A 1,153,433-nucleotide genomic window follows, 5' to 3' on the forward strand; every position below is an offset into this window, starting at 1 on the left:
GATGGCTGTAAAATGTCACCTGGCTAATACAGTTGCTGGTGAAGTTTTCTGAAGATAAGCTCAGAAAAGAACTTCAGGGGCTTATAAAAGCCTGCCTCAATTGTGGGAAGAGCTTTATTTATGTATTTATGCATTTATTTATTTAAAACATTTCTATCATTGATATCTCAGGGCGGCATAAAGATAAAAGTTCCCAAATTCTTCTCCAGCTCAGATTAAAATTTGAGTAGAGAAAAATTCCTGGCTTCCTCTCCTGCTATCCATACTCTCAGTCCCCAAAGGTCCTCCCTGCTAACACCTCCAGCCTCCAAACACCTTGCCCTGTAAGACAAGCCAGTATTATCATTTCCAAACTGTGCATGAAGGGGGCAAGACTGGAGTGGGATCCACACTGAAATAATGGAAGTTTGCCTAGGGCAAACTGGTGAATTCTCGGCTACATGAGATTTAAACGAGATGATAACTGGCAAAAATCCTGATGTTAGAACTCAGTTGTGAAGTATGCTACTTCAAATACTTTCAAAAACAACATCTGCCCATGTAGATTTTTTTAAGGCATTAAAAACTGTTGCTACATTTTGGATAGCAGAGGCAGATGCAAAGCATGAGAATTTGCTAGCAGAATATGCCCCATAAAGATTGCTAAGCAACACTTGACAGCGGTATATATAGGAACACTGGCATTGTCTGCAGAGGAAAATTGCATTCATTTTCACACTAAAAATGTTCAGTAGATAAAGATGGATGACCTATAGCTCCAGGCTTTTATAATGTCAAAAGGAGTAGAGGAGAGAGAAGAAAATACAAAAGAGCTGGTGAAATGTATCTACTTCTGTCTGGTATTATGAGAAGGCGATAAAGGTTATTTGCACAAGAGAAAACAATCTGGGATGTTACCCATATAGTAGGCTGGAAGGCTGGACCATGAGACCTCATAGAACAGCCTTCCCCGACCTGGTGCCCTCCTGATGTTTTGGACTTCAACTCCCATTAGTACCTGTCATCATGGCTACAGGGCAGGAATTCTGGGAAGTTTTTTGAAATAAACACATACATACATACATACATACATACAGGATAGTTCAGGACTCAATCTCAGATATGGCTAATTCCTGGAACCTGGTTTCAATGTCATTGAAGCTAATCTGATTTAGCTGGGAACAGATCTGCTGGCTGGGGAACTGAAGACACACAACCCACAGACACATGTAAGAAGAATTACCTGTTTATCACATTTCTATCTTGCACCAAGGAGCTCAAGAAAGCATAAATGGTCCTCTCTGTTTTATACTCACAAGCCTGTGAGGTAGGTTAGGCTGAGAGAGAGAGAGAGAGAGAGAGAGGCTCAAGTGAGCTTCAAGTGAGCTTCATGACTAAGTGGGGATGTGAATCTGGAATGCCAAACCTCTAACAACTACACCACCACAGTGAGAACAAGCACTTGAGCTTGCCATGTGAACCAGCAAGTATGAGTGTTTATTCTTGGCTGGGTGAATTTGCTTGCTCTAGCCTGCTACTTGAAACTACACAGGATGTGCCAGTTTATTTATTTATTTTTTAAATTGTTTATATCCCACCTTTTCTCACCTGAAGACCAAACCAAAAGCATCCCACTTATTAAACTCAATCAAATAATCATACAACTACAATGTTAAACACTACAGCAATAAAAAGAATAGGCCTAGCAAATAGCGTTCCAAAGTAGCAACAAGCACAACCGATTACCATAACCAATAGCACTAAAAAAATCAGGATAAATTCTAAATACAGACAATGCAAATAAAAGCACGTAAGAGCAAAACATGCCCATATGATAAGATAGGGCTGAAAAAAGTGCAGAAAAGGGCAACGAAAATGATCGAGGGGCTGGAGCATCTCCCTTATGAGAGAAGGTTACAACAGCTGGGATTGTTTGGCTTGCAAAAAAGGAGGGTAAGGGGAGACATGAATGAGATCTACAAAATTATACATGGTGTGGAGAATGTGGATAGGGAGACATTTTTCTCCTCTCAAAATACTAGAACCTGGCGTCATCCTATGCAGCTGATTGGTGGGAGATTCAGAACAGATAAAAGGAAGCACTTCTTCACACAGCACATAAACTATGGAATTCGCGACCACAGGGTGTAGCGATGACCACCAATTTGGATGGTTTCAAAAGAGGGTTGGACAAATTCCTGGAGGAAAAGGCTATCAATGGCTACTAGTCCTAATGGCTATGTGCTACCTCCTCCTGCAGTGAGCCTATGTACACCAGTTGCTGAGGAACATGGGTGCAACGGTGCTGTTGTGCTCATGTCCTGCTTGTGGGTTCCTGGTTGACAGCTGGTTGGCCAGTATATGAACAGAATGCTGGACTAGATGGACCCTTGGTCTGATCCAGCAGGGCTCTTCTTATGTTCTTATGTACCAACACTTTTAAGAAAAGCAGCTTCAGAAGAGGTCCTTAGCTCTCTTCTTGCAGCTTCTCTGATCCTTTGAATCCTTGAAATGGATGCAAATGAGTTCAAATTTCTATGAATCTGACCTGCAGATTCTGTAGAGGATTGGCTTTTTCCAAGTCATGTGGATTTCGTGGACTGCGGACTGGTTTTCCATTTGGGGGGAGGGATTGGTGCAAATTCACTCTTGTGCTAATGAGCATTAGTGTGAGTGTGTACTTGTGCAAATGTGAGTTAGGACAAATAGAATGAAATTCTGGTTAAGAAATCTGATTCTGTCAGTAAGCAGACGACAGAACAAAAGGCACCTGATGATCTGCGAAAAACAGATGAAATGAATTTAACAAAATCTGTATGTCTTTAGCCCTAAGTAGTAATTTTAGAAACAGATAATAGGGGCACTCCATTCACTTAAAAGACATGAAATCCATTATGAATGTGTATACGCAAAGTTGTGTTGGAAATAATACATAGCTTGTGCTGTCTCACTCCATTGTAATATGTGAAATCATATGTACCATTGTAAGGAAGACATCCGATGCGCTTAACACATATATAAAGATGATATCTGGATTATTTGATGGTTGTCTAGTGGGTTTTAGAGATACATAAATTTTACATACATAATTTGGGTGGTATAATTTTTAAAAAAATTATCTTAAGGAGCGCCTCCAGCAGCACCAGACAGGCCGCTTAACAAGATCAGCCTTGGATGACCTTCTCTCTGTCCCATCAGCCAGGACAGCTAGACTGGTGGGGACGAGGGAGAGGGCCTTTTCTGTGGTGGCCCCCACTCTGCGGAACTCCCTCCCTAGGGAACTCTGTCATGCCCCCTCTTTAATGAGCTTCCGTCGTGCATTAAAAACGTGGTTGTTCAGGCAGGCATTTGGGGTGGGTTAGGGTATTTTAGGAAATGTTTTTATTGTAGAATTTTATTGTTTTAAACTGTTTTATTGTATGTTGTACATTGCCCAGAGTGGCTGGGTGACCAGCCAGATGGGCGATTAATAAATTTAATAATAAATAAATAAAAACATTTCTGGCAGAGAATAGCATTGAGAATTCTATGTGATAAGGTGAATGTGGAAAGAGGTCCATGTTGGGGATTATAGAATCATAGAATAGTAGGGTTGGAAGGGGCCTACAAGGCCATCGAGTCCAACCCCCTGCTCAATGCAGGAATAATATCAATGATTATTGGGGGACAGGTTGATTTGTCTTGCAGAACAGTGTTTAGGCTCTACACAGCTTCCCCGGAGACTTCCACATTTGTTTTCTAGAGTTGGAAATGAACGCAGTTTTGCATTAAGCTCCTACACTAACTGCATTGGTAGTCTGTAGCACATAAAACAGTTTCTACCTGTCAGGGTAGACACTGAGCGCATAGAATCCCAATGTAGTTCTGATTCTGAGGAAGAGCAGCCGCTCCTGGGAGAGGAGTGCGCTCATCCTTCCCAGGGCCAACAGGTGGCAGAGATTCTTCTCACCGGCATTCCTGGCATAGATAGCAGTCCCGGGAGTGAAAGAGCGTGGGAAGAAGACTTGCTGGACTTGCCACACCGACGCAGGGAGCGGCGCCAAATGGAGGGCGCGGAAAGGAGGCGTAGTGCCTGGTTGGCACGCAAACAACGGTTGCGCCCAGAGGATTCAAGGGAAAAGGGGAGGGACTCTCCCTAGCCCATAAGTTCAGGGTCTGCCAGTGATTCTCCTTCAAACGGGGACCAACTGTTCCAACTTAGGGCATAGGTACTCTGCTGCTCATATCTAGTTGCTAACAGTAGAGTTATTAAGTTGTAAAAGAGGAATAAAGCTTTGAAAATAATCCCTTTGTCTATGTCTGGACTTGGCTACTGGATTAGACTGAGAGAGGCCGCCAAGGAGCCCTTGACACTACCTGGGGATGCATCCCAGCTTAAATTAAGATCTGTATGCATTCAAACAGAAGACGGTTTATGATGACATAAGCATCATTATCAATCCTGTACCCCAGTATATCTCAAGTGTTCAAAATGTCACCATTTTGAAAGGTTGAGTCTACTCAAAGGTTCAGTCTGTTCAAGGTCTTGAAGCCTCTTATACCTGCCCCTGTTAGTTCCATTTCATTGCATAGGGGAAGCCGTCAATCCTTTTCCAGCATGGAATAGTTCTGCTGAATAGCTTTCTGCAGATTCAACGGAAGCAAAAACGTATTCACACTTGGCTACAATCACAGCCACAGAGTAAGCTGCAAAATTAGCTTTGGCCTGTGATAGGTTGTATGCATTCTCCCTTTGCTTGCACTCATGCTGTTATCCCTCCCGCTTCATTGCTTTTAGTTCCCTAGCATACCAAGGAGCTGAATGAGCTCTGCTCAGTGGGAGCGGACGCTTGGGACCAAACTTGTCCACCATTCAGGTTATCTCCAGATACCAAAGATCCACCAGGGCGTTGACAGGTGCACCTGTCATGTCAATGGGAAACTCTCTGAGGCCCATCAAAAAACCATTTGGACCCATCAGCCTTGGGGTCCGGACCATCTCAGTTGGTCCCCCGAGCCTGCAAAGGTTTACAAGCCTTTGTGAGTTACATTTTAGAGGTTAATGGTCCGGCCATGGCAAAGGAGTTAAAGAAATTTTGCTAAAACCTGACCACCTAATACTTGTCCAATATAGAAAGCTGTATTGGGCATATGGCCTGCCACATATGTTGGGCCTAATATTTTTTGAGACAGCCCTATGGTTGTCATGGTGGCCATGAAATCCTGGGCTATTTAAGATAAGAATGCCTCAGCATGGATGTTGACGTCTCCCAGGACTAAACATTTGGGGGACCTCAACACCAAGTTTGAGATCAGCTTTAGTGGCCCAGGTAGGGATACTGTTAGGAAGAGGAATGGATGGTACACCAATACAATTTCCAATCTGTCCCAAGTGCCCAGTACCAGGTACCCACACTTAAAGTTGGGTCTTTGACTGAAGAAAACACCTGGAGACAGTGATGGTATCTTAATAGACTATACAACTCCCCCCTCTCAGACTACTACACCTACATTAATGCTGCACTGAAAACCAGTCTGGGCTTAGTTGGGGAGAGTTCCACCTCAACCCCCTCACCTCATACAGGTATTTATGATTCAAATGTTTCAATTCCTTGCCTAAAAAAAATTTGAAAAGAATTTCATCACAAATCACAAGGGCATGTTATGTAACTTAAGTAAATACCTTTCCAACAAGAGCTTACGCTATAAAAATGGCCTGATGGATAATTAGATAACCAAGTTTGCTCCTTTTGCAATGACAGCCATGTTGATGATGTCATCACATCAGTGAGCCACCCATGGAATTGTGAAGGTTTGAGGCCTATAGAACCAAAGGTAAAATGGTCAGGCTTAGAGGCCTGGGTTTTTTGTTGGGAGGGGGTATCCCTGAGAGGAGTAGTTTCATTTCCCTGGTTAAGTTTCACTTTCATTTCCCCAGTTAATTTTCATTTCTTCAGGTTTGAAGTAGTACTTTCAGTTTTGAGGGAAGAGGGTATATAAAAAGAGCGAAAGAGCCAGTAAGAGCAGAATCGGGGAGACCAGGGCCTAAAGAGGGAGCAGGAAGAAGCAGCCTAGAAAAGTCTAAGTACAGCTAGGGTAAAGGAACTTGCATTGTTTTGCAACTTTTATTTTCTCTTCATGCCTTCTGTATCATTCAGCTCTATTGTGTTAGTTGTGATTTAGTTAGTTGAACTAAATCCCCTTTAGTTGTGATTTTCTTGCTTTAATTTACCAGTAAACTGTTGTGGTTAAACCCTGTGTCTAGTAGGGATGGCGGAGAATTTCTCCCCGAATCTTTGGGGGGCTGAGCACCAACGCATTCGGCCCCCTGAAATCGGCGGTGAAATTCTCTGCCACCCCCCCGCCACGGGACTTACCTTTGGCGAATGTCCCTCCCGGCAGCGGGTCCCGGCGGCGGTTCGTCGGCCTTTCGTCGGGGGCGGGGGCGGCAGCCAGTCTTCCGACCGGCTGCCGCCACCGCCATTACAAAGTGTAAAAACAAAACAAAAACCCGTGATAGGCTACGTAACGATTAACGTAGCCTATCACGGCTAGATTTCCAAAGTCAGCCGTGATAGGCTACGTAAATCTTTACGTAGCCTATCACGGGTGACTTTGAAAAAAAAAAAAAAAGCACATACAGAAATGGCGGCGCCCATAGGGCGCCGCCATTTTTGTTCCTTATTTGGTCCCGATAGTCTACATAAAGATTACGTAAATCTTTACGTAGACTACCGGGACCAAATAAGGAACGCAAATGGTGGCGCCCACAGGGCGCCACCATTTGCGTACACGCTTTTTTTTTTTCAAAGTCAGCCGTGATAGGCTACATAACGATTTACGTAGCCTATCACGGCTGACTTTGGAAATCTAGCCGTGATAGGCTACGTTAATCATTACGTAGCCTATAACGGGGTTTTGTTTTGTTTTTTTACACTTTGTTTCGCGGCCGGGGAGACGGGGAGCTTCTCCCCGGCCTGAATTTCGGCCGGGCGAGGCGGGAAGCCTCCCCCCCCGGCCTGAATTTCGGCCGGGCAAGGCGGGACGCCTCCCCCCCCTCGCCTGAACTTCGGGGGGAGAAGCGAAGTGCCTTCCCCCCACCGTGAAGCACCCCTGCGAAAAGGTAAGTGACTTTCGTACATCCCTAGTGTCTAGGGTGTCAATCACTCATGCCTACAACCTAAACCCCACGTTATTAGAAAGGGGAAGGTAAAAGAAGGAAGGTGGACTCTTAAGGAGGCAAGAGGTCCTTAAGGAGTTGTTCAGGGGGTCCAGGTCATAAGGGGAACCCAGACAGGGATATTCTTTAACAAGAGAAGAATGTGAATCAAATGAAACTATACAGACAGATGTATACGCACGCATGCACACTTGTCCCCAAACAATGTTTTTATACATTATGAATCCTGATATAGTCCTATTCAGGCATTCCGTACCTTTGGGTATTGGATGTATGAACGGGCAAGTGAGAATGTGTGGGGCTTGCTAGTGCCAATCTCTCAATGATGCAAATGTGCCAGCCACTGTACCCAGCATTCACATGATCACCTCAGTCTGAAGACGAATGGCTTCTACATGCATAGGGCTTCCCTGTTTTTCCAGCAACTACACTCCATCCCGCATTATACAAGGGCCCTCCACCCCACCTCTTGGAGAGGTTTCTCAGGTGGTACAGGTGGCAGCAATGAGGAGGGGTGTATGGAAAAAAAAATCCTTAAATTAACATTCTTCTGTTCACTTATCTTAGGATCAAGCCATAATGTGAAAAATCATAAATGCAAGTTTTTAAAATATTTTTCAAATATCATTGCAGCTAAGGAGAACTTAACAACTTAACTTAACTTATTGAGTACAGATTTTAAAATGGGATGCTAGAATGATTAACACAGAAATCAGTCCAGTCCATTAATTTCAATAGGAGTCAGGTCAATTCCTTTATGAATGTACATTTCCCCCCTTTCTCCCCTTGTAAAATCTCACCCTCCCACTCATACTTACTAGTAAAAAAATTAACATTATGCCATTATCTTCAATGTCTTCCAGCTTGTATGTTTGTATTTAATCAATCTAGCTTATGATTCACTATATAGCCAAAGCCCTCAGGTCAACATACATAAAAGATGAACCACAATAAAGCTGACATTCCATAACTTCCCCCATAACTTCCCCCTAGCAGTAACTAAATAGGCGGCGACCAACCAAGAAAGAGATCTTGGGGCTGTGGTGGACAGCTCAATGAAAATTGAGTGCGGCTGCTGTAAAAAAAGGCAAACTTCATGTCAGGAATATTTAGAAAAGGAACTGAGAATAAAACTGCCAATATCATACTGCCCTTATACAAATCTATGGTGTGACCACACTTAGAATACTGTGTACAGTTCTGGTCACCATACCTAAAAAAAGATATTGGGGAAAGAGTGCAGCTGGAAAGAGTGCAGAAAAGGGCAATGAACGTTGTAACCTTCCCTCAGAGAGGAGATGCTCCAGCCCTGGAGCATCTCCCCTCTGAGGGAAGGTTACAACAGCTGGGCTTGTTTAGTTTGGAAAAAATGACAGCAAGGGGATTCATGATAGAGGCGTACATGGTATGGAGAATAGGGATAGGGAGGCATTTTTCTCCCTTTCTCATAATACTAGAACCCAGGATCATCCCATGAAGCTGATTGGTGGGAGATTTAGGATAAAAGGAAGTACTTCTTCACACAGCACATAATCAAACTATAGAATTCGCTACGACAACATGTAGTGATGGCCATCAATTTGGATGGCTTTAAAGGGGGGTTAGATCAATTCCTGGAGGGGAAGGTTATCAGTGGCTACTAGTCCTGATGGCTATGTGCTCCTTCCAGTACAAGAGGCAGTATGCCTATGTACACCAGTTGCTGGGGAACATGGGCAGGAGGGTGCTCTTGCACTCATGTCCTGCTTGTGGGTTCCTGTGCGAAGGTGCCCACTGTGTGAAGGGAATGCTGGACTAGATGGACCCTTCGACTGATCCAGCAGAGCTCTTCTTATGTTCTTAGGCAGTGTTGGCTCCAGGTTTTTGGCCATTCTTGCTTTAAAGCAGCCTTCCCCAACCTGATACCCTCCAAATGTTTTGGAGTTCTACTCCCATCAGTACCATCCAGCATTGCCAAGGGTCAGGAATGCTGGCAGTTGGAGTCCAAAACATCTGTAAGGCACCAGGTTGGGGAAGGGTACTTTAAAACCAGATCCACTACAGCTGTGACATATCTCCATTGTCTCCTTCTCCATTGCAATGTGCTACCAGGCTTCAGCGTGCCACTCCCCCCTTCTCTGCCATCAGAGATGCTGACCTGGGGTGGCTGTAGATTGCCATGCATTACTCATGCCTGACATATGAAGGCTTTGGGAGCTCTCAAGCTGACTGGGAAGCCAGCAAGAGCCACTAGGGCAGCACATCAGGCTAAAAGGGGTGGGGCCAAGTCCCAAGCTGGAGGTATTTAAATGCTGGTTGGGAAGTAAGGAGGAAGAAGGAGAGGAGACTGGGAAAGGCTAGTCTTAAGAGGTATCAGGAGGATAAGGAAAGTGGCAGAGAAGAGCGGCTGAAAGAGAATATGGAGAAAAGGCCAGAGGGAGCAGCTGAAATGGGGCCAAAGACAGGTGAAAATAATAAGAGAGAAGCAGGAGACTATGGAGAAAGAAGCAAGGAAGACTCCAGAAAGTAAAGCAAGGCAAAGGTCTGGGGAAAATTTAGCAACCTCCTATGCCTTGGTAGGATGATGGGGCTCAGTGCTATATTTGCCCTAAAGCACAGAGCAGGGTCTTTCTGTGGTGATGAGAACTAGGAGAGATTTTTTTTAAAAAAGAAAGTCCTATTGTTATTTGCAAACAGTGTCCTGATTCCTCTGGTGTTCCTTGTGGGCCCATGGAGGGTGTGGGGTTTTGAGGTGTCCCTCCCTCCAGAATGGATGACATGTCTACTGCTAGGTTTCTACAGCTTTCCCAGTCTGTCTTGCTTGCCCTTCTGCCCTTGCATTTCCCTGTTTCCCCTTGATCTTAGGAAAGTTGTGGAACAACAGAGACTCTACCACAGAAAACTGGCCAGGATAGCAGGGATAAATCCAGCTTCTTTTCCACTTGCCTTCCAAGTTGGTCAAGGGCATATTCTGAAATGTATATCAGGCACTGCTTGAACAGTAGGATGTCAGGGGATCATATAAATATGAGTCTTGGCATGACTTGAACTTTCAAAAGCTATACCTGAGGGAATATTGTGATATATCTAAAAAGCCCATTCTATAGTTAAAGAGCTTGATATCTTGTTAAGTCCTTTATTTGCTTCTTTGCTGTAATAGCAGGAACTATCTTCTGTGCTTCTAAATCTAAACCCTAATGAGACAGGAGAACGTCCTATTTCTCGGCCCAATTATTTGGACGGCTTTTGCCCATTTGCTCTAGGAAACATTTCTTTGGTAGCATCTCCTCGATTAGCTGTAATTTTAACCAGCAAGACACTGATGTGCAAGAGACATAGCAACCTGCTGGCCTCCAGACGTGCATGACTTCAAGTCCCATCTGCCTTAACTGTACTTCTAGTCATATCCCAAGCATAATACTCTATCCTTTCCTTTTTAAGTTTCTCCCTACTCCTTTCTCTGTTCTAACTGGGCTCGCTCAGTCCCCATTCTAGGGCCCTGCATAAGTTCTGTTTCTTTTGTTTCTCATTAGCCCTGTTTACACAGTCAGTGCATAGGACAGACATGCATAGTGGGGGTGGGGTGAGTGTAATTACTGGGCAGTATCCGACGGTGACATTCCACAAACCCAAATAGCGTTAGCAGAGCTCCACTGAATCTTTCCATTGTGCAAGCAGTTGCTCATTATGCTTGTGTAACTGTTTGTGTGAGCAGTTGCACAACTGGTTGCGCAATACATTGCACAACAGGTGCAAAGCAGTTGCGCAACCAGTTGCGCAGGAGTTCTGAGAAACTGCTTGCGCAACCACGCTTGCACAAAGATAACTTTTCTTGCGCATAGTTTAGAACCTAGTTTCCACCAGCACAACATCAGCTGTGCTTCCAGAATGACACAGCTGGATACTGCCGACAGCATCAGGTTCTGTCCAGTTCAACACTACTTCCATATGGGGTGTGATCAGCCCCTATGCACATTGCACATTGCAAAAATAGTTTGTATTCTTGTGGGTATGGTTAGAAACCCTGGAAAAAGCAATCCCCATTGTGTGGACTGGATGTGTGGACAAGCCCCATCCTGTTGGGGGCATGTAGGTGGGCTAATTCCCCACCTACAGGCATTTAACCTTTGAACTAAAGATGTGAGATGGCTCGAGATGGCAAAGATGGCTCTATGAATGAGTGTGTTTGTGTGTATTCTGTGGACTTCTTCACACTAGGCTTTTTATCCCGCAACTTACTTGGGCTTCTGCTTCTGGTTTCTTTGCGGGATTAAGCTTGGCTCATTACATAGGCTGACATGCTTTTTTCTGGGAACTTGTTTGCAACCCACCCTCACTGCCCATCCTCACTGGATTCGGACAACGCAACGAACTGCACCCAAAGAGGGTAATTATGGTAATTACGCAGCACACAACCAGCACATGCACAGCAGGAAAATAAGCTATAGCAGCATATTTAACTTCCTCGATCATGGCAAACCCAGCCATTGTGAGACCCTCAATATCTTAAAACCCCAAACCATGCAAACTAAGTAGCACTAGGTGGAGGGAACAGGACAGATCTACTAAAAAGTCCTACTAAATATGACCATGAGAAATAACATTGTAAGGGGGAATATTCAAAAACAAATAAACATCTTCACAAAACAACAACAAAATCTAAAACAAATGCTCAATTGCGGCTAGAAAATGCAAAATAACTTAGCCCCCTGCATCCTGAACCACCAAAAAGCTCTTAAATTAGGTGCTATTTACAACTTAAATATTCAGGTCCTCCCATGGCTGATTTAATATAGTTGTTTTCTAGTTATATTTTCAAGATCTCTCTTGCTATTTTACAATCTCCTCTTCCTCTACTGCTCATAACATATTTAATCTTGAATTGGAAGGATAGTACTCATTTTTGCTTCCCACAGGTTTTTGCTTCTGTGTTCCTGCTCAGTATATCCAGTACCTGTTTCTGTTCTTCCTCAGTACTTCATCATGGAGCCCAGAGGTCTACCTCTTACGGCCCTACTAGAAATTGATTCCACAATTCGTAGTGCAAGTTACACTCCTAGCTAAGCTCCCCTGTGTATTCTGGAATGAAACTTTATTTTGAGCCTTTATGAAATACACCCCAGGGTCGTCTGCCCTTTTTATACCCTGCTTAGCTGTTTATAGCTTTACAGGTGTAATTACACTTCAGTATCTGTTATGGAGCATGGCACATTTGTATTGCAGATGCACCTGCACTCCACATTTATGTAAGAATTCAGAAAGATCTAAAATTAATGCACGCCTTTCTGTTCCCCTATTAAAAAAAAGAAACAACTAGAATTCTGATTATATAATTAAAACTCAACATTGCCTTGCACTTCATGCAGTTGTGCTTCTAAGAGCGGCCTCCTTGCATTTGGATGTTGCTCTAGAACAAGGGTAGGCAACCTGGTGACCCCCGTATATTTTGGACTTCAACTCCCATCAGCTGCAGCTAGCATGGCCAATGGTAAGGGATTATGGGAGTTGTAGTCCAGAACATCTGGGGGGCACCAGGTTGCCTAACCCTACTCTAGAAAGTAGCTGGACTGGACAGTCATAGAATTCCTTGTTGGTTGTTTATGCTTTGTGCTTCATTTATTTATTTATTGACAGTATTGGATTTTTATTCTGTTTCTCAGTCAGTGCTCACAGAGTACCCACAAAGGCGTGCCTCATTTCCTGCACTTAGCTCAAGTGGTTTCCCCTGTTGTCAGCAGCTACTATTGCCGTGCCAAACATCTCAGAGGAAAAGCCTGCTTCCTGGGACTGTGGGGCAGATCAGGGGGATTCCGGGCCCTCAGAGACAGCATCTGAACAGCGCACTTGAGCACAGGTCCCTAAAGTTTGTCTAACAGATGAAGAAGTGCCCACCTTAGGAATAAGACTCCTTGTGAGTAAAGGGTTACTCATGAGTAAGACCTTCCTCATGAGTAAGACCTTCCCTCAGGTGACTCTGATTGCTGGTAGCTGTGCCTGGGCAGGGCTCTGAATGCTCAGGCTTAACAGCCTTCAGTTCCAGGCAGAGAGCTGCTAAAATAAGATCTGTACTCTAGTTTCTAGACTTGCATTCTCTAGCAGCCTTGATCTCTGTGGTATCCTGTGTGCTTAGACCTTTGGACCATCTTTGGAACTTTGTTGGTTTCTAGCCTCTCTGTCTTGACATTTTCACAACCAGGACAACCACTGCTGAATGTAGGATCTTGGGTTGATTATATCCAGGGACTTGCACAAGGCACTGTTCTCTAATGGGTTAGACAGATAACACTGCCTCTAGGAACTGTGATTGCTCCCTGCTGATTTTGGACACCTAAAAAGGTCTGCAGTAACTTTATTGTCATAAAATTTTACCTGTGCGTAAAAGGGACAGTAGGGCTCTACTAATGGTGTGGGGGATTTCCTCTCCCCATGACTGCCACCACTTATAGGGACACTGCTCCTTCACTGGGCCATCTATGGGGTTTCTTATTTAGAGCAAAAGCTTATATTTCTGGGCCTAAGGAACTCTGCCAGTATAACTCAGAGTTCCACAAGCTGAAATCTTCTCTGTTGCCACCAATTCTGTTAGAATACTTTAAAACCTAGTAGCTGGTATAAGAGGCTTAGGTGTGAGATGGGCACCAACACCAGAGACAAGATGAACTATTAAACAAGTAATTTATTAAAGGGATATTTTTTACATAAGGGATTACTAATATTTACTTTGGGGTTTTCAAAAGACTGCTTAGTGACAATTCTTTAAAACTCAAGAGACGCTGTTGCTGTTACAAGCCCCTAAGGATGACTTTTACCTCAGGCTAAATTCCCTAAACCTTCACCCCAGCTGAATACTCCTACAACCAGGTCCTGCTTTGGAGTACAGTCTTCCTCTCACACCCAAGCTCCTCCTGTTGTATTAGGCTGCTGGACCATTTATCTAGTTTTTTTTACTGCCTGCCTGTAGAACCTTCCTCTGGCAAGGTCTTAGGGCAGCCTCTTGGCATAACACAGCTACCTGATCTTCACCAGCCACATATGGTTATCCCCCAGAGAAAGAATAGCTTATTATTCAAGAGTTAGCTATTTAGTTTCTCCTCTGCTTTCTCTTAGTCCTTCTCAAGCACCACACACCAACCACCAGACCTTCTCCCTCTCTTTCTCTCTCTCTCTCTCTGCAAAGTAACTCTGACTCCACCCCTAACTTTCAACTGTCATACCGTAACTGTTTCCCAAGTAGACTTTATTGGGCTAAATTGGCCTTTCCCTACCTGGTGTCTTCCAGATGCTGGCTGGAAATGATGGGAATTGCAGTCTAACACATCTGAAGGGCAACAGGTGGGGAAGGCTGGTCTAAATGGACCAATTATCTGACTTGGTATAAGAAAGAAAGGCAGCTTTTTGTATCCTAAACCTTTAGGGTGTTAAGAAATATGCAGAAGCAAGTAAGCTGTATGTTGGTTTTGTAGAAAATGGACTGATGCCCAATATGCTGATACTGTTGACCATTCACACATTCGTGGTAGGGACAGAGATAAAAACAAAGACACAGCTGTTCGAGACTCTGTGAGCAGCTCCGAAAGTGTGTATCTCTGGATCCATAAGCTATTTGGGAAACAGTTTTAGATCACAGAGACACTAGCTAGGATGTTAAACACATGATTATTCCATTCATATCACTTACTCCAAAGAGTTCAGGCTGTGATGCAGAAGCTCTGACCTGTTGGCCTAATCAGGCCCATGGGGTACCCTGCTGAAAAAGCTTCTTCCCCTGGCTCCACCCCATCTGCTCTGCAGGGAAAAGGGCTTAACTCGGATCAGCAGCTGAGCAGGGACAAGTGCTTCTAAGCTCTTAGGCTTCTTCACATGGAGCTTTTGTTGTTGTTCAGTCGTGTCCGACTCTTCGTGACCCCATGGACCATAGCACGCCAGGCCCTCCTGTCCTGCACTCTCTCCCGGAGCGTGCTCAAGTTCATATTCATTGCATCCGTGATGCTATCTAGCCATCTCATCCTCTGCCGTCCCCTTCTCCTTTTGCCTTCAGTCTTTCCCAGCATCAGGGTCTTTTCCAGGGAGTTTTCTCTTCGCATTAGGTGGCCAAAATATTGGAGCTTCAGCTTCATTATCTGTCCTTCCAATGAGCACTCAGGGTTGATTTCTTTTAGGATGGACTGATTTGACCTCCTTGCAGTCCAGGGGACTCGTAAGAGACTTCTCCAGCACCACAGTTCGAAATCATCCATTCTTCGGCGCTCAGCCTTCCTTATAGTCCAGCTCTCACAGCCATACATTACTACTGGGAAAACCATAGCTTTGATTAGACGGACCTTTGTCGGCAAGGTGATGTCTCTGCTTCTTACTATGCTGTCTAGGTTGGCCATAGCTTTCCTCCCCAGGAGCAAGCGTCTTTTAATTTCATGGCTACAGTCACCGTCTGCGGTGATCTTGGAGCCCAAGAAAGTAAAATCTGTCACTGCTTCCATTTCCTCCCCTTCTATATGCCAGGAAGTGATGGGGCCAGATGCCATGATCTTAGTTTTTTTAATGTTGAGTTTCAAACCAGCTTTTGCACTCTTCTCTTTCACCCTCAACAAGAGGCTCTTGGGATCCTCTTCGCTTTCTGCCATTAGGGTGGTATCGTCTGCATATCGGAGGTTGTTGATAATTCTCCCAGCAATCTTAATTCCGACCTCTGATTCATCCAACCCGGCATTTCTCATGATGTACTCTGCATATAAGTTAAATAAGCAGGGTGACAATATGCAGCCTTGTCGTACTCCTTTCCCAATTTTGAACCAATCGGTTGTTCCATGTCTGGTTCTTACTGTTGCTTCTTGACCCTCGTACAGGTTTCTCAGGAGACAGGTAAGGTGGTCTGGTACTCCCATCACTTTCAGAATTTGCCACAGTTTGTTGTGATCCACACAATCAAAGGCTTTAGCGTAGTCAATGAAGCAGAAATAGACGTTTTTCTGGAATTCTCTTGCTTTCTCCATGATGCAGCGAATGTTGGCGATTTGATCTCTAGTTCCTCTGCCTCTTCTAAACCCAGCTTGTACTTCCGGTAGTTCTCGGTTCGCATACTGCTGAAGCCTAGCTTGTAGGATTTTGAGCATCACCTTGCTGGCATGTGAAATGAGCGCAATTGTGCGGTAGTTTGAACACTCTTTGGCGTTGCCCTTCTTTGGAATTGGAATGTAAACTGACCTTTTCCAGTCTTGTGGCCACTGTTGAGTGTTCCAGATTTGTTGGCATATTGAATGGAGCTTTTACCCTGTGATTGAGATTGCTTCTTCACGAAAGTTTGCAGGCTCTTTACATGACAAAGTGATCATCCCAGGCGTTTCTTACACTAAGTGCCTTTTGTTCCATTTTTAAATAGATTGCAGACAATGAGCTATCAAATTACCCCGTTGTGTTCCGCTTGAGTTCCCTCTGTGAAAAGAGGAAAAGGGCAAGAAGAGGAGTGAGATCAATGAAAGATAATGGAAGACTCAGATATGGGGAGGGGGGAGGAAGCACATGTAAAGGGAGTCAGTTGTGATCCTGCATTTAAAATGGAAGCAGAAAGCCCTGTTTTAAATGCAGGATTTTAGGCTGGTGTAGATATGCCCTGATGAAGGCCCTTTCTCAGTGCCTAGCAAGGAAAAGCTCTTGCCTCTCATCCGCTGTAGGTTGGAGATAAGACCTTTTCTTATCTCCAATCTACAGGCCAGAGAGGACAAGGCCAGGGGAGGAAGTTGCTGAGTGATTCAGCCCTGCTTCCTTCAGACCCTGCTTACTTGTTAGCAGACGTGCCTCTCATGCTTATTTCTGAGTAGTCATATGGCTTGACATGCTGCTCATGCTTGCTTCTGAGTAGACATGCAGAGGCTTGGTGTTTGGGACGCTTTTTGAAAGTGCAGCTAAGTGATTCAGTCCTGTTTGCCTCTAAGTAGATAGGCAGAGACAGTAGATATGCAACTATAAATTGGTAACGATGGAATTTGGAATGTTTCCAGTCCCACCCACATTTGCCTGTGACTCAGCCCCCTACTGGAATGCAGCACTCACTTCTCCAAAACAGAATTCAGTCTTGGGGAAGAAAAAGATTTGTCACCCTAAAGTATAGGGATGGTGTTGTATTGCAAGAATCCCAAGACAACAGAGACAGCTACTTATTCCAGGCCTTCATTAGGTCTTAACACTGAAACTCAAGCAAACAGTCTCCCTCTCCAGTCCTCCTGACTCCTCCCTTTCGCTTCCTCTTCCTCCCCACTTCTTTCCATGCCTATACTACAACTCCCAACATGCAGTTCACTTACCACAATATCATATATCCCCCTTATTTAAAAAAACAATACCTTTTCCCCAACTAACCAACTGATACATAAAAGACTAGCACATCTCTGCAAACAACGTAAGACAAGTTGTCCTTGAATCAACAACTTTTTAAATTGCATCTGATGTAAGAAAATTACAGAACATAGTCTTTAGCCTATGCAGGCTGTCTTGTCATGAAGCTGGCAAGTCACACAAGATTTGATAGCAGCCTCAACTTGTATATCCATTCCAGAAATCACGCAGTCGTTGTTGGTTCGTACAATCCCTTGATGCATATTGTGGGCCAGTTGTATCAGTTTTGCTTGTAATTCTGGTGGAATAATGAGACAGTGAGTACCCCGGGTCACTAAACTATCATATAAGGACAATTCCACATGAATCTTAAAGAAGGGCAACAGGGCCTGATCCACATTATGCACATTGTGTGGCCATTTCACCATGAGGTAATCCCGTTGTTGGCACTGTACTGGACAGAACAAGCAAGCAGCTTTAAACTGCTCCTTGGAAATAGCTGACAGAGCAGATGTGATGGAAGCAATCATCTCTGTGTCCTCATCTTGTTCAGTTTCTGAGGATGGCAAAGGTAGCTAGGATAAACAGTCTGCAGTAACATTCTCAGTGCCAGGTCTGTACTCCACCCTGTATGTAAAAGCCAACAGTTTAGCAGAACATCTGGTAATCCTCATTCCTGCCCTTCCCAAACCTTTAGTTGTAAGCAAGGTTGTCAATGGATTGTGATCAGTACGTAATGTGAATGCACGACCCCACAAATAGGACCGCCATTTCTCTGTAGCCTATACACATGCCAGTGCCTCCTTTTCAACTGTAGAGTAAGATCTTTCTGACCCTGTAAAGTTCTGGATGCAAAAGCAACTGTCCTTTCAGTCTTGTCTCCGTGAACTTGGGTAAGTACAGCCCCAAGACCATAGTCAGAGGCACTGTAGTCACAATGGTAGGTAGTGCTGGGTCAAATAAGGACAATGTTGGGCTATGTACAATCAATGATTTCACTGTCTCAAAGCTGGTTTGTGCAGCTGATGTCCACATCCAGGGTGTAGATCTACGAAGCAACAGATGTAGGGGTTCTACTACAGATCCATAATCTGGCACAAATTTTGCATACCAAGATGTAAGGCCTAAGAAGGAGCTCAGCGTTTGGACATTTTTAGGTGGTGGAGCATCTGTAACTGCTTTGACATGGTCAGGATCAGGTTTCAATCCATTTTGTGATATAATATGCCCAAGGAAAGGTAACTCCTTCTGTCTGAACGCACATTTGGAAAGGTTCAACTTTAGTCCTGCATCTGTTATGCATTGCAAGGCAGTTTGCAGATGTTTTTATGCTGTGTGGTTTGTCCAAAGATGATGGTTTTGTGCTGTGTGGTCTGTCCAAAGATGATGATGTTATCCAGATAGCACTGAACTCCTGGCGGATTCTTAAGAAAGACACTAGGGGCTGATGCTAAACCATATGGGACATGTTTTAAGCAAAACAAGCCATCATGGGTGATGAATGCAGTGAGGTCTCTACTGTCCTCATGTAATAAGACTTGATAATATGCACTTTGTAGGTCAAGGGTGGAAAAAAATGTGGCTCCTTGCAGTTCAGTAAAGATTTCTTCTATGTGAGGGAGTGGGTGGCTATCAACTACCATGGCCTTGTTTGGCTCCTTTAAGTCCACACAAAGACGGATATTTCCTGTCTTCTTTGTAATCACAACAATTGGGGAAACCCACTCAGAAGAATCAATAGGCTCAATGATGTCATTCTGCACTAATTTTTTAAGTTCCTGTGATACAGCATCTCTCACAGCAAATGGTAACTGGCGTAGTTTCTGTTGTACTGGCCTCACATTGTTTCTAATTTTAATTTTGTGAATGAAGCCCTTTGCACAGCCTAATTCTCCTTCTGTGTTGTGAGCTATTCTGGTTGCAAGTGAAGTATGAACTGTAGTATCGTTGTGTGGTATAGAGGTGATAGTCCCATTAAGTACTTGCATGCTCAGTGCAACAAAAAGATCGCTACCCAAGATGGGAGTTCCCTCTGGTACAATGTAGAACTCAGCTGCCACACAATTTGTCTCAAATGCTACTTTTGCTGAAAGGAAGGTGGTGGCAGAGTCAAAGGTAGAAGAGCCATCCTGCCTTCCTCGCCAAGTTGTATTGCAAGAATCCCAAGACACCAGAGACAGCTACTTAAGTGCTTCTTTATTCTAGGCCTTCACTAGGCCTTTCTTAACACTGAAACTCAAGCAAGCAGTCTCCCTCTCCAATCCTCCTGACTCCTCCCTTTCACTTCCTCTTCCTCCCCACTTCTTTCCATGCCTATACTACAACTCCCAACATGCAGTTCACTTACCACAACAGCACAGATAGGTAGGAGGGCATCCAGTTTCATCTTCACAATGTTCCTGTGAAATAGATTAGGCTTGAAAGATAATGACCTCATTTGCATGATCGCAGGGTGGTTAATAAGCCACAGTGGCTTGTTAACCACCATGCATGTGCCTGGGGGATTGCATAATTAGCCTTGGCAGCACAGCTTGTCGTGTCATGTGAACCTGATCAGGGTGGCTTGCTGCCGTGGATAACAAGCCACCCAGAACCCTACAATGGCCCATGGATTCTGAGTGGCATGTTACTCATGACAACAGACCACCCTGGCCGGGTTTGAATGACACAAGCAGCCGTAACCTGAGGGTAATTATACAAATCCTCCGGCACGCAACTGGTATGCATGGCAGGGGAGATAAGCTATAGTGGCATATTTCCCAAGCTGTGATCCTGTGAACTGGGCCAATGAATTATTTATGACCAACCAATGAGCACAAATTTGAACCCAGGTCTCACCAGATCAAGACAACACTATATCCCCTCAGTTACAGCGGCTACATCGAAAGTAAATCCTATGCTTTTCTTTTTAAAAAAAATGCTCATAAGGAATAGATGTTATATTCTGCCACACAGTCATTTAATTCGATATATTTGATATTGATATATATTGTTTGAGTTAAATAAAAACACTGAGAGAAAAAGTGGGCATGTATGTAAAAGCAAAAAAAAATTATTGCCACACTCTTGTCTTCATGCCATTCTCTCCCAGAGCTGCATTACCAGGGCAAGGTCATTATGAGTCACTCAGTAGGTGCTTTGGCTGAGTTGGTTAATTCATAAATATTTATATTTATAGCCCTGCAGTGTATTTCTCAAAGGTGAGAAGCATTGAAACTAAAATGTTACTAGTAATTAATTCAGTACAAAAATTGGAACTTGTGGTTTAAGTATCTCAGGTTTAAACCTTTAAGTTGCAGCCTAATAAGAAGTATAATCTGCCAGTAATCCTTACGCTATCATGCCAGCTTTGCTTAACCCATTTCTTATCTTCAGGAGTTATGTTTGCTGAATTGTTAGTAACTGATTTTCAGATGCTAGGAATACAGTCCAGAAATCTCTTCCAGTCACTGGATGTGCTATATAAAGAGGACCTGTATTTTTAGTTAAAGTGTTTATCAAGAGAGAGATTGAGAGAGAATTCTGTTTAAAATTGAAATCATAAATATCCAATGCCCAGTTGGTTGGATGAAGATTTTTTATTCTATGTTAAAGGCCTGGATAAGAGCTTCTTCACATGGAGCAGGAAAAAAGCTCCTGCTATTCAGATTGCTCACTCACAGAAGTTTGCGGGGCCTAGGGATGGCAGAGAATTCCGCCACGGATCTTGGTGAGGCGGAATGCCAGTGCATTCGGCCCCCTGAAATCTGTGGTGGAACGGCCTGCCACCCCCCTGCCCCCCCGCGGATCCCCCCTGGGATGAGACTTACCTGGGGTGGATCTTCCGGGTGGCGGCGGCTGGTCTTCTGACTGGCTGCCGCCATTTGCAGTCTAGAGGTTTTTTTGTTTTTTGTTTTACAAGACGTGATAGGCTACGTAAAGACTTACGTAGCCTATCACGTCTGGCTTAACAACAACAACAACAAAAAAGCGTATGCAAATGGCAGCAGCTACGGCTGCCGCCATTTGTGTTCCTTATTTTCATCATCTTAGTCTACGTAAATATTTACATAGACTAAGACGGGCAAAAATAAGGAATGCAAATGGCGGCGGCCGTAGCCGCTGCCATTTGCATACGCGCATTTTGTTTTGTTTTTTTAAGCCAGACGTGATAGGCTACGTAAGCCTTTATGTAGCCTATCACGGCTGACTACAGGGACACAAACGGCGGCGGTACGGCGAGGATTCCGGGGGGAGGGATGGAGCGCCTCCCCTCCCCAGCGGAACCCGGCGGAGCCAGGTAAGGGGAGTTTCGTACATCCCTAGCGGAGCCCTTTAGATGACATCATGAACCTCCAGGGCGTTTCCTGCTCTGAATGACCTTCATTCCGTTTTTAAATAGATCAGAAATAATGAGCTATCAAATTACCCTGCTTGTGTTCTGCTTGAGTTCCCTCCATGAAAAAGGAAAAGTTGTGGAGGAGGAGCAAGACCAATGAAACATATAGAAGATTCAGATAAAGGGGAGAAGTAGGGTGAAAGGGGAGGGGGGAAAGGAAGCGCATGTAAAGGGAGTCTGTCATGATCCTGTATTTAAAATGGATGCAGCAAGCCCTCTTTTAAATGCGGGATTTTAGGCTGGTGTAGAGATGCTCTAAGTTTATGTATCCAAAGAGGCTGGATGATATTATTTCAGTGGACCAGATATGATCTGGTCCAATGAAATAATAGAGTTACACTAGTAGTTAATAATTGTGTATAAGTTATTACTTACTTGCCTTTGAAAAACCAGTTGGTCCGTTAGTGGGTACAGCTGTTCAGACTGTCTCTCAATGAATGGAGGTCAGTGGGGTGGAGCTGAGGGCATGAGTATAATGTTGGAGGCAGAGCAGGACAGCCCCACTTTTCTTTAATTGGGTGCAGATCCTTCATGCAACTAACAAGTGCAGGGGGCTTGTCTTGCTAGTCACACTCCAGGGGTATTCGCCCTTATCCAGAGGAAAAAAAGAGAGACAGAATCAGAATATGAAGAAAGACAAGTACTAAAGAAGTCTGATGCATTTTGACTGAAAGTCTTCCTCAGGGTTAAATGTTAAATTATTAACTGTACAATAGTAACAAATATATGCAAACATTAAATATTAAAACTACAGCGAAAGAAATTATCATTATTTCTGAAAACCTTCATAATTACATTAATACTTGTATTATTTTCAATTTTCTGCCAAAAGGAGTGTGCATTATGCAAGCTAATGATGGTGAATGAGGGTTAGCAGAGACATTCTATTTTTAAAAATATTTATTTGAAATATTTTTAGGCTGCCTTTTAGGGTACAACCCTCTTGGTTTTTATTTTGAAAAAATCAGCGTAGCTATTCAGCTCGCTTCTGTGTGTTGTTGTTGTTGTTGTTTTCCCCCTGTAGGCAAATGTTACCCCATCACTGGACAGGATGTTCTCTGCAGTGTGTAGCAATCTATTATGCACCTGTGAATAGCTGATCTATGAGAAACTGCTTTTGCATACAGATTGTTAGTGTATCAGGATGACTGATATAAGAAAAAAAGAATATTCCAGGGAGTCTTGGATCAGATACCATTTGAGAGCTATGTACAGGATTTGGAGCCAGTTGAATGGCTGAGAAAGCAGCTCTTCCTCTTTCACTGCACGCTTAAGGCAAAGCGGTGCTTCCAAAGAAATGGTGACAGCTTGTCTTTCCATCTTTCATGTATACATAATGTGCCTTTAAAATATTACCCTTTTCTGTATGGAAAGGCTTTTATGCTGCTTTCATCATTCTACATGGAGACAATACTGACATAAGCCATGCTGTTCTGATGCGTAAAGCAAAAAAGGTAAACATTTCACCATATTATTTTTAATAGCTTGATAACTCCAGGTATTTGCTTAGGGAGCACTGATGGTTTGTTGATGTTCCTGGAACGCGGGACTGGCACTGGCCAGGGAAAGCAACAGGTGAATTTGACCTGAGATGGAGAAACAGAGTTTGAGCTCTAGGAGCTAACTAGCAAGAAGCAGCCTTTGAAGTTTCGAATACATTCTGTTGCTTAACGTTGGGGCGGGAGGATTGATACTGCATTCAGGTTAGCATCGCCTCACTCTGTACCTGCCTGCTCCTCCTCCCTTCATTCAACTGCTAGGTTGGCAGCAACAGCAGGTGTCTGCAGGTGAACAGCAGCTGCTCAACAGGAAAAAAAGAGAACTTTACAGCATTTCCCTCAGAAAACACCTTGTAGTTCTTTGCATGCCAGATTTTCTTTTGGCACCACTAATATGTCTAAATAACAAATATTCATGTCACCTTCTTTGGTGTCATGCATGGTAGAATTTATACATGGGAGGGGAGGGAAAGGTGGAGTAAGAGCACACAGGAACATAGGAAGCTGCCTTGTACTGCGCCAGATCATCAGCCTGTCTGCTCCAGTACTGTTGACACCAACTGGCGGTGGCTCCCCAGGGTTTCAGAGGCAGGAGTTTTTCCAGCCCTACCTGGAGATGCCAGGGATTGGACCTGGGACCTTTAGCATTCAAAGCATGTGCTCTGCCGCTGAGCTATGGCCCTGCCCTTCCCTGAACAGCAGCAGGCCCTGTTCCTAACCTATGGGTGTTCATTTGAAGGTCTCTTTAGAGCTCAAGTGCATACACCCGCACACAGGCTGGACTCTTTCAATGAAATGTGGAACTCTGCTCTTTCAGGCTGTCTTCAGATCTCTAAAAGAGCATGAATAGATTGGATGTGGAGCCTCCCATCACTACCCCCCCCTCCTCTACCCATGTTGATTTTATGTCATCTGAAAAGGGCTTTTGTCTGATGCTATTTAGTGCAAGCCGTGCTAGCTAAAGTTAGAATTCCTTCTTCTATCAAACGAAAAGCCTCACTTTACATTTGCATTGGATAAAAGTGATGAGAAGCAATTAATAATGTTTAAGCATTCAGTATCAAATCTATAATCCTTCTACCCAAAATTTGTTCAACATGGAGTTTGTGGCTCTGTGCTTACTTGCTTCATGCTCCATTACTCTGCTTGGCTGAAATAAGTGCTGTGTGGGACCACGCTTTTTTACTTTTTTGTTTTGTTTTTTGTGTGAACACCACATGCATTTATGCTTTTCTATTTGCAGAGGGGTGTGGGTGTGGGGCCTTTAACCTTTTGCTATGAAATTGTTTTTCCATTTTTATTCATTCCTCATCTTAGGGTTTCTCATCCTCTGAAGTGCGAATGTAACTCCTTCACCCACTGCTGCTTCTTGTGAATGCCTGCATCGCGCACAAGGCTCAGACATTATGGGGACAACTCAGGTACTGTTAACCTCCTAGGACAAATGCCTCTTCTTGCACAGAAGAAATAACTTGTGCATTGCCAGAGAATATACAGTAACTAGCACTTGGGAAATGGTCACTCGTGCTGGATTGGTTCCATTACTCTTGATGATGTTGAGTAGCCTTAAAAATTGATGACCTGAGGCTGTTAGAAAGGTAGAGAAAAGCTGGCCTTTTATGGGAAACACTTGCCATGAATATGTATACTGGTTAACAAGATCAGAACTACTCTGTCATTATGCAGCCACTGATGACTATTTTCCTGTTTAATAAGCTAGTTTACTGAGAACTGCAATGCAAAAAAAGAAAAGTCCATGCTAAAAAAACCCCTAATACTGCGTATACTTGCTCTTAGCATTATTTAAGTAGCACAACTCCTTCAGGGCAAATCTGCCCAACTAGGCTCAATACCTATAGAACAGTAAGCGACGACGTCTGTTTGCCCAGAGACTTCATTGTAGGGATGGGTGAATCTGTCAGTTTTGCTTTCTCCCACATTCAATTTTTTTAAATCTCAAGTTCTTTTCTCTGCCTGAATGTGAAGAACTTTACAAAATTCAGAAACTAAATTCAAAATTTTGCTATCAGAAACTAAATTCTCACTCAAAGTAACCAAATGCAGTAGGTGCAGCTATTCCCAGCATGGAGAGGACCATGATGTGCCTGCCTGCCATGTAGCTGTTAAAGACGAGGAGCTTGCCAGAAAGAAGAGGTGGCAACCCTGCTTTAAGCACTACCGTGGCTAAATGCACAGGGACTTTTAAGAGCAAGACACTCAAAGCCCTGAGCCTGAGTGGGTGGGTCTTTCTCCCACATTCTTTTTTCTTTTCTTTTCTTTTTTCAAATCTCAAGTTCGTTTTGTCCAGAATATGGAGAATTTTGCAGTTTTTGGTAATTTCTTATCGAAACTGAACTGAAATTCTCACCCATCTCTAATTCACTGCCCTATTCACTAGTGGGATGCTGAGAAAGTAGAGGGTAAAATGCCATATGTGAGCTGCACATATGCAACATGGATTTAAAATAACTCCCAATACGTAGGTAAAGGCCACAATCTCCTGCCCACTCCAGTGCCTTTGGATCCAGTGCCTGCACCTGCTCACCAAAAACAACCTCTTGATGCCTCAGGTTAGCTTTTGCCCTAAAGGCTGTGACACACTCCACAGTGGACTTTGCGAGCTGTGGCAACTGGAAGAAACCCAAAACAGATAAGAAGCATTTATGTTTCATTTGTTACTTGTACTAGAGCCCTTTCCCTCCAATAAGCTCAGAGTCTCAACACACCCTTGTTGTGGAGCAAGAAATAGTGATTTGTCTAAGGTCAGGTCACCCAGTGAGCTTCAAAGCCAAGTGAGGATCTGAACCTGCGTTTCCTGAACCCTACCCCAATTATACTTTTTAGCCACTGCACCTCCCTGAGCCAAGCCCATCAGCAGGTCAAGAGCCATGGAACTTGAAGAATGGGACAGTGGTGTGTGAGTGGGAAACAACCAAGAAGCTAATGAAGGGTAATGAAATTAGTGAACAAAAGACAGCAAGGGCCAAATAAGACTTCTGGGGGTACTGGTGTTTTGTGTGAGGGGGAGAATGTACATGGAAGAAGGAGTTCAGCACCCTCTCCCAGAGCAACCCTTCCTTGGTCTTCAAAGCAGTCCAGTTGGGTGGCTCATTCTCAAAACAAAAACCGTAGGAGACCTTAATAATGGATCTGTGCCATGTTTGGTTTGGCCTTGAGTGTGAAAAGTTTGGAGGGCATTGCTCAGGTCCCACACATGGTATAGAGAGCCAGGCGCTTGATGTGTGGTGGATGTGGCTTCAACACTTCGTCTCTGCCCTGTTAACTGCCCTGCCTCTGAATTCAGAGAGTTTAGGCCCTGTCAGGGTGCTCTACTTACAAGGTGAACACGTGAGGTGGGAGCAGGGCTGTGCTGCATAGCCCTGCCCACCATGCCACACATGTCAGGTAGCCCCTCCCCCAACATCCATGTGTACAGTGCAGAAGTCTGCAAAGAGGTAGCCTCTGCATATACAGCTGTGCACACAGAGGCCCCCTCTCTGCAGAGGTTCATGCTGTACGTGTTGTTTCCAGGAGGAAGGGATACTTGGTGCAGCCCCACTCCTAACTCACCTAAACCAGGGGTGGGCAACCTGGGGCACTCCATCTGGCCTACAATTCCCATCATCCTTCACTGTTGGCTATGCTCAGGGCCAGTGTCAAGTGTAGGCATGGTCAGACATGTGCCGAGGGTCCACAGCCCAGCGGGGGTCCACTAAGAAAAGCCTCCTGGAATTTGTCCTCCTCTTCATGCAGCCTGCTTGTTTGCCTGCCTCTCACTCTGGCCCAGACAATGGTGGTGGTAAGGAGAAGCAGTGGGGGCCACTGCCTACTTGCTCACCAGCTGTGTGCCTGACCGGCAAGCAAGTGATAGCAACGATGAAGAAGAGGACAAGGAGCAAGAGCAGCTGGTGATGATGGTGGTGAGAAGGTTGACTCACTGAGGGAGGGGCCCCGTTGAGGGCCCTCAAAAGCCTGGAGCCGGCACTGGCTATGCTGGTAAGGGCTGATGGGGGTTGTAGGCCAAAACATCTGGAGGGCCAACAAGTTGCCTACGTGTGACCTAAACTATAAGTAGTACTCTGGAACAGGGCTTACGTCAAAACCACTTCCACAGGTCTGCCGTAATTCAGAATGACTGTCGGTCTATCTCCACCTTGCATGCATGGAAGTTCCACCCCTTCTTAGTAAACTGCCAGCAAATCAAACCCCGGGACCTCACAAAACAAATGCAAGGCTATCCCAAAGCCCCTATCTTCCCTCCCCCCAGCACACTTTTCGACAGTTGGGTGGGGGGGTGGGAGAGAAAAGTCTTTCTCCAGCCCAGTTCATTATTTTAATTTAATCAGGCTGATTATTTTTGATGTATTAATGGCTTAAGTTATTTCACGCTTGAATCATACTCCCTCTGTAAAAGTTTAAATGTTGCTAGAGACTTTAATACATTACAAAATTCAAAATGGGAACAAGTGCTCTGAACGTGATATATCATATAAATAATACTACAGCAGCACCCCCTAGTGTGTGCTTAACAAAAGTGATGGTGTCACTAATAAATTCCTTTTTTGCAAAGTAGATGTGTGCTTATAAGAAACAGCACTCGTTCAAGTGAGCAAATCATAATAAATATTGATGAACAGTCTAGTGTGTTATAGGATTCTTTTTCTTCTAGGTGTTAAGCTTAAGAGTATTTTCACATTTGCTTGCTTTTATGCTTGCATGTTATGTACATAAAACTAAAAAGATCACATTTATAAAAATCTTCAAGGTAGGGTATTATTAGACTAATTTATTACTAGAATTTTGACACTTATGGTGAGGACTGAATTAATTTTATTTCAGTTACTAGCATTCATTTATTAGAGTGCTATCAACATATATAGCACCCCAGACCAAAACTCTGTATTGCTCACACTGTGCAATATCTATATCAGAGGAATGTCCCATGAGCATAGCTTTTAGCTTGAACACACACTTTCCTCTTGAAAGATGGGGCCCTGTGTGCCAATAGTCATATCTGCAATGAACATTCATTGACACTAAGGATTCATTTACAGAAAGACACCCCACCCCCTCTACCCCAATTTCATTAACTGGAAAATTCAATTGTACTCATTTGTCACCGTTATGTGATATTATATGTTACCTTGATTTAGAGTGAGGGAAGGGTTGCAAAGCAGCACATGAGCACAGGTCATATTCTTAGTATTTATATGTGATATTTATATATTGCTAAATATAACAAAATCCTTAAGCAGATCACATATAAATATTAAAATCACATTTAAAATACAATATTAAAAACACAACATTCCAATTATGATAAAAGCAATACAAGAAGCAGTAAGATGGAGCAGCATGTTTAATTTAATTACAGCCTAGGGAAAGCCCAGGTGAACAAGTGTGTTTTGAGGAGGTGTTTGAAAGATACCACATTTTCCGCCTCCCGAACTGCATGAGGGAGGGTTTTCCAAAGGATGCCACTGCTGAGAAGGCCCACCGTCAGGATACTGCATGGCGACATTCTGTTCGTTTCAGAATGACCAGCAAAGCCTCCTTTGATGATCTTAAAGGCTGCCTGGATATGTAGACAACCTTGTAGGAAGGTGGCCTGCCAGGTAGCCTAGTCCCAAGTTGTTTAGGGCTTTTATGACAATAACATAACCTTGTACGTAGCTCGGTAGCTAATAGGCAGCCAGTGCAGATCTTATGTTAGTGTAGTTCTTTTAACACAGATCTTATGTTAGCATAGCTGGGGCTCCCAGTTAGCACTGTAGCTGTTCACTAGCTGCAGCTTCTGAACCACCCACAAGGGCAGCCCCACACAGAGCGCATTGCAGTAGTCTAATCGTGAGATTACCAGTGCGTGAATCACAGTGGCTAGGCTATCCCTATCCAGGAACAGGCGTAGTTGGCGTACCAGCTGAAGTTGGTAATGGGTGCTCCAGGCCACTGAGGTCTCCCGCACCTCCAGTGACAAAGATGGATCCAGTGCAACCCCATCCTGAACAGGTAAACAGTCCAATTCCTGGACCAGGGAATTGCTGACCTACAGGGTCTCTGTCTTATCAGGATTCAGCTCCAGTTTATTGGCCCTCATCCAAGCCCTAACTGGCACCGGTTCAGAACATGCACAGCCTCTCCAATTCAGATGTCACAGAGAAATAGAGCTGGGTGTCATCAGCACACTGGTGGCAGCTTGCCCCAAATCTCCTGATGACACATATTTTAATCCTGCTCTTCCCCTAAAAAGCTTAGGACATGGCTTTTCTTCCCTTCCTGTTTTATTCCCACAGTAACTCTGTGAGTTAGGCAAGTCTGAGACAGAAAGACTAGCTCAAGGTCACCCAGAGAGCTCCATGGCTGAAAAGGTATTTGAATTCAAGCCTCTCCAGTTGTAGTCTGACACTTTATACCATCCCCTTAGATGCTGAAGTTTATTTACTCAACCTGTTTTTTTTAGTGATTATGTTACCAATTCCCTCCAGTTGGATCTTTCCATGGAGTCAGTCACATTGGCCATATGGATGTCCCCTCAGAAAGGTACCACATCATCTGGATTCAATCTTGAAAGATAGATACAAACACAATTTCTCTAACATTTATACTTCTTGGATTTGTTCAGCACTCTCCTGCAACAGCTCTACTAGCTGTAAACCAAAAGAAAGGTTTCACCGCTCTCTTGGAATGTTTTGCGTGGGGTACTGACCCCTTATTTTTAAACTAAGCACTGAAATCCCTTGGAGCAGCCAAGAAGTACTTCACAATCTTTTCATTCTATACAACAGATACAGGCTGCTTTCAGTTAACCCATGATGGTTCTTTATTGTAGTGAAGCGGAAAATGGTCTAAGCTACTGAGGAGCAGGGTATGAACCACTTCCCTTAGGCTACTTCCCATGCTAGCATGGTAACACTTCGATGTTCAGAAGCATGTGGGCAGGGCCAGTTGTGTGGATCCTTCCCACCTGATTGTTATCTTGCTAGGAGGGAAGGCAATGATCAGATGAGAAAGGTCCTCACAGTTGGCTCAGCCCCTGTAGCTTCCATGCTTCCCAATGTTACCAAATTAGCATGGGCAAAGGCATTGTGAAAATAGCTCCTGCACTGTTGCTGTAAATGAATAGAGGGATCCTTGGATAATTACCAGCACTGTTATAAATGCTGAAACCCCCACATCTCCATTCAGCAAGGTTTCCCAAGGGGCATCTTTTGTATTGGGCATGCCAGTAGCTGCTATGGAAATGAGGCATTTTGCATACAAAACTGTATGTGGTGCTCTCACATTGGAACTGCATGCCAAAACAAACAAATAAGAGCTCTCAATTCTGATAGCAGTGGCCCAGGAACATCGACCTTTTCCAAAGGTAATTGACATGTGTTTGGGATGGGCAGAGAGGGATCCTTATATGTGCAGCATCAGGCATACATATCGTATTTAGTCCAGGCTTCCTCAAGGCTCTTCAGGACGTGATTTGGTAGCAAAGCTGTATTTCCTTTTGACAGGGATCTGAGGCCAGTCCTAGTTTTCCCCCTGAAATACTTGTGTGCAAACACATTTCTCTCATTCATACAACAAAAAAGCCTTGCTGGATCAGGCCAAAGGGCTATCTAATCCAGCATCTTGTCTCCCATAGTGGCAAACCACCTCCTTGTGGGCATAAGAGAAGCCCACAAGGAGAATATGAGTGCAATAGCACCCTCCTGCTTGTGTTCCCCAGCCATTGGCATACAGAGGCATACTGCCTCTGATACTGAAGGCAATATATCACCATCATGATGAGTAGCCATTGACAGCTTTATCTTCCATGACTTTGTCTAATTCCCTCTTAAACGTTGTCCATGTTGGTGGCCATCACCACATCTTATAGTAGCAAATGCCATAGTTTAATTATGTGCTGTGTGAAGAAGTACTTATTTTTGTCTGTCTTGAATCTCCCACCATTCAGCTTCATTTGATGACACCAGGGTCTAGTACTGTGAGAGAAGGATATTTTTTTCTATACCCACTTAAGCCCCATTAATTGTGGAACTTACCTCTGGGTGTGTGTGTGTGTGTGTGTGCGCGCGTGTGTGTATGTGTATGCATGAACTGTAAGGCTGCACTCTTACGCATAAACCGCACTGAACTGAATGGGTCTGACTACCAATTAAATATGCAGATTTGTCCATGTAGAACCACAATTGGTATACCTAAAATTGTGATGATAGAAGTGGCACTGCAATTAAGGTTAGAGTAGAATGGGTATTTGTTGCACTAGCAATTTTACATCAGTGAGGCAAAAAATAAGGGATATATGGCCTCCTTTAACAGGTATCTAAGATATACCTCACAGAGGGAATTAATATTAAGCTGGCTAACAATTCCAGTCATTGAAATAACCAACTGAGGCTCAAATGTGTCCTCCTATCCCGTCACAGTTCTACTTAATCATTTATCTATGATCTTTTCTAAATTAAAGCACTTTGTGCTTTTAAGCAAAAACATTACTATTTCCCTTTTTCGGAGTAGTTTATCACTTACATATTTTTAAAACCCTTAATTTTATGTGACTGTATATTTTTCTCTGTTGGGAAGACCAATCATATTCTAGAGCTATCATGTGTCACTTGTATTTTCAGTGGTAGATTAAACACCCTCTGAAGATCACATGAATATCTGGTGGTGTAACGGAGGGGAAGAGCAGCTCTGGGACTTTTTTTTTTTTTTTGGAGTAGGAGCATTGGGGGTGCCAGAGTAATTGAGGGATTCTCCTTGGTCTGTCAAGTTGTCATGGTGTTGTGTCCAGACCAAACTCTGCACCGCAAAAATGTAGCCACCGCCACACTGCTGAACTGCGATTTGATCAGGTGGTAGAAGGATTAGCCGGTGCAATGCACCGTTACCAGGGTATGCCCGATTGTACAACAATCTTGGAGGAGGCTCCTTCTGTGTACCCCGGTCTGTCAAGTGAATGAAGTGATAATGAGGCTTTCAATTTTTACAATTATTTGTGGCAGATTAGCACAGAGGAAATTAGAGAATGAGGAAAATAATTAAAGCACAGACTGGATACCTCTTTCCTTTTCTCTGATGGAGTGCCTACTTCATACTGGCGGTTTAAATAGTAACAGTTCTTTACAAGATTGTTTGAATTTCTGATTAAAAGCTAAAAAGTTGTATTTCAGCTGACTGAAGATCTTTTGTTAATCTCAATGTGTCTTACAAGTTCAACCTATGTAGTTAGTACAATGGAGCTTTCTCCCAGGTAATTATGTATAGGATTCTAGTCGTGCTGATTTTAATGCATGGGATATTATGCTATGTATTGCTGCTGCTGCTGTGTGTGAGTGTATACATGCTGCTTTGTAAAACTGTCAATATTTTCAATAAGATAATAACTGGCATGACATGGCACTAGCTAATATTTCTTAACTATTCGTTTTAGACATTTCAAAGTCTATTTGCCTTCCAGAATATGTAACATATAGTATCCCAGCCCCTAAAGAGTTCCTTGAAAGTAATCTGTTTTGCAGGAGGGCACAACTGGTGAACCTTGAAGCTGATCATGACCCCCTAGCTGTGTATTGTGGATTGCCAGAGATTCTGGGCGAGTTCACAGGACACAACAACTCATCCTGGTGAACAAGCCATGCAGTGTGGGAGGTCGTTGGAACAACCCACAGTGAGCCCGAAGATGATCAGGCTTGCTGTGGGTTGTTCTCCCCCCAACCTTCCCCCTCGGTCTTCCAGACGGCTCCATCCAGTATCCCAGGGGATTTGGTGGCAGAATCTGTCTTGTCTGCCGCCAAGTCCCCCATCCCTGCTCTGATCGCAACCCTGGTTGCGTCCCAAGCATTTTTTTTTTTTTTGGTGCCCCAGGTTTTTCACAATAGTGGAGGTGTGCAATTGCAGCTGTCAGAAATAAATAGGCTTTTCTTACATATCGATTTCTATGTTTCAGCTGTCAAAGTAGGAAGCATATAAGGTAATTGACAAGGTGGGGCTGCATATGTGCAACTTTGACAGCTGATGGGGGCGGGGAAGGGGGTGGGGACCAGACTGGCCCATTAGCAAAATTAAAACATTTTGCAGTTTGGGATTTACCCTTGGGGTTCCCCTCTTCCATCCCATCTCTCTCCAAATCTCTCCCAAGTGGTTTTAAGTATGATCTGGGGACCACCCTGTTTTCAAAGCTCCCATTCATAGTAACAGTGGAGCCTCTGCCATTCTGGTCTAATGCTTTGATTTAGGATTGTTTGTAATTGTCCAGATCTTACAAATTATTTAAAATATTTCTTGCAAGTTTTGTATGGAAGGTACTTGGCTGTCCTTTCCTTCTAATGTACTGTACTGACTTGGTTTTATTATTTTATTATTGCCATCTAAGTATATAGTGCTTTGCAAAGCATAATAGGGCAGGTCCCTGCCACAAAGGATTTATAATCTCTAATTCAATGCATTGGAAAGGGAGGAAAATGGGATTGGCATAAACACAGTGTAGTGTAGTGTAGTGTAGAGCCAGTGTAGTGTAGTGGTGAGAGTGACGGACTGGGAGCCGGGAGATCCGGGTTCTAGTCCCCACTTGGCCATGGAAGCTCACTGGGTGACTTTGGGCCAGTCACAGACTCTCAGCCCAACCTACCTCACAGGGTTGTTGTTGTGAGGATACAACGGTGAGGAGGAGGATAATGTAAGCCGCCTTGAGTTCCTTGCGAGAGGGAGAAAGGCGGGGTATAAATGCAATAAATAAATAAATAAATAAATAAACACAGGGAGAATGAATATGCATGTATATTTTTACTGACATGCAATCTGGCTAAATTTAGGGATGGGTGAAATATTTGTTGGGTTTGCATTTTAATGCAAACTTTGGTGATATTTGAAGTTTTCTGAATTTTGTGATATAGTTGACAGTCTTAGGAATATGCACAGAAATGCATGTAATAGGGAAAAGAGCATACAAAACTGCATCTATTAGGCAAAGTGTGGGCAAAAGTGCACTATATTAAGGAAATAGCTTGGGAAAATGTGTACATTTGGAAAAAGTGTACAACATGTGTCTATTAAGAGAAATGCACACAAAAATAAGTAACTTCCATGTGGACTTTGTAGAAAAAATTATCAAACTGATGTGGAAACAGGGTGGAACAAATGTAATGTTGGTAAAATGAGAAACCGAGTGGAACTGAACAGATTCATCCATCCCCAACTAAGTTACAGTAGGAAAAGTTTACATCGGACAATGGCATGCGATACAATTTCTGTCGCAAAGTAGGCTAGTAAAGGGAATCTCTACCTGCAAGTGGGATTTACAAAATGTGTGTATACTACAACTTTTTGCTTTTATTATTATTATTTTTTTTTAATTATTTTGTATGAGGAACTTTTCTAGGTCTTATTTCTATACTCCATTCCCACATAGTTATTTTCAAACACTTCTCTCTCCCCACCCCACCTTGTACCTATCCCTTTGGCAGGCCCCGGTTTTGTCTATTACTTTAACTGTTCCTTATATTAATTAGCAGATAAAAGTCAGAGGAATAGAAAGCTGTCACTAGAGTACATTTTCCCCATGGTTCTCACTGTCCTTATATTGAGACATTAATTGGAAAACAAATGTCAAAGTGAAGAGGTTGGTTTCGAAGTATGGGGCATTTATTTGCTGACAACATTCAACAGCAGTTACCTTATACTTGCTACTCCAAATGTTTAATTATGCAGGTGTTGTGGTGCTGCAAATGGAGAGAGTCTCTCACTACACTAGTGATGAAAGGCTGCTTTGAGTGAATGGTTTATAGAGACGAGTGCAGCTCATTCATCTCTCTCAGTCATTGTCTAAACATTCACAAGTTGCAGTCTGTAGTAAGGGACTCTAGACAATAAAACCAGCTTGCATACTGCTGTGAATATATGTGTTTTTCATTTTCCTCTGCTTGCTGTAAATCTACTTAAATTCTAGCATCCCAGTAAACATGGCGTTGTTTTAATGCTGAAATTAGATTTACCTTGGATAATCCCAGCATGGATCATTCTTGCTGGAATAGAGATGAACGGTCATAATCCAGAGAAGATTAACGTTGATGAAGGCTCATTCAAATGAATGGACCTAAGTGGCAGTTCTGAGTAACAGCTGGATTTTATATTTTCAAAAATGGGGGTCAACAATTGTTTGTTTTCTTCAGCCTCCATGGTGGTTAGGAGGAGTCAAGAGGGGTCTCTGACTTTGAAACCCCCCCTCCAAGACTGGAGTTCTAGGACTAAGGAGGGGTGTTCATAGACAATCCTATGCCCTTGGGGTGCTTTCTAGGGACCATAGGGTTGCTCTTTTAGGGAACCAGCAGAAAAGTAGGGGGAAGACCCCTCTGCCCCCCACCTCCTCTGTAATTTGAGCACTGCATTCTAGGTCCTCTTCACACATCCATGCTCATCATTCTGTTATGGTAGCACCAAGTTTATGAATTAGCCATCATAGACTAATCAGAGCAGACAGATTCCAATAAACACAATAGCTATGAGTAGTGCCAGTTCACGTTGCATATGTATGTCTGTGAACTAGCTTTAACCCATCCTGTTCCTATATTGCATTGTCCCTCTTCTCTTTATTAAATTATTATCACCTCAGTTGAAACACCTCAGCTAAGTAAATGTTGCTGTTGCAGCTGCCTTACAGTACGTGAGGATAATCTCTTAGCTAGCCTTGGATTATCCGTCTCGATTAGCAGTAGTTCTCTATAACTGAGAGATCCTTTGCACTGGAAGAATTTCCTGCACCACAGGGCCAAAACAGACATTACTTTAAATCTGTCTCTTGCAGCTATGCCTATCTTCATTTTTACTCTAGAGTAGGCACAGGTCCCTACTATGGGGGCTAGGGGCCTTTTAAGATCCAGACTGGGGGCTCTGCACCTACTTTAGGAAAAAAAAAAGGTGGGGAAAAGACATAGCTGCTAGATACAGATTTAAAGTAAGGTCTCTGTGGGCCCTTAGCGACCATCAACAGACATTAACCCAGCTTCTTCTGCTATATGATTTTATATCATCCCTAAGCATTTTGTCTGAGATACCAACCACGTTTATGATTTAACTGTATTTACTACGTTTATATCTCACCTTTCTTCAGTCATGGCAGTCCAAGTGCTATATATAGGATTCCCTGGCAATATCTTAACCAGGCACCGCCGAGATGCAGACTGCTCAGTTTCAGCAAGGTTGCTCCATCCTCCATGTTCAGCCCATGTCTGGGACTATTAAGTAGTATCTTGAGAGAACCTTCCAACTTCAGTCCCACCCGAATGGGAAGATGGTAACTTTAAGCCTAAAACTTTGCCTCAGTTTGCACTAAAACACTAAGGTGCATGTTGGCATGGGAAAGCTGGGAAGTGTAGGACTTTTTTCTGTCTAAACATACTTAGGACTGTGCCCTAAAACAGCCTTCTTTTGAGGTTTCCCTAGGGCCCTCCCAATTTGCACCACAGGAGCTCTCTGTCTTTAGGAACAGTGGACATTGAACAGTTTGTTGCACAATGCAAAGAACCAAAATCCTTTTACGTGAAGAGGGTAAATCTTACCCAGCATGTTCTGTGACTCAAGGAAACCCCCTTTGATACCTGCTGAGACCGTTCTTGCAGGCTAAGGGAGCTTCTCCGGAAGCTCTCTTGGAGAAATGCTGCACTTAAAACAGTGGGCTAATAACCTATTGTTTTATTGTCCTTCCCTTTTCTCTTCAGTGTGTTGTCATAGGCTTTTAAACACTGCCATTGGCTTTTAAAATGCCATGTATTTCCCTTGCTAAACAAGCAAGGGGAGTTCTGCTTGCGAGTGACTGTTGTCCTTTGTTCATGTTACACAAAATTGGTTTCTGAGCCAAACTACTCCCCTGCCTACACACAGGTCCTTTAGCCTCTTCCTCATCCTGGGTGTTTCAGGAAGACAACTACCCTTGATGTTACTGTATTCTACAATTATGGTCTAGACCTGACTTGTACAGCTTGTGGTGCAGGTGTGAGACCGTGCCCCAGTCTAGGGGAAGCTATAGCCTGTGACACCGAATCGGAGTCAGACGGGGTAGCTGTAGAGTCAGGCCCAGCCATGGGCAGCCAGAAGCCTTGGAACTCAGTTTTCCCAGGCTTCCCACTGGCTTATGAGCTGGGAGGGGGTGAGACACAGGATGCTGATATGGCCTATCTTCCACAGCTGGGAGACCTAACCTTGATGGAAGTCCCTGCTTCTCGACCAGGTATGTCTTCTGTGGGAACAGGGCAGCAGCAGGAGGTCTCTGCAGGAGAGGGAGTTTCTGGGTGTTTTCATTGGTGCGTCATCAACTAAAGAGGCAGTTCAGAGGCGCAGCAACTGCCTGAGAGCCAGGTTTCCCTGCCAGGATCAAATGTCCAATCTTTAGCAGCCACTCCGCTGTATTTAAACCAGAGCAAAAGGCAGTAGACCTTGCTGGTAGCCTAGACATCTTTCTGATTTCACTGGAACTGTGGCCTTATTTGGATTTATTCTGTGTGCTGAACCTAGGGCTGATTGGATCTTTTGTTGTGATGCTCATGACCTGATTCTTGTCAAGGAACTACACTGTGATCTGTTAACTGTGGATCTTTGTTGGGACTGTAAAGGCTGATAGCCAATTACTGGAATGACTGCAATAAAAGTTTTTACTGAGACTTGTGCCTTGGTTCTGGGAAGCCAGGTATCAACAGCAGGCATGTTGAACCTCTTTCCACCTGAGGGTTGAGTCCCATTTCAGAGAAGCTCTTTGGAGCTGCATTCCAGAAGTGGGTGGGGCCAAAGCACCAGCATATTTCCAGATAAAGCTTTTACTACCAGTAACTGAGCTTTAGGAGACCTTTCAACCTTGTAGAATGGGGAAAAACATGCAGAAGCCAGGAAGCCACCAAATGATTGGGGAAAGCGGGTAGAGCTAAGAGAATGGCTGTGGCATTCTGGGGAACCTAAGTGGGCTGGATTTTGCCCCCAGGGCTGAGGTTCTATACCCCTGCACTAACCTGAGTGCAGACCAGCAGCCAAGTGGGCTCTCCAAAGCCCTTGTTTTGGTGCTGGCCTAGATGTGTAAAAGAGTGTGTATCAGGGTGTGTGTGTGTAAAGCATGTGGTAACCCTCATGCATTCTGTCACGTCCTCTCACTTTGCAATCAACACACTCCAGGTACCAAGGCTTCAGGCTAACTTTAATGACTAGTTTCTTTACAAATGCAGATTCTAGGAAACTCTCAGACTACATAGAACCAGCTAATCCACACATCTACGAATATTAATAGAGGAGAGGAAGTGGAAGTTAGAGAAGTTGCCGGCAGTGTGGGCATAATCTCCTAGGCCAGACTTGCTTTGCAGGGATACCCCTCCTTTAGCGTGGTTCCCTCTTCCATTGGCTTCCACAAGTGGCCAACGTGGCAGGGCATCTGAGCCCTGCCCCGAACTTTTCCTGCTTTGCTCTGCGATGGACCCTAGCATCCCTCAAGTCACGCCCCTCACCCTCCTCTCCCGAACCCTGAGTTCTCATGGTGGATGAAGGAGGGAACCATTCAGGCTGGGCCATGTGTGTGGCAAGGTCTTGGGAAGAAAGCCTCACCATATCTGGGCTCACTAGGGAGGGTGTTCCCTCTGTTCTAGCCATTCCCATTCTGATTCTGAGCTGCCAGACATCTCCACACACTCAGATTCGTTCCTGACACATTCATGATTTCAAGTTCTGTGGCTTAAACCTCGTTATAGAAAGCTAATTGGTATTCCATGCAGAATTACAATTGGGAAGCTTGTAGGTATAGGATCATATTCTCTCAAGGCAAGGTGTAGAACTACTGTAGATGATCTGTGGATTCCCTGAACACGGAAACAAATATATTTCCTTATATTTATTATAGGTACAACGTAACTGAAATTTCTTTCTCTCTGATACATGAACATTTCAGCAATTACATCTGTTAACTCATTTCTGCCATCTCTGCACTCCATCAATTCTGTGTTTCTATATCAACCATTTTTCATTCCCTCACAGTCTCTTCACAAATCTGCCACCCACGTGTCTTCCATAAGTAGCATCTATGGTTCATTCAGCAATACTCCTGATAAAGTTTATCAAACACGATGGTTGTTTCTAGTCATGCTGACTTACAGGACTAGAAGCGAAAAAGGGCAATTTGATATTACAATATGTGATTAATTTGGCAGAACTTTATGAAAAATGTAGTTGTTCTTCATGCTCAACAACTGCAAGGCCTAACAAAAGGGAAGTTAAAAAAAGAATTAGAAGGTATTTCTTGTGTATATACTGGCATTAATGTGAGTTGGCTGTACAAAACACCAACAATTGTGTACTTTCACATGGACAGCATGTACAAATGAACAGCATTTGACAGGAGTTTCTGTGCATTGCCCCGTCAACATGGATAATTACCAGCACATCTCACTTTTTAAAATGTATGCATTCTAGAAATACAATTCCAGAAGGATCCCAGATGCTGACGCTGTGCGTTCTACACTTGTAAATATTTCCAAAATTATGGAAACCCCAAATCTAAGAGAAATCCTAGGAGAAGTTCAGGATAGGAGGATTTCATAAGCACCCTGACTAAAAATGGCACACCGTTGCATAAAAGTCTACAAGCTCCTTCTGTCAGTCCCCCCCCCCCCCGAGTTGGCTCTGCCATACATCAGGGTGAAGCAACCAGCTTTAGATGGCACCAGGAATGGGGGTGGGGGGAGTAGATGAAGGCAGGAATTGTGTCTCTGTACCATGCAGATACCTTTTCAAAATGTTGGCCCTAGCTGGTGTGGTGGTGGTGGTGGTGGGGGCACTATGTAGGCTCTGCTTTAGGTGGCAAACCGTCTTGGGCCTGCACTGCCCCTCCTCCACATTCTTAGCACTGTAAATAGAGCCCCTGCGGTGCCATATTGCATCCAGACATAATGGAATGTCTGTGTACGTGGTTACCAATGTGAAAAATGGGACTAAGCAATCCAGTACTACTAGGCTTACACACCCAGCAGGATTTATTTATATATATATATATATATATATATATATATATATATATATATATATACACACACACACATACACACACACACACTCTCTCTCTCTCTCTCTCTCTCTCTCTCTCTCTCATTCATTCAAGTTACATTTCCTGAAATGTCAGAGGAGAAGCAGCAGGAATAGCTTTGCTACATCAAAGAAGAATGAGAAAGGAGGAGGAAGATGAAAGTGCTAAATAAGTATTCAAGTGCTGCAGTAGCATGCTGGAGAAGGGTACAGCACTGCAGGACACTTCAGTGCCGTGGGCAGGATGGGGTGAGACTGTGTTTCTTGCTGCTTTGTAGTAAAGGGTCACAATCTTGTTTTGTCTCCCTGTGTGCACAAAGACCAGGGTGCAGTGTGGTTGTTACTGGTCTAGCAGAACTTTTCTTTCCCAGTGTCCTGTGCCAGCGCTTGCAAGTGTATTTTACACATTGCATGTATGTTGTTATGTTACACTCGCCACGCTTCCCTAAGCAGTGCTGGGGCACCGCTGATTGGGCTTGCCTTCCTTTGGAGGAGAGATCTTTTGGAGATGTTTGGCATCTGTGTAATATTTGGGTTGCTACACATATACAAGTAGAGCACAGGTGGAGGCATGCAGTGGGCAGCTCCAATCGGGGAGCAGATCTGCTAACCCACATCAGATCCCAAGAGGGAGTCACGTCACCCCAAGGAGCTTCAGGTCTTCTGCTTACTCTTTGCTGCTAGTGTGTGGCATAATGGAGCTTAGCTGCTGCTAAGCTTAAACATTAATACACCTCCCTCTGACATTCTCTTTCTCTCTCTAATTGCCGCTTCTCTAAACTTCTGCTTTTGTTATTTCATGCATGCATGCAAACACACAGAGCTCCCCTTCCCTTTTAGTGGTGTGCGGGTGGGTGCGGGGCCTTTCCTAACCTTGGGTGGGTTTTCCATTGCAGAGAGGTCTCTGTCTGCATCAAGAAACAATCTTCTAACATTGAGCTTCTATGAGAGGCACCCACTGGCCATCCTGCACCATTAGGAAATATTCCTTTTTTATTTTTACTTTTTTTGTAAAATCCCAGGGTGTGATCAGGCATTGCTTTAAGACAAATCTATAGTGATAGTCCCACCCGTGATCATAGCAACCATATCAATAAATACCCCTGCCAGGCAGTAGTGATAGATCTTCATAGGCGGCCGTGGCTACTCGTGGTAGCCCTGGCCTTCATTGAGGAGAAAGCTCTCAATGCCTACTAGTCTGGATGGCGATATGCCACCTCCAGTGTCAGAGGCAGTATGCCTACATACACCAGTTGCAGGGGAACATGGGCGTGAGGGTGCTGTTAGACTCATATCCTGCTTGTGGGTTTCTCATAGGCAGCTGCTTACCTACTGTGTGAACAGAAGGCTGGACTAGAATCATAGATCATAGAATCATAGAATAGGAGGGTTGGAAGGGGACTACAAGGCCATCGAGTCCAACCCCCTGCTCAATGCAGGAATCCAAGTCAGAGCATCCCTGACAGGTGGCTGTCCAGCCTCGTCTTGAATGCCTCCAATGTGGGAGAGCCCACCACCTCCCTAGGTAATTGGTTCCATTGTCGTATTGCTCTAACAGTCAGGACATTTTTCCTGATGTTCAGACAGAATCTGGCTTCCTGTAAGTTGAGCCCATTATTCCGTATCCTTTATTCTGGGATGATCAAGAAGAGATCCTGGCCTTCCTTTCTGTGACAACGTTTCAAGTACTTGAAGAGCACTATCATATCTCCCCTCAGTCTTCTCTTCTTAAGGCTAAACATGCCCAGTTCTTTCAGTCCCTCCTCATAGGGCTTTCTTTCCAGTTCCCGGATCATCTTTGTTGCCCTCCTCTGAACCCTCTCCAGTTTGTCTGCATCCTTCTTCAGTTCTTCAAGAACTGGACACAGTACTCCAGATGAGGCCTAACCAGTAGAGGGGAACTAGTACTTCACGTGATTGGAAAGCTATACTTCTATTAATGCAGCCCAAAATAGCATTTGCCTTTTTTGCAGCCACATCACATTGTTGGCTCATATTCAGCTTCTGCTCTGCAACAGTTCCAAGATCCTTCTCGCTTGTAGTATTCTTGCTTGTAGTATTGCTGAGCCAAGTATCCCCCGTCTTGTAACTGTGCTTTTGGTTTCTTTTTCCTAGGTGCAGAACTTGGCATTTATCCCTATTAAATGTCATTCTGTTGTTTTCTGCCCAGCGCTCCAGCCTATCAAGATCACTTTGAATTTTGTTTCTGTCTTCCAGGGTATTAGCTATCCCACCCAATTTTGTGTCATCTGCAAATTTGATAAGCGCTCCCTCCACCTCCTCCTCCAAGTCATTAATAAAATTGTTGAAGAGCACTGGGCCCAGGACTGAGCCCTGCAGTACCCCACTCATTACCTCTCCCCAGTTTGAGAAGATCCCATTGATAAACACTCTTTGAGTCTGATCCTGTAGCCAACTGTGGATCTACCTGATCGTTGTTTCATATAGCCCACTTTTAGCTAGTTTACTAATCATGATATCATGGGGCACTTTGTTGAAAGCTTTGCTGACGTCGAGGTATATTATGTCTGCAGCATGTACATTTGGTCTGATCCAGCACAGCTTATGTTTTTAAGTCTCTACTCCTGCTTCTGCTGGGACTGGCTTGCTCACTTTGTATTTTATTTATGTATGTATTCATTTATAGTATTTCTATACAGCCTTTCTAGAGCAGTCAAAGTGGTTTACAAAAAAGTCCAAAACATAAAACCACTATCAGATAAAAAACATAGTAAAATGGTAAAAACAAGATTAAAAATCGTAACAGTGATTTAAGAAGCCAAGTTAAAAAGATGCATCTTGATCCTATTCCTGAACACAGACGGGGGAGGGGGTTGGTTTGGGGTGGGATGTGGACCAGTCAGAACTCCAAAGGGCAAATGCAGCCATGGGGAGAACAATTTGGGCTGGGCTTATAGTGCACAGGGACTAATCTCTCCTCCTCCCATTTTTCAGATCTGAATCCCTGCAAGCTGCTATTTGCCCCACAGATGAAAACATACGGTATTTGCCTGATTTTGCTCTATCAGGCGATTTGGATCTGGAAAACAGTTAATTCCTTTTCCCCTATGAAGTGGTCCCAATCTGAATACTTCTCCCTGGCAGTCGCATTTACCCTTTTAAAAATGACAGTTCAACTGATTGCGAGTCTCCTGCTTTCTCATCTAGTTGCATCTAAATTGCAACTCAGTGTGGTGGCTGAACCCATAGACTGTGTGCCTTTTTTTTTTTTTTTTTAGTGTGTAGTCTTTCCATAATATTCTTTCCAGTGTAAATAAACAAGAACATAGGTTCCTGCAGCGCTCCATGTTTTGGCAGAAGCAAGCCTGCCTTGATTAATTTTCCTGACCTCTGTTGGAAAGGCTATCTTGGAGAATTTCATGTAATAATTAGCAGTTTTGTGGAAACTATAGATATTTGAATCCACCCATGAGTAAAAGGTAGGCTGGTTTCTGTTGGAATTAATCTCCACATGAATGAGATGTTGACCCACACAGGATAAATTGGCGCAGGTATTCCCCTGAACAGATATTCAAGTAAGGAAGGTTCTCGTGTGTGCATGTGCTTTCCATCATGGTCACTAAAATTTTAAAAAGCAGTTCATCTCTCCTTTCATACTTTTCAGAGATAGAAAAATAAATCTAAAAATATATAATTTGTTTTTTGAGAGGACCAACATATATGAAGGATGATGTGAGAGAAACCTAGGAGTCAAAATCGAATTTATATTGACTTTAGTACAGGTTTTTCCTTATATAGTCTAGACCTGTAACTGTCTTCTAATCAGAGTATCAATAATAAGGTTGCAGATGCTGGGTTGTACTCAATGGTGGCTTTGTCTTGGTGGAAACCACATTCATTTGCACAAGTTGGCACACTTCATCTTTGCATATTTCATTCCCTTAGTCTCCCCATGCTGGCTGGGGCGTGCTCGAAGCTATAGGACTTTTTTCTGTCTAAACATGCATAGGATTCTGCCCTTAAGCTCTCTGTCCCCACAAATTCCTGAGGACTACTCAGAACAGAATAGGGTAAGAACATAAGAGGAGCCATGCTGGATCAGACCAAGGGTCCATCTAGTCTTGCATTCTGTTCACACAGTGGCCATGGTGGGCTGCAGTAGGATATTTATTGTGAACCACTGAGGGATTTTATTACATTCAGCGGTATACAACTGTTACAAATAAGGGGGATCCATGATAATTAAATGTCTCAACTTGCAGAAGCACTTTCCACTAAGACAAAGTCACCATTGGATCCAGCCCTTTGTCTTTCTATTTCCACCTCCACTTCAGGTGTTTATCATTAACAACACTGAGCATTTTTGAACTGGGCAGAAAAACAGTGATTATGCAAGAACAGGAAACCTATTGATAGCAGCTAGCACTATAATTAAGCAGTAACCTCTGAGATCATGACTCATTTACAAAATGACAGCTGCCGTATCTTTCTGTCTGTTTCCATAGTCACCTTTTAAATGAAAAAAATGGCATCAATATAGATTGTTCTGCCACTAAACTGCACCCATACTATTCCAGAAAAGGCATACAGGAAGGAATGGTGGGAGATTATCATTACATAAAGGCTTCATTCTTTATTTTTAGGTAATGTCATGATTCATTGTGACAGAATAACTGTGATGATGGGGCCACTTCTATGCCAGTCCTCCTGATGGTAGCTGTCAACTTATCTCCACTGGCTGGTTGAACCAAATAGGCGATCCTGTTTTAGTTTCCAGCATGTTAAACACTTGGCCTTAACGATGTAGTTATGGCACTGAATATCTTAGCTGCTGGCTCTTCCAGCAAGTAGAACAACAATGTTTAATTCTAATAATCACACACATTTATTATAGGACATCTGATGAATCAAATACAGAACTGAGTCTCTGAACATCTATCATCTCTAAACATGCCACGTCAACACTAAAAATATTGTAATGAATAAAGAAGTTGCATTAAGTAATAGGCTAAAATTCTTGCTGCCTGAACAATAGTAATTGGCTAAGCTGCAGTGATGTCATGGAATGTATAATAATGGTAACCGCTGTGGGGGAAGGCTCAGTGATGGAATGCTGACAAATGGTGCAAGTTGTGTCAGAGAAATGAAACGTCAGTGTGGCTAACACAAAGGGCCGATCTACATTGTGTCTGCTATCGCAATGAAGTTGGTAGACTGTTGTGTTAAATGCCATCGCATTAAAATGTGATTATTCACACTCACTCTGTTTCCCCGTTCCAGTACTAAATTGAATGTGCAAGCATGGTTCATACTGTAGCTCTGTGCATTTTTCCTGCTTTTAAAGAAGGCAGCTCCCCTTGAAGGGGCAGTAACTCTTGCTGTTTCTGCTGATTCCTCACCCACTGTCCCTCTCTTCCTCTTTTCCTGTGTATGTGTGTAGGGATGGCGTGAGCATCCTGTTGGGGCGCGAAGCCCAGTGAGAAGTTGCCAAGTTGGTCCCTGAGACACCAGTTCCCTCAGCAAGAAGAGGGGAAGAAGGCAGCGCCTCTCGTCCTCCCCCCATCATTGCTACAGCAGCAGTGGCGCGGGAGAGGCTGGTTGTCTTCCATAAGTTTTCCTGGTCTTATGGAAAACAACCACCTTGTCTCTTGCCACCACCACTGTAGCAGGTGGGGGTGGAGGGAAGAAGGAGGCACCTATCCTCTTCTCCCCCCCACACACACACCTGCTGGAGGCCAAGGCAAGAGGCTGGCAGGTGCCTGCCGAGGTGTTTTCCCCCGCATCAGCCCTTGACAGCCGGCGTGAGGAAGAGCGGTGGCAACGGCACCCCAGTGCTCAGGGTTGGGGGAGTCTGCTTGTGTCTTCGAAGCTTCGAAGACTGCCCTGTTTTTGTCCGCAGCTGTATTGAGGTTTGTCCATGAATAGTGATGACCATCTGCCTGGATGCGTGTGTGTGTCTTTCCATTTGGGATAGCATGCTGCGGGCATGGAGGGGACTGTGAAAAAAATTATGGTTGCCAGGGCTTGCCTGGGCAAGTGTGCAGAGAAATCGGGCTGGAAAGCTACAATTCTTTGAAGATTAAGAATCCTTAATTTTTTTTTAAGCCAAAGCAGGGGATAGAAGGAGGTAAAAGTTAGTGTCATTTGAAGGGCTAGAACAACCCCCTGCTCAGTGCAGGAAGCCTGATTCCCAGGCGGTCTCCCATCCAAGTACTAACCAGGGCTGACCCTGCTGAGCTTCCGAGATCAGACAAGAGCAGGCACATCCAGCCCTTTGTTTGTTGGTGATAAATCTTTGAGTGTTGAGGAAGCTATGCTATCAGTAGCCGGAAGACTGCATGGGGGCATTGACAGCTGTGATTGGACAGGCGGGAAATACAAACACCGCCATATATAGACAGGCATGTACAGCAATGAAAGCGGAAAAGCACAGCACATGAATGAAATCTTCCTGGAAATCACGGAATATCAGGGTAATGAAAGCAGTAACAAGGCAGTGGGAAATTGTGGTTCCAAAACGAAACAGCGCGAGCATCATGTGAAACGAGGGGAACGAAGACTCATCGGAAGCGTAAAAAACCGTGAGTGTAGATTGGGCCAAAGTGCCTAGATGTAAGATAAGCTGTTTGATAAAAACAATAGACAGGTACATGGAAGACATACAGACAGGTACATGGAGGAAGCAGGACCGAGATCTGTGTGGGCAGATTTCTCAAGAGATGAGGGAGGAGTCCAGGAGCAGGAAGGGGTGAAGAGTCCTGTAGGATAATAATCCTGGTTAATAAATGGTCTGGTACATTCTTGTGTGTGGATGATTTCACTGTTGCTTTATGCTGCGTTAGACCAGAAAGATTCCTTGGTTTTCTGAAGGATCATTGCTACAGAGGCTGACTTGGAAGGTTCTGTGCAATGGTGCAGGCCCTGAGCTACTGGCATAGTGCACAGCCCAGGGAACCTCCTGAGTTTTAGGAGAAAGGTAGCTACGCAACCTCTTACTTGTCTGATGAAGCTCCCCCACCCAAATAAGATAAATCTTAGGGATATTTCCTTTATGTACTTCCTATAAGCCCTCCCCCTTAACCTCTGTGATTGTAGCTAAAGCTACGGTGGGACTAGAGTGGGAATCTTACCAGTCATGTGGACTAGGAGGAGGGATTACAGGAGGTATAGAAAGCACATGTGGGCAACCTACAGCCTACAGGTTGCATGCAACCCTCAGTTGCTCTCTGTGTGGCCCCTTCAAAGACCCACCTGCTATTCATCATAGCCCAGCCGATCAGCTCACAGCTGGGCTGCAAGGAACAAATCACCCCTGCTGGCAGCTTAGAAACCGCATTATTGATCAGTATCACTGGGAGGGTGAGATTACTAGCTTTGCCTGCACGTTAACACCGCCCCCCTGCTCCGTCAGTGATGCAGGCAAGATTGTTTTGGGTGAGGGAAAGGCTTTAACCTCACTGCCACCTCCCCCCAGATCCTATCCTAATAAAGGCAAAATAGCTGTTTCCTCACTGCTGTTAATCATGGGAAAACAGTGATCAGGAGTGTGTGTGTGTGTGTGTGTGTGTGTTTACTGTTTCCCCACATTTTTTTTTTGCATCAGGATCACGGGGTGCAAGGAGGTGAGGTTAAAAACTTTCTGCAGGGAGGAAGATTTAGCACCCACCCCGAGATCCTAATCCCAAATGGGTTGTATGTGAGTGTGTGTGTGTGTGTGTGTGTGTGTGTCCTATCTCACCCAAGAGCCCCACCTACTTGCAGCCCCTGAAGGGCTCCAAGGGCTACCCCCCCATCCAAAATGGTTGCCCATCCCTTAGATACACTGACTCTGTGTTAGCTCAGTCAGGTATGTGAGCTTCCCTGAGTTTGGGCAGGCAAGCTGGGGGATTGCACAGCTCCCTTGCTTCAAGGCTCAGGAGCTGTCCTGAGCTGTGTCCTGCAGAACACTAAAAAGGACCCTGTGGTGGGGGCACTTCCACAGCTCTTGTTTTGAGTTCTCATTCATTCCAAGGACTTGGACAAAAGACACAGGAAATTTCACAGTGGCCCTCTGAAATGTACTAGAAAAATTGGAGGTGCTTTTTGATGATAATGAATGAATAGGCTGTGAAAATGAATAGGCTGTGTGGGTTCACCTACTTAATATATGAGATCTGGACACTATTTTTACTCACTTTGCTATTTAACCTCTTGTCAGAATTGCTAGAGATCTTGGCAGAAATGTCTATACTGCACCAATTCTGTCTCCCCTCCCCCCCGCCCCCATCTCATTTCACAGCCAGAGAAGGGAATACAGCCTCTGAAATTACTTTTTAGTTTTATGGAGTAATTCTGATTCTGGTAGGAGAGATGTTCCTTGTCCCCTAACTGTCCTTCTTCAGCCACACTTTGCAGGAGCCTTGCCCCTGGGGAAAACCCCAGCCACCCAATTTTCTGAGGTTGGTGATTGTGAGCCGATAAGCCAACACAAAGGGCCTATTGATCAGATTGGGATTTATAGCCCTGCATCCTTGACACCCCAGCGGCTACGGTTATGCCAAGATCACAATTGTTCTCTGCGGCAAAAAGAGAGGCATAAAATGTATTGTTATAAATGCATTTGCTGATTATTGTTCCATCCGCCTTCCCCTCTGAACTTTCCTCCTAAAAGCCTTCAATCTTATGCCAAGCAGATGCTGTTAGCAACTGTCTAGCAAGTACTCTCTGCTTTTCCCAGAGCTGCAATGGACATCTGAGGGGAAGAGGAGTTTAGGCAAGAGAAATGTGTTTTGACTTCTCTCTTCCTCCTCCTCTAATTTATTGATAAAGCAGTACGATGATCACTGTTGAACTCTGGTAGCAGGTTGTTAAGGAGTTGGGGAGGGGGAGATGCAAAAAGGGGAAAGAGAGAAAATTTAGCTGGTACTAGGAAAGTCTCATTAGGGCTGCAGTGGCTTAGTGGTTAAGACGCTGAACTGCAGACTGGAAGGTCGGCAGGTCAGCAGTTCGAGACCCGAGTGCTGCGTGACGGAGTGAGCTCCCGTCTTCAGTCCCAGCTCCTGCCAACCTAGCAGTTCGAAAGCAAGAAATTGCAAGTAGATAAATAGGTACCGCCTCGGCGGGAAAGGTAACAGCGTTCCGTGCACCTCGGTGTTCAGTCATGCTGGCCACATGACCACGGAAGTGTCTTCGGACAGCGCTGGCTCTTCAGCTTAGAAACGGGGATGAGCACCGCACCCTAGAGTCGGACACGACTGGTTGGGGACACCTTTACCTTTACCTTTTTAGGAAAGTCTAGCCAGGCAAGGAAGGAGTGGTGTGCTGGTGATGTTTTGTTTGGTGGAGGGAAGAGATTGTTGACTCAGCCCTTCCTGATATTCATCACACCGAAGTATGTGCTCAGAGGCAGCCACCTCTTACATGCTGTGGGGAAGCAGGAGATGGCATTCCTTCAGTGGTGAATGAAGGGCTTTCTGCTCATTCTCAGATGTACACAGGAATGTACACAGTGGTCTGATTCAGTATAGCTTATACTGAATCAGACCACTGGTCTGCCCACTGTCTACAGCAGGGGTGGGCTGACTTCAGGCTTGCGGGATCTACTTTGTTTACTAGAACCCTGAAATCCACCAGCTACCGCCTGGTGCAAACACAATAGAATTAAAAGGATTCTGAGCCCAGAAACTTGTTTGAAGTACAAAACGTGTTCTAGGTAGTATTCTTTACAGTAACAAAACTGAACAGAGCTCACAGATCGTCCACACATATATCCACTCCTAGTTACCCCAGACTTTCTTCATTTTGTCAGTATAATTTAGAGTGGTTATGGTGGGGAGTCATTTTGTTGCTGGTAATTGGGAGTCAGAAATCCTTGCTGAGCTATTGCAAATAACCCCGAGATCTACCAGGAGAACCTGGTCTACCTTCTGCCCACCTCTGGTCTATAATTACAGGTCACAGTTCTCCAGGGTTTCAGATAGGAGTCTTTTTTCCAGCCCTACCTAGGAAATGGCAGGGATTGAACCCTGGGACTTTCTGCTGAGAGGTTTGGCTAATGGGAAGAATAAAAATGTAAGACATAAATAAATAAAATAAAGCACGTGCTCCATGGTGTACCTAGGCCATTTTAGGCTCTGGATGTCTTATGGGGACCCAGGGCTGGCTCTCCCATGAGGTGGGGGGAATCCCCTTCCTCAGGTGGTAGAGCAGAGGGAGTGGCAAATTTCATCCTCCTCCTCTCTGCCTCCTCACTCCAGTGAGGCTGCACTACTGTGGGTGCTCCAGGGAGCCCTGCTGTCCGCTCTCCCACTGTGACATTTGCTGTAGTGTGAGAGCAGGGACAGCAGGGACTCTCTGAAGAGCCAGAGAGAGCAGCCAGCACAGCTTTTCAGAGAGCTGGCCAGACCCAAATGCCTGGCTCTGCGGCATTGTGACAGGTGTGTCCCAGGAGATTGTCTGTACTTCAGTGCCCGACTGAAAGTTAGGCATGTGGGCCTGGCTGTGTCTGTCTGTCTGTCTGTCTGTCTGTCTGTCTGAAGAGCTGTGACGGTTGCTTTCTCTGGAGAGAGCCTGCCCACATGACGTCTGGCTTGCTCTGGAGGAGTCAAAGGGCAAGAGAAGAGGAGCCAGAGGGCAAGTGGTGGCAGTGGGGTGGGGTGGTGATGTGACACAGGGTGGCAGGAAGGGGTGACATGGTGGCAGTGGCCACAGGTATTTGCTCTCCTGCCCAGGTGACAGGAAAGGTGACAGTACTGGCCCACCTCTTTAAATAGTAATGTGTATTACTTCACTTACTACAAAATAAAATATAGTAAGCTCCTGCTGCTCATTCTGTTGAGTGGGCACCTCGACAGGGACTAAAAAGCCCCTTTCCGACGTATGTATGTATGTATGTATGTATGTATTTACTTACTTACTTACTTACTTAGAGTCACCTTTCAGCCTGAATAAACCATGGTGGAATTGCATATCTTCAAGAATAGGAGGAGGGGCTGATTAATCATGTCCCCACACCCTCACTTCCTAAAAGCACCTTATATGTACAAGGACACACAAAAAAGGAGTGGATCAAAAACACACACACATATGAGATATGATCTTTGGAGCAGTTATGAGAAATTCTGCCAAATCTCAGTGCAGCCACTATTGCTTACAGTGCCAATATCAAGCTACCCAAATCAAATAAGATGGTTTGGGGGCAATTATGGGAGCTCTAAAGAAGTACTGCAGCTATCTTTTTCGCTACCTTCAGTGGAGTTAGCTTTTGCAATCTTCTTTCTACCCTCTTCATACAGATTTTAGTTCCATCACTCCTATGCTAGCTTTTCTTCCTGCTCACAAGACTAAACACACAGTGACTGGATTTACATTACACGACAACCCACCATGGGCAGCCAGTTATGGTGGGTTGTCGTGTCATCCAGACCTGGCATGTTCTCTACAGGGTGGCTTAAGTTTTTCAAATCAAAAATGAGGGAGAAAGGCAAACCAAAGTTTGTGCACCAAAAAGGGGATATGGGGGGGTGGGGGCACACACAATATCTCTTCTTTGGCAATGTGATGCTCCTGCTATTAAGTGTTGACCTGACACTTATCAGTGTTCTCCCATTCAACACTTCCCCAACTCTCCAGCAAATCCAGAAAGGGGAGATACTGGCTCTCCCTGGTTTTGCTGCTCCTTTCTGCTGGTGTATAAATCTCCCCCACCCCAAGTAACTGCAGCACTAACTGCTCTGAAAAGAAGCATTGAAAAGCAGTGAGGGGGAGTTAATACGTCCCCTTCCTGGAGTTGTTGGAGTCAGGAAAGTGTTAGAAAGGTGGAGGACACTGAGAAGTGTCAGTTCAACACTGAACTGTGAGAGGATTACATGGCCAAGGGGGAGTTATCGCCCTCCCTTTGGTGCACTTACTTGTCCCCTCCACTTTCATTGCTTCTGAATTGTGGTCCTGGGTCTCTCCTTTCTCTTACTGTTATTTCTCCCTTGATTTTGCAGCTGTGTTGAATTTCACCTATCTGCAGCCTTATGTCAATTTCCTTGTATGTTACCGACTCTACTTCACAGCTCCCTTTGAAAGCTGAAACATACAAGGAAATTGACCAGGCAAGACTACACATATTGGACAGCTATAAGTGCACTCGTGCATGCTCGCAAAAGACTGAAATAGCAGCAGCAGCAGCAGCAACAATAATATAATAATAGGAAAAAGGAAAGGTTCCTCCTGTGCAAGCACCGGGTCATTACTGACCCCTAGAGGGACACCTGCTTATGCTAGCGTTTTCATGGCAGACTATAACAACAATACAAATTTACGGCCCCATCTGGACAATTGCGAAAGAACGGGAAAACAATAATTTAAAAATTACAAACAATTATGAACACCTTTGTGTACTCCTGAAGCACTTTTTTTTTTTTTTTTTACAGTGGTGAATGAGAAGGGGTAACAATTGGAGCAGGGAGGGGGTTAGGGCAAGGTGACAAGATAAGTTCTGCTGCAAAGGCACCTGGGATATGTTTCAGAGCTGGCTGGAGGGCTGAAGGGGAGAACAAGTCATGGCAACCCCAATTGTCTGTCGGGTCGGGTGTACTGTGTATTGTTCTGCGAACAACCAACCCACCGGGGCTTATTCACAGGGTGGCGGCTTAGTGTGATGTGCGAACCTGCCCATGGAACAGGTGGTGAGAGGAGGGGAGAGAATTTGGACAAAGGGGAAGAGACCCAGCAGGACTGGAGAGACTGTATAAATTTTGATTGAATTTCAAAATATCATGGTGTTGTTTTTTTTTAACAGGCTTGCCTTATTTGCTAAGGATTTTCATTTTTAAACCATGTTTACACCTCGTGCGGCAGATGGCAGTGCAGGTGCAGACGGAGCATGGCTTGCCTCTCTGTCCTGTAGATGCTACCTGCCAGTCCACATATAGACACTGCATAATTCCTTTGCCAGCAGCCACTGTGCCTACACTGGCTCAAAGTTCAAATGCTGCTTCCCATCGCAATGGGCCAGGCAGGCAAATCTTTACAGGCACACTCACTCTCCTTGCCCTTCAGCCTCTCCTCACGTGCAGTGTGCTGGACAGGAATAAAACAGTGGTGAATCACCAGTGCCTGATGAGAGAGAGCAGAGGGACCCACTGTGCTGTCACCTGGCTTTCTTGCCACAGATCAGTGGCTGGCCTATGAGGCAGCTGGTGGGGATGGGTGGTGGCTGATGAAAGCGGTCGTGGCAGGCAATATTGTGGCCAAGCCTTGGCTACATATCTGTGGCAGGCAGGAGGTGTCTGGCAGCCTGACAGTGTCATGCCTGATCTTGACATAGGCTGAGATTGCTATTGATGAAGAGCCTGACTTGGCAGAGTGTGTGGGTCCCTGACTTTAGTGAGACCCCAAGCACCTCTAGTATCAGTGGAGAAGATACACTGGGCCTTTCAACAGCAGTGGATTCTGAGGAACCCCCAGATAGGACCCTTGAGGACCGTTTCTCACCCATGGGGTCTGAGGAAGAAGCCAAGCATCCACCTTGCCCTCGAGTACCCTGGCTCCAGAAGGTAGAGGAACAGGTTGCCATGTGGAGGCAAAGCATAGGCCTCAAGATCTGTAGCAACTGAGCTCCTTGTGAGTAAAAGCCTATTCAGGAGTAAAGGTCTTCCTCATGAATAAGACTCCTGCCAAAGTGTTGATGACCTGCAGCTGAGCCTTCGGTGGGGCTCTGGAAACTCTGGCTATATATGCTCTGAGTTGGAACTTGCTAGCTGTTGAAACAATGTCCTTTTGCTAGTTCTAGTGGGTTGAACTCACTTAACTGATCCTCTGAGCTTCTTAACTGATCCTCTGTGCTGCTGGCTTTTGGACTGCTGCTAGATTCTGCTCTTTAGACTGCATTTGCCTTGGACTGCTTACCTGTGTTTCAACCTTAGCCCCACCTCAGTCCCTGCTCTTGGTCATCTCCTTCCTTGGAGATATGCTTCAGCACCACTTTCTGAACTCTTGGACTCTCCTGTTAGGAGTAGCTATGGGGACTCTCATGATGAGTGCCTGCATGCCAATATTTACTACTACCCACTGCTAATTACCAAGCCAATATGAATTTGGAAGTAAGCCAGATTCCACATCCCAGCCCCCCTCACTGCCACCCCTTCATACCTCAAAACCTGTCCACCTTCCCCTACAGTGCACCTACTGGTGGCACAGTGGTAGTAAACTCTGGTAGGCATGGAGAGTGAAGGCAGAAAGAGACCTCTCTAGTTTTCTTCAGCACCTGGCATGCTGCTATGTAGTCCCTATGAAATGTTTAGCTTTCTCAGAGCTACTGATACTGCATGAGCCCTTGGGGGGAACGTACATGTTCCAGAGGTGATGTCCTGGCAGCAGCAAGCCAGATGCCAATAAGGGGGGTGGGATGGAGTTTGGAGGGGGATTGGTGAATCAGTGGTTGGGGAGAAGAGGGCTGGTGTGTGTGTGTTGTGGGCAAGATGTGTGAGAAGGGAGTAGGAGAGTTCTTCTCCAGCTTTGGTTAAAATATGACCTGAAACTCATAGGTCTGAGCCCCCAGAAGTAGGAGTTCCAGGAACATTTCTAATCTGGGAAACAGCTATTTCTATGCTTGTTTGCTTTTCTGATCTGACGTGCTATAATTGACATTTAAGCATTTGTATGGTAATACGTAATCATATTTATTTAAGCCCTTGTCATATGCTACCTTGAACATGCATACAAGGTGAAGCAGGATCGTGCCTGATCGTGGTCTTTCTCATGTTGCTGATCTCAGGTGGTGGAGCTAAGGCTGACAGGCAGAAGCTAAGACCACCTACTGAACCCATGACAGAGGGGAAATTTGAACCATGGGCTTCCTGTTCATTGCTCAGGCCCTTGCATTAAGTATTTTATGGAGGCTCATGGGATGGCTGGCTTTCCTGCACCTTTTCTGTTAGACTTAACAACTCGGCATCTGTATCATACTTTGAATATAAGCTGTTCCGAAAAGACAGATGACTCTCTGTATAGTTGTAAAGGACCGAACAGAGTGTGCTTTTCAGCTTGGTTGATTGTGGTACTATTTGTCCCAATATTGCCCTTTGGTGAGGTGGAGAGTATAGCAGAGAGAACCTCGGGAACTATATGCAGAAAAAAGAACAAGATTCTGTTGCTTGTGGTTTTTGAAAGAAACAAAGGCACCTGGTTTCTGTTGGTAGATGAGAAATTACTGGTAGGATGCAAGAAAAGGAATTGTACTTCATTCCTTAGGAACAAGATTGATCAAATATGGAGGACCCCTCAGCCCAAACAACAAATGGGGAGACTGAAAGAAGCATGCAAATCGAGCAAAGATATGCAATTTTGACTGAATATTCTAAATGGCAAGTAGGAGGCTTTCTGTTGCAGAGTTTTAGTACAGAAACCTATATAACCCAATCCTTATATCAAGCCCTTTGTGTGTGTTCATAAGTTTTTATAGACTAAGCTTTAAGGGAATTATTTGGGGAAACGTGCTAGCCTAACCCCCTTTCAAATTATGTGATTCAGGTAAGGTAACATGATGGCTTCAGCCTGCAAACATGTTTGTTACGGTCTTGCAGGACTATTCTCACCAAAGACTGGATTTTCTGTCAAGGCCTCCGTTTTATTTTTATTTTTTGCACACACTGCTAAGTGACCATATTTTTTTCAGTTTTTTTTCTTTGCAAAAGGAGGGCTGGACTCTTATGATCAGCCTTCCCAAACTTGGTGCCCTCCAGCTGTGTTGGACTACAACTCCCATATGACGTCAGGAGTCTACTCAAATCACTGGATTCTGTGGGCCAAAACAGATGTGACGTTAAATGTGCAAATGCATTTAACATGTCTGGGTCCCCCCTCCCCAGAGTAGCACCTGTAGGATGGGGTAAGCAGGATCAGAACTATAGTATGCAGGAAGAGTTGTTTTTTACTCCTTCCCCCTTGTCTTGATCCTGACAAAAAACTGTCCTCCTGAAGCTGCTATCAACCCTGGGAGGAAAGCTTCTATTGGTTGCATTGTAAGCTTCACACCCAGGACTAACAGCTTTGGGTGCAAGGTGGGGGATTTCCTCACATGTCAGTCCTGCTCAGAAGACCCTCCGAGCTGCTGCTCTTAAAAGGAAAACCAGGCACATGAAATGCATCTGAACATTTAACATCGTATCCATTTTGGCGCTTTATTAGAAGAATTCTGTGCTGTTTTATATTTAAAAACCACAGCAAATATATTATGGCATAAGCTTTTGAGCACTAGGGCCCAGTTCATTACATGCATGAAATGATAGCGTGTACTCAAGTCCACACAGACGTATGCCATAATACATTTGGTAGACTTTAAGGTGCTGTTTTTGCTGCAACAAATTAAGATGGCTTGTTGTTGTTCAGTCGTGTCCGACTGTTCGTGACCCCATGGACCACAGCCATGGGGCCTTCCTGTCCTGCGCTCTCTCCCAGAGTGTGCTCAAGTCCATATTCATTGCATCGGTGATGCTATCTAGCCATCTCATCCTCTGCTGTCCCCTTCTCTTTTTGCCTTCAGTCTTTCCCAGCATCAGGGTCTTTTCCAGAGAGTTTTCTCTTCGCATTAGGTGGCCAAAATATTTGAGCTTCAGCTTCAGTATCTGTCCTTCCAATGAGCACTCAGGGTTGATTTCCTTTAGGATTGACTGATTTGACCTCCTTGCAGTCCAGGGGACTCGTAAGAGTCTTCTCCAGCACCACAGTTCGAAAGCATCCATTCTTCGGCGCTCAGCCTTCCTTATAGTCCAGCTCTCACAGCCATACATTACTACTGGGAAAACCATAGCTTTGATTAGACGGACCTTTGGCAAGGTGATGTCTCTGCTTCTTACTAAGCTGTCTAGGTTTGCCATAGCTTTCCTCCCAAGGAGCAAGCATCTTTTAATTTCATGGCTACAGTCACAATCTGCGGTGATCTTGGAGCTCAAGAAAATAAAATCTGTCACTGCTTCCATTTCTTCTCCTTCTATATGTCAGGAAGTGATGGGGCCAGATGCCATGATCTTAGTTTTTTTAATGTTGAGTTTCAAACCAGCTTTTGCACTCTCCACTTTCACCCTCAACAAGAGGCTCTTGAGATCCTCTTCGCTTTCTGCCATTAGGGTGGTATCATCTGCATATCTGAGGTTGTTGATAATTCTCCCGGCAATCTTAATTCCAAACTGTGATTCATCCAGCCTGGCATTTCTCATGATGTACTCTGCATATAAGTTAAATAAGCAGGGCGACAATATGCAGCCTTGTCGTACTCCTTTCCCAATTTTGAACCGCTCGGTTGTTCCATGTCCGGTTCGTACTCTTGCTTCTTGACCCTCGTACAGGTTTCTCAGGAGACAGGTAAGGTGGTCTGGTACTCCCATCTCTTTAAGAATTTGCCAGAGTTTGTCGTGATCTACACAATCAAAGGCTCTAGTGTAGTCAATGAAGCAGAAATAGACGTTTTTCTGGAATTCCCTTGCTTTCTCCATGATCCAGCGAATGTTGGCGATTTGATGATCTCTAGTTCCTCCGCCTCTTCGAAACCCAGCCTGTACTTCTGGTAGTTCTTGGTTCGCATACTGCTGAAGCCTAGCTTGTAGGATTTTGAGCATAACCTTGCTGGCATGTGAAATGAGCGCAATTGTACGGTAGTTTGAACACTCTTTGGTATTGCCCTTCTTTGGAACTGGAATGTAAACTGAACTTTTCCAGTCTTGTGGCCACTGTTGAGTGTTCCAAATGTGTTGGCATATTGAGTGCAGCACTTTAACAGCATCATCTTTTAGGATTTTAAATAGGTCAGCTGGAATACTGTCATCTCCGCTAGCTTTGTTGTTAGTAATGCTTGCTAAGGCCCACTTGACTTCACTCTTGAGGATGTCTGGCTCAAGTTCAGTGACCACACTATCATGGCTATCAGGGACAATCAGATCTTTCCTGTATAGTTCTTCTGTGTATTCTTTCCACCTCTTCTCAATCTCATCTGCTTCTGTTAGGTCCCTGCCTTCTTTGTCCTTTATCACGCCCGTCTTTGCACAAAACATTCCCTTGAGATCTCCGATTTTCTTGAAGAGATCTCTAGTCTTTCCCATTCTGTTGTTTTCCTCGATTTCTTTGCATTTTAGAAGGCCTTCTTGCCTCTCCTTGCTATTCTCTGGAACTCTGCATTCAGTTGGATATGTCTTCCCCTTTCTCCCTTGCTTTTCGCTTCCCTTCTTTCCTCAGCTACTTGTAAAGCCTCCTCAGACAGCTACTTGGCTTTCTTGCATTTCTTTTTCTTTGGGATGGATTTAGTTGCTGCCTCCTGAACAACGTTACGGACCTCCGTCCATAGTTCCGTATATAATAGTACTCATTAATTTACTAATACATCAACAGTATTCCCTCTTAACCTACAAATTATCTCAATATTTAAAGCAAAGTGGGTTAGAGTTTATCACAATTGCAGGTATTTAACTGGAAGTCTGCTTGTTTTAAATGGAATTCCGCTTGCACATTACACATGTGAAGTCCCTGTTCACATGACTGAATATGACAGAAGCATAGCTCACAGCATTGTTTGTCTTAAGGTTACATTAAAAACGTAGCATGTAGCTGATCCTCATCCTTTTTTACCTTGAAGTAAGCACCTGCAGCCTTGATCTGGATAGGGACAACTGTGTACAGGAAGGGGGGGGGGTTAAATCTTCCCACCCACCTACTTTCCTCCCCTAAATTTGCTTCCCCTGCACACAGTTAACAAAAAAAGGGGGAAAAAACTCCATCAGTGCCAGTGGAGTGTTTTCTTTTCTTTTTTAGCCCCTGCATGGGGGTGGGTGGGATTTAGGGGTGGAAGTGGCTGAGAGGGAAGGCTTAAACCTCCCCTTCACACATACATTGATCCTTATCTAGATTGGGGACCCACATGCTCACTTGGAGATAAACAAAAAGGTGAGGATCAGCTGCACCATTCACAGCATGTACTTTCGCCCTCCCTCCTTGCTTGCATTGTGACATTTGCATAAACTCTGATCCTCTAGAGGTTCCAAGCATGTGGCTGTCAAGAGGAACGAGGAATATTCCTCATAATGGGGCTTCAAGGACAGGGTGTTTGCTGAGTGATACATCACATGCTTCCTGTCATGGCTAATTGTGGGAATCATCCTGTGATGGGAGAAGAGTGTCACAAAAAAATGCAACCTTAATTTGCAAAGGTGTGTGTCATGCCATTACTCATGAGCAGTTAACATATTTTTTCGGCATTTGCAAAACTGAGGTTACATGTCAAGTGGCTGGTTGACTGACTCCTAGGTCTGGTGAAGCATTAGGGAAAAGTTTCTTGTTACCTTTTTGGGGGGTCATCAGAGGGAGCTCTTTTAAATTTAGAATTCACTTAGCTTTGAAATTATGCCCTTTAGAAACTCCATCAATTTATTCTATAACATAACTGGGTTCACCAAGTCTGAATTCACACCATTCTTTTTAAACTAATGGTTCTCAGCATATGAGTGATGGGATCAGTAACTTGAAATGCCACAGCCCATAGCATCACTTTTCTTGAGCAGACAGAGAGATACTGAAGGATTCAAAACCTAAACATTATATCTGAAATGCTTGCTAGTTAAATGTTTTAAAGTGATAATTATGTGAGCTTGCCCCAACCCAAGAATATTCTTGACTTACATTTAATTGTACATGTCCTTTTTATTTTCAAATAGTAACAAATACATATGTTTATTTTGTACCTGCTGTTATAGGTTTTGCCTGGCATTCTGCAGAAGCATTGCTGTATTTTACCAGACAGGAATACAGGTAACCATTACATTTTTCTGTTTTGTTAATATGTATATTACAATCGTACAGGGATCAGAAGAGATCCCCCATTGCTCTCCATGAGGGACTTCAAAATTACAGAAGCAGTAAGAAATGAGTTACTTAATACAATCTGATCCTTGAATTTAAATTAGCTGTCTTCAGTAAAAGAAACTTGTTTGCAAACTCTGTGCCATTTCGTAGGAGATTACTTTCAAGGTCTTGCTATTTGAAGTTGCATGTATACATTTCTGAACTATATAAGTTTACATTTAACCATATTTTTAGTAATGAAATTTAGAATTATATATGCTTTGTAGATCTTGTTCAAGATTACATTGAATGGTTTCTTACTGCTGTGTGCGAGGAGTCATTTGAATTGGCAAAATTTTGACTGTAAAGGTTCAGTTTTGAGACTACTAAATTACTGAAGTTGAAAAGTACTCTAATAATGTAGTTCTTTTCTAGTATGTTATGGACAATTGATATGAAGTAATTGCCTAGACATGTGCCTAAATTTAGTTTGAATCCTGGCATAATATCTAGATCTAAGTAGAATTCTCTAATGTACACATGTCAGGGTTTCCTTTATGACCTGGACCCCCTGAGCAATTCATTAAGGATCTCTTGCCTCCTTAAGAGTCCCACTTTCCTTCTTTTACCTTCCCCTTTCCAATAATGTGGGGTTTAGGATGTAGACATGGGGTGATTGACACTCTAGACACAGGGTTTACTCACAACAGTTTACTGGTAAATTAAAGCAAGAAAAATACAACTAAAGGTATTTGCACAATAGAGCTGAGTGATACAAAAGGCTTTAAGAGAAAATAAAAGTTGCAAAATACAAGTTCCTTTACCTTAGCTGTACTTCTACTTCTCCAGACTGCTGCTTCCTGCTCCCTCTTCAGGCTCTGGTCTCCCCTACTCTATTCTTACTGCTCTTGTCTTTCTGACTCTGTCTTTTTATACCCTCCTCCCTCAAAACCAAAAGTTTCAAACTGGAAGAAATAAAACTTAACTGAGAAAATGAAACTGAAATTTAACAGGGGAAATGAAACGATTCCTCTCAGGGATACCCCTCCCAACAAAATATCTCCAGGCCTCTAGGTCTGACCTTTTTCTTTTCTTTGACTATGTAGGCCTGAAAACTTTACAGCTTCCTACTACTTACTTCCTACTCAAGAGAAGCTATTTTTCTACTCCTGCATTTGAGGCAGGGATGTTAAGCATGGGAGAGGTAGATGGAGTTATGCTCACATATATATCTCTATTTGAGATGCTACTTCCCCTTAGTACACCCAGAAAAAAAATGAGACAAGACCACTCTCTGTGGGCTGGATTGGATGATAATAGAAAGGTGTGATCCAGCCTACTGATTGAGCTGGTGCATCAGCCCTGCCTCTGAACTCTCCTTGCAAGGATGGCACACCTGAATGGGGCCTAGGCATGTCAAATTCTGTTTGCTTAGGCCAATATTGCACAGCAAAGCTTTGGATAAAAATTTGGGAACCAACTGTACAGTTTGACCTGCACCCATAGGGTTTTAAGCGCAGGCTTTGCTGAATCCGCTTATCATGGCAAGTGTGGTGCCATCCTGTGACAAGTGTGACAAACAGCCAATCATGCAGGGCCAAACCGGGAACCGCTGTCCTGCACTGGCCTTTCCTTCTCCACAGCAGGAAGGGTGGGTAGGGAAAGTTGTATGCTGCTGTCTAAAGATGTTTGGGGCTCCTCTGTGCAGCTGTGCCCAAGTGGCCACTCCTCCACCAGCCTTTCTGTCAAGAAAGACCTGCAGGGTGGGGAGGGGGCAGTATTGTTGAACTGGAATTTGAAAGGAGCCTTCCTTCCCAAGAGACAGGATTAATATTTCAAGGGAGCTGGAGGAGGAAGAGAGAGTTCCAAAGCATCAGAAATTAGACTGAAAAAAATGAAGTGGTCATTAAGTTGTTTAATGGTCTAAGAATTAATTCTGATTAGTAATTAATACTTATATAATTTTTATAATTGGACTGTCTGTAAACTATTCATCAGACTCTGTCTCCTCTATGCTCCAGAGCAGCCTTCCCTGACATGGTGCCCTCCAGATGTTTTGGACTTCCCAGTCAGCCCCAACCAGCATGGCTCATGGTCAGAAATCCTGGGAATTGTAGTCAAAACATCTGGATGGTGCCAGGTTAGGGAAAGCGGCTGTGGAGAATAACTACTACCAGCTTCACAGTTGAAGCTGAAAGAAAGGACCCAGGCAGTTGATAGCCACCAGAAGGGGTGCATTTTCAACAAGACTGTTACAGTGTGGTAGAATATGGCCTAGCTGCTCCTGTGCATTAAACTTACCTACCTATCTGAAAGGGACTGCTGGTAAGGGCTCCTGGAATGTATTACCCTTGCAGATATAATCCAAAGCAGCTCTGTGACATTGGAGCCTTTCATGGGAAGGCAGGTTTGTTATGTGGGGCAGCTGTGCTCCCCTAACTTGTATCTGGAATGTCACATGTGCTACATGTCTTTTTGCATATGTAGATATGTACTACGTCATATAGGCTGTGAAATACAGGCTAGATTTCAGGAAGAGCTTAAAAGCAGTCTTAAACAGGAATATTTGTATTCCTGCTTGTGTAGGAAAGTAGTGGTCATGCTAGAGTGAGTATTCTGGATCACTGAAATAGCGTTATATAAAATGTACCATAAAGGGTACTAATAAAGGGTGCTATTGAAGACATTCAGAAACAGGAAGGTTTTGCACCATTTTGTAAAAGCAGCCAAAGGAAGACTTTGGTGAATCTCCTTAGGAAAGGCTTTCTACAGTACTGGTGTCACCATGGGAAATGCTCTGTTCACTTACCAAATAGCAGTAGGGAGAATTTTTGTTTCCAAATTCCATCTAAGATTTCTTTCTTCAGAACTTATGGGAATATATTGTCATGTCTCCTGCAGCGGGATCCCAGCATTACCTGCAGAAGTGTTTAGTTTCAGATTAGCTACTGGTGGGGAGGGAAAGCCCTTGGCAGCCCCTCCTGTGCCCTTCTGGCCTGAGGATGTGGCTCTCCCATCATCCTCAGACTTTGGGGATGACTCCCCTGTAGCCTCTCCTGCTCCACATTTACACAGGAACATGTGACTCCAGAATTAGGCACAGGCCCTATAAGAACTGCAGATAATTCTTCTGGGAGAGAGGCAGAGCCACTTGACAGTGAGGCCCTGAGAGATTCAGATTACTCCAGTTCTTTACTGAGACAACATCTTTCTACTACTGAACTAGCAGAGCACACCGGGAGCTATACCAAGTCCTGATCAGTGCTCACTGGAAAAACTGCCATGACTTTGCAAGTGTGAACTGACTTACCTTGACCTGAATTGTCATTGACCTTGATTTCCCTCAACCTGACTGACTTCAATCTGACCTACTTTAGTGGACCTGACTCAGCTTGCCTCTTCCCTTGTGGGCTCAGATGAAGTGGGATGAATACGGGGAAAGCTGCTCCCTAAAATATGTGGTTCAAGGGTTGCTTAGATCTATAAGAATCACAACCAGCACACTGAATTGAGCCCAAAAGTTAAGAGGCACCCATTGCAGCTATGTGTGTTAGCTTCAATCAAGAGTAACGAACTGCTACCTGCCTGCATCATCTGGCTGCCCATTGCTTATGAGTTATGCTATACCATGACAGATTATTGACTTGGCATGCTATTCTTGATAATTCATAAACAGACTGAGATTATTACTTGCCAGTATGTGCGGTTTATTACATAATTGGGAAGGAAGGATGCAGCAAGCTCTTGAATGCCTAAAATGCCCCCTGGGTTATCAGTTGTAACTTGAAGGTTAACTGAATTGTGGCTTCTTTGCTTTTGTCTGCTGTTGCCCAAAAATTAGGCATCCAGTACCACTTTTGTAAATAAAGAGGCTATTGACCAAGTTCAAATAGAGGGGATGCTTAAATATTTACCTTTCAGTGTTACAGAAACTGTTCATTCAAAATATGAGATATGATTCCCAATCTGTTACATAGCAGATTGGCAGTTGGGATATGGTGGGCAAGAAACAATGGTGAAGGCAATGAGAGCTAGTACAGGGGCAGCAGAGGGCAGTGGGTGGATGCACTCTATCATGTGGAAAGACGGTTGGGTCTGAAAATCCAATAAACTATATTTAGACAAAGCTGGGTTTAACTCAGACTTCATACATAACCTTAGTGAGGTCTTAAAGAATATACCAGGTCCGATATACTTGCAAGGGTGAAATTAAACTGCCAGCACTGCATTGTAATCTCATTTTGCTGCAACCTCCCCACTTTCCAAAAATCTTGTGTGAAATTTTCACACCATGTGTATGCAATACAAAAACCCATAGCTCTTAAATACAGGGTTTAGTGATTTATTAATGTTGCTAAATAGGTAGCCTTGAATGGGTAGCCTTGAAAAGCTGATAGACAGACTTGGAAATGCTGCCACAACTGAGCAGGCATTTAGCAACCCCTCACATATTATGGGGATGCTTCACTATCTGTAGCTGGAACTCCTTAAGAAGATAATACCTCCGGTTGTCCCAGTTCTAATGTAGAGTTATTAATAGGCTGCATTGCATTTCATACCGGTAACTAGATGATGTAAAGTTTTCTTTTCTGCATACCTTTTCTGCAGTGTGTTGCCATTTCAGAGAGAAAATTGTTATAAGCATACTCAAGCTTCAAATAGTTGTTTCAGTAAATTGTGAATTTCAAATAATGGCCCATCATCCTGGTAACTGAGATCTCCAGTAAGCAAAATATGTCGAAAAACATTTTCTGCTGGAGGTAATCTTTATTACAGGAATGTATATCTCACCCTTGAAATAAATTTCCGGGCTTATAATACAAAGTAAAAAGTACCATCAAAACATAAAACACTATAGATTAGTGTTTAAAACCCCTTCCTGCTGTTGTATATGGTGTTTCTAATGTACTTGAGTAACCTGATTACTTATCTTAAACATGTTCTTCATAGGCGTCAAATTTATTACCCCACCTTCACTGTTATTTTAGTCCATGGTTCCAATATCCTAGCCATCACTTGCGTCAAAACTTGATGAGCGTCTCCTCCCTGTTATTTGATGTGTTCATTCTTGGAGACTGCCTCCATTCTGACATTTAGTATTCTGTAGGTTTAAATATCTTGCTCCATATCTGACTGCTATTGGAGGTCCAATTTATCAAGATGTGAGACAGGGACTTCTGTGTAACAGCACCCACTTTGTAGAATTCCCTCCCTTGATTGCCCCAGCTGGCCTCATTTTTGGCATTTAGATGGACTGTTAAGAAGTCTTTGTTCTGTTGTGCCTTCAGGTCCCCTTATTGTTTTATGTAGGGCTGTGCATAGACCCTCCAATCTAACTTGGAAGGTGCTTCAGGGCTTCCGAGGTAGGCCCGATTCAACTCAGGCTGATTCCGGGGGGTCCTGACCCACCTTGGCCTATGAAGCTGTAGCAGGATTTGGACATCCGAATCCTGTTTGGTTCCCCCAGCACACCGCCCAGTCTCCAGCTCCTTACCTGGACCCTTGTTCTGTGTGTCTGGGGGGTGCTGCTAGAGGACCTGCCGGTGCTGCCAGGGAAGCTGCTGCCGGTGGAGCCACTGGGGAAGGTGCTGTTGGCACTGCTGGGAAAACTGCTGCCCATCGCAGCCCACCAACCGCCAACAGGCATGAGGATATGAGTCAGCCTCCAACTGCGCTCTCTCCTTTTTTTTGGAAGGAGGGCAGGGCGCCCGGTTGGAGGCTGACTTCTGCCTCTGCTCAAGTCTTCATGGGCTCCTTGTTTGTGAAGAGCCCATGAAGGCTTGAGTGAGGCCAGCAGCGGCAGCTTGCAATGAGGGCGGGCTGCTGCCACTGCCTCCATTGCTGCTGGGGAGCTGCTGCCACCACCAGCTCCTACGCCCTCTGGACATGTGCCGGCAGCCATCTTGTTCAGGGGAATGGAAGGAGCCATTTTTAAAATGGCTCCCCCCCATTCCCTGGAACAAGATGGCTGCCAACGCGTGTCCAGAGGACCAGGTAATAAGCTGGGGGCTGGGCGTGGTGATGGATGGGCCTCCGGATCACTCCGAAGTGCACTGAACCGCTTCAGAGCAACCTGATTTGCTTCGTGCCCCCTCTGCCTTGACTTGGAGGTGGCCCGAAGCAACCCAAGGCACCCTGCTTTGACTCAGTGTTCAGGCTTCAGGCCAAAACGGTGCACAGCCCTAGTTTTACGCCTCTGATTTATGCTGTGGAGTTTTGTTTTGGTTCTTATTTTATCTTTTTTTTTTTTTTTACTGTCTATTGTAGATTGCCCTAATTTACATTGTGAGCTATCTTCAAGGTATTCAGACTGGAAGTTGGGGTAAAAATGTTTTGCATAAGTAATACATGGAGAGATAACTTAACCAGCCACATAAAATGCTGGGTATGATTTTTCCATAAATGTGTACATAGAAAGACAGGTATTAAGCTTGCCGAAGCATAATGGCATCAGAATGCTTGAGAATATTTGTTAGATAAGATAGTTTCCAAGCACTGTAGGTCCTGCCTTGTTAGCTGTGAAAAACTGGTCTGGCTGGGTAACGTCAGGTTCTTCAGCCATTGTTGCCTAAGTAACCATGATGCTGTGATTAGATGCTGCCATTTCTGACAGAGAAGCATCCTTGAGTTTTGCTCTGTGAGGCTGCAAGAGTGACACCAAGGATGGGGAACCTTTTTTGACCTGAGGGCTAGACTCCATTTCAGAGAGCCTCTCGCGGGTTTGCATTCTAGTGGTGGATGGGGCCAATGGTGGAAGTGGGCAGGGCTGAAAAATCCAACCCGCCGTTCTGTTGTTACTGTTTTTTTATAGTTGGAAGCATGTCTGCTCAGAAGGAAGCATAAGCATCATAAGCATATGCCTCTGCATATCTGCTCACAAAGAAGCAGAGCTGAATCTCATAGTAACCCTGCCCTAGGCCCACCCTCTCTGCCCTGTATGGAAAAGGCCTTCTCTCCGGTCAGATAAGCTGATCAGTACAAGTGCATCGAGAAAAGGAGCCTTTCACAGTGGTAAGCAAGGGAGAACTCTTATCTCTGATCACAGTGGAGGCTGGTGGCTCCGATTTCAGTGGGGCTGTGCATCCATTCTGGGTTTCAGTTAGAACCAGACAGAACTCTAAAGGAGCTATCCAAAATTCAGAACCCTGTCCCCAAAATAGGTTCAACACCTTGGATGGCCCCTTTAGAGTTCTGGCTGGTTCTGACTGAAACCCAGAATGGATGCACAGCCCCACCCAAATTGGAGTAAACAGCCTCCACTGTCTGGTCAGCTGCTTTCTCTCAGTGGCAGAGGGGATGAAGCCAGGCCAAGAAGCTGCCAGGCCAGATGGAGAAGCCCTGTGAGCCTTGTCAGGCCTGTGGTCCAGAGGTTCCACATTCCTGGGTTGCACTGCACCTCCTGGGGGTGGGAGGATCGCATGACTGAATACCCCTATCTCAAAAGCTGCCTGTACATGGAAAACTAGCATAGCTGGGAGAAGGGTTGTAGTGTTTAATTGTCTCCCTGAGATGCTAGTTTTCTGTGTACAGGAAACGAGTTTTGTGACTGAGCATCCAAGAAACGTATCTTCCACCCACATTTTGAAGTGCTACTCTCTCAAGAGGCCTTTCCTCTTGTAATTGGCTTTTTGAAGGTATTTGATTTCATTATTTAAAAAATCCCCAGGCTCCCAACTAATACATAAAGAAGTTTTAAGAAAAGTTTAAGGACAGAGCCAGCATTCATAATTCAGTCATTTCTTTTAGCAATACAGCTCCACTGCAATACAAGTATTTGTGATCTTCAGTGTCTGCCTGCTCAGACCTTACGGAATGTTACTATGAAGAAGCAGAGCTCTCCATTGTATGCTGCAGGCAGCTTTCCGACACTGTTTCTATGGAAATGGGAGTAAGAGACCTGTTGACAGAAATGATGGCATGGCCTCTTAATCTTCTTCTAATCCAGAAAATACCATTCACCAGCCCAGTGATCAGTGGAGAGGATAATAAGAACTATAAAGGACTGGCTAGTTCACATGGATTTACCTTTCTTACCTAGCCTTTCCTGCTGCTGCTGCTGCTGCTGCTGCTGCTGTTGTTGTTGTTGTTGTTGATAATAACAAATATTTCCCTGTTGGTGTACATGGTGCCTTACAGAGGCTCGAAGACAACAACGGAAGGGCCCTTTTCCCTAGGAACTTACAATCTAAAATATACAGTGGGGAAACAACAGGGAACAACGATGTGGATGGTGGTGGTGGGGAAAATGTGGTTGAATGTTATTACATATAAAGCTGGGAATGAGGTTTAAAATGATGAGCCAAAGACAAAGCAGGTTTTGAGGAGGGATGTTATGGAAGGGAGATAGTGAGGTAGGAGAGAGAGAATAAATAGAGCTAAAAGATGTTTGTGTATTTTGACTCTCAGGCAATTTGATTTGGGTGGATAGGTGCTACAGTGAAAGAGTGGTGGGTAGAGGGACTAATTCTAAGTAGCTCTGGTAGGTGCTTTTGATCCAATGAGTTACCATTTGAGAAGGATTTTCTCTTCAGATTTTATTTTGGAGGTGGGGGGTCTTCATAAAGTATGGTTCACATGACTGAAGTATTTAACTTATTTCTAACATTGAGTTTGCCCTGCAAACAACTTCTGTCATCAATATGTTAACCTATATACTAATATAGCACACTCATTCTTTGAGTGTGGATCCTTATGTAGCCAAAATGGCACCAGCCATGTACAAGAGGGAGGGATCAGCAGGCTTGGGAAGGGAGTCTTCCAAGGCCTGCAGAAGTACAACAGATCTTTAGATAAAAACCCAAGGAGGGTTGGAAACCCCCAAAACAAGCCAATGATGACTGAAGATGCTCAGTTGGTACAGAATGTTGATGGAATGGGGAGAAAAACAAAAATGGAGAGTGGGTGAAGAATGGAATAGGGTATCCAGGAAGAGGGCATTGCTGGTTGGAACCCAGCATGCTACACTGCAACATTTTGTTCCAGGTCTTATTTATTGGAGCTCAGGGTGACATATGTGGCATTATCCCATTTTATCATGGGTTAGGCCAGCCTCCCCCAAGCTGGTGATCTCCAGATGTTTTGGACTTCAACTCCCATCAGCTTCAGTCAGCATAGCCAGTAGCTGGGAATGCTGGGAGTTGTGGTTCAAAACATCTGGAGGGCACCAGTTTGGAGAAGGCTGGATGAGGCTGAGTGAGTGTGGTTGAACTTGGGCCAATCATAACACCACAGATTATTCTGTGATCAGAATAATGGGAGCCACTCTTTGTTGAGGTACAAAAGGATCCCACACTGGTGCAGAAAGATTGTGGAGATTTATTTATTTATTTATTATTAAATAATAATAATATTATCGCCACTCTGGGCGATATACAACATACAATAAAAACAGTTTAAAACAATAAAATTCTACAATAAAAACATTTTCTAAAATACCCTAACCCACCCCAAATGCCTGCCTGAACAACCATGTTTTTAATGCATGACTGAAGCTCATTAAAGAGGGGGCATGACGGAGTTCCCTAGGGAGGGAGTTCCACAGAGTGGGGGCCACCACAGAAAAGGCCCTCTCCCTCGTCCCCACCAGTCTAGCTGTCCTGGCTGATGGGACAGAGAGAAGGCCATCCGAGGCTGATCTTGTTAAGTGGCCTGTCTGGTGCTGCTGGAGGCGCTCCTTAAGATAGGCTGGGCCGGAACCATATAGGGTTTTAAAGGTCAAAACCAACACCTTGAATTTGGCCCGGAAAACAACTGGTAACCAGTGCAACTCCTTCAGCACTGGAGTGATGTGATCTCGCCGGCGGCTGCCTTTAATCAGGCGAGCCGCCGCGTTCTGTACCAGCTGCAGTTTCCGAACTGTCTTCAAGGGTAACCCCACGTAGAGCGCATTACAGTAGTCTAAACGAGAGGAGACCAGAGCATGTACTACCGATGGGAGCAGATGGTCGGGAAGGAAGGGGCGCAGCCGCCTTTTCAGATGGAGTTGATACAGCGCTGTCCGGCTCACAGCTGACACCTGAGCCTCCATGGACAGCTGGGAGTCCAAAATGACCCCCAGGCTGTGGACCTGGTCTTTCAAGGGTAGCCGTACCCCATTGAACACCAGGTCAACATCCCCCAGCCTCCTCTTGTCTCCCACCAAAGGTACCTCGGTCTTGTCAGGGTTCAGCTTCAGCCTATTCCTCCCCATCCAGCCACTCACCATCTCCAGACATTTGGACAGGGATTCTACGGCCAGCCTTGGTGAAGATTTAAACGAGAGGTAGAGCTGCGTGTCATCTGCATATTGATGACACTGCACCCCAAACCTCCTGATTATAGCCCCCAGCGGCTTCACATAGATGTTAAATAGCATCAGGGAGAGGATGGAACCCTGTGGCACCCCACAAGTAAGTGGCCACGGGTCCGAAACCTCCTCTCCCAGTGCTACCCTCTGGTACCTGCCAGAGAGGAAGGACTGGAACCACCGCAATACGGTGTCCCCAGTGCCCAACCCCTCCAGGTGGTCCAGGAGGATACCGTGGTCAACGGTATCGAAAGCCGCTGAGAGGTTGAGGAGAACAAGGAAGGAGCATTCACCCCTATCCAGAGCCCTCCTCATATCATCCACCAAGGCGACCAAGGCCATTTCTGTCCCATGCCCAGGCCTGAAGCCCGACTGAAATGGGTCTAGGTAATCAGTTTCTTCCAAGTGTGCCTTCAACTGCACCGCCACCACCCGCTCAATCACCTTGCCCAAAAATGGCAGATTTGAGACTGGGCGAAAGTTGTTCAGAACTTGAGGATCCAAGGAGGGCTTCTTTAAGAGCGGTCTTATCACTGCCTCCTTGAGGGCTGATGGCATCACTCCCTCCTCAAGGGAGGCGTTCACCACCGCCTTGATCCCCTCACCCAGTCTCTCTCTGCAGCTCATAATGAGCCAAGATGGGCAAGGATCAAGTAAGCAGGTGGTCGGCCGTACCGATGAAAGCACCTTGTCCACTTCATCTGGAGAAAGAAGCTGGAACTGATCCCACAAAACCGGTTTGCCACAGGCCGCCTCTTGCTCACTAACTGTATCCACAGCGTGCAGAGTAACACACCTAATCTGATCAATTTTATCTGCAAAGTGCCTTGCCAAGGCCTCACAGGAGGCCTTAGAATGCTCTAGTGGTTCCGGAGCCACAGGACCGACCAGGCTCCGGACCACTTGGAACAGCCTCCTGGGACAGCACTCTGCAGACACGATGGAGGCAGCATAATATTCCTTTTTTGCTGCCTTCACCGCCACGTGATAGGCTGAAGATACAGCTCTAGCCCGTGTCTGATCGTCTTTGGAGCGAGACTTCCGCCACCGGCGTTCTAGCCGTCTCACCTCCTGTTTCAGAACTCGTAACCGCGGATTGAACGATGGTGCAGTCCGAGCCCTGTTCAGGGGGAGAGGGCGTTTCAGAGCCACCTGATCTAATGCCCCAGTGATTGCGGCATTCCAGCCACCCACCAGGGTCTCGACCGAGTGGCTGTTGGCATGCCCCAGAGAATCCCGAAGCGCGTTCAGGAATCCATTTGGATCCATAAGACGCCTGGGGCGGACCATTTTAATGGGTCCTCCACCCCTGCGGAAGGGTTGTGGAACCGAGAAGTCCAATGTCACCAGATAGTGATCTGACCATGACAAGGGGATAGTGGATATACCCCCGACTTCCAGATCACTCCCCACTTCTCCAGAAACAAACACAAGGTCTAGTGCATGACCAGCTACAAGGGTGGGCCCAGTTAGAATATGGTGCAGCTCCCAGGAGGCTTCATGGTCTCCATGAAGTCCCGAGCTGCTCCTGTGAGGATGGCCTCCGAATGTACGTTGAAGTCCCCCAACACCAGTAAGTTAGGGGACTGTACACGCACATCAGAGACCACCTCAAGCACCTCGGCCAGGGAGTCAGTCGTGCAGCGGGGTGGACGGTACACGAGCAGAATCCCCAGACTGCCCTTCGGGCCCAACCTCCAGTACATGCACTCAGCAACCTTGGTCTCCCGGAGAGGGGGTCTGGTGAAGACCAAGGACTCTTGGTAGATAACAGCCACTCCCCCTCCCCGATCCCCAGCCCTCGGCTGCTGTGCATACGAAAATCCAGCTGGACACATGGCTGCAATGATGTATGTGCGTATAACACACACCCATGCTGAAATCCTACAATTTCAGAAATAGGAAATCCTAGAATTTCCATTATTAACTGTTATTAGTTTCAACAACTGGGAAGGGTTTAGGTGAATATACTTGTTGGTTCCTTTGTAATAGTTAATCTAGGGAGTTTGGACACTATTTGTTAAATTGAATTGTGTGCATGTGTGTGTGTAAGTATAAAAATGTATCACAATCACTTTGCCTTATGCTTTCATTCTCTCCTCCAGTGCACAAAGTCTCCACTCCAGGGCATCTCATCTAGCATTCAGAGCCCTCCATGTTACTGACCCTGCCCAACTTGGTATTTGTCCAGGACCTCCCAGAACAGCCATGCTTCACTGGAACTCTGAAAATGTTTGACATTGATTAGTTGTCATATGGGGAAGGTTTTTGAGCATAGGTCTTTCAGCCTTAAGAGCAACTGGTGCCAGACGATGGAATTTATTCAAGGAAGATGTAACATTGTCTCATTTTTTTTTCCTTGGGATCTGAATGTAGAAGGAGTTTCTGACAATGTCTCCCCACAGAAATATCTTAGTGCATCACCAAGCACATTCAATTTTAACCATTGACAAACCAGTAGGAAGTTATGTTAGTGGGGGGTTGTTTCAAGTTTTGCAAGAGAAAAGGATGCCAAGAAGTGTGATACTTCTAGGTATCACTTGGAGAAATCTGTTTATGTCTAATATTTGGTTCTCAGCTTGCATGGCAGACCTCCAGGTGGCTATAAGGGGAAGCTCAAAATGCTCCTTACATCCTGCTTCTCTCCAGTGGTGTGTCTGTGTTTATCTTAGGGTTGGCAGAGAATTCCGCCACGGATCACGGTGAGGCCAAATGCCAGTGCATTCGGCCCCCCGAACTCCATGGCGGAACCGCCTGCCATCCCCCCGCCCCCCGCGGATCCCCCCGGGACAAGACTCACCTGGGGCGGATCTTCCAGGTGGCGGCGGCTCTGGTGGTGGCTCTGGCGGCGGCGGCTGGTCTTCCGACCAGCTGCCGCCGCCACCATTTCCACTCTGGTAAAAAAAAAAAGAAAGAAAAAGAAAGACGTGATAGGCTACATAAAGATTTACGTAGCCTATCATGACTAGGTTAAAAAAAAAAAAAAAACCACGACGTGATAGGCTACGTAAATCTTTATGTAGCCTATCATGGCTGGGTGGGTTTAAAAAAAAAACCCACCACGTACGCAAATGGCGGCGGCTACGGCCGCCGCCATTTGCGTTCCTTATTTTTGCCCTCTTAATCTACGTAAATATTTACGTAGACTATGACGGCGAAAATCAAGGGGAATGCAAATAGCGTAGTGGGCGCTTTTTGTGTCCCTTTTTGATTCCCCGTTTTAGCCTACGTATATCTTTACGTAGGCTAAAACGGGGAATCAAAAAGAGACGCAAATAGCGCCCGCCACGCTATTTGCGTTCCCCTTGATTTTCGCCGTAATTGTCTAGGTAAATATTTACGTAGATTAAGAGGGCAAAAATAAGGAACGCAAATGGCGGCGGCCGTAGCCACCGCCATTTGTGTACGCGGTTTTTTATTTTTATTTTTTACTCAGAGCCCTCCGCGGCTGGAAATCCGGCTGCGGACGGCTCTGGCCTGGCCGGGCCTGGCCTGGCCGGCTGCTCCGCGGAGCTGCCACAGAGCACAGCCGGCCTCGGAGAATTCCAGGGGGGGAGGGACGGAGTGCCTCCCCCCCGGCGAGGATTCCGGGGGGAGGGATGGAACGCCCCTCCCCATCAACATAATCCGCGAACAGGTAAGTGACTTTCGTACATCCCTAGTTTATCTTGACTAGACAAGGAAATGACTGAGGAGTGAATTTATTGGCTTGACAGACAGTTTTGGAATCCGGTAGGCCAACTCCCTGATTTCTAATACTACCAATCAAGCTAATATGTGGAAGGGACATAACATTAATTCACCTCACATTTCCTTGCCTAGGCTTCACAAAAATGTGAGTCATCCCCCAGCATGACAGTTCATTTTTCTGCCATGCCATATTTGTCCTCTGACTTTGGTTGTTGTTGTTGTTGTTGTTCAGTCGTTAAGTCGTGTCCGACTCTTCGTGACCCCATGGACCATAGCACGCCAGGCCTTCCTGTCCTCCGCTCTTTCCCGGAGTGTGCTCAAGATGAATGCTAAATACCAAAATCTGAATTATCTCACCCTGCAGCAGGGGTAGGCAACACTTGGCCTGCTATCCTTTTTTGGAGCCCCCACTATCTCGAAATTGAAGCCACCGGGCCACCAGCGGCCAACCCCCCATAATTTCCCTTTAAAAGAAGGTGTGTGGGGATCATGGAAATGAATGGAAATGGAAAATGCTGGGGGTTTGCACTCCTATAATTTGAGTGTGTGGTGGCAGCAGCAGGGGGCAGGCCCTAGTAGGTTCCAAGGGGTGGAAATTAGCCCCCAGGCCCTCAGAAGCTGCCCACTCCTGCTTTACAGATTTATGCTCTTAGGGCCTTTCCTCCCAACCATCTCAGCTTGTGACAGTTGCAGTTTTCTAGCTGTGAAGCTTGCAGTGAGGAACAAGATTTTGTAGTGGGGGTGGCAGGGTGGATGTGGCATCCAGGATTGTTTCTCCATTTGCCTGCAATACGCTTGAAGTCAGGATAGGCCAGTTGAAACCCATGCCTGCCCTGGGCTGAACTGGTCATGCAAAGAGGCCCCTCAGCCTGCCTATTTAGTATTTTCAGAACTGGGATGATAGGGAGATCTGCTATCAGAACATCACCTCTTCTTCCTTAGAATCTCAAGATTAATGAAGGCAAATTTGCCTTAACTTAAAGAAGATCACTTTCAAAAGACTGAGAAACAGATTAATCAGTGTATCTATGCCTCTGAAGTATTACTGCTTCTTTTTTAAAAAAAGAAAACTAATATACACTGTCAGCAACACAAGTTGCATCAATTAAGGTTTTATAGCCTGCACTGATGCTGATTAACAACAAAGCTAAATGAAGATGGGATACAGCAAGAATGATTGATGTTTTATTTAAAAGCCACAGTTTGTTTGTTTAGCAGTTCAGTTTAATTCGTAAATAGGTACTAAGGCAGTATATAAATCATATTGAAGCATCTACTTTATATGGATGGGCTTTTGACATGCAGTTGTGGGGAACGTAACATTGAAGTGCTTAGCCTAAAACATGATGTGCCAAGTTCAGTAATGGTGTGTGTATTTCTCAGAGAGAGAGAGAGAGAGAGAGAGAGAGAGAGAGATTTAAAGTATGTATAAGCCGCCTTGTAGGGTAACCTGCAGCCTTCAGGTGGCTTACAGTAATCAATATACAATCGAGCTCAAAAACCATAAAACCGCAACACCAAAAATAAACAAATAAGTACTAGCAATGACACTAAAAACACATCTAGCCCAGTAAAAGCATTAAAATCCAACGAGTAATTACAGCTAAAGTATAAATACAGCAATCTGATAAATTCCTGTGTTAAGATTAAGACTGCAGTCCTGTACGCACATACCTGGAAGCAAGCCCCATTGAACTTAATGGGACTTACATCGGAGTAGACATGCATGGGATTGCACTGTAAGAGACTTAAGAGAGGGCAAAAGTTCACCCTTAAAAACTGCAGGCCCTCTGGGACTTCCTTGGTGTCTTTTGGAGGAGCTTTTCTCCTCTCCTTACCTCTAAGGTGTTACAGATAAACTTGATTAAATTCTGTTAAATTTAATACTAAATTCACCTCAGATCAGTAGGGTTACCAAAGTAATAGAAATTACCTCAGTTTTGGGAGCATCTCGGGTTCTCAAGTTTCTCCTTCCCCTGCTCCAATTCACCCTCAAAGAATGAATTGGGTTTATTTTGATCTAAAGGACATGGGCATTAGCATGAAAGAAAAGAAGCCTGCTAGAATATCTCTGGTTCAGGACATGCAGATTTACTTATCCAAGAGGTTAGGTTTATTATGGGGCATAAAGTTGCAAGCAAAAAGCAAAACATTATTTTCTAACTCAGTGTGTTCTCTAAACGACATAGGAGGCAGGTAATGTATGACTTATTGCTGCTGCAGATCCATAGCAATTGTTCCTGCTTTCAAAATAAAAGCCCTATTCTGCAACTGCTAACTCCTAGGCAGGAAGGAGATGCAGCAGCACAGGAGACAACTCCCTTAGATATATATATACTTCTAGGAAAACTCATCTGGGGAATAGCTTGAGGGTTAAAGGCATCCATAAAAATTGAGTAATAGGCCAGTGTGACTGTGATGACTTTTCTACTGAAGGCTGTTACCTGTGAATTATCTTAATAAAGGCAACCTTAAGATGAACCATTCCTGGGGATAGAACATGGAGCAAGGCAAGCCTAGCCTTGTTCTAGAGGTCCTATGAGATGACTCATAGGCTGCTAGGTCTCTTGGGTGTTTGTTTTGAGCTAATGTGCCAAAAAAAAAAAAGCTAATGTGCCACCATTTCTAGAAACGCAGAGTTTCTTGAAGTAACATTGGGACCAACCTGAGATGCGTTCATGACAGAAATTTGCATAAGGATGATTCTTCAGTCTATAGCAGCAGTCTGTACACACTTCTTCTCCAGTACCATTGACTGATTTTTGTTCTGTTTGGAAAATAAAGGGTTGGAATTACAATAGGTGTTCATGGGGTGGGGGAAGATAAATTTTGATTTTCAGGGAGCCTGTGGAACCCCTCAGGTTGCCAACAGTTATGTCTGTGATACCTTGAAGATACATTACTTGCTTTTCATAGAATCGTAGGGTTGGAAGGGGCCTACAAGATCATCGAGTCCAACCCCCTGCTCAGTGCAGGAATCTAAGTCAAAGTTTTCACCTCTCTGACTTCCTGCTTGTACATTTTCCTCTAAATGGGCCTCTGAGCCCACCTAGAGTAGTCATGCTGCTGAGAGTGGGGAGGCCATAGGAAATATTGTATCCCAGGCTCCTTGCCCCTGGTTGCAGGAGTGGCATACAGCCCACCCAAACAGCTGAGCAGGGTCTTTTTGCAGAGGAAGCAGAGGGCAGCAGCATGACTGACTCCACTGATGGCGGAAGAGTTAAAGGATGTGATTTTATTGGCTCCTGGCATTCCCAAGGGGCTTTTGAATTCAGTGGAGTTGCTCACTAAGGCAGGAGAAGCAGATACATTATTTGTCCACAGCTCTGGTAGTGTTTGCTCCTGCGCAAAAGGCATCATCATCTTTAGTTCTTTTCTGATGAGCAATGTGGTGGAGGGAGATGAGGCAGAGGCACAGTAGACACCACCAGCAGGTCCCCCCTCTGGTGCCCCTGCTACTCCTGTGGAGAAGACCCAGAGTTTACATAGCGGAACATTTGGGTCACCTTCCAAGGAACATAGTGTCGTGTTGCTGCAGATCCCAGGAAGGACATGAGCAGGGGGAAGCAACTTGAGAGACACTATACCTGGAAAGACACTACAAGTCTGCTCCAGCACTTGAAGAGACATGCCAGTCAGTCCTCCTGGGGGCAAGGGCAGCAAGAGCAAGACTGTTGTGCAAAGGTGGAGTCAGTGTGTCAGACTCAGCACAAGGCTTCCCCTGATGTAAGCTGATTCCAGAGGGGCAGGGCCACCACTGAAAAGGTCCTTTCCGTTGTACTCACCAGCCCAACTGCCCCTAATGGCAGGCAAGTGAGAAGAGCCTCTGTTGATTACCTCAGAGTATGCGCAGGTTGGTAAGGGAGAAGGCAGTCCTTCTAGGAACTTGGGCCCAATCCATTTAAGGCTTTAGAGGTTAAGACCAGCTCTTTAAATTATGCTCAGAAATGCACTGGCAACCAATGTAGCTGGCACAGTATCAGCGTCACAGGAGGTAGCCATCAATATCCCCACCAATATCTGGGAGGCTGCATTGAAAATATAAAATCAGAACATAAAGGCATGTGGCACAAAGCCTCAGATTTCCAAATCATAACCTTGGGTTCAGTATCCAAGTTGAAGTAGATGTCAGCAGAACTGCATGACTTTATGTTCTAGATGTTATGACAGCAATGACCACTGCACCGAAATCATGCCTTAGAAGCAAGGTGGGCAATTTGTGGACTGCAACTCCCATCAGCTTTAGTCAGCATAGCCAATGGTGATGGGAGTTGTAGTCCAACAGTATCTGGAGGGCCACAGGTTCCTCACTCTTGCCTTAGACTGTCATTTACCGACTTTTGCTCACAATTTACTGCATAATAGCACATTTTTATGGGCCATGGTGGTGATATTATGAAGGTTGTTGTTTAAAACGATCCCTCTTTAGGGCCTGAAATGGCTCTACTTGTGCTCAGAGAACACCATAACAAATTCCAAGCATATTTTTCAAAGATTTCTTCAACTGTGTCTTCAAAGGGAATGGAGATTGATCATTTTCACAATCTGACCCAAAATTCAGTGACAAATGTATCTTTCTTTACCTAAAAGCTCTATTTAATTACAAGAAGAAGAAGAAGAAGAAGAAGAAGAAGAGAAGGCGCATCCAATTATTGGTTAGTAAAGAAAGACTTTTAAGTGGAAAATAGTGTAATTATGATCTCCCCTAAAAAACAATAGGTTATAGCAAAATCAACAGGAAGAGTAGAATAATGCCACCAAATATTCACAGTGCAGTAGGTCGGCTTACAAATCATTCAGGATTGTTCTTCAGGCAGGCTTTTTAAAAAATAGCCCTGTGATGGAAATCAGGGGCCCTTTTAACCATTAGCAGCTTCCAAAAGGATGCTGCTCATGGTTAAAAGCTAGGAAACAAAAGAGTTGGAATAATGGTCACATCTGAAAAGGGACAGTGATAAATTACTCTCCCTGACATCTGAGCTATTTAAAATTCATTATTGTGAAAATGAGGTGGGAATACCTATCTGGGTTTGAGAATTACTCAGGTTACTCCAGAGAAGATAACAGGACCAGGGGCAGGCTAGCTTGACACTTTACTATGACGAAAGTGCATCAGATCGTACTTGGCAGCCATATAAGTCAATTTCAAGACGGCTAAGTGCTTTACCTTAGTAGGCCAGCATGATTTCCACATTGCAGATGAGAGATGGAGGGGCTGAGGCTGAGAGATGGTGGCTTGTCGAAGGCCACTTACTGAGTTCAGGACTGAGGTGAGATTTAAAATCAAGAATTTTCTGGCTCATATTTTTAACTATCATGTTATTGTCATTGTGAATGTGATGGTAAGACATATAGGCTTTGGTGATTGTTACTTGGTAAGAGGTTCCAAGCGAGCTCTCGCCTGTTTCCTAGAACCAACGGAACAGTTACTATTGGTAATCCTTACTAGTGGAAACACTTAACAGATGTAGATACGGAATAAGCAGTATACAATAAAATAATTCTTCAGTTTTCTGCTCAATCTACAGACAGTAAAGGATAACTGAAAACCAAGTTCAGCACATTTATGTCCCCATTATTTTCTGGGGGAGAGAGGGACATACATGCTTAACTCTCCCACTGAAATCAATAGAGTTTTAAATATGCTAGTTTGGGCTATATTTTGTCCTCAGTGTTATCACGTGTCCTTATCTACACACACAGGTACACAAACACTAAGGTTGGGGGGGAAATGTGTATATTAGTAAAAAAATATGTTAAAAATGCATGATATTAGGAAAATGGCTTGCAAAGAATGTGTATCCCAGGCAAAATTGCATACAAAGAGGCACGGGTTAGGAGAAATGGGCGCAAAAATGTGTATGAACTTTCATGCGAACTTTTAAAAAACTATCACAACATTTAGGACGAACTGAACTCAAGACCGGACAAATGGGAAACTGGGAGAAACTGAAATGGACAGATTTGTCTACCCCAAACGTATACTCAAGGAGCATGTGTTGGGATCATTAACTGAGGGCAGGGGCGGCCGTCTGATGACCTCCAGATGTTCTTGACTACAACTCCCATCCCCCTGCCCATTGGCCATGCTGGTTGAGACTGATAGGAATTGCAGTGCAAAACATGTAGAGGGTGCCAAGTTGCCTGCCTAAGATGATGGTGTGCCATGTTAAATTGGAAGGCAGAGGAGGAGGAGGAGGAGGACACGGAGAGATGCCAGAGAGAGATGCGGGCAGCTGAACCAGGGAAGGATCTTCGCGAGAATGGAAAGAGAAGCGCATTGGAGTATTACCCGGATTTTCATGGAATCAGCTTTGGCCTGTTAGGGACACACAAAGCAAGAAAAGCCAAGTGTACCCTACCTTTAAAATACGGTTTTCAGGGGTCACACAGCACTTGAAAGGGACACACTCCAGGTGGGTTGGGGGGCATAGAACTGAACATCATCAGACTGGCGGAGGCTGCTCAACCAATGAGAAAGGCTTGCTTCCTCCCCCCCCCCCCCCAGGCTCCCCCTTGCTGCTACATTATTATGAATGGAGAGCAACTAATTCACAGTTCTGAGGGTCCCCCAGCTACTACCTTATCTCCCCCCCCCTTTTCCCCAGTGTGCATGCTTTTGCCTTGAGAAGTCAAAATCCCTGATTCTGGAGTACAGAATCTGAAGGCTTCCCCTGAAAGTAGCCTGGCCTCTCAGTTTTGCCCCATTGCAGCACTCTGTCAGGGAATTGTTGCTTCCAACCTCCCTTTCTCCTTCTCCCTACTGTCAATGAGATGAGAAGCTCCCGTGACTTGAATGATTGACTTTACATAACAACAGAGAAACTGCATAACATTAAAGAAGCACAGCATTGAGATAGCAATTTCACGGAGAAGCGAAAGAGTGCTTTAGGGCAAGTTACTAAGGGCTTCTTCACACAGAGCTTTTGTCCTGCTATTGAGATTGCTCACTCACGGAAGTTTGCGGGCCCTTTAGATGAACCTCCAGGGCATCTCCTGCGCTAAACGGCCTTTATTCCGTTTTTAAATAGGTAAGAGATAATGAGCTATCAAATTACCCTGGTTGTGTTCCACTTGAGTTCCTTCCATGAAAAGGAAAAAGCAGGAAGAAGAGGAGCAATATTAGTGAAATGTATGGAAGACTCAGAGAAGGGGGAAAGGGGAGGGGGGAAAGGAAACGCATGTAAAGGGCGTCCACTGTGATCCTGCATTTAAAATGGAAGCAGAAAGGACTGTTTTAAATGTGGGATTTTAGGCTGGTGTAAAGATGCTCTAAAGTTAGCCTTTAACCCTTTAACCGCTTAAACACTTTAGCGATTTGCCGTGGTTTCATATGCATTGAGATCTGTTAAATATTCACTGCAGGGGAGTGAGATTTCTGTCTTACTTCTGAGTAAGCCTGCAGAGAAGGGGAATGCATTAGAGTCCCATCCAGCATTGGAATATGTCAAAGATTCACTGTGGGGGAGTGAGATTTATTTCTTACTTATGGGTAAACATGCATAGATTTATTTCTTATTTCTGAGTAAACATGCACAGAAGGGGGGGATATGGGGAAAACTACTTTGACTGGGGAAAGAAGATGGAATAGGGCATCCCACCCCCTTGTGCTGCCAGGTCACAGAGGCATGCCCAGGATTTAATGTGGGGGCTGGGTGAGACATGGCACACGGCACATGGTAGCAAAACCGCCAGGGAGCCGCTTTAAGTAAAAAGGTCAGAGTAAAAGGAGTTTCAGAAAATGCGGCTTTTCAAGAGGGATGTCATCTGTCATGAAGGAATTCAGACTACTGTAACTTCACACTAAATTGCTCATGAAGACAGCCCCCAGGTTAGGAAAAAGGGCCAAAATGTAAATAACACCTTGCCTGAAGTAGCATGTGTGATTGCTTGGGAAGTTAGGGAGGTGAGAGAGAAATGGAGACACAGGGAGAGAGAGAGAAGAGATTCAAGCATACCATGGAGAAGGTGGGATAAGGAAACCCTTCCTTGCGGGGTCTAATGAATTGGGAGATTATGCTTTTCATTGGGGACTGGGGAAGCATGTGTTATTCTTTACAATTTATGATAGCTTAATTACATTAGCCTTTAGAAAATAAACTACAACTTATTATCCATGAACATCCACGGAAAAGACTATATTGGTGGAATGAGGCTACGGCTGAGCTTTCGGTAGTTCCCCTTGAGCCCCGTAGCGCATGGAACTTTTCTGCACCAAAGAGCTTGGATTCCTTTTGAGCCCTCCAAAATGGTATATAAGTAGACTAGGAAAGAAAGGAATAGGGAAGAGCACTCTTTTTCTGCTTGGAAGGCAAAAGATTAGAGCACCAGTTCTAAGGATGCTGAGAGGGAGAGGTTTTTCCAGTGCTCAAAGGGATACAAAAGGCATTAGGTGGTGGCAGTGGGATTTGTGATTCCCATCGTAGGTACCAAGTGTAAAATAGATGCATGGGGGGCAAAGGAGTCATGTGCATTCTTTGGGTGTGAATTCTTAATTGTAATGGGTGCTGTTGTTTTCCCTGTGTGTCTCACAGTGGTGCCCATATGGAGTTTTGATCTGACAGCTCTAAGAAGCCAATTAGTAGGTGAGCCGTGTGACTTTGACTAGAACCACTGGAGAGTAAGGCATGTTCACATTCTGGAAGTCTCATGCCTTCTGAATAGGGGGTGGTTGTCCATGCCACTCAGGGTTTTGATGGGAAGTTTTGTACTTAGATTTGGATATTGCCCTGAATCCATGGTAACTTTCCTTTACTGCATGGATGGGGAACATGTGGCCCTGCAGATGATGCTGAACTGCAACTCCCATCATTCCTCACTATTGGCTTTGCTGGCTAGGGCTGATGGGAGTTGCAGTCCATCAACGTCTAGTGGGCCACATATTCCCTATCTCTGCTTTCCAGGAAAAACAAAATGGTAAGGATTTGAGTCAAAGTGCTGGGAAAACACTCATAGTGGTGGATAAATGTGCTTCCTTGGCATCATAGGTGACTGGCAAGCCAAAATGTAGATCATTTTATGTATGTGTGTATGTATGTATTTATTTATAACATTTCTATCCCACCCTATATCATTAAGATCTCAGGGCGGCATACAGATAAAATCAATGTAAACAGTATAAAACAATGAATAATTTAAACACCTAAAAACATATTAAACTATTGAACAAGCTAAAACCAGTTAAAATCTAAAACAATAAAACAGTTAAAACGATGTGCTAGGGAATGCATTTAGCCCTCAAAGGCTTTGGGAAATAGCCACGTTTTTACTTGGTGCTGAAACGAGACCAATGTCTGCGCCAATCGGGCCTCCAAGGGGAAGGCATTCCACAACTGGGGTGCCACAGCAGAGAAGGCCCTCTCCCATGTCCTACCATAGTGTATGTTTCATACTGGTGGGATGCAGAGGAGGGCCCCTCCAATAGATCTCATCTGTGTTGCAATATGCTGCACCCTGTAAATCATAACCTAAGCCTAATCTTTGTTCACTGAACCTGTGGAGGGGCTATCTCCGCTGGCCCCACTCCCAACATTTGCCGCTTCTGCTCCCCCCTGTCCTTTGCATACTTTAGCAAAGGTCTGAAGTGGGAGCCTCCACAGGATTGGGTCCTTCCCCATTCCTCTTACCTGGCTGTGGCTGTGATAGTAGCACATAGTGTGCCCTTCTGTTCCTCCCTCCCTCTCTTCCATGCTTAGTATGTGGATAGCTGCTACAGCAATGACTCTGGTACCATGGACTCTGGGAAATGTAAACATATGTATATGTAAAAATGGCTACATTTCCCAGGGTCCCAGGCAATGGTAAATGCTGTAGTGGCTGTCCACATGCCAAAGAAGAAAGAGGGGAGGGAGGAAAGGAGGATCGTTTTCTTGTCTCTTCCTACCACAGATGTGGCTGATGTGACCAGGTAAGAGAAAGGGCAAAGACCTCCTACTTCAGCCAGGTAAGGAAGTTGGGAGAGGGATTGAGGGGAGGAATGGTGGCTCACAGTTGGGAAAAGGAAGGGATGGTGGGCCCTCAGGGGCTGGGAAAGGGACTCGGACCCCCTCTTGTGTCCTGATGACTTCATCAAAAATGCAACAAGATCCAAAGAAGGTCTCAGAATTGGGCTCGAAAATAATGAAGCTGTTTTCTGAAAATAACCAAGCATTTTGACATATTAACAGTTGATACAATTATTGATCTTGCAGGTAGTTTTAAATCATGAATAATATTTTCGAACCTGCCATTAACATTTCACGTGAAATTTTGCAGTCTCTCTTGCTGAAGTAATTGGAACAATGTAGACGGCTCTAGTGATTGATCTGTGTTTGGTGACTTGATCTTAATTGATAGGCTTGGAATTTATGACTCACTGAATTTAAGTTACAGTGCATAAGAAAATATATTGGAATTACACCGAAGGTGACAAACTTAAGTAGGATGAAATCAAATATGCTTCTAACTCAGACAAACTTAGAAAATAAGGGCTGGCCATTGTGTCTTGGTACCAGTTTCTCATTAATTTCTCTTGATCTTATATAACTCCTGAAATAATTCAAGAACATTTTTGAAGGAAAAAGAAAACACCAGTTGACATATATACCTAGATTTTATGTAATCCTTTTCCAGCTCCAAAATTGTGAGGGCTAATAACTTTTTATTTCAGGGATAAATTAAATAACACAGTTTTAATTGTATGGTGACACATTTTGTGTTTTTGTGCTGTGTTTCTAATGCATTTTGGGGGAGGGGAAAAATCTTTTGAATTTGTTTCCCAGTGCTAAAATTTTATAACATTCAAACTTGTTGCTATAGAAACAACAATAGTAAGAAGATATGTTAATCAGATGCACACATTATATGTGCCTCTTTCTGTTGGTTATGCATTTTATTAATATCCAAATTATTTTGATCCTTGGTGCTGTACCCATTTGAACAGCACCCCCCCACCCCAATTATGGGCATTGAAATGTTTTAATAGCTTACACTTTGCAGTTGCGCGCATCACCCTTGCAAACCATTAGTAGATAACAGCCACAGGGAGCTACTGGGGAATGCTAATGCTTTTTCCTCTTTCACTGGAGTGTACTAAAAATTTATATTTGTACCATTATTTCAAAAGATGAGAAGCATCAAAAGCATGAGAGGTTGTTATTAGCAATGCCCCATCAAAAAGTAATCCCTTTCTTTAATGTTTGCAATGTGTTGCCATGGCCATCCATCCACCTATTGCTTTCTAGATGCATTTCTTGGTGACTCAGGTAGCATAATGAAGTTGTGTTGAGATGGATTAGTTACTCACCCATTAAGCTCCTTTTAATATTTATAGCCAATGTCATTGGTGTAGTAGATAGGGTTGCTGCCACTTTTTACACAGGATATATATGTTTTAAAACATCTCAATGCATCTGGTGATGTAAAGGTATGTGCCCAGTAGCTGGGATAAGAAGTGGTAGCCGGAGTGGTAATTTTTCCCCACATCAGAGAATGAGTCTAATTCTATTCAATACACTGTTCAAAAGTATAGAAAAGAAGGGTGAATAATAATGTTAAATTATTCCACATTACTCTGGAATAAGTTTACCTTTAAAAGAAAATCAGCCTCTTACAAAGATAAATTTAAGTAACCGCAAACCAATAATATTCTGGAATTATTATTATTATTATTTCTTCAAATTGTAAAAGTTTGTCTGATATCAATATGTAACCCACTGGTATATTTTCCCTTTAAGAATTTGGAGGGGAAATATTCCTGCACATGCTCAGTAAGGGAGTGAGATGGGGAGTGACCACTATTATGGGCAGTTCGCTCATTGCATGTAGGAAGAAGCTTCCCTTCTCATCTCTGTAAGGCCCTGAATCCTTGAGAAAGGGCTGTTTACTTTGTTCCTGTGTTGCTGGTAGGGATGTATGAAAATCACTTACCTTTCGGGGATTATGCTGATGGTGTGGGGGGAGGCATTCCGTCCCTCCCCCCGGAATCCTCGCTGGGGGAGGAGGCACTCTGTCCCTCCCCCCCCAGAATCTTGGCCGGCTGGCTGTGCTCTGCAGCGATTCTGCGGAGCCGCCGGCCGGCTCCGCCAGCAGCTGGACATCCGGCCGCTGGCTAGCAGGGACACAAATGGCGGCGGCCATAGCCGCCACCGTTTGCATCCATGCAGTCAGCCGTGATAGGCTACGTAAATGTTTATTTAGCCTATCACAGCTGATTAAAACAACAACAACAACAATGTGCATACTCAAATGGCGGCTTGCGTTCCTTGTTTTGGCACATCTTAGTCTACGCAAACATTTACGTAGACTAAGACGGCGAAAATAAGGGGAATGCAAATAGCATAGCATCTATTTGCATTCCCCTTATTTTCACCGTCTTAGTCTACGTAAATGTTTGCGTAGACTAAGATGTGCCAAAATAAGGAACGCAAATGGCGGCGCCCATGGGCGCTGCCATTTGCGTACGCGCGTTGTTGTTGTTGTTGTTTTAATCAGCTGTGATAGGCTATGTAAACATTTACGTAGCCTATCACGGTGTTTTTTTAAAATTTAGCCGTGATAGGCTATGTAAATCTTTACGTAGCCTATCACATTTTTTTTTTTTAAACTTGGAAATGGCGGCGGTGGCAGCAGCTGGTCAGAAGACCGGCCGCCGGAGACGCCGGAGACGCCGCCGCTGCCGCACCGCCACCGGAGCCGCCGCCGCCAGGAAGATCCGCCCCAGGTAAGTCCCGTCCCGGGGGGGTGGGCGGGGGGGCGGGCTGTTCCGCCACCGATTTCGGGGGGCCGAATGCCAGTACATTCGGCCTCCCCGAGATCCGTGGTGGAACTTTCGTACATCCCTAGTTGCTGGATCCTGATCCATTTTTGAGAAGCTTGCTGGAGTGAACTGAGTAGAGACTGTTTTGTTTCTTCGGTTGGCAGAAAAATCAAACTTCAGAGAGACGTTTTATTTATATTTTTGTCATGGACTCGAGCTAAAAGACAGAACTTTGGGAGGGCTGTGCTCTGTTTTATTATTTTGGTGATCAGTGTATTGTTATGCATGTAAAATTATTACATGTGCATTATTATTGTTTTTCATTAAGAAATTAAAATGATATGTGATAATTGGCCCTGTACAAGGCCTTTGCTGTGAGTACCTTTGGAGACCCTGAAGAAAAATGTTACAAAATACCCCAAAGGACTTTTTCATGCATTATGTGGCAACTTGTTTTCTCTGCATACACTACAGTTCCACAGATGTTTCCCCTAATAAACACACAGCATGGATGGCCTAAGTCTGAGTACATGCAACTTTGAGTAATCGTTAAATTACGTGGTTTAAATTGTTGTACACCACCTCGGTGATGTTTGCGGAAAGGTGCTATATAAATATTAATATTTAATAACCATAACAATGATAAAGATAAAAAATACTATGCCATACAAAGTGTGGAGCTGCCCCGAGGATCTGGTTAGTCCGGCCAGTATCCAGTATTGCTGTGCCTCTGCTCGTTCTGTGGTGCTCATTCTGTTGTGACCAACTGCTAGCGCTTCCTAAAGCAACCGTGGAAATAAGCAAAAATCAGAGTGGGATGGGTCAGCGGAGCTGCCTTTGACAAGCTCTGCTGACTTACTCCATTCCAGAAACAAGCCCTTCTGCTCATTTCTGATTGCATCAGGAATGGCTAGCTTCCTGATGGACTACCAGTTGGTCCTGTTTTATGGCCAACTAATGTTTATTTTATTGTACTCTCATGGTTATATTCTTATTTTTAACTGCTTTTAGGGTTCACTGGAAAGCAGTATATAAACCTGAGTAACAAATGAAGTGTAAAAAATGAAAATAATCAGGCTTGCACAATAGGAGACCTGCTAAGCCAGGGCTCCCCAACCTTTTTGGACCTGTGGGCAAATTTAGGTATTTGAGAAACTGCTCTGGACACTACCACAAAATGGCTCCCATGGTGGGTGTGGCCAGTCACATAATGGCTGCCATGAGGGCCTGGCTGGTCAAAAGTGAGCTAAAGAGTTGGCAGCAGCAGGGTGGGGAGAAAGAGCAAGGGTATAGGTTGCGAAGGAGGGGGAAGTAGTGCAGCAAAGGAGTAGAGGAGAGACGAAGAGCAAGGCTAGAAGTTAGAAAAAGAAGACTGCCCTAACATTTTCCAAAGGTTTTCTTAAAACACATTGTTGTTGTTTTTTTAAGAGGACAGGGAGGGCGAGCTTTGTGGGCACTGTTGGAGGTTCCTACAAGTGCTGCATTGGAGAGCCCTGTACTAAGCCAACTCCAGCTCTCCAGCTATGGATTATAGCTGCTAGGTGGAGTCTGGGGAACTTCTTTCAACTCAGGGCTTTGGCCCATGGGCCCGAGGTTCCTCACTGCTGTGCTAGGTGCTCAGTAACGTTCTGGTTTTGCTGTTTCACGAAGGCAGGCAAAGCAGGTTTGTTAAGCACCTGATGGATGCTTAACCTACATTGTCGGCAGGCTCAGTACCCCCAAGTAGTTCACAAGTTGTGCAGGCTTGCTCTTAAGGGAGCTTGTGATAGTATGCACACTTCTTGATGCATTTCTTGTAATGAAGAGAAATAGCGGCTTGCCTCATAAATTGTAATTCTGCTGATAGAGAAAGAGAGAGCTCTGAAGGGTTTAGCTGGGATGCAGCCTGGTGGGGTGGAGTTGTTGCAAGGTTTATCGTTTGGGAATCTGATGCAAGATTGGTCATTGCAGTGTAGAGGGCAACCGTTTTTAGCCCGAGGGCTGATCAGGGAAGATGAGGGACAGCAAAGCCCACTGAGCTTACCTTCAGGAATGGCTCTTTGAGGTGCTGGCTCAGTCCCAGAGCTGGCTCTCACCCTGCTTACCTTTCATGATCCTTGAGACCACAACTCAGTCAGAAGCCATTCTCACACCCTCTCTCCCATCTCTGAGGCCTTTGCAAGCCAGATAGGGAGGCCTGGTTGACCAGAAGTTTCCCCATCTGTGGATTCGTGTGTTGGACTAGGACGAAGGAGATGTGGGTTCAAATCTCCATTCAGCCATGAAGCTCACTGTGGGGTAATAACTCTCTCTCTCAATTTAATCTACCTCACAGGGTTTTTGTGCAAATAAAATGTGTGGGGTGAGATAGAAATTTAATAAAATAAAAATTTGTGTTGGCTGCTCTAGGAACATGCTTACTTCCAATATTCTCTGCTTTATATTTATAACTAAATAAAGAATACAAAAGACACCACAGGTCTCCATTACAAGAAAACAGACCTTGTAAAGATGCTCCCTCTAGAACTCCCTATTGCTCAGGGCACGCAGATAAACAGTTGTAGGAGATGACCTACCAAGCTGAATGCAGCACCTCCACCCTACTAAATGCCTATCAAGTCAAAATACATAGCTGGCCTGTGCAGGCTGTAAATCTTTTAAGCCTTGGGCATGGTCTGAGTCAGTTTCTGGATGGGATGCTGCCTGCAGTTCCATCATGGAAGCTAGATGGAATATCAGTGTAATGGGTAGTGTTTTATATACTCTTGTTGATATGGAAACTCCAATGAATACAGCATTTCAGCTTATGGCATTTCAAACTTTGGCAACCCTTACAACTGGGACACCAGTAAGATTCAAAATCAAGTGAAAAGTCTTGGCCTCTATAAATCTATGTTGGAATATTTATGCATATGGATTCAAATTTATGGAAGAAGTTTGCTCAGGTGATCTAAGCTGGTCCAAAGTTGGCTGTAGGAATTCCTTCAGCTTTGGATTGAGTTATACATTGATGACTGAAGGCTGTTTGATCTTAGAGAGGGAACTTGTGGCTTGTCTGAGCATTTATCCTAATTCTTACGACTGTGTTTAAACCATGACTAATTCATTTTGCACATTAAAAATGAACGAAACATGATATACCCCTGGGCAACATCTTATTGAATTAAATGTGAAATTAAAAAATGTGTAAGAGCAGGTCAATTTCTATCCTTTAAGCACACAAAATTAATGGTATTTAAATTATGCTTAAATCTGACTGTATTGCACACTATATCAGGTGTGCATAATTCTTTTGCTTTTGTGAGGTGATGAACATATATGATTTCTATTAGAGATGAGCTGAAATTGGCTGTGGGGAGTACCGTGAAAGTTTTCAGCAGCTGCCAGCTGCAAGAAACACTTCACCTTTGAGTATTTGGGGTGGGTGTGATTCAGGACAGGTACAAAATTGTTTGCCATTCAGAGCAAGGGCAGGAAGCACTGCCCTCATTCTGAATTGGCTTCCTGGTGTCATCATATAACCCCACCTGACAATGAGGCATCCTGATTACATGATCTTCAATTGCCTGGGATCATGCAAGTAAGGAAAGAAGCCCTGAAAGTGCTGCCAATCAGGCAGCAAACGAGCTATGAAAAACAGTCAAAAAGCAACAAAGGGGAAGCTTGGGGAGATATTTCAGCTCCCCAAACCAAAATGTTTACCCCACTGAAAATGTTCACATGAAAACATTAAATTCAGCCTTAATTTCTATAGGATACACATGACATTCCTTAAGGATTTACAATTTGAAATAGGAAGTATATGTCTCTAATTTTGGTAACTATGGGCTACATCCATAGTTGTGTGAGCAGACTTCTGTTCATGCAACAGGATTTTCCCTTCTTTATTTCTTCCCTGCAACCCCCGAAATTGGTTCAGGAGGGTGTTTGAACCCTCCAGAGCAGATCTGGGGGGAGTGCAAGGAGGAAGGGCAGCCGGGGATACAGGAATCCTTTCTGTTAGCAGATGCTGTTCCACTGGTGGACGGACACCTGAAATATTTTTATTTAAGCCCAGATAGTCCCATATATCTTAAATGTTTTTGTCAAGTAAGGCCTTTTCATGGGGAGAAAAGTCCTGGTTTGGACAAGAGATTGTTGAATTGGTAAGATAATGTTTTGCATGCTGAACATGTGTCCTTTTAAATTGTTACACATAAGAAATGGAGCAGTAGTGGACTTCCAGCTGGGACTGATGTTGCTCTGGCAGTTTCCCATGGATTTCTGTGGGAACTTTCTCAAATAGCTTTTTAAAAGGTTGAAAAACCTTTTCATCTCCCCCCTGGAATTGAAAGGGGGGACAAGGCATGCCCTGGACAACATCTTGAAGAAAAGTAACCCCCACAAGATAGTGGGGGGGGGGGCTGGATTCTAGGATTATCTTCCCAGAGCTTTACCAACGCAAAAAGCTGCACTGAGACTCCTATTTTATAGGAGAAAACAGGGCTGACATGTTCCATAATAATATATGCTTTAAGAAATATTAACAACCTCTGAGGGATGATTTAAGAAATGTTAATATTTGAGAACATCTGAGGACCTGTAAGATCTGTTTGAGAGAAATATGTCTGCGCCGAGGAGAAGGGAGCTGGCATCTACTCCCCCGCATCCTCTGTGTCAAAAGTGTCGAAAACAGAAGATATAGGGGAATTATTTACGCTGATAAAGACTTTATCTTCGCAATTTATGGAACAAGTCAAAAGGTTGGATTTAATCCAAAATTCCATCACTGCCCTGCAAGGAGCTGTAGATTTAATTAATGCGTCATGGCAAAAAATGGAGACAAAAATTTATGAGCTTGAAGACTGAGTGGCAGGAAATGAAACTACGACTCAAATTTGTTTTAAAAATATCTCTGATAGAATCTCTCAACTAGAGGCCTTCACGAAAAGATGCAATGTACATATTATTGGGATTAAAAATCTGCCTAATGATGTAAAATTGCCTATTTTTGTGGATAAACTTTTGCATGAGATACTCCCTATTCCATCTCATTATTTACTTGATATTGAGCAGGCATTTTGTGTGCCAGTTCTAAAGGGACTGATTACATGATCATAGCTCAATTTGCAAAAGTCTCCACAAATAATTATATTCTGCATTTGGCAAGGGAGGCTGGAAGCCTTTCCTGGAAACAAGATAAAGTTATGTTATTTCCAGACTACATCAAAGAGGTAGCGATTAAAAGAAGGCAATTTATCAAAGCAAAGAACATGGCAAAACAAATGAACTTACAATATTACTTAAAATATCTTGCTACACTTTGTATTGTGTCTGAAGGTCAGATGAAGAAGTTTCTAAATCATGAAATGGAGGAGGCATGGCTGAATGTAAAAATGCGTGAGAATTCTGTTACAACCCCATGAACTGGAATCTTTAAACAAGCTTTGTTAACTGTTTGTGTTTAGTCTACATGAACGCTGTTTTTTTTTTGGCTTGCCGTGATAGGCTACGTAAATGCTTACATAGCCTATCATGGCCTCCGCAGGGACACAAATGGAGCCTTTCGTGGGGTGGGGTGGCGGGGGCTTCCTTCCACCACGGATTTCGGGGGGCTGAATGCACTGGCATTTGGCCTCACCGAGATCCGTGGCAGAATTCTCTGACATCCCTAGTACATATACTTTGGCAAAAGGCTGCATTTGTTTATTGTGCAAGGGTTGGTTGTGAGAGGACTGTGCTTGTCTGGTTAGATCTGGGATGTGTGCGTGTGCACTCATTGCAGTTTATTGATCTTCTCCACTGAGCTCTGTCTTTCCTTCATTGTTACAAATAGTAAGGAGTAATTATTATTAGTTAGCTTGCTTCTTCTTTGTCATCTCCCCCACCCCTTCTGTTTCATTGCTTGCATTGGTCAGGGTTTTGTGAATGGTTTTCGGGGCAGACGGAGGGGGGCAGGTGCGGGAGAGGGCTGCGTGCATTTGTGTTCTAAGTTTGGCAGTTGCTGAAGCTGCCTTGTTCTATTCCAACCCGTTCATTCTGTATCTATCTCTATCTAACTCTGTCTTTCCTTGATTGTTAAAAACAGGTAGTAATTATTATTAACTTGCTTGTTTTTTTCTCGTTCCTTTGCTCCATCACTCCCCCCCCCCCCGCCGTTCCATTGGCGTCGGTTGGGGACTCTGGAGAGGGATGTGTTTGTTTTTAAAAGTCTAGATAGGACTGTGTTTTTAAAAATCTAGGAAAGAAAGAGTAGAGGAGGAAGGAATACTAGAACAAGCTGCAGTCAGGGCAAAACTTGCAAAACAAACATTTACCTCTGGGCTTGTTCCTCCGTTCCCCCCCGCCTTTAATTATTATTCAACCATTTAGTTTTTCCTTTCTAAATTATAAAATGAGGAAATATAGCAGTATGCATGTGCCTTGCCTTATTTTTTTATCCCCCCCCCGCCCCCCATTCAGAAGTGAACTGTCTGTGTATTTTCTGGCTTGATCTTCCAAAAACATAAAGAAAGTTTTTTTCTTCTTTCTTTTCAGTTCTTTGGTTGCTCTGGGCTCTTACCGTCCGTCCTCCTCTGCTATCCTGTATTTCTTGAACTTGTTTTCCTAAAAAGAAAATTAAATATATATATATTTTTTAAAAATCCCTTTTCTTTGCTTGGGTAGTTCTGTATTTGCTTTTCTTTTGCTCGTGTGTGTGTGTGTGTGTGTGTGCTTGTGCTATGGTCAAGCAAGCAATACATCCAAAATTCAATACAGTGGGCAAAGCGCCACACACACATTATTTTATATCAGTTGCTAACTTATTATTCCAGTAATACTCCACTGTGTGGCAAAACAAGCGAGCCCAAGGAGGCATCTTCTTCGGGGTCCTGGCAGGGGCAGAGGTGGCAAGGTGTCACTAGCGGTGCCATTAGGCAAGCTGGCTGTCCCCCAGTCCTGATAGCACATCCTGGTGCAGTCGGGCAGCAGAGTGCAGAGGCCAGCCACGGTGCCCGGAGGTCCCTGTTCGAGCAGGCTGGTGGAGGCAGTTGTAGCACTCTTGGCAAAGGAGCAGCAGCAGCATCTCCTTCTGTGGTGGAAGAGGGGAGCCCGCTGATGGACGGTAGGTCAGAGGTGTCTGACGTCCTCAGTGTGGTGGAGGGCGAAGAGGAGGAGATGCTCCAGGGTGTGTTGGAGGAGCAGCAGGCAGAGGCTCTGGCACCTGACCCGTCTTCCATTGTTCCCCCTGCTTGTATGCTGCCCCCCCCCCCGACTCAAGGCAGGCAGTCTGTGTCTCCTCCACAGAAACGTCAGGGCAGCATCGTATGGGACCATGTTGAGTTGGGAGCCGATCCCAGCACTGCTGTCTGCCACCACTGCAAGGCGTCTCTGAGCAGGGGAAAGAGCCAGGGCACTACAGCACCAGCAGCCTGCTCCCGCACTTAAGGAGGCTGCACCAGTCAGTCTTGCTCAGGAAGAGGCCCCCACGTCCCAGCAGGATGGCAGCAGGGGCAAGCAGAAGGCTGGTAGTGGCTCCGGAACTCCTGCAAGCTCTCTGTCTCTCACCCCCAAGAGGTTCAGGCAGGCCACCATGGAGGAGATGGGGTGGGGGAAGTGTGGGTCCACCAGGTGGAGGTTCCGAGCGTTCAAAAATCAGTGGCCCTTCTGGGCTAGGAACTGACCGTGTTCATTCAAGATACTTTCAAAATGCTTATTTAGTGTGTGCTAGAAATAAAGAAAAGCAGATAAAAAAATAACCTCTTCCAGCCTGCCTGCCAGGTAATGTGTGTACTCAGCCAGAGAGAGGCTGAGCCAGTGAGTCTTCTGAATAAGGGTTGTTTTGCGAAAGAAACCTGCAGCAGAGATTAGGGATAGTGACCTCCGCTTCAACACACTTTCTCTTCTGAGTTTGGTCTGCGTTTCTGGGAATATCACATTCAACCTGCGCCTAGCCCACAAACCAGTGGGCCAAATGGCCTGGACTTTGGCCAGTGAGATGCCCTGGAGGGGGGCTGGGAGGGACCAAGGGTTCATGCATGTCTGTGCACACAGGGAGAAGTTACAGCTCTTTGCTTTGGGAGTTTTCCTGGAAAAACTCAAATTTCACCTGTGCCTAGCACACAAGTCAGTGAGCCAAACTGCCTGGGCTTTGGGGGGTGCGATGCCCTGGAGGGGGGCTGGGAAAAGCCAAGGTGTCACATGCGTGTGTGGAAACAGGGAGAAGTTACAGCTCTTCGCTTTGAGATTTTCTGTGGAAAACATCAGATTTTAACTCCACCTAGCACAAAAACCACTGAGTCAAACTGTCTGAAATTTTGCAGGTGGCCTCCTCTCCAGGGGTGTGAAAATGCCAAAAATGGGCAATCTGGATATCCGAACCTCACTTCGGATTCGGATCCAAGTTGAAGTGGAGGGGTCTGAATCAGTCCGAGGCAGATAGGGGTTGCTTCGGAGGATCCGAAGTGGCATCCGAAGTGGATCGGGGGGGTCTGTGCACAGCCCTACTTTCTATAGCAGTGCTTGCCTTCACCTGAGTTTAACTGCTGCTGTGTTTTGAACTAGCTTGATAGGAGAGAAAGGGTGTAATCCAGAAACATTAGACATACCAAAGTCCCTTTTGAAATCAGTAGAACTAAAGTTCATATAGCGAAATGCTTATTTACCATTGATTTCACACGCACACACCTATTTACTGGATTTTCTGTAGAGACCTTGGATACTTTTTGAAGTACTCCCAGAGATCTAGTGGGTATTGTCACCTTCTTTACAGTCCCCACCCAACCTGCACACATGACCACCAGTAGATTCACTCCAGAATTACAGATCTGAGGTCAACAAGTATGAGATTAATTTGAAAAGCTGGGTTTAAAACAACTAGAAAAGCTGGGTTTAAAACAACTAGAGAGCTCTGTAGAGGGGCCTTTGTAGCAATAAAACTCTGAAGTTCCTTTATACAGCAGAGTCTGTTTGGTAGTGTGTTTGGTTTACACACTACCAAAGCAGATAGTGTGTTTGGTAGTGTGTGTTTGGCAGCAGGTAGTGTGTTTGGTTTACACACTACCAAAGCAGAGTCTGTTTAGTTGTGTGTTTGGTTTAGCTTTGAAACATGGTGGCAGTGGTGACTGAATCCTATACGGAAGAAGAATAACAAACTATGAGTAGAGAAAGAGAAAGACAGAGAAGGTGAAAATGGAGGGCCTGAAGCCACCAAGCTCATTAAACCTGCAAGCTCAGAATTTAGGTCAGACATGGACAACCTGGAAAGAAGAGTTTAATCTTTATGTGGACATTGCAATGGCAGATAAAGAGGAGTCTGTGAAAATGAAACTATTTCTATATTTGGCTGGAAAAAGGGGTTGAGAAATAACTGAGACACTGCGTGCAAACATTCCCCAAGCAGAGCATACTTTGGCTACAATTATAGATTGTTTTGATCCACGCTGCAACCCCAGGAAGAATGGAACAGTGGAAAGGTATCGCTTTTCCATGCAGGACCTAGCAATAAGGGATGGCACTGACGAATATTGCACCAGCTTTAAGATGTTAGCAGCCGGTGGCAATTTTAGAGATCTCAAAGACTCCTTGATAAAGGATTGGATAGTGTGTGGAATACAGGACACTCGTGTATGAGAGAGATTGCTGAGGGAAGCAGACTTGACCTTAGAGAAAGGCTTGGAGATTTTCAGGGCAGCTGAGTTGTCCAAAGACAGGATTAGAGCCTCAAAGGACAGACAGTGGAACCTGTCCATATAATACAGAAGAAAGAGAGGAGGAAACTTAATGTAAGGACAACAGTGAACACCACAGAGCAATGCAAGTACTGGGGACATGCGCACACGCACACACACATAAGACAAAAAGAGTTGCCCAGCTTATGTGCAGAAATGCCACAACTGTGACAAACTCAACAACTGAGCATCCACATGTCTGTCAAAACAGGAAAAGTCCAAAGCTGAAGTACACATTGTAAATGTGGAGAGTGACAGTGAATGTGAAGACATTCTGTGGGTAGCAGATCAGGTAGTCAAGATGCTCCAGGAAAAGCCAACAGGGCAACATAAACAATCGTACGCAACCATGTGCCTGAGGATAAAAGCATCACCATTTCAATTAGACTGTGGTGCCAGCTGCAACATTATCCTCACCCACCTAGTGAACCTCAATATTCCATTGGAAGAGACTAATCAGTTTTTAAGAATGTATAATCACACTACATCAAAACCAATGGGAAAATGCAAACTCAAAATTTCCAGCAGAAAGACAAATAAGAACTACAGGCTAGAGTTTGTGGTTGTAGATGACCATAGAGCAGGACCACTGTTAGGCCTTAAGAAAGTCCAGGCTACGAAACTGATAAAGATACAATTCCAGGACATATTGACAGTGCATAGTGGAGTGATGGAAAATTCATATTAAGCTGGAAGTCATTTTCCATTGCTCACTATTGAAGATGTGTCACCCTATCTGTCAAAAGCAAGACTATTCTCCATCTATGATGTCAAAAATGAATTCTGGCATATTGAGCTTGATGAGTATTCCAGTTATTTGACAACATTCGCCACTCCCTTTGGGAGATATCACTGGCTAAGAATGCCAATGGGCATCAGTCCTGCCCCCAACATATTTCAAAACAGGTTTACACTTGGATGGTCTAGAAGGAATTGGGGCAATAGCTGATCATGACCTACAGCAAGCACAGCAGGACCATGACTGTAAATTAAAAGCATTTCTGAAAAGATTCAGAGAAAGGAATATCAAATTGAATAGGGACACACTCAGACATTTACTAACCTCAGGGGGTCTGTAGGCAGATCCAGAAAAAGTAATAGCCATTTGAGATATACCAAGATGCCAAGATGTCAAGGGAGTCCAGAGATTTCTGGGAATTATCAACTATTTAGCTAAGATTTGTAAACACCTCTCAGAGAACTGTGAGTTCCTAAGTCATTTGACACATTGATAGACACTGTGGGTGTGGATGGAGCAACATGAAGGCACTTTCTAAAAGGTAAAGGAGATAACTGCAACAGACCCCATTTTGAAATATTACAAACCAGAAGAGCCATTCATGTGTGATGCATTAGAAATGGGTCTAGGGGCTACCATGCTGCAAGGAGAACAGCCCATTGAGTTTACGAGCAGAGCCTTATCAGAAACAGAAAAGGCTATGCCCTAATTGAAAAAGAAGTACTTGCAATACTTTCTGGAATTGAGACATTTCACCAGTACACATACGAATGCACAGTAGATGTCCAGACTGATCATAAACCTCTGGAAAATATATAGAAAAAACCCTTACTCAGCACATGAAAGAGTCTATGCATGATGGCGTCTCTACAGAAGTATGATATAGAAATGAATTACTGCCCTTGCAGAGACCTAGTGTTAGCAGACACCCTGAGCGGGGGCATACTTAAAGAAGCTGCTATAAAGGGATCAGTAGAAGCTGAAGTAGAAACCATCAATATGGTATCATACTTATCCATATCTGAGGAAAGATTCAGCAACAAACAAAGGAAGACAACGTCCTCCAGAGACTAAAACTCATGATATTACAGGGCTGGCCAAGAACCAAAGATCATATACCACAAGATGAATCATCAATGAGACTAAAGTCATAGAACAAATTACCTTTAATACACAGCCTGCAGCTGCATCTGTTTTCCCTTACTCAAAAGTAAGCACAGGGATCCATTTTGCCTCCCCACTTTTTCAGTTTTGTTTTCCCAACAGACACTCGGCATTCTGTGGCAACTGCGCATGGTCTGTCTTCATTGGGCTGTTTTTGGGTTCTCTCCCTCTTAAGAGTTTTTCTAACTTCTTTTTGTACTTCTTCCAATGTTGAGGTTTCCTTTAGCTTGTTGATATGTCACTCTTGTACATGGACTTTGCTGTTTTGGCCACATTAGTATTAGTACTCAGAGAATGAGTTTACTATTAGTATATAGCAGGGGTCCCCAATCATTTTTGGGCCGGTAGCATATGTGCAATTTTGAGAGAGTGTCATCGGTACTCTTACTAGGGGTGTACGAAACCCCACTTACCCTGGGGTCCATGGGAGGCGGGAGGCGATCCGTCCCTCCCCCCCAGAATCCTACCCGGCCAGCTCTGCTCCACGGCAAGGCCTTGGAGCCGCCGGCTGGAGCCGGCCACAGCCAGAATTCCAGCCACAGCCGGGCTGCAGCTGCAAATGGCGGCTGCTACGCCATTTGCATCCCTGTCTTTTGCCATGATAGGCTACGTAAGTATCTACATAAGTAGTGGCCACCATTTGCATCCCTGCCTTTTGCCGTGATAGGCTATGTAGATACTTACGTAGCCTATCACGGCTTGGCAGGGACGCAAATGGCAGCCGCTATGACAGCCGCCATTTGCGGCCGTAGCAGCCTGGCAGCGGCTGGAAGATGACCTGGAGCTGCTGTCACTGCTGCCGGGGGGAGATTTCGGGGGGAACTTCAGGGGGTGGCGGGGGGGGGTAGTCCATTCCGCCACGGACTCCGGGGGGGGGGGGCGGATTCTAAACGATCCAGCCTCACTGGAGTCTGTGGTGGAATTCTCCAACATCCCTAACTCTCACAAAATAACTGCCATGGTGGTTGTGGTCCACCCATTTCTCAGAAGTGAGGCTAAAAGAAAAGTAATTTGCCTGAGAACCTAAGTACAAGGCACAAGTCTGACCTCCAGTCCTTTCCCCAAAACCCACTCTTTGGAACTCAAAGTTTTCTACTCCATCATCCATTTCACAGAAGGCAAACTGATGAGGCTCAGAGACAAGTGCCTTAGCTAAAAAACTGACTACAAGGGAGTGGTGGGATCTGTACCCTAAATACCAGCTCATAGTGCCCTCATAAAGCACAATCTGGTGATGCTTGAAGAAACACATACACACACACAGAGGCAAAACACCCACTCACAGCAACCACCTCACCAAAAAACAACTGTCCAGGCAAAACACACACACACACACACACACTGCAGAAACAAAATCCTCCTACACACCACACCAAAACAAATGAACCACCAAACCAAAAAAATAATGGGATGAACACACACAGAAACAGGCAACATAGACAACACAGGAAGAATTACTTGCTCCCCATCACACCCTTCTAGGATGCTCTCTGCCACCCCCTAGCTGGATAAGCTTTTTCTTTTTTTTGTTTTTTTCTGGGTATTTGCAGGGGCTTCAAAATGAGGCACTGGGTTGCAGCTCCCTGCCATTTTTATTTTCTAAGAAAGCCTCTGGAGCCCATATAGGGCCCAGAGGCAATATTGAAAATAATAGAATTGGAGGCCTGTGCTTCACTTTACAGCATGCCAGCCTCCCACTTAATTTAAAAAAAAAAAATCAAAAAGCAATTTTACTGATCTGAAGGTTTGACAGGTGGCAAGGGAGGTCTCCGAAGGCACACTGGTGTGCACAGGCATCACATCAAGGACCCCAGTTATATAGGGTGGCATCTAAGACAATTACTGAAGCTTTCTTTGGTCATGCACTTCTAGAGCATGATTTTGATTGGTGACAAGTAAAATCCATAATCTCTCCCCTTCCCCCCAATAACCAGAACTTTTGAGATGTAAGCGAGCCTTCTCATGGTTTAATGAAAAGTATTTGAAGCATATTATCAAAGGCAGCTGTTCAGTAGGAGGGAGTGGAGGTGTCTTGAGTAGAAACACAGCAGTTCTACATGCACAAGCTACTATTTTTGTTGCACATTAATATGCATATCCTGAAAAGTTAAATTGAATCCCAAAGGAAAAAGTGAAGTGGAATGATCTCTTGCCAAATAACAATAGTATTTTTGTAATCAAATGTTCTTGAGTTGTTTGAAAAACTGGCACCAATATCTGCATCCCAGGCTAATCTCAGTATGATTGGGTGGTATTTTTATTCTGATATGCTCACAAGGTTATTTATAGATCGTCTCTTGGACACAGGCCTGGTTTCTCATTCTGTACCATAGCATGTCTCAAGTGGAAATTCCCTCGCATTAATGGCCCTTTCTGTCAGCAGAACTATGTGGAGTACTCATTTTTGTAGATGAGAAACTGGATGCAGGAAATACTTCATGCCTCAAAATCCAATATTTTAACAGTGATATATGTCGTGAATTGCCATTCATGTTGCCAAAAGTTTTCAATGAAGAACATGCTTTTTTTCTGTGAACATCCTGAAGCTTAAGTCCTTACACAGGAGGAAAGACAATTCATATAGTGAGAATAAAAAATCGGTATGTCTCGCTGCTAATGACCTTCTTTTCCCAAAAGGATTCAATGGAGTGGCAAGAAACAGGCCATTTTGAATATAATAATGCAAAGTTGGAAGAGGAACTGCCAGATTTAGAGTATTCTGTGGTGGAGGACCAAAGAATGAGACAGTGTTTCCTCTGGCCACACACAAATACAAAAATGTCTCCCAAGCCTACATGGTATATGCTATGCAACTGTGAAGCAGCTAGGCTAGGTATCAGCCAAGAGTGACATTTTTGAAAGTGTTCATTCATGGACAGAAGTACAACTATAGCTTTTTGTATGTCTAAAGCTCTCAGGAAATAGCAAAGCGATAATTTACGAATTATTTTGTTTTCCAAACAAATTGTTGAATACCTTGTCTACCTTGGGTTACCAGACAGACAGAGAGAGACAGAGAGACAGAGAGGCTAATGTTGATGGGAGGCTGGTCTAATGATTAATTCTGATAGATGGAATGCCATCATTTTTCTTGTAGCTGCTAACACTAAGTTGGCTGAGATTTCTTTAAGTTAGCTGTTGACTTGAAAGGAACATTACTGTGTGAACTCATATAAGGTAGTCAACTGAATTCCTCCCGCACACTTTCTCCTTGGGCTGTTCCATTCTCCATTCAGTATGTTCAGTCTCCTTATGAAGAACAGTAGCATTTATTATGATTCATTATATGTAGTACTATGATCGTACATAGTGTTTATGAGAACATCTCAAGCAAAACAAACTGCTCACTGCTTACAAAGCTTACCATTTTTATATATTACATTTTAATCCCATCTTTCTTTGAAGATCTTGGGCCATGCTTCTTCAGATGGCTCCATTAGAATGTGCTCCTGGACACCTTTCCTGGCATCCATGAAGGTGCCCTATGTTGTTGTTCAGTCGTTCAGTCGTGTCCGACTCTTCGTGACCCCATGGACCATAGCACGCCAGGCCTTCCTGTCCTGCGCTCTCTCCTGGAGTGTGTTCAAGTTCAAGTTCACAAGGTGCCCTATACTTCCCACTTATTTTGTCTTATTGACACATTTTCTTACCAGCAGCTGGGATTGCTGTGAACAGGTTTCTGTTGGTGTTGGACACTGGGTTCAAAGGAGTTGTTTAGTGTGTTGTGCTCAGACACCGCCTCTTACGTGTTCTTTGCATGCCTCCAATGGCAGCCATTTTGTGGTAGTGCCCAGGAGGTTTATCAAACTGCCAAATGTGCCCATGGTCCAAAAAGGTTGCCTGTCCCTGCACTCAAGTGTAATGGAAGCTGGTTTGATGCATATTTGGTGCATTTTGAAGATTTTTGCTTTCAGAGCAGAGAATGTGCATTCAAACTCCTTCTTCCACGCTTTAAAATGTCTGTCTGTCTTCACTGTTTGTGCATGCTCTTCCCAAATGAGTAAATATGTATATTTTAACCAAAACAAATTAATCTTGGTGAACTTTGGAATGAATCTAATTATTTCCTTTTTTTATTTTTGCATATTGACAGCTTGATCTCTGTGCAGCTAGGCTAATATTGAACCAAATGTCAAGTATTCGCACTCTCTGCAGTTAAATGTGTGCCACTGACAATTTCATTAGAAGGACATTCCAGCTGAAGTGTTTCTTTGAATCTGTTGCAGTTTTTGTAGTTCAAGAGAACCGGCTTTGTCATGTCCAGTCTTTATTGTGAAGAGCCTTTATCTGGATATGCAAAGAAGCTAAGAGGACTTAATCTCTTGCAGCTCTCTTCTAGTCCATTGTTTCAGAGAAACACAGGGCACTGCCTTATACTGAGTCATTTGTTTTTAATGTTGTGTTTGTTTTTAATGGTGGGTACACTGCCCTGGGATCCTGTGGATGAAGGACAGTTTATACAGACATACAAACAGAAAGAGCGAGCAAGCCAGCAGAAGCTCTCTAGGGTCTTAGGTGGGCTTCTTTCCTGGAGGTGCCAAGGATTAAGCTTGAGATCTTCGGCAAGCAAGGCAGGTGTGCTCTGCCCCTGAGCTATGGCCCTTCCCTCCTCCCACCAGGGATAAGTATCTGGGCATGGATTCTGCCACTAGTGCCTTCCTCCATTCCTGATATTGGCAGGGAGAAAGTCATGTGGGGCTGCAGTCCAAGAGAGATTGATTTCCAAATCAGTGGCTTGAATCCTGACTTCCATTACGAGGATGAGGCTTTCCTGCTTCCTTCTCCCCTCTGCAGACCCTACCCCGTCCCCTCCTGGGGATTGGGGAATCTTTGGGAATTGGATGGGCTATGGTGCAAGGGGCTACAAATGGAGAGGGAGGTCATTGGAAATCTTGCCCAAAGGATCTAAGCCAGAATTGTGCCTTTAGCCAGGCATTACAGTATGGATGGCAACAGAACTGTGATTTCCTTTGAATGGAAAAGGTATCAAGGGAAGTCTACAGGTGGTGGTGGTGGTGGTGTGTGTGTGTGTGTGTGTGTAAGGTTGGAGTCTGGCTGCTGGTGGACTACACAAGACATGCTTTTTAGTGTTTTACTTTCCCCCCTTCTTATTGTTGTTTTTGTTTTGTTATGTAAGCCACTTTGGTTGTTTTTGAACTGAAAAGTGTCGTAAAAATAAATGGATGATGATGATATTGCTCTCACCATGCATTTTGGCATTCCTGTAGAGCAATGATCTTCCCTATTTTTCAAGCAGGAGCTAATTTGACTCCAGGCACCACTACCTAGGCCATTTGGGAGCCTTACCTGGGCCATGGGAGGGGGCTCTCCTCTCCCCCTCTCCCCCTCAGTCAAGTGGGGACACTGTGCACCAGACTCAGCTGGAAGCTTTCCAGGCCTCTCCTCCCCAACCCCCTCCGTGTAATCCAAGCAAGGTGTCATCAGTCAGTCACCAAGTCATCAGGTAGGCGAATTCCAACAGGCTCATTCTTGGTCCTTGGACTGGGATGGATCTTTTTCTTGTCACTGAGAGAGTGCTCTGCTCTACTCAGTGCTTCAGAGTTTACCAGTACTGGTCCACGTTGCTCTCTCTATCTCTCATCCAGACATTCAGTTTCCCACCACCTCCAGTGACTTGCAGTGCACCACTGCGGTTAGCCAATCACATTGCTCTTTGCCTCTTGGGCTGCTCCCCCAGCACAGCTCATTGCTCCTGCATTCTCCCCTCCCCTGCCCCGACAGCCACCTTGCAACTGATGAGCAGCAGGTCTCCTGACTATCCACCCCTGAAGCCTCGTCCAGTAGCCCAGATCATAGCAGCCAGCTCATCACCAAAGCAAGCAACAAAGCTAGGAGCCCCTGCTGAGAGCGAGCCGCTCCTGGAGAGAGAATGAGACAGGGGCTGGGGCTGGGCTGGGGGTGGAGAGCCGCACGAGGTGATTAGGAGGTGACATTGGCCCTCAGGCTTTGCAGTGAAGAACACTGCTGTTGAGAGTGTCGTCCTCCTTCTCTCCTCTTCCATACAAGTCACCATGAGAGTCTGAGCCATCTTAAATAACAAAGGCTCTTCTGGCACCTTAAAGACTTAACACATAAATTTGTTTATAATTTTTTTTTAAATGCCAGTTTGAGGTTAACTCTTCATGCATCTGATGAAGTGAACATAAGAAGAGCCCTGCTGGATCAGACCAATGGTCCATCGAGTCCAGCACTCTGCGCATACAGTGGCCAACCAGCTGCTGACCAGGAACTCACAAGCAGGACTCGAGTGCAACAGCAGCACTCTCCCACCCATGTTCCCCAGCAACTGGTGTACATACGCACGCTGCCTCAGGTACTGGAGTCAGCACATAGCTCTCAAGCTAGTAGCCAAGGATAGACTTTTCCTCCAGGAATTTGTCTAGTCTAGTCAGAAGAGCCTTTTAAAGCTATCCAAGTTGGTGGCCATCACTACATCTTGTGGTAGCTAATTCCATAGTGTAACTATGTGCTGTGTGAACAAGTACTTCCTTTTATCTGTCCTGAATCTCCCACCAATCAGCTTCATGGGATGACCCCGGGTTCTAATATTTTGAGAGAGGGAGAAAAATGTCTCCCTGTCCACATTCTCCACACCATGCATAATACTGTACACCTCTATCATGTCTCCCCTTACCCTCCTTGTTTCCAAGCTAAGCAAGCCCAGCTGTTGTAACCTTCCCTCATAGGGGAGATGCTCCAGCCTGAGCCTCTTGATCATTTTAGTTGCCCTTTTAGGTACTTTTCCAGCTCTACAATATCCTTTTTTAGGTGTGATGGACAATTTCCACAAAAGCTTATGCCCAAATAAATTTGCTAGTCTTTAAGGTGCCACAGAAGTCTTTTTTGTTTTCCTGCAGTAGATAAAGATGGTTACCCTTCTGGAAATTGAGCAAGCTTAAGGCAGAATCGTATTTAGACAGAAAAAAGTCCTACAACTCTCAGCATCCCTGTAGCTGGGGCATGCTGAGAACTGTAGGACTTTTTTCTGTCTAAGCATGCATAGGACTGTGCCCTTAGTGGGTTTGCATGCCCTGACTGGCAAAGGCCTTTGACTTGGGTGTGGATTATGGATTTATCATTTGATATTTACCATATATCCCAGCACTACTGCAGCATTAAAATGTTTTTGTCCATCCTTTTTTTAAAGGCCATGTCTCTGTCTGCAGTGCCTGTTGTTACCGTTCCCAAGTATTGTGTGTTTAACTCTCACTTAAAATAAGGGAGGTAATAGCATAACATGCCAGTAGTGGGTATAGACAAATAAAATTGATTTAGAATGATCAGAACAGCCTCATTCTGCTTGAAAATGTTTGCATTTTCTAGTCAGTGCTACTTTGGTTTAACTTACAGATGTCAATGCAGAGTTGCTGGAATTTGCCAGGATGGCAAAAAATGTGACAGCAAAGCCAGCGTTTCATAGCATTTAATTCTGGATGGATATAAGCCAATGCTGAGGTGGTGGGAGGAGTGTAATCCTCGAACTCATCATTGATGGGTGTGTTATCATGGCCAGCTGCTTTACTTGAGGGGTCTATAGGAGTGCTATACTGCACAGCATTCTTATTTCTCTTTCACTTGGCGAGGGCCCTGTCTCAGTGGTAGAGCCCCTGCTTGGCACGCAGAAGGTACCTGGCATCTCCAGGTAGAGCTGGAAAAAATTCCTGCCTGAAACCCTGTTGCCTGTCAGTTTCGACAGAACTGGGTCAAGGGTCTGACTCAGTATAAGGCAGCTTCCTATATTCCTATGAGTTGGTAAGATCAGACCAGAATTGTTTAATGTTACGATCGCCTACCAATATCCTAAATATGGAAACACTCACCTTCTTGTACTTCTTGCTTCTCTCTAATCTTCCTAATCTTTCAGGGAGCAGAGCCATGACCAGTTGTAAACCACCCAGAGAACTTTTGTTACTGGATAGTATATAAATATTGAAAATAAAATAAATCATCAGGGACATTATTTAGAAAGAGGTGCCGACTGTACTAGCTGTTTGCACAATGTCCGATGGTATATTCCAGAAAAAACAGCTGGTGGGGATAAATCCCTATACTTTTCTTCCAGTGTTACTTAACAGGTTGGACAAAACTTCATACCCTAAGGAACCCATATGAATATTTAGTAGTAGCAGTAGGATGAAATAGCCTGAATAGCAGATCATGGCAGAAGAAACAAGAATACAATGGGAGCAGCACATATGAACACATCATTACAATAATAAACTAATTATAGGTCATATTACAGCAATTCAAACAGACAAGAATACATAGGTAAAAATCTCCTTCTTTAATCCCTGCCTCTTGGGGTGGGGTGGGGTGGGGGTAGGGTAGGGTAGGGTAGGGGAAGCAAAAAAGTGGGCAAGAAGGTTCACTCCTAACCCCTGCTTGTGCAGTTACTTTAAAGCAGGTGTGAGCAACCTTGGAGGGTCAACTTCTGCCTCCCCCCGGCCGCACTGCTGGCCATGCTCCTGATGCCGCTACACTGCTGAATTCAGCAGCAGCAAAAAACAGGTGGTTTGCAACCACTTCAGAGGGGTGAAATGCACAAATTTAGCTTGCTTTCAAGCTAGATTTGTCTGTTTCCATCTTCCACAGCAGTTTGCTAATTTAGTGGCAAACCACCAATATATTTTTTTTTGCTTCACCACAGATGCAGTGCAGTAAGAGCAGCCCAGAGGGGTGCATGTTGCCCCCACTGCTATAAAGTAAAGAAAAAAGTCAGCCACATACGATGCAATTAATGTAAAGCCTAGTTTGACCCTGAGATGTCACAGTCTGTCCTCCTCCTCCTCCTCCTCTGTATTTTATCCTGATTTTCAGACAATTAATGTCTCCCAAAGTGCTCAATTCTTTTAAAATATAAAAAATAATGCTTTTTCATTATCTATGCATTGTGTAAGATGTACATAGAGAGTGAATCAAGCAGTAATTAAAAGAAACTCTTAAGATGACTTAACCAGAAACAAAAGTCATACGATGAGATATTGACAGCAATTTCATGGTGAACTGTGGGGCTGTTTCACAAGCCCTCTGCCTGTGAAAGATTCCAGAATCACTCCTTGGCCTCTTCAGTTAAAAAAAAGGGGGTGGGGTGGGGTGGGGCTTGGAATCACTGTTCTTTTTTTCCTGTGAATATGGTACAATTTAGTCAAAGGGGACATTTGCCCTCTAGGTGGAGCTCTCCCCTTGAGTTATAGCAAAACCAAACCAAACTGGATGCTTCCTTGAATGTATCAGCGGGCACGGAAATGCCACAAAACTGGACTTCAAGTCACTGCGAAGCTTCCAAACTGGTCCTGTCTAGCCCAGACTCCAAGAGACTTCTTCTCTTCTCTGAGCAGGTCTTTGATTTCTGGCTATTGTGTGACACAGAGAAGCAACGTGCTCAGCTTTTGTATTTAAACTTGGACTGAGGTGCTATTTTCCCCTCCTTTTTTTTCTTTTTCTTTTACCATTCTGTGGCTGAAAGAATTAGATAAGCTCTTTCCTCCCCATAAAAGTAAAGTGTGGAGACACATCTGAGAGACAAATTTAATATTTACACACCCTAAACTGTGCTCTGAAACTGTTTCCAGAGGGGTAGCCATGCAAGACTGTTGCAGAAAAAGTAACTAAGGGCGCAGTCCTGTGGGGATAGTTGGCCGCTTCTGAACTCGGAGGCGACAGACTATCCAATGCAGGGTGGACGGAGTGCGGAGGGGATCTTCTCCTTCACACTCCGGCCACCCTGCATTGATGGCTAGATGGCCAATTCTAGCTGTCTAGTCAGGGCGCCTTGGAGCAGGGCAGGGGGTGGGGGAGGCTGGAAGGCGCATATGAAGCATTGTATCAGTGCTTCTGCCGTCCTCTCCCCATCCCCAGGAATGCCCCCCTTTTGGCCACTCTGCACTGCTCTTACAAGTGCAGAGCTGGGGACGAACCACACTGCCTACGAGGCAGTGGAGGAGAAAGCAGGGAATAGGTTTTCTGGGGCCCGACCTTGGAGCACTGGCTTCGAGCTCAGTTCCTAGAAAACAAAAAATCCTGTGGCCTTTTAGACACTGTCTAGTGGCCATAGGATTGTGCCCTAAGAGTCTTGTGGCGCTCTTAAGACTGACACATTTATTCTGGCATAAGCTTTCATGGACACTGAGACTCTTTATTCTTTTTGCTGCAACGGACTAACCTGGCTACTCCTCTGGAAATTGTTATAATGGAAGCCACCAGATTTAGGCATATGCAGTGGAAATCCATTAACCTCAGAAGTAGGCAATGTCTGCAAAAGCATATGCCTGATCTTTGAGGTGCCACCAAATTCCTTGTTGTTTGAGCTCTAAAAGACATCTACAAATTTGTTTTATGACTTTTATAAGTTTCCCTCCCTCCCCACGATAGCAGCTCAGCAGCTTATTTACTTTATAAAGTAATTAAAATGTATGAAATGAATCTCAGAACTTCCATTCTACCTTCATATATGATCATATTATGTCTCTGAAGGTTATGATCAGTTTGATCTCTATTTATGATACACTCATATCACTGCTGTAGACTGTATAGTGGTGCATTAATAACTCCTGATTGTGAAATGGGAGCTTTTGGTATATCTAGTCCCAAAGATTATTTCATGATGAAATATATTTCATAATATGCTTTTCAAGCCCCCTGGAAGCTTAATCAGTTGTATGAAGTCTTGCAGCCTCCAGATCTGCTGGCATCTGAGTCATGCGCTATGTGTCTTACCAAACTCTTGTAGCCTTGAAAAAAAATAGCCAGCAGCTTCAGCATTTTTATAGCATTGCACCTTAGTGTAAGTAAAAACGGATGTGTCTAACAAGCTGTAAGATGTCACAAGATGCTTGATCAGACATCATCTTTGCCATCTAGAACATCCTGGTTTATACTGTGTCATTTCCCCCTGCAAAGAAGACAGTCATGGAAATGCATTGCCAAGAATATCACAAGCTGCAATAAAGCCCTGGCTTAGTATTTTTCATTTTATGCACGAGCATTTTACAGCCTTCCTACATAGCTGCTTCTACTTGGGCTTTTTTATATGGGAATAGGCTATAGTAGCCAGACTCCCTGACTACCTGACTCATGCTCATCTCCGTTTGTGGATCTAGCCCATGAAAAGCTTATGGCTCAGTAAATCTGTTAGTCTTTAAGGTCCCACAAGACTCTGGTTGTATATTTCTTTTCTCATCTTGCTGTGGGTTACTAATGTGAATTGTGAAGTATGCCAGACTTCTTATACCAGAGGAAAAGCTCACTGACTGGAATCTACCACACTCCTGACCCACTGTGAGTGGAAAGCACTTCTGGCCATGAACAGGGCTTGATATTTCCTTCCAGTGATAGCCCCTCATACCTTGTGAGGCCACTCTGGAACTGGGATCTCCAGTGTGGTGCCCCTGGGTGCCAGTGTGCCCACAAACACCTCTCTTGGGGCAGTATCCAGTGGTGTCATCCCATTAGCATAAAAGACATTGTGCTGCTGGAAATTAGGTTCTGAACTATGTGCAAGAGAAGAATCCAACTAAAGTTACATTTGCACAAGAGATTGTGCATAACTCCTGTGCAACTTATTGACAGGGTTGAGTCCAAGTGCCTTGAAATGTCTGACTGCTCCGATTCTGAATCAGAGTTGGAACAGCTAGATCAGAGCCTGGGGGAGGAACTTTCCCCAGAGCCCCAAGACACTGGGAGAGATTCCTCTGAAGGCTTTGACAAACAGATGGCCCAGGCTGAGTCCCTGCCCTCTCCTTCCATCATGAGAACTCAAATTTCTGAGAAGGAGAAGGAAGAGAGGTGTGACTTGAGAGATGCTAGGGTGCATTGCAAAGCAAAGTGGAGAAAGTTAGGGATAGGGCTCAGATGCTCCACCAAGATAGCCACACTTAAAAGCCAATGTAGGAGGGAGCCACCCTAAGGGAGGGCATCACTGTGAAGCAATTTTGCCCATGAGATTCATGGACAAACTGTTGGCAACTTCACTATCCTCTGGTTCGTCTTCTCTGATTAGAGATTGCAGATTAGTTGTTCAGGGCCTGGGACAGTCTGAGATCTTCCTTGAATCTGCTTTTGTAGAAGGGCTAGTCTTTAGCAAAATAAAGTCATAATACCCTGAAGCTTTGTCTGTTGTGGTGTTGATTGCAAAGGGGATGACAGTTCCTGACACCTGTTGTGCAGCCCCTTGTGCAATGCATTGTGCAACCAGTTGAGCATCTGCTTGCACACCCAGTTGCACAAGCGTAATGGGCAACTGCTTGCACAAAAGAAAGATTCAATGGACCCCACTAGTGCTCTTTGAGTTTGCAGAATGTCACTCTTGGAAACTGCCCATGGCATCTACCACACTTCCTGCTCCTCCTGATTTCTTTTATTATTTCTTATGATTTTTAAAAATTAAAACAATTCTTTTTAATTGGTTTACAGCAGAGTGAAGTGTTGCCCTCCAGTACCATCTGTATTTGGGTTCAAAAGAGTGGTTTGCATTTTTGAGGTCAGAACCCACCTCTGCCTTGTACTTAGGTTCTTGGGCAACTTCCTTTTCTTTTAGTTTGGCATCTGGGAAATGGATTGTCTGTGACCAGCGATGTCCACAATGGCAGTGATTTTATGAAAAGGGCAAGGTGCCCCATGATGCCCATTTTGTGTGAGCTCCCATGATATTGTTTCAAAATTCCAAATCTGCCAATTGACCCAAAAGGTTTGGGTACCCCTCCTTTGGAAGGGTGCTGTTGGAGGGGTCTCTCTCCTAATTACACTCTAAAGTCCAAGTCTAAATATCTTTGGAAGCAGTTTAAGATCTTTCTTGTTTGGGCTCACTGTGGATGACTGGGGTTAACAGGCATGGGTGAGCCCTCTGCAGACCACATCAAATACCCATTGGGCTTTTCAGCAATGAACGCTCAAAGGTCAGTGGACATTTTAATCTCCCTTCCCTGTCAGTCCCTCCCTCCCTCCCTTCCCCAAGCCCCTTTCTCCCTTCCTTAAGGTTTTCGTTGTTGTTGTTGCCTAGGGGCAGAGGGAACTAGGACAGCAGGTAGGGTAGCAACAAAGTCAAGGCATAGGCCCCTGTTTGGGTCAGGCCCAGCTTAAAGGGGGCTGGACCTGACTCAAAATGGGCCAGCCCTTCTGAATAGTGGTGGTGGGACTCAGCAGGTCCATCATTCAGTGATGGTCACATGCCATCCCTGGGGTTCCAGCTGTTGGTTCAATGGATTTTGGCTTATGTTCGACTGAAGTCTGGTTTTGGTAGGTATCCTGGGCACAGTGTTGAATTCTCATCAGCCTCAAGCCTTCAAACTGGAAACATCCTGATGGTATTGCACTTTCAAAAATGTATTGACTGTTGAGAGTATGGAGACCCCACCTGCATTATTCCTGGTGATGGGCTAAAGTCCACAGAATCATCCCCAAGGGGCATTCTTCCCCAGGAATACATCTGGGCTGCTAGGAGCAGCCAAGCTCCACTTGAAGTGGTGGCAAGGGGCTATTGAGGGGGGCGGTGAGGGGGGAAGGTCCTGTTAAAAGGAAGAAAGATAGATAAACCCTTGGCCACCTTGTATTTTATTATTATTTATTTATTATTAAATTTATTAATCGCCCATCTGGCTGGTCACCCAGCCACTCTGGGCGATGTACAACATACCATAAAACAATTTAAAACAATAAAATTCTACCATAATTTTTTTTTTTTAAATACCCTAACCCACCCCAAATGCCTGCCTGAACAACCACGTTTTTAATGCAAAGGTAAAGGTAACTCCTCTTGAAAATGGGTAGAAAGTCCCCCAAAAGTCATTGAATAGCCCCCCTTTGCAAGATAGGAATGGTCCTATGAAAGCGGGGGTGGGTTGGTGGGAGAATATTTGGCCCAGATTTACTTCTGAATAAAGCAGGTTGCATTAGGGGTGTGCAAAGTCATGTTTAATGTTTCAGACAGTTCCGCTTGAGTGAAAGAAGTCTTGTTTACATAATTAAACAGGTTTGCTAGATAAGCAGCCACTGAGCTAGCAATCTGACCCTGCCATTTGCTACTCAGCTGCCTTGTACTGTTCTGAATTTAGTTATCAGTAATGCTCTCAGTGTGCCAGAAAGTCTTCTCAGTACTCTCCTTTACCCACCTATGACCCTTATTCCCCCCACCCCAGAGCATGAAAGTTCAGCAGTCTAGGTATTTTACTTCCCACCTCCTTACCAATTGTTACTAGGATTCCCTCCCCCCACTCTCCAGCCCAATTAATCACTTGTCCATATTAATTTATCTCAGATGGGACTTTAGAGGCCTGTTTCCCTTGGTCTCAGCACTTTCTTATGAAAAGGCACCGATGAGCCAGATATTGACTTGCTACTTCAATGGTAATATTAAATCTGGACTTGGAGAAAGCTTAGGGAAATATTGGCAGCAGAAGAATGAATTATGTGCTACTGACCCTATTTAAAATCTGGCAACTTAAAGGAAGATGTTTTATCCGAGGTAAAAGAGTGACAGTGAGTGACTGAGAGTGCACACAAGAGATGGAGTGGTACTGCAGGTGCTCACAAATGGCACTTCTCTGTAAATGCTGCCTGGCTGCGAGCCTTGTAGCATCCCCCTCCCCCATGTACTCCAAATGTGTTTGTGTAGAATATAGGGCTACTAATAGTAGCTCTAGGATAGTCTGATAGCCATGGTTTGGATATTTTCCCTCCTCCAGTCCATTTGATGCTTACCAACAGCTTAGGTCAGGAGTCCCCAAACTTTTTGGGCCAGTGGGCAGATTGAAATTTGAGACAATGTCATGGATGCTCACACAAAATGGCTGCTGCACGGTGCCTTGCCCATTTATAAAATGGCTGCCATGGTGGCTGTGGCTGGTTACAGCACACTCATTTCCCAGAAGCCAAACTGGTGGGAATAAAAGAAAAGTAACTTGCCCATGAAGCTAAGTACAAGGTAAAGGTGGGGTCTGAGCTCAAAAACACTCCTTTGAACCCAAATAAAGATGGTACTTGAGGGTAGCACTTTGCTTTGCAGCAAGCTAGCTTCCCAGTTTTAAAAAAATGAAAAATGAAAAATCTTAAATAAAATAAAAACCAGTATGGGCATATCCTGGTGGGCACCAAGTGAGATGTCTGTGGGCACATTGGCACCCACAGGTATCACATTGGAGACCCCAGACTTAGGTTCTATAAAATCACCTCTTCACATTCTCTCTTCACCTACAGCCTCAACTGCAATGGTATACCTGTACCATACCACAGTTGCTCTCAGCTAAACTCACATCACAGGCAATAAAATCTAATCTTAATGGGCCCTGATTCACTTTCCCAGTCTGTGAAATGGAGCCAATGAAATGTGGCTCCTTTTATAGAAGACACTTTGAAAACCGTGTGTGAAAAGCACAATAGCAGAACTGGAATAACAATTAGAGCATAGGAGGAATTATCCACAAAGCTGTTTTTAATACTTAATTTTAGTACACAATGATTTGATTCCATATTGAACCATCCTTTTTATAGAAGATGTTAAAAATAAAAATTTGGGTACAAAGTAGAGAATCTGCTACTGAGTCATAGGAAAGGGATGTGGTGGTTGTTGCTTGAGGCAGCTGTTCCTTAGGATTAAGAGAATGCTGGTGGGTTGAAATAAATTAGCATTGTGACAGAGAAAATATTGGTGACGGGAGGGAGGACCCTCAGTAGAATCAGAACACACGAATAAGCTATTTAGCAGCAATAAAAGATTCAGTCAAGTGGCTATTTGAAGTGGTTTTTAAAATTTCCTAACTGAACAGACAGACACAGAGCACTCCTGCTAGGTAGCAAAATTGACATCTCTGATGTTTAAGGGCAATAATGAAATAAATACATCCAAGGTTAAGGTAGGGTTTTTTTTGTTCCAAGTTTGCATCTTGATTTTTACAAGTGATGGTCAGTTTATACAACTGTAAGCTTTTGCTCCCATTGACATAATAATAACAACAAGAGGATACGTGTGAAAGCATTTTGGTACCATTGCAGTATTCACACTCCAGAATGAATGTTTTCTGTTCAGCATCAAGTATGAAATGTTTCCTAGATTTCTGGTTGTACCTTTGACAGTAACTGAGAGCTGTTCACCCCTTGAGTGCTGAAATTTGCATCCAATGAGGTGTTTATACTGGAAATTTTCTAATGCTAGTCTTTGGGCTTTAAACAGGCTTGTAAAAACAAATACAGGTATACTGGGTCTCTTCTCCTTTGTGTGTGTGAGTGTGTGTGTGTGCGCGCGTGCGCGCATGTGTGTGCTCGCTCGCGCAAAGGGGTTAATTTAAAAATAAGTGACTTAAATCAAAGGGCTTACCTCACATTTTAAATTTTGGTGCATGTGTTTGAATATTTTGAGCCACTGGGTGAATTGCAATGCTTTTCAAACTGAAGCATTTCATTTTAAGCTTTGTGAGTGTAGGCTGTAACCATAGTGATTTCTGCATGTATGAGCTTTGCCAGCGTACTTCAGTCTGTGTGTGTGTGTGTGTGTGTGTGTGTAACATGCTTCCCCATTAGCAAGAGTTGGCTGTCTTGATGAGGGCTTTTTGGCAATCTTGACAGAATTGATCATTAATTTATTTGGAGAAATATCCTTTGCATGAGGTCATGGAATCATAGCCCTACTGCTGAATGGATCCTGTTTTGCTGGGAATGTTGGCCTCTTCAACAATCAAATGTGTCAAAGGCTGCCAGCACACAGATTAGAACCGGCATGGCTATAGCTGTGAATAGAGAGGCTCTCAATGGATCTGGGACACTCTCTGTAGCACATTGAGGCCAGACTGGAAGTGTTTCCATTTATCACATAATAGCCTTTATGTGAATAGGTTATGTGTATTATATTTGAAGAGTCTGGAGTCTATTACAGCCACCTACACAAAGGATTAAGCTAAGGCTGTAATGTGAACATTCATGTTGTGGTCTTTGCTTTGCTAGTCCTACTCTGGCTATCATTCATAACCACGTTAGCTGCTGTATTGCAAAAAGGTCCTTACCCAAAGTGACTGTGAGGAAACAGTGACAAAAGGCCATTTCATTTATAAAGAGATCAAACTTGGTTTAAAGTGGTGGCCTATTCTAAAGCCTGTATTTTTGCTTGGGGCAGATCCCTCTAAAGCAAGTTGCAGAACCTCAGGCTTGGGACCTGAATGTCAGGACCCAGCTTCCGCACTGCAGTGGGCCTTGTAGGTTATAGCCAGGATCTGAGTAGAAGTAGCCTGGGAGGGCTTAGGCCTACTCAGCCTCTGGAATGTCAGAGTCTGTGTGAGCTTCTCTCTGTCAGTGTTCCCAGAGCAGAGCCAGGGGGAGCCACCCAACTGCCTGTCCACCTGCTGGTCTGGCCTTGGCAGGCAGGGATGCTGGAAGCTGTCACAGGTGGGATTTTCAGAAGGGTTTCCCAGGTTGAAGCATCACTGCTGGAGGGCTGAGCAGTGGCACCCTGAAAGGCTAAAGGCTATTCCAGGCTACTTCTATTCAAATCTTAGCTATAACCGACAAGGCCCACCACAGTGCTGAAACTGGGCCCTGACACCAAATCCGGCCAACCTGTGGCTCCAGCCCAGCCTTCTGGGGCTCCATGGGGAGCCTGCCCATTCCCCTGGTCCTACCCCCTTTCCCCTAACTACCAATCACTTGGTGGTCTCCTGGCTTTTGTGCAGTTTTTTCCTCCATTTTAAAAGGTTGAAATGCCTCTCTTCAGGCTGAGTGGCTGGCAGTAAGAGCTTTAAGGTACAATAGGCTGTTGTTGTTGTTGTTGTTTGTATTTTAGCCCCACCCCTTTTGCCTCCATCCCTGCCCATCACTGGAATGCTGCCCCAGACAGCTTCTTCAAAATGGAGTTCGGCCCTCTGGCTGAAAGAGGTTCTGCACCCCTGCTCTAAAACATGCATGCATTGGTTGAAACCACCCCTTAAACTAGGGGATTTCATTGTCAAATGTTTCATTAGGATATTATTTATGCTTTTCCTTCAAAGCTACAACAATGGGAGACATTAATCACACCCCTCTCAGCTTTGGAATTGCAAAAGTTGTCCATTTTTTCCCACAAGCATGGAAATAGCACATATGGCATTCTTTAAATAAAGTTCAGTTTGGTTCCTAGGACAACAAAAAGCAAGGTCGTCTAATGTTGTCTCTTTACATCCTCTGCTTCAGATATCGGCAACAATAGGCTCTCTTGTAACCTAAGACTGTTCAGGTGTTCACTTGAGTAAATTCAGCAACTCAACCACAGCCAAAGTTTGTGTTTTTTTAAGCGTTGTTTAATAATGTGGAATATGCTTGCTTTTCATGCCATGCTATAATTGTTTTGTTCCACTGATGAATGCCATGAATGCACTATGGTCATGTTAATTTGTTAGAACTTTATTTCTTTGTCTTTGTCTTATGTATTTACTTCCACTGAGTTTTGCCAAATTACAGAGGACGTGAGGAGTATTGTCAAGGGCCAGATAACTCCCATTGCTGGAGAGGCAAAGGCCTCCCTTTGCTAGTCCTACCTGTCTCCATGTAGTTTCCTCTTTGGGTCACAGCTGTGGGATAGCAGCACACAAGCTGAATACCCCTCCAAAATCTCTCAAAATTGCACATGCACATTGTGAGAGTTATCTGCAGTTGCAACTGTGAAACAAAAAGCAAACCCAACTCAGATAAATTGTTGTGTGTTCTGCAGGACTGAAGTCCTATAATCACACATTTACCATTGCCATGGCACTTTTCATTATGCAATGTGTTGTGTCTGAGGAAGTTGGAGGATAGCGTTAAGAATCTTGAGCTACCCATTCACATACCTCATCTAACCCTTTGGAGCTTTCAGTGACAACTAATGTATTGCTCCAGCCCTTCCTAAATATTGTTGGTTCCAGACCACTAATGTAGGGCTTGGCCTTTTGGGGAGAAAAGCCCAATCAAATCTCTCTGAGAGAGCATCACTTCATTGCTGTTATAGCCATTAGCAATTTATTAGTAGGTTGCTGTGTCCACTATGTTATTCTCTCAGTGGGCCTTATTTCTGGGGTTGTAAATTACAAAGCAAACAGCGATGAAGCAATGTAAGAGGATCACCAGATACCTAACAGGTTGATGAATCTTCATTTTGAATTGGGAGGTTAATCACATGCCCCCAGTTCAGGTTTTGTGTGAGGACATCCTGAGTTATGGTTTTATCCTTAGATGACACAAAAATGGTCAACAGACTGTGCTGGAAAACTGCAAAAGAGGATACATTTGTCTCCATGGATGTGTTTTCCCCCATGTTGCAATATGCAATTTGCAACAGGCAGAAGTTCAAGAAAGAACATCTTTATTTTATTTTATTTTATTAATATCACCTGATTAATTTTGGCTCCTCATCAGAAGGTTGAGAAGATATAACAATGGCCCACATTCAGAGAATGTCCTGTTTTGCCACATCATTTTATTCCCATCCAGATTTCAATCAAACCATTGATAAATATATTCAGTTGCTTAATCAATATTTATGTCAAACCCATTACATCAGTCCGTCTGCCTATGACATATACACTACTAATAATTAACTCTGAGATGTGTACCCTAATAATTTGACCTATAAGGCAAGAGTGGACAATTTTGGCCTAAAACTCCATCATCTCTAGCCAACATAGGTAGAGATGAAGGATCATGGGAGTTGTAGGCCAAAACATCTGGAGAGCCACAGGTTGCCCACCTCTGCTGTGCAGTCCGTATCATCAAAGGGCAATGAAATATCTGCAGCTGTCTTTATTTTGCCTTATGTAGGTCCTCATTCTTCCAGAATGCAAATGGCTGTCCTGCTGGCAAAGTTTTAGGGCTTTCATCTCTTAAATAGAGCTTTAGGTGAATTATGGATGAATCTAGCCTGGTGTTCTAGATGCTAGGCTGAGCCACAGTGAATCAAAGTTAGCCCATGACTTATAGAATCTTTAATCTATAATTATCCAGTTCCTATAAGCTTTTTTGAGCTAGGTGTGAAATAGCCGCTTGAAAGCCGAGGGAATTCTCTGATTATTTACTGATATTTAACCCTGACATTAAATGGAAGATTTGGGCTGCAATCCTATGCACACTTACATGGCAGTAAGCCCCATTAAACATAGTGAGACAAACTCCCAAGTAATAATTGCACTGTTGGGGAGGTAGGGTCAAAGTCCAAATCTTTTCTGTTAATTTCTGTGAAGAAAAAAGTTGAAAGCTAATGTAAATGCAAAACACATTTTTTTCTACAGAGACGGATACCTAACAAACACCTTCCCAGGACAGAACAGCATTCATCAGTAGGATAGAGTCTTCCTCCCCCTTGCAGCCCACTGTGCTTTCTGAAATGTGCTTGGGGGGGGGGGGGTTGCAGGATGCTCCAGAGGGGATTTGGGGGAATGGGGGGCTTCAGAGGGGAGGAGAAGAAGGGAAATTTCCGATATGTGAGTGGAAGTCCATCTGTGCAACATTGGAAATCACCCAGATAATTTTAATTATTTTTGTACATTCTTCTGTTAATATTCATGCAGAAGTTGGGAAAATGTTTTCCCATCAAATTTAATCACATTTTATTCTATGAACATTGATTCGTCTTTTATTTTTTCCCACTGGTTCTTATGGAGCATGAAATTGAAATACGTGTTTCCATTTTCCCCCGTTTGTATTCAGTATTGTTGCGTATATAAGAAATAGTGACTTCCTTTTTATTTCACACTGTTCTATATTCTATTGTCTTCACAACTCATCATTTGTATTTATGTTCTGAACAAAACAGTGCTCCTTGCAGTTTGCTGTAATTGGTGGGTTTGGGGGGCTGGGGAAAATATTTTAGAAAGCAGAATGTTTTCCAGATTGCTCTTGTATGTATTTGCAAACTGTATACACAAGGACCTGACATGGAGATTGGAACAGTAAATAGGGTAATAGAGCAACTGAAGTAATGATGTGTGCACAGATGAAAGTAGACCTTCAACTTGCCCCACTTTTGTTTTTTTAGTGTATAGCTTAGTATTGCATTTGTATAGAATTCATCCGTGTGGTGTAGTGGCTAGAGCGTTGGACTGGGAGTCGGGAGATCTGGGTTCTAGTCCCAGCTAGGCCATGGAAGCTCACTGGGTGACTTTGGGCCAGTCACAGACTTTCAGCCCAACCTACCTCAACAGGGTTGTTGTTGTGGGGATAAAATGGAGAGGAGGATGATTATGTACGCCGCCTTGGGTTCCTTACAGAGGAAAAAAGGCAGGATATAAATGTAATAAGTCAATAAGTCAAGTCATTCATTCATTCATAGTTCTTTGTGCACTAAACTGGACAAGGGCCTTGGGAGAACTTGGCTTCTTTGACTTATATTTCTGTATATGAAAGCTTTCTCAGAAATGCGTGTGAGAGGGATGTTGTTATGATTGTAGTATCTGCATAAAGCTCAGCATGGACACAGGGAAAAGTATCAATTGGTTTCTGGTTCTGTTCCGACAAAAAGGCAGAATAACTTAGCAATATCAGTGGATATTTTACAGAGTATATGCAGGATAATGTATATGATTCTTCCTGTTGTTATAAAAAAATCACTGTGAAATGACCCACAACCACACTGATAGAACATACAGCTTAGTGTAGGTAGATGTCTGAAAGATACATATAGAGATCAATTTTGTTCTTATGATTTACTGTTGTACTTACAAAGATTAATAAGACCTTTCTTACTGTATATACAATCAGAAATAGATTAATCTGGCTGCTCTATTAGTGAACAGAAAACCGTTTGGATTAACGTATTGTGTTAAGGGCTTTCCATGTTCACTCAAGCTCCAAAATGCTGAGAAATGACAACTGTTAAGGGTCATGCCCTTAACAGATGCATTTCTTGGGCAATATTCATATGGTTTGGTATCTGATGCTGTGGCTAGTTCCAGCTTCACTACAATCTTGGAGCTATATGGCTGTCAACAACAGAGTGATGGACCCAAGTCCCAGATTTCTGTGTTCACTGGAATAGACACATGGAGTCTATGCAGCTGCAGCTGGAGCTACCCCCGAGCAGGTTTTCTGGAGGTATAGGGAACTTCAGAGGGGAGGAGAAATCAACAAAAATGGCCTCCCCCCATTTTTTCTGGCTGGAGTGCCACATAGGGTTCTCTTAAGGGAACTTTGGATTGAACTTGATAACTTGCTTTGCTTGTTTGTATGCTTATTTATTTGGTCCCTTCAGCTCAGAACAACTGACAGCAGTTTTTCTAAATATCTATAGTTCTGTCCTCAAGTAGTTCCCAGTCTGAGGAAACCAGATGATTTGGGAGATGAAAGAGACCAAATAAAATAAGGGTGATATTATAAATATGCAATCTATTTTAAATATTTTATTTATTTATTTATTTACAACCTTTGTGTACCACTCCATATCCAGACAGATTCTGGAGTGGTGAACAATACAGATAGGATAAAAGAATAAAAACATTATGTTAAAATAATTACTATTTTAAAAAAACAACACAGTTCTGATAAAACCACAGCTGGTAAATCAAGGAAGGCTTCCTGAAATAAAAATGCCTTCAGGAGGCACCAGAAGCAACACAATGTTGGCGCATACCTGGCTTCTTAAGGCATGGAATTCCATAGGAAGGGGGCCACCACACTGAAGGCTCTTCTCCTGGTGGACTCCAGTCAGGCCATAGGTCCATGTAGAACCACCATACTATACCATAAATAACCAGTTCAAAAAGGTTTCCGAATGACTGTGCTTTTTGCAAGCATTCTCCTCCTAAGTGCCTCTTTGTTAAAGAGGTGGTGGGGAGCAGAGTTGAGAGATTAGGTGGGGAAGGGAGTTTAGTTCCAGCTTTGGTGGTGATGGTTTCTCTGGGCCTTTGCCTAGATGGATATTCTCCCTCTAATCCTGGGACCCACCTCCTCTCCAGCAGCAGCACTAAATGTTCAACTGCCCTGCTGAATCCCCAATACAAAACATCACCCCAAATAAAAAGAAGTCCAACAATGCTTCCAAAACACACTAAAGCTCTGACTTTATCCAGTCTTACAGCCACTGTAAATGCCAGTCTAAGGGAAGGGACAAATGGTGCACTACTCCTACGTGCCAGCAGAAACCGGCACTTGCGCAATACCAATGGTGCTTCCTCATGCAGTGGGCTTCCCGGGAAACAGGCCATGCTAGCAAGTGCTATTCATGTAACGCAAGTGTTGGTTCCTGCTAGCGGAATGCCAGTAGAGCCTAGTGGTAGTGCACCATTGCATCCTTCTCTGCGTTTCTTGGCTTTCCAAATTCAGTGACGCTATTAAAGATCATGGTAAGACCTAGCGATGTGTAGGCAATGTGTGCACTGCTTCGGCATGTAGCCTGAGCCCCGAGTCGAAGCAGGACACTTTGTGCCACCTCTAATGCCAGGCGGAGGGGAACACGAAGTGGCACGAAGCGAAGCGAGCCGCTTTGGCGCACTTCAGCGTGATCTGGGAGCCCAGCTGCCCCACCACTGCCACCACCCAGCCCCCAGCTCGTTACCTCAGTCCTATGGATACGTGCTGGCAGTCTTCTTGTTGTTCCGGGGGGGAAGCCATTTTTGGAAATACAGGGAGTCACCATTTTAAAAATGGCTCCCTCATCCCCCGAAACAACAAGACAGCTGCTGGTATGCACCCAGGGGGCCTAGGAGCTGGCAGTGGCAGCGCTCCCCGCCCCCGGCGGCACCAGCAGAACAGGTGGTTCCCTGAGCATCAGCACCAGCTCCCCTGGCAGTGCCAGCAGCAGCTCCCCTGGTGGCACTGGAGGCAGCAGCAGTTCCCCTGGCAGTGCCCCTGCCCCCAGAATAAGCCTAAGGGCCCAGGTAAGGAGCTGGAGGCTGGGTGGCATGTGGGGAGGGGCGAAACGGGATTCAGATGTCTGAATCCTGCTTTGGCTTCACAGGCTGAGGTGAGTCAGGGCCCCTTCAAATCAGCCTGAACCGAGTCAGGCCTGCCTCAGAAGCCCTGAAACGGCCTCCGAGTTGGATTGTCAGTTCCATGCACAGCCCTAGCAATAACCTGTTCAATCTCACAATTGGCTGAATGCATGAAGGGGCAGGGGATAGGACTGGGATTGCACCTGCTAGCCCTGACCCCCAACCTCTGCATGTTTATTGGAAGTTGTGAAAGGAGCCTCTACATGTAAATAGCTCTATATACATAAAACCCCTTTCACATCTTCTGCTGGATGCACAGAGATGGGACAAGCTGGTCTGATCCCATGTCTCTTTCTACATCAGGGACATTGAACCTCTTTCAGCCAGAGGGAAAATTTAATTTTGGAGATATTCTCAGGGGCCGCATTCTAGTGGTGGGCAGGGCTGGAGGCAAAATGAGGTGGGGCCAAAGGAGGAAGAGTCAAAATACAAACACACATGCACACACACCAAAAAAACCAGTGTATATTAGCTTAACTCTTACTGACAGTAGCTAATCCTTAGGAGAGGCATTCCAACCTTTTAGAAGGGGGAAAACCTCATAAAAGCCAATGACCAAATGATCAACAGTCGGGGGGAAGGAGGTGGGGCCGGGGGCCATCTGGGGATCCACAGAGGGACAGGTTTGGTCCAGGGGTTTGAGGTTCTGCACCCTTGTCTACATGTTCAGAGAACATGTCACTGAAGCTGAGAACAGGGCTAAAGTCTTTGTCACGTTGAACTCAAGCTATTGAAGTCTTTATTCTTCTTAGGTCTAAACTAATCAAGAGGCAGTAATCTGAAATACTAATGTGATCCTGGCAACCTTCCCACATCAGGAGTCAGCTACAAGCTGATTCCCTTCCTGTTGCAAGATTCATCATGGACAGTCTTACAAAGAATGCAATAGATTACTTTAATAAACCCAAGGTTAGAGATTCATGAATGGTTGTTCCTAGATCCACATCAGATAACAGCAGGGATCACGTCCTTCTCACAGATGGAGCAGGTAGAAAGTCCTTCTTGGGACTACACCAACCTGGAGTCCAAGAACATCTCAGTGCTATAACACCGGCAAGGTGTATCCTGCATCCATGGTGGAACCCTTGTTCTTCAGGTTACAAGGACAACCATCTTCATTACTTCAGCCCCAGCTCAGTCCACCTACACATTCAGTTCCCAGCCATGGGTTGAACCTTTAGAGAGCCTGACACCTGCAAATGATAAGTCAGAGGGAAAGAGGAGGATGAGTCAGCTGTGCTTGGCATGCTGAGGAGGAGATTGAACATTCCTGTGAATGCTCCCACAGTTCCATCATCACACCTCTCAATCAACTGTAGCAAAAGTCTCACCATGATCTCAGAGATAATATGACACAATGTCCCTGTCTCTCTCTTAAGCATGGGTATGACACCAAATGTAGCCTCAGTACAGTATCCATCATATATAGGGCATGACCCAGTGCACCACAGGTGAAGAGGCCCTCTAGAGAAGATTCCCACAGTCTTAATCAAGACTTTCTTACTCCCATCTATGCATGCCCAGGCAGGCAGCAAGAGGAGTTGTTAGGTTGCTTGGAACCTCCCATATCCCCATCCAGCCCTCACTCTCACTGGTATGTTAGCCATGCTCTGGAGCACAAATCTTTTGCACTGAACCAAGAGGAAGGGCTAGATGAGGATATGGAAGGCACTCCCCCATAGGTTAGGGGAAGGGAAAAGCAGGCCTTTATTAAACCCAGAGAAAGGGTATCTTCCTCCATGTGCAGGTGCTGTGTGTCTCGGGTTCTGGATCATGCCAATACTGTCCAGGGTGCAACTGCGGCCATTCATTTTGAACTCTTCCCCAAAACAGAAATTTAAAAAAGATGCTTTAAATCAGGGGTGGGCAGAAGGTAGATCTCAAGATGTTTTGGACTTCAACTCCCATAAGCCTCTGTCAGCATGGCCAATGGACAGGAATACTGGGAGTTGAAGCCCACACCATCTCAAAATCTACCTTCTGCCCACCCCTGTTTTAAGTGGCTTAGGAGTCACCCATGAAGATGGTTTTGAGGAGGGGCTGTACAAGAGCAGACGTAAGCCATCCAACACCTTCTCTTCTCAAGAGGATGAACTGTTTCCATCAGCCAGCCCTGAACATCATTTTTACATTTGCTTCACATGGGTAGAGGAAGATACTAAAGTTGATCTAAATAAATAGGATAGGACAAGGACAAGCCGCCCACCCCTTGAACTCTGACTCAAGCCAGTAGTCATGAATTGCAACCCTGAATATGAATGATGAGCAAATGTTTCACAGTGGGCAGAGGATGCTGTGAGGCACAGACAACTTGGATTCGTGAGGCCAACTACTCCTTAGAACACCTCTGCTGGATAGCACTATGCCAATGAAGGGATGGCGGAGAAGATTGCTTTATTTCTTACTGCTTCTCTTGTGGCATGTTCTGGCTTGCTGTTTTTTAAAGCTGCATTGCACAGTAAGTTGTTTCTAATTCGAGCACCATCTGCACCCTAGCCGTCTATCCTACTGCTTCATTTCTCTTGGGCCCTTTATGGACCACGGGACCTGGATCATCCAAGCAGTGTGAGCGAATGCTTAGGAGCAGTCTTTTCAGTGTCTCAAATCAGCCAGTTATTCTACAGTTCAAACAGCCCAATGACACAGCAGCCATCAAAAGTGGCAAGTATTTCTTTGGGATAGTTCTGGTGGAAACTGATAGTGATTATTCTGCATCAGTCTCAGAACCAAGACAGTCATTACTTTTTTTTTTCATGTTTACTCTAAAGTAAGCACAGGGGCCCAATCTGGATCAGGACCCTACTGAAGGGGGGGAAGAGAGATAGAACGGAATATCATCTGCACATTTTGATGATACCACAGCCCAAATCTCCAGTAGTGATCAGGGACAAGTTGGTTCATTTCATATTTTTATGCAAGCTAATTTCACACTTTTGAACCACTATGCAAACGGAAACTCGGTTATCCTTCAAATCTGCACTTCTATGAATTTTGCAGTGGAGTTCTCCAATCCAAAAATACATTTAAAATGTGTATATTAGGTACAAATTATGTTAACAATGTATTATATTGGGAACATTGCTTGTCAAAATGGTCTATATTTGGCAAAAATGCATACAAAATTGCATGTATTAGGCACATGTGAATAAAAATGCTTATGAATTTTCAAGCAAGCTTTAAAAAATAAAATCTTCAGCATTTGGAATGAACCAAACTTGAGACTGGAGAAAGTCCAAGGTGAACCAAATATAAGATTGGAAAAATGAGAAACTGAGAGAGACTGAAATTGACAGCTTCATCCATCCCTAATCTCCAGATGGCCTCTCTCAGTGATGTAATGTAGACCAGGGGTAGACAATGTGCATTGGTTAGGGAGCTGCATTGCCCTCACCAGAAACCACCAGGGCCACACCCCGCCCCTGCTGCCACCAAAATGGCCTCTGCTGCTGAAATGGTTTGCTAAATTTGCTGTTGCTGTGGCAGCTGTAGAAAGAGTGGGCATTTTTTGCCACTGTGGCAGCAAATTCAGCTGTGGGAGAAGCACCCCCACCACACACACAGCCATGAGGGGAGCTGTATATCACCCATGGGCAGCATACTGCCCACTCCTGATGTAGATATTAGCATGAGGTCAGAATGGAAACCTGCGCAATAACATAAGCCCATGGCTATCGATTGGAGTAGCACCACCACTTGATACCTGCTGCCCTTCATGAAGGACCAAAATCACTGCAAATGGATGCTCCCTTGCGGCATCCCAGTTAGGCAGTCCAGAAGGGTACCATAGTCAATTTACCGAAAGCCACTGAGGGATCCAGCAGAACCAACACTTCCCCTGTCCTGTTCCCAGCATAAGTCATCAACCAAAGAAGCAGGTTTTTTCAGACTCTCCTTTGGCACACCTTTTTCCCAATCCCAATACCGGGGACTGAATTTAGGATATTGAACATGTAAATAATGTGCTCTGTCACTGAATTATGGTCCCTCCTCTCTGCATCAGCAGTTTCCCCCTGTGCTGCTGGAAATGGTTGAAAGTCATCTAGTGCAATGGCATTAAAAAGAAGGCCAAGAGAGAATGAAGTGTAGTCCCTGATGATGCTCAGATGCTTACTCCAACTTGATATTTGGCATGAAGCCCTTAAGGTCAGGTTTATAAAGTTTCTTCTTTTGCCTTGAATAGACTTATCAACACCGAACACAGTGCATGAGTTAGGGAAGTTTGAACATCACTTGATGTCTCATCACTCAAGGGCTTTCAGCTTTAAAAGTCAACTGCCTCTGTTATGTTTAAGTATTGTCTTTGAGGTGATGTGAGTGGGTTGATAGGTAATGGCTGTTTCATGTAGGCAGATTATCATTTAATGTTGCAGTCATCAGGTGGTGAGCATAGCATCTGACCATGAATTCACTTCCACATTTGGCTGGTGATGCTTCACCTGCTTTTGAATCTAGCTAGCAAAAAGGCTGAAGCAAGACCTCAAAAACCAAAGCAGCAGCAAATCAGCAAACAATGGCAGAGAACAGGCACAAAGGAAGGCAAATATTTTTAGTCATAGGGCATTTTAGGGAAAGAATATTTTGCCCTTCCCCAGTACTCCTTTTGTGTCAAACAACAAAACAGGTGAACATTCAGTGCAGTCTGAATTTGAACATAGATCTTCTGCATTATCCACTGGTGTACAGTTGCTTTAAGAAGAGAAGAAACTTGCAAGCGAATTTTTAAAGGCCAGAATGGAATTTGACTTATTAATTCAACATTATATTTCTTGAGCTGAAGGGTACTGAGTTTCTACAAACAGAATATGGAGAAAAGAGCCCTTCCTTGGAGTTGTGATAACAAAATAAGAACTGCTCAATCAGACTAAAGGCCTATTTAGTCCAGCATTCTGTTCTCACATACGGGAAGCCCACAAGCAGGACAGGAGGGCAATAGCACCCTCCCACTCATGTTCCCTGTGAGCTTGTTGTTGTTGTTCAGTCATTCAGTCGTGTCCGATGCCAGGCCTTCCTGTCCTGCACTCTCTCCCAGAGCGTGCTCAAGTCCATATGCATTACATCAGTGATGCTATCTAGCCATCTCATCCTCTGCCATCCCCTTCTCCTTTTGCCTTCAATCTTTCCCAGCATCAGGGTCTTTTCCAGTGACTTTTCTCTTTGCATTAGGTGGCCAAAATATTTGAGCTTCAGCTTCAGTATCTGTCCTTCCAATGAGCTGTTAGGGTTGATTTCCTTTAGGATTGACTGATTTGACCTCCTTGCAGTCCAGGGGACTCCAAAGAGTCTTCTCCAGCACCATAGTTCGAAAGCATAAATTCTTCGGCACTCAGCCTTCCTTGTAGTCCAGGTCTCACAGCCATATGGGAAAACCATAGCTTTGATTATACGAACCTTTGTCGGCAAGGTTATGTCTCTGCTTCTTACTATGCTGTCTAGGTGTGCCATAGCTTTCCCCCCAAGGAGCAAGTGTCTTTTAATTTCATGGCTACAGTCACCGTCTGCAGTGATCTTGGAGCCCAAGAAAATAAAATCTGTCACTGCTTCCATTTCTTCCCCTTCTATATGCCAGGAAGTGATGGGGCCAGATGCCATGATCTTAGTTTTTTTAAATGTTGAGTTTCAAACGAGCTTTTGCACTCTCCACTTTCACCCTCAACAACAGGCTCTTTAGATCCTCTTCGCTTTCTGACATTAAGGTGGTATCGTCTGCGTATCTGAGGTTGTTGATAATTCTCCCGGCAATCTTAATTCCAACCTGTGATTCATCCAACCTGGCGTTTCTCATGATGTACTCTGCATATAAATTAAATAAGCAGGGCGACAATATACAGCCTTGTTGTACTCCTTTCCCAATTTTGAACCAATTGGTTGTTCCATGTCTGGTTCTTACTGTTGCTTCTTGACCCTCGTACAGGTTTCTCAGGAGACAGGTAAGGTGGTCTGGTGGTACTCCCATCTCTTTAAAAATTTGCCAGAGTTTGTTGTGATCCACACAATCAAAGGCTTTAGTGTAGTCAATGAAGCAGAAATAGACGTTTTTCTAGAATTCTCTTGCTTTCTCCATGATCCTTCGAATGTTGACGATTTGATCTCTAGTTCCTCTGCCTCTTCAAAACCCAGCTTGTACTTCTGGTAGTTCTCGGTTCACAACATACTGTTGAAGCCTAGCTTGTAGGATTTTGAGCTTAACCTTGCTGGCATGTGAAATGAGCGCAATTGTACGGTACTTTGAACACTCTTTGGCATTGCCCTTCTTTGGAACTGGAATGTAAACTGACCTTTTCCAGTCTTGTGGCCATTGTTGAGTGTTCCAAATTTGTTGGCATATTGAGTGCACCACCTTAACAACATCATCTTTTAGGATCTTAAATAGCTCAGCTGGAATACTGTCATCTCTGCTAGCTTTGTTGTTAGTAATGCTTCCTAAGGCTCACTTGACTTCACTCTTTAGGATGTCCTAGGCTCAAGTTCAGTGACCGCACTGTCATGGCTATCAGGGAATTAAGATCTTTCCTGTATAGTTCTTCTGTGTATTCTTTCCATCTCTTCTTAATCTCATCTGCTTCTGTGAGGTCCCTGCCTTCTTTGTCCTTTATCATGCCCGTCTCTGCACAAAACTTTCCCTTGATATCTCCGATTTTCTTGAAGAGATCTCTTGTCTTTCCCATTCTGTTGTTTTCCTCGATTTCTTTGCATTGTTCATTTAAGAAGGCCTTCTTGTCTCTCCTTGCTATTCTCTGGAAATCTGCATTCAGTTGGGTGTATCTTCCCCTTTCTCCCTTGCATTTCGCTTCCCTTCTTTCCTCAGCTACTTGTAAAGCCTCATCAGACAGCCACTATGTTTTCTTGCATTTCTTTTTCTTTGGGATGGATTGAGTTGCTGCCTCCTGAACAATGTTATGGACCTCCGTCCATAGTTCCTCAGGCACTCTGTCTATCAGGTCTAATTCCTTAAATCTATTCATCACCTCCACTGTATATTCATAAGGGATATGATTGAGGTCATACCTGAATGGTTTAGTGGTTTTCCCTACGTTCTTCAATTTAAGCTGAAATTTTGCAACAAGAAGCTCATGATCTGAGCCACAGTCAGCTCCAGGTCTTGTTTTTACTGACTGTATGGAGCTTCTCCATCTTTGGCTGCAAAGTACATAATCAATCTGATTTCGATATTGACCATCTGGTGATGCAATAAATTACTGGTGGTTATACATAGCCATCATGACTAGTAGCTATTGATAGTCTTATCCTCCATGAATTTGTCTAATCCTGTTTTAAAGCTGTCCAAGTTGGTGGCCATCACTACATCTTGTGGTAACCAATTTCATAGTCTAATTCTGTGTTGTGAGAAAATGTACTTCCTTTTGTTTGTCCCAAATCTCCCACCAATTAGCTGCATTAGGTGACCCTGGTTCTAGTATTATAAGGGAGAGAGAAAAATTTCTCCCTATCTAATTTCTTCATAATTTGTATATACCGCTGTCATGTCCCCACCCCCTGCTGCCTTATTTGCCTTCCAACCTAGATCAGACAGTGACCTGGTTTGCATGCAATGATAGCCCATCAGTTTAAAAACTGATGGGTTGTAGTGCAAGAGCAGGTGTACTGCCTGCAGCACACTTACCTCTTCCACTTTTACCCCACAACCCACAATTGGCTCCTTCATAGCTTGTGGAGCATGACATGGGAACCCAGACTACTGGGTTGTTTAGGGGATAACCAACCCAGCGCTAAACCCATGATTTGCAGGCAGCGCACCCGCTCATCCCCGCTCGTGCATGACAAGCCATCGGTTTCTAATCCAATGGGTTGTTGTTAGTGTGAACAGGCCCATTATGGAACAACTCCTGTAAACCATACATTTTTCAGCCAAGCTTGCAATTTTGGGGGAAGTCCAAACAAGTAAATCCCCACCCCACCCCTGAGGTCTTCATCGGACCATTGTATATCAACAAGCCAGTGCTATGAAGTACTGGCCTACCTGAAATCAGAATTTAAAGTCAGTTGTAATAGCAAACAGAACTAAGATATGTTTTAGAATTTAAAACATCAAATAAATACACATAGAACAGGCATATAATACTTCCCAGGGGGAAGCACTGTGTGTATTGCTGTTGCAATAGCTGTTGCAATAGCAAAACACAAGAAATAAGAGTTTTCCCCTTTTGCTGGAAAGATCATGACCGCTATACATCCCATTTGCTGATGAATTTCATTTAGCCTAGCTATTGCTCAGTGTGTTTTGAAATATTCAGCAACTACAAAGGTCCTGCTTTATGTTCTCAGGTGCCTTTCTCCCATCTCTAGCAGGACTTTTCTTTCTTTCTTTTCCCAACTGAGCTATGCCAGGCAGTGTTCAGTGCTAGCTTTCCATGTACTGCTGTTCTGATAATGTAGGAGGATTCATGGTATCACAGCACTAGAAGAAGCTGCTGCTGCAAATGGATGGACCCCATCCACCATCCTGCCCACTCAAATATCATAAAGGTTTGTTTCGTCAGTGGCCGTGACGTTTTGCAGGAAGTTGCCCATTTATGGAGACTAGAGCAAATGATATCATCACAATAGGTGGCTCCTCTCTACCTAGGGATCATTTGTGAAATGAGATTACAGGCATTTATCTGGAAAACAGGAGGCAGAGGCACCTGCTTTATGTAATTGATATCCTGGGGAATAATGCTCTACAGTAATCAAGACAGATCTTCTCTTCCCCCCACCCCCTGTGATCTGATTATGTGGGGAGAAAGAGCCCTCCTTTTCTTGCCTGAGCAATGAAGCCCCTCATCCACATGGAATACGCTCCAGACCATGTTTTCTGTTATGCTTGAATATATGGGACATGCATTGCAATCCTATGCTTGCCACACTGCTGCAGTGTAGTTGTTTTGCAGAGCTGTGTAGCAGGCTAGTCAGTGTTGTGACACTAACCAGGTTCTTCCTTGGGTATATAGTTCAGTGTCTGGCCTTGAATATATATAGATATAGATATATATTAAAAACAACAACAATGAATTTGAATCGTTCACTGATTGCCTATTTTTCCTGATCTGTGTGAGGATTCATGCTCTGTGCCTGGATGCTGCCTGCAGTACAGCAAGAGCCTTGAATACGGTAAGTCAAAGATGACTCAATTCTTACTCTCTTGCCTTCTGTGTATACTTCCATTCTGTACCATGCTGCGATGCAAGTAAGTGTGATGTGGACAAAAATACTGACTTAATTAGCCCTTCAGCTCATTAATTTTCAACAGAAGCAGTGTCTCTCCCTCTCCCCCTCCCCCCGTACTTTGCACCATGTCCCCCCCGCTTCAGTGCAAGCCATAAGCTGTACTGTCTGTCTTATTTAATCCTTGCTGAATTGCATGGCATGTCTTAATTGCAGAAAGGGACTGCAGAAAATTCATATTATGAAAAAGTGTTGAACTTAACAGGTGATGCTGGGGGTGAAAAAGGATAAGTTCAGCCTATAGTTAACCTTTGTAGTATGTGATTTGTAAGACAGGACTCATGGTGGGATTATTTCTTTTACTGTAAATGTGTGTCAGATATATTACTGCTGTTCGTATTCTTTTAGTAAATGGGGCAGCTTCAGCTGCATTCGCCTTCACTTGAAGTGAAGGCAGTAGTATGAAAAAGCCCTACCAAAAAGAAAAGAAAAAGAAAAAAAGGCATCTCTTCTTTGTAATGTAGGGTGCAGAAGATGAATCAGTAGTACTTCTTATCAACTGCATTAAATGTGATAAATGGAAGTCGGGGGAAGAATAAAGGCTGTAAATTGCTGTTGTTGTACTGACTTGATACTGCTGCTGAAAATGTTCTTTTTTAATACTACCACTGTGATTTGAGGAATGTTCAAATGAAATTCCAGGAATAACGAGGTTGCTACTTTATGAATTATACAGAGAGGATTTCATGCTGTGTAAGAATTGCTTGAGAAGGAATACAACGAACGGAGTCTGTTGTCTCACTAGGTTACTAGGTCTTTCTGTTTTGATTTGTTTCACTAAGGCTCACCTATGATAGTCTTTCTTGGAATGGGCAACTTCGTAACAACTCTGTGTTAGAGCCTGGGGAGGGTTGAATGCATGTATTTAGGCATACTTTAGATGCCTCCCTTAAGTGCCTTTTCTATGCGATGCGATTTTCAAGGGTAAGTGATATTAGGCAATGACACACAAATATATAATATTATGAGATATTCACCAAATGGTTCTTGCAGGCTTTTAGTGAACCTATCTATGTAAAACAACAATTCAATTTCTCACTTTCTCTCCCCCCGCCCCCCCAAGAAGGCATAATCATTGAATGTCTGTCACTTGTACTTTGTTGTTAACATATCTTTTAGTGTATCTTTTATGATAAGTTTTAAGGAAGGTCTAGGATCTGCATTATCAGCATGACTAATTTGTAACTATGCATTTAATCGACATTACATCTTTTTGTTTGACTCATAATCTCCAGAGACAGCATAGTTTCTGGCCATATGATGCAGCCTGTATGATTTTTGTTTAGCAACAAGTGATCAGATAAGATCACCTAGCATGCAGAACAATACATCTAAATTGGTTAATCTGTGAATCACTGATTATAAGTCATTTACAGAGCATCTACATGGAAACAGTTGGTACTGTCAAAACCCAATTTTGTATTGCATTCTGTTGTTTCTTGAAATGCTGAGAGGCAAAAGAAATTACTTTTGCTTATCAGTACATTAAACAGACTGCACTCTTGGGCATTGAACCTTTGACTTTCTAAGCAAAACTGAATTGAAATACTTACTGAAAAACATGTATGCAATATATGCCCTTAATATACTTGAACAAGTTATTTTTAACATTTAACAATCACAAAAAGTTTGTTTCTGCGTACTGAAGCATATGTCTAGAAAGAATCCAAAGGTATGAAGGATACGATTTCATTCAAACACTGAATTCCGTATATGTTACTACATTGTAATTGTGATGTGCAGCTTTTTATGTACTCTGGCTGACTGAATTTTAACTATAATCTGATTTGCATAAATTAGCTTTCAGATAAAATTTTCAGCCTCCCACCCCTTGCCAACAATGCTTAAATGATCAATTTCAATGGAAATCAAACACTTTAAAGGCATGCTGTTGTTTAACATGGTGGGGGCAGGGAGTAGAAGATATTAGGATACAGGAATAGTAACTCTAGACATATATTCCACTTTTCAAAACCATTATAAATCACGTAAAACACCAATTAATGTGCTAATACATGCTTATTTAATGGAAATACAGTAAAAAATAAACACTGCCCACATTTTCTGAAACTTTGAGTCTATTTTAAGACTAAAAGGAAATGTTCCTTGTATATTTAATATTTTAATAGCAATTGGCACCCAATACATTTTTTTTTTAATATAAATGCCATCTTTGAAAATTGGTTTCTGAATTGGGACTTGTTTCTATCATGTGAAATCAAGTTTGACTCCAATTTGATTAAGCTGAAGTTAAATTGGGATAATATTGGTTCTGGCCAGAATACCTACTCTTGGCATCTTGCAGATGAAGAAGCCATATGACCCCACGAACGAGACAGTAATATTTTACAGAATGATCAAAACAATGTTCTTTTACAGCCTGATCCTATCTAGAATTAGGTTAGGTGTGCTTAAGCCAGCTAACCCAATTACAGTGAGTTTAAGAGTGCCACCCTCTGCATACGATTAGGCTGTTATTCTGTTATTCCATGGTATTTTATGGGTAAATAGGGGAATAAATTTATATGGAACCTACTAACAGCAGCAACAATGGATTGGATCCAATGGTGTTATTCTGCTGATGGAACGGCTTCCCTCAGTGGAACCGAGAGGGGGTTGATTCCCTCCACACAGTTATTCACAAGCCCTCAAAATCTGCCTTGGAGGGCTCAAGAACCCTACAAAGCAGACTTTTGTATGGCATGGAGGGCTGCAGGGGGCAGGAGAGAGGGAGAAAGTCCTGTTGTGCTAGCGGGGTTACATTGGATTTAACCGAATATTAGTAGCATGGAACTGGAAACTGAGCTTCAACTTCAGTTCAACTGTAATTAAACAAAAGCAGATATATTATAAGTCCTTTAAAACTAGAGAAGGGCTCTAGTTCAGTGGTACAGCATGTGTTTTGTGTGCAAGGCCCCTGGTTCAGTCCTTGGTATCTCAAGGTGGGACTGGGAAAGGCTTCTGTGTCCAGAACTGTGCCTGGAGTTCGGCTTTCAGTCAGTCTGGACAATACTGGGCTAGATAGAGCAATCATCTCTGACTCAATAAAAGGCAACTTTCTATGTACCTCAACTAACATATTGTGCCTGATATACAGAGGAAAGAGTAGAATCCATTCAAATAATGGAAGTGATCCAAATTAATAAAATATTGGGGGAAAGTATGGATTTAGCTGGAAAAAATCGTATTTTAAAAAGGAGTGATGATAGATGTTGGAAGTATTATGTAATATTATTCATCTTAATGGTTGGTTCTGGAAGTACATATGTAATTTTTGTATCTTTGTCATTTAATAAAAAATACTTCTAAAGATGACGGCTTAATATAGCTATATATTTTCCTGGCTATGGTTGGTGAAAGAGAGACAATAAACTGACACACAACACCCATGTGCAGTACAAAACCCACCGTGTTATTGTGCTTGAGAGTATTAGTTCAAAGTTAGTGGGCAGGAATGGAGTTGTAGGAAGGTGTGCATACTCATGTGGTGAAATATAGCTACGTGATCTACAGCTCAGTCTTTTGCATGTTCACTCAAAAGTCCCATGGAAGCCCCAGGGAAGTCCCACTGAGTTTATTGGTATGTATTCCCATGCAAGTATGCACAGGATTGCAGCCTTCAGCAAAATGTTTGTACTTTTCATTCTGCAGTGCCAGACAATTGGAACAATAGATATTTACTAATTTAACTCTGAACAGTAAATTTGATTATAATATAATTTCTTTAAAAAAATCTTGAATAGAAAATTCTGTAAGGCTGACTAGGTGCTGTAGTCCAGTATGATCCTCAGCATTTTAACTCAGGAGCAAGTCTCACTGAGTGCAGGGAGCCTTCTGCCAAGTAGGTACGCTTAGGACTGGAGCCTTGGTATTACCTCAGTCCCCACTAAGCATATAGGAAGCACATTGGTCAGTTAGCATATCAGTACTACATTGGGGATATGCTAATTATCATATATTTTTAATTCAAATTATGTGATACTTGCAGAACATTCTGGGAATGGCAATCAACATATTAAACTGACCCAGCATGGTCCACACAAATTATTCATAGTTGTTGGGGGGGGGGTGTATAAGTAAATTAATGTTGCTATCATATTTGTGAGACATCGGAACTAGCTTGTAAACTGTAAATCTTTTCAAGAAGATGGCTGCCTGTCAAAATGAGAATAGAAGTTCACTTTTGGCAAAATGAGAATAGAAGTTCATACATACATACATAAATACATACAAACATATATAATACTTAAAGTAAAAGTCAGCAGTATCAATGTGCATTCTTGAATTGCATGTCCCATACACATTCACTAAGGGACCAGGTATTGGAGTTCAGCCCCAGTGCACCAGTTCATAAAATAATGCGAGGGCCCATTTATGCCATTGTGTCCAACTCCCTGCTCAGTGCAGAAATCCAGTCTAAAGCATTCCTGACAGATGGCTGTCCAGTCTCTGCTTGAATACCCATTGACGGAGAGCTCACCACCTCCCTAGGTAGTTGGTTCCATTGTCTGACTACTCTGACTGTTAAGAAGTTCTTCGTTGTGTTCAATGGAAATCTGCTTTCCTGTAACTTAAACCTGCTATTTCATGTCCTGCATTCGTGTACGATAACGAACAGGTTGGGGCCCTCTTCTCTGTCACAATGCTTTAGGGACTTGAAAAGTGCTATCGTCTCCCTGCTCAGTCTTCACAGACTGTTGTAAAAGAGAGGATGCAGTGTGTGTGAGAGCTTTCTCTGAACCCACTAGGGATTCATGATGACCATCCTGCTGCTCACCCTGAAAGGGGCTGAGCCTTTGCCAGCATTCCAGTCAAGTGCTCTCAAAAATGCAAGGGTACCCACAAAGTGCCCACCTCCACTGCTGACCCAAGGCCCAGAAACTTCTTTCCTTTGGGACAGAGGAAGCTGTCGGATACAGCAACAGGCACACACAGGCCCCCAATAGTGTACCTTTTCCCACTGTGGAGTGGGACTTGGACTACAAGTCTTAGTATCCCTTGCAGGAAACAGACACTCTGAGGGCAAAGATGGATACCTGGAAGTGCCGGCCACTGCCTCTGGCAGCAAGGTTGGTGTTAAAGGTAGGCATGGTGGTTTGAATGCTTGCAGCACCCCAAGGAGATGCCTCCACAGGCTCTGCTGAGCCAACTTGACAGGGGAATTTGACATTTGAGGGCATTGCTATAACCCCCAACCTCCCTGCAAAGCTCCTTTACCCCAGACTTGACCATCAGCAGGGGCTGAGCCAACCATGCCCACCAGCCACAGCAACAATGTAGGGTGGCCATGTGTCCTCTTTTACAGAGGACTGCCCTCTGCTTGAAGGCATCCTCTGCTTGAAGGGCTGTCCTCTCCAATTCCTGTTTAAATATAAAGAACCACATGAACTGTTGCCCATCCACTCTTAGCACCTGAACAGCAGCCTGAGCAGGCGAGTCACCTGGTCACAGTCTTCTCCACTATGGTGAGGTGTTCGGTATTTCTATGTCAGTTATACTAATTATTTCTAAACTTGTATCTATACATATAATTTAGCATATGCAAGTTTTATGCAAATCACCATCTTTGGGGGTGATGTATTTCCTCTCTCTCCCCCCTTCTTTGGCAATTCTTAAGTGGCCACCTTAGGACTAGGAACAAACAGAACATTTTTGTTATTCTCTCCACTCTTTCTGAAGTCCACCTGAATCTGCTCCCTGACCTGACTCTGCCCCATAGGCCCACCTAGATACCCAACTTTTTAAAATCAAAAGTTGGCAATCTTATCCCCATCTATTAAAAAAAAATAGTAGTAATTGTATTGACTTGATTGGGAACAGGCCATGAGCAATACATTGGCTACTAAAGGCCATGTGTATGTACTGCATTTCCTAAGTTATCAGAGGTCTGTTCTTGTGAAAACACAATGCCCAGTGAACGTCTGATGGGCCAGAACTAATGCAGAATCCCACAAGTGGTCACCATAAATTAGTAGTTCTTGGACAATTTTTGGAACCATAGTTTTCTTTTGGTATTTTATCTCTTCCCAAGAAGCAGGATCTTCTGGTTTATTTTTATTTTTATTTTTCCAGTGCCTTTGAATAGGCAAAGAAATTCCAGAATCAACATTCTGTTGAATGAATAGGCAGCATGATAGATGATTCTGTGAAGAAAACAAAGGGCTAGAAGATATTCTCCCAGTGTGGCAGTCAGGACCTACCCAGTGGATCCTCAGCATCAGTGATAAAGAGAAATGCAGATGTTTCGGATTGTTACACATGGGCACTTGAGCATTTCTGCAGCTCAGTAAGTCTCAGTTTCTGGCAAATTGTGGGATGGCTGATCAGGGAAAGAGTTACCCTTTCATATTACCCTTGCTGAATCTATGCAATTGCTAGTGTGTCAGATCAGGTGCTAATGCTGCATGAAACAACATTACATCCCTCTGGGTGGCCTCTGTAGATGCTGCTGTGCAGCTGCAAGGGAGTTTAGGCAAAATCTGTGGTTCTCAAAGGACCCATACTGCGAAGAGAGGAATTGACACAGCCAGTGAGTTGCCTTTGAGGGGGTGCATTCAGTTATGTTATTCATTTATTTACCACATCGAGATGCCTCTCATTAACAATATTCGCTGTGTGGATTGCCATATCAGTAACATATTAAAATACAACAATATTTTAGGAACAGAAGGAGCATAGTTCAATGGCACAGCATTGGATTTGTATGCATAACAGCCAAGTTCAAATCCTGGCATTTTCAGCAAAACTGTCTTGGGTATTAAGGCTGGAAAAGATCTCTGGAGAGCTGCTGGCAGTGAGACAGTTTAGTTCAGTAGATGGTTTAGATCAGCTTTCTCCAACCTGGCACCCTTCAGATGTTTTGGACTACAGCTCACATCAGCCCCAGTCAGCATGGCCAAGGGCTGATGGGAGCTGCCCCAAACATCTGGCAGGTGCTAGGTTGAGAAAGGCTGGTTTAGATGGACCAGGGATGGGAGAATCAGTGGACTCAACTTCCTCAAGGTTCTCCAAGTTCCACCTGGGAGCTTGGGCCCCCTCATTTGTGTTCATGAGCTTTTTGTTGTTGTTTGGATGGGGAAACTGTGAATTTTGGTAAGCATTTTCTAACGTGCACACTCAAATGCATACTTGTCACCCATTGACGAAAGTGTCAAAGCACACACTTTTTAAAGCGCACACTTGTTTAAAATGTGCACTTTTCAGACCAGCATTGCAAGTTCAGGAATGTGCAGGCTTTGCTTGAAAAATGCACTCATGGTCATGTTCACATTTGGGGGTGCAAAGAGGGCAAGTTCTGGTCACAAACAAACCAAAATGAAATTATTGTTCATCCTTAGATTCAGCTTTGCATGTTTAGAGCTTGTCCATTTCTGCTTCTATGTTTTTGTTTTAAAACCTAAGTCACTTGGTCAGATATTTGGAGGAATGATCAAGTTTACAAATTGTGATAGATCATCAGCTCTTTACATTTCTGTGGAGTCCTTTGCAAGAGCAAAGATAAGCATATGCTGCAAGTAAATACTAAACCTGTTCATGTTTGCCCACTTGTAAAGAAAAGGCTTTTACACAGTAACATTCCTACTAGCACTTTGACTCACTTTTTTTTTTTTTTTAAAAAAAAGCTTCTCTCAGGAGCCTTTGTGACATTAAGCACATTTCTGTCTGATTTAGTTTTCTCACTGATGACAGAAATGTCACCTAAGATGATAATCAGAATATTAAATAATTTATTTTCCTCTATCTTTCCCCATTTATTTTCACCCTTTGACAACTGTTTATATCTTTTTTAGTCAATTTTGCCTTTTCCTCTTGTAATATTTCCCGTTTATGGAGAACTTTCATAAAGTTAGCATCTCAAGACTGAGTGCCATTAAAAATAGGAAGTGGGAGATCTGTTGCTTCCTAACTGGCTAGGTGAGTTGGACAGCAGCTTCCTTAAACACTGCAGATGAATTATTTTACAAGTGTATCTTATGCAAAAGGCCATCTAGCCATGTATCTTCCTTTCGACTGATAACCATGAGTGATTTCAGCCTTCTGCACTGGCATTGGTCTGTGTAACATCTGACAAAAGAGAAATTGGCTGGGACTCAAAGACTTTCACTATACTGATTAGCAGGACATTCAGGACAGATAAAAGGAAGTACTTATTTACACAGTGCATAGATAACTATGGAATTCACTACCACAGAACGTAGTGATGGCCACCAATTTGGATGGCTTTAAAAGGAGGCTAGACAGATTCATGGAGGATAAGGCTTTCAATGGCTACTAGTCCACATGGTGATATGCTGCCTCCAGTATCAGAGGCAGTATGCCTATTCCAGTTGCTGTGGAACATGGGTAGTAGGGTACTGTTGCACTCATATTCTGCTTGTGTGTTTCCCATGGGAGCTGGTTGATCACTGTGTGAACAGAACGTGGACAGATGGACCCTTGGTCTGATCCAGCAAGGCCTTTCTTATGTTCTTACATTAGACACAGGGTGGGCAACTTTGTGGGTCTGGGAAGTGGCATTACCCTCCTGGATCCCTGCAGGAGCCTCACCCCTCCCTGTCACTGCCAGAAGTAACTGTGTGATTGAGATCCCAGTGATTCTGCTAGAACGCAAGGTGCATGGGGACAGCATGCCTTGTTTCACAGCAGAATCTGTTTGGTGGACTGTGGGGAGCCCAGTGGCAAGCAATGGGGACCACAAAAAAGGCAGGGCCATGCACTGCCCAGCCCTGCACAGTCATGCCCAAGGGTTTGGGTCTCCCCAGTGGAAAGTTTGACCCCTCCCACTCTGAGCAGTAGAACACCATTCTATATCACAAACTGCTTTCAAAACTCCTCTCCATTTCAAAAGTCATTTGCCAAGGGCTACTGCCTGAGAAACAAAAGTCCCAAGCCCCCAAGGGTTTGCAGACCATTGACAGGGATTGTGAAGCAATTGCCCTCTCTCTCTCTCTCTCTCTCTCCCCGTTGAATACTGCAGATTCCCCATCCCTAAGGTTTGATTTCAATATCTACAGCTGTGTGTTGGCTGTCATGGGATGAACTGTCCCCTGAGAAAAAGGTCCCCACTTTAAAGAGGAATGATACATCAATGGGCAGCCCAGTGTCAATACTATTCCTTAATTAGTGTAGAAACAGATGTCAAAATCAACCATACCTGCAGAGCAGGGCTCATGGGCTGACTGAGTGTGCAGCACAATGCAGATCTGGAAGTGGTGCCAGTGGTTTAGGGGTGCCGGCCAACAGGCACTTTCTTCAGGAATGCCAGGAGGCAATGTCCTGTAGGCTCTACTGGGCATTGTAATACATAGGAATGAAGGAAGCTGCCTTATCCTGAGTGAGACCATGGGTCCATCTAGGCCAGTACTGTCAACATTGAGTGGCAGCTGCTTTCCAGGGTTTAGGCAGGATTCTTTCCTAGCTCTACCTGGAGAAGCCGGGGATTGAACCTGAGACCTTCTGCATGCAAAGCAGGTGCTCTGCTACTGAGCTACAGCCCCACTGTGCATACATAAACAAGAGCGTCAGGAATGTCCCACCCCACAAAAGATCAGGTGAGCTTTGCCTCTGGGATACCATCTTGTCTGCAATCAAGGGGGACCAGTGTTGAAGGACTTTGCAGGTTTTGAGCTGCGGGGCTTGGAAATGCTGAAACAGCACTTGTGTTCCTGGCAGCTAGAGCTGCCTTTTCTTTTTCATGCAGAAGAATTGGAGGAGCACCTAAATATATTGCCTGTCATTAGCACAACAAGCAAATTGTGGAAAATGGTAGTAATATACATTTAAGAATTGTACCCTGCTATGGTAGGAAATGGAGAGAGAACAGCAGAACCTGGACTGACAATAGAAATCTAAAAGCAGACCTTGGCACTTTGTACATTGATTAAATAGAACAGCCTTCCTGAACCTACTGCCTTCCAGATGTGTTAGACTACATCTCCCAGCAGTAGATGCTGAGAGCTGTAGTCCAACACATCTGGAGAGCACCAGGTTGGGGAAGGCCGACATAGCATATCAGCCATTGGAAATGGTAGGTATAGGATCTTTATTTGACTTTTTTCTCCTAATTTCTTAGGAGAATCCTACACTCCTGGGAGAGGAGAAGCATCACTGGTTTCACAGCCTGTCAAGGGCCAGCAGATGCTTTGAAAGTCTGAGAGTTATGATGTTAGGAGAGGTGCTGGTTGTTTGGCACTCTAAAGAAACCCTGGAGCCAGCACTCCATTCTTTCTACTTTCTGTACTAAGCTTCTACAGATTGCCTTTTTTGGCTGGTTCTGCTGCTACTCCGTGGGTTGGATCTGGATGGTGAAGTAACTGAGCAAAGACCACGGCATCATGTCGGTTGAGTGGCTGCTACCATGCTTTTGAGTAAATGTTAGGCAATGATAGGGTACTGAAATCCAAAAGAGGATTACAAGGGTTTTGAAACAGTAGTCGGTGTCAATAATGGCAGCTTTAAAGGTCAGGTTCCAATCTGGAGTGTTCCTGACAGTGACGGGCACCTAAGAAGCACGATGGGGGTGTAGTTTTTCAGCAACCATCTATAGATTTTATAAAAGTTGTTAAGGGTCCACAGACACCAGGTGCTAATCCCATCTTGCCCACCCTGCTGGCCTCATGTTGTCTTTTGTGAAGGAAATCTGGAAGTTTTACACTCAACAGTTTTGTCTGACAGCCATGTGGTCTAATTCAGATAGAACAATTATTTTCCCTCCACCTTTCCTCTTTTATTTTAGCTATGTAGTAGATAGCAGTAATCCATGAACTGGAAGGACAGCAAGAAACAGCAATTGACTTTATTCTTTATGAGATTGCTTCACTGAGAGGAACCCAGCTATCCAACAGGGAAGCCTTAAACCAGGAATGTAGAATGTCTGGCCCTCCAGATGTTGGTGGACTAGAACACCCATTAGCCTTAGCCTGCATAGCCAATGATGAGGCATAATGGGAGCAGAAATACAGTGAGAGCTGGAGGGCCGCATGTTCCCCATTCCTGCTTTAAATATTGGACACTGGTGCATCCAAATGGATGAAACACATTTGGAAACACATTTAAAAACATGATTTGAAAGAGGAGAATGGGCATCCTAATGGCAAATGCTGTTCAACCTAAGCAAGTGTAAAGTGATGCATGTTGGGACAAAAAATACCAACTTCAAGTATAACCTGATGGGATCTGAGCCAGCAATGACCGACCAAGAAACAGATCTGGGGGTTGTGGTGGACAGCTCAATGAAAATGCCGAACCAGTGTTCAGTTGCTGTAAAAAAGGCAAACTCCATGTTAGGCATAAAAGGAATTGAGAATAAAACTGCTAATATCATACTGTCCCTATACAAATCTATGGTGTAACCACACTTGGAATACTGTGCACAGTTCTGGTCACCATACCTAAAAAAAAACATATTGTAGAGCTGGAAATGGTGTAGAAGAGGGCAACTAGAATGATCAAGGGGATGAAGCATGAGGGAAGGTTACAACCACTGGGCTTGCTTAGCTTGGAAAAAAGGAGGGTAAGGAGAGACATGATAGAGGTCTACAAAACTATGCACAGTGTGGAGAATGTGGATAGGGAGACAGTTTTCTCCCTCTCTCAAAAAGAGCCTGGGGGTCATCTAGGGATGTACGAAAGTCACTTACCTGATGACGAAATTGATTTGCGGTGGGGGGGGAGGCGCTCTGTCCCTCCCTCCAAAATTCTGGCTGGGCGGGGAGGCGCCCCATCCCTCCCCCCTGAAATTCTGGCCGGGGGGGGGGAGGCGCCCTGTCCCTACCGCCGCGAATCCTGGCTGGCCAGGAACGCAAATGGCAGCGGCCATAGCCACCGCTGTTTGCGTCCCTGCAGTCAGCCGTGATAGGCTGCGTAAATGTTTATGTAGCCTATCACGGCTGAGTAAAAAAAAACCACACACACACAAAAACCCGCGCGTATGCAAATGGCGGCACCCATGGGCGCCGCCATTTGCGTTCCTTATTTTGGCACGTCTAGTCTACGTAAACATTTACGTAGACTACGGCGAAAATAAGGGGAACGCAAATAGTTCCCCTTATTTTTGCCGTAGTCTACATAAATGTTTACGTAGACTAGATGTGCCAAAATAAGGAATGCAAATGGCAGCGCCCATGGGCGCCGCCATTTGCGTACGTGTGTTTGTTTGTTTTTTACTCAGCCGTGATAGGCTACGTAAACATTTACGTAGCCTATCACGCTATTTTTAAAAAATCTAGCCGTGATAGGCTACGTAAATCTTTACGTGGCCTATAACTTTTTTTGGTTTTTTTTTTTTTTTACTGGAAATGGTGGTGGCGGCAGCCGGTTGGAAGACCAGCTGCCGCAGCCGCCGCACCGCCGCCGCACCGCCGCCGAAGCCGCTGCCGCCAGGGAGATTCGCACAAGGTAAGTCCCATCCCAGGGGTGGCGGGGGGTGGCAGACCGTTTCGCCACCGATTTCGGGGGGCTGAATGTGCTGGCATTCGGCCTCCTCGAGATTCGTGGCGAAATTCTGTGACATCCCATGAAGCTGATTGGTGGGAGATTCAGGACAGATACATGGAAATACTCCTTCACACAGCACATAGTTAAACTATGGAATTTGCTTCCACAAGATGTGGTGATGGCCACCAATTTGGATGGCTTTAAAAGGGGATTAGATAAATACCTGGAGAAGAAGGCTATCGTTGGCTACCAGTCCTGATAGCTATGAGCTACCTCCAGTACCTGAGGCAGTAAGCTTGTGTACACCAGTTGCTGGGGAACATGGGCAGGAGGGTGCTCTTGCACTCATGTGTTACTTGTGGGTCTCCCGTTGGCAGCTGGTTGGCCACTGTGTGAACAGAATGCTGGGCTAGATGATCTGATCCAGCATGGCTCTTCTTATGTTCTTATGTTCTCAAGTCACCAAATGCCACCCATTCTGCACTGAATGCAGCAGACTCAGCTTTTTCTTAATGAAAAGTAAATGCTCATTTTAGGTGGCATCCCAGTCTATCAGTACATTATGGAATGCATCTGCATGGCAAGTTACCCCATGTGCTATTCCTCATCTGGTGTGAAAGTGCAGCAGCAGCTCTTTCTACATGCCTGGAAGCAGCATGGTGCCCTGGAAAGTATCTGAGTCAGAAAGCTGTGATGATAATAACTGAACTAGGCATACTGGGAGCTGAAATTTATCCCTTTGGATAAAATCTGAAGAGATGTGCTTGAGGATATGCTTGTGATGGGGCAACATTTGCCCTCTCCTGATACTGGGACTCCCCATGGGATTAAAAGGGACCCCGTAGGGAGATAGGGCAGCCTCTTTTACGGAGACAGTCCTCTATTTGAAGGGCTGCCAGAGGACTGTCCTCTGTTTTGAAGTTGTCCTCTGAAGTGCTGTCCAGCCCAAGTCCAGTTTTAAGATAAAGAGCCATCTGAAGGAGGAGCTGGGCCTTGAATTTGCCCACCAAGAACACCTGGATAGCTGAGCAAGGCACAGTGGTCACAGACTTCCACACTATGGTGAGATAGACTGTATTTCTATTGAAATTATAATAATTATGTCTGAATTAGCACCCATACATAGAAATTAGAATACGTACATGTTATTCAAAAGGTGTCTTCTTTTTTGGCAATCTGTAAGTGGCCCTGCTAAGGGAGAGCAATGCCCCTCCCCAGAGGAAAGCTCCAATGTTGCGGGGGGGGGGGTGCAGCCTCTTTTTATCCTCTTCGTTCCAGGGCCTAGTGATGGAGGTGGGGGGGGGGGAGCAAGAATGAAAGTGAAGCATTGCCCTTTCCCCCTCCTTGAATGCAGGTTTGGGGTTGGGACAGGGAGGATGGGGGCTTTATTTCTTCCTCAAGGCTCAGAGTCAGCTGCATTTGGTTTGGGGGCAGAGCAGGTTTGGGCAAGAAGGCCTGGCCTGGAGACAAGGGCTTCAGTGGTGGATGGATGGATGTTATTAATTGATTGCATTTCTGTCCCACCTCTTGTCCAAGCTGCTCAAGGGAATGGGATGCACAGAGCCCCATTGCCACTACCAACCCCAGATCCTCCTGGCCTGGCTGCTTATCTCCCCCATGCAATGAGCCATGGCTTCTTTGTGCACAAATCCTTTCTAAAGCTGTGGAGCTTGGCCTTCCCTTTGGTTTGCAGCCCTTCTGTTGACATTTTGTTGGGCATGAAACTTTTGTCACCTTTCCTCCTCCTCCTCCTCTTTCGAGAGAGAGAGTGCGCACGTGAGAGCAGAAGACACATTGCCTTGGGGTAGTATCCAATGCCAGTCCTACATAGTCACAACTAACTTAAGTCCCATTCATTTCAATGGGCCTACTCTATGTAGGAATAGCATTGGATACTACCATTGGAGGGGAAAGGTCTCCTTTGGAGGACAGAGCAGTTGCAGGGATTTTACTGAGAGTGAGCTGCAGCGGTGGGTTACCATTGAAAGGGTGACACCAGATAATGGTGTCCCATTTGGATTGCCTCTTTGGGATGCTACAAGGGCAAAGGTGGCAGTTCCTTGTCCTGGGACTGCCCTGGGAGAATGGGGGTACCGGTGGGATGTTTCCAATTTAAGGGAGGAACTGGTATAGTTACATCTCAACTGCCGTGAGGTCATCTCTAGTGGTTTGGGGAAACTGACTTGCCCTATCTGCCCTAGCCATAGTGCGAAGGACTGTAAATGTCAGGAGCGCCCTAGCTGCCTCTTACAGTCCGCTCCAATAGCCAACTCAAAACACAGATGAAAAGGATTCTTTCCAAGGCTTTATTCCTTTTACAACTTAATGACTCTTTCAGATGCTAATCACCTATGACTAAGCAAGGAACTGCACTGGGGTAGTTAGCAGATAGCCTAAGCTCCAGGTAAGGCAGTTGGTCCCTGTTTGAAGGAGAATGGCGGGAAGACTCTGAACTTATGGGCTATGGAGAGGTCCTCCCTCTTACCCTTGGGTCCTTGGGATGCGACCGTTGTTTTAGCACCAAACAAGCAGAGCGCCTCCTTTCGGCACCCTCCATCTGGTGCCGCTCACTGTGTCTGCACCGAGCGTCCAGCAAGGCCCCTCCCCCGCTCTCTCGCTGCCAGGGTCACTCTCTCTTTCAGGAATGCCGGCAGGAGGAATCTCTCCCTGCCACGGTGCCTGTGAGCGATGAGCGAGCTCCTCTTCCACGGGTTGTTGCTCTTCCTCTTCCTCAGAACTGCTCTGGGGCTCTATGGGCTCAGTTTCCACCCTGACAGTGAAGGCCAGTATTTAGCTCTTGTGTTTTAGTGGGCTTGCTCTGGTTTATGTTTTGTTACATTTTCTTTGCTGCTTGTTTACTGTCTTGGGTGGCTGTATTTTGCTCTCTTGGTGGGCATTATTTGTGACTTGAGTGTCAGTGGCTGAGGATCCCAGAAATGTCTTTTCAAAGACAGGGATTGATGAGTGTGGTGTGGGTGCTGCCATTCAGAATGTGATTGGTAGGGAGAGGTATGACAAGGGGAACTAGGCAGACCATTTGTAGGGGAAGAACAGTGATCCACTGGATGGCAGTTCCTTCTTCCAGTCTTGGGGATCTTAGTAGTCATGCCAGGTACACTTGAATTTGATGGTGTTGTTGGTTAATGCCAAATCGATTAATATAAGACTGTGGCCATACAGGACTTCCTCCCAGATGAGGAAGCCTACCTGGCATATATTATGAGACTTAGAGAGCAATTGAATGGCACCTAGACACTGTCTAGACAGCCTTAGGATTTTTTGGATTCTGAAACCAAGGCTGTCTGACCTCAGTTTCCAGAAACTGCACTCCCTGCCCCCTGCCCCTTGTAGCCAGCGTGATTCTTTCCACACTGCTGCTGCCTCTGCACCTATAAATGGAGTGCAGAGAGGGCAAAAAGGGGGTGGTCCTGGGGGAGGGGTGGAGATGGCAGAAGCCACTTTAGACAGCTTCCTATCGAGTCTCTGGGCCCTTTCCTTCCCCTCCCCGAAGCCGTGGCTGGACTAAGGATGCTGAAGAAATCTGCCATGGACTCAAATGAGGCCAGATTCCAAAGAATCTGAGCTCTGTAGTCTGCAGTAGACCGGCTGCACTCACGTCTGCATCCAGAGTGGCTCTCCAGCTTTCTAAAAAATGCGATATGCTGTTTACAGCCATAAACAGCTGCAATTTAGGTAAAAGGAAGTGCTTTACAGCTGCAAATGGCATAAAATATGCCATTTGCAGCCGGACTTTTCCTGCGACAGGCTGATAACAGCCACTATTAGCATATTGCATTTTTTAGAAAGCTGGAGAGCCACGCCACCAACTCCAGAGGACATGGCAGGGCTCTGGGCCCCAAGTGGCCCAAATTGCCCTGTGGCGGACCTCCCACTGCAGACCAGACATTGCGGGGTTCGTACATTCCTAAGCTGGATGCACAAAAATGCACATCTAGCCATATATGCAGGGCAGCTGGAGCATGGAGGAGAGGATCCCCTCTGTGCTGCATCCACCCTGAATTGGTTAGGCGTCAGCCTCCAAGTTCAGAGGCTGGCGTCTATCTCAATAGGATTGCATCCTTAGTTGGATGAAATGGCAGGAAAGAATCTCTCCAGATTTGTCCACCAGGGATAAAAGTCCAGCAAGGCTCTAGATGTGGGGTGGTGCAGTCACTCATAGCTGGCACTGCTGACCTTCTTGATCAGATGGTAGATGTATGTTGTTGTTGTTGTTGTTCAGTCGTTCAGTCGTGTCCGACTCTTCGTGACCCCAGGGACCATAGCATGCCAGGCCTTCCTGTCCTGCGCTCTTTCCCGGAGCGTGCTCAAGTTCATATTCATTGCATCCGTGATGCTATCTAGCCATCTCATCCTCTGCCGACCCCTTCTCCTTTTGCCTTCAGTCTTTCCCAGCATCAGGGTCTTTTCCAGGGAGTTTTCTCTTCGCATTAGGTGGCCAAAATATTGGAGCTTCAGCTTCATTATCTGTCCTTCCAATGAGCACTCAGGGTTGATTTCCTTTAGGATGGACTGATTTGACCTCCTTGCAGTCCAGGGGACTCGTAAGAGTCTTCTCCAGCACCACAGTTCGAAAGCATCAATTCTTCGGCGCTCAGCCTTCCTTATAGTCCAGCTCTCACAGCCATACATTACTACTGGGAAAACCATAGCTTTGATTAGGCGGACCTTTGTCGGCAAGGTGATGTCTCTGCTTCTTACTGTGCTGTCTAGGTTTGCCATAGCTTTCCTCCTAAGGAGCAAGCGTCTTTTAATTTCATGGCTACAGTCACCATCTGCGATGATCTTGGAGCCCAAGAAAGTAAAATCTGTCACTGCTTCCATTTCTTCCCCTTCTATATGCCAGGAAGTGATAGGGCCAGATGACATGATCTTAGTTTTTTTAATGTTGAGTTTCAAACCAGCTTTTGCACTCTCCTCTTTCACCCTCAACAAGAGGCTCTTGAGATCCTCTTCGCTTTCTGCCATTAGGGTGGTATCGTCTGCATATCGGAGGTTGTTGATAATTCTCCCGGCAATCTTAATTCCGACCTCTGATTCATCCAACCCGGCATTTCTCATGATGTACTCTGCATATAAGTTAAATAAGCAGGGCGACAATATACAGCCTTGTCGTACTCCTTTCCCAATTTTGAACCAATCGGTTGTTCCATCTCTGGTTCTTACTGTTGCTTCTTGACCCTCGTACAGGTTTCTCAGGAGACAGGTAAGGTGGTCTGGTACTCCCATCACTTTAAGAATTTGCCACAGTTTGTTGTGATCCACACAATCAAAGGCTTTAGCGTAGTCAATGAAGCAGAAATAGACGTTTTTCTGGAATTCTCTTGCTTTCTCCATGATGCAGCGAATGTTGGCGATTTGATCTCTAGTTCCTCTGCCTCTTCGAAACCCAGCTTGTACTTCCGGTAGTTCTCGGTTCGCATACTGCTGAAGCCTAGCTTGTAGGATTTTGAGCATCACCTTGCTGGCATGTGAAATGAGTGCAATTGTGCGGTAGTTTGAACACTCTTTGGCGTTGCCCTTCTTTGGAATTGGAATGTAAACTGACCTTTTCCAGTCTTGTGGCCACTGTTGAGTGTTCCAGATTTGTTGGCATATTGAATGCAGCACTTTAACAGCATCATCTTTTAGGATTTTAAATAGCTCGGCTGGAATACTGTCATCTCCGCTAGCTTTGTTGTTACTAATTCTTCCTAAGGCCCACTTGACTTCACTCTCTAGGATGTCCGGCTCAAGTTCAGTGACCGCACTATCATGGCTATCAGGGACATTCAGATCTTTCCTGTATAGTTCTTCTGTGTATTCTTGCCACCTCTTCTTAATCTCATCTGCTTCTGTGAGGTCCCTGCCTTCTTTGTCCTTTATCATGCCCGTCTTTGCACAAAACGTTCCCTTGAGATCTCCGATTTTCTTGAAGAGATCTCTAGTCTTTCCTATTCTGTTGTTTTCCTCGATTTCTTTGCATTGTTCATTTAAGAAGGCCTTCTTGTTTCTCCTTGCTATTCTCTGGAACTCTGCATTCAGTTGGGTATATCTTCCCCTTTCTCCCTTGCTTTTCGCTTCCCTTCTTTCGTGAGCTACTTGTAAAGCCTCATCAGACAGCCACTTGGCTTTCTTGCATTTCTTTTTCTTTGGGACGGATTTCGTTGCTGCCTCCTGAACAATGTTACGGAGCTCCGTCCATAGTTCCTCAGGCACTCTGTCTATCAGGTCTAATCCCTGAAATCTATTCCTCACCTCCACTGTATATTCATCAGGGATATGATTGAGGTCATACCTGAACGGTTTAGTGGTTTTCCCGACGTTCTTCAATTTAAGCCGAAATTTTGCAAGAAGCAGCTCATGATCTGAGCCACAGTCGACTCCAGGTCTTGTTTTTACTGACTGTATGGAGCTTCTCCATCTTTGGCTGCAAAGGACATAATCAATCTGATTTCGATATTGACCATCTGGTGACGTCCATGTGTAGAGTCGCCTCTTGTGCTGTTGGAAAAGAGTGTTTGCTATGATCAGCATGTTCTCTTGGCAAAACTCAATTAGCTTTTGTCCTGCTTCATTTTGTACACCAAGGCCATGCTTGCCTGTTATCCCGGTGATTTCTTGACTTCCTACTTTAGCATTCCAATCCCCTATGATGAAGAGGACATCTTTTTTTGGTGTTAGTTCTAGAAGGTGTTGTAGGTCTTCATAGAACCGATCAACCTCAGCTTCTTCGGCCTCAGTGGTTGGGGCATAGACTTGAATTACTGTGATGTTGAATGGTTTGCCTTGGATTCGTACTGAGATCATTCTATCATTTTTAAGATTGTACCCCAGTACTGCTTTTCCCACCCTTTTGTTGACTATGAGTGCTACTCCATTTCTTCTAAGGGATTCTTGCCCACAATAGTAGATATGATGGTCACCTGAATTAAATTCGCCCATGCCTGTCCATTTTAGTTCGCTGATTCCCAAGATGTCGATGTTCAATCTTGCCATCTCATGTTTGACCACCTCCAGCTTACCTTGATTCATTGATCTGACATTCCAGGTTCCTAAACAGTATTGTTCTTTACAGCATCGGATTTTCTTTTCACCGCCAGACACATCCACAGCTGAGTGTCCTTTCGGGTTTGGCCCAGCCGCTTCACTCTTTCTGGCGCTACTTGGAAATACCCTCTGCTCTTCCCCAGTAGCATATTGGACACCTTCCGACCTGAGGGGCTCATCTTCCGGCGTCATCTCTTTTAGCCTTGTGATACGTTCCATGGGGTTTTCTTGGCAAGAATACTGGAGTGGGTTGCCATTTCCTTCTCCAGTGGACCACATTTTGTCAGAACTCTCTGCCATGACCTGTCCGTCTTGGGTGGCCCTGCACGGCATAGCTTATGGCTTCACTGAGTTACGCAAGCCCCTTCGCCACAACAAGGCAGTGATCCATGAAGGCCACAGACAAAGCTGCATGGAGAGCATTATGCTTAGTTAGTGCATTGATTTTAATAATCTACCATCAAACTGGTTTAGAATTACCACCTAGAACTTTTGTACCCTCTGCAGGTGAATTATGCCAGCACTTCATGGGATTTGGCTGTCCTGGTTGGTTTTATTGCTTGCTTTTAGGCCAATTACATGCAAGTGAAAGTGGCTTTATTCTAATACGTGTTAACGGAATAGTAATTTATGGCTAATGGAAATGGATTGCTTGCTTCTATTTTTGTGCTATAAGTCTGTTTGGATATTTGGTTTGTTCTTATTGAAGTTTAATACAATTCTGTTTTTTTATCTTTTCTTCTTTTTTCTCATCCTTCTTTTGCTATCCTCCCTTTCTTTTCTTTTTTTAAGAATACTGTAATGTCAGAAACTGAAGATTTTGACTATATTGTTGATAGTGTTTATTTTCTTTGTAAAAACAAAATAAAAATAGATAAAAAAGAAGTGGCTTTATTTTGGCAAGAATTTCATTCCAGCATTGTTGTTGTCTCCATTATGGGAACAGTTCTGGAACAATAATTTGAACAGCCAAATGGTTATGATAGAAATACCTTTGCAATGGCAGAACTTTGAAATTCCTGGATGTGAAGACGGCAAGTGCGCCGTGTGTCTTTTGTCTACAGAGATTCTATAGCACTGAATTGTTAAGGTTCAGAAACAAGGAGAAAACATAAAAACACTCTTGTGGCACCTTAAAGACTAGCATACTTATTGTAGCATAAGGTTTTGTGGCATAGGGCCATCAGACACATGAAAGTATCCTCAACTGACACATATATGCATGTACACATGGGTATAGAGGGAGAAAATTGTAAACAGTGGGGCCAAAAGGCTACAAAATGCAAGAGGTACAGTCTGTGGAACAAATAATTCATTAAATATATAATTCTGAAGTTAGAGCAGAAGGGGTGGGTGGCAGTAGCACGGACAGTGGAGGGGGTGGGGGAGGGGGGAGGTGGCAGGGGGAAAGTGCAGGGGGAGGTGGCAGAGAGTGAACAGAGGGGGAGGTGAGCAGAGGAGTTAGGCAGGGAAGGTGCATGGCCGGGCAGGAGGCACAGGTGAATGGTGAGCATGTGTGAACGGGGAAGGGCAAGTGAAAGGTGAAGGGGGTGAGAGAAGGGGGCAGGCAGGGGAGATGGGAAGGAGGGGCAGCCAGCTGTGAAAGCAGGGAAAGCGGGGCCTTTGGCATTACCATGCCCAAGGGCACCCAGAAGTGTGGCTCTGGCTCCAGCCCTGCTAGGATTCATCCATAGTTCTGGAAATGTAGATTGTTTGTGAAACCGGTTAGAAAGATTCTTATATCTTACTTCCTTGCTACTGCCATACTTAAGAAATGTGGTGATCAACTGAAAGTACTTGTTTGAGAGGGAGGGGGTTTTTTTGCTGAAAAGTTAAAATGAAATTACAAGTTATAACTGGAAATACATTGAACGGAGGATAAGCAAGATAAATGCAATGAAGCAAATTATAGAAAACAGATGACAGAAATACATTTGGTGTATAGTGAATATGTGACATATCAACTAAAGGAATTTAACCCCATTCCAGTAAGTGGCTAAATTCCGGAAACAAAAGTTAATTAGCTTGAGGTAGCTTGCTAGGTGCTATGAAGACTCTAGAAGGAGGTGAGCCTTAGAGACATAGAGCAAGTATCTGTAAGCCAGTAGGGCATAGCAAACCGGGGTCAGGGAACTGCAGCATTCCTATTGCTTGGGAAAATGCAATTAGCTAGGGTATCAAATGCTACTGTGACTGAAATATGGACACGCAAGTGTGTGTGTGTGTGTGTGTGTGTGAGAAGAACACCTAATAATAATGAAACATAATATTTCCCCTTCTTGCCAAGTGCAAGGTTGCTTCTTGCCTATACAAGTCTACTCACCAGTAAGTTCCACTGAGTTCAGTGTGGGTTACTCTCTGATAAACGGACATAGGATTACAATGTAAATGTGTTAAAAACTAGTATATAGGTTGAGCCTTCTCTTGCTGTACCATTCTTAGAACTGGAGCATTCATCTAGCCCCCCCTCTTTTGTTTTAGTTTAGTTCTTTGAAGAATTCTTGGATAGTGAAGTATACATTTCTACCTTGTTTTCTCTCTTTTCACATGAATGGCTACGCACCTGCTGTAAGACTAATTCCCTGCAGCAACTCTGTTTCCTTCATCTGTTATGCAGGGGGCGGAACTTTGTGCTATTGGCATGATACCACATTGTGGATTACATTATGTTTTTATCCTTCTTTGAAGAGGCTCAGAGTAGGGCATGTCCACTCTCCCCATAACTTTTATCCACAGGACAAGGCTCTCCATGGATACAAGAGGCTCTCCTCTTCAAACAGGCACCCTCCTTGAGTAGAGGGCAATGAATACAATGATGGAGGGTGGGAGGGCTGAAGTGCTCCCTCTACTCATGCGTTTGCTCTGTTCTGGTTCAGAACGCCTGAATAGGGCGATAGTGGCTGGCACAAAGTCACTCAGTGACCTTTACAGCTTAGAGAAGATTTTGAACCACTTCCTCCCCCAATCCTAGTTTGACACTGCCCCACATTGGCACTCAAGGGATGGTGCTAGGAATAACATCTTGGGTTTTTTTCGATTGTCTGCAAAATTCTCCCATTCTTGACCTTGAGGGTTTGCTAGAAATTAACTACAGATGACCAGAAACCAACCAGCATTGTCCAGATCTGAATTACATTAATAAACAACATAAGACATTCCAAACAACTTATTAGTGGTGTAATCCATAGGCCTTCTTATTCCATTTTATCTCATGATTGTCAAGCTCCATCCATCACACATTAACACACAGCTCCCTCACTCCTCCCAGCAGCCCACACATACCTGGTCAGGCATGATTACTTGACTACAATCCCCACATGGCCCCCTTCTGCACACCAAAACATTTAAAAGGGAATATTTTTCCATGTAAGATGTAAGCTTTTAGACATTTTCATCATGGAGTTTTCGTTTGCATTTAACGTTGATTTCATTTGCATTTAATGTTGTGAGCATGAGTAGGACTAACCTACATTGCTAAATGTTTATGTGAGCAACAGATTATGTTTTACTTTCCTTTGATGCTGTTTGTTCCTCCTTTTATCCCTTTGTCCTAGTACTAACAGATCTCTTAATTGGAGAATTGGATTTTGATTAGTGATTTAGGAGCTCAGGAACCTTCCCATGACAAGCTAGCAGCTCTCCCCATGATATGGCATATGTCAAGAGGGTAGGAAAAGGAAACAAGTTGAATGGTTGCTCAGCAGAAACTGCAGAGTTAGGTTGGTGTCTTGGAAGCCCCAATTAAGCTCCCCTTTTAAGTGGCTCCATTATTAGGGGGACAGAAACTCTGGGCTTCTTCACACAGAACTTTTATCCTGCTATTGAGATTGATTACTGTAGGAAGTCTGCAGGTCCTTTAAATGATGTCTTGAACCTTCAGTGTGTCTCCCTCACTAAAGGACATTTATTCCATTTTAACAAGATCAGAGATAATGAGCTATCAAATTACAGTGCTTGAGTTTTGCATGGGTTCCCTCGTGAAAAGAGGAAAAGCCGCAATAAAAGGAGCTAGATCACAGCGTGATCTATAATGACACATATGGAAGACCCAGATAAGGGGGAAAGCAGGAGAAGGAAGCATGTGGAAAGGAAATTGTGTTCCTGCATTTAAAAAGGAAGCAAAAAGCCCCATTTTAAATGTGGGATTTTAAGCTGGTGTAGAGATGCTCTCTATATGGGGGCTGATGATCCTTCTCTATCCAGTACGTTGGTAGGAAGTTGAGTCAGAATAATGGAGTTGGAGCCAGTTCTTGGGTCAAAGGTGGCCATGCCATCTCATCACAAAAAACTTTGTTCAACAGGAATTCCATTCAGAGCTCCCATCAGCAATCTGTCTGATGTAATTATGTAGTGAACGAGAGTGCTGGCTTGGACTACAGAAACCAAGCTTCAGTTTCCTTCATAGCTTCAAAGTTTATTGGATGACCTTGGGGTACTGTCTCTCTCAGCATAACATACCTCACAGGGTTGTTGTGATAATAAAATGTAAATAAAAATAAAAGAAATAATAAAACAGGCAGATAATAAAAGAAAACAGGCAGGCGCCAACATTGTGTTCCTTCTGGTGCCTCCTGAAGACCTTCTTTCAAGAGGCCTTCCTTGCATGACCAGCCGTGGTTTGTTGAACTCCACTTCGTTGGGATTTGTCTTTTTTAAAAAATGTTTTAACTCTTTTAACTCTTTTAACCATTGTTTTATTCTTTATCATGTTGTTCACCGCTCCAAAATCTTCTGATGAGGAGCAGTATATAAATATTGTAAATAAATAAATAAATAAATAAAGAAAGAAAGAAAGAAAGAAAGAAAGAAAGAAAGAAAGAAAATAAAACCTCCTGCAGGCCACCCTGAATTTCCTGGAGAAATTGTGGGATACAAATGTCAGCAATAATTTAATAACATATTTTACAGAGCTATAAAATGGTTAACTTTAAAAACCATGTAGCAAATATTACCTTGCATAATGACTTTAAAAACAAACACATTCAAAAAAGTGTAGAGTTGGCAAGTCCCAAAGAACTATTCTTCCTTTGCAGTGAATCTTTTCTAGTGGTGATGATCTTGTTTGTGGTTGCCTTAGCGCAGTCCTGTGCTTCCCCACCAGTGGCTGGAGAGTCTTAGGAGTTGTGGATGCCTGCTGTACTGACAGGTGCCACCACCGGGGACCCTATGTCAGCAGAACATCGGGGATGCAGTAGCATGACGTGGCCACCAACTCTCTGGAATCATAGGTCTGCCCAGCCTGGCGATCACATTTTATTTTATAAGCTTGATGTGAGCTCTCTTTAATTATCATGTTGGATGGCAATATTTCATTGGTGGAAGCTATTGGTTTCATGAATACATTTCATGTAGAACAACCAGCTACTTATTAGGAAGGCCAATCTCAAAGGTGGGCTAATAGGAAGCATACAGACAATTAAATTTAATAGGAGAACATATGGTTGTAGTTCATACTTGCCAAGATTTGACTAGCAAGTGCTACCAAAATGTGGACATAATGGTTATACCAAGCTGTGTCAATCTGTTCCTGTTCGCTGACTGAGTGCCTCTTTGATTCATATATGCTAATTCTTTTTTTTCCTTTTTTTAAAATCAGGCTTTCCACCCCCACCCACCTGCATGCACTATCTATCCTGCTTTATTATCTGGTATAAAATGGCTTCCATTAATCAATAGAATTGACACTTGCATTGAAGTTATTCATTGTGTGGTAAACTGACCATCTTGATACGTTTTATAATTAGTTTAAAATTGGAATCGAGAAGCCTTAATCAGTGTCACACTGTTTATTTCCAGAAAGGCTTTGTTGCCTCAGAAGACTTAGAAGAACGGTTTAATAAGTATTTGAGCTCATCCAAATCGATTGTGTATAGATTGTTTCTGAAGAGAGATAGCAGTGACTTTTCCCTTAGTGCTATTGCTGCTAGTTTGATACCTGTGCAAATGTAATTGGGGAACATTTGCACCTATAGGGATGGGGGAAGCATGCTAATTCCTTTAATAATTTCCTTGATCTGAAGTCAGTGGAGTGATTACATTCGCTAGGCTCAATTGCAAGCAGATTTTGGTCCAGTCATTTTCACTGTTGTGGAAAAGGATGACAGAAATAAGGGTAATGTTCTTGAATGGCAAGGTACTGCTGAGAGGGAAAGATAACCTTGCACCACCACCACCTCCACCCCACATATCCTATGGGCCTGACCCTGACCTAGAGGGCTTTTGGAGTAAGAATGGGATAAAATGTAAGAAAGTAGGAAAGGATGATGGAATAGGATGGAATGGGATGGGATGGGATGGGGGTGGATGGAACTAGCACCTACACAAGCAAGTCAAAGCCCAAGAAAGTTCCAACCCAGCCCACATTTTGTCTGAAAAAAGGAGAAAAGGACACGCTCACACACCAGCATCCAAGTTCTTGGGTGGGTGCAGGTCCCTCATGGGCTTCATCCCTGCCACTGAACACACTGCAGCTCCGTAGAGCATGCTGCTACTGCATAATAAAAATCAGTAATTCATAGCCTGGACTGGAGGCTTAGCAGTCCCATGCAAGCTGTTCTGAGAATTCTAAAGGAAGAGCAGGATACAAGTGTAATAAATAATTTCTAAAACCACCCATGTCATAGGACAAAGTTTTCTCACAAATCCTCTCTTTCTTTCTTTCTTTCTTTCTTTCTTTCTTTCTTTCTTTCTCTCTCTCTCTCTCTCTCTCTCTCTCATATTCGTGCATGCAAATGTGCATGTGTGTGATCTGTCTTTTTGTATGCAAACAGCAGCCCTGGTAGGACAATTTTAGTAGTGAAAATGGTGCATGTGGAAAGGTTAAATTCCACTGTTCCAATCAAATTGCCATGCACGCGCACACACACACACACACGCATACACACACCTGTTTCACTAGCACACACACCTATTTTGCTATTTAATTAAAAAACAAAATATTAAGAGATGAAGTCAAGAATGAAGGGGTTGTTCCCCTCCCCCCCCCCCGCCTGCCCCTAGGGGAGCTGGATGTTGTTGTTGATTTTTTAAATTTTCCTCATTGTCAGTTACAATGGGAGAGAATTTTCCTATGCAACTCCAAGCTGAAGGGACCAGATTGGGTCCCTTTGAGACGAATGGGCTCTGCCCCCACAATGCCCTGTTTGGGACCTTACACTTGCTATTGCCAGAGCAAGAAGAACTTTACTATAGCTAGAAATTAGCTATAGTTTTCCACCTGCGGAGCTCTTCATGGGTGCAGCAGCGGCCTCCACGGTGGCAGAGCTCCTCTCTGCCAGCGGAGGGCCATCTCTGTCAGATCCTAACCCCCTCCAGCAATTAACCTTGGGGGGGGGGAATAGGATTGCACTCTAAGTCACTTTAGCCCCATTGAAACCAAAGGAACAAGTGAATAACGTAAGTCCCATTGGTTTCAGTGGGATTAGGAAAGACTAATTTAATTGGGATCCATCCCAATGTCTACTTGAGCCTTAAGTAGTTTGTTGCTGTCAAGGGCTCCTTGGAGGGCTCTCAGTCTAATCCAGTAGCCAAGTCCAGACACAGACAAAGGGATTCTTTTCAAAGCTTTATTCTTCTTTTACAACTTAACAGCTCTACAGGTAGCAACTAGATCTGAGCAGCAGCATCCCTATGCCCTAAGTTAGAACAGTTGGTCCCCGTTTGAAGGGCAATTACTGGCAGACCCCTGAATATAAGGACTAGGGAGAATCCCTCCCCTTTTCCCTTGGATCCTCTGGGCGCAACTGTTCTTTGAGCGCGAACCATTTGGCGCCGCTGTCTGCGCCTGCGCCGTGCATCCCCCCCAGTCTACTATCTGTGCTGAGTCACTCCCTGCACTGCTTTCTAAACTAGGAATGTGGCTGGGAGGAGTCTCCGTCAGCTGTTGGTCCTGGGAAAAAAGGAGCGTGCTCCTCTCCCGAAGGAGCGACTGCTCTTCCTCAGCATCAGAACTACTCTGGGATTCTATGGGCTCAGTGTCCACCCTGACATCATCCCCGCTCCCATGAGGCCCTCCCTCCTGCTCCTTCCCTGGGACCCCAGGTTTGTAGGGGTACAGCTGGTGGAAGCGCCGCAGGAGCAACGGAGCATGCACATTTTTTGCGGGATCCCAGGATCGCTCATCAGGCCTGTCCCAAGAATGAGGCACTGCAGCTGCCGCCAGGCCTTGAGGGGGAAGAATCAGAGGGGGGGGGAAGTCTCCTCACTCCCTGGCTGGAGTTCAGGCTTACGAGAAAGAGCATCCACTTGTAGGTTGTCTGAGGCCTTCACATGGCAAATCTTAAGGTGGAACTGAGAAAAAAAAAGCGACCACCGAATCTGCCGCTGGTTAACGGCACGGCTGTCTGAAGATGTTCGAGGTTGCGATGGTCGGTTCTAACTTTGACTGGGTGTTGTGCCCCCTCCAGGAGATGACGCCAGGTCTCCAAAGCAGACGTGATGGCCAACAGTTCCTTCTCCCAGATGGTATAATTCCTCTCAGACATGGTCAGTTTCTGGGAGTGGTAGGCGCAGGGTTGCAGCCCTCCGCCCTCCCGAAGAGGCTGAAAGAGCACCGCCCCCACCGCGAAGTCAGAGGCATCAGTTTGCACTACAAAAGGCTTCCTCGGGTCAGGATGTAACAGGATCGGCTCAGAACTGAAAAGCCTCTTAAGTTCATTTAAAGCCTGTTGGGCTGATGCTGTCCAATGAAAAGGAGATTTCTTGCCCTTAAGGAGGTCCGTGAGAGGAGAAGTGAGCCGAGCAAAACTGGGCAGGAACTTTCTGTAAAAATTAGCAAATCCCAGAAAATGTTGCAAGTCCTTCTTGGTGGACAGAGCCTGCCAGGAGAGGACAGCCTGGACCTTTGCAGGATCCATCCTGATAGCGTCAGGCGAAATAACGTAGCCAAGAAAATCCAAAGAGGTTATGTCAAACTCACATTTCTCTAGCTTGGCATAAAGATGGTTCTCGCGGAGGCGCTGGAGTACGGCAGAGACATGGCGTTGATGGGCCTCTGAGTCCTCAGAAAATATAAGTAAATCATCGAAATACACAATGAGGAAAGTGTCCAAATAGTCCCTGAAGATGGCATTCATAAAACGCGAAAAAGTGGGAGGGGCGCAGGCTAACCCAAAAGGCATTACTAGGTATTCATATGCTCCGTACCGGGTCCCGAAACTGGTCTTCCACTCATCCCCCTCCCGGATGCGAATGAGATTATATGCGTTACGCAGGTCCAACTTTGTGAAAATCTTGGCTTACCCCAGGCGCTCCAGCATCTCTGGTATGAGGGGGAGGGGGTACCTATCAGGGATGGAGATGGAATTTAGGTTTCGGAAATCATGCACCGGCCTGAGTTCTCCAGACCTCTTGGCCAAAAAGAAGGTAGGGGTGCAGGCGGGGGAGGAGGAGGGGCGAATGAAACTGCGTTTGAGATTTGTGTCCAAAAACTCCCGCAGAGCTCGAAGTTCCGGCTCCGACATCGAATACAGCCGGCCAGCGGGGATGGTCGCCCCCGGAATGAGGTTAATGGCACAGTCAAAAGGGCGGTGGGGGGGAAGCCGGTCAGCCTCTTTCTTGTCAAACACATCCCGAAAAGCTGCATACTTCTCTGGGAGGATGACGGTAGCTGAAGGACTGCCAGAAGCAGACAAGGAGGGGGAGAAAAGGGTTAAGGCCTGGGCCGGGACTGGCGCCTCCTCCGGGAGGCAATGCTCCCGGCAGTAGGGAGACGCAAACTCCACTTGCTGAAGTCCCCAAGAAATCTGAGGGTTGTGCTTAGAGAGCCAGGAAATACCCAGCACGATTGGGCATAAGGGAACCTTGGCTAAGTGAAACTGAATCTGCTCAACGTGGGACTGGGTGCGCATAGCGAGCGGAACTGTAATCCGGGTCACCGCGCCCGAAGAGAGAGGACGCCCATCAATGGTCTCCACTGCCAAGGGGGCAGGAAGGGGCAGGGTAGGAATCTTGTGGAAAAGGGCGAAGGTCTCATCCATGAAACTGGTCGTCGCCCCCGAATCCACTAAAGCCAGGGCCTCCACCACCCCCCCAAGAGGAGCGGAGGTGAACATGCAACAGCAGATGGGAGGGTGGGGGGCGTTGGGGAAAGCACCCACCCGGTGGGGAACTGACCCCCACAACTGAGGTCCCCAACAGGCTTGGGGGGCAGCCTAGTCAGGCCTGGGGATGAGGAGGAGGGGGAAGGAGAGGAGGAGGAGGAGGAGGCAGCGGAGCAGTGGATGTCACTTGGCAGGTCTTGGCAAAATGCCCCAGCTTTCCACATCGAAAACATCAGCACTCAGCACGGCGGCGCTTAAACTCCTCTGGCGGCAGCGAGGCTCGAGTAGCTCCCAGCTGTATCAGGATCTCCTCTGCCCCCAGCGTCGGAGCGGGGGGTGGGGGAGGAGGCAGGAAACGTGGGGGAATGGGAGGAGGGAAATACCGGCCCCTGGCTCCCCACCAGGACTGCCGGCGCCCCTCCAGTCGACTATCTATCTGAAGGCAGGTGTGGATGAGCTCCTCCAAAGTAGGCGGGCTGGGCGCGCGCACCAACTCATCCAAAATCTCGTCGTTCAAACCATCCAAAAACTGAGCCAGTAGCGTGGCATCATTCCACTGTAAATCCTGCATCAGCAAGCGAAAAGAAGTTGCGTAGCTGGAAACTGAGTCCTTACCCTGTCAGAGGCGGCGAATCTCCCGAGAAGCCGTCTGCGTGCGCAGGGGGTCACCGAAAAAACGGGCCATGGCTGTCATGAAACCTTGATAGTCCCCAAGCAGGGGGTCATTAGCGAGAAGAAGTCCCAAAGCCCATTTAGCTGCCATGCCCGACAGCAGGCTAACGACGAAACCCACACGAACCTGTTCCGTCTGGAAATCCTCAGGTCGAAGGCGCATGTACAGCTCTGATTGGGCCCTGAAAATCTGAAAAAGTTCTTTCTCACCAGAAAACTTCTCTGGCAACGCCACCGGGCATTTACAGCGTGGGGGAAGCGGGGGTGGGGGGGTTGAAAACTAGCCTGTAGATCTTGCATGGCCGCCGACAGTTGAGCCATCTGATCACTGAGCAACTGGTTCTCTTGCAGCAGAGCTTGCAGCGCTGGGTCCCCAGCACCCTCCATAAGGCAATCGGAGAGAGAGAGAGAGAGAGGAGAGAGAAAAAAAGAGGAACGGGGACCAAGCTGTCAAGGGCTCCTCGGAGGGCTCTCAGTCTAATCCAGTAGCCAAGTCCAGACACAGACAAAGGGATTCTTTTCAAAGCTTCATTCTTCTTTTACAACTTAACAGCTCTACAGGTAGCAACTAGATCTGAGCAGCAGCATCCCTATGCCCTAAGTTAGAACAGTTGGTCCCCGTTTGAAGGGCAATTACTGGCAGACCCCTGAATATAAGGACTAGGGAGAATCCCTCCCCTTTTCCCTTGGATCCTCTGGGCGCAACCGTTCTTTGAGCGCGAACCATTTGGCGCCGCTGTCTGCGTCTGCGCCGCGCATCCCCCCCAGTCTGCTATCTGTGCTGAGTCACTCCCTGGACTGCTTTCTAAACTAGGAATGTGGCTGGGAGGAATCTCTTTCAGCTGTTGGTCCTGGGAAAAAAGGAGCGCGCTCCTCTCCCGAAGGAGCGACTGCTCTTCCTCAGCATCAGAACTACTCTGGGATTCTATGGGCTCAGTGTCCACCCTGACAGTTACGCCAATGAACAGAATATGGTGGGGATTCAGGATCCTTCACTTTCTTGACTCCATTTGAACAGAAATGGCCCCTCTGCATTTGAATAAGGGGGGTGTATATTATCTATTTTTAACTTCTTCTTTAAAAGGCCCATAGCATCAAATAATCCTTCCCTCCAGCACCAAGCAAAGGAGAAAAGAAATCCTCACCTCCGTCTTCCAGGTGTCTAATGCACAAACAATTACTTCATCAAAGTTTATCCACCATTTCAGCGGCGAAGCCTGCAATCCTGTGCATGCTTACTTGGGAATAAGCTCCACTGAACACCGCTGGACTAACTTCCAAGCAAAACATACACAGGAATGTACTGCACATCTGTTGCTGTATGAATGATCTGTAGCCATTTTTTAAAAAAACAACACCCAGCAATACTGTGGAGATAATTGGACCTGGAAGTGTTGAAGAAACTAATGGTGGCATATTTCCAGAGGGGTGGCTATGTTAGTATGTTGCAGCAAAAACAACAAAGAGTCTTGTGGCACTTCAAAGGCCACAAGTTTTATTCTGGCCACAAAATTTATTCTGGCATAAGGTTTTCTGGACACTGTCCACTTCATCAGAGCAATAAACTGCCAGATTTATATACACATTGTGTGTGTGTGTGTGTGTGTGTGTGTGTGTTGTTGTTGTTGTTGTTGGTGGTGGTGGTGGTGGTGGTGAGAGAGATGTAAACTGTGTTGTTGGAGGGAATATAAATGCAAGAAGTACAGACAGTGATAATTAAGTTAGGAAGCAATCCTATGGCCGCTAGTCAGCGGGTAGACAGCCATAGGATATGTGGGTTTCTGGGAACCGACCTTGGAGCCTGCACTCTGAGGTCAGTTCCCAGAGAACCAACCTTTCCCCCCTTCCACACTCCCTCACAGTCAGCGCAGAACAGCCCCATACTCTGTGCTCAGAAGAGGAGTGCGGAGCCACCAAAACAGGGCATTCCAGGGGGCATTCTGGGGCAGGGAAGGTGGAAATGCCGGTGTGATACATCCTATGTGTTGTCCAACATTCTCCTCCCCTGCTCCACCTTCCTGTGGCTAGACAGCCGAAATAGGCTGTCTGTCAGGAGCGCCCTAGCGACCTCTTTCAGTACACTCCAATAGCCAACTCAAGACACAGACGAAAGGATTCTTTTCAAGGCTTTAATCCTTTTACAACTTAATGACTCTTTCAGATGCTAATCACCAGCGACTAAGTAATGAACAGCAGAGTACCTATGCTCTGGGTAGGCAGTTGGTCCCCGTTTGAAGGATAATCACTTGAAGACCCTGAACTTATGGGCTAGGGAGAGATCCTCCCTCTTTCCCTTGGGTCCACGGGACGCAGCCGTTGCTTGCGCGCCAAACGGGGGCTACGCCTCCTTTCCGTGCCCTCCATTGCTCGTCGCTCCCTGCGTCTGCCATGAGCGTCTAGCAAGTCTCCCTCTTGCACTTTCTCACTGCCAGGGTCACTATCTATCTCAGGAATGCCAGCAGGAGGAATCTCTGCCAGCTGCTGTGCCTGTGAGGGATGAGCTGGCTCCTCTCCCACGGATTGCTGATCCTCCTCAGAATCAGAACTGCTCTGGGGTTCTTTCGGCTCAGTTTCCACCCTGACACTGTCTAGCCACAAATGCAGGGCAGGAGAAGCATGGAGGGAACGATCCCCTCCATGCTTCTCCTGCTCTGCATTGGATAGGCGGTCGCCTCTGAGTTTGGAGGCAGCCACCTATCCCCACAGGATTGCGCCCTTAACAGTTGCCACTCACAAGAAGTTTTTGAGTGATAACACAACCAGTTGCAATGGTGAGCCAATTAACATATCTAGTATGATTAAAAACAGCAACCTTTGTTCTTATTCACCACAGGAAATAGAGTTGAATCTCTTGATGGACTGTAGTTCAGCAGTTTCACTCAAGAATGGCCTTAAAGTAATTGAGAGTGTCCTGGGAGATTGAAATGTTCCTCCACTGGTTTCTGAAAAATGCTATTTCTGATGTTAGATTTGTGTCCATTTATTATTTTGTGTAGAGACTGCCCCGTTTGTCATATTCAGAATGCAGTAGTGCATTGCTGGCAAATGGTGGCATATGTCACACTGGAAGATAAGCAACGCATTGTGAATGGCAACTCCTTAGATAATTCTCACTGGCTGTACTTCTGCATTTTAATTCCCTGTGACAACACAGTTTGTGTCCCAACCCCACCCCTGTCATGTGTATATAAATCTGCCAGTTTGAGGTTAACACTTCATGCATCTGATGAAGTAGACAATGTCTATAAAGGTTTATGCCAGAATAAATTTGTTAATCTTTAAAGTGCCACAGAACTCTTTGTTGTTAATGGTGGCATAGTTTTCCCTGCTAACTCTCCAACCCTAAATACATTTCCATGGGCTCTACTTCTACAAAGGTATGCTTGAACCATCATATACAATGAAACTTTATTGCTAGTTATGGCTGATGGAATGCTATAGATGTTCCTTTTGCATTAACACCCAGCAACGGGAAAGCCTCACTTGTGCGCACTTGGTAACTCACTAAATCATACCATACGTTACTATGTGCCCATCCATTCAAGTGCTAACAGGAGTTAATTGAAAAGTTGCCATTGATTCTGTTGACCTTTTGAGTCCATGTTTTTCCATGTCAATGAACATTCTAATAGCTCTGTTTTCAGTTCATCTGCTATAAGAGAATCATGTATTTGTATTCTGTGTGTATGTGTGTGTGCGTGTGTATGTATTTCCTAATAATTCTTTAAAAAAAACTGTGCCTTTTTCCCCCAGGAGCCATCTTTTGATTTTTGTAAATTCACTCTTATTTTTTTTGTAATGTCTGTGACAACCTTCCCCAACCTGGTGCCCTCCAGAAGTTGTAGCCTACAACTCCCATCATCCTCAACCACTGGCCATGTGGGCTGGGGCTGATGGGAGTTCTAGTCCAAAACATTTGGAGGGACCCAGGTCAGGGAACGCTGGTCTTGGTCTATGAGGTGCAGTACGGTGAGTCAGTCTTTGAAAAGAGATGCTTGCAGGCTGCCAGCTGCCTCCAGCTCTTATGAACAGATTGGAATATAAATGCATCTTCCAGTCATGGCGCCTGGGAAGTATTTACTGTGTGCTTTCAGACATAAAAAATAAGAGCATTTATAGCATGCTTTACAGCATTGAAAACACTCCACATAAATTATTATTCTTACAACAACCCTGTAACTTAGGCCATTATCATCATCATCATCATCATCGTTTCCCATATTGCAGTTGCAATGCAGATGAGTAGGACATAGCCAGAAGTCACATGGCTATTGGGGCCAAACTCAAGATGATGTGTTTAGATTCCTTTATTCCAAATTATGCAGACTCCCTGCTACTAAACCACAGAGCATAGTCCAGTTAAAACAACTTCTGAATAAGACCAGCTGAAATAAAGACAGGTTGTGTGACTTGGATGTGTCGTTGTTGTTCAGTCGTTAAGTCGTGTCCGACTCTTCGTGACCCCATGGACCATAGCACGCCAGGCCTTCCTGTCCTCTGCTCTCTCCCAGAGCATGCTCAAGTTCATTGCATCGGTGATTCTATCTAGCCATCTCATCCTCTGCCGTCCCCTTCTCCTTTTGCCTTCAGTCTTTCCTAGCATCAGGGCCTTTTCCAGTGACTTTTCTCTTCGCATTAGGTGGCCAAAATATTTGAGCTTCAGCTTCAGTATCTGTCCTTCCAAGGAGCAGTCAGGGTTAATTTCCTTTAGGATGGACTGATTTGACCTCCTTGCAGTCCAGGGGACTCGTAAGAGTCTTCTCCAGCATCATAGTTCGAAAGCATCCATTGTTGGGCGCTCAGCCTTCCTTATAGTCCAGCTCTCACAGCCATACGTTGCTACTGGGAAAACCATAGCTTTGATTAGACGGACCTTTGTTGGCAAGGTGATGTCTCTGCTTCTTACTATGCTGTCTAGGTTTGCCATAGCTTTCCTCCCAAGGAGCAAGCGTCTTTTAATTTCATGGCTACAGTCACCGTCTGCGGTGATCTTGGAGCCCAAGAAAATAAAATCTGTCACTGCTTCCATTTCTTCCCCTTCTATATGCCAGGAAGTGATGGGGCCAGATGCCATGATCTTCGTTTTTTTAAGGTTGAGTTTCAAACCAGCTTTTGCACTCTCCACTTTCACCCTCAACAAGAGGCTCTTTAGATCCTCTTCGCTTTCTGTCATTAGGGTGGTATCATTTGCGTATCTGAGCTTGTTGATAATTCTCCTGGCAATCTTAATTCCGACCTGTGATTCATCCAACCTGGCGTTTCTCATGATGTACTCTGCATATAAGTTAAATAAGCAGGGCAACAATATATAGCTTTGTTGTACTCCTTTCCCAATTTTGAACCAATCGGTTGTTCCATGTCTGGTTCTGACTGTTGCTTCTTGACCCTCGTACAGGTTTCTCAGGAGATAGGTAAGGTGGTCTGGTACTCCCATCTCTTTAAGAATTTGCCAGAGTTTGTTGTGATCCACCCAGGCTCAAGTTCAGTGACCGCACTATCATGTCATCTCTGTCATCTACTGTCATCTCCGCTAGCTTTGTTGTTAGTAATGCTTCCTAAGGCTCACTTGACTTCACTCTCTAGGATGTCTGGCTCAAGTTCAGTGACCGCACTATCATGGCTATCAGGGACATTAAGATCTTCCCTGTACAGTTCTTCTGTGTATTCTTTCCACCTCTTCTTAATCTCATCTGCTTCTGTTAGGTCCCTGCCTTCTTTGTCCTTTATCATGCCCGTCTTTGCACAAAACGTTCCCTTGAGATCTCCGATTTTCTTGAAAAGATCTCTAGTCTTTCCCATTCTATTGTTTTCTTTGATTTCTTTGCATTGTTAATTTAAGAAGGCCTTCTTGTCTCTCCTTGCTATTCTCTGGAACTCTGCATTCAGTTGGATATATCTTCTCCTTTCTCCCTTGCTTTTCACTTCCCTTCTTTCCTCAGCTACTTGTAAAGCCTCATCAGACAGCCACTTTGCTTTCTTGCATTTCTTTTTCTTTGGGATGGATTTAGTTGCTGCTTCCTGAACAATGTTACGGACCTCCGTCCGTAGTTCCTCAGGCACTCTGTCTATCAGGTCTAATGCCTTAAATCTATTCCTCACCTCCACTGTATATTCATCAGGGATTTGATTTAGGTCATACCTGAATGGTTTAGTGGTTTCCCACATCTTCCGGCGTCATCTCTTTTAGCCTTGTTTATACGTTCCATGGGGTTTTCTTGGCAAGAATACTGGCGTGGGTTGCCATTTCCTTCTCCCGTGGACCACATTTTGTCAGAACTCTCTGCCATGATCTGTCCGTCTTGGGTGGCCCTGCACGGCATAGCTTATGGCTTCACTGAGTTACGCAAGCCCCTTCGCCACAACAAGGCAGTGATCCATGAAGGGGACCTGGATGTGTACTCCTGCGCAATTCCCTTCATTTTATCTGGGCTGCCCTAGAGGAGTTCCTAATGGGTTGGGCTTCTGTTTGAGAATATTATAGTGAAGGTTATTTAAACACGTTTCATGCGTTGATGTATAAAAGAGAAGAGACACAGTCATAATTATATTGGGATCATGATTGCTGATATGCTGTTATTTTGTCCTGTACTTGAAGGGCACTACTGTAATAACACTTTCTTTGTGAGCTTGTTTGCCAGGAGCACTACCAGCAGTCAGACTCTTTCTGGAAATGGAACTGTAGTAGCTATTCTCACATTACACATTTTTTCTGCTAGGGAGGACTAGAAGGCTATTCTCACAGTACAGTCATACCATGGTGAGTGCTGTTGCAGCACAGCTACTTCCCATGGCACGTTGGTGACGTCAGAAGCCCGGGCCATGTTGGAGGACTAGCGCCTTTAGGCCAGCATTGTCCCAAGTTCCTAGAGGGTGATATTAGAATGAAGAGGAGTTACAGGACAGAGTCTTCCCATATAGCCTTCGGCAGGGGTTCCCAATCTTGGTGCACACGTTATTTATTTATTTAAAACTTTTTTTATCCCGCCCTATATCATTAAGACCTCAGGGTGGCGTACAGATAAAATAAACTTAAACAGTATAAAACAATGGATAATCTAAACAGCTAAAAGCATATTAAACCATTAAACAAGCTAATATCAATTAAAAATCTAAAACAATAAAACAGTTAAAACGGTGTGCAACCTTAAGGAATTCAATGAGCCCTCAAAGGCTTTGGTGAGAAGTCATGTTTTAACATGGCGCCAAAATGAAACCAACCAATTGGGCTCCAAGGGGAGGGCATTCCACAACTGGGGTGCCACAGCAGAGAAGGCCCATTTGGCCTTGCGGGTGTACTGGCTCCCATGGTTGCCACTTTGGAGATCCCAGGCCTAGGGCTTCTGCATTCTAGCGTCACCCCTCTTGGAAACTGCAATGATCATAATATGAGAAGGAGCCTATTGTGCCTCTATGACAAAGCCAGATAAGTAAGGACCAGGCAGAGGCCAGGGATGTTCTTTTCTGAGAACTGGGCCTCACCAGACCCCACCGTGAACAAAACAAGGAGGGCGATGGGAGGAGCTAGGGCTGGACAGAGGTTGAAGGAAGGAACAAGGTAAGGCTGAATACTTTGAACAGGGAAGAGTAGTCTGAAGAAGAGAGAAAGAGGCAATGTTTTCTAGTATCTTGTTTTAAAAAGGTGGAGCAGTTCAATTAATTACCTTCTGTATTGAACACTTACTCAACTCTCTAAAGAATTTGTGTGGCAGCCATCATTCCCCCCCCCCCCTGCTTCTTGGAATGGGACATTCTTGGAAATCTAGATAGCAGCCACCAGCCAAACAGGCAATTATACAGCTTTGGTAGTAGAGTGAGGGGGCAAGAAGCTGGGATCTTAAGCATGGACAGTATCACCAGAAGACATATGGTATATTACTCCCCCTATTAAGACAGTGAGTTTCTCATGTGTGGATTGGCTGGACAATAAAAGTATCCAGGGGAGATAGCAGGAGCAGAATTTGGACGTTTGCAACAAAATTATTAAGGGTTTTTTTAAGAAGGAGAAGGAGTAGTTTCACATCATAAAATAAGTGAAGACTGGGAAAAATGATCTAGTCTTAGTAGAAGTCAGGGGCCAATGAAGAGAGAGGCTCAGTGGAATTCAAGTGAAAAAAGTGATGGTTAGAAACATTCAGTGCCAGTTGAAAGTAAGTTAGTCAGGAAAAAAACTGCAGTTCATTGTTAACAACCACTGTAGACTTGCTAAGAGAAGATAGTGTTAAAGGCTAAGCCACGGGCCACTTTCTGAGATTGAGGGGCATGGGAGGGAAATGTAGCTGACTATTCAAACCAGGCAAATGTCTATGGGATATGTGTATATTTAAAGTACAGAGAAATAGGTAAAGAGAGCAAAATCATAAAAAGAATAAAGATGAAATCATTGTGCATTTAGGAAAAGAAGTGGGGGGAAATAGCAGATAGAAAATGATAGACAGGATATTCGGATTTTCAGAGCAGCAATTCTTTTTTAAAAAAGTGATGTGGAAAGAAATGGTAGGAATTAAAATAAGGAAAAATGTAATAAGAGAAAAATAAAACTTCTGTGAGGGAGAAAAAGCTGTTGAGAGCAGTGGCTACACCGAAGAAAAGCAAATGCTAGAATTTTAGCTAATAGAATAAACTCTGTAAAAGAAAAACAGGTATAAAAAGATGTTCTCTCTCTCTCTCTCTCTCTCCCTCCCTCCCCTTCTCTCTCTTGCATTCACACACACATGTATGTGTGTCCAACATATAAAGCAAATGTAGTGAGAAGTGTGTGTGTGTGGAAATTGCTCAATTTATTTTCAGTTTTGTGGCACTAAAGTAGTTCAATAAAGACTAATAAATAGGAAGGCGTGTGTGTGTGTGTGTGTGAGAGAGAGAGAGAGAGAGAGAGAGAAGGAATGAGGGTGGCAGGAACATATGAGTATTTCTTAAATAGGCTGAGGCATTAAAATATATTGTCAATAGAAAAATACCATGAATACTGTAGAAACTTTGGAACTGTGGAGGGCAGTGGCTCTGATATTAGTGGGGCGGTTCATCCACTCCAGGTTTCAGTCAGAACCAGTCAGAACTCTAAAGGAGTTATCCAAAGGTGCTTTGCAAGGTGTTTCACACCTTGGATAGCTCCTTTAGAGTTCTGACTGGTTCTGACTGAAACTCTCAGTGAATTCACTGTCCCGCTGACATCAGAGTCACTGCCCTCCACTGGTTTAGAACAGAAGGGAAGCAGAAGGAAGTGTTATATAAATACCATAAAAAGTGGTGAGGGAGAAATCTGTAAGTGTAGTCCAGCAAAGCATAAGGCAAGTTGTTCTGATAACCAAAAGAGGGCAGGACCATAAGCAAAGGCAGTGACATGGTAACAAATTACAACACACACCAGATATTAGTGATAGTCCAAAGCAAAGTGACATTAAGGTGTGTAGAAAGAAACTCTAAAACTAAAGTGTGGGAGGGGACTTTTCTAAAATAGACTGAACAAAAAATAGAAATTGTGTCATACAGACAATAACGATAGGTAGCCATAGTGAAACTTTGTATAATAGGCAGAGGGTTACTGAGGGAGTTATAGTGGCTTATACATAGAAAGCTGAATTACTTTTAAAAAATGGCAGGAAATCGCTAAAAACGAAAAGGGAAGTTGTCCAATGTACATATGTGTGCACATATTAAAAGCATAGGTACAGAGATGCATTATAAAATAAAAATAAAATGAATTTGGATTTATTATAGAAAACAGAACAAAAAGCTGAACAGATGCATAGTCACCAAGCAGAAACAGGAAACAAAAATGTCAAAAACATTTGTGACAGTTTATTTAGCATGTTGCTGAAGCACTCCATTTGTCTTTATGTGCTTCCATTCCAGAGCCCTACATTCCAGAGCCCTTCAGTGTGCCAGTTTTGATATAGACAATTTGATACATATGGGCTTCCCAAATAACAGCAGGACCCACCGCTTGCACCACAGAGATTTAGCACTTCAGACATTCGTTTTTGGAACAGGGCAGGTCAGTAGAGCTCACATAATGGAGCTCTGCCGGCCTCTCCTGATCCAGAAATTAGTATTTCTGCTCATTCAGGGCTTGCTTTATAAAGTGGTACATCCCCGTTGCTCAAGCAGTGAATCCCACTTGCGCAACAGAATCAGCAGGAATGCAGCAGCCCTGCTGGATACTATCCTCCGTGTTAATATTCTTCAGCCAAGCATTTCAGGTGTGAGAAAAGTAGTGATTGTTTTTCAATATTGCTGTTACAATGGAAAGGTCCATTTACTAGAGTGTCTGCAATAGGCTGCAGTTCTATACACATTTGGGAGTAAACACAGTAAGTTGAACTCAAGTAGGACTTACTTCTGAGTAAGGATGCAGGGAAATGGATATCATAATGTAACAAACCTAAGAACAGTCTGTTCCAGCTTAATCAGTACTTCAAATCAAAAAATAGATCCAAACCTTAAGAAATGCCAACAACATCTGAGGAATGGAATAAGAAATATCAAGAATATTTGAGGACCTGCAAGATCTGTTTGAAGAGAAGGATGACTACATTAAGGCGAAAAAAGGATCTCCACCCACCCACCCCACACGCCCCTTGGCAAAAGCTGCGAGAAGCGGAGACGCAGAGGAGTTACTTGCTCTGATAAAAACTTTGTCCTTGCAATTTGCGGAGAAGGCGAAGAGGCTGGATACCATCCAGAATTCCTTTACTGCCCTGCAAGGGGCTGTGGATTTAATTAACACCTCTTGGCAAAAAATGGAGGTGAAGGTTAACGAGTTGCAAGATCGACTGGCAGGAAATGAAACTACGTCACAAGCTTTTTTCAATGATTTTTCTGTCAGAATGTCTCAACTGGAGGCGTCAGCGCGCAGGGCGAATGTACGTATTATTGGGATTAAATATTTACCTACTGATGTAAATCTGTCTACTTTTGTAGATAAGTTCCTGCATGAGATACTCCCTGTACCATCTGATTATTCATTTGATATTGAGCAGGCATTCCGTGTGTCAAATGCCAAAGGGACTGGTTATATGATTATAGCCCAATTTGCAAGAATCTCCACAAAAAATTATATCCTGCATTTGGCAAGAGAGGCTGGAAACCTTTTTTGGAAACAAGATAAAGTTATGCTATTTCCGGATTACATCAAAGAAATTGCTGATAAAAGAAGGCAATTTACTAAGGCGAAACATTTGGCAAAACAAATGAATTTACAATATCATTTAAAATATCCTGCTACATATTGCATCTTTTCTGAAAGCCAGATGAAGAAGTTCCTAAAATCATGAAATAGTGGAGGTGTGGCTAGATGGAAAATCGCGTCAGATGTCTGTTCCACCACCATGAACTGGAATCTACAAAAATGTTTTGCTAACTGGTTATGTTTAGTCTGGAAGATACAGGCTAGGTCAGAGATTTTTTTCTTTTTTTCCCTCTCCTTTTCTCTTTTTAAAAACTCTTTTTAAAATGGGTATGATATACTGTAGAAAGTATACAGTCATTTAAATATCTATTACAAAATATATTAGTGATTGTTGTGAGGTTGATTTTAAGCTTATTATATAATATTATAGAAGTTATTAGTGATTTGTTATTATTACTACTACTACTACTGGTTAGTAAGATTTTTCCCCTTCATGGATCACTGCCTTGTTGTGGCGAAGGGGCTTGCGTAACTCAGTGAAGCCATAAGCTATGCCGTGCAGGGTCATCCAAGACGGACAGGTCATGGTGGAGAGTTATGACAAAATGTGGTCCACTGGAGAAGGAAATGGCAACCTACTCCAGTATTCTTGCCAAGAAAACCCTGTGGAACATATCACAAGGCTAAAAGATCTGACGCCGGAAGATGAGCCCCTCAGGTCGGAAGGTTTCCAATATACTACTGGGGAAGAGCAGAGGGTATTTCCAAGTAGCGCCAGAAAGAGTGAAGCGGCTGGGCCAAAGCCGAAAGGACACTCAACTGTGGATGTGTCTGGTGGTGAAAAGAAAGTCTGATGCTGTAAAGAACAATATTGTTTAGGAACCGGGAATGTAAGATCAATGAATCAAGGTAAGCTGGAGGTGGTCAAAGATGAGATGGCAAGATTGAACATCGACATCTTGGGAATCAGCGAACTAAAATGGACAAGTATGGGCGAATGTAATTCAGGTGACCATTATATCTACTACTGTGGGCAAGAATCCCTTAGAAGAAATGGAATAGCACTCATAGTCAATAAAAGGGTGGGAAAAGCAGTACTGGGGTACAATCTCAAAAATGACAGAATGATCTCAGTACGAATCCAAGGCAAGCCATTCAACATCACAGTAATTCAAGTCTATGCCCCATCCACTGAGGCCAAAGAAGCTGAGGTTGATCAGTTCTATGAAGACCTACAACGCCTTCTAGAACTAACACCAAAAAACGATGTCCTTTTCATCATAGGGGATTGGAATGCCAAAGTAGGAAGTCAAGAAATCACTGGGATAACAGGCAAGCATGGCCTTGGTGTACAAAATGAAGCAGGACAAAGGCTAATAGAGTTTTGCCAAGAGAACACGCTGATCATAGCAAACACGCTTTTCCAACAACACAAGTGGCGACTCTACACATGGACATCACCAGATGGTCAATATCGAAATCAGATTGATTATGGACTTTGCAGCCAAAGATGGAGAAGCTCTATACAGTCAGTAAAAACAAGACCTGGCGCTGACTGTGGCTCAGATCATGAGCTTCTTGTGGCAAAATTTCGGCTTAAATTGAAGAACGTAGGGAAAACCACTAAACCATTCAGGTATGACCTAAATCAAATCCCTTATGAATATACAGTGGAGGTAAGGAACAGATTTAAGGATTAGACCTGATAGACAGAGTGCCTGAGGAACCATGGACAGAGGTCCATAACATTGTTCAGGAGGCAGCAACTCAATCCATCCCAAAGAAAAAGAAATGCAAGAAAGCCAAGTGGCTGTCTGATGAGGCTTTACAAGTAGCTGATGAAAGAAGGGAAGCGAAAAGCAAGGGAGAAAGGGGAAGATATACCCAACTGAATGCAGAGTTCCAGAGCATAGCAAGGAGAGACAAGAAGGCCTTCTTAAATGAACAATGCAAAGAAATCGAGGAAAACAATAGAATGGGAAAGACTAGAGATCTTTTCAAGAAAATCGGAGATCTCAAGGGAACGTTTTGTGCAAAGACAGGCATGATAAAGGACAAAGAAGGCAGGGACCTAACAGAAGCAGATGAGATTAAGAAGAGGTGGCAAGAATACACAGAAGACCTATACAGGAAAGATCTGAATGTACCTGATAGCCATGATAGTGTGGTCACTGAACTTGAGCCAGACATACTAGAGAGTGAAGTCAAGTGGGCCTCAGGAAGCATTACTAACAACAAAACTAGCGGAGATGACAGTATTCCAGCTGAGCTATTTAAAATCCTAAAAGATGATGCTGTTAAAGTGCTGCACTCAATATGCCAACAAATTTGGAACATTCAACAGTGGCCACAAGACTGGAAAAGGTCAGTTTACATTCCAATTCCAAAGAAGGGCAATGCCAAAGAGTGTTCAAACTACCGTACAATTGCGCTCATTTCACATGCCAGCAAGGTCAAAATCCTACAAGCTAGGCTTCAGCAGTATGTGAACCGAGAACTACCGGAAGTACAAGCTGGGTTCTGAAGAGGCCGAGGAACTAGAGATCAAATCGCCAACATTCGCTGGATCATGGAGAAAGCAAGAGAATTCCAGAAAAACGTCTATTTCTGCTTCATTGACTACGCTAAAGCCTTTGATTGTGTGGATCACAACAAACTGTGGCAAATTCTTAAAGAGATGGGGGTACCAGACCACCTTACCTATCTCCTGAGAAACCTGTACGAGGGTCAAGAAGCAACAGTCAGAACCAGACATGGAACAACCGATTGGTTCAAAATTGGGAAAGGAGTACAACAAAGCTATATATTGTTGCCCTGCTTATTTAACTTATATGCAGAGTACATCATGAGAAACGCCAGGTTGGATGAATCACAGGTCGGAATTAAGATTGCCGGGAGAATTATCAACAAGCTCAGATACGCAGATGATACCACCCTAATGACAGAAAGCGAAAAGGATCTAAAGAGCCTCTTGTTGAGGGTGAAAGTGGAGAGTGCAAAAGCTGGTTTGAAACTCAACCTTAAAAAAACGAAGATCATGGCATCTGGCCCCATCACTTCCTGGCATATAGAAGGGGAAGAAATGGAAGCAGTGACAGATTTTATTTTCTTGGGCTCCAAGATCACCGCAGACGGTGACTGTAGCCATGAAATTAAAAGACGCTTGCTCTTTGGGAGGAAAGCTATGGCAAACCTAGACAGCACAGTAAGAAGCAGAGACATCACCTTGCTGACAAAGGTCCATCTAATCAAAGCTATGGTTTTCCCAGTAGTAACATATGGCTGTGAGAGCTGGACTTTAAGGAAGGCTGAGCGCCGAAGAATTGATGCTTTCGAACTGTGGTGCTGGAGAAGACTCTTACGAGTCCCCTGGACTGCAAGGAGGTCAAATCAGTCAATCCTAAAGGAAATCAACCCTGAGTGCTCCTTGGAAGGACAGATGCTGAAGCTGAAGCTCAAATACTTTGGCCACCTAATGCGAAGAGAAAACTCCCTGGAAAAGTCCCTGATGCTGGGAAAGACTGAAGGCAAAAGGAGAAGGGGACAACAGAGGATGAGATGGCTAGATAGCATCACGGATGCAATGAATATGAACTTGAGCATGCTCCGGGAGAGAGCAGAGGACAGGAAGGCCTGGCATGCTATGGTCCATGGGGTCATGAAGAGTCGGACACGACTTAACGACTGAACAACAACAACAGTCAGTGATCCCTCCAGCTGATGTGTTCTCATCATCACTGGCAGCTATTGATGAATGCCGGATGTAGTGTTTTTTATGCAGGATGTAGTGTTTTTTATGTTTGTTACTTTAGGGGGTTAGCAGGTTATATATTTTCTAAGCATGTCTACTCAGAAGTGAATCCCATTGACTTCAATCTACCTTACTCCCAGGCAAGTGTATATAGGATTGCAGCCTTACTGTTCAAACTGTGCATTGAACTTCATTGCTAAGATTTTGGTTATTATCTGTAGCTAAGTACAAATGGGAACTGTTTTGAGAGAGCATGGTATGTAGTAACTATAAAAAATAAATAAAATATAAATAACGGAAACCTAATTGTCACATCCACTAGGTCTGAGTAATACATAAACTATCTAGCAATCAACTGTAACATCCATAAACCAACTTAATTAAATTTCTTCTTAGCCTTCTTTTGATAATATAGCTAACGAGATTATTAAATGGTGATGGTATAACCCATCGTTATCATAGTTCACTTGGCAACTGACATTTATCACCACCTTTTACATATAATTTTTCAATTTAGCCTTCAAAACAGAAAAAAAAGTGTAGCCAGGACACTATTAATTAATTTTGAGAATGAATTATATTCATTTTTCATGCATAATTGATTTTGTGGAACCCTAAAAGAAGGAGGAAATTGATCATCACATTTTTGTAGAAGAGCCAGATAAATTAAGGTGTAAAAGTCACATACTTCAATAAATTATTGGAGAATTGATTAAGGTTCAATTTGCAAAAACTGTTATTACAGTATATTAGAATACCTAGTTTTTTTAAAGCTCACAATGTTTGTATTTGTTTTGCTTTTTAAAGAAGTTATAACCGCCTTCCCCAACAATGTTGCCCTCCAGAGTTGTTAGACTGGCTGGGAATGTTGGGAGTTGTAGTTCAACACATCTGGAGGGGAACAAGTAATGGAAGACTGAGTTCTATCTCTTCTTCCTAAGAGTTCAAGTGACTATAGGTTGAATCCAGCTTTAAGTGCATGCAACAAGGTTAGTGGAAGAGGCCTTTCCCACCCCTCCTTCCCCTGGCAGACCCCCCCCCCCTTGAAAAGCCTCTCCCAAGGTTTAGGAGGCCTTGCTGAATGGGGAGGGCTGTTGCATGGGAGAGGCTGAAGAGGAAGGAGGGGAACCCCCCAAATTGGGCAAAGGCTGTATTATTCTCCAAAAAACTCAATTTCAGAAACTTACTTGAGAATCAAATGTACTGGAGATTGCATCATATTGGAGCAAACAACTAGTACTTCATGTAAAAGGGTTCTTTAGCTTATCTATTTATTTATAGTATTTACAGGTGCTATTCTTGCCCACTCAGGCCCTTCCAATGGGCTTACATCATAAAATGCCCTGCATAGTCTGTCATCAATATGACTCTTCCATTCATAAAAACCAACCAACCAAACAAAAAATCAAAAACCTATTAAGCAGATAAAAACATGGTTCAAAATAGCAACATTAATTTCCTTGCTTCGCCAGTTCTTTCTTCTGAACCTTACATGACTGGTAGTCTACATCTCCAACACAGTTTGGCTGACTTACTATATAGAAAATTACATCATCCACACTTATTAGGGCTCCATAAAGGATTCTAATTTGCAGTCTTTCAAAACACGATTTCTGGCATCAAAAACTATCTGTTTGAATAGATTTGTGCTGCAAAAGCTTCAAAGGTAAGACATCAGCAAATATTGTTTTGATGAAAGGTTCTTGCTGCCACTTCATTCTATGCTGCTGTTATTTTTTTCACACTATTGCTACTCTCTCTGGGGGGGAAATCATATCAAGCAAATTCAGTCAATAACAATCTTCTGAGAGAGAGAGAGAGAGAGAGATGCTGGATCAATGGAATACACACCCATGCTGTTCTTCATGTCTCAGCATCAATGAACTTGGAAGTGGTTTGAATCAGTTGGGGGGTGAGGATCAGAATCCATGTTATGTGTATGGGGGGTGTTAATAAGTGTATGACCAGGGCAGTGTGCATCTTTGTAGTACAGACCCAGGTACTTAGGGATGCCTCCAGAATTTTCCTTATCCAAACTTCTCCCCCAGTTTCCAAATTACCTGGTTTTGTTTCCAAGGTGGAACTGATGCATTAAGAATTCTCTGTTGTTCCTTTATTTTTAAATAGATTTTTTTTCACAGAGCCTTGTGTTATGGGGTTTGCTGCAACTTTCAGTTGATTCATGTATATTCCCCTTCTATATTACCAATGATGCATATGTGTGCATTGCTAAAATGCTGCAAAGGATGAGTCCTGATGTGACTGTACATGACTGTATCAAGATTCTTTTTGTGTGGAGTTTTAATTATGTACATTGATAACCACACATAGACCTGGTTTGCATGACACCACTGGGTCATCGTGGATTATTTAACATGGCCATTTTCAGTATGCAACCCCCAACCACGGGTTGTGCTGTGTCATGCAAAACGGGCCATCATGGGTTATTTGAGGGTTAAATAACCCTCACATCTGAGGGTTGTTTAACCCTTGAATAACCCACGACGGCCAGGTTTGCATGATCAGTGCAACCTCCTGTTCCTCCGATTGGGGGTTGCGTATTCAAAATAGAGGCTGTACATGGCCGGCATGCACCATGGCTCATCATGAGTTAAATAGCCATGATGAACCAGTCGTGTTGTACATACTGGCTCATATACACACACAGAGCAAACTCGATGTGATTTTCATTTTACACATGTTTGGACATCAAGATTCTTTTTGCATTTTTTTTACCTCTGTGCAGAAGCAGGTATGTACACCAGTAAAACATCAGCCCCAAAGAATCTGGATATGATTGTATCTAGGGAGTAGGACCGCATCTCAATTCTTTTTGTGTGATTTACCAATGCACATGTGTGCATCAGTAATGTAGAAGGGGGGAAAGATGCAAATGAACTAAAGGAATGAGAGTTGCAATGAACTGTGCATGCTCCAGTTCTGGAATTAATTTTGAAATGCAAGGTAGAGTGAACCAGAAGAACAATAAAGGAACAGAACAGGGGGAATCCTGTCCTCACTAAATCAGGGTATAGGTTTTGTGCCCTGTGAGGTAAAATAAAGTTTACCACTTCTTTAGTTATATAAAATTATAAGTGGGGACCCATGAAAGAAAGTATCATGGCTTGCGTAGTTTGCAACTCCCTTTTCTTGTTGCATGGGCAGAATTCCGATTGTTTATAACTGGCCCCAACCCTAAAAATTAAATAGTACAGTTTGGATCTATTTTTTCTTTTTTTTAAAGATACTTTTTATTCTATTTTTTAACTTTATGAATGAAATACACAATACCAACAACCTAATCAATAACTACAATTTCCAAACAATACAGTATTCTTAAGAGGACACAGCAATAACGAAAAAGAAAAAGAAAACAGAAGGAAGTAAGGGAAGAAAAGAAAAGAAAAATATAAAAAAGAAAAAAAATATATTAAGAATTATTTTGAAAAATTTAATTTAAACTCCATTACATAAAAACTTCAAATCCCATTCTGCTTAAAAATTATATCTATAACACTGGCAATATTACGATTCAATACAACATAAATAATCAACCTAACATTTCAATATCATATCATCATTCTTATAGCAAGGAAGCAGGCCTACAATTCATTTCCAGTAACCAACCATATATTGCCGTTCAGCTAACATATAGTAATAAAGCTTAACAATTTAACCAACCAAAAATCTTACTTTTGTTGTTCAGTCGTGTCCGACCCTTCATGACCCCATGGACCATAGCACGCCAGGCCTTCCTGTCCTCTGCTCTCTCCTGGAGTGTGCTCAAGTTCATATTCATTGCATCGGTGAGGTAGGGATGGATGAAAGTCACTTACCTGTCCTCGAAGCTTTTCGCGGTGGGGGGGAGGCGCTTCGCTGCTCCCCCCGCGAAGTTCAGTCCGGGGGGGGGAGGCTTCCCGCCTCGCCCGGCCGAAATTCAGGCCGGGGAGGAGGCGCCTCGCCTTGCCCGGCCGCGACCTAAAAAGTTTTTTTTAAAAAAAAAACGCCCCCGTGATAGGCTACGTGACGATTAACGTAGCCTATCACGGCTAGATCTGCAAAGTCAGCCGTGATAGGCTACGTTAATCGTCACGTAGCCTATCACGGGTGACTTAAAAAAAAAAAAAAGCGCGTACGCAAATGGCAGCCCCCATAGGGAGCCGCCATTCGCATTCCTTATTTGGTCGCTGTAGTCTACATAAATTTTTACGTAGACTACGGCAAAAATAAGGGCAACACAAATAGCATTGCCCTTATTTTCGCCGTAGTCTACGTAAATCTTTACGCGCTTTTTTTTTTTAAAGTCACCCGTGATAGGCTACATGACGATTTATGTAGCCTATCACGGCTGACTTTGCAAATCTAGCCGTGATAGGCTACGTTAATAGTCACGTAGCCTATCACGGGGGTGTTTTTTCTTTTCTTTTCTTGGAATGGCGGCGGCGGCAGCCAGTCGAAAGACCGGCTGCCGCTCCCGCCCCGGCCGAACACCCGCCGAACCGCCGGCCGGACCCGCCGCCGGGAGGGACATTCACCAAAGGTAAGTCCCGTCCCGGGGGGGGCGGAGTGCGTGGGGGGCGGAGAATTTCTCCCCGAAACTTTTTCGGGGGGCCGAACACGTTGGCGCTCGGCCCCCCGAAGTTTCGGGGAGAAATTCTCCGCCAACCCTACGGTGATGTATCTAGCCATCTCATCCTCTGCCACCCCTTCTGCTTTTGCCTTCAATCCTTCCCAGCAATAGGGTCTTTTCCAGTGAATTTTCTCTTCGCATTAGGTGGCCAAAGTATTTGAGCTTCAGCTTCAGTATCTGTCCTTCCAAGGAGCACTCAGGGTTGATTTTCTTTAGGTTTGACTGATTTGACCTCCTTGCAGTCCAGGGGACTCGTAAGAGTCTTCTCCAGCACCACAATTCGAAAGCATCAATTCTTCGGCGCTCAGCCTTCCTTATAGTCCAGCTCTCACAGCCATATGTTACTACTGGGAAAACCATAGCTTTGATTAGATGGACCTTTGTCGGCAAGGTGATGTCTCTGCTTCTTACTGTGCTGTCTAGGTTTGCCACAGCTTTCTTCCCAAAGAGCAAGCGTCTTTAATTTCATGGCTACAGTCACCATCTGCGGTGATCTTGGAGCCCAAGAAAATAAAATCTGTCACTGCTTCCATTTCTTCCCCTTCTATATGCCAGGAAGTGATGGGGCCAGATGCCATGATCTTCGTTTTTTTAAGGTTGAGTTTCAAACCAGCTTTTGCACTCTCCACTTTCACCCTCAACAAGAGGCTCTTTAGATCCTTTTCGCTTTCTGTCATTAGGGTGGTATCATCTGCGTATCTGAGCTTGTTGATAATTCTCCCGGCAATCTTAATTCCGACCTGTGATTCATCCAACCTGGCGTTTCTCATGATGTACTCTGCATATAAGTTAAATAAGCAGGGCGACAATATATAGCTTTGTTGTACTCCTTTCCCAATTTTGAACCAATCGGTTGTTCCATGTCTGGTTCTTACTGTTGCTTCTTGACCCTCGTACAGGTTTCTCAGGAGACAGGTAAGGTGGTCTGGTACCCCCATCTCTTTAAGAATTTGCCACAGTTTGTTGTGATCCACACAATCAAAGGCTTTAGCGTAGTCAATGAAGCAGAAATAGATGTTTTTCTGGAATTCTCTTGCTTTCTCCATGATCCAGTGAATGTTGGCGATTTGATATCTAGTTCCTCTGCCTCTTCGAAACCCAGCTTGTACTTCCAGTAGTTCTCGGTTCACATACTGCTGAAACCTAGCTTGTACGATTTTGAGCATAACCTTGCTGGCATGTGAAATGAGCGCAATTGTACGGTAGTTTGAGCACTCTTTGGCATTGCCCTTCTTTGGAATTGGAATGTAAACTGACCTTTTCCAGTCTTGTGGCCACTGTTGAGTGTTCCAAATTTGTTGGCATATTGAGTTCAGCACTTTAACAGCATCATCTTTTAGATCTCTGATACAGAGATCTTTTTAGATCTCTGATACAGTGATATAAAATTAGATTCTCTAAATGTGCATACATGGAGTGAATAATAGGTAAAGTAGGTGGAAGATGCAATGAAATCTAACTTCAGAAAATACTGAATTACTCCAGCTTTGAAAGAGCAGTTGAAAATTCTAAGTGAAAATCATATATTCAAGAAAGAATTAAAGAAATGTATCTACATACACCATTTGTGTGTGTGTGTGAGTGTGTGTTAGAGAGAGAGAGCACATGAACTTCTCATGTACCGTCTAAAATTTGACACAGGGAAAACAACAGAGGAAGAAGAGCAAAGTGGAGGCAGAGGCAAATAAGGAAGGAACATGTGGTTGTTTCTGTTGCATGTGCTTAGGTTTCATTACAGGCTGAGTTACCATATAGCAGGGTAACCTATGCACCATCCAGATGTTGCAGACTTTATTTATTACATTTCTAATCTCCCCAATAATGTTTCGTGGGTGGATTACAAACAGTTGAAAGACTAAAATGCCATAGAATAGTTATAAACATAAAATACAATATAAATATTTAAAAGAATAAAATGCAACACAATGTAAAACAACAAACAGCACAGGAATCAATAAAACAGCAATAGAAATCTAGAATCCCTGGGAGAAAAAGAAAGGTCTATCCCTGGTGCCAAAAAGATAGCAACATAGGTGCCAGATGAACCTCTTTGGGGAGTTTATTCCATAAGTGGGGTGCCACAACTGAGAAGGCCCTCTCTCTTGCAGCCACCCGCCTAGCTTCCTTTGGCAGGGGCACCCAGAGGAGGGCCTCCAAAGATGAGCAGGTACATTTTGGAAGCCAGTGCAATTGATGAAGCATTGGCATTACATGATCATATCAGCCAGTCCCAGTTAGTAATGTAGCAGCTTTGTTTTGAATTAACTGAAGTTTGTGAACTGTCTTCAAAGGTAGCCCCACATACAGCTCCCATCAGCCCCAGCTGGGATGGCCAAAGATAAGGGGTTAAGGGAATTGTAGTACCAAACAACTGGAGGCCACTAGTTTTCCTACCCCTGCCATAGGGCATCAGAATTCGGGGTTGTGCCCAAGGCTTCATGGAATAGCTGGGGGTTGAGCAGGGATTTGAATGAAGTAAGAGAGGTGATATTATGTAGATGTTTTTGGCAGGCAGTTCCAGGCATATAGGACGGTAAAGGAGAAAGAGTCATCTTGAAGGAGCAGGAGACTTTGGGATGATCAAATTACTAACACTTAGAGTGAATTAGAACATCTGTCTAACACTCTGAAGTCTACCATAGTTGCTTTGTTATCTTGTCTCCTCCACGGGAGGTTAAGAGGGTGGCAACAAGGAAGAGGGCCTTTTCAGTGGTGCCCCTCCCCGTGCATTATGGAACACTCTCCCCAGTGAGATTCACCTGGCACCAACATTGTCATCTTTTCAGTGGCAGGTAAAGACTTTCCTCTACTCCAAGGCATTTGACAGCATATGATGGGACATTTCAGTTCCTTACCATGTCCTGGTAGTTTTATTGTCAATTGTTTTTAACTTGTTTATAAAGTGTTTTAAATTGCTGAATGTTAAAGGCTTTGTATTGTGTTTTATTATGCTGTGAACTTCCCAGAGAGCTTTGGCTGTTGGGTGGTATAGAAATGTAATGAATGAATGAAACGAAATGAATGAAATGAAATGCATGAAATGCATACAGGTGCATGCACAAAGGTTCATTTACAAAGATACCTACTCCAAAACCACAATGGGACTGCTTTTGAGTGGCAAGGTCCCTATATGCATTTTACTGGGAATGATTTGGTCTGCAAAGATGTGTGGTGTGGGATAAGATGCCTAGAAGAATCTTTGGACTTGGGCACACAGATAAGAGAATTTAGTCTCAGTTTCAGGAGTTTCTTGTAACAAATTCCAGAGTGGTAGCTATGTTAGACTATTGCAGCAAAACCAGCAAGGACTTTTGTGGCACCTTAAAGATGTAAAGTCAAACCAAAGAGATAATTTCCTGATCAAAAGAGACCAAAGAGAAATAAGGGATCAGGAAAAAAAATGGCAAATTTTACACACAGGTAATAGTATTATTATAATAACATTTGTAAAACACTATAAAAATTTATAACAGCTAAAATTGCAGGTCAAAATGTGCAGGATAAAGTCAATTTTTGAACCAACTTCTCAGGAATATACAAGGGTTATAAGAACAGACAAAACATATCACAACCCTGTTTCAGACTTCACAGTCTCAAATTATAAAGGCAATCTGTAAAATTTAGTATTGTCTGATAAACACATTTTGACTGGGTTGCCTTCTTCAGTGGCAGATTTACAAGACTTCAAATGTCTGCTTCAGCATGGATCCAAAAAAATCCAATATCCAAAACAGTACCACTCAGGACATATGCATAAACTTAGAGTGGATGCTGTGAAATACTCTTCTACTCAGACCTGTAGAGTCTGAATAAAAGTTTTAAATGCAAACTTTGAAGAGCAAGCATCACTCCAATTACCATCACATTCAGGGAAAATATCTCCACTGACGTCCTCCTGTCCACTGTAGAAATATAAAGTGTAGAAACATATTTTCTGTTTGGCTAGCATCATTCTCCCTCCCGCCCTCTGTCACTCCACTTGTGGTGTAATTGAAGGACCACTATATAAAAGTCACTTAGCCAGTTCCTAACTCAGATAAAATGTTGCTGTAAAGGGACCCTGAGCACTCTTGAATGATGTGCGCATGCACGTGCACAGACACACATGAAGCCAGGCATAATCCCAGATCATGCATGGCATTTGCTTTATTTTTGATGATGGTCCATTGCAGCTTTGACAATGGTGCTCCAAGCCCAGTTCTTGAAGAACTTGCCCAGGTCTAGACTACTTATAATGACCATGTTTCAGGAAAGGAAAGAGATAATCCTATTTAAAGGATAATCTGCAGCCACTTTAATCTGTTTGCCTCAAAATCGTTTGATGAATTTCCCAGAAATGTTTCAATCAAAGTGAGGTAACTCCATCATCTAATTACAAAATGATTTTTATCTGACTTCAGGAGTAAAAAATGTAAATATCTCCCTGGAAAAATATGGGGAGAAATTGATGAGAGATGGATTAAGGGGGGTCTGGAAGAAACCATTATATTTCCAAGAAGCAAGGAAAATAACCATGTAGTGGAAGAAAAAATCTTCACTGTTAAGCAGGGACTGGCAACTTGAAGCGCTCCAGCTGTTGTTGGGCTGTAACTCCCATCAGCCCTAGCCAGCATAGCCAGTGGTCAGGGATGATGGGAGTTGCACTCCAACAAAATCAGGAGGTCCACATGTTGCCCACCCTTGTTGTAAAGTAAGAGGCATGTTTAGGGTAATCACCTTGCACTGGTGGTTTAATGTGGCATTTTTCATATAGTATGTTATAAGGCAGCATTTAATAATGTCGTTGCACCTCTGCTCATTCCGTTGTGCCAATGGGACTATATGCTGTTGCAACAGGAACTAGCACTTCCTAAAGCAACCCTGGAAAACAGTGGAAATGCTAGTTTCTGAAACAGGAGTGGTCAGCGGAACTCCCTTCTGTGAGCTCTGCTGAAGTGACCTGCTCCGGAAGTGAGTGTTTCCGCTCCTTTCCGATTGCTTCCTGTTGCACTAGTGGTAGGTCTTGCTAGCGCATGGGCAGCATTAGATACTGCTCATCATTTTGTTTTCTTGAGTGATATCTGCAGGTTGCAGTATAGGGGAAGAAGAATGACAACCTGTTCCCAGTGGTGTAGTGGAGGCAGGGCTTGGAGGGATGCAGCCCTGGCACTTTTTCATTAGCAGGGACTCTGAAGTCATCTGCCACCCCCTTCAGAATTCCCTGTTCCCTCTGAGCTTAGCTGCGATCCTTACTGTAGCTGTCGGGGGAATGAATTTTCCAAGGAACAATATATTGTTCTATGTTGGAATGTGAAGTATTTGAGATGACTTGGTCTGGAATGGGCAATTAAGACCTATTTGCTTTACCAAAGACGTGCTCCTGGTGGAGATGAAAACTCCTAGAACTGGTTTGTTGACATGGATTGACACAGCCGCCTGAAATCTTTGGACTATCCTTGTAGACTGTCACAATGAGATCCTGCAGTTCCAAATTTACCACTACACCACTGTGTGTGTGGGTGTGCAATTCAATCCAGCTGGATGTGTAGACGTTTCTGTTGGAGGAGGAGGAGGGAGATATAATGAAGGAGCTTAGGGAAGGCTAATGGGTAATGTTGGGCCGGGGTGCTAAGGTAGTGTGCAAGGGGTTGCTGCTACTAAGGTAGTGTGCTGTTTAAGTGAGAAAGGATCTGTCCATGAGGGCTGAGTTGAGAGGGTGAAGCTTCCATAGAGTATCATATTTTGAAAACCTAGAGTGTTTGTGTGTGAGTGAGTGGGTGATAATGATTAACACCCCTGCATTTTTTCCTCAGACATCCAATTGAAATACCACCGCCTTACTCTCAGCTGCACTGTTTTTGGATCCCAGTTGAAGGCTGTATATCCTACAAAGTTGTATAATCTTAGAAGGGGGCGTGGCTGTGAAGGGGTGTGGCTGTGACTGTAACGAAGGGACCCTGCCCTTCTGAATTTGCCATTACACTACTGCCTGTTCCTTCTAGTGGCTTTCAGTATCATAAACCATGCTGCATAATACCACCTTCATCAAGGGCTGATTCCAAAGGTAATGCTGGGGGATGATAACTCAGCTTCATTACTGTTATGCAGCAGGGTCCCACAAGATTCCATCTTGCCATCCATGCTATTTAACATCTACAGGAAACCATTAAATGAGATTGTCTGGGCATTTGAAGTGAGATGCCATCAGCATGCTGAGGGCACCCGGTTGTAGTTCCCTTTTTAAGAATCCAATTCAGGTGAGGCTGAATTTATTTATTTATTCACAATTTATAAACCACCCTTTATCCACAGGAACCCAAGGGCAGTATACACAAGATTTTTTTTTAAAAACAACAACAACAACAAGCCCAATATACACTCACAAATCAAAAGGCAAAAAACTCTTCAACAAGTAAACACACAAATAAAAAAAAAACATTTAAAAATGTTAACATCTCAAAATGTTAAAATTTTTAAATGCCTGGGCCCAAAGGAACATTTTAATTTGGCACTGAAAAGAGAACAAAATTGGTGCTAATTGTACATATGAGAATTTTGTTTCAGTTCTCAAATTACTTGAAAATGCCCTGCTCGCAATTCCAAACGCAAATGGGAACATAAGTTCTCCGAAAATGTTTGCAAATTCCTGAACTCACATTTGCAAAATGTGCATTTTTTCAAATGTAGCACTTAAAAATGCACAACTTAAAGTGTGCATTTTTTAAAAATGCAGAAGGTTTGAAAAATGCACAACTTTTGAAAGATGTGTACTTTTGAGTGAACCGAAAAACAGGTCACAAATGAGAATGGGAGCAAGCCAAATTGAGCTTTGAAGTAAAGTTCAGAGAATTTCAGCGAGCTCGAGCATCCCTGGTTCTCCCTCGCTGATCCCAATCGTATCTCCTTTAGGAGGGCATTCCAAAGTCAAGGGTCCACCACAAAGAAGGCCCTCTCCTTTATAAATGCAAATTCTCCCACTGATGATACTCGGACAAGGGCCTCTTCTCAAGGTCTTCATGTACAGGCAGGATAATATGGGAAGAAGTGGTCTTTCAGGTGCTTGGTATCTGTATTGACCTAGACAGGGGCTAGTAAACTGAAGTTCAGTCCAGACAAGGTGAAGGTTCTATGGATGAGTCATTCATCTCATCTGGAAGTTATTTCAATTGGTTCTGGATAGATAACCCTACTCCCCCCACCCCAAAGGCTGAAGTTCACAGTCTGGGGTTGCTGATTGATCTAGTACTATCAGTGAGAGCCCAAGTGCATTTCACCGGCATTGGTTGATACAGCTGTGACTCTTCCTGGATAGAAAAACCGAGCTATAGTATCTATGCTTTAGTAACCTCCCAGTTAGATGAGTCTAATTTGAAAACATTTTGTAAGCTTCAGTTAGTACAGAATTTGGCTGCTAGACTGTTAACTGGGACTGGCTTTAAGGAACATTGCACCAGTTTTGAAACAATTTCACTGGGTCTTGGTCTGTTTGGGGGCATAATTCAAAGTATTGTAAGCTTACCTTTAAAGTCCTATATAGCTTGGTTCTTGGGTACCTGTAGGACTGCCTACTCCCACATAGACCTACCAGGCATCACGCTACTAATCAAAGGCCCTTGTCTAGGTGCCCCTAGACAAGTTAGGCAGGTGGTAACTGGAGAGAAGGCCTTCTCTGTGGTGGCACTATCCTCTTAATGGGAAGGCTTCCTTCGCACCTACTCTTACAACTTTTGGGCACTATGTGAATACATTTTTACTTACCCAGGGCCTTTACAATGTTAGCAAAGACTCGCTTTATTGTGTGGCTTTGAAATGTCTGCAGTTGTGTATTTTTTTTTTTTTTGGCTCTGCTGCTTGTGTGTGTGTGTATGTGTATGTGTGACTTTAGTTAAAAACCAATTGCTGGAGCAGGGTATACATTTTTTAAAATAAATAAATTATTGGGCCATAACTTTGGTTGTGGTGTTTTTAAACTGAGCTCACCCCAAATTACCTGGTTGCCTTTGGTTTTGCTGTTTTAAAAATGCCCGTTGTTTTCAACAGGATTTAAATAAATAGCTCTCAGAAAGTCTCAATTTTTGTTTGCAAAAGAATACAAAGCATTGCTCATTAGCGGTGCTGGAGAAGACTCTTACGAGTCCCCTGGACTGCAAGGCAGTCAAATCAGTCCATCCTAAAGGAAATCAACCCTGAGTGCTCATTGGACGGACAGATACTGAAGCTGAAGCTCAAATATTTTGGCCACCTAATGCGAAGAGAAAACTCTCTGGAAAAGACCCTGATGCTGGGAAAGACTGAAGGCAAAAGGAGAAGGGGATGGCAGAGGATGAGATGGCTAGATAGCATCACTGATGCAATGAATATGGACCTGAGTCTTCTTGAGCACACTCCAGGAGACAGCGGAGGACAGGAAGGCCTGGCGTGCTATGGTCCATGGGGTCACGAAGAGTCGGACACGACTGAACGACTGAACAACAGGTTGCCTCAAAGCTACTTTAGTTTTCTGGAACCTTAAAGAAAAGCCCCTTGGGGTTCCTCCGCAGCTCCTGTGAATAGCTCTTGGATGCAAACTGGAGAGTTTTCATTTTCATGCGATTTGCATACCTATTTTGGTGAAATGTCTGCATTTCAACAAAAAAGGGAAACTTTTAAGAATTTGCCTCAGTTCTGTCCCCCCGCCCCCAAAAGCTAAGCTAAGCTTTCTATCTCAGTCTTGTTTCCCAATAGTAAATTCCCGTTTGGATTCAGTCTGCATTATCACAGCGTGGTAGAGTGACTGGAATATTACCAAGCTGAATTATAATTGCTGAAGCTGGTCTCCCATCATATACCAAATCACTGCATTTTTAATGGGTCAGTCCCCATTCACCCAGATAACAGTGTGCATAAAAAGCAGGTGGAAGAAAGCAATGGCAGAATTACCTTTATCACACAGATGACTAAGACACGTGTGTCACATGATCTGTGAGTCAAAAATGTCAATAAAATACAGTTCTTCTTTGCTTAACAAAGCTTTTAGGGGTGACATGTTTATCAAAATAGCACTAGCATCTTTTTCTGCTCTGTGTTTAATTTGATGAAGGGTGCAATTCTGCACATAGTTACACTGCTTAGATCCTATTGAAGCCTAGGGATGTTCGGCTGCATTAATCTCAAGGGTTTTACTTTTACAGCCCCTTTCTTTTATATAACACTTGTAGTTTACTTGCTCCATGGAAGCATTTGCAAAGTTTAGGGTTAAAGCATATAAGATTTGGGAAAAGTCCAGTCCAAAATTCAATGAGCCTGGATAATTTTACTAGGAGAAGAAGAATAGATATGAATTTGAGATTATGCCTCACTGTATTTCCAGTTGGGTGATTACTGATTATTAGTGCTGGGCTTACTAGATCCCCTTTCACTGTACAATTTGTGCCCTGTGAAAGGGAGGGTATTTTCCACCCATTTCCATGACAGGGGAGGTGAATTCTATACATTTTCAAGGCTGGGGAGTGGCTTACCATTATGACATGAGGCAGCAGAGGTTTTCCTCAATCTTCTCATTTTGAAAAACAAAACAAAAAAGGGTTGTCACTGGTTGGAGCAGCAGCAATCAGCAATCTGTTGACCATTCTGTCCCATAGAATTATTCCCATTCAGGCATTTCTATGGGACCAAAAAAAAAATGGTTTGCCACCTTTCACCATGGGCAGCTGATTGCAGCTCCACTGCAGCAAACCTTTTTGTTTGTTTTAAAAGAAAGAGAAACCCGAGGAAATCCTCTGCTGCCTCCTTTCATAATGGAAAGGGAATGGCATTCATCTTTTCCCAAAAATTATGCTAGTATTCTGCAGCACTATTTAGCCCAACCCCTCATCAAAAACTGCTGAAAAACTCTCGACCAGCGATCACTGTGGTTTTGTGCAGCTACAAGGAGGCACTGTGACCATGCAAGATGGAGGGAAATGATCACTGTTGCCAATATAAAGTGATCTAATTGGGATTGTTTGTCTGTATTTCAGATCATCACCCCTTTTGAGATAGACTACTAGTTGTATGTAGCAATTGGCAACAGAATGACTCGGTGGTGGTTTTGTTTTATATTTCTAGTAATGCCTAGATTTATTTAATCTTCACATCTAGTCCACTGAGCAGCTTTAAGCTTCTGCTGATTGTTCTGTTGGCCAAAGAGATGTGAACCATAGGAATCAGGCTGGTCTTCTTCTGTAGCATTTGAACTGTATAACCCCTGTTAAAGTGCAAGTTGTTCAGGAAAAAGCATCCTGTTCCTTTTATAGTTGTGTATCAGCTGCAGTTTGTGCTGCAGCCATGAGAAAAGCTGCACTTCATGAAATTCTTTCTGTTATATAACTATTAATGGACAAGGAGCCACCATGCCCTCCTTTTCAATCTGTCTGATCCCAAGCACATTCCCATGGAAGTAAGTATCACTGAAACCAGTATGTCTTATCCCTTCTCACATAGTTGCAGCAATGCGGGAGCCATTTGCCCATGGGGTGATCCCACATGGCTCTAGGCCATAGTTGAATGATGCAAACACATTGGCATGACTGATAATATGGGTCCTTCCCTTGCAGTTAGTATTGTCCCTTCAGGCCAGGTGCTGATTGAGAGTCAATTGGCCATACTCACGTGGTTGTGCCGTTCTTAAATAGCTTCATGGAGAAATGATGCCTGTGCCACTGTGGCTAAGGGCCGATCTACACTTACGGGTTTTTTTTGCTTCCAATGAGGTTTCACCACCCATCTTTCACACTACGCAGTACCCGCCTCGAATTGGAACCGGAATTTCCTGCTTCCACCCTCATATCCCAGTATTTCCCCTTAATGTGCTCTGATTTTCCGCCTTCACTACCATATCTGGTCATAGTCCCCTCCCCTGCCTGTCCATATGCGGCAGTGTTTGTATTTCCCTCCTGTCCAATCACAGCTCTCGACAGCCCCATGTTGTCTTCCGGCTACTGATTGCATAGCTTTCTCAGCACTCAATGTTTCCTCAGCAACAAGCAAAGGGCTGGATGTGCGTGCGCTTGTCTAATCTAGGAAGCTAAGCAGGGCTGGCCCCAGTCAGTAGTTGGATGCGCGACCGCCTGGGAATCAGCCTTCCTGCATTGAGCAGGGGGTTGTTCTATTCCTTCAAATGAGACTAAGTTTTACCCCCTTCCATCCCCCACTTTGGCTGTTTTTTTTTTTTAAATTAAGGCATTATCTTTAAAGAATCGTGGCTTCTCCGTGGTTTTTTTTTTTCCTTAATTCAGGCATGATCTTCGAAGATTCAAAAATTTGAAGATTTGAAGCTTCAAATCTTTGAATTTTTGAATCTTCAAATTTTCGAATCTTTGAAGATCATGCCTGAATTAGGACAAAAAAATTGTGGAGAAGCCACGATTCTTCGAAGATAACGCCTTAATTAAAAAAAAAAAAACAGCCAAAGAGGGGAATAGAAGAGGGTAAAATTTAGTCTCATTTGAAGGGATAAAGGTTCCTCTATCCTCTATTGAGCTTCCTGCTCATTGCAGGAAGCCTGATTCCCAAGCGGTCACCCATCCAACTACTGACTGGGGCCAACCCTGCTTAGTTTCCGAGATCAGACAAGCGCGTGCGCATCCAGCCCTTTGCTTGTTGTTGAGAAAACATTGAGTGCTGAGGAAGCTATGTGATCAGTAGCCGGAAGACGACATGGGGCCGTTGAGAGCTGTGAGTGTGGTGGGCGTGGAATCAGCAGAAACAGGAAGAGTTTCTGATCCTCCAATGAGAGCCTCCATCTTTAAGAACAGGAAAACAGCACAGCGCTCGAATGTGAACTGAGCTGATGCATTCAATGAAGCACCGCAATGGGGAAAATGGCTGAGTGTGGATAATCACATTTTAATGCAAGAGTGTTTAACCCGACAGGACACTGAATTCATTGCGATGGTGGGTGCAATGTAGATCGGTCCTCAGTATGTAAGGGCCCTTAATTCCAGGTCAGCATTCATCCTACACTGGCTACATTCACACAAAACACTAAGCCATGGTTTATGTTAACCATGGTTTGCTGCTTTAGCCATAAATCATTTTGCAGAGGAGCAAACAAACCCCAGAATGTTTTCCCTATTTCCGATTTGTTTCTTTCCCATGCATTTTGCCAGTCATCAGAGCAGTTTTGTTTTCAGGCTGCTCTTGCTGGGCATCTCTGTTTCAGGGTGGACAGCAGAATAACATGCCATGGTTCTGGGTTCATACATCAAGCCAGACTTCGTAAGCCAACCACAAACCACAGGCAGTATCGAATGCTGTTACAGTGCTAGTGCTAATGATGTGCTACTGTAATCTAATGCTAGTGCAACAACTACTAGAGCTTGCTAGGCAAAGAAGAAAATCAGCATTGTTTGCTGTCAAAATTCGGTGGAGAATTGCTACTTTTCCCCTTTGCCCAGCAAGCACTAATGATGTGCTCAAGTGCTGGTTTTTGCTAGTGCTGTGAGAGCATTGGATACTGCCCCATGGCTTCTACTTGTGGTTTCTAGCTGGTAAAGAAACCATGGTTTGTTTGCAGGGGTGGGTTCAGACACAAGGATAAGCCAGATTTCAACAAACCATACTCTGGCTTAGCATTGGGTGTGAACCAGGCCACATTTTACATACTCAATAAATAATCTTGTGGTCAAAATTTTCTGAGTAGGATTGGTAACTTCTTTTGACTCTGTGCCTATGGCTTTGACAGACATCTAAACTGCAGCAATTGGGCAGGTTATTCTTAGAATGGAGATTATTTGATGGGGAAGGTTTCATCTTCCTAATTTCTGCATGTTAGGCTGCTGTTAAGAAAATGTGAAAAGAGCCAATAAAAAGCTGACAAATCCAATGGGTGCTACAGTGTGGCAGGGTATGTTCAATAGAAGTGGGACATATTTGGTGGGTTTTGAACAAAGCAAATATGGATCCCCAATGGCAATGGGATACTCCAGTGGACTTTATGAAAATGTATAGAATTACTTAATAATTCTCTAGGCTATTTGTTTTATTAAATAAACCCTGAAGATAAAATGTGGTGTGTGGCTAAAACAAACACAGTCCTTAAGCTGTTAGTGAATTTTGTTCCACAGGTTTTGTAAAATGTATTGTAGTAAAAAGTTGCTGATCCTTTATAGCATTATAAACATTTCCTCATATTCCATATTAAAAACACTACTGCAGATGATGTTCAAAAAACTGAATTTATAAAAAAAGTATGTGAGAACAAAATATAAAGCTATTCTGTTATTCCTGATAAATTTAAGTAAATGTTTAAAGGTCCACTGGAATTGTGTAAAATAATGTGTGGTATGTTAATTGTCGCTATCAGCTGAAGTTTTAAACTAACCACAGCTCCCTGTTATTATGACCTCAGGAGCGCATGATGAACAAGCCCGGATTCTAAACCACAATAGACCCTGGCTTGTTGAACTAACTAGAGTTTGAACAAATCACAATTCTCTGAGCTGAAATGTAATGGGTAGCTGGGGTTTGTTATAAAGCAGGAGCTTCTGATCTCCTCTTAGCCTAAACCAGAGGAGGGGGGGACTGTACAAGCCCAATTATGAACCTACTGGGAACCATTACATCTAAACTGGCCCAGTGTTTTTTAAAAATCCAAACTCAGATAGGCCTAGGTAGGAGTTCTTCCTGTTAAGCACCAGTTGTTGCTTTTAAATAGACATAGCTTGGTGAAGTCTTAGAGCTCAAATCTGGCTTGTTAATAGTATATAAGAATATAAGGAGAACCCTGCTAGATCAGACCAAAAGCCTATCTAGTCCAGCATCCTGTTTCCTACAGTGATCAACCAGATGCTTATGGGAAGCTAACAAGCTCTTGTAAGGCTGCTGTGAAGACGTTTAAAAAATGGTGGATAACCTTGAAGACTTTTTTGTTCCAAAACAGACACTACTTTACATTTCTATCTAGCAGGTACTCCCACTCAATTTTTATGCTAAATGAAGTGCAGGGCCCCCAGTCCAGATCATAAAAATCCCTTTACCCCCCCCCCATGCTAGGGTTCCAATTCAGGAGGAGCCCTCTGTGCCTCTTCTAGAGTAAAAATGAAGAAAAAACATAGCTGCTAGAGACAGATTTAAGGTAATGGCCAGATTCGGATGATCACTGCGGAAAAGAAGCTACTGTGGTGTCTTTTCCCTATCCCTGTGTGTGCTGCTCATGCGTTCACCATTTACCTAATTACCTGTGATGTGGTGCAATAGACGATGGGTTGTGGGGTGGTTTAGAAACCACCCCCACCTCACACCTCACTGAGTTCAGAGGATATTTATTTATTTATTATTAAATTTATTAATCACCCATCTGGCTGGTCACCCAGCCACTCTGGGCGATGTACAACATACCATAAAACAATTTAAACAATAAAATTCTACCATAAAAAATTTTTTAAAATACCCTAACCCACCCCAAATGCCTGCCTGAACAACCACGTTTTTAATGCACGACGGAAGCTCATTAAAGAGGGGGCTTGACGGAGTTCCCTAGGGAGGGAGTTCCACAGAGTGGGGGCCACCACAGAAAAGGCCCTCTCCCTCGTCCCCACCAGTCTAGCTGTCCTGGCTGATGGGACAGAGAGAAGGCCATCCGAGGCTGATCTTGTTAAGTGGCCTGTCTGGTGTTGCTGGAGGCGCTCCTTAAGATAGGCTGGGCCAGAACCATATAGGGTTTTAAAGGTCAAAACCAACACCTTGAATTTGGCCCGGAAAACAACTGGTAACCAGTGCAACTCCTTCAGCACTGGAGTGATGTGAACTCGCCGGCGGCTGCCTTTAATCAGGCGAGCCACCGTGTTCTGTACCAGCTGCAGCTTCCGAACTGTCTTCAAGGGTAACCCCACGTAGAGCGCATTACAGTAGTCTAAAGGAGAGGAGACCAGGGCATGTACTACCGATGGGAGCAGATGGTCGGGAAGAAGGGGCGCAGCCGCCGTATCAGATGGAGTTGATACAGCGCTGTCCGGCTCACAGCTGACACCTGAGCCTCCATGGACAGCTGGAAGTCCAAAATGACCCCCAGGCTGCGGACCTGGTCTTTCAAGGGTAGCCGTACCCCATTCAACACCAGGTCAACATCCCCCAGCCTCCTCTTGTCTCCCACCAAAAGTACCTCGGTCTTGTCAGGGTTCAGCTTCAGCTTATTCCTCCCCATCCAGCCACTCACGGTCTCCAGATATTTGGACAGGGATTCTACGGCCAATCTTGGTGAAGATTTGAACGAGAGGTAGAGCTGCGTGTCATCCGCATATTGATGACACTGCACCCCAAACCTCCTGATGATAGCCCCCAGCGGCTTCACATAGATGTTAAATAGCATCGGGGAGAGGATGGAACCCTGTGGCACCCTACAAGTAAGTAGCCACGGGTCCGAAACCTCCTCTCCCAGTGCTACCCTCTGGTAGCTGCCGGAGAGGAAGGACCGGAACCACCGCAATACAGAGTCTCCAATGCCCAACCCCTCCAGGCGGTCCAGGAGGATACCGTGGTCAACGGTGTCAAAAGCCGCTGAGAGGTCGAGGAGAACAAGGAAGGAGCATTCACCCCTATCCAGAGCCCTCCTCATATCATCCACCAAGGCGACCAAGGCCGTTTCTGTCCCATGCCCAGGCCTGAAGCCCGATTGAAATGGGTCTAGATAATCAGTTTCTTCCAAGTGTGCCTTCAACTGCACCGCCACCCGCTCAATCACCTTGCCCAAAAATGGCAGATTTGAGACTGGGCGAAAGTTGTTCAGAACTTGAGGATCCAAGGAGGGCTTCTTTAAGAGCGGTCTTATCACTGCCTCCTTGAGGGCTGATGGCATCACTCCCTCCTCAAGGGAGGCGTTCACCACCGCCTTGATCCCCTCACCCAGTCTCTCTCTGCAGCTCATAATGAGCCAAGATGGGCAAGGATCAAGTAAGCAGGTGGTCGGCCTTACAGATGAAAGCACCTTGTCCACTTCATCAGGAGGAAGAAGCTGGAACCGATCCCACAAAACCGGTTTGCCACAGGCCGCCTCTTGCTCACTAACTGTATCCACAGCGTGCAGAGTAACACACCTAATCTGATCAATTTTATCTGCAAAGTGCCTTGCCAAAGCCTCACAGGAGGCCTTAGAATGCTCCAGTGGTTCCGGAGCCACAGGACCGACCAGGCTCCGGACCACTTGGAACAGCCTCCTGGGACAGCACTCTGCAGATGCGATGGAGGCAGCATAGGATACGACAACCTGGATAATTAGGCAAATGGCAGACATGTGAGCAGCATGCGTGGGGGTGGGGAAAAGAAGCCATCTTCTTCTTTTCCCCAGAGATCATCTGAACCCAGTTATTGTCTTTTTTTTAGCCCTCAGTGGCATTGTTTCTCAAAAATGTCTATGCTGAGGTTCTGAAACACTGGAGGCACACATCATGCTTACACATGAAAAGTGTTATGTTTAGAGCCAGAACTACCTTCCCTCAGATAAATTTGTGTTTTTGTTAGGGCTGCAACATTTTATTGATGAATTGGTTAGATTAATCAAGTACATTAGCTAAATACCAGTTGCGGGGGAACTACAATGGGAGAGGGCTATTGCCCTCATATTGTGCATGTGGGCTTCCTGTGGGCATCTCATTGGCCACTGTGGAAAACAGGATGCTGGGCTAGATAGGGCTTTGGTCAGATCCAGCAGGGCTCTTCTTAATTTCATAAAAAGAGCAGAAGGCAAGCACCATCTTAAGAGGCACTCCCCCTTTTCCCTCCTATCTAAGGGAATTCCTCTTTTAAGGTGATGCCTGCTATTATTTAAAGAGGTGTGCGTCATCTAAAAACAAGGTATCTTCTTGTTATTATTTTTAGTCCTCTGCACATTTATGTAAATTTTATCAAATCTTATCAATAGATTAATCTACTAAAACTCATACTATTAAAATTTTGAAAAACTGCTGTAAGCGGTTCTGAACCTTATAAAGAAGCGATTAAGATTTCTTTAATCAGGGGACATCCTCAGTTTCTGCATGAATCTCCAGGTGTATTCCGAGCAGCAGCTTATTCACATACCATAAGAAGCCTCTTCAGAGGGTGGACAATTCTGCTGAGAAGGTGCATCAGGAGTGAGCTAATCACATCCAGTGCAGAAACCTGGCAGAATTACCTGCTCAAAGTAAAGTAATTTGGAGGTGGGAAAATCAGAGTAGTCAACCACAGGAGCAAAACAGCTGCCTTATACTGAATTTGGTCCATCTAGTTTGGTGTTGTCCATGGTAAGACTCTCTGGAGATGTCTCCAGGAGTATTTGCCAGAACTACCTTCCCTCAGATAAATTTGTGTTTTTACTAGGGCTGCAACATTGTATTGATGAATTGGTTAGAGTAATCAAGTACAATAGCTGGAGATGTCAGAGACTGAACTTGGGATCTTTTGCCTGCAACACATGTCTGCTTCCATTGATCTGTGGCCCTTTCCCAGCATGCATCATAGAGAGAGGGGTGGTGGTTTGGGGAGCCCAGAAGCCATTTATTTATCCATAAATTGATTGTGGCACACAAATTGAGATTTACTGCTGTCTGCCTTGCAGTATCTTGTATGTGCTCAATGAAACCAAGAATAATAATTAACATGCCTACAGTGCTTCTGCTGAATGCTCCACATACATTATCTCAGTAGCCCTTACTATACCCCCTGTATCAAGAACAGTATTATTATTCCTCTGTTGCAGATTTGGAAGGTGGGATGCTAAGGGATATTCATTTGCCAGAGGATACCCATGGACCTGATGGCAGCGCTGAGATGTGATTCTTGACTTTCTAGTCCATAGCTTTCAAGTCCTGTTTATGTTCTTTGGATCATAGATGAAGACCATAAAACAGCTCATTTGCATACTAAAAAAAAGTTCAATAGTTGTGATAGATAAAAGCATTCAGTTCAGTGACAAACAAATGGGCCCTTTACATGTTACCCAAGCTGCAAGGGAAATCCTTTTCTCTGAACCATGAGGTTGGCTTGAGATTTAAATGTGGGTGGGAGCTGATCGTGCAGATTCTGGTCATGGATTCAGCACCTTGCTGGGATGTGAGGGAGTTGATTCCATGGGAGAGATCCATGTGGTTCATACCTGCCCATGCTGGCGTTTTATTTCAATGTTATCCAGGGACTACAACTCCCAGCACCAACAACATCTTGACAACTAGCCATGCTGGCTGGGGCTTATGGGAGTTGAAATCCAAATAATCTGGAGGGCATCAGGTTTGGGAAAGCTGTGTTAAATCTATAAACACCCCTCCTGCAGATCAATCTCCCTTTCTGTATGAATGCTTGGGGTTTCTGTCCTCTGCAAATAAAACTATGGCTCAGCCTAGTTGAGAGAGAACTAAATATGTCAACTGGCTGATAGTGTATTCCATTGCCACCCCCGAACTCCCACCTAGGTGATCCAGAGCTGACTCCTCAAAACTGAGAATGACAAAACACTGTTAGATAAATGAAGGAGACTTTTATAACTTTGAAAGCTGCTGGAGTGAATAATTTTTTCATGAAATAAACACACACGCTCACACACAGAACGGTGCGGTGAAAAATTTGACTGAAGCAACAATTCAACTTTTTCTTTTCTCTGAGTCCTGGGGAAAGGGTGGAGGATTTTTTTTTCATTTTTATTGGCAGAATGGACATGTATCTGTATAGAGATGAATGGAGAGAGGAAAGTAAGTGGATAAGATCAGTCTTCAAAGCTTTTTGGACCTTTGAATGGATAGCACAAAATTCTAAGGTGTTTGACTGAAATTAGATAATGTGATGAATTTCATCAAGTTAAATGTGATGATGTTGCAATGCTCATAGTTAATTATTCCATTTTAAGAGTCTGGGGGAGGAAATATGATGAACCTACCTTTTATGTTTTCTGTTCCTCTAGCATGGAGGAATAGGGGGACTTTCAACCCATGGGCATAAAACATAGCAAGGATGTTCACAGTAAACACAAAATGAAAAAAAAATGTTTTCATACACTCAGATGAATCGGAATAAAGCTACAAAAAGATACAAGCATGTAGATTTTAGGAGGGGTATGTCACAGGAATTGATGCAAGTCAGCCTTCAGGAGTTACTCTGCATGCTTGAAAATTATTTCTATTTACAGGTCAGATGTCAGGAGATAGTGAGTAAAAAATAACGAGTACCTTGTCATAGTTCATCTACAACACAAAATATATCAGATATATCCATTCTATGAATAAACACATGTTGTCACTAGAGAAAATGTAAAAATAGATGCAACCATACGAGGCTGCATTTGTTTTCTGTTATATTCCTGAGGAAGGCCTTAGATGATGAGCATAGATATATAGGTAGGTTCATGGAAGGAGAGGTTCTCTGTCAGGAATTGATACAAATCACACACACACACACACACACACCAAGCTGCTGTTAGAACTTGTCTTTCTTCCTGCCCAGGGCTAATAGCAGCTGAGGGGGTTAACTGATGAAATAACATTGGGAAAGGATTAACCTCCCTCCCACTGCTTCTGCTGCAACCTAGTCCCTGTTCTGGTTGCTCCAGTGTCATGTCTAGTTTAGCTCTGAGACTTTCATCTGAAGCAGGGCAGATATTAAATTATGTCTTGATTTAAAGATCATTTGTCAGTCTTGGTTTTTACTTATGGGGAAGTGATTTTGTAATGGTTTTAAATCAATGTGCATAACTTTGACATAGCCTGCTTTTAAAGTAAGTGTGTTGGATTTCAGGATAGATCTGAGGGAATCTCATTCAATGTCTATACGTCTACTGCCTGCAGAGATTGTATTTTTCAAACAGGCATTTATTGCAATTGGAGGGTGTACAGAGGGGATAGAAAGATTAAGCTGATTATTTAGGAGTTGTTAGGCATAATAAACATAAATGAATCCTCCAGCACCTTTAGAGATGTTATGTTACTGAATGATACACCACATGTCTGGTGGTTGACTAATACAATATTCTGCACTCTGTTTTCCGGGGGTGGGGGTAGAGGGAAGGAAATGACCAGAACTAGTTTGATTGCATTGATTATAGTCTTGGACAATATGTTATGCAACATAAGGAGCTTTTCCCTACTTCAAAATAACTACTGGTTAGGTCTAGTACTATGCTAGGACATAGCATAGGAGACAGGTGTTTGAAAAGCAAACCACTTGTTGCATTATACTGAATTTCCCTGAAGAAGGACCTGTCTGTGGTCCAAAAGTGATTGGAACCATTTTCTTTCATTGAATAAAATACCCTTTTTGTCTACCTGTTTGCTTTTGGCTTTTTGCCATTCCTTGTGGGGTTCCCCCTTTGTTGGCTTTAGGTCTAGTGCTATGCCAAATTTTCACAAGGTTTGATTGTTCCTGTAAAAATTGCATGGGGTGGGGGACATAAGGGGAAAAGCTACATGCTTCTCAGTCATACATTTTCCCACACCTGTTTGTATCCATGATGTCATGACCCTATTGAAATCCTCCTTTGAGAAGGAAGAGTTAGAGGCCCCAGCAGAGGTTGATGCCCAATTCTTCAACAAAGTGCCAGTCTGCTGCAGAGGTCTACTTGGGAGGAAAAGGGCTCCTCATGAGTAGGGCTCTGACCTGAGAGGTCTAATGTATTGCAGCCTGTTACCCTGGTGGGGTAACAGGCTCTGCTGTTAAAAGCCTTCAGTGTACACCTACCCAATGCTGGAAACAGCACTGTTCTAGCAGCTCTAGTGCTTTGTACCATGTCTTCTTGACCTTTCCCTATGATTGGTGCTATTTGATACTGACTCGTGGACTCCTTCTTGACTCTGCTTCTGGACTGTGTAATGTATCTGATTGCCTCACTGTGTTTTGACCTCTGCCTGCTCTTTTGACCACTGCTGATTTAGCCTGACCCCAGGTATCTGACTGCTTGCCTATGTTTGACCGTTTGCCTGCTTAATTGACCACTCTATTATTTATGTATGGTATGGAGCCACAGTGGTGTAGTGGCGAGAGTGTTTGACTGGGAGTCGGGAGATCTGGGTTCTAATGCCTACTCAGCCATGGAAGCTCACTGGGTGACTTTGGGCCAGTCACAGCCCAACCTACCTCACAGGGTTGTTGTTGTGAGGATAAAATGGAGCGGTGGAGGGTTATGTACACCACCTTGGGTTCCTTAAGGAGGAAAGAAGGCGGGATATAAATGTAATAAATAAAAATAAAATATGTCCATTTATTGACTAGCAAAGATCCAAGATGCAGTTTAGAGCAGGACGCATTGTTTATTCAACTTCCTCCTGCTTTCACAAATGCGCGCGCGCACATGCGCACATGCACCTTCTTTACTGCATAATCCTGGTAAATCAGGGATAACACAGTGAATATGATGATGTCATCGTGCCACTTAGCCCAACCAATTTGATTAGGTGATGGAATCATTGAAGGCAGATGAAGTTCTCATTCTCAGTTCATATATGGAAAGGTAGGGAAATGCATTGCCAAGCCAAGCAGGCCAGTATCTTGCCACACTACGCTGGCAGTTGCATGGAGCTCCAGCACTGTGCTGCAAGATGTTCACCCCCATCTCACTCTAGCCATGCAGCAGAATCATGTATAACTAGTTCAGGTACAAAGTGGAGGGGGTACTCATTCAAATGGTACCTGCCTCATCTAGTCACTTAAAGCTAGCTAGATCAGGGCGAAGGAATGCCAGCCTGGCTGTCTTGGCAACAGGGATGCATTCCCTCTTCTCCCCTGCCCCTTGCAAACAATTTCACATTGTTTGTAAAGGTGTTCTACAAATCATTCGAAAAGGGTGGAGGGAAGCATTCACAAAACACACTTTCCATTTCAGCTTAGCACTACTTTGGTTTAACACATGCCTACTTTTTCTCTCTGTGCATGTGGATATTACATCATAAATATTCATTTTCTAAAAATTGTTTCAGGTGGTTGACAGGCAAGGCCAGTCACCTCAGATATCTGTCAATGAACATTAATTAAGGCAGATTGAAAAATTCATACCTTGTTGGGAATCATTATTTCTTCTGTTTCTATATAAAGGAAGACACCTTAATTCAGCTGCACATCTGACAAAGGTCCTCCATACCAGTAGAAAACTAAAACGAGAACCTCATGTAGTCACTCTTATCCTGAGGTTCTGCCTCAGGCGCAAAAAAGAAAGAAAAGCTTTTGCTATAGAACTTATTCAATTTTAATGGTACCAGGGAAAATATTTAATTCGACTTTGAGGTACAGCCACTCAATACAGTTGTTTCATTATGAGACCCTGTTCAAGCAAAGCCTTAAGAAAATGTTTAGCATGTGGATTTGTGCTTTAACTGAATTCTCTGCAAAATTAAACCTTATAGAAATCTGGGGTCATAATTGAGCCCCAGGGGGGACAAGAAATATTTAGAACCTTGCCATCTTGTTTCAGCAGTAAGGCAGTCAGTTGTTTTCTGGTCATTCAATTCCTTCTCGTTGTGTGTGTTTTACTTCTTATATTTTGTAAGTTGAAGGTTTCACAGTTAAAATGATTGAGGAAAAATGGAATACTGCACACCCAAGGTTTTGGTGTCTTAACAAGCACAACTTAGTGAAGTCTCAGTTAACACCACAATAACTACGCTGGTATTGAAGCAACCAAGGAGGCCTTAAAGATTCAGTATTTTAATGCATATTTCTGGAAGGTTTTGACAGATTAGAAGGAAAGTCTATCCATAAGATATCTGTCTTTGAGATTCCATAGGAATTAACACTGCAGCCATTACAGAATCCAGACATCATCTCTGTATAGTTGGATCCCTCTGCTCTATACAATAATACAAGTACACATTTTTACCTTTGATTGGAGTCATTGTCAAATGTATCTCATTTTGAAAAGCTTAGTGACTTAATCAGCTCCATCCTGTCTCTTTACAGCCTCTCCCACATTATTTGGCTCTTTATTATACCAAATTGTATTGTCTGGTGATGCACATGCACAGAAGTAGAGATGGGTGAATGATCAGTGTTTGAGATCACCAGGTTTCTACGAACCTCATCTCATGCCCAATTCTTGTTTGCGATCGCTGCTTATTTTGCATGCATGGGAAAACTTGCACAAATGGAGCAGCGGTCGAATGGAGACTTGTGCAGGTTTACCAAAATTTACACAACTTTCTTCCATAGACTAAAGCAGAGCTGATTCAGCTCATGGAGGAAATTTGTGCAAATTAGGAAATTGGCACAAATCGAACTGGGATTCGGGAATGAGATGAACGTGAGCACGTGTTCTACTCTTTATGGATATTTTCAGCAGATACGTGCTCATGCTCATGGTTGGAGCTTTGAACGGGGCATGTTCACATGTTTTGTGAGGAAAAACAAAATTCTCATACATCCCTACACAGTAGCAGAGGCTAGTCACATGATGGCTTGGACCCAGAGTACCTGTGAACGGGACTCTGCACACACGATGCTTCTGCTGAAGAAAGTGGGGAGGCAGTTTTTTGCTGATCTCACTTTCCCCCTATGCCCCCTTTAAAATCAGCTCCAGAGAGTTGGGGGACCCACTGGAAAAGTATGGGAGATGGCATGGGGGATTTCAGGAGAAATGGAGAATCTGCCCCCCCCCAAGCCTTCCCCACCTTTCCTCCAGCAGAAGCCTTGATTGAAATCTAGACTGCCTAGATAGATCTAGTCTTTTCCATGAGCAGGAAAAGTCCTTCTGTTCATGGAAGGGCAAATCTTGATCATGGAAGAGCATAGTCCTGTGAAATACACTGCAGTCATGCTGATTAGCATGGGAGTAAGTCCAGATTATCTACTCCCTTCTCCCATACAGGTCATGGTTATGATTCCTGGATCAGGTTGGGGAATCCCACATGCAGCACCTAGTTTTTACATACAATTATATTCTGCCTTTCCTCCTCCTCCTCCTCTTCCTCCTCCCTGGTGCCTTCAGTAAATATTGTTGTGGAAGTGTCCCAGGATTCAGGGTCCCTGGGAGATGCACCTGTCCATACAAACTGGGAAGCTGCCATATTCCAGGTTCCCTGCTTACTGGGGAGCCATAATTTGTGCAGGCACACAGGCTGCCAATGAAGGGAGGAAAGGCTGGTGAGGAGCAGCTGCTCAGCTATGATGCCAGCACCTTTCCAGGGAGAGGCTTGCTGAGCCAATCAGTGGTCTGATGGGCTTGGAGAGGGGGGGGGGTAAAGGGGTGGACCAACCAGAGTGAGAACTCTCCTTTGTCCTCACTCCTGTTCAACATAAGGCCTGTAAAAGCAGGCCTCTGATGAGGCTAAATGCATTGCAGTTCCTCACTTCCCCACCCACCCTCTCTGGGTAGCAATATGTCTTGCAGTGGCAGAAGTAGTTGCTGGGGCTGGGAAGGAATTTTACCTGCATGCCAACTGGCAAAGACAGTGTAGGGTTTTTTGCCTTCCCCATTGCAAGATTAATTCCACTGTTAAGTTGATCTGGGTTGTCAGTAAATTCTTTGTGAATGCTTCATTTTACATCGTCTGTCACAACTATGTAGGTGTGACGGGCATTGGGCTGGATCCATTGGTGAGGGGGAGCAGGATTGTGGTCCTCGCTCCCCCACAGTGGGGATTCCTGTAAGGGATCTCTGGCACATGGCACCAAGACCTGCCCAGCATGGGGCTGCAAGCTGGCCACATTAAGGTGGTGGAAAGGGCTTCACATTAGTGACCTATGCCCCTGGTCCTGTCATCCACAACTAGTGATCAAGCAGGCCAGGAAAGGGAATCAGGCAGCAGGCAAGCTGGCCAATGGCAGGATCCATGTCTTATGTTGCTGCCAAGCCTATTCAAGTGAAAGTCAATAAAGCTGTGGCCAATTTATTATCCCATCTAAGTCCGTGTGTCTAATTTGTTCCCTTCCCTTCACCACCTGGATGAAATTAAGTGCTGTTCATACAACAGCATTCCAGGCTTGGGAAGAGAGGACAGTTGGCAGTGCGGTGTGGTGATGGAGGAGGAGAGAGATCTGGCACTGCTTCAGTCACCATCACTACAGTAACCAGATCTGTGAGTGGGTGGATTATATTCCTGATAATATGGGAATTATAATACTGCCCTACCTTACAGGATTGTTTGAAGGCTTAATTATATGATGTATATGGATGGAGCACTTAGGAAATTGCCTTATAATCATGCTACATATATTTTATTATTCAGACTGTTGTGTCCTGTGCAAGCAGTTACATTTTTCTCCACGAAGTTGGCATCTGAGTGTAAACTGAATTTTGTAAAGATGTTAGAACCATTCAGCTGGATAAACCACAAACTTTGTACACCACTTTGGGGTTTTTTTTAAAGTGAAAAGTAATATAGAAATCTAAAAACAAACGAATTTAGTTTTATGAGTTGAAATAGAAACACAGGAAGAGATTCGCATAAAGCAACTATGGGTGCTTGTATGATCTTTCGTGGACACTGGTTGTAATATCTGTTTTGAAATGTGAACTTCTGATGTCCATATTTGTGTCTGGGGCTTGTTCTTAAGTTCAAGTTAGTATGAAATAAGATCAACTACCTTGATCTTAAGGGAGCAGATACAGTGTAAACTTAGTAATATCAAGGCAGAGAAGGCAGATGCTGAAACAGGGCCCATTTGACAGTAGCATCCTCAGGAGAAAACGCATTAATGTTCCAGTATGGAAAGAAAACTGGTCAGCCATGAAGGAGGCCGTAAATAATAAAGTATTTCTTTTCTGTCTTCCACACAACCTTCTAGTAAATTATTTCAATATCTTCTGCACAAATCCAGAACATATTTTCCCTGTTGGTTGTTCATAACCAGCTAATGGAAGTTAACATTGTGAGATTAACATAAATATTCTGAGACCATCAAGGTTCATGGTGAAGGGAAAGTGTTTTATTATTTCATGGAAAGGGTGATTGCATTTTCGTAAGCATTGTCAATGCAAGAGAAACATTTATTTGCTTAATATTTTGCTGCTCTAGATTAAGCATTTCTCTCCACCACCACCACCCCACGCAAGAGTTCTGTGAGAGTTCTATATTTATATATTGTACACAGGAACAAAAGTAATTTTGAAAAGGCATTTTAAAGCCTTAGAACCAGCAAAACGTTTTAAACTGCAGGTTGCAATATGCCTGCCAGGCAAATGTCATTGTCTGTACATTTGCAAAAACTTTGTTCTAGATATTAACAATAGGGAAGAGGCTCTCTCTGGAGATCTGTGGAGTAAGGTGTCTCTTGGGATATGCCACTACAATGGAGAAACAGTGGGACATGTTCTGCATGCACAGAATGGCTTTCTTATCGACTGAAATTTTTAGCTATTAACATGCAGGTTAAATTGTTTCCCTTTTGTCTCATTAGAGAAAGTCTGTTTGCTTAGATATGAAAGAAAGCTCTTTTAAAAAGCTGGGCTGAGCACCTTAGTTGGGAGAAGAGGGGGAATATAATTTATTATATACAATAATTTAGCTTTGTTATGGGGGGGGACAATTGCGAGCGGAGATGGGTCAAAGAAGACGCAGACAACAAACTTGGGTTGAAAATTGGGCCACATTTATTGAAATATTTGCAAAGGGGTAACTAGGACGGGCATCTAACTGTGTCAGCGGCTAGCTGACACTTCTTGGGCGAAAACACACCCAGCCTGAGGGGTGGCGGTGATCTCGCCATCCCTCCAGACTGCCCCTTCTGGGGGTGGTAGACCTTCCGGTGTCACCCCCAACCCGGTGCCGCACAACACCTGGGTGAGTGAGTAGGGTTGGTCTCCCAGGCAACCCTTATCCCCCCGCCGAGCCGCACAACCCGTTCGGGGGGCCTCAGGCGTCACCTGTCACCATAAGGTGCCTCTGCGTGCACACCATCCCTACTCCCTTTCCTGTTTTGCCCGTCCTAGCTGCCACAGGAGTCACAAGCCTATTGCTTGTGAAACTCCCCCCACCTGCGCAGAAGAACTTCTCGCAGGCCCCTTTGCAGATCGGCCAAAAATAAGTCGTTGCCTATGTCTGACAGGTGGACGCCATCCTGCCTGTAAAGCTCCCTCCTAGTCCAATGGATTCCTTGGTGGTTGATGCAACCATCACCATGTTCTGACAACCCATGTGCCAGTTCTCTGTTCACCTTGTGCCGGGCCCGTTCCATGGCCGCATTGCTCTGCGCCCTCCACATGATTCTCGGGAGCATTGAGGACCATAATATAGTCACCCCCGGCCAGCGATGTCGGATCGTCCGCAGATCGGCCAGTGCCTGCTCGATCAAGCCCTTTCCAGGCTTGTAGCCCAGGTTGTTCCCTCCTAGGTGCAACACCAAGACCTGTGGAGGGAAACTGACCAAACCTCGTTGAAAGAGTGTGGGAAGAAGACTGTCCCATTGCATACCCTGTCGGCCGAGCCATTGTATCGCCACCTGTTGGGGAAACTGCAGCCGGGATCCGAAGGCCGACGTAGAAGCTCTGCAGGCAGCCCAAAAAACCATACTGTGCCCACAAATGAGCACCCGTACCAGCATTGGTCGAATCCCATCTAAATAAAACATTGGGGAAGGCGAAGAGAATCATCATGAAGCATCAGGCAACTTGCGAATGTAAGAGCGGAAGGCCCTGGAGTGCCATCTCCCTACCGCCTTCACTTGCTTGGAAGAAAAACCTATGGCAGCTGCCATAGATGCCACCCCAATACGGAATGAGTGAGTCCCGAAACGATAATGCCCCAGACCCAGTGTGGTCAAGGCTAACTTAGTGACTGCCCAAAATTGGAACTTTGTCAGTGGTGAACCGTCGGCATGGCAAAATAGGGGATCCTCCTTTGCCCCGCGATGCTCAATGAAAGCCCGCAAGGTCCTGACAGGGCATAACTTGTCAGCCTGGGCCTGGTTAAGGATCACCAATGCTCCCTTGCCTGACTGATCGGTTTTTGAGCGTCGAATATGGAGGTGAATCAGGCTAGAATGGATCTGGATATCGGAGTACCTCAAGGCCCTCCCGGTGGTGTCGGATTTGGATGCCCAGACCAGTTCTGAAATCCTAAGGGCCCCAAAAAAGGCTGTTAAGGCTGAGGCGTGAAAGAGGGAGGCTTCGTATGGAGAAGAGCAAATGGAAGGCCACAATGCCTGAAGCCCTATAAGAATAACTGGTGACAAGGGATGTCTGGAGTCTGGCAGGGCGGGAGACATCCGTGCCCAGCCTTGCACAGCCTTCCTAATTCGGAAATCTGAGGTGGAGTCTTCCACCCCTCGCACTTTGGCCCAGAAGGCCAAAGAGGCAAGCTTCCCCGAAATGGTCCTGGCGGACAGTCCCTTGTTATGCAGATGTACACAGAATTGTAACAAGTGGTCCGCAGGTAAGGGCCACACATCCTGCAACTGAAGTCCACACCTGAAGGCGCTAAACTCCCTACCTGCTCTCTCGTAGGCAGCTCTAGTGCTGGGGGCTATAGAATTCAGGATAGCGTGTTCGACTTGAGAGTGCCAATCTCCCACAATTCGTCTGGCATGGGGTCTGGCAGCGGACATGCCCTCGGAGCCAACGCACGGAACCTGTCGATCTGGTTTCGTGACAAAGCATCGGCTACAGGGTTCCCTAGACCCGGCACGTGGCGGGCGCGGAACCATATGTTGTGGCGTAGTGTGGAAGTGTGGGGAGGTCGGTTCTCCAGGAACCAACCTCGGAACACGGGCTCTGAGGTTGGTTCCTGGAAAACAGCATATCCTATGGCCATCTAGCCGCTGTCTAGCGGCTATAGGATTGCTCCCTAAAGGTACAATCCTATGTATGTTTAGACAGAAAAAAGCCCTACAACTCCCAGCATTCCCCAGCCAGCCAAACTGACTAGGGCATGCTGGAGGTTGCACCCTAAATTATACTGGGAGAACTCTGTCAGTATAGACTGGCAGGGTGTATAAAACACTGGCCCCTTTTGATCCTTATTTTCTACTTATCTTGTATGACTTCGAGGCTGGAAGGTCCTGAAGAGACTGCCATGCACCTCATAATTCCAAGAATCATTCACCCACTTAAAGCAGTGATGCAAAGGCAGCTTTTCTCATGTCTAGTAGACATCATTTGATCTACATACATTACAATATGCTTTCTTTTAAACTGACCCTATTTTTAACCTAATCTTACACTTCAGAAAACCCTTGGTCATTCAGAGAAAGTGTAAAGGATTTTGAAAGGTTTGAAACATTTCACCAAATGTCAGACTGCCCTAGGAAATCTTGTAAAAAGAACCCCGCCTGGCCATCTTCCTATTTAGACAAGCTCCCAACCAAGGAAACTAGGGTGCTTTCGCTTTCTCACCTCAGAAACTCTGTGAATGTGGTTGTGTGATCATTGTTAATGAGGGGCAGAAAGCATAAGAGATGCAGGTGTTCCATTCAATGTCACACCCAAAGCAACTGTGGCAAATGCCCTTACTGTTCGACTTAGTAACAGAAACAGTTGCTTGTGAAATGCCCTTTACACCAAATGTGAAAATGTGGAGACACATCTGAATAACTACTGGATTTTATATTTTCAGAATTGTGGGAATCGGCCATTATATGTTTGTATGTCCCAACAGTCCTCAGTGTAACCTGAAACCTGCATGACACCCAGTACAGCCTAATCTATTTAAATCTACATTTCTTCCTCTGCTCCATCTTAAGATGCTGACTGTGCAGACTGCATGACTTTAACTTTGTCTGCCTTTTCTCACCTTCCCCTCTTCATCCTTCCCTTTTGTAACTTCCTGGCAATGAGAAGATCTGGAGATCAATTATTAACTGATTTTGACCTATGTAATTAATGTTGACCTAATTAATGAATTGCCTGACTGAAGATTTTGGATTTTTTTAATACCTAATATTTTTTTTTAAAGATTGTGAATGGCAGAATGGTAAAAACAACAACCCCCCCCCCACACACACACACACAGCTGTTTGGCATGTAATGAAATTGCAAGTTTAGAGTTGACTTGATAGTGTAGAGTTTCATATCATAAGAAATAAATTAAGTCCAGATGTTTGAGCTTTGGGAGTCACCGGCCTCTTCCTCCCAGATGGCTGCTAGGAGGATTTCGATCATTCCTAGGAAGTGTTTAGGAGATAAGAGATGTTGGCCAAAATGCACTTGCAATAATTAAATGGCAAGCTGGCAACATATCAGTAGATGGATGCTCGTGCTGCCAGAGTACCTCTTAGCCTGCTGTAAGTTGATAGGGGTCTGAAAAACCTGTCAGTCATCCTGATGTGCTTCCGCCTACAATAACATTAATAAACCACATTTCCAGGATACATCAGCTTTGTTCAAATCAAAACCTGAAGTGCTCTTCAGTCCCAAGAGGCATGCATGGACCGACTAGCATTGCAGATTGTCTTTCAGAAAAGCCAGTAGCGTACATATGAAGGAGGAGCCTCTCCCACTGAGCAATTTAGCTGAGGCTGTTCTCTTATAATTGCCCTCCTTCATTTTCAGAGACAAACAATGTTTCGTAATAATGTAAATTTGTTATTTTTGGTCATGTTAGTAGGAATCCAGAAGTTGGGCTATAGGGGGGAGAAACTAATGTTCAAATGAAAGTGTACTTCTCAACATTTTCAATAATCATGTCCCATGCATCTACAAGCCAGTCTCTCTGCCCATCTGCTCCACCTGAACCACATTACTGAAATTAATGGGGGAAAGACCATCAGAAAAATGAGAAGTGGATGACAAGAGACTAGGAATGAACAACTGGAGTACCTTGGGCCAAATCCTGAGGGTGTTGCCTAGCTCTTCAATTGCCAGTCCTGAAGCGAGAAAGTACGTGAAGAAGAGTAGGCACCTCTTGCATCAGAAATAGGTCACTGTCAGGCTCTGGCTCCGTAGCTGTGACTTCATTTACAAAACGGGTTTCCGAGAAATTAGTGGCTGACCAGGGTGAAAGATTATGTTACCAGAAACCTGCAGCCTTTCACCCAGTAGAGATCACCAGATGCTTCTTTGCTTTAGGAACTGCATATGGTAATATCACTATACTGGCTGCTTTAGGAAGCCATTAGCAGCCATTAGTCCAATAATCATTTTCAAACCTGGATGCCAATCACCATTTTCAGCCCCAGTGAGCTCACCGAATGACTCAGAGATCTAGACATGAAGTTCTCTCTCTGATCAGGAACTCATTGGAGGAATACAGGGTTGTAAAAAGTCTCTCAGCTGTCTCTCATGGTAGACCCACAGCTTCCTGAGATGACCTTCAACTGACAGGCTTGCTTCTGGTCAGGCCCTCAAGGGTAAGGCCACAGCAATGAAAAGGGCACTCAGTTGCTTCCTCCAGAGGTCTCATTGCTTCTTGAGGCCAATTAACTTCTGTTGACAATCTGGCCCGAAGCCCCTCTTTAGAAATGCTTCCAGAGTCCTCTTCTAGCATCTCACAGATTCTGCCTTTTATGATTTTTGCTCCCTTCTTCAGCCTTTTCCCTTAGGCTATGCTCTTGTCCTCACCTTCCTTAGGTGCTTCTCTGACTGAACTGTTCCAACTGATGCTGGACATGTAGGGACTGTCTTTTTATACACTCTCACCAGAAACTTCTGGCCAATTACCCTTTGACACACTATTAGCTACCAGTCCACACTGTCTTATGTTGACTTTCCAGCATTGTAACCACCTTATCTTCCTAGCCCTTGAGCCAGATATACTGTTCCACTTTTCCTTGATTTAGAATCTAGATTTTGTAAGAACATTAACAGCCCTGTTGGAGCAGACCAAAGTCCAATCCAGTCCAGCATTCTATTTCCTGCATTGGGCATCCAGATGCCTATGGGAAGCCCTCAGGCAGGGTATTAATGCAATATCCTCTCCTGCTGTTGTTCATAAGCAACAGGTATTGTGAGACATGCTGCCTCTCATAATAGAGCATTTAACCATCATAACTGTTTATAGTACACACTACTACCATAATTTAGATAGGAGACAAGGTTCAAATTATGTAAGGCTGCACTGAATGTTCACACTCAGCTAATTCAGTAGGAACCCCCCCCCCCCAGCTGCACACCCTGTACACCTCTTTTGTTGTTTTTTAAGGGCTGTTTGCTACTTGATCAGCTTATGGGTTATTCTTCTTGTTTAAAACAAACTTTTCCATGTTTTTTTCCAGCCAATCAGGCTCATGTAACCAGCATGTTCTCACAACAACATCATTATCATGCAACCGATCAGATGTAGCCATATGACATCACAAAACCAGTTCAGAGTGAGGGCAGTAAGCATTGCATACTGAATGGGTGTCGGTGTGGGAGCTGCACCAAAGACACTTGCAACCCTTGTTTATAGACACACACACCCTGCATCCCCCCACCCCCTGCAATTCCTGAAATCGTTTGTTCTCTGCAGCAGTGAAAATGTTCATGAAAAGTGGCCTGGGTTTCAGCCTAGTCTCAGATTTTTTTAAGAAAGAGAAGTCTGCTACTTGTGTACAACAGAGTCAGAGAAGAAAAGCTATATTGTCAAGCTTAATTCTTTAATGATTTTCAAAGTGCTATGAATATTTAGATTAAGGAATCCTTATATTGCAAAGCTAAAGTGATCTTATCTATTCCTGTATTGTCAGATGCTCCAGGGTAGATGCAGAGATGATATTTTAATTAAAAAATAATGCATTGTAATTTTGGTGCCAAAAGTAGCCTCACTTTAATGCATACAACTTGAAATGTTGATAACTAATGCCTATAAAAGTTATACTTCTGAAATTTTGAAAAGAATAAATGTTTATGGTGGGCAAAGGTAGGGTCAAGCCTATGATAAGTTTGTGCAATTCCAGAACCAGTCAGGTGCAGTAGCAAGTGTATTTGGATGTGGAAGACTTGGGCTGCATTCCGATGCATACTTACTTGGAAGTAAATCCCTTTGAATACAATGGAACTTACTTCTAAGTAAACATGTTAATGGCCAAGGTATGAGGGTGCATCAGTCATACATTGCTTCTTCCTAACTCTGTGACTAGATTCATCTTGCCCTCAGAATAAAATAGAAGCTATCAAAGGTGCTGTGGCTTTCCAAAAGGGACATCTTTCTCATATGCCATAAAATGAGGTGGTAGAGTCCTGAGGAGACTGAATCACCTCAGGTGGCAGGTTGGAATGCCATTTTTAATACCCTCCTTCTCAGTCTGTGTGTGTGTGTGTGTGTGTGTGTGTGTGTGGTGGGGGGAGAAGTTGAAATAATTGTTGAAATAAGCCATCTATAATAAGAGGATGTGTGTCTGTCAGTGCCATAGTGCTAAGAACGTGAACACCTGAAACTTGGCATGCATACTAAGGGGTCCCTAGGAGTGTACACTTTTGGTGTTATTTGGTTGTTAAAATATATTAATTAATTTTAATTTAACTGGGCCTGTATCTGAAGCCTGCAGTCAATACAGTTTGATGCTGGGGTGGGGGGAGTAATCCAAGGGACATCGTTTTTCAGCTGCCCCCTCCCCTGCCATACAGCAGCCATCCTCAGGGGGCTCTAGGGGAACAGTAAGGCAGGGGCTGTGCCTAGGGCCACGCCTTGACTCAGGTGGGGTGGGCACAATGTGTTCAACTCTCGCAGTTGTGCAAGTTTGCTTGAAGGTTTCACTGTTTTAAACTAAGGGCTATTCCAACCTGGGCGTTTGCTAATTTACAATAAAAATGAGATCCTTCACATGTACAGTTCATTCAATCACTTCATCCTGTTGTACAAATGAACTAGGCCTAACCCATAGCCAATGAAGCATTATGAAGGATACAAACAAAATTTTAATGGCAAATTCTGTATTGAACTGCATCTATTAAATGAAAATTATTTAGATCATTCTGCAAAAATTATGGTGATGATAACTATGAATAACATCAGGACACTGGACATCCTTCCACTGTAACCTTACAATGAGTATCTGAAGTTGAATGAAGAACAGCGTATATTTCAAATGAGTTCTACAGATGTGGTTTCTGGCTTGATCCTTTGTCTGGGGCTGTGCACTCATAGCACTGGTCAGAAAATTAAAAAGGCTGCCAATGAGTTGTTTGAGAGAAAGAGTTGGGGGAGGGGCTGCATTTAATTTCTAGAAAAGGTTAAATGTATTTTATGAATAAGTGTGTTCCTTAAAGCTATAATGAGATCCTGCATTGCTTTCGTCTAGAATTGCTTTCATCTAGAGTCCTTCTCCCCTGGGGATCTCATACAGTGATGTTGGAGAATTTCATTCATTCCGTTTTTGTTTTTTGTTTTTTTCACCAACCTTTCTGGATTAATATATGGATCAAAGCATACGTCTCTTAATTTTACACTGCAGTTCTCTGCTCAAAACTGTATACAAAAATGAGTGCTTTAGGGGGAAATGCATACAACAAAGCATAGTTTAGGGGAAAATGTGTACAAAATGCATATTTTACAGACAATGTATACACAGTGTGTACTTCAGTGGAAATACATACACTGAAATATGAATTTTCATACTTTTTTTTAAATTGCAGGAAACAGGACAGAACAACTTACGTTTGAACACATGCAAAATATATACCTAAATATATAGGTCCATCCATCCCTAATCTCATAACATGAAAACATGTAAAATTAATATTCATATTAATGAGGAAAGACAAATGTTAGGAAAGCCTTTGAAATGCTGGTTGGTAGGAATGCAGAATATTGACTTGGGGCTAGCACACCTGAGGAGTGGAGGGAAGTCTACAGCTCAGTGACTGCGCTGAGCTAACAGTAAGTGGTGGCATCAAATGGGGAAAATGTCCATTTAATCATGCATTGTTCAGCTATGTATGATTACCTGCCCTACTCTCCTGCAAGTATGCACAGCCCTGATTTGGATCAGGACCATGGCACTTCAGGGAATGACAGTTTAAGATTTCTCCCCTCTGTATGCACTTGCAGGAGAGTAGGGGAGACAATCACACATAGCTCAGCTATGCGTGATTAAGGGAACATTTAGTTTTCCCCTTAGCTAGCACCACCATCTTATGCATATTAACTCAGATGTAAGTTCCACTGTGTCCAGTGGGTCTTACTCCCTAGTAAGTGTCTGTATGATTCAGCCTTAAGCTGCAATCATATTCATAAATCCCTGGGAGTAGGCCCTATTGGACACAGTGGGAATAACTTCTAAACAAACATGCATCTGATTGTGCTGTTGGAAAACTATACATACTGTTTTGATTATAAGCTTGCATATATCCAAAGCTGTAATATGAATACTCTGTATTGAAATAGAAAAAGATCCATACTCAAGAATGGATCTTGTTGGTCATTTTATACTATATTAACTTGAAAATTAATGCCATGCATCTGATGAAGTCCACAAAAGTGTATGCCATAATAAATGTGTTAGTCTTTAAGGCAACACAAGACTCTTTCTGTTTGAAAAAATAAAAATATCCAGACTTAGGGTGAAATAAGTATACATAGGAGTATTGCTGTTCTGCATTGTTAAGTCAGCCCAAATAAATCATAGTCTAATTCTGAGGCATTATCCAGCAAGCTCTGGTAACTTCCAAGTTAAATTACTGCAATGTGCTGTACATGGGGCTGCCTTTGAAGACAGTTCAGAAGCTGCAGCTTGTGCAAAATGTGACAGCCAGACTCATAATGGGAACCAGAAAGTCTGAACATATAAGACCGACTCTGGCCTGCTTGCACTGGCTGCCTGTATGCTTCTGAGCAAAATTCAAGGTGCTAGTTTTAACCTATAAATCCCTACACAGCTTGGAACCGCAATACCTGACAGCACACCTCTCCCAAAATGAACCGACCCATACACTATGCTCTACATCTAAGGTTCTCCTCCAGGTGCCACTTCCAAGGGAAGCTCGGAAGGTGGCAACAAGGGAGAGGGCCTTCTCAGTGGTGTCCCCCCATCTGTGGAACAAGTTCCCCAATGAGATCTGCCTGCCGCCAACATTATTATCTTGTTTTGGCACCAGGTTAAGACCTATCTCTTTTCCCAGGCATTTGGCAGCACATGATGAGTTTTAATCAGTCCTGGATGTGTCTTTAGTTATGACTGACAGTTCAATTTTTTTTTTTTAGTTATACGTTGTTTGTGTATACTGCCTGTATGCTTTTATGTAAATGGCTTTTAAACTTTGTATTTTACATTTTAATGTTTTAACTTCTGTAAACCGCCCCGAGAGCTTCAGCTGTGGGGCAGTATAGAAATGTAATTAACAACAACAACAACAACAACAACAATAATATCATTTGGGGGACTTGTACATTTTTCTGACAAATATTCTAAGGGGTCATGGAAAGCTGCTTTCAGTTTGTGAAACTAATCATAGTGTGGTATAGTGACTAGAATATTGGACTTAGGGAGAACAGAGTTCAAATCTCTACTTAGATATCACGCTGACTGGTAATGTAGGCTCAATCACCATCTCTCATCTTAGCTTATTTTATGGTGGTGTTGTGCAGATAAACATGGGATAACCCCATGTATGCTGTACTAAGCTCTCCAGAGGAAAGACAAGGTATAAATACGACAAATAAATGTCCTTCTTTTTTGTCCAGTTCACACACTTAGGAAAAGATTCCATGTGATACACATTGAAATGGTGAATCACAGAATGTGAACTGAATATTCTACAAGTGGAGCTGAGAAGCTGCAGCTGTGTCAGGGGGGAGCTTAAAACAACAAAACCTTAACTCAGTCAAAAGAACATTAAAAAGTAAAAACTGTAAAACATTAGCAATCCTGTGTTACATAATTTAAAAGGCTAGATTAAAAAGATGTGTCTTCGCACCCTTTCTAAAAGCCAAGAGAGTGGGGACAATTGAGAGAGTGCATTCCACAGTTTGTGAGCAAGATAAGAAGAAGCCGTTTCACAGGTGCCTAACGAATGGGCCTCAGCAGGTAACGGTGCCCTGAAGCAGGCTCTCCTGCTGATCTTAATAACCAGGCAGTTCCATAACAAGGCAGACAGTCCCTTAGGTAGCCAGGTTGTAAGCCATTTAGGGCTTTAAAGATTAAAACTAGGGATGTACAAAAGTCACTTACCTTTTCGACGGGGTGATTCGCGGTGGGGGGGAGGCACGCCGCACCTCCCCCCAAAATCCTAACCCAGCCGGCTCCGCTCCGCAGCAACTCCGCAGAGCCGCCAGCCGGGCGCATTCACAGGCGCCGTGTGGAGCCTGCGGACGCAAATGGTGGCGGCTATGGCAGTCGCCATTTGCATTCCTGTTTTTTGGCCATGATAGGCTACATAAATATTTACATAGCCTATCACGGCAAAAAACCAGAGGCACAAATGGCATAGCAGCTGCCATTTGCGCCCCTGTCTTTCACCGTGATAGGCTACGTAAATATTTACGTAACCTATCACGGCCTCCTCAGGGACGCAAATGGCATCCCTGCGTTAGCTGTGATAGGCTATGTAAGTATTTATATAGCCTATCATGGCAAAAATAGGGAAGTGAATGGCGGCCGCAGACACGGCCGCCGTTCGCAAAGCAGTGCAAACGGCACCAGGTAAGTGTCCTGTTTTGCGCGCCTTTCGCGGCGTGGTGGGGCGGGGGGCTTCGTTCCGCCACAAATTTCGGGGGGCCGAATGCACTGGCATTTGGCCTCACCAAGATCCATGGCAGAATTCTCTGACATCCCTAATTAAAACCAACCCCTTTGTTTTGAGTTTGGAGAGCAACTGGTAACCAGAGCAGAGCCCAATTTACACAGCCGATTTAGTGTGGAGCGACAGCAGATCAGGGTTGTTCACGACAGATGACGCAGTCACCAGTCCACAGCAACTCCACAGCTTCCCTCTGAAAAAGGCTCATTTTTGGAAAGTCCTTTTAGTGTGTCTTTTTTCCTTAAATGTGGCTCCAGCGCAGTTCTGCTGCAGTGTGCCTCATCCCCCCACATTAAATCCTGGGCATGCCTCTGTGACCTGGCAGTGATGCAGCCAAGAGGTGGGGCTGCCTCTCCCCCCTTCCCTCTTTTCCCCCATTCACAGTAGGGCATTTTTTGACACAGGCTTTCTTTCCCACTTAGCACTACTTCACACTGATTCATCCTTTCACTATATCGCAGTAGTGATGTTTTCCCATTCACACTATGTAACCTAGTGCAGCAGCCACTTTACCCATTCACAGTATGCAGCCTGTTTTTCCCATTCACAATAGTGCAGTATCTTTTAATCTTTCACAATATCCCAATGGCGGATGAGAGGGGAGAGGTGTCTGTGGGGTAAACCACAGGGGCTTAATTCAGTGCTTCCAGTAAACTTCCCTGATCAGGGGAGCGTAGACAGGGAATAAGGCTCTCTCATTTGCTGAACAGCACCTACAGGGTTGATGATGTTCAGTTCTACTTGGCCCACCCAACCCCAAAGTATGGGGGTTTAAGTGCTGTGTGACCTATAAAAACAGTTCTTTAGGAAGTGTATACTTTGCTTTTCTTTTTTGGGGGGGCGCACCTAACGGACCAAAGAGATTTCATGAAAATCCAGATATAACAAGAAAGCACTTCTCATTCCTTTTCCATGTAGATTGGGCCCAGGTCTTTTAAGATATGAGTAATATGGTCTTAATACCATGCAGCAATTCGCAACCTAGCTGCTGAATTTTGCATCAAGAGTACTTTTCTACAGAGCCCCTTTTAATTTGTAAGCTGGCCCTTTTTTTCCTTTCTTTTTTTGGTAAGAAAACCACATACTTAACATCATAAAAGCAAGTGTCAATGCCATGATTTAGGGACAGTTTAACAATAGCAAGAACACTTAGTCAGATTCTTGAAACCAATTATCTCCATGCTTTCCATATCAATAGCATATGTATATAAATGTTATGTTATTGTTTTTAAATTGTTTAGTTATTTCAGGTGCAGACTGCTCTGAACCCTGCAGTGTTTAAAACCATAACAGAGTTTAAATTTAAGCCATGCTATTAAACCATGATGTCTGATCATTATAAAGGATCACCATCTGGACTTTTTATTCCACAGAGTGGACTTCCTGTGCTTTGTTCAGATGCCAGTAGATTGCTAGCAAGATACTGTGGTGCGAGAACATCATCACAAATTCTCTAGATCCCCTTCTCCCCATAAGCTCATTTGATTATTTACAGGATCTCTTACCAGTTGAGTTCTGAAAGCATTTAAATACAGTTTTCTCCCATAGAAGCAGGATGGCCTACAAATGGCATCATACCTGGAGAGCGTGGTGGACAGTGAAACATGTAAAAAACAGCATTCTTCTATCAAAACGCTCACCTCATACATTACACTGGTGGCAAGATTGCCACTATGTGCTACTCCATATAGTCATTTGTAAGTCATTTATTATGCAAATGAAACTTCTAGCCAATTCCAGCAAAAAAGATGTCGGCCTGCCTGATCCACATAAGAAGTGTTTCCAAACAAGAGACTTACCACAGATAGTGGCACCTACTTTCTCGGTTGCAAAGTATGAATCTTTCAAAAGCAAGAGAAGTGGTGAGTAATGACAAGAATAATGTCTTCCTTTTACAAATAAGAGAGAAACACTAACTTTTCCATTCCTTGCCTTTTCTCTTGCTTGAAAAGGTTAGTTTGTAGGAGTGGTAAGTCTACCCAGAAATCAAAGTTGGTTCATTCACTGAGTGGATAGCATGCTGGGCCCAGAGGCCAATAATGCAGAAAGTGTGTCAGTCATAAGCTGGATGTCCTTTACATACCTGCTGCCCCTGCTTGTGCTGCTGTCAGCCATACTGGATTCATCACGCTAGACAGATTTTAGGAAAAACATAGACCTGCTATGACTCCATGTCTCTTTCTCTCATCTTCCTTAAAAGGTCTAGTAAGTTTAATTCAACATAGGACATGATATCACTGCACTGATCCCAATTGCCAGTGAGATGAGGGGGCAATGCAAAACATGGTAACATCACATTACACAGTGGCCATATTCACATGGAATGATAAGCCAGGATTCTAGAGAATCCTGGCTTATCATGAACAAGCTGGATGTTAGTGTACACAGCAATGTCATTTGAATCAGGAATCCTGATATGTTGCTTCCAAACAAGTCAGAATTCATAAATCAAGAACCCTGATTTGTGACCTGGCTTGTAAAGGGAGCAACAAGCCAGGATCCACAATGCTGATGACACGCTGCACCAGGGATGGAGAGTATGTGACCCTCCAGATGTTGGTGGACTGCAGCTCTAATCAGCCCTAACCAGTATAGCCAATGGTGAGGGATGATGGGAGTTGCAGTCTAACAACATCTGGAAGGCCATACATTCCCCATCTTTGTGTTAAACAAACTATTCCTGGTTTGTTTAGTGGTCCTGCTAGTGGCGAGAAGCAAAGTAGGAGTGAATGGCATGCATGCATCAGCACACAGCTTGTTTACAATAAGCTAGGATTTCTTTAGAATCTCAGCTTATTCTATGCAAATGTGGCCACTAAACTAGGAGGTAAAGAGACATATTTTGTAACATCTAGTTCCACCTTCAGACCTGGCAAAATGGCTAACTAGACTGAAACACCACTCTGGGAAGCCAAAGTACAACTCGGCATTACAACAGTGGCAGTACATGGTAAGGAGCAATAGCTGCAGTAGCGTCAGTCATGCAAAGGGACAAGCTGGAGGTGTTATAGAGTCTCTAAGCCAACCTGGGTGATCAGTGACTCTGGTAGAATCTTATGACCTACTCGCCTGCAATGAGTAGCAAATTCATTTGAATTTGCCTGTACAAGTCATATCTTAACAATTCATGTAGTGCTGTAAGAAATGGGGCAATAGGCCTGCCAACTGGCTAACACAAGTTCAAATATTTTACCCTGTGTGGCTCTAAAATCACAAAGTTGCTTCAAGGAAAACAAAATCAGACCGATCAAATATCCAAATAGATATTTTATCACAAATTTGTAAAACAAAATAATTTGCAACATGTATTAAACAACAGTACGATGCCAGTTTCCTCAGTACCATTCCAAGAGGGTACACTGCCCACCAACAAGCAGGGTTTGAGTATGTAATCCATCAGAGCTACAAAGCAAGACCCCCCCCCCCACCAGATGCTTTAGGAGTTCTCAGTTCAGTAGGTCCTCTTCCCCACCAAAATGCTGAAGAGAGATACTCTTGCTGCTACTGCAGCTTGGGCCTATAATCTGTAAAATTAGGGACTATTCTCAGTAAATAAATTCCAGCCATAGGCCTTCTCCTCTGGATGGAGTTTACCTTGCTGCTGGCTGGGCTGACTGAGGTATTCCCCCCCCCCTTTTATAGGTGATGACATGGAAGCCACTTCCGCAGGGTTATACATGTACCTCAAACGCACAGTTTCCCCCATAGGCTAAAGTGTAAAAATGCAGCTGAGGAAGGGAAGCACACATTTTCTGAAATGTGCACTTATGCGCATGTGCCGTTTCAGATGTGAACACAGTTGGGAAATTGTGGAAAAATTTCTGAGAATGATGCTCCTGCTCGTGTTGCATGTGGGGGTCACAAACATGATATGATTTGTAAACAGGAACAATATTATTGTACATCCTTATCCCCCTCCCCTTTCAGTTAGTCTGCAGTCAATGCAGTTGCATTAAGTACAATTCTACAAGAGTACACTGTACTATTGCGGTGCTGGAAACCTTTCTCTATGCGTAAGAAACAAGCCAAGAACTCAAGATACCTGTATACGTTTTAAATTTACAGATATTATACTGATATTATAAAATATCTATATAAGCAAACTGAAGCACAAACCAGACAAGACAGAAATACTGTTAGCAGGTGGTTCATCTGCCCAGTTGATGTGGTGTTTAACCTGTTCTGGAAGGGGGTTGCACTCCCCCTCAAAGATCAAGTGCACAGGTTGGGGCGTTCATGAATCCATCATTATCACTTGAGGCCCAGGTGGCCTTAATGGCCAGGCATGTCTTTCATCAGCTGAGGTTGATAGCTGTGACCCTGGTGACAAATATCCAGGCTCTAGTAACTTCCTAGTTAGATTGCTGCAATGTGTTTTATATGAGGGCTACCCGTTGAAGATGGTTCAGAAGCTTCAGTTAGTTCAAAACAGAGCTGCTAGGTTACTGACTGCGACTGGCTGATATGATCATGTGACCAATGCTTTGACACTCTCGCTGGCTTCCAGTCCATTTCTAAGCCCAATGCAAAGTTTTGTTGTTGACCTTTAAAGCCCTAAACGACATGGTACCAGAGTATGCAAAGGAATGTCACCTCCCTTATGTATCTGCCCAGACCCTAGGTCATCTTTGGAGGCCCTCCTCCAGGTGCCCCCGCTGAAGAAAGCGGGGCTGGTGTCCACAAGAGAGAAGGCCTTTTCAGTTGTGGCATGCTACTTATGGAATGCCCTCTCTAAAGAGGTCATTCCTTATAAGGAAAAGTCACAACAGTAAGGGGAGATATGATAGAGGTGTTCAAAGTGGATAGGGATACATTTTTCTCCCTCCCTCATAGTAGCCAAGATCATCCCATGAAGCTGATTGGTGGGAGATTCAGGACAGATAAAAAGAAGTACTTCTTCATGCAGCATATAGCCAAACTGTAGAATTCACTACCCCAAGATGAAGTGATGGCCACCAATTTGGATGGCTTTAAAAGGGGATTAGACAAATTCATGGAGGATAAGGCTATCTGTGGCTATTAATCATGATGGTTATATGCTACCTCCAGTATCACAGGCAGTATGTCTATGTAAGCCAGTTGCTGGAAAACATGAGCAAGAGGGTGCTATTGCACTCATGTCCTACTTGTGGTTTTCCCACAGGCAGCTGGTTGGTCCCTCTGTGAACACAATGCTGAACTAGATGGACCTTGGTCAGATCCAGCACTGCTCTTCTTATGTTTGCCTGGTACCCAAATTGTTATCTCTTCAGTGCCAGGCAAAGACTTTCCTCATACCTCCCCCTCAGTCATTTTGGAGACCTAGTTCTAGATTTTTATGGCTGTACTTAAATATCTTAAACCTGTGCTGTTGTGCTGTGTGTTGTTTTGAATTGTACATTATTCTTTTAAAAATTTGCATTGTATTTTGTTTTTGACTGTTTGTATTGCATTTTAGTCCTTTAACTGTTTCTAAATGCATCCAGAGAATGTTTGTTATTAGACAGATTAAAAATATAGTAAGTAAATAAATTTTACTTAACATGAGTTGGTATTATATTGTGTAACATGTTAGAGCATCCTTGTCCTGTTGAAAATAGCTGGCATTTGGTTTTGGTGCTTTGCTTTGCTTTGCCCTCCCCTTTTCCTTTTCCAAAAGGGCAAACTGGAGGAAGGAAGTTAAGAACAGCTGCCATTTGATATGACCTGTTAAACATTTGTTTCTTAAGACTCATTGCTTAAGTGAGAAATCACTGAAAAGAACTGTGTGACTTCATTATAGCTCCTAGGAAACAGCCAGGTCAATAGTTCCCCCACTAAATTAAATACATGTCTGTTTCAGAGCAGTAATCATGCCAGCAGAGAGGAAGCTCCCTAGAACCATCTGGTGAAACTAGAGAGCTTGGTTCTAAGTAACCTCTGTGATTTGTTTGTTTACAATGTGAGCTATCCATGTGCTATTGCTCCTTTCCTAAAAGTGCAGAAATCTAGTTAAAGGGATGAGAGCACCCTACAAAAAGTGTCACTCAAATGAAGGAATATTTCAATATAAACTCTGTGTCACCATGTTGTTGTTCAGTCGTTAAGTCATGTCCGACTCTTCGTGACCCCATGGACCATAGCACACCAGGCCTTCCTGTCCTCCGCTCTCTCCCGGAGTGTACTCAAGTCCATATTCATTGCATTGGTGATGCTGTCTAGCCATCTCATCCCCTGCCATCCCCTTCTCCTTTTGCCTTCAGTCCTTCCCAGCATCAGGGTCTTTTCCAGAGAGTTTTCTCTTCGCATTAGGTGGCCAAAATATTTGAGCTTCAGCATCTGTCCTTCCAAGGAGCACTCAGGGTTGATTTCCTGTAGGATTGACTGATTTGACCTCCTTGCAGTCCAGGGGACTTGTAAAAGTCTTCTCCAGCACCACAGTTCGAAAGCATCAATTCTTCGGCGCTCAGACTTCCTTACAGTCCAGCTCTCACAGCCATACGTTACTACTGGGAAAACCATAGCTTTGATTATATGGACCTTTGTCGGCAAGGTGATGTCTCTGCTTCTTACTTTGCTGTCTAGGTTTGCCAGAGCTTTCCTCCCAAGGAGCAAGCGTCTTTTAATTTCATGGCTACAGTCACCATCTGCGGTGCACTTGGAGAAAATAAAATCTGTCCCTGCTTCCATTTCTTCCCCTCCTATATGCCAGGAAGTGATGGGGCCAGATGCCATGATCTTCATTTTTTTAATGTTGAGTTTCAGACCAGCTTTTGCACTCTCCACTTTCACCCTCAACAAGAGGCTCTTTAGATCCTCTTTGCTTTCTGCCATTAGGGTGGTATCATCTGCGTATCTGAGATTGTTGATAATTCTCCTGGCAATCTTAATTCTGACCTGTGATTCATCCAACCCGGCATTTCTCATGATGTGCTCTGCATATAAATTAAATAAGCAGGGCGACAATATACAGCCTCGTCGTACTCCTTTCCCTATTTTGAACCAATCGGTGGTTCCATGTCCAATTCTTACTGTTGCTTCTTGACCCTCGTACAGGTTTCTCAGGAGACAGGTAAGGTGGTCTGGTACTCCCATCTCTTTAAGAATTTGCCACAGTTTGTTGTGATCCACACAAAGGCTTTAGTGTAGTCAATGAAGCAGAAATAGACGTTTTTCTGGAATTCTCTTGCTTTCTCCATGATCCAGCGAATGTTGGCGATTTGATTTCTAGTTCCTCTGCCTCTTCGAAACCCAGCTTGTACTTCTGGTAGTTCTCAGTTCGCATACTGCTGAAGCCTAGCTTGTAGGATTTTGAGCAAAACCTTGCTGGCATGTAAAATCAGCGCGATTGTATGGTAGTTCGAACACTCTTTGGCATGCCCTTCTTTTGGAATTGGAATGTAAACTCACCTTTTCCAGTCTCGTGGCCACTAATGAGTGTTCCAAATGTGTTAGTATATTGAGTGCAGCACTTTAACAGCATCATCTTTTAGGATTTTAAATAGCTCAGCTGGAATACTGTCATCTCCGCTAGCTTTGTTGTTAGTAATGCTTCCTGAGGCCCACTTGACTTCACTCTCTAGGATGTCTGGCTCAAGTTCAGTGACTGCACTGTCATGGCTATCAGGGACATTCAGATCTTTCCTGTATAGTTCTTCTGTGTATTCTTTCCACCTCTTCTTAATCTCATCTGCTTCTGTTAGGTCCCTGCCTTCTTTGTCCTTTATCATGCCCATCTTTGCACAAAACGTTCCCTTGAGATCTCCCATTTTCTTGAAGAGATCTCTAGTCTTTCCCATTCTATTGTTTTCCTCGATTTCTTTGCATTGTTCATTTAAGAAGGCCTTCTTGTCTCTCCTTGCTATTCTCTGGAACTCTGCATTCAGCTGGGTATATCTTCCCCTTTCTCCCTTGCTTTTCACTTCCCTTCTTTTCTCAGCTACTTGTAAATAGGGATGTCAGAGAATTCCAGGATGGATCTCAGTGAGGCCGAATGCCAGTGCATTCGGCCCCCCGAAATCCGTCGCGGAACGAAGCCCCCACCCCCCCAACCCACGAAAGGCGCGCAGGACAAAGTCCCCGCCGCCCCGAACCCACAAAAGGTGCATAAAACAGAGCACTTACCTGCTCCCATCTGCGCTGCTTTGCGAATGGTGGCCGTCCTGCGGCCGCCATTCTCTTCCTCTTCATAGCCGTGATAGGCTACGTAAATACTTACATAGCCAATCACGGCTAACTCAGGGATGCCATTTGCGTCCCTGAGGAGGCTGTGATAGGCTACGTAAGTATTTACGTAGCCTATCACAGCAGGGGGGAAAAAAAACCAGCGTACGCAAATGGCGGCGGCTACTGCCATTTCCGTATGCTGGGATTATTCCCCCCTGCCGTGATAGGCTACGTAAATACTTATGTAGCCTATCACAGCAGGGAGAAAAAACCCAGTGTACGCAAATGGCGGTAGCCGCCGCCATTTGCGTAGGCTGGGGTTTTTTCCCCCCTGCCGTGATAGGCTACGTAAATATTTACATAGCCTATCACGGCTAAATACAGGGACGCAAATGGTGGTGGCTACAACAGCCACCATCTGTGTCCCAGCAGGGCTGCAGCATGTCCGGCTGTGGGCAGCCGGAGCCGGCCGGCAGCTCCGCGGCTTGGCCACGGAGCGGAGCCAGCCAGGCAGGATTCCAGGGGGGAGGACTGGATCGCCTCCCCCCCGTCAAGGATTCCGAGGGGAGGGATGGAGCACCTTCCCCCCAGCGGAAACAGAACGGAACGGAAGGTAAGTGTTCCGTCCATCCCTACTTGTAAAGCCTCATCAGACAGCCACTTGGCTTTCTTGCATTTCTTTTTCTTTGGGATGGATTTCATTGCTGCCTCCTGAACAATGTTACGGACCTCCGTCCATAGTTCCTCAGGCACTCTGTCTATCAGGTCTAATCCCTTAAATCTATTCCTCACCTCCACTGTATATTCATAAGGGATATGATTTAGGTCATACCTGAATGGTTTAGTGGTTTTCCCTATGTTCTTCAATTTAAGCTGAAATTTTGCAATAAGAAGCTCATGATCTGAGCCACAGTCAGCGCCAGGTCTTGTTTTGACTGACCGTATAGAGCTTCTCCATCTTTGGCTGCAAAGGACATAATCAATCTGATTTCGATATTGGCCATCTGGTGATGTCCATTTGTAGAGTCGCCTCTTGTGCTGTTGGAAAAGAGTGTTTGCTATGATCAGCGTGTTCTCTTGGCAAAACTGTATTAGCCTTTGTCCTGCTTCATTTTGTACACCAAGGCCATGCTTGCCTGTTATCCCAGTGATTTCTTGACTTCCTGCTTTAGCATTCCAATCCCCTATGATGAAAAGGAGATCTTTTTTTGGTGTTAGTTCTAGAAGGTGTTGTAGGTCTTCATAGAACCGATCAACCTCAGCTTCTTCAGCCTCAGTGGTTGGGGCATAGACTTGAAATACTGTGATATTGAATGGTTTGCCTTGGATTCGTACTGAGATCATTCTGTCATTTTTGAGATTGTACCCCAGTACTGCTTTTCCTACCCTTTGATTGACTATGAGTGCTATTCCATTTCTTCTAAGGGATTCTTGCCCACAATAGTAGATATAATGGTCACCTGAATTAAATTCGCCCATGCTTGTCCATTTTAGTTCGTTGATTCCCAAGATGTCGATGTTCAATCTTTCCATCTCATGTTTGACCACCTCCAGCTTTCCTTGATTCATTGATCTTACATTCCAGGTTCCTAAACAATATTGTTCTTTACAGCATCGGATTTTCTTTTCACCACTGGACACATCCACAGCTGAGTGTCCTTTCGGCTTTGGCCCAGCCGCTTCACTCTTTCTGGCGCTACTTGGAAATACCCTCAGCTCTTCCCCAGTAGTATATTGGAAACCTTCCGACCTGAGGGGCTCATCTTCCGGCGTCATATCTTTTAGCCTTGTGATACGTTCCATGGGGTTTTCTTGGCAAGAATACTGGAGTGGGTTGCCATTTCCTTCTCCAGTAGGTGTGTCACCGTAGCTTTACACAAAATGAGGACGAACTACCCAGGACAAGGCAAACAATTACAATACACTCCAGTGCCATAGCAGCCGCGGGACTCCATTGGCACCCGTGAAGTAGTCCCTAGTGTGGCTGCTAAACTCCCCCCCTCCATTTTTTAAAATATGCAGACATGAATTTGTATATATGCATAGCAAATAATATATATAAAATGTATACACCTTTCTAGCAATTATATATAGTCTTCAGCAAAAGCAGACCAAATGTCTAAAGTATCCATTTGAAGGTGGTGTCTATATGCTATCTGTTCAAATATTGAAAGTGTTGTAAGGTCCTTAATTCATTGCATTGTAGGAAGTAAGTGTTTATCCTTCCAATCTTGTAATATTAGTCTTTCAGTTGTCAAAAGAGCACAGAGAATCCATTTATGCTGACAATTTGTTAATTTCCATGAAGCAGGTAAATAACTTAAAAGAGCATGTACATCAGTGAATATTAAAGACTGTTACAGTACAAAATTTATCTGTATAATAACCTCTTCCCCCAAAAGAAGCAACTACTGAACATTGCCAAAACATATGTTTAAAAGAAGCATTTTGCACCAACAGAATTAGCCAAATTAGATAATCCCTTATTGAAGAGATCTTGTGATGTCCAAGGCTGGATCTACACTAACCGCCTTTTTTTCACTTCCAATGAGGTTTCACTGCCTGCCTTTCACACTACGTAGTAGCCGCCTCGAATTGGAACCAGAATTTCCCACTTCCGTGCTCCCGCTTTCAATACCCTAATATCCTGGTATTTCCCCTTAATGTGCTCTGATTTTCCGCTTTCGCTACCATATCCAGTCGTAGTCCCCTCCCCCGCCTGTCCATATGCGGTGGTGTTTGTATTTCCCTCCTGTCCAATCACAGCTCTCCATGGCCCCATGTCTTCTTCCTGCTACAGATCACATAGCTTCCTCAGCAGCCCCTGTCTCCTTAGCAACAAGCAAAGGGCTGGATGTGCGCGCGCTTGTCTGATCTCGGAAGCTAAGCAGGGTCAGCCCTGTCAGTGCTTGGATGGGAGACCGCCTGGGAATCAGGCTTCACAACTTCAAAGCTTCGAAGATCATGCCTCAATTAGAAAAAAAAAACATCGCAGAGAAGCCCCGATTCTGCGAGGATAACGCTTAATTTTAAAAAACACATCTAGAGCGGGGGATAGGAGGGGGTATAACTTAGTCTCATTTGAAGGGATAGAACAACCCCCTGCTCAGTGAAGGAAGCCTGATTCCCAGGTGGTCGCCCATCCAACTACTGACCGGGGCCAACGCCATTTAGCATCCGAGATCAGACAAGCGCGTGCAGGAAAACAGCAGGAAAACAGCACAGTGCTCGAGTGTGAACTGAGCTTGCGCATTCGATGAAGCACTGCAATGGGGAAAATGGGTGAGTGTGAATAATCACGTTTTACTGCGAGAGCGTTTAACCCGATGGGACACTGAATTCATTGCGATGGTGGGCGCAATGTAGATCGCTCCCAAAAGACATTTGTTTCAGTAGCTAATAGGTAGCCAGTGTGATTGCTTCAACAATGGTGTAATATGCGCACCCTACTCAGCATCCTGGCTGCTGCGTTCTCCACCAGGAGGTGGGTGCTTCTGATCTCTTCCTTGTAGCCATGTTGGAGGAGGGAAGGGGAGGGAAGAGTGCAAGAGCCCAAGGCTTTCTTGCTTCTGGTCATTCCTATTATGCTTAAACTGGGGTGTAGCATTATATGGGCCAGAGTTTGTGGCAAATATTCTCTGATACTGATGCCAGCTGCTTTCTGAACAGACACTTTCAGCTGCTTAAGAGGCAATTTAGTGGGAATGAGTTCCTAACCTGAGGTAATCTGAGATAATAATGATAGCACCACTTAGCATTTATATAGTGCTTTAGACTGTTCAGAGCACTGAGTGGGGGATGCACATAACTGGAACTGGCACCCGCTCTTGAGAAGCATCCACCCACCATCTGGCAGGCAAGGAAGATAGACAGGTGGCTTCAAGAGGGAGGGCCTTCTCAGTTGTGGCATGCTGTGTATGGAATGCCCCCCTCAAAGAGGTCCCCTCATGACGAAATCTGACAATATCTGGGACTGTTGAACTTTTTTAAAAACGAGCATGTAAGAGGAGATATGATAGAGGTGTACACAATTATGCATGGTTGGAGAAAGTGGATAGGGAGACATTTTTCTCCCTCCCTCATAGTAGCCAAGGTCATCCCATGAAGCTGATTGGTGGGAGATTCAGGACAGATGAAGGGAAGGACTTCTTCACACAGCACATAGTTAAAACTATGGAATTCACTACCCCAAGGTGAAGCAATGGCCACCAATTTGGATGGCTTTAAAGGGTGATTGGACATAAAGTATTAATGCAGCATTACTACAATAATTGCTAAGCAGATGTAAAAGATAATCCCCATCTATAAAAACACTACTAAAACATGTTGCCATCATAAACTCTTGCTTATTCCTGTCCCAAACCAAAAAGTCCTTTTATTGCTTCTAATAAAGGTTCAGGCACCTCTCAACAGGAAGGGAGTTCCAGAGCTGAGGAGCAACTTTTAAATATATTTTGTTTTAGTTTGCATATATTGTGGTTAATGTGAGTTGAATGGCGAATCTGCCTAAACACCAGCCAAACATCATGGAAAATGCATGCAAATAAGGGACAGCCAAAGGGTATTTTTTTGTCTATTATCTCGTCAGTTAGCAGTCTCCAGATAGTGTTGGAAGATATGCATAAACTGGCGGCATAAACAGAGTACTTCACATATCTGCTGATCATTATGCAGTTTCTCCTCTTGGAGAGACTGCACATTCACCAGAGTGCAAAACACATCATCCACATTTACAAGACTTTGTGTACAATTCCTTGGTCAAGCTGCTAATATGTGCACATTCTCCACAGTGTCTGGTGAATGTGGAAATGGAGCCTGATGCTGATAAGTGACAGTGTGCGTTCTCAGTAGAAGTGGGGATTCCAGAGGTGGGCAGCAGGACTTGATGACTCAAAATTTGAAATGGAAAAGCTACTCCCAGCAATGACCATGTCGGGACCAGTCTAAAATGCTATTAGGCAGGAAGGACTGAGCAGCGTCTACTGGTCTAACCTATATGTAAATACTGATTGCACAAGTGGAAAAACAGGACATCATTTTGAATTATGTTTCCTTATTAATTACAAATAGAGTAAGTGTATTATAATCTAATAATTAGATAAAGGATGCCCAACTTATACTAAAGCAAGTATGGTAAGCAGTGAAAATTCGTATTTGAGCTAGTTCTTTGCAGATTTCATTGGCATCACTAGCTGCTTATGTTCTTAGTTCATAACTTGTCAGAGCTGCAGAACTTGTGACTCCCTGAGTCACTTATACCACACTTGCTATGTAATGTGTCCTGCCAGGTGATTGACAGCCTCCCCCTTTTGCAGACTCAGGCAGTCAGCAAAACAGGAGGTTTATTGGGTCTCTGTTGGACTGCCAAACATGGCTGGTGTGCTGCATTTGCTTGGCCAGTCAAACCTTGTGCAGGCCGATTGCAAAGATTATCTGAAAATGCATCGTGACCTACATTTCACTTCGTTACTTATGTTCAACAGACATTCCTTTTATATTTACTTTGACAGCAAATTTGGGGCTAAGGTAGGGCAAATGAAGATATATTGGGAATTCAAGATAGTTGTGTGTGTGTGTGTGTGTGGTTTGTTTTTGGGTTTTGTTTTTTGTCTTACACAGCTGGTAGCATTTTTAGAGTCTGGTAACAGATTAAGGTTGTATAGAACTAAAGTTGCAGTAAAGTGAGATTTTTTCCAGGTTCTTTGTGCAATATTTACAAAGACTTCTCTCTATACACAGACACTACTTAATTCATAATCATGGAAATATAAAGAGCAGTACTGGTTATGTGTCCTATTTTTTTAAAAGGAAATATTACATGTTAAAAGCGCTTCTTTTGTCTGATCCAGGTTTTTTATACTCTTTAAGCAAATTTTCCTTTAGATACAAATGATACAGGATGATCCAATGTTCCATAATTAAAAAGAGGACAAATAACTTATAATAAATAGCTATTTAAAAGAATGACAAAAGGGGTTTGGATGATAAGAGAGCTAGAAACATATTGAAGCATAGACACTTTCACTCTTGAATTTGTGTCATAACACATTTTTTGATGTCATACTTGCTTGTGAATTAGGGAAATGCACTTCAGCAATCTGAGAACGTAGGCAGGAATGTTTGTTCATTAGAAAAATCCAAAACCAGCTATAGGGCAATATCATTATGAGGACTATCTAAAATGTCACAAAATATTGAGCAAGCTTTTGAGTTTTCCAGAACACTCCACCCTCTGGTGGGCCTCCTTCTGTGTCAGTGGCCACCTCCTGGCAGTGCTGATGGCCCACAGCAGCATTCTAACCAGCACTGGGTGGCAAGCCGCCATTTTAAATTCCCATAGTGCCATGTTACTCTGTGGCATTGTTGGAAATAAAAATGGAGGATCCTAGAAACACGCACCGCCACTGTAGACCACCATTTTCATTTCCCACAATGTGCTGGAGCGATGCTATGGCTTCTCTCTCGCACTGATTGGAAGGCCCAGGGCAGGTGTAGCTAGAGGACCTTGCTAGGGCAGTGGCATGCCCAGGCTCTGTCTTTGCATCAGGAATGGTTAGATGATTCAATCACACCCAAGACAGAGACACATCAGTATTACCCACCCCCAGCAGAGGCTGACTGGATAAGGCAAGGCCATAACAGTAAATCATGCTGAGACATAGTGGCAAACCTCCTTTGTGGATGGATCCGCTGGGTTCACAGGAGTTCTGATGATTTAATTAACATAACAAAAGGAGCAACTATCTCACTCGTGAACTCTGGCACAGAGTTTGGGAATAACTTGACCTAGGATAAACCTGTGCTGATTCCAGAATGGCCAGTCAGCAGGGGCAGGTAGCTGCTTTAGTCCTCTCCCCGGTGATGTCTCCAAGCACATGCCTTTACTTTTTACTTTACTTTAGCAGAACGGCTTCTGCTTAGCTACCTAGCAGCCTTGAAACTGGGTGGTTTGGCTCTCACTTGATAGGAAATTCTGCAGAGTAAGCAACTTCAGTCTGCAAAGCAAACAGGCATACCCTGGATTCTTGCAATATAAACTACTCTACACTGGGGATGTTGGAGAAATCCGCAACAGATTCTAATGAATTTGGATTTTTGTGAATCTGACCTGCAGATTTTGCAGCAGACCAGCTTTTTCCAAGTCACACAGATTCTGTGGACTGGTGGACCAGTTTTTCACTTGGGGAGGGTATGGGGGATTTTTTCTTCCAGCACTGCCACCATCTGTGGGGGAACTACTCCTTCACTGGGCAGTCCCACCTATGGGGTTTCTTATTTATAGCAAATGCTTATATTTCAGGGCCTAAGGAACTGTCTGCCAGTATAACTCAGAGTTCCACAACATGCCTCTTTTACACTGCCACCAATTTCATTAGAATGTTACAAAAATTGTGTTCTTTTCCCTGGTAGACTTTCCAATTTGTTTACCAAGAACGAGAGGAGGCAGAGATCCGGTCCAACACGATTTTATTCTGCAGAATAAGGCAACCCTTGGGGCTAACGCTCCAACAAAGGTCACAATCAAGTGATGTGATCCAAAAGTTTATATAGGCAAGACCTTTGGGGGCTGTCTTACGCTTGCGCTGTCCTACTCTCTTTGTCCAGCTGAGAGGGAGACAGAAAACAGGCAGCGCCTTTTATATATCTAGGCATGCACAGAGAAGTAGCCTTGTACTCTAGTAAACACATTCTTGGCATTTCTGAGTCTCTGATAAGGCGCTGTGTCTTTGTTTAGCATGGCAATTTCACACAGAGGTAGAATAGACATAGCCTAGCTTATAAAATCATGGGATAACAGACATACAACTGAAATTTTTATAATAAGAATACTTTGAAACTTCCCAGTAGCTGGTATAAGAGGCTTAGGTGTGAGATGGGCTCCAACACTAGAGACCAGATGAACTATTAAACAATGGAGGGAGCAATCCTATGGCCGCTAGTCAGTGGCTAGACAGCCATAGGATATGTTGGTTTCACATATAAATCCAGTTGGCATAGCAAAAAGAAGTATGAAAGAAGAAGAAAAAAAAACAATTGGAGTGCTGCTGTAGGCCATCAACACTACCAGGAGGTGGCCACTGACACAGGAGGAAGCCCACCAGAGTGTGGCCTGACCTCAGCGCCTGCACTTCGAGGTCTGTTCCCAGAGAACTGACCCCCCCATGTGCTGCCTCACAGGCAGCTCGGAGCGGCCCTGCACTCCACTCTCAGAAGAGGAGCACGGAGTGGCAAAAATGGGGCATTCTGGGGCAGGGAAGGTGGAAAGGCTGGTATGACACATCCTATGTGTCACCCAGCAGCCACTTCCCCCATTCCGCCTTCCTGCAGCTAGACAGCCGAAATTGGCTGTCTAGTAGCTGCAATTGCAGGGTGGCTGAAGCGCAGAGGGGAAGATCCCCTCTGCACTTCTCCTGCCCTGCATTGGATAGGTGGTCACCTCTGAGTTTGGAGGCAGCCACCTATGTCCATAGGATTGCACCCTTAATTTATTAAAGTGATATTTTGTACATAAGGGAGTACTAATATTTACTTTGGGGTTTTCAAAAGAATACTTGCTGATGCTTCTTAAGGACTCAAGAGACACTGTTGCTCTTACAAGTCTCTTAACGACTTCTTTTACCTCAGACCAAATTCCTTAAAACTCCACTCCAGCCAAATACACTCATAACCAGGTCCAGATCTTGAATACAGTCTTCCTCTGATTCCAAAGCAATTCCTGTTGTATTTCTGGCTTCTTGCACAGTTTAACTGCGTTTTAACTGTCTGCTTGTTTAACCTTGTTCTGGCAAGATCTTAGGGCAGCATGTCAATTGGCAAAACACAGACGGAATGGATTTAACATAATCTGTACATCCCTACTCTACACACACACGCACGCACACGCACGCACACAGACTACTTGATACATAATCACAGCCATCATGCTAATCCACTATAACATATGATGAAAGAAAGAAAGCAATAATAGGGCAATAACACTATTAGGAATAACTAAAATGCCACGAAATGTTGAGCAAGCTTATGAGTTTTCCTGAATGCTTCACTCTCTGGTGGGCTTCCCCCTGTGTCAGTGGCCACCTCCTGGCAGTGTTGATGGCCTACAGCAGCACTCCAATTGTTTTTTCTTTTCTCCTTTCATGCTTCTTTTTGCTATGCCAACTGGATTTATATGTGAAGGAAGATACACATAACTGTGAATCGAAATGAACATTCATCTGACATATGTCAATAAATATAAAATATATTTTTGTTAAATGCTTCACAGCATATTTTATTCTTCTTTGCTTAGCTTTATCTCTGACAGGAAAGAAGAAAAGCAATCTGACTAACCAAAATGTACTCATTTACTAATTTTTTTTCCATTCATGTCCTGAATCTGAGGCGATGTAGTTGAAGTGGTGATAGGTCATGAGGAAAAGCCCATTATTGTGTCATTTCGTGGCAATATCTGAGGACAAGATAATCTCTGCAATGTTATAGGCAACAACCACCCAGATCTTGATTAAAAGTTATCTGCAAAATGACCTGCCTTTTTTTTATAGGACACATTTAAAAGAACAACCCTATCATCAAATTTTCTATCAAGTCAGTGTAAAAGTTTGGGGCTATTGCTTTCCCACTTTCCCCCTAATTTGGGCCACAGAGGGTTCAAAATGACTGGATGAGATCTGCAGTGTATTTGAAATAATTTATGGGAGCATCATGAAAAAGATTCAGAATGGATGGTGCAAAAGTACATAATGTGTGGAATAAACCAGTTGCTGAGGAACATGGGTAGGTGGGTGCTGCTGTTGCACTCATGTTCTGCTTGTGGGTTTCCTGTGGGCAGCTGTTTGGCCACTGTGTGAACAGAATGCTGGATGAATACAGTTGTATTCATCCTGATTCAGCCCCCTTGTCTGCCCAGCACTGTTGTCACTTACTGTATCACTTTTCTGTGAACAACAGACAACTTTTTCATGGCTGGTCTGGTGTGTTTTTTCTGTAGCTCCCCTTTCTCCCCCCTTTTTGGGGTGGGGGTTAGGGGTAGGGAGTCTTGGTCTCTTCCACCTAGCCTTCCCTCAAGGCTCATTTGGCTCAGAACACTCTATGTTGAACTAGAAGCTTGTCATGAAGACTTACTCTGCAGTAGAGCTAAATTGAAGGTGATGGCTTTGTTATGATGAATAGAGCCTTGAGGGATCCCACAAGACCCCACAGTTTTCCAATAGACCTGCCACATTTATTTTTCAGCTGGAGGTGCTGTGTTCTTCTGGTTAGGTGAGTGCCAGATTTAACAAAAATGTATGAACAGAGAAGGGGGAAACGCAGGGAGATATGAAAAGGGGGAATGGAAGTTAAACAGAATTCATAATACAGTCAGGTTTTATGGCCCTGACACATAGTTGTATTTAGATACAGATATTGAAGCAAATTCCTGAAAATGACTAATAGCCTCTGAGCATTGCTCTAAATTATACCTTGGCTCCCAGCTGTACTCAGTCCCATGATAATGTATACATACTTTATATCTCTTTAAATGGCAGAAAATAGACTGTAAATTCTATTTCCCTGACATCAGTAAAGCATTATGCAGACAAACAATGACAGAGAAATATTCTGTAGTAACCTTGCATTGACATAAATGAGAGGAAAATGTGAAGCATTAAATGTAGTATTTAGAACAACTTTTCAAAGTTCATTCTGTCTTCAGCTAGATTTGCTGGTTTCATTTTAGGCTTCTTGCTGCTTTGTGAAAATGTATAAGGCGTATCCAGTGTGTGTATATGGATTCATGGCTTAACCACAGCTAGCTAATAGCACAATACCCACACAAATTCTTTATTGTGTCATATATACATGTCATGGGAGATAGAGAACAATATCCTTGTGGGGGATATAGTCTTCCTGCAAAATAAAATAAAAATAAAAATTCCCAGGCTGTGGTTGCCAGTCTCGGGTTTAAAAAGGAAAAGGGTAGTAGAGGAAGTTGAAGAATGTTACCACACAGAATACTTCACAGTATACACATGGATGAGCATTTTAGCTGTAACATACTCTCCAAATACTGAACCAGCATATAATTTGTAAAAGAAAAAGAAGTGCCAACAACCATGCGGATAAGGATGATTGAATAGACGTTGTTTACTTGGATTTTTAGAACACTTTTGACAAAAGCTTCTTTCGCCACACCCCTCATTGCAGTGTGTTTTATAAAGTTGTGATTCTGGTCTGTAGGTCATTGTGAAGGGTGATTTCTTGGTGTCAAAGCTTTTAAATGAAAAGAAGGATGATGTTCTGTCCTTGTTTGGCTCAAGAACCTCAGCAGAGGCAGATTCAAAGCAGTAGCACTTCCAATACAGCAGAGTTGCCTCAGGCCACGTGGGATCACAATAGGCAAGGCCAGGTAGGAACATCCAGGACCTTGAACAGATTATTGTGGCAGGTACTGACTGGAACTCACCCAAAGAGAGCTGTTGTCTCAGCAACATGCAAAGGCCTTCTGAAGGCTGCCTGGTCTGGACCTGCTGTTAATCCCACTCCCTTCAAAGAGCTGCCTGTATTCCTTAAAGGACCATTGTCTGATTTTGCAGCTGCTGGTTCCTATGGTGTGGGGACCATGAGACATGCATCAGGGGGTGCCCTCCAAGGAATCTGTAAAAACTACATTCTCTGGATTGTGCAGTTCAGGAATAGCAGATGATGGTTCAAAGATATTGCCTCCTACCGATGATTAGGTGTACGCAACATTCTAGAGTGCGGCAAAACTATTGCTTCTCTTGTTTGCAGTAATCCCACAAAGAGGATTCCCCTTATCACTGATTGCTGCACACTTTCATAAATCAAAGGTCTTGAACAAGAGAAGAGATAGAAGCAGAGTGATGCTCCACTTTCATTTCTCATAAATAGTCTAGACTAAACTATATCAAGAGATTTTTTTCTGCATCATTTTCTTCATGTTCCTTTAAGGAAAGCTCTCAAATTTCTAGTCTGGAGTTTTACACCATAAGAGAAACTTGTCACCCATACAAAGTGGAAGAAAGACATCCAAGGCCCCAAACAGAGCACAGAGGCAGAGGCAAGAATCATATATTTTCATTAAATTTACACTGAGAAAAAGGGTGTGTATAGTGATTAGGACAAATTATTCTGTTATTCTCATAATCACGCTGTATTATACAAGCTTGAACATTAATATATGGATCCATGCCTCTCCTCTTTCTTCTTGCCCACCTTCTTAACTTCTCTGAGGTCGTCTGAGGTCACTGCTATGGTTCTTTACATGAAAGGTACAAGAGGGCAGGAGCAGGGGAATAGCCCAATCTTGGATCCCTCCCTGTCCAACATCGTAGAAAGGGGATTTCACTGTATCTTTTTGTCCCTGAGACACTCTCCTAGGGACTATAGGTTTGCTCTGTTCATGGTTTTATCCTTGTTGTTAGCCACCTTGAGCTCAGGTGGAAGAAAGATGGGGCATAAATGTTTAAAATAAACAAATAAATAAATCTTTGGGGCTCGATCATATAGATAAATGGACCTGGTGTCTGGTCTAGAGGGTTTTAATGTTGAGAGTCTTTCTTTGTCATCACATTTTTTTCCAGTTTTCACACAGGTCAACTGAATTGAACTATACAAATAAGTTATATGATATAATTGTGCTCTATCTGTCTTTAAATCACTTTGCCCCTCTCTCATGGAAGCAGAAAAGAATTAACACATCAATCAGTTGCTGAAAACAGACAGCTGAGTGAAAGAGATTTTCCATACAGCCATGTGGGAGGAGGTGGAGAATTACAGTATCAATTAAGAAATTAAAGAACAGAAGTGTGATACTGGACATCAGCGCTGTAAGGGCGGCTGTCAACTAATATGAGACATGATTTCAGGAAACATAATCATGGACACTAGACGTTTGTAGACAAAGAGAATATTCAGCTTTGAACAGACAGCGGGTTGAAGTCTAAGTACATTTTTAATATGAATATTGTTAATTAAAACTGTTACTGCAGCAGTTATTGACATAGACTCCTATCTCGGTCAAAGTGTATCCACATTCTCACTGCAAATGCACATTCTGCTTGTCATATTTTACCTCGTGCAATTTATTTTCCAAGACAGGAATGGAAAACAACTTAATTAAGAGGTTAAATGGATTGGCTTATTAAAACAACTGAATGCCACTACATGGCTGGGCAAATTTGCTAATCAACAATAGCAGCATCGGAGACATGAGATGAAGGGGCATAATTAGCTATATGTTTTTATATAGCCTGAAGATGTATAATATTTGTCTAAGTGTGTTGGATGCCATGCTGATTAGTGTGTTAATTTGTGTCAGATTTTATTGCAGAAGGTTAGAGAAATCTCATTACATTCTTTCTGCTGGGGAGGGAGCTGTGGTGGAATGGGTGGGAGAGAGAAGGAGCACATGAGACTAAGGCCTGCTTCCCTCACACAAGGCAGAATCCCAGGGCTTAGTAACATCTGAATCAGCCCTGAAAGAGGCAAAAGGTCAGGGTTTGTTTGTTTGTTTGTTTTGGAAAGGATTGCCAGTAAATTAAGATTTCACATTTCATTCGCTGTGCCCTAAGAAATTAATTTGCTTACAGGTCCTCGATGCAAGGAGAGGTTGTTAATTTGTTCATGAACCCAAAGAATGCCAGAGTCCCTAGTCAGCCTTGAAAGGGTAGGTGAGGGAAAGGAAGCAGACATCTTGATGTTGTGCTTTGTAGCAGTGGAGGCTGATGGCACTGATTTTGGTGGGGCTATGAATCCATTCTGGGATTCAGTCAGAACCAGCCAGAACACTAAAGGAGCTCTCCATGGTGCTGAACCTATTTTGGGGATAGGGTTCAGCAGCTTGGATAGGACCTTTAGAGTTCTGGCTGAAACCCAGAATGGAGTCACAGCCCCACTGAAATCTGAGCCACCAGCCTCCACTGCTTTGTATAGTTAGGTAGCAAGACTTTAGCACAGCCTTGCCCAGCCTGGTGCCTTCCATATGTGTTGGGCTGAAACTTCCAGAATCTTCCAGCTACCTATGCTGGCTGGAGCATCCTGGGAGTTGTAATCCAACACAGAGGGCACCAGGTTGGGTAAGCCTAGGAGTGCACGAAAGCCACTTACCTGGTCTCGCAGCTTTTCGCGGTGGGGGGAGGCGCTTCGCTGCTCTCCCCCCGAAGTTCAGGCCGGGGGGAGGCTTCCCGCCTCGCCTGGCCGAAATTCAGGCCGGGGAGGAGGCGCCTCGCCTCGCCCGGCCGCGAAATTAAAAGTTAAAAAAACAACAACGCCCCCGTGATAGGCTACGTGACGATTAACGTAGCCTATCACGGCTAGATCTGCAAAGTCAGCCGTGATAGGCTACGTAAATCGTCACGTAGCCTATCACGGGTGACTTAAAAAAAAAAAAGCTCGTACGCAAATGGCGGCCCCCATAGGGAGCCGCCATTCGCGTTCCTTATTTGGTCACTGTAGTCTACGTAAAGGTTTACGTAGACTACGGCGACCAAATAAGGAATGCGAATGGCAGCTCCCTATGGGGGCCGCCATTTGCGTACGCGCTTTTTTCTTTTTTTTTTAAAGTCACCCGTGATAGGCTACGTGACGATTTACGTAGCCTATCACGGCTGACTTTGCAAATCTAGCTGTGATAGGCTACGTTAATCGTCACGTAGCCTATCACGGGGGCGTTTTTGTTTTGTTTTTTACTTTTATTGGAATGGCGGCGGCGGCAGCCGGTCGAAAGATCGGCTGCCACCCCCGCCCCTGACGAAGACCCGACGAACCGCCGCCAGGACCCGCCGCCGGGAGGGACATTCGGGAAAGGTAAGTCCCGTCCCGGGGGGGGGTGCGGGGGGTGCAGAGAATTTCTCCCCAAAACTTTTTCGGGGGGCCGAACACATTGGCGCTCAGCCCCCCGAATTTTCGGGGAGAAATTCTCCGCCAACCCTAGGTAAGCCTGCTTTAGCAGACAGGCCTGTCCCCTCAGAGGTTTGCCCAAGCTGTGGAAATAAATAGGCAGACAAATGTGTGGCATTCTCTCACGCTGACAGGTGGCCCTTGCATGAAGCACACTGGAAGTTTAAGTGCCTTTTGAAAAAAACCACTTTTCAGAATGTAAACAACTGTAATGCAGAAGGCTCATTTGTAAACTGCCGCCTACCAAAGGAAATTGCACAATATCTTTTAATTACTGTGAATGATCAGTGCCTTTTGTTTTACTTCTCGGCTGAAAGATGGCACTTCCCAACAGCAGGCAGGCTCCTGAAATCATGCTGAGATGATGCTGACTCAAAGGAAACAATGTTGTATTCTGAATTACCAACACAGAGATATTTTTCCAAGGAATCTTCGGTGGCTCATGAGATTTATACCTCTATCCTCCAGTGCTGTGATTAAGTTAGAGCCTCCTTTTCAGGCACACTTCTGCTCCCTTGCTACTGCTATGCCCATTTCTCTTTTTAAATAACTCCATTCCCCATCTCTGTTCTTAAAGTGATGTGATACACAGACTTAAAATGGTTGTGTATCGCTGATTTCAGGCCCTCAAAGTAAAACTGAAAATAAAGCTCATTGCCTTCGAAGTACTTTATAGATACAACTGGGATTATGTCGATAGAACCTCTAGTTTGTTCTTTGTGTTCACATGCTACACCCGTGATAAAGCTTGTGGTGCAAACTTTACAGTCCTGTAGAATTTTTTGTGACAATTTAATGGAGATAAACCATTGAATTTAATATTGCATACCCATTACAGGTTGGTAGTCAAATGCCAATTGTTAAATAATTACCTAGTCATAAAATGAAGTCTTACATGTGAATAAGCTCAGAACATTTAGTAGCTACCTGTCGATGACATAGTGACATTGTATAGTTCAAATAATAGTTTGAAAGATGGTATAAGCAATGCAAATGGGAAGTGTTTTGAATGTTTAGTACCACCTGATATACCGGAACATGATCCAAGGATTGAAGCTGAGCAAAGAGTACTATACCATTGTGTGGCTTCTGCAGCAATGCATCTTCTGCCCAGAACAACATTATGGTACTCTTTCATCAAAGTGCTTCTTTTTCCTTGTTGGGGTCTCCCGTCAAAACCTACTTTTTTAAGAAAAGCTTTGCTGAACCACTCTAGCTTTGACTTCCTTACTCAAATCTTATCTCCTAAGTCTCCCCTTTCCTATTCCCACTGTTGTGATGGATAAGAATTTAATTTCAGTATGGTTTTGATAAGAATTTACCAAAATTCGCAAAGTTCCCCATATCTAGGACAAAAAGAACTTGAGATTTATTTATTTTTTAAAACCTAATATGGGAGAAACTAAATCAGGCTTCATCCATCCTCATCCAGGGCTTTAAGTGCTTAACTCTCGAAAGTCTGGGTTTCAATCCCTGTACATTCAGCTATATTAGCGCTGAATTAGGGTTGCCACCTCTTTTTTTCTTACAGATTCCTCATCTTTAACTGGTATAGGGCAAGCAGGTACATCATGATCCTCCCCATGCTAGGAATAGCTGTACCTCTTGAATTTGGCTTGTATGGCTGAGAATTTCATTCGAGTTGTTTTTTTACAAGTATTTGTCCAAATTTGGAAAGTTCTTTGTATTTGTGTGAGAAAGAAGTTGAGGTTTAAAAAATTTTAATATGGGAAAAAGCTAAACTGACTGATTCACTCAACCCTAATTCCCAGTACTCTTTTAAATTAGGGTTTCCATGACTTCAGCTTGTCTAATGGAGACAGTAAGCTCTCCTAGCAAGTTCAATATTTTTCTGCATTCAGCATCTAACTTTCTGTGAGCACTAAATAAAGAGCAGCACTAGAAGTAGTTGGGATGTTCATGTGAGCTGCCTTGAGAGCCCATTTGAGGCAGAAAGATGGAATATCAATTTTAACATAAATTTTAAATAGAAGTAGTATTCCTGACTGAGGTCAGAAACATCTTGTACTCTGTTAGTGATGGACAAATGTTTGACATTTGGCTCCCAGTACCTTCAACAGTTGTGAAGATATTTGGCCAGATGCAGTGTTCAGAACTCCTATGGCATTCAGAAATTTAAAAAAGCAACTTTTGAAATTCTAATTTCTTCACCACTATTAAAGCAGGCATGGGCAACTTGTGGCCCTCCAGATGTTGTTGGACTGCATCTTCCACCATCCCTCACCATTGGTTATGCTGGCTCAGGCTGATGGGAGTTGCATTCCAATGACATCTGGAGGGCCACAAGTTGCCCACCCCTGTATGAAAGGTATGAAAGAGTATAGGCAGAAAAGTTGGCCATGTCATCTCATCTCTCTCTCTCCATATGCAGATGTTCTTTTGGTTCTTTTTGTATGCATGGAGGGGGAGGTATCACAACTGCAGAAGCAGCCCCAGCCCGCCTGTGCACTCAACCTAGAATATTGATCTAGGGGACTATGTGTAGAGATGCACAGCATGTGATCTGTACACTAGAATAATGGGGTGTGTAGATCTCACAGTTGGAGCCTTCACATGTAGGGCCATATGCAGAAGTTTTGACCAGTCCATGGAGATTAGGTGCATAGAGGGGGTGGTGGAGTGATGCCCCTCTCCATGCACATAAAAATAATGTTGCATAGGCATCATTATAATCCCTCCCTCTGTCTTCTCTTTCTTGACCATCCACTGACTGAGTCTGTGCATTGCTTACTGTAGACAGAAAGAGAGGGGGGCAGGGGGTGGAGAGAGAGAGAGAGAGAGAGAAGGTCTGCCTTCTGGGGTTGATTGTCTAAGATATAATACATCAAACAAATACAACAGCAAGCCAGGAGAAGTTCAAGAAGATAATGAGGCATCCCTGGTTTAAAAGTGATTATCTATATAAGGAAAGGATTCTACTGACTACTTTCTCTCTTTCTTTTCCTTTGCAGAGTCACAGTGTACGCTCTGTGGTGAGCCTGAAGGTGAGTTGTATGTCCATATGCTTAATGATTTTCAAAGCCAATAGTGGTGATGCTTGACTTGCATGATCTGTTTAATCTGTTACCACTTTTTCTCTCATGGCAGTAGATTAAACGTGGTATCAGAAGTGATGCTAAGAAAAGGAAAAATACACACTGATGTTAGCCCCCCCCTCCCGGGATTGAATTAGTGCTGAGTAAAGAACAGTACATGCTTCGGGCAGCTGCAGGAGACCAGTATTCTTTTGCAGTAAACATGAAAATATTTGGCCCTTTACTTGGGTCTTGTGCATTGGTCAGTATAATTAGAAGTAAGAATGAGAGGCAAAAGGAGAAGGGGACGGCAGAGGATGAGATGGCTAGATAGCATCACGGATGCAATGAATATGAACTTGAGCACGCTCCGGGAGAGAGCGCAGGACAGGAAGGCCTGGCGTGCTATGGTCCATGGGGTCACGAAGAGTCGGACACGACTGAACGACTGAACAACAACAACAAGAATGAGCACAAGCATTAATTTGAGCTAATAGGGAAAGGAGCAAATTAGATTTCAATTCAAACAGTTGGCTTTTAGTTGTTGAATTCATACTATTTTAATTTAATGTATTTATTACAGGGGTAGGCAACACCCACTTAGACACTCCACTGTGTCCTCCCAGTTTTTATTTAAAAATATTCTTATATTTTCTTACTGGCAGCTGGGAATGCCTCAAAGAGGAGTGGGAGCCTCTAGCTGCTGCCATCTTAATTTCCCATGAATACCTCTGGGCAGGTTACTTACTCTTTGGGACTAGCCATGCCCACCCATGGCAGTCATTTTAAGGTTGTGCCCAGGACAGTTTCTCAAATTTCCAAATATGCCCACCCCTGTTTTTCTACCCCTGTTTTATTTAGTCATATCTTGCCTTTCTTTCAAGGAAATCAAAGTGGCACACATGGTTCTACCACCTGACCCAGTGTATCCTCACAACAACCCTATGAGGTAGGTTAGGCTAATGGATGGGTAACTGGCCCAAGGTCATCTCAGCTTTATGGCTGAGTAGAGAGCTGAACATGGGCCTTCCTAGTCCTAGCCATCTATTTGAACTGCCACCCACACTGACTCTCCATTGTTCTTAAGTAATACGAATAATTAAGCATCACACACACACACACACACACACTGATTTATGTCCAAGAGGGCTATAATTTATGAAAACAAATGTCTAGTGCAGGTTGAGGCATTTTTTGAAAATATAAGGTGGGATCATCTTAAATGAAATGGAAGAAGAAAGCCCAACAGTATGGAGTGCTTCTACATAAAGCAATCAGAATATTGATGAGATCACAGTAGGCACAATCCAGGCAAGGTTAAATGTCTTATAGTGGGGGAGAGTTACCCCTGTGGTTTACTTCCCTGTTCAAATCAATTTGGCCGGCAACAGGCTTGGCTGGGCTGTCTGCACCAGTCCGCCCCTACCACCAGCCTCCTCCTCCATCACCATCACAGGGTGGGCAGACAGACTTACCTGGTGGTGTTGTTCAGCTGCTGCCTCCTGTCTCTCTCCTCCTCTTCCAGGCAGGTTACTGTGGGGGTGGCATAATCACCTGGAAGAACAGAATCAAATGGAGTCAAGCATTGGGCATTGCATTGTGGGGAATTAAAAAATGGCAGCCACGGGACTAAAAAAATGGCAGCTACACAGCTTTGGAAGCTTTGTGTACCCACTTGACTCCATTTTTCCAGCTGAATATGCTGCTGCTGCAGCAACCCACCTGCCTGGTTGGCTGCAGAGTTGGTTGGCTGCAGCTGCATGAATGCCACCAACACAAATGGGTAAGCCAGCCAGCCCAGCCAGACGAGGGGGAGGCTAGTGGCTGCAGTAGCGGTGACATCAGTAGGCCCTCCAGAGGGCTCTGGCTGTTGGCAACGGCATCCTCTGCTTTTAACAAGAATTATTGCAGAACTGCTTGGACAGAAAGGGCATCCTAGAGATAGATGAAATCTATTGGATACAGTGGTTTGAATCCAAAGGTGCCGTTCCACTTGCAAAAAACCTTGTATAAACATGAAAGGACTGTTCCCAAATTAACGAGAAAGTGTTGCATGAAAAAAGTGACCCGGGGAGTTCCTCCTTTAGTGTTAGTTTTATATAAGACTTTGCATAAGCTCATTCTTTGCATAAACTCATTTTCAATCAGGTGCCTTGAGTGCCATGTTTTGGTAGAAAGGTAGGGCACTAAATAAATAAATAAATAATGTTTTTATGAGCTTCTGGAATTAATACACTACCATCTGTATTTTCTTTGTTCATTGTTTCTTAAACTGTAACCCAGCCTCTGATACACTGCACTGCAAGATGTCTTCTGCTAGCTTTGCTCAAGAGTTTACACAATAGCACTAATACATTTTCTCTTTCCTGTCATGGTTCTTTGGAGCCAAGTCAATACATTCCACAGGTGATAAACCATTCCACAGGTGATAAACAATGCTATTCAGAGTGTAATCTTTCAGAATTTGTTCTCCCTGGAAGCCTGCTTCTACCGTTTCTGTTATTTTATAGTACCATGGGGTTACATTTTTTTTTCTGCGTAAGATTTGTAGGATGCTTAATTTGACTGACTGATTTTCTGTGGATTCTTAAATGCTCTTCTGTCTTGATATTCTGCGGTGCTAATCTTTATTTCTACTGTATCTTCTTACAATTTTTTAAACTGCTTTGGAAGGTTATATACCTGAAAAGCAGTATATGCTTACAATAAATTAATTACCCATCCAGCACTCTGAAAGCATTTTTAATTTCCACTTTATTCCATGGGAGAGATTTCACTTAATGTTAACTGGATTTGGGGTGATCAGATATGCGTGGACAGAAAAGGAATCCCAGACTGGAACTTCTATTCAGAAATACCAGTTCACTCTTCAGTACTGGGGTTCAGCAGTTGGTTAATTCATCTCACTGAAGTCAGTGGTCTTAGAATTTCTTAAATTAAGCTGAACTGTGCCCTTACATTGCAAATCTGAAACGTCATTTTCAGAGCATGCATGATTTTCATTTTCATTGTACCAGCAATGAGCAGCACTTGCTTTGAAGATACTGCAAGCAGCACCAGTTATAAAAAGGAGTTAACATGAATTTCTAGTGACAAACTGGTGCAGGGCCCTCATCGTATCAGGAATATGTTCCGGATCAAGGCCCGCATGGCTCCTTTTCCATTAAAATAAAAGTGGGCAACTTAATGTGTATTTTAGCTTTAAGTCAAATTAAGCTGCTGTCAAGTCAATTTCCTTGTTCACCTGTGGAATACTGGGCAATGTAGAGTGGCCTTTTGCACATGTATACAAAGCCATTTCCAACTCTTAAAGGAACAGCAGACCAAAGAGACAGGCCACAACCAACGGAGAACTTTGGCTGTTCGGCAATATAGAAATGTAATAAATTTAAAAAACTGACATTCCTCTGGGGCCCACAAATATTTAGGAAAAGACACAATCCATGCATGATCTGTATGTTGTGACGGTCTGTTCTATTCCATAGATTGTAATATGTTACTGAGATATGTATTATCTCCAAGACCAAGTATTGAGACATATGTTTTCAAGGAAGCTTTACAAAGTTTTGCTGAAAGTGAAGATGTCGAATGCTTTCAAAATTACGGAATGCTATTTGCAGTGTTTGGAATTGGAATAAATGCCTTGGTTGCTGTTTTAGTGGAAAGGCGAGATATGTTTAAATAAATTAATAAATTAATAATGCAGACAGCATCTAGTTAAGTAGCATGGAGACACACTCTTATAACTAAAAAGAAGAAGCTATTAATGTCAGAAACCTGTTGCATAGAGCAAAGAATCATACTAAGAGCATTGTCAATATACGTCTAGAGATTAATAGCTGTAATGAGACAACCTCAAGCTGGAGAATGCCTAAAATAAAAGCTGCTTGTGATAATTGCTGTATTTTGAAGGTTACAAAATTATTTTGACTGGGTTAATATTAGCTTTCTGTTCAAAGTATACCAGTGAGCCTGTGGTTGATTGGAAAACATGTCAGAAAGTACAGATGTTAGGGGCATGGGGGAGAAAAATTAGAAGGCTAAACTCTTCATATTGCATTTTTTGCATGTATTTTGTATGCTACTCTTAAAATGGATTGACAGAAAGCAGAACTATACTATTTCAGGTAACTCCAACTTTCATGCCATCTGTGCCTAGTGTAATCCTGATATTTCTTAAAAACTTTATGATCTGGTATCTTAAAATTAAGAATCTGGGCAGTAGTTCAGGAATGCTATCTTAAACATGCAATAGATTGTTCTCAGTAGGCTTTGGTTTCCACCTGAGTGGCTCTAAAGCGTGATGGTTCTGAGGTGTTATCTCCAAGCCTAAAAGAAGTCAAGCAGGGGCTTATAAGTGGCCCCAGAGAACCCTTGCAAGCACTACTGAAGCATGGATTAAAGCTTCATAATTCTTGGCAACCTGTGATCTCTCAGCAATTTACTCAGTAATTTTTCTTGACTGGATAGCGAAATGCAAGATTACAAAACTTGATACTTTTAACAAAGCTACTGCTTAATAATAATAATAAAAAAATCATGGAGAAAGCAACCATATGGCCCCTATACATTGTCTGAAGGGCCGTAGGATTCTGGATATTCCCACCTCCAAGGTCGGAGACTGTGCTCTGATCCCACTCTCTGCTCCCTCACAGCTGGTGCAGAAAGAACAGTGCTGGCTGGCCTCCAAGTTGGAAAAGCAACCTTGGAGAGGGGGGAAAGGGGGCGGGGTGGGGAGGAGATAGGAGAAGCGAGGATATGAGCTATGCTGGGCCAGTGCCAGCCTCCTTCTCTCTCCCTCTGAAGCGCTGTCACTAGATGGGCTAAAAAGCTCAGGATGAAAGAATGGGGAGGTGAAGATTGCCTCCACTCTCCTCCCACCCTGCGTTGGATGAGCAGAAGCCTCCGGGTTCAGGGGCTTCCATTCATCGAGGACACAATTGCTAGGATTGTGCCCCAAAGCAGTAATCTGAAATCACCTAAATGTGGCATGATGAGTGTAGTTTTCGTGGTGGGTGTAGTTTTTGTGTGAGAAATATGACCTTATCGTTTATGGGTCATCTAATTTGTTTGGTAAGTAGTGAAAGTTTACGGTAATTCATTTGGCATTTGATAGTTCAGACAGAAACTAAGACCTTGTCCTCGGGTCAAAGGTTTCATTTCATTAAGCAATAAAAACCATATTGCCACCAGTGCAACCAAATTCCGTTGTTCTGGTCTGTGCACCAGCATCCTGGCTTGTTTTCTGGGTTTTTTAAACCAACATTAAGCCAGAGTTCCCTGGTTCAGATGTAATGGGGAACTCTGGCTTAATACAAGCCAGGATCTTAGCACCAAAGTTGGAGTGCAATACGGAGACTAAAGGGGAAGGTCAAGGGAGGAGTACTCAGCCCTGATGCCTACTTCTGGTTTCACAGGGTTTATGAAACCAGGAATGCTTATCCAAACCAAGCCAATGAGTGCCAGTTTTATTGACCAATTTGAAGGTTATCCTCCTTCAATATCTCAAAGAGGCACATTTATTCACAATGTTAATATGCACATTTAAACTTAATGGACTGATTCATTGATTACCCAGGCCAGTGCCAGTCCCAGGTTTTGGAGACCCTTCAGCAAGACAATTTCAATGAGCCCCCTCCCTCAATAAGCCTACCTTCTCACCACTGTTGTCATCAGTTGCTATTGCTCGTCATTATTTTTTTCTCACTGTTGCCGCCACTTCCTTTCTTGACCGGCAGACAGCCAGTGAGCAAGGAGGCAGTGGCATCTATTGCTCCTCCTCCTTACTACCACCACTGCTGAAGATGAGGAGGGCTTTTCTCAGTTGTTCCCTGTTGGGGTCTGGACCCTCAGCAGGCACCCAACTATGTCTACCTTGATGCCAGCCCTGACCTGGGCAGATGATTCTAAAACTGAGACTTGGTTAGGCAAGGAAGGCAGCATCAGCCTGGCTCAGTTATGCCTAACTGGATTCCTGGTGCAGTGCCAGCATAGACTCAGTGATCAGGGGAGTCTTGGGGGAGGGGTTGCTGCCGCTGCCAAGGGCCCCACCAAACCTGGCATTGGCCCCACTTGCAACAGTGATTACATTTCTTCCTTCACTGAGAACCAATTTCCTCCTCCAGGCCCCCCATCCATCAGAGCCCTAATTTTGAGCGCATGAGATCACTGCTGTGCTTGTGGGATAGGATTCTGTGGGTGTACCACACACCCTCCTGATCAACAGATTCACTGCCTGAGTTGCTGGAGGTACTCTTGAACCTGGAGTTGAGAACCCAGGTTTTTGGACCTGAGGAAATTCAATATCCATGCTGAGGCCCTCAAGACGTCATGATTGCCTTGACAGCTGAGCAACCCCAGCCTCGCAGCAGGTTTGCTTGGAAATAAGCCATACCAGTTCCCTAAATATCGAGAAATGGCTCAGGTTATTTCTGAACCAACCCCAACCCCTGTTTGCCCCCAAACACACTCCTTACCAACCAACCACCTAACTAGCCCCCTTCCCCCGCTAAGTGATTTTTCCCCAAATCCTCCCTTTCCATTCTGCCACAGCTTTCTGTTGCCACAGTAACAGAGCTATAGCGGCAACAGCAAGCCATGGCAAACAGGGAGAGGGAAGGGATGGGGGTTTCTCTCCCTCTCTGCTTTCCTGCAGCAACAGTAAGCTGTAGGGAGAGGGAAATAATGAAGATCTGTTCCCCTTCCCTCTCCTGCAGCATCACAGGTTGGCACTGCCAGACATTTGCCAATGGCCTGAGCCTTCTGGAGGGCCCACCACTGCCTCCATGCACCTTGCCTCTCCTAACCTTGAGGCAGGTCTGCCTCTATTTGCGGAGGAAGCTTCACAGCTCCCAATGCCTGGGGGTGGGACTTTGCTGCTGCTGCAGGCCCCCACTAAATCTGGCATTGGCCCCACCTGCTTCAGTGACTGTGCTCTTGCAGTGGTGGTAAGCACAGACAGAGAGAAGGGAGGGTTGTATCTCTTCCGCCACTTTCCATTGTCTAGCATATTGCTGCACAGTATGCCAGGCCACAAGGCTGCAAGTAGCCCCTGTGAGATGCAGTTTTCCCTAGGACTACTGCTATGGGGGGGATTGGGGATATACCTTTCTCCCATCTCTCGTCCCTTTTGCTACAGGGAAATTCCTCTCCGGCTCAGATTAAAAACCAATTTTATTTTTATATACCATCACTTTTAGGCCACTGTTGTGGAATCCAAGTGAGAGAGAAAAAATGGGGTTGTAATATTTGACTAGTAGTTGAGGACATGACTTTGGGGAAGTGTTCAATGAACTGATGCCAGGAACTTCTGCAGGGGAAAATCTAAGATCCTGTGGTCCCTTCTAGCTCCGACGGAAGCTGTATTCCTCATGAAAGGGCAGTATACTTTGGAATTAACAAAACGGGCATACAGATTAAATGAACACCTGTTTTAGAGCCACACCTCCTTGCTCTTAGTTCAGCGAGTGTGAATTGCATAATTCCTTGTATTAAATTGCACCCATGCAACCATTTCTCATGGTTGCAAAACCTGAGGTGCACGTGGTGCTCTCCTGCTTGAAACAGCTGTCCCAGTCATTTCCGCCTGCAAATTCCTTCATGCATTGCACATGAATCGAAATGAATGGGGCAGTCTGTGTAGATAAGCTGTCTCCCTCTGTGTGCATGCACATGCAAGCACAGGCACATCAGAGCACATATGTTGCCCTGAAAAATCAGACAAGAGTGTTTGATTAAACAATGTTTTCTGCAGGAACATTAGTTAGCATGGCCTGGTGTCCTACTTTACAGAGGAGAGTCCTCTATTTTGGAAAACTGGCAGAGGATAGTCCTCTATTTGAAGAGGTGTCCAGTCCAAGTCTGGTTGGAAGTCAAAGGAGGGAGAGCAGGGGGGCCTTGAAGTTGTCCATCAACACTTAGCATCTGGACAGTGCTTACACTGATTCCCTTACACTCTTCAAATTCCTGTCCGCAAGCAGGACCCACCACTTGCAGAAGGAATGAAACAACTCATTTCTGGAACTGGGCATGTGGGCAGAGCTCGCGTGTGGGAGCTCCACCAACCTGTCCCACTCGAGAAATGAGCATTTCTGCTCATTTCAGGGCTTCCTCTGAGAAGCATTAAATCGCCGTTGTGCAAGCAGTGGGTCCTGCTTGCACAATGGAATCAGGGGTGGGGGGAGAATCAGTAGAGGCGTAAGTGCCCTGTTTCTGCCCATATTATTTCTCATGGTTTGTTGCATGTATACGCAAGGTCTGAAAGGTTTTCTCACTTTGTCCAAAATGCTTTTATTTCTCCTAAGTATTATACCTTTAAAAAAAAAGTCTTCAAATTTTTAGTTCATTTCTTAGCAAGTGAGGCTTAACAACATGTAAACTCCTCATTTTATTACTGTATTGCTGGCTTGAAAGATGCCCCGCAGAGGTTACAGTGTGTAGAGATTATTCATTCCCAGCAGCCCCTTCTTTGATCATGCTGCAAAGAAATAACTCAACCCTACAGCAATCAAATGATAGTTTTAAGGTGACCTCTTAATTAGATGCTGATCAGGCCTGGGTGTTGCCTTAATTCTGCATTTCGGCAGAAATTCAGTAGTCCTTGAGCTTTATTACCTTCTCCATTTTCCTCCTCAGAAATCTTTAGCTCATCACATGGTCACAAAAATGCTGAATAAAATATTTGTGGCAGTTGCATATAAATTGCTTCTCCCTCCCCCAAATTATAGGGTTGGGCTTGCTAGTATGTTATGCCATTTTGTTCTTTCCTGTCTATGCCAAGAAGCAGTAAACCTGGCATAACTGCTTCTGTAAAGCAGGTTAATGGCTGCTTTGCATCAGTGGAGAAGCACAGAGCAGCTGGAGGGTAATCATTAGTAAAAGGCCAAAATACTCTGCTTCTTATACCTACTCAGCAATATTTGACATTTGGAGAGTAGAAACAGTGCTTCGAGTTCAATCCCCGTCCTTCTGTTTGTTTTATTTTTATAGGATTGTGCTCCCAACCACAGCGCTTTGTATGTATAAATATGGAAAAGAGTACAATGATCAACAAATGCCTTATATAGTAGCCAGATCTAGCCATCAAATCTCAGACATCTGTTTTCCAGCAAATAGTTTGGTAGCCGTCACTATGTAATAATTAATTTGGCAACCTTTTAACATGCTTTAGCTTGTTGGCCCATGCCTTTATACAAATGGTTCTTTGTAGGACGCTATGTACTGTTGTCATACAGAGTCCTTCACTAATGATTTTGGCAGCAGTGGTGGTACCAGCTATGGAAAATTCTGTGCCAGAATTTAAAAAACTGCATGGATTTCTTTGGTAAGATTGTGAACATGAGCCAGCACTGGTCATGGATCTTTGCCAATACTGAGTTTTCAACTCAAGTATAATGCTTGTGATATGTATTCCCTCATTGGAACCATCTCCAAAAAGACCTCTGAAGGAAAATCTTATTGGGAGAAACCTCTGAGATTTCCTGGTATCTTGAAAAGCGCTGGACTAAATGTTATAGAAATGACCATCATGAAACTGTGAGTGGCTGTGGACGTTACGAAGTATCTACTTCTATACTTGCATTTCTTCCAGTTGAGTGGAGGTTACAAAGAACTGTCGACAGTTGAAGGAACATGTGATAATTGTGGTTTTTAGGTGCTTCTTTGAAATGTTAAAAGCTGTTCTGTATCTCCAGGACAAACTTGGGAAAATGTTAAAGGGAGGACAAAGTGGGAGATGTATCAGTTTGAAAACCAGTCTCAAAAAGTGCAGTATGGCATTTCACTACATGGAATTAACTTGTCTTCACTTGTCAGCTATGAAAGAAACCATTAGGAAAGATGTTAGACTATTTAAGGAGAAATACATCCAGACATCCTAAGATGTTCTGGGTGCATTTATTTACATCTGTCAAACATTGTGGAACTTAACAGTCACATTTACCCATTTTCTGAAACCATAATTGGTTCCAGTAAAGCAAATCAGTTAGTTCCTAGAAAACTGTGAAGGGACAACAATGGCAGCTGCGCACAGAAATGGAGAAATAGAATCAACAAGAAATGAATGTATCTTTTATTGGACCATTATTGTAAAGATATTATAGCCTTTCAAGGTTGTTTGACTATGGAAAAAACTATGCTTCCCCATCCAGATTAGAATTGTTCCTTGACCAGCTTGTTCCTTGACCAAACAAGGAAAAACTATACCATCCAAGGCCTAAAAATCCACAAGGGATGGGTCTTAAACCTGAAGGCATGTTTGGAATAATGCAAGCAACATGATCAAAGTTTTAAAATTTATGCATGGTGTGGAGAAAGTGGATAGAGAATTTTTCTCCCTCTCTCATAGTTTTAGAACCCAGGGTCATCTGATGAAGCTGATTGGCAGGAGATTCAGGATAGACAAAAGGAAGCACTTCTTCATGCAGCACATAGTTAACCTATTGAATTCACTGTCATAAGATGTGCAATGGTTATAAGCTTAGTGGCTTTAAAAACAGACTGGACAAATTCATGGTCATGAGTGACTACTAGTCATAGTGGCTATATGTTGCCCCCAGGCTCAGAGGCAATATGCCTGTAAATACTAGTTGCTAGAGAACAGACCCCTCATGTCCTGTTTGTGGGTATCCCAAGGAGAATTTGGTTGGCTACTGTGTGAAACAGAAGGTTTGACGACATGGGCCTTTAGTCTGCTCAGCTTTTCTTATATTTGTAGATTAACTCCGGACTGAACCAAAAAGTATTGTTTGCCATTTCTTCTTTCTCTTGTCTCTTTGTGAAGATGATGTCAACCCAAATTTACTTCTGCTTCTAAAACATGATAACCTGCAGGCTGAAGTGAAGATTCCTCCATCTTCCATGGCAGCAATTCATTTATGCTTTCAGCATATGCACTTTAGAATCTAAGAGGCTTTTTCAAAATGCTCAGGAAGGATTGTAAAAAGAAAGAAAGAAAAAGTAGTATTGCCTTTTTGATCTTAGGTTAACCTTTACACTGACCCTGAAGTTCATGCCAATCCCATGGATGTGAGAAATCCATAGGAGGAGAAGTTGCCATGAATCCATTTTCTTTTGACCGAGGCATTAGATTTCTGAAGAGAATCCAGCCACCTTTTGAGCTTCGGCTTGCCTTATGAGTACTGTCACTTAATAGTTGCATACTTCAAGTACATGCACTGGTAAAAGAAATAAAGAGTTAAGTAAGTCTCCCACCAATTTTGGAATATAATGCCTCATTAACAGAACCCATTTAATTCTGGAATTAAATCCCACTGTCCCATTTAATTTTTTAACTCTATTTGGCAGTAGACCTAATCTCAGTTCAGAATGACAGACATCAGCTATGTCTGTTTCCTAATGCCATCATGTATGTATGCTGGGTGAGGATTGCTTTATCAGCAATCTGAGCAAAACCCTGGGTTAGTTTATGGATTAATTATTGCCTCCATTAGCAGTGGCGTAGCGGAGCCAGGGCTTGCAGGGACACAGCAGTGGCACTTTTTTTATTAGCAAGGACGCTGATGTCATCTGCCACCCCCTCAGACGTCCCTATTCCCTCTGAGCTTAGCTGTAATCCTCACAGTGGCTGGGGGTGGGGAAGGGATGGATTTTCTCAGCAACAATATATAGTTGTGAGCGACCCCTGTTGTAATACAGTGTAGTTTGGGATGACCTGGCCTTGAATGGGCAGTTAAGACCCATTAGCTTTATAACAGACCTGCTCCTGGTGGAAATGAAAACCACTAGAACTGGTTTGTGGATATGGACCAACACAGCTGCCTGCACTTGTGGATTCTCCTTGGGAGTGTGACAATGGGGACTGTCACGATGAGTGTTTCCACTTCAAAATGTTCCACTACACCACTGACCACGGCTGGCACTGTTCACCTTCATCCCACTTGAAATCACATTTTCATTTTGTCTTTGCATCCTTCCCCAGGACATACAGCTGCAGTCCTTTCCATGGCATTGGGAATCCTTGTCCTAACTCCTCTTTTTGTATTGTTCTAAATTTGCCAGTTAGTTGCCACATCTGCTTCTCTGAAATCCTCACTTGGCACCTCAGTGCAAATAGCAGGCTTATCATTATTAAGCTGGGATATTGCTGTATGCTGCGGTTGTAAAGTATTTTAGGCTAGGAGTGACAACGTGGGCCCTCCAGATGTTGTTGAACTACAACTCCCATGAAACCTAGCCAATGGTGAATGATGATGGGAGTTGCAGTCCAACAAATCTGGAGGCCCACAAATACTTACTCCTGTTTTAGGCAATGGAATAACGCACCCCCCCAGTAGCTTGGAAGAAATTGGAGACTTTGTAAAGAACATTAAGGAGTTAAAACTAAACTTCCATCTCACCCACAAATCTATGATACTTGTTTAGATTACAGTGCCCAGGCTGTTAACATATTTGCTTATTAAGCTGCCATAACCTTGGGGATGGTAGAGAATTCTGCCACGGACTCCAATGAGGCTGGATTCTTTAGAATCCGGCCCCCCAGAGTCCATGGCGGAATGGACCAACCCTCATCCGCCACCCCGCGAAGTTCACCCGGACGGACCCTACCTGCCGTCGGCTGGGTCTAGGTTTGCCCGCTGAGTCCGCAGCTGTCCGCTACGCCATTTGCATCCCTGCTCTTTGCCTTGATAGGCTATGTAAATATTTACATAGCCTATCACAAAAAGAGCACGGACACAAATGGCGTCCGCTACGTCAGACGCTATTTGCGTCTGCAGACCAGCAGCGGGCGGAAGTCCGGCTGCGGAAAGACCCGGCCGGTGGGTCCGTGGACTCGCTGTGGAGTGGAGCCGGCCAAGGAGGATTCCGGGGGAGGAACGGATCGTCTCCCTCCCGCAGACCCCCAGGCGGACTGGTGAGTGGGGTTTGTACACCCCTACATAACATGCCCAAGTTGAACAACACAGAGGTCCTTAGTAGGGATGTATGAGAATTTCATTTTTGTTCACAAAACATATGATCATGCCCCATTCAAAGCTCCAAACGTGAGCTTGAGCATGTGTCCAATGAAAACATTCACAAATTGTCGAACATGTGCTTGCGCTTGGCTTGTTCCCTATTCCCAGTTCAATTTGCGCAAATTTCATAATTTGAGCAAATTCCACCAGTAGACTGAATCAGCCCTGCTTTGATTTATAGAGGAAATTTGCACAAATTTGGGGAGATTTGTGTGAATTTAGGATAATTTGCTTAAATCTTCCATTCGATCGTTACTCAATTTGTGCAAGTTTCCCATTTGTGCAAAGTGAGCAGCAGTCGCAAATGTAAAAGGGAACTGGGCACAAAAGAAGTGGTGAAATGATGTTTGTAAAATCCTAGCAATCTCAAACATCGCTTGTTCATTCACCTCTAGTCCTTAGTCAAACTGAACTGCTTCATCTATATTTCTTTGTACGGTCGCCCATAACCTACAAGGGAAGGGCAAGGGCTCTTCTCATCAACCTTGTCCTCACATCCTGAGGTGAGCAATGGTTACCTTCTGATAGACTCCAAAGCTTCCTTTAGCTGAGGGGACTGCCGACAAATGTTGCTCCTAATTGTCTTTATGGTACGGATGTACGAAAGTTCCGCCACGGATCTCGGGGAGGCCAAATGCCAGTGCATTCGGCCCCCCGAAATCGGTGGCGGAACGGCCCGCCCCCCCTGCCCCCCCGGGACGGGACTTACCTTGGGCGGATCTTCCTGGTGGTGGTGGTGGCTCCGGCGGCGGCTCCAGCAGTGATTTGGCAGCGGCGGCGGCTGCTGCGGCGGCCGGTCTTCCGACTGGCTGCCACCACTGCCATTTCCAGTTAAAAAAACAAAAAAAACAAAAAAAGTGATAGGCTACGTAAAGATTTACGTAGCCTATCACGGCTAGATTTTTAAAAAACACTGTGATAGGCTATGTAAATGTTTACATAGCCTATCATGGCTGACTTAAAAAAAAAAAAAGCGCATACGCAAATGGCGGTGGCCATGGCCACTGCCATTTGCGTTCCTTATTTTGGCACGTCTTAGTCTACGTAAACATTTACGTAGACTAAGACGGGGAAAATAAGGGGAACGCAAATAGCGTAGACGCTACGCTATTTGCGTTCCCCTTATTTTTGCTGTCTTAGTCTACGTAAATGTTTATGTAGACTAAGACGTGCCAAAATAAAGAACGCAAATGGCGGCGGCCATGGCCGCCGCCATTTGCGTGCGTGCGTTTTTGTTTTTTGTTTTTAAATCAGCCGTGATAGGCTACGTAAACATTTACGTAGCCTATCACGGCTGACTGCAGGGACGCAGACGGCGGCGGCTACAGCCGCCGCCATTTGCGTCCCTGCTAGCCAGTGGCCGGATGTCCGGCTGCTGGTGGAGCCGGCCGGTGGCTCCGCAGAATCGCCGCGGAGCACAGCCGGCCAGCCAGGATTCCGGGGGGGAGGAACGGAGCGCCTCCCCCCCAGCCAGGATTCCGGTGGGAGGGATGGAACGCCTCCCCCCCAGCATTAACATAATCCGCGGAAAGGTAAGTCACTTTCATACATCCCTACTTTATGGTACTATCGGACATACATATGCCTTGAGCAGGAATGTATGGATTATGTAAAATCTGTTCTGTCTGTGTTTCATGGATTGTTAGGTGCCTTTCACTCCGTTGTCTGCCCATTGACGTAATCGGATTTTTTGTTGTTGCCAAATTTGCCAAATTCGCATTTGTGGAAATATGCAGTTATAGAATCATAGAATCATAGAATAGCAGGGTTGGAAGGGGCCTACAAGGCCATCGAGTCCAACCCCCACCTCAGTGCAGGAATCTAAGTCAGAGCATCCCTGACAGATGGCTGTCCAGCCTCGTCTTGAATGGCTCCAGTGTGGGACAGCCCACTACCTCCCTAGGTAATTGGTTCCATTGTTGTATTGCTCTAGCAGTCAGGAAGTTTTTCCTGATGTTCAGCCGGAATCTTGCTTCCTGTAACTTGAGCCCATTATTCCGTGTCCTGCACTCTGGGATGATCGAGAAGAGATCCTGCCTTCCTCTCTGTGACAACCTTTCAAGCACTTGAAGAGCACTATCATATCTCTCCTCAGTCTTCTTTTCTCAAGGCTAAACATGCCCAGTTCTTTCAGTCTCTCTTTCAGTCTCTCTTCATAGGGCTTTGTTTCCAGTCCCCTGATCATCTTTGTTGCCCTCCTCTGAACTCTCTCCAGTTTGTCTGCATCCTTCTTAAAATGTGGTGCCCAGAACTGGACGCAGTACTCCAAATGAGGCCTAACCAGTGCTGAGTAGAGGGGAACTAGTATTTCCCAGGATTTAGAAGCTATGCTTCTATTAATGCAGCCCAAAATAGCATTTGCCTTTTTTGCAGCCATATCACATTGTTGGCTCATACTCACCTTGTGATCTACAACAATTCCAAGATCCTTCTCACTTGTAGTGTTGTTGAGCCACGTATCCCCATCTTGTAACTGTGCATTTGGTATCTTTTTCCTAGGTGCAGAACTTGGCATTTATCCCTATTAAATTTCATTCTGTTGTTTTCTGCCCAGCACTCCAGTCTATCAAGATCACTTTGAATTTTGTTTCTGTCTTTCAAAGTATTAGCTATCCTGCCCAATTTTGTGTCATCTGCAAATTTGATCAGCATTCCCTGCACCTCCTCCTCCAGTCATTAATAAAAATGTTGACGAGCACTGGGCCCATGCAAGATGTGCAAGTTTCCCCAAATGTGCATTTTCACACTTTAGCCTATGGGGTAAATGCACATTTTTGGTTTTAAAGAAAAAAATTGCATATTTTTCCATGACAAAATTTGGGAAAGTTAGAAATCTGGTCTGCAAGTCCACAGAATCCGCCTGACGGGAAAAGCCAGTCTGCTGCGGAATCCACAGGTTGGATTCATGAAAATCTGAACTTATTTTGTTCCATTGCAGATTTCTTTGACACCCCTAGCCCTGAGCACCACTTTCTTGGTGGAAAGGCTGGGCACAAATTGAACAAATGAATGAATACAATTAGACCCAATTATATATTTGGGATATGACTGCCACTACCATATCCTCCAAAACCACATTACTCATCAGTCCCAACCTAACTGGGACCACACCAGGTTTCTGGGTTTCTAGCACAACTGCAGCACTTGCCACTCCTACACTTGGCCCTAGCAGCAACTTCTTTTTTCCCCCATGGAGCTTTATAAATAAAATGGAAAGAGAGGCAACAAAAAAGAACAGATATAACTACATACCAGGATCACCAAAGGAACTCACTGATTATAATTCTTTATATATAATGGATATGCTTGTAGGAAAGCTCAAGCAAAACAGCCTGAGGAGGTAAGCTCACCACCTAATGAAAGGTTGGATAGTGGGGAGAGCAATCCTATGGCTGCTAGTCAGCAGCTAGATGGCCATAGGATATGTGGTTTTCTGGGAACCGACCTCGGAGCCCATGCTCCATGGTCAGTTCCTGGAGAACCAACCTTCCCCCCTTCCGTGCTGTGTCGGGGGCAGTGTGGAATGGCCCTGTGCCATTCCGAGCTCTGTGCTCGGAAGGGGAGCATGGAGTGGCCAAAATGGGGTGTTCCAGGGGGGTGTTATGGGGTGGAGAGCGCGGAAATGCCGGTATGACACATCCTATTTGTCATCTGGCAGCCTCCTCCCCTGCTCCGCCTTCTCATGACTAGACAGCTGAAATCGGCTGTCTAGCCACAAATGCAGGGCAGGAGAAGCATGGAGGGAACGATCTCCTCCATGCTTCTCCTGCCCTGCATTGGATAGGTGGTCACTTACGAATTCAGAGGCAGCCGCCTATCCCCATAGGATTGCACCCTAAGTTATATAGGACATATAAGGGGTGTGCATGTGTGTGTGCATCAAAAATATAGGCATCTATATTTGATTGGAATTTCATCAGACATATTATTTCATCTATTCCATTGCTTATTCTGTGAGCTTTCTTACTCATTCTAAGGTCATAATTTTTTATTTGCCCAAGAATGGGAGTAGGTGGAAGTAGTAGAAAAAAGAAAATGGGAGTTGTTTCCCTGCCAGCCTCCCCCACCCCACTGCATTTCAACCTGTAAAATACCACATTATCTTTTTCTCCATGCAGATAATAGGAAAATCTGAATAGTACATGCCTGGCTGGGTTCCAGCTTCAGGGAAGGAAGCTGTTGGGTAAATATCTCCTTTCACCCACAACCACACGCACATCCTTGGACACTTCGGATTCATACTGCTGGATACTGATTCTGGGCTTGGAATTTTTATTTGTACTTTGGAGTTGGACATCTCTTCAAATTCTGTATCATCTCAAGCTTGCCTTCCTTTGTTATCACAGACCCTTTTATTTAATGCATCAGACGAAGAAAGAATAAGAGGGACAGGTGGAAGGGCTTATGTAATAGATGCTGTATTGAGAAGCTGGCAATGGCAAGAGCACAAGAGTGTTGTTACACTTTTAATGATGGCTTGGGTCAAACATTGGGTGGTGACACTCTACACCCACATCACAGCTATCTCATGCTAAAGTGTGGTTAATAGGAAGCACTGGTTTATAAGCATAAATTCACTTAAGTCTAAAAATGTCAGACAACAGGTTGCTTACATTTGCCAATGCTACCTGCTGTGATTTACATTTCTGGGGATGCATAATTTCCCTTGGATTAAAACAACATCCCTTGGATTTCCCCAACCTAGTGCCTTCCAGATATTTTGGACTATAACTCCCAGCATTCCTGAATATTGGCCATGCTTTCTGGGGCTGATGGGAGTTATAGTTCAAAACATCTGAAAGGCACCAGTCTGGGAAAGGCTGGATTGGACTATCAGGACACATTTCCTGTTTCCAAATTTATTTATTTTTATTTATTAAATTTCTTAATCACCCATCTGGCTGGTCACCCGGCCACTCTGGGCGATGTACAACAGTACAATTTAAAACAGTAAAATTATACATTAAAACATTATTTAAAAATACCCTAACCCACCCCAAATGCCTGCCTGAATAACCAAGTTTTCAGTGCATGGTGGAAGTTCATTAAAGAGGGGACATGGCAGAGCTCCCTAGGGAGGGAGTTCCACAGAGTGGGGGCCACCACAGAGAAGGCTCTCTCGCTCATCCTCACCAGCCTAGCTGATGGGACAGAGAGAAGGCCATCTGAGGCTGATCTTGTTAAGTGGCCTGTGTGGTGTTGCAGGAGGCGCTCCTTGAGATAGGCTGGGCCGGAGCTGTATAGGGTTTTAAAGGTCAAAACCAACACCTTGAATTTGGCCCAGAAAACAACTGGTAACCTACTGGTAACTAAACTAGTAGCAATGATAATTAGGTAGCAAGTATGGTGTTATAAGGCACCAGAAGTCTTGAACTGGGACTTTGGCAGTGGGGCCCAGGCTGCCAGGTATGTATTCCCTGAACCACCAAGGTGGCTTATAAGGAGATGGAACTGCTGACCTGAACTAAGACTATCAGTGGCTATTGGTCATTAATTGTTGTGAACTGCCCAGAGAGCTTCAGCTGTTGGGCAGTAGAAAAATGAAATACATACATACATACATACATACATACATACAATGGCTATATATTACATCTGTATCAGAGGCAGTACCCTTTCCATGGCAATTGCTGGGAAACATGAGCAGGAAAGTGCTATTGCACTCATGCCCTCCTTGCAGGCTTCCCATAGGCAGCTGGTAGGCCACTGTGGGAACAGAGTGATGGACTAGATGGGCCTTTGGTCTGACCCAGTTTGGATTGTACTGTGTTCTTCTGAAGTCTGCATTCACATAGTAGCAGGCTGGAGGTTGTGTTGCAGCTTTTAGCCCAGCAGCAATTAGGTGACCTGAAGAACATATAGTGGCCTTATATATACCTGCTGAGTCTGGGTTGGCTCCTTAGTTTGAGCAGCCTGCTGCTCTGTGCTGGGTGGACTGCGTGGAGCCTGCTTGAATTGCTACTGGGGTGCCCCCTGCTCCAAGTGCAGCATCGACAGCTGCTTATGAATGCTTCCAGTACCAAGGTCACTTTCCATCTATGGAGGCTTATGAATTAGGTTTGATTTTGATTCTACTTGTATCTGGCAATTATTATTGTTAGCTGCTGCTATAAAAATCCTAATAAATTGCTGATACTAACAGGCACCCACAAAACTGGAAACAAGAGCCCCACGTCTCCTTTCTCTTTCTCCTCTTCTCTTTCCTGCTAACGTCTAATAATATAAAATGTGTGACATCATCCAAGCGTTGCCTTTCCCCGCTTAGCAAGTGGCAGCTAATGAAGTGGTATCAGGGTGGGAAATCTGGAGCGTGGTGATGCCATTTTGGATTATTTTTATTACTAGGGGAGAAAGGATGAAGAGACAGCAGCCACACATCCTCTGTAGTTTATAGCTCAGCCAAAGTTACCTCCAATAATACAAATTAGTGTTAATGCCAGTAGGCATGAAAAACATTATTGAGAATCAAAATCTGCAGTAGGTGGAACCAGCTAGGGATGTTTGAGAATTTCGTTTCAGTTTGCAAAGCACTTGAAAGTGCCCAGTTCACAATCCCGAATGCAAACGGGAGCACATTTTCTCCAAAAATGTTAGCAAATTCCTAAACTTGCCTTCATGTTTGCAAAATGTGTACTTGAAAAATGTGCGACTTTCTCAAAATGCACAACTTTTGGGAATTTGCACAATTGATAGCTGTTCATTTTGTGCAGTTTTCCCATTCATGCAAAATGAACAGTGATTGCAAACACGGGCACAAATCGAGGAGAGACAAGCAATGAGCTGATGTTCGAAGAATCTTAGTGAGTTCAAACATCGCTTATTCGCCCATCCCAAGAAACAACTTATTCAGACTGATCTCTGGGTTATGGAAGTGAATGGAAAAGTGTTTCCTAGTTTTCTGTCAACAATTCGTACATGTTTACTGCCATTTACCTTAGAGTGCATAGCTTTTTAGACCACCATGTACAACAATGCATCTAGAGAACAAATGTTTCTTATATCACCACTTTGGGTGTACAAACCTTAATGGTGTCAGGATTCCTTTAGCCCCTACTTTGCTTCTAAGCCCAAATATACACAGATGAGAGGCTTCAGTCTACAGCTTTTAATCTGTTACTTCACAGGGTCATACAGATGCGAATTCTCAGTGACTCTCAGTCTACAAAGCAATGCCTTCAGGGGATTCGAAAGGAAGTTACGAGAGTTGCCTGCCATTTGAAGAAGGAGGCGATCTGACTAGCTTAACTTAAGGGGGGGAGGTCCCTTTCTTCTTGTGAGACCTCTAAGCGCAGCTTTTCATGCAAGGCTAATCAGGTAGACCATCTAAGTTCCACCCCGGCCTTCTCTCTCTTTGCTCTGCACCTGCGTCTGGCATCTATTAGGTTATACACCCTAGACCCCACCTCCTCCTGTTCGCTGCCTCTCATGGGGTGGGGGGTGGGGGGTGGGGAAGAGAGACCCTCATCCTCAGCCAGCTAGACATTTGTAACCTGGAAAGCCGGCCTACTCATATCTGGACTAGCCTGGGAAAACACCTCCCCCATGTCTGGCGGTTCTCCTTCAGAATCTGAACTGCTATCTAGGGATGTCAGAGAATTCCGCCACGGATCTTGCTGAGGCCAAATGCCAGTGTATTTGGCCCCCCGAACTCCGTGGTGGAATGGCCTGCCACTCCCCTGCCCCCCGCAGATCCCCCCCGGGACGAGACCTACCTGGGGCGGATGTTCCGAACAGCAGCGGCTCCAGCAGCGGCTTCGGCGGAGGTGGCGGTGGCGGCTGGTCTTCCGACCGGCTACTGCCGCCACCGCCACTATTTGCAGTCTTTTTTTTTCCCTTCCCCCATTCGTGGTAGGCTACGTAAAGACTTATGTAGCCTATCATGTCTGGGTTAAAAAAACACAAAAAACACGCATACGCAAATGGCGGCGGCTATGGTCACTGCCATTTGCGTTCCCTATTTTTGGTTGTCTTAGTCTACGTAAATATTTACATAGACTAAGACAGCGAAACTAAGGGGGAACGCAAATAGCGTCCGCTACGCTATTTGCTTTCCTCTTTCTTGTCTTCGTCTTAGTCTACGTAAATATTTACGTAGACTAAGACAACCAAAAATAGGGAATGCAAATGGTGGCGGCCATAGCCGCCGCCATTTGCGTACACGTTCTTTTTTTTTTAACCCAGACATGATAGGCTACGTAAGTCTTTACGTAGCCTATCATGGCTGAATACAGGGACGCAAACGGCGGCGGCTACAGCCGCCTTCATTTGCGTCCCTGCTAGCCAGCGGCCGGATGTCCGGCTGCTGGCAGAGCTGGCTGGCGGCTCCGCGGAATCCCCATGGAGTGGAGCTGGCCGGCCAGGATTCTGTGGGGGAGGCGCAGAGCGCCTCACCCCCCAGCGAGGTTTCCGGGGGGAGGGACGGAGCGCCTCCCCCCCCAGCGGAACCCGGCAGAGCCAGGTAAGGGGGGTTTCGTACATCCCTACTGCTATCCCACTCCCTGTGCTCAGAAAAACCCCAACAAATGGAAATGCATAACCAGAACGTTGTTCTATGACCAATTAGACCCATATTTTAAAATGAGGGGGATAAAGGATAATGAATGATGATTTAGAACTGCTATGTTTGTTTAGAGAGTATAGCTGGTTTGGCAAACAGTTCTGTTTTGTCATGACTGGCTAACCTCATATTGTTGTTATTCTTTATATTTGTTGTCTATTAATACTGGCATGGGTAGTATAAACAGAAAAGCATGTTTTGGTATAAATCTCAGAGTTATAGTGCTATATACATTACATTAAAAGACTAATAATGACTCAGTGTTAGTGAAACTCTGTTTGGAATAATTACAGAAAATATTGTTGCTCTGGATTCTTGATTTCTGGGCAAACATCCCAGTGTCCTTTAAATCCCTTTCATAGGTGGGGTTCAAAATAGCTCATAAAATACCTTCTTTTCTTTTAGAGCTCAGAAGTTACTGAGATGTAAACAGTCACAAGTGGGTTTCTTAAGGGTTTTTTTTTTTTAAGTACTTAAACCTTTAATCTGGTTATAGGATACCAAAGGGCATCTTTTTAATTTAACCATGTGAAAATTATTTTGGTGGCAATGCTGTTTATAAGGGAAGACCACACAGGTGCATACTTTATAGCAGCCTCTCCTAGTAGTGGCCATGCTGGCTTGGAATGGTGGGCATTGCAGTCCAGCACATCTGGAGGGCACCAGGCTGGGGAAAACTGATTTAGAGTAAATAGCAGTAGAACAACTAGTGTGGAATGGCAGGGGCATTGGTCTCGGGTGCAAACTGGACAGGGGACCAAAATGGCTGTCTGGGTTCATGCAGTAAACTGAGAGTTATAATGAACAATATTACATTATTTAATGTTTTCTTGTCAATATGGAACAATTAGGATTCCCCCCTCCCCGCCCAAGTGCTATATGAAAAGTCATATCACTTTGCTTAGAGACATAGGGTAGTATCCAATGTTAGTCCTACATAGAGTAACCCTACTGAAATGAATGGGACTTAAGTAAGTTGTGACTAACTTAAGTCTAATTCATTTCAGTGGGTGTACTCCATGTAAGACTAATATTAGATACTACCCATCATGACCAAAGACAGCCAGGCAGAGTGATCAAATTAAAAGGGGCAGAAGGGCTGCACCCCCTTACCTTTTGTAATGTCCCCTCATCTACCATTTTTAAAAGACTCAGAGGGAGAGCATGATTTAGCTAAAACTAGTGGACCCATCCCATTGAATTGCCCTATCATTCAAGCACCGGGGACACTGTTGCAGTTTGTCATTGGTCCTTTGCCTGCAGCCTTACACAGTAAAGCACATTTAGTCATTGAATACTGCTGCTGCTTGGGAAGGAAGAAAACAGAAGTGAAAGACTGGGCAGTTGGTTCATGGCGGGATTTTTGCAGTCGCTTCTAGATAGGATCTAGGAATTTGGCATTTCAGCATCAGTATATTTAAGAACCCAAAATCATGTTTGTCCCAGATGTTACCATTCCACAGTGATCAGTCTGGGGAATGTAGGGAGGATGTATGATCTCCCAAATGATCCTTTAGCATTTCAGTGGTATTAGTCTCCACTGAGAAGGGATGATAGAATTGGATGTCTGACCTGAGGGTAGAAATGTCACTGTTCTAGAATGAATATATCCAAAAAGCAGATCATGTGATAAAACCATTCCTGGCTTGTACCACTTGACACTGTAGGTGAAGACTGCAAGATTAATGCTCCCTCATATAAACCCCCAAGGAAGTCTCTCTCTATATAACCCTGCACATAAAAAAAAAAAAAAACCAGATGTCTAGGAGAAGGGATGTGGCAATACTTTCTGCCAGTTTTCTATGTATGACATTAAAAAAATGAACGAGCAACCAAACAGGATGATCAGCCTGCCCATTATACTTGCAGACTGAAGTCATGCAGTCCAGAAGCTAATTTTACCACATGCATCTGCTGTGTGTATGTAGCATCCCTGTGTGATGCTGCCTGGATGTGCTGAAGTTACCATCATCAGTTTTACTGACTTATCAGTTTTACTGACTTATGTACATCTCTTGGTGCTCCTAGGGGACGAATTTGGTATCCCAGCATGTCTTCAAATAATAAATACATCCATTACAGCATGGGTGCAGAACCTCAGGTTGGGGAGCCAAAACTTGGTGTCCCAGTCTGGCCCTGGGGAGTTCCCCAAATGTCCATGCGCCTTCCCTTTGGCCCCACCCTATTTTCCCTAGCCACCAATTGTTTGGTGGTTTCCCATCTTTTGTGTAGTTTTAAAATTCTAAAATTTTTATTTATTATTTTATTTATTTATTCCACTTATACCCCATCTTTCTTCCATTGTGGAACTCAAGGTGGCTGTATGTGCTTCCTAGGTGGTCTCCCTTACAAGCACTGACCAGACCCAAATCTGCTTCAGAAAAGTGGCCGCCTCATGTGCCTTCAGACCATGTCTTGGGATATGATCTGAAATATCCCTCCTAAAACGTCCCTCCTAAAATGTCTCCCCTGTGGCTTAGTTACTGGTTGTAACAGCTTTATGCTAAAAGTTGTTGGTATATTGGTAATTTTGCCTTGGCTCCCAGCTACCACTGGAGTGTGGTCCCTGAGAGCTTCTCTGAAAAGCAGTTTTGTTCTTGGGCTAAAAGACATTCAAAAACCCCTACATAACAGACTAACTTGGCTCATCTCTGTTCACAGAGTTCATGAAATGTAAGCGAGAGGTGTAGGATTGGATCGATTACCATAATACAAAAGACACTTCCTGCTGTTTAGTGATCATGCAACACTGGCAAGTGGTATCTGGCCCTAACTTAAGGCAGAGCAAAACAGCCACTTCAGACAGCTGACTTCAGGTGCTAGAAAAGAGCAGAAAAAAAATGTGTTACTTGGGCTACAGGCCTATACACGCTCACCGGGGAGTATGTCCCATTGAACTAAATGAGTAGACATGAATAGGATTGTGTTGTTCATGTATTATTAAGCTGTTCATGTATTGCTAAGGAGGGGGAGAGGTGCTTGTGAGATTTTCTGCCTCAGGTACAACTTGGCTTGCCTCAGGCATGATGCACCTCAATGCGGCGGGGGGGGGGTCATTTGTTGCTACACCTCAGACAGCAAAACGCCAGCTCTGATCATTGCTGGAGGGATTGTTGTCATTGTAACATAAACAAATAATTAAATATAAAATCTGCAGTTTAAGGTAGAAGTCTAATATGTTTCTCACATTCATTTCCAACTTTGAATCATTTCAAATGTAACCTTTTAAAATAAATTATACTGTGCTATATAAACATGCCTCATCATTAAATGCTTGATAACATGCCTCCAATTAATGCTGAAATCTAATGGAGAAGGATTTCGCTTAGCTGGATTTATTTGACACCACGACCACTTTAACTGGTGACTTCTGTTTTTTACATTATTCAACAGGACAAAGACCCTGATCCACCTATTTTACTCATAAATGGTATATGCAGCCTTTCAAATAAATACTTAAAAGGCTATCCATTCAGTATCTTAACTATTATTAGTGCCGGTTGCAGTGTGTGGAATAAATACATACTTAACTATTTTCTATGGGCAATATCCAACACTGCCCACGTGCTAGCGGGACCTACCACTAGCACAACAAGAAGCTAGTAGATTCTTAACCGTCCGATTCTGGAAATGGGCATTTCTGCTAATTTACTGGGTTGCTTTAGGAAGCACTAGTAGCTTCTAGGAATGTACAAGAATTTCATTTCAGTTTGGAAATTATCAGAATGTGTCCGATTCGCAACCCTGAATGTGAACACTGTTTCAAAGAATGTTTGCACATATTCAAACTTGTGACTGCTTAAAAAAAAAAAAAGCATCGTATTTGAAAACCACATGCTTTAAAATGTGCAAAAAATACTCATTTTCATGCTTTAGTCAATGGGAGAAAAGTTTTTGAAACTTTTGAAAAATGAGCACAAAAATGCACGTTTTTCCTTTTCAAAATGAAACACTTTCCCCATTCGAATGAACCCAAAAACAGATTAGAAACAAAAATGAAAGTAAGCTGAACCAAGCTTCAAAGTGAAGTTTGGAGAATTTTGGCATGCTTGAACATTCCTCATTCTCCCATTATTTATGATTACATTATATCCCACCTTTTTCACCCAAGGAACCCAAAGTGGCTTACATGGCCCTCCTCCTTTTCATTTTATCCTGACAACCCTGTGATGTAGGTTAGGCTGAGAGTCATTGATTTGCCCAGTAAGCCTGATGGCTGAGGGGAGATTAGAACTCAGATCACCCAAGTCTCAGTCCAACGTTTTAACCACTACACCACACAAGGTCTCATCCCTACTAGCTTCCTGTTGTACTAGCAGTGGGTCCCAGCATTGAATGCTGGGACTTGTAAGACTTCCCCCCCCATCTAAACATGCATAGGATTGCGCCATTGATGAATTTAAAAAATATCCCCCCCCCCCCACAGGACTTCAGATGCTGAACACTGTGGTGGTAAAGGCCTACATCTGGCAGCTCTTTTACTAAATTTCAGGACCCAGGGTAAGACTCTTTTTTTTAATTGATTGCCCAAACATTTTAGCTTTTAGGTCGTTGTGTTTTTTTTAGTAAACAGTGATCTGATGGGACATTTTGCGCCAGTTGGTTTAACTGCTGCTTTATCTGGGGTGTGGATTGGATTGATGGACCAAGCAGTGCTAAGTGGAAAGAGGGGAGTGAAAAGTGGATCAGCTGTCACTTCCGAAGCCCTGCCAGCTCATACCAGCCAGGGCAGGTGGAGGGGGGGCAGGGACAGTCTTAAGATTTTTCTTATCCAGTTCTCACTCCCCCCATCCATTTCTTCCTGGACGAGTACTGGGGGGGCTGCCAGAGCAGACATGCCCCATGTCATGCTGGCAGACTTCCTCTCTTGCCAGTGAAGGGACTTTTCTTCCCCATTCTAACTCCTTCAGCCAGTGGATTGCTCTGTAACATTTTTGTGTTGCCTTGTAGTCTTCTCTTCTGCTAGTAATTCATTTTTTATTTTATTGTATTTATTGACTGTGACATTTTAATTTTGTGTTTGTTTTTACAGTTATATTGTCAACTGCTATGAAACTGGGATTTAAATTAAAAAGCAGGTTCTGATAAATGCCTGAAACAAGTTAAATAAAATAAATGTTGTAATGAAAGTTTCAGTGAAAATGCACACCCCTTGTCTTTAGAGAACCTGCTCGAAATTCAGTCACCTTCATCTACCTTCCAGCTAATGTACCTTGCATCCATGGCATTGTAGTCATGACAACACCACAGCTCTTCTGCTCCTTCAAGTATGACAGTTAACATTGTTGCCCTTGAGCTCGTAATGATTTGGGCACTGCGCCGATGAATGAAACGTGCAACAAGGCTCGGAGGAAACTGGCACTTGTTTCATCAACTGTGTCATCCCTATTAAGGACTGGGTGCTGCACTCTGGGGTTCGTTTGTCCTCACAAGTTCAGGGTGTGTTTTTTTTGTTGGATATTAATAAAAAGGAGCGAGCAGAGCTATTTGCATGTGATGTTTTGAGCTATGGTGCAGGTACTACTAAGTGCCAATGGACACATTGTATCCAATGGTCAACTTTGATTGAAAGCAGAAAATTAATCATGTGTTTCATTCTCTCTCATTGAAATAAAAAGGACATAATTTTGTTGTTGTTGTGATCTCTTTGAATATAATGTAGACAGAAAAGTGCTATACATAGGTAGGGGAGAACCAGGGATGCTTGAGCTCTCTGAAATTGTCTGAATTTTACTTAAAAGCTCGGTTCATCTTTCTCTTGTTCTCGTTTATGACCAGCTTTTTCAGCTTGTTTGAACAGGAAAAGCTTGCATTTTTCAAAATGCACTCCCCTGCCCCTTGACTAACGTATAAAATGCACAACTTAAAAACGCATAACTTAAAATGCATAATTTAAAGTGTGCATTTTTTAAAATGTGCACTTCCCCCCATTAAAACATGAACTACAAAACATGAACTACATTTAAATGCTCACTTTTAAAAATACACACTTGAAATTGTGCATTTTAAATGTTGTATGCATTTTTAAAGTTGTGAATTTACAAAAGTGCACATTTTTTAACACACACATTTTGCAAATACAAATTCAGGAATTTGTAAACATTTGTGGTCCTGTTTGCATTCACAGTTTCAAACGGGGCATTTTTGAGTGATTTGCAAATGGAAACAAAATTCTCATACATCCCTAGCTATACAGATAAGGTAGCTATCACTCTGTTTACCTTTGGGTTATGGAACAAGAATGAGCAATGCAATAAGTACACAGGGACTAACTCTGGTATATGAAAATCCTTGTAATCTAGATTCACTACATCTCCTATCCCTAAGTATCCTTTATAAACATTATTTCTGTCAGTGCAAGTATATAACTACATATGTGGGTTTTTATTTTTATTTATAACCTGCGCAATACAAATATCTATGAAAGAAAATATTTCAAAGGAATGTCAGTGCAAATAAATAAAACCTGACAACTATTAAAATCCCAATTCCATACCAGCTAAGCTAAGCCCTAATCATGAAAACTGCCACCCCCAGAAATGAATCATTACATTTCCAAAATATGCTTGGCTTCTACCTATGCCAAATCTTCAGAAGGCATTATCTTAGCAAAGGTTCTCCCAGAACATGGCCGGTCCTACCATTTGACAGAATGAAGCAGTCACCTGAAGCAGCAGATGCTGGGAGGTAGCAGCAAGGTGTTAGCTTTATGCTCCCTAAGTTAGCCTGCTGCCTTCAGGTGAGGATGCTGACATGTAATCAATGTTGAAGAGAGATTCATTTGCCAATCCAGTCAGCCTTTGTACATTGTATGGAGGGTGCGTGTGTGTGTGTGCGCGCGTACGTGCGTGCACCAGCCATCTTATTATTTGCCTCAGGCAACAGCATGTCATTGGCCGGCTCTGTCCCAGAATGTGTTTGCTATCCTAAGTGTTGTATTGACATATGTTTCTATATATTGACCTGGTTCACATGACCCAACAATTCACAGTGGGTTGTCACCCTTGTTTGTTTCAGAGTGGCTTTTTGTACTGCCCAAAGCTGGCACGATGGCTTAAGCATGGGGTAAGCCCATGCACAGGCCACCCTGAGAACCCATGGCTTGTTGTCGGGTTGTTCAGGGTAGCTTGTTTTAAGGGTGGCTTGTTGTGATGTGTGAACCCAGCAGGGTGGGTTCTGCATGGCTTGTTTGAAGGGGCTACAGAGATGCCTGACCAGAGCAGTAAAAAACCCAGCTCCTCCAGCTTGGGCCTTCATTTGACAGCGACTGGCTTTATACTCTTGTGAGCTGGGTTAGCACAGCTATGCCTGTGTGCATGATTGACTTACCTCTGGCTAAGCACATGTGGCCCCAGTTTGGGATGATGGCGGTTCAGGGAAGGGGAATTTAAACTTTCCCCTCTCCTGTTTTTATGCTGAAATTCCCACGCAAGATGTTGAGGATGGCCTTGGACTGCCATGTTGTGGCTGTGAGCATTGCACATCTGTGGCATGCAAGGGCCTCCACAGCCACATGAAGCGAGAAGGATTGCCCACATAAATGTGTATGCCCCTATAGCCAAAAAGGAGAAAACAAAATTAAAATCTTCTTAGGGATAACATGCTGAGGTCCTTCATGAGTTGGTGTGTGTAGTGTAAAGAAACCTTTAAAAATAGATGTTTGTTGTTAAAGGAGGGGAATTAAAATGAGCAGCACGAGCAGCATCATGGCAAAGAAAATATTGTTGATGCTATATTTTAAAGTGGGTAGGCCTATGAGCTACTCAAGGGATCATTATCATAAAACACTCTAACAGTACATTGCTGACTGACAGAGCCATGAGGAGAATAAAAGAGAAAATGAAAGAAATCTTTCAAGAAGACCTCTGGAGACATTCTGAAGTACCTGGCTGTCAGCATTTTTGGATCAAACGGAAGTAGCTATGCTACTGAAAAGAATATACACTGTGGCATATTCATGTTTACCATTATTTAAAGAAGACTGACAGATTATTTAACGACCCAATCTAGCAACACTCAAATCTTTTCCTGAATGGAGTTGCTTTTAGGTCCATGAGGTGAAGCCTTTATGTGCATTATAGCACATTATATTATGAGAGACTGCGTCACATGGTTTTGCTTCTTTTGCTTCTTTGTTTGGAAGGACCTGGGCTGCTTGTGCAGTATATGAAACAGACCTCATAGATTCCGCCCCCACCAGCAATGTACCATGGCTTCTACCTTTGTGTTTGCTGTTTACTCTTTCAGCCATCTATTTTATGTATGTGCAAAACAGAGCTGGCATTTCAGGTAACAGCCTGTCATTGAACCATATTAATATGCTCATTTGATCATCTGGGCTGACATTTGTTTACCCAGAAGCCCCTGTCAAAGTTATGCTACATCATCATATAGCATCATTCTCAGTGGCTTGTGGGTTGGGGTGGAATAGTGGCTGCCAGTTACCAGGAGGAACACCATGCTGGGCCGATGAGTTTCGCCCCTGCCCTACATTTCCTCCTCTCAGTTCAAAGCTCTTTCTTCCGCCACAGAAGAAGAGAACCACTGCAACCTGGGATGTTGTCTAGGGTCCACAGGATTGCTCTCTTAGTAATCTATAACAATCTTATTATATCCATATCTATACATGTTTATTTATTTATTGTTAACATTTGTATGCCACCTCACTTGCTAAAAGCCATAATCATGATGATGCATACACTGAAAAATAGCTCAACTCCATCCATATTGCATATTGCATATTATTGCCTCATATGCTAGGATATACTGTATTTTTTGTGGATATAAGCCCATCTGTTTCAAGCAATACCAATTCAATTCAGTGTGCCATCATACTTAGATATATTTTTAAATACATTCAGCAGTATATAAATCTATTAAATGAAATAAATACTTTACTTGGGGTTTTTTGGGCGGGGGGCATGCCAGCTTGCAGACAGAACCCCACTGGCTTTTTTCCTGCCGCTTCTTTAGTTAAATCAAGTACCTAATGATCACCTTCTAGACTGTAATATAGTGGTACATGCCAACATTTTGGCTCTCCACACCCACACTGCCTTCAGAATTTCTTTACTGTGAATTGATTAAGCTGCCCACCAGAGATGTAGGCACATACTTCTTCATAATTTTCAGATGGGTTTTTGCCATATTTTCACTATTTTCCTGCCATCTAACCTCATGTGCCTTCGCATTAAACATTTGTTGTTTTCAGAATTACCCAAACTCTGCTCTTTATTAATTACATAATACTCACATGGGAAAAAGAAAGAACATGGCATGAACCCAGATTATAAGCACAATCGGCTTCTTATATTGTTCCCTCCCACCACTGTAGTTTTGACACATTATTTTTTCTGAGAATGCAGAATAAGAGGTGACCTTAACTCTGTTTCTAAACAAAATATAATTATGATGAAAACAATACCTTCATTCATTGTTAGAAGTGACAATTAAAAAACATATGTGATCATGTCTTAAATCATGGGATTTTCAACAACTACATACCAGCATTTTGTTTTATTTGTTGTCCCTATCTGATAAAAAAAATTGATGGATATTTGCAAATGTAACATGCAACAAACCAAGGTAATTTTGCTCATAATATGATCCAAAAAGAGAAACAGTTAACAAATTCTTACTTAGCTCCACAGCCCTTTCCCACAGTGTATTGCCCTGGCCATGGCATTGAACTCTTAGGTTAGAAGTGCCAAGATAGTGATAAACCAGACTCAACAGTATGCTTACAAGGAGACTTTATTGAGTAACTGTCAGCACACAGGCATACCCAATGATTGGATGAGACAGCTTCTCTGAACCCCGAGACACTGCGTACAATGGGTCTTATACTCTACAGGTTAGCTATAAGCAGCGTTTCAGCAGCATGCACCCCTAGCGTTCATTCTCAGCATAAACTAACAGCACTTGGTTCTCAAGCATAGCCACCTGCAGCTTTAAGGTAAACAAACTCTGCTTCTCAGGCTCATCAGTGATAAGACATTCTCCTCATTAGCGAGGAATGTTCTTGGAGCTGCTTCTCACCCTTTTGACTCATCTGGCTACATCAGGAGGCCAGTTAAGGGAAAACAGCAGCCTTGATCCAAAGGCAGAGAGCATTATGGATCTAAGCCACTCTAAAACCACTAATAGCTAGGGATGGCAGAGAATTCCACCACGGACTCCAATGAGGCCCCTGGAGTCCGTGGCGGAACAGAACACTTACCTCCACCTCCCCTCGGAATCCTCTTTGGCTGGCTCCTCCAGCTCCGAATTGCCAGTGATATGGCCGCCATGCCATATCGCTGGCTGAACGGGACTGACTGCGGACGCAAATGGCATCCAAGATGCCATTTGCGGCTGTAAAGGCCTTAGTTTAAGGTAAATGCAGCTGTAAATGGCTGCATTTAGCTTGAACTAAGACCTTTACAGACGCAAATGGCATCCTGGACGCCATTTGCATCCGTGCTTTTCATTCACGTGATAGGCTACGCAAATATTTGCATAGCCTATCGCAAGAATGAAAAACACGGCTGCAAATGGCGTCCAGGATGCCATTTGCGTCCGCAGTCAGTCAAATCCAGTCCCCTTCAGCCAGCGATATGGCATGGCGGCCGTATCACTGGTGCTTCGGAGCTGGCTGGCAGCTTCATGGAATCGCCGTGAAGCAGAGCCGGCCGAAGAGGATTCCGGGGAGTGGAACAGATCGCCTCCCCCCCGCGGGCGGATTCTCCATGGACCGGAAGGCAGGGAATCTGCCCATCCCTACTAATAGCTTGGTTCAGGCCTGGGGCCTTAGACATGGGTTGATAGATAAATGTTATTACAATCCTAGATCAGTATCTGACATGTACATGCACAATACTTACGAAGTACGTAATTATACAGAAATGAAATAATAACAACAACAACAACATGACCCCAGAGTATCAGCCTGGTGGAATAGTAGTGTTTTTCTAAAAGTTTGCGCAAGGACTAGCAGCTGCACAAAGCCTGGCCATCTTATCTGTAATCTGAGAATCCTGATCAGAAAGAAGAACAGAAAGATAACATTTATTTGATCTGCCTGGCATTTTTTTTTTTAAATAGGTGTAATAAAAGCACAGCAAAAGTCTTGATAAAAAGAACAACATAATAAAACATGCCCAACAGTTTCCACTTCCTCTCCCTCACAGGGGCATGTACATTCATAGTATGGGGCCTTTCAATATCTTCCCTTTAAAAGCACAGGTGGTAAAACATTAAATCAAGCTAATGAATATTTGCATCTGTAACATGCAATAAACCAAGGTAATTTTGCTCACGATATAGTATGATCTACCAACAGAAACAATGAACAAATTCTTATTTAGCTCCACAGCCTTTTCCCATTGGTATCCTTGATCTCCAGACAGATAATTTTCTGGAGTGGAGAACTCATGGTTTCTTGCTGACCAAGAGAACCATCCAGCTGCAGAAATTCAAAGTCTGGAACTAGAGCACGGCTGGTATCTCCAAGTCTTCTCCCTGTCACTATATCTATTAGTGTAAACTTGGATGTAACATCATCATGTTACAAGTTTCTCACCCCCACACGTATCAGTCAATTAAGCTGAGTGGGGGAAACTTATAACGTGATGATGGCATGTCACGCATTTTGGACTATATATTACAGGGGAGAAATGAGCAAGAAAAGCATTGCTGCTGATATCATTAGCAACCATATGTGCTGCATACTATCTAGTGTCAATAGCTAATCTGCCTCTTATAGCTACCCTGACTTTCTATAGGCCTTTGACATTCCTGGAAAATGACCATTCCTACCTACCATGTTTCTAGGCATTCTGCTTTCCATGTCTGAGAGCATTATTCTGAGACCTTTTCCTTGGTACGGCCTCACTACTGGTAGCAATAAACATTCAACTGTAACCATAAGCTAATGTGGTTTATAGAGACTGGAGATATTCTGGCATCAGGTTTTTTTTTTATTCATTTATTACATAGATTTATGTACCAGTTTCCAGTGGGTAATCAAAGCAGTTTAAAGAAATTATAAAAACATAAACTATAGCAATAAAAACACAGTAAAATAATTGCTAGTCAATATTTATATATTTATTTCAAACTTTTGTATCCCACCCTGTATCATTAAGATCTCAGGGTAGCATATAAATAAAATCAATTTTAACAGTATAAAACAATAAATAATTTAAACAGGTACAAACATATTAAGCCACTAAACAAGCTAATACCAATTAACAAATCTAAAACAATAAAACAGTTAAAACAGTGTGCAACTTTAGGGAATTCAATTAACCCTCAAAGGCTTTGGTGAAGAGCCATGTTTTAACTTGGCTCCAAAATGAAACCAGCATCTGTGCTGATCGGGCTTCCAAGTGGAGGGCATTCCACAACTGGGTGCCACAGTCCTCTCCCACATCCCACCATAGTGTATGTCTTGCAGTGGTGGGACGCAGAGGAGGGCCCCTCTAACAGATCTCAATCCTTGGGCAGGCATATATAGGCAGAGGTGCTCCCTCAAATATCAAGATCCCAAGCCACTTAGGGCTTTAAATGTAAACACCAGCAGCTTGAATTCCGACCGGAAGTGTATAACCATATTGGCTGGGTCAACTTTCAGGCAAAGCCTGTGAGAAGTGGTTGGTTTTGAGCAAACATCTAAAGATTGAGACTGGAGATGCCTGCCTAATGCCAATGGGAAGTGTGTTCCAGAGGGCAGGTGCTCTATTAGAGGTACTCCTGAGGCAAACTTCAGGAGCATGCAGCACCATCAGGAGTACTCCTCTTGAGAACCACAAAGACCAGGAAGGGACATAAAGGGTGAGGCAATCCCTTAAGGTTAGGAGCAAAACTGGTTTGGAAATTGTCAAACAGGACAAGAGTCAAAGCACTGGATTCTAAAACACACAATAATCAGTTCTGAAGTCCAGAGAATAAAGCTGGATCAGAACAAATGTTACCTTGGTCAGAACTTTGCATGTTGTACCAATGAGCTCACCTGTAAAAGCCAGAGTGCAAGTGACCTTACATGGAATAGTTCTCTTAAAGGCCCTTCTGTAGTGACACTGGATTGTATCTAATGGTACTTTTGCCTTAACAGAAATCACTTCTACTCACATAAGGTGGGCACCCAACTTTCACCATTCCATCCTATCCACTTAAGTCCCTTGCACCCTAAAGCTGCTCCTGAGGGTTAGGAGATCGTCTGTAGCACCATGGGATATTGTAGAGTATGCAGTAGTGCTGTGCTGGTTATTTCAATTCTTCTATTTTCAGCATTGTGTGGGGGTGAAATGAAAACTCTGGCAAAAGAGGCTTGTGAGGTGAGAAATTTGAATAGCTGGGGAAGGAGGACAGGATTTCTGCTGACCTTTTTAAGGGCTGGCGGTGGCTGAGGAGTTTTCTATTTTTCTTTTTCTTTAAAATTTAGAAACACCCCCTGCACTTTGAGCAGCCCAGGACTCTTTATAGAGAAGCTTCTCCAGACCAGCAACTCATTCTAAACTCCCATGAGACCCCGTGACCTCACCCTCTCTTATTGGCTTTCAGGAAGCACTCCTGGGCTGCAGAAACATCTTTGAGAAGAGTTCTGGGCTGCTGCAAACAAGAACTAATGGGGCTTTTAGAGCCTTAGAATAACTCTGTTTTTCCTTGCAACAGTGCAGAGCATGCAAGGTAAGAGTTTTTATAGAGCTCCAAAAGTCCCATTTGTTCTTGTTTTCAAGAGCCCAGGACTCTTTGCAAAGAAGCTTCTGCAGGCAGGCCGGGAGTCTTCCTGAATGCCTATAGGAGAGGGTGACGCCACATAGTCTAATGGGAGTTCAAGAAGTGCTGCTGGGCTAGGGATGGGCAACCCGGCCCCCAAATCCAGTCCATGCAGGGGATGGGAGCGGTCTGCCACAGGGAAATCTGGCCCACCTGAGCTCATCAGATTTCCCCAGAGCCCTGCACACGCGCGCATGCAGATTTTGTGGGGTACCTTTCCAGTTTTAAAAAGGCAAGGTAGTCTGCCATTCGCAGACATTGGGGAAATCAGTCTGTAAATCGCGTATTTTATGCCATCTGCGGCCATAAAGCAATTACATCTACGTAAATTGCAACCATAAAAGCACTGCAATTTACGTAGATGTAAGTGCTTTATGGCCACAAATGGCGTAAAATGTGCAATTTATGGCTGTGATTTTTCCATGGTCTGCTAATGGCAGCCTCCATTCACGGACCTTCTCTTTTTAAAACCTGGAAGCTATCCTGTGTGGAGGCCAGCAGGCATGGAGGTAAGGGAAGCCAATCTGCTGCAGACCCTGCAGGTCAGATTCTTGGGAATCTGGCCTTATTTGAGGCCACAATAGATTTCTTTAGCATCCCTGTGCTAGGCTGGAGAAGCCTGTCTGTAATGAGTCCTGTGCTGGGGGCATTTTTCAAGTAAACAAAAAAAATACATACAAGATCATTCAGCCACCACCCAAACTTTAAAAGGTATGTGGAAATCCTGTCTCCCTCGCCAATGAGAAAATTCTTTGAAATTCTCCCCCTCCCTGTGAAAGAGGCAGAAAAAAACATGCCTCTTTCACAGGAAGAGAAAAAAAAATCTGAAAATAGGGGGCAGGATATAGCACAGCATGACTGCGCAGAGGGCTTTAATACATGGGGGGACTGGCAAAAATTGAGTCCCATGAATTGTTTGAGCAGAAGCACCTAAGGCCATGCCACCACTGGATACAACCTACAATTTTCTCTACCTCCCACCCAAATAGCACTGCCTTTGGGGGGCCTTTAAAACGTTGAATTTTCAATTTTTAAGAACATTTTGAGATTGCGCTCTAACCACATTTTATCAAAAGAATAGGATTTTGTAAAACTTTTCCTTTTAGTAGTTTTTTTTAAAAAGATTGGGTCTTTGTAACAAATTCGGGAGAGTTGGTGCTGGGGATTTGAAGTAGATCTCACACCCTTCCACCACCAGCAGCTGAAATCTGTTTCACTCCTGCTGAAATCAGAATTAGTATCTTTTATCAACTGATGTAGCAAATGACAATTTGAGTTTATAGTAAAAAACAAAACAACAATGTACCTGCCAAACCATCACAATCCATGCAAGCAACGGCATTGCTAGGTTCTTAAAAGATCTGGGGCACAGGCCCATAACACAGATTTGCACATCTATCTATCACCAAGTCTAAGCGGACCTCTGATGTGTGTGTGTGTGTGTGTGTGTGTATGGTGTACATGTGGTGTGCTTACGTGTGTGCATAGATTACATACATACATAAGAAGTGTGCACTGACCCCCACCCGCAACCCACTTCAACTCAGACCCTGATTCAGCATTTTGGAAAACATCCTACTTCTGCTCAGGACAGTTTGTAGTCAGACCACTTCAGCTCAACACCAAACCTGAGTCAAAGTTTGGAAAAATGAGTCTTTATGCTTTCTGTTGACTACCATGGGAAATTAGAAAAAACTGTAACTTGTTCTCTTGGTCAGAACTGGATGGTAATTTCAGGCATAGTAGCCCCCTAGAAGGGGATTACACCTGCCCAATGTCAGAAAAATAGGCGCAGGGTTCATATTTTGATTTTCTTTTAAAGGGAACTGCCAATAATATTTTCATTACTTAGAAGAACTGGATAACAAAATTAGGATTCATTGCCCCATCAGAGGAGATCATGTCTGCCAAATTTCAGAATGATAGCCAAAGGGGTTTTGTGCAAGGATGACCTTGACATTTGAGGTCTCCAAAAGCGGACATATTTCTCTCTATATGTTCCTTGTGGACCATTGTTCTGAAAATTACAGACACCCTAGAGGTATCCCTAAGTAAGAAACCAGCAAAGTTTCAGAAGGATAGGTGCAGCAGTTCATGAGGAAGGGGAGTTCTCCAATTTGGAGGAGGGAGTGATTTGCTTTCCCTTCCATTCACCCCCTCCCCAATAGTTTTTGGGTAGATTTGTATGAAAATGCACAGGTTAATAGAGGTGTCCCTCAGGCAAGAAGCCTGCAAAGTTTCTGAAAGATAGACATGCCTGCAAATTTAGAATGACTAGAATTTATTTACATTTCACCTATGTTAGCAGCAGAGGAACATGGGTGGGAAGGTGCTATTGTACTCATGTCCTGCTTGTGGGTTTCCCATGGGCATCTGGTTGGCCACTGTGTGAACAGAATGCTGGACTAGATGGACCTTGGTCTGATGCAGCATGGCTCTTCTTATGTTCTTAAATAGAGAGTGCCTCTGAGCATATGCAGAATGCTTTTCTTTCACCACTGAGCACTTACATTCTCCCCCAACAATTCTATTCCCCTCCATGCAACCATCCCTCCTCATCCTACCATCCTCCAGCAACCCTTCATCAAAACAAATGTCTTATTTTGTGCAACTCTCCTCTACCTCCTCCTTGTTATGCACAAGCTCTCATTGTATCTTCCTCCCCATAACTTCATTTGTGCCAAGACTTCACCAGGATTCAGCCAATGAGTCTATTTTCAAAACTCAATGAGTCTGTTTTAAAATCTAGGGCTAAGTTATGGAGAAAACCTGAGCATGAACTAAGTGCCTTTCCCTCACCACTGAAGCTAGAGTTCATGCAAAACCACCACCACCACCCACAAATGACAAAACATGCGTAAGACTGAGCTGAAAGGATAGTCAACCATTAGCCGGAACTGGGTGGGCATTAAGCCTGCAGTACCATACTCACAACTCAGGACTTATTTTTGAGTAAACATGACAGAACATCAAGGTGCAAACCTCCCTGCAAAAGTATCTTATGCTGGAAACCTATGCACACTTTCTTCAGGGTAAGCCTCACTAAACATAATGGGGCTTCTGAGTAGGCATACACAGGATTGTATAAATGAGCAGTATTTATCTCCCCTCCACTTAAAAATCACACCAAAAACTCCTATTTTAATTAAAGCTTTCTGTTCATAGGAACATAGGAAACTGCCCTATATTGAGTCAGGCCCTGGGTCCATCTAGCCCAGTATTGTTGACACTGACTGGCAGCAGCAGCTCTCCAGAGTTTCAGGCAGGATTCTTTCCTAGCCCCACCTGGAGATGCTGGGGATTGAACCTGGGACCTTCTGCATGCCAAGCGTGTGCTCCCCCACTGAGCTACAGCCCTTCCTATTGCTGGATAATGGCAACTGACAAACAAAACAGCCCCAGATTTGTTTCTCTGCAACTATGTGAGCCCACTTTTCTCAAAGGCTTGAGTGAGAAGGAGAAAAACCAACTCTCTTGTCAGTTTGTATAAAGTCAAATACAGTTCAGAACTGTATTTGGCATGTTCAGTCAGCTCCAAAGAGGCTGCCAGGTCCCCAAATTCAATTAGCTCTTTGCTTGGACAGATTTTACTGAAAAAAGCACATTTTACCTGTGACTAGCACAAAAGCCACTGGGCCTAACTGCCTGAAATTTGGCAGGTTCAATCAGCTCCATGGGGGCTACCAGTTCTCCAAATTTCATTTATTTATCATACAAACTAAAAAGGGTATGGCCATTTCTATTTTCCAATGCAAGTCAATGGGAAAATGTAAAAAATGACAATTAGGACAGTTTAAACGATCCGGGGCACAGCTCAAAAAAGATCCGAGGCCTGTGCCCAGGTGGGCCCTCTGCCAATGACACCCCTGCATGCAAGTTCTTTACTCTGCAAACCAGGGGGATTTTTTTTCTTTGTTATTTCTTAAAACGGTCATCAGAGATTGAAAATGCCCCTCCTCCCACAAAAAATAAAATAAAACAAACTGATGCTTTCTTCTCCTGCAAACCACAGCATAGGTTATTACTTTTGTCCTAGGATGGCATAAGTATAAATGTGGAACCCAACCTTTACTTAAGAATTTTGTAAGATTAGAAACTGGAAGCAGTTGCTGAGTGTCATTTAAGATCTTTTTAAACTGCATTTCTCTTATTTGGGATGCATTCCCACAGTAGTCATATCTGAGTTGCCTAGGAGATAAATTCCATGCTCAATGACATTTTTAGACTCCTGATCAGCCCTAAATCTTACATGGGATTTGAACAAACCCTTTTGTGTTTTTAATTAAAATGCTGATTAATTAAGAATTAACATTGAACTTCGAGCAAAAAGCCGTATGTGTAGAAATGAGAGAACAGTTCACTGAACACAAAGTGCAACTTCAATTTATTTTATTTATTTATTCATATTATATTAAGCTAGTTTTCATATCCCACCTTCCGATTGCAACTGCAATATACAGGGCAGCTTGTAACATGACAATTAAGGATACAATTCATAATAGCAATAAAACTAAAACAACGAGGGACTAAAACAAATAGAGACCCATGCAGCAGAGAAAAGAATCTAACACAACTGAGGCTGCAGTCCTAGGATGGCTGAGAGGGCATCCCAGGGGCCATAGGATTGTTTGGATCCCCTCTCACAGCCCCGTGGAAACATCCACAGCCCTTACCTTACCCAAGTCAGAGCTCTGATGTTGGGAGAGGAAAAAAATGGGTGGATGAGGGGTGTGTAGTGTAAGTGGAAAGCGGGGAGTCTTCCCAGTCCCTGGACATGCCCCCAACCCAGGGGGAAATTGACACCAACCTTGGAGCAGGCACAAATAATTTCCATTCTTTTGCTCACAATGGGAGGAAATCTTTTTTTTAATCCACGCAGAAATGAAGGGGTGTGTGTCCGTGGAAGGGGCAAATGCCTGCCTCCCACCTTGCCAGCCTTATGACAGGATGGCTTTGAATGTCTCAGAGGCTCAGACATCAGAGCTCTCTCCAGGGGCAGGTGAAATTGCTCTTCTCATTGACTAAAACTACATTAAAATAACCTCACAGGCTGAAAGCCTGCCAGAACAAAATTGCTTCAATAAATGATCAAGAGTGAAGGGGCCCAAATTAATCCCCCAAGACACGGGGTTCCACAGGCTGGGCAGGGCCACATCCCACAAAGGCCCTCTCCCACATCTCAACCAACTGTGCTTCCACCACAATGAGGACATAGAGAATATCCTTCCTTGCAGATCTTAAGGAGAGGCGGGGTCGCACAGAAGAGGACAGCCCTTCAGGGGACAGTTTATTTCAGTGGGTGTGGTACAACAGCACACAGGAGAGTGCTCTGTGAGGCGTTGTCCCACTCACGGATGGCAGTCCTTTGCTTATTTTGCTTTGCAAGGAGTGAACCAAGCTCCCATCTGTCAGTGCTGGGATCGTTGTTGGAAGGGCAGGAGATTGATTGATTGATTGCATTTATACCCCGCCTTTTTTCCTCTTGCAAGGAACCCAAGGCTTCTTACATTATCCTCCTCCTCTCCATTTTATCCTCACAACAACAACCCTGTGAGGTGGGTTGGGCTGAGAGTCTGTGACTGGCCCAAAGTCACCCAGTGAGCTTCCATGGCCGAGTGGGGACTAGAACCCAGCTCTCCCGGCTCCCAGTCCGTCACTCTCACCACTACACCACACTGGCTCTCTGGAGAGACTTGGGGACCAGCTGGTTTACTATCCACACTGTCTTAGAAAGGGAGGAGGAGCACCACTGTTCCTTTGGCATTAGGCAGTTTCCCCTGAAGTTGCTTTTATGTTGTATTTCCTGCCTGGTAGTGACTGCTGCTAGAGCTTCTTTAGAGCTTCTTTTAGAGCTTCGTTAGAGCTTCTTCTTTCTATGGACAGCTTCTTTAAAAAGACGGCTTGAACTGACGGGGTGGCTAGGTTAATGTGGGATATTGGCTGCCGCTCTGGCTCTTTCTCTTCGCTCCCCAGGACTGCAAGACTTGTAGGATCGTGCTGCATCAGGCATTACCAGCAAGAGCCAAAACTTGCAGAGTAAGGGTGGTGCTTCCACATGTCTTCCTTAGGAAGCAATTCATGAAACATTCACTTTGAAGCCAATGAAAATACGCTAGACAAAGCAGTCTGAGTATCACCTATTCCCAGGACCAAAAGCCAATTTTGCACTGGTATTGCACTGGTACTACAGTGCCTGCAATTATTTAGTAGAGAAGCAGGAACATACTCGGAGCAAAGACATTTTTGTACCATGAATGCTTAACCAGCCCTATAATAAATATTTCTCTTAAGTGCAGCTAATTAGTAATAAGATTGCTTCTTATCTAATCCTCTGGAGAGAGAAAATTATAATATTTTTCATTGTTTTCCATATAAAATTTATTAGCACAAAAGCAATCAACTGACAATGAGATACTAATTCCAAAGAAAACAAAATGGAATATAGAAACACATATTCAGACAGTATCTCAAAGAATAAGCGGAGTGCTGCAAGCAAAATAAGAGTACGGAAGCAGGAGCTTAAAGTTTATCCTGCTTTAAAGATGTAAAAATCATAAAACGCATGCTGCACAGATGTGATGTAGCATTTAAAATCAATGTAGGATTTGGGCTATTCCTACCTGCTGTGATTAAATTCTAAATCCAATGTAATCAACAAGTAGTAGCACTCTAATACTCTTTTTAAAAAATCTTCAGGCATTACTATAAATTACTTTTCTATGCTAAATGCACCTGCCCAGTCAGGGAACTGTTCAATGGAGCATGGAGCTATCTACATTCCTTCTATAAAATAATTTGGGTTTTTTTTTCATAGCTTTCATGTATTAGATGTAGGTTTGCAAAGTACTTTTACGGCTTTGTGTGGCACCGACGTCCTATTTGAAATATTGCATCCACGTTTTGTCACCTATTTTCTATGTTCAAGATGGCTGAAAAGCCAATTAAGGCATGAAGAATTTTTCCTAAGAAACGTGGTGAGAAGGGATGGACCAGTCTGTGTTGGAATAACTGATTTATCTAAAGCATTCAGGATCATCCAGACCAAGGACCATTTGAAACATCACAGTAGATATTTTGACAGCTGAGGCAGGAACTTGGGATGTGATTTTAGAGGTGAACCTAAGTCATATATTACACTGATGTTCTGACAGTGCACAAATGTGTAGCTTAAAGGATATCAAATCTCAAGTCAAAGAATGAGTACCTTTTGTATACTCGTATTTGTTTATTGTTTGTTCGGTTTCTTCTTCCATTGTTCTGAACAATCTTGTTAGAAATTAAAACCGTAAACCACTTATGGAGGGATACTGTGTGACCACTGTACATTTAATACTGGATAACTATATAAAGGCTACATTTATGTATTTATTTATTACATTTCTATACCACCCAATAGCCAACGCTCTCTGGGCAGTTCAAAACAAAGCCATAAAATACAATATAAAAGTTTAAAACTACAGTATAAAATGAAACCTAGGAGCAATGCAAAGATTTAAAATACAGTAACAGATTTAAAACAGCAGAAAGACAGAGAGAACAATCCTATGGTCTCTGGACGAGCATCCCAGGGACCATAGGATGGTTCAGAAAATGCCTTCCAAGGTTGAAGGCAGCACTCCAACCTCGGAAGGGGGAGTCAGAGGTCTGCCCCCCACCCCCGCCCCCTTGCAGCTGGCATGGAGAGAACCATGCCGGCTGCCTCTTCAAGGTTGGAAAATCAACCTTAGAGAGGAGGAAAAGTGGGCATTCTGGTGGGCAGGGAGAGGAGGAGACTGGACAGGCCAGGATATGGTTTATCTTGAGCCTGCTCTAGCCCCCTTCCCTCCCTCTCTGAAGTGCCCTCAGTAGAAACACTGAAAAGCCTGACTAGTGAAAATCTCCAAAGACAGAAAATGGGGAGGCAAAGGTCATCTCCACCACTTCTCCCGCCCTGCTGGCTTCGGCCCAGCAGGGCATAGTAATCTCAGAAGTTGCCAAGTTTTAGCCTAAAATGCCTGGGAGCACAACATAGGCACCAGGGAAGCCTCTCTGGGAAGCTCATTCTACAATTGGGGTGCCACAACAGAAAAGGCCCTCTTGTTAGTAATATGTTGCTCTTGGTAAAAGGTAGATAGCCCAAAGCATGGTAAGGCATTATGAATGTAATGCTATACAACTTTTGTATTTTTTAAATCTCTCTCTGGTTTTATTACTGGCTTTTATTATGCACTGGCAATCTGCTCACCACATTGTGAAAATCTTTGAAATATGTAGCACACCTCTGTTTTTTCATACATGGAAATGGAAAGGAAGACCAGGAGGGGTGAAGATCGATCTACTGACTGCTCATGTGAAAATAACTCCAACTCAGCATCCGGAGACACTTTCCTTTCTGTCTTCCTAGGGTGATGGTATGTTTTAGGAGCACGTTTGGGGTGAAAGGTCAAAGGTTCCCAAAACTCAGGCCTAGCTCTCAGTGAGGTGGTAAACTCTGAGCAGTACCACTTGAGACTGTAGGTGAGGGCTCAGCTGAGTGAATGCCCCTCTATCCCACCCAAACACCTCAAACCCCACCCTGTACATTGAAAACTAGATGTCAGGCAGAAGAGTTCTAGCCTAACCGTATAGCTGATGTCTAGTTCTCAATGGGAATGGATTTCTTTCTTTCTTTCTTTCTTTCTTTCTTTCTTTCTTTCTTTCTTTCTTTTCCTTCCTTCCTTCCTTCCTTCCTTCCTTCCTTCCTTCCTTCCTTCCTTTTTGTATAGAGGGGGATTCACTCAGATGAGCCTTCAGCTGCGGTCTCAGGCGATATACCCCATAGGTTTACCATCTCAGCTGAACTAGACCAGAGTCTGTGGTTGCATTGCCATTCCTCTCCACTGTCTCAGACTGCCCCTCCTGCCCACACTGGTTAAATTGTTCAGGAGCTGTTCGTCAGGGAAGACATTCTTACTTGTGGAACATTATTCTAAAAGATATTATCATTTTATTCATGATTTCTATTGATTGGTTGAAGCTGCCTTGAGCAAATAGAATGATGTTACTTGGTAAAACATCATGAAATTGGATGGTGCTATAGAAACAATGCATTTTTTAAAAAATGTATCCATTAAATTTTGTCCTTTCAGTGTCCAGCAGTGCTAAAGAGAGAACCTAGTAGCAGCATGTGTGTCCATTATTTATGCATTTGTGTATTGCATGTGCTTAATATTGTGCACATTTACATCTTATACTTTGGTCAGGGGTTTTTACTGGGCAAGTTGGAACCTTTCACTTTTGTGAAACAGAAATAATAGCTTACCCTTACAAAGAGATAGGAAGAAATACTGAGAGTTCACATTAATGGTAAAAGAGTAATAAATATTTGGACACATATTCACAAAAATATACTCACTGTGCTGTTTGAGTTCGACTGCTACCAAAATCAACATTTCAGAGAATGCATAGGGTAGCTATTTTTTATACTCTGAGTCAGGTTTTTTTAAAAACCTCTTTTATAACATGTACTTATAAATCTTTTATCTTTTTTATATATCTTTTTCTCTGCTCCCTCCAGTTCCTAATTTCCCTCAGACTTGCGACCTTGCTGGCAATGCATAGTTAAATTATGGAAGGTGTCAAGTGTGTGTGTGTGGGGGGGGGGAGGGCGAGAAAGAATGTGATATAGTAATTCTGGTCAGTCCAACGGATTTGAAATGTTTGCCCAGTCCTCATACTAAAACGCAATGAACCTTGGGAGTTTCTCTCTCTCTCTCTCTCTCTCTCTCTCTCTCTGTCCCCTCCCTCCAGTACACTATCAAAAACTGCTCCGGAGGATTAATAAATCCTCCGGAACAGATTTTTGGCTGGCCTGGAGGAAGAGAAGGTCCCATTGCAGTACTGGAAGTCCACTAGTAAATTTAACCTGACAGTTGCTTTCAAAACAAAAGAGACTGAAAGATTAGCAGAGGCAGCGAATAAATACAACAAAGAACCTTGTGGCATCTTAAAGGTTCCACAAGAGTCTTGATTGCTTTTGCTGCAACACACTAATGCACCTACCCCTGAACAAATAAATAATGCACAAATGGAGATGAATAGGACAGCTAGGATTGGGCAAGGGTATAAATGTTTGTAAGTTTTGTTTTGTCATTTTGAATTTCGGCATCCCCTGTGATCATGGAAGTCTTAGAGGACACATCAGTCAGAGAGCTAGCCAAGAACTTTATTGTCTCTCTCAAGCAAGAACAGCACAGCACAGGAAACTCCTGACTCCACCCAGATACAATAAAGTAGGGATGTACGAAAGTCACTTACCTTTTCAAAGGGTGACATTCGTGGGGGGGGGGAGGTGCTCCATCCCTCCCCCCGAAATCTGGCCGTGGGGGAGGCGCTCCGTCCCTCCCCCCCGAAATTCTGGCCAGCCGGCTCTGCTCCGCAGGGATTCTGCAGACCCACCGGCCAGCTCCGCCACTGGCCGGACATCCGGCCGCTGGCTAGCAGGGACGCAAATGGTGGCGGCCATAGCCGCCGCCGTTTGTGTTCCTGCAGTCAGCCATGATAGGCTACGTAAATGTTTACGTAGCCTATCACGGCTGATTTAAAAGAAAAAAAAAACACGCGCGTACGCAAATGGTGGCGCCCATGGGCGCCACCATTTGCATTCCTTATTTTGGCACGTCTTAGTCTAAGTAAACATTTACGTAGACTAAGACGGCGAAAATAAGGGAAATGCAAATAGCGTAGATGCTACGCTATTTGCGTTCCCCTTATTTTCGCCGTCTTAGTCTACGTAAATGTTTACGTAGACTAAGACGTGCCAAAATAAGGAACACAAATGGCGGCTCCCATGGGCGCCACCATTTGCGTACACACGTTTTTTTTCTCTTTTAAATCAACCGTGATAGGCTACGTAAACATTTACGTAGCCTATCACAGTGTTTTTTAAAAATCTAGCCGTGATAGGCTACGTAAACCTTTATGTAGCCTATCACGTTTTTTTTTTTTTTTTTACTGGAAATGGCGGTGGCGGCAGCTGGTCGGAAGACCAGCTGCCGCAGCCACTGCCACCAAACCGCCGCTGAACCGCCGCTGGAGCCACCGCCACCAGGAAGATCCGCCCAAGGTAAGTCCCGTCCCAGGGGGGCGGGGGGGGCAGACCGTTCCGCCACCGATTTTGGGGGGCCAAATGCGCTGGCATTTGGCCTCCCCGAGATTTGTGGGGGAATTCTCTGACATCCCTACAATAAAGTCCAGTGCCAGCTAGTGACTGAACTACACAATGACACTATCCACACAGCCTCTGTACTACACAGTTCATGCTTATATACTTCTAGAGCTGTTTCACATACTGTGTGAGGAATGGAAACAGATGAGGATGGCAGATATTCTCAAAGTGAAAATTGTCAGTCAAGTGCTGAGTGAAGAAACTGGTTACATCGTAATGCTGGAAACTGTCACTCAGATGGTTAAAATGTGTTTTGGCAAAGGGGGGGGGGACCAAGCCTTCAAGATCTATAGCACTATATACATTGAATATTTTTTCCTATATGGCTCGAACATTTTTCTGCTGTCCCTGGGGCCTTTCCCTGGAATTCTCAGGTGAAAAACCCAGTATGCAGTAGCTATTACTGATTTGCTGACAATGTACTTTGTTGATTGGGTTTGGGCAAAGGTTGCTTGGCAGCGCATTATGAGAAGAGCCATCTTGAAACAGTTCAGAAACTGAAAGTGGTAGTGGTGGGGAAACCTAGGTACTATTAATTATGTCAGCAGTAGCAGAAGTTAATTAGTAATTCACTTTGTGCTATCCAGCTGCAGTGGGTTCTTTCTTTCACATTTATCTTCTAGACATGAAATGCAGTTTAGTGTAGAAGCTGTGGTGTAGTGGAGCCAGGGCTGGCAGGGGTGACACTTCTTTATTAGCAGGGATGCTGATGCCATCTGCCAAACACCTACACACACCCTCAGAATTAGGGATGGGCAGATTCCCTACTTTCCAGTTAATGGGGAATCCGCCTGCGGGTGGGAGGCGATCCGTCCCCCCCCCCCGAATCCTCTTTGGCCAGCTCCGCTCTCCGGCAATTCCGCTGAGCCACCGGCCAGCTCTAAAGCACCAGCGATACAGCCGCCATGCCGTATCGCTGGCTGAAGGGGACTTGACTGACTGCGGACGCAAATGGCATCCAGGACACCATTTGTGGCTGTAAAGGCCTTATTTTAAGGTAAATACAGCCGTAAATGGCTGCATTTAGCTTAAACTAAGGCCTTTACGGCTGCAAATGGCGTTCTGGACACCATTTGCGTCCGTGCTTTTCATTCACACTTTTCATTCAAATATTTGTGCAGCCTATCGCGTGAATGAAAAGTAGGGACGCAAATGGCATCCAGGATGCCATTTTGCGGCTGTAAAGGTCTTAGTTTAAGCTAAATGCAGCCATTTACAGCTGCATTTACCTTAAACTAAAGCCTTTACGGCTGCAAATGGTGTCCTGGATGCCATTTGCATCCGCAGTCAGCCCCTTCAGCCAGCGATACAGCATGGCGGCCGTATCGCTGGCAATCCAGAGCCGGAGGATCCGGCCAAAGAGGATTCTGTGGGGAGGTGGAGGTAAGTGTTCCGTTCTGCCACAGACTCCGGGGGGGGGGGGATTCTTTAGAATATGGCCTCATTGGAGTCCATGGCGGAATTCTCCACCATCCCTACTCAGAATCCCCTGTTTCTTCTGAGCTTCTCTGTCATTCTCACAGTAGCTGGTGGCTGGGAAATGTATGTTCCCAGTAATAATATATTGTTCCCTATTGTAATTCAAAGTATTTTAGGGTGGCTTGTTCTAGAATGGGCAATTAAGACCCATTAGCTTTATAAAAGACCTGCTCCTGGTGGAGATGAAAACTGCTATAACTGGTTTTTCGATATGGATCAACACAGCTTCCTGAATTTTTGAATGAACCTTGGGGATGTGATTCTGGGGACTGTTGTGATGAGCGCCTGCACTTCAAAATTTACCGCTACGCCACTGTGTAGAAGACTTGTGGGAGGCTTGCGTACTGTGCCTCTCTTCAAAATAAATGCAAAGGGCACAATCCAGCAAATGGTATTAATGATTACTAAGGCTGCAGACCTGTACCCACTTACTCAGAAGTAAACCCTATTGTACTCAATAGGACAGACCTCTGAGTATAGGATTACACTGTAAGTCACATCAGAATTATTCAGTCATTCATTCATTCCACTTCTATACCGCCCAATAGCCGAAGCTCTCTGGGTGGTTCACAAAAATTACAACACAAAGTACAGCATAAAACAATATAAAATATGAAAGCTTAAATCTACAGTATAAAAGTACAACCAGAATAAAACCTAGCAGCAATGCAAAGATTCAAAATACAGATTTAAAACAGCAGAGCTAAAAGACTGGAGTGCTAAAATGCTGGGAAAATAAAAAAGGTCTTCACCTGGCACCAAGAGGAGTACAACATAGGTGCCAGGCAAACCTCTCTAGGGAGCTCATTCCACAGCTGGGGTGCCAGAGCAGAAAAGGCTGTCTTCCTGGTAGCCGCCTGCCTCACTTCCTTTGGCAGGGGCTCCCACAGAAGGATCTCTGAGGATGATCGTAGGGTCAGGGCAGGCACATATGGGACCCTGAGATCCCTAAGATCCATCAGAAGCAAGGGGATGGGACACAGACATGCCTAACTTTTAAAGTCTCACTGATTTCAGTGGGTGCACTACCTTTCAGTTGTGACTTTCGCTAAAATGTATTGGATTTATAACTAACGGCTGCCAGTGTTTTGCCCTTTCCTCTTCTCCCTAAGATGCTGACTGTTGGAATGAATCAAATGAGTTTTGCACATTTGTGCACAGTAAAATAAAATTAAGACCCACAAATTAAGTCTGTTGTTTTTAGCTTTGTGTGCATTTATACAGACGAGAGTGCCATAAAAAGAAGCTATAGAAACAAAGTGAAGCAAAGGATAAATATTATAATTTCACTTATTCCAATAATGAATGAATGATGCATCATCATGTTGCCATTTATCTGTGAGCTGATGCTGGGATGTAGTTTGTAAATTTTGTCATTTCGGCAATTTACCAAATTTTAGGAACACAGTTGAAGACTTTTAGGAGTTCATTGCGCTGTTCTGTTTGGCTGCACTACGTGACTAATCCATTGCAAATTCCATGTCCCAGACCCAGTTCTCTACCGTACCTTTAAATTACGTAACAGGGAAGTCATTAGGCACTAGAGTGAACCAGGAGGAGTACTGGTGAGTATAGCAACATACTTGACCAACTGTTCTTGCAGGTAATAGCAGGAATGTGTAATTGGTGAGATTTCTGTAATATGAAGGGGGATTTTTAAACTTGTTCAAAGCTAAATAATAGCGCAAGTGATGCAACACCAGTGTGCATAATAGGCAGCCCAATCCTTGTGTCCGGTGATCTACAAATGCCAACAACCCTACAATGCAAACTCATTGGGGAAAGAAGATGTCATTTGGTAATTAACTGCGTTGGTGTGGGAGAATCTTCCTCCTGCTCACAAGGGGCTTGAGGAAGGAAACTTGGCTTTTGTTTTTGCCTTCCTCAGAGGGTTATGAACAGATCACTTGAGCCATACACAAATTTTGGCTGGCCCTTGTAGCTGATCCAAAATTTGTGATCACCCCAGAGGGACACAGTGTCTATTTGACATCATTGCAACCTTGGGAGATAAACACCTCTGATCCACCATTCCCTTCCCAACTGCAAGCTCCAGAGAAAGGATGTACTGGTGCTTTCCAAAGAACATATGAGCCTGATTTGCTGCCTGCTGCCCCCCCACCCAGCATTTTGAGTGAGTCTTTCCAAGCTTTTTCCAAGGAAGGTTTATGAAAACAAAGATGGAGGAGACGAAACATAGGGGAGACATGTTTGGGGGGGACTGATGTCAGGCCTTTCTGCTAGTTGTTCCTATTTCCAAGTAAATTTACACTAGTGGAGAGGTGGGGAAAAGTAGGGGAGGGTTCACTGGAATCAGAGGAGGCCTTTCAGGGCTCTTCTTTGCTGGGCCAGATCCACTTAAGCATGCTTGGAAGGGAGTGTAGAATTAGCAGGGGTGGCTAAATGGCTGAAAGGCCAAAACCCATTATGAGGTGAGCCTGAATTTGGAGGACCTTGGGCTCAGCTCACAATGGGCTGTGGATATCAGAATTTCTCCAATTCATGCCTCACACTTTTTTTTGGCTGCATGTTCTTCTAATTATGATATGGGTAGTGTTTGAAGTGTTGAAGACAGAAGACATTTCTTCAGTGTGTTGGATTGGATTGGTGGGATTATATTTGGATCTTTCTCACTGCATTGCAGTCTGCTGGTTATAAAATGCCATGTAATTGTGTATGAGTTGTATTTGTAGGCACTTAAGCCCAAGTTGCCTTGATGTTCACAGGCATGCCTTTATTTATTTTGTGTACCTGAGTTACCCCTTTTGTTATGTTCATAAAAATTTCAGCTGCTCTCCTGTTAATGGATTTCACACAGAGCTATTTCATGTACGTTTTGTATGTTTGATACATTATGAGTTGTTGGTTGGCTGCCATAATAGGTCTAATGGAACTACTTAATTTTATGTAGTCTGATTTTTTCATTGATCTTCCAAATGTAATCTGTATTTGGGGGAGGGGGTGTCATTAGAAGGAATGTGTTATATTTTTGTTTGACTGCATTTTTTCAGGGTTTTTCACATTTTTCCTTCTAAGTAACATGAACAAAAACTAAAATTGTTGAAAACAATTTCTGTCCAATTACAGATCATGTAATTTTTCTGTTGATTTTTATATTTGATGTTCAATAACATGTTTATTCACTGCATTACATTCTGGGCTTAAAGCAGGTAGCAATCAAGGAACAGTGGGAAACCTACTCTGATGTGACACACGTCTTCTTCCAGGTTACGTTGTTACTGTTGTTGTTGTACATAATCATGACTCATTTCACATTTAGTATTGCCACTTAAATTCAGTGTGGCCTAATTGACTCTTTATATGTAAACAGGAAGTTTTGAATTCTTAACAAGAAATGTATTGGTGGTTTTACCAAAATCCTAAGAACATCTCCCTTCCTCCCCTGTGCTTATATCTCCCATGGCTGCAAAAATAAAAATAAAATTAAAAGTATTTCTACCATTCCTTTCCACTGCAGAACAATGCCCAAGGTGGTTTACAACCAGCAAAATTAAACAACAAAATACACCAGAAAGAGAAAATCAGCTATGTCCAGAGTTTCATTGAAACATAAGTTTCAACATGGCAATGAAAAGCTATCAGGAAGGGGGCAAAGCGGATCTCCTGGGATAGGGAATTCCAAAGTATGGAGGCTGTCTTCTGCTAACTGAACCTCTGATGGCAACAGGACCTAGAAAGACCTTGCACTGATGTGAGTGGGCAGAAAGGCCCATTCTGGAGAAGAGGCTTTTTCAGATATCCTGGCCCTAAATCATTTAGAGCTGGGGTTGGCAACCTTTTCAGGGCTGAGGGCCACATTCTCTCAAGGGAAAGTGGTTGGGGCTGCATATCAGCAATGGTGGGGCCTCACTGGCGATCTCTCTCTCTCCCCCCCCTTCCTTCCTTCCTTCCTTCCTTCCTTCCTTCCTTCCTTCATCATCCATTCATTCCACTTATTCTTCGTCCCCCCCCCACACACAGCCATTCATATAAGTAAACAAGTGCAAGCACAAAAGCAACCCTACCCACCTACCGCCATTCATCCATCGTGTCTGTCTTCCATTCATTCTCTCTTTTTTTCCTCTCATGCACACACAAGCAGAATCACACAAGCAGCCCCCGTGGTTCCCTCCGACAAACCTGCCAGCCAACTGGCCTCCCTCTGGGACCCCCAGCCTCCACTTACTCACTCCCACCCTGCCTGGCTGCAGCCAGCCAGCTTGCTTTGCTCCTGCCTTCTGCTCCTTCTGAGCTCTCTCTCCTCGCAATGCCTTGCGTCACAGCCAAAGAAAGAAGAGTGCTGGAGAAAGAAGAACACCACTGCTTCAGACAGAGAATGGCTTGCAGGCAGCCAGGCACTTGTGTGACTCCCCGCAGTCATGCACATTTCCACTACACCCGAGGGAAAAAGACTGTCGTAGGAGAGAGAAGGCAATTGGGCACATGCACAACCCAGCTGCAGACTGTGCTGCCTAGAGCAACCCCTTGAAACTCTAGGCACCACGCTCTGTTGTTTGCCCTCTGAGTTCATGTGCTTGGCTCATTGCCTTCTTTATCCTGCAGTGATATTTTTTCTCAGGCTGCAGTGGCAATGTACTGCATTCTTTCTCCTATGACATTTCCCCCCCACACACACACCCCTCAGACTGTAGCAGGAAGGTACCTGGACATTGGGGGCCACACAGAGGATGGGTGGGCGAGGGCTGCATGCACAGGCCACAGGTTGCCCACCTGTGATTTAGGGCTGTAAAAGTAATGACCTGCACTTTGAATTGGAGTCAGAAATTGAGTGGAAACCAGTGCAATTAATTAAAAGATAAAAAACAGACCCTTCTTGCAAGAGACTGTAAGCTTGATTTATTTTTTGTTTATTTTAAATTCTATGCCACCCTTCATCCTAATGGATTCCAGGAAGGTGTACAATAAGAAAAAATATATCGTAATAAAAAAGCAACATATCAGACTCTCATCATTTTTCACATAACTTAAAACTCCAAGGCAACAAAAAACATAAAACTGTAGACAGAGGAAATAAAACCAATTTAAAATTCCTGGATGAATAAAAATGTCTTGACCTGGCACCCAGAAGATTGTAATTTCAATGCCAGTCAGACTTCCCCAGGGTGGGCATTCCAAAGTCAGGTTACTGCCTTAAGGCATCCAAAGCAGCATACAGCAATTAAAAGCAAAATTTCAAAATAAAATCTAAAAACCAGTGAACAGCTAGAAAGCAACAATCAAGAACAGGTACAAATCAAAGCCAGTGTCTAGCCAAGATCTAGCTGGTGTTTTATTGATTTCAATGGGAGACTTAAGTATGCATTTTAGTTTCTTCCATTTCACTCAGTGGTACTTAAAAGAGCCAGGGCTAATCATTGTTTATTTTATTTTTATTATTAAATTTATTAATCGCCCATCTGGCTGGTCACCCAGCCACTCTGGGCGATATACAGCATACAATAAAACAATTTAAAACAATAAAATTCTACAATAAAAACATTTTCTAAAATACCCTAACCCACCCCAAATGCCTGCCTGAACATCCACGTTTTTAATGCACGACGGAAGCTCATTAAAGAGGGCGCATGGCGGAGTTCCCTAGGGAGGGAGTTCCACAGAGTGAGGGCCACCACGGAAAAGGCCCTCTCCCTCATCCCCACCAGTCTAGCTGTCCTGGCTGATGGGACAGAGAGAAGGCCATCCGAGGCTGATCTTGTTAAGCGGCCTGTCTGGTGCTGCTGGAGGCGCTCCTTAAGATAGGCTGGGCCGGAACCATATTGTAGACAATACTTAGGTGGACCAATGGTCTGACAAAGTTGCCCAGTTTGTGTCCTTTAAAAGTAAATGGTCTATGCAGGGTGACCAATTGCACATCACCAACAAAGATGAAATGCATCACCAAAAAGGATGAAATGCATCACCAAAAAAAGAGGACAAAATGATACAGATTAGCGTATACTAATTCATATGCCCATGTGCAAACTTAAAAAGTAATTACTATAATTTAAATATAATCCATATCGCCATAGTGGAGAATACTGTGATCAGGTCACCTGTGTACCTGTTCAGTCTGCTATCCAGGTTGGGCACCTTCAGTGCTCAGCTCTCCCTTCTTATGGTTCTTTATCTTTAAACCAGTCTTGGATGGGACAGCCCTTCAAACAGAGAACTATCCTCTGTAAAGCAGGGCACAAAGCCTTGGGCGGTGGGGGGTGTTATATGGATGAAATATGTTCACTCTATTTTTCTACAGGGGGGGAGCAGTTGGTGTTTTGTATGGTATCTCATCGTCTACTATTTGCTACTTTAATTCAATCTGATTTCTAGAACTGACATTTAGCTTACTAGTTATATTTTCCGATGTATTCTTTCACAGATTATCAGTATCATAGCCCATAATAATGAGTAATATTGTATCAGGTGCTTTTCATATCAAGGAATAAACCACTGCATTGATTTGTGCATGGAAGGCCTGGTGTGCTATGGTCTATGGGGTCATGAAGAGTCGGACGCAACTTAACGACTGAACAACAACAACAACAACGTTTTTCAATGTTTTCTTTTTGAGTGTAAGACGTGACATGTTTTTCACATTGTTTAAAACAACACATAAATCATGGAGTGGGGAAAATGTGGTCATGCTTAGCTAGCAAACATACCAGCAGCACACACATTTTGGTAGACTTGCCCAGGCAAAGGCCTGTGCTTGACTGAGACCTAGTTCTGACTGAGATGCTAATCCTATGTCTGATCATGCGTGAAAAGAGTGCTGAAATCTAGAGGTGTGCTTCCGTTTGAGCAAGGCGTTGTGCATTCTCATATATAAGGCTGTGCACAAGTTCTCAGGATATGTGCTGCCAGCACAGGGTGTTGCACAATTTCATCTCAAGAAGTGTAGTTGTACCAGAAATTGCACAATCTCTTGTTCAAGGCCATGCAATGTCTTCTGCTAGTTCATGCACAACCGTTCACAGAACAGTCCCACTGCAAGAATTTCTTCCACCAGCACATCTCTGGATCCAAGCCAGTATGTTTGAGTCTATGAACAAGCGTTAGGCAAGAAATCAGGGTCTGACACATGATGATGCCCTGCATTCTAACCAGTAACCACTGTCTTTGGTGTCACTTTAACTATAAAGCAAAGATAACATTAACAGGTGCTTACTAACTTCTGTCCCTTTGTTGTCAGGTGTTATACTTCCATGTGTATTAGTGCCTGCCAAGGGGGTATTATTGATCTGTTGAGACATCTGTTCTTTTTACATTCATTTGACTACTCCTTCCTGATGGATGGCTTCTTATCCCATAACACAGTATTACTGACTAGGGGCTGATCTACACTGCGCCTGCCATCGCAAAGAATTCGGTGTCCCTTCGGGTTAAATGCTCTCGCATTAAAACGTGATTATTCACACTCACCCATTTTCCCCATTGCAGTGCTTCATCGAATGCGTGAGCTTGGTTCACACTCGAGCGCTGTGCTGTTTTCCTGCGTGTGCTTGTCTGATCTTGGATGCTAAGCGGGGTCGGCCCCGGTCTGTAGTTGCATGGGCCTGGGAATCAGGCTTCCTGCATTGAGCAGGGGGTTGTTCTATCCCTTCAAATGAGACTAAGTTTTACCCCCTCCTATTCCCCGCTCCGGATGTTTTTTTTTAAATTAAGGCATTATCCACGCAGAATCGGGGCTTCTCTGTCTGTCTGTCTGTCTTTCTATCTGCACGTTTATCCTAGGGATGTACGAAAATTCTGCCATGGATCTCGGGGAGGCCGAATGCCAGCGCATTCGGCCCCCCAAAATTGGTGGCGGAACAGCCCGCCACCCCCCTGGGATGAGACTTACTTTGGGCGGATCTTCCTGGTGGCGGCGGTGTGGCGGCGGCGGCGGCCAGTCTTCCGACCGGCTGCTGCCACCGCCATTTCCAGTTTAAAAAAAAAAAAAGTGATAGGCTACGTAAATGCTTATGTAGCCTATCATGGCTGACTTTAAAAAAAACAAACAAACGCGTGTACGCAAATGGCGGCGGCCGCAGCCACCGCCATTTGCGTTCCTTATTTTGGCACGTCTTACGTAGGCTAAGACGGCGAAAATAAGGGGAACGCAAATAGCGTAGCGTCTACGCTATTTGTGTTCCCCTTATTTTTGCTGTCTTAGTCTACATAAATGTTTACATAGACTACGACGTGCCAAAATAAGGAACGCAAATGGCAGCGGCCGTGGCCACCGCCATTTGCGTACGTGCATTTGGTTTTTTTTTTTAAGTCAGTCGTGATAGGCTATGTAAACATTTACGTAGCCTATCACGGCTGACTGCAGGGACGCAAACGGCGGCGGCTATGGCTGCTGCCATTTGCGTCCCTGCTAGCCAGCGGCCGGATGTCCGGCTGCTGGCGGAGCTGGCCAGCCGCTCCACAGAATCCCTGCAGAGCCCAGCCGGCCGGCCAGGATTCCGGGGGGGGGAGGTATGGAGCGCCTCCCCCCCGTCCAGGATTCCAGGGGGAGGGACAGAGCGCCTCCCCCCCCACCATCAGCATAATCCGCGAAAGGTAAGTGATTTTCGTACATCCCTAGTTTATCCTGTCTTTCTATCAGAAAGACAGAAGCTAATGATAATGATTAAAAAGCAGCATACACCTTTGGTACATTAAAAAATGTCTTTGAGGCAAGAGATGTATGAGAATTTTGTTTCAGTAAGTTACACTTCAGAACTTGCCCCATTCGCAACCCCTGAACGTGGTTGCATTTTTCAGGCAAAGCTTGCATATTCCTGAATTTCCAATCATGTTTGCAAAATATATTCAATAGAAAAATTTGCACTTTAAAAATGTGCATTTTCATGCTTTAGTCAATGGGAGAAAAATGATGCCTTTGGGTGTGGACTTTTAAAAAAACTGCACCTATATGCACACTTTTCCCATTAGAAAACAATACAAAGATGCTCTCATTTAGGAACAGGAACAAGGCATACCGAGCTTTGATGTCGATGGATATCACAGTACTCCAGCAAGCTGGAGCTGTACTGATTCTCCCATCCCTAATTGAGGCATTTCAAGGGTTTGACAAGAATGATCAGAGGTCTGATTGATTTGGGGGGCAAGTGCCAGATTGCTCACCCCCCCCCCTAATAAAAACTGCTTTGCTGGACTAGGCGAAGTGTCATTTAGTCCAGCATACCACTTCCAACAGAGGCCAGCCAGATCATAGATGTCTCAGTAGATGGACATGAAGATGATAGTCTTGTTTATTGTCAGCATCTGATAGTCAGAAATACACTGCCCTTGAACATATATTCTCCATTTAACAGTCATGGGCAATAGCCATCAATAAACACATTTGTGGAGGATATGTTTAAGAAGACTTCCCATGTTAACAAATAAGACCTGCAAAAATGATAAAATATGTGGCTGTGTCAGAGACTGAATATATCGAAACATATTTGCAGACGCTGTAACTAAAAGTGTTTCAGCAGATATAAATGCCTTTCAGTATAAATCTGAAAGGTGTGCTATCAGACCTTATTTTGCTAAATGTCTAGGGGTCAATAGTGAAAGCAAAACTGGTCTCATTGCATTTTCAAGCAGTAGTTTGTAGCAGTGACATTTTCACATTAATTAGCAATGAATTCAGCTTGCCATAGATGCTGTGGACTGAACAAATGTAATAAAAAATTGATGCAATAATAGTTTGCCATTTTTCACTCCTTCAAATCAAATGCTTGCAAGTAATGTACTGTGTAATATTCTCTGTTAACAAATTGCCTATTGATGGTAATAAACGATCCTTGTATAACAATGAAGTGTTTTCAAAGAATCTTTCCTATAAACTCTGAAATGGCTCTCACAGAAATCGGATTCTAAAGCAAATTTAATGTTCAGTGTAAATTTGGGATATAATTTAGTGATGCCAGTTGACCAGAACTGATCTGGAATGTATCATGGGAAGTTTATATATATATATAAAGATTTAGATGGGGAAAAGTGGAACACTGAAGGGACAAACTACACATTACCTTTAATACATAGCATACAGCTATGTCACTGCTTTTTTGTTACTCAAATGTAAGTGCAGGGACATGAGCTGGATTGAGACCCTAGCAGGGGAATTCAGGGATTTTAATTTTTTCTCCCACTTGGCTTCCCAAACCATTGGGGGTCCATTCCTGTAATTTGCATAACAAAAAGGCACATTTGCTTCAGTGGGAGTTTTTAAATATGCAAATTGATCACACACACACACACACACACACACACCAATCTCGCTCAGGATCACAGTGAAGGGCAAAGGATTAAAGCCCCCATCACACCGTGCTAGGGTTTCTATCTGCATTTGGGCCCCTGCACTTAGTTTTGCATTAGAAAATACCACATATACCAATATGGCTATCATATTGCTTCTTAATCATCTCTTCTCCAGGCTAAAATACTCAACTCCTTCAAACTTTCGTCATAGAACTTGGTCTCCAGGCCCCTCACCATTTTTGTTGCCTTCCTCTGGACATGTTCAATATTTAACATTCAGTTAGTATTTATTTTTAATACTTCATTGTTATAATATTCACAGTACAAACAAGCTATTTTGACGTATGGAATTCATTTGATGTTTGTCGTGATTTGCTTGTACATATGTGGGTAGGAGTGTAGGTTGTACTGCACTGAAGTTCAGAACATAAGATGATAGTGCTGGATCAGACCAAAGACCAACCTAGTTCAGCATTCTGTTCCCATAATGGTCAACCAGATGGCTATGGGAAGTCAACAAGCAGGATATGAATGCAATAGCTGGGATTGAGAGGCATACTGTCTCTGATGAAAATCACAAGAACGTAGGAAGCTGCCTTATACCGAGTCAGGCCCTTGGTCCATCTGGCTCAGTACTGTCAACACTAACTAGCAGTTAGTATAGATGCTAAGGATTGAACCTGGGACATTCTGCGTGCGAAGCATGTGCTCTGCTACTTAGCTACAGCCCTTCATCAGTCCCAGCATTCTCTGCTGTAATATACTGGAAGAATTGTTCTGAAAATTCTGTTGCAGATAAGAATAACAAAGGTTGGCAGATTTTTTGAACTGGAAGGATTTGTGGATATTGTCCATAATGGGGGTTTGGCCTCCATTAATCATTTAGTTCACAATTTTGGAATCTTCCAGCCTTCAAGGATCTGTTGCACTGGTAAACATAAATGGATTTACCACTCTAACTAAGGGATGGAGAAGCTTCAGCCCACGGGGCCTTGGGTAAGGCCCCTCTCCCTCCCTGCCCCTAATGGCCACCAGAGAGCGGAATCCCCACCATTATCTCTGATCAGTGATTGCAGAAAACAGCAAAGATTCCCCTGCATGCCGCTCCCCCTCCCAGTCATGCAGTGAAGTTGGACCCGACTGAGGTGCCACCTGAAGGAGCTCCAGCAACGTTTCAGCCAGGGACCAAATGATGTCAGGGGACATGGCCCCACTGTCTGACATCAGGAGTCTGGCCCCACCCAGTGATGTAATTCAGCCCACAGAAAACTAGGTGGAGGTCATTTGCTCCCCACCCCACCTAAAACCAGTTCTCCAGCGCTGTGTTAACTGGTGTTTCCTTTTATTTCATATTGAAACATAAGAGCTGTCATCATTGTAGAACATGAGAGCACATCTCCCAACCATTGGAATGTTCCAGAATCTATAGTAGCTTACCAGAGCCTTCCATAAACAATTCAGATGTTTTCGTTTGAGCGTATAGGCTTTGAAATATGTTTTACCCCATTTAGTATGAGAAGAAAGGAGAACAGAAGTGCAAATTAATTGTAGCCCTGTGAAACAGGAACACAGGCATGAACCTATGACAACAGATGTCCCCTGTGTTCATTTGCAATTTCTAAACATCTAGTATAAATGATTAGGGCCACGGAGAGATGGACTTGGTGGATACTCTCTAGCTTTGGAACTTCCTTCCTCCAGAAACATACTAACCTATTGGCATCAATCTGCTATTAATGCCCCCATCCCCACCACCTCAAAAAACAAACACACACATGCACAGGAAAATTCATATTATTTTAAATGTATTTTTCACAGGATACTCAATTTTGTATACATTTTAGCCTAAAATATGCATTTTCCTATACATTTTGGTACATTTTTTGAGCTGAGAAGTATATTGCAAAATTCGAAAACCTAAAGATAACGGCATTCTAAGCTGTGTATCAGTTTGGGAATTGTGAATCAAGTTGGTTCACTTAAAACTGCAGAATGAACAAAATCCTCAAATATCCCTACCCCTGAGATTGTGTATCTGTCAGATTTGATTTGATTTCTTATTTTATTGATTTCATTTTATCTGTTAATGTCTCGATCTTCTATAACCCACTTTGTCAAAGTTCTCATAATGTTTTCCAGAGCTGTAATATTGCAAACATAAAAACAGCACAGTAACAACTGTGTGCATATAGTTTGGAATCCAAACAGTGAGTTGGATTTCATCCCAAGAGCTTTGGTCTTGCCCACAGGAATTGTTTCCTTTCAGAGAAGAGCAGCACGTGTCCTTCTATATTACAAACTGTTTTTGGAACTGCCTTCAGCTTCAGAAGTGGTGTGGCCATAAGGCATGGAGGGGCTGCTATTCAAGAAACTAAAGTCCAAAGTTCCCTCAGTATATCCATCTAGTTGTGTTCTTTGGAATCAAGCTGAAATGCATAAAGACGTAAAGATGTAAAGGTCCACTTTAGATGTGTTGAAGGCTTCTTTACATGCCTACCAGGATTAATTTTTCTTTGAACTGAAGACAGCCACACCCCACAGCATATCGCAAACTGATTTTGAACCCCCCCACCCCTGAATTTCAATAGCAATTTGCTGTGTGCATGTGGCATAGAATGCTGCTGCTAGAGAAACACAAGTCCCCAAACTCATTAAGTGTGTCGGACTAGTCACATGACTTTTGAGCTCCTGTGCAAAATAAACAGCATTCAGTATAACAAGGTAAAGATAGCATACAGCCAACTTGATGATGAAAAATGAGGGACTTGCTTTACTTTACAAAAATGTGATGAGAATTTAGCAATAAGCAGAAGACTCAGCACTGGTTAGGCCTCATCTGGAGTACTGTGTTCAGTTCTGGGCACCGCACTTTAAGAAGGATGCACACAAGCTGGAGAGGGTTCAGAGGAGGTCAACAAAGATGATCAGGGGACTGGAAACAAAGCCCTATGAGGAGAGAATGCAAGAACTGGACATGTTTAGCCTTGAGAAGAGAAGACTGAGGGGAGATATGATAGTGCTCTTCAAGTACTTGAAAGGTTGTCACAGAGAGGAAGGCCAGGATCTCTTCTCGATCATCCCAGAATGCAGGATGAGGAATAATGGGCTCAAGTTACAGGAAGCCAGATTCCGGCTGAACATCAGGAAAAGCTTCCTGACTGTTAGAGCAATACGACAATGGAACCAATTACCTAGGGAGGTGGTGGGCCCTCCCACACTGGAGGCATTCAAGATCAGGCTGAACAGCCATTTGTCAGGGATGCTCTGACTTGGATTCCTGCACTGAGCAGGGGGTTGGACTCGATTGTCTTATAGGCCCCTTCCAACCCTACTATTCTATGATTCTATGATTGTAGCAGTTTATTTTTAGAAGATGGAATGTTTTCATTTTTAAAAATTTAAATGCTATTTTGTAACATGTCAAATATTTTAATGACTTGAAGTGTTCAGGTGTAGAGCATAAGATACGTTTAAATAAATTGCCATAGTGAGAGGCATGATAGTGGTCAGAATGGATCTCTACCTCTGGAAAAATATATTCTCTTAGGAAAATGTATTGGATGGCTATCACTTTAAAATGATGATAAAACTAACTGCTATATTTTAGGACAGGAAAGAACATCCTTCCCAATGGAACTGAAGTGTTTGGCTGGCTTTCGGGATCTAAATTGTTTTTTTTAAGTGCCTTTTAATAAAACAGCTTCATTGCTCCAGCCAGCCAACCAGGCCCCTGGATTTCATCTAAGAGGAAGGATGGAGTTTCTGTAGGAGCAGGCATGGCTGCCATGGGAATGCCACTGAAAACAGCATCCCTATGGCAACTTCTGCCTCTTCTCCCGCAACACTTGAGGAACATTCACCACTGTCACTGTGCTAATGAGTTTCTCCATCCATACCAGTGAGGCGGGGCAAAGGGATGGAATGTCACAGTGGGATGTCACTGGACATGGTGTGGTGGGCATTACAGGAGGGAAGGAATAAACGAGTAGTAAGGGGAGTTCTGTTTGGGGCAACATGCCTACGAATATCTTTTTCTGTACTCTCTGCTAGTGACACATGATAATCAGGATTAAGATGACTAATGTCTAGTCTGACTATAGGGTGTGTGTGTGTGTGTGTGTGTGTTATTTATTTATTTCATCTCATTTCTATACCGCCCAATAGCTGAAGCTCTCCGGGCAGTTCACAAAAATTAAAACCACAAGGTGCAGCATAAAGCAATATAAAATATGAAAGCTTAAAACCACAGTATAACAGTACAACCAGAATAAAGGCCTAGCAGCAATGCAGAGGTTTAAAATACAAATTTAAAATAGCAGAGCTAAAAGACTAGGAAGCTAAAATGCTAAAATGCCTGGGAAAATAAAAAGGTCTTCACCTGGCGCTGGAAGGAGTACAATGTAGGCCAGGTGAACCTCTCTAGGGAGCTCATTCCACAGCCGGGGTGCCGCAGCAGGAAAGGCCCTCTTCCTGGGAGCCACCTGCCTCACTTCCTTTGGCAGGAGCTCATGGAAAAGGACCCCGATGATGAGTGTTGGTGTATAGCGCATGTGCGTGTGTAGGGGGGCTTCATGCACAGTATAATTGGATTACTGTGTGGCCTTAGTGGAGGACAGCCTTCTCCAACCTGGTGCCTTCCAGTTGTCTCGGACTACAATTCCTACCATCCCCAGCCAGCTATGCTCAAATTGTAATCCAACACAACTGGAGGGCACCAAGTTGGGGAAGGCTGGTGTAGAAGTCCTACTAGATGCTGCTTGGTCCCTTGCAGTACTGTGCTTCATTCTATTCAATGTTAAGACATATCTCCAGGGAGGGAAAAATTGTCTTTTAAAGTGGCTGTGCAAAACTATTACAGCCCAAACCATTGCTACATTATGCAGGTTAAAATTGTTTTTATGTACTGTGAATTTTAGTGATGAGAAAGGAAATAGGCTGGCTCTATTAGTGTGCCATGTTTCAAACAATATTTTTAATAACCTCATTGCACTGTAATTTGTATCACAACACCAATTTCTTTGGAAAAGATAGTAGGGAAAGTAATTATTGTCTCATTAAGCTTGCTGTTCATGCTCTTTCCTGTAATACAGTCACATTTTCAGAGAGAAAATCAGAAATGAATTTCTGTGAATTCTGGAAAGCAATTTCTCAGTACAGATCACTAATGAATGAAAGAAGTTGTTGTAATAACAACTGCTCTAGGCTTTAATCTGATGCTATCGCTTCAGTAATTTGTATCCTGGGGGCTGATCATGGTTGATTATGGCGACCTTCAAGTTGTACTTGAAAAAGTTATTCATTTTGTGGGTTGCCCCTCTGGATGCAAGACACTCTCACTAATCCATGATTACTTGGGAAGGGCACTCCACTTCCTCACCAATCTGATCCCTTGTAGATATGTAGCATTTGCCAGGTGTTCGCAGCTGTGTTGTGTTTCTTCATAAATATCATACAGCAAGGTGGATGAAAAGAACGCTTTCTAGCAAGACTTGGCAGTGAAGCACATAGTATTAGCAACTAGCTATAACAAGGGTCAATTAGCATCCTGTTCAGAAGGTTCTAATTGCTAGGGATTAAGCGCCAATTATACCTGAGCAGCCGTTTCCACACATCAGATGAAAGGGGACTGGTGCACTCTGGGATAAGCCAGAAGCATGAATACGAATTTAGCTTCTCAGTTTTAATTTTTTCTTTCCTTTTCCATCGCCCAGCATTAATCTAGGGCTAGGCTATTGGCCTCATGACCTGCTTGTGAGTTTCTCCCATAAGCATCTGTTCAGACACTGTGGGAAATAGGATGCTGGACTAGACAGGGCTTTGGTCTGATCCAACAGGGCTCTTCTTATGTTCTTATAAGCAGCCAAGAATTCCCTCTCAGTTTTACCAAACTCCACTCCCACAGTCAGATTTTGAATAGGCCCTGCACTCCAATAATACTGGTACATGCTTTCTTAGAGCATGGGACCATTTGCCATAAATGGTGTTAATTATGGGCTGATTCATAATGCCTTTCTTGTTGGCTGTTCCCCGCTCCCTTTCTGGTGAAGAATTTTCAGACAAATTGATTTTGAGTAATCATTTAAATTATTCACCATGAGCACAAATTACCTTTTTTCTTGCCTATCATCAGAAGTCTTCCAAATGTGATTTGAGAGGTGGTATCCCAAATGATGGCGTACACTGAAGACAGATACTTCAAATTACCTGTATAGTATGAAGCAGAGAAAAATAACTGTTGATCACAGGACAAGTAGTTGTGTATTGGCTCCAAGGCTATTGCTTATACGTGTTCTTTTCTTCTTCTTATGCTAGATTGAAAAAGTACAAGTGTGCTGATAAAAGTAATAATAGTAGTAATAGCAGTTTCATTTCTAATAACAATATTAGAAAGGAAAGTTTGGAAATAAAGTCCAAAGAAGCTATATTGGAAGAGGACAATGCATTATTTGCTCTTTTAATATATACACGTTCTTAGATTCTCTCTTCCACATAAGCCAGTAGGTTTGTAAAATAGCTACCATGTTTTTTCATTATTTCAAACAACTTCTGAAGGCAGCCCCTAAACCTATCACTGATAGTTTTCTGACAGTCTCCTAATTTCTTTGGGCTATTGGTTGTTGAAGGTGGCATTTCACCAAACAGTCATCCACTGCTGATTTTCGGCTTACAAAGAGATACATTACCTTTGATCACCGTAAACCTTCTGTGTTCTACAGCTGAAATTTACTATAGAATACAAATTTTTAGTGTTGTCTGTGATATGGATACGAGGAACAGCAGAGGTTTAAATGATTATAGCCCTTCCTCTTGGGGACATATTTCTGTTTCTAGAAAATGTGAGCTGTCATTTGAGTGATAGCCACAACCAGCTTGAGTCAAGAAGGCTGAGTCCCAAACAATGCTAGATTTCCTATCTTCCAACTTTTCATTGTACCAACATGACATATATCCACCTGTTAAATATTAATGTGTCTGCAAATACATAAATGTGTTGAATATCTATATGACAGTGATTCTGTTTTTGAACACTATAATCTGACAATGTTCATAGGATTTTGATTTGGATATTACTTTCAAAGTTGCTACTTTTTATAGTTCTGGAGAGATGCTTGCAAATACACAGATTATGGCTGCATCCATGTATCAGGCCATAAGTATGTGTGTGTCCAGTTCATAGTCAATCCCATCAATTCTACGGAGGCTTTATGATCACTAATATGGAAGACAGAAGACTGAAAAAGGGCCACCATAGCCCTGCCCCCAGAAGTAACTAAAACCATATGGGCAGGGAAAGGGCTTACAGATATAGAGTGAGACAGCTGCAACCCAGTCAAGTTGTAGAGCTTCTGGGAGCTTGGTTGGACAGCGTCAGGAATTACACAGCTCCTTTGCTCCCATGGCTCAGGAGCGTCTTGGAGGCGCTACAGCAGTAAATCAGGGGATACATGTGGAACTTTAAAACAAACCTTTGAGGACTTTTTAACAACTCTCTTGATTCATTTTGAACTTCGAGAATTTCTCCAGTCTTAAGTTCAGTCCATTCTGAACTCTGAACTGAACCATGAGTTTTTTTAAAAGTTTGCAAGAGCATTATTGTGCACATTTCTCCTAATACATGCATTTTCTATGCTTTTATGTGTAATATACCCATTTTTGCAAGCAATAGAATGCATTTTCACATCATTTCCCCAATATACTCATTTTGTATCGATGTTTTTTCTTAGAGAACTCTTGCAAAATTTGCTAACGTGGATATTAACAGATAACTGAGTTTTGGTTTGCATAGTGGTTCAAAGGTGTGAAATTAGGTAAATTCGCATTCAAATGAGGACTGTATGAATTTCTCTCCCATCCCTAGCTGTGACTAGTACCCAGGGCTTGGAGCAAAAATAGATGAAGTTATTGAGGAGCAGTTGAAAACTCACTGATTGTGCATGTGCAGAAATACATTTTACATTCTGAGTTGGAAAATAACTTCTTGTGGACATTATGTGGAATTCATAATACATCTGAGTATTATAAGTTAGACAAAGTTATATTTTGAACCAGAAAATACAACTTTAGAAACATCTGTTTGCTTCAGAAGCCACGTGTAATAGACAGGGCTAATTCCAGTTATGCAAGGGGGCAGTGAGCTGTGTGTATCTCTTATTTCTTAATACTGCACTGAGGGATCTGCACTGGTTGCCTTCATTGGGGTCAGGATGAACATTTTCTCTGTAGTCTTCTGACTGGGCTTTGTGGCCTTAGCACTGATTCTGTTCATCTGATAATGTGTTTTTGACACTTGCTGGTTATGCTTGATATGTTAATGTGTGTGTGTGGGGGGGTAGATATTTCCGTGAACTGGCTACAGCAGGGATGTGGTGCCCATGGGCAGCAATATTTCCCCAGACACCTTCCTTGGTGCCCACTGAAACACCCTACTCCTCCTGATTTTATTTAAAAATATTTTTCAATATTTTATTGGCAGCTCGGATTGCTTCAAAGTGAAGTGGGTACCTCTAGCTGCTGCCATCTTAAACTCCTAGGAATGCCTCTGGACAGAATACGTGTCCTTTGTGCCCAGCCATGCCCACCTACGGCAACCATTTTATGGTTGCACCCAGGACAGTTTCTCAAATTTCCAAATGTGCCTATAGGCCCAAAGGGTTGCTAGCCATGGGCGACACCAATTTGTTTATCACAGCTGGTGAAAAGCACTATGGGAAGAACCGAATATGGTGAGATAGACAATTATGTAGCCATGTTGAGGCATCTCTGGAAGATTTGGGTACTGCCTAGAGTTCTAGTTGGCTTGGGAGTGAGTTCATTGGTGAAGAGGCCAGGAAGGTAGTTACTTTGAGCCTTCTTCTTAATATCCCCACAAGGATGGAGTACTGTTGCTCATTAACAAATGCTTTGTTCAGTTGTGGACACCCGTTCCTGGCGAGGACAGTTTCAAAGTGTGTGTGGATAACATGCAGGCTGTACCAAACTAATCTTGAGACTTAATAATGGTTGTATAGTTACTGTTTTACTATTTCTTACATAAAGTGCTCTTATTTAATTGATCTCTGTTCTCATTCCCTAGGTTATTTTGAGAACCATTTTCTTCTCAGCGACTGGTCTCACCAAACACCCATATTGCTTCTTAAGCTTCCTGACGTTTAAAAAGCAGCTTGGGGAATTGGCATGACAGCAAGTTGAAGATCTAGTACTACCGGCTCTTACATGTTGTGGTAGTTTCTCTTCACTTTTGAAATACAATCCTGATTTAGAGAAAGTTGTGTTGAGTTGCATTGAAATCAATGCACCAAATGAGTTTGCAACTGACATTCTCTGGATTGGACCAGAGGGAGTTTAAGAAGCAAGGCAGAGGTTCCAAGCTCTGTGGTAGCCACTGAAGGAAATCTCTCTCTCTCTCTCTTTCTCTCTCTCTCTCTCTCTCTCTCTCTGCATGTGTGGATTCTACACAAACCCTTCTAAATCACAGCCCAGGTTATGCGTTCGTTATTGTATTTGTTCTGCATACCAGTATTTATATCAGGTTTCTTAAACTGAGCAGACAGGAATTTTAAAAAAAAATCTATAATATTAGTGGAGATGAAGAGAAGCCATGCATTCTTTAACATAACTATGTAACAGCAGTATCCTCAAGGCAAAATGGATGCTATACTATGAACTGTTATGTGATGAAGTAGCTAAAAAGAGAACACTCTGACCTGGTTCACACAGGCTACCCCATTATTTATTTAATCTATAGGTTGTAGAATTCTGGTGCAAAGGCAGCCATGCTTACAATCCATGGTTTATTGTAAGGTTGAGAATTCCAGGTTGTTTAAACAATGGCTTGTCATTATGTGTCAACCCAGACCCATGGGTTGTTCATGGGTTGTTTCATGAGGCTACAGAGGCAGCAGGCAAGAGTGGTAAATGCCAGTATTACAGTGCTGCAAAGGCATTTGGGATACAAGGATGGGATACAGGAAGGAAGTGGGTGAAGAAGGAAGGAAACAGACAATCCAGGGATTGTGAAAACAAACCACTGCTTGTTCGATTGTCTGCCAGACAAACCCTTCATAGGGCAACAAACCTGGATTAACCATGGGTTAAATAAACCATGGGTTAGTGTTATGTGTGAACCAGGTCAATGTGTCCGATTTCTGAACATGACAGATGGGAAATTTATAAAACCAAAAATATATGTTCATTTTACAGCTGTTTCCATTTTCATCAGGAATTACTAAAACCTAAAGATTTTTGGGTTGTGTTTATTTAAAAACAGCTTGTTCCATTTTTAGCAGCAGAATTAAGCATAGTTACATTTATGCATGGTTATGTTTATGATAATTAAAAACAACAACAATAATCCATCCCATATGAAAATCTAGTGAGTCTTTTCTGTTGCAGAAAGTGATTCACACGCAAGCTGTTTTTTGTGTGGGTAGATAGATCTGACAGTCTCCATGCAGAAGGCAACTGCTCTGGCCTTTTGAATCTTATATTTCACAGCAAGGAAGGTATTGAGAAGGCAGAAACAGAGATAGGAATGAGTTTCTTAAATAGCATATAGATTTTACAGATATGGATTGCAGTCTAAATCTCAATACGAAGATCATGACTTTGTATCCTAGTTTCTTTAAGTGTTTGCTTTTATAATTGATGCAACAATTTATAAGAAATAGAACTGCAAGGTTCCTGCAGTAAGAGACAGACTTTGAATCTGCTATAGAAAGTGGTTGAGTTTCATAAGAAAGAAGGGGGAGCATAATTTGGTTGTATATAGTATAGTAGTTGTTCTACTCATAAGACTTTGCTCCATTTGGGGGGTGAGGGAGGCACTGATGGTTGAGGAATTGGGTTGCCAGGTCTCCAGCAACCTGGATCCTGAGAATTACAGCAGGACATGGCCTGATGATATCAAAGGGCAAGGCCTAGGGCTGAACTCTACGAATTCCGCTTGCCGCCCACAGGCTGAGTGTTTCCACCTGTTCTTCCCATCTCCTGGCCTTTGGAAGCCTTACCAGATGTGGCTGCCTTGAGCTTTGAGCAGTAGTGATACTTTGCGGGGGTCCAATCATATCCAGGGCCCAATCATACCAAGGGACATGAAAGTGTCCACAGAGCCTGCTGTGGGCCAACAAAGACAGTAGAGATATTTTTTTATTTATTATTTCATTTCTATACCTCCCAAGAGCCGAAGATACAGCAACTGGAACAATGGAGTGAGAATAGACTGGTTTTTAATTCTGGTTTGGTGTCTTTGGAGCCTAGAGTGTATTTATGGGGAGTCAGAGTATGTGAGAGGAGTTTTGGGGTGGGAAGGGCCATCATACCCATAGTAATGGGCAGAGGGTGTTGTGCAGGTCAGTTACATCAGGTGTTGGGAAAGCAATCTCAACGTCTATATGCTATTTTCCCTTCTGGTCCATCCTGAAGCCTAGGTAACAGTTGGACTTTCTACTGTCCTCTCAAGTCTTAAGGAGATGTGGTATCATGGTCCAGGACTCTGCCCCCTCATCCCCAAAGGACAAGGCTCTTGAGTTAACAGATCAGGGAGAGGTTTCAGTTACAGAAGGGTGTCATGGAGTCCCCACCTCTTTAGGGCCTAGTTCTCTAGAAGGGCCCAGGGGCCAGTTCTCCTTGTGTTGCCATCTTCAGATTCTGAGGATTCTAGCCATGAAACCACTTTTGCACCTTCAGCTTCCCAGTTCGCCCTTCTGCACCAGGCTGCAGCCACTTCCCTGTCATTGCCACCTGGGGCTGCAGGCCCCTTTAAAGGAGAAGGCCTCAGTCAACAGGGAGGTGGGACTAACCAGCCTAAAACATCTGAAACCATACTTTGGGTTCAGTTACAATCTGCTGCTTGTGGGGGTAACATAGAAGCAAGCTTGCTTGTCTTCCATCTTCACTTGGAGTTCTCTGTGGTGTTCCTCTATTCTTGTCTCTCTGGTAAACTTTGTTGGAATCCACTGAACCTGATTTGCCTCTCATAGTGCCCAATGAAGCTGGGTCTTCTCTGTGTCAGGATTTGCTGGCTGAAACAGAATATGCTGATAAATGCCAGGTCAGAAAGGGGATGACAGTGTTGGACTTCCTTGGCTGTTTTGCACTTACATATAAATTAAATTTGAAGCATTGTGGGAACTGTTTGCAGTCAGTTCAACAATGCTCACATCTTGCAGTGCTCACATCTTGCATAATTTAGGATTAAACCCAGGGTTGCCTCCTCTCTGGTTAGTTCCAGGACTTTTCTAGAGCACAATCATTTAGGGTATCAAAAATTGTACCTCTTTGTTGTAACTAGAATATGTATTTATCCAGTCTATGTGAGGATATTTGAAGTCACCCGTAACTACAATACTTTCTCCTTTGCGTGTGTTCCTGATGTCATTTTCCCTCTCAAGGCCTGAACATTTTGAACGAGGGGACAGTAGCATTTCTCCAGTACTAAATTACTTTTGGAGCCTATTATTGTCACTCACAGTAATTCAGCAAAGGAGTCTGCCCCTTTTGAGATTTCTGGTTTGTTTTGCACTATACCCTCTTGGATATACACAGCAACACTGCTCCCAGTATGCCCTTCACTGTCCTTCCTATAGATTTATATCCAGAAATGACTGTATGTATTGGATCTCTCTATTCTACCAGGTTTCTGTTATGGCCAATATATCAATTCAGTAATCAAAGAAACATGCCATTGTAATAACAGAGTTGAGGCTCATGTTGGCTCAAGCTCCATAAAGCCAGGAAATGGGAAGCTATGGCTGATGCCTTAACAGATGTGCCCCATGATCAGTGATGATGTTGTGCAATGTAACTGATACAGAATACATGCAATATAATCCAGGTGCCTGGCTCCCAGAAGTATTCTAGCTGCTGCATTCTGTAGCAGTTGCAGTTTCTGAGCCATCTTCAAGGACATTTTAAACCAAGCACTTTAACTCTCCCATCTTGGCTCAGAAGCTTCTAGCATTAGCATAGAAACAGCCCTACACTTTGTCTTTCTCCAAATGTCTATGGCATGTGCATTATCACTCTCATCCCCTAGGGATGATACATCCCAAACCAGATACGCCCTGCTTCTGTCAGCTTTCCCCCAAGAAAAGTTAGATTACTGCAATATACTCTATGTGGGGCTGCCCTTGAAGATGGTTCAGAGACTGCAGTTAGTACAGAATGCAGCAGCTAGGCTACTTGTGGGAGCCAGGCACTTGGATTATAGTACGCCTATTCTGCATCAGTTACATCAGCTGTTACATCGGATTCTGGGCCCAATCTAAGGTTCTGATTTTTGCCTTTGAAGCTCTAATGCTTTACAACCACATTATCTGAAGGACCCCCATACCTGTATCAGCCTGCCCAAACATTAAGATCAGCATTGGAGGCCCTTCTCTGGCTCTAGAAAGAGCTGATGGGTACTAGGTACCTGCATGTTCTTCCTGTAGGCAAATAGCAGCTTTGGAGGACTGAAGGGGAAAGGGTTAATTCCCTCTCCTGGCACTGCAGTCCCAATCTGCCTACAGCTGCTGTTAACCCTTTAAAAACACAGGATGGTATTCAAGGATAGTATTCTTCTGCTTCACATCTAATTTGACCGTAAGATATCTGTGTACTTGGCTTCCAAGACACCAAGCCTCTATCGATGGAGTTTATGGACATCTTTTAAAAGATATGTAGTTTATTTTTCTTGTAAAAAAATTGGGGAGCATTTGTTCCCAAAACCCAGTGTTCATCACTGATTTATAGAGTACAATAATAATACAGAGAAACTCCTTTTTTCTCTCATACACACCCAATGACCAAAATAGATGTGATATGAATACAACTACCATGCAGGGTTGAAATAACATATGTAAAGTGATCAAGCAGCAGTGGGATTGCAGGGTGAATAGGGAATATTTAACCCTTTTCCTCACCGCCATCATGGGCCTGAAGAAAAATTGTCTCCGTGAAGCTCCTATTTGCATAGGGAGAGGACAGGGTTAAACATCATAATTTCAAAAGCAGTTTGTCAGATTAAATCAGCAAAGTTGCTGGCAATATATTTTAGGTCCTTTGTTTTTATTGCAGTTCTTAAAAGATGCACTCAAAAATAAGCATCAGGAGTTGATCACAATCTTAAACACTACAACTACAGCTGAATTAGTCTGTAAAATTAGAAAAATAAAAGAAAGTTTTCAGACTGATGAGTAACTGAAATGAATTTGGAACACATTCGGAGTGATCCAAGCATACATTCTTCAAAAGATTTGGGGAAGGAAGATGTCATAAATAGTTTATAATATTGTTGCATCATATCAGAAAACAGAATATCTCTCATTGTCCTTTTAATCAATACTTTGATTGCCTCTTCCTTCTCACTTGCATAACAGTATTGTAACAGTAATATGAATAATATAATGCTGTTGTTGTAAATTTGTACACGATTAAAAACTATTATACTTAAAAGCTGTTAGTCATATTGTTTTGAGAGGAAAGGGCTATTATTCAAGAAACACGGGTCTAAGCATCGTTTGGTTGCATGGAATGAGTTCCTGCTGTTCCCAGCCAATGTATTTATTGTCTCACATTTTCTGGACTAATATGCAGATTAGAACATAGTTATCCTTTGAATTGTGCAGTTCTTCAAATGTTGAGATATAGTCCTCAGCTCACATGTTGCATACAAAAAATGTGTATATTATTAGGGAAAGTTGCAAAAATGGATGTTAGGCAAAGTTGCATATGATAATAAATTTGCATTTTTAATTAAAAAAATCCCAAACTGATGTGGAAATTAGATAGATCAGATTTATGACTAAAGACATGCAAGCTGACCTGGACTAGAAATAGACTGATTCCTCCATATCAAAATTTTACACCTGTGACTTTAGGCTCACAAATGCTTACAAACAACCATCTGTCCCCAACATTTCTTCTTAAATATGAGAACCTGAAATTTGGCTGTCTGTTTGGCTGTTCCACATACATGTAATCAATGTGTTAATTATAATTATTATGTATTTCATTTCTATACCATTCCATAGCTGAAGTTCTCTGGCAGTTTACATCAATTTATAAAACTACAGCAGCATTACAAAAACACATAATAAAAACAGTCTAAAATGTTTAACACAGAAAAATTAAAACAATTTAAACAGCTAAAAGCAGTTTAAGTAAACAATATTTTCTTAATAGACCTGTTCAGAACAGCAGACATAGATGCCCTATCATATACCATTAAATGCCTGGGAGTAGAGGGTGGTCTTTAGCTGGTGCTGAAAAGATGACAGTGTCAGTGCCAGGTAAGCCTCAGCGGGGAGCTGATTCTATAGTCAGCTGGCCACCACTGAGAAGGCCCTCTCTCTTATTGTTACCTTCCAAGCCTCCCTTGGAGGAGGCACTCAGAGGAAGGCCCAGATGTTGATCGTAATGTCCAGGTATGTTCAGGTTGGGAGAGGCATTCCATTAGGTATTGTGGTCTCAGTCATGTAAGGCTTTATAGGTTAAAACTAGCACCTTGAATTGGGCTCGGAAATGTATAGGCAGCCAATGCAAGTGGACTAGAATTGGTTTTATATGCTCAGACCTTCTGGTCCCAGTCATTAATCTGGCTGCCGCATTTTGCACAAGCTGCAGGTTCTGAACAGCCTTCAAGGGAGCCCCATATAGAGTGCATTGCAGTAATCTAACTTGGAGATTGCCAGAACATCAGTTACTGAAACCAGGTTATCCCTGTCCAGATAGGGGCATAACTGGGCAACCAGCTGAAGCCGGTAGAAGGCACTCCATGCCACTGAGGCTACTTGAGCCTCAAGTGACAGAGATGGCTCCAGGCTACCCCCACCCCAGCTATGAACCTGCTCCTTCAAGGGGAGTGCAAACTCATCCAGAACAGGTTGAATTCCCTCCATGTTCATGTTTTGTTGACACAATGAGCAAGAACTCAAAACAGATTAAGCAGAACTGATGTAATGATCTGTGTTACAAAAGAACATACATTTGCATAGGAATGGTTGAATCTGTCAGTTTCGCTTTCTCCCACATTTGAATTTTTTTAAATCTCAAGTTCTCTCCATCCCAAATATGATTAAAGTCTGGCAAATTCTTATCAGAAACGAACTGAAAAATAATCCTCGTCCGTCCCTCTGATATCTAAACTTCTCCATTAGTCTAGGTGAACTAGGAACATCAGAATCACCCATGTGGATTTAGCAGTAGAAAGAGCAGTGGGGGGTGGGGTGGCAGGGTGCTGTCACTGAGTTAAGTAATTCACTGAAAGTGTTACTTGGAACATTGCAGTAAGTGGGTTGTATTCATTCAATATTGCTTTGCTATTTATACTTTAAAATGATTGGGGCTGAAGAGACCACTGGCATATTCAAAAGAGAGGCAAGCTAAAGAACACTTGAATCTCAGAGAATTTACACAATTCCAAGTGTCTGTTTTCTCTAGTCTTAAGCCATATTTCATTTTGGTCACCTACATCCATTATGGTTTGAGTGGTTCTTGTGAAAGTACCACCACTCTTTCCCACAAATTGACATTGGCATCAATGCAAGTGCAATTAGATAAAAGATTAATGTCAATGAACACTAATTACATAAAGTTCTCAAGTTGTATTATCAAAACAGCCTTAGTCGCAGTCCAATTTATTTTTTAGTTGTTTGAACATGTTAGGATCACCCTGGGAAGCTGATTCAAGTATCAAGCAGTGCTTGACTTGGCCACAACCGGGGAGGAAATGATACTGAAGCAACCATGAAGATTCTGGGAAAATTGGGCATTTTCCCTTGGAATATTCAAAATGTACCCTTGCCCACTTACACAAATCTCCCCCCCACCGCATTTTCTTTTTAACTTCATGGTAACTTGCAAACCAAGAGAGAGAGAGAGAGAGGTTTCCCTCTTTCAGCAATTTAGTAATGTTATTGGTGTGGGTGTTCAGATGCAGGATTATTTTCAATTACCTAATCCAGAAGTACTCCACTGACTCAGGGAACAAAAAGAATGAGCAAATCAATTTAAAATGTATTATTCCCTGCTCTATAGTAAACCTCATTTTTACTAACCTCTAACAGCACTTCTGATTTGTCATCCTCTGCGTTCCTCTGTTGCAGTTCTTCACACTTTCTGTTTTTGTTTGTCTGTCCATCCTGTGGTCCATGTACAATCAAATATGTGTGATAGACTGCACAGATGAGTAATCAAATAACAAGTATAGATAAAGCCCTCATCTCACTGGTAGGGCATATGTTTGCATGCATGAGGTCTCAGATTCAATCCCTATTCCCTGGTGTTTCCAGTCAAAATATCTTAGGCTGTATCCTATGGTCCCTGGGGTCAGGGGGCATCCCATGGGGCATCCCAGGGCCATAGGATGTTTTGAATCCCCCCACCAGGGCAAAAAGGGAGATCCAACCACAGAGGGAGAGATCTGACTTCACAACCTCCCTTTCAGCCTCCACCTCCAATGCCAGTAAAAGAAAAAGAGGGGGACATTTATTGGGTATGTTAGCGGTGGATCAGGGGAAAGAATCGGATCCATACCCTTTTCATTTCCTTGACACCCCCCTATCCAAAATTGGGGAAATACATGCCAGCTGTGTTAATACATTATTATTAACATAAATCATCCTTCCCCTACCCCCATTGCACCAAGGAGAGGGAAATCATGAGAATCTTTTTTTAAAAAGCAAACAAAAGAGAGGATTAAGAGAAATGGCTCTCCGCCTTCCATTCTACCTTGCCGTTGTGAGTCCAGTAGGGCTTTGGATCTTCCTCCGCCTTCAGATCTCTTCCCACCCACTGGGAAGGATTTCTCTCAGACACCCTAGACAGCTTCTGGCAATCTGAGGAGACAACAGTGGGCTACGTAGGCCAGTGGTCTGACTCATTACCTCCTTTCAGACTCATTAGATGTTTCACACTGGGAAAAAAACCCCTGTTTACCATTTATTGTTGTTTAATGTAAACTGATAGATGTTTAGACCTATGACTATTTATAAGTCTTGTACAATGGTTTAGTACCTCAGCTTGAAATTAAACCAGAGTTAAAAGTTAATTTGATTAGGCCTGATTGAAACTTTTAGAAGTTCACTTTAAAACCTTCTATTGCTCATTGATTAACACCGATAGAAGGGGGTCCTGTGAGGTGGCCACATGTAATTAGGGATGTACGAAAGTCACTTACCTTTTACGAAATTTGATTCGCGGTGGGGGGGAGGCGCTCCGTCCCTCCCCCCAAAATTCTGGCCAGGGGGGAGGTGCCCCGTCCCTCCCGCTGCAAATCCTGGCCGGGCGGGTCTGCAAATGGCGGCGGCCGTAGCCGCTGCCGTTTGCGTCCCTGCAGTCAGCCGTGATAGGCTACGTAAATGTTTACGTAGCCTATCACGGCTGAGTTAAAAAAACAAACAAACACGCGTATGCAAATGGCGGCGCCCATGGGCGCCGCCATTTGCGTTCCTTATTTTGGCACGTCTAGTCTACATAAACATTTAGGTAGACTACGGCGAAAATAAGGGGAACGCAAATAGCGTAGTGTCTATGCTATTTGCATTCCCCTTATTTTCGCCATAGTCTGCGTAACTGTTTACGTAGACTAGCCGTGCCAAAATAAGGAACAGCAAATGGCGGCGCCCATGGGCGCCGCCATTTGCGTACGCGCGTTTTGTTTTGTTTTTAACTCAGCCGTGATAGGCTACGTAAACATTTACGTAGCCTATCACGGTATTTTTTAAAAATCTAGCCGTGACAGGCTACGCAAATCTTTACGTAGCCTATCACGTTTTTTTTTTTTTTAACTTGGAAATGGCGGCGGCGGCAGCCGGTCGGAAGACTGGCCACCATAGCTGCTGCCGCCGAACCACCACCGAACCACCGCCGGAGCCGCTGTCGCCAGGGAGATCACCCAAGGTAAGTCCCGTCCCGGCGGGGCGGGAGGGGCAGACAATTTCGCCATCGATTTCGGGGGGCTGAATGCGCTGGCATTTTCCTCCCCGAGATTCGTGGCGAAATTCTTTGACATCCCTACATGTAATTGGCCACAGGTTGTGGCCAGCAGAGAGCAAAGAGGCCAGCCCCAGCACTCTCAGGAGTCATCCGTCTTAGGTGTCAGAACTGGAGTCAGGCAAAGGACAGCCTGAGAGAGGAAGACAGAAGACTGAAGGAAGGAAGAAGAGCAGACAGAAGAAGAAGCAACATTGAAGATAAGCCTGGCTTGAGAAGAAGTCTCATAAGCCCTAAGAGAGCCTGGAAGGGGAAGGACCGGAAGACAATACCTGGTGATGGAAAGTTTCAGGGCCAAAACAGATATTCCTTTACATCTGTATCTAGCAGCTAAGTCTTTTGTTTTCATTTTTACTGAACCAAATCTTAAAAGGCACCCTACTCCTCACACTAGGTTCTTTATCTGGACTGGAGCCCTGCGCCCCACTCTAGAATACAAATGGGAAAAAAAATGTAGCTTCTAGGTACAGATTTAAAGGAATGTCTGTTTTCCCCTCAGAGGAGTACTGCTAAAGCAGGGGTGGATAACATGTGGTATGCGGGCTTCATATGGCCCCTGCTGCCCCAAATTCAACACACACACACACACTTTTCTAAAAAGGCATCTATAGCTTTTGATACTCCATAGCCACAATGGATGCCTTTTTTTCCAGCACCCATGGGAGGGTGTGTATGGCCTGTGGAGGTGGGCCAGGGGCAAAAATGGTCCCTTGGAGTTGTGCTAAAGGAAGCAGAGTGGCTTCAGCAAGTAGGCAACTGTGAATCTAAAAGCAGAGTCTTCTGTTTGATCCTGACCCAGGTGAAAACATCTCTTCAGAAAGAAGTCTTCCTTGAGACTGAACGTCCATCAGGCCAAAGGAGAAGTGGAGTGAGGTCTAGACTTGAGAGAAGACTTAAGTCCAGAAGCCAACTCTGCTTTGCAAATGTTGGCTCTGGTGGAATGATATTGGGGAATTAGACCCTTGATTTAAATAGGGGTTTACTAAATAAAGGTGACATCCATAATCCTTGGTTATTTTACAGCTTAGTGGTCTATGTGTACAGGTTTGCCTATGGTGGTCTGTCTGTGCAGGTTTCCCTATAGTGGTCTGTGTGCGTAGGTTTCTGATCTATAGGCTTAATGGTCTATGTGCATAGGTTTTGAGGTATCCACTCTCAACATGAGGATATTGGGGATGGGGCCAGCAGTGCATCCCTGCCGCCCCTGTACTCATTGAGCCAGGTTTGCACGATATGTGCATGAAAGGAGCTGCTGTATTTTTCCTTTAGCAAATCTGAATGTTGTTTCTGTTAGATGAATCTCACTGCATTTGCTCATGTTCAGTTCTTGTTATTCCTCCCTCAACCATCCCTGCCTAATGTCAAATTTAAAATGGCAAGATCCCTGCTTACGTTTTAATGTTGTACATACAGTGATGGTACTAGGAAAATAATGTCAGTGCTTTTCAGGGAAAACACTTCAGTGATAAGGAGGCTCTAGATGATTCATAGCAACTGTGTGGACTCAGGCACAGCTTCCTTACTTCCAGCTTCATCGGAATGCCAGCTATAGTTCCTCTTGCAGGAGTGGTAAGATTACAGTAACCAAGTAAAAAAGAGGACAAAGCTCCTGCACCTGTCATCATTGTGTAGAAGAGCAGGTGTAGAAGCCCTGTCCTCCTTTTCACGTGGCCACTGTAGGCAAGATATAAGCTGACCTTAGACATACAATCCATTAATTTGCCTTTCATATACGAACTTGCCCTCTCTCTCCAGATACCTCTTAGGTCCTGTCTTCTGGAGCTTGGCAGAGGGGGTCTTAAAACATAGCTCTAGTCAAAGGAGAGCAATGTTTCCATTAGTGGCTTCCACAGAATGGCATTTAATAGACCCAACAGTGGCGTAGTGGTGGCAGGTTGGGCCGGGGCTTTGCTCTGGCACTTTTTTTTTAAGCCAGCCCCCAGCTGGGTCGCAGTCTGCTAGGGAAGGTGGAGAGAGCAGAGGGAGTGTGGGTGGCTGCCTCTTGGCTGCCTTTCGTCTACTACGCAGAGCCAGCCAGACAAAGGGAGCAAGCAAGAGAAGGAGCCTGAGGGAGCTCTGCAGCCTCCTCTCCCCACCCCACATTCTCCTCCTCAGCTTTTGGCTTCTCTGCCTGTCCCTGCTCCATGCTTGCATGCCCCACATTGCCCTCTTCTCCTCCAACACTGGCCACCCATTCAGGGCTGCTCCCGCTGGCCACAGCAGCAGCAGGAGGGGAGGGGGTGCTGCCAACATTATTTACTTATGGGGCAGGGCAGGTGGCTGCTTTGTGCCAGTTTTTAGAATGTATCACACAATCCTATGCATGTTTACTGAGAAGCCAGTCCCCCAATGTTCAATTGCCAATTGGGCTTTCTCCCAGTAAGTGTGTGTAGGACTGCAGCCTTAGCTGCCTTCCCAAGATCTCTGTAAATTTAATTCAAAATAAAGACCCACTGGATTGCACTGTTAATTCTTGAAGATTAATTTCTACAGTAAGCAGAATTGCCAAATGCAACCTGCTCTGTCAGCTACACGTTTTGGTACAAGGCTGGCATGTATCTGGGCAAACAGAAAAAAAATCAGTTGAGGGGAGCGGAGAAAGAATGTGCATGCGTGCGTGCATGCATGTGTGTATGTATGTGTGTGTGGTTCAATCCAGCTGGGTGTGTGGACATTTCTGTTGCGGGATGGGAGAGATATAGTGAAGGTGCTTAGGAAAGGCTAATGGGTAACGTTGGGGCGCTAAGGGAGTGTGCAAGGGGGCTGTTTAAATGAGAAGGGATCTGTCCATGAGGGCTGAGTTGAGAGGGTGAAGTTTCCATAGAGTATCATATTCTGAAAACCTAAAATGTTTGTGTGTGAGTGGGTGGGTGAAAAAGATTAACACCCTTGCATTTTTTCTCAGACATCTTATTGAAATACCACTGCCTTACTCTCAGCTGCATTGTTTTTGAATCCTAGTTGAAGGCTGTATATATCTTACAAGGTTGTACAATCTTAGAAGGGGCGTGACTGTGACTGTCACGAAGGGACCCTGCACTTCTGAATTTGCCACTACACTACTGGGAACCAATCACATGGGTAGGGCCTGATTCCCTACATCCTATCCATGGAGTCAGCCTCCAGCTAGGGCAGAGTGCCCAACCTGTCGGAAAAGCCCATGAGATCTGTCTCCACCCATGTGGTTTGGCCTTTAAACATTACCTCAGCCATGCAGGTAAAAGTGGTTCTCAAGTGACTAGAGCAACATTTAAATCTTCCTTTCCCCCTGCCCCATTTGCTTAAGTCATTTTTCAGCTATTTGCTTTGGAAACTTACCTGGTCACAGCGTATCGGTCAGGGTGGAAACTGAGCCCATAGAGCCCCAGAGCAGTTCTGATTCTAAGGAAGAACAGCAATCCGTGGGACAGGAGCTCGCTCATCTCTCACAAGCACAGCAGCTGGCAGAGATTCCTCCTGCCAGCATTCCTGGGAGAGATAGCGACCCTGGCAGTGAGAGAGCGCTGGAGGGGTGCTTGCTGGACGCTCGGCACAGACGCAGGGAGCGACGACAGATGGAGGGCGCCAAAAGGAGGCGCTCCGCTTGTTTGGCGCGCAAACAACGGTCGCGTCCCAAGGACCCAAGGGAAAGAGGGAGGATCTCTCCCTAGCCCATAAGTTCAGAGTCTTCCCGTGGTTCTCCTTCAAACAGGGACCAACTGCCTTACCTGGAGCTTAGGCTACTCTGCTATCTTTCCCCAGTGCTGTTCCTTGCTTAGTCGCTAGTGATTAGTATCTGAAAGAGTTATAAAGTAATAAAGGAATAAAGCCTTGGAAAGAATCCTTGACGTCTGTGTCCTGAGTTGGCTACTGGAGGGGACTGCAAGAGGCAAGTAGGGCGCTCCTGACAGTGTCGAGGTCTCCATTGCACAGGCTGATACTGAAGCAGAAAGGTTGGTAGGTAGATGGTCCTATCTTTTCACTTGCAACTTGGTGATTCTATGACCTTCATAAGGGACTGAAGGAGAGAACAAGTATCTTCTCTTATGTATGCCTGTGTAATCTCTTAAGGGCTCTTAAACATGTTTAAGGACTCTTAAACATGTTCCATGCTGTCACGATGGGGGGGGTATTCAAATGCTTAAGACTAATACTTAATAGATAAGTAATGAGAAGTATTCAGTAAAGTATCTATAAAATTAAAAAAAAGCTAGCACAGCTCTGAAGATCCATGAAGCATGCTTTGAGTGAAGTACATTTAATAATCATTCCACTCTTTAACATTAATGTTGATCTTCATATTTACACTTATATTTATAAGTACAATTGACAAACAATTTCTGGGTTTCCATTTAAGGCATTGATTTTAGGCCAAAGGTGCTAAACCACCTTAGGTGCCAATTGCTGGCTGCACCATCTAAATTGCAAGAGGAAAATATAGTACTACAATATTGATTCAAAATACAACAAAACACTATGATCTCTGTTTTTTGTTGTTCACTCAAGCATAAGCCAATTATGCTATATAAAATCAAGCTGTACATTTTTTGTTTTGTTTTTTTAATGAAACCAATATCCAAATCAGGCATTGCAAAAATGCAAGGCACTGAACAGAGTATTTTCTATGCTTCCAGTATTCAGAAATTTCTGCTGTATTCACCATTCTGAATATAGGAGTTCTTGTTTCAAAAACTTTGAATACTAGCATAAAAAGATCACATTCATGTTTATACCTAAAGTATCTGTGAATTCATTTTGCTGTTAGATGACCAGTAGCTGCCAAACATTTTCCAGCTGAGTAAGCTAATAAACCTATTTACTCTTTCAGGATGCCCTAGCATAGGGCCATTAGTTTCAGATGCCTTCAGCAATTTACTTTGACATATAGAAGGTCATCCTTTCATTGTCTTGGTATCTCTGCACTTTAATGATTAGCAAAAATAGCAGCTGCATTAGTGCATGTTGCAACAAGGAGCTAATTAGTAATACAAGACCGCATTTGCAGCTGCTCTAACTACTGCTGTCCCATTCCCTTGCCTTTATTCTGATGGATTAGAATTCCTTGTTTAATCTATTTTGAAGACCTTTAAATTAAAATGAAACCATATGCAGTAATTTAAACTACAAGATGAAATATTGCTGCAAAATCTCATACATGAACCCCCCCACCCCTTCTTGAAGCCTCATTTTCTATTTAGTGCTAGCTTGCAGGAACTATGCTAAGAAATTTATTAGGCATGTAGCAATGGATGATTTATCATCCTACAGTCAAGATTGCCAACCTCCAATACTTAAAAGTCAATATTCTAGAATCATAGAATGGTAGGTTTGGAAGGGGCCTACAAGACCATCGAGTCCAATCCGCTGGTCAGTGCAGGAATCTAAGTCAAGGCATCCCTGACAGATGGCTGTCCAGCCTTGTCTTGAATGCCTCCAGTGTGGGAGAGCCCACCACCTCCCTAGGTCATTGGTTCCATTGTCGTATTGCTCTAACAGTCAGGAAGCTTTTCCTGATGTTCAGCCGGAATCTGGCTTCCTGTAACTTGAGCCCATTATTCCATGTCCTGCACTCTGGGATGATAAAGAAGAGATCCTGGCCTTCTTCTCTGTGACAACCTTTCAAGTACTTGAACAGTGCTATCATATCTCCCTTCAGTCTTCCCTTCTCAAGGTTAAACATGCCCAGTTCTTTCAGTCTCTCCTCATAGGGCTTTCTTTCCAGTCCCCTGATCATCTTCACTGCCCTCCTCTGAACCCTCTCCAGCTTGTCTGCATCCTTCTTAAAGTGTGGTGCCCAGAATTGAACACAGCACTCCAGATGAGGCCTAACCAGTGCTGAGTAGAGAGGAACTAGTACTTCATGTGATTGGGAAGCTATACTTCTATTAATGCAGCTCAAAAGAGCATTTGCCTTTTTTGCCACCATATCACATTGTTGGCTAGCCTCAAAAATAATAAGGGATGGCTTTGAAAAAAGAGATCTTATAAAATAATAGTCCTGACAACAAAGTAAATATTTTTTATTGATTTAGGGCACAATCCTATTGCTTGCACCCTCGATGCTCATAAGCCTCCGAACTCGGAGGCTTATGAGCATCCAATGCAGAGTGGAAGGTGCAGTGGAGATGATCCTTGCCTCCACTGCGCTCCCCACTCAACATTTCAGAACATGGACTTTTTAACCATCTAGCTGGGAGATCCTGGAGAGGGAGGGAAGGAGGCTGGAGAGAGCTCGGGATACTGTATAAGCCAACCGGTCCCCTCCCTGCCCACTGGAGCACCCCCTTTACCTCCTCTCCAAGGTAGCCTTTGCAACCTTGGAGAGGCAGCTATTGCGGTTCTCTCCATACCAGCTGTGAGGGGGGGAGGGGGGAGCATGGATTCCTGGATCTGAGGTAAGCTTAGCCCCCCCCCTGCTGTCTAGGGGCTTTAGGATTGCTCCTCCCATAACTGTCTTTTAATCAATTGATTAAATGGAAATAAAAGTGTATATTAATATGTGCCTTTTTTAGAGTATTGGGGAAATGATAGAGTGTATCATGAGTGTGAGAGCTTACAATTTAATAAAGAAAAGCCATATTTGCACATTATGAGAAGTCGGGAATCCTGGCATAATAAACCATAATGTAAACCAGGTGAGTGCTACTGCATGCAGCCTGCTCACTCATCCCTTTGTATGAGCAGGTAAACCAAGCAGGAAAGGGATAGCTTCGAGTGATGTCTGAAGTTGGGGTTATGGTTAATTGCACCCAAACAACCCAGGATTTGTAAACCAACAACAAAATCCTGCTTTAAAGCTGGATTAGGATTCTGGGTTGTTTGGGTGCACTTAACCATAACTCCAGGGTCAAACGTTGCTTTGAGCCTTCCCCTTCCTGGTTTGTTTATCCACTCATGCACAGGTGAGGGGCAAAGTAGTAGTAATCAGGCTGCATGCACCAACACACAGCTTGTTCACATCATGGTTTATTAAGCCAGGATTCTTGGCTTATTGTAGTAATGTGCAAATATGGCCTTTGGGCAGTATCTAATACTGGTGCTGTTCTGTTGTGCCAATGGGACCCACCACTAACCCAACGGGGAGATTGCGCTTCATAAAGTAACCTCAGAAATTACCAGAAACACTCGTTTCTGGATCAGGACAGAACAGGAGAGCTCCCTTCTGTGAGCTCTAGTGACCTGTTCCATTCTGGAAATGAGCACTGAGGGTTGGACTTGATGGCCTTGTAGGCCCCCTCCAACCCTACTGTTCTATGATTCTGTGATTCATTTCTGCTTGTTTCCAGTTACTTTAAGAACCACTAGCTCCCTATTGCACTAGTGGTGCATCGTGCATAGGATACTGTCCTTTGTTTATGAAATTGTAAGTTCTCACAATTGCAAGGTCTCTCTGTTATTGTTAAAAGAATAGGCCATCCTTGATCAATAACTTTCTTATCCATTGTAACGTAGAATATGTAAGACAGAATATTACAGTAACATACTGAAACCATAATGGGTCAAAGGATGAACATATTCAAATTTCATCAGTATTGTGGATGATCAGGATTTTAAAAATACATATGGAACAAAAAGCTGCCAGTTCAACAACCTTTATTATTGTTCCAGTCCAAATATTGCACAGCCCAAAAATTAAAACATAACTTGCAATGTAACAGCTACCAACAGTTTCAGCAACTTTCCTTTGAACATTTTTTTCTTCACCGTGTTATGGCATGTTGAGATGTGGACTGGAAATAGTTTGTGTTTTGCTTCCTAAAATATATGATACAAGCAGGACAAATTATCACTCTTAATTTTTTGTCCATTAATTTTGGCACAGTGAGAAGACAGAGTGTCTGGGCACCCTACATGGCGGCGTGCCATTCTCTTTCATTTCCACTGGTTATTCCAGAGGAGGCAAGTTTTAATCTGATTTAATTAGAATGCTGATCAACTAATCTGTGATTAATACTTCACTTGATTAATGTACTGATTAAATCAATTAAAGCTTGTTGCATTTTGGAATAAAAATTGTGTAAGCATATATTCCAGGGTTTTTTCCCCCTGTGGCCACAGGAAAATGATTAAAAATATTTTACAGATTTCAGAAGTGTGTAGTGTTTTAAAATAGAGTCCAGTTGTGACACTTGGGTTAAAATGGTAAGAGTGACACATGTTGCCCATTTCCAGGCAGTGTGGGGATGTTTTTAGACATCTCCATTTTGTTGATAACTTTATTGCAGGGAAAAGGAGAAGGATCTTACCCAGTGGGTTTCGTTTGCACTGAGTGTGACTGGATTCATTGCATACTGCTTTACATGTACAATTTCGAGCATGTTTACTTAGAGGTAACAGCCATAGAGTTTTATGGGATTTATTCCCTAATACTTTTTGGGGGGATTTCAAGCTAACAATACAATTCTAACCATATTACTCAGAAGTATATCGCTTGGTGTTCAATGGGGTTTACTCCCAAGAAAGTATGCATAGGATTGCTGCCTTAGGGCACAATCCTATGCATATTTAGACAGAAAAAAGTCCTACAACTCCCAGCATTCCCCAGCTCAGCCAGCTCTAGTTAAAGAAAATAAGGGCGCAATCCTAAGTAGATAGGTGGCCACCTCTGACCTCGGAGGCGACCGCTATCCAAAGCAAGGCAGGAGAGGCACGGGGGGATCATTCCCTCCACACCTCTCCTGCCTTGCTTTTTTTCGCTAGACAGCCGTTTTCGGCTGTCTAGCGGCAGGAGGGCCAGCTGGGAGAGGAAGCTGCCATACGACACATAGGATGTGTCGTATGCGCAGCTCTGCAATCCCCATCCTGGAACGCCCCCCCAGCCCCACCCCTTTTCAGTTGCTCTGCACTCTTCTTCCAAGCACGGAGGACGGGGCTTCTCCACGCTGCTTCGGAGGCAGCACAGATGAGGGGGGAGGTCAGATTTCCAGGGACTGACCTCAGAGCATGGGCTCCAAAGTGTCTAGTGGCCATAGGATTGCTCTCTAAAGGTACCTTTAGTTTTTTGAACTAGAGCTGTACATTGTACTTAAATGTAGTTATCTATGTACCCTGACAGTTTCCATGAGCATGGGAAAAGAGTAAAACCATATTTGAGGATTGATTTTTATGACCATGATAAAAACCTGGTAGTTGGAGAAATATTTCAGAAGCTGTATGAAAAGAGTGCTTTAGAAGCATAAGCTTCCGCTGTTAAATCTTCTGCTAATCTGGAGCTGGCTGTGTAACTACTGATTAGTGTTTCAACGGTTTGCTCTGAATAGTTCCCTGCTTAACATTAGGGCCTGTCCACACTACTCTGGAGTAGTGTGGGGGGGGGGCAGGGAGTGCCTCAATTCTCCTATCTTGAATTTGTTACCAAAAATTCAAGACTGCAATCCTCTAATTTCACCCCACTCCCATAACTCTGTTTGCAATAGGGATACTGCTGGATTAGCTCTTTTTTTAAAAAAAAAATACCTTAAAAGTTATCATCAGCAGGACATCTTAAATTCAAATTCCAAAAGCAAATTGTTAAAAAAAAAAAAAAAGTTGGATTTGGAATTTGAAATGTCTGTGACATTTACTTGCAGCTCTAGTCAACATGTTTGGAAACATAGGAAGCAGCAACCTTCTCCCCCAAAGTAGCGTTTTGACAGGGATTTTGTATTATCTCCCATTTTGATTACTCCATGTGATTCTCCAGGATTGCTATTGCACAAGGTGTTGTTACACTCATAACTTGCTTGTTGTTCCTGTGGGCAGCTGGTTGGCCACTGTGTGAACAGAATGCTGGACTAGATGGACCCTTGATCTGATCCAGCAGGGCTCTTCTTATGTTCTTATGGTATGTGGACTACCAACAGAGCATAATTTGAGACAAGACTCAGTATGGTTTAACTCTATAACCTTTGTTCAGTGCCAGTGCTTATCCCTTAATAAAGAGCAGCCTTTCCTTAAATTTCAGATAAGCACAGCCAGTTTCTGGCCTACTATGATATCAGACAACTGCAGCCATCCTTACAGTGTGGTTAGTGTCAGGGGCACCCTAGCTGCCTCTGTCCCCTCCAGTTGCCAAAACAAGATGCAGACAAAAGGGATTCTTTCCAAGGCTTTATTCCATTACAACCTAATGACTCAGATACTAATTGCCAGCGACTAAGCAGAGTAACCTAAGCTCCATGTACGCAGTTGGTCCCCATTTGGAGAAGGACAGGAAAAGCTCTGAAACTTATGGGCTAGGAGGGGAGGCTCCCACCCTTACCCATGGGGCATCAGAACGCAGCCATTCCCAGAGCACCAAGCGGGCTGAGCGCCTCCTCTCGGCGCCCTCCACCTCGCGCCTCTCTCTGCGCTGGTGCCTTGCGTCTAGCAACAACCGCTCTTCCGCTCTTCCGCTGCCAGGGTCACTATCTCTCTCAGGAATGTGAACTGGGGGGGCCTCGTCTCTGAGAGACGAGCGGGCTCCTCTCCCACAGTTTGTAGCTCTTCCTCAGAATCAGAGCCGCTTTGGGGCTCTGTGGGTTCAGTTCCAACCCTGACAGTTAGATTCTTTTCAGTCTCCTTCACAAAATGACAGGAACAGATTTTACAATTGGGAAAGACTGACTAGCTGCCTTTCTCAGTTATCAGCTCTTGTGGTAACTGCACCACCATATAGGGAGCTTGAGTGGCAATCTATATTTTCTTGGATTTTGCATTTTAGCCATCACTTTAAATAAATCACAGCCTGTGTGGTACATTGTATGCTCTCTGAAAGTACTGTCTCAATTAATACATGGTGCATATTAGTGAACTCCAGACAGTTGCTCTGGAAAAGTGTGGGACTGATGTCTAAGTGTTGCTTGTGTTGCAGTTCTGGTTTCATTGAGAAGGGAAGCACCATCAGTATAATTCAAGACCTTCCAAGAGAGGTCAAGCTGTCTAATTATTAATTGTACAGCAGCACTATCAATGTGCATGGTGCTTTAGAGAGCACACAAGGGCAGGACCCTGCCCCAAGGAGCTTACGGTCTAAAATTCAAGACAGGGGAAACAACAGAAAAAGAGAAGGGAAGTGGAGGTAGGGATGTACAGGGAAATCATACGAGGCTGCTGAGACATAAACACATCTTATGAAGCAAACATATTGATGGTGAACTCTCCTGGAAATTTTGTAATTAAATTCTGTCTACCTATGCAGTGGTTTGTGCATTAAAAAAAACAACTTGCTCAGCAACTTGCATCACAAGCATTACGTTCTATTGAATTATGCCAATTCTATTAGCTTAAATTCTATTGAATTATACCAGCTCTATGAGCTTGCCTAGCAGGGTGTCCATTATAGCAAATAGGACAAAGGGCCCGTTGGCTATGTATTTCTTTCCAGTCATTGATCCATTCCTGATCCAGAAATACAAGTGATGCAGAAGACTTACTGCAGCCTTCCCCAATCTGGTGCCCTCCAGATGTGTTGGACTACAACTCCCAGAATCCCCCAGCAGGGATTCTGGCAGTTGTAGTCCAACACATCTGGAGGGCACCAGCTTGAAGGGAAGGCTGGCTAACTGTGATCAGGGCTGGAGAGCAAAAGCCTTCACCTGTCCTTCAAAGGGTGTTTGAGTGTAGTCTGGCTGCCCCTTTCTCCTCACCACCCCAACAAGTAAGCACCTTCCATTGGGTCTCCCAGCAGCCATAGCAGTCTTGTGTTGTGTTTACTTCCCTCTGTAATATTTCATTTCATTTCATTCATTTATTACAATTCTATACCACCCAATAGCTGAAGCTCTCTGGGTGGTTTACAAAGATTAAAACCTTCAAAATCGTTATAAAAACCATTTACATGCAAACACATCTAAATAGGCAGAACATACAGAGAGCCATATCCATCTAAAATACTTTTAAACAATCAACACTAAGAAAAATCCAGGATCTGATTAAAACCTCATCATATGCTGCCAAATGCCTGAGAGAAGAGGGTTAACCTGACACCAAATAGATAACAAAATTGGTGCTAGGTGGACTTCACTGGGGAGAGTGTTCCATAATAGGGGGTCCACCACTGAGAAGGCCCTCTCCGTTGTTGCTGCCTTCCGAGCCTCTCTTGAAGGAAGGACCTAGAGGAGGACCTTAGATGATGAACAGAGTCTACAGGTAGGTTCGTGCCATGTGATTTAGTAAGATTTATCCACGTCCTGACATCCTCATACTGTGTGTTTCCCTGATCCCTACACTTTTGCTGAGCGATGGAGAAATTCACATTGTAACAATGTAAAGCCTGGGGGTACATTTAAATTAGGGCTGTGCACAGACCCCCTGCTTCATTTTGGATGCCGCTTCAGACCTTCTGAAGCAGCCCCACTTCACTTCGCCCTCAGACTGATTCAGACCCCATCCACTTCAACTCGGATCTGAATCTGAAGTGAGATTCGGATATCCAAATCACTTGGATTTGACATTTTCCCATTGACTTGCATTGAAAAATAGAAACAGCCAAAACTTTTTCACTTTTCATGGTAAATATATGACATTTGAGGAACTGTCAGCCCCCATGGAGGGGATCCCACCAGCCAAATTTCAGATAATTTGGCCTGGGAGTTTTTGTGCTAGGCACAGGTGAAATTTGATTTTTCAACAAAAACTCTCAAAGCCAAGAGCTATAACTTTTCCCTGTATCCACAGAAATGCATGACATTTGGGGACCTCTCAGCCGCCATGGAGAAGATCCCACCTGCCAAATTTCAGACAGTTTGGCCCAGTGATTTTTGTGCGAACCACAGGTGAAATTTTATTTTTTCAACAGAAACTCTCAAGCAAAGAGCCATAACTTTTCACTGGTTGCACAGACATGCTTGAAATGTGGGGACCTCTCAGCCCCCTTGGAGAGGATCCCATCTGCCAAATTTCTAACAGTTTAGCCCAGTAGTTTTTGTGCTAGGCACAGGTAAAATGTGCTCTTCTTGGAAACTCAAACCAAACTCAGAAGGAATAATAATCAGAGAAGTTAGGTGTTGAAGCAGAGGAGGTCACTATTCCTAATCTCTGCTGCAGGTTTCTTTGAAGTGCAAACAACCTCTTTCCACTAGTACTATCCTATCACAGCACCAACTTTACATGAGGGAGGGCCTCACCAACATATACTGTTGCAACTCACAGTTGCATCTTTGATACAACACAGCCATACAGAGAAACCAGCTTCTAGTCCTACACATCGATAGCTATGATTATTTTTATGTCAAAATCTGTCACAAGAGGTGAAACAAACATGCTGTAGCCATATTGCCTGTAGAAGAATGGAAGTCTCAGAAACTGACTTAGTGGAAATAGGAACCATTGAATATACCACCCAATCTGTGTTTACTGACCCCTAAATTTAAATTTAAAACACTTTCTCAGAAAATAAATCTGCCCACATAATTATAGTTGGGGTGAAATTTGTTTTGTTCCAAGTGCTGTGTGCAAAGAAACATTCTTTGCTTCCTCCCACCTTTTTTTGAAGTGACTTTGCTTAATTTACCTTGATATTATATGGAATTTTCCAATGACTGGATTAAAGGGTGTATTTCATTAATTTTCCGGAGATGTAAACATTTGAGGGACACATTTTTCTGTGTTTTAGCACTGGAGCAGAAAGCAAAGATGGATTACAACATCCTTCTCCAACCAGGTTGGGGAAGGCTGGATTAAAGGGTCCTTGTACTTCACAGGTGTCAGGAGACATCAAAGGCCTCGGCTGCCATCCCTCCCTCACATGTTAGAGTGCAATAAGCCCTACACAAGCTTTTGCCTACTCAGGTGTAGGTCTAAAGTGGGGATGGGAAAGTTGGCTTGCATAGAAGCCCTGCCACCAGCATACCCGTGCACCCAGCTTCCGGTTAGACCTGGAAATGAAGATCTGAAAAGGGGCCTGTAAGGATGTTCCGCTAAGCTCCTCAGATTGTAAACCCTGTTTTATCAGGGTTTCCGATTACAGGAGCTCTGTAAGTGGGTTCAGCTGAATGTACTTACGGAGACACTAGCACACCTTCATACTGAACTGGCAGCCTGTGGGGATATTGAGGGTGGGGCTTACATGTACACCCATGTCCCCCTCCCTGTTTTAGCCCTCCAAGCTAAATTGTAATCCAAGCTAGAATCCACTGCAAAAAAACATGGGGTTGGAGGCTATGAGATGGTCTCTAACAGGGCTACACAATCTGTGGCTAAGAACTGTATGCGGCCCTCCAAGGCCTTTATTGCAGCCCAGCAAGGGTGCCTTCCCCCCACCCCATCACCAAATCCCCCTTCTGCCACCACCAATTACACCACTCTCCACTCATTCCACTGAAGGTCCTCAAACAGATTGCTCTTTCCTTGCTACTTCTAGCAGCGAGGAAAGAGTTATCTGTGTCAGGATCACTGGGTGGGTGTGGGGCCAGGATGACGCCTGGCCCCTGAGCCAGGGTAACATGTGGCCTTTGGGGCCAAAAGGCTGTACCTGGTCTATGATGTATGTGGTGCATTTAAGGGGGAAGAGGTAGCGATCATGTGTCAGAAGAGGAGGTACTGGGTATTGTTAAAATGGGAGTCGTTGTGGCAAGGACGAGGTGGGGAATTAAAACACATTAAAACTTGTGACATACTCTATAAAGGGTCCTCTGTGATAAGGAGTGGCAAGCATACTGCCCATGAAGCCAGCACTGCCTGCTTACATGTCAGGAAAGATGAAATTTTCTAGAAGCAGCTCTACTAACCTTAGCGAGGACATTTTACTTGGGAATGAATATACAAAGATGATATGTCATTTCATTATCAAACATCTGTCTCTGTCTTTCTTCTTGGTTGTCTGGATCTTTTACCTTAATTAACAACAGAATCTATGCATGACTACTCAGAAGGCAGTCCCATTGAGTTAAGTGGGACTTAGTCCCAGCAGATGTTTATAAAATTGGAGTCTAAATTTGAGAAATGATGAAAATCACCTAAGTCCGAGATTCTCTGTTAATGGTGGGTATTTATATATTTAATAAAATGTATATGCCTCTCTTTTCTATCCCCCCCCAAAAAAAAAATCCAAGGTGGCTTATAAAATTAGTTAAAACCAATAACCAACTGACAATATTAAATAAATAAATAAATAAATAAATAAATAAATAAGTTGAATACAATAACCAACCCAAATGAGGGACAGGGCAGAAGATAAAAGCATCCACGAACAAATTCCCAAGAGGATGAAACAATTCCAGCATCTTAGCAGGCTAAAAGCCTGTTGAAATAAAAATGTCTTCCCAAGATAAGTATACAACCATCCCAGAAGCAGAAAGGCAGGCCTCTTTAGGCAGGGAGTTCCATAGCGTAGGTGTGGCCAAAGAAAGGGGCTCTCAATTTCTGTCATGTTCTGCAGCCTCCCGGTGTCAAGTGATAGGTCTGGTGAGGGGCGGTTGACAGAGGGAGAGCCTTTCTTGGCTTCTTCACCACTGATACCACTCTGACCAGGATCTGCCTGGGTTGTATAGGCTAGCATCAACCAATCACTTAGTCTTGGAGTGATTGCTTCGTGAAGCAAGGTGCAGTTCCTCTGAAACTGAATCAACCCATATATCATTGTGGGTTTGATTTACTATTAAGGAAAGCTCAGGATAGGTCACACTGTTCCACTGAGACTAAATTTGACCCCCTGCCCAATTCTAGGATGCCAATTCAACAAGATCTTAAGCATCTCTACACCAGCCTAAAATCCCAAATTTAAAATGGGGCTTTCTGCTTCCATTTTAAATGCAGGATCATGACGGACTCCCTTTACATGCACTTCCTTCCCCTCTCCCCCCTCCTTTCCCCCCTTATCTGAGTCTTCCATATGTTTCATTATACAGCAGCTAGATGGTGCTGTGGTCTAGCTCCTCTTATTGTGGCTTTTCCTTTTTCATGATGGAACTCAAGCAGAACTCAAGCACAGTAATTTGATAGCTTGTTATCTCTGATCTTTTAAAAAAAAAATGGAATAAAGGTCATTTAGTGCAGGAGACACCCTGGAGGTTCACAACGTCATCTAAGGGATCTGCAAACTTCCATGAGTAACCATCTGAATAGCAGGATAAAAGCTCCGTGTGAAGAAGCCCCTTGTATCAATGAGTGTTTGCTTTTCTAAACTTCTGCTGTACTACCTGTGGCATCTTTTGATGTAGAGCAGATACTGTGATATTAGCTATGTCGAATCATTTTGTAATGTTAGTTAATAAATCTCCAAGCAGGAAAAGTAAATTGCAGAGCCTAAGGACACTGTATATGTATGTGATACCTTCCTTAAACTGGCTACAACCATTTTACATTCAAACTTTTCCTCATTGTTGAAATCTACCTTGGCTAGCTATCCTTTACTTGAAAAAATCCAAGAACACTGTTTCTGTTTGTGTCATGTAAATAATACATAGATTTGGGGAAAAAATGCTCAAATTGGAAGTTCTGCTAATTCAATGGGACTTGCTCAGAGGTAAAATGAGAATGTATTGGATTGCAGTCATCACCTTCAGCATTTATGAGAGGAATACTGCATACTTGTTTTACATTACATGAAAACAAAAGTGGTGAGAAACGTGATTGGGCAGTTGGAGTAGCCAGATCATGTTTGATCTAGCGACTGGCATACCATCAAAATAATTTTGGAAATTGTAACTTCAAAATACATATTAACCTTACATGTAGAAAACGGTGTTTTCGCATTTTAATACTACAAAGCTATCTTTTTCAATAGTTTAACTCTAGCTCCCAAACTCTAAAAAGTTCCAGAATTTCAAAGCTTGCTACATATAAGAGAAGTAACAAAGCAAGTGCTGCTCCAGCCAAATAAACACATTCAGAAGAAATGGTTTTTATGGTGTGTGGTACATACAGTTAGAAATAGATACTCTCTCACATTTGCACAGCTAGGAAGTGTGGCTCTATAAAAGCTAAGCAAAACCTTTGTCAAAAGGCTAATGAAAGACTTAGAGACAGGCTTGCTGTTTGTTTTTCAGAGTGCTTTAACATGCCACCTTCACAAATATAAGAGTATTTGAAATCATTTTATTTTTACTTATGTGTATATATTTGTAGAGTTGACTGTATCTGTACTAGTTTATACTTTCTAAATCCAGCATTAAAAGTATTCCTCTTTAAGAAACTGAGTTCACGTTGCTAGGTAACCAGTGTGGACGATCACATAACATAGCTGACAAAATCAGTAAGGAAATTAGTATTTAAAAGAGTCACAAGTTATATTTTCCTCATATACTAAAAGTTATTTTAGTCAAATCGAAATGGAACCACCTACATTAGAAGCCACACTGACACATTTCCTAAAATTGTTGGATGTTTTTTTTTAGTTCACTCTCTTCACTAATATATTTTTCCTTTCAAGTTTAAAGAATATTATTTAAATGAAACTATGAACAGCTAGTTGGCTGAGGTATCTATATCTATCTATCTACCTACCTACCTACCTACCTATCATCTATCTATCCTGGGTTTTAGCTAGATTGCCTGAGGATGAGTTGGTCACATGACTGGCACTGCTCACCACATGCTGATCTCAGCATGGATTTGGTCTGGGCAACGAGATTTTGGTACCCAGCGGCAACTCCTGAAAAAGCAACAATCTGTGCTGAGTTAGAGATACATGGAGTTAAAAGTCATACTGTCAGCCCATCTATAGCAGCACAGCTGAAAGTCAGCACAGTATGACCAATAAAACAAATCCACAGCTGTTACTGGCCCAAAGGGCCTTTTGAATGCCTTTCTTTACTTCCACATTACAAAATTTCCTGTCTGTTAAGAAAGAACAATCAGATAATCACAGAGCTGGAGAAGACGGTTATGTATTTGGGGTGGGTGGGTACTGTGGGTTAGTTATTGTTTTGAACCTTGGCAGCTCCTGTAGAGTTGGGAGTAGCAGCAGTGGGTGAAGCTTCTGCTAGGTTCTGCAGTTCTCTGTGTGATAAATTTTTGACTGATCACCTTTATTATTGGAGGCACTACTATGCCTCCAATAATAAAGGACAGTTGTTTTTGAGGCCTGCTGAGTCATACAGTAATTCCCTCTACATATACAACAAAGACATTAAGATAATCTCATCCAGTTCCTTGCCATAATAATGTGTGCTTTTCTGCGTTCAAAACATAGCCAGTCCACATACATCAAGCTATTCAGCAGGCACAAGCAGAGAAGAGAGTGAAAGTCACTCTGTGTTGGTGTGGGAGTACCTATAAGTGCCAAGAATAAGACGGGTCAAGCAATTCAACTAACCTTAAACCAGGGGTGTTGGACCTCTTCCAGCCTGAGGGCCAAATTCCATTTCGGAGTAGCTCTCAGGGGGCTGCATTCAAGTTGGCGGGACTGAAGATGGAAGGAATAAGCTCAAAATAACAAAAATACCAGCATACTGTAGCTTCATGTTCTTCCTGCCAGTAACCAAGCCTTAGGAGAAGCATTTCAACCTCTTAGAATGGGGGGAGGGACTGCACAAAAAACTGGGAAACCATCAAATGATCGAAGGTTGAGAAAAGGGGTTGGGGCCAGGGGAAGGTTGGATGGTCATCTGGGGAAACTCAGAGAGCTGGATTGGGATGCCAGGAGGGCCAAATTTGGCCCCCAGACTTGAGGTCCTGCGCTTCTGCCTTAAACTGTGTACTTTTGTTGTTTATTAGTCCAGTCGCTTCCGACTCTTCGTGACTTCATGGACCAGCCCATGCCAGAACTTCCTGTCAGCCGTCACCACCCCCAGCTCCCCCAAGGTCGAATCCGTCACCTGCAGAATATCATCTATCCATCCTGCCCTTAGTCGGCCCCTCTTCCTTTTGCCTTCCACATTCCCTAGCAACAGCATCTTCTCCAGGGTCTCCTGTCTTCTCATTATGTGGCCAAAGTACTTCAGTTTTGCCTTTAATATCATTCCCTCAAGTAAGCAGTCTGGCTTTATTTCCTGGAGTATGGACTGGTTTGATCTTCTTGCAGTCCAAGGCACTCTCAGAATTTCCCTCCAACACCACAGTTCAAAGGCATCTATCTTCCTTCACTTAGCCTTCCTTATGGTCCAGCTCTCACAGCCATAGGTTACTACGGGGAATACCATTGCTTTAACTATGCAGACCTTTGTTGTCAGTGTGATGTCTCTGCTCTTCACTATTTTATCAAGATTTGTCATTGCTGTCCTCCCAAGGAGTAAACGTCGTTGGATTTCCTGGCTGCAGTCAGTGTCTGCAGTAATCTTTGCACCTAGAAATACAAAGTCTGTCACTGCCTCCACGTTTTCTCCCTCTGTTTGCCAGTTATCAATCAAGCCGGTTGCCATAATCTTGGGGTTTTTTAGGTTTAACTATAGCCATAAATATTCCTAGATTTGCTGGCAAGTTTCACTGGGAGACAATGTCCTTCCCAAATACAAATAGGCCTAGAGCTGCAAATCAGAGATCCTGCTAAAATGACAGAGTATTTCAAAGTAGGAAATACCACTGTCTAATCCTGGTTTTACTAGAGTTGGCCAAACCCCCTGAGGTTCTCCAAGGTTTGGCTTATGAAGCAATCCTATCAAGATCGATGGTCACCTCCAACCCCAGGGGCAACCCCCTATCCAGTGCAGGGCAGGAGGAGTGGTGAGGAGTGGATCTCCTCCTTGCACCCCCCACCCTGCTTTCATGGCTAGACATGATTTTGGCTGTCTAGCCATGGGACCTCGGAGCATGGGAAGTGGCAGCCGGATGGCACATAGGATGTGTCGTACCAGATTTCTGACTTCTCCACCCTGGCATGCCCCCAGGAATGCTCCGTTTGCTGCTCCACGCTGCTCTTATCAGCTCAGAGCACGGGGCCAATTTGCGCTGGCTATGAGGTGGTGTGGGAAGGAGTGGGGTCGGTTCTCCAGGAACCGACCTATGGCTGTCTAAGCACTGACTAGCGGCCATAGAATTGCTCCCTTAGTTGCTTTGAGTTTCTCCCCTAAAAGCATGCAAAACTGGAAGTACCCCTGAAGCCAAACTGAGTGCTTGGAGGGGGTCAACTTGCCTGCTGCCTGCGTCCATCACCCTCCTGTCACCCAAAGCCATCTCCACCCTCCCACCATCCCTATACACTCCCTTCCCATTTCTAACTTCCCTTATTCTTATAAGCAGTGATGGCAGTGAGAGGCAATGCCTCCTTCCCTCCCCTCTATCACTGGCCAGTGTTAAAAACACTGGTCACAGTGGATTCTGGGAGGATAGTTCATTGAAGGACTTTTGCAATCATGTCCTGTTTTGACTTGCACCTTCTGAACTACCTGGGTTCAAATCTGAGTCCTGCTCACATGAACTCTCACACATTCCTCGTTGGTAGCCATGTAAATGATACTTCTTAAATCCACCTCTTACACCTTGATCCTATGAATGAACAGAAGCTGAAGTGTTAAAACAGCAGCAGCAACAACAACAACAACAACAACAACCTACAACTGTATGATGCAACACAGTAGCTAAAAGCAGTCTATTTTAGGAATTGTACCCAAGTGTGCCCTACAAGTTTCCATACTGAACCACTTTCACACTGACTGTTAAATGAGGATGATCTTCGATTTATTCAATATTTAAACTAAGTGTGATAAAAAGTCATTACATTTAAAATACTTTGAAAAAGTTAAAATGCTTCTTCCCCAAATTATGCCACAGAAAAATACCAAGAATGTTTTCCCCCCATTTTTCAGTCTTGCTGCCCTTCCTTCAACTAAATTCACTGACTAATGTTCACATTATATGGCTTAATTCAATTATGCAAATTAATGCATTTTTTAATCTCATCTGACATTCTATTTCAATCACAGAATTAATTAACCTGAGCAGTGCATACTCTGCCTTTTAAAAATAATTCATAACTTTCCATGTAATCGAGTTCAAATTTGACAGCATCTGTTAGATACAGAATATACATTTTTCTTGCTGGGTGTAGCATGTTATTAGAAGATACCAATGTAATGGTGATGCTCTACTCTCCTCCTAAGAGTTCTTCTGCTTTGGGAGTTATTTTTTACCCAGTGTAGTCAGACTGCTCACACTGGTCCTGCAAAATAATGGCTGATTTAAAAGGGAAGGAAGGACTGTGAAGAGCCATTCTATGTTGCCTTGCTTTTTTAAATTGTCCATCTCTACTATCTTTGTAGAACTGGTAGGGATGTGTATACAGACAAAACTCAAGCTTGTCAAAGTTCTCCAAATTCCACTTCGACAGCTGTTCTGTCTTGTGTCCATACCATATCAGATTGTGACCTTCAAATAGAGGACTGTACTCTGAAAGCAGGACACCCGGGCACCCTAGAACTGGCCTTCCACTGTCCTGGCTGATGATGTATGCTCTGTTCAGTCCTGCAGAATTTAGAGGAAGGCTCTGCAGCTACTGAGTCTACTGCCTATGAACCAGGGATAGTATATAATACATATAGTATTGTCATACTGCAGACCAGGGCTCAGCATTTTCTTCAGCCCCTTCCCATAGCAGGAATGCCATTATATCAACTGGACGTAGCTTGTTCGAAGTCAGGTGGGGGAAGAGTACAAGGTTAGTCTTAATCATGCCAGAACCTTGAGACCGTTTGTGCTCCTGGCTGGTATCTTCCTATTAAGACTTTTGGAACTACCTTTGGTGATGTTCTCTCGACAAACATTTATTTATTTATTTATTTATTTATTTCATAGTATTACATACAGTGTATTACATACATTGTTTATTTATTACATTTATTACATTCTACAAACCCAGGAAACTCTCTGGCCACCCCTTTCCATCATGGCTTCTTGCTTGGTGCTTTTCATCATGGGTTCTAGCTGGGGTGGATCCAAATGAAATAATATATCCTCCTGTGCAAAGGCATGGTGGAAAGGGGAAGTACACTTCACATACATTGTTTGTGATATATGTTATCTGGGATATCGCTTGATACCTACATTATCATTGCAGTGTGGACCTGCTTCCATCTTGTCAGGTCCCATTCCACATGGGCAACGTGCATCAACTGGAATGGGTCAGGGAACTGTGTGGTTACTTCCAATATCAGCTGGCATGGAAAGTAATGTATCAGTAATTAGAAAGAAGGTCCTGAATTTTGAACTGGGAAAATCCATCACTACTGACTTTTTAAATGCTCAGATGTGTAGTTAAGTATCTATACAGCTTGGAGAAAAGAAGCACTTGTTTTTCATTAGAGCACTTGAGCAAATTAGATATTGTCTTGGTATCATCAATAATAATAGTAGCCAAACATTTTATTTCAAACGATATGCATGTTCTTGGCTGGAACTGAAGAATGAAAGATTTAGGTATTTTATAAGGAAGATGTTTCCAAGAATAGTTAGGCAACAGAGCAAATTATCAAGGGAAGCTGTAGAGTCCCTATCATTAGAAGCTTTAAAAATAGGTTAGAATGACTTAAATCAGGAACAGAACAGATTTAATTGGCTGTGCTTAAATAAAACAGAGTCCTCTAGTTAACTGCTAAAGGTAACACTAAAGTTATTTAGGGCACAATCCTATGCATGTTTAGACAGAGAAAAGTCCTACAATTCCCAGCATTCCCCAGTCAGCATTACTGCCTTGGGAATGTTGGGAATTGTAGGACTTTTTTCTGTCTAAACATGCATAGAATTGCACCCTTAGTGAAATGTATCTTCTGTGCGCTAACTCTCCTTTAGATTTCAATCATATTGTATTTTGTTTACTGATATATTCTACCATATTCTGTAGAGATTCTTACCTTTGAAGCTCATCATTAGACTTACATCTCACCTGTTGAGGGACTCTCAGATGTGTTTTAATTTAAAAACAAGAACACATACCTCCAACCACTTACTGACATTGCGAAGTACTATTTGTTCACATGCATCAACATTTTCCCAACAGAGGTTTTGGCTTTACCAAAAATCTGATTGAACCTTCCAATGAAATGCCTTCCAGAGGCACCTGTAGAGTTGCTTGTCAGATTTCAGTCCAGAAATCTATTTGCAGTGTACCTCTGAATTTCTTTATGCAGGGGGAGATGAAGATGCCATGACTCATCCTACCTCTTCTTCCATCCTGACTTAGTCCTTTTGTATAATTCCTTCCCTACCTGCTGGAACCAGCAGGATTCCAGGTGTCCACAAAGTGCAGGGAGAAGGGGATGGCAGATGAAAGGACCAGAACATGCAGCAGAAGACAGGGCCACCTTATCTTCTACAGCACTGGGGGAAGTAACGATAGAGTGCAAATCTCTGGGTTTCAATCTGGCAACTCTAGATAGTTGAGTACATTACATCTTTTGTCATAATGGTTGTCCCACTTGATTTCTTTTATTTCACAACTTGGTTTAAATTATGCTGCCTACCTTTGACAACCTCAAACTAGGAACAGTAATCTTAGCCCTGGTTCATATGCTTAAAAATCTCCTATACAGACCAGCCCCATCACCACAGCCACACATGGGTATTAATATCTGAAGCATCAACAATGGTACCTGATCTTCCAGAACCTTCTCTCACACTCTGTCCCTTAAAATGACAGAGTGAGGTGGGGTGGGGGAAGAGAAATTCTATGAGCAGGGCATTAATACTGATCCCCCCCCCCCGCCCGGGTATCTGTTAACTTTCCCTATACAGGTGCAGTGACAGGAGCTGCTTCATGTGGTGTGTGTGTGTGTGTGTGTGTGTGTGAACCAGGTCTTAGTCTACATTACAAAATCAATAATTAGGCTCCTGAAGAATGTGGCCCTCACCTCTAGTTAGGATACTTAGGGCCAAATTTCACATTCCACTAGTTATAGCCGAGTCTGATATTGTTGTTTACTCCAGTGTATCTGGGTGTGATCCTGATTTGGATTGGGACCAGCATGCTCCAGGAGGCAAGGATTAATCATTCCCCAACCATTTCTTTCCTGAAATCCCCCTCATTGGGGGCAGGGTTAAAAATGGAGACTCAAATGGATGCTTTGTTTTCTTTTTTTTTAATCCCTCTGTGTGTGGGGGCGGGAATTATGGGGGGGGAATCAAGGGGTAGGTTAAATCCTTCCCTCCTGGAGTACACTGGTCTTGAACTGACTCAAATCAGGATTGTGCACAGTTGCACTGGAATAACGAAAAATATCAGGCTTAGCTACATATACATATACATATATTAGCAGAACATGTAGTTTGACCCTTACACTGAATTTCTTAGTGGTCACAAGGATACTGTAAGCAAGGCATTGGATAGTTGCCACTATCCCACTTATGAAATAATGCCTGAATACAGTTTTGGGTATTGCCAACCTTGTCAGGAGCCATGGGTTTTATGACCACACAAAGAGCTTTGGCTACTGAGCAATATAAAAATTAATTAAACAAACAAATAATTAGCAAGATAGGACACATGGGTTATATTTATAGCTTATCAGGATACACTTTGTCATCTTGGGGTGTTAGAGAAAAATAGCTTTCTGTATTTTATGTATTAATGTATTAATAACTCTGTCAATCATCCATTCTTTTATAAGAAGGAGATCATTATTAAACTGGTAAGGAAAGATTAAATTGATAAGCATATTATTGTACAGTATACATATGTGTGGTTAATTTTTCATATTTGATGAGACATATGTATTTAAGACTTGTGATGTTTTTCTTTTGTGGATGTATAATAAAAAGGAAAAGGAAAAGGCTCATCCTGGGGGGCAGGGTGAGACTGACACGCCCACTCTTCCCTATAAGTGCCCTCATAGATACAGGTTAAAAAAAATCGCTGACTACAATTTCAGCTACAGAACTGACTTGTAGCACTGCGGAGGTTTCAAAATCAATATGTGGGAATGAGCCTTTAGGCATCTGTTTGACTTCTAAAAGCTAAAATGCTTTTCTCAGGTGCTAGCATATGTGGTAGTTCATATTCCCTTAATGGTTCTCAATGACCAAAAAGAAAAAAGAAATCTGAGCAATTCTGTCAGCTCTCTTCCTTTGATCATGTGTTAAAATAGCAGGAAAAAGTTTCCTAAAGCCCCATTTATTTCACGTGATGATGTGAACCACAGGGAACTTCAAAGATTTCCTGAATTTGATGCTTCTCCACACATACCCATCAACCAAGGGTATGTTGGTAAAATAATTACTCTGATTTCAAAAGGTAACTCTTTGATTAAAAGGAACATGACAACATGTAATGCTCAATAACTACTCCATAATTCATGTTTTTCAGAGGTTTGCAAATATTCTACTCAAAAAGGTGCTGATTGGAGACTAAACATAATTATTAATAAATATTCCTTACAGGATGAAAGTACTGGAAGGGATGTTAAGCAGGCCTGTCTCTTTGGACTGAAACTATTCCCAATAGATGCTTAACTAGGAGGAACTCCGCAACCTTTTAAGGGAAACCTCTTCCTCCATCGTCTAACCTTAGATTTAAATTCAGTTCATTAAATGGGTTAGCAGGGATGCTTCTCTCTCCATTTCCCTGAACGCTTGTGATCACTTTTCAATTTGCATGAATAGGAAAACTGTGCAAACTGAACCTGATCAAAGAGGAAAATTGTGAAAAAAAATTAAGTACTGCAGCTTTCCCCCTAGACTAAAGCATGAAATTGTGCATTTTTTTTTTCAAATCGCACCATTTCAAACTTTTTTCTCTGAAATTTGTGTAGTTTTCAAATGCGGGCACATGTTCAAGAATTCATGAACATTTGAGGGGAACACATTCTCCTCCTTGAACTCATGTTCAAGGTTGCAAACAGGGTATGATTCTCATACATCCCTATGGGTTAGTGTGGTAAGCATTCCCAAAACTACTATATGTGGCAAGCACCTTTAGGGAGCAAGAAGTAGAATTGTGATGAATAGGAGTAGCTATACTGCTGATTAAAACTTGGTGTGGGAATTGATTTGATAGCAAGAACTGCTGTTGCTGCTTCTTCAGAAGCCTCTTTTAATGAATAATGCACAGGCATGTTTGCAAGCTGCAGCAAAGCTTTCACACTAGAGATAGCATACACTTCTTGTGTTTCCATGTTTCAGAAGTGAGGTTATTTTGCTTAACGTTAGACTCCAAACACTTTTCCAAAATTATAGTCAGACATTGCAGAGCTGTTCTTTTAATAACAATTATAATCTCCCTCTTTATGTAACATGGAAAGCCATCACCCCTTTTAGCACATTCTATAAGGTTGAGGGTACTGTTCTATTCATGCCCTGCTTGTGGGTTTCCCATCAATAGATGGTTGGCCACTGTGTGAACAGAATGCTGGACTAGGTAGATCCTTGGTCTGATCTAGCACTGCTCTTCTTATGTTCTTACGTTTCTTTTCTAGCAGCTGTTCTTCAAATGTGGCTGGTACCTACCAGTTGTAAGTACCTGGATTAACTAAATGTAGATACCAGATTAACCCCTGATCCACTTTCTGACCTGCTCCATCTGGGATTCCATCATCTGCAATAGCTCAGGCAAGCAGATATGACATAGGACAGGTGACTGGAACAGGAGCGGGTTTGGTAGAAGCCCAGAACTTGGCGTGGTTTCAGGACCAGGGAGAGCGGTCCTGCTGCTAGAGTACTGGCAGGGATTTATGGTCAGGCCAGGACAGTCTTTTGGAAAACTCCAGCTCCTCAACTATATTGAAAGTTTTGGCACTGCAACAGTGTGAGCATGGCAGGCATACATTGTCCTCATGCTCAAAATCAGCCAGAAGTTTCATTGTCTTTCTGCCCCAGAAATCAACACAGATGACCTCTGTGAAAAACCTTACACAGCTATATGAAATTACTTTTTAAAAAACCCACAGTGTGAAGTTTATAAAACACCATACTTGCTTTCTTTTTTTTAGTTATTGCAATATGAAATGTTACAACTGATGGCTAATTACTGCCATGGTCGTCATTAAGCATGCTGTGAGCTGATTTTTTGAAATTGGAAGCCCTCTTGCTGGTTGTTACTTTCTTCTGTTCCCCCCGTCCCCCAAATCAGATTCTGCATATAAGGAATGTAGTGAACAATGCTTAACTACAGTCATATATTAGACAGAATGAATTGCAGGGTCTTGTATTCTGCTTGACTCTGTTTGCTTAATTGAAAATCAGCCCAACGAATGCAAAGCTTTTGGTTAATAACTAGGAATATTGCTCTTCTCTTGGCCGTCAGCTCTCAGGGGAGGCTGTTAGAATCCCTAAAGCAAGCACTTAATATATAGTCACAGCAGAGATTTCATTTTGTTGTTAACTGTGGTAATTGCATATACTGGAGTCTAGCTGGGAACTGCATCAGGCTGTATTTATCTTTATTTAAGGGGGAAAAACTTCCATTGCCTTCCTTGTGTGGTGTCAAATGGTATCCTTTTTTGTATGTGAAAGTAAGAAGGGGAAGTCTCATGATTAGTGGGTTCAATATGCTGCACAGACCCTGCTGCTTTGAACTGGCTAAGAAGGTCAGTTAATTCTTCACATGGGGGTGTTGCAATAAAGGTGACCATCATCTTACACACACACCCTCCCACACACACACGATCTAGTTTCCAGGAGACAAACATGCAGGTGTTCACGTTAACTATGCATAATGAACTAGCCCTACTTTAGCTTGACACCAGACTTATTAGAACTCATTAAATTAAGGGCTTCAGTACATTGCTTTTCAACCTCTGTATGTCCACTATCTGTTTTTCACCCCCCTTCCCCTTTCCTGAGGTAATTATTTCATCATTATAACATGTAGGCAGTTGTTGCAGGTCTAGTTTAAATGCAACAACTGATGTAAGCAAATAAACAAACAAACCTGGGGTTCCAGGCAACCAACATCACATTTGAACCTGATCTTTGGACCTATATATAAAGTGTGAGTGTGTTTGTGCTCCAAGCACCCAAGCAAAGGATCCCGTCATGCATAAGCCTTGGCAACTCAGTTTAAATGAGGTGACAACTCTCTGGAATCTGCCACAGGCATGTCTTTTTTAAAAAAAAATCATGGTATCACCTTTAAACCAGATCAGAGTCATCTCAAAGGTCCATCTTGCATGGCATTTCCTACTCTGATGGACAGTGGCTCTCCAAATGTAAATCTTTCCTAGTCCTTCCAGTGTAGGCCCTTTTAACTAGGGATTGCAGAGACAGAACATGTGATGGCATAACCATTAAACTATGAGCCCATCTCATAACTGTGAGAGAATTTTCCTGTACTCACAGAATCAGGGCTAAAATACATGTTTGGCTAAAATACATTCATAGCGTAGCTGTGCATGATAGTTTTATTTACCTGCATGTAAGCAAGTGTGACCCCAATTTGAATTGGGACCTGGGCACTCTGGGAGGGGGGGATTAAACTTTCCTCCACCCATTTCTACCCAAAATGCCCCCCCCACCTATGGGGGGTGTTAAAAAGAGAGAGAGAAACCTCCACTGATTCCACTCAAGACTGCTTATCTTTATAATACCCCCCCCCCATGCACGCACATGTGCAAAGGCTGGAATTTCAGGGGAAAAGTGGGTGGAGAGAAGGTTTAACCACCCCTCCCAGAGAGCTGTGGCCCTGATCCAAATTCGGTCTTACACAAAAGTAAATAAAACTATGTGTGATTGGCTGAATGTTTAGTCTGGCCTTCATGCAGGATGAAGGGAGGGACCAGAAGGTCGCTTAGCACAAACACCACACCTTCACTCTGGCAGTGTTCACTCTAAATACTGTGGACATATTGGGAATCATCTCATAAAGTTGATAAAAAATGGAAGACGTATTCTTAAATTATACTAGTAGTATGGTTGCTCCCAAGAAGGCACATGATCCTTCATACAGACAGTATGCAGTTTGTCTAGCCATCAAGAGACCTCCATTCTCCTCATCACTCTTGCCTTGGTGAGTATTGCATTAGCCTCTGATGAGTGTGACAAGAGGGGTTCTAACCTTCCTCTCCAAAGTCAAGGGATGGGGATCATCCCTGCTGTGGTGCTGTACTCATAAGTTCAGCACAACTACAGGGAAGATCTGAGCTTGGAGCTGTTTTATGTATTTATTTATTTCATTTCTATCCCACCTTTTCACCAAAATAAATATGGCACTTAAGGTGACTAACAATAAAATCCAGATTAAAAACAAATCTGAATTAAAACATAGCATAAAAACAAATACATTATAAACACAACCTTAAAAGAAATAAATAGTACCAACCAATTAAAAAACCCTTCTGCAACAGACCTTCTGCAATACCCAAAGGCATGCCTGCATAAAAATGTCTTTGCCTGTTGGCAGAAGGACAACAAAGAAGGGGCCAACCTAGTGTCCCTTGGCAGGGAGTTCCAGAGACTGGGAGTGGCCACTGAGAAGACACTTTCCTAGCCCTTCCAATGTAGGCTCTTTTAACTAGAGATTTCAAGGACATAACATTGGGCTGCCATGTACATGTGTAACACAAGTGATTGGCCTTCTAGTTCTATTGGCACCACATCAATATATGTTCTCAGAACTTTGAAGATAGGAAGTCCAGAATCTTTGACACAGCTTCTCTATTATCCAGCTCCATTTATTGGCAACTATTTCAATCTGAAGTATAACCCAAATGCCTTCTCCAACCCCAAATCACAGATGTAAGTCGGTCTTGATTACTCCCACCAGTGCTGACTCCAGGTTTTGAGGGCCCTTGGGCAAGACACTTCAATGGGCCCCTCCCTCAGTGAGTCTTCTCACCACCATTGTCACCAACTGCTATTGCTCCTCATCCTCTTTCTCATCACTGCTACCACTTGCATGCTTTGCAGGCAGAGAGCCAGTGAGCAAGTGGCATCTACTGCATCTACTGCTCCTTCTCCTCCTCACTACCTCCATTGTCTGGGCCAGAGAAAGAGGCAGGTGAATTTTGCAGGTTGCAGTGGTAAAAAGGAAGAACAACTCCAAAAGGCTTTTGGTGATGGGCCCCTGCTGGAGTGTGAGCCCTCAGCAGGTGGCCGACCATGCCTACCCCTGATGCTGGCCATGGCTCCCACTTCCTCTACATTATGTAGACCTGAGGTCCATCTTTTCTGATGCACAGACATTGTCATGGAGATTTTCTTGGGGCTTCTTGCACCTGAGTAAACAGAGTGGCAGGCCACTGCTGTGTGCCCTTTCTTCTGTCACTGTCTGCAAATAGGATGCCAATCCCTCGCAGCGTTGTACAAGCACATTTATGTTTATAATTGTCTTTCCTAGGTTTGCCTTTCTGTTCACTAAGGAATCCCTTTTTATTTATGTCATCATTATAAGATGTAGGCAGTACTTTCTCAGTACAGCTTTACAACTGAGATAAAAAATACAGGAATAAAACAAAATACAAAGTTCCTTCTCTGCAGCTTCTGCAGCATAAGCTGCCAATGGCCTTTGTGAGTGTGAGTGTTCAGACGGCTACTAACTTCCCCTGTATCTGCTTATTGTACAAACCAGCACGAAATTGGTCTCTCAAGGCATCATTTCACATTTGACCAAATTGACAGCATTCTGACATCTTCCTGAGTGCCGCAAACTGTACAATTGATTCTCCACTTCTCTCGCATCACTAATGGAACGAATAATATTCTACGATCATGGGTGGGTAAAAGAAAAATGATCTCGCATAGTGACTGTGCTATCTGAATATTTCCACCACCCCTCAGCATTTTGACGCCTCAGTCCATCCATTTTAGTTAATCGAGCCCTTTAGACTAAAGCAAGTGTGTGGAACTTCAGGCCTGAGGGCCCTCTTGGGGTTCTCCAGATGGCCATGCTGCTTCACCTGGCTCCACCCCTTTCTGCCCAACCACCAGTCATCTGGTGTTTTCCCAGCTATTGTGCAGTTTTTTCCTCATTCTAAAAGGTTGAAAGGCCTCTCCTAAGGCTTCATTACTGACGGTAAGAACTTTAAGGTACAATATGCTGCTATTTGGTCTTGTCCCTTTTGCCTTTGGCCTCACCTACTACTGGTCTGTGGCCCCTGAGAGCTCTTCCAAAATGGGCAAGATCTGAGTCCCCCCCCCTTCTAGGTCTATTTTTTGGGTGTACTTCTGTACTCGGCCCAGAACCTCTAGGGTAGAGCACCAACTGCACCCATTCCTAGTTACATCCCAGTTGGACTACTATAACATGCTCTACATGGAACTGCCTTCAAGAACTGTTCAGAAACTTCAGCTGGTCCAGAATGCTACAGCCCGAATGTTGACTGGGGCAAGCTACAGGGAGCATGTCGCTCCCTGGTTACAGCAGCTTCTCTAGCTACCAGTCTGTTTCCAGGCACACTTCAAAGTACTGGTTATGACCTATAAAGCCCTATATGGCTTGGGACCAGGCTACTGAAAGAGTGGTATTAAGACCTTCAGGAGAGGCTGTTCTTTTCAAACCTCCACCTTCAGAGACACATTTGGTGGGGATGTGAAAGAGGGCCTTTTTGGCACCCACTCCCAGATCGTGGAACTCCCTGCTGAGGGAGGCTATGTTTGCACCCTCTCTGCAGTCCTTCCACTGGAAGGCAAAGACCACTTCATTCAAGTAGACCTTTGGGGCATAAGCGGGTCTGCTGGGTTGGGTGCTGTTTTTATTCTGTTGTTGCTGTGGGGTTCCCTCTGTATGTGCAGGTGCTCTCTGCACATGGTTATAATGAATGCATAGAGGTAGGGGAGATGTTTGCCATTTCCTTCCCATGTGCTTTCCTTTTAAGCTCCAGTAACATCTGAAAAGGGCTTATATGATGAGAACTTGCATTGTGCTCATACTAAAACCCACAAGCAATTTAGGGCAGGGTTTCTCAACCACTGCAAAAACCTGTACCAAACCATGAGGTTGATTCAGCAGTAGTGGGGTCATCCACTGGTACTATAGTCAAGTATACTGAAATTTGTGTGCCAATATTTGTGTGCTATTTTTTAGCATGTTGGCTCTTCCGCTTTGCAAAGGCGGCATTTCTAGAGCAGGTATAATGTGTGCTTTGATCTTTCATAATTTTGAGGATATTATTAATGCCTAGTTAACAACACATTTAAGATGATTCCTTTCTATTCCAGTGTGTACAGTGGTAGGTATTTATGAACTCAATATTCTCAAATTCCTTATACCGATACCTATCATATTACACGGTGGAAGGCTCAGAACTCTCTCTCTCTCTCGGTAATTTTATAAACATGTAAAAATATGACTGGTGTTAAGTAGTTTATCACATATTTTAAAATTAGAAATGTTTTGACTCTTTACTTGTATAGTCCTAACTAATACATATAATTGAGGGACCAACAGGGGGAGTGTCCCGTTCAGCTCCTCCACCATTATTATAGATCCGGAAAGGGCTAGATAGCTGCCGCATTGACTTAGCCTACACGTTTTGTCTTCTTTATCTTCCACATATTTCTCAACAGTGCTGTACTGTTGGTTTTAAATGTGTGTATATTTAAAAGTGCTCACATGTGCAAATGAGCAACAATCAACTTTCTTTGAAATAAAGATTGCTGCTAAAGCATGACACATCTGCTTTCTGGTCTCCAAGAGAGAGGAAAAGATTATTTTTAACACAGAGGTAGAGTAGTAAAAGTGTTTTCCCCGGATGCCTGGAATGCTGATTATTATGCAAGAGAGCAGTGGTGTTTTTCTGGCTTATTATTCTAAGTGCATTATCAGCACTGAGCCACAAACACTGTGAAGTTCTCCAAAAATTACCTGGCAAGAAAAGAGTGCATCCATCTTTTTCCTGCATTGTGATGTAGACCATGATGGCTGGATCTTCATAAGGTTAGGCAGGAGTGGCAGCCAGATTCCTAGCCATTCGGGAAACATAAGATGCCAGGAGCATGAAAAGCAAAATGGCTAGGTTTTTCTACTGCAGTACGTTTTGTGGGGTATGTCACAGGTGGGTAAGAGCCTGCTGCTCTCTCAAAAGAGGGCAAGGAAAGAAGTGAGAGGCACATCATGATCTGGCACAATGAGGCCCAACTGTGCGTTGAACTGGAGCTGTGTGAAAACTTTCAGTATGGTCTCGAAGAAGTATAAAATACCTATTGGCCCAACACACCCTGGAGTGGAGACACCAGATGCCATAAATGAGAGAGATTCTGCCCCCAACTTTATTGTGTTACATCTTGATCTGCAACATAGCTTCTAGTTAAAGAAACGTCCCTGCCTTAGTTCCAGGAGGAGCACATCCCCTGCTGCTCACCTCGTGTCAGTGACCTCACCCAACTCCAGCCTGTAATGTAGCTGGCCTTTCCTCTTCACTGCCCCCACATCTGAAAGGTGAACAGAGAAAACAATGTCAGGGTCATCAGTCCTGAAACAAATCCTCTCAACCTGGAAAGCCAAGAGATGTTGGTTTTGGTACACTTCCTTTCACCACTGTAATGCTTCAATGTTCTCACCAATGTTCTCTGAGTCTCTTCCTTCCCATGGCACTGAAACTGCCAGGTTTTTTTGAAAAACCTGTTTAATGGGGAAGGATGAAGTTCAATATGATTGCCTTGAATGTCTCTCGGAGTGGAAAGGTGAGACAAATAGTGTAAGAAAAATAAATATACAATTGAATCCATATAACACAGCAGAACTGAGTAGTACGGTAATCAACTTTAAGATTATTTTATAATGTAAAGTAGGTAAGTAATGTCTTGAATAAATACATCCTGTTCTGATTGGAGTAGGTGGTGGATGGCTTGCCAATGTACTGTTAACTGGGGAAAGGCGTGGCTGCCTTAAATAGATGACACCATGATTCCCCCACCCCCACTTGGCCAGCCTACTTGGGGCTTGGGAAGCTAACCTAACTTCCCATTTCTGTAAGGTCTAGACGTAAACGCTTACACACACTCAAATATAAACACACAAAAGACAGGGATGGGAGCACCACTGTATGGTGGAAACTCTTCCATAAACTAGCCACAATTAGAACTCTACTAGTTTAATCCCACAAAGGGTTATTTTAGCACTATGGTCGAGCATAACTTCAGTCCCATCTGCTGACATCTGCAATATATAAAAAATAAAAATCTGTGCACTAGTCAATATGAACCAATTGCTGTTTATCATGTCATACTTGCACCTGGAAGAGTGGGGTTCAAATCCAGCCATTGTGCAGCCTTGGCAAATCATTCTGAGTTTCACTTCTCCATCTATAATGTGTGAATAACTGTGACCTTCCTCAAGAGTTTTAAGGAAAACAAATGAAGTAAAGATTGTAAAGTGCAATGGAAGCATTGATATTAAATTCTAAAACCTGTTCAACTAAATAAGACCTCTTATTTTCTAAATGTACAACTATTATTCATTGATCCAGGGAACTGCAGTTCAGATTCTTATCCATTTCATGTCCTAGTTATTATTGGTCATGGCAGAAGTGGATGTTTTGATTGGATTCAAGCCCGTGCTAAAGTTATATACTTCTACTGTTTTAATTTCAGGTTTGGATTCTCTAACAGGGCATGCATTTTCAGGTAAAGTTAGACTGGAATTATGTTGTACATATGTGTTATACTGTGTTTGTGAGTTTATGCACATGTGTGTGTACTTGTCTTAATGTCATGCATTTCATATTACCTATCAAATGCCTGAAAGCAAGTTTTAACCAACTAAATTACAACATTACATACAATGTCTAACAAAATGGAAGCGTTTACTACAAAAGTCAAATTCCATCTATAATTATTGGATATAGACTGCTGTCTAGTAAAATGTATGGACATGTTATTATATGCACACATACACGTGTGTTCAGGATATGTTGATTCAAAATTAATTCCATAAGGCTCCAATCCTATACAAACTTACCCAGGAGTAAGTCCCATTGTACTTATCAGGACATTCTGAGTAGGTGTGCATAGGATTGCATTGTAAGAAACAAAATAGGTCTATAAAATTGATTGAAAAAGATAAAGCCTCCCAAATATAATACCTCAATTCCTTAGTCATTTCAGTGGCATTTGTATGGGAACTGTTCTTTTTGGATCACACCTAAAGGTGTTCAATAGGGCATGGTCTAATCTGTAAAGCGGCCAACAGAAATTATAATTGTTTGGCTTTTTTGTGTATTACTATCCGGGATGGCGCTAATTTTGGCTTCAAAACAGATTACCATAAGAGATGTGGCAGGCTGGCAAGGAATGGAGAGCTGTGCTTCACCCTTTTGTGCTTTTTGACCATCCCTAGGAAGTGCTTGAAAAACCTCTTGAGTTCAACAGGAACACGTGAAAAGCCCAAATGGCTTTTGAGGTGAGGCATATAGGGAAGCACACACATTACTGCAACTTATATTTGCTTTATTTCGACTTGAAACTCTTACAAAACAGAAACTTTCAAGTGTAGGGATGTGTGAATCAGCAAAGCCTGGGTTCATTGAGGTCTCCAATTTCTACCTTGAAGCTCATTCTAACTCAGACTTGTATCAGAGAGCAAGCTTTGTGGGAGGGGGTTCGTGTGAACATTCGTTAGTATTTTAGAGCACATTTTTCCAAATGTATGCATCAGTTGTGCACAGTTTTCAAATGTATGTCTTTTTCTCCTATTGACTAAAGTGTACTTGCGTGCATTTTTCAAATGTATGCATTTTTGGTGCACTTTTTTCAGATAGATAAATATTTTTGAATGCATGGTTTTCTTATACAAATAACATAACAAGCTTGGAAATGTATGGACTTCAGATTGTGTTTGGGTGTGCATTTGGGTCTGGGAGGTGCAAATTCTAGTGATGTTCTGGTCAAGAATGAACTGAGATGAATGTTTCATTCATGCCTATATTCAAATGCTTTGTTGATGCCATGAATTATCCCACCCTTTTGTTCTAGATAAAGGGAGTGTTCAGGGCTGAATATGCTTTTTAAAAAAGGTAGATGATTCTTTTTAGGTAATATAAGGGTCTGCTATAATTTCATTATCTGAGAAACACCACTGTGTGTAATGCATGGGGACATGTTTCCTGTGACATGTGCCTTTAAAATTCCCCTTCAGCTCAAAAAATGAAGGTTGTTTCTTTATCACATGACACACAAGCAGCGACCATGTTCTCAATAGAGACATTGAGAAGAAAGGTAAGGACAAGAGGGGGAAACCCATCCATGCATTCAAATCTCTGACACAATTAGAACTGCACGAGAGAGTGGAGACAAGAGCAGCCTCGGCCTCATCTGTCATCATGTCCTCATTACCATCCACATATTCAAGGGTGAACGCTTGCATCAGAGAGTCTGCTGTACTTGTGTATGCTTCCCATGCAATTTAGAACTGTGATCAGGGTCTTAATGGCATAGGGAACCTTGTTGTTGTTGTTCAGTCATTCAGTCATGTCCGACTCTTCGTGACCCCATGGACCATAGCACGCCAGGCCTTCCTGTCCTGCGCTGTCTCCCAGAGCATGCTCAAGTCCATATTCATTGCAACAGTGATGCTATCTAGCCATCTCATCCTCTGCCGTCCCCTTCTCCTTTTGCCTTCAGTCTTTCCCAGCATCAGGGTGTTTTCCAGAGAGTTTTCTCTTTGCATTAGGTGGCCAAAATATTTGAGCTTCAGCTTCAGTATCTGTCCTTCCAATGAGCACTCAGGGTTGATTTCCTTTAGGATTGACTGATTTGACCTCCTTGCAGTCCAGGGGCCTCGTAAGAGTCTTCTCCAGCACCACAGTTCGAAAGCATCCATTCTTCAGTGCTCAGCCTCCTTATAGTCCAGCTCTCACAGCCATACGTTGCTACTGGGAAAACCATAGCTTTGATTAGACGGACCTTTGTCGGCAAGGTGATGTCTCTGCTTCTTACTATGCTGTCTAGGTTTGACATAGCTTTCCTCCCAAGGAGCAAGTGTCTTTTAATTTCATGGCTACAGTCACCGTCTGCGGTGATCTTGGAGCCCAAGAAAATAAAATCTGTCACTGCTTCCATTTCTTCCCCTTCTATATGCCAGGTAGTGATGGGGCCAGATGCCATGATCTTCATTTTTTTAATGTTGAGTTTCAAACCAGCTTTTGCACTCTCCTCTTTCACCCTCAACAAGAGGCTCTTGAGATCCTCTTCGCTTTCTGCCATTAGGGTGGTATCATCAGCGTATCTGAGGTTGTTGATAATTCTCCCGGCATTAATTCTGACCTGTGATTCATCCAACCCGGCATTTCTCATGATGTTCTTTGCATATAAGTTAAATAAGCAGGGCGACAATATGCAGCCTTGTCGTACTCCTTTCCCAATTTTGATCCAATCGGTTGTTCCATGTCTGGTTCTTACTGTTGCTTCTTGATAGGGATGTCAGAGAATTTCGCTACAAATCTCGGGGAGGCCGAATGCCAGTGCATTTGGCCCCCCGAAATCGGTGGCGGAACGGTCTGCCCCCCCGCCCCCCCCAGGACGGGACTTACCTTGGGCGAATCTTCCTGGCGGCGGCGGCGGTGGTTCAGCGGCGGCCAGTCTTCCGACCGGCTGCTGCCGCCGCCATTTCCAGTTAAAAAAAATTTCCAGTTTCCATTTCCAGTTAAAAAAAAAAAAAAAGTGATAGGCTACGTAAAGATTTACGTAGCCTATCATGGCTAGATTTTTAAAAAAATACCGTGATAGGCTACATAAATGTTTACGTAGCCTATCGCGGCTGCTTTAAAAGAAAAAAAAAACGCCCATGGGCGCCGCCATTTGCGGTCCTTATTTTGACATGTCTTAGTCTATGTAAACATTTACGTAGACTAAGACGGCGAAAATAAGGGGAACGCAAATAGCGTAGCGTCTAAGGAATGCAAATGGCAGCGCCCATGGGCGCCGCCATTTGCGTACACGCAGTTTTATTTTCTTTTAACGCAGCTTTTATTTTCTTACACGCAGTTTTATTTTCTTTTAACTTGCGTACACGCAGTTTTATTTTCTTTTAACGCAGCCGTGATAGGCTACGTAAACATTTACGTAGCCTATCACGGCTGACTGCAGGGACACAAACGGCGGCGGCTACGGCTGCCGCCATTTGCGGAGCCGGACGGCCAGGATTCGGGGGGGAGGGACGGGGCGCCTCCCCCCCGGCCAGAATTTTGTGTGGGAGGGACGGAGCGCCTCCCCCCGGCCAGAATTTCAGGGGGAGGGATGGAGCGCCTCCCCCCCACCGCGAATGGGGTCAAAGGCACACAATCAAAGGCTTTAGCATAGTCAATGAAGCAGAAATAGACATTTTTCTGGAATTCTTTTGCTTTCTCCATGATCCAGCGAATGTTGGCGATTTGATCTCTAGTTCCTCTGTCTCTTCGGAACCCAGCTTGTACTTCCGGTAGTTCTCAGTTCACATACTGCTGAAGCCTAGCTTGTAGGATTTTGAGCATACCCTTGCTGGCATGTGAAATGAGCGCAATTGTACAGTAGTTTGAACACTCTTTGGCATTGCCCTTCTTTGGAATTGGAATGTAAACTGACCTTTTCCAGTCTTGTGGCCACTGTTGAGTACTCCAAATTTGTTGGCATATTGAATGCAGCACTTTAACAGCATCATCTTTTAGGATTTTAAATAGCTCAGCTGGAATACTGTCATCTCCGCTAGCTTTGTTGTTAGTAATGCTTCCTAAGGCCCACTTGACTTCACTCTCTAGGATGTCCAGCTCAAGTTCAGTGACTGCACTATCATGGCTATCAGGGACATTCAGATCTTTCCTGTATAGTTCCTCTGTGTATTCTTTCCACCTCTTCTTAATCTCATCTGCATCTGTTAGGTCCCTGCCTTCTTTGTCCTTTATCATGCCCATCTTTGCACAAAATGTTCCCTTGATATCTCTGATTTTCTTGAAGAGATCTCTAGTCTTTCCCCTTCTGTTGTTTTCTTCGATTTCTTTGCATTGTTCATTTAAAAAGGCCTTCTTGTCTCTCCTTGCTATTCTCTGGAACTCTGCATTCAGTTGGATATATCTTCCCCTTTCTCCCTTGCTTTTTGCTTTCCTTCTTTCCTCAGCTACTTTTAAAGCCTCCTCAGACAACCACTTTGCTTTCTTGCATTTCTTTTTCTTTGGGATGGATTGAGCTGCTGCCTCCTGAACAATGTTACGGACCTCCGTCCATAGTTCCTCAGGCACTGTGTCTATCAGGTCTAATTCCTTAAATCTATTCCTCACCTCCACTGTATATTCATAAGGGATATGATTGAGGTATCATATGGTATCATACCTGAATGGTTTCGTGGTTTTCCCTACATTCTTCAATTTAAGCCAAAATTTTGCAAGAAGCAGCTCATGATCTGAGCCACAGTCAGCTCCAGGTCTTTTTTACTGACTGTATAGAGCTTCTCCATCTTTGGTTGCAAAGGACATAATCAATCTGATTTCGATATTGACCATCTGGTGATGTCCGTGTGTAGTGTCGCCTCTTGTGCTGTTGGAAAAGAGTGTTTGCTATGATCAGCATGTTCTCTTGGCAAAACTCTATTAGCCTTTGTCCTGCTTCATTTTGTACACCAAGGCCATGCTTGCCTATTATCCCAGTGATTTCTTGACTTCCTACTTTGGCATTCCAATCCCCTATGATGAAGAGGACATCTTTTTTTGGTGTTAGTTCTAGAAGGTGTTGTAGGTCTTCATAGAACCGATCAACCTCAGCTTCTTTGGCATCAGTGGTTGGGGCATAGACTTGAATTACTGTGATGTTGAATGGTTTGCCTTGGATTCGTACTGAGATCATTCTATCATTTTTGAGATTGTACCCCAGTACTGCTTTTCCCACCCTTTTGTTGACTATGAGTGCTACTCCATTTCTTCTAAGGGATTCTTGCCCACAGTAGTAGATATGATGGTCACCTGAATTAAATTCGCTCATGCTTGTCCATTTTAGTTTGCTGATTCCCAAGATGTTGATGTTCAATCTTGCCATCTCATCTTTGACCACCTCCAGCTTACCTTGATTCATTGATCTTACATTCCAGTTTCCTAAACAATATTGTTCTTTACAGCATCGGACTTTCTTTTCACCACCGGACACATCCACAGCTGAGTGTCCTTTCGGCTTTGGCCCAGCCGCTTCACTCTTTCTGGCACTACTTGGAAATTCCCTCTGTTCTTCCCCAGTAGTATATTGGACACCTTCCGACCTGAGGGGCTCATCTTCCGGCGTCATATCTTTTAGCCTTGTGATACGTTCCATGGGGTTTTCTTGGCAAGAATACTGGAGTGGGCTGCCATTTGAAAAGGCTCCCAGCTGCAGATATTTGCCTGGCTCCAACTTGTGGCAGATGATATGCCCATAACGGGTTTGGAGGGGGTGTTCATGCTGTCCCTCATGTGCTTCTGATGACTTTATGGATTTGAATGCCCCAAAGGGCTAGATAGAGAAGATACATTCTAAGGACAAGAGCCTTAAATGTAAGGACTTTGATCTTCAAGTTGACATGGAAGGCAGTATAGAACCACAGAGACTGAAGGAAAGGGATTGTATGATCAGAGTGATTTTATCAGATATGGTGGGAGGGAAGCACAGGCAGGAGGAGTTTATAGTAAGCTTGGGGAGAGGTGGCGTCATATAACTGCACTGATGATTTAGACACAGAAAGGATATGACAAATTGTGTATATGCTGAATAGGACGAAGAGGCTTAGAGGTGTGTAAGGACACAAGGAAAGTGAGAAATCACAGGTGAGCCTGTATCCCAAAGGCTCTATGCAAATCTTTGAAAATGCCAGAACGAGGAAGGAGAATTTGGGTGGAAAGCCTTGGAGTTTGGTCTTTATCATGGTTAATGTAACATGCTTAGGGGAAAATATCTGTGAAATACTGTGGGCAGAACTTGATAGCTCAGAGGTAGATTTGGAAGTAGTCAGTATATAGGTAATAGCCAAAAGCATGATTACAAATCAGAACTCCAAGAGAGTACTAGAGAATGAGGGAATGAAGGATGGACAGGGCAGTTCAAAATCCCAAATGGTAAGTGGGAGAGCCCCAAAGCAGATAGGGACAATCCGAACCAGAAATCAAGGAAAGAACTAGGAAGATAGTGCCTCAGAATCCCATGGAGGTGAATTAAAAAGCTCTTGTGTTCTCTGAAAAGAAAATCTATTCAGGTTTTGCATGCTAATTTTATGCCACACATAGCTCCATGAAATTGTATTTTATAGCCAAGAGCAAATCCTTAAAGAAGGTAATTTAAACCAAGCTTGTGGAAGTGGTCAACTAGTTTTGCTAAGGGCATAATACTGTCATTAATCAGACAACATAGTTTTTTTTAATTCATCTGAAGTCTTCATGAAAATTTAAGTATAATGAATATATTTCTTATATTTTATTTCTCCCATGTAATCAGTTAGATCAACCAAGTGAACCATTCATGACTTACACCGTCAAAGCACAGAAGCGCACTTTTATGGAAATTTGTGAAATTCCCTTCTTTTCCCTTGGCAACCTGCTAAAGCTCCAGTATTTTTAAAAACTTCTTTTTGACTATGTTCATTCTTGGGCCCCAATGTGAAAAACAGCTGCATCTTCAAGACCTTGGACTGAGATGGGTTAAGAACAGATAAGTCCAATTCAGATGTAATGGAAAACCATGGTATCCTGCTCTGTGAATGAGCTGCAGCAATCTTGGGCTTGGACAGTCTTCCTCTCCTTTCCTCTTTCACCCCTAGAGGAAGGAGATCAGAAGTTTCCACTTCTGATTTTAAATAAACCACAGTTCCCCATGACATCCAGTGTCAAAGAACTGTGGTTTGTTTAAACTATGGTGAAGTGAGAACAAGGCAGTATGAAATCATGGCTTCAGATCCTTGGCTTTATCTATATCTTAAAGTAGAGGTGGGCAACATTTATTCCCCCAAAATGTCACATGCAGTGATGGGTTGGGGCTTGGGGGCTGCATGCCAGTGGTGGGCATTGCTGAAGGCATTCATGGGTAAGACCAGGGCCAATGACCCCCACCTCTCTCTCTCTCTCTCTCTCTCTCTCACACACACACACACACACACACACACACACCTTTCCCCACACCCATCTCAGTATGTGGCGATGGGGAGGTTTAAGCCTTCCCTCCTGTCCCACTGAGATCCCATTGCACATCACCTCCTGCTGCTCAGGTGATAGGCACTTTCCCCAGTGCCAACCAGCTAAGCGGGGAGACATGCATGACTGAAATGGGGAAGATGGCATGCAGGGATGGTTCTTCCTGCCTCCCCAATGTCCTCCCCAATTAAATCACACTCAGGCCAGCCCTCCAAGCAGCTGTTTGGTGCGATAGCAGGAGTGCAATCAGGATGGGGAGGATGGATCATTCCCATGCGCCTCCTTCCTGTCACAGTGCCACTCCTCTCAGTCTGCCGAACACCTAAGCTTTCAGAAAAGTTGGAATTCAGGAGTTGGTATCCCTGGCAGACAGCTGTCAAGGCCTCCAAGGGCCTTGTGCAGGCCATGAGCCTCCCACCTGGGTTTTAAACAAACAACAGTTCCCCGAGTTTGGATAGCACAAAGAACTGTGGTTAGTTTAAAGTGTGAAGCAGATGCTTCTGAACTCTTCTGGTGCATGAAAGAGAAAATGCGGGGGAACACAGGAGCCCAGCATTTGCAACAGTTCGTTCACATCATAGGAAATAATAGTTCCTTGTTACAACTGAACTGAACCACAATTAAAAAACCTATTCAGTAAATAGTTCAGTAATTCTAATGTAACAATGGTCTATATATCTTAAAATACCTTAACAATACTGGTACGCAAGAGATTTAGGTTAGTTACACTATTAACTCATTTAAGACACTGTTGTCAGACTGCCAACATTTTGAAGACTGGTATTTAGTTATCTGAACAATATTTAATCAGAAGAATGTTCATAAAGTAAACAGAGTACATTTAAATCATCACATTTGTTGTTAGAAGCAGATTAATATCCTTATTACACTGTTGGTTTTTGAATTAAGATTTCTAATGTGCAGTATAAACTTTGTTCTTCATTTCAAGAACTCGAAAATTCAGTGGAACTGCAGAACTATACATCAGCTAAAGAACAATCCCAATAGATTGCAAATGTGTTTGATTTACTGGTTCTTCCATTACAGTCTGTGGTTCAGTGACAGTGAGGCACACCTGCACACAGAAGGAGGCCTTTTCAACTGCTACTTATAGAGGACCCAAGACTCAATCATCATAGCTGGCAGTGGAAGCCCTGTAGATCTACGAGCCTTCTCCTTGGCAGAATCAGCATACATAGCATCATGTTTCCACCAGGGATTGTGGGACTGGTGTTCCCAAACCCCAGTGGGAAAAGACCCTTTCTCTGCCCCAGGATTACTCCCTTGTGGCAGCAGAAAGGAGAGACAGCAGGATCAGGAAAAGCAGGGCTGTGTTCGCCACAATCGGATTTGTAAGCATCAAAGGGTGATCCCAATATGAACAGCACTCTAAATGCCAGGGCTCACAGGGATGCAGCACTGGCACTTTTTGATTAGCAGGGATGCTGATGTCATCTGCCAACCCCCTCAGACTTCCCTGTTCCCTCTGAGCTTAGCTGCAATCCTCACAACTGAGAGGAAATGAATTTCCCCAGCAACAGTATATTATTCCCTGTTGTAATGTAAAGTATTTGGCAGTGGCTTGGTCTTGAATGGACAGTTAAGACCCATTAGCTTTACCAAAAGACCTGCTTCTGGTGGAAATGAAACTAGACATGATGGTGTCTGTTCTTTACTTTAAAAGGTATCTTAGAAATTAACATAATTGTCCCAGATCCTGAATGTTTGGACTCTCCTTGGGGCATTACTGTCGGTTGAATGGACTGTCAAGATGAATGCTGCACTTCAAAATTTACCATTACACCACTGGCAGTAGCAAAGAACACTGATCATTCAAGACAATCCATAGGAAGTGGTACCCCCTGGAGTGATTTATTGCTGGATCTCAGTGATCATCACAGATGCTTCCTGGGGTATCCCAGACTCAGGCCATATATGGCTCCCAAGGGAAGAGCCAGCATATTGAAATTAGCATTGCTGTTTATATGTGCCTAAAAAAGGTAAAAAGGTAAAGGTGTCCCCAACCAGTCGTGTCCGACTCTAGGGTGCGGTGCTCATCCCCGTTTCTAAGCCGAAGAGCCAGCGCTGTCCGAAGACGCTTCCGTGGTCATGTGGCCGGCATGACTGAACACCGAGGTGCACGGAACGCTGTCACCTTTCCCGCCGAGGCGGTACCTATTTATCTACTTGCAATTTCTTGCTTTCAAACTGCTAGGTTGGAAGGAGCTGGGACTGAAGACGGGAGCTCACTCCGTCACGCGGCACTCGGGTCTCGAACTGCTGTCCTGCCTACCTTCCGGTCTGCAGTTCAGCGTCTTAACCACTAAGCCACCACGGCTCCTTATATGTGCCTACCCAGTGGCTAAACCCTTCACCAGTCTGGCTGCCAACTGCTTTTGTGATCAGCCCCAGAGAGTGACCCAGTTTGCACAATTGCCACAGCCCACCATGGCTTATTTAAGCCATGGTGGGTTGCAGTGTTTGCTGCCCACCATTGTGAATATTCATGCCATGGTGGATGATCGCCGCAGCTTATCATGCTGTCCGAACCCAGCACAGGGTAAGTTGTCGCTATGGTTAACAAACCACCTCCAGTCCAAAAATAGCCCATGGGTTGTAAGTGGTTTGTTAACCATGGCAACAACCCAGCCTTGCTGGGTTCAGACGTCATGATAAGCCATGGTGATTGCCCACTACAGCTTGAATATTCACAATGGTAGCAGGCACTTGCTGCAATGCATCTGGCTTAAATAAGCTACAGCGGGCTGCAGAGATCATGCAAACTGGTCTGAAATGCATTACAGTAATACAATCAAGAGGTCACCAGGGCATGTAAAATAGTAGCAAGATCTCCCTTTTCAAAGAAGAGATGCAGTTGGCATATTGACTGAGGCTGACTGAAAGTTTTGACAAGAGAATCCAAGAAGAGACCCAGATCCCAGAGCCCTCCCAAGCAGCAAACCTGGCCAGGATAGGGATGTACCTGAAATGTGGATGTAATTGTACTTAATAATCACACCTAGGCAGCATGTTTGCAGTGTTCTATCAATGTTAAGTGTGCAACAGCAACTCAGAAGAGCAAAAGGACACAAATGAACTGAAGGGACCAAGAGCTGTGCAAGTTAGGAAAATGGAACAGTGGGGGTTTCCTAAAATGTCGGTTCTCCTTTGGAAACAAGACCAGGGAATCTGGTGCCCTAAAATCAGGGCAGACATTCAGGTGATAATTTCAGAAGTGTCCCTATCAATGAACTGCTTTTCCCTAGACAAATTTGCACAACTGTGCATACTTGTCTCTGCATAGAGTATTTGGAACACTGGCTTGTGGCCATTCCTTGTACATATCCCAAACTATAAACTGTGGGGAATTGCTAACACAAAATTATAAAGGAACTGATACTGCACAGCCTATAATTGTTATACTGCTTATTATAAAGATTTAAGACCATATGCCATTATGTCACTTTTATTATAATAAGGCATATTTAAGCTACAAATGTGTTCCACTCATTAAATTGTCATAGGATTTGCTTGACAGATTGGGAAATCTGAGTATAATTCTGAAATGCTTGCCCTTGTCATTTCCTTTAGTCAGCAACAATAAATTATAGCAATTGTACATCATCCAATCACCCTCACTAGAATAAGTATGAAGCCCAGCTCCAGGTTTGGGCACAGGGCCTAGGCAGGCTGCCCTTGATAGTTCTCACCAGTGCCCATCAGCCCTTGCCCCTCCTCTAACAATGGTGGCACTTCTCCAGCCACTAACCTTGGCTTCCTCCTCCCATGTGAGTGGAGTTACCCGACAGTAGGGATGGTAGTGGAGTCCTGCTGGGGGCTCAAGCTTGGTGGATTACTGCCAGCTTGGCCCCTGGACTGGTGTCCGTGAACTGCCATGCTTGCCCAACTCGGTGTGCGCTGAGTCGGGCAAGCGCAGCAGGCCACGTTGCTCCACTGAGCCACCATTCTGTGCAAAATGGCACCTCGGCCTTTTCTGTAAAGGCTGATTTTATGTAAATGGCAGCTGTAAAGCCCATTTATGCAACATTACAGGCGTAAATGGTCTATTTAGACCATTTATGCCTGTAATGTTGCGTAAATAGGCCTCTTTATGGCCACCATTTACACAAAATTGGCCTTTATAGAAAAGGCTGAGGTGCCATTTTGCACAGAATGGTGGCTTGGTGGAGGAACAGGATGCCACACACGGCAAGCAGGGTCAAGTGGCCAGCTGGGGTCTGGCGAGCGGTGAGTGGTACACGGCATGGACGGGGGTGAGTATGCCCATCCCTACCTGGCAGCAGCCTATTATAGCACAGGTGCTGCCAGGTAAACTTCTCACAAGAGGGAGAAGACATGAGGTAGCCATGAGTATCTCCATTCTACTCACAAGCTTAGCTTACTCAGTGGCAACTCCTTTGTAATGATGGGCCAGGGAATTGAGCAATCACTGAGTTCCCCAGCCCAACACAGCACCACTGCCAGTGGGGAAGCCCACTCATATGCAAGCAGGGATGTATGAGAAATTTGTTTCAGTTTGGTTTGGGGAAGGATTTACTGAGTTTGCACTTCCACACTCCCAGACCGAACATAGACTCGAACAGAATCTGCAGTCGAAGTCCATACATTTCCAAGCTTGCAATGCAATTTGTAGACCAAGAAAATTGTGTTCGACAGGATATGTACATTTGAAAAATGCACATAAAAAAAATGTGTACTTTTGGAAAATGTGCACAAACATGCTTTAATCAATGGGAGAAGTATGCATACATTTCAAAGCTATGCACAACTGGCTTGTATGTTTGGAAAAATATGCACAAAAATATGCATGAATAGGCTTGCAATCTGATATGGATACAAGACAAAATGAGCTTTGAGGCAGAATTTAGAGAACTTCAGCAAGCTCAAATTTTACTTGTATGCACATCCCTACATGCAAGCAGGTGGGGCAGATGGCAGCCTCCCCTTCACATTCACAAATGGGCTTCCCCAGCAGTGGCTCCTGACCCATTCCAGTGCTGCTACTGGGTAAGCAGAGCCGCCAGGGGCCCAATTGACAGTGGTCATGGTGTGTGTGTGGGGGGGCAAAGTGTCAGCCCCAGTGGCCCTTGGCATGGGTCCTGGCAAATGCCCCAGTATTCCAGGTGTGAACACTGGGCTGTTAGTACTGGTTGCAACCAATATAGAGGAAGGACAAAGAGATATAGGACAATTATTTTAAGCATTAATACAAGTCATGCAAATGTAGACCACAGCTGATCATAACATTTTTGTGATCACTACATTACAGAAGATCTCAGCTTTTTAACTCTCCAACACTTGTAAGAAGCACATTTCTAAGGAGATATTGGGGTCAAATTGACCTCAATTTTGTCATAATTTTAAAAGTGTCTTTGACGGTGACTCCAAATGAATTTTAAAATATGAACTTGTAATATATATTATTGTTTATAGTAGGTGGTACAATTAAACAACTATACATGGATGATATCTGGAGTCTGTAGTGATTCTCAGTGTTAATTTTTATGGAGTTTAATTAGATCCCTGATACCATATACATTATTTTTCTTTCAGTACAAAATCTTCTGAAGTATGAATTTTTAAAAACTGTGTAACACCACATTATGTTAACTGCTTCATCATTATAAAGTAGCTATTGTTCTGTTAAATGAGAATTTTGACCATGCATGGTCATTTATACCCTAGTGCCCTAGATATGCAGTTTTTCATTTTGTTACATTACATTAAAATATACAATGGATATCACATGAAAAATATTCAGTGAAAATGTTTAAAATTCCATCTCATATTTTAATCCTGCATTGCAGCATATATTACATACATTGTTATCTGCTTGATGGCAAAACATCCAGAACAACCTTTACAGAAGGCTGTTATTGCCCCTCCTTTAAAAAAGAAGAAGAATTATGTCCCTTTTTAACCTGTCTTCTTTCCACTAAATCTATGGCAGTCATTTATTTTGAGTCTAATAGCATGAAATGACATCCACTTTAATGTAGTCACTCAATTGCAGTATACAAAACTTCAAAATGTTATGAATATAAGAGCAACCTGGACATATTCTTCTCGCCAAAATCTTAGCAGAATCGAAGTTCATTGAGCCTGACTTAATACTCTGTAAAGCCAAAAGAGAACAATCCTCAGCAACTTTGCTTAAAACACATTGGGATTTTCCAGTAAACATTGGCCTGCACCATTTTGGATTTTCTTTCCTTTTGTGAGCTTGTTCTATTAACACTATCCTCCTACATTGGTTCATGTCTGAGTGGCTCCAGGGTTATTGTAATGAAATTATCAATACCAACAAAAACAAACAAACAAAAACCTTTTATAGGGTTATCCTTTGTTGTAAGAGATTATGAGGCAAAAGTTAGGTGGGAGAAGATTTGTTTTTAAATCTACACCCTTTTGGGATCACATAAATGTAGGAGGGTTAAATGAAAATGTAAGTTTCTAGCATTTATACTTGCTGAGAAATTCCTGCAGAGAAAATAAGACTTCAGTTTATGCCCTTTTCCAAGTTCCCTAAACATAGAAGGTGTAGCTGGATGTGCCCACCCCAGAAAATAGCTTATTTCTGGACAAGTGTTATCTTCCCCCAAGCTAACATGTCAGGATGAAGAAGGCAAGAGAAGCAAATTAACAGCTGTCTGAAGCTGTCAGAAGTGGTGATAAAAAAGCTGAAGTCCAGGCCTCTTGACCTTAAGAGATGTAAGATGGGAAATGAAGGTATCAGCAAACAGCAGCATTTTGGAAAAAGTAAGGCAGGATGTGCTGTATAGACGAAGACTATCGTTGCTGAGGAAGTTGCTCTAGTTTTGGAATGCTGTATCCAAAGTGTATTGGTTGCTGTGTAGATAGGCATAGTTTACGGACGCATAAGCTGGTATCTGGTAAATATAGTTCACTGGGCACAGTATCCAATTGGACAGGAGTGCAAACATTGCATTAGTGTAAGGGGCCTCTGGCACAACACCAATAGCATCAGCGGGCATGACAGAATTCTTCAGAAAACCTGTTACACCAGCTAACACTGTTAATGTTGCCCTAGAGGTCCCTTATGCTAGCACAGCGTAATTTACATTAGCACTTATGGACCTTTGCTGTGGAACACAGCTGTTTTCATTCGGCTATGAGGCTGTCTTTTAGTGCTGATTAAAAAATCAACACTATTTCCGTACTGGCTCTCTGCCTATCCAGCAAGTAGTGATGAGAAAGAGGATGAAGAAAAATAGCAGCTGCTGACAATGACAATGAGAAAGTAGACTCACTGAGAGAGGGCCCCGTTGAGGGTATCTTGCCTAAGGCACTCAAAAAGCTGGCACTGGCACTGGCTTCATTCAGCCCATTTGCCTATACAGGCACAACAATCCAAGACTGATTCCCATGAATATGGCTACTTGAAAAAAAGTGCAACTGAAGGAGTGGTAATCACTGCAAGGTCATTTCATCCATATTGGTGGATAAGCTGGATCTTTAATGGTCTGTCTTTGATGGACTTCTGGTCAGTAAACTTGCTTTATTCTTCTTATACCAAGATATACCATTAGCTTAGACAATTTCTCATGGTAATGAACAATGTATTTGTACACAGTGCATCAGGAGTCCTCACTTTGCCACCACTGTTTGCAGTAGGTTTATTCATTCAAGCACATACTTGGTTAGTGAGAGCCCAAGTTTAGGCTGTATATCCAATATGGCAATGTTTGAATTAGTTACAGAAAAGGAAGGAAAAGTTATGTATGTGGTTATACAGCAAAAGTAAACATTCCCCTGCTCTTTCGATGGGGGCGGGAGGACACCAAGCCCCTATATTCATAATGATCTTTTATTGAAGTCATCAAATGCTGTATTTAATTTCTGAACAATAAGCATGAATGCTGTCCTATCTTCACATTCCCATTGCTTAACCACAGGGAAGGTCATACAAACAAACAAACAAAATGTCCAAGAACAAGGAATTGTTTTCTCTGTGGGGCATTGCTGAATTCTACCCAATGAGATAATAAGCTCAAAGTAAAATATTTAACTATTTCCACTGTGTAGCTGAAAGTCAATATTTTACCAAGGAAATGCATTTATTTTTACTATGGGAACATAAAAACCAACAATCCACCAAAGTTAAAACTAGAGATGTACGAAAGTCACTTACCTTTAACAAAATTTGATTCGCAGTGGGGGGGAGGCACTCCGTCCCTCTCCCCGAAATTCTGGCCGGGGGTGAGGCGCTCCATCCCTCCCCCCTGAAATTCTGGCCGGGGGGGGGAGGCGCTCTGTCCCTCCACCCCCGAATCCTGGCCGGCCGGGGATGGATGAAAGGGACTTACCTTGTCCCGCAGCTTGCTTCGCGGTGGGGGGGGAGGCACTTCGCTTCTCCCCCCGAAGTTCAGGCGAGGGGGGGAGGCGCCCCACCTCGCCTGGCCGAAATTCAGGCCAGGGGGGAGGCGCCCCGCCTCGCCCGGCTGAAATTCAGGCCGGGGAGAAGCGCCCCATCTCCCCGGCCGCGAAAGAAAAAGTGAAAACAAAACAAAACCCCGTGATAGGCTACGTAACGATTAACGTAGCCTATCACGGCTAGATATCCAAAGTCAGCCATGATAGGCTACGTAAATCGTCACATAGCCTATCACGAGTGACTCTGGAAAAAAAAAAAAGCGCGTACGTAAATGGTGGCGGCCCATGGGCGCCATTTGCATTCCTTATTTTGGCACGTCTAGTCTACGTAAAGATTTATGTAGACTACGGCAAAAATAAGGGAACGCTATTTGCGTTGCCCTTATTTTCGCCGTAGTCTACGTAAATCTTTACGTAGACTAGATGTGCCAAAATAAGGAACGCAAATGGCGGCACCCATGGGCCGCTGCCATTTGTGTACGTGCTTTTTATTTTTTTCCCCCAAAGTCACCGGTGATAGGCTATGTGACGATTTACGTAGCCTATCATGGCTGACTTTGGAAATCTAGCCGTGATAGGCTACGTAAATCGTCACGTAGCCTATCACGGGTGTTTGTTGTTGTTTTTTTACTTTTTTATTTTGTAATGGCGGCGGCCGGTCAGGAGACCAGCCGCCGCCCCCGCCGAAACACCGCCGAAACGCCGCCGGGACCCGCTGCCGAGAGGGACATTTGGCCATGGTAAGTCCCATCCCGGGGGGGGGGCGGGTGGCCGGCGGAGAATTTCCCCAACACTTTTGGGGGGCCGAATGCGTCGGCGCTTGGCCTCCAGAAGATTCGTGGAGAAGTTCTCCGGAAGTTCTCCGATGTTCTCTACATAAACATAAATGTTTATGTAGCCTATCACAGCTGAGTAAAAAAAAAAAAAGCACGTATGCAAATGGCGGCGCCCATGGGCGCCACCATTTGCGTTCCTTATTTTGGCACGTCTAGTCTACGTAAACATTTACGTAGACTACGGCGAAAATAAGGGGAACACAAATAGCGTAGACGCTATGCTATTTGCGATCCCCTTATTTTCGCCGTAGTCTACATAAATGTTTACGTAGACTAGACGTGCCAAAATAAGGAACGCAAATGGCGGTGCCCATGGGTGCCACCATTTGCGTACGTGCGGTTTTTTGTTTTTTATTTAACTCAGCCGTGATAGGCTACGTAAAGATTTACGTAGCCTATCACGGTATTTTTTTAAAATCTAGCTGTGATAGGCTATGTAAATCTTTACGTAGCCTATCACGTTTTTTTTTTTTTACTGGAAATGGCAGTGGCGGCAGCCGGTCACAAGACCAGCCGCTGCTGCTGAACCGCCGCCGGAGCCGCCGCCGCCAGGAGGATTTGCCCAAGGGAAGTCCCGTCCCGGGGGGGGCAGGGGGGGCAGACCGTTTTGCCACCAATTTCGGGGGGCTGAATGTGCTGGCATTCAGCCTCCCCGAGATTCGTGGCGAAATTCTCTGACATCCCTAGTTAAAACAATTGTTTTGAAATAAACTTAGCCTTTCAGGTTTGTTAACTAGGGTCCATTTGGTGGGAGGAGTTACCAATGGGACATTTCCATCCAAGGGAAATATTGGGCTATATCACATGTTGCATGAATAACAAATTACCAATTGGTATGGGGGAAGAAACATTTCAATCAACCCTCTTAAGATTTTTCTGGTGTCACATCTGTCACAATAATAGCTTCTTTGATGGGGGGGAAATCAGTTCTCTATGTGTAGGCTAAGATGACAATGGAGCACCTAGAATGGAAACTAGCAATGTTAGCTAAAACATGTTTCCTGTTTCTATGGGAACCACAGTTCACAAAAATTTTATGCAAGAGCTTTAGCTGAAATATGGCATCTTTTTCAAATATTAACCTGTGTTGCAGCTTTCTAGTTGGGGGTTGTTTTTCTTTCCTTACAGGGAGACAAGTATAAGCAAATAAACATTTAAATTTAAAGTATGTGCAATGGAAAGATGAAGCCTATTTACTATGGAAACATAGGAAAGTAGCAGCTTTACAGTTCTCACACACACATGATACTCGAGGTATAAGGGTGATAGCCAATGAACTCCTTTGTGCAGTGTAACTTATTTTTGGCATGCTTTCTTTTTTTTAAACCACCTAGCATAACTGTCGCAAGGAAGTTCTGCCTTTTTATGCAAAATAAGTTGTAAAGCAGGTGAGCTACTTCTGGCCTTCCAAAGGTTTTGGCCTACAACTCCCATCAGCCCTATTCATCATAGCCAGTGGTGAAAGAGCATGGGGGTTGTAGGCCAAAACATCTGGAGGGCCTCAATGGTCCACCCCTATTGTAAAAGATGTACTGTAACCTGGTTGGGGGGCTGTATTCAGGTTGCTGGGTCAAAGCAGGGATGGACAGATCAGTCTATTCCAGTCCATGTCACTTTCACACATGTTCATTTCTAAATACGTTCTGTTCCATTTTCATATTATTCTGTGATTTTTTTAAGATCCACGTGAGAAGTCACATTTAAATTCATATTTGTAAACATACTTCCCACAAAATACATTACGCTGAACATATTTTCTATTAAAAAATCCCTAGTCACAGGTTATGCAGGCCTGATTAAAATGATATGACAACAGTGTGGTTGTATAGCAGGAGGTCATTTCCAAATACTTTAATTAAAAGTAGAATAAAGAGATCGCTACCATTCACAAAATGGTGCCCGAATGTGGGAGTTATGTCACTCAGTAATTATTTCGCAGACAATAGCCTACCACAAAACACTTGCAGAACTACATCCTACACAATTCTACTAGCACAACAGCGATGGATGCATATCAGGATGTGGCAGGGGATTGTTTGCATTTTGTCGTAGCACTTAAAGTGCTCAGAAAATATACTATCCCGATGACAAAAATGGGAAGGCATATGAACTGTGTGCAACAAACAGGAAACAACAAATGAGCATGTATTGCAAAAATAAATTAAAACAATTATTACAACACTCCTCCCCCATCAAAAAAAAATTCACACACACACACCAAGCCTGATTGTGTCAAAAGACCTTCACAATGCAATCCTAGGTACATCTACTCAGAAGTCCCATTGAATTTAATGAGATTTACTTGCAGACTTAAGGCTGCAATCCTATACCCACTTACCTGGAAGTAAGCCCCATTGAAATCAGTGGAACTTTCTTCTGAATAGACATATATATGATTGCAGTTTAAGAATGCTTATGTTTATGCTGCATATGCACATGGGAAAAAATCCCGTCGTAAATAATTCCACCTTTTGCTGGTAAAGTGTGGTTGCATCAGTATTCAGGATGGATTTTGTCACACAAATTCCATGTGATAAATGACGTTGGATTTTTATTATTATTTATTTATTATTAACATTTATATACCTCCTTAACTGCTAAAAAAAGCCATCAAGGCAGCATACAACAATTTAAAACAATGAAGCCTTAATACAATAAAAAGATGAACATTAAAAACAGCAACACATTATTGATTAAAGCAACTACAGAATGTAATAGGCTAAATTAAGATGTGTCTTTACACCCTTCCTACAAGCCAAGGGAGTGGGGGCCAATCATAATTCTTGCGGAAGCTCATCCCACAGTTTGGAGGCAACACAGGAGAAACGGACCACTATGGGTAATGGTGTCCTCAAGAGGGCTTCTCCTGCACATCTTAATAACTGGGCAGGTTTATAACAAGACAGGAGGTCCCTTAGATTTTTCCAGACTTATTATTTCATAGGCCAAGCATAGGTAGGAACCTCAGCTTCTAAAATAATGGTTTAAGACTGGAAAGAGTATTAACTTGAAATGAAAGCAAGTTCCCCTTCCTATCCTGCTGTCTTCCAAAAAAAAGTTTAAGGAAGCGCATGATGGCTCTAATCTCCATGCTGTTTGGGGTTTTTTCCCCCCCCTGAGGGACTTTTTGCTGCTGCTATTGGCTAAAAAGGTCGGGCACTTTATGTAGCACATTTATGGTCCACAGCATTATATGTTCTGTCGATTTCACTCTTACCTGGGGCACTGAAATTCTGGGAATGTAGCCCAAAGAATTAGGAGTCCTGATTCTTTTTCTAGTTTGTCTATGTGCTGGCAAAAGTTTTGGTATTAAAGAATTGGCATCAAGTGTTCCTGCTTTCCTCTGCTCCAAAAATAACAATGTAGGCTGTAAAGATTGCATTTGATTGGCATAAAAGAATAGGAATTTTCTGTCACTCACTCTTATGTAAGCAGAGCGACAATCCAAAGCAGAGCATATTTATTAGGTTGTACCAGAATCTGCTTCTCAGTAAACAGGGTTAGAGGAGAAGACCTTGCTGTAGAAAACAGCCAGTCACCCATACTAAAGATGCTCTTTAGAGTAATAACTCTCCCTGAGGCATTAAGAAATACTCTTAATAATCTCGAAGACATCAGGTTGATTTAAAAAAAAACAAAAAACAAACACCTCACATTAGACTGTTCACTTTTATTTCAGTCTCCATAGAAACTGTTCAGTTGTTAAGTCATTTTTGCTATCAGAATCTTTATGTATTTCAGAATTTGGACATGTGTTCAGAGAGAGTAAGTCTGTGAAATCTCAATTAAATGATGTTGCCATATGTATAGCTGGCAGGATATGGGGATGTTTTGAAATGACAGAAATGAACTTCTCAAATGGAAGAAATGTTGCCCTGCTCTCCCTGTTATGCAGTATGGCCAGCCAACTTCTTTTACCATGGTTAAGCGCTGCCCAGAGAACTATGCGGGGATATGCAATGAACATCCTATGTCAAAATTCAGTGGAAGTAGGAGAAACTTGACTACAGACACAATTGCCAATATTCCAGTTCAAAATTTCCCTTTCAGATGGTTTGTTTTGTCTCCCAGCATAATAATTCCTCAAATCATAACTCAAAGTACCACAGCTGATGCCTAAGGGCATGTTGTTGTTGTTGTTGCTGTTGAGAAATTACTTTTATTTTATTCAAATGTGAACAGTCCATTATGAGTTCCCACAAACTCAGGGCAGGCCTGAGGTAGCAGGTTAGGTGGTGGGAGGCAGCCACCTCAAGACAGCTGATTTTGGATGTCAGGAAAGGGCAGCAAACTGTTAATTGTTTAATTTATTCTTGTCACATGTTTTATTGCCAGGAATGGGGAGAGGTCCCTGTATGATTTTCTGCCTTGGGTACCTTGGGTCAACTTTGGGTACTATCCACCTTGACTTGGGTAGCTGGAAGAGCACCATTTGCTGCTCTGCCTCAGGCAGCAAAATGTTTTAGGCCTAGAACAAAAAAAAAGCAACTAACTATTCTGATGTATATATACAGTGCACCATTAGATCACCTTGAACAATCACCCATGGAAAGGTAGCAGTTGCTTCCTCAAGGTGTACAGGCTGGTGCTCCTAAGGATGGACAAAAGTCCCTTACCTGGTCCTGCAGCTGTGTTCGGGGGGGGGGAGGAGCTCCGTTTTGCCCCCGAAATTCAGCCCGGGGGGAAAGGCGCCCCATCCTTTGCTGCCGAAATTCAGGCTGGGGGGGAGTGCCCCGTCTCCCCGGCCGCGAAATAAAAAAGTAAATTTTTTTAAAAACAACAACACGTGATAGGCTACGTAACGATTTACGTAGCCTATCACGGCTAGATTTTAAAATCAGCCGTGATAGGCTATGTAAATCTTTACGTAGCCTATCACGGCTGACTTTGAAAAAAAAAAAAAAAGCGCGTATGCAAATGGCGGCGCCCATGGGCGCCGCCATTTGCATTCCTTGTTTGGGCAGGGGTAGTCTACGTAAAGATTTATGTAGACTACGGCGAAAATAAGGTCAATGCAAATAGCGTTCCCTTATTTTCGCCGTAGTCTACGTAAACCTTTATGTAGACTACCTGGGCCCAAATAAGGAACACAAATGGCGGCGCCCATGGGTGCCGCCATTTGCATACGCGCTTTTTTTTTTTCAAAGTCAGCCGTGATAGGCTACGTGACGATTTACGTAGCCTATCACGGCTGACTTTGAAAATCTAGCCGTGATAGGCTACGTTAATCGTTACGTAGCCTATCACGGGGTTTTTGTTTTGTTTTTGTTTTTTACTTTTTCTTTCGCGGTCGGGGAGACGGGGCGCTTCTCCCCGGCCTGAATTTCGGCCGGGCAAGGCAGGGCGCCTCCTCCCCGGCCTGAATTTCGGCCGGGCGAGGCAGGATGCCTCCCCCCCCTTGCCTGAACTTCGGGGGGAGAAGCGAAGCGCCTCCCCCCACCGCGAATCACCCCTGCGAAAAGGTAAGTGACTTTCGTACATCCCTATTTTTTCTTTACTTTGTAATGGTGGCGGCGGCAGCCGGTCGGAAGACCAGCCGCCGCCCCCGCCGCCGCCGAAACGCCGCCGAAACGCTGCCAGGACCCGCCGCCGAGAGGGACATTTGAAGGAGGTAAGTCCCATCCCGGGGGGGGGCGGAGAATTTCACCACCAATTTCGGGGGGCCGAATGCATTGGCATTCGGCCTCCCGGAGATTCGTGGAGAAATTCTCCGCCATCCCTCGGTGCTCCTGGTGCTGGACAGGGTCATGCTCCCCCTGAAGACTCAGGCTCAGAGGACTCAGCCCTGAACTTGGATGCCCAGGTTTGGCAGTGGCCAGGAGTGCACCTTGTTTTGAAGAAAAAATTTCTCTTTTTGCCACCATACTGAATAACTGCGTTTTCTCATTGCACTAGTTACATTGCTCAAGCATTGCTTTACGCTAGTACGAAGTCATATGCACTAGTGCTGGGACTTGGATACTACCCACTGTCACACATAAAGATTAATCTGCTGAGGCAGGAAATAATCCCGATGCTCACTATTTCATGGAGGTACTCTGACAGGAGGAGGAGTGTTATCATATAATTACAACAAAGAAAATTATTTATTTATTTATTTATTTATTTATAATGCTTCTGTTCCACTTAATATATTAAAATCCCTAAGCGGTTCACATTAAAATACAACATGATAATATAAAAACAAGATAAAAATAATAAACACATACAGTTTAAAACAATTAAAAACATTACATCACCATAACAATAAAACGGGCTTTGCGGCTTCCAACCTACTGCACACAACAGCATCTAATTTCTCTTTAAACCTAAGCTTGCTGTTAACTAATGACCAGCAACATGTGTAGTCTGTAGGTAGCAAAAATCCATAGGATTATTTAAAAGTACTGCTTCAAGGAAACACATTAAATAAGCTTTAGTTGTAGGGAACGATGGCATAAGAAAATACGTTTTTAAAAGAGAAGTGGGTAATTCAAAAATGTGTGTGGTGGCAAGGTACAGTCAATGATAATGGCTTGATTTAACATTGGGCCTGTTCATACAACGCAACAGCCCATCATAGGTTAATTTGCCCTCAAGGGGGTGTGGCATGTGTCGGCCACCATTATGAATATGCAACTCCCAATCAGGGGTTGTCATGTCGTGTGAACCTGTGTTGTATAACCCTACAACAGATTGTGGGTTATGTGAGGGTTGTTTAGCCCTCAAACAGCCCCCGCTGGCAAGGTTCACATGACACAACAGCCCCTGACAGCCTGCAGTTGCATATTATAATGGTGGCTGGCACACACCGCAGCTCCTCAAGGGTTAATTGACCCACAATGGTTCCCAAACCAGGTCATTGTTCTTAACCAGTGTTAAATCTGATAGGACATCTGTGGGAACCAGAATACTTTGCATTAAACAATACATTCATAGTTAGGCCTACACAGAAGTAAGTCTCATTGAGTTCAATTGGATTTACTTCCCAGTGTGTGTATAGGACGTAAGCCTAAACCACCCTTTTTGATATTTTCTGCTTTCCAGAAAAGAAGAAAACAAACTTACTCATTAAATTGATCAAGTGGAACCTACTCACTGTAAACACCATGTAGAGTGAGCTCATTACGTGGTATGCAATAGATTTTTGCAAATGATGTGTTAGGCAGAAAATGGATGGCCTTTGAGAAGGATGTATTTAAGTGCCTTTCGGTGTTTGATATGTAAGATGCCCGTTAGTTTTTCCTGACGTCTGCATTATAATTAGTTTTTGCTGACTTCTGCATTATAACCAGTGTACTACTAAAGTGGTTTACAGTAATTTATTGGTGCTTTGAAGAAATATGTCAGGCCTGCAATGCAAATGTAGTGTAACTGTTATTTACAAAGAGAGAGAGAATCAGTGATGTATATATCTAAAACTACTTCTTCCTTTGTAGTACAGATAAAGAATTCCCCACCGCCATCCCCAGAATCTAGACCACAGCCATGGCTCCTGATGGGGACACAAAGGCATTTCTGGAATGGATCCAGGGCCCACTGATAGGCCTATCCAGAAACAGCCTGCTTTTTTTTGCATACGCCTTCCTACTTTGGACCACTGGCAAGTGAAGATTTGTTTAAACTTGCCTTTCATGGGATTACTTCTCTGCAGATGTGGATATGTGATCCCATGAGAGAAACTTTTCTATGGGAAAGTGATCCCATAAGTGGAATTAAAAACAAAAACAAACCCACTCCACCCCCTGCATCTAAGGCTTTTGTGGAGGGAGAATCTCTGTCCATTTCACTAATGCTTTTAAAAAATATTACTGTGCACTCCAGTTTGGGGCTGCTTGTATGTCTCTTTAAAGAAAGAAAAAAGCTCCTCTCCCTCTACGCTCGGAGCCAGATCCATTTCTTACTGTGAGCCTATTTTGCAAACCCAGTTTTGTATCACACACATACCCTTCCCAACACACACACACACACACACCAGTGTCAAGTGCAGGCAAGGTGCAGCTTTAAGAAAAAAATCCCTCAGCACAGTGTGGAAAAAATAACAAGGGAAATTAAAACAAAACAAATGAAAACACACCACTTCCTCCTGCCTGTAATTGAGACTATCTATCTATCTATCTATCTATCTATCTATCTATCTATCTATCTACACACACCCCACCCGTTAGCTTAAAAGGCTCCTGGAGTGGCTTACAAAGTATCACAACAGTCTCTGCACTTAAGCTTACAATCGAAATTTAAAACACAACAAACAAGGAAAAAGGGACAGGGAAGGAGAATGTATATAATTAACATTGTTTTTAAAGCCTGTTGCAAGATGATGATGATGATGATTTATTTCATTTTTATAACACCCAATTGCTGAGGCTGTCTGGGCAGTTCACAACAATGCACAAAAAATACAACTACAGCATTATAAACATTATGCAACATTAAATAATGTAACATTATAATAAAACATGGTCTAAAATATTTAAAATGTACAACCATTTAAATAGCTAAAAACTATTTGGTGATGGTGACAATTTTCTTCTCCTTCCTCTTCTGCTCACAGGGCAGTTGATTGGTATGAACTCTGGAAGGGGAGTAGTGAGGAAAAAATAATAAGGGAAAATTAAAACTTCACAAACAAACAAAAACATACCACCTCCTGTCTGTAATTGAGAATTGCAGAGGGGGTCAAACTTGGTCCATTGCCCTTCCTACATTCCCTACACATATATACATCTGACAGTCTTAGGGTCAAACTATGCATGATGTTAAATGTGTCTTTGTACGTTAAAAAAAAATAAAAATAAAGAGCGGCCTCTGGGGCGGGGCTGGTCACAGCAAGCAGGGTATGGGCAGCAATGGGGGATTTGTACCGATTACAAATAACTTCTTCAGAGGAGTGATTTTCATCAGGCACAGGTTAAATTCTCTCCCCCAGCCTGCTGCAATTCTGATCATTGGAACACACACACACCCCATTGGCTTCTATTTGCATTTTTTAAAAGTGTGCATGTAAAATACAAAGATGCATTCAATGCCACCTCTAGTTTGCCCCCAGATACAGGCAGGGGAGTGATTGTGAAGTAAAATGTTAAAGCTGTTCTAGATTCCATAATCCATGCCAGAGTTTTGGTGAAGCAAAATGAATGTATTCATCTCTCTTTCCAATTGTGAGCGGAGATGGGAGATGGAACTGTGAGCCAAAAAATTCCTACATGGTTCCCAAAGGGCAACCGGTAATAAACCCACACTGCTTAGGGGAGGGTGGGAGGGAGCTGCGTCGAGCCAGAGAGCTGAGATTGGGAAGGGGGCTGAGTTTAAGGCAACTCAGCCTGCCCCTCCTTGCATGGTGGTGCCACTAGGGTGCACCAATCAGAGGCCACTACGTCTTGTCACCCCACCCGCCTGCAATGGCCTCCCCCCTTTTGGCCAGACAAGTTGGCGCCGGGGTGAGGGCATTTGCAAGCGGAGATGGGTTAAAGAAGACGCAGACAACAAGCTTGGGTTGAAAATTGGGCCACATTTATTAAATACTTGCAAAGTGGTAACTAGGATGGGCATCTAACTGTGTCAGCGGCTAGCTGGCACTTCTTGGGCGAAAACATACCCAGCCTGAGGGGTGGTGGTGATCTCACCATCCCTCTGGACTGCCTCTTCTGGGGGAGGTAGACCTTCCGGTGTCACCCCCGACCCGGTGCCGCACAACACCTGGGTGAGTGAGTAGGGTTGGTCTCCCAGGCAACCCTTATCCCCCCGCCGAGCCGCACAACCCGTTTGGGGGGCCCTCAGGCATCACCTGTCACCATAAAGTGCCTCTGCATGCACACCATCCCTACTTTCCTGTTTTTGCCCATCCTAGCCGCCACAGGAGTCACAAGCCTAGAGCTTGTGAAACTCCCCCCACCTGAGCAGAAGAACTTCTCGCAGGCCCCTTTGCAGATCAGACAGACATGTTATTCACTAAATGAGACAGGCGGACACCGTCCCACCTGTAACGCTCCCTCCATGTCCACAGAATTCCCTGGTGGGTGGTGAATCCAACACCTCATTCACCTGGCCATAAGCCAATTCTCTGTGCACTTTCAGATGTGCCCTGCCACTGGCAACATCATTCCATTCCTTCCCATTGATCCATGGGAGCAGTGAGGGCTGCAATAGGCTACTTCCAGCCAGGTATGCCGGACCACCTGCATCTCAACCAAGGCCTGTTCCATCAGGTCCTCGCCTGGCTTACAGCCGAAGTCATTCCCTCCAATGTGCAGCACCTGGACCTGCGGAGGAAGACTGACAAACTTTGGTGGGACAGAGTGAGGAGGGGACTCCCACCGTATGCCACATCTATGGAGCCACTGGATCTTAATGTGACGGGGTGACAGAAGCTGAAGTCTGAAGACGACATACACGCCCTTCATGCAGCTCCAGACATCATAATGTGCCCATGTAAGAGCACCCATACTGGCGTACGACGAGTCTGCTGGTCTAAGGAATAAGCACATTAGAGCCAGCAAAGCAAAAATTGCGTCAGGAAGAAGCGAACAACTTGCGAATGCAGGCCGAAACGCTGCGAAGCCCCATTTAAATGTCGTAACATGCCTGAGAGAGAAATCTCCAGAGGCTGCCATGGAGACTGCTTCCATGTAACAACAGTGGGTTCTGAACTGCAAATTACTTAGGCCTAGCGGGGTAAAGCTAATGCAGAAACTGCCCAATTGCCCTTAAGTCAACAGTAAACCGTTGAATTGATAAAAAACGGAGGCCCCTCCTCAGACCCGTGGCATTTCATAAAACCCGTAAGGTGCCACCAGAGCATAATCCGTTGACTTGCGTTTGGCCGTGGGCCACTGCCGTGCCCTTGCCATACCGATCAGTTTGATCGCAAATATGTAAATGGGTTACATTGGGCCAGACCTGTACCTTGAAGCAAATCGAGGCCCTCCGGGACGAGTCAGCCTTGTGAGCCCAGACCAACCCTGCGTTCTGTTAAGGCTGCTACGTGGAACAGGGAAAGTCTTATTGGAAAGCTCAAATGGAGGGCCATTACCCCCGGAGCCCGAAAGGAGTATCCGGAGAGAGAGGGTGATTAATTTACTAATGCAGGCAACATCTGTGCCCAACACTATCTTGCACGCCGAAACCTAAAATCTGACATGGAGTCAGTGAAACCCACCTTTGTGGGCCGAAGGCTAAATGGCCAGCTTGCGACTTATGGTCCCAAATATTCTGTTGTTCCTTAAGGAGACGTGAAATTGTGGCCAATGATCTATAGATAATGGCCATGAATCCTATCACTGAGGCTTTGCTTAATGTGCGGCACACCCCATCTGCTCTGTCGCAGGCGGCTTCTGTACAGAGAGCCATGGAATGCAGGCTGGCATGCCTGGCTTCAGTATCCCGGTCTCCCATAGTACTGCAAGGATGGGATCAGGGAATGGAGCACCCACGGGGCTAAGGCCTGGGAGATGTTGACCTAATTGCATGACAAGGCATCGACAATTGGGTTTGCCTAACCCGGCACATGGTGGAGCCAGAACCAGATGTTGTAACACTGACTCTGGAGCGTGAACACACTGACACATGACATGACCCTCCAATTTCAGTAGGACGGAGAATGAATAACGTGGTCATGTTGTCATACCGAAGGGGGGGATTGTTACTGACTTGGCTATAAGGTCATCCCACAATGTGCTTGGCGGGGGCAGCAGTCTCCACTCTACAGGCCACTATCCACAGCACTATTGGACCTGCCCTAAGAATCTGAAACCCCATGGAGTAGCAGCGGAACCATGTGAGTCCGCAGTCCGGCTTTGAGGAGAGGCGCACGCTTCCGGAAGGAAGTGCCATTAAAGCCCTACTAAGTTGAAGCCATGCCTGATGTATAACTGCTTGGAGCTGTGCCTAAAAGACCTGAAAGTTGTCCTGAGGGAAGCGAGAATAACACCTAAGGGAATTGGATAGGCTTCACCAAATGTTGCCGTGGAAGACAGGCCATCAGCCTTTGTGAGCTAAGGGGCACTGAAGAAACAGTAAAGGGGAGCAATACTTGCAATAGGTCAGAACATTGACCACCGTCTTTGGACTCCATGTAGCACATGCCCCTCAGGGACCCGTGGACAGGATCCCAGACCAAGACAGCTGCCTCATGAAGAGGTGTGTCGCATTGAGCAGAGATGATCAGGGATCTTGTGATTAACTGACTGGCCCTCAGGGAAGAGAGGTTACGAATCAGGATAATTCCCTAGAGGATTTCCTGGGTACCATTTCGCGAAGGGAGATCCCTATAGTAGCTAACGGGGTGTGGAGAAAAAAGTGGGGGGGCTAAAACCCTTCTGCCAGTACTGCCTTGTTAACCGCTTAGAACCTAGCATAAACCGAGTTCCAAGTTAAGACGCGTTCCCCCAGTTGGGGTAGTGTCCTAAAGCCGGAGTAACGGCGCCAACTTAACTAGGCATGGGCTATCCAGAGCTTCCTACTGCCTCGGCTTTTCCAAGTGGGACCTCCCCATCCCCGGGCATTGGACAAGAGGTGCATGAGTACTGACTGCTACTAGGGAGCATTCACGACGGAAACTGCACATGTCCTGGGAGTATGTGCCCTTGGGGCTTTATTCCCTGCACAGATAGCAGTGCTGAAGCAGCGGACCCGCCATAGGCCGAGGGCCAGTGCACGAGACCACCTGGTGAATGTGGTCACTGCCAGATCTGTTGCCAATCCCGACCGGGAAGGAGTCAACAATTGGAGCGAAAGGTCCTGGTCCAACAGGTCCCTACGCAGAGCAGGGCAATGGCGGCCCTCCTGCGAGAGGCCTCCACAAGCCATTCAGACACCTCCTCAGGTGAAAGACATTACGAGAAGGAGTAGCCCTGGTGACAATACAACTCACCAGATTAGCATAGGGATCTGATATGCCCCTTATGTGGATGCCTGAACAGGCTGGGGCGGGCGAGGGATCCTAAATTAATCCAGCAAAACCCAGTAAGATGCTGCATTAAGCGGCTGGGGTTACTGGGGTGTGACTGGCGGAGCTACAAGCGGCCCGGGCATCCTATAGGGAGATGACATTGGGAGGGACAGCCGCCCCAGGGAGGTAACCTAAGGCGGCAACACCACGTTCCTGAAGGTCACCCGACTGGACAACTGGGGTGAGGTGCAGTCATCTCACCCATATCCAGGGCAGCCGTGTCTGGGTCCCCGGGAGCAAGGGAGGCGATGCCACTTGCAGTGCTCCTGATGGAGATGCCCCATGAGGGCGGACCGCCTCCAGCTGTGGTGTGTCGCCTGGCCTGGGCGAAACCCCAAGGAGGAGGATGTTGCTTGGATCGCTGCTGACGGAGATGCCGCAGGAAGGTGGACTGCCTACAGTGGTGGAATACTGCCATGGTGAACCTGCGAAGGCGAGATGGAGACCTCAATGGCGTACGGGTGCACTGTGTCAGGGTGGACACTGAGCCCATAGAATCCCAGAGTGTTTCTGATGCTGAGGAAGAGCAGTCGCTCCTTCGGGAGAGGAGCGCACCCCTTTTTTCCCAGGACCAACAGCTGACGGAGATTCCTCCCAGCCACATTCCTAGTTTAGAAAGCAGTCCAGGGAGTGACTCAGCATAGATAGCAGACTGGGGGGGATGCGCAGCGCAGACGCAGAGAGCGGCACCAAATGGTTCGCGCTCAAAGAACAGTTGTGCCCAGAGGATCCAAGGGAAAAGGGGAGGGATTCTCCCTAGTCCTTATATTCAGGGGTCTGCCAGTAATTGCCTTTCAAACGGGGACCAACTGTTCCAACTTAGGGCATAGGGATGCTGCTGCTCAGATCTAGTTGCTACCTGTAGAGTTATTAAGTTATAAAAGAAGAATAAAGCTTTGAAAAGAATCCCTTTGTCTGTGTCTGGACTTGGCTACTGGATTAGACTGAGAGAGCCCTCCAAGGAGCCCTTGACACACTGAACCGAGAAACGAGCTGAAATAGAAATAAGTAGCGAGCGTTGGGTCTGCTGTCGCGTTCACTTAGGCTGGACCAACAGGATCGCTGAAGAATGTTGAGCAAGAATTGCCACCCAAACCGGGTCCGTTATCATCAAACTCAGAATCGGGCCTTGGTAGCAGACTGTTGGGGATGGGAGGCAGGGCCCTACTCTTCTGGGGCCCAACCTTTCTTGATCTTTCAACCTTGGCCCTTCTTGGGGGGGGCATGATGTAGAAAGTGAGGTAAGCTTGGTATCACATTGGCAAGAAGAAGCAAGGGCCCGTGTGCCCGGACCAGTCCAACACATCAACCACCACCCCAAGAAGTAAATGCGGCAAGGGTCAAAGCACATAGCAGGAGGTTCCAGTGGGCTAGTCACAGGACACCCTGGGCAACAGGCGACTGTGCCGCCATTACCGCCAGATGGGGGGGACACCCTCAGTGTCTGGCAGCGGCTAGAGAGGTGAGCTCAAAAACATAGACCCTCTCTCTGTATGTGTCTATGTGTTCACGGTTAAGACACCATGTGTCTAGCCATTAACTTTATTAGCTTATAGGGCAGGGGTGGAGAATCTGTGGCTCACTCAATGGCTCTGCAGGGGTTCAGATAGAGGTTGTTGTTGTTTTGTTAGTCCTATCAGGAAATGCCGGGACTGGACCTGGGACCTTCTGCTTGCCCAGCAGGGGCTCAGCCTTAAACGATGCCCCTGGAAAGGAGTCTAGAACCTGGGACTCTCAAGTCCCAGTCCAACACTCTAGCCACTATAACACAGTGGCTTTGAAGGGGGGGCGCAGTTGCTGTCTGCTTTAATCCCGGCGCCAAAGAGGCGCAGCAAGGGCCTGCGGCCACGGGAGCTGCTCCTGAGCGCGGGAGCCCCCAGATGGTTATTTTGTGTTGTTTGTTTTGTGTATTTTCGAGTTTGTTTGTGTATTTGGGGGGGGTGCACGTGCTGCCTCCGTAAGCTCCCCACGCTCGCGGGAGGCAGCAAGAGCTGGCGCCCAGGCCCGTGCAACCGCCAGCGAGAACAAGAGCATTTTTTTTTTTTTTTGGCTGAACGTTGGAAACTGCCTGACCATTGCTCCCTCCAGCCAAAGAGTGCCAACACTGCTCAGCAACAATGGCTCTCCAGGGTTGTCCGGCAGGATTCTTTCCTAGCCCTGGGGAAAACTTTCCTGGGGGAGGTTATCCGGAGGTGTGGGCTGAGGTGCCATCAATATGCGGATGACACCCAGCTCTACCTCTCTTTCTCATCAAACCCAGGTGAGGCAGTGGCTGTTCTGAACCAGTGCCTGGGCATGGTAATGGACTGGATGAGGGCTAATAAACTGAAACTCAATCCAGACAAGACGGAGGTACTGTTAGTGGGTGGTTCGTCTGCCCGGCTAGGTGATATTCAACCTGTTCTGGAGGGGGTTGCACTCCCCCTAAAGGATCAGGTTCGTAGTCTGGGGGTGCTCTTGGATCCAGAACTGTCACTTGAGGCACAGGTGAACTCAGTGGCACGGAGCACTTTTTATCAGCTTAGGCTGGTATACCAACTACGCCCTTATCTGGACAGAGATAGCCTGGCTACAGTTATCCATGCTCTGATAACTTCTCGTCTGGATTACTGCAATGCGTTATACGTGGGGCTGCCTTTGAAAACGGTCCGGAAACTTCAGCTGGTCCAAAATAGGGCAGCAAGATTGTTAACAGGGACTGGCCTGCGAGCTCATATTACGCCAGTACTTTTCCAGCTGCACTGGCTGCCGGTCCATTTCCGGGCCCGATTCAAAGTGCTGGTGTTAACATTCAAAGCCCTTAACGGCTTGGGGCCAGGTTACCTGAAGGATCGCCTCCTCCCCTATGTGCCTGCCCGGACCTTAAGATCATCATCAGCGGCCCTTCTCCGTGAGCCCCTGCCAAAGGAAGTGAGGTGGGTGGCTACTAGGAGGAGGGCTTTTTCTGCTGTGGCACCCTGGCTCTGGAATGAGCTCCCTAGTGAGGTTCACCTGGCGCCTACATTGTATTCCTTTCAGTGCCAGGTGAAGACCTTTTTATTTTCCCAGGCATTTTAGCATTTTAGCTTTCTAAATTTTTATCTTTGCTGTTTTAAATCTGTATTTAAACTCCTGCACTACTGCTAGGTTTTATTGTGGTTGTATTGCTTTATTGTGGTTTTAATGTTCTGTATATTTTAAATTGTTTTATTGTGTGTTGCTTGGATTTAATTTTTGTGAACTGCCCAGAGAGCTTCAGCTATTGGGCGGTATAGAAATAAATAAATAAATAAATAAATAAATAGATAGCCCTGCCTGGAGGTGCCAGGGATCAAACCTAGGACCCCTGGTTTGTGAAGCAGGCGCTCCCCCCCGGTGGGGGGGGGGCACCTGGCTGCAGTTTATTTATTTATTTATTTATTTATTTGGAGCGCGGTCGCCCCAGCAGGGGAGCGCGCCAGGAGGCGCCGCACCCGGGTGCGCGCCCACACACCCACCCGCGCTCCCAACGGGCGGCAAGCGCTGGCTGAGGGGGCAGCGCCCGCGTACACGCGCCCCCGCCGCAAGCCCCGGCAACCCCGGGGCCGCGGCGGTGTAGGCACGTGGCAATCCGCCAGAGGAGGCGAGCGGGGGGGGCAGGTGCCCGGCCACCGTGAGCGCGGGCGCCAGAGCAGGGAGCGCCCTGGAGGCGACATGTCCGGGCCCGCGACGTCACAGTCGCAGGCCTCCCCATTGGGCGAAAAGCGCTGGCAGAGGGGGCAGCGCTCGCGCACACGTGCCCTCTGCCGGGAGCCCCGGCAACCCCGGGGCCGCAGCGGTGTAGGCGCGCGGCAATCCGCTGGAGGCGGTGAGTGTGGGGGGGTGGGGGCGCGCACAAGGAGCGGGCAACCGGCGCCTCCCCCGGGTGAGCGCCGCTGGCGCAGCCGCCTGCACTCCTGCCGGCGCGACTGAGCGCCGGCCGTGAAGGCGGCAGCGTCCGAGCACATGCGCCTCCGCCACGGCTGCCGGCAAAGCCAGAGCCGCAGCAGGCGCGCTGAGCCCTCGGGACCAAGAAGGAGGAATCGAGGAGAAGGAGAAGTTCAAGTGGCTGGAACGACGACGGCGGTTTCCAGCAGGCAGGTGCAGATAAGCTGGCGCTGGGGTGAGGGCATAACTCAGCAGAGTAGAACTGGGTTGTTCTGCCCATCCCTTCTTTGTAGATATATCACCCACAATACCTTCTTGAGGCTGAGGTTATATGACATGAATAATATTATATTTCTATGTTATATTTTATATGCCATATTACTCTGAAGACTTAGCGAGATCAGCATGAAATGTAATGGTACTCAAAAACTTGTCCAAGGAACAATTAATGTCCTGTCCTATGCAGCGTTCCAGGTCAGAATATAGAACTGGCTATTAGAATTAGTGAAATGAAAAGTTTTCCTGTCTTCTTTGCCATCTTTACATTGCCAGTTTTTGTTATTTTATTTTTTTTGTAAGCTTTATATATATACACACACACACACACACACATATATCTATCTATCTATATATAATTTTTTTAAAAGAAAAACAAAACACAACAACATAAACACACAATACACATACACTAAAATATCTCTTAAGATTGTAAGATATTGGCTCCCCTTACACAACAAATGCTTATCATTATTCTCTAGTTCTTATCTTAGTTTTATATCATACATTGAGTTCACAGACATTATCTCATTTCTCTCCTAATTTTAACAACAACAACAAAAAAGAGAACCATCTCAAAGTTCAAAATCCACATACATAGATATCATTCTTCTCTATTTCTTGTACAAATTCTATAAAAGCTTTCCAGTCTAACATAAATTTAGTCATTGATCCTTCTTTAATTATAATAGTAAGTTTTGCCATCTCTGCCAGCTCCATCATTTTCATGATCCACTTGCTCACAGTTGGTATTGTTTCATTCTTCCACTTTTGTGTATACAATAACCTTGGAGCTGTTGTCATGTAGAGAATAGGGATGTCAGAGAATTCCGCCACGGATCTCGGTGAGGCCGAATGCCAATTCACACGACATGACAACCCCTGATTGGGAGTTGCATATTCATAATGGTGGCCGACACATGCCACACCCCCTTGAGGGCAAATTAACCTATGATGGGCTGTTGCGTTGTATGAACAGGCCCAATGTTAAATCAAGCCATTATCATCGACTGTACCCTGCCACTACACACATTTTTGAATTACCCACTTCTCTTTTAAAAACGTATTTTCTTATGCCATTGTTCCCTACAACTAAAGCTTATTTAATGTGTTTTCCTTGAAGCAGTACTTTTAAATAATCCTATGGATTTTTGCTACCTACAGACTACACATGTTGCTGGTCATTAATTAACCTTAGGTTGAAAGAGAAATTAGAAGCTAAAACCAATATAAACAATAGTGGTGACAATGGGCAAGAGGAATTATCTTGTTCCTTTTTGTATCTCACAAGGTTTAGTCAAATCCCCATTTATAATTACTTGAGCCTTTTGATTGGTATACCAATTTCACGGATTTTATAAAGTTTTCTCCGAAGTCCAGTTCTTCTAAAGTCATAATTAAAAATTTCCAGTTGAGATTATCAAATGCTTTCTCTGCATCTAAACAGGTCAGAGCTGCTTGTTTTTCTGGGTGTTTTTCCAAATATTCTACCACATTCAAGACCATTCTTATATTATCTCCCATCTGTCTCCCTTGGTAAGAAACCACTTTGGTCCTCATATATAAACTCCTGCAATATTTTCTTGAGCCTTGTTGCAAATATCTTATAGGCATTGTTTAATAATGAGATTGGTCTGTAGTTTTTTGTCGAGGTTAAATCCTCTCCTTCTTTAAGTATTAATGTTATATATGCTGTTTTCCATGTTTCTGGTATCTCCCCCTTTTCTAAAATACTGTTCATCATATTTTTCAATGGTTGTAAAATTTCTTCTTCACACTTCTTATAATATAATCCCAATATTCCATCTGGTCCCGGAGTTTTTCCCAATTTAATTTTTTTTATTGCCTCCACCATTTCATTTACTGTTATTGGGCCATTCATCATTTGTTTTTGTTTCTTAGTTATTTTTGGTAAATTTTGCTTATGAATATATTTATCCATTAATTCTGGGGAGATAGCCTGTCCTCTATACAAATCTGAATAATATTGATAAAAGGCTTTCTGAATTGCCACATTATCGGTTAATTCTAATCCACTTTCACTTATTTTCACAATTGTTTTCTTTTCTTTTTCCTTTCTAAGTTTATAGGCCAACCAATCTCCTGGTTTATTAGCAAATTCAAAATTTCTTTGTTTTACAAAGTTATTTTTTGTGGGGGGGGGTTTCATATCCTGAACTGTTAACATTGACAATTGTTGTTGGAGTAATTTAATCTGTCGGAGGACACTTGCCTTTCCCGGTTTTTGCTTTAGGAATTCTTACCAGTTTTTGTTATTGATGCACTCTGAGACAGTCATCCCCAACCTGGCACCCTCCATTGGCCATGCTGGCTGGGGATATTGGGAATTGTAATCCAGAACATCTGAAGGGCACCACTGGAGAAGATTGCTCTACTGTATGTCTACACCAGCCAGTTTTCCAATCACATACTGGAGAACTTAACAAAATTGTCCAGTGCAGCCCACGCTTGTGCAAATATTCCTGAAAGTTTTCGTTTGTTTGTTTCTAACCTTATGGAGGTGGCAGAACAGAATGGAGCAAATGGTGCATCAGCAGTACTTACACCACTACCCCCATGGGGCCCTATTCATTCCCTCCCATTCAGCCGCCTTCTTAGGATTTTTTCCAGCCACCTTCTCAGGGTTTCAATTTTCTGGGACTGATTTTTTTTAAAAGGGTGGGGAACTTCAAAGGGGGTTGCTTCAAAGTCCTACTTGGGCATTGGTGGAGAGGCTGTCACTGGCGGTGGCAAGAGCAAGATCATGAACAGTGGCAGGGGGGTTTGCTGAGTGGCTCTGTAGCCAATCCCCACAACCCACAATGAAATTGCTCTCCCGGGATCAGATGATGCGACAGCCCATCATGGATCAAACAACCCTTAGAACAAGCCATGCATTGTGAGAGTGGCTTGGTGCCAAAGAATAACCCACCCTGCGGGAAGCAGTCTGGATTTGGACAACACAACAGCCCATTGTGGTTTGTTACCCATGATGTGTTGTCAGGTCGTGCAAACCCAGTCAGTGTCTCTGTTTTCCCACACACACCTTGTCCTAAACAAGTGTTTGTGCACTCATCTAGAGTGTAATTTTAAAAGAAAGGGGGGAAAACACAGTGTTATTGTAAGTGATCAGAAAAACATAAAAATCTGTTTACTGGTTAGCAACTAAGAATAACAGAACTTATTTTATTCTGTTCTATTCACCTAGACACTCTAGGTGAATAAAAGGTGTTTTTCAGGGTGTGTGATCTCTTTAAGAACAGCAGTAGCTCAGCCAAGCCTGTAGCAAAAAAACAAACAAACCCTGCCTCACAGCTGTTGATGATTAAATAGAGAATTCTGGCTAAATAGAAATACAGCTATATGGCTGAGCCAGCAGCTTGCTTGAGTGCTGACGGTTGAAGAAGGCAGACAGCATATAAATTGAACAAGGAAGGGAAAAGGGGAAGCCAACAGGTGGGTTGGGAATGAGAGATGCTGCTCTAGGATCTGGGGCTCTTGGGAGAATCTCACCTTCCTGGAAAGAACCAGATATGCACATTATTCAAGACCAGAAAAATAACAGAATGAATTAATTCAGACATAGGATTGTCAGATTGCAACCTCGAGAGCCTGTTTCTCTCTTTGACAGCGCCACAGCCACAAAATGCGATTTGGCCATGGCTGCTTTGGGCTTCATTTCAGAGCCAGCGTCAGAAGTAGGCGTTGCTGGGCACCTGCCAATGCCTGCACCAGTTCAGCAGGCCCACTGCTGATCCCTGGAGCTTTCTGATTCTGTTGCTCCTCATTCTTACTTTCCCTCCCCAAGCATCTGAGCAGGGCAAGAGCAAGGAGTGAGAGTAGCACCTTCTACTTCTCTTGCAATCACCCTCTTGGCAGTTGTGTAGGCTGGGACTAGGGAGGTCATGGGCGTTGGGCTGGGGCTTGAAGCCCAACAAGAAATTGCCGGCTCAGCCCCCTGGATGCCAGTCTGTGAATCCCCCCACTTGCCTGGTTCAGCACATGCTGAGCCAGGCAAGCACACAGCCTCCCATTTCCTCGCTGAGCTGCCATTTTGCAGGAAAATGGTAGCTCATCCTTGTTCATAAACATCCATCTGCGCAAATGGTGGCTGTAAAGGGGCCATTTACTCAAGATTACAGGCATAAATGGACCATTTTTGGACCACCCGGGTTGCATGTGGTGGCTGGCCGGAGGGGATCCAGTCAACAGCACACAATCCAGACCCCAGTGAGTTCACCCATCCCTAGCTGGAGCCATGTTGTGTGGCCAGGTGTTCTACTTTATAGAGGACATTCCTCTATTTTGCAGAGCTGGGAGAGGACAGTCCTCTATTTGGAAGTGTTCTCTATTTGATGGGCTGTCCAGTCCAGGTCTGGTTTAAAAATAAATAACAATAAGAAGGGAGAACAGAGAAGAGCCTTGAAGTTGTCCATCAGCAATCAGCACCTGGGCATCAGACCCATCAGGCACACAGGTCACCTAGTCAGTCTTCCTCACTTTAGTGAGATGTTCACTATTTTTAGTGAAATTATAGTTATTATTTTTAAATTTTCATTCATACATATAAATGTGCATATGCAAACATAATTCATACTGGGATCCCCTGTTGTCCTCTTTTTTGGTGATGCAATTCCTCTTTCGGGGCAATGTGTAAAGGACTACCCTAGGCAAAAGGGATAGGGCAGATGAGAAGGCGCTGGACCCACACACAGAGGGTGGTCATGAAGAGATGGGGGCTATGCAGGGCATCTTACCCAAGAGCCTCCCAAAACCTGGAGCTAGCACTGCTCACATTCCCCAGGCCCGTGGTACACCCTCACTCCACCTTCAGCTTTGTCCCACAACAGGTTGGGTAGATGAGTGATGGGACCAGACTGAGAAAAATGAAAGCTCACTGTATTTCACAGTCGAAGAGCTGTTCAAAAGACTGACATGCTCTCAGAGTTGTGGTCCAGAAACTGTATTAAAATAGACCACCACACCAGTAGTATCCTGATACAAGGAATGGGCTTACTTTTGCCTTAAAACCAACATAAATATAAGGGTTCAATTACAAAGAATGGAGAAAACTGATCTCCCTGGCAAAATGGAGCAAAGGGAAGCCTTCCTACTCCATTGCCAGAAGGTATGGTGCTTCTATAAATGGGTATGCAGAGCATGTGCTTGGGATTATTTTATTTTCACTCACAAATATGTAAAAGTAATATGTCATTTTTATTTACCACAGTGTCACAATTTCTCCTCTTAATTACCGTCTTGTCTTGACAGCTTCTTTGGTATTGTAACAACATAAAAAGTTGTGAGTGCCCATAAAAGCAATGGTCCTGACCATCCAATTCAGAATTCTTTACTGACCTTACCTAAAAACAATGTCATTTACAATAGTAGAAGTTTAACTAGAATTGCTTCCTCTCTGCTGGCCTTCTGAAATTAACAGCTGAGTACAGCACATTTTATATAACGTCTTTTTTTGCTTCAATGGGACTTCTCTGAAGTAACTTTTTCTAAGGCTGAAGCCTGTGTCATCAGAAATGTACTGCCCTGACTTTCAGCTGTTAGTCTTGGGTGGATAGGGGGTGTTTATCCTACAGTCCTTTCCATTGGTACAAATGATGTAACTGAAGCAATGTTTGTAGTTAAAATGCTTCCTCCCCCCCCCCCCGCCACGCCTTCTGGGATCCATAAGAACCATTGTGCTGCATATGTAAAGGCAGACCATAAAAAGGCCATCCCTGCCTCAGAGGTGTTATTATATGGATAGAAGACACAGCCACTATGGGAAACAAACAAAATGAAAGAAAATGAGGTAGTGGTAGAGAGCTTGTTAAAAATGTCTCTTTTGCATAAGCTAATTGTGTGGTAGCACTGTGTTCTGTGGAAATATCTCTGACAAAAGCTGAAATGCCAGTCCAGTTCCCATAATATTTTCTTTCTTGTGTTCATCTTGTACATACCTTCAAATTCTAGAAGTGCCCAATGTATTAGGACCTTAGTTTAAGCTTTTTCTTACATCCCTAAATACAGACTACCCCTCTGAAGATATCATGTGTAAGTTAAAAAATACCCCTTTGCTTGACATGCAGGCAGAAACTCCCAACTTTCTATGAGCAGACTTCTGCTCATGGGACACTTCTACTGGAGGAGTGGGGAGAGGCATCCAATGGGAGACTCCTCTAGATCTCAGTCACTTCAGTAAACAGAAGGAACTTAAGAGCTGTGCCAGATCAGACCAAAGGCCTAACCAGTCCAGCACTCTGTTCTCACGGTGAAGGTGGCAACCAGTTTCCCATGGGACACCCACAGTAGGATATGAATGCAATAGCTCCCTCCTGCTCATGTTCCACAGCAACTGGTATACAGAGGCATACTTCCTGTGATACTTGAGATAACATATAGTTATCATGACTAGTAGCCATTATTCTTCATGAAGTTGTCTAATCCCCTTTTAAAGATGTCCAAGTTAGTGGCTATGAAGGCATCTTGCGACACTAAATCCCATAGTTGAACAATGTGTTGTACTTCCTTTTTGGCAGTCCCAAATCTCCTGGCATTCAGCTTCATTGGATGACCCCAGGTCCTATAATTATGATGTCTCCCTTTCCTTTTTCTCCACTCATGCATAGTTTTAGACACCTCTATCATGTCTTCATGGTGGGAGGTAGATGCCAGCTGCCTTTATTCTCCCCCAGAATGTCCCTGGGACCAGAAACTCCTGATGCTGCCCAGTTTCAAATTGTAATTATGCTAGGGATGTTGAAGAATTTCGCCACGGATTCCAGGGAGGCCGAATGCCAGCGCATTCGGCCCCCCGGAATCCATGGCGGAACGAAGCCACCCACCCCACCACCCCGTGAAATGGGCCCAGAACAGAGCCTACCTTTGTTGGCCGTTCCAGTGCTCCTCGAAAGCTTTCGCCTCCTTTTGAATGGCCGTGATAGGCTACGTAAGTAATACCGTAGCCTATCACAGCTAACGCAGGGATGCCATTTGCATCCCTGTGGAGGCCGTGATAGGCTACGTAAATATATATGTAGCCTATCATGGCAATAGGCAGGAACGCAAATGGCGGTCCCTGTCTTTTGCCAGGATAGGCTACGTATATATTTATGTAGCCTATCACGGCAAAAGACAGGGACGCAAATGGCAGCAGCTACAGCAGCTGCCATTTGCGTCCCTGCGCAGCCCAGCAGCTGGATGTCCAGCTGTGGGCAGCCCTGGCCGGCGGCTCTGTGGAGTCGCCACGGAGCGGAGATGGCCAGGGAGAATTTCAGGGGGAGGAACGGAGCGCCTCCCCCACCACCGTGAATGACCCCAGACGAAACGGTGAGTCAATTTCGTACATCCCTGAGTTATGCCCCTTGAAACACTTCAAAATAATTTACGCTCTCTGAATTCTCCCCCACCCCTGGTCATGGTTGTTGCTTCTCAGATAAAGCTGTCCACTCCTCTGAAAATGTTGTAATGTTCTTCCTGTTCCCTTCAACAATTGCAGAAAATGTCCCCACCCCATTTTAATGGAAGGGACCTATGAAAGTGGGGGGACATTTTCAGCACAGCATTAAGTGAAGTGTACTGTAGAAACTTACATTGCAGTGTACTGGTTGGTGCCGCTATACTAGGAGCAACTGCTACCAAGAGATACAGCACTGCAGTACCATGAAAGCTGTTAGCAGAACAGAAATGATTGAAGACAGACATGAAAGGGAAATGACAGAGGATTATTTACTGTCATGGTCCAAGAACCTAACCCCTTCCTCTCCACCCCTGTGGGTCAGAGGAGGGCTTTTCATATTCCAAGCTTGGGGAGGACTGGGCTCCTGGAGCATCCCAGAAGGCTGTCAGCCAAGCAACTATCCCACTAGAGACTCCCATGGAGGAGGAAGCCCAGGGAATAGTGGGGGCTACATCTCCTGCTCCTGAAGAAATCCCTCTGCTCAGACTTTGATGACTGCTTCCCAGACCACTGCAGCTCAGGAAGACCCTTCTCCTTCAACCTGCTATGCCCAGGGCCTGAAAGACACAATTTTGCTGGAGCACATCCCTACATAATAGAGCATAGGCCCTTTAATTACCAAGCTAGCGGGCTCCCTTCTGGGACTTCACACACCCTCTCATGCAGGACTATCTCAACCAACAGGTGACTTCAAACCACTGCTGCTGGAGCAATACTCCAAGCTTCCTGCTTGTCAGGAATTCTTGTATCTGGGCTGACTTTAAATCCAGCCCCACAGTGAGCTCTCTGCAGTACTTTATTTTGTCTGCCTGATCTGCACCTTGCCATGCCTAGCCATAACATTACTGTAAACTCCAGCCTAGAATGGGAGATATTTCTACATAAATATCATCGTAAAGGCCCTCAGCCAGTGCAGAGCCAGCTGTGATGATAGAAACCCACACACCTAATATTGGATAGCTGATTATAAAATAGCATAGCAACTGACATGCAGCATAATGGAAGGAAATCTGCCCACACAGAATGCTGTTTCCACTGCTGGCACATCAGGGGTTGCAGGTTCTTCTAAGCTTTTCTTGGGAGCATGATCAAATGGAGCTTGGCTTCTTCCTGTCTGTCTCCTGTTTGGCTGCTGTCATTCAGTGGCAGTTTTTAGCCTGACCAATGAGCACTGTACACATTGTAGAAGTGTCAGTGCACCTTGGTTTCCAACTGGTCACCCCACCTTTGGTCTCTCTAATACTATAGAGGAGAAAGCCAACACAATGCTAAGCTACTATGCAATAATTGCAACTGACACATGAAATAGAAGTAAGGCCATGAATCTTTTCTAAGACAGCATAGCTTGGATATATATCATACTTTGATAGATAGGCTATGTGATCACAGTGCCAATCTGTAATTAAAGTAAAACAGTGTAGCAATTTTAAGATGCAATTATAGATTTCACTGTTTAACAGTTAACATTAGATGCTATAGTGCTATCCTCTACCTTTGCCATGTAGTCTTCAAATTACTGTAATTTGGCAAGTGATTAGCAGTGAAATGATTCTTGCTAGTGCCCTAAATGTTTGACTTTTATTTCTATTCCCTACCCTGGTCAACCTGTTAATATTCCCCTATTTGGATATTTGTCACACTCTTAAATAGACTCAGTAAAGGTCCTATGACTCTTGTTAGCATGGGAGAACAAAAGCCAACTTATTATGTAAGATAATTCTTTGGACTTCTTAAAGTAGTGGAAGATGACAGAAACATGATCAATTTTGAAATTTTTGTGCAAGTCAAGATTTTACTAGAACCACTGAGAAATGTCAGATATCAATTTGCTTTTTCATATTCACACTCATGAAAAATGTACATTATTTGTAAATTATTCCCAAAGTACACTTATTTCCATTTCCTGAAGGCATTCAGCTGACCGTGAAGTTTATGTTTTTTTCAGGAAGGCCTTTGGCATATAAGCTGGTCTGCTGCTGAAGGGGTTTTAAAATTGGTTGGTGATACTTATCTTCTTTTATTGTTGGCATTTTTACACAACAATAAAAGACCAGAGACTGGAGCCCTCTGTCTATCCTATGCCATGCTGGCAAGAGCAAGGCAGGGCAGGAGGAGGACAGAGACTATTTCACTTCCCATTCCTCTTTAAAAATAAAAAATTCAGCTAGATGGGCCTCTGAACCCATCTAGCTGACCTACGCTGTTGTAGGTGGGGACAGCGATGCAGAGGCCATAGGATCCTGCAGAATATTCTCTCTGAATAGCAGAATGCCCCCTTCATGGCCTTTATGAGATTGGCCAAGGTCGCCATTGTGACCTTGGAAAGCAGCCATCACAGCAGAGACGGGGAGGGGAAGGAGGAGGGAATGATCTGATCTCAAATTTGCCTTCCTGAGGTCATCGGAGCATCTACACCCTTGGGAGAGGAAATCCAACATATCTTCTGATTCCTGGGACACTCTCCCAGGAACCACGGACTTGGTCTGTAATTGTGTTTTTAACTTATTTGTTTTTATGTTATGTTTTAATTCAGATTTTGTTTTTAATAGAGTTTTAGCTGCCTTGAGTCCCATTCTTTGACAGAAAGGTGGGATATCAATAAAATAATTAATACTGTTAAAATTAAATGTGAGAAAATTCTGGCATTTCTCCCTAGGCCTGTTAAAAACACAGGAATTGCTTATAAATCTCAACAATGTGTGAATGAATGAATGAATGAATGAAATTGGATTAGTCTACAGAAAATCAGAAGAGATGCCATATGAGCTGGAGACCTTAAATTCTACAAACACAAGCTCTGTGTCTGTGTGTATGTCATATTTATGGGCCACAGAGCAAATTTTGGAATGGCTCTTATATTGCATAAATAATATTGAGTAAATCTAATGCAGGCAGAGCCTTAATTGCACTTCAGTGGATATTTTATTCATCACCCTCCTAAGGCTATATCTCATTCTCAAAAAAATTGGAAGGAGTAGACCTGAAAAAAATGAGATGCAGGGGTTTTTTTAACCTTTTTTTTAAAGTCACCAATTATTGTAGTCATTGACTGGCAGTTGCTTATTTCCTGGCAAGCTGTACAGCTGCTGTGTTTTGCCGTTCTCTGGCATTCAACTCCAAATAAAGAAAACTTCACAGCTTCTCCATGGCAACCCTTGCATCACTTGGTACTTGTTCTATTTCTAAGGTATCTGAAAGGAGAAACCAGGCTCTAAGCAGGCCCTGAGAAATGGAGGGTGATAAAGGCTATGATGGAATTTATGAAATATTTCCTGTCTCCCGCTTGAAGTGGCCCTGACCTTTCCCCTTCTTAAGAAGTAGTTCTGGAAAGAACACCACAGTTTTTCTGGGGGTGCCATTCAAACAGGGATGATTCAGCCCATCTGCCCAATAGCAGATATAGCTCTGTCCCTGCAAAGTAGTCCTATAAAGCAAGGGTAAAGGAGCTTCCAAAGATACTTTCAGCCATGGCCTCTATGATACATGTTTGCATTTGAGTATTAAGAGAATCCCCGAGTGTAACACAGATACTATAGTGGCAGAAGTTTTCCTCCTTTTAAATATACAGAAGCTTGGTACTCCATGGAAATATGTTTCTGAAGATGGTTTGGTTTCCTCAGTGTATGAGAAAAGGACAGAGTGGCTACTTTTATAGTACACAACTTCACATAAAACAGCATTGTGCCTTTGGTTAATGTTAGCAATCATTTGGCAGTTTAAGACGCTCTTATGTTGTGGAGGTATGTGTAAGAATACACCTAGAAAGGATTTCAAACAATGGATATAGCATAACCTTTCTTGACCATGAACACTAGCTTCCTGTACTAAAAGGCTCACAATCTGTTCAGTAATTTTGCATTCTCACCTGATGGTTAGTGTGCTTTCCTTTCATGTGTTTTACCTTACATTCTTCCCCCTCAGTCTCCCTCGTCCGAAATCATTTTCCATTCTCATCTTTGTATTGGGCTACAATAGATCATATTTAGGTTTGGCATTACACAACATCAGCATGTTGATGATATTCTGCTGTAGTTCTTAACGCATCCCTTACATTTGGGGGCTTGCTAAGAACTAAGCCATGGTTAAGGACTAGGTTAGAGCAACCCAGTTGAAAATGAATCTGAATAAGGCTGGAATAATGATGGTTAGAAGGCTCTGTGATGTGGTGGTGGGGAGATGAACTTCTTTCCCTCAGGTTCCTCTAATTTCAGCCACTCAGGCTCATTGATTTGGGCTGCAATCCTATGCACGCTTACTTCAGAGCCCTGAGAAACTCCAAAGACCAAGGGGCCAAGCAATAGTTCTCTAGCACTATTGGTGGTGGGACATGCAACAGGGACTCCAAAACAGATCATAAATAATGGGCAGGTTCAAAGGAATGAAGTCTATCAGATATCCTGGCCCCAAATTATTTAGGCTTTTATAAGTAAGCATAAGCAACCCAGAAACAAATGGGAAGCCAGAACAGTTGGTATACAACTGGATATATGAGAAAAATTCATTTCAGATCACTTCTGACCAGAATTTACCTAGTTTGCACTTCCCAGAACTGAACATGGACCTGAATGCAGTCTGCAGTTGAAATCCATAAATTTCTGAGCTTGCAGCGCAATTTGCAATACAAAAAAAAAAAGTTAGAAAAATGTGTGCGTTTGAAAAATGTGCGTGAAAAATGCATACTTTTGAAAAAATGTGCACAAACAAGCTTGAAACAATGGAAGAAAATGCATACATTTCAAAATGCACACAATTGGTGTACACATTTGAAAAATTGCACACAAATACAAATTGTCATGCTAAAAGAAACAACAAAGCTTGCAATCTGATACGGGCATGACTTGGAATGAGCTTTGAGGTAAAATCTGGAGAACCTTGAGGAGTTCAAGTTTTGCTAATTCACACATCCCTACCAGCAGCTTGAATTGCACCTGGAACCAAATTGGTAGCCAGAGCAGTTGGTGTAGAATCAGTGTAATATGGTCAGCAAAGCACTCAACATATTTTGCACTAGATGCAATTTCCAAACACTCATCATGGGAAGCCCCACACAGAGTGCATTGCAGCAGGCTAAACAGGATGTGATTAAGGTAGGGAAGTCTGCACAGGGGCGGTGGGGGGTGGGAGATGATGTCAACATCCCTGCTAATAAGAAATGCTGGTGTTGCATCCCTGTGAGCCCTCCACTACACCACTGTGGGTTTCACAAGCACTGAGACTTCTGCAGTAGTGAGGTCATCTGGGATTGGTGCTGAGGGTAATTCCCCACGCCACGCCATCACCTCCTCAGAGTCCATGGCATCATTATCCAAACACAGGAAGTCTGAGCCCGGGGCCATTGCACAGCAGCAGGAATATTACAGGGGGTTCTGAGAGGTGCTTCTTAGATTGCACACTGCCTCATTGACTATGCTAAAACTATTGCTACTCTAAGCAATTTCCCAGCAAGAATGCAATAATATAGCTTTATAGTATAAGGCATCCAAGTTGAAACAGAAAGAAAATAATGCACTCAATTTGAAATTACAGAGGGTTCCTTCCTGTATCAGTACAAGAGTAGGAGGGAGGGCTCAGTCAGAGAATGTCTGCCACGTCCCCTTAATTATAGCTTTATGCATTTCCAAATATATAAGTAAGGCTGCAATATAAAGCAAGCTTTCAAAATGAACAAGTAAAGAAAGTCTGTGTTTGGCTGTAGAAAGAATTCACTTGGGTGAGCACGTTTGCCTGGGACCCAACCATCCCTATGAGATGCCAAAAGGAATCCCAGTTAAAGCCCCTTCCCCCATAACACATTCCAACAGTCCCATTTCTCCCCTCTCCACCTCTCCCACCCAAGTTATTTATTTACATTGCTTGATTTTTTCTTAGTAACACTTCAGCATCAGCTGTACCACAGCTGAGAGCTTGTCAACATGGTGGGAAGAAGCAGCATCATTAGTGGCAGAATATTTATCTTCTTGTTGCTTTCCCAGGCTGTGAATACTATCTGAGTATGTTGTGCCAAGTGGAATGGTTCTAATTCTCTACAACATAAATTGCTGAAGGCAAATATATTGTTAGTGAAACTGTTGATGTGCGAATCACATTCTTCCATCTCTGCATTACATAAGAATGCACGCATCTATAAAGTTAGTAACCTTATGAAATATTAACAGATGAAAAACTTGGGTAAAAAAGCAACAGCCTGTGAACTGCTGTAGGTTTCTTTCTTTCATTTTCATGTTGTTTGATAACCCATGGAGGCAAACCAACACTTTAGATTGCTGGAAGTCAGGATTTCATGTTTTTGACTGTCACTGTTGATTTTTGATGCTGTCAGATGATTGTCCAAGTAGTAACACACTTAGGGTTTTGTGAAGTATAGGAAAACTGGAGATACATATGTTATTCCAGGTAGTTTAAGAACTAAATACTATTCTCATATTTTGAAATGCAGGTGTTTGAATTCCAGTCAGATTAATTCATTTAATATGTTTTGACACATATTGTGAAAAAAGGTTTTTAGAAACTTCATCTGTTAGAAATGGTTTTAAGCCTGCTACCAATAAAATATTTATTTATGCATCCTTAAATAGATAAATAAATTATAGGCCGACGCAGTTAGAGCTGGACATGTCCGTTAATTTCAGTTTCTCTCAATTTCTCATTTTTCCATTCTTAAGTTCAGTTTGTCTAGATGAACTTTGAAGATTTCTCTGATTTAATTTGGTTCATCCCAAACATTGATATATTTTTTTAAGCTCACATAAAAATTTATAAGCATTTTTGTGCACATTTCTCCTAATACATGCATTTTTGTACACATTATTTCCTACTATACACATTATTATTTCCATATAGATACACACATACATTCTCTGATTGGAGAACTCCATGGCAAAATTCAGAGAAGTGTGAACTTCAAAGGATAACTGATTTTCAGTTCACATTGTCGTTCAAAAGGGCGAAATTAGGTAAGTTCACATTAGGTAAATTCACTGTTGGATTACTACAAACATATAACATTGTCCACCAGGCTTAAAATATGTACCTACTTCATGTTACTCGGTGAGAATGACAAATATTTTTAAGCCCTTAGTCAGTGTTTTCAAAATATTTGGCAGCACTATATCAATATTATTATGCGGCATTTTTCTCCAATAATATATCAGCATATGCAAAAATAGGGCAAGTTTCTTTTCCTTCATAGCTGGGTTCACAGTCAGTGTTGCAGTGCACTGGGTCTTTGCTTATGTCACACTCTAGCAAGGATTGCATGAAGTGATTATTGAAGGACCTTTGGCCCTTTGCAGTTATATGAGTTAATAAGAATTGGATTATTATTAAGCTATTGAGTTGTATGTATCTGTGTAGAGGTGTACTAAAAGTATCCAGATGCAATGCAACTGCATGTATCTTTATGGGTGTGTATGTATGTAGTTGTTGCCAGCATATACATACATGCATTCAAAAATGCACACAGTAGCAGGCAATTATTCATAACAGTTAGCCATATGCATATAGAAGAATTGGGAGGACTGGAACAATATTGCCTCTTTAGAAATAATTTCAGAGCTTTCATCTGGACATTCTATGGGGATAATGCATTTACTTCCAAATAAGGTAAATGTCTCAATTTTGTTTCTAGTTATCATCAAGTCTTGAATTACGGCATCATGTTTTTATAGCACACGATCTCTTTCCCCTGCCCATGGCAAGACAAGAGGGATGTTCAATTAATGAGTCATTTCTGTTCTATCAGGACAATGGCAATGATTAGCTGTAATGTCTTGACTTTCAGTTCCGCTCGGAACACAGCTGTACATCCAGGGCTCCACTCAACTCCCACTCTTGATTGCAAATGGGATTTACTCGGCAATAAAGCTGCCATCTGAATAGAATGTTGGAAGGCAATGATACAAACATGTATATAGGCATTACCTGTTCAAAAGAGTATTAAAATAAGTTAAAAGGGAAATTCTAGGATAACCTCCTAGCAACAGATGTGAAGAAGAACAGGACTGCATGAGACAGCAGCTAAAATTAAGGGCAGGGAATGAACCCTATTTTGAGGTCTTTTGTTAAAATCCACCAATAGCTATAGATTCATCTTCTTCCAGTCTCAAGAGCTCTGCCAGGTTAAAAGAGGGTCACACTGATGGCCATTTTTTACACGCAGACTATTAAATCATTTTCAAAAAGAAGTGGACCATGAGTAGAAGCTAAAAACAAACTTAATTCCCAGCAGATATGCACAGGAAAAGAAAAGGTATAAAGGAGATCTGACTGTGATAAGAAAACCATTGTGTGGCTTTTGTTCAAATAGTGTAAAAAAAGCCAAGTGAATATTAGGCCTTTGTCTTAAAATAAAACCTGTGCAATGGAACACAGACAGGCTGACCAGCAAGAAGGTTAAATCAAATGTCACTCATATAATAAAAGTAATATTCACTATCTCTAATCAAATTTAAATAAGAGATCTTCTTAAATGTAAGGCTCAGATCTCCGCTGCCATTTTGATTGCATTAGTCTCTATGTGAACACTTCTTATCCGATAAAGTGTTCTTCTCAGGTCCAGAGTTCAAATGGCAGTATGCTGGGTTTTATAATTGGCAAAAGAGGACATTAGGGCTGCTCTCATTCAGTTTTGGAGAAAAGTCAAGCAGAGCCCAAAAAATATGTAGCGGCAAGGCTTCAGATTCAGCATCTGAAAGCAGTGTGCCTACCCAGTTGGATTCAGGAAGGAGAGGATAGCACAAGGATGAGAGTTTCCACATGCAACAGATAAGTTTACAAAAGTGCATACAACAATGGCATTTAGAACCCAGAACCTTCAGCACAGCAAACAAAATGATTAAAGCAGCTTCAACAAAACAGGGGCGTGTGTTGAACTTTGCTGTATAGGCAAATTCTCAGTCGTTTCTGAAAACACTGTCCTGAAAGTTAAGCAGCTCTTTATAAATATGTTAGAGCATAGCCCAGCCTTCTGCAACCTGGGCTGCACATGCTAGCTGGGAGTGGTGGGAGTTGTAGTCCAACACATTTGGAGGGCACCAGGTTGGGGAAAGGTGTCATGCTGCTGAATAAACTAGGGTCGAAGTTCTGAGTTTATGGCAGTAATTTGAGTCATCACTGTGGTGATGAACTCAAATCATGCACTGTGGTGCACTCAGTTTCTAAACATGGGTTTGGGAGTCAATCTTCTAGTTATATACTCCACGGGTAAAGGAGCTCTTTTCATATCTGGGTGGTACATTTATAAGGGTCCATCCTCACAACTATTTCTGACTGCATACAGCAGCTGCACTTTACAGTCCATCGATACTGACCTTTTGCCATATTGCCACATGCAGACCAGGTTGTTTGAATGCAAAAAGTCAGCATGTGCTGACTTTTCACGTTCCCTCATGCTGCTTGTTAGTTGCAGTGGCCGGACTTCTGATCCATATTACTTAACACACGTCCTTACAATTCCCATGTTATTGTTTACATGTGGAGGAGTGCCAGTGGAGGCTCAGTGAAAACAATGAGTACCACATCCACAAAAGGTTATAAGATTTGCCTTTCAGTTTCCCTTGTGTGCTTATCTAAACCCTATTTCTGTTTAATAGGTCAGGAGCACTACAACCTCAATGAGGATGCTTCACTTGCATGTTTAACTGCAGTTCATTTTAATAAGGATTTACCAAAATTTACAAATTTCTTCTTATATGTGATGGAAAGAACTTGTGCTTTTAAGGGAGCAATCCTATGCATGTTTAGACAGAAGAAAAGTCCTACAACTCCCAGCATTCCTCAGCCAGCTATGCTGGTTGAGGGATGCTGGGAGTTGTAGGCCTTTTTTTCTGTCTAGATTGCACCCTAAAACTTTTAATGCAGGAGAGAGCAAAACCGACCAATTAATCCATCTCTACCTATCTTTTACTTGTACAGCTCTGTAAATTTCCATGTTCGCTGAGAGTGCTATATAATAAAGAAGAATTTATAATAATGAAAAGAAGAATTTTTACATGGAAAAATAACAACGGGAGATTCCCTTCCCCCATCTTTTCATTTTTGCTTGTCAAATGTTTCCTTTTGAATATTTTTCTCTATATAGTGAGGTCTGAGCATTACCATGACCTGAAGAGCATTAGATTTCTCAAGTCTTTTCCAGGACATGGTAAATCTCATATCTTACCACCTGTGTCTGTGTGGGCCCATTCAAAAGAAATGTTCATACACAAAAATGATAGTTAAAAATCTCATTGTCATGGCATTATCATGATGGCAGGAATAAACATGAACATCTGGCCTATGTTTGAATGAATAGAGCAGATGTAAAGGCCACAATATCTCATTCCAGCCCTCTCACTGCAAATCCTTTAACTTAGAACTTACATGGAGCATACAGTGTGAATAAAAGCAGAGTGAGCCTTCGAAACGTTTAGCTCTGCCATGAAGAAAATGATGCAGAATAGAATAATGTAATAGTAGCAAAATGGGCTGCTTAAAGAGTAGTTTAGATTCATATCCATTCAAATGAAATCATTTGACTCCCATTTATTCTTATTATTATCCTGAGTTTTTCAGCTGTGCTCAAGACACCTTTAAAGTCTTTTAATGGTTTTGATTTGGAGCAGTGGGGTGGGGGTGGGGAGGCAGCATAAAAAATAACTAGGCTGTATAAATGGCGAGGTACATAAGGAATTTTTTTAACTGAATATTGTGGCTTGCTTGAAAGGCTAGTCTGCTGAAGTTTGCAACATAAAGATAGACTTACACTGTATTTGAGGTTGTTCTCCCTCTTTATTTCTTTTCTTGCAAAGAGCCATCTTTTTGACTCTATATACCTAGATAGGAGCAATTTTCTTTTTCTGAAACCAAAGTTTTGTGGCTTGCCAGGTGCTTCATAATACCTGTTACTGCAACTGCCAACAAAGAGGGGTTATTGAGTAGTATCCAATGCTGCCCTTGTGCCTCTGATGGTTGTGTTGCACCAGCAACACAACAGGAAGTTAGCACTCCCTAGAACAATCCCAGAAACAAGCCAAGACACCATTTTCAGAATGAGACAGGTCAGCAGAAATTAGCATTTTAGTTCATTTGGGGTTGCTTTAGGAAGCGTTAACTTCCTGTTTCACGAGTGATGGGTCTCGCTGGTCCACTTGCAGCATTGGATTCTGCCCATTGAATCCCTAATGGGTTTCCATACATGGCAGGTCACAAGTTGTACAGGCTTAAGTTAAGGCAGTATTATGGCAATATGTAATAAGTGAGGAACAACAAGAGGGTAATGATACTTAGCATTCAGTGTGCTTTAGAAGCATTGTCTTAGTAATCCTTCCAGCACCCCTTCAGCAAGGTCAGTAGTGCTATCATATTGCAGATATGTAATATGTGGCTGAGAGAATGACTTGCTGAAGGCTACCTTGTGAGGTCATAATGCAAGTGACATTTCAGCCAAGGACTTCCTGGCCCACACATTACCATGCTTGCTTGGGACTCATGTCTCTATCATTTCTGAAACCTACATTTCCATGTTCAGGGGATAAGTCATTGTAGAATTCAAATGTCTGTGGTAGGCAGAGTAGCTAGACAAACCTCTTCCTTCTGTGGCCCTTGCTTTATTCTTCCAGAGAACAGGCTGGGATATATATATATATACACACACACACACACACATACGTACACCCCCCCCCCCCAAATACATAGGACCACAGGATGAGTAACTTTAGGAACTTTGGTTTCGATAGCACAGTCTGCTTGTAAGGTATCGGATGGGAGTAACAGAGAAGAGGCCAGAGCTTTTCCAAAAAAAGGAGGTTTTATTGAGAAGAGCAGGTGCTTGGTGATGCTTTGGTGTACACAGAAAACTGTGGAAAGAGTAAAAGCTAGAGAGAGGTGGGAGGAGAATCAGGATCAGAGCCAGCATACCTATGAATACCAGTGCAATAAAGAGACAAAGTCTCAGGATGTTGAAAAAATAGGTGTCATTTTATTCCAAGAAGTTGCCCTATGCGTTTTGGCCTGGAATAATATGTATGGGCCTTCTTCAGGGGACAATGTTTCTAAAAGTGCCTTCTTCAGTGCAAAGATCTCTGAAGAAGATTAATCCTGTGACTGGTCATATTATCATTCAGGGCTGAAAAGCGTAGGGCAACTTCATGGAATAAAACAACATTGATTTGTTCAACATCCTGAGACTTTATCTGTTTGTTCCATTGGGCAGTTTGGATGTTCTCCAGTTTTGTTTGCCTCCAAATACCAGTGGCCAGGAACCAACAATGGGAGAAGTGTATTGCCCTTGTGTCCTGCCTGTGGACTTCCCATGGGCATCTGGTTGGCCGCTGTGGGAAGGAGGATGTTGGACTGGATAGGCATTTGGTCTGATCCGGCAGGGCTCTTATGTTTAGGGAAGAGATCCGGGGACTGGAGGACAAGCAGGATATTGCACTTGTAAACCTATCCTTCCTTATGATCTATCTGAAAACATATCAAAAGGGAGGGGGAGGGGGTCCTCAGCTTTAGGGTGGGTCCAAAAGAAGGCAGGAAGAGCAGGTTTCCTGAAGCATGACAAGTCTTTCATGGACAAAGAACACAGGATGATGGGGTGCAGAGATGTGCACCCCAAGCTAGTATCTCCAGGAGTCAGTCAGACACTCAGACTGTGTGTCTGTCAGCAAGACTGCTCTCTTGAAATCACTGAGTTCAGGGCTCCAAGGCCAGTCATAGCCTTAGAAAAACAAAACAAAAAAACTAGGTTGGCAACTGAAAGGAGGATTTCCATATGAACAAAAGGGGACAATGATTGGCTGCACTCTCAATAGAAGGTGATTGGCTCTAGGTGTGTTTCTGTACTATTTCAGACAAGATGGACATTAAAGAGCCAATGTGATAGGTGAGAACAAAATGTGGGGCAGGGAGAGGTTGAGCTAGTGCTCTCTAATAACATGCTCTTAGCTCTTTCAATCTGTAACTAGAACATTTTATTTATTTATTTATTTATTTACAATATTTGTATACTGCTCCATATCTGGAACAGATTTCAGGGCAGTGAACACAAGAGATAAAACAGTAAAAGGAAAAAAAAATTAAAACACCAGATTAAAATGTTATTTTAAAAAACAGAATACCAATAAAACCGTGACTGGTCAATTAAGGAATGCCTCCTGGAACATAGCTTTCATCTGGCTTTTACCCTAAGCAGGCTTCTCCATTTGTCCATATTCTACTTCCTTAATACATACTGTAGATGCAGTTATTACTATTATATCATTGGTTTGCCCTGGATATTCTGAAATTCCTTCTGGCTGGAGTCTCCCATGTCTTGTGTACCTGCTAGTGCCATTGTGATATGTCTGGACTGACCAAGGAGCTGGAAGGACCCTGTTAGGAAAACCTACTGAAAGGCTCTCATCCCATCATCATACTAGGGTTCATAGGTTCTTTTCCAATACATTAATTTAAACCGGTAAAAGTTTGAGGACCCATAGAGAGTGGCTTCCCATACTAATGGCGCTACATACTGACAACTCTTCCTATTTTTTGTCTTCCACCTCACAGTCTCACTGTTTCAGTAAGTGAGGATGCTACATGCCAAATCTTAGCAATCTAGTCTTTTATAGCTGGTGCACCAATTCAGTCTGAGATTTCCACTCACCATGGCCTTGCAGAAGTGCATTCTCAGCTCAGCATATTCACTTAGGTCCCACTAGATTAGTCCAGATGCACAGGTGCCAACATCGAGAAGATCCTCAGAGTTGTAACCTCAGCATTTTTCAGACTTCGAAGAAGATGGAACTATGAAGAATAGATAAATCACACTTCTTTTTGTAAAGTCATTTTACTTTTCTTAACAAAAACAAAAAAAAGCAAAGAAAACAATAAATTATTGATTGGGGACTCTTCGTCTCATCTGCTTGTCAGTTTCTGCAGTGGTGATAGGAATCTGTGTTAACTTGCAAACAGTTCAGGTTTACTTTTAATAGCATAGAATATGTATTTTTATTACAGGGAAAAGTTACAGAATCCGTTTGGTGTGCTGTGGATAAGCAGTGAAAATAATTTGTGTAATGAGCAGATGTGAATCAAAGGAGGAAGTCCTGGGATGCAATGGACTATAAAAAGCACAATATTTGAAAAGCTCAGTATTACAGGAGCCTTTTATCTAAATCCTCCATTTCAGCAAAGCAAACAAGCATCCATGGATTTTCTTTAAGCACGGCCATTCTTTCTCTCTCTCTCTCTCTCTCCTTTTTTTTTTTTTGGACACTGCAACAAATCTTGATAGCTTGAATGAGAGCCAGAGGGCATGTTTTGGATATTGCTTTATACTAATCCACCATCATTAAGTGGGAAGAGTGAGATCTGATAGGTATGCACAAGAGAGCTGAGCATTCTTTACAATAAAAAATGCTTCATAAATGATCCCAGTCCTTTTGGTCAAGGGTCTTTGGAAATCACTTGAAATTGGTTAGCTGGAAAAATATTTCTGGTATGGTTAATGCTTATCATATGGAGCTGACACTTCCAAACCCTCAGCTGTTGCTGCCGGAGCATGTCTTTAGGGGGCCTGCATCCATCTACCTGCCTAAAAAAACCTTCATGCATCACAGAATATAAGTGGATTGAAAAACATTAGTACACATCAGAAAAGCACTCTAGATGGAGGTGGAACTGAATACATAGCCAGTTCAGAGTGAGTACTGGGAGATATGAAAGACAGTGAACAGCTCCTAAAACGAAATTAAACTGACGTTTTCTTTTGTTTGGTCAAGAAAGAAAATGACTCTTGCCATTAAAGATGTTGAACAATCAAAAGGCATTTATAGCAGGTACTGAAGGAATACAGAGGTATTCCGCCTCCAATGAGACAAACAGTTGCAAGCAGGGATGAATGAGCATTTTGTTCAGTTTGTTGTTTGAGAAGAACTTAGCAACTCTCTTTATAAATAGCATGGAAAGAACTTGATATTTTTAAAAGTTGAATATGGGAATGTGGGAGGAAGCCAAACTGACATTCACCCATCTAGGCCCAGGGCTCTGAGTGTCTTAACTCTTAAAAGTCTGTGTATTCAACCATTTTTGTGGTGCTGAACTAGGGTTGCCACCCGTTTTTTCTGGCAGGGTCCTCATCTTTAACAGCTACATGACAGGCAGGTATAACATGGCCTTTTCCATTCTTAACTGATTGAATTTAGCTTGTGGAAAACAGTAAGAATTTTGTTTGGTTTGTTTTTGATAAGAATTTGCTAAAATTCGCAAATTTGGTCATAAGCAGAACAGAGAGAATTTGAGATTAAAAAAAATCAAATGTGGAAGGAAGTGAAACTGATCGGTCTCAACCTGGTTGTGAGGATTACCAAGGTGAACCATAACTTATGCAATATAAGAATGAAATGAGCCTGTTCAAGGCTTGCCCATACAGGCACTAGGCTTTCATAGGCTGTGGAGGTGGACTTCTACTCCACACAGCTCACATCAAGCAAATTTCACCAACACTAGGAAGAATGAGGGAGTTGTGTGCATTGGAATTATATATACAAAGTACATCTAGAGTACGCTACTCGTTTGTGGTTTGAAATGCATCGCTAAATCACCCCTTCACCACTTGTTCCTATTTCTTTTCAGAACTACATGGAACCTTATAATCTTGGTTATATTTGCCCACAGGACACCCCTGTGAGGCAGGCCAGTTTTTATTCTCAAAAATAAAAGTGGACCTATCTGGCTCACTGCTTACCTCTGTTTTTGAAAATAAAGCTTTTTTGTTGTTAAATTCCTCAAGATTTTTCTTTGTTTGTTGTGGTTTGCTCCAGTTTATTTTCTTTTTAGGATTTCAGGCCATACATATTGTTGTGTGTGTGTCCCCCCCCATTGTTAGTCTTTTTATTGTGAAGCTAAATTTTTATTGTGAAGCTTGACTTATGAGTTTTAACTTGTAGACAGATCACATGCACCATCTCCATGGAAACTGCCTGATTTATGTTTGTATTTAATTAGACTTGTCCATTACGTCTCCAGATAGAATTTAATTTGAATGCATGTGCCAGTCACATTTTAAAAGATTCATTATACCTAATCTGCAAATTGAGTGAGTAGATTTCCAAGAGGTTACATTTTATATGCATAGTTCATTTAACAGTTTCAGACAGAAGAAAAACCAAAATGTTCCTTTTCTCCAAAAGGGTTGTGAACTTCACTAGTCATTGTTGTTTTTTCCTTGTATGAAGTCTACTCCATGTTTCCCATTTATATAATTTAAATCATGTTAGCTGACCTTCAGGGTATGTCACAGCCAGAAGCAAAACAGTGTGAATTAGCATTTACAATTGTGCTTAAAATTGATGAACTTCAAGAAAACCAAAAGCAGAAGTTGCAATTTAGACAGATGTGAGATGGAAGTCTTCCCCAGACTAGTGCTCTCTGGATGTGTTGGACTACAGTCCCCATGATACTCGGCCACCAATAGCCATGCTAGTTGGGGATGATGGGACTTATAGTCTGGCACATCTGGAGGGTGCCAGATTAGGGAAGGCTGCATGTGCCATACCATTTATTAATTTAAAAAACAAGAATTCTGTGCACAAGCCTTGGGATGGATTTATATCCCACCCTTCAATATGTTCTGTGGGGGATTTCCTCTCTCCAGCACTGCCGCCACCTATTGGGAAATTGCTCCTTCACTGGGCAATCCCAGCCATGAGATTTCTTAGATAGAGCAAATGCTTATATTTCTGGGCTCAAGGAACTCTCTGCCAGTATAGTGCAGAGTTCCACCAACTGAGCCTTTTCTGCTGCTACCAATTCTCTTAGAATACTTTAACATCTCCCAGAAACTGGTATAAGAGGCTTAGGCGTGAGATGGGCACCATCACTCCAGACAAGATGAACTATTAAACAAGAATTTTATTAAAGGGATATTTTGTACATAAGGGATTACTAATATTTACTTGGGGGTTTTCAAAAGACTGCTTAGTGACAGTTCTTTAAAACTCAAGAGACACTGTTCCTGTTACAAGCCCCTAAGGACTTCTTTTACCTCAGGCCAAATTCCCTAAACCTCGGCCAAATACCCTTACAACCAGGCCCAGCTTCTGGGCACAGTCTTCCTCTGACACCAAACTTCTCCCGTTGCATTTCTCGCTGCTTGGACAGTTTATCAGGATTTCTGCACTCTGCTTTTATAACCTTCCTCTGGCAAGATCTTAGGGCAGTCTCTTGCCCTTACTCGTGATCTTCACCAGCTGTGTATGGTTATCCCCCAAGGAAGGAATAGCTTAACATCCAGGCATTAGCTATTTCCTTTTCCCTCAGCCTCCTCTTAGTCCTTCTAAAACACCACACACACCAACCGGCAGACCTTCTCCTTCGCTGACTTCCGCAGACTAACTCCCTCAACCGTCAACTGTCATTTCCTTAACTGACCTTTCTCAACCATTCTTTCCCACCCAGCTAGAATCCCCACCCTGTCAGAATCAAACCTACCTGATCCAGGCCCCATCTAACAATATTCAAAGCGATTCTTTCTCTCCCCCTTCAGAATGTCACTCAGCACCTCCTAAACAGGCCTTTGACAGTAAAAAAAACAAGGCCTCAAGCCTACGCAGCAGATACGTTATTGCCTCAGAGGCCACACAAAGTAAACATTACATAACAATAACCATTATATGCAGGCATTTGCTCACATGTTCCCAGACAGTTTACAAAAAGTTCAAATGTTAATAAAACACTTAAAAAACACACACATTAAAATGCTACTATATAAGAAAGCAATTTTGAAAGCAGTCAGCAGAAATGAAAACAAGCAGCAAGCATTATTTAAACAGCAACGACAACAATGTACAGAGGACTAAAAACTCGGGGGGGGGGGTGTTAAAGGCAGGGTTGCACTGAAATGATACCAAGGTAGACATTAGGCCAGCCTTCCTGGAGTGAGTATTCTGCAGATGGATTGCCATCATCATGTAGATGCTTTTCCCTATATACACGCACTGCACTTCAGATGGCAATGGGGGGAGGTGGGGCATCCAGACCAGGATGTTCTTTGCAAGCCTCCTTGAAAAGATCAGAAGCTGCATCAGATCATAAGAAAATGGGCTCTGTCCACCATCATGCAAACAGACTTCCACTTGTACAATGGGACCTCCCCTTTCTCTCCTGCCCCCCCGCCCCAATTTGCTTCAGAGATTCCCCCTAGCCCTTTGGAGCAGATTTGGGGTCATATAGGGGGCTGCATGAGGAGGGAGAATCCATTCTGCCAGTAGTGGCCGTCCCACTAGTAGATGGATGGACACCACTGGATACAGTCCAACATATGCACATCCCCAAGTTCTTCTCTGAGTAGTTTGAGATGTTCTGGATCTCAAAGAGTAGATAGCCTTGCTGAAGTAGGTGAGAGGGGTTTGTTGCTCCCTTCCTGGGAAATCATGGTCTGAACAGAGCGTGCCTGTGAGTAATTAAGGCTCTTTGGGGATAATGAGCAGCAGTCTTTAAAAGCCAGCTGCTTATACACTTCTGAGACTTTGTCCAATGTGCCTAGCAAGCAAGCCACAAAGTACCATTCTCTGGCTTCCTCAGGTCTGGGGATTTCAAATTACAAATTTAAAGCTTGATATTGTTTCAAAGCATGATAGGAAGCTAGTTTAGAGACTTAAGGAGATGGGTGTTGAACCTCTTACAATCCAAGGACCAAATTCAATTTTGGAGAAGCTCTCAGAAGCATTCCAGTGGTGGGCTGGGCCAAAGGCAAAAGGGCTAGGACCAAAAAGACCAGCATATTTTAACTGAAGGTCTTATTGCCAATAATTTAGCCTTAGGGCTGTGCCTTAACACACCAAGGGTGCGATCCTATGCATGTTTAGACAGAAAATAATTCCTACAATTCCATGTTGAGAATTGTAGGAGTTTTTTCTGTCTAAACATGCATAGGATTGTGCCTTTAGATGAGAATAAGTCCCATTGAACTCATTGGATCTGACCTCTGAATAGACATGCGTGGAGTGTAACACTTGCCTGTTCTATCAACCTTTACTCTCTGCAGTAGATTATGGTTTCTTTAATGTGTCTGATTCAATTTTTGTTCATTTTTCAAAGTCTCTTAATCAGAACAGCTTACATGTTGAATATCACTAATAGAAAGCTTGGTTTTCTTTTTCATTTTTATACTATGTTATTCTCAATTGCATCCCACATAGGAGGGACTGTATTCATTCAAACTGCAGTGAGTTTTTTTTCTAAAATAAAGACTATTGAAAAGAAAAGAAAAAGGATAAAAACTGTCTGGAATAAATTAAACTAATAGTACTAGCAAGACATAAGCAAGGACAAGTCTAATGCTCCATACTTTGTACTGAAAAAAGGTCTGAATTTTTTTTAGGAAGGAATGTTAGGGAAACAGCCAATAGGCATTAAGGGAGGAGGAGGAGGAAGAAGAAGAAGGTGAAGAAGAAGACGAAAATGAAGAAGAAGAAAACAAAGGAGGAGGAGGAGGCAACAATGAAGAAGAAGAAGAAGAAGAAGAAGAAGAAGTCAAAATAAGCAAAACAAAATCTTTGCCCTGTGTTATTTGAAAAAATGAAAAAAAACCAAACCACGGAGTTTTGTGAAACTACATGAATAGTACATATCTGTGATCCTGACAATATCTGTGCTGTTTACTTTGTTTCTGTCTTTTCAGAGGAAGACGGTGGTGACCTCCTCAAGACGGGGATCAGTTTTCCAGAAACACCAGAGGAAGAGCTAGGTACCAATGTTATTTCTTATTGAAACAAAACTGGTTTTAAACAAATGTTAGGTGCCAGCTAATATTTGAACTGTTTAAAACCAGGTGTGTGATAGCGATGTATGATAATTTTGTTTCAGTTCACAAATCACTCAAAAATGCCCTGCTCACAATCCCAAATGCAAATGGGAGTACATTTTCTCAAAAAATGTTAACGAATTCCTGAGATTGCATTGTCATTTGCAAAATGTGTACATGAAAAATGCACAACTTCCTCAAAATGCACAACTTCCTTAAAATGTGCAAATCACCCACACTTTACTCTGTAGGGGAAATCTGCACAATTTTGGAAATTTGCACAAATTTGGGACTTGTTTCCTCCTCAACTTTCATGTTTGATAGCTATTTGTTTTGCTCAATTTTCCTGTTCACACAAAATGAACAGCGATTGCAAATGCAAGTGCAAATTGAGGAGAGACGCCCAGCAAGCGATGTTTGGAGAATTTTGACAATGTCGAACCACCCATCCCTAATGTGTGATGGCATGGACCTTTTTGTTTTAATCCAGAATCAGCTAGTACAGTAGTAGTTATTTGGACTCTTCCCTCCCCATCTTTTCTCCCTATTTGTAATGGCCACAGAAAAGCTGAAGTAAAATTGCCATGCCATTTTTTATTTTTTTAAAGAAGGGTAAAAAGGAATACTCTAAGTCAAGGGTTGGGAATTTGTGGCCCTCCAGATGTTGTTGGATCACAACTCCTATCAACCATAGCCAGCAAAGCCAGTGGTGAGGGATGATTGGAATTTTGGTCCAACAACATCTGGAGGGCCACACATTCCCCAGCCCTGTTCTAGGTAAAATTCTGTCTACATAGACTACAGTTATTACTCCATGCTACAAGAGTGTTCCAATGCAGAATTGCGCTGGGGGACACTTAATAAATTCTACTTCCTAACCATAGATGTTTTGAATGCTTTGAGTACTTAGCTAATGATTCAGGGCTATTTCGTATAGGATAAGTTTCCTACGCTGGCATGAGGGAAACTTTTGGAATCCCTCGGTACACCATCATATGTGATATACTTCTCATATGTCTACTTTTCCACATCTGCACTACATGCGAACCTGCCAGCCATCGAAGGTTGCACATGTGCTTTTATCACATACAATGGTGCGCACACATAGTATGGTACCTACTGTTTCCTTCACAGAAATGTAGCAAGTGTGAAATAACCCTTTTCAATACATTTTCAAGCAATGTTAAAAATTTCAAAGCATGGCAGGTCACTTCTTTAACTTTTAAAAGAACCATTAAGTACATGTAGTATCCACTGAAGTATTGCAAGATGTATACATTGTTTGTCAGTCATATGCATGTACATGTTGTAACATAATATTTCTGTGAGTTGGCTATTGTCACTTAAAAATGCAATGAAGGGGAGCTACACTGGAGAATTTCTGCAGATTTACACCACACAATAGCCTTCATTCAAGTAGTGGGACCTTTTTCCATTAAAAATGTTCAAACAGCTTACACGATAATTGTATTATATTTGCAGGAATAGCAATTATAGAAAGTCAATTGTCTTTTCTATGCCACTGACCATAGTATAGTTAAATCTGGGTTATTGATTACTGTCTTGCACATTGTGGTCAGTATCTGGGAGGACACACTGGGCCAACTGAGGCAAAGTTCAGCATTTTTCAGCATTTTTATTCATTAGGGTAATACACTAGGGTTGCAGTAGTGTGATAGTAGTGATGAGAAGGAAAGAAGCCCTGGCAGTGATGACCTCAGTTGTCTGTCTGTCACAGAGGATAAGGACTCTTTCTGCTGTTGGCTGATATGGTTTGGTTGTAAGAATCACTGGTTGATATTAGCTGAGCAGCTCTCATTCTGAGAAACTGCGCTTATCAGCTGGGCTGGGCTGATCCTTGAGAAGGAAAATGAAGGCTGAAGGTTCTAGGAAAAGAGGAGCAGAAAAAGCAGAGGCTTAGGTAAATGAAAATTGGACAAGGGAGTGATCCAGGGGAAGAGAAGGCCAGAGTCAGGAGTCTGAGAGGGGAAGGGAAAGTGGGAGATAGAGTGGGCAGAGGAATTGCATATTGTGAGAGGTACGTACATGTCATACTTGCAGAGGTGAGAAATTGCCAGCTGAACGTTTGGTTGCAGGCCTCTAGTTTGTTTTAATGGGAGAGAGTGCATCATATGTTTAACTTTTTAACTGTAATGGAATATAAAGGTGCTTAACCTTGGCTGGATATTTCCCACACTGTTAGATGATATATGTACATATATCTCTTTCAACCTCATGTACTTTCCAAAAGGAGAGTAAGTTCCAGGAACTGCCCTCCGCCACCTTTGTCAGCCATAATAAAGATACTCCATCTGATCTGAGACATTGCATTTGTAGTATTGTGGGAGTGGAGGGCATTCTTCATTATCTGTCTGATTGCCTTTTTAAAATAAGGTTGCCAGATATATGATTTTTACTCAGGTCCCATTTTGCTTTGACTCTTGGACTAATCAAGAGAAAACGGGTGTGGCGTGTGTGTGTTTTTACTGGCAAACAAAGCAATGAATGTAATAGAAAAAATAGATTCCTTTACATTAGTAGCAGAGAAATTAAGACAATGTTATATAAATACTATAGATTCATATAATACAGATTGAATATTTAATTTTGTAGTTTTATTTACTAAGTCAGAGAGAAAGAGGGATTTATAACTTTTTCTGTTCTCCTTTATTTTATCTTGTTCTATTGCACCTATTTTTTGTATTCTTCGTCTTCTTATGTCTGATGGTCAAAACAACAGACTTTGAACTGAAGTGATTAAAGCAGCCCAGAACATATATTTTGAAAAGTGATAGGACTTAGCTATATGTCTCCAGTGGCTTTCACCTACAATTCTGAATTGAATGAGGATAGTTAAAAGCAAAAGTAATTAAAAATTATTTTTTCCATATTCTGATGAATAGATTTGCACCTTACAAAACTAAGAAACTAGGTTATGGAATAATTCCTGAAAATACAGGCCACAATCCAACCAGACACTTTTACATGTCAGAGGAAGTAATCCTATGCCCCCCAGACAGCATCTGTGGGGATAAAGGATTATTCAGTTTCCCTGATCTGAGCTAGTAGACAGGGCTCCAAGCTTGGAGCCAGGAAACTGTTCTCCCTCCCCCTCCCCTCGATAGCCAGTGGAGAGAGAACCACACGAGCTACCTCTCCACACTTGGAAAACGGAGCATGGAGATGGGAAAAAGGAGGTGTTCCTGGGGGAGGGGAGAGGAGGAGACTGGGGACGTTGGGCTACGACATATCCCCAGCTGTCCCCAGCCTCCTTCCCACCCTCTCCAAAGCCTCTGCTCGATGGGCAAAATCACCCATCTAGCTAAAATGCAGAGCAGGAGACTCAAGGGACCTCCTGCTCTACACTGGATACTTATAAGCCTCCAAGTACCCAGGGCACATTCCATAGCATTGCACCCTTAGATTTCAGTGGGAGAGAGTTAAGCATGTGCCTAACTTTCTCCCACAGAAATCAATGCAACTTAAAAGCGCTTGGGCTATCCCAAACTAAGACTGCTATTTTTATGAAGAGAAATCAAACTGGAAATCGTTTCAGGAACAGAATTTTGCCCCTTGAAATTTCTGTAGAAAAAAATGATTTTTAAAATGTTAAATATTTGTGTATAAAATCAAAATGTTTGTTGACTTTTCCTATATTTTGGCCCGCTAATTATTTTGTAATTCTGTTTTTGTCTTAATTATGTTCCTGTTTCATTTTCCTTACCCTCAGTTCTTTTCCAATGAGAAAACCATAAGAGATGGGGAGGTTGGGGGTCATCTACATATACTCCAAATATCTCATTTTGTTATAAGTATTATGGAAAAGTCTAGCACAGAATTGTGTGTTCTTGAGAGTACCAATAAAATGAGATTAAAGGGTTTCCTAGTGTTGCCCTAGATTCCGCACCAGATGTTTTTCTGTACCTTCTTTGGAATTTATTGTTAGAAAATAATTGTACAGTATTGTATAAAAACTGCCATATTTATTCTCAGAAATACTATAATTTAACCTGCATACTATGGATAGTTAAAATTCTGTAAAAGATTGAATTTCTACTACTAAATCCCTAGATGGTTAAATTGACACATTATTTAATGCATACACACAAACGCACACACACACACATACCACTTTTCATAAATATTTATCCTAGGGCAGTTTACAATGCAAATTAAAAAGAAAACATGCTTTTCCTTTCCTCTTTTCTATTCCAACAAGCTCTGTGTACCAAATTTTCATTTTTCTAACACTGAGGGGCTTGCACATACAAATTTCATGTATCTATTTATTTAACTTATAGATTGATTTCTTTTCTTTGTTTTAAATACACAAAGTGCTAATGATATTTCAGTCAGTAGGGGGGAAGAAAAAGAACAACATCTATAGGGATATATAATCAGGTACAAAAGCCTTTCATTCACTTTAGTGTGAAATATGGAAAATAATATACAAGCTGTTGTATGAATATGCTGTATTGGGTCGGTCAGTAATGCAGCATCCTAATTTTGAGGGCAGGGGGGGAGTAGGATTATTTTGTAGACAAATCAGTGAAGCCAAGGCCAGACATTTATAGGCATTTTGTTACTGACAAACAATCAGAACAATATTGGATGGAAGTGCTTGATGTTGGGGTATTAGGAAACTACTTAATACTTGCAATGGTATGATGAGTTGACATAAGCCAACTCTTCCATATGGTCACAATTATGAAAACAGGGAGCTCAAGGATACTAACTGGGAGTATTTTCTTTTTCATCAAAACCAACTGATAGAACACTCCATGAATTTCCTGCTAAGCCGGGAACAACTACCAGGGGAAATAATTATCAAGGGAGATCAACTTTTTTCCCAGTATTGATTCCTTAAAATAGCTTATTAGTTAAGAAAGCAGAAACTGTATTGGATTCCTTTAAAAGAGATTTAAAAAGCTTTCATACCCACTTTATTCTCCAGAGTACCATTTCATACCTTTCTGCAATATAGTTTACACCAGTGAATAGCAAAATGGAATACACTTCAAGGTTCTAAACCTATTGTTCATTTTGTCCAGTGCCGACTCTACGTTTTTGAGGGCTCTTGGGCAAGACACCCTCAATGGGCTCCTCTCTCAGTGAGTCCACCTTCTTACCACCTTTGTCACCAGCTGCTGTTGCTCCTCATCCTCTTTCTCGTAATTGCTACAACTTGCTTGCTTGACAGGCAGAGAGCCAGTGAGCAAGTCGGCAGTGGAATCTCCTGCTCCCCCTTCTCACCATCACCATGTCTGGGCTAGAGCAAGAGACAGATGAACAAGCAGGTTGCAATGATGAAGAGGAAGAGCAACTCCAGGGGGCTGTTGTCAGTGGGCCCCTGGTGGGGCGTGGACCTTCAGGAACTGCCCAATGACTCTGGTTCTGAGGATTTCTTACACACATAGACTATGACCCACAGTTATAAGCATTTGCAGCTCTGGCAGCAGAAAGGGTGCTTTCCCTTTCCACAGCTAAACAATCTGAGAACCCCATATGTATGTCATGGAACAGTTGCCTTTCTGAATAAAAGCCACTGGACAAAATATAGCTTACATATTTGTTATGAGGATAGGTTAAGTTCTGTACTGTGTAGGCAACTTGTCCATGAGAGGAATCCATAGGGGATAACAGACACCTGAGATGGTTTAGTCTGGCAAGTAGCAGGACCTTGGATAGTTCCAGGCATACAACTTGCTCCAATGAAGTCTGCACTCCTTGGACCAAACTGTCCCTTCAGGCCCAGCCCCCTTCCTGAACCGTGAGGGGTAGTCCTGGCTTGGAGCCTAGATTTCAGTTGCCTTTCAGTCAACTCTTGTCTTGTGCATTGCCTGTGGTGTTGAGCAGACACTAAGGCAAAGGTGAAGAACTTGTAGCCCTCCAGTTGTTTTGGTCTACAACTCCCATGAACCCTAGGTGACGGATCATGGGAGTTCTAGGCTAAAATGTCTGGAGGGCTACAGTCTGCCCGCCCCTGCACTAAGGGGTGTGAGGCCTGTGGTGTAAAGGTTGACAGTTCCTCTGGGAAACCAGGCTCAAGGGGCACTGTCTGTGGGGATCCCAATTTGGGGATTTCTGGCTCAAGGATTTCCTGTCTGGATCAGGACTATTGTGCACAGGTAGTCCTGTCCCCGTTAAACCTTCCCGCCCTGCTGCTTCATACACACACACACACACACACACACACACAATAAAGCGGGGGGGGGGGACTCCGACACCAACTCAAGGCCAAACCATGTGATTAACTTCACGTGTAATTTGGCCCTAAATAATACACTAGCCTAATACAGGTGTTCTCCTGAACACATGAGGGTTCAAGGTGTATAGGGCAACAGGGCCACGCACACTGGCCCCTCTTCCTATATCTCCATGCACAATAGCCCCTGCCCCCTCAGTCTCCAGCCTTTCTGCATTGAGCAGCAAGATCTGAAGGGACATTCTACTCGCATTCACTTAAACATGAATAGAACACTCTACATGCTCAAGGGCCCTGATAAAGCAGGGTCCTCAATTGTGTGCAGTGTTCTATTCATATTCAAGTGAACACAAGTAGAATACTGTTTCAGACCTTGCTGCTCAACATGGCAAGTTTGGGAAATTCCACAATTCCTTGTGGAATTCCAATCTTTTGTTCGTTTCTTCTGTGGCTGTTGTTTTTAGGTTTATGTAGCAAAAACCCCGGGCCATTACAGAATGCCTCTGTATTCCTAAAATCCTTTTAAAGTGTATTTAGGAATTATTTCTAGCCATAACATTTCTATTTGTGATGAAAATCCACTTCCATATTTGGGTGGTGTGGCTTTTTTTCTAATTAGTGAATGCAGAGCTAAAATATCTTAATTAATAAAAGCAGAAGTAAATCACCTTGGCAGCTTCTAGCAATTTATCTGAGGAATCTTACGCTTTACACATTTGGATTTGAAAGCTGTTCTTTAAGGAGCAGGGGAACCATGTGTTCTTCAGCACTCAGGCCACAAGCCAGCGAGTCCATTTACATATCCACAGAAGGCTTATGCAGTCGACCTTTTTCATTCCATTTTGGAGCATCTCCTCATGCCTTATCGAAAGCAACTTTTCAAGAACTGTGTGTGGGCTGCTGTTATAGAAACAAAGAAGAAAACCTACTTGCATAAGAATCTGGCCCACATGCTATTCTGGATCATATCTATGACCTGTATCCTTACTTAGGTTTTTTTTACCACACAAATCCCTTTGGTCTCAGCACCCATAACTTACATAGTTTCTCAGAACATACTGTCATGCAGATTTAAAATTATTGTATCTAATGCCATTCTTCCTTTATAATGTCAGGACAGTAATAGTATTCTTTTTATCAGATGTACTCTAAAGAGCTACCGCTTTAATAAAAGGGACATCCTTGATACATGGAGTTTGTTCTCAAACTGAATCAAAGTACCTCCAAAAGAATAAGCTACAGGATTAGATATATATGGCTATTGATGATACAGCCTCTGCTGTCATTTTCCTGACAAATATTATGTTTTTGAAATTATTTTAAAACAAAATCATGATAATTACCCTCTTAACTTTTGTTTATTCATCTTCAGAACAACAGGGATGCGTTAACTGCAACAATACATTTTTTGCAACAGATTCTATCAATGGGATTTCATCTGAGTTCGCAGGATTTGAAAAGAATAACCTAAGTTTCTGAGCTCCCATCCAATCTGCTTGTAGTAACTCTTGATAGTGCAATTTCTGGTCAAGACAGCATTCAAAAGGAGACTATTAATGGGCACAAAGCACCAAGAACAGCCCCTACTAGGCTTGTTGAAATGAATGTAAAAGCACACTATTGAGCAATTCCATTCATTTCACAGGAATCTGTGCAGACAATGTTCCAGTTGGCTAAATTGTTTTGATTCAGCAATCTGTCAAAGAACATGGGGCTCAAGGCACCCCATGTAACTCATGCACTTGAACTCTGTGTGCACTTTGAAGCGTACATGGATACATAGGTTAGAGAAAATATGTTTTGTGATACAGCTATATCCCACATAGATATAAGAATGATGAGTGAAACCTTCTCTGCACTGTGGTCAGTCCTAGCCCACTCAGGTGGTGAGTGCTGACCACAACAGAGACAAAACAGAGCTACTGAGGAACAAGAGGTAGCATGCTATTGAGAACTCTGTGGTTGACAGAAATACAAATCAAGTTGTAAAAAAATAACCACCACCACCCTCCCCAAGCAACAGTCCAATGAGGACTGAGCATACTAAGTGGTCAGAGAAAAGAAAAATGGAAAATGTGAGGATGGGGGAGGAGTGGAATACCCTGACTGAGCAACTTCCAGCTTAGGGTCAAGAAGCAACAGTAAGAACCAGACATGGAACAACCGATTGGTTCAAAATTGGGAAAGGAGTACGACAAGGCTGCATATTGTCACCCTGCTTATTTAACTTATATGCAGAGTACATCATGAGAAATGCCGGGTTGGATGAATCAGAGGTCGGAATTAAGATTGCTGGGAGAATTATCAACAACCTCCGATATGCAGACGATACCACCCTAATGGCAGAAAACGAAGAGGATCTAAAGAGCCTCTTGTTGAGGGTGAAAGAGGAGAGTGCAAAAGCTGGTTTGAAACTCAACATTAAAAAAACTAAGACCATGGCATCTGGCCCCATCACTTCCTGGCATATAGAAGGGGAAGAAATGGAAGCAGTGACAGATTTTACTTTCTTGGGCTCCAAGATCACCGCAGACGGTGACTGTAGCCATGAAATTAAAAGACGCTTGCTCCTTGGGAGGAAAGCTATGGCCAACCTAGACAGCATAGTAAGAAGCAGAGACATCACCTTGCCGACAAAGGTCCGTCTAATCAAAGCTATGGTTTTCCCAGTAGTAATGTATGGCTGTGAGAGCTGGACTATAAGAAAGGCTGAGCGCCGAAGAATTGATGCTTTCGAACTGTGGTGCTGGAGAAGACTCTTACGAGTCCCCTGGACTGCAAGGAGGTCAAATCAGTCCATCCTAAAGGAAATCAACCCTGAGTGCTCATTGGAAGGACAGATAATGAAGCTGAAGCTCCAATATTTTGGCTACCTAATGCGAAGAGAAAACTCCCTGGAAAAGACCCTGATGCTGGGAAAGACTGAAGGCCAAAGGAGAAGGGGACAGCAGAGGATGAGATGGCTAGATAGCATCATGGATGCAATGAATATGAACTTGAGCACGCTCCGGGAGAGAGCGCAGGACAGGAAGGCCTGGCGTGCTATGGTCCATGGGGTCACGAAGAGTCGGACACGACTGAACGACTGAACAACAACAATGGCTGAAGATACACTTAGTGGTGTGGCGGAGCCTGATCTCCAAATGTTTGTGACACCCCTAAGTGGAATCCACAAGCGTGGGGCAGGAGGCAGCGATGTAGTGGAGTCAGGGCTCACAGGGATGCAGCACCAGCACTTTTTGATTAGCAGGGATGCCGATGCCATCCGCCAACCCCCTCAGACTTCTCTGTTCCCTCTGAGTTTACCTGCAATCGTCACTGTAGCTGGGTGAAAATGAATTTCCCCAGCAACAATATATTGTCCCCTTTTGTAATGCAAAGTATTGGGGGGGGGGGTGTCTTGGTCTTGAATGGGCGATGAAGACCCATTAGCTTTACCAAAGACCTGTCCTGGTGGGGGTGAAATCTTCTAGAACTTGTTCATTGATATGGATCAACACCTTTGCCTGAATTCTTGGACTCTCTTTGTGAATGTAGCTACAGGGACTGTCATGATGAGCCCCTGCACTTCAACACTGACCACTGCACCCCTGAATACACTGGAACATTTTGTTTCAGGTCCCACTTGACACAAAGTATGTCCCCTGAATGAAGAGTTTTGGTTAAGGGCAGTGCAGTCGTTTGCACGTTTACTCAGAAGAAATCTTTGCTGTTCTCAAGCGAGCGTATTCCCTGTTAGGTGTGTTTTGGACTGCAGCTTTAATTGTCTTGGTGTTTTGTTTTTTCACAGCTGCCTTCTGGTTTGGCTTTCAGGTTTATTATGGGCATGTTGAACAGATCACACAAACATCTAATGTTGGTCTGAATGAATTTGTGAATAATTTCTGCCAGTAAGCACCACATGTTAGTGAGAAATATTTAAGAATATGTGAGGTTTTTAATTTGCAACACTTACATTTCATTAATATATTCTCTTCCCTCTGTTGAGAGAAAGATACCAGAATTTCCAGATGAATTTCTATTAAGGAGATCTGTTTACACAACCTTCTGGCCTTCTGGAGGCTGGGAGGAAAGCCATGGGTGTAGACTCTTTGGCCATGGTGAGCCAGTTGTGTGCGCATCTCTGACTATATGCAGGACTCAGCTTGACATCACACTGCCACAAATGGTGTGCTTTTTGTTCTTTTTACACTATTTATAGAAATTTTCTTATTCATACAGCCAATAGACATGCATGTGGCAGTAATTGTCTGCATGCAATTAACGCTAATATTTTTGTTATGGAAATAGCAGCCACAGGGAAGGATGAGCTACCTCAGTATGGCGGGGGGGGGGGGATTTAACTCTTTCTCTCCATGCTGTGGTCATGACAAAAATAACCTCTCTGAAGCTGCTCTCTGCATTTCAAGGGAACCTTCCCTGGGAGGAGAGCTTCCCTTGAAATGCAATAGCAGCTTTGGAGAGGTTGCCCCAACTGTAACAGGGAGAGAAAGAGGCCCTGAAGTTGCTTAGGCTTTCCCTCAGCTGCTATTTATGTATCAAGAATAAATAAATAAATAAATAAATAAATAAATAAAGCAAGCAAGCAAGCAAGCAAGCAAGCAACTTAATTGCATTCATCCAATATTTATATCTATATTTATTTATTGTTTTATTTTATTTTATATGTATGCCACCTTTCTGCCAAAAGTGGCACTGAAGGCAGCTTAAAAAAGTAGAAGTCCAATAAAAATAGAAACAGAATTAAACATTAAAAAACCAGATTAAAAACACATCAATAAAAAGAACTAACAGTGGCCAACTAGATTAGAACCCCTTTCAACAGCAACCCAGCTTAAACAAGAAAGGCCTAGCTGCATAAATGTCACATCTAGTTTGGTCCCCAGTGGGCTGGATCCTGAGAAGTGGAGGGAACCTCATGGAAGGGGTCTGACCTGCCACTTAAAGCCATGGGCAGCTTTAAAAGAGAATTAGACATGAGCAGGAGGGGGCTATTGGACTCATGTCTTGCTTGTGGGCTCTCAATAGGCATCTGTTTAAACCCTATAGGAACAGAGTGCTGGACTAGAAAGGCCTTTGATGTGATCCAGCACAGTCTATATGTTCTTATGAATAAGCGTGCAGTCAAGCTTTTTAAAAATATCTTTCTTGTTTATCAGTACCATGCCACTAATAATTTCTTATTAGTCTCTGACCATGCTGTTGAATGTAGATTAAAAAAAACTGAGACACCAACCTGTCGATTTTATTTATCTTATTTATAAGATTTATATACCGCTTTCCGCAAAGTTTCTTGCATTGCTTTTATTTACTTTTTTGTACACTTCCATCTCCCCATTGCCTAATGATTTGTACTGTCCAGAATAGGAGTCACTGCTTGTTTATACTGAGCTGCCAAAAATAGTCTGTCACCGATAAGGTATAGAACAGGGTTAGGCAAGCTGGTGCCCTCCAGATGTTTTAGAGTAGAATTCCATCAGCCCCAGCCAACATGGCCACTTATCAGGAATGATTGGAGTTGTAGTCCAAAACATCTGGAGGGCACATTGGGTTCTATCCAGTGGGTTGTATCCAACATTAGTCTAACTTAAGTCCTAATAATTTCAGTAGGTCTACTCTAAGTAGGGCTAACATTGGAGATAACCCAGGTTGCTTTCCCCTGGTATAGAATCACCATTTTTCAAAATTTCTTTTTAAGACTTTGTCTTTATCAGAAGTGAATTTTGTTCATTGTTTGCTAGTCCATTACTCCATCCACTTGAGGTCCAGTTCATACATGCTAAAATCCCCACAGAGTGATCCAAAAGCCACAGCTGCCTGGAGCAAATAATGCAGGTAAAGAGGGAACCACATGGCTTCCTCATGATAGTGAGGATGGATGTGGCAGGTCACAAATCTCAAATCTGCTGCCGCATAATTGCCCCTAGGAAGTTGCATGGTCCTGTCAGCTCATGTATTACTTCTTCTACATGACAATGGCAATGGAATACCTCTGGGAGGGGAGCGGGGAATTATAGCCTGCATGAACGGGATCTATACCTGATGCTCCAATATAAACTGTGTACAACAAATGTCAGCTTGAGAATACTCTTTGTCCACAAAGAAACACAAAGTTAGCTTCCCCCACCTTAAAAGCAAAAACAGTTTAAACACCCTTAAAATTGTGCTAGACGGTGGCAATTATTTAATTTTATTTATATCCTACCTTTTTTCTTCCAAGGAACCCAAGGTGGTGTGCATGATCCTCCTCTCTATTTTATCCTTAAAACAACCCTGTGAGGTAGGTTAGGCTGAGAGTCAGTGGATGGCTTAAAGTCACCTAGCGAGCTTCATGGCCAAGTGGGAACTAGAACCCAGGTCTCCTGAGTCCCAGCCCAACACTCTAACCACTACACCACACTGGATGTATTATGTGAACATACAAAACTAACATGATGTCAGGAAGAAGGTACTAGCCGACTCTTTTCACAAAACATCCTAGTTTTGAATGTGGAGGAAGCTTTTGCTTTTCTTTGTTTTACAGGAGGGAGCAGTAGAAGATCTATGAGATCTTCTACTGCAGTCTGAAGTGGTACAGTCCAGCAACAGATAACATTACCACTGATCATGTATTTTGCATCTGAGAGACAGCAACACTAGACACCATTTCTCTTAACACGATGAGGTTGTTGGTTGTTTTTGTGGGACATGATTTTCATATGTGGATGCCTTCAGACAAGAGTCCTCATCTAAACATACAGGTGTTACAGTCCCAATGTGAAGTACTATACCACCTCAAACACACTCATTTGAATCGAGCCCTACTTGCTGTATGTAATTGTCTGGTTTGTTGCATTGTAAGTTTCTATGTCATATGATTTGTCCTGCTTGCTATCATATTTCTTTTAATCAAGAGCACATTGTAGTATATTTGCATCCAACCCTTACCTGGAGTTGATCCTGCTGTTATCATAATTGGGTCCTTAAAGAAAGGCAGCTGAAATTCTCCTTGGTAAGCACTTACATAGAGAGTAAAGTACATGTTCCAGCGGAGTTCTACATTTTGTTACAATTCATCTCATCTGTGCTTTTCTTTTCTTATTTCCTTTTTATTTTATTTTATTTTTTCTTGTTTTGTTTTGCAGAGATTCATAGTGAAATTAATGACCAAAATAGCTCAAATTAATTGACATCAGTAAGGTTGTGAGTTTTTATTCCAGGGTTCTACTTGGCAATGTAAGATAACTGCAAAGAGTAAGATTCATGCGAGCTACATAAATAAGATAGCTTCTCCATCTCTGCAGCTGGACAGAGCAGCCCGTGATACATGTGGCTTGCAATAATCAAAGGAGCTGCATTGATATATCCCAGGAGAAGGATTCTCAACCTTTCCACACTAGGGCTGTACATTTGTGCAGGTTTTATACTTCATATCCTTGCAGAATCAGACAAAAATCTGTATCTAGCAAAACTGACAAATGTTGGATAGAGGAGCCCTAATGTGAATGTTTGAATATCTGCAACATCTCCAAACTGTTTGCTATATAATAATACAATACAATACAATATAATATAATATAATATAATAGTATCAGAACTGCCATTATTAGGACATCATAGTCATCAAAGTAGTTCTCAGATAACCTAAGACTAAAGGAATGCTTCCACAGAATAATTAAGTATACCAAAAGCAAGTTGCTTGTGCAATGTTGCCACTCAGTATCCCAGATTTTGACTTAACATTCTATGCTGGTGCAGACAAAATCCTAAACCATAACTCAGCATTACATGTGCAAGCTTTTGGCTTGCACACTTCTCCCTCCCTCCCCCCTCCCCTCTTCTCCTCTGGTATGCGGCAGAAGAGGATATCAGAAGCATTTGCTTCCAGTTTTAAACTAACCAGAATTCCCCATTGTGTCTGAACTCAGGGAACTTTAACCATGCTTAGCAAACAAGCCAGGATTGTAAGCACAGTTTGATCCTGGTTTGTTTGAACTAACCATAATTTGAACTAATCAGAGTTCTCTTGAGTTTTGGACAGAATGAGGAACTCTGGTTTAAAAGTGAATGCTTCCAATTTCCTTCTCTGGTGCACACCAGAGAGGAGTTAGAAGCACATAAGCCTGAGATGTGCCATGGCTCAGGTACTTAACACTAAACTATGCCTTTCCCAACTGGGTGCCTTCCAGATGTATTGGATTACAACTCCCAAGTCCCAACATGCTGACTGGGGATAATGGGCATTATAGTCTGACACATTTGGAGGACACCAAGTTGGGAAAGGCTGGCTCAGCATTACATCTGAACCAGGCCGTGATGTGGAAAGTCAGTAGTATCTCCTGGTTTGCTTTTCTGCTTCCTTCGCAGTGTTGAAATACAGGCTGATGAAATGTTTATGTTTGGCGTGTTGAAAATTGTTAGTACCTACCAAAGCGCTAAGCATTAAGTATTATTATTACTTTCACAGATTTTGTTGTATTCTATGGAATCCAATTTTTCATATAAAAATGGAGTTTGGGGGCCTGCTCTTTGAAAAGGTAAAATTTCTTCTGCAGTTAAATGTACCATAGCTTTAAGTGCAGTTAGCTTTGTAGACAAATGTATTTTAGCTTTGCAAATAGTAGGTGGTGTTTTGCATCCTTCCATGTGCCAACCTCCTATAGATTATGGTACAAATTCACAAACTTCACATGAGATGTCTTGCTGGATTTGTTGATTGGGTTTGCAAAGAGTCAATGGCTCAGATCCAGATTTAGGCACATGCAAATAGGCTAGCAGAAGTGGTCTTCCACACACCCTCCTTCCCCCAGGAGCCTTCAAAAGGCTACACAGTAGAGGTATATGCAGAATAGAGTAGGCTGTGGTGTGTGTGGGAGGGAGGATGGGGAAGGGAATGGTCCCTCCAGAGCAGGTGGAGGCACCTTCCTTTAGCAGAGCTTCTGCCCAATTTTCAGGGATTCTCCCTGCACCCATGCACCATCATCTACCCTATCAGCAGGATCCCCTGACCATCTGCATAGCAATTTATAGGGGTTGCTGTTGGAAAAAGAGGGTGGGAAAGCCAGCTTCTGCCCGCCCAGTTGCTTGTGCCTAAATCTGGATCCAATCCAGATTTTATGCACATAAAATATGGGAAAGATCAGCAATTCTCATTGAATTCTAAATTTGTAAGGCCCTGCAGGACCAACAAAAATGGTCATTCCAGTTTCTTGTTTTGGTAAAAGATTCACATTTAACACCCACAGTATACTCTTTGAGGGCAGGTTCTTACATTAACTGAACAGCATAATTAACACTTCCACATGGCTGCTTCCTACATCCCTTTTGGAGACCACTGTATGCCACGTGGAAGAGCATAGATGATGCTGACACTCCACACCAATGCCGCTAACCCCAGAGAAAGGGCAGGGATGTGTGGGAAATTTTATAATTACAACAGGCATCTGACACATTGCATTTGTTGCTGGAAGGGAGTGGGAAGCAGCCATGTGAAACTGGTGAGCACACAGCTTGGGTAACGTAAGGATCTGCACCGGGTATGCTCCCTCCTCAAATATCTTGGCTTCCACATATTTGTGAGGAAGCTATCCAATCGTTTTGGGGATCTTTTGAGATCAGAGACCATACTTTCAATTTTTATTCTGGAAGGGGATGATTAGGCAGCTATTTATGCAAAGGTTTTCAGGCAATGTAACTTTGCACAAAGTGCTATATATGAGATAGGAATTGTCTATTAAATAACTATTATGCCACATCAATAAAATGCTCAGTGAAAGTTTCAATTGTAATAATATGAGGACATTATTTTACATCTGCATATGTTTTCATCTCTCACCATAATTCTGCTGCCAGACACAGAAAAAAAATAGTTTTATGAAAGTCAGCCAAAACATGTCCTTCCTATATAAAGTGATAGTTGTTGGTTCATCTCTGCCAGCATTCCTCAACCTGGTGCCCTCCAGATGTTTTGGACTACAACTCCCACCATTCCTGACCATTGGTCATCCTGGATAGAGCTGATGGGAGTTGAAGTCCAGAACATCTGGAGGGCACTAAATTAGGGAAGGCTGACCAATAGCATAACTAGACTGTGCATTGTTTCTAAGTCTTAGAAAGTCTTGTGCTCCAATTAGGGATGTACAGAATTTGTAAAATCAGTTCCATCTGCTTTTCATAGATTGTCAGGTGCCTTCCCCTGCCCCCCATCGTTCACTCACCAACAGAATCAGATTTTTTCCAATTTCCTGAATTTGCAGAAATTCACATTTGTGCAAATTTGCACTTGTGAAAATGCACAAATCCCCCCCCCAAATGCAGCAGTACCCCCCCCCAAATGCACTTTTTTATGCTTTAGCCTATGGGGGAAATGTGCATTTTCAGCTGCTTTTTTATTTTACATATTTTTCTATGACTAAATTTGCATAAAATTCCAGGAAGGGACATAGCTCAATGATAAGAGCACCTGCTTTGCATGCAGTAGGTCCCAGCTTAAAACTCAAGCACCTCCAGTTAAAGGATTCAGGAGGAGAAGACAGGCTAGACCCCTGGAGAGCTTCTGCCAGGGTGCTCCAGATGGAGGGCTCCTAGTGCTATGGATTAGACATGGGGGGCCGGTGGCTCCATTTTTGTTGGGGCTGAGATTCCATCCTGGGTTTTAGTTACAACCAGCCAGAAATCTAAAGGAGCTGTCCGAGGTGCTGGGCCATTTGGGGGATAGGGTTCAGCACCTCGGATATCTCCTTTAGACTTCTGGTTGGTTGTAACTAAAACCCAGAATAGAATCTCCGCCCCACCAAAAATGGAACCCACAGCCTCCCCTGATTAGACATTGTCTGGACCGTAAAATTCTTTGAACTGAGTAAGGTAATGCCTTGTCTGAAAGCACCTCCGGTCGGAGTAAGCAGAGTAGAATGGACAGTAATGGGCTAGATGGACCAGTGGTCTGAATCAGTATAAGCAGAATCAGCAGGGTCAGCCCTCATTAGTACTTGGATGGGAAACAGGGAATCAGGCTTCCTGCATTGAGCAGGGTGTTGGACTCGATGGTCTTATAGGCCCCTTCCAACCCTATGATTCTATGGTTCTATACTACTTCATATGTTTTTTTTAAAAATCGGTACCACATATCAGATTTCTTTTTTTCTTGAAAAGAAATCATCCCATGCTGGTTCACCCATAAGCTGAGTAGTGCAGTCCCCCAAGGGAGTTATGGCCAAACTAGAACCATACAGCTCTTAACCCTGAGCCACATCCTGTACCCAGGACACTGGCCAATAACTAGGGAGATGATGGCATCCTGTTGGGAATGATGGATATCTCAAAAGGCATTTGTTTGCAATACTTCCAGTTTGTTTTCACCTTCCTTTCTTGGAGTTCTGAAATTACATGGGGCAGCACATGAAGATCAATACCTCTTATTTGTTCACTTCCATTTGAGTTGAGCACTCACTGCTAAGACAATGCTTGTATATGAATTGCCACATCATATAGCTATTGTTCTAAGTCGCTCCACATGGAATGAGCTCCCCGATGAGGTCCGCCTGGCACCAACATTATTATTTTTTTTGGCACCAGGCTAAGACCTATCTCTTTTCCCAGGCATTTGGCAGCACATGATGAGTTTTAATCGGTCCTGGATGTGTCATTAGTTATGACTGACAGTTCAAAGTTGTTTTTAGTTATATGTTGTTTGTGTATATTGTCTGGGTGCTTTTATGTAAATGGCTTTTAAACTTTTTATATTGTGTGTAATGTTTTAATTTCTGTAAACCAACCAGAGAGCTTTGGCTATGGGGCAGTATAGGAATGTAATTCATCATCATCATCTATACTGAATCACATGGATAAAGTTTATTTTTCAGGGTAGGCTGTGAGGGGCTGGTTGGGCAATGAATATAAGATAAAGGAAGAATTTTACAAGGGCCAGGTTGCCTTCAGTGACCGAAACTCATTTCAGATCCGCAAAAAAAGTGTGTGTAGTAGATGAAATATAAATTATGCTTAAAAAACCACTTTGTATTTTCTGCCTTGAATCTGCCCCCCCTTTTTTTTAACAGTTGTGAATTAATGTCATAATATAGTTAATGGGTTCCTCTATTAGCATGCTGCATTTGAAGAAACATAGACAAATGGCTTGCTAGGTTATATTGGCATCCAATATGTATGTAATCAAAATTAAAGTCATTTGGTAAATATATAACACATGAGTTTGCAGTAAGAATGGTTTATTCATGAGTAGGTGGTGCAATTAGTCTATGCAATGGATGTTTCCCATTGAGTATTAGAGAGCTTGGTTTTAGCATTCAGATTGCAACTGCGCACTTCTTGAATGGCCTCAAAATTTCCAGTTATTTTCATAGTTTCTCAGTTAGCCACGAGCTGTGTTCTAGGGCTAATAATTAAAAAAAACATAATCTTGAATTCCTCAGTAGCATTGAAATAATTTCTCTGTTAGCTGAATTACATCAGATTTTTCAAATCATGCTTTCAGTGATTAAAGCTCATCTGAAACACCACTTCCTTACTTGTGGTACTGCATAACAAACATTCTCCAAAGGCAGACTGCGTAACTGAAAAAGAAATGAGGTATCAGCTATTTGAAGTTTGGGAGTCATGTTTTAAACATTTGCAAGGGGACTGATACTGAGGATATGCAGGATAGTGAGAACAGGAAGGCAGTGAGGGGGAAACTAGTAAATCTCTGGGGAAAGGGCAACACATGGGAAGTTACAGAATTCTGACCACTCATTTGAGAAAGGAGAAGAAAACAGAAGCCTTTGAATGAATTCATCATTTGACTTGAAAATTATGTTGGAAATTTCACGTGGAATAGTAGAGAGAGTTAACTAAAATCTGATAGGTTGGGGAAAAATCCTTGTATATTTCTGAGCTTTTCTACATAAGGCATTTATTGTGTGCTTGTCAATCCCTACTCACAGTTGTTTATGGGTTCTTTAGATGACATCATGACTCTCCAGTTATGCTTCTGTTTTTTAAGAGCACTTCCATGGTTTATTTCAGAGCAGGGAAAATAGAGAGAAAGCCCCCCCCACACACACACACACACACACACATTTTCCTACTTGTGTAATGGTGTAATTCTGCTGTAGCACAGTACCACCTAGAGGTTATCTAGTGGAAACCGGAAAGGGGAAGCTGTTTGCGTAGAGCCTGGATCTCAATTCTGCGACAAAACTGAAAGTAGATACACTGGATTAACAGCCTCATGTAGAAAAGGCCTGCATGTGTGATTGATAGATAGATTAGGTATAGATATAGATACAGCGTATCTAGATATAGTGTATATATAGATATAGTGTGTATCTCTATATAGCTATATATCACTGAATATATTATAGTCTTCTCTTTTTTTTAGGGAGCAAAAATGCTATATACTGTACATTGTAATAGAAAATTTTAAACACTGAACATCTTTGGTGAGAATCAGAAATAACTCCAGTGAATAACAGCTGCCCTTCCAAAAATATTTCCTGCTACTCCAAAAATCTGATCAGAAACATAGCATAACATCTTCATAAATCTTGGCAAATCAATCATCAAACAAATACAGTATTAAATTTAAAATGTTTAAAGACTGCAGGCTGTTTTTATTTTTTTAAAAAAAGATCTCCATTTATTTATTTATTTATTTGAAAATTTTCATGGCTGCCTTTCAGGGCAGAAGCCCTCCAAAAGTCTCTCACAGCAATAAAATACATACATACATACATACATAAAATACAGTTAAAATTTTAAAAGTGATAAAACATAAACACAATAAAATAGTGATAAAAGCAACTATAAAAGTCAACAATAAAACCAACAACAACCCTTTCCCCCAGCCCAGCAGGCAGGAGCCAATGAAGATAGCTGGGAGGGGAGCAAGTCTCCAGCCAACGGGTCAGAGGGGCTAAGAAGTTCCAGACGTGTGTGTGTGGAGGGGGATGGGGGCAGGGAAGGATACAGGAATCCTTTCCCAGAAAATCTCCTAGTGCAGGCCTGATTGGCATTACACCCCACCACACCACTTTTTCATGAGTGGACTGAAAGGATTAAAAGAGGAAGAAAACTCGGAGCTCCTGGCCCATCCAAAAAAACACAGTGGATGTGATCTAGACTAGACTCCTTTTCATATGTTCCATGTGTGCAGAAGGGTGGGTGGGTGGCATTGTGGTGGCAGGTTCCATTCCCAACATATGCACATTTGCTTTGCTATCTGAAGTGACCCCAGATGTGCGTAGAGAGGGGAGGAGGCAGCCATTGCAATACTCCCCACCCCTGTTCTATGTATATGATGTACGAAAGTGTGAAAATATTTGCAAAAATTATGGAATGGTTTAGTTCAGCTTTCTCCAACCAGGTGCCCTCCAGATTTGTTGGACTACAATTCCCAGCATACCCTCTCCAGCTCAGAGATCTCTTTGGCTTTCTGGGGGATTCTGGGAGTTGTAGCCCAAGACATCTGGAAGGTTGGGGAGGGCTGCTTTAACTAAATGAATGTATTCCCAACGTAATCCCTGTCAGATGAATCATTCTGTGTATGCAACACAAACAAGCAAACATCCTTGCTTCCTCTGATAATGGTCTTTGCCATTCCATTGGTTTCCCAAATGAACTGTCGTACAGTCACCTGAACAGGATGAAGTTCCTATGCTTGGCAATCAGCAGCTGAGCTTTGGCCTCTTGTGTCAGACAAGGCCTCTGAGCATTTCTACAGCAGCCTAAAAACATGGCTTTCTGCTTCCGTTTTAAATGCAGGATCACAATTGACTCCCTTTACATGCGCTTCCTTTCCCTCTCCTTCCCCCTGTATCTGAGTCTTCCATTATCTTTCATTGATCTCGCTCCTCTTCTTGCCGTTTTAACTCTTTTCATGGAGAAAACTAGGGATGTCAGAGAATTCCGCCACGGATCTCAGTGAGGCCGAATGCCAGTGCATTCGGCCCCCCGAAATCTGTGGTGGAACGGCCTGCCACCCCCCCGCCCACCTGCGGATCCCCCCCAGGACGAGACTTACCTGGGGCGGATCTTCCGGGCGGCGGCGGCTCTGGCGGCGACTTCGGCAGCGGCAGCCAGTCTTCCGACCGGCTGCCGCCACCGCCATTTCCAGGCTTGTGGGGGAAAAAAAAAATACGTGATAGGCTACATAAAGATTTACGTAGCCTATCATGGCGAGGTTTAAAAAAAAAGAAAAAAAAGACGTGATAGGCTATGTAAATCTTTACATAGCCTATCATGGTTGAGGGTGGGTTTAAAAAAAAAAGCGTACGCAAATGGCGGCAACTACAGCCGCCGCCATTTGCGTTCCTTCTTTTTACCATCTTAATCTACGTAAATATTTACGTAGACTATGACGGCGAAAATCAAGGGGAACGCAAATAGCGTAGCGGGCGCTATTTTCGTCCCTTTCTCATTCACCGTTTTAGCCTACGTAAATCTTTACGTAGGCTAAAATGGCGAATCAAAAGGGGGCGCAAATAGCGCCCGCTACACGATTTGCATTCCCCTTGATTTTCGCCGTCATAGTCTACGTAAATATTTACGTAGATTAAGACGGTAAAAAGAAGGAACGCAAATGGCAGCGGCCATAGCCGCCATTTGTGTACGCGGTTGTTTTTTTGTTTTTGTTTTTACCCAGAGCCCTCCGCGGCTGGAAATCCGGCTGTGGACGGCTCTGGCCGGGCCGGGCCGGGCCTGGCTGGCTGCTCTGCAGAGCTGCCGCGGAGCACAGCCGGCCGTTCAAGGATTCCGGGGGGAGGAATGGAGCGCCTCCCTCCCTGGCCAGGATTCCAGGGGGGGGACGGAACGCTTCCCCCCCTCATCAACATAATCCGTGAAAGGTAAGTCACTTTCATACATCCCTAGAGAAAACTGAAGCAGAACACAAAGGGAGAATTTGATAGCTCATTATCTGTGATCTATTTAAAAATCGAACAAAGGGCATTTAGTGCAGGAGATGCCCTGGAGGGTCACGGCAGGGTCACTGCGTCATGTAAAGAGCCCGCAAACTTCCGTGAAGGAGCAATCTCAATCACAGGATAAAAGCCCGGTGTGAAGGAGCCCTCTGTCTAGCAGGCACAGAGATACAGAGGTAATAGTGATGGGTGTTAGAAAAGAAGCAGTCATGGTTAACAGCATCATTTTGGCTAGAACTGATTCTATGGGTGTGATCCAGGCAACATGCACACCGGAAGCCAGGAGCAAAGCTGAACCTGAGAAAACCTTCCTCTTGAGGAAGGAATTGCCGTCTGACTGAATTTCGCTTTTAACTATCCCTGTTTTTTGAATAGTTTTTACTGCTCCTATTTTAATATTTTGTTGTTGTTGTTGTTGTTGTTTTAAATTGTTAGTTTATTGGTTTCCTCTCCCACCCCCTGATTTTAGCCACTATGAGCTCTCCAGAGAGCTCTCTCAGAGCTGAAAAGAAATGGAATTGGCTGTGCATAAAAAAACCTCATTCTCCCTGATGGAAGTCATGTGTGCAAATTGATAGCAGGGTGGTGGGGAGTTGTGCAAATGTAAGCTGAGATAATGCTATCAATGGCTACTAGTCATGATGGCTATATATCATCTCCGGTATCATGGGCAGTGTGCCTTTCCGTACCAGTTACTGGGGAACATGCGTGAGAGGTGCTATTGCACTCGTGGCCTGCTTGTTGTCTTGCATCTTGTTGACCACTGTGAGAACAGGATGCTGGACTAGATAGGCTTTTGGTCTGATCCTTTAGGGCTCTTCATATGTCCTTATGAGAGAGCAGTGTGGAGTAGACACAGGAATTTCCCACGCATGAAAGTCCATTTCAAATGTGATGAGGGGGCTCTGTGCATTTGGGGATCACAGCAGCAAGCTTCCCACTCCCATGCTCAATTCAGAGCCCCCCCCCCCCCAGTCATGCATTGCTCTCATGAACAGGAAAATCATATGAAAGGGGCAGTGAGCCAGCACGTTTAGCCCTGTCCCCAAAAGTTGCACCATTCCTTCCACCTCTACTGTCACTGATGTCATGTTGAACATAACTCGTGATTATGCAGGGTTCAAAATCACATGGGACCCTCCACGAGCTTCTGATGCTGTAGAAGTTATGCAGAACATGGTGATGCTGGTGAAGGGAGCAGCATGACTTGGGCAAGGGGGCTAAACATGCAGGCCTGCTGACCCTTTCACCACAATCCAAACCACACAAGTAATGTGTGGGAGACAAGAGGAGGCTAGGGGATGTTGACCTGGTGTTGAATGGGGTACGGCTACCCTTGAAAGACCAGGTCCGCAGCCTGGGGGTCATTTTGGACTCCCAGCTGTCCATGGAGGCTCAGTTGTCAGCTGTGAGCCAGACAGCGCTGTATCAACTCCATCTGATATGGCGGCTGCGCCCCTTCCTTCCCGACCATCTGCTCCCATCGGTAGTACATGCCCTGGTCTCCTCTCGTTTAGACTACTGTAATGCGCTCTACGTGGGGTTACCCTTGAAGACGGTTCGGAAACTGCAGCTGGTACAGAACGCGGCGGCTCGCCTGATTAAAGGCAGCCGCCGGCGAGATCACATCACTCCAGTGCTGAAGGAGTTGCACTGGTTACCAGTTGTTTTCTGGGCCAAATTCAAGGTGTTGGTTTTGACCTTTAAAACCCTATATGGTTCCAGCCCAGCCTATCTTAAGGAGCGCCTCCAGCAGCACCAGACAGGCCGCTTAACAAGATCAGCCTCGGATGGCCTTCTCTCTGTCCCATCAGCCAGGACAGCTAGACTCGTGGGGACGAGGGAGAGGGCCTTTTCTGTGGTTGCCCCCACTCTGTGGAACTCCCTCCCTAGGGAACTCCGTCATGCCCCCTCTTTAATGAGCTTCCGTCGTGCATTAAAAACGTGGTTGTTCAGGCAGGCATTTGGGGTGGGTTAGGGTATTTTAGGAAATGTTTTTATTGTAGAATTTTATTGTTTTAAACTGTTTTATTGTATGTTGTACATCGCCCAGAGTGGCTGGGTGACCAGCCAGATGGGCGATTAATAAATTTAATAATAAATAAATAAATAAAATAATGTGAACAGGGCATGAAAGGGACTGAATGGCTTTCCCCCTTCATCTACAGCCAGCTACCCCTTCCCTCCAGGCATCCTGTCCTTCATACAAGAGGGTTCCATGCCTTCCCTCTCCAAATGGGATGTTGGTCATGCCTCCTATTATTATTATTATTATTATTATTATTATTATTATTATTATTATTTCTATACTGCCCAATAGCCAAACTCTCTGGGTGGTTCGGAACAATTCACAAAAATTACAAACCACAGATACAAGATCATAAAATGCAGAATAAAATTTTCAACATACAAAATTTAAAAGACTTTAAACAGCTAAAAACATTTTCAGTAAGATACTAGATCTGTTAAAGAAAGCTGACATAAATGCCGCATCATGTGGCCCCACACGCCTGGGAGTAGAGGGCAGTCTTAACCTGGTGCTGAAAAGATGATAGTGTTGGCACCAGGTGAGCCTCAGTGGGGAGATCATTCCATAATTTGGGATCAGTTTTCTTTAAAATCAATGTTAGTTTCCTTTAAAATAAAACAAACAGGTGGCAGGTTACATATTTTTACACACTGTGTTCCATGACAAATGTATCGAATTTAAATCCTTTGTTTGTATATTTTGTTTGTTTGAGGAAGCTGCCTCAAGTAACTGGTTTCCAGTGTACAAGAAAATGTGGTCATGTAATTCACCACTGTAAATATATAAAATTTGCACTGATGCTTTGCCTTTACTATATCAAAAGGAAGACAGTTTTGCTCATTTGTCCAAATATTAGCCCTTAGAGAGAGAACACATGCTCCATGCAGCTGTTGCTGACAGACACTGACATGATATATTGCATAACCTTGTAAAGCTTTGAGACCGAGGCAGATATACATTTTTCAAACAATACCTTCCTTCTCTGCCTTCACGTGAGTTTCCAGTTGCTTATGACTATCAAGGGCATTACTTCCACCCCCACCCTCAGAAGCAAACTCTGACTATGACTGCACCTGTGTGATATTTCTTCCTTTTTTCCCATCACTGCCAAGAGGTGACAAATGCTGAGAGATGAAGGATTCAGAGTCAAACTCCGGAGTGGGGGAATTCTCTCAGTGCAAAACAGCACTGAGAGGTGGAGGAAAAGTAGTGCCCTTTCTTTGCGGTGAAGCTAATGAAGGCCTCCTCTTCAGGGGCTCATAAAACCTAGTTTATAATATGGCTTTTACAAGGATTAGATTAATTCACAGAGAATGTGTCTGTCATTGGTTCTTGGCCATGATAGCTTAATGGAACCTTTATGTTCAGGGGCAGCATATCTCTAAATGCCAGATGTTGAGGACAAACTTCATAACCTGCTTGAGGCATCCCACAGGCATCTGGCAGGCCACAGGAACAGAGAGAATGCCTAGCAGGGCACTTCTTATGTTCTTAACCTCCAGCCAGCCATGGCTAGGAGCCACAGTTGTGGACGGGGGCAAATTTTCATTTGGGTAATTTTCTCCCACCTGCCTTACCCTTTTTTGCTGTCCACCCAGAGCTTACATACGAACATTGGAAGCTGCCTTACTCTGCATCAGAGCCTTGGTGCATCTAGGCCAGTATTGTCGACAGTGCCTGGCAGCAGTGGCTCTCCAGTGGGAGGAGTCTTCCCTAACCCTACCTGGAGATGCCGGGGATTGAACCTTGGAGATGCGGGGGATTGAACCACCGCCATTTGCGTATGCGCATTGTTGTTGTTGTTTTTTAAGTTAGACATGATAGTCTACGTAAACATTTATGTAGCCTATCACAGCTGACTGCAGGGACGCAAACGGCGGCGGCTACGGCCGCCTCTATTTGCATCCCTGCTAGCCAGCGGCCGGATGTCCGGCTGCTGGCGGAGCCGGCCGGCGGCTCCGCAGAATCCCTGCAGAGCAGAGCCGGCCGGCCAGGATTCTGGGGGGAGGGACGGAACGCCTCCCCATCACCATCAACATAATCCGCGGAAAGGTAAGTCACTTTCGTACATCCCTACACACACCCCTCCTTTTTCTGCCAACATCATATCAAGGACATGCCTATTTTCCCAGCCCATTTGACTAGTGGCGTCTAGCTGCTCGGCTAGTCCTTTTATGGCATCTCGGGTGTAGTTTATGAATCGTTGTTGATTGTAGTAAATGTAGTTAATCCAGTCAATGTTTTTATTTATGGTTGCCCACCAAAAAAGAGTGGATTCAAATCCTGCAGCTATTTGATTTCTTCCCTTGAATTCATCTGGGACCCCCCTCGGGACTCCTATCGAATCTATGTATATTTGATTGTCAAAGGGGGTTGTGCTGCGTCTTTGGTGGTAGTGAGTGGGTTGCTGGGATGGGTGGAAGGCGATGGAGAAGGGGACCACAAGCTGGACCAGTCCACAAATTCCAGACCAGTTTGAGGGAAGGGTCTCAAAGAGTTCTGAGCCTCCGCAATACCACCAAAGATCAACACGGGGAATCGGCAAAGAGTCATTAGCGAACGTGGTGATGTTGGTACAGGTTGAGAGGTTTCCTAATGAAATACTATCTTCCTCAAGGGCCCGAGAGATGCACCCAGTGTGGTTCCATCCCTCTATGGAAGCTACAGGAGGTACAACGCGATCCTCCCTCTTGGGCGGGGGGAGTTTATTAAGGCTCTGGCAGCTTTTATCCCCCCATGCATTGGAGTGCTGGAACAGACGGATTATACAAGTGAGGAGGGAGGGCTGATCCCAGCCTAAAGGGAAAGGCAATACCTTGGTGACAGATCTCCCAGCTGCACACACGAAACAATCAGATTTGTTCAAGGATTTGGTGGTGTACTTTACCCATTCTAACCATACATTGTCAGTATCTTGGGCCACTTGAAGCCCAAGCTGGGCTTTCCTGGGGTGATCTTCTATCTCTGGGACCTCTATTAAGGGAGGCGGACGTGGGGCTGCAGGGGTTAACCCGGCTTGCTGCACAGCTTGCTTAATGGTCTGATGGACCCGCGGCGGGCTCCATTTATCTAATCCCCACTGCCCTTCCTTAGTGAGGCAAACTTTGGCCCCTAGTGATAACTGGCTTCTCTGACTACCAGTGTAATAGATGTAGGGTTTGGTCAATTGTATCTCAAAAACCTTCTTTCCTAAGCAAGTGATAGACTTCATGGATTTATAGTATTCTGCCCCTAGAGAGGTTCTGAAGACTATTTTTCCCCCTTCCTGGCAACAAGATTGCTTTGATCCCATTACCCCATTGGTAATTCCCCCAATTCCCATTTAAACTCTTCCCTTCTTCCTCAATGCACCCGGGGGGGGAAATCCAAACATTAATTCAAAGGGAGAAAGTTTTATCCCCTTTCTGGGCATCCTTCAAACTTTTGTCAGAGCAACGGGCAAGGCTTCAACCCACGTGAGCCTAACCCCTCTCTGGAGCTTAGTTAACGTTTCCTTGAGGCTATGGTTGGCCCTTTCAACTTGGCCACTCGCCTGGGGTCTCCAGGGGCAATGCCAATCTATCCCCAGAGCTTGGGCCAACCCTTGGGTAATGGTGGAAGTAAAGTGCGAACCCTGGTCTGACTCAAAAGTTTTGGGCAAAGAAAACCGTGGTATTACCTCTTGCAATAGTTTGGAGACTACAGTTTTTGCCTGGCAATTTTTACATGGGAATGCCTCTATCCATCCTGTCATTTGACACACAATGACAACCTGGTATCTGTAACCCCTGCAAGGTGGCATTTCAGCAAAATCAATCTGGACCCTCTGGAAGGGATAATATGCCCAAGGCCTCCCTCCTTTGGGTGGAGGAGGCGATCTTGCAGGGTTAGTTTTCTGGCAGAGATCTCACAAGTTGATGCTAGCCGATGGGTGCAGACTGTCAAACCTGGGGACACAAACAGTCTTTTACAGTACTCAATCATAGCTGAGGCCCCTGGGTGTCCGAGGGAGTGATGCACCTGTTCTAAGACGGCTCTCAAGGGCTCCTTGGAGGCCTCTCTCAGTCTAATCCAGTAGCCAAGTCCAGACACAGACAAAGGGATTATTTTCAAAGCTTTATACCTCTTTTACAACTTAACAACTCTACTGTTAGCAACTAGATATGAGCAGCAGAGTACCTATGCCCTAAGTTGGAACAGTTGGTCCCCGTTTGAAAGGGAATTACTGGCAGACACCTGAACTTAAGGGCTAGGGAGAGTCCCTCCCCTTTTCCCTTGGATCCTCTGGGCGCAGCCGTTGTTTGTGCGCCAACCAGGCACTACGCCTCCTTTCCGCGCCCTCCATTTGGCGCCACTCTCTGCATCGGCATCACGCGCCCATCAAGTCTGCTTCCCGCGTTCTGTCACTCCCAGGACTGCTATCTAAGCTAGGAATGCTGGTGGGAGGAATCTCCATCAGCTGTTGGCCCTGGGAAAGAGGAGCGCGCTCCTCTCCCAGGAGCGACTCCTCTTCCTCAGAATCAGAACTACTCTGGGATTCTATGGGCTCAGTGCCCACCCTGACATCGGCCTTCTGCAAGGTCTGTGGTAGGAGTAACCTTTCATCTGTCATCTGGATCCACCCATCGGTCCGAGGATATACTCCGTGTTCCCGCGCCATCTGCAACTCAGAGGAGGAATATGTGGGTGGGTCCTCCTGCCCCGGTAGGACTAGGAACACCCCTTGAACTCCCTCTCGGGCTGCCCTCTTCGCCGCCTCATCTGCTTTTTGATTTCCTTTTCTCCATCTGTCCTCCTCTTTTCCGTGGGCTCGGACGTGGATGATGGCCACTTGTAGGGGCAGTTGAAGTGCATCAAGAAGATCTACTATTAGGCCCCGGTTGGCCACCGGGGATCTGTTAACCGTGAGGAAGCCTCTTTCCTTCCATAACTGCCCATGGGCGTGTACGATGGCAAAAGCGTTTTTGCTATCAGTATAGATATTAACTCGCTTCCCTTTTCCGGCCTGGAGCGCACTTGTTAGGGCCACCAATTCGGCGGACTGGGCGGAGAAATGTGGCGGTAGCTGTTCTTCATGTATACTCTTGTCTTGAGTGATGACTGCTGCTCCTGTATACCGCTTTCCGTCTAGCATGTAACTGGACCCGTCAGCAAACAAGTCCTCAGCCCCTTCAATTGGCTCATCCTCTAGATCAGGTCGGCCTTTTGTATCTAAGTCCAATATCTCAAGGCAATCATGGCAGGTGGTCCAGCCTTATTTGGGCCCTGGAGTATTGGCATTAGTGCAGCGATGTTAAAGCTGGAACATGCTTTAAAGGTGAGGCTCTCATTCAGGAGTAGGCTTATCTCATATCTGGAGTGCCTGGCAGGGATGAGGAATTTGCTTCCTCCTCCGGATCCCAGGATCTGCGGCACACCATGGGGGACCCAAATTTCAGTGGGTCCTCCCATAGTCATCTTCTCTGCCTCTGTGTTGATTAGGGCTGTAGCTGTCACTGCTCGAAGGCAACTCGGCCAGCCCCTTGCCACAGCGTCTAAGACCTTGGAGTAATATCCCACAGGCCTCCAGGCCAGTCCTTTCTTCTGGCAGAGAACCCCCGAAGCTATCCCCTTGTTTTCATGTACATAAAGCCTAAAGGACCGGTTGGGGTTCGGTATAGCCAGGGCAGGTGGATTCACAAGGGCAGCTTTGAGACTGAGGAAAGACTTATTCATCTCTTTGGTCCATCTCCACTCCTTTAATTTGTCCTTTTGCAGTGCCTCATATAATGGTCGCGCTGTTTCTCCATATTCTGCGATCCATAATCGACAGAACCCAGTCAGTCCCAGGTAGGCCCGTAGCTCACGAGGAGAGGAGGCAGCAGGGCAAGTGCAGATAACTTCGACCCTGTCTTGGCTCAAGCTTCGTGTTCCTTTCATTAGTCGATATCCAAGAAACTTCATGACTTGTTGAACTAGCTGTACTTTTTCTCTGGACACCTTGTAGCCTCCTTCAGCCAGATGATTTAGAAGGGAGATCGACCCTTCTAGACATTCGTCCTTGGTATGAGACGAAATTAGGAGGTCATCACAATACTGCAAGAGATTTATCTCAGGGTGTTGACGGATCCATGGCCCTAAATCCTTCTGAAGCTGTTGGCCAAAGACGACAGGCAATAGGTTAAGCCCCTGGGGAATCACTGTCCTTGTTAGTTGAACCTTGACAGTGCCTCTTAGGTCGTCCCATTGGAAGGCAAATAACGGCCTCGAGTCTGGATGCAGTGGGATACTGAAGAAAGCATCCTTCAGGTCTATGACGGTAAACCATTCATGGCTTTCTGGAATTTTTGTCAAGAGAGTGTGTGGGTTTGGCACCACAGGGTAGGGGGCTTCTATTTGCTGGTTGAGGAGGCAGAGGTCTTGCACCAGTCGGTATCCTTTTCCTTCCTTTTTGGATACCGCGAGGATGGGGCTGTTGTAGGGGGACATTACCTCGATTAGGCATCCCTCTTCTTGCAGTCTTGATATTACTGGCTGCAGTCCAATTTTTCCTTGTCGCGATAGGGGGTACTGCTTCACATGAACTGGCCTGGCTCCTGGTTTAAGAGGTATTCTGTAGGGTGCGGCTGTCTTGGCGCGGGCCGCCCCTCCTTTTCCAGCCCAAACCAGGGGATTAACTCGGTTTTCTATCTGTTTCCATTCTGCCCCCTTCTCTGCATGGGGTTCTGGTATGGCGTTCAAGAGTGCCATCTGATAATTGCTACTTTGCTGTTTGGGGAGCCGCACCTCCATTTTCCCATCTGGGGTAAATGCAATTTCGAGTTGGAGTTTAGCCAATAGGTCCCTCCCTAATAATGCCACCGGACAAGAGGGGGTACAGATAAACACATGCTCTAAATGGGTGTTTCCAACCTTTGTGAGGAATGGTTGGGAGAGGGGCACCTGGGTGGCTTTCCCTTCAATGCCCATTATGGTGGTAGTCCCTCCTGTTCCCCCTGGTGGCCGACCAAGAGGGAGGATGGACAGGGCGGCCCCCGTGTCTATGAGGGCATTGTAAGGACGGTTCCCAACCTTTATTCTGACCATAGGGTCCCTTCTAGCCTCTGTTATGGCCAGGAGGGGGCCGGGCCCCGGTCTGTCCTAGTCTTCCCTAACATGGAGGACTCCCTGAGCTCCTCCCTCAGCGTCATCCCTCTCTTTTTGTTTCAACGCTTCACATTCACATTTCCAGTGCCCAGTTTTCTTGCAGAAGGCACAGTGATCCTTCCCAAGGGGAGGCCCCTTTCTCCTTCCTTTCCCTCTTTTCTCTTCTCCTTTCTTCTCTTCTTCCCCTTTAAACACAGCTGCCATAAGCTTTGCCTGCCGTTTTTCATGCACTTTCTCTTCTTCTTCTTTTTCTTCTTCACGTCTCTCATACACCTTTTGGGCCACTTCCACTAGCACTCCCAGGTCCACTGCCAACCCTCCTTCGACGTTTTGCAATTTCTTTCTAATATCTTGGCAACTATTACCCACGAACTCAGTCGTGAGAATTCTCAAATTATTGGGATCACTCAGATCCATGTCTGTATATTTCCCAAAGGCTTCCCTCAATCTCTGAAGGAAAGCTGTGGGCGGCTCGTTCTTATCTTTTTTTCATGTTAAAACCTTCTATAGATTGGTGGCCTTTCGCGCAGCTTGTCTCATGCCTGCTAAAATGAGCCGAAAATACTTGGCATGCCGCTGCCTTTGTGCAGCGGTGGCCACTCCCCAATCAGGCAGTCCTAAAGGCAGCACCGCTGCTATCTCATCTTCGGTCGCTAGGGGGAGATCCTCCCTAAGCTTGGCGCGCATGCCGGCAAGAATAGTAGGTTTCTGACTGAGAAAACAAGTATTCAGTAACATTTGAGTGTCATCCCAGGTGGGGTTGTGAATAAGTCCCTCGCCGGTGAAATTCAGGCAGGGTAGGAGCACCCCGTCTACCCGGCCACGAAAAAAAAAGTAAAACACACACACACACACACCCGTGATAGGCTACGTAACGATTTACATAGCCTATCACGGCTAGATTTCCAAAGTCAGCCATGATAGGCTATGTAAATCGTCACGTAGCCTATCACGGGTGACTTTGAAAAAAAAAAGCGCGTATGCAAAAGGCGGCTCCCATGGGGACCGCCATTTGCGTTCCTTATTTTGGCACGTCTAGTCTACGTAAAGATTTACGTAGACTACGGCGAAAATAAGGGCAACGCAAATAGCGTTCCCTTATTTTCGCCGTAGTCTACGTAAATGTTTACGTAGACTAGACGTGCCAAAATAAGGAATGCACATGGCGGCGCCCCATGGGCACCGCCATTTGCGTACGCACTTTTTTTTCCCCCCCAAAGTCACCCGTGATAGGCTACGTGACGATTTACGTAGCCTATCACGGCTGACTTTGGAAATCTAGCCGTGATAGGCTACGTAAATCGTTACGTAGCCTATCACGGGTGTTTGGGGTTTTTTTTACTTTACTTTTTTTTTTTTGCAATGGTGGTGGCGGCAGCCGGTCGGGAGACCAGCCGCCGCCCCCGCTGAAACGCCGCTGAAACGCCGCTGGGACCCGCCGCCGAGAGTGACATTCGCTGAAGGTAAGTCCCATCCCGGGGGGGGGGGCTGGGGGCCGGCGGAGAATTTCCCCAACACTTTCGGGGGGCCGAATGCGTCGGCACTCGGCCTCCCGAAGATTCGTGGAGAAATTCTCCGCCAACCCTACGTAAAAGGGACATATATAAACATAGTCCCTTGGAGATGCTGAGCAGTGGGATCTGGGACCTCTCTTATGGGGAGCATCAGTTTGGTTGGTGGTTGTGGATCCTTTCGCAAATTATGGGTGGCACCCCCCTTCTCCCCTCTACTCTCTGGGCTATCTGCCTTTTGTAGGACGGGCCCCACTTCCCTTCCCATCGACTTTAGGGCTCTCTCAATTGTCTCCACATGCTGTTGAAGGCGATGACGGTCTTCCGTCACGAGATCACAATCCCTTACCTCTTCGCTGAACAAGTTTTCCAAGGAGGGGGAAGGGGGAGCAACCAGATGGGGTCGCGTGGCGCCTGACACGGCCGTTCCATAGGGTGGGGAAAGTAATGGATCTTCCGGCGCCGTGGGAAAGGCGGCCGGCGGCTTTTGTTTTTTGATGACTCTAGTAGTTATTACAGGGAGGACCAGAGACATGCATTTTACCACCCAAGCTGCTGGTTTTCCTTCTAAGGGCACATTTGTTGCCCACGAGTCAATGTAAGGAAACTGGTCCCAACTTCCCCTTTGGGTAACTATCACACATACAGCGGATACAATTTTTGGATCAAAAGACCCCTCGGGCAGCCATCGTGGTTCCAATACTGGCCACTCCCAGGTACAAAGGAGGACAAGACCGTCCTTCGTCATTTTTGTTCCATAATCTTGCTTAAACTTATTCCAGTTGCGCAAACAACATCCCAAGGGTGTTTGAGACTTTTCTTCAGGCCTAGAGTGGGATCCGCCCATGATAGCAGTGGTTTCAGCCAACAATTCGTACACTTCGCCCTTCTCTGACCCAGCCTGTCGCCGGGGTAGGGAAATGCAGATCGGGGCTCCTCACTTGCTTCGCCCAGAGGCGTCTCACACAAATCTCGACACACACACACACACCACTGTCCCACAAATTCCCTGAGTGTAAGTTGCCACTTACCCTGAAGTCTCAGTACTCTACCCGCAGCTGCAGCCAGCTGCCTCATGGATCCACTGCCGGTACCTTAAAAAGGGTGCTCTTGGTCTCCCTTACAATGGCGTTGGTCCCCGAGCATCTCCCCGCCGCCAGGGAGGAGAAGGCAGTATAAGTTAACCGCCTGTGGCCACTTCCCCACCGCGGCCCCTCGGCTCGACGCGTGAGAACGTGCCCCAGAAGGCACGATCCGAGTCACGGCACCAAATTGTTAGAAAAAGTTCTTGCTTCTGGTTAAATGAGAGGCCAAGCAGGCGACAGTGGAGCCAACAAAGTTTTATTGATCGTTTTGCAAAACGGGTGCACAGCAGTCTGGACCCAGAACATGGCGCGCCCAACCTTTTTATACCCACCCCTAACGGCTCAGTACTTTTCCATCAGTTCTTTGTCTCTGCGCATGCTCTCAGTTTAAGCTGACTCATTGGTCATGTGTCATGCCTACGTGACCGAGTCACTAGCTACACTAGATACTTATGACCTCCCCTTTTTATCTAACACCGTGAAAGAGGTTTCTGTTTTTCTGCCACATTCTCAGGGTGTTTTAGAGTTGGTGGTGTTTTTGAGCTTGTTGATCTGAGGTGCCTGAGAGTGCTCAGTGGTTCCCCCCACTTTCTGTTGTACATCTCACCACACTGTGCAGCCTCCCCAACTGCCCACGCTTCCTGATCTGAAAAAGCCCCATGGGAGACATTACCTCATGACATCTTCACTGGGGCTTTGGTTGAAGTGCAGGAAGCCAGGGAGGTTCCAGACCACTGGAGAGATCAGCATACAGTGAAAGACAAATCACATATACAAACACATACTCACACCTCAGCCACCTTCTAACTAAAGGAAGTGCAAGAACAAGACCAAAATTGTCTTCCTCCTTTAAAAATGGTTTCGAAAGCAGTAGCTTTCCCATCAAATGAAATTAAGATCGTTGGGAAAATGTAGATGAAAGTTTTGGCACAACACTAATTTTAAGAGTCTGAATCAAAAATTGCTGTGGATGCTCCACACACACACACACACACAAAAATAACCACATGGCAACCCTGCAGCCTGTGTGAGCCAGAAGGATCCTGAGCAAGAAAAAACCAGGCTGATTAAGGGCAGGCTGCAATCCATTTGTTATCATAGAACCATTTAAAGATTGCTTCCCGTTTCAATTGTTTTAAGGAAAACAGAACATAAAAGAATGGGAAGTGGCTCTAAATATTTAATGTTTCTCCCAGTTGAATAATTGAGTGGATGCTGAAGACAGAGCCTTGTTCTCTCCTTAGTGGATAAGCAGCAAGTTCTTATAGGCCTTCACTTCACTATTTCCCCAAACTGGGATGCTATCTAAGGTCAAATAGGCCTTCACTATCTGCTTATAGTCAGCATCAGGTTGCAGAGGCCTTCTGTTACCCAGAAGCATAAGAACCATTTCACTGATATTTAGTGATGTATTTTTTTTGTTTGCAAAGTTTTCCCCCACCCCCTAAGTGTAGCTTGCCATTTTAAAATCCACAACACAAAGTATAATGATTTCTTTATTGTCCAAGTTAACCATTCTTAATTTGATTGCTTGTTACAAGGCTAATCCCAGAGTGTTGTTTGATTTCTTGATGAAAAGTATGTCATCGAAGTTAAGCACTCATTTCATTTATTCAGCCATATCATTAAAGGTGTTTCAGGGATCTGGCTGGGGGTGGGAGGAGTGTTGAGGAATCTGTGAATAGGAAAAATCTTAGTACAGTTACAATAAATTGGTCTTACACAAAAATCCAGAGTTGTTATTAGGCCACTCATACACATACCCACCTAAGTTAGTAATTCTGGCTTAAAAAGAAAAAGGAGCTAACTTTTGTAAAGTCTTCCTGTGTACTTGGAAGTAATTTTTACTTGGAAATGGTGACTAGTCATGTGGTTATTTAGCATATAAACAGTGCTGAAAGAGAACTTTGAATGTGGATAGTGGAAGATTGACCCTGCAGCTGATATCTACAGTAGAGAGGGCTGTGATCCTCTCTCTCTCTCTCTCTCTCTCCCCCCACACACACCCCTTTCTGAACCTTGGGGAGGGGGGAAACCTTTATAAATTTCTAGCTCTCTACAATGAGAGTGTCTGACTACAACTTTGGGAACTGTAATTTCTTATGCCTCCTACTCAATTAGCTAGGAGGATTTTTTTAATAGGCTACATTTCCCAGAATTCACATGAGCAATGCCTTATCCCCTCAGAAGAGGTTTGAGCCTGAGCTTTAGCCTTGGCTGCTATTTTCCGTCCTTCTCCACCCAATCCACTCCACTTCAACCCACAGCTTGGTAAATTTGAGAAGGTTTGGGAAATGGCGAAGAGGAGAAACTGGCAGATGGGAGTGCTGGCACTTTGACATTTGGAGCAGGGGATTGGGCTCAGATCATAATTGCACATGGATTTCTTAATTGCCGGGCAGGGTCATTTTCAAAACCTGGCCATTTCCAAAAATCTGCTCCCTCCCTAGACCCCCTGCAACCAATGTATTGTAATGCAGGTTGGGGGGCGGCGGCTAGCAGCACACGACATGAGTCAAATTTTCAGATGGCACAAAGTTGGGCAGGATAGCTAATACCCTGGAAAACAGAAACAAAATTCAAAGTGATCTTGATAGGCTGGAGTGCTGGGCAGAAAACAACAGAATGAAATTCAATAGGGATAAATGCCAAGGGAAAAGAAACCAAATGCACAGTTACAAGATGGGGGATACTTGGCTCAACAATACCACAAGCGAGAAGGATCTTGGAATTGCTGGAGATCACAAGCTGAATATGAGCCAACAATGTGATGTGGCTGCAAAAAAAGGCAAATGCTATTTTGGGCTGCATTAATAGAAATATAGCTTCATGTGAAGTACTAGTTCCCCTCCACTCAGCACTGGTTAGGCCCCATCTTGAGTACTGTGTCCAGTTCTGGGCACCTCCACACTTTAAGAAGGATGCAGACAAACTGGAGAGTTTTCAGAGGAGGGCAACACAGATGATCAGGGGACTGGAAACTAAGCCCTATGAGGAGAGACTGAAAGAACTGGGCATGTTTAGCCTTGAGAAAAGAAGAATGAGGGGAGATATGATAGTGCTGTTCAAGTACTTGAAAGGTTGTCACAGAGAGGAAGGCCAGCATCTCTTCTCGATCATCCCAGAGTGCAGGACACGGAATAATGGGCTCAAGTTATAGGAAGCCAGATTCCAGCTGAACATCAGGAAAAAAATCCTGACTCTTAAAGCAATATGACAATGGAACCAATTACCTAGGGAGGTAGTGGGCTCTCCCACACTGGAGGCATTCAAGATGGAGTTGGACAGCCACTTGTCAGGGATGCTTTGACTTAGATTCCTGCACTTAGCAGGGGGTTGGACTCGATGGTCTTATAGGCCCCTTCCAACCCTACTATTCTATGATTCTATGAGTTAGAAATGGGGCAGGAAAAGAGGGGCTACTTATAGTAAGCACCTAGATTGTGAAGGTTGCCATTTCCACTATAGCCAAGGAGCAGATGCTATCCATTACATCAAATTCTATGTATCCCATCAGAGGCTATTTCAAAGTCAATCAATTGAAGCTATTGTATGACAAGGACTGTATTCTCTGGCTTCAATTTCCCTTGAAATCTACTACTTATTAGTATTGTGCATTTGTAATAACTTCCAATAACTATGTTTTCTAGAGCAAATATGTCAAAACGCTGGGAAGAAACCAACATAAAGTATAATTACTGAAATGTGCGGCTGCTCCTGTAAAAGCAGTGCTCTTACATTTCAGATGTTCATCTCCTTTTGAAAAGTTTAATAAACTGAAATTTGAGGAGGTCTCTGAATACCTAAATCAAACTGAAGCGTTCTCTGCTTTCCCTGAGTTGTTTGCAAAAATTTCACAGCTGCAAGATCTTGTATAACATTGAGCAAAAGAATTCATCAAACTGCAAACACAATAGAGCTTTCTATAGAAGACACACTTAATTAGAAGCCTTTTTTGTTTGTTAGGCATATAACTTTACCCTGAAAGTCATGAGGAAAAGTTAATAAATTTAGCAGAATCTGCAGCTTCTGTAGTATGTGTCTGCTTTAGCTAGTGAGAACGCAAGAATTATATATATTACATTTGAACCCATCTTTTTCCATTAGGCTCAGCATGGGTAATAATAACCATTGGTAGAAGCGGTAATGTGCACTGCTACATTAGTATGATTGGTAAGAAGCTGAGCCTTTGCAGGTACAATGATAGAAATAGGTTTGTGGACTTGGACTGACTCTGATTTTTTTTTTTCTTAAAGGATCTTTCAGAAAAAAGAATTGTGGTTTATGGAGACATTTGTGGACAGTAGGGGGAAGATGATAGCATGCATTACAATGGGAAGGAAACAAAACATGGGTAGAGAATACATCATCAAGCAGTCGACAAAACATTTAGATAACCTCATTGGTTTTTGTTTATTTTTGTCAAAATGATGTTTCTTCGATACAGAATGACACACAAACTCATAAATGTTTGGTAAATAGTTTGCTAAGGAGGAAGTCAAGTTAACTGTAATTTTTACCTGATAAATAATTCTGGCACTCATGCCAGAAATGAAAAATCAATATTTCTTTGTATTATGCTCTTAACTGTCACTGCATTTGTCCTATCTAATGCGTATGTGTATTCTGTTAACAGACCAGCCGTACTCATGGTCTCCGACTCAGCAGCACTTCAATGAGGAAAGTTACTCTCCTGTTTCAAGGAACATGAAAGGATTATCTGGCAGTCGCAATCAACCACAGCTATGTTCTGCGCATACGTGTGGTTTAGCATCCCCTGAAGATTGTGAACACGCCCACGATCATATTCACCATGGCCAGGAGTCAAGGCAATCATATCTTCTCAGCCCAACGGAGAGCTGCTCGATGGACCACCATCGCTGCTCGCCGCGAAGCTCCATCCATTCAGAATGCATGATGATGCCCATGGTTATGGGCGATCATATGTCCAGTAGCACTTTCCCCAGAATGCACTACACCTCACATTACGATACTCGGGACGATTGCACCATGTCTCACGCCAACACGAAGATTAACCGGATCCCTGCGAATCTGCTGGATCAGTTTGAGAAACAACTTCCTCTCCACAGGGATGGCTTTCATACTTTGCAGTACCAGAGGACCTCAACAGCCGCTGAACAACGCAGTGAAAGCCCAGGGAGAATACGTCACCTTGTCCATTCCGTACAAAAACTTTTCACGAAATCTCATTCTTTGGAAGGATCTTCCAAGAGCAATGTCAACGGGACAAAGGGAGATGGCCGAGGGGATGACCATCATCATGGACATCATTCTAAACACAGCAAAAGAAGTAAAAGTAAAGAGCGGAAACCGGAGAGTAAGCATAAAACTGGAATGAGCAGTTGGTGGAGCTCTGATGATAATTTGGACAGTGATAGCACTTACCGAACACCTAGTGTTGTAAACAGGCATCACGTGGACCATATCTCTCATTGCTACCCAGAAGCACTTCAGGGACACTTTGGGGATCTCTCATTAAAGACTTCAAAAAGTAACAATGATGTAAAATGTTCGGCTTGTGAAGGGCTGGCGATGGCCCCTGATGGCAAATACATGAAAAGGAGTTCTTGGTCCACGCTTACAGTAAGCCAGGCTAAAGAAGCTTATCGCAAGTCATCCCTTAACCTAGATAAGCCTCTAGTTCATCAGGAAATAAAACCTTCCCTGAGACCATGCCATTACCTTCAGGTAAGAGCTAAATGCAGTTAATATTATTAATCAGAACGGAACAAGCTATTATCAGCTAGGCCACAGGGATTTCTATGTGCATGTTTTACGTATTTCATTACAAGTTCCCTAATTTTGCATAGTCCGTCTCCACCTGGAAATAAAACATGAGAGAGAGAAAGGGAATTGTTTCTTATTAATACGTTATTCATAATAGATGTTTAGTAAAATCAAAAAGTAAAACACAATCAAATTGGTCATGTAAATTCGAAATGTAATAGGTCATCATTTAAATATAAGAGATCCCATCAGCATCTAATGGCTAAAAATCACTTCACAGAAATATCTTCATTATTATTTCTTTGAGCTCATTTTGTAGTATGAGAATTTTGTTTCAGTTCACAAATCACTCAAAAATGCCCTGTTTGCAACCCTGAACACAAATGCGAATGGGAGGACATGTTCTCTGAAAAGTTCGCAAAGTCCTCCTGAACTTGTGTTTGCATCCGCAAAAGCTGCACTCAGATTTTTTAAATGCTCAACTTTAAAAAAATATGCAACTTTTTAAAAGGTGCAACTTTCAAAAAATGTACAACTTTTCCCATTTGAACGAAGTGAAAAAAGGTTGCAAATGAGAACAGGAGTGAGATGACCTAAGCTTTGAAGTAAAGTTCAAAGAATTTCAGCAAGCCCCACCATCCTTGGTTCTCCCATCCCTACTTTCTAGCTTCTTCAGTTGCTATTTCCTTTTTGGGCCATTCACAAACTCCTACCCAGTACAAGCAATGATGAGCCCTATGAATCTTACTACCTGCTAACCAAATGGGAGAAAATACCACTGGGTTCCCTGGGAGGACCATGTTTACACTCTGGAATGGATCTTCCATGATTGCTATCTTTGAATGTTATGCACAGTATGACCATCTGATTTCTGGCATGCTTAGGAATCATAAAGGGCCTAAATGATACTCATTTATTTCAGCTACCTCTACATTGCACGTATTATAGAGCCCAATGCCATTTCTTAAAAAGAAAGGTAGCTTCAGGAGGGGGAAACGTAGAGTAGAGAAGTGGTGAGCTGGGAGGAGGTGCCTTTAAGCGTGGGGTATTGAACCTCTTTCAGTCCAAGGGCCAAATTCCATTTCAGAGAAGTTCTCAGGGGCCATATTCCAGTGGTGGGCAGGGCTAAAGGCAAATGGGGGCAAGGCCGAAATACCAAAGACACCAGCATATTTTAGCTTATTTGTTTTATTTATTTATGTATTTACTTACTTACTGTACTTTTAAACCACCTAGTAACTGAAGTTCTCTGGGCAGTGTACAATACATTAAAAACATACAGAACAAACATTAAAACAAAACATAAAAACAGTGCAGCATAAAACCAAGATAAAACAAGAAGCAAAGAAAAAAAATATTACGTCATCATAAAACCCAATTAAAGCCAGCAGCAGAATACTGCTACTACTAAAAATACTAAAAGCACTAAACACAGTTCTCTGAATGCCTGGGAGAATTAAAAGGTCTTCACCTGGGGCTGGAAAGACCATAACATAGGTGCAAGGCTGTCTGGGGATAACATTCCACAAATGGAGTGCCAACACTGAAAAGGCTCTCTCTCTTGTAGCAACCCAGCTTGCCTCATTTGGCAGGGGCACCTGGAGGAAGGCCTCAGACGATGATCTTAATGTGTGAATAGTATAAGCTTAAAGCTCTTAGTGCCAGTAACCAAGCTTTAGGAGAGGCATTACAACCTTTTAGAATGGGAAGAAAACTGAACAAAAGCTGGGAAACTACCAAACGATTGTAGATTTAGAAGGACTAAAGGGGGTGGAGCCCCAGAGGGCCAGATTGGGACCTCCGTCCGGAGGTTCTGCATCCCTGCTTCAGGCCTTTACCCTTCCATCTTTTCTTTGCTCCATTTTGGGTTTGGCTGCTTTCTTCTTCCCCCTGTTGCAACCGTTCTGCTAATTCCCTCTTTCCTGAAACTGCTTTTAAAATGGCATTGGGGCTTTGTCACACACACACACACACACACACACACGTGTGTGTGTGTGTGTGTGTGTGTGAGTTGTAGTTAAACCCTTAAAACAAAATTTTGCTGGATTGCACACATTGCCTGGCAACTGTTTTTTTTCTCCTGTTAAGGCAAGAATTTTATGAATGCTTAAGTCCAATTGATGTAAGTTTCCCTCCTGCACAACTTGGTCTTGAGGGACACACAAGACATGACTAAGGAGATCCATGATTTGGACCTTCTGTTGTTTTCCAATAATTCGCAGCCCCAAGTAAGTGCTTCAAAGATCAGGAAAGTAGCATTGGAGAGGGGGCTGCCTGTTCCCACATGGCACGCATCATTTGCCTGTCTAAATCCACACCCCCTGTCACACATCTGTTTATAAGCTCTGTGGAAGAAAACGTACAGGTATCATGTGGGTACATACTATATATGTTCCTCTATGGAGCTAATATACATACGTTCCTCTCTGGAGCTAATAGAAACTTTTAGGGGGCACCAGGGCAATTTTGATTGGGGAAACTGAAAGTAAAACACCCTTTTGACCTGTTTCTTCCTTTTTGGAGCCGCTATGTCAAACTGCTAATTAGTTTGTTTCGTAAAGCAGTATGGGATCCTAACAATGGATCTCCTGCATCATACTGAGTTTGGCCCTAAGCGTGAAGGGGATTGGGCTGTTCGTTCTCAGGTTAGAGAGGCCTCATCACTTGATTGCTATCATCTGTTAGTGTGTTCAAACTGCATACATTGACCTATCTCTGCTTGAGTCATTTGGTCCGCTGTCATATTTGCCAGTAGTGTTTGACTAATTTATAGGGGGAAAATGTGTAACCTTTGAATAAACAATAGGATGCAGAGAACATTTAAAGCTATTCATTGTATGGTGGAAGAAGAGATCACTTCTAAGAAATGTTTGGAAATGGATCCTGGTTATCAGAGTGCTTCATAGAATCTAGAACATATATTTAAAGTTAAAGGAAATGCAACCCTGCTTCTCTTATTATTGAAATGCAATGAAAAGAAATCTTCTATTGATTTTACTGTACTCATATAACTGGGTCAAACAATATGCTCAGAGGCACCATGAAGTTGCTGCTGAATAGCTAAATCTTCTTCTTTCAATATATGTAAGGTGCACATTCAGCACTATTCCGATGTCAACATTTCTAAGGAGGCAATTGAAAAATGTCAGTCTAGAAAATAAACAAAATGAAAGGTGGGGTAAATGGGGAGCGGGGAGATGTAACAGCTTAGGTCATTTTTAGGTACCCTATTTCTCTTAGCCCATTTGTCTTCTTTTTGATAAACATGGGATTATAAACATATAAAATAACTGACTGTAGCAGATGTGAGAAGATAATGTTAAAATAGGTTTTGTAATCATTATTTATGTGGGGGGGCTTATTTCCAATGTGAAGTAAATAAACCCTTTTCCCTATCTATCTATGGATTATTTATTTATTACATTTCTATACTGCCCAATATCCAAAGCTCTCTGGGTGGTTCACAAAAACGAAAACAAGGAAGTACAGAATAAAAACAGCATAAAGTATAAAAGCTTAACATACAGTATAAAAATACAACCTGAATAAAACCTAGCAGCAGTGCAGAAATTTAAAATACAGTAACAGATGTAGAACAGCAACATTAAAGACTACAACACTAAATGCTAAAATGCTGGGGAAATGAAAAGGTCTTCACCTAGGGCCTGAAAGAGTACAACTATCTATCTAAAATTGTTTCAAGACCACTTTTAAGGTGGATCCCTTCATGCTGGGACTAGGTAAGGCACTCCTCTCTGACCTGCTGCAGCCTTTTCCCTGTTCTCAGCACTCTGGGTGGTGGTCCCTCCCACTGTTGGTATGTGGCCCCTGATGACACAGTCCAGGGCCAGTTTGGTTCCCAAGTCACAAATAGTCCCCCACCCCTGGTTTAGAGAAACCTGCCAGTATCAGAAACCACAGTTTTAAGTTGTCTTGTTTCCCTAAACCAGGGATGGGCAATGGTTTGGGGGTCAAGGTCACATTTGGTGTTGGTCGACCTGTCGGGGGCTGCGTGCCCATGGAGGTGATGCCAGAACCAAAAACGGGCATGAACTAAGCTCAGATTAAAGAGCAGGCCCACAGCCCTCTATCAAACAGGCAAGTTTTTCCTTTCACTTTCCACTCAAAACACACTTTGAGCACATGTCCAGATTAAAAGGCACTATTTTTCCGTGGCTCTGTGCTCCCCTTTTTTTTTTTAATGCTCCCCCCGGTCCTCCTCCTCAGGTCACAGCCAGCCCACTTACTTTGCTGTTTGCTCCCATTTCATTCCTTTCCAAAGTGTGGCTGTCAGTCCACACCGACTTTGGAGCAACAGCAGCAGCTGAGAGGCACAGCAATAGAGTCCTCTGAGAGCGGCTGCTAGAAGATGATCTCTTGTCCACACTCTGAGGGCCAAGCTCACTAAGGGCCCCAGCATAAGCCACAGGGATGACAGCTGCCACCGCTGTCACCTTGCTGCTCTCCATGGTAATTTTGGCAGCTAATCTGCAGTGTTCAGAAATTTGGGGCTGGGGGCAGGGCGTTACGGGCTAGGCTCCCAGGAAGTACTGGCAGAGCCCATTTCAGTAGCAATATTGGTGGCAATTTCTGCAGTGGCACCATTTTTGGCAGTAAATCGGTGCCACTGATTTACTGTGTGTGTGTGGGGGGGGGGGCAAATTCATGGGGAAGCTCAGGCACTCAGCAGGCCGCACAGGAGACCTCCAAGGTCTGCCTGCAGCTCACAGGCTGTGGCTTGCCCATATGTGCCCTAACCAATAATTAAAACAAACCACATCACCACGATATCATAATATCATATCATCAGTATTGGCCTAGGTGAGGACCTAACAACAAACCAGTTAGCTGAAAATGGAAGCAAAATACTTCTGATCACAGAAGGATTTTGCTTCCCACAGTTGTGACAAAAGGGAGAACACAAGAACGTGAGACTCGTTCACATAACACTAAACCGTAGTTTAGCATTACACTCGAACGCAGCCAATATGGCTAGTTGGAGTGGAGGCACGCTGAGAATGGGAACTGCTGTCATCCTAGAAACAAATGATTGTGAAGAGAACAGCTGAAAGTGACTTAGCTAACATAATTGGCACAAAAGTAAAGTAAATATAAATATACCTTGCAGCATTTAAATAACTATGAGCACTCTTGGAAGAAGCAAATAAAAAGGCTTTCAAGGACTGTACAAACAGTAGGAGGTACAAACACAATTACTCCCACTAATACTTTGAAAATATAATGGTAATATATTATCAGCTTTCTTTTTAAGGTCTTCTTTTCTATATGACATGCCACAAAATAAAGGTAAACATGTCCATCCTGCAGTGATTGAATAATAAGCACATCTGCTAAAAATGGACCTTGTTTTCCTAGCTTCATTGCTGCCAGCACAGAATAACATAGTCTCTTCTCACACTGAATGCAAATACTCGCACTGCACTTCTAAAATAAGAAGACAGGGAATGTGCTTTCTAAATTATATTACTGTTTAATATCATCATCATCTGCTTAGTATTTGCATTGTGCTTTTCTATCTCAGTAATCCTTACAACAACCCAGAAAAGTAGTTCAATACTACTATGCCCCTGTTGCAGATGGCACTGTGTGTGTGTGTGTGTGTGTGTGAGAGAGAGAGAGAGAGAGAGAGAGAGAGAGTCTGCCAGATAATAATTTTCTTGAACTCTTCCAAATGTAGTTTGCTTCTGAACAGGCATTTTATACCCAGGCTGAAATTTTTGAGTAGAAAGTACATGCATATAGCATATCTGGTATAAAGGGCACATGCCTACATAAATTACAGTGATTTGCCCAGAAAACACAACTGGTGATCAACTCTGTGCTCCCAAGTGATTGTGTCTATTCTGATGTAGGCATTACTTCTGTCATGACTCAGGTTCTGAACTTTGGACATACATATTCCTCTGTGTATTAAAAAAGACAGATACAAGGATTTAATATCAAGAACAGGAAAAAGGCTTTTTAGAAATTAAAGTTATCAGCACTTGTTACAAGTAAGTAATTAGGGTAATTATTCCCAATTAGCAGATGCAAACTCTGCAGATGGGAATTTCAGGCACCAATAACTATTTGCACAAGCCATAAAGCTACTTTGATGATTTTCAGTGCACTATACAGATTTTTGCTGCTGTTCTGAATGAATAAGAGACAGATGCTTCCTTATGTAGTATAGTAGCCTTTTGAAGGGAGACATATCAGAGAGGCTGACCGATAAGGTTACATTTCAGATGTATAAATGATCACGATAAAGCTGTGGACAAATTAATGAACTGATTAATCTGTGGAAATGTAAGCATGATCAAGTGACATACTAAACTGAAATTTTAATGCAAATACCTCTTTTGTTCATGATGCCCCAAAATGGAGAAATGTTGCAGTCACTTTAAAGGCTTCTTTAAAGCCTTTATGCTACTCTTCCACTTTCAGCTTCAATCAGACATGGATTGTAGACTTTGGCCAGCTATATATCAAAATATAAGAAGCATATTCAATGTTGGCTTAAGCTTGGAGCTGGGTTTTGTTCATTTTTTTTTTAAACTCAGAGAATATATTCCCCCTTTATTGTATCTTGTAAAAAAAAAAGGTCAATAGATTTTTGCAGAAAAAAAAATATGTTTTCCATATATTCAACTATATATTCTAATTCTAATATTCAGATAATGTGATGAGGTGCCTGTTCTTTAAACTGGAATTCTTCCCTGTTTTCCTTTGATTTTGTTCCCCACCCATGTCACTTCTTGCTGCAAATTTTCTTTCACCTTTACACATTTCTGAATGTGTCTTCACATGTGTCTATAATATGGAATTATGACATTTCATGTTTCCAGTGTGTGCCTCTAGGCTCAGTGGGAGCATCATTCAGAAAAGCAAATAGCACCTGTGCTTTAAGTACATTAAAATAGAAAATACAACTTTTATCAGGTGCCAAAGCCAAACAAACCTGTCCCCTTACATTAGGGCCAATCCAGATCCATTAAAATCTATGGGAGCTGTGACATTGAGTTCCACTGGATGTAGATTACATCCAGAATCTTCATATTGTCAAGCAGTAATTTACACACACTAGATTTCTTTTCTGAGACTTTATATAATGTAAATCACATTTTAAAGCTTCTGCCCTCTCTTCTATCAGTCCCTGCTCCCTCATTAACATTTTTCAGTCCATTGCAGGTCCATCAAAACATGTAATTTAAATTATGCTCGTAATCTGTAACTCCATATATATCATGCAAATAACACATAAGAGGGGGCATGTAAGAGGGGGCATGGCTCAGTGGTAGAGCACATGTGTTGCATGTAGAAAGCCCCAGGTTCAATCTATGGCATCTCCAGGTAGGGCTGGGAAATCTTGGGGAACCTTTGCTGCCAGTCAGTGTAAACAGCACTGGGGCTAGATGGACCAAGGGTCTGGCTCAGCATAAAGCAGTTTCCTATGGTCCTATGTTTGGTGAAACATTTGCAGAAAGTAAATGTTGGAAGGATTCAAAAACTCACCTCCCATGCTTGGCATTTTTAATAGTATTGTCCTGAACGAGTGTGCTTTCCCATACTGGTGGGAAGGACAGAGATTCCAAATGTGTGCTGTGGAGTGTGGGAGAAGATATAGCCGAGTTGGAAAGGGAGACAGTTCCAGAACAAGCAGGCTAGGATGACATTGCTTGTACAAAGTCCATTTTGATGAAGGCCATTCAAAGTTAGCTGTGTTTTATAGATGAGTATTTGTAGATCAGGTGGGACACAATAGAACAGTTGACTGAAGGAGGTCTTCCTGACATGAACTGACTTCTTGTTGTATTGCTATTAATTTATTTTTCTACAATCCAGCAGTTTTATTTGCTTAAACTAGCCTAGAATGTAGCTTTCTTGGGTAAGTAGGTTTACGATGTTATAGCAGTCTGGGTATTCCCTTTCAGCTGAGATACAGTGCAAACATTAGCCCTGTTCAGAATTCTAGTAATAGGACACACTTAACACGTGGAGGAAGAAACAGATTGATTTGGTTCTGTTACTTTAGTTCAGGCCTTATACAGGCTTTTTCTTCCATATATCACAGGTCACAAGTAGATTGTCCATAATGCCCATAATCTATATGCATACAAGTTGAACAACCTTAAGGCTTTCTCCACACAATTTAGGGACCCTGCAAAATACAGTTCCTGATAGCATGTACAAAATCTATATGTGTACAACTTGTAGGCTCCATGCGTGATTGTGCTCCGAACTCAATGTGCTGAAACATACCTTCTTAAAAGTTGTTTGAACTGAGGTAGTGCTTCAAGGTCAAATCACTTGAGCTGGACATGTACCAGCATACCCTGAGAGTGGCTTTAAAGAACAGCTGTGGTCTTTTATTTTTTAGAAATTTGCATGGCACATAGAGAAAGAGAGGAACTTATCCTTGGGAGGCTGAGGAAACAGGAGCATAGAAAACAACCACTACATGGTGGCAACAGAAGAAATGGAGTTACAGTAACAGACAAATTGCACACATTCGTGTTCCAATTTTGACTCCTAAACTCAGTTCATTCTGAATTATGTGACAATTCTTTGAGTTATATGATCACCATATAATTAGACAGTCATAAATACTGGATAGCTAACAAGTATATCATCGCATTCCTTTTCACTTTGGTACCAAGTTAAAAAATTAGCTGACATCCACTGATTCTGAAGATAATGCTGGACTAATTGGGATTCTACTAACCAGGCAGGCATTTAAAAAATGACATATATAAGTGATGAACTATATATTTGGCTTTCTATAATATATTCAGCAAAATAGATTACTGGGTGGGGGGCAAATTAACAACACTCCCCTTATTAATAAAAAGTGTGACCCAGGAAGGTGTAATGGTAGGTTCCTGCATACTGGGAGAACAATCAAGGTATCAAGGCAAATCAGAATGCCTCTGTCTGAACGTGTATCTCATTGAAAGTAATGCAGTACAGAGAGACAGCATCTACTCTTGGATGCATATCTGATTTATGTGTGTGGCCCAGCAAGTGATATATACACTTGCTTCCATGCAAGTGGATCTCCTCAGTTAGTTCAGGGCAAAGAAGCAACAAAAGAGAAAAGGAATTGTAAAAAGAGGCGGGGTGGGGGAATCTTCCTCTGCCCTAGCCTTCATATTGACAGGTCCCGTACAAATCGTAACAAAGAAGGCAAGGCTAGTATAAATGATCCGTAGATTTCCCCCCTCCTTTTTTCATTTCTTGTCTTATATTCTGTTAAGCTTGACCACTCACAAATCAACAAACTTACACAACTATGGTTATTTCATTCACTGTGGCATTCTGAAATGTAGTTATCAATTGTGTTAGCCTTCACTCTCATTTCTGTCAGTTTCTGTATTAAACATATATCTAAATGCACATATATGAAAGGCTGCTAAAGGATGAATAAAGATTTCCATTGACCAAATAGCACTTACCAAGGTGAGCAAACAGCTAGGGTCAGAATCTGTTGTATGTCACTGCCATCAATATGACAAGGAGAATGTTTATCACACACCTGCATGTTTTGAGATAATTGGGGAACCAAGAGATGGTGCATTCCCTCACTCACATGGTGGTTATATGCCACCATAGCATGTTACCACTTGGTAAATAGTCATCCACCACAGGTCAGACATAGCCAATGGCCTTGTGCTTTATTGGCCAGACTGAAATATATATTTTAAGTAGTGATGAATGCTTATGCATTATTGGTCATAGCTGTTTATTCCTAAAAGGCTTCCATAGCAATGTCAGATTTATTTCTGTTTTGTGCTTGTTGTAAATATACTGTCCCAGGTGCCTCAAGATGAATGGGGAGGGTACCCTGCTGGTGGTAAAGATGAGGAGATTCCCTGCAGAAGAATGAGAAGTGGAAGTTATATTAAAGCCATGGGAGATGAGGAAAGCGGAGATTCTGACACTAGCCCCAAAACATCACCAAAGGTAGCAGTCCATCCGGAGTCATTGTTAAAATCTATTGGACAAAGAGCTCTTGGAGACCACCAAAAGTAAGCCTCTCAAAACTTTTTCCTACACTTTATTAGTATGAGTCTCAGAGTACATGTATTTCTGCAGTTTCTTCACATTCAGTCACAATGCTGATACTATTCTAAATAAAATGTTAGTTGGACATATTCTTACTTTCTCAATTTAAGTGGATGCTTCTATTGCTAGTGGAAAAAAATGAATAATTTCTTAAGTAAGAAACCTGTTAAATAAAATGGTTCACTGTATTTTTAAGGAAAAATATCAGTATCTATATCCATTGTGCAAAATGGAAGCCCTCCACAGGCCAGATGACATCAGTGGGTGGAGCCATGCCTCCTGACATCATTTGGTCTCTGGCTGAAGTGCCGGCTGAAACACTTCCAGCTGGCACTTCAGTTGGGGACCCAGCGGCAGGGTCAGTGTGTGGGGAGGGGCTCATCTAACCTCCCAACCTATTCCAGTTCCCCACCCCTGCCTTAAAGTTTACATATACCCTACTTTGCTATATCTTTCTTCTTTTTAAATTAGCCACATATATTTGTACTCCTGGGATCTAATTAACAAACAATTTATAGATAATAAACAGGAAGAGTTCAAGAATACTTAAGACAGGGTGGGAAATGTGTGACACACTACTAAAGTCTCTCAAGCCTCAGCTGTCCCTTTGCTTCTGGAAGAAGGCCTCTTGTGGTCAGTCAATAGGCAGCATACATGGGCTGCTTCATTAGAAAGCTGAATTGTGAACTGGCTCTGTAACCGCTGTTTCTTTTCTCTCACTAGTGAATGCAAAGTGTAAAGAGAGTAACAGTTTCTCCCAAGTGGGAAGCTAGCAAGGTCTGTGTTGTGACAAACAGGCTGATAGACTTTCTGTTCCAACCTACAAAACAAGACTGGTGGATTTTGTTTGTTTGTTAATAATAGGAATATATGCTGGCAGAGCCCAACCACAGGGGCTTGGATTGCCTAAACCCCAGGGGTATTTGCCTTACTTTTGCCTTGGAGAGACTGTCCTTTCAGAGTTAGCTCCATCAAGCACTATATTTCCATATAATTCTATGAGCTTTTCTACACAAGGCTGTTAATCACATGCATCTGCTTTCAGTTTCATCACCAAACTGAGATCTGAACTCTACACAAAGAGCTTTTCCTATCCTGCATTTCCATTACATAACCTCTAGGTGTTACTGTGATATAGCAAAATAATGCAATTACACCACTTGGCAAATGCATTTCTTTCACTTTCACAAATAATGAGTTTTCCTACACGAGGCATTTATTGTGCACTCGTCATTCCCTACTCATGGTTGCTAATGCGTTCTTAAATGATGTCATGATCTTCCAATTTCACTTCTGTTTTCAAACAGAAGTTTCAGTGCATTTTTTAGAGCAGAGAAAATGTGGTATAAGAGGCTAGGATGAATATAATGATAGATCACTTTTACTTCAGTTGCAGAGGCTAATATTTGGTGTTTTTTTAAAACAAGATTGCCATCTTAAATGAAGTGAATGTTAATGAGATAAAGTTGACAGAACAGAGGTAGGCAAGATCTGTTAGTTTTTGTTTGTTTGCAAATAGTGCACTTTATAATTTCACTTTCAATCAAGGGAGAGCTATTAATAGGCTCTCATAAATATCAACTGGAAACGTAAAGCACTGTGAATCCAATTACATAGATAAGTTATATACATGTATGTATATAAAAGTTTTATAAGGATTACAGAAGTAAAAAATATATAACAAACAAAAGAAGAAGTTATGGAATACACATAATACCTCACATGTGGCATTTTCACAATCACATTGTCCATGGGCTTTTTATGGGTATCAGTATTACTCAGTGAGCTTTCCTACTTGAAGTATTTATTCCTCATATATTCCTCATATATTCCTCATTCCTTACTCCTTGTTATTTATGGGTTCTTTAGACAATGTCATGACCCTTCATTTTCACTTCTGATTTTAAACAGCACTTTTGGTGAGTTTTCTTAGAGCAGGAAAAATGTGGTATCATTTGTGAAAGAAAACTATTTTCCACTTGTGTAACTGTGCTATTCCACTATAGCATAGTGCCACCTAGAGGCTATCTAGTGGGAAAGCAGGAAAGGAAACATTCTTCATCTAATTATTGGAGCTCAATTCTGCGATGAAACCAAAAGTAGATACAGCAAATTAACAGCCTCATGTAGAAAAGCTCAATACTGCATTTTCCCTGCTCTTAACAAAAAAACTCATTGAAAGTACTCTTTAAAAACAGAAGCAAAACTAGAGGGTCACAATGTCATCTAAAGGACCCATAAACAACTGTGAGCACATAATAAATGCCTCATGAAGAAAAGTTCATTATTTGTGAAAGCGAAAGAAAACCTATTTTCCTACTTGTGTATTTGCACTATTCCACTATAGCACAGCTCCACCTAGAGGTTATGTAGTGGAAAAGCAGGAAAGTAGATACAGCAGATTAACAGCCTCATGTAGAAATGCTCAGTATCAGGTAGCTTCTTACATTCCTATCTAAGAATGTTTTTCCAGAACAGCATCTGATGTTGTGGCAGTCTTGGGATTACCATTCACATGGGATATAAATGATACAATGTTGTATAGAAGTCATCAGGCTTGGCCACATTTCTTATAAACTTTAATTCATGAATCACTTTTTCCAGCAAGATCACATCCCATATGAAAGTGTACCATGGCTCTAAAGAACCAGCATCACAACCCTTCCAATGTTGTGCTGACTCTAAGTGAGCTGTGACCCTTAAGAAGATTGCATGATCCCAGATTACTGCTGTTAATGTTATTTGTTGATGAGCTTTAGATTAAGATTACACCAGAAAGTTTAGGCAGGGTGGGGTGGGGGTGGGGAATCAGTTGTCGTACAAGTGGTTTGACTCAAGTCCAGACAACATGTTACGTGCAGTTTTGTAACTTACTTTCGCCTTCCTTTAAAGAAACAAAACAAAACTGTGGGATGCTGCAGTGTTGAGCAAATCACCAATGGGAGAAGAATGCCTTTTTCTCTTGGACTGTTTTTCTGCACAAAATTATCTCTCCAACTGCTTTGGGGAAGGAACTTTGAGTGAGATAATTGCCCAAAGTCAAGCCACCCCTCCCTTCACCTTTATTCCATTCAAAATTACAGCCTCCTGAAGCTGCTTTTTGCTCTTAAAAAAGAAAAGATTGAGGGAAAGTGTAGTTTAGCTCTTAGATAAGCCTATGTCTGGAGAAGAGATTATTGTAAATGGTTAGTGCCTGGAAGACCATGTAACACTTAAGAACAACCCCCAATCTATTTGTTTGTAAAGGCAACAGCATTTAGGGAACTCAGAACATAATCCCTGTATATAGAATAAATAAATGCAAATGCTTTTAAACAGCATTATTGAATAAACTAACAAATGTAATCACTTTAATGGTAATCTGTATGCTGCAATAATATAAAAAACCAGTACAGATTATGTTGATTGCTTAATGTGTCATATGACACAAAACAAAACTTAAATCTGTCTAAATTAATTTTCAGAATTACCATCCCTACATTTTATCCTAATGGAATCTTTCTCAAGCATTTGCTTCTATAAGGATAGCAATATAAAATGAAGAATGCTGAATTGCTTTGAAAGAGAAAAATTAGCAGAAAAAAAATGCCTATCCCAGTTCAATGATTATTTTCATAGCAAGAGAAGAAAAACATAAACACTCCTGCTTTCTTAACACAATCTCATTTTATTAAGTTAATTGCCCACCACCCACTAACAGTTTTATTTTAGAGAAAGGGGAAACATGCAGCTGCCTCTCTAGGTACTAAATATTTTCATTTAATTTGGCACAAAACCTGATCTCATCAAGTCAGACCAAAAATGACAGTTGCCTGATTAGCCAAAGTTTAGACTGAGATAAATTATCTTGAATTGCAAGCACTTATACAAGAAATTTTGTATGAAGTGCCTTCATCACACTCGATTTCTCCTTCCAATACACTCTAAGTTGGATAGTGTGTCTAATATCTTACAGGCATTATACACTGAGGATATGTCCTCTGTACTGTGGAGTTGCCTAGAATATACCTAAGTACCTTCAAATCTAATTATGTATTTATTTATTTATTTATTATTACTTTTATATCCCATCTTTCTTTCTTTTTTAATCTTGTAAGGAACCCAAGGTGGCTTATATGGTTCTCCTCCACTCCATTTTATCCTCACAACAACCCTGTGAGGTAGGTGAGGCCAAGAGTCAGTGACTGGCCAAAATCACAAAGTGAGCTTCATGGCCTAGTGGGAAGTAGAATCCAGTCCTCCCAAGTCCCAGTCCAACACTCTAACCACTACACCACACTGACTTTCAACCTTTGAAAGTCTTTTTACTTTATGCATTCCTACATTCATGCAGAGCTTTATTTTCTTTCTCAAGTTCTTTTAATCTGTCCTTAGTGTCTGACCATAGCCAAGCATGTTGAAATTTGATGTGGACAAGACTGAAGTAATGATTCTTATCAGGGTCTTGTGACCCAAGGAGCAATGACAGTAATCCCTATCATTGTTGGTGCCTGAGCTTCAGCTTCCTCTGGGCACGTAGGTTCAGTCTTGACATGCTCCAGGAATTGCACCTGGTGACCCATGTTGCAGTGATGGCCAGGAGGACCGTTTGCCAACTCTGTCCAGTGAGCAGGCTGTTGGCCTTTATATCAAGCTTAAACCTAACATGAATGCCTTCATTGTCTTGACGCTATTCTACTGTACTGTACTCAGTATGCAGCTGTGTTTGATGTTAGTTAGGATTGGATGCTTCAGAAGGTGGAGAATGCAACAGCTCCCCTCCTGATGGGAAGCAGCTTGCTGGGAGGACATTACAGCAATGCTTCAGTATCTGCACCTGCTCCCTAATATTCTGGATACAGTTCAGAGTGCTGGTTGTGATGACTGTCAAAGCCTGAAATGCCTGAAAGGCCATCTTCATAACTAAGAAGATCGCCCTCTTGAAGTTATTGTCCATTTACCAAGTAAGGACTCTTAAGGGCATGTATAGAAAGGCATGTAGGTGGCCCTTCCGCTTTCCTCGGGGGTGGTGAGCATTTTTTCCTATGAAGGTCCATTGACCCATAGGAAAAATCAATCAGGGGCTGTAGCTGATGGTGGGTGGGGCCAGATCTGGTGGAGGGCAGAATTTGCAGGGTTGCATAGCCTTTCTCTCTCTTTGACATTCCATCCCTCCTCTGCCTCTTTAATTCTCTCACACATGGGCATGCACCCACGGAAGCAGAAGGGAAGGCAGTTCCTGGAGAGGAGGTCCAGAGCCCAAGACTGGACCTGCAGTGTCCAGAGAGCTGAATGATGCTGCAGGTTGCATGAAATTTGGCCAGAGTCTCACACCAGCTCTCGAGACTAGCCAAAGCCTGAGAACTGAAGCATACACCATGCTTGCTGAGATGCTGCCCAAAATGGCATCCCCGTGTTGATTGTTAGCTTGCAGGTGGAAAGTATAACATGCCGTACCATGTGGATCACTGCTTTCAAAGGGAGAGTCTCTGCTCCCCGACTGAGTAGTCCTAGCAGCTGCTTATGGAGACTTTACATCTGATGGTAGGGATCCATTTGGTAAGACATTCTGTGTATTAAACCTTGGGTTATAGAACTCAACACGGGGGCACCATTGGCAGTGGTATTTCTATGGTGAACCTAAAGCTCCTCGGGTCCAAACAAAACAAGACGCTGGAGATCCATGACTGGATCTCCCATCTCTCTTTAACATCTTTTAAAATCAGCTGTGACAGGCTCAATTGGATCAGGGCTACACTGCTGGAAGGGGGTGGAGTTAGCCCTTTCCCTGTGCCACTCCTCTATTCTAAATTACACACCCCAGTTGGTATCTACCCCACTAGGAAACAGATGGGTATATGTTTTACTAATGGGGCAAATAGCAGCTTGAGGGAACAAATTATGTCAGGAAAATGGCATGGAGGCAAGAGTTGAGAAAGCCCTTCTCCCAGCAACAGTCCCAAGCCAATTTGGAGACCCCCCCCCAATCTGATTTTAAAATAAATTAAAAGGAGATCGCAACATTTTATCTAGTTTGGCCCTTTGTATGTCATTTTCTGGAAACAGTATAAAACAGTGTTATTTATCTCTATGGAGTCTTCAGAATGTATCCCCAAATTTAGATGACTATGGTAGATTCACATAGCCCTGGAATTGATTGATATTCTGGTCTTATCTAAATACATATCTCACTATACTGGTCTTGTGAATGGTTAGATAGGTGTTTGGAGTTCATAAGCTTTTCTCGGGTCAGAAGCATTGATTCTGAAGATTGGTGGGGGTGGGTGGGGACTGTAGTAATCTGTGATTCAAACACAAATTGAAGCAACCAACACAAAGTGATTGAGAACGTAACAATTGCCTGAAGAAATGGTTGTATGAATTAACCCTTATTTAAGGTTCTTTTTGTGTGTAGAGCTTGCAGGGGTATGGGAGGAAGCTTAAACCAAACTTGGGTGACAGTCTCAGCTATCTGCCTACACTTTGCACATAAATGTTGATAGTGTGTACTGGATAGTACATTCATTCTCCAGAGTCTCTAGTGGCTTCCTCTAGCCTTCTGGGCATCATGAAAGGGTTAGCATTGACCTTTTAAAGCCACAATTGGTATAGGCTATCGCCACCTTATCTTCCATTGCCCCGGCCAGTGCAATCGGTTTTGCCTGACTATAGCAACCTCATGATCTGACTGATGGAGGATACCAACTGATGGAGGTTCTTCTGTGGGATTACCAAATTTGAACTTCAGCATCTCCTATAGGATATAAAAGACTTTTTCTTATGAGTGTAATTTAGAATCAGAGAAAAACGAACGGGTATTTAGTTGTACTTTTAAAAACATAACAGTGTTGTTAATTGATTTTAGAGGGGTTTTTTTAAACAAACAAAAATGGAACAGTTCTTGTTCTAGGTGGTGATACTGGGAGAACAAGGAAGTGGAAGCCAAAATACAAGAAATGGAAAGGTGGCAAGCCTACACATTTTCTTAGCTCTTAAGATGGGAATTTCATGCTTGTTTTATTTCAAATGTTGGATAAACTCCTTTTTTATTAAGTCCAAACTTCAAAATGCTAGATTTATAATGCAATCCTATCCATGTCTACTCAGAAGTAAATCTCACTGAGTTTTATGGGACTTACTTTCAGATATGTTTGTATAGGATTGCAATCTCAGTTGCTTTTTTAAAATAATCTATTGCAATAAACTTTGGCTCCTGGAAAAGCTCCACCCTCAAACTTTGATGATCTGATGGGCATGGTAAGAACATTAAACCAGAGAGTGCCTTAGTTCAAACCCTATGGTTTTAGAGTTTTGCTCAGCTATCCATCTCAGCAAGCACTAACTTTGATACTGATATGACTGGTGGGAGCAGTATGCGATAAAAAGAATTTTTAAAGTAATATGAGTTATTTTTCTTTAGAAGAGGAATCCACTAAGAGTTCAGTCTGTCTTTGGAGATGAACCTTGGGATGTAAATGGACAAATGCACATTCTATCAGTATTGCCCACTGGTTGCAGTGGTATTCTAATGCAATTTATGTTTGGAAACTCCAGTAATCATTACCATCCACTCATCTCTCACATCAGAGTTACTTGTTGTTAATAAAGTACTTGCTATGCTAGTCCCAAACAAAGACAGGTATAATGGGATGCTGTTGAATTCTGCCATGATCAATATCTGAGTTGAAATTCCAAACTCTTTGTGGAGACCAGACCAGATTGCATATTCTACTCCAGATTTGTGAATCCACTCTAGAATTTTCGTGGGCCTAATTATTTTTATTGTTTGTTTTGTTTTAAATTTTTGCTGTAATTTATGGGCAGGATCCAATACTGCCACTGTGTTCCCATTCATTCTGTTGCACAATTGGGACTCACTTCTTGCACAACAGAAAGCTAGTAGGTCAAAACGCAACCCTGGAAAGAAACGGAAATGCTTGCTTCTGGATCAGGCCTGACCAGTGGAACTTCCTTCTACAAGTTCCACTGACCTGTTCAGTTCCAGAAACAAGCTTTTCTGCTAGTTTCAGGTTGCTTTTTTTACCTGCTAGTTCCCTGTTGTGCTAATGGTGAATCCTGCTGGTTCATGGGCAAACTTGAATACTGACCTTAATGTTTATTTGTAACTTGCCTTGAGTTTGATTTTTATCACAGAAAAGCAGGATATAAATGCTCAAATAAATAAACAGATAAATAGCTAGTTTATCTCCTAGAATCTGCAAAAACATTCCAGCAAGGAATCTGGGAATTCTGGTCATTCATACTCAAAATGGCATCGTTTACTCAACTAAGTGCAATCCTATACATGTCTACTCTGAAGTAAGTCCCATTCAGTTCAATGGGGCTTACTCCCAGTTAAGTGGGTATAGGACTGCAGCCCCTTACACACACTTACCTGGGAGTAAGTCCCATTGAACTCAGTAGGACTTGCTTCTGAGTAGATATGCATACGGTTGTCCTGTAACTATGTTAGGAAGTTAGCAAGTTGCCTGAAGAAGAGTCCTGTGCAATTCAAAATTTTGCTGAGCTACCAAACCAAGAGGTATAATCAGAGTATCAGTTGAACTCCCCTTAATAATGCTAGGCCATGCTTATGGATAAACTGAATCAATTTAATTCAATTTCATGAATTTATAGTAATATTTAATCCCAACATGCTTTGATGGAGTTAAGGAATGGCACCAATGCTGCAGAAATGTGTTCACTTCTTGTGTGATGCCTGAACACAAACAGCTCTTGCTGAGTTCAGTGGAAGCAATTAGCTGTGCAGTGTCAAAATGAGAGTAACCTGATGTGACCTCAATTAAGAAATTATGTGTCAATAAATATATTGCAGCTTTCAATTTCCTGAACGAATATGTGGAGTGTTTTAATGCAGGGAACATAAACTTTATTCATTAGACGCAGCATTTTCAGAGATATTCAGAATTTCTTTTGTGATTTGTTCCTTTGGCATGCTCAGCATGAGTTTGCCAATTTTCTCCACCAGATTACATTCATTGGAATTTATCTACTATGCTTCCTTTTGGTCTCTCGAATCCCCCTTTTAAGCAGAAGGATATGTAAGAATGGAATATCATTAGTTATTTCTGGTACATCCCATGTGGATAAAGTTGCAAAGACTTACCTTGAAGGTTCCTTAAGTATGATATCCATCCATATTGAACTTCATGCATTGTAGTAGTGAACTGAATCAGGGAAATCTCGGATTAAATGAAAGGAATTTGATGTCATTTTGTCATGTAACGAATTTGAAATAAGACTAAGTAGGATTGTTAACAACTTTTAGTAATTATGAGTCATGTTAGTCATTTGGTCAGTGCTGTTGCTCAGGTTTTCACTTTTACAAACTTCCTTCCTTATTTTGTAATGTTAAGGAATGTTTAATTTAAAATTTGAAGTTTAAAATTTAAGTTTAAATATGTACATTTAAGTCCCCTTTTCTCTGCTTGAGTAAAAAGTAAAGGCCTTTAATCAGACTGCAGAGATTTCAGTGATGCAGTAGAGATTCAGGTATACTAGAATTTATAATCTGAAATGTGTTGGCACAGTCCTACTAAAATTAGGCAGTTTTAGGTCCATTTGATGTCATCAGAAAAGAGTTAAGCATGGGAAAGAGTTAATACTTAACCCTTTTACTGAGCACTGTGGAACTTTAAAGTGATTATGGTCTATGTTTGGCTTTAACTCCCCCCACCCCCTAAATCATATTTGCTAAAATTGTATTTTGCTGACAACAGGTCTATGTGACAGCCCAATCCTAAACATTTTTACTTGGAAATAAGGTGCACAATGTTCAGTGATAATTAGTTACTAGTAAGTGTGCATGGGAATACAGCGTTAGTAATGCATGTCTCTGTATTGGAAACTTGTTTATATCTGAATAGGGAAGGATCATATACAATATTACAGTTTAATAAGAAACAGTTGGCACAGTTTGAACATGCAAGTAAATTACTTCCCACATGTTGTTAAGCAGGACAATAAAGAGGTTTATTAATTAAACAAGAAGGTTGCATTTCCATTAATGACAAGTTACAACTGAACTTTAAAAGTTCACCTAGTATATATTTCGCTTAATATATGTATGCAGTTTAAATTGATTTGCAATGAGGTATCCTTTGGGGTTCAACAAGGATCAGTGCTAGGTCTGATTCTGTTTAACATCTTTTTTAATGAAATGGGCAGCATGTATCTCAGGGGAAGCATTGCAAATGATTTAAATGATAGGCTACAAATTAAAAAATGATCTCAGTATACTGGAAAGTCTGCTGAAAACATGTTCAACACATTCAAATGTAAGAATTACACAACAGATAATAAAGATCTGAGCTGCAAAGCATAAGCCAGGAGAGAAATAGCAGGTAGTATTTCTGGGAATAACATTGACGTAATGGGCAATGGCAAACTGAGCAAGAATCACTGACAAGGTGTCATGGCTTAACAAATTAACACTGTTATAGGTTGCTATAACAGAATCATTCTGTTACTCCTACACATTCTGGTGCTACACACTGTACAAAACATATACGTGAGATGGTCCTTGGCCTTGTAAGCATTGGGTAAGACTTGATGTGCACTTAGCGGTACTTCGAGTATGTCCTGAAGTAGATTGTCAGCAAGTTTGAGAGGAGCTGAGATGATCTGAGAGTTTCAGATCTCCAAGAGCCATTCATGCAGTTAGAGATTGTGGCACTGAAGACACAATCCAGAAGTTTTCCCACTTCCCACTTTGACCAGATGGTTAGAATTGATAGTATTGATGGTGCCAATCATATACCTAGGAGTAGGCGACTGAATCTAGACAAAGCTCCTTTCCATGTAAGAGATTGGGTCTGTCAAAGCTGAGAGCTTACTTCTATAGTATGAGCAAGAAAGCAAAATCCAAAAATCTTTCAGTGACACTTTGCTGTCTCAGTGAAACAGTAAATACCCCACGATGTTTTTTTTTAAAAAAATAATTGTATTTATAATGAAGAGTAGCTGCCTATATGTTGTGCTCTTTCAACCACTCCTAATATTTCTACCATCGTTTTTCATACTTTTGTTTCCCTCAATCTTTTCTTAATAGTCAGAGCTACCTGCAAGCTGCAAGTGATGTGCCTGGTGGTCATAACCTGGATCCGTCAGCAAACTACAATTCCCCCAAGTTCCGATCAAGGAATCAGAGCTACATGAGAGCAGTGAGCACGCTCAGTCAGGCCAGCTGCATTAGCCAGGTTGGAAACTTTTCTCTTTAAGGTTTTAAATAATAATAATGCTGCTGCTGATAATGATGATGATGATGATGATGATAACAACAACAACAACCAACACTATTCTGGAGTTTATCACATATCCCGGGCTAGTTATCAGCAATTCAACAGTTTTTATTTTTTAATTAGCCCTCCTCAAGGGTTCTTTCTACTAAGTTCAATGAACATGTGAGAAGAGGAGCACTCCAGACCCTAATTTTCTGGAATTCTGAATTGCATGGAGATTCTCCACGGATACAGGAGGCTCTCCAGACTGCCTCCCTCCACACATACAGGGTGACAGATGCGATGACAGAGGAGGAAGGAGCTGGAGCACTCCTATTCATTGAACATGGTAGGAAGAATGCCTGAAGAGGGATATTAATACCAGAGAATTTGAACAGTTCCAAGTCAACCAAGTAGAGCATTAAGGACTTCAGGTATTTGAAATCCCCTAAAGAAAAATACTGAACTGAGGCTATTGTTATTTGCCTAAGCTTGGAGCTTTGCTTATGTGCAAGTTAATTATGTATTGCAACTAAAAGAAGAAGAATCTGGGGCCCATTTACACACTACAGTTTTTAAGGGCCATGTTTTACCTGTACATCTAAAAGAATAAAATGTATGAAAATGGCAAACAGTGGTTTATAAACACTGGATTATTTACCAGGGGCTTTCGATTGGCCAGTCCATGACAAGTATACACTTGATGGCAAACACTGGTTGTGTTGGAATGGCCCATTGAATAAGTACATCATAAAATCAGTGTCTGTGTTGCACTGAGTGTAAGTTGTAAAATAGTATTGTAATTGGGAGTAATTAGCATGCACACATCTTACACCCCATCTTTTGAGGGTGTGAGATAGGAGGAGGTAGCTGCTAGCTGAACTGTATTTTCTTACATTGCTTTAAAAAAAACTGTGTTGTGTAGGGTGAACCTGTGGAGTACCAAGCTACTGAGTATCAAGTTTTAATCATTCTGGTTTCTGAATATTTGAATCTCTCTTATATTCTAGGGTGAGTAATGTTGAAAAGTCAGCTAAATTGGAACAAGGAGTTCTTAAGCTATTTCATTCAATGAGCCTTCCAATATAATCAGATCTTCTACTTGTTACAATTGAGTTCTAAGGGGATCTGATCACCCATTAGTACTGTACCACTGTCATATCAAAGAGTCAGAGTTAGGAAAAGAACAATGAAATGTACTCATTGTCTCAACCCTAGCAAATAGTAAAACCAAAATAGGAAAAGAAAGGAGGGGAGCCTAATGAGGCCCATCACCAGCCCTGAACTCCCCTCTATACAACAAGACAAAAAGGGCAAAACTGAGGTTCACTGATGACATAGAGACTCCAGTCAAACTCCAGTGGTGTATTTGTGCAACAGGCTTCTTGCTATGCATGACCTTCTGGAGTTTATCTCTGGCCAGAATTAGAAGTTACAGAGGATGTGAGGCTAACCCCCAAAACAGCAACCCTTCATCTCTTCCTCTGCCTTTCTCTACATAGTAAACATCAAGTAAAATTAAACATCAAGTAAAAACAAAACACCAAATACAACATTATCATACTCCAAGTTTCCCTGCCCTGTTTCTAGAGTCTTGTGCTGCATGTGGCAGCCAATGAAGTGGAGGGGGCAAGAGAGCATTTGAGTCCTATAACATCACATCACACATCTTGTATTGCTAAACGTTACAGGAGGGAGGAGGAGGAGGAAGAGGTAATGGTGACATGGACTCCTATATATCTTTAATAATGTCTGGTTCTGGCCAGATACATCTGCAGATAAATGTTCCACCTCCTCACTTTGTCTCATAGTACTAAAAATAGGATCAGAAGGCACTGTTCATCCTAGGAACAGGAATGACGTAGGGTAAGAAAATGCTATGTCCATTGCTTCTGGTTGATACTAAATATGTCTCGTACCCCTCCTCCATGCAGAAGAGCAGAGGACAATGCAAGCTGAGGGCAGTGCAGGTTTGACAGATGCACATCAGATATATCCCCTCCACCCGAAAATAACACATGGCATATGCATTCTTCATGCCTCTCTAAACATGTGCTACAGAAGGGAGTGTATATACAATTTTTGTTCCCCCCCCAACCCCCTGTCATTCTTTCTGCCAGCAAATTGGGTTTACAATTAGCAATTAGCAAATAAAATCTTCATCATACTTATAACTTTATTATCCCATCTTTCTTTCTTAATATTGTTAGTATAAGGCCGTTGAGAATAAGAATATTTGTCTTCCCATATTACATTAGTTTATTTATTTTTATTAGAAATGAAATAATAATTACAAGGATCAGAAATAATTATTCTCCGACTAATTTAATAATGAGGTTGTATTCATGGAAAATGATAGATAAGCCCTTCAGTGCAGACAGAGGTTCTTCACTGAAATCTAAAAATCCATGTTTATTCAGCTGGATTTATTTTCCTTTTACATTGGCCCAGTTCACACAGTACCATTGCAAGGGGGAGGCTATACACAAGCAGTCACAATTGGCCATGGGCACACACTGATGTGAGCAAATGAAATGTCTGTCACTGGGTTACCGTCTGTAGGAAATCCCATGAAACACAGTCTACAGAAATTCTGATCATTACAGTTGCTTGGGAAAGTGCCATAACAGCCATAGCAATTGCTGTGGAATTGTAGTCACACATTAGATTCATTCGCGTTAGTGTGTGCCTGAGGGAAGTTGGAACCGTTTGTATGAACAAAAATGTATTGTGTAAACTAACCAAATTAGTAATACATGCAGAACCCCTGATCTGACAGGGGCAGCTGTGCTTTTAACACCTGGATGGCACAGAGAAATTAGGCTACCACAAAGCCTGAGGAAAGCTTTAGAGATGTAGGCACTTTCCATCAAACCAGGTGCTTGCAAACCAAGAAGTGTATTGTATACTGAGTACTGACATAATTAGTTTTACTTGATAACAATACTTTAGATACCAGCACTTTCTGTCCATATTTATTTTGAAAAATATGTGACAGGTAATGGTCTTGCTGTAACCTTCATATAGTTCCCAGCTTCTAAAGCAAAGGGATTTCTAGTGCTTAGCACCAAGAGATTTGGTAGCGCTGCTTTTTCTCTCTGAAAAAATAAATACCCTGCTGACCCTATTATCCCTGGCATGCTGCTGTTTAATTTATTTCTCTTTATCACTGATATTTTCACCCTGCTTCACAGCCAATCGGAGCCTCTGAAGCAGCTTAGACACCCATACAATATGGCAGCAAAAGAAGATATAAGCCAATGAGAAAGCAAATTGTAACAATGTACATGGGGAATCCCAACATGGTTTTGAGGGGTTGGGCCATTTCCTCTAGTCTGCTACTCTGGGGCTACAACACACAATTTCTTTCTTCTTGCAGCCCCCCTCTTTGCACCTCACATCTAGTGTTGTGACAATATCCTGCTCTTCTGGTAATACAGTGCAACACAAGCAGAACTCTCAAGGGTGAGCAATTTTGAATACATAGGGTAGAACAGCAGCAACAGTATAGCTGCCTCAAACTATGGTGCTAGAAGGCAGTTCCCTACTTTGAAATCCAATTTTGCTCCTTAGATGCACTCCCTTGAGTTCTGGTCCCATATAACCCCCACTGTACTGAATAAGCAACTTTTGATGGTTACACGACATAACTACTTGAAAGCTGGAATAGACATTGGCCAGGTCAGATATACGGGAGACCTTGGTTTCCCGTTATGAGGATGCACATGCTCTCCTCCTCTTTTGTGCATGAGGGGAGAAAGTTTAAAGCTTCAGCGTGCAGTTTGGAACAAACCACAGTTTGTTATTACATCTGGATATGGGAAACTGGTTTTGTATAACCATAATTAGTTATAACAAACCTGGATCAAATTGGTTTCAGATTTTGGTTTGTTAACTAACTATAGTTTGAACAAACCAGTGTCCTGTTTTTGGACATAACAGTAAAGTGTGGCTCTGAACTTCCTCCCCTCACTTGCAATGAAAGAAGGAAGGGGACTGGGGAGCACATGAGCACATGGTTCACTGCTGTGTTCTGATAACAGGAAACTGTGGTTTCCCATTACATCTGAACCAGGGCAATTAGCTTAATTGATATGTCCCTTTCCAATGATATGTCCCATTCCAAAAGCTGCTTATTCTTTTAATCTGTTAGGGTGTGAGGAAAACTATGTTACTTTTTTTTAGCTGTATTCCTGTTGGAAGTGCTTCCTGGAGAAAAGAAAAATATGGGGGTGGGAGGGAGAAAAATAGGTCAGGACTAGCCTCAACTATCCACTTATTCTAATGCACAGATCTTGCTAATTAATGTTTAGGGGATTCTGTGTCTGTTCCTATTTTTACTATTTACTTAATATTGTCAAACTAAAAATCTGTCTCTTAAAATTTTCTCCCAAACTAACATTGGAACACAGATAATAGCAAAGCTAATGTGCACAGTTCAGTTACTTTGATGTATTTTGCTACATGATAGAATTGTCAAGAGGGGTTGGAAGCAAGTGGGGATACTGTGTTAATGTTAGATAGTGCCTGTTTTTGAAGTGTTGCAGTAGCGTCCGTTTCTGAGAAAGCAAGCAAACAAACAAACAAAACCAAATGCAATGTTGTTGTTTATCTAGATGAGTGAAGCAGAGGTCAATGGGCAATTTGAATCTGTTTGTGAATCAGTGTTTAGTGAAGTTGAAGCTCAGGCAATGGATGCCCTCGACCTGCCAGGTTGTTTCCGAACCAGAAGCCACAGTTACTTACGTGCCATTCAAGCAGGTTACTCTCAAGATGATGAATGTATCCCTGCAATGGCATCTTCCAATATCACCTCAACAATCAGGTCAACAACAGGTAAGATGTTCTACATTTTTCCCTTTGCAGTGAGCAGTTTTAGATACAAAAAGATGAAAATGCAAAAACTGGTGCATGAACTGAAAGTTATGCATGCTGCACAATCCTGACTCATTTACAGAAAAGCCCTAAATTGTATAACACCTACTATTGACCTCTGACCCTCAGCTATCTTTTAACCCTGGGCTGCTTTCTCAATTCCACAGGATGATGAGTGCAAATGGTAGCAAGTGTTATTCAGTGCTGGATATCTCCTGCTCCAAAATACATTTCTTAGAAGAAACCTTCATCAATTTCAAAACGTAATTTGTGTATGTTTGCTGCCTTACACCCTTTAGCCCAGGAATTATAACAACTTGACTGTCTGAAGTAGATATCTTACTAACACCAGTTGTTATAGGCCCTGGTTTCCTAAAATTGCTGAGGCAGGGGGAGGATTGAGAGTGAGAGAGACTGGGGGGAGAGATAATAGGCATAGAGTTTGAAAGCACAGTCCTAAGCAATGCACACCCAGAAAACCTGCAAGCATTCTTTAGGCAGAGAGACTGATGCATCATATTATCCATTATTTGTCATAAATTATTAACATTATTACACCACTCATTGGGGGAAGGGGCTTTAAATATCCTTACAGATCCTTAGAAGCTGCCTGTAAAGGAAATTGGTTTTATTATTTTTAGAACCCCATAGTAAGAAGAGGAAAATGGAAGCTTTTCCTAGAAATAAGTAATATTATAAACTGTTAATGTTGAGGTCCCTCAATCCTTTGTTTATGTTTTGCTGGATGTATGCTCTTTGTTTTCTTATTGCTACTACAAGGTTTTAAGTCAAGCTTACTAAACATTCACTGCACTATGATCACAGAGCATATAGGGGCTGTTCAGATTATACTTCTTCTTTCCTCTGTAGCTCCATATGTGGTGAGATCAGGACAGGGCCTTGTCTCAGATGCTTCCACTGTACTCCTTCCCCACTCCTTCCTCTACAACCATACATAGACGTGAAGGCACAAACTGGGAAATCTGTGGTTATATGAGTGCAGGTTATCTTCCAGTTTGGGATACTGAACCCACTAGTTCCCAGTACGCATGGTTAGTAAAGATTCCACCTTCAAGTTACTTGGGGTTTCCTGCTTTGGGCATTCATGTCTTTTGAGGGGATGGGGGTAAAAGGGCCTAATCCTGAGGCCATGTCTGATCTCACTGTACATAGAGGGGAGGTAGGGATGTAAATACCCCCACAGTTTATTGTAATTTGAAAAATATGTGCACCATTGTAAATATGCTTTACCCACTGTAGTTCAGATCACTGCTGAAGTGAACAAACGGTTAAACTTTAAATTCTATCATTGCACAAATTTCATTTATACAAAGTAACAGTATACTATTCTCATTAATTTTGCATTAATAAATGCAATCCATGTAGAGAAGCAGGGTAACCATGAATCAGCATGTGGGAATGCCTGTAAATCTCTTACATCGGTGTGTGTGGGGGAGGGGGCAGAGAATGTCTGAATGATGGGAGAAAAGGTAGGGGGGCCCGTAATGAAACCTGCAAGCCTCACTCCTTGACTTTTCCCAATAGTTATCTAAAATCAGCAGCTAAGGAGGTTATCACAAAAAATAAGGGCACTCAGCCCTCCCTGCCCACTCCCTGCAATTCAGGCATTGACCAAATCCAGAAATCTGAGACCAGCTGCAGCGGTTACGTAAGCACAGGTTGTTGGAGGTCCACCGGAGGGACAGCACATGTGCAGCCATGTGCTATAGATGCAGTCTTCTGGGCTGTTATGATCAAGACTTCTAGGTTGTTGGGAGAGACCATTGCTCAGTGGTAGAGGACATGTTTGCATGCAGAAGGTCCCAGATTCAATCCCTGGCATCTCCATCTTCTGCCTGTGACCCTGGAGAGCTGCTGCACGTCACTGTTGACAACATTGAGCTGATGGACCAGTGGTCTGACTTGGGTAAGGCCGTTTCCTGTGTTCTGAACCTGCACTACATAGATTTATCTCATGGAGGCAATAGGGTGAGTTTACACATGGCCTGTACACATGGAAGACCAGTCCTTTGACATCACCAACTCAATGGATTTGATACTAATGTTGCATGCAAGTATAATGGAGGTGGTTGTTCCTTAGGCCTAGTCCTCAAGAACAGCAGAGGAGGAGGTAAACTTGGGTCTGGAATGTTTACTTCATATGTAGGTGGGGTTCACATAATTGAATGCACTCCCACTTTAAACACAACACAGAAAACTAGCATGTTAGAGAGAAGGCTAAGCTACAGCACTTCACTGTAATCTAAATACTTTGCCCCTAACCAATCATTTCCTCTGTGCAAGGAATTTCTTTTCCTATGGAGTAACATTCAGTCATGTTTGATAGTGTTATAGTCCAGACACAGATTTCTCATCTCATCTGCTGTTTTGAGAACCAGGCCTTTGACCCAAATATACATGATTCAGGAATATAGTCAAGCATCCTAAACAGTAGGAAACATTATATATGTAATGTTGCATATTATGAAAGTTTGTGAAGAGTAACCAAGCTGTAAAGTACAAACTGGGACCAGGGTACCTGAACAGCCACCTCTCTGAGTGCCTCAGCCATCACATTTTCATTTGGTGGCCATCAGAGGAAGAGACTTTTCTGTGATAGCTCCACAGATGTGGAATTTCCTCCCCAGAGTTTCCTGGTGCTTTGTTAACTAGCCTCTAAAAGCCTGGCACAGTCTGTCCTGTTCTTGTTAACTTTTAATATCACCTAAATGTTGTTTGTTTTATCTGCTACATAGCCTATGATGATGACTATTTTAGTTTTTGTCTTATTTGTTAGTTTATTGATGATGGTTTTATATGATATTAAATTGTTTTGCAAGCTGCCTTTTAAATAAATAAATAAATAGATAGTGGTATACCCTTGTAATGAACTTGAGCACACTCCGGGAGAGAGTGGAGGACAGGAAGGCCTGGCGTGCTATGGTCCATGGGGTCACGAAGGGTCGGACACGACTTAACGACTGAACAACAACAACAGCCAGTCAGGCATTGTTTATTATCTTGTCCCAAATATAGGCATGTCGGGCCTTGTTGCTGTGCTACTTATGTGTAGTCTGTAATCTATTCATGATAGTGGAGAGTGTTACACTTTTTCTTTAAAATTACCTCATGCAATGGAAGCAGGAAAAAGTTACCCCATACCATAGATACTGAAAACTTTTTCATATCTGAAAGACTGCCTTCTCCTGTATAGGCCACCCCAGTCTCTACATTTTGAGGGGAAGCACTTGCTGACCATACTGAAGCCTACAGAAGTTTGTTTGGCCATGGTATAAAGGAGGGCCTTCTCCACTGTGGTGCCCACCATGTGGAATGGTCTCTTAATTGATATCAGGTGGGCTCCTAGTGTGGAGTGCTTCTGCTAGTAACTAAAAAGTATCTGTTTGTCCAGGCGATTTCTTCACTAGCAGTGCTCGTGACCCATGGTTATTTTAATGCAATATTTTATTGTTTTATTACTGTTTTACTGCTCTATTCATTAGTTTTATGGTATTTTATTGTGATTTTATTTTGTGAACTGCTTTAGGGTTTTTTTTGTAAAAAATGAAAAGTGGTGTATTTTTTCCTTAAGTAAGTAAGTAAACAGATAAAATTTGTAATGTAAAAGAGCTATGATATGTACTGAGGTGGACACCAACGTTCTCCAATTAATCTTTTTGGATCAACGTTGGAGAGAGGAAGGGGAATTAGGGACTCAAGACAAGTTGGGTTGAAAGTGTCAGTTTGGAGGGATCTTTTCTTGTAGCAGTAATGGCAGAGCTCCTTTTAGTGGCTGCCAGCTGGTGGCTGCCATTTCCCTCAGAATGCCCTGAAATAGGAATGTACAAGAATTTTGTTTCCATTCTTTTAAGACCAGAACTTGCAGGCAAAGTCCACACATAATTGAGCTTGCAGTGCTCATTCATGAAACACAGTTTTAAAATGTGCACTTTTACGCTTTAGTCAATGGGGGGAACTATGCAGTTGGGTATGTGTACTTTTGTACCCAAATGTGTACTTTTCCCTGTTCAAATGGTGGGGGGGGGGCAGGGGGAAGCTTGAGAACAGGAAAAAGGTGGACTGGGTTACAAGGTGGAATTCAGATGAGCTCAAACCTCGCTGATTCTTCCATCCCTACCCCGGAATGGCATTACATGGGCATGGGAGGAGGGGAATGGTGGCTGCCCCCTGGTGTTCACTGGAGAGGAGCTCCACATTGTCACATGTATAACATAAGTTTAAAAAATAAGAAAAGGATTGACACCACTGCTGCTCCCCGCCAGCAGCCCTTTCTTAACCTTTCAAAATATATTAACCAAATTTTCTGCCTGCAAATGAGGTGGTGAAGTGGGGGGAATCTTGACTCAGTCCTAGATGCTGCCCTTGAACATTTGGATTGGGCTGTGTAGCGGCATTGTAAATCATATAAGGCACCACCCAGCCCAAGTTAAGCACATTTAAATCCCTTTTTTTAATCTTTATGCTTTTATGTATCATGAAAAATTGTGCAACTGTGATTGCCACTCTTCTGGTTAAATGAAGTGTTTTTGAATTTGGAAAATGTCCTTACTCTCCTTACAAACATGAAAGATATTTTCTTGTCTCTTAAACGTATCAGGTAATTTCTTGCTCAGATACTTCATCTCTCTGTCATGTTAAACTAAGTGCAATGACTATGGAGAAAGAAGTTGGACCATCATTCCAAACATCTCCAAGTTTAGAATGCTGAAACTCTGGATCTGCTTGCAGGCACTGTAACTTGTAACTACATAAATTATCCATACCATTGCACAAGTCTGCTCTTGGCTTCTGTGGGAATACTACAGTGAGTAAAATATTCAAATAGAAATATATTTTGGCATCTCAAAAGAAATGCAACAATTATATGCTACAGTGTTAAGTTAAACTTTCAATTTTCAAATCATGTTATTAGTTTCTAAAATGATGGAGGAGCTATTTAATATTTCTGCATTTGAATTGCTGAGGACAGCAATTTCTTTGCACGCTATTTTCACACTTCAAATGACCATTAACATATTAAATTGAAATAACCCAAATTAAATATAGTGCAGCACATTAGAAATAAATTGGATATGTATTGAGTCTTTTATGTAAAAGGCAGAAAGGTCAGACTTTAATTTTGGAACTTGTTGAAAATGGATCGCTTTGAATATTTAGAAAATTTAATCAGTTGTCAGATTAATTTTTTATGGTTTTGCTAGTATGGCAAACTATAAAAGAGGTTTATCAGAAAAGTAATATTGTTCCTTGCTGAAACTGGGCAGTATCCTATGCTCCCTGCGTGCCAGCAGGACCTACCTAATGTGCAACAAGGTGCTAGCAGTTCTAAAAGCAAGCAGAAACAAACGGAAAAGCTCATTTCCAGAATGGGGCAGGTCAGCAGAGCTCACAGGAGGGAGCTCCACTAACCTGTCCTCATCTAGAAACAAGCATTTGTAGGGTTACTTTAAGAAGTGCTAACTCCCTGTTATCTTGAAATAAAGTTAAAAATAGAGTCAATACAAAAGAACACACATAACAACACAAGGTAACTAAAGAAATAAAGAAATTCACTGATTATAATCCTTAATATATCATAGATACACTTGTGGAACAATTAGAGTACAACAGCCTAAGGAGAAGCTCACTATCTAATGAAAGATTGCATATGTAAATTATTATTTTTTATCTATATCTATCTGTGTGTCTTCATAATCAGAAAAAATATAGGCATGTGTACTTCACTGGCATTTGATCAGAAGCATGAAGGGCTTCTTCACAGGAAATAAATAGAAACCATGGTGCCATAATATCTTCTATTTCAAATTAGGATTCTTTGCTTACTGCATTTGCTGAGCAAGTTTGTACATAATCATGGTCTCCCAAGTTTTATTAGTCTACTGCTGTTTAGAAGGTTGCTTAGGATACTTCTAGTTATGTGCAATACACTTGACTTTGCTGTTGCATACAATTGCTTAAGAAGGTCTTTATGCAGTAATCCTGGGTTATTAAGTTCAAAAAGATGAAGAAACATAGTTTTAGTAGTTACCAGTGGTCTAATATGCCCAGGAAGGCAACCATGTTCTGATCACCAACTTCTATCCTGACCTTTTCAATGTTCATGAAATCTAATTGCCTGCCACTGCCTTATCCATTCCTTATGGTGGTATTGATTTCTATTTTTTCCACAACAGGCAAAGGTCAAACTTTCAGCATCAGAAGATTTAAGTGATAGAAATTATCATTTCTAAATCATTTTAGCTGAGGCTACCTGGGATTGTGGAACACTGTTAGGTTCTAAAGGGGCTTTCAAAAGTTGAAGAGTCCTAAATCCATCTACATTGGCTTAAAATCTGACATGGCTACCTGGAACTGCAGCCATTTGAATCAGTGAACTTAATTTTTGGGAAAGCAATGTTTATGCACTCCACTTGATGATCAGATTTGGTGGACATACGTTTCTAAATAGGATCAACTTGCATGTTCTGAAATATCACAGCCTTTCCTGGACTACATAATTTCAGATTGCAAGTGAGGGACCACATATTTGAATGCTCCCCAGTCCCAGCAAAAAATGCCCTACATTTCTACAGTCAAGGAGTCTGGGATGTGAGAGAACTTTCAAACTGGCAACCACCTCCTGCAGCCTTTAGTGATACAGTTGAAGGAAAGCACTACCACATGATACTTATGAATGTAAGGATCGCTTCTAAAGTGTGTGTGCATGCGTGTGTGTGTGTACAGTACATCTCAAGAAAGCAAAGAAATCTGTGTGTACCGTGTGTACAGTAAATCTCAAGAAAGCAAAAATATCCCCTAGAAGAAATGTTATGAAATTGTCCCCCCGCCCCCAATTTATTTGCCTACAAATAGGCTGGAGAATTTTGAGAGGCCATTTGTGGGCAGTGCTACCTTGGACTCCTTCTTGACTCTGCCTCTGGACTGTGTAATGTATCTGATTGCCTAACGCTGTTTTGACCTCTGCCTGCTATCCTCACCACTCTTGCCTTAGCCTGACCCCATGTACCTGACTGCTTGCCTGTGCTTGAACTGCTGCCAGCTATCTTGACCACTTCTATCTTAGTCTGAACCCCATTGGACTGAAACCTGTGTGCTTGAGCATTTGCCTGCTTCGTTACTTTGCTCTTTGGTTAGCCTCTTCACTCAGAGTATGCTGCAGCTAGTGCAGGGCAATCATTTCCGATCCCCCTCACTCCCTGCTCTGCCTTGAAATTTGCACATCATTATTGATCCCCCTCACTCCCCACTCTGCCTTGAAATTTGCATATCGTTACCAATCCCCCTCCGTGCTCTGTTTTGAAATTTGCGTATCTTTACCAATCCCTGTCACTGCTCTGTAACCCATATGTATATCTGACAGCTAACAACGGAAACCAGTAGAGGGAAGCAACAAGCACAAAAGAGAGAAGGGAGCTGAAAGCAGCTGAATGGCTGCAGGAACTTTGGGGGCAGGTGTAATTACTTCGGTAGTATGTGAAGCAGCTTTTTTTTTTTAAAGTATTCATTAGCAAGGCAAGCACCAAAGTGGAGGATGAAATTGATAAAGACATTGACAAGAGGAGGATATTGGTATGCTAGGCTAAAATGTGGATAGGCAGTCTTGCATTCCACCACATTTGCATCTGACCCCAAATTTCTTTTTTAAGTTTGTGAACTTTATGTTACAGCATTCATAAGGGCTCAGAAAATTATTTCCTTTTTGTGCAGGAAGCGGGGGGTGGAATTTCCCTCATGAGCCAGCAACCCCAGAGGACCAATTGAAGAAAGGGTGCTGATGTAGGGAATGAGGAAATGAGGAGTTCTGCTGCAAAGGCGCCTGGGATATATGTTGAAAGCAAGTGGGAGGACTGAGGAAGAAACAACCCATGGCAAGCCACAGCGTGCCCGATCTTTTGTCGGGAGTAATGTGGGTTATCCAGTGTAAAAGCAACCCAGTGTGGCTTATCTTCAGGGTGGCTTCACGCAACATGCGAACTCTCCCATAGTCTGTATTTTAACTTTTGTTCGTGGTGCACCTGTGGAGATTAATATAGTCATTAGCTTAGAATGGTAACAATCCTATTCATCGCTGGCTTTATATTTGACACTGTTTGCTATCCTAATGATACTGGCCAGTGTTAGCCAATACTGGCTAATTAGCACCCAACTAATGTGTTCAAATTACCCACATTGTCCAATTATTTACTAAAAGGATTTTTTTCCCATGGAATTTAATTTTGAAATAAAGTAGGTAATACTTTATTAGAAGTATTATCTACTTCTAATAAAAGTAGAAGACAGTGTCCTAGGCGACACTGTGGCTAACATATATTATGTTGCTTTAGAGTAAGCACCCTCTAGGGTGAGCAACCTGGTGCCCTCCAGATGTTTTGGCCTCAAATTCCCACAATCCCTGACCATTGGCCATGCTGGCTAGGGATTATGAGAGTTGTAGTCCAAAACATCTGGAGGGCACAGATTGCCTACCCCTGCTCTATCACAATGCCAATAGTGTTTTCTGGTGCAATGGGTTTCCCCAGAACACCGGTCAAGCCAGCAAATGCTTTTGGCATTGTGCTAGAGGTCACTTATGCTAGTGCATCATAATTTACATTAGCACTAGTGTCGAATACAATATTGCCCAGTGACAACAAAAAGGGACATACATAACAATAAAACAAGATCACTAAAGAAATAAATTCACTAATTATAATTATTAGTATATAATGGATATATCTGTGGGTCACCTAGAATAAAAAACAGCGTAAGGAGAAGCTCACTATCTAAAGTCTGATGTTTAAATTATATAGAGAGAGAGCCTGTGTGTTTAGTCAGAAAAAAATAAGCATCTGTATTTGATTGGCATTTGATCAGTAGTTTGAAGGGCTTCCACATAGGAAATAAATGGAAACTATGATGCCATACTATCCTTTTTAAAATTAGGATGCCTTACTACACTTACTGAGTAAGGTTCTATAGTCTCTAAAATTGTATCAGTCCACTGCTGTTCAATTGCTTGCTTTGGAGGCTTTCATTTCCATGCTAGTGTGGCATAGTGACAAGAGTGTTGGACTGGGAGCTGGGAGATCCGGGTTCTAGTCCCCACTTGGCCATGGAAGCTCACTGGGTGATTTTGGGCCAGTCACAGACTCTCAGCCCAACCTACCTCACAGGGTTGTTGTTGTGAGGATAAAATGGAGAGCAGAAGGATTATGTACACCGTCTTGGGTTTCTTAAAGAGGAAAAATGGCGGGATATAAATGTAATAAACAAACAAACAAACTACCCAACTTTGCCACTGTATAAATTTCTTAAGAAGGTATTCATACAGGAATCCAGAGTCACTAGATTCTGAATTGGTTCAATTTTTTCAACTAGAAAGCTGAGATATAAATACTTCTAAGAAATATACAAAATAAATAATGCCCACACTAATCTTGAAATTTCATTATAACTAGTGGGGTGTATTTTAGGATCAGGGTCTTTGATGCTACCCCACCACCCCCATACTGAAGTAAATTGTGTAATCAGGGGTGACTCCAGAAAAACTAGTTTGGGGGAGAAAAGAGGTGACAAAGAACATTATTAGGGGTGCAAGGATGTAATGATATAGGATACTTAGTATATTCTGACTGAAATCTGGAGGAGCAAATGGGTAGCAAGAAATATTTGCTGGGTGGTAGTGGTGGGGAGAGTGAACCATCCTTATTCTTTGGGTGGTTCTCACCCCTTTTATTTCCCCCACACTACCCACTTTCCTTTTTTGTTACAATTATTTTTTCCTTAATTCCTAGGAAACTTACTTGGGATTTCAGCCAAAATCAAAAATAAAATGCACTTACCAGCTCAAAGTGAAAGCAACATGAAATCTAAAGAGCACTCCTTGGTACCTAAAAGAAATAAATGAGTCTTGTAGTACATCCTGAGAATCATCAAAGAGGTCCTGGCAGACCATTAAGAGGAATGAGTCCCAAAGGAAAAGCCCCAAATGAAAAAGCAACATTTTCTGGCCTCTTAAATTTTGATCCTGGGGACTGATAACAAGAGCTTTGCAGTTGATTTTGGCGGCATTAGTGGGATTCAACTTGAAAGGCTGTCTTTAAAACAAACATCCTTGACCATTCTGGCTGGAGTTAAAAGGTTATTGGGAAAGAGCCAGGAACCTTTGCTCTTGAGGCTGATAAAGTGAGCAGTAGCAAGGTAGCATTCTGGAAGTCACACAGGGTCATGCTCCATGGAATTATGCAGATCAGTTTCAATCAGTCATCTTGCTGATCCCATAAAATCAGCTGTTGGAGGTCAGTTCTTTTGGGGAGTCAGTCTCTTCTAACTGCAGGTGAATAGCAGGGACCATTTAAAAAGAAAACACCTAAGCAGCCTTGGTTCACAGACACTTTTAGCTACCAAAGGTCTCTATGAATGCAATTATATACTGTTGTCTGTATTTCTAAATCCATTTGATTCAAACGTGATGACATAGCAGGAAGAAACACAGTGCTGTTGGAATCATAAGCTCCTCAAATATTTCCTTCAAGGTCACTTGAGATTCAAAGTATTGGATGTTGCTAAGTCACCAGCCACGACACTGATGCTAGTGTGGCCTAAAGTGTACCCATATTTCTAAAAATTCACTTCCATTCATGGATGGGAATGAGATCCAGGGAGGATCCCACTGGTAAATGGTGGGAGGAGGTTTTTGCTGATAGCTTCCTCCCTCTGCATGTCGCCAGACTATTATTCCAGAGGTTCCCCCAATGCTCTGGAGCAGATTTTCAGGAGTAATCTACCACCCAAGACACACACTCCTTCTGCTCCACTCAGGGCCACCTCCACCAGCTCAGGGCAAATTACACACATTACACTTTCTGTATAGCATGTAACTATTCGATTTTTGTTTATTAATGCTCAGGTAGGTAATGCTTACTTCCCCAGCCCTGATCAGAAGAGAAACTGCCCCTCCCACATAGTGCAAATGGGAAGGTTTTTTTCTAAAGCCCCTAGCTGTGTGGGAGGGGAAATTTCTGTTCTTATTAGGATTAAAGTGGGAAGAGGGAAGCCTTCCTCACTAGGCACACTACTAGGGCTGTGCAGGGAACCCCCTGATTTGCTTCAGAGGCCTGTTTGGGGGAGTCCCTGACCTGCTTTGGCCTCCAGAGCCAAAGTGGGATTTAGATGGGCAAATCCCACCTACCCCCACTCCACGTGAGCCCCCAGCTCCTTACCTGGGCCCTCGGGATGCACACTGACAGCCGTCTTCCTGTTCCAGGGAGTCACCATTTTTAATATGGCAACTCCCTGGAACAGGAAGAAGGTTGCCAGCATGCATCCTGAGGGCCCAGGTAAGAGCTGGGGGCTAGCGGTGGCAGCATGGCTGGGCTTCCAGATTGCTCCGAAGCACCACTGAAGCGCTTCACAGCGACCTGGCCCACTTTGTGACCCCTCCACCTCACCTAGGAAGTGGCCCGAAGCACCCCAATTCAGCTCAGAACTTGGGCTTCAGGCCAAAGTGGTGCACAGCCCTAATTTAAAGTAAGAATTGAGGACACATACACATCTGTAATTAATAAAACTAGAAGATTACATAATATTTGGTCCTCAGGGTCCCAGCCACTTTGCTCAGTGAAGAGTGGAATAATTATGTACACTGCAACCAAACCGGTTAGTGCCTATCTTTATGTGTTACTTAGCCAGGAAAAGTAGGGTTCCCAGATTTCATATGGGATATTACTAAATGCATCTTTGATAACTGAGCAAGAGAGAAGTTTAAGAAGCCCCTTTTTTTTTTTGCACTGGTGGTTGTAGTTGCAACAGCTAGAAAAAAAATTGCATAAGAATCCGGTCCTATATTGAATTTTATTTGACAACCCTAGGCACATATGTCACAGAGAGGTCTAGGCACCAAAGATGGCTCATTGTGTTAAGGGAGGCACTATTCCTCTCCTCCTGCAGTTAAGGCAAAAACACTTTTGTAATGGGCAACAATACTTCCTACTATTCATCTGAAGTAAGCTTCGTATAAATCTATTAACAAAAGAAGACCACACAAATTATGATGCCCAAATCTGGAATTACCTGGTTCATTGTACATTTGGCCAGTCCATAACTACCAAATATGTTGAGATCCATTTCCCACAGACATTGTTCTCTGGCTCAGAATGTCAAATGGCTAGTTAAATGAGTACACTAAATATGTAAGATGCAGCTGACCGTCTCTCTCTCTTTCTTACTTACTCTGAAGTAAGTGTGTAGGGCCCCAATCAGGATCAGGACTACCTTGTGCACGTAAGGGAGATTTAAACCCTCCTCCCCGCCCCCACTTGTTTTCTGAAATGTCCTCCCTATCCCCACTCCTGGCCCATCATGTAGTGCCTAAAAAAAGAAAAAAGTCTCCATGGACAGCAATGCACTTCGTTCTCTGCTACAAAACAAATGGCAATTCCCAATTGACAATGCAAAGAAGCAGATGTGTGCAAATACACTAGGTTGTGTTTATGTATCAATATTACGAGCCAGCAGGGAATTCTTCAAAAGAACAGGGGGAAACATATGAGATTTCTCTGAGAGAGCTCATAGTTGCACAAGTCTATTCTGAATTGAGATGAGGGAAGTTGTCCCATCACTAAAAACTACCTGGATGGATGTATGCTTAAAAAAAGATCCATGGCTATCCTGTTCATTCATTTAGGACACAATCCTATGCATGTGTAGACAGAAAAAGTCCTACAACTCCCAGCAACTCCCAGGATGCTTTTGTCTGTCAAAACATGCATGGGGTGCCTTTAGCCACCCACTTCCTCTTTTACTTAGAAAGTTCTGTTCTCTGTTGTTTTCACAGGGTTTACCTCAGCATTCCAAATTTTGAACACTTTAGACTTGTTAGTGGTTCTTTATTCTTTTGGCAGGCTTCAAATGTAAAACCTTAGAAGCAGTCAACTGTCAAATGTTAATACCAATCAAATGCTGTCATCTGCTAATTACCATTGCATGCTATCTATCAAATGTCAGAATTTAAAAATACTATTACATGTCAATTTTTAAATAACTGTTCAGTTTTAAATACTGTTCCCTGGCAACCATCAAATAGTATCAAATGGTTTAATTATTATTTTTTTTTTTTTTGGTAATGTGTGTGAACTGCCCAGAGAGCTTCAGCTATTGTGGGCAGTATAGAAATGAAACAAATAAATAAAATTTAAACTGGCCCCTGGACAGCCTTCTTGGATGTTTAGAAGCTTCTCAGGGCTTCCTTCTCAGTAATTGTGGATAAGTTTTCCTAAAGCATCTTCTGCTATGGGAAGACTGGATGAACTGAGTGTGCACTCAGAATTCTCTGCAATGTGCAGAGGTCCGTGATGGCAGACAAGTATAAGCAAGACCAATCAATGTGAAAAGTGCTCCTTGAAGGCAGAAAGGTGAGTCATTGTGATATACCACTGCACATCAGATATCAGTACTATCAAGTACTAAATGCCATTACATACCAACTATCAATATTTATTATTAAGATTTATATACCACGTTATTTGCTTAAAAACCCATCAAGGTGGTGCACACCAATTTTTAAAAAATACAACCTGAAAACAATAAAAATAAACCATTAAAAACTGTAAAACATCAGAACATTAAAACTACATGATTTAAAAGGCTAGACTAAAACATCTGCCTTCATACACATTCTAAAAGTCAAGAGTGGGGGCCAATTGTAGTTTTGGGGGGAGGACATTCAACAGTTTGGGAGCAACCCAAGAGTAAGTTCTTTCACGTATGCCTGACAAATAGGCCTCTGCAGGTAATGGTGCCCTCAAAAGGACCTCTCCTGCAGAATTTCAATTTACTATCCAGGCTGGTTCAAAATGAGACAGATTATCTCTTAGACAGCCAGGTCCAAAGCCATTTAGGGCTTTAACGGTTAAGACCAACACCTTGAATTATACCCAGAAAGCAACTGGCAACCAGTACAGGTCTTTCAAGACAAGTTCCCAATACCATGCACCATTTAGCAGCCTAGCTGCCATGTTTTGCACCAAGTAGTGTCAAATATCAAATGTCATATATCAAATACTGAAATCAAATGTAATTGCGTGTCAAATACAAAAATCTAATATTTGACAAATATGCAATTAGTAAGAGCGTCTGGAGATTATTCAACATTCAAATTCAGAAAGGAGAACTTGACACACATACATGCAGTCATTTAGTGGCTGCTGTTTAAAATTGCTGACATGGTGATCACTGTAGGTGTGCATGTCAACAAATACAAAAAATAAATAAAATAAATATATGCCAGGGTCTCCATTACTATGATTCACTCTGCAACTACTTAATTAATACTGCCAAGACTCTAAGAAATTATTTGACATTTCATCCTCTGCAGAAAGTATAGAAAGCATGTGTGGCACAATGTTTATGGATTCTGAAGTTATGCCAGCTTTAGTGCACAGAACTGTAAATTCTGTTTCCTATCAGATGGAAATAGGGATTGTCTAGAAAAGGGGAAGAAACAATAAAGCTGCTGTTAATACTTAGCTGTCTTCAGGAAGCTAACTGCTTGCTACACTATAATTTATTGCTAATTAACAGAATTAAAATAAAACCTTTTGTATGTCATCCATCAGCCATTCCTTGACTTCAGTGTTGCCCACATCTCTCTAACTGTAATACAAGTGTTTGAGTGGGTGACCTTGGAGTCTTGTTTGATTTAAAGCTTTTGTAAAGTATCATTACCTACACTGTATAAACCAGGGGTGGAAACAGTCTTCAGCCACTTTCATTCCTGCGTAAGTGATGGACATGACCAAAACCAGAAGTGGATTACTTTCCCTTCTGTCCCCTATTTTCTTCCCCCCTCTCTCTCTCCTTCTGTCTTTCTCTCTCTAGTACCCCTTATATTTATCATCCATTTGTCTCTATCATCTATCTATCTATCTATCTATCTATCTATCTATCTATCTATCTATCCCTTCTCTCCCCTCCCCCTTATTGTTTTCTGCTTCTCTCTCCCTCCCTCCCCTTTCAGCTGTTTCTTGCAGATCAGCTGAGCAGTAGGGGCTGAAACCTCACTTCTCTTGTGATTCCCACTCTTCAGGAAACAGCTGAGAAGCATGGAAAACAGGGCTGAGGAGAGGTGGATCCAAGGAGAGTGGGTGGGTGTTGAGGATAAGCCAGTGTGCCAGCTTGATGGTCCTTATCTGGCCTGCAGGGTGGAGGTTCCGCACCTCTGGTATAAACAAATCTATAGCATCATAAGCCCATTTCCACCAAGCTGGAGACAATGCTTCTTAATTTCTGTACCGTGTTCTGCCCTCAGAAGAGACTTCAAAGCAGTTTATAGAAATGTAATACAATTAAAACTAACCCACAATTAAAACCACACATAACTAAAAGCCCCACATTGCTAGAGCAGAGCTAACAAATGTTTGCCTTTAGTCCCTTCAAAGGCTCTGTGGATTAAAAAGGGTGTGTAACCATCCTCTGAAAGACAAAACAAAGGGCGGGGGGAGAGCCAGCAGCACAATGAGCCTCTAACCAGCAACAAGTTCCCAGACAAGGGGCTCCTTCACACTGAGCTTTTATCTTGCGATTGAGATTGCTCCTTCATTAAAGTTTGTGGGTTCTTGCATGCCGTGATCATTCAAGGCATCTCCTGCACTAAATGCCCTTTGTTCTGTTTTTAAATAGATCATAGATAATGAGCTATCAAATTACCCCGTTGTGTTCTGCTTCAGTTTCCTCTGTGAAAAGAGTTAAAGCGGCAAGAAGAGGAGCGAGATCAATGAAAGATAATGGAAGACTCAGATACAGGTGGGAGGGGGGAGGAAGCACGTGTAAAGGGAGTCAGTTGTGATCCTGCATTTAAAACGGAAGTAGAAAGCCCTGTTTTAAATGCAGGATTTTAGGCTGGTGTTGAGATGCCCACGGGTTCCAGCTCCTTGTTATGCCTTCCTGGCCTTGATAAGTCATGCTACTCCATTGTTTTAAATTTGGTGGTTTCATGTTGGTTTTATTTTGGATTCCTGTCAATGGTACAGCCTCTTCATTTCAGATGTACATCTAAAACATTTTAAATATACACTTTAGAATGTCATGGGTGGATATATCATGCTCATCAGCTAGGATTGGCTTCATCTTTTATTGAGTGATGACATGGTGGCAAACTTCACATTCCTATCATGTCCCTTTGCCTCCACCACTTTACCTTCTGTTTCTCAGACCCCTAACTCCAGAGCCCTTTTGCCAACCATCTTCCAAGTACTTAGCCAACGTCCTTGCTTCCTGCTAAAGGTGTATAGTTCCTCTTTGCCCACAGTCTCTTGCACCTACAAGTTTTTTTCCATCCAAAAGCAGAATTGCTTGTAAAGGTTCAGGCATCTCTCTCACTCACACAGGGCTGGTCCCAGACATTTTGGGACAAAGAACAAGATGGCTCCCCCATTCCACATACAGATGCTGACTGGACTGCCAGCTGAACCTTACTTCAATATTGTCAATGGGATAGCATCCTCCAGCACACCGGAGGGCAACACGCCAATTTAGGGGATGAGGACTGGCATTGGGGCACACACGGATCTGTCCTCCATCAGCAGGGAAATGTTGGTGAGCTCAGGAGGAGCAGCCAGAGGACTACTGCTGCTGCCCCCAGCATCTGCCTCCTGAGGCCATTGCCTCACTCTTCCTAATGATAGGGTCAGCCCTGCATGTGGGTGCAGACATGCGCGCGCACACACACAAGATTTGTTAATATTATTTTTTTTAACAATGTATAAAACTCTGAGCTACATTGTTAAGGCATTACTTTAAATACATATCTAGCATCTACATATTTCCCCTTTTTATTCTGGAGTAAGTTCAGGGGCTCCAATCCAGATCTTAAAAGCCCCCCTGCTCCCCCCATACTACGCCCCCCCCCCATTGAGAAAAAAAGACATAGCTGCTAGAAACAGATTGAAAGTAATGCCTGTTTTGGCCCTTAATTTGTAGAAAAACAATAATGCTAACAAATATTTTGGTATAAATATTTGGTGATCTAGAAATCTGTTATTACAATAACAGAAATAAAAGAGAACTTTAGCTTACTCCTTTATTTCTGCTTTTAAAAAGGCCTGTGTGTGTAAGTACCAAAATTCTCCATCCTAGTTAACAGGATAATACAAGTGAAGAACATACTCAGAGGTGAAGAAGCCCACCCTGGGGTACTTAGGTTATCTGTATGAGCTTTATGGGTCCTTTCAATTTGGAATAAATCTGAACATTTCAACTGACATGCTATGATTTTAAAAATCATTATTTAATGCAGTAACAAAATCAAAAGGTATGTGAATGGACACTGAACTATCCAGAGAGAGCAAAAATAATCCTGTCTAAATAATGAAAAAATATATATGTAAGGATAAGAGTGGAAGGCAATGGATTATGATTATCAATTTTATTCAACTACATAGGCCTAACCTCAAGGGAAATTTATGAATACACAATTCAGAAATGCTAAATTTCTTGTTACTCAACAAATCTGCACCCTGGAAACCCAATAAAAAATAAATTATAGTGAATTTAAATATATTTATTTTTGCATGTTATGGATAGTTTATTCTAGTATAAATTAAGGGTGAAATCCTATGTATGTTTAGATAGAAAAACAGTCCTACAACTCCCGGCAGAAAAAGAGGTCCTACAACTCCCAACAGAAAAATGGTCCTGCAACTTCCCTCTGGGAGCTGTAGGACTTTAAATATACATAGGAGTATGCCCTTAATTATATAAGTAGAATTGTGACCTACTCTATTCAAAATGACTGAGGCAAATACACTTAGGTGGTTGTGATTCTGTCCTCAAAGGACTTACAATCTAAGAGTGGGAGGGAGGGAAGTAGATAAAATACAGAGAAAGCTTGACTTATTTTTGTAATGAATAGGAAGAGCCTCTGCCCTTATTCCCTCTTACCCTGAAAATTACAATTCTAGTTTGACCTTGTTATCTGTCACTGAGTGACTGAACAGTCCCTTTAATGGGCATTTCCACTCTTGCATTAATCTCTGATTATGTATTTACTTTTTTCAAATAGTCTGTTATTTATTGGCAAGGAATGGCACTATAGAGATAAGGCATCACAAGTCTGTTCATCAAATAAGGGTGTCTCATATTTCATATTACCAACCATCCTACATTTCACTGAATACTAAGATGTCCCCCACACACACATACACACACACACCTCTTCCCATTCCGTTTTGAAGTTGCAACTAGTGATGTATAAACTATTTTATTTATTCTTTTATTTATTTGATTTGTACCCCGCCTTTCTACCAAAAAAATGGCACTCAACATAGCACTCAATTCAGAGTGGGCATGGCTTAACTCAGAGTGGGCTTGGCTAAAATTAGTTTGTTGTTGTTTGGAATTTCTCCCCAACACCCCCAAACCCAGTTCTGAAATTCCTACTTTTATCTTGTCCCTGATACTATTGGAAGAGTGGTGGTATCCAAAGTTTTCCATCCAAGACTCTTGCAGCCCTTCTTGAATCCTGAACTCTGCATAATTGTTGCTCCCCCCACCCCAAGATGCAACTGATGGCAGCAGCAGGGAGGGCCTCCTTTCCTACCAATCTCCTTGGTGCTTCGACCACTACAAGAGCAGCATTCCAGGCACAAGGCCCCATGGGAACTGTAGCACTCCCCATTACTAATACAAACAGAAGTGGCAATGGCATCAGAAATGGGGGGTGCATAATGGCAAACTTCGGAGTTTGTTGTTCTCCTCACAAAAGCCACTGATGTTCAGGCTCATAACATCAATGCTGGGTGAAGGGGCCTTGCCTCCTCTGTTCTCCCATTTCCAGGCACGTTTCATATGCAGGCACCAGGGTGTGTGCACACACATGCACACACTGGGATCACAGTGGCGAAGACATGCACTACTGCCCTTCTGCCTGCTGTGGCCAGCCCAAGACATTTCACCACCTGAGGCAAAGGACAAGATAGTGCCCCCCCATTCCACATACACTGGGAGCTGACTCTGACTTCAGTACTAGCAGTGGGACACACCTGAGGGCAGTAGACTAGCTTAGGAAGGACAAAGTAGACCATGTGGCAGACAGAGCTCTCTCCTCCAACACCATACTGCCGCTTGCTCACCACTCTGCCTGGCAACTGTTTGCTGTCCGCTCAGTGTTTCAGTGCAGCAGCAGCAGTGCCAGCATGTGTCATGAGCAAGACATGTGCATGCATGATGGCTGCTGGAGTGTATGGCTTGGGCTTGCTGCCTCTTTACCTGCTTGCTCAGTAATGGGCCTTTCCCAAATGCACTCTCTGTTATGTGCTGGATGGGAGAAGGCAATTAGATGAGACAGTAGCCAGCCCAGGCCAACAAAATACACAAACTGCTACAACAAAGGTGCCAGCTCAGGAGGATGGGAACACTCAGGAGGAATGGATGGGAGGCTGGCGCCAATGCCCCTGGTACCTGCTGCCTGAGGCAGCTGCCTCATTCTGCTTAATGGTAGAGCTAGCCCTGCTGTCCGTACAGAATTATATGTGTACATAATATTTTGTTTAAATTGCCAGGAATTAAATTGGATGAGAATCAAAGTATGTCTATTTAATTTTATTGCAGATATTTCATAACATATGAAAGATATGTCTAGATATCACATTTAGGCTACCTTTTACAAAATGAATAATTTGTTTGTAAAATATAGAACATATTTCATGTTCTTCGTGTCCTTCTATGTGTATTTTTTCATACTTCCTTTTCATAAAAATCAGATTGTGAAAGAAGATGGCTACAGTGTTTTTGTTTTTTAATTTTACAGATGTCTTGGTAGAACATGACAGTATAATCTCTAAAATGAGACAGGACGTCAGAGAAGATTCTTAAAGGGGGCCATTATTTAATTAGAAAATGAAATATTTACAGCTAAAACTGTCATAACTCAAAATTGGATTTGCTTTCTAAAGGAGAGCCATAAATCAGAGCAGAGAGTTCCATATTTGTACCGAACATGAATCATTTATAAATCAGTGAGGTAAATCCTATTTACCTCAAATGTGTTCAAAAATGTCTGGAAACGTCCCCAATTTTTCTCCTAAAGTATACTGAATTATAAATTTGATTAAATGATGGTACCAACTATTTAGGCCAGATCTTCCCTGAGGCTGAATTTTTTGTTTTTCACTCTCATTTTTGTTGGTGAAGATTGATAATCCAGGAAATGTAGCAAGTTTGAACTCAGAGAAGGCACACATAAGATCCAAGGCACTATTAACCTCTTGAAGGGGCTTGTCTCACCTTTCCTTCAGAACTTGCCAAGAAAATGGAAAATTAATTGAAAACTCTGATTGTTGCAACTTAATCTTGGGTGGAGGGAAAATTCTCTCTGGCTGAAACGCAAATCCTTCTGACTGTCTCATAAAGGATACTTGCTTTATATTGTCCCCCATTTCAAGGCTGCTACACTTTGAAGGCGAGGCACAACTGAGCCTTTGATGAATGAGGCTTGTTACACAGAAAATGTAATATGTTCCCATACCTTTTCAGCCATAGGGAGTAAGTGAAATCCAGGTGAAATTTTATCTCTGTCAGCCTAGATATTTTCCACTTAGGATAGTGTTTATATTGATTCATAGAAAGAAGGGTGATTACTGTTTTCAAATAAGATGGAATTTATGGAGGGATTAGTAGAATGTTGTATGCCTTTGAGGGTTTCACAAATGTGACCTCCACTTGGCTAAAATTCCGATTAGAACCACAGAGCTTTTCCTTCTCATCAGTGGATATTTTGATGCATTCAGATAAACCTATATATAGCTACAGTATAATTCCCAATTTAAAATGCAATACATGCATAATGCGTATTTGGGAAGAGTAGTCTAGTACTTCCTGAGCTAGTCAAGAAATCAAGACTGAACACAGGGGATAAAGTTCTGCTACATGTTTTACAAGTACAATACAAATACAAGTTATGTCCCATCACATCTCTTTGCCAGTTCACGTGACATGATGTGCAGGATCTGTGAGGACTCCTGCAAGTGATTCTTATGCCAGAATACAAGCAAAGCCAGATGCATGAATTTCAACTCTCTGAAATACCATTTACAGTTAGCAGGATTATCAGGGGGCAGGGGGCTGACCTTTGTCCTTATCAGACAGCAAACTAGGGATGTACGAAAGTGACTTACCTTTCGCGGATTATGTTGATGGGGGGGAGGCGTTCCGTCCCTCCACCCGGAATCCTGGACGGGGGAGGAGACAAGCCGTTCCTCCCACCCGGAATCCTCGATGGCCAGCTGTGCTCCACGGCAGCTCTGCGGAACAGCCAGCCAGGCCCAGCCCAGAGAGGTCTGCAGCCAGGTTTCCAGCCGCAGAGGGCTCGGGGGGAAAAAAAATGCATACGCAAATGGCGGCGGCGACGGCTGCCGCCATTTGCATTCCTTATTTTTGGCCGTCTGAATCTATGTAAATATTTACATAGACTATGACGGCGAAAATAAAGGGGAACGCAAATAGCGTTGTTGTTGTTGTTCAGTCGTGTCCGACTCTTCGTGACCCCATGGACCATAGCATGCCAGGCCTTCCTGTCCTGCGCTCTCTCCCAGAGCGTGCTCAAGTTCATATTCATTGCATCGGTGATGCTATCTAGCCATCTCATCCTCTGCCGTCCCCTTCTCCTTTTGCCCTCAGTCTTTCCCAGCATCAGGGTCTTTTCCAGAGAGTTTTCTCTTCGCATTAGGTGGCCAAAATATTGGAGCTTCAGCTTCAATATCTGTCCTTCCAATGAGCACTCAGGGTTGATTTCCTTTAGGATGGACTGATTTGACCTCCTTGCAGTCCAGGGGACTCGTAAGAGTCTTCTCCAGCACCACAGTTCGAAAGCATCAATTCTTCGGCGCTCAGCCTTCCTTATAGTCCAGCTCTCACAGCCATACATTACTACTGGGAAAACCATAGCTTTGATTAGTCGGACTTTTGTCGGCAAGGTGATGTCTCTGCTTCTTACAATGCTGTCTAGGTTTGCCATAGCTTTCCTCCCAAGGAGCAAGCGTCTTTTAATTTCATGGCTACAGTCACCATCTGCGGTGATCTTGGAGCCCAAGAAAGTAAAATCTGTCACAGCTTCCATTTCTTCCCCTTCTATACGCCAGGAAGTGATGGGGCCAGATGCCATGATCTTAGTTTTTTTAATGTTGAGTTTCAAACCAGCTTTTGCACTCTTCTCTTTCACCCTCAACAAGAGGCTCTTTAGATCCTCTTCGCTTTCTGCCATTAGGGTGGTATCGTCTGCATATCGGAGGTTGTTGATAATTCTCCCAGCAATCTTAATTCCGACCTGTGATTCATCCAACCCGGCATTTCTCATGATGTACTCTGCATATAAGTTAAATAAGCAGGGTGACAATATGCAGCCTTGTTGTACTCCTTTCCCAATTTTGAACCAATCGGTTGTTCCATGTCCGGTTCTTACTGTTGCTTCTTGACCCTCATACAGGTTTCTCAGGGGACAGGTAAGGTGGTCTGGTACTCCAATCTCTTTAAGAATTTGCCACAGTTTGTTGTGATCCACACAATCAAAGGCTTTAGCATAGTCAATGAAGCAGAAATAGACATTTTTCTGGAATTCTCTTGCTTTCTCCATGATCCAGCGAACGTTGGCGATTTGATCTCTAGTTCCTCTGCCTCTTCGAAACCCAGCTTGTACTTCCGGTAGTTCTCGGTTCACATACTGCTGAAGCCTAGCTTGTAGGATTTTGAGCATCACCTTGCTGGCATGTGAAATGAGCGCAATTGTACAGTAGTTTGAAGACTCTTTGGCATTGCCCTTCTTTGGAATTGGAATGTAAACTGAACTTTTCCAGTCTTGTGGCCACTATTGAGTGTTCCAAATTTGTAGGGATGTACGAAAGACACTTAGCCGCCGCCATTTGCGTACGCGCGTTGTTGTTTTTTTTAAAGTCAGACGTGATAGGCTATGTAAAGATTTACGTAGCCTATCACGTCGTTTTTTTCCTTTTTTTTAAACCTAGCCATGATAGGCTACGTAAATCTGTACGTAGCCTATCCCATTTTTTTTTTTAACACTGGAAAAGGTGGCGGCGGCAGCCGGCCGGAAGACCGGCCGACGCAGCCGACGCCTCCCGGAAGATCTGCCCCAGGTAAGTCTCGTCCCGGGGGGGATCCACTTGGGGGCGGGGGGTTCTCGGTTTGCATACTGCTGAAGCCTAGCTTGTAGGATTTTGAGCATCACCTTGCTGACATGTGAAATGAGCGCAATTGTGCAGTAGTTTGAACACTTTTTGGCATTGCTCTTCTTTGGAATTGGAATGTAAACTGACCTTTTCCAGTCTTGTGGCCATTGTTGAGTGTTCCAAATTTGTTGGCATATTGAATGCAGCACTTTAACAGCATCATCTTTTAGGATTTTAAATAGCTCAGCTGGAAGACTGTCATCTCCGCTAGCTTTGTTGTTACTAATGCTTCCTAAGGCCCACTTGACTTCACTCTCTAGGATGTCTGGCTCAAGTTCAGTGACCGCACTATCATGGCTATCAGGGACATTCAGATCTTTCCTGTATAGTTCTTCTGTGTATTCTTGCCACCTCTTCTTAATCTCATCTGCTTCTGTTAGGTCCCTGCCTTCTTTGTCCTTTATCATGCCCGTCTTTGCACAAAACGTTCCCTTGAGATCTCCGATTTTCTTGAAGATATCTCTAGTCTTTCCCACTCTGTTGTTTTCCTTGATTTCTTTGCATTGTTCATTTAAAAAGGACTTCTTGTCTCTCCTTGCTATTCTCTGGAAATCTGCATTCAGTTGGGTATATCTTCTCCTTTCTCCCTTGCTTTTCGCTTCCCTTCTTTCCTCAGCTGCTTGTAAAGCCTCATCAGACAGCCACTTGGCTTTCTTGCATTTCTTTTTCTTTGGCATGGATTTCGTTGCTGCCTCCTGAACAATGTTACGGACCTCCATCCATAGTTCCTCTGTCTATCAGGTCTAATTCCTGAAATCTATTCCTCACCTCCACTGTATATTCATAAGGGATATGATTTAGGTCATACCTGAATGGTTTAGTGGTTTTCCCTACTTTCTTCAATTTCAGCCGAAATTTTGCAAGAAGCAGGTCATGATCTGAGCCACAGTCAGCTCCAGGGCCTGTTTTGACTGACTGTATAGAGCTTCTCCATCTTTGGCTGCAAAGGACATAATCAATCTGATTTCGATATTGACCATCTGGTGATGTCCATGTGTAGAGTCGCCTCTTGTGCTGTTGGAAAAGAGTGTTTGCTATGATCAGCGTGTTCTCTTGGCAAAACTCTATTAGCTTTTGTCCTGCTTCATTTTGTACACCAAGGCCATGCCTGCCTGTTATCCCGGTGATTTCTTGACTTCCTACTTTAGCATTCCAATCCCCTATGATGAAGAGGACATCTTTTTTTGGTGTTAGTTCTAGAAGGTGTTGTAGGTCTTCATAGAACTGATCAACCTCAGCTTCTTCGGCATCAGTGGTTGGGGCATAGACTTGAATTACTGTGATATTGAATGGTTTGCCTTGGATTCATACTGAGATCATTCTATCATTTTTAAGATTGTACCCCAGTACTGCTTTTCCCACCCTTTTGTTGACTATGAGTGCTACTCCATTTCTTCTAAGGGATTCTTGCCCACAATAGTAGATATGATGGTCACCTGAATTAAATTCGCCCATGCCTGTCCATTTTAGTTTGCTGATTCCCAAGATGTCGATGTTCAATCTTGCCATCTCATGTTTGACCACCTCCAGCTTACCTTGATTCATTGATCTGACATTCCAGGTTCCTAAACAATATTGTTCTTTACAGTATCGGATTTTCTTTTCACGACCAGACACATCAACAGCCGAGTGTCCTTTCGGCTTTGGCCCAGCCGCTTCACTCTTTCTGGCGCTACTTGGAAATACCCTCTGCTCTTCCCCAGTAGCATATTGGACACCTTCCGACCTGAGGGGCTCATCTTCCGGCGTCATATCTTTTAGCCTTGTGATACGTTCCATGGGGTTTTCTTGGCAAGAATACTGGAGTGGGTTGCCATTTCCTTCTCCAGTGGATTTCAGCAAAAGGAGTGAGAGCCAACGGACACAGCTGGACACACTGAGCTTGCCATGCACCAGAAATGTATGGTAGCCCACCTTTGGAAATGACAGGGATCTATGTTCACTTGCCATGAACTAGGAGCATATAGTGTCAGTTCCTCAGAAGGGCATTGGAGACCAGGGTTTTTATAGTGCTTGAAAGGGAACCACATCCCTGGACAAAAAGAATAGTGGAAGAGTAGTTTTGTGGGGGGGGGGTTAACACTTCAGAGGTCCTTTGTCAAAATCTAATCAAGCCAGGAGTCCTCCAAGCAGTGCTTAAGGGTGGTGAAGTGGAACCTTAATCCAAACACCAGGGTATGCAACTCTTTGCCTGGGGATCATGGGAGGTATTCATGCCTGTCTCCTGATTACTGTGCCTCATCTAATCATGAAGCACTCCATCTTAATGTGATTGCTTATGTCATATTGCTGAATCTTGACCTAAGTACATGTTCAGATGCTAGGGACCTATGAGGCAATTGCTTGTTTCACCCATTCCAACCAGATAAGCCCCTTCAGGCTTGTCTTTACACTGGGTGCTAGGCTGAAAAAGTGACAACACCATTTCACACAAAATATTGGGGCAGAGTGTCTGTCAGGCTTCCATGCCAAGCAGCCTGCCAACATGATACTCAGAATTTCTGTTACTGGCTTTGGCACTAATACCTGTGTAATAATGTTTAAGCCTTAGACTCAGAGTTATTGGAGTATGATTCAGGATTGTTACTATAACATAGGCCTGTTGATATCATTCCAGTTGGACCAAACACAGTGGTAACCATCTCTGCAATCCAAAGCAACTGCACAGATGAATTATCCTTCTCAATTATTTGGCTTTGATCCAAACTTAGTCATAGGTCATGACTAACTTAAGTCTCATTGATTTCTATGTGTATACCTTGAGTATGACTAAATTGGGATCCACCCTTTGTACTTTTGTATGTGATCACTTCACATATGTACTTCTAACCCACCAGGCAATAGATTGCAAATGTTATATGTGTGGTCAGTAGTTCCATTCTGTTCTAGAGTTTTGAGGAAATTGTTTTGTAATTTCTTTTGTGAATTTGCAATTCTGTCTATATTGCAACTAATATGTGTTAATGTATTTTATCATCTTGAGTTCTGTTATGGCTTATGGCTAGGACAAATCATAGCTCAGAGTATATAGTTCATGCTTTGTATGTGAGAGGTCCAAGGCTCAGTCCCTGGTATCTCCAGGTACGGGTGGGAAAGATCCTTGCCTGGAACCCTGGAGAGCTGCTGGCAGTCAGCTAGATGATAAATCAATGGTTTGACCTAGTATAAGGCAGCTTTCTGTGTTCTTAAACAAACTTGAACTGAGTTGAGTACGCATACTTTGTATACGATAGCTTTACACTTCACAGAACTACATCAAATGTGACATTTCTCCTACATGGGCATTGGGAGGAAGCAGCAGCAGCAGCAGCAGCAGCAGCAGAAGAAGAAGAAGAAGAAGAAGAACCAAGTATATCCTGTTATGCTATCGTTTTATGAATGCCACTTGTACAAGTGTTTGAAAGCCATTGTGTACTTATAGGCAAAATTGCCAGGAAGCGAACTGGAAATTGTGTGGACCCGAAATGTGATGTCACATTTCATGAAAATGTTTGCACACTATAAAAGGCCTCCCCGTTTTCTGAATTTTTGTGAGAGGGGGGCTTGAAAGTGGATGAACATATTCATGGCTTCATGCTCCATTGCTTCCAGGATGACTTCCGGCAACAAAGCATAACATTATACCTCACAGCCTAACATCATGTGTCGCAGAAGCCATGGTGTCTGTTGCCATGGCAGATGTCTCCTATGGTAGCTGCTACAATGGGAAGATTGGTGGCATGGCAGCAGTGCAGCAGCTCGGAAGGATATACATCCAGAGGTGGGTTGGAGTGTGTGGGTTTAACTTTGGGAGGGTAGACATAGGAAATGAGTGGCCCATAGAGGGTTAATAGTAGGTCAGGCCCCTTTGGAATTAAGAGAAGAGTAACTAGGTTGGGAGGGCAAAATCCCTTTTGTGATTAGGGAAGGCTGCATGGAGGTGGATGGAGTCATGGCAGTCTTAAACTCTGAGCTTGGGACCTTCCTAAAACCACATGCAGGAAAACACCATCAGAACAAACCCAACTCTCTTCCCAAATCAGGTTGGGATGATGGGGTAACCAAGGGAGCAGGCATCTCCACAAAGCCACATTGAATCAGGACACTCTGCTACAGTAGAGTCAAGCCACTGATGTCTTGGCCAGTTAGGAGAAGAAGGCTCCACTTGTTTCAGGATCCTGTCCCCCTCTGAAAATTTATACCCCCTTCTGTAGGGGACTCATCCCACATCCCACAAGGGACTCATCCCACACTGGCTGAGAGCTAGTGAATTAAGGGTTAGGTGAGCTGGGGGAAGAAATAGCATCTTCTTGGCGAGATGAATTTCACTAACTTGAATTTTTATTTCCATTTCTCATGGGTCATGGAGGTGCTCGCTTCATATATCTTTGCCCCATCAACACCATCAGGTTTGGGAGGGGGAAAATTGAGAGTTAGGTGGGGGGAAACTGGTATTTTGGTATTTTAGCCACACCCACCACTGGAATTACCTCCCCCGCCCCCCGCTTTTGTGGAATTGAATTTGGCCCTCAGGCTGAAAGAGGTTCACAGCTGCTCTAGGGCACACCTTCAGATTAGAAATTATTTCATGTTAGCAGTTTAATCCTAGGTGATTGAGAAATCAAGGGGCTTATATCTGCCTAAGGGCACAATCCTATGCATGTTTAGACAGAAAAGGGTCCTACAACTCCCAGCATTCCCCACCAGCCATGCTGGCTGCGGAATGCTGGGAGTTGCAGGATGCTTTTCTGTCTAAACATGCATAGGATTGCACCCTCAGTCTGCTTAGGTTCAGTATGGTCAACTTTCATTTGAAATTATGTAGCTTTCACCCTTTCCTTTCATGCAGTAGCCTGTCCCAGTGAAACCAGAGGATTCCCCTCAGCATACTGGACACACTCAGCATCAATGTGAGTATTTTTATTGAAAAATACTTAAACAATTGTAACTTTATTGATCACAAGACTATAACTGTACTGAACACATAGTGAACACAACTTGACTTTGACCAGATTTAGCTTTATTGAATAGAGTGTACTGTTATTTAACTTCAAGCAAATTACAGTTAATGTTGAGCAGCTTTACTCTGAGCATCTTTAAGTTATCTCCACCCCATTCTCTAAAATTGTCTAACAACAATTGTTGTATGCATATAAGTAAATGATAGTGCTTCTCGTTTGTTTTTTCCTCAAACAGAACTTCCACAAAGGGGGCAAAGAAGACACTCATAAAAGCAGCACAAAGGACAATGGCAATGTTACTGTGAAGGAAATACCTTAAAAAATAAAAGTGGACTACTTTTTTATAAGTGGAAATTTATGCTGTAGACTGCTTTGTACCGCTCCCCCCCCCCAAAAAAAAATATTTTAAACTTTGTTACTTATTTTATTAACAGAAAATGGTATTTATTTTATGGATAGATATATATTAGGTCAGGGTGGGCAGATAGTAGATTGGGAACTGCTGGTAGAACTCTGGGTGATCTGCTGTAGATTGGGCAAGGATTACTAACTCCCAACTGTTTCACAATAGCAATGACAAAATTACCCCCTCACACCCTAAATTATACTGCTGAAATGAATTTTTATGTAGAAGGTTTGTGAACTCCTCCTGAAAACAACAACCACAGCAAAACAACAGCAATGCAGCCAAATGCCTGGCCTCAGGATTCTTTAAGTACATGTCTTTGCTCCTGGCTCCAGTTGGTGGATCTTGGGATTCTACTAAAAAACAAAGTAGCTCCCACAAGCCTGAAGTCTGCCCACCCTTGATTTAGATCATAGCTAAGTAATTATGCTAACATATTATGCTAACAAAGGGAGCAATCCTATGGCCGCTAGTCAGTGGCTAGACAGCCATAGGATACGTCAGTTTCCAGGTACCGATCTTGGAGCCTGCGCTCCGAAGTCGGTTCCCTGAGAAGCGACCTTCCCCCCACCCCATGCTGCCTTGCAGGCAGCTCGGAATGTCCCCGCACTCCGCAGTCGGAAGAGGAGCACAGTGCAACGAAAACGGGGCATTCCTGGGGACATTCCGGGTTGGGGAAGGTGGAAGTGCCGGTACAACACATCCAACATGGACACATCTGGCAGCTGCTTCCCCCGCTCCACCTTCCCGCAGCTAGACAGCCAAAATCAGCTGTCTATCCACAAATGCAGGGTGGCTGAAGTGCGGAGGGGACGATTCCATCCGCGCTTCTCCTGCCCTGCATTGGATAGGTGGTTGCCTCCAAGTTCAGTGCGGGCTGCCTATCTAGATAGGATTGCTCCCTAAATTAATCCAGTATAATAGTTCAACGTATGTAACAATTTATGATGTGGTGTGGTTATTTATAATTTATTATGCAAATTAAAAATAATTATTATTAACCATCCAAAGTTCTTTATAATTAAATATACCTGTTATTTTAATTTTTATGTTCATAATTTAACTATTTTAAATGCAAGGTTAAATTAATTTATTATAGTGTATAATTAATGATGCTAATATTTTTACTGCCATTAGAAAGAAAGAAAGAAAGAAAGAAAGAAACAAAGAAAGAAAGAAAGAGAAAGAAGCTATTTATGTAGCGGGTAATAAATACCTTGTCCAGTATCCTCCCCATTCTGAGTGTTACTGCTTCTGCCTCTGGGTCATTTCCTTCAACCTGGAGCTCTGCTGGGACTTCCTCTTCATCTGTAGCAATAGAGAAGGATGTGTTTGTGTCCACAGTGGCTGACAGAAGCACCAAGTCTTTTCATATTCTTTTCCTGTTGCTCTTTATGAATACTAGTATCCCCACATTGTTCATGAAGAGGCAATTCCATTTCTAGGTACTGTTCTAGATGGGATTTACATAAGAAAATCTTGCGGACAGGGAAGCCAGTTGGAAGCTGGCCACCTTCTACTGGCCACGATTGTGTCCTGAATACTCTCTCTCTCTCTCTCTCTCATTCTGTGCCCCCCAAGAGGCTTCTAGCTCCACCTCAGCCACCTTGCTTGAAGTAGCACTTGGCTTGTTTGTCACCCTAGTCATAAGAACGTAAGAAGAGGTGTGCTGGATCAGACAAAGGGTCCATCTATTCCAGTATTCTGCTCACACAGTGGCCAACCAGCTGCCCACAGGAAACCCACAAGCAGAACATGATTGCAACAGCACCCTCCCACCCATGTTCCCCAGCAACTGGTGTACATTGACTCCCCCTCAAAAAGACCCATCTGAATAACAAGCATTGAGGGACATGATCAAAACACCCACATTGGGAAGAGCAAACCTGTAACACCCTGCCCCCGGCAAAAATGTCCTTATCCAAGACTGCGCAGGATCAGTTGCAAAATGCAGAAGTAGTGCCAGCCTACTCCTACCCTCCATGACAAAAAACACCTTTCTTGGAAATATGAGGGAACAAAGCAACACCAGGCTAATGGTGGGGTGTAATTGAAATACTGCATACCAAGTTACAAGTGGGCCCCTCAAGGAATGCAGTCTACTTTCCAATCTAGGAAGGCAGCAGAAAATGTGGGACCACTCTACACTAGCATTTTATCCCAGTACTGTAATATCTGGTTCATACATGAGGCACGTGGCAAACTTTCCAACACATTGTCTTGTCACTATTTTCCCTTCAATATTTTGTTTTTCACTTTTGGTGATTATGGTTTCTGAGTACTGCAAATATATCCATGTTCCAGTCTAAAGGTAAAAAAGGTAAAGGTGTCCCCAACCAGTCGTGTCCGACTCTAGGGTGCGGTGCTCATCCCCGTTTCGAAGCCGAAGAGCCAGCGCTGTCCGAAGACGCTTCCGTGGTCATGTGGCCAGCATGACTGAACACCGAGGTGCACGGAACGCTGTTACCTTTCCCACCGAGGCGGTACCTATTTATCTACTTGCAATTTCTTGCTTTCGAACTGCTAGGTTGGCAGAAGCTGGGACTGAAGACGGGAGCTCACTCCGTCACGCAGCACTCGGGTCTCGAACTGCTGACCTGCCGACCTTCCAGTCTGCAATTCAGCGTCTTAACCACTAAGCCACCGCGGCCCCTATGTTCCAATCTAGCAGTATTATAATTCTTACTTGTGGGAGTTGCCCTAAAGCTGTTTTGCAACATCCCCCCCCCCTTCCCATCATAGGATCTACACTACTTTCTCCTCCTCCTTTCATTCCCTGTTCTTTCATGGCACTGATTTCATGGATTTCCAGGCAGGAAGTCCATGACTATTTTTGTGGCTAGTTTTCACTGTGTACCTACATACAGTAGCTGCACAGCAGTGAATAACCACACACTTTATTTTTAAACTTCTAAATACACATGCAGTTAGGAGACAAAAAAAAAAAGCGAACTGGAACGGCAGCATGTTCTCCTATTTCTCCAGTGATTGCAGCACTCTACTCTGACTTGTGGCATGTGCTCGCGCTATAAACACAAAAGATAAAACACACATGGCCATTCAAACGCTTCCTACTTCTCCCACAATTACAAAACTATGCATTTGTATATGGCACTTGATCGCATTATAAAAATGGTTGATACTGCACTGTATCCATTACTATGTACCTCTAGAGCAGCAATTACATTTTGAAAAAATAAATACTGGTACAGCAGTGCCTCACAAACAAAATGGACCTTAATAAAGATTCTCCTTAAGTTCAGTTTCTAGTCTTCTCTGAAAACAAAAATGTACTGTGTACCTACATACAGTAGCTGCACAGCAGTGAATAACCACACACTTTATTTTTAAACTTCTAAGTACACATGCAGTTAGAAGACAAAAAAAAAGCGAACTGGAACGGCAGCATGTTCTCCTATTTCTCCAGTGATTGCAGCACTCTTCTCTGACTTATGGCATGTGCTCGCGCTATAAACACAAAAGATAAAACACACATGGCCATTCAAACGCTTCCTACTTCTCCCACAATTACAAAACTATGCATTTGTATGTGGCACTTGATCGCATTATAAAAATGGTTGATACTGCACTGTATCCATTACTATGTACCTCTAGAGCAGCAATTACATTTTGAAAAAATAAATACTGGTATAGCAGTGCCTCACAAAAAAATGGACCTTAATAAAGATTCTCCTTAAGTTCAGTTTCTAGTCTTCTCTGAAAACAAAAATGTACTCTTGCAGATTTGCATGTGCTCAATAAATCACTGATGCAGAAGAAGTGCGGATGCATGAAAATCCATACACGATAAAAAAAAAAAACTAAGGGCCAAACTACACATCCTGATGAACACTCTTTTTAAAAAGTGTTTTTAAAATGGCCACTTCTGTTTTGATTAAAAAGCAACATCTTCTAATCCAGGTCAGGGGCCTGCACCAATTTCCCACCAAAAATCCCTCCAATCTATTTGCTCCTGAAAGTGCTTTTTCCCATTAAACAGCATCTTTGGGGACCAATCTTCAGGGGTGGAATTTTTGGCAGGAAACTGTCTGGATTAGGAGCACACTCCAGATTAGAGTCCCTCTGCTGCTTTTTCTTCAAAATAAAAGTGACCAGTTTGCGCATGCTTTTTAAAAGGTGTATTTATCGCAATTTGTAGTTTGCCTTTAAAAATGGGTATTACTATAGGCTAGTGGGTAGTGTTTTATATTATAATTATATTGGGGTTTTTTTTTAAGAACTGTAAACAATTTGCAAAGCTCTCGGTCCAGGTCAGTAATTCCAAAATAGCTGAATATCCCTCACAACTTGGATCTATTTTGCTTCAAGCCTGCCAGGTTTTGTTCTGGTAGGACTCCTTTATGTGCATGTGAAATAGTGGGTGGGGAATCTTCAACTGCTGGATTCTGCCTGTCATGGAGCAGTTTTCTGCATATATACATTTTGTGTGATTAAACATGACTCAGAGCCAGCCCTACCAGTAGGCAGAATGGGGTGGCTGCCTCAGGCAACTAATCTGGGGTGCCATGAAAGGGCACCAAATTGATAGAGATGTAATTATTATATTTTTATTTCCAGGAGGAGCAGTTGTAGGATTTTCTGCCTCAGGTGCCAAAATAACTTGACTGGCCTTGGGTTCTATGCACCGTGATGATGGATGGGGGGAGTGGTGCACTTTGCAGTTCTACCTCAGGCAGAAAAATGTCTTTGGTCAGTCCTGCTTTGACTGGTGCCATTCTGCTCAAATAAACCTAAGATACTTCTCCAAAATAAAATAAAAATATACTGCTAAGAATTGTTCTAACATACCGTGCTTCATCTATAATAAAAAAGGAGGGGGGTGTTTGGTTGTCTGTCAGCACCATAGCACCGAGACTATGAAACCTAGACACCTGAAACTTAGCATGCCTACTAAGAAGACCCATGGGGCATGCACCTTGCAGTTATTTTGTTTTTAAAATGAAATAATTCATTTTAATTAATTTTAACGTATCCATGTGGTTGAAGCATGCAATAACATTTTCAGTCAATGGGGGCAGATTTTCCTAACCAGTGCATAGCTTTGCAGTTGATACAGTTTGAAGCCAGGGGAGATTAGTATACCGAGGGTCAGAGTTATACACTTGTCTCTCCCCACTGCTCTGGGGCAGCCCCCCTCAAAGGAATGGAGTGACCCCTAGAGACTATAGGGGTGCACCATGGCAGGGGCCATGCGTAGTGGTGCCAGTCAGCATTCCTACACTCAGACAGGGTGGCACAATGTGTCCAACTGGTACCTGGTAAGTTTGGTTGAAGGCTTCACTGTATCACACTGAGGACTAGTCCAACCTGTGTAAAGCTGAGTCTGTTGGGCAATATAGTATTGGTGAATAAAGTGAAGACATCAGGAGGAACAAGCCTGGTTTATATGAATGACAATAACAGATGTTTCTTTTCAAGACTGTCAGTACTGCTCCCTCCCAGGCACAAACTAAATGTTAAACAGCAACTGCATATAACTTTAATTGAACTTGTCTCTATTAAAATGTTTTAATTGTTTTAACATGATGTTTTACTCTTTTATCCTTGATGTTCACTGCTCCGAAATCTTTTGATGTGGAGCAATATAAAAATATTGTAAATAAATAAATAATATTACTAACTCTGAACAGTCCCTTCTCTTTTGCAAAGCACTTGTGGCAGGGGATGCTTTGAAGTGGAGGAAGCCCAAAGGGGTGGATGGGTAAAAGTAGCTTACAGAGGGGAGTTTCTCCCTTCTCTTCTACTCTTTCTCTACTACTAAACAACCCTCCTGTAGGGGCTTTGCATTGGAGAAGGAATCACACTGGGGCTTCATTACACCTGATTGCAGTGTAACGGATGTTTTGCCACTCAGTCAAATGTTCTTACAGTCTTTCCCAGACATTTCTAGTCATGCCTCCAGGACTTTATTATGCCACAAAAACTAGGAGAATTAAAACGGATCGAGCCATGTTCCTCACTAGGGGGCAAACAAGTTCCTAGTACAGGAGAAAAAACAGATTTTAAGTACTATATTCCATCTTTGACCATTTCCCCCTCTCATAAAAAAAAGTTTTTGTTATTGTGTCCCTACCCCGCACCTTTAATTCCTTCCATAGTGTAAAATTACATGAGTTCTGATCTGTTGCTCCAGGTCTTGAGATGCTGGGTGCGTTAGAGTATTGCCACAGCCTTGCCTTCAACCATTAGCTCACTGCAGAATCCATGCCAGTTTTGAATGGGGAGGAGGAGGAGGAGGAGGAGGAAAATTACGCCATTTATAACCCAAGGGAGCGTCAATCAACATGTGTTTTCAAAGCCATGTTTCCGATCCTCCCTCTACCCTTAAACTTATTTTCAGAAATTCTCTGCTAGCTCCTGTTTAATGTTCATTGTTGCTGAGGGTTCTCATTTTGAGCAAGAGGAACATTCCCAGTCATTGTTTCCTGCTTGAAATGAAATGAACCTGTTGCTATGGATACCCATTCTGTATATGAGAATTTATGCTGATTGTGAAGTCCACAAATGAGTATATTTTGTAATTGCCCCCAGTTTTTGAGTAGCATAGTCAGTCTTTGACCACTTTCCCCCTCCCATAAATCACAATGGTGCATCTTTTATTAATCATTTTTTTCTCCTCTTTCTGAATCTCTTTCATAGCTGTAACTTACACAAGTTACAAAAAGACACCACCGCCTGTACCCCCTCGTACCACCTCTAAGCCACTAATCTCAGTTACAGCACAGAGCAGCACAGAATCAACCCAGGATGCCTATCACGATAGCCGGACTCAGAGGATTTCGCCATGGCCTCAAGATGGTCGAGGGATGTACAACTCTACAGACAGTCTGGACAGTAACAAGGCCATGAACCTTGCCATGGAAACCGCAGCTGCACAACGCCACCTGTCTGAGAGTCAGAGCACCTCAGTACGAACCAGCGACAAGGCCATCCTTGTGACTAAAGCTGAGGAGTTCCTTAAGAGTCGGCGTTCATCTATAGGGATTCAGGTAGCCTGCCATTAACATCTGTTCTGTGATGAGTTGTTCACCTTAGCTCCATAAATAGAACCAAATGAGTCATTCGGCTTCAGCGGCTCCTAATAACCTGAGCAACAATCCCAGGCTGCTTAGCATTAATTGTAATTCACATCATGGCTACGTAGCCATGCAGAAAATGGTTCAGCCAACGTGCAGTGCCTGGAAATAAAATGAATGAATATATCTCTAGGCAAGTTATCTGTCATTAATGCTTTATATGAAAATTATACTGCTCAGCCACAGGTGAACAATATGTTCCTCTCTCTCTCTCTCTCTCTCTCTCTCTCTCTCTCTCTCTCTCTCTCTGATTCTCTCAATTCAGAGTCCTTTATATAGAATTCTGCCAGCAGTAAAGTGATTGACTAGATTCAATGATTCCTAATTTTTGACCTTGAAGGAGAGGTCCTGGCTTACAGTATGTGGTTCATTCTTCCCTATTTCACTACCAAAGGAAGAACGCTGCATTGCACTGTATTTCCTTTATGGTAGGGTTTTAAGTATATATCTGTTTGCTGCAGCTATGTTCCCATATACACAACTGAAACTATGGGTAAAAAGAGAACACATCTTGAGACATTTCTCTCCCTGCCCCCCCCCCACTTCATTGGTTAAGAAAAAGAAGGCATATCTGAATGTGCTGAATGAGGTAATATAGTCCCTGCATGAGAACTTGAGAACTTCAGTGTTTAGACAATTTGTTTGAAAACATCCTTGTACGGAAACTGATCCACGCCAGCTCTGATATACTGAATTGCTGACATGGTGGCTGTTTTCACATAAGGAGGTTTTCAAATAAATGCTTAATCTGGTTTTATTTTGGCTCGATGGAGTTCCAGAGTGTGTATGACTTGATTTGTGTCTGTGAACTGAGCTGTGGGCTTTTCCCCAAACTCTATGAACATTTTTGTATTGGGGGGGGGGAGATGTTCTGAAATTTGTGCAAATTATGACCAAATTTACACAAATTATGGCTGAATTTGTACAAATTACACAAATTTGGCCATAATTTCCACAAATTTGGCCATAATCTGCACAAATTTGACCATAATTTGAGCAAATTGCAGATCCTTTCCAAAAAAGAAAAATGCATGAAATTTCCAGAAAGTCTGCAAGCTGGTCTGACTTGCTGTAGATTGAGTCAGGTGCCATAGCAGGAACTGAAATGAAGTCTGGGGGGCTGACCCATCAAACTCCACCCACCACCCTCAAATAGATTTGTCCGTCAGGAATGGTTCTGAGCATGTGGAGATAGTAGCTCAGACTCAGAATGGGAACAGCCAGAACTGGGGGAGGTGTCCTTTCTAGTGAGCTCAGATATGGATAGGTGTTCTTCTCAGGAACTTGGCTCACAGATGGCTCGACCTGAAGCCCCCCCTCTTTCTTCCCTGTGAGAACCCAGGTGTCAGAGGAGGACGAGAGTGCGGGGTGTGACCTGAACAATGCTAGAGTCCGGCGCAGAGTGAGGTGGGAAAAGTTAGAGGCGGAGCTCAAACGTTCCACCCGGCTGGCTATGCATGATAGCATACATAGGAGGGCACAACTGTAAGGGAGGGGCATCCCCCTAAGTTAAAAAAACAACAATGTGATAGGCTAGGTAAAGATTTACGTAGCCTATCACAGCTAGATTTTTAAAAAACACCGTGATAGGCTACGTAAATGTTTATGTAGTCTATCACAGCTGAGTGAAAACAACAACAACAACTGTGCGTACGCAAATGACGGCGCCCATGGGCGCCGCCATTTGCGTTCCTTATTTTGGCACGTGTAGTCTACGTAAACATTTACGTAGACTACGGTGAAAATAAGGGGAACGCAAATAGCATTCCCCTTATTTTCGCCGTAGTCTATGTAAATGTTTACATAGCCTATCACGGCTGACTTTGGGGGGGGGAAATCGCGCGTACGCAAATGGCGGCGCCCATGGGCACCGCCATTTGCGTTCCTTATTTTGGCATGTGTAGTCTACGTAAACATTTACGTAGACTACGGCGAAAATATTTTATTTATTTATTTTCGCCGTAGTCTACGTAACTGTTTACGTAGACTACACGTGCCAAAATAAGGAACGCAAATGGCGGCGCCCACAGGCGCCGTCATTTGCATACGCACAGTTGTTGTTTTTTTCACTCAGCTGTGATAGGCTACGTAAACATTTACGTAGCCTATCACGGTGTTTTTTAAAAATCTAGCCGTGATAGGCTACATAAATCTTTACGTAGCCTATCACGTTGTTGTTTTTTTAACTTGGAAATCGTGGAGGCGGCCAGTCAGAAGACCGGCTGCCGCAGCCGCCGCCACCGAACCACCTCCGAACCACCGCCAGAGCCACCACCGCCAGGGACATTTGCACAAGGTAAGTCCCGTCCCAGGGGGGGTGACAGACTGTTTCTCCACCAATTTCGGGGGGCCGAATGCGCTGGCATTTGGCCTCCCCGAGATCCGTGGAGACATTCTCTGACATCCCTACGGTAGGGATGGAAGAAAGTCCCTTACCTGGTCCCGCAGCTTGCTTCGCGGTGGGGGGGAGGCGCTCCGTTTCTCCCCCCGAAATTCTTGGCAGGGGAGAGGGGCCCCGTCCCTCTCTGCCGAAATTCTGGCTGGGGGGGAGGTGCCCCATCCCTCCCTGCCGAAATTCTGGCCGGGGGGGAGCGCCCGTCTCCCCGGCCGCGAATCTCGTCTCCTGCCAGGACGCAAATGGCGGCCTGCCGCCGTTTGCGTCCCTGCAGTCAGCCATGATAGGCTACGTAAATGTTTACATAGCCTATCACGGCTGACTTTGAAAAAAAAAAAAAGCTCGTAGGCAAATGGCGGCGCCCATGGGCACCGCCATTTGCGTTCCTTATTTTGGCACGGGTAGTCTACGTAAACATTTACGTAGACTACGGCGAAAATAAGGGCAACGCAAATAGCGTTGCCCTTATTTTTGCCGTAGTCTACGTAAATGTTTACGTAGACTACCCGTGCCAAAATAAGGAACGCAAATGGTGGCATTTGCATACGCGCTTTTTTTTTTTCCCAAAGTCAGCCGTGATAGGCTACGTAAACATTTATGTAGCCTATCACGGTGTTTTTTGAAAATCTAGCCGTGATAGGCTACGTAAATCTTTACGTAGCCTATCACGTTTGTTGTTGTTGTTGTTGTTGTTTTTACTTGGAAATGGCGGCAGCAGCAGCCGGTCAGAAGACTGGCCGCCGCCACCGCCGCCAAACCACCGCCAGGAGCCGCCGCCGTGAGGGATATTTGCCAAAGGTAAGTCCCATCCCAGGGGGGCGGGGGGGCGGACCGTTTCTCCACCAATTTTGGGGGGCTGAATGCGTTGGCATTCGGCCTCCTGGAGATTCGTGGAGAAATTCTCTGACATCCCTACTTCTGTGCACCTAGTCTCCCAAGTGTGTAGAAACCACTACCTAATTTTGGGGTGGCCCCATTTTGCTTCCAAACTGATAGGCACTCAACCACCTGAGTTTGCTATTTGTACATACAAGCGGGACCTGCAAGTAGTGTTCGCTCGAGGTTCTAGGGGCACTTGGGCAAGACACCCTTAATGGTCCCGCTTCCTCACTGAGTCTACCTTCTCACCATCATTGTCACCCGCTGCTGTTGCTCCTCTTCCTCTTTCCCATCATTGCTACCACTTGTTTGCTTAATAAGCAGAGAGCCATTGAGCAAGTAGAGCATGGCATCTTCTGCTTCTCTTTCTCATCACCACCATTGTCTGGGCCCGAGCAAGAGGCGGATGAACCAGCAGATTGCAGTGGTGAAGAAGAGGAGCAAGTGCAGGGGGATCTTGTCAGTGAGCTCCCTGTTGAGGTGTGGGCCCTTAGTAGGTATCCAATAATGCTTACCCTTGAAGTGAGCCCTGCCTGAAACAATATGATGCAGTGTGGAGTGCTTCTGTTCACCGTTCCGGTCAGCCATGCTGTTTTCCATGATAGACCATTCTATTTTCTGTCCCACCTGGTTTTCCACACACACACACACCACTGAGTTAGTCTGCACTCTGTGACCACTGAGCACTCTTAGTCCTCACTAGGCTGTTTTGGGGGGGATGGGATTCTCCCCCATAGGGGTTTTTTCCCCTAAAGATTTTTTCTGCAAATCAAGGGGTTTCCCAGAGCCTGCTGATGTCCCCCTTATGTGTGTGGGTGGTGCTGGCTTGGCTTCGTAAGCACCAGCAGTCACCTCTGAACATCAGAAATAGAGGGAATGATGATTCCTTTAATACAGGTGATAAGTAACCAAGCACCATAGAAATGATACCCTATGGGCCAGAAGAGTTATAACTACTGCTTATAACTACTTTGGTATACTCTAACAATGAGGGGACATCATTGCTGGTACAAAACTCCTATGTCTACCTAAGGATATGGATTAATTCAAGGGACTGAATATGCTAATCTACAATATAGAGTTCAAAGGTGTGTGTGTGTTTTTTAAGTAGCTGTCAGGTTACCTGATGAATGGCCACTGAAAGGCTCTAGAAAATAATGAACAATTAATTAAAGGTAATCTAATCCGAGGTCGGTAAAATGAGTACCCAGCTTGCTGGGGGAAAAGGTAGTCACGACTGGGGAAGGCAATGGCAAACCACCCCGCTATAGTCTGCCATGAAAACGCCAGCATAAGCGGCGTCCCTCTAGGGGTCAGTAATGACCCGGTGCTTGCACAGGAGGAACTGTTCCTTTTGAGTCTTGTGTGGCACAGACTGGTAGGCAGCAGTATTGAAACCGAAACTCTCCCCATGACCTGAGTTTGATCCCAGCGGAAGCCAGGTCTCGGGTAGCTGGCTCAGGTTGACTCAGCCTTCCATCCTTCCAAGGTCGGTAAAATGAGTACCCAGCTTGCTGGGGGAAAGGTAGTCACGACTGGGGAAGGCAATGGCAAACCACCCTGCTATAGTCTGCCATGAAAAACGCCAGCATAAGCGGCATCCCTCTAGGGATCAGTAATGACGTGGTGCTTGCACAGGAGGAAACTTTCCTTTTTTTCAAGTGACCTATATGAAGATTCAAGGTCTTCTGAAGCAGGAACAGGAAGCAGTCCTTGATGCGGCATAATAAATATGCACTCCAAATATTTAATTCAGGTTCAGCTCCTGCATTTTTTACCTTGTTTCTCATGGCAGTATGGCAGCATTGTGAATGCTGAAATTGCATGCAGGTCCCAAGATAGTACAACCATCTCTGCTCTGCCTCAAATGTAATGGAGGGTGGTGGTTGCCCTGTTAAAAACCATCCTCATTAAGTAGAATTACTGTCCCTTTTAAACAAAAGCCATTCTGCTGACAATAATTATTGCTGGGTTTAAAGAGATGCCATGAAAAGCACCATGATTAGATATGTCTCATTTAAAAGAGATCTTTTAAAAGCACTTCCACAATGAATGTTCCAGGCATTCATAATGTACAATTTTAGTCAAAGTCCTAGGCCTATAAAATGCCACCGGGTTTAGCTAGAAATCCATCTCTCTGCCTCTGTGAGGTGACTTTGCTACAGCTAATGTATGGAGTGCAATTTAGCAAAAACATAAAATGGTCAGGTCAGCTCTTTTCTGTATGCTTAAGCAGTAATTAAGCGTGGAGTTGTAACGATTCACGCTGCAGTACGCTGCAATGAGGTTTTTTGTTTTTAAAGAAGGAGGGATTTGGCAGATGATAATGAAAAGCTCAGAAGATCATTTGATACTTTGGGTTTCCAGGGACTACTTTGCTATTCAGACTTCCCTGCTCAAACAGGGAAGATACTGACAGCTGTTCTCATCTGTTTTGTATGGTGGCTAGATCCAAAGCTGTGATCAGACCAGCCTCTCCTGTCCATTGCTGTTTCAGCACAATTAACGCTGACGTTCTCATTTCATCATTTAATGCTTTCTTCCCCCCCGACACACTCCTCCTCTTTTTAAGGTGATGCTTTTTAGAAGGGCTATACTTGTCTTTCTATTGGCTGGTTTGGTTTTATATACTTACACAATCTGTAAATATATTTGTCCAGCAATTTGCACGGACACAGTTGAATCTCTATAGCAACAAGGCATCTAATGTTCAGCCCCTACGGCTTGCTTTCAAATACAGCAAATTACAAACATTATTTGTCAACAGTATAGGCTCTCTTCTTTTCTTTTAAAAAGAAGAAGCTGAACTGTATATTTTCAGTAGGACAAAGACTTCCTGCAGCTATTCCTTTGGCAGAGCCCATGGAGAATATGGAGCCCACAAAACTAGACATGCAAAATTAGCCGAATTATTTATCTAGAGATAAATCATTCCTGCAGTCACTTTCAAACCATAGCTATGCAATTTGTGAAAGAAAATACATTTTGTCATACCTATTGCCATGGTTGCAATAAACATAGTGTGACCTTTAATGTTTACAGTGGAGAAATTGTGTATCATAAAACTGGTTTTCCAGTGAAGCCCATGTTTAAAACACCTGAGAGATTGGTTTTATTAACATATTTATTTGATTAACGACACCACCAGCTTTCTTATTAGCTGGCTGTGCAGTGACACTGCAGTGCATTATATTTCCATTTATAGCAGGATTGTTAATTGCTGATTTTTAAAAATCATATTCTGGTTTGTAAACCAACAGACACAGTATGAAGGAATGCAACTTAAAGCAATAAGCTACTGTGACATATTAATTTTAACTTTTTGCTGCTGCAGGTGGAAATCACCTACTGTGTCTAGTAGGAATTCCATACAGAGCAGTTACAGAACCTAGATTTTTTTAGAGGAATAAGCAATCATGCATACGGTATTCAAGCCGGGGGGAGTATTGCCATCAACATTATTCCATACTATAGTCTCAGAGTCAACTAGAAAAAAGTAAAGTAAAATGTTATCTCTGTTTTAAAGATTCTCCCTGGAATACATACAACACTATAACTGAGCTTTCTTCCCACCCAACCCTACTTTCCTTTTAGTTTCAGCTTTATCTTAGACCTGCTTCATAATTTACAAGGCAGCTAGGTTCCGCTGGTGTTTTCCCACAATAAACATATAAAGTATGAAGTTGATACAAAGATCTCTAAATAGTTAAGGAATACAAAAGAAAGTTGCAATCAGCTGTAGCTCCCAGGTGCATATCAACAGCATGTGCTTAATGGTTGTGCATCTCCTCTTTATGTCTTATGTATTTACTATAGGAAATGTTGGCACTAGTGTAACCCAGCTGCCATGTAAAGACTGAAGCAGTTCTATTGGTTTGTTCCATGGTCTGTGACCATAATATTTCATAATATACGAGATATATATATATATATATATATATATATATTCCATAATATAATAACCCAGTGCATCCATGTTCTTGTACAGCTAGAGATCTTTGCATATGACAGTTTGCTTTTTGCTAAACAATGGATTCACACTGAATGCTTCCTCATTTTATTTTTCACTATAATGGGAACCAACAGCAAGGACACAAGACCACACTCATGGATTCATACCACTACTTTGCCATTTGCATTGAGATTGACATCGCATGCCTAAGGCTCATGTGGCATGGGCCTATTTAAAAGACAACACTGTCCTGTTCTAAGAGTAGACTAGCCTTCCCCAACCTGGTTTGTTTTGGACAAAAATGGTTTGGACTATAATTCCAAAATCCATTCCAATGGGATGAAGTCATTTTTTCACAACTAGTTAGAACTTCGTCATCCTTCACATCTTCTTACAGTATTTCTTAATTTGTTAACTAATTAGTGAATTTGTTAATTTAGTTGCCTACCACACTGTAAAGAGCTGAAGTATACTGGTTTGGATGCAAGAAATTTACTTTCAGGTCTTCAATGTGAAACTCTCTGGGTGGCCTTAGATGTGTCATTCTCTCTCATTCCGACATGCCTACCAGGATTACTGTAAGGATTAAAAATTCTCTGAACATTGTTTAGAGCAATAAATACAGATACAGCCATGCTTTCTAGAGATTTCTATGTCACTTCCATTTTTATATTAGCTGTGGTCAATAATACATGTCAAATATTTTCAGGACATTTTTTCTAGGAACCAAGCAAAATGAATTAGAGGTTCCAGTGATAAATTATACCCTGTCGCTTTATGAACCCCCTTTTAATAATATTGCCAAAGAACAGATATATTACTACAATTTCACCAACAATGTATGAAATATGTTATTAGGGTACTATGTCACCTTTCCGATAACAGTCTTATCATTCACAGTATATTTTTCCTGTCTTAATGGCGTTAAATAACTGTGTTGGTAATCTTTCACACTAGCAGAAATAGAATATAGTAGGCTGTCTGCAAAAATCTGTATCCACCTTTCCTTTATCATTGCCTTTTCCAAATCTATTTCCATTTTTCTGTGATCTTCGGTTCCCTATAATCTAATTTCAGGAAAAGATTACAAAAAGAGCTTAATAAAGCTTTGGTTGCCATGGCATCCAAAAATGGTATTTATTAGATAGTTAGTACTCATTCTGTAGCACAATATATGCCAGTGACCTAGACTATCTGTTGCAAAATAGTGCAAGTAATAAAATGATACTCCTGGATGAGAGGGACATAACAATGTACAGAAATGTGATCAATAACATCATAACATATCTGAAATAATTGTGGAGGCCTTGCTCTCACACAGGACCAGTGGGGTTGAGAAAGTATAGACGTCCAGCAGTGGCTACAGCATCAAAGCTCTAGAAGTCTGTTCAGAGCAGAGGAAGCTACTCCAGCTGGTCTTGGGACTACAGAAGCAAGCAAGCTCCTGGAGAGAGAGCGATCATAATGAGTGAACGGGGGTGGCAAGCAGGAGTTGGCCAGGGGAGGTCAAGGGAGAGACCCCTAACATTTTTTTTTCATTTTATTTTTTAAACATTTTTTTTCATTTTTGAAAAAAAATATTTGTCTTGTTACACACACTTCCATACCAGTGGGACTCTGTTTTTAACCTGCAGTGAGTAGGGGACCAGGCACAGGCTACTCTAGAAAAACCAGAAAGCTAGACACTAAAAGGGAAAAGAGACTATGGAAGGACAAGACTCTCCAGTGGTGGTGACCTGCAAGGTGTACGCCATGTTTGTTTTCTTGCCTGAGAACAACATGGCCTACACGTGCAAAAAGTGCAAGTTGATCACACTGCTGGAAGAAAAGTAAGAGGACTGGAGCAGCAAGTGTCGACCCCTCAGGGAATCAGAGAACACAAAGAGTTCTTGGACAGAACAGTGGAACTACAGCAGAAAAGTGAAGTACAGGAGTTAGAAGAGCAACAGCAAGCTGAGGCAGAAGAAGAAACTGCTGAGGTGAGGAAAAATGAAGTAGAGGATACTCCTTGGAAGAGGGTGAGAGTTAGGAGCAGAAGAACTAGAAGACACTTGGCACCAGTGGAGGCAGTGGAACTAGGGAACCATTTCCAGGTATTTGAGGATGAGACTGGAGGACAGCCTGCAGAGGAAGAATTACAGGGGAACCTGCATGAGAGCGAGCGAGAGGCTGAAGGTCAGCCAAGCAGAGGCGATGAAACCAAGACCTACAACAACAAGGAGAAAAGAAGAGTAGTAGTAGTGGGACTCTCCTTGCTGCATGGGATCAAAACCCAAGTATGTTGAGAAGACCCATGGACTCGCCAGGTATGCTGTCTCCCAGGAGGACAGATTAGAGACGTGACTGAAGGGTTGCCTGCACTCATAAAGCCCACTGACAGGTATCCCTTTCTTCTCATCCATGTGGGAAGAAAAGATACTGCCAAGCGGAGCTACGAAGAAATCACGTCAAACTTTGAAGCTTTGGGAAGGAAACTCGAGAACTTTGGGGCCCAGAGAGTTTTCTCATCCATCCTTCTAGTAGTTAGAGGAGGGATAGAAAGTGAAAGAAAAATACTCCAGGTGAATGACTGGCTATGAAGGTGGTGCCAATAAGAGAAATTTGGATTCTGGGACCATGGGCTATTAGGGATGGGGAAGAAATCCTCCATGGACCCCAGTGAGGCTGGATTCAAAAGAATCCGGCCCCCCAGAGTCCATGGAGGATTGGAAGACTTACCTCCGCCTCCTGGAGAAATCCTTGCCGGCCGGATCCTCCCTGCCAGCCGGCTCCGGAGTGCCAGTGATACAGCCGCCATTGCTGTATCGCTTGCTGGGCGGATTAACTGCAGCTGCAAATGGAGTCCTGGACACCATTTGCATCCATGCTTTTACTTAATGCAATAGGCTACGCAAATATCTGTGTAACCTATCACGTAAAAGTAGGGACGTCCATGCGTCGTGATAGGCTATGCAGATATTTGCGTAGCCTATCATGTTAAGTAAAAGCACGGACACAAATGGTGTCCAGGATGCCATTTGCGGCCGTAAAGGCCTTAGTTTAAGGTAAATGCAGCCATTTAAGTCCACAGTCACTTCCCTCCCTTCAACCAGTGATACGCATGGCAGCCGTATCGCTGGCACTTCACAGCCGGCCGGTGGCTCCGTGGACTTGCTGCGGAGCGCGGCTGGCCGGCAAGGATTTCTGGGGGGGAGGGCCTCCCCTCCCTGCAGACCCCCGCGGATGCCAGGTAAGGGGGTTTCGTACACCCCTATGGGCTATACTTCCTGGAAGATGGACTGTTGGCAAGGGATGGGTTGCACCTCACAAAGGCTGGGAAGAATGTGTTTGGCCACAGCATGAAGAACTTTATCAGGAAGGCTTTAAACTGAATCCTACGGGGAAGGAAGACGTAAGGTTGGGGGTAACAATGGATGAAGGCTCATGCACTGCAATGGAGAGAACAGCTCTAATGGCACCCAATAATAATCTTCACAAACATGTAGGAAGAAAGCCAGACCATAAAGCACATGGTCTTCAATGTCTACATACCAATGCCCAGAGTATAGGAAACAAACAGAACAAACTTGAACTCTTAATACAGGAGGGAAATTATGACGTGATAGGTATAACTGAGACTTGGTGGGATGACTCTGTTTGAGAAGCTTCGAAGATCATGCCTGAATTAGAAAAAAAATCATCGCGGAGAAGGCCCAATTCTGCGAGGGTAACGCCTGAATTTTTAAAACAAACATCCAGAGCAGGGAATAGGAGGGACTAAAACTTAATCTCATTTGAAGGGATACAACAACCCCCTGCTCAGTGTAGGAAGCCTGATTCCCAGGCAGTCTCCCATCCAAGCACTGACCAGGACTGACCCTGCTTAGCTTCCAAGATCAGGCAAGCGAGCACACATCCAGCCCTTTGCTTGTTGCTGAGGAAATGGGGGCTGCTGAGGAAACTATGCAATCGGTAGCTGGAAGAAGACAAGAAGACATCCTTCACAACTTGGAAGCTTCGAAGATCATGCCTGAATTAGAAAAAAAAAAAGTCGCAGAGAAGCCCCGATTCTGCGAGGATAACACCTTAATTGTTAAAAAAAAATCCCGAGTGGGGAATAGGAGGAGATAAAACTTAGTCTCATTTGAGGGGATATCCCCTGCTCAGTGCAGGAAGCCTGATTCCTAGGCGGTCACCCATCCAACTACTGACTGGGGCCGACCCCGCTTTTAGCATCCGAGATCAGACAAGCGTGCGCAGGAAAACTGCAGGAAAACAGCACAGCGCTCGAGTGTGAACCGAGCTTGCACATTCGATGAAGCACTGCAACGGGGAAAATGGGTGAGTGTGAATAATCACATTTTAATACGAGAGCGTTTAATCCGACAGGACACCAAATTCATTGCGATGGCGGGTGCAGTGTAGATCGGCCCCTAGTTCTCCTCTACTCAGCCCTGGTTAGGCCTCATCTGGAGTACTGTGTCCAGTTCTGGGCACCGTACTTTAAGAAGGATGCAGACAAGCTGGAGAGGGTTCAGAGGAGGGCAACAAAGATGATCAGGGGATTGGAAACAAAGCCCTATGGAGAGAGACTGAAGGAACTGGGCTTGTTTAGCCTTGAGACGAGAAGACTGAGGGGAGATATGATAGTGCTCTTCAAGTATTTGAAAGGTTGTCACAGAGAGGAAGGCCAGGATCTCTTCTCAATCATCCCAGACTGCAGGACACGGAATAATGGGCTCAAGTTACAGGAAGCCAGATTCAGGCTGAACGTCAGGAAAATCTTCCTGACTGTTAGAGCAATACAACAATGGAACCAATTACCTAGGGAGGTGGTGGGTTTTCCCACACTGGAGGCATTCAAGATGAGGTTGGACAGCCATCTGTCAGGGATGCTCTGACTTGGATTCCTGCACTGAGCAGGGCGTTGGACTCGATGGTCTTGTAGGCCCCTTCCAACCCTACTGTTCTATGATTCTAAGCCACTCTCAAGCTGAGCCCTCTGCACTGGTATGTCCTTGGCCTGGAATGTGTGTTTGCTATAAACCAGGCTTCTCCCAAGATGGTGCCCTCCAGTTGTTTTGAACTTCAACATGAATTTGCATGTATTCCAGGGAGGATCTATCCGCTCCAGCCAGCATGGCCAATGGTCAGGAATCCTTGGAGTTGTAGGCCAAAATGTTTGGAGGGCACCACTTTGGGCAAGGATGCTACAGACAATAGCAAAGCACAGGAAGGCTCAATCATTCTCATTTTCCAACTTTACATATTCAGAGGCCCCTGTAGCTACATCCTTTCATTCACTACAGCCAGGCTTTAGCCTAAATAAAAGTCCATGCTAGGAAGACAGGTTGCCTTCACTGCTTGGCTGCATCTCAGGGGCTGACAGCAGATTGCAAAGAGAAGATCAGCCAGCTGTACAGTGGTATCCTGTTTCCATCAACCAGCAATTATGTCAACTATGCAAAGAATCAAATATATACATGTCTTTCTTATGATATGTTTCAAATATAGTTCTGTGGCTGAATCTATAGATAACATATGGCCATATGTCACAACCTCCAGTTCAATTCAGTTCTGTTCTTAGTTTTAGACTAATCGATATTATATATTGGCTAAATTTTATGCCAAGTACTAGTTGTGTAAATGTGAGGCATGGTCAGGGACTGAGAAGATTTTCTCCTGATGTGCAAGCAAAATTTAGATTATAGCTGTGTACAAATAGCCTTTCAAAATTCTCCATCCTATTTGTGGACAGAGAAATGTGGGAGGAGGGAACCAAATTCATCCAGGGAAAGGAGAAATTCTCCAAATGTTTCTTGGAGATATTGCTCACCATTAGCAGTGGCTGTAACACAGCTTCATTCTTTTTTTCCTAAGGGTTGGTCTTGGCGGCCTGGCCACCATTTTGCACTGTCCACAATGCCCCATACTTAACATTGCTCCAGGGCACTGGGAGGGGGGACTGTGGGGAGGTGTGGGTAAAGGTAGCCACCACAAAAAATGGTGGAGAAAATCTGGAGAAAATTTTTCAAAATTTTCTCAGAAAAATGTATTCTGAGAAATGTTGGCTTAGCTCTAGTTGTCATTCTTCAGGGTTCAGCATCATCCCCAGGGTTTTCCTAATGTTAAAATTCTGAGGGTTGGTTGTGTCTAATGCAGATGCTTATAATGCCGCTCCTTCCCTGCAAGCACTGTAGCAAGTGTGGGAGGGGCAATATTGTGTTCAGCTCAAGAAAAGAGGTAGTACTAGTATTTTGCCAGAATCTATCCTCCAATCTCCTGAAAGTTTTCTTTCACCATGAAAGATGCAACCATTTTTCTGCCTCATTCTTAAGGCAGTTTAGACTTTCTTTTAGTGCTGCTTTTGAGCTTACCTTATCATTGTGAGGTGGCCGAGGGTGCTGTGTGTAATTTTTTTTCTTTCTATTACACTTCACTATCACTCTGCAGCCTCCCTGGCTGCCCATGCTTCCTAATCTGAAAAAGCCCCATGCGAGGAGTTACCTCATTATATCTTCCCCTGGATTTTAATTGAAGCCAAGGAGGCTGCAGACCACTGGAGAGATGATTGTACAAGGAAAGACAGGACACTCACACACATCCCTCAGCCACCTTTAAAATAAGGTAAGCATAGGATAGGACAGGAAGGCCTGGCGTGCTATGGTCCATGGGGTCACGAAGAGTCGGACACGACTGAATGACTGAACAACAACAACAACAAAGCATAGGATCCCCAAACCCCACCCATCAGAATTTCTCTGAAATGTTCTTCTCATTTAAACTTTTTTTTTTTTTTGAAAGTGTGCTATTTTCTGTCAAGCTGAATGAGAATGGACCAGAATTGTGGAAAGATTTTTTGGCATGCACTAGTTTAGACCAGGAAGGGGGGAGGGGATTCAGCCTACACTAGTTTAGATCAGACTTCTTTACTGCAGATCGTTGTTTTGACCTTGCATATTATTTACTAAACAAGTATGGAACTGTAGGTATATAGAATCTGTAGATTTAAAGACAGCCTTCAATACATTTGATAAAGATGATAGGACAAGCTCTCTAAATCCAGATAGCAGTTTCCTGAACACAGCTTCTGGGGGAATGTCTGTGAAGCATAATTACAACAATATAATATATGTGATGTGATCTGAAGCACTTTGATTTGAACACTCTACAGTGCTGTATTATTATTATTATTGCCGAATTGACCATGATTTTTTTAAAACTGTGTTCATATAGGTAATCCTTTTTCCACTTGGAAAGTAACAGCTCCCATTTTCATATATTTTTAAGTGTTTTTTCTCCTTTCTTCACTGCCCAGATTATTTTTGTGCACTTGGCACTAAAACATTTACTTTGCCAAATTGCAGATCCTCTCATTTGGCATTGGTTTCTGCTTCTAGGCATGGCAAGCAAATGAAAGGTATTAAAATGTGGAAGTAATCATTGGGGTATTTAGTCAGTGTCAGCATTGGCAAGCTGCACAAAATGATAACTATGTCTCTTGTATTGGTTTTCTGGCACCAAGAATGTAACATTCATAACTTTTGAAATATTAATTAAAATTCAATTTTAATCAGCTACTACAAGACTGGAAGTTCCTGGGGTAATGAAGTTTTGGGCAAATCATGCCTGCTATCCTCTCTGCTGACTTTCATGTGTTCATAGGCTCTGTGTGCACAGACCCTGTGCATGAGCAAGTTGTATGTGTGTAAGTTCTTTCCATGTGAGTGGAAATTGTGAGTTGGAGCCAAACTTGTGTCCAGCAGTTCTGATGCTGCTGGAGGAAGGGGGCAGGCTGGCAACTTTCTCCAATTTTCCCTTCCCCCTGCAGCCCCCAGTGCCACTTCCCACGCTGTTGCGGAGGGTTGGGGGACTCTCTGGAACAGCATGAGAGGTGGTACTGGGAGCTGTGGGGGTGAAGGAGGAAGCAGAGAAAATTGCTGCACCACCCCTTTTTCCAGTGGACCACCTCCATTGGATCCCAGTTCCCTCTGCAAATAAGAGCCTTTCCATTCATGGAGGGGTGAATCTGGATCCAACACCCTTTTTCTGCAGGGGTTCTGAATGTTGGGAGAGTGCCTCTGTACTTAAAAGTTGTACGTGTGTAGGCTCTGTGCACAGACAGAGCCCTTGAACCTGTGGAGATTGGGAGCAGAAATAGAACCACAATCCCACACCATGCATTCAGCCTACACAGTTTCCAAACCTTGTGAAAAGAGTTACAAAGCCATATTTAGAGTTTTGTAAAAGAAAGCACCACACTATTTACACCAGACACTTAGGGTGCAATTCTGTGTCTGCTAGTCAGTAGCTAGATGGCCATAGGATAGGTCAATTCCCTGAGAACTGACCTTCACTCCCTCCCGCACTGCCTTGTACACAGTGAGGAACATCCCCATGCTCTGCCTTCCTGCAACTAGACAGCCAAAATTGGCTGTCTAGCCACAAATGCAGGGCAGCTGAAGCGCGGAGGGGACAATCCCCTCTGCACTTCTCCTGCCCTGCATTGGATAGGCGGTAACCTCCAAGTTCAGAGGTGGCCACCTACCCTGGTAAGATTGCTCCCTTAGTGATTTAAAATATTTTACTTCATGAGGGAGTTCCCATGTTGTGATCTCAAGCACACCAACTTGCAAGTAAGTTCTGTGGAAATCAGCATGACACTTTTATCTATAAACATGCTTGTGTCCAGATTGTTAGACATAAGGAAACAATATAACATCAGCTTAAATCTGTGTAGTAGTAATAATCCTGAATCTTCAATGTTCACTTCTGCAGATTTATCTTTTGTGTTGAACTAGGTGGAAACAGCAACTGATTCAGATACTGAGAGCAGAGGCCTACGGGAATATCATTCAGTTGGAGTGCAAGTGGAAGACGATAAGCGGTGTGTCAAGCAAAGACCCAAAAAGTGCTTGTGTGTGCATGTGTGCATGATATATGTGTATGATGTATGTATGCACATGTATGAAGATGTGTCCGAGTGTGTTTAAGTGTTTGTATTTTACTGTTGTTACAAACTATGAACCACCTTTTCCCACCACCACTCTCTATTTTAAACCTTAAGATTTATAACTCATTTATTTTACTTTATTAAATTCAGTGATAATGTGAGTCACTGCAGCATTTGCAAGATATTTCCAGTTCACTTACAAAATGATGTGTTTTGTTTTCTACTGTGAGAACAAATCAATATTTGCTTCCAAATGTGATTTGAATGATTTTCATTCATACCTTTCTTTGGATCAATAGTAACAATCTATCCTATGTGGACTGTGCTTCATTCATCTACTTCATTCAAATCACCACGTTCATCTTTATTAATATTTCATAATAATAATAATAATAATAATAATAATAATTCCTGAATGGCAGCAGAGTTGAGTGTATTATTTTCAGTAAAACATATTTTGTCAATATATCAATGTATATATTGTTTTCCATTCCTCCTTAGACATGGACGGTTTAAGCGCTCAAATAGTGTCACAGCAGCTGTTCAAGCTGACCTAGAACTCGAAGGCTTTCCAGGACACATAACAATGGAAGATAAGGGACTTCAATTTGGTGGCTCTTTCCAGCGGCATTCAGAACCTAGCACCCCTACTCAATATGGTGCAGTAAGAACTGTACGGACACAGGGGCTGTTTAGTTACAGAGAAGATTATAGGACCCAAGTAGACACCTCCAATCTCCCACCACCTGAGCCCTGGTTGGAACCAGCCATTGAGGCAGTTGAAACAGGACGGATGTCTCCATGTCGACGGGATGGGTCTTGGTTTATGAAGTTGCTACATACTGAGACTAAGAGAATGGAAGGATGGTGTAAAGAGATGGAGAGAGAAGCAGAAGAAAATGATCTTTCAGAAGAAAGTAAGAGCATACCTATATATCTTATGCCCTGCATTTTTAATATTATTTTAAGATGTTTATGAAACTTTAGTTTTTATATTGTTGCTAAGATCACTAGGTAAAATAGTCACTAGGTAAAACAGCTAAGACCCAATCCTGCTTATTAAAGTAGAGACACATTTTGGAGTAAAAGGAGGGTGTTTCTAGTAGAGGTAGTTATTTGAGGCATAGTGTACATACCTTAATTGTGCTGCCTATGGTACACCGTTGAGGTATTTCTTTTACCTGCTAATACATATCCTATGACTACGGAAGTTATAACCTAGAATATGGTCCATGAAGTCTTGGAATTTTGACTTACTTTCTTTCTTTCTTTCTTTCTTTCTTTCTTTCTTTCTTGTAATGTTACCTTCACTGATATAGCATCCAGCTTTTAAAAAGGTGATAGATGGTGCCTCTTTCAAAAGGCATTGGTTGTGTCTTATGCTGGGTTGTGACTTGTGCTGGGACACAGCAAAAGTTGAGTTGATTGTAGATGGATAGTTATTACAAGACACATTGCCCTCCACTTCTTCCCCATAAAAATTCACGAAGCATGAGGCACAAAAGGGTATACTTTGCCTCTGTGGAACAGGAAGTGAGAAAGCCAAGCCTTGTGGGCTACTAGAAACAATGGGATAGATCTGGAGAAGCTCCCTTTGTTGGAAGGCATTTCCTCCATCAGAGGAAAAAAGGCTTCTTCCATCAGTGGAAGATGCTTTGGATCCAATTCATTGGTAGGCTAGCAAGCCTAGTCAAAACATGTGATGTAGGATTCCATCGAGATTTTTTAAAACTTGCAGTGACCCATTTCTTATTGCTTCATTTTAAAAACAATCCCACAGGAGATAAATTGTGCACCCGCCATTTTTAAAAGATAAATGGCATACATTTTAAAACTTTCTCAAGGGCACCCAGATTTTTTTTAAGTTACAAAAGCAGAAATTGCTGTATGTGTTTTTAAATATGGTGTTTTACTTTCTGAAGGGGTGCAACTGCACTCTGTATAATAGTTACATCATCTTTGAAGGATAAATATTTTGGGGAAATGATGGCTAATTTCAGCTTTTTAAATGAATTATTAGGCTGTGAGGGCTCATGTGAAGAATCTATTATCAGCATTCCAAAATGTTCAATACCTGCTTGAAGATATGCTTCCTGCATTGAGGTTGGACTCGATGGCCTTGTAGGCCCCTTCCAACCCTACTATTCTATGATTCTATGATAAGATAAGTGGTACAAAACCCAAGGAATATCAGAATTGTGGACAAATAAGTGGAGTTGTGGAAATCTGCTCATCCCTAATCTAGTTCCAGTTCAAGTATGTATTTTGTCCTTTGGTATAAAGAAAATCTTGCCAAGGGGAGTTGCAATACTTCAGTTCAGTAATCTATGCAACATATAACCAGATAACATAAGAATTCCTTTCCTCTTCTGCAACTTAATCCTGTCCATGTTTACCCAGAAGAAATTCCCATTGTGTTCAGTGGGCTTACTACCAGTTAAGTATACATAGGACTGCAGGTGAAATATAGAAAATTATTAATTTCAGAAGAAAGACTTCTTAAAGAAATTGTGAATTCATCTGTAGGGAAATAAATTGATGCAGTGTTCAGAAACCATTTAAGCTTGTTAAATCTATCAGCTGAGAAAACTGTTTTCGGGGAGGGGGAGTGTTCTCACATATGGTCTGACACTTTCGTACCAGGATATGGTAGCGATATCACAGCCTGCAATAACAAAGAGTCCTGTGACATCTTAAAGGCTAACGGATTTATTGTGGTCTCTTTATTGTCATTTCCTGTGGCAGGCTCTGGATTTTGTCACAGCTTGAAATACATCCTGATCGACATGCATGATATGAACACTCCTTGATGAGAGAAAGTTATTTTGGCTCAAGGCAACTCTATTCAGCTGCCACCATTTTCTGTGGTGAAATATGGTTTCCAGTAGGTTTTACAGGAGACTCTGTATATTTAAAATGTCAATGCTTGCTCATCTCTGTATATTAATGTAGCCTGAACAGATCTTCTCTAAGATATAACTAGATTATATATACAGGATAGTACATTTATGCTGTTTGCCTTCTATGATTTATTCCTACCAATAAAGGTTTAGTCAAAGCAGAAATACATTTTGAAAGACTAGGCTGCTCTCTGTGAATGCAGCATTCTGCAATGAGATTCTAAGGCTCCATACACGTGTCCAAGCGACACCAGTAATAATTCATCTGCAATGTGTAGTTAATTCACTTTTGGTCATGAACATATTTTTCTGCATTGTTTGAAGAGAACCGTTTCCAAAATTATTGAAAACAGACCCACAGAATTTGGCTGACTGTTATAGTCTAACTCATTTGGGTCATTGGTTTTACTCCTATTCCCCGAATAGTTGGATGTTTAAGGCAGCTTATACTGTGGAGGGAAGAACATTAAAATCTGATGGTATTTTTGTTAAAATGTGTGTTGATTTGCAAAATTTTTATCTGGGATGATGAAAGCAGAGGCAATGACAATCTTGAAGCAGAAACAAATCATACCTACAATCTAGTAATCTCATACATAAGAACATAAGAAGAGCCATGCTGGATCAGACCAAGGGTCCATCCAGTCCAGCATTCTGCTCACACAGTGGCCAACCAGCTGTCTGTGGGAAACTCACAAGCAGGACATGAGTGCGACAGCACCCTCGTGCCCATGTTCCCCAGCAACTGGTGTACATAGGCATACTGCCTCTGATAATGGAAGTAGCATATAGTACGGCTGTGTATCGCTTCAGTTCTGGATCCAAATTCTGAACCGAAGTGGGGTTATTAGGACTGAATCAGTATGGATCTGAAGCAGGTTAGATCAATCTGAATCGCTTCAGACCAATAGGGACAATTCTGAAGAACTGTTACATTTCCCAGACAGCCTGCCTGGGAAATGTAAAAATTTGCTTAAGATTAGGGAGGGGGAGAGGAGGAGTTGGGGTGGGGGGAACTGAGCCTTGGCAAGTGACATCTTATGTGCCGATAGGGCTGAACTGTTAACCCAGCAGTCTTTAATCACAGTGTTGGAGGCGGGGTTGTATATAACAGGAGATTCTGCTTTTGTTTCCCAGTGTGAGAAAGAGTTGGTAGAAGGAGAAGAGTTCTTTATTATTTGATTGTCCTAGAGGAGTAGTTCACAGTACGTACCCAGCCCTTCTGAATTCCATTTATTAGTCTTCCCTTTCCTTTAAATCCTTCTTCTAGAAGTGTCTCTACATGAGCCTAAAGTCCCACATTTAAAATGGGGCTTTCTGCTTCTGTTTTAAATGCAGTCCCTTTACACTTATTCCTTCCCCCCCTTTCCCCCCTCCTTTCCCCCCCTTATCTGAGTTTTCCATTTGTTTCATTATACAGCCACTAGATGGCACTGCGGTCTAGCTCCTCTTATTGCAGCTTTTCCTTTTTCTTGAGGGAACTCAAGTGGAACTCAAGCATGGTAATTTGATAGCTCACTATCTCCGATCTTTAAAAAAAATGGAATAAAGGTCATTTAGTGCAGGAGACACTCTGGAGGTTAGCGATGTCATCTAAAGCAGGGGTCCCCAACCCCCGGGCCGTGGACTGGTCCGTGGCCAGTTAGCAACCGGGCCGCAGTAGGGGTGTGTGAAACCCCGTTACCTTGGGTCCGCAGGGGTCCGGGGGGGCAGGTGATCCCTCTCCCTCCCCCGGAATCCTCACCGGCCCTGGCCGGCTCCACTCCGCGGCAAGTCCGCGGAGCTGCCGGCTGGCTCCGGACACTGGTGGACTTCCGGCCACTGGGACGCAAATGGCATCTGTGTAGCGGATGCCATTTGCGTCCCTGTTCTTCAAGTAATAGGCTATGTAAAGATTTACGTAGCCAATTACTGCGAAGAATAGGGATGCAAATGGCATCTGCTACGCGGACGCCATTTGCGTCCCTTCGGCCGGAAGTCTGCCAGCGAAACTATCCCCTCCCTGGTCCATGGAAAAATTGTCTTCCACAAGACTGGTCCCTGGTGCCAAAAAGGTTGAGGACCGCTGATCTAAAGGACCCTCAAACTTCCATGAGTGAGCAATCTCAAAAGCAGGATAAAAGGTCCATGTGAAGAAGCCCTAGATCCTTAAAAACAAAAACAAAATATATATTTTAAAAAGCCTTTCTCTTCTAGTTGTTAGGCTTCAGTCTGTTGCCTTGCTTTGTTTACTGCTTGTTCTTTGGCTCCCCCCCCTTCTCAATTACTATTCCTTCCTTTCCCATTTTTCAACTCTTCATTTATATTTTTTATTAAAAAACCAAACAAACCCCAAATCCCTTTTCCCTTCTGTTAGCCTTTAGATATAGTTAGTGTTAGTTACTCCCCTTCCCTCCACCCCTTAGCTTGTGTAGGTAGGGTTTTTTTTCCCCCCTTTCTTTCTGTATCTGCTTTTCTTTTGGTCTTCTGTGTGTGTGTGTGTGCTGTGTGAGTGCATACCGATGAGTGTAATACACATTATTGTGCACGAGCAAACCGTGTGTGGCCAAAGCAGTACACAAATACACAGTCCAATATATACTGTGGGGCAAAGCAGTACACAGTGCACAATATGAAGCATTTTAGGGGTATCACCACCTGTGGTGCTGCTCTTGGGAGGGCGTGGGTAAGGTGCTAGTGGGACCAGCAGCACCAGTAGCCAGACTGGCTCTCCCCCAGTCCAGATAGTGCATCCTGTTCTTGGGCAGCAGCAGCAGCAGCTAGAGCCCAGTCAGAGCAGTGCCTGGCGGTCACTGTTGGAGGAGGCAGGTGCTGGAAGCAGCAGGAGCCTGGCAGGAGGTGCATCTCCTCCTTCTCCTGTGGTGGGAGAGGGGAGCCACTGACCTACCTGTGAAACTTGGCAGGGTAGTCAACTCCCTCTGAAGGCACAACCACCACATCCCCGAAGTTCATGTCCTTATAGTAAAAGACAATGAAATTACACCTACTCACTTTTGCTGATTTTCCAATACACTTTACCTGTTGCCTGTTTTCCCCTGAGTACATCAGATGACCATAAGAAGAATATGATCAGGCTAGGCTATATGCATTTTTTACCTTTTTAAAGAAGACTTCTTTCTTCTGCATTTGATGATTGTGATGCCTGCCATTTTGATTTTTAGTTGAAGGCCACTGGGTTTTTTTTTAGTATGTTTTAGTTAAATTGCATTTATCTTATGGTTTTATTGTTGTATACCACCTGGCTATGCTGTGCATGTCGGGCAATATATAAATATTTTAAAGTAAATAAATAATCTTTTAAAATGAATCTTATCTATCAGGGAGTCATTAGGATTTTATAGTCAAATGCATATTTAAAAAGTACCTCTGAGAAAATGATACTTCAGAAAACAATAACGGAAAAACAAATAGAACATATAGCAAGACCTCAGAATTCAGCATAATAGTAGAAAAAATTGAATCTGCAGTATCTCATTGTAATTTATTGTATAACATTTGTGTTAGTAGACATCATGTGTGATGCATTCTATAAGGTATCAGTCACCCAAGTAACGCCTCAATTGCCTGAACAGACAAGGGTTCACTCAAATGGACATTTAAACACAGTCCTGCACGAGTTAAATGTAGATTTCAGGCCATTCCGTCCCCTGTCTTGCCACTTTAACTGGGTTCTGAAAAGTGAAGAACTAACATCAGTGTAATCAAATGTAATCATTTCATTCATTTTAAACCAGGCATTCTTTATATGGCTCGGTGCACTCTACTCAGACCAGACGTGATTCATATTCCCATGGAAGTTACTGCAATATTCATTACTTTCAAAATGTAGGGATGTACGGAAGTCACTTACCTTTTCGCGGATTCTGTTCGTGGGGGGGAGGTGCTCCGTCCCTCCCCCTGGAATCCTCAACGGGGGGAGGCGATCCGGTCCTCCCCCTCGGAATCCTCGACGGCCGGCTCCGGGCTGTCCGCAGCTGGATTTCCGCTGCGGACAGGCTGCTGCGGATGCAAACGGCGGCCACCGTAGCGGCTGCCATTTGCATCCACCCAGGCAGCTGTGATAGGCTACGTAAGAATTTACGTAGCCTATCACTGCTAACCAAACCCCCCCCCAGCGTATGCAAATGGCGGCAGCTACGGCGGCCGCCATTTGCGTTCCCTATTTTTGGCCAATTTATCTTACGTAAATATTTACATAAGATAAAATGGCGAAAAAAAGGGGAACGCAAATAACATAGTGGGCGCTATTTGCGCTCCTTTATTTTTCACCATTCTAGCCTATGTAAATATTTACGTATAAAATATTTACGTAGGCTAGAACGGCGAAAAATAAAGGAACGCAAATAGCGCCCACTACGCTATTTACATTCCCCCTTTTTTTGCCGTTTTATCTTACATAAATATTTACGTAAGATAAATCGGCCAAAAATAGGGAACACAAATGGCGGCCGCTGTAGCTGCCACCATTTGCGTACACTGGGGTTTTGTTTTGTTTTTTGGTTAGCCATGATAGGCTATGTAAATTCTTACATAGCCTATCACGGCTGCAAGGATGGCAATGGTGGCGGCAGCAGCCCGGCCACAGCCGGCCAGGAGACCAGCCGCCGCCGGAGCCACTGCCAGAACCGCCGCCGCTGCCGAATCCACCACATCCGCCCCAGGTAAGTGCCGTCCCGAGGGGATTCCACAGGGAGGGCAGGGGGGAGGGGGCCATTCCGCCACGGATTCCGGGGGGGCAGATTCTAAAGAATCCGGCCTCACTACAATCCGTGGCGGAATTCTCCGCCATCCCTATCAAAATGGTGGTTCAAAATGCAGCAGCAAGATTACTGGCTGGAACTGGTTGGTCAGAACATATATCAGAAACAGCCTCACTGACTTGCTGTTCATTTCCAGGCACAATTCAAAGTGTTTTTTAATTAAAGTATTCACCCCAGACTTCTTCAGTGGTTTGGGGGGAAGGAAAGGGGGCAAAAGTAGTCTCCAAACATTATTGTCTGAATTCCATTAATTTTAACTGGTATGTGTATTTACCATTATTTAAGATGAGGTAGCAGAGGGCTTTGTCTTTTCCCAACTTACTTAAAAAAAAAAAAAAAGCTTTGCCACCACTTTGAGCAGCAGTAGACCTGCAGACAAAGCAGCCTGGCAGCATTCCCATTTGCTGCATGATGAGCCAATGGGAATGAAACAGTGTCATGATGTAGTGTCATTCCTGGGACTTTCCTGGAAAAAATGATGGCTGCCTCCACTGGCCAGCCATCTTTCCCCCCACCCCGCCCAAAAAACCCACCATGATGTAGCATCATTCCCTTTGGGCGATTCTGCAGTCATTGCAAATGCCAGCAGGCTGCTTTGACTGTAAAAGCTACAGTCACCCAGACTATACAGCTACAGTCTGTTGATGCAAAGAAAATCTATGTGATGTTTCTAACATTTTAGATCAGGCATTTTATATGGATCGATGCACTCTACTTCTACCATATGTGCTACCTATGCTGTGATATCCACAATCCATTTATAGCTAAGAACATTGATTAGAGCTTTGTGCCATCCCATTGAAGCCAATTAGACTCTTATCACTAGCACAAGTGCTGACAAAGCTGTCCAAGTGAGAACAGAGGAAAACAAGAAAGTTCTAGGCAATCAATTCTAAGTGCAGTGGGATGGGGAGGAAGGGGAAGTCCTCTCACACAATGTTGCATGTCGCCCAATTGCAGAACTCGGGCTGTATCAGAACCAGTTTAAAGTTACGGGGATTTGAGACTGGAGAATAAAACCCAGTGCTATTGGTATTGTAGCCAATTTTGGCTGGCCACTGGGCTATTTTCATAGAGGAAGGAGAAAGTGTGGCCCACTTCTCCTTGCCGCCTAACCCTGGTAATGGGCCTGTGCCTTTACAACTGCTGATTGTGCAGACAATTCAGGATCTAACAAGGCCAGACTAGACCTTCTTCTAATTCTTTGAGGCTGTTTACCAGATTCTGCAGTGTCTCATTGAGCATCTCTACACCACCCTAAAATCCTGCATTTAAAATGGGGCTTTCTGCTTCCATTTTAAATGCAAGTTCACAACAGACTCCCTTTAGACATGCTTCCTTTCCCCCCATTCCTTTCCTCCTACTACTCCCCCTTATCTGAGTCTTCCATATGTTTCATTGATATTGCTCCTCTTCTTGCAGCTTTTCCTTTTTCATGGTGGGAACTCAAGCGGAACACAACCGGGGTAATTAGATAGCTCATTATCTGTGATCGATTTAAAAATGGAATACAGGTCATTTAGTGGAGGAGATGTTCTGGAGGTTCATGATGTCATTTAAAGGGCCCAGAAACTTCTGTGAGCGAGCAATCTCAATAGCAGGATAAAAGCTCTGTGTGAAGGAGCCCATTGTGACAAGTTGTGATGGACCAGGTAATTCACTAGGCATGGCATGCCAATTTCTGATAGGAAAACACTTAGGGCTGGACCCAGGATCTGCATTCCATGAGCAGAAGGGACCTTCTTCCACAAGAAGAAGGGCTCAGCTCGTGGAAGATCCCTCCACCCAATTTTGGGGGGTCACCCCCTCCCACATGCACCATGGTTCACCCCATTCAGCAGGCTCTCCTCAATTTCTGTGTTGCTTTTTAAGTCCGTTACCACCTGTGCAGTTGCTCCAGCCTAAATCTGGATCCAGCCTTTTGGATAGTTGAAAAAGGCCTCAGCCTATTTTATTCAAATAGAAAGAAAATGCCTCTTTGGGCTGAATTAATTCTAACCTACAACTTTCAATGCAACTGACATGGTTACAATGCTTGTTTTATGTGTATAGAAATGTATAGAGATGTAATAAATAAATAAATATATAAATAAATAGTCAGTTGCACCTATGACTTTCAGGATGAGGTGGCTTGAAATCAATATAAATGAAGTATACACACAATAAAGCAGAACTCAGTATCCAGATATGAGTCGTTACTTTTTAGATACTTAGTCATGCACCTTTAAGTGCTTTTTTAAAATCCACTAAAAATCTTTCTTGTTATTATCATCCATCTGCAATTTCACTACCCTTTCTTCCATCCTCTCATTCCACTTTCTTCCTCTTCAGCTAATTTCTCCACATTTGTTCATTAGACTGGGTCAAGTGCGCTAACACATTCCAATGAACAATATTTTTAATTAAAACAACAACAACATTGGCAGCTATAGCTGCAATCCTACACCTTTTTAATCAGTGAAATTAAGCAAGCATAATTGAGTGAGCCTGTAAGATATAACAAGTGAGGTGGCCCTTCCTTGTTTCAACATCATTGAGTTGAAATAACCAACAAACCATCCCAAATTCCAGAAGAGTTTTATGATCTAACAAGCTCACCTATCAACCACACTTTCTTATCTAGCCTATTTATTTCAGTTCAGTTCTATACTGCCCAATAGCCGAAGCTCTCTGGCCAGTTCACAAAAAATAAAACCACCAAGTACAACATAAAACAATATAAAATATGAAAGCTTAAAACTACATAAAACCTAGCAGCAATGCAGAGATTTAAAATACACATTTAAAGCAGCAGAGCTAAAAGATCAGAGTGCTAAAATGCTAGGAAAATAAAAAGGCCTTCACTTGGTGCCAAAAAGAGTACAACATAGGTTTACTTATTTATTTATTACATTTATATACTGCCCAACAGCTTAGGCTCTATGGGCAGTTTGTGTATTTCAGGGCTGGGGAACTTGAGGCTTTCCATTTGTTGTTGGACTACAACTCCCAACATCCTTGACTGTTGGCCATGCTGGCTGGGGCTGAAGAATTGAGAGTCCAGCAACATCTGGAGAACCACAGGTTCCCCACCCTGGATATATCTGAAGCTGGTAGTCTGCAGGTTCCATATGAAAACCCACACCATATGGGCAAAATCCAGCAAACATTAGCCTTGATTTAAGGCTAAAATCCTATGCACGCTTACCTCGGTTTAAGCCCCACTGAATACAGTGGAAATGCTATACATCCCATTGAAAACAGCATAATGAAACATATTCAGAATTAAGTCCTAGTTATTTCAATAGCACTTAGTCACAATTAGGCTTTGTTAGACTGTAGTACCCTACATCTGCAACATTGTGCGCAAAGTTTTAAAAAGTCACCAAGGATCCACTTGAGAGTTATGTCCTGGGGGGGTGTCTCCATGGGCAATTTCCTGCTAGCTGGTTGCATCTGGAGGTTGTTCGGGGCACCTGAAGTCACGGCCATCCAGCAGCCACCTGGAGCTTATCAGGGAAAAGCTGGATTTCCTGAGACTGCTTAAAGTCCGATTCTTTTCCTTAAGTCAGGTTCTCTGTGGTATAGTTGTTGTGTGTCCCAGCCCCCACATTTAAAGCACTGTAAAGCACTTTCCCCAAGCGGTGATTCTCTGTCATTTGGTTTATTGCCATTCGGAAGTAACTCCTACCTTTGATCATCCGATCGTGAGCAGCATTGGGTTAGAAAGGGGGCTGGTTTCCCCTCCCACTTTCCTTACACAAACATATGTGTATTCCTTACACAAACATATGTGTGTTTCCAATAGGAGTTACTCAAAAGTAACTCCTATTGGTGGGGGTGGAGCATGTGAGCAAGAAGAAAGACGTGGGTTGTTTTTAGGGATGTACGAATCCCTTACCTGGCTCCACGCAGGGGCATACGCGGTGGGGGAGAAGCGCTCTGTCTCTCCCCCTGGAATCCACGACGGGGGGGGAGGCGCTCCGTCCCTCCCCTCGGAATCCTGCCCGGCCGGCTCCGCAGCCAAGCCACAGAACTTGCAGGGACGCAAATGGCGGCTGTCGTAGCCGCCGCCATTTGCATCCCTGTATTGCGCCGTGATAGGCTACTTAAGTATTTACATAGCCTATCATGGCAGGGGGGAAAAAACCCCAGCATACACAAATGGTGGTAGCCACCACCATTTGCGTACGCTGGGTCGTCGTCCCCCGCCGTGATAGGCTATGTAAATAATTACGTAGCCTATCACAGCCTCCGCAGGGATGCAAATGGCATCCCTGCGTTAGCTGTGATAGGCTACATAAGTATTTATGTAGCTTATCATGGCTATGAAGAGGAGGAAGCAAATGGCGGCCGCAGGACAGCCGCCATTCGCAAAGCAGAGTGGACGGGAGCAGGTAAGTGCTCTGTTTCGCGCGCCTTTCGTGGGGTGGGGGTGGCGGGGACTTCATCCCGTGTGCCTTTTGGGGGGACGGGGCTTCGTTCTGTGGTGGATTTCGGGGGAAACGGATCACCGAGATCCGTTGCGGAATTCTCTGACATCCCTAGTTGTGTTAGCTCTTCAACAATTAACAAGAAAACAACTAAAAAACTGGATTTCTAACTCTAAACTTATCGCAAATACAAGGCTTAAACAGCAAACTGGCAAGTACAGCTGAACCATTCAGGTATGACCTAAATCAAATCCCTATGAATATACAGTGGAGGTGAGGAATAGATTTCAGGGATTAGACCTGATAGACAGAGTGCCTGAGGAACTATGGACGGAGGTCTGTAACATTGTTCAGGAGGCAGCAACGAAATCCATGCCAAAGAAAAAGAAATGCAAGAAAGCCAAGTGGCTGTCTGATGAGGCTTTACAAGAAGCTGAGGAAAGAAGGGAAGCGAAAAGCATGGGAGAAAGGGGAAGATATACCCAACTGAATGTAGAGTTCCAGAGAATAGCAAGGAGAGACAAGAAGGCCTTCATAAATGAACAATGCAAAGAAATCGAAGAAAAAAATAGAATGGGAAAGACTAGAGATCTCTTCAAGAAAATCAGAGATATCAAGGGAACGTTTTGTGCAAAGACGGGCATGATAAAGGACAAAGAAGGCAGGAACCTAACTGAAGCAGATGAGATTAAGAAGAGGTGGAAAGAATACACAGAAGAACTATACAGGAAAGATCTGAATGTCCCTGATAGCCATGATAGTGCGGTCACTGAACTTGAGCCGGACATCCTAGACAGTGAAGTCAAGTGGGCCATTACTAACAACAAAGCTAGCGGAGATGACAGTATTCCAGCTGAGCTATTTAAGATCCTAAAAGATGATGCTGTTAAAGTGCTGCACTCAATATGCCAACAAATTTGGAACACTCAACAGTGGCCACAAGACTGGAAAAGATCAGTTTACATTCCAATTCCAAAGAAGGGCAATGCCAAAGAGTGTTCAAACTACCGTATAATTGCGCTCATTTCACATGCCAGCAAGGTTATGCTCAAAATCCTACAAGCTAGGCTTCAGCAGTATGTGAACCAAGAACTACCAGAAGTACAAGCTGGGTTTCGAAGAGGCAGAGGAAGTAAGATCAAAGCGCCAACATTCGCTGGATCATGGAGAAAGCAAGAGAATTCCAGAAAAACGTCTATTTCTGCTTCATTGACTACACTAAAGCCTTTGATTGTGTGGATCACAACAAACTCTGGCAAATTCTTAAAGAGATGGGAGTACCAGATCACCTTACCTGTCTCCTGAGAAACCTGTACGAGGGTCAAGAAGCAACAGTAAGAACCGGACATGGAACAACTGATTGGTTCAAAATTGGGAAAGGGGTATGACAAGGCTGTATATTGTCGCCCTGCTTATTTAACTTATATGCAGAGTACTTCATGAGAAACGCCAGGTTGGATGAATCACAGGTCGGAATTAAGATTGCTGGGAGAATTATCAACAACCTCAGATACGCAGACGATACCACCCTAATGGCAGAAAGTGAAGAGGATCTCAAGAGCCTCTTGTTGAGGGTGAAAGTGGACAGTTCAAAAGCTGGTTTGAAACTCAACTTTAAAAAAACTAAAATCATGGCATCTGGCCCCATCACTTCCTGGCATATAGAAGGGGAAGAAATGGAAGCTGTGACAGATTTTATTTTCTTGGGCTCCAAGATCACCGCAGACGGTGACTGTAGCCATGAAATTAAAAGACGCTTGCTCCTTGGGAGGAAAGCTATGGCCAACCTAGACAGCATAGTAAGAAGCAGAGACATCACCTTGCTGACAAAAGTCCGTCTAATCAAAGCTATGGTTTTCCCAGTAGTAATGTATGGCTGTGAGAGCTGGACTATAAGGAAGGCTGAGCGCCGAAGAATTGATGCTTTCGAACTGTGGTGCTGGAGAAGACTCTTACGAGTCCCCTGGACTGCAAGGAGGTCAAATCAGTCAATCCTAAAGGAAATCAACCCTGAGTGCTCATTGGAAGGACAGATACTGAAGCTGAAACTCCAATATTTTGGCCACCTAATGCGAAGAGAAAACTCCCTGGAAAAGACCCTGATGCTGGGAAAGATTGAAGGCAAAAGGAGAAGGGGACGGCAGAGGATGAGATGGCTAGACAGCATCACTGATGCAATGAATATGAACTTGAGCACACTCCGGGAGAGAGCGCAGGACAGAAAGGCTGTGAACCCTGTGGTCCATGGGGTGACGAAGAGTCGGACATGACTGAACGACTGAACAACAACGACAACAGCTGAATTTAGAGGAAAAGCATTACTGGAGTTCTTTAAAATTAAAGTTAAAGAAGTGGGCCTACCAGAAGAAAAAATAAAACAACCTTGCAAGATGGCTTCCGGCCAGCAAAAAACTACAAATGGATCCCCAGCAGAGGAACCACTAGAGTGGAGAGCTGAACTGGCTCCCCAATTTACCAAGTTTAAAGAAGAAATGTTAGAAAATGGGAAAGATATTTTGGAACAAAAACTGGAAGACACTAATGCTAGAGTAGAGGCAGTTGAAAGTACAGCCTCAGAAGCATTTAATCTTGCAGGTGCAGCAAAGAATAACATTCAATAATTACAACAAGAAAATGTTCAGATTAAGATGAAATTAGAACAAGCAGAAAATCGGAGCAGACATATTAATGTGAGAATACGAGGACTGATAGAATCAGCAGAAACTGGGGAACTAAAATCTTTTTTTAGCACAATGGATGTCATCATTACTACCAGACTTTCAAATAAAAGAAGAAGAATTTAAAAGAGCACACAGAGCATTAAGACCAAAAAGTGTAAATGCTGACAGACCTCATGATATAATAATCTACTTCGCAAGATATACAAAGAAAGAAGAATTTATGTAAAAAATAACCTCTGCAAAAGATATACAATTTAACGGAAAGCCTGTCTTAATCTTGCCAGACCTTGCTCCAGAAACTTTTAAAAAGTGATAGGAGTTTCGCCCATTTACTAGAAAGCTACAAGAAGCCAATATTCGTTGTTGGTGGGGCTTTCCTTTCAGCATTACAATTAATCATAATGGCAGCCATTATGTGGCAACGACTTTAAAAGAAATGGCTGCTCTGAAAATAGACTTACCTATAGAACTTGCATCAGAAAGAATCCTGAGAGGAGGAAGCACCAGTACGGAACATGAGGAATGGAGTTAGCTCAAAGAAAACTGAGAAGAAAACAGAACATGATAGAGGAGAGGAGTTACTACCAGCGGGACCACAAAGAATAATTCAGTATAAGAAGAAATAAACTCCTAAAAAAAGTCTAAGAGGACTGTGTACTAGCAGAGGGACTTGAAGTAACAGCATACATAGAAATCCAATTAAGTTTAGATGAGAAAGAAGAGAGAAAAGTAGTTTGTTATGAAACTTTATACTTTAAAAATTGAGGATGTCTCATGAAAGACTCAGATATATAACTATATATTAGATATGTTAGATATTGTTAATATCTAACAGCATTATATATCTTGCTTACGGTAAACTCATGTTAGGAAAGCTTAAAAAAGAGAAAACCCGGGTGAGATATGATCACCCCGGAAGAAATTTCCTGTGTTAAAACAGGGGGGTCAGGGGAAAAGCTATGCCTAAGGGGTCTAGCAGTACATGTTGGGGAAAGGCTGCAGAATGATTCAGCAAGGGAGTGGGGGGGGGGAGTTGTGAGATTGTTCTTTCAAGGCTTCAGTAGTTTTGCTGTTGTTTAAGCTGTAAAAGAATCCATATTTGATGGTCATACATACATATATATATATATATATATATATGAGCACTAGAAATATAAATGATAATATAAGTAAGTTACAAATAAGTACCTTGAATATCAAAGGAGGAGGGACAATAATAAAATGAAATAGATTACAGAAATTACTAAAAGAGACCAATGCAAATATTATTTTCTTACAAGAAACACATAAAATAACTGTTAGAGACACTTTCATACCTACAAAAAATGGGATAAACAATTCTATGCGACAGGAAGTAATAAAGCATGGGGCGTAGCTATATTAATCAGAACTGGTATTGATTTTCAATTACATAAAATTCAAAGAGACATTAGAGGTCACTACATCTTCATAGAAAGGAAATTGAACCAAAATAGAAGATATACTTTAGCTACAATATATGCACCAAATGCAGGGCAACTTAACTTTATAAACAACACACTTAGGGCGCAATCCTATCCAAATAGGCAGCCGCCTCCAAACTCAGAGGCAACCACCTATCCAAAGCAGGGCAGGAGAAGCACGGAGGGGATCGTTCCCGCTGCGCTTCTCCTGCCCTGCATTTTCGGCTAGACAGCCGATTGTGGCTATCTAGCTGCGGGAGGGCGGAGCGGGGGAGGAGGCTGCTGTACAACACATTGGATGTGTTGTACAGGCGTTTCCGCCCTTCCTGCCCCAGAACACCCCTTTTTGGCCACTCCGCACTCCTCTTCTGAGCGCGGAGGATGGGACTGTTCTGCGCTGCCTTTGAGGCAGCACAGAAGTGGGGAGAAGTCAGTTCTCCAGGAACTGACCTCAGAGTGCAGGCTCCAAGGTCAGTTCCCGGAAAACAAGATTTCCTATGACCATCTAGCTGCTGTCTAATAGCCATAGGATTGCTCCCTCAATAAGCCAAGAAAGTTTTCTACTGTGACAACTGTAGAAGGGGAAAACCTGAACTGGAATCTCTAAGAGGTAGATCCCAGAAAACTGGAAAATAAGGGGAAAGGTACATTAAATTCATCAGCACAACTTGTAAAGAAAATACAAAGAAAGGTTTCAGGATATTTCAGAATCATGGGCTAAGGGGAGTGTGGGGAGAATGTAATCCAAATGACTACTGTTATACTTTTTACTCAAAAGTGCATGATACTTACTCAAGAATTGATGCTATCCTAATATCAGAAGGAGAATTATCTAATGTGAATAACACTACAATTAATATAATTAAGGTAACAGATCAATTTGGTTTTATACCAAACAGACATATTTCTGATCCACTTAGAAGGGTTTTTAGCTTGATGGGTTATTGTAAACAAAACAAAGTACCTATGGCTATGGTGGCACTTGAGAGATAGATAGATAGATAGATAGATAGATAGATAGATAGATAGATGATTGATAGATAGATAGATAGATAGATAGATATAAAGCTTTTGACAGCGTTAATTGGAAATGTTTTAAAAATGCATTGAAATTGTATAAATTTGTTCCCAAATTTTCAAGTGCTATTGGTGGCATCATGGGCCAATATAAAAATAAATAACTCAGACACGGAATACTTTGAAATAGGAAGTGGAACTAAACAAGGTTGCCCCCTTTCTCCAACTTTATTTACTTTTTTTATAGAATTTCTAGCTAACTATTTAAGAAATGTGGGGTACGGTGGCTTAGTGGTTAAGACGCTGAACTGCAGACTGGAAGGCTGGCAGGACAGCAGTTTGAGACCCAAGTGCTGCATGACGGAGTGAGCTCCCGCCTTCAGTCCCAGCTCCTGCCAACCTAGCAGTTCGAAAGCAAGAAATGGCAAGTAGATAAATAGGTACCACTTCGGCGGAAAAGGTGACAGCGTTCCGTGCATCTCGGTGTTCAGTCATGCCGGCCACATGACCACGGAAGCGTCTTCGGACAGCGCTGGCTCTTTGGCTTAGAAATGGAGATGAGCACCACACCCTAGAGTCAGACACGACTGGTTGGGGACACCTTTACCTTTTTATTTAAGAAATAATGATAATATAAAAGGAATCACAATAGGAAAAACAGAACACCTAATCAATCTTCATGCAAATGATATGCTATTAACCTCACAAGATCCAATAAAAGCTGCCCCATCTTACAGAATGAATTAGATAACTTTAAAAATTTAGCAGGCTTACAAATTCATTATAATAAATCAGAATTAATGAATTTAAACATACCCCCAAAAATCTACTTTTAATCTCCCAGTGGCTTGGAATCCCCCTAGGTAATAAACTTGTCAGATATTTTGGAATAAATATAACAAAAAATCGTAATGAATTATTTCTCATTAATTATGGGAAAATTTGGACTGACATTAAACAGAAAATAAAAAAGGAATAAATTAAATTGATCACTTTCTAGTCGAATTTCAGCAACAAAAATTATTCTTCTGCACAAACTTACATATTTATTTTATACTTTACCTACTGAAGTCCCTAAAACAGTGCTAAAACAATGGCAAAGTAAATTGGAACACTTTATATTTAACTCCAAGCAACCCAGAATAGCTAAAAACTTGAGATATAGGCAATGTATGAATGGTGAATGGAGTGTTCCTAACCTAACTTTATATTATGGGGCATTTCAACTTAGCCATGCACTTTCAATATTGGTGTGTGGAGGGGGTGGAGGCAGGAAAAACATTGGATACAAATAGAAAGTAATTGGTTGAACATCAAAAATTTGAATACTATTCTGTTAATTAAAAAAAGAATTACGGAAATGTGAACGTCCAAACATATCCACATTAAATGGATTGCTTTCAATAAGAAAAAACAGAAAAGAAAAGCTATTTCCAAAAATATCTCCACTAATACCAGTATCCTGTCATCCAGATGACATGCAAATTAGCTGGTACTCCTGGTACCAATTGGGAAATTTTATCAGAAATAAAACAATAATGGAACAAGCTTGTTGTTGTTCAGTCGTTCAGTCGTGTCCGACTCTTCGTGACCCCATGGACCATAGCACGCCAGGCCTTCCTGTCCTGCACTTTCTCCCAGAGCGTGCTCAAGTTCATATTCATTGTCAAGAAGCAACAGTAAGAACCAGACATGGAACAACCGATTGGTTCAAATTTGGGAAAGGAGTACGACAAGGCTGCATATTGTCACCCTGCTTATTTAACTTATATGCAGAGTACATCATGAGAAATGCCGGGTTGGATGAATCACAGGTCGGAATTAAGATTGCTGGGAGAATTATCAACAACCTCCGATATGCAGACGATACCACCCTAATGGCAGAAAGCAAAGAGGATCTCAAGAGCCTCTTGTTGAGGGTGAAAGAGGAGAGTGCAAAAGCTGGTTTGAAACTCAACATTAAAAAAACTAAGATCATGGCATCTGGCCCCATCACTTCCTGGCATATAGAAGGGGAAGAAATGGAAGCAGTGACAGATTTTACTTTCTTGGGCTCCAAGATCACCGCAGACGGTGACTGTAGCCATGAAATTAAAAGACGCTTGCTCCTTGGGAGGAAAGCTATGGCCAACCTAGACAGCATAGTGAGAAGCAGAGACATCACCTTACCGACAAAGGTCCGTCTAATCAAAGCTATGGTTTTCCCAGTAGTAATGTATGGCTGTGAGAGCTGGACTACAAGGAAGGCTGAGCGCCGAAGAATTGATGCTTTCGAACTGTGGTGCTGGAGAAGACTCTTATGAGTCCTCTGGACTGCAAGGAGGTCAAATCAGTCCATCCTAAAGGAAATCAACCCTGAGTGCTCATTGGAAGGACAGATACTGAAGCTGAAGCTCCAATATTTTGGCCACCTAATGCGAAGAGAAAACTCCCTGAAAAAGACCCTGATGCTGGGAAAGACTGAAGGCAAAAGGAGAAGGGGACGGCAGAGGATGAGATGGCTAGATAGCATCACCCATTATCCAGTTTTGAGAATATAATACTTCATCAAATGTACCAAACTAAGGATGTTATCTCTAAAATTTGTAAAATATTATTAGAAACAGGTATAGGAACATCTGGAAACCTGCACTCAGTTTGGGAACTAAACTGGAAAATTCAAATTAGTGAAGAATGGAATAAAATTTGGCAGACATTTCCAATTAAAATGCTATCCTCTAAAATCAGGGAACAAACTATCAAAATGATACAAGGCTGGTATCTCACTCCAGTGCACTTATATTAATTCAGACAACAATAAATTTTGCTGGAGGGGATATAAAGAACTAGGCACTACACAACACATGTGGTGGGAATGTGGGAAAGTGAAGAAAATATGGGACTTCATTTTTCTAGAAATTAGTAAAGTAACAGGACAAAGTATATCAAAAACACCAGAATTAGCATTACTGGGAATATTTCAAGGTAATAATGGGAATTTATTACATAAAACACAAGATTTCTAACAACTGCAGCTAGATTGTTGATAGCCAACAAATGGAAATATCTAAAAGGAATCTCGCTTAAAGAATGGTACAACAGAGTAGGGCAGACTGAGTTATTAGAAAAACTGACAAATAATATTAAATTAGCAAAAGGACAAAGAAAAAAGGACAGTTTTGTGGAAGAATGATAAAGTTTTATTGTGTACAAATGTAGAGGAACAATGGAGTGTTCCTTCTTACTACAAAACTGTAGATATGATAGAACACAAGAAAGTACTATACATGATTAAAATAACATATAAGAAGGTATATGTATTAACACATTGTAATGCATGTTTTCAAAGATAAAAAATTGCAGCAAAATTTAGTTTAGGTTGTATATTTGTTCTTAAGAATAAAATATGTACATCTTATCATTGTTAATATAGCATGGAAAACTTGTAAATTGTTGTACAATTATTATGCATTTGTTGAACAAAATTGTACAGATAGATAATGTACATGTATTGTAATGGAAATGAAATAAAGAACAGCTAAAATAGAAGAAGAAGAAGAAGAAGAAGAAGAAGAAGAAGAAGAAGAAGAAGAAGAAGAAGAAGAAGAAGAAGAAGAAGAAACAACTCCTATTGTGGATAGTGAAGCTTGTTCTCTGAATGTGCACATCAGAGATCCCCCTCAATTGAAATAACACATCGGAGGGAGGGAGCAATCCTATCTGGATCAACGGTTGCCTCCCTGCTTTTGTGGCTGGACAGCCAATTTCAGCTGTCTAGCCGCAGGACCTCAGAGCACGGGAAGGCTTCCCCACCCTGGCCCGCCCCTGGGAATGCCCCGTTTCCCCCACTCTGCACTGCTCTTCCAAGCATGGAGCGTGTGGCTGATCCGTGCTGCCTACAAGGTGGCGTGGGAGGGGATGGAGGTCGGTTCTCCAGGAACTGACCAATCCTATGGCCATCTAGCTGCTGACTAGCGGCCATAGGATTGTGCCCTTAAAGTACTAATTCCCTGAAGGCTGTAAAGCATATGTGTGTCTACTCAAAAGTAACTCCCACTGTTGTCAATGAGGCTTGTTTCCAAAATGCGTACTGGGATACCCATGAATCAAAATAACATATTTAGAGAGCCTTAATGTCGAAGCTTCAAAGCTTTGATGGATCACAGCAGGGAAGCTAGAACACTGTGTTCAGGAAAGGATTGTTTATTTAAGGAAGTAAGGGGGGTGGGGGAGAGAGAGAAGGAGATTGTTCCTGTCCCAGTTGTGTTTCCCAACACAAACCAATTAGTGTCTACTCAGAAGTAACTCCCATTGTGGTCAATGAGGCTTGAAGTAACTCCCATTGTGGTCAGGGGAGCCTCTCTTATTCTCAAAAGAGAAAGAGGGGAGAGCCCGGAGTGGGGGGAGCCTCTCTTATTGGTTGAGCAACCCCTGCCAGTCAGATGACATTCACTCCCAAAAAACGCACCCCCCCCCCCCCGGAAGTATGTTCTGTGAAGCGACTTTTACTGGTGGGATTCACTCGCTTGTGGAGCCTGGCTGCTTGAAAAATCTGGGTAAGCCATGATTGGCTTTTCCTTCCGTCTCCTTCCATTGTCATGGAGAAACTCCCCCGCTGAAAGAAGCAAAGCTTAACAGCTTTAATAAAGACCCAAATATTGTGGCTTACTTGGTTTGCAGAGCATGCTATAAGTTACTTCAGTCTTTATTGATGGAATATATCCCCATTTCTTAGCTAACTGCAATGTCAATTAAACATGACAAGTCATGAGTAAAGTTAAAGGTCACAATTTTTGACACAGATAATCAGTTGAAGTCAGGGAGTTTTTTCAGAATTTGTCCACAAGGATATTCTTTAGATTGACGGGAGGTATTAAATTCTGAAAATGAAGATCAAGAAAATATATAATACAGAAGATTATTTCATGGCAAATAAAAATAGATACCTGTTTTTTTCTATTCCTCATTCCTGTCCATAGGAACCCAGTCCACAGAATATATAAAAATACATTGCCTAGTTAAATATCATGAACTGAAATAATTTAATACATTAAGGGAGCAATCCTACCGGGATAGGCGGCCACCTCTGAACTCGGAGGTGACTGCTTATCCAATGCAGGGCGGGAGAAGCACGGAGGGGATTATCCCCACCGTGCTTCAGCCGCCCTGCATTTGCAGCGAGACAGCCAATTTTGGCTGTCTAGCCGCAGGAAGTCAGAGCAGGGGAAACAGTGGCCAGACGACATGTTGGATGTGTCGTACCAGATTTCCAACTTCCCCACACCAGCATGCCCCCAGGAACGCCCCATTTTTGCCACTCCGCACTCCTCTTCCGAGCACGGAGAACGGGGCCATTCCACTTTGCCTACAAGGCAGCATGGGCGGGGTGAACATCGGTTCTCAGGGAACCAACCTCAGAGCGCGGGCTCCAAGGTCAGTTCCTGGAAACTGAACTATCCTACTGCCGTCTAGCTGCTGACTAGCGGCCATAAGATTGTGCCCTAATCAGAATACCATGAAAATGACAAAGCCAATAAAACATGACTACAGCTGCAACCCTATACACATTTACCTAAGAGTGAGTCCCATTGAACTCAATGGGGATTGTTTCTGACATGTATACTCTACTCACTTATAATTCATTTATGCAAGGATGAGAAAAGTTAGTAAAGAGTTTCTCATCATACCAGGCTTGCAAATATATACTCCAATGGCAGTCTGCCCAAAATTATTATAGCTCCCTGATAAATTATTTATATTAATCATTTGTAGAAAATGGATAAGATTTTCTGCCTGGCTGCCTAAAGACAATTCTTACTTACTACAGAAAAAGTAACCAAGATTAAGGATGGGTGATCATGAAAGCCAGAGCACCATAATGCATGAATTATTTCCATCATAATGTGTAACTATTGAACTAGAAAAGTACCAAACACTTTCAACCTATGACATAAAGTTTGAAGCAATTGGACCTCTGGAAATGTCTTGAAAATTCATTGCATACCCTCATGGCTTAACCCCATTGATGTAAGAGCCTTTATGGTAATCATTTCCTTTTTCTTTAGCTGTATTTATTAATATAAAAATTGGGAAATAACAATTAACAAAGTTTAAAAATTAACAAGCAATATCTCAGTTGCAACACTGGGAATGCGTACATCACCTGGTTGGTAACTGCAGCTGCAGGCAACTCTGGTGTCAGGGGCTGGGATTTCTGCAAGAAAGTGGTTCCAAGCTGGGCCAACCAGCAGGGAGCACGAGCAGTTTGGAGGCAGCAATTATAGAAGGGGTGGCAGCAGCAGCCCCCTGTGGAACAGGGCAGGGTTGGGGGGTGGGGAGGTGCTGGAAGATGGAAAATATAACTTCCGGGTAGGGCTGCTCAAGGATTTTGTTCAGTTCACAGTTTTAAGTGAACCAGCCTGACTTGAACTTAACAGACAAATACATGGATCGATACACAGTTATTATCCCTTGGTTTTTGCTCTTCTCCAAATTTTGTGATACAATTCTTAGCTCAGAAAATGTACCAAAACACATATTCAAATTCACACAGGCTTAAAAATGATACAAAATGTTTATTGTCGATGAAAATGCGTACAAAAATACATATTTTGTAGAAAATATCGTCAAATATAATCTTGTTTTAAAAAATGCAAATTGATGCCAACATGGAATAGAATGGACCTATGAATGAACACATCTGACATGGAGCAGAAATAGATTATCTGTCGATCCGTGCTTTGGGGTGGGGAGGGGATACAGGGAATAGGTGGGGATGTCAAACAAAGATGAGAGAGGGATTCATTCCCTTCCACCCCTTATCCAAGGACAGGTAGCAGTACTGGGCTGAGAGGGTCCCATGCCCCAGAGAAGGCATTATAATGTGGGGGAAGGGGGAAGAAGAAGGCTGCGGCAAGTGAGGAGAAATTTGCTAATTAAACAGTTAAAGTCCTCTGCGCTGGAAAATACAGGAAATGACAAATTAGGGGGCTAATATGGCCATATGCCAGGGCTGGGAAGGAAGCAACTAATTAAAAAGACAGTTCCATGAGAAGTTGCAGCTGCACTTTGCTCGTCCACGCTAGTTCTGCAATTCCGTTTTGAGTAAACAAAAAATGCCACAAAATTAGTTTTGAAAAAGTTGTGGTAGGATTACTCAGTAAATACCTGAATACAATAAGGCTAATGATGATGTTATGTGGATGCGCTGTAAAAAGAGAGTGAACAAAGAATAGAAATTCCAGACAAAAAACAGCTAGTGCCAAAGCCACCCAGTGACAAAGGATGCTTTTTTGGAAATAAAACAATACCTAGCAGTATTCTGTCAAGCTTTGCTAATGTGCTTTCACTTTTATTCTTTTAGCAGTGGAGAAAATAATTTCCTTTCCTTTTCTAAAGCTTTTTCTAAGGCACTTTCTCCTAATACTTTTTAAGGATCTGAAAGGCTGATCTGATCTCTGAGTTTCCATCTTCCTGAACACAGTTTGACAACGAAAAGCTTTCACAGCTAATTGAACAGTTACTAAAATGATGGAATAATAGGATTTTCCACCTTAACATTTCTGTCACAAAAATATATATGTGCCTTTTTTTTGCTTCAAAAAACACAAATGGATGATAATCACCCTGCCTGTTCAGTTCTAGGTAAGATCCGGAGTGCCGTAGGAAGTGCCCAGCTACTTATGTCTCAAAAATTTCAGCAATTCTATTGGCTATGTCAACAGAATCTGGTAAGTCAACATTCATAAACATTTCTCAGTAGATGGGAAGTTATTTATTGTCCTACCTCAAAAGTTGTCTGTTATCTTGTTAAACACTAGGCAACCTATTTGGCAATTGCAACTACATAAAGAACTGTATATGACCATTTTGTAGGTCTTCCGCCACAATCTGCTGAGCATGCTGTTACACCATATAGGTTGGAACCTGTTCCACTTTCCCAGTGTGTGTGTGTGTGTGTGTGTGTGTGTGTGTATAGAGATATAGAGATACAGATACAGGTATATAAAGGTGTGTTGTGCAATAGCTAGAGAATTAGGTTTGGATGTGGAGACTCAAATTCAGCTATGAAACCTACTGAACCATTTGGGGAAATTCAGTACATCTTGGCATGACCTGCCTAAGGGCTTGGTGTTTGAGTAAGGGTGCTTCCAGATGAGGCTTTTATTGTGAAATCACCCTGCCATGTTTTACCACCACCATTATTAAATAATAATAATAATAATAATAATAATAATAATAATTAGCCACCTTCCTCAGAAAATTCAAGGCATTTTACGACAGGGATTAAAACATACAAAATTCCTTCCATCTTTTTTTCTTACCATACAAAACCTATTAAGAAGGGCAAGACAGAATTGCTGAATAATGTATTTTGATTGGTAGCACTGGGAGCTGTCAGTGTGGAAGCCCCCTTAATGAGATAACAATATGATAAGAATGCAGTTGAAATAATGTTTTATGGCATTTGGATGTTTTGATTTTTGAGGCTGTATTGTACTTTATAGTTTGTCACCTTGTGAGGGGCATGGTTTTAAAAGGCAGGCTAAATTATCTTTGAAATTATTTGATTGATTGATTACAATTTTTTTAAATCCATATTATCCTATCTACAGTAAAAGTAGGAACTCCACCCAGACAGAAATATAGAGATGAGGGAGAATGATATACACCATGATTTCTCAATAAATGCAGTGCAACATGTTTAATGGGAAAACCCCTTAAGTCTAGGAGGAGTTTCTCATGATTCCTACCTTGAAGAGTTAGGGTTGTATCCAACTGTGCCCATTTGACAGTGGAACAAACACCACTGACAGAATGGATTCCCTCTCCCCACTGCAGTCCCTGCATGCCTGAACCCTTTTGAAATGCTGTTCATTGACTATAACTTTGCAGGTAATAATCAATACAAAACTTGTGAGTATCAACTAGAAAGCTATATATGAATATAATTCTAGACAGAAGATAGAATCCCAAGAGCTGTTATGAGGTGCAGTCATGGGAGTGGACATGTCCAGTGGGTTTTGTTTGTTTGTTTTGAACAGCAGGCTCCCCTCCTGCCCTGGTATATCACAATCTGCTTTTGGAAGTTCCCTCCCCTCAAGGACATGTGGCATTTTGTTAAAAAGACCCTTGGGAGCTTTGGATCCCAACCAGTGGTTTTATTCTTCTGGTATGCTGATACACCTACAAGTTTTATATGGACTGTGCCAATCCTGAATTGATGGCTACTAGTCCAAATGGCAGACAAGAAGCTTGCAGAATTGGTCTGAGTGGCATAGTCCAAAACAATGTCAGTAAAAAAAAATTCCTATGACTTCTTCTTTGAGGTACTTCTCCTGTTTTAGTGCTAAATTAGTTATGAGGGAAGCTTCTGTCGGGATACATTGCCAGTAAAGGACAGCATTTCCTGTTACATTTACTTCCTCTATTAGAATGCGAGAACTAAATACATTTTTGAGTTGGCGTTACAGGATTTGACCTATAAATCTGTCTTACTTAAATCAATCATTCCATAATATTTACAGCTTAACCTTTACTGACATGACAAGGCATTCATTCTGTGCGTGCCTACTTGAGACTTGTTATCCAATAAGGTTAGATCAACCAAAGGTTTTGAAAAACATTTTTGAAATGCATCTGGAAATGCTCTGAGTTGCAGTTACTCAGCCGTTTGCACTGGTTTGAACTGATTTAGGTAATGTTGTGGGGAGTTGTGCTAGGTTTGTTTGTTTGTTTGTTTTACTAAAACATTAAAGTTGAATGCTATGAGAATAAGATCTCTTCAGAACTAATTTTACTGTATATTTCCCAAATGTGTTTGTAGACTCTTTGTATTTTTGTATATTCAAAGTCTGGTTAGCGACAGTAATAAAGATGATGATTATGATGGCATTAAAGGGTTTTTTGAGCCTTGAATTAGCTGGTTTATTCTCTTTCTGATTCCTACAGGCCAGTGAGGCCACCAGCAGAGTGATGGGATCAGGGCAAATATTCAGTCCACGTGGTGGAACAAAATCGCCAATCCTGTGTGGCATACTTTCATTGTGCCCCGAGGCACCAGATAATAAGTGTAGAAGCCTCACATTAATTTGTTACCAGGCCAGGTTTAAAGTGTTGTTATTGGTGTATAAAGCCCTAAACAACTTGAGACTAGGATATCTGAGAAAGTGCCTTTCCCCTTAGCAGCCTGCCCAGTCATTGAAGTCATCAGATGAAGCGCTCCTGGTGGTTCCACATAGACCTGAGATCTGTTTACATTCCGCTCAGAGCAGAGCTTTTTGCGCACTGGCTCCCCCTCTGTAGAATTCCCTGCCAGCTGATGTCAGGACGGCACCATCATTGTTTTGTTTTTGGCGCCTGCTAAAGACATTTTTATTTAAACAGGTTTTTGCTGAATGACCTCCCATCGTTTTATTGGTATAACTTGATTTCAAATATTTTTATCATTTTGTATTTGGACTATTTTTTTTCTTTACTACTCACCACACTGGAGTCTTTATAGATATAGAACAGTTATTTATTATAAATAAATAAATAAATAAATGGTTGTATCCAATAGCTGCTTTGCCATAGTAGAAAGTGCTTCCACTCGCACACCGCAGGACATCCAATTTTCGCCCAGTCGTTCCTACCTAATGGAGCCCTCCATGCTATATTCCATTCTGGTCCAGACAGTCCCCGCAAACCTCAGGAACTTCTTTTGGGGGGACAGGAGGTTAAGTGGATAGAGGGGGGATCACTGAAAAGTCCAGAGGCCCGACTTCCACTAGCAGAAGCTCGTTCTGAGAAGTCAAAAACACCATTGGCTATTGCTCTATATCTTTTATAAAACATTTCTCTGTGGATCTACTACATATCAAACTTACATGGTGCTCTAAGGCACCAGACAAGAAGTTTAGAAGCCTCACATTCATTCTAAAGTACAAAGAACAGAATTTCTCTTGTTAGACTGAATCCTTATATACAGCACCTTGTACTCCCCCCATTAACACTTCTGGAAGACTCACTCCTTTTGACAGCTACCTGTAGAAACATTACCATAATTCTGTCTACTACATCTTTCTTCATTACAGATTGAGAACTGGAATATACTAAAAGTGCTTAATGGTGCTCAAAACACCAACAGTATTTAAAGTACATTTCAGCACATAGTTTGTAAGAGTGAGATTTGTAAGGAAAAGTTGGAAAGCATAGGTATGCCTGCTACCAGATCACCTGGGACTGATTCCTGAGTCTCTACACATCCTTCAGAACAACTGTCACATAGATACATCTGAATCAATATGTTAAAGTTCCATCATTACTTGTCCCCACGCCTATGTATTTGTTTTATTTTGATAGTGAGGCATTTAAACTTAGGTAGTTAGGACTGGGGAAGGCAATGGCAAACCACCCCACTATACGGCATCCTTCTAGGGGTCAGTAATGACTTGGTGCTTGCACGAGAGGAACCTTTCCTTTCCTTTCATGCCTTTTCATCCACAACATCTTTAAGCTGCCATCAACTGTAGAATAATGGTGTGTGTGTGTGTGTGTGTGTGTGTGTGTGTGTGTATAACAGGGCTGGGCAACTTGTGGCTCTCCAGATGTTTTGGCCTTAGCACTGGTTATGCTGGCTAGGGCTGATGGAAGTTGTAGGCCAAATTGTCTGGAGGGCCACAAGTTGCCCACTGCTGGACACTCACACAGAAATCGGTTTGCAAGAAACTTCTAGAGGGGGAAGAGGAGAGTCAGGGCCAAAGCAGAAGACATGACATTAATTGAGTGAATGCAGTTCATGTGCCCTTTACAAAAAATGTAAGTAGCTGCCAGTGCTGGGGAGTAGGGGCACTGCTGGAGCCAAGACACTGCTCAGGGTCTCCTTCATGCAATTTGTGCAACTACCGTCACTTCTAGTTTGGCCCCCAGTAACACAATCTGGCAACCAACCTTGCCAGCATTTCTCTGTTTCTTCTAAGCATTCATTTTTCCTCAGCTGACTAATCAAGGAAGGCACATGACTGGGCGAGGGGGAGAGAAAGAAAGGCTATTCTACGGACAAAGCATAAATCAAGCACAGATTTGGCACAGTTCCTGACTTCAGCAGTATGATCTAGAATAAGAACAGTGAAGGTTCTAAATGGAACTGGAAATAACAGAGTGAGGTGAACAGCAATAATTTTGTAAACAAAACTAGAGGTAACAGGTAAAGTAGGGAAGAAGCAAGTGGTTAATGGAACGCAGTTTTCCAAGTTGGAAATTACCAAAGAATTGACCCATCAGCCTATAAGCTTAGGGCACTGGAATGATAACTCACCAGTGCTTAAACAGCTCCAGGTCTGTTTGGGGCACAATTCAAGATGCTGGTGCTTACCTTCAAACCCCTATATTGTGTTTTTCAGTGATAAGGGTTGTGATAAGGACACCTGAAGGATTGGCTGCCTCCATATCAGGAATCATGGAGATTGTGAACTACAGACACTACCTGTCTATATGGCTATAGACACAATTGCTTAAAGTTACCATGCAGCAATTTTTAAATAGCTTTTAAGTAGCTATTAAGTACTAGCATAGTTATGCATACACAAATATGCTTCTAAAGAATTGCAAACTATGTTATGCTTTATGAAAACTAGAGTTTTCCTCATGCAAGTACCTACCAGAGATGGATGTTGCTAGTTTTCTGCATTCTAATGAGATCACAACTCAAGGCAATGCGGTTATAGGCCAATACAGATATGCAAACATTATCCATGCCCTTTTAGTTAGCTATTTTCCCAGTGGACATAATCAATTTATTTAGAACTACATTTCTCTGTTGTTGTGTTTTTTAAAAGATACATAAACTTCTGAGTAAGATCAAATTTAAGGATGCCTGAAGATGAAATATCTCTATTATTATGCTTTTGGGGCAGATGTTATTAATCTGGAGCTAATATACATTTCAGCAGCAGGAGACAGCCCTCTTGTGGCTCAGAGACTGCTAAGCAAGCTCCATTCAATAAAACACTGGATATTATGTATGCCAACTTGCTGTTTCTGATTGGATCACAATGGAAAGGAGTGTGATTATCTTAAATTAGATAGAATGTAAAACCACAATGGGGTACCCCTAATAGCTATGACTGCATATATTTATAAAACATGGATTTGGAGACATTGTAGGATGACTGGAGAATATCTGAAATACAAATATGCATACACATTGTATTGAATACTACCCATTACCAGGTAGGCTGTCTCCCAAATGGCCAAACATCTATTAAATGCTGCAATTGATTAATTCTCCTTTGCAGTAAACAGAACTGTATTCATTCCCATCAGCTAGGGGTCTGGCACAGAGTATGTACTTTGGCACAGTATGTACTGAGATATAAAGTTAACAGATGTTAACCTTTTGGTTGAAATAAATGGAATTTGGAACATTGTCCATCAAAAACATCCTCCTTCACTAAGGGCTTCTTAACTGACAAAGTTAATTCTGAAAAACACAAGAGTTTCCTTAAAAAAAACCTTGCCTTTTGATTAGAAACCCTTAAGGCAAATATTCCAAAAAAGTGAATCAAGACTTACATATGGATCCTGTGGGATTTTTTTGTTGTTGCTGTTAGGAAGGGAAGAGAGATACTGTGAATGTAGATCATCAGGAGAAAGAAAGATCTATGGGAAGTATTTAAAAGTAGGGCTGTGCATGGACCCCCGAGCCAAGGTGGGCCTGATTCGGCTCAGGCTGATTGGGGGTCCCCTGATCCGCCTTGGCCTACAAAGCTAAAGTGGGATTCAGACATCTGAATCTGCTTTGGTCCCCCCAACACATTGCCCAGCCCCCAGCTCCTTATCTGGGCCCTTGCTCGGGCGGGGGAGTGCCACCGCCAGGGGAGCTGCCGCTGCTGCTGGAGCCACTGGGAAAGATGCTGCTGGGGAAAACGCTGCCCATCACAGCCCGCCAACTGCCTACAGTCACAAGAGCAGGGGACACCCTCCAACTGCACTCTCTCCCTTCCTTGGAAGGAGGGGAGGGCACCCAGTTTGAGGGTGACTCCTGCCAATGAACGTGGGCTGCCACTGCCAGCTCCTAAGCCCTCTGGATGCGTGCTGGCAGCCATCTTGTTCCAGGGAATGGATGGAGCCATATGTCCCTGTTTTTGTGCTGTAGCTATGCCTGTGAGTGGCGGATCCGTGATTTTTCTGGTTCAGTCTGTGGAGGCAGATGTGCTCTGTGATATCTTGGTGGTTTGGGGGATTTGCTCTGCAAAAATAATATGAAATCAAGATGATCCCTGCCAAGGATCCATGTTTTTGCATCATGGCTGTGCCCATGAGTGGCGGATCCGTGATTTTTCTGGTTCAGTCTATGCAGGCAGATGTGCTCTGTGATTGGATGGTGGTTTTGTGGGTCTCCCCTTTAAAAAACATATGAAATCATGGGGATCCCTTTTTGATTTTATGGATCCTCATTTTACCCAGTCCCCATAGCACACACTTTCTTCTCAGCTTCATTCTGCCAAAGGAGAGTGGGAAGGATTAAGGCTTCCTCTGCCATGCCCAGCAGAGACTGGGGTAGTTGCTCCCAGTAACTAGGACTAGAGTGGAGAGAGAAATGCCATGGAGCTTCCCCCTCAGCTCCCGTCCCATCCAGCTGCTGCCGCTACTGCCGCTGCCACCATCATTGCACACAATGGCAGCTTGTCAGGGCAGTGGGAGGCTGCTCAATTATCAGGCATCTCACGCGCCCCAATGGATCATCTTGCGCCCTCCCTGGGTGCATGCACCCCACTTTGGAGACCACTGCTCTAGCTAAATAACGTTTAGACAGTACTCTCCTCTCCAGTAACACCACCTCTCTCACAATGAGCAAAAGGAGGCTGACTCACAGCAAAGCTCCCTCCCTCCACCTCCTCCCTCTCCTCTCCCCTTCCCCTGCCTCTCCCCTGCATTTGGCATCTCCGTGTCCTCTCATCTTCCCCCTTCCTTCCTCCTCCTCCTGCCCATTTCGCAAGTTGATACATTTTGGAGGCAGCCTGTCTAGGCTGCTCAGAACACATAAGAAGAGCTCCGAATATATGAGGTGGATGAGGAGCTTCGTGGAGGAGCCGCTTTGCTTTGGGGCACCTCAGTGCTGGTCTGATCTGCTATGTATCATGACGAGGCACCTCCAATCAGCCGGCTTTGACTTGTTATTCGGGCTTCATACCGAGGCAGTGCGCAGCCCTATTTAAAAGTCTGGGAGCTCTTTCTAGACCTCCTCTAATAGAAGACAGCACCTTTCTCTTTTCAGTTTGTTCCCTTAATGATAAGTCTAGAATTTTGTACTATGGGAAGCCCAGTCTCTCATGAAATATATAACATGTAGAGGCCTTGGTCATATCCTGCTACTGAACCAAGTTATAAGGATCTTGGAAACATTACCTTTTGGATTATGTGGGAAGCAGCTGTTTTGTTCTGTCAAACATTTTACATTATACCAAATATGTTTTACATTCTGACTCTCAAATGAATGACCCCCTCTTGATGTGTATATGTCAGGACCCCAGTGCTATGCCACGGCCAACTTCGCAGGACCTAGCAGGATTTTGGGACTTGTTACAGCTTTCAATTGAAGATGTCAGTATGAAGTTCGATGAACTGCACCAGCTGAAACTGAATGAATGGAAAATAATAGAATCACCTGAAAGGAAGGTAAGCAGAATGTGGGCAGAACAATTCATTTCCCATTTGCATTGACAGGCTCCTTGCATTACATCCCATTGATTTTCAAGCCTGCAATTACTCCCTGTTGAGCTAGTTATCGGACGACGTGCTCCAGAAACAAGGAGTTCCAGTTCTAAAATGACAAAACACAATATGGGTCACTAATGCCCGCCCACTCTCTCTCAACTGGCAATTCCTAGCATTGACAATAGTTTATTAGGACCAAAAAATGCTCTGAGTCTTTGATTTAAGAAAGCAAATCTTAAGGCTTGGCTGCACAGGCAGAATCACACACAACCCCTGCTGTCCACCTAGTGTCGGTCCTCATACTGTCCTGGTCTGGACTGTAAATGGGACTAGCCTATATGCTATCAGGGATAATAAAGGCATGAGGTTCTAGTGCTTCACATTATTCCTGTTATTAAATAATATGTCCTGTCTCTTCTTGTTTTACACGCCTCTTCTTTTTTACTTTGGGGTCTAGTGCCATTTCTGTTTATTAATTCTTGGCTTGAACTCCTTACTCCATACAAAGAAGTTGAAATAATGAATACACTGTATCGACTAGTGAGATTAGAATAGATAGTTCTCTGAACTTGCAGAACAGCAAAATACAAGTTCAGGACTAGGTAAGGATAACACCCAGTCGCATATCACCTTAGCCGAGGGGCCTGGATGGAATATTCTGATATGGGTTTCACTATGGCCAGATGTTTATTTGGAATTGCAATCTGAAAATGATATGATCAGTGTTAAACACAACCTCCTTCCATTGCAAATAAATTATTGAATGAATCCTGGACACTGAAAATAACAATGCCTTACTGCAACTCTCCTTAGGGTAGCTACCTAATCAATTGATATGCTAGGACATACCTGAGCATTACTATGAGCAAATTGTAGTGCAGAGAGAACAGAGATGTGCATACAGCTACTATCTCATGTTCAGTGAAGACTCAAACACAGCAGAATTGGTCTAATTAAAAAGCCTGTCCTTTAGGCAGTTTTTTTCATCACCCCTTCAACTAGAGAATGCTTAAGGAAACATGGGTACCATCCAGTCATAGATACTCACGTTTGAGTCTTATTGGTTTTAGTGGGAGAATTACAAATACGTTTAACTCTCTCTCTCTTTCTCTCTCGCTCACTCACTCTCTTGCACTGAACTCAATGGGAGTTAAGCACTTTTAACTTATTCTGGATTGCATCCTCTGTTCCCAAAGATAAAATTTGTTTCCATCACTTTAACAAGTGGAGAGTGTGGTGTTTCTATGCTGCTTTGCTTCCAGTGGAAGTACATACGCATTGATCTGGCTTGCTGTGTAAGGTAGTTTTCAGTGTTGATAAAATCCCTTTGGATAAAATCCCCCATAGACTTTAATAATTGATGCAGTCTTTGTATTTACTTGTGAACATGTCCAGAGATATGAGAAGAGAACCTTTTGCAGCTGATATTTCTGTGGTATATCAAGGAGAAAATGTTGAGACTTTAAAAGCAGGTTTAGACTAGGCGCATGTGCGGCCGTACATTTTTCAGCTGCCATACATACACCAGCAGCAGTACTCAGGGATGCACCAGTTCACACATCATTTCCTCCATGCAGCGGCCTCTCTGGGCATGTACAAAGAATTGGCAAATGTCTGAACTGCCCCTGCAAAAGTGCTTTATGTTCAATCTGTCTCATTTTATTTATTTATTTTTGCTTTTTTAACATTAATTCTAGGAAGAAAGAAAGGTTCCTCCTCCTGTACCAAAGAAGCCCCCAAAAGGAAAATTCCCTATTACGCGAGAAAAGTCTCTAGACCTGCCTGACAGACAACGTCAAGAAGCTCGAAGACGGCTAATGGCTGCTAAGAGGGCAGCCTCTTTTAGGCAGAATTCGGCTACAGAGCGTGCAGACAGCATTGAAATATATATCCCAGAGGCCCAAACAAGGCTTTAAAGACCAGAATGCTGCATAGTTTCTTCATTTTTTAAAAACAAAGCAAAAGCAAAATGCTTGTACAGTCTGTCTCCTCCCTGCTCATTTTTGTCACACTTTCCCCCACTGAATGGCCCTTGGTGTTGTGTCCTTTGTGCCATATGCACAGTGGAATGCTTTTGATTTCCTCGGAATTTGCTGAGCCCATTGCAAGAACTACTACTCTTTTCTTTTTGTATTTATTATCAGACTAAACAATCAGCTCCAATGGATAGGGCTTGTTGAGACCTTACTTATCCAATATGTTCTCAGAGGACAACAAGAAACACCTCTTGAGATGGAACCCAACTTACTTTTTTGTTATTTATATTTTTATAAATGATGTGATAACTAGGGATAAGAATAACAAACTTTCAAATGGGTGCATCTCACCATTCACCAGAGGCATTAGCTAATCCAAGTAGAAGGTGCTACAAATGTAAAGTGCAAGAAAGAAAGAACCCACTTCTCTCTCTCTCTCTCTCTCTCCCTCTCTCTTTCTCTCTCTGACCCCTAGTTTCCTTGCCTTGTACTTGGCTAAAGTCTCTGACCCCTGATTTCCTTGCCTTGTACCTGGCTAAAGTTTCTGCCCATATGCTCAGCCATTCTGCTCATCTTTGTTACTGCAAAATAACACTAGGCCTATCATACCATGTTGAGTTGAGTTTTTGGAGATGAACAGGGATATCCAGCCATTAAACTCCAACATTCAGGAACAAAGAAGCAAGGAAATTCTTTCGTATGGGGAAAGTCCAGCCCAGAGAGAAATGTCTGTTTGGACAAGCATGCAGAAGTCGAAGGGAAAATGCAAAAGGACTTTGAATAAAAAGGAAAAAAGGAAGCCTTAAGAATTTAGATCCGTAGCAAGACATGAAAAGTTCTGTATACTCCTTTGGAACATTCATTACATTTTAAACAGTTATTTTATGTTGTAGTTATTTAATTTACAAACACTTTATTTTAAATTTCAAAAGCGATGCTACATGTAATATTTGAAGTTTGAAAATGCTATATCAATTGAGTTTCCAGGGTATCCTTTAGATCAAAACAAATACAAAATACAAAAAAATCTTTGCTTGTTTAAAATACCAGTTGTGATGTTGTAACCAGTTTAAGAAATATGAATGTGAGTGGTAAGTATATCTCAGTTTAAATGGTAAACTTAAGGTAAAAGGTGAACTGTGGTTTACATTTGTAATTATTTTTCCAGAATTCTTTTTTCCTATGCAGTATAAGGGAAGTTCTCTTGATTGTTTCAGATTTTAAAAGCATGATTTCAAGAGGTGTGTGACTTCCAGCTGTGGAATGTAAGGAAAGTAGTGCGTTTCCTAGCCCTTGTTTAACACCAAGGCAAAAGCTAGAAATAATATGCTCGGGAATGGAATAAACTGTAATAACATTATTCTGCTGTCATCTACCTTCTCAAAGGTTATGAGCCTCATTTTTGAATGTCTTCATGTGAAGACACAAGAAAACATATCCCACAAATACTGAAATCAGGATTCTGAGTAATATGAGAGATCAAAACTGAATGAAATCCATGACACAAATTTCTGTTATCAGTCTTATTTGAACAATATGTATTTAGCCATAGGCAGAACAGCAACGTAAACTATACTACAGCACTTTGGTTCTTCACCTTGATGAGCACTTTAAATATGTACTTTGCAAGCCCTTCAGCCTGTCACATGACTGACCGTGCTAGAAGTTACAGGAGGCTAAGCAAATCTGACATCGGGTTTTTTCATCCTGCCCCTCCCCCATTGCCTCCAATGTATTTTGTTACGCATGCATTCTGTTTAAGGGCAAAGCTGATATACGCATGTTTAGCTTCAAGATATGAAACTAGAGCTGAATGTTTGAGAAAGGAGGAACTACTGTAAATTGAGCCTGATTTCTTATGTAGATTTTACCAAATAGCCTTAAACTGCATTTGGAAGCAAAAAAAACAAAAAACAAGAAGAATGTATATTACTAAAAATGCAAAAAAAATAGTGGTGATGATGATACTCCTAAGCTATTATTCTGTAATAATTAGGATATTCCCTTCCCCAAAGTATTCAAAGAATTTCTGTACATGGAAAGAGCCGATTCCTGGGTAGTGTACAATATTAATGCTGCTTATTGTTCTATTTAAATGCAAGGTATAAGCATCCTTAAAAATGAGATTTTATTTCAAGTGGAGCTGCTAATGAGAAGTAACCACATGAAAGCAAAGGAAAAGAGTATGCATTTCCTAGAGACTGCAGATTTGAAATATATCTTTCTCTTCTCCTCGTCCCGACACATCCCTATTATGGCTGCTGCTGTGTTTTAAACTAATTTTATTTAACAGATATTGCCAAATCACATGTGATTTTCTCCTTTAAGTAATCCTATGTAGATCAGGGATGGATGGTAATAAGGTAATCTGCATTAGATTTCCCACCATGTACTACACACAGAGACAAACCATTTTAAAGAGTTCACACACATGAAATGTAAAGTCTAGTGAATCAAATACTATTTGCACATAAATCCTAGTAAATCTTAACCCATTTTTGCTGGAACTTTGTTCATGGTACTTTGGCATTAGGCATTCTGTTTTGGTCACTTGCAACATATGTTAACATAACAGCCAGGCATTTCTCTATGCTGCACTGTAAAAGCTTACATCAGTGCATGATCCAACAATCATGCAAGAAAAAGAAGTGTGCGCGCACAAGGTTACACACAATTAAAGTAATATGTCATTTGATCCTGTCTCTAGTATTTAAGACAGAGGTGGGCAACTTGTGGCAACTCCCATCAGCCCTAGCCAGCATAGCCAATGGTGAGAAATGATAGGAGAGGCACAAGTTGCCCACCACTGAGAAGGGAAATTCCTTAAAGGGAAGCTAACTTCCAGTGCAGATAACTTGTTTGAAGAAGTCCATAATAACTTTTATTTTACTTCCATTGTATTCTTATTAATAAGGAAGGCACAACTCATAATGGGCAAATTAGGCCATTGTGAGTAATTTTTATGACAAATTGCATGTTGTTCATGCAATGATAGTACTATGTTGACTATACGTCTTTGACTCTGTATGTCCCCCCATTTGTTCCACTTCTGTTCCAAAGAAAAACTATTTACAATGTAAACCAGATGCCTTCTGCTAACTCTGATAAAATGTTACCTGTTCACAAGTCAAGTTTTCAAGTGCAATATATTCCATTTCTTTTGTAGAGGAAAGATTAAGTCAATAATGGCAAAAAATAAGCCATGTTTCTCATGTATTGTACATTTAATTTGGGAGGGGGGAAATAAAATTAATGTTTATAATATTCATGTTGCAAGTTAGTCAGCCCCGGTCTAGAATAAATGCTAAACATTATAGAGAGTGTTACTTGATGTGCTTCAGATTTAAAATTTCTTATATGATTAAGATATATAACTCAATTATATACTACTATAGTGCTGAGAATCTACAGTTTCAGTTAAATATAACTTTATTCCTTCTTAAAGACACGGGAACTAGAATTCTTCCTTCTTCAAGACATGGGAACCACTTAGGGAACTAGAATCTACAAAATAATATTGGACACACAGGCCAACAGCACAATCCAGGTCATGTCTATTCAGCAGTAGGTACCAATGACTTCCATGGGGCATACTCCCAGGCCAAGTGGGTACAGGATTGCAGCCTTCCTGTTTCATTGCCTGTAACAATTCATGTGTAATAAACAATTCTCAAGACTGCTATATTTGATTAACAGCACACTTCTATGTATGTTTACTCAGAAGTAAGCACCACTGTGTCTAATGAGCTTACTCCCAGGTAAGTGTGCATAGAATTGCACATATACTGTTAGGTAGTTAGTCCCATTGAACTCAGTGAAAGTTACATCTGAGTAAACAGGCTTAGGGGCACAATCCTATGCTTGTTTAGACAGAAAACAAATCCTATAACTCCCAGCATTTCCTAGCCAGCCATGGTGGCTGAGAATACTGGGAGTTGAAGGGCTTTTTTCCATCTAACCATGAATAGAATTGCACCCTTAGAGTTGCACTGCAAAGCAACAATCCTATGAAGCATACCTGTGAACAAACCTCATTAAAAACCGTAGGACTTACTTCTGAGTAAATATGTAGAGGATTAGGCTGCATGGAACAAAACCTCTCTGAATAAAGCCAGAAAATATTCTAGACTTGCTGTCCAGAGTCCTGGGCTGTATTATGAATGATTTATATTCCATTCTTTGTCAGCCATATATGATCATATTTATTTATTTTATTTATTATTTACATTGATAACCCATCATTCAAATACATTATCAGAGTGGCTTACAATAAACGTGTGTGTGTGTGTGTGTGTGTGTGAGAGAGAGAGAGAGAGAGAGAGAGAGAGAGAGATTTGCTACTTGATTGATCAGAATGGCCTTTTTTGTGTAAATATGCAAAGATGAAAATGTAATTAAGTGTAAAACCAAAAACTGTTTTGTAATGGCATTTTAGTTCATCAACAGCAACATAATTGTTTATCGTATGTTTGATTTCAAAGCCACTTCAGAATCAGCTAAAAAGAATACTGAGAAAAGATGTGGCTTTTATGTAGAAGATACACAAGAAGCATTTTGGATTATGGAATTGGCTGTTCCATTATGATTCAAACTGCTGTATACATAGATATGTCCTTAACCCGGCCTATGCAGGCTGTAATCTATGAATACAAGGACTTCCCTTTATACTTAAAAAAAAAACCCTCACTGGTATTCATGGCAGTAGTGAGACTCTCTACAGCTTTCTGGCCATGTTTACTAACATAGCCTTCCTACAGATATTTGTGCCAGGAAACATGGTCATGAGGCAGTACACAGTATCACCACTGCTATGAGTGGCAGTGAGACTTTTAAAAAGTTTTTTTAAAAATCCCATTAGCCACTTCATCTAAACTAAGGTAAGCCAACACACACACACCCAAATCTTGCTGAGATATTTGCCTGCCCCCCCCCCCCGGCCATTCTTTGGGGGCGTTTTCTTTTAGCACCCCTCCACATGAAATCCTGTTTTAAAAAAAGGTTTGGTCCCACGTTAGTTCAAGCAGAGTATTTATTAATAGAACAAGTAGGACCCACAGCAAAATGTTGCAGTGTATTCCCATTTCTGGGATGAGTGCTCCTGTTCAGGGCTCCACACAGCCTGGAACAGGAGCCTTGTAGTGCAGTTCAAATCAAAGGGGGCATTTCAGAGGGAAGGGAACAAGGATGCCTCCCCCCGCAGACCTTTCGCAATGTGCTATATAGTTGCCAACCCTGAATCTAAGCATTTATGGCTATATGGTTTGTTTGGATGGGTCGGTGGGTGGGTGGGTCAGTGGTGGCAGAGTTGGCATTCCCTTCCTCCTGAAACACTGATGTATAGTGTGGGAAGATACTTAAAAAAAAAAAACAAAACACTTCACAACACACATCCCCCCACCTTGATCCAAGATACTTACTTTAAGATGTTAGGGACTTGAGCAGGTCAACTCCTTCTCCTCCCTGTTTTTTCTGTCACCCCTCCCCCTGCTCTGCTATACTACAACTGATACCCACAGGTCCCTGCCAAGCTATTTTTTAAAAGATTGCTTTTAATTTATAGACTTATACACTTTGGTGTACCTAAGGATTCCCCCAATCAGTAGAAACCTTGTTTTATTTTCAGGTTGGCCTGTTTCACTCTGAAATGAATAGGTACTCAGCTACCCAAGTTCACTACTGGAGAGAATGATTGAAAGCACCAGTGTACGTATGGGTCTGGATCATGCAGCCACAGGTCTTATGAAGTTATAAAAGTTGGCAATAATGGAAGGGGAAGGTTGCATTTCTCAGAGGATGTGCACTCTAATTACTGGCAGGAAAATATATGTTGTCATCACCCTTCATTGCTGAAGTTTCTCAGTTTCTTCCATATTCCTTAGAAGAGCCAAAGAGAAACTTCAGCTTTTTGAACTTTCCCAGATATAACTGACAAAGGCAATGGATGAAATTCTTAAACCTAACTGCACTGTATATAAATGATATTCAGTAGAATCTATTGCATTACAAAAAAAGAAAGAGAAAGGTCACCTTGAGACTTTTATAGCCTTCAGTTCTTTTTTAGCCTTCAGTTCTCTTTGTGTGTGGTTGGTAGGTAACATTATTGATAGTGTTGGAACTATATCAGTTTTGCAAAATGTTCACAAGCCAGAGGTCCATAACTCATTGGCAGAGCACAAGCTTTGCATGCAAAAAGTCCCAAGGTTGATCCCTTGCAGCTCTAGTTTAAAGGTTCTCAGACAGCAGGACTGGGAGGTATCTTTACCTGAAATCCTTGGATTGCTACCATCAGACAGAATACATAGTACTGGGCTAGAGAGACCAAAGGTTTGACCCAGTACAAGGCAGCTTCATGCATTCAGAGAATGTTAGTTGCACCTCAGTCCCAATAAAAACAATTTAAGCATTCAACTGTGGACTTGAATTCCGTTGCTTTCCGTGGGATTTAGGTGCGATTACATATTGCTGGATTGTGTTCAAAGTGCCTGCACCTTCCAAAAGGCTCTTTTACCACTCTTTCCATTTTTTTCTTCTTCCTCTGATGCAACTAGGGACATGCATTTATGGTAGCAAGCTTATGCATGTGCATCCCAGCTATACAAAGAATGACACAGGTGATTCCTCTGACTCCAAATCCCACCCAGCAGTCACAGTTACATATTGGCTAGATTACATTGTACAGTTACAATGTTTCATGTGGCAGGAGGGGAAATCAGAGGACCAGATTCATTGCCCCCCCCCCCGCCATGCCCCATGCAAGTGATTGGCACTAATGACAAATTGATTTGACAGACTGGAGCCCCAGATGCTGGATAGTTCTTTTCTGACTCAGAAATCGTGCAGAACCCATGTTGCATGTCCTTTCTTCTACATCTAGGGATATGCTGAGTGGGGGTGATATTTACAGTCCTTTTCTCTCTTTATTCTTCTCTCTGGACTACATCCAAAGTATCATTCTACTAGCCCAAAGCTTCTACTGCTTATGAAAAACCCATTTTCATCCTCACTCAAGTGTCAAATCCAATACTTTGACTCCATTTGCGCGAGCTGTTGCACAAGTGCTTTCAGAACTCCTTACAACTTCCATTACACACTAGTTGCACTTGCACTAATGGGACCTACACTCATGCCACCTCTTTTACTTTTCCTGCTAGTGTTGCATTGGAAACAACCCTCTGTCTTTATTCTTTGCCATTTCTTGAACTTTGCTAAGATTTGTGCCATTTTTCTGAAGTAATTTTGTTTCCTTCCTATCCACAGCCATTCCTTTACCATGAACGTTTTTCAACCCTAGCTCATCCCTAGGAACCCATGCTACTATTTCTTCCATGGCCAAAGGGCTCTCCAGAGGAAAAGAAGGCTGATTCTAACTAGGGAATCAGCAAGGGCACTGTGTGAGGAAGCCTGTTTCCACATATGGATCTTCCTTTTTAGACCGAGATGATGAACAAAGTATATACAAGTCACCTGAAAGTTTATCAAGTTGCTGACATTTTCCTGGCTCTGGGATGGAGTGGAGTCACTCTTGTATAGAAAATGTGTAACATTAAATAACAATTGCAAAGCAGAGAGGGTGCTTGCCCATTCAGAAGCATTCAATTAAAATCAGGGGATATCCTGATTTTAATATCCACAAAAGCCACAAAGATCAGTGTAGCTCCCTATTGTTTCTTTCAGCTACAACCTGCTCCTACTAGTAAATCATTTAGTGCAGACATAAGACAAATTGTTGAGGAGTTTGCTTCCTTTTAAATGGCAGCTATAGTAGATGCCTGACTGCTATTTTTGCTACTGGCATCAACCAATGTTCAGCCTTAATTCTGTTTACCCTAATATTAAGCTTGGGAGCCTTCAGAATATCCAAAGGGCATCACACTTGATATGAGGCAAAGAATGGAAGCCAGCCAAAATCTTGTTCGGACGCAAGGCCATATCATCTGTAGTAGCCATTCTTTCATTCCAAATAGGCTGTAATCAATACAGAGTGTTTTTTTTTAAACTAGTCAAGTGATTCCTGGATTACAAGTTTTGCAAAATTTCCATCATGTACTCAGTACTTGGTGATAAATGTGGATGAAGCGTTTTACTGATCCATCATAATTTTGCTGGTACTCTGTACCTGTGTGTTCCTGTCCATCTCCACCAGTTCTTAGTTCTCAATGACCTGTAGAATCTTCATTCTTAACTGTGCATTGATTCACCTCTGAGGATTAATATTTGTCTCCATTTCACTTTTAAAGGGCTCAGCATGTAAGCATTATTCCTTTCACTTCATACATTGATTTTGGGACGGGGGTTGGATTTTTTTTAATCCCTTTAGAACAGTGCAAATAATATTTCTCCAGAATTGTTCTTTCCTGTAAAAATGAAAAACTACCATTACTGTACAGCTTCTTCTGTATAGAAATTCATAGGTTCACATAGTATGTATTGTGCCAAAATATTCAAGTGTGGCCTGAGGACTAAATTAAATGCCTCCTGTAGAATTTCAAGGAATGTTAGAAACAGGAAACTAGCTCTTTAGTTTATTGTTAAAGATTATATATATATATATATATGCACGCGCGTGTGTGTATATATATATATAATACATATACACACATAAGAAATCATATCAGCAATGAGGATGAACTGAGTGCCAAATATTTGCCATCCGTATAAATCTACACTTTACTAGAGTTAAAACTATTTTATGTAATTCTATTTCTCATGGTTTTATGGTTCTTTTGAGAAGTTCCATTTAGTAGCATGCCGGATACCTAAACTGAATGTACAGTATAATGTTTCATTGCTACAATAATTTCTTGCTTCTCAGTAATATCTTATTTACCAAAAATGTTGTTTGTTTATTTGGAACATCTTTGCAAATTGTTTTATTCTTGCGTTGAATTACTCTTTTCCATTATCCTCTACTTGCCTTCAGCTAATTGTAAGGAGAAAAACAAAATGTGCTTCACTATTCCCCATCCCTGCCCCCACGGCTCTTTTATGAAGCTGCCTCTTTCAATCGGTTCCTGTATTGTTTATGATCATCTCCTGTAAATACTTCTGTGATTAAATTTTTTGAGAAAACTGGCTTTACTCATTATTAAAACAGTCTTGATCCAGTGAAAATATACACTAATCCAAAATTAATAGCTTGTCTGCCAATTCAGGTTCATCAGATGTAAAATTTCACATATATAATAAATAAAATCCCTGTGACACATAACCCCAGATTCAGGGGTTCCAGAGTATACATGTGGATTGGTGCACACATACACGTCTGCATAAAAAGATTCTGCCTTCTGTACCACAGAAGACTCTGCATTTGCAATGGAGACAAACAATAGTTTTTAATAGTGCAATCCTATACATGTCTACTCAGGCTTAAGTATCATAGACTCAATGGGCTTTACTCCCAAGTAAGTGTGTATAAAGTTGCATACACACTTACTAAGTAAGTACTAAGAGTACAGAAAGTGGTTTGAGAGAGGCTTTACTTCCCATGGTGTACCTACATCTCTCTCTCTCTCTCGTCCCACTGTCACCTTTGGTCAAATAGGTTGGTCAGGATTTTGAAACAATATTAAAAACCTGAAAAACTTATTTACCAGAGGCAAAGGGGAATGAATGCACACATCACATGCCATGATCCCTCTTTCGAACTGTCTTCAAATCTGAAAAACTATCTGCCTGCAGCCTTCCATGTGCTCATTGTAGCCTGAAAAGCTCTAGCTCATTGAAAACCCCTGCCAAATCATGCCTGATTTTAATACGTCCAGATTGCATCCATAGCAAATGATTGTACCGAAGAATCTGACAATGGGTGGAACCAATTCACTTATGTCATTTTATTTTACTAACATTATTATAATAATATAGAATCTTATCTGCACTGGGCTTCATTAGCACAGTGAACAACTTATTTAAAGCCAATTGATTCACACAACTTATTATATGATTAGTTTTTGCAATATAAACAAACATCTTATTAATTTCACTGTGTTTTTGTATGTATTCTGTTTAATGCTAACTTCTATGATATAAAAATATCTATACTTCCTTGCTTGCTTCGGAACATCAGGTAAGTCTCCTGAAACTGGGAATGGGCAGAGCATCTGTGAAGAAGCCTAAGACTGATACCTAAGAGCCAACCTATAAATTATGGTGGCATAGCTTTGTCTTTAAACAAGGGCACACGTGAATGGTGTGAAAAGCAGGGCTCACGGGGTTATAACATTTAAAGCACAAAAGGGCTGTGCAGGCAGCTACTGCTAAACACTCATCTGTCTACACTTCTGCCTGCCACCTGGCCATTCTTTTTCCCAGTTGGTTTTGTTCCAGTGGAGCTCAATTCCAGCATAGGAGTTCAGCTGGGAGACGAAAACAACAGGCTTCTGCATCTGCCGAAGCACACTAATAAAGGTGTTTCCTCATGTGCTTACCTGGCACAGAAGATCAGGTGGGCGCAACGTCCACACATTTTAGAGCATGAATGAATTTGTAAAATGCCTTCATGCTTCTCAAACAGAAGATTTTTTGACCCTAAAACAACAATAATATTCCTAGGTCATTGTGGGCCAAAAAACAAACCAATCTTGGCACAGATTTTAGTCAGTATTTTCTCTCTGGGGCATCTCCTCTCCCTCTCTTCTCAGCTGACTTAAATTTTTAAGCCAGGCTTTTTAGTGCTTTAAAATAAAGTTCCTTATTTGCTTTTTGTTCTTTATGAATCTTTACCCTATGCATCTTTAGACAGAAAAAAAGGCTTACAACTCCCAGCATGCCCCAGCCAGCCATGCTGGATTGCACATAGAACTGCCCTCTAGAGACTGAAAATGGAAGTGAACAACAACCTTTTTCTGCACACAACCTGAAAAACAGCCGCTTCAGCTTCACATACACTCCACTCCAGTTTGGGGTTATCCATATGCAGAAACAGGGCTTGATGTGTATATATTCTTAGCTGGATGAAGACTGTCCCTTTTCTCCTTGACCCAGCAGCCATGGCAGATTATGGGGAGCCCTGTTAGAAAAGAAGCAATTTAGGAAAGGGTTGGTCTCCCTGCCTGAATTTAGGAATTTCCTAAATTCCTCCTCTCAATGAACAGGGCTTTTCTGACAGGGCTCTAACAGTTGATCAGCTCATTACTATACCATTGGATTGGTGCAATGCTCTAAATGCGGAACATTGTTTATTATTTATTATTAACTTTTATGTACCACCTTTAGCTAAAAAGCTATCAAAGTGGCACACAAGTTTAGTTGATAAACCATCATTGGATGAAAATGTTGCATTGAATATGTTGCCAAATGCTGACTGGAGTTAGAATTCTCACCACATTATTCATTACAGTAATACAACAGTGCTATTTTTTAAGGTGGTTTATACTGCAATTCAATACGTGTCCACTCAAATGTAAGTTCAGTGGGGCTTACTCAAGTAAGTGGGTATAAGATTGCAGCCTTGGCTCTTTATATCCATTACTGCTCAGAATCTTCATTTTGTCAAGATTCTGCATGTTGACATTTTCTTACAATTGGCAATGCTACGGAGATATTTGGTTAAGTAGTAACATCAGAAGTGTTGATCTAAGATGTGAGTCAGATATCTGACAGATAATATGAACCAAGAAGTCCCGTTGGAATAAAATTCCCTCTCATCTGCCACCCCACTTTTTTTTTTTACAAGACAACCAATAGGTGAAGTTAAAGCTTGAGGTTTTCATTGTGTGTGTGTCTCTGTGTTGCAAAACGTATGATAACTATGAGAGTATCTGTGGTTGCAAAACAGATCAGCAACAAGAACAGCACTCTGCTTCACCCTAAGCAGGAGGAGGCCCTCTAAATTGGCACAGTTGGTCCAGAAAATGTTTGGTTGCTGTTTCTTACATCTAAGTGGAAATGTTTGATTACATAATAAAAGCAGAATTCCACGCTCAAAAGCATACGGGCAACTGCTTCATCTGTTGTGGATAAAGGTGACCAGCAGAGGGAGCTTCTGAAACACTAACGGTTTAACTTCATATATCCATATTAGTGAAATAACTTTATTAGACCAACTCAAAGGTCATGGTGGTTTCATCTGGCTAATGAAAGTGCCTGAAGCATAAGCTCGACTCACTGGAGACACATCACATTGATCGTGCAAACTCCATTTTCTTTTCCTAAATGGAAGTAATATCTGTATACTTTTCAAGAGTATAACTATTTGCAATTTCTTAGGATCCTGATCATTTGAACATTTCCCTGACTCCTAGTTGTGACATCGGAATCTTCATTTTGATATAGATGCTTGTCCTTCTGGCAATGGAAAACCATAGAAAATATCAGCCCCTTAAAATAAAAAGATTGTATAACTAGTTTGGGTTGTTGGGGTGAGGATTCCCTAATTCTTTTCAGTTCTCCTTTCAGTCACTGAATTCTTATTCTTGGTAGATTTTTGATAGAGATACAGTAGTCAGTTCCTTTTGGAAGATTTCTACTCAGTGTGTATCAAATTGCAGTAAATGAATGGATTTCGCCTGTCTAGCAACAGCACTTCAGTGGGGTGGGGGAAGCGAAGGAGGCTGGGGCAGCCACAGGAAAAATTGGATGGTGGCCGCCCCAGTCTCATCCCCTCCCCACCCCCAAGAACGTCCCCTATTCCCATCTCTGCACTCCGTTTCCGAGCATGGGCACATAGCTGGAACCACGCTGGTTATGGGGGGGGGAGTGTGTTTTCTGAGCTCTGAAGTCAGAGCCCAGAAACCGAGCAATCCTATGTCCCCCCAGACACTGACTGGGGAGGACACAGGATTGTTCCCTTAAAGCTTTAAACTGAAGAAACCTTGCGTTGAGCCTGGAAAACAGTTGCTCCCTTCAAGCTTTAAAAAGGGAGACTAACACTTTGAACTGAGCCTGGAAAGCGATGGGCAACCAGTACAGGTCTTTCAGTATAGGAGTTATATGATCACAATACACACACCAGTAAGCAGACCAGCTGCTTCATCTTGTACCAGCTGAAGTGCAAACTTCAGTTGGTGCAAAAACTTTTTGATATGTTGCCAGTGCTGAGTTTGATTTGTTTTGTTTTGGTTTTATAGTTCATTTAGGCCACTGACACTGCTGTTGAAATGCATTTGGCCTATTATGATAAAGCTTTAGGTTCTATACCTTCAGGTTTTAATTCTTTATATTGATATATTTGTTACTGTTATATTATTACAACATTTGTATTCAGTTGTATTAAACAATACTGTTTGGAGGTATACATTTTCCTTAACTTTGGTTTTTGTTGATGGTACATATTGTTAAGGACTATTTTTGCTCTGCTGTTCATTGCAACTTTGGACTTGCACTACCACCACATTTTTCTCTCCCCTTGGCCAAGAATTTGAGATTGAGACTGGCCTATAATTCCTCAAGCATTCTGGATCACAGGAGGATTTCTTTAATACAGTCCTTCTTATTGCCAGTTGCCACCCTTAAGGCAGAGGAAACATACCCTTCCTTCAAAGAGGCATTAATCACTTAACTATACAGCCAGTTCAGCCTTGGCTGACTTAATCAGCCAGGAAGGGCAAGCATTTAGTAAACAGGTGGTAGCCCTCATGTCTTCAGTCAACCTCCACATCCTCAAGGTCTACCAGCTGAAAAGAATCCAAAACAACTGGACAAGCGGATGCTGAGATTAGATCCACCTGACCTGCCCCAATGTTGAGAGTCCAAATTGAGGCCGATCCAAGTGACTTTATCCACAAAGAGTGATGCAAAATGCTTACAGTGAGCCACTGACTGTTCTGGCTCCCCTTCTCCAGCATCCTGGCAAAGAAGGCCTCACCCAGCATGGAAACGCAGCACTGGACTATTCTGTGTGGATGCTACAGTGGTAGAGAAGTACTCTCTCTTCTCCGCCCTCACTGCCATGGAGTAAGTCTCCAGTTGTCCTCTAGTCTGTGTTTGGTCTGATTCATCTGAGTTTTTCCTCCATTGGTACACTAGCCATTGTTTTTCCTGTTTCATTGCCCTCAGTTCCCTGTTAAAACAGGACATTGCCTTGGGCCCAATCTACATGGAAACGGGATAGGAAGTGCTTTCTGGTTTTATCTGGATTTTCATGAAACTGGCTTTGGTCCATCAGCAGCATGCGAAGCAAGAAAAGTGGGGATACACCACCTAACACCCCACTTTCACAGGTCACACAAGAACACTTTAAACTGCCTTACTTTGGGGTTGGGCAGAGTCCGGCCAGTTCAAGTGAACAGTCAGTGACTGCAGAGGTGCTGCTCAGCGACTGAGAGAGGTTTGTTCCCCACCCTATCCATGCTCCCACTACTGGCTGCCCCCTCTCCTTCCCCTCTGTGAATGAAACTGCTCAGTCAAGTGCAATGGACATGTATGACTTACTTCCGAGTAGGCATTTTTAGTAAACACCTTGCCTCGCATGCGCCCTCTCTCAGGGGAAGTCAAGGTGAACTAAAGTACTTGAATTAAATCGCTGTGGCTGTGTGGACAGACAGCCTTGCCGCCACCCCCTCCCTCCCGTGCTTTGTTAAGTCAATAAGAGAGAGAAACTTACCTCCACCCTGTTCTCCTTTCCATGCTCAGTCAAGTGAAATGGATGAGAATGAGGGGAGGTTGGGGATGATCGCTTTTTGAGCTTGTAGAAATGCATAGTTCAGCACTCCTGTATATGTGCACATTCAACCCATCATCAGCAAACAGAATCAATAAAACTCTGCGTACTTGCACATCTCCACTTTTTAGCCCTGTACTTGCACATCTCCACTTTTTAGCCCTCTGCTCCCCACTCCCACAGCTTTGAATCAACAGGATTTCCCCCCTCCACTTGAGTGCAATGTGGAGGAGTTACTTCCAAGTAGACATGCAAACATCCTCCCTCCCACCCCTCTCTGTCCCTCTGGTGGTAGCTGTGCCCTGAAGTGCACAAGATGATGATGATGGTCCTGGCAGGATTCGGGGTCATTTTGGGGCCATCAGCTCTTAAAATCAATAAAGCTGTATGTGTACCTGAGACTTGGGAAAAGCGGGAGGGTGAGGGGAAGGGCATGGCAGGAATGAGTGTAAATGCTGCCTGGAGATACCTTTTTTTAGCAAAGGGAACCAGAAAGCAACCTGCTGACTTTCTCAGGAGTAAGCTTCATTGAAAAAAATATGATTTACTTCTGAGTAGACATGGCTATCCATGCCGGCTCATTGTTCCTTGAGGCATAGAAAGTAGAAGGGAGGAAGGAGAGAACCAGGCCCTATTCATACTCCGATAGGAAGAAGCCGAAGGTTAACTCCTTCCATTCCTTCCCACTCCTGCTATTTGAGGTTTGCTCTCCACCACTCTCCCACCCACCCTGACCCCAGATGGTGAACTGCGACAGAGGATGAGTTACTTCCAAGTAGGGATGCGTAGTTTTAAAAGGGCAGGCTTGAGGCTTGCTCTCCACCACTCCCACACTCCACAAATATTATAACAACAGGCAGAGGAGTTCTCCGACTCTTCTGCTCCTGTACTTGGCAAAGTGCAATTTGAAGTTACTCCTGAGTAGACATGACTCTGCTCTCCCCGAGCTCCACCCACTGCCACTTTCTCTTCCATCAGCCAGCACTGCTCCAGCATCTCACAGCCAAGACAGTTCAGCTCACACAGATCCTGGAAGCACCACGAAAGCACCGCGATGGGATAATCCATCAGAAAAGCGGTTTCGGAGACACCAGAGTTTAGAGCTAGAACAGCACGCTGGCTACAGAGAAGGCCTGACATCATCTGCCTCTATCAACTTTGGGGCACAGTAGAACTGGTGTAAAAGTCCTGTGTAGATCCAGCCATGGCTATATCAGGACTCAGGAGAGAGAAAGCATTTAGGAGTGATCGTGTCAGCTGCCTGGGCCATTTCCAGGTTCTACAGATCAGCCAGGGCTTCAACAGTGCAGCCAGCAGGTGAGGCCCCAAGCACATTCAGGAAACCATTTGGATCCATCAAGTGCCTGGGGAGGACCATTTTAACCAGTCCCCCAGCCCTGTGGAAATTCATAAGAGCAGCCAGGCCAAAATTAACCAGAAAGTGACCTGTTCATTATTACTAATTTTCTACCAAAACTATGCACACTCCAACTTTTTTTTTTAGAGGGAAAGGTGCAGCATATACTTCAAACAATGGTTTTCTAGCAGACTAAACAAACATTCTTCTAAATAATTTTATTTAGAATAAATTATTTTTCCAATGTTAAAATAAACCATTTTAACGTATACACTGGCACTTTAGAAATCAAGAGAACTTTTTCTCACACTGAGTTCTTTACCACCTCCCATTTAAATCCACCCATTAAATACATTGTTCCTTTTGTATTGCACATTGGTTAATTGTTACTGGAGATGCAACTAATAAGCCAGCCAGTGAAAAATGAGAGATCAACAGTGCGATCCTACATATGTTTACCTAGAAGCATGACCTGCTATGTTCAATGGGGTTTACTCCCAGGTAAGTGTTCATCATGAGGCTGCACTCCTGTACACACTTATGAGGGAATACGTTCCATTAAACTCAGCAGAACTTACTTCTGAGTAAACGTGTTTAGGATTATAATAAAAAAAGCATTAGGAACACATAATTTTCAAAAGCAAAACAAACCATTAGGTCTTAATAATTATTCAGCAGCTGCTACCATTGAATATTCCGATGCAATGAATATGGACTTGAGCACACACCGGGAGAGAGCGGAGGACAGGAAGGCCTGGCGTGCTATGGTCTATGGGGTCACGAAGAGTCGGACATGACTTAACGACTGAACAACAACCATTGAATAATGTCCTAATTGTTGTTGTTGTTCAGTCGTGTCCGACTCTTCGTCACCCCATGGACCATAGCACGCCAGGCCTTCCTGTCCTGCGCTCTCTCTCGGAGCGTGCTCAAGTCCATATGCATTGCATCAGTGATGCTATCTAGCCATCTCATCCTCTGCCGTCCCCTTCTCCTTTTGCCTTCAATCTTTCCCAGCATCAGGGTCTTTTCCAGGGAGTTTTCTCTTCACATTAGGTGGCCAAAATATTTGAGCTTCAGCTTCACTATCTGTCCTTCCAATGAGCACTCAGGGCTGATTTCCTTTAGGATGGACTGATTTGACCTCCTTGCAGCCCAGGGGACTCGTAAGAGTCTTCTCCAGCACCACAGTTCGAAAGCATCAGTTCTTCGGCGCTCAGCCTTCCTTATAGTCCAGCTCCCACAGTCATACGTTACTACTGGGAAAACCATAGCTTTGATTAGACGGACCTTTGTCAGCAAGGTGATGTCTCTGCTTCTCACTATGCTGTCTAGGTTTGCCATAGCTTTCCTCCCAAGGAACAAGCATCTTTTAATTTCATGGCTACAGTCACCGTCTGCGGTGATCTTGGAGCCCAAGAAAATAAAATCTGTCACTGCTTCCATTTCTTCCCCTTCCATATGCCAGGAAGTGATGGGGCCAGATGCCATGATCTTAGTTTTTTTAATGTTGAGTTTCAAACCAGCTTTTGCACTCTCCTCTTTCACCCTCAACAAGAGGCTCTTGAGATCCTCTTTGCTTTCTGCCATTAGGGTGGTATCATCTGCGTATCTGAGGTTGTTGATTATTCTCCCAGCAGTCTTAATTCCAACCTGTGATTCATCCAATCCGGCGTTTCTAGCTACTTGTATATTATGGAGGCAATAGACCCATTTTAAATACACACACACACACACACTACAGTTTTTATTACAATTGAGTATCTGAAATATTTACCAAAAATGGTAATCTCAGAGTTACTGTTGATGTGACTTATGGGAAAGTTGATAAGCAGATTATGGTTATGCACATGGGGTGGCATGGAGCTTGCAACACTTAATGAAAAGGAAATAATCCCTGGAGCAAACATATTGCATAACAAAACTAGATCTCAAACAAGCTTGTCCAGTTTTCACCTCATTACTTAAGTGAATATATTAGCATGCTTACTTTCAATGTGCTACTCAGAAAAATGACTGCATTGAATATCTGCATGCAACATCATTTTTGGAATGTCCTCCAACCCTCATGTGTCAGAATTAATACTGAATGTGGGAATGAATGTGGGAGTATTAAAGAGATGTGTAAAAACAGTGAACAAAGACAGTCACCCTCACCTTATCTAACGCCACACTGATATGATCCGGGCGTGGATCAGAAAAGTGCATTATTTGTGTGGCAGGTATAGTGACAACATCCTTCTGCAAGCTTCATAGCATGGAGTGGCTAGAGAGGCTTCAAGCACTGGTGTCCGCCCTTGCCTGAGGGAGGGGGCCACCGAGGTTGTCTTGCAGTGCTGCTCTGAACAGCATCTTCTTAGAGGGAAAGAAGGTAGAGGCTGGCTGGATTTCTCATTCCGTCTGTTCTCTTTAACAGCTAGTTATCCATAGCTGTTTGGGTGAGGAAGAGCAGAGAAAAGAAAATTAGACTCTAGAGTTAACAAGAGAAGCAGCAAAATATATGCCAGCCAGCCAACACATTCTTCCCTCTAACACGCGCTTCAGCTAAGTGAGGGTCTGACAGGGCTCCCTCCTTGCCAGAAATGCAGGGACTGAGAAGCTGAGGCCAGTACTCCAATGCCTTTCTAGCCATCCTTTGGTTAGATCCATGACATAAATTAGCTACGAATTAAGTCCAACTGATTTCAATGAGAACTAACTTGCACTAACTTCATGTGAATCCAACCACTTTTCTGCAAGGATAACTTGTGAGAGGATCCCTTTTGTGTTCTAGACAGCAGAAAAGGGCTACTTGCTACATGAATAATATGAGTGGCTCCTGCGTCTCCATTTGAAACAGAACGATGATCAAACTACACATTATTGTAAAGATATACCTAGGAGCTATATCTATTCTTTCTACTGAAAAGTAAGTGTGGGGGACCTGATCGGGAGCTTAGTATGTGGGGCAGGGAGGCTTTAACTCTTTCTCCTCTCCACTGTGGTCCCAGTACCAGACTGGGGGCCCCACACCTGCAGTTTGCATTGTCAAAAAAGGATCTACTTGCTTCGATCAGTCCTTTTTTGGCAATGCAAATTGCAGGCATAGGGACCCTGATCCAGACTGGGACCACAGCAGGAGGCTAAGAGTTGAAGATTTCCTGCACCCACACTAGTATTCTGGAGCTCTTTCACACGGGGCTTTTATCCTGCTATGGAGATTGCTTACTCACAGAAGTTTGCAGGTCCTGTACACGGCACAGTCCTCACCCAGGGGGGAAAAAAAACCCATAGTCTTTGAGCGCTCTGTCACATTGTTTTGAGGAAAGTCTGGCATTTTCCCTTCTCCCACCATGGACTAGACAAAAATGAGGCTGTACAGTTTATTAGTCGCTTTTATTACAAATAAAACAACAGCGCCACCTAGTGGTATTGTAATGAAACACATAGATCTCATTGAGAAGTTTAGGGTTTTTTTTTAAGCCACGTGGAAAGGGCCCAATCTGACCCCACAAAGATTCTGGAAGCAGAAGCCCCAGTAAATTGCACGATTTTTAGCCTTGTGTGATGAAGCCCTTGATCTGGATTGGGTCCCCCACACTTACATTTGAGTAAGGGAAAAAATGTAGTTGCTAGCTACATTTCTGAAGCAACATTTAGTTTGACCCTGGGATGGTAGAATCCTGTCTACAGTACTATTTTAACTGGAAGAAGGAGGTGCCATTTTTAAAAATGCTTTTCACATTAAACAAACAAACAAAGTACTGGATCGGGGGAAAGATATAGCTGAATCTGCTCATTTCTGCCCTCATTTTCTACATACAGGGACTTTTTTATGCAAGGAAACATGCAAAATTTGATTTTCCTACCTGCAATCTGAAGTGGTGCAGTCCACACTGCCACCATAGAGAACTCTACCACCTCATTCAGCTGCATCTATATGCCAGACCTGAAGAAGGCAACCAAGGGTGATTGAAATGTTACAGCTGATATGTGGAGGCCATCATGGGTGGCCACTTACGCACTGCTAAAAAAGAGAACAAAAGAGGATGTTGATTTCCATACAATTTCCATGTTCTAGTTGATATGTATAGATGGAAATTGAGAGATAATTACTATATAATTTAAATCTAAATGCAATACATCTCACCATACTGGAGAAGACTGACCAGGGGACCTCCTGTGTGCCTCATCAGTCTGCTGTCCAGGTACTCATTGTTGATGGGCAACTTCAAGGTTCCTGCTTGCTCTTCTTATGGGTCCATATTTGGACTGGACAGCCCATCAAACAGAGGACACCTTCAAATAGAGGACTGTCCTCTGAGAACCCTTCAAATAGAGGACTGCCCTCTGTAAAGTAGGCCATCTCGCCACTCTACCAGAAATGATTTTGTGCAGCAGTGGCTCCATATGGGGGCAGTATGTAACATTTGAGAACTCCTGTGGAGATTCCCCATGCCAGAGGCAGACGTGGCATTACTAGGAATATCAGAATAGGGTTGTGTGTATTAAGACATCTGAAAGCAAGAAACCTGTTCACTTTGTCCATTCTCTTCCCCTTGAAGCCTGTTATGCTTCCTGGGGCCAAATATTCTCAACAGGCCCATACAATGTTCCACCCCTCCTCTTTGTCAAATCCACACTCAGTGAAAGTTCCTCTTCCTACTTCACAGACTGCCCATTTTAAGATCCAATTTTTCTTCTGTTTCTTGCCTTGCTTCCAATTCCTTCCTGCCCCCCCACCCCCCACCTGCCCTAGGATTGACTCTGACTGAAGTGCTGGAGATAGGTGCAACATTTTAAGGGCAATGGGGCGGATGAAGTTGTTGCTGCCACAATACACATGTGCTTTCACCTGTGTTTTAGCAAGCTCTGAACATGCCAGTTTTGCCGGGTTTAACGAAGACAACTCCTCCCGGAAAAGGGAGGCAAATACTAATTCAGTAATTATGTGTATGACTCTTGTTGGCTAGTGCCCAGAACAGCACAATAATTTACACACACTGTCATGTCCCTGGAACATTTTTGCAGCTTTTTAAAATTTTTAAGTTACATAAATGCATGTTTAACTCTTAAAATTTAATACGTATATATGACTGTAAAAAAAAAAGATTGAGCCTGTCTACATTGCCTTAGAATTTGAAGACGTTATTCTTAAACATTTTTTAAGGGGGACTGCCTGTTGCTTTCCCCTCCTTAGCTCGAGAGCTAACATCCTTTGGCTTTAGACTGAACATTCTGAAAATAATGTTTTAAGGTGAGAAAACATATAGGAACATAGGAAGCTGCCTTATACTGAGTCAGACCCTGGGTCCATCTAGCCCAGAATTGTCGACACTGACTGGCAGCAATGGTTCTCCAAGGTTTTGGATAGGGATGTACGAAAGTCACTTACCTTTTCAAAGGGTGACATTCGCGGTGGGGGGGAGGCGCTCTGTCCCTCCCCCAGAAATTCTCCCCGGTCGGCTCTGCTCTGCGGTGACTCCGTGGAGCCGCCGGCTGGGGCCGCCCGCAGCCAGACATCCGGCCACTGGGCAGCCTGCACAGGGATGCAAATGGCGGCGGCTACGGTGGCCACCATTTGCATTCCCTTTTTTTTTTTTGCCGTGATAGGCTACGTAAATATGTACGTAGCCTATCACAGAAAAAAAAAGGGAACACAAATGGTGGCCACCGTAGCCATCGCCATTTGCGTTCCCTTTTTTTTTTTTTTGCCGTGATAGGCTATGTAAATACTTACATAGCCTATCATGGCCTCCGCAGGGACGCAAATGGCTATAATGAAGAAGCGAATGGCGGCCGCAGATGCGGCCGCCATTCGCAAAGCAGCGTGAACAGCAGCAGGTAAGTGCTCCGTTTCGCGTGCCTTTCACGGGGTGGGGGGCAGGGGGCTTCGTTCCGCCACAGATTTCGGGGGGCCAAATGCACTGGCATTCAGCCTCACTGAGATCTGTGGTGGAATTCTCTGACATCCCTAGTTTTGGACAGGAATTTTCCTAGCCCTACCTGGAAATGCTGGGGATTGAACCTGGGACTAGGGATGTACAGACTGTGTAAAATCTGCTCCATCAGTGTTTCGCAGATTGTCAGGTGCCTTTTGTTCCATTGTCTGCCCACAGACAGGTGCATTTTTTTCGTCATGTGGAAAAATAGGCAAATAATTATGTAAATACTTACGTAAGTATTTACATAATTTACCTCAGTATGTTACATTTAGCATATTGTCCCCCATTCCATTCAACGTTTTCTCAGCAGAAACGTACCTATTTTCCTACGAATGTATATGCGTAAATTTTGGGAAAGTAAAAAAATAATCCGAAAGTCCACGGACTCCTCACGGCCCGAGGGGGTCATTCCACGATGGATTCCGCAGGCCAGATTCTCGGAAATCCAAGCTCATTTTAGACCATCTCGAATTTCTCCAGCATCCCACCTGGGACCTTCTGCCCGCAGCTCTGTGCTCTGCCACTGAGCCATAGCCCAGCCACAACTGTGGGTTGTCCTGAAGCAAGCAAGCGTGCTGGCTCCTACCCACTCACCTCCTCTTGCTGCAATAAACGAGTCACACTGTGACTTGGAACCCATGGCTGTTCCTCCCCACAAACCCACAATTCTGGGTTCCCATCTGCACTAAACAACCCAAGGACAGAGCACTCCCACTCATCCACAACAATCCACAGTGTGTTTAAACCATGGGTTGTTGTGTCACCTGAACTGGTTTTTTTTCTCTCCCTCTGAGTGGGTTGACACAACACGACAACCCAGAGAATGGGCTGAGTATGGTTTGTCATCATGGGTTGTTGTGTTCTGTAAACCCAGCCATGCTAACAAGCCATGGTTTGTTCACCACAAAGAACTCAGAGTTCACAACCTAACAACAAACCATGAGATCTCTTCATGGGTTGGTCATTGTTAACAAACCATGGTTTGATAACATGGCTGGGTTTACACAACAGAACAACCTAGTATTCAACAACAACCCATACTCAACCCATACTCTGGCTTGTCATATTCTGTGAACCAGGTTAGACTCTGGGTTGTTGTGTTGTATGAACCTCTCTCTAACTGCAGCAAGGCTTCTATTCATCCTTCCCACCCACCCAAGAAGCAGAAGGCCCTCTCTCACCCTTATGAATGCTTGTCTAGTTATTCAGCTTTCAAGGCTGGATTGAGGCTACAACAGCCAAACAAATCTGGCTCTTAGACTATGAGTTTGAATGCTCCTGTTAGTGACTTGCCTCAGCTTGGCTGGCTTATTTGGAATCTATACATGACTTGATGTAGACTCTGTTATTAATTTGCTTTGATAAGGCCCTGCTTCTGTAAAGACTTGTACTATCACCACCAAAACCCTGGGTATGCAAGAGTCCAGTCTGGTGTGAAACACTGGTGGCTTTTTAACTACAACTCCCATCATTCCTGACCATTGGCTGTACTGGCTGGGGCTGATAGAACTTGGAGTCCAACATGATCTAGAGAACCACAGATTCCTCCCCTTTCTATTTATTTTATTTTAATTTATTTACAATATTTATATACCACTCCACATCAATGATTTTGGAGCGGTGAACAACAGTTGAAAACATAAAACACATATTAAAGCAATTACAACATTTTAAAAGAAACAGATTCCAAACTTAATAAACCACAGCTGGTCACTCAAGGAAGGCCTCTCAAAATAACAGTGTCTTCAGGAGGTGCCGAAAGCAACACAAAGTAGGCGCCTGCCTGACCTCCAAAGGCAAGGAGTTCCACAGGAAGGAGGCCACCGCACTGAAGGCTTTTTTTCTGGTGGACTCCGATTGGGCCATAGGTCCATGTGGAACCACCAGGGATATGCCCTCTGATGACCTCAGTGACTGGGCAGGTTGGTAAAGAAGAAGGCGCTCTCTCAGGTATCCTGGTCCCAAGTTGTTCAGGGCTTTGTACACTAGTACTAATATCTTAAACTTGGCCCAGTAGTGAATTGGTAGCCAGTGCAGTTCCCTCAACAAAGAAGTTACGTGCTGGAAAGGGGCAGTTCCTGACAACAGCCAAGCTGCTGCATTCTGCACTAGCTCCAACTTCCGGACCAGCCTTAAGGGCAGCTCCACATAGAGTGCATTGCAATAATCTAGTCTTCAGGTTACTAATGCCTGTACCACCGTGGCCAGGCTATTCCTGTCCAGGAGAGGCTGTAGGTGGTGAACTAGCCGAAGCTGGTAAAAGCACTCTGAGCTGCCGTGGCCACTTGGCCTTCTGCGACAATGATGGATCTAAGAGTACCCCAGACTATGAACCTGTTCTTTCAGAGAGCGTGCAACCCCATTCAGAACAGGCAATGAGCCTATCTCCTGGATCCGGGAACCATTCACCCACAGGGCTTCCATCTTGACAGGTTTCAGCTTCAGTTTATTGGCCCTCAACCACTACTAAGACTAGGCATTGATCCAGGACTTGTACAGCCTCTCCTGATTCAGATGTCCCAGAGAGATAGAGATGTGTGTAATCAACATACTGATGGTATTTAGCTCCAAATCCCCTAATGACCCAGTGGCTTCATATAGACGTTAAACAACATTAGGGACAAGATGGCACACTGTGGCACCCCATAGCTCAGTTGCCAAGGGGCTGAGGAATACTCACCCAATGTTACTTTCTGAAATCAGCCCCATAGGTAGGTCTGGAACCACTGTAACACAGTGCCTCCAATACCCCTCCCAAGGAGTAGATCCAGGAAGATACCTTGGTCAATGGTATCAAAAGCCGATGAGAGGTTGAGCAGAAATAACAGGGTTGCGCTCCCTCTCTCATCAAAGGTCAGGACAACCAAGGCTGATTCAGTCCCATAACCAGGTCAAAACCCAGACTGGAATGGGTCTAGATAATAAGTATCCTCCAAGAGTGCCTGCAGTTGCTCTGTCACTACCGTCTCAAATACCTTCCCTAAGAAAGGGGTATTTGCAACTGGACGGTAGTTGTCTAATACCATTGGGTCCAGAGCAGGCTTTTTCAGGAGAGGTCACACTACTGCCTCCTTAAGCACAGCAGGGACCACCCCTTCCCACAGGGAAGCATTTATCACTCCCTGGACCCACCCAGTCATACCCCCTCGGCTAGCTTTTATTAGCCAGGAGGGGCAGGGATCAAGAGGGCACGTGGTCGGTCGAATTGCTGAAAGCACCTTGTCCACATCAGGCCACAGGAACTGGAAGTGATCCCACAAAATCAGGCAGATGATGGCATCAGACACCTCAACTGGAACTCCGATAACAACAGCATCAAGTTCGCTGCGGAGACAAGCCATTTTGTCCTCAGAGTGCGATGCAAAAAGGTCACAGCAGGTCCTCAACAGGGCCAGGGCCCCATTTGCTGGTGAGGTTGTTAACAGCCCCCAGACTACCCGGAAGAGTTCTGCTAGATGGCTACTTGAAGACACAATGGAGGCAGCAAAATAAATCTTCTTTGCTGCCCACATCCCCACACAATAGGCACAAGTATGTGCTCAAGAGCATGCTTGGTCATCTTCGCTTTGAGTCTTATGCCATTTGCACTCTAGCCGACGTCCAGCCTGTTTAATTGACCACAGCTCCCCAGTATACCAGGGAGCAGAATGGGCTCCACAGTGCCGTAGAGGGCACTCAGGTGCGATCATGTCGATGGCCCTCTGCATCTCACTGTTCCACAGTGAGGCTAAGGCCTCGGCTGGATCACCAGCTCTCTCCACTGGAAAATCCCCAAGAGCATTCAGAAATCCAATGGATTCTATCAGTCTCCTGGTGCGGACCATTCGAATGGGCCCCCCACCCCTGCAGGAGGGAAATAGCACCGTGAGTTCAAATCTCACCAAGAAATGGTCAGACCATGACAATGGGGTTACTTGGACACCCCCCCTCCCAATCTTCAGACCACCCAGACAACTTGGAGTAAAAACCAAATCAAGGGTATGTCCTGCTTCATGTACAGGGCTGATGACAAACTGAGACAGCCCCATGGTTGTCATGGAGGCCATGAAGACCTGAGCTGGAACTCCAGAGACAGTCTCAGCATGGAAGTTGAAGTCACCCAGAACCACCATCCTGGGTTCCTCCAACACCACACTCGAGACTGCCTCTGCCAGCTCAGTCAGGGATGAGGCTGTTCAGCAGGGTGGGTAGTACACCAGCAGAATCCCCAGTCTGTCTCTATGGCCCAACACCAGGTGCAACACCTCAAGGCCCGCTCCAAGGTGGAGTGGTTTGCTGGTGATAGAGATGGAGGTTCTATGAACCATGGCAAGTCCCCCCACCCCTAGCTCTCCAACCTATGTTGGTGCTGCACCGAGTACCCAGGTGCGCACAGTTGAATCAGGTCAACCTTACACAGCTCACCCACCCAAGTCTCAGTAATACAACCCCCCTACCCCACCACTACAGCTGGTGACTAAGAAACTAAGCTATAATTCAGACAGTCCCAAGTTCAAATATTGCCTCTGCTATAAATTCACGAGGTGGCCTTAAGCAAGCCACTTTCTCTCAGCCTCGGTCCGCCCACTTGCAGTATGGGGATAACAATACTGATTTCACAGGGTTGTCATCAGGATTATAACTAAGGGTGTTTCCAGACAGAGGGCTCAGAGTTACCAATCCAAATACATCATGCAGGTATTCCATCTTTTATTCCTTAACGGATTTTTGCTAGTAAGAAAAAAGACAGAAGCAGCGGTGGGAAAACATGGAAGAACTACAAGTTGACAACAACATTATCTGGACCCACTCACCTTGTAAAATTCAGTGAATGAGGCAGGGCAATTACATAATCAAAGCTATGCTTGGAACCCTCATAGAAAAAGCATGTGAGGCTCTTTGAACGCTTGGAAGCACTACACAGATATCTCTATCACTACTGTTATTCTTAGACGTTGTTCCTTTTCAGGACCTAAAGAAACTGATGCATCTTCAGGGTTATTGAAGCTAATTCCAAATGCTTCTGTAAATTACTATTTGAATGACCTATAATATAAAATTAATCCACAGTGACAGTGCTGCTTTCACAGGTCATTCACCCGTGACCTGAGATGGATCCCATGTACATGCTTGAAATATGTGGCTAGGACTGCTCTGCCTTAGAGCATATGACCCTTGGCGTGCCTTCAAGATTCAGGTCAGTTATATAATACTACTACTACAAAATGCATCAGAACATATGGTCATGGGAAAGGTATGTTGACAAGCAGAAGGATTATGATGATGCAGTTCAACATATGATTCATGTCTAGAGACCTTGTACTAGTATTTATAATAATGAGTTGTGGAGAGTTACTGTGCAATAACAAATTGATGCCTATTTTTTCAGGAGGACAGATTCACCGGTAGCACCAAGACACAGGAAATGAGGGCAGCTTCACATAATTGTTGTTTATTCGTTCAGTCGCTTCCGACTCTTCGTGACTTCATGGACCAGCCCACACCAGAGCTTCTTGTCGGCCGTCGCCACCCTCAGCTCCCCCAAGGTCGAGTCCATCACCTCCAGAATATCATCCATCCATCTTACCCTTGGTCAGCCCCTCTTCCTTTTGCCTTCCGCTTTCCCTAGCATCAGCATCTTCTCCAGGGTATCCTGTCTTCTCATTATGTGGCCAAAGTACTTCAGTTTTGACTTTCATATTGTCAAGGGCTCCTTGGAGGCCTCTCTCAGTCTAATCCAGTAGCCAAGTCCAGACACAGACTAAGGGATTCCTTTCAAAGCTTTATTCTTCTTTTACAACTTAACAACTCTACAGGTATCAACTAGATCTGAGCAGCAGAGTACCTATGCCCTAAGTTGGAACAGTTGGTCCCCGTTTGAAAGGGAATTACTGGCAGACCCCTGAACTTAAGGACTAGGGAGAGTCCCTCCACTTTTCCCTTGGATCCTCGGGGCGCAGCCATTGTTTGCGCGCCAACCGGGCCCTGCGCCTCCTTTCTGCGCCCTCCATCTGGCGCCGCTCTCTGCATCTGCGTCGCACATCCACCAAGTCTGCTATCTCTGCTCGGTCACTCCCTGGACTGCTTTCTAATCTAGGAATGCTGGTGGGAGGAATCTCCGTCAGCTGTGGGCCCTGGGAAAGAGGAGCGCGCTCCTCTCCCAGGAGTGACGGCTCTTCCTCCGAATCAGAACTACTCTGGGATTCTATGGGCTCAGTGTCCACCCTGACATCATCCCCGCTCCCATGAGGCCCTCCCTCCTGCTCTTCCCCTGGGGCCCCGGGCTTGTGGGGGTACAGCTGGTGGAAGCACCTCAGCAGCAACGGAGCATGCACATTTTCTGTGGGTTCCCAGGATCGCTCATCAGGTCTGTGCCCCTTCCAGTCCACCAGATATTGCAAGCAACCATGAGAAAGGCGGGAGTCCAGAATCTCCATGATCTCAAACTCCTCCTCCCCCTCCACCAGCACTGGCGGTGGGGGGGAGCCAACTGAGCGATGAGGGTCGCCAGAAACCAGGGGGGACAGCAAGGACCGATGAAAAACAGGATGGATCTTCATGGAGGAGAGGAGAGCCAGGTAAAAAGCAACAGGGTTAATCTGGACCATAACCTGGAAAGGCCCCGTGTGGCAAGGCGCGAGCTTCCTTGCGGGCGAGTGAGAGGGGAGGTATTGGGTGGACAACCAAACCCAGTCCCCCGGTTACAGAGACGGACCCGGCTGGCACCGCCAGTCTGCAGAGGCCTTGTAGGCTGTCTTGGCCTGCTCGAGGGAGTCCCGTAAGAGGTGGTGTACCGCTCGCAACTCCTCTAAAAAGTCTTGGGCTGCTGGCACCGAAGAGGGAGCTAAGGTGGATGGGAAGGCCTTGGGGTGGTAACCAAAATTGGCAAAAAATGGAGTTTGGCGGGTGGAAGCATGGCAGGCATTGTTATAAGCAAATTCTGCGAGAGGCAGCAAGGAAAACAAGTCATCTTGCTGGTAATTGACATAACAGCGCAGATATTGCTCCAGAGTCGCATTGGTGCGCTCGGTCTGACTGTCCGTCTGTGGATGGTGGGCGGAGGAAAGACGGAGCGTCACATGGAGCAACGCCAGTAGCTCCCTCCAGAAATGGGCAGTGAATTGGGCCCCCCTATCGGAAATGAAACCCTCGGGCCATCCGTGGAGGCGGAAAACATGCGCCACGAACAGCTCTGCCGTCTCCCTGGCTGTGGGCAACCCAGAGCAGGGGATGAAATGGGCCATCTTAGAAAACAAATCCACCACCAGCAGAATAGTGGTCTTACCGTGTGAGGGAGGCAAGTCAGTGATGAAGTCAAGGGAGAGCAGTCTCCAAGGTCCTGAGGGGGTAGGCAGGGGGTGAAGCAAGCCTGTGGGCTTGCCTGAGGGGGCCTTCGCCCGCTGGCAGGTTGGGCAGGAGGCGACATAGGACTTGACGTCCTGACACACACGAGGCCACCAAAAATCCCTCGTCACTCCATGCAGGGTCTTGGCGACGCCAAAATGCCCAGCTGTGGGGGAGTCATGGCACTGATGGAGGACCCTCTCGCGGAGGGGTCTAGAAGGCACATAGACCCGGCCAGAATGGTAAAGCAGGCCACCTCGCAAAGAGAAGGGGGTAGAGTGGGGGGGGGCAGAGGTTAGCCCCAATTCCTCCACCTTTGTGTGAACAAAAGCATCCTGAGCCTGTGCAGACAGAAGGAGCTCCTCCCAAGAATGAGGCACTGCAGCTGCCGCCAGGCCTTGGGGGGAAAGCCGGTCAGTCTCCTTCTTGTCAAACACATCCTGAAAAGCTGCATACTTCTCTGGGGGGATGATGACAGCTGAGGGACCGCCAGAAGCAGAGAAGGAGGTAGGGGAAAGGATTAATGCCTGGGCCGGGACTGGCACCTCCTCCGTGAGGCAATGCTCCCGGCAGTAGGGAGATGCAAACTCCACTTGCCGAAGCCCCCAAGAAATCTGAGGGTTGTGCTTAGAGAGCCAGGAAAAACCCCGCACAACTGGGTATAAGGGAACCTTGGCTAAGTGAAATTGAATCTGCTCAACGTGGGACTGGGTGCGCAGAGTGAGCAGAACTGTAATACGGGTGACCTTACCCGAAGAGAGAGGATGCCCATCAGTGGTCTGCACTGCAAAGGGGGCAGGAAGGGGCAGGGTAGGAATCCTGTGGAAGAGGGCGAAGGTCTCATCCATGAAACTAGTCGTAGCCCCCGAGTCCACTAAAGCCAGGGCCTCCACCCCACCCCGCTGTGAGGAGCGGAGGTGAACATGCAACAGCAGATGGGAGGGTGGGGGGCGTTGGGGAAGGCACCCACCCGATGGGGAGCTGACCCCCACTCTGGAGGCCCCCAACAAGCTTGGGGGGCAGTCTAGTCAAGCCTGGGGACGAGGAGGAGGGGGAAGGAGAGGAGGAGGAGGCAGCGGAGCCGTGGATTTAAGTCGGCAGGTCTTGGTGAAATGCCCCAGGTTTCCACATCGAAAACATCGGCGCTCAGCTCGCCGGCGCTCAAGTTCCTCTGGTGGCAGTGAGGCTCGGGTAGTCCCCAGCTGCATCGGGGTCTCCTCCACCCCCAGCGCCAGAGCGGGGGGTGGGGGAGGAGGCAGGAAATATGGGGGAATGGGAGGAGGGAAATCCCGGGCCCCGGCGCCCCGCCGGGTCTGCCGGCGCCCCGCCGGGTCTGCCGGCGCCCCTCCAGCCGACTATCGATCTGAAGGCAGGTCTGGATGAGCTCCTCCAAAGTAGGCGGGCTGGGCGTGCGCGCCAACTCATCTAAGATCTCGTCGTTCAATCCATCCAAAAACTGAGCCACTAGCGCGGCATCATTCCATTGTAAATCCTGCATCAGCAAGCGAAAGGTTGTCGCATAGCTGGAAACTGAGTCCTTGCCCTGCCGGAGGCGGCGAATCTCCTGAGAAGCCGTCTGTGTGCGCAGGGGGTCACCGAAAAAATGTGCCATGGCTGTCATGAAACCTTGATAGTCCCCGAGCAGGGGGTCATTAGTGAGCAGGAGTCCCAAAGCCCATTTAGCTGCCATGCCTTACAGTAGGTTAATGATGAAACCCACACGAACCAGTTCCGTTTGGAAATCCTCAGGACTAAGACGCATGTACAGCTCTGACTGGGCCCTGAAAATCTGAAAAAGTCCTTTCTCACCAGAAAACCTCTCTGGCAACGCCACCGGGCACTTGCGGTGTGGGGGAATCGGAGGTGGGGGGGGGGTTGAAACGCTGCCTGTAGATTCTGCACGGCAGCTGTCAATTGAGCCATCTGATCACGGAGCATCTGGTTCTCTTGCGCCAGAGCTTGCACTGCTGGGTTCCCGGCACCCTCCGTAAGGCAATAGGAGAAGAGAGAGAGAGAGAGGAGAGGAAAAAAAAGAGGAATGGGGACCAAGCTGTCAAGGGCTCCTTGGAGGCCTCTCTCAGTCTAATCCAGTAGCCAAATCCAGACACAGACAAAGGGATTCCTTTCAAAGCTTTATTCTTCTTTTACAACTTAACAACTCTACAGGTAGCAACTAGATCTGAGCAGCAGAGTACCTATGCCCTAAGTTGAAACAGTTGGTCCCCGTTTGAAAGGGAATTACTGGCAGACCCCTGAACTTAAGGACTAGGGAGAGTCCCTCCCCTTTTCCCTTGGATCCTCGGGGCGCAGCCGTTGTTTGCGCGCCAACCGGGCCCTGCGCCTCCTTTCCGCGCCCTCCATCTAGCGCCGCTCTCTGCATCTGCGTCGCACATCCACCAAGTCTGCTATCTCTGCTCGGTCACTCCCTGGACTGCTTTCTAATTTAGGAATGCTGGTGGGAGGAATCTCCGTCAGCTGTGGGCCCTGGGAAAGAGGAGCGTGCTCCTCTCCCAGGAGCGACTGCTCTTCCTCCGAATCAGAACTACTCTGGGATTCTATGGGCTCAGTATCCACCCTGACACATATCATTCCCTCAAGTGAGCAGTATGGCTCGATTTCCTGGAGTATGGACTGGTTTGCTGTTCTTGCCGTCCAAGGCGCTCTCAGAATTTTCCTCCAACACCACAGTTCAAAAGCATCTATCTTCCTTCGCTCAGCCTTCCTTATGGTCCAGCTCTCACAGCCTCAGGTTACTACGGGGAATACCATTGCTTTAACTATGCGGACCTTTGTTGTCAGTGTGATGTCTCTGCCCTTAACTATTTTATCAAGATTTGGCATTGCTCTCCTCACAAGAAGTAAACGTCTTCTGATTTCCTGGCTGCAGTCAGCGTCTGCAGTAATCTTTGCGCCTAGAAAGACGAAGTCTGTCACTGCCTCCACGTTTTCTCCCTCTATTTGCCAGTTATCAATCCAGCTGGTTGCCATAACCTTGGGTTTTTTGAGGTTTAACTGCAACCCAGCTTTTGCACTTTCTTCTTTCACCTTCGTCATAAGTTCCTCAGCTCCTCCTCACGTTCAGCCATCAAAATGGTATCATCTGCATATCTGAGATTGTTAAGGTTTCTTCCAGCGATTTTAACTCCAGCCTTAGATTCATCAAGCCCAGCACGTTGCATGATGTGTTCTGCATACAGGTTGAATAAGTAGGGTGAGAGTATACAACCCGGCTGTACTCCTTTCCCAATCAACAATAAAATACAAATACAAAACACATGAACAAGTCAGGTACAATGTATCAATTAAAAATTATAATGCATTAAATCATTTGCAGTGTATTTACAATGGCCATAACAAATCTACTTATGGGCAAAGTCCTGTTGGAATAAAAATGCCTTTGCTGCCACACTTCCTCTTCACCACGAGCGATAGTTTGCTGAATGTGCACACAAGTGCACCCAAGTGGGCAAAGTGGGAGCAGTGACAAGGACCATAAACTCAAAACTATGACCTGGTTTCCACATAATGACAAATCAGAGTATGGTTTGAGTATGGGTTGTTGAATCCAGAGTTGTTTTTGCATGCAAACCCAGAACTCTGGGGTAACTACAGCTTGTTATCCATGAACAGCCCAGGAAGAGAGCCCATGCTTTGTTGTTGAGTTGTGAACTCTGGCTTGTTTCAACAATGGGTTGTCATTACGTGTGAATCCAGAACCATGGGTTGTTCGTGGCTTGTTTCACCAGGCTACAGAGGCAGCAGGCAAGAGTGGTAAAAAACAGCAACAACCAGCAATTCTTCATGCCAGTACTACAGTGCTGGAAAGGCATTTGGGATACAGAGAGGGAGTGGGTGAAAGAGGAAGGAATCAAACAACCCAGAAATTGAAGAAACAACCTGAACTTTATGCAGTCATCGGACAGACAAATCATGGGTAAACTCTGTGTAAGGCAATAACCCATACTCTGGGTTTTCATGTGAACCAGATCTGTAACTGAAATGAATTAAATGGTGTCCTGATACATAATGATACAGGAACATCAGGGATATAATTTTGTAGGTTATTTGGCATGAAGGAGAATCCATCAAGGTGATACAATGTCATGAGTAAGGCAAGGCAATATGAATAAAATAACAATAGCAATCAAAACAGTACAATTGCGGGGGGGGGGGGGGGGAGCCAGCAGCAATTTGGATAAAGATAATAGACAAAAACAAATAGTTGTCAATTATTCTTATTCAAAAAGGAATAACAATTGACAAAGCAACAACTAAAAAAGAAAATACAGTGTGTATATATGTACACACACACACACACACACATACACACACACTTACCTTTACTAGGTCCTACATTGAATTCTACTTCCTCGAGCCCATCTAATTCAAAACATCCTTAAGCTTCCTAGCTGTTCTGGCTATAGCATTTGAGTATTACATTTAAGAGAAAGTCATAGCTACCAATCCAGGTCTAAGGATCCCTCTATCTCCAACAGAGCAGAGAAGGAAGAAAGGAAGGGAGGAAGGAAGGAAGGAAGGAAGGAAGGGAACTGAACTGAACCCAGAGGTTGAACTTTGGTACCCTCTGTACGTACTCAGAATTTCTCAAGGGGGAAATGTAAAGTTCTTGTATTTCTAAGCAGATTATCACACCACTCATATAAACACATTTCATGTCTGCATCTTCTCAAAACAAAATCGAGTATGCTGTGGCTTCTCTGACTACTGTGCTGAAAATACGTTTCACAGCCTCTTATCACGCACACAGTTTTTCTCCTCTTTCTGGGTGCTATGTTCTCATACTGGCTATCACTTTGTCTTAGCAGCAATTGCACAGAGCTGGAATTTTCTATTGCTGTCCTCCATTTTATTTTATCATGCCTGCTCTGGTGTTTGCTGAATTCAGGGGCTCCTTGGGCCTAGCAGGGCCAAATCAGCACCATGGCTTGCAATTCTGGTTCAGAGGGCAAGCACAAACCACAGTTTATCAGTTCAAATGTAACAGCAAACAATGGTTTGCACTAAACATGAACTATCTAAATAATTCTAAGCATGGGCAAGGAATTGTGTGAGGCCTAGGCTCACTCATGTAACACTTGGCATTTCATATGCACTGGCTCAGCAGCCCTGGTGGAAATGTCTCTTATTTTCATGTCCATAATAATACCACAGGGGTTTTATCTAGTTCATAACATGTATCTGAGGTAGCACAGTCTGCATACAGTGATTTTACTCCTTTTTATGTAGAAAGGAGTTTGTCTCAGGAAAACATCTCCAAAGTTGCCACATCGGAGAAAATGCCTAATTGCAAAGGCTGAAATTAATGAAGAGCTGCAATGAGCATGTGGTTGCATAAGTCACATTTCTATCAAAAGGCTTTTCACTAGTGAAATTCTCACCAGCTCATGCCATTTATGGCTTAAGATCTGACTCACCTTGATGCTTGAGGACAAACTCTGATAAGGCAATAACCTCATTCTATCATCTGGCTGCAGCCATGGGCATCTGCTGGATTTTTTCCAGCCCAGGGGTAGGTGGGGGGAGTTGCACAGCAGTTTCTGGTTGTAATACGCATGGATTGCACACATTGCTGCAGCACACCTGTTCGTGCTGCTGCCTGCTACTCCCTCTTTGCCTGACAAAGAAGTGCTTGACAGTATCGCCCTGTTCCCATGTTTTAATTTACTAACCTTCTCTCTGTCCTGAGCCTTGCTTGGCCTTGTGGCTGGAAACTGAAAGAAGAGATAGGCGGTTGCTACTCTCAGAGGTGCTGATCTTAGTATGGTGTCATGACTGGAATCCGGGGAGGGAGGCAGTCACACCCCATCGCCCCTCTGAGCAGATGGCTGCCCATGGCTGCAACAGGTTGAGAATATTGCAGTATTGGCACATGAACCTAAAATAAGAACAAGTGGATGCAAGGTAGCTACTCTACAAGTTTGAGGGAGGAACTGTAGAGTGGTGTGAGTAAGCCTTCAACAAATGAGTAGTCCTAGGAACTTGCATAAACTGGGATTGTGCAGCTGGGTAAGGCTTTCGGGATTTTTCAGTATGTAGTAATTATTCATTATAGTTACTTTGTTTCACAAAACAAGGGCTGCCTGTTTGAAAGTTGAACACTATTTTGAATACTGCAGATTAATATATATTAATAAATAGAGACATTGATTTAATGTGGCATTGGGGGATTTTACAGATCATTTTAAATCCAGAGAGGCTTTGATGGGAGGGGCGGGATGCATACAACATACAACTTTGATGGGAGGGGCAGGATACATACATACAAGTGATGTGCTCTTCATGCTGCAACAGATTTCTAATGATCTCAGATTTTCTCTTGAGAGATGTGCTGTGCTTTCTACAAGTGTGTTGGCAATTAGCACAGAGAACATGCCCACCCCAACAGCATGAGTATGACAAAACAAATTAATGGACTATGCACTTTGAAAAAGCTAATTTAGTTTTATGAGTAACAGCTTGGTGACTTACAGGCATGCCCTAGCTCTCACAGCTTAGGAAACTGAAGGGGCAAAGTATCTTCATATGTATTTGTCTTTAATATAATAGTAGATATTTTCTACTATTATATTATTTTCTAATATAATAGTAGATATTTTCCACTATTTTACTCCAGCATATTTTATATGCTGGATATTTTACTCCAGCAAAGGTGATTGTTACCTTGTTGTGGTGCTGGAGCTTGAGCACCTCAATGACACCATGAGCTAAACTGTGAAGGGACACCCAAGATGGGAAGGCCATGGCAGAGAGGTCAGACTAAATACAATCCCTGGGGAAGGTAACATATATCTATTTTAAGACTGCTGTCAGTGTGTATATGCTGTTTGAGGCACTAAATAAGCTATGAAACACCAGAAGAACCAAGTGTTGAAAGCTCAAGCATTTTGAAGAGTTCAGACACTTGCCCCCAAACTGTCTCCCTCCCATTCGCAAGATGGCTGTCAGGGTGGACACTGAGCCCATGGAGTCCCAGAGTAGTTCTGATTCTGAGGAAGAGCAGTCGCTCCTGGGAGAGGAGCGCGCTCCTCTTTCCCAGGGCCCACAGCTGATGGAGATTCCTCCCACCAGCATTCCTAGCTTAGAAAGCAGTCCAGGGAGTGACTGAGCGCAGATAGCAGACTTGGTGGATGCGCGACGCCGACGCAGAGAGCGGCGCCAGATGGAGGGCGCAGAAAGGAGGCGCAGTGCCCGGTTGGCGCGCAAACAACGGCTGCGCCCAGAGGATCCAAGGGAAAAGGGGAGGGACTCTCCCTAGTCCTTAAGTTCAGGGGTCTGCCAGTAATTCCCTTTCAAACGGGGACCAACTGTTCCAACTTAGGGCATAGGTACTTTGCTGCTCAGATCTAGTTGCTACCTGTAGAGTTGTTAAGTTGTAAAAGAAGAATAAAGCTTTGAAAGGAATCGCTTTGTCTGTGTCTGGACTTGGCTACTGGATTAGACTGAGAGAGGCCTCCAAGGAGCCCTTGACAGCGGCGTACACACATAGACCTCCCCAATTGTGGAACCCTGATCATGCAAGATTCCAGGATTCGGGGAAGCCTACGCACATTCAGGTCTATGCATATAGGCCTTCATGTCTCAAACATCCATGCTAATTACTGCCAGCTCCAGGTTTTTGAGGGCTCTCAGGCAAGACACCTGGGCCCCCTGCTTCAGTGAGTCTCACCGCCACTGTCACCAGCTGCTCTTTCTCCCCTTCCTCTTTCTCATTAATGCTACCACTTGCTTGCATGACAGGCAGAGAGCCAGTGAGCAAGCAGGCCGTGGCGTCTACTGCTCCTCCTCCTCGCATGAGGCAAGTGAACAGGCAAGTGAGAGGCAAGTGAACAAATAGGTTGCAATGATGAAGAGGAGGAGCAACTCCAAGGGACAGTGGGCCCCTGCTGGGGTGTGTTCCCCCATCTGGTGTCCAACCATGCCTATCCTTGACACTGGCCCTAATGCTGGGACAAATCATATGGAGATTTGGTGCCATCAACATGAGGAAGGTACCTAGCTCTACCATTCTTTTCCATCTTATTTGTCGAAGGCTGTGGAGGTCCTGGATCTATGTCTGATAGCTGTCAGGGACTGGATGTCTTTAATAAATTGAAACTTAATCCCACAAGGCAGAAGAGCTCCTGGCTAGAAGCCCCGCTGGTTGAGAGGTAGGGGTTCAGCCAGCACTCCCTTTAAAGAAGCAGGTTTGCAGTTTGGGGATACTCTTGGATACAGCCTTGCTTCTGGAATCTCAGGTGGCAGCAATGGCCAGGAATACGGGTGTGCAGCTTCAGCTGGTGTGCTAACTGGTCATGGCCACACATGTTGTCATTACGTCAAGAGTGGATTAACATGCTGTAACATTTGGGGCTGTTTCTGAAAACCACCTGGAATTCTGCATCTAGTGCAGAATGCAGCAGTTAGACTGCTGACTGGGGTAGCCTTCTGGAACATGTGACCCCCTCAGTTACATCAGTTGTGCAGAACATAAGAGCAGCCCTGCTGGATCAGACCGATCCAGCACAACATCCTGTCTACCACAGTGGCCAGCCAGATGCCTACAGCAGCCTCCCCCAATAAATCCAAGTAGGAAGTGAAGAGAATGTTTAAAATGGAGAAGTGTGGTGAAGTCTAAGCCTCACCAGTGGGGGAAAACTGGATCAAGGTGCTCAGGAGCTAGGCATCTAGCCCCCCAAAAGCTAGAACAGAAATGATGGCTAGCTGCAGCCTTAAAAACCAAAGTGATATAGTCAGAAAAAGAAATTCCCTGTTCTTTCCAAAAGAAAGCAAACATGGAAACTATGGCCCCCAAAGCCCCTAAACAAGCAAAAAGCTCTTAGCAAAAACAGGAGCTATGTAAAAAAAAAAAAAGGGGGGGTGAGAGAACAAAGGAAAGAAGTGAACAAAGTTCCTCTCCTAATGTTCAGTCGCTTTTTTAAAAAAATCACTTACTCCCTTCTGATTGGCCTTTTTTCCTTTGTTTCCAGTTGTCAGCTAGAAATTCGGTTCTGGATTATTGACATATAGGGTGGGCAGAAACTTGCAAAATCGGTTCCGCCCCCCCATAGTTTTACGCAGCTGATGTTACCCTAGGCTTTATCAGGGTGTATGAGAACATTCCGGACTCTGGAAGCTACTGGCTGTGAGGAGTAACAGACATTGTAACTTCTTCTCATACTGGTTCATTGTTTCACAACTTGACCACAGTTTTGTCAGCATGACTATTTGCATTTCATACTCCAGGCAATAAAAACTTTCTGCCCTCAAGGAAAGACAGGCCTGTGAACCAAAGTTTTATTCCCATTCCATTCCATAGCTTCCTTATAAGCCCTCCGTTCCCATGCTTGAACCCCAAAAGGGACCCAAGTAACAAAGTCCAAAACATCTGGAGGGTCCCAGGTTGGGAAGGCTGGCCTCCAGAAAGCCCTAAACATGAGCCACTGTTGTTCTCCAGCAACTGGTAGTCAGAGGCATGCTGCCTCTCAACCTAGAGTGGTATATAGCCATGATAACTAGTATAGTCTTCGAAGGGAGAACGTAGATATAGTGGTCATATTGGAAACCGGATGGAATGGAGAGAACCAGTGGGATACAGTGATCTCTGAATGCAAATTCTGTAGGATGGACAGGAAAGGATTACTAGAGTTGGTGTTGTTCAAACAGGTCATAGCGTCAAGCAAACTAGAAACCTTGAAGGGGCAGACTCTTCCACAGAATCATTGTGGGTGACAATACCACGCTCTAAAAGCAACTGAGTACTGGGAACATGCAGAATGCTCAGGATGAACTTGAGATGGAGAATTTTCCAAACAAGGAAATGTTGTAATAATGGGTGATTTCAATTACCTTCACATTGACTGGATAAATGCATGATCCAGTCATGACCAAAAGGTGAAAAATTATTGATACCCTAAACAACGGTGCCCTAGAAGAGTTGGCCATGGAACTGATCAGAGAGAAGGTGACCCTGGACTTAATCCTAAGTGGTACCAGACATGACCAAGTGTGAGATGGAAGTATTATTGGACCAATTGGAAATGGTGTTCACAGTGCTATCAAATCTAATGTATATCTAAGAGGGAAATTGTCAAAGAAGTCCAACATAGTCACATTTGACATCAAAGGGGGAATTTCTCTAAAATGAGGGAAATGTGAAAAAGGAAGTCAAAAGGTTACTCCAAACCACAATAGTAGAAGCTCAGCAATAAAGGTAGCACCAAGTCCAAGAGGTCACCAGCATGGTTAATGAGTATCAATGAAACTATTAGAGAAAAGCAGGCTTTCTTCAGAAACTAGGTCTTGCTCAAATGAGGGGAAAAGAAACTAGCACAAAGGAAATGCAAGCAGACAATAACAGATGCAACAAGAAGTATTTTGGATGCAACAAGAAGCATATCACATGTACCATCAAGGTCAACAATAACAACTTATTTAAATACCTCAGAAGAAGAAAACCAGCTAGAGAGGCAGTTGGACTGCTGGATGACAGTGGAGTTAAAGGAATGCTAAAGCAGGATAAGGGGATTGCTAAATAAATTCTTTTCATCTTTCTTCAGTGCAGAAGATGTAGGGCAGATACCCATGCCTGAATTGTTGTTTTCAAGGAAGGGGGTCTGATGAACTGAGACAAACAGTGGTGACAAGAGATGAGGTTTTAGACCGCAATGACAAATTGAAAGCTATCAAATCATGTGGTCCTGACGGTATCCAACTAAGGGTGCAATACTAAGTAGATAGGTGGCTGCCTCTGACCCCGGAGGCGACCGCCTATCCGAAGCAAGGCAGGAGAGGCACGGGGGGATCATTCCCTCCGCACCTCTCCTGCCTTGCACTTTGTCGCTAGACAGCTGTTTTCGGCTGTCTAGCGGCAGGGGGTGGGGGCTGGGAGAGGAAGCTGCCAGACGGCACATAGGATGTGTCGTACATGCAGCTCTGCTCTCCCCGCCCAGGAACACCCCTAGCCCCACCCCTTTTCACTCGCTCCGCACTCAACTTCCGAACGTGGAGGACAGGGCTTCCCCATGCTGCCTCCAAGGCAGTGTGGATGAGGAGGGAGGTCAGTTCTCCGGGAACTGGCTACACGTCTGGCGGGCCATAGGATTTCTCTCTAATAGTTCTTAAATAACTCAGATGTGAAATTGTTGATCTTCTAACAAAAATGTGTAACTTTTTCCTAAGATCAGTGTCTGTACCAAAGGCCGGGAGAATGGCCAATGTAACACCAGTTTTTTAAAAGGGATCGGGGGGGGGTGCGGAAAATTAAAGACCTATTATCTTAACATCTGTTCCAGCTAAATTGATGGAAAGCATTACTAAAGAACATTATCAAGCATATGAAAGGACAAGCTTTGCTGAAAAAGAATCAGCATGGCTTCCAAAAAGGTATGTCCTGTCTTACTAACCTTTTAGAATTATTTGAGAGAGGTAATAAAAGTGTGAGTGACAAAGCAGACATTGTTTACTTGGATTTCCAAAAGCCTTTTAACAAAGTCCCTCACTGAAGACTCCTGAGCAACCTTAGCAGTCATGGAAGAGGAGAGGTTCTCTTATGGATCAGAAACTTGTTAAATAATAGAAAGCAGAGAGTAGGAATAAATAGAAAATTCCTGCAGTGGAGGGATGCAAACTGGGATCTGTATTGGGACCAATGCTTTTCAACTTGCTAATAAACGCTCTGGAAATAGGAATGAGAAGTGGAGTGGCCAAGTTTCCTGACAAAACCAAATGATTTAGGGTGGTTAAAACAAAAAGAAATTTCAAAGAATTTCAAAAGGAACTCTCCAGACTGGGAGAATGGGTATTAACATGGCAAAGACAGTTCAATGTAAGCAAGTGTAATGTGATGCATGTTGGGGCAAAAAATCCAATCTTCACATATATACTGAAGGGTTCTGAGCTAGCAGTGACTGACCAAGATAATAATACTAAAATTATTAGTACAAGCAGTTGGTTCCCTGTGATCACAGTTCGCAGAAAAACATCAAATCTAACGAAAGGTCTAACTTAACTAGCTACATTTATTGAAACATTCAAAGTGTTACATCTTTTATCTTTACAAAATTTCCTTAAGTACAATGTTCTTGGTGTAAGCTAAACTTTGACTGGGTTGCTTTTAATTGTAAGTGTCTCTTAATCCCTTCATGAATTTCCTTCAGTTTACAGGCTGTATGTTACTGGCATATCATTGTACTTTGACCTGCACCTGTGGTCCTAAAGGCATGCAGATACATTTTTTGCATTCGTATTTCATTTTGCTCCAATTTGCAATTGTTTAATTATACTTGACTTTTTTGATATTAAAAATAAAACTTTATAGTACATTGTTATAGAAGATAGCCTGATTCTTTAAAAATAGCACCTTTATGGACACAAATAAACTTCTGACTGAATAATAGTGAAAACTGATGTTATTTGTGGAATCTGCATGTCAAGAGCTTTCCAATAAAGTGTTTCATGAGAATTGGTCAATGGGAAGGCAGTCAAAAAGGGATGACCAACTAACTCCCATCTTTGATATAGATAGATAGATAGATAGATAGATGATTATTCTTAGCATTTCTCATAATACTAGAGGTGATCATCCCCTCAAGTTGATTGGTGGAAGATTTGAGACAGACACAAGTACTTTTCCAAGTATCACATAGTTAAATTATGGAATTCACTACCACAAGATGCCAATTCGGTTAGCTTTAAAGGGGGAATCGACAAATTCGTGGAGAATAAGGCTATCAGTGGCTTCTAGTCCTGATGGCTACCACTTTGAATGGCTTTAAAAGGGGATTAGACAAATTCACGGAGGATCAATGGCCACTAATCATGATGGTTTCATGCTATGTCCAATATTGGAGGCTCTGTGCCACTGTATACCAGTTGCTGGGGAACACAAGCATGTGTGCATGTCAGGTGTTGCACGCATGTCCTGCTTGTGGGTTTTCCGTGGGCAGCTGCTTGGCCACTATGTTAACAGAATTCTGGATTAGTTAAACCTTCGGTTTGATCCAGCACCACTCTTCTTAATCCAAAACTCGGAATCCACAAGATGGCATGTTTGTTGTTGTTGTTCAGTCGTGTCCGACTCTTCGTGATCCCATGGACCATAGCACGCCAGGCCTTCCTGTCCTCCGCTCTCTCCCGGGTTGCATGCTTACTCAGAAGTAAATTCCACTGGGATGAATGTTCTCGTCGGGGTGTTGCCTGATCCTGTCTCACTTATTTGGGAGCAAATCCCGTTCAATTTAGCATCTTCCAAGTAAACGCGCAGGGGATCGGGCTGCAACACCATGCGTGTTTAGTCGGAATAAAGTCTCATTATGTTCAACGGGGTTTACTCTCAGGTAAGCATGGGATTTCAGCCGTGAAAATCCCAGAAATGCTTACTTGGAAGTAAAGCGGCGGCATGCAGCGGCCCTTACTTCCACGTAAGCGCGCATGGGACCTCTGCCGCATAACGCTGGCTTGTATTGCCAGGGAAAGTTATCACGGGAGCTCGGCCCCGGGACCGCTCGCAAAGAGGTCTCCCGTTGAGTTCCTAGTATTACGCGGGCCCGTCGTCAGCAGGACCCTAGAACTGGGGGAAGGTTCCTCTGCGATCGCAAATCGCGCGTCACGCCTATTTTTGTTTGCAAGGCGCGTCGGTTCAAGGCGCCTGCTGTTGATTTAAAATAGGATATATTTCCAAGGCTTCGGGGAACAAGGCCCGATTCCCTCCCGGGTTGATGCCCGGAATGCCCGGCTGCTCCATCCGCTCCTAGTTCCCCCTCTTGCTGGCGCAAAATGGTTTGCTCCAGACTCGGGCGGCAACAGCGCGAGGCAAGAGGAAGCAGGGATTGTGCGCGCGCGCGCGCCTCGCCCTCGCCGTGGGTCTCGCCCGCCGCCCTGGCCGCGCCTCGCGCGTCTGTCGGCTCGGCTGGGTCGGGGGGTCCGCGGAGCGGGACGGGGCTGGGGCGCGCGGCGGGAGGGCGACGACGGAGAGGCGGTTGCGAGGAGCAGCAGCACAGCGCACGACTGAGGCCTGCTTTCCCGAGACGGAAGTAAGTAGCCAGCAGCGGTAGCGAAAGTTATAATCCTGATCATCGTCGGTATATTTACTAACCCGCTTTCGCGCCCCCGCCAAAGAATTGGGATTGGTGTGACGAGTCCACGGAGCAAGCCCCAGAAATCGGGCACTTCCTTTCGGGAATTGCATCTCCCCTGCCGTTGTATTCATTGCAATAAAGGCAGGGGGGGAGGAGCGGGGGAGAGGAACGAAAGGCGAGGAAGTATATCGGATACCAACCTTCCCACTGGTTAATGGTTTGCAAGCAAAAGAAAGCGGGGAGGGATGTTACGCTTACCGCTGGCGGCTGTCTCGGTGCGCAGAGTGAGTCCTACTGAGAAAGGTGATCTGTTGTTGTTTCTTAAGCTCTGGAGGACTGTTTTGGGGGAAATGAAAGCGGTTCATACGATTTAAAAGGACGGACAAGGGCAGCAAGACGAGTCAAGCCCTCGGTGTGAAGTATTGATATCCATTATTATTTTTCTAATATAGCTCGGCGTGGCCTCAGACTTTGAGGCTGTCGCCCTCTTGTAAACCTATTCTCTCTTCTCCACCCCACCCCACCCCCAGGCAATTAGTGAGGACCCCTGAACTCAGCAAGGCTGACGTACAAGTAACACTGTTATTGGAGACAGGTTGCATTCAGTGGAGGCCGGTGGCTTCGCTGTCAGCGGGGCGGTGAATCCGCTCTGGGTTTCAGTCAGAACTGAAGGTGCCTTGGATAGCTCCTTTAGAGGTCTGACTGGTTCTGATTGACACTCAGAGCAGATTCACCGCCCCACTGACACCGGAGCCACTGGCCTCTACTGGTTGCATTTAAACTTAAACTGGAGAACACGAGAGCAAGACGTTATGCGTTTGTTGTAGTAGTGTGTAGCCTAGCAAAGCGGTGTGGACTTTCTTGCCCCTTGCTTTAGCTGGCAGCATCAGGCAGAGGGTTGCTATGCCTTTGCATCCTGTTGCGTGGTTGCATGGGGGTACCTCAGGAGGGTGGCTTGTTTGTCAGAAGGCTGGCAGGTTTGTGTTTTCATTGCATTCAGTTTTATGAGATAGGTTGTAGTTCAGTGGTAAAGCACGTGCTTGCACCCAGACAGTGACTTTCAATCCCTGATATCTTCAAAGTGAAAAGATCTGGTAGCAGATCTGATAGGTGAGACTTCTACCAGAGACCCCGGGCAGCCGCTGCCAGTCAGAGTAAATACTAGGCTAAGGGTGCAGTCCTATGCATGTTTAGACAGAAAAAAAGTTCTAAAAGTCCCAGCATTCCCCAGCCAGCCGTTCTCAGAGTTGTAGGACTTTCTTCTGTCTAAACATGCGTAAGATTGCGCCTTAAATGGACAAATAGTTTGACCTCGTGGAAGGCAGTCTCCTAATGTGACCTGGAAAGAAAAGAAAGGACTGAGCGTACAGCACCTCTGTTCAAATTTTAAAAAAAAAACTTTTTGCTTACTTAATTGTAGCGATATCTGCCCTTTTTGTTCATCAGATAAGTACAACCATCATACTGGCCTTGATCATTATTGTTTTCTACAAGCCTTTAAAATACATTTTTAAAAGTTGTTTACAGATGTGGAAATAACAGAAGCAAGAACAACTGACTGGAAAATCTCCCCAGAGGGGCTCACCTGCCAGTTACATTATGGTCTTTGTGGTGCCAGGTGAAGACCTTTCTATTTCCCCAAGCTTTTCAGTCCTTCAGTTTTGTTTTTAAATGTGCAGTTGTATTTTGAGGTCTTTCCCTGCTGCAGTTTTTACCCTGGTTCTGTTCTGTTCTAGACTTTCAAAGTTTTATGTTATGTTTTATCATGCTGAGTTGTAGGGTTTTAATTTTTGTAAACTGCCCAGAGAGCTTTGCCTATTGGGTGGTATGGAAATGTAAATAAGTAAATAGATAAATAAATCTTGAGATGGTTAGGACTTGGTGTTTGAAGGCTGAAACTGAGTTACAAGGACGTTCTACATGTTAAATTATATTCAATTAAGACCATTATCTGACTCACGTGGAAATGTGTAATGGCTGTAAGTGTCTGTCAAGCCCTGACAGAAAGAACATCCTACAATATCCCTTTCCTGGTAGTGACTCCTCTTGATGCAGAGAATGAGAAAGAGACAGAGACTGGGAGGCAACTAGGTGCATGTGTGAGTTCGAAGATGTATGGTCGGGGTGGGGGAGTGCATGCATGTATGTCACGTATGTGCACAGTTTTATATACATTTTCTCTTTGTCTTTCTCTGCAGATGGCAGTGGTCTCCACTCAATGTAAGGACAAAAGTCCTTACTAGTATCTGGTATCTGGTCTCCGCTCAATGTAAGGACAAAAGTCCAAGATCCTTAAATAGACCGACACGTGAGTGTGACTTCCCCAAACGCCTCTCACGAGTTGTTTGCGACATAAACTGAAGAAATGAATCTTGGAAATGATGGTGTGCCATCCAAATCTATATTTACCTGGGATTATGTTCTGTGGGAAGTTCGTTTGAAACTGGTGGCGGCTGGCTTCTTTCTCTACTTGGGCGTATTTTCTCTCTCACACTATCTGTCTTCATGGATAAGCGTTACTTACTGTTCATTGCCGGCAAAGGAGAAAGTCTTCTGGAATCTGGCCGCGACACGGGGTGTGTTTGGCATTCAGAGTTGTGTTGCTGGCTTGTGGGCCTTACTCCTGGATCCTGTTTTTCAGGCTGACAAGGTGTACTCCCAGCAGGAGTGGAGCTGGTTCAATTGCCTAATAGCCTCTGGCTTCTTCTTGCTTGAAAATGTAGCTGTTCATGTATCTAACGCTGTCTTCAGGACATTTGACTTATTCTTAGTCGTTCACCATTTTCTTGCCTTCGGTGGCTTTTTTGGTCTGGTCACCAACATTAAGTCTGGACATTACATACCCTTAATGGGAATGCTACTTGAGATGAGCACACCTTTCACCTGCGTATCATGGATACTTTTAAAGGTGAGAGATTAACGAGCAAAAGAAAGATTGCCTTTTGTTTAACTGAAATTGAACTTCTATTAATATGCAATATAAGCAAGAAAAACCGTGTCAGTTCACACCAACAAAAATTCAACACTCGTATCTGAGATGTTCACATAAGTACAAGCAGTCCATATATCTGAATGGGTATCCAAACGAGACTGATGAGTATAGGATATACTTTCAAATGCGTGATTATCTCTTATCAGCAGGTATAAAAAGGAAAGACTGCCTTAAAAAATGGGGAGCTGACAAAGACCATAGTTGGGCCAGTAGCTTGATTTTAGAGCGAATCAACTGATATGCAGGCAATGCGATGCACGTGATATACAGCGCTCCAAGACAAAACAAATGACCTCCAGTAGTGCATCCAGAGTATAAATTTCTAGATTTAAAAATTTAAAATTTATCATTTTTAAAATTAAGATATATGTACTTGTGTGTGTGTGTATATATACACACAGAGAGAGATATTTTAAAATGTGAAATGTTTCGGTACAAAACACCAGCTGAAGCTGACTGAAGGGCAGTATTGCAAGACCTCATAGAGGTCTAAGTGAGCAGCTTGCTCCCACAAGGCCTGGATACCAAATGAGGCCTTTTAATGCTTTTTGGCCCAGACTCATTCTCAGGCCTCACCTCTTTCCTGGAGAGTGGTGAGTCTAAAGGGCCAGTCTCTTGGCCTGCAGTCTAGCACTCAGTCTCCTCTCCATTCACTCTGGGGATGTTTGTACAGAGGCCTTTGGGCAGACACTGCTGGGGCCTGTGCCTGGGTCAAGCCTAGCCTTCCCCAACCTGGTGCTCTGCAGATGTTTGGACCACAGCACCCATCATCCTTGACCATTAGCCATGCTGGCTGGAGCTGGTGGGAGTTGGAGTCCAACAACATCCGGAGGGCACCAGGTTGGAGTGGGCTTGTCTTAGTCCTTCTGTGGCCTTTGCTGCTGCTCCTTTGGATCTGGCTGGTCCCTAGGCTGGAGTCAGAGCTGCTGCCTGAGGCACCCAATGTCTTGATGCACGTTCCCTTGAAGGCAAGAGCTGATCAGCACATTTGGGACAATCATGTGGTGTAGGTGGAGCTGAGCAAAGCATCTCTGTGAAGTACTTTCGTTTGAATTACTTAAAAATCTACATTTCATTTATGAAATAGAATAAACTACTATGTGGAAGAAGAACCTACCCAAATATTTCCAAACTACAATACTAAATATATTCATTCAATAGTGTTAGCATTCAATAGTTCAATAGTATTCTATTAACTTTGATGGATATAATTTAAATTGTACTTGGAACTGTGTTTATAATTTTACAACTGCTTCAAATTAAAAGGGTGTGGGGAGGAAAGCATATTTATTCTAGAACATCGTGCCAGTTGTGGGTGAAGTAACTATTCATCGAATCCACCCTTACTTGTGTTAATTATTACTGAACTAGTTAAACGGAGTGTTGAACTATGAATAGACCTTGGTCTGACACAGCATGGCTCTCCTTCCGTTGATGGCATGTGTATGTGCGTGGAAATACAGTCGGAGGACTTAGGATGTTTCTTCAAGAAGAGTTTCAATGCACAGGCGTTTCTGGCACGTGGTGCTATATCCCTGAAAGGTTCCCTGAAAGGATCTTTCTCAGTGTCAGGTTGAATGCTTTCTTTTCCAGGGTTGGTCCTGGCATGTATAATGTATGAGTTTGCCTGAGCAACCCTTGAAATGATCTCCTTCTGTGTTGGATTGGTCTGTATTTTCTTTCAACTTAGATAGTAGGCAGCATTCTTTTATTACATTGGCTCATGTATGATGAGTGGTAAGATGTGCAGAGCAACATCTGAATGGTATCATCTTGTACCTGCACGTCATGTGGAAATAATTCCTGTTGAGCTTCATTGGAACTGCTATATAAGTGTCCCTGTGATCACCGTCTTAAGAAAATGTCCAGTGATTGAAGCTTATTTTAAAATTACTTTGCTTGTTTTGTAATAATTGCATACTTTTTATCCTGTTACGTTAAGACCAGCCTTCCCCATCCTAGCGTGTTCCAGCTATGTTAGACTGCAACTCCCATCTTCCCCAGACAGCACGACCATGCTGGCTGGGGATGATGGGCCTTGTGGTCTGACACAGCTGGAAGGCACCATGATTGGGGGGATTGGGGGGAAGTCTGCATTAAGATTCACTTTGACAAAGAGCAAAAAGAGCTGTACTTCTGTGGAATGCCTTCTGGCTGCACAAGAATCATACCAGTTAAAGAAAATCATAATTAAAATATTAAAAGCCTCAATAATTTGTGCTGGGGAGTGGGGGCAAAAACCCTTAGTTTTGTCTGGAGACTTTTTATTTCCATCAGCCACTGTTTAAAGAGACAGAGCTCCACCTGCAATACACCATGGTGCTATGCTGTGTTTTTGGATCAGCCAGTTGAACAAACAGCAATATAATGTATTGTAAAATCTTAAAATAGAAATGTGATTCATTTCTACAAGACTGGAATCCCTGCTTGTAAAGGAGCTACCCTAAATTCCAACAACAGTGTAAGCTTCACTCCTAAAAGCCGGGCCAAAGATCATTCTTCAAATTCTTCTGGAAGATGCTTATCATTTAGTGCAGCAGTGGGGATCCTGTGACCCTGCAGATGTTGAACTTTAGTTCCGATCAGCCCCAGCCAGTATAGCCAGTGGCCAAGGAATGATGGGAGTTTTGCTCCAACAACATCAGAAGGGCCACGGATTCCCCATCCCTGATTAGTATATATGCAGAACTGTCAGCATAATAGGTCAGGAGAGAAAAACAAGGAAGTGATCTTTCCGCACTTTCAGGGAAAACAACGTATTCCTCTTTCAAGAAGCTAAGCAAAGATTAGATTCACAGAGACAATCAGGCTGTGTACAATGAAAACATTGGAGATAATTTTGCTTCCTCTTCAGTCAAGTTCAAAAAGTTCACTTCTTTAGATATTGCAGAACTATGTTTTTTACAGAGGAAGACCATCTATTTTGCTTTGTTTGAAATAACGTAGGCTGCAGCTATGAAATCAAAGCCCAAGATAATCTAAGACTTCTCTAGTTATGGGCGTGGATCCTAAGTTGAAGTTCAAGGAAGGAAAGCTTCCCTTCCCATTCTCTCCTTCCCCCTGCAGCCGCCTGTCACCCTTGAAATGCTTCTCTAGAGAGTTGGGCCCCCTCCTGAACAAGGTGGGATGGGCCACAGCAGGTGTGAGGGGAAGGAGAAGATGGAATCATTCCATGAAGTTCCTTTAGGGCGCCATCGTATTAGGATAGTTGGCCACTTCCAAACTTGGAGGCAGCCAGCTATCCAATGCAGGGCGTGCGGAGCACAGAGGGGATCCTCTCCTCTGAGCTCTGGGCAGCCTGCATTTGTGGCTTGACAGCAGAATTTGGCTGTCTGGCTGGGGACTTTGGAGTGGGAGGGGGAGGCTGTACGGTGCATAGGAAGCGTCCTCCTTGGACAGTGCTTCCATGGTCTCCGCTCCCAGGAACGCCCCCTTTTTGCCTGCTCCACAATCCGTTTATTGTGCCACCAGTTCGGGGGCAGGGAGCACAGTTCCTGGGAACCAAAAAATCCTCTGGCCATCTAGACCCTGTCTAGCAGCCCAAGGATTGCTCTCTAAGTTATGTTAGGATCCAAGCTGCTGTTTTTTGGACTTAGCTTAAGGGAACAAGATGATAAAGCTTGAATGGCTTTACAACATTCTTAAGAGAGGAGGAAATGTGAAGAATGCAAAGATGTTTACCATGGAAGCACTGAAGGAGTTAACTTGGTAGCCTATGGCTGTAGTGTAACTTCTGCAGACTTGTTAGACTTGCTGTCAAATCAAACATGGCTCTTCTGTTGTTGGATAAATGCTAAATTAATAGGCTTGTTGATTCGGAGCCAGCTGTTCACTATAAGCTTACAACTCTCACTTGTATAATGGGAATAAGCCTAAAATTTCTCCAATATTTTCCAGTTCTGGGGCTTAGCACTAGTGCATGTAAGTGTAATGAGGATGCCTTGCATTGTGCAGAGTGCCCTTCCATCACTTAGGGCACAATCCTATGGCCGCTAGTCAGCAGCTAGACAGCCATAGGATAGGTCAGTTCCCAGGAACTGACCTTGGAGCCCATGCTCTGAGATTGGTTCCCTGAGAACCGACCTCCACCCCCTCCCATGCTGTCTCGTAGGCAGCATGGAATGGCCCTGCTCTCAGAAGAGGAGTGTGGAGTGGCGAAAACGGGGCATTCCTGGGGGTGTGCTGGGGCAGGGAGGGCGGAAGTGCCGTTCCAATGCTTCCTATGCATTGTCCGGTGTCCGCCCCCCACCACTCCAACTTCCGCTCCCCACTGCTCCAACTTCCTGTGGCTAGACAGCTGAAATCGGCTGTCTAGCCATGAATGCAGGAGGGGACAATCCCCTCTGCACTTCTCCTGCCCTGCATTGGATAGGCGGTCGCCTCCGAGTTCTGAGGCAGCTGCCTATCCTGATAGGATTGCGCCCTTAGTGACCCTTGCTAGTCATCAGGTCAAAAGACATGGATTTTCTGGCACTGCAGAGCTGCCCAGCATCTCTCTGTTTAGAAATGAAGCAAAAGCTGTCTCCCTCCATGATGTGTGCTGTTCCAAGATGCATGTCGTCTCTGTGCTTTGAGTCTTTGCTCATAGCCCAATCTTATTCCCTTTCAAGCTGGGTGTGTCTCTTCCAGTTAGAACAAGGATATTTCAAATGCCCCCAGATGTCTCGAACCACTTGACTCTCAGGAAGTCTGGTAGGTAAGGATTTGTATCTCCAGAGTCTAACCTAGCAAGTGTGATTGGGGTTGTCATGGTATGTTAAATATGTTCCATATGTAAATATGTGAAAAAAAACACTGCATTTTATGGGAGTTCTAACTCTTAATTTTCTCCTTCTCCAGGTTGGCTGGGCGAACACTTCTTTTTGGAAAGCAAACCAGTGGGTAATGATCCACATGTTTCACTGCCGCATGATCCTTACTTACCACATGTGGTGGGTGTGCATTTCCAACTGGAACGCTGTGCTGGAAAACCTGGGACTCTTACATTTTGGTGTTGTATTCATAGGAATGAGTGCTGTCACTCTCGTACTTAACCCTTACTGGACATACAAAAAGACTCAGCAGCTCCTCTGTCCTGTTGACTGGAATTTTACCAACAGAACAATGGGAAATGGCTCATCCCAAAAACTAAATGGGGAAGCATTCCAGAAGAAAGGGTTGTGATGCTGAATTTGGGTCTCTCTAGGCAGCAATAAAACATGGTCGGAAGGATGTACTACAGGTAGACAGCTAGGATCATGAAGCTTCAGTTGTCATATTAGATCTAAATCTTATTTATTACTTACTTCTGGTTTTCTTCTCAGTATTAATTAGTAAAGGGCTTAATTTAAATTATCTGTGCTGCAGACAAGTCCTGAACTTTTGGCAAGTTTGGATATGTCTGGAGTCATATGGACACTGGAAACAAGCAAATGCAGGAGAGACGTTGGCTATCATGGCTGGTTTCAGAGATCAACTTGCCATTTCTAGAACTTACCACTTGAGGACACTGGCTCAGGGACAGATCTAGAAAACTATTATTTCCAGTTTTTGTCTCAAAAGATGACAGTGACAGTAGATGTTCCTCAGTTTGATCCAGACAATCTGCATTTTATTATTCTTAGCTGCCTTGAATGCCATTTTTGGCAGAAAGGCAGGATATAAATTTAAGAACATAAATCTAGATTTGTCCATCTTTATATACTTGCCCTTCAGATTTACATGCCATGTGCAGTCTTTTATGTTAGGTTAGTAACCAAGCCTCAGCCTTACAATTAATGCCAAACATTAATCCAGTTTATTTTTTAATATGAGAAAAGAGATGCGGAGTAGCATAATTTCTCCTAGAAAGTGCAAAAAGAAACACTGGTGCTAGAGTATATAAACTACAATCTCTAACTTGATGAGTTGCTGAGTATTCCAAACATAGTTGTGCTTTGTTATTTATTTTATTTCCTTACTTACATTACTTCTGTGCCACTTAGGGCGCAGTCCTGTCTCCCGAGTTCGGAGGCGGCCGCCTATCCAAAGCAGGGCAGGAGAAGCATGGAGGGGATTGTTCCCTCCGCATTTCTTCTGCCCTGTTTTTCTGCTAGACAGTCGATTGCGGCTGTGTAGCCGCAGGAGGATGGAGCAGGGAAGGAGGCTGCTGTACGACACATTGGATGTGTCATACAGGCAGGTCCGACCTCCCCGCCCCAGAATGCCCCGGCCACGCCCCTTTTTGGCTGCTCCACGCTTCTCTTGTGAGGACAGGGCTGTTAGTGGGGGTTCCCGGATAACACGATATCCAGTGGCTGTCTAGCCGCTGTCTAGCGGCTATAGGATTGCTCCCTCCGTATATTAAAAACCCCAAGCAGTGTATGTTAGAATAAGACATTACAATATAAAAGCAAGATAAAAATAATAAATAAAAATAGTTAAGAAAAATTTAAAAACATTACAAAATCATAACAATAAAAGAGGGTGGTAGCAGAGTCTCACTAGTCAGGTGTGTCTTTAAGAGGCACTTAAAACTTGCCACCATTTCTGTCTCTTGGATCACACATGGGAGAGTGTTCCAAAGGGTGAATGCCACCGCTGAGAAGGCCTGCTTACGCACTGCTACCAGGTGACATTCCACTGACCACAGAACGACCAATAAGGGCTCCTCGGAAGATCTCGGCTCAATTGAGTATATATGCAGGAAGAAGGTCAGCTAGGCATCCTAGTTCCAAGTTGTATAACATAACCTTTGTACAACGTAAGCTTGAATATGGCTCTGTAGCGAATAGGCAGTTAGTGCAGTTGTTTTAACATAGGTGTAGTATGCGTATATCTAGGTGTTCTGCTGAGCATCTTAACTGCTGCATTCTTCACTAGCTGCAGCTTCCAATGCAATCACAAGGGCAGCCCCACATAGAGCGCATTACAGTACCCTAATTGTGAGATTATCAGTGCATGGGTCACACTAGCTAGGCTATCCCCATCCAGGAATGGGTTTCCTTGAGGTACCAGCTGAAGCTGGTAATGGGCGCTCAGAGCCACTGAGATCGCTTGGGACCCTAGTAACAAGGATGGATCCAGAAGCACCCTTAACTATGTACCTGTTCCTTCAGAGGGAGTGCAACCCTGTCCAGAACAGGTGAATAACTCAGTTCCCAGACCCACCCGTAGGTTCCCTATCTTGTCAGGATTCAGCTTCAGTTATTATTAGCCTCCAGCCTGTAACTGCATCTGGGCACTTGTTTAGAACATGCGCGCCTTCTCCCGATTCAGATGTTATGGGAAATATGGATTAAATACTAAGGAAAAAATATTTCTTATCCCTCCTCAGCGTTAGGAGGAAGTTCCTAGTAAGCCAGCATTGGTATTACAGGTTTTGTCCCTTCTGGCACATGGTTTATTATAATGTAATATCCAGGCATGCACAAGCATGCCCCTTTGCATCTTGCAGCCATCTTCTTGCTAGCCTTTGTGAAGCAGGATCAACTTGAAATAGTCTTTGGCACCTCTTCATTTTGTATCCTATTTCATAGGTGAGGGCAGAAAGGAGACTGTGGATGACTGGCTGATCTGCTATAAAGCCTGCCAGTGGCTGGGATCATAGAATAGTAGGGTTGGAAGGGGCCTATAACCCCATCGACTGCAACCCCCTGATTCTTGCAAAGAACACTGCAGTGGGTGAATTTCTCCCACAAGGCATTCTGTACATTGAGCAAGATTAGTTCTGCCTTTATTGTTAAAAGATCCTGGGTAATTACTCCAGCTTTATAAATATAAAGCACTAAGAGTATTCCAGTAAAAAGTAGACGGCACAAGAGACTTAAGTAAGCTGACCCCTCTTCTTTAGGGTTCATTCTCTGAAATGTTCTCACATTTTCTTTTAACTCAGGCTGCTTTCACATAGGTTTCTCTCTCTTAAGGGATCACTCTAGACTTCGTTTCTGCCGTTGGGTTGTATCCAATGTTAGGCTAACTGAATTCCCATTCAATTCAATGGGTCTACTCTAAGTTGGACTAACATTGGATACAACCCTTCCTGAGTGGAGCTCCACTCAGGATGGCCAGCGAGGAGTAGGGCCGGGGAGAGATGATTTCCCCTTTTCTTGCAACCCCCATTGCTACCACCCATACTATACCAATGGGGTCCCTCAACCCTCCAGAACAGATGGGGGAGCATATGTGGTTGTGGGGGGATCAATGAAAATCACCTCCCTCTGTTCTGTGAACATGTTTCCTCTGCTGGACCAAAAACCTTCTGCAGACAGAAGTTCGTGGAAGGCAAAGTCTGTATCCAAGCCAGAGCTGCTTCCTGTCCAGCGTGGAACTTTTGATACTGACACTAGTTCCCAGCTTATAGCTGAAGGGAAAAGAACTTATCCAAACCTGAGTTGCAAGATCCTTTCCAGTGCAAAGCAAATATAAGCTTCATCTTAGATGTGGCCACTCAGGAAAGCTGCTCTGTTATAATGTCAGAAACTTCATTATGAGAAATGTTTTAATGTGTTGATCTTATAGCTTGCTGTATCCCAGTGTTTTGGGGCAGATAACAATTAAAATGTATAAAATCCTGATATAACAAAATAAAACTAAGTCAGACTAAAGGGCCTCTATCCTTCTGCCTTCTTAACTCCATCCCCTGAAATCCAGCATCAACTTGCAAGTCTTAAAATGCTTCTGAAAGGTCCTGGAACTTTGAAGGTCCAAAGGGAAGCAGTCCCATCTCTGTTCCACCACATAAACTATTTTGATCGAGTGTAAAGGTTGCAAAAGACGATCTTAAAGAATCTGTATTCCAGCGAAATATTGTAGAACAGAGATGCCTAATAGATGTAGTGATGTATAGTCAGCCTGTTTTAACAAGCAGGATATGAAATTACATCATTGGGAACATGCATGCACAATCTACAAAGAATATTACATTTAGCTGTTAATTGTTGTTTTTTTTAGAGAAAAGCAAGATGGGATATATAAGAATATTTGCTCCCTGGTACTTTTACACTCAAACCTATGATGTAAAGGTTTTGGTGGAACATGGTTTCACACACATCCTCTGTCCACGAATGCATGCTGATGGAATTGAGGGGCGGGGGTTAACGTGATTAAGAGAGTGTTAAGACTGAGCAGAAATATAAAGTGTAAGGTTTTCTCTCTTTCAGTAAATAGACATTAGTATGCAGTTATGAAGATCCAGCACACAAGGCCCTATGGCCAGAGTATTGTACATTTGCCCTAATAATGACATGGAAGGCATAAAGTATAAAGAGGAAGGTCCTTTTTGTAGCGTGAGAGTGCTTCCATATGAGGCTTTTATTATGCAATCCTCCTACCTCAAACATGGAATTTTATTGGGGGGAGGGGTCCGGATGAGGTTGTCTTCAATTTGTAGCCCTCTCATTTTTCCCCACAGCCTCTTCCATCTTTTTTTTTTAACCACAAAAAAATCTGTTAAGGAAGAAAAAAAAATTGGATGGTGGCACACTGCCTTTTGATTGTTGGCACTAGGAGCCCTCTTTCTGGAAGTCCCCTAAATGCAACCATAGAATTTCAAATTAGTCACAACTAGCACACATGGTAGCTAATAGGAATCTTAATTCATCTCCCAGTGGACAGAAATTAAAGCTCTAAGACTCTCAGCTCCTGGTATTCTTAGGACACAATCCTATGTGTGTTTAGACAGGAAAACATCCTACAAGGCCCAGCATTCCCCAGCCAGCTGAGGAATGCTGGGACTTGTAGGACGTTTTTCTGTCTAAACCCATGTAGGATTGCACCCTTAATGGAAATGTTTTAACACATTAACAGAGTGCTTATTTTTAGTACAGTGTCCTTAGATCGGCATGGAATAATCACGATTGGGCAGTGTGATGCCATTACTTAGTTTTTCATGATTGTAAGTCACATATATTCCAAGTAATAGTTGGCCCATGACTGTTATTCCCAACACTGCATCTGTGGGCACCACTGTGCCTGTGAAACTATGCTGAGGTGCCTGCTGGGCTCTTGTTGCCTCCCACTGCTTTTTACCACTGGGGAAGTGAATGGAGTGATTTGTCCATTCACTTGATTATGAGGGGAAAAGCTGCACTCTGTGTGTGTGAGAGAGAACAACACACAGAGAAAGCAGAACAAGAACAGGGGTTCCGCCCAACTTTTTGCTACTGGCCACACCCCACATCAGCCATTTTGTGACTAGCCACACCCCCTGCAGCAGCCATTTTGTAACTGTGCCCCTGACACTTCTTCAGAATGTCCATGTATGCTCATGGACAAAAAGGTTGGGGACTCCTGGCCTGTGAGGTCAGGGGCTGCAGGTTTCCATTCTGAAGGTGAATTTGACTTATCTGTGAATGATTAGTTTTCTTCATATGCATAAACATTAAGCTTCAGCCAAAACTGTGGTTTGGACAGACATCGTCTCTGACAGCGACTGATTTGGCTTTCCACAGACAGGTCCTATGAGGGGTGTAATTGCATCCTCCTTGGGCTTCTTGCAAAATGCTGACCTTCCCTGTCTTAGTGACTAGTATTTCTTTGTGTTGTTTATTCGGTCAGTCGCTTCTGACTCTTCGTGACTTCATGGACCAGCCCACGCTAGAGCTTCCTGTCGGCCGTCACCACCCTCAGCTCCCCCAAGGTCGGGTCCGTCACCTCCAGAATATCATCCATCCATCTTGCCCTTGGTCGGCCCCTCTTCCTTTGGCCTTCCACTTTCCCTAGCATCAGCATCTTCTCCAGGGTATCCTGTCTTCTCATTATGTGGACAAAGTACTTCAGTTTTGCCTTTCATATCATTCCCTCAGTTGAGCAGTCTGGCGTTATTTCCTGGAGTATGGACTGGTTTGATCTTCTTGCAGTCCAAGGCACTCTCAGAATTTCCCTCCAACACCACAGTTCAAAAGCATCTATCTTCCTTTGCTCAGCCTTCCTGATGGTCCAGCTCTCGCAGCTATAGGTTACTACGGGGAATACCATTGCTTTAACTAGGCGGACCTTTGTTGTCAGTGTGATGTCTCTGCTCTTCACTATTTTATCAAGATTTGTCATTGCTGTCCCCCCAAGAAGTAAACGTCTTCTGATTTCCTGGCTGCAGTCAGCGTCTGCAGTAATCTTTGCACCTAGAAAGACGAAGTCTGTCACTGCCTCCACGTTTTCTCCCTCTGTTTGCCAGTTATCAATCCAGCTGGTTGCCGTAACCTTGGTTTTTTTGAAGTTTAACTGCAACCCAACTTTTGCACTTTCTTCTTTCACCTTCATCATAAGGTTCCTCAGCTCCTCCTCGCTTTCAGCCATCAAAGTGGTATCATCTGCATATCTGAGATTGTTAATGTTTCTTCCAGCGATTTTAACTCCAGCCTTGGCTTCATCAAGCCCAGCATGTCATATGATGTGTTCTGCATACAGGTTGAATAAGTAGGGTGAGAGTATACAACCCTGCCGTACTCCTTTCCCAATCTTAAACCAGTCCGTTGTTCCGTGGTCTGTTCTTACCGTTGCTATTTGGTCGTTAAAACAGATTCCTCAGGAGGCAGACAAGATGACTTGGTATCCCCATCCCACCAAGAACTTGCCACAATTTGTGATGATCCACACAGTCAAAGGCTTTAGAATAGTCAATAAAACAGAAATAGATGTTTTTCTGAAACTCCCTGGCTTTCTCCATTATTCAGTGGATATTGGCAATTTGGTCTCTAGTTCCTCTGCCTTTTCTAAACCCAGCTTGTACATCTGGCAATTCTCGTTCCATGCATTGCTGGAGTCTACCTTGCAAGAACTTGAGCATTACCTTACTGGCATGTGAAATAAGTGCCACTGTTCGATAGTTTGAACATTCTTTGGTGCTTCCCTTTTTTGGTATGGGGATATAAGTTGATTTTTTCCAATCTGGTGGCCATTCTTGTGTTTTCCAAATTTGCTGGCATATGGCATGCATCACCTTGACAGCATCATCTTGCAAGATTTTAAACAGTTCAGCTGGGATACCGTCATCTCCTGCTGCCTTGTTATTAGCAATGCTTCTTAAGGCCCATTCAACCTCACTCTTCAGGATGTCTGGCTCTAGCTCACTGACCACACCGTCAAATCTATCTCTGATATTATTATCCTTCCTATACAGATCTTCTGTATATTCTTGCCACCTTTTCTTGATCTCTTCTGCTTCTGGTAGGTTCTTGCCATCTTTGTTTTTGATCATACCCATTTTTGCCTGGAATTTACCTCCGATGTTTCTAGTTTTCTGGAAGAGGTCTCTCCTTCCTATTTTATTATCTTCTTCCACTTCCACGCATTGCTTGTTTAAAAATAATTCCTTATCTCTTCAGGCTAACCTCTGGAATTTTGCATTTAATTGGGCATATCTCCCCCTATCACTGTTGCCTTTTGCTTTCCTTCTTTCTTGGGCTGCTTCCAGTGTCTCAGCAGACAGCCATCTTGACTTTTTGGTTTTCTTTTTCTTTGGGATGTTTTTTGTTGCCATCTCCTGAACAATGTTGCAAACTTCTGTCCATAGTTCTTCCGGGACCCTATCTACTAAATCTAGTCCCTTAAATCTATTCTTCACCTCCACTGCATATTCATTAGGAATATTCGTGAGCTCATATCTAACTGATCTGTGGGTCATCCCTATTCTCTTTAGTCTGATTCTAAATTGTGCAATAAGAAGTTTGTGATCTGAACTACAATCAGCTCCAGGTCTTGTTTTTACCAACTGCATAGATGTCTGCCACCTTTGGCTACAAAGGATGTAGTCAATCTGATTTCGGTGTTGACCATCTGGTGAAGTCCATGTATAAAGTCGTCTCTTAGGTTGTTGGAAGAGAGTGTTTGTTATGCACAGTGGGTTGTCTTGGCAAAATTCTATCAGCCTATGTCCTGCTTCATTTTGGTCTCCCAGACCATGCTTGCCTGTAATTCCAGGTGTCATTTGACTACCCACCTTAGCATTCCAGTCTCCTGTAATGAAAATAACATCTTTTTTTTGGTGTACTATCCAGTAGGTGCTGCAGATCTTCATAGAACTGATCTACTTCTGCTTCTTCAGCATCTGTGGTTGGAGCGTATATTTGGAACACTGTGATGTTAAATGGCTTACCCTGAATTCAAATTGAGATCATTCTGTCATTTTTTGGATTGTATCCAAGCACTGCTTTAGCCACTTTATTATTAATTATGAAGGCTACTCCATTTCTTCTGTGGTCCTCTTGTCCACAGTAGTAGATCTGGTGGTCATTTGATGTGAAGTGGCCCATTCCAGGCCATTTCAGTTCACTGACACCCAAAATGTCTATATTTAATCTTGACATCTCCCCAATAACCACATCCAATTTGCCCTGGCTCATAGATCTTACATTCCAGGTTCCTATGGTGTGTTGATCTTTAGAACATCGGATTCGTCGTTCACCACCAGCACCATCGGCTGCTAGCCATCCTTTCGGCTTTGAGCTAGCTGCGTCATCACATCTGGGGCTAGTTGAACTTGTCCTCTGTTCCTCCCCAGTAGCATTTTGACCATCTTCCGACCTGAGAGTCCCATCTTCTGATGGTATATCAACATATCTCTGGTTGTACTGATCCATTTAGTTTTCATGGCAAGAATACTGGGGTGGGTTGCCGTTTCCTTCCCCAGGGAAGGAATTTCATTAGTACTGAATACTAATGAAGTATTTAATTAGTAATGGACAATTGTAAAGATTTGCATGTGATCCCCAGGGAAAGCTTTTTAAAAAGTCTAATGCTATTGAGTAACCAAGAGACTCATGACTGTATCTGTGATCAATGATGTTTCCAAATACTAGAACTCTTCTGATTTTTGACCTAAGAGAAAGTAACCAAGTGGCAAATTGTGCAGTAAGGACCACCTTAACTCATTGTGCCCATCTTGGAAGATGTAAGAAACCAAAGGGTAGACTGTGTATTGGCCTTTGATAAAGTTGATTCGTAGCTACAGTGTATGAAACTTTTACTCATGCTTCAGTCAAGTCAGTTGGAAGATTCTTCTCTATGCAAGAATAATTTACAATGCTTACTCTAGCAATGTATGGAAAGTTTTAAAACCACTTTGGATACATACAGTATTAGGCAATTTCGATGAATGCTGCTGCTTCTAATGAATCAATTAATTATGCCAGTTCATTTGCTATTGTGTTGTACCCTTTCATATATTTTGGTCCCTCTGTTCTGTTGAGTAGCTTTTTATACAAAACATTTTATTTTATTGCAAGCTTATCACTTTCCAGAACTGCAGTGCTGCATCTTGGTCTCAGTTTCCAATTGTAATTATTGTAAAATGCTGCTTACTGGGAAGGCCAGTCCAATGGTTCAGTTAAGCTAGCTACTGCTATGCTGTCCTCTTACTAGAATACTTCCTTTCAGTCTTGCTTATGTGGCCCTTTCAGTTCTAGGTACCCCTCACAGGAAAATTTCATACTTCCAGATGCTTGTACAGCTTTTTCTTTAGTATCCAAATCTTGGTGTACACAGTTCCTAAATTTCCTTTTAATATGAATGGTCCCTGTTGGAATCTGATGCTCACATTATAAATCACCTTTTCTAGTGCAGAGATCTGTTTTGGTGTCAGAAAAACTTCAGAGGGTTTTTGTTTTTCCCAGAGATCAGTCTCTCTTTGCATAAGGGGAACAACAGCCTGAAAGGCTGATCTGCTGTATGAGCTTAGTTCAGATAAGAGACAAGCTGAATTTGATTTCTCAGGTATCTGATTTACACAGGGGGGCGGGATCTAGGAAATTGTGTACACTGTGGTGGGAAGCTTGTGTGTTTCAGGCTGTGTTGCATCAAAAGTGGGTAAAGGTTTCCATGATACAAAAACATGTAGAGGCAGAAATCTGGACTTTAATCCCATACTCTGCCATTGCTGTTGACACGTGGACAGAGACAGTTTATCCTCATGTGCTCCCCTTACCTTTTTGTGTTATTACCACGGTCTGGCCTTCCCCAACATGACACCCTCCATACATGTTGGGCTACAACTTCTATCACCCCCATCCAGCATGGTCACTGGATGGACAGACTGGGGATGATGGGAGTTGTGGTCCAATACATCCAGAGGATGCCAGGCTTGATAAGGCTGTGTCAATTCTGCTTGGCACCAAAAGAGTTAGTGTACCCACGTGAGCCTGTTGTACACATAGTTAACATGGCATTTCCAGTGCTGTTTTGCTCTTAATGCTAATGTAGGGTGGGGTGCTGAATCCTTTTCCTGCCTGCCTATTATCTTGTGTAAATGCTTCCCAGCAGTTTTAAATATTTTTTCTGCAGATGAGCTCCAAAACAGGAAGTGAGCGCCATGGGGACATTTTGCAAGGAGGAGAGGAATATGGACGTTCAGGGGCGCGAGGTTAAGCACCCCCCCGTTTTCTCACATTTTCCTTGCGTTCCTATTCCTAATGCCTATTTCTACTCTGTGGCTGATGCGAAGATGGGACCAAGACCTGTGAATCAATGCCATGAAAATTTGCAGTATTATAAATGATAGCTTACATGAATCTTGAACCTGCATGGTAAGGATAGGACTGAATATGGGGCAGTTGTCCTCTGTTTCTTGCCCTTGAGCTGTAATGGATCTCCTCTTGCCTGCATCCCATACCCATCCTCTGACTCAATTAGCAACTGAAAGATTGTGGCTTCCCTTCTTTCTTCTTTTCTTTTTCCTCTTGAGTTGTTATCTGACACTTGCTACTGGGGGGATCTTGCTTATAAAATATGTGTAGGCATCAATTTAAGCTGCCTCCTAAAATAAGAAATATGTTTTTGAAGTATAATTGTATAATAAAATGCATTTCATATTTTAGGCTGTGTGATTTTTTTTCTTGTTGCTCCTCTATCAGTAATTGCACTGATTCATTAATTCATTACATTTCTATACCGCCCAAGAGCCAAAGCCCTCTGGGTGGTTTCCAAAGATTAAAAAAACATTAAAAATATAAGATCACTTACATACAAACATATAAACAAACAGCATACACAGACAAATATATCTAAAGCAATTTTAAACAGTCAACAATAAGAAACATCTAGGAGCTATTTAAAACATTGTCATATGCTGGCAAATGCCTGAGAGAAGAAGAAGGTCTTAACCTTATAAATGTAATGTTCAGTTCCTGAAAATTTAGTATTTGTTCTTCCTTTAAAATGACAGAGGCTTAACAAACCTTGCGATGTATTGTTTGCAGTGAACACAGTTTGCATATTCATGGGCTTTCTTCACATGGAGCTTTTATCCTGCAATTGGGATTGCTCCTTTACGGAAGTTTGCGGGCTCTTTATATGATGCCGTGACTCTCCAGGGCATCTCCTGCACTAAATGCCCTTTGTTCCATTTTTGACTAGATCTCAGATAATGAGCTATCAAATTACTCCATTGTGTTCTGCTTCAGTTTCCTCCATGAAAAGAGTAAAAGTGGCAAGAAGAGGAGAGAGATCAATGAAAGATAATGGAAGACTCAGAGACGGGGAGAAGGAGGGGGGAAAGGAAGCGGGTGAAAAAGGGAGTCGTGATCCTGCATTTAAAACGGAAGCAGAAAGCCCCATTTTAAATGCAGGATTCCAAGGCATCTCTACACCAGCCTAAAATCCTGCATTTAAAATGGGGCTTTCTGCTTCCATTTTAAATGCAGGATCACGACGACTCCCCACCCCCTCCTCCTTTTTCCCTCTCCCCATATCTGAGTCTTCCATTATCTTTCATTGATCTCACTCCTCTTGCCACTTGCCCTCTTTTCTCAGAGGGAACTCAAGCGGGAACTTAAGGCTGGTGGAGAGATGCCCTTGGAGTCAGTTGTACAGCTAAGCACTAAGAGCTTTCTATTAGCCCTTCAATGAAAAAAAAAATACTCTCTTCTAATTACTTGCAGTTTAATCATTTTCTCTCTAATGCAGTTGATATTGAAATGCTATGCTTAGAACATTCCCACTAGAGGTCTGTTTAGTCCTGTAACCTGCTTTCCATGTTGGCCACTCAGGCACTACTTCCAGAAGTTCCACGTGCAAGAATGGAGGCCAATGTGCAAGACGTGAGTAGATCTCCCACCGCAACTGGTATTAAGTGGTATATCCTCCTGCCTCTGACTGGAGGTCCATATACCCATTGACTGACCAACCCTCTCTGAATTTGTCTAATTATCTTTAAAGTCATCTAACCCTGTAGCCATCACCACCGCATCCTATGGCAGTAAACTCCATAAATCAATTATGCATTGTGTGAGGAAGTACTTAGTTTTATCTATCCTGACTCAAGTGCCAATTTCATTGCATTAATCAAGTGATCTGTTGATCAAATGATCTGTTTTCTCCATCCCATGCTTAGTTTTATAAACCTCTTACCATACTGCCTTTTAGTCAATTTCTTTTCTAAACTACAAAGCCCCAAATGGTTTAGCCTACCCTTGTAGAGAAGGTGCCCTAGCGCCTTAATAATCTTTTCTGTCATTTTCTGCACTTTTTCCAGCCCTACGATCTCCTCTCTGAGGTGGTGTCACCAGAACTGCACCATAGATATATTAAGGCATTATGATACTTGTGTTATTTTCAGTCCATTTCCTAATAAACCTCTAGTAAGGAGTTTGCCTCCCACTGTTGCTACATGCTGAATTGACATGCAAGGTAGCTCAATGAAAACATCAAAATATATTTCTTATATTGATACAAGCTGCATGCTGCTTGGAGGAACAGGAACCAGATAAGCAAATGGACTTCCTCTTGTTCCTTTCTTTGTTTCCTGTGCCAAACTCATCTCTACAACATTATCAATAAAGAGTGTGATGTGATTAGATCTAGAATTGTTTACTGCCTTTGAACCTCCCTTAAGGAACATAAAATATCTGCCTTATACGGACTCATCTAGCTTACCAATATGGGCAAAATGCAGGCCATGGGTTGCATGCGCCCCCCTCCCCTGCCGTTTTTGCTGCCCCTGAATTTGCTGCCATGGCTACAAAATGGTGATTTTGGAATAAAAGTGCCCAGGGAGTTCATGCCTTGTTTGGAAGTAGAATAGTGCAATTCTGCTTGTAAACAAAGTGCATTCCTAATAACATTGCTGGGGATTTTGCCACTGGCCACAAATTTGGCAGCAGTGGGAGCAATTTGGGTGGCGGAGGAGAGGTGCCCCCCCCCAGTGGGTTCTGGGAGGGGAATGAGGTTGCCCTCCCCTGGTCTACATTGAGGCACTGGCAGTGGCTCTCCACAGTTTCTGGCAGGAGTCTTTTTTCAGCCCTGCCTGGAGATGCCACAGATTGAAGCCGGGACCTCTGCATGCACATCCTGTGCTCTGCCACTCAGCTACGACCCCTCACGAAGTCAATGTTGCTTATAAAGATGGAGAGCAATCAACTGACCACTTAACCTGGACTAAAGCTCTATTGACATCTGTGGCTACCATCTAGGCTAGCTGGCCCTTTTATTAGACATGCAGTGAGGTCCTCTTCTGTTCTGAGCAAGTGGTATCCTACAAGAGAAGGGAACAATTGTTCTTGTGTACTTCTTCAGCGTGGAACTGAGGAAAGATTTATAGTTAATGAGGGTCTGGAATAGATCAGAAATACATTTTTTTCTGTTTTGCCTTCTGGCTATTTTCTTGCCCATAGTTAGCTTATTTCAACATATATCTATTTTAAGACTGCTGTCAGCGTGTATATGCTATTTGAGGCACTAACTAAGCTATGAAACACCAGAAGAACCTAGTGTTGAAAGCTCTAGCATTTTGAAGAGCTCAGACACTTGCCCCCAAACTGTCTCCCTCACATTCAATAGCCAGTTCTCCTCCGCACCCAACTCCCAATTCTACCTTCCAGTGGTCAGGTCTTTATAACCACCTAGCCCTGGGAATGCAGATTAGGGTTATTTTATGGCAAGATGGATACAATGGGGAACAAAGACTGATACAAAGTGTAAGGAAGGGATGATCCAATATGATAGGGCATATTCCAGGGATGGGGACTGTGTGGCCCTCTAGATGATGTGGGACTGTAACTCCCATTTTCCTTCACCATTGGCTATGCTGGCTAGAGGCTTCTGGGAGCTGCAGTTGAACAACAGCTGAAGGGTCACATGTTAGCCATCCCTGGTATATTCTAATAAGTAGTCCAAGATGTAATAGAAGGGAAACTGAAAAGGAGAACAGATTATTAAGACCCAGGTACAACTGCATACAGCAAATGTAAAGAGGAAAAAAGGGTAGAGATGTATATGGATCTGAAAAGATATGGACAAGGCAGAAAAGAATAGAGTACTGTGAAGACCAATCTAGGGAATGAGCACAAGAGGTCTCCATAGAGTGCAATCTATGAGCACAAGGTAAGAGAGAGAGTAATAGAAGGATGAAATGTCCAGTTATTAATTTGTGGTAAGTTAACTTGTTTGCATTTCTAAAGCTTATAGCTCCTCTCCCACTATTAAGACTTTCAGTAGTGTCCTCTTCTTTTATTTAACTTTTTCTTCTTTTTTAACAATGCCTTTCAGGGCAGAAGAGCCTCCTCAAGGCAGTTCACAGAAATAACATATATTTTAAAATACAGCACACATGCACATAATATGAAAGCTAAAATGGCAGCATAAAACAAACCCACAATCCACAGAAAACAATACAATAAGCAGTGGAAGTGTAAAAATCCTGTCCAACTTTAATTAAAGGCAGATTAAAACAAAACAAAAATATCTAAGGCCCATGTAAAAAAAACAGCTCCCCAGAGATGCCAACTTGGTGCCTATTTTAGGCTGCAGTCCTATACCCCTTTACCTGGGAGTAACCCATGTCGAAACCAATGGGGTTTACTTCTGAATAGACATGTATAGAATTGCACTGTTAATATCTTTTTAGTACCTTTTTATTTTCTCAGATTTTAAAAATATTTAACTTTTTAAAATTTCTGCATTATACTGTGGTTTGGCATCGTTTCGCTCTGTGAAATTTATTGTTTTGGCTCTCTGTATTGATTGGTTATTTCAGTGATGTTTTAGTCACTAGATCTCTATTTTGAGTATCTCCATTTTAAAATGAACTGTCTTTATTCCATAGCCATTGTTTTGCTGCTTTAATTTTTGTTTTATTGAAGTTGTGATTTATTTATTTTTAAATCTTACATGTGTGAAGGTTTGAGGCCTATAGAAGCAAAGGGGGAAAAGGTCAGGCTTAGAGGCTTGGAATTTTATCCTGGGAGGGGGTAACCCTGAGAGGAATAGTTTCATTTCTCCACTTAAGTTTTATTTCTTCAGGTTTGAAGCAGCACTGTCAGTTTTGAGGGAGGAGGGTATATAAAGAGAGCAAGAAAGCCAGTAAGAGCAGAGACAGCCAGAGCCTGAAGTGAGAGCAGAGTCTGAAGTGTGAGCAGGAAGAAGCAGCCTAGAAAAGTCTAAGGACAGCTAAGGTAAAGGAACTTGCGTTTTGCAACTTTATTTTCTTTTAATTCCTTTTGTATCACTCAGCCCTATGGTGTAAATACCTTCAGTTGTAATTTGTTTGCTTTAATCTACTAGTAAACTGTTACAGTTAAACTCTGTGTCTGGAGTGTCAGTCACCCCATGTCTACAGCCTAAACCCCACATTACTGGGAAGGGGAAGTTTAAAAGAAGGAAGGTGGGACTCTTAAGGAGGCAAGAGATCCTTAAGAAGCTGCTCAGGAGGTCCATGTCATAAGTGAAACATTGACAACATGTTACCCAGAGAACTGTTTGTTCTTGGGTAAGTGATAAATTGAAGAAATAAATATTTTGTCAGGGATAGGCTAATGTCCTTTATCTATGTTAAGTGATCCTGAGTATGCACTCTTCCTTACAAACATAAGTGCCTTGCAGGATCAAACCAGAATTGAGTTACTACAGAAACCTAGCAGAATTGCAGGTGCTAGGTAGCCTACCAGAAATTGGTCCGTGGACTGTGGTCTTCCTTCAGTTGGCCTCTGCTTAGGGCTACACTAGCTGTGTTCCAGTCACATTGCTATAAGTAATATGATGGAATCTAGTAAACAGCATGATGTAAATAGCAAAAAAATTGACTTTGTGTGGAAAAGAATGGTGAACAGGTGCTGCTAATATTGAGTTGGATCCAGAATAAGGTAATTGAATTTGTGCTATTGATTTCAATGGCTCTTAAGAGCTTTTCTACATGAGTCATTTATCATTGCCCATCATTCCCTACTCACAGTTGTTTACAACTTCTTTAGATGATATTGTGACCCTCCAATTTCACTTCTGTGTCTAACCAGCACTTTTGGTGAGTTTTTTAGAGCAGGGAAAACGCAGCATTTAATTCTGAAAGTGAAAGAAAGCATGATTTCCTCTTATGTAATTGCTCTATTCCACTAGGCCATAGTGCCACCTAGAGATTATGTAATGAAAAAGCAGGGAAGGAAACACTCCTCGTGTAGTGCTCAGATATCAATCCTGCCATGAACCAAAAGTAGATACAGCCGATTAACAGCCTTGTGTAGGAAAGCTCAAGTCTTGACAAACTGGTCCCATTGATGGCTTAGATCCAGAATATCTGAAAGACAGCTTCTTCCCATATGCAAGGTGGTTGTGATAATCTTCTAAGGCCTTGCTGTATGTTCCACCACTGAAATATGTTTAATTAGTGGGAACATGAGATGGGGGCTTTTCTATAGCAGCACCCAGGCTATGGAATTCCTTCCTAAGGGAGGTTAGACTCGCATCATCCCCTGATGACTTTTAGGCAAGCAGAGAAAACATTTTCATTCCATCTGGCTTTGAGTCTGGCCAAAAGGCAGTATAGAATTAAATAAATAAATAAATAAATAAATAAGACCTAAATTCAACTAACTTAGGGTGCATTCCTATCTAGAGAGGCGTCCGCTTCCGAATTCGGAGGCGACCACCTATCCAAAGCAAGGCAGGAGAAGCACGGGGGGGGGGGTGTCATTCCCTCCGTGCCTCTCCTGCCCTGCTTTTTCTGCTAGACAGCCATTTTTGGCTGTCTAGCCACTGGGGGGTCGAGCGGGAGAGGAGGCTGCCGTACGACACATAGTACAGGCAGATCTGCTCTCCTCACCTTGGAATGCCCCCAGCCCTGCCCCTTTTCAGCCACTCCTCTTCATAGTGTGAAGCACAGGGCTTTTCTGCGCTGCCTCTGAGGCAGTGCGGATGTGGGGGGAGGTCAGTTTTCTGGGAACTGACCTCAGATCGCAGGCTCTGAGGTTGGTTCCCAGAAAACAGCATATCCTATGGCCATCTAGCCGCTGTCTAGTGGCCATAGGATTGCTCCCTTAGTCTATATCCATCTCATTGATTTTAGGATCTTGTTTTGTTTGTTTGTTTTGGGAAGGTGAAAGGAATGAATAAATCCTGTATTAATTGATAAAATGCTGCTAGCGAGAGGGCGGGGGGGGGGGAAGAGAGAGATTAGTGAATGAATCGATATTGCTGTGGATGAAATTGTTTTGTTTGAAGAGGGGGCTCCCTGGAATTGAGCCTGATATTGATTGAAAAGCCATACATAATTTATAGACTTTTATTTAACCACAATGTATCTGAAGGTCATCTGTCATCCGATTCTCCCTCCGGGTTGACTACAGTTACTCCCCTGAGCAGACCTAGCTATGTTAAACTACAATGATCACAATCATATTTTGCATGTGTCCACTGAACTTGCAGAAAAACAAAACAACTTTAAAGAGTTACTTGTTTATTTCCCCTCCACCTGCACTGAAATGCCCGTCCCTCCCTGCTGCTCAGCACACTCCTCAGCTTTTATGTTATTTAGTTACTGTACTTTTAAACTGTCCAATAAACAAACTTCTCAGTTAAAAATAAAAAATAAACATTACAAAATACAAACATTAAAACAAAAAATAAAACCATTACAACATCATAAAACTAAATCAAAACCAGCAGAGTACTAAAAGCACTCAAAGCAGTTCTTAAAATTCCTGGGAGAATAGAAAAACCCTTCACCTGTTACTAGAAAGACCATAACGTATCTGCCCAGCAAGCCTCTTTGGAAAGCATTCCACAGACAGGGTGCCACCACTGAAAATGTCCAGGTAGGTAAATATGAATCATAGAATAGTAGGGCTGGAAGGGGCCTATAAGACCACCAAGTCCAACTGCCTGCTCAGTTCAGGAATCCAAGTCAAAGCATCCCTGACAGATGGCTGTCCAGCGTCATCCTGAATGCCTCCAGTGTGGGAGAGCCCACCACCTCCCTAGGCAATGGGTTCCATTGTCATATTGCTCTAACAGTCAGGATGTTTTTCCTGATGTTCAGCCGGAATCTGGCTTCCTGTCACTTGAGCCCATTATTCTGTGTCCTGCACTCTGGGATGATCGAGAAGAGATGCTGGCCTTCCTCTCTGGGACAACCTTTCAAGTACTTGAACAGCGCTATCATATCTCCCCTCAGTCTTTTCTTCTCAAGGCTAAACATGCCCAGTTCTTTCAGTCTCTCTTCATAGGGCTTTGTTTCCAGTCCCCTGATCATCTTTGTTGCCCTCCTCTGAACCCTCTCCAGTTTGTCTGCATCCTTCTTAAAGTGTGGTGCCCAGAACTGGACACAGTACTCCAGATGAGGCCTAACCAGTGCTGAGTAGAGGGGAACTAGTACTTCCTGGGATTTGGAAGCTATGCTTCTATTAATGCAGCCCAAAAGAGCATTTGCCTTTTTTGCAGCCACATCACATTGTTGACTCATATTCAGCTTGTAATCTACAACAATTCCAAGATTCTTCTCGCTTGTAGTATGGTTGAGCCATGTATTCTCCATCTTGTAACTGTGCATTTGGTTTCTTTTTCCTAGGTGCAGAGCTTGGCATTTATTCCTATTATATTTCATTCTGTTGTTTTCTGCCCAGCGCTGCAGTCCATCAAGATCCCTTTGAATTTTGTTTCTGTCTTCCAAAGTATTAGCTATCCCGCCCAATTTTGTGTCATCTGCAAATTTGATCAGCAATCCCTGCACCTCCTCCTCCAAGTCATTAATAAAAATGTTGAAGAGCACTGGGCCCAGGACTGAGCCCTGCAGTACCCCACTCATTACCTCTCCCCAGTTTGAGAAGGTTCCATTGATAAGCACTCTTTGAGTCCAATTCTGTAGCCAATTGTGGATCCACCTGAGAGTTGTTTCATCTGGCCCACTTTTCACTAGTTTGCTCATCAGGATATCATGGGGCACGTTGTCGAAAGCTTTGCTGAAGTCGAGGTATATTCCCACAGTCCACAAGGGAGGTCACTTGATCAAAAAATGAGATCAGATTCATCTGGTAGGATTTGTTCTTGACAAATCCATGTTGGCTTCGAGTAATCACTGCATTGTTTTCCAGGTGCTTACAGATGGATTGCTTTATCATCTGCTCCAGAATTTTCCCAGGGATTGATGTCAGACTGACTGGGCTGTAGTTCCCAGGGTCCTCCTTTTTAACCTTTTTGAAGATTGTTGTTGTTGTTCAGTCGTTAAGTCGTGTCCAACTCTTCGTGACCCCATGGACCATAGCATGCCAGGCCTTCCTGTCCTCCGCTCTCTTCCGGAGTGTGCTTAAGTTCATATTCATTGCATCAGTGATTTTATCTAGACATCTCATCCTCTGCCATCCCCTTCTCCTTTTGCCTTCAATCTTTCCCAGCATCAGGGTCTTTTCTAGTGAGTTTTCTCTTCTCATTAAGTGGCCAAAATATTTGAGCTTCAGCTTCAGTATCAGTCCTTCCAATCAGCAGTCAGGGTTGATTTCCTTTCGAATGGACTGATTTGACTTCCTTGCAGTCCAGGGGACTCGTAAGAGTCTTCTCCAGCACCACAGTTCGAAAGCATCAGTTCTTCGACGCTCAGCCTTCCTTATAGTCCAGCTCTCACAGCCATACATTACTACTGGGAATACCATAGCTTTGATTATATGAACCTTTGTCGGCAAGGTGATATCTCTGCTTCTTACTATGCTGTCTAGGTGTGCCATAGCTTTCCTCCCAAGGAGCAAGCATCTTAATTTCATGGCTACAGTAGGGATATACGAAAGTCACTTACCTTTTCGAAGGGTGACATTTGCGGGGAGGGGGAGGCGCTCCGTCCCTCCCCCCAAAATTCTGGCCGGGGGGGGAGGCACTTCGTCCCTCCCCCCCCCCGAATCCTGGCCGGCCGGCTCCGCAAATGGTGGCGTTTGCGTCCCTGCAGTCAGCCGAGATAGGCTACGTAAATGTTTACGTAGCCTATCACGGCTGATTTAAAAGAAGAAGAAAAAATGGGAACCTACATGAGAGTGAGCAAGAGGCTGAAGGTCAGTCAAACAGAGGCTTGACTGTACAGAACAAAACAGAACAGAAGCTCATCTCTAAGCTTTCTGTGAAGCCAACTGGCTTCTTCTGTTGTCTTCCACCTTTTCTTCTTGTTGGAATGGTTTTTAATTGTGTCTTGAGAATTTCCTTTTTTAAAAGCTCCCACCCATCTTGGACTCCTTTTCTCATTAGAGTTGCTTGCCATGGGACCTTACTTACCATTGTTCTGAGTTTATTAAAATCAGCTTTCCTAAAATCCAGCATACGGGTTTAGCTACACTTGGCTTTTGCTTCCTTTAGAACCATGAACTCAAGTATAACATGGTCGCTTTCCCCCAGAGTTCCTGTAACTGCTACTTTATCCACTAAGTCATCTCTGTTGGTTAGGATCAAGTCAAGGATAGCTGATCCTCTAGTTCCTTCCTCTACTTTCTGTAGGAGGAAGTTATCTGCCACACAAGTCAGGAATTTCCTGGAGGGGCCATGTTTTGCAGAATTTGTCTCCCAACAAATATCAGGGAAATTGAAGTCCCCCATTACTACTGCATCATGCTTCCTTGAAACATTGGCAATTCGCTTTTTAGAAGTTTCATCCTCGTCTTCTCCTTGATTGGGTGGCCAGTAGTAGACTCTGACCACCAGGTTCCTTTCTGTGAACACATTTGCAGAATTTGTCTCCCAACAAATATTGGGGAAATTGCTACTACATCATGCTTCCTTGAAACATTGGCAATTCACTTTTCAAAAGTTTCATCCTCGTCTTCTCCTTGATTGGGTGGCCGGTAGTAGACTCCGACCACCAGGTTCCTTTTATTCTTTGCTCCATTTATTTTGATCCAGATGCTCTCGATGGGGCTACCAAGCTCATCCTCCTGTATTTCTCTGCAGAGATATGTATTTTTTCACATACAGTGCAACCCCACCTCCCTTTCTGTTCCTCCTGTTCTTTTGGAACAAGTTATATCCTTCAATTGCTGTATTCCAGTCATGAGAGTCATCCCACCAAATCTCAGTTATACCTATCAAGTCATAATTTCCCTCTTGTATTCAGAGTTCAAATTCATTTTGTTTGTTTCCCATACTCTGGGCATTGGTATATAGACATCGAAGACCATGTGCTTCATGGTCTGGCTTTCTTCCTTCATGTGTCTGAAGGAACACATTATTGGGTGCTATTACAGCTGTTCTCTGCGTTGCAGTGCATGAGCCTACATCCATTGTTACCCCCAACTTTATGTCTCCCTTCCCCGTAGGATTCAGTTTAAAGCCCTCCTGATGAAGTTCTTCATGCTGTGGCCAAACACATTCTTCCCAGCCTTTGTGAGGTGCAACCCGTCCGTTGCCAACAGCCCATCTTCCAGGAAGTATAGCCCATGGTCCCAGAATCCAAATCTCTCTTGTTGGTACCACCTTCGTAGCCACTCATTCACCCGGAGTATTTTTCATTCCCTTTTCTGTCCCTCTTTGAACTACTGGAAGTATGGATGAGAAAACGCTCTGGGCCCCAAAGTTCTTGAGTTTCCTTCCCAAAGCTTCAAAGTCTGATGTGATTTCTTTGTAGCTCCACTTGGTGGTATCATTTGTTCCCACATGGATGAGAAGAAAGGGATACCTGTTAGTGGCTTTATGAGTGCAGGCAACCTTTCAGTCACGTCTCTAATCCATCCTCCCAGGAGACAACATACCTGGCGAGTCCACAGGTCTTCGCGACATACTTGGGTCTCGATCCCACGCAGCAAGGAGTCTCCCACTACTACCACTCTTCTCTTCTTCTTGTTGTAGGCCTGGGTTTCATCGCCTCTGTTTGACTGACCTTCAGCCTCTTGCTCACTCTCATGTAGGTTCCCTTGTGATTCTTCCTCTGCAGGCTGTCCTCCAGTCTCATCCTCAAGTACCTGGAATCGGTTCCACAGCTCCACTGCTTCCACTGGTGCAGAGTGGTGTCTAGTTCTTCTTCTCCTGTCACCCTTTTCCAAGGAGTATCCTCTACTCCATTTTTCTTCACCTCAGCATGTCCCACTTCTGCCTCATCTTGTTGCTCTTCAGGCTTCTGGTCTTCCCTTTGCTGCTGTAGTTCCCCCATTCTGTCCAAGAACTCTTCATGTTCTCTTATTTGCCCAGAGGGTCGACAGTCACTGCTCCAGTCCACTTACTTTTTCCTCCAGCAGCGTGATCAACTTGCACTTGTTGCAGGTGTAGGACATGTTGTTCTCAGGCAAGAAAACAAACACTGCACACACCTTGCAGGTCACCACCACTGGAGAGTCCTGTCCTTCCATAGCCTCTTTTCCCTTTTTGTGTCTAGCTTTGTGATTGTTCTAGACTAGCCTGTGCTTGCTCCTCTACTCACTAAAGGTTAAAAGCAGAGTCCCATTGGTGTGGAAGTGTGTGTTACAAGACAAATAAATGAAAAAAAAAGGTTTGTTAAAAAAGAAAAAAAAATGTTAGGGGCCTCCTCATTGACATCCCCTGCCGAACTCCCCTGGCCAACTCCTGTTTGCTCCCCCTGTCCACTCGCTCTCTGGGAGCTTACTTGCTTCTGTAGTCCCTGGACCAGCTGGACCAGCTTGTTCTGCTCTGCTCTGCTCTGCTCAGCTGGGAGGCGGGAAACAGACTGAATCTTCCTGCCCACTCAACTGCTGGGAGTACTCAGGCCACACACCCACAATTCAGTTGGAGCTCTCAGAAGCACCTGGTGAGCTCACAGCCACTCAGAAGGATAAAGGCAGCCCCCTGGGCTTCCTGCAGCCCACTTGCCTCTTAGCCTCTGTCTCCTTTGTCTCTTCTACCACTGCAGCTCCCCTGGCCAACTCCTGTTTGCTCCCCCTGTTCGCTCGCTCTGGTCGCTCGCTCTCTGGGAGCTTGCTTGTTTCTGTAGTCCCTAAGTCAGGAAGTTTTTCCTGATGTTCAGCTGGAATCTGGCTTCCTGTAACTTGAGCCCATTATTCTGTACTGTCAAGAATTGGTTAATGGGGTAGGATCCATGAGGGCCGCTGGGGTCACATATGCAGTCACATATGCAGCAGCCACTTGGAGGTTGATTGTTTTTTGGCCGTTTCTCAGCCCAGCAGCTCAAGGCCACAGTTTGCTCTGGCTAATTGGGAAAATGATAACAGCCATGCCTGGTGGGAACGTGCAACCTCTTTGGAGGGTGGAGTGGGGTGTCCTGAGACTGGGCTTGGATTGGGTGTCTCAAATCTGCCTGGAGTTGCTAGGGCTGGGTAATAAAAAGAGGGCTAAAGAAGGGGTGGGTGTCTCTTCTTGGCCCTCATGGTACTAGGGTGTGCTGCTGGTCGATGGCTATCCTGGGAGGCCCATACTTTGGTATGTATAGGATAGACTAGCTAGCTTTATTGTTTTGCTCTTGGGAGTGTGTGCCTTGCTGTTTGGCGTTTCTGGTTTTGTGTAGAATTTCGAACCTTGCTTGTAATTTCCTGTACAACCTACCACCTCTCCCCTGTTCCTTCCTCTTTGCCCTTTCCCCCTTAAATAAACTTTTATCCAACCTTCCGTTGGTGTGGTCTTCCTGAATAACTTCAGTGCTATATGCAGTGCCTATTGGCCTGGAAGGGAGCTACTGGGTTAATTCTGGGGAAATTTGTGGCGAAATTGGGCCTGGCCTACCTTGCAGAGTTGTTGGGGTGAAACCAGCAATCTTTCACAAGGTGGTAGCAGTGGGATAAGACACTAAAGTTGTTCAGGGTGCTTGAGGGCACTGAGGAACCAGGGAGAGGGAGACGCTGATGCCATGTCGTATAGTCCTAAAGTTTGTTGTTTTGGCTAGTTAGGGACCATGCAGGCCCAAGCTAGGAGTGGCTCCAATCAGGAGGAGGCGGTTTCCTCCCAGCTCCCTGGAGCAGAGGCCGGGAATTTGGCTGTCATTGAATGGGTCATAGGTGCTTCTGCCTCTGGGGCTGGGCTGGGGGGAAGCAGAATGCCGGCTGCAGCTGCAGAGGTGGAGAATTGGCCTATGGAACTAGACGCTGCTCTTCCAGCTAGTGGGAGGTAGGGATGTCAGAGAATTTCTCCACGAATCTCAGGGAGGCCGAATGCCAGGGCATTCGGCCCCCCAAAATTGGTGGAGAAACGGTCTGCCCCCCCCACCCCACCACCGGGACGGGACTTACCTTGTGTGAATGTCCCTGGCGGCGGCAGCTCCAGTGGCAGTTCGGCGGCGGCAGCGGCTGCAGTGGCTGGTCTTCCGATCGGCCGCCGCCATCGCCATTTCCAAGTAAAACAACAACAAACAAACGTGATAGGCTACGTAAAGATTTACGTAGCCTATCACAGCTAGATTTTTAAAAAAACACCATGATAGGCTACGTAAACATTTACGTAGCCTATCACGGCTGACTGCAGGGACACAAACGGCGGCAGGAGAGGAGGTTTCGCGGCCGGAGGGACAGAGCGCCTCCCCCCCACTGCGAAGCAAGCTGCGGGATCAGGTAAGGGACTTTCATCCATCCCTAGTGGGAGGGAGCCTGGTGCCGGCCTCCAAACCTGATAGTCTTCCGGACAGCATGGGGGAGTGGAGGCGTGCTTCTCAAGAGACTCATGCCAGGCAGATGAGAGGCTGATGGAATTACAGCTGGAGGCGTTAAAAGCCCAGTTGGGTCCTTCAGGGGAGAAGAATGTGTTTGCCTGGCTGGATCGTAAGCTCTTTCCTGTTTATCAGCCAGGCCAGGATGTTTTAAGCTTCTTCTCTCTGTTTGAGCTGGCCTGTGAAGATCAAAATGTGTTGCCCCACCAACGAATGGCCCTTTTGAGGGCTCAGGTTACAGAAGAATTGGCTGATTTATTAGGGTCCGTGGCTCGACCCAACGCCCATGACTATGAGATGTTTAAGGTCCTTGTAGAACAACATTATGGTTTATCAGCTGACCATTGCAGGCAACTGTTCCGGAATTTATTACCTGTAACGAAAGAAAGCTATGTTGCTTTATCGGGGAGATTGGCGAAGGCCTTAGACATATGGTTAGAGGTGGCTGAAGCTAGCTCATTTGAAGAACTGCATGAGCTGGTGGGGCTGGAGCAATTTCTGTCTCTGCTTCCCTTGGAACTGGTGGTCTTGGTCAGTGATCGGAGCCCTCGGACTGTGAGAGAGGCGGGGCTCATGGCAAACCAGATGAGTATTCATTGCCAGAGAGAATCTTCCCGATCTGTTCACTCTAAGCCTTTTGGAGGAGCTGGAGCAGGGGGGATTGAGAAGGGTAGTGAGGCCAAAGCGATTAGAGGCCCCCCGAGAGCAGCTGAAGGGGGACAGCGATAACCTCTGCCCAGAGCCATGTCCACTCCCCAGGCTGGGGGCTGCTATTATTGAAAGGAGGTGGGCCACTTGAAGCGAGATTGTCCAAAGTTGGCTAAGAAGAAGGTGATGGAGGCACAGCCAAAGTTGGCTATGATTGCCCACCCCCTGCCGCCGACTGCTAGCCTGGCTGCTTTGGAATGGGCCAAGGGAGGGGAAGGCTGGAGAGGACGGGACGCAGACAGTCTGCTGCTGTTGAACACCAGCTCGGCTGGTGTGGGAACCCGCCTTCCATCGGAAACTCCCTTGCCAGCCGCCCCGTGAACCTGGAGGGAGGCCGAGAGCCCTGATGTTGTCCAATCAGCTGGGAGTGACCAACGCAGCTTTGCTAGCCCAGGAACCCCAGCCACTGGCTTTTCAGTGGCAATGCGGCTGCTGCAGCTGGGACAGATCAAATGGAGCCAGATGCAGTATTGTGAGTGTATTGTTATTAATGGGGCTTGAGTCAGGGCTTACCGCGACACAGGGGCAGACGTTACGGCTGTGGACAGATGATATCTGGAGGAGGGGCAGCTTTGAGAAGGCCAGACTTACTCTGTAACCCCTTACAACTCTCTGAGCATTGAAGTCCCTATTGCTAGAATTCGGGTCGAGTGCCGGGGCTGGAAGGGTGAATTAGATGTGATCGTCCATCGGGAGGAGTCCTTTTCCCCATGGTATGTATTGATCGGAAATGACCTTGCATATTGAGAGGCGCAAATGAAGGCCATTACCTGTAGCCAGGCTGCTAAACTACGAGAAGCAACTCCTGACCTGATGGTGGAGTCACTGGAGAGCCCTCCATTGGTTGAGGCCGAGGAGGCTCTTTCCAACCTGGGGGCCGAGACGGACGTCGGAGGCCTGGAGGGGAAGGACGGAGATGAACTGGGGAAGGGAGGTAGCCCTAGTCTGGCTTTCATTGCGGCCCAGATCTCTGATCCCACCCTACAGTCTTGCCGGGAAGAGGCTGCCCGGGATATTGCCGATGTTTCTTCAGCCTATCTGGCACGTTTCTTGTGGGCCAATGGGGCTTTGTATAGAGAGTTTGCCTCCACAGGATGTGGGGCAAAGTGGACCTGCCAGCGTCAGCTGGTTGTACCTCAAGCCTTTCGAGAGCCGCCTGGCCCATGAGGTGGTGTGGGGGGCCATCTTGGCGTTAAACGTACTTACAGCCGAGTATCGAAAGGGTTTTACTGGCCTCTAGTGGCCAAGGCGGTGAAGGAATATTGCACTTCTTGCGATAACTGCCAGAAAGTGGGGTTTAATAAAGACCATCCAAAGGCACCGCTGCAACCCCTTCCCTTGGTTGAGGCCCCTTTTGAATGTATTGGTATTGACATCATGGGACCCTTTGCCCCCCCCCCCACTAAGACGGGGAACTGGTTTATCTTGACTGTTATAGACTTTGCCACCTGATATGCTGAAGCTGTGCCTTTGTCCAACATCACAGCTGCCACCCTGGCTAAAGCCTTGCTTTCCATTTGTTCTCGTCTAGGAATGCCCAAGACCATTTTGTCGGATCAGGGCACCGGGTTTATCTTGGCATTGCTGCAGAAGATATGGGAGACCGGGGGTGTAGAGACTCCTTTTAGCGTCCCCTATCACCATCAAACCAATGGGCTGGTGGAAAGGTTTAATCAGACTCTGGGCCAGATGATCCGGGCCTATGTTCTCCAGCATCCAGCTGATTGGGACCAATATTTACCTTTTTTGTTATTTGCTTACCATGATGCTCCTCAAGAGAGCCTGGGATTTTCACCCAATGAACTGATGTTTGGCCGGGAAATTTGGTGCCCCTTGGTTTTACTGCAGGCAGAATGGGAGGGAGCAGTAGCCTCTTCCCCCCAGTCGGTTGTGACTTTCATGCAAAGATTGCAAAACACCTTGAAGGATGTTCGAGAGGTGGCTCAAGCTAATTTGGCTCGAGCACAAGAGGGACAGAAAACCTGGTGTGATTGGAATGCTAAAGTACGGGTGTCCCAGCCTGGAGATCAGGTGATGGTGTTCAAACCCCTCAAGCTGGATATCAAGTCCATGAAGTGGGATGGGCCCATAGTGGTCAAACAACGATTGGGGGCAGTTAACTATTTGGTGTCCTTGCCAGATTCATCCCGTAGACCAAAAGATATTTATATCTTAACATTTTAATATGTGCTTGGGAGGACTATTGAGCAACTTAGGGGGTCGGGGAGGTACCACCATAACTGTAGTCACGTGCAGGCAGGAGGAGGTATGGCATTGGGGGATTAACAGGCCAGCTGAGGAGAAGAGGGCCTAGACAGCTAGACACTAGCTGTCCCCTCTTCTGGTTCTTCTCCCAACCTGATGGTTCCTGGCGGCCTTACCAGTCTGCTCTCAGGCCCGTTGCTGCTGCTACTGAATGCCAGGTTGGCCCAAAATAAAATCTCCCTCATCCATGATTTGATTGTGGATGAGGGGGCTGACCTGGTATGTATTACTGTGACCTGGGTGGGTGAACTGGGAGGGGTCACTCTCTCCCAGCTGTGTCCTCTTGGGTTCTCAGTGCAGCACCAACACCGACTCGAGGGTCGGGGACGGGGGGTTGCTGTGGTCTATAGGAATTCAGTCTCCCTCTCTAAGCTTCCTGCTCATTGGAGTGCAGATCTTGAGTGTTTGTACCTTGTGTTGGGTACCCAGGACAGATTAGGGATTCTGTTGGTGTACCGCCCACCCTGCTGCCCATCAGACTCCCTGCCTGAGCTGACGGAGGTGGTCTCGGACTTAGTGTTGAGGACCCCTAGGATGAAGGTCCTGGGGGATCTCAACTTCCGTGCCAAGGCCACTATATCCAGGGTGGCTCAGGACTTATTGGCCGCTATGACAACCATGGGGCTATCCCAACATGTCATCGGCCCAATGCATATAAAAGGACACATGCTTGATCTGGTTTTCTTGACTGGGCAGGAGGATAATGATCTGAAAGTGGAGAAATTAACATCTGACCTTTTGTCATGGTCAGATCACTTCCTGTTGAGGTTTAGACTCCTGGCAGCCTTCCCCCTCTGCAAGGGTGGGGGACCTATTAAAATGGTCCGCCCCTGGAGGCTAATGGATTCCAATGGATTCCAGAGGGCTCTGGGGGATTTTCCTGCTGGTATGGCTGGTACTCCTGTCAAAGCCCAGGTCTCTCTGTGGAATGCAGAGATGACTCGGGCAGTTGACATGATCACGCCCAAGCGCCCTGTCCCTCTGAGCAGAGCCCAGCCAGCTCCTTGGTATACACCTGAGCTGAGGGCAATGAAGCAAGAGGGGAGACGGCTAGAATGCAGGTGGAGGAAAACTCATGCTGAGTCTGACCGAACACAGGTAAAAGCCCACTATCAAGCCTACTCTGTGGCAGTGAGGGTGGCAAAGAGACAGTTCTTTTCCACCAGCATTGCATCTTCTCAGTGTCATCCAGTGGAGATTTTCCAAGTGGTTCATGGCCTGTCACATTCTGGGCCAGGGAGAGAGACAGTGGAACCCTTGGTGGCACGCTGTGATGAGTTTGCAAGGCACTTTGAAGATAAAGTCGCTCGGATTCATCATGAATTGGACACCACGATTAATGCAGTTCCATTGGTAGAGGCGTTCAGAGCACCGTCTGGTCCAGTTTTATTGGATGAGTTTCAGTTACTGAGGCCTGAGGATGTGGACAAGGTGCTTGGCCAAGTCCGATCAACCACTTGTGTGCTTGACCCTTGCCCTTCATGGCTTATTAAATCAAACAAGGAGGGGATGTCCGGCTGGGTCCAGGAGGTTGTAAATTCCTCCTTGAGAGAGGGAGTGGTGCCTGCCGCTTTAAAAGAGGTGGTAATTAGACCACTCCTGAAAAAGCCTAATCTGGACCCAGAGGGTGTTAACAATTATAGGCCAGTGGCCAACATCCCCTTCCTGTGCAAGGTGCTTGAGCAGGTGGTTGTAGGACAGCTACCCTTAAGTTGCCCTTATTTTCGCCATAGTCTACGTAAATCTTTACGTAGACTACCCGTGCCCAAATAAGGAATGCAAATGGCAGCGCCCATGGGCGCCGCCATTTGCGTACGCGCTTTTTTTTTTTCCTCCAAAGTCAGCCGTGACTTTGAAAATCTAGCCGTGATAGGCTACGTAAATCTTTACGTAGCCTATCACTTTTTTTTTTTTTACACTTTACTTGGAAATGGCGGCTGCCGCTGCCACCGGGACCCGCCGCCACGAGGGACATTCACGCAAGGTAAGTCCCATCCCGGGGGGGGGTGTCGGAGAATTTCCCCACCAATTTCGGGGGGCCAAATCCGTTGGCATTCGGCCTCCCGGAGATTCGTGGAGAAATTCTCCAACATCCCTAGTTTTATGGTATTTATTTTTGTTTGTATTATTGTGCTGATTATGATTTATATTGGCTCCCCGCCTACCCCTGTTATATTAATCATGGAGTTCCATATTGTGTGCGAGACTGCTTTTTGTTGAGGGAAGCAATGCATAAATTTAATAAAGGTAAAGGTAAAGGTGTCCCCAACCAGACGTGTCCGACTCTAGGGTGTGGTGCTCATCTCCATTTCTAAGCCGAAGAGCCAGTGCTGTCCGAAGACGCTTCCATGGTCATGTGGCCGGCATGACTGAACACCGCGGTTCACGGAATGCTGTCACCTTTCCCGCCGAAGTGGTGCCTATTTATCTACTTGCAATTTCTTGCTTTCGAACTGTTAGGTTGGCAGGAGCTGGGACTGAAGACGGGAGCTCACTCCGTCACGCGGCACTCGGGTCTCAAACTGCTGTCCTGCCAACCTTCCGGTCTGCAGTTCAGCGTCTTAACCACTAAGCCACCGCGGCCCCATATAAATTTAATAAACAACAACAACTGGACCCTCGGTCAGTTCCATCCAGCAAGGCTGCTTTTATGTTCCTAGCTTTTAAACAAGAACACTGCTCTCGTCTTCCTGAGGTCAGAGACCAGAGATGTTCTGAATGGAACATTCTGATAGGTAAATATCCCAGTGCCAATCAGCTGGGCAGCAGGGAAGTACACAATTTAAATGGGGAAGATAGTGTATGGGGGATGGCTCCCCCTTCGTGTTGTCCTCCCCATCACTATCACGCTCCTCTTAATCTGCTGAACATCAGGCTTGTGGGAACATGGTTTGTGCAGCAGTGGTGTGGGCTGCACCATGAAGGCCACCCAGGGCTGTATACAGCTACAGTTTGCCCACAGGTACAGTATTGGGTGGCAGGCCCTGGGGGGGTTTATGCCAGCATCTCCTTCCCATCCCCGAACTAAGGACAGGAAACAATGAGCAAGGTAGAGGATGACAGAACCCTGTAAGGTAAATCAAACTTGACAAGCAAGGGTCATATCACACACTTATACAACTGTTCTGCAGAAGACACTTCCACATAGGAAACTGCACACATTTGCTTCAGGATTTAAAACTTTGAAGTTTGTTGTAATTCCTAAGAGGGGGAAGTGCTTTGCTAAGCATCCTGAATGTGGTGTTGGCCCACTGAATGAACAAAATGGATTCTGTTTCCAAGTCTCATGAACACAGCGTTACCTGGCAGCAGCTCCCTTTCTTTTAGACTGTGCAATCTCCAGTGTAATCTCCATTGTGCAGCAGAGTATTGTGCAGCTGAGATGCTGCTCACCCAACCACAAAACCTTGCAGGGACTTACTACATCTAATGCTTTATGCGTGGCTATCATTCCTTCTGCATGCGAGGGCCACTATAAAATTATGTGTTTAGAAACACACATGCTACTCACTGATGTTACAAGGAATGTGCTGATTTTACACACTGTAACTGCTATCAACAAAATAAATATTGCAAGTTAGTTTTGAGTTATTGCATACAACTATGCATGATAGTTTTCTAAAAGATGGGGGGTGCTATGTGTCTTAGTTGGCTTGGAAATGCAAAACAATTTCTATTGCCTAGCAAAGCGGCATGTCAAGAGAACTGACATCTCTTTACTATCAGTAGGGCTAACCCCTTTTTTCTGACAGAGCCTTTAAGCCAGGGGTGTCTAAGCTCTTTCACCCTGAGGGCTGAAAATTGCACAAAAGCCAGGGAACCACTCAACACTTGATGGTCTAGGGCCAGGGAAAGGAGCATGGCCATCTGGGGAATCTTGGTGGGCTGGATTTGGCCTGCAACTGCAGGCCTGAGGTCCGACACCTTTGCTTTAAGCTGTGTGGCATGCAGAAATTCAACAGGTTTAGCTTTTCTAGCATGGGGATGCAGCAATGGGGAAAAGCTAAACTGCACCTGCTGAATATCTACTATTCCAGCAGTTAAAGACAAATCTAATATTAGCGTTAATAGCAATGACAACAAAATATGGGACAGGCTCAGCTAAAGCTGATGGTGAATAATCTAGGGAGATGGTCCAACCCTTTCCCACATGTGCTCTACCTCACCCCACCCCACCCCAATTGCATTAGCGAACCTGACTCTAAATACTTCCAGTTATTCAAAAGAGCTAAATGACCACAGAAAGAATGGATTTAATGATGGATCTGCTCCTGTTGGGTCCTTCTTCCAGACTGACATTGCTTTAGTTTGCATTTTTCCTGATAAAGAGTTCTGTGAAATTTGAAAGCTTGCATGCTCCTAGCTAAACCACAAAAGATGGACCAATAAAATATATTACTTCATTAAAAAAAGAACCTACTTATATAACCAAGAGAAAGATTACAACCCCGTTACCATTTCAAGGGTATACCTCTGAGCACCCTAAAATAGCACAGGAAGCAGCCTTCAGTGTTGCTTTGGCCTGTTAAAACACAGCAATAACTATGAGTGCTGCAGGCAGTAGCCTACCTTGCTGTGCAGTTTTTCAGGGCTAAAACCTGCTTATTATGTGCTTTAAAAAAAAAAAGTTTCTGTTCTGGCTTTTGAGTCAGGTGCAGACAGCACCCCCCAAATATCACTGCTGAAGCTACTGCTGGAAAAGGGAGCTGCCACCCATGCAGCTTTGGATTTGGAAAAAAATAAGTCTGATCTGTGAGCTAGCCCGAACAGCTAGATAAACAGACACTCAGATAAAGTAAGACAATTCACCCTGAAGTAGAGGCTTCAGGTGGGCCCCATGCATCACCTCAAAGCATGATATTATTGGGCTTCCTTCTGTATATATTTTGCGTTTCCTCACACCTTACTAGGATACCTGGTGGAAAATACACACAGCCAGGGATGTTGTTTGGAATTATGTGAAGAAGCCAAGTTGCTTTGTTTTAACGGATAGTAAGAGGAAGGATTTGTGTGCATCTGCCTACAGCAGCAGAGTTATGCGAATACTCCTGTTCTTCCCAGGTTGGTCTGTCAGTAAGTCACTGAGGAGGGAGGGAAAGAAATGGGAGCTGGCGTGCTCTGGACTGGATTCAAGTAGGATATGCTGACAGCTCCCACTCCGCACTGCACAGCTGTACAAAAGAGAGCAATTAGGCTGGTCACGTGGGCACTTAGGAATGTGATGCATGAGCACACGGGGGTGGAAGGGAGGGAAAGACCAGGGCGGCTCTTCAACTCTTTTTGCTTGCCACAGTCAGTGCCTGCCCTATTCTTTTTCTGCCGCTGCTCTATCAGCAGCAGCAGCAACAAGGAAACTGGCAGTCAGGAGAGCCAACGGGAGACTGGGATTGCTCCCTACGTCCTCCAATGGCGTGCAGCTTTAGCTCCAAACGACATCTTCGCTAGGCAGGGTATCCTGTGTGTAAGAAATGCTGAATGCATATCTGTTTTGGAAGGGGCGTTCGAGCCTGTATCAGTGAAGTGGGAGAAGGAGGAGGAGGCAGTCGCCACTTGAGGCTCAAAAGGTGAAAGAGGACGCTTATTCCTTAAAACATACGATAAAAAGCGCATGCCTGTCAGTGTTTGTCGGATGGTGAGGGCTGAAGTGCGCCTCTTTGTGCGTGTGTTTGTGTTTGGGCATCTTGGACGAAAGAGCTTTATGCGTCTGGAAGGAAAGGAGGGCTTAGTGGAGAGGAGAAAGTTTAGTGACGTGTCTGTATTCTGGAGAGCCCAGTCTGAACTGCTTCCCTCCACCCCCCCCGCCCGATGCAACTGCTGCATCCTTCGAAGGCACATGCCAAAAGGCCTTCATCAGCAATCTCTTCTGCATGCATCTAGCTGCTTCTTGCCTGCAAGGGGAAAGTTAAGGTTTGTTTTGTACTGGAAGCTTCTCCCTGTTGGTTTTCCTCCTCTTCTTTTTTAATCCCCCCATGGAGCAGTGATTCATAAACTGAGTGGGTGTGTAGCCTCTTCTGGATTCAGAAACTGGTGGTGTCATGGCAGAAATATTTGTATATGCACAACAGTACAGATGCCAAAGCAATAGCACTTTATGGATTTTTGTTTGCTCAGCAAATCTCTTAAGAAATGAACTTGGGGAGGGATGCTGTTAAATTAAATAACTTTCTGACTTTAAAAAAAGTATAAATGTTTAATTGTTGGTAGCTTAACAGAATATCTCTAATTAAATCTGTTGACCTGGATTTCAATTGCACTTCTGTCTGGCTACAATTTAATATAGAGTTAGCTGTGCTTAAGACCATTGAAACCAGCAAACTTAATCATTCTCAGCTTTGTGCTGAATTGTGGTCCAAGTCTGTAAGTCCCCTTGAAACCAAGCAATACCTACACCCTACAATTCTGTGTATGTTTACTTAGAATTAATTCCCATTTAATGAAGTGAGATTTAATTCTGAGTACACATGTGTGGGATAGTGCTGGTACACATCTAACCACGGTCAGGAATGCAGCCTTACGGCATGTCTGCTGCAGAAAAGTTGGTGGCTGTACCAGTATAGGGGTGTTGGAGAAATCCGCAATGGAAGCAAATGAATTCAGATTTCTATGGAGCCGACCTGCAGATTCCACAGCAGACCGGCTTTTCCCAAGTCACACAGATTCCACGGACCAGTGTTTTGTTTTTACTTTCTGGTATTTTATGCAAATTTAGCCATAGAAAAATACATAAAATAAAAAAAAATCCAGCTGAAAATGTGCATTTTCCTCATAGGCTAAACCACAAAAATGCACATTTGGGGTGATCTGCATATTTTGGTCAGGAGTTATGCATTTTTGCAAGTGCGAATTTGCACAAATACGAGTTTGCACAAATTTGGGAAATTGGGAAAAATCTGATTCTGTCAATGAGCAAATGATGGAATGAAAGGCACTTGACAATCTGTGAAATGCATCCCTAACCCAGAATGCATCTTGATAACATGTATCACTGACATCAGATAGTCCCTGGTCATTCACCTCTATCCACTGGAAAAAAAAGGGGGGGGGTCCCTTATGGGCCCAGCACAGGCTGTTGAATCTTCACAAAACAATTCACACTTTAAATGAGTGGAGATAATGCATCTGCTCTTTCATTCACTGGGCCTGTTTCATTCACTTGCCACGTTTCCCTGTACTGAATGAAAATGCCAAACTACAGTAGTACCAGAAGTTGCTGCACTGGTCTTTTCTATAGAAATGTGTTGCTGAAGCCTGTGACAGCAGTTCTGTTTAATAATAACCCTTACTGAAATCTCCTTATTTCAAATGGTTGGTTTGGTGATGGAAGTTGTGAAGTGGCTTTTGCAGACAGGTGCCTTCTGGTATGTACATGAATCTGAGATTGCTCAGATTGAGCTTTTTCTTCTTACCTGCAAATGTAGATAGATTTAAAATTCAGGATTAAACCCCCAAAATATAGAAATAGAATATATTCTCTCTCTGCTCTCAACATGCAGTTCTTTCTGTTTGCTGAAGCCTATAGACAACATAAATACTACCTCTTGTATGTTTTGTAAGTTTGTGTCTTCTTGTAACAATGTAACAATGTGGCTTGTTCTTTACTGAATTAAGGCTAAGAACCTCTGAGTATATTTTCAGAATGCCACTTGCCCAATATACATTTTTCTTGGTGGTGTTAACATCTCTATAATGTTTCATAAATGTATTGAATCATGAGATGCTAACAGCTTGATCGTAAACATGTTTACTCAGTTGATTCCGATACTATGCTGGCAAGTGTTGGAAAAAATTTTTTAATGGAAGCAGAGCCATAACATTGTGTGACTCTGTGGCTCTGATTTTATGTTGCTTACCCAAGTGAGCCAGTTGCATGAACAGTTTTTCTAGCTGCTGGCATATGGTCAAAATCAACTCCCAGAAGTAGTACTTCCTGAGTTAAATGGATTATTTAATTAAGTGCTCATAGAACTGTATAACCATAGCTTCAATAAAGGCTGCAAGTTGGTTTGACTGAAATTAGTAAAAGTTGCTTGAAAAGGTGATGAAGTGACAGGGAATAACCACAGAGACAAAATTCTTCTAATTTGAGTCATTAACCCTTGACCCACTAATAACTGATTGTCCCTGAAACATAAAGATTTATATTGTTTAAGAAAAATCTCTCCACTAGCTTAACTAAAGAAAAGGATGCTTTTAATTACTCAGCCTTTCCATTTGAAATACTGACTTGAGGAAATGAATTCTCATACTTACTCAAGCTCAATTTGAGAAAAAGAATAAATAGCTATTCAGGATAGCTTCCAGAACATGACCTGTGATCTGGGTGATCTGGTTTCTATCAGCTTGGTAGAATATCCTCTCTTCACCTGCTCTGTTGTCCACAGATGCCATTCATATCAAATTTTCTTGCCAAATACTATAATAGAAATGTAAAATACTCAAAGTGTTTCACATACATTGGCTGCATTAGAGTATGTGAGCAAGCCATGGCCTTGTGAGTTCCCCTGTGCTCCTCCAGAGTGGGTGCAAGGAGGAGATCAGAAGTGTTTGCTTCCATTTTCAATTAATTGCAGATTGTTATGTGCAAACCTGGACAAACTATGATTATTCTTAACTATGGTTTAGGGCAGGGATGGGCACATGGTCTGTGGCCTGCATGTGGTTCCCCTGAACTTTTCTGCAACCTCCACTGCTACCAAAAATGTTTCCCCCCCTTGAAAACAAGGCATGCAAAGAACATGTGCTTTGTTCTTAAGGGAAATTGCGACTCTTTTGCCACTATGTACAGTGGTGGTGGGCAAGGGTACAACCCCCAGTGGGGCTCTGGGGAGGCTGTGCGGCCTTCCAACTCTCAGAAGGTGCCACCCCTCATTTAGGGAAACAAACCAAATTTGAACCATGGTTTCTGATCCTGGCTTTCCCCCCTATAGTTAAGACTAACCACAGTTTGGGGTTTGCACATAACAGCAAATTGTGGTTATTTGAAAACAAGTGAAAGCTTCTGATCTTCTTGTGGCCTGTAAAGTCGTTCAGTACTATTTCTATATTGAGGACAGAGTTATTGAGCCTGAGAGACAATTACTTGGTTTGCATGTAACAATAACCCTTGGGTTGTTGGGGTCGTGTCAGAGTGAGTGAGCGCACTGCCTCCTGCCTGCTTGCCGCTTCTGCTTTGCAACGCTTTAGAAATATTCGGCATGACATACGAGCCCAGAACTCTGGCTTGTTGAGGGGGGGGGGAAGTCTGGAGTTTTAACCATGGTTTGTTGTTGGGTTAAAAGTCTGGGTTGTTTCCCCCCAACAACCCAGAGTTCCGGGTTGAGATGTCACGCCAAACAACCCAGGAACAGGGTGTTCCTGGGTTGTTTTCTAAACCAGATGCACAGCAGAAGTGGCAAGTGGGTGGGAGACATCTTGCTTGCTCCCCCACAGCCTTGACCAACCATGGGTTGAATTAATTAACCTATGGTTGGTCATTAAATGCAAACCAGGTCAATGGTTTGCTTAAGATGGGTGCACAACCTTTTTGGCCCTGGGGGCCACATTGGGCGTAATGAGGTGGCATGGGGGGCTGTGTGTGTGCGCACGCACATGTATGCTCATTCACATACAACTCATTCAGTTGCACACCATTTGCATGCGTGCGCACAGTCTCTCTCTCTCTCAAATCTAACTGCTGCCCAAGAGTGGTTATAAGGCCTGTCACCTGCTTTGATCAGGTAAAGCCAACACTCCTCCCAGAAACGTGTATTTTCAAACCACCCAGCCATCCAGGAAACCTGGCTCCTAGTCCTTCTCCCTCCTCTAATTCACTCCCTTGCTGAAGGATCCTGACAGTCCACACTCTGTTACCTGAAACTTTGTCTTAAGCCTTAAGACAATTTAAGAAGTTAATGACTGATGCAATATTTGAATTGGGTACTTTCTGCTTCATAGCTCAGTCTGTTAGCCATTATGGGAATATTTAATGACATATAAAACTTGGAATTTACATTACTGAGGGACATGCATGTATTTTATGCTACTGCTCTATTATCTTTTTGTATTGCCTGCTGTTTTCATTATAATGTTTTAGCTACTGTTTTTTTATTGCTGCTATTTATATTTGTATGGTTTTATGTAAGCCCCTTTGGACATCAGGTGATGGAAAGATGGGGCATAGATCCTTTAGACAAAGTATTTTGGGAAATTCATGAGTTTCAAATGCATGCCAAGAGTATTAAACACTAATAAAAGCATTGTCCACAACTGATTATCCATATATATATATATATATATATATATACACACATATACATATACACAGTGTGTGTGTGTGTGCATATATATATATATATTTATATATATATATATATGTGTGTGTGTGTGTGTGTGTAATGTGCCCACCTTCTCTGTAGGTGTGTCATGGCTCTTTACAGTTGCTTAACAGTGCTAATCCTGTTTGCTTCTATAGTTCTTTTTAGGAACTGTAGATACTTTGTTAAAATATCCCATCTGAGAAGTCACCACTTATTTCAACATTCATCATAGTTGAGAAACTCCCAGAATGCCTATATAATTAAGGCTTGAAAAGAAAAGAAAAGCAGCCTTTGTGCAGAAACTACCTTTGTGCAGAAAATATCTATTGAGAAAGAATTTGTTACCTCAGTGGAATTCCAGGTTTAAAATTCCAGCTGGGCAGAGTTACAATTATTTATTCAATATTTGATGCAAAAGATGGGAGAAGGCCTTCCAGCTGGGGTCATACGTATGCCTGTTCTAGTTGGCTGGATTGCCACTGACCTGTTGCAGGCCAAAGTGGAGAGACTTGGTGGATTTTGTTCACTGTATCCAGGTAGAGTAAATGAGCCACGCAACCTCCAACATATCATCCAATGTGATTTGGTGGAGGCAGGAGTTTGGAGGCTGTCCCAACGACTTTAGTGGTTTTGGAAAAGCAACAGGGATTATTTGGAGAATTTCAAGGTGTCTAATGATAATGGTAGTCTTAGGCCACTGGGCAGGTATGGAACCCTTAGGGAAGCTACAGAAAGGACAGTTGTAGGTTGTAATGGGAAGGTACAGAACCTGAGAGTAGCTGCAAGCCAGGATTGGGAGCTGCAAGGAAGTCTTGAGGCTGTGGAAGGAGTTGGAGGAGCTGAACCCTAGGCCTGCTGCCATTTCTATGTGGTGATGTAGATTTTTGGATGTTCAGAAACTGTGGTGGGGTAGTGGAAGTCATTCTATATGACAAGCCAACAGGTTCTGAGATTTTGAGAGACATGGAGTTGCAGGGCTAGTTGTGGCTAAGCCTTGGAAATCGGGAAAGTACGGTGGACAACATGTATGGATCTGGTGTCAGTGAATATGTGAGATAGGGGTAAAGATCCTGAACTGTATGGGCCTGAGGTCTGTGAGTTATGTGGGTTTTGGATTTGTGCTAAATCTATGGGCATGCTGTGGATCTGCAGTTGGTATGCATCTGTGGAGTAAAGAGCAGGTGGGTTCAACCTGCTGGTGCCAAAGGATTTTTGTAGTTATTGCCTATGATTGCACTAGGTCTACTGAAGTATCTTTGCTAAGGCCATAGGATCCCTTATAGTACGCCCTGTCTCCCAAATAGTTTTTCTACATTTTAAACAGACAAAGCCATATAATTGGAAGGGAGTAGTCTTGCAGTTCAAGAAAATGCTTTGCAAGATTGGGCTGGAATGGCTGTTTATAGTGGGACTAAACCTTACAGCTTCTGGAGCTTAGGAAAGGCTGCCGTAGACAGTCATAGGGTAGATAACATGGGAAATAATATTTTTAATGTCTTACAAAGCTTTTTAGAAGTAGTAGTAGTAATAATATAAGTTCCTTCACTGATAGTACTAGTACTTCTAAGCCTTTGCAGTGATATTTTGAGTGTTCAAAATATTTCAGGTACATTCTCAGTAACCCTAGGAGGATTCCTCTATGGTCTGTATAATCATGCCTATAACAAGTGTGTGTGTATGTGTGTGTGGGGGGGATACCGAGGCTGAGAGATTGAAAGTAGGGATTTTGCACTTTCAATCACTGCACTGTAAAAACTAGAATGAAAGAATGGCTTTAAGGTAGCAAAAATAGTACTGCCTTTTCAGCTATCTTAAAAAAATACAAATTGTCAAAGAAGTTAAAAGTATACTTATAAAAAGCATAATGCATCTGATATTCTTGTAGTTTTGTTTTCTGTAGGTATTGCCAAATATTTTAGCGTATGCAATGCAATCCCATGCATGTGTTCCTTAGGATAAGAGGATGGAGCACTGCAAATCTCGATGGGAATAGCCTTTCCTGAAATCTTAAAATTATGCAGTTAGAAGGACTCAAACAGCCATCTAACCGAATCATGTGCCCAAAGGCAGGACCCTCAACCCACTAAAATCACATGATCAGTCTTCATAATCTATACTGTACCATGCAACGGGCAGAAAACAGCTGTACTTGCAGTTCTGAAGCTGTTAAAAGTACAGATGCTGTCTGTCGGCTTAAGCACCGATGGCTCCCCAATAAAAAAATAAGAGCGTTGTATTGCTTTATATATGTATGTGAGGCTGAGCAGTTCTGTCCAATGAGCATTCTATAGCTTAAGGAGGACTAAAATGTTGAACTCGTGTTTCCTATTTTATTCAGCGTGTGTTTGCAAACCTATCAGATTGCTATGCATGGCATTTTAGCTGGGTTGTTTGGCGCTGCTCTAAGTGCCTGTAAAGCACAACACCACCTCTTATGTTAAAAACATAATAATAATGTTCCATCTTCCTACCTCAGTTTTACCCACTTTTTCTTCATATTTCATTTCTATGTCTCCCTAGAAAGATCCCCCTTTTTTCTACTTCACACTCATGGTGCCTACCATTGTTCTAGAGAATGTCTAGCTGACAAAGGGATCAAAACTCAAAAGCCCTTGTGGAATTACTCTAGGTGCTTTCTGAGCTCTACATGTTACCTATTTCTGACACTCGTCTTTTACTGATTTCTTCCACCCACCCCAAGAATAGCAATTTTGAATTTTCTCTATCACCTTATCAACACTTAGGTGCCCTCCAGTTGCATTGTTCTAGAGCTTCTAGAGTTCTTCATATGGCCAAGAGTTCTTCATGTCCTTCTAATAATGATAATGTTGTCTAGATATACAAGACAGGAAGTGCCCTGAAGATCTGCTAAAACAACATCCATCAAACTATAGAAGGTTCCGGAAACATTGTATAACTCAAATGACATCACATTGAATTCACACAGCTCTTTATGGGTACAGAATGCAGTTTTAGCTTTGTACTATGAGTCCATTTCAATTTGCCAATGTCCACTGGATATATCTAAAGTAGAAAAACACATGGTATTAGCTAACTTTTCTAGGGTATTTCTAGGAAGAGGGGAGGCATCTTTCATTGAAATCTCATTAAGCTTTCAGTAGACAACACAAAATTTGATTCACCTAACCTTTCCCCTAAATACTACCACAGTTCAGCTCCTTTATTTTTCATGTCCTCCAAGTGTTGTTCAAATTTCCCCTGAAATGCACTACAACTCTTCTAGATGACTACTTAATTAGATGGTTATTCAGAAAATTAATTCTGTGCCTTATCCAGTTACGTAACAAGTTGGTAAACACACATACACATACACACACACCCCAACACCAACCAATCTGGCTGTATGATGTGGGATTCCAGGCAGCTCAAGTGTAAATAGGTCCAGCCCTTTCTTCATTTTGGCAATTACACATTGTAACTGATCGCCCCCATCCTCCCATGGCAACAGAAACAACCAATCAGAATAAATTCCTAGATTTATATAACCTGAGTGGCCTCCAGATGTTTTGGACTTCAACTGCTATCAGCCCCAGGCAGCATGGGCAGTGGCCAGGAATGCTGGGAGTTGTAGTTCAAAACATCTGGACGGCACCCAGTTAGGGAAGACTGATGTAGTCATACAATTTTTAGCCATTAGCAAACATTTCCAGGATTATTTGGTGGCCCAGATTGTGCATAACTATGGTTTAGCATTACATACATGAGCCTGGGGTTTGTCTGCTCCCCCATCTTCCAGCATGACTGCAAGGAGATTGAAAGCATCTGTTTTCAACTAATTGCAGTGTGACACGAGACAAGTGTTTTCAGTGTTACCTATAGTTTAGGGTAGCCTTCCCTAATCTGACAGCCTCGTGTGGCGGAGAGTGGTAGACGGCAGTATTGCAACCGAAATTCTCCCCACAACCTGAGTTCAATCCCAGCAGAAGCTGGGTCTCAGGTAGCCGGCTCAGGTTGACTCAGCCTTCCATCCTTCCAAGGTCGGTAAAATGAGTACCCAGCTTGCTGGAGAAAGGTAGTTATGACTGGGGAAGGCAATGGCAAACCACCCTGCTATAGTCTGCCATGAAAACGCCAGCGTAAGCGGCGTCCCTCTAGGGGTCAGTAATGACCCAGTGCTTGCAGAGGAGGAACCTTTCCTTTCCTTTCCTCCCTTCCCTAACCTGGGTCCCTCCAAATGTATTGGCTGACAACTCCCACCAACCTCAGCCAGCATGGCTGATATCCAGGGATGATGGGAGTTGTAGGCCAACACACCTGGAAGGAGCCAGGTTGAGGAAAACCAATCTAGAGCAATGAGCTAATTTCAAGCTGTGGTTGGATGATCCTGGTTTGTTTCCCTTATCCAAGGACAGACAACCTTGTGCCCTCCAGATGTTTTGAACTACACCTCCCATAATCCCTTTCCATTGGACATGCTGGCTTGGACGGAGGGAAGTACCAGGTTACCTAGCCCTGCTAGATCACAGTAAACCCTAAACACAGTTTGTCTTGGTCTGCACATAACAACAAACTGCAATTAGTTGACAATGGAAGCGAATGCTTCCACTCGCCTTCTTGCAGCCATGCTGGAGGGGGTGCACACAAGCTTGTAACAGTAATGCTAAACTACGGTTCCATTAAGTTATTTTCACACATTACAAAAGATGTTTGAGTCTCTCTCATGCTTGTGTCATGTATAACACTTATCAATGCTAAAGAGTATTAAATCAAATGTACATACATACCAGCCAAAATAGGTTTTTCCATTTTTTAATTACCTTCTGGTTTAAAACAAAGCAGGGAAGCCAGGTGTGTGAAAATGACCCTGGCATGCCTTTACTCAAAAGTGTTCTTGGGGACCTGTGAGAACTGCATGTCTTGTTAGAACTTACAAATGTGAATGAGGTTGAACTGGAATGTCCAATCACAGAAGTGTCTGCACAATATATTAATATTTTACCTTTACCAGTATCAATAGAAATGCTTTGGAAAGCAGTGTATAGTTTGATAGCCATTATTCATGCCTAGACATTAGCTATTCCGATGGATGTGCGGGTATGCCATTTACCCGCACAAGCAACACTGTCCTACTTATTTAATGATGAATAGAAGTCCTATGTTTAGAAAATCTGTTTCAGTTATTTGTTATATTGTACAAAGCTTATGCTTCTTGAAACAAACCTCTGAATATTTTATGGTAACTTTCAAGGTTAAGAATTTGCCCTGCTTTCTGTTCCCTAATGTTGATGGGAATATATTAAATGACAGTATAAAGAGAGACTGAACTATTTTCCAAAAGTGTGGAATGCTTTTCATCTCTCCCTCCACCCCCACCCCCCTGGTATATTTGTAATGAATAGAAAAACCTAAGAAAAGATATAACCATCTATAATACTATGTTAGAACATCCATTATAACTGGCAAACTGAGGAGTAGGTAGTAACAGTTCACTTACTTTATTCCAAAGTTAAAGACTTGCAGTATGAACTTAAGAGATGGCTGAGTAAGTATTCTGCATATCCATGGTTTTTAATATTAAAGGCATATTTAGGATTTTGTGTTTTTTGCAGAATATGACTGCTTTATTGCTATTTTAAAAATGTGTATTGATTATTTTTCAGCACTGGAAAAATAATGTTTTGTTTCTTGTACAGCAAATTATATTAGGCTTTCAAGCTTTGGATAAAGCAACAGCCTCTTGCTTTTAACTCAGTTCACGTTCTAGGATAGCCTTCCCCAAGCTGGTGCCCTCCAGATGTGTAGAAGTATGACACCCATCATTCCCAGACAGCATGGCCAAGCCAACACATCTGGAGGACACCAGGTTGGGGAAGGCTGTTCTAGGACTATATTACACAACCAAACTGGGTACAGTGGGGTTGAGGATCCAAGATGCATTTTTAATTATTATTCACAGGGTTGTCTAAAATTGTACTAGGTCCTGTATAACAATAAAAATCCAGCAAGTCTTCTGGCTTATAACAATTCTAATAATCACAAGAAAATCGGATGGGGAGATGGAATGGAAGAAATTTAAAGTAATTGGAAATGGTACACATGTTACGCCATAGAAGTTTGATTGCTAAAAATTTAAGATTAAGGGGGTGGGGAAGCCACATAATTTGCTACTCAAAAAGAATAAGATGGAAAGCCAAGAGGGGGAAAATCTTTATGAAGATGAAGGCATGACATATGGGAAGGTGAGAGAGGAATTGAATCTCCACAGTAGCAAGATGTTGGAGAGTGTGAGAATGTAGACAAGAAAGTGAGTAAGGTGTTTGAGGCTTAACAAGTAGAACCTGAAGAATTCTTAGCATGATCTTACCATGCAGGTTCATGGGACTAAGAGCAAGAAGGAGACTATGGAGGGCTTAGAAAGAGGGGTGGAGGAGATACAGAGGTGCTAGATTCACCTTTAAAAGTGAACAAGCCTAAAACAAATGAAGAGTGGTAGATAAGCACTAAAAGAACAATTTAAATATTCCTATTATATTTCCTTTACAAGCATGCATACTATACTAACTGGTTTCTCTAACAGTTAAAGCATAATGATTTACAACTAAACAGATCCAAAATTCAAATTAGGAGCATAATCCAAAACCTTTCATCATGCAGCCTATGTGTAATGCAGAGCAGTATCTGCTTAGAGACGAGAGACGATCTCCATGCATATATAGAACTAGGATGTCAGGGAAAAGGCTAGCTTAGAGCCCTTCTCCCTAGCACCCTGGTTTTTGATATGCAGCAGTTTTTCTCCCTGGAGAAGCATTTGAACATGCAATATCCCTCCTGATTTTGCTGCATGTGTAGACAATATCAAGGCACACATGCTAACCTGCCATTTTATGAGTCTTTAAAAGAAAACTGTTTGGCTATGCAGTTTGTCTCCTGCCTCATGCAGAAAGACACATCCAGACAGAAATAAAAAGGGGAAGAGCAATAAAGAGCAACAAGATTATGCCCATGCTGTAAGCCACCCACCCCATCCGCCCCAGGTCCATTCACGCTATTGTTGAAAGTTCAGGTTTTGTAAGAGTAAAATGCGGTCGAAATACCTTTTGTCTGCTTTTGCATTGAGGCCTCTGAACACCCTTACAATGCTCTGAGATACAGCACAAGTGGTTCTTTATTTTCTCTTCAGTGTGTTCAACTTGGAAGATATTTAATTTAAACCTCCACTAAAGTTTTCAGCTGTGCATGCCCCATAGGAAAGAAATATAGTTTGTATGTCTTTTAAATAGCCAGTATTGACACAAGGGAGGCCTCTAAAAATCTGCTATCTATCAGTAGTTCAAATGCAAAAGCAAAACACAGATGCTCATAACATCCTATAGTGAAGCTTTATTGTTGCATGACAGTTAGGGCTTCTTCACATGGAACTTTTATCCTGCGGTTGAGATTGCTCCTTCACAGAAGTTTGTGGGCTCTTTACATGATTACGTGACCCTGCTGTGACCCTCCAGGGCGTCTCCTACACTAAATGCCCTTTGTTCCATTTTTAAACAGATCCCAGATAATGAGCTATCAAATTACCCCGTTGTGTTCTGCTTCAGTTTCCTCCATGAAAAGAGTAAAAGTGGCAAGAAGAGGAGCGAGATCAATGAAAGATAATGGAAGACTCAGAGACGGGGAGAAGGAGGGGGAAGGGGAGTGGGAGAAGGAAGCATGTGAAAAAGAGAGTCGTCCTGATCCTGCATTTAAAACAGAAGCAGAAAGTCCTGTTTTAAATTCAGAATTTTAGGCTGGTGTAGAGATGCCCTTAGGGTCTCTTCACACATGAAGATTTTCTGTACGTGGCTGTCACTAACAAGCAGGTAATCACGTGTATGAAGATTGCACACATGATCCACACATGTAATGGGAAGCTGTGATGCATTGTGGCTTTCCAACATGTGGATGTACACCAAAAGAGAGTTCTCTGTCTGTTTGTGTACATGTACTGTGTATGTTTTTTTCCTGCATGGAACGTTATCTGTGGGGAAACAATATTTTATGTGATGTGGTGTGTTCTAATGCAATATCATGCAGCCTGGCTTCTTTGAAAGGTTCTGTTTGTTCCTTGCATAATATTCACATATGTGATTCTTAATACACCAGTAGTCTAAAGTCCCCCTTCATGGATCACTGCCTTGTTGTGGCGAAGGGGCTTGCGTAACTCAGTGAAGCCATAAGCTATGCCGTGCAGGGCCACCCAAGACGGACAGGTCATGGCAGAGGGTTCTGACAAAATGTGGTCCACTGGAGAAGGAAATGGCAACCCACTCCAGTATTCTTGCCAAGAAAACCCCATGGAACGTATCACAAGGCTAAAAGAGATGACGCCGGAAGATGAGCCCCTCAGGTCGGAAGGTGTCCAATATGCTACTGGGGAAGAGCAGAGGGTATTTCCAAGTAGCGCCAGAAAGAGTGAAGCGGCTGGGCCAAACCCGAAAGGACACTCAGCTGTGGATGTGTCTGGCGGTGAAAAGAAAATCCGATGCTGTAAAGAACAATATTGTTTAGGAACCTGGAATGTCAGATCAATGAATCAAGGTAAGCTGGAGGTGGTCAAACATGAGATGGCAAGATTGAACATCGACATCTTGGGAATCAGCGAACTAAAATGGACAGGCATGGGCGAATTTAATTCAGGTGACCATCATATCTACTATTGTGGGCAAGAATCCCTTAGAAGAAATGGAGTAGCACTCATCGTCAACAAAAGGGTGGGAAAAGCAGTACTGGGGTACAATCTTAAAAATTATAGAATGATCTCAGTACGAATCCAAGGCAAACCATTCAACATCACAGTAATTCAAGTCTATGCCCCAACCACTGAGGCCGAAGAAGCTGAGGTTGATCGGTTCTATGAAGACCTACAACACCTTCTAGAACTAACACCCAAAAAAGATGTCCTCTTCATCATAGGGGATTGGAATGCTAAAGTAGGAAGTCAAGAAATCACCGGGATAACAGGCAGGCATGGCCTTGGTGTACCAAATGAAGCAGGACAAAAGCTAATAGAGTTTTGCCAAGAGAACATGCTGATCATAGCAAACACTCTTTTCCAACAGCATAAGAGGCGACTCTACACATGGACGTCACCAGATGGTCAATATCGAAATCAGATTGATTATGTCCTTTGCAGCCAAAGATGGAGAAGCTCCATACAGTCAGTCAAAACAAGACCTGGAGCTGACTGTGGCTCAGATCATGAGCTGCTTCTTGCAAAATTTCGGCTTAAATTGAAGAACGTCGGGAAAACCACTAAACCGTTCAAGTATGACCTCAGTCATATCCCTTCTGAATATACAGTGGAGGTGAGGAATAGATTTCAGGGATTAGACCTGATAGACAGAGTGCCTGAGGAACTATGGACGGAGGTCCGTAACATTGTTCAGGAGGCAGCAACAAAATCCGTCCCAAAGAAAAAGAAATGCAAGAAAGCCAAGTGGCTGTCTGATGAGGCTTTACAAGTAGCTGAGGAAAGAAGGGAAGCGAAAAGCAAGGGAGAAAGGGGAAGATATACCCAACTGAATGCAGAGTTCCAGAGAATAGCAAGGAGAGACAAGAAGGCCTTCTTAAATGAACAATGCAAAGAAATCGAGGAAAACAACAGAATGGGAAAGACTAGAGATCTCTTCAAGAAAATTGGAGATCTCAAGGGAACGTTTTGTGCAAAGACGGGCATGATCAAGGACAAAGAAGGCAGGGACCTAACAGAAGCAGGTGAGATTAAGAAGAGGTGGCAAGAATACACAGAAGAACTATACAGGAAAGATCTGAATGTCCCTGATAGCCATGATAGTGCGGTCACTGAACTTGAGCCGGACATCCTCGAGAGTGAAGTCAAGTGGGCCTTAGGAAGCATTAGTAACAACAAAGCTAGCGGAGATGACAGTATTCCAGCCGAGCTATTTAAAATCCTAAAAGATGATGCTGTTAAAGTGCTGCATTCAATATGCCAACAAATCTGGAACACTCAACAGTGGCCACAAGACTGGAAAAGGTCAGTTTACATTCCAATTCCAAAGAAGGGCAACGCCAAAGAGTGTTCCAACTACCGCACCATTGCGCTCATTTCACATGCCAGCAAGGTGATGCTCAAAATCCTACAAGCTAGGCTTCAGCAGTATGCGAACCGAGAACTACCGGAAGTACAAGCTGGGTTTAGAAGAGGCAGAGGAACTAGAGATCAAATCGCCAACATTCACTGCATCATGGAGAAAGCAAGAGAATTCCAGAAAAACGTCTATTTCTGCTTCATTGACTACGCTAAAGCCTTTGATTGTGTGGATCACAACAAACTGTGGCAAATTCTTAAAGTGATGGGAGTACCAGACCACCTTACCCGTCTCCTGAGAAACCTGTACGAGGGTCAAGAAGCAACAGTAAGAACCAGACATGGAACAACCAATTGGTTCAAAATTGGGAAAGGAGTACGACAAGGCTGCATATTGTCACCCTGCTTATTTAACTTATATGCAGAGTACATCATGAGAAATGCCGGGTTGGATGAATCAGAGGTCGGAATTAAGATTGCCGGGAGAATTATCAACAACCTCCGATATGCAGACGATACCACCCTAATGGCAGAAAGCGAAGAGGATCTCAAGAGCCTCTTGTTGAGGGTGAAAGAGGAGAGTGCAAAAGCTGGTTTGAAACTCAACATTAAAAAAACGAAGATCATGGCATCTGGCCCTATCACTTCCTGGCATATAGAAGGGGAAGAAATGGAAGCAGTGACAGATTTTACTTTCTTGGGCTCCAAGATCACCGCAGACGGTGACTGTAGCCATGAAATTAAAAGACGCTTGCTCCTTGGGAGGAAAGCTATGGCCAACCTAGACAGCATAGTAAGAAGCAGAGACATCACCTTGCCGACAAAGGTCCGTCTAATCAATGCTATGGTTTTCCCAGTAGTAATGTATGGCTGTGAGAGCTGGACTATAAGGAAGGCTGAGCGCCGAAGAATTGATGCTTTCGAACTGTGGTGCTGGAGAAGACTCTTACGAGTCCCCTGGACTGCAAGGAGGTCAAATCAGTCCATCCTAAAGGAAATCAACCCTGAGTGCTCATTGGAAGGACAGATACTGAAGCTGAAGCTCCAATATTTTGGCCACCTAATGCGAAGAGAAAACTCCCTGGAAAAGACCCTGATGCTGGGAAAGACTGAAGGCAAAAGGAGAAGGGGACGGCAGAGGATGAGATGGCTAGATAGCATCACGGATGCAATGAATATGAACTTGAGCACGCTCCGGGAGAGAGCGCAGGACAGGAAGGCCTGGCGTGCTATGGTCCATGGGGTCACGAAGAGTCGGACACGACTGAACGACTGAACAACAACAAGTCTAAAGTCAATAAGAAACAGCTTTTTTGCATAGTAATGACCATGGTTGTTAATACTATTCTGAAAGGATCTTGTCTGCTCTGGTCTTCTCCCCATAAGGAACTCTGAGACAAATATTGGCGGTTTGCCCAGTCATCTTGCTTATAATTGAAAACTGTTGGACAAGTGAGTCTAGTGCTAAAAGGATTCTACTGTGAAAGAGCTTGGAAATTTAGAACAAACAGGCTATATGGTTTATGGTAGAAGTGTGGTGTTTTGACTTGTGAATTGTTTTTAAAAAGATAAATAAGAGAATCTAGACATATTTTAAACTGTACTGTAGGATTGTTTCTGTGTTTTAAAAATCTTACTGAACAGAACTTTGTAAACATGCATTTCTATTGCTGAACAAATATATGGGGAAGATGGGAAAACTGGCAAAAAGGGGTTAACATTTTTCAAGGTATAGGGGGAAAATTACTCTGCCGTGTTATAGTATTCAGAAGTGGTTTTGTTACAAGCAGAAGAAACGTTATGCATTGGTGTATGGGCACATTGCCATAGGAGAGCCAGTGTGATGTTGTGGTTAGTGTTGGACTGGGATTCAGGAGATCTGGGTTCTAGTCCATACTTGGCTATGACCTACCTCACAGCTTAACCTACCTCACAGGGTTGTTCAGAGGATAAAATGGAGAGGATGAGGATTATGTAAGCCACCTTGGACTCCTTGCAAGAGGAAAAAAGGCAGGCTACAAATGTAATAATAATAAAGTTATCAGGGTCCTGTTCCCCTCCTTGCTCCGCCACCCCTGCAATCTTAACTTCTATAATTTCCCCATTGCTTACCGTCAGGAATTAATTTGAAGCAGGGCTCATCTGGGCTTGGCCTTGTATCTTGCGAAGTAGTAAACAGACTACTGCAGTCTTCCTTTTCGTTGCTGGATTAGCCCCACATACAGCACTAGAAGAGGGTTAAGCACAGGGATGGGGAAGGTGTGCCCCCCTAGATATTACTGTACTACAAGTTCCCCCATCTCTCACTATTGGCTATGTTGGCTAGGGCTGATGGGAATTACTGTCCAACAACATCTGGAGGGCCACACGTTTCCCACCCCTGATTTAACAACATCATATGCAGTGGTGTGTGCTGCTGTTCTTGGTTCTCACTGGTGAGTGGGTGGCTGCCAGTGAACTGGAGTGAGGCAGTTCGGATACAATCTTTTGCATCTGTATCGAGGCCTCTAGCTATCTGCGTCAACCAGTAATGTCCATGGCAGTGCAAACCATTAGAGGTCTTTGGACAAGTGCAGGATGATTGCCCACACTGTGAAACCAGGCTTGCTGGCATGTAGTGCTGTGGCAGGGGATTCACGTCCCCTTGCTCAGCACCTGGGAGCAACAGCCAGATCTTTGCTCTCATGCACTGGTGGTGGTTGCCGGGTGGCTGCATCTGACAAACAGGGGCACACATTTTGAGCACATGCTTGGCATGCACAAGATTCCCAGGTTCAATCCCTGGCACCTCTCGGTAGGCCAAGTAGGTCTGAACCCCTGGAGAGCTGCTGCCAGGCAGTGCAGATAATGTTGAGCTACATCGAACAGTGCTCTGACTCGATATAAAGCAGCAGATTCCTATATTGTACCCTGTGTGGCACTGATAGTAGGGCTTCCAAACTGGAGGATGTGATTTTTTTTCCCAGGCAAATTTGAACCCCAGCAGCTTATGGCAGGCTGGTCTCAGGTCGGTGGTATTCCTGCTCTCCCTCTGGCTGGTGATGGGGGTGGAACAGCCTGCCTTTCCTTAGCCACTGCTGTCCCATGGCAGCTGGCAGCTGGACTGGTGTTCTTCCTGGAGGGCGGGTGAAACATATTAAGCACTGTTGACCACTGACACATCATCATCGTCGTCATCATCATTATTATTATTTGGGTGTGGGGGGGTTTAAATAAGCAAAGCTGGTGTTCTCTTATCCTTATTTTGGTGCAAATCTAACAAGTCTGAAGTAGATGGTGGTGACGGTGACAGTGGTGGTGGTGGTGATGATGATAGGTTAATATAGGGAATTGAAGCTGAGAGGTTGCAATGTGCTCAACACTTAGTCTCACTGACTTGATATTTAAATGCATGTTTCAATCCAGCGTCTTGTTCAGCAAGTGGCTTGCTCATCCACATATTCCCCCTGTTGTCTATGCCTTGGATTTTGGAACACTTCATAGGGACCTGCCTTATGCCAGATCAGATTATTTTCCCCATCTGTCTCAGTGTTGTCTAATTTGTCTGGTAGTAGCTCTCCAGGGTCTCAGGCAGATGTCTCACCTGCTACCTGATAATTTAACTGGAGATGCCAGGGATTGAACCTGGCATCTTCTGAATGAAAAGCAAGCGCTCTACCAGTGAGTTATAGTCCCTCTGCAAGAAGCATGCTTGTTTAAAGCTGTAGAGGGAGATAATGCTCGTGACTATAGCAAACTGAAAATATGTCTCCAGTTCTATGTTGTCACTAATCTCAAATCTCTATTTCTCCAAAATGCAATCATTTTGCTATTCGGTAGCAACTGTGATATATTCTAAATGATTTCAAAGACATTAACCCTTCTTTAAAAAACCGTGTTTTATTGCAGGATCGTTTAAGTGTTTTAAAAAGAAACCATATTAGTGAGAGTACACGGTAGCATGGACGCAGAAGGATTCCCTCCCCCCCCACCTCCTGAAGGTAATAAAATATCAAAATTATAATTTTGTTTGTTTCTTGAACTGAGAATAGTGGGGAGTTGTTGTTGTTAAAACTGCTTATATCTGTTGTCTGCTTATTCTTGATATAGAGCCATTTTTCTTGGTATGGTTTTAGTAATATTTTAATTTACATTAATTTTAACTGCTTCATCTATTTTAATGAATTCATAGGCGTGAGAACCTGCTTATAGCATGTGTTTTGAATTTGATGAGAGCCAGTGTAGTGTAGTGGCAAGAGTGTTGGACTGGGAGTCGGGAAATCCGGGTTCTAGTCCCCACTCGGCCATGGAAGCTCACTGGGTGGCTTTGGGCCAGTCACAGTCTCTCAGCCCAACCCACCTCACAGGGTTGTTGTTGTTGTGAGGCTAAAATGGAGGAGGAGGATTATGTACGCCACCTTGGGTTCCTTAAGGAGGAAAAAAGGTGGGATATAAATGTAATAAAATAAACATTCTATCTGGTGACTTCATTCCCTGGCACCACTAGCCTTTAAAGATGAAGCTTTGTTTCTAATAGGGTTTTTTCCCCCCATTTGTTGCATATTATCCCATGCCTGGAATTTGGTTCCTATTATTCTGTGATGTAAGTGCAGAAGGTCACTTAAATGGATGTGCAGTCTTTATTGTATGAGGACAGGAATGTATTAAACATTTAAATAATTTTAAATGGAATCTGTAATGTGCAGTCCTCCTTTGTCCACCATTGTATTATTGCCTGATTATGCAGCTAATTATAATTCAAATAAAAGTGCTGGGGCAGAGCCATAGAGAGGACTATATCTGCATGATGAATGCAGAATTTTCCTGGAGAATCTGGAGAAACAGGGTGGTGTGTAGCTGCCACATCTGCTGGTTTTTCGGAGCGTGGTGAAGTAAACTGTCCTGGACTTGGATCAGCGAAGTTTTAACACTCAAAACCTTGCTTGATGATGAGGCATGCTGGCCTTGATCAAGTCCCTGTTTCACAGCTTAACCTGAGATGATTATCTCCTGCCACGTGTTCTCCTGTATGGTTTAAGATTATCCCAGTAGACCTTGCTGATGATGCTCCCGCCATGTAAAGGTTTGGCAAGTAAGCACGAGATTAAGGATGACCTTGATGGTGCACCCCGCCCCCCTGCCCCCGGTAGGACTCCCAGCCTGGAAGACCTCAGGCTAGTGCTCTCGTGCCCTTCACACAGATGATTAAAAACTCCCTATTTAGAAGAGTTCTTGATCGGCTAGGAGGAATATTATGGATACACCTCTGTTCTGGAGCTGATTTTTTTTTAATCACTCCTACTTACGTATACTCGTACTACTATATTACTGCTATACTCTAAAAGTGAATGCATGAGTTGAAAAAAGTCCTTTGCGTAAAGGACATTCAAAATATGAACACTCTGAAACCAGAAACCAGAGCCAGCCCTGCTATTAGGCAGAGTGAAGCAATCACCTCAGGTGGAAGATGCTGGAGGGCAGCAGTGACAGCTTCCTGGCTGTTCCTCTCTGTTGGAGGACAGAGCTTTATATGCCACATAACATGTCCTGGGCCTGCTAGCAGGGAGAGCAGGGCTAGGGTAAGAGAACTGAGCCCAATTCTCCCTGCACGTGCCATCCACCCTGCCGCTTTTCCACTTTGCATAAAAAGGGGAGGTGTTGATTTGTGGCCTATCAAAGTATGAGTGTGTCAGCTGAATCCCACTGAAATGCATTGTGTTGCAATTTAAAGCAATGCCAGAATTTTTTAGAATCCCACTGAAATGTCATGCCAAGGCTTAGTCCTATTCATCACCACTAGGAGGAGCCCTGCTGCTTAGGCCTGTGACACAATAATTGTATTGTACTAACCTGTCCTGTGCAGATAATATACATTTCTTTCCCGTATCTCAGACACTGAAAGAAAATGCAAGCCTTTGTCCTGGGCCAGACACCCTGTTGTAGTTTCACCAGTGTTATTAAAAACAACAGCAGCAGCACAGGGACTGTATTGGGATGGAAAAGGAGCATAGCCTGTAGCCATAACTTGTAACTATTCCATGGAATTTGCAAGATGTATTCACTTTGATGCTGTATTTTTACTACTACTATTAGATAAAAAATATTTAGAGCCAGTAGGAAGAACTGGACAGTGTTGTATATGGTATAGTATATATATTAGTTACCTTTTAAATAATTCTTGAATAAAGCAAAAGTAACTTTTTTCTACAGCAATCATGCTAGTCACCAACAGTGCAATCTTATACATGTCTATGCAGAAGTCCCATTAGATTCAATAGGGTTTACTCCCAGGTAACTGTACATAGGATTGCATTCTAGTATGGTTGCAAAGGACTGTTGTTGTTGTTCAGTCGTTAAGTCGTGTCCGACTCTTCGTGACCCCATGGACCATAGCACGCCAGGCCTTCCTGTCCTCCGCTCTCTCCCGGAGTGTGCTTAAGTTCATATTCATTGCATCGGTGATGCTATCTAGCCATCTCATCCTCTGCCATCCCCTTCTCCTTTTGCCTTCAGTCTTTCCCAGCATCAGGGTCTTTTCCAGAGAGTTTTCTCTTCGCATTAGGTGGCCAAAATATTGGAGCTTCAGCTTCAGTATCTGTCCTTCCAATGAGCACTCAGGGTTGATTTCCTTTAGGATGGACTGATTTGACCTCCTTGCAGTCCAGGGGACTCGTAAGAGTCTTCTCCAGCACCACAGTTTGAAAGCATCAATTCTTCGGCGCTCAGCCTTCCTTACAGTCCAGCTCTCACAGCCATACATTACTACTGGGAAAACCATAGCTTTGATTAGATGGACCTTTGTCAGCAAGGTGATGTCTCTGCTTCTTACTATGCTGTCTAGGTTTGCCATAGCTTTCCTCCCAAGGAGCAAGCATCTTTTAATTTCATGGCTACAGTCACCGTCTGCGGTGATCTTGGAGCCCAAGAAAATAAAATCTGTCACTGCTTCCATTTCTTCCCCTTCTATATGCCAGGAAGTGATGGGGCCAGATGCCATGATCTTAGTTTTTTTAATGTTGAGTTTCAAACCAGCTTTTGCACTCTCCTCTTTCACCCTCAACAAGAGGCTCTTTAGATTCTCTTCGCTTTCTGCCATTAGGGTGGCATCGTCTGCGTATCTGAGGTTGTTGGTAATTCTCCTGGCAATCTTAATTCCGACCTGTGATTCATCCAGCCCGGCGTTTCTCATGATGTACTCTGCATGTAAGTTAAATAAGCAGGGCGACAATATGCAGCCTTGTCGTACTCCTTTCCCAATTTTGAACCAATCAGTTGTTCCATATCTGGTTCTTACTGTTGCTTCTTGACCCTCGTACAGGTTTCTCAGGAGACAGGTAAGGTGGTCTGGTACTCCCATAACTTTAAGAATTTGCCACAGTTTGTTGTGATGCACACAATCAAAGGCTTTAGTGTAGTCAATGAAGCAGAAATAGACGTTTTTCTGGAATTCTCTTGCTTTCTCCATGATGCAGCGAATGTTGGCGATTTGATCTCTAGTTCCTCTGCCTCTTCAAAACCCCGTTCACATACTGCTGAAGCCTAGCTTGTAGGATTTTGAGCATCACCTCGCTGGCATGTGAAATGAGCGCAATTGTGTGGTAGTTTGAACACTCTTTGGCATTGCCGTTCTTTGGAATTGGAATGTAAACTGACCTTTTCCAGTCTTGTGGCCACTGTTGAGTGTTCCAAATGTGTTGGCATATTGAGTGCAGCACTTTAACAGCATCATCTTTTAGGATTTTAAATAGCTCAGCTGGAATACTGTCATCTCCGCTAGCTTTGTTGTTAGTAATGCTTCCTAAGGCCCATTTGACTTCACTCTCTAGGATGTCTGGCTCAAGTTCAGTGAGCGCACTGTCATGGCTATCAGGGACATTCAGATCTTTCCTGTATAGTTCTTCTGTGTATTCTTGCCACCTCTTCTTAATCTCATCTGCTTCTGTTAGGTCCCCGCCTTCTTTGTCCTTTATCATGCCTGTCTTTGTATAAAACGTTCCCTTGAGATCTCCGATTTTCTTGAAAAGATCTCTAGTCTTTCCCATTCTATTCTTTTCCTCGATTTCTATGCATTGTTCATTTAAGAAGGCCTTCTTGTCTCTCCTTGCTGTTCTCTGGAACTCTGCATTCAGTTGGATATATCTTCCCCTTTCTCCCTTGCTTTTCGCTTCCCTTCTTTCCTCAGCTACTTGTAAAGCCTAATCAGACAACCACTTGGACATATTGGACACCTTCCGACCTGAGGGGCTCATCTTCCGGCATCATATCTTTTAGCCTTGTGATACGTTCCATGGAGTTTCTTGGCAAGAATACTGGAGTGGGTTGCCATTTCCTTCTCCAGTGGACCACATTTTGTCAGAACTCTCCGCCATGACCTGTCCATCTTGGGTGGCCCTGCATGGCATAGCTTATGGCTTCACTGAGTTATGCAAGCCCCTTCGCCACAACAAGGCAGTGATCCATCAAGGGGTGCAAATGACTAACCAAAATTAAAGTGGACTAATCAAAATTAAAGCTCAGCAAAATTTAAGTGTATTCTGGATGGTGGTTATGCTTGTAGAGTTTTGCTATTTTCTTATTTCATGTCATCTAGAATCAGGACTTCAATATTAGAACTTAGTAAGTCTGTACGACTAAGCCTGGTTTAGGGGTTGTAAGAATATTGCCTGAACTGAATAGCAATAGTAAAGGGAGTTGATTTTTTTCTGTGCTGCGTTTGTTTGTGAAAAATGTCAATTTAAGCACACAGACAGTTACAAAGAATGGTAAAAATGGAGCTAAGATTTGAGATGAATGAGAACAGCATCTGAATTGTAATATCAATAGTCTTTTGTCTGGGAAGCTGTTAGTAGCTTGTTTGGTGCCTGTATTTCTGTGTCAAATAGAAAAATGCCTTAAAAAGAGAAAGATCCTGTTATTTCCCTTAAATAACAGGAAAAATAATAAGTGATGCCTTATTTAAAAGCAACCTTTTATAACAGGAACTGAAATCTATTTTTTCTACAAAGATTCTGTACAGTGAGTACACAATGGTGTGCGTATAGATGAAAGAACATGTCTTCAAGCTATACACTACATTAAATATGCCTTTGTATTCATGTGTGTTTTGGAAATTGGGATCATGGTGCAGGTAAAGTGGAATTAAACCTTTTCCTGTTCTGAAGAAAGTTCCCTCCTCTAAAGCTATTTGCCCCAGGAGGGAAGCTGCTATTGGCAGATACCTATTTAATAGCAGGTATCTACCCAGAGACCCCCTTCATGGATCACTGCCTTGTTGTGGCGAAGGGGCTTGCGTAACTCAGTGAAGCCATAAGCTATGCCGTGCAGGGCCACCCAAGACGGACAGGTCATGGCAGAGAGTTCTGACAAAATGTGGTCCACTGGAGAAGGAAATGGCAACCCACTCCAGTATTCTTGCCAAGAAAACCCCATGGAACGTATCACAAGGCTAAAAGATATGACGCCGGAAGATGAGCCCCTCAGGTCAGAAGGTGTCCAATATGCTACTGGGGAAGAGCAGAGGGTATTTCCAAGTAGCGCCAGAAAGAGTGAAGCGGCTGGGCCAAACCCGAAAGGACACTCAGCTGCGGATGTGTTTGGTGGTGAAAAGAAAATCCGATGCTGTAAAGAACAATATTGTTTAGGAACCTGGAATGTCAGATCAATGAATCAAGGTAAGCTGGAGGTGGTCAAACATGAGATGGCAAGATTGAACATCGACATCTTGGGAATCAGCGAACTAAAATGGACAGGCATGGGTGAATTTAATTCAGGTGACCATCATATCTACTATTGTGGGCAAGAATCCCTTAGAAGAAATGGAGTAGCACTCATCGTCAACAAAAGGGTGGGAAAAGCAGTACTGGGGTACAATCTTAAAAATGGTAGAATGATCTCAGTACAAATCCAAGGCAAACCATTCAACATCACAGTAATTCAAGTCTATGCCCCAACCACTGAGGCCGAAGAAGCTTTGGTTGATCGGTTCTATGAAGACCTACAACACCTTCTAGAACCAACACCAAAAAAAGATGTCCTCTTCATCATAGGGGATTGGAATGCTAAAGTAGGAAGTCAAGAAATCACCGGGATAACAGGCAGGCATGGCCTTGGTGTACAAAATGACGCAGGACAAAAGCTAATAGAGTTTTGCCAAGAGAACATGCTGATCATAGCAAACACTCTTTTCCAACAGCACAAGAGGCGACTCTACACATGGACATCACCAGATGGTCAATATCGAAATCAGATTGATTATGTCCTTTGCAGCCAAAGATGGAGAAGCTCCATACAGTCAGTCAAAACAAGACCTGGAGCTGACTGTGGCTCAGATCATGAGCTGCTTCTTGCAAAATTTCGGCTTAAATTGAAGAACGTCGGGAAAACCACTAAACCATTCAGGTATGACCTAAATCATATCCCTGATGAATATACAGTGGAGGTGAGGAATAGATTTCAGGGATTAGACCTGATAGACAGAGTGCCTGAGGAACTATGGACGGAGGTCCGTAACATTGTTCAGGAGGCAGCAACGAAATCCATCCCAAAGAAAAAGAAATGCAAGAAAGCAAAGTGGCTGTCTGATGAGGCTTTACAAGTAGCTGAGGAAAGAAGGGAAGCGAAAAGCAAGGGAGAAAGGGGAAGATATACCCAACTGAATGCAGAGTTCCAGAGAATAGCAAGGAGAGACAAGAAGGCCTTCTTAAATGAACAATGCAAAGAAATCGAGGAAAACAACAGAATGGGAAAGACTAGAGATCTCTTCAAGAAAATTGGAGATCTCAAGGGAACGTTTTGTGCAAAGACGGGCATGATCAAGGACAAAGAAGGCAGGGACCTAACAGAAGCCGATGAGATTAAGAAGAGGTGGCAAGAATACACAGAAGAACTATACAGGAAAGATCTGAATGTCCCTGATAGCCATGATAGTGCGGTCACTGAACTTGAGCCGGACATCCTAGAGAGTGAAGTCAAGTGGGCCTTAGGAAGCATTAGTAACAACAAAGCTAGCGGAGATGACAGTATTCCAGCCGAGCTATTTAAAATCCTAAAAGATGATGCTGTTAAAGTGCTGCATTCAATATGCCAACAAATCTGGAACACTCAACAGTGGCCACAAGACTGGAAAAGGTCAGTTTACATTCCAATTCCAAAGAAGGGCAACGCCAAAGAGTGTTCAAACTACCGCACCATTGCGCTCATTTCACATGCCAGCAAGGTGATGCTCAAAATCCTACAAGCTAGGCTTCAGCAGTATGCGAACCGAGAACTACCGGAAGTACAAGCTGGGTTTAGAAGAGGCAGAGGAACTAGAGATCAAATTGCCAACATTCGCTGCATCATGGAGAAAGCAAGAGAATTCCAGAAAAATGTCTATTTCTGCTTCATTGACTACGCTAAAGCCTTTGATTGTGTGGATCACAACAAACTGTGGCAAATTCTGAAAGTGATGGGAGTACCAGACCACCTTACCTGTCTCCTGAGAAACCTGTACGAGGGTCAAGAAGCAACAGTAAGAACCAGACGTGGAACAACCGATTGGTTCAAAATTGGGAAAGGAGTACGACAAGGCTGCATATTGTCACCCTGCTTATTTAACTTATATGCAGAGTACATCATGAGAAATGCCGGGTTGGATGAATCAGAGGTCGGAATTAAGATTGCCGGGAGAATTATCAACAACCTCCGATATGCAGACGATACCACCCTAATGGCAGAAAGCGAAGAGGATCTCAAGAGCCTCTTGTTGAGGGTGAAAGAGGAGAGTGCAAAAGCTGGTTTGAAACTCAACATTAAAAAAACGAAGATCATGGCATCTGGCCCCATCACTTCCTGGCATATAGAAGGGGAAGAAATGGAAGCAGTGACAGATTTTACTTTCTTGGGCTCCAAGATCACCGCAGACGGTGACTGTAGCCATGAAATTAAAAGACGCTTGCTCCTTGGGAGGAAAGCTATGGCAAACCTAGACAGCATAGTAAGAAGCAGAGACATCACCTTACCGACAAAGGTCCGTCTAATCAAAGCTATGGTTTTCCCAGTAGTAATGTATGGCTGTGAGAGCTGGACTATAAGGAAGGCTGAGCGCCGAAGAATTGATGCTTTCGAACTGTGGTGCTGGAGAAGACTCTTACGAGTCCCCTGGACTGCAAGGAGGTCAAATCAGTCCATCCTAAAGGAAATCAACCCTGAGTGCTCATTGGAAGGACAGATACTGAAGCTGAAGCTCCAATATTTTGGCCACCTAATGCGAAGAGAAAACTCCCTGGAAAAGACCCTGATGCTGGGAAAGACTGAAGGCAAAAGGAGAAGGGGACGGCAGAGGATGAGATGGCTAGATAGCATCACGGATGCAATGAATATGAACTTGAGCACGCTCCGGGAGAGAGCGCAGGACAGGAAGGCCTGGCGTGCTATGGTCCATGGGGTCACGAAGAGTCGGACACGACTGAACGACTGAACAACAACCCAGAGACAGGGTAGGAGAATGTGGCCTACTGTTTGTGTATTTAATATTTCCTTCCTGAAATGTAGCCATTTTTCCAACACATTGGTATTGAAATAATTGCAGTCATTCTGATAGTGTTGTAGTGTTACCATCTGTCCCCACTCACATGCGTACCTTGACATGCAAGGATATACGTGAAAGCGACCAGCATGTGTAACTATTGATCTTGAATCTAGAGGTGACTTGTGCCACTGGGAGATTGTGCCTTACATTCATACAAAGGGGATATTAGCTACTGAACATGGACTAGAATAAAAAAGACTACAGGCTTTATTACAAATTATTTTCAGGCTACTTGGAGTCAGTGAGTCCAGTGTATAACTCCAAAAGTTTTTCCTTGTTTCGTGGATGGCCAGATTAGATGGTGGTTCCAGTGGAAATATTGCCATGTCTAGAAGGCTGTGGCCATCAGAATTAAAGTGTTTGGGCAGTGGTTGTTCTGTCTGCCTTGTTGCATCCCTCTGGGATCCATGGTTTACCTGACTGCAGTACTTAGGCCATCATCCAAAGAAGTGAATATGAATGCAGAGGAGAATTGTATGATAAGACTTGCTTATCTCTTTGGCAGTGCAACTGTTGTGGCAGAAAAGGCCAACAAAGTCTTGGCTATGCATATGATTATCTTCCGACGAATATATATCACTACTTTTCAATAGTACCCATAATAATAAATATGTGATGTGCTAACATTATGAAAAGGCATAATATCCCTTTATATATTTTATCATCTGTTGTGCATGTCTTAAATCGGTATGCTGTACATGAAAATGAACATGACATTTTTGAAGACTAAAGTTAGAATGATAGAGTTGGCAGGCACCTTGAAAGTCATCTCCTCCAACCCCTGCTCAATGCTGGATCTACAATGTAGGATACAACTAAAGCATCCCTGACAGGTGGCCGTTCAGCCTCAGCTTAAACACTTTTAGCAAAAAGAGTCCACCATCTCTTGAGACAGTCTGTTCCACTGCCAAGCAGCTTGTACCATTAGGATGTTGCTCCCAATATTTAGGTAAAATGTGCTTCCTTGCCATTTCCACCCATTGGAGCAACAGAGTAACACCATTAATTCTGCCTTGCTCTGTGGAGCAACAGAGAAGAAGTCTGCTCCATCTTCTGTATGGCAGCAAGGCTGCTATCATATTTTCCATTTAATGTTAACTACTATTCTGCAGGCTAAACATACCCAGGTCATTCAACCATGCCTCATAGGACTTGGTTCCCAGTCCTCTCACTATCCTGGTTGCTCTCTTCTATAAAAGTGTCTATAAAATAACAAACTGTCCTTAGCAAGGTATGTATTTATAGACTCAATGTACTATGGAATCCACAGTAATGTTTCTTTGGATATATCAAATCTCCAGATAACCTGGTTAATTTTCAGGTCAATTTTTCTAGTGGACAACTGAGACTGAGGCCGCAAGCCTTTGCAGTTGTTATGTGCCTTTTGGGAAAGTTAACATACATTTTTTAAAACAACAACAACAACAACAATATACCTTGTGTCTATGTGTGTCTAACATTTTTTCCCTTCCCCTTGTCCAGTGGTTCATTTCTTGTATATACATGAATTATATATGAAAATGTGATTAAGTTCAATGATGTAATGTTACCTAAGATTTTAGGTAAAGGATATACGTGAAAAGCATGCAAGGATATACGTGAAAGCGACCAGCATGTGTAACTATTGATCTTGAATCTAGAGGTGACTTGTGCCACTGGGAGATTGTGCCTTACATTCATACAAAGGGGATATTAGCTACTGAACATGGACTAGAATAAAAAAGACTACAGGCTTTATTACAAATTATTTTCAGGCTACTTGGAGTCAGTGAGTCCAGTGTATAACTCCAAAAGTTTTTCCTTGTTTCGTGGATGGCCAGATTAGATGGTGGTTCCAGTGGAAATATTGCCATGTCTAGAAGGCTGTGGCCATCAGAATTAAAGTGTTTGGGCAGTGGTTGTTCTGTCTGCCTTGTTGCATCCCTCTGGGATCCATGGTTTACCTGACTGCAGTACTTAGGCCATCATCCAAAGAAGTGAATATGAATGCAGAGGAGAATTGTATGATAAGACTGGCTTATCTCTTTGGCAGTGCAACTGTTGTGGCAGAAAAGGCCAACAAAGTCTTGGCTATGCATATGATTATCTTCCGACGAATATATATCACTACTTTTCAATAGTACCCATAATAATAAATATGTGATGTGCTAACATTATGAAAAGGCATAATATCCCTTTATATATTTTATCATCTGTTGTGCATGTCTTAAATCGGTATGCTGTACATGAAAATGAACATGACATTTTTGAAGACTAAAGTTAGAATGATAGAGTTGGCAGGCACCTTGAAAGTCATCTCCTCCAACCCCTGCTCAATGCTGGATCTACAATGTAGGATACAACTAAAGCATCCCTGACAGGTGGCCGTTCAGCCTCAGCTTAAACACTTTTAGCAAAAAGAGTCCACCATCTCTTGAGACAGTCTGTTCCACTGCCAAGCAGCTTGTACCATTAGGATGTTGCTCCCAATATTTAGGTAAAATGTGCTTCCTTGCCATTTCCACCCATTGGAGCAACAGAGTAACACCATTAATTCTGCCTTGCTCTGTGGAGCAACAGAGAAGAAGTCTGCTCCATCTTCTGTATGGCAGCAAGGCTGCTATCATATTTTCCATTTAATGTTAACTACTATTCTGCAGGCTAAACATACCCAGGTCATTCAACCATGCCTCATAGGACTTGGTTCCCAGTCCTCTCACTATCCTGGTTGCTCTCTTCTATAAAAGTGTCTATAAAATAACAAACTGTCCTTAGCAAGGTATGTATTTATAGACTCAATGTACTATGGAATCCACAGTAATGTTTCTTTGGATATATCAAATCTCCAGATAACCTGGTTAATTTTCAGGTCAATTTTTCTAGTGGACAACTGAGACTGAGGCCGCAAGCCTTTGCAGTTGTTATGTGCCTTTTGGGAAAGTTAACATACATTTTTTAAAACAACAACAACAACAACAATATACCTTGTGTCTATGTGTGTCTAACATTTTTTCCCTTCCCCTTGTCCAGTGGTTCATTTCTTGTATATACATGAATTATATATGAAAATGTGATTAAGTTCAATGATGTAATGTTACCTAAGATTTTAATAAAAGTTTTATTAGATGTTACTGAGAAGTAACATTATACTTAAAAATGAACACATCACATGTTTATACTGGAGTGAGCTGGGTGTGATGGGAATGTATAAGGCACCATTAAGATTTTGAATGTTTCCTGAATGGATTTGCTTGGGCCCAAATTGAATCCTTCTAAAAATCCAAAGAGACAGTTTTTCTCTTAACAACACTACTCAATTCCTGAGCCAAGTGTAGGGGAGCTATTCTGTTAACACTACAATGACCTTGCAAACATCTCTATAACCTTTCTTCATTCCTTTCCACTTCCCGCTGCCTAGCCTGGATGCCATGTCAACAACACAAAGGGCCTGTTCACACGTCACGAAAGCCCACTATGGCTTAATTTACTCATGTGGGCTGTTGTGGTGTGCTGGGCCCTTGTGGGTGCCTGGCTTGTTGTGTCATGTGAACCTAAGCAACAGGGATTGTTTGCATGTTAGAAAGCCCTCAAATAACCCTAAAAGAAGCCATGGGTTATTTGAGGGTTGTCTAAATGGTGTCTGCACGCATCTGGCATGATGTGTAAATTAAGCCACATTGGGCTGTTGTGTCATGCGAACCAGGTCAAAGATCACAGCAGCTTAAACAAGCCATGGCACACACCGAGCACCATTTCCCTAATTACCTGCCTGTGTTTCAGAGTTGGTGTACTGCCCCCTGCCCCCAGATTCCCACAGACATGTGAGTCTTGAACAGGTCTTACTTTTCTGGATCTACCTTCAAACCCCCTGACGTCAGTAAATGGTCAATAAATGGTAGCTCTTGACCCTCCGTCTGAATTTGTCCCTATTCATTTTGATAATCCTTTCTCTGCATCTTTTAAGGAATGCTTTTAGTTTAGTTTGGCAATATATCTTCAATAGTGGGCAGTGGAAAATGACTTCTTCTCAGTGCTTCGTTTAAAGGCTTTGAATCTATGCATATCCTGGGTTTCCCTGATGGTTTTCAGAACAGCACCAGATTGCTTATCCAATCTGTACTTTTCCTTACTGAATGAATAATTCCCCACTGTTGTAGACTTTGCAACTCTTCTTTCAGAGGCTGTTCTAATTGGGTAACTTAACTTGCTTCAAACTGGTATCAATCTTTAGTTTGGAAATTCCATCTAGCTGTCCATCTCCCTCAAAACACATCCTGGAATTCCCTCTGAATCCTTTCTTGATTCCACCTTCCAGCTTCATCTGTACTTTTCATCACTCCACTCTCCACTGTCACTATGTTCTGGTATTGTACCAGAATTCAGTTTCGTAGCCTGGGCTACCTTAAGGCCTAACGGTGATACTGCTCTCTGGTCATCTGCAAACTTCAGCCCACATTTCTTGCACTCAAGTGTCCTGCATTCCACCCACTATCCAGTCCCGTAACAAGGAGTCTTTGATATCTCCAAAACCGCAACTGGCTGCTAGCATCTTTAAGTTAGTGCAGTATTGTGCAGTGCCTTCCCCTCTTGCCTGGGCCCACTCCTGCTTGAAAAAACGGTATCTTTCCACTGTTTCATTCTGGGGTTACAATGGGCATCCAAACAACCTATTGTTTTAGCCAAAGTACGCGGTGCTTGGGGAATGTTTGCACACAGTGTCTCACTTATTTCTGTCCCTCTTTCTCCAATCAAATATAGAAACAGTTTCATTTTCACAGACTCCACTTTATCTGCCATTCCAATGTCCACATGGAGATTAAACTCCTCTTTTCAGGTTTTCCATGCCTGGGCTAAGTTCTGAACTTTCTGGTTTAATGTGCCTGGTGTCTTCAGGCCCTCCATTTTCAGCCTCTTTCTCTTGGGGAAGGGGGGGGTCAACTCACAGTTTGTTCTTTTTCATCTGTCTTCAATTCAGTCACTGCTGCCATCAAGTTTCAAAGCTGGTGTACTGCACCCCACAGACTCTGCCTTCCAAACAAATCTAAGTTTTACTTATATAAAGCCTTTCCACTGAGCTTTCTCAGGCAGTGGCCTCTCCTCAAACCAGAAGCAGTGGGTGTTGCCCTCAACCACTTCCTGGTTCTTTCCAGGAATCACAATCTACTCAGGCTGAATTCAGTACTTATTTCATATTGTTTCAGCCCGGACATGGTTTGTCGTGTTGTCTGAACCTTGGAGGCATGGCTTATTCAAGGGGGAAACAATCCTCAAATCACCCAGCAACAGGCCATGGGCTTGTTTAAGCCATGGTGATCATGTGAACCAAGCCAAAATGTGTGTAGTACCAAAGCATTAGGTAAAAGGTAAACAGCTCCCAAGTTGAAAGGAAAGCTCTATAGGCAACAAAAGCCATTATTATGCAGGGTCACCTAAAGGAAAAGAAAGAAGGCCAAGACAATGAGGGAATGTGAGTCCACATAATTAGGTCACGGGTATGGCCCATCTAACATTCTTTGAGAAAGGAGACATTATGCAAAACCTGCTTAACCTAGGTACTGTAAGACTGAAGGTGATGAGGTTCTGGAGGCACTGGCAGGGGTGGAATTTAGGGTGGGCACATCTTTGTGACAGCCTTGGTGTCAGTATGTAACCTTTTTACTTGTGGTATGGCAACAGAAATAAATATTTAGAAAATTAACTTGGACTGCAACTCCCATCACCACAAGCCTATTTGGCTTTTTAGTGAGAAGATGGGCTTCATTCATTAAGAGGCTTGGTGCAACTCCCTCTTTCTCCTGCAAGAAATCCCCCTGTTCTTGCATGACCCAAAGATATCTGCAATAAGAAATTTGAACCAATGGTTTAACAGGCAGTGCCTTCAAAGATCAGACAAGGTTTTTATTCAAAACCTGGGTTCATCCACAAATGTGTGGGTAAAGCTTGTACAGAAAGCCTCACTAAGACTTGTGTGAACACTGGCATCCCATCTGTCTTTTCATTTAATTTTGTAAGTATCCTAAAATGCAATGACACAAGATTAAATTCACCTGGTTCCTTAGAATTGCCACTTTTGATGACATAGTTCCTCAAGGAGATCCATATATAAGATACGTTAGGAAGAGTGAATAAAGGGAATGTATCTTCTGCAACCAGCAGAATATCTGCTGTATTTACCAGATAGCTTGGAATACATTTCCTTGATGGCCTCTTGGAGTTGGTTTACTCAGCTTGTTACAATGACCTGATTTGCATGACATGGCGAGCTCATTGAGGGTTGTTTAACTATCCCCCCCTTTTCTCTGCACCCCCTAATTTTTTTTTACAAACAAATAAAAACAGTTTGCAGTTTTGTTTTTAAAGGCCTGCAAATCAGATGAACTGCCCCCCCTTTTCCCTCCTCCCCCCAACATTTAGGCTGGCTACGTGCCTGGCGTCATGAGAACCGGCAGTCAACAAGACCTTTTCCCTCTGGCCCTTTGTGGATGTTGGTTTATTCCCTATAAGATTGTAAGAGGGGGCATTTAGTTTTGTATTGAAATGCACTGGAATGCTGAAGGTCTTAAAGAGCATGCAAGGGAACTCAGCTGCATAACATGCAACCAGCTAGATAATAAATATTCCTTTTGTTCTTAAAGGCAACAAATATCTAACCTCCTTTCTTACACAAATAATGCATTAAATGTTTAACTGCAATGTCAGTAATAAAACATGCTGGCTCAGCTTGGCTGCAGAAACAGAATATATTCCAAGAATGCTTATTGCTGTGACAATCTGAACAGTTGAAAAGTGTGTTTGCATGGGCTTCACCATGAGGAATGTGCAGAGCATGTCCTAGCTGGTAAATAAGTTGATAAAATCTTTTACAGTTCAGGAAATGTAATAAGCTTCATATGGGTTTGCCTTGACCTCCTCTTACCTGAAAAATGTTAAATAACCTTAGCTGAAAATATCTGCTTGGAATATATTCTCCAAAATTCAATTTGGATTTGCATTGAAAAGCCTTAAGGTGAATGTGTGTACAATGTACGCTATTTATGAAGGGACAAGGCAAGAAAAACTTTACATGGAAGTTTCTGGAGGACCTAAACAGTAGTGACTTCTGAAGGAATGAGAAGAGATTTTTTAGCAAGGTATAGAAAAAGGAGTGCTGAAACCATTTCTTTCCAAACACTTAAGAAAAGTGATGGAAGTGCCACAGTAGTGAATATAAAAGCACAGAATTTCATCACTATGGGCACCTTCACACTTTTATCCTGCAATGGAGATTACTTACTCATAGAGGTTTGCAGGTCCTGTACACGATGCAGCCCTCCTCCAGGGAACCTCCTGCACTTTGTCAGCTCTATTGCGTTGGTTTCCATGATGTTGGAAGTCCGGCATTTTCCCTCTTCCCACCATGGAGTTGATGTCTGTTTCCTGCCTCCCAGCTGAGCAGAGTAGAGCAGAGGAAGATGCTCCAGCTGGTCTTGGGACTATAGAAGCAAGCAAGCTCCCAGAGAGCGAGCGATCAGAGGGAGCAAACAGGGGGAGCAAACAGGAGTTGACCAGGGGAGTTGCAGTGGCAGAGGAGAGAAAGGCAAAGAAGTGGGCTGGAGGAAGCTGGAGGGAGCCCAGAGGGCTGTCCTTTTCCTTTTGAGTGGCTGTGAGCTTACCAGGTGCTCCTGAGAGCTCCAACTGAATTGGGGGTGTGTGGCCTGAGTACTCCCAGCAGCTGTGTGGGCAGGAAGCTTTAGTCTGTTTCCCGCCTCCCAGCTGAGCAGAACAGAGCAGAGGAAGCTGCTCCAGCTGGTCTTGGGACTATAGAAGCAAGCAAGCTCCCAGAGAGCAAGCGAACAGGGGGAGCAAACAGGAGTTGGCCAGGGGAGTTGCAGTGGCAGAAGAGACAAAGGAGACAAAGGCAAAGAGTGGGACTCTGTTTTTAACCTGCAGTGAGTAGGGGACCAGGCACAGGCTACTCTAGAACAACCAGAAAGGTAGAAAGAGAAAGGGGAAAGAGACTATGGAAGGACAAGACTCTCCAGTGGTGGTGACCTGCAAGTAGGGATGTACAAAAGTCACTTACCTTTTCGCAGGGGTGCTTCGCGGTGGGGGGGAGGCGCTTCGCTTTCCCCCCCGAAGTTCAGGCGAGTGGGGGGAGGCGTCCCGCCTCGCCCGGCCAAAATTCAGGCCGGGGGGGGGAGGCGCCCCGCCTCGCCCGGCTGAAATTCTCCCGGCCAGGGAGAAGTGCCCCGTCTCCCCGGCCACGAAAGAAAAAGTATTAAATTCCTACTTTAGCTTAGTCTTCTCCCAAAAGAAGGCCTATGACCCCACTGGCAAAGGCGAAGTACAGGCTGAAGGGGCAGGATTGCAGCTTGGGATCAATAGGCATATGGTCAAGGAACACCTAATTACTTTGAATGAGTTCAAATCTCCAGGGCCAGATGAACTGCATCCTAGAGTAATAAAGGAACTGGCAGAAGAACTCTCAGAACCACTTTCTATTATCTTTGAGAAATCATGGAGGACAGGTGAAGTGCCAGATGATTGGAGGAGGGCTAATGTGTTATCCCTATCTTCAAAAAGGTTAAAAAGGAGGAACCTGGGAACTACAGACCAGTCAGTCTGATGTCAATCCCTTGGAAAATTCTGGACCAGATTATAAAGCAATCCATCTGTAAGTACCTTGAAAACAATGCAGTGATTACTCGAAGCCAACATGGATTTGTCAAGAACAAATCCTACCAGATGAATCTGATCTCATTTTTTGATCAAGTGACCTCCCTTGTGGACTGTGGGAATATACCTCGACTTCAGCAAAGCTTTCGACAACGTGCCCCATGATATCCTGATGAGCAAACTAGCTCAAAGTGGGCTACATGAAACAGCGATCAGGTGGATTCACAGTTGGCTACAGAATTGGACTCAAAGAGTGCTCATCACTGGGATCTTCTCAAACTGGGGAAAGGAAACGAGTGGGGTACCGCAGGGCTCAGTCCTGGGCCCAGTGCTCTTCAACATTTTTATTAATGACTTGGAGGAGAAGGTGCAGGGAATGCTGATCAAATTTGCAGATGACACAAAATTGGGCGGGATAGCTAATACTTTGGAAGACAGAAACAAAATTCAAAGTGATCTGGATAGACTGGAGCGCTGGGCAGAAAACAACAGAATGACATTTAATAGGGATAAATGCCAAGTTCTGCACCTAGGAAAAACAAACCAAATGCACAGTTACAAGATAGGAGATGCGTGGCTCAACAACACTACAAGCGAGAAGGATCTTGGAATTGTTGTCGATCACCAGCTGAATATGAGCCAACAATGTGATGTGGCTGCAAAAAAGGCCAATGCTCTTTTGGGCTGCATTAATAGAAGTATAGCTTCCAAATCACATGAAGTACTAGTTCCCCTCTACTTAGCACTGGTTAGGCCTCATCTAGAGTACTGTGTCCAATTCTGGGCACCGCACTTTAAGAAGGATGCAGATAAGCTGGAGAGGGTTCAGAGGAGGGCAACAAAGATGATCAGGGGACTGGAAACAAAGCCCTATGGAGAGAGACTGAAAAAACTGGGCATGTTTAGCCTTGAGAAGAAAAGACTGAGGGGAGATATGATAGCGCTGTTCAAGTACTTGAAAGATTGTCACAGAGAGGAAGGCCATGATCTCTTCTCGATCATGCCAGAATGCAGGACACAGAATAACGGGCTCAAGTTACCAGAAGCCAGATTCCGGCTGAACATCAGGAAAAACGTCCTGACAGTTAGAGCAATACGACAGTGGAACCAATGACCAATGACCACACTGGAGGCATTCAAGACGAGGCTGGACAGCCATCTGTCAGGGATGCTCTGACTTGGATTCCTGCACTGAGCAGGGGGTTGGACTCGATGGTCCTGTAGGCCCCTTTCAACCCTATTATTCTATGATTCTTTGATGGGTATACTGTTTAAATTTGCTTTTATTGCAAATAAAACAAAAGCACCACCTAGTGGCTTTGTAATGAAACACATAGAAGTTTAGTGTTTTGAGTTTTTTTAAGCCACGTGGAAAGGACCTGATCTAATTCCACAAAGATTCCGGAAGCAGAAGGCCCAGTAAATTGCTGGATTTTTAACCTTGTGTGATGAAACCCTATGTTATGGGCTTCAGGGGACTCTGTGTAAGGTTGCTCAGAGGTGGTTCTTGACTCCAGCCAGAATTACAAGAATATTTCAAAGGAAACAATTCCAGTGTTGAAAGTGGGCAGTGGCGTCATGCTGGTTTATAAAACATTTTGGTGGAATTGTGATTTGTTGTAGGGATACTGGTTGCAAATCTTTAGAATAAATAGATAAAATTGTGTTTAATTGTATTCTGGATTCTTTTGCAGCATTATTGATTATTTTGAATTATGGAATGCAATCTTTTTTATTTGCTGCCAATATTGTATTAGCCATATCCTGGAAAATTCCAATAATACCTATGAAGGAATGGCTGATTCAGCATTAATTGAATTGTTGTAATGAGATCAGTCTTGTTTGTATGCACATCATTCTCCAGGTTGGATAAATTGAACCCTTTTGTAATAATCGGAAGGAACACAGATGATAATTTTATCTTGTTGAACAGAAATTTCTGTTCATAACCTTTTTTCCCCCTGAATAAAATTAATTTTAAAAAAACCTTTACCTGCTGATCAGTGACGTTCCTCTCAGCCATCTCCAGCGATTTTATCAAGCACTTCCTACATATTTTGAGCTCTGACTTCACAGTCATACAGGTATAAATATGGTTATTTTAACTTTGAAAGAAGACATTCATAGGATGCTTAATTCAATGCTTTTGTTGCTAGATCGCAGCTGTATGAAATCTATGAAATCTAGATTTATCTGTGCATAACTATGGTACTGTATCCCTAACATTTGAATGTTTGCTATAAGAATTGCTATTTATCCATTTCACTGCATTTTTTCTGTTTTGGTTTTAAAAAGTTTGCTTTTAGTTTTAGAAAATGAATTAACAACCAGTGCTGCTAATGAAGAAGAGGAAGAGGAAGGAGAACAGTTTGACTTTGATAGTGGAGATGAGATACCAGAAGCAGACAGACAAACTACTTTGCCACCCAATTCTGCATCGAACAATAATGCAGAACAAGAAGAGATAAATTCTACAGGTACGTGTGCCCATGCCTAATAAGCTGTGAGAGCGCTGCTAATATTTTATTTATTTGTGAATATGAGTTGCCTTTTCAAACAACTCAAGGGCCCCCTGAAAACACTGATTCTGTGTAGGAATGAAGGAATGGAGAGGAAATCAGGCCTTGCCCATGACCTCACCTGTTCAATAGGTCCTTAGTATAGGAGCCTACTTGCAATTTGTACTCTGGTTAATGGATGACACAAATTGCACATAGGGAGTCCATGTGTGTGAGCTCCTGTGCAAATGACACCTTGAACATGTAGAGTTAGGGATGGTGCCAGAGCCAGGAGTTGCAACCCCAGTCCCTATTTCCTCTTTCCCCACCCTCATGCATGTATTTATTTCTTCCCAGAATGAATGCTTGCACCGGTAGGCTAAGTTGGCATACAAAAGGCAGATGAGAAGATACGATATATAAGAAATTGCCACATCTTCTAATCCTATTAAAATGCATGTAAGCGTGTTTGATATAATATATTCAAGTAATAGCTGTATCATTTAGTACAAACTACTGCCTGAGTGGGTTGACTTTTCCCACCCCTTTCAGCATATACACTGGCAGAGTTCCTTCTTTCCACTCATGGTTGACAGGATTGCAACAACAACAACAAAAAACTCCTGGAACGCCTCTTGGGAGGGTCATGGGGAACTGCTTTGGGAGCATTGGCTGCAAATGCTCTTATAGGAGTTTATGCAGGGTTGAATAGTGCAAGGATGCACTTGAACATCATGACAAACTATAGTTTGCACTAAATATAATTTACAATCCGAGCCGCAGTTTGAGCATCCGAACCATCAGGCAAGCTGTAGGTTAGAGCTTGTCTGTTTTACTTCCACTCAGCACTCCTGTCTCTAGCTTCTGGATATAGAGTAGATGGTGGATTTGAAGTGGGTGGGAGCATCATATTTGGTTTCCTAGAAGGGAACTTCTATTTTTCTTCATCTTAAGAGCTCATAGTTACAACATCTGTTTTTTGCATTCAAGGAAATGAAAATCTTGAAAATGTGGAGGAAACTGAGAAAATGCAGACAGCTGAAGCGAGTGCAGAGGAGGCCCTACCAAGAGTAAATCCATACTCGGTCATAACCATTTCACTAGTACAAGAAAAGGAGCCATCGTTGTCACCAGAGCCAAGTCCACAAGATGGAAGTATAAGCCCTACCCTCTCCAGTGGATATTCTGTTCCGGTGCCCTGTGGCTATGCCGTCCCATCCAATTTGCCATTGATATTGCCAGCATATTCTAGTCCTGTTATAATACGCAGTGTGTCTGTAGACGAAGAAGGTAGTGTATTTTTAGAATGTATTGTTTCTTCTTCTTAAGGCGCCATCTCCTATCGGAGGCTAGCTATCATTACAGCTATTTTTGTTTTTGACGCCGCTGCTCTGAAAAGTTGTATAGAAGTACAGCTGAACCATTCCCTCAGATTCTTTAACCATGATGTTCATCTTAATGTCTTGTTGATGAAGTAGAATTATAGTTCAGATACTCTACAGGCAATTACATTCAAGAAGAAAAGGAAGAAGTCAGCCGTCTTTTTCTTCTCTCACTATTTCCTTCATTTCTCAGTATGTTTTGTACATCAGATGTTACATGTAATCCAATGTTCATCATGCTGGATTGTTCTTTTTGTTCTTTTATTCTTGCAATCCAAGACGTACCTTCTCTGGATTAGTTACATTGATTCTAAGACTTATTATTTTGGACCCCAAGAGTGATCTACAATAGGGATGGAAAACCTCTGGCTCTATGACACATGTGGTTGCTGATGCTCTGAAGTACCAGCTTTCATTAAAAATAAATAGTTTGAGTTTAGGGGAAAAATTAAACTCTTATATTTCTAGTTTAAATGTGTTGCCTTAACTACCACTAGTACCTTTCTCACTGCTGACCATGTTGTCTATCTCTATCCTAGAGCTAGATCACTTTTTGTAAATCCACATCTCCTGCTAACAGGAGTAGTAAAATTGTGATTGATAGATAGATAGATAGATAGATAGATAGATAGATAGATAGGGAAGATGTAGAATGTTTGAGTTTGGTTCATAGCTCTACAGCAGGGATGGGCAACTTGTTTTGGCCTACAACTCCCATCAGCCCAAGCCAGCAGAACCAATGGTGTGGAATGATGGGATTGGTAGGACAAAACATCTGGAGGGGCATAAATTGCCCACCCCTGCTCCAGAGGCTTGCCTTTCTGGGTTTCTTTTCTTTTCCTGCCTGTACTACCTGGCAGGAAAGTATAGGCCAGAGACATCAAAAATCACACTGAATTGCATTTAGGAAAGGGACATTGTATTTTGCAAATCACTGAATTAAAAACCATTGTATCTTAACTTTGCTACCACTGACAGAATATCTACTTCTGTTTCTTTCAGCAAACATTCACATAGTAGCTGAAGATTGCCGTTCGAATTCTCAGAGTTCAGAAGATCCTCAGAACAGGTAAGTCCAAATACTTAACTGGAATGTATAACTGGAATGAGAGCTTCTCTATAGAGAATGAATGACATCTGTTGGAAGAAGGAGTTTGTAGCAATGCCCCTTTGCTTACCTGTCTTGTCTTTAAATGGGAGAAGATCCCCTATAGCAGCCTTCCCCAACTTGGTGACCTCCAGATGTGTTGGACTGCAGCTCCCATCATTCCAGCTGATCCAACAAATCTGGAGGGCACCAGGTTGGGGAAGGCTGCCTTACAGTAAGAGTGGTAGGAAATCAGCTCCTTCATCTTAAGCATCTTCCAATGTGGAGACAAACTACTCTTCCCTCCCTTGGGGGCAATGGTGTGGGATGGCCTGTGCCTTCCTGGGTCTGTTTGTGGGTCTTCCAAAAGCATCTGGTTGGCCACTGTTGGAAACAGTGTGGTGGACTAGATAGACCAGCAGAACACTTATTTTTCTGTTCTCTGTTCTCTATGGTTTCTGCAGTTCTATTTCCTTTGCCTACAACAGCTGTTCCCTCTGTCAACACATTTCCAAACTTATTCTTCAACTTTTCTGTCATCCACTAAGCTTTACCCTACCTGCACCTGGGCTTCCATTTCACTATTGCTGTGACTCACTTTTGGATCTGGTGTTTTTTTTAAACCACAAGATTGGTTTAAGGACTAAACTGTATTCTAGGCCCATAAGAACATAAGATGAGCCATGGTGAATCAGACCAAAGGCCTATTTGGTCCAGCATTCCGTTCACACAGTGACCAACCAGATGCCTGTGGGAAGCACATAAGTAAGGCACGAACGCAATAGCACCTTCTCACTCATGTTCCCCAGAAACTGGTATATGGAGGCATTTCAGAGAGACAGAGATTTTTAGCATTAGGATTGCAAACCTTTGCACAAAGAATAAGCCTCATTGAACTAAATGGGATTTCTATGTCAACATATGCTATGTCAACATATAACTTTAACATTTATTTTTTCTCTGTGTGCTTTTTTTTAAAGTGAAGATAATCAGGGGAACAAAGTTGATAATGCCTTGGCCAAATGGGCTGCCGATCCTGCAAACACAGAGTGGATGGAGAGTAAGTACTGGTGACCACAGTTCTTCTATATGATGAGTTGGTGAGTCTCAGTTAATGGCACAAATATCTGCTTATACTGGAATGTTCGATTTAAGTTTTGAATGAATTCCTTCCCATCTCTAGATGCTTCTCATTGTTCAGGGTAGACCTGGGAATTATACAATTTCTCTGCTTGTAGGGATGCTGCAGTAATCCACTTCAAATGTGAATATTCCTCTGGTATGGACAAGTATCCTGGCCCCTCCTTGTGTCTGACTTTATCTCATTTAATAATTTCTGTTGGAGGAAAACATTTTATCAGGATATGAATGTGCAAGCTTGTGCACAGGCTGGACAAAGGAAAGAAATAGATGAAGCTGAAAAATGTGGGCAAATGCAGAGATTTGTGTACAAAGGCTGCAAAGTGCAATATTGAACCTGGCATGCTTCTCCTACTACCTCTGCAGTGATTTCTGGAAAAGTTCCTCCAATGTAGAGATGCTTGAAAAAATTGATCTTTGTGGATTCTTATATGAATGAGCTTGATCTGTACTTTCTAGATTAATGTGTGGATTGGAATTTAATTATCCACCAGCTTTTGCACTTCCTAAATATTTGACACAGTTCTAGGAACAAATACATGCATTCTCTCTCAAACACACATTCTTACATTTAAAAATGTGTATTTTGAGCGAAAATGCATTTAAAAATGCTTATTAAAAATCTGCACAAAAATTCACATTTAAACTTTACATATTGATGGGAAATGAAAGAGAAAGACTTGTGGGTGAACACATTTGAAAGTGACCTACTGGAAATATAGTGTTTACCCTTCCCTACAGCAATGTGAATATGAAACTGACAAGGGGTTGCTCTTGGCAGCCTTTGTGGAGGGGCCCAGTAACCATTTGGAGTTGAACATGTAACTTGTGGCATGGGCAATCAGCCATATAGAACATGCATTTGTACATATAAAATGCCAACATGCATAAATCAGCCCTGCATTATAAATGCATCCATTTGAACAATTGCTCTGTACGGATGAAAAGAAAATACTTGCAGAGGTGGTATTCAGAAAAGCAAAGAGATCTGAGACACTGCAGGCTTTCTGCAGATATCTGAGAACGTAGAATAGAAATATTATGAGGCAACTCAACAGAGATAAAGGGGCTGGTATTGAATATCCCTGGGGTCATGAAGAGTCGGACATGGCTTAACGACTGAACAACAACAATTGAATATCCCTGTCTAATTGCATCTTTTTAAGCATGTGAAGTTCTGAAGTATTATCAGAATGGATTATATGGTCCCATCTAGTGAAGATGTCTCTCTGTTTAACAGATTATTTGATTGCATTGTAGCTATTATTTCTCCTTTATCTTTATTTTATCACATCTGTTAGGTTGTCTTTAAACACATGTCTTGCTAAAAAAAAGTTTTTAAGGAATCTCGCAGAATAATGTATTGAAGTCTTTCAATTTCATTTTTAGATCCAGATGAGGTAATATATGATGATGTACCAAGGGAAAATTCAGACTCTGAACCAGGTATGAGCATAAATTCTACCTTTAAGACTTAATTTTTTTCCTGTACAAATGATTAATACCATCAGAAGTTCTGAGGAGAGGAGGTGCTTCATCCTTTCGCTATCTGACACTCCCCACTCCACATCACCTCCTGTTTGCTGTTACCACCCATAGTGTTTCAGTTGTCTATTTACAAACATACAGGTCACACCCCATGGAAAGAGGAAAACCCTGTTGCTGGGGTAAATTGGAGCAACAAAATGGTATGCAGTGAAGGGAGCACTGCACTCCAGCTTTTCTATTCACAGATGTATAGGATTGTATCCAGTGCTGGTTGCCTGCCAGTGAAACAAATGGAAGGTTGGGGAACCCCTGGGGCAGATTTGGGGGGTGAGGGGCTGCAGGGGGGTGGAAAGCAAGGGGAAGCTCTGTTGCATGAGCAGAAGTCCACTTGTGTGATGTTGGATTTAACCCATAGTATGTTCTTGTTTTATCAATGCCATTTTAGGTTATATTTTTGTAGGGTTGTACAAATGTTCACATGTGTACTAATCAGATCATAAGTAGTGCTTTTGGGGGTTGTAGGGAATGTTCTCCCAAAAACCCATAAAACATGCCCTTTTCATTTTTTTCATGGCTAGTCACAGCCACTTTCTTCCTACTGCTGCTGCAATTCATAAGGACTATTTCTCATTTGATCTGAGCCAGTCAGGGATCATATTGTGTCCATGACTGCCATCATGACACTGCGGTAACCAATATGATCAGAAAGCTTGCCCACACTCTGGAGTGGCTTTGTTTGACTTCTTTATTGTCATCACATAGTCAAATCTAATTGGCTATTTAGTAATTTGACTAAGCAGGTTAGAATTTTCATTTCCTTTCATCACAGTCTACACACACACACAAATCCCTGAAAGGATTTTTGTTCCACTAGTGAAGTGTTTGAAAAAGCAACCCCATCTCTTTTGTCTCAAACACTATTTTGTGTGCCTCTGTATGTTTATTCTCCATAGATTAACAAAATTATATTTTGCATATTAATGCATGCAGAGGAGATGATTTACGATGATGTTGAGAATGGAGATGAAGGTGGAAATAGCTCTCTAGAATATGGGTGGAGTTCAAGTGAGTTTGAAAGCTATGAAGAACAGAGTGATTCAGAGTGTAAAAATGGAATACCCAGTTCTTTTCTGCGTGGCAGCCACAGAAGACAAGTATGTAACTTTTTGACAACATTTTTCTACTGTGTTGTTGATACGCTTCCAAATACTGTAGTTGCCCAAGCTTTATGTTGTCCAGTTTTTCTCATGCATCCAATTTCAAACCACAAACACTATAATTTAAAATGAGAGAGGAAAAGAAAACCGAGGCAAAGTGAGACAAAAAAGGAAGCCGATAAATGCATATAAATAGAATTTCAAAATATTATGTCTATCTGCTATGGACACTGAGTTTTCACTTTATTTTGAGGACAACCAATGAGTAGCACCATCTAAGTGATGTAGCTTGTACTGAAGAAACAAGACTTGAAAGATGCACAGATTTCTTTCCAGACAAATCTTGTAAAAATCCCAAACTTACTAGAATGTATAATTGTCCATCCTTTCTATAAGCCAAATGTAGTCCATTCCCTGAATTAACTTATCACAGAGTGTAATAACCAGCTGATTATAGCCCATAATGTATTAGTGTTGCTTTTACAGCTGGTAGAACGCCTATAAAGGGATATATCAATAATTTTGTATTCTAGACAAGCCTATAGTAGAGGCAAACCTCATTTTATATTTTTTAAAACATACTAGACAGCAGAACTGGGCACAAAGGATTGAGAAAGGGAGTAAGGGGGATTCCTTAAAGAAACAAACAGGAGACTTCAAAACATAAGACATGTTTGGATGTGTTTTAAAGTGTACACCTTCTTAATAATGATGCATATAAGAATTGCATTTTAAAAAATGATGGTCGTAAGATATGAACAAAGTGGGTTTTTTTAAATGTAGCAACATTATATTGGTTCAGGGGAACAGAAGATCCTATGTTCTACACACTTGGAAAACTAGTCTTGCCTATACATTTATTTATTTAAAATTATTTGTAGGTTGCTTCTAAAGTAGAATGCAATGAACCAGAAACAAACCAATTACGGAGTTCGAGTTTAAGTAAAAGCAAAAGATAGCTACTCCTTTTACTGGTTACAACTCCTTTTCTTATCTGGCCACCAGCATGCATGATACAGCTCAAGCATGTTAGAGTAAAGTTTAAGATTGTATCTTTTTGTATGCTATAGCTTTCTCATGACCTAACCCGTTTAAAGGAGCACTATGAGAAAAAGATGAAAGATTTGATGGCAAACACGGTGGGAGCAGTAGAGATTCAGCAACTAAAGCAAAAACATGAGCTGAAGGTAGCGTAGTTGATTTTTGTAATAAGATAAATGTTAAAATTATTGTTCTTCAGACACAATGAATGCGTGTTTTAATATACAAAACTGATGGGAAAAATTGGACAGTATGTTTTCAGACTGAGCTGTCTGCAGTGCCACTGGCCTTAAAAGAACATTGTCAAGGACTTTTATGCCTGCTAACTTCTCTTTGCCCTACTGCTTATAATGCTTACAAAGTAAGATACAAAACAATTTTCTGTATTGATTTTTTGCTCTTCTATCACAATCTGATCCACATGGACACTGTGGCTAAAGACAGCTGAGGTGGCAAAGGTAACTTTGTCCTGCAAGACTGTATATATCTTAGCTCTTTTGGATTTTGAATGGAGATGTAATACATTGAGTTGTTTTCTCTCTTTTTTCAGCTCAGACGCATTCTAATATAAAAAATCAATATTTAATTGGAGATATAACCATTGTTCTTATGCAACATTATTTTTATCCTGTTAAAGTGGTAATCGAAAAAAAGGTTTTCCAGAAAGGAAAGGAGATCTTGAAACTGTGTGCACATATAAGCAAAAGTTTAGAGGATTATCCACGAGAGGGATGGATCTAGACAGGATTATCCACCCACTGTCTCTCTTTCTCTCTCTCAGTCCATCCCCCTCATGTAGAGTGAGCTATGCATGCAAGAGAATTCCTATACCAATTTATCTCCGCTTGCCATGCCTTTTACATTAAGATTCCTGCATGCAAAGCAAGAACTGGATTGCCCTTCTACATTTTAATTTATGCTGATTGTTTACCACCAGGGAAAGTGAAGAGAAATGCAGTTCCTTGAAAATAAACTGAAGAAAGTATTTTTGTCAGATGAAGCTCAAGGTGTAGAGTAATTAGAAGATGCAACCCTGTTTCAGGAACATAGTATTACAATTCTGTAACCTATTTTGGGTATATTTTAAACAGTTTGGTAGACATGATGTCTTTATCAGGAGAAATGAGTGCTGAAAATATGGCATTCCATTTTTGATTCATTACATGACAATCAGATTTCAGTGTTGTTGTTTTTAAAAAAGTTTGGTGAAATTCTGGTTCTAGTAAGGAAGAAATGTTATCAGTGTTAATGGAAAACATGCATACATTGCATGTGTGGTTTTCATAGCATATATGCAAAAACTGGAAGACCTTTTAAAAAAAAAAACAACCACAAAGGGCAAAAGTTTGCATACCAAGGGACAAATATCACTACATAGCATGGACTATTGTCTTTGGCCTTCACGACTTGACAGTGTTCTTTTAAAGAGCAGCTACTTGCATGCAGTATTTGCTACAACATTACAATAAGCCATTGAATTCCACTCTAATTATTCACTGAACTTGTAGAATGTGTTTGGTACTGTCTTGCAGATGCAAAAGCTCATGAGGGCAGCTAGGGAAGGCACCAAAGATGGACTAGAAAAGACTAAAGCTGCTGTGAAGAAAGGTCGGTCATTCATTAGAACCAAGTCATTTATTAATCAAGGTATGTGTTAATCATTATTTTTTAAAGATTGTGCCTACTTATTTAGTTTGGGGAAAAATGGTATTGTAGAAATAATGTCCCAATGAATCTATAACTTGTGTATCAACGAAAGTTCTTTAGAAAGCTGATTTATCTCAGCTTTTGGCAAGAGGTGCTACATAGAAGTGAGAAATCAAGCCAATTTTTTATCTGTTCCCAGATGAGAGTAATTGTGGTAAAGTATGGCAAAAATGCTGACTTTTCAGAAGTCATTAATGTAGTTGTACGGAGGCATTAAATCATATATAGCCTATGTGTGTGCAAATATAGTGGGTTCATTTGTAAGCCAAATAATGTAGCTTTTATAACTTCTCTCCCAGAACCAGAAAAGATGAAGATTAACTTGATCAGGGTTTTGCTGGCCTAAGTAACTTCTGTTTGTTTAAAAAAATGCAATTGTTCTGGGTAAATGTAATGTACTCCAATCCATCTCTTGTCTGAGGATACTAGCCATAAAAAATCAGCCCTATTGCTAAATCCAGCAATTCACTTTTGGTGATCTCTCATGTCAAATACTGGTAAGACATGCACTTAGCTGACTTTTGAATTTTTTTGAATATGTGTCTTGGAAAGGAAATTGATTTAAAATTATATGTATGTAATTATTCTGAAGTGACATAGACCGCTCTAAGATCTGTTCTAATAAAAATAGTGTCTCTATGGATTGGCTTCCAGTCATGAAGATATATGAACTTTCCAGCCAATAAATAAATAAAATTCTCTGATATTGATAGGTATTATTTGACCTTCACTGGTTGGAGAATTGGTTGGCTTGCGATTGCACTTGACTTGCTTTGTGGAAGGTTATTGATTCAATATATAAGATCCTGATGTGAGCACAAATGGCTGTTGAAAAGAAATGGAACCTTCACAAGAGTGCACAGGGTATTTATATACAAGTCTGTCCTGTTACATGTTCATGTAGGTAGAAGCTGCAATTGGCCATAGTTCACCCTTGTATACGTTTTTTGAAAAATAGGCATATGAATAGCTGCTTCATGAATGATGATGTATACTTTTAGGGCCACTTCACACTTTGTGTAGAAGATGTCTTAGGCACCATATAGTGGTGGGGGGATACGTCTGTGAAACACACAATGGAGACAGACACTAGAGGACAGCAATGGACTATGGTTCCCCTTATTGTCATGTTTCATTGTCTACATGTGTATGGTAATACACACATGTACCTGAATTATTTGTGTTTGGATTGTTAAGAAGGGTCACAGCAATAATTAGAGCTTCTAATTGGGGGAAATTAGCAGTGAGACAAATTTTAGAGTAATCAAGTTTGTGGTTAATTAAAAAAAAAGGTAGGTTCAAGGGCAGCATTTGGATGGGACCAGCAATTCTCTGGCTAAATCTACAAAGGCAAAAGAAATTGGGGACGATCAGGTGAGAAGAAACATGCAAGTGTTATGGAAAAGTTGGAGAGGAGGAGGGAGGAGGCTAATGCCAAGAAAGGAGATTGGTAGGTAAGAGATGCCAGGTAGATACACAGAGGGCTAAGTTAAATTAGAGAGGTCAGTTAGGATGTAAGTAACGTCACCCAAAATGTGGGTGCTGTATGCAGAAGAGTGCCGAAAGGGTTCTGTGTGCATATTTTGAGTGTGGGTTCATATCTTACTGGTTGCTAATGCATCTGTGAATCAGTTTCCCAGTGATTCCTGCATGGTGCTTCCTCTCAGAGGGCTCTAGAACCAATTAGTATGTATGCTGCAAGCCTTCATCAGATTGCCGGTGGAGAGTAGGGCATGTGCATGTTCAGAGGTCCATGGCCTCTGCTAAAAATGTGTTTACTGGTGGAGGAAGTTGGGGCCACTATAGATGTAGTGCTGGGCACAGGGTGTTATGGTGGTGGGAGACAACGACATCGGGAGAGGGGAAGGCGCTTGAGACACCTGCGTGCTCTGTCCCCTTCCAGTCCACCTTCCAACCTCAGTGATTTTGGTGTCTTGCCTGCAGTCCCCTCTAGCCTGAAGGTGCTGCTGATGAATGCCAGGTCGGCTACTCAAAAAGGCAACATCATTTCTGAGCTTATAGCTGGAGAATATACCGACCTGGCTTGTGTTACTGAAACCTGGTTGGATGAACAGGGAGGAGTCAGTTCCTCCCAAATGTGTCCGTCAGGATTTCTTGTGCAGCACTAAGCTCGACTAGAGGGGCAGGGAGGGGGGGCAGCCTTGGTCTATAGGGATTCTATCCCCCTGGCCAGATGCCTTATCCAATAGTCAGCCAGTTTTGAGTGTCTGTACCTGGTGTTGGGTACCCGAGATGGGATAGGGATTCTGTTGGTGTACTGCCCACCCCACTGCCCAACAGTGTGCCTGCCTGAGCTGACTGAGGTGGTCTTGAACGTGATGTTGAGGACTCCAAAGCTTATGGTCTTGAGGGACTTTAATATTCATGCTGAGGCTACTTTGTCAGGAGAAGGTCAAGATTTCACGGCTGCCATGTCAACCATGGGCCTGTCTCAAATAATATCTTGCCCAACACATGTGGCACGACACACTTTGGACCTGGTTTTCTGTGCTGGATTGGGAGAAAATGATCTGCAGGTGGGGGAGCCAGCGGTGACTCCTTTGGCATGGACAGATCATTATCTGATCACTTTTGACCTTCAGACCACCTGTAACCTCCGCAGGGGCGGCGGACCAAATGTGATGGTCCGCCCCCAGAGACTGATGAATCTGGATGGATTTTTGAGGTCTCTTGGGGATTTTCCTTCAGGCTTAGCTGGCGGTCCTTCCGAGGTCCTGGTCACTGCTGGGAATGAGGAGATGACCTGGGCTATTGACATGATCACTCCCAAATGTCCTTGACCTAGTCGCAGAACCGTGTCAGCTCCTTGGTATTCTGAGGAGCTAAGGGTGATGAAACAACTGTGTTGATGATTAGACCGCAAATGGCAGAAGGTTCAAAACGAATACGATCCAACACAGGTAAGAATCCATTTGCGATCTCATTTTGTGGCGGTGATGGCGGCAAAGAAATCCTACTTCTCCACCACCATTGCATCTGCTCAGTGCTGTCCAGTGGAGCTATTTTGTGTGGTTAAAGGACTTTTGGGTGTAGGCCTTGGAACACAACAACTCGAACCCTCAAAGGCCTGCTGTGAACAATTTACCAGACACCTTGCAGATAAAATCGCTTGTATTCACATTGACTTGGATGACATTGTTTTGACAGAGTCTGATATGGATGGGGCTGGTGCACCATCTCGTCATGTTATGGATATCTTCTGGCTTGTGCAACCTGAGGATGTGGACAAACTGCTTGGAGGACTGAGGCCTACTACTTGCCCCTTAGATCCTTGCCCATCCTGGCTTGTGAAATCTGCCAGAGCTGGGCTGGATATCTGGACCTTGGAGGTGGTAAATGCCTCCTTGAGGGACAGCAAGGTCCCCGCAGCTTTGAAAGAAGCTGTGGTGAGGCTGTTGCTGAATAAACCAGATTTAGATCCCATGGTTCCGGATAATTACTGCCCTGTGTCAAATTTGCCATTCTTGGGCAAGGTGCTGGAGCGTGTGGTGGCCTCTCAACTCCAAGCAGTTTTGGATGAAGCTGATTATTTAGATCCATTCCAATCAGGTTTCAGGCCTGGTTATGGGATGGAAACAGCCTTGGTCGCCCTGGTTGATGACTTATGCCAGGGAATGGATGGGGAGAGTGCTACCTTGTTGGTTCTTCTGGACCTCTCAGCGGCTTTCGACACCATTGACCATGGTATTTTTCTGGATCATTTATCTGGATTGGGCTTGGGAGGCATAGTTTTAAAGTGGTTCTGGTCCTTTCTGGAGGAGTGGTCTCAGAAGGTGGTGCTGGGGGACTTCTGTTCCACCCCATGGCCATTAGCCTGTGGGGTGCCGCAAGGTTCTGTCTTGTCCCCCATGCTTTTTAACATCTACATGAAACCACTGGGGAAAGTCATCAGGAGGTTTGGGCTGAAATGTCATCAGTATGCGGATGATACTCAGCTCTACCTCTCATTTCCATCTGCACATCCCAGGGATGATGTGGAACCCGTGAACCAGTGTCTGGAGGCTATTTTGGGATGGATGAGAGGGAACAAGCTCAAACTTAATCCAGACAAGGCAGAGGTACTGTGAGTTGGGAAACCAACTACTTCGGATGGAGGTTTACAACTAGTCTTAGATGGGGTTGCACCCCCCCTCCCTGAAAGACCAAGTGTGCAGTCTGGGAGTCCTCCTGGACTCTGAGCTAATTGGGGAAGTCCAGGTGGCTGCAATGTCCAGGAGTGCTTTTTACCAGCTTAGGCTGGTACGCCAACTGCAGCCCTATCTGGAGAGGACGGATCTTGCCTCAGTTATCCACACACTAGTCATGTCCAGGCTGGACTACTGTAATGCCCTATACATGGGGCTGCCTTTGAAGATGGTTCAGAAACTCCAGCGCGTGCAGAATGCGGCCACCCGAGTATTGGTGGGAGCGAGGCGATTCGATCATATAATGCCTATACTGCACCAGCTGCACTGGTTATTTGTGCATTTCCGAGCCCAATTGGGGCTAGTTTTGACCTTTAAAGCCTTAAACGGTTTGGGACAAAGTTACTTGAAGGACCACCTACACCCATATCGGCCTGCCTGCCCTTTAAGATCAGAAAGAGAGGCCCTTCTCCTTTGCCCACCTGTGAGAACAGTCAGGTGGATAAACACACATGAGAGGGCCTTCTCTGCAGTGGCCCCACATCTTTGGAACAAGATGCTATCAGAGGTCCGCCATGCCCAGCCACTGCAGACTTTTAAGAAGGCCTTGAAAACATATTATGTTACCTTGGCTTTCTATTGATATGACTGCTATTGCTGCTGCTAACATCATTGTTGTTTTAATTGTTGGCTTTTATTGTTTTTGTTTTTATCACTTTTAATATTTTAATTGTTTTTATGTATTGGTGTAAGCCGCCTTGGGAGGGCTTCTGCCCTGAAAGGCGGCCAAGAAATATTTTTAATAATAATAATAAGGCAGTGGAAGCCATTACCATGAGCTATATTAATGGAGGACAGCCAGTGTGCTCTGCTGCTTTCTTGCCCTGTGTGTCTAAGGCTCTGCTTAGCATACCTTCATGAGCAAAAGTGGAGATTTAAGAATCAAGGTGCTCGGGAGACACTCAAAATGGTGGCAGGGATTTACTCTCTTGGCAACTCTCTTTCATGTCTATTGTCTGGTTATTTGCATGTCTGTCCTTCACATACATGTTCTTAATTGCAGCAAACATTGATAGGCATGCAGTGCTCATGTCTGCGATATAAATTACAAACTCAGTCCTAAATCCAGAACGAGTAGAATGGCCTTAAGTATATCCTTAGTTGCCCATTTTCCCCTGTCTTAGTTGACTTGCAAGCTGTGCTGGTTGGTTCTATAACTTGCAACCACTTCTCTAACATGGAGAAAGCAGCAGCAAGATGTAAAAAAAAGACACCAGATTATAGTTTTACATAGTTCTACACATTCCACTGGAGAAGGAAATGGCAACCCACTCCAGTATTCTTGCCAAGAAAACCCCATGGAACGTATCACAAGGCTAAAAGATATGATGCCGGAAGATGAGCCCCTCAGGTCGGAAGGTGTCCAATATGCTACTGGGGAAGAGCAGAGGGTATTTCCAAGTAGCGCCAGAAAGAGTGAAGCGGCTGGGTCAAAGCCGAAAGGACACTCAGCTGCGGATGTGTCTGGTGGTGAAAAGAAAATCCGATGCTGTAAAGAACAATATTGTTTAGGAACCTGGAATGTAAGATCAATGAATCAAGGTAAGCTGGAGGTGGTCAAACATGAGATGGCAAGATTGAACATCGACATCTTGGGAATCAGCGAACTCAAATGGACAGGCATGGGCGAATTTAATTCAGGTGACCATCATATCTACTATTGTGGGCAAGAATCCCTTAGAAGAAATGGAGTAGCACTCATAGTCAACAAAAGGGTGGGAAAAGCAGTACTGGGGTACAATCTCAAAAATTATAGAATGATCTCAGTACGAATCCAAGGCAAACCATTCAACATCAGAGTAATTCAAGTCTATGCCCCAACCACTGATGCCGAAGAAGCTGAGGTTGATCAGTTCTATGAAGACCTACAACACCTTCTAGAACAAACACCAAAAAAAGATGTCCTCTTCATCATAGGGGATTGGAATGCTAAAGTAGGAAGTCAAGAAATCACCGGGATAACAGGCAGTCATGGCCTTGGTGTACAAAATGAAGCAGGACAAAAGCTAATAGAGTTTTGCCAAGAGAACACGCTGATCATAGCAAACACTCTTTTCCAACAGCACAAGAGACGACTCTACACATGGACATCACCAGATGGTCAATATCGAAATCAGATTGATTATGTCCTTTGCAGCCAAAGATGGAGAAGCTCCATACAGTCAGTCAAAACAAGACCTGGAGCTGACTGTGGCTCAGATCATGAGCTGCTTCTTGCAAAATTTCGGCTTAAATTGAAGAACGTAAGGAAAACCACTAAACCATTCAGGTATGACCTAAATCATATCCCTTATGAATATACAGTGGAGGTGAGGAATAGATTTCAGGGATTAGACCTGATAGACAGAGTGCCTGAGGAACTATGGACGGAGGTCCGTAACATTGTTCAGGAGGCAGCAACGAAATCCATCCCAAAGAAAAAGAAATGCAAGAAAGCCAAGTGGCTGTCTGATGAGGCTTTACAAGTAGCTGAGGAAAGAAGGGAAGCGAAAAGCAAGGGAGAAAGGGGAAGATATATCCAACTGAATGCAGAGTTCCAGAGAATAGCAAGGAGAGACAAGAAGGCCTTCTTAAATGAACAATGCAAAGAAATCGAGGAAAACAACAGAATGGGAAAGACTAGAGATCTCTTCAAGAAAATTGGAGATCTCAAGGGAACGTTTTGTGCAAGGACGGGCATGATAAAGGACAAAGAAGGCAGGGACCTAACAGAAGCAGATGAGATTAAGAAGAGTTGGAAAGAATACACAGAAGAACTATACAGGAAAGATCTGAATGTCCCTGATAGCCATGATAGTGCGGTCACTGAACTCGAGCCGGACATCCTCGAGAGTGAAGTCAAGTGGGCCTTAGGAAGCATTAGTAACAACAAAGCTAGCGGAGATGACAGTATTCCAGCTGAGCTAGTTAAAATCCTAAAAGATGATGCTGTTAAAGTGCTGCATTCAATATGCCAACAAATTTGGAACACTCAACAATGGCCGCAAGACTGGAAAAGGTCAGTTTACATTCCAATTCCAAAGAAGGGCAACGCCAAAGAGTGTTCAAACTACCACACAATTGCGCTCATTTCACATGCCAGCAAGGTGATGCTCAAAATCCTACAAGCTAGGCTTCAGCAGTATGCGAACCGAGAACTACTGGAACTACAAGCTGGGTTTCGAAGAGGCAGAGGAACTAGAGATCAAATCGCCAACATTCGCTGCATCATGGAGAAAGCAAGAGAATTCCAGAAAAACGTCTATTTCTGCTTCATTGACTATGCTAAAGCCTTTGATTGTGTGGATCACAACTAACTGTGGCAAATTCTTAAAGTGATGGGAGTACCAGACCACCTTACCTGTCTCCTGAGAAACCTGTACGAGGGTCAAGAAGCAACAGTAAGAACCAGACATGGAACAACCGAGTGGTTCAAAATTGGGAAAGGAGTACGACAAGGCTGCATATTGTCACCCTGCTTATTTAACTTATATGCAGAGTACATCATGAGAAATGCCGGGTTGGATGAATCACAGGTCGGAATTAAGATTGCTGGGAGAATTATCAACAACCTCCGATATGCAGACGATACCACCCTAATGGCAGAAAGCGAAGAGGATCTCAAGAGCCTCTTGTTGAGGGTGAAAGAGGAGAGTGCAAAAGCTGGTTTGAAACTCAACATTAAAAAAACTAAGATCATGGCATCTGGCCCCATCACTTTCTGGCATATAGGAGGGGAAGAAATGGAAGCAGTGACAGATTTTACTTTCTTGGGCTCCAAGATCACCACAGACGGTGACTGTAGCCATGAAATTAAAAGATGCTTGCTCCTTGGGAGGAAAGCTATGGCAAACCTAGACAGCATAGTAAGAAGCAGAGACATCACCTTGCCGACAAAGGTCCGTCTAATCAATGCTATGGTTTTCCCAGTAGTAATGTATGGCTGTGAGAGCTGGACTATAAGGAAGGCTGAGCGCCGAAGAATTGATGCTTTCGAACTGTGGTGCTGGAGAAGACTCTTACGAGTCCCCTGGACTGCAAGGAGGTCAAATCAGTCCATCCTAAAGGAAATCAACCCTGAGTGCTCATTGGAAGGACAGATACTGAAGCTGAAGCTCCAATATTTTGGCCACCTAATGCGAAGAGAAAACTCTCTGGAAAAGACCCTGATGCTGGGAAAGATTGAAGGCAAAAGGAGAAGGGGAAGGCAGAGGATGAGATAGCTAGATAGCATCACCAATGCAATGACTATGAACTTGAGCACGCTCCGGGAGAGAGCGCAGGACAGGAAGGCCTGGCATGCTATGGTCCATGGGGTCACGAAGAGTCGGACACGACTGAACGACTGAACAACAACAACACATTCTTGTCCCTCTTTTCAACAAGCATGGCATTAAGAGTTGCCTCATGCCCAATTCCTTTATTAACTTCTGATCTAGTAAAGCACAGGTGCAGAACCTCAGGCCCTGGGGCCAAATCCACCCCCACCAGGGGGGGAGGGGGAATGCAGTCCTCTGAGGATCCCAGAAGGCCATGCCACCTTCCCTGGCCCCACCCATTTCTCAATATCACTTGATTGTTTCTCAGCTTTGGAGTGGGTTTCCCCCGTTCTGAAAGGTCGAAATGTTTCTCCTAAAGCTTTGTTACTGACAGTAAAAGCTTTAAACAGAAATATGCTGGTAGTTTGGCCCCTCCCTTTTTGCCTTTGGACCCGCCCACCACTGGATTGCAGCCCCTGAGAGCTGGAAATGGAATTTCGCCCTCATGCTGAAAGAGGTTCTGTACACCTGTAGTAAAGGCACTGTGATGTTTCTTAACTATAATGTTTGTGTAGTGAATGCTTCTTCTGAATGAACATGCACACACACACTATCCCAAAGCTTGTATCCCAGACCTCCAGTGGCTTTCAGAGCTTTAGATCTCTCCATATGGATAAATATTCAGAAGATACTTTCATTACATAAAAATTATTGGTAAATGTACACCATGGTCATTTTTAGAACAATAAATATGAATGTGAGAAATGAATCTTATACAGTAATGCTGAAAGAAATGCAGAGATGCTCATCCAAAGTATAAATGTCATTGCCATGTAAATATATATCTATGGATGAAATTCTAGCGTAGTAACTTATTTCTAGATCATAGATCAACCTGTCTGGAAGAAGAGGAGCTATTTATTGATGTAGACTGTGTACATACAGAGGCAATCATGACTCCAATGCCTGATGGATTATCACAGCAACAGGTCTGTATATTGATTGTTGTTGAAATATAAGACAAAATCGTTTTGTGTCTCTTTCTGCGAGCCATTTGTAGAATGAGTTGTGCAACACCTTTCATTGACACATTGTTCATTTGCCTTTCACAAAAACGGAGGGGCAAACCAAATTGGTTCAATATTTGTTGAAGCAAAATCCTGATGTGTTACGCCCCTGGGTTGGTTCTTCAAAACAAAATGAAAATATAGCTTAGTCTATAATAATTATAATTCTATATAATTCTGTGTAGGTACACATTACATTTTGACATGCCTATTTCCTCTGGTGGTTTCTCACAAATCTGTAAAATCTAAACTTTCAGATAACAGTAAACCCCAAATTGGCTAAATAAAGTTGTCCCAAATGTCCTCCATAGAACTTTATTAACTACCATGTCTGTCCACTCATATCTGTATTAGACATTTCTGTCTTAACAAACGCTTTGTACAGCTTCCCTTGAGTGAATTTGTACTCACCACAGGTGACCAAGCTAGTGACTGTTTACAATCCTATATTTGATAAGCAGGACCTGCCCAAGAATTTTTTTTGCATTAAGCGAAGGACAAGATGGTACAACTACCTCCATTCCGTGTATGGAAACTACCAGTTGAATCTTACTTCAACACTGGTAATGGGGCAGCATCTTCAATCATAGTTGGACTCGACAGTCTTATAGGCCCCTTCCAACCCTACTATTCTATGATACCTAAGGGCTGTAGGCTAGCTTAAGGGGGACAGCTCAGTCCTCTATTACCTTACTGCCACTCACTGTTCCCAGCACCTGCTGCTTGAGGCAGCCAGCTCACTCTGCCTAATGGCAGGGCCAGCCTCGTTGATAAGAGTTGAATACAAAAGAAATTTATTTAAACTTGTACATGCTGCTGCTTACCACAGGGTGGCATAATAGGATGCCTGATTCTTGGTTAGCTATACATCTTTGTGCATTGCCACTTAACTGATGTGAAAAATGCTGGCTCACTTAATTGTTTTGGCTCTTGGGATGGTTTTTATTTCAGCAAGAGCTTGGTGACACAACCTTGTTCACCAAATAATCACATAATGGTAGATCCTTAACCAAATTGTTTCCCATCAGGACTACTCATGGCATACAGCAAAAATTTGATCAAAATAGTGAACTCAAATCAAGGATTTACCATGGTTGGAGAGAGATGAAAAACATACCTGCAAAGCGCAAACCTAATTGTATTAGTGTTGATTGCTTGTTCTCCAAAAACTACATAATAAAAAAATCTAAGGAAGTTGAAAAAATTACATGGGCTGTTTTTTTCCTGAAACCTACGTACACACTGCCTGTAAGAGTTCTGGCTTCAGTTTAGTGAAATAAGTACCCATAGCCACTAGCTGAATTGCAGGGGAATGTTGTTATAGAATGTTTGCAAACATTCTAATTGCTTAGAAGTTAAAGCTGTTGGCATAAGCGGCCAAAGAGAACGATAGGGATGTATGCTGTTGGTGGGAAGAGATGCAGAGACAGGAGGAGAAATGGCTATTGCAGTGGTGATCAACTGTTAGGCTAATAACCACTGCCCTTTCTCCCAAAGTCTCATAGATAAATGCTTTATCTGTTGAATGAGAAAGTGATGACTGGACTCATTTTCAATTCCCTTTTCATTCTTTCCAAACCCAGTGAGTACGGTGATAATGCTGGCTTTGGGGCACTAAAGTGAGAAACACAGGCTGCGCTTTCCTCCTCTGCAGCAAAACATAAGAAGAGCCATGCTGGATCAGACCAAGGGGCCATCCAGTCCAGCATTCTGTTCACACAGTGGCCAAACAGCTGTCGACTGGGAGCATACAAGCAGGACACAAGTGCAACAGCACCCTCCAACTTATGTTCCCCAGCAGCTATCGAACATAGGCATATGTATTGGCCCAGGAGCATAGATAATTGAATGCTTTCTTGGCTCCCAGTTTTGCTTGAGATAATGCAGAAAGAGCCCTTTTCTCTCCCCATATTTTTTCCCTTTCTTTCAGGGAGGTAGAAATTCCTCCCCCCCCCCCGCTGCTTTGAACACAGTAGGGTGCAAGCTGAACTTCTAAATCCACCTGTTTGAGAACTATCCACCTGTATAATAATAAAATAAGCTTGACTTTAATTCCTCTTGTACATTAAAACAAGAGCAGTTAAGACTATTTGGTCATGCTAACATAATTGTACTTGTAAGTGCCAGTATGACCATGCGTCATGAACATTTTTCTATGGCTGTCTTAGCTTATATACACGGTATATAATTCTTTATTTAAATGTATTAGGTGCACAGAAGCTCTGAACATGTGAAGTGAGATTTGTGCTGAAATGTTGTACCTCTAATTGGGCACTGATTCTAATATATTTTAAAAGATGGTTAAAATAGGTACCAGTATCTGTTCTCGAACTTTGATCCCACCACCTGTCATCTTCCATGTAGAGAGAACAAGCTGTAATTCAGCAAAGCAACAGGTTTAGCTGGCCCTGCAACAGGGGACACTTTGCTAGCTGCAACCTTGTGCTAAAATTGCTGTTGATTAAGGCTACTGAGGCAACTCTGGTGTGCAACCAATTGGGAAGACACAATGTGAAACCTGATATGGGCTGCTGTGGTTACTGTTCGCCAACACATCTTAAAACAAGTTTGGGTGTGTGTGAGCATCATTTTAGAATGGGTAAATGCATGCTGTTTCACTGTGGAGGAATACCCTGGAGGCTGATTGAACTAATCTGTGCCTCACTAGGAGATGTGCATCATGTTAAAATAATTTCATGCCAATCTTTAAGTTGTAAGATGAAATCAGGAAGAAATAACCTTGCAAGCAGTCCTCTGTCTAGAGTAGGGATGGAAGAATCTGTCAGCTTTACATTATCTCATAATCTTTTTTTTGTGTGTATGTGTGTTAAATCTCAAGTTTTTTCTGCCCTGTTTATGACAACATTTGCACATTTTGTCAAATGCTTATGAAAAACGAACTGAACAAAATTCTCACCCATCTGCTCCAGCCAAATTCAGTAGGAATGCCCAGTTATGGAAAGGGCCATGTTGTACCTGCCTGCCATCTAGCTGTTAAAGATGAGGAGCCTGTCAGGAAAAAAGAGGAGTCACCCCTAATTCAGCACCACATACTTAGTTGAATACACAGGGATTCAAACCCAGAATTTTAAGACCTAAGCACTCAAAGTCAAAACTTGGATGGGCAAATCCAAAACCTGGATTTGCCCATCTGCTAGGATGGGCAAATCTGTCTGCTTTGCTTTCTCCCATCGGTTTTTTTTTTAATGTCAGTTAAAAAATGTCAGTTCCATCCCATTTGTAAAGAAATTTGTAAATTTGAGGAAGTTATAAAAAAACAAACAACATTCTCACCCATTCCACTCAGAGAGGGCGTGTGTCTTGACTCCCTGTATCACTCTTGATGTCAATTGCTTCTAGTTGTTCTCCATGATCCACCTTTTGAGTCCTCACAAAGCTACAGCAATTAGCTAGGCAGGCAGGGAAGTTAGCTACTGACTGTCTTTTCAATACTATTGTCTCATGGCCATCATCTTCTGCCCCTAAATTTGAGCACTCTTTCCTTTCCCCCTCTGAAAGTTTTCGTGTGTGGCTCCTTTTCCTAGGGCTAGTTTCCTTAAGGTGGATGTGAAACCAAGCCAGCTTTAGATGATCCCTCATGAGGAAGGTGTGGGGCCAGCCTTCCCTTGAGGTGGGATGAACCCACCCTCTGGAGAAGCCGCCTGGTCCTCTGTTTAGCTGGAGCAACAGGCGAGGGTGGCTGCTCCAAAGGAGAGGTGTCCTGGGAGATCACCTAGGACACCTCTCCAGTCGAGGCCTAGCTCTGAGGAAGGACACCCATGGAGCCAGGCATTTCAGACTCTGTAACTGTGAAGAGCTGTGCCTGCGGCTTTCACTGGCCGACACAGCTCTTCAGAAAGCCCACCCTACGCAGAATGAGCCAGAGGCCATGCAGGGGTCATGGCAGCTGGGGGCATATGGTGGCTGTGCCACTGCTTGTGCCACTGCTGTAATGATGGCTCTGTCTTAGCTGTGGCTGAAGGAGCAGGAGCAGGCCCTGGGGCAGTGCATTGGCTCCTCTCAGCTTCTCTTTTAGACAACCCCTTTCCTGTCTGAACTGTGGTTAACTTTTAGGGCATTTCTACACCAGCCTAAAATCCTGCGTTTAAAATGGGGCTTTCTGCTTCCGTTTTAAATGCAGGAGTGCAATGACTCCCTTTTTCACATGTTTCCTTTCCCCGCTCCCCTTTCCCCCTCCTCCTCCCTGCATCTGAGTCTTCCATTATTTTTCATTGATCTCGCTCTTCTTCTTGCCATGGAGGAAACTGAAGCGGAACACAATGGGGTAATTTGATGGCTCATTATCTGTGATCTATTTAAAAATGGAACAAAGGGCATTTAGTGCAGGAGATGCCTGGGATGATCACTGTGTCATGTAAAGAGCCTGCAAACTTCCGTGAAGGAGCAATTTCAATCGCAGGATAAACGCCCAGTGTGAAGGAGCCCTTAGCCAGAGTTTGAAGATGCCTAACCAGCCCTGTTGAGAGAGAATCTGGTTGGTATTAACTGAGAGTCTGTTCAAAGATATCTGTTGATCACAGTTCTTAGAGTGTTATTTTTGTGTTTTATGTATTTATTTATTTAACAGGTGGTGAGAAGATATATTTTAGGTGCTGTGGTTGATAGTGAGAAAAATTATGTGGATGCTCTCAAAAGGATTCTGGAGGTAATAAATACATTTTTGTGCCTTTGAAAGCTAATGGGTAATTCTTTTATTATAAATTAGATGACATGAATGTCACTAGTGTGATTTATTGTTACTGTGTTGATAGTGAAAACTTTGAATTTGGGCATTGTAATAATGATGCAACTATTTAATTGATACTCTTTTTTATTTCAGCAATATGAGAAGCCTCTTTCAGAGATGGAACCCAAATTATTGAGTGAGAGAAAACTAAAGATTGTATTTTATCGAATTAAGGAAATTCTTCAGTGCCATTCAATGTTTCAAATAGCACTGGCCAGTCGTGTCTCTGAATGGGATTCTGTTGAAATGATTGGAGACGTCTTTGTTGCATCAGTACGTAAATGATCACAGCTATGTAGGGTAGCCCAACTAGCCCAGCTCCTGACTACTCAGTTCACCTGAGCAAACCCAACTAGTTTGGCAAAAAATCAGAAGAATAGCTCTGTTGCAAATTCTGTTCATATTCCCATTGCACTATTTATTTATTTGTTTGTTTATTTATTTATATCTGCATTTATGTCTGCCTTTTTTTCCTCATGCAAGGAACTCAAAGTGGCTTACATGGCCCTCCTTTCTTCTCTATTTTATCCTCACAACACCCTGTGAGGTAGGTTAGGCTGAGTCAGTGGCTAGTCTAAGTCACCTAGTGAGCTTCATCACCAAGTGGGGACTAGAACCTTGATCTTCCAAGTCCCAGTCCAGCACTCTAACCACTACACCCCACTGGCACTCCTGAAGAACATTAGGAGTAAAACAGGGTCACAACATTTTGCCCCCATCACTACCTGTGTGTCCATGTAGCCTGGCCTACCACTTCCTTCTCTGATGACTGGCAGTAGGAATGCAGCCACAGCATGCCAGAGACCTTAGAAAGTATAATTTTCTCCAAATCCCTGACATCCATACGAAGGACTTGGGCACCCTGAGAAAACTACTTTAATCTGGGTCCATAGTGCTTTGGATGCTGCTGTGACAGCATCTCAGCAGGTGCCAGGTAGGGAAGCTGGGATGCCTCCAGTAAGACCTACATGCTGTCACAGTTACCCGACTGCTACCAAGTCAGGTAAGAGGGAAGCTGGGAAGTGGGAGAAGTCCTTCTTTGACTTGGATGAAAGTTCAAAACTGAGAAGAATCCGCAGGAACATAATACCGCAAATGGAAGGTGAGGGTTCAAAAAGAGTTATTACATTTACATCCCACCTTTCCCCTCTGATGCAAGGCTGCATGCAGGCCGTGTCCCTTCTAGGCACTGATCAGATGTGCTTGACTTCAGCATGATTGCTGCATCGTTATCAGTGGCTGAGGTTCATATTACGGACACTGGCGACACCGCTCGTCCTATATAGGGATGCTTAGGGAGATTGTACTCATACTGCCTTCCCCTCCCACCTCTATTGCTGAATTGTGAAAGCCCGAAGAGCAACACATTATGCTTCAGAGCTAGATTTGTCAGGCATATAAAATAATATCCGTGACACAGAGTAAAGTGCCATTGTAAGGGCAGATACTAAACTGAGGGGAACCTTGTTTCAGAGAAATAACATGGCTGAGCCGTGATGTGTGATGCAAATTTGCAGTTCATTCCTTCTGTAAAAGTTCTAGAAGAACGATTACTTCCTTTTTTAAAAAGTATATTAAAATATTCATGCTGAGTAATCTGTTGGAAACTATAGAAACGTTGTACTTTGACTTGTAGCTCTTGCTTTGGATCTAGAACAGTTTCTAATTGTATTTTTTATGTCTTTCAGTTTTCTAAATCTATGGTGCTAGATGCTTACAGTGAGTATGTAAATAATTTTAGCACTGCTGTGGGGATTCTCAAGAAAACATGTGCCACAAAGCCTGCCTTCATGGAGTTTTTAAAGGTGAGCACATTTGGATTTGAAATTCTTTATGTAGGTGGGGGAAATGGGGCTCCACAAACTGGGGGAAGAATCTGACTCTCGGTTGATTTGTTGGATGGCTTCCTTTTGCATATTGCTGCATAGCTCAGTTTTTGGGGGCTGTCAAGGCAACTGTGGCGGGCTGGATGTGAATTCTCCATCCTATTGGAGGGCCCTTATTTGCACGTTTTTGAACAACCTGTGTTTGGTTCAGACTTGTAGGTAGGAAAGTACCAGTGTCACTCAATAGGTCATTAAAATAATGTGAATCACTATACATTGTGTATTCATTTTAAGTGAAACATACAAGACTACCATCTGTCCTTTCTGAGGGACTAAAGCTGTAATCAACAAATTCTGTCATGCTGTCCTAAGATGACCTCACTTAGTCCCACCACAGGCAGCAGGTTCTAAAAACCTCCATTTGTGTATGGGATACCGTATGTCCCTGGAAATATGCAATCTCTGCTAAGGCTTCTACAGCTTGAGCAGTCTCAACAGCTCTCAGCCAACCAGGTGCCGTAAGTTTCCAGCTCCTGCCTGGGAGCAGTTGCTACTGCTCTGATCAATGGGTGCTAATCTTTGCAGAGGTTGCTTAGCCACTCGGGCATGTAGTATACCAGATCCCAAATATTCCTGTCACTTGCTGGGGCTCGATTACTTGTACTGGCACTAGGGAGAATAATGTCAGCCCATGGTACAGCTGGGGTTAAGATGGTATTCTTAGCTGACTAGGCTGGCAGCTGACATGAGAGCGATGCGCCTGATCTCGGAAGCTAAGCAGGGTCAGCCCTGGTTAGTACTTGGATGGCAGACCGCCTGGGAATCAGGCTTCCTTCATTGAGCATGGTCTTATAGGCCCCTTCCAACCCTATGGTTCTAAGTGCATTCTAAGTGCATAATTCCTCTAGGTTCCAGCTTACTGAACTGCCATCAGTGGTACCAGAAGCAATGTGGTTTGCAATAATTAATTATTTTAATTGAAAATATTCAACTAGGTCTAGCTGTGAATGTAGTTTAAAGTTCTATATCCTTGGGACCTCCACTGATTTAGGGCCCATATTAAATTATTCAGGCTAAAAGGCAGAGTATAATTGTTATAAAAATAAATAAGTAAATAAATAAATAAATAAATAACAATATTACTCTCTCTGTGTGTGTCTGCTTACACTCTCAAATTTCTATTTGCAGAGTTTTTTTTAAACGTAGCAGTATTAGGATTTAACTATATCTTCTCCTTGTTTACTGGAAATACATATTAAGTTATCTTGATCTTCTGATCATTGTAATAGTGAAATCCTCACAGCCTTTTATGTAATATTGGTTAGTGAGCTATAGGAATCTATGTTTTAGCCAAGATCCACATTAAAAGGCACATGCTTGATCTCTGTTCCTTTTGAGAAAATCAGTGTCACTAATTTAAAGAAACTGTTAAGACTTTCTCATTACAGCAATGCCAAGAATCTAGTCCTGATAGAATTACACTCTATGGCTTAATGATGAAACCCATACAACGCTTTCCTCAGTTCATCCTCCTGCTTCAGGCAAGTCATAGTATTAACAATACAAAGGATAATATATTGTCTTTGAGCCAAACTACATGTTACTTTGAAGACATCTCAAGCACGGCCCCCCCCCGGAACCATAGCGTAGGGTTGGCTTTAACCCCTTTTTAGACAGCCATGTGTATTACTTCAGCTGTGAATTGCACAACTAACATTTCTCTTCTCCTCGCCATTCCATGCTTCAAAACATGGAGCTTTTCTACATGAGGCATTTATCGTGCACTCATCAATCCCTACTTACGGTTGTTTATGCGTTCTTTAGACAACATCATGACCCTCCAGTTTCGCTTCTGTGTCTAACCAGCACTTTTAATGAGTTAAAACAAACAAACAAGGAAAATGCGTCATTTAATCGTGAAAGTGAAAGAAAGCGTGATTTCCTCTTGTGTACTGGTGCTATTCCACTATACCACACTGCTACCTAGAGGTGATATAGCAGAAACGCAGGAAAGGAAACACTCCTTGCGTAGTACTTAGATCTCAATTCTGTGCAAAACTGCAAATTGATAAAATGGATTATCAACAGATTAATAGCCTCATATAGAAAAGCTCTATATTATTCTGATGTTCAGCCCACAATATCACAGGGGGCGTGCAATTGTATTAAAGTGCAATTGACTGAAAAGTAGTATTGAATTAAAATATGGTGAAAACACCCCAGTCTCCTTACTTCAACTCTCTTCCCCTCAAATGCCAATTCATATGAACAGCTGTATGCCCAAGAACACATCTTGGGCTTTGACAACCTGCACATGAGAATGGAGCTTTGTAACTGTGGGGTACTGAAAGTGCTTCCCTTTATACCTTCTTGACATGCCAATCGTATTGTCAAGTGGATGATATTGGTAGACTTTAAATAAACTGATGATGGGACGGAAGGATTGAGTTGACCTCCTAGGTATGTTGCGATCTCCAAAAAAATAATCTTGAATTAAGTTGGAACAAAACCATGACAATTCTGATTTTTTATTCTTTTCTTTTTGGTCTCTTAAGGATATGTTGAAGAACACTACTAAAGGCCACCCTGACAGGCTGCCTCTACAGATGGCGCTCACAGAGCTTGAGACATTGGCAGAGAAATTAAATGAAAGGAAAAGGGATGCAGATCAGCGCTGTGAAATAAAACAAATAGCAAAAGCCATGAATGAGCGTTATCTGAACAAGGTTGGAACATCACTTGCTCCTTCCTGATTTCTCTTACAGAGGAAATGGATTAGACAAAGCAGAGGCTTTCCATGTTGAGGCTGTGGGCATGTTATTTTATTCTTTCTGCACTGGAGTATGGCATTTTGGGGTGATCTTTTTGGTTTAACTGCATAGTAATGGTGACAAGTCATCTTCCAACACTACTACTTGTGGTTTGTGTTGTGGTATTCTGTATGCTGAGCAGCATAAAAAATGTTTGTATTTAACCTTTTCCATATTTCCAACATAAACTTTGCAAAAACACATTCAAACAAACCGAAAAAGGCACTTCAGCCAGGAGGATAAACTTTTAACATTTCCTCCTAATGTTGTAGAACCAGAGTTTATCGTTTAGAAATGTTTCAATAACACTTTTTTAAAAAATGCCTTGGCAAACCAGTATAAATATAGGTGGGCATGACATGAGCACACTAATGTTAAACATGTTGAAGTCTCACTTATCCCACTGGGAAAGATTAAACACATGCCTTTCTCTTCCATTTAAAATAGTAGAACCCCAAAAGCCCCCCCCCCCCAAAAGGTTATTGTGGAGCTGGAAAGGGTGCATAATAGGGCACCGCAAGGGGTCAAGAGGCTTGAGCAACTCGCCCATTGAGGAAAGGTTGTAACATTTGGGGCTTTTTAGCTTATAAAAAAGCAAGTACGAGAGGACTTGATAGAGGTGTATAAAATTATGCACGGTGTGGAGAAAATGGATAATACCCTTATAATACTAGAACCTCAGGGCCATCCAATGAAGCTGAATGATGGGAGATCCAGTACAGAAGTACTTCACACATTGCATTTTTGAACTGTGGAATTCACTACCAGAAGATATCGTGACAGTGACCAACTGGGACAGAGTTAAAAGGTCATTAGACAAATTCATAGAAGATCTGCTAGCAATGGCTACTAGTCATGATGGCTGTATATTGTCTCCAGTGTCAGAGGCAGTATGCCTCTCAATATCAGCTGCTGGGGAACATGAGCATGACGGCGGTATTGCTCTCATGTCCTTCTTGTAGGCTACCAATAGACATCTTACTGGCTACAGTTTGAACAGAATGCTGGACTAGGGAAGCCTTTGGTCTGATCCCACAGGGCTGCCCTTACGTTCTTAAGATGGGTGCAGTCTACAAAGACTGCTCATAGCACATTCTTCAGTGGTCCTGTGAGCTTGCCTTCACCATGGAACCGTCAGCAGGCCAGCTGTTCAGCCCTGTCATTGCCTGCTTGCACTCTCATTCACTACTGCTGTCATCACAACCATCACAGTGACTGTACAGCACTTCGTTTGCGTTCCCCAGGTGGAAGTGGAAGAGGAGACAGAAGTAGCGAGCAAGGGAGCACGTGGGGGCAGGGGGAGAGAGACTAATGGGTTGCTATGCCTTGCAGTGCTGAGCCCTCCTCTTTCTGTTATGTCTGTTGCCAATCAAAAGCTGCATCCTCTTGGTGCCCATTTTATTCTTGCCTCAAGAACACGCCGTCGTAGGAGTCAGCAACTGCATGGCCCTGGAGCTGGGATTGTCAACCTAAGTCAAAAGAAGGGTGCGGAGGAAGTGTTTTCTATGTTAAAAGGACTTGTTAGCGGGGCACGTGGAGGTTCTTCGAGTTGGAACCACCACCTCTTTTCTCCATTCTCAAAGTAATTGTTCAAGGAAGGTAGCTGATGACAAAGACAGCCTAGTTTCAAAATGGTAAATTTAATAGAGGCTTTGAATAGAGATGATGTGATGTCTTCAACAAAAGACAGCAAAATTGACAAAAGCCTTTTTCATACTTATTTATTTATTTTATTAAATTTATTAATCACCCATCTGGCTGGTCACCCAGCCACTCTGGGCAATGTACAATATTGGAAAGAGTTTAAAACAATAAAATTCTACATTAAAAACATCATACTTCTAAAAATACCCTAACCCACCCCAAATGCCTGCCTGAACAACCATGTTTTTAATGCATGGTGGAAGCTCATTAAAGAGGGGGCATGGCGGAGTTCCCTAGGAGGGAGTTCCACAGCGTGGGGGCCACCACAGAGAAGGCCCTTTCCCTCATGCTCACCAGTCTAGCTGTCCTGGCTGATGGGACAGAGAGAAGGCCATAGTTAAGCGGCTTGTCTGGTGTTGCTGGAGGCGCTCCTTAAGACAGGCTGGGCCGGAACCATATAGGGTTTTAAAGGTCAAAACCAACACCTTGAATTTGGCCCGGAAAACAACTGGTAACCAGTGCAACTCCTTCAGCACTGGAGTGATGTGATCTCGCCGGCAGCTGCCTTTAATCAGGTGAGCCGCCGCGTTCTGTACCAGCTGCAGCTTCCAAACCATCTTCAAGGGTAACCCCACGTAGAGCGCATTACAGTAGTCTAAACAAGAGGAGACCAGGGCATGTACTACTGATGGGAGCAGATGGTCGGGAAGGAAGGGGCTCAGCCGCCGTATCAGATGGAGTTGGTACAGTGCTGTCTGGCTCACAGCTGACACCTGAGCCTCCATGGACAGCTGGGAGTCTAAAATGACCCTCAGGCTGCAGACCTGGTCTTTCAAGGGTAGCCATATCCCATTCAACACCAGGTCAACATCTTGTCTCCCACCAAAAGTACCTCAGTCTTGTCAGGATTCAGCTTCAGCTTATTCCTCCCCATCCAGCCACTCACCATCTCCAGACATTTGAACAGGGATTCTATGGCCAACCTTGGTGAAGATTTGAATGAAAGGTAGGGCTGCGTGTCATCCGCATATTGATGACACCGCACCCCAAACCTGATGATAGCCCCCAGTGGCTTCACATAGATGTTAAATAGCATCAGAGAGAGGATGGAACCCTGTGGCACCCCACACGTGAGCGGTCGTGGGTCCGAAACCTCCTCTCCCAGTGCTACCCTCTGGTACCTGCCGGAGAGGAAGGACTGGAACCACTGCAATACGGTGTCTCCAATGCCCAACCCCTCCAGGCAGTCCAGGAGGATACCATAGTCAATGGTATCAAAAGCCACACTGAGAGGTCGAGGCGAACAAGGAAGGAGCATTCGCCCCTATCCAGAGCCCTCCTCATATCATCCACCAAGGTGACCATGGCCACTTGATACTGATTCATATATGTTTTAAAGCACTAAAGGTGTAGCTGTAGGAGTGTTATACATCATGGATTAGCTAATGTTTTTCTTTAAAACTTCAGTTACTCAGCAGTGGAAACAGATACCTCATCCGAACCGATGACATGCTAGAAACTGTTTACAACGACAAAGGAGAAATTGTCAAAACCAAAGAACGGCGGCTGTTCATGTTAAATGATGTACTAATGTGTGCTACTGTGAATGTCCGGTAAGGTTCCAGTCACATTCTCTAAAATAATAATAATTAAAAATAATAATTAAAAATTATTAACATTTATTAAAATTAATTATAATTAAAATGATCATTCAAATCACAGCCTAAGAACACAAGATATGAAAAAGAGAGAGAGAAGACACAGTAATGCTGATCAGAAACATTCATTTTCACTTATAGTAATTGCATACTACTATGTGACCATGTTCTGCTGATAACTGTGAACATGGTATGGGACCCTGGCTCAGTGTTAGACCATATACTTTTTATGCAGAAGGTCCCATATTCAGTCTCTGTGTAAAAACATATCTGGTATTTGGGCTGGGGCAGGCTTCCTCTTGAGACCCTGGAGAGCAGCTGCCAGTATATCTAGATGGATCAACTGCCTGACCAAGTTATCTTAACCTTCTGTTTAGACCTAACTCATTGTGAGCTGCTTGGCTTTTGAAAGAGTGTGGATTAGAAAGTACCTTTTGTCTGCAGCCATTCATATTGTAATGATCCATGTTTTGAATTTGGCAGCCAGTTCTGGCATACAATTTCTTACTTTTGCATGCTCCATCTTTTAAAATAGGTTGCTAATGCCCATCATACAAGTCTGATCAAATTGGGTTAGGATTGCAAAACCATTTGTATGATGCAGTAAATCTTTTTACTCCATGTGCAAGGCATCTCGCATACACAGCTGGGCTGCTTCCCCCTTTTCACACACCACTCTCCATTTTTCACAAACAGGTGGAGTCACAGTGCATTATGGTAGTGGGGTGTGGCTTCTGTGCTATAAAAACACACGTACAAACTTGGCTGCACATACAAATGTGGTAACGTGTGTTCCATGGACAATGGCTTTATATTTGATTCTAAGCATGTTCACTCAGACATATGTCCTTTTGTGCTTAATGCAACTGTTCCAGCTGTCTTTAGAATTGTAGCCTTAAACTCCAGTCACACACACAGTTGTACGTTCTTACGTTCCGCTGAAGTCAGTGGTAACTAGCACTTAGAATTATGTGCAGAATTTGTACTCTAGAACTTGCCTTTTCAACCCACACTTTAAAGGTATATCATAAAAGGGTTCCGTGCTACCACCACCTTCACCATAGTACATTCAACTTATCATTGGGATCCAGCTGAAAGTGTTTCCTTGACTACGTGTTCTAGAAGCAACGAGCCTTGAACTTACATGGTTCCTTTCCCTCCCCTGTGGCCATGAAGAGGAGATCAGAAGCATCTGTTTCCATTTTAAAAAAATATATAAATATTCTGTGGTTTTAATGTTTTATATATTTCATATTGTTTTATTGTGTGCTCTTTGGTTTTAATTTTTGTGTACTGCTCAGAGAGCTTCGGCTATTGGGCGGTATAGAAATGAAATAAATAAATAAAATTTTAAACTCACCAGGGTTTAGGGGTGGACGAAAGTCCCTTACCTGTCGTCGAAGGACGTTCGTGGTGGGGGGGAGGCGCTTCGCTGCTCCCCCCGCAAAGTTCAGGCCGGGGGGGGGAAGGCTTCTCGCCCCGGCCGAAATTCAGGCCGGGGGGGAGGCTTCCCGCCTCGCCCCGGCCGAAATTCAGGCCGGGGAGGAGGCTTCCCGCCTCGCCCGGCCGCGAACGCGAAAGTTTTTTTTTAAAAAAAACAACGCCCCCTGATAGGCTACGTGACGATTCACGTAGCCTATCACGGCTGACTTTGCAGATCTAGCCGTGATAGGCTACGTGAATCGTCACGTAGCCTATCAGGGGGCGTTTTTTTTTTCTTTGATTGCAATGGCGGCGGCGGTGGCAGCCGGTCGAAAGACCGGCTGCCACTCCCACCCTGCTCGAACACCCGCCAAACCGCCGGCCGGACCAGCCACCGGGAGGGACATTTGGTGAAGGTAAGTCCCGTCCCGGGGGCGGGCGGGGGGGGTTCGGAGGATTTCTCCCCGAAACTTGTTCGGGGGGCCGAACACGTTGGCGCTCGGCCCCCCGAAGTTTCGGGGAGAAATTCTCCGCCATCCCTACCAGGGTTTCGTGTTATGTCTAAATTGGGATGAAATTTGGTTAGTTTAAAATATAGTTTGTTCAAACAAGCTGGGACCATAAACCACAGTGTGATCCTGTGTCCATGACCAGCACCTGGTGTAGAGCAAGGAGCTGGAACAAGGGGGTGGAGCAAATCAAAGGGTTCCTCCAGATCTTCTGCAGAATCTCAGCCCTCTTCCTCTGCAGAGGTCTCTCTGGGAGTCTGGGTCAGATGGCATCCTGGCTTGCTTGAACAAACCACGGTTAAACCAATCAGACTTTTGCCCAGTTCAGACATAACACAAAACTATGGTTAGTTTTAAAATAGAAGCAGAACCTTCTGATTTCCTCATGGCTACACTGAGGGCTTCATCACACAAGGCTAAAAATCGCACAATTTCCCGGGGCTTCTGCTTCCAGAATCTTTGTGGGATTAGATCAGGTCCTTTCCACGTGACTTAAAAAAACCCTAAACTTCTCAATAAGGTCTATGTGTTTCATTACAAAGCCACTAGGCGGCGCTGTTGTTTAATTTGCAATAGAATCATAGAATAGTAGGGTTGGAAGGGACCTACAAGGCCATCGAGTCCAACCCCCTGCTCGATGTAAGAATCCAAATCAGAGCATCTCTGACTTTATAAAAATAAAATGACTTTAAAATAGTGTACCCTCATTTACATTGACTCCATGGTGGGAGGAGGGAAATGCCAATGGAAAACCATGCAATAGAGCTCACAAAGAGTGGGAGGTGCCCTGGAGGAGGATTGCATCATGTACAGGACCCACAAACACCTGTGAATAAGCAATCTCCATAGCAGGATAAAAGCCACATGTGAAGGAGCCCTAAAAGACAGGAAGGGGGACACATGGAAGTACAAGGCTCACTGCTTCTAGTGAGAAAACAGAAGGAGATGAGCATCCAAAGTAAATCACAAAGAAGAGAAACAGATTCTCGGGATGCCAAAAAAAAATTACTGTAGGAAGCCCAATGCATTTTGGCCTTTTTCTTATTTTTAGGCCTTGTTCAGGGAGTAGAGAAAAAAGTCTGTAGAGTTTTTTTGACTGTATCATGAGTAGATTGACACAGGTGACAATCTTTCGCTGAAAAAACTCTCCCCCGAAGAAGGCCTAAAAATAAGAAAAAGGGCAAAACATGTTCGGCTTCCTAATTCATTTGCATCCTGAGACCCTGTTTCTCTTCTTTGTGGCTTAGTGTCATGACCACTTCAGGTTCTTGTATCAAAGTACCGTCACAGAAGTACAAGTGAAAGTAAAGCCAGAGCACCTAAGGCTGGGTAAGCATTTCTTTAGCTCTCCAAAATTCAAAGATGTTTTAGTCCAAGCCTGTTCTTTTAATTAATCCATTGTAAAAACATAAGCTGTTTCAATTCTAGAACTGAGAGATTGCTTTCAGTAGAATCTTTCCAACCATGCAGCTTCCTAGGGTACCACTATAACATGTTAGCTTCTTTAGAGACTTCTTTTCCAAACAATCACTTCTCCTCTTCCTCCTCCATTATAATAGATTAGAAATACACAGTGTATAGTTGTGCAAAAGGTAGAGGAAAGGAAGCACAGGGAGAAATATTAGATCACGTCCCTCCAAAATAAACTATTCAGCACTTTAATTCTACGCAAAACCATCGCTGAGATAAACACCAGTTAATCTTAGAGTGTTATAAAACCTCACTAAATTAAATAGAAATAAGGACTACAGTAATTTTCATTCATTCATTCCATTTATTCTATTTCTGTACTGCCCCATAGCTGCAGCTCTCTGGACAGTTCAATTAAAAATCATTAAAAATACATTATACAAAGTGCATACATTATAGTTGCCACACAGCAATGGTACTGAAAGTGAACACAAAAGGAAGTGTATCCCAACAAACTAAAGCAACAACAACTAAATTGGGATGTATGATGTAATGCAAATAGACAACAAATTTACATATACAACGCACATGTATCAACTTTATAACCTCAAACATTTTTTTAAAATCACCTTATTGCATCACTCAAATAAAAAAGCATCATGTGTAAAACACACCAAACCAGTTGTTTTCAGTGGTCAAACAATTCCCAATTATTTCTCATATAAATATTTATTAAAACATATATAGAACCAAGCCTCTCAGACTAATCTGCCAAAGAATGAATAAATAATAAGTGTATCACCACCCCTAAACATAAAATAAAAATGTGTATATATATTTTTTAAGATACTACAAAAATCTTTGGAATCTTTAGATATACATGCTTAAAACTGAATTTTCAAATTGAGGCTCATTCTCATACTCATAAGTAGGACATAATGAGAACTAGAATCTCGGGAGCATGTTGCATGATGGTGAAATGTCATGTATTTGCAAATGTAAGCTGGGTGAATCTTTTGCCACAGAGAAGCTCTCTTCAGCAGCATTCCTGTTGCAACTGTAACATGTGCTTTCACTCAAGCCTGTTTACTTCAGGATGCCAATCTCTGGGTATCAGTTTAAAATGCTACCAGAAAAAAAAAGTGGGCATAAGCATGCAGTAGTGATTAAAGATCTCAGTAAAGACAGTCCTATGTGACATGTGGGAAACTTCTAAGCAGGTTTATGGTTTCTCCAAACTCTTCCCTCAGCTCCCAAAAGTTTTAGGTTCTGTTATGTGTCAGTAATAAAACTGAAGTGATGTTTGTGGCTCTTCTGATTCTGTTTGTTTTGCTGCTTTCCCGTTTTCTCTCTTGTAAAATTTTAAGTACAGATTTCCTTATCCTCCTTGGTTGACATCCCCCCATCCCCATGTTTTATGTGGTTTGGGAATATTTTATATGCATACTCTGAGGTAAATGGGCTATGAAAAGAATAAAGGCAATTGGTGACCAAGATCTCGGAATCATTCCACAAGGTGTTTCCTCAAAGCATGGTGTCCTATGGGACACGGGGAGAGAGAAGGGAAGGCTGTAAAACTGCTTTTTCCTTTTGGATGATAGCATGCTGTCCTTTCACTAGAAAAAATAACTTTTTCTTTGGAAACTTTTTGTTAGGGAAACAGCTTAAAAATAGTTGGACATCTTCAGGAAAGGTTTTTTGTTTTTTGTTTTGCTAAGCAGGGAAAACATTTTAGTTAGGGTTTCAGTTCATTTTGCAAATGTTTTTAAATTGCAGATTTCTGTGTCTACTTCGAATTAAGTCCCATTGAGTTCAACTGGGCTTATTCCCACATATGTGTGTATACGGTTGCAGCATAAAGAAAATTATGAAATGTAGAGTAACTTATGAAATGGAAAGCATTTGCCTGTCTACTGTAAAATATTCTCTTGTGACCTTCTTCCAGTTCTTCCCATGAAAGTAGTGGCATTGTGACGGGCCAAAGGTACTTACTAAAATGGAGTGTGCCCCTTGGGCATGTAGACGTCATAGAGTATGGGAGCAGCGAAGGTCAAGACGAGAACTGCAGATTTTCTTCACAGCATTCCTCTGAGAATATTGTTGTTAATGCCAAGCCGAGTAAGTATTGGTCAATAATTATTTGCGGCTGCTACTTTCTCATTGTAAGTGAGGTTGGACTGCTTAATGAGACCTTGGCATTATCATGGCACACATTATGCTTCTTATATATGCTCAGAAAGCATAAGTTTCACAGCTCTAATGTTTAGAAAATGTGATCTTCTAGACCTAATGCTAATTTATGCAGTATTCCTAGTGTGAAAAATTTAACACCAGACTGGGGCTGGAAGCCATCACTGAGCAAAAAGCTCCAAGGGGCAATTGTGAAATATGTCTCACACTCACGTCTGTTTAAAAACAGTTACAAAGAAATGAGTGTGCACTCTGACCAAAATAGATTATTCTCAGGTTACTAGAATCTGGACAGAGGGTATACATCCTCAAAAAATTCCTCTGAGTTCCAAAGGGGTGTATTATTCATGTAGAACAGAGCTGAGAGTGGTTTTGATATAGCTTTCCCCATTTTTATAAATAGGGAGTTAAAGCCCCTAAATAACCCAGCATTCAGGGTTACCATGTTACGCTTGCAACCTAAGACCTAGTTGATCATAGGTTGTTGATTTAAAGCAGAAGTGAGAAGCGCGTGGGAGGCAGTGTGCTCACTCCCTCCTGCTCATGCGTGCCACTATGTGCAAACCAGGTCTATATGGCCATTGCTTTCAACATGCAGCTTACAATACAGAGTGGGCCCCTTATGCTTTGATTTTCCCAGTAGCAGTCATGCATAAATCAGAATTAACAGATGGAACTTGCAAAGCTTCCAAAGCAAAGTCTGCAAGTTGTCTTTGAGACTCATGTTGGAATGATTCCACTTAATATGAAAGCTTGTATCTTCTGACATATCTTGCCCTGCTTTCCTACTGACACACATGTTGGAATGGGCCCTTACAGTTCTCATTTTAAGAGTAAAGTATGGATTCCTGGCATTCTTCTCTTAATGAAAACAGCAACAACCTTCCCATGATGCGAACTGTTTTCTATTCATTCTGAAAAAAGAACAAACATTGCTTTCCAATCCTCCTGACTTCATCCAGTTCTTAAAATCTAACCAGATCTATTGATAAATGAGCATTGGCTACTGTGGAGAGATTTAGATTTCCAAAGCAACACCAAGGGCCAAACCAAACATCCTGATAGTTTGTTTCTTTTGTTTTCTTTACTTCAAAGCAGCCATGAGTGGTGGCCTAATCCCCCTGCCCCCCCCCCCATAGTTTTCCTGATCTAGATCATGCCTCCTCCCTGAAACTGCTATTTACCCTGCTGGGGGAAAATACAAAGAGTAGCTTTGGGAAGCAATTTAGTTTGCAGAAATGAAGGGAAGGGGTTAAACACCCCTTTCCTTGATGCCTCTTCCATGATCAAATTAGCAACCCCTCCCACCCCCTTGGCTGCTTTAAAGTTAAAACAAACACATTTGGGATGTCTGGCACAGATCTCCCATGTGCTTGTTCCTGCTTCTTACATAAGCAGTGCATGCATCGACTTTCTGCATTTCACCATAATGAACATGTGAACAGGTCTATCAGTGGTTATTAGCCTCCATGAATTTGTTTAGGATCGGTATGCTATCACCACATTTTGTGGTAATGAGTTCCTTAAATTAATTATACGCTGTCCTGAACTCACTACTAATCAGTTCTACTAGGTGATCCTGAATAGTTGTTATTTTAAAATGTATATCTTTTTTCTCCAGTTTTTCCACATTGTTAGGCTCTATTTGTAAGGAAGATGTTCCAACTTCTTCACCATTTCACTTTTCCTTGTTTATACCCTCTCAGTTTGAACTGAGAAGGGGAAACAGGAAATAATTCTGATTGTGTTTAAGAGTATTAAGGATTACCTTGTCTAGGACAGCCTGGGGAAATGATTACACTTTTTATCAAAGTGACCTTAAGATGTAACTAACAGTCTTATGAGGAAAAAAAATCATTTGTGTCTTTAGCTTGAATCGGTCATATGTCCATATTTTCCTTTCCTGCACAAAACCTAATCCCCAATCTACAAAATCCTTATGTGTGCACAGCCGCTGTTGTAAAATGGTCACTGCCTTGGGTGACTTCTACAAGTCTATATTCCATTTTACTTTTAGGTTAGTTCTGTCAGATGCTACAGTGATGCAATAGAATTTAGTTGTAGACTGCTTTCCAGAGATTTTGGATAAATCTTTGTGGGTTAGAGTTCTAAACCTGTATGAAAGACTGCAATGAGCTGAAGCCACTGATTCTCATGTGCGATTCATCTCCATATCATATTCTGAGCCATGAGCTTGACTCCTCTCATGAGTTCCTATTGCTTTCTACTCCAGTACCTTGTCTCCAGTGGAACTGGGCTATGCCCAGATTAAAAAGGAAGCCCTGGCTGTTGTAGCTAGTGTTAAGAAATGTCATGACTACATCTGTGGTTGGTCTATCTATGGTTATTGCCTGACCACAAGCCATTGCTTCTGTCAACCCAGTTCTTGTCCGTGTTCTCAACTGGATGTAGAGGGGATGGCTGTTAGGGAAGCTTGAGGGAAAACGCAGGTGATTTATATCAACACAACATGAACTATCAGTGGACAAGGGATGCCTCCTCTGGGGCAAAAGAGTAATTATCCCCATGTTTTTGCAGCATTGTGTGTGTTGGAGGAGCTACATATTAGACATCCTGCCATAGAGTGAATGAAGTCTCTTGGCCATAGCTATGTGTGTTGGCCCAAGTGAGATGGTTATACCTTGGCATATTCTTTGGTGTTGGGCTTCAAGACCAGCCCTACCACATGCCCTAGTGCAACAATAGGAATCAGGTAAAATGCTGTGATTGCAGCTTCGTATCAACTTTGCAGGGTCACTACACCCCTGAACCATTTCGTCGTAGTCGTCTACTCATATTTGAAGTGGTTAGAAGTGGTTTCTGATCTATCACTGGCATCCTGAGTTGTTATCAAGGCCTTACGTAGACTTTTCAGAACACCTGGACTGCTCAACAGCTTTGTCTGAGATATTGGGGCCCAGTCCACATCTGTGGAATTTCACATATTCCTTAACAGTGCCTGATCCAGCACATCATTCCAGCCCCTTTTCATCCAGCAACAAATTGCCAGGCTGACCAGATGTTCAGGAAAAGGAGGCCTTAAAATGGATCATTGAGAGTGACTGGGACTGCCACCTTGCAACTTTTCTCCTGACACAACATATCACACAATGTACTGCAACTGGAAGGGGTCCTGCTGAGCTGTTAATAAACAGGCAACTAACAACTCTGATTGTATGTACCCTGATCTGACTGAGGACTGACCAAGGGAGTCAGGAAGTAGTGGTGTTTCAGGTAGAGTTTAAAGATGCGCATATGTTTTTGCCCTGGACAATCCTGTATATATCTGAAGCTATAGCCCTGACATAATGTGGATTCCTGCCACCATGACTCAAGCTATAGGACCACTGTCCTACCATACTCAAACACCAGATCGATACATTGTGTCAATATGTGGATCAGATGTGTGGATCAGTTACCAAATCCACCAGTTCTCTCTGAAAGTGCTGGGGATATTCATGTGGGACACGATGAGCCCCTAGCCATTCCAGAAACCAGGCAAGAACATTTATGCCTGGACTCTGGCAAGGACCAGCGTGAGTCAGAATAAGCTGAGGGGCTGGATGGTGCTTGGTCAGTTCCACTGCACAATCACCATCAGTCAACTTGTGCAGCTCACCCCCAGTATTTTCAGGACCATGTCAATTTGGTAGGGAGGGTGGGAGGGATGTAATATATTGGCCCACCTGTCCTGCCATAACAGGAAGTGCCCGAGTCAGCTCTCAGGCACTGTATTTCCAGTTTCAGTTTTTTATCACTGGCAAGGGTCCACTTCATGGCTTGTTATCTATAAGCCTGTTGTTGTTATCATTCTTGCTGATTATGCACCTTCTGTCTGGCCTTCTCTTCCAGATAAAATCCAACAGAAGAAAGAATAACATTCAACAGTAAAAACAATTAAAAGCAGTAAGCGGTTGTCATAAAAGAGCAGTCAAAATCCTAAAAGTTGGCATTCCTAGGGTAGTAATTCCATAGTTTTAGTACCAACATGCCCAAGGCCCTGTCCCACATCATCACCCACCAAACTTCAGATGGTGGGAGCAGATGGAGCAGGGTTTCCAAAGAAGTTCTTAGTATGAAGGTAGGTCCACATGAGATCAGGTGTCCTATATTAGGTAGATATATTTGCATAATATAAAGATACCTAATAAAGATTATAAATGTTACGTAAATATTGAACCGGTATCCAGTAAGCTAATACACAGGTTCTGTAAATCAGGCATGGGGAACCTCAGGCCTGGGGGCTAAATCCAGCCCTCTGTGGTTTTTGAGATGGCCACAGCCGCTTTCCTCCAACCACCAATCATTTGGTTGTTTCCTGGCCTTTGGCCGGTTTTTCCCCACTCTAAGATGTTGAAATGGCTGGCAGTAAGAGCTGTAAGCTACAAAATGCTGATATTGTTCTGTAATTTTGGCCCTGCCCCCTTACCTTCAGCCCCACACATCATTGTAATGTGGCCTCTGAGAGCTTTTCCAAAATGGAATTCAGCCCTCAGGCTGAAAGAGGTTTTCCACCCCTGGTGTAAAGGTTTCTGCAGCAGAGCTGCATTGCTTCATCTTGGATCATCCTTATGGCTGAGAGGAGTATTGCTTTTAATGGTTTAGTGGCTTTTAAAAAAGCTGATTGCACACTTAGAGCTCAGTGGTAGCTGGCTTGATTTCAGTAAAAAGGCAATACGATTCAAAACTGTCCTGCTGAACTAGCGTGTAATAGAATGATGCCAATCTACATTCCAGTGATGATGAGCAAGAGGAATTATTGTGATGAAATTGGCTTGATCTGACTTTGTTAAAATGCAATCTGTGGATAACATTAATACTGTCCTAACTAGCTGTGAAACAGGATTTAGGAAGCAATCCTATGGCCACTAGTCAGTGGCTAGATGGCCATAGGATATCTGGTTCCCGGAGAACCGACCTTCCCCCCATTCACTGCCTTGCAGCACGGAGAAGCCTCATGCTCTTTGCTTGCAAAAGGAGTGTGGAGCGGCCGAAACGGGGCATTCCGGAGGTGTGTGTTCTGGGGCGGGGAGGGTGGAAATGCCAGTACAACACATCCAGTGTGTTGTCCGGCAGCCTCTTTTCCCCACTCCATGCTCCTGCAGCTAGACAGCCAAAATTGGCTGTCTAGCTGAAAATGCAGGGCAGGAGAAGCACGGAAGGAACGATTCCCTCCGTGCTTCTCCTGCCCTGCATTGGATAGGCGGTCACCTCCGAGTTTGAAGGAGGCCGCCTATTCCCATAGGATTGTGCCCTAATCTCTTAAACCCTCTTATCCTTAAAAGGGATTCAAAAACTGTTTTTAACTTAACTAGAAAATCTTTGTTTCATTTTAATTGGAATAGGCTTTTCAGCGTGGAGGATAGAAATGTAAAATATGTAACTTTTGTGATGGCTGTTCTTCAGGAATAATATAAGCAAGTGTTACGTTTGCCGCATCTTCAAGTTCACTGCTCTGATTGACTTACACTTTGGGTTTCCATGGTCACTTGTGGCATTGACACAGATGTTGTGGTGAAGCTTTAATTTGATTCAGTTTTCCACTGTGTATATGTTGGTTTTCTTCATGCTAGAGAAAAAGCAGGCAACTGTCAAAACAGTTAAGGCTTACATAACATGATGGCACGCATGTGCGCAAACACACACGCACACATGCACACACATATGGAGGCTCTATTATAGTCATATAATAAGGGATATAGAGGTTTTGTTTCACTTTACTTCTTAATCCAACCCACATGATCAGCTTAAAGGCCCAAAATTTTACTGCTGGATACAAAGCTGCTTCTTTCCTGACCTTGGAATAGGACAGTATTGTTGTTCTCTCAGACACTTCAAGGGCTGGATGCGCCTGATCTCATCTGATCTCGTAAGCTAAGCAGGGTCAGCCCTGGTTAGTACTTGGATGGGAGACCGCTTGGGAAGTTCCTGCAGTGAGCAGGGGGTTGGACGCGATGGTCTTGTAGGCCCCTTCCAACCCTACTATTCTGTGTGTATTTGTTGTTCAGTCGTTCACTCGTGTCCGACTCTTCGTGACCCCATGTACCATAGCACGCCAGGCCTTCCTGTCCTCCGCTCTCTCCCGGAGTGTGCTCAAGTTCATATTCATTGCATCGGTGATGCTATCTAGCCATCTCATCCTCTGCTGTCCCTTTCTCCTTTTGCCTTCAGTCTTTCCCAGCCTCAGGGTCTTTTCCAGAGAGTTTTCTCTTCGCATTAGGTGTATGCCTATGTCTATAACTCAACACTAATGTTTCAGTTTTAAAACCATCATTGGTGGTGCATGTATAAAAATTCAAGATGACTTCAGTTATTGGGTGTTAACTGCATTTTATAAAATATAAAATAAATAGTGTTTCTCCAAATTAATTTCCAGGGCTGAAGGTGCTTGGCAGCAGAATAATATATGGCTATATTGGAGCTGTAAGAGCCTCGTGTGGCGCAGAGTGGCAGGCTGCAGTAATGCACCCAAAACTCTCCCCACGACCTGAGTGCGATCCCAGCAAAAACTGGTTTTCAGGTAGCCGGCTCAGGTCAACTCAGCCCTTCATCCTTCCGAGGTCGGTAAAATGAGTACCAAGCTTGCTGGGGGAAAGGTAGTCACAACTGGGGAAGGCAATGGCAAACCACTCCACTATACAGTCTGCAAGGAAAACGCCAAGGGAAAACGGCATCCCTCTAGGGGTTAGTAATGACTTGGTGCTTGCACAAGAGGAAACTTTCCTTCTTTGGAGCTGTATCTCCTTCTGTAGCCTTTTGGTACATGAAATTCCAATCTAGTTTAGGTAGATATTACTGTCCTCATTTTTCCCTCCCAGCCATAAGAAAAACTCTTCTGCCTGATTGTAATTGACAATGCTCTATGCTCATGCATCATCCAATTGCATGATGGTTATGTGTGCCTGTGTATGCCCGGTAGGATTGATTTTCATGCACATAGGCTCCATTTGATGATGTGTGGAATTCTATAAAGAGCCTTTCAACATTACCACTTCTGCATTTAGTGCAGTACTTGTTCCTAGAAAATCTGATTTAGCTTCATTGTTGCTATGCTTTACTGTTTTGCTGGATTCCAAGTGTGTTAAATATGTTAATTGGAGAGATCAGGTAAGTGTGAAGATATTGCTTACATTTCTGTGTTTAGAACAGTACTTAATCCCCTGAATCCCTGGGTTGTATCCAACATTAGTCTAAGTCCCATTCATTTGGTGGTCTGCTCTAATTAGACCTAACATTGGATAAAACCCACTGTACTGAACTGAAATAAATATGATTTGAACAAATTTAACCCTCACTTTAAATAATTTAATAATGTTAGCCAGCTGTGGGCCTTAATCTGTAAATTAAGACTTCATTCTCTGATTCCAAGCTTGTTTAATATACATCCATGTTTCTTTCCAATTCAGCAGCCAGCCTTACTATGAAATAAACCTATTTATTTATTTATTGCATTTATACCCCGCCTTTTTTCCTCTTGCAAGGAACCCAAGGAGGCTTACATTATCCTCCTCCTCTCCCTTTTATCCTCACAACAACAACCCTGTGAGGTGGGTTGGGCTGAGAGTGTGTGACTGGCCCAAAGTCACCCAGTGAGCTTCCATGGCCGAGTGGGGACTAGAACCCGGATCTCCCGGCTCCCAGTCCAACACTCTTGCCACTACACCACACTGGCTATGTGTAAACCTATGTAAACATAAATGTGTAAACATAAACCTATGAAACATAACTGGATTTACCATGCTAAGCAAAGCCAGAACTTCATGTGGTCTCATCCTACTGCATCCAGTTTGCTTGTTCAACTGTTGTCATGGGGGTGGGGGAAAGCTTTCAGAGGTAGCCATGGAAACAGCAATGGTGCTAGTGCTAACTAAAGTGAAAGACAACTGAAATGACTATTGTTGGGGGTGGTACAGATGTAAAGAGCATCACTTACATAACGAAATGTGCAGGAAGTTTGTGGTGCAGCAAGACCTAAAAATAAACTTCATTTGCTTTATTGCTGGCTTTGACATTAATAATGAATCTTTAAGTCCAGGGAGTTGGAAATTGACATCTAATCACTACTGAAGCTTTCCTTCACTTTAGCTAAGCTCTGAAGGATTTTTGGTTTCTATTTTTATAGACTGTAGCAGCTGGCTTTATAACAAAAGAGTATGTTTGAGAATGCTTGATAAGGTGAAAAGCTGATGCATTCTTGTATAACTAAGGAGTTGCTTTCCAAAATATAAGCCATGATGGATAGGGTTGGGGCGGGGGGGAGAAGAGAAGCATTGGAATTGGAGAATCAGTTTATAAAAGTAGTAATAATTAAAGGGTTATACTTTTCTGACACGTGGTGTAAAAACACAAACATAAATATTATTTATTCCGAAAAGCAGGCCTACACAGCTTTTCGCTCATTAAGCCCACAAACTGCCTGATATAAAGTTTTTGTATTGCCCCGCATTCAAGCTCAGAGCAGTTTGCATGACCTCCTGACTCCCATGTGGTTGGTGTGAGCTGTCCTGCCTGTGTATTCATGTTCTTCTGTGTGTGTATGCATGCACACAGACAATGAGTACATTGCATGCCACTCAGCATACTTATTGCCCTATGTTGCATATTTTTAAAAACTGGAAACAAATGTGTTACAGCATGGTGGGAATACATATATCATAGTAAATACCAGCCTATCATGGTTCTGATCTTAGATAAGCTGTTTTAGTGGCACAGACAAAATCAAGACCATGTAAATGTGACACTGTGTAATGCCGCAAATGTGAAAAGTGAGTTCCAAAATCTTAAGATCCATATTCTCAGAGCAGAGTGTCACGGTCAGAAGTATCTTATCATACCAGCTTTCTGGGACTGTATCATTTCTGAATGCAGGTTGCTACACACACATGCACGTGCGCGCGCGCGCGCACACACACACACAGGTTTTCTTGCACTTAGAAAGCTAGCACATTGGCCCAATTAGAAACCAACTAGCCTAGTTTTTCAGTTGGGGCGGGTATGTAATTAGGCAGTCCCCATTTGCATTTTGTAGTAGTATACTGTGCTACTTCAGGAGGACTGTGCAACTACATTTTTCTGCACATGTTGATTATCCCTTAGTAGTGTGTGTATGTGTAGATATAGAACATGTAAATAATGGGGAAGCCTCCGGTCTTGCCTCCTTCAGGAACTGCTGCATATATTAAATCTTTCTTCTGAGCATCTCATAACTGTTGTGCTACTAACCTCGTCATTTGGGCAAAATCAAGATAAATATGAATCCATATTTGAAGTTTAGTTGGTTAAATTCTGGATTCAAATCTTATTATAAGGTACTGTCTGTAGTGCTGTTGCTTCCCCATTGTACAGATTTATACCAGTTGCATCATTTTCTTGTACACAGTTATTTTTAAATATATAATACATTATCCCAAATGTTAGCTATAGGCCTAAAATGGGCTTTCACGTGTACATACCTTTTGATTTCTTCATTCTTGCAGCCCTGAATTCTTGCATGTTTCATTTTATTGCTTGATTACAAGCAGATGGCTCAGTAGGCAGAATCAAGATGTGCATACTTGCCCTTGCAAGAACCATAGCTGCCTTGTTGCATTTTGCCCTACCATCCTTCACAGTATTATTCACAACTGACATCACCTTCAAGCATACAATTGACTTAGTGTTTCATCTCAATAATATCGTATATTGTCAGGAAAACCTTCTCTTCCTATTGTGTCTATTGTATTTAACACACAAGAATTAATTGCCAAATCTATTAACAGGGAGATTGTGCTCACATCTTGACAAAAGGTCAAATTCTAAGCACTTAATTTAGTTCATATGCTCCTTGGTCCTTGAACGTTACTCTTTCTCTTTGGGGTTTTAGTACTTCTGTTTCGAAGCTGCTTATATAAGTGCTGTGTGGCTATGCAGTGATTAAACGTAGGGGCAGCAATCAAAAATCACTTACAAATGCCTGCCCCTTAAAGATAAAACAGAAGAACTGAGGATGGCTGCTTGCTTCTCCAAAAAAGAGGAAGTGCATCACCCCACAAAAAGAGGACGAAAGAGGAAATTGATTTGCATACAATTTTTAATGTTAATTTTTATGTATAAATGTACATTTAGAAAGAATTACTATAATTTAAATAGAAATACAATGCATAGTGGGAAAGACTGTGACCAGGTGACCTCCTGTGGGCCTGCTCAGTTTGCTATCCAAGTGCTCACTGTTGATGGGCTGCTTCAAGGCCCCTCCTGTCTGTACTTTAAACCAAACTTAGACTGGACAAATGCCTTCAAATAGAGGGCTGTCCTCTGTAAAGTAGGATACATGACCACCCTCTAGTTTTTGTAACCAGAGTCTACTTGGTCATCTAATTCTCCATAGGGAAAGGCAGAAGGGGCACAGTAACTCCATCTCCGGGTAACATCTACTATTCTCTTTCTGATTTTCTCCTTCTGCAAGCATCGTTCTTTCCCTTAGTATAAAAACAATGCTTTATTTTTTTATATATATTAGATAGAATAGGAAAATTGGAAAGGAAAGAAGCCACACTTTTCTTTTGGCTTTATTCCCATGCAATTGAATGACCATTTAAACCTGGGGCCTTCCAGATGCTGTTTGACTCCACCTCCCATAGACCCCAACTAGAATGGCCAGTGGTCAGGGATGATGGGAGTTGTAGTCCAACAACATTTGGAGGGCCACACGTTCCCTGCCCCTGATATATACAAAATCATGTTCCCAATGAATTCCAACCAGTGGCCACTAAATTCAGTAGGAAGTTTTCCTTTCAGACTTGAGCCCTATTTAGCATTCAGAGTCTATGTACAATAAATGCACGAGGAAGGGGAGCACCCCTCCCCCCCATTGCCCTCTGCACGCGGAGGGCAACTTCCTGATGGAGAGAGCCTCCTGTATCTTCGCGATTTTGTATGTTGATGGACCAGCATTTGAAATTGCATGGAGCGTGTCTAGAAATAGAGGAGGACCTCCCCTTCAGAAAGTTGCCCTCCACCTGTAGAGGGTGATGGAGGAAGGTGGGGCTAGCAGCCTCCTCCTCCTCCTCATGTGTTTCTTTATTCAGAATCCAAGTGGATGTACTGGGCTTTGGTTGCCTTTGATTCTTACTCTGTTGTAAATGTGTGTTGCTATTTACATTTTCTTCCACTGTTTTTGGCTTCCACTTTATCTCTAAACATTTCGTTGTCAGATTCCAAGTAGTTTCCTTTTAACTTTTATGAAGGATACCGTTTTTAATCCTGTTTTGGTATCTTCATTGCAAGCTTTTACTGGGCACTCATCAACGTGCCGTAAAGTACGTTTATGTGTGATAAAAAAAAACAGCAAGCAATTTCTTCAGTAGTTGAGGGATAAATATGTACCTATATAGATATAAATATTATCAACTTTTGAAAACAAAAAGGAGATGTTAGGCTTCTTTCCCTGATTGTGAAGTAATTGCTATTCCAGTCATTCCAATTATTATGAAAGAAAACCAGAGTGGATGTTTATAATTTTGTTCATGCAGATAATCTTCCTAAATGTGCACAGTATAGCAGTTATATATTAAAACAAAATAATAACAGTTGTCTTCCATTCCTGTAATATTTTAAAGTATGCATATCGATTTCTTATAGTTGTTACTTGGACTGCAGTGTTTAATCAGTTAGATTAATCAATATAAAAAAACGTCCTTATAGATAATGTTGCCCTGGTTAATCAGATTGCAGATTTTTTTTAATAAAAAGGGATTGTTTTTATAAGTAATTGTATTAACTGCAGATAGAAAGCACCACTGTAAAAATAATTTCCTTTCTCTTATACATCAAAGGCAATAATGCTCTTCTAAGTTGATGCCTGTGGTGACACATACATAAATAATTTAAAAACACAGTATGCATTTTACTTCAGAATTTGTTTTGACTCCTGCTAATTTATACAAATGCAGCTACTAAATCTACTAAAATTCTTATGTTAAGTTGACCAAGATTTCTATAATTGGGTGACAGTACTATTAATTAAATACTTCTAGATATGTTCAGTTAATTTAACCAGACTGTACAGTTATCTTTCTAATTGTTTTCTATTACATATTCTGAAGTAAAATAATTTGGCTTGTGTTTCTACTCATTCTGGTATGGGTTTTGCTTCAGTATTTTCTCAGTTCCACTACCGTTTGACAGTTTGTCAGGAGACTGAATGCTTTCCCTTGTTGCCCTTTTTTGATAGGAAAGAGGAAATGCCTATGTATGATATATCTAAAGTTGTGTAACAGATCAGAGTAGTTCTTGCAGTGGGCAGGGCAGGGGGATCACATTTTGATCTCTGAACGGAAAGAAAGAAAAGTATTTTCTGATTGGCTGTAGTACCAATCACTGCCTCCCAATTAAGAGCTATAACTTAGGGCCAAACGAGATACCAAACCATTCATGCTATTAGCAATTGTGTAAATGTATTTACTTCTTAAGTAATTAGCAGGTACAGAGAGACTGATTTGAATTGTCTCCCTTGCTTTGTTATATTTTGGACTTAATTAGTAAGAAAATATACTCTGTAGCCACCATCTTCAAGTGACGAGCATGAGTGCAACCAGAGTTTGCTTATTGTTTCTTCTGCAGGCCATGGAATGAGCCACTGTTATGTTTAAATCAAAAAACAAGCCACTGTTCAGTTTTTAAAAAGAACATGCTGAGAGTCCTCTGACAGTTAAGCAATTTTTCAATCACATTTTAACTTTGATAGGACATCAAAATAAACACGTAGACAGGGGTGATCCGGTAAACATTGTTTACTTGGACTTCCAAAAGCCTTTTGACAAAGTCCCTCACCAAAGACTCCTGAGCAAACTTAGCAGTCATGGAATAAGAAGACAGTACTCTTATGGATCACTAACTGGTTAGAGAACAGAAAGCAGAGAGTAGGAATCAATGGCAAATTCTCCCAATGGAGGGAAGTAAATAATGGAGTCCCACAGGGATCTGTATTAGGACCAATGCTTTTCAACCTCGTCATAAATGATTTGGAATTAGGAGTAAGCAGTGAAGTGGCCAAGTTTGCGGATTACACCAAATTATTTAGAGTGGTTAAAACAAAAAGGGATTGTGAAGAGCTCCAAAAGGATGTCTCCAAACCGGGAGAATGGGCATCTAAATGGCAGATGCAGTTCAATGTAAGCAAGTGTAAAGTGATGCATGTTGGGGCAAAAAAATCCCAACTTCAGGTATAGCCTGATGGGATCTGAGCTAGCGGTGACTGACCAGGAAAGAGATCTTGGAGTTGTGGTGGACAGCTCAATGAAGATGTCAACCTAGTGTGTGGCTGCTGTAAAAAAGGCAAACTCCATGTTAGGCATAAGGAGAAAAGGAACTGAGAATAAAACTGCCAATATCATACTGCCCCTATACAAATCTATGGTGCGACCGTACTTAGATTTCTGTCTACAGTTCTGGTCACCACACCTTAAAAAAAGATATTGTAGAGCTGGAAAAAGTGCAGAAAAGGGCAACTAAAATGATCAAGGGGTTGGAACCTCTCCCATATGAGAGAAGGTTACAACAGCTGGGGTATGTGTGTGTGTCTCCACGAGAGATTTACTCCGAGCTGGCTGTGTGCTGACATTGTTAGGGATACATGATGTTGTGGCCATCCAGCAGCCATCCCAGAGCTTATCAGGGAAAACCAGATTTCCAAAGTTCAGTTCTTTTCCTCAAGTCGGGTTCAGCAATATAATTGTTGTGTGTCCCAACCCACACATTTACTTCAGGTATGCTAGCCCTGCCCAGGGGTGTGCCTTTCACTGTGACCCTGGTCAAGGGATGTTTCCTGTGTGTTTCCTGTCCCTGCACAAACCAGTTAGTGTCTACTCAAAAGTAACTCGCATTGCACTCAATGAGGTTTGTCCCCTGAATGCCCACATCAGAATTTACAGAGATCCCTCTCAATTGAAATGGCACAGTTTAAAGCACATTCCCTAAATGCTGTAAAGCGTGATCTCCAGGCTCTGATGCTCCACTGTTTGGTTTATTGCCTTAGGAAATAACTACTTCACAGCTTCACTGTAGAGATCCTGCAGTTAGAAAGGGGGCTGCTTTCCCATCCCTGTGTCACCCCACTCTTTCCCATATGTGTGTCTACTCAGAAGTAACTCCCATTGTGGTCAATGAGGCTTGGTCCTGAAATGCAGGTGCATCTGGACCTTCAGGGGAAAGGAGAAAGGGGGGCAGAGCGGGGGGGAAGCCTCTCTCACTGGTTGAGCAGTCCCTGGCAGTCAGATGACATTCACTTCAACCCCCACCCCCACTGGGAAGTATGTTCTGTGAAGCGATTTTTACTGGTGCAGAACACTCCCTCGTGGAGCCGTGCATGGACCAAATCACAGCAAAGCTGATTCCTTTTTAAAAAAATCCTGTACTCCTCCATTTGCTTCTCCTTCTGTTATCATGAGACATGGTCTTGGATTGTTTAGCTTGGAAAAAAGGAGGGTAAGGGGAGACATGATAGAGGTCTACAAAATTATGCATGATGTGGAGAATGTGGATAGAGAGACATTTTTCTCCCTCTCTCAAAATACTAGAACCCAGGGTCATCCTATGCAGCTGATTGGTGCGAGAGTCAGGACAGATAAAAGGAAGTACTTCTTTACACAGTGCATAGTTAAACTGTGGAACTCACTACCACAGGATGTAGTGATGGCCCCCAATTTGGATGGCTTTAAAAGGGGGTTGGACAAATTCCTGGAGGAAAAGGTTATGAATGGCTACTAGTCTTGATGGCTGCTACCTCCAGTACCAGAAGCAGTGAGCCTATGTACACCAGTTGCTGGAAACATGGGTGGGAGCCTGCTGTTCCACCCATGCCCTGCTTGTGGGTTCCTGGTCGATGGCTGGTTGGCCACTCTGTGATCAGAATGCTGGACTAGATGGACCCTTGGTCTGATCCAGCAGGGCTCTTCTTATGTTCTTATGACATTTTAAAAAGGGCAGGATTTTAATCTACAATTATCCACATTGTCTATTATTTTCACTAATCTGTTTATTTCAAATGCAATTGAATCAATGCATTGATTTCAACTGGAAAAGAGCACAAACAAACGGTACCTCATTTAACTTAAAACAGTCTGTTTTGCAACTCTGTGTCAAACGTAGGAGGGGAATCTGCATATTGTAAAGCTGAATGAGCAAAATTCTTTTTGTAATTTTAAATACAGGATACTGTTCTTATATCTTTGGCCACAAAGATATAACTTGTACTGTATGTGCATAATGGCATCTTTTTAATGTGTTTCAGACAAGCTTTATATGGGACCAGGGCAACTTTACCATGATTTGCAGAATCTCTTGCATGACTTGAATGTGGTTGGCCAAATCAGTCAACTTATAGGCAGTCTTAAAGGAAACTACCAGGTAACATGTAAAACTAATAAAACTTGAATTGCTTCTCAGCTATGTTTCCAGGTCTAAAGCTTCCTGATGGCTAAAATAGTCTTTAATGTGAGAATGTGCCCAAGCGACCACATACAATCTGTTCATACCCTAATTGGTTTGTTGTTAAATGTTTAACTTTAGAATTGTAAGTAGATTATAGAGGCCTTGCTGATCTTGTTTTACTCTGCTGCTCTTATGTGTGAGTTACAGTGCAATAAGAACAGCGTCTTCTCAGTAGCTGCCAATTTGTTATGGAAGCCCATAGCATGGCATGTGAAGAAAATACTATCATATAATTACACCGTGTGCTGGTGGTAATAGTGTTTTAATGCAGAATGCTGTCTAGGCTCCATTTACGTACTACTTATTACTATTTAAATGATTTTTTTTGTTTTGATGGTTACTATAGTTTGCACATGTGTGTGTGTGTTCCTTTTAGGTACAAACTACCCATGATGGCAGCAGGCATATGGCATCCAATGCAAGTTGGTCCTAATCCCATCTAAAGTAGAGATTTCTGTTTAACATGCCAAAGGGGGTCATGGGTGGAGGGATGTTGAACTCTTCCCACTTCCTGCCTGCCTCTCTGAAGCCTCTACCCTGCCTTCCGCCCCCAGCGGGGCTTGTTTTCAGTATCTGAGCCTAGGTGGGAGAAAAAGGACTGTAGGGAACGGACTTGGGGGTAAGAGCAGCAAGATGCACTTTCCCACTCACATGCTCCTTTGGCACTTTAAATCACCCCCTTACCCCATTCCTCCAGGTGCAGTTGAGGCAGAACTGTGAGGACATGGGTCAACTACCATCATATGTAGTTTAGGCTTTGGTCCATTAGTACACTTTTATTATCAGAACAGGTGCATTTTTAGAATGCTCACTGAAACCATGTTGAGGAGGTATTTCTGAATTATTCCAACAACTGAATTACATTTTGAATAGTATTTACATAGGTAAGGTTTTTGGAGGGCCTGCCTCATTACCTATTTTACTGCCCTATATTTTCCCAAATTCATTCCAAGTATTTAGATCCATTTTTTGAGATAAAGTTCATCTGGTCCTATTCAGAGATAATACATTTTTTGTTTATATGCCATAATAAGCCAATCCTCCTGGCACTCGCCAACTTTGCCCTTGTAGCCCAAAAGTATAGAATAATTTTTTGGACTTGCAGAATGTTTCAAAGTTTGTAACATATTTATTTATTTATCTATTTTTTTTGTATGCTTGCTGTCTGTCACCACTGGTTGAAACAATAAAAGCTTTATCACCATCATCATATAAAAGATCTCTTTCAAGATTTAGATACACATAGTCAAGACTGTATCATCTTGATGCCATAGTCCTAAATGGTTGCAACGCTATTACTGAATTAAACTGAAACATTCTCCTGGTCTAGTTGTGTACAGAAAATGGCTTAGGTTTGACTTATATGTTGTTAGGTAAAGATACATTTGATGTATCTGTTAGGTAAAGAGACACACAGCTTCCAGTGTTTGTGTATAAGCATGATTTGGAGGCCTGCTCTTGAATTACAAGACACTGAGTTTCCCATGTTCAAAAGTAAATGGTACCATTCTAATCCAACTTTCAGTCTAATCTACAGTCCAGTTTTTCAGAGTACTTGGATTACATGTGCTGTACAGTATGATCCTAAATATGTCCCACTGAGTTTAATGGGATTTACTCCATAGTAGGTGGACTTAACCAGACCCCCAACATGTCTCTTTTTATAAAAGCTCCTTCGGGAGTGGGAAGTTGAGACAAGAAAAGCTGTGCAAGGAGGGGGCGCTTAACCTGTTCCTCAATCCAAATTGCCTTCTTCAAGCTGCTTTTTCTTTAACAGCATTTGTGCATAATATGTACCTAGCGCATGTGTCTTACTGCTGTCAGTGAAGCTAAACAACCTTAAATAATACTGTTATATTTTAAATGGATTGTCACTTAGGTTACCAGTATCTTTCATACTATTGTGGGGGTGGGGACTGGAAATATAGACTAAAAATGAATTTGTAACTGCTTCAGCATCTTTTGGTCTTTTCCTCTCTTCTGACAGAATTTAAATCTATCAGTGGCACATGATTGGACTTCAGGTTTACAAAAACTTATTTTGAAAAAAGAAGATGAAATAAGAGCTGCAGACCGCTGTAGAATTCAGCTTCAGCTTCCAGGGAAGCAAGACAAGTTAGTAGACCATGTCATTTAAGGGCAGTGTTGTAGTGGAGCAAACCAGCTTAATACTCCAACGATGGGTGGTTGAGCCTTCACCAAAAGGTGCACTGTGGGAGGATAGGGGCATTCTCTCACTCTCTCTTTCCTTCTGCAAGCAGCTGCAGAGTTAGGAGCGGGTGCGGGGGGAGGAGCAAGACAGAAAAAAGTGCAGCTTTTGGGCTGGGTGTAGAGGAGTCATGTTTGTCCTGGGGCAAACGGAGCAGAGCCATGCGCTGAAAAACAGGCCTGGTCCCACAGCCACAGGGGCAATGGTCTCTTCACCCCTCCTCCACCTGTCAGACTTGATAGGTCTTTATCTAGTATTAAATAAATATTGCTTTCCAGTTGTGGATGTCATCTCAGTACTAAGAACACAGGCTATTGCATGGGGTTTCCAGTCATTTATTTTGTGCTGCACGTGTAAGCTAGAAAACCTTGTTTTCTTCCCACCAAAGGAATGTGTTGGATCACTTATTTTCTTTTATTTCTAACAGATCGGGACGGCCTACTTTCTTTACAGCAGTGTTCAATACGTTTACCCCTTCCATCAAACAATCTTGGATCAAAAATTTACAAATGGCTAAGCTTGCCCTAGGTAAGATTTCCTTTTTTAGTATGTTTAGAACCACTATATTACATTGAAGGAGCATTGGCTGCTGGTTAATTTTCAAGTTGAAATATTTAAAATAGTGACCCAGGACTCTTCTACTGACCATTCCCCAATATTTACCCTTCCTTCTCCCCATTTATCTTGCCTATCTGGGCATTTGGGACTACCTGTGTGTTGGTATGGGAAAAATGGCTTTTTTAAAAAAAGCATATAATTTTGATTACTACCTTGTCCTAAGGAATGGGGATTCGTGTTAGAAAATGGTTTGCATATGGGAATAACTTATTAAATAGAAACACATTGCTTTTCCCCTCCTTGCCATTACAGCTGAGGAGAACCTGCTGGGTTGGTTCTGTATAGATGATGATGGCAATCAGATAAAAAAAGAGAAGCATCCTCTTCTTGTTAAGCATATGCCTGTGATGATGGCCAAACAACAGGAATTTAAGGTGAATAACATTAACTTTGTTCGGGAGATAATATATTGACTGAAGGAGGCATGGGCAAAAGCTTTATGCTTTTGCAGGTATATCCCACCATACTTCTCACTGGGCATCTCTATACCAACCTAAAATCCTGCATTTAAAATGGGGCTTTCTGCTTCCGTTTTAAATGCAGGATCACAATGACTCCCTTTTTCACGTGCTTCCTTCTCCCCCTCCCCTTCCCCCTCCTTCTCCCCATATCTGAGTCTTCCATTATCTTTCATTGATCTCGCTCCTCTTCTTGCCGCTTTTCCTCTTTTCATGGAGGAAACTGAAGCGGAACACAACCGGGTAATTTGATAGCTCATTATCTGCAATCTATTTAAAAACAAAACAAAAGGCATTTAGTGCAGGAGACACCTTGAATGATCACGGCATCATATAAAGAGCCCTCAAACTTCTGTGAAGGAGCAATCTCAATCAGAGGATAAAAGCTCAGTGTGAAGGAGCCTACTGAGGACCAAGCTGTGTATTATGTTGAAAGCATAGCACAGCTAAGTCTTCATTCTTACTTTAATTGCAGGTATGCAAGAGGGGTATCAATTGTTACTGGAACCACAGCATATAGGGATGGAAGATTTATTGCTTTCCTCCCCAGATGCGATTGAGATGAAAAAAATCCCTCCTCCTCACTAGCGTGGCTATGAGTTTCCAAAAAACTTTCCATTGGTGCCAGTCTTGTAGCTGCATAGGGTGAGGGAGGATTTTTTTTTATCTCTACCACAGCTGGGGAGGAGGGATTAAACCCTGTGGTCCCAATACCCATCACACACACCCTGGCTCTGTAATTAATTGAAAAAACCCAAAGACATAAGTGCACACTATGCATTCAGAGTAACATATATTTTGGCCCTGAGACGAAGTGAAAATAGTTCTGTTGAACTGAGTGACAAAATTCTCATTGGTCTGGCTCAGTATAAGGCTCCTTCCTATGTTCCTACCATTATGCTGAACTGTGCTGTACTGAGCTTAGCAACTGACATGATACTTGTTCAAACACTTTCAGTGGATAGAGCAATAGTTGAGAAGAAAGAAAAGAGAGTGGGAAGGATAGAGGCTGAGAGACTGTGATAGTCCAGGAAAAGCTTTCTGCTAGGAAACTTTCTGCATGAGGCTTTTATTGTGTGCTTGTGATTGCTTTCTCATGGTACTTTGCAGGTCCTTTACATGACATTGTCTTCCTCCAATGCCTCTCCCATGCTTTGTAACCATTTTAGTGTTGTTGTTGTTTCTAACAAGGAAAGTCTGGTATTTCTGTGAAAGGTGGCATGAAGCCCTGGTGTATTTGTGCAATTCCCCTATACCACAGCACCACCTAGTGGTTGTGCAATGGAACATATAGAAAGGCAGAGAAAGAAAACCCCAGGAAAAAAACACGTGTGAAGGAGCTGATCTTAATCCCTCAAAGAATCCGGAAGCAGAAGTCTCAGTAAAGGTGCTGGATAAAAGCCTCATGTAGAAATGCCCTATCTTTAGCTAGGGTAGAGATTAATTGTGTAACATCCCAGGTAGAGTCAGTGCAGTTTTAATTCCATGATATAGCAATATTAGGAAGGTTTTGCTTCTGGGCTTTCTGAGAATATTTGGTTTTTTCCCCCCTGAAATGAAGTTTTTCCGAATCTAGGTTGTTGCTGTTGTTTTTTTTTAACATCTTTCTTTTTAACTTCCTGTAAGATCTGAAAGCATGCAACTAGCTCATGCTTAGGTCAAGTAAAATAGTAATAATTACAACTACTTGGTTAATGTTGTGTTGTAACCACCAAATTCCAGACTTAGATTTTGACAAAGCTTAACAGAAAACCAGATTCGTGCTAACAAATTTTATTTTTTGTGTTAAGGTTGAATGTGCTGCTTATAATCCTGAACCATACTCATGCGAAGAAACTGATCCAGATTCTCTTTCTACAGAGCATGGTTTTCTGTGGGTAAGAATTTACATTCTTTAAAGGCCAAATGATCGGGGCTAGAAAGAATAGAATATCATTCTATTAGCGATGCCAGATTTTGTAACTAGAGAAGTTAATCATAACTAGACTTAGGCGAAACTAGATGGGATGCTGGGAGTTCATGATAAAATCTTCTTCTCTTTTGAAAATGTTTTTTAGTTTAAAGCCCCACAGAGTGGAGGGATTAATTCACAGAAGTGGCATGCAGGTTGGGGTGTTTTAATTCCCTTTCCCATGGCATTTTGCTAATGTAACACTCTCCCCTACACCAACCCCAGCTTCTTTTTGCCCTGTAGGGCAGATCATCCTATACATTTGACTCTGAGAACAGCTTTGGGGAGGGGGATTAGACTGGGGAAATGAGGTGGGACAGGAAAGATTTAAGCACCCAATCCAACTTGGATGCCCAACATACACAAGTGCATGCACACATACACACCACAGCTGCTTTACACGTCAAAAAAGGAAACCATGGGAAATTAGTGATCTCTCAACATTTAGTGTACTTTTCTCCTTGATGTTCATGTTAAAGAAAACAGGATTTTGTTGTTGGGGTTCCTGGCTCTTCCTGTAGCAGTGGGTCCCGCAGCCTTGAGCTTAGGCACATCCATCCCTCTGCCTCATACCCATCACCATAAATTCTTGCAAGTCTTCATTTGTTCTCAAAATTTCATCCTCTAAAGCACATTCAAATACTTCAGGAGTTTGGTGACAGAAAGGAACAGGGGGACAGGGGTCAGGAGCAACCTGACAAATGGGAAGTGGACTTGGACACATGCCTTGATCATTCATCATCTGTTTGCATGCCTCTCTAGAAGATTCTTAAGGCACATGAATACTTCTACCAAAGCCTGCTCATCCTTGCTGTCATTCACTTCCAGTGACTCTCATAGTGAACATAATCCTTAGTACATTTATGTTCAAATGCGGAGACGTAATAAATAAAGGCTCTAAGGATCACTCAGTATATGTTTATATCCCAGGGCATAATTTGAAGGCACATGAGGCAGCCACCACACTGAAGTTAAGCAGGTCTGGGTCTGGTCAGTGCTTGGAGGGGGGACTACCTGGGAACCACATGTAGCCACCTTGAGTTCCATGATGGAAGAAAGGTGGGATATAAATGTAACAAATAAATAACAAATAAAATATTTGTAGTACATTTTGCAATCAGTGCCCTTAGAGGAATATAGTGATCTTCTTTCAGAACAGGGGTGCAGAACCTCTTTCTGTCCATGGGCTGAATTTTGGAGAAGCTCTTGGGGGCCACTTTCCAGTGGTGGGTGGGGCCAAAGGCAAAAGGGGGCAGGGCCACCCCCACCCCCAAATACCAGCATATTGGAGCTTAAAGCTCTTACTGACAGTAACTAAGCCTTAGGAGGGGCATTTCAGCCTTTCAGAGTGGAGAAAAAAATTGCACAAAAGCCAGGAAACCACCAAAAGACTGGTGATTGGGGAACGGGGTTGGAGACTTCTGGGGAACCATAGGTGGCTGGATTGGGACCCCTGGAGGGTAGGATTTGGCCCAAGGGCCTGTGGCTCTGCACCCCTGTTTTAGAATAATGACACTCACAGCCTGCCTGTTAGGAGTAGCGTGCATTTTTCTTTGTCAGTATTTTCATTCAGTATAATAGGTGTGCAGTCTCATTATTTTCGTATAACCTTCAGTTGCCAGGAAAGCTTCATTTAACTGCTGCAACCTTGATGAAGCCTTGTTTAATTAGTTTTGCCATGCATGCATTATTGTTCAGAGAGACCTTGCTTACAAAAGAACATTAATCGTTTCTGTCTCCTTCAGATTGGCAGTTGTACTAATCAAATGGGCCAAATTGCCATTGTATCATTTCAAAACGCCAGTCCAAAAGTTATTGAATGCTTCAATGTGGAATCACGAATTCTCTGCATGGTCTACATTCAAGGAGAGGTGAAACATAAAGAATCAAATGTGCCTCCACAGCCTGAAGATATGCCTACAAAAGCTTCCTGTGGGCCTACCATTTGCCTGGGCATGGAAGAAGGAAGGTGGTTTTCATATTTGTCTCTTGCTTCCTTGGATTGCATATTAATTATTTTACTTTACAACAGAAGTTTGTGTGTGTGTGAGTGTGTGTGAGTGTGTGTGTGTGTGTGTGTGAGAGAGAGAGAGAGAGCATGAGAGAATGAGAGGAGATTCATCTAAATTTGAGGAGCTCTTGCATTGGGCCATACATTTCCTGTGGTAGACCGATCAGTGACTAAACCTAAATCTCCTTATTTTAAAAATATTTTATTTTGAACTTTCTCTTTGTGTCCCTGTACACAGTACTGTCCCAAGTATTGCAATAAATGGAGAAACTTGCTCATTCTGCTTGGGCATTGGAATCTACTCAGGAAACAACCACAGAACTGTATTTTTGGTTCAATATTGACAATTATTCTGCTTAATATTCAGCTGAGGCTGTGCTTCCCCAGAATTAATAGCACATAAGCTAGCTAATGTTGAGATCTTTAACACCTAAAACCTTGCATCAGCCTTTCCCCTCAACTCCTCATACAATGGTTGCAGCTGCTTTGGAGGCAGGAAAAGGGAGAGATCATTTATTAAAAAGCCTAATCTATATGAGATAGGGATTTAGGTTTTAAAGGATACTGCATAATAAGAAAGTTATGGCTTTCCAAGTTCAAAGATTTAATTTACTAGTTCAAATAAACTATTATTCATGCCAGATATACAGTCAGAGATATATAAACTCATTATTGCAGTATTTAGTTTTTCATGACAATGAATGTAAATAGTGTCCGTATCACACACTTATTACCTTTTCTCATTCATGCTGGCATGATCCAAAGACAGTTAATGAAAATGTACATAGTTACTTTTTCCCCCCTGCCAGGCTGCCACTACTGCATCTGCAAAGAGCCGTCCAGCAGAGCTGTTTCGAGTGGTCGGGGGTCTAGCCCACAAGAGGAGAATTTAGACCTCTCGACAGCCTGCTGTGAACAATTTGCTCAGCACTTTGCAGACAAAATCGCTCGGATCTGTTCTGATTTGGATGCTATAGTTGATACAGACCCAGTGGATGTAACTTTGGCCCCTGCTTTTCCAGTGTTGTTGGACACTTTTCAATTTGGACAGCCTGAGAATGTGGACAGGATCCTGGAAGAGTTGAGAGCCACACACGTGTTCTAGATCCTTGCCCTTCCTGGCTGATAAAAGCAGCCAGAGTTGGACTGGCCGAGTGAGTAAGGGGAGTGATTAATGCCCCGCTTAGTCAAGGCAGAGTTCCAGCCTGCCTGAAGGAGGTGGCGGTGAGACCTCTGTTTAAAAAGCCCTCCCTGAACCCCACCATATTGGATAATTATCAGCCAGTCTCCAATATTCCATTTCTGGTCCAGATATTGGAGCACATGGTGGCATCCCAACTCCGGGGATTCCTGGATGAGGCAGATTATCTAGACCCATTTCAGTCTGGCTTCAGACCCGGTTATAGGACAGAAACCGCTTTGGTCACTTGGCGGATACCTACCCCAGGAACTAAACAGGGGAGTGTGTCCCTACTGGTTCTGCTGGACCTCTCAGTGGCTTTCGATACCATTGACCATGGTATCCTTCTGGGCCGCCTTGCTGGAATGGGACTTGGAGTCACTGTTTTACAGTGGCTCCATTCCTTCTTGGAGGGGCGGACCCAGAAGGTGGTGCTGGGGGACTCCTGTTCGACTCCCTGGCCATTGGCCTGTGGAGTTCCTCAGGGTTCTGTTTTGTCCCCTGTGCTATTTAACATAAACATGAAACCACTGGGAGAGGTTGTCTGGAGTTTTGGGGTTCGGTGTCACCAGTATGCTGATGACACCCAACTCTACTTTTCCTTTCCATCTAATTTCAAGGAAGCTGTTCCGGTGCTAAACTGGTGTCTGTCAGCAGTAATGGACTGGATGAGGGCAAACAACTTGAAGCTTAATCCAGACAAGACAGAGGTGCTCCTGGTCAGTCGAAAGGTAGATCAGGGAATTGGGATTCAGCTTGTGTTGGATGGGGTTGCACTCCCCCTGAAGACACAGGTTCGCAGCTTGTGTGTACTTCTGGATTCAGCCCTGAGCCCGGATGCCCAGGTTTCACCGGTGGCTAGGAGTGCATTTGCACAGTTAAAGCTAGTGCGCCAGCTGTGTCCATTCCTGGAGATGTCTGACTTGGCCAAAGTGACACATGCCTTAGTTACATCCCATTTGGATTACTGTAACATGCTCTATGTGGGGCTGCCTTTGAAGAGTGTTCGGAAACTGTAGCTGGTCCAAAGAGCAGCTGCCAGACTGTTGACTGGGGCTGGCTACAGGGAGCATATAACTCCCCTGTTAAAACAGCTTCACTGGCTTCCAGTCTGTTTCCGGGCACAATTCAAAGTGACCACAATTCAGGACCTATACGGCTCGGGTCCAGGTTATCTGAAAGACTGTATTCTCCCCTATGAGCCTGCTTGTGCCCTGAGTTCTTCAGGGGAGGTGCTTCTTGCCGTCCCATCATAGGCTCGCCTGGTAGGACTGCGGGAGAGAGCCTTCTCGGTGGCTGCCCTAAGGCTCTGGAACTCCCTTCCCAGGGAGGCAAGAGTGGCATCATCCTTGGTATGTTTTCGCAGGCAGGCAAAAACTTTTTTGTCCCGGCAGGCCTTTGGGGATAGTCTGGACCTGTGAGAATATGGTTTGATACTATTGTTTATATTGTTGTTGCTTTTTTTAAATTTTTAAATTTTATACAGTTTTAATATTTTTGATGATTTAATTATATTTTAACTTTTGCATATTGTTATTTACATGTTTTAACTGTATAGGTTTTTAATGTTGTAAAGCCGCCTTGAGTCCCAGTATTGGGGGAAAGGGGGGATATAAATATCACCATCATCATCATCATGACCCTAAACATGTGTACTGGCATAATTGTTGTGTCCTTGAACTGTTGCTGCAGTACTAAAATGTATTTGCAGGTGAAAGGTGGGGGGAAATAAAGAGATGAGACACATGTATATGGTATAAAACTCAGGCCCCATTTATTGAAATCTGAAGAGTGGGAAGACCTGGGTGGGCAACTCATCTATGCCAGCCACTAAGCAGGCAATATATCAGGTGAAACATTCTGTGCCTGCTGAGTGGCATCTGTAAGATCGCCACCCCTCAGGACTACCCCGTTTGGGGAAGGGAGGCCTTCCCCTGTCAACCCCTCCGGGGCCGCAAAACACCAAGTGGATGAAGTGAGTTGGCCTCACAGGTAATCCGTACTCTCCCACCGGGGCTTCAAAACCCTGAGCGGGAAGCCTCAGGCATCACCTGTCACCGAAACAGTGCCTCACAATGCTCACCATCCCTGTCCCCACTGGCGGTGCTCATCCATACCTGCCTAATGAAATTTGACCAAATTGACCTAACAGTCAAATTGTGACCAGATTTACCTATACAACACTCCTGCACCACTTGCAGTGTGAAGTAGGCAAAAAGGCACATAGCCCCGGCCAATCAGACTGAGAGCCAAAAATTCCTACTTGGCCCCTAAAAAGACAACCAGCAGAACCCACACTGCATACAGGGAGGGAGGGAGCTGCACTTCAAAGAGGCTGAAGGGAGGGGCCCCACAGGCTACAACACCTTGTAAGCCCCTCCTCCAGCTGGAGGCCCCATAGCGAACACCAATGGTGTTTGTTCTCACTCCTTCCTCCCCTCCACCTGCAGCAACCTCCCCAGGGCCAGGCAAGCCAGACGTGGGGTAAGGCATTTGTGCTTCTGTTGCTGTTAAAATCACATATTCTACAGAAACTGGGTTAGTAGACTTACCTGGGCTTTAATGGGCCTTGGATTAAGTTATGAGCTGGTGTTTCTGGATTAGGGGTAGACAAATCATTTTAGGGTGCAATTCTACACGTCTTTAGACAGGCAAAGGTCCTAAAACTCCCTGCGTTTCTCAGCCAGCATGAGCATGGCTAGATAGGGAAGGTGGGGAGTTGCAGGAATTTTTTTTCATGTCCATACATGCATAGGATTGCATCCTTAGTCTCTCATTCTTGTAACATCTAATACAAACAACACTTGGCCTGACATGATGACATTTAGCCTCACCGCCCACCCAAGGGAAGTCATACAGTGTAGTGCTGCTATGTCACATAGCGTGCTTGTATTCGAGGTTGTATGACTGAGAAGTGCCACGGAGAGGCAGCAATTCAGTGTTTCTTCTAATGTTTAGTTTGGTTCCTTAATGTAATGCTGAAATGCGTTTTCCTTTCATTTCTCTGAGATACCATGCCACTTTAAAAATGAATATAAATGTGTATTAAAGGGTTTTTACTTCTTCTGTTACTTTTAAATAGCATCTCTGTTTACAAAAGTAGTCAAGGCTCAAAGAAAGTCCGACTCCAACACTTCTTCACTCCTGACAAGTCGACTGTTATGAGCCTGGCATACAAGACCCACCACTTGTTTGCTGGCCTTGTCAATGGGAACATTGCCATCTACACCAAGTTGGAAGGTACAGAAATTATATGCTGTATTCTGAAGAATTGCTTTTTGGAGCGTTTTGGCAAAAGCAGACTTCGTTGCTCTATTTTTCCTTTTCCTAAGTTCTTACCCACGTTGTCAGTAAAAAAAAGGACTTATTTAAAAGGACCCTTTAGATTTCTGTCACTGACAACTGTTGATCATTGGGAGTGGTCATTAGGGGATTTGGTGCAAGGTGTCATCAGTATGCTGATGACACCCAGTTTTCTTTCTCTGTAATGTCTGAATCAGAGTAGGCTGTGGAAGCCTTGGACCAGTGTCTGGATGCAGTGGTGGGCTGGACGAGGGCCAATAAACTGAATCGGAATCAGAGGCTCTGTGGATGAGTGGTTCCCTTATCTGGGAACTGGGCCAGTCACCTGTTCTGGACAGGGTTAAACACGCCCTGCAGGAGCAGGTGTGTAGTCTGGGGGTGCTCCTTGATCCAATGCTTTCACTGGAATCACAGGTGTCTTAGATGCCTAGGACTGCCTTTAGCCAGCTTCAGCTGGTACGATTGCTATGGCCATTCCTGGACAGGGATAACTTTACCATTGTGGTCCATGCTTTGGTAACCTCAAAACTGGATTACTGCAATGTGCAAGCCTCGGACCAGTGTCTGGATGCAGTGGTGGGCTGGACGAGGGCTAATCTGCCCTTAATGTGAGGCTGCCCTTAAGGTTGGTCCAGAAGCTGCAGTTGGTGCAGAATGCCACAGCCAGGTTGGTCATGGGAGTGGCTTATTGCCAGCATACTACACCTATGCTGAGAGAACTCTACTGGTTGCCTATGTGCTACCAAGCTAGGTTTAAGGTTTTGGTTCTTGTTTACAAAGCCCTAACCAATTTAGTATCAGGATATCTAAGAGATCGCCTGACCCCCTTTCTGCCTATTTGTTTGCTGTGCTCATCAGGAGATACCCTCCTGGTGGAGCCCAGGATTTTGAAGGGTTGGTCCCTGATGGCTCAGGATACGGCCATTAATATCATAGCACCCACTCTCTGGAACTCCCTGCCACTACAAATGAGACAGGCACCAACCCTCCTGGGTTTTTAGTGCCTAGTGAAAACGTATTTGTTCCAACAAGCTTTCCCAGGATGCTGATCTTGTCTTCAGTAAACAGTAAAAATATACAGTATTTTATTATGGATTTATATTGTATTGTTTTGTATGCTGCTCAGAAATTTATTTTAATAGGAATAAATAGGAGACTCTTATTTTAACTTGACTCTGTTTCACCATATGCATGTACAGTTGGAATGCTGCAATTGGCAGCAGGTTCCTGGGCTGTGCACACATGCATGAGTTGCCAAATGAGACTGTGTACACATATCAGGTTGATGCATTTTTTCCAACATGGAAGTGTTATCAATAAATTCAGTACAGATAATGCATCTTGTGTGAAGTAACACTTGGTCTTCCCATGAGATGGGGCAGACATATCTATTCTTAGTTGTAATTTATCATGGCTTCCAAGTATTTAGATACTACTGCTTGTTTTTTCTACTGTAGCCTTGGTGGCATTAACTAAAACGTACTGTGAATTTGAGTTTTTTAGCCACTAGTTTGCCCTGCTGCACCTGTTGATGCACTCAACCTGAATTAAGAGATATGATGTGTGCATATCCCTGTGAAGAAATGAAATTTCCTGGCTGCTTCTCTTTCTTTAATTTTTAATAGATTCAGATCAAAATAATGACTATAATTTCATCCGTGGGTAGATGTCTCAGAAACGGCTCAATAAGTCCTCTTAAGTCCCCATTACAATAAATGCAGGTTGTAGTTTGATATTGTGGCATATCTCAGCATTTCTGCACTATTACAAGAGGCATTAAAAAAAATGAATGACTTACATGTCTGCCTTGCGTGTTTTTGGAGTAGAGTTCATAGGGGGGACGTGCACACCTCCCGCTTCACAAAAAGATGTGCAAATTGTTCCAGATGCATGTGCACAGGATATATGCTATAGTTACAAAAGGCTGCAGCTCAGTGGTACAACACATGCATCATGCTTTGCATGCGTAAGGTCCCAGGTTCAACCGCAGCTATCTCCAGGTAGGGCTGGAAAAATTCCTGCCTGAAATCTTAGAGAGCTGGCCTGGCTCGGTGTAAGGCAGCTTCCTATGTTCTCAGTTTCCCCTTTATATCAGCAGCATGCAGAGCATGTGTGCAGCTTGCTAATACTGCTACTTCATTTTAGGGATGTACGGAAGTCACTTACCTTTTCGCAGCTTGGCTTCGCGGTGAGGGGGAGGCGCTTCGCTTCTCCCCCTGAAGTTCAGGCGAGGGGGGGGAGGCGTCCCGCCTCGCCCGGCCGAAATTCAGGCCGGGGAGAAGCGCCCCGTCTCCCCGGCCGCGAAACAAAAAGTAAAAAAAAAAAAAAGACCCCGTGATAGGCTACGTGATGATTTACGTAGCCTATCATGGCTAGATTTCCAAAGTCAGCCGTGATAGGCTACGTAAATCGCCACGTAGCCTATCACGGGTGACTTTGGGGGAAAAAAAAAAGCGCGTACACAAATTTGCGTTCCTTATTTTGGCACGTCTAGTCTACGTAAAGATTTATGTAGACTACGGCGAAAATAAGGGCAATGCAAATAGCGTGCCCTTATTTTTGCCGTAGTCTACGTAAATCTTTACATAGACTACCGGGACCAAATAAGGAACGCAAATGGAGGTGCCCGTAGGCTGCCGCCATTTGCGTACGCGCTTTTTTTTTTTCAAAGTCACCCGTGATAGGCTACGTAACGATTTACGTAGCCTATCACGGCTGACTTTGGAAATCTAGCCGTGATAGGCTACGTTAATCGTTACGTAGCCTATCACGGGGTTTTGTGTTTTTTTTTACACTTTGTAATGGCGGCGGCGGCGGCCAGTTGGAAGACCGGCTGCCGCCCCCGCCCCGACGAAAGGCCAATGAACCGCTAAGGTAAGTCCCATCCCGGGGGGGTGGCGGGGGGGTGGCGGAGAACTTCACCGCCGATTTCGGGGGGCCGAATGCGTTGGCGCTCGGCCCCCCGAAGATTCGGGGAGAAATTCTCCGCCATCCCTACTCTAGAGACTTTCAGTGCCACATATCTGAAGGATGTAGGGTACGGGGAATGTAATGACTTACATATCGTAATGCGCTTCTAAGTATTAAAGCTCAGTTAGTGAGATATAAGATCTTTTTTCATTCTCTTATTTTAATTGAATTTTTATTATAAACATACAAAAGATAAATAACAAAGCAGACATGAAAAACATATATCAATATATTAATCAAACTTTTCTGTTTAATATTGATCAACCTTCACTTCATATGTACCATAAAGGAGAGAATCCTATAATTCTTAACCAGTATGATATTTATAGAAACAGTGAAAAAACTTTTACCTATCCATATCCATTTTGAATTTCTGATTCGGATAAACAATTAACAAGATCTGAAATCTCTCAGAATTGTCTTTCTATTGCCTTCATTCAGCCATGCCAATTCAGTAAGTGGTCACCTTGGCACAATGCCAAACCTTATTAAACCACTCTTTTTCAGTGGGTACAACTAGGTGAATGTCATTTTGGGATGACTAACATTTTGGCTGCTGTTAAAAGATTTTCTTTTATATTCAAAGGGTTGGAACACACATCCTCTTTAAGATAATCTAGCAGAATATTTAACGGTTTCAGTTGTATGGAATATCCAATCACATTACTTATATATGTTTAAAAACATTTTCAAAAATTCTCGAATTTGATCACAGTTCTGCCATATATGTATCAAATCTGCTCCTGACATTCCGCATTTCTGACAAACATAATTAACATTATGGTACATTTTTGCTGTACAATGTGGAGTCAAAACCCAACACCATAGTATCTTTTTATATTGGCACACAGTAATAAGACTGGTCCATTACAGAAAATTTCATCATTAATATTCATCTCAAGCATTTCCTCTCATTTTGTCATGAAATTATTTCCCTTGTTATCTTCATGTTGTATCAGCCTTTGAGATATTTGTGTCCTTTTGCATTCTCTACAGATGTATATCTCAAAAAAAGGCTCACAGTGCTGTGAACATGTGTTTGAGTTTTTCCTTTAATGTATCTGTGGCTGCAGCATATCAGCAAATTCAGTGTTGTTATATGCCACAGTCACTGGTTGGCTTCTCTATGGTTACCACCTTGTTCTCCTTCTTGGGGAATAAAGCCACCTATAGTCAGCTGCCTGAGAGAGGCTTTCTTTTCCAGTAGCAGGAAGAGGCAAAAGCTACAGTAGCAAGGGGGTAGACAAGTGAGCACACCAGGAAAGTAGCTGGTGGCAGAGTGCTTTCTTTCCGTGCTTTCTTGTTTGTCCTCACTGCTGCCACCACTTCCTCTTTGAGCATTTCTACACCAGGCTGAAATCCTGCCACTTTACTGGGGCTTTCTGCTTCTGTTTTAAATGCAGGACCACGATGGGCCGCCTTTACACGTGCTTCCCTTCCCCCCCTTTCCCCCCTTATCTGCGTTGCTCTATATGTTTCATTATACAGCCACTGCATGGTGCTGCGGTCTAGCACCTCTTATTGTGGGGTTTCGTCTTTTCAGGAGGGAACTCAACATGCTGTAATTTGACAGCGCACTATCTCTGATCTTTTAAAAAATGGGAGAAAAAGTCATTAGCACGGGAAACGCCTTGGAGGTTGACGACATCATGTAAAGGCCCCACAAACTTCCATGAGTACCAGTCTCAATAGTAGGATAAAAGCCCCGTGTGGAGAAGCCCTTTGTCTTGCTGCTGGAAAGAAAGTTCCCCAGAGCCAAACACCAGAGATGAAAGCAGTGCAGCCTCCCCTTGGTCTCTGGCAGTTGGCAGCAGTGTACTTCCTTCCCCAACAGGAGGAGGAGGAAGTGGGAGCGACACAACAGCTGACCAATGGCTGTAGCATATACTGTAGTTTGATTTACTGATATGCCACAGTTATATGTACATTAAAAAGAGAACTCAAAAAACATTTGTTGTGTGTCTGTCTGACTGAGCTTGCATGCCTTTCACTTCCATTTGCGGCAATTGCAGCTCTTTTCTGTGTCTGCTAAAATACATGTCCAATCATTTTGGGTTATTGTTTTTGTTTTTCAACATAAGAATGTATTTTTGTTCCCAGTTTGTAATCTCTGTAAGGATCAAGTTGCTTTTCCAATCATCCCAGAAGGGGCAGTTTTACAAAGTGCTCCACTATTTGCCAGATACATAAAACAAAGCTGAAAAATACTGGACCAGAGAATTTGACCTAACAATAATTGGCATAAGCTATTGGCAGAGAAACAAAAGTGCACCACTTAGTTCTACAACTTGAACTATTCTTCATCCACTTTACCTACAGTTCATGGTGTTGCAAATTTTTGCATAAATATAAACAGAGTTGAAAATGAAATACAGCTACTTCTATGGGTATACAGTAGTGCTGTGCCAAAAATTTCAGTTCTTCCATTTTAGGCATTTCGGGGGTGGGGGGAACACAAAAACTGGTGAAAGGATTTTGGAGAATTTTCTCCTTGGGGAGGGAGACAGGGTTTCCACATACCTTTTTAAGCGTAGGCAATTCTTGAGGGGTCTTCTTTCTATTTTTTTTTAAACACCCCCTGCACTTGCAGGAGCCCAGACCTCTTCTCCAGCCCAGCAGTTCTTTCTGAACTCCCAGGAGACCATGTGACCTCACCCTCTCCAATAGGCATTCAGGAAGAACTCCCAGCTAGAGAAGGGTCCTGGGATCCTGCAATGGCAGGGGGTGTTTAAAAAAAAATAGAAAGAAGACCCTTCAAGAATTGCCTACACTTGAAAAAAAAAAAAAGGTATGTGTAAACTGTGTCCCCCTCCCCAAGGAGAAAATTTTCCAAAATTCTCCCCCTCCCCGCAAAAGAGGCAGAAAAACAACAACGCCTCTTTCACAGGGAGAGAAAAAGTTCCCAAAAATAGAGGGCAGGATTTGGAAAGTACTATTATATTGTGGTGGATCATATTATTTCTTGAAACTCTATGAGAGTCCATGCAGTTGTGTTGTATGATTAGCTATTCACACACTGCAAGGAGAAATAAACTACCCAGGCTTTAACTCTCCACCCAGCTAACTGATAACAAGAACAGGCAATAAGTCTGTCCCAGGCTAGCTGTTTTCACTTCAGAAAGTGGCCTGTTTCTGTCCACCACACTTGAAGACTTAAGTCCAAAGGTAACAGCATGTATAATTGATCCTGGAGTATTGATCCTATGGTCCTTACTTTGAAGATGTCTCCAGTGCATCAGTTCACTTTGCACTAACTCAGGGACAATTTCTGCCCTCTGTGGAAGAATTCAATGAGCTGGATCCAAACGTGGTCACATTTGGAGTAGACTCATTGAAACGAATAAGACTTGAATTTCAGTGGGTCTACTGTAAGTCTGGATCCAAACCTATATGTGGAAGATTTTGAAAGTCAAACATTTTAATTCAATGAAATAGTAGATACCTGATTTTTATATATCACAAATACTTAGCTTCTTTTTCAGATCAGGGTTTTTGTAGGCTACTTCTACTGAAGGGGGTCATGATCCAAAGAAATGTATATGAGAAGTGTGAAAACAGCACACATAGTCAGAGTTTTCTCTGATATTTTCATCACAGCAGCTATGATGATTCAAGAGGCAAGGCACTGAATAGTCCCCCCTCCAGCCTTCCCATGTGCCCTCCCCCGGCACCTGAAATTCAGGGCCCCCCTTTTTTTTTAATTCAAACAAAGTGGTGTCCAGAGCTGCTACAGAGCACCAAAGCTGTCAACATTGAATTGAAACAAACTAATTTGTTTGCACCCCTTCATGGATCACTGCCTTGTTGTGCTGAAGGGGCTTGCATAACTCAGTGACACCATAAGCTATGCCGCACAGGGCCACCCAAGACGGACAGGTCATGGCAGAGAGTTCTGACAAAATGTGGTCCACTGGAAAAGGAAATGGCAACCCACTCCAGTATTCTTGCCAAGAAAACCCCATGGAACGTATCACAAGGCTAAAAGATATGATGCCAGAAGATGAGCCCCTCAGGTCGGAAGGTGTCCAATATGCTACTGGGGAAGAGCAGAGGGTATTTCCAAGTAGCGCCAGAAAGAGTGAAGCGGCTGGGCCAAAGCTGAAAGGACACTCAGCTGTGGATGTGTCTGGTGGCGAAAAGAAAATCCGATGCTGTAAAGAACAATATTGTTTAGAAACCTGGAATGTCAGATCAATGAATCAAGGTAAGCTGGAGGTGGTTAAGCATGAGATGGCAAGACTGAACATTGACATCTTGGGAATCAGCGAACTAAAATGGACAAGCATGGGCGAATTTAATTCAGGTGACCATTATATCTACTACAGTGGGCAAGAATCCCTTAGAAGAAATGAAGTAGCATTCATAGTCAATAAAAGGGTGGGAAAAGCAGTACTGGGGTACAATCTCAAAAACGATAGAATGATCTCAATACGAATCCAAGGCAAACTATTCAACATCACAATAATTCAAGTCTATGCCCCCACCACTGAGGCTGAAGAAGCTGAGGTTGATCGGTCCTATGAAGACCTACAACACCTTCTAGAACTAACACCAAAAAAAGATGTCCTTTTCATCATAGGGGATTGGAATGCCAAAGTAGGAAGTCAAGAAATCACCGGGATAACAGGTAAGCATGGCCTTGGTGTACAAAATGAAGCAGGACAAAGGCTAATAGAGTTTTGCCAAGAGAACACACTGATCAAACACTCTTTTCCAACAGCACAAGAGGCGACTCTACACATGGACATCACCAGATGGTCAATATCGAAATCAGATTGATTATGGACTTTGCAGCCAAAGATGGAGAAGCTCTATACAGTCAGTAAAAACAAGACCTGGAGCTGACTGTGGCTCAGATCATGAGCTGCTTCTTGAAAAATTACGGCTTAAATTGAAGAATGTAGGGAAAACCACTAAACCATTCAGGTATGACCTAAATCATATATCTTATGAATATACAGTGGAGGTGAGGAATAGATTTCAGGGATTAGACCTGATAGACAGAGTGCCTGAGGAACTATGGACGGAGGTCCGTAACATTGTTCAGGGGGCAGCAAATCAATCCATCCCAAAGAAAAAGAAATGCAAGAAAGCCAAGTGGCTGTCTGATGAGGCTTTACAAGTAGCTGAGGAAAGAAGGGAAGCGTAAAGCAAAGCAAGGGAGAAAGCGGAAGATATACCCAACTGAATGCAGAGTTCCAGAGAATAGCAAGGAGAGACAAGAAGGCCTTCTTAAATGAACAATGCAAAGAAATGGAGGAAAACAATAGAATAGGAAAGACTAGAGATCTTTTCAAGAAAATCGGAGATCTCAAAGGAACATTTTGTGCAAAGACGGGCATGATAAAGGACAAAGAAGGCAGGGACCTAACAGAAGCAGATGAGATTAAGAAGAGGTGGAAAGAATACACAGAAGAACTATACAGGAAAGATCTGAATGTCCCTGATAGCCATGATAGTGCGGTCACTGAACTTGAGCTGGACATCCTAGAAAGTGAAGTCAAGTAGGCCTTAGGAAGCATTATTAACAACAAAGCTAGCAGAGATGACAGTATTCCAGCTGAGCTATTTAAAATCCTAAAAGATGATGCCGTTAAAGTGCTGCACTCAATATACCAACAAATTTGGAACACTCAACAGTGGCCATAAGACTGGAAAAGGTCAGTTTACATTCCAGTTCCAAAGAAGGGCAACACCAAAGAGTGTTCAAACTACCGCACAATTGTGCTCATTTCACATGCCAGCAAGGTGATGCTCAAAATCCTACAAGCTAGGCTTCAGCAGTATGTGAACTGGGAACTACCAGAAGTACAAGCTGGGTTTCGAAGAGGCAGAGGAACTAGAAATCAAATCGCCAACATTCGCTGCATCATGGAGAAAGCAAGAGAATTCCAGAAAAATGTCTATTTCTGCTTCATTGACTACGCTAAAGCCTTTGATTGTGTGGATCACAACAAACTGTGGCAAATTCTTAAAGAGATGGGAGTACCAGACCACCTTACCTGTCTCCTGAGAAAGCTGTACGAGGGTCAAGAAGCAACAGTACGAACTGGACATGGAACAACCGAGTGGTTCAAAATTGGGAAAGGAGTACGACAAGGCTGCAAATTGTCGCCCTGCTTATTTAACTTATATGCAGAGTACATCATGAGAAACGCCGGGTTGGATGAATCACAGGTCGGAATTAAGATTGCTGGGAGAATTATCAACAACCTCAGATACGCAGATGATACCACCCTAATGGCAGAAAGCAAAGAGGATCTCAAGAGCCTCTTGTTGAGGGTGAAAGTGGAGAGTGCAAAAGCTGGTTTGAAACTCAACATTAAAAAAATGAAGATCATGGCATCTGGCCCCATCACTTCCTGGCATATAGAAGGGGAAGAAATGGAAGCAGTGACAGCTTTTATTTTCTTGGGCTCCAAGATCACCGCAGACGGTGACTGTAGCCATGAAATTAAAAGACACTTGCTTCTTGGGAGGAAAGCTATGGCCAACCTAGACAGCATAGTAAGAAGCATAGACATCACCTTGCCGACAGAGGTCCGCATAATCAAAGCTATGGTTTTCCCAGTAGTAATGTATGGCTGTGAGAGCTGGACTATAAGGAAGGCTGAGCGCCGAAGAACTGATGCTTTCGAACTGTGGTGCTGGAGAAGACTCTTACGGGTCGCCTGGACTGCAAGGAGGTCAAATCAGTCCATCCTAAAGGAAATCAACCCTGACTGCTCATTGGAAGGACATAAGCTGAAGCTCAAATATTTTGGCCACCTAATGCAAAGAGAAAACTCTCTGGAAAAGACCCTGATGCTGGGAAAGACTGAAGGCAAAAGGAGAAGGGGACGGCAGAGGATGAGATGGCTAGATAGCATCACCGATGCAATGAATATGAATTTGAGCACGCTCCGGGAGAGAGCGCAGGACAGGAAGGCCTAGCATGCTATGGTCCATGGGGTCACAAAGAGTCGGACATGACTTAATGACTGAACAACAACAAATTTGTTTGCAAGCTAATTTTGACCCTCTTGGCACTCTATAGCAGCTCTGGATACCTTATTAAGAAATATTACTAATTTTTCTCTCACTTTTGACTCCTGTGGGGTGTTAGGCCCCTGAGAGGGGCAGTGGGCAAAAATGCCCCTGGACCTCACAAAGCTGCCCACACCTGATTTACATGGATCCTTTGGATAGTTGATGTTAATAGCAATCCAGAATGTAGACTATAAAGTAAATTCTTCAATATGTTGAAAACAGAGACTGTTTCTAACCATTGCATGTATTTTAAATCTCATTGCCTTGCCACAAAAAAATCAGTCAATAGTAACTATTCATGATAATGCAGTGTACAAGCAGTTATGCTCCATTGCACAACCCAATTAACAAGCTCTATTCGTAGGGTTATTTTGGCAACACTTGAAATACCAGTGGTGCTACAGAGAGAAAGGAAGCTATTGAACAAAAAGATATATGTTAGTTCTAGCCAAATCAAAGCAGATGGGAGATAAACTTTATGCAGATGTGGGGGGTGGGCTGGGGGAATATTACATTTAATTCAAGTGAGGACATGACAAAAATCATGAATGAATGTCAAAGAATCAACCTATATTTTGTATGAGCCTCTTTTTTCTAGGCTGCAAGAGTTTTGCAAAGGGAGCTGCCAAATGTTCAAAGGAAGGCAGTCCAATTAGTGGAGCAGTTCCGGTCTCTAGAAAACTGAACATTAGGATTAGAGCTCTAGCGCATGACAACTACTTGGGGTTTTATTTTATAATGCAAAAGTTTTCCTCCCTGTGGCTTTTGGGAAATGCTTTCTGGTTGCTTCCTTCCTGATGTAAGTTGGTAGATAATATCTCTTTAGGGTTTCAAAGATGGTGTATGGCAGACCATTGTTGCCTGTGGCTTTACACGTTCATTTTTTCACCCCTGCTATGTTCTCTGGTTGAAGAGGTTTTTGAGGCAACACAAAAACTCATAAAATCAATTTGAATAGATGCCACAGCAGGCCCAAGAAAAGGAGAGCGCATTTGGGTAAGCAGGACCATCTCATAGCGTATGAGGTGAGTCTTGTTTCATTCATATATATAGATATATATATATATATATACACACACACACACACACACACACGTACATACATATGTGTATGAATGTATGCACACACACAGATATTTTTCTTTTAATATATTTTGTCTCTTCTTGCTAAAGATGGAGCCTGGAACTCAGAACCTCACAAAGTAGTGAAGCTGGGCGTGCTTCCGGTAAGAAGTCTCCTTGTCATGGAAGAAACCATCTGGGCTGCTTCTGGTGGACAAATTTTTATAATTAGTACCGAGACTCATACTGTGGAGGTAAAAAAAATGTTTTTATCCAGATGTATGCCTTTTAAACTGTATCTTATAGTGCTATTGCCTACATGAAATGTATGCTTTTCATTCAGGCAGACGCAACACTTGGAAATATAATCTTTAGAAAATGTTGCTTGATGGTGGTCTGGCTTGTTCATGTTGCAGCATAGCTCAGGCTGTAAGGAAAGGATTCCTGTACATGAGGAATGCTTTCAGGGCCTGCAAGAGGAATGCTTGCTACACTTGCTGTTCCTCCTTTAAAACTGGCAGTGTGAACCCTTAGCGAATTGAGACAAGCAAGTTAGATGCCAACATGAATCATCCATGATTAAAGCAATGCTCTCATATCTACCCTTCTCTTCCCCTCTCTTGGTATTCCCTGTTCCCATTGTTAATTGATTGTAGGACAGGGTAGAAGGAAGGAAGAGAGCAGTGTTGTGAAATTTATACTTCCCACTAGCTGAGTGTAGATGAATAATCTGACATCCAGTTTTTAGCTTTTTGTTAGCAGCTCCTTTACGACTTGAAATATTTGCCATTGGTATCTCTGTTGTCTTTGCCACTTTGGAGACACTGCTTCTTTCCCTCCCCCATCAGATTGTTATGGGGTATTTGACAATGGCAGGGCATTTTAAAGTAAGGCTTGAAGTAATTATGAGACCTAAGACATCTGTTTCTCAAAGAACTTGGAATCCGATAGAATTTCCTACTGTTTTCCTGACTGCATTAGATCATGGCTTTTACTGCATGAAAACGTCTTCATATAGGGCTGTTCTTCCTTCTGTCTTAAATAACAAAGAAGTATTTCTGTGAGATTTTGATGGGCTAGATAATGCAGTAGTATTTAGCATGGAATGGGTAACATTAATTTCACAGTTATTAGACCAGGTGTTGATAGTGAATGGTATCTGCAGCACTGAGCCATTCAGATTGGATAAGGTATACCTCGTAGTGTAATTAGTTTTTATAGATATTTCTCAGGTCCTGGCTGTTCTGTGCCATGGGCATGCCTTGTGTGTCCCATTACTTTTATGATCAGTAGTTTTTCTTCATGGAGATAGATGATGGCATACCACATGTGACATACAAGTGATGCAATTTTACTGCAGAATATAAACTTACTGGTATCTCTCCTTTCCCCAGTATTAACTACTGCTCAAGTCAGGAACACTCATTACCGTGGGAGCTGGAGTAGCACTGGTCCTTCCCATGCCCCTGGGATAATGTGATCTGACATGGGAGGAGATGCCGTGTGGAGGTTACTGTGTGATCCAGGTCTGTTTGCATTACCACGGCAACGTCAGAAGGAGTAGCAGTATTTCTGCTTTCCTGATGCTGGAATAGCTGAAGTTACCAAATCTTACAGACAAGTTATGTACTTGCGGAATAATACCATGAAATTTGAACTGCAATTTTACCTGCAGAGGGTGTAGGGAGGAATAAAGAGACAATATGTTGAGCTATCTGAAACTCAGCTGACAATATTATTAATGAATATACAAACAGTTTTGTGACTAGAGGACAGGATTGCAAGTGAGGACTAGAGGACAGGATTGCAAGATTGCACCACCATAGCCTTCCTGCTGCTCCATGAGAACTGGTAAGAGAATGATGTAAGGCAGAAGTCCATACAGGCTGCTGACCGCTGTCCTCAGTCAACCAGTTTCCTGAGTGCTGATTTCTCTTCCCAGGCACCAGACTAGTTCAGATCCTCAAACAGTCTATGCCAGCATCCTTGCCTGATATAAAAGCACCCACTGCAATAAATGCATAGTGTCAAAAAGACCAGAACCCTCTTCTCCCAGCATCACAGAGAAAAACAACATGCACCCACCCACACAAACTCATTAGCTAATTAGTCATCCTGTCAAAAGACTTCCTTGCTGGTGCTGCTAACCAGCAGTGAGTCCTGCTCAAAGGAGAGCTAGAAATTCAGGGCAAATGTGTGAGACAGTGTGCTGCAGCTATGCCTTAAGCCCATGCTCCACACCTTATACAACCTTGCAATGGAGCAGAGATGGACCATTCCACTCTGGTCTTCCCCTCTTATGGCCTGTCCAAGATGGTACATTCCTGAGTTTGTGACCTGGCTGGGATATCTGTCCCATCTTTATTTTCCTCCCCTTCCCAGCACAGATGCAACCATGGCTCTTCTTAAGATTGGCAGCAGTCCTTGGTAAACAAACAAACACAAAGCCCTTAAGCACAGTTGAATTTTTCTCACATACTAAATATTTTCGAGGCAAAAGAACAAAGTAGCTGGCACGTTGCTCTGCATCTCTGTTGCTTCCTGCCCACTGTTCTTTCCTTGCTGTGTGTTTATGACACTTGGAATCCTCTTCTTGGAATCCCAGTTGCAAGCTGAGGTTAGCTGAACTTAAATATAATGTTTTGGTCTAAGCTCTCTTGGAAGCTGCATGTCATCCACAGTAGCATCACTGATTTTGGTAGTTATGGCATGGGTATAATTAGAAATAGTTTTATTTGTTTAGGAATTATAGTTCCACTCCCCACCCCCACCAGTATGTTGTAGCTCTCATAAGGGCTATCCTTGGCAAGAGAGGGAGTCCCCAGAAATCCTAACTGCCAACAGAGGCTGGCATGGGGTTGTGCCACCCTCTGTAGTTCTCATGGGCTTGAAAGGCCGCTCATAAGAAAGCCAGGAGATAAATGTACTGGCAAAAGTAGGGAGGAGTAAGTCCAAGTGCCCTTACATGGTACCGCAGCCTTCCCCAATGTGGTCCCCTCCAGATGTGATGGACTGCAACTCCCATAATTCCCAGCCAGTGTGGTCATTGGCCATGCTGGCTGGAAATTATTGGAGTTGCAGTCCAACACATCTGGAGGGGAGACAGTTTGGGGAAGGCTGTGGCACCATGTTGCTGTTTCTTGAGCAGGGACACACACACACCCCGCCCCTGCTGCCCCATCTCAACCATTTACCTGATTGCTGCTGTAAGTATACTGGTAGCAAGTTCCAATGTAAATCTAGAAGCTCCAGGACCAGCATTCCAATGCTTATTCCTCAAGGTTGCTGTGTAAGCAGAACAGTGCCTAGGATTGGGATGTTAGCAGTGTAGTCTTATTAAAATGGCTGAATGTTTGAGGTGTTTCTCTTTCCAGAATAAAGCTGTTAATAACAAGCAAGCAGGTTTTACAGTACAGTCTTGGGTCTAGTGTGGGCTACTACTTCCACAGTCCTTGATCTACTTGCCTGCCATGTGTGGTTTGAGCACGCATGTTTGGCATGCCTGCTTTCCCCTTTAACAATCTGCTTCCTCAGAGTTGTTGCAGTTCCTTTCTTCTAGGTGTCTGGGGCACAGAAAGTGTGGCATTCATGGGGGTTGTAAAATGGGCTTTCCTCTCAGTATTTGGAAAAATGTGTCACAACACAGATGTAAAACAATCCTACTCTTGGACATTTCTGTGTGTGGATGAAATATATTATAACTTCATTTTAAAAACAAACAAAGCCATCTGAATAAACAAAATACTCTGTATTCCTCCATGGCATGTCTAAACACTGCTTTTTCTTTTTTCCTTAAAAGTAGTAAAAATCAGTCACTTCTGAACAATGGGGCCCATTATACAGAATTGGCTATGCTCGAGAAAGCATGGTTCAGTCCTTGGCACAGCTCTTTGGGCCAAGGATCACAAAGGAGTTTGTATTGGGTGTAAGTAGGAGGGAAGAGAAATATGTGACTATGCAATGTGCTGTTTTAATAGTGGCTGGTCATCTCAGGCGCCACTGTGTTAAGAGGTTTGGGATTTGGCTGTCACATTGAAAATGTGTGTTAGAGCTCTAATGTTGCCATAGAGCTAGAGAAAGAGAGATGGAGAAGGAAATACAAGCCTCTTTGGGGAGGAGAAAAGTACAGATGGGATGGGATTACGTAGCAAACCAGCTGAATGATAGGACTGCTTAATTGTGCTGAGCATGACAACAAGCACAATGCTCTATCATGGGTTTTCCCAGGACAGAGATGGGGAAACAAGTGGAGGGCTATGGCAGTGCATGTGCATAATCACTTTCTCTTCTGGAAAGTGAAGAAAGGGAGTCTCCCCAAATCATAGTCACTATACTGTCTGTCTTGGTGAGGGAAACAGTGGAGCACTATGGTGGCTCTGGGTGTTCTTTCTCAGGCAGAAGAAAGTTTCTATTAGCTATACATTTCAGTTGCCTTTGGACAGACGAAAGGCAGCGAGATAGCTTTTTCAGGTCAAGAGTGTGATACAGTTTTATGCTATATTATACCTACATTATTGTTTCAAATGTGTGATCGCTATTGAGTAATAGTAATCCCTTGGTCAAACTGAATGTCCTTAGACATGATGCTCTTTTGTATGACATCCAGGAAATCTCTATTGGTCTTTTTGGCCATTGGATTTAAGGATACTGTCAAATTAGAGAGCCAGAGAGAAACAGGAACACCGTCTACTTCTTTTTTTTACATTATTTATCTGGATGTGCATATGTGATGTTTATGTACCAATATACACTAGGGCTGTGCAGAGACCCCCCGATCTGACTCGGAAGCCGCTTCATGGCTTCGGAGGCGGGCCCGATTTGCCTTGGGCTGATTCAGAGCCCCCCTGACCCAACTTGGCCCCAAACCCGAAGTGGGATTCGGCCATCCAGATCCCGCTTCGGCTCCCCTCCGACGCCCCCACACATACTCCTAGCTTCTTACCTGGGCCTCCTCCTCCACTGCTGCCCACTCCTGAGCCCTGGAGTGCGCCTGCTCTTGTTGCAGGGAGGTGCCATTTTAAAAATGGCTCAAGAGCTGGTGGCAGCAATGACAGACCGGTGATAGTGGAGGCAGCGGTGGTGGCAGTGGTGGAGGTGGCCTCCACTGCTGCCGCCGCTGCCTGCACCACCACCAGCTCCTGAGCTATGGATGCGCGCCGGCTCTTTTTGGTGGGAGCCACCATTTTTAAAATAGCGACGGCAGCAACAGCAGAGACGACTCCTGTGAGTCACGTCAGGTAAGGAGCTGGAGTCACCGGTGTGGCTGGGCTGGGATGCCGAAGCTTCAAAGTGCACCAAGCACTTCGGAGAGCTCTGACCCACTCTGGGTTGCTTTGTGCCCCCTCCACTTTGCCTCCGAAGGGCCCGAAACAGCCCAAAGCAGCCCACTTTGACTTGAGGTTTGGGACTTGGGCTGTATTGGTGCACAGCCCTAATATAAGCATAGTTCCTCCCAAGAAACCTAGGAAGGTGGCAAATTAGCAGAACCTACCCACTTAGCCTAAGGGCCATCCCAGTTGCTCCAGCATAATCTAAGGTGGGGAGACATCCGGGTGAGGAGTGGGGAGAACATTGAGGTCAGAGTAAATAATGACCAAAGCCAATAATACTCTATAAGTGATGAAAAACTGAACTCCAGAATGAGTTAACTTGCAAGACAGATCTACCTTAAATATGTCCATGGCAGTTTACTATGTCTCTTGAAATTTCAGCAGAGAGCTTTACAAATTGAAGCATGCATTGTCTGGAAGTACAGTGAATCAGCTGGTAAAAACAGCATGTGATAAGAAAAATGCCTTTGGAAATTGCTAGCAGCTATACCAACAGAATGGATTCTTGCTTGTTCACTGAAGAAACCTAAAGGGTAATCATCTAAGGGCCTAGTCCATATGTTACTGAAACAGTGAGGAATATTCTTCTTGCTACTGGTATGGAATTAATAAGACCCTAGTAAGACTTCATAATGGAAGTGTATAACCCTTCTGCTGATAGGTGTGACAACAACTGGGGCCTGAATTGTATCAAATATGGCACAAGCCCCCCACCCCACCCCCAGAACAGAAGAATCTAGATAAAATAATAACTGGCTGCCTTGGAAGGAAGTTCTTCAGGGAGGTCATCTCCATTTTCAATCTAGGCCAGATGCCAAGGGCTGGGTATTTATTTTGAGGGCAGGATGAAAGGGAAGAGCAATTACGGCTGGAGGGAGGAAACCTGCTTCTAAGGAACATATGCTTATAATAAAAACTACTTTCACTTGTTACACCAAGATGTTTCAGTGAACAGTAATTTGTCCTCTTGGGGGCCATGGCATTCCTCCCATATTATTTAATCTCTACTTAAGACAGGCAAAACTATAATTGCAGGGGTCAATAGGAAGGGAGGCATCTGTGTTGTATTTGGGGTACAGTGAGGGACATCTGTGATAATCCCAAGAACATTCGTTCCAGTGGCTGGGTGAAAAAAAAGGCCACACCAGCTATCAAATAAACAAACTAAAATGCACTTCTAGTTAGACTTCTACAAAAGTGGGTCATATTCGTGTCTCGTCCAGTTGATGATCACATTCTCAGCTTCTGCCATGGATGGCAGCTGCATGCAACTTTCTCAGCTTAGTGAATTCTTCAGTCTTTTACTTCAGTCTGACCGCATGGCTGATATAGTAACATAGTTGTTGTATCTGCCTACCTATTTTTGAAGGTGCTTGATCGTGAATTTTTAATTGTCTGATTTGTATTGTCTTTCAAGACTCAAGTAATTTAAAAGTGATATTTCTCTGTCTTCTAAAATGTTTTTCCCAGCTGAGGTTTTCAGTGTGAGTGTGTGAGTGTGTCTGTGTGTGTGTGTGTTTGCATGTCAGCGCATGTGCTTTTGAGTGCAGTCCTATCCATGTCTATTCAAAAGTAAGCCCCAGTGACTTGAATGGGACTTACTCCCAGATAAGTCAGTATAGGATTGCAGCATGAAGATGTGTTAGTAAATAGCTTGCTTGGGGTTTGTTCGTACCTTTCTATTTTATTTGAGATCTGTTTTGATTAGTTCCATTGTTGTTGGTTGACAGGTTTTTTTAAGATGTAACACCAGCTATAATTTGTGTGGAAACCCACTGAGCAAAACTATTTTAATGGTTTTTGTTTTGTTTTACTGCCATTCCCTTTGGTGTGAATTAGAAACAACTTCATAGAATTACAATGAGCTGCTCAGAGCTTCGCTAATTATAATTTAAATAATGGTGAAAGTAGATCTTAAACAGAAATTGGATAACACCCAGTATGTTTGTTTCTTTAAGGTACTTTATATGCCTGCCTTTAAAAAAACCCAAACATCTGGGTAGCAGGAGCTGTAGAGCAGATAGAGGTTTGGACTGGGGGGGGGGGTCCCCTGGTTCAAATTCCCACACCTGGCTGCTCTTTCTCTTCCATGTTACATGCATTGGTGTGTGTGTCCCCCCCCCCAAGTGTCACAAATGATTGCTTCTAACTAAGTTGGTGCTATGGGTTTTCCGGAAATTTTTGAATTTGGAAAATTTTCTGGAAAATGTTCCAATACAAATTAGGTTAATCTGCATAGGGTCATTTGCACAGGAAAAAATTAAGTTTGCATGGACAAATGTTCTGATGCCCCAGAGCGGAGGTGGGCAACTTGTAGGCCAAAACATCTGGAGGGCCACAACTTCCATCATCCCTCACCATTGGCAATGCTGGCTAGGGCTGATGGGAAGTGTAGGCCACAAGTTGCTGACCCCAGCCCTAGAAAGGTCTGATGTAGCATGTTTATTTTACTTGTGTTTAGTAAACCGTAAAGCTAACAAAAGTTGCCCCATGTACTGAAAACTGTTAACATACTAATTTTAGCAACCCAAAGAACTGTGCATGATATGCTGACAACCACTCATTTCTTTCAACAGAGTTCAATTCTCTTCTGCTGAGGTTGTTGGGACACCTTCAGTATCGCTGTCACTGTTTATTAGTTATATATATATATATATATATATATATATATATATATATACACACACACACACACGTGTGTGTGTGTGTGTGTGTATTCTCACCTACTTTCTGGGGATAAACAGAAAAAATTAATCACAATTTTATAACTGCCCAGCTTGCCTAAAATTGTATCTGCCGTTGGCATACATTCATTTTTACTAATGAACTTATGAAACAAGTTTTCTGCAGAAAAATAAAGCACTGGAAAATTTTCCACCCCAAATCACTCATCGTATAACATTCCCATAATGTCGATCACCACAGGTAAGATTTTAATGAATTTAGTCAGACACAAGTCAAATTCAGCTTCTTTCAGCTTCTGGTCCATTGTGTCCTTCTTCTCCATTTTGTATTTTAAAGTGACCCTTCCTTCCTGCTACTGGACCCTTAGTCAGTTGTTTGCTGATACCTCTTGGACACAGTTGGCCCTTCAATTAGTTTTCCTATGTACATCGTGAACAATCCCACAATTCTCTTCGTTTCTAAAGAAGCTGGAATAATAAATACAATTGGAATAGTAAATTGGAATAATAAATAAAAACAGAGAAGAAATTGTGCTGTCTGCACAGCTGAAACTAGTAATTGAAAGGGGCTATTTTTTCCTGGCATGCCATAGTACCAGAAAAATCCCCGTTTCTGGAACCTCGTGGTATTTCTGTGGGGACATAGTTGTGATACTTACTGTGATATTTTTGAATGGGCCTGTCCATGTAGCACAATTTCACTCCCCTTTGTGTCATTTCATTTCTGATTGGCGTAGTGCAAACACGGCTGTCTTTCGCTTTTATTTTGATGGCACACTTCTAGAATTACCTCCTTTCAAAAACATGCATTTGTAGACTTCCACCATAACAGTCTTGTGCAAATCCTTCTCCTTATCTTTTTTTTTAAAGTGTGTGTGTGCACAGCTAAGTTGACTTACCTGCGTGCATGCCCACAGAAGGAGACAGAAATGGGAGGGAAATTGTGGTGAAGGGTTGGGGAAGAGGTGGCGGGGGAGGGACGAAAGGAGATTGCATTACATACTGGGGGGCAGGAGGAAAATTTTGGCAGTGTGATAGATACCATGAAATTCTGCATTTAAAGAAAAAATGGAACACAGAAAACTGCACCCGCAAGAAGGCTACCATGTAATCAAACCCATAGCATCTTACATTGGAATGTACATTCATTTTTCAAGTAACATCTAGGCTAGCAAACTCTTACCTCCCCTTGAAAGATCAGCTTTGAAATGTACTAATATTCATAATGTTCTCTAACATATATTAATCATAAAGAAAGCAATAATACGTCACAATGTCACATGATGATCTGTATCACAGCAACCAATGATCCTAAAATAACCCACTTTTAAAGATTTATTCCTAATATCAGCATTTTTTTCCTGTATTGCTCTTTTTTACCCATCTTAAACACCTTTTAACAGTAAAAAAATATACTGTTATTAATTGCCTTTATTAATTGCCTAGGTTAAAAAAAATCATTTCCTCATTGAACTTTCTCATGATTGATGTTAATAAATTCATTTGACAAAATTAACGTGGCCTTTCTTGGCCATATGATTCCCTCCCCCCTTTCTTTCCTTGTTCCTTACTTGGGTAGTGCCATCTGTTCCCATAGACCTGAAGGAGAGGCTTCAGAACTGTTTTGCTTTGTTCCCTTCAGAATAACATAACTGGAGCTATCACGCTGTATCCTTCAAGTGGAGGCTTTTGCTTACACCCTTATCTGAATAAGTTCAGAACCTTTTGACAAAAAAATCCATGTGGCATATATTTTGAACCACTACATCCATGTCTTTTGCCTTGAATGGGTTGGTATTGTAAGGCTTAAAAGTATGAGACCATCTTTTCCATAATTTGTTAAAATATTTAGGGATGAGTGAACCTACCCGCACACTACGTTGATCATCGAAGGCCTTCCTCCAGGTGCCTCCTCTTAGGGATGCTCAGAAGGTGGCAAAAAGGGAGAGAGCCTTCTCAGTGGCACCCCCCTATTTATGGAATGAACTCCCCAGCAAGGCCCACCTGGTGCCAACATTGTTATCTTCTCAGTGCCAGGTTAAGACCTTCCTCTACTCCCAGGCATTTGGCAGCATATGATAGGTTTTTAATCACGTCATGGGAGTGTGTGTGTGTGTGTGTCTTCTCTGTTCACAGGTTTGTGGCTAAACTGTTTTTATATTATACATAGTACTGTATTTTTAAGCTTTTTAAGCTTTGAAACCTGCCCAGAGAGCAGAGAGTTTTATTAGGTGGAATAGAAATGTAATAAATAAAATGAAATCAATGAAATGAAATCAATGCCTAGAACTCTGCTCTCTAATTGTTCTAGGATTCTGACATCTGTTTGGCTGCACTCTAGTTAAAACTTTGGGAAATCCAGATTACTAGATGCATACATTGTTTCCACTTTGGGAATGGTTTTTCCCAAGTTTTTTCTAAAAACACATAGCATACTTGCACCATTTCACATCTACTGAATTTAGTAGGGAGATTTAAAGAGGCTGCAGTCTTGAAGGAGCCTGGTTAGGTGGAAAGAGCAGCCCACCCCTGATAACCTTTGGGGCAAGAAGTGGTTGGTTCCTCTTTGCTCCTCCTCCCCCCTGGCATTTTGGGCACTGCAGCCGCTTTAAATTTTCCTGTTGATTTAAATTGAGATGTTCATTGCACTATTGTCCAGTCATTGTCCCCCCATCTTTAATCTTTAACCATTTTTAGCAGTTGTTTTTCTGGGGAAATTCCTAAAATATTCCTGCAGGAACCAACTCCCATATGGATTCTACCTGCCAAGTTGTGATCTGGAAAGCATGCTAAATTTTTGGAATGTGAAATTCTGGATTGGAATCTGGTTGAGATGGATTCTGCAAGCATCTCTCAAAATATTCAGTTCTTGGAAGCATATTTTAGAGTTGAACTGCCCTTTGTCATTTTACCTTTTCTGTCTGGATACAGAAAGTAGCCACATTGCACCATCCACTGTCAATAGGCTAAGTGCAGTTAGAGGGCCTTGTGTGAAATAAACACATAATCAGCTATTGACAAAGGATGAGCCCCCACCCCCGAACCCCATTCATAGTTGAAGAAACGCAACCATTTAATGGATGCGTTGTATGCATCACATATTTTTGTTCTACCCTTCCTCCATGGAGCTCAGAAGGCACGTAGTGCCCCCACCCCCCGGCCTCCCATTTTATCCTTACAATAGTATTGTGAGGTAGATTAGGCTGAGAGAGAGTGTCCCAAGGTCATCCAGCAGCATTCATGGCTAAGTGCGGGTTCTTAATTGATCCCTGTAGTTAAAGTCCAGTCCTCAGCTAGACTGAGCTGGTACTCGAGCTCAAAAAGCAAACTGTGAATTAGCCCTTAGGAAACAGACTGACAGGGTTCACACAATACGCTAACCCACCATGGGTTATTTTGTTGTCTGAATGCAGTGTGTTTTCCACACAGTGGGTTAACATGTTGCGTAAACGCTGTGCGTTTTCCGCGCTGCATTCAGACAACATTGATAACCCACCCTGCGGGAAACATGCTGCATTCAAACAACACAATAACCCATAGTTCAACAACAACCCACACTGGGTGGGTTAGCATGTTGTGTGAACCCAGCCAGTTAATGAGCAGAGTTTAGCTCATGATGAGTGGGGAGGTGATTTTTGCTGATTTCTCCTGGGCTCCCCTGAAAAAAAAATGTTCTGGAAGGTTGGGGGATCCTCTGGAACAGCATGGGAGGGGGCATTGGGGGTTGCCGAGGGAAGGGTGAATTGTTAAAAATCACCTTCCCCCAGCAGGACGTCCCCATTTGGTCCCAATCCCTTCTGCAAATAGGAGGAGGCATTCCGTTCATGGAGGGGCAAGCTTGGAAACAACCCTGTAAAAGGAACATCTGAATCCCAGTATTCGAATTCATTTTTTATTAGGCACCTCCCCACAAGAAGAAGCAACTACTAGACACTACCAAAACATGTTTAAAAGAACCATTAGCTGTATTGTACCACCAGCAATTAGCCAAAGTAGACAATTCCTTATTAAAGAGACGTTGCAGTGTCCAATAGACATGAAACAAGTTTTTGTTGAATAAGATGCAGCCTAAGATCCATAGACACAACAGGGAGATGCCAAAGCAGCGATCCACTGATCAGGCATTTTATGGTGGTGCCCACAGTTTCTCAAATTTCCAAATGTGCCCACGGGTCCAAAAAGTTTGGACCCGTGTTATAACGGGTACAAGGTTTTTCCCTAATCAACTAAATATGGCCTACTGATATTGCTTGTTCTTCTATGTGACTTTCAGTGATTTCTGTCTCTTATGCAGTGCCACTTTGAAGCTCATCAAGAAGAAGGGATGGTGATTTCTCATATGGCTGTTGCAGGAGTTGGGATCTGGATTGCCTTCACATCAGGATCTACTCTTCGCCTTTTCCACACCGAAACCCTTAAGCATCTCCAAGATGTTAACGTTGCTACTCTTGTTCTCAATATGTTGTCAGGTACCAACTTTATCTATGCTTAGCAATGGCATCAATGTTTTGTTTGGATTGTGCAATTCTTGGCATGCTCTAGTACTTCATAGGCATGACACCCAAATAGGAAATCTGTAATCACAAATGCAAGTTGTCTTTCAGTCATACTATTGGTCTGAATTGAGATGTTAACTAAAACTGTTGCTGGAACAGGGGTGTTAATATAATTCTGTGGTAACATAAATGGCATAGAATTTCAGTTTCACATCCACAACTTCCCCCTTTTTTTAACTGCATGCAGGCCCCCCCATTAATAATTTAAGATTTAAAAATGAAAAACATTTTTTCATGCCAGCTAGCAAACAAAAGCTACACATAACAAAAATGCAGCAGTTGTTTTATAATTGAGAGCACAATCCTATGCATGTTCAGACATGCCATGCTAACAAAAGGCCTACAACTCCCAGCATGCCCCATCCAGTATGGATGGGGCATGCTGGGAGTTGTAGGCCTTTTGTTAGCATGGCATGTCTGAACATGCATAGGATTGCACCTTAAGATGTATTTTTAATTCTTGGCAAAGGAACAGAAGAGGGTACCCCATTAACTGACCAGGCCAAGAACTTTGCCTGAAATGTGATTTTAAAGCCCTCATGATTGTTACATGTATAGTCCTGTTGCTTTTATTTTCTTTGTCTCTTTAGTAACACTCCATCTTGAAAGGCATTTATATTCACTTTTTCATTTTTGTAACCTAGATGTCACCCACAATTATTATTTTTTAGTAGAAATAATATGAAGTCCACAAATTCAACTTTATCCAGCTTTATTTGCAGCTGGTAAACCGGAAACGTAGCAGCCATTTTAAAAGTAATTTCTGGTTTGTGTGTTTTCACTAAATTTAGAGCAGCAGATGTGGGCAGTCCTTAATTGGTCACAAATATGGTAGAACTTCCCCATCCGCTGCTGGTGCTTCTACTTTTTCTGTTAGCTTCACAATATCAACTCTCTCATTTTAATAAAATTATATTTTGGGTTGCTGTTTTCCAGCCAGTCATTTCTGTCCTTGCCCTGAGTTCTAGTGAAGTATTCATTCAATCTGTTCTCATTGTGCAAAAGGATTTAATGCTGTGTATTGTGAGGGGTGAACTGTTTTTGTATTCTGGTTAGAAATGAGCTTTTCTGTGTGTCAAATGGAAGGGGAAAAAAGGTAGTTGGGAAATATTGAGCCGTAGCTGTCATTGCCATAGCAATAAAACAAGACAGCGTAAACTGTTTTTCTGTTGAAGAGCTTGGGTAATTATATATCTCCCCTGCTGTCACTACCATTACATTCCAGCAGCTTCACTTTTATCAGATGATTTTCTTTTTACTTTATTAGGACTGCTCACTTAAAAGTTTTAGTAGAGTTCTTTATATCTTGATAGACACCCTGCAAAAATGATTAAATAGCTGAATTTCATTGGATGTTAAACATGGATGTAGAATTCTGTGTGAAATGATTTGTACCCTGGTAAAAGCTGGAGAAAGTTAAAAACAAGAAACAAAAACACATTGATCTTTACAAAATATACTGTATTTGTGAAAAGGAGCAAGTGAGCATCAAAGCAGAATGAATGTAGCTTTCATGCACATCTCATTTATTGCTCTTTTGAGGACCCTCTGGGGGGTACAGTGGAACCTCATTTGTACTCAATATTTTATTTGCTAATTATTCTGATCAGGCCTACTTTAGTAAAGAAAGATCTCCTTCATAAAACAATAGGATATGGTGCGAACACACAGAGATAATTTCCTGAATTTGCTGAGGGGCAAAAGTACCTCAGTGTGGAAGGAAAAATAGGTGGAGACTGATAAAATACTTTAAGGGTTTATAGAAAATATTTCAGAGAGAGGTGGGGGGAGGGGTAAATCACTTGTCAAGAGAAATCAATCTTTAAGTGTTTTGTGACAGATTGTAGCAAAACGGGATGTAAACTCAGATTAACCAGCTGTTTTAAGATTTCTTTTGCTGTTCCTTTCCTTCCACATTAGACCCTTTAAGTCAGGAATAATTGTTCTGCAGTTAATGGGTTTATTTTATATTATAACTAACTTTGGGAAAGGGGAGAAAGAAAGAAATGGGAAGTCATGCCCCTCAATTGTGCCTCTGTTCTTCAGAACAGAAACAGTTTTCCTAGGACAAGTATTCTTAAAACTTAGTATTGCAGACCACTGTCCCATTTTCCTGTGGGCCCCATCTTATTTTACAGTCATCACATGAAAGGCTTCTAAATTAAAATTCAATTCTTTCTACACTCTGTAGCTGTGCTGAACACACAGGGAGAAGGGGAAGTGTTGCTAGGTAGCAGCAGGTTGGCATTGCTAGATGTGCTTATTCCATGGATCACAATTTAAAAAACAATGTGCTAGGAATGCAGAAATTTACTTTTCACATTTTCACACGTCGTAACAACCCATGGTTAACAAGCCATGGCTGGTTGAGAAGCCAGTGAGTGTGCATATTGGTTCCCATGTGTCTACCTGCTCCCATAGTGATAAACAATCCAGGGACACTTCATCTCTGGCTTGTTTATCATGACATCCGAACCCGGAACACTGTGTTGTTGGGGGCTGAGCAACCCAGAGTTTGAACCCATGCACACTCGCTCCTGCTTGTCTTCTCAACGATCCATGGTTTGTTAACCATGGGTTGTTACGACATACGAACCAGGCCTTTATGTAGGCCTTGTGCTTAGTAGTTAAACAGTACATGTCCTGTTCAGATGTTCTTTCCCTGGAACTGTATCCAAGAGAGATCAAGAGGAGAAGACCTCATGCTCCATCCCTTGCTGCTTCTCTGCTCCTGTCAGGGTGAGCAGATGTGAAGGACCCATAACAGGTCCTTAAAAATGTTAAAAACCTTTATAGCCTCACACTCAGAAAAGGACATTGCCCCTCCTCTATCAGATTGGTTTTAAAGGATCTGAGATGTGGCAGTAATTATGAAACATACATGTTATATATGTGTGCAAGAGAGGCAAATGTATGATGCTTAGTTTGGGGGAAAATGGCTAACTGTTATGTGTTGGAAAGAAAATGTAGCAATGTTATTTGTCATGTGTTCTCTTTAATTTGGTATTGTATTTGTAATTGGAATTTCATATCTATGTAATCAACACATTTATTTGCATTTTTCTATATTAAAAATGAAAAAGAAACAACGCCTTTGCCCAGTCAGTGAGATTAAGCTTTATTTATAGAAGATTTAGGGCACAATCATATACATGTTTAGACAGAAAAAGTCCTACAACTCCCAGCATCCCTCCAGTCAGCCATGTATAGTATTTTACCCTTAATCTTACATGGTTAGGTGGGAATCCAAAATAAAAATAAACGTCCTTCTAGTTATTTTCCCTGAGAAGGTATAAACTGGGTCAGCAACGCATGAAAACATGCAGGATAGTGCTTTGCTTAGTAGTCTCTGCCTTGTTCATATCTTAAGCAGGAGGAAGGTGGGATTTTTAAAAATTCCCATCAAAGGGGAGCAGCGTGATACCCACCTCCTTCTCCCACTTTATTGCGCTGCTGTTGCTTTAAGCAGTTTCCCCCCAGTTTCCCCCTGGCTCATTTTCAGAGCTGATAATAGAGAGCAGCTTAAAGCAACAGAGCACAGACGCAACTTGAGAAAGAAGGCAGATTTTGCTCCCCCTCCCTGCTCCTTTTTGAATTAAGAAGCGATCCCCATCCAGTCCATTTTATATATGTGAACAGGATGGACTGTGACCAGTTGCCCATCGTGTCTAGCTTGGCTCTCAGTGTAGGTGATGGTGTGCTCTGTTTCACTAGCAGAATATCTATCAGGAAATATATCTGCAGGCTCAAGCTAAGGCAGCCAGTAGGTTGAAAAAAATTATAGCCATAAATGTGTTGTTAATACCATCCTTTAGTATAAGGAGAAACATGGAGTAGCAGTACCTGTGAGTGTAGGTGTTTGTTGTGCTAATGCCATTTGCACCACAGGGAGAGAATATGAGATTCTAGTGAAATAGAAGTGGCCAGTGGGGAGCTGCAAAATAAAAAGTATTGGAAAACTTAAAAATAGCCCAGACAGTTTCATTGACCCTGGGTCACTCAACAGGGTGAGTGAAGAACTGTCTGTCTAATCTCGCCTAAACTTGAGCTAAAGAAGAAGCTCCTTAAGCTGTAACACATTATTATTATTATTATTAATATTAATATCATTATCATTTCTTATATTTCTATACCACCCCATAGCCAGAGCTCTCTGGGCGGTTTACAGAAGTTAAAATATTAAAATACAATATACAGAGTTTAAAAGCCATTTACATAAAAGCACCCAGACAATATACACAAAGAACCTATAACTAAAAACAACTTTGAACAGTCAGTCATAACTAAAGGCATATCCAGAACCGATTAAAACTCATCATGTGCCGCCAAATGCCTGGGAAAAGAGATAGGTCTTAAGTTGGCACTGAAAAGATGCCAATGTTGGTGCTAGGCAGACCTCATTGGGGAGCTTGTTCCATAGATGGGGAGCCACCATTGAGAAGGCCTTCTCCTTCGTTTATTACTAGTTTCCAGAGAAACATCAAAGAAAGGGACATGCAGTCACATAAATGTGGCCAAGGTATACTTAAGTGTATTTGTTTATCAAACCATGTTCTTCCTTCAAATAATTTTATACTGAGTGACAAAGAGATCACAGGAGGCCTTTGTAAGACCTGCTTCTCCTCAGCTATACGACTGTGTCATCGTATACTTTCAGACCATTCCTACAGAGCACTTGAGTTGAGAACATTTTTTAAAAAATTTAACATGGTAACATTATAGCAGGTTAGTCTAGTATGCTCAGCTTGTAGATATCTAAAACCTCTTTTTAAGAAACCCACCTTAAATCATTAACAGCCAATAACGATATCGCTATTGTCACCAAATAGCAATAATAGCAACAAAAAGAGCTTCTCTGGATTATTTATCTCTTTCCTCCCCGTTCCTTTTGCTTATGTGTCCTGTCTTTTTAGATTGCAAGCCCTTAGTCAGGGACTGTCTTCTTTTACTGATTATACCTAAGCTGCTCCAGGAGCCTTTTTAGCTGAGCAGCAGTATAAAAATACCTTAAATAAATAAATAAATCTGCTGCAGTACGATAGACCAATTTTTGTGAACTGCCCAAAGAGCTCCAGCTATTGGGTAGTATAGAAATGAAATAAACAAACCTCCCCTCCCCCCAGATCCTATGATCATTGTAGTGGCACATGAATTCTTGTACAGAAAGAGAAGTACACTAGTGTGCATGTTTATAGGGATGGGAAGGAGGTGGCTTCGTAGTGCATATTCTGGCCACTTGTCCAGTAGGCCAGCTCAAGGCAGGGAAGACTAAGATATGTAGTTCTAGGCTACAGTAAATCTGACTCTGTTCTGCCATGCCTGTTGACCTGATCTAACTAACTCATGTTTTGCTGTAAGAATGTGTCAAGTCCAAATTGCTGTGAAGAGTGTGGACTTCTTATAAATCCATCTATATTTTATTATCCAATGAACTGTCTTTGTAGACATTGTAATATCCTAACACCCATCATTTTTTGTGTGAGAGAAAGAGAAATTTGATAAACATGTATCCTTTTAGAACAATTCTGCTTACTCGGAAAAAAATCTTGGTTTGTCTAACAACTGATGACAGCTTACCTATGTAACAAAGGGTGATTTCCATTCTTTATCTTGTAGTATGACATGTGTTTCCTGGAAACTGGGAGATAGGAAAATATAACATTTCCTCACTAAGAGAAAAAAGTAGTACAGCAATACTTGTAATAGGTTCTCACCCCTTGTAAATATCAACTTGATTTTATTTTAAATATGTTCAAAGAAGAGGGTCCATCTGAGCAAAACTATGGAACATAAAGACTTGCTGGGAGTTTCCTTTTGCAAGGAAAATCAAATGGGATTTTGTGCAAGATTTGCCAATACAGTATTAGCATTTTGTAGCACCCCAGTATTGTCTTTCAGGTACCTTTTGGATCCCAGAATGATACTGATCAGTTGTCTCTCTAGGATTAGGCCTGAAGCGAAGGTTTCACTTGAATCCTAGAAGACAATAAATGGTATGAGAGGAGGTGCAGTATAGTGGCTTATACAGTGAGCTGTAAACGAAGAAGTCCCTGGTTCAAATTTCAGTGCTGCCACAATTTCATTGGAGACAAGTTGTGCTTCTCTTATGTAGTGTAAATATTGCTGGGATAATGCATGTGAAGCAACTTGAATACTTTAATGCTATATGAAGTAGCAGTGGTATGGTAGCAGAGAGTCTCAGTTTAGAGTATAAGTATTTTTTATATAGCCCTTCAGTGTCAGAATGTTCTCCAGAGCCTTGAAAAATCCAGTGGGATTATTGTAGGTGCATACCTATGCCTATGTGCACCTTTATGTTAATGCAGCAACTGAGCCAAAGATGACCTTCTTATACTGTTGAAATTAGTGGCATTAATGGAGACAATTTAAATGAAGAATGTGTTGTAGGGTTGTGGCTTCTTAAGAGTTTTACACCCATTGGTTAACAGTTTAAGTCCTGTGTTGGGTTACTTTATCCCAAAAGAGGTCATTATGAACTGCTGATGATCATAAACTGAACTGATCAGGAACCATTTCTAGAATAGCAGATAGAAAATTCACAAAGCTGCACACGCTCTAACAATATGTACTTATCTAGCAACATATAAAGAAATAATTGTATGTGTTTACCATCTTACATTAATTATACGTTTTAGATGTTCACATCCCAAAACAGGTGTTTCCTCATTTCCCAACTGTTCCATCATTTTAAGAGCAGGGGATTTCCGTTTGACCTCACTTCCTATTGTTTATTCTCAAGCTTGCCTTCTGCATTCAAGATGTTAGATTGCTGGATAATCACTTACCATTTTCACATGTGGAAATAATGTTATTTTGACTGGTTCAAGCCACCAGTTAGACATTCTGTAGTCCTGGTGTGCCATGACAGGCCTTGAGTCTTCCTCGCCAGCCCACCCCACCCCACTCCAGGATGTTAATGTCACCAAAATACTGAAGATGAACGCTAGGCCAGAGGATATTCTCAAGCATTGCAGACAGAAGACAATCAAGCATGCTTTTTTGTATAATAGATGAGTATGTGCTTTTGATTTCAGGTACTGTAAGCTGGGGGGGGGGTGCTGGGGGGAAGCACAACTTCAAAGTTTTATTGTGTAGTTGCAGCAACGACTCCTGCCAAAAACTGGATGGAGAGAGTGTGATAGCTATAGCAAGTCCTTATCACCAACTGTTTGTGTAAGGCAGATATTCACCATGTAAACTCTGATTATCAACTCTGTGTGTGTTGATATGCAGGGCAGAAGCTGGACAGTGAAATACAACAGGCTACCCTCTCCACAGACGTGAACAAAACACTATCTGAGAAAATGATATAACTTGTCAGAAGGATTATGTAGGAGCATTTAATTTTATAATCAGACAGCTCATTGGCAGGAAGGAGGGGATCTACCAGCCTACTGTGAAAATGAGCAGTTTGGCATCCCAAAGCACAGCTACTATTACTGCCTCCAGTCCAAAGAGCTGACTTTTCACAGCTATGGTGCTGGGTTTTCCTTGTCACTACACTGTCAGTCTATAGGAATGGAGTGGCAGAGGCTGCAGAAACAGCTGGCACTCTGCTGTCTGCTGCTAGTAGAGGGAAATGCTAAAACAAGAAGGAAAAGAAGTCCTACTAGCACACCTCTCTCTCTCTCTCTCTCTCTCTCTCTCTCTCTCGGGGGGGGGGCACACTTCAAAATGAAGTTTACCTCCAGGGCCCATGTGGGGCCCAAAGGCATACCTTGGAAATAAAGATGGCACTGGAGCCGGCACTTCAGTTAGCAGCATACTTGCCTCACAGTAAAACAGTTTTTCAAGTCAAGAAGAATCGGGAGGGGCAAGGAGCCTGGCAGGTGCCACATCAAGGATATGAATGCAGGACTATGCAGAGGTATTTTGTTTAATTAGTCCAACCAGAATTAGGGCCAAAGTACATATTATATGGAGATACATATAAAGTACATATTATATGGTACATATTCTATAATTTGAGTACCTTACCGTTTGGTGGGTGGGGGTATGCACATAACTGCCCCTCACACATTTGCCCAATGTGTGAGTGGATCATGGAGTTGCAATACGTAGCCCCACCAACATGTTTGCCAGCCATGCATTTGGACACAGAGAGAATAGGCCATGCGTACAACTGTCCTGTGCAAAAAGAACCCCCTTGTGGAAGAGCCTTACATGAGTGCATCTGTATGGATATAGGGCCCCTTCACACAGCCACCAAATGTATGGAAGGAGGGCTGGATACAGAGTTCAGCCCTGTCATGCATACGTTTGAATCTTGTTTGTCCTGAAATGCAATAGCAGAGGGGGGGCGGGTGCTGCCAGTGTCTTCAAAGCAGCTGTGCAGAAGAACAGGTGGCTAACTCTCCTTGTACTATGTTTCCAATTAAAATTGCCCCCGCTCACACACACACACTGCTGTTTGTCCAGCAGTAGAAAAACAGAGGTTCCTTGTTATTTTTCCCAGTGGACAAACATCAGCTTGGGAGGAGTTTACAATTTTGATTGGGGAAAGGATTAAATGTCTCTTCTGACCCAAATCTGCTCTGAAGAAATGGGCAGTTCTTCTTCAGAGTCTCTGTGCATCACACATATGGGCTCTGTGCCTGTGCAGCCTTGATTCAGGAAACTTCTATAGCTGAGGAGTTTTGGCGGGAACCCTTCCACCACAGTGCCAGTGCACATGTCCCTAGTGGGTTCCCGCTTATTCCCTGAGTTCTCTTTTGACCGCCATTGTGGCAGCTTTGTCAGGGAGCTTCTCTCACGTTCAGTTAATTCTAAAAGCATTTCAAAAGCTGAGGTTTTATTCTCTCTTCTTTCTAACAAAGTTTTCTACCTTTACTCTTTTGCGCTATTTTTATGTTTGTTTTTGCGATCTTGCGATCACCCTCACAGCCATATGGCCCTTAAGGCACCATTTAGGAAGTGTGCCCATTGTGGCGCTAACTTACCACCATCCAATGGGCATTCTCTTTGCCTTTTTTGCCTTGGAGAAGGCCACATTGTTAAGGCTTGTCCTCATTGTCAAGCCTTTTGGAAGCAGGCAAGGCAAAATCATTCTGATCAGTTGAAAAAGTCTTTGGAAACAAGCATTGGAAGCAGTTGAGGAGCCTAAAGGCATGGCGGAGATGCCAACCTTGCCCTCCGAGAGTTTACTGCCATGCAGGAGCCTGCTGCAATATGGGGATGTCTTCCCCTCGGTGTTGTACACCTCTCAGTACACAAGTACTGTACTCTGTACTCTGGGCCGATCGTTCACATTTTCATTGGCCAAGAAGCTAACAAAAAGGCTAAAGCTTCAGAACAGACTAGCCTGTCTTCTTTGGAGCCTAAAAAGAAGAAGAAAGGGGCTTCTAAAAAGTCAGAGGACTTTGCTTGGGATCGAATGTGTCGTTCAGGTCCTGCTCTGGCATCGCAGAATCAACAGCGGCCTACCATACCAGCTGCTTCTCCCAGCACCTCAACTCAGGAACAGGTGTGTTCTTCGCATCCACCTGCTGTCCCCAATCCAGCTCTAGTATCTCAGGATTGACAGTGACTGCCAGTGCTAGCTGCATCTCCCACTGCTCCTCCAATGGTCCCGGATCGATCATGGTCTCCCATGCCAATGACAGTACCTCCCGCTCCACCAGTGCTATTCTCGCCAATTCCAATGGTAAATCCGGCTCCTGCACCAGACCGAATTCTGATCACTTTGACATTGGAGGGTGAGATCAGATCCCCAACTAATCCACCCACTTTGCCACCTCGTCAGCACCAGCCACTATGGTTTGGGACATTCCAACACCAACGTCCAGGATCCCTGGATTCGTTATATTCAGTTGCCTCTTTGAACAGAGATCATTCCCCTAGTTTGTATGAGTGGAACCGGGATAGATAACCATCCAGATCACCATTCTCTGATTGGGAGAGACATCTGACATGGGATTCTTGATACAGGAGACCCACGGTTGGGATGAGGACCAGTATGACCTGTATGGGTCGTACTACCCCACTCACCATCCTGACCGTCCATATCGGGGACTAAGTCACTACTGTCAGTGCCTCTCAGCCACCTTGTCAAGATCTCCAGATTGAGAGGATAGCTTTCGAGTCCCTCCTTCGCTCCTGAATCCCATCCTGCAGCCATGGCAAGCAACCCAGGTGCAGACACCCTTGCCTTGCGAACAGCCACTGGCCACAGTCTAGCCCAGTGGTCTCCAAAGTGGGGTGCATGTATGACGATCTATTGGGGTGCACAAGCCACCTGATCATTGAGCAGCCTCCTGCTGCCCTGATGAGCTGCCATTGTGTGCAATGATGGCAGTGGAGGCAGCAGGATGGGACGGGAGCCACGGGGAAGTTCCGTGGCATTTCTCTCCTGAATCCAGTCCTGTCCTGCCTCTGCTGCAGCCACCGGGCGCAACTGTGGCAGTCTCTGCCAGGCACAGCAGAGGAAGGTGCAGCTACTTCCTTGGCAGTGGCACCGGAGTAGGTGCCATCCCACCGAAGGAGAGTGGGACAGAAATTAACCCTTCCCACTCTCCTTTGGCAGAATGAAGCCAAGAATAAAGTGCATGCTATGACAGCTGTGTCAGCTATGACAGCCATTAAAACCAAGTATCAAAATAAACTGAACTTAGAACCAGACCTTCGACTCGCTGTATCACAAAGTGTTAAACCAAGATTTTCAAAAATAATGAAGCACATTCAATCACAATACTCTCGCTAAAAAATATTATTAATAATATATATATTTTTAGTGAGGGCAAAAAGTTTTTTTGTACCGTTAATAAATAAAATAAATAATTATTTAAAAAATATTGTTTATTTCATCTTTATCTCATCCTTTTTTACTTCTATTGTTTTATAATGTACATAATATATTAGTACAGTAATACATGTATATAATTTATAAATAATAAATATACATATATTGGAGGTGCATGCTCAATTTCTTACTGATAGGGGTGTGCAATCCAAAAAGTTAGGAGACCACTGGTCTAAATGTTTAGAGGGGATGTATCATTTACAGGAAGCTAATGCTGAATACCTATTCAAGCACCCTGCTCCAAAATCGATGGTGGTCGAAGCTGCACAAGGGAAGTCTTGAAGAGCACATTCTTCTCCTACCGATAAGGAAGGTGGGCATCTTGATCTACTTGGGAGGAGATTATATTCCTCTACAGTGATGCGCCTTAAAATCTCAAACTATCAGGCAGCGATGTTGCGTTATCAGCTGCTGCTGTGGGATAAGGCTGGCCGCCTGTTTGAACATCTTCTGGGTGATAAGAAGGAATTAGGCTGCCTCTTCCAATCTGAGGCAATGAAGTTGTTGAGGCAACAAATAAATGCGTCTCACCATCAAGTCAATTGTGATTCAAAAGTCCTCGTTGGGTCCATCACCCTGTGTCATTACACCTAGTTGAGGTTGACTGGCCTCAGGAAACTAGAGTCCGTATTGAGGATCTACCCTTCAAAGGCCATGGTCTGTTCAATTCAAAAACTGATGACACATTACATTCAGTACCGAAGGCCCATACCATGGTGTGTCCTGTGGGATTCATGCCCCAACAGTCACTAGACAATGGCGTTTGTTCCAATCATCTGCTGGCAGGTATCAACCCCAACAACCGGGGCCTTCGCAGTGACAGCACCCTCAAAAAAGTCTTTCTCGACTTTGAAGTTTTTAGCTATTGCTACAAAGGTGACAGCAGAAATGAGCACTGCCTTTGACTCAAGCCCCCTTCTTTTTCATCCCTCTGCTCATTGCACCATCTTCAGAACTCTTCTGTCCTCGTATCATCTGGCCTGGTACAACATCACATCGGACTCATGGGTCCTTTCTCTTGTTCACAAGGGTACTGAATTGAGTTCGATACCCTCCTTCTGCTCGGTACCATGCATGTGACCGCTCCATCTCAGGCCTTCCACCTTGAAGTTCAAACACTAATCAAGAAGGGAGCTGTCCCACACAACCAACTTCGGGATAGTTTCTATTCGACTACTGAAAAAGGATGGAGGACTTCAGCCAATCCTGGATCTACGGAAGCTGAATCTTTACATCCTGCCCAGGAAGTTCTGTATGATCTCCCTAGCATCAATACTCCCTCTTCTCTCCAAAGGAGATTGGTTTGCTTCTATTGACCTCAAGGATGCTTATTTTTACATCACCATAGAAGAGTCGTACCAATGCTATCTCTGATTCATCATTGGTACCATCACCTACCAGTTCCAGGTGCTACCTTTTGGCCTCGCCACTGCTCCGAGAGTATTCACCAAATGCATGCCAGTGGTCTGTTCCCATCTTTGGATGTGAGGCATCGAGATGATTGGCTTCTGGGAACATTGACATGGAACTGTCTTCTGTGGTCAACAGAGGTGACCTGCAATCTTCTTCTGTGGTCAACAGAGGTGACCTGCAAAGTCCCAAATGTGGGACTTTGCCTCAGTCTCAAAAAGTCTCACCTACAGCCTACCCAAACTCTGCAGTTCATTGGGGTGTTGCTGGACTCCTGCTCAGGCAGGGCATTTCTCCCTCAGGATCAAATGGAGGTGCTGATATTGCTGGCAGCAGAGCTAAATTGTTGCAAGTCCACTTTGGTGCTCGAGAGCCAGTGTCTTCTAGGCCTTATAGCTGCAAAGACATCTATAGTCCACTACACTTGGTTGAACATGAGGTCTCTCCAGAACCAGCTTATATGCAACTTTGTTACCAAGTGGGACGCCCAGCAGAACAAGCTGTGACTTCCGCAAAACATCAGGGACTCCTTACGATGGTGGACGGTGCCACACAACCTTTCGGAAGGCATGCCCTTCCTTCAGCCCTTGCCATCCCGAGTAGTAACTACAGATGCATCACTCTCAGGATGGGGAGCTCATTGCTCAGGCCTCACAGTCCACGGACAGTGGTTGGCCACGGAGGTGAGTGAACACGTCAACCTCCTAGAGGTCAGGGTGGCAAAAAAGGCCCTTCAGGTATTCAAGCAGAACCTAGTGGGCAGCCTGGTCCAGGTCACCTTGTACGATACAACGGTCATCGCATACCTGAACAAAGAAGGGGATATGAGATCGCTTCCACTTCTCACTTTAACACTGGAGATTTTTAGCTGATGTTCACCTTGTCTGATCAGAGCTCATGTTGCCAGTGTGGACAGTGTTTTGGCAGACCAGCTCAGCTGGAGTGGGAGTTGGACAGATCAGTCCCGAGGACTCTGTTTCAGAGCTGGGGCATGCCACATGTGGACCTATTAACTCCAGGGAATGCTGTGTGCCAGAATTTCTGCAGCTGAGCAGATCACGGGGCAGGTTCCTGGGGGGGACCCTTTCATTCTCAAATGGACAGGAATGTTGTTCTACCTTCCCTCCCCCAATTCCCACTGATCACCAGGGTTCTAGCAAAAATTGGACAGACGGTACTGAACGTATCCTCATAACTCCTTGGTGGCTCCGCCAACCGTGGTTCACCCTGATGCCCAGGATGGCACAAGGTCAGTATCATTGTCTTCCATTGTATCTGTCCCTTCTCACTAGGGAGGACGGTCGGATCTAACACCTAATGACCTAGTGAACTCCACCTGACTGCATGGAGGAGTGGGTGACAGAGACTGAACCAATCCCAGCATCTCTACAGAAAATCCTCAATGCTGCTTGTAAACCCTCTACACATTGCTCGTATGCAAGGACATGGACTGCTTTTTCCTCATTTGCTTGCATTCAGGGTTTCCACCCACTCCAGTGCTCTTTGCACCAAATACTCCAGTTTCTCCTCTCCCTCTTTGATAAAGGACTCAAATTATCATCTTTAAGAGTTTACCTGTCTGTGCTCTCTGATTTTCATCTTCCTGATGAGGGATTTTCAGTCTTCTTGCATTCGACAGTGAAGAGATTTCTAAAAAGGATTAGGAACCTGGTGCTACCAGTCCATTCCACAGTACCAAGCTAGAGCCTTTCTGTGGTGCTGAAGGTGCTTTTGTTCAAGCTCTTTTGAGCCACTGGCAACAACAAACATGTGCCTTCTCTCATGGAAGGTGGCATTTTTGGTGGCCATTACATCAGCACACCATGCCAGTGAACTCTGTGCACTCAGAGTAGACCAGCCTTATCTCGCCTTTCACTGGGATAAAGTGGGCATACCTGATTCTACTTTCTTGCCAAAAATCATGTTGGATTTCCATCTGAATCAGCTATTTTTTTGCCTGCTTTCTTTGCTTCCCCATCTACACCGTTGGAGTTGACATTACATACACTTGACGTTCGACTCAAGTTGGCCTTTTACAAATCAAGGACTGAACAGTTTTGGCTTTTACCTCGTCTCTTTGTGTGCTATGGTGGAAAGTGCAAAGGCCAGTCTCTCTTGACCCAGCATTTCACCTCCTGGATCGTCAAGATTGTTGAGCTATCGTATAAGCTGGCTGGGCTTGAACTTTCTGTCCCGGTCCAAGTTCATTGTATTCATGCAGTAGCAACACCAGTCGCATTCGACAGAGGGGTTGCCATTCCTGAGCTGTGCCATGAGGCAGCCTGGTCAACATGGTTTCGTTAGACATTACAGATTAGATGTTCGGGCTAGAGCTGACTGTACTTTTGGTTGTGCCATCCTTTCTTCTGTATTGCAATAGGACACCAACCCACCACCTTGTAAATTAGCTTGCTTCTTGCCCATATGTGTGATGCACAGAGACCACAAAGAAGAAAGACAGGTTGCTACCTGTAACTGTAGTTCTTCGAGTGGTCATCTGTGTATTCACATCACCCATCCACCATCCCCTCTTTGGTGTCATACTCGAGTTCGATGTTGGGTACTGAAGGTTTTTCATCCCGATTCTGAGGCTACAATGTTGGTCTCAACGAACTGAGGGAATAAGCGGGAATCCGCTAGGGACATGTGCGCTGGGACAGTGGGGGAAGGGTTCCCAACCAAAAATCCTCAGCTATAGAAGTTTCCTGAATTGAGGCTTGGCACAGAGCCCATATGTCTGAATGCACAGACGACCACTCGAAGAACTACAGTTACAGATAGCAACCTGTCTTTCTCCCCCAATAGCGGTCTCACAGCAGAAACAAATCTGTTGGGAGATCAAGTTATGGAGCTCTCATAAATATGTAGTATGGCTGTCAGTGAGTCTGAGTGTGCATAACTACACACTGGACTTTAGCTGTACAAAAGGCTTTATGGGGATCTGATTTGTCTAAGTAATTTAAGCCTTAAAATTTAGACTCAGACGGAATAGCTGCACAATTATTAGTGTTAGGATCCCTCCATCTGGAAGCACCCATAATCAGAAGCTGATAAGTGTCTAACCAAGACCTATTTCCATGTACGCCCCTGATACTGGGAAGAGGTCAAAACCAGCATACATACCTGATTTTTATACAATAGGGCATGGTTTTATTTTTATTTTATTTTTTTCTGGTAAGAAAAAAAGATGGAAGAAGTAGTGGGAAAACATGGGAAGGCTACAAATTGAGGATGCCATCTGGACCCCTTGCTAAAATTCTGTGTTTAAGGCCGGTGGTTACACAATGAAAGCCTCATCTGGAAGCACCCTGTATATTTTGACCTTTACAAACAACTCAAGGCTGGAGCTTCTGGCATTATTTGGGAGGTCTAATGACTTTCCTCTGATATTTTCTACTTCTTCCCAGCTGTGATCATCTTAGTGTCAGTCACCTTCTGGCTGCAAGGGCAGGCTTTTCCGTTTTATTCAGGGCTGCCCCTCTGATCAGTTCTGATGGAACACCTGGGCATTTTACCTCTTGGAGAGCCTGCATATCCCTTTTATGAATATTTTATTTCTGATTTTAGTATTTGTCCTTTGGAGATGCATAAGAAATTTCCTATAACCACAAAATGAAATGATGTCTAGTTTTATAAGTCATGCTCTAAACAGAAGCAAGACTAAAATCTGTAGTTTTACAACTCTTATTACATGATACTGCAGGTGGAGGAGAGAAAGGGTTAAAATACCTCTCCAGCTAAGGTAATTGTCCTTCAAGATGCATTAACTCACTCACTATCTTTTAATGACATCAGAATTATACAACTGTGGAAGAAGCACACATTTATACAATTGTTTAAATGCAATGAATAAATGAAGGGGTGGGAGAGAGAGAGAGACTGTGAATCTGGCAGAAAATAAGCTCTCCTAGGATGGATTATGCTGTTTTGAACTAGAGGGTATAGACAAAAGAGAGACTGAAAATAGTACACAGGCACATGTTACTGGGTCATCATTTGTGACGAAGGTTAGAGGTTAGCATAATCTTTATTCACACATTTTGTTTTGCTATATGTAGTGTTAATTTAGCGCTCTCCCATTCACTCTCTCCCATTAGAGCCAAAGTAGCCATTTGGCAAAGACCTGGATTTCTGCCAAATATCTAAAAGATAGCTGGGGGTGCTTCCAGATGAGGCTTGTATTGTTCCATTGCTCTGTTTTATTCATGGAATTTTACAGGCGGTCCAGTCAGATAATGCTGTCTTCCATACATCACCCTCCCATGTTTTCCTACTGCTGCTTCTATCTTTTTTCTTACCACAGAAAATCTGTTCAGGAGAAAAAGCTGGAATAGCAACATAATGCCTAATGCCTTTTAATTGTAGCACCAGGAGCCCCTCTGTATGGAACTGCCCTAAGGTGTTTAGGATGAGGATGTCATTTGGAGGGTACTGTGGTAGAAGTTCTTGGGCGGAAATCTAAAAACTAGACGCATGTGTATTAGAGCATGGGACAGAACAGATGACCAAAAGCAATTGGATTTTTTTAGGTAGTACAAATCAACCCCCCCCCCCCCAGATAATCAGAGTACTCTGCAGTTTGTATACAACCTAAGGCTGCAACTCTTGGAGCAAGCATGAATAAACTCAGTAGACTTATAGCACAATCCTTTACATGTCTACTCCTAAGTCCCATTGAGGTTGGTGGGGCTTACTCCCGGATAATTTGGTTTAGGATTGCAGCTTTAATTTCATAGCAGTCACACAGATCAGGCTGCTAGATATATTCTTACAGTTGCCTAAACTAACAATTTCACTAGTACGGTAAATGGAAGGAAGTCACCCACACTGTAGTCTACAGCAGCCTTCACCTGGTGTCCTCCAGTTGTGTTGGACTGCAATTCCCAGCATGCCCAGCCAACATGTTGGGGGTTGTAGTCCAACACATCTGGAAGGCCTCAGGTTTAGGAAGGCTGATCTACAGAATGCCATGTGTACTGCTATTTAAAATAGAATAGCAGACAGTATGCAAATTTAACAAGGAATATTGAATCTGTTACAATACACTAATATTTCCTCTTCGTTTTACCTTAGTAGTAGGTATTTCTTTTTTTAATTGCATGTATAAAGGCATTTTTGCTTCCTTCCTTAGGAATGTAATAGGATAACATCTTGAAAGTACAGATAAATTAGATCTGATGAACATTGAATAATTTAAGGGTTGGCTAGATGAGCCCTTATCAGATGCTAAGTCTGTAACCAGCAATGTTGATTCATTGTTCATGTTTTGTTTAAAACAAAACCAATCCTCAAACACCTGTTTAAAAAAATTTATAAAGCAGGGATTTTTAAAATTGTTTGCAGTAGGGTCGATTTTATAATAGCAAGCATCCTGGTTTTGGAGTAATGCAGTCCTTTCTAAATCTTTCAGGACAGCAACGTGTTTCTGTGACCAGCCTCCTGGTATGCCATGGCTTACTACTGGTTGGAACAAATCTGGGGATTATAGTAGCACTTCCAGTTCCTCGTTTGCAGGGAATCCCAAAAGTAACTGGTAAGTAGAACATTTGAGATATAAGAAATTAAATCAAGCAGGCAGTGACGTATATTGAAAGATTGTTTAGTCAAATGCCCAGCTTTCAACATAATCCATACAAGGGGAGATGGTGTGTGGGGAGGTGTTTGGAAAAGTGAATTTGCTGTAGTTTTAGCTTCTTGCTACTGCTTTATTTAAACTATAGCTCACCCTCATATTTCTGATACTCTTGTAACCATACATAAACCATCTAAAAGTAAGCTCTTTCATGGAGCAAATAAATTCCCCATCCACTTCAATGGAGAGATCAGTCCTGCACCAGCATTCCTCTTCACACATGGAGTTATCCCTTCCAAGTGACCTGAATGGGGAAAATAGTTACTAGTGAAGAAGGTTGTGTTTGTATCAGAGCTCCTGTGTCTGTTAGAAATTGCTGGACTGAAATTAATTGGACGTTCTGATCTGAAAGGTTGGATATCTATATTTTAAAAGCTATACACACACACACAAATGCACATACACAAACACACCTTACACAATATTCTGTAGTGCTTCAATGTAAACACTGCTGCAGCTTTTGAACTGAATATCAGAGTTAAAAAATAAAATACAATAAATGTATATGAAACTTTAAAGGCCTGTCAGTAATTACTCATTAGTTAGAGGTGCATTTGATGGCTACATTTCATAGCCTGGGGATCTTTTAGGAGTGCACATAAAATTTGGAATCCTAATACATTGGTACTTGCTTGGCTTTACCTTAGATGCAACTTGCCTCTTTTCTACATATTAGCTCTATTCAGGTGTTATTTAAACTAGTTACCTCTACCCAGGAACAGGAATGGGGCCATGCCAAGTAGCCCCACCCCCAGGTGTTCACCTGTACAATGCAAGCATGTGCAGGGAGGAGGCATTCACACATACAGCTATACGCGTGGAGGCTTCCATATGAACAGGAACCCTCCACTAAGTCTGCTTTCCTGTTAATGTGTCGTTACATCTAGTCAACTGCTTTTAAAGACCGAGCCATACATTAATAGGTAAAGAGACAGCTTGCCAAATGTCCTGTAGTTTTAAATGCTATATTTTTATTTCAGGCTATCATAGTAATATAATACTTTATAGAATAAATGCCACTGCACTTCAGGAACTTATTTAAGCTTTCATCTGGCATGAAAGCAAAATTTGCAGTCTATTTCACTGCTGCCTGCACTAACGTGTATATATGCAACGAGTGTGGAGTAAGATTAATTGAAAACAAGGTATGTGGCATCGAATTGTGGAGAAAGCTAGTAATGTGTGGAGATAGTGAAATGCCAACTAAAACAAGTCAGCTGATTCCCTTACTCATACTGTTGAGAACAAAGCATGAACTGTATGTCAACTTCAGCTCTGCATGTTCTAATATTTGCAGATTTGTTCTAGAGCCAGAAGGTAACTTCAGTATAGTAGGTTACTTTTGAAAACATTGCCAATATTTTTTAGTTCTGTTTACATTAATTACTCTTGGGGGAGAGGTCAGGAGAGAGGTCAAGGTGAGGATCTGGGGAACCATTTAGAGTGGAGTAAGGCCTTGGTCTACATATGTAACAGAATAAGGTGGACATATGGACTGCAGTGGATGATAAAATTGTTTTTTAATGCTTACCTATATCCCTGCAAATAGAAAACCAGCACAGCAGGTAAAGGGCTTCCTCCATTATGATGTGCTACTTCTCTGTCTGCTGTGACATTTATATGGAGGAACACTAAAAAATGGCATATCCCTCCTGCAGTCTGACGTAGTGCAGTATATTCTAGAATCTATAGCTTCATTTTTATTATTCATTTTTATTATTTATTTATTCCTGCTTACCAAGGCCTAGGTAAGCAGGAAGGTAGGGCAGTAGCAGGAAAAGATCATAGGTGTGGGAGGAGAGCCAGGAGCACAAAGATTGCATGTTGCTCAGCAAGAGCATGAGAGTGATCTGCAAGTATTTATAGGCAGCAGGAATCTGCTTGAACTAATGAGTGGAGGTGGAGCCAAAAGAAGGTAGCCAAGAACTCCAACAAGCACCTGCCATGGGGATGCCAGCCAAAAACAGTTTCTATGTGATAAGGTCTCTTCCATAATGTTTGGGTACATTCACTATGTCGATCACTCCCCTCCAGCCTGGTGCCCTCCAGATGATTTGGGCTACAACTTGCATCATCCATGACCATTAGCCATGCTAGCTGGGGCTGATGGAAGCTGTAGTCTAAAACATCTGGAGGGCACCATGTTGAGAAAGACTGTTGTAGATCATCACCCAAGCCAGTGATGAGAAACAGCAAGGGAGATAGATCCTAAGCCGATATTGACTTAACAATATGTAAACAAATACTATAATTTGGCAGTGTTTTTGTTCACTCTATACAGACATTCCCTGTAAAGACATCCCTTCTTTAAAACTAATTCTGAGGATTGAATGGCTGGTGACCAAGGTAATACACTCTTTTTTCTAATAAAGTGTTTATTTTTGTTTTTGTTGCAGGAAGAGGAATGGTCTCTTACCATGCACATAATGGCCCTGTTAAGTTCCTTGTAATGGCCTCTGTGACAACAAAGCGAAGCAAAAGCAAATCCAGGCATAGTCTGAATCGTCCTCCTTCTGGATTGAAAGATGATGATCAAAAGAATGTTGTTCACAGTGAGAGGCCCAGTTCTTCTGTAAGCAACCCAAATGAAAGTGCTATTTGGCTGGGAGGTTCAGTAGGATCCATTGCTCAAAAAAGTGACTTGTCTTCATCTTCTGGGTCTCTGACATCAAACACAACTGAACACAGGCCTGAGGAGAGTGCTTTCTATGAGCTTTTGAAAGAAGTCTCTATTAACCAGAGTAGAAAATGTCAATCCAGAGAAGGGAAAGCAATATCTGTCTTAGTCATCTCTGGAGGACAAGGACACAGAAGAGTGAACAAGAAGTCTAAGCAGCAGCGACCAGATGAACTAGTTTCATCTGTGATGGTTTGGCAGATTCCACTATTAAAGATCTAAAATCATGATACATTGTGACTTTGTAAAAGACATCTGCTTTAGGTTAAAAAGTCTAATTTTATTATGATGAAGCTTCTTCAAAAGAGAATGCTGGTATCATCTCAAAATGAGTTCTGACTTAAGTGTCAATTCTTGCAAAGGTCTTCTTGCAAGACTAGTTTGTGTTGAAGTCAGTGGGCTGGCATTTTTGATTAATATACCTAAAGATATCCCAAGACATCCCTTTCAGAACTGCGTTTGAAATGTTTAACTGTTAGTGGAAGCTCTGTAACAGAAATAGGGGTTTCTTTTAAAGTATTTTTACAGTTTTGCCATTATTTATATTCATATTTTATGGACTAGAGAACACTAAATGAAGGGCAAAGATCACATAGCATTCCACTGATGGGTCTTTCTTAAGTAATCCTACAGTGCAATATAATGCACATGCTGTTCATTTTACCAAACATTTTTGAGCAATAGTTATTCCAGTAATTGTGTACTAGCTTAATTCTAGCACATAAATAAACTTGTAATATATTTCCTCAAGGAAGTGTCAGACAAAACAAAAACAGAAATGTGTAGCTTGGTTAAATGCTGCTTTAGATTTATAACCATTGAAGCAAACAGTAAATACTAATTTTAATGTTCAGTATTTAAAAATGAATGTTGCAGAAAATAAATGTTAAGTTTTTGAAACATGGAATACATGTTTTACACTTTTTACTTATGAAGACATTTTGTTTGTGTACAGGTGTAGATTTTTTTTTTTTTTAACCATTTGGTCATTCCCAATAGGTAGGAAAAACCCCATACTGAATGCAGATTTTACTAGGTACCACCAATAATTCATGTTTTGATGCTCATTTAATTATAGTACATTCTGTTGCTGGCAGTGGAATGTGCGCCATTTATGGGTATAGCATATATGTTTTGACTAACATTGCATGATGGTGGTGAGAAAATCATTGAAAAACAAATAACAAAATGAAGAGACCTATAACAATAGGTCATAATGTCTCTATAAGTTAATAGAGTTCAATACTACACAAGTATATCAATGCCTGCTGAAAGTGCACATTATTAATACAGGCAAAACCCACTTCCTAATATCTGTGGAAAGAAACATGCCTTAATGTGTACTGGCAAACAATACAGAACAGGATTAGAGTGAGATTCATAATCCTGGTGCATTTATAACACACACGCCCTTTCAGTTTTAGCAAACTCCACCCATACCTGGGATTTGGATACAGGCAATACAACCATCACCAATGTTGCTGTGGCTCTTGTGAGACATTGTAACAGCTTGCAGCCAGCAATTGCAACCCCAGGGCATGCCTTTTTTAGTCGAAGAGCCATTTCAGCTGCTCTGAATAGATGCAAGTAGGGCTGGCAGTCATTTTGCAATCTGGGGGGCTGTGTGATGCTTTGGAGGCTAGCTGTGCCAGAGCTCAGCTGCATAGTGAGGCCATTTATGGATCACGCCCTTTGTGACCATATGTCTTAAGCCCATCACCACCACCACAGATGTCTTTTTTTTTGGGGGGGGGGTTGAGAACAACTGTATAGTAGTGACCCATTTCAGGGTATGGGTGAACAAAGTTTGAGGGTTTAGAAGGAGCTGATGGTAACTTGCTGTACCAATTCATAGTTCACACACTAGGAATAATTGAATCACAGCGGTGATGTTGAACCACTCAGACGTCTAACATCACTCTTTCACTCCTTGATGTAGGGTGAATATCAGTGGGGAAACTTAGCTTGGGAGGATGTATTATGGCCAATTATTGTATGTTTAGATTGATATTGGTTAATAATCCTAAAACCATCAGATAATGGGCCAGGGCACATAACCAAATTGACAAGAAAGGAATGTGGGTTTATTTTACTGGGGGTAGAGCAGTAACAGGCAGAAGGTAAAGGGGGATCTATCTGCTAGCAGATCACTGGGTGATTTGCAGTAGATCAGCAAGCGTTTCTGGCTCACACAATAGCAACAACAGAAAATAGATTTTTTAAAATTTCTAAATTAGGCTTTCAGAATCCCTGATCTGTAATAAGTCAAACGTAGATTTGTGCTTTGTATATAAAGTGCTTCCAGTATAAAACCCATGGGATGCAGAGAGTAACTGGCATCGCACCTAAGCCACTGTTTTGCACATGGCTCTGGTTGGTGGGCCTTGGGGTTTTAGTAAAAAACAGAGTAGATCCTCCAAACATGAAGTCTGCTCATGCCTGGTATGGAGGATGTGAGAATTGCTCACACTTCTGCATGTCCACTAATAATGTAACATTTGAATTGCTGGTACCTGGGCACATCAACAGCAAAATCTGTGTGCTCCAGAGTTAATTTCTGGACAAGGACCTAACCACGGTCACACCTGCAATACCTCAGAGCACACAACATCCAAGTGAGCCCCGAGTCCTTTATTGGAGCAATGGGCAGATGTCAACAAAAAGAGCTGATGGTTTCTGTGAAAGCTAGAAATAAACTTATTACCTCTCATCCCCAACCAATCCAGTCTTCACATGTATGTGGTTCTGATCTGAATTAGGCACACTAAGTGCAAAGCAAAGGCCAATCCTTCTTAAAACCAATCAGGATCAATGGAACTTGCATATGCTTTCTCCTTATTCTACCCGCTGTGTAACCATTCCTTCCAAAAATCGATGGAATAAATCCCCCCCCCCAACATAAACAAAAGCAGGATTGACCTTATTTGTCATAAATTGTAACTTTTGGCATATAAATACCTGCAAATTCAGTTCGTGAATTCAGTTTCCTGAAGCCACTTGTTTATTTAATTTGTCTGGCTTGAACAGTATCCCTCCCACTCCAATAATTCCACATGGAAAAATGCTTTTGATGAAGGGGCTTTAAAAAAAATACTTTGTGATATGGCATTGTGCTCAACAGTCCAAAGGAGAGAAAGTTTTAAAAATCCATTGGGCTAGTTCTTTGCATCTCACCCATTGAGTGCTGCCAATAGAGACTCCTACAAGAGTTCTACAAGATGTTTGTGCTGTTTGGTGTTATTGCAAAGAAGAACTTTAAAGTATCTTATAAAATTGTATATAAGTACAGACTAAAATGATAACTGGTAACTAAGTGCAACGTACGATATTTGCTTTGTAATATATTGGAAACTGGTACTATATTGCTTCGATGTTGGATGCAAGCCAATGGTCGCGTACTTTTAGAGTCAACAAACAGATATAAATGTGTTGCTAGGTGGAACATATTTTGCTTCTGATTCCACCTGAAAATGCAGAAATACTGAGAAGAATAAGAGGAAGGGGAACTAGTGCAACCACTAAACTGCATTAAGTGTTTTCTAACATCTAACAGTATATGTGTTATAACCTGAGCCATAAAAATGTATTTATGTACACAATAAACTCAGCAAACTGTTTAATAAAGAAAACTGTGAATAAACAAGTCCTCAAAACTATATTAACTTGTTCTTATTTTATGAATTCAAAGGGCACATTTGTAGTGTTCCGACTGGAAATAGTCTCAAAAAGGGCTTTTCCTAAAGGGTTGAATCCAATATTAGTCTAACTTAAGTCCTATTCATTTTAATGGATCTAATCTAAGTAGGATTTTCATTGGATGCAACCCAAAGCCAGGAATGTCAATGCATTTCTTTTAATACACTGATGCTTTAAATGCATACTGGTGACAATACAAGTAATTGCTTGGAAAACATGGCAGCTGCTATGGCTTTCCATTAACTAGACACTGTATGTGATGTGGGCTTTAATGCTGTCTCCAGAGAACCTATCCTAACAAATGCATCAAATGTCATCACCCCACCTCTCAGATCTTTTGTGTAGTTGCCCCATCAACTTTAATGGAAGTCAAGTACCACAAGCCCCCTGAGGCTGCAAAATTGGGACTGAGTACCCAGCTGATGGCGATACATGGCTGACGTACTGCATACAGTGTGTGTAAGGGTAGACTGAAACACATATATGTCTCCCAACACAGGAAATTTTGTGTCGTATTTGGTAGAGCTCCACTTGTGCAGAACAGAGCTAGAAAAAGTCCAGGCACCTGGTTTTCCAGGTATATAGAAATGTGATGCTTATGTTATCTAGGAATCAGAACACTTTATACAGGCCTCCTGGCTTGTCTTCCACCCCACCCCACCCCACCCCACCCATCACCAACACGATACTGGTACCTATATATTTGAAAATGCTTTGTGCTGGAAGGTTCCACCTGGCCTTCAGACAACAGACTAACTCACAAATTCAATAAACCACAAAATCAGGTTGAGAAGCAAATATGGGCCTATAGTCCAAACGTATGTTTGTTGCTTCCCATCCCCCAGTTCCAGGATTATTTTATTATAGGATTGGGGAAAATATCACATTGGGACATTATCAGTTCCATAAACAGAATGTTTATTTAATGGGAGTAGATTTCTTTTGCTGGCTAATGTTTTACTTCGGCCTTCCCCAACCTGTTGCTCTCCAGAAATTTTTTAGACTACAACTCCCAGCATTCCTGACCACTGGCCATGCTGGCTGGGGCTGGTGGGAGTTGAAGTCTAAAACATCTGTTGGGCCCCAGGTTGGGAAGCCTGTTTTACTTTATGGCTTCTGTTCAATAGAAGGCCAAGCAAGAGAACCTAATAGGCCTTAAAATTATACTGAAGCATGCCCAACCAGAATTACAGACTGTTCCAACATTACAGCTGTATAAATTGACTGATGCTTTTCTCACTCTCATTTTCTGTCACTTATATTGTAGGAGGCCTGTTGAAGCCCTATTAATTGGTCTCTACCTGTCAAGGACCATGCACAATCATTGCATGCCGTTCCCATTACTGTCAGTTGTCATTCCTCATTTGCACTTGTCGATGGACATCAGTTTGCTTAGTAAGGCCCAGGTCAGGAAGGTGCACACCTTAGATAAGTGACCAAAAGACATTCCCCTGAAGCAGGGACTGTCAGTATGTCCAATAGAAATGTGGGGATGTCAGCACTGATAAGGAGAAATAGAAGTGGAAACCTATGAGGTTGGAAATATTTGGAAGTAACATTGATGTGGCTATTGATGCAGTAGCAATATACTCCACTTCTAACACATCTTGTCTGGAATAGAGCATAAAGAGCACATAACAGTGCTGGGGCAGCTGTAGTGATTATTGAAGTCTTTCTGGGCTCAATTCAAGATGCTGATGTTGACCTTTAAGGCCAGGGGTGCAGAACTTCAGGCCCGGAAGCCACATCTGGCCCACCTGGGGTTCCATCCTATCTAGCCTTCCAGGGTACCCCAAATGGCCACTCCTCCTTCCTCTGGCCCCACCTGCTTTCCCCTGACCACCAATCATTTGGTGGCTTCCCAGCTTTTGTGCCGTTTCCCCACCACCACCATTCTAAAAGGTAAAGATGCCTCTCCTAAGGCTGAGTGACTGGCAGGAAGAACTGTAAGTTAAACTATGTGGCTATTTTGGCTCCGCCCCTTTTGCTTTTGACCCTGCCCACCACTGGAACATGGACCCTGAGAGCTTCCCCAAAGCGGAATTCAGTCCTCGGGCTGAAAGAGATTCGGCACACCTGTTTAAGGCCATAACATCCTGGGTTCAGCATACCTTAGGGGTTGCTTGTCCCCATACAATCCCCCACTCTGGAAGTTTAGACAAAACTGATGTTTGCCCCCTCTGCCACGTAATTTGGCAGCACAGCGGTGGCAGCAGGAGTATGGTCTGTGGAAGGGGGCCCTGGTGTGGGGGGGTCAAAAGTGGCTCCAAGACCCCCCCCCCCAGTTGTCTACCTCTGGTTTAGAGAATGCCCATCTTTGACAGCCTGGACCAGGGCATTTTCTGTGGGGCTGCTGCAGCGCTCGTGCAATGCCCATTCAGTCTTCTTTGCTGTTGAGATTTGGGAAATTATTTGAGCACTGCTGACCTGGTTTTATATTTGTTTATGTGGTATTCTAGCTCTTAACAATTTTATTCTGACGCCCTTGCAATGCTTAATGTTGTTATACACGGCTTGGCTTGTCATATGTAAAAGTGACTTATAGATGTGTATAATTACACACTTGGTGGGTGGGTGGGGTGTTTGTGTATCATAAATGAGCATGTGATACCTGATCGCCTGCTGTCCTGCATGTCCTTTGGGCCTTTATTTTTTCTTCTGCCAGGTTCTGCATCACTCCATTGTTTTGCTGCGCTGTAGCAAGCCTTCTCTATGCATTCTCTCCATGACGTCCCTCATATTTCTGCTTGCACACCACCCTTCACCTACGGGCTGCTTAAAAGCATAATTTCCTCCCATGTTTCTAATAGTGAATAACATTCCCAGGTGGAGCTGCTCATTCCATTTGATATCCTTATTTTTCAGTGTTCTCCCCACATATTGCACTATTTTTTCTTGTTGAGTTTCCATTCCATGGTTCACAAGCTATTTCTGTTGTGGAGGATTGCAGGCTGCACAATTCTCACATGCACATTCATCACTTGAGAACTGCATTTGTTAATGAGCCATCATAAATCAAACACAAGAGAGAGAGAGAGAACTGTCATATCATGCCACATTGCCTCAAATACAATACTTATCAGTGGTGTCGGTTTTCACATTTAGCTGTAATTTGTTATGTGCAGAGGAATGAAATGATGTATGGGCATGTATAAATTGGCTTTATCTTGCCATGTGTTATTTATTTCAAAAAACTTTCCCAGGGCAGCTTACAATAATAATAAAAAAATCATTGCAGTGCCAGCATGCAGGAATACAAAAATCAGAATGCTTTCTGTGGTCACCCACATATCCAGTACAGTGTCCCCTACGAGGTGGTACAACATTATGTTGGGCCTCAAGGCTTTGTTTGAACATCAGACATTGTCAAGTATACTGTGATCATGCCAATAATAAGGTGTGTGTGTTTGGGTGTGTGTGTATAATGCATGTGTAAGTGGGGATGTGCACCCAAAACTAAGTTTTGGGTCAATCCTAATAATATACCCAAACCTCAAGGAGAACAGCATCTCATATCCTCTGCCTTGCCCAAGGCCCAACATTAAATTGGGGCCCACAAAACCATGGCACCTCCAGGGCAATAATACCCAGTATACTTACAGAGCTCCCACGATTGCGAACCCTGCCTTATTGGGGTTTCTGAACAGAGGAGCTCTGTACGTGTGTTCAGCTAAATGCAATTACAGAGCCCTTTTCAGACCTTCACACTCAACCGGCTGCCAGGCATGCAGGGACATTGGGGGTGGGCTTCTGTGCATGTCCACATCACCATCCCTGCTTTCACTCCACATGAAAGCAGATGAATAGTATCTTGCATTAACAACATTTTCTAATGAACTACTCCCATACATTTATTTAGAGAAATGCTGTAGGATGTAGTATTGTATTGTGAACATGCACACCTCTTTCTTTTATTTGTCTTATGCACATTCAATTTAAATCTGTCATTTAATTCTATTGGGAACTTACAATCACCACAGGGAACATTTTCTTGATGCAGAGAATATTTATAAGAGAAACATATACAAACTTAAACTCATTTATTTGAAAACAGGAGTAGAAGTACGGGGGGAAGGCAGTGGTGCACCTAATTAATTTGAAATGCTGGATTTAATGGCCTCATAGAGGCTTCCTCTTTAAATGGTAATGTGTCTTACTCCCCTTACTTCAAAATGTGGTAAGACAGCCTTGCTGCATATACTCCTCTCCCTACTCATTCCCCTGACTGGGGCCCCAGTCCTCTGGGCAGCAGGGGGAGATCCATATCAAGAAATGATTAGGCATTATCCCAGCATATTCATGGCATGTTTGGTGATTTTAACCCAAAGCGGATATGTAATACCTGTCCCACTTTGGCTATAAGCTGTGCAAAGTGGGAGGGGCATGGAATGGAGGGGGTGTGGAATGAAAGTTTGAAATAACAGTAGGAAGAAGGTGGCAAAGAGGAGAAATGGTTGGAGAAAAAGAGAAGGCAGCAGGAGCTTGAGGAAGTGGCGTTAGGAAGGAAGTTTAGTAGAGGCAGCAGCGTGGGAAGGAAGAGTTTCTGATAGGGCAGCCCTCATCCAGAAAGAGTGAACCTCTATGATAGAAGCTGGCAACAACAGGCTGATATCAGTGGACTTTGTAGTGAATTGTGGTCCAAAGTCAGAGTTGTTCATATTTGGTTAATTTCTTTTATGCTGTAAGTTCAATTTGTTATTTCATTGACATTGTTAATATTGTAACTACTAAAGTTTAGTAAATAGTGTTATATATTTAGTGGTTCTTCTCCGGAATGTTTGCAAATCTGCCCTTTTGGAGCCGAATGATAGAAACCAGAGGCATTACCCATACATTGGTCCAAAAGCCTGGTTTAACCGCTCTGCTAAATTGGGTGTGAAAACCACTGCAGTATCCACTGGCTTCACTCCAAGCAACGGTGGAAGGAACCTGCAATGCTGGGACTTGGAAGAGGCTGGGGCTTTATGCCAGGAAGCCTCATAGGCTAACTCCCCACCCCCCTTTCTGCCCTACTGTACCGTTAAATTAGGTGCCAGCCACTGCTGAAACACAAAGGCACTTCGAAAAGATGACCTTGATTGCCTGACAGGTAGCTGACATTTGCACCGTGAGCAGCAACAGGTTTCTAGTATTTGCTTTTCTCGAGCACTAAAGAAACAAAGGGTGTGGGCCAGGAGGCCAGGCAGTTTCCTTTTTACCTATGAAAGAGACAGAAATGGGACTCTGGTTCCAAATCCACATGCTATGAGTTGTTTTTTTTTTAAGCTGCTTAGGGTGCAATCCTATGCATACCGAGACAGAAAAAGCTGGGAGTTGTAGGGCTCTCTCTCTCTCTCTCTCTCAACATGCATAGGATGGCCCCCTAAGAATAACTTGCAAAAGATGCTTAACGTTGTAATCATATATACCCTTCCATTGTTCAGCCGCGCTGAACTCAATGGGACTTCTGAATAAACAAGCTTGCGCCGCGAGGGGGATTTCTAGAGGGCGGCGGCGGCGGGAGGCGCGCTCAGTCCCGAGGATAAACAAAGGGGTCAGCCTCGCGCCCATCGCCGCGACACAGGGCCGCGCATGGCGATGCTTGGGCGCCTCTCTCTGCGTGTAGCGGCCTGCCCCGACGCGGTGCCTGCCAGATGCGTCGGACTGCAACTCCCATCATTCCCACTTGCACCCCAGCACATCTGCAGGGCCCCACGCTAGGGAAGGGTGGCGTCGAGGGAGGAGACGCGATCTCAGAACAAGGGCATTCTGCTTGCAGCCCTCTCGCAGGATCCGAGCAACCGGCCTCCAACGCGACAGCGAAGCAGCCTCGAGACCGGCCATCTGCATGCGCGGCGCGCCTCGCCTCGCCTCGCCTCGCCCGGGTGGAGCGCGCGCACTCCGGCACTCGCGCCCGCGCGCCATGCTCTGCACGGAAGACGCCGGACGATCCCGCTTCCCCGCGCGCAGAGCCCCAGAAGGCTCGGGGCCACTCCCCTTTCGCAGCGCCAAGAGGTGGCGACGGTGAGGGGAGGCTCTTCGGAGACTTGCCCGTTTAAATCCCCCCTCCCGGGGGCTGGACGGGGGATGCTTCCCGCGGCCGCGCTGGCGCTGCAAGCCTCGGCCAGGCGCGTCCCTGGCCGCGTTGGCTTGAAGGCGGGATCTGGCGGCTTTTGGCGCTGAGCCTCTTGAGGCGGCGGCTGCGGCGGCTCAGGATAAGACTGCAAACTGGCCCAGTTGGCTGGGCTCTCTGCTGCCAGCTGGGACGGGAGATCCGCCTTCCCGGAGCGGCCGAGGTGCCTGCTTGCTGACAGCCTGGCCCAAGGTAAGGTCAGCGGCTCGGCGCTCTGCAGACAGATGTGCTCTGATCTCATGGGGGTATCCGGCGTGCGTAGCTGAAAGTGGCCCCTTCGCCCCCTCCTGTGACAAGGAATGCAGCGGGACCTTCTCCTTCCTCTTTTGCGATGAACGTGGATCGTACCCTGGCGGCGCTCAGGGCCCCATTCACGCCCCGCTAGAAATCGAGCGGCGCGGTTTGCCACGAAACTGGCAGGCGCAGCGGTCCGCTTAATTTTCACCCCGCTCTTTTAGAAACAAATAAACGTGTGTTTAAAAAAAAAAATCAAAAAATCCCTGTGCTGGAAGGATCTTGCTTCCAATATCGTGAAAGAATGAAAGGCACGCGCTTTGCATTTCGTGGGTCCTCCGGCGGAATGGTAGCGTCTGTCTGATCCATCATAATGCGACAGTTAATTAAGCAGCAGCCCTCGTTAAATGCAAAGAACGCGGCGGGAGGTGGAGGGAGAGCCAGGACAGCAAGCGGAATGTGTTTGGTAATGGAGACTTGGAACTGTGTCAGTTCTCGTCGTGTCCCCCCGCCCCCCCTCTCACAATCCCGATTAATCCACTTCACCGCCGAGCCTGTACAGTAGGACTGCGTGCTCTCATCTGCCCAGGGACCCAGTATTGGCTTGTCGTCTCTCATAAGACGGAGAGCTTTCATTTCATTTTCTGTAGGTTCGTTTTGTTATTTCCGTGCTGATGTCTCTTTGTGGCCTATGAGAATATGCCCAGCGATTTGGCCACATGATTCCAAATGGTGGGAATTTTTTTTAATGTTAGATATAAGACTTGAAAATCTTGAGTTGGCTATTCATATATTATTAGAAATTAGTTCAAGCCTCCAAAACCACCAAACCTTCGGCGTTACACAACAACCACGGCCTTGCATCATGGTGGTTAACCGTCCTTAGGAAACACACACCAGGACTGGGATGAGATGGATAGGTTTCTATGTAAACGGTTTGACAGTCTATACAATACAACAACAGGATATTGTCACACAGTGGGATTTCCCCCCTTCCTGCAAAGATATAACACTGCACTGAAGAGAGCTTCGGTTATGGACATTTGCAAGAGAAAAGGCTAATATCAGAGCTGGCGTCAGATTTTGGTGGGCCCTTGGGCAAGACACCCTCACCGCCGTTGTCACCAGCTGCAATTGCTCCTCATCCTCTTTCCCAGCTTTACTTCCACTTGGTTGCTTGACAGGCAGAGAGCCAGTGAGCAAGCAGGCAGTGGCGTCTCCTGCTCCTCTTCCTCACCACCAGCATTATATAGGTTGCAATGCAGGTTACAGTGGGAAGAGATAGCACAACTCCATGGGACCCTGCTGGGGTGTGGGCCTTTGGCAGGTGCTCAGCCATGCTTAGCCTTGACACCAGCCCCAGCTGATATATTCAAGCCCCTTTTACTCTGACGCAGCTATTGGCTCTTTAAAATTACCCCCTTCCTTTCCTTTTATTTTATTCTTCTCCTAGATTGGTACAGAATATATAGTCTCAGTGCCCCTTATGCGTGGAACACCTACATGGTGCGCTCTGTCTCTCTCCCATTCCCCAAATGCCACCTGAAAACACACACTTTCCATGAAGCATTTGCCTGCACCCTTCTAATCAGCCCTTGAAAGAAACATCAATATGTTATATTTGCACATCTTCTTACTCTCCCTTCTCTTGCCCTCTCCTCTCCCTATTGAAATTTGGACTGTATGTTCCTCAGGGCAGGGATCTGTAAAGTACCATGTAGATTGTTAGTGCCAGTGTGAGAGATATGACATTATGTGTTCAGAAACACAATACATCAACGTCTGAAAACGTTTATGTTTCCAGAGAATACATACAGGTAAATGTAGTATTCTAAGTGAACAACAATTTCCAGATGTGGATGCAATAATCAGTAACATAATTTCTTATGCTCAATAGAAATCCTAATGATTCATTTGGAAGTTTAACAATAAGGGTTTCCTGCTCTATATGATTTTATGACAAGCTGCCAACCTCTTTCAAGAAAGAAGGTACACATTGATTGCTATTTTACAAATAAATGATACCATTCAGCCAAAATGAAGCACTCTATACAATCTTATATATGTCTACTCAGATGTAAGCACTATTGTGTTCAGTGGGATGTACTCCCAGGTAAGTGTGTATAGAATTGCAGCCTAAACTCCACTGATTTCAATGGGACAATTAAGCATGTGCTAAAATATCTCCTATGGCAATCAAGACAACTTAAAAGTGCTTCACATTACCTAGATTATGCCCATAATAGTTTAGCATCTATTTCACTGTATATCCTCTAGCACTTTCTCTGTATCTCAGGCTGCAATCCTGAATCCACTTACCTGAGGCTAAGCTCCACTAAACTCAATGGGACTCACTTTTCAATAGGCATGCAAAACAATGCACTTGGAGGAAGGCCTCAGAGGTTGATCGTAGTGTCCAGGTAGGTTCATGTCAGGAGAGGCACTTCGTCAGGCATTGTGGTCCCAAGCTTTGTAAGGCTTTATAGGTTTAAACCAGCACCTTGAAGGGCTCGGAAACATACAGGCAGCCAATTCAAGCAGGCCAAAGTTGGTGTTATATGCTCAGATCTTCTGGTCCCTGTTACTAATCTGGCTGCCACATTCTGCACAAGCTGCAGGTTCTGAACAGCCTTCAAGGGGAGCCCCATATAGAGTGCATTGCAGTAATCTAACTTGGAGGTTACCAGAGCATAGACTATGGAAGCCAGGTTATCCCTGTTCAGATAGGGGTGTAGCCCCTATCTACAGCTGAACCACCTATCTTCAGCTGAACCACCAGCTGAAACTAGTTGAAGGCACACCATGCCACTGAGGCCACCTGAGCCTCAAGTGACAATGATAGCTCCAGGAGCACCCCCAAGCTATGAACCTGCTCCTTCAGGGGGAGTGCATCCAGAAGAGGTTGAGTACCCTCCATCTGGTCAGAAGAACCACCCACCAACAGCATCTCTGTCTTGTCTGGATTGAGGTTCAGTTTATTGGCTCTCATCTAGTCCATTGTCACAGTGAGGCACTGATTTAGCACATCCAAGCCTCACTTGATGAGGATGAAAAGGAGAAACAGAGCTGTGTATCATTTGCATACTGATGGCAATACACTCCAAAACTCTGGATGACCCCCAGTCAGTGGTTTCATGTAGATATTAAATAGCATGGGAGATAAAAACCAAACTCTGAGGAAACCCATGGTGGAGAATCCATGGGACTGAGCATTATTCCCCAAGCAGCACTTTCTGGACCCATCCATCCAAGTGGGAGCAGAACCACTGCAATGCAGTACCCCCCACTCCCAACTCAGACAGTCACCCCAGAAGGATACCATGACTGATAGTATCAAAAGTTGCTGCAAGATCAATGAGAATCAACAGGGTTACACTTATCCTGTCTCTCTCCCAACATGGATCATTATACAGGGTGACCAAAGCTGTTTCCATGCCAAAACCCCGTCTGAACTCTGACTGAAATGGATTCAGAGAATTGGTCTCATCCAAGAGCATCTGGAACTGGTTGGTAACATATCCCTGGTCAAGGACCTTGCCCAGGAAAGGAACATTTGCTATTGGCCTAAAGTTATTAAGATCTTCTGGGTCCATGCAGGATTTCTTCAGGAGTGGTCTCACCACTGCCTCTTTCAGGTAGCCTGAGACCACTCCCTATTGCAAGGAAGCATCAGTCTCCTCCCCGGCCCAGCCAGCTGTTCCCTCCCTACCAGTTTTTATAAACCAAGAGGGGCAAGGATCCAGTATAAACGTGGTTGCTCGAGCACGTCGAAACACCTTGTCAATGTCCTCAAGCTGTACCAACTGAAACTCATCCAACAAAACTGGACAGGACTGTGCTCTGGATACCTCACCTGATTCACCTGCTGTAACACTGGTGTCTAAGTCCCAGCAGATGCAAGAGATTTTATCTTGGAAGTGCCTTGCAATTGTATCACGATGTGCCTGTAATAGATCTATAGTGTCTTTAGGGTCAGCATAAAATAAACCTCAGACAACCCTGAAAAACTCAGCTGAGTGGCACATATAGGATTCAATAGAGGCAGACAGATTTTTTTTTGTTGCCTTCTCTGTCACTAAATATACCCAAGTATAGGCACTCATCAAAGTTTCATTACATCTGCTCGGAGTTTTCCTCCATCTGAACTCAGTCCATCTCCTATTTTGTTCCATCGCTCTCAGCTCTGGGGTATACCAGGGAGCAGTACAAGCTCTACTCTGGAGAGGGCGCTCCGGAGCAATCGTGCCAACTTCCTGGGTTATTTCTGCATTCCACAGATAGACCAGGGTTTCAAGAGAGCCCCAGAACCCACTGGAAACCATCCAGATCCATTTGCCTCCAGGGGCAGACCATCTTAATATGTCCCCCACGCTTCCAGAGGGGTAAAGCTGCAGCCATCTCAACAGGAGGTGATCTGGTCTGTGTTTCCACCAGCAATTTACTCCAGCCTGGCTGTGCGGTGAGGTCTCTGTGTTTCCATGACGTTGTGGCCATTCAGCCCCAGCCCTGCATTTTTTCATGGAAAAACTGCTTCTTCTGAGACTGGTTATAGTCTGACTTTTCCTGCTTACTTCGGCTCCATTACTGAGCTGTTCCCACAACCGCACTGGGTTCGGTATCACAGTCCTGCCCCTGGGGCAGGTAGCCCAGCCCTTGTGGATGTGACGCTCACCTGCCGCTGTCCTCACTGGAAGCAGCTGTGTGTGAAGGAGATGGGGAGATGATACTGGAGGGAGCAGTCAGGCAGAGATGAAGAGTTGCACATATAAGCACCCCTGGCATACAAGTGCACTGTCCGCCCACCCTGGGTATCCCTATGAAGTTCCCAGTTAAGGTGGTGGCAGGGAAATCAGGAGAGCTGCAAAGATGGCTTCTGAGAGTCCTTAAGGTGGCTTCCAGAGAGACAGAGTCATTAAGTCACATCCCAGCTTTAGGGGAAGAAAGTGTTTAAAAGGGGAGCTCCTTCCTTAAAGTGAAAGGGTGCTTTAAAACTCACTTTAAAGGGAAAAAAAAAAACAAAAGGGCTGGTGCAGAGCAGAAGGGGGCGGGGTGAGGGAGGCAGAGATGAAGAGATGCACAACTAGTATATCATCCACTGGTTCTGTTTGCCAACTCCTCCCTGTGTATTTCCCCTTTAGTGCTTTGTCCCACTTTGTGTGGGCATGGGCTAAGGGGTGTTACTTCTGAGTAAACTCATTGGCTGTATAGCTTTCCTTTCCTGGGAGTAAGTGCCACTGAAATCTGTGTGGCTTGCTTCTGAGTAGGCATTCATAGGAGTGTATCCCCTTCAGTGCATTTACTTGGGGTCTCCCTTCTCAGCTACGCAGGAGAAAGGCTTGACAATTAGGATTTCAATAGGTATTAAAAGTGCCTTTGATTGGGAAGTCAGCCAGCCACTACTTCTTCTTCTAGCCCACCTTGCAGGGTCATTGGGAAGCCAGAATAAGGGGGGAGAACAACCGTGCGGGGCGGGGGCGGAGAAAGCCAGCCACTATCTCTTCTCCTAGCCCACCTTGCAGGGTCATTAGGAAGCCAGAATAAGGGGGGAGAGCAACAACAGTGGGCATGGGGAGGCAACCACTAACTGGAGCGGAGCACAAGGAGATGTGAGAAGAGAAATCAGCAAGAGGAGGAGGTGGGAACACTGGCGAGGTAATCAGGCCCAACCCAGACTCCACCCAGCCTTCAAGAAAATAATTTGATTAGAGCTCAGTGGAAACGGCACAGAGCCCCAGGCTACAGTGATGATAAGCTGGGTCTTTAAGGACTGTGGAAACAGGAAAAGGAGAAGATGTGATTGTTCACCCACCTGGATCTCGGTTATACATGCTAGATTGGTTCTGATAACATGCTGTTGGTTCTGATAAGGTAGTGAACAGAAAGGGGCAGATGAGAACAATTGTCTCTCTCTACATCAGCAGCTTTCTCTACCTAGTGCCCTCCAGATGTTTTGGACTTCAGCTTCCATCAGCCCCAGCCAACATGGTCAAGAGAGCCCCAGAACCCTCTGGAAACCATCCAGATCCATTAGCCTCCGGGGGCAGACCATCTTAATATGTCCCCCACCCTTCCATCAGGAATCCTGGGTGTTGTAGTCCAAAAACATCTGTAGGGCACCAGGTTGGGGAAGCCTGCTTTACATGAATGCTTCAAAGCTCTGTCCTCATTGGTGTGGTCCCTACATACAGGGACATGTAAACCAATGTTTTGATCATCAGTGTTGCAGAACTGAACTGGCAAGTGTTGCAAGTTCCTAGCTGAAAATCCAGCATCTGCTACATGTTAGATAGAGTCAAGCAAAAGCTAGGGGTAAGTGGCCAGTCACCTCCATTTTGTTATAGAATTTGGAATTGCTTTCCACAATTCTGTTTGAGGACATCTTCCTGTTGACCAGTCTCTGACATGAATTCTTTGGTCACCTATGTCAAATCTCAAAAATCTCTATTCTTGTCACACTGATTTCCTCCTAAGAACAGAAATAGTGGACTTTGCTTCTCTCTGCATTCCTCTGCAGTGTTCTGGTGATGAGTACAGGTTATCTTTTAACTTGTGCTTCGATCTTTCTGATTCTCATTGGATGCCCAGCAACCAAACATTTTTCCTGGTTTTTCTCTGGTAATCCTTGATCGTTTGTGTATGCGTTGTTCAGATATACCTAGCTAAAGTCAAGCCAAGATTTTAGTGTGCTAAGTCACTCATAGTTAACCCACAACATTTTTGTATCTCTTTCTTGCAGCACTCACTTTTCTAAGCAATTGTTTTAAATAATAAGATCATCTGGGCGATATAAAGGGCGGTGGGGGGGTGGAGGCAGAATTAAGAGAGAGGATCCTAGTTTTGCCTTAATTTATCCAAAATCCTTGATTTATTATTGAGGGCCACTGATAAAAATCTGCTGATCTGCACTGTCAATGTAACTGAATAAAAATTCTGCCTGTTCATGTTGGCTTAGTTTTGTAGTTAGGACAAAACAGTTTAGAGAATACTGTGAAATCCTGTTGCCTCATAAGACCATGACTGTTAAATAGGATGCTGGAGCATCCTCAGTTGTGGCTGATTGGTTGGAAAATCTCCACATTCAAATGTCATGTTTGTTATGACTAACACTCCAAGGTGAAGGGTTCAGCCAGAGGAAGGAGGTATACATTTGTTTTCCCCTTCTCTAGGTCTCCAAACTCTGCTCAGTACAATAGAAGCAAAGTTTGGAAGGACATCCAGGCTGACCAACCTCAACCCTAGGCAATGTGGCAGGATGTGTTGAATCTAAACAATCACTTACACATCAGTTTGTTTTTCCTCCAGTTACTTCTGTAAAATCTCTAAACTGTGGGATCTTCTTGTCATGACAATGTGTTCAATTGCACTTAACACGTAGAGCCCTCCTCTCCCCAGCAAAACAAGATTTAACTGTAAGTCTTCTATGCTTTAATACATCATGCAATTATTAAAGCTGCTCAGAACCCTCTCCCTCCTATCAGCTCAGTTATTCTGGTGCTAATGCCAGACCTTTGCTCTACCTTAGCACTGGGTAGAGTTCTAGAGATGAAGAGTTTTGAATAGTTTTACTTCAGCCTTCCTAACACGTGGGGGAAAATGTCAAGTCACCTTATGACTAAGGAGCTGGGTATGTTATGTTAGCAGGAACAGTGCTGCCTTAAGGCAACAGATGGCCAACCATATGCGATGCAACTGATTGTGGCACACCCTGGAACAGAAGGGTTATGGGCCTAGGTATAGCATACAGATACCTTCCTATCTGCCTCTCCTGTGCTGCCGCCTACTCCCTGGGTCAATAGGCTAGAAGCCAAACTACACCACGGCACAGTGGAGTAGCACAGTATCATACTTTGGCCATAGCCTGTGCCACTTCTGCCCAAAGACTGGCCACCACTGCCTTAGATTCAGGCATGTTCTTGAATTCTCCTGTAGTGACAGTTTTAGAAAGGCAGAGAAGTTTCCTTGAGATAATTTATGGAGCAACAGATGGAATAGCAGTGGGTTGTATCCAGTGCTGGCTTTGCCTTAGAGCAGGTGAGAGGAGCCTGAGGCCAGCAGGCCAAATCTGCCCCACCTCACTCTCCAGATGGCCATGCCCCTTTCCCCTGCCTGTCAATCATTTGGGGCGCCATCACAGGAGGCGTCTATCGTGCACTCATGGTGGGTCACTCACAGAAGTTTACAGGTCCTTTTCACGACGTCATCAACTTCCAGGGCACATCCAGTGATATTTCCCTGTAATGTTTAAAAGATCTGGAGATAATGAGGTATTTAAATACCACGGATTTTCTCCCACTGTATACATTCGTTGTGTCGCTATTAAACAGCCACTAGATGGGGCTGTTTCATCGAGAACTATAGAACCTTGAAAATTAAAAACTTCCCCTCTCAGCAATCACAGAGTCACTGTCTGGGAGCCCGTGGTAAATGAGGAAAGGCTCCACAACAGTAGGAGTGTGGATGTATTCTTTAATGTGGAGACGCCGTTGGTGGTTTTCCAGCTTTTGCATGGTACTTATCCCATTCTGGAAGTTGAAAGGCCTCTCCTAAGGCTTAGTTACTGGCAATAGGAGCTTTAAGCTAAAATATGCTGGTATTTTTGGCCATACCCTTTGTACCATTGGTCCCACTAACTGCTGGAATGCAGTCCCTGAGAACTTCTCCAAAATCGAATTGGGCCTTCTGCCTGAGGTTCCCCACCGCTGCCTTAGCAGATAGCACTTCCAATCACAGAGGGCAAAGCACTCCCATGCCCCCCCAGCTGCTCCTGAGGGTCCCCCCCCCATAACTGTATGGGATATGGTGCAGATGGCTGTAATAGGTAGGGGGTTAGCAAAAAACAAAACAAAACAGGTGCCCTGTGCGAAAATGCTTTCTGCTAAGGCAAAGCCCCCACTGGCCATAACCCAGTATCTACAGCAGCAAGTGTTATGAAACTCAGGTTGGAAAACTTAAGTCATCCAGAAGGAAATGTGACATGCAGTTTGACCTGCCTTACACAATTGGCCCCAATGTGCATTAGGTTTGTTCCATAGTATTCTAGGGAAAGAAGGACTTGAACAGTGGCTGACTTAAATTCCCACCTCATAAACAATGATGAGGTTGAAGTTGAAGTCAATGTCATTGAAGTCAATGATGAGCTGAAGTTGTTGTTGTTGTTCAGTCGTTAAGTCGTGTCCGACTTAAGTCGTGACCCCATGGACCGTAGCACACCAGGCCTTCCTGTCCTGCGCTCTCTCCCGGAGCGTGCTCAAGTCCATATTCATTGTATCGGTGATGCTATCTAGCCATCTCATCCTCTGCCGTCCCCTTCTCCTTTTGCCTTCAATCTTTCCCAGCATTTGGGTCTACTTGATAAGACAGGACCATTGGGATGGAGAGTTGGGGGCGGGGGGGTTGAAGTGGCCATATTTCTTGGTCTGTGTAGTCACGATTAAAGAACTTGATCATTTCCTTTTGGAAGCCATTGTTAAATTGTAAAGTGTTTATTCCCCGATTCTTTTTTCTTTGTGAAGAAATGATTCTTGCTACATGTAGTTATGCATGTGTGGTCCTAATCAGGGCAATTTATGCTTAGACGCTTATATTTTGTTATTGTAGAGATCGTTTGGGAAAAATTGTACTTACTAGACAGAGCAAATTTACTTCTTTTAAGCACTCTGGGACTATAATATGACCAGTGATGGACCATGAAGATGTTTAATAAGCACCTTGAGAGTAGATGTAATGATATAATCTAAGACACATCCTGTAGTTAAGGGGAAATTACTCTCAAGCTGAATTTTGACCACCTCACTTACATGAAGCAAACAATTCCTTCCTGAAATTTCCCATGTGCAAATTTCCCATCTCACAGAGAGGAGAGTTAAAAAATCTTTGGTGATTAGGCAGTCAGAAAGAAAGAAAGGTGCTTTTCATTTTCATGCTGACTCAACAAAAACACCTTTAGGCATGATCCAGCCAAACTCAAGCACTTTTAAGTGCCCTTGATTTCAATAGGATAGCTAAGTCCACACTTAAATGGTTCCTGTTGAAATCAGCGGGAATAAAAAGTGCTTAACTTGAACTGGACCATGCCACTGTCTATCAGAGTAGATAATACTGAGCTGGGTGGACAAGTGGTCTAAGTCACTTTCCCATGTAGAAAGCCCCATTAAAACCAATGAGACTGATGCACATCTGATGCAAGGTGGTCATACCATCTGCATAGACTGTTGGAACATCTCCTATGCAGCATAACATGACAATGTGGAAGCTCTGCCCGCAAATGAGCTGGGAGATTTGGTGAAATGATTTTTTTTTAAAAGAACAACAACAAAAAGCAAAATGGGGGATGCATGGCTAAGAAATGCATAGGTAGACAAATGTTTAGGAAATGTTATTCCATACTTAAGGTCACTACACCAGCATTGCTCAAAATGCTATCTCAAAAGGTTGCTTCTTGCTGCCAAGGTTTTCTTAGCCAAGTTATGTTTCACTTGCTAAATGAGAGGCACATGTCCAGGGTATGGCTGGTGTGTCACCGCCAAGACTGTCAACACAATTCATGGTTGATGGAGATTCCCATGTCCTTCTTACAGTTCCATTAATTCCAGACAAAATTGACAGGAACAAAACGAACAAAACCCTCTATGAATTCTTCAATAAATGAAATGTTTCAAACTTGACTTACTAGGTTCATATAATCAATCATTGACAAACTATATTAGAAGCTTTCCCACCTAAGCAATAAGATTCTTGGGTTATATTGAACAAGTTAATCTTTAAAACTGGATTTGATCTGTTTATATTCTGCCCTGCTTAGAAGTTTTAGGAGTCCTGCATGGACTATGATTGATGTTTTTCTCATGTTGGCACACTTTGCTGTAGGCTCTTTGGAAACAGCTTGTTTGCTAGCTGCCACCTAAACTGTAACTGAGTTCTGAAATAAAAATAGATAGATAGATAGACAGACAGACAGACAGACAGACAGACAGACAGATTTGACAGAAAGCAAAGAACTTGCCAAGCATGAACCACTATTTGTAGTGAACGGATTTTTTCTGGGTAGGGAGGCAAATGGTGGAAATCCTGAAAACAAACCGCTGCTGCAAGCCAAATGGGCTTAAATGAAATTCACGCTGACAACAGACCTCCGTGTTTTGCAACCTGTCAAATTAAAATTGTGTATGGATTTTTTTTTAAAGAAAAGTTTAAATTGGTTAATGCGAATTCCAGCCTTAGCTATAAAGTTTTTAGTACTGGATTGGATCCAGTGGTGGCCATCTGCTAGTGGAATGGAAACAACTGACAGAATAGATTTACCCTCCCTCACTGCAGCGCCCTGGGTTTGCCTGAGAGGGTTGGAGCAGATATCATGTGAGGCATAAGTGGAGGTCTGCAGGGGAAAGGAGAGCAAGGAGAAGTCCTGCGGCATGAGTGAAGTCCACTTGCGCAACATTGGATTTAACCCATTATCTTTAAAAACAGCAACAAGACTTGCTTAGAAAACTTAGAAGTCAAATCATGATAAACAGCATGAACAATCACTGTAAACTAAACAGATTTGCAAATGATCTGAGTACTTTAGAAAAACTTATGGCTCAAATGCTGACACTTGCAGTAAATACATGTTTGGGATACCATTTGAGGCACAGTATCAGTATGAGTGTTTTAAGATCAGACTGTAATTTTATACAATAGATTCAAATCCAATTCATCAAATCGTCTTGATACTAACATCAGATCATGTGGGCAATCAACAATGTGGCACGTTACTTCCACAAAAGATTCCTCAAACCACTTATGAGAGAAAGTAGTTTAATGATTACAGCCGTATTACTGTGATCCAGCATGGGAGATTTTATGTGAAAATAGGTTTATGGGTACACTGCTGATATTTTTTATTTATTATATTTTTATCTGTCCATTAACCAAGGTTCTCTGGTTGGATTTAATGCAGTTCTGATGGGAGGTGGTGTTCATCCAGGTTCCACTGAATGAGGATGAGTGTATCTTTTGATGTGGGCAAAAATGTGGATCACTATCCAGGTCCATGACTTGTTATACCAGACAAAATACACAGTGCTCGATCTAGATGTGTTTTACCAAATATGTATGATGGGGCATTCTTACTTAATTGATAGAAACGTTATAATCTCTCATTCCAGTAAAAAGCAGAAGAATTTTAAAATGAACTACTGCTTTGGGTAAGTCAAGAAAAACGGTGTGCTTAGCTTACAGGATACAGAACCCCCTGTTACAGGGAATTCAACTACAGTAGTTATATAAAATTTTCCTTTGCGGGAATCAGTCCAGACAAAACACATGACACGGGGAGTGTTTCATTTTAACACTGAACAATAATCAAAACTTTTTCTATTACATAGGTGGAGAACAGATATACAATGAGTCTGTAAGAAATGGAAGATTTCTTTGAAACTGAATGAAGGCTCCTATGCCAGCTTGCTGACGAAGTGGGGATTGATGAAGAATCTCCTTCTAAAATGTTCTGAAAATGTACAGTATTGCCATTGATTTATTCCACTGAAATACTTTCGGAAATACATTTTGGAATGATTATATTTGATACTCACTGACAGGCAAAATAATAGTAATAGAAAAGGACCACATTCCAAAGCACAGTACGTTGGAGAAGGAATACAAAGGATGCCATCCATCACAAGAGCTTCAGGTAGCATAACTACAACCATAAACTAACGTATCCTCATCAGTTGCAGTCAACCACTTAACAAATATTAAGTGACCAAAGTGAATCTAAGTAAATCCACAACTGGTGGCTTCCAGATGCTTTGGACTACAACTCCCATAATTCGTGACCATTGGCCACCCTGGCAGGGGTGATGGGAGTTGTAGTCCAAAGCATCTGGAGGCCACCAAGTTGGGGAAGGCTGATCTGTGTATTAGTAGGGCCTCACCAGGTCCAGTTTTTCCCACTGTATTGCTGCAGTGGCTGTAAAAGCCTCCCTCTGCAGAATTCTCTTTTCTTTGGAACTCTTGTGGGATAGGGATCCTTTAAGGTTTGCCTTGATGGGGGAATATTTGAAGTCTGAGCCCCTCCATTAATCAAAGAGGACTCACAGGTGAATAACTTCATAGATTAAACACACTGATGAGCCACAGGCCTTATTTAACAATGTTTTACATTTTTGCACCAATCTTTCCCTGTAGGAGTATACTATTTGCAAACAATATAAACATTGGTCAGTGAACCCACAGCCAAATCAGGTCCTGCTTAATGGCTACTTAATTTTGCATCATAGATTCATAGAATCCTAGGGTTGGACATGTAGAAAATGCTTAAGCTCAGGCTTTGATGGACACACAATAGGAAGCTAGAGGTCCATAGCTCTACTTGGAAATTGTCTTTTTATGCTTTCTTCATTCATACTTGATACACAGTTGTCAGTATGAAGAGCATGGTAGCAGGTGATGGTGAAATAGCATTACAGTATCAGCATGCCTCTTCAATATTGTTTGCTACTCCTTATTTGACAGAACAGAGCAGGAAGCCATCCTGGCAAAACCGGGATCACATATAATAAGTGTTTGGTGCTCCTTCCTAAACAAATTTATTTGGAAGTAAGTACATGACTGATGCTAAGCCGCCTTGAATGCCATTTTTCATGGTAGAAAGGCAGGGTACAAATCAAATAAATAAGTGGAATGAGTTTGGGTGTGTAGAAAAGCAGTTATATAATTGCTTCACTGTGCACTGAGTTCCAGCTTTTCAATATGCGCAATCCACCGTGACCAGTTCTTGGAAGTTTTTACAAGTGTGGTAATAATGCTCTGCACGTACTGTAGGCTTGATGTATGCATCAAAGCATACATGGACACCATGACCAAGGTTAGTCTATAAACTATCAGCCAGACTTTGTGCTCTTCTAAGGTTGTGCAAATTGGCTGCTAACCTCATTGCTTTCCATAGAATATTCTGCTTAGGGCTGCAGCCTTTCTATAACAAATAAGGCAGTACTTATGCACACCTATGTAGAAGTTAAACTCCGTGGAACTTACTTCTAAGTAAACCCATGTAGAATCAGGCAATGCTGTCTGACTGTAATTTAAGGCACTCTTAAGCTGTAGTGAACTTAGGCTACATCTGAATGAGTGCACATATGATCAGACTGTTACTATATTTGTGTGTACAAATGGTCTTTATAAACATGATGCGCTTAATGGAAGCACTGTGTGGATTTATAACCCAGACCCCAAGTGTATTAATTGTAAATAAGCATCCTGTTTCCATTTTTAGACGAGGAAGTTTCTAGCTCTCAAGGCTGTTCAAATAGGCTTGAAGGTAAGCCCAATGCTTAGTGAAATCTAGAAGCAAGAGAATGACTCAGTGGGCTTATCAGTGATCAGAGCCTGGGGCTTCCCTGAGTAAGTTATGTAAATGCATGATATCCTTAATTTGCATAATCTCTAAGGTCACACAGAGTTAAATTTGCCTTGGTGCAAAATGTGTGTTATCTTGGCGTGGTGCTTACAAGGCTTAATGAACAGGGTGGATAGGATTACATGAATATTAAGGTAAAGGAAGTGTTGGGGAGGAGGAAATGGAATAATCTCTGTTGATCCACTATGTAACCATGTGATAAACCGGGGGGAAAATAAGCACGTTGAGAGTGCCAAAAATTACTTTGAAGGAGGGGGGGATTCCCTGCTCTGTTCCGGCCCCACCTTCCTAGGAACGGAGATCTTTGTACTGTAATCTTTGCGGTGCCACTCAGGGAAGCTCTGCCCGATCAAACGGTGTGACCGGGCAGCCCGAACCGCTGGACGATATACCCTCTTGGCCGGTTCAAAAGTTCAGCGGTGAGCGGCTCTAGCTGCCGCCGCCGCCACGCCTCGCTCCGAGAGAGAAAGCCCGGCGGGTGGGAAACGAGTGCGGAAATTGACCGAGCGCCAAGAAAGCCGAGCCGAGCGAAAAGGCGACGTCCTCCGCGCAGTCGCTTCCAGAGCTGCGCAAAGCAGCACTAGGGAGGGCAGTGGGAGGGGAAGGTGCCCGCGCGAGGGGAAGGGAGCAGGGCGGGCTCGCGGCGCATGGAGAGCTCAGCCCTGTCTCGTGTCCTCCTGTCCCCAGGTGAGAATGGGAATGCCAACGAACCTAAGACGCGCTGCGGAGACACGACGCAGCAGCAGCAGCAGCTAGCGACGCCGAGGAAAGCTGCCGGCGGGGAAGCGGAGGCGAGGAGCGGCGGCGCCACCATGGAACGGCGCGCTGCGGCAGAGGAGGAGAACGGCGGCGGCGCGGAGACAAGCGCGCAGCTCCCCTCGCAGGCGCCCTGCAGCTTCGGCTCGGCGCTGTGCTTCAGCTCACCCGGCGGCGGCGGCAAAGCTCCGCAGCCGCAGCCCGACGCGGCCGCCGCCTCCTCGTCGTCGTCGTCGTCTTGCAGCAGCAGTCGTGTGGTGCAGAGCCAGTGGGAGATCAACAACGCCGCGTCCGAGTCGGAGGACGAGGAGGAAGGCGGCGGCGGGAGAAGCTGCTCCAGCGGCCCGCTGCAGCCGTCGCCGCCGGCCTCATTCAGCGCGCCCCCTCAGGCCGGCGCGCCGTCCCCGCAGCAGCAGGATCCGTGCGCTGCCTCGCAGGTGCCGGAGGAGGAGCCGGACCTGGTGATCGAGGTGTCCGGGCGCCGCATCCGGGCGCACAAGGCGGTGCTGGCGGCGAAGAGCGACTACTTCCGCGCGCGCTCGTCGCGGGACATCCTGCGCGTCAAGGGGGTGAGCTACGGGGCGCTGCGCCTGCTGCTGGAGTACGTCTACACGGCGCGCATGGGCGAGGTGCGCCACGACAACCTGGCCGAGGTGGTCAGCGGCGCCCGCGTGCTCCAGATGCCGTGCGCCTTGCACTGCGCCGCCGAGGCCATGCGGGCGCAGCTCCGCCTCGACAACTGCTACCAGCTGCTCTGCCTGGCCAAGAAGCAGCGGCTGGCCGAGCTGCGGGAGGCCGCCTACCGCTTCATGAGCGACCACTACCTGCAGGTGCTGCGCGAGCCGGCCGTCTACGGGCGCCTGACCGGCGCCGAGAGGGACCTGATCCTGCAGCGCCGCCTGGAGGCCGGCAAGCCCTGCCTGCTGGTGGCCGAGGTCAGCGACGCCTTCGAGAGGCTCAGCGCGGGCAGCCGCCCGCAGAGCCGGGAGAGCAGCCGGCCGCAGAGCCCTTCTTCCGTGGTGTCCCTGGACGAGAGCAGCTACCTGCTCCACAGCTACCAGGAGGCGGCCAAGGAGTGGAGGGTGCTCACCCGCCTGCCCGAGGAGGCCAATGCCAAGGGGTGCGCCATGTGTGTCCTCTACAACTACCTCTTCTTGGCCGGAGGCATCTCCACGGCGCCAGGGGACCAGCGGGCCAGGCTTTCCGACAAGGTCTTTTGCTACAATCCCTTGACTGACACCTGGAGCCAGGTGAAGCCCATGGGGCAGCCTCGCTCCCAGCTGAAGCTCCTGGCCCTGGACGGTTACCTCTACGCTGTGGGGGGTGAGTGTCTCTTCACGGTAGAGAAATACGACCCCCGGGCAGATCGCTGGAGTCCAGTGGCCCCTTTGCCCAAAGGAGCTTTTGCCGTGGCACATGAGGCCACCACCTGCAACGGGGAGATCTATGTGTCAGGGGGGTCGCTCTTTTACCGCCTGCTCAAGTACGATCCCAAGCGGGATGAGTGGCAAGAGTGCCCTTGCAACAGCAGCCGGCGGCGCTCCACCGACATGGTGGCCTACAAGAGCTTCATCTACCGCTTCGATGTGAGCAGCAGCCGCGGGGAGCCAGGTCAGGCGGGTGGGGTGGAAGTCTTCCGGTACAACACGGTGGCCAAGCACTGGAGCCAGTGCGCGTCCTTGCGCCCCACTGGGAGCCTGGTGCAACCGTTCCGCTGTGCTGCCTTGGGCAGCACCATCCACTGTGTCAACCGGACTGGAATGCTGTGCTTTAACCTGTCGCAGAATGGCGAGGTGGAAGCCGATGGTGGACTCAAAGGCACCTTTGATGCAGAACTGCTCAAAGCCCCATTTGACACTAAAGGGGTCCTTCTCCCATTTGTGCTCACCCTGCCGGAGAAAGAGAAAATTGGGGAGCCGGAGAGTCCTCTGGCATTGTGAAAAACCCGCCTGGCATTGGAAGCACCACTTAGCACACAACTCCTCTCAGTACTCTGTCTGATTTATCAATGACAGCAGTGCAGGGCTTCCACCAAGGGAAGGATCAGGGCGGGTGCGTGCTCGCCAGCCTTCGGTAGTAATGGCGGTTGGGGCTCCAAAGGCGGTATGAGCAGCAGAGACTAATCCAAGGTGGAAAGTCGGTTGTCTGTAGCAACTCCTTTAGAGCCATAGAAGCAAAATGGAAGGGCACTGTCAGAAATTTCCTTTACTTACATGTGCATATTATGGTGTCCCACCTAAAGTGTTCACTAGTTGGCTATAGCTGTCTAAAGCTTTCTAGTACATGTAGGAAAGAATTCACCTTTGGGCACTTATATAAACCAGGCAGTGAAAGCTTGGCTAAAATAGATTAATTGTTGTACAATGTCTGTGCCACTTTCCAGTCTGGAAGTATTCTGGAGCTACATAACATTCAGGAAAGAAGCAGCTTTTTAAGGAATTTCAATTATAGGGTGGTTCTTTTTGTACATACGCATTTTTGAAAGGGGGATCTTTCTGCTACCATCTACTCTTAGTTCTTTCTCTCTTGGATGCTGATGGTAGTGGGGAGCTGCAGGCAGTGTGGGATTGAGTATACCTTTTAAGAAGATTAACAGGACAAAACAATGCTTCTTGTGTTAGAAGCAGTGGACGATCATCTGGGTCACTGTATTTTTTCTCCTTTTTAAAGTGTAATGGAGTCTTTATTGAAGACATGGTATTGTGCAGCCTCAGGAAGTTGCAACCACAGTACATGATTTAACAGAAGCCAGACCTAAAGGTTTGAAACAAGTTAAATTTCTCCCACATGTACATACTTTGGGAATAGAGGGAAACTAAAACAAAGACATCACTGTATCTATTCAATTCCATTTTTGCTTCTTTATTAAGGTGTGCATTTTGTTTAGACACAGTCTATCAGAAATATATAATCAGTTTTGGTCCTGGAATACTCTGGCGGTGTTTCTCAGTCATGGTTTTGCATTGTAACTCCCACATTTGGATCTTGACAAATTGGCAAGAATGAACATACCAGTGAGTTCTTAGTAGGGGAGAGTTTTGTTTGTTTTAAGTTCACTGCTGTTAACGGTACGTCAACACACGTAAATGAAAACCAAATGTGGCTTATTTGAAACTTATTGCACACAATTGAAATACTTCAGTTTTATGTCCAGAATCCTTTAACAAGAAATAGCTCTTCCACTGTTCACATAAGGAAGCAAGGAGGAGTTTGCTAGACAAGGTGATTTCCATTCTGCCTTAGCAGCAATGAGACTGATTTGATTGTAGTTAATAATTCACTTGTCAAGTTCATTATATATAGACGCTATACCTTCTGTTTTCATTCTAAATTTTTGGCTGAATTTTTGGCTGAACCAGGGCAGCACATTCTGAGAAGGATATCACTAATGCTCATACTTGCAGGCGATTGGTACATATTGTTTTCCATATTGCGTGGACTGGACTTCAAATTTATATTTTCAGTTAATTTAAAATTTGAAAAGCAGTTCATCATTGGCATGCATCCAAAGAGTTGCTTAAGTTCACACAGAGGCTTGTGCTAGCCCAGCTGATTTTTTCATATTATACTTTGGACAGCTGACAACCCCCCACCCCGCCACCATGTCCTATTACCAACTGCTTTTAAAACTCACAATACCAATAGGGATCAGAAAAAACAGCTGTAAGGCTGGAAACCAAAATCAAAAAAAGGAACAGCGGCACCAGTTGAATTCCCCATGTGTTTCGACATGGGTCTTTATCAAGGGAAAAGCTCTTAGGACTTTTCTGGAGGATTCCCTCTCCCTTACTTCATCCGAAAGTCTTCTTTGGATAAAGTAAGGGAGAGGGACTCCTCCAGAAAAGTTCTAAGAGTTTTTCCCTTGGTAAAGACCTATGTCGAAACATGTTGGGGATTCAATTGGTGCAGCTCTTTAATTTGCTTTTGAAAGTGCCCTTGTTTCAAGAGCAGTTTGCCCTGAGGCATGGGAAATGTCAGGTTGCTACTGGAGGAAAAGGAGTCTAAAGCCCCCACCCCCATCAAGGGAGGGGCTTAGAGAACTAATTTCATGGTTCTTTGGATCCTAGTTATGGAGTTTTTATGGAGCACATTCTAGCACATGTTAACAAACATACAGCCCAGCCCTGTGTGTGCTTATCTGGAAGTCAGTCCCACAGAAGACAATGGGATTTAATCCCAAACATTAAACGGTGTGTACCATTTCAACAGTTTTGAAATTTGTCTAATTTTTATTCCACCCTTTCTTCAAGGACCTCCCCTCCTTTTATCCCCAACAATCCTGTGAGGCTGTCAAATAATGACGGACCCAATGTCACCCAGTAAATGTTGTGGTAGAGCGAATATTTGAACCCAGGTTTCCCTGCTCTAAGCCCCATACTGTAAAAATTACACTTCCCTGGCTCTCAAATGCTCTGAAATGCATTCTGCCTTTCAGCTTTTAAGTGTAAGCCTTTTAACTGTAACATATTTATAAGGCTGCATTTATGTTACACCCAAGATTAACCTGCAGAAACGAAATATTTTGCTTTGCATATGAACTCGGGAAAACATTTTAAAAACAGATCTTATTGGTGTGATACACCTCTAATGCAGGTATAGTGTATGGAGGTTCACCATAACGCTGGTGGGGCCCTGTTTTCCCACCTCCTGCTGCCCATGAGTGTTCAAAGACGTGTGCGCATGCAGTGGGATGCTGGAGGAATGGGAGGCCTGTGCACGCTTTTTGTATACCATTCTGCTGTCTCTTTCAGCCGAATTCACTTTACTCATGCTCGCTAGTATAGAAGCAGGAGGGAAGGATGGAAATATGGGACGTTTGTGCAGATGTCTTATTCCTCCTAAGTTTGCACACACAGGAGGTGGGAAACAGTGTCCTATTAGTCCTGTTGAAATATTCAATGGGTAAGGAAGGTCCCCAATATTTTTACTGATAAGAATTCAGCGTAGATTTGACCTTGCCATTGGGAGGAGCTGTTTAACACACATGACAACTTGACTTCAAAGAAGATCCATAGAAGACTGCCACTTTTTAGCAAAAAGCTAACATTAATGTTTGTTACTTCCAAAGGAAAGCAGCAGATCTTATCATAAAAGCCATCATTTTCACAGTGCAAAAAAAATCACACAATATTTATATTTATTGTGTTTTTTGACCATCATATACTAGTAAAAATTGTTAGCATAATTGCAAATTATTTAGACATGTTTTAAAAATGGGTAAGAACTGCAGGACTGATATGCATTAAAACTGGTGAGCAGGAAATCTAAAATTGAACCGAGTATTTCTAAGCTAGGATATATACCTTAGGAATTGATCTTGTATTATTATTTTTATCACTTCACAGAGTTTAGGAACAAGTGGTTTGAGCACTGAATAGTAAGTTTGCTTCCATTTGCTTATCAGATTTAATATTTCATATTTACAACAGCCCTGGTGTTGGTGTAGATAAATTCCCTCCCATCTAAACTAATGGTACAGAATACACACACACACACACACACACACACACACATGGGCCAGAAAAAAAACAAGAGCAAGAACCCATTCCTCCCTGCCTCCCACCATACTGGTAAAAGCCTGGAAGGGCTTTGGGTGGGCAGTTCCTCCACCTTCAGATCTCACCACCAGGGGTGGTAGGATTGCTCTGTTACCTGGGAGTGAGTCCCATTGAACTCAGTGGGACTTACTTCTGAGTAAACATAAGATTGCACTGTACTTAGATTAATGACATCTGAAAAATGCTAATGGGTTGGGTCTAGACTTAGTTATGATTAGAGTAGACCCATTGAAATCAATGGGATAAGTTAGTCATGATTAACTTAAGTCACATTGATTTCAGTGGGCCTAATCTAACCATGGTTACGGGCTTTTCTAGAAGAGGCTTTTAACCTTCTACTTTACTGTGGCTTCTGCTTCCAGATTCTTTGTGGGATTAATATTGGATCCTTTATACACATATTTTTTCTGTTACTTTTCCTTCCCTGCCTTTCTGTTCTGCTACATAACGTCTAGGTGGTGCTGTGGTATAGCAGAATTACTAGCATGATATTCTGCCATCCCCCAATATACAGGACTTTCCCCAATTAAAAAAAACCCTGTGAAAATGCTTAGAAAACACGGGAGCAGCCGTGGAGGATGACACCTCGTCATCTAAAGCACTTACAGGACTACGGAGAGTGAGGAATCACAAGCACACACTTCCTTGTGTAGGAAGGCTCTATGTCTTGATTCCACCCATTGCAGCTGGGTATAATAATCACACCCTAGTTATAATAATGATCAGGGATGGGGGAATGTGTGGCCCTCCAACTCCCATCCTCCCTCATCATTGGCTGTGCTAGCTAGGGCTGATGGGAGTTGCAGTTCAAGAGCATCTGATGGGCCATTTGTTGCCCACCCCTTTAGATTTTGAGTGCTGAGCCAACCCCGCAGTGCATGCGCAGTATACAGGAATCCCTTGTTGCCTCCCTCCCTTCTCACTTGGCAGCCCCTCCTGTACTTTGAATGCTGGGGGGGGGGCTTCATGTCTAATAGTGTGCATAGAACACTGACTGGATTGGCCCCCAAATGTTTTAGGAGTGAAACATAAGAATCCCCCCTCAAAAAAAGGATTGGATCTATGTTCACAGAGGTATTTAATCCAGATCAGAATGCTCTGTACTAATCAACTAACAGATTTTGGGGGTGCCAGAAACAAAAAGAAGAAAATAAGATGTTTAATATTGGAGGTGTCTGTAGTGCATGCAATAAGTTTGTAAAACATTCAGATAACTCTGCCAGCTCTGCCCTGCTGTACACTTTGGAGGAACGAATGACGAATGTGGTTTCCTGAATATTTCAACACACAGCCTGATACAGCATTTTTTTTATACAAAAGTTTTAGTAAGGAACAAGCAAATTGTGCCATTTCTCTCTTACAGTCCAGCTAGGCTTGAACCTTTAATAGCACAATCCTATACATGTCTACTCAGAAGTAAGTCCCATTGCGCTCAATGGGATTTACTTTCAGGATTGCAGCCTTAATTGTGCAGCTGGGTCAAAGTCAGGAAGTCACTGCAATCATTTCACTTATAGAATGATTCCCCTAAAAATTTCACAAAGCTCTTAAGCTGTGCCCCTGTCCTGCCCTGTAATATACTTCCTGTATGTCTTCACAAAGTGTTGTGAATAACCCCTGCACAAAAACATTATTGAACAGATTAGATGAAAGCATTCACAAGCACTGTTCCATATCCGCTATTTCATGTTATTCAGAAACATATGCATAAACTAATCCTGCAACCCTGGTAAAATGGCATCCTGCTTGAATTCAAAGTTGAGCACACCAGTGAGTGTTTCCAGGGCCATAATCTGTACTTAATTACTAGCCATTTAATGCAGTTTCCTTTATGTGATGCATACATAATCGTACCCAGATGATTGACTCTTTGGGCAACATATGGGACACTTCTAAACTGATTTCCTGCTTGGTGCCCTTCATTTTCTCATGCTCAGGCCTGTGGTGTTTCAAATTTCAACACTAAGTTGGTTCAATGAATAAACAGAAAGTTTTCCTACCATACATTAGCAGCACATGGAAATCCAATCGACAAATTACATTAAATACATTGATATTGCTTCAGCACTATTTTGTACAAATCCTGTTTGCTCCATGAAGCCTTTCACAGGAAAAGCTGAGAAAAGGAATGACCCAATATTTGAACTACAGAAGATCATGTTAAATAGAATGGGAAAGATGCTAGTCATACCTGTTTAATGAATAAAACTATTGTGCACTATCTAATGAGTATTTTATGGACAATGAGCTCTCTTGTAAATAAACACCTGATACGATTTCAACTGCTTAAAAAGAATAAATTATTCCCATGAAAGGAGTGTCTCTCTTGTGCTTTTGGTTAGCAGACAGAGGAATTGCTTTCAGTACCCTTGGGCCTTCAGCAACTAAGTGACTTATTATTGCTGTGTGTCCCATTCTCTCCCCCACCCCCGTGACATTCAGTTTGATGCAGCTACAAAAGTACAAATTAGAGGGGCCATGTCCCAATCCCAGGACATGCTGTATCTGCACATAAACACTACTGGTGTGCCAACAGTAAAGCAAAGTTGTAAGAGAGGAAGTTGGGTTGACATTTTAGAGAAATGACTGGCATTGCGGGCGCATGGGATTGGGGTGAAAATAAGATTTTAAAGTGACAAGTAATGGCCAGGCATCATGTAGGTAGGGCCAGTCACATAGGCCTTTCCCACACAATCATCACCTAGCTAGGACTGGGAGGGGTGGGGTGGGGTGGGGGGAGTGACAGTTGGGTGAGAATGATCCACCTTGCACTGCTGGGACTTTCATGTTACAGCAACACTGTGAGAAGTTTGCAGAAAATTAGCTCCTAGTCCAATGCTGTAAGATATACAAGGTACTTGTTAAATTTTTACAGAAGTGTACAATAGTCATTTTAGGAATGACAACAGAGTGAATTGGGGCACCGAAAAGTAGCCTTCCCCAGGGTGGTGTCTGCCATGCTGTCTGGGAATGATGGGAGTTGTAGTCCAAGTAGGGATGTCAGAGAATTCCGCCACGGATCTCAGTGAGGCCGAATGCCAGTGCATTCGGCCCCCCGAAATCCGTGGTGGAATGAAGCCCCCCCACCTCCCCACCCCGCGAAATGGGCCCGGAACAGAGCACCTACCTGCTGCTGTCTGCGCTGACTTGCGAATGGCGGCCGCATCTGCGGCCGCCATTCACTTCTTCCATATAGCCATGATAGGCTACGTAAATACTTAGTAGCCTATCACGGCTAATGCAGGGAAGCCATTTGCGTCCCTGCGGAAGCTGTGATAGGCTACGTAAGTATTTACGTAGTCTATCACGGCTTAACTAAGGGAACGCAAATGATGGTGGCTACGGCGGCCGCCATTTGCGTTCCCTTTTTTTGTCGTTTTAGCCTACATAAATATTTACGTAGGCTATTACGGCAAAAAAAAGGGAACGCATATGGCGGCCACTACACCATTTGCGTTCCCTTTTTTTTGCCGTAATAGCCTACGTAAATATTTACGTAGGCTAAAACGGCAAAAAAAAGGGAACGCAAATGGCGGCCGCCGTAGCCGCTGCCATTTGCGTCTGCTGTTTGTTTGGGTTTTTTTGCCGTGATAGGCTACGTAAATATTTACATAGCCTATCACGGCAAAATACAGGGATGCAAATGGCGGCGGCTACGGCTGCCTCCATTTGCATCCCTGCAGGCTGCCCAGTGGCCAGATGTCCAGCTGCGGGCGGCCCCAGCTGGCGCCTCTGCAGAATCTCCACGGAGCGGAGCTGGCTGGAGAGAATTTCGGGGGGAGGGACGGAGCGCCTCCCCCCCACCGCGAATGTCACTCTTCGAAAAGTGACTTTCGTACATCCCTAAGTCCAACACATCTGGAGGGTACCAGGTTGGGGAAGGCTGTCTAAAAGACTAACCATTCAGTTACAAGCTTTTATGGACACTGTCCACTTCATCAGATGTATGAAGTGTTAACCTCAAAATGGCAGATTTATATAACCATGCTGGGGTGGCACAGAAGATGTAAACTGTGGTCAGAGGGAAGTGAAATGCATTTTAGGATATATCTGTAGTCTTCCATTACCCCATGCATCAAACTTTTATCCAGCTCAATTCTTTCTTGGGAGTGAGCCATCTTGAACACAGGGGGTCAGTTTGTATGATCAAACCAAGCCACCATGGCTCAAATAAGCCACGGTAGCTTGTTGTGAGCTGTGGTGTGTGTAAAGTGCAATTTGCAGAATCACTGCTTGACCATAGTTTACCATGTTGGCACCATAGCAGGGTTAAACAACCCCCAAATCACCCTACAACAGCCCATGGGTTATTTGAGGGTTATTTAACCCTCCAACCAGCCATGCCGCCTGGGTTTGGATGGCATGACAAGCTGCTGTAGTTATTATGCAAATTGCACCCTGCACACACCGTGGCTCACAACAGCCACTGTGCCTTATTTAAGTCACAGTGGCTTGTGCTTATCATACGAACCTGGTCAGTGAGACTTGCTGTTCATTTTAAAAGGGCATTTTTATTTAGATAGAATGGCGTACAGAGAATTTACAGGATTAACTTTCCTAGTAGAATCTCTAGAGCTGTACCTCATAATTTAGCAGTTTTTCCACACTGCATACATTCCAATATTTTTATCAATCAGTGCTGGGAGTAAAAAAAGCAAATAGAGAAAAATGAAGTATATTTAGGCTGCAATCCTGTACACACCTAGGAATTAAACTCATTGAGGCTTATGTCTGAGTAGACATCTATATGATTTTACTGTACATGTGCCTTCTCCCTATATCGATTTTCACATGGCTGTAACTGTTCTACTACTTCCATGCAGGTAGATTGAGAAATCATTTCCCCACATCACTTGCTGAGATCCCAATGAATGTAGATGGTATGAAGATAATCAGTGCAACTTCAGACTTTTGAAAACATAGTGACCATTATGTGTTAGACTCCTTCAGGCAATCTAGACAACCCCTTTCAACAATTCCTTCAGACAAACATTGCATGCTAGACTGTGCAGGCTCTGTCAGGCAACTGTGCAATGACTGCAGAAGTTACTTTAAACCCCCCTCCCCCACCGCCTCCAGTCCTGGGGGACTATGAACAAAAAGACTGTTAACACATAACTAATTGGATGCAGGACTGCAGCCAAATTGTACCATCATGAGCCCCATTTTATACTAACCAGTTTTGAACACTTGACCTGTTTTCCAGTACATTCCAGCCAGTTTTCAGCACATGATCAATATACTTAAAATAATATTTTTTAAACAGGTTGTTATTCCCCCTCACCCCTGGTTTAGGTTCTTTTATTTTTTTGAAGTAGTAGGAGAGCATCTATGACATATGTTTCAGTAAGCTGGTTTGGTGCTTTGTATGCCTTGGAGTTTCTAATGGAAAAGACTGAATGAATTTCTCCTGTGATCATGATTCATGTTGATTCTGCCACTTATCACAGATGCAAATGCTTTGGACACTGCACAGTTCAAGTGAACTACATGCAGAGCAAGTGTGATTTGTAAGCAGTTGGTTTTTAAATGCACAGGGAAACATTTTCATAAAGCTTTTTATGTACTTTGGCATATGCTGTAATAGAATAAATACAAGCAGAAAGCAAATGCTCCATAATGGAAGTCTGCAATTAGCCAGCGTGCCTTTTTTTCTAAAGTGTCATATACTGTTTTTGTGCATTCTTATATCATAACTAAGAAAGTTGTGCTCAGTGTCAAATTTTAATGTAAATCCATCATACTTGGAAGACAACTGCTAGTCCTGCCATACCGGAACATTAGGCGTTTACAGTGTGCAGTTTTACAGAGTTGGGAGTAGTCATCTTTCTCTCTAATAGTGAACTCAAGCGGGGAGTGCTGGCAGACTTGATGCCAAAACACAGCCACTGGGAAACAAGAGCGAGGTATCGGCATGCTCAGGGGAACCCTGAAGTTTGCAGAATCACAAAAAATATCTTTTGAAATAGACTTATGGGGCCACTCTCCCAAAAACCCAGTGAGGATTGCACATACTCAGTAGACATAGATTGCTGAGTATTAGCTGGAAAAGAAAAATGTAAAGTGGTGGTGGGGGATGAAATGCCCTGCTTCAGCCCCTTAGAATTATAGTTATATTTATTATTTATTTATTGCATTTATACCCCGCTTTTCTTCCTCTCGCAAGGAACCCAAGGCGGCTTACATTATCCTCCTCCTCTCCATTTCATCCTCACAACAACAACCCTGTGAGGTGGGTTGGGCTGAGAGTCTGTGACTGGCCCAAAGTCACCCAGTGAGCTTCCATGGCCGAGTGGGGACTAGAACCCGGATCTCCCAGCTCGTAGTCCAACACTCTTGCCACTACACCACACTGGTATCTTATAGTATCTTGGAGGGGGGCATGGCTGGCTGGAAACCTGAAGAGGAGCGCTTCTGTTAGGGCAACATCTTGTTGCAGGTCCAACTGAAATGGCTGAGTGCCTTTTAGTTTTGAAGCTAAATGGGACCACGCAAAAATACAACAGTGATTTCTACATACTGGGAGGACTCATTAGAACAACCCAAATTGCCTGATAAGAACCTGTGAGCTTTCAGGATGTACCAAATGCTGATAGCAGCTGAGCCAGAAGAGAAAGGGTCTAAAGCGGGAGTGGGGAACGTGTGGCCCTCCAGATGGTGTTGGGACTGTGACTCCCCCTCCCCCATCACTATTGGCTCTGCTGCCAAGGGCTGATGGGAGCTGCAGTTCCCCACCCACGGTCAAAAAGAACCAGGGGCTAGGCAGTTGATGTGAAAGAAGAACGGCAAAAGGAAAATGGAGAGCAGGGGGGAAGGAAATTGACTTGATCAGACTCCTAAGAGTTTGTTAGTAAGTATCCTAGAGGGGTGGGGGATTAGGGTTGGGGTGTGTGATTGTGTTCTGTGGCATGTTATTGGGATGTTTCAGAAGGAGAGGAGAAAGGGCCCCTTTCCCATTTTCCAGAACTCCCCCCCACACACACACACATATATAATGTAGCTATAAAATGCTCAGGTTTGGGGCTGACAGTCCTCTAGCACTATATAGCACAGCAGAGAAAAAAAGAAGTCCTTTCATTTTTCTTCACTCATGAAACGTTCCCCCTGCCACTGCCTTTTCAGGGTATGAACGGCACTGCAAGTCTCCTGTTCCAGGCTCCTGACTAGAACCCTGAACAGGAACACTCCCCTTGGGTGGTGATGGTGGAAATACATTGCAAAATTGTGCTGCAGGTCTCGCTTGTTTTTCTTAATGCTGCTGTGATTTATAAAGATTAATTTCATTGGAACCTAAAGGTGGAAGTGTTCCGGGTCACACAAGTCCAATAATTAAGATGCTCAAGAGTAATATATTTTGAATATGTTTGGGCAGGGCACAACTACATGTGGTTTGTGAGATCTGTGTAAACTCTTATGGAACCTGTATTTTTTCTCATGGAGCAAACAGCAGCTTGAGGGAGGGGTGGAGGATTCAACCAGGAAAATGGCACAGGGGAAAGGATTAAAAAAACCCCTCCACTGGCACCATGGTCCCAATCAAAATCTCCTGCAGCTAGTTGGATCATTAAAAACCCCCAAAAACCTTCCTGGAGGTCTCCCCTGTTACATCTACTTTGGCTCATAGTTTCATCACCATTTCCAATGGAGCTTTTTGCAACTGAGATCTAAGGTAATGACTGTAGGGATGGGAAAGCCATCAGTGGCTTGAGGATGCTTCAAGGTCAAAGGTGGAAAACTTGTGGCCCTTCTGATGTTTTGGCTTACAACTTCCACCAGCCCTTGCCAGCATAGCTGATGGTGAAGGATGTGGGGAGTTGTAGGCTCAAACAACTGGAGGGTCACAAGTTGCCCACCCGTTCCTTAGTCTATCTTAAAACATAAATCTTATGTTGGTTATAACCTACATCTGGGACAGGTGTTCGAGTCTTTCTTCCTTTGTTATATTTATATCCCACCCTTTTCCCTCCAAGGAGCCCAAGGCAGTGTACGTGATCCTCCTCTCCATTTTATCCTCACAAGAACCCTGTAATATAGGTTAGGGTGGGAGTCAGTGACCAGCCCAAAGTTACCCCAAGAGTTTCATGACCGAGTGGGGATCAGAACCCAAATCTCCCCAGTCCCAGTCCCAGTCCCAGTCCCAGTCCAACACTCTAACCACTGCACCACAAGCTCATTGCTCTATCCTCAGTATATTTCTGCCACAGAAGAGAGGACAGTCATGGCAGACACTGTTCATGTGGCACATTATATGGCACATTCATCTGGCCGCTATCAGTGGCTACTAGTCCTGATGGCTGTATGCTACCCCCAGTATCAGAGACAGTACGCTTATGTACACCAGTTGCTGGGGAACATGGGTGAGAGGGTGCTGTTGCACTCATATCCCATTTGTGCGTTTCCTGTGAGCAGCTGGTTGGCCACTGTGTGAACAGAATGCTGGGCTAGATGGCCCCTCGGTCTGATCCAGCATGGCTCTTCTTATGTTCATACAGCGCTAGAGTGAGCAAGAGTTTTCCTCATGCCGTGCATGCTGTGTGGTTTCTTCTCCTGATGGACCAACTTGCCGCAGCCCCACTTCTGGCGCTAACAGGTGAAATGAGAAGCTCTCATGTTAACACATTCTATGATGTGGCAATATGTATTAGTGGATTTCATATACATTAATTTATTACAATACTTCTGTACCACTCTTCCCAAAGATTCAAAGCAGCCTACATCATCATGGAGGGGAAAAATACTATTTAAAAACAAGCCAACAACATATGCCACCAATACAGCATTGGACTGCCACAGAAATTTATATTCTCAAACCTAAGCTTTTAACGGTCTTCTTCTTTACTTTTTTTCTTAGTTGTCCTTACCTCTGCAGTGTAAGGTTAAAAAAAAAAAAAGGACAAAAGTGAACCAGAGGCTACAGTATCTTGTTTCTAAGTGAAGAAACCTATGGTGTTCCAGCGGTAGCACTAAGACCTTGCGCTAGTATTAACTAGCACTTGCGAACATCACTAGCACTTGCAAGTGCAAGGGGGGAAAGTGTTGATTTGCTGCCAAAATTTGGTGATGTGGGAGCAAAAAGGGGGGCAGGGTTTTTACTGCCACATTTTGGCTGCAAATTGCTGCTTCCCCCTGTAGTGCTAGCAAGCATAGTTACATTGTGCAAGCATTGGTTTATGCCTAGTGCAATACCATTAGTGCGAGCACTAGGACACCGTTAGATATACTATCCTGAAGGCCCAGTACATCTCTGGTGGTCTAGAAGCATGTTCTTCTCATCTCTTTGGGATAGAGAGAGGGAGGAGCAGCTCAGCAGAGGCGCCTGCTTGGAAACACTCGGAGAGAAGTTCAGCTGGCAGGTAGCTGGGATGATTTGAAGCTGGAAAGGGGAAAGAAACTGAATACGCGAGATATCTTTACAAATACAAAGTTTGCCTATTGAGTGTGCTTAACACTGACCATTCTGACTCCAGTCTCCTCCAGGCTAGAGTATGAGAGAGAGGGTTTCCCCCCCATTATCCCTGCTTTTTCCCTTTCCAGTGAGATTGTATTACTCTGTCTGTGCAATTCTTCCAACAGAGGGAATGTAAGGCAATTCTGCCAAGGTGGTGATATCCTTTCAGTGCCTCTGAAGGGTAGAAAATGTTTTGTTCTTTCCCTACTTGGATTTCTTTTCATACTGCAGAAAATAGAGAAGAACTGAACCTCCATCCTAATAGCCTTAAGAAAGATTTTGCTTTCTGGACAACAGTATGAAAATGGGGGGCAGGGGGAATTACCTCGAGTTCATACACTCAGTCAAATAAGATAGATGACTACTCCTGTGAACACTGCAGAGCATACACACTGAAGGCAGTCTAACTTTACCAGTATAGCACATGATAAATATGATCAACTGAAAGGCCAGATACACTGTTACCTTTTGATCTTGGCCATTTATCTCTGTGCTTATCAGAATGTGGAGAAGAAGGTTCCTGGCAAGAAGACCTTATGCCTGTTCGTCACTTACAGCAAGTGCTTGCTTCATGTGCACTTTTCTTCTCTGATGCTCTGATCTCTCCTACTTTCCAAGCATCAAATCATAGGGTAGGGGCTGCAAAGCAGAGCACAGAGATGTGATTGGAAGGCTAGCAGGAATCACTGCCACTGCCCCATCCACAGTTTTGCCTTCCCCTGTATTCTCTAACATTGGTATTCCTGAAAAGAGAGGTGTGTGTGTGTGTAGTCCTGGGTCTCGGTGCAGCTTCCTATTTCCAAGTGGATGAAAGCTAAGCTTAGCTGAGTCATGACTGACACCCCACCCCTCACCCTGAAGCATCTGCTTCTATACCTTCTCTTAACCAGGCCATTGTTTCTGGAATTCAGTTTGGCTGTTAACTGGAACTTCAAGGCTTTGCCCTGAATGGTATGGAGTGGGTCTACAATTCTGTGGGATATATAACCTACACCAAGATGGCCGCAGACTTTTGCAGAGATCCTGAACCCTGCAGCTCCATCCATCTCGAAATAGGAAACAGTATACATCCAGTGTGATAGTATTCTGGGCATTTGTGTACAGGTACGTGTGTATTTATTTATTAATTATATCCCTGCTAAGAACATAAGAAGGGCCGTGCTGGATCAGACCAAGGATCCATCTTGTCCAGCATTCTGCTCACACAGTGGCCAACCAGCTGCCTACAGGAAAACACAAGCAGGACATGAGTGCAACGGCACCCTCCTGCCCATGTTCCCCAGCAACTGGTGTACATAGGCAGACTGCCCCTGATACAGGAGGTAGCATATAGCCATCATGATTAATAGCCACAGATAGCCTTATCCTCCATGAATTTGTCTAACCCCCTTTTAAAGCCATCCAAATTGGTGGCCATCACTACCAAGGAGCTCAGGGTAGCATAAATGGCTCTCTCCCACCCCTTTTATCCTCCCTGTGAGGGGGATTATGCTGAGAAACAGTGACTGAACCAAGGTTACGAAGTCAGCTTCATGGGGATTTGAACCTGTGTCTCCCTACTCCTAATCTGACACTCGAAGCACTGCACTGCACTGGCTCTCAAGATGTAGATATTTTTGTTCTAGCCATCCTTTATGACTACTTCACAGCGAATGGCACACTGAACCAATGGACACCACAACTAACCCCAGAAAAAATTGAGTTTGATGGGTTGCTATGACATTAATTACTCACTAGACCCTGTCTGACAACTTCGCTCCACTTGATTCCCACTACTTGTCAACGGCAAACATTGATTGGGGGGAAATCGGGTTTCCTGAATCTACTTTTAGTTCTGAAATGAATGGGACTACATTATTTTATATGCATTCATTTTTAAAAGCACTGATAAACTGCTCTTCATCCTAACTGATACAAAGGCAGTATACAAGAGGCACAAAAAGACAAAAAAATGCCACAAATGCAATAGAATAAAACAGCAAAACACCATCCTCATAAAAACAAATCAGAGGCATAAAATCAGCAAAGCAGATGATGCACAAACCAGCTTTAAACCTTTAAAATGCCTGTGCAAATTAATTTTAATCTGGCACAAGATTTAAAATAACATCTGTACCAGTCAAAGGGAGGGGGCATTCCAAAGTCAGGGGGCCATCACTGAGAAGGCCCTTTCTCTTGTACCTACACAATGAACTCCCTATGACAAAGAAACCAGTAGAAGAGCCTGCTCTGAAATTATGCTGAGGTCCTCCCCACCTGACCTGAGATTTTTGTTTTATGCTGTATAAATAGTTTCAGGAATATGGCCTGAGTGCCACAAGGTTGACAAGACAACACTAAACTAGACAAGACAAGAGGCCAGTGAAATTTCAAGCATCTCTACACCAGCCTAAAATCCAGCATTTAAAACAGAGCTTTCTGCTTCTGTTTTAAATGCAGGATCACAACGGACTCCCTTTACATGCGCTCCCTTTCCCCCTCCCCTTTCCTCCTTCTTCCCCTTATCTGGGTCTTTCATATTTTTCATTGATCTCGCTCCTCGTCTTGCAGCTTTTCCTTTTTCACAGAGGGAACCTAAGTGGGGTAATTTGATACCTCATCATCTCCAACCTATTTAAAAATGGAATAAGGGTCATTTAGCGCAGGAGATGCCCTGGAGGTTGACAGCATTATCTAAAGGGCCTGCAAACTTCAGTAAGTGAGCAATCTCAATAGCAGGATAAAAGCTCTGTGTGAAGTAGCCCTTCCTCTCAAACTGTACTTTTAGTCTTTTTGCAGAACTTCTTAGATCAGGCAATAGCTTTATTAAGAAGATGGAGCAGCTCAGGCAACTTAGTTACAATCTAATTAAGAGGAATGTCACATCCTCTTTCTGAATTGCTACTGCAATTCTCTATTCTTGTTGATCGCTTAATTGGGAGATCTGAGTCAGCAAGTAAAGCCTTTTGTGAATTCAGGCCTGAATTACTGTTGGGATTCCCTTCTTGACTGTTCCAAAGAAGTTAAGCCACCCTTCCTCTCTGTGTCAGGGCACTGTGTGATGATGGGGGACTGTGGGGCAGGCAGGTTTTCTTTTTGTGTCTCAACTTCTTGTTGAGACCATGCCACCAGGCCAAAACTTCCCCATGGAGTATAGTTTACTTGAAGAAAATGGTGTGCAAAGGAAACTGAGAGTCAGTCACCAAAAATGTGCAAGCTTTCCGGATCTTCAGATCTCTTCATCAGGCAAGATGTTACAGAAAGGAGATGGGCGAGGGGTGGGGGGAGCTGCGTTGATATTAGGGTCATAAAGTCTGCATGATCAGAGTTTTAAGATGAAAAGTGGGAGGAGGTTGCAAACATTCACCAGGTACTGTGATGGTTTCGGGTTGTACCTGGGACTGCCCCTAAGACTGCTGGGATGAAGAAACAAGCAAACAATAGTTGATCCCCATTTTAAAAAATATAACATTCAGCTACTTGGTTCTGTTTCCATAATTAGGTGAAACACAGTTTCTCAGTAGGTGAGAAATAGAAGTAGAGAGAAATTAGACAGTTTTTATATTAACACAGCTGTAACTAATTTTAGATAGTGTACTGTGTAAAAAAAAAAAAAGTCAATGTAAGCCAAAACTTATTTATTTACTTACACAGGTTTATATACTGCTTTCCAGTGAACTATCAAAGCAGTTTACATCACCATCATCCCATAAAAATCTAATAAAATCTAATAAAATAATCACTGATTGACAATAAAACAATAACTATACTGAGTAAACAATAACTATACTGAGTAAAGCACACCCCAGGGAAAGCCTGGATGAAGAGGTGGGTCTTAAGCAGATGTCTGAAGATCAAGGGCTTCTCCACACAGGGCTTTAAGCCTGCTGTTGAGACTGGTTACTTACGGAAGTTTGTGGGTTCTTTACATGACATCATCAACCTCCAGGGTGTCTCTTGCACTGAATTATCTTTATCCCATTTTTTAAAAGATTGGAGATAATGAACCATCAAATTACCATGCGTTGAATTCCCTTGTGAAAAGAGGAAATGCTGCAATAAGAGACGCTAGACCACAGCACCATCTAGTGGCTGTATAATGGAACATATAGAACACACAGATAAGGGGGAAAGGGGAAGGGAAGGGCATGTAAAGGGAGTCCAACATGATCCTGCATTTAAAACGGAAGCAGAAAGCCCTCCGAAAGTTGCAGGATTTTATGTTGGTGTAGAAATGCTCCAAGACTGAAGACAGTTATCTAGTGCATCATAGGTAGCTAGCTTTACTTAGTAGATGGAGGGGATGAACCCCCAGAGAATAAAGTCCTAGCTTCAGGTAGTATAAAAGCATCTTCTTCCAGTATAGGATCCAGCTGCTGAATGACTAAATTCAGTATTCTCCAAGTTACAGAAAAAGACAGCTTATAACATACTTTTTCATAGTCAATAGCCATAAAACAAAGCATATGTGTATAGTAGTAGCAAATATTAAAATTACAGCTTAGGTTAAGACCTGTTGTCTATAGCCTACATTTGTGCTTTGCCTTTATAATTTCAGGAGTGGTTTAAGGTTCTTTTGCGGAAGGAGGTATCCTGTTCTAGATCGACTCAAGAGTCTTGGCTGTTTGCAAGCAAATACAGGGAGCAATGCAACAGAATAGTCAAGTTGACAAGCAAATGGTCAAGTGCACAGATTTCAGTCCAAGGAGGTTTAAGCTAAGGTGGGAGTGGTCAAAATGCAGGCAGAGGTCAGAATACAGGCAGGCAGGCAATGATGATCAGGCAACAGCAGGAGTAGTCAAGATAACAAGCAAGAGGTCAAACACAGTAAATCAGTCAGCTACATTGCACAGTCCTGAAGCAGGGTCATTAGGCAGTCCAGAAAGTCAGTAATCAGAGCACCAAGCACAGACAGAGCACAATTCAGGGGGCAAGGTACATGACAGAGGCTGGGTGGACCAAGTTGTTCCAGTGCTGGCTGGGTTTCTAGTGCAGGCTTTTAATCCCAAAGCCAGCTGGACCCCACCCAGAGCAGTGCTGCAGTAATCAGAGCTCCCAGTCCAGAGCCCTACTCCTGAGGAGTCCCTTTATCCCAAGGAGACCTGTTCTGGAGGCGAGCACTCCTTCACACAGGAGCCCTGGTGGCCTGTCGCTTGAGATGACAATGTTCCCTGGGATCAGGGGGTGGCTCAGCCTCTGCCTCAGAGACAAAGTCCCTTTCTCCTGACAGGGATGGCCCTGAAACCACCTCCCCCGAGGGCTCAGGCTCCTGTGGGTCTGGTGGCAGTCCCTGGTCTGGGGCGCCCTGAGCTTCTGGGGCCTCTAGCTCCTCCTCTGACGAGGAGTCCTCCAGTCAGGGCATGACAAGCGGTGGGGGGGAGGATTGCTACAGCTCCCATCTGACACTACTCTTGCTCCATATCCCTTAATTCAGTTCTTTTTCTCTTTGCCTATCATGTCTTCTTTGCTACTCACTTCACACCCTGCAGAGTAGCTTGTTTCTCCCCCCCCCCACAGATGCTGTGGGGTTGGACAGGTCCAAGGAAATCAGCAGGAAGCCCAAGTGGTTCCCTGCAGCACCTTCCCCTTTTCTTCTGGGGTGGGTAGGTATGGATGATATGCTGGAGTCAGTCCCAGTGAGGGCGGGGATGAGCTTGCTAGCTTCACCCCTCCCTCACCATTCTTCTCACTAGGGATGTCAGAGAATTCCACGATGGATCTCGGTGAGGCTGAATGCCAGTGCATTTGGCCCCCCGAAATCCATCATGGAACAAAGCCCCTGCCCCCCCAACCCACGAAAGGCACGCGGGACGAAGTCCCCGCTGCCCCCAACCCACAAAAGGCGCGCAAAACGGAGCACTTACCTGCTCCCATCCGCACTGTTTTGCGAATGGCGGCCGTCCTGCGGCCGCCATTCGCTTCCTCCTCTTCATAGCCGTGATAGGCTACATAAATACTTACGTAGCCTATCACAGCTAATGCAGGGATGCCATTTGCATCCCTGCGGAGGCTGTGATAGGCTACATAAGTATTTACGTAGCCTATCACGGCAGGGGGAAAAAAACCCAGTGTACGCAAATGGCGGTAGCCGCCGCCATTTGCGTACGCTGGGGTTTTCCCCCCTGCCGTTATAGGCTACGTAAATATTTACGTAGCCTATCACGGCTCAATACAGGGAGGCAAATGGCGGCGGCTATGACAGCTGCCATTGGCATCCCTGCAGGGCTGCCCAGCAGCCGGATGTCCGGCTCCGGGAGGTTGGAGCTGGCTGGTGGCTCCGCGGCTTGGCTGCGGAGCGGAGCCGGCCAGGCAGGATTCCAGGGGGGGAGGACCAGATCGCCTCCTCCCCATCGAGGATTCTGGGGGAGGGACGGAGCGCTTCCCCCCCCCACCGCGGATTGCCCGGCGCGGAGCCAGGTAGGTGTTTCGTATATCCCTACTTATCACTTCCTACAGAGACGTCTACAGAGGACAGCCTCCACTATGTGTGGAAATTCTCCCTGAGATTTTAGAATCCTAATTCTTGAAAGGAAATCATGATTACCATTAGTTAAATATTTATAATATCTTTTTTCAGATTGGTAAACTTGCATGATAGCAGATTCAAATACATCAGGGAGAGGGTAGGATTGCCAGTACTGTAATTATCAATATCCATTTCAAAAACCAGGGAAATTCAATGATAAAAAACCCTGCTGGTATAAGACCAGAGTTGCAATAAAGCAACTTTAAATCGTGTGCTCTCATTTATATCGACTCCATGGTGGGAGGAGGGAAAATGCTGGACTTTCGTCATCATGGAAAACAACGCAATAGAGCTCACAAAGAGCGGGAGGTTCCCCGGAGGAGAACTGTGTTGTGTATAGGACCCGCAAACTTCGGTGAGTAAGCAATCTCTATAGCAGGATAAAAGCCCCATGTGAAGGAGTTCTGGATCTTTGGTTAACAAAGATGCCTCATGCTGTTCAGCTCCTGTATTGCCTTATGAAGCATCTAGCCCTACTGCCAGAAAAGGCCTCCCTCTCACTGTTAACCCATCCTGCCAGCTACTGATGTAACCAACAGACAGGCATGAGTCAACTCACAGGAGTATTCCTCTACCAATACAGTAAAGTTCAGATGCTTCATAAGGCAATACAAGACCTGGGCCCCATCTACATGGCACCGCTTTCACCCGCTACCCCATCGCAACTGCATAGCAATGTGGCTTCGACTAGCATCACCTGCGATACACTTGCGATTTACTGCGCACTTCCCCAACAGACTCGCCATTAGGGATGGCGGAGAATTCCCTGCAGTCCATGGCAGAATGGATCACTCACCTTTGCCTCCCTGTGGGATCCGTCCGGGTCAGATCCCTGTCCACGTTGGCCCTGAGGAGCCGGCCGCCAGCTCCGCAGGGCTGGAGAATGTCTATACAGCCGGCAGCCGTTGCCATGCCGTATCTCTGTGTAAGTCAGTCCCCCAGACGCAAATGGTGTAGTGGGTGCCATTTCCGGCCGTAAAGCTGATCGATTAGCCTAAATGCAGCCATTTATGGCTGCATTTAGGCTAATCGACCAGCTTTACGGCTGCAATTCCCTTTACATCCCTGTTTTTGGTCGTGATAGGCTACGCAAATTTTTTTTGCATAAATGGCTGCATTTAAGCTAATCGACCAGCTTTACGGTTGAAAATGGCGCCCACTATGCCATTTGCGTCTGGGGGACTGACTTACACAGAGATACAGCACGGCAATGGCTGCCGGCCGTATTGACTTTCTCCAGCCCTGCAGAGCTGGTGGCCAGCTCCGCAGGGTCAAAGCGGAGCTGGCCTGGACGGATTCCAGGGGGGGGAGGAACGGATTGCCTCCCCCCCATCAAGGATTCCGGGGGGGGAGGAACGGATCGCCTCACCCCCCGGCGGACAGCAGGTAAGGGGATTCATACATCCCTACTCGCTGTGCCCCCCCTTTTGCCATTATGCTTAAATGCAGAGCTGTGCAGTCCTGTGAGCATGGGGGTGCAACACTTCATTGGCTGTTTTGTATTTTAGGAGTTCTGTTTTGTCTTTTCTTCCCTTGTTAGTTAAAAAGTGAGCTCCTTCATTTTCATGCCATCTGTTTGTCAGATCCCCAGCCCGAGATTCTCGCGATGGTTCGCACTCACAAGTGTGAGCAGTATGTGCCTACCCATCACTCTGAAATAGGGGGTGGAGTGAAGATGGTCCTCCCCCAAGACTCCCTTGGCCTTTGGGCACTGAGTCCAAAAGCAACTGTTGCGAAGATACGAAGCTGCAAAAGTGTGATTAAATAAATGAAAACGCGTCTCTGTGCCTCTGTAACTGTGCAGCTGAGAAGGGATGGGGGGAATAAAGGGAAGTCACAGAGTGATGCAAACACTGAACATGCCTACAACATGCTTACTGCAAAATGTGAAGTCTGTTCAGGGAAGGGACAGACAGCCCACAACCGCAGGGAAACCCACAGCAAACTCAAAATATCGCAGCAAAACTCCACCTTGGAATGCCACAGTTTCAGGGAGAAAACCATGGATGGCTGTGAAGTATTGAGATCTGTCCCAAGGGACCTTGACTCGTAGCCACCCCAGAGTAAAAATCTCATGTAGATGGGGCCCTGGACAATGTGGAGAATCTTGGCTGGTCCCATTCTCCTAATCTGGAGTGTGGTCTGAAAGGCCAGGAAAAGTGTGGGTTAAGTCTTAACTGTGGTCTTAGAACTGGAAGTTTTTTTGATAACTGAATAATACGTTGGACTTTGGAGTGACAAAACATGTACTTACTTGAACTATCCTGCTAAGATCATCTCTACACCAGCCTAAAATCCTGTATTTAAAACAGGGATTTCTGCTTCCATTTTAAATGCAAGATGACGGCTTTCTTCATACGGAACTTTTATCCTGCAATTGAGATTGCTCCTTCACAGAGTTTGCAAGCTCATTACATGACGCTGTGATCCTCCAAGGCATCTCCTGCACGAAATGCCCTTTCTTCCATTTTTAAATAGATTGCAGATAATGAGCTATCAAATTACCCCGTTGTGTTATGCTTCAGTTTCATCTGTGAAAAGAGTAAAAGCAGCAAGAAGAGGAGCGAGATCATAGAATCACAGAATCATAGGGTTGGAAGGGGCCTACAAGACCATCGAGTCCAACCCCCTGCTCAGTGCAGGAAGCCTGATTCCCAGGCAGTCTCCCATCCAAGCACTAACCAGGGCTGACCCTGCTTAGCTTCCGAGATCAGACGAGATCGGGCACATCCAGCTAGGGATGTACGAAAGTCACTTACCTTTTCGCGGATTCTGTTCATGGTGGTGGGGAGAGGTGTTCCGTCCCTCCCTCCAGAACCCTTGATGGGGGGGGGGAGGCGATCCGGTCCTCCTCCCCGGAATCCTCGATGGCTGGCTGTGCTCCGTGGTGGCTCCGCAGAGCAGCCGGCCAGACCCAGGCCAGGGCTGTCCACAGCCGGATTTCTAGCCGCAGAGGGCTCTGTGTAAAAAAACCACAAAAAACGCGTACGCAAATAGCGGCGGCTACGGCCGCCGCCATTTGTGTTCCTTATTTTTTGCTGTCTTAGTCTACGTAAATATTTACGTAGACTAAGACGAAGAAAAGAAAGGGGAATGCAAATAGCGTACTGGCGCTATTTGCGTTCCCCATTCTTTTCTTCGTCTTAGTCTACGTAAATATTTACGTAGACTAAGATGGCAAAAAATAAGGAATGCAAATGGCAGCGGCCGTAGCCACCGCCATTTGCATACGTTTTTTTTTTTTTTTTACCCAGACGTGATAGGCTACGTAAGTCTTTACGTAGCCAATCACGTCTATGGGGGAAAAAAAGAGAAAAAAACACAGACTGCAAATGGCGGCAGTGGCAGCCAGTCGGAAGACCAGCCGCCGCTGCCGCCACCGCCGAAGCCACCGCTGGAGCCGCCGCCATCCGAAACATCCGCCCCAGGTAAGTCTAGTCCTGGGGGGGATCCGCGGGGGGTGGGGGGGTGGCAGGCCGTTCTGCAATGGATTTCGTGGGGCCCAATGCCCTGGTATTCGGCCTCACCGAGATCCGTCGTGGAATTCTCTGACATCCCTACATCCAGCCCCTTGCTCAATGAAAGGTAATGGAAGACTCAGATATGGGGAGAAGGAAGGGGAAGGGGGTGGGGGAAAGGAAGCACATGAAAATGGGAGTCGTTGCACTCCTGCATTTAAAATGGAAGCAGAAAGCCCCATTTTAAATGCAAGATTTTAGGCTGATGTAGAGATGCCCCACAACTGACTCCCTTTGCATGTGCTTCCTTTTCCCCCACCCCTTTCCCTCGCCTTCTCCCCCTTCCACATGTTTCTTTGATCTCGCTCCTTGTCTTGCCACTTTTCCTCTTTTCACAGAGGGAACTCAAGACCTCGTTATCTCCGATCTATCTGAAAATGGAATACAGGCCATTTAGTGCAGGAGACGCCCTGGAAGTTCATGACGTCATCTAAAGGGCCCACAAACTGCCGTGAGTGAGGAAGCTCAATTGCAGGATAAAAGCTCCATGTGAAAGGAGCCCTAGGTCTCTGGCTGCAAGTCTCTGTTTCCTTTTGAATATTGGTATGGAGTTTTAGCATTTTGAAATGGATTGCTTGATAATGTATCTATTATTATTATCACCACCACCATCATCACCACCACCACCACTACTACAAGGCCTAATAAGTGGATTGAGATCTTACATGTTTCTTTAAATACAGCCTCTACACTGTGTAAGGACACCATTTTGACAAAGCAGTGGGGTGGCTTTACATTGCCTATTTGACATGGGGGTAGAGGGGTGGGGTCCCCTAGCAACCATTTCATATAGCTGACATCATCAGCAGAGGCGAAGGCAGGTTGGCAGGTCCAACTGGAGAAAAGGGGAGGTTAAGAATGGGCAAAAGCAATGAGTTGAAGCTGTTTTCCTTGCAAAGTACAGCTATTTAAGTGTCTGTTACTCCCACACTTGTCTTAACGTTAGAGTAATTAAGAGCAGCAGCAACAAAAAACAAAGGGTGGAAATTTTTGAGCAATATTAATTCCATGGCTAGCACTTTGTTCAGGCAGTTGGCATACATAAATTTGGTTCCTGTTTATATCACATGCTTCCATTTTAAACCACTAAATTCCCCTCTGTTTTCTCATGTATAAAGGAAGGACAAGGATGAATTAGGAAATTAAGGCTATGCCTTCAAACAGGGGACTATCCTGTGACGGGCCCTTCAAATAGAGGACGTTCCCCCATAAAGGAGGACATATGACCATCCTACAGATTGTTATCATCATCATCATCATCATTTCTATAATGCTCAATAGCCAAAGCTCTCTGGGTAGTTTACAAAAAATTAAAACCTTTAAAATGCAATGTAAAACAAAATACAAAAAAAAATTAGATACAAAATAATTAAAACAATAAACAATAAAAATCCCATGACCAGTTAAAACCTTATCATATGCTGTCAAATGCCTGGGAGAAGAGGAAAGTCTTAACCTGGCAACGAAAGAATAACTGCTGGTGCCGGATGGACCTCACTGGGGAGAGGGTTTCACAATATGGGAACCACCACCGAGAAGGCCCTCTCCCTTGTTGCCATCCTCCAAACCTCCCTTGGAGGAGGAACCTGGAGGAGAGCCTCAGATGATAATCATAGCGTACGGGTAGGTTCATACTGGGAGAAGTCCCCTTCACCCCATCATAAAGCTATTGCAAATGGTGGTCTTTGGCTTTTCAACAAACACAGGGACATCTTTTCTTTCCTCTACCCCCTACTCCCTTTTTGCTTAACATCTTCTAGCCTGGAGAAGAGAACAGGTAAATGCAAAAGCTTTCTCACTATTTTTGTGACTTCTTTGTTGGTTGTAATAATGGTACAGGCTACTGTTGCTTTCTGAAATCTAACAGATCAACTTGGCTATCTATACTTACTTTGTTTGGCCACCAGAGTTTGCATTCACTAAATACAGGTGTTTTTCTGATGGAGATAATATATTTATCATTTTAAATACAATCATGAACACAGAAGCATGGAAGCTCCATTTTCTTTTCTGTAGATCAAAGGGACAATGCAAAATGTAAGAGAACAATAAATAAATCTACTGCGACACCCCCTCACACTTTAGCATCTCCCAGGTAACAGAAGCTTCATTAGGATTCATGTGTTAGTTTCACATTGTGACTGTGAGTTAGCTTGCAATAGTACAATGAGGCTTGGGGGCCGGGGGAGACTGCAAGCAGTTTAAATCATCTGTTTAATTTCACACAGCAGATCTGCAAGACATTGGTACATTCACACATCACGAAACTAGAATAGGCTTATTTTTGACATCAGCTTCCGCTTCCAATTTTGTTTCAATGTTAAGTGTAAGGCAAGATAATAACCATGTGGTTGATAGGTACATTTGATCAAAGAGAATGATTTACCCAGTGTCATGCTTCCAAGGACTTTTCTACATGAAGCTTTTAACCCACACCTTTACTGAGGCTTCTCCTTCTGGATTCTTTGCGGGATTAAGCTTGCCTTCTTTACATGTTTTTTCCCCCTGGGGTTTTCTGCTCTGCCTTTCTATATGTTCCATTATGCAACCACTAGGTGGTACTGTGGTGTAGTAGGATTGCACAATTACAGGAGATTTCTATGGTATTATAGAGGCCATTCAGAAAAAATACCACACTTTTGTCCTTAGGGAAAAACACACAATAATATTCGCAAAGCACACAAGGGTCCCTGAAGTATGACAACAGCATGTAAAGGACCTGTAAATAACCGTGAATGAGAATCGCCAGCACACAATAAAAGCCTCATGTAGAAAGGCTCCAAGACTCTGTGGCTTGGTTCCAGAATTGTTCTTCTGCTGGCAGAAAGATCCTGCTGGCAGAATGGGACTTCATTGTCCTTTCCTCCCCCCTGCAGCCACCCGTGGGCCCTTCATATCTGCTCCAGAAGGTTGAGCAGGTTTAGAGGGTGTGCTGGTGGGGGTGGGGGGTGGGGCTGCAGGGGAGAGAAGAGAAAGCAGAAGTCCCGTTCTGCAAGCGGTATCCTTCTTCTGGTGGGAGAACGATCCTTGATTCAACTCCCTTTTTAAAATACAGTATATCGGTTCTCAACCTCCCATAATAAATAGTTAAGGTTAAGAACTTCCAGTTGCACACAGCACCTCTGTAGAAAGCACATCTGACAGTCCTCCCTCTTGCTCACAGTCTGAGACAAAATGGTCATAGAAGAAGGCAGGGGAAGGGCCAAAGAAGCCAACAGCATAACATTTTGGTGGGGGGATAGTAGCCTAAGGGTACAAAGCCCTGCATGCATGCTGGCCGGGGAATGCTGGGAGTTGTAAGACTTTTTTCTATGCAAACATTTTTCTGACCAAAAAGTTTTCTGAACAGAAGGGTGCCCTGCTGATCCCCTACAACTCTTTATCAACACTGATGTAGGGGTGCAGGGTGCTCTGGGACTGACCTACCATGAGTAGTGAGGTGGCCACTTCAGGCAACTGACTTGGGTGTCATGAAAACATAGTGAAGTTTTAGTGGTGGAAGACTGCAATCCTATACCCACTTACCTAGGAGTAAGATGCACTGAACTCAATGGAGCGTACTCCTGAGTAGACATGGATAGGATTGCATTGGTAATTAATTTATTATTGTATTTTTACTGCTGGAGCCTGGGAGAGGTGCTTGTGGGATTTCCTCATTTAGGTGCCAAAATAACTTGGCTGACCTTAAATAACCCATGCGCTCGGGCTTGGGGTGGCGGCAGCTCCATTTGCTCTTCTACCTCAGGCATCAGAATGTCTTGGGCCAACCCTGTGGCCTCATGTACATACCCTTCAACTGTGCCTATGTTCTTGTGATCTGTACAAGCATTCAAATATATGTTCCTAATACTGGAGTTTTATCTAACAGCTATGCCTAGTTTTGTTTGTTGCATGTGAAAATTGGATCTCACCATCTTGCTGATATTTTGAACCTGCCAGCATTGGTGCTGACATTGTAACAATGTACAGTTTTATGACTCCTAAATGTAAAAAAAATAAATAATCATGTTGGCTTGTAAAACACAGCATCATAGTTCATATTTCAAACCTTTTTCAATAAGGCATACCTCTGGATCCCAATAAACTGCCTTGCTCTATATTATACTATGAATACCTGTTGACTTAATGCAGGGATGAGCAACCAGGTGCTCTCCAGGTGTTTTAAACTACAACTCATAAGCCCCACCCAGCATGGCCAGGTCAGGGATTATGGGAGCTGTAGTCCAAAACATCTGGGGACACCTGGTGGCCTATCTCTGATTTAATGTCACATTCTACTTTGCCACATGTTGGGGTTTCTTGTTAGCATACTGACTGAAATAGGGGTTTAAGACAACACTGTACTTCTTTACCCAAACAAGGATGGGTTTCCAGTACTATATTTTCCAACCATGAATGCGATTTATAGCAGTCACCATGCAGTCAGTATCTGACTATGTGAATGGGTCAACAGATGGACTGACTTTAGTTCAGCTTTGTCAGTAGAAAGAATGCTACGTCAGTAGAAAGAATATGAAGGATTTAGCAAGCATTGGACCATTTGAAGGGCCTTAAACTCCATTGGCCAGGATTCTAAAAATTGAGTGGTTGGTACTATTTTGAGGGATGGGCAGAGCAATGCTCTGGCTCCCAGATGCAGAACTCCTCCTCTGCAACCATGGACAGAGCTACAGCCACAGAGGAGGAGATTTGATTGCAGATGTTCACCCACCCCTTCCAGCTGCTGAGAAGCTCCGTGGTGGCTTCTCTTCTGAAATTGCAGCTGTAACTTTTGGAAGACATGTCAGACAGGGAGAAAAGGGTGTGAGAAGATGGGCAGGGAAGCAAGGGAGGAGGAGAGGCCTGGATCTGTTTGATCCAAGAGCCTCTCTGTCACCATCCCTGCCTACTCCCTGGTACGCAAGCTAGATGGGCTGAGAGGCCTGTCTAGCTAAAAAAAAAATTAGACAGAAGATGGAGAGGCTGTAAAAGCATCCATCCTCCTCCTTTGTCAGCAGGGCTTTATTTAGATGTAGGAGATTAGTGCCCCCCATCTATCGAGTTGCAGTCCTTTAGGATTCTACTCTAAATCAGGTAGCCTTTTTTTTAATGGCCTGCCAACCTATTCAAATCATTAGCCATAATGGTCGTCAGTAATGAATAGGCTTCACCTTAACTGTATACAAAAATAGCCCAAACTATGGAAAACTTAAAAAGTTTGGGGCTGTATGTTTCACAATTTTTGCCCAATTAGGGTCCAAGAGGGCTCAAATTAACTAGAAAAGATCCAGAATGTATTTAAATAATTTTGGGAAGCATCACTGAAAAGATGCAGAACAACAGACAGTGCAACATCTGTAAATTGTGAGGGGGGAAAATCTTGTTTCTTTAGATTTCACTTATGGATAACATTATTCATAGAGGTTGAGGTTTGGTCTGCCTTCTGCATATTATAAACCAACGTTTTCCTCATTTAATGTGCTGACACTGACTAGTGACTGATCATATCTCAGTGGAGATTACTGGTGTAACTAAACAAAGTAGATCACGCAAACCTGATGTTGGCTTTTCCCTGTTTAACACGCAGGAATTACTAAAAAGACACTATTCGATAGAAAAATGGTTATGAGTAGGAAAGAAATAGACATTACATTCCCACTTTTCTTACAACTACACAATAATGACATGAGTCTGTTTCTGTGGGCTACTGGATGGCAATAAAAAGCATGTCTTTGTTCGAAACCTGGGGACTTTCCCACATTGAATGTTGAATTTTCTTTTAGCAACATTGTTAACTGCTGTGTCAACAGATTCCCTCCTCCCTCTTTTTTTCAAAAGTAGGCCTAAGCAAAGCAATGTGAGCAATTTGGCTGACATGATGGAGGTCACAGGGCACTCTGCATTGTACTTGAAAGCAGCCCTGAGCACTCCACTCACGTTGGAAGGCTAAAAACCTAGCCGGAGGGTCATGTTATTGGGCAGCCATTCTTGGCAGGTTCCTCCTCGAAATGCTTGTCTTTAATTGCATCCTATGGTTTCAAATTATTTTGTTGGAAAACAAAGCATCTTTAAATGGCCTTTATAATCCTTTGGAAATTCTTCTGAAACCACTGAGGCAGTTTGGTGGAAACAAAGTTAAATGACTAAAATCTTGGAGAAACATGTTGCAACCAGTGGAAAGAATACACAGACAGCAGCCCTATACAACAGGGGTGCAGAACTTCAGGCCCAGGAGTCAAAACTGGCCCACCTGGGGTCTCAATCCAGCCCTCCAGAGTTCCCTAGACGGCCATACTCCTTTCTCCTGGCCCCTTCCCCTTCCTCAGTCAGTGATCGTTTGGTGGCTTCTTGGCTTTTGTGCATTTTTCTCTCACCCACCATTCTAAAAGGTCGAAATGCCTCTCCAAAGGCTTACGTACTGGCAGGAAGAGCTTGTAGCTAAAATATGCTGGTATTTTTGGTCTCACCCCTTTTGCTTTCAGCCCTTCCCACCACTGGAATGCCCCCCACCCCACCCCCAAGAACTTCTCTGGTACTGAATTCAGCCCTCAGGCTGAAAGAGGTTCAGCACTAGAGCTGTGCACTGATGGCCTCTCAAAATTCTCCAGCCTATTTGTAGGCAGAGAAATTGGGGGGACAATTTCACTGAATTTCTCCTAGGGGAGGAGAAATTCTCCAGCGGTTTCTCACAGATAGGGCTCACTACTGGCGGGGGCTGTAGCACAGCTTCTTTCTGTTGTCCTAAGGGTTTTTCGTTAATTGCTTCTGTAGGTGGCAACAGAATCAACTGTGCTGAGGCTTCCACTTTTCTGAGGCAGAATTTTGAATTTCTTTTGGTGGTATTTTTGAGCTTACCTAATCATTGTGAGGTGGACGAGGGTGCTGTGTGTGTTTTCTCTCTCTCCTACACATCTTTCCATCGCTCTGCCGCCTCCCAGGCCACCTGCACTTTCTGAACTGAAAAAGCCCCGTGGGAGGAATTGTCTCATGATGTCTTCCTCATGGTAGCTTTAACTGAAGTGCAGGAAGCCAAGGAAACTACAGGCTGCCACAGAGATTATTGTACGAACAGACAGGACACTCATGGACACTCCTTAGCCACCTCATAAGCAAGGTAAGCCCAAGAACCCCAAACCCAATCCATGAGAATTTCTCTGAAATTTCTCCTCCTCTGAATTTCTTTTTGAAAGCAATTTCTTTTCTATCCAATTGAATGAGAATGGCTGAAAAAAATATGGGATAAATTTTCAGCACAGCACTATTTAACACCTCTGTTAGACACATGCATATTCAGGGCCAGCCCTCCCATGACTCATAGAATCATAGAATAGTAGGGTTGGAAGGGGCCTACAAGACCATCGCGTCCAACCCCCTGCTCAATGCAGGAATCCAAGTCAGAGCATCCCTGACAGATGGCTGTCCAGCCTTGTCTTGAGTGCCTCCAGGGTGGGAGAGCCCACCACCTCCCTAGGTAAGGGGTTCCATTGTCGTATTGCTCTAACAGTCAGGAAGATTTTCCTGATGTTCAGCCAGAATTTGGCTTCCTGTAACTTGAGCCCATTATTCCATGTCCTGCACTCTGGGATGATCGAGAAGAGATCCTGCCTTCCTCTCTGTGATAACGTTTCAAGTACTTGAAAAACGCTATCATATCTCCCCTCAGTCTTCTCTTCTCAAGGCTAAACATGCCCAGTTCTTTCACTCTCTCTTCATAAGGCTTTGTTTCCAGTCCCCTGATGATCTTTGTTGCCTTCCTCTGAACCCTCTCCAGCTTGTCTGCATCCTTCTTAAAGTGTGGTGCCCAGAACTGGACACAGTACTCCAGATGATGCTGAGTAGAGGGGAACTAGTACTTCACATGATTTGGAAGCTGTACTTCTATTAATGCAGCCCTAAATGGCATTTGCCTTTTTTGCAGCCACAACACATTGTTGGCTCATATTCAGCTTGTGATCTACAGCAATTCCAAGATCCTTCTCGCTTGTAGTATGGTTGAGCCACATATCCTCCATCTTGTAACTGTGCATTTGGTTTCTTTTTCCTAGGTGCAGAACTTGGCATTTATCCCTATTAAATGTCATTCTGTTGTTTTCTGCCCAGCGCTCCAGTCTATCAAGATCCCTTTGAATTTTGTTTCTGTCCTCCAAAGTATGAGCTATCCCACCCAATTTTGTGTCATCTGCAAATTTGATCAGCATTGCCTGCACCTCCTCCTCCAAGTCATTAATAAAAATGTTGAACAGCACTGGGCCCAGGACTGAGCCATGCAGTACCCCGCTCATTACCTCTCCCCAGTTTGAGAAGATCCCATTGATAAGCACTCTTTGAGTCCGATTCTGTAGCCAACTGTGGATCCACCGGATCGTTGTTTCATCTAGCCCACTTCGAGCTAGTTTGCTCGTCAGGATATCATGGGGCACTTTGTCGAAAGCTTTGCTGAAGTTGAGGTATATTATGTCTGCACCATTCCCACAGTCCACAAGGGAGGTTACCTGACCCAAAAATGAGATCAGATTTGTTTGGCAGGATTTGTTCTTGACAAATCCATGTTGGCTTTGAGTAATCACTACATTGTTTTCAAGGTGCTTATAGATGGATTGCTCTATCATCTGCTCCAGAATTTTCCCAGGGATTGATGTCAGACTGACTGGTCTGTAGTTCTCAGGTTCCTCCTTTTTAACCTTTTTGAAAATAGGGACAACATTAGCCCTCCTCCAGTCATCTGGCACTTCACCGTCCTCCATGATTTCTCAAAGATAATAGACAGTGGTTTTGAGAGCGCTTCTGCCAGTTCCTTTATTACTCTAGGGTGCAGTTCATCTGGCCCATGGTGAATCCCCTGCTCAGGCAGCAAATTGGGAGGGGCAGTGAATTTTGCTTACTGCCCCCCTCCCCGAGGGCCCCTGCAGGCACTGCTGCCACCACACCAGCCCCACTCCCCCCAGTGGCAAATGCCACAGTGGGAGAGCAACAAGCAAGCAGGGCACCTTGGAGGAGCAGCCCCGCCCCCATCTCTCTAAGCCCACTCCCAAAGAGAGAGATCAAGCAGGCAGTGTAGTGATTGTAGTAATTTAGAAACATTTCCTTACAAGAAACATTGGGATGGGAATTTGGAGATGATCCCTGGAGAGTGGGGTGAGGGGGTGGAGCCTGGACTGGCTGGGAGAGCTCCAGCAAAGAACTGTTTGTTGTTACAACTCTATTTAATAAAAACCACCATGTTATCTTCTTAAGATATGGACCCAAACTTATTACAGGCAGGCTCTCCAGAGAGACCATCCGATCGCCCGCCTGCCTGCCCGCCCGCCTGCCCACTCTCTTGCTTTGAGGACTCTCCCAAAGCAAGAGACTGGGAGGTCAGGCAGCCTCTTCAGAGAGCTGGCCCACCTGAAACCTTACTGGGGTGTGTGCAGCAGTGGCATGCACCTCCCACCTCAGGCAATGGGACATCTTGCACCGCCGCTGCTTACATGGGAGTAAGCCCCACTTAATTCAGTGGGGTTTACTTCTGAGTAGACGCATATAGGCTTGTGCTGTAAGGGCTTCAGCAAGCTTTGCACCTTTTCCTTTCCCCCTCCCCTGCAGTGCAGAAATCACAAACTCTGGATCTTTAAAATACACTAATTTAAAGAATGTTATGGGAAAAACAACAACAACACGGGCTCCAGCTTCTGGAAGGCTGGTTCCAGTCACCTTAAAACAATTTCCAAACGGTTAATCCAGCACACATACAATCAAGGTAAATCTGCCTCCTTCCCCTATGTCCATCATGCTTCACCCAGACACATCAGGCACAGTCAAATCTTTCCACTCAGCCAGGTGTTAATATCTGGAGGGAGGAGATAGAGGCACCATGAGCCTCTGTCTCATCCCAGCTCTACTCTTGCTCCCAGGCTCCCCCATGCCCTGTATCACAGGATCTGCTGAACTTCAAGAGACCTGTCAACCTTACTAGGTGAACCTGTAATTTGATCCAGCAAGGCAGTTCTTATGTTTTTACATCCACAAGAGAGATAGAGAATACTGTCCATTCTTAATTGGCAGAGTCAAGTCACCCTGCTTAGGTGCTGTACTTAAAATCCAAGTATGGGGACCCCAGAGCCAGGTCAGGTCTCACCTGCGAAGGCTACAGCTGTCCAGAAGAAGCAGGTGGTGGTGAAGATGCCAAGAGCTGCATCAGCTCCAGCACTCAGTCACTAGAGATCATGTCCAGCAGAAGCAGAACCCCAACGTTACCTTTGACAACAGGTAGCCAAGCACAAACTCTCCCTTTGACATCATGCCTATATCACAAAGCCTTTTTGTAATCCAGCCCTAATGTCACAATTAATGATTGTGTTGGTGCTGGCATGGGAAGTAACAGCATGAAACTTCATAGTCCTTTTCAGTAGTTTGCTCATGCCTGGAAATCAACATGTGAGTAGGGGGTGGGGTTGTGCCAGCTAGCTCCACCCCTGATGCCCCAAGGCCTCTGGTTCTCCCCTCTCCTGACATCCATGTGCTGAGCTTGAAAAGGCAGAGGCTACACATGGGGTCACGAAGAGTTGGACACGACTGAACGACTGAACAACAACAACAACAACAACAACACCACCACCACATGTAGAGCTCTATGCGATCAGGAATGCTGCACTATTTGGCTTCCTCTTTGTAGACATCCATGCTCAACACAGGACATCCTTTGTAGACATCCATGCTCACCTGTGTGTCATGTCTCCTAATCCTCAGACTTTTCGGGATACAAGGGAAGATAGTGAGGATGATGATGATGATGAACAGACTGCTCTTCCAGGGGAAGGACAGTCAGTTCTGTATTCAGGGCCCCCTCATCCAGAAGACATGGTGTTGCCATCATCCTCTAAGTCAGAGGAGGATACCCCCCCACCCCCGCAGAACCTCTATCTCTCCAGACTTGGAAACTTCTGAGGCTACTGAATCAGGTGACAGCCCGTTAACAGTCCAGAGGGGGTGGAGCTAACAACCCTACAGATTGTGGCTGCCTACATGAGCCTGCCGTTGGCTATAGCTTGCTGCTGAGACAACATCCTCCCATGTTTCTAGTTGGAGAGAGCTCCAGCCAGCAAAGCTCACTCTGAGCTATATCTGGTCCTGTTCCAGCTGCCCTTTACACAAGAGGGCTTCTGCCTTTACCTAGCTTGCTGTAACAGATGCACTTACCTTAACTGGACTCTACCAACCTGACACAACCTTGCCTGCCTTGTCCTACCTGTTCCACCTAGTCTGGATCTCCTCATTCAGATCTGACCCTGTCAGATGATGTTAATTTCCCTTCTGTGTCTCAGATAACCCCATAATGGGACACTGGGTTCCTCCACTGTGGTCTGTCTCTTACCTGGAAGACTGCAGCCTTCCTAAATGCCCAGAGCGCAGTGAAAATAATCCAGAGCTGCTGTAGTTCCAGTACAGGCACTCCAGATCATGGAATATGGTACAATCTGTGACTAGAAGCACAACAAGTGCTCTGGAAGTTTCTGGGCCAAGCCCAGTCTCTTTTCCTGAACTCACTGCTATATCACAAAGCCTTTTGTGACCCAGCCCTGCTTGGCCCAGGAGTCTCTGGGGACACAGGCTAGGTTTCACAGATCCAAAGAGCGGGCATGCCTACAGACAGTAATCCGCTCTGCACCCTAGTAATTGAAGGGCCCCATTTGCTGATCTGAGAGGGAAGGGAGGAATATTTGCGGACGGCGTTCCTTCCTAAGGTACATAAGACCCAAGGCCATGTATGACTTTAAAGGCCATGGCCCCAACTTAGGTCAAACCGGGCATGGCCAAGTCCCATTGAAAGCAGTGAGAATTGTTAATCATGACTAAATTCCCCTAAAATTGTTACTCATGACTAAATTCCCCTATTGGTTCCCATGGTGCTTTGTGGCAAACAAAATGTCACTGTCACACCCATATTTGTTTAATCACATATCTGTTTCATTGACTTGTGGTGAATTTCATGACTACTGAAACCATAAATGAGGTAATTATGACTATTTGTGCAATGTGTGTGTGTGTGTGTGTGTGTGGACTCAAGCAACCCCCACTCCCACCCCCTCCTTACATTATATTGGATGTATGCCTCAAAGATTATTTTAATAAATACAAATATAGAAAACAGTTTGTGAAACATTTGTGAGACTTGGCATTTGTACCTCTTATTAAACCTAGCGGATATTAAAAACTGGGAGCAAAATTCACACCTCTCTCTCCCTACATAGATAGGGAGGGCACAGTGGCAGTCCATCAACATCTGGAGGGGCACAATGTCCCCACCAGTGAAGCTGGTAGCTCCGATGTCAGTGGGGCAGTGAATCCACTCCAGGTTTCAGTTAGAACCAGTCAGAACTGTAAAGAGCTATCCAAGCTGCTTCTTGATAAGACTCCAAAATTAAATAGCATGCTGGGTGCAGGTTCTACCAGGCAGGGTATGTTTTGGCCAGCAGGGGGAGAAACAAGCCTAAAGTGAATTCTTGATGTGTGCGTCATGTGCCATATGCTGTGTTTGCTGGTCTTTGATCTCTCTCTCATGAGCGATCCCTTTACTACCTTTTTAAAGCTGAATTTCTTTATCTGGATAAGAGTCACGTTTGTGGCCAAGTAATGATATGCCCTGAAAGGGAGGGGGAATATAATGGAGGGATTTAGAACTAGTTTTCTCCACCCCCTTGGTTTCTCTGTTCTGAAATCCTGTAAAAATGCAGCCAATTTTCTTGTGTTATTAATTTAAGAGTTTAAAACTGAAAGTACAAAAACCCTGAAGTAGTTTTTAATCCCTCCCTCAATCTCAAATGCTCATTAGGGTTACTCTCTGATGTGAGAAGGGCACTTTTTCACATACGCTCAGAGGAAAGCATTTAATAGTTAAAGGGAGAAGTGTGGGGAATCAAGCCTCACTGGAATCCATGTCTGAAGTCCTGCTTTTTAACTTAAAAAGCAGGACTTCAATCCTATGCCTGTCTATTCAGAAGCAAGTCCCACTGACTTCAGTGGCACTTACTCCCAGTCTGCACAATGGGACTGTGCAATGTGTGTGTGATGTTTGTGGACTTGCAAGGCTGCTATGGTAATCAACTTTTGTCCTTCATATTTAGGAAAATATGTAAATGTTCATAAGGCCTGTCATCTCTTGAAAAAGGAGCGCAGGGTGATGCATGGCATTGTCTTGAGCATTCACATATGAAGACTTATGAGTCTGTAGTTAAGGTGGCACAAAACTGCGGCCCTCACTGGAACGTGCAAATGAAGTCTTGGGCTGTAAGCGGGTGTCCTGCGCTCTCATCCTCCAATCTACGGCAGAGAAGCACTTGAAAGCAGCATCAGATCTTCAGTTTGCTTGACTCAAGCCTTGGTTTATTTACCCTCCTCATTTATCCATATGCAGGAGCGTTTTGATGTTTTGCAGATGTAGCAGATCAACATGCTAGTCTCTGATTTTAGATTTTGCATAAAGATGTGCACTCTTTACATACCTCTTGTTTGTGGGAGATGCTGTGCTTCAGACTTTGGAAAAAACAGAAGAGATGCATGTTAGTGGGCCTTTGTGCGTGTGGGAAATTCTTCCTATTCAGCTTGACAATAGGCTCTTTCTCTTTTCTTATTCTTTGAAGCATGTTTTTCTTTGCTTTGCTTGTTGCTGTTCCCATTGTCCTTCTCCCTGGATGCCATTCAAGGAACTAATTAAGATAACGATGAGGCTTCTCTCAGAAGTGTCTCCCTCAAAGGGGCCCTGGGGATTATGCACAAAATATATTTACCATATTAAAAAAAAAACCCTGTGTTTTATTAATTCTTTCTTCTTTTCTTTTTCTCTAGAAGGTAACCACAAACTACAGTTCTAAGATTACTTTTAAAATGACACCTATTCATGAACTGCAAACCTAGATCAAAAGAACAAACACCATTGATTTTGACTGAACATTGTAAGCCTCAAATTATATGAGAGCTAGTTGTGGTGTAATGGTTAAAGTGCTGAACTGGGAGATCCAGGTTCTAGTCCCTAGTTGGACCATGATGCTCACTGGGTTTCTCTCAACCTAGCCTACCTCTACCGCACAGGGTTGTTGTGAGGATAAAAATGGAGAGAGGAGACGCATGTAAGCTGCCTTGGGTTCCTTGCAAGAGGGAAAAAGGCAGGCTATAAATGTAAACATATATAAAAATAAGTACTGTATATCCCCACTGAATTCAATAGAGCAGCTATTGTGGGGCCATAGGAGAGTGGTAGAGCACTTGCCAAGAAAACCCCATGGAACGTATCACAAGGCTAAAAGATATGACGCCGGAAGATGAGCCCCTCAGGTCGGAAGGTATCCAATATACTACTGGGGAAGAGCAGAGGGTATTTCCAAGTAGTGCCAGAAAGAGTGAAGCGGCTGGGCCAAAGCCAAAAGGACACTCAGCTGTGGATGTGTCTGGTGGTGAAAAGAAAATCCGATGCTGTAAAGAACAATATTGTTTAGGAACCTGGAATGTCAGATCAATGAATCAAGGTAAGCTGGAGGTGGTCAAACATGAGATGGCAAGATTGAACATCGACATCTTGGGAATCAGTGAACTAAAATGGACAGGCATGGGCGAATTTAATTCAGGTGACCATATCTACTATTGTGGGCAAGAATCCCTTAGAAGAAATGGAGTAGCACTCATAGTCAACAAAAGGGTGGGAAAAACAGTACTGGGGTACAATCTTAAAAATGATAGAATGATCTCAGTACGAATCCAAGGCAAACCATTCAACATCAGAGTAATTCAAGTCTATGCCCCAATCCACTGATGCCGAAGAAGCTGAGGTCAATCGGTTCTATGAAGACCTACAGCACCTTCTAGAACTAACACCAAAAAAGATGTCCTCTACATCATAGGGGATTGGAATGCTAAAGTAGGAAGTCAAGAAATCACTGGGATAACAGGCAGGCATGGCCTTGGTGTACAAAATGAAGCAGGACAAAAGCTAATAGAGTTTTGCCAAGAGAACACGCTGATCATAGCAAACACTCTTTTCCAACAGCACAAGAGACGACTCTACACATGGACATCACCAGATGGTCAATATCGAAATCAGATTGATTATGTCCTTTGCAGCCAAAGATGGAGAAGCAAGGCCTGGAGCTGACTGTGGCTCAGATCATGAGCTTCTCGTTGCAAAATTTCGGCTTCAATTGAAGACCGTAGGGAAAACCACTAAACCATTCAGGTATGACCTCAATCATATCCCTTATGAATATACAGTGGAGGTGAGGAATAGATTTCAGGGATTAGACCTGATAGACAGAGTGCCTGAGGAACTATGGACGGAGGTCCGTAACATTGTTCAGGAGGCAGCAACGAAATCCATCCCAAAGAAAAAGAAATGCAAGAAAGCCAAGTGGCTGTCTGATGAGGCTTTACAAGTAGCTGAGGAAAGAAGGGAAGTGAAAAGCAAGGGAGAAAGGGGAAGATATATCCAACTGAATGCAGAGTTCCAGAGAATAGCAAGGAGAGACAAGAAGGCCTTCTTAAATGAACAATGCAAAGAAATCGAGGAAAACAACATAATGGGAAAGACTAGAGATCTCTTCAAGAAAATCAGAGATCTCAAGGGAACGTTTTGTGAAAAGACGGGCATGATAAAGGACAAAGAAGGCAGGGACCTAACAGATGCAGATGAGATTAAGAAGAGGTGGAAAGAATACACAGAAGAACTATGCAGGAAAGATCTGAATGTCCCTGATAGCCATGATAGTGCGGTCACTGAACTTGAGTCGGACATCCTAGAGAGCGAAGTCAAGTGGGCCTTAGGAAGCATTACTAACAACAAAGCTAGTGGAGATGACAGTATTCCAGCTGAGCTATTTAAAATCCTAAAAGATGATGCTGTTAAAGTGCTGCACTCAATATGCCAACAAATTTGGAACACTCAACAATGGCCGCAAGACTGGAAAAGGTCAGTTTACATTCCAATTCCAAAGAAGGGCAACGCCAAAGAGTGTTCCAACTACCGCACAATTACGCTCATTTCACATGCCAGCAAGGTGATGCTCAAAATCCTACAAGCTAGGCTTCAGCAGTATGCGAACCGAGAACTACCGGAAGTACAAGCTGGGTTTCGAAGAGGCAGAGGAACTAGAGATGAAATCGCCAACATTCACTGCATCATGGAGAAAGCAAGAGAATTCCAGAAAAATGTCTATTTCTGCTTCATTGACTACGCTAAAGCCTTTGATTGTGTGGATCACAACAAACTGTGGCAAATTCTTAAAGTGATGGGAGTACCAGACCACCTTACCTGTCTCCTGAGAAACCTGTACGAGGGTCAAGAAGCAACAGTAAGAACCAGACATGGAACAACCGAGTGGTTCCAAATTGGGAAAGGAGTACGACAAGGCTGCATATTGTCACCCTGCTTATTTAACTTATATGCAGAGTACATCATGAGAAATGCCGGGTTGGATGAATCACAGGTCGGAATTAAGATTGCTGGGAGAATTATCAACAACCTCCGATATGCAGACGATACCACCCTAATGGCAGAAAGCGAAGAGGATCTCAAGAGCCTCTTGTTGAGGGTGAAAGAGGAGAGTGCAAAAGCTGGTTTGAAACTCAACATTAAAAAAACGAAGATCATGTCATCTGGCCCTATCACTTCCTGGCATATAGAAGGGGAAGAAATGGAAGCAGTGACAGATTTTACTTTCTTGGGCTCCAAGATCACCGCAGACGGTGACTGTAGTCATGAAATTAAAAGACGCTTGCTCCTTGGGGTAAAGCTATGGCAAACCTAGACAGCATAGTAAGAAGCAGAGACATCACCTTGCCGACAAAGGTCCGTCTAATCAAAGCTATGGTTTTCCCAGTAGTAATGTATGGCTGTGAGAGCTGGACTATAAGGAAGGCTGAGCGCCGAAGAATTGATGCTTTCGAACTGTGGTGCTGGAGAAGACTCTTACGAGTCCCCTGGACTGCAAGGAGGTCAAATCAGTCCATCCTAAAGGAAATCAACCCTGAGTGCTCATTGGAAGGACAGATACTGAAGCTGAAGCTGAAATATTTTGGCCACCTAATGCGAAGAGAAAACTCTCTGGAAAAGACCCTGATGCTGGGAAAGACTGAAGGCAAAAGGAGAAGGGGACAGCAGAGGATGAGATGGCTAGATAGCATCACCGATGCAATGAATATGAACTTGAGCACGGTCCGGGAGAGAGCGCAGGACAGGAAGGCCTGGCGTGCTATGGTCCATGGGGTCACGAAGAGTCAGACACGACTGAACGACTGAACAACAACAACAACAACAACAACAACAAGAGCACAAGCTCTGCATGTGGAAAGCCTTGGGTTCAAAGCCTGGCATCTTCCAAGCAGGGCTGGAAAAGACCCCTCTCTGAAACCCTGGAGAGCTGCTAGCAGTCAGTGTAGACAGTCCTGAGCGAGACGGACCCATCGTCTGAGACAGTATAATGCAAGCAAGCTTCCTTTGTTGCTCTGTATGCAAAGGCAGCACACAGCCTTTCATACTGGTGATGTTACTTATAATGAAGTGCTTCCAGGATTGTACTCATGATTGCTCGTAGTACTGGGTGCTTGTAATAATTCCACAGACAGACAGCATCAGAAGGTGAGAACTTCATTGGAAACTACTACTGGAGGATACCAACTCCTGGCTTCTGCCTGGTCAAAAGTAAAACTATCAAAAAAGAAGGAAAGTGAGACTGGACAAAACTTGTAAGTCCTTTTGCTCCTAAGGGGCTCCTATCTTAGATATTCTGCACACTTCACTAGGAGAACAACCCTAAATTCCCATTTGCCCCAAACTGATCCTCTCTATATAATGGTGCTAATTCAGAGAATATTCCCTTGTCTTTCCTCTGTGACAGCACGAATGCAAGTGTATCTTTAAATGTTCAAAGGATGGAGTTGACATATGTATATATTTACAGATTTAGCGGTGGTATTAGCTGCTTTGAGAGACAAATCCATTTTCCAAGATACTTCTCTCAGTCAATACTTTCCAAGATACTTCTCTCAGTCAGTTTCCAAGATACTTCTCTCAGACTGCATGCTGGTCAGCAGTGACCAGCATGCAGTCTGATCCTGTTCCAGGCTGTTGTATCTGTTGCACCTTGTGTGAGGCAAGTGAAGCAAAGCTGGTCACTACAAGCAAGGAAGAAAAACCCCTTTGTCACAGCTCTTAATAATCATAAGGCTATGTTAATTATAGGAGCTGTGGGCCCATACCCTGGACCACGACTGAGTGTGAACTTACAGTTGGCTGAGCCACCCTCCCATGCCCTTTCTGCATTCCCCCAAAGCCCCTTGTGTGATGGCCTGTGCCACATAAATGTTTTCCCCTTGTGTTCAAACAGCAGTGGCCAGTGGCTGCCTCCTCTTCAGCTCATGGAACAGGGCAGCTCTGGCCAACGGAGCAAGGAGACAAGGTTCCCCTAACAAGTGGAGCTCTGAGACCCAGCCTGGAAAGTGGCACACAGGCTCAGACTTGTACTTGTTGAATCTGTTTAGTGCCTGTTGATCAGATATCCTGGGAAATCAACCCTGAACTTACTTTAGCCTCTCATTTGTCTACATTTGTGTGTGTGTTTTGAGTGAATGAATCAGAAGTTGGAAGTGAATTGCTCCTAAACCAACAAACTCATGGCAAGATAAGGCGGTGAGCCCTCTCCTCTCTTGCATGTAAACAGGAGCATGGTTAGTATCTTTACAGAGTGGAAACCACACAGTGACTCATGAACACCCCACCCCCGCACACACACACTAAAAAGCCTGGAAAAGGGTGTGTGCTTGACATGCCCCGTAATGCCTTGTTCACCTAGAATCAGAGGTCCATCTAGACTGTAGACTACGGCTATCATTTGACAATAACAAGCTTACGACATCTGCATTTTGACTGGTGAAATGTCTCCATAGCGTGGGGCATATGAGCTGCTGCACCTGCTGTATGTGATACCATAAATCATTCTGTTAGCACAGTCCTGCAACTGGGTAAGGAGGTGTGTGGCTATTTAGGATTGGGATGCAAAGACTGACTATGATCCCTGTTTCACCAGGGTCTGCAGGAAATGAAACAATATAGAGCTGGTACACTTCTGTGGACAGAGTCATTATGTAGCTTCATCATTAGGTGGCACTGGACTTAGCTGTGTTGGACTCAGCAGTTTCCTGTTACTGTTGCATTCTTGTTTAGAAGAGATAATAAAGTTCTTGTACAGTTTCCTGACTCATGTGTCCTCTAAGCCAGGGCTGTAGAACCTCAGGCCAGTTGGCCACCTGGGTTCCCAATCGGGCCCTCTGGGATTCCCCAGAAGGCCACACACCCTTTCCTTGACTCCGCCCTCTTTCCTCTGACCACTGATGATTTGGCAGTTTCACAGCTTTTGAGCAGTTTTTTGCTCCACCTAAAAGGCTGCAATGCCTCTCTTAAGGGATAGTTACCGGTAGGAAGAGCTTTAAGCTCAAGTATGTGGTATGTTTTGTATTTTAGGCCCTGCCCCCTTAGGCTCTGGCCTCACCCACTACTGAACCACCCCCACCCCCGAGAGTGTCTCCAAAATGGAATTTTGCCCTTGGGCTGAAAGAAGTTCAAGACTCCTGCTGTTCCATGACTGGTCTACAAGAGCAAATTATTGTATCATCCCTTTGTGAGGCTCCTCTCTGAGTCTCCAGAGAGGCAAATGCCAGGGAAGAAAGAGTGCAGCCGACTGCTTGTGGAGTTCTGTACTCTCAGTGTGCTGTTCCTTTGCTGCCTGTGCTGCCGTGCCTCTGGCCTTTCAAAATACTACCTGACCTAAATAGCTGCTGCTGTTTTGAACAAGAGGTACAGAGGATAAAAACTCCTTCTGTGAAGTAAAAAGGTCAGCTATGGGGAATAATTCATATGAAAGTGTCCCACACAAGGATGTTGTTTTCCTTCGTAAGATTTGTGAGTGACAAAATGGGTCACCTGGAGATCTCACAGAACATATGCATGTTACCCCTTTAGACCCCCACCTCCGTACCTGCCTACATTTTGGGCCCTTTGCTTCAAGGAAAGTTTCTCGCCTGCCCGGGTATCCTAAATTCACCCTTATTAACTGACGTGTTGTTAATGATTTCTCTCTCTCTCTCTCTGTCTCTCTGTCTCTCTCTCTCTCATAGATGTGATAGTGCTGTCATATATAGCAAACAGAACTTTGATACCAATTATTCTGAGTGGCACACAGCCAATGCATTTGTGTTGAACATCCTTGCTTTATGTGATCTTGACTCTCAGTATAGCCCTTGTTGTCATATTTTCCATGTGCTTGAGGATGCTTGCTGTAATGCGCAAGGACCCAGATAGCTTTCTAGCCTATTCGTACACATAGGGTCTCATCTTAGTAGATGTGACACAACAGCTAGCTAACAAAATTTACTGACTGATTGTTCAGTCTCTTACACCATTGGAACACAAATTCAGCATGCTGTAAAGCTCATTGTTGAATTGAATTGTGAGAAGGCGACTTGAAGAAAGTCAAATGTGAAAAAAACACGTTTCCCAGTTGCAAAGCAAACCATTAGTATTAAAAGAAGGGGTGTGAGGAGGAGAGTGGGCTGAGGATGTGTAGGATATCAGGAAGAAAAGTCACATAACTCCGGAAGCATTTAATAGGATTCCTTTCCCCCTAGTGTCCGAGAGCTTGCTTGAAAAGTGAAAACAGTGTATTCCTCTATTACAAGCGCACATGTCACCTGCTATTTCTCTATACTTGATTACTGTACCTGGGAGCTCAATGGAGACATTCTGTTACTAACGTGCTTTTTGTGCACAGACAGGATGGGGAGCATTTTCACTGTACTGCTGGGCCTGCTCACCACAGCAGGACCAGCCTTCAAGTGTAGTCCAAGACTGCAATCAGTGCACCAGAAACATGGGTGTACAGATGGCGTAACTGAAGCCTGTGCTTCTGTGGGGCCTATGTGCATGGGACACTATGCTCATGTCTTTCTGTATGTGTGGCAGTCGGACATGCAGAAGGTATTGGGCCAATGAAGCTATCATAATCCCCCTCCAGACAGACAAAACATACCTGAAGGAATGTTTGGAAGGCCTCTGCTATGCATGTGTGAATGAGCTTTACGTAAAAGATAACAGAAAATTCCAAGTGATCCATATTAGATCTGTAGAGCACTTCTTAATGTCATCTCTTAAGAGTATTATACAAAGGTGAGGGAAAGTAAGCAGAATTTAAAAATACATGAAACCATTAGAGAAATATAGCAATAACCCAACAGCTATGATGAACCTAGAACAAGAGGGGTATTTTTTTTTAGTAGATCGGTCTGTTTTCAAATTGAAAGTTTGCTTTCAAACCACAAGTTATTTATCAGATTCAGGACTATGATCTATCGATCTATCTATCTATCTATCTATCTATCTATCTATCTATCTATCTATTGAGATAGGTATAGCTAGAGATTAATCCTAATGATTTCCACCTGTTTTTGTAGGTAACTAGCTGGCAAATGCGACAAAATGTCATCCCAGATTTTTTTTACGGGACACTAATTATTGGGAAGGGATAGAGCTGAAATCTTCAGCCACTTACATTGCTGCTGCCCCTGCTTCTTCCCACTCTAGAGAGATAGTTTTGCCTGCTCTGTATAAAATAGAACACGCTGCCGTCATGCTCATTCAGCTGTGCTTTAATTACTGAAAGCCATATTTAGAATGTTGATTCTTCTTACATGGTTTTATCCTTGCACTAGCTGTCAATCTTGACAATGGAGTGACATATTTCTCAGCACCCAGTTTTATTTCCTTGCATTCAACAGCAGGAACAGGAGGAACTTGAAACTTTGACGTTTTGTGGCACCATCTAGTGGTTAAAAAATAAAATGAAAGAAGACATGGTAAATAAATACTAGAGCTTTTCTTCTTCTTTTTGCTTGACGGGTTAACAGATAACAGCTGAAATAACTGTTTCTGCCACTGACACTCCATTGGGACCAAAGGGTTAGGTTGTCATGGGAAAAGGTTTTTTAATTGATTGGGGGGGGGGGCTGGAACTTGATGATATGGGGACATGTTTCCATCCTCCTGTTATTACCGTTATTACCTAGAATGATATACACTCTAACTTATACATCTATATCAGATTTATTAATGGATTCAGAGATTCATCACAATGCCCCAGTAGGATGATGAGTTCAAGAGCCTGAATTTTCCTGGCATCTACTCTATGCAATTCAGTATTGATTTCACTGAAGTACATGGACAAGGCAGACAAGTCTCTAAAAACTTTATAATGAATATTCTGGATGACAAAATCAAACGTTTGCATGATAATAAATTATTACAATCAAATATATTCTAATGAACTTGTAGTTTTCAATTAAGTTCTTACAATGTTATACATTTGATAGTCAAATGTAAACTATACATTTATAGTTAAGATTGGCAGAAGGTGACATTTATGTTTAAAGGACTCCAGTTTACTGCCTTGCTCTTTCTGCTCAATGGTTGATGGATGGGATTCCTGCCTTTTCAAAAGGACTATAGGTAGACAGACCAGGTTTTGGGATTGGGCTAGAGAATCGCATGTGCAGCACCAGTTTCCAGACACAGTTCCACTCCCCACTTCATTTAGAGCAGATGCAAATGTTTGACGTAAACGTTGATGTTGAAGCAAACTTTGCCTGATCCTGTGCATATTCACTTAGAAGTAAGTCCCATTAAGTGCGGAAATATACATAACTGAAAATGGCAACCCCGGGTTTAGTTCTCCATCTCCCCCACCATAACGCTTAGGGTCACTAGGTATCACTGGATTGAGCAAATGTCCAAAACAAATATGTCATGATGTCATCACTTGTCAGTTTCCTCTGCCAGATATCACTGGGCAATTCAGTATGATGATATCATGCTCTGGGGCAAGAAATCCTAAATGTTCTGGGGAAGAGGAAGAAAACACAGGGATGCTGTTTTTGGCAGCATCCTTGTGTCAATGGGAATTACTTCCAAGTAAGTGCGCAAAAAGGATTGAAGCCAAAATTGCCATACTTGATTTTTATTTATTTATTTTTGGTGGTGGTTCTCTGTAAATTTCTTGTCTGGGGTTGAAAGCTTTTCTTGAAGCCTAAAGAAATGCAAGTTCCTTATTCAATACTTGGTTTATTTATTCATTATTTACTTGCTTTACTAGTCCTTTAAATAATCAGTTGTTTAGTTGCTGCCACAAAACAGAGAGAAAGAATTACATGCGGGCTATCAAAGTACCAAACACCAGCCATGAACTCAATACTGCACCCTTGTTAGGTTCTGTGTTCTTCTTTTTAAAGTTTCTGATGAACTAATTCTCTTCACTGCGTGGCAGGACAGTAGACAACAAGCGTACCAATTGGCTATAGAAGCACACGTTGCGTTGTCATTACATTAATCTCCTTGGAATCCCAGAAGAATCTAGGGAGAGGCTTAGGATATGGTTCTGTTTTCTTTGCAGTAGCTGTGGATTTCTGAAGTTCTCTCACTATGCTCAGCGATGCTGCTACAGCATGTGTGGCACTTGTGGCAAACTGCCAGCAAATGTAACCAGGCAGGCTAGTCAGTGTGGGTGGGATAACAGCTGTCCCGAGCATTCAGGGCTTTACATTCTATGTGATCAGGGCTTCAAGACATTTATTATGTTAGAAGGAGGCCTTCTTTGGGCCCCTCAAATCTCCAGGCTGGATCAGGTGATAGCTTTACACTGACGCAAACTCTACGCATGGTGGGGAGCAAGAGTGCACCTTCGTGTTCTACCTCCGATTTCACTGGATGCCCACGCATGGGCATAATGTTCAGATAGCGTGTGGCATGTGCACATAAAATCCAGCATACTTAGCCTCAGCTAAGTTGATATTTCAGATAAAGTCTGGGAATCAACCCCATGATTTGGACCCATATACTCCCAGTGAACTCCAAGTTTTGGGGGGCCTTTGTGAAGACACCCTTAATGACCCCCCTCCCTTAGTGAGCCTTTTCACCATCCTTGGCCCCATCTACACTGGGCTTTTACTCTGGGGTGGGTACGAGTCGAAGTCTGTTGTGATAGATGACGTAGTTGCAACTTCACAGCCATCCGTGGTTTTTGCCCAGAAAAAGCAGAGTTTTAAGGAGTCATTCTACTACGATTTTTTGGGTTTGCTGCAGGTTCCCCCACAGTTGTGGGCCATCTGTTCCTTCCCCGAACTGACTTTGCATCTTACAGTGGGCGTGTTGTAGGCGTGCGTAGTGCCTGCATCACTCTGTGATGCTCCTTTACTCCCATATCCCTTCGCAGCTGTGCAGTTACAGAGGCACAGAGGGGTGTTTTCATTTATTTAATCACACTTTCGCACATTTTTGTAGCTTTGTATCTTTGCAACAGTTGCTTTTGGACTCAGTGCCCATGGGCCGGGGGGGTCTTGGGGGGAAGACCAACATTGCTACAGCCACCATTTTGGAGCAATGGGTAGGCACGTACTGCTCATGCTCATGAGTGCAGACCATCGCGGGAGTCTCAGGCTGGGGAACTGACAAACTGATGAAGGAGCACAAAACACCAATGTTTACCTAAAACAGGGTCAGAAAGACACAGCAGAGCCCCTGAAATATAAAACAGCCACTGAAGTGTCACATCCCCACACTCATGGGACTGCACAGCTGCACATCTCAGTCTAATGGCAAAAAAAAGGGCACGGCGAGTCTCTTAGGGGAGCGCACAGTACATCGCGAGTGTACCACAGGGCATGGTGATTTGAAGCCGCATTGCTGCGCAGTTGTGATGGGGCAGGGGGCCAAAGTGGTGCCATATAGACAGGGCCCTAGTCACTAGCTGCTGCTGCGCTTCCTCCTTTTCCTCATAATTGCTGATATCTGCTTGCTTGCCAAGCAGAGAGCCCGCCAGCAAGCAGGCAGTGGCATCTACAGCTCCTTCTTCTCGCCACCACCATTGCCTGGGCCAGAGCAAGAGACAGGTGAACATGCAGGTTGCAATGGTGGAGAGGAGGGCTGACCCTTTACACCAGCCCTGCAGACTCTTTTAAGAACATGCCAGCCAAGCATGGTCATCACTGGTGTCGGAGGCGGTACTAGAAGTCATGCTGCTGCTCCCCACCATGCACAGAGGTCAGATCCGAGTAATGGAATCATCAGCAAAGGGCTGGATGTGCCTGATCTCATCTGATCTCGCAAGCTAAGCAGGGTCAGCCCTGGTTAGTGCTTGGTTAGTGCCCTGTGATCTGAGTAGGTGCTTGTACTTAACCCCACATCAACATAAAAAAAAAAAAAATCACTCAGAGCCTGAATATATATGCATGTGTTTCAGTACCTATTATAGTGCAATCTTATACATGTCTACTCAAAGTAAGTCCCATTGAACTAAAGGGGGCTTACTCCCAGGTAATTGGGTATAAAGACTGCAGCTTTAATGGACTTTAAAAATGAGTCATTTAGAAATTAAATTGGTATTGGACGATTTCCAATCCTTTCTCCATCTTTTAGCTCTAGTCTTGCAGTGGAGTGAGCTGAGTCCATCAATTCCAAGATGAAACTTGGTGGGAAAAGCAGAACCTGTGGATAAGAGCAAGTGTTGTCCTGTGTTGAGTACTAATGTTTTGCTGGTGAAGGATTCCATGACTTATTACTAAATATTGCTCATATTCTCAGTCCATTTTGATGTTGTTTATCATGATTACTTACATAAATGAATTGAATTTGTACGACCCCATCCAGAAAGGTCACTAGAACAGGGCCCTCTTTGGACCCTACCCTAATTAGCACTCCTTTCACTCCTGTGCGAGAAAGAAAAAAAAAATTATTAATTACATTTCTGTCTGCTTATTAGCCAAAGCTCCCTGGGCGGTTTACAAGACAAAGCTTAAAACCATAAAATACAATAATGTATTTTTATTTATTCATTACATAATGTAGTAAAACATAATATAAAACCATAAGTTTAAAACAAAATAAAACCAAAGTAGTAATGCAAAGATCTAAAAACATTGTTTTTAAAACTGAAGAGCTAACCCCCCACCCGGAAAATATAAAGGGCTTCACCTGGTGCCAAAAAGACCACAATGGTGGTGCAGGCAAGCCGGGTAGGTCATTCCACAACCAGGGTGCCACCACTGAAAAGGCCCTTTCCTTAGTAGCCACCCTCATCACTTCAGTGGGAGCACTTAGACATGGGCCTCTGAGGATGATCTTAGGGTCTGGGCAGATATATATGGAAGGAGACCATCCTTCAGGTGACCTGGCCCCAAGCTGTTTAGGGCTTTGTAAGTCAATATCAGCACTTTGAATTTGGCTCAGAAATGGACTGGCAGCCAGTGTAGATCATAAAGCACTGGCATAATATGATCATATTGGCCAGTCCTCATGAATAATCTTGCTGCCCTATTTTGGACCAGCTGAAGTTTCAGGACCATTTTCAAAGGCAGCCCCAAAGAGCATTGACCATGGCTCATTATTGGCTTTCCCCTTACTGTGGTGTCAGGGCTGTGCCATATCAGCCTGCCAGTGGGGCTCCTATCATTGAAATCTCCCGTGTAAAACAAAATTCACTGAATGTAGATAACTAACACATCAGGGAAGGGTGTCCATGTATGAAACACCAAAGAGGAGGAAATGCATTATCAAAATAGTGGACAAAAGACACAGATTCACATCCCATTTGCATATGTTAATTCATATGTATAGATACAAATTTTAAAATAACTATTATGATTTAAAGAGAACTACAGCCCATCTCACCATAGAGCAGAAAACTGTGGCCTGGTGGCCTGTGTGCCTCCCTTTTCAGTCTGCTATTCAGGTGCTGTGGATGGGCAACAGTTCTTATGATTCTCTGTCTCTAAGTCAGAATTGGATAGAACAGCCCTTGAAATAGAGGACACTTTCAAACAGAGGATGGTCCTCTGTAAAAGAGGGCAGATGGCCACCCTATGAAGGCTTAGTTACAGCCTTTCTTCCTCATGTGTTTTCCCCCCATACAGAGCATGCAGTCATGTGAACACCCCCCCTGCAATCTGATAAGGCACAGTCCACACACCACATTTTTACCACCACAGTGAGAACTTGGACATCGTGGTGGGGGGCAACTCGCCCTTCAGCTGTGACATGGAGTGGCCCTGCCTCCAGCACCAGGAACCTTGTTGCGGTGGAACGTTATGAGGGTTATTTCATCAGCAGCGTACCGTCAATGCATTTGGTATTCCCCTCCTCACTGTGCACAATTCAAACAGACTTTATATCTTATATTCCTCTTTTGCTAAAATAAACCAAGGGCCTTTTGATGGGTTCAAGCTCTCCTAACTCTGTGTTGCATTGTGGCCAAAACATTCCACCCTTAAGACTCCCCCCCCCCCCAGTAAAACACGCACACACCCTAATAAATCTTTAAAATATAATTAAACATAGTTTTAAAAGCTATAAGGAAAACCTTATAAAGAACCAGAACTTAAGCAACAGAATCTCCCATGTAAAAAATACAGCCAGTGAGACGATAAAAGACTAACATGGAAATAAAGGGGTTGATATGGCATATTAATTACTGTAACAGCTGTCTCTGTGGTAATAACCTATTTGAAGCACACACAGCTATACATACCTCCTTGTCTCTTGAGGTAATTTAAACACTTTTTTCTTAGTAATTCATTGCTAACTACTTTTGAAAGTTTTATTTTATTTTTTTAAAGAAATGTTCACAGATGCTTCTGATTTGAGTCATTTTTTAAAACGCTATTCTCTGCCCCTTATTATGCTCAGTAGGCTTCACTGAATCTGCCTAAATATTTTCCAGTTTGACTATGGCTGAATTATCAACCCATTTCCCAACCAGCCAACCACATGTGTGAACGGGACTGAATAATTCCAATAAAAGTTACTGTTAATGTGAACATTGTGGAAGCAACTAAAGATTAACTCCTGTGTAACAGAAGAAAGATAGTATATGATTAAACAAAGCTGTAATACTGAATTGTCTGTATTGGGAAATAACACATTCTGGTAAGCTGAAGGAAAGAGCAATCCCACTCATATCAGCCCTTCACATCTAGAATGGTTTAAAGGGGAGCAGGATTACTCTCCTTTCTGTGATTGTCTTCCCATTTGCTTTCTTCCAAAGACCTCAGTCCCAGTGGCACCAAGACAAACAAAAACGGGATAGAGAGAGAAGGAAGCCTCTCCCCACACTGATGCATAGGTGTTGCTTCTTGTTGTCAGGTTGGAGAAGGAACATGACTGGGGCTTTCTTCACATGGCGCTTTTATCCTGCGATTGAGATTGCTCCTTCACGGAAGTTTGCGGGCCCTTTACATGATGTCTTGACGGGGAGTCTCCTGCACTAAATGCCCTTGGTTCCATTTTTAAATAGATCACAGATAATGAGCTACCAAATTACCCCATTGTGTTCTGCTTGAGTTCCCTCTGTGAAAAGAGGAAAAGCAGCAAGAAGAGGAACGAAATCAATGAAAGATAACAGAAGACTCAGATACTGGGGGAAGGAGGGGAAAAAGGGAGGGTGAAAAGGAAGCCAGTGAAAAAGGGAGTCATTGTGATCCTCCATTTAAAACAGAAGCAGAAAGCCCCGTTTTACCTGCAGGATTTTAGGCTGGTGTAGAGATGCCCCAGACTCTCCTCTGTATCTGATTGGGGCAACTACAGCACTAAAGCAGGGGGGAAATTCCTGTCGCACATTCTCCCACATGTACTCTTATTTGAGACTTTCTGGCCACACTAGGAACTGCAACTATATTGCCCGATTTAGTGCAGCAATGAGCAATCCTGAATTCCCATGCATTCTGTTACCAAATGTCCTTGTTCATACGTGTATGAAAACTCACATGTGTACCTGATGAACATAGAAATATAGGGATCTTCTGCACAAGGGTGGTGTGCACACGTGTCAAGTTTCCATTTTTGACATGGACCCCTTGAGCAACTCCTTAAGGATCTCTTGCCTCCTTAAGAGTCCCACCTTCCTTCTTTTACCTTTCAATTTCCAGTAACGTGGGGTTTAGGCTGTAGGCATTGGGTGACTGACACTCTAGACACAGGGTTAAACCGCAACAGTTGACTAGTAGATTTACAGGAAACAAATCACAGCTAAAGGTATTTACACAACAGACCTGAGTGATACAAAAGGCATTAAAAGAAAATAAAAATTGCAAAATGCAATTTCTGTTACCTGAGCTGTCCTTGGACTTTTCTAGGCAGCTTCTCCTTGCTCACTCTTCGGACTCTGCTCTCACTTCAGACTCTGCTTTTCTTGACTCTCTCTTTTGCTTTTGATCTGGCTGCAGCCTGGTCTTCCTTGACTCTTCCTGGCTCTCTCACTCTCTTTATATACCCTCCTCCCTCAAAACCAAAAGTACTGCTTCAAACCTGAAGAAATTAAACTAGTGTGGAGAAATGAAACTGACACTAATCTGGAGAAATGAAGCAACTCCTCTCAGGGTTACCCCCTAACAACAGAAAACTCCAGGCCTCTGAGCTGGACCTTTTTTCCTTTTGCTTCTGAAGGCCTCAGACCTCTTCACAACATGGCAATCTTTATGCTATACTTCAACAAAGGTCGGGAAATTACCTTACTGACAAAAATTAACAGTAAATTTAACGATAAATGATTACAGAAAGAAGGCTTTTTGATTAGTATATCAACCTCCTAGCATGAGACTGGCAGACTATTTCCAATTATTCAGAAAGAGAAAGAAAAGATGAAGGCTGGTAGTTATGGTTTATCAAATAAGGAGCAGGGAGGGTGCTATGGAAAGGTTGATACAGGACATGGGAGGCTATGTGCAACAGGGGATCCTTCAAGTTTCAATGGCAAGATGTGTGGGGCCATGTAAGGGGCAGAATTGATAGATTTGGAGTGATATAAGGAAAAAGACAAAGAAACAGAGTCAAAACAGGTATATTTACCTTGTCTCAGTCTAAGGGGAACCCAAAGGATCTCACTTCATGGATTCTTGGAAACGGATACACAGGCTACCCTCTGTTCTACAGCTTTTGGTCATCAGCTGTTTTATTTATGGGCTCAGGTATGGCCTCAGTCTGGAAGGGACAGAGGTACACAATGTGCCATCATCCATTTGGATGACATATCCAAATGTGGTTCCGAGTTAGATGATGATGGGGAGAGCCAATGGCTGACAGCCATTATTAGGGAAACTGGAACCCCATAAAACAATGTGGAATAAAGTTCAAAAATAGGAACCAAGAGCCCTAGGAACCAAGAGCTCTAGTTCAAGGCCACTCCTAGGATCCTTGCTACTCCAAGGAAAATAACAAACATGGAGAGAGGCAAGGGAGGAAAGCTGGCTAAGGGCACAGTCCTCTGCATGTTTACAGAGAGAAAAGTCCTACAACTCCCAGCATTCTTTAGCCAGCATGGGAGAGGTTCTGTCCACACTGAAACAATCCATGGTCTGTTGTAGGGTTATTTGAGGGTTGTTTAACCCTCAAATAACCCTTGCTGCCCAGGTTTGGATGACACAACAAACCATGGCAACACCTAGTCCAGGGCTGAATATTCAAAATGGCTGCTGCCATGTAAGGCACCGTGGCTAAAATAGCCTATGGTGGGCTGTGGTGATCATGTGAACCCGATTACTGGGTGTCTGAACTCTCCCAGCTCAGGTTGGGAGAACAAAGGGGCAACAACTTTTGGTGGATTCAGGATGGTGTAGAACAAAGGGATTGATAGTTTGATTTGGGGGAATGAAAGGAAACCTTCATTCGGATTCTTAGCGACTTGATTGAATTAAAGCTAACTGATTAAGCATTACAAACACCATGCTTCGGAGAGACAGCTAAGTAGAGGTATGTGTAACAAAAGGGTGCCATGAGGGGTGCCCAGGTGGTGTTTTAACTTCCTGATCTACAGGGCCTTGCATAAGTATTCACACACACCCCTTTGACTTTTCTACATTTTGTTGTGTTTCGACCTGGAATTAAAATGGATTTAATTAGGATTTTTTGTCACTGATCTACACAAAATAGTCCATAATATCAAAGTGGGGAAAGAATCTACATATTTTACCAAATGATTTACAAAGAAAAAACTGAAAAGTCTGAATTACATATGTACTTACCCCATTTGCTGTGACACCCCTACATAAGCTCTGGTGCAACCAACTACCTTCAGAAGTCACATAAATAGTTGAATGGAGTCCACCTGTGTGCAACTCAAGTATCAGATGATGTCAGATTAAATACACCTGTTTCTGGAAGGCCCCAGAGTTAGTTGGAGAGCATATCTAAACAAACAGTATAATGAAGACCAAGGAGCTATCAAAGCAAGTCTGGGATAAACTTCTGGAGAAGCAGCAATCAGGGTTGGGTTATAAACAAATATCCCAAACTATGACTATCCCCTGGAGCACCGTTAAATACATTATTACAACACAGAAAGAAAATGGCAAAACTGCAACTCTGTCTAGAGATGGCCATCCACCAAAACTCAGTGATGGGGTAAGGAGGGCATTAGTCAGAGAAGCAACCAAGAGTCCAATGGTAACTCTGAAGGAGCTGGAGAGATCCATAGCTGAGATGGGAGAATCCATCCATGGAACAACTATTACCCAGACGCTCCACAAAGCTGGGATTTATGGAACAATGGCAAGAATAAAGCCATTGCTGAAAAAAGCCCATATCAAATCCCATTTGGAATTTGCCAAAAGGCATGTGGGAAACACAGCAAACATATGGGAAATGGTTCTCTGATCTGATGAGGCCAAAATTGAGGTTTTTGGCCTTACTGCAAAACCTCAAGTGTGGTGCAAAGCCAACAGTGCTCATTGCCCTGAGAACACCATCCCCACAGTGAAGCATGGTGACAGCAGCAGCATGTTGTGGGGATGTTTCTCATTGGCAAGGACTGGGAAACTGGTCAGGATTGAGGGTAAGATGGATGGAGCCAAATACAGGGCAATTCTAGAAGAAAACCTGTTTCAATCTGCAAAGGACCTGGGACTGGGGCAGAGGTTCACCTTGGCAGGACAAGGACTCTAAACACACAGCCAAAGTTACAGTGGAGTGGTTTCAAAACAAGAACCTGAATATCTTAAATGGCCTAGTCAAAGCCCAGACCTCAATCCAATTGAGAATCTGTGGCAAGACTTGAAAACTGCTGTTCAGCAATGGTCCCAATCCAACCTGACAGAGGCTGAACAATTTTACCAAGAAGAATGGGCAAAAAATGCAGGATCCAGATGTGCAAAGCTGGTAGAGACTTACTGCAAAAGGCTCACAGCTGTAATTGCTGCCAAAGGTGCTTCTACCAAGTATTGACTCGGGGTGGGGTGAATACTTATGCAACCAACAAATGCCACTTTGTTTTTGTTAATTAACTTTTGCGCCACAATAAAAAATATTTTGTACCTTCAAAGTGTTAAGTATGTTGTGTAAATCAAATGGTAATGATGCCAATTAATTAATTATTTCCATTTTAATTCCAGGTTGTAACACAACAAAATGTGGAAAAGTCAAAGGGGTGTGTGTGAATACTTATGCAAGGCACTGTATCTTGGGGTGAGGACCCTTCAGGATTGGACTTGGTGGGCAGAAGGGCATTTGCATATATCTGGAGTTCCCAAGCATTGCATACTGCAGAAGGGCAACTCCTTTGATTAGGTTACAGTAGAGGAAACACAGGTCAATGAACTGCAGTTACAATAAAGGCATGGAGATTAGCATACTAATGATAGGATCCATTTTCTCCTAGCTGCCATAAATCTCTTGCCCATGCAGCCTTTCTCAGAATAAAATAAATATCAGACAAGGTGCTATGGTGACACCTACGCAAATACAAAATGCACATGTATAGAAGCCTTCATGGGTGATCTTCTGAGTAACAACTTACATATGAGGGTCTCATATCGCAAATGTAATTCTTGTATATGTTCAAGAATTCTCACACTGCCCAGCAGTTGTTGTTGTTGTTCAGTCGAGTCCGACTCTTTATTTTGCTAAACAACGATGCCCTGTTGGCCACTAGAGGGCAACAAACGTGAAACCTTCTGAGTACTGCAGTGAAGTGTTCCACCTTGCTTAGCCTTAGACGCCTGCTCTGCTTGAAAAGTTTTGCGTCCGAGGGACTGTGCAATTTGGTGATCAGCTGCATGGCCAGTGTGACTGAAGCCTATTGATTTAATTGCACTTATGTACTTGCTATTTTAGAGATGGTTAAAGTCCAGAGGCGTTTAGTCCCTAGCCTCAGATTAGCTACATTGGCTCTGCTCACGTGCAACAACAACAAGCATTTGGAAGAACATATTGGAGAAGATTAGAAACAGAACAGGATATGTGTTGCTCTACAGACTAAAGATTTGTTATCTGAAAACTCTTTTTTGGGGTGAAGACCACGTATTACGTACTTATTGACAGCAGCTAGATTCTGCACTGCTGCTGTCAATAAGGAATCCTCTAATCCTCTGTCTCTGATGGATTGTTAGTCTCCAGTTTGGATGATTGCCTGAATGATTAAGCTTATGCATTACAGAAATTCCAAAGAAATAACTTCTTCCAACAGTGTTATTGAACAATGGGGTTAATTTATTAATATAAATAGTACTGAGTTGAATATTTAATTTTTAATTTGGGGTTAATGTGCAACCTTATAATTTGTTTACTGTTCCGTAGATTGTACGTGTGTGTGTGTGTAACAGAAAGACTAACAACAGAGTATTTATTTTTTTTATTATTGCATTTATATCCCACCTTTTTTCCTCTTGCAAGGAACCAAAGGCGGCTTACATTATCCTCCTCCTCTCCATTTTATCCTCACAACAACAACCCTGTGAGGTGGGTTGGGCTGAGAGTGTGTGACTGGCCCAAAGTCACCCAGTGAGCTTCCATGGCCGAGTGGGGACTAGAACCCAAATATATTTTAAATGAAACATTTTGGCTTCCACCCTCATCAGTAGCTGTGCTGTTAACTGGGTATCAGAAGTGGCAGTTTGAAATGCCAGGAGATAAAAGTTCCTTAGGAGAAAAAACAGATGTATGATACCCAGTTAACATCACAGCTACTAATGAGGGCGGAAGCCAAAACGTTTAGCTTAAAATATATTTTTAATTGTTGTTGTTCAGTCGTTAAGTCATGTCCGACTCTTCGTGACCCCATGGACCATAGCACGCCAGGCCTTCCTGTCCTCTGCTCTCTCTCGGAGAGTGCTCAAGTTCATATTCATCGCATCGGTGATGCTATCTAGCCATCTCATCCTCTGCCGTCCCCTTCTCCTTTTGCCTTCAATCTTTCCCAGCATCAGGGTCTTTTCCAGGGAGTTTTCTCTTCGCATTAGGTGGCCAAAATATTTCAGCTTCAGCTTCAGTATCTGTCCTTCCAATGAGCACTCAGGGTTGATTTCCTTTAGGATTGACTGATTTGACCTCCTTGCAGTCCAGGGGACTCGTAAGAGTCTTCTCCAGCACCACAGTTCGAAAGCATCAATTCTTCGGCGCTCAGCCTTCCTTATAGTCCAGCTCTCACAGCCATACGTTACTACTGAGAAAACCATAGCTTTGATTATGCGGACCTTTGTCGGCAAGGTGATATCTCTGCTTCTTACTACGCTGTCTAGGTTTGCCATAGCTTTCCTCCCAAGGAGCAAGCATCTTTTAATTTAATGGCTACGGTCACCATCTGCGGTGATCTTGGAGCCCAAGAAAATAAAATCTGTCACTGCTTCCATTTCTTCCCCTTCTATATGCCAGGAAGTGATGGGGCCGGATGCCATGATCTTAGTTTTTTTAATGTTGAGTTTCAAACCAGCTTTTGCACTCTTCATTTTCACCCTCAACAAGAGGCTCTTTAGATCCTCTTTGCTTTCTTCCATTAGGGTGGTATCGTCTGCGTATCTGAGGTTGTTGATAATTCTCCCGGCAGTCTTAATTCCGACCTCTGATTCATCCAACCCGGCGTTTCTCATGATGTACTCTGCATATACATTAAATAAGCAGGGCGACAATATACAGCCTTGTTGTACTCCTTTCCCAATTTTGAACCAATTGGTTGTTCCATGTCTGGTTCTTACTGTTGCTTCTTGACCCTCGTACAGGTTTCTCAGGAGACAGGTAAGGTGGTCTGGTACTCCCATCTCTTTAAGCATTTGCCACAGTTTGTTGTGAATTTTTAATACTCTGTTGTTAGTCTTTCTATCTTTCTTATATATTTTACATTAGGACTGACGGCATCCACCGTGGATCGAGAGCCTCCTTGTTGCTTTCGTGTTGTGCCGCTTTACACCAACCCACCCCCCTCCTCTCTCTCTGATTATTAAGGCTGCAATCTATATACACTTTACGTGGGACTAAGCCATGTTGAACTCAACATGACTTACTTCTGGGTAGGCATGCAGTGGATTTCCCTGTAAATCCTAATGCCATCTGTTTTTGTTTTTGTTTTTTTTAACATGATGAGACATTTGCTGTTGGCCAATGAGTACCTCTCAGTGTGCTCCCGCATACTCGTCAGACTTGATTCATGTAGTCACACTTCCTTTGCACCCAAGAATCAAGGGAGGATAAACTTGCTACTTCATTTTCATCCAGAAATGATTGCGTTTTCAGATGTGGCACATGAGCTGGCTGTTGTGGGTAGGAAGGCTGGGGCTGAATGAAATGACCTTTCTGAAAGATTGGCATTTTGCCCTTCATGAGAAGAGAGTGCTGGTAGAAAACTACCATTCAAAGGGAGGATTTTATTCGGCTTTCTTGGGCGAATAGGTAATGCCCCATTGTGCTGTGTGCAACCTATAAATGAGGATAAGTTTATCAATAGCTACTAGCAGGGATGAGCAAACCCCGTGATGTCCAGCCTGGGGGGGTCCACTGTGGGGAAATCCTAGCTGCTTGTGGCTCCGTGCGTTTCCCCGGAGCCCTGGGATGGCCACTGGAGTTTGCAGGGTGGCTCTCTGGCTTTTGAAAAGGAGTGATAAGCTAATGCTGGCTGCCATTAGCCTATCACAGGAAAATTACAGCCTTAAATGGCATACCTTATACCTTATTTGCGGCTGTAAAGCACTTAGATTTACATAAATTGCAGTCATTTATGGCTGTATTTACATAAAAGTAAGTGCTTTATGACCGCAAATGGTGTAAAATACACCATTTATGGCTGTAATTTTCCTGCAGTAGGCTAATGGCTGCCACCACTAGCCTATCACTCCTTTTCAAAAGATGGAAAGCCGCCCTGCAGGAACTCTTAAGAGGTGAGTGGTGCCAGTCCACTGCAGACTCCGCAGGTCGGATTCTTTGGAATCCAGCCTCATTTGAGCCCATGGAGGATTTCTCCAGCACCTCTAGCTGCTAGTCATGGTGGCTGTATGTGACCTCCAGGATCAGGGATGGTGTTCTTCTCAGTAGTGGTTGCTGGAGAACATGAGTAGGACGGTGCTCTTGCATTCCTATCCTGCTGTGGTGGGATTTCTCACAGGCACCTCCTTGACCACTGTGGGAACTGAATGCTGGACTACATATGCCTTTGGTCTGATCAAGGCCTCTGGTCTGATCCAGCATGGGGTCTCGTAAAGACCTCTGGTGCAACTGGCATCTCTAATGAGCCGGGTTTAACAACAGAGCAGCCTGACTTACTTAGTCCCAGGGACAGCTCACCTGGTACCCTGATGACCCCAGAAACCATGCCCGGACCCCCACCTCAACCCTAGACTTTCTCCCTTCACCCCCAGCCCCCCAGGAGCTGAGGTGGTGGCAGATCGGGCAAGGAGTCCAGAGCTGGTGGAAGAGTGCTTGCCTGGCTGCTGGATGGCTTCAGTACCAGAGGTCTCCTCAGGAGAAGAGAGAAGCCAGGGCGGAATTAGGGTTGAGTTGGAACCAAGCAGATGACCAGGACTGACTGAGAAGTTATAAACCTGCCCATCTCCCCTGGGCTTTTGCTGGGATAACAGCTCCGCATAGGACTCCTGTCGGCAGCTCCAGCTCCTCCTGGCACAAAATATGGGGAAGGAATGATGGACAGTATCTGGTTGTCCGCAGTGAAATACAGGTTGTTGGGCTAGGTAGGCCTTGGTCTGATCCAGCCGGGCTCTTCTTATGTCCTTACATTCTCCCTTTAACAACAATGGACCTGTACAAGACACCAAAAAGAGACCCATGAAAATAATTAAAGCATTGAGACATTTGAGCTGTTGGGAAAATTTGATTGTATGGGTTTTGTTCTGTCTACATGTTCATGTTTTCTGTATTGAACTGTACAACTGTGCAACAATATTAATAGAAAAGATATGTTTATGGCAATTAGGGTCAAATGGGTGCACTCCTTATCATTCTTGCTTAAACAGGAGCTATTTATTCTCACCACAATCCCTGTTGCTTCAACTGAAGTAGGGATGTAACAACCAAGTGCCTTGCAGACACTAGACACATACAGTGGACACATTTGCTGATTCACGATGCAAAGCTGTGTGTTCCCATTCTTACCAGCAGCAATTAAAGTGAATATTTGGGTACCTTTTCACGTATTATATCCTTCTGCAAACGTAAAACCTTACCAGTGCAGCCCACCACCCTGGCCCCAGTATTTTCAAATTAAGATGATGATGACGACGATGATTTCACTTGATGGGTCACCCTATAGCCAAAGCTTTCAGAGTGTCATACACAACACAAACAAATATCGGTGCTTTAACCTTTCGTCAAAGGTTTTGCATTCTAAGACCTTTACTGCCTTGGTTTTCTTGCTTTAGAAGCCCCTCTAATTTGTCAACACACATAAAGCTGACCTAACAGCCATGGAAGGAACATGCTGTACTGCCCAAAAGAGAAATGCAGACTGCGAGCTATCCAGGAGCTTGGAGAAGAACAGAGGTTCATGGTATACTGTTCCTCGCAGGCCTCTGTTGCATCAGTCCAAAACTCATTAAGACACAGTTGAATACATACTCATTTCTTAAAGCTAAGAGCTGTTGGACTTGCCCATTGCTATGGGTGATGGAAACCAGGTGAAAACTAGCCGCCCTACCTTAAACCATGTGAGATGTGCAGCCTATAGACTGGGAGCCACAGTGGGTCACACTGGGAGTGCTTCCAGGGGCTCCTTCACATGGAGCTTATCCTGCTATTGAGATTGCTCACTCACGGAAGTTTGCGGGCCCTTTAGATGACGTTGTGAACCTCCAGAGTGCATCTCCTGCACTAAATGACCCTTATTCTCTTTTTAAAGAGATCGGAGATAATGAGCTATCAATTTACCCTGCTTGAGTTCTGCTTGAGTTCCTTCCGTGAAAAAGGAAAAGCCGCAAGAAGAGGAGCGAGATCAGTGAAACATATGGAAGACTCAGATAACCGAGAGAAGGAGGGGGAAAGGAATGGGGGGAAAGGAAGCACATCTAAAGGGAGTCTGTTATGATCCTGCATTTAAAACGGAAGCAGAAAGCCTCGTTTTAAATATGGGATTTTAGGCTAGTGTAGAGATGCTACCCTTCATGGATCACTGCCTTGTTGTGGTGAAGGGGCTTGTGTAACTCAGTGAAGCCATAAGCTATGCCATGCAGGGCCACCCAAGATGGACTGGTCATGGTGGAGAGTTCTGACAAAATGTGGTCCACTGGAGAAGGAAATGGCAACCCACTCCAGTATCTTGCCAAGAAAACCCCATGGAACGTATCACAAGGCTAAAAGGTATGACGCCGGAAGATGAGCCCCTCAGGTCGGAAGGTGTCCAATATACTACTGGGGAAGAGCAGAGGGTATTTCCAAGTAGCACCAGAAAGAGTGAAGCGGCTGGGCCAAAGCCGAAAGGACACTCAGCTGTGGATGTGTCTGGTGGTGAAAAGAAAATCCGATGCTGTAAAGAACAATATTGTTTAGGAACCTGGAATGTCAGATCAATGAATCAAGGTAAGCTGGAGGTGGTCAAACATGAGATGGCAAGATTGAACATTGACATCTTGGGAATCAGTGAACTAAAATGGACAAGCATGGGCGAATTTAATTCAGGTGACCATCATATCTACTACTGTGGGCAAGAATCCCTTAGAAGAAATAGAGTAGCACTCATAGTCAATAAAAGGGTGGGAAAAGCAGTACTGGGGTACAATCTCAAAAATGATAGAATGATCTCAGTACGAATCCAAGGCAAACCATTCAACATCACAGTAATTCAAGTCTATGCCTCAACCACTGAGGCTGAAGAAGCTGAGGTTGATTGGTTCTATGAAGACCTACAACACCTTCTAGAACTAACACCAAAAAAAGATGTCCTTTTCATCATAGGGGATTGGAATGCTAAAGTAGGAAGTCAAGAAATCACCGGGATAACAGGCAAGCATGGCCTTGGTGTACAAAATGAAGCAGGACAAAGGCTAATAGAGTTTTGTGAAGAGAACACGCTGATCATAGCAAACACTCTTTTCCAGCAGCACAAGAGGCGACTCTATGCATGGACATGACCAGATGGTCAATATCGAAATCAGATTGATTATGTACTTTGCAGCCAAAGATGGAGAAGCTCTATACAGTCAGTAAAAAAGACCTGGAGCTGACTGTGGCTCAGATCATGAGCTTCTTGTTGCAAAAATTTTGCTTAAATTGAAGAACGTAGGGAAAACCACTAAACCATTCAGGTATGACCTAAATCATATCCCTTATACAGTGGAGGTGATGAATAGATTTAAGGGATTAGACCTGATAGACAGAGTGCCTGAGGAACTATGGATGGAGGTCTGTAACATTGTTCAGGAGGCAGCAACTAAATCCATCCCAAAGAAAAAGAAATGCAAGAAAGCAAAGTGTCTGTCTGATGAGGCTTTACAAGTAGCTGAGGAAAGAAGGGAAGCGAAAAGCAAAGGAGAAAGGGGAAGATATATCCAACTGAATGCAGAGTTCCAGAGAATAGCAAGGAGAGACAAGAAGGCCTTCTTAAATGAACAATGCAAAGAAATCGAGGAAAACAACAGAATGGGAAAGACTAGAGATCTTTTCAAGGAAATTGGAGATCTCAAGGGAACATTTTGTGCAAAGATGGGCATGATAAAGGACAAAGAAGGCAGGGACCTAACAGAAGCAGATGAGATTAAGAAGAGGTGGAAAGAATACACAGAAGAACTATACAGGAAAGATCTGAATGTCCCTGATAGCCATGATAGTGCGGTCACTGAACTTGAGCCGGACATCCTAGAGAGAGAAGTCAAGTGGGCCTTAGGAAGCATTACTAACAACAAAGCTAGCGGAGATGACAGTATTCCAGCTGAGCTATTTAAGATCCTAAAAGATGATGCTGTTAAAGTGCTTCACTCAATATGTCAACAAATTTGGAACACTCAACAGTGGCCACAAGACTGGAAAAGGTCAGTTTACATTCCAATTCCAAAGAAGGGCAATGCCAAAGAGTGTTCAAACTACCATACAATTGCGCTCATTTCACATGCCAGCAAGGTGATGCTCAAAATCCTACAAGCTAGGCTTCAGCAGTATGTGAACCGAGAACTACCGGAAGTACAAGCGGGGTTCCGAAGAGGCAGATGAACTAGAGATCAAATCGCCAACATTCGCTGCATCATGGAGAAAGCAAGAGAATTCCAGAAAAACGTCTATTTCTGCTTCATTGACTACGCTAAAGCCTTTGATTGTGTGGATCACAACAAACTGTGGCAAATTCTTAAAGAGATGGGAGTACCAGATCACCTTACCTGTCTCCTGAGAAACCTGTACAAGGGTCAAGAAGCAACAGTACAAACCAGACATGGAACAACCGAGTGGTTCAAAATTGGGAAAGGAGTACGACAAGGCTGCATATTGTCGCCCTGCTTATTTAACTTATATGCAGAGTATATCATGAGAAATGCTGGGTTGGATGAATCACATGTCGGAATTAAGATTGCTGGGAGAATTATCAACAACCTTAGATACACAGACGATACCACCCTAATGGCAGAAAGCGAAGAGGATCTAAAGAGCCTCTTGTTGAGGGTGAAAGTGGAGAGTGCAAAAGCTGGTTTGAAACTCAACATTACAATAACTAAGATCATGTCATCTGGCCCCATCACTTCCTGGCATATAGAAGGGGAAGAAATGGAAGCAGTGACAGATTTTATTTTCTTGGGCTCCAAGATCACCGCAGATGGTGACCGTAGCCATTAAATTAAAAGATGCTTGCTCCTTGGGGGAAAGCTCTGGCAAACCTAGACAGCATAGTAAGAAGCAGAGACATCACCTTGCCAACAAAGGTCCGCATAATCAAAGCTATGGTTTTCCCAGTAGTAACGTATGGCTGTGAGAGCTGGACTATAAGGAAGGCTTAGCGCCAAAGAATTGATGCTTTCGAACTGTGGTGCTGGAGAAGACTCTTAGGAGTCCCCTGGACTGCAAGGAGGTCAAATCAGTCCATCCTAAAGGAAATCAACCCTGAGTGCTCATTGGAAGGACAGATACTGAAGCTGAAGCTGAAATATTTTGGCCACCTAATGCGAAGAGAAAACTCTCTGGAAAAGATCCTGATGCTGGGAAAGACTGAAGGCAAAAGGAGAAGGGGACGGCAGAGGATGAGATGGCTAGATAGCATCACCGATGCAATGAATATGAACTTGAGCACACTCCGGGAGAGAGCGGAGGACAGGAAGGCCTGGCATGCTATGGTCCATGGGGTCACGAAGAGTCGGACATGACTTAATGACTGAACAACAATAAGAGATGCTCCAGATGAGGCTTTCATGGCACCTCATTCATGGAAATTTATGGTATGTGTGTGTGTGTCCAGATGTCGCTGTCTTCTACTCATGAGAGCCAGTGTAGTGTAGTGGTGAGAGTGACGGACTGGGAGCCGGGAGATCCGGGTTCTAGTCCCCACTTGGCCATGGAAGCTCACTGGGTGACTTTGGGCCAGTCACAGACTCTCAGCCCAACCTACCTCACAGGGCTGTTGTTGTGAGGATACAACGGAGAGGAGGAGGATAATGTAAGCTGCCTTGGGTTCCTTGCAAGAGGAAAAAAGGCGGGATATAAATACAATGATAAGATAAAATATATGACCCTTCTGTGTTTTCTCATGGCTTCTTGCATCTTTCTTCTTGATGCAGAAAATCTGTTAAAGAGAAAAGGACAGAATAGCTGCACAATGTTCTTTGATTAGTAGCGCTAGGAGCTCACCATCTGGAAGCAGCCTTTGTTAGCCATAAATCTGACCTGCTCATACACTCAGCAATTCAGAAAACATCATTGCCAGAAGTATTTCCCCCCTTTCCACTCCCATCCCAAAGAGCAGATGTGGGTTTTGCAGATGTGATTCAGTATCAGTTAAGCTGGCAACTAGTACAAAATGTGATTTAATGACATTGAGTCTCAAAGTGCTCTGCTGGCATGAATCCTATTCTATTTTGGGGAATATATACAAGATTTAGATGAAGAGCATGCAGGAAATAGTATATGTTGAGAGAGGGAAATAATTTTATTCACATGCTCACCACATCAGATTATTTCCCCATCTTGTTATGCATTCATCCAGCGTTCATCTTTGCCTATTTCCTTCCCTAAAGCCATGTAATTTAGCTGACCATGTCATGTGGTGCCTTTCTATAGACATCACAAATCAGCATGAAAATAGGCCCCAGGAAAATGGCTCCTATGCTGCAGTTGTGACATAAGGACTGGGGTGATGGTTATTGGCAATACATGTGGGCAGACAGGTCACATTTAATCAGTAATGGTTTTGTTCTGTTCCCCAAATGCATGGTGATATTACCACTATTCATTGTACTGCCATAAACAAAGGTTGTATGGGAGCTGCCTGGGCCTGCATTAATTGTATCAGGAAAAACCAGCAAACCAGACTTGCATTGTATATGGCATTGCACTCAGCAACAAACTACTTCTTTTAAGTCAGTGTTGGTAACTCTGGCCTGTCCAGGGGCCAATCCCCACCCTGGAACCCACTGGGGGTTGCACCCCTCCCTGCCACTGAAATTGTTACTGCTGCTGATTTTGGTCCCAAAATTTTCCATGATCTTCTTTTAAAACAAGGTGCATGGGAGTGTGCCTTGTTGGGAAGCAAAACTGCACTCCTGGGAGACTTCTGGGAGTGTGACTCTGCTTCCTAACAAGTTGTGTGCTCCCCCCGTGCCTTATTTTAAAGGGAAAGCATGACTATTTTGGCTGCTGCCACCATGGCAAATTTGGGGGAAGACAGTGGGAGCTGCAAAAATGGCCAGTCCAACATGTAGCCCATTTCTCCCCCCCCCCCATTTTTGGTGCACAGGATTAAAGTGTACATACCACCAGTTGTTGCATCAATTATATGACCTCAGTTAGTTGCACTATGTGTGGGTTCTCCTAATGTTCCCCTGATATTTTGGGGGAGTGAGACAGCTTCTAGAAGGGAGGTGTCAGGAGTTCTGCTGCATGCATGGAGCTCACTGCATAACCTTTTGAGTCATGACCCTTGTCACTTTGGTTTTATCCTCAGCCATTGTGACAATATCACCCTCATGACATGGCTCCATATGATATGATGTGTCTGTTGCTCATATAGAGCTGAGATTCCCCAATGGATGCAAAGAGGATTCAGGATTGTCCATGTATTTTGTTCTTCTTGGGGGAGGGGGCTAGGGTGGGTGTTGTAAAACACATTATATAGACAATCCTAAAATGGTGACACGGCACAGAAAACGCCTTCACACATCATTCGTTGTCAGGGTTTCTCTGCACAGGGCTTTTATTCTGCGATCAGGATTGGTTACTCATGGAAGTTTGCTGGTCCTTTACAGGATGTCATGAAACTCCAGGGCCTCTCCTGTGCTTTCTGACCTTTGTCCCACTTTTTTTAAAGATCGCAGATAACGAGCTATTTAAATATAGTGAGTTGAATTTCTCTGTGAAAAGAGGAAGTGGTGCTATCTATATCACAGCACCATCTAGTGGCTGTATAATGAAACATATAGAGCTTGCAGATCAAGGAAGTCCCCAGGAAAAAGAAGTGGAAGTGCATGAAAAGGGGCAATCTTAATCCTGCAAAGAATAAGGAAGCAGAAGCCCCAGTAAAGTTGCGAGATAAAAAGCCTCTGTGTAGAGAAGCCCACAGTCTTAACATATACTGGCTCAAGTATGCAACTGGATAGAGTGTTCTTCAGTTTTCAAGGAACATCATTTTGTTTACATTTAGACTAGTTACCACAGACCACAAATGAAGTATATTTATATCCTTGTCATGCACCCACTTGAAACTTGTCTCCACTCCTTCACCTATCAGTCACGATGGTATCTTGTTACCTTGAAATCAAGTATTAAAATTGTATGTGCATGGAATGTCTTTTCTTGTTTCCCTTTCTATGCCTTTTCTCTATCACTAGGCACAATCCAGCCAAAGCTAAACACTAAATAGGAGAGTTGCAGCCCAAACCTAGATAATTTAACTCAGAAGTAAAGCTGCAGTCTTATACACAACTGGGAGTAAGTCGCATTGAACTCAATGGGGCTTATTTCGGTGTGTGTGTGTGTGTGTGTGTGTGTGTATACTATATATATATGATTGCACTGTATGTCCCACTGATTTTAATTGGACTTATGTCTGAATGTCACTTTAGGATTGGCACACAGCAGGTATAATGTATTATTATATCTATGGCTTCCATTGTAGCTAACTCCTCCTGGATGTTGCCTTTTTGCTTTCCTACATCTGTACCCTTAGGAACATAGGAAGCTGTCTTATACTGAGTCAGATCATTGGTCCATCCATTCCAGTATTGTCGACACTGACTGGCAGCGGCTCTCCAAGGTTTCAGGCAAGAGTTTTTCCAGCCCTACCTGGAGATGCCAGGGATCGAACCTGGACCTTCTTCATGCAATGAAGGTGCTCTACCACTGTGCCAAGGCCCCTCCATTCTTTGCCATGTATTGTATATGGAACATTTTCTATACAGTTTTATGTAAGAGACAAAAGTACATTGCATCTTCAAGCAAGTTCGCTATATCGAAGACCCGGCAGCTGACACTGGAGGCAGAACGAAGCAGTAATCAACTGGAGCTGGCCTTGATTTCTTCCCATGTTAACAAGCTTTTTTTAAAACTTAGATGATATGGCTTAACATATGGCAACAATGTTCTTAATAATCCAGGCAGCCCTTAAAGAGACTTTAGGGAGGCTCAATTTACAGCTCAGGGCACCAGGGAAGATCTCATGTCTGCATTAATACGATTTCAAAACTTGATGACCCTTCCTTGGTCTTTTGAACCATTATTGCTACAAATCCTCCTACGGGAGTATGTTAAAGTATTTAAAAGTCATTTTCTTTTTGTTCTGCCTTATGACACACACACACACATACACACACACACATATTCAAAAAACCCAAATGCGAATGTTTAATGGATGTCCATAATTAATTTTCATGCATAAGGCTCATCCCTCCCTAATAAATGGTTTTCAAAATATGATAACTTGGGAATGTTAATTTACTTAAATGGTACGTCAGTGCTTATTAGGCACATCTCTGGTTTGTGAGAGCAACTCGATTGATTCTATATATAGCATCCTAGCTGTCCATAAATGGGAGGGAAGGAGCAGTAGCCTTCCTTTAGAGTTAGACATTATTTTTGTTTTCCTCAGCCCAGAGCTTGGTAAGCATAGCAAGGCAGTTCTTCCTCACTTCAACATCTCATTACGTAAGTATGTGTTCATTAAAAATTATATGCATTATTCAGATGAGAAGAAACTGCTTTTGCGGGGGTAGGGGGAACATACATATTTCTCTGTGCAGTGTGAAATTAATTACCTCAGTGTCTAAGAAAAGGAGAAAAAAAAGGAATAATGTAGTGGCTATTTTTGAACTATTCTTTTCATCTTCATTTTGCATCCACTAATGCCATAATCCTGCATACATGCTGTTTAAATCCCAATAAAGCCAATGGGATTTAAGCAGCTTAAGGAGCAGTCCAATGGTCCATCCCAGCTCCATTGAAGTCAACGGGAGTTTAACATTGCACATCAGGGGAGGAATATTGCACTCTAGGTCTATTTACACTAAATGCAACTCAGAATAGTTACTTCCCTTTATCAAAGTGCATCAATAATTATTAATTGCTTTATTAATGATTTACTAACCATTCCTTCATTTAGTACATGGATATATTTATAGGTAATTTGTGTAAAAGTTTGGCTAAAAATAGTTTTCAAGTAATGAGGAAACAAACGAAGAAAATTATTAGCAAAACCCGTAAAATTGCTTGGAGTGTGTGTGTGTTAAGTCCAGATTGTTTGTAGTCCTGCCTTTTAAAAGACAGAATTCTGATTTTTAATATTGCCTAATTTTTACTGTGTGATTTTTTTATCTACTGAGAAATACTCCCTCTGTGTTCCTGGTGAGAGGGATAGAATTTGGAAATGCTATTTCTGCTCTTGAAATGATGTCTGCTGGGAATTGAGAGTGGAATTTGATGAACAGGGGCGCACAAGCCAATCAAAGTCCCTTTATGAGGATAATAAAATCTGGAATGGTTGGAATTGACTCTCTTTCACCATTTCACTTGTTTCGTGATTTTTGTGTGTGCCATCCAATGAAAAGGACAGGACAAGAGTGCTCAAAGTGCATTTGGGATCTTCAAGGCTATATGCTGCAAGCCCTTTTTTATCCAAGTTTGGTGGATGACATTTTCAGAGGAATTCAAATTAAGGTGCAATGAATGTGTGGGCCCAAGTAACTTTTGAGCCCCCATTACAACTTATTTCTTTCATTTAATAGTCAACTTCCTTAAGTCACCTTTAAAAACCATGGTCTTCCCAAGGCAGCTTACAATATAAAACATGAATATATAAACATATGTATATTTACACATACATATATTTATAAAACATATAAATATAGTGGAATACAATTGTCACTGTTTTGCAGAATATTGGTGGTCTGTTTGTAGTTAACCTCTTTCCTTTTTTTAAATGGATGGTGATACAATTACAATAAAGAGAGCCCTTTATAGTATATATAAACCACCAGGTGAAATTCCAGTTCTTTCACTCTTGGTGGAGAGGGAATATTGTGCATGTGACTTCCTCCTCCACCATCAATAAGCATCCTCAGAGAGCTGGGAGGAAATACTCCAAGGACAATAATGGGCTCCTTGAATCACGTTCTTGCTTTGAAGGAACAGAAAGTGGGTGATCTCTGCAAATTTAACCAAATTCACTATTACTACTACTACAACTACTTACATATCTATACGGCCCAATAGCCGGAGCTCTCTGGGCAGTTTACAAAGATTAAAAAGATTAAAAATACAATATACAGAGATTAAAAACCATTTACATAAAAACACATGAACAGACAATATACACAAAAGAAACATATATCTAAAACAACTTCAAACAAACAACCTCAAAAGCAAACAACCATAACCATAAGACATTCCAGGATCAATTAAACACTTATCATATACTGCCTGGGAGAAGAGAAAGGTCTTAACCTGGTGCTGAAAAGATAACAATGTTGGCACCAGGCGGGCCTTGTCGGGGAGATCATTCCATAATTTGGGGGCCACCACCGAAAAGGCCCTCTCCCTTGTTGCTGTCTTCCAAGCTTCCCTAAGTGTAGGCAGCTGAAGGAGGGCCTTAGATGTTGAGCGTACTATACGGGTAGGTTCGTGTCAGGAGTGGCGCTCCATCAGGTATTGTGGTCCCAAGCTGTGTAAAGCTTTATAGGTTAAAACCAGCACCTTGAATCGGGCTCAGAAACATGACTTTAATTACCATTCTCTGAATTTTAGCCTATTCAAATGTCACTGACCTCAATTCTAGAGGGACTATTTTCTCAGTGGTCACTGGCATTCCAATTGGTCTTGATCTGGGTTTGATCCCAGCCCCTCCCAGAATGCAGCTTCACAAACAGAAGATCACCAACGTGTGATACTTGACCCCTCCCCAACCCCAGCCTATGAGCAGGAGTGTCACAAATATAAGAGAAGCAGTGGCAGGAGTAACCTGCGCATGAGGACTATCCCAGGTCATGGCGCGAAGGATTCCTTGCTTGCATGTAAAGCAGCCTAGCATTGCTACAGTCTGTTCTAAGCTGGTTGGGGATTATGGGCATTGCAGTCCAACACATCTGGAGGGCACCAGGTTGAGGAAGGCTGGTTTAAATTGTGGCAGTGGCATTCTCAAGAAAGCATTGTCATGGCAAAACGACAGGGGCAAACTCATGGCGGCTTTTTTCTTTTGTTTATGTGAACATGAACAATTTCGAAGGATCATACGTCAAAGTGTCTTGGCAAAGAAGAGACTGTGTGCAAAACTTTGCAAAGGATTGCATTTTTAGGGGTTAGCAGCGTGCATCTTCGACATGCTGAATCAGCAAAGAAATGTCATAACCTGTGTTGTGTTGCTGAACACATATTAGTAGAGTCATGCATGCAGCATGCAACTGACTGGGTTTGAAGACTTCTAAAATATTTAATGTATTCACAGATGTATTTACTAATGTATTTACTACATAGAATATTACTGACCACATGCCACGGGCATTTATTTGAAACAGGGCCAGCACCAAGGGTAGGCATGGGTGGGCACCTGCCAAGGGCCCACACCCCAGCAGGGGCCCACTGACAAGAACCCCCTGGACTTGCTTCTCCTATTTACCACTGCAGCCTGTTTGCTCACCAGCCTCTCACTCTAGCCCAGAGAACCATGGTGGTGGTGGTGAGGAGGAGGAGGAACAGCAGATGCCAACTTGTGCACTGGCTCTCTGCCTGTCAAGCAAGCAAGTGGTAGCAGTGAGGAGAAAGAGGAGCAGCTAGTGGCCATGGTGGCGAGAAGGTGGACTCACTGAGGGAGGGGTCCCATCAAAGGTGTCTTGCCCAAGGGCCCTCAAAAACCTGGGGCTGGCACTGATTTGAAACAAGATGTATCAAAGAATACCTTTTAGATGTAAATATTTAAATGAATATCAGGCTCTTCTTCCTCCTGAATGGAAACCCTTGTTTGCAACAAAATGGGAGGTGGTAACTAGTTGTATTGGATCAAGTGAGCCAAAAGACAGATAAATGTGAGATATTTTGAGCTCTAGCTAGATTTTATTGCACCTTTGATGTTCACAGAGTCAGGGGGGTGTAATTCAGGGGGAAATTCTATGCCTGATATCTCCCTTCAGTTTGTGGCTTGCGGAGGAGTCAAGGAAAGCAACAGGCTTTCTTTCTTTCCCTGTGGAGTAAAAAGAATGACCTTGCAACAGCTCCTGCAGCACACTGAGAAATGCAGTTGGCACTCTGTCCCTCATGAAGAGATGAGTAATTTATCAAGTTCCTCCTGTGCTCCACTGGTTTAGTTTTTAGTGAGAGCAAGACTCAGATGCAATAACTCTGTGGAAGCTGACCTAAATAAGAGCTTGACATTCTGGCCCAGGGTTCGTTGGAAATGACTTCTACCACCACTGTAACCCGACCATCTCTGGTGGGGAATGCAATGTATGCTCAACTGCTTATAGCAGTGCAAGTTAGCTGCTTGGGACAGGAAGTGAAGAACTCCTATGTCCAATTATAATTTCAGGTGGAATCTGGACAAGTGGGATGTGATTATGAGGCATTTTGCAGACTGTGATAGAGGAGCAAATGCCCTCCCCACCCTAAGTCAAGTTGCCTGGTGCCCAAAGCCACAAGACCAGCCCAAGACATGTTGGTGCCTGAGGCAGAGCAGGAAATGGTCCCCCCCACACCCCAAAGTCAAAGTGCATAGCTGTCGTACCCATGGCCAAACTAGTTACTCTGGCACCTGAGACAGAAACTCCCACAAGTGCCTCTCCCACTCTCTGACAGTAAAAATACAATATTAATAAATTAAGGCTGGAATCGTATACACATTTACCTTGCAGCAAGCTCCATTGCACTCAATGGGACTGACATCCATAGGATTCCACTCTGAGTAACTAACATTTGGCTGTTCTGTGTCCTTTCATGACACCGTCTCACTTTGCCTAATGGTAGGGCCAGCCCTGTAAAGCCAATCAGGCTATTTTGACAGAAAATCCCACAAGCACCTCTCCTCATTCCTGGCAGTAAAAATGCAGTAACAATTTGCTTACCTTTCATGACACCCCAGATCTGCTGCCTGAGACAGCTGCCCCACTTTGCCTCATTTATTTATTTATTCATTTCATTTCATTTCTATACTGCCCAATAGCCGAAGCTCTCTGGGCGGTTCACAAAACTCATGGTAGGGCCAGAGATTTGACTGGAGTTTGGTTATGACATCACATCCTCACATTTGCAGAAAAAGACAAGTCAAGTCATATTGGATTTTGACTATGCACAAATAGATAGTGACTTTGCTAGCACAGTGGATTCTCTGAATTCTTGGGAATTAGCTCAATGCTAATTCAATGGGAAGCCTGCCACCAACAGAAAGCAGTCGTGTCTCTTCCAGCGGCGTTCCCATCTCAATCATGATTGCACCCAACGTGCTTGATGATGATGATTTATACTGCGCTTAAAATAAGCCAAGCAAGCACTTTACAGGGACTGTAAAAAGACAAGAGCCTGAAGGCTCTTAATCAAGCATAGATGAGACAGGGGAGGGAAGAGGTGGCAGAAGGTTGAGCAGAATATGTGAAATAATGTAACATTGAGAAAATGTCTTAGTAAGCATGAATAATTGTTACAAGTTAACAGAATTTTCCTTCCTTTGTAAAAAAAAAAAAAAAAAAAAAATCAAAGCTGCCAGTGGATTTAGGGCTTGGCAGATGCCAACTGGAAGGAGCAGTTCTTCAGCTGATCTCTGGCCCTTGGCAGTTGTTCCAAGTCTGGGTCCCTGGTTCCTTCCTCCAGCAGGAGAGGGCAGACGTAGTTGAAGGTGAATTCAGGCTAGCTGATCATGACATAACATTTCCTGTCAGGAGTAAAGCTGCTTCCCCAAACCAATGTGTATGCTGGCTGGGGGTGATGGAGTTGTAGTCCTGTCCAAGCCATCCAGAGAGCACCAGGTTGGGGGAGGCTGGAGTAAAGCAAAGCAATGTTTTCTTGAAAACTCTTGTGACTGAGAGACGGGGTATGCAAGACAGACTGTGGGTTCTGGGTGGTTTGTTAACAACCCCAGCCACTGAGCCTTGCCATGTTCGGACGTCATGACAACCCGTGCCTGGTAAGGGTGATTAGGGAAATCAGCCAGCATATGATCAGCATGTGTGGAGGGTGGTTAACAAGCCACAATGGCTTATTAATTACCCTCGTGTCATGCAAACTGGCTCAGAATGTTTAGCAGAATCTGGAGTTTGTGAAACAGAGAAACTGTTACTCATTCATTCATTCATTCAATTTATATCCCGCCTTTCCCCCTCATTAAGTAACCCAAGGTGGCGTACATAGTCTTCCTCCTCCTCCATTTTATCCTCACAACAACAACCCTGTGAGGTGGGTTAGGCTGAGAGTCTGTGACTGGCCCAAAGTCACCCAGTGAGCTTCCATGGCCGAATGGGGACTAGTACATGGATCTCTCAACTCCCGGTCCAACACTCTAGCCATTACATCATACTGGCTCTATATGAGAAGAGGTATAAGGAGCTTTACTTAACAATTATGTATTTCTTAGGAATGATAGGTTATCTCTTGAAGTGTCTGAAGGGGTGTGTCAACAGAAGAGAGAGTGATGGATCATTTCAGTGGATGTAAAGATGGTATCTTTGGAAAAACAGTATCTGATAATTGAGAAATAATATACCTCTGAGTACCAGATGATAAGGGCAAGCAAGAAGAGATAGTCAACAGTATTCAAATATAACATTATTAAAACATTAACATTTTAATAATGTTATGTTTGGATACTGTTGGCTACCTCTTCTGATAAAAAATAAACTAAAAATAAAAACTAAAGCACAGTGCTATACAAATGCGGAAGAATAAATCTCATGAAACAAATTATATTCATAAAAGCTCCCCAAATGCTTTTCTGATTTAAAATGCCTTACTTTATTTCTAAAGAAACCCCCTTATATTTGGCTCAAACTTAAGTAATGCATTCCACGGAACTAACATGACTATATTTGCTAGCAATTAGTAAAAACATTAGTCACATGAATTCCTGTGTCTTTCAATATTATAAGGGTCACTAAAATGTTACATTTCCTACATGGAAAATATTTCACTGTAGGAAGAATTGTGAAACTTGTGAAGGGTGAAGCGGAATTAATATTTTAATTACATACCAAGAATGGCATAATTGAAAAGGCTTCAGCAAAGTGGGCCTCAATGACTTAAGATTGGCTGTCACAGGGAATCTCCCCACCCATCTCTTGAGTGTTTTACAGAGATGAACGCTTTTTAGTTAATGCTGTGTCACGGTGAACACAAATACTTCATTTAATCAGAAGCTGCAGACACAAATTTTGTATAATATGGGGTTCTTGAATGGGCAGTTCCTTGTAATGAACACTTTCTCCTGAGGTAGAGGAGTTCATTCATCTGTCTCAGTCAGGGGTGACAAACCAGAGGGCTAAATTCCATTTTGGAGAAGCTCTCAGGGCCCACATTCCATTCCACTGGCAAAAGTGAGCAGGGCTGAAAATCCAGCCTCCCATTCAGAGCAGGGAGCAGGTCTACTCAGAAGTAAGCATGAGCAGCATGACTACTCACAAGAATGCCGGACAAGCCTTTCCATGTCTACTCACATGTAAGCAGGAAAGAATCACTCAACAGCACTTTCAGATAGCATGTCTTCTCAGAAGTATTCAGGACAAGGCTAAGAAGGAAGCAGGACTGAATCACTCAACAGCTTCCACCCCTGGCTGCATCCCCTCTGCCAGGAAGGGAAAGCTCTTAGCTCCGATCAGCTGCTGATTGGAGGGAAATGCTTTCTCATGCTAAAGGAGCCCTTCGCGGTGCTAAGCAAGGGGAAAGGCTGATCTCTGATCAGCTGCCAATCAGAGATAACAGCTTTTCCATCCATGGCAGAGCGGGTGGGGCCAGGGGAAGAAGCTGCTGGGCCTGCCAGGGTGGATGGGGAACCACCCACAAGCCATATCAGGCCCACAGGTGGGAGGTTCCCCATTCATGGTCTAGGCAGAAAATGACACCCTTGAAGCCCTACATCTTTCTGACATACACTGCACAGAGAAAAGTTATAACATGCTAATCAAGCAACAACTCTGCTAGGATATAAAATGGTCTGTTTGGAATTTCATTTTACATCTCAATTTGTTGAGAATGTTGCTCTCTTCATTCAGAACCATGCACATATATTTGTAGGCTCCACGTCTGTTGTGTTGTCTTGTCTCTTTAATGTCTCTTTTCATGAAGGTTGAACCCAAAAGAGATTTGGGTCAAAAGCCTCTATGCCAAAAGAAGGCCAGACACCAACAGCCTTATCCTGACAAAAAACCTCATGTAGACCATCATATCCAGTAATAAAACACATACGTACTTTTTCTGTGTGTACGGAGAAGTTATGTCTCTATTATTTGTGTCTCTGTCATTTGAAGTGACCCCAAGAAGGGTGGGTGTCTTACATACCATTATCCAGTGGCTCTGATTCAGCTAAAGTTAGTTGTGACTATAATCTTATCAGAACCCATGGAACAGCTTAATCACAACCTCTGTTGCTTTCAGTGAGATGGGCAGCCTGATCCTATGTATGTTTACTCAGAAGTAACTTCTACTGTGTTCAGTGATGATTATGTCCAAGTAAGCATGCACAGGATTGGAGCCTTTAGCTGGACTGGGCCACTCATTATAGCATCAAGTCGCAATGTGTGTATTTGAATCATCCATCACAGATTACACACCAATCAGCTGGACCAGATCCACACCTCGTATCATAGTGATATGATCCCATCCTGGTGACGCTATATCCCTTTTGTGCATTTATACCCCACAGCACACACAATGATATTTGTTGTGGCATTTTCGATAATATGGAATAAAAAGCAGGAAATAATGCTAGAAAAGCGGTATACGGAATGCCTAATATGCCCCAACGGTTATCAATGCACTTCAATACTGATAAAAAGCATTATTGTAGATCTAGCCTGAGTGTCAACTCAAATGCAGTATTTTTCATTAAAGACAGTTTATATAACTGTAATGAAGTGATGAGAGTCGGAGGCCCAGGTCAAAACTGGCCTCTGTGCATTGGCTGTTAAAACTTCAATACCATACAACAGGGGTAGGCAACCTGGTGCACTCCAGATGTTTTAGAATACAACTCCCTCAATCCCTTACTGTTTTCCATGCTGACTTCGGCTTATAGGAATTGTGGTCCAAAACTGTTGGAGGGCACCAGGTTGCCTACCCCTGCCATACAACTTACACTGTAGTACATGGGTAGGCAACTTTTTTGGGGGGGGGCCTGTGGGGACATTTGGCAATTTGAGCAACTATCATGGGCACCACCACATAATGTCTGCCATTTAGTCATAAAGGACAAGTAACCTACCAAAATGACTCTATGGAAGACAGAGGTGCAGTCTGAATTACAACACAATAGCAACTCCTTTGAACCCATAGTTTTGAGTGCTAACAAAAACCTACTTCACAGGAGGCAAACTCTTTTTCTCTCTCCTCCTCTGCCAGCTAACTCATCCCCCTGTCCCCTTTTCTCTGTCACTCTGGATCACCACCCATAGATTCCCATTCCCATTCCCATTCCCATTCTCTCTCTCTCTCTCTCTCTCTCTCTCTCTCTCTCTCTCTCACACACACACACACACACACACACTCCCTCTTGCTCATCTTCATTTCATAAGAATGTCTCCAAGCCCCATCATGTAGCCCAGAGGCATTCAGGGGAAATGAAGATAGCAGCAGCTGGAAGCCTTTACTTTGCTTTGAAGTGATCCCAGCTGCCAGTAAGTAAATGTGTTAATTTTTAATTTTTTAAAGTTAGATAGGGCACTTTGGAGAGTGCCAAGAAAACACATTGGTGTCCACGGGCACCACATTGCTTACCCCTGCTGCAGTACATCCCACTGAATGCAGTGGGATTTACTTCCAAGTAAACATGTCTTGTGTTGGAATGCATGTCTCCAAGCATATGATCCTAAATGTTGAATCCAGCATGTTTGATGGTATCTGCCTTCATGTTAACTGATGCAGCAGTTGGCACCCTCCATCAGAAATACTTATTTTGATAGTGCAGCCCATTTCAACTGCAGGTTGCAACGGAAACAATTAAGTGGGCTGAATGGCCTGGTTAAATATAAGTGTCACTGTCTGATTCACAGGGGCAGGGAGCAGTGGCAGATCCCAACATGTCGTCCAAGAGAATGCCATTCTACCAAAAAAGGCACAAGCACTTTGACCAGTCCTATCGCAACATTCAGACAAGATATTTGCTCCAGGAATATTCAGCAAGGAGGTATGTACTGTGCTTTTCACTCCCATATGAAAATAGTGCAGACCTGCACAAGGTTTGACCCATGAAGCCAAACCAAATGAAGTACACTAGCGCTGAATAGTGGTCCACCACATCATACAATGAGCATCTTGTTTTTGCTGCTGGTTTGGGACTGCAGGAACTGGCCTGTCAACATGTGGCAAGCTGCAATATATGGCTGGGAGTGGGGTGCTCAGTTTGGCTTGATGGGTCACAAGTTGTGCATGCCTGGCCCAATGGCTCAGTCCTTTGATGAGTATCTGTCCCAATACAACAAATCGTAGGACTAATTTTAAAGGTTCCAGTGTTATTTTGTCAGTAGTTACCACTTAACTTGGTGCCAGAATATATGATGATATTTTATATCCCACCTTGATGTCCAAAAAGCATGATCCTCAGGGTGGCTAGCAATTATCATCAAAACAATGCCAATAAAATCCTAAAACAATAAAACCTAACATTAAATGTTGTGTATGTAGGACACATGCTAAATGGCACAAGGGCCTATGATGACCAGGAAGTAGTGTTAGAAGGGTCACTGAATGGCCCAGCAGCCCTGTGACTGGTCTAACCATCCACTTCTAGATTAGCTTGCTCTAAGGGGCTCTTTTGGCAAGTAGGGTATGATACGATATGATACTGTATTGCTTAAAGCCATAGGCCACCACAGTATACATTAAAAGAGAGAGAGAGAGGAAAAAAAAGCAGTACAGTGCAGTCACATATTTGTATATACATAAATTCATACATCCAACAGAATCATCCCTAGTAGGCTGTTTAGGCTTTGGCACGTATTTTCCTTGATGCCAAGCCAAATTTTGCTACCTGGGCAGTGGTAAAAGCATCAGTGCCAGAAAGAAGGACACATATCTGTTCTAAAGGCATTCTAAGAGGCTCTGGAAAATAATGGCAATAAATTTATGTCTAGGATGGCTGTAGAGAGGGCATCTTAGTAAGTAATGAGAGACATCCACAACCTCCCCAGACCCGCAAATACGGAGTCTCTGATGGACTGGGATATTGTCAAATCTTCCCTCCAAGAAGGCAGAGGGCATGCATTGTAGATGCAATGCGGTAAATGATTTCTGTAAGTGAGGCACAGTCAGAGTTGTAAAGTAACTCTCCAGACCAAATGGCGTCTTATATAATGGGTACCAGCAAGAATAAGGCATTTGGGAGATTGTAATCAAATCCATCCACTTAGAATAAAGATATTTTTTTTCTTTAAGCCTCTGCTTTACTCCATTAGAAGCAAAAGAAGGAAAGGACACAGTATCAATTCCATAAGCTTGCAATATAGGTCTGGTCAGGTTTACCCAAGTAGGGTAGAGTTGGGCAATTGTGACTCATTCCCAAACATAGGATACTATTTAAACTGACCCAGACAGAGTAAACTGCAACTTCAGCTATAGGAATATATGTGTGTGTGTGTGTGTGTGTGTGTGTGTATATATATATATATATATATACACACACACACACACTTTCATATTGCAGTGCTTTGCATGTTTACTCAGAAATGCTCTCAAAGAGTACTGTGGAGCTTACTCCCAAGTAAGTGTGCATAGGATTGTGTTGTAGTAGCATTATACTTTTACCAGTTTTCTTTTTCCAGAAATTTCCATTTTAGCATGCAGAACTAGATTCTTCCCTCTAACCATATAGCAGGCGCAACCTGTATACAGCTCTTAAATGTCCTTCTTAAACATGTATATGTGTCTATCAGCAGCAGGGGAAAATATGCATACCCCCAATACAATTATTTTTCCAGATTCAAATGTAAATGTCCTTAATGGCCTCAAATCTTCATGGAGGTCAGCAAAACTTTTTTTAAAAGTGACTTTGAGCAGCAAAACACCGTTTTTCTGGGTGATAAAGTCAAGTTTTATTTGGTGGAACATAAAGTTTGATTTTTAACCAGTCAGAGGCATTTAACATTCCTGTCACTGATAGACTTTGATGTCAAAACCTGGTTTTTATGCCAGTGAAAATACCAATAATGAAAGTTTGTGAATTTCCTCATCACTGTATTCACAGTTGCAACTGCAATAGAGGCTGAGATCTTCTCATTGAGAAAGTAAATGTGTGACTTGAGCGTACACTTTTTGACTGCGGATGGGAACTAATAAGATTGAATACACTTCCATACAAAAACATTCCCTGCATTCAGAAAACTAGACATCAGGAAGAAGGCATCTGGGATGGATGAGATCATGAAAAGGAAAGACATGTGTAGCATTGCCAACCAGTCCCTCCGGCAGTGCTCTTGTGCAGTGTCCTTTATGGCACCAGCTCCATACTAGGAACACCTTCACTGGTTGCATAATACCCTCTGGAAGGCTTTACCAATTGACATTAGACAGCCCCCCGCAGTCCTGATGTTTAGATGCCTTCTTAACCTCATCTCTTCTTACAGCCTTTCCATGAAGCATAACCCAGCCATCTATGGTTTGTAGCACACAATAACGTGTGTGGTTTTACTGTTGATTAATTTTATATTGTGTGTTTTATTGTTATATTTATTGTTGCTCTGATGCTATTGCATTTTCTGTTCACTGCTTTGATACCTTTGTAGAAAGGGGTATATGCATTTGAGTAATAAATATAAATAAATAGTAGTATCATGACAACAGTAACAGTCTGTTATGGATGTTGCCTGGAACAAGCAGAACAATAACTCCATGGAAGATACCTGGTGGCATCCTAGCTTTCTATGAACTGGCAATGTTTTATGTGTAAGGAGCATTTCATCTTGTGAGTCTATACAACTACATGTCTGAAGCTGTATAGTTGACATAGGCTTATACATTCAGTCAGGACTTAGCCTAAGTCTAGGGCCCCCAGTGTGGCATCCATGGGTGCCAATCCAAGCATGGACACCTCTCTTTGTGCCCACCAGGCTCCCTGCCCATCCTGATTTTTTTTCCATTTCTTATGGGTTTTTAAATTAAAAATTTGTTAGACTGTGAGGCTGGCTTCCTTCAAGGAAAGTGCTGCCCTCTAGTTCCATCTTTATTTGGGTTACAAAGAGTGGTTTTGTCTTTTGGAGCTCAGACCCCACCTTTTCCTTGTACTTGGGCAAATTCCTGTTCTTTCAGTCTCACCAGTTTGGCTTCTGAGAAATGGGTGTTCTGTGTCCAGCCATGTCCACCATGACGGCTATTTTAAGAATGGACAAGGCGTCCCCATGGCAGCCATTTTGTGAAAGTACCCATGCCACTCTCTCAAAATTCCAAATATACCCACCAACCCAAAAAGGATGGGGATCCCTGGCCTAAGCGTTGGTGGGGTTTTTGGACTAATTTAAGTTTTTGGACATTGGATTTGCTTCCCCTCCATCTCTCCCCAGTTCAAATGTATGTTTAGGGCAATTTCACAACCCTGAAATGGACAGCTATGGCTGTAGAGGGTTGCTGCATTCAGGAAAGGCTCTTCTATGCACAACCGTGCATCACAGTTCTTGCTGTCATGCTCTCTGGGAGGTAGGAGGGCTGCCTTACTCTCTTAGTGTTAACTGGAAATATTGGTATCATACAAGATACACGAGAAGTTCGTCTTCTTGTGCAAATGTTTAAAGAAAGGCTAATGGATAGGGATGGCGGAGAATTTCTCCATGAATTTCTGGGAGGCCGAATGCCAACGCATTCGGCCCCCTGAAATTGGTGGTGAAATTCTCCGCCCCCCCGGGATGGGGCTTACCTCTGTCGAATGTCCCTCTTGGTGGCGGGTCCCGGCAGCGGTTTGGCGGTGTTTCGGCGGGGGCGGCGGCCGGTATTCTGACTGGCTGCCGCCGCCGCCATTTCCCCGTAAAGTTTTTTTTTTTAAAAAAAACACGTGATAGGCTACGTAAATTGTTACATAGCCTATCACGTGTTCCCCCCCCCATAACTTTTTTATTTCGCGGCCGGGGAGATGGGGCGCTCCCCCCCGGCCAGAATTTCAGCGGCGAGGGATGGGGCACCTCCCCCCCGGCCTAAATTTCTGCCGGGGGGGGCGGGGTGCCTCCCCCCAGCCAAGAATTTCGGGGGGAGAACTGAAGCGCCTCCCCCCCACCGCGAAGCAAGCTGCGGGACCAGGTAAGGGACTTTCGTCCATCCTTACTAATGGAAAAGCTGCCCCACTGAGATGTCCTTTGTGAACTTCTGGACATGTTTCAGTACCAGCTCCAGTGCTTCTATAGTAGGGATGTTAGAGAATTCCGCCACGGACTCCAATGAGGCAGGATTCTTTAGAATCCGGCCCCCCGGAGTCCATGGAGGAACAGAGCAATCCTCCCTGCCACCTCGTGAAACTTCCCCAGGACGGACCCTACCTGTTGTCGGCCATCCAGTCTGTCCACTGCCCCGGTCTGTGGCCGTGAATGGCTGCCCTGGTCTGCGGCCGCCATTCGCCTCCCTACTTTAGCTGTGATAGGCTACGTAAGTATTTACTTAGCCTATCATGGCAAAGAGCAGGGACACAAATAGCGTATGCTACGCCATTTGCGTCCCTGCCTTTTGCCGTGATAGGCTACGTAAATATATACGCAGCCTATCATGGCTAACACATGAAACAAGTGGCGGCTGCTACGGTGGCCACCATTTGCGGCCGCAGCCCAGCAGCAGACAGATGTCCAGCTGCAGGCGGGCCCGGCCGGCGGCTCTGCAGGCTGGCCATGGAGCAGAGCCAGTCGGGAAGATTCTGGGGGGGGGGGGTGGATCGCCTCCCCCCCCACCAGTGGATGGCCCCACCCAGAACAGGGTGAGTAACCCATACACCCCTATTCTATAGGTGGAGTTTGTTAGGTTCTCAATTCAAATTCAGGTTTATGCCCAGCCCTTTTTATCCCTCTAAGCTTTCTAAGATCACTGCCTATCTAGTCTGAAACAGCTGTGACCTTTATAGCCACTTTGAGAATCCACTTTAATGATGGGTAAAGGAAAATATGAAACTTGTCTGTGTTTCATGTTGGTGAGTGAGCCAATGGTTACTAATTCCTCCACCCAAAAATATGTGGAAATCTTACCACGCTGCATTATTGTAAGCTGTCATTTCCTTGTATTTGAAGGGCTGCTTCTAGACAGGCCGCTTCCTATCAGACATCTTCCAGTCTGGGGAAAACAACATGCCGACTTTGCGCCAGGAGGCTCCATACCTCGTCTGAAATGGAGTCACAGGAATCCCAGGCAAGGTAAATCTTTCCTCAGCCATGTTATCTCAGTTATAATGCATTCTCAGATTTAGTGGTGGTGGTTGTTGTGGTGAAGAAACTTATGACCCTCTCATAATCACTCCCTTAGTGATTGGCCAATCACCTCTGATGTCACAGAGGAGTGGATAGGAAGGAAGGGAGAGGTGCCATTGGCTGAGGTGCTCAGATCCTACAGAGAGACAGGGCGAGCAGCACAAGGGTGTAGGGAAAGAGGAGACGAAGAAAGCAGGGCTTAGGGGAAAGGGAGGTGGTGCCTGAGAAAGCACCAGGCCAAGAAAAAGGGTCATGATAGGAAAGGAGGTTTGGAGAGAAAGAGGTGTTTATGGTCAAGAACTGCAGAAGTGGGGGAAGGCAATGTTCATGTACTGATTTGAAATACACAGGCAGTGTCTTTAACTGCAACCTCAGGTCTAGATTCCTTTTAATTTTCATGTGGAGTGCCTACTTATCTCTGTAGTGCCAAAGACTTGTGTTGTGTCAGGTACATCTCCAAATGTGCCTTGGGACATTTTTTATAATGGCTGGCTATAGGACTCCCCCCACCCCCTCCACACACACATACTTCCTCAAAATCCTCAAAAAGAAAGGTAATTAGTTCCTACCTTAAGAACTCTCAAAACCTTCTGAAAGCCCTGGAGAAGTAGGTTTACTGGCAGAGCTGTCAACATGATAAGACACTCATAGTGTACCAGGTTCTTCATTGATTTATTAGGTCTGGAATACTGAAGCATTGAATGTGTCATTAATCTCATAGCTGACATATGCCAATACTGAAAATAAACTTTAAAAATGAGGTTAAATACAAATCTCTACTGAATGTGTGTGTGTGTTTAAGCGAATGTAGTATGTTCTTGCTAAATGCCAACACTATATGTTTGAACAATATGTTCATAATATAGTTATCTTCTTCACATCCTATTTATCACCGGGGCAGTTTAAGGTGACGTCTCAGTTTCAGCCAAGAGATGTACTCCTGTAATAAATATGCTGACAACTCTATTCCTGTTTTGTGTGAGTGGCTGTACGCCCACTGACGTACTGCACAACAAATACACCAGAGACATGGACATAGTGTGTTATGAAAGGTGGAGTTATGGAGATATCATCATCTCTTCCCTTCAGACAAGTTACGGGTCCTCAAGTTACCTGTTGGCAGCACTGGCATTGCAGTGAGTGGAAGGCGAACACCGACCTTACTTTAAATAATTAATCCTAATTTGAAGATTGAGTCTATTGTACAGAAATAAATTCGGAACAGCAAAACCAGAACACAATATCATATGATACCTTTGCAAAATGGTTGCCATCATTGCATAACTCTCTCTGTGCTACATCAGTGACACCAGAAAGTTTGTATCACACAGGGCAGCAGGCTCAGGGCTTCTTCCCATGGAGCTTTTATCCTGCTATTGAGATTGGTTTTTCATGGAAGTTGTCAGGCCCTTTAGATGACATCATCAACCTCAGGGCGTCTCCCACACTAAATGACCTTTATTCCATTTATAAAAAGATTGGAGATAATGAGCTATCAAATTACAGAGCTTGAGTTCCACTTGAGTTCTTTCGAGAAAAGAGGAAAACCCACAATAAGAGGAACTAGACCACAGTGCCATCTAGCGGCTGTATAATGAAACATATGGAAGACTCAGATAAAAGGGGGAAAGGAGGGGGAAAGGAAGCATGTGTAAAGGGAGTCTGTCATGATCCAGCATTTAAAACAGAAGCAGCAAGCCCCATTTTAAATTTTAGGCTGGTGTAGAGATGCCCTCAGTTGGGTCATCCCATCCTAGCATCCGTGGAGAGAGGATGGAAGTATCTGCATGACCTACAAATGTCATATTAACATACTAATCATCTATGTTTGTGGCAGCTGTGACACAGTGATACAGTTGTATCAACTGTACCTAAGTCAGTAACCTGATGAGTGTTACAAAAAAAGGTGCACAACTAACCAAACAACAGAGAGAGAGAGGAATTAGTGGAATTATTTCCCTTGCTGGTAGACCATATGATTATCTGATCATTTAAATTCAAACTCATATATCTCTAACATATGATGCCATCCTCCCAGTATGATTCGGAAGGAGGTTGGATATGCCACACTATTTACCCAGATATCTGAACGAAGTCTCAGTATCTGAGAAATCTGAAATGGTATTTTCAGTGCCTGAGATACCAACCGCGGGTGGTACTTAATGCGATTCCAGACTGTTTGTGCAGGCTTGTCACCATTCTTCTCAATGACCTGGCTTCTTCAGAAGCTGTGTACACATGTGGCAATTCAGAAGCTAGGTTCCTACATGGCACTCTATTCCTCTAAGAACGGGCATATTTTACATGAGTTGATAGCCATACTTTACTTGGTCTTTCCCATTTTTGTTATGAAGAACACTGCATATTAATTCCAAAACAGAGACATTCTAATGTCTTTCCTGCATAAAGTATGAGTGCACAGAGCATTTCCAACAAAGAAATAACAAGTCTGGCTGCCCAAATCCGATGTTGTTATCTCGCCAAGCCCTTTACCCTACGGACCATCACCATCGCCATGGCTCTCTCCCTGCAGGGCACAGCCAGGTAGCCAGGCTTGCTTCAGGTTCAATGAAGGGGCTCTCCAGCAATGACCCCATTCTTTGTAGCTGGGCCAACAAACTTGGTTTTTTTAAGACCCCCCAAGTAATGTTATAAATGCTTCTGCGAGCAACAGGATGGGAATCCATGAAGGCAATAAAAAGCATCTCTTTGTTCAAAACCCGGGGAACTTTCCCACATTGCAAACATTAATTTTCTTTTAGCAGCATTGCTATCTGCTGTGTTAACAGTTTTGCCCCTCCTTTGTTTGAGGTGGCAGGTGTGTGTGTGATAATCTAAGCAAATTGGTGGACATGATGGAGGTCACAGGGCACTCTGTGTTGTCCTTGAAAGCACCACTGAGTGCTTTGCTCATGTTTGAAAACTAAAGTGTAAGCTGAAGGTCATATTATTGGGCAGCCCCCTTGGCAGTGTCTGCTTGAAATGCTTTTTCACACAACAAGTCTAGGGCAACTGAGGGCATGGTAGGAAGACTAGGGTGGTGGCAGCAGCCCTCATCCCTCATCTGCACGTGTTTTGTATACTGTGTGAAGAGGTCCCATGGGTGTACAAACAGTACAAGCATAGGCTTGCCTGTGTGATTGGGGACCCACCATGAAAGATTGGCCAACTGGACTGGTGTGGTGTAGTGGTTACTGATTGATTGATTTAATTTAATATCCCACCTTTCTGCCAAAAAGAAGCAGGGGAGGGGGAGCACTCGGCGGCTAGAGTCAGAGTGGCAGGTTAGGAATGGAGAGACCCTGGTTCAAATCCCCTCTCAGCCATGAGGCTCACTGGGTGACCATGGGCCAGTCACAACCTCTCTCAGCCTAACCAACCCCACAGGTTGTTGTGAGGATGAAAGGGATGGGATGTATGCCACTTTGAATGTCTTGGAGGAAAAGTGGGGTATCAGTCTCATTATAGACGGATCCTGCATTTTGCAGGGTTTTCAGTCACGCGTACAGAGCTTATGTGTGCATATAGTTCATACATGTCTTGGATGTAGTCACACAGGAGAACAATTGTGAGTAGGTAGTATTAGGGCCTGTCACTGTGATCCTACGTCCGCCCCTCAGTTGTCCTAGGAGCATGTTGTGAAATGGATGGTTTGCCTAAGCTGTAAGCAAACAAGTTCCCATTGGCATTGGTGTAGCCGCTCCAGTCAGTACCGCTTCAGGCAGTCTTCCCCTATCTGTTGCCCTCCAGATGTGTTGAACTAGAGCTCCCATCAGCTCTGGCCACCATTGCCAACACATCTGGCAGACACCATGCTGGGGAAGATGGAGTTGAGGTCTAATGTGGCAAGCTACTCACAGGAAGGGAAGAAAAAGAAACCAGTCCACCTGTGCCTTGCTCCTCCAGATTCTTGTTGCATTATAATGGGAAGAGAAATAGTTCAGAATCTCCATCTCAAGGATGCTAATGAGGCGTCATAGTTTTGGTTGACCTGCCACAGCATTTCTATAACAATAAAAAGGCTTCGACGCTGGGTCAATCCTATCTAGTTTGTCCTCTGGTCCTGCAGGAGTCAGGAGCAAAAGTCTCAGCACTGGAGCGAGCAGAGGAGGATCCGGTACGTCAACAGTTTGGCCGCCATAGAAGAAGAGCTTCGCACAGCCAGGCTTCTCGCTAGAGAGCAACTGGATAAAGTCACCATACAGAGGATGGTACTGTAAGAGTGTCATCTTTATTCCATTCTTAGTTTTGGGGGCATGCTTAAAATTCCCCCCATAGGTTCTTGTTTTCCTTCTTCACAGCAGGGCCGACTAGTTCTCTCCTGGTTCTACTTATTTTAATCCCCCCCCCTTGTGTTACAGGTGGAAGAAAGAATGGCTTTGGAAAGGTATGCGGTTGAAGAGAGTATCAGCCGAGCCCCTGAAATTCTGGTACGGCTCCGGTCTCATACTGTGTGGGAAAGGATGTCAGTCAGACTTTACTTCACTGTCCAAGGATTTCCCACTCCTGTTGTACAATGGTAAGGTTTTGACCCTGTCCAGGAATCTCAAAATGGTGTTCAGCGTTTTCATTTTATAGCTTCAGCCCAGCTATTAAGGGTCTCATGGAGAATGGCTATGTTTATTGAAAAAAAACCCTCAAAGACATGCTGGACGGGCCCTGTTGTCATTGCAGCTAAAGAAACAGAAGGTCCAGATTTTAAACTGCAAGCACACACTGGATATTTCAGAGCTCAAAAAATGTTGCACATTGATTTACCTGAATAGAAAACAGTAAGGGAAGACATGCTATGTGCTCTTCTAAACAGGATCCATTTGAATGGCTTACATTGCTCTATGAACTTTTCTCCATGACGCTGTTAATCTGTGGTATCTACTTTCAGTTTTGTCGCAGAATAGAGATCCGAGTTCTACACAAAGAGCTTTTCCTTTCATGCTTTTTTGCTATATAACATCTAAGTGGTATTGTGTGGAATAACACAATTACACAAGAAAGAAAATATACTTGCTGTTGCTTTCACAAATAATACTCCATATTCCCTGCTCAATACCCCCCCCCCCAAAAAAGTGCCATTTAAAAAAACAGAAGAAAAACTGGAGGATCATGTTGTCAAACTTTTCTACATGAGGTATTTATTGTGCACTTGTCATTCCCAGTCGTTTACAGATTTACAACTCATAGTTGTTTACAGGTTTTTTAGGTGGCATTGTGACTCTCCAGTTTTGCTTCTGTTTTTAAACAGCACTTTTGGTGAGTTTTTTAGAGCAGGAAAAATGTGGTACTATTTGTGAAAGTGAAAGAAAACGCTATTTACTTTTGTGTATTTGTACTGTTCTGCTATACCACAGTGCCACCTAGAGGTTATGTATTTGAAAAAAAGGAAAGGAAACATTTCTCATGTAATGCTCAGATTTTAACTTTGTGATGAAACCATAAATTTGTGATGAAACTGTAAGTACTTACAGTAGATTAACAGCCTCATGCTGAAAAACTTGTTGACTAAAGAACCTGTAATCAACCGTGAGTAAGGAACGATGAGTGCACAAGAAATGCCTTGTGTAGTAAGGCTCTACATATCACTGGTAAAACTCCTGTTGATTTTAATGGAGCAGCATAGCGGTCAAAGACTTCCATTTCTGGTTGAAAATGTTAAATGTTGCAAAGTCAGCTAAGAAAAAGAGACTCAACTGGAACTAAGTATGTGCATGTATATAGGAAGGAATAAAGTAATGCGGTAATCAGTCTTCTAAACCTTCTATAAACCACACATGAGTTATCTGGGGTTTCCTCAAAAGAAATGGATCTTAATAAGAATAAATCACTATAAGGGTGTAAGCCTATGCGTGTTTAGACAGAAAGAAACATCCTACAACTCCCAGCATACCCCAGTCAGCATGGCTGGGTGAGGCATACTGGGAGTTGTAGGACTTTTTTTTTTGTCTGAACATGCATAGGATTGTGCCCTAAATCACTATCCCTGAGAGGGAGTGCTTACCAGCATGTTCATGGACTCAAAACTGTAACATTGTGATAGCATGCCCATGTGAAAGAGCCTTCACAGACAGAGCTTGCCTATGATATCGTCTTGAACACTTTTCATCCCAAAACATTTATTCAGCTGAGAGTCATCCAGCAATAAGCCACTGAGTGAAGAGACTTCAGCAATGTTGTATGCATGTGTGTTCATCTGTCCTTAGTACTATGTTAACCCACGTATCCCTTAACTGTTGAGAATGAGTGCCACAGTTTCTCTTTGGAAGACCCAAGGATCAACCATTTCCTGTGCAACTTATTTTCTGTTTCATTGTTTCAGTAATGTTCATGGCCTTCATGGCTTAAATATTGTGTCTATCTTTCAATTGTATATAAATTAATTAAGCATGTGGACAATCTTAGGAAGGTATTTATTTATTATTTTGAAATTTATACCCTGACAAAATTGGTGCTCATGGCAGCTGATAATATTAAAAACAACAACGTTGAAAACAAAATCGTAATTAAAACATAACAAAAAGAAACCAATTAAAAACACAACAATAAACGATATAGGGCAGTATCCAACTGGGTGCTGTGCCCCACCCATTCCATTGCACCCCTGCTGATTCTGTTCCTCAAGCTTGACCCACCACTTGTGCAATGGAGATTTAGCAGTTCCGGGAGCAACTGGAAACGACTGGAAAAGAAATGCTCGTTTCTGGAATGGGGCAGGTCAGCTGAACTTGCCTAAGGGAGCTCTGCCAACCTGTCCTGATCCAGAAACCAGCATTTGTGCTCATTATGGGGTTTCCTATAGGAAGCATTAAATTTCCGTTGCGCAAGCGGTGGGTCCCGCTTGTGCAACAGGATTGGCAGGAGGGGCCTCTTGCGCAATGGCCCTGTTGGATGCTGCCCCACTGACTACACCCCACCAGTTAAACCCCCCTTTAGCAGCTTCCATGCCAAAGGCCTGTTTGAATAAAGGCGTCTTTGCCTGCCTGTGGAAGGACAACAGAGAGGGAGCCAACCTAGCCTCTCTTGACAAGGTGTCCCAGAGCCCGGGAGCTGCCACTGAATGTGTGAGAGATGTACTCCCACTGTGCTTTACAGTAGCAGATATGCTGCCTCCCCCTCCCCAGCTGCCCACTGTTACTATCCCTGTAGATTCACATGTCTGTGGGAGGTCCTCTTTTCCATTTCCACCAGTCATATAGGTACATAGGAATCCACCTTATACCAATCATTGGTCCATAGCTCAGCATTATCTACATCAGCCTTCCCTACCTGGGTGCCCTCCAGTTATTTTGGACGACAACTCCCAGGTTTTCTGACCTTTGGCTATGCTGCCTGGGGCTGATGGGAGTAGAAAAGTGCCTACATATTTGCACAGAAGAGGAAATGATTAAATGTCACCTTATCATAAAGGGATAAGAGACGCTGCACCTCTGTACCAGAAGTCCAAAACAGCTGGAGGGCACTTGATTGGGGAAGGCCGGTCAACACTGACTGTTAGTGGCTCTCCAGAGTTTCAGACAGGAGTCTTTCCCAGCCCTACCTGGAGTTGCTGGGGATTGAACCCGGGACCTCCTGCATGAAAAGCAGATACTCTACTACTGAGCTTCTCCTTTTCCTGCCATGCTTAAGATAAAAACTCTGGTGACTGATTTTGGTAAGCATTGATGATGGACAAAGACCAATGCTTGGAGAAAGTCACATGGGAATGCACAAAACTGGTCAAGCTCATCCATAACGCTCCCAGAAGATTCAGGGTGGATTTGGATGACCCATTGCATGGTGGGGAATTAGAAGCTTATTGCATGGTGTCTATGGATAACCCCATGGACTGGCAGTCACCTGCAGGTTCTGACCATGTGGTTTTGCTCAGGGATCTGGAGACCATGAATGATCATGTAGTTATATGCTCCATGCAGTAAGCTTTTAAATAGCTTCCAGATATTGGAATGTCAACCAGCCCATGAAGCAGAGGGAGAAAGTGGTGAAGAATCTACCCTCCTAGGTGACTATTGGCATAACTAGTTGCAAAGGAAGATCTCAAGCTTTTCTGCATGAGGCATTTATTGTGTGCTCATCATTCCCTACTCACGTTTTTTTCCAGGTTCTTTAGATGAGCCTCTGGCTTTGCTTCTGTTGTAAACTGCACTTTGGTGAGATTTTTTAGAGCAGGGAAAATGGGGTATTATTTCTGAAAGCAAAAGAAAATGCTGTTTCTACTTGTGTATTTGGGATATTCCACTATATCACAGTGCCACCTAGAGGTTATGTAGCATAAATGCAGGAAACATTCCTTGTGTAGTGCTCAGATTTCAATTCTGCGATGAAACCAAAAGTAGATGCAGCAGATTAACAGCCTCCTGTAGAAAAGCCCCTCCTGTGCCTTTCACATTTGCACAGAAGAGGAAACGATTGCATGTCACCTTATCATAAAGGGATAAGAGAAGCTGCACCTGCTGAGATTCCCACTTCTGTACAAGAATCCTGGCCTTCTAGGTGCCCAGCCATCCTCATTAGATTGAGTGGTGAGGACCTGACTAAATGAGATGATGGAGACCCATGCTCAGATCTGTCTCTTTACAGATCTGAGCAAATATTAGCCACAGGATGGTGGTGTGAATTTGGCTTGAGACTCTGGCCACAGGGGAGGGGGGGTCAACACTTCCCCTAGCACTGCTTTCTAGGTGAAAATTGCCCCCCTCCCACCAAAGTTGCGATTTGGTCCATTTGGAGAAATGTACATATACAGCCTTAGATAGTCCTGAGCAAAAGAAGACTTGTGGAATACACATAATTTCTACATTACTTTTATACTATCAGGTCTATCTGTGGGTGCTCATTAAAAGCTGAGCAAAGAGTCTATGTCCATAATCTTTTGTGTCTGGACTGCATCAATTCCTCCTTATTTTACTGCTGCAGTTTGTTTACTTGTGCAATCTGTTTTCCTTTCATTTGTCAGGTATAAAAATGAAGAACTGATTACTCCTGCAAGTGAGCCTGGAAAGTACATGATTGAAAGCAAATATGGAGTGCATATGCTAGAAATAAACAGGTAACTTTTTGGAGACACTACCAGTGTAATCCCATACATAACCGGGTATAAGGATTGCAGCCTACAGATCATTCTGTGAATACATAAGTGACCTCCATAAATATAGTGTACTGTGTAGAAACAACTGTAGGTGACCGCATACACCCCCCTTCATGCTATCAAAGAATGTGTGCGGGGGCTACGTGAGTCCCACCGCTGCTGACCCTGGCATCCATGTCCCACCACTGTCTGCATGTTTGGCATGCATGAAAAGGGGGCTCTACACAAGGTGGGTCCTGAGTGGGCTGGAGGGTTTTCTACACGAGGCATTTATCATGTACTCATCATTCCCTCCTCACAGTTGTTTGTGGATTCTGTAGATGATGTTGTGACCCTCCAGTTTAGCTTCTGTGTCTAACAGGGACTTTTGGTGAGTTTTTTTTACAGCAGGGAAAATATGGCATTCAATTTTGAAAGTGAAACTTTTTTTTTCTCTTGTGTATTTGTGCTGGTCTGCTATACCACAGTGTCACCTAGAGGTTATGTAGTGGAAAAGCAGGAAAGGAAACACTCCTCCTGTAGTGCTTGGCTCTCAGTTCTGCCATGAAACTGAAAGTAGATACAGCAGATTAACAACTGATCAACAGCCTTGAATAGATAAGCTCTTTCTCTCCCACTTGTATGGAGGAGGTCTAAGATGCACATTGGGTTGGATCCAGATTTAGGTGCATGCAACTGGGCTGGTGGAAGCAGACTTTCCTGCCCCTTCCTCCCCATGGCAGCCCCTCCAGACCACTAAAAATGCTACAGAGTCTGGGGACCTCTTTGAATGTAGTGAATGGTGATGTAGGGATTGGACTCGATGGTCTTATAGGCCCCTTCCAACCCTACTATTCTATGATCTCCTCTGAACAGAGCCCTTCCTTCCATGGAAGGCAGATCCTAGGTCTAACCCATTCATTCATTCATTCATTCATTCATTCCATTCCTATACTGCCCAATAGCCAAAGGTCTTTGGGCAGTTCACAACGTGCTAAAACATAATATAAAAAGTACAAAAACTCAATACAGTTTAAAGAGGTTAAAAACAATTAACAATAAAACTACCAGGAGGACCTGATTTTAAAAAAAACCCTAACATCCAAAAGCCCCGTGCTCTGCCACTGAAGAGCAGAGGAAAGTCTTCACCTGCTGCAATGAATGTGTGGGTGATGATAGGTCACGGCCACCAGGCATGTGGGTGTGCCTGGAAAGTCCATGGCAGAAAGCACATACGGAGGGCATATGCTGCAGACAAGCAGGTAATTTGGATTGCAGCCTACAGATCATTCTGTGAATATGTAAATGGCTCCATAAATATAGTGTGAGGGAGCCTGGAAAGGCGCCTGGAGCCTGGAAAGGTGCCTGGAGCCTGCCTGGGCTGCCTTTCTCCCTCCTCACATGTTCTTTGCATGTATGAGGGTGGGGCCATCTTACATTGCTTACTCCCGACCGACTGGATACAGATTAAAGGAATGCATCATTTCACCCAGTGCATTTCACCTACCTGCTGCAGTCGGGCAGCACAAACAGCTGCAGCTGGTCAGATTGTTAGCATCAGTCAAGCTGCTCCTCTCCATGGTCAGCCGCTGCTGCTGGCAGACGTTTAAGCAGCCAGGCATCAGCTCAAGAAAGAAGGGCACCCAAGCATTCAAACCAAAGCTAGAAACCACTTTCACTCCCACAGGAAATGCAAGGAAACACTAATTTTGGGTTATCGCATATCCACTCTCCGTAGGAATGATAGGGAAAAAGGGAAGTCATTTATTTTTGCTGGAAGGTAGTCACTGATCCCTCATCAGCAACCTGTTTAATAGCAGCTTGGGCTCTGCCCGGGGCCAGGATCAAGGGCTGGCATGGTCAGACACCTGCCCATGGCCCACACTCCAGCAGGGGTCCCTTGACAAGAGCCCCCTGGACCTGCTCTTCCTCTTCACCACTGCTTCCTGCTCAGGCAAAGGGAGCGGTGTGAAGGGGAGCGTTGGATGCTTCTGCCTGTTGGCTGTTTCTTCTCTGCCTGGCAAGAAAGCAAGTGGTAGTAATGATGAGGGAGAGGAAGAGCCAAAGCTGGCAACAACGCTGGGAGTAGAGTAGATTCACTGAGGGAGGGGTGTCCCATGAGGGTGTCTTGCTGAAGGGCCCTCCAAAACCTGGAGCTGGCACTAGCTCTGCTCCAGTTTGATGTTTGCATGTCTCGTGGTAGAAAAACTGATGGTCTTCTATGCTCTTCTGTTCAGGGAGCTGGTTTTGGCCCTCCCTGTACCTCAATGTTCTTCCCTCCCATTTTATCCTCACAACAGTCTTGTGAGGTAGGTTAGGTGAAGAGATTGTGACTGGTCCACAATCAGCCAGTGAGCTTCATTCCTATGTGGGGCTTTGACCTGCGCCTCCCCAGTTCTAGAATGATATTCCATCCCAGCCTTGCCCAACCAGGTGCCCTCCATATGTGTGGGACTGCAACTCCCATGAATCTAAGCCACCATGGCCCATGCTGGCTGGGTATAATGGGAGTTGCAGTTTAGCACATCTGGTGGGCACCAGGCTGGGCAAGGCTGCTCTAACCACTGTACTAGACTGGCTGTCACTGTGGGTTCTGGTTAAGATCATTCAGTCTTGTTACTGTATCCAAAAGGACACCTACTTCTACGACTACTGTTACTATTGCTCCTTGGGGATTTTTGTGCTTAGTTCATCACAGTTTAGTAGCTTGTATATCAACTGGGATCAACTGGGTTGGGATATTCAATAGCAGCCAACAAATGTAACTGTGAAATAAGGAGAGGCCGCTCATGGGACAGGATGGAGGAGTGTGGGAACTCTTTCTCCACATACTTTCAGAGAGTCCTTGGAATTGGGTGGCGGCACCAGTGGGATGAAGGGGGACTTCCAGTAGTGGGCAAGAATGCATCTAGGAATACTAGTGAATGCAGTCTGCATTTACTAGCATTCATAAGTACGGTGCTGTCCCACAGGTATTACTGCACAATTTACTCCTGTCATCCACAAAGCCACGCATTTGCACTCACTTTGATGACTCTTCCCACCTAACGTTCTTGTGCTTGACAAGAAGGGAGAGCCGACCACAAATTTCCATCACCTAGCCTTAGTTTTTATTTAAAAGCAAGGAATTCATGACCGATGGCCAAACTAGACCAGAAAGAGATTCATGATTTGACCTCTCTTATCTTTAAGGGACTAACTACACATTACATTAAATGCAAGCAGCATTGTCAGAGTGACTTTTTAAGTCAATACCGAGGGCCAAGCTACGTGTTCTCCAAATCTTGGCTTATTTACTCAGTGTAAGCGTGCGCAGCACTGATTTGGATCTATTCCAATGAAGACAATTGTCTTATTTTTTTAACTCCCACCCAGTGTAGTGGGGGTAGAGTTTGGGGATGAAAATGGGTGGGTGTGAAGGTTAAATCCCACCCACCTGGAGCGCTACAGTTCAGATCCAAATTGGGGCCACACATGCTTACACTGTGGTAAATAAGCTAATCATGCATAGCTCTGTTATGTGTGATTTGAAGAACGTGTTGTGCCCCCCCTCCAATTTTCATCAGGATCATAGTCAAACTCCACCCCCCTGCAAGCAATTACACAGAAAAAATGGCCCATTGATACCAATGGCAGATGATTTTCCCTAAGGGCAATTGTTGTGTGTGTGTGTGTGTGTGTGTGTGTGTGTGATTTTTGTGGGAATACGGCTGGGGAGGACAGGGTTAAACCTCCACACACTACATGCTATGGTCCCAATAAAATCACACCCCTGCTCAATATTAACTTTTAAAACCCTGCTGACGATGCTGCATGCTATGCATTTAATTAGCTAGGCCCTACTTTTTTGCAACAACCAACCTGGGGAATGGTAAGGCATGCTTCCGACTGGAACCATGGCATTGTAGGAGAGGTGGTTTAACCTCTCCCCCCCAATGTTTTCCTGATAAAAATCACCCTCCCCTCTGAAGCTGCTATTTGTCCCATAGGGAAGACCTATGGGTACATGCAAGTACCTGAATTGGGGCCCCATGGCTGCTTTTGCAGCAATGTAAAGAGGAGGGAAATCTAATTGTAGATTCCCATCATCTCGCCTACTTTGGCCTGCACTTCTTTGAAAGCTGTGACTCAAGGAGATCCCATTGAAATTAGCTGGCTTCCAAATCAGATGCATATGATTTAGTTGAATTACAATTTCTGTATGAATCATGGGTTATTATTGGATCTTTCCTTTTATGCAAGATTGATTTGCAGATTATACTAAACTTGAAACTTCTGGAAAGAAGTGGATAATCTGGATCACAAAACCGATGCTTTCTTGAGGCCTGGAAACTTGCCCCGTCAATGTAGGACAGAAAACTTTTGGTCATTCCTTTGCAGTTATAAATACAAGAAAGACTCAAGCATCTTCAGTGTTAATTTTTGGGGATATAGAACAGTTAGGATTCTCTGCCTATTTTCAGTATTCTTCTCAGCTGTTCATGCCAATATACTGAGCTTCAAGTCATCTGATACGTGGCCACTTAAAGCAGCTTAGGAATTTCTTGGCTGTCATTTTATGCAGAGAACTTTTCCTTCTGATACAAGGGTGACATTTATTCCTATGAATATACTGGGTGCTCCCTGGCTCCAGTGGAAAAAATTCTTGAGGAGCCAAAGATGTGGCATCACCCCATCATTTTAAAGTTGCAACTGGATACTCTTTCATATGCCCATTTGTCTGTCTCAGAGGACTCTTATGTCTGCTCAAAAATCTAGAAGCTTTTCATTTAGGGTTGGACAATTTGTTCCTCTTTAAAAAAATACACACACACACAAGCAAATATTGAAGCTATTTTCATGCACTATCAATTTTCATGTACCTTTTTCTCAAATATAAGCAAAAATACAAAATGGCTTCTCTTTGCTATTCATGGCTTGTAATTCCTCCATGAAATCAGAAAACCCTAATCTATTGCCTCCTGCATCAGTTGTGAGATTTCTTCTATGCTCAACATTTATCCAGGTACCGTTCCAATTTGGTTTCTGTCTTACAAATACCTAACATCAGTTACTTTCAAATTTCACCTGCATATTACTCTGTGGTTTCCACTGTAATGTCTGCTTAAGACCCAGGTTCCTCAGGGATTGGCTTCTCCCACCTGCCTGTGTATTACAATCTTCCCGGAGGCAGGTAGTGGCCTCAGGGCAGGGCTGTTCAACCTCAGGCCAACGGGCCAAATCTGACCTACCTGGGCTTCCACTCCAGCCCTTCAGGGTTCCCCAGATGGCCACACCCCCTTTCCTCCTAACCGCTGATTATTTGGTGCAGTTTTGTCTCCATTCTAAAAGGAGGGGGCATAGCTCAGTGTGATAGAGCCCCTGCTTGGCATGCAGAAGGTCCCAGGTTCGATCCCTGGCTTCTCCAGGTGGGGTGAGGAAAGAATCCTGCCTGAAACCCTGGAGAGCTGCTGCTGCCAGTCAGTGTCAACAATACTGGGCTAGATGGACCAATGGTCTGACTCAGTAGAAGGCAGCTTTCTTTGTTCCTATGCTGAAAGTCCTCTCCTAAGGCTGAGTTACTAGCAGTAAGAGCTTTAAGCTAAAATATGCTGGTATTTTTGGTAGGTTGGCTGCATCACGTTTTGCTGGTGTTCCCGCCCCTTTTACCTTTGGCCCCACCCACCACTGGAATGCAGCCCCCAAGAGCTTCTCTGAAATTGGGTTTGGTCCTTGGGTTAGAAGTGATTTGACACCCCTGTCTCAGGGTCTTCTCTTTGGTGGAACCCCACCTTTGGAACTCTCTCCCCAGAGAGGTTTGCCTGGTACCATGTTTGTTATCTTTTTGGCCCCAGGTGAAATCCTTTCCCCAGACTTTGTTTTTAACTGATTTTTACCTGCTCCAGATGTTGCTGTTCTGTTTCACATTGTTACTGATTTCAACTTGTTGTTTTATACTTTGGAAGACACCCTGGGAACTTCTTGTTGAAGGACGGAGTATTAAATTCCTAAATAAAATAATTCGGTTTATAATTCAGCGATGTGTACAATGAGTAGCTTCAGCGACTATTCATGAAGCACATAAAATCTTGCACAGTTGCACAACCTTGAGCCACCAAGCTGAATCACTAGCCATGCGTTGTCACCCGCCAGGTGCGTGATAACCCACACTGCTTTTGCAGCACTAGGCAGACAGTAAGAACAAGAGTATTATCAAGCCTCTGATGGGCATCCATTTTTATAGGCAGACTCCATGTTGGGCATAATTAGAAAAGGAATTGAGAATAAAACTGTCAGTATCATACTGCCCTTATACGAATCTATGGTGCTACAACACTTGGAATACTGTGTGCAATTCTGGTCACCGCACTTCAAAAAGGATATTGTAGAGTTGGAAAAAGAACAGAAAGAGCAGGGTCTGGAGCATCTCCCTGACGAGGAAAAGTTACAACATCTGGGACTGTTTAGCTTAGAAAAAAAGCTGGTTGCAGAACCCTCTGGAACAGATTTGGGGGCTATGCTGGGGGAGCAAGGGGAAGTCCTCTTGTGCAAGTGGAAGTCTGCTTGTGCAACAGTAGGTTTAAACCAGTGTATTTTCTCTACTTCAAATAGGGGTGTATGAAACCCCACTTACCTGGCTCCACTGGGGTCCATTGGGGGGGGGAGGTGATCCGGTCCTCCCCCCAGAATCCTCGACAGGGGGGGAGGCAATCCAGTCCTCTCCCCAGAATCCCGCCCGGCCAGCTCCGCTCCACAGCCAGTCTGCAGAGCCACCGGCTGGGCCGATCAGCAGCTGGGCCTCCATCCGCTGCCGGCCTGCTGCGGACGCAAATGGCGTCCTGCGTAGGGGACGCCATTTGCATCCATACGCTAGGCTGTGATAGACTACATATATATTTACATAGCCCATCACGGCTAAAGCAGGGACACAAATGGCATCCCCTATGCCATTTGCATCCCTGCTTTAGCTGTGATAGGCTACGTAAATATTTACATAGCCTATCAAGGCTAAAGTGAGGACACAAATAGCGGCCGCTACGACGGCTGCCATTTGTGGCCGCAGCAGCTCGGAAGACGACCCGGAGCTGCTGCCGGAGCTGCCGGAGCTGCCGCCAGGTAGGTCCGTCCCTGGGGATTCTGCGGGGTGCTGGGGGGGGGGATTGCCCCGTTCCACCAGGGACTCTGGGGGGGCAGATTCTAAAGAATCTGGCCTCACTGGAGTCCATGGTGGAATTCTCCAACATCCCTAACTTCAAAGCAGCCCTAGGGGAGGAATGACCTGCAAATTTGTTTAGAGAAGCAGTGTTGGGAAGAGAGCGTGGAATTCCCCCCTCCCCAATTTTGTTTTCCCAATTGAAATGATCCCAAAGCTGCTATCGCTCCACTGGGGAGCAAGGGGAAACAGAAAGCTAATATAGAAACAGGCAGGACAGGTATCAGAAAATAGGGACAGCAGAAGTGTATGCAGTAGCAGTACAATCAATGCTGACTCCTACTCAGTTTGTCCACTATGACTCTGGAGTCCTTTCCCATGCTTATTTCCTACTTGATAGGTATTCCCTAAGTAGTACTTCTGCCATAAGATGTTCTTACCCTAGTACATAAGAATTGTCCAGATCTTTACTTTTTCACAGAGAGATAGGAGATCTAAGATCTCTATGGTAGGGGCGAGCAGAAGGTCGACAGGGATCTACAGTTCTTCTACATGAGATGTTTATTGAGTGCTCATCATCCCCTACTCACAGTTCTTTATGAGTTCTTTAGAAGATGTTATGACCCGTCAGTTTTGCTTCTGTTTTTAAAGAGCAAATTCAGTGAGTTTTTTTAGAGCAGGGAAAATGCAATATTTGTGAAAGCGAAAGAAAATGTTTTTTTCCACTTGAATGTCTGTGGTATAACTCAGTGGCACCTAGAGGTTGTGTAGCAGAAAAGCAGGAAAGGAAACACTCTTCACGTAGGGCTCAGATCTCAATTCTGTGATGGAACTAGGGGCAGCGCTAGCTCCTAAAAGATCCGGGGCTCAGGCCCACAGGACAAAAACATTGCACAATTTTGCATATGCTAATTTACATATGCAAATATATGTGCATAATTAGAAATAATTACTGTAATTTAAATTTTATAGAAGGCAAACAAATTAACCTCTTTCTTGCTTCTAGGACAAAACTGTGCAATGTTCCAAGTGGTGCTTGCTTAAAACGTACCCTCCACGCACCCACACTTTTCCTTGGTCTTTCAGGCCCAAATCCAGATGGGGATGGTGGAGTGCCTGGGAACAGCAAAGAGGTGTATGACACCTTAAACATTTACTGATTAATTGCAAACTGAACATGGCACACTGGCAAGGGCGAGTGTGGAAATTATTGTCGACTATAACCCATGCTCTTAAGCTGCAGACTTACACAATTACTAGGGAGTAACCCCCATTCAATATAGTGGGATTTACTTCTGATTAAATCTCACTCGCTCCTCCCCCTCCTCCCCCATCACCAAGAAGCACAAAAGCACTGGACAGAGACCTCAGGACTAGAGGACGTTGCTTTGCTGCCTGCTCCTGGCCCCCAGACCAGGTGAGGAGGCAGAGAGGGCCACTGCTGAAGGTGGCTGATTTCATTTCAGTTTTAGGGGTAGTTTCTGGGATTCGAGGATACTTTTTTTTTTAACAGTTGTTAGGTTCTGACTTCTTGAAATCCTAAAATCTACACCAAATGCTGCAATATTAAGTTTCTAGCAAACTCATCATCATACAAGGCTTAGGGCACAATCCTATGCATGTTTAGACAGAGAAAAGGCCTACAACTCCCAGCATGCCCCAGCCAGCAATGCTGGGAGTTGTAGGCCTTTTCTCTGTCTAAACATGCATAGGATTGTGCCCTTGAAGTACCAAAATGCATAGCTGGATACCTTTATTTGGACCAGCCAAAATTCCTAAGAAAGGTATTGCCCAAATGCGGATTTGGGGTTTCATTTCTCATGGACTAGCACGACTACCTTTGTTTTTATTTGTTTGTTTGTTTAAATTACCAGAGTTATCAATCCCCAGGTTTCTCTCTAGATACAGAGCTTGGAACTATCTTCACGGTAAATAAGACAGGTTGCAACTCTGACACATTTACTAAGGCATAAGACTTCAATCCTACATACATTTACCTGGGAGTAAATCCCATTGAGCTCGGTATGACTTACTCTAGGATTACACCGTGTGTTTGATGTAATCCTGAACTTGTTTCCCCATTCACAGATATCTCTGTTTCCCTACCCCTACATAATTTCCTGTACCATCTGAGCAACCTTTTCCCACCCCACAGGTCTCTATAGCGACATCCAGGGCTGGCCCCAAGACATTTTGCTTGAGGCAGAGACGCAAATGGCACCTTTCCCCCACAACCCCAGTCAAGGTGCATAGTAGTACTCAAGTAGTACTCCCCTTCCCTGGCAGTGAAAATACAATAATAATTAATAAATTAGGTAATGATTAATTTGCTGCTTTTTCATGATATCCCAAACCAGCTGTCTGAGGCAGCTGGCTCAGGCTCTAAAATGTGTGTGTGTGTGTGTGTCTTTAAAGGACTCTGTCTCCTAAGGTCACCCCTATTTGTAAAAAGGGATTATGGGCAGGGGAGAAAAGGACATGTGATTTCAGGGAAAAAAAGCCTCAGGCAGAAAGCTTCCAGGGAGGCAGGCAGCAGGAGGTGAAGCACATGTGGGCAAAAGGCCAGATAGTCTGGGGGGATCAGATGCAACAGGGCTCCTGTAGCTTTACCTCAGCAAGTTCCATTTTCCCCCAGTTACATGAAACGCAGCATCTTTCAAAATAACTTTCTGTACAATGGACTCCTGTCTGTGAAAGTTTATTATGCTACAATAAATTTGGGAGCCTTTAAGATGCCACAAAGCATTGTGGGTTTTGAACACAAAAAAGCAACAAGCCCCCGTCCTCCTCCTACATTTATTCATCTTTCTCTAGCCTAGCGCAAGCCCTTGATGCCGAGGAGGACCATGCACCCAGCAGAATCTGGCCAGTTGGATCATGCAAAAAGCAGGGGCACTCCAGAAAGATGACTGCAGAGCCAAGGAGCTCCAGACACACTCGGGCAAGCCAGACACACATACATTCCCTTGCTGTAAATTCAGACATTGCCGCTCATTCAAAAACTTTTTGCAAGGAAATCCACTTCTGTTTCCCCCCATGGTAAGGGGCCTGAGCCAGCTGGGAGGAAGCAACAGATGAGGAAAGCCTCTGGCACTCCATTTGGTATGTGAGCAGCCAATACACCTGCTCTTCCTCTTGTCAGGACCTTGCTGCCTAGAGTGGTCCAGGACACAGTAGCAATTGGTTGGGCAGGTTTCTGCAGAGTTAGGTACACCCCAAGAAAGCTGGGTGACAATGGTGCTGTTAGGCAATTTTGGACTCTGGACTTAATGAAAATAAAAAGCAGAGTGTGGAAGGAAAGGTCTCCCCTCTAGTTTAAAAAGAGCCTTCATGTTACATTCCCTATAATTCTGCTAAGGGAGTGAGCCCTAAGGTCTCCTAGTAACTGCAAGGCTACTGAGTTCAGAGAGAAGAGGAGGCTTGTATTAAGGCAGATGACAGCAACTGGGGCAGCTCTGAAGATCTGGGGCATAGCTCAAAAGATCTGGGGGCCATGGCCGGTGGGCCAGTGTATAATGCTGCCCATGGATGAAACCAAAAGTAGGCATAGCAGATTAATAGCCTTGTGTAGAATAGCCCCTAGTTGTGGTGATGCTGTAGCAGTGCAAGGATTTCTGCCTCCCAATTGTTTAACAACAGTAACAGCAAAGGTCTCCCCTCCTTTCTAAATGAGGCTGCTAATTTATGCAACCCATAGTTATTTTAACTTTTTAGAAGCCTGGGAACAGTTATGAGTATAGTTTGCCCTTTAAAAATTCTGTGTAAAAGCTATGCTAATTGAACAGAAGCACGAATCTTGAATTTATATTTATTGTTAGCTACTTCGAGTTTCCCTAGAAAGAAAAGTGAGGTGTTTTTAAAGGAATTAAAGTAAGTAAGTAAGTAAGTAAGTAAATAGCATCCACAGCACAATTTTTCATCATGACTATATTACATACTTCTGTAGTATAACACACAATATTCAAGTTTCTATGACTCCTAATTGCACTGATTCGCCTCTGCTTTTTGCAATGCATGAGTGGTAATCTGCCTCTAGGAGGAGCTATAACCCTTGCATATCAAACGATTCCTCCTGGCCTGGGTTTACTGACATTCAGAAGCGAGCTATCAAAAAATATAGTGAATATTCATTCCACCTTTCAGTGATGTCATAGTCTAAAGTAAGTGCTCTGTCTGCAGGTCTTTCCTTCTTGTCTTTTTTATTATTTCCTCTATATCTTCCTATCTCTTTCCCTCATGCAAAGCAGGGCCATGACATGGCTGTCTCTTTCACAGGTGTGCTGCACGGCACACTACAAAATCTACAACCCTGTCACACTTGGTATCCAGACTCCCCATGTCAGTTCTTGTTTGTGAAATCAGATGTTCCTAATGCCACATGCAACTGTGAAAGCAATATTTATATCCCTTTCACCTGACTTTCCCAAGAACTCGCACACACACCAAATTGTTCTTTGGAGAGGAAATCTGATTCTTAAATGTTCCATGAAAGACATGGAAAATAAAAAAGGTGGTCTCTGATACCTTGGAATAAGTTTGCCCAGCAAACAGGTGAGGATGTAAATGAATTGCATACAAAAGCACGTATTGTCAAGAATATGATGGAAATAGCCAGAGTTTTTAAGAAGTTACTTATAGGACCTTAGGAGCTGAAGGCACAGTGGTAGTATAGTTTTACAATGTGTTCCACAGAGTTTGGTTCTAACCCTGCCTCCACCCCCCCCTTTTTTTTGCGGGGGGACATTACTCTGGGCAAATTCATTTGTTGCACTGGAGTCTTGATTCTAGCGTGTAATATCGGACTTGTTGCTAATGGCTGCAGAAGCTGAGGCTATATGTAGTATTTTATTTATTACATTTATACCAGAGGTGTAGTGGAGCCAGGCCTCATAGAGACACTGCACTGGGACTTCTTTATTAGTTGGGACACTGATTTCATCTGTTACCTCCCTCTCCCCCCCCAGACTGCTCTGTTCCCTCTGAGCTTAGCTGCAATCCTAATAGTAGGTTGGGTGGGGGAATGAATTTTGTTACATCTCTGTTGTAAATTCCCTGTTGTAATGCAAAGCATTTTGGGGTCATTTGGTCCTGAATGGGCAATTAAGACCCCTTAGCTTTACAAAAGACCCACTCCTGGTGGAGATGAAAACTGCTAAATGATCTATTGACATGGATCAACACAGCTGCCTAAATTTTTGGACTCTTCTTGGGGGTGTGGCTACAGGGACTGTCATGATGAGAGCCTGCACTTCAACATTTACCACTACACCACTGAGTTATACTTCACCTTCCTTGAACAGTATTCAAGGTGGTGTGCATAGGATTCCCAGACAGTCTCCCATCTAAGCACTAACCAGACACAGACCATGTTTAGCATCAGCAAGGCTGCTGCCATCATGAGGTTTCAGATTTTTCCCTAAGACAGGGGTGAGGAAACCTGTGGCCCTCCAGATGTTGTAATGCTAATCCCTGACCATTGGCTGATGGGAGTTAGAGTCAAACAACATCTGGAGGGTCACAGGATCTCCACACTTGCCCTAGGACATGGCTTAGGATGTTAATAAGTTACGTTGAAGGCAAATTCCCACTGAACCTGTAGCAAAAAGATGCTCCTATGACTTGATTCAAAGCTAGGAGGACGCTCGGTGCATCCCGAGTCTGACGGAGGCCTGTTCGTGTTTTATCGATCACATTCCATGTAATAAATACAGTTGTTTTGCAGTCAACCTCTTTTTATTCCTAACCTAAGGGAAATATTACACTTTATGGCCGCATACAACATTATTTGACTGGCTGTGAAATGCACTCACCACATTTTGATCAAACAAACCACTTTTGGGAAGGGGAAACCAGTCCTGTGAGTTCACAGCAGAAGCTGTCTGTTCTCATTGCTGACTGACATCGGTCGGTGATGTTCCAAACCCACCTCGATCATGCCATCTCCAGAGCTGTTTCGCAACTCTTCATAAAATTGATTTTTGTTTTGTTTTTAAATAATTAACATTTATATAAATAAATGTACACGTTACACTTAATATGTATAGATTACAATTAATATTACATTGAACTATATATATTTAAAGGTGGACAGATGTCCTGAAATGTGTGCGTGGGGGGCGGGGCGGGGAATAAGACTGATGAATGAATCGGCATTCAAAGTGCTGATCATAGAATCATAGGGTTGGAAGGAGCCTACAAGACCATCAAGTCCAACCCCCTGCTCAGGGCAGGAAGCCTGATTCCCAGGCGGTCTCCCATCCTGGTACTAACCAGGGCTGACCCTGCTTGGCTTCCGAGATCAGACAGGATCGGGCACATCCAGCCCTTTGCTCATATGTATCTCTTTTACATATGTCTATCTTTTTCGTAGCAAAGGGGAGAGGAAACGAAGTGAAAACTATGGTGACTGCTGTTCTAATTGTATGTGTGTACATGTACAAAACCTACATAATCTTATATGTTTTACAGTGTGTTATCTTATAACATGATAAAATTAGTGGGTCTTGTTTTGGAGGCTATATTTAGCTGTGAGCCACATGTCCATAAACCTTCAAGGCCACTCCACTACTATGCTGCTGCAATGTTAATTCATCTCCTTTTGTGTGGTTTTATGCCAGCCTTCCCCAACCTAGCATCCTTCACATGGGCTGGACTCCAACTCCCACCATCCTCAGCCAGTTGAGGATAATGGGAGCTGTAGTCCAATCCCATCTGGAGGGTGACAGATTGGGGACTGCTGCAGTGTAAATGTAATGGTGGTGCTGACATCCTAGCCAGCTACAGAGATTGCACTGATATAGTGGGAAAGCGGCTGTGTTTGGCTCAGGGTTTGCGAGAGGTTACATAAGCTCTTGAAAACCATGAGCAAAATATAGACCACTCATTGAGGTCTTCCAGGAGGAAAAAAATCGCCCTGTTTTTTGCAGACCCAGGCAGTCATTCAGGGCAGGTTCATTGTGCCCATGGTTGTCCAGGGTCCATATCTGATGAGCTGTGTTTGCCTTGTGAGCCATGAGATGTGCAGGTCTCTTAGATTATTCTCCCCCCCCCCAGCCCCCATGTAAGCCTTGGAATGTGAGTATCAGTAATTACAATTTATATTCATGTCTGTCTCTTATCCTGTTTAGAGCTCACTATGATGACACTGCTACCTATACTGCTGTGGCAACAAACGTGCATGGACAGGCATCAACCAATGCCGCGGTCATTGTGAGGAGTAAGTAAGCCATGGAAACACGTGAAACAGAAATACAGGCAATTATACTTAAGAGATGCTTGTGTCACAACTGTCTGTTGCTTTCTTCCAGGGTACAGAGGGGATGAAGAGCCATACCCTGCTGGAATTCTATCCAGTCAATGTAAGTTCACTTTGCAATTCGATGCAATCATATGGGTGTTGGAAGCCTCAGTAGCAATTTGAGGTGCTAGTTTTGATCTGTAGAGCCCTAAATGTCCCAGGGACAGCATACCTCAGGAACGCCTCTCTCTGTATGAGCTTGAGCCTCTGTTTTGGTCTTTAGGAGGGGCCCTGCTCTGGGTGCCTGACCCCCCTCCTAACATCTGTAGGGGTTAATAACATGGCCTTCTCAGTAGTGGGCTTGTGGAACTCCATCTCAAAAGAAGTCCTCCAAATGATCAACCCTTTTAGGCTCTTTGGGGCAAATCACAACCAGTGTTTAATGGTTAATGTTTTGGAAAGCTGTGCTTTAATATTTATGCATTCCTTTAATATTCATAAGTTACCTCAATTATAGTTCTAAAAAAGGTGTAATGGAACTTCAGAAGATGGTGATAATAATAATGCTAATGATCCCAAACCCACAATTGAGCAATACCTTTATTTTATAAGGACCAACCAAAATGCCCCCCCAAAGTATGCAAGCTTCTGAGTTCTCCAGAACTCTTTGTCAGGCTTGGTGGTACAAAAAAGAAAAAAAGTAGGGGATGGGGGAAGAAACAGAAAGTTCAAAAATCCGGTTGGGTGTTGTGGCCCTGAGAACTGCAATTTAGACTCAGCTTCAAGATGGAGCTTGCAGACTGAATGAATTAGTCACTGGTAGTTGCTGCAGGTATCAGATTTCACCTAGCATTTGGGGACAAAGAAGCAAGAACCATTTCTGAAAACATAAGGGATGGCTGCAACCCAGACCTGATGATAATAAGAATAAGAATGCTCCAAACACATGTTGATCTCTGATTTCATTCTTGGACAAGAAGGGTGGATCGGATAACCATTTCTGTTGGAGGACAACACAACAGACATTTTTTTAAAGTGGCTGATTCACACTGCGCTCATGTTCTCCTTATTACCCATGATGCTTTTACCTTTCTGGGGAAAATGGCTCTAAGAGTGATACATTTTAAAGAGAGTTGAAAGTGGTGTCACTGATCATGGTATATACTGATCGTGGTATATACTCATGTGCTTATTTTTATCCCACGCTCAATGGTGTTTAAATGGGCATTGCAGGTTTTTGAAAACCTGCAAACCCCATGGCCAGTATTCAATGTTGCCCAAGCACCAGCGGGACCCACTGCTTGCACAATGGGGATGTAACACTTTGGATAGGAACTGGAAAGGAGCATAAACACTCATTGCTAGAATGGGGCAGGTCAGCTGTGCCCGCATAACAGAACTCCACCAGCATGTCCTGATCTGGAAACTAGTGTTTCTGCTCATTTCAGGGTTTGCTTCATGAAGCACTAAATCCCTGTTGTGCAATGGTGATCCTGTTTGCACAACAGAATCAGAGGGAGCACAGCAGCCCTGTTGGGTATTACCCTATGAGTGTACACATCTCAAGCACTGATGTCCGTATCATATCACCTTCAACTCTCTGGAAGAAAAGGAAGTCTTAAGTTCAGCTTTAGACCTAGTCCCTCAGTCTCTGCATCATCACTATTTCATAATGAAGTGTCTACATGATAACTTGTATCTCTATGACAATCCTTCACACCTGCTTCATTCTTGCTTTACACACAGTGCCTCTGCCGCTGGACATGTGCTTCAGTCATTTTGATGTTCAGTTTTTGGAGAGGTTTGGTGTCACCTTTGGAGTGGAAGGTGACACTCTTACCCTCAGATGTGGTCTCCTGGTCACCCCAGAGCTGAATCGTCTCCGGCCTCGTGCTGAGTGGTACAGAGACGGTAGGTTTTCCTTTCTTCAGGGGAAGTATATGGCTGCCCTTAAACTGGTTTGCAATTTTTCAAGAGGTGTCAGTTGAAACCCACTCTGCAAGTGTCTTTGGACAGATCCCTCACTTTCCCAAGAGCAACAGACCTGTAAAAAGTGACTGCTGTCTTCATGTGAATCGTCTGTGGGCTCTACACTCCATTGTTAATAATGATGGGTGAACTTATCCTGGGTGAATGTGTTATTTCCTTGGAAAGTAACAAATCCAGCTCAGAGAAGAGTTCTCCTTTAATATGAACTCTTGTTCTATGTATATGGGTTTTTGTGCATGCACAATATCAAAGTGTATCTTGAGAGCTGTAGTTGGGAATTGTGTAGTGTGACATGACATCTTGCATCACCACATTACGTAGCCCTTTTCTGATTAGTTGTTTTTCTGTGGCTTGCCTAGGGATGTCCACGGAATCTGCCACGGACTCCAATGAGGCTGAATTCCAGTGAGTTCAGGCCCCCAAAGTCCGTGGCGGAACGAACGCGCTTACCTGTGCCTCTCCGGACTGAATATCCCCCCCCAGCCAGTTCCATTCCGCCATCTGTGCGGAACCCAGAAGTAAGTGATCAGATGCAAATGGCATCCGCTATGCCATTTGCATCCCCATTTTTCCTCATGATAGGCTACGCGCCTCTATTTATGTAGAAACTTACGTAGCCTATCGCGTGAAAAAACAGGGACACAAATGGCGTAGTGGACACCATTTGTGACCCTGGTTTTTCACGCGATAGGCTACGTTAGTGTCTATGGAAATAGAGACGCATAGCCTATCGCGAGAAGAAACGGGGACGCAAATGGCGTAGCTGACACCATTTGCGTCCGGAGAGCACTGTTCTGCGCAGATAGGAGCTGGGACAGAGCTGGCTGGTAGCTCCACAGAGCGGAGCAGGCCAGCTCAGATTCCGGGGGGGAGGAATGGATCACCTCCCCCCCCCCGGAGGATCCCCCTGCGGACGCAAGGTAAGGGGATTCGTACATCCCTAGGCTTGCCTGTGTGATGTCTACTCGTCATTGCCGATTGTTGGTACATGGAGAAGAGAAGAAGATGGATCTACAGATTCCATCTTGTAGAGTCAGAGCTGCGGCAGCAGCAACAACAAGAGACACAGCAGTGGACACACTGGATTGTTCAAGAGTTAAACCAGCCAATTCAAAGCATGCACAGAAATGGCATTGTTTAGATGCAGACTCTACGTGTGCTGAAGCTCACAATTAATTGCGAACTTAATAGCGAATTTGTAATACGCTGATCCAGGCTCGCTACAAAGGTGAACGTTATGAGCAGATGAGTTTCAGCCAATGACCCAACTAATTATGAAATGCAGCTGCATCACTCATTATTAATAGTATTAGACCCAAAGGCCAAAAAATCTTATTGGTAAGGAGGATACCAATGGACTGAACATGATGACTGTTTTTCTAAAAAAGTAATGATTGTAGCATAATCAATATAGAAAGACTAGGTTTGGGTTTATGCTGTCCTACAGTGTATGTTTCATTTTCCTTTGGTATTAAAATAACTCAGTTTTCTTCATCTTCTTTTTCTCTGAATTATACAAATGATAAACGGCTGAGGTGGACTTCTGTGGTTTACTTCTGCTAATGAGACCCCTGGAAATGCCGCACTTGTGCCAAATGGCTATAGTTCAAAGCATTTATTGGCTATTAAACTTTGGGGGACACAGTATCTGTTAAAATCACATCCTACAGTATGGTTCACAACACATTGGGGAGATATCAAGAAATACATTTCAGATCCTTGCTGCAGATTAAAAGGCTGGGAATCCCATTCCCAAATATTTGGTAAATACAGTGATCTAACTGTGCCAGCAGTCAGACAGTCGACATCATGATGATCAGCTGTTTGGCTGGGAGGAGACAGCAGGAGGCAGGGCACCAAATCCAGCTCCTGTTCCCCCTCCCAAACGACTTGAGCTACACTGTTGCTGCTGATTATGGGATGGGATTACAGCTGCTCAGCTCTGGCAGCTGGATTGGGTTCAGAAGTTGAGTGCAGAGTGCCCATTTATGCTCAAACAATTATACATGTGGTGCTGCCTTTGAGACTACTCAGAAACTTCAGTTGGTGCAAAATAGAGGGCTGGGCATATAGAATTTATCCTCCCAGTCTTAAAGCAGGTCTACTGGGTTCTAATCCATTTCCAGGCACAATTCAAAAGTGCTGGTTTTAACCGTTAAAGCCCCAAACCAGCCTTGCATTTAACAACTCACCTGTTTGCCCTAGGTGACCAGGAATTCAGTGCAGACAACTGCATGGAACTCCAGGCAAGTGAGTGATCAGGCTGACAGAGGAGGGATGGCGCACTCTGCCCCTCCTCTGTCAGCCAGGCCAGCCTGCTTTATTTCTGGGCTAGCTGCAGAGGAAGACAAGCCCCCTCCTTTGCGGCCAGCACAGAAATACAGCGGGCTGACAGGGGAAGGGATTCATCATTCTGTGTGTCCTCTGTCCACCCCCTTGGTAGGAGACCATTATTTTTTTTACTGGCCTGCTAAGAGACTAGTCGCTTGTGTTTGCGACACTGGCAGCATAGAAAGGCAGGTTACTAGCTTTACTAGCCTCTTAGTAGGTTAGTATTTGTTTGTTTTTGTTCTTTTTGCGGGCTAGTGATTTTCGTGGGCCTGTTTCCAAGGCTACCCTAAGCAGATTTGGACCACGGTACTTAAGGATCTGTTTTCCCCATGTGAACCTGCCTGGATATTAAGATCATCCTCAGATTTTCTTCTTGGAGTCCTCCTCCAACTTCTGGAGGTGAAGCAGGGTGTGACCTGACATAGGGCCTTCTTATTTGTGGCTCCCTGACTCTGGAATACTCTTTCTAAGGAAGCCTGGTGCAGAGCCTTTTCAGTAAAAAGTGATGACCATTTTACTTGGCCAGGCCTTTTAGCTTTTTTGTTTTTAAGGTTTTAGATTGTGTTTTAACTTGGCTTGACATGGGTAGACGTTAGGCTTTTCAATTTGTTTATATTGTGTGTTTTTATTGTTTTATTATGCTTTTCATTATCACTAGCTGCTTTGAGAGCCTTCAGGCTAAAGGGTGGGATAAGAAATGTTCTAAAGAAATAAAACGAATAAAATGCATGGGAGCAAGCTTCAGTATGTACCAATTCCTTAGCAGGATTGGAATGAAGATTATACATGTTTGGATTCTATTGGAGAGAATCAAAACCAATATGTCTTTTGTTGTAAAATATCCTGAAAGACCCAGCTAGCTGTAAATGGGGTGATTCCAGACATGTTCTTCCATGAATGAAAGGGCTCTTTCCATTTGCAAAAGGGGCTGAGATCTAGGGAGGCTCCCAGTAGAGGAAGAAGGGATTTGGTTTGGCTGGTTCTCCTTTCCCCTGGTAGCGCCCACCCCCATGTACCACCTCCCACATTGTTCCAGAGTATCACCCTAGGATTGAGAGCAGATTTTTGGGATGTTCGGGGGCAGGAGGAATTTTATTTATTTATTTATTTATTTATTTAAAATACGTATAAGCTGCCTTTTAGGGAAAGCCCTCCTAAGGCAGTGTGCACATTGAAATCCACAAAACACAATGAAACAATGATAAAAGCAATGATAAAATCAAATTGACAATGAAAACCAGATAACACTATATATGCAATGGCACCCAATAAAATCCTGACTCGACCATAGGCCAAGGTAGATAGATAAACCTTTAGGGTTCACTTGGAAGCCTGTAATGATGAGGCTTGGTGGATATCAAATGGTGGTGGTGGGTTGCTACTGCCTCTCCCTTCCTCTGGAGGGAGTGTGGAGTTCCACTCATAGGAAGTCCGGATCCAACTGTGTAAGACTGTTGGTGAGCACAAACCTGCTCTATCTGTCAGTGGGGACTTTGTAAAAATTGGGTAGCTATTTGCTATCCATTTTTGTGATATCAACACAGTGGTCAGAGGAAAGCAATAGCTCTGTCCACGGGCTTCCTAACCATCATCATGAGTGACTCCTATTTTGCATTGGTGAAATCAAAAAGCCCTTTGATTTAAGTAGCTCAATAGGAGTTCCAGGCAAAGGACAAAGAAATAATCAGTTTAATCAAATATTAGCTCTTCAAATGGTTTTTACAGTTTGACACGTTTGCTAATGCAAGGTGAGTACAAAGGAAAAATAGACTCAGAAACTCGCAAGTTAGCAGAGTTTATGAGCCAATTCTCTAGAATATCTCCATGTGCAGAAGTAGTGGGGTGGTTTCTGTTTTATAAGAGACAGACCCTAAACATAGTATAACTGCTCTGAGTTAATGCTTTTCTTTAGAGGCAGTATTAATTTAAAAATAAATAAAGGGTGATAGATGATTAAACTGATTACAAAATCATGGAAAGAAATGGAAGGACTTCTGTGGTTTACTTCTGCTAATTAGACCCATGGGACTGCTGTCCTTGTTCCGTATAGTTTAAAGCATTTATTGGCTATAATCTTCCGCTGCTATGGAGCCAGGGATGGAAAAGATGAAGTCCTCCTTCACGGGCAGTTCAAAGCCGGTGGAAGAGCCAAACCATGTCATTTCGAAGACATAAGAGCGGGCTTCGAAGACATAAGAATGGGTTTTATAGTGCAATCAACCTGCGTCAATCACAGAATTTTACAGGATTGTGTGTGTCCCATTTGTAACCCTCCATCTTTTTTCTTACCACTAAACATCTGTTAAGGAGGGAAAGATGGAATTCCTGCCCAATACCTTTTGACTGGTCCTGCAGGAAGCTGTCTGCCTGGAAGCACCCATAGCTATCAGCAGTGTTTTGTTGTTTTTGTTTTTACTTGAAAGTAAGCTCAGTGGACCTGATCCGGATCAGGACCCTGATGTGGAGGGATTAGGGGGGTTCAACCATTTACAAACCACTGTGGTCCTGAACTGGATTGGGTGCTCCATGCCTGCAATTTATATTTCCAAAAAGTGATCCGCTGAGACATTGAAATATGTCTTTAGCATACTCTAGTTTTAATGGATTTCTTCAGGACTCTGTTTGTAACCTCCTAAGGTACTGAAGGTGCCCATTTGTACTTCTAGTTCTTGTCCAACACTCTTGTTGCTGGAACTCATAATGAGTTGGTCTCAAAATATGGTGGCATACTCCCAGGATATCAGTTTATAACATTGACATTTCCGTCAACCAAACTTGGGCTCAAGAATTCTACCATAGCCCCATTTCCGTTTGCTTAGGCAGACTAATGGAGAGTGTTCAACCTGAGAAGAGATTGTTACTGGACCTTGACACAGGAACAAAGCAACTGATAGGCCTCACGCAGGTCAGAAGGAATAGCTCTCCTTACCAAGTATAGCATTTAATGGCAGTTCCCACATAAGAATTCACAACTTGATCGTCTTATAGGCCCCTTCCAACCCTACTGTTCTATGATTCTATGATTCTATGAATGGACTTTTCTTACCTTCTTTGAAAAACCAGTCCCCAAAGTGCAAACAAGATGACATCTTAGCTTCCTTTACAGAAAACTGAATGAGTGACCTGGTTTTCTAGTACAGTAAAACAGCTCTCTTTATATTTAAGCCACATTAAATGGCAACATTTTTAATATCCAAAGATTTGTTAAAATGAGTTTGTAGAGCTCAAGCAAAAGCAGTGAATACAAGTACTGCTTTTATTTGATCCCCTCTCTCAGCTGTCAGTTGGCCGCAGCCATTCCATCAAGCATCAGCAGAGGGAGGTGGGGAGCAGGACCAATCCATTAGCTCCCGTGAAAGACCAGGGGTCTCCATCTACATGGAGAAGTGCTTTCTGGTTGTATCTGGATTTTCATGAAATTGCTTTGGTCCATGGAGCAAGGAAAGTGGAGCATACAATACCTGAAAACCTGCTTTCACAGGTCATACAGCACTTGAAACCCTCATACTTCGGGGTTGGGTGGCTGGAATAGAACTGAATGTCATCAGCCCCATGGATGCTGCTCGGCAAATGAGAGAGGCTTGATCCCTGCCCCTGTCTACGCTCCCCTGCTCAGGAAAGCTTACTGGAAGCACTGAATTAAAGCCCTGCAGTTTATGCCACACCTCTCTCCTCTCATTCGCCATTGGGATATTGTGAAATATTTATTTATTTATTTATTTCATTTAATTTCTGTACCACCCAATAGCCGAAGCTCTCTGAGCGGTTCACAAAAATTAAAAGATTAAAAGATACTGCACTATTGTGAATGGGGAAAAACAGGCTACATAATCTGAATGCCTAAAGCAGCTACTGCGCTATTGCAAATGCTTTAAATAGTGCTACTGCACTTTTATGCATGGGAAGTACAGGCTACGTACTGTGAATGGGGAAATTAGCTACTCCACTATTGTGAATGCCTGAAAAAGCGCTACTGAGATACTGTGGATGAGAAAAAGAGGCTAGATATTGTGAATGGGAAAGCAGCCCTATTGTGAATGGGGAAAAAACGGGAATGGGAGAAAAGAAGGGGGTGGTCCCACCCCTTGACCAGGTCACAGAAATAGGTATGCCCAGGATTTAATGTGTGCGGGACGGGGCACACTGCAACAGAACCACACAGGAGCCGCATTTAAGGAAAAAAAGACACACTAAAAAGACTTTTTGAAAATGAGCCTTCTCCAGAGGGAAGCTGCAGGGTTGCTGTGGATTGGTGACAGCGTCCTCTGTCATGAATGACCCTGATGTGCTGTCACTCCACACTGAATCGGCCATGCAGATTGGCTTCTGCTTCATTGGACTCTTCCTCTTCCTGAACTATTCCAGCTGGTCATTCTGAAAACTACGATTTAACTTTAAGAATTTGTACTTCAGTTTGCTTTTTGCCTCTTCCCTCCCCATCCCTCTTCCCTTTTGTGTCTTTTAGATTGTAAGCCTGCAGGCAGGGACTGTCTTGTTTTATCAATAATATATAAACTGCTCTGGGAGCCTTTTTGGCTGAAGAGTGGAATAAAAATGCTTTAAACAAACAAGCAGCATCTGAAGCATAAGAGACAGGAAAGATTTCCTAACTGCCTAATACCAGGACAAACTATATGTCCTTCTATTCTAGTATTGTGTACTCTGACTGGTACCAGGGTCTCCAGGAGAATTTTTCCCATCACCTTCTACCTGGGCCTTCTAACTGGAGATGGCAGGGATGAGACCTTCTGTATGTAAAGCATGCGCTCTAACAATGAGTTATGGACCTTGCTAATATGTAGATGAATTTATAACTCATGAATGAGACACAGAGCCACTGCAACTAAGAGTAGTTTCATAAGAATAAACACACAGAAAATGTATGCACGACCAAATAACGGATTCCACCCCCTACCCCAGTTATATTTATTTATTTACAATATTATTTACACCATTCCAGAATCTAAACAGATTCCAGAACGGTGAACAACAAGAGATAAAATGAACAAAAAATAAAAAGAGGAAAGAATGAAACATGATATTAAAATTATCCTTAAAAAAACACAGAGTGCAAATAAAACTGAGGCTGGTTAACCAAGGAAGGCTTCCTGGAAAAGAGCTGTTTTCAGGAAGCACCAAAAACAACCTAGTGTTGGCACCTGCTTGACTTCTAATGGCAGGGAGTTCCATAGGAAGGGGCCACCATACTGAAGGCTCTTCTCCAGGTCGACTCCAGTGGGGTCACAGGTCCATGTAGAACCTCCAGGAGCATGACCTTTAATTCCCTCAGTAATTGGGCAGGTTGGTAAGGGAGAAGGCGCTGTCTCAGGTATCCTGGTCCCAAGTTGTTTAGGGCTTTGTACACTTCATTATATGGCAAATAGATGTCCCTCTATAATAAGTACTAGCCTTCTTATTTAAAAAATGTAAGACATATGTCAGTTATGAGCATTTGATTATCCATTGTATATAGTCACTGTTCAAAATGCCCTGCCTATGGCTTTTTAAAATAGACTGTGTATATGTTTTCATTCAGCAATCCTGGAACAAGGCTGCATTGATTAGCGCATAACTGTACAGAACAGTTATCAGGGAGTGAAACTCCCTGCCCTCCTACAAAAATAACCAATCAATTATTAAGCTAATAAGTAGAAACCAGAATAGGTAGAAACATCTTTGGCCAAGATAAAATATTCTTTACATTTCATTGCATCAATTGCACCAGTCAATCAGACTAATTTACATTAATCTCAAGTTGCAACCTCTCACCTGTGAAAAATTCAAACTTAATTTAATTCACTGCTCAGCAGGAATGCCCAAAAGATTTTAAATCAAGTGTGTATTTATAGCAGACTTCAGATTAAAGTGAAATCTGGCCTTAAGCCATTTTTTCCCTTCCAGTTTAATCTGACACATGCCTTCAATAGAGAAGTTTATTAACAAGGATAAAAAATGCATAGAGTGATAACTCCTCATTAGGGGTGCAGTCCAGCCAAAGTTAAGCATATTTAAATCCCATTGATTTCAGCAGGAGAGCAAAGTCTGTGCTTTATTTGCTGCTGTTGAAATCAATAGGATTTAAAAGTACTTGACTTTGGCTTGATCATACTCTAGATTAGGTTTTCATGACATCGCTTCAAAAGAGTTGGTATTATTTGGGGAAGTTCCAAGTGAGTTGGTTTGTTAACAGTGGCAGTGGTGGTGATATGTCCTGCCATTAGGTCTCCAGAGGACAGTGTTGAATGACACAAAAATAAGGCACATGCATCTTTATATAATCAGGGGTGGCATAAATCTGGAGGTCGACAAGTCTGTCCTTCAAGGTAGAATTTTGTAAGTTTTAAACTAGCTGCTGCATACATTTGCCCTAAAATGGTTGTCTCAGTTATTCATACAAGGAAGAACCAGATCAGGGCCGGTCGTCACTGCTTCACTTGATGGCATATGCTCACTTGCAAATCTCTTCCAGATGTGCTGATAAAAGAATCCAAGTGGACAAAACCATTCTTTGGAGAAGGCCAGGCAGCCTTGTCTTTCACGCACCTGAACAAGGATGATGAAGGCTTGTACACCCTGCGCATCATTTCTAAAGGGGGAGTAAATGAATACAGCGCATATCTGTTTGTGAGAGGTATGCCTTTTTTCCATTCATGGGCTGGTTCTGCTTTGTTCTTCATGTCTGATCATCAGACCTGGGGCGGGGGGGGGGGAAGGGTCTCACTGCCTTCTCCAAGTGCTGGGAAGTTATGAGGCAAGTCCCATAATTTCAGTGGTTACGCTAGTGGTGACTGAATATTAATTAATTAATTAATTAATTAATTACATTTATAGCCCACCATTTTTCCTCCTTAAGAAACCCAAGGCAGTGTACATAATCCTCCTCCTCTCCATTTTATCCTCACAACAACAACCCTGTGAGGTAGGTTGGGCTGAGAGCCTGTGACTGGCCCAAAGTCACCCAGTGAGCTTCCATGGCCGAGTGGGGACTAGAACTCGGATCTCCAGGTTCCCAGTCCAACACTCTAGTCACTACACTACACTGGCTCTCATACAGAGACTGGGTGAAGAACTTGTGTGTCCACATCACAGTGTTCACACTTACCAGAGAAGCAAGCTGTACTTATGTAATGTCAGAGGAAGAAAAGCAAAAGGTTTGCCCAAGCATTTTTTTTTAAGATGAAAAGGAGATGAATATATCAAGAAAGAATGAGGATGACAATTTGACCTCACATTTGCATTGACAATTCCCCTTGCAAGTCGGAATACGGTGACGTAAGTCCTTATGGGCCAGACCTCAGCTTTACATTCCTTCTTCTTTTAATTGAGCACCTTTCTGTATGCGCTGCCTTTTAGATTCTCTGAAAGGCTTTCGGCTGAATCCTCAGCATACCCTGCTGAAAGCAACAGAGCTGTGCTGATTTATAGTCTGTGACACTTTGGTGCTGACAATAAACTTATATAGTTGTAAGTGGGTCTAACTGATTTCAGTAGAATTGACCTCATGTAAGCGTACTCAGGATCACATGCTTAGAAATACAGTTGTGTGTGCATGCAAATCTTCCATTGCATTCCATTTGTGATGCCCCTCTGTTTAGTTTAATTGAAACTCGGAATGAAGCACCATGTACCATGTTTGCCACTTTACAGTATCAGTTGAATTATGGCCCAAGTGTGATTTAATTTGGACTTTGCCTTGGTTTTAGATGCTGATGCGCTTGTGATGGGGGCACCAGGAGCGCCAATGGATGTGAAATGCTATGATGCTAACAGAGATTATGTTATTGTTACTTGGAAACCACCAAATACAACCCACGAAGCTCCAGTTATTGGATACTTTGTGGATAGGTATATGTCTGGAGGGAAGAGTGTTTGTTTGTTTGGTCTATCAAAGCTATGAACAATACTTGAAGGAATACGGCTTTTTTAAAAAACTGGAATGATTATACTGGTTTTGCTCCCTGTAGTGAATTAGAGCAGTATCATTCCAGTCACTTTTATTATTGCTGTTTCTGTGTGGTGTTTTGTGATTTCTCCACAAAGAGCAAGACTTCAGCCTCAGCCCCAGAGCTACTTGAGCTGCTTCTCACATGCATGTACACCACTTGTTTACCCAATACCCGATAACTCACAGCTGAATGTGTGAACTGACTCCATTTTTTTCCGAGGAGATCTGAAAGTTCTGTTGTGGTGTATGCATGATCTGGGACACCTCATTCCTGCATGAGGAGTGCTACATAATGCAGTAGCCACCAGCAGACATGTGTGAATTGTTTTGTTTTCTCGTAGCAGGTTGTGTTCCACCAGTCAGGATAATATATGACTTTCAGATCAGATTGTCACTACCTTTGGTTTGTACCATCAGTAACAGTGGGATCTTGTTTGCCATCCAGAGTTGCTAAAGTCATTGACTCCACCTTACATTCAGCTGTGGATGTAAGGCCCGATGGCAATAAAATACCGTATGTGTATTCAACACTCCGGATAATATCCCAAGTTATATATGAGGAACTTTCCATATGATATGCCCATTCCACCTGATTCCATTAGTCAAATGTTCCTGGAGCGATGTGGGATCCAGTCACAGGGAAACATCTCATGTTCATCATAAGTTGATGATTATAAAATGATGGAAATCCTTTCTCCCCCTCATGCCTTTCCACAATTTTTTTCAAACCAGGTGTGAAGTGGGCACTGAAAACTGGGTTCAGTGCAACGATGCTCCTGTGAAAATCTGCAAGTATCCCGTGACGGGATTGTTTGAAGGGCGTTCCTACACATTCCGTGTGAGGGCAGTCAACCAGTCTGGCATCAGCAGGCCATCGAGAATGTCTGAGGCAGTGGCAGCCCTTGATCCTGTTGACCTGGAGAGATTGCAAAGTAAGTAAAGGAACTCTTCAGTATTTACTGAAGCCGCAATCCTAAACCCACTTACAGTGGAGTAAAGACCAAACTACATGTTACCTTAAAGACGTGGCATGCAGCTGCCACTCTACTTTTTATTAACTAAGCATGCAGGCCCCTAACTTGGATTGGGGCCACCATGCATGAGGAAGGGAGTTTAAACCTTCTCCCGTCCTGATATTCCATCTCCCTTCCCACAAACATGGGGGTTTTAAAAAAGAAAAAAGTCAATTGGCACTAATTAAATTTGTTCTCTGTTTTACATCCCCATGTAGAGGAGGGGAGCAGGTGCAGGGGGGAGAGTTAAATCTTCCCATCTTGCTTGAGGTGGTCCCAATCCAGACCAGGGCCAACACATCTATTTGTGAAGAAAGAAAAAGTATAGGGGCAGCTGCACACTATATATTTAATGCAATGTTCAGTTCGACACTAAACCTCATTGAAATCAGTGGCACTTTTTCTTGAGGAAACAGGGTTAGGATTGTACTGTCAGAATTTGAAAGGAAGATTTTGCTTCTTTAAAGCAGAAAAACAATAGAGTAGCTATTGCCATCTTTGCTTTCTCTTTCCTGATATTACCTTCACTTGCTGATGATAATGCAAGGGAACACAGACCATGTGATGTCTCATAGCCTTGATATACTTGTGTTTCTTGCTCTTGTAATCAAAAGATAAAGGCTGTCATCAAATGGGCTCCTTTTAGTTGTAGTCAAGAGCCTGCATGGATTCATTTTTCTTGTTTCTACAGTAAAATCCTCTTTCCTCTGATTTGATACAGAATGCACGTGACAGGGTAGCTTTGTACCACCAGCATGGTTGCTTTTGATGAAGTTCCTCACTTTCTTTGGAAAGTGTGAATGCATTCAAGTAAAGCAGAGAGGGAAATATGAGGATTCAAGCTGCTTGAGTGCCATTTTTCTGGGTAGAAAGGCGGGGTAAAAATAAAATAAATATTTTTTCCCTTGATCTTCAGCTATTCATCTGGATGGAGGCAAGGAAATGGTAATCTATCAAGATGACTTTGAAGGTATGTTACTGGTCTGTAATTTTGTGTCCATATAGGTGCACTGGTGGTCCCTCCTTGCAGTTTGGCTTGTTCTTGGCTGGCCTTCGGTTTTCCTCCATACACTCCTCCTTTTTGTTTCTTGATCTAGAGATAAATATGTACATATATGCACCTGTATATACATAGGCAACTCTTATGGGGAGGAGAGCTTGAGAGCAAGGGAAGGGCTCTTCTGAGATGCCGAGTTTCCCTCATGACAGGGAGCCATGATTTGTGGGGCTGCGCATGCCAGCAGTGAAGGGAGAAAAGGCTGATGAGGAGTTACAGAACCAGATACAGAACCAGTTGAGGTTGGTGGCTCCGATTTCAGTGGGGCAGTGATCCACTCTGGGTTTCAGTCAGAACTCTAAAGGAGCTATCCAAAATGCTGAACCTTATCCCCAAAATGGGTTCAGCACCTTGGATAGCTCTGTTAGAATTCTGACTGGTTCTGACTGAAACCCAGAGCAGATTCACCAGCCCACTGAAATAGAATCCACCAGCCTCCACTGACAGAACATGTGATGTCATTGTAGCCTGAGTTTCCCCACTTTCACTCCATTTCATTGGCTGCTGCCAATGCTGATGTCACATCACAGATCTGAGTGTTATTAGATACGATGGTGAAAAGACAAGGTGGAGATTGTTGGGATTGTTGTTACTTTGGGCAGCATTCACGCCTGCAGAGCATCTCAGGTAAACAGAGCCGGTGCAGAGAGAAACTAAGATCCCCTTCGCCTCTTAAATATCCCAGATTACAAGGCCTTGAATTGCCACTTGGTGGGAATTTGAGAGCAAAGGTGGTTAGATGACAGGAATTCCTCATTCCTATGCTGGACATTACATTGGTTCTCATTGTCATTCCAGGGGTAAGAGAGAGATTTCTTCCATGATGCTTTTCCTTCCATGCTTTACCTGTACTGTTTTGTACTTAATTGCTGTGATCTTTCATGCAAACGCTTCTCCTTTCTCATTTTTCAGGGGCGGAAGCTCTAGGGTGCCTGTCTTTGATCAACCCTGTCTTGCATTTGCATAAAGTACGAAGACTTTATCAAGCCATTTAGTACAGCAGATTAAAGTGATTCAAATGTGATCAAAGCCAAACAAAAATCTTGTGAGACGAATACATGTGGATTCCCCCCACCCCCACTGAAAAATTTATATTAGCTGTGGAAAATCAATGCTTCACTTTTAATTGGCTTGTTTGGATTTCTCAAAATAGAAATGAAGCAGCCTTCATAAACTGTAAAGCTGATATTATGCCCCTTAATAGCAAAGCAATGCACTCTAGCAAGGGACTTCAGAAAGACAAACTCTTGCATAAGCGCTGACCTGGGAGGTTAATCTGGCATTTAACACTTACTGAGTCTATTATTCCTCTAGGCGACGTTAAGATTCCCGGACCTCCCACCAATGTACACGCTTCAGAAACCAGCAAAACATATGTTGTACTCAGCTGGGATCCACCTGTTCCCCGTGGCAAAGAGCCATTATCATATTTCATTGAGAAGGTACTGTGCCGTATAGTTGCATTCAGCTGTAAGGCATTTCATGGCCACCTACCATTTCATTTCAAATCATTTTCTCAGCAGCCGCAAGCAAAACAATAAAATTAGCAAATACAAGCTAGGCAATGAGATCATAGGAAAGGGCTACAGAAATGGAATGTTTTGTTACATGTATTTAAGTGGGCGTCGAAACACAAGACAGGCACAATAAAATGTTCTTTCAGTGTTTGGCTCGGAGCTGTGCTGGCCTGTTGAAATTCTCCATTCTGCTTGTGGTCAAAGAAATTTGGGAGGCCGGGACATTTCACCGAATTTCTCCAGTGGGAGGAGAACTTCCCTCTACCACTTTTTTAGGGGTGGGGCTCATCACAGCCATGGCAGTAGCAGATTTCTTTCTTTTTTTCCTAAGGTTTTGCCAACATCTACTCTTTGTTGTCACCGAAATTTGGTGGCAGATTGCTGCCTTTTCTCTTTGCCTAGCAAGTGCAAATGATGTAGCACGTAGCGTTGGCTTATGCTAGTGCAATGTCATTAGTGCTAGCACTGTGACACCATTGGATATTGCCCAAGGATAGTAACATAAATACCTGTATCAGGACCAAGCAATGTTCACAGTGTGGTTCACTGGCAGCCACGATACCCTGGACCTAGCATCATTCTGGGGCATTGTGTTTCTGTGTGTGTGTGTGGGGGGGGGGGAATGGTGGCCATCACACACAAAAATGGTGGAGAGTATTAGGAGAAAGTGGCTTTCTTTTTCCAGGAGGATGAGAAAAAGAAAAAACTCAGAAATTTTCTCAGAAGAATGTATTCTAAGAAATTTCAGCTCAGCACTAGTTTGGTTATTCTTGTCTAGAATGCAAAGAAGGCAGTTATATTGTAAGCATTGTAGAGAAACTGTGGTGTTTTTTTTTTTTTTTTAGCTTTCCAGCTACAAAGATCATGTGAGGTATGGAACTGCCTTGAGTAACAGGTATCCCAGAGTGGTACCACTCCCTGAAGGGTCCTTTCCTTGGTGAAGTTCATGCTTCCCTCCCTGATGATTAATGTACTAGGCAATATTTTGGGACACCATCAGTCCTTAACCAAATGTTGGTGCCTGCTGGCCTGTTTACTGCTAGCATGCATAAGAAGAAGAGGAGCCCCTAACCCCACAGGAAAAATCAGTGCAGGTGACTAAGGTTGCAATCCTATACAGCAGGAGTAGGCAATTTGTGGCCCTCTAGATGCTTTGGCCTACAATTCCCGTGATCCCTCACCATCGGCTATGCTGGCTAGGGCTGATGAGAGTTGTAGGTCACAAGTTGCCTACGTCTATACAGCCTTATACACTGCAATCCTAAACAGCCATATAATCGTTAAAATATACACACTTGAACTCAGTGGAGGTTACTTCTGAATACTTCTCAAGAATCACAAGGGGCAGTATCCAGTAGTTTCACAGTGCTGGTGTAAACCAATGCTAGCTCAATGTCTTTAATACTTAGAATCATAGAATCATAAGGTTGGAAGGAGTCTACAAGACCATCGAGTCCAACCCCCTGCTCAGTGCAGGAAGCCTGATTCCCAGGCAGTCTTCCATCTGAGTACTAACCAGGGCTGACCCTGCTTAGCTTCCGAGATCAGACGAGATCGGGCGCATCCAGCCCTTTGCTCAGCCTTTTTGCTAAGGCTGAAATTTGGTGCTGACATCTGGTGGCAAATTGCTCCTTTTCCCTTTGCCTAGCAAGTGCAAATGATGTTGCACTAGTGTTGGTTTATGCTAGTGCAATGTCATTAGCACTAGCACTGTGACACCACAGGGTATTGCCCTGTCAGCAGCGATAGTAACATCATCCCTTTATCAGAATGTGGTTCATTCTCAAATTGCTCTAAACAAATTCCAAACTTCTGGAAACAAAACATCCTGGCTTGAGAAGCATCTGTTTCCAAGAGACTTTAAAAACAAGCCCTTTGCTTTTTTATTAGTAGTGTCAAGCTTCATGTAGACCAACTACTGCAAGGTGAAAGAAAAAGACCACACCATGTTGGATATGGCAGTGTGAAACCATGCTTAGTGATTGCACAGCAGACAGACAACCAACCAGCTAGCTGGAAGCTTACTTTCTAGAAACAATATGGATTTATGGCTATGGGTCATTACGTCAAGCCTTTGAGGACCTCTGTCTATGGCTCTCTCACAAAGTAGTAATAATCTCCATTTTTTTTAATAGTCCGTTGTTGGCAGTGGAAGTTGGCAGAGAGTCAATGCTCAAGTGGCAGTGAGATCTCCTCGCTATGCGGTGTTTGATCTTGCTGAAGGGAAATCCTACGTGTTCCGAGTTTTGTCAGCAAACAAGCACGGGATGAGTGATCCTTCTGAAATAACAGCTCCCATTCAAGCACAAGAGGCCATTGGTGAGGAAGCATTTAATTCTAACAAAAGATGATGTCAAAGAACGAGTGATGCTAAAAAGTAGAATGTTCTGACAACAAATTAAATGATGCACAATACTATGAATTGGGCAACGTATAAAAGATGATTGAAATACTACAGGGTATCTTGACATTCTACCAAAGTCCATAGTAATGTCTGTGGGCCTAACATTTCCTAGCAACTAGAATTCTTCAAAATTCACCCCTCTGATGAGACACATGCTTTGGATTCTGACTTCTATCTTACAGTAGTAGCATTCACACCTCATTTAGATGAGTTATAAGATGCTGGATTAATTTAATCAGCTGTTACGATTAGCAAATCTTTGTTTTGGTGTATCTATCTGTAGAATAATATCACTGTAATGTCACGGGGCACAATGCCTTTGGATAGGATTCCACCAAAGTTAAGCACCATCAAGGTTTCAGTAGAAGAAACCTACTTAAGCACCATCAAGGTTTCAGTAGAAGAAATAAGCGTATGTTTGGTGGTGAGTGAACTCCCCTTGGCTCAATGTGGAGTCAGGTCAGCAGTATTTAGCATCATTGGAGAACACAAGAAAACTCTCAGTTCTGAGACTTCTAAACTGGATCTTATTTTTTGCACATGTACACTTTTTTGCACATGTACACTTATTTTTTGCACACGCTCACACTGCTGCTTGGGAACTGTGCAACAAGGGAAGGCAGATCCAGTGGTGGCATCAGTGGGGCTGAAACCCACTAGATGGGTGGCAGCAGTTGCCTGGGAGTTGGTAACTGTTGCCATAGTGTGGGTCCCTCAGTTTCCTCCTGGTCCTCCCCATGTACAAGCAGAGCCAGATCTCAGTGAGTGACAATGAGGCATTTCTACACGCCTCCCCCCCACCCCCCGCCGCCAAGGTCAGGCTTCTGAATTCCTTGACAGGTCACACTCATACCTATTTTTGGGCAAGGAAGCTATACGTGGAGTATATCCAGGCATTGTAAGTGGAGGATATCCTGAACTTATTTCCAAACTTTGGCATCATCACACTTCCTATTTAAATCAACGGGACTGAAAAGTGCCAAGCTTTGCTTGCATTACACCGTCATTTTGCTGGTTCCATAGTTGGGATATCCTGACCATGAACTTGCTTGCTGGTGTAACAGGTCTTAGATTTGGAGAGTACAGGCACAATCCTATGCATGTTTAGACAGAGAAAAGGCCTACAACTCCCAGCATCCCCCAGCCAGCAAGGCTGGCTGGGGGATGCTGGGAGTTGTAGCCCTTTTCTCTGTCCAAATATGCATAGGATTGTGCCCTTAGTTGGTTATATGTTGACATGTAAATTGCTGCAAATAGAGTAAATTCTTTTCTCTGTGCTACAGTTGCCCCATCTGCCCCAGGACGTATAGTGGCCTCCAGAAACACAAAGACCTCTGTTATTGTACAGTGGGACAAGCCGAAGCGTGCAGAAGATCTGTTTGGGTACTATATTGACTGTTCCGTGGTGGGATCGAATCACTGGGAGCCCTGTAACCATAAGCCTGTCAAGAATAACAGGTAAAGGAAATTGGGTTTATTATTTATTACATTGTTTAAGCAACTCCTGTTCTTCTTCCATGTACTTCAGAAGCAAAAATGGATTTCATACAGCCATCTCTGCAGGCATCGGCCAGGGTCAGAACTTCTTAGCTTCAGCTACCTTCAGACAATTATCTGGGTCCAAACCATTGTACAGTTAATTAAAATGGCCAATATTCATTGTGTGGTTATATCTTCCATAACTGTTTGAGAGTGAAATATTGCTAAAATTATATTAAATGACACGGTAACTTCAATCGCAGACTATTGTATTGGTCTGAAGCGCAACCTATTGCGCCTCAGACCGTGGCATGGTTGATCTAGTCACATATCACTCTTGGAACATTTGGGTGGGAGCACAGGAGGCTGGTGTCTCTGATTTTGGCGGGGCTTTGCATCCATTCTGAATTTCAGTCAGGACCAGCCAGAACCTCTAAAGGAGTCCTCCAAGGTGCTGAATCCGAACCCCGATATGGAGTTTACATGTGTGTGTTTTTAGACATATCATCACCCTTGCTGAGTTATATGGGTGGGAATAAGAATGTTGGCCTGATCCAACCAAAGCTAGCACTTTTAACGGTGCAGTCCTAAATATGTCTGCTCAGAAGTAAGTCCCATTGATGTCAGTGGGGATTACTCCCAGGTATGTCAGATAGGATTGCAGCCTAAGTCCCACTGATCTCACCTTCAGACTTTGGCTGGCATGTGCCCTACGTAATATATGACAATACCCTATTTAAAGTAATCTTGCCTCCATGCACCATAAATAATAACTAGGGTCCAATCATCTTGCTCGCCACTCTTGCTATCGTGAGAGTAGAGCCAGGCCCTGGTGAATGAGATGAGCCTGAGGCCTCCTCTGAACCTGGAGCTAAAGAAGAGAGGGGATTAACCCTCCTCAGCCCCAAAGTTTGGCTGTAGTCTGGGATTTCTTTTGGGTCTGTGCTTGCTGGGTGCAAGTGCAGAGCCATAAGTAGAAGTCTCCTTCTTTCCTCCAGCTTGGAGCTGGAGAAAGAAGATGAAGGTGCATGGGCTGGTCATGCACAGAGACAGAGCTCACTGATGTGCCTTCACCTCCCTTCCTCCTTCCAGGTCAGAGCTGGAGGGGGAAAGCAGAGGCAGACTGGCCTGCCTCTGCGCCCTTCCAGCTAGGGGTGTATGAAACACACTCACCCATGCGGTTGGGGCGTCCGCTGGGGGGGGGAAGGCGATCTGTCCCTCCTCCCAGAATCCTCCCTGGCCAGCTCCGCTCTGCGGTAAGTCTGCGGAGCCACTGGCCAGGCCCAGCTGCAGCCGGACTTCTGTCCGCTGCCAGTCTGTGGCCGCAAATGGCGTCCGGCGTAGCAGATGCCATTTGCGTCCCTGCTTTAGCCGTGATAGGCTACATAAAGATTTATGTATGTAGATCTGCTTTATCCGCTACGCTGGACGCCATTTGCGTCTGCAGACCGGGGTAATGGAAGGCAGCGGATGGACCCGGACTGGACAGCGGCAGGTAGGGTCCGTACCGGGAAAATGTCATGGGGTGGTGGGTGGGTGGGGGTAGTCCATTCCGCCATGGACTCCGGGGGACTCATTGGAGTCCGTGGTGGATATCTCCTCCATCCCTACTTCCAGCACTGGAGGCAGGTGAGCTTTCTGTGTCCTGGCCGGTGCTCTGGGACTGGAGTGCCCAGAGGCAGAGCAAGCATCTTTCCCCCCCTTCAGTTCTGAACTGTTGAGGGGCAGAGGCTTGTTTTCTGCCCCTGTCCCCAATTCCAAGCTTAGAGCTGGAATTTTCCCTGACCTTGCTCAGAGACAGCACAAGGTCAGGGACAAGGCCCTTCCCCTTCTGAGGAGTCGGGGTGTGCGTGTGTCTGGTGATAACAAACTTTTGGTAGGCCAGTAAGCCCAGCCAGATCTGTTGACGAACGAGGTTTACTTTCACATACATGCTGAATTTGTGAAAATTGTCTATAGCAAACTTAACCAAAGGATGAACGTGAACATGTAATTCACATACCTCCTTGTGTAAGTATTAATTCATATATGGTAAACTTTGGTCAATTTGGTATCATTGTAGGTTTTGCCACTTGAGCTAATTTTATTTTAGGGAAAAAAAGCCATCTTTCTGTAACAAAAAGCACTAAGTACCTTCTTCATGATATAAAAACAATACAACTGTAAACGTCTACATCACTCACTCTCAGTCACTCTTCCTTTGTGGAGGCTGCTTCCCCCCACCCCCGAGCTCTCCCGCCTCTTGTACCCCACCCCCTAACCTCAAATTGGAAGGAAGGGGGGTTATCTCGCACCTGAGTCCTCCATGTTGACTCTGTTGCTTTCTCTGACAAGAACAGGGCAGGGAGATGTTTCTTCCTTGGCTTCCCCATTCCATCTGTCACACAGAGCGTAGCAAGCTGTGCAGCCTCCCAAAAGTTTCCAAGCTTCTCAGAAAGCATCTGGATCCTCCTTGGGTGCTGTGGGTCTGCTGCTGAGGAGAGCAAGATCCATCTCAGCATGCGCCCACCGTGTCTGTAGCTGGGCAGGTTCAGCGGTATTGCTGAGTGGATTCCAAAGGGGCCTCTTCCTCCTCCTTCTTGTGGAGCACAGTTGCCTCAGCCTAGGGGATTAGGTGAGTCATCCAGGCTGCCTCCCCATGCAGAGGGAGCAGAGATCCTGAACGACAACAAGAACTTTACAACTGCATTTGCAGGTAATTACTGGCCTTATAATCAAACTTCGACCACGTGGCTTATAATTTGCCCTAAGTCAGAGACTCACAGAAACATGCCACTTAATACTGATGTCCTACCATGTAAACATTGCATCTGTTGCAAGAGAAAGAATAATCAAACATTCGATATGAATATTTTGTCACGCTCTTGTTATTCTTTATCACACAAATATGAATGAAAGAATCATCTATAGGAAAAGCAAGTACTATTTCCCCTGAGACACCTATGTGTGTGAGTTGGAAGCCAGCTGAGCATTCTGCAGAAGACCCTGTTGTGTGGTCCCTCCCTGTCCATTGTCTGGGTGGCAAGGACTAGCTCAGGTTATTTAGATTCCCTATCTTAGAGTAATGTGGATACATTGGGTTATATCTAATTCTACACTAGCAGAAGAAGTACAAGAGTTCCACATTCTGTGCTAGCAGAATGACCCCATTGGATACAACCCCTTATAGACTTCAGATTCTTTGTCTCAGGTCCATTTTGCATTTTGGGATGGACTTTAGATACCCATATAGGGCTGGAATTATCATTATACAACATAGTCCAGGCGCATATCTTTAAGGTGAGACAACAACAGCAATCTATATCCCTATTTTCTTCCAGGTTTGCTGCGCATGGCTTAGCAACAGGAGAACAATACATCTTCCGTGTGAAAGCTGCAAATGCAGTGGGAATGAGTGAAAATTCTCAGGAGTCAGAACCTATAACAGTGCAGGCAGCCCTCAGTAAGTGAGACTCTATACAGCATAATCTTTTAAAGGCGCAACCAAAAAACACTTTGAAAACCCTTTAGTGTTTGCATGTGTATAAGGCTTGATCTACATGCTGGACATCTCTGCATTAAAGGAAGATCCGGGAGCCCCCTGGAGCATTGTCTTCCATCTCTGTGGCATGATGAGAATTGACTCATTAGATGAGGAATGAGACCAAAGGCCTTTCTCACCAGCCGATATATCTGTCAATGAAAAACAGCGCCATCTAGTGGCTGAAAATGGTGGTGCGCCCCATTGTATTTAAATACCTCATTTAAACTGGGGTTTTTTAACTACACTTTTTGCAGGAGATAGTGCAGGAGGGGCCCTGGATGATGATGGCGTCATGTAATGGACCTGCAAACTTCCGTGGATGGCCAGTCACAAGTGCAGTATAAATGCTTTGTGTAAAGGCAGCCATTATCTGATCCATGTGGTGAGCTGTACCCCCGTGGTGACTCTGTGGCCTGCTTTAACATGTAGCACTGCTTCAGGCTTTCAATAATATGTAGACTTTCTACATTGTTGCTTGATGTTCCTGGAAGCATCCATGTCCCACTTGCATGGGAGCTTGTCACATGAGGAGGCATTTCCACATGAGAAATGATATGACACGTGATGTGAGGATGTGGGGAGTCACCATGGGGAAATGGCTTTCCACACAGATTAGGTGGCTTGGCTCATTAAAGGAATGTAGTTGTATTGCCCAAGAAGGAGAGTGCTTTCATAGAAAAAGTTTTTCTTAATGACTTAAACTTTTGAGTGATTATAGCACTTAGGACATTAGAGCAATGATTATCCCAGCAGTCTTATGTTAATGTCATAGTCACAAAACATAGAAGAGTATTGCTGAGGAGTGGTGGAAATAATGCTTTTGTTAAGCTTTTCTTGGCTTCTAATGTGTTTAGACTAGGGGTAAGAAACTGCAAGCAGTCTAGGGGCCATTTTTGCCCCCCAGACCTCCCCCACATGGGCCACACAGCCCTCCATAGGTGCTGAAAGCATTTTTTAAAATGGCATCCATAATGGCTATGGGTCTCCAAAGGGTGAACATTAGCTTGTTTGCAAGCTAAATTTGACCCTTTGGGTGTTCTGTAGCAGCAGCTACAAAGTGCCCAAAGGATCAAATTTAGCGTGCAAACAAGCTAAACCATAGCCCATCTGGATGCAATTTCCCCTCAAAATATATATCTTTCCCCTTTAATTAAGAGGCTGTGGGGCAGGTGTTGCCCACCTCTGCTTTTAGACTTTTAAAATTGCAATCCTTAATGCTTACTAGGGGCAAGCCCCATTGAGCACAAAGAGACTTACTTCTGAGTAAACATGCATAGGACTGAGCTGTAAGTGTACTGTTTTTTTAGATGAGTCTTAATCCATTATTTCACCATAATAAAACAAAATGTAGAAGAGAAGCAGCTTGGTATTATTGTTATTTATGTGAGTGATTGTATTTGGACATTGGTATAATGTTCCAGTAATAATGTTTGACTCTTTAAAGCCTGTCCATCCTATCCTTATGGCCTCACACTTCTCAACTGTGATGGCCACTCAATGACCATTGGCTGGAAACTCCCAAGATACAGTGGCGGATCAAATATTCTGGGTTATTACATAGACAAACGGGAGGTAGACCACCACAACTGGCATGAAGTCAACCCTTCCCCTGTAAAAGAGAGGATTTATACGGTCAGTACTGTTTCACACATTCGGTATTTAGATTTGATTTTGCTTTATTTTTACAGTTTCGTTTTGGCTGCGATGTACCCATACAGGTTCCAAAATATTGACAGACACAGGATTTGATCTGTCCTCCCACACATGCAGCTACGCGCATTGGGAGAGATCCCCATATTGGGATAGTTCCCTGTATTGGGTCAGTGGAGCCTTGCCCCTTCCTTCCTCTTCCCACTGGCCCTTGACGAAGCACCGGTAAATGACAACATGCATATCCACAGCACCTTCTATAGGAGGCCCATTCAACATTTCTCATATACAGAGAGCAATGATTCATGATGAACATGCTAATGAATCTGATAATTCATGTTCCTCTGACCAAAAAACAAAACAAAAAAACCCAATGGCAAAGAAGATGGATTGTTCTGAACATGTTTAAGGTGCATATACAGAACTGTACAACATAAAGCAGAAGTGGCAGGATGTTCCTCATACATTCATGATGGTTTGGCTAGTGTGTCAGAATGTGTGGCATGAGATTGCTCTGGTTCATGCTGGGCACTGATGTGTCATGTACAGTCGGCAGAGTGCCTTCAGAGTTAAAGCAGACATCCTGCCAGCACAATGTATAATAAGGAGTGCTGAGTAAAGATAAATAAAATAATTGCTGCTTGAGCTGAATTATATTGTAATAAATGCATCATTGCTTTTCTTGTGTTTTGGTGGTCTGTAACAACGCTTGGTTATAAAATTTCACTAAATACAGATTCTTTTTAAATCCTGGTGTGCTATATGGAATTTAGAGTTAGGAAACTTCCTAGACAATTAATGATACTGCTTTCTCAGTTGTATGTCTTTTCTTGTCTTTTTTTTTTTTTGTAATGCCAGTGTTCCACTTTCATGTTCCCTTTACCTTTCTATCCTCAATTCCTGTTGACTCTGGTTCTTTCAAGCCGACCACTCTCAGCTACCCAAAAGTTTCCTGATCTCTTAAATGTTATAAATCTAAGTGGTCCCACCCCTTCTCTCTTGCTCTGTGCTCTTGGTCACCCTAGAGTAGACTGAATATTAAGAGCAGAAGACCTTGTACCTATTTCTGCTCCTCTCATGGTAGAGCAAAGCTTCTAATTGGAGCTGTATTCATCATAGTATAGAGAATGAAAGGGCAAGCACAGACCCCTACTCTCCTGGCTCAAGACTGCATATGTGACTGTGACTATATCTGTGTACATATACAAAGACCTGTGGAATGTTGGAGGCTAATTCATTTGTTGTAAAGTGAACATTTCTGGACAAGAGCTTGCTTCATTTGTAGGCGATTGCCTACAAAAGCTCAGGCCACAACAAGCTAATCATTGAGGTACCACAGGTCACTTCATTTAAAAAAAATTGCAACTGACCAGCCAAAGCTGCTCTTTTGGAACCTGTCCATATTTACATAGAAAAGCATTTAGAGCAAGACTTTCTTGCCCCTCCCACCCCGTTTTACTTGCATATTCAGCTCCTAGCACAGCAGAAGAGATTAAATCTGAATAAGTGAATGGCTTGTGAATTTTTTTTTTCCTATTAAGAAGGTCATATGAATATTACCCAGACTAAATTTGTTTTTAATGTCAACTGTTCTGCGAAGGTAGAGGATCTGACAGAAAATGCATACTATGAATTCAAAATTGCTGCTGCAAATATCGCTGGCATAGGGAAGGCATCTGAACCCAGCGAGTGCTTCAAATGTGTGGCTTGGACAATGCCGGAACCTGGTGAGTAGTCTGGTGATTCACAAAGTCAAAGCCTTCTTTAAACAAATCATAATTTAAAATCCATCACATGATGGTAGTTATTTAACATGTTCGCTTTTTAACCACAGTTCTCAGTTCTCCCCTAAGAAAGTGTTTGCACAGTTTGTCAGGGGTAAGCAATAGAAGTCCTGTGAACTGTAAGAACTAACGGCTCACCCATCCTGCCCCCATGTGGTGAATCAGCCATGGTTTATTATTCTGTAGGAAAAGCTTTGTCAGAAGAAAGGCAGAGGTGGCTCTATATTTGGGGCAAATGGGGCAGCAGCCCCCTGCCTGTCCCCCACCCACCTGAGGCAGAGAGATCCCCCAACAAACAGGTACATTTGCTCCAATGTGCAGCTCACGAGTGCCACACTAGCCCCAATGGGCCCCGCTAGCCCCACTGAAGAAAGGTCTTGGTGGGAGAGATATCTGATAGGTGAGCTGTCACAAGTTCACCTTGGCTTAAATGAGAGATGATGCAAAATCTAAAAAAAAAAGTTTTTGAAAGGTCTCAGATCATTCTTTGAACCCATCGGGGTGTGTGTGTGTGTGTGTGTGTGAGAACTACATATAGCTCGTCTATCTCTATAATTAACCAAAGCAGTTTCTGGTTAATGTGGTTTCCTGTTATATATATTTGGGAGGAATTTAGCTTCAAGTTTTTAATCCTAAGTAAATTCGTATATCAAGAAAGCAGCAATTCTCATGCTGATAAAAAGGGAATCACTGTTGACTTCCTCAAATTCTTTCTCTAACCTTCAGATTACTGCCTTTAGACATGTTTTCAGGATATGTGAAAACATGTATAAAGGCAGATACCTATTCAGACTAAGGGCATTTCTTCCCCAGCCTAAAATCCTGCATTTAAAGCAGGGCTTTCTGCTTTTGTTTTAAATGCAGGATCACAACTGACCCCCTTTAGGTGCGCTCACCCCACCCCGTATCCAAGTCTTCCATTATCTTTCATTGATCTCGCTCCTCTTCTTCCCGCTTTTACTCTTTTCACAGAGGGAACACAAGCAGAACACAAAGGGGTAATTTGATAGCTCATTATCTGCAATCTATTTAAAAACGGAACAAAGGACATTTAGTGCAGGAGGGTCACAGCAGGGGCACTGCGTCATGGAAGGAGCTCGCAAACTTCTGTGAAGGAGCAATCTCAATCGCAGGATAAAAGCTTTGTGTGATTAAGCCCTTAGTATGTAATAGATGCATCTGGAACAGGGGGAATGTTTGGCTTATATACACTGTACCTTGTCCTGCATTATTTGAATAAAGCAGGTTGAATTAAGTTGGAAGACTGGCAAAAACCTGCTATGGTGCTTCTTATATAAGGGTACTGTAATTCTTGGGTATATATACTGTATATGAATGTGGCGAGCTGGGCTGCACTAGAACTATCAATGACAGCCATAGAAAAATAATCACAAAGTGAAAATTCAACCTCTCAGCATAGAAAGACATGAATAAGACACCTGCTTCTAGCTAGATTCAAGGGAAAGAGCATTTAGTTCCTTTAGTTTTTTCCCTCTAACCTTCCACTTCATGCCATTTTTTTTTTTTTTTGCTGTGTTAACATGAAATGTACTTTCTCATAAAACAGAAAGCAGTTTGATACAAGGCCCCCTGAAACAGAAATTCAAAGACACTTGCTGCTTTGGAGAACTTTAATGGAGACTCCTGGTTTCCATTTCATGCATGCTGAAAATAGTAGAATCAATATAACTGTTAATTATATCATTTGAATTCAGGGACAAAGTTAATTCCAAACTTAGTGGAGCAGGTTGTCACATCAGAATAATTATGAGTTAAAGTGATATTAAAAGGAACACACACACATGTAATATGGTTTGAACTCCTGGATTTTCCCACTGAAAATTTTCCTCTTACCTCAGATTGAAATTATTAGGTTCCAGTTAGCAAAACCCCTTCATGGATCACTGCCTTGTTGAGGCGAAGGGGCTTGCGTAACTCAGTGAAGCCATAAGCTATGCCATGCAGGGCCACCCAAGACGGACAGGTCATGGTGGAGAGTTCTGACAAAATATGGTCCACTGGCGAAGGAAATGGCAACCCACTCCAGTATCTTGCCAAGAAAACCCCATGGAACATATCACAAGGCTAAAAGATATGATGCCAGAAGATGAGCCCCTCAGGTCGGAAGGTATCCAGTATACTACTGGGGAAGAGCAGAGGGTATTTCCATGTAGCACCAGAAAGAGTGAAGCGGCTGGGCCAAAGCCGAAAAGACACTCAGCTGTGGATGTGTCTGGCGGTGAAAAGAAAATCCGATGCTGTAAAGAACAATATTGTTTAGGAACCTGGAATGTCAGATCAAGGAATCAAGGAAAGCTGGAGGTGGTCAAACATGAGATGGCAAGATTGAACATCGACATCTTGGGAATCAGCGAACTAAAATGGACAAGCATGGGCGAAGTTAATTCAGGTGACCTGAATTATATCTCAAATATATATCTACTATTCTGGGCAAGAATCCCTTAGAAGAAATGGAGTAGCACTCATAGTCAACAAAAGGGTGGGAAAAGCAGTACTGGGGTACAATCTCAAAAACGATAGAATGATCTCAGTACGAATCCAAGGCAAACCATTCAACATCACAGTAATTCAAGTCTATGCCCCAACCATTGAAGCCGAAGAAGCTGAGGTCAATCGGTTCTATGAAGACCTACAACACCTTCTAGAACTAACACCAAAAAAGATGTCCTTTTCATCATAGGGGATTGGAATGCTAAAGCAGGAAGTCAAGAAATCACCAGGATAACAGGCAAGCATGGCCTTGGTGTACAAAATGAAGCAGGACAAAGGCTAATCGAGTTTTGCCAGGAGAACACGCTGATCATAGCAAACACTCTTTTCCAGCAGCACAAGAGGCGACTCTACACATGGACATGACCAGATGGTCAATATCAAAATCAGATTGATTATGTCCTTTGCAGCCAAAGATGGAGAAGCTCTATACAGTCAGTAAAAACAAGAACTGGAGCTGACTGTGGCTCAGATCATGAGCTTCTTGTTGCAAAATTTTGGCTTAAATTGAAGAACGTAGGGAAAACCACTAAACCATTCAGGTATGACCTCAATCATATCCCTTATGAATATACAGTGGAGGTGAAGAATAGATTTAAGGGATTAGACCTGGTAGACAGAGTACCTGAGGAACTATGGACAGAAGTCCGTAACATTGTTCAGGAGGCAGCAACTAAATCCATCCCAAAGAAAAAGAAATGCAAGAAAGCAAAGTGGCTGTCTGATGAGGCTTTACAAGTAGCTGATGAAACTAGGGAAGCGAAAAGCAAGGGAGAAAGGGGAAGATCTATCCAACTGAATGCAGAGTTCCAGAGAATAGCAAGGAGAGACAAGAAGGCCTTCTTAAATGAACAATGCAAAGAAATCGAGGAAAACAACAGAATGGGAAAGACTAGAGATCTTTTCAAGGAAATCGGAGATCTCAAGGGAACATTTTGTGCAAAGATGGGCATGATAAAGGACAAAGAAGGCAGGGACCTAACAGAAGCAGATGAGATTAAGAAGAGGAGGAAAGAATACACAGAAGAACTATACAGGAAGGATCTTAATGTCCCTGATAGCCATGATAGTGCGGTCACTGAGCCTGAGCTGGACATCCTAGACAGTGAAGTCAAGTGGGCCTTAAGAAGCATTATAAACGACAAAGCTAGCGGAGATGACAGTCTTCCAGCTGAGCTATTTAAAATCCTAAAAGATGATGCTGTTAAAGTGCTGCACTCAATATGCCATCAAATTTGGAACAGTGGCCAGAAGACTGGAAAAGGTCAGTTTACATTCCAATTCCAAAGAAGGGCAATGCCAGAGAGTGTTCAAACTACCATACAATTGCGTAGGGATGGCAGAGAATTCCACCACAGATTCCAGAGAGGCCGAATGCACTGGCATTCGGCCCCCCGGAATCCATGGCGGAATGGCCTCCTGCCCCCCCGCCCGCCCTGCGGAACCCCCCCGGGACGAAACTTACCTGCGGTGGATGCGATGGCTTTGGTGGCGGCTTTGGCGGCGGTGTGGCAGCGGCATGGCGGCAGCGGAAGGTGTGGCAACGGGGGTGGCAGGTGCGGGGCGGGGGCGGCAGGGGCGGAGGCAGAAGGTGCGGCAGAAGGGGCGGGGGCGTTGGAAGGGGCAGCGGCGGGGGTGGTAGGTGCGGTGGCGGGGGCGGCAGGGGTGGAGGCAGAAGGTGTGGCGGCGGCAGAAGGTGTGGCGGAAGGGGCAGCAGCGGCAGGTGTTGCGGCGGCAGGCAGTGGCGGAAGGTGCGGCGGAAGGGACAGCGGCAGCAGGTGTGGCGGCGGGGGCGGCAGGTGCTGTGGCAGTGGCAGGGGCGGAAGGTGCAGAGGCGGGGGCGGTGGGGGCGGCAGGTGCGGCAGCGGGGGCGGCCACTGCTGGGTGCAGTGAACGCAAATGGTGGCGGCTATGGCGGCCGCCATTTGCGTTTGCTATTTTTAGCCATTCTAGCCACGTAAATATTTACATAGGCTAGAACGGCTAATAATAGCGAACGCAAATGGTGGTGGCCATAGCCGCTGCCATTTGCGTACGTGTTTTTTTTTTTACTTTGCCGTGATACAGTTAAGTACAGGGACGCAAACGGCGGCAGCTACGGCCCCTGCCATTTGCATCTCTGCTGCCCAGCGGCCGGATGTCCGGCTGTGTGTGGAGCCAGCCAGTGGCTCCGTGGAATCCCCGCGGAGCGGAGCCGGCCAGACAGGATTCCGGGGGGAGGGATGGCGCGCCTCCCCCCCATCGAGGATTCCAGGGGGAGGGACGGAGCACCTCCCCCCCCACCGTGAAGCAGATCATCGAAACGGTAAGTGACTTTTGTACATCCCTACAATTGCGCTCATTTCACATGCCAGCAAGGTTATGCTCAAAATCCTACAAGCTAGGCTTCAGCAGTATGTGAACCAAGAACTATCGGAAGTATAAGCTGGGTTTCGAAGAGGCAGAGGAACTAGAGAGCAAATCGCCAACATTCACTGCATCATGGAGAAAGCAAGAGAATTCCAGAAAAATGTCTATTTCTGCTTCATTGACTACACTAAAGCCTTTGATTGTGTGGGTCACAACAAACTGTGGCAAATTCTTAAAGAGATGGGAGTACCAGACCACCTTACCTGTCTCCTGAGAAACCTGTATGAGGGTCAAGAAGCAACAGTAAGAACCGGACATGGAACAACCAATTGGTTCAAAATTGGGAAAGGAGTATGACAAGGCTGTATATTGTCTGTATATAGTGCAAAAGCTGGTTTCAAGCTCAACATTAAAAAAACAGATCATGGCATCAGGCCCCATCACTTCCTGGCATATAGAAGGGGAAGAAATGCAAGCAGTGACAGATTTTATTTTCTTGGGCTCCAGATCACCGCAGATGGTGACTGTAGCCATGAAATTAAAAGACGCTTGCTCCTTGGGAGGAAAGCTATGGCAAACCTAGACAGCATAGTGAGAAGCAGAGACATCACCTTGCCGACAAATGTCCATATTATCAAAGCTATGGTTTTCCCAGTAGCAACGTATGGCTGTGAGAGCTGGATTATACGGAGGGCTGAGCATCAAAGAATTGATGCTTTCGAACTGTGGTGCTGGAGAAGACTCTTACGAGTACCCTGGACTGCAAGGAGGTCAAATCAGTCAATCCTAAAGGAAATCAATCCTGATTGCTCATTGGAAGGACAGATACTGAAACTGAAGCTCAAATATTTTGGCCACCTAATGCAAAGAGAAAACTCTCTGGAAAAGACCCTGATGCTGGGAAAGATTGATTGAAGGCAAAAGGAGAAGGGGACGGCAGAGGATGAGATGGCTAGATAGCATCATCGATGCAATGAATATGAAGTTGAGCACACTCCAGGAGAGAGCGGAGGACAGGAAGGCCTGGCATGCTATGGTCCATGAGGTCACGAAGAGTCGGACATGACTTAACGACTTAACAACAAGTTAGCAAAATGTGCTCCTGACTACCCATATATCACTCGCACAAGGAAAACAGTGGATGAATCCATGCAACTATTTTCCAGTTGGCGATGATGCATACAACCCACCATATAACTTAGGGTGCTTCTGATGGGGGGCTCCTAGCACTACTAATTAAAAGGCATTGTGAAGCTATTCTGTCTTTTCCTCCTTACTGGATTCTTTCTGGGGAAAAAAGGTGGAAGAAGCAGTGGGAAAGCAAGGAAAGTTACAAATGGAAGACACTGTCAACTGGGGTGCCTCCCCTCCATAAAACTCTGTGAAGGAGGCAGGGCAATTATAGGATAAAAGGTTTGTCTGGAACCCACTTAGTAATACGCACTGTACTTCCAAGTGGCAAGGGGAAAAAAAAACCACTCCCCCTCTTTCCCAGATTTCTGATTGACTGTAAGTGTGTGGTAGAATTTTTTTCTGTACTTGGCCAAAAGTTACAACTTACTTGCTGGCTACATGAACACTATGGGAAGCTCCCACTTAGTTAAATATTCTTCTGTATTATTTACACAGTATGGAATGATAATATGACAGGAAGAAGGCATGAATATTGTAATCAAGGAAATGATGACAGAGGAAAATCCACTTCTACAGAAGAATGACACAAATACAAAACTGCAGAACTAGAGCTTTTCTACATGAGGCATTTATCATGTGCTCATAATTCCCTTCTCATGGTTGTTTATGGGTTCTTTAGATTATGTCATAACCCTCTAGTTTTACTTCTGTGTCTAAAGAGCACTTTCAGTGAGTTTTTTTAAGGAGGGAAAATGCTGCATTTAATTGTGAGAGCAAAAGTAACCACTTTTTCACGAGCGTATTTGTGCTATTTTGCTATACCACAGTGCCATCTAGAGGTTATGTAGTGGAAAGCTCTTGTGTAGAGCTCAGATCTCAACTCTGCAACAAAATTGAAAGATACAGCTGATTCACAGCCTCATGTAGAAAAGCTCTTATTCAGAAGTGTGTTGTTGTTTTGGGAATGTTTTGACTTCATTGTTAGTATTCTCTCTTTATCTGTTTATTTTAGGTCCTCCCTATGATCTTACATTTTGTGAGGTTAGGAATACATCCCTTGTGATTCTCTGGAAAGCTCCTATTTACATTGGCAGCAGCCCTGTTACTGGATATTTTGTGGACTACAAGGAGGAAGAAGCGGGAGAATGGATCACTTTCAATGAGAAGCCAACCTCACACCGTTACTTAAAGGTAGAAAGTCACCTGTCTGTGGTGGCTTTATTTTTTATTTAAGTTTGGAATTTTGCCAGTCCTAGTGAATTTTTAAAATTAGTTTAAAGAAATGTATTGTTTGTTTCCTTCAAGATCACTGAATTACATGAGGGCAAATGCTATGTATTTCGAGTGCGTCCAATGAATAATGCTGGTATAGGCAAGCCATCAGATGTTTCTGAAGCTGTGCTCGTTCAGGCTAGACCAGGTAGGAATATATTGATCCCTATACTTCTAAATTGCCAAGATATGCAGAATATGGAACAGATGTATGCATAAGAATGGCTCTGAAATCTATATATTCTTTTGTTATATTTATATCCCACATTTCCTCCAAAGGGTTCAATGTTCCCTGCCCCTATTTTATCCTCACTGTGACCCTGTGAGGTAGATTAGGGAGAGAGAGAGAGAGAGAGAGAGAAAGAGAGAGACTAGCTCAACATCACCCAGTGAGCAGTATTACTGAGTGTGGCTTTTGTACTGCAAATAACCTGAATGGTTCCAAAATAACTTGAAGTATCAGTTAATTTATGTGAGATAGTTGGGTGAGAACCACCTGAAAATCTCCATATACTTTTAAACACACATTATAGGAAATTGATGGCCACCAATTGATGGCCACCAATTTGGGTGGCTTTAAAAGGGAGTTGGACAAATCCCTGGAGGAAAAGGCTATCAATGGCTACTAGTCCTGATGGCTATGTGCTACCTCCAGTACCAGAGGCAGAGGCCTATGTACACCAGTTGCTGGGGAACATGGGTGGGAGGGTGCTGTGTGCTCATGTCCTGCTTGTGAGTTCTTGGTTGACAGCTGGTTGGCCACTGTGTGAACAGGATGCTGGACTGGATGGACCCTTGGTCTGATCCAGCATGGCTCTTATGTTCTTATGAAAGAATCTTTCCAGAAAGTAGGTAACAGCTGTCCAATTATTTTATGCCGCCTGGATAAGCTGTGAAGGTGTGGCAAGAATGTGTTCTTAGTGTAATTATTCATTTATTTTATTATTAACATTTCTATACTGCCTTATTTGCTAAAAACCACCATCAAGGTAGTGTACATAGATTTAAATGACAAAACCTTAACATAATAAAAACAAGAACATTAAAAACAGTAAACGTTAAAACAACTCCATAACTTAAGAGGCTAAATTAAGAAGATGTGTCTTCACACCTTTTCTAAAAGCCATGAGAGTGGAGGCCAACTGTAGTGCTTGAGGGAGCGCATTCCACAGTTTGGGGGCAACACAGGACAAACAGACCACTACAGGTAGTGGTGCCGTCTCCTGCAGATCTTAATTCAGGTTCCTAATAAGACAGGGGATCCCTTAGACAGCCAGTTCCTAGGCTGTTTAGGAGTTAGCACTCTTCTGTGGGAGGGTTTTTGCTGCAGCCTGTTGATTAGAATGAAGAGAAGGAGTTGATTTGAAACTTGTGGCATAGTCTTGTTGGCTTGGAGCAGTGCTTCTCACCTCTCTGGCCAATGAAGAAGCAGCAACCAGGACTGTTGCTGAGGGATGTATAAACCCCTGCTGTCCATTTTCTTCCCTCAAAGGATCCTTGAATCATTGCTGCCCATCCTCTCACATAGCATAGTGGCATATTAACTACTACTGGCTAGAACTGTGATGGAATCCTTTTCTTTGTTGTATATTGTGTTTTGTACCCATTTATTTTTTTATATATTTAGTTTTTTGCCCTTCACATTGGGTTCACACAACATGATAACCCACATGCAAAGTTGAGTATGAGTTGAGTGCAGATTGTCATTGAACCATGGGTTGTTGTGTTGTCTGAACCCAGCCATGCTAAAACACCATGGTTTGTTAAACGAGAACAACCCACAGTTCACGACCCAACAACAAATCATGGGTTCTCTTCATGGGTTCTTTGTGGTTAACAGATCATAGTTTGTTAGTGTGGCTGGGTTCAGACAAAACAACAACCCATGTTTCAACAGCAACCCAACTCAACCCATACTTAACCTTGAGTGTGGGTTATTGTGTTGTGTGAAACCAGTCTTTATTTTCCTTTGTACTTTCTCAAATAGCCAGAGGGAATTTAAAGCATGTGAATGTTCTTTTGTTTGTCATTTTGACACACTGTGCCAGCATAGGATGTATATATCAAAGTGTTGTCTGTGCTTAATACATAGCAATACAGATTGGGAGAGAGAGAGACAGGGCAAACAGGGTAGTGGCTTACCTTCCTGTGGCAGGACAATGAAAGTAGACTGGGGTAACTCAGTTATTGTCAGGGGTAAGAATATCTTTTAGTTGGGATACTTCCCAAGTTTTATTTGTTTTACAGAAGCCATATGAACAAAACCTATTTATTCTCTAGGGATTTTTTTAAAGGCTGGGGAAGGTAGCATTTCAAGTTCAGGAAGGGTTAGATGTGGAGATTGTTGCTATCTGACTACATAGTCTATGGCTAGGATCCAGGGAAGCCGTTATTTGCTTCTGGCTGAAGCCTTTTGTGATGCATGCTGCACTGGTGGGTCCCCTCATGAGTAGCTTCTGGAAACTACAGACAACAGAGGCTGCTGAGGACGAGAAGCCCCAAAGGCACAGAAGTAGGGATGTTAGAGAATTCCGCCACGGACTCCAGTGAGGCTGGATTCTTTAGAATCCACCCCCCCCCAGAGTCCGTTGCAGAATGGAGCAATCCCCCCCGCCACCCCGCGAAACTTCCCCGGGACGGATCTTACCTGGTGTCGGCCGTCCGGTCCATCCGCTGCCCTCGTCTGTGGCCGTGAATGGCTGCCCCGGTCTGTGGCCATAATTTCCCTCCCTACTTTAGCCATGATAGGCTACGTAAGTATTTACATAGCCTACCGATGCAATGAATATGAACTTAAGCACACTCCGGGAGAGAGCGGAGGACAGGAAGGCCTGGCGTGCTATCGTCCATGGGGTCACGAAGAGTCGGACACGACTTAACGACTGAACAACAACAACAACATCATCGCAAAGAGCAGGGACACAAACAGCATCTGCTACGCCATTTGTGTCCCTGCTCTTTTCGTGATAGGCTACATAAATATATACATAGACTATCACGGCTAACGCAGGGACGCAAATAGTGGCCGCTACGGCAGCTGCCATTTGCGGCCGCAGCCCAGCAGCGGACAGAGGTCCGGCTGAAGGCGGCCCTGGCCGGTGGCTCCGTGGACTCGCTGCAGAACGGAGCTGGCCAGGGAGGATTCTGGGGGGAGGGACAGATTGCCTCCCCCCCACCGCAGATGCCCCGGACCGGAATGGGGTGAGTAATCCATACACCCCTACACAGAAGGGACACTGAAAGAGCCTCACAGTTCTTTGCAACCTGCCCTATTATTGTTATTTCATTATGCGAGGATATTTACTGGATGATATAATAATATCTGCAATGGCCCCATTTTTCTTTCCTGTTGCAAGTTTTAAAAAATAAAGCTGTCTTTCCTCTCCATTTGTAAGCCATGTGTCTTCCTCCTGGCTGCAGCAGCAGAGTGAACTAATTAAAATAATATTCCACACTGTAAGCAAATGCTTAAATGCTCTCAATTGAATCAGACTTTGGGGAAACAGACACTTTCCCTTATATTCTAACAGCATTCATATATTACAGACACCAAAGAAATCAGCGCAGGTGTGGATGAAGAAGGCAATATTTACCTCGCCTTTGACTGCAAAGAAATTTCAGATGCTTCTCATTTTGCTTGGAGCAAATTCTATGAAGAGATAGATGATCCTGATAAGTTTAAAGTTGAAACGATTGGAGATCAGTAAGTTCTACAGTCATTTCATAAATCATTGGAAATCAGGGTACTTTTAGCAAACCATTAATTAGTAATTATTGTTTTTTAAAAAAACATTCTCCTTGTAGGTCTAAACTCTACTTTAAAAAGCCTGACAAAAATGACATGGGAACCTACTCTGTTGCAGTTAGCGATACTGATGGTGTCTCATCCAGTTTTATTATGGATGAAGGAGGTAAGGATAAAACTTTATTTTCTTGTGAGATATGACAGAGTTACGTAAAGGTAAACAGGTAACTTTATTAATTCCCAAACTCAATGAATGTATCTGATCCTTCTTGGTTTCTATGCCAAAAAGGACCTGAATCTTTTATAGAAAAAAAAGAACTCTGGGAAATAAATATTATGCTAATAATATTATATTATTATAATATATAAATAATAATGTTATTTTAATATATAATAATATATAATATTATTATATTATTTATTATAATATAATTATATTATTATAATATATTATAATATATTATATTATAATAATATATTATAACAATAATATTATTATAATATATTATTATAATAAATTATATTATTATAATATATTATTATATATTATAATAATATTATTATAATATATAAATAATAATGCTAATATTATTCCAGCTCTACATTATTAATGTTGTTATGCTTATGGTATCCAGAGTCTTTTCAGATCTTATTTTACTTATTTCACATGTTCTAGGAACCACCCATTCCCATAAACTAATAAAACTTTGAAATGAATTGGACATACACATACGTAATTCCAATTAGAAATGAGATAGAACTATCTGTTGGTTTCCTCAATGTTTCACTTGCTAATTTTGTTTTTGTTATTTGCAAATTTGCACATTATGCAATTAGTTCCATTTTCTGAGCCCTTATTTGCAATTCTAATATGTTAAGTAGGGCTAATCTCTGTATCCAGCTATGTAGAACCTAGCCTTTTGCACAATTTCTATGAGGATTTACTGACATTTACAGTATATCTCAGTAAACATTTCCTGTCCACCAGCTTTCATGTTCTTTTGCAAATGCTGGAAAGAGACCCTTTCAAAATGATACACCACAGAATAGTTCAGTAGATAAAAGGAAGATGTTGATGCCGACACCCTGCTAGCCTAGGACATTTTACCTCTTAAATGTTAATGCATTTCATTATGAATACTTATTAAATCCATGAGTTACATTTTTTAAAAAACTTTTAGGCTGTATTCAAACACCATGATAAACCATTGGTTTACCCCAGACCTGGTATGTTCCTCTGCTCTGATACTGTTACAAGGAGGAGTTTGGAAGCTTTTGCTTCCATTTTTTAAATTAACCACAGTGTAGCATTATGTCCAAGCCCTAAACTGTGGTTAATCTTAATGATGGGTAGTTTAAACAAGGCAGCTTCTAAAACTATGGATTGAACTTGGCTTCTTTCAAGAAAACCATTGTTAACATTAACCACAATTTGTCCGGTTCAGATGACACAACAAGTTGTAATCAAAATTGGAAGTGAAAGCTTCCTACCTTCTCCTTGTGGTTGTCTTGGAGGAGGTGAGGGGGGAGTGCATGAGTCTGAGTGCCGGCTAGGCCTGTTCCCATCACGATAAACCATGGTTTATCATCATGTCAGTGCTCTGAGTTTCTTCCATATTTTTTGCTTTGTTTTCGAAACCTGAATTTTCGTAGGTATTTTCCTCATTGAATGGAAGATTACTGGTGCTTTATGGACTCATCCAGTATTCTTAACATTTATTTTGACTGTCAGAATAAATTAAAACATGAAAATTGTTATTCGTTTCAGAACTTGAACGTCTGATGACATTAAGCAATGAAATCAAGAATCCAAGTAAGTAGGACTTCTGAATCTAATATTCAGTCCCAGAAGGAATATATTTACACACCATTGATTGGAGTAAAGTAGTGAAAACTTTTTTTTTAATAGAACAGCTTGCTTATCCTCGTATTAATTAAATGCAAATATTAGTTTCTGTTTAAGAGAGATCTTCTTCACCACTGCAAATGTATTTGGATGAATGGATTCAGCTTGGATATGTCTAATATTTACTGGATTATGTATTTAAATGCCCTAAATAGTGCAATAAATACGTACTTCAGCTTGTGTTCTGACTCATGTAAAACCAGCTTTAATGCACATCTGTGCAAATACAGTTGAGGATTTCCATTTTGCTTTCATAACATTTCACTTGTTTGTTGCTTAAGATTCTCAAAAGCCTTAAACTGCTGGGTTTAACTTTTTGCTAAGTTATTCAAAAAGGCCTTCATGTGTTTGCTCTGTGCTGTGCTCTTTTCCTGCAGCAATCCCTCTGAAGTCTGAATTAGCCTATGAGATTTTGGACAGAGGACAAGTTCGTTTCTGGCTTCAGGCAGAGAGTATTTCACCCAATGCCAGCTATAGATTTGTAATCAATGACAGTGAAGTTGTCAACAGCGATGTAAGTACATACCTAGGAAGATGAGGTGCCAGATTTTGTCAAAGCAACCTTTGTAGGAGAAGTACTCAGACTCAGCAGTGAAATAATATGTTCTTTTATGGCATCTCTCCATATAAAGAGATGTGAGGTAGGCACAGCCCTGCAAAACTGTACACATGACAAGTGCCCATTGTAACAAGTGAGAGAGCTCAATGTGAATAAGTAAAGGAAGTATTGAATTTATTATTATAAAATGGTAATGAAATGGCCACTGGCAGTCAGCAGGCAGAACTGCGCCTGCAATTGGATGTTCTCTTCCCCCTGTAGCCTATCACCAGTGCCCCAGCATCAAAGCCAGCCCTAGATTTGAGGAAGCCCTTGGCAAAGTACCAACTGGTGGGCCCTCTCTTTACCTCTGTGGTCCCTAGTGGATTACATGGCAGTGGCAGGCAGCAACAGTGCTGTGCTGGAGTTATTTAAATTTCCCACAATGCCCTAAAGCAATGCTATGTCAGCAGCATTGTGGGAAATTAAACTGGTGGCACCCAGTGCTTATTGGAGTCCTGGAAAAAATGGTTTGAAGTCGCGACCATGCAAGTTGTTAGCACAGTGGGCCCTGCCAGGTCTCTGGGGTTTCAAACACTGCCTAAGGATGCCATATGCTGATGCTGAGCCTGTCCAGGAGGACTGGATCATGGGAGAGGTTGACATGGTTGTGAAAATGCCTCAGTTTCTTTCTGCCTTCATGCCATCCAGTTTCTGCTCCTAATAAGATATAACCTCTGTGGTGGACAGTCTGTAGTCTTGATGGATTAAGGGGCAGGAGACAAACAAATTAGTCAATAAGAACTCCAAAGCCCAGATTGTATTAGCTTCCTTTATTGTGCTCTCCAAATGGATTTTGCATATACATTTGTAGAGAGCAGTAGTATTCGAATGCTAGCTATCAACGTAATGCCGAGAATACATTATAATGCCACTGATGTACCCATCTGCCCGCTGCAATTCTTCATCATTTTACAGGAAGATGTGAGGTTCCATCTCCTTCCTTCATTGTATAAACAGAGACTCAGCAAATGTCCACAGCAGGTTCTTCTCCTTTGTAAGAGGTCATAGGACAAACACTGCTGTACCATCCCTTTTCAGCCCACTGTCCAATGTAAGGCAGATTCAAAGTCCTCTGAACATGGCTTTCATCATTTCTGTGGTATACTGCAGGGGTGGGCAGAAAGTAGATCTCCAGGTGTTTTGGACTTCAACTCCCAGAAGCCCCTGCCAGCTTGGCCAATACTTAGAAATGCTGGGAGTTGGTCCAAGACATCTGGAGATCTACTTTCTGCCCACTCCGGTGTAGAGCACCCACTGGAATGAAATACATTTGTGGTAATAATCATAGTATTAGCAGCATAGTATTAGCATTTGCTACAGCAAGACAGCATCTGGCGCACACACACACACAAACACTTTGTCTATTCTTCAGCAATAGGGTGGGTTTACAATGCTACTTACATAAAATGCTTCCCACAGCCTTATATAAAATAACACTTGTGTGAACCCTTTCCATTTTTGTAAACTCTTAAAAGCAAGGATAATTTTACTGGTTTATATACAGACAGGTCTAAATGGGAAATGTTCTCAACTTAGAATATTATATTTTGCCTAATTTCCATTTCATTACTGGAGCCATAATGCCCAGGGACTATCACGTTTTTTGCCAGTTCCAGATCTGAATAATCTCTCCCTATCCTCCCCTCCCTCCCGAAAATTTGTATTTTTAGCAATGCTACGAAAGCATTGGCATCAGAGCCTTTTCTTTTTTAAACGGAACTGTAGTATTATTTCACCTCTTTAATTAGCAAGCTACAGGTGACGTTTGCATTTGGAGACTGATGATATTTTGGTAGAAATTCACATAAAAGACCTGTATTTATGGCTGCCATAAAACCATTGAACTTCATCTTGCCGCATAATGGCAATAGCTAGAAACCTAATTATATTCTAAAACCTGCCTAGAGACAGGCACTGCAGCCGCTGATCATGTTCAATAGACCATCATATTTGCAAGGATATAGTTTTGTTCTCAACTTTGGCCAAAAATAGATAATTTCCAATGAGGCCCTAATTGGAACAACTTCCTTTGGCCTTTCTTTCGAAGGATTTTTGTGGAGAAGTAACATTAAAAGAGGAATAAATTCACTAGCTCTTCTAGTTGGCAATTTTAATCTCCCACCCTGTGGCTAAAAGAAGGGGGAAGAAAATATATGCCAATGACGTATAAAGAGCAGAGGATGAAATCTTTGTTTCCTTTTGTCTAGTGGAAACACAGTCAGGTTTTCTGTTTTGAATATTGATCTATTGCAAATGTATGTATGTATGTATTTATTTTGCCATTTGTTGGAGGAACAGATTGTGGTAGAAACAGCAGGCACATTGCCTTCAAAAGGTACATTAATATCAAAGGGTGCACAGCTGCGCTCTTGAAGTATTTATATTAATCTCAATGGGGCTTGTGAAGTAGATGTTCCCTATGGATTGTGGAAAGCCACTAAGAGGGTGATGCCATTAGAAGGCAGATGCAGGCTGTATTTATTTCAGGCTGTAGAGGCCTTCTTCAGAAGAATATTTTGGGGAAAAATGATAAAATCCTAATCAAATTGTTTAAAAACCGATTTAAAAAAATCTTTTACTAAAGTGATTGTACGAGACTGGCAAGACACATCTCAAATAAGCTACTTATAAAAGAACATCATTTATAATAACATCGGAGTAGTGTAGCAGTTAGGAGACTAAGCTATGCATTGGGAAGTCCCTAATTCAGATCTTGCCTTTGCTATTGAACTTGCTAGGTGGTCTTTGGCACGCCACTCTCTCTCAGCTGCAGTCCCACCCCGCGCACTCCCAGTTGCAATATGGGGGATAGTAATGTTGACTTACTTTACAGGGTTGTCAGGATGGCACCTAGATAAAGTATGTGAAGCACTTTGAACACTTGAAAGCATTCACATGTGTTAATTATATTAATCATCATCATTTAGCATTAAAAGAATTCAGCTTCCTGAAACAGTAAAGACTTTCAAGACACTATACTGGAGTAACCCAGTTGTGGAAATTGTGCAGCAGTGGGGAAAACATTGTTCTACACTACGAATTCTGTCCCCTTTGACATTCTTATGCCCTCTTACTTGTGTGGAATTTTTTAAAAAGCCCCTTAAGCTAACCCTATTTAGGGTGCAATCCAATGGGGATAGTTGGCCGCCTCTGAACTCGGAGGCGACCAACTATCCAATGCAGGGCAGGCACAGCATGGAGGGGATCTTCTCCTCCATGCTCTGGCCGCCCTGTATTACCAGCTAGACAATCGATTTGTCTAGCCGGGGCGCCTCAGAGTGGGGGTGAAGAGGCCAGATGGTGCATAGAAGTGTTGTAATGGTGCTTTCACTGTCCCCTCCCCACCCTCAGGAATGCCCCTGTTCCCCCTGCTCTGCACTGCTCTTCCAAGTGCGGAGCCAGGGATGAACCACGCTGCCCATGAGGCAGCAGGGAAGGAGGCAAGGAGTCGGTTTTCTGGGAACTGACCTCGGAGCGCTAGCTCCGAGGTCAGTTCCCAGAAAATGAAAAATCCTATGGCTGTCGAGCCACTGTGTAGTGGCCATAGGATTGCACTCTTAGAGATTTAGGCTGCAATCCTATAGCCAGTTACCTGGAAGCAAGCCCCATTGAACTCAAGGGGGTTTATTTTTGAGTTAGGCATATATAGGATTGCACTGGAATTATATCATGCCCAGAAATGAATGACTGCAGAATGACTGCATATATGTTAGGTAACAAGCTGATTCATAATCAAATTGAGAAGAGCTGGCAGATCGTGTGTGTGTGCGCGCGCGTGTGCGTGCGTGTGCGTACGTGCATGTGTGAGAGAGGATTAACAGGTGAAATGCAACATACAGACATACCAGCTGGCTGCTTTGCACGCTTCTGAAATGGAAGCCTTAATCATGCCACTGTCTACGTAGGTGAGAAAGTATGCTAATTTTTGGACTGTTCAGTAATTTTACAGGGAACTCTACGGACAGTGAAGGGGAAAATCAGATTGCTCATGTAAAACTATTCTTTGAGCGGTTCCCTGTGCAATTACAGAACTGTTCTCCTTCCCCACTGTATATGTTTTTTCAGATCTTTTGTCACAGATGCGGGCAGTAGGTTATGGTAAGTGTGTGGAACTGCGTGGGTAGGCACTTGTTCCATCCTTTATCCTGTCTTACATGCTTGAATAATACTGATAGCTCCAGTGATAAAGTACTTTTACAGTGCAATCCTATGCATCTCTACTCAGAAGTAAGCCTCACTGAGTTTGATGGGAATTGCTCATAGGTAACTGTGTATAGAATTTCAGCCTTATGATATTTTCTTACACTCTTCAATCCTTAACACTTCATTTTGCACTAATTCTCATTGACTTGATTTGGTTTCCAGCACTTAAATTACTCAGGTACAGTGTTGCATACTGTAAGAATTCTCATCTGTATGATACCTATCCTATCGATGTTCTCTTTGACCTCTCTCATTTTCAGACACATAAAATTAAATGTGACCATTCCACTGGTGTTATTGAGATGGTCATGGATCGTTTTACTATTGAAAATGAAGGTACCTACACAGTACAGCTCCAAGATGGAAACGCCAAGAACCAATCTTCATTAGTTCTCATTGGTGATGGTAAGTTGCCTCTCCGATTTGGCTGAGGTTACAGCATGTCTGAAAGATATTTCTGAATACCTGAGCAATCAACATTCTTTCCCCCTCCCCTCCCCTCCCCACCCCATCCTCTGTCTCTTTTTAGCATTTAAAGCTATATTGGCTGAGGCTGAGTTCCAGAGAAAGGACTTCATGAGGAAACAAGGTAAAATTGGGCAAGCTTTGTTCTTCTTTTCTGATGGAAGGGAACGTTCTGTGAGAACAATACGTACCTTTGATTTGCATTGGCATCAATGAATGCCCCAAATGCTGAGCGTTCCAGTAATCAATATTTTGTATGGCTGGGCCTTTTGTTTCCCATGAAAGAAATCCATAATGCACAGTCTTTTCATGTGCAGCTTTCAACATAGTTGGAGTGCACGTTTTCTGTCAGTTTCTGGCCAAACCTCCCTCAAGATTAATTTCTGACAGATATTCAAGCTGCAATAAGTTAAGACAACAGCTTTATTAAATTGGAGTTTTCTTGTCAAAGTATTTATCATTGTCCTCTTCAGGGGAGGCAGCGTAGTGTCTGTCAAAACCCTCCCCCCCACACTCCCACCAACGGTTGGGATTCTGCCAGAACACCTTTCTGGGCCACAAAGGAGATGGTGCCGCAGTCTCTCTGTTGCTAAGTTTAGATAAGGCAGTGAATTGGGAGGGATGATACCTGGTTGAGGTTCATAGGGGTCTTGGCTTCTGTTCAGAATGTGCTTAGGGAGGGAGGGGAGAATGTCCACATTCATATGTTGAGATCCCCCACCTGCGCCCTGCCCGCCCTGCCCCTTCATTCTGAAATTCAGTGTCATCACACATAGGGAGTAGTTACTAAAAGTTGGTATGTATTACTTGATTTCTTAACACTTGATTGCTCAGCACTTTCTGCTGAATGTACCAACTGGCTCCATTAGAAGGTTCTCTGCCTGAGGGAATGAGATACAAAAGTTCTGCCAGTGGGATTTGTCGAAGTTGTCTTTGATGTTGCAGTGATGAACCTGAACATGTGCACCATCCCTAAGATATTATTCATCCAAATTATAAATTTGACATTATGGAGTCTTGGTGATGCTTTGCATATTACACGGTGGTAAATACATGGTCAGTGTGTTTACCGTCCTGTGTACAAGCATCAAAGAGCGGGGCCAGCCCTACCATTACACAGGCTCATGTGCCCGCATCAGGCAGCAGAGCCAGAGGAGCAGCCACCTCCAGCTTGTGCCCCAGAGAGCCTTGCCAGCCACTCTCCTAGCACAGCATTTGCCACAGCAAGATAGTGTCTGGCAGGGTTCTTCAGAGCAGCTAAAAGCAGCAGCTGCACAGCTCCTGTGAGAGCTTGGCTGGGTCTCAAGAGATCACGCCAGAGCCTCGTTGGATCTCGTGCAGCTCCCGTGAGATCCCATGAGGGCTCAGCTGGGTCTCACAAGATCCCAAGGGAGCCCAGTTGGATGTTGTGAGATCCCATGGGAGCTTGGCCAGGACTCACAAGACCTGGGAGGCTGCTTCCTCCAGCTGCATGGTGTGGCAGCAAGGGGATGAGGGATGGGGGTGTGCCGCAGTTTGAGGGAGGGCGGTGAGGTGAGGTGGGGCAGTAGTGGCGCAAATTGTCTTTTGTTTCAAGAGCAAAAGCCAGTGTGGTGTAGTGGTGAGACTGTTGGACTGGGAGCCAGGAGATCTGGTTTCTAGTCCCCACCCAGCCATGGAAGCGCACTGGGTGACTTTGAGCAAGTCACAGACTCTCAGCCCAGCCTACCTCACAGGGTTGTTGTTGTGAGGATAAAATGGAGAGAGGAGGATAATGTATGCCGCCTTGGGTTCTTTGAGGAGGAAAAAAGGTGGGATATAAATGTAATAAATAAATAAATAAAATAAGAGGCAAGAAAGCTCATGCTGGTCCTGGTAAAGACCGTGGCCAATCCTACATCCCTGTCTATAGGGGCTGTTCACATGACACAACAGCCCACTGTGGTTTATTTAACCTGCAGTGAGGCTTCAGGGCTCATGGGGTGCGTGCAGCCACCATTTTGAATGTGTAACTCCTGTTTGGGGGTTGTCATGTTGTGCAAACCCGGCGAGCATGAGTTATGTGAGGGTTAACAAAGATGGTCTGTTTTAGGGATATACGAAGGTCATTTAACCTTTGCATAACCCATGCTTGCCAGGTTCGCAGACACCACAGCCCCTGGGAGGGAGTTGCACATTCAACATTCAAAGTGCTGCCTGCACACACCCGACAGGCACAACAACCGAGTGGGACTGGATATTCAACCTCATGTCTGCAGGTGCCACAGCTTGTCGTGGGTTCAGCAACATGGTGTCTGAACCTGATCTATGAGTGCAGGAAGGCTTTTTGCTGCTTTCCATGATTCCTTAACTTGAGCATATATCTTTCATGATATCCCTAAATCCATCAGGCCAGTTCACATGACACAACAGCCCACCATGGGTTAAATACGCTGCAGCGCATGCGGGCACCATTTTGGATATCCAGCCCCCACTTGGGGGTTGTTGTGTCACGTGAACCTAGCAAGCATGTGTTATGCAAAGGTTGAATAAATAACCCTTGCAAAACCCTGCAACAGACCATGGGTTATACAAGGGTTTTTAACCCTTGCATAACTCACATTTGTAGGGTTTGCATGACACAACGACCCCCAGTGGAGGTTGGAGTTGCCAAGTGGTGCCCATGGACATCACGGGTCATTGTGTTGCAAAACCCACAGTGAGTTGCACCATGTCGTGCAAACCAGGTCACTGATTAGTATGACTGACCAAAAAAGTAAAGGTCATTTGAGAATAACCACTTAATGGAGGGATGGACAATTTGTGACCCTCCAGATGTTGCTGGTCTGCAACTCCCATTGGCCCTAGCCAGCATAAGCAATGGTGAAAGATGATGGGAACTGTTGTTCAACAATATCTGCCCACCCCTGACTTTATTAGTGGTTTAGTTCTACTTTTATTTTTCTCTGCAGAGGTGACAAAAGATCTGTATATGGCAAATCTTTCTTATTTTTTAGGTCCGCATTTTGTGGAATATTTGCATTGGGAAATTTCAGAAGAATGTGAAGTGCTGCTGCTCTGTAAGGTGAGCAATACATATATATTTATATACATTTAAATAAAATTAGTCCTTTCCTAATGAGGGCATAAATTTAAGCGGTGACAGTGAATAAGAACTTAGAGTGCAGGTGAGTTTACTATTCTCTGTTTCTGAAACATTTTGTCTTTTGGACTGTTTGTAGAAATAATAAAGTAACAAACAACAACATAGAAACTGAAAACAATGATGGGCATGATCTAGCCAAACTTAAGTACATTTACAGTGCGCTCCTCTAAATGACCACTCAGAAATGAGCGCCATTGAGTACAATGGGACTCACTCCCAGGTAGTTTTGTACTGGACTGCAGCCTCAAACTGGCAATTCTGTCTGTGCTCAGTTACTTGACAGTAAGCCTGTTTGAATTCACTGAGGGGGTGTCTCCACCAGCAACTTACTCCAAGCTGACTGCATATTGAGGTCATTCGGGATACGTGACGTCGTGGCCATCCAGCAGCCACCCCGGAGCTTATCAGGGAAAAACTGGATCTCCCAAGACTGCTTCAAGTCCGATCCATTTCCTTAAGTCGGGTTCTCCTCGGTATAGTTGCTGCATGCCCCAACCCCCGCATTGACCTCGGGTATGCTAGCTAGCCCTGCCCGGGGGCGTGCCTTTCACCGTGTCCCCAGTCAAGGGGTGTTTCCTGTGTGTTTCCCGTCCCTGCACAAACCACTTAGTGTCTACCCAGAAGTAACTCCCGTTGTGTTCAATGAGGCTTGACCTTGGAATGCTCACATCAGAGATCCCCGTGAGTTGAAGTTTCAAGCCTTAAAGCACTTCACCAAACCTGCAATTCTCCGTGTCTTGGTTTATTGACTTAGGAACTAACTACTTCACACATTTGTTAGAGATCCTGTGATTAGAAAGGCGGCTGGTTTCCCATCCCTATGTCCCTCCCCCCTTTCCCAGCACAAGCATATGTGTGTCTACTTGGAAGTAATTCCCATTGTGGTCAGTGAGGCTTGCTCCTGAAATGGAGGTGCATCTGGACCTTCAGGGGAAAGGGGTGAGAGGGGGAGCCTCTCTTATTGGTTGAGCATCCCCTGCCAGTCAGATGATATTCACTCCAACTCCCACCTGCACCAGGAAGTATGTTCTGTGAAGCGATTTTTACTGGTGCAGAGCACTCCCTCGTGGACCAAAGTGCAGCAAAGCTGATTCCTTTTTAAAAATCCAGTACTCCGCCATTCGCTTCTGTTGTTGTGGAGACACAGTCTGAGACTTATGTCTGAGAATGCATACATAGGCTCAGCTCCTACATTTCTTTATTTTAAAGCTAATCAAATAACTCAAGTCAGAGGTCTTCCCTAGCTCTGATGTTGGTGATCCTTTCTAACTAGAGATATTTGGAATTTAATTGGATGCCATCTTCAGCAAAGCATGATGCATTCTGCCACTGGGTTTTGGCCCTTTGATTTCTGTAGTGAAAAACAGCAATCTATAAAGGAAGTGTTTTTCGAATTAGCTTTTTGTTTAAAATGTATATGATCAGGCCATTTGCAAACAGCATTTGATAATAATTTCTTGAACAATATTAAGATTAGTTTCTTTGTCTCCTGCTTGGAACAGATTATGGTACAAAATGCCTATAGCGTGACATTTTTTTTACTTATCAGGACTTGAAGCATGCCACTCCCCTTCTGTTTTTTGTTTTGCTTTTGTTTCTCCTTTTGGCACTAGTTGCTGTCAGAAACATGGTGTCACACTTACCTCACTTCTCCCAGCAGTTACAAGTTTCAGGGCACAATACTTACCCTGGCTTGGTTTCTTTGGAAGAAGGTCAGTTGAGGGTCATGTCATTTTGTAAAATCTGATTTATTTACAAATACAAATACTGAGTGTAGGTGGAGGTACAGCTCAAAAGCTCCAGCAGACAACCAGTGTCCATTGTTCCCATGTCATGTTTCTAGAGTCAGGCAGCCTTCATCCTAAAAATGCTATTGGCTTACAGAGCCCAAACTCAGCTCTCTGTGGGCGAAACTAAATGTTCCTCTAATTGCACATAGCTGTCTCCTCTACTCTCCTGCAAACATGCATAGCCCCAATTTGGGTCAGGACCATGGAGCTTCTGGAGAGAAGAGTTTAAGCTTCCTTCCCCCCGTCCCCCAATTTTCTTACTGAAAATTCACGACCACCCTGGAGGAGAGGGAGAAGAGAGGTTAACAAAAAGAAAAAAGTCTTCACTGGAAGCGATGGAAACTTTTTCCTTCCTTCCTTCCTTCCTTCCTTCCTTCTTTCTTTCTTTCTTTCTTTCTTTCTTTCATTTTTAATCCTCTCAAAAAGTAGGCAGGGCCTCCAAAGAAGAACTTAGTGGCTGGGTAGACTCATGTGGAGGCAGGCAATCCTTCAAAGTATGTTGTCATCACCTATGACTGTTAAGGCAAGGAAATAATCAAGACATATCTTGCTAGCTAGGTATATCATCTTTCATGGATTTTATTGTTGTCCTCATTCAGGTAGCAAATACCAAGAAGGAGACCTTTCTCAAGTGGTACAAAGATGGAACTGGAATTGACGTTAAAGATGTGCCTGATCTGCAGAAAGGAGTGTGCTGTCTGACTATTCCAAGGGTACGGTGCAATGACTGCTGAATGACACACTTAATTGACTGTTTCCTTCCTAACATCTCATTGGGAGGCATAAGATCATAGAGGGGCATACATACTCGTTATTGGACAAATTTAGAACTCCCGTGTGTGTGTGTGTGTGTGTGTGTGTTTAACTGATGCTCCAGTATTAAGCCTTTATTTGAGTTTCTTGTTTGGGTGTGGGGGGATTAAGTTTTGTGTGTGTAGATTTTTTTTAAAAAAATGTGGGTTTGCATCATGTTTTCTATCTATTTTATATTAGAGTTTATTTTTATGGGGTTTTGTTGTTTTAACCATTTTGAAATTGTCCTTGAATTATTGGGATAGGTGGGATGAAATGAAAACACAAAAATGTACATCTACATTCTGTTAGACTTAAATAATGAATATTCTGTGAATTTATTGTTTTAGAGTGAAATTTAATAACTGTCCACTTGTGGAAGGCCATCAAAAGAACAGGGAGGGAGAGGGAAATTCCCCGTTCCCCTGCAGCTGCCCATGCCCATAAAATCTGCTCCAGATGATTGGGGGACCCTGTGGAGTAGATTTTCAGGTGGGGGCTAGAGAGGGAGGAGAGGAAGGGAATCCTCCATTGAGCAAGCGGATGTCTGCTTATGCAACATTGAATGGAACCCAACATTTATATCCTGCCTTTCCATGAGAATTCTCCCAAGGTGGCTAACAATAAAATAAATACAAGACAACAGTCATATAAAATATATCACAATGCCAAACCAGTCAGAATAAAAACTAGTCAATAAAACTGCAGCCAATTGAAACTAACACAAAGAAAAGATGCACCCAGCACAAATCAGCCAGACAGGCAAAGGCAGCATTGTGGCAAAACATGTTCCTCCGTGGGCATTTACTTAAATGAGCATGTATGAATTCTGAGCATGCCCAGTTGAAGTTAACTTGGAGAATTCCAAAGTGAAAGGAATTTAATCTAAGCTGACCATCTGTACACAATCTGGGAAACAGAGATGGAAGATGGTGGAAGGAGGAGGGAAGAGGAAATGTAGAGGGGACACACACTCATTTGGTAAGCACTAAGTAGGAATGTCAAGAGATGAAAGCAGCCAACCTTAAGTTGAGAAGCATGGAGGCCTAGCAGGAAGAGGACACTACAAAACCCTAAAATGCATTTTACAAGATTTAGTATGGCATGATAGTTATCTGATAGCTGGCACCCAATGATCTCTTTAAGGTATTTGAGCTTGCACAGGCCCTTCAGATAGCTTTGGAGAGGCTCATGAAGCACACAGGAATGTCTTCCCCTTGGAGTACAGGAAGGTGGCTAACTCTGTATTTGCCAGGAGACCTCAGAGATTCCTAGGGAAGCCCCCCATCTCTCCCCCCCAAATATTCTCCACATTTTTGAAGGTTTAAACAAATACATTTAAAGAGAGATAAGACTGCTTAGGTAAATAGCAACCAGCTGTCCCCATGCGTTTCCTTTCAGATGGGATCCACACTCTGTGATCAATGGGCAGAAAGAACACCCTCAGCATATGTGGAAGTTGGGTGGGGTTGTCTAAACAGGACCTGAAGCACAATTATACATTTGACTGTTTGCCACAATTAAGTTTGAGAAAAAAAAAAACATAGCTGGGTTCACACATAATACTAACCCATAGTATGGGTTGTTGAATTCTGGATTGCAAGGCCGGCCCAAGACATTCTGCTGCCTGAGGTGAAGAACAAGATGGTTCCCTCTCCCATTCCATGTACATAAGCCAACTGGACTGTTTCTTCAATATCGGCAATGGCACAGCATTATCCACTACACCTGAAGGCAAGCTAGCTAGCTTAGGGGGCACTGGGCAGGCCACTTGGCATACAGCTCTCTCTTCTAACACCTTGCCGCTGCCTCCAAGCATCTGCTGCCTGAGGCAACTGCTTCACTCAGCTTAATGGTTGGCTGGCCCTGCTGGGTTGTCATGATGTCTGAACTCAGCCAAGTTAACAAACCGTGGTTTCTTAACCACGAACAATCCAGAAAAAGAATCAATGTTTTGTTGTTGGGTTGTGAACTCTGGCTTTTTAAACCATGAGTTGCTCTTATGTGTGAACCCAAAACCATAGGTTGTTCATAGGTTGTCTTGCTAGACTACAGAGGCAGCGGGCAAGAACAGTAAAAGAGATACCAGAGGCGGTGAGGCTATATACAACAGTTGCTAGGGAACATGGGTGGGAGGGTGCTGTTGCACTCATACCCTGCTTGTGGGTTCCTGGTCGACAGCTGGTTGGCCAATGGGTGAACAGAATGCTGGACTAGATGGACCCTTGGTCTGATCCAGCAGGGCTCTTATGTTCTTAAAAGAAATCAGCTGCTCTACATGCTGATACTACAGCACCAGAAAGGCATTTGGGATATAGGGAGGGAGTGGGTGAAGGAGGAGGGAAAAAACAACCCAGGGATGGAGAAAACAATCCACCATTTGTTCAATTGTCTGCCAGACAAACCCTGGGTAGGGCAACAAACCATGGGTTGACGATGGGTTAAATAAACCATGGGCTAGTATTATGTCTGAACCAGGTCACTATTCTTTTCAAAGTAGTTTCAGAGAGCCATAATGTCATTTGGTATACACACACATTTCTTTTGTCTCATTGCCACCTTTGGACAAACAGGTTTGGCAGCTTATTGAAACAGTACAAAAACTTTGGAAACCTATTTAGCAGAGCCAAAATGAGTGACGATTCCACTTTGGAAGTGCTTTAAACTCTTTGAAAAGGTTATACTCTGCCTCTAGCCTTAGCTTCTGTGCTTTATGCCCTAATGGACCGTGGTGGCTTAGTGGTTAAGACGCTGAACTGCAGACTGGAAGGTCGGCAGGTCAGCAGTTTGAGACCCGAGTGCTGCGTGACGGAGTGAGCTCCCGTCTTCAGTCCCAGCTTCTGCCAACCTAGCAGTTCGAAAGCAAGAAATTGCAAGTAGATAAATAGGTACCGCCTCGGCGGGAAAGGTAACAGCATTCCGTGCACCTCGGTGTTCAGTCATGCCAGCCACATGACCACGGAAGCGTCTTCGGACAGCGCTGGCTCTTCGGCTTAGAAACGGGGATGAGCACCGCACCCTAGAGTAGGACACGACTGGTTGGGGACACCTTTACCTTTACCTTTACTCTTTAAAAACAATCAATGATTCCTTCAGTGTGCTATTAATGCAAAGACATTTTGGATATTTATATCTATTTGCTTCACCATTTCCTTTTAAACTTTTCTCTATCCATGCTATTGGTTGTTGTTGTTTTTTTTTACTTGTCTCTTAGCTTCAGTTTTATAAAAGGTAACAGAACAGAATGAGCTCTTTTACACTATTTAGCAGCCCTCCTGTTATGCCCTAACCTTTCCAATTCTATTTTTGTTCAATATATGCACATGTTCTTATGTATGAGTCTATTATAATATGTTGTAATTCCCACATGACACTTCTGTGTTTTAATTACCTCACTTGAAATGTTTGATCTTTTGACTAAGTGCTCTTAAAGCATCCCTTTTTAAACAAAGAAAAAAATGCCTATGTGTTGCTTATAATAAGGAGAGTTTGCAGACTCTCAGCCCAGTCCTAACTATGGACATGATCTAGCCAAGTCTAAGCATGAATCCTGTTGATTTCAATGGGAAAGTAAAGTATGTACTCACCTTGCTGGCACTGAAATCAATGGGACTTTAAATCTGTTTAGTTTGACTGGATCATGCCCCAAGTTTATTCAGATGTCAGACTCATTGATTTAAGTGAGACTTACTCTTATCATATGGTTATGGTGATGATCTATTGCATTTCTTATAGATGATCATTACTACCTAATTTAGGCTGCAATCCTATATCCACTCACCTGGAAGTAAGCCCCACTGAACTCAATGACACTTACTTCTGAACTGACATGTATAGGATTCCACAGTTGTTCTGCTATGGTTGTATGTTGGAACACCTCCCACATGTATAATAGCTATAACTGAAAAGGAAAATTCTTTACCACTTTGTATGTATAAGCATTTAAAGCTATTAGTCTCTCTCTCTCTCTCTCTCTCTCTCTCTCTCTCTCTCAAAAGGAATAGTTCCTTGAACTTTACAAAGCTAGTAGTGATTTACACTGATTGAAAATGATATATTCAGAATGATACATTCATTCTGAAGATATCAGAGACAGCTTAGTTAAATTTAAGCAGAAGATGTAAGCGTATGAATGCAATAATTCATTAGCCATGCTATCACCTCAGTGTCCTCTCATGTCATTTCTGTTCAGGCAGCATTCAAAGTAAATTTTCTTTCTGAGACAGGAAATGTAACAAGTATGTAAATGGCTTTCATTAATTTAAATTGCACAATAACTGTGCCATATTTTACTTCTAGCTGTCTAAAAAGGAGCAGGGTGAATATAAGGCAACACTGTCAGATGACAGAGGTCAAGATATCTCTTGTCTGGATGTATCAGGGAAAGGTAAAGCTCCATATTTTTCTGTATTGCTCCTGGATAGTTAATAATTCTGTCAAACCATGGGAAAGTATTAGCTGCATTAAACAGAGCCAGAGAAACACCTCTGAAATGGAAATTGTCAGGAATTCTGAAACTTTTATAATGTTTTCTTCTCCTTCTAATATCATGACATCCATCCATCTGTCCCCAGTAGCCCAGGCCTCATAAACCTCTGCTTGACCCTGTATGATGTTTAGAAGAACTCATTCCCTTGGATAAGTTTTTCCGATCACCAAAGATTTGAACATATTGTTTAAGTAATTCCTTTAAATCAGGGGTGGGAAGACATCAGGTTTGTGGAGATCTACTTTGTTGTTGTTTTTTATTAGAACCTTGACATCCACCAGTCTGGTATAAATGACAAACACTTAGAATGAGAAGAATTCTGAGCCCAAGAATTTGTTTTGAGTACCAGAACTGAGGGGTTCATCACACAGAGTTTTATCCTGCTATTGAGATGGCTCTCTCTTGGAAGTTTGCAGGCTCTTTACATGATGCTGCTAACCTCCAAGGCGCCTCTTGCAATTTTCCCCAGCCTATCTTGTGTTTTCCCCAAACACAAAAAAATGTGATATTTTTTTCCAGCCCACGGAACAGGATCACCATGACCTCCATGTGAAATTCTCCAACAGCAGAAGAAACTGCTGTGTCTGCCTGCTGTGGGCATTTGTTTTCAGTTGTTGGGGGTGTGGTCAGGAGGATGAAGGCACTGAGGATGGGAGTGGATTGCAGGGAAGGAGACCCAAGCAGATTTGACAGGTGTGAGGGCAAGAATCGCCTGCCGATTGCGACTCCTGCCTCCGCATTTCTCAATTGGGTGGAGAAGAGGGTAAAATGCCTCCCTGCAACGAAGGGAGACACATCTGATCCCCCACCCCATCAAGCTCAGAAGCAACGTCCTCTGTTGATTCAGAGCACCCCATTAAGTTCAGTGGGGCTTACTCCCACATAAGTGTGCCAAGGGTGACAGACGTATAGCACAATCTTACATTTTATGTCTACTCAGAAGTAAGTCTGAGGTTTCCTGGGGGCTGCCAGAAAATAGTACAGCAGAAGTTAAGCTACGAAAACAAGACCCCCCCCCCCTTTGCACACATGCCAGGGTGGGAGGAAGGCACTCCCTCTGTTCAAACCACATGGCTGCCATGTAAAGAAGCCCTTCCTAATCCTGCAAAGAAACTGAAAGCAGGAAGCTCTGGAAAGGATGTGGTTTCTGCAGATTTTTTGCTTAATGTAGAGACACCCTCACAGTCCTTCCATACAAAAATCCACTGCTGCTAATCCCAAGCTTAGGGTGGGGGGAAGTCATTTTGTTTCTGCTATTATTAAAGACTGTTCTCCAGTCTTTGCCCAATTGACTTTTTGCCCACCCCTGCTTTAAATTCCAGTTACTCCCTCATGAAACCACTTACACTAGCTTAATACAAAATGGCCACCTGGGGTGTCCCCATAAGCCCTATTCACCCATTCCCCATCCCATGAGGGGAGAGAATGGGGATGTGTTTGCTGCCCACCCGCTCCATCATGTTTCTGACTACCTGGCACCATGCAGGGTTCTAATTGTCACAAGGACCCTCCATGAGTACTGCAGGCTCCCAGCTGCAGGCGTTGAGAGCCAACCTGTGTGTGTGGTGGTGGTGGTGGTGGTGGTGGTGGTGGGTGGGTGGGTGGGGGCTGTGCTGTCAGGAATGTGATGGCAGAGGCAGGGCCAATGAGTGCAGCCCTGCCCTCCCCATCCCCCATGTGATCTGCAAATGAGTGAACAGGGCTACAGTGACTGCTGCATGTGGTGACTTCACGTTCTACAGCAGTATAGAGATATGATGCATGATGTCTGCTGATACATCTGGTGAAATGCTTCATACACGCAGAAAAGACACCATGCAGAGGTATTTTCAAGCTGCCTCCACCTGGCAGCCATTTCCTGTGAAGCAGGCCACCTTAGTAACAGCATCAGCAGGTTCTAGAGGCAAATGTGGTGTGCACACCACAACCGTCCTTTCCAGCAGGAGGAGGAGGGGTAAGCCTTTTTGACCATCCCAGAATGTTTTGCTGCTGCTCTTGATAGAGTTCACACACCCACACAGAATATTAGCAAAATAGTGATGAATAAACTGGCTGGGAGGGCTCCATGCTCTTTAAACAGACATCAGTCCAGCTGGCAGATGTGCTACAGCCCTCGCAGATTTGCTAGTAAGGGGCTTAGTTGCAAGTGGCAAACTTTCCTGCTGCTGCTGCTTGAAACAAAACATTCCCCAAAAGTTTCCATCAGATTTGCCAGCTAAGGAAGGCTCCAATTCAAGTGGAGGCTAGAGCCTTCCCAGTGCAAAGAAACTGATGCTTGAGCCTTTCTTCATGAGGCTTTTATTGTGTGCTTGTGATTCTTCACTCATGGTAATTTGCAGGTCTTTTACACGATGTCATCATCCTCAAGAGCCTCTCCCGAGCTTTGCAACCATTATCATGTGTTTTTTTTTCCCTAACAAGGAAACTCTAGTATTTTTCTTAATGGTGTTACAGAAGCCTTGTATATTTGTGTAATTCTTCTATAACACAGCACCACCTAGTTATTGTGTAATGGAACATGTAGAAAGATAGAGAAAGACCCCCCCCCCCTGGAAAAAACACGTGTAAAGGAGCTGATTTTAATCCTGCCAAGAATCTGGAAGCAGAAGCTTCGGTAAAGGTGCAGGTTAAACCTCATGTAGAAAAGCCTAATGTCAGACTTCGCAGCAAGCATCATGGGGAAAGTGGCTGTTCTTAAAAATAAAGCACAGATCAGGGACTGCAGCCAGGACTGGGAACAAATTACACCAGCTGTTCCCAGCACAGGAAACAAAGTGGTGTGAACACACCCTTAGTGTCATGGAGCATTGTATCACTGAGCGTATATTTTAATGTTTAATGGTAGAAAAGTCTGTGTCAGTAAGTTTCATTTTATTTCCAAGCTGTTCTGTATTTCAAAGTAACAGCTATATTCCCTTTGAGACAAATAGTGCTGCCGTTCTTTTGACCAGCAGTTATTACTTAATAAAAGCAATTGTGATTGCCACAGTAGCACCAGTACTGTTAAGTCCCACAGCTGTTGCCCAGATTTGCACTGAACAGTGGACTTCGTAAATGCGGAGTAAAACAAATGAGGCATGCCCCAGAGCCCCCTTGCTTTCTAACAGGGCTGTGCACATGTATAAGAGGGCACTTTGGGCCTTGATTTTTTGAGGATTTGGTTGGCTTGTGGGTTTCCTTTGGTGCCAGTATTGATTGACCTCCAGATGGTTCCTTCCCCTCTCCCTACAATTGTACCTCCAATTTTGTGTGCCTCCATCATGGTCACCTACCACTGCTTCCTGCCAACACTGATGTCACTGCCTTTGCTGCCATTTTAAATGCACACACGTGTGTACAGCAGTGGTGGTGGTGCAGCAAATGGCGAACAACAGTTATCCAGTCACCGGCTTTGATGTGAATCTCCAGATCCAAAGTCTGAATCGGTCTCACTGGGGCTTATCCAAAGCCATGTGCACAAATCTACTAAGACCAAAGTTGCTAGATGCAACAGGCAGATATAAAAGAATAAAGCAACAGTGTAGACCCTTCTGAAAGAAATATTACAACGTCATTGTTTATCTACTTCATTCTTTCTCCTGTGACTATGACATAGCTATATTTCTCATGCTGACAAGATGTTGTCTCCCCATCTCTCCTCAGTATATGATGATATAATCCTGGGACTGAGTAGAGTCAGTGGTGAGTAAATGCTATTTCTGCTTCATTTAAAAATATATATTAAACTGAGGGAGCCCGTTGTCACCGAAAGCAGGAAATCTCAAGTGATCCATATTCTCTTCCAGGTGTGTAGTTAACATTCTGAACAGGTTTTTGACTTTGTTAACTGACATTATTAAACAGGAAGAAAATATTGTGCTACCTGGGCTTAGGACAATGCAGTTTGTTAAGTATGTGATAAGAAGTTACCATGTGAGACCTGGTCTTTGTTCGCTTCACTACTGATCCAATTCATTTAAAGACAGCATTTGAACAGATTGTATCAATATAAAACCTAAGCCACCTTGAATTCAATATAACAGTTTATATAGAAATATGCATGTTCTGCTAAGCATCAGAAACTTGATGAAAGTTGACATTTACTAGCAAATTCAAAGAATTTAGGAGGCCCAGCCGAAAACGATAGAAATATTTATGTCAAGAGGCTTGTTTCTGACATTTACATTCTGACATAAATGTGTTTTTTTTTGCCATGCTATGGGGCATGGCAAAAAAGAACCAAGCTTCTTTTTGGAAAAGAGAATATTTGGACTTTTACTAGGGATACTGGTAGAAGTCATATTTTTTTGACATTTCCCTCTGACCTTTTAAATTCTTATCAGTAAAAGTCAAGAGATTCCAGATTTCTGACATTTAGTACAATATATAGAAAACATAATAATAATTCCATAAGAGTAGTATATTGTCTTTTTAAAAAGTTTTATGAATGAAACACATGGCAATAGGAAAAACAAACCAACTTCTTCAGTTTAATGACACTGCAGTCCTTTAACAGAAGTGCTCCTGGGAATCTGCCCATTTGCTGTTTGTTTATTGACTGAAATGTGGGTTTTGTAGGTAAAATGATCTATTTCTAAGATTCTCTCTTTGCTGTTTTTTTAACATGCTCATTCAAGATCTTGAAACCTAAAACAGGATCTGAATATATATATTTATGCCTTCAGGTAAATCTGCTTCTGATTTGAAGATCCACTGTACTCAGGAAGGAATAAGGCTACAGTGTTTCATGAAGTACTACATGGAGGAAATGAAAGCAGGCTGGTATCAAAGGTAAGTGAGAACCAAGTCCTAAATCCTGGTGAGTTTTGCCTGATATTCAGAGACTTCTGAATAAACATTTTGGCATTGATACCGATATTGGAGTTCTGGCCAGGGGTGTGTAGGGAATTAAACCTCCAATGTTCCTCTCTAGTTTGCTTTTAGAAAATGAATAAGTGATGTTCTCAGACGACACGTTTTTCATAAGAAATGAGCTGATCCCTGTTTTTCATGCTATCATCAGTGCAGCTGGCAGTATTGCATGTGAATCCCCTGTCAGCCTTGAATCATCCCAGCACTTTGCATAGCAGGGAGCATAAAACAAATCCTAAAGCTAGCATGCAGTCATCCACTCATTGCACTGCAGGGAATCTAACCAAACTTCCTTGTAGAAGTTGGCATGGTTGAGTGAGCTGAAGCTAGTTTAGCAAAGCAAAAGCCAACTAACTACATTTTGTTCTTTTCATATTAAGCCTTTCATCATCATTAGGTCAAATCACCTCCATTAGGACTAATTTTTTAGTTGATCAAAGAGAATCTAGCCTTTGTATCATGGAGTTAATGAAGATTCCAGGGGGAAGTTAAGCTGGGGTTATCAATATTCTAACCATAGAGATTTCGCCATTTCTAGATGATAATACTTTGGAAATAATAATTTTTTAAAAACCTGTCTCAGTGCTGGGCATTTCCCCATTCCAGTTCCAATTGCATCATTTCAAAGCCTAAATAAGATTCCCAATGTGCCTGTGGGCCAATCTATTGTTTGCAAATCAATTCTGTATTCCCCAACCTCCTTCTGTAGTTTCCTAGTCCACTGGTTCCTATCATCAACTTCTGCAAAATATTAAAAAGAAAGATGAAGCTAAAGAACATGCAGATGATTTACTTAATATATTTATATCCTGCCCCATCAAAACTTTTTTGAGATAGCTTACAAATAAAAAAAGAATATATTGATTATATATATGGAATGTATTGATTTTGTATAAAGTTATACAAATTGCAGACATTTGGGCTATAATCCAGAGCTCTGCAGAATCAGTTTTTTTTTATTTACACCTTCATAGGAACATAGAACACAGAAAGCTGCCTTTTACTAGGTCAGACTGGTTGCTCATCTATCCCATCTAAAGTTATACAAAATCAGTAAAGACAAAATAAAACCTAACAACAACAAGATAAAACCTAACAACAACCTGGCACCTATTGCGTGCACAATTCCGCACTTGCCTTGGGTACTGTGTGAAAGCCCTACTTCTGCATGCATGTGGCCTCCAGCTGTATTGGGATGCCCATGTTTGAAGTATAATTTAGGCTTTGATGGAGGGCTAGTTGAGTCCCAGGTTCAATCCCTGGCACTTTCAGTTAAAAGGTTCAGGGGGTAGGGAACATTTCTGCTGGAGACATTGGGGAGCCACTGCCAGTCACATACTGGGATAGATGAGCAACCAGTCTTACCTAGGGTTGATCTACACTTACGAGTTTTTTCACTTCCAATGAGGTTTCACCACCCATGTTTCACACTACGCAGTACCTGCCTCGAATTGGAACCGGAATTTCCCACTTCCATGCTCCTGCTTTCAATACCCTAATATCCCGGTATTTCCCCTTAATGTGCTCTGATTTCCCACCTTCGCTACCATATCTGGTCATAGTCCCTTCCCCTGCCTGTCCATATATGGTGGTGTTTGTATTTCCCTCCTGTCCAATCACAGCTCTTGACGGCCCCATGTCGTCTTCCGGCTACTGATCACATAGCTTCCTCAGCACTCAATGTTTCCTCAGCAACAGGCAAAGGGCTGGATGTGCGCACGGTTGTCTGATCTCGGAAGCTAAGTAGGGTCAGCCTTGGTCAGTAGTTGGATGGGTGACCACCTGGGAATTTGAAGCTTCAAATCTTCGAAGATCATGCCTGAATTAGGAAAAAAAATCGCGGAGAAGCCACGATTCTTTGAAGATAACGCCTTAATTTTTTTTTTTTTAAAGCCGAAGGGGGTAAAACTTAGTCTCATTTGAAGGGATAGAACAACCCCCTGCTCAGTGCAGGAAGCCTGATTCCCAGGCAGTCACCCATCCCACTACTGACTGGGGCTGACCCTGCTTAGCTTCCAAGATCAGACAAGCGCGCGCACATCCAGCCCTTTGCCTGTTGCTGAGGAAACATTGAGTGCTGAGGAAGCTATGCGATCAGTAGCCGGAAGACGACATGGGGCCGTCAAGAGCTGTGAGCATGGTGGGCGTGGAATCAGCAGGAACAGGAAGAGTTTCTGATCATCCAATGAGAGCCTCCATCCTTAAGAGCAGGAAAACAGCACAGCGCTCGAGTGTGAACTGAGCTCGCGCATTTGATAAAGCACTGCAATGGGGAAAATGGGCGAGTATGGATAATCACATTTTAATGCAAGAGCATTTAACCCAACAGGACACTGAATTCATTGCGATGACGGGCGCAATGTAGATCGGCCCCTAGTATAAGACAGCTTTCTGTGTTCTACATTCCTATGAAGATGTAAATAAAAAAACCTGATTCTGCAGAGCTCTGGAGTATAGTCTAAATGTCTGCAATCTGGAGTCCATAGGACACGGCTTCATACATGATGGTGTTGCCTAGTCCTGAAACTGGTAAAACAATGGAAATTTCAGTCTTATTTTTAAAGTGTTTTTGAATCTGAAGGATATGATTCAAACTTCGGAGGTTTAACTGCACAGTATGCTAAACATCAGAAATGAAAATAATAGATGGGGAGAAATACTTTCTTGTTTTTGCTAAAGTTCATGGTTCTTTATCACATGATGCTGGAGCATTGCTCAAGGTTTTTGAACATTTGGATTTGGCCAAAGTAGGTCTTCAGCAGATAAAGCAGCAGATCTAATTCACCTGGTGAGAATCAAGTATTTGGTCTTTAGATGGAAGCACTCATTGTGGTTCATAACCTCAGTGCATAGGACTAATTCTCTACCAGAGGTATTGTCTGGGTGACTGAGTTATTCCCTAACCCTACCTCAGTCTCACCCTCTGTTGTGGATCTCCTTAGTCATTGATTACTGAGGATAAAATACACTTTGAAGCAGTGTACATCTAAAGTCATTGGTTAAATTCAGTAGTGGCTCAGGTAAATAATAAAACTTGCTAGTTCTAGAGCTGTCAGAAGCTCAGGATGAAATATAAGATTTTATTTGAATTATCCTCTTCTAGTAACATCAACTGTGCTTTCTTCCATTATGACCCATGTGCCAGAAGGCAGCTGAAGACACGCCTCACATCCTTCAGATAGGAACACAATAGGAAGCTGTCCTATACTGAATCTTACCATTGGCCCATCTAGCTCAGAATTGTCTATACCAGGAATGTTGAACCTCTTTCAGCCCAAAGACCAAATTCCATTTTGGAGAAGCTGTCAGGGTGTGTGTCCCTGTAGCAGGTAGGGCTAAAGGCAAAAGGCATGGAACCAAAGGCAAATGGGGCGGGGCCAAAAATACCAGTATATTTTAGCTTAAACCTCTTACTGCCAGTAACTATGCCTTTGGAGAGGCATTTCAACTTTTTAGAATGGGGAAAAACTGTACAAAAGCTAGGAAACCACCCAATGATCAGAGGTTGGGGGAAAGGGGTGAGGCCATGGGAAGGGGTGTGGCCACCTGGGGAACCCAGGTGGGCCAGATTGGGGCCTCAGGCAGGCTGAATTTGGCTTTCAACCCTGAGGTTCTGCACCCCTGGTCTACACTGACTGGTAGTGGCTCTCCAGTGTTCCAAGCAGGAGCCTTTCCCCACCCTCCCTGGAAGTCCCAGTGAGTGAACCTGGGGCCTTTGGCATACAAAGCATGTGCTCAGCTACTGTCTTGAAAGCCTTCTTTATCTCTCCCTCTCTTCCCTTCCTGCTCGTATTCACCAAACTTTGGCTAGTCTAATCATAAATGGGCCTGCTTCTGCTTGCCCTCCTGTTGGGTCCTCTTCCATCTCCCCTCCTTCTCTTTCCCGTGCTGTCACTCCTCCTCATCTAGTCTCTTTGCATATGACTCTGCTTTTACTCTGAAAATGCAATGCACATCTTGAAAGCACTATAAATGATAAATAGCAGAAGTAATAGAACCCTCCCTTGGTGACAGATGCTCTTCCTTAAAAAAAAATCCTTTTAAGCTTCATGTAGATTATTAAATTGAAATATGAATAGACCAAAAATAAGCCTAAAATAAATTCAAAATGAAATAGAAGGGAGTCATAGGATTGAAAGCTCCAGGGAGTGGGGGGAGGACAAAGGTGGAAACTTCACTCTCCAAAAAAGAATCTTCCAGAAGTGATGAAATCGTCCCCAAAATTGTCCTCTGACCAGCAGAGGAGGGCAAGTTGTGGACCTCCAAATGTTTTGGCCTACAACTCTCATCAGTCTTCACCATTGGCTGTGCTGGCTAGGGCTAATGGGAATTGTAGACCAAGATGTCTGGAGGGCCACAAGTTGCCCATCCCTGGGCTATAGGCACAGAGCATGTTTTTATGTCAAAGACACTGATTGCTCTTGGGTCAAGTTAGCCTGTAAACCCCATCTTGTGTTTCTTGGAACTGGAGCTAATGATGAATGCTTTGAATGAGAAAACAGATCTCTTTTCCACTAACCACTGGCCTGGGGACCCAGTACAATATTGCAAGTATGTTTTGGTTTACAACTTTAATTGTACAATACTTCCTAAGCTAATAGCTTTGTAAGCTAATAATTTGCTTAAGGTTGGCTCAGGGGGTTGGGCATGGCTAGTAGAATGCATCGATTTCTTTTTTCTTTTGAATGGCAAGACCCCCTATGGCATGTCACTATCTGCTTTTGAAAGTCCTCAGTTTCAGAAGTGGTTTGACTGCATATGGCATGAGGACTGCTGTTTGAGAAACAGAAGCTCAAAGCCCTCCTGGGTCTTGGAACTAGTTGTAAGGCTCTTTGGAACATGCCCAGTCTGTGGTTATTTTTAATGTCCAGGCACATCACAACGCTCTGTCTGTCTGTCTGTCTGTCTCTCTCAAACTTCCTCTGTTCATTTTCCTAGAGAATCTAAGATTTCTTCTAGTGAAAAGATGAGGATTGGTGGTAGTGATGAAGTTGCCTGGATGCAGATATGTGAGCCCACAGAAAAGGATAAAGGGAAATACACCTTTGAGGTGTTCGATGGCAAGGAATCCCATAAGCGGACAATTGATCTATCTGGACAAGGTAGGTATCTTTACCAGTGGTACAGCATTTATCTCACAGTAAATTGGGGCCATCTTACAACAGGGAATGTCCTACCAATGTTGTTTACTAATAAACACATATCTTGTTCCAAGAGCATTCAAGACACAGTACCAACTTCATTCATTCTGTGTCTCTTCTCATCAGGGCTGACTTTGATCCCTATTCTTAGGTTTTGTTTGATGTTTCTCTGCCATATCATAGTTAAAAAACAACACACCAACCACACACACATATGTGTGACAGTATTTGTGCTGTTTCAAAAGGCAAACTTTCTAATATACTAAATTGTTTTATTGTAGCATTTGATGATGCCTATGCAGAATTCCAGCGACTCAAGTAAGCCTTATGGTGTTTTAAAATTTAGACTGCAATTACCTTATCTTGGCTGTCAGTGTTGCTCTAACATGGTATTATTTTGTATTTCTTTTCCCCCCACTTCAGGGCAGCTGCTTTTGCTGAGAAGAGTAAGTAAATTGTTTATGGAGAAAGCATGTTCCTCTTATGGAGGAAGCATGCTAATTATTTATATGTAAGAGCAGGAGCCAGCAGTCTAGTGGGAAAAGCCCTGATGATCCTTGAACATATTTATTTTTGTTATTTATTGTTTATTGGAAGTTGTTTTGAGATTTTTTTTAATGATGGAAGAGCCCTCCCTCCCTTCTTTCCAATTATACAATTGATAGTACAAGTCATATAACAATAAGCCTCCATTTCCCTTGGTTCTTTCCTTTCAGGTCACTGATATGTGTTAAATTCTGTGTCTTGCATATTAAAATCAATAAATTTCTTTATGCTGCTGTCCGACAAGAATTGCCAGCAGATCTAGAGTGTAATCAATCTAAATGGAATAAGGGAGCTTAAATCAAAATTAAAACCATCACAATGGAAAGCCACTCATGAAGCCATAAGGACTTCCACCTTAGACCTCTTTGTCAGGTCCCTTCAACAAAAAGTACTCCTTAAGAGCACATTGGCCCCAAAATGTTTTTTCCGCTTAGGCATTCAAACAGGTGCTAACTGCTAGGGATGTCAAGGACCTTGCTAATATTTTAAGTATCTATGAAATTCAACAAACATGAACAAATAAAGCATTTATTTATTTATCTATCTGATATGTAGCCCTCCTTTCTACCAAATATAAATATAAATATAAATATAAATATAAATATAAATATAAATATAAATCTCTATCTATCTATCTATCCATCCATCCATCTCTATCTATACCACTAAAGGCAGCTTACAGAGACAATTAAAATTGGATAAAACAATAAAAATGTATTAAAATAAAATAAAAACATAACAGTTACAGAATAAAAACAGCACCCAACCAAACAGTGCCCCTTAACAGGCCAAATACATTCTTGAATAAAACAGTCTTTGCTTGCTGGAGGAAGGATAGAGCCAGGGAGCAAACCTTGAGAGGGAGTTCCATAGCCTTGGAGCAGTCACTGAAAAGGCTCTCTCTCATGTCACCACCACATCTTTGAAGGCAGTGATCTCTAAAGAAAGGCCTCTCCAGAAGATCGTACGACTGGGCAGATTTGTATGGGAGAAGGTGGTCTTTCAGGTGCTTTCTATCAATCCTTTTGAGAGCGAAGTTAAGGGCAAATGCAGTGCATCTTCAAAGTGAATAGGTAGTTACATGTGTTGTCTTAGGGAAGACCTGCACAACTAGTGACCTACCAAACTTAATGCACCCCACAAGACATGTATGGTGGCTCTCAGGGGTCAATAAATCTTTTGTTTTTGCTGCCTGTCTGGGACTGCAAAAACAGGTGGAGGTTTGTCAACCAGGCCTGTCTTAGGTAGAGAACCTAAGTGTTTGGTTAATCTTGGGAAGTGAGTTGGCAGGTGGGAATAGGAGAGGGTGGGGGGAATGGGTGTCCAGAAAAGAGCTTCTAACTCAGACTATCATAAGTTGGGTCTTCAGAGATGACAGTGACAACATATGGTCAGTATATATGATGTTGGCTAGAGACCCAGGTTGACAGATTAGACATTGATGGTGTTAAGAAATCTGAGTGATGCAGGAGAATGAGGTGATAATATAGTTTGGAGGACTCTTTGCCATTCACAACATGGGTTATAAGTCTGGCACCTTGACCCTAAGCATTCTTATTTATTACTTCCCTGTAATAAGCTTAGAATTGTAACCTAAAAATGTAGCTTCCAGGGGAGTATCTTAGTTCATCATATTGCACTGTGATTTCTCTGAACCATTATGATGACATTATGATGAACCATTATGATGGCAGAAGCTAGTCATTTCATATTTCCTGTGGCAATCATTTTACCTGAAATGGTCAGCTAAGGTATTTATCTGTTGTATATGCAGGGCAACCAAACCCAAAGATGCAAAATAGGCAGCCTCCCGAGATGAAACATTTCATGTCTTGCAGAGATGAACTAGTGCCGGCATTTTTAGATTTATCTGCTTTTTCAATGCCTCTTAGAGGTTAAATGGGGATTCTTGAAGCAGTATTTAGTCCAGATTAACAAAATTGTGGAATGCAATCATGTGATAGTTAATGAAATTAAAAAGAAGTAATAATAATATTCCAGTCAACTCTTAATAATTTAATGTGTTATTGCTATGCTGCTCAGTGTATGATAAAATATGAGTGGTGGGACAGAGGGAAACAGCTTTCAATTCACCTTGACCAGCAAAAGACAAAAACAAATTTTGTCCAGATCTATGTATATAGTCATAAAGAGCCACCGGGTAATGTTGATCCAGGAAACGTCGGATACTTTGATTTTTCAAAGTGCTTGAACATGTTAGAATGGAGTTAGCATTTCTAGAAGGAAACTGGGAATATTGACCATGTTCTTCTTAGTAGCCCTGTTCAGGTGTTAAGCCTGAATAGGGTATGGCAATATGCTGGCCCCACCTCCTGCATCCCAGTGTGTTGCCCCCACCCCAAGAGTTCTTCTCGTGGCTGCTGCAGAATAGACTGTACTATGTAAAAAATCTGCAATACATGTGCTCCATGGCATGCAGAGGTTTCACATTTCGTATATTCCTTAAAATCCAGTGTTGGGAGTGGCTACTCACTCAAGAGTTCTTTGTCCCAGCATTTAAACCAAATGTGTGGTAGCTTGGAGGACAGCTTCATTAGTCCATGATTCTGTGTGCTTATTCTACTATAGGTAATATGCATTGGCAATGACTGTATGATAACTTCATTGTTTTATATTAATAGATCGTGGTAAAGTGCTTGGTGGTTTGCCCGATGTTGTGACAATAATGGAAGGAAAGGTAAGGATAACACACATTGCTTGGCTATCTTGGCTAGTTTTGAATGGGGCTGTACTAGCAGTAGGAAAAGACTAAGAAAACTTCGTAAATTGATAAAATTAGATTGGTTTTAAAAGCACATGTATAAACACTTACTTTTTTGCTTGATTACACACAATATTCTGTTGGCAAAGCATTACTGGACAAGTAATGTTGGCACAGCAGACTTGTGGCATTGCATGGCAACAGTACTGCCACAATGGCAACAATACCATTGCCCCCGTGTTTTCATCTTGTTAGTAGGGCCGGGCAAAGTTGGTGCAGCCTTTCACCTATCCTCATAGGAATTGGTTGGGTGTGTTCCTAGCCAGGGAAGAATTTATTTATTTATTTATTTTATTAAATTTATTAATCGCCCATCTGGCTGGTCACCCAGCCACTCTGGGCGATGTACAACATATAATAAAACAGTTTTAAACAATAAAATTCTACAATAAAAACATTTTCTAACATACCCTAACCCACCCCAAATGCCTGCCTGAACAACCATGTTTTTAATGCACGGCGGAAGCTCATTAAAGAGGGGGCATGACGGAGTTCCTTAGGGAGGGAGTTCCACAGAGTGGGGACCACCACAGAAAAGGCCCTCTCCCTCGTCCCCACCAGTCTAGCTGTCCTGGCTGATGGGACAGAGAGATGGCCATCCGAGGCTGATCTTGTTAAGTGGCCTGTCTGGTGTTGCTGGAGGCGCTCCTTAAGATAGGCTGGGCCGGAACCATATAGGGTTTTAAAGGTCAAAACCAACACCTTGAATTTGGCCTGGAAAACAACTGGTAACCAGTGCAACCCCTTCAGCACTGGAGTGATGTGATCTTGCTGGCGGCTGCCTTTAATCAGGCGAGCTGCTGTGTTCTGTACCAGCTGCAGCTTCCGAACTGTCTTCAAGGGTAACCCCACATAGAGCACATTACAGTAGTCTAAACGAGAGGAGATCAGGGCAGCTACTACCGGTGGGAGCAGATGGTCGGGAAGGAGGGAGCACAGCCGCCGTATCAGATGGAGTTGATACAGCGCTGTCTGGCTCACATCTGACACCTGAGCCTCCATGGACAGCTGGGAGTCCAAAATGACCCCCAGGCTGCAGACCTGGTCTTTCAAGGGTAACCGTACCCCATTCAACACCAGGTCAAAATCCCCCAGCCTCCTCTTCTCTCCCACCAAAAGTACCTTGGTCTTGTCAGGGTTCAGCTTCAGCTTATTCCTCCCCATCCAGCCACTCACTGTCTCCAGACATTTGGACAGGGATTCTACGGCCAACCTTGGTGAAGATTTGAACGAGAGGTAGAGCTGCGTGTCATCCGCATACTGATGACATCACACCCCAAACCTCCTGATGATAGTCCCCAGCGGCTTCACATAGATGTTAAATAGCATCGGGGAGAGGATGGAACCCTGTGGCACCCCACAAGTGAGTGGCCACGGGTCCAAAACCTCCTCTTCCAATGCTACCCTCTGGTACCTGCCGGAGACGAAGGAGCGGAACCACCGCAATATGGTGTCTCCAATGCCCAACCCCTCCAGGCGGTCCAGGAGGATACTGTGGTCAACGGTATCAAAAGCTGCTGAGAGGTCGAGGAGAACAAGGAAGGAGCATTCACCCCTATCCAGAGCCCTCCTCATATCATCCACCAAGGCAACCAAGGCCGTTTCTGTCCCATGCCCAAGCCTGAAGCCCGACTGAAATGGGTCTAGATAATCGGTTTCTTCCAAGTGTGCCTTCAACTGCATCGCCACCACCCGCTCAATCACCTTGCCCAAAAATGGCAGATTTGAGACTGGGCGAAAGTTGTTCAGAACTTGGGGATCCAAGGAGGGCTTCTTTAAGAGCGGTCTTATTACTGCCTCCTTGAGGGCTGATGGCATCACTCCCTCCTCAAGGGAGGCATTCACCACCGCCCTGATCCCCTCACCCAGTCTCTCTCTGCAGCCCATAATAAGCCAAGATGTTCAAGGATCAAGTAAGCAGGTGGTCGGCCCTACAGATGAAAGCACCTTGTCCGCTTCATCAGAAATCTGATGAATCTGACATGTGTTTCAGAATTAAGATGTGTTGAATGTTGAGCTGAGATGCAGGGCTGGGACAAGTTTGCAAATGTTTTTTTCTGATCCTCAAAAAGCATCCCCTATTTTTGGTGTGGGTTTTGGGAGGCACTTGAAAAACATGAAAATATTCTGGTGGAGAGGTAAGATTCTAGATTGTTATTATTTTGCTCCCGGCTTTAATGCATATCAGTAGACAGCAGCAACAAGGCTTAAGAAGACTTTTAGTGCATGCTAGCACATTGCCACAGATTCTTAAAAAGAGACATGTAATGTGCATTAGCATATACAGTAGTACAAGCAACAAGCTTACAAAAACAGTCTTTTAACTTCCCTAATTGTTTTAACTGAGTTGCAGGCCAAAACATCTGGAGAGCCACAAGTTGCTCACTCCTGCTATGCACAGTCACTTGGGAGCTTACTTCTGAGTAGACATGCATAGAATGGCACTGTTAATATGCCTAGGATACACATTACCTCCCATTAACAGACCTGAAAGAAAGAATGCAGGCAATGCACAATAAAAAAGACAACAGAGCAGCAGCAGATCAGGATATAAACACACATGAAAAAATGGTGAAGGTGGGGAAATTAAGACTTTTTTCCTGATCTTTTTGCAATAATTGTGGCAGCTGAATAAGGACGGGCTACTGATCACTAACTCCAGTGACAAAACACCAGCACAAGTAACTCAACAATGACAGCTATGAAACTGAAATTAATTAAGCTCCCCTTAATTTCTGTCTCTGTCTGAACTTGTTTGTTCTATAATCCCTAGTGCTATGTGGGGGGGGGGACTTCAAAGATGCTTTTTAAACGTATGACTATCTGAACATGTTTGGCTATTAGTTTGATTGGGGGCCTGCTTCAGGCAAGTCTTCAATGACCTTCCAGCTGACTGTCTGCATACAATGCTATTCTTGAGCTATTCTTGCTGCTAAAATGGAGGTGTGTCTAAAGCAAGTACATTTGAGGAATATGCTTTATGCCTTTGTATTGCAGCCAGGAGAAGATTTCAACAAATGCATGTACAACATGAATTATACTATAGTGTACATACTGAAAGTGTAGAATCCACATTTCTTAAATTTATTTCAGGCATTCTCAAGAGAGTTTAACTATAATGGCTTGGATCCTAAAATAAGTGACTGGAGGAAAAGTTTCCCATCCCCTCCTCTCCCCTACAGCCTCCTGTGCACCCTCCAAAAAGCATCTCCAGCAAGCCAGGGTGTCCTCCTAAACAATAAAGAATGGGGGCAGTGGGGTCTGCTGGGGGAATGGGAAACTGCCCCCCAAAAGGCAGAAGCACCTACCTGACTTTGGCTGATTTCCCCCACTCTCCAAGCAGTTCCCAAGTCCCATTCCATATTGTTCGGGAGGGTCCCTGAAGTTTATCAGGCATAGGGGAGAAGAAGGTATGGAAAACTTCCCTTCCATTAACTTCCTTCTGTTAACTTATCTTAGGATAAAAGCCAAAGTTTCCTGAAGGGTGGCTGTGATGGGAAAGAACTTGGCCTAAAGAAACCAACACACACAGGGAGCCAGTGTCTAATTTGGGGTTGTTGTTTTAATTTTCTTTTAGACTCTGAATCTGACCTGCACTGTATTTGGTAATCCTGACCCTGAATTGGTCTGGTTTAAGAATGACAAGGAGCTTGAACTTAATGACCACTTTGTAGTTAAACTGGAGCAAGGAAAGTATGCCAGTTTGGTCATCAAGGGGGTGACATCAGAGGACTCGGGAAAGTACAGCATCCATGTCAAGAACAAGTATGGTGGTGAGATCGTGGATGTCACTGTAAGCGTGTACAAACATGGTGAAGAGATGCCTGACATTAAACCTGGTACTGGTAAAGTAAGGCCAGTACCTCCAGAAATGGTTTAAAAATACACCAAGAGGATCAAGCTAGGGAAAGTGGCAGAACGTAGATCTGGAAGAGGTGTGTTTGACAAACAAAAGGCTAGAGAGAAGCTGTAGTTGTTTTCATAGCATTTTTTTTTTTTTTGCAATAGATAACTGGCAGATTAAGCTTTTGAAGTGTGCATCACAGTCGCAGTTGTCTAACAGTACCATTCCCATATGCAATTTCATCATTATGTATAGAAATGTTATGTGGCTTGCCAACATAACAACAAAAGTCCATTACAGTGACAACAACAAAAAGTCCATTACAGTGACAGCTGTCATTAACTTATATTCAGATCATTATTGTAGGATGCAGCTCTGCATATTGCAACTGAAATAGCAGGCTGTTTAGTTATACATAAGGAATCTCACTTCTTAATCTGAACTGTGACCCTCGGTGCTTTTGTAAAACCCGCTGAACTCAAGCGGACTGCAGAGATGTAAACATATTCAAGACTCCAGCCTCAAATAAATCGGATGAGCTGAAAAATGACCTTCTAAAGATATCTTTTGTGGCATCGCTGTTTTGTAGTGCAAGCTGAGCTCCAGTGGTATTTTACAATCACCGTGGACTCATTTACACCATAAGTTTCACAGTTGTTTGTTTCTTTTCTCCCTTGCTTTTGTGCTAATAAAAACTTTAAAAGTCACCTTGTGTTTCTCTCTGCATCAAATTACACTTAACTAGTTCCGTTTACTCTTTTTCACTGTTTAATTATGGCTTATTGCACAATTTCACAGCTGGCAGCATGCAGACAATGGACTTACAATGAAGAAAACAAATTATGGCTAATCATTGTCACTCCATGCCAGTTACTACATTAATTTTACACTTTATGGCATAGTCAGCAAGCCATTAGGAACTAGTATCAGGAGACACCTATGCCATTTGGTAGCTTCCTAGGATAATCATATTTCCAAGTTGGGTCTTATGCCAGGAAGGCAAAGTAAAATCTCGCTCTATGGTGCTGAGGCTGGCCCTAAGCTCAATCCTGCAAACGTTTCACACTTGCAGGTGCATCATTCCAGTAGGACTACTCATTGGTTTTGTGGCAGGTAGGTAGTAGTGGGGTGAGGGGCTAAATTTGTATGCTGTGCGGTTGTCATTCAGGTGGCACAGTGAATCTATAACATCTTCATATCCAGCCAGCAGAAAATTGCCTTGCAGGTGTTCAGTTCCAGACTCCAGCCTGTGTTTGCATATCCCACCTAGTTTAGGAATGATTGGAAGTATGCTGAATCCAACAGAGTCTGGCTTCATCTGTCTTCCTCAAATTCGGATTACTTCTTATGCCAAAGGTGCCAATTAGAGCACTCCAGAAGTGATCATAGCTGGAACTAACTTCGAGGGTCACTTCATTAACACATGACTTTTTTTTCCTGTAAAAGGAGATTATCCCTGAGCACAGAAAAGCTGTCCCTTCTGATGTGTTGAGTAACTAGCTTATGAAAATCACTGTACACATGATCACCACATGACAAATTGTAAATAAAATATTTTGAGTGGGTAATCCACTAATCACTTGCATTGGTTCAGTCCCATATAAACATCAATGTGACATCAATGGTCATTTAATTTACCTTCTTCATAAACAAAGAAAGCACATAATTTTTCTTGGCTGTTTTTACCATGCGGTTTAGTACCTATGACATTTGAGGTAGTTTAAATGAAAGATGGTGCTGAACTTTGTGATTTCTAGGCTCAGAACATGAGCACAAGCAGCCCCTAATGCTTGCCTTCATGGTGTCAAGCGTTCTCTGGCTTGAATTATAATCTGATCTAAAAAGCAACCCCTCCCTGTCTCTGTCTTCTTCCAAACTAATTGGCAGCAGAGCAGGGGCAGAGGCAAGCAGGGCCAGCCCAAGACATTTTGCTGTCTGAGACAAAGAACAAGATGGTGCTCCTTCCCATTCCATGTACAAAAGCCAGCTGGACTGGTGGTTGAATCCTACTTCAATACTAGGGATGGGACAGCATCCTCCACTGCACCCAAAGGCAACAAACTAGCTTACAGAGTGCAGAGCACTCTGTGTGGCACAGAGTTCTCTCCTTGCCGCTGCCTCCCAGTAGCTGCTGCCTAAGGTGACCGCCTCGTTCTGCCTAAGGGTAAAGCCATCCCTGGCAGCAAGGGCTCTGGAGACCTTGGCCCCCTCCCTATCTCCGGCTCCTAGAATACTACAGCAGCAGTGTCCTACATGCCAGGCAGCCTTGGAATCTCTAGAATTCCTCGAGATGCTAGAGGAGGAGAGAGGAGGAGACATGGGCCTCCTGAGAAAGACTTTGTCACCACCCCTGTTCTACTGCTTAAGAAGCTTGAGAGAAGGGAAGGGGGAGGCAAGGTTTAGGCATTCACTGTGTTTGTGGGGTGTTTGAGGGAAGTGTTCAAAAACACAATCATGCTCCCAGTGCCATCACTGAAAGTGCAATTTGGATCTCCAAATTCAAGACTAGGGATGACAACAAAATCCAGGATATTTTCTAACTCTAGGGGTAAATAACGTGGCTTGTCGAAGCCAATTCCAAATTGAACAAACAGATGAATTTGCACATCACAAATTAAAACATTACTGAATTCCATTAGGAACTGCTAACACAGCATTCCAAAATTTCAGTGTGTATATACATATTTTTTTCCTTGTACACTACAGAGGTTATATTTAGAAGAGACTCAGATTATTGTGTGTTATGGCAGCTTTTCAGAACTATCATTGGGCATGGCAGACAAGGTTAGCCTCATCTCAGCTCTGCCTTTAGCTCGCCTGTTTTAGCTAACTAAGCTCCAGCCATTTCCTTTCAGGTAGAGGTAGGGATGTCAGAGAATTCCACCATGGATCTTGGTGAGACTGAATGCTAGTGCGTTCGGCCCCCCAAAATCCATGGCAGAACGAAGCCCCCCGCCCCCCTACCCCATGAAAGGCACGCGAAATGGAGCACTTACCTGCTGCCGTTCACGCTGCTTTGCGAATGGAGGCCGCGTCTGGGGCCATTTGCGTCCCTGCGGAGGCCATGATAGGCTACGTAAGTATTTACGTAGCCTATCACGGCAAAGAAAAAGGGAACACAAATGGCGGCCACCATAGCCACCACCATTTGCATTCCCTTTTTTTTTTTGCCGTGATAGGCTATGTAAATATTTACGTAGCCTATCACGGCAAAATACAGGGATGCAAATGGCGGTGGCTATGGCGGCCGCCATTTGCATCCCTGTGCAGGCTGCCCAGCGGCTGGATGTCTGGCTGCGGGTGGCCCCGGCCAGCGGCTCCATGGAGTCGCTGTGGAGCCGGCCGGGGAGAATTTGGGGGGGGGGATGGAGTGCCTCCCCCCCACCACGAATGTCACCCTTCGAAAAGGTAAGTGACTTTCGTACATCCCTAGGTAGAGGGGAAAAAATTTATGGTGACATTTAATCCTTTGCTGAAGTAGAGAAATTAGCACTTGCTGGAACACTGTTTTTAAAAGGTTGAAGATTTGTCATAAGCACTTAAATTTTTTTCAGCATGCAGGCCAGCAGTTTTTACTTTCTCTGGATTTTTGAAGAAGTTTGTACAAGTAACAGACATTATGTAGTTTTCTGGGAACCAAACTCAGAGCCTGTGCTCCAAGGTCAGTTCCCGGGGAACCGACCTCTATCACGGCTTCCATGCTGCCTTGTAGGCAGCGTGGAGTGGCTCTGTGCTCAGAAGAGGAGCATGGAGCAGCCAAAACAGGGCATTCCAGGGGGCGTCCCGGGATGGGGAAAGTGGAAATGCCAGTATGACACATCCGATGTGTCATCCGGCAGCCTCCTCCCCCACTCCGCTGTTCTGTGGCTAGATAGCTGAAATCGGGTGTCTAGCTGCAAATGCAGGGCAGGAAAAAAGGGGAGGGAACGATCCCCTCCATGCTTCTCCTGCCCTTCATTGGATAGGCAGTCGCCTCTGAGTTTGGAGGCGGCCGCCTATCCCCATAGGATTGTCCCCTAAAATACTGATTTTTCCCCCAATCCAATGTATGGGGTATATGCACACTGAAGCTGCCTTTAGTGCATGTATCCTTATCTGGAGAGTGACTCATGCATGCAACTAGGCACAGACCTTACACTTTCCTTTTCTAATCCAACCACTGGGGCAGCACACACTTTCAGTTCAGTATTCCCCACTCTTCCCTGCCAAATAGGTGATTGGCAGCGGTTGAGGGCTACAAACACACAGCTTTATCTGCTCTGCAAACGCTCTGTTGGATCAGGTCCAAATAGTTCAATAGTATCAGGAAGGTAAGGAAATAGAGCAGGGGTGGCCAACATGTGGCCTGTAACTAGCCACATGTGGCACCCTGGCCTTTTTTTGTTGCTGCTGCACTACCAAAATTTGGTGGCATAGTAACAGAGGGGGAAAAGGCTTCTTTTCAAAGTGAAGAAATGCAGTTTGCTGATGAAATTTGGTGGTGCAATGGCAAAAGGGAGCTGTTTTAAAGCAAAATAGCCCCCTTTTCCAGATGCTGGTGCTGTGCCACTGAAATTCAGCAGCGTGGCAGCAGCAGGGGCAGGAGTGCAGCCCCTGGTGGGGTCCAGGGAGGCAATGTGGCCCCCAGCTCCTGGAAGTTGCCCAACCCTGAAACAGAGGAGCCTGCGGTGACTTGTTTGACCGTAGCAGCATCAAGTGGGGATATTTATGGGAGTTCGACCAGGCATTCTGTAATTCAGAATAAGGGCAGGATAAGATGTGGGTTATTTCTAGTAAAGGGTTGGCCCAGCTGTTTGGGTTCCCCCCTCTTTTTGGTTCAGGGCCAATTGCTGGATTTTTTGCTATAAAAACACAGAACATTGGACTGATTGCTTAAATACATTTTTGAGTCAAGCTGGAATAGCGGAGTAAAAGTCAGTAGCAGCATTTCACGTAGTATGCTTGCTTCAGTTGTGCAGCTCATATGCATGGACCGAGGAGGAAGGTTGTTGAGCTCAGTGCTCAAGAGACTGCAAAGTGTATACTTATTCAATACCCACAGGTTCTGTTGAGTTGAAGGAGGTAGGGCTGGTAGGAGGCTGGTAAAACAACATGGGGACTTCTCATTTGGGGGTGTGGGCATTGATGTCACATTTCCCAGCACTGGTCCTTCATCCCGAACTAGAACCCGAGTGTTCAACCCCAACATCTGCCGGCAGTATTGCAAGTTGCCAGGAGAGGGGATCTCGAAACAAGGTGTCAAGCAGCCAATCTTCTGCACCTTCCATCCTGCACTGCCAGCTTCTTGTCCCCAAACAAACCAAGCAAATTATACCCTGTCGATCAACGGTGCCCTCTAGGCTGCAGTTCTAGCTGGATTACAGTCAGCTGACCCCAAAGGGATATATTGTTGTTGTTGTTGTGCTGTTTATTCAGTCAGTCGCTTCCGACTCTTCGTGGCTTCATGGACCAGCCCACGCCAGAACTTCCTGTCAGCTGTTGCCACCCCCATCTCCCCCAAGGTTGAGTCTGTCACCTCCAGAAGGCCTAATATACATCCAAGGGATATATTAGGCCTTAGAAATCCTCACATCCAAGTCAGTTTCTCATTCTGGACAACTAATCTCATTGGATGTCCATGCAGACATCCTCATATGCCTCTTCCAGAATCTGACCACCAGCCCGTCTTTTGGGTTTTTTTAAACGTACATATAAACCCAATAAAGAAATAAGCTATTAAAATTCATATTAATAATTAAAAAATCATAATTAATAAAGATAATGGAAAAATTCATTTACAACCAACTTTGTTTATGATTTACAAGCAACAGAAACAACAAAAGTGAAGAGGGGGAGAAATCACAAAACAAAAGTAGAACCAGTGTGCACACAGCATGGGAAAAAAAGACATCGGGCCAGTTCGAGCAATCAACAACAGCGCATGGGTTATTTGAGGACTGTCTGAACCCTTCAACAAGCTTCTTCTATGCTAATCTATCACAAGCGATTGTACAACTTGAAAGGCTTGTTATCACCGCATTCACTTGCCAGAGCAAGGAAGGTCTGTCAATTAGCTGGTGCCCTGACAGATGATGTTATCACTCAGGCTCTGAAAAGACAAAGTCCTGCTGCCTTGCATTCCCCCTCCACTACCCCATTGGGAGTAAGGCAAGGCTGAGATAAAGGACAGACAGGTATGTATGAAGGAACAAATTCAAGCTGAAGCAAGCCCTGACCATGAACCAAGGACTGTCTGAACTGTGGCAGAACTATAGGAAGAAGGAAAATAAATGTTGACATACTTAGCACAAGGGAGAGTTGGAAGGAACCTTCTGACTCGCTGTATAAAGCTGCATATAGCAGCCAGCCAAAAAGGAGCCAGGTTTATGACCTATCACAGGGTGTGTTTTCTAGAATATGAAGTTCAGCTAGGCTGCTGTGAAATTTGACATCACAGTTGCACATGCAGAGCAGCTGAGCAAGCCCAATCTTTGATGACACAATTCCCATTATTAGCTTTAATTAAAATACATGCACTATGGTTGAGTGAGGGACTGAAGCATGCTTTTATCGAGTGGGTTCAATAGCCAACCAGTGTCACCTTCTTGAAGGCAACAAAGCTGTGGTAAATGACAGCAGCTGCGGGCTTGGTACCCTCTTTCCCTCCATGTTGGAGCCCATTTCAGAGCATAGGCTGCTCCTAATGGAAAATGTTTGTTATCAGACTGATGTTCTGTCTCGCTAGCGAGCTACATGTCGGGCAACTTTCCTGTTGTGCTTTTCTAGGCAGTCACAGCATGAAATGGAGCACAGTTGGCTGGTCACAGGAGGCAGGCAAGATGTCAGCCATTTATGCTGATGAGTGTGAGGCTGCTTCCGGCTCTGTCATGTTGGCAGGCCAGTGTGAAGCTTCTGTGCCTCCGAGCACCGGCTCTGTTCATATCGTCTTTGATTTGTGCAGTGTTGATATGCTTAAAGTAAGTCCTGTGCCATTTTCCTCACAATGGCAAATTACAGGTGTGGGTTTTTTTTAAAGAAAAAAAAAGATTTCTTGTGACTTGATTGTCCTTCGGTGTAAATTGTTCCTTGTAGCCCAAAGGAAATACATGTCTAATCTAAAACTATCCACATATGGTGCAGGGGAATGGGGAGAAAGTATTGCTGAGGTAATTATACCCTATGTGGTAGTAAACCTACGGATTGTTCTGAAAGGAAACTTTGAGAGAGAAAATAAGGCATGTTCTTTCCAAAATGGTTGAGTATTTTGACAAGGCCTCTAGGTGGCACCAAAAGAACAAAATAAAAATGAGGAGGTTTTTAAAAATTCTTCCAGCTCTTTTCATATTAATCGTTTTGATGCAAACACATCACTTAGGGAATAAGAGATTATTAAAAGCATTATACTTCTGCCAGGGACAAGGACAGGTCCAGCAAATTATAGTTTCCAGGAAATGGGTGGTTTTTTGCAATAATGCAGCCTATTTATCTCTGCGTGCTACACGTTAGGTGAAATCAAAATGCAGTCTGTGAAATATTACAAGACCCTTACAACACAGAGATTTACGTCGAAGATGACATAAATATCGCATGCAACAGAACTATTGCAAATGGTCATTAAAAACAGAGTGGAAATTTTCGCTGCCAGATCTTATTGCTTTACATATTTCACTTCAGGACCTCACTGTTAAGCCCCACTGTTCAGGCCTCAGAATCTAACCTGTAACTATGTAGTTGTAAGGTCCAGTATAAGGTGGGTGAGAATTTCATTTGGTATGGAGAGGGAGGGAAGGAGGGAGGGGGAGAGAGAGAGAGAGAGAGAGAGATGAACCTACCAATGTTTGCAAATCTCTCCATAAATAGGGTGGAAAGAACATGAGATAAAAGAAATCGAATGTGGGAGAAAGCAAAACTGGAAGATTTGTCCATCCTAGCAAAAGCCTTTGAGTGCTTAGCTCTTAAAAGTCTGAATTTGAATCCCTGTGTATTCAGCCATGTTTGCAGTGCTGAATTAGGGTTTCCACCTCTTTTTTTCCCAACAGGCTCCTCTTTAATACAGCAGACAGGTACTACATGGTCCTCTTTATGCTGGGAATAGCTGTACCTACTGAATTAGAATTTGGCCAGTGCAGATGGATGAGAATTTCATTTGGTTCATTGTTTGAGAAGATCTTATCAAAAGATCTTATCAGATGAAAAGAACTTGTGGGAGAAAGCAAAACTGACAGATCCATCCATCCCTAGTCCAGTGGTGTAGATCAGTAAAATTTACAGCCACCAAAACTATTCCTGGCTAGGCCTTTGTCCAGTCATAGAAGGCATAGGCTTTCTCTTTGGATGGACTGGAGCTATTGTAACTACACAGTCCAGTTACTGCAGCATTGAATGGCTGCTGGACATAAGGTATCCCAGTTCTCAATATGCCTTGAATACGCACGGTGCAATCTCTTGTGCAGTCAGAGGAAATTGAGATGCATGGGGTTTTGCCAAGTCATTGACTATAACAGTCTTGAGTCTCAACGACACTTCTGTTGTGCGCTTTGGAAGATATGGTTCTTGAGGGATTAATTATCTCCAAAGATAACATGAATGTTATTGCTGTATTTCTATGATGAACTGTCAACATGTGGTTCCCATTTCATCTTAAATCAAAAATATCTTTTCAATGGAAACTTAGTTAGCTCATTGTAAGTTCTATGGGATTAGAAGGCAAAAGTGCCATGGTATTGGCTACTTAACATTGCCCCTTTAGCTGGAAAGTTTAAGAACATTTTAAGAAATCAGTTTAACATTTCAGTAACTAGAATAAGTGACTGACTCCTTGCATGTCCACTCATTGTGAATGGAGAATTGCTCATTCCCAATGCTTGAAGTGGGGGAGAAAGGGAGGTGGGGTGGTTTTAAAGGAAATAGGATGGTTTCAAAGTGCAAGTGGGAAGGTTAGTCTAGACTCAGTTATGTCCACCTGAAAAGAGGTGTGATGGTTATAGGGGCTTCTCTACACAGAAACTTTTTATCTTGCAATTTCCCCAGGGCGTCTGTTTCTGGATTCTTTGCAGGATGAAGATCAGCCCTTTACATGTGCTTTCCCTTCGTGCTCCTCCCCTCCACGCCCCCCCCCCCCGGCTTCATTTGTGAGTTCAATATGTTTCATTATACGGCCACTAGATGGTGCTGTGGTGCAGCTCCTATTATTGCCTGACTTCCTCTTTTCATGGAGAAATTCAACACACTGTATTTTAATGGCTCATTATTTCAATTTTTTTTTAATGGGATAAAAGTCAGAAGACATGGGAGAGGCCCTGGAGAATGACACCATCGTTCAAAGGACCCACAAACCTCTGTGAGTGATCATTTTCAATTGCAGGATAAAAGCCCCATGTGCAGAAGCCCTAGGTCTGCCTAAAAATGTTAATGTTCTATATATTTTAAATTGTTTTATTGTGTGCTGTTTGGTTTTAATTTTTGTAAACCGCTCAGAGAGCTTCGGCTATTGGGCAGTATAGAAATGAAATGAAATAAATAAATAATAAAAAAAGAAGTGGGCTAGCATTCTGCTCCATTTTGAGCACTGTTCCCCACAACAAGACTGCCTAGAGCATTGGTTTTTTACTCTCGTAGTGCTGTATGCAACTACAGTAGGAGGAAGAAACCACCTGAAACTGGGTTGCAGAATCTTGCACGAGAAGAGATCCATTAACACAAGATTCCTCGACCTGATTTCAGGTGACCGCCCCCGTCTAACTGCAGATCTATGTGACACAGCTTACCCTATTCATGAGGTCCCCTTGAGCCTCTGGAGAAGATTTGTAGATGTTACAGGCTTCAGGTGGGAGGAAGGAATGTGAAAGATTGGTTGAACGATCTGCCTTCTGCTAATGCAGCCACTGGATCCAACCCATAGCACTTTGTCTGACCAGTCCTTCCCACAACTAAGGAGATGTTGTAGGAAAAAACCCCTCAATTAAAAGTGCTCTCGCCATGGTTACAGTGGTATCTACAGAATACTTTAGAACTGGGGACTCCAGTAGTAGTAAAAATGGAGGATTTGTAAAAATGGAGGCCCTTGGTCTGCAAATCTACATTCCACTATACACATGGATGTTTAATTAGGAGAACAGATTCATTTTATTTTTACTGCCCAGTGGTAAACCTGAAAATAACACAATCCCTCGAAGTTATTATTAAATGGCCTATAATTTCATTTCTGCCAGAAACACATTTCATCAAAGAAAACAAATCCTAATAATAAAGTTTTTACTTATATCTATATCTGTTTTCTGGTCACAAAAACATCTTATCTGCACAAGAAACCCTCTTGATTATATTTGTCGGACCGTTTACATCCTACAACACACCAGACAAAACAATAATATGATATACAGCTTTAATGACATGGTTTTATCTTTAGGACGCAAACTCATAAATAAGCCCTCTTTATCTAGACAAATGTGCTGCCCTTTCTGTTCTTCCAGCATTTGTTTGTGTGACTGCAGAACAAATTACTTTGTACCAATTAGCATAATTATCAATTTTTGTGTGTGTCAGACATCTTGAATTCAAAAACATCTGACTGAAGCTGCCTCTTTTCATGTCAGTACAAATGAAAATGCTTCCACCTCAGAGACACAAGGATAATCACAGCTGAAGCTCATCCTTTTGCAGAGAAGCCTGGCAAGCATGCACTTATAGCCATTATTTTTTAGAATATATTCTTGAAGGCAGGCATGGGCAAGTTTGGGAGCTCCAGGGATCATTTTTGCCCCCTGGGCACTCCCTCTCCCGGCTGGACTCCATGGGGCACTGGGCACTCTGCAGGGCACCCCTCCCCCCCCAAGATGGGAAAAAATATTTAGTGGCAAAGCACTCTGTAGCACTACAGAGCACTACAATGGTTCAATTTATTTTGTTTCCAACCTAAATTTAACTCTTTTTGCACACGGTAGCTGCTACGGACACTATTTTTGGGGTACATTTTCTAAAAAAAAAATCAAGGGCAATGGAGGGTGGCGGGGGCTGCATGCGGGCTGCACAGTGCGTGTTGTGCACCCCTGATTTAAGGACTTAAACCTGGCCTTTGGAGGAATGGGCTGATCCTAGGGTCTGTGACATCACTGGCCACTATGCATTATACTGGTGTGATGTAATGATAACTCTATGCACCTCCAACAGCAGCACAGAAAGTAAAATAATAGCAGTGGACACAAACACTATGCCTCTAGTGCTGCCTCCCCCAACCTTGTACCCTCCAGATGTGTTATACTGCAACTCCCATCCACCCTCGGCAGTGTGGCTGCTGGCTGGGGATGGTGCTCTACTGCAACCCACGAACCGCAGTGTTACTTGCCCACGATGCCTTCACATTATCCATGATGGCAAGGCAACCATCAAGTCACAGTGATGGCAGGGACCCTACCAGCACCTAATAGACCAGGAAGAGCCTGTGGCACATCCTTTGCCACAGAACTCCATGGCTCACAAGTTGGAAGGACAGCAACTATCATTTTATGGAAAAATCTACACAAAAGGAACTCTTTTCACAAACAACAAATGCTCTAGTGACGAAGGGCGGATCTACGTTGTGTCCGCCATCGCAACGAAGTCGGGGTCCTGTCGGGTTAAGCTCACTCACATTAAAATGTGATTATCCACACTCACCCATTTTCCCCGTTGGGGTTCTTGATCGAATGCGCAAGCTCGGTTCACACTCTGTTTTCCTGCTCTTAAAGATGGCAGCTCTCGTTGGAGGAGCAGAAACTCTCCCTGTTTCTGCTGATTCCATGCCCACCGTCCCTCTCTTCCTCTGTCCCTGTGTGTGTGTGTGTGCAGGGATGGTCCAAGCATCCTGTTGGGGCTTGAAGCCTGGTGAGAGCTTGTCCCTTGCTGCCGCCGCTGTAGCAGGTGGGGGTGGAGGGAAGAAGGAGGCACCTTCCCCTTCTCCCCCCCACACCTGCTGGAGGCCAGAGTGAGAGGTTGGGGGGTGTCTGCCAATGCTCTTTTCCCCACACCAGCCCTTTGCAGCCAGTGCGAGGAAGAGGGGCAGCGGTGACAGCACCCAGCACTTGCATTTTGGGGGGCTGCCCACTTCTTTGAAGCTTCGAAGAAGACCATGAGATGACATTGCATAGGTTCCTTAGCAGTGGAAGTTTTATCACCAACCAGCAGAGGGCTAGAGGTGCTGGCCCTTGTGTGATCTGGGAAGCTAAGTCAGCCCTGGTCAGAATTTTGGATTGGAAACGGCAAGGGAATCAGGCTTCCTGCACTGAGCAGGGGCTTGTTCTCTCCCTTTTTTAAAAACAAAATTAAGGATCACAACTGAGTGCTTGTACACACACACTCTTTTCCCCCATTCCAGCTTAACTGGTGCTGTAATGTTTTCTTGTGGCCCCAATCCTGGGCACTCACTTACTCGGGAGTAAGCCACATTGAACTCAATGGAACTTACTACTGAGTAGACATAAGATCACCCTGTAGGTCTGCAAGCCTCAAGTAAGCCCCCTTCTAAGGAGCAAAAGGGGTCACTGCTTCTCAGCTTGGTGGGGTGGGGGATCAGAGGTGTCTCTCTTTGTTGCAGGGAGGCATTTTACCATCTGCTCCCTCAGATTGAGAAATGCAGAGGCAGGAGGTGCTCAGGTCAGGGGGGGGGGCTGCTTGCATCTTCGAAGACTGCCTAGTCAATAAATTTATGCTTGTGTGCAAGGAAATCAGACTGGAGAAAGGCTATTCTTCGAAGATTTGAAGATATGAAAAATCGAAGTTAATGCCTTAATTTTTTTTTTTTTTTAAATCACCTACAGGTGACATATTATTGCCTGTTCACCTGTGTACAAATTCACATTCTTACACATGTACCTAATGGTCCTGGAAATATAGCTACAATGCGACTTCCCCCCTCCCCCCAAGTTTAATTGCCAGGCCAGGCTGGGGGGAGATATCCAGGCGGATCACAAGAGGGGAGGATTAACCCACCGCTACCTGCTAACTGTGGCCCTCAAATCCCCCCTCCACATGACAGCTAAACCTAGGACAAAACATTTCACTGGTGCCAATAGAAAGATTGGGCCCTGAATCTTTTAAGTGTCTATCAACACCCCTGCCTGGAAGGGCACAGTATAGTGCCCTTCCATGGAGGGATAGTGTGTGTGAGTGTGTGTGTGGGGGGGGATGGGGGGAGGGAATGTCTGCTGTAACGTACTGGGAGTGCTGCTGCTTGCCACAGCAGCAAAAAATCCTTTTAAAAAAAAGCAGAAAGGGGGAGATGAGCCTCTGCCACCAGCGTTTTGAAATATAAGTACCCAGTTCCCTGAAATTGTAGGTTTCCTCCTGCTCAGCCCTGAAAACTGAAGGAAGTGCATCCTTACATTTGCTGCCAGAAAACGGGGCTGCAAAGACAGGGAGGCACATTTGGCCCAGCTCTAGAATTTGCTGAGGACTGAGGTGGGGATGATGTGAATTGTAGTCCAACACACCTGGAGGCCATCTGATTGGGGAAAGCTGTAATAGTCCTCCCAGACTGTATGCTATTAGAGCCTTCCCCAACCAGGTGCTCTCCAGATGTGTTGGACTACAATTCCCATCATTCCCAGATAGCTCTGGGAGTGGTCATCCAAAAGATCTAGAAGGCACCAGGTTGGGGGAAAGGCTGTTCTATTACTGTCTTCTGCCTGTGAAAATAATAAATGTAGGCCCCTCTGTGAGTTATCTGGTGGTTGCATCCATTCCTCTGAGAGATTCTGCTTGTGATGTAGTGTACATAATCTACATGTGAGGGTAAGAATATCAGCCAACAGCTTTTTCCATTTCTTTGAATGTTATTTCTGCTTTAGATTCCACTTTGCCCTGTTAAGCACAAGAGCTAATTTTGTTTTAATTGCAAAGCCTAGATCCAAGAAAGCCCCTTTAGCAGTATCAAAGGAGTATTCATCTGGGAAAAATGTTTTAACAGAAAACTAACATTATTACAGAAATTATCCTTCAGCACAACAAAATCCTCCCTTCAGTTGTCTCAGTGTGATCACATTATCACATGTAGGAGTGGACTGACTGCTTGGATGTCTGTTTTTTGATGATAAGTATTATCTATTGTATTGCAGAGTTTTCCTGTCAGAGCCGTGTATGTTTCTGCAGCTTTCCAAATATAGTTCAAGATCTTAACTTTGGCCCTTATCTTCTGCACGTAATTGCTACACCAAACTTGCTGAAATTAATCTAGTGAAAGAACCGAAAGCAACATCTGCAGCAGGGACACCAGTGTGGAGAAGATCTGTGGTGAACTGGCAGAAAATAGGGCAATCCTAGCAGGAAATGTTTCCTTGCTGCCTTGGCAAATAAAATCCATGCTGTTTGAGGCACAAATATAAGCCTCTTAGGGCCTGGCAGAACTACAACTCACCAAAATAATATTGAGCCTCTCAAAGTTTATGCCTGCCTTCCTCTCCATAAAACCTGATAAGACTCAACAGCAATAGTACTTTACATTGGCAGTTTCAAGGGTTCCAGTTAGGAAAGGTAGCTGTTGGCCCATTCCAGTGAGGTAGAATTCTGATAGCAGAAAACACTCTTGAAATTTCATTGTGGCAAAATGAGTTTCTAGTCAGAAGACTGTGGTGAGTGGAATCTGTCAGAGCCTTTTCAAGCAGGTAGACAAATAAATGCTCAGATTATTTAGGGTGCAGATTATTTGGGGAGAGAGAGAGTAGAGCGGCCTTTAATGAAATTCACAAGCCCCACCTGAGCCCTATCAATTTAGCCCCTGCTCCCATTTTAATTTATTTTTCAAATATATACTGCTTTCACAAAAGTATCAAAGCAGTGAACATAAAATAAAGGTGTCCCCAACCAGTTGTGTCCGACTCTAGGGTGTGGTGCTCATCTCCATTTCTAAGCTGAAGAGCCAGTGCTGTCCGAAGACGCTTCCATGGTCATGTGGCCGGCATAACTGAACACCAAGGTGCATGGAACGCTGTTACCTTTCCCGCCAAAGCGGTACCTAGTTATCTACTTGCAATTTCTTGCTTTCAAACTGCTAGGTTGGCAGGAGCTGGGACTGAAGACAGGAGCTCACTCTGTCACGCCGTACTCGGGTCTTGAACTGCTGTCCTGCCGACCTTCCGGTCTGCAGTTCAGCATCTTAACCACTAAGCCACCACGGCCCCTGAACATAAAATACAACGGCATAAAAACAATAATAAATATAATTTTAAAAACCCACTAAAAACAGTTTGTGTTTCCATAAGCAATTTGGGCATGTGGTGGTTGCTTCAATGAGGACTGATATTGGATACCTTCTAAATGTTATTGAAATATCAATTTTCCCCACTTACTTGTGGATCAGTTTTGTGCAGTTGCTGCAATGCTGAGAGTTTGCATTTGTTTTGCTTGATATGCCAAAAGAACTCTGAATTTTCACATTGCTCTGAAATAGGCAGGCTCCGTATGTGCAGAAGCCACATGATTTCTACTCACATTTCTGATCCAAAGATCAGTGACATCAGACTTGCTTTTTTCCAACAATAGCACTCTGCGTTCTAATTTAACCAGCTTAGCCAAGTGCATTCAAACAGTATCCCAATGATGTTCCAACGCTCTACATACTCCACAACAAGTACAGACATCACAAAACAAGAAGCACAAGAGACTGTGTCTGCTTGTTTTCTTTTCTTGTAACGGGCATGGTGGCACTTGTAGATCTCACTCAGAGTGAGATCTACGGGCCTCACAGGACTTTCAGAGCTTATGAATCTCACCACAAGTGAGATGATAAATTAGACCAATTTTTGATACTTGGTTGAAGGGGGAAAGAAGGAATGCAAGAACTCGCTCTTGTTCTTTCTACACTTATTTTGTAACATCTGAATCTCAGAACCACCCACTTTCTTGTTGTTTCAACACTATTTCTATTAGCACTCCTTGGCTGGTGCCAAGTCTAAATGCTGAGAGCATATGGAGAGATGTCCTTGCAGTGCAGTTGTTCCAAGGAGTACTCCCTTTGCCCATTATCCAGTAAAAATATATATTTTTTAGTTAGCAGAAATCTTCTGCTCTTTTCTGATCATGTCGACGTTCTCCTTATATACCTGATATTAAGTGTACAAGAGAACTGAGCAAAGGCATTCTGGAGCTCTTCCTCTCTATGCAGTACTTCTTGTACACTTACTTCAGTGACTCAAGTATGGGAGATCCAGATGGACTGATAGACTTTGGGAATCCTGTGAGTGCATTTCTTAGGGGTTCAGCAAGTGTTCATGGGTTGGAACAGGCAGCTTCTAAACCAGGGGTGGGTAGCTTCAAGTGGGCCAGGGGTCATTTTTGATCCCCTGGATCACCCCCCTCCCGACCACACCCCTTTTGCCATGCTGCTGAATTAAGAGCAGCAAAAATATCTGCAGTTTACCACCCAATTTCAGTGGCAAACTGCTATAGAGCTATATTGAAAAGAAGCTAAATTTGCCCTTTTTACCCTTCTTCAGCAGCTGGTGAAATTCAGCAGCAAACCGATGACTTTTTTGACAACCATCATTAATTTCAGTGGCAAGGGCTGCACCTAGGGGCACCAGAGGCTGCATACATCCTGCTGGCCACATACTGGCCACCCCTGTTCTAAATGGACTGTTTCCTCCATCCAAGAAGGGAGATCTCTGCCTGTGAAAGTAGTCTTCCACTTAGGCCACTAATCGAGATACAGAACAATTCATTCCTTTATTTATTTTGTTCTGATATATTGTCATATATTGTAGACAATATATTTTATTGATATTTGGATCCAGCAATATCATGCCAATCCAAAGACATTAAACAAAGAAATGACAATGGATTATTTATGTTCCCTTGGCCTGTTACAAAGGAATTAGTTAAAACATATAGATTTGTTCAACTAGTTAAAATCCATCATCATTTTCAAGTTCACAACTTGCATGGCATTATATAGATACAGAAACACTGAAGAGCTTGTTTTTGTAAATTACAATTTGTTTGCAGAGTTTTTGCTTCTGTAGAAGCAGTACACTAAATTAATATTTCAATGTTTCTCAGATGGAAATGTTTAAAATGCTATTAAAATTGAGCTGTACATTTTTTGCTTTGAGAGAAACATGAAGAGGTTGTTTTATTTCTCACAAAAGGCGAGGGGAGCAATTAGTTTAAGTTCAATTAATACTTGAGTTGTACTCAAGATGATTTATTCAGTCTGGAGCTTGGCTTTGAACAAACAAACAGCATGTGGCACAGAAAGAGTTTACTACTTTTCTTGCTTGTATCATCCTTTTCTCTCAAATGAATGTAGGTGTGTTGATAATGTTACATATGACGCTTCCTTATACTGAGTCAAGCCACTGTTCCATCAACTCGGTGTTGTCTATTCTGGGAGCAGCAGGTCTCATGCAGAGGTCTTTCCAAGCCCTCCTAACGCAGATCCTTTTAATCCTCCATTGATAGAAAAAGTGACTGTACCAATCTGAGGCTGGGTTCAATTGTGCCCCATGGAAGTCCTACAAGTAAAATATCTGGTGGCGATTATTAAGTATGACACCATTTGCAAGTTTAAAAAATACCTTTTTTTGAGACCTTCCATTTTCTAGTAAAACAATATAGTTGCACATAAATCATCAGGACCAATGTAAAGTATGAAAACCTACACAAGAGGATGTGGGATCCAAATGACCCCATGGATGTTTAACCATTTAAAAAGAAAATATTGTGCTGTTAACACACATATGACATAATTACATGTGTTACAAAAGTTTGACAGTGCATTAATCATGAGTGGTGAATTATAAGTAGCATACAACAAAACCACGTTTCGCAACTACATAAGTAGGTCAGACAAAATGGTTACATGAAGCACATAGTTGCCATGGTTTTCTGTTAGGGCATTGACACCTGCCCCTTCTCCTTGTGTAAGCAGTAGCAATCCCTATCATGTCTGAGGTTGCCTGTCTCAACACCCCAGGCAAGCTAGTTATGTCCCTAGACTGAAAACAGTTGTTTGGCAGTTGTTTAGCTTCCAAACAATGTAAGCATTTAATAAATAGGCCGTGTCGACCATAATTGGAAAGAAAACCCGAGACTTTCAGCCACCATTTGTTTTTATATTTACTGCAAGCCACTCAGGTAACTTTCTGTTACAGGGTGGCATACAAATGTCATTAACAAATAAGGGTGGTATCCAATTAGCAACTCCCACCAATGGAATGGCTTCCAAACAGGATGAGGGGCAATTCACCCTCCTCCCTGCACACCCTCAATATCTGCTCTGGAATATTGGAGGATCCTCCAGAGGAGATTTTATGGGGTACAGAGGGAAGAGGAAGAGAATACTTTTGTGCAAACAGAAGTAATCATCTTTTCATAGAATCATAGAACCATAGAACAGTAGGTTGGAAGGCGCCTACAAGACCATTGAGTCCAACCCCCTGCTCAGTGCAGGAATCTAAGTCAAAGCATCCCTGATAGATGGCTGTCCAGCCTCGTCTTGAATGCCTCCAGTGTGGGAAAACCCACCACCTCCCTAGGTAATTGGTTCCATTGTCGAGTTGCTCTAACAGTCAGGAAGTTTTTCCTGATGTTCAGCCAGAATCTGGCTTCCTGTAACTTGAGCCCATTACTCTGTGTCCTGCACTCTGGAATGATCAAGAAGAGATCCTGGCCTTCCTCTCTGTGACAACCTTTCAAGTACTTGAACAGCGCTATCATATCTCCCCTCAGTCTTCTCTTCTCAAGGCTAAACATGCCCATTTCTTTCAGTCTGTCCTCATAGGGCTTTGTTTCCAGTTCCCTGATCATCTTCACTGTCCTTCTCTGAACCCTCTCCATTTTGTCTGCAACCTTCTTAAAGTGTGGCTCCCCAAACTGGTCACAGTACTCCAGATGAGGCCTAACCAGTGCTGAATAGAGGGGAACTAGTACTTCACGTGATTTGGAAGCTGTACTTCTATTAATGCAGCCCAAAAGAACATTTGCCTTTTTTGCAGCCACATCACATTGTTGGCTCATATTCAGCTTGTGATCGACAACACTTCCAAGTTCCTTCTCACTTGCAGTGTTGTTGAGCCAAGTATCGCCCATCTTGTAACTGTGCATTTGGTTTCTTTTTCCTATGTGCAGAACTTGGCATTTATCCCTATTAAATTTCATTCTGTTGTTTTCTGCCAAGCACTCCAGCCTATCAAAATCACTTTGAATTCTGTTTCTGTCTTCCAAGGTATTAGCTATGCTGCCCAATTTTGTGTCATCTGCAAATCTGATCAGCATTCCCTGTACCTCCTCCTCCAAGTCATTAATAAAAATGTTGAAGAGCACTGAGCCTAGGACTAAGCCCCGTGGTACTCTGCTGGTCTGTAGTTCCCAGGTTCCTCCTTTTTGCCCTTTTTGAAGATAGGGACATTAGCCCTCCTCCAATCATCTGGCACTTCACCAGTCCTCCATGATTTCTCAAAGATAATAGACAGTGGTTCTGAGAGTTCTTCTGCCAGTTCCTTTATTAATCTATCATGCAGTTCATCTGGCCCTGGAGAGTTGAACTCATTCAAAGTAATTAGGTGTTTCTTGACCATATTCCTGTCGATCTCAAGCTGCAATCCTACCCCCTCAGCCTGTACTTCGCCTTTGCCAGGGGGCTCATAGACCCTCTTTCGGGAGAAGACTGAGCCAAAGTAGGAATTGAGCATGTCTGCCTTTTCTTTGTCATCTGTTATCATTTTGCCAACCTTCTTTAATAGCTGAACCACCATTTCTTTCCTTTGTCTTTTACTATGCACATAGCTGAAGAAAGCCTTTTTGTTGCTTTTAGCATCCCTCTCTAACTTCAGCTCGTTCTCAGCTTTAGCCTTCCTGACGCCATCCCTGCAATTCTGTGCTACCTGCCTGTATTCTTCCTATGTAGCTTGGCCTTCCTTCCTTCCACTTCCTATATGTGTCCTTTTTTGTTTTCAGGTCATCTCTAAGCTTTCTGTGAAGCCATATTGGCTTCTTCTGTTGTCTTCCACCTTTTTTTCTTGTTGGAATTGTTTGTAATTGTGCCTTGAGAATTTTCTTTTTTAAAAACTCCCACCCATCTTGGACTTTTCTCATTAGAGTTGCTTGCCATGGGACCTTACTGATCATTGTTCTGAGTTTATTAAAATCAGCTTTCCTAAAATCCAGGGTACGTGTTTGGCTACACTTGGCTTTTGCTTCCTTTAGAACCAAGAACTCAAGTATAACGTGGTCGCTTTCCCCCAGAGTTCCCATAACTGCTACTTTATCCACTAAGTCATCTCTGTTGGTTAGGATCAAGTCAAGGATAGCTGATCCTCTAGTTCCTTCTTCTACTTTCTGTAGGAGGAAGTTATCAGAAACACAAGTCAGGAATCTCTTGGAGGAGCCATGTTTTGCAGAATTTGTCTCCCAACAAATATCGGGGAAATTGAAGTCCTCCATTACTGCTACATCATGCTTCCTTGAAACATTGGCAATTCACTTTTCAAAAGTTTCATCCTCGTCTTCTCCTTGATTGGGTGGCTGGTAGTAGACTCCAACCACCAGGTTCCTTTTGTTCTTTGCTCCATTTATTTTGATCCAGATGCTCTCGATGGGGCTACCAAGCTCATCCTCCTGTATTTCTCTGCAGAGATATGTATTTTTAACATATAGTGCAACTCCACCTCCCTTTCTGTTCCTCCTGTTCTTTTGGAACAAGTTATATCCTTCAATTGCTGTATTCCAGTCATGGGAGTCATCCCACCAAGTTTCAGTTACACCTATCAAGTCATAATTTCCCTCCTGTATTAAGAGTTCAAGTTCATTCTGTTTGTTTCCCATACTCTGGGCATTAGTGTACAGACATCGAAGACCATATTCTTTATAGTCTGGCTTTCTTCCTACATGTTTGTGAAGACTATTATTGGGCGCTATTAGAGCTGTTCTCTCCGTTGTGGTGCATCAGCCTTCATCCATTGTTACCCCCAACTTTACATCTCCCTCCCCCATAGGATTCAGTTTAAAGCCCTCCTGATGAAGTTCTTCATGCTGTGGCCAATCACATTCTTCCCAGCCTTTGTGAGGTGCATCCCATCCCTTGCCAACAGTCCATCTTCCAGGAAGTATAGCCCGTGGTCCCAGAATCCAAATCTCTCGCATCGGCACCACCTTCGTAGCCAGTCATTCACCCGAAGTATTTTTCTTTCCCTTTCTATCCCTCTTCTAACTACTGGAAGGATGGATGAGAAAACTCTCTGGGCCCCAAAGTTCTTGAGTTTCCTTCCCAAAGCTTCAAAGTCTGACGTGATTTCTTCGTAGCTTTGCTTGGCAGTACCATTTGTTCCCACATGGATGAGAAGAAAGGGATACCTGCCAGTGGGCTTTATGAGTGCAGGCAACCCTTCAGTCACGTCTCTGATCCATCCTCCTGGGAGACAGCCTACTGGCGAGTCCATGGGTCTTCGCGACATACTAGGGTTTCGATCCCACACAGCAAGGAGTCTCCCACATTCACCGCTCCAGTCCTCTTACTTTTTCTTCCAACAGCGTGATCAACTTGCCCTGGTTGCACGTGTAGGCCATGTTGATCTCAGGCAAGAAAACAAACATTGCACACACCTTGCAGGTCACCACCACTGGAAAATCTTTTCCTTCCATAGTCTCTATTCCCTTTATGTTTCTAGCTTTCTCATTGTACTAGAATAGCCTGTGCTTTGTCCTCTATTCACTGGAGGTTAACAACAGAGTCTCACTGGTATGGAAGTGTGTGGTACAAGAAAAATATTTTTTTTAAAAATGAAAAAAAAAATGTTAGGGGCCTCCCCCTTGACCTCCCCTGGCAAATTCCTGTTTGCTCTCCCTGTCCGCTCACTTTGATCGCTTGGTCTCTGGGAGCTTGCTTCCTTGTATAGCCCCGAGACCAGCTGGAGCAGCTTCCTCTGCTCCGCTCAGCTAGGAGACGGGAAACAGACCAAAACATCCAGCCCACAGCTGCTGGGGGTCCTCAGGCCACACCCCTTCAATTCCATTGAAGCTCTCAAGAGCACATGGTGAGCACATGGTGACTCAGAATGCATCTGAAATGCATGGTGAGCACATGACAACTGAAATGCATTGGTTCATTCGAAATGGCCATAGGAAATCATTGGAAGATTTTAGGGATCATCGTGAAATAAAAATATCTGCAAGAGATAAACATTTATTTTCCATAGAAAACAACTCTAAATAAAAAAATACTAACAGAGTGGTTTTAGGGAACAACTCTTATGACCTCAACACAGCAGTTTCTAGGGATCATCTCCAAACAGGCAAAGAAATTAGACTGCAATAAATAGAAGGGGACTACATAATGATCTATAAGCACCAGTTTCAAGTGGCCTAGGGGGATTTTCATGACAACGGAATGAGAAGCGTGTCGGAGTATTATTCGGATTTTCATGGAATTGGCTTTGGTCTGTCAGGGACACACGAAGCAAGAAAAGCTGAATGTACCATACCTTTAAAATCCATTTTTCACAGGTCAGACAGAGCTTGAAGGAACATACTTCTGGCTTTGGTGGGGGGAGTAGAACTGAACATCATCAAACTGGCAGGGGCTGTTCAACCAATAAGAGAGAATTGTTTGTTGCCCCTGTCTAGACTCCCCCCTGCTACTACATTATTATGAATAGAGAGTAACTAATTCACAATTCTGAAAGCTAGAAACAGCTCTAAAAAGGGAGGCTAGATACTCACTCGCTATGAGAGCACCCCACCAGTGCAAATAAGCCCCATACCAGCAAACAGACAGGGAGTTAATCCCCCCCTTTCCCCAATGTGTGCACTTTTCAATGAAGAAGATAAAATCCCTGATTCTCCAGTGCAGCATCTGAAGGCTCCCCCTGACAGCATTCCACTCCCAATTTTGTCCCATTCCAGCAATCTGAATGGAGTTCTTGCTCCCATCCCCTTTTTCTCAGTGTGCACAGTTTTCCATGAAGAAGTCCAAATCCCCAATTCTCCAGTGCAGCATCTGAAGACTTCCCCCAAGAGCATCCCACTCCCACCCCAATTTTGCCCCATTCCAGAAATTGTCACAGAGTTATTGCTTACACACACACACACACACACACACACCCCTTCTCCTTCTCTGGGCACTTTTTCCCTGATCACAAGAATGGGCTCCCAAGACCTCCCCAGATTGCCTCTGTGATAAAGCTCTTAGCATCAGAGAAGCAACTTTACACAATATCAGAGACGTATTTAACACAACAATGGAGAAGCAGAGTAATGCAAACATCAGAGAAGTGCATCATCATGGAGGCTAATTACTCCCACTGGTGAAATGGGAGTGCAGGGCAATCCTGAAGGTTCGAAAGAGCGCTCTAGAGCTTTTATGTGCTGGAAAGGCAGGCGAGTTACTTTTGTTACCTAGGTTATGGAGGGCATGGCCAGGTGAAATACACACCTCTAGGAATGCCTTGATCATACTGACTTTAAGTTGGAGAGATGGGCACACAGCAGCTGAACCACAGGGGAGCCGAATTAAAGAAAAATAATGGAGCAAAAGTACTGTGCAAAAATGCAGCTTCTCACAGGTAAACTCTGGGGTGGCTGCAGACTGGCCATGACATCATGTGTCCCTGATGACTTTAAGCCACAGCATCATCAGAGAAAACTTCCCATGTAGATGGGCCCCTACACAGGTGGATGGTTCCTTCCCTCAAAAACACCCACAACCTGTTTAGGATTATTTATTTCCATGCTTACAGATCCCTCCTGCACTGGGCAACCTCACTTTACAAATGGCCTGTATGGCCACAGGAATACATTGGAATGATACCAGCAAGCTCACAGGAAACAGCGGGACCCCCAACTGCTCATGGCTGACAGAGAAGTCACCCTAATGGTCACCCTTGGGCCCTTTGGGGGTACTCTGTCTGTTACCCATGAGAAGTTTTGGGGCTCCTGCTCCTTTCTGTGGTGCTTCTTGTATTAGTCCACTGCATTCATATGGCCATTCAGAAGGACATCCAACTATTATGGCCATGCGGAAGGATTGGCCATTGCCATCCCTGAGCCATCCCCATGAAGAGGAATGCCTGGTCTGTGTGAAGAACAGATCTAAGCTGATACATTACCAGGAAGGGTAGGTATGACTGGTGTGGGTGAAAACCAGCTTCAAGCTCAGCGGTCCCCATGAAAAGGAGGAATGCCTGGCATGTATGAAAATGAGCTCTAAGCTGAGCCACCCCATAAAGAAGGCCCATAACTGGGGTGTGTGAAAACCAGCCCTAAGTTGGGTCATCCCCATGAAGAGGAGGCATGCCTGAAATGAGGGAAAACCAGCTCTAAGCTGATCAACCCCTGTGAAGAGGAGGCATTCCTGGCATGCATGCAAACCAATACTAAGCTGAGCCATTCTCATGAAGAGGAGGCAAACCTGGTGTGTGTAAAAACCAGCTCTAAGCTGATCCATCTCCATGAAGAGGAGGCATGCCTGGAGTGTGTGAAAACTGGCTCTAAGTGGGGCCATCTCCATAAAGAGGAGGTGTGCCTGGCATATTCAAAAACCAGCAGCTGACTCATCCCCATTAAAAGGAGGCATGTGTGGCATGTTCAAAACCAGATTTAAACTCATCCATCCTCATGAAGAGGAGGCATACTTGGCATCTGTATAATCCAGCTCTACTTTGAGCCATCCCTATGAAGAGGAATCATGCCTGGCATATGTGAAAACCAGCTCTAAACTGGGTCATCCCCATGAAGAGGAGGCATGCTGTGTGTGTGTGAAAACTAGGTCTAACCCGACCCATCCCCATGAAGAGCAGGGATGCTTGGTGTATGTGCAAACCAGCTCTAAGCTGAGCTATCCACATGAAGAGGAGACATAAGTGACATGAATGAACCGCAGCAATCATCTGAGCCATCCCTACAAAGGGAAGACTTGCTAGGCATGTGCGAACCTGGCAATAAGCTGTGCCATTCCCAAGAAGGCAAGACTTCCCAGGCATGTGTGAACCACAGCTCTAAGCTGAGCCATCCCTATGAAAGTGACACTTCCCTGGCATGTGTGAAAAACCCAGCTCTAAGCAGAGCCAATCTTAAGAAGGGTATGGTTGCCAGGTATGGCTGAACTTCTGCTTCAAGCTGAACCATCCCCATGAAGGGGGGCTTGCCTGCCATGTGTTAACAGGAAAGTTGAACAGAAGCTGCAGTTTACCTTTTATCCAACCCAGCCAGGAGGGGCCAGCAGAGTAAGTGCCCATGTAAGTCTTCGACTTGCCCAGCTAAGGCAGCACTGTGAGTCCATATCTGGAGCAGACAGACAAGCTGGGGAAGAGGAATGAAAATGTACAATTACATATGATAAGGAATAAAACACCAAAACTAATACATTGTAAAACTTACGAACTGCAATATCCAGAGAGGCAACTTAGTTTTCAGACATCCCTCAAGCAGAAGATATATTTCAATAGGGTTTGTTTGCTCATTTGTTTTTCAGTATTGCCAGGGGAGGGCAGGGAGGGAGACAGCAGAGTAAGTGCCCAATTAATTCTTTAGCCTACCAGGCCAAGGTAGTGTCTTGAGTCAGTCCATAACTAGAGCAGACTAGCCAGGTGTTTTGCCAAGAGACAAAGGTTCTTTTTAGGATTCAGAAGCAGCATACACAGGTGGAAAGAAGTTGAAGGAGCATATTAAAGAGCAGGCAAAATGATAACATACGATTCCAGTGCAGAGCAAGATAGCTTCCTTCTCCTTTCTGTTGTCTCTCTAAGCAAGTGGCTTACCTTGAAAGACAAAACAGAAGACAGGCCAAGAGGCTTGACAACCCTTAAGGAGGCTTGGTTCTTAAGGCTGTTCAGGAGATATAGGCATGGAAGGAATAGTTTGTGCCATGTCACCCTAACTCCTCAAGATACAGTTGTCTTCCTGTGCATTTTCCTCTACACCAGTCACCAGGGGAGAAAAACTCTGTCAAAGCTCTCCACCCAGCAGAGGTATGGCAAAGATTGAGAGCATATATAAACTATGTCTGTGGTTATGTAGCCACAGCTGAATGGAGTCTGGCTCATTAGTACAGCTGGTTCTTCCTCCTCATGAGTAGAACCTTCCAGCCTTGACCCTTTGATGCTTCATACCACAAAAGCAGCTCTTAAAAAAGAAAAAAAGAAAACTTCTAAAATTCCTGCTGGTGTGATTCTTCCTCCTCATGAATAGACTCTTGCTCCTGAGTAGACCCCTCCAGCCTTGACCCTTTCAGTGCTCTGTAGCACTAAAAGAGCCATTAAAAATGAAAAAAAAAAAATTGTGGGGAGATGGTTCTTCCAAAGCTGACTTTCTGCATGCAAAGCAGGTGCTTTACTACTGAGCAATGGCTCCATTCCTTAACCTCCTTTAGCTCTGTAACATTAAAAGCAGCCATTTAAAAATCTTGTGGAGTATATATGAAGGGGGGGAATGGACCCCAGACCTTCTGCAGCTCTGAGCTCCAGGCTGGGGGAATCCATGAGTTAAGCTTCTCTGTTAATCCAGGATTTAAGCTTTTCCTCTGATAATTTAAACTCTGAGTGAGTGGTACAAGTACTGGGTGATTCATGGTGCAGGTCTGTGTTGAAAGGGGGATGAGGGTGCCTGAGAGTGGGGAGAGAGAATTATAGACTTAAGGGTTGGGGTATTTACAAGGAAAGGTTTCAGTTGTTGTTTATTCGGTCAGTCACTTCCAACTCTTCGTGACTTCATGGACCAGCCCACGCCAGAGCTTCCTGTCAGCTGTCGCCACCCCCAGCTCCCCCAAGGATGAGTCCGTCACCTCCAGAATATCATCCATCCATCTTGCCCTTGGTCGGCCCCTCTTCCTTTGGCCTTCCACTTTCCCTAGCATCAGCATCTTCTCCAGGGTATCCTGTCTACTCATTATGTGGCCAAAGGACTTCAGTTTGCCTTTAATATCATTCCCTCAAGTGAGCAGTCTGGCTTGATTTCCTGGAGTATGGACTGGTTTGATCTTCTTGCAGTCCAAGGCACTCTCAGAATTTTCCTCCAGCACCACAGTTCAAAAGCATTTATCTTCCTTCGCTCAGCCTTCCTTATGGTCCAGCTCTCGCAGCCATAGGTTACTACGGGGAATACCATTGCTTTAACTATGTGGACCTTTGTTGTCAGTGTGATGTCTCTGCTCTTAACTATTTTATCAAGATTTGTCATTGCTGTCCTCCCAAGAAGTAAACGTCTTCTGATTTCCTGGCTGCAGTCAGCGTCTGCAGTAATCTTTGCGCCTAGAAAGACAAAGTCTGTCACTTCCTCCACATTTTCTCCCTCTATTTGCCAGTTATCAATCCAGCTGATTGCCATAATCTTGGTTTTTTTGAGGTTTAACTGCAACCCAGCTTTTGCACTTTCTTCTTTCACCTTTGTCATGAGGTTCCTCAGCTCCTCCTCGCTTTCAGCCATCAAAGTGGTATCATCTGCATATCTGAGATTGTTAATGTTTCTTCCAGCAATTTTAACTCCAGACTTGGCTTCATCAAGCCCAGCACATCGCATGATGTGTTCTGTGTACAGGTTGAATAGGTAGGGTGAGAGTATACAACCCTGCCGTACTCCTTTCCCAATCTTAAACCAGTCCATTGTTCCATGGTCTGTTCTTACCGTTGCTATTTGGTCGTTATACAGATTCCTCAGGAGGCAGACAAGATGACTTGGTATCCCCATCCCACCAAGAACTTGCCACAATTTGTGATGATCCACACAGTCAAAGGCTTTAGAATAGTCAATAAAAGAGAAATAGATGTTTTTCTGAAACTCCCTGGCTTTCTCCATTATCCAGCGGATATTGGCAATTTGGTCTCTAGTTCCTCTGCCTTTTCTAAACCCAGCTTGTACATCTGGCAATTCTCGTTCCATGAATTGCTGGAGTCTACCTTGCAAGATCTTGAGCATTACCTTACTGGCATGTGAAATAAGTGCCTGTTCGATAGTTTGAACATTCTTTGGTGCTTCCCTTTTTTGGTATGGGGATATAAGTTGATTTTTTCCAATCTGCTGGCCATTCTTGTGTTTTCCAAATTTGCTGGCATATGGCATGCATCACCTTGACTGCATCATCTTGCAAGATTTTAAACAGTTCCACTGGGATACCTTTGTCTCCTGCTGCCTTGTTATTAGCAATGCTTCTTAAGGCCCATTCAACCTCAGTCTTCAGGATGTCTGGCTCTAGCTCACTGACCACACCGTCAAATCTCTCCCCGATATTCTTATCCTTCCTATACAGATCTTCCATATATTCTTGCCACCTTTTCTTGCTCTCTTCTGCTTCTGTTAGGTCCTTGCCATCTTTGTTTTTGATCATACCCATTTTTGCCTGGAATTGACCTCTGATGTTTCTAATTTTCTGGAAGAGAAAGGTTTCAGACCTGGGCAGTAATAATTCTAGAGGCCAGGTTTACTCACCAAGGCCACCAGGAGGCCAGGTCTACTCACCCAGCTTGATGACCACATGGGGACCAGGTGTATTCACCTGGCCCAGACATTTCCCAGAGGCCTGGTCTACCCAGGGCATGGGGGATTGGGTGGATGTCCCTCCCATGAGGGGCATCTCTGGAGCACAGACAAAAGCTTAGTGGAGGGCTGACTTTCAATAGATTGCAGCAAGGGATCTGCTCTGCTACATACAAAACCCTGAGGCTAAACCAGGTTGTCTACAAATGAGTTAGCACCAGGTACTCACAAACATGTAGTTTGCTATGGGCAAGAGGCATCCCCCTTCTGGCCACACTCCATTCTGAGACAGGTGACCTGGCTCTCCAAGGCCAACTGAAGCTCCTCAGTGCTGCAGAATCATTACATTTAGGGGGGATTCTGACTTAGACGCTATGGGGCATTTCCTTTCCCCAGTACTTCCACCACCTGTGGGGAAACTGGTCCTTCATTGGGCAGTCCAACCTATACGTTTTCTTATTTATAGCAAATGCCTATATTTCAGGGCCTAAGGAACTCTCTGCCACTGTAATTCAGAGTTCCACAAGCTGATCCTTTTCTGCTGCCACCAGTTCTGTTGGAATACTTTAAAATCCCCTAGTAGCTGGTATAAGAGGCTTAGGCATGACGTGTGCACCGACATGAGAGACAAGATGAACTATTAAAGAAGATAATGTATTAAAGGGATAATTTGTACAGAAAGGAATACTAACAAGGGCTCAGGAGTAGGCTGACCATATTTCCTTGAGACAAAAACGGGATATTGGGATGACAAAAACGGGACGGGGTTATGTAATATTCTGTATTCATGAAAAACAACCTAAACTCACTGCAAAAGAACATGGAAAGGGGCTCAAATGTATAACACTAATTTATTGAATATACACAAAAAACCACTCATAAATATACATATATAAAATACTTATAAAATATCACATGAGCAGTAAACAAATCTGTATGGCATACCACACTGAACACTCTAATGCAGGACTGCAGTGGCCAGACTGCAAAAAATCATAAACATACACCAAAAAGAAAAAAAAGAAAGAAATGAACACCCCAACTGCTATCACAAGCCGGTATATGCTAATGTCCCACTGGAGAGTTCTGCTGTAATAAAAAAATAGCTAACAGCTTGTTGAACCGAAATATGAGTCTGAAAATTCCAAATCAAACTGAATGTAGGGCAGAAAGAATCTCTGTAGGAGGAATGATGGTAGAAATAACAGTAAGGCTCACCCTCCTAGCTCCCCCATGCTGAATGGGGCTTAGCGGCCACCTCTTGAATTCCCCACCACTGCAGACAAGCGAGAGGGTGGCGTCTGATCGTTGCTAGCTCAAGAAGCCTGGCCCTGACTGGATAAAATAAATGGAACTTCCTCTTTCATCACACTAGTAGTTTTACTGCACGCATTGATTAGTATACAGCCTTATGATAAATGCATTCAGTTTTTTTACAAAAAATTAAAAACGGGACAAAATTCACATTTATATTAAAATGACAGGATGGTTGGGAAATATGAAAAAAATGGTACTGTCCCGTTTAAAACAGTATGTATGGTCAGCCTACTCAGGAGACACTGTTGCTGCTACATGCCTCTTAATGACTTCTTTTACCTCAGGCCAAATTCCCGAAAGCTCCACCTAGCCAAATATACCCACAACTGGGTCCAGCTCTTGGGTACTGTCTTCTTCTGACTCCCAAAGCTCCTCCAGTTGAATTTATGAGTGCTTGGACAATTTGTCTGTGTTTTCCTGTCCACTTGTATAACTTTGTTCTGGAAAGATCTTAGGGCAGCCTCCTGGCATAACGAAGCCACCCTACATCTGATCTTCACCAGCCATGTATGTTTATCCCACAGAGAAGGAATAGCTTAATATTCAGGCCTTAGCTATTCACTTTCTCCTCAGCTTTCTCCTAGTCCTTCTAAAACACCACCCGCCAAACAGCAGACCTTCTCCCTCTGTGACTACCACAGAATAACTCCAATTGTTCTTTCCTAACCACTCTTTTCCACTTAGCTAGAATCCGCAGGCAATCAGAATCGAATTTACCTGATCCAGACCCCATCTAACAATAAACAAAGTGATTGTTTCTCTCTTCCAGTTCAGAATGTCACTCAGCAACTACTACACAGGCTTTTGACAACAACAAAACAAGGTCTCAGGTCTACACAGATACACTGTAGCGTCACAGAGGCCATACGAAGTAAGCATTACATGAAACCAACACTTATATAAAGGGATTTCATCACACTCCCTAAAACCCTCTGTAAGAAAGTATTTTGAAGTTGTTTGCTACGAAAAACAACTGCTTATCTGTGGGTATTTTGATTTGAAGATTGTCCCTAAAATCCTCCAAATGATTTCCTATGGCCATTTGGAATGAATCAATGCATTTCAATGGCCATTCGGTGCCCTTCTTTATAGTACTCCCCAGAAAAGGATGACTGGAACGGAAGTATGCACTACCTGTAATACCTCAGTTACTTACAACAGGAATTTTGATTACCTAAACATTCCATTGAACAAAGCAAGGAGCATTATAACTGAAGTGGGAAGTGTTTCAGTTCCCAGGGAATGGAAATGATGCCTCATTTTTACTGCAGCCATAGATAATAATATAATAGCAAAGTATCTACACTTAACAGCATGTTAATGTCCATAGGGCAAAATAAAATTATTTTTTGCTTCACGAAAAGGTCCTGTGATGCAGCTGATAATTCGACATGAAAGTGGTGAAATTGAGCTAAGGGGGTTTCACTCCCCCCTTCTTCTTACATGATCGCTGAATTGTGCAGTTAATAACACATTCAAAATGTATTGAAAGTTTAATGAAATTTACTACACTTTCATTCTCATTTTTTTTATTTTCTAAAGGGTAATGGTAACGATGGGAATTCTTCACATTACACCCTCACACACAAACAAAGCACAATGAGCCTAGAAAATTATTTGCAGGCATTGAGCATGAATACATACAGCGTCTTGATACTCTGGAGGAATGTATTTTGTTAAATAGAGCACATCTGTTCCTGTCCCCTCCCCCCCGCACCCGCACACGCACACGCACACACACCTCCCATCCTTTCTCACAGAAAGTGAACTCCTTTGCCTTTGGCTGGATTATAGATTTGCATTGGCTACATGGCCTGAAGTGGTCAAGAGAATTCATTGCTGGAATTTAATCTGTAGAGTTGATAGAGTATATGCGTCTCTATTAGCCCCTGCAGCTAATTAATAGAGGTGAAATGAACATTGGATCCATTCCTAAGCTTGTGTGAGGTTTCCATAGTGGGAGAGAAAGTTGGCCTGACTTTTTGTAATGGAGCTGCATCCATTAATGTTGGAACTGTAGATTATTGTTTATTATTAAATTTAATTGCAGGTGTCAATTTCTACAGTCTGCCTATACTAATAGATCAATCAAAAAATAAATATGGAGTAGAAAACCAATTTCCTATTTATTTTTATTTGATTTGGGTTCAGCTGTGCTTGATAGATTTATTTAGACCTAGTCAAGCCATCAACAGATTATTATTACTGTTATTATTATTAGGTTGTGTGCGTGTTTGTTTGTTTTTTAAACAGTTTGGTAACTGCTTTGAAGCAGTTAAATCTAATTTGTCACAGAAATATGCATATTACTAGGATACGAGGCTTGATTATGAAAGATTAAACTGGCATGTTAAAAACTATATTAAGAGCCTGAGTAAAGAAGACTAGTCTGACAGACAGCACTAATTCTATGGAGGATCTTCATCTTTATTTCCTATAAATCCACATAATTATAGTGAGGGGGAGTGAATGGGAAGTATTGCTTTGGTGGAAGAGTAACAGTTTAAACAAGTTCAGACGTTTTGAAATTTCTGAGCGCTCGACTATTGTGGGCAATTGTCCCCAAATAATTCAGTTCTCTGGGCATTTCTTGGCACTTTTTTTGTTTTGCCTAGCATGCCCTGTGCACATGGCAAAAGCCAGGCAGCAGATTCATTATACATCAGCATAAATCACAATGGTTGTGCAGCAACATCAGAATAATGGTATTTCTTCTAGGGGAATTATTCAGATAATCCATTTGCCTCACGCACAGTGCAGTCCAGGCTGTTAAAACAAAAGCAGCCAACCATGCACAGAATGGTTATGTGAATCAACCTTTAAGCAGGTAGGTTAGCTGAAGAGAACATACTGTTCTAAGATGTTGTCCAGGTTCTCCCCTAGGTTTAACACACACACACACACACACACACACCTACCTTATTCAGCTAGAAAGCTGGAAGTTTCTCAATAAAGAAAGAAGTTTAAGCAGTACCAAATACTCATTCTCTCAGCTGTGCTCAGCACATTTCCACTTTCTAATTATTAGCATTTGATCAATATTCTACAATATCCTTCTGCAGCTTGTCACAGTGAACGCTGCTGTGTGTGGATGTTGTTACAGGCTACACTTCCCAGAGCTGGAAAGGCATAGGGATGGACACATCTTTCAGTCTCACCTTATCCTGCAGTTGAATTTTTTAGATCTCAAGTTCTTTCTTTCCTGAATATGAAGAACTTCGTGAATTTTGGTAAATTCTTACCAAAAGGAAACTGAAATGAAATTTTCACTCAACTGCACTGGCCAAATTCAAGAGGCATATGGAGAGGACCATGGTGTACCTGCCTGCCATATACCTGTTAAGATGAGGAACCTGACAGAAAAAAGAGGTGGCAACCTTAATTCAATGCTTAAATAACTGAGTAACACAGGGATTCGACGTAAGGGTGCAATCCTATGCAGGTTTAGATAGAAAAAAGTCCTACAACTCCCAGCATTTCCCAGCCACCATTGAGAATGGCTGGGGAATGCTGGGAGTTGTAGGATTTTTTCTGTCTAAACCTGCATAGGATTGCACCCTAAACCTTTTAAGAGATAAACACACCAAGCCCTAGGCCTGGATGGACAAATCTGTCAGTTTTGATTTTTCCCACATTCAGATTTTTAAAATCTCAAATTCTTCCCATCTCAGATATGAAGAATTTTGAGAACTTTCATAAATTCTGATCAAAGTTGAACAGAAATTCTCACCCATCCCTAGAAAGACATTGGGCAGTACCCTGTGAGGTCGCTGCACTTGCGCAATAGATGTAGTGCTAGCATAAGCGACCTCTGGCACTGGAAAACCTGTTGTGCCAGTGAACACTATTATTCAAAACTTTACTGTTCCGTCTAATCAAAGCTATGGTTTTCCCAGTAGTAATGTATGGCTGTGAGAGCTGGACTATAAGGAAGGCTGAGTGCTGAAGAATTGATGCTTTCGAACTGTAGTGCTGGAGAAGACTCTTACGAGTCCCCTGGACTGCAAGGAGGTCAAATCAGTCCATCCTAAAGGAAATCAATCCTGAGTGCTCATTGGAAGGACAGATACTGAAGCTGAAGCTCAAATATTTTGGCCACCTAATGCGAAGAGAAAACTCTCTGGAAAAGACCCTGATGCTGGGAAAGACTGAAGGCAAAAGGAGAAGGGGACGGCAGAGGATGAGATGGCTAGATAGCATCACCAATGCAATGAATATGGACTTGAACACGCTCCGGGAGAGAGCGCAGGACAGGAAGGCCTGGCGTGCTATGGTCCATGGGGTCATGAAGAGTCGGACACGACTGAACGACTGAACAACAACAACAACAACATGATGCCACCACATGTGTAAGAAATCTTTTTTAACCACATGACAATGACAGTATTTTCCAACACGTCCTACTAGGTATTACGGATTTTCCAAGGCATCAGATGCCAATGAAAACCCATCTTGAAACAATTTTTAATATCTAGTGAGATACAGAAATGAGTTGTGCTTGAACAGAAGGATCTGGATCTGGATTAGGATGTGGCGCCAACAGGTAAGCACTTGACAAAAGTAAGATGTTTTTCTCTAGTTTCATGATAAATAATTTGGGAAACATTGGTTTCAGCAATCAGCAGTATTTCCCCCCTCATTTGGATATGATGAATTTGTTCATTTTGTGTGACTTGCAAAACTGAGAGAGTTTGATACAAACTGTCCATTACCTAGACTTATGTATGACAGCTTTTAATACTGATGGGCAAAATGCTTCAGTGTTTAAGTCCGCAAAACACAGGAAAAAGCACAGGTTGTTAGAAAGATAGGTTATAAAAGAATCAATTTGTTTAATTAGCCCATTACTTCCAAGTGCATTATTTTTTACTGAGCTGGAATGTCACTTTTTTCCTCATAATTTTGATTAGCGAGTGAAAAAAACATGTAAAACCTACCAAATACTAGAAAGCACAATGAAGGTCATTAACGGGTGGTGATTTACAGTGCTCTAAAGCATTATACTTCAAGAGGACATTGCTATATTTATCAGGAGACAGCAAGTTGAATCAATAACCTCTATCATTCTTTGTAGAATGAGAAGTCTCTGTCTTCACTTTACACTACTTTGGTGCCAATGTAAAACTGTTACACAATAAGCTGGTTCACATGACACAACAGCCCATGGAGGGTTAATTTACCCTTGAGGAGCTGTGGTGCATGGTGGCTGCCATTATGAATATTCAAACCCTGACCGGGGTTTTCGGTGGTTTCATGACATGCAAGCCCAGCCAGCAGGGATTATTTGAGGGTTAAACAACCCTCACATAATCCACTGTCTGTTGTAGGATTATGTGAAGGATGTTTAGCCTTCAAATCAACCCTGCCATCTGGGTTCGCATGACACGACAATCTCTGAAAACTCCTGGTTGGGGGTTGCATATTCATAATGATGGCTGGCATGCTGTATAGCTCCTCAAGGTTAAATCAACATTTGATCGGCTGTCATGTCATGGGAACTGGCCCAATGTATGCCTCTTGCACTGTTGGGGATCGTGCAGGTGGTCACTAAGACAAATTTCAGTCTTTGATTTGAAGATACAGTTACGGATCTACTGACTCTGGTTATCGCAAGTCACAGCTTCTGTTCCCAAGGACTTGGAAGACAGCAGTCATAACATTTTTATTTTCTTAAATGTCAGATGTTATATCCATGCTAATATATTTTTTGTTTCCTCCTGCAAAGTTTGTGTTGACTGTTTCTTAACATCCTTACTTAGCTGAAGTAATGCTTCCTCTCAGGCACTAGTTAAACAGATGAATCTATCACTTTGACAAGGGCCTGAGAGGAGGCATTGCTTCAGATTATTATGGTGATTGTTCAATCCAATGTTTCCCAAATTATTCATTACGGAACTTACTTTTGTCAAGTGCTTACCCATTGGCTCCACTGCCTGATCCACAAGCCCCATCCTACCCCCATGCTATCCATGTTCAGATACATCCTCACTTCTCTGTCTCTTCTGCTTCTGATGTAGCATAGGAAGTAGGTCTTTATAAGTCCTCCTGCTTCTTCTTTGACTGCTTCTTTAAATGCATGACCCATGACTCAAGGCCACTTCACATTTGACAGTATAAGCCAGTCCACCTGAAAGAAAGCCAGTTTGATCACAGTGGACAGAATCTTCCATGTGGGTTGGATCTGAGGAGATTTGTGGTCAGATCCCACTAAACCCATTGGATGACCCTGGGTCACTCTCTCTCTCTCTCTCTCTCTCTCACACACACACACACACACTCTCTCAGTCTAACCTACCTGATTGTTGTGAGGATTAAACCCATCTATAACTGTATTGGCCCTAGGAGCCTAGCCAAGTCATTTGTAGTGTTAGAGGGGCCTAGAGATCCATAATGCTTGCTTAAGTTCATTATTGTTGCAATTCCCTTGCTAGTAAGCCTCTGAGCATGTGAAAATGATTCAAAGGGCCAATAGCATGGCCTAGCACATTCCACACTAACGAGTGAGAGTGTTATCAAGCACTCTGCCTGGGAAGCGAAGTTTGTTTACAGGTGGCTGTGCTGAGAACCAAGTGCTGTTAGTTTACTCTGGGAATGAACGCTAGGGGCGCTTGCTGCTGCTATGCTGCCTTATTGCTAACATGTATTGTATAAAACCCATTGTACCCGATGGCTCCGCGTTCAGAGAAGCTGTCTGATCCAACCATTGGGTATGCCTATGTGCTGTAAGTTACTCAATATACTATTTCCTTGTAAGTTAACCTGGGTCTGATTCATCACTATCTTGGCACCTCTAAATTGAGAGGTTGTCACCCACAGTCAGGCAATACAATAACGGCTCCTTGGGAAAAGGGCAGTATATAAATTGGACAGATATTTTGCAGCTGATTAGAATGTGTTAAGTGGTCCCTGGTCTGGTCCGCTTCTGAAGGTTCAGAGTTGTGGCTGAATCCCCTAAGGGACAGAGCACATACTGTGCACATATCAATTCCTGTCTCCTGTTAAAGGATCTCATGAGGCAGGGTTAGGAAAGGACTCTGCCTGAGGTCCTGGACAGCTGCCGGCAATCAGGGTAGAGCAGCTTTCTCCAACCTGGTACCCTCAAGATATTTTGGATCACAACTGCCATCTTCTCCAATAATTGTCCAAACTGGGTGGGGCTGATGGGTTTTGTAGTCCAAAACATCTGGAGGCCACCATGTTGGGGAAGGCTGCAGTAGGGAATAGTGGCCTTGACAGGGCAATAGTCTGACAATATAAGACAGCTTTATATGCTGAGACATACATCCTTCTATACCCATAAGGTATATAATATGTATAATTGTATAATATAATAATACCACAAGAGCTGTAATTGGGTCTGGTTTTCCAACATGTATTTCCATATTGTAATTCAGTGAAAAAAAATGCTACCAAAGAATACTGTATTCAGACTTTAAAACTACCCACAGAAGATGCTGATGGTTTCATTCCCCTCTGCTGCTCTTTTTGGCAACGTCTGGACCTTTCCCAATTTTTGGACACAAGAACATCTATTGACTTGAACTAGCATGCTTCAAATGATATACAAGCATTTTTTGTCAATACTGTCTTATTTCACTGAGCTGACAAGTACATACCCTGCTTGATGGAAAGAGGGAGAGAAAGTTTTGGACAAAGCAGCTCCCCTTGAGTTTGATAGATTATGAGCCTCCTACTCCAACACTTTGCTTTAGAGCATAGTTGGGAAGCTGCCCCCCTGAATGAAAATGCCTGTAATCTCTCTGGGAGCAGAAGATAGATCAATATCATAGATATCGCTCCCTATCAGGAATGAGGAAGACTTAGTACATGCTAAGATAAAGTGTCTTTTGAAAGATTTCAGGTAATTTCTGAGTTAATCTGAAGTAGCTTTATATGGTTGAGAGAGAGAAAAGTATTGGGGAGCGTCAACTGCTAATGTAATGAATGCAAACCTTTATAAAAGATTCAGCTATCTTATTCTGAAGTGAGGTCTCTTGAACTGAACCATGCGATTTACTAGTTTATCCCCTGCCCCAAACCAGCTAGTATTTTCTTATTTTTCTCAGTAGAATACATCAAAACAGCTGTGCCTCTCGTACTCTCTCCAAAGACTAAGGAAAGAAGTATCTGCATTAATGCAGATAATACTGCAGCATTTTGTTTTGTACTTGAAAATATATTTTATCAGCTCATCTACTAAGAGACAATGTTGATTAATCCTTATAACCTAAGTAGAAAAGAGGGAAGTTTAATGTTGACTGGCTTATGATTTATTTAAAGCCTTTAATAAAAGGTTGAGAACCTCAGGCCTGGGGACTAAATCCAGTCCTCCTGGTTTTCCTATCCAGCCCTCCAGGGTTCCCCAGATGGCCATGCTCCTTTCCCCCAACCACTGATCATTTGGTGGTGTGAAAGTTTGAGACCTACAGAGGCCAAGGGAAAAAGAGTCAGGCTTAGAGGCCTGGAGTTTTTGCTGGGAGGGGGTATCCCGCAGAGGAGTAGTTTCTTTCCCCCAGTTAAGTTTCATTTCTTCAGGTTTGAAACAGCACTTTCAGTTTGAGGGAGAAGGGTATATAAAGAGAGCAAGAAAGCCAATAAGCGCAGAGTTGGGGGACCAGAGCCTGCAGAGGGAGCGGGAAGAAGCAGCCGGGAGAAGTCTAAGTACAGCTAGGGTAAACAAACTTGAATTTTGCAACTGATTTTCTTTTAAGGCCTTTTGTATCACTCAGCTCTACTGTGTAAATACCTATAGTTGTGATTGCTTACTTTAAATTTACCAGTAAACTCTTGTGGTTAAACCCTGTGTCTGGTGTGTCCATCACCCCACATCCACAGCCTAAACCCCACATTATTGGGAAGGGGAAGTTTAAAAGAAGGAAGGTGGGACTCTTAGGGAGGCAAGAAATCCTGCAAGAGCTGCTCAGGGTGTCCAGGTCATACAGGGAACCCTGACAGGTGGTTTCCCAGCTTTTGCGCAGTTTTTTTTTAACCCATTCTAAAAGGTTGAGATGCCCCTCCTACTTAGTTACTGCAGTAAGAGCTTGAAGCTGCAACATGCTGGGGAGAGGGGGTTGTGTTTATTTTAGCCCACCCCTGTTGCCTTCAGCCCTTCCCACCCTTCCCCAAAACTGAATTCGGCCTGTGGGCTGAAAGAGGATCCCCGCTCCTGCAGTAATAAGAAGTGTTAGGCATTTTCAGGAAGACTCTCACATTCTTCTGAACAAAGATTATTCATGCTTTGCTTTTTGTTGTGTTGTCACATCTATTGGCGTTATGTGACAACCATTCAAACAAAGATGAAAATAAAAAAATTGGCCTCATCATACAGGCACTTGTTTTATTGCAATAAGATCAGGTCGAAGTAATGTGGACCAACAAGTTGTAATCCTGGCTTTATTTAAAACTCAGGGCTCCTTCACCAGGAGCTTTTATCCTGCTATTGAAATTGCTCACTCACAGAAGTTTGCGGGCCCTTTAGATGACATTGTCAACCTCCAGGGCATCTCCTGCACTAAATGGCCTTTATTCCATTTTTAAATAGATTGGAGATAATGAGCTATCAAATTACCCCGCTTGTGTTCTGCCTGAGTTCGCTCCATGGAAAAAGAAAAGCCAGAAGAAGAGGAGCGAGATCAATGTCACGTATGGAAGGCTCAGATAAGGGGGAGAAGGAGCGGGAAAGGGGAGTGGGGGAAAGGAAGCAGGTGTAAAGGGAGTCTGTTGTGATCCTGCATTTAAAACGGAAGCAGAAAGCTGGGTTTTAAATGCAGGATTTTAGGCTCATGTAGAGATGCTCTCAGAGCCAAGCTACACATTACACTAATTGCATAGCATGTAGCTCTTTTTAGTTACTGTAGTGTAAGCAAGCACAGCCCTGATTCAGATTGATACCACCATGCTCTGTGAGAGGAGCATAACCCTTACCTCATCCCCATTTGCTTCCTGAAATTCCTCCTCCCCTGCAGGGTGGGAGGTTTAACAAAAGAAAGACGTTGAGCTTGGACTCAGTGGAGTTTTTTTTTCCCTTTTGTTAACTGTCTGCTGGCCCACATCAAGGTGCAGAGTATCCAAGATGAACCAAATAATTTTGGCATCACAGGAAGAAAATCTCACAAGCACTTCACCCTCTCCCTAGCAGTACAAATACAACAATAATAAATCAAATATCTAACAATCTGCTGTATTTTCTTGACACCTAAATTAGTTGCCTGTGGTGGCTCCCTCACTCTGCCTAATGATAGGACTGGTCCTCCTACTACAGATTCATGAAGGAGAAGGAAAGGGGGCCATTAGAAAAATACTTGGAGGATTACACGTCAGGAAATAATTTCTTTCAATATTGGTACCAAAAATGAAATTCCAGAATACCTGCAGGATTTCGGTGAGGATGTAAGCAAACATTTTACATAACTGAATACAGCAGAGCAGTGCTATAAAAAAGAACCCACCAAAAACCTCAGGAGGACAAAACAGACGAAGCAGTTTGTGCTTCTGAACACAGCATGCACCTCCCAATATATTCAGAAACAGCAGCAGCACCATGGTTCAGAAAATAATTGAGGATTTCAAAAGAGATTGGACTGCTGCTTTCAGATAAAAATGGGAAAGTCTCAACAAGACAGTTGAAGTCAAGTGAGAAGTCCTGGAAATAAAAAACAGAATCATTAGGAGAACATGCACGGAACACAAATCAATTGCAGCAGATGATCCTAAACACCAGGGACTGGTAGGAAGTTCTCTGGCTCTTGGTGAAAGTAAATCCCTTCTTCCCACTTTCTCCAACATTTTAATATGATGGAGATTTAATTCTAACCTACCCCAGGATTGCTGTACCAATTGTGTACCCAAGCCCTTCCTTTTTTATTCTCTCTGAATTCATCAAATAACATGGCTCCCCAGGTTGGGCCTCCACGTAGCCTGACCATAATATTTGACACCCATAGCCACCCTGCACTGCCATCTGTGAAGGGAATTTCTGCAAAGATGTTTTAAGCACTTTGTAGTACTTAGGGTAAGACAGTGGTCCAATAAAAGTCTCATGTTTACATTTCCCCCCTATATCTCTACTGCAGCAGTGGGGAACCTGTGGCCCTCCAAATGTCATTGGACTGAAACTCCCGTCAAGTCCTACCAGCATGACCAATTGCCAGGGATGATGGGAACTGTAGTCCAACAACACTGGAAGAGTCACAGGTTCCTCATCCTTGCTCTACTGATTTAGGGTGCAATCCTATGCATATGGAGGTAGAAAAAACTCCGACAACTCCCAGCATGCCCCAACCAGCCAGTAGGAGCTTTTTTGTGTCTGAACATGCATAGGATTGCACCCTTAACCATTTGTACTGCCCACAACATGACTTTAAGCTGGGAATGGCATCTAACCATACAAGCTACAAAATGAATTACAGTTTGCTTTTCCACATCAGTAACCTGGCATAATACATTAAAAAGTATTATTGTACACTTGTTCTTCAGACAAAAATAAAATGAGGCTGGTTGGCTTATGTCATGCAGACAGCCATCCCCATGGTTAAATTAAACCATGCCTTGTTATCCTGTGGTTTGGATACATTTTATCTCACTGATCAAGGGGCTCACTGAAATGTAGCTCAGCAGCTTGATAATAGACATCACATCAAACAGAAAATTAATCTTTGGTGCTAATGGCATAGTCTGATTAGAAAGGGAAAAATAGGTTGACCCAGTGTTTAAAGAACATTTTATCCTTTCTGCCAGGATTAGAGTCAAAACATCCAATTCTAAGTAGGAAGGAAAGTAAATACAGCCAGTAAGATCTTCTTCTTGGCACAAACCAAGAGCCATTCTATCCTCCAATGGCCATAGTTGGGTGGATGGGAGGGATTCAATGTAGGGCTCAAAAGAGCTGGCTTCCCACTCTCCCTCCTTAGCTCTTGTACATTTTATTTGCATTTCATCCTGCCCTTCCTCCAGGGGGCTCAAGGGAGTATACAAGGTGTTCCCCCCATTTTCCCACATAACAACCCTGTGTGGTAGGCTAGGCGGAGAGATGGTGACTTGGTCAAAATCATGAAGTGAGCTTCATTACTGGTGGGGATTTAAAAGCAAGTCTGCCTGGTTCTAGTCCAATATTCTGATCACTATACCACACTGGCTCTCAGGATTAATGTGCAGGCCAGGGCCTGGGGAAGGAAGGGGAAATGGAAATGGGCTGTGGAAATGGGCTGGGTTCAATACAACAGGACAGTCTTCCCCAACTTGGTGCCCTCTAGGTGTTTTGGACTTCAAACGCCATCAGGCCTGGCCAGCATGGCCATGGTTAGGAATGCTGGGAGTTGTAGTCCCAAATGCTGGGAGCTGTAGTCTGGAGGGCACCAGGTTGGGGAAGGCTTCCAGAGGATATACCAGAAACACAGGTAACCATCGTGCTATTGAGGCATTCTGCTTTAGGGAATAATGAGGGGTGTATGGATTTTGTTAAATCCATTCCATCTGTGTTTTGCAAATTGTCAGGCGCCTTTTGTTCCATCGTCCTCTCGTTGATGGAATCAGATATTTTGTATGAGAATTTCATCTGTTTGCAAATGCGCATTTCCCCTTGCACTGATGCGCATTAGCACAAGTGCACATTTGCAAACAAATGAAATTGCACAAATCCCTCCCCAAAGTAAAAATAAAAAAGCATTCCACAAGCCCGTGGAATCTTCGTGACTCAGAAAAAGCCGGTCTGCTGCAGGTTGGAGTCACAGAAATCTGAACTCATTTGAATCCTTTGTGGATTTCAAAATCCCTAGGAATAATGAACATGTGAGGAGTGAGGGTGAGGATGAGCCTGCTAGCCTCACCTTCTGTCACCATTCTTGTCACGCGCCATGTGTTGAGGCTGAATGTCTGCGGTGGCAAGTCTTTGTATCTGTGTAGGTTCTGTGTAGAACCTTGGAAAATCAGGATTCTGAATTGCACAGGGATTGATACAAAATGTTCCCTGTTGCAAAGGTTTGTCCTCAGCATGTGGATGGCAACCATGCAGAGTAGAGCTACAGCCTGCTTGTCCTAATTTTCCCCTCTTATGTGTTCACATACATTATCTGGAGAAACACCCATTGCTCTCATGGGTTTCTCTATTTCAGAAAGGACATGAAATGTTCCCTACAGTCAGTTCTTCTGTGCAGCACTTTTTGGCTCTATATCCTCGCATTCTGTTACTCCCTTTACCAACTTTTGTATCTCAAAAACCAATCAGTGCAGGGGGGATGCCAGCCTGGAAGAATGTGGCACTGGCTGCACTGGATTTGAATGCACATCCACGTAACAGTGTCCACTAATGTGCAAAAAGGCAGAAGTGTGGTGTGGACTGGAGGAACCAGCATCAGGGCACAGCTGGGGCCAATCTACACTTACGGGTTTTTTCCCACTTCCAATGAGGTTTCACCGCCCGTCTTTCACACTATGTAGTACCCGCCTCGAATTGGAACCGGAATTTCCCGCTTCCCTGCTACTGCTTTCAATACCCCAATATCCCGGCATTTCCCCTTAACGTGCTGTGATTTTCCACATTCGTTACTGTATCTGGTTGTAGACCCTCCCATTCCTGTCGATATATAGCAGTGTTTGTATTTACCTCTTGTTCTACCACAGCTCTTGATGGCCCCGTGTTGACTTCCAGCTACTGTTTGCATAGGTTCCTCAGCACTCCCCATTTCCTCAGCAACAAGCAAAGGGCTGGATGTGTGCACGCTTGTCTGATCTTGGAAGCTCAGCAGGGTTGGTCCCGGTCAGTGCTTGGATGGGAGACCACCTGGGAATCAGGCTTCCTGCATTGAGCAGGGGGTTGTTCTATCCCTTCAAATGAGACTAAGTTTTACCCCCCTCTATCCCCCGCTTCAGCTTTTTAAAAAATTAATTAAGGCGTTATCTTCAAAGCTTCAAAACTTCAGATCTTCAAATATTCAAAGAAGTGAATCTTCAAAGAATCGTAGCTTCTCCAGCCCACTTGCTCCGTGAACTTGTCCGGGCAAGCCCAGGAAAGCGTAAATGTTTTCACAGTCCCATCCATGCTCGCTGCACGGAAAACACACACATATCCAGGCAGACAGTCCTCAGTGTCCACAGACTAACATTGATAAAAATGTTGGTGGACAATTTTAACGTCATCTCAGGAGTGGGGGACAAACACAGGGCGGTCTTCGAAGATGCAAATCTTTGAAGCTTCGAAGAATCTAGCACCCCCCCCCCCCACGCAAGCTCTGGGTGCTGCCACTGCTGCCCCTCTTCCTCGCAGTGGCTGGCAAGGGCTGGCATGGGGAAAAGAGCATCAGCAGACAGCCCCCAGCCTCTCACCCTAGCCTCCAGCAGGTGGTGGGGGGAGAACAGGATAGGCCTCCTTCTTACCTCCACCTCCACTTGCTACAGTGGCAGAGGGAAGAGACAAGCTGGTTGTTTTCCCTAAGGCCAGGAAAACATGCAGAAAATGACCAGCCTCTCCCGTGCCACTGCTGCTGTAGCAATGATGGGGGGAGGACGAGAGGTGCTGCCTTCTTCCCCTCTTCTTGCTGAGGGAACTGGTGTGCAAGGGGGGGCGGGGTGGTAAATTCTTGCAGGGCTTTGAGCCCCAACAGGATGCTCACACAATCCCTACACACACACAGGGATAGAGGAAGAGAGGGACGATGGGCAGGGAATCAGCAGAAACAGGAAGAGTTTCTGCTCCTCCAATGAGAGCCGCCATCTTTAAGAGCAGGAAAACAGCACAGCACTCAAGTGTGAACTGTGCTTGTGCATTTGATGAAGTACCGCAACAGGGAAACAGGGTGAGTGTGGATAATCACGTTTTAATATGATGGCATTTACCTCGCCAGTCTACCGAATTCGATGCGCTAGCAGACACAATGTAGATTGGCCCCTGGTATTAAGCTGAAATGACACAAAAGTGCAATTGCAGCCATAGTAGGGAACTCTGGTACTGAAAGACAGCCTTAGCAGTGTCTCTCTAACTTGATGAAAACACACACTAAGGGCGCAATCCTATGCGGATAGGCAGCTGCCTCCAAACTCAGAGACGACTGCCTATCCAATGCAGGGCAGGAGAAGCACGGAGGGGATCGTTCCCTCCACGCTTCTCCTGCCGTGCATTTGCAGCTAGACAGCCAATTTTGGCTGTCTAGCCACAGGAAGGAGGAGTGGAGGAGGAGACTGCCAGATGACACATAGGATGTGTCATACCGGCATTTCTGCCTTCCCTGCCCGGAACGCCCCCAGGAATGTTCTGCACTGCCTGTAAGGCAGCACGGAACGGGGAGAAGGTCGGTTCTCCGGGAACCGACTTCAGAGTGCAGGCTCCAAGGTCGGTACCTGGAAAACCAGATATCCTATGGCCGTCTAGCTGCTGACTAGCGGCCATAGGATTGCTCCCCCCATGTACGAGATCTTTTTTCCCACCACCTTCCTACACCTAGAACAGATGGAATACAGTGAGGACTACTGATAAATCATCACAATACCCAGATTGTCTGCACATAATCAGTCTGATGGGGATACAAATAATTGTATTCTAGAAGATTTATTTTTCCAGTTCTATAGACTGCCATGCTTGTAATTCAGTATTAAGGATGAAGGAGTGGTGGTGACACTGTTCTACCAGAACACCGCCATAACAGATGGCAATGAAGTGGCACAGCGATCTCATCCTAGCTAGTGCACTGGCACAGTCCTGAGGACCGATGTTGTTACAGTGTCAACAGCTGCTATTACCAAATGTTGCATAGCAGCATCAAACTTGTTGTGTAAGGGCAAGAGTGGGGCTGACTTATCTGCATGAGATCCCAAGGGCCTTACTCACATCCTGCTTCAATTACTGCAGCACATTCTATGTGGAATGTACTCTACATGGGGCCACCTTTGAAAAGTATTTGTTAACTGCAGTAGATGCAAAATGGTGTGGCAAGAATAATATCTGGTGTCCACTTTCCTGACCATATCACACTGGTCTTGTTTAAATTTAGAGTTGTACTGAAAATTTCTTCCACATGTTTTTGAACATCCTTATTGCATGATAGAAAAGAAACTTCTTTAGAAAAGAAGTTCAATGGTGAAGAAATTTCGGAGAAATACTCATGAGCTGGCTTTGACGTTCTTGTGCTTACCTTACTTATGAGGTGGCTGAGGAGTGTGTGCTTGTGCCCCCAGTTTCTTGGCCCACAAATAAGGTGGAGAATTTTGAGGCCATTTGTGCATGGCTCTAGTTTAAACTGCATAGGTGCTGTATCGAGGGGCAGAATCCAATGGCAGCCTTCCGTGTGCAGCCTGCCCCACTGGTCCTGGTGAGAGTACAGCCCCTACCCCTGGCGGCTGTAATATAGCGCTTCCGGAGGCAAGCCCTGAAACAAGTAGAAACATTCTTGTTTGGAAGGGGCAAGTTGCAAGTTGTCCCCAGAAGCACTACATTGCAGCCCCCAGCGGTAGGAGCCGTGTGCGCACTGGGACTGGTGCGGCCAGCCACACATGGAATGTCCCTGTTGGATCCTGCCCTAGGGGTCCCCTATAAGGTCCTGGTCCTGACTCTACTCACTGATTAACTTAACTAACTCTGGCTTCTAATTCCTCTCACTATTTCTCTCCCTCATAACTCCACTCTCTCCCTAACCACTCACTAACTGCCCCTGTCCTCCTTCTAAATGATGTTCTCCAACTGCCACGAACTCCAATCATCATTCCATTCTGGCCTCAGCTGCTGATCATTCTTCAACTCACCCTTCTGTAACTGTTACACCTATGAAGTCTAAACAGCTTGGGATCAGGATATTTGAAGGACTGCCTACTCCCACATTAAGCTGCCTGTCAATTGCAGTCACCTTTGCAGGTCCAAGGCAGATGCGATTTGTGGGGGACATGCAACAGGGCATGTTTCAGAGGCACTGCCCCAGTTGCAGGCCTCCATCCCAAAGGAAGTTAGGCAGGGCCCTTCTCTGTTGTTCTTTAGGTAGATGCTTAACATTTTTTAAAATTCCTCCAGGCTTTCAATGTGTTTTAGTCTTATCTAGTTATAGTTTTATGTGTCTGTTTTATTGTGGCTTGAACACTCTTTTTAATTGTATTGTTTAAACCACTTTGGGGGCTCTTCTTAGAGCTGAAAGGCAGTATAAAAATGCTTTATAAATAAATCAGTGTTGGCTGCCACAGTGCCAGTTCTTTCAGTGCAGCTCTCTGTGCCTCATATTTGGCAGGAATGTTTTAAAATGTGGTTGTAAACTGACAGGCAGCACATTAGCCTACCTCACTTGGTATCCATGGAAAGCAACTGTAGCTATGTGGACTGTATATCTTGATGATAAGGGTGCCAGCTGAGATAAAGCAACAAAAAGCTTGGAAGCAAATACAGAATATTTTAGAAGAGCTGGTCTTTGTCCTGAGATTTCAAACCATGTAATTAGATGGTGCAAGAGGTTCCAGCTGGATGTTGGAAGGTCAAGTAGGATGTTGTGTTTGGGCAAACAGATGGTCTATGAGCAAGTACAATAAGAGTGTCATTGTTGCTGCCCTTTGATAGAATACACTTTTCCAAATTGGGATAATAAATGAAAAAAGCATAATCAGTCATCTCATCTCACTGATACTTGCTGTATGCATCCTAGCATATCTCTGACATCTTCTTGCAGAAGTAGGCATTCAGCAGAGGTGTTTGCCAAATATGGCAATTAGCAGAGAAAAAAACAGATATATGAGATGATGTTACCAAAATCATGCCACTACCCTTTAGGCAAAACATCTTATTGAAAGTAAACTCTTTTTGGTTTCCTCAACATTCTTTGAATGTTTCTCCTGAGTAGGAACCTCCAGATCTTATCAACTTTGTGTGGGGAATTTCTTCAACACCATATCCAATGCTGGTGAGAAGAACACACAAAGTGTGGAATCCAAACCACACTCCCTTGAATTTAGTTGGACTTGCTACAACTCTCTTTGCTTCTCTCTCCATTCCTTTGACATTGTCCCTCCAAATTCGTCTTGAGGTATAATTTGACGTATAATTTGGTGGCAACTGTACATTTGCAATGAAGCACCCCTTCCCCACTACTAACATTTGTATGAGCACAAAAGAGCTGTACTATTCCCTCTTTGCCAACCCCAAATAAACAACAGAGGAAGATGAAAGGCATGCTGACAGCATTCCTATCTGGCAGAAGAAAGTAATATGCTCACTGGAGAAATTGAATTTGCACCAGAAAAATTATTTATTTGTTCTCAGGTGTGTTTCCTAATAAAAGTTGTTTCTCCATTAAACCACCTGTTGGTGCTTTGTCTGTCGCACTTCCCTTGAAGTACAGAACAATTCCCATTTCTCTCATAAAACAATATCCTCTTAATTGCCTCAGAGATCAAAACTGGATTGTAGTGTGTCAGATATCTGCCACTGGAATGCCATGTATTGAAATCAAAATCAAATTATGCCTTTGCTGGTATGAGGACACCTTTGATTAAAGGCTTGGTGGCAAATCATTTTCATCATTCAAAATTTATATCTATGATACATATAAAGTTCCCCCCTTTTGAGTTCTGTTGCTTTCATTGAATCTGAGCCTTTGATTTATGAGATTTATATTAAAATAAGCAGTTTGAGAGCTGAGCTTCCTGCAGAGTATAAAAAGTGACAATATAATCCAAGTGAAAGATACAGATCTCTAGTATCACTTTTACAGAATGTTGTTGTGATCAGCTGCCAGGGTCACATACATTTTTTACATCATTGGGTAAGCACCCTTGTAGTAAAGTGATGTGAAGAAGCACTACCCGTTTCAAGCTCAGTTTATCCCTTAGAAATACAGCCAATAAATGTTGTGCATGTTCACATAGCTTGATGTATGTATTCCTGCATCACGTCATAGCATTTTGCCAATTAAAGTCCCATCATGTTCCCGGTTATAGAAAAGATATTTTACAGTGCAATCCTATGCATGGTTACTCAGAAGGAAGTCTCACTGTGTTCAATGGGACCAACTTCCAGGTAAGCATACACAGGACTGTAGCCTTATTGTGTTCTTTTGCTATGCTGTTGCCTTCAGCAAGCTGTTGGAAAGGTTGGTCCCTCCTTAAGAACTTGTCAAAGGCTTCCTAGTCCTTTCCCCAACTGGTTCCCCCTTTGCAACTGGAGTTCCATTGCTCATTGGTAGAGGCAGGAACATTCTATGGGTGTGTGAAGAGCACCCTTCTGCTGGTGACTGCTACTTTCCCCCCACAATTCCCCACAATGATGCTATGCTCCAGGGCATTCTGGGTAAAAGAAAAGTGGCAGCTTCCAGTTAGCTCTGTCACTGCCACCTGCGTTGGCAGATCTAAAACCATGTTAAAATAATAGTAACAACAACAACAGACTCCTGCTTCTGCTGGTGCAACCACCACCACCACCACCACCACCACCACCACAGTAAACCCAATGCTGAACCTTTGAATAATCCCCCCCCCCCGCCATAATCACTGCAATAATAGGCATCTGAATTCTTGGCCTCCAAGTGAAGCAGCAATGTTTGGAGAGTGGAGGCTTAAGTCCTAAGTAACCTTTTGAAATATTTATATGGAATGGAACAATATTTCATCCCCAATCACCTTGAATCTTCCTTAAGACTTTTACACAAACCTGTGCAGATGGTCACAAAGCACCAACAGCTATAGCAACCTCAGGTGGTCAGGTCCCATTTCCAGCCCCCAGATCCCCTCAGAGGCTGCACTCCTGCCACCACACTTCCTGGAGCAGCAAAATAAATAAATAAATAAATAAAAATACATGGTTTGCTGCCAAAATTCAGCAGCAACCTGCCATAGATACTCAAAAGGGCCACATTTAGCTTGAGAACAAGCTAAATGTGGTCCTTTTGAGTCTCCATAGAGAATTGCCACTGAATTTCATCACAAACCCTGATTTGCCAATTTTCAGCACTATGGGAGCAGGAACGTCGGTGGTAGTGGCCGCACTCAAGGCTGTGGCAGGTGCATGTGACCCCTGGGCTCCATGTTGCCTCTCCCTGAGCTATAGGGATGGTAGTGGTGGGTAACTGTGCTCTACCTTGCCTCCTTTCCATGCCCAACATCCAAGCATCGTCAAACAGGCCTAAGCAAATACACCCAATGCATGTATAGGCACTCAATGCAGGCTTCGTACCCTTGATGCATGTTGAGGCAAACGTGTGTATGTTTCTATTTTAAAAAACATTTAGGGCACAATCCTATGCAAGTTTAGACAGGAAAAGAAAGTTCATACTGGGAGTTGCAGGACTTTTTTTTGTCTAAATGTGCATAGGATTGCACTCTTATTGTATTTTATGGTTGGTTTTAATTGTTGTGATCCACTCTGAGTGGCACATAAGCACAAGAAGATTGGGATATACATTTTCAAATAAATAAAAAATGTCAGCAGTACTGCCTAGTGTTTTCACATTTCCCATGCAAATTATATGCTAAGTGTTCTGTCCCAGGCTCAAGCTAGGGTGCTATACCCACCCCTGCCCACAGCTTACTTCCCCACAGCATCTATCCTGATATCACCCCCCCCCCACATACACACACACCCAGCTGGGTTCCAGTATTGTAAGCAAGCCTGAATGGGAGAAAAGTGGTTGGGGAGAAGTTATAGCAGCCTTCACTGACCTGGTGATCTCCAGATGTTTTGAACTACAGTTCCCATCAGCCTCAGCCAAGCATGGCCAATGGTTAGGAATTCTGGGAGTTGTAGTCCAAATCATTAGGAGAGCAGCAGATTGGGGATGGATAGGCTATGGAAAAATCAGTGGCAGGCACAGGTCCAGCTCCCACCCACATGCCTTTGTGCTGTAACTATCAGAGTATATATGTGACTGGGGTAGACCCAAGTTTAAAAAATAGGTCTGCTACCGTCATCTGTAGACTCACTGAATCTCAATAAGACACTTTTATACATAGATTTGATTGAGTGAATTTCTTTCATAAATCTGTTCTAAAAGCTCCTTCTTCAGTGTATATAGGAAACTTGTGTTTTGGGTTTATTCTGGCCCCAAAGAATACCTTGCCAGATGTTACACCTTTCCCACATGTGGATTCTCTTCACATTGTTGTTGTTGTTATTGTTGTTGTTGTTGTTGTTATTATTATTATTAAATTGAGGAAGTATATGTGTATTAACATCACTGCAAGTGAATGCAGCCTTTTGCAATCTTCCCGTTCCTTTGTAGTTGTTTTTGCAGGTGGCAAATTGGCTGTTTGTGTTCATAAGCAGCTATTCTTTAATGGTTCTAATTTGTCTGTCTTTTAAGTGCTTGATCCACTTTGGTTTTATTGAGTCTTGCAATGTGTTGCTATTTTTGTATTTATTTTCCTTTCTTCAAAAACTGAAGTTCAAAAGCAATTCTTTAACTGAAGCACCATTAGAGAACACCTGGTTTTATTTTATCTCTCATGTTTATATATATATAGACAGTTGCGCAGTTTTTTGTTCAGGGATTGCTTACAGGTGCAGTATACACTGGAATTTCCTCACTGGTAAGAATTCACAATTGGAAGTACCTGCTTTGTATAAGCAGAGGAATGCATGTACGAATCCATTCTCTCCACTGAAATGAGTGGGGTCCACCACAAATGCAGGTGCTGCTTCAGAGAAATATACAGTGACACTGGACAGGGAATAATTCTTTCTGCGATGCCCAATCCCATACGATCACTCCTGAGTTTCTAAAACAGACTCCTGTGACATCCCTACCCTCAAAAGCCATGTTATTGACCTATGTCGCCATGTGAAGGATGAGATGAAAATATTTCTCATCTTCTTGCCTGGCAAAATGTGAGTCAAAAGTGTTGTAATGCAAAAAATGAGTTGAAAGTGTTCTCTTCTCTTCTCTTCTTGCCTGGCAAAACCTGCCCTGAGCTGTAGGACAGATTTCTTTCTTCTGAGAATTGCAGAAGAAAAGAACACAGGCTAGAATAGGGATGGGGAACCTGTGGGCCCCCAGCTGCTGTTGGGCTGCAACTCCTATCATCCCTCACCACACACATTCCCCACCACTAGGCTAGGGAATCCTGCTCTTTCTTTGGCAGAACTGGCCTTGCAGTGCTCTTCCTGAACCGCAGGAGATACCAGCAAGAAATCAGCAAGCCCAGCCAGCCTTAATTCACTCTTTCAGTGCCCTCTCTCTGTGTTTTAATTGCCCAGGGAGCATTAGACTGGTTGCCCCTTCTAAAGCCATTTATAATCTCCTGGTAGTAATACATTTTTATTGTTATCTCCCAGCAAACGTCCAGTTAGGCTCATAATTTTACACATTTATCTATATGCATATGGTTTGAAACTTCTCATTTCTTTGCTAAGGATCTTGCAGTTGGCTGTAGTCTCTTTAATAACCCTATAATAATTATCTTACTTCCTCCTTTATTGGCCTCCATAAATCCAGATTTAATCTCCCATTAAGCTCATTTCCACCCTGAGTGCACACTTCAGTTTTATCTTTTTATCACCCTCACTTTATTCATCTTTCCTCCACTTATTACCCTCTGCACATTTACTATTTTCCCCCTTTCCTACACATCACTCATGCTCAGGAATCTATTTCTTACTCTGAGGAGGGAGGCAAGTCAAAGAAGCATCTCACCTTCATGACATATTTGGTACAGGTACAAGGTATAATTTATTACTTATTTCACATGCCAGTAAAGTAATGCTCAAGATCTTGCAAGGTAGACTCCAGCAATTCATGGAACGAGAATTGCCAGATGTACAAGCTGGGTTTAGAAAAGGCAGAGGAACTAGAGACCAAATTGCCAATATCCGCTGGATAATGGAGAAAGCCAGGGAGTTTCAGAAAAACATCTATTTCTCTTTTATTGACTATTCTAAAGCCTTTGACTGTGTGGATCATCACAAATTGTGGCAAGTTCTTGGTGGGATGGGGATACCAAGTCATCTTGTCTGCCTCCTGAGGAATCTGTATAACGACCAAATAGCAACGGTAAGAACAGACCACAGAACAACGGACTGGTTTAAGATTGGGAAAGGAGTACGGCAGGGTTGTATACTCTCACCCTACCTATTCAACCTGTACGCAGAACACATCATGCGACGTGCTGGGCTTGATGAAGCCAAGGCTGGAGTTAAAATCTCTGGAAGAAACATTAACAATCTCAGATATGCAGATGATACCACTTTGATGGCTGAAAGCAAGGAGGAGCTGAGAAACCTCATGACGAAGGTGAAAGAAGAAAGTGCAAAAGCTGGGTTGCAGTTAAACCTCAAAAAAAACAAGATTATGGCAACCAGCTGGATTGATAACTGGCAAATAGAGGGAGAAAACATGGAGGCAGTGACAGACTTTGTCTTTCTAGGCGCAAAGATTACTGCAGACGCTGACTGCAGCCAGGAAATCAGAAGACGTTTACTTCTTGGGAGGACAGCAATGACAAATCTTGATAAAATAGTTAAGAGCAGAGACATCACACTGACAACATATGTCCGCATAGTTAAAGCAATGGTATTCCCCATAGTAACCTATGGCTGCGAGAGCTGGACCATAAGAAAGGCTGAGCGAAGGAAGATAAATGCTTTTGAACTGTGGTGCTGGAGGAAAATTCTGAGAGTGCCTTGGACTGCAAACCAGTCCATACTCCAGGAAATCAAGCCAGACTGCTCACTTGAGGGAAGGATATTAAAGGCAAAACTGAAGTCCTTTGGCCACATAATGAGAAGACAGGACACCCTGGAGAAGATGCTGATGCTAGGGAAAGTGGAAGGCCAAAGGAAGAGGGGCCGACCAAGGGCAAGATGGATGGATGATATTCTGGAGGTGACGGACTTGACCTTGGGGGAGCTGGGGGTGGTGACAGCTGACAGGAAGCTCTGGCGTGGGCTGGTCCATGAAGTCACGAAGAGTCGGAAGCGACTGACCAAATAAACAACAACAAAACAAGGTATAATGGCTCTGGTCCAGCTGCTCACACAGTAGTGCACTGCTCTGAAGTTTGTGCATATATCCATTCAGATAGTTTTTCATCGCCCCAATCATATTTTCAGTGGGTGTAAGGAAAGCAAGCATGGCTGGATGTTCCTCCTGTGCAGTTGTATGAAAAATTAATTTCACTTTATTTTTGATCAGAAATTGCCCAGTAGTCACCTCCCGGAAGTGAATGCAAACCCAAATGCAATCTATGTTTGAAGTCTGTACATTTCCAAGCTTGCTCTGTGATTCATGGAACAACAGCAACAACAAAATGTGTTTGAAAATGCATACACACTTGAAAAATGCACATGAAAAATGCACACGAACATGCTTTAATCAATGGGGGGAAAATGTGTATGTTTCAACAATGCTCATGATTGATTTGTACATTTGAAAAAAAAATGCATGAAAAAAGCACACATTTTTGTTTGAAAAGAAGAAAAGAAAAAAAGCTCAGAATCTGATATGGACATGAGTCAGAACAAGCTTCAAGGTGGAATTTGGAGAACCCCAACAAGCTCAAGTCTTGCTGATTTGCACATCACTAGCCTCTTTTCTCCTGTACAGATAACTGGTGCTATTGCTGATAATCCGTCCAAGGCTACAATACTCAAATTATGGGGGGAAGGGGTAGAGGGGCCAGGCCCTCTCAGCTTTGGCCAACCCAGTTTCAGTCATACATGCCAGGTCAGCTTTTTCATCCAGGATTAAATCCTAGATCATAAAGTTCTTCTCAGTTACTGCCCTGGCATTAAACAGCAGCATCTTATGTCCTGATGGTTTTCCGTCAGAGCAGTCAGGGATCTGTTGGTTGGATGGTAAACCTTCTCCTCCACTGGCCTGTTCCACCTACACCCTCATATCCCTACCTGCCTGATAACTGAAATAGCAGCATCCTTTCTTCCTTCTCTCCCATCCAAATCTATACCTAGCCCAGCTTAAAACACAAAATATAGTTTTAGCAGAGAGAGAGACAGAGATCACCAATGAATATGTTGGCCACCATCCTATGTAACCTGAGCATAGAGCTCAGTTGATTCTGAATTAATATATGCATGGATACTGGCAGTGGGTTGTAGCCAACGGTAGTTGCACTAATGGAAAGTGCATCCACTTGTGCAAGACAGGACACCCAATTATTGTTCCCTCTTATCTTATTGATCCCTCCTATCTGAAAAATAACAACAACAACAACAGCAACAACAGTAATCTACTGCAGCCCTCTGTGCATTATCCCATAGTATTCCAGAGGGTACCCCAAACTTCAGGAGCAGGTTGGGGGGGGGGAAGAGGGCAGATGAGGCCACAGTGAGTAGAGGGATATCAGAAAAAAAATGGTTACCCCATCTTGCACAAGTAGAAGTGCTTTCTACTGGTACAAAGCCACCATTGGATACAACCTAGTATGAATAAGTTGCATTTTCTCTACTTTGTGCTTCATTAATGTTCAAAGATAGGGTTTGTGCATCCAAAGGGGACATATGTATACTCATGATATGAGGGCAACTCATACATCTCTCCTGATGTAAAGTGGCAAAAACACCCTACAAGTTTCATCTCAGCAATGAGAGTCCAGTCACAGTGAAAGTTTCAAGTGAGAGCTTGAAGAATTTTTGCCAGGAGTGTGCATGTGTGTGCATGCACATGTACATGTAAAACTGGAAGGGGACTTCTCCACCATTTATCTTAAGACTAGTTCTTTCTAGTGTGATTGAGTGCTGGTTCAGGGTCACAATGCCAATACCAAGTAGGCATGGAATGAGAGGCATGGAATTGTACCGAGCATCCTCAATGATGTCAGGGGAGCTCTGTGTGCATAGTGCATAGTTAAATTATGGGAAGGCTGCAACATTTGAGGCTTTTTAGCTTAGAAAAATGGTGAGTAAGGGAGGAAATGACAGGGGTGTATAAAATTATGGATTATGTAGAGAAAGTGCATAGGGATAAATTTTACTCCCAGTCTTATAATACTAGAACCCTGGATCATCCGATGAAGTGGAATGGTGGGAGACACAGGACAGACAAAAGGAAGTGATCTTCATACAGTGCACAGTTAAACTATGGAAGTCACTGCCACAAGATGTAGTGATGGCCACCAGCTTGGATGGCTTTAAAGGGGATTAGACAAAGTCATGGAGGATAAGGCTATCAGTGGCTACTAGTCATGATGGCATATATTACTTCCGCTATCAGAGGCAGTATGCCTCTGTATTCCACTTTCTGGGGACCAGTGGTGTGGTGTGGTTGCACTCATGTCTTGTTTGTGGGTTTCCCATGGACATCTAGTTGATCACTCTGGGAAAAGAATGCTGGACTAGATAGTCCTTGGTCTGATCTATCTAGCAGGGCTTTTCTTATGTTCTTCAGTGCCAATGGCATTTAGAAAATACATTCCTGATGGCATTCCAAGTCACAATATCCCCACTAACTGGGGAATCATATTTTCCCAGCAATGAAATATTATAGTTTGAGTGCTGGGAAGATGTAATATCCCTGAAACAGAAGTACTGCTGCCAGCTAAAGACATTTCTTTTAAACAAGCATTTGATTCTGCTGTTGCTTATTTTTTATTTATTCATCGTTAGTTTCAGCTCTTTGTGTATTTGTTCTTCAGTGCTGTTTTTAGTCTGGTAATTATGTTTTAATGATGGATTATTGTTATTTGTATGTCTGTTTTTATATTTTCCACTTTGAGAAACTTCTTTCTGGAGGGGAAACCTTTCCAGAAGAGAAAAGGAGGGTATAATCTTTTGCAGAAATACAAAAAAAAAAAAAATAGTAACAAGGATAAGAACCTATAAAGTTTGGCTTCATAAGGAACAACATCACTTTCAAAGACCTGACATTCCCAGCTAAGAAGAATTGTGAACAGTGCTGAGAACTACTTTGGAACAAATGAGGATAAGATGATCAGGGGAACCACTGTAATTGATAAAACTGTACTTTAACAAACCTTGTTGGAAGTCAGAAAAAAAGCTCCTATTGTCATCTTTGAGTTTAGATTAGGCCTCCAATTCATTTGCAAACACACCTTTAACTTCCATATAAGCAGAAGAATGTGTAAGCTTTGCTAAGTCAACACACCTGCAATGCATAGAAGATTACCATAAATCCATGATTCTCGAAGAGATTTCAGCAGGAGAGGAAGGAAAGAACTATGGGTCCATTCAGTAACTCCAGTTACATTGCTCTGGTTTTATCTAATGATAGTCGATAAAAATGGATGCAAATGACACAATTCAAATTGCATTGGTTAAGTGCTTGCTTATTTGATACACAACATGATTGATGAATAGTAGAAGGGAAAGTTGTTGCTGCCTGTCTTCATAGCCTTAGTCTAAGAGCTCATGTCAAGTGGACTCCACAGTCAAAGATGGCAGGAAGACTCTTCAAGCATTCTCTCTGGAATCTGTGAGGGCTAACACTGAGGACAGGGATGGAGTTGCGCATGCCATCCCTGCCCTCTTAGATCCCCAGCATTTTTGTGTTGAGCTGCAAGGTCTGCAGGGGATTTCTACTCTCATTCACTTATCTGTCAGTAGAAATCTCTATGCAATTGGGGACTCTGAATGGAAAATGGAGGGAGAGAGAGAGAGAAAGATGGGATTGGTCTGCTTGGACCCATAACAGCTTAAAGCAGGGATGGGGGACTTCTAACCCATGGGGCAATTTGGCCTGCAAGGCTGGCCCATCCAGCCCACAGGGACTTGGCTGAGGCCTGTCCCCAAGTTCTGACCCCTCCCAAGCAAGCAGGAAAAGGAATCCTTGCTGTTATCTCTAACCACTAATCGGAAGTAACAGCAGGCATTCCATTAGTATGCTACTCACCATCCCAATTAAGAGGGCAAGTGATGTGCTAAGTGCCTTGTCTGACTTGCATACTCCCCAATGTAGGAAGACATGGGGCAGGTGAAACCAGGCTTAGCTGGGAAACTGATGACTTCAGAAGGCCACACCCCCTGGCATCATCCAACTCACCGAGGGCCAGGTGGGAAGTCATTTGTCATCATCCCACTCAATTATAGTTCCTCACCCCTGGCTTAAATTTAAACTAACATCTCTATGTATTTATCTAATCTGTTTTGAGAAGTCATTTATCCAAGTGGGCATCAGACACTATCCCATGCCAGTGAGCTTCATGAGTTAATTACATGCCTCATGAAGAAGAACTTCCTTTTGTTTGTCCTAAATGTGCTTCCCCTCAATGAAAGTGGATGAACATCATTTTTTCCTGTTTGTAGTCTGGACAACAATAGTGGACAACTCCTCTGCATCCCATCCTGTGGGCATTTCAGCTACCATGGGCCTAAGAAACACCAGCACAAGGCTATGTATATGATATATTGTAGAAGGCTTTTATGCTGGGATTTCAGTGAAGGCTGGTCCCAGCTGTTTTGCAAGGGATGCTGATGTCTACACATCAATGGGATAAAAAAAAACACAAGGTCATATTTCCAATGAAATGTCAAGCAGACTCAAAACCAGAGCTTAACTTTGAAGGAAAATTGAAAAATAACAACATGTTTTACCATAGTAATCCTTCAAAATCTGTGGACTTTTTGTTGGTAAGATATCACCTGAAATTTAAGAACTATGAATAAAAAGTACCTGATGGATTGAGCATAGGATGAATCTGACTCCTTGGGTTCCAAAGACCTATTGTATATTACCCTGGTAAAAGTCATGAACGGGGAAAGATATCTGTAAATCATTAAGGGCGCAATCCTATACATGTTTAGACCCCCCCCCCCCAAGTCCTACAACTCTCAGCATTCCCCAGCTAGCCATACTAGCGGGGGAATGCTGGGAGTTTAGGACTTTTTTCTATCTAATCATGCATAGGATTGTGCCCTAAACCTATTCATGTGAAATGCACCAACTAGTTCCACCCCTGATGTTGTGCATAGCAGCTTGCCCTATCCCTTGCCGTCTGTGCAGACAGCATGAATATCTTTGGGGAGGAAGCCTTCAAACTAGGGATGTACGAAAGTCTCTTACCTTCTCACGAAATTGATTCACGGTGGGGGGGAGGCGCTCCGTCCCTCCCCCCTGAAATTCTGGCTGGGGGGGTGCTCCGTCCCTCCCCCTCGAAATTCTGGCCGGGGGGGGAGGCGCTCCATCCCTCCCCCCCAAATCCTGGCTGGCCGGGTGCGCAAATGGCGGCGGCCGTAGCCGCCGCCGTTTGTGTCCCTGCAGTCAGCCGTGATAGGCTATGTAAATGTTTACGTGGCCTATCACGGATGAGTGAACCCCCGCCCCGCGCGTACACAAATGGCGGCACATAGCATAGATAGCATAGATGCTACGCTATTTGTGTTCCCCTTATTTTCGCCGTAGTCTACGTAAATGTTTACGTAGACTACACGTGCCAAAATAAGGAACGCAAATGGCGGGGCCCATGGGCGCCGCCATTTGCATACGCACTTTTTTTTTCTTTCTTTTTCACTCAGCTGTGATAGGCTACGTAAACATTTACATAGCCTATCATGGTATTTTTTAAAAATCTAGCCGTGATAGGCTACGTAAATCTTTACGTAGGTATCACTTTTTTTTTTTTTTACTGGAAATGGCGGTGGTGGCAGCCGGTCAGAAGACCAGCCGCCACAGCCGCCGCCGCCAGGAGGATTCGCCCAAGGTAAGTCCCGTCCCAGGGTGGGGGGGGCAGACTGTTTTGCCACCGATTTCGGGGGGCCGAATGCGCGGGCATTCGGCCTCCCTGAGATTCGTGGTGAAATTCTCTGACATCCCTACTTCAAACATACAACTGTGTATGCAAGAGCATCCATCTGATCAGGAAACCTGGTCGCCTTTACAGCTGTATATGCATTGCAACGTCTTCCTCTCTACAGACATTTGTTGAGCTAATGCAGATGTCAGGGGCTGAGGCAAGCCATCAGTGGAGGCTGGTGGCTCCGATTTCAGTGGGGCTGTGAATTCATTCTGAGTTTCAGTCAGGACCACCCAGAACTCTAAAAGAGCTATCCAAGGTGCTCAACCCTATCCTCAAAATAGGTTCAGCACCTTGGATAGCTCCTTTAGAATTCTGGCTGGTTCTGGCTGAAATCCAGAGTGGATCACAGCCCCACTGAAATTGGAGCCACCAGTCTCCCCTGCAAGCTGTCTTGCATGATGGGAGAGATGGGGGCTAGTCAGGGAAGCCCTGCTCATGCATTGATATAACTGTGAAAGTTTGCATGAATTGGACTATTGTAAAAACATTATCGACTGTGTTTTTATTTAGGGATGTGCGAACTCACCCCCATCCGGTTTCTCCGGAAGCCCACCTGCCCCCTGGCCCCACTCACTGGTCCCTGGACTGTGCTTGAGCCCCTCCCATGCTTGGTGAGCAGCCCACACTCACCCCAGCGGCCTCGTCAAGCTCCACGGTCTCCATTTAAAAAAATAATAAAATGGTGACCACAAAAATGCACATGTTTTGTACATGTGAAAATGCACATTTTTGCGAATGTGCATATTCTCATGTGTGAAATGCGCAGTTTTGGGAAGGCAGACATCAGTGTGTGTGCAAAATGTGCATTTTTTTGGAAAATGCGCATTTTCCTGCATACACAAATATGCACATTGGCAAAAATGCGCATTTTCGTGTGTGTGCAAATTTGCACATTTTTCCGGTTGCCATTTTATTTCTCCAAAAATGGTGACCGCAAAGCTCAATGAGGCCACCGGGGTGAGTTCAGGCCATTCGCTGAGCACAGGGAGGGGGCGAGCAGGGGCAGGGGCTCAGTGAGTGGGCTCGGGGGTGCAGGCAGGAGTGGGTCTCCCAGGTTCCTGGACTGAATTGGGCACCTGCGCCATTTTTATTAGGGCACAATCCTCTGCACGTTTAGACAGAAAAAAGTCCTACAACTCCCAGCATTCCCCAGCCAGCATTGGGAGTTGTAGGACTTTTTTTTCTATCTAAACATGCCTAGGATTGTGCCCTTAGTTATTGTAAATCACCCTGGACATTTTGAAATGAAGAGTGGTACATAAATGTTTTAATGAAAGAACAAATGAACAAATGAATACAAATAACTAGATTCATTAGAATCTTCAACCCCCAGCCCTCCCCCAAAAAAGACACTGAGGGGAAAAAAAATCTAAGAAAACATTTTTTTCATATGGCAAGTGAAGTTAATGGAACTATTCCTGCACCACTTTGCTCCAAAAGAGTTTATCTGCTGTGTTTATAAAAATCATAGTGGGCGGCGGGGGGTGGGGGCGTAGAGTGGCATGCCTATGATTTTCTCTTGTCTACACTTTTCATTCCGCTGCATTGAACAGCATTTTGATTTAAGTCTGCTCCCAGGAAAAGCTTCTTACATAGGCACTCACTTCAAAAGTCATTTGACATGAGAAATAAATGATAGCAACCTACTCAGTAACTTAATAGAGGGAGGAAAAGGAAAGATTATATAAATACATGTGACTTGCAGATAGAAGAAATGTTCTGTGAGGCTTGTTTACCACCTACTAGTCTGATTCCTTTTCTCCTCTCCTCCCTACCACCACGCCACAATATCCACTTTCTGAGAAAAGATCATCATAGAACTATGCTTTTCCAAAAGCACACTGAGCCCTTTTGTATACACTTACTCGAGCTCTCTGTACCTTGTGGTGAGAGCGCTATACTCTCTCTCTCTCCATGGTGTGGTGGACCAGGAATGCGGGGGAGCACTGCTGCCATATGTTTTCACAGCAGGAGCAATCATGTCACAGCCGGATCCATATTTTCCAGTGTTGTAAGCTTGGATGGTTGGAGGACAGGTAGGGTGGCCATGTATCCTACTTTACCTCTATTTGAAGGACTGACACAGTCCTCTGTTTAAAGGCATCCACTGTTTGAAGGGTTGTCCAGCCCAAGTCAGGTTTAAAGATAAGAAATCATACGAAGGGAGAGCCCAGGGGTCTTGAAGTTGTCTATCAACAGTTAGCACCCAAACACTGCACTGGTCACCTGGTCACTGTGTTCCCCACTATAGTTAGATGCATGTATTTCTATTTAAATTACAGTAATTATTTCTAACCCCTTCATGGATCACTGCCTTGTTGTGGCGAAGGGGCTTGCATAACTCAGTGAAGCCATAAGCTGTACCGTGCAGGGCCACCCAAGATGGACAGGTCATGGTGGAGAGTTCTGACAAAATGTGGTCCACTGGAGAAGGAAATGGCGACCCACTCCAGTATTCCTGCCAAAAAACCCCCATGGAATGTATCACAAGGCTAAAAGATATGATGCCGAAAGATGAGCCCCTCAGGGAGGAAGGTGTCCAATATACTACTGGGGAAGAGCAGAGGGTATTTCCAAGTAGCGCCAGAAAGAGTGAAGCGGCTGGGCCAAAGCCGAAAGGACACTCAGCTGTGGATGTGTCTGGCGGTGAAAAGAAAGTCTGATGCTGTAAAGAACAATATTGTTTAGGAACCTGGAATGTCAGATCAATGAATCAAGGTAAGCTGGAGGTGGTCAAACATGAGATGGCAAGACTGAACATCGACATCTTGGGAATCAGCGAACTAAAATGGATAGGCATGGGTGAATTTAATTCAGGTGACCATCATATCTACTACTGTGGGCAAGAATGCCTTAGAAGAAATGGAGTAGCACTCATAGTTAATAAAAGGGTGGGAAAAGCAGTACTGGGGTACAATCTCAAAAATGATAGAATGATCTCAGTATGAATCCAAGGCAAACCATTCAACATCACAGTAATTCAAGTCTATGCCCCAACCACTGAGGCCAAAGAAGCTGACGTTGATCAGTTCTGTGAAGATCTACAACACCTTCTAGAACTAACACCAAAAAAAGATGTCCTTTTCATCATAGGGGATTGGAATGCTAAAGTAGGAAGTCAAGAAATCACCAGGATAACAGGCAAGCGTGGCCTTGGTGTACAAAATGAAGCAGGACAAAGGCTAATAGAGTTTTGCCAAGAGAACAGGCTGATCATAGCAAACACTCTTTTCCAACAGCATAAGAGGCGATTCTACACATGGACATCACCAGATGGTCAATATCGAAATCAGATTGATTATGTCCTTTGCAGTCAAAGATGGAGAAGCTCTATACAGTCAGTAAAAACAAGACCTGGAGCTGACTGTGGCTCAGATCATGAGCTTCTTATTGCAAAATTTCGGCTTAAATTGAAGAACGTAGGGAAAACCACTAAACCATTCAGGTGTGACCTAAATCAAATCCCTTATGAATATACAGTGGAGGTGAGGAATAGATTTAAGGAATTAGACCTGATAGACAGAGTGCCTGAGGAACTATGGACGGAGGTCCATAACATTGTTCAGGAGGCAGCAACTCAATCCACCCCAAAGAAAAAGAAATGCAAGAAAGTCAAGTGGCTGTCTGATGAGGCTTTACAAGTAGCTGAGGAAAGAAGGGAAGTGAAAAGCAAGGGAGAAAGGGGAAGATATATTATTATTATTATTATTATTATTATTATTATTTATTTCATTTCTATACCGCCCAATAGCCGAAGCTCTCTGGGCGGTTCACAAAAATTAAAACCAAACAACACACAATAAAACAATTTAAAATATATAGAACATTAAAACCACAATATAACAATACAACCACAATAAAACCTAGCAGCAGTACAGGAGTTTAAAATACAGATTTAAAACAGCAAAGATAAAAATTTAGAAAGCTAAAATGCCTGGGAAAATAAAAAGGTCTTCACCTGGCGCTGAAAGGAGTACAATGTAGGCGCTAGGCGAACCTCACTAGGGAACTCATCCCAGAGCCGGGGTGCCACAACAGAAAAAGCCCTCCTCCTAGTAGCCACCCGCCTCACTTCCTTTGGCAGGGGCTCACGGAGAAGGGCCACTGATGATGATCTTAAGGTCCGGGCAGGCACATACGGGAGGAGGCGAACCTTCAGGTAACCTGGCCCCAAGCCGTTAAGGGCTTTGAATGTTAACACCAGCACTTTGAATCGGGCCCGGAAATGGACTGGCCCGATTCAAAGTGCTGGTGTTAACATATAGCCAAGTGAATGCAGATTTCCAGAGAATAGCAAAGAGAGACAAGAAGGCCTTCTTAAATGAACAATGCAAAGAAATCGAGGAAAACAATAGAATGGGAAAGACTAGAGATCTCTTCAAGAAAATCGGAGATCTCAAGGGAACGTTCTGTGCAAAGACAGCATTATAAAGGACAAAAAAGGTAGGGACCTAACAGAAGCAGATGAGATTAAGAAGAGGTGGAAAGAATACACAGAAGAACTATACAGGAAAGATCTGAATGTCCCTGATTGCCATGATAGTGCGGTCACTGAACTTGAGCCGGACATCCTAGAGAGTGAAGTCAAGTGGGCTTTAAGAAGCATTACTAACAACAAAGCTAGTGGAGAAGACAGTATTCCAGCTGAGCTATTTAAAATCCTAAAAGATGATGCTTTTAAAGTGCTGCACCCAATATGCCAACAAATTTGGAACACTCAACAGTGGCCACAAGACTGGAAAAGGTCAGTTTACATTCCAGTTCTAAAGAAGGGCAATGCCAAAGAGTGTTCAAACTACCGTACAGTTGCGCTCATTTCACATGCCAGCAAGGTTATGCTCAAAATCCTACAAGCTAGGCTTCAGCAGTATGTGAACCGAGAACTACCAGAAGTACAAGCTGGGTTTTGAAGAGGCAGAGGAACTAGAGATCAAATTGCCAACATTCGCTGGATCATGGAGAAAGCAAGAGAATTCCAGAAAAATGTCTATTTCTGCTTCATTGACTACGCTAAAGCCTTTGATTGTGTGGATCACAACAAACTGTGGCAAATTCTTAAAGAGAGGGGAGTACCAGACCACCTTACCTGTCTCTCTTGAGAAACCTTTATGAGGGTCAAGAAGCATCAGTAAGAACCAGACATGGAACAACCGATTGGTTCAAAATTGGGAAAGGAGTACGACAAGGCTGCATATTGTCACCCTGCTTATTTAACTTATATGCAGAGTACATCATGAGAAACGCCAGGTTGGATGAATCACAGGTCAGAATTAAGATTGCCAGGAGAATTATCAACAACCTCAGATACGCAGATGATACCACCCTAATGGCAGAAAGCGAAGAAGATCTAAAGAGCCTCTTGTTAGGGTGAAAGTGGAGAGTGCAAAAGCTGGTTTGAAACTCAACATTACAAAAATGAAGATCATGGCATCTGGCCCCATCACTTCCTGGCATATAGAAGGGGAAGAAATGGAAGCAGTGACAGATTTTATTTTCTTGGGCTCCAAGATCACTGCAGACGGTGACTGTAGCCCTGAAATTAAAAGATGCTTGCTCCTTGGGAGGAAAGCTATGGCAAACCTAGGCAGCATAGTAAGAAGTAGGGACATCACCTTGCCGACAAAGGTTCGTATAATCAAAGCTATGGTTTTCCCAGTAGTAATGTATGGCTGTGAGAGCTGGACTATAAGGAAGGCTGAGGGCTGAAGAATGGATGCTTTCGAACTATGGTGCTGGAGAAGACTCTTACGAGTCGCCTGGACTGCAAGGAGGTCAAATCAGTCCATCCTAAAGGAAATCAACCCTGAGTGCTCATTGGAAGGACAGATACTGAAGCTGAAGCTCAAATATTTTGGCCACCAAATGCGAAGAGAAAAGTCATTGGAAAAGACCCTGATGCTGGGAAAGACTGAAGGCAAAAGGAGAAGGGGACGGCAGGGGATGAGATGGCTAGATAGTGTCACCGATGCAATGAATATGAACCTGAGCACACTCCGTGAGAAAGCGGAGGACAGGAAGACCTGGCATGCTATGGTCAATGGGGTCATGAAGAGTCAGACATGACGTAACGACTGAACAACAACAACAATTATTTCTAAATTTGCCTCTGTGCCTCTAGCATATGCAATTTTTGTGCAGCTCTGTGTCCATTTTTTGGTTACACATTTCGTCTCTTTTGGTGATGCGTAAGGGGCCACCCTAAGGACAGGGCTGGGTTGGGCTGGCACATAATCCCTTTATTAGGTAGGCTTGGCTTGGCTCAGACCATGACTGGCCCTAAGTCACCCAGTGAAGTTCATGATTGATCAAGGATGTGAACCTAGGTCTCCTCAGCCAAAGTATAACATGCTAACCACTGCACCACCACCCTGTACCAGTTCAGTATTCTATGACCATCAACTGATCCTAACAATCTAGGAATTATGCTATGTACGTACCGCTGCTCTTTGGGAGGTATAAAATCGATCAGCACAACTGCTTGCATGTTTGGACTCTCCTTGGGATCGGTCATGATGAGCTCCTACACTTCAAAAGGGAGCAGTACACCACTGTTCTCTATGTGTTTACATATCACCATCCCTATTCAGTCGTTACGTCCTCCACTATCTTTTCCTGGCTGTTACAACTCTTTCATTGAGTTCTGTTTACTTATAAAGCCTTCCAGAAATGCCCCCAAATCACCATACGGGGATAATAATACTGGCTTGTTGTAAGGATTAAGCAAAATATATGTCAGTTATAAGGAATGACACACAATTACACTGAGTTAATGTGTGTATTTTGCATGCTATACTTTATATCACTACACAGTTGATGTTATTATTAATTATGATGATGATCCTCTATAATAATGCTCCAGATGTCTGTGCAGGAGTGAGTTTGTCAACCCACTTCTCCTGAACTCACTTTATTGGAGCAGGCAGAAGAGGTACCATCAGGAAGCTGAGAGGTTGTGAAAGTAATAGACCATAGGGGGATTCACATGACTGTCCCTGATCTGCTGAAAGCATGTGTGAAGTGCTCATGGGTTTATCTGGCTAGTTCTGTCCCTTGCCACCAAATAACTCACCAACTACGCTCCTCACTTTGTGTTTGGCACCATGAAGGGGCCCGACATGAGTACCCACATATGGATCTGGGTTCCTCCAAGAGGAAATCCTGATTGGCCTAGAATTCTTCCACAAGTGGAGAAAGCTTATGCATTTAACTACATTGGTACTTATGTAGGGCCCCTTCATATGGCTGCCGAATGTGTGGCCAGTGGGGGCAGGGAGTGGCCAGTATGCATAATGTCTGTGGAAGCATGGTGATCTGCTGCAACCTTGTGACCACCTCACTGAAAGGAATCTTGTGAACCCCCTTATTTTTATGGACCTGGTGGCCTTTGTCTGGGAAAGAAACATAAAGATGTTCCCTGGCCCTAGGAATATCACTAAATGACCTGTTACGGCAAGGATAGGCAACCTGGTGCTTTCCAGATGTTTTGGACTACAACTCCGATCAGCTCCAGATAACATGGCCAATACTTAGGGATTGTGGGTGCTGTAGTCCAAAACATCTAGAGGTCAGCAGGTGCTAGTGGTGGGAGTAACTGCCAGGACTTCTTATGCCATTTCCATGTATTTCCTCTATTTCCCACCTATAAGTCCATTCTGTGCATTTTTTTAATAGAATGTGTTTTTCAAAAAACAACATTTGCACATTTTTATGTGCTTTTTCAAATTGTACACATTTTTGTTCCCATCCACCCATTGACTGTCAATGCACACTTTTGTGCACACATTTTGAAATGCATCCATTTTTCTTTGCTCGCTTTTCAAATGAAAGAATGTCATCACACACATTTTTTTCTGTTCTGTGGAACAGATCACAAGCCTGGAAATGTATGGCTTTTCAAAATGCAAAATGTGTCTCATTCTTGTCCATTTCTGGGTGATGCGGATTGAAGAAATCCACCCCCAAATCCAATGGAGCCGGTTTCTCACACATCTCTAGCAACCGCTCGCCCACCTCTCTCCCATGGCAATGCAGAGTGAGGTGCCATTGCAACACCAACAGCCAGTATGCCAATCCCTCGGTCTGCCACAGGACCAGCCCCACCATGAAGCAGGGGGAAGTCCCTGGCTCAGGCGGTGGAGTGGGAGGAGCAGTGAATTACGCACTCTCACCACCACCAGGTGTCCCCCCCCCATGGGTACCGTTGGTGGGAGCTGCTGGGGAGGTGCTGTTCTGCCACAGCAGAAGAGCAGAGCTGACAGGGCTGTCTAGAGCAGCTTCCCGGCAACAACAGTTGGTGCTCCAGAGAGCCCTGACAGCTCTCCCACTGCAACTAATGCAGCCACCCTTGGGATGTGTGTGTGTGGGGGAAGGTATGGAAGAGGCACACATGTGATCTCCCACCTTAGGTGGCAGGAGAGCTTGCACCAGCCCTGGTCTACCATCTCCCCTATTTTCATATTTGAACATTCAATTCAGGCTGTAAATCACAAGCTTGGCCATGGCTGCAGATTTCAAACATTTTCACTGTGTGTTGGGCATCTGACTTTGTTGTTACTGGAAAGAGAAGGTTGACCACAACTTGGCTTATCCAGTGCTAGCTGATGTTTGGTTCTGGCATATTCTGTCAACTCCCCCTCCCCCAAATTTATAGCCGATCTGTGTATAGTTTAAAGCTACAACAGACCCCTTCTTATAGAACAGTCCATTTGGAAGTACTAAATTGGGTTAAATCATTGTTCTGGGGAGTATTGCACATTTTGACAGAATCTTTACATCAGTTCTGTTGCTGCTAATTTTACATTTTAATTAACAATCTCATTGTCACTAATTAAATTAATGAATTAATCAGCCGGTGTGAATATCTAATTCATTAGGAACAGAAATCTTGCTGTAAAGTAGGGGTCAGTAAATTAGAGTCCTCCATGTTCAGTTTAGAATTACCCTTCCTGCAAATTATATGTAACTGCTAGTGAGCGGACCTAGCTTCTCATGGCTTGCAATAGCCCTTAGTTTGATACAGTGAAAACTTCAAGTAAAGTTACACTGCTGTCAGAGTTGGACACATTGTGCTTTCCCTGTTGGTATGAAGACATGCCTGCTGGCACCCCTAGGCACAGCCTGGGGGAGGGGTTTGTGCACTCCATTCCCCTGATGAGTGGCTACCCCACAGGGGCGGGAAGGGGGCAGCTGTATAATTCTGTCCCTCAGACTACTCTGCCCAGGCTTCAAACTGTGTTGACTGCAAATCCATGTGCTGGTTAAGGAAGTCTGCCACCTAGTGACTGGGATTGATACTGCAGGCTTCAAACGTACAGACACATTTACATTACTTAAAATTCATTCATTTTTAAAACTAAATAACTCTGAGGTTCACACTCCTAGGCTCCCCTTAGTATGCCTGCCAAGTTTCAGGTATCTAGGTTTCATAGTCTTGGGGCCATGATGCTGAAAGACAGATAGACACACATCCTCTTATTGTTAGAGAAGAAGATGAGCATGTCACAACCCAGAGTTATCCATTTTGAAGATCCATTGATTTCAGTGCAAGAGCAAAGCATGTGCTTAATTGTACCACTTTTGGTACAAAAATGTGCTTAACTTTGGCTGGGGCGAACCCTAGTTATCTCTAATTGGGAGGGAAGGAGTCATTATAAATTAACCATGGAAGACTTACTCAATCTCCATTCTTAATTGTAGATGTGCCTACTGAATATCACATTCATTTAGTCGGTGACAATGAGATCAATTCATTATAATTAATTAGTAAGTTATTGTCTTACTATCCTAGTATTGACCAACATGGCTGCTTGTGCTTTTTGTCTACTATATTTAACTGTTCAGGAAATATAGGTGTTATCAGTAGGTCAGAGTGTGTTTTACCAGTTTATATTGATACACTATGACCCTACCTGTACAGAGAAAGCCTTGTGACAGTTATTCATCCTCTTGGATTATTACAATTCTGTTATACATGGGGCTGCCTTTCAAAACACTCCAGAAACTTAATTTGTCCAAAATAGGGTGGCTAGACTGTTAACTGGGTCTGGCTGATGTGATCACATTATTCCAGTAGTTTGCCATCTGTACGGATTGCCAGTCCATTTCTGGACCTAATTCAAAGTGCTGGTATTAATCTTTAACCCCTAAATGGCTTGGGGCCAGTTTACCCAAAGGAACACCTACTCCATAAGGTCATTGCTTAAGGCCGTTCTCTGGGTTCCCCCTGCCAAATGAGCTGAGATGAGTGGCTGCAAGAGAGAGGGCCTTTTAAATGGTGGCACCCGCCTGTGGAGTGTCCTCCCCAGAGAGGCTCACCTGGTGCTAGGTGATGCTCTTTTTAGCACCAAGTGAAGATCTCTGTATTTTCCCAGGCATTTTAGAAATTGTTTTAGTGCTTTTAGACCAAGAGTGGGCAACTCACGGCCCATGGGCCACATGTGGGTCTCTGTCCTCTTTTGTGGCCCATACCACCCCTAAATGGCTTCAGTGCATGGCAGTGGGAAAAATTCAGCATTTTCACTTTAAAACAAGGTTCTCAGGGAGCACATGCCTTGTTTTAATGCAAAATTGCATTAAATGTTGGTGGTGCATGTGTGTGGCCCCTGGGGGATTCTGGGGGATGGAAATTAGCCCCTGGGCCCTCCAAAGTTGCCCCCCTTGTTTTAGATCTTTGCACTGTTTTATCCTTTGCTATAGTTTTATCCTGTGCCACTTGATTATTATATGTTTTACTGGAATCTTGCTTGTTATGATTTTGATCTGTTAGTATACTGCCCAGAGAACTACAGTTATTTGACAGTTTAAAAATAGAATGAATGAATGAATGAATGCTATGTGATATAGAGAAGGAGGACTTAACTTTAGGCTGCCATTTTCAGTGGTAGCCCAGTAACATTAGCTATGTATAGTTCTGCCCTTAATTTTCATATTTTGTAATTTTAAAGTGAACACCGTAATGATATATCATTAGTGGGATACAAATGTTTTAAATGAATAAATGAATAATTTATTATGATGTTCTCCAATCTTTTATGTACTGGATTTATATCTAATAATGTGACATAACATCCAGTATTCCTATCTGGCTTCTAGAATGCAGATTTTTAGTACCTAGAAGTGAGCTTAGGTTTTACAAAATTCATTGGGTTGGCTAGTCACAAAACCCCATGGAATGGTTAATTTGAATACCTTTCTCTGCCATTATGAAAATACTATTCTCCCGCCACACACAATGTAAAATAAGTATGTCTATATCAGCCTTCCCCAACTGGATGCCCTCTAGATGTTTTGGACCACAACTCCCAGCATTCCAGACCATTTGGCATGCTCGCTGGGACTGATGGAAAATAAAGCCCAAAACATTTGAAGGACACCAGGTTGAGGAATGCTGATCCCCAAATACTTAGGAGAAGGGAAAGATGGACTACTTCTTTGAGAATAGGAAGTGTAGGAGGGCCACAGAAAGAGGCATTTGTGAATGTTGTGAGATAGTTCTGGGACAGGTATGGGTGGAAAAAGGCAGTGAGAAGGGAGCTGATCAGGGAAACCCAGGAATGTGGGAGGAATGTTTGAGCTGAGATAAGGCACATTGGGAGGGACTGGATGATGGGGCTAGGAAAAGGATGAATGTGAGAAACCATGGCTATCTTATCTCCTATCACAGCAAGAGACTGAAAGATATAGGGCTGGATCCGGACTTCCTGAGAGCAGAGCTCCGCTTACAGGATGCTGCTGCTAGAAGAAGAGGGAGGAGGGGCAATTTTTGCCAGTTTCTCCTCCCCCCTGTAGCCCCTTGAAAAGCTGCTTTCAAGCATTGGGGATCCTTCTGAACAATGTGGGAAGTGCTGTGGAGGGCTGCAAGTGGAAGGGAGAATCTCCAGAAATCACCTCCCCACCCCTCCCCAAGTGGGAGCCTCTGCTGGATCTCACTGCCTTCAGTAAGCTTTTTGGATCCAATCCACCTGATTTTTCTCCAGCGCTGTATCTGGTAATCCTGCTTGGAAACAACAGTACAGAAAGAAAGACCTCTCTGGGAGGATAATTCTTAAGTGCTGCTCAATGTGGCAGTGGAGCCAGGGCTCGTAGGGTCAAAACGTTTTGATTAGCACAAGCGGGGCTGACACCATACTCCAGTGGGCCCTTGGCATCGTGCTGCTGATGGGCCGCCCCCACATGACTGTAGCACAGGCTCATCGCAACCCCCACCCCTGCCCCTAAGGCCCCACCAAAGCTTATGCCGGAATATATTCGTTAGTCTTTAAGGTGCCGTAAGAGCCTTTGTTGCTGTTTTCTGTTTCACACCTGAAGTCATTTCCCCCGACTTCACTACTAGAGAGAATGATGTCTCTTACACTTTGCCATTCATAATATTAGAAATTCTGCTTTGGTTGCCATCTAGCATCTTCAGACTGCATATATATGTACTGTGTGTGTGTGTATGTGTATGTATATATATATAGAGAGAGCGAGAGCGAGTGCATGGCTATTTAATATCTTCATATGAAAACTTCCCTCTCCATCTATTGTATAGATGCATCCTTATATGAATTGTTTTCCTCTCCCACACATCTTTTAATTAATCCAGAACAAGAACAGTGGGTTGCATGAGCTCCATATGCAGCCAGAACTTGTATATCTCAGCACAAAGGAGGCAGGCTGGATTCTTCTTCACACTTTGTACAGGAAGTACAAACAGAGTATGTGTGTGACTGATTTCTGCATCTGTTGTCAGGTCTTCTGTGTAATGTGTAAAACTGTCCTATGGGGAGACACCCAAATGGAAAAATAAAGCTCTTTACTGAGGAGTTTGGATACCTTGCTTCTACCCTAAAGGGGAGTAGAAAACTTGGCAGTCCCTTGGATTGCTCAAGGTGGATTGGAATTACAGTCTCTGTGCTGTCTCAATGCATTTGGCTGTCCTTTTTTATCAAGAATACCCTGCACTGAGAAGATGATATGTTTTTCACTGAAAGGTATGAATATCATTGCGTCTGTTGTATGATTGCACGGCATGGAATCATTGTTGGGGTGCTGCAAGAGATGGAAGGAATGTGTAGCCCAGGAAATGGGTTGACACTGCTTCACCTGCAGGGATGTTTGTTCTGTACCAGTCTAATTTATGGTTGACATAAAAAAAGAGGGGTGGGGAACACTCTTCTGCTGATTTCTGGCTTCCAAATGCATTGCTTTATTTCTCAGAGCAGCAAAACACAACACACACACAAAACACAAAAACCTGCTTGGTATGTCTGAAATTAATAAAACAACGGAAACATGGAATTAAGATCAGAAGCTATAGTAGAGAATGAGTCCATTGTGATTACTAGGGAGCCATTTTGTGTTTCACAAATGCAACTGACTTGTTATTATTGATGTTGGAAGCTTAAATTGTGTTTTCAATAAATATCAAAGATACCATATAGTCTTGTCATTACTAAATTGTCATGACAATTGTCAAGACATTGATCTAGGTCTTTCAAGGTTTATGACAGGTAACAATAGGTTGAAAATACACATATGAAGCACAGGGATACATTTCATTGGCTTTTACTTGGCTAATTACACATGGTATATAGTCATGTGAATGTTTACCCAGACTTTTTTTTTTTTAAACAACAACAACACCCAAATGTAGCTTTAGGAGGCTGTAGACTTACACAAAGGACTGGTGTATGTGTGGGACAGCCATTTTAAGGCTCAAAATACCCCCAGTTGCTTTTCCATCCCACAGGGGAAAATATGGAAGTACCATGTCTTTCTTCCCTTGGGGAAAAGATCAGCTGGGAAGGGTCAATTTTGAATGGAATACTGGCTGGGAGAGAATGGATTAAGCACCCCCCATCCACTCATCCACCATCAGTGCTCTGTTCAAGATTGCAGCCTCCCATGACTCTTTTGACTAGAATAAATGGTTTTAACCTTAGAGATTGTAGATATGTTGGTCCTTGGTAATTTCATGTTTAAATACCATGGGCAGGATTCATTTATTAGCGTTGTGCTGAAAAGTTCTCCCACATTCTCATTCAATTGGATAGAAAATAAATTGTTTTCAAAAAGAAATTCAGAGGAGGAGAAATTTCAGAGAAATTCTCATGGGTTGGGTTTGGGGTTCTTGGGCTTACCTTATTTATGAGGTGGCTAAGGAGTGTCCATGAGTGTCCTGTGTGTCATTGTACAATAATCTGTGTGGCAGCCTGTAGCCTCCTTGGCTTCACTTCAGTTAAAGCTACCATGAGGAAGGCATCATGAGGCAATTCCTCCCATGGGGCTTTTTCAGAAAGTGCAGCTGGCCTGGGAGGCGGCAGAGCAAAGGAAAGATGTGTAAGAGAGAGAGAAAACACACACAGCACCCTCGGCCACCTCGCAGTGATTAGGTAAGCTCAAAAATACCACCAAAAGTAATTCAAAATTCTGCCTCAGAAAAGTGGAAGCCTCAGCACAGTTGATTCTGTTGCCACTTACAGAAACAGTGCAATCAATCAAAAACCCTTAGGGCAAAAGAAAGAACCTGTGCTACAGCCCCTGCCAAAAGTGAGCCCCATCTGTGAGAAACGGTTGGAGAATTTCTCCTCCCCTAGGAGAAATTCAGTGAAATTGTCGCCCCCCCATTTCTTTGCCCACAAGTAGGCTGAAGAATTTTGAGAGGCCATTTGCACACAGCTGTACAATGCATTTTGTGCAGGAGAGGATTTCCATAGGGCTCAATGGAAATGTTTCCCCTGAAAAGTCTCTACTGTTTCCTTCTCTGAACTTCCCATAGGTTGAGAGTGGGGAATGTCTTCCAGCCCGAGGGCCAAATTCCATTTTGGAGAAGCTCTTGGGAGCAACATTCCAATGGTGGCCAGGTCTAAAGCCAAAGGAGGAGGGCCAAAGATACCCCAAATGCAAGCATAGTACAGCTCAAAGCACTTCCTGTCAGTAACTAAGCCTAAGGAGAGGTATTTCGACCTTTTAAAATGGGAGTGGGGAAAACTGCACAAATGCCAGGAAACTGCCAAACAATCAGTAGTTGGGGAAAAGGGGATGGGGCCAGGGGAAAGGGTGTGTGGCCATCTGGGGAACCCTGGAGGGCCAGATTGGGATCCAAGGAGGACCAAATTTGGCACCTGACCAAATTTCCTCACCCCTGCTCTAGGTAGATCCAGTGCTTCTCCATGAGAGGATGTTCTTGTGGGACAATAAATCATGTTCCCTACTCATTGCCTTGAATATGCTTTTCCTATGTGTCTGCTTTTCAGTGAACATTTCATTTCCCACTTTCTCTGGCAACTCATTTTATCTTTGACTACTCTGACAACTTGAAATGATGGTTTCTGCTTGAAGTAAGGCAGCATATGGCCTTGTAGGCCACTTCCAACCCTACTATTCTATGATACAGCCTATCATACCCCTGTCACAGGCACATTTCTCTCTTCCCAGCTATCCAGGCATGCTTCACTGGAGTCAGCTTTGAGTCTATCCTGTCCTTGTCCTACCACATCTAGGTAACAATTGCAAAGTGCAACCTCTTCTTCCTCCTCTTCAGCAGGTCCCAAATGCCACACTTACTTTCCTCTCTGGATACTATCTGCTCTTCAGACTCTCAGCCATGCCATGGTAGATACCTATTTTTTCCCTAGACTGCTATTGCAACTTTTTCTTCAATGACCTAACATTAGATTGACTTTTTCTAGTCACTTGCAAAAACGTCTGTTATCATCACATTTCCTTCCCATTACCACAGCAGCTGTTCTCTACGTTGGCTCCATGTCACATCCAACATCAGTTTCTATGCACACTGTGGGCATCTCTATACCAGCCTAAAATCCTGCATTTTAAATTGGGCTTTCTGCTTCCATTTTAAATGCAGGATCACAACGACTCCCTTTTTCACGTGCTTCCTTTTCCCCCACCCCATTCTCCCCATATCCGAGTCTTCCATTATCTTTCATTGATCTCACTGCCACTTTTACTCTTTTCACAGATGAAACTGAAGCGGAACACAATGGGGTAATTTGATAGCTCTTTGTCTGCAATCTATTAAAAAATGGAACAAAGGGCATTTAGTGCAGGAGATGCCTTGAATGATGACAGCATCATGTAAAGAGCCTGCAAACTTCCATGAAGGAGCAATCTCAATCACAGGATAAAAGCTCAGTGTGAAGGAGCCCTGTGTCTGCATTTAAAATTCTTCCCATTTCTCATCTGTCTCTCTTCTCGTTAAAATAAAAAAGCACCTTGGGCTTCCATGCTCTCCCTTCCCCCCTATTTTGGGTGCAAGGGGAAGAAGTCTTTCATTTGCACTTTTGAATAAGCTACAGTTTCCCATTATGTCCAAAAATGGGGACCTGGTTTGTTCCAACTAGACTTAGTTATAACAAACCAGGGTAAACCATAGTTCCATTTTGTAGTTTGTTAGGTAACTGTGGTAATGGATGGACAGACCTGTCAATCTTGGTGTTTTTTTGTTTTGTTTTTGAGATCATGCTTGTTCTATCCTGTTATCTCAAGCTCATATTTTTTAAAAATATATCCATACAGACATTTGTACACATTTTTTGTAATGTATGCATTAATGTACACAGTTTTTATGTGCAATTTAACCATACACATTCTTGGGTACATGCACTCATTAACTAAAGAGTGTTTGTGCACATTTTGGAAGTATACACAGGGTTTTTTTGTGTAATTTTCAAATGTGCACATGTTGTCAAAAAACTTTTTTTGGGGGCTGGAATGCATCACAGGCTTGGAAATATACAGTTTCCAACTGTGAATTGTATTTGGGTCTGCATTTGGGTTTTGGAGGTGTAAATAGGGTAAATCCATAAAAACAAACCCCTCAACAGAGTGAATTTCTCACACATGCCTACCTGTAACTTGAACAAACCACTGTTTCCTCTATTTCAGTGCAACAGTAAACTATCGTTTGTTCCAAACTTCAAATGAAAACTTTAAGCCTCTTCCCCTTGCACGTGGAGAAGGAGGGAAGGGGATGGGAAAGTGCACATGCCCAAGGTCCACTGCAGTGCATTCATGTAATGGGAAATCAGGGTTTCCCATTATGTCTGAACTGGGTCTATTCATGATTCATGTCATGTGTAGACTGAGTCCCCATTACACTGTTCTCTGCTTTTAATGGTTCTCTACAGCTGCATTACAAATATCTTCACTAAGCTTTTCTAGCAGAGCAGTCATTTCCATGCCCCACCAAAGACAGGGCTTTTCCCCATAATATCAATCTAACGTTTGTCTTTTCAGATTCAGTAACTGTTAATAAAACTGAAAATTTCTTTCCTGTCCCCTTTTTGAGCTCTAATTAAATCTTTCTCTCCCCCATGTTATGCTCCTTTTCTTCCTTTGGATAGATATATTTTCTTGTGTCTTCTGAAAATTGAGGTCATCTTTCTTGTTTTAATACTGTGTTTTTCATTTTCATTCAATCCGTTGTCTGAATAAACATCATCAAGTCCGCACGGATGATATATGTTGATTTAGAAAACTGAAACTGATTCTTTCCCACCCACACTGTAATAGGTTTGAAGTTGCATTTCTAAAACTTTGCCTCCTGATTTATAAGGGAAAGGGAGTCTGTGGGGAGAGTGACATTCATTGCAATCTATTAGGCATCTTGTACTAGGGCTCCTGCCGCTGAGGACATGGACTTAAAAGGGGTCCATTGCACCCAGAAGGGGTGGATCATGCGTTATATTTCTTTGAATGTATCAATTCATCTAAGTTTATACAGATCAAAAATGAACCATTGACTTGTGCAGAAAACCAAGCTTTTTGGTTGCGTGAGTAGCCCGAAAAAAACAATAAGGCATCAGCCCTAGAAAGGCAACCCCAAACCAGTCCAACTAGTTGAATATTCTGTGATCTAGTGAAATGGAATGGTTGCTTCATCTACAGGACAAGTTGGATGCATTTTGAGGGACAATTGTTCGTAACAGCACTTGTGCACTAGTATGCTTATTATACTAATTATTCCAGTGCCATGAACTGAGAATGCCATTCAAAACCTTATCCATTCATTTATTTCCTTAAAATATGTATATAACACTTTTGAACCAAATGCAGAGGGTAGCAATGTTAGTCTACTGCAGGAAATACCAAAGAATTTTGTGGCACCTTAAAGACTAACACAGGGCTTCTTCACACAGAGCTGTTAACGTGAAAGCAAGACTGGTTACTCATGGGAGTTTGCACGTCTTTTAAATGATGCCAACAGCGTTATGAGATTTATCCTGCAATTGAAAAGCACAGAGAAAGTCCGACTTTTCTCTAGGAAGCACTTTTGAAGTGCTCCACTTGCCGTGTACTTCCGTAACAGCGCTAAAATCAGCAGCACTGTCTAGTGGCTGTAAAATTAAACCTATAACTCTCTGGGAATTTATCAAGAAAAACAAAGACAAGCAGGATGTGTCAGGCCATTATGAAGAGCCACTCGTGAATCGTGATCTCGCGAAGAATCACAAAGCAGAAGCCCTGATAATTTGCGGGATAAAGGGTCTGGTGTGGTGTAGCTCACAGACTGAGAGTCTTCTTCTTTTCTTAAATGAATGTGGATGCATGAGTTTTTGAGTTCAAAAATCTGTAAACGTAAGGTTTATGTTTTGAATGAGTGTTTGAGCTCATTTCCCCATTTTAGAACAACCTGTTTCCTATTTATAAGAGCACAGTGCACAAATCTGCTGTGTGTGCACCACACCTCTGGTTAAAGGCCTTCTTAGACCCACATTGGTCTTTAGGTGTGTATACATGCAAGTTACATGTCTGTGTGAACCAGGACACCCACCAACAATTTTCACGGCAGTTTATCTTCTGTTTTCTTCCTTGAATGGTATGATCTTTGGGTTTTTTGGCCTTACTGGTCAAATGGTGCCAACAATGGCTCTTGGAACATTCAGTGGCAGAGGTGCTGAGGGTGCTAAGCACATGACCCAGTACGTTACGTCTGATAGGCCTAACCTGAAAAGACAGAGAAAGACTAAGATTGGTGAAATCAGCATTTACCAAATGAGGAGGGGAAGGTGCCACTAAGGAGATGATGATGGAACAGATGGGGATTGGGAGGTGATATGACCGAGAAAGCTTAGGTGTGGTGAAAGCAGTAGGCTGTAGGGGTATAAATGGAGGAAAGGATTTAGGAGGAAAGGTAAATAAAAACAGTAGGTATAGCTATAATCATCAGATTTCAAAGAAAAGGAAATCCAAAGGACTTCATTTCCTGGTTGGTTGCAAAAAGTTAGAAAAATGGTGTGGGCACAGTTGACCCTCAGGTTTCTCAGCTTCAGTTCCAAATTTAAAAAATGGGCTAATAGCTTCAAGCTGCATTATAGATAATGGGCTGCAGTGCATTATCAGTAAACATCCAAAGGGAGGGTCTTTGGACAGGCAATGATGGGGAGATTGAACACAGGCTATGCCTCTATTAGGGATTCCAGAGCCACTTGGCTTAAAAATAGATTTAACAATTGTGCATTCAGTTAGCTGCTTCCTCGTACCTTAGGCTCCTGAGCACCTCCCTTGGACTCCAAGGAGGTTACAGAGTGCCTGCTTGGCCTCACAGATCAAACTGTGTTCCTGCACACATGGAACTTGGCTTTGGGACTCAATGGGCACTTTAGCAGGGTTCTTAGAGCCTTCTCTCTGGGTATACAAGGTAACAAATGGATCTCTCTGGGAAAACACAACATGGTGGTTGAACTAGAAAATGCAAGGGGAAGTTCTAGCCCTGGAAACATGGGATAGGTTGAATAGAGAATTGTTCTAGGAAAAAGTCTTGAGGAAAGATATTAAAGCCAATCAGCCCCTGGGTTATTTTTAGAGCTGACACACACCAATGTGAGGGATGCCCAATCAGAAAGAATGAACAACAGCACCTCAAACTCCAAGGCAGTTATAGGGTTTGAAACAAAGGGAACAAAGAGCTTGATGGCTCAGAGGCTGGATCCAGGATGGCTCAAAACAAAGGGAGCAATAGTTCGGTGGTAACTGAATTGAAGGCTCAAGGAGGTTCCTTGCCCCTTGATTAATTTACCTCTAGCTGGCTATATAGAGAAGCGTAGTACAATATTCAAAGGTTTCATCAAACGCAGTCAGGTAGCACTTCACCTTGCTTGGAGGTTGAGCCACTGGATGATGAGGCTTTTTTTCCCAATAGGGCTTTTGACTGGTCAGTTCAAAGATACCCTCATGGGTGGTGGCATGGCAAACAGGCAGGCATCTACATGTTTTCCACAGCTGCAAGGAACAAGCCTTTTTCATCTACCCAAAGAGGAAGCAATTGTATTCTATGGCTCCTGTACCTTACCTAGGGAGGTGGTGGGCTCTCCCACACTGGAGGCATCCAAGACGAGGCTGAACAGCCATCTGTCAGGGATGCTTTGATTTGGATTCCTGCATTGAGCAGGGGGTTGGACTTGATGGCCTTGTAGGCCTCTTCCAAATCTACTATTCTATGTTTCTATGATTCTATGATTCTATGTGTCCGTTAATAACTTTAACAATGTTCCTGGAAGCTTTATTGGCTGTACCTTCCAGAACCAAAATGGATTCTTGAGAAGTTCAAAAAGCTCAGTTTTTGCTTCTCTGCACATCCCTAGCCAAAGAAGTCTCATTTTAGGCTGTTTTAAATTGTTGCCCAATATTACTATATAAGCCGTGCTCGGAATCTTTTGTCCAAAACCAGCAATGAGTCTTGTGGCACCTTAAAGATTAAGAAACCTATTCTGGCATAAGCTTTTGTGGACTAAAGCTCACTTCAGCAGATGGCTGGAATGCTCAGTGGAGATGCTGAGGGTACTATTGAGCTCATATTCAACTTGTGAGCTTTCAATGGGCATCTTGTTGGCTACTGTGGGAACAGGATGCTGGACTAGATAGGCCTTTGTTCTGATACAACACAGCTCTTCTTATGTTGATGTGTTTATTATTTATTTTTAGTGCTGTGTGGAAAATTTCAATTCTTCCATTTTCAGCATTTTGTGGGTGTGTGGGCAAAATGAAAACTCTGGTGAAAGAAGCTGGGAGAAGTGACAATTTTGGAGAATATTTTTTTAAAAACACCCCCTTCACTTGCAGGATCCCAGGACTCTTCTCTAGCTGAGAGGTTTTCCTGAATGCTTATTGGAGAGGGAGAGGTCACATGGTCTCCTGGGAGTTCAGAAAAAACTGCTGGACTGGAGAAGAGTCCTGGGCTCCTTCAAGTGCAGTTTTTTTAAAAATAAAAAATAAACAGAAGACCCCTCAAGAACCACTTACACTTAAAAAAGTTTGTGGAAACTCCCCAAGGAGAAAATTCTCTGAAATTCTCCCTGTCCCTGTGAAAAAGACAGACTAAACAATGCCTCTTTTGCAGGGAGACAAAAAGTTCCCAAAAATCAGGGGCAGGATTTTGCACAGCACTATATACGTATTTTATTACATTAGAAGTCCTCTCTCCAGTGCTCCTGCTACATCTTGTTAATCTTACAGTGGCCACCACTGCAGTGTTGTAAAGTGTCGATCCAAATACCAGTCTTGGGCAGCACATTAATTTCCATTATTTACTTGTTGCCTTTGACATTTTCACACCTGAAGTGAACAGCCAAAATGGCATCTCACCCCTGCTTATTTGTAAATGCACACAGCGGAGGTTGGAGGCAGGAAACCATTACTTCCCCTCAAATCTACCACTCAAAATTGACAACTTCAACTTGCTGTGTAATAAGGCTGGCCCTGCTGCATTTATTGCAGCACTTTATGATCCAAAATATAAACCAGCACTAGTGAAATCCGCATGTTAGAATGTGATAAGAGCAGTTGCCAGTGTGAATTCCATCCTGCCCTGTTTGCTACTTACAATTAAAACCTCATTGTCATGCTCTGCATAGAGTTCCATAAGAACCTTAAGATGTTCTTTAAGGTGCCAGATTTGTACCTTTTGAATTTGTCTCATGTGCTTTTCCTTGACAACAATACATGGGATAAATATTTAAATAATCCTGTTACTTGGTACAGAAGGAGGTTAATGCAAGCTAGTGAAGTGATTTTTTAAACTGTACCAATGGGTGACTGCAGTATCTGCACATAAACTTACAGAGGAATATTACTGCTCTCTAGCCCTATTCAGGTGATCTGCCTGCATGTGTGAGGGCAGAAAGTGTGTAGGGGCCCAGGGGTGCACACACCAGCTCTGCCCCCAACGTCCCTGTGCTTGCTACTCCCCAAGCCCTTCACCTTCTCACATTGTATGCAAAAGCCTGAAGGAAGATTATAAAAGCATTTATCTGACTGTGCTTAGAATCGACCTTCAGAACTTCATGTTGACTGTGCAAAGCTCAGGAGAGGGGGAGTCATGGAGCTGGCATATACAGGGACATTTGGGGTGGGGCTGGGGCAATGTCACCAGCCCCCTACACACTTTGTGCCCTCATGCATTCAGGCTCAACACCTGAATAGGGCTTCTGATATTCATCAGATTGGAACATGAAATCTTTAAAGTAAACACCTCAGCTGCACCCAGGAGTCCATCTAGCCCAGTATTGTCAACACTGATTGGCAGTGGCTCTCCAAGGTTTCAGGCAGGAACCTCTTCTAACCCTACCCAGAGAGGCCAGGGAATGATGCTGTGCATGCAAAGCAGGTACTCTGCTACTGAGCTACAGCCCTTTCTGCAAATGACTCTCCCCACCAGTCACCAGACATCATTCTTCAGCGTTCTCCTGGATACCTTAATTCAGTGTAGCTCTTAAGGCAAAACACACTTTTAGGGAAATATGTCTTCAAGTGTATGATAGAAAGTACATTTTTAAAGGCAACATAAATGGATTTTTGCTGGATTTGTGCACCCATATTGATTTTCTGGAGTCAGAAACTCTTTCTCTAAAATTGTTAACAACAGAGTGGCAATCCTTAGAAGTTGTTGTTTAACAGTGATCAACCATCCTCTCAGATCAAGTCTAAATTCAAGAACCAGAAGCAGTTCATTCCTTAATCTTGCTCTTCAAGCAGCACCTGAGAAGAACATCTGAAGCCCGAAGTGTGAAGACAAATTATAAAGTAGGTAGGCTACACCGTTAAGGAGGAGGAGATGTGCATGGTGGCAGGAGGAAGTGAGCGTAGTGGCCTCAGTGGTGGCTGTGGTGGTACGTGAGCATGGGGAAGGGAGAAAATCGTAGGGGAAGGTGCACCCACCCCACAGCACTTTGGTGGCATCCACGGGTACTTTTTTTCAGTACTTTCCAGACTGAAAAATGTGCCTGTGGACCAAGAAGGGTTGCCTTAAATACATTGCAAGGCCTTATAAGCGAAATAAAGAACACAAGGCCAGTGCCTAGACTAGTAGGCAACTCTACTGCTGTACTCTGAACAAGATGAAACAATGGAGAAGCACTTCTGGCTGCCCCTAAAAGAGCAACTCAATTGTTGAGGTCAAGCTTTCTCATCATCAGGGCATAAGTCACTGTGGCAAAACCAGCTCGAGACAAATACATTGCTTGCATCGCTTGTAGAAACTATATAACTGGAAAAAGCATTCCTGAGAGACATCACATGCCAAGGGCATGCTCAAGAACCACTCCTGCTTTATTGTTGTTGTTTGTTGTAAGTGGTATATCATCATCATCATAATCTGTTTTTGCCATAAGAAAAGTCCTTGCCAATTGCATGTTTGATTGCCAGGGGACAAACAGTTGCTATTCAGAAACATGAAGATGTAAAAACAACTGTTTCAATGCACTGGAAACCACTACTGCATTGTACAAGGGGATGCATGCATAAGGATTTTGTACCAGTCTACCTAAGGCTACTGTGTGGCCACCTCTACTGTCTTGGTTTTGTGAAGACATTCAGAACAGCATCCATCCATCACCCTGCCACTCCTGCCTGGTGTCTCTTTGTCAAAGCAAAGCTGTTCTTTCACCCAAAGAGTTTGTGACATGAGCTCCAGGCGAGGTTCAACTTTCCAAGATCTCAAGGAAAATGTTGCTCTAATGGGAAATGATGATAGAAGTGCAATGATGTAACTGTTACCAGGGCCAGTCCCCCTTTTCCCTCCACATCCTTCCACAATTTTATAATGAGCATTTTTTTTCCACAGCACCATTAAGATACATATGTTAGACATCTTGTCATCTTAAGGATGCAATCCTGTACACATTTATTGAACTACTTGGGTTTACTTCTGAGTAGACATGCCTAGGATTGTCCAGTAAGTAATGTTGAGGGGTGGCATAGAGTCAACCTGGTCATCCCCCCCCCCCGCCTTTTGCATGAAATCAGATCACTGAGATGCCTTGGACAGCTCAAAAATGTTGATACATTTTGGGGGTGGGGGTAGGGAATGGGAAAGACAGATGCTTTGCTGACATCTGCTGAACAGTTTGCCAGCTTTTGAACCTTACCTTGTATTTATGTCTTCCAAACACTTCTGGCCTTGTAAATCTTTCTAATGCTTACTTTTATTGATCTTGCTCTGGCAATGATGGAATTTGTTTATGGGGGCAAGTGTTCCTTTTTGTTTCAATTTCATTCTAGGTTTGGAATGGAAGATGATGGGTTCCTTGGCCGACACTGGACTTTAAAGGATTGCAAACTCTTCCTTTTGTGGGAAGGGTTAAGGGGAAAGAAGACAAAGATGAAACAGCACCATCCTTTAATTCTGGTTTTGTTAGGAAGGCTTGAACAGATGGCACATTTGAATAGAAAATGTTACATTTCGTATGAAAATAAATTTTACCTCAGGCAGACATGACACCACTTGGTAGTTGCTTGCCATTCTGATTAGCATTACACAAGATGCGTAAGTGTGGTGTTTAAATACAATGGGCTAATGTTAATGGAGTTTTAAAAATGCATGTATTCATTTCAGGTGTTACAAGGGTATAAAGAGGGTTATCCTGGCACTGTTACTTTAATGGAAGAGGGTCTTTTAAAGCATCTCTGGAGCCCTGTTTGAAATGCAGATTTGAGGTGAATTCTTTTAGCTCTTGGAGCATTTTAAATTCTATAAAGGGAAAGCTTGATTTCTCATGCATGCATATACTGTGTATGTGTGTGTGTATATGTGTGTGTGTATATATATATATATATATATTTATACACACACACACACATACATACACTCACATATACATATACATATACATATACACATACACATACACACACCACACGCACGTACATACACACACTCACAAAGTGGATAATACCAAATTACAAAACACACAACAAAATAGAAATAATAAAAGCCAGAGGGAGACAAAATGGATGTGTTTTTCTTAATGTATGCTTTCACTGTAAATAATACTATACTGGCTTTACTCTACCCCCTTTCCATGGGGAGATGCATGTCCTGCTGATATGGGGACTGCATGTTATCAGCAGAAGCACAATAAAAATAAAACCTAACTCACTTGTTCTGCCTCTTTCAAAGGTTTTCAGTACTAATGTCAAAATCCATCTTCAGGTTGGTGCAGTGACTGAGTTTCAACCTTTTTGGGATGGAGTTGCACTAGGTTCACCATCTGGACCCAGTTTTGCCCTGGATACACAGGTAGTGATTGTGCTCAGGCGTGCCTCTGCTCAGATTAGGCTGGTGTGTCAGCTGTGCCCATCTCTGGAAATGACAGAACTGTCCATAGTCACTCATGCTTTAATTACCTTGAGACTGGAGTACTGTAATGTACTACATGGGGCTGCCTTTGAAGACTGTTTGGAAAGTTCAGCTGTTCAAAATTCGGCAACAAGTTTTCTGACTGGCACCAGTTTTGTGGTGCAAATCATCTTCACTGGCAACTGGATCATTTCTGGGTGCCATTCAAAGTGTTGATCATCATTACGTTAAAAGCTCTAAATAGCAGAACTGGAGACTGGGTTTATCTTGATATCCTGAAGGGCCAACTATACATTAATAATAATAATAATAATAATAATAATAATAATACAATGTCCATAGTATGGATACTTGGCTGCACTAGATGCAATCCCCTACAGTCATAGAATGTCATTATGCATATATATGAATGGTCCTAATTGCACAGCCATATTTCTTTAGGAATAAGTGATGCTGCATGCAGTCAGGCTTGTAAGAAAGATCTAAACTTTATTAAGCCATAAAACCCCTCTTTATTAAGCTGTTCTGTGCTATGTGGATAGACAAGCTCTAGCATTATGGCACTAAAAGTCATGTTGCCTCGTCTCTCTTCTTGCTGGTAAAACTTCAACTTAATTCCCTTCCAGAACATAAATTTAATGGTTCATCTCCCTATATTTCATCTTTCTCATTGTATCAAATAACTAACATCTATTATGTTCAAACCCGTAGCCATAGTTAATTAGATTGCATCCCAGTAAGACCATTGGATGCATTAGGACAAAACAGGAGAACTGGGTGAACATGGGTCTTAAATAGTAATTGCATTCTTCCTTATAAAATTGGAGACAGGGGATATTATTCTGTTACTATTGGAAAACAGAATGCATGTTATAAAATCTGTTCAGTTATATGTATACAATATTTTTTAGTCTCCAATCAACTGAAACAAAAGCAGTCTTAAAAAAGGAATAATGAAAGCAGAACTACACATTACAATAAAAATGTGTAATCCAAAATGGTGCCTCCATGTCAAGTAATGTACAGTAAAATGTACTTGTGTCATGATGTCATTATGTTCCACATATCCTTGCCTGGGGCAGCCAATAATGTGTGGTGGAAAAGTGCAGAGAGTGATGATGTCAAGACATATGGGAAGGGAGAATCTAACATATATACAGAAGAAGAATGTTATATATAGTTTGGCTCTTAGGATAAAACGCATTTGTAATAACAAAGAATACATCTCAAGAAGATGTAACAAACTTAAAGAACTTCTCCAACAATGTGGAAAACCTAGTCACATAATTGACTACAACATCAATCGAGCATCAGTAATATCCAGGGATACTGTCCTTTATGAAGCAAAGGCTAACTCTTCAAAAGAAAATCACATTCCATTTGTTGTGGACCACCATCCTGCTGCCCCTAATGACCACAAGATAATTAAAGATAGTTACCCTATGATATCCTATTGTATACATTTAGCGGAAGCCATTAATTCTCCACCATGCTGAATTTGTTTCAGAAAACCACCCAATCTGCATGAATCGTTAAAGTAGCACTTAAACAAGATATTTGCAACCCAGGATCATACCATTGTAAATCAATGCATTTCATTACCTGCAGTTACCTCCAACAAACCACTTCTTTTAGGAGTACAGTTGCTAACAAAACTTATTGCATTAGACATTCGTTAACATGCCCTTTTACTAACATTGTTTATTTAACTGAATGTAAAAAAAATGGATGCCATATGCAATATGTAGGGAAAACTACAATGGACCAAAGAGCAAAATTCCATAACCACAAATCTGTGATTCTTACAAAAAAACCTGGAGCGGCCTGTTGCGAGACATTTCAATTCACCTTCGCATAGTCACTTAAATGTACAGTTGCTTTCAATAGAAAAAACAAAATACACTGACATGCTTAACAAAAGGAAAATTTCTGGATCTATAGATTTAGAACTCTTAGTCCCAATGGCCTTAATCTGGAGGACAATTCCTCCATATGCCATGCATATCTGTTTTTTCTCCTGAGGAACTTTCATCTCCAGGCATTCCAAGCTTCTGCTCCTGAAATCCATTTAACAGCACAGCTACTGATGAGGGTGGAAGCTGAAACATTCAGCATGAAATATATTTTTTGAATACTCTGTCATTAGTCTTTCTATCTTTCTTAGGCACGAGCCGTTTACAACATCAATACGGAGAAATCAAATGATAGTACTGGAATCTACGGCTGGTGTCTCCCCACCTGTTTTGGTGTCCTCTGTTTAAAGGGCTGTCCAGTCCAAGTCCAATTTCAAGATAAAGAGCCATCTGAAGGAAGAGCTGGGCCTTAACCATCAACAGGACCTGGACAGCAGACTGAGCAAGGCACACAGGTCATCCCCTGCATTATTGTGAGAGGTACTGTATTTATATGTTAATTATAATAATTATGTCTAAATTGACATCTACAAACATAAATTAACACATGCAAATCTTATGCAAATCAGTGTCCTCATTTGGTTCTCTTTTTTAGTGATTCACAAGTGGTCACTCTACTTAGGAGAAGCTGTTGGACAGCTGGGCCTGGCCTACTCCGCTCTGGAACTTGACCACTGCTTTTTCCAGGTCATTTACCTATGGCCCTTTGGATACTTGTCTGTCCAGTCCTGAACCTGACCACTAGCCCATTCTCAACCACATTCTTGCTTCTGATCCCACAGGGCCCTAACATCCAGCAGATGGTGGGAGCATTCCCTCTTCCCCTCCCCAGCAGACTCCGGAGTGGGTGCAGAAAGCATTTCCCTCATTCTGACTGGCTTCATAACTATCATCATGAAACCAGAGTGAGGGCAATACATCCTGACCTCACTCAAGTTTGGTGGCCAGGTGGCCTACTTTTCAGAGGGCATTCCTCTATTTGAAGGTCTGTCAAGTCAGGTTTGAAGATAAAGAACCCCAATAAACTGTAAGAAGGGAGGGCAGCAGGGGCCTTGAAGTTGCCCATCAGCAGTGAGCACCTGGACAGGAGACTGAGCAGGCTCACCGGGGGTCACCTGGTCACAGTATCCTCCACTATGATGAGATGGATTGCATTTCTATTTTAATTATAGTGGTTCTATCTAAATCTGCATCTACACATATGAATTAGCATATTATGCAACTCTGTGTCTTTGTTTGTCCTCTTTTTTGCCCATGCATGTCTTCTGTTTTTATAATATGTATCTGGCCACTCTACTCTGGAGCCTGCCAATGCTCCCCTCCCTGTGCATGGTGGTCCCAATTGGAACTGAGACCTCACACACTTCCGTGGAGGTAAAAAAGAAGGTGAGGAGCTGCTACGAGTACTTATTTAATATGGTGTGTAGGTTATCCCTGTGTTGGACTGCAGTCCAGAGTCCCATGCAAATGGAAGGATCCCATTTGCCTGTTATGGTTGATGGTGTTCCCACTGCAAATGTGCAGTGGACTGCACTCTCGCCTACTGTTCAAGATGGAATCTATCTGTGTACGATCCATTGCTCAGTTCACCTTGCATCAGTCTATGGTGCTGATGCTTTTGACCTCAGAAAACTAGATATGAGTTTTCTGTTCACCGGGTTGCTTGCGTGACAAGGGTACTTAACCTTTACATATTTTCTGTGAAAAGATTTAACTGCCCTTTCCTTTAATTTCAAAGGGAGACCATTTTATTTGCATGTTTATTCTTTTCCTTCATGGACAATTTTCCGGCATTTAAACTGTCTGGATAACTTTTATCACTCCACTTCCTGATTTTAGATCAGTGTTGGCTTGTTCACTCCTTGCTTGTAAAACCTTGTCTTCTTTAAATGAATGAGGTTTGATCTTACCACTCAAGGTCAGTGCTGTAGAACTATTCCATGCATGGTTAGCAAAGCAGGTGACTTCTTCCTAAAGATCTCTTCCACTGAGGATTGCGGCACAAGCCTCTTTCCTGAACTGATTATCTGAGGTGAAAAAAGACGGCTCCAGCAAGTTCTTGTCTGCTGGAATGAGGCTCATGTCCATCCAACTGGAAAGAATCATTCTCTTGTCTTGCCCTCTCCTCCTGAAATCAAGAATACGGTTGGGGCCTCTGGAGAGGGGGAATCCCAGAAAGGGAATCCTCTGTACCTGCGAGGCTCTTTCCTAAGCCACGGTAATGTACTAGTGATCAGTTATGCACCAATAGAACTCATAGGAAGATATGAATATAGGAAATTGCCTTATGCTGAGTCAGGCCATTAGCCCATCTAGTGCAGTATTTTTTACACTGACTGACAGCGGCTCTCCAGGGCTTCAGGGAGGAGCTTTTCTTAGCCCTATTTGGAGAAGCTGGGGATCAAACGTGGAATGTTCTGCTTGCAAAGTTTGTGCTCTGCCACTGAGCCACAGCTCCTTCCAGCCAAGCCCCCTCGCTTATTGTTGGATGCTGCTAAGCTAATGCCACTTACAGGGATGGAAAGACAACAACATACGAAAACACACACCAATCACACCTCTTTATTTTCTATAATCATGGCAAGAATAAAGCCTGTGCTCACAGCCCTCTCTGTCTGTGTCTGCCATGGGGGAAAAGCCTTCACAGTCACACTGCATCAGCCTGAGCTGGGCCAGGTGTCCTGCCCCACCAGCCACCTCCCAGGACAGCGCTGAATTCAGCCCATGGTAGTGGTCTGCATGCGATTGCTTGCTTCAGCACAGGCCTCTGCAGCTGAAAGCTCTCTTGGGCTGACATTTTTTCCTCCTTGTCTGCTAAAATGATTGTGTAAAGAGTGTCTTATTTTTCTACCCTATGTTGTTTGCCAGCTCGGAGCTCTTTTTTCCCTCCAGGAGTTTGCTGTGAATTCATATTTTGATACTTCTGAGTTCATCTTGTTTTAATCATATTAACCGGTTTGTTTTTCCCCACCAGGGAAGGTTTAGACAAAAACGTTTAAAGTTCATAGCTATAAATGACATCAGTCAACATAAGAATATGAATCTTTACAATTAAAAACAATACACAGCAGAGCATTCATGCCATAATAGTAGGCTGGTGAGACTAGACATTTCTTTGGAACTGATGAGCTTCATTCGAGTTTAGTTCAATTCTCTTTGGAAAAGTTAACCTTGTTTTTTGCACTACAGCAGGATTCTGTTTTGTTTTGTTTCATTTTCATGATGCAGTTGGCCTGGAATCTTCCGTTTTTTTCCCTCAGAGGTAACCACTAATATCATGTCATCAGTTGCTGCGGCAATGCAGGAGTTAAGATGCACAATGCGATTCTTTCTTTCCCTTCCTTTTTGTATACTATAAACAGCATGACCGCCCTTCACTTTTTCAGTTGCGCTTTCAATCAATCAGTCTCAATTGAATTATCCAGCATTAAGCGAAGGGGACAGCAGGAAAATAAGTGGCAGGAAAACACCATACAAATCAATGCAAATGATTTGTTTCTTGGAGATTAGATCAAATAACAGGGAGTGGATAAAATTAACTGGTGATCAAATTAAGTGGAAATCGTTATGCGAGTCACTGTAGTCAAATGTACTGCGTTGCAGCATGGTACCTGCAAGACCTGGCTTCAAATCCCAGGTTAGCCATAAGCTCATTTGGTGATCTTGGGAAAGTAATCATGTGTCATTTTCTGTACATTTCAATGAGGTTATATTATTTTATGTCATGATTACATTTCAGTACAGTTATATTATTTTATGTCATATTATGTGAACTTAATGACATCATATTATTAGGGCTTGCTTATCAATGAGTTGTACTGGAGAAACAAACCCCTGTACTCATGTCAGGCTCTAATATATTTGCATTCAGAGACTGATTCCAAGATTTAAGTAAAGTCCCCATTTGCTTGTGTCTTCCCCCGCCCCCAGGTCGCCATGACTGCTATTATTTAAAACTAGGGATGTCGGAGAATTTCTCCACGAATCTCTGGGAGGCCAAATGCCAACACATTCGGCCCCCCAAAATTGGTGGGGAAATTCTCCGCCCCCCCCCGCCCCCCCGGGATGGGACTTACCTCACGCGAATGTCCCCCACGGCGGCGGGTCCCGGCAGCGTTTCGGCGGCGTTTCGGCGGCGGTGGCGGCCATTTCCAAGTAAAGTGTAAAAAAACAAAACAAAAACGTGATAGGCTACATAAAGATTTACGTAGCCTATCACGGCTAGATTTTCAAAGTCAGCTGTGATAGGCTATGTAAATCTTTACGTAGCCTATCACGGCTAACTTTGAAAAAAAAAAAAAGCACGTATGCAAATGGTGGCGCCCATGGGCGTCGCCATTTGCGTTCCTTATTTGGGTACGGGTAGTCTACGTAAAGATTTACGTAGATTATGGCGAAAATAAGGGCAACGCAAATAGCGTTGCCCTTATTTTCGTTGTAGTCTACGTAAATCTTTACGTAGACTACCTGTGCCCAAATAAGGAACGCAAATGGCGGCACCCATGGGCGCCGCCATTTGCGTACGTGCTTTTTTTTTTTTTCCAGTCAGTCGTGATAGGCTACGTAAAGATTTACGTAGCCTATCATGGCTGACTTTGAAAATCTAGCCGTGATAGGCTACGTAAAGATTTACGTAGCATTACCCTTATTTTCGCCGTAGTCTACGTAAACCTTTATGTAGCCTATCACGTTTTTTTTTTTTTTTACACTTTACTTTTTTCTTTAGTGGCCGGGGAGACGGGGCGCTCTCCCCCGGCCAGAATTTCGGCCGGGAGGGGCGGGGCGCCTCCCCACCCGCCAAGAATTTCGGGGGGAGAACTGGAGCGCCTCCCCCCCCGAAAAAAGCTGCAGGACCAGGTAAGGGACTTTCGTCCATTCCTATTTAAAACAGACAAACAAACTCAGGAGCTCCATGAAATGGTAGAAGACCCATGACCAGAATTTTCCACATCACATTTGCTTGTACCCTAAGAGCCAGTTCAGGCACTGGTTACTGTTATGCTGTTGGTTGACTAGATCTATTCAGTATGTGGGAAAGCTGTGCAGTGAGTGCTTCACCCTGTGGCAAACTCGTAACCCCATGACCTCCTGAACTTTGGAACTAATATCTAGTGCCTGAATTTGTTTTTTTCCTCCGCCCTCCCAATCCCCTTTCTTTTTGTGTTGTGTCTCTTAGACTGTAAGCCTGCTGGCAGGACTGTCTTATTTCTGAACTTGTAAGTAGCTCTGGGAGCCTTGGCTGATGAATGGGATAAAAGTGCTTTGAATGAATGAATGGACTAACAAAGCAATCCTATGGGGCAGGGCAGGGCAGGGAAAATCCCTGGTGGTGGAACCATCACTTCCAAAGTCCTGCAGAGCTCATGCTGGTAAGAGCTGAAGATGGGGGGTGGGGGCAGCTGGTGGGAAACTAAGTATACTGGCTCCATGGCTGGTATATTTACCCTCCTTTGTTGGGTGGCAAGTCAGGGTAACAGAAGGGCTTTGGATCCTATGTTTCTAAAGCTTCCTTTGATTTGCACCGGACATGCCGCTTCCCCATTACTGTCAGAATTCCACTGGTGGAGGAAGGAAGTGGAGAAGGTTTCTGCTACTGCAACAATGAAGAATCCATGGGTTGGTCTTCTTCTCCACCCATGGAGATATCTTATGGCCTCTGGGAAATCCTCTCAGGGACCTCTTCACCATTTACCATGTCATTCCCCATGAAGAGGCAGAAAGTAGCACAGCAAATGTAGCTTTCTGATGAAACAAACACCTGCCTCAAGCTCAGTGAAGGCTGGTGGCTCTGAGGTCAGTGGGGCAGCCAGTCCGCTTAGGGTTTCAAGGTGCTTTGCACCTTGGATAGTTCCTGTAGAATCCTGACTGGTTCTGACTGAAACCTGGAACGGATTGGCCGCCCCACTGACTTCAGAGCCACCAGTCTCCACTGGTCAAATTACTCAGATCCACTGAACTCACAGATTCTGCTTGCCCATTTGGTCACTTGAATGGGGCATGAAAGTAGAAATAAGAGGGGAAAAAACAGAGGAGGATCAGAGTATTTGGGCATCCCTGCAATACATCTGATGCTCATCAAAAGTTTAAGCCCATGTATGCAACAATAACCATCCAACCACACATAAAGAGAATGATGACAAAGTAGATTTGCCCACCTTGTGTTATCACACCTTTCAAGAAAGTAAGCCTGCCCCCCCGCGCCCATTTCTTTTCTTTTGATGGTGCCAGTATAAGCTTGGTATTTATTAGTCCCTAGACAGCTCCTGAGGCCAGAGTGTTCAGAATAAGGGTAGGAAAGCCTTGGAGAGGACAGAGTAGACTGATGGATTTTCTGTTTAGTGCCACCAATTAATCTTTTTTTCTACAGTCTTTGAGTGAAGTGAAACAGCCATCTGATTTCCACTTTCCCAGCTGATGAAGAAGCCTACAGATAGAATAAGGGCATTGATTTCATAAACAATAAAGATAATTGCAGTCAACCTAGATTCTGTCTTTGCTTCTATCCCTCCCCACTAATGTAACAGGAAATTGAAATATGTATGTTGTGGATATGTTCAGAATATTAACGAACCTGAAATTATTAATCAGTGACTACCCAGCCTAATAGCATTTGAAAATGAACTGCTTTCAGCTATATCAGCACTTGTGCAGTTTCTTTGTCTGTGATCCAAAGAAGGGATCATGGCCGCACAAGATGGGTGGAGGAAACTGCAGGCTTGTTGAGAGCTTTGTTGGATGCTTTTGGTGTGGCAATATCCACTGCTGAAGAGACAAGCCATAATAATTCAGTTTCAGTGTTGTCCTCCCCTGCATATCGTATTATATATAATCTCTTGGGATTGCTGCCAATAGTCTGCCAATCCAGACTTAGTCATACTTCAGGTAGACCCATTGAAATCAATGGGACTTAGGATGCAATCCTATTGGGATAGGCGGCTGCCTCCGAACTCAGAGGCAACTGCCTATCCAATTCAGGGCAGGAGCATCACAGAGGGGATCATCCCCTCCGTGCTTTAGCCGCCCTGCATTCATGGCTAGACAGCCAATTTCAGCTATCTAGCCATGGGAAGTCGGAGCGGGGTGTGGGGGCGGCAATGGCGGACGATGCATAGGAAGCATCGGAAAGGCACGTCCGCCCTCCCTGCCCCAGCCCGCCCCCAGGAATGCCCCATTTTCACTGCTCTGCACTCCTCTTATGAGCGTGGAGTGCAGGGCTGATCTGTGCTGCCTACAAGGCAGCATGGGAGGGGGTGGAGGTCAGTTCTCAGGGAACTGACCTCAGAGTGTGGGCTCTGAGGTCAGTTCCTGGGAACTGACCTATCCTATGGCTTCTAGCCGCTGACTAGCGGCCAATGGATTGCGCTCTTAGTGAACTTGTTGTTGTTGTTGTTGTTGCTTCAGTGTATTTTTACATTAAAACAATTTGTCTGGGATTTTTGAATTTAGAAACAGATATCCAGCAACTACTTACCTTGGGATTGCTTCATCATATCCTGGAAGAATTATGGCATATTCTCTGATGACAAAGGCGATGATGATGATGATGATGATAGAATCCTGATGGTCTATACAGTAATGAGTTTGCTTGTAGCACAGCAAATTGGATAATGAGGAGGATAATGAGAGGAGGAGGATAATGTAAGCCGCCTTGGGTTCCTTGCAAGAGGAAAAAAGGCGGGGTATAAATGCAATAATAAATAAATAAATAAAATAAATTTCACATGTTGCATTAACAGAGGGAAGACCTTTCCTCATTGTATCATCTTGTATACATATAAGCAGAAGTGCTGAAAGGCATAGTGATCAGACAGGAGTTAGGCCGAATATATGGTTTAACGTAAGTCTCTTTATGTTGTTTAACTCATTAATGCATGGCATAGTCCCATTGTCATTAGAGGGAAATGTCACTCAGAGTGGGCATTGATTGAATTATCTTATACCAATGGAGAAATCAGAGGACTATATAATATAGACATAGAAGGACTTGCAAGACCAGGGCCGTTGCACCATTCCAGTACTGTAAGCCATAGGATGTATGGATAAGCCATGCAAGATTTCATGAATAGGATATGGGTAGAAAGATAGCTTGGCAGAGGCATAACTGGAGAGTGGTGACAATAAGTGCAATCTTATCTACATTAACAGGAGCAGGGACCCAGTTGTTTGCATCAGGATAAAATTCCCATCCCCAAACAGTAACTAAACCAAATGGATGCAAATATCAAGGCCCAGCCAACTGAACAGGACCATGACAGATGCACAAAGTGGCAGAAATCAGACACGGAATGGCCATACAACACCCTGATATGATCAAGCACTGCCACACGCTCTACTCCAGCCTTCCCCAATGTGGTGCCCTCCAGATATTTTGGACTTCAACTCCCATCAGCCCTGGCCAACATAGCCAATGGTCAGGAATCCTGGGAGATGTAGTCCAAAAATCTGGAGGGCACCAAGTTTCAAGAGGCTGCCCCTACCCCACTAGCACATCAATATCCATGGACCACAAAATAAAGGGGGAGGAGGGAAGGCAGTGTGTGAGAAATGCTGAATGAAATGCTCATACCATGAATGGCTCCCCAGCACAGACCCCAGACTTGTCTGCCATCTTTTGCTTTGTGGAGGTGTAAGAGCTAGACTGGTATGAGGAATGAAAAACAGTTCAAGTCTTTTTTGTTGTCTGCTCAATTGGCACCAAAGCCAGAGAAAGTTAGGGATGTACAAATCCCTTACCTGGCTCTGTGCAGGGGCATATGTGGTGGGGGGGAGGCGTTCTGTCCCTTGCCCTGAAATCCTTGATGGGGTGGGAGGCACTCTGTCCCTCCCCCTGGAATCCTGCCTGGCTGGCTCCACTTTGCGGCCAAGCCCCGGAGCCGCCAGCTGGCTCCGGCCGCCTGCAGCCGGACATCTGGCTGCTGGGCAGCCCTGCAGGGACACAAATGGCGGCTGTCGTAGCCGTCGCCATTTGCGTATGCTGGGTTTCCCCCCGCCCCGCCATGATAGGCTATGTAAATACTTACGTAGCCTATCACAGCCTCCACAGGGATGCAAATGGCATCCCTGTGTTAGCCATGATAGGCTACGTAAGTATTTACGTAGCCTATCACGGCTAGGAAGAGGAGGAAGCGAATGGCGGCCAGGACGGCCGCCATTCGCAAAGCAGTGTGGACGGTAGCAGGTAAGTGCTCTGTTTCACGTGCCTTTCATGGGGTAGGGGGGCGGGGGCTTCATTCCGCAGTGGATTTCGGGGGGCCGAATGCACTGGCATTCGGTCTCACCAAGATCCGTCGCAGAATTCTCTGACATCCCTAGAGAAAGTACAACAGGACTGGGGATGGATTTAGAGTATACAGCGGCAGAGGCAAAAGGAACATCCAACATTTTTCAAGCACGTATCCAATAGTATACCATTCGAGGTTCCATAGATTCCAACCCCCCCCCTTCTTTTAACATTCCTGCTGCAGGGAGAGAAAACTATCAAAGAGCACTGAACACTAAAGCACCCCTGCTAGATAGTACTTCAACAACCCTGCCCCCCCCCAAACCATCCACTGTAATTAGAAGTTAGAGTTGTCAGTCACAAAACTACCCCCTCCCCCTCTCCCCACCCTGCCATTTTCCTTTTATGGAGAGCTTGGGGAGCAATCTATCAGTTTTGGCAATCACCCTCTCTGGAACTCTATGTCCCTCTGAACAGCTAACAAGGCTTTAGGAGAGTTCACGTTCGGAATCAGATTTGGTTCACTTTGGAGAAGCCCCATTTTGATTCAGACGTCTCCTGAATCTTTCTGAAACAGTCCAATTTGGCTTGGGATTGGAGAGTCATCTGAACCTGCAGCACACCCCTACTAACTTGTACTTCAGCCTTCCAATCCAAGTCAGCCAAGAATTCTTACAGTAGCTCAGCTCACCTTTTTGTGTAGAATAATGTGTCAAGAGTGGCTTTTGTAGGTAAAAGAAGAGAAAGAAAGATCTAATTTATATAAAAATCACAATTTTTTTTTTGTTGCTCTGCTGGGTCTCTTGTGTCTTGATCTGGAATCTTTGCTGAGACTTCAATAGTGTTTGAAGAATCCCCCAGAAAGCTCCAAGCCCCAGTGGTTGCATCAAACCCTCTTCCTTTTCTTTAAAATGTTCTCTCTAGAATACAAAATATGCTGTACATTAAGTTCATTCAGTGAAGTGATCCACTGTCCAGTTTGCTTGAGATTAGCAAAGAGAAGAATAAATAAATAAATTCCAGTTTCCTTCTTCTCTATAGACCCATTCATGCATTCATCAAAATGTGTAGAATAAACATGTTTTGGACAGTGGGATTGTACCTCCAAGCTCCCCCTCCCACATAATAGCCATAATATGGTCATACAGTATACATCACATGTGCTTCAACACATGTTTGCTATACCCACCTCAATGACTGTGTGTAAAGGTTTTGGTTTGAATTTCTTTTTCCATTTATTTGTGTTTAACCCAGTGTACAAAATGGTATCTCGCATCTTCAAATGGTCTGGTCATGCATATCCAAAACATCTGGCTGCTAAACAGACGAGACTGACATATTGAGTTCAAGTTGATAATGTTGTTTAAGGATCCAGCCATAGGTTCAGTTTGCTGCTTGCCATGCAAATTTTGAATAATCATCTTGATGGTGATGCAAAACATCTTTAAGATGTTAGCACAAGTCAGATGTATATGTTGTTTGATGCAAAACCAATTTTCTTCTGATTTTTTTTGTTCTTTCCAGAAATGTCATTACGAAATTAAGTCTGAATGTTCAACTTGTTTGCTACTCATCAAATACAGCATCCACATGATGTAAAAAGTTCAATGCTGGGCAGACCAATCCCATTGATCAGCTTAAGCTACAGTGATTCAAGAAATTGGGCTAAAATGGGCATTTGGATGCTGGGCAAGAGGGCAGGAACTCTCTCTCTCTCTCTCTCTCACACACACACACACACACACACACACGCACACACACACGGTCTACATATAACAGATGAAGTGATAAAACTGGTCCTGGACAGCACCATTTCAGATACATTGAAGTGATGGGAAGTTCACATGTTTGAGACATTCCCACACACAAAAAGACAAGTGTAGCATGTCTTCTTCTTCTTCTTCTTCTTCTTCTTCTTCTTCTTCTTCTTCTTCTTCTTCTTCTTCTTCTGGAAGAAGAATCATCACCACATCACCACATCACCACAATGGTGGTACAGTCCAGAAACAGTCTGACCACCTTGCCTGCAACAGTGAAGAGGTGGAACAACTCCAAGGGGCTCTTGTCAGTGGGCCCCCTGGTGAAGTGAGGGCCCTTGGCAGGTACCCAACCATGCCTACCTTTGACCTTGTGACGATGTTTAATGGTTCCAGCCTGGTGACAATGTTTAAAAATTCTCCTTCACTATCTTTGCTGGAGAGTTATAAGTAGACCTGTGAAAGAAATACAGGTTTCAACTCCCCATCCCATGCCCCATTACTGGTAGTGTGAAGATGGAATCAAGACACAGGGAATATATGCAGCAGGATATCAATAAGAAGTTTGTTTGAATTATCATTTGAAATGAAAAAAAAGTGTTTGATTTATATTCCTGCAGCCTTTTGTCTATCAACAATATTCATGTGTATCTGTACAAAGTGCAAAAAGCAGCATGGCTCTTGTGGAAGAAACACCAGCATTAATATGTATTTATTTTCAGCTGCCTCATTCCCTACAGCCTGCTTTCTCATCAGCGTCCCTTTTCTCTAAGGTTTCTTGATAACTGCAGACATTTGAATGCTGTATTAACGTAAATATTGGCAAGGTAGAAATATATGTAACAATAGGCTTTGATTAAATTTGGAACCAGATTATATGTTAGCCTCATGTTGAGAACAGCAGTAAATCAAGGAAACAGCAGTATGATTCGTCGTTAAAGCAGCCATAAAGTGAAATTAATGACCTGCGTCTTCTGACTAGGTTGATCTTCCACTTGCTTATTCCACCCACAACCATTTTGGATCTACTTCCACAGACCGATAAAATAAGTCTTTTCATTTTGATACAATGCTGCATCTACTATCTTTCATGTAGGTTGGGAATGTGACAGAGTGCTGGATTAACAGTCCTGGGCATCACTGATCTAGGTCCAGTGGTGTAGTGGTGGCGGGTTGCGCCGGGGCTTTGCTCCGGCACTTTTTTTGAAGCCAGCCCCCAGCCGGGTCGCAGTCTGCTAGGGAAGGCGGAGGGAACAGAGGGAGTGCAGGCGGCTGCCTCTTGGCTGCCTCTCGTCTACTACGCAGAGCCAGCCAGACAAAGGGAGTGAGCAAGAGAGGGAGCCTGAGGGAGCTCTGCAGCCTCCTCTTCCTGCCCCTCCTCTCCTCAGCTCTTGGCTTCCTTGCCCATCCCTGCTCCATGCCTGCTTGCCTCATGCTGCCCTCTTCTCCTGCAACACTGGCCACCCATTCAGGGCTGCTGCTGCTGCTGGCCACGGCAACAGCAGGAGAGTGGGGTATGTGTGTGCTGCCAACATTATTTACTTATGGGGCAGGGCAGGTGACTGGTTTGTGCCCGTTTTTAGGATTTATCACACAATCCTATGCATGTTTACTCAGAAGTCAGTCCTCCAATGTTCAATTGCCAATTGGGCTTTCTCCCAGGTAAGTGTGCGTAGGACTGCAGCCTTAGCTGTCTTCCTAAGTTCTCTGTAAATTTAATTCGAAATAAAGATGCATTGGATTGCACTGTTAATTCTTGAACATTAATTTTTACAGTAAGCAGAATTGCCAAATGCAACCTGCTCTGTCAGCTACACTTTTTGGTACAAGGTTGGCATGTATCTGGGCAAACAAACCCTGGTGGAGGGAAGGGAAACAGAAAAAAATCAGGTGGGGAGAGAGGAGAAAGAAGGTGTGTGTGTGTGTGTGTGTGTTTCAATCCAGCTGGGTGTGTGGACGTTTCTGTTGCGGGATGGGAGAGAACTAGTAATGAAGGAGCTTAGGAAAGGCTAATGGGTAGTGTTGGGGCACTAAGGGAGTATGCAAGGGTATGAGAAGGGATCTGTCCATGAGGGCTGAGTTGAGAGGCTGAAGCTTCCATAGAGTATCATATTTTGAAAACCTAAAATGTTTGTGAGTGAGTGAGAGGGTGAGTGAAAAAGATTAACAAGCCTGCATTTTTTTCTCAGACATCCTACTGAAATACCACTGCCTTACTTTCAGCTGCACTGTTTTTAGATCCCAGTTGAAGGCTGTATATCTTACAAGGTTGTACAATCTTAGAAGGGGCATGGCTGTGAGGGGGTGTGACTGTGACTGTCATGAAGGGACCCTGCACTTCTGAATTTGCCTCTACACTACTGTCTGGGTCTGGTTGGTGCCTGGGTGGGGGGCCACCTAGCAACCCGATGTACACTACCTTGAGTTTTGCAACCATGAAGGAAGAAAGGCGGGATGTAATATTCTGATCCATGATACAGAGGTCAACCCATCTTCTGCCTGTACCTCCACACCAGCTTGTCTCCTGGATCTCAATCATGGACAGTCATTCTTATGTCTCCAACTTAGCTAAAGTCACTGGGACAGTATTTTCTAAAGCATAGAATATCTAGTGGCCCTTGAAGGCTTTCGTTTTATCTCCTAGTATATAACTTGGCTCTCAAAGTAAGTTGGTTCCCTCCTTCTGGAACACTTGGGTATGAATTGCATAGGTTGTTATATCGTAAGCAGGTTGATCTGCCTGTATTTTGGCAAATTTGGGATGCAATGGCTTTTTCTGTCCTTTCCGCTACAGGATTCAGTGTATGTACATTATCCACCATAAAGAAAATGTTTAAAATCTTAAAGAAGCCAAGCACGAACTTCAGATGTGTATTTACTAATTGCATTGAAGCTGACAAAAAACATCAATTAATTATTCTGCTACAAGGCCTATAACCTTTGGAGCATCCACTTTATATACTGCATGTATATTCCACCTTTCCTCCGAGAGGCTCAGGGCAGCATACATAGTCCCCTCCATTCTCATGTTATCCTCACAACAACCCTGTGAGATAGGCTAGGGTGCGAGACAGTGACTGGCCCAAGGTCGCCCAGAGAGCATCATTGCTGATTGGGGAGTAGAGCTGAGGTTTTCCTCAGTCCTTGTCAGCCCTGGACTGGAGCCACTGCACCTCACTGGCTCTCACAGAGTGGTTGAAACAGTGGTGCAGCAGAAGAATGAAGGTTCAGCTCGAGGAGGCTCAGATAGACCCATGTGGTTCTCCCATGGGTTTTAAATAACAGCCAGGGAGACTGCCCCAAATCAGATCAGGCATATGGGGCTGGGAGAGGGGGCAGGATTTAAACTGTTTCCCCTCTGCAACTGTTTCCTGACATAAACAATCCCTAAGCTGCTATTTGCCCCACCGGGATAGCTCAGAGCTGGGCATTTTAATTGGAAGATCACACAGGGGAAAGCGCTTAAACCTCAGCACTGTGGCCCTAATCTGATTCTGGCTGTTCCCACAGCTGCTTCTTAACACTTTCCTTTTAAAAAAGCAAACAAAGACAACTGCAGATCTCCTGTGTCATGTCTAGTTTGACCCTTTGGGTCTGAGCCAAAGAGCTGCACACCGACCAGCTGGGTCTGCACATGCACACCCATTTTGAAAAACTGGAATGCTGCTGATCAGCATTTTTTATTTTACAAAGTTCCATCCCAAAGTGCTCTGTAGGGCAGAAGTGGGCTTCTCACCATAGGAACTACGTAGTCATTACCTATGTCACACATATTGTTGGCAGCAATGCTGGCTATGCTCTTGGAAGGTTTTTCAGGGTATAGTGTGAAGCTCTAGAAAAACAAACTATCTTCAAAATCAGAAGGGATTATGGGAGGACACCCCAAACCCACAGGCTATGACAGTGCTACGGTTTCTGAAAATCTAGTATCTGTTCACTGCCGTGACCTGGTAGGTAATAGCTAGGAATTCACAGAGAATGCATCCATAGTCCAGCCACTAGGTGGCAATATTGTTCTATAACGTTTTGGTTCCACTCCATCTCCAATAGCTAACCAATGGGAAACTTTAGTGTTCTCTGCAGAACTTCACATTTTATATCTACTATTTTTTAGGCCTGAATTATGTATGGTGGTTTTATTATATGCACTACCATCCACTAGGGAGAGCATCACCAAACATATTTTCTTTTGGCCCGCAGCAGTTAGTGTCATACTGAGTGAGTGCTATTGATGGAAAGCCAGCAGTGTATGTCGACTGATTCCTTTGCCTATTCATGTACACAGGAATAATACTAAGAAATTGCTAGGATTTGCTAGGAGTATTAAAGTTACGCTCTGCGTGTTTAAATGTGTAATGTTTCGGCTGACTTAATGTTGTCAGCTTCTGATCAGCGGTTTGCTACAGAAAACCTTTACGGATTCCTTGACGGGAGAAGAGAAAAAGTGTCTTCTGTATTCTTAGGTTTGCGAGGGTTGGTGGTGAGTAAATAATTGTATCTAGTACAAATATTTGCTCATATTGTTATCAACGTTATCATCTCTTGGCTGAAATTTACAAAAACGAATGATCAGCCATTAGGGCTTATCCTAGATTTTGGGGCTTGAGGCAGAACATCCAAAGCGAAGCCCTTTCCTCTAATTAACACAGAGATCAATTCAGTAGCAGGGGAACAAGGAACCTATGGCCGTCTGGATGTTTTGGACTACAAGTCCCATCACCCAACCATTGACTATGTTGGCTGGGGCTGATGGGAATTAGAGTCCAAAAACATCTGAAGGGTCACACCCTCCCCATCCTTGTACTTGAACATTCTCCTGCAACCCCCCCGACCCCCCAAAATGATCTACCATCCTCTTGCTCAGCCCTCATTCATGTTTATAGGGCTTGTGTGGGGGAAAAGTTGATTATGCTATGAAATTCACTACCCAAGATGTAGTGATGGCCACCAATTTGGATGGCTTTAAAAGGTTAGACAAATCCATGGAAGATAAGGCTGACAGTGGCTACTAGTCCTGATGGCTATATGCTACCTCCATTATCAGAGGCAATATGCCTACATACGCCAGTTACTGGAGAACATGAGTGGGAGGGCACTGTTGCACTGATGTCCTCCTTGCGAGCTTTCCACAGGCAGCTGGTTGGCCACTGTGTGAACAGAATGCTAGACTAGATGGACCCTTGGTCTGATCCAGCAGGGCTCTTCTTACGTTCTGACGTTCTTATGTGTCTAACAGTCTCATGGCTTGTCTCTCACGTAATGGCACCCAGAATCTGCTAACTGAGGCAGTCACTGTACCTTGTTTTGTAGGTCCATCTCTGCCACTCACTGTGAAATCATTCTTAATGGCATCCATTTTAGGTCAGCTTGTTTCTAGCAAACTGTGGGCACATCTGCAATGTTCACCTTGTTCTCGTGCTTCTGTGCTAGGTGCAGCAAACTTTGAGGTGAGGTGTGTACATCAGATATGCCTGTCTTAAGCTAAGTCAGAATATTCATCCAAAATATAAACAGCTGCGGGCTTACATGAACTGAACACTAAAATATTATTCCAAGCATGACAAAATGTGCCATAGGTATACCTGGATGAAAAATGCACTCTGCTCAGCGTAGCTCCTGTCCATTTAAAACTAGGGCTGTGCATTGCTTCAGCATGAAGCCTGAGCCCCCCTGAGTCAAAATGGTCCACTTCGGGCTGCTCGCCTCCAAGGTGAGGTGGAGGGGGCATGAAGCAGCACGAAGTGGATCGGATCACTCCAAAGCACTTCAGTGCCCTCAGAGTGAACAGGAGGCCCAGCCGCCATGCCGCTGCCACTGCCACCGCCACCACCCAGCCCCAAGCTCCTTACCTGGATCCTGTGGATGCACACTGGCAGCCATCATGTTGTTCCGGAGGGGGGAGCCACGGTGTGTTGGGGGCAGAAGCAGGATTTGGATGTCTGAATACTGCTTCAGCTTTGTAGCCCAAGGCGAGTTGGTCCCCCACCCCCTGAATCAGCCCAAATAGAATCAGGCCTGCCTCAGAAGCCCTGAAGTGGCCTCCAAGTCGGATCGGGGGGTCCTGGCACATCCTTATTTAAAAACATACTTTTTCTCAGTAAAAAAGAAAAGAAAAAAGCCTTTAGTAACATTCCTGCATTTTAGAAACTTTTGACTTCTTTTTGACATTCCTAATACATGACAACTTGTCTCTAAGGAAAAATGGATTGTTTTTAGAGGCCTGATGTTCACCTCCCCTTATATACACTCAATTTACAAATATTAATAAGATTTCTTTATGTCTTACACTCCACTTTTGACATTCTAAACTAATAAGGAACACTGTAAATTGAATGTAACAGTGTGCAGCAGGGTAACAATGTTTTAAACAGAGTTCTGGAAATTTGTTTTCTATGCCATAGCACATAGTAAATTACTAAATCACCATAGACAAATAGCAGTCTAGGATGCTGTGTTCCTTCCCAATTAACCTAACAAAGAACTCAGAGTTTAACCGATGCTGGTGCTTCAGAAGTAAAGTCCTGATTAACAGGTAGACAGAATTGTTAGGGAGATAGAATTTTTGGTACCAGCAAACTCAAAATAATGTATTAATATTACTATATTTATATTTAGCATTGGGGAAGGGAACAGCTCAGTGGCAGAGCATATGCTTTGGATGCTGAAAGTCCCATTTTCCATTCCTGGCACCTCCAGGTACAGCCAATAAAGACACCTGCCTTAGGGATGGTGGAGAATTCCGCCATGGATCTTGGGGAGGCCAAATGCCAGTGCATTTGGTCCCCCGAAACCCATGGAAAGAAGCCCCCCGCCCCCCCACGAAAGGCGTGCGAAATGGAGCGCTCACCTGCTGCCATTTGCGCTGCTCTGAGAATGGCGTCTGCGGCCGCCATTCGCTTCACCATTTTAGCCATGATAGGTTAGGTAATTACTTATGTAGCCTATCACGGCTAACACAGGGAAGCCATTTGCGTCCCTGCAGAGGCCGTGATAGGATACATAAATATTTACGTAGCCTACCACAGCTAAAAAAGGGAACACAAATGGCAGCTGCCGTAGCCGCCGCCATTTCGTTCCCTTTTTTTTTCTCGCTGTGATAGGCGACATAAATATTTACATAGCCTATCACGGCAAAAAAAAAAAAAAAAGGGAATGCAAATGGCGGCGGCTACGGCGGCCGCCATTTGCGTCCCTGCGCAGCCCAGCAGCGGCCGGATGTCACTGTGGTCTGCCCCGGCTGGCGGCTCCACAGAGTCACCATGGAGCAGAGCCAGCCGTCGAGGATTTCGGGGGGAGGGACGGAGCGCCTCCCCTCGCACCACGGATGTACCAAACGAAACAGGTAAGTCGTTTCGTACATCCGCCTGAAAGCCTGGCAGTCGGTGCAGACAAGATTGAGCTAGATCAGCCTTCCCCAGCATGCTGCCCTCCAGACATTTTGGACTAGAACTCCAGGATTCCCAACTCTTAGCCAAGCTGGCTGGGGCTGATGGGAGTTGTAGTACAAAAGATCTGGAGGATGGTTGAGCTAGTTGGACCAGTGGGAGGCGGCTTCCTGTGTTCCTACATTGCTCATTTCATTTCTCTCAGTGCTTCACATGTATTATCTGGAGGCAGACATATAATTGCATACTGGCACCAATTAGTATTTTAATTGGCCATTTTGTATTCATCCACATGGTCATCTTTGGAATTGACAAGATGATTGCAATAATCACCCAATCATATTAATCACCCAATGATCTGGTTGTGTACAATGATCAGCATGTGTCAACTATTCCTATGGGAGTTTCTCAACAGGTAGACAGTAAAAATCTGGATGCTGGCTTATCACCGAGTGACTGGAAAATCAATGGGCCATTTTGAGCATCCATTTGACATTCTTTTTAAAGTTGTTCTTATCTAAGCCTTTGAGCTTTTCTACACGAGGCTGTTAATCGCTGTATCTACTTTTAATTTCATTGCAGAATTGAGATCTGAGCTCAACACGAAGAGCTTTCCTTTCCAACTTTTCCATTACATAACCTCTAGGTGGTGCTGTGCTATAGTAGAATATCACTATTACACAAGTAGGAAAATAACTTTTCTTTTGCTTTCAGAAATAATGCTCCATTTCCCCTGCTCTAACACTCCTCCCCCCAGAAAGTGCTCTTAAAAAGCAGAAGCGAAATTAGAGGGTCACAATGTCTTTCTGCTTCATTGACTACGCTAAAGCCTTTGACTGTGTGGATCACAACAAACTCTGGCAAATTCTTAAAGAGATGGGAGTACCAGACCACCTTACCTGTCTCCTGAGAAACCTGTACGTGGGTCAAGAAGCAACAGTAAGAACCAGACATAGAACAACCGATTGATTCAAATTGGGAAAGGAGTATGACAAAGCTGTATATTGTCGCCCTGCTTATTTAATTTATATGCAGAGTACATCATGAGAAACGCCGGGCTGGATGAATCACAGGTCGGAATTAAGATTGCGGGGAGAATTATCAACAGCCTAGGGATGGCGGAGAATTCCACCACGGATTTCAGTGAGGCCAAATACACTGGCATTCAGCCCCCTGAAATCCGTGGTGGATTGGCCTTCCACCTCCCACCACCCCGCGGAATCCCCCTGGAATGAAACTTATTTGGGGCTCCAGCGGCAGCAGCGGCAGCGGTGGCTGGTCTTTTGGCCGGCTGCTGTGGCTGCCATTTGCGTTGCGTCCTGCCAAACTGCCGTGATAGGCTATGTAAGTATTTACGTAGCCTATCACGGCAAAGAGCAGGGACGCAAATGGCAGCCACTATGCCGTTTGCGCCACTGCTCTTTCTGTGATAGGCTACGAAAGTATTTACATAGCCTATCACGGTAAAGGCAGCCACGCAAATGGCAGCCACTATGCCATTTGCGTGGCTGTCTTTACCGTGATAGGCTACATAAACACTTACGTAGCCTATCACGGAAAGAGCAGCGGCACAAATGGCATAGCGGCCGCTGTTTGTGTCCCTGCTCTTTGCCATGATAGGCTACATAAATACTTACGTAGCCTATCATGGCAGCCTGGTTGGATGCAAATGGCAGCCACTACGGCAGCCACCATTTGCATCCACAGCAGTCCGGCCGCAGCCGGAACTCCGGCTGCGGACGGCCCTGGCCGGCGGCTCCACAGAGCCGCCACAGAGCGGACCCGGCCTGGGAGGATTCTGGGGGGAGGGACAGAGTGCCTCCCCCCCACTGCGGAAGGCCCACAACGGAACAAGGTAAGGGATTCGTACATCCCTACAACAACCTCAGATACACAGATGATACCACCCTAATGGCAGAAAGTGAAGAGGATCTAAAGAGCCTCTTGTTGAGGGTGAAAGTGGAGAGTGCAAAAGCTGGGTTGAAACTCAACATTAAAAAAATGAAGATCATGGCATCTGGCCCCATCACTTCCTGGCATATAGAAGGGGAAGAAATGGAAGCAGGGACAGATTTTATTTTCTTGGGCTCCAAGATCACTGCAGATGGTGACTGCAGCTATGAAATTAAGAGATGTTTGCTCCTTGGGAGGAAAGCTATGGCAAACCTAGACAGCATAGTAAGAAGCAGAGACATCACCTTGCCGACAAAAGTTCGTATAATCAAAGCTATGGTTTTCCCAGTGGCAACGTATGGCTGTGAGAGCTGGACTATAAGGAAGGCTGAGGGCTGAAGAATGGATGCTTTCCAACTGTGGTGCTGGAGAAGACTCTTATGAGTCGGCTGGACTGCAAGAAGGTTAAATCAGTCAATCCTAAAGGAAATCAACCCGGACTGCTCATTGGAAGGACAGATACTGAAGCTGAAGCTCAAATATTTTGGCCACCTAATGCAAAGAGAAAAGTCACTGGAAAAGACCCTGATGCTGGGAAAGACTGAAGGCAAAAGGAGAAGGGGACGGCAGAGGATGAGATGGCTAGATAGCATCACTGATGCAATGAATATGAACTTGAGCACACTCTGGGAGAGAGTGGAGGACAGGAAGGCCTTGCGTGCTATGGTCCGTGGGGTCACAAAGAGTCGGACATGACTTAAAGACTGAACAACAACAATAATGTCTTCTAAGGAATATGTAAACAATTGTGAGTAAGGAATCATGAGCAGACAATAAATGCCTCATGATTCTTTGCATATCTACATAACAGATTTACTCCACCACTTTATTGAAGCTTCTGCTTCTGGATTCTTCGCAGGATTAAGATCAGCTACTTTACACACATTTTTTCCAGGATTTTTCTTTCTCTTCCTTTCCTTATGTTCCATTACACAAGCACTAGGTGGTGCTGTAGTATAGCAGAATTGCACAATTACACTAGGCTTTATCCTGCCATTCAAAATTATTACCAGACTTGCCTCGTAAGAACCCCCACTCCCGCTAAAATGGTTGCAAAGCATGGGAGAGGCCCTAGAGGATGACAACATCATGTAAAGGACCCACAGACTACTGTAAGTGAGGAATCACAAGCGCACAATAAAAGCCTTGTGCAGAAAGGCTCAAGGTGCCTTCAAGAAGAAGGCATGGGAAACTGGATACGTGTGTTAGAGCCCAAATACTTCTTGCAATTGCTTTAGAAATCTAGAAAATACATTCAAGGTTTTGATCTGCTGCCTTCTGCCATGCAGTACACATTGGGACATTATTGCTGCATTATCACTACTATTTCACATTACCTCCTTTCTAGAGGAAAGTTGCTCAATGGCAGTGTGGCACAGGACTCTTTTGAACAAGTACCTTTATCAATTGGTGACTTACATGGAAAGCCATCAGGTATTTTTACTGCTGCTTTGCCATGAGGTACACATGTGACATTTGAAAGCAGTACATGTCTCTAATACCCCCAAAACATTTTATTCCAAGTCTGGCTTACTGGACTTTCCAAGTTTATCCTCTGCTGTTATCAAACTTTATGGCTCCTACGTATAATGGAAGCTGGATGGGAGTTTATACTGTTTCTTGCTTGCTTGCTGCATACATAGGAGGAGAGAAGCTTGTCCTCTTGCAAACCAGACATCACAGTGTCTTACCTCAGCCTCTAAATTATATGCAGTCACTAAAGGCAAATATTAGGACCATGCCCCAAATGAATAAACATCTTGGGGTTAATGCAGTTTTCCAGCAGCCCAATCTTCCCTTAGTTGGTTGCTCCACTCCAGATGGAGATGCTCTTAGTCACTTGATTCTCTTCCCCAAAAGAGAGCATCAAGGTCTCTGACTACCCTGAACTCACTTCCCTTGCCTCTTGCTTTCCTGCTTTCTTCAGAGTCCCCTCTTTTATATCCTCCTGTGGGCACTTCAGTCCATCCTGCAAATCCCACCCTTCTAGGCTGACCTGATCACCTTTGTTTCCTGGGTTCGAACCAACCAACCAACCAACCAACCAACCAACCAACCTCCTTCTGATGTCTTTGTCTCTCTCTGCAGCAACACAGGTAGGTGACAGCAACTGTTAGCCTCCTTATTGTGTTTTGTCGTCATTGGTACACCAATGTGGTGACATCAGTGATGGGAATGTTGTCTCCTTTACCAGATGGGACTTCTTTATTTTCAACATGCAAGCGAGATTGCCCTTTTATCTCTGTGTTGTAGTGTATCGCTCTATAGTATGTAAATGTTTGAAATAATGTTTTAAATGAATGTTTTTAAAAGGTAGTATGTAAATGTTTGAAATAAGCGTTGCTCTTGATAAAACTTTATCAGCCTTTCCCAACCTGATGTTCTGCAGATGTATTGGACTATAACTCCCATGCTAGCTGATGATGGGGGCTGTAGTACAACACATCTGCAGGACACCAAGTTGGGGATGACTGATCTATATATTTGGAACAACTCATTCTTTGGGTATCAGCGCTTTTGATCCCGGCTCTTTAGCCTAGGGATGTTGGAGAAAACCACAATGGAATGAAATGAGTTCAGATTTCTATGAATCCAACCTGCAGATACCACAGAAGACTGGTGTTTCCCAAGCTGCACGAATTCCACAGACTTGAAGACCAGTTTTTTTTTACTTTCTGTAATTTTATGCACATTTAGTTGTGGAAAAATATGTAAAATAAAAAATTGTCTGAAAATGCTAATTCCCCCGATAGGCTAAAGGATGAAATGCACATGGGGGGGGGGGATTGCACATTTTGGGGGAATTTGCACATTTTCACAAGTGTGAATTTGAACAAATTTGGGAAACTGGAAAAAAATCCAATTCCATCCATGAGCAGATGATGGAACTAAAGGCACCTAACAATCCACAAAATGCATATGGAATGAATTTTACAAAATGAATTTCACTTTAACCTCTGTCTACACTGTTCTAGATAATGTGAGTTTATAAAACCTACAATGCTCAGCCTTCTAGATTAAGGAGATCACAGTCATTTTCTAGGTTCTTCCAGATCTATTCTGTTGCTGTTCTCTCTTTCTGACTTTTGTTGTTCAGTCGTTAAGTCATGTCCAACTCTTTGTGACCCCATGGACCATAGCACGCAAGGCCTTCCTGTCCTCCGCTCTCTCCCGGAGTGTGCTCAAGTTCATATTCATTGCATCGGTGATGCTATCTAGCCATCTCCTCCTCTGCCGTCCCCTTCTCCTTTTGCCTTCAATCTTTCCCAGCATCAGGGTCTTTTCCAGGGAATTTTCTCTTCGCATTAGGTGGCCAAAATATTTGAGCTTCAGCTTCAGTATCTGTCCTTCCATTGAGCAGTCAGGGTTGATTTCCTTTAGGATTGACTGATTTGACCTCCTTGCAGTCCAGCCGACTCATAAGAGTCTTCTCCAGCACCACAGTTGGAAAGCATCCATTCTTCGGCGCCCAGCCTTCCTTATAGTCCAGCTCTCACAGCCATACGTTGCCACTGGGAAAACCATAGCTTTGATTATACGAACTTTTGTCGGCAAGGTGATGTCTCTGCTTCTTACTATGCTGTCTAGGTTTGCCATAGCTTTCCTCCCAAGGAGCAAACATCTCTTAATTTCATAGCTGCAGTCACCATCTGCAGTGATCTTGGAGCCCAAGAAAATAAAATCTGTCACTGCTTCCATTTCTTCCCCTTCTATATGCCAGGAAGTGATGGGGCCAGATGCCATGATCTTCATTTTTTTAATGTTGAGTTTCAACCCAGCTTTTGCACTCTCCACTTTCACCCTCAACAAGAGGCTCTTTAGATCCTCTTCACTTTCTGCCATTAGTCCTTATAGTCCAGCTCTCACAGCCATACGTTGCTACTGGGAAAACCATAGCTTTGATTATGCGGACCTTTGTCGGCAAAGTGATGTCTCTGCTTCTTACTATGCTGTCTAGGTTTGCCATAGCTTTCCTCCCAAGGAGCAAGCGTCTTTTAATTTCAGGGCTACAGTCACCATCTGCGGTGATCTTGGAACCCAAGAAAATAAAATCTGTCCCTGCTTCCATTTCTTCCCCTTCTATATGCCAGGAAGTGATGGGGCCAGATGCCATGATCTTCGTTTTTTTAATGTTGAGTTTCAAACCAGCTTTTGTACTCTCCACTTTCACCCTCAACAAGAGGCTGTTTAGATCCTCTTCGCTTTCTGCCCGCACCCCTTACTTGAATAAATCCCACTGAAAGTAGTGAAACTTACTGCTTAGAATTGCGTTGCCAGTTGGCTAGAACCACCTATATGCAGTTTTGGCCCAGAAGGATTGATCCTGTGTTGTGAGTTGCTCTGAACTGTGTGGCTTTTCCAGCAAGTCACAGGGCTTCAGCACACAAGTCTAAAATCCTGCATCCTTACCAGGGCTTCTGCTTCCAGATTCTTTGAGGGATTAAGATCGGCTCCTTTACACAGGCTGACACATGTTGTTTTTATTTGTCAGCAAGTTCTATATGTTTCATTTTACAGCCACTAGATGGCACTGCTGTTATAGTGCCATTATGGAAGTACACCCAGCAAGTAAAGTGCTTCATAGCACTTCCTAGAGAAAAATCGGACTTTCCCCACGCTTTACAAAGGTGGGATAAAGGTCATGAACCATGTAAGGGGCCCTGGAGGGTGATGAGGTCATGTAAAGGACCTGCAAACTTCTGTGAGTAACCAATCTTGATTGAACAATATAAGCCGTGTGGGGAAGCTGATAGACAGGCTTTCAGTAAGTGCTCTAAGACCTATCTCTTATGTTCAGTTCCCTGGATCTGCTGCAGAGCAGAAACAGCTGTGGAAAAATGTGCACTGCTTAGAGGATATCTCGCTAATTGAAAATGTATTTCAAACTATATGTTGCTGGCACCAGGCTGGGGTTAGGAGAGAGGAAGAGGAATTATCAACCATACACTTTCCTTGAATAGCAAAAAAAAAGCAGGAGGCTCAGGGTGATTGTGCAGAGGAGCAAAAGCAGTATAATGAGAACCCATACAGAGCACAGACGTTTACATTAAATACCATGTCTTAATAAAATAACATTTAATTAGCAAATGCTGTACAGGTACATGCCTTAACCTTTAAATCCTGCTGCTGTTTAGGAGCTTGTAAGAGATATAAGACCTGCCATTAGCTGAAAGACAGGCTCCAGGAGAAAAGCAGGCCCTGCTCAAAATCAGAGTGATAAATTATGCCATGAGCATAGTATGGTATTGTACCTAAAGCAAGCTCCGAAGTGCTTAGCTCCACAAATGGCAGCAAGCAAAGCCTAACTCTGCCAGGAATGCCAGCCCAATCTGTGTCCAGCTTGCTATATCAGAATTCCCTCCAATATTAAAATAGGTCCCAGATTTTCTGAAAAAGCAGTCCTCAAGGCTTCAAATGTCTTGAGAGAGGAAAACAGGTGCCCTTGTTTTGTGCAAAGCAAGCATGATGTTCACTCTGTAGTGAGTAAGCCAGGTGCCAGAAGGTGCTGCCTTATGCTGAGTCGGCAGTGATCCATCTGTCCACCCCTCATACCTTTTACTCTGACTGGCAGTAGCTTTGTGCCAGCCAGAGTAAAATATACCCTTCTAGACCTTCTCCATGAAAAGCACCATCTTTTCCACTGACCCATTCCCTTCCCTCCCCATTTCCCTATCACTCTGGAAGTACACTTTTTTGTTTGTTTGTTTAGGTGCCATAATACAGGAGAATGTAGATAAATACAGGAGAATGTAGTTTTTTTTTTTAAGGTGTGGCCATTTTCAAAAAGCTCTGTGTACACAGCATTTCCTTAAATGTTAGCAATACTGAGCATGATGCATTTTTAAACTAGGCTGTTCCAGTTTGAGGAGAGACAGTCTAAGGAGAGACACACATGTCCCCAATGGTCCTCTGTTCAGTCTTCCTACCCGTATGACCTGACAACATGGCAATGAATTCATGAACGCTGGGATTAGGGGAATGCCGCGGTGGCTTAGTGGTTAAGACGCTGAACTGCAGACTGGAAGGTCGGCAGGTCAGCAGTTTGAGACCCGAGTGCTGCGTGACGGAGTGAGCTTCCGTCTTCAGTCCCAGCTCCTGCCAACCTAGCAGTTGGAAAGCAAGAAATTGCAAGTAGATAAATAGGTACTGCCTCGGCGGGAAAGGTAACAGCGTTCCGTGCACCTCGGTGTTCAGTCATGCCGGCCACATGACCACGGAAGCGTCTTCGGACAGCGCTGGCTCTTCGGCTTAGAAACGGGGATGAGCACCGCACCCTAGAGTCGGACACGACTGGTTGGGGACACCTTTACCTTTTTACCAATGAATACTTCTGTGATGGAGCCGCAAACCAACCTGAGAGCCAATGGAAGGCCATATGCAACCCATTGTGATTCTGCAACTTGGCTAACTTGACACTCCTCTGTTCTGTTGAAGCAAATTGGAGAGTTGCCATTTACTTTAGTGGGATTAAGGCTCACTTAATCCCACTTAATCTCACTTCCTTTCCTAAAGGAAAGTTTTCACTGTTAACTAGTCTTTAACATTATCAAGAAACATGCCTGCGTATGTAACCTATATGAAGGGTTCTGGGAAAGAGGGTTGCAAATAAACTTATTTGAGCTAATATGCTCTTTTCCAGCTCTTGCGGTTTTTTTCTTTTTTTTGGCCACTGGCAAAAAATTATTTTTAATTACATGGGTGAAGTGGGAGGATGAAGAGACATTAGCAAATAACAAGAGACTCTCTTTCATTTTAAACCTACTTTGCAGATCCGCAATCTTGCAGTCACCTGCTATGTATTTGCCTTGATAAGGTGACTGCTCTCTGTTAAAGAAGGTGATGTTCTGTTAACTTTCTAATTTAAAGGGAATAATTTGCTTAGCACAGAGCCATTGTAAGCATACTGTCACTGAACTGCTTTTATCTGGAGTTTATATTAGAGTGTGAATGGTGAAGCCATAGATCTTAAAACAAACTGTGTTCTAAATCTGCTGGAGTGCTTTAGCCTTGGAACAGAAGCCGAAAGGAGTTTGGATTTAACTCTTCACTAAAACAATTTGGGTGAATTATTGATTTTGTCCTATATTTTTCCTTTCTCCACATCCTCCATTGACTTTAGAATTTCCAGGAGATCTTGCCACAAGATAGTTTTAAGAGAGTCTTAACAGAATACAGAATGTTTTCTATCTAGGTCACCTGCCGAATCCAGTTCAGGTGGATAACAGTACAATCTTATATATGTCTGCTTAGAAGTAAGCCCCACTGAGTTCAATCAGACTTACTCTCTACTAAGCACATATGTATAGGGTTGCAGCAAAGTAACCAAGCTCTTTAGCAGCTGAAGGTTATGAAATGTGTATGGCAGGGAGGGGAAACATGTGGCCCTCCAGTTGTTGTTGGGCTGAAACTCTCATCATCCCTCACCATTGGCTAGGCTGGCTATGGCTGATGGGAGCTGCAGTCCAACAGCTATCTTGCTTTTGTATGTATGTATAACATTAAATTTACGTATATTTCACCTGTCTTCCATCATGGAACTCAGGGTGGCTACACGTGGTTCCCAGGTGGTCTCCCCTCCAAGCACTGACCAGACTCAGACCTGCTTAGCTTCAGCAAGGTGGCTGCCTTCAGACTATACCCTGGGACCTGCTATGAACCTGCCCAGGCATTAAGGTTGCAGGAGAGGCCCTTTGGGCAGCAGCATTTCTCACAGAGGCCCATTTGTTGGACACACATGAAAGGGCTTTCTCCTGGGTTGACTCCAGACTATGGAATGCACTCCCTCAAGAACTATGGCTGGACCCCACTCCCTTGGCCTTTTGAAAAGCCATGAAGACACATCTTTTCAATGTAGCCTTGTAAAATGTGCAGCTATAACATTGTTACTTTTCATTGTTTTCAGGTTTTATTGCTTTAAATTGTTGCACACCATTTTGATGGCTTTTTAGCAGATATGGTGGTAAATAAATGTAACTAATAAATAATAAATAATATCTGGAGGACTGCACGTTCCCCACTGCTGGCTTATGGGTTATCAAGTAAGTAGGTAGCAAATGGCAATCAATTCATTCCATTGCCAATGGTTGTTACCACACTTGCTCAGGACCTGTGTCACTGCTCATGTATGCATACCATCTCTCACAAAGCTGAAGCTGGGACAGCTTATTTCATCAGCTCTAAACGATGTACCTGCTTGGATAGCACTTCAGTCAACCCACCTACCATTACCAGCAGCACAATGAACACTTAGAAAAGGAAGTTGTAAACTTGTACATATGCAAGTACAGGACTAGTCTTGAAAAGCTGAATATTACAACCTGGAGAAATCATGCAAATCATATAGGCGTGTTATTCTCACCTGCTTTGTGCTTCTGGGTTCCACTAGCAATCTTAAGGTCTAGAAATCTGTTTGCTTATTTTTCAATCAAGCATGAAATTCCCATAACAGGGAACCCTGTGCCCAAAGCAAATTATGGCACTGCAAATTAAGCACTGCAAAACACCATAGTCCCAGACATCCTGAATAAATGAAGCATGCTACAGATAACACTGAAAATACAAGTTAAATCTGGGTTATGGAAGTATGCTGCTTAGTGATACACCCAAGGCAAGCAGTGATCCTGGGAGATCCTCCACACAAGCTCATACCTCCACATGCAGCCCAGCCCTATGCATGTTTCCTCAGACAGAGGACTCACTGGCTTCCACTCTGGTAAGTGTGCACAACATTGTGGCTTAAATGGAAACCAATCAAAGGGATATGACATGGTTGGGAATGGGTTGAATATGTATTATTTTAATATGCCTTTGCCTCTGTTTTATTTCTTAGGGTTCTGATTTTATTTATTTGTTTACAATATTTAGATACCGCTCCATATCTAGAACAGATTTCGGAGCAGTGAACACAAGAGATAAAACAGTCAAAGGATAAAAATATTAAAACACCAGATTAAAATTATGCTATTTCAAAAATCAGAATGCCAATAGAAACTGTGACTGGTCAATTAAGGAATGCCTCCTGGAACAGAGCTGCTTTCAGGAGGCACCAGAAACAGCACAACGTTGGTGCCTGTCTGACCTCCAGGGGCAGGGATTTCCAGAGAAAGGGGGCCACCATGCAGAAGGCTCTTCTGGTGGACTCCAGTCAGGCCATAGGTCCATGTGGAACCACCAGGAGCATGCCCTCTGATGACCTCAGTGGGCAGGTTGGTAAGAGAGAAGGAGCTCTCTCAGGTATCCTGGTCCCAAGTTGTTTAGGGCTTTGTACACTAGTATCAAAACCTTAAACCTGGCCAGGTAGTGAAGAGGCAGCCAGTGCATTTCCCTCAGCAAAGGAGTTACATGATTTAAGTATTTGTTAGGGCTGGGTGCAGAACCTCGGACCCAGGGGGCCAAATCTGGCTGTCCAGGGTTTCCCTGATGGCCATGCTCCCTTCCCCAGGCTCCACCCGCTTTCACCAGCTACAGATTGTTTGGTGGTTTCTTGGCATTCGTGCAGCTTTTCCCCACATTCTAAAAGGTTGAAATGCCCCTCCAAAGACTTAGTTACTGCCAGTAAGCGCTTTAAGCTAAAATATGCAGGCATTTTTTGGTATTTTGGCCTTACCCATTTTGCCTTTGGCCCCTTCCACCACTGGAATGTGGCCCCCAAGAGGTTCTCTGAAATGGCATTCGGGCCTTGGGATGAAAAAGTTCTGGGGAACTTATTTCATTTTTAGAGACGTACTTTGTGTTTCCATGGCATGTACTCTTTTCCCCCTCCCACATCCTGAAGAAAAGGTGCTTTTAGGAAACACAAGGAATTACCTACACTTTAGAGAGCGTCATGTATATTTATTAATCCAATACCAGTCCTGGATTCTCTTAAGCCTGCATTAAGAATTTATGGTTTCATCTTTTATGCTCCTGAAACACAAAATTCTCAGAAAAATGTGAGATTTTTGAGCATCTATCACTGCCTTTACAGCAACAGAGTGTTAGCAGTTCTACCAACTAGAGGAAAACTCAGAAATGGATGTTCATAAGCTTTTAGAACAATGCAGTGGAAAACTATGGGAGAATGCTTTCTTGACAACAGACCTCCAAAGTTATCTTATTCTTTTCTTTCAGAGACATTTACAGCACAATCTTATGCATGACTACTCAGAAGTACATCCTTGGATTGTGCCTTCATGTTGCTCACAGATACAGTATGAAGCCAGACTCTATCTATGACACCTAAACATGTGACAAAGATTCCTCCAAAGGAATAGTGAGTGATAGCAACTCTTGTGGATTTCAAACAAGACCTGTGTTATTCTTGAAAGGATAAGTACTCAACCATGCAATTTTCAAGAGTTATTCACGTAGTGAAATGTCTGTTTTAAAAATCACAACATGTAAGGAACTTCCAAACCAAACTGTAGAACTGACTCACCTTGCTTGGAACAAAACCTTTCCTCACTGCAGAGCCATTTCTAGTAAATTCACATACTGGTTCACAGCTATAATGCACGGATGTGCTGCTGCAGCATATGGGCACATTACCATTTGGCATTTGAAGACATTTTGATGGACTTCCCTGAACTGTAAGATTGAAACAAATGGAAGCAAGTGGTGCTACTTCCAATGATTTAGTGAGACAAGGCAAGGCAATAAAAGTAATTTTCTTGCAAGGAGGATATTGGGCCATCCGGAACACACCACACAGCTCAATTTGAAGACGTCTGGTAATGCAGATAAGAGATTATGGGGCCAGTGTGGTCCAATGGGCAGATATCTGGATTTAAATTGAGAAGGCTCCGTTTAAATTAAGAAGGCCCAAAGGACTTTTTAGAATATGCCAGCTAGCCCTGCCCCCTCGACACAGAAACACTCATTGGCTGCGCATCCTGGATGACCTGTGATTGGGGTCAGTCTGAAGGAGGTATACTTGTGTATGAATGCATGCCTGTAGAATGCCCAGGAATGGGAATCCAGGGCCAGGAATCCCCATGTGTGTAGTAGGGATGGACAGACTGTGTAAAATCCACTCCTTCTGTGTTTCACAGATTGTCAGGTGCCTTTTGTTATGTTGTCCCCTTACACATGGATGTGAATATTTTTTCTGTCATGTGGAAACATATGCAAACAATTATGTAAGAGTTTTCATAACAATTTACATAATTTACGACGACTTCCGGTAGGAGCCATGTTGCCCTGGCAAGCGTCCTGCGGAGGCTCCGCAGGTTGTCTCCTCAAACAGCTTTTAAAAGGTTGAAAAACCTTTTCATCTCTCCCTGGAATTAAAAGGGGAAGCTAGAGTACCATCTGGATAAGATCTTGGAAGAACAGCTCCTTTTGCGGAGCAGCAGAAGAGCTGGACTCTAAGGTCAGTTTTCTGGAGCATCATCTACTCAAAGCTGTTTTGAAATGCCTATGTAATTAGGAGACTTCAGGGCTGATGAGCTCCAAAAGTATTTATGAATTAAAAATACAAACAATATCTGAGGACCTGCAAAATCTGTTGAAGTGTCTGTTTGTTTGTAATCATACTTACTTGCTTTCTTTACGGAAGAGGAGGATGGCAGCATCAAGGGGAAGGGAAAAAGCCACAGAACCACTGCCAACTCCCCCAACCCCTCCCTTGGCAAAGGTTTTTAGAGATGCCAGAGATGTAGAGGAGTTGCTGACTCTGATAAAAACTTTGTCTTCTCAATTAGCAGAACAGGCTAAGAAGCTGGATACAATCCAAGGTTCTATTACTAACCTTCAAGAGGTTGTGGATTTAATAAATAGTTCTTTGCAAAAGATGGAATTGAAAGTTAATGCTCTCCAAGAACAGATGTCTGTGCAAGAGATGGCTATGCATGCCTCCCATAATATCCTGTCTGTGAGAATTTCCCAACTGGAGGCATATACTCATAGACCAAATCTGCATATCCTTGGCATCAAAGATCTGTCTGCTGATATAAGTCTATTTAAATTCTTGGATAAATTTCTGCATAAGCTACTCGCTCTGCCATCTGATTATTTATTTGATATTGAGCTTGCATACCGTGTTCCAGGTCCAGTTCATGGCACCAAAGGGACTGCCTATAGTTCAATTTGCAAGAGTTTCCACAAAAAATCATATTTTGCACTTGGCAAGGGAAGTGGGAAAACGTTTTGGGGGGCCAACACGAGAGAAAGTTATGTTATTTCTGGATTACACTAAAGAAATCACTGACAAAAGAAGGCAATTTACCAAGGTGAGAAATCAGGCAAGACAAATGAATCTGCAATATCATATCAAATATCCTGCTATATTTTACATTCTTTTTGAAGGCCAGATGAAAAAGTTTTTAAATCATGAAATGGTGGAGACTTGGCTAGCTGGAATTCAAAGTATGGCACGGGAGACATCTTCCCCAGCCTCATGAGCTGGGAACGTTTCAATTATCATTCTTTAGATTTATTTGGGTTATAAGGTCCGGGCAGTATGCCAGTCCAGAGGACTGTTTACATATATCCCTTCTCTCTCTCTCTCTTTTTCTTACTTCCTCTTTTTTTTACATTATACATGATATACTGTATAATAAAATTCCTGTTTGTGTGTGTATAGATATGTATACATTCATATATAGATTTAGAAATGACACTATCTAAAATATAGATAGCATAAGTTATTATTACTTATCCTTTTTAATTTCCATTATTATTATTATTATTATTATTATTACTACTACTACTACTACTATCATTATTATGAGACTTTGATTAGTAATATTTTTGGCTGTTAAATTGTTAAGCTTTACTATTATATATTAACTGAAGGGCAATATATGGTTATTGGAAATGAATTGTAGGCTTGCTCCCTTGCTATAAGACTGAAGATATGATATTGAAATGTAAGGTTGATTATCTATGCTGTACTGAATTGTAATATTGGCAATGTTATAGGTATAACTTTTAAGTAGAATGATACTTGAAGTTTGTGTGTAATGCCATTTAAATTTAATCCTTTTAAGTAACTTTTTATATTTTTTCTTTCTTGCTTTCTTCTTCCTTTTCCTTCTTCCTTTTCCTTCTTCTGTTCTTTTTTTCTTTTTCATTATTGCTGTGTCCTCTTAAGAACACTGTATTGTTGGAAACTGTAGATAATGACTAGGTTGTTGGTACTGTTTATTTCATTTATAAAGATAAAAAATAGAATAAAAAGTATTTTTTTAAAAAAACAAAAGAACAATTTACATAATTTACCTTATTACGTAACATTTAGCATAGTGTCCCCCATTCCATTCAACATATCCTCAGCAGAAACTTGTATATTTTCCTATGAATAAATATGCATAGATTTCAGGAAAATTAAAAAAAAAATCCAAAAGTCCATGGACTCTGTGCGGCCTGAGGGGGTTACTTCATATTGGATTCTGCAGGTCATATTCTTAAAAGTCTGTACTCATTTTAGTCCCTCTCGAATTTCTCCAGCCTCTCTAGTGTGTAGGTCCCCTTCAGACTGAGTCTCATCATTCATATGAGATGCACTGTGGTCAAGGGCATTCTAGAGATCCCATTCATTCATTCATTCATTCATTCATTCAATACAATACTGAATGCCTGGAGAAGGCTGCAGTGAGGTGCCATCTCTTCCATGGACTTAATGGGCAATTCATGAAATCTCACCCTACATTTCATTTCTTCTGTGGAAAATGGGAATAATTGGAATATGATTTCAGGGTTGCCTGTGAAATCAAACAATAAAAATAGAAACAGAACTTGCAAGCCAGAAGTGCTTTTCAAAAATATAAATAATAGCTGTAATGTGGCAGACGTGAAAAAGAAATATCGTCTAGTTCAATGAAGAGGGGTGGGAAAGTAGAGGAAAGAGCAGTATAGACACCACGCAGCGTGCCCTGCACCCCCTATGCTACCCTGATGCCCTCACATTCAATAGAGCCAGCCAGAGTTGAAGTAAGATTAAACTGCCAGTCAGGACAGCCTCTGTGCATGGAATGGGGCCCACCATTTTGTCCTTTGCCACAGGCAGCAAAATGTCTTGGGCTGGCTCTGGCAGCCAGATAATGAGATTATGAAGGTAGGGAGGCACTTCTAGCCTGACTCTAGGAAGCACGCTTGTTGGAAGTGTAAGGAATTAAGCGTCAACAAATGTCCTATATATAACTTGCACAGAGGTCATAATTAACCAGTTGATTTTGTAATCCGTGGTTTTCCCTAAAACAACAACAAAAAAGAATTTCATCACAAATTGTAGGTACATGTTTTGTAGTGCATGTAAACATCTTTACCATGAGAGTTCACACAATAAGATTGGTCCAACAGATATCGATATAACGAGGTGTGTTCATTTTGCGATGGTGGCTGTTGTGAGGATGCCATTACCGCTATGAAGGAAATGTGAGCAAATGGCAACATGGATATTCTTTAGCTACAGAGGATTATAAATCATTTGATCAGTTTCATTTGATTATAAATCAAATGAAACTGTCCATTTATACTGATCACTAAGTTTGCCACAGTACAGGTTTTTTATACATTATGATCCCTAGCTATAATGGGTAGTAATTGAATTTGCAATGCAAATGGGTAAAACCAAGCAAGCAGTCCTTAAGATCTTGAACAAAGTTCTGCTAGAAAAATAATTATGGTCAAGAATATGACCCTTCATTACATTAATCCATGTTGATGTTTGAGATCACATAATGGGAACCTTTCATGGCATATTTACCTGCTGTAACTCAGCAATAAAATATATAACTTTGTTGAATAGAAAAGAAAGTTGTTCCAGTCCAGAGAAATGTATTTGAGAAGAATGGATAAAAACAAAGACAAAGAAAGCAAGGGAAGGGGAGAGATATGAAGAAGATGGACATAATAAAAAAAAAAAGTTAAAAATGGCTTCCATGTTGCAGGTAGAGGCTAAAGGTGAGTTCCAGGTCTGAAAAGGTTAACTACATCTAAAAATTTGGAAAACAGGGCTGTATATAGCTTACAACAATGAGAGCTGTGAAAATCTATGTAGAATAAATGAAACAAATTCAAAATCCAAGTTTATTACGAATGTTCCATGCTTTCATTTTTTTAATGTTAACTTCTAAACCTAGCACAATAGTATGTGTTTCTTTACCAAAATAGCTGCTTTGCTTTTTGTCTTTAACAGCTCCGATATTTAATGGAGTCTGTGAATTTCAAATGCGTTTACCAATGGAGCCAGCTATTTTATATGTTTACTCTTATGAGAGCTTAATTGGAAATTTGCTCATCAAGCTATGGAGAGTTTAATTAAACCCAATGAAGAAATTACTGAGTAATAAAAAGAACTGCTTTAAAATGTGCTATTTTTGTTCTGATGTCAAAAAGAAACCTTGTTACTTCATAGGCCTATTTTCAGAACAATAAAGCCCACCTCTAGAAGATGTTAATTTAGTAACTGCTAGTGACTAGAATTCCTTTTCATTCATGTCACATGGCCATATTGTGTACTAATACACAATATTGTGTACCAATACCCTGATGGCGGTTCTTCCCTGAGGATGATTTTATTAATTGCTTAATTCTATCCATCTCCAACATCCCCCTTCTGCTGCATTTGGCTGAGCCTCTGAGTATTTGTTTGCTCCCATCCAAATTAATAGTTTAGTATTAATAATAATTTGATGCTATAGTACATTTATTTCCTTAGAAGGGACTGCTTCCCAACAAGGGTTCTTTCTTTTGGGTTGCATAACAGTCGAGATAATCATCAGGGCCTTTATTAGGTAATATAGATCTAAAACTGGTTAAGATGTTTTGGAACTAAAAGGATTCCACCCTTAATGGTGAAAATGAAAGATTAAGCAATTCAGAAAGGGGTGGTTTCCTTCTTGGCACTTTGAAGACACAGTGGTGAGATCTTTGTTTTTAGCTGCAGAGGAGGATGTAGGAGGAAAAGGATTTCTGCCAACATCTGCAGCCTTTTTAGGTGGAAATAATATCCACTGGGATGAACCAGTTATAGTAACTTTTGCAAGTAGACTGGCCATCCAAAACAACCTCTAAGCGCATAATCCTATGCATATTTAGACAGAAAAAAGTCCTACGACTCCCAGCATTCCCCAGCCAGCTATGGTATGCTGGCTGGGGAATGCTGGGAGATGTGGGACTTTTTTCTGTCTAAACCTGCATAGGATTGCACCCTTAGTTAGCAAGTTTTAATTCTGTTGGAATTAGGTGGTCCTCCTTCAGGTACTGTACAAAAGGGCCAAGAAGGGATTCCCTTGTCAAAAAGAATGCAAGTGTTTTATTAGACAAGACTGGGCTCCTAAGTGCACTGGAAAGCAAAGCTGGCTGGGGAATGCTGGCAGTTGTAGGCCTTTTCTCCATCTAAACATGCATAGGATTGCGACCTTAATAAATGTAAGGCCCCAGGTTATCCAGCATTATTGCTATCTTGGAATATAGCCAGTTGATTTTCTAAGCAGAGTCATAAACAACCACTGGATTTTTAGAGTTGCTTTGGTATTGTTTTCTTATAAGAGACCTGGCCATGAAACCATTGCCACTCTCCAGTGGCAACCACCTGCAGTGGCTTAGTGTGTTTTATTTCAACAGATATCAAGAAAACTATAAGAGCTATGATGCCTTGTAATACTTTTGTTCTTCTTATTAATCCTGTTCTTATTATGTGCCCAGAAAACTGCTTGATGGTTGTCAATCATACCACTCTGTTTTTAAAAAGCAACTGTGGATAATATCTGGGCAAAATTACTGAGCAATATGGAATTTCTGCAATCTTTATATCCTACTGCAGTACTTATTATTGCAGGGGATTTTTTAACACTTACGTGGGAGCTGATGATCTAGGTTTATATGCCCACTACCATTAGATATCAGAACCAGATATTTATGCTGATTGGGTTAGTTGATGATCTTCTAAAGATACTAAATGTGATTATGCAGGCCTCTAGCTTGATTTATAATGTGGAGAGATCTGCTAGTATTAAATGTTACTACTGATGGAGATCAACAAAGGACAAGATGGCACCCCACCCCCAATTTGCTATACAGAAGCTGATCAGACTGACAGTTGAATCTTATTTCAACACTGGTGACAGCACCCTCCATTGCAACCTAGGGCAAAAGTCTAGCTTAGTGGGTGTAGGACAGGCTGTATAGCAGTACTCACAGATCTGTCTGCCAACATCTCATCACCATTCTTTGCTCCCTAAGCATCTGCCAGTGGAGGCAGCTGCCACACTTTGCCTAATGATAGGGCTGGCCCTGAGCCAAAGTTCTGGATCCATTTTTCATCACAAGCACAGTCTTGAAACCCGGCCTGGGGTGGGGTGGAGTGGGGTAGCTGGGGTTGTGGAAGCTTCACATTCTTTGCTAAGTTCTATATCTCTATTTCAGCTTCTTATGTTTCTTTCCTCCTAGGGGACCAAAAATAAATGCCCCCCCCCCCGATTCTCTTTTAAAATAATGGAGTAGCCAGTCCTTTTGGCAAAATCAAAATCAGATGTTTAGGAGGCCCTTCATAATGAGAGACCCATAAGTAGTTCTGTAACCTCTAAAATACAAACTCCCTTTCCTCTGGGCATGTTTAGAAAACAAATAGTCTCCTACAACCCACCATCACTTTTGGAGACTAGAGATATAGTTCTGATTAGATCCTGAGGAGGAACATACACTCACCCCTAGCACAAAAATGGGAGTATCTTAACCTGAAAGACTATGCATTGTTTCACACACAGTCCAGTTGTGTAGCTTATACAGAAGTACTGGAAGGTGCCTCAAGGACACCTCTCTCCTTCCTCCAACATACAAATAAGCTTTAATGTGAACGGAGACCTGCAATATATGAACAACCATGCAAGTAGGGTCCACTTCCATAATTTACCTACCCCCCAATCTGTTTTGCTTACATACATTGGCTGTAGTTCACATTGAAGGCTATATGTGTAGTGGGGGAGGTGCATAGTATACACACTCAGGCCATGTGTGAACAGGCCTTAAATGACACAGCTCGTCGTTCATACTGGTCAGATAGGTGCAATTCTGTGGCATTCAACATGATTTAGAACCCTGAGAATCAGCCTTCTAAATCAGGGGTACCCAACCCCCGGCCCGCGGACCAGTACCGGGCCATGGCCTGTTAGGGACTGGGCCGCAGCAGGGTTGTGGGAACCCCCCTTACCTTGGGTCTGCGAGGGGGGGAGGCAATTCCCCCCCCCGGAATCCTCGTCGGCCCTGGCTGGCTCCGCTCTGAGTTCACGGAGCTGCTGGCCGGCTCCAGCTGCTGGCAGACTTCCGGACGCTGGGATGGAAATGGTGTCCACACGGACGCCATTTGTGTCCCTGTTCTTCAAGTAATCGACTACGTACTTGAAGAACAGGGAAATGGCGTCTGGGCGGAGGCCATTTCTGTCCCAGCGGCCGGAAGTCCGCCAGTAGCCGGAGCCGGCCGGTTCCTCCGTGGACTCGGAGCAGAGCCGGCCAGGATTCGGGGGGGGGGGGGTGGATCGCCTCCCCCATCCCCATGGACCCAAGGTAAAGGGGGTTCCCACACCCCTGCTGTGGCCCGGTCCCATCCCCCCACGGTCCGTGGAAAAATTGTTTTCCACGGGACCGGTCCCTGGGCCTAAAAAGGTTGGGGACCGCTGTTCTAAATCACAAAGGGAGCCTATGTTTGTTAGTTCACTCATAAGATTTACATATATACCGCCCAACTGGCAAATACCCTCAGGTCAGTTTACAGTAATAAAAGACCCCAAACAACAATAAAATAACAACCAAAATAGTAAACAGAACTATAAAAGTATCAAAATATTAGAATAGGAGAATATTTAAAATACTAATATTAGAGAGCCATTCAGTAAAGAATATAATCAGAGCAACAGATTAAAGATTAAATGCCTGCTGGATGAGGAAGTTCTTAGCCTGGCATCTAAATGTATATCGTGAAGATGCCCAGGCAGCTCTCCCTAGGAAGGGCATTCCACAGAGAGGGGGCCATTACAGAGAAGGCTCTTTCCCTGGTAGCCACCTATTGCACCACTGCCTCTGAAGATGTTCTTAGCAATTGGGCAGGATCATACGGGAGAAGGCACTCCTTCCAGTAGAATGGTCCAACAGGAGTAGAGAAGGCTGTAGATGTTCTGCTGCCAACATTGAGAGGGGTGAAGGGATGGATGATGATGAGGATGTGGTGGAGCAGGCAAGGCCAACAAGCTCATCCCTACTTTCCCCTTTACATGATTCTGATCACATGGAGATGAACTTCTGAGTAGGGCTATAGAAGCACTTAGGATGAGGGGAGGGCCAGTGGCTGTGATCCCACATCCTGAACATGTGAACTGGGGCATGAGAGCAGGATGTATGTTGTAATCCACCCTACTCATCTCTATAGCTGTTTGTATTTGTAGGTCACTTCCTTACCACCAATTATTTTTGCCTTTCATTACTCATCCATTTTGGCCTTTTTTCACTCAACACAGGCATTTATTCCTAGAAACCATGCATAACCTTTAAATGTTATTATTATACCTCTAAATGCTTTCCATTTCCACTCACTGTCCTTTGATCGTATTGCAGTTTCTTTCTTCTGCTATTAATTTAATGTTTTAATGCAGTGTTGTCGGGAACCCATACTTTGCTTCTGATTTTTCTGTGACATGTGATCGTGGGGAAAACCATAGCTCAAAGCTTGTCCTGGCCAGGCATGTGGTCCAGGGGAAATGGTCTGCACCACAGCAGTCACTGCCAGTTCTGCATCACGGTAGGCAAGGCAGGTGGCAAGGCAAGCACAGTGCATAAAGTACTGGCTGGGGCATTCTCTCATGAGGAGCTGTTATCCCAGCAAAGGACTGCAGTCAACTGAAGTCTTAAGAAGGCAGGCAGAGTCTGGTCTTTCAGTGGCTCCAACCCTGCTGGATGCTGACTACAGTTCTTAAAGGGATGGTGTTAGTTTCTGCAGTCTCAAAGGTTCTCTCCACAAGGCATTCATTGTGTGCTCATGATTCCTTACTCACAGTTGTTTATGGGTAAAAATGGGGTATTATTTCTGAAAGTGAAAGAACTACTTGTGTATTTGTGCTATTCTGCTATAGCACAGCACCACCTAGGGGTTATGTAGTGGAAAAGCAGTAAAGGAAAAACTCTTTGTGTAGAGCTCAGATCTCAATTCTGCAATGAAACCGAAAGTCAATACAGTGGTTAAGCTTCATGTTGAAAAGCTATCAAGCTCCTGCACTGTTGAGAGACAGGAGAAACTGCAGAGGGGAGGAGTCAGAGTCTTCAGAATCAGATGATGGGAGGAGAGTAATTTCCTCTGGGTGGGAAGGTATAGAAGAGGGTGCTGAGAGCTCCTCATGAGGCAGGGTTACCAGGTTGGGGAAGGTTGCCATATATGCTGAAAGCCAAGTTCTGCACATGGAAAGGGATGCACATTACAGCTCACCATGTGCTGTGTGCCACAATGGCAGGCGTTTAAAGAATATTCCCATTATGTTGTGAATAGCCCTGGACAGACGTTCTTAAATATGCATACACTTCCAGTGTCTCTTTGTTATTTCACAAGGAGAAATGTGTCCCATAAAATATATTTAAGTTGAAGTGAACAATATATGAAGAATAAAGCTTTAGCAAAGGAAGCCGCTCACAGTCACACTGTGCTTCCAAATGGCTCCCATCTTCCCAGTATCGGCTGCTCTTCTTTATATGCTACCCATATAGCTACTAGCTCATTTCACTTCATTTAAATCAATTACAAATCCCCACAGCACTGCAATTAGTGAAATATACTTAACAAAATCAATTGATAATCATTTTGAAATCTCATAATATCACAGCTAGAAAAACACTCAAGTGCAAACTCTAATTGCCATCAACAAAAATAAAGCGATTCTTACAACTTGAATAGCAAAACACATGCATAATTAGCTAATGCCTGATACATGAATAATGATCCAGTCCAAAAAGAAACAATGGAAGAGCTTTTTAGATTGTGGCTCATTTTTTTGAGTTAAAATGTCCAAACCGGATTCAGAATCTTATTTTTATCTTATATAGTGCAGTCTTAAGCATGCTTACTCAGAATTAAGACTCCCAGAAGCTGATGGGATTTACTCCCTAGTAAGTGGGCTAAGATTGTAGCTTTAGAATCCTTCCAGACAGAGATATTAATGAGTGATGGCTGTACTGAATCAAGCTTGTGCTGTCTCCTGCATGTATAACCTGTGTACCTGGTCCATATTTGAAACAATCCCTAGCTTATTTCATATGCAGATTTGTTTGGATCAGATGACAGTTATAGAATATTGAGATGGCCAAGGGCAGTGTAGTGGTTAGCATGTTGGGCTTTGGCTGGAGAAACCTGAGATTGCATGAGAAAGGGAAAACAAAGGGCACATCATGTCCCAAAACAACGTAAGTCCACCAGCTCAAGATTTTCCAGGAGTTTATTTTCCTAGAACCAGGGAGAAACACTTTAACTCATAAAATTAACAGATCAGTTGTACCAGTTTTCATCTCTATTCAGAGCAGGTCTTTTGTAAAGCAAATGGGTCTTAATGACCCATTCAAGACCTGGAACCCCAAAATACTTTACATTAGAGCACTTCAAAATGTATTACTACATCACTGATGGCCACCCTACTAGGGTAGTGCTGATCTACTATCAGTTAAGGAGACAGTAAAAAGGAGATGCTGTATTTAGGGGTGTACAGACTCACTTCTGTTCTGTTTAGTTTCTCTGGGTGCTTGCCAAGCTGCCGTCACTGCTGGCTTGCTCCCCTTGGACCCGCGTGCTGAGCCTCTGTGCTCACCCAGACCTGCTTGCTGAGCAGCTGCATGCCCAGCAAGTGGATCTTGCAGCTGCCTGTCCTCTTTGTGAGCTGCCATTTTGCGTAAGAGTGGAGGCCTGGGGATTTCCAGGAATATAATATTGTGTAAATGGCAGCCATAAAGGAGCCATTTACTCAACATTACAGGTGTGAATGGACCATTTATGCCTGTAATGTTGCATAAATGGTCCTTTACAGCCACCATTTATGTAATATTAGATTTATGCAAATCCTGGAGCCACTTTTTTATGGAAAATGGTGGCTCGCTAAGAGGACAGACGGCTGCTGGACCCACTTGCCAGGTGTGCGGCTGCTTGGTGAGCGGGTCCTGTTGAGTGTGGAGGCTCAGCGAGCAAGTCCAAGGAGATTGAGCAGGCAGGAGTCTGCTCGAGTTCACATCCTTCCCGGACTCTCACACCATCCTTAGCTGTATTACAGACAGCTATACCAGTTCACATTTTAATTGTGCGTGCATGTTCAGACCCGCCCTCTCTTCAATAGTTTTGCTATGTTTTAAACAGTAGCTGTATACTTTGGGATTCAAATGAAATGCTTTATGGACATAACATTGTAGAGTCTTATAAACACAAAATAAACGGATGCAAATAGTTGTTTTTCTTAAAGGGAAGCTGACCTTTGACCAGAACATAATTCAAATGCAGTAATAAATGAGATCTGATTAGCATATGCAAAATTTCCTATGCCTGTATAAATGTTTCAATTCTAATAGTACCAGCAGACAAAGGGGAAGCAGAAAATGTGAAGGTCACATGCAAAAATAGACGGATACCACATGAAAGGCATACAAGTTTATGAGTAGCATAAAATACACTAGATAAAACTCGGATCTTTTATAGCAGTATTCAGTGCAGAAGTTACTTGCAATGTAAATAGTATTTGCATATTTCTGAGGGGGGAAAAACAGATTATATTGGAGTACCCAATTGCTGCTAGAATATGGGTATTTCAGGTTACATTTTCCTATTGAATCAAGAGAACAATAGCCCAGTGCAAGCACCTTGCCACAGACCATGCTTTGTGCTCATCATAGTTAACCTATAACCTGGTTTGAGCTTTCAAATATACAACAGGCATTTAGAGCAGGGGTAGCCAACATGGCACCACAGGCACCAGTATGCCCCCAGTATGCCCTTTCTCCCCTCCACCCCGAGGTGCTCTATCCCTCCCACTTTTATTTCAGTTTTTAAACAATATTTCTTACTGGAAGCTGGGATTGCAAAGTGAAGGCCTTTAGCTGCTCCCATCTTCTTTTCCCATGAACACCTCCAGGCCAGACATGGACCTCAGAGACATTCTTAGGAAATGAAGATGGCAGGTGGCTGTGGGCCAGTGCTTTCATCTGCAGCTTCTCCCATCTTCTTTTCCCATGAACACCTCCAGGCCAGACATGGGCCTCAGAGACATTCTTAGGAAATGAAGATGGCAGGTGGCTGTGGGCCAGTGCTTTCATCTGCAGCGCGCCCATTTCGTGGTGGTGCTCAGGACAGTTGCTCAAATTGCTAAATGTGCCCATGGGGCCAAAAAGTTGGCTACGCCTGGTTTAGAGCTACTAGTCTACTTCTGGTTTTCATCTCTTCATCACTCAGTTTTATAAGTTCATAAAATCATTCCCATCTCTGTGATGCAGCAGCAGCAGCATGAGGAGGTGCTGCAACCAGAACTGAGATTTGGCCATTATTTTGTGAATTGAGATGTAACAGCAATTCCCAGTTAATGAAAATTGCTTTTCAAACTAGATTCAAACCATGGTTTGATATTCTAGTTTGGCATCCCCTTTCAGACCATGATTTGTGACCTGACTATGGGCAGTATCCAATGCTGCTGCTGCTGCACTAGCAGGAATGACTGGAGGAGAAGTCTCAATGGCTACTGGGCTTGAGGACTATGTGCTACCTCTAATACCTGAGGCGATATGCTTGTGTACACCACTTGGTGAGCAACATGGGTGGAGGGTGCTGTTGCACTTGTCTTCTGCTTGTGGGTTCCTGGTCGACAGCTGGTTGGCCACTGTGTGAACAGAATGCTGGACTAGATGGATCCTTGGTCTGATCCAGCAGGGCTCTTCTTATGTTCTTATGACTGCTAGCACAATGGGAGGATAGCACTGGCTAGTGCCCCCCAAAACTAGTTGAAACAACCACTTCCAGAATGGGATGTGGAAGGGAACTTGGCTGATATGTCCTGTTCTGTAAGTGGTAGTTCCAGCTAGTTTCTTGGGTTGCCCTAACCAGTGCTAGTTTCCCATTTCTCATTCCTGCTAGTGCAGTGGCAGTGTTGGATACTGCCCATGGTGTTGGACACTGCCCATAGGTTCAAAAGTAAAAAAAAAAAAAAATCATGGTTTGGCTTATAAGCCATGGTTAGGCATGACATCTGAATGCAGCCAATCTAGTTGCATTGTGAATCTGAGGTTATATACAAACATACATTAAAAAAAGGAGACGCTGCAGTTTTTCTTTCTGCGAAGAGAGCCCCAATTCTCTCCACTTGTTATTGCAATGCTTCTGAGACAGGTACTTCCAGCCCTGTCCCACTTTCCCATGCTTCAAGCAGTCTGTGTATGTCTTGTTTATTTCTGATCTCTCTGTAATGGCATGGGATGGAGCCTACACCATAAGAGGGAGGGGAGGGTGAGCACACCAGCTAACCCATGCCTTCCTCCATGATCCTCACGACTGTCACCACATGGATATCTTTATTCCCTAGCTGCCTCCATTACACAGCCCCTTAACCTCTGGAGCTTAATTACTGGCCTAGCTAACTCTCCATACTTGGTAGCATGAACAACAAGGCCTCAGACAAAGATATTCTAAAACAAATTTGGGTTTTACTGAAATATTTAATAAGGCAACAAGTTAACCTGTTATTCAGAGGATATTTTTTAGAGGAAAGAACTGATTTCAGAACAGTTTAGAACAGTTAATCAGGAGAACAAATAACATCAAAAAGACAAACACATCCAGCTAAATTCTATTCTAGACAGTTCCCCTAACCCAGCCACTACCCAGCAGGTTCCAGAATTCTCAGTTCAGCTTCTCCAGTCTGGATCCAGGCCTCCATCATGCCTTCTTTCTGCAACAGAGTTGTAACTCCAGTTCTGACTCTCTCAAATGCTCTCGTTCCTTCCCCTTTCCATATCTGTAACTCTTCTTATCTATGCTGCATCCTATAGGTTGGCATGTATGTTGGCAGATGGCAAGATATTCAACTCATCTTATGCCAACTATAGTGGCTGATGGTGAGCTTCCAGGCCCAACTGAAGATGCTGGCTCTTTCCTTCACAGCTGGTCATGACTTGGGCCAGACATATTTGAAAGGGTACTCTCCATAGGAGCCCTCTAGAAGTCATCTTCATGAGCTTTCCTCCAAGTATCTTCTCTTCAGGAGGTTATGAAGCTGATGGTAAAGAAAGGGACTTTCTCAGTCATTGCCCCAGCTATGTGGAATGACCCACCCTAAGAGTTTCATCAGTGTTCCTTCCTCTGGTTTTCAGACATTGCTATAAGGTCCATTTGCTTCCTTATGCCTTTAGCTAGATTAAGTGAAATCATGCATGCCACCACTGAGCTATAAGGCAGTCTTAATGGTGGGACAAAAGCAATCGTAAGTGTGCATCATTTGTGGCAATGGCTGCTTTATCATGCCATTTTCACCTGTATGGAAGATGAATATCTGTATCCAGCTTTAAATAATACTAGGACCCAAAAACAAATTCCAGATTTTCTGAAGTGTTACTGATTTGGATGGAGCCACCACAACATCAGTAGAACCAGACAATGCTGAGACCTTTATGCCATTAGATCAGCCTTCCCCAGCTGGTGCCCTTCACATGTTTTGGGTGACAACTCCCAGGATTTCTGACAATTGGCCTTGATGACTGGGCTGATGGCTGTTGATGTCCAAACCATTGGGAAGGCTGGAGGTTGGGGAAGGCTGCACTAGATTGTTCAGCAGAAAATGAGAGAGGTGCTTTGCCTAGATGCAGTGAAATGTAATACAGAACATGCAATGGATAAACAGGGCTTCTTATCCCTTTTATCAGGATCAAACATCAAACTATCCATTAGGCAATAATCTCATAGTCATATATGAACTGCTTTAGGAATGATTTTTTCTAGCACACATTACCCAAGATTAGGGCAAGTCTATTAGATGACATCACCTTTCATTTCAGGCCTCCCAATGAGAATCAGCCTGCCGTTTTGAGTGCCGAGCACTCAAGATCCCACACATGACATAATTTGAAAAAGAATTTAGAATGCTGTCTAAGTAGGGACTGAGCTCATTTGAAAATTCATTCCCTCGTTACATGCCAACACATTTCTTTCCTCCTTTGCACACAAAATCGGGTGGTGCTTTTTGAAAGATTATTACTGAGGGATCACTTGAAGGGTTTTGTACTTGGGCAAGTAATGTCTCATTCTGAACTAAGAACTGTAATGAATGAAAGCTAATTTGTAATTACGTCTATATAGGAAAAACATACTCCATCTCAGAGGAAAGTGTTTTTTTTTTTTTACAAAGTGATTCTGCAGGGGAAATCCAGTAAGTCTTGGCATATAAAGCAAATTAATTTGTACTGATATTTTAATAGTTAGCATGTCAGAGGATACCTCCCAAACTTTTAAGTGGTACATGCATGGAACTGATACTTTCTGGTAAATGGTAGCTTCAGTCATGGCAGATTGAGACTCAGTTTTTATATACATTCCTTCATATTGCATAATTCAAGAATTATGAGGAGAATGTAATTTCTCATATACATCAGTTAAGAGGTTGCATGCCTAATGAACAGTGGTGTAGTGAGCCAGGGCTCCCCCCGTCCCCCAATTCCTTGTTCCTTCTGAGCTTAGCTGAGATCCTCACAGTAGCTGGAGGGAAATGTCTTGTCCCAGCAACAATGTATCCTTGTGAGTATTGCTATTGCTAAGGCGGTCTTCTATTGCTGAGGCGGTCTTCTATTGCTAAGGCGGTCTTCTACTGCTGAGGCGGTCTTCATGAAAGTTCCCATAGCCACACCCCCATAGAGAGTCCAAAAATTCAGGAAGCTGTGTTGATGAACAACGCAGCTTCCTGATCAACCAACTGGTTCTGGTAGCTTTATCTCTAGGAGCAGGTCTTTTGTAAAGCTAAGAGGGCCTGTTCTGTTTTGGCAGCCTGGTTCTGGAATGATTTTCCCAGAGAGGCTCATCTGGCACCAATGTTGTGCTCTTTTTGAAGGTGAAGACCTTCTTACTTTTCAGTTTCTGCTGTTTTAAATCTGCTACTGTATTTTAAATCTTTGTATTACTGTTAGATTTTATTTTAATTTCATGCTGTACTTCTAAACTTCTAAATTTTATTCTGCATTTTATCATGTTGCATTTTATGGTTTTAATGGTTGTGAACTGCCCAGAGAGCTCTGGCTATTGGGCGATATAGAAATATAGTAAATAAATAAAGGTCTGAATTGCCCATTCATGACAAAGCCACCATGAAATACTTTTCATTACAACAGGGATGGTTCACAACAGCATATTGTTGCTGGGGAAATTCATTCCCCCCCAGCTACTGTGAGAATTGCAGCTAAGCTCAGAGGGAACAGGGAAGTCAGAGGGGTGGGGGGTGGGGATGATGTCAATACCACTGCTACTAAAAAAAGTGCCAGTGCTGCATCTCTGAGAGCCCTGTCCCCACTATACCACTGGAGGCCACTGGTCTGGTGCAAAAAAGGACAGGGCTCCTGCACCTTTCATAGCTTTTCACCAGCAACAAACTGCATATAGTACATGCTTTCGAATTAATGCTTCTCCTTGAGAGGGCAGGGCTTAATATACACATCTGCAGGCTGTTTGCTAGAGATACATATAGATATAAATAGAGAATCTGCAATCCTTTGCAGACTTTCTTAGGAATACGCCCCACTGAACACAGTGGAATTTTCTTCTGAGTCAACATGCATAAGATTGTGCTGGATATCATTTGTGTTTGTGTGTGTGTGTGTGTGTCTACCTATCTTCATCATATGCTGCCTCCATCGTGTCTGCAGAGTGCTGCCCCAGGAGGCTGTTCCAAGTGGTCCGGAGCCTGGTCGGTCCTGTGGCTCTGGAACCACTGGAGCATTCTAAGGCCTCCTGTGAGGCTTTGGCAAGGCACTTTGCAGATAAAATTGATCAGATTAGGTGTGTTACTCTGCACACTGTGGATACAGTTAGTGAGCAAGAGGCGGCCTGTGGCAAACCGGTTTTGTGGGATCGGTTCCAGCTTCTTCCTCCTGATGAAGTGGACAACGTGCTTTCATCTGTAAGGCCGACCACCTGCTTACTTGATCCTTGCCCATCTTGGCTCATTATGAGCTGCAGAGAGAGACTGGGTGAAGGGATCAGGGCGGTGGTGAACGCCTCCCTTGAGGAGGGAGTGATGCCAACAGCCCTCAAGGAGGCAGTTATAAGACCACTCTTATAGAAGCCCTCCTTGGATCCTCAAGTTCTGAACAACTTTCGCCCAGTCTCAAATCTGCCATTTTTGGGCAAGGTGATTGAGCGGGTGGTGGCGGTGCAGTTGAAGGCACACTTGGAAGAAACTGATTACCTAGACCCATTTCAGTCGGGCTTCAGGCCTGGGCATGGGACAGAAATGGCCTTGGTCGCCTTGGTGGATGATATGAGGAGGGCTCTGGATAGGGGTGAATGCTCCTTCCTTGTTCTCCTCGACCTCTCAGCGGCTTTTGATACCGTTGACCACGGTATCCTCCTGGACCGCCTGGAGGGGATGGGCATTGGAGACACTGTATTGCGGTGGTTCCGGTCCTTCCTCTCCGGCAGGTACCAGAGGGTAGCACTGGGAGAGGAGGTTTCGGACCCGTGGCCACTTACTTGTGGGGTGCCACAGGGTTCCATCCTCTCCCCGATGCTATTTAACATCTATGTGAAGCCACTGGGGACTATCATCAGGAGGTTTGGGGTGCAGTGTCATCAATATGTGGATGACACGCAGCTCTACCTCTCATTCAAATCTTCACCAAGGTTGGCCGTAGAATCCCTATCCAAATGTCTGGAGACGGTGAGTGGCTGGATGGGGAGGAATAAGCTGAAGCTCAACCCTGACAAGACCGAGGTACTTTTGGTGGGAGACAAGAGGAGGCTGGGGGATGTTGACCTGGTGTTGAATGGGGTACGGCTACCCTTGAGAGACCAGGTCCGCAGCCTGGGGGTCATTTTGGACTCCCAGCTGTCCATGGAGGCTCAGGTGTCAGCTGTGAGCCGGACAGCGCTGTATCAACTCCATCTGATACGGCGGCTGCGCCCCTTCCTTCCCGACCATCTGCTGCCATCGGTAGTACATGCCCTGGTCTCCTCTCGTTTAGACTACTGTAATGCGCTCTACGTGGGGTTACCCTTGAAGACGGTTCGGAAACTGCATCTGGTACAGAACGCGGCGGCTCGCCTGATTAAAGGCAGCCGCCGGCGAGATCACATCACTCCAGTGCTGAAGGAGTTGCACTGGTTACCAGTTGTTTTCCAGGCCAAATTCAAGGTGTTGGTTTTGACCTTTAAAACCCTATATGGTTCCGGCCCAGCTTATCTTAAGGAGCGCCTCCAGCAACACCAGACAGGCCACTTAACAAGATCAGCCTCAGATGGCCTTCTCTCTGTCCCATCAGCCAGGACAGCTAGACTGGTGGGGACAAGGGAGAGGGCCTTCTCTGTGGTGGCCCCCACTCTGTGGAACTCCCTCCCTAGGGAACTCTGTCATGCCCCCTCTTTAATGAGCTTCCGTCGTGCATTAAAAACGTGGTTGTTCAGGCAGGCATTTGGGGTGGGTTAGGGTATTTTTTTTTTAAAAAAAATTATGGTAAAATTTTATTGTTTTAAATTGTTTTATGGGGGTTGTACATCGCCCAGAGTGGCTGGGTGACCAGTCAGATGGGCGATTAATAAATTTCATAATAAATAAATAAATAAATAAATAAATCATCATATCTATCTATCTATCTATCTAATCTATCTAATCTGATACATACACACGCACACACCTTTATGGGCTATCTATGGGCCAAACAAGGCAATTAATATGCACAGTCTTTTAAATTTAAGTAGCCACTGGGAGGTGGCAGAGAGCAGAAATGGGACTAGGGTACATGGGGAATTCCACCCTGCTACTGTCCCAATGAAATCCCCACCCCCCTCCAAGCTCCTATTAGCCCCAGGAAGGAAACTCCCATTGCAGCTAATGGGTTTTTCCCTCCCAGAGCTAATGGTAGCTTCAGAGGGAGTGATTTTCACTATGACCCTGTGAGGGGTGGAAGGGGTAATCCCTCCTTCCCCATGCCCCCTGCTCCAAAACCTGCTTCTTGTGCCCGCCCCACTTCCAGTGGCTATTTACATTTAAACTGTGCATATGAATTGCTTACATGCAATTCATGTCATGTGTAGTTTGGATCTATATTAACACAAATGTCTGTTGTTGTATCAGGGGTGTGCACAAAATATATAGTTAGTTCTTACAGCCATTATTACAGAGGGAAGAAATAAAGAGGCAGACCCAACTTTATTAAATTTACTAAGGTGTGAGGAGAGGTAGGTTTTGTGGTAGGTTCCCCATTAGAACTTCCTACAATAATTGTATGATACTTCCACCACTATAGATAGCAGTCTCACTCATGGGGTGTTTAAATTCGTAAGGATCCAACCATCCCTAGCCTCAGTCAATGGGGCTGTTCGCACAACATAACAGTCCACTGTGGCTTATTTAACCCATGGTGAGACTGCAGTGCATGAGGGATGCATGTAGCCACCATTTGGAATATGCAACACCCACTTGGAGATTGTCATATGAACCCAGTGAGTGTGGGTTATGTGAGGGTTAAACAGTAAGCCTCGCATAACCCATGGTCTGTTTTAGGGTTATGTGAAGGTTGTTTAACCCTCACATAACCCATGCTCACTGGGTTCATACAGCACAACAACCCCCGTGTGGGACTGCATATCCAACCTTGCACCTGTGAGTTTGGACAATGTGGTATGTTGTCTGAACCTGGTCACTGTGACCCTTCAGTGCACCTTCTATCTCCCTACTACTAGTTAGATCAGTGAGTTGAATCCAATTAAGTCATTCCTCTGACAGGAGCACTTCCGGCAGCAGAACTGAAAGGAGGCAATTCACCTCTCCTGCATCCCCTCACACCATCAAAATCTGTCCTAGAGGGCTGGGAAACCCTCTGGAGCAGATGTTTGGACAGTGTAGAGGGTTGCAGTGGAGAGGAGAGAGGATGAAAGTCCTGGATTTAAGCCATTAAGTAATGTTGGATTTAAGCCAATGGTGTGCCCAAAATATATAAGGTTTTTTTTTTTAAGCATTCAAAGCTTGATACTCCTCCTAGCTATCATGACTGGAGACAACAGCAGTTTTATGTTGGTTCTCTCAGCGGGTTGGTTCACATCACTTAATGCCCCATCACTCATTTGATGACTGTATTGAAAAGCACTGGGTTGAAAGAGATCTGACAGTTCTCTGTGTGTCTGATCTGTGATGGCTTTTTCAAACAGGCATGATGACACAGTCATCAAGTCATGTACATGACTCCAAAGAGTTCCCATTGCTGTGAAGCCCAAGCATCCTACGTTTAACATCCTACAAAAATAGAACTGTAGAGAATGTATACAGCCCATTTTGAATATGTCCACTAAATCATGGGAAAGATGCTGAAATACTTGTTGGATCCCTTCCCCACTAGTACAGCAGACTGCTGCTTTATTTAGCACCAACTGTGTGCTAGGCATAATGAAGAAGATAGAAATGACACAGTGCCTGCCTGCCTGCCTGCCTAGAGGACTTACCATCGACATTAATTCAGTGGCATCTATGAATAGTTACTGGCTCAAATCCAGTACTGAGAGTGGCTTCAAACATTACAATATATGAGGAAATAAGATGCACAAGTGACTCCAGTGGAATGGTCAAAGGTAGAACCTGTGTGTTTCCCTCCTCCCCCCAGTGAGATGTGTGAGTTGTCTTTTCATCTGATGTGCATCACATTGTGGGGCAGTTGCGGGACTTCTCCTTCATGGGCATGTTTGTTTTATTAAACATATCTGTCTGCTCATAGTCAGAGAGGTGGTGTTACTGGAGAGGAGAGGACTGTCTGAACATTATTTGGCTAGACCAGCAGTCTCCAAAGTGGGGTGCACGCACCCGGGGCGGGGGGGATGTTGCAAGACAATCGATTGGGGTGTGCAAGCTGCCTGATCATTGAACAGCTTCCCGCTGCCCTGATGAGCTGCCATTGTGTGCAATGATGGTGGTGGTGGCGCCGGCAGCAGCAGGATGGGACGGGAGCAGAGAGGAAAGCTCTGTCCTTCTCCTCATCCATGCACAGCCCTACTTCAAAGGAGATGTAAGTGGCTTACCCTAATCCTATTGGAAACTAGGGCTGTGCATGGACCCCCCAATCTGACTCGGAATCCCCTCTCTCCCTTTCACCACCTCTCTCACAATGGGAAAATGGAGGCTCTCACAGCAAAGCTCACTCCCTCCTCCTTCTTCTTCTCCCTCTCCTCCTCCTCCTTCCTCTCCTCTCTGCTTCCCCTGCCTCTCCCAATGGGCAGATCTCTCTCAAATTGATACATTTGGTGTCTCTGCATCCTCTCGCCTTCCCTCCTCCCTCCTCCCCCCGTCCTTCCATGTGATCTTTCAGAAGTTGATAATTTTGGAGACAGCCTGTTGAGGCTGCTCAGAAGGCATAAGAAGAGCTCTGAATATATGAGACCGACAAGGCACTACATGGAGGAGCCACTTCACTTTGGGGCACCTTGGTGCTGCTCTGATCTAGGGATGGCGGAGAATTTCTCCCTGAAACTTTGGGGGGCCGAGCGCCAACGTGTTCGGCCCCCCGAACAAGTTTCGGGGAGAAATCCTCCACACACCCCCGGCCCCCGCACCCCCCCGGGACAGGACTTACCTTCACCGAATGTCCCTCCCGGTGGCTCATCTGGCCAGCGGTTCGGCGGGTGTTCGAGCGAGGCGGGAGCGGCAGCCGGTCTTTTGACCGGCTGCCACCGCCGCCATTGCAATGAAAGAAAAAAAAACAACAACGTCCCCTGATAGGCTACGTGACGATTCACGTAGCCTATCACGGCTATATTTGCAAAGTCAGCCGTGATAGGCTACGTGAATCGTCACGTAGCCTATCACGGGTGACTTAAAAAAAAAAAAAAAAGAGTGTACGGATAATGGCGGCCCCCATAGGGAGCCGCCATTCCCCTCCCTTATTTGGTTGCTGTAGTCTACGTAAATGTTTACGTAGACTACGCCGAAAATAAGGGCAACGCTATTTGCGTTGCCCTTATTTTCGCCGTAGTCTACGTAAACATTTACGTAGACTACAGCGACTAAATAAGGAAAGCGAATGGCGGCTCCCTATGGGGGCCGCCATTCGCGTACGCGCTTTTTTTTTTTTTAAAGTCACCCATGATAGGCTACGTGACGATTCACGTAGCCTATCACGGCTGACTTTGCAGATCTAGCCGTGATAGGCTACGTGAATCGTCACGTAGCCTATCAGGGGGAGTTTTTTTTTTTTTTTTTAACTTTCGCGTTCGCGGCCGGGCGAGGCGAGGCGAGGCGCCTCCTCCCCGGCCTGAATTTCGGCCGGGCGAGGCGGGAAGCCTCCCCCCCCGGCCTGAACTTCGCGGGGGGAGCAGCGAAGCGCCTCCCCCCCACCGCGAATGGCCTTCGACGACAGGTAAGTGACTTTCGTCCACCCCTACTCTGATCTGCTTCGTATCATGACGAGGCTCCCCCGAATCAGCCTGCTTTGCTTCGTTATTCAGGTTTCATACCGAGGCAGTTCACAGCTCTTTTAGAAACCCCTGCAGGTGAGGGAGGACTACTGTCATATAGGGATGGTGCGGGGCCCTGATTCCAACCCGGAATCCCGTGGAACCCTCCCTCCCCTGAGCTGTGCTTGCTGAGACCCTGCCCCCACTCACCCCCTGCCTGTGCTTGCCAAGCCACCTGCACTCACCTGGGTGGCCTTGTCCAGCTCTGTGGTCACCATTTTTTTGGGGAAAAAAATTGCATATTTGCATATGCACAAAATAGGGCCATGAATTGCCCATATAGGCAAGATTACAGGCATCTGCTTGCCTGTAATCTTGTGTATATGGGCCATTCAGGGCCCCATTTTTGTATATACACAAATATGCACAAAAGTAAGGACTAGTCTACATGTAACTTCAACTATATAGACTCCTGCCCATATGGAGGAACCTCCGTGAGCAAAATTAGTTCTGTGGGTCAGAGGTTCCACATCACTGATATAGAGGCCACTTGAAAAAGCTGGTCTGTGTGTGGTAGTTGTAACATACAGGCCAATTCACTATGTGGATCATCATCAGGAGAAGGGGGAAGAAGGAAAATTTCCATGCCACCACTGGACATTCCTGACCAACATCTGGTGGTAGTATGGCAATTCTCTACACAGTAGTGGTGGTGGTGGTGGTGGTGAGTGACCCACCTGAGGTGAGAAGAAACTATGAAGATGTTGTCTCATGCAGCCTCCCCATGGTGATTATACTATGTGGCCCAACACTAAGAGGTACCAATGGAATTATCAACAATAATTAGGAAGCTGGCATTTCTGCTATGGAGATCATAGCTAACTGGATCTCCAGCAGATATTGGAAGACCAACATCTTTGCACTGCACTCCATGGGACCTCCTCTCCATTTTTAACTGAAGTTCCTTTCTTAAGACTATTGCAGAGACTCTGTTGCTGAATTAATCTTGCAGAGGTGAGATAGATTTACTAATTCCTTTAATCTACAATATCGGCTTTCTCCCCAGGCAAAAATGTTGTTTATCCTGCTTTCCTTCCCTTTCTAATTTAGGATTTTAAATAATGTCAAACAGTTTTTTTTTTAAAGCCTCAACAGTCAATGAACTTATACTAGTAACAAAAACAAAATACAACTGAAACTCAATCAACTCCTTCTCCTTTTAGTGTTAATAAAAGTTAAAGATCTTTACAACAGGGAAAAGGTTAATGCAACAGCAAATCTAGGTTTGCTGCTGTTAGTAGAAGAGCAGTCATTTGGCTCTCGGAAAGGATCAAATCATGTGATATATTAAATATGTAGAGTGGAACTGACCCTCTCCCTGTTCACAAAGACCCTCTCATGTGAAAGTAAGCATGTAGGGTCCTGATCTGGGTCAGGAACACCATACATGGATAGGGGGGATTTAAACCTCCCCGCCACTGCTTGTTTTCTGAAATTCATCCCCTGCCCTTGTGTGGGGGCTAAAAACCCTCTCAGTAGGCACCTATGGAGTATTTCCCCTGAATTTTAGTCCCTGTACACAGCTGGGGAAATTTTGAAAAGTAAGTGACTGCAGGGCAGGGAAGTTTAAACCTCCTGTACCCACACATAGTGGTCCAGTTCCAGATCAGGGATCTGGACACTTACTTTAGTGGAAGTAAGAAAGAGAGGGTTGATTGCACACTACATATTTAACATACTATGTTGTTTGACCCTAATAGAGCAGTGATTTTGGGAAGGCAGCACTAGCTGCCAGTTTTTGAGTGATTTGGCGAAAGCAGCAACAAAGCCCTATGAGGAGAGACTGAAAGAACTGGGCATGTTTAGCCTTGAGAAGAGAAGACTGAGGGGAGATATGATAGGGCTCTTCAAGTACTTGAAAGGTGGTCACAGAGAGGAAGGCCAGGATCTCTTCTCAGTCATCCCAGAGTGCAGGACACGGAATAATGGGCTCAAGTTACAGGAAGCCAGATTCCGGCTGAACATCAGGAAAAGCGTCCTGACTGTTAGAGCAATACAACAATGGAACCAATGACCTAGGGAGGCAGTGGGCTCTCCCACACTGGAGCCATTCAAGATGAAGCTGGACAGCCATCTGTCAGTAATGCTCTGACTTGGATTCCTGCACAGAGCAGGGGGGTTGGACTTGATGGTCTTATAGGCCCCTTCCAAACCTACTGTTCTATGATTGTATGATTCTAGGAAGGAGACTCAGATGAAGATCCATTGCATTAATTTACATTTTCTAGAAAAGAAGAGGTTACTTCTTTCTCAGACCTTTGATTTCCCACTTCTGATTCATGTCATAAGTAAGGTTGCCAGTTTATGAGCAGGCCCTTGTAGCTGTCCCATTGACAGATATTTAATCTGCAGCAATTAACGAGTGATAACACTTAGCTCCATGCAGAGAAAAGCTCCACCTGCTGATTTCTGCATATCAAACCTCTGTTAAAGGCACCTGGCCAAGCTAGTTTTATTCTGGCCCACTGGCAACCCTACTCATAAGAGATGGCAGCAGAGGCCACTTTCCATGGCAGCAAGTTTAATATGGCAGAGTTGCACAATCCCCTTCCATGTGTCACTTTATGGCACTCCTTGCCTCCCACTAAGACAAATCCGTGTTAACACTTAGCAATTGTTGCACATACATTGTTGCCCACATGCCGTTTGTGAGGCTCCAAAATAGGTCATGAAAGTCCATTAATAAGGAAGACCTGAGGGAGCATCCGAGCTGGAGATGTAACCGGGGTTTGTGCTTGCCTCCCATCACTCTTCAAGCTGCATATTGGCACCATATTGGTATGGAAGGGCAAGAAGGGCACAGGAAGGGCCCCCATCTTCCTCCTCTGGAGCAAATGGTCTGGACATCTTGACAAGGGGCTGAAGAAGAAGCCATGGTGGCTGGAAAGTGGGAGCTGGTGGGGATGTCATTTTGAGGGGGAGTAATGACAGCAGAAGAGGGGCTTAAGTGAAGGTGATAAAGATGGAGTGAGACCTCATGGATCTTGACCATCTGAAGAATGCATGATGTGGGTCCTGTGCCATTTGTTTACTTTCCAGTAGTGAGTTACGTGAAGTGGGTATAGAAAGTGTAAAATTGTTTAGACCAAGCAGAGGAAAGGTAAAATGATGGGCTCTGTTAGGTCTTGCAAAGACTTTTCTCCCAGGGAAGTCATCCCCCTTTCCCCATTTGAATGAGTAATACATGGGATCTCACAATGGCAGGAAGCACAACTCACATCAGCTTGCTGTTTCCCCTCTGCTTCTCCCAGCATCTAGAGCTGCTCTGACATACTTCATGGAAATGAAGTTATTATGACATATCCTGCAGTTACACAGTCTGTTGTTCAGCCAAATAGGCCACGTTTACCAGCAGATTAATGCCAGTATTATGTACAAACTCGGTGCACATGTGTCCTAATGAGGAAATCCATGTATGCCCAGATAAGAAGAGCATAAGAAGAGCCATACTGGTTCAGACCAAGGGTCCATCCTGTCCAACATTCCAGATGCATGCAGAGGTTTCATGCAGGGATTCCCATTATTTTTAATGGAAGTATTTTCATGGAACCATAAAAATTTGTCTTGTTTTGATGGTCTTATCCATTTTAAGCTACCTTGGGAGCCTAATATAGACCAGAAAGTGGGATCAAAAGTGGTAAAATAAAATGGAACATGATATGATCAGGGAAAGTCCCTCCATATATCTGATATCCTGCACTTGGAACAGATAGTTGAATCAGGGTGATTGTGAGAAAACTGGTACGGTTGGAGTATGCAGAGCATAGGCAAAGAATCTACCTAATGTTGGAGTTCCATTCTGTTTCAGGCCTCCTGGTTTTGATGTTATTCGCTTTCTTCTTCAAGTGCATGCCAACAACCTCCTAAGTTGAACAACATCAATGCCAAACAACAGAACTGATAAATTCTGGAGAGCCAGTGTACTGTAGTGGTGAGAGTGACGGACTGGGAGCCGGGAGATCCGGGTTCTAGTCCCCACTTGGCCATGGAAGCTCACTGGGTGACTTTGGGCCAGTCACAGACTCTCAGCCCAACCTACCTCACAGGGTTGTTGTTGTGAGGATACAACAGAGAGGAGGAGGATAATGTAAGCCACCTTGGGTTCCTTGCAAGAGGAAAAAAGGCGGGATATAAATGCAATAATAAATAAATAAATAAATAAATAAATAAATAAATAAATAATAAATTGTCATAGAGCTGCGTGCATGCGCGTTGGCTGATGTCAAAAGCATGTTAGCCAGACTTTATTGGGCAACAACTAGTAAGCCAATTATCATCCAGCAGAGAAGCATCAGCTGAAGCAGTATGGCTTCAAATGATGTGTCCAGATGGAAATGGCCACTTGAGCATAAGACATCTCTGGAATGATGCCCTTAAAAAAAAGTAGGGCAGACTCCTTATAATCAATCAAGAGTGCCTGGTTCCCCCAGTCTTCATATGCTACTGTTTAGGGGTAATGTTTTTAATTCTATTATATTTCTGTATTTTGCATGTTTGTTTGTTTTTAAAGACCATGGCATGCTCTACCAAATCCCTTTACTCTATTTTTTAAAAAATCATCTCTAGTAGAAAAGCTGGGGATTTGGAATGAACTTTGTCTCAGGAAAGAATGGGCGGGGGGGGGAGAGAAAGGAAAACTATGTAGAACTGTAGAAATATATAATACAGATTTCACAGAGTTGGAAGGGATCTCAAAGGTCATCTAGTCCAGCCCCCTCTGATTTGTTGTCCTTTCATTGCTTTGCATTGCATTTTGTAATCTGCTTTGGGTCCAAACTGGAGAAAGACAGGATCTAAATTGAATGAGTGAGTGAGTGAGTGAGTGAAAATGAATTCCTGTATCTTGCCTATTTACTGCTGAAGCTATAGGCCCCTCCTGGTAGCTGGCTGCACATCAAGATCTTCCTGCAGCACTCACAGGGGTGCTGCAGTCAGCTCTGACAGCAACGATCACCTGCCCACAATAACCTGTCTGCTCTCCAAGTGGACACAGAACCTATGATGTGTTCAGCACTGTGTATGCACCACCTGGTTCCTAGACCGAGGTTCCCCTTGTCCCTGCAGCACCCCCCGGAACCAAAATTTAGTGGGCATCTCTAGAACCATGATCCTTCCACTGTAACTTGTCACTATGCACACATTGCCCTTCCTGGCTTGGGCTTAATGTAGGCATCCCTCTTTTACTAAGGGAAGGAAGAGAAGCTTACTGCAGTGCAAACGCACACTCCTAACTGGTTTTGCTTCAGCTGTTAGCATGGCCCACCATGCAGTGCTTCTTGTTGTGCCTATTAATTCAGTTGTTTTGCTCTTTTGTTTGTTCCAGGGTTGTTGAGCTTGACATTTTTTTAGGCGGCTTATTCTAGGTTGTGATAAATTCTTTTGTCCTCTTTCGGTTGGATCATCTGTAATGCTCTTATTAATCTCTTGGCATCCTTCAGAAGCTGCTATCATCTT

At 43.5% G+C, this 1,153,433-nt stretch overlaps 5 protein-coding genes and 2 long non-coding RNA genes across 15 annotated transcripts; 6 read left to right on the plus strand and 1 right to left on the minus strand.

The window, feature by feature from the left end:
- The first annotated feature begins 60,039 nt into the window (after positions 1-60,039).
- On the plus strand, positions 60,040-571,119 carry DLGAP2 (DLG associated protein 2). The gene is made up of 13 exons (XM_084826764.1): positions 60,040-60,088; positions 244,727-244,759; positions 417,172-417,237; positions 455,758-456,830; positions 466,686-466,897; positions 477,985-478,132; positions 482,770-482,989; positions 518,269-518,618; positions 534,712-534,797; positions 535,365-535,780; positions 559,693-559,784; positions 567,562-567,714; positions 569,451-571,119. The coding sequence occupies exons 4-13, from the start codon at positions 455,829-455,831 to the stop codon at positions 569,667-569,669; spliced, it is 2,898 nt and encodes a 965-aa protein (XP_084682890.1). The 5' UTR covers positions 60,040-60,088; positions 244,727-244,759; positions 417,172-417,237; positions 455,758-455,828; the 3' UTR covers positions 569,670-571,119.
- On the minus strand, positions 455,512-461,154 carry LOC146359173 (uncharacterized). Its single transcript, XR_014786581.1, has 3 exons — positions 461,117-461,154; positions 456,528-456,963; positions 455,512-456,414 (listed from the first exon to the last, which is right to left on the minus strand). It is a non-coding gene; the product is annotated as an uncharacterized LOC146359173 (long non-coding RNA).
- Positions 507,956-513,416, plus strand: LOC146359174 (uncharacterized). The gene is made up of 3 exons (XR_014786579.1): positions 507,956-510,022; positions 511,091-511,151; positions 511,438-513,416. It is a non-coding gene; the product is annotated as an uncharacterized LOC146359174 (long non-coding RNA).
- Positions 571,120-612,673: 41,554 nt separating the features above from the next.
- Positions 612,674-631,761, plus strand: CLN8 (CLN8 transmembrane ER and ERGIC protein). Of its 6 annotated transcripts, none has more exons than XM_084826770.1 (4): positions 612,674-612,959; positions 615,203-615,273; positions 620,836-620,927; positions 631,231-631,761. In XM_084826770.1, exons 1-4 carry the CDS (start codon positions 612,703-612,705, stop codon positions 631,312-631,314), a joined length of 504 nt encoding a protein of 167 aa, XP_084682896.1. In that variant the 5' UTR covers positions 612,674-612,702; the 3' UTR covers positions 631,315-631,761. The 6 variants fall into 6 exon arrangements, with proteins under 6 accessions (XP_084682896.1, XP_084682894.1, XP_084682893.1 ...); XM_084826768.1 differs by having other exon boundaries at positions 612,675-612,959; positions 615,203-615,312; positions 631,231-631,755; XM_084826767.1 differs by lacking the exon at positions 631,231-631,761 and having other exon boundaries at positions 612,688-612,959; positions 615,203-615,312; positions 620,836-622,373.
- Positions 631,762-654,144: 22,383 nt separating this feature from the next.
- Positions 654,145-804,464, plus strand: ARHGEF10 (Rho guanine nucleotide exchange factor 10). The gene is made up of 29 exons (XM_084826771.1): positions 654,145-654,261; positions 672,923-673,014; positions 692,522-692,692; positions 693,704-694,003; positions 695,098-695,164; positions 696,163-696,242; positions 697,712-697,768; positions 698,801-698,964; positions 700,038-700,154; positions 701,541-701,655; positions 711,041-711,147; positions 715,814-715,891; positions 716,066-716,245; positions 717,661-717,777; positions 719,247-719,339; positions 720,354-720,524; positions 723,720-723,865; positions 729,197-729,369; positions 744,710-744,825; positions 746,897-747,024; positions 747,546-747,646; positions 747,989-748,110; positions 749,985-750,071; positions 751,891-752,114; positions 756,419-756,576; positions 767,812-767,954; positions 780,009-780,183; positions 797,910-798,032; positions 800,528-804,464. The coding sequence occupies exons 2-29, from the start codon at positions 672,975-672,977 to the stop codon at positions 801,028-801,030; spliced, it is 4,056 nt and encodes a 1,351-aa protein (XP_084682897.1). The 5' UTR covers positions 654,145-654,261; positions 672,923-672,974; the 3' UTR covers positions 801,031-804,464.
- A 6,014-nt stretch (positions 804,465-810,478) lies between these two features.
- KBTBD11 (kelch repeat and BTB domain containing 11) lies at positions 810,479-830,206 on the plus strand. 4 transcript variants are annotated; one of them, XR_014786583.1, is made up of 3 exons: positions 810,479-810,808; positions 823,216-823,470; positions 823,710-825,031. XR_014786583.1 is itself a non-coding variant. In XM_084826773.1 (3 exons), the coding sequence occupies exon 3, from the start codon at positions 826,061-826,063 to the stop codon at positions 827,942-827,944; it is 1,884 nt and encodes a 627-aa protein (XP_084682899.1). In that variant the 5' UTR covers positions 810,479-810,808; positions 823,216-823,345; positions 825,936-826,060; the 3' UTR covers positions 827,945-830,206. The 4 variants fall into 4 exon arrangements, 2 of the variants coding, with proteins under 2 accessions (XP_084682899.1, XP_084682898.1); XR_014786584.1 differs by having other exon boundaries at positions 823,216-823,597; positions 823,710-824,516; XM_084826773.1 differs by lacking the exon at positions 823,710-825,031 and adding an exon at positions 825,936-830,206 and having other exon boundaries at positions 823,216-823,345.
- A 101,576-nt stretch (positions 830,207-931,782) lies between these two features.
- Positions 931,783-1,007,877, plus strand: MYOM2 (myomesin 2). Its single transcript, XM_084830925.1, has 32 exons — positions 931,783-931,857; positions 934,825-934,913; positions 935,005-935,055; positions 936,681-936,845; positions 945,724-945,885; positions 946,958-947,099; positions 947,932-948,131; positions 949,129-949,182; positions 950,584-950,711; positions 952,922-953,105; positions 954,474-954,648; positions 957,990-958,111; positions 959,637-959,824; positions 961,443-961,569; positions 968,633-968,811; positions 968,926-969,040; positions 972,439-972,595; positions 972,697-972,803; positions 974,406-974,450; positions 974,921-975,057; positions 979,608-979,752; positions 979,877-979,936; positions 982,788-982,855; positions 985,326-985,439; positions 989,818-989,905; positions 993,650-993,688; positions 994,672-994,777; positions 999,797-999,960; positions 1,000,281-1,000,317; positions 1,000,423-1,000,445; positions 1,003,188-1,003,243; positions 1,006,905-1,007,877. Exons 4-32 carry the CDS (start codon positions 936,698-936,700, stop codon positions 1,007,205-1,007,207), a joined length of 3,573 nt encoding a protein of 1,190 aa, XP_084687051.1. The 5' UTR covers positions 931,783-931,857; positions 934,825-934,913; positions 935,005-935,055; positions 936,681-936,697; the 3' UTR covers positions 1,007,208-1,007,877.
- Positions 1,007,878-1,153,433: the final 145,556 nt, after the last annotated feature.

This window comes from Heloderma suspectum, chromosome 1 (genome assembly GCF_057233095.1).
Source record: "Heloderma suspectum isolate Gila_16-S chromosome 1, 16-S_ref, whole genome shotgun sequence".
Lineage (NCBI taxonomy): Eukaryota > Metazoa > Chordata > Lepidosauria > Squamata > Helodermatidae > Heloderma > Heloderma suspectum.

Coding starts and splice junctions, on each gene's coding strand:
- DLGAP2 (XM_084826764.1), top strand. CDS start 455,829: ATGAAAGGATTATCTGGCAGTCGCAATCAACCACAGCTATGTTCTGCG. Junction 478,133..482,769: donor AGGCCAGCTGCATTAGCCAG/GTTGGAAACTTT, acceptor TTGTTTATCTAG/ATGAGTGAAGCAGAGGTCAA. Junction 535,781..559,692: donor AAATGATCTTTCAGAAGAAA/GTAAGAGCATAC, acceptor CTGCCTGTTCAG/TTCTAGGTAAGATCCGGAGT.
- CLN8 (XM_084826765.1), top strand. CDS start 615,370: ATGAATCTTGGAAATGATGGTGTGCCATCCAAATCTATATTTACCTGG. Junction 615,913..620,835: donor TATCATGGATACTTTTAAAG/GTGAGAGATTAA, acceptor CTCCTTCTCCAG/GTTGGCTGGGCGAACACTTC.
- ARHGEF10 (XM_084826771.1), top strand. CDS start 672,975: ATGGACGCAGAAGGATTCCCTCCCCCCCCACCTCCTGAAG. Junction 698,965..700,037: donor GTGGCAGCCACAGAAGACAA/GTATGTAACTTT, acceptor TGTATGCTATAG/CTTTCTCATGACCTAACCCG. Junction 750,072..751,890: donor CAGAGCATGGTTTTCTGTGG/GTAAGAATTTAC, acceptor TGTCTCCTTCAG/ATTGGCAGTTGTACTAATCA.
- KBTBD11 (XM_084826772.1), top strand. CDS start 825,896: ATGGAGAGCTCAGCCCTGTCTCGTGTCCTCCTGTCCCCAGGTGAGAAT.
- MYOM2 (XM_084830925.1), top strand. CDS start 936,698: ATGTGCTTCAGTCATTTTGATGTTCAGTTTTTGGAGAGGTTTGGTGTC. Junction 950,712..952,921: donor TATCATATTTCATTGAGAAG/GTACTGTGCCGT, acceptor TTTTTTTAATAG/TCCGTTGTTGGCAGTGGAAG. Junction 994,778..999,796: donor AAAGCAGGCTGGTATCAAAG/GTAAGTGAGAAC, acceptor TCATTTTCCTAG/AGAATCTAAGATTTCTTCTA.